This window comes from Capra hircus, chromosome 5, assembly GCF_001704415.2.
Source record: "Capra hircus breed San Clemente chromosome 5, ASM170441v1, whole genome shotgun sequence".
Taxonomy (NCBI): Eukaryota; Metazoa; Chordata; class Mammalia; order Artiodactyla; family Bovidae; genus Capra; species Capra hircus.
This window is the reverse complement of record NC_030812.1, coordinates 50,290,552-51,443,984: the sequence shown is the minus strand read 5'-3', so window position 1 is coordinate 51,443,984 and position 1,153,433 is coordinate 50,290,552. Positions and strand designations below refer to the sequence as shown.

Below are 1,153,433 nucleotides of genomic sequence, written 5' to 3'. Positions count from 1 at the left end.
ATTATTTGTTCTAGTTCTGTGAAAAATATGGCTGGTAGCTTGATAGGGATTGCATTGAATCTGTAAATTGCTTTGGGTAGTATACTCATTTTCACTATATTGATTCTTCCGATCCATGAACATGGTATATTTCTCCATCTATTAGTGTCCTCTTTGATTTCTTTCATCAGTGTTTTATAGTTTTCTATATATAGGTCTTTAGTTTCTTTAGGTAGATATATTCCTAAGTATTTTATTCTTTTCGTTGCAATGGTGAATGGAATTGTTTCCTTAATTTCTTTTTCTACTTTCTCATTATTCGTGTATAGGAATGCAAGGGATTTCTGTGTGTTGATTTTATATCCTGCAACTTTACTATATTCATTAATTAGCTCTAGTAATTTTCTGGTGGAGTCTTTAGGGTTTTCTATGTAGAGGATCATGTCATCTGCAAACAGTGAAAGTTTTACTTCTTCTTTTCCAATTTGGATTCCTTTTATTTCTTTTTCTGCTCTGATTGCTGTGGCCAAAACTTCCAGAACTATGTTGAATAGTAGCGGTGAAAGTGGACACCCTTGTCTTGTTCCTGACTTTAGGGGAAATGCTTTCAATTTTTCACCATTGAGGATAATGTTTGCTGTGGGTTTGTCATATATAGCTTTTATTATGTTGAGGTATGTTCCTTCTATTCCTGCTTTCTGGAGTTTTTATCATAAATGGATGTTGAATTTTGTCAAAGGCCTTCTCTGCATCTATTGAGATAATCATATGGTTTTTATTTTTCAATTTGTTAATGTGGTGAATTACATTGATTGATTTGCAGATATTGAAGAATCCTTGCATCCCTGGGATAAAGCCCACTTGGTCATGGTGTATGATCTTTTTAATGTGTTGTTGGATTCTGATTGCTAGAATTTTGTTGAGGATTTTTGCACCTATGTTCATCAGTGATATTGGCCTGTAGTTTTCTTTTTTGTGACATCTTTGTCAGGTTTTGGTGTTAGGGTGATGGTGGCCTCATAGAATGAGTTTGGAAGTTTACCTTCCTCTGCAATTTTCTGGAAGAGTTTGAGTAGGATAGGTGTTAGCGCTTCTCGAAATTTTTGGTAGAATTCAGCTGTGAAGCTGTCTGGACCTGGGCTTTCGTTTGCTGGAAGATTTCTGATTACAGTTTCAATTTCCGTGCTTGTGATGGGTCTGTTAAGATTTTCTATTTCTTCCTGGTTCAGTTTTGGAAAATTGTATTTTTCTAAGAATTTGTCCATTTCTTCCACGTTGTCCATTTTATTGGCATACAACTGCTCATAGTAGTCTCTTATGATCCCTTGTATTTCTGTGTTGTCTGTTGTGATCTCTCCATTTTCATTTCTAATTTTATTGATTTGATTTTTCTCTCTTTGCTTCTTGATGAGTCTGGCTAATGGTTTGTCAATTTTATTTATCCTTTCAAAGAACCAGCTTTTGGCTTTGTTGATTTTTGCTATGGTCTCTTTTGTTTCTTTTGCATTTATTTCTGCCCTAATTTTTAAGATTTCTTTCCTTCTACTAACTCTGGGGTTCTCCAATTCTTCCTTTTCTGGTTGCTTTTGGTGTAGAGTTAAGTTATTTATTTGACTTTTTTCTTGTTTCTTGAGGTATGCCTGTATTGCTATGAACTTTCCTCTTAGCACTGCTTTTATAGTGTCCCACAGGTTTTGGGTTGTTGTGTTTTCATTTTCATTAGTTTCTATGCATATTTTGATTTCTTTTTTGATTTCTTCCATGATTTGTTGGTTATTCAGAAGTGTTTTGTTCAACCTCCATATGTTGGAATTTTTAATAGTTTTTCTCCTGTAATTGAGATCTAATCTTAATGCATTATGGTCAGAAAAGATGCTTGGAATGATTTCGATTTTTTTGAATTTATCAAGTTTAGATTTATGGCCCAGGATGTGATCTATCCTGGAGAAGGTTCCATAAGCACTTGAAAAAAAGGTGAAATTCATTGTTTTGGGGTGAAATGTCCTATAGATATCAATTAGGTCTAACTGATCTAATGTATCATTTAAAGTTTGCGTTTCTTTGTGAATTTTCTGTTTAGTTGATCTGTCCATAGGTGTGAGTGGGGTATTAAAGTCTCCCACTCTTATTGTGTTATTGTTGATTTCCCCTTTCATACTTGTTAGCATTTGTCTTACATATTGCGGTGCTCCTATATTGGGTGCATATATATTTATAATTGTTAAATCTTCTTCTTGGATTGATCCTTTGATCATTATGTAGTGGCCTTCTTTGTCTCTTTTCACAGCCTTTGTTTTAAAGTCTATTTTATCGGATATGAGTATTGCCACTCCTGCTTTCTTTTGGTCTCTATTTGCGTGGTATATCTTTTTCCAGCCCTTCACTTTCAGTCTGTATGTGTCCCTTGTTTTGAGGTGGGTCTCTTGTAAGCAGCATATAGAGGGGTCTTGTTTTTGTATCCATTCGGCCAGTCTTTGCCTTTTGGTTGGGGCGTTCAACCCATTTACGTTTAAGGTAATTATTGATAAGTATGATCCCATTACCATTTACTTTATTGTTTTGGGTTCGGGTTTATACACCCTTTTCGTGTTTCCTGTCTAGAGAATATCCTTTAGAATTTGTTGGAGAGCTGGTTTGGTGGTGCTGAATTCTCTCAGCTTTTGCTTGTCTGTAAAGCTTTTGGTTTCTCCTTCATATTTGAATGAGATCCTTGCTGGGTACAGTAATCTGGGCTGTAGGTTATTGTCTTTCATCACTTTAAGTATGTCTTGCCATTCCCTCCTGGCCTGAAGAGTTTCTATTGAAAGGTCAGCTGTTATCCTTATGGGAATCCCCTTGTGTGTTATTTGTTGTTTTTCCCTTGCTGCTTTTAATATTTGTTCTTTGTGTTTGATCTTTGTTAATTTGATTAATGTGTGTCTTGGGGTGTTTCGCCTTGGGTTTATCCTATTTGGAACTCTCTGTGTTTCTTGGACTTGGGTGATTATTTCCTTCCCCATTTTAGGGAAGTTTTCAACTATTATCTCCTCAAGGATTTTCTCATGATCTTTCTTTCTGTCTTCTTCTTCTGGGACTCCTATAATTCAAATGTTGGAGCGTTTCATATTGTCCTGGAGGTCTCTGAGACTGTCCTCATTTCTTTTAATTCGTTTTTCTTGTTTCCTCTCTGATTCATTTACTTCTACCATTCTATCTTCTATTTCACTAATCCTATCTTCTGCCTCCGTTATTCTATTTGTTGCCTCCAGAGTGTTTCTGATCTCATTTATTGCGTTATTCATTATATTTTGACTCTTTTTTATTTCTTCTAGGTCCTTGTTAAACCTTTCTTGCATCTTCTCAATCCTTGTCTCTAGCCTATTTATCTGTGATTCCATTTTGATTTCAAGATTTTGGATCATTTTCACTATCAATATTCGGAATTCCTTCTCAGGTAGATTCCCTACTTCTTCCTCTTTTGTTTGGTTTGGTGGGCAACTCTCCTGTTCCTTTACCTGCTGAGTATTCCTCTGTCTCTTCATCTTGGTTATATTGCTGCGTTTGGGGTGGCCTTTTTATATTCTGGTAATTTGTGGAGTTCTCTTTATTATGGAGCTTCCTCACTGTGGGTGGGGTTCTATCAGTGGCTTGTCAAGGTTTCCTGGTTAGGGAGGCTTGTGTTGGAGTTTTGGTGGGTGGAGCTGGGTTTCTTCTCTCTGCAGTGCAGTGGAGTGACCAGTAATGGGTTATGAGACATCAAAGGTTTTGGAATAATTTTGAGCTGCCTGTATATTGAAGCTCAGGGGAGTGTTCCTGTGTTGCTGGAGAATTTGTGTGGTATGTCTTGTTTTGGAACTTGTTGGCCCTTGGGTGGAGCTTGGTTTTGGTGTAGGTATGAAGGCATTTGATGAGCTCCTATTGCTTAATGTTCCTTGAATTCAAGAGTTCTCTAATGTTTTCAGGCTTTGGATTTAAGCCTCCTGCTTCTGGTTTTCAGTTTTATTTTTACAGTAGCCTCTAGACTTCTCCATCTATACAGCACCGACGATAAAACATCTAGGTTAAAGATGAAAAGTTTATCCACACTGAGGGACACTCAGAGAGGTTCACTGAGTTGCAAGGAGAAGAGAAGATGGAGGGGGTAGTTAGAGGTAACTGGAATGAGATGCGGTGAGATCAAAAGAGGAGAGAGCAAGCTAGCCAGTAGTCACTTCCTTATGTGCGCTCTATAGTCTGGACCGCTCAGAGATATTTACGGAGTTATACGGGGAAGAGAAGAGGGAGGAAGTAGACAGAGGTGGCCAGGAGGATAAGAGAGAGGAATGAGAAGGAGAGAGACAAATCCTGCCAGTAACCAGTTCCTTAGGTGTTCTCCACTGTCTGGAACACGCAGAGATTCACAGAGCTGGATAGAGAAGAGATGGGGGAGAAAAGAGACAGAGGCCACCTGGTGGAGAAAAAGGAGAGTCCAAAGGAGGAGAGAGTGGTCAAGCCAGTAATCTCGCTCTCAGGTAAACTTGGGTAGTGAAGTTTGGGTTTTTAAATGTACAAAATTGACAACAAAAACCTAAGAGCAAAGATTAAAAATCTAGAGTAGAGGTCGGATTTTTCAAAAATACAATATTAAAGAAAAGAAGCAGAAGGAAAAAGAAAGAAAGAGAAAAAAAGGGGGGGGGGGAAGAATTATTAAAAAAAAAAAAAAAAAACCACCACCAACCATCCAAAGACTATATATGGTGTTTGCCTTAAAAAAAAAAAAAAAAAGTCTTTTTTTTTAAATTGTAATAGTAGGTTATAGAAATAAAAATTAGAGGAGAAATAAAAGACTTAACAATTTTTAAAAAGTTAGGAAAAAAAAGAGGAATGATTTTTAAAATAGTAAAAATATATCTAGCCCTTCTCTGATGTTGTGGGCTGTGTGGCATCACTTCCAAGGTGGTTCCCTCTGTTTAACTTCTTCTGTTTGCTGGTTTTTTAGGCTCACTAGTTCAGTCGCGCTGTGGGGAGGGGGGATGCTGCAAACAAATAGCACTGTCGTGTGCACACAGTGTCTCAGCCCCGCTTGACCTGTCCCTTCTCGCAGCGCACAAACCGCTCCGGCTCTACGATGCTCAGCCGGGAACCGTCTGGGGCCGGCCCTAGGCTGCGTGCACTTCCCAGGTCCAAGCCGCTCAGGTTCGGCGCTCAGGCAGCGCTCAGAGGCACAGATTCAGCTGGGACTGCGCTTTGTGCCCTTCCCAGGTCCGAGTAGCTCAGGAGTTTTGGCGAGCGCGATCGCCGTGACTTGTCACCTTTTCTGCCGCTGCTGCTCAGCTTCCTGGGTGGACCGCTGGCACCCCTTGTGAGGCAGATGGTGACTGTCCAGCACCCCCAGAAGTCTTAGCAAAGAAGCCTGCTTGCAGTTAGGTAAGTAAAGTCTCTCCGGGTCTGCAATTGCCCCTTTCCAGTCCTTATGGCTCTGGCTGCCTGTCCCCGGCAGGGGGTGGTCTGCAGCCGGCTTATTCCATTCCGTCCTTTGTTCTGTGCTGGGTCCTGGCAGTGTCTTATGTTCGAGCTTTTCGTGTGGTAGCTATCCCACAGTCTGGTTTGCTAGCCCAAGTTAGATGGTTCTGGTTGCGCATGGGGCGTTCCTGCCCGATTCTTACAAAGCACTGCAGCCTGCGCCTCCCGCGCGTCCCTGACCTGCCCCCACTAGCTTGTGGTGGATGCAGGCATCTGTGCTGCTTTTCCGCTGAGGGAGTTACTGTTGGGCTTGTAATCTGTTGGTTTTAATTATTTATTTATTTTTCCCTTCCTGTTATGTTGCCCTCTGTGTTTCCAAGGCTCGCCACAGACTCGGCAGGGAGAGTGTTTCCTGGTGTTTGGAAACCTCTCTTCTTAAAATTCCCTTCCTGGGACGGGCTTCCCTTCCCGGGACGGAGCTCCCTCCCCACCTCCTTTGTCTCCTTTTTCGTCTTTTATATTTTTTCCTACCTGTTTTTGAAGACAATGGTCTGCTTTTCTGATTGCCTGATGTCCTCTGCCAGCCTACAGAAGTTGTTTTGTGGAGTTTGCTCAGCGTTGAAATGTTCTTTTGAGGAATTTGTGAGGGAGAAAGTGGTCTTCCCGTCCTAGTCCTCCACCATCTTTACAGTTGTGTCTGTCAATTCTTAATAATCTATAAATTAATCTCTCTTTCCCTCATTCCCTCCTGTTTCAGAGGAGGAATTACCCTCATCTTTTTCATGACTCATAAGTCTGTGTCTCTTCTGCTTTCAGTTATTGCTGCCTTTTACAGAGAAATCCTTTGCTGCTGGAAGACACTCTAGGAGTTGAAAGAGATTGACTTGTAGGAGTAAATAGACCTCAGTTCTGCTGTTGCTGCTGCTAAGTCACTTCAGTCATGCCCGACTCTGTGCAACCCCATAGACGGCAGCCCACCAGGCTCTGCTGTCCACAGGATTCTCTAGGCAAGAATACTGGAATGGGTTGCTGTTTCCTTCTCCAAGACCTCAGTTCAGACCTTGATAACTCACTGTTTCCTAATTCCCAGAGGTGTGACCTTAGAGGAATTATTCAATTACCTTGTACCTTTAGGTAAAGAGTTTGTAAAACTCTTTCCTCTATGGTATGAATAATTTGGCCTTTGGTTAACTTAAGAAAAATGACTCCTGCGTGGTAAATTGGGTTTGGATGGGAGGAACTAGAAATGTACTATGAATACATTATAGGAAAGCCATAGGGATTGACTTCCCTAAATGTAAAGACTCATAACTAGCAACTTCCTCACTGTTTCCATTGTTTCCCCATCTATTTGCCATGAGGTGATGGGACCAGATGCCATGATCTTAGTTTTTTGAATGTTGGGTTATAAGCCAGCATTCCACTCTCCTTTTTCACCTTCATCAGGAGGCTCTTTAGTTCCTCTTCATTTTCTTCCATAAGGATGGTGTCATCTGCATATCTGAGGTTATTGATATTTCTCCCAGCAATCTTGATTCCAGCTTGCACTTCAGCCTGGCATTTCGCATGATGTACTCTGCATATAAATTAAATAAGTATGTTGACAGTATAGAGCCTTGACATAGAGCCTTCTTTCCCAATTTTGAACCAGTCCATTGTTGCTTGTCTGATTCTAACTGTTGCTTCTTAACATGCATACAGATTTCTCAGGAGGCAGGTAAGGTGGTCTAGTATTCCCATCTCTTTAAGAATTTTCCACAGTTTGTTGTGATTCACACAGTTAAAGGCTTTGGCATACTCAAAGAAGCAGTAGTAGATGTTTTTTCTGGAATTCTCTTGCTTTTTCGTATGATCCAACTGATAAACAAACTTTGTGTTTATTACTGTCCTTTTTGCAACTCTCCAAAATGGAGTGGGATGAGAAAAGGACATATGCTTCCTGCTTGTGCAATTCCATCCCTCTCTTTTTTAGGGCCAGATTTTGAGATAGGTTTTCTGCAGGAAATACTGCCAGAAATTGAAAGATAAGTCCTCTTGGAGCTAAGTGTCCTTGAATATAAACAGAGGCAACTAATTCTCTTATGGACCTGTGAGGGAAATGAGAGCAGAAACATTTATTAACTTTCAAAAAATCCCAGAGCAAGTATTATTTCTCTTTAGAGGCCACCTTATCATTGATTGAAATTGTTCAAAAACTTGCCACAGTTGTCTGATTATACACCCCCTGCCACACACACACATGTAGACATACTAAATCATTCCAAATGATAAGAAAATAAGATAAAGTAGAAAATCCAAGAACCAGAGGAATTCTCAGGTACTGGGTCTGTGGGAGAGTGCTCTCACCTGGTCTTCATGCAGGTAACTATTGGAACATTTGCTCTCTACAAAGCAAGATGAGGTTTTACGGTTGTTGCATCTGGTTTCCCCAGTCTTCCTTTGATCCTTGACCCTCAGCTCAACAACAACAAAGGATTGCCTCCCCTTCTTCTAAAGCTCTCTATAATTTTTAAATCTTTCAAAGAACCTGTATTTAATTCTCTCTAGCACCTGTTTCCTTGTTTGCCTGCCCAGTTCAATCATAAATTCCACAGTGAGAGCAACCATAAATCACTTATAGGATAACCCCCAGGATTCAGTACATAGTATGTCCTTACCAAATATTTTAAAAATTAATAGATGAGCTAATACAATGAGGAGAATTTATTTGCTTGCTTTGTTATTTATTATATATATAGTATATTGTATATATTATATAATATATATTATATATTGGAGTATACTTGCTTTACACTGCTGTGTCTGTTTCAGCTATGCAACAGTGCAAATCAGCTATATGTATGTATGTGTAAATGTATATACCTAAATACACCATCTTTCTTGAGCTTCCTACCCCTCTAGGTCATCACAGGCTACTGATCTGAGCCCCCTGTACTGTAGAGCATCATTCCACGAGCTGGCTATTTCACACACGGCAGTGTATATGTGTCAGTACGACTCTCAATTCGTTCCACCTTCTCAGCTCACCCCATGCCCACAGTACTGTTCTCTGTGCTTGCATCTCACTCCTACCCTGCAAACAGGTTCATCTGAGTGAGTCAGGGGAGACAGTGATACTTGTCTACATAATAATGCGAGTTTCTCTTTCTGCAGACAGGGGGAGGCATATGTTTAAAGCTTATGTCACTAAATATCACATACATATAAGCATTTAAGGCCATCCGATGATTCCTGATATGTTTCACTGGGCTTAATAAAGACTTTAAGGGGTCCAGAGCACATATGCCAGGCTGTTGCTAGTTTAAGGTAAATAATTAAATATACAATATTTTTAAAATAACACTCAAAGAAACTAAATCTCCTTTTACTCAGAATAGAACAATTTTCTTCTATCTTATTATAAAAGAAGCTATATAATCACCAAGCCTCAGAAATCTTTAAGAAGAGAGAATTGGGAAAAGAAATCTATTTTACCTCTGAAGAAATTCTGGGGAAGAAGAGAAGCAATAAATTCATGACTAGATCCTAAAAGACAAGAAGCTTATTAATGCACTATGTGTGTATTAATCCAACAAAGTTTACTTACAAAAGGAAAGAAAAGTTGACCTTCATGAAACATTTAAGGGAATTTGTCCTATATTTGTATTGGAAAGACAGAAGCAAAGGTCTAGGGGTCATAGGGATAGGTTGCAAGGAAGAATTCTTATTTTTACCCTTAGCAAAAGCAAATTAGAAACGTATACACAGATATCTGATTTATTTGACTAAAAAGAAATCTCTTCAGTGACTCTTCATCATCGTACAAACAAGCCCCTGCCATATTCTAAAAGACCTCAGTTAATAAGGAATATGTAGATTACAAAAAAACTCAACTCAAAATAAGCTAAACAGAAAGCGGATTTGGTTGGCTAGAAAATCTGTTTCCTCATGAAAGAATTGATCAACCAAATTAATAAATGAGCTTGCATGGTAATGCAGGCTGACCTCAGAAACCAAAGGAACAAGAGTGCAAGCACTGTAGGATGACCCCCAGGCCTCAACTCAGCTTCTTTCTCTTGTTCGTTGGTTTTTTTGTTTGTTTGTTTGTTTGTTTTGGCCATACCATGTGGCTTGTGTGATCTTAGTTCCCCAACCAGGGATCCAACCAAGGCCCTTGGCAGTGAAAAAATGGAGTCCTAAACACCTAATCAGCCTCCTCCTGCTCAAAAATTTCTTATTCCAAACTAACAAACTGCACATGTGGCAAAAATATGGCTTCTGATAAAACTCAGGTTTAAGTCCGAGTGCTTCAGCATTGAAAGATTCATTGGACTTTCTAGATGCCAAGGGAGTGTGTCAGCTTGGATAGAATACCCAATATGTATCAAAGAACAGTAATGGAGGAACAAGATGACATAAGAACATGAGAGCTCCCTTAGTGTCCATGTGAATGGAGTGAAGAGGGAGCTATTTCCAGAGGAAGGAGAGCTATTCCTGAGAGAGTTGTCACCAGACCAAAAAAAAAAAAAAAAAAACAACTTTTATAAGTAGAGTAATAGCCCCTAGTGATGTCCATGTTTTATCATCCTAATGCCGGGAACCTGTGAATATCTTACCTCAGATGGTAAAAGGGACTTTGTGATGAAGTTAAGGTTTTTGAAATGGGGAGATTATAATGGATTACTTGTGTAGACTGTGTACACCCAATATAATCACATTCTTGTAAAAGAAAAGCAAGCAGGAAAGTCAGAGAGAGATAGGAAGATGCTATGCTTCCGGTTTTGAAGACTAAAGAAGGAACCATAAGCCAAGAAATGCAGTCTGCCTTCAGAAAGAGGAAAAGGCAAGGAAACATTCTCTCTGAAGCTCCAAAAGAACACAACCAGGCTGACACTTTAATTGTAGCCTAGCCAATCCCATTTTGGACTCCTGACTTCCAGAACTGTAATGTAACAGTACCAAGTTTGTAGTACTTTGTTACAGCAGCAGTAGGAAACTAATTCCCAGTCTGTCTATTGTAACCTTACTCCTTTAAGCAGCAGACTTATGCATGTCATGTTCCAACATACACAATTTTCTGTTATTTTAAAGAGTAATATAAAATTAAAACTTTACCCTCGCCAGTTATGTTTAGTGTATGTTTTTGCAGCGTGTCTTCTAACACCAGCCCTCTGACTGATCTCTAGGAGAACATAAGTGACTTAGTGGACAAGTCATGTCTCTATTTCTCCTTTGAAATACAGCCCCATCAGTAGAATCCATTGACCAATATTCCTTCTTGAGAAGTCTCTCCTCCACATCTTTGGGTTAGTGTTCTCTCTTGCTAATTTTGTATTGAGGTATATTTGACAGTTAAGAATTATGTATATTTAAAGTGTACAATTTGATGATTGGATATAAATATAAAAATAATCAGCACATTCAATATTAACATATCTAGGTTAGTGGACTCCCTTAATTATTGATCTTTTGTTTTATTTCCTCTTCTACTGATCCCTTAAACATAAACATCTTTTCCTCCAGGCTATGATCTGCTTCTCCTCTATACACTTTCTCCAAAGACCACTGGCATGGTGCTTGGAGACACCCAGATTTCAGTATTATGTCTGACAATCAAATGTGGGTCAGAGTATTCAGCATGACTGTGTTTGCCAAATGACCATAATACCTGCTTGTATGGTTATTGGATGATCAGAGACACCTAGAAAAAGCCTTCATGTAGTATAGATAGTAAACCATGCCTTTATTATTTTGCTTTCTATATTTCCCTTCATCTTTTTAGTTGTTTTTCTCTAACCCTGCTGTTTCGTATGTAGTTCTAAAACTGCCTACTGGACATCTGCCTATGGATGCATTCCCTTATGGCCACAAGTCCAGAAACCATTTCATTTCTCATGTAGTCTGCAACTTCTGAGTTTTATATTATCATAACAGAACCACAAGCAATCACAAGTCACAGTATATCACCCGACTGGAAAGTTAATAAATTACCTTCCAACTAGCTGTTTCTTAAAGCCAGTTAGTGTAGTCAATCAATTGTGTCCGACTCTTTGTGACCCCATGGACTGTAGCCCTCCAGCCTCCTCTGTTCATGGAATTTTCTAGGCAAGAATACAGGAGTGGATTGCTATATCCTTCCCCAAGGGATCTTCCCAACCCAGGGATCAAGACTGTGTCTCCCACATTACAGGCAGTTATCATGATATATCTCACTTAACTTCTTCATTATATCCACACTTCAGTTTCCAAACGTTTTCCATTTTCTTTCACCCTTGATTCCCAATCCTACCATCTTCAATTTCTATGACAATACTATTTTATAATTGGATGAAAATGAGTTCCATTGAACTACCTCATCTTGCTACCTTGTCACCTCAAATTTACTGAACATCTTAATTACCTCCTTACTTTTATCCTTCTATCAGGGAAAAAGAAATACTCTTCCTCTCCATCTAACTTTAAAAGAAGAAAAACCTCATAGCAATCTAAAAATCAGCTTTAAGTGTCAAAAAGAGCTGGATTCAATACCAAGCTTTTTTCATTTATTAGCTATGTGACCAATACCAAGCTTTTTTCATTTATTAGCAGCTTATCTTTTATTTTGTTTTATTCAATAGGAAAAATCCCTCAAAAGATTGCGATGATGATTGAAAATGGAAGAGCATTGCATGGTACCTTTACACTCTTCTCGATTACATTGTCTTTTGATGGCACCCCCCTACTCTCTACCATATGTATTCTCTCTCATCACTACACTTCTAATCTCAATCTCATTAAACTGAAAGTATTTGAGACTAAATGTCCTTCCTCCAAACTAGATTTTCTGAAAAATATCTAATCACCATACAGAGAGTTGCCAGATTCAGCAAATAAAAATACAGGACACAGTTAAATTTGAATTTCAGGTAACAATGCATATATTTCAGGATTATTTTTAGCATAAGTATGTTGCAGGCAATATTTGGCATATAACCATACTAAAAAATGTTCACTGTTTATCTGAAATCTACTTAACTAGTTATCCCCATAGTTTATCTGGCAACCTTAACAATATAACATTTTAAAGATAGATAGGGTCTTGGGAAAATCTCTGCTTTAATCTTTTCAAGATACTTAAGTGGAAAGAGTGTTCTGAGAGTTAAATGAATTCATGTATGCAAAGTATCCAGAAAATGCAGGGCATGTGGTAAGCATTTGTTAAATAGTTGCAATTTACTAAAACTTTTGAAAACCTTGTAGGCGCTTCTGTTAAAACTGACAAATATTACTATTTTATAGATGACAAAACTTAGATTCAGAAAGTAACATTATTAAGGTCTTGTAGGTATATAATGATAGATGTTCACCTCCTCTAACTGCTAAGCTGATGTTTTTCATAGTCTTATAGGTTACCTGCCATGAATTGTAAGGTTCCAATTTATATACAATATGTGGGATTACTGCAGAGTACTAATGTCTTGGGCAAACTGACAATGTAGTTTAAAAAGATAAACCTACTCTTTAAAAAAAGGAAGAATAAAAGAGGCAAGAAAATAGGCAAGAAAGGAGAGAGAGTAGGCAGTGAGAGGATGTATTATACTGAAAGTGGATCACTCATTATCACTCCAGGTTTTGTGGTTTAATAAAGATAAGCTTATCATAGGGAAAGCATTAACACACTTTTACTACTGTTGAGTGATTCATGCTATGGAAAAGTTTCTGTTTCTCTGTACTCCTCTCCTGCTTTGGATAATACACTCTCTTATTAATAGTCATTTTCATTAGAATTGGTGAAAACATATTTAAAATGAACCATTTTTACTCCCTCCGTCATTGAGAGAACTCAGTTCTGAGGACAATGAATTTCTGTCTCTCTTGTTTACAATGGACCAACATTTGCCTCATGCCATCTCCTAGATCTTCAGCTGTGAGATATTACCAGCCTAACAGGGACAGACAGTAATGTACACAGAGAGACAATACTCTCAAGGCATCTCATATTTTAAAGACACACTGGAATAAGTCTATTTTGTATGATCTATAATCTCACACATGATATTAAAAAGCATACACTGTGCTGAAGAAACAAAGTATAAGGTCTAGTAATAAATAGCTGCAGAAATAACTAGATGAAATTAGTATTTGATTTCAAACATTCAAAGATATATTAAGGATCTAAATCTATTTTCTTTTGAATTGGCTATATTAAGTCTACGGATCATCTAAATGGACTCAGAAGAAATCTAGTTAGATCATTCAACTCTTAAAGAGTCAATGTTCATTTGGTTTTAAAGCTAAGTGTCTATAACTATTGATCACAGCATAATAAACTCTCCCCAAATACAAATTGACTTGAACCCAGATCCATTGGATAAGTATTATGGTGAAGAATAGCACACATTTGAATTTTTAATATTATATATTAACTTAAGAGCCAATACTTAGTTTTCCTATTGCATTTAATTTGTCACCTGAACTATCTTGATTGAAAATAGGTAGCAAATAAGTGTCTAGACTTCTGTTTTTAACTACATTTTTTGAGTAATTCCTAGACTGCTGGAATTACTCAGTATCATCAGTAAAAATAAGGCCATGAAAGAAAGGTACAACATTTTCACTAACCTTTCTAAAAAAGTCATTTCTAAATAGCTGCTTCAATCATCTCTTCTGCTTGGCAAGCAGTAGGGGCTTTCTAAAACTTTTTAGGGCTCACAGTGGCCCACACACTTGGGCAAGTTTACCTTCTTAACCTTTGTGGTCCACTTGCAAGAGTGAAAATAATTACAGGAGCAAATATACTTTACCTCAATCAAAATTCTAGATGCAATCTGCAGGTGACTTTTTAACAACCAATTTACTGTAGCCAAATCAGTCACAAGCATTACCTAGAGGACATTTTGCAAGATGGGTTCACCACAGGTGGGACAATTTCTGATGAGAAACCACTAGGGTAACTAGCATGTGGTCAGCATCACTGGGGACCTGACAGATTCAGGTAAGGATAGTACCTTCCCAGGCAAACATACAGTAATCAGTGGACAATTGTGTACAAACTATAAGGTGTTTCAACTTAAAATCACTGAATATAGTTTATATCAAAGAACACAATTAAGACCAAACGCCACAATTGATGAACTACATATAAAGCAGTAGATAACTAACAAAGAGCCTCTTAATTATGTTGTAAACTTGAAATTTTTGTTAAAAATGTGTCAAAAATAGTCAACAAAGATACACAAGCTACCAATTATCATTAGTATAGCAATAATAACATCATGATTCTAATTTAATCATTCTTAGACTCCTGTCTTAATTTATCAAGCTACAAATGCTGTTACAACTTTTATTTATTTCTTTTATTATAATACATACCTATAACTATAGACTTCATAAAGGAAGACCTATTCTAAATGTATAAAATCTTTAAACAAAACAAAAATATTATTAAAATTATTTAAAATGATAAAACTATCAAACCAACAATATTAAATTTTCTGTCAGTAATTTAATAGGCTGTGTTATTTTACTCAAACTGAACAATTATTTTCAATGTATATATGATACATATTTGGTTCCCAACTTACATATCAGTTGGGAAAGAAACTGCCTGCAATGCAGGAGACCCAGGTTTGATTCCTGGATTGGGAAGATCCCCTGGAGAAGAAAATGGCAACCCACTCCAATGTTTTTGCCTGGGGAATGTCACGGACAGCCTGATGGGCTACAGTCCATGGGGTTCCAAGAGTCAGACATGACTTAGCAGCTAAACCACCACCACCATGATACATATTGCTGTGATAAAGGTTCTAAATTAAATAAATATATATATATATACTTTTTTATTGTGGGAAAAAACACATAACAAAACTTTGCCATTGTAGCCAATAAGTGTACTGTTCTGTGAACACTAAGTATGTTCACATTTTTGTGCAACCATCACCACCATCCATCTTCAGAACTTTTTCATATTCCCAAGTTGAAAGTCTCTGTCTGTTAAATACCAGTTCCCCATCTCGTCTTCCACTCAGCCCCCAGCAGCCACAATTCAGCTTTCCAATTCTAGGACTGTGGAGAAAGCTGAGCGCTGAAGAATTGATGTTTTTGAACAGTGGTGTTGGAGAAGACTCTTGAGAGTCCCTTGGACTGCAAGGAGATCCAACCAGTCCATTCTAAAGGAGATCAGCCCTGGGTGTTCTTTGGAAGGAATGATGCTAAAGCTGAAACTCCCATACTTTGGCCACCTCATGAGAAGAGCTGACTCATTGGAAAAGACTGATGCTGGGAGGGATTGGGGGAAGGAGGAAAAGGGGACGACAGAGGATGAGATGGCTGGATGGCATCACTGACTTGATGGACATAAGTTTGAGTGAACTCCAGGAGTTGCTGATGGACAGGAAGGCCTGGTGTGCTGCAATTCATGGGGTCGCAGAGTCAGACACAACTGAGCAACTGAACTGAACTGAACTGACTGAGGTACTATATATTGTATATTAGTGGAATCATATAATATTTGTCCTTTAGTGACTGGATTATTTTTTTCAGCAAAATGTCCTCAAAATAAATCTACATTGTATCATGTGTCAGAATTTTCTTCCTTCTTGCGTGGGAACTGTCACTTCACCATGTCTGACTCTTTGCAACCCTGTGGACTGTAGCCCACCAGGCTCCTCTCTCTGTCCATGGGATTCTCCAGGCAAGAATACTGGAGTGGGTTGCCATGCCCTCCTCCAGGGGACCTTCAAGACCCAGGGATCAAACCTGCGCCTCCTCCATCTCCTGCATTGGCAGGCGGGTTCTTTACCGCTAATACCATCTAGGAAGTCTGAATAATATTCCATTGTCTGCATGTTTCACATTTTACTTACCCATTAATCTGTGAATAGACACTTGTATTGTTTTTACCTTTTGTCTCTAGTGAATGATACTTCTATGAATACAGATGTACAATTGTGTGTTTGAATCCCAGCTTTAATTTATTTGGGGTGTGTACCTGCAAGTGAAATTGCTAGATTATTTGGTAATTCTATATTGATTTTTCAAGTAATTTCCATATTTCCCACAGAAGCTGCACCATTTACATTTTTACATTCCAGTAATTAAGTTATATTTTTGATCTACTCCTTTTCAATAGCACCTTGATCGTAACACCCAACTATCTAATTGGACTAAACATCTTTGCTGCTAATAAAAATAATCTCAAAAATTATGCTGATAATGGTAGTTCTTGTGAGTACTTGATTTTAATGGATGAAGATATCTCCTCAAAACCCTGTTAGCATTTTGTTACTGTTCCTTCTAACTTCTTCCTATTTTGGACTGTTCATATTAGCATATATGTGTAGTAATGTAACAAAAAGAGAAAGATATTTCTCTATGCCTACTCAGGAAAACAAGTCTTAATTTTTTTTGTCATCCAGCATTCATTTGCAAAAGGTCCAGTATCTCTCTTCTTTAGTAACTAATCCTTGTATGATTCTTGTTCTGTTTCCCAGGACTAAGTTTTCTTTGAGTGCAGTCTCAGATTTGCTGGGCCTCTAAGGGCTGTAAGTGATATGCCAGGTCACACTCCTGAGAAAAGGGGGATTCCTCCCTGGCCCTGGACCAATAAGCTTACTGCTCCTGTCTTCTTCTCCTGGACTCTGCAGGTTGTCGTTAATTCCTCTACCGTTAGTACCTCATCTTCACCGTTACATCTTCCCAAACACCCTTGACACAGGTTCACCCAGTTTCTAGATTCTCATGTCCTCCATTGTTAGAAGCAGAAAGAAATAACTCCTGAGCACCATTCTGCTAAGAAAAATATCACCCATCCAATTCATTCTGATCTTTTCTAATCCACTCCTTTAAAAAAAAAAAAAAAAGAATAGTTCAGGGTATATCCAGAAAACAATCTAGCAGAAAATAGATGTACTTATTAATTTTTATGAGAAGATTTCTATTCTTAAATATAATGGAAGAAGTGAAAGAAAAATCTGCTTAAAATATCTCTACAAATGCTGCAACTTGTATGGGTCTGGAGACATTATACTAAGTGAAATAAGCCAGAAACATAAAGACAAATACTGTATTATCTCACTTATATGTGCAATATAAAATATTTAAACTCAAAGAAGCAGAGAGTTGAATGTTTGTTGCCAGGGACTGGGAAAATGGAGAAGAGATGGTCAAAGAATACAAGGTTTCAGTTATGCAAGAGAAATACTTCTAGATGTCCACTATGTAACATGCCTATAGCTAATTTTATTATATACTTAAAATTTGCTAAGAGGGTAGGTCTGTAGTAACTGATCTCACCACTAAATAAGTAAATAGTATAATAATAAAGGGGATAAGTGGAAATTTGGGGAAGTGATGAATTTGTTTATGGCACTGATAGTAGCAATGGTTTCATATATATGTATACTTATCCTGAGACTCGTGGAGTTGCATACATTAAGTATGTACAGCTTTCTACAACTCAGGGATTTTTTTTTTTTAATTTTAAAAAGAAAGCATGTGACCTGGAAGTAATGCCTCAAGAAGCTCCAATACTTTGGCCATCTGATGCTAAGAGCTGACTCACTGGAAAAGACCATGGTGCTCAGAAAGACTGGAGGAGAAGGGGATGACAGAGGATGAGATGGTTGGATGGCATCACTGACTCAATGGACATGAGTTTGTGCAAACTCCAGGAGATAGTGTAGCACAGGGAAAGAGCTGGACATGCCTTAGCAACTGAACAACAACAAAACTGAGTATTGAGGTGATCAAGTGATTTGTTTTTTGCAGATGCTTTTGGGTTTTCCTCATCTGTAAAAATAGTTATTTTTAAAATAATTGGTGATTTAAACAAACTGTATAGTAATGGAAAGACATGGTACGTTGGAAGAAGACCATCTGGAGTGTGGATCTTGTGTTCCACACAGACTAGCCACATGGACTCAGTAAATCATGTAAGTTCTCTGAATCTCAGTTTATTCACCTGCAATTTAGGTAGGAAACTTTTACCTTGAAGCACTGATATAAGGACTATGAGTCAATATACATAATGCATCGGATCACCAAAATGTGATAAACAGGAAATGTTCAACACATGAGAGCCAGTATTACATTCTGGAAATTTTTTACCTTTTCACCATTTTTTTCCTCTGGAGAGCAAGAGACACCATGTTTAATACACTAAAGTTACAGCTGGCATTATCCAACTCAGCAGGAAATCCACTTAAACACCTTTAACACTTCAAAATTTCCCAGCCCTACCTGTCTGCCTGCACTAATAATCCCCAGCAGTGGGAGACCTGCCTTTTATTCCTCCTATGAGGCTCTGGCACCAGCACAATGACAGGTTATGTGTCTCACATTCTGTCCTCCACTTGCTCCACTTTGTTCAGATTCCTGTAATAACATCTCAGAAAGTAAATTTGTGCTAGCCCAGGTAAACTTTTTATCCTGTGGCACATTCTCCCTAAGTCATTAAATGCTCCAGAGTAAATCCTCCTGCTCTGCAGTTTAATAGGGAGTCACTCAGAGTTGTGGAATCAATTACGTTCCTGCTCCCTGCTTCCCTCCACAGAAAAGGGTTGACAAATGACACACAGAGGCCTGGTTAGTGAAATGAGTCACTTTTCCCTTAACTGCAACTTAATCAGCATGGTAGTCTTAGTGCTAATGAACATTAGTCCAACCATATTTCAGCTGGAAGCAACCCAGAGAATTTCTCCAAGGCAATCATTTTATAGATGAGAAAATTAAAGTCCAAAGAGTAAATGAACCACCAGGATATAGTAGGCTCTGATTACAAGCTTGGCGAATGAATTAACTTTTATGTCAGAGAGCTGGCTTATAGTACAAAAAGTAATAGCTTATGTATTTTAAGGGGTGACTGTTGTTCCATACTATACTAAGTGCTTCATGTGTGTTAGCTTAAGGGACCCTTGCCTCAACATGTTTTACAAATTGAGGAAACTGAGGTTTAGAACATTTGGTGATTCAACCAAGGCCACAGAGCTTTTAAGAGGTGGAAGTGGATTTCGGTCCTCAAAAATACGTCCCCAGATCACATAGTCTTAATAAATAGTCTATGCTCTTCTTCAGATTAGAGTTCTGATCCTGCATTTCTCTTTTTAAAATACCTCTTAACTCCTTCCATTTCTCTCCACTGTTACGGGTTTCCCTAGTGGCTCAGTGGTAAAGAATCTGCCTGCAGTGCAGGAGACTTGCAGGAGACGTAGGTTCAATCCCTGGGTCGAGAAGGTCCCCCTGGGGAAGGCAACCCACTCCACTATTCTTGCCTGGAAAATTCCATGGACAGAGGAGCCTGGCGAGCTACAGTTCATGGGGTCACAAAGAGTCAGACATGACTGAGTGACTTACCAACAACAATATTAATCGAGTTCAGAGACCATCCCCTCACATTTCTATTCCTGAAGTTGCCTCCTAACTAATCTTACCTCCAATCTTCCCCCTCTACTATTCCCCCTCTGCTATTCTTTTCAGAACTACTGGACTAATCCTTCAGAAAGACACAATCATACCGTGGTCCATGGTTTAAGCTCTGCAGTTTCCTCATTATCCTTGGTATGTAATTCAGCTTATCAATGGCTCATAGGACCCTTCATACTCATTCCCCCATTGAAACTCATAGCCCTATCATATTTTTAAAATTTCTTTCACTTCCTAAAAACAATACTCTCTTTAACCTTGAATCTACCCTTTGTCCTTGCTGCCTAACATCTGCTGATTCCAGGATCCAGGTTACTTACTTGGGAAAGCATCCACTCAACCTCTCCCAAGTCGTGCTTAGATGCCCTTTCTTTGTATGTGTTTCTCTAGCAAACACACACACAAACAAGCAAAAAACCTAATCGCATCATAGTGAATATTATTGTTGAGTTGCCTGTTCCTCCCATTAAATGATTTACCAAAGTAAAACTCAAATTAAATTTGCCTGTTCATCATTGGATCCCATTTTCCTTGGAAATCAGTTAATCTGTCTGTCCTTCAATTTCCTCAGTATGGTGATGAATGATGCCTACTTCATTGAATTAAGGAGCTTCCCTAGTGGCTCAGATGGTAAAATATCTGCCTGTAATGCAGGAGACCTGGGTTTGATCCCTGAGTTGGGACGATCCCCTAGAGAAGGAAATGGCAACCCACTCCAGTAGTACTTTTGCCTGGAAAATCCCATGGACAGAGGAGCCTGGTAGGCTACAATCCATGGGGTTGCAAAGAGTCAGACACAACTGAGTGATTTCACTTTCTTTTTTTTTCTTTCATTTAATTAAATAAGAAAAGACACATAAAGTATGTATTGCCTGACACATAATAATTCCTTAGCAAATGGCAATATATATAACTTTTTAATATAGAGATACTTTGTGATATTTCATTAGGAAGGCAGGACAATTATATTAAATATTAGCTTAAAATGATATCTGATGTGTTTAATATGAAATACAAATTTCATTTTGAACGGCAACAAATTCAAGAAATGCAGAGAAAGGATGACACTGAGAGAGAGCAAAGGGGTGAAGTAAAGTAGGAAGAATAACAGCAGAAATTTGAAGAAGTTGGCCTTCTTATAAGCCTGCAGGACCCCTATCATCCTGTGCAAAGGTCCTGTGGCCAGGGCAGCCCAGTTCAGCTTTCTGTGGGAAAGAGGAATCTACCAAGGTAGAATAAGAATTTCACAGGGCTTATTCCAATATGGAATATTCTATATTATTTAGGGAGCCCCCATTTAAATCCTGGGAAAAAATTCAATGTATTTGCCTACTAAATCTTACATTTTTCTTAAAAAGATTAAAAGACATGTATTTCACAACAGATGAAAGATAAAATTTACCAAAAATGTCTAAGCTGACCATTTTAAACTCATTCAATGTTTGGCTATTGTTAGATTTTTTCCATTTTCCTTTCTAGAGGCAGATAGAGAACAGGACAATTTTAGTTACATCAGAAGTTGAAGTATGCAGCTAAGTCTCTGTCTACCTTGAGGGTAGGCAGGGTGGCAACAACAGTCAATACAAGGTATAATTCAAAGGGGCCTCCCAGTTGGCTCAGTGGTAAAGAATCTACCAGCTTTGCACGAGATGCAGGTTTGATCCCTTTGTAGGGAAGATCCTCTGGAGAAGGAAATGGCAACTTACTCCAGTATTCTTGCCTGGGAAGTCCCATGGACAGAGGAGCCTGGTGGATTACAGTGCATGGGGTCACAAAAGAGTCGGACATGTTAGCATGATTTAGCGACTAAACAAAAACATAATCCAAAGACTTCCTAAATTTAGTTTAGGGCAGCAGATAGAGTGAATATTTTGTATAAAGGTGTTTTTGTCTTACAAAACCTTGAATTCATAAAGTTCTGCTTCACATATTAATATTTTAGTGAACATATATCATTGTTTAGTGTAGAATCTCAGTTCCTATGGGAGTTCTTAATCTTGAAGTTGCGTACATAAGAAGCTGCCGTCCAAGAAGCTGGCAACTTAACAGCAGAAACTACAGTGGGCTAAGTGAAGGAGGGGTTCCATCCACCTGAAAATCCATGCTTTTGTGGGGGCTAGACAACCTCCCCTCCAGAAGAAATTGTGGGTAAGAAAGTAGGAAAGCTGAGCTGAGCCATAGTGAGGTTCTCCAGTGTGATAAACCAGACACTTAGAAGGCTTTCACTGTACATACATATATTCTTTGTGGATGTATGTGTGAGTATGTGTATATATGTGTGTGTATATATATATACACTTACATTATATATATATATATATTTAAAATGATATCAATTACAGATTTTTTTTTCTTATGTGACCAGCAAAATAGAGGGAAAAGTTCTTATTGTAAAATAATTTGGCTTATGAGTACCAACCATTTGACAGACAGAATGCTAAGCACTGCTTTCATATCCCTTTGCATCTGCATAACAACTTTGAGAGACAGTCATTGTTATTCTCATCTTACTACATAGAAATTGAGGTTCATAGAGGTTAACTAACTAGCCTAAGGTGACACAGCCTACACGGCAGAATTGAAAGCTCTGCTCAAATTTCTTAAAGAGATTATAGCCCCCAACCACAGCACAGATGACCCTCATTTAGTCTCCAAGTGAATGACCACCGTTACAGAAGTACCTGGCTTAGAACATACACAAACACCAGCAAAGGCAAGAAAAGGTCCTGGATGATACATCTTCAACTCCAAAGGAATAAACGAAGTCAAGGTTTGACTATCCAGAAAGCACCCCCAACCTGTAAAGAATGCTTTTCCCTTTTAAAGCTCCCCTCATGGTATCAGGCTGCTAAGCATTTCCTTGCTGGAAGACATTACATAACCTTGCAGACCATCCCAGTGCTTCCTACTCCCCTCACACTCAACAACCCCCAAGACTTCAGCCTTCTGTTTGCTTTCTCTTTAAGAAAACAATCTCCAGAAGCAAAGATAATATCAAACAAAAATACCTTTTTAGTTCATTAAAAGATCACTTCAGGCCAGAACAGGATTCTTACCACTTCATCTTGTCTTCATGTCAAACATATTAGCTGAAAAACAATTTGCAGTCATTGATTTCCCCAAATTCCTACTCCCAAAATATATCCCATGTATTTATCTCCCATGAAATTCTGTATTAGCAGAGTAAGTTATTTCAGGTATATTGAGTGATGATCTCTCAGGCATTTAAAATAATGTAAGCAAAACTAAAAGTACAACCTTCAAATTTCCCAAAGAGAACTTTATAGCTCTACTTTCCCTATATGTTATAACACTGAATGAAAGGAAACAAATATATGACTATCGAATCAAGATAATATTCTTCAGAGACAAATGCGAAAACAGGAAGTTGATCTCCATAAAATTAAGAAGTTACATAGCAAACTGTGGTACAGCTCAGACTTTAAAGTGCATGCCAGTTACTGGAGGATCTTGTTATGTTTGAGACTGCATTTCAGTAGGTCTGGAGCAGGACTGAGATTCTGCATATCTAACAAACTCACAGTGGATCCTGCTGCTGCTGGTCTAGGTACCAAACTTTGAAGAGCAAGAGCCTGGATATGTAAGGAGTGGCTCTTGAATTAAATAGCCTGAGTTCATAGCTGGCTTGCAACTTAACTCCATGTGATCTTAGATGCATTATTTAACCCTCCCCCTGTTCAAAACTGTCTGTAAGGCAGGGCTAATCAGAATGTTGTTTTATAAAACAATGTATGTGAAACATTTATCATAGTGTTTGGTAAATAAGAGATAATTAGAAGGAGGAGCAGGAGGAGGAATGAGTGAAGAATTAATGTATTTTCTTTTAATGTGGCTGCTTAACAGGTGCAGAGGGACAAGTTCTCAGCCTTATGGAAATAATGGAATTGTGTGTATGTTCACTGTTTCACAACTATCTCATTATATATGCATATATATTCACTATTTCACAATTATATAATTATATAATAGTCCTGCCTGGAAAATCCCATGGACAGAGGAGCTTGGGGGGCTATAGTCCATGTGGCCACAAAGAGCTGCACACAACTGAGCACGCGCACACACACACATAGTTTTAGTGCTGCTTCACATATTTACTTAGGCTTTCTCCAAAATAAATGAGAACACATGATAAAATGATGAGCACGCCTCAGGATCTAAAGAGCAAATATAAATTGGTCACTGAGTGTGAGCTTCTTGACCAAGCTCATAACAATAAGTTCGAAGCTGAAGTTGAGTCACTCAGTCGTGTCCCACTCTTTGCAACCCCATGGACTGCAGTACACCAGGCTTCTCTCTCCATCACCAGCTCCCGAAGCTTACTCAAATTCATGTCCATCGAGTCAGTGATGCCGTCCAATCATCTCATCCGTCAGCCCCTTCTCCCACCTTCAATCTTTCCCAGCATCAGGGTCTTTTCTAGTGAGTTAGTTCTTTGCATCAGGTGGCCAAAGTATTAGAGTTTCAGCTTCAGCATAACCCTAAAACTGGCTGAAAATCCAGGAGATTCAGGGAAGCCCTGAGCTCATGAAACAGCTAACACAGGACTAATTTGACTACTGAAAAGCTACTGAGAAATTTCAGTGGCCACTTGGAACTAATTTTCCAGCCAGAGGAACTTCTGGTCAGCTAGTGATGATAAAAGGTTTTTCCAGGGAAGTAAAATTAACTTGACTAGTAGGAAGAGAAAACCGTGTGTTCAAAGGTCAGATGATAAGGTGGAGCATGGTGGGAAAGAATTGTTGGAAGAAGGTAAACGTTCTGGGAGTGCAAATGGCAAGAGGCTACATGGCAAGAAATGAGGGTAGATACTGGGGCAATGCCAGATCATGGCTGACCTGGAGTCCATAGAAAGAGATTTATCTTGCTCTTAAGAGCAAGCATTGACATGATCAGATTTCAAAACATCACACTATCTTCAGTATGATGTAAGGGCTGGAATGAGGCCAGAGCTGATACTGACCAGTTGGAAGACTATTAACAATCATTGAAAACAATGATAGTAGAATGGGAGAGGGGGATGGTGGTACATAGGCACTGAAATGAATCAAGAAGGTAAGGTTGTCATTTTAGAAATAGGTAAGATAAATTAACCATTCAGCAGCTTAATGTAGGTCTTCTTTCAATCCTGCCACCCTCTTGTTAATAAAAGTTCAGAGTTGCCATAGTTCTGAGAACAACACTGTAAGTCAAATAATATCATCAAGTATAATATATCAAGTATAATTCCCCAAATATTTTCGTAAGAGGGAATTGTGTGCTGACCAAGAGGTTGATATGTAATGATTTAAAAGCCAGACCGCACATGTCACATTTAATCAACTGTAACTTGGTGTGTGAGTACCTTGTATGAATGAAAACCATTTTGTCAAGAGGCAATGTCTGAGTCTGCAAAGCGGATTGAACCTCCACAGTAACGTGAGTTATCACAGGGTTTAGCCATCTGAAACCTGAAACCCAAGAATCAAATCTTATGAACTGAAACACATTGGGAGTCGATAGGTCAGTGTAGTGTTGCGCTATTTGCTGTAACGACACTAAGCAATCACACGGATGGATTGGCAGAGCAACCTTCGTGTGAATCACCGTTGTAGCATCACCCTGAGTTCATTTTTAGTTTGAACTATCTATGAAAGGGCTGGAAGAGACACCTGGCAGTACCCCTAAAGGAGATGCTGTGACTCAGGAGCGGACAATGCCAAGATGTGTGTGTATTTACTTTTATCACAGGGAGCTGGATGGCAGTGCAGCCTGGGAAAGTTCCAGGGACATAACTCACCCTCGATGATGAAGAGATCAGTGCTTTAAAGGAAAGAACATAGGCTTTGAAGCTGGACTAGATAAACGTGTCTTTGCATTGAAGTACTTACACTTTCTGGCTTTGCGAGCTTGGGAGAGACGAAGCACACTTTCTCCCTGTGAAAAAATGATGACTGATTTATACCACATGTGAAGACGGAACAGCTAATATACAAAAAGCAATAGAAAGGCGACACATTTGTCACAGAGAAGTGTTCATAAACACGTGTTCTTTTTGTTCATTTTTCAGTGAGTGCTTCAGGACTTTAGTGTACATAAGAAACCCCTAGAGTGTTTGTAATAATGCAGGTTCATAGTCTTCACTTCCCAGTATTTCTGACTTACAGATCTAGAGTCGTTCTCAGAAATGTATATCCCAAAGCACACCAGTGACTGATGCAATTGATACACGGACTAGAGACTTCATGTTGAGAGTGTTATAAGAGAGCTGAGACAGTTATTCCGGGACACAAAGGGGCAATCCTGGAACCACTACAAGAAAAGGATGGAGTTCTGACTCAAAGTACACTACAAAAAAATGACTCAAGTTTCCTGGAGTGGTTCAAAATCTCCATAGGAAAGAAGGTGTCCTTACCAGAGGCCAAATGCAGGATATTTCTCAGAAACAAATGTCAGTGACTGGAGATCATTCTGCCAAGTAACCTAAAATTTAAGGCAAAATCATAACACCATCCTATGACTAAGAATGTTTGATTTTCAAAGGTTAACTCTTGTTTTAGCTCAGTGAGTGAGTTTTTAGGGGAAAATGAATCCAGTATTTAAATGTTAGGACATATATTTCTATATGCAAATTCATTTTCTATGTTTTATTTCCCCTGCTTTGCTATCTCAGAATCCCTAAGGAGCAAAGTCAGTTTCTTCTTATTATCCCCTCACTTAACACTTCCTTTGCTCAGTTCTGTGCACAGAACTCTCTCATTAAGAACGAGTCAATCAACCTTCTCCATACAGGATGTAGTATTTTATACTGTGTTCAAACACAGCAGCAAGTACAACAACATTTTACCTGATTTCCAAAAACTGTTCATCTCCCTAAGCAAGCTCAATTCATTTACCTTGGCAGCCAACTCCCCCCTCCAGCAGAGGTGAGTGAACCAGCTAGTCTCATTCCCAAGTAGCTTTCCATTCATCTACTAGCCTTGTTCTTCTAGATGTGTGAATGCATTAAATCACGTGGGGCTCGGTGGTGATAAATCACAGCTCTGCACACCTGACTTCCACTGAAGCTGCTGACAAGAAAACCTCATAAAAGAAGATCACTCAAGATAATAATCTTGTTCCAGATATGATCTGGGGGAAGCCAGAAGCTATAAAAGGGAGAAAAGGAGGAGAGGAAGAAGATGTGACCAGTCAGCATGAATTGAAAATAACAAAAAAGAAAAAGAAACAATTTAGGCTCCTTCATTTAAAACAGGTTTATATGAGAGAATGAGAAAAGAATTCCCCCAATCACAAATCTTTGGGAACAAAACTAACCTGGGCTTTGTAAATAGAAATTGAAGACTTAGGAGAAAAATAGTTTTGAAGTTGCTAATCATTGCTTTCACATTCGAGGACTCTTTCAAATGAAAAAAAAAAAAAAATCCCTCTATATTTAGGTCTTTTTAGAGCCCCAGAGAGAAATCAAGGAACTGGTAATCAGCACTTTTAAGATTAAATTCTAAGTGCCCCCAGACGATCTGAAAATGGAACTTTCTTCTCTTCAAAGGTTCATGTAGTATGTGACTTGACTGAATGCAATCAGGTAGAGAACGTAAAAGAAAAGACCTGATTCTGAGTTAAGACCAAATTTCAGAGGTACAAGGGGAAAGGCAGACCCCAGAAAATGGGAGAGACAAAATCATCAATCTATCTCTCACAAGATTTTAAGACACAGTGTATTTTTCCATGTCTACAGTTTTTGCAGCTGCAAGAAAAGCAAATTAATCAAGGGATAGTTTGTTTTAGGAAAAGTATTAATGAAGGGTTTCTCAGGGTCTCTTGTAAATAAGTAGTTCTTATACAGTACACTCTATGCTAAAATATGTTCTATACGGGTTTCCCTAGTCACATCTAATGCCTAAAGTAAGATTCACCTGTCTTCTGGTTTCCATAGCAAACCCCCTAATGTGCCCAAATTTTAATCATTAAGAAACTCATCTTGTGAAGGAGAAAAGAAAGTTCTTGAAAGTTTTTCACGCACTTCTCCTCAAAATATATCTGAAAGACTTGGAAAGAAATAGAATATTCATTCAGCAAAAAGTCATGAATTAGCAACTCTCCCAGCCTCTCTACTTCCTCGTGAAGACTGACTGTACTGTCTGACACCATCAACACATCCAGCTGTGCTCCCTAAAGCTGAGACAGCCTTCCCCACAGCAGGCCTTTTCTTGGCACCCTTAGGGATGGATACAGGTGGAATGCACATGTTGGATTCAGTTTCTGCTTATCACTGACCTAAGCACATCTACCCCTCATCACTAGGGTTATCAAGCCACTTGGTGCACAGCGTGTGTTTATTTCATCACCAGCCCTAGGAGAATGTATAATGCGTCTAAATTTTGTGCTTTCACATGCTCAACTCTCCAGGTTCAGTAGCAACTACTTTGCTACTTAGTTCACTGTGCTTTTGTGAACTAGGTATGATGACAAGGCCAACTAGGTATATGCCCACCTAGCCCTGTCCATTTTATGTCTAATAGTATGACTTCTACTATCCCTATGCTGAAGACCCACATGGTCGTAAATTTTCACAACTTTAAATACCAGCTTAAGCCACAAGGCTACCCACAACCTCTAATACCCTCTTGCTCAGCCTCTTCTGCTCTTTTAACAACAACAACAACAAATGTCTATGTCAGTTGCTACAGTCTTATTCTACCAATTAGAGTTCTGCAAATGAGGCATATGGTTCCGTATCTCTGTTCCTTTGAAAGTTTTTCTCTCTGTTTATAAGGCTAACTCCAGCATGTCCCTCAAAACTCTACTCAGGCATAGAATTTCATGCAAGCTTTCCTAGGTCCCTCCTTCCCAAATCTCTCTCACCTCTGTGCCCCAAAGCTCTGTGTGCACAAGTCTATAGTAACCTTTTCACTGTTTGTTTACTGGTCTGTCACCCTCAAGCAATTTGAGTTATTGATTTATCAGCACGTTGCCATTTTAGAAAAGTTCTTTCTGCATCTGCTTCCATGCTAAGTACCCAGATCTCTGTTGTAGCATTTACTTCTTTAAAGTCAGAGATAAAATTTTCTCTATTTTGCCAAATGGGAAAGCACATTCAGACCGAAAACAAATTATTTGCTCAAGGCCAAACAACTAGCAAATGGAGCAACAAAGATTTGAACCTCCAAAGTTTTCAGTCTTTGCCAGTTTCCAACACTGGTTCTCTGTCATCGACAGTGGCAATGCTTAACACTTGTTAACTTACTGATAGGAGTGAGTGAATGCCACTATTGATTCAATGCAATTGTTTAGGAAAGGTGCTTGACCAGAGCTGTGCTGATCAGATTCTCTCTCCCAAGATTTTGCAATTTGACTAAATTCTTGTTATGTTCCTCTACAGTACTAACCTGGAGAACTTATTCATTCAGTGACAAACTGGGCAACTAGCTCACAATCTCTCCTTCAAAACCCACCATCCTCCTGGGAGAATCTGGATATCTCATCCAATATGCTGACATCTCACTTCCCTGAAGCCTCAACAGACAACTCCTTGTATCTTGACACCCTTTCCCTGAAAACTGACCCTAATCTGCAAGGCTGACCCCGCAAAGTCAGATTATGAGTATCTAACACATTTCACAGACACCCCCCCCAGAAAGTCGCTCAGTCGTGTCCAACTCTTTGCCACCCCATGGACTGTAGCCTACAAGGCTCTTCTGTCCATGGGATTTTCCAGGCAAGAATACTGGAGTGGGTTGCCATTTCCTTCTCCAGGGGATCTTCCCCACCCAGGGATTGAACCCGGGTCTCCCGCATTGTAGGCAGACGCTTAGTTGTTTGAATTAGAAGCCTCAACAGACATCTCCACAGACCTCTACTTGTATCTTGATGCCCTTTCCCTGAGAACTGACCCTAATTTGCAAGGCTGACCCCAGGAAGTCAGGTTAAGAGTATATAACACATTTCACAGACATAGTTGATTGAATTAGGAAACATACTAGACCAAAGTTGCACCAGTAGATTCTCTGTTCCAAGAATTTAGAATTGGGCTTGTCAACTGAACAAAGAAAACATTTAAACTCTGGACATGAGAAGTGGCCTGGTTTGCTCATGTACATGTCAAGCACCGAAATCTAGTGTAGAAAGAGAATACTGAAATAGATACATAAAGAGGAAGCAAAAAAAAAATACAGAATATCACTTGAATAAATGAGATGGTTGGATGGCATCACCCAATGAATGGACATGAGTTTGGGTAAGCTCTGGGAGTTGGTGATGGACAGGCAGGCCTGATGTGCTACAGTCAATGGGTCGCAAAGAGTTGGACATGACTGACAGCCTGAACTGAACTGACTGATCACTTGAATTATTTATGTTTTATGCTTACTTTTACAGCATGGCTTATTTCCAGGCTGCCTTTTGGTTTGTTCCATGATAACTACCCATATATATACATACATATATATATACATGCCAGAAAATTTGGAAAACTCAGCAGCGGCCACAGGACTGGAAAAGGTCAGTTTTCATTCCAGTTCCAAAGAAAAGCAATGTCAAAGAATGCTCAAAGTACCACACAATTGCACTCATTTCACACACTAGCAAAGTAGTGCTCAAAATTCTCCAAGGAAGGCTTCAACAGTACATGAACCATGAACTTCCAGATGTTCAAACTGGATTTAGCAAAGGCAAAGAAACCATTGATCAAATTGTGAACATCCATTAGATCATTGAAAAAGTAAGAGTTCCAGAAAAACATCTATTTCTGCTTTATTGACTACACCAAAGCCTTTGACTGTGTGGATCACAACAAACTGTGAAAAATTCTGAAAGAGATGGGAATACCAGACCACCTGACCTGTCTCCTGAGAAATCTTTATGCAGGTCAAGAAGCAACAGTTAGAACTGGACATGGAACAATAGACTGGCTCCAAATTGGGAAAGGAGTACATCAAGGCTATAGATTGTCACCCTGCTTATTTAACTTCTATGCAGAGCACATCATGAGAAATGCTGGATTGGATGAAGCACAAGCTAGAATCAAGATTGCTGGGAGAAATATCAATAACCTCAAATATGCAGATGACACCACCTTTATGGCAGAAAGTGAAGAAGAACTAAAGAGCCTCTTGATGAATGTGAAAAAGGAGAGTGAAAAAGTTGGCTGAAAACTCAGCATTCAGAAAACTAAGATCATGGCAACTGGTGCCATCACTTCAAATAGATGGGGAAACAATGGAAACAGTGACAGACCTTATTTTGGGGGACTCCAAAATCACTGCAGATGGTGATTGCATCCATGAAATTAAAAGATGCTTGCTCCTTGGAAGAGAAGTTATGACCACCCTAAACAGCATATTGAAAAGCAGAGATATTACTTTGCCAACAAAAGTCCGTCTAGTCAAAGCTATGGTTTTTCCAGGAATCATGTATGGATGTGAGAGTTGGAATATAAAGAAAGCTGAGCACCAAAGAATTGATGCTTTTGAACTGTGGTGTTGGAGAAGACTCTTGAGAGTCCCTTGGACAGCAAGGAGATCCAACCAGTGCATCCTAAAGGAGATCAGTCCTGGGTGTTCTTTGGAAGGAATGATGCTAAAGCTGAAACTCCAGTACTTTGGCCACCTGAGGCAAAGAACTGACTCATTGGAAAAAACCCTGATTCTGGGGAAGATTGAAGGTAGGAGGAGAAGGGGATGACAGAGGATGAGATGGTTGTATCACCGACTCAATGGACATGAGTTTTAGTAAGCTCCAAGAGTTGGTGATAGACAGGGAAGCCTGGCATGCTGCAGTCCATGGGATTGCAAAGAGTCGGACACAACTGAACTGATATATATCAGTTTGGTCTATATATATATATATATATATATATATATATATATATATATATACTGCTGCTGCTACTGCTAAGTCACTTCAGTCGTATCCGACTCTGTGCAACCCCATAGATGGCAGCCCATCAGGCTCCACTGTCCCTGGGATTCTCCAGGAAAGAACAGTGGAGTGGGTTGCCATTTCCTTCTCCAATGCATGAAAGTGAAAAGTGAAAGTGAAGTTCCTCAGTCGTGTCCGACTCTTAGCGACCCCATAGACTGCAGCCTACCTCCATCCATGGGATTTTCTAGGCAAGAGTACTGGAGTGGGGTGCAATTGCATTATCTGATATATATATACTACATCTCACAAATTTTCGTTATTGTTTTGAGTTACTTGGAGAGTTTTAAGATAATTCTTCATTCTAGGTACCTTCTGCCTCACTTTTATTCAATCACAGGACTTTGGGAGCACCTCAAATACCTCTCCTGTTACAGAACCAAACTTGGGCCCATGCACCTGGATGTAGGAAAGCTCGTCTATTGACACTTGTAGCTATTGTTTAGTGTTCAACTCTTTTCCAACCCCATGGACTGAAGACCTCCAGTCTTCTGTCCATGGGATTTCCCAGGCAAGAATATTAGAATAGGTTGCCATTTCCTTTTCCAGGGGATCTTCCTGACCCAGAGTTTGAACCCACATCCCCTGCATTGCAGGTGAATTCTTTACCACTGAGCCACAAGGGAAGCCTCTTGCAAACTAATACAACACCTCTAAATGTGCTTCAGGAGAGTGTGTTTGTGGCTTCTGCCATTTAAGGAGCAGGGTGATAAATAACAATTGGGATGCTCACTTTTCAGTGTATAAACTTTCAATTTCTCTGCTTCTAGTCCTGTACTTTACTATCAACACACCCAAATGTGCACACGCACGCGCACACACACACACACACACACACTCTTGCATCTTATTGTGTCAGGTGTCCTGACATTTTTATTTAATTTCCTCAGAGAAAAAGTCCCCTGGATAGCTGTGGGAGACTCTCCTGACTTTGATGACTGAGGCTGTGGATCATCAACTCCGAGTCCTCCGTTCAGAGATCTTCAAGAGCCCTCTCTTTTCTTCCTATGCCTGCTCTTTACTTTCTATGGTACATGGTTTGTCCGAGACCTGAAACTCTACGAAGGGTCTTGAGTCTTTTATATGTACTGAAAATTCAGCAAGCAATGTTGATATCTCCTTCTGCAATAGCCTAGTTTCTAAACTTCCATGCTTCATAAAGACTGATCATGTCTGTTTTGTGGTTTTCAAAAGTATATGGAATACTCATTGTCACCATTGTGGATATATACATATATATGTATATTTATTAATTTTTTAATTCTCATCATAACTGGCTTTCTGGAAATGTGGAGGTGAGTATGCATGAACAATTTATTTCTCTCTCAACAAAACTCAACCAGCCTTTCAATATGCTCCTAAATTTGTACCGCTCTAATTCCACATTTCCTTTTAACTACTGCTCTGTCAGCCTCCTCCACAGACTTCAAATCATTTATACTCCTTATCTCCATTTCATTACCTCCCCCTTCATCCTCACTCATCTCATCTATCTTCTCCCCTTACACAGGCTCCAGTAAAAGTCCCCTAAGATTTCAGCGTCATTGTGTCCTGTAGACACTCCACAGCTGACCGCATTAAAAGCCCCCTAAGATTTCAGCGTCATTGTGTCCTGTAGACACTCCACAGCTGACCGCTCATCATCACTGTTTGGATGCTCATCCTCTGCTTCTTGTTGCATTCTCTCCTGTTGCTTCTCATGACACTCGTCCTCATAACTTGTCTTCTACCTTTAAGGTTATGCACTCTCGGCCTTCTTCATTGGCTTAATCTCCTCTGTTGTTGTTGTGTTAGTCACTCAGTCGTGTCCTACTCTTTGCAACCGCATGGACTGTAGCCTGCCAGGCTCCTCTGTCTATGGGGATTCTCCAGGCAAGAACACTGGAGTGAGTAGCCATTCCCTTCTCTAGGGGCTCTTCCAGAGCCAGGGATTGAACCCGGGTCTCCTACATTGCAGGCAGATTTTATACTGTTAGGAGCCACCAGAGAAGCCTCCTGTTGCTGAAATTTAAATGTTGGGCTTTCCCAAGGTAGTCTCCTCTACCTGAACATTACCTCTGAGGCAAATTTCTCTTGAGAGGCTACTCTCTACATGATGCTTCATTCTACTCCCACGGTCCCACGTCCTGTGTGTACCCTTGTGATTCCTCGATGCACTTCTCCAGGTCACACTGGGCCTGGACCCAAGGTTCATATAGTTTATTATGTATTTAGCATCTCCTTACAGGTTTTTTATAGGCATTTCAAACCAAGGAAGGCAGAATAGACCACTAAAACGATGTATTTGTAAATCAAGATATTATGAAGATCTTGTAAGAATCAACACTTGGAGAAAATAGGTATTAGGTTAGATAAATTTTGAAAGAAGAGTGAGAGGTTCAACACAACTGTGGTTTTGGTAGTGTAGAAGCATTTCGTGAGAGTCTTTGGGAAGCAGGGAGGTCAAAATGATGGCACATGGAATGAAACAGTCAGACATTAACCTTTTTCTACCTTCATGTTCTGTCCTGATATTCCTTCTGATTACAGATTTAATTCCGGTATGCTATTCATGTATAAAAATTTATATTTTCAAGTCATTCATTCAGCATTACCAACCATCTCTCAAGCTATAGGTATGTAGGGGTACAGACAAGACTCAGTTTGACTTTACACTGTTTATTTCTTAGTTTAGCCCCACTGGCTAGATCCCCAAAACTCCTGAATGAAAACCCCTACCTCTATGTGACATGAAGATGGGGAGGATGGTCACTGGAAGGTGTGAACTCTGTGGTGCCTGGGGACTGTTTCTCGTTCCTCTAGGGGACTCTTAGTTTTCCTCACCAGTTATTGTTGCTGTTCAGTTGCTCAGTCATGTCCAACTCGTCGCAACCCCATAAACTGAAGCACACCAGGCTTCCCTGTCCTTCGCTGTCTCCTGGAGTGTGCTCAGACTCATGCCCATTGAGTCGATGATGCCATCAATCATCTTATCCTCTGTCACCTCCTTCTCCTCATGCCCTCAATCTTTACCAGCATCAGGGCCTTTTCCAATGAACCGGCTCTTCACATCAGATGGCCAAAATATTGGCTCTTTAGCATCAGTCCTTTCAATGAATATTGACAGTTGGTTTCCTTTAGGATTCACTGGTTTGATCCTCTTGAGAGTCCATGGAACTCTCAAGAGTCTTCTCCAGCACCACAATTTGAAAGCATCAGTTCTTTGGCGCTTAGCCTTCTTTATGGTCCAACTCTCACATCTGTACGTGACTACTGGAAACACCGTAACTTTGACTATACCTTTGCTGGCAAAGTAATGTCACTGCTTTTTAATATGCTGTCTAGGTTTCTTTGGAGAAGGAAATGGCAATCCACTCCAGTATTCATGCCTAGAGAATTCCATGGACAGAGGAGCCTGGCAGGCTACAGTCCATAGGGTCGCAAAAAGTCAGACACGACTGAATGAATATCCACACAGATTGGTCATAGTTTTTCTTCCAAGGAGAAAGCATCTTTTAATTTCAAGGCTGCAGTCACTTTCACAGTGACTTTGGAGCCCCTAAAAATAAAGTCTGCCACTGTTTCCATTTTTTCCCCATCGAAGTAGGTGAGACTGTCCAAAGTTTCCAGGAAAAATATTGTTAATGAACCACACTTGAGTCTGCTTGACTGACTGTCAGCAACATCAATCTATTGACCACAGATTGTGATGAGCAAAAATACAGTGTTTATTGAAAGATGCACAACGTGGAGTCGAGCAAGGAGAAAAGGCCACTCATGCTCAAAAGACCTGAGCTCCTCGTGCCTTTTGGGGAAGGGTTTTTAAAGGCAAGGCAAAGGAGAGGGTTGCAGGGTACCTGATCAGCTTGTGCATATTCTTCTGATGGTTGGTGGTGAGGTAACTGGGTGGTATTTTGGGAATCTCAATCATCAATCTTCCAGTTCCAAGTGGTTTGAGATCTACATCCGGGTGGTTGGCATGCAATTAACTTCTTCCATCTGCAGACAGCTCAAGGATATGGTTCAGGATTCTATCACAACCCTTGCAGAGGAACTAATGTCCCTTGACTTTGTTTTATGGCTATTATTATTTTGTCCTGTTTGATTGTTTTCCTTTGTTTTTGAATTTTCTTATTTCTCTGATTAAATTTGCTCCTTGGAACTCAGGAAAGGCCTAGGAAAATGAAGCTTTTTTATGAACAAGAGGAAGGGACACAAGGAGGTCTGTCCTACAGTGTTTCAGTATCAGTGCCAACATTACTCTTTTATCAGTGTTGTTGTGAAATGAACTATGCTGGTTCTATACAACAACCAATATGCTCTTTCTTCTGCAAGAAGTCTCATACCAGAGGTATATTCTGAGCCTTTTGTTTTCTTTCTCCTAATATTCTGATCCCAAAAGGGTATAAATGTGCTTCTCCAGGGCAACTTGTGTTGCTTCCACAACCACTTCAGGAACTTTCCAGGCGTAATCTGAAACTGGCCCCTGTCCTTGGTGAGGGAGACCAAGAAAAAGCTGTTGGTGTGTGTATTAGTCACTCAGCCATGTCTGACTCTTTGCAACTCCGTAGACTAGGCTCTTCTGTCCATGGAATTCTCCATGCAAGAATACTGGAATGGGTCCTCATTCCCTTCTCTGGGGAGATCTTCCCCACTCAGGGATCAAACCCAGATATCCTGCATTGCAGGCAGATTGTTTACTAGCTGAGCCACCGGGGAAGCCCAAGCAAAAGTTAGATTACTCTATTTGATAGGCGGCAGGTTCAGTAAGCAAAAGACTTACATAGGATGCTTGTCTTGGGCAGCTGCGGGACCAATAGATCTCTGTATATACCTGCCAGTATCTTAAAAATTTACAATGTAGGCCTTACCAGGGATCAGCCATGTGCTCAGTCCATAGCCTCATCATCACATTTCTGTTTCAAGGCTGTTTCCTTGGAGCTGCTCCTGGGAGTGAGGAAGGCAAGCTGAACACACATTCTAAGAACAGAGGAGGGGTTGGGGAGCCTCCAGTTGCCTGGTTCCAGTGTGTGCATCAGTTAGCTTTCACATTTTGATTAACTCTTCCAGTAATCAGTCGGCTTACACTGTTCTACACTTTGTCATTCTGATTGTTTTTTATATTTTTTTCCCCTGCGTCTCATCTCGGAACTGAGTTTTCAGATTGTTCCTCTTTATTTTACATGGATATTCAGTTTCGCAGGGCAAAATGGAATCTCACAAAACCCTAACTTTCACCCTACCTTTTTTCAAAGAACTGATCTTTTCCCTATGCCGTCCATCTTGTCTCGTTCTCACAGTTTAGTCAGCTGCAACTTGATTATGTGTCTCTTTGGAGCTGTAACTATCCATCCTTACACTAATATTGAGAAATAGAACCCATTTCATATTCCCATCTTAAAGATGACTACACTGACACTTAGTCTAGTTATTTCAGAAAATTCTTAAAAGCTAAATAAAGTACTGTCTACAAAATGTTTATCAGATAATAACTCTTCTCACTACTTCCATACCATAGCACATGGCCAAATCACAATCTCTCATCCAGATTATTTCAACAGGCTCTTCATTGAGCAGTTTATTTTTCATTCTCCCACAACAACTCATGATATTTGTAAACATAAATTTGTCATTCCACAGTCATTCCATTCAAATTCTCCAATGGTACCCCATCTCAGAGTCAAAACCAAAGTTCTGATGGTGCTCTATAAAGCTCCATTTGACCTAGTCCTCTATCATGTCTCTTGATCTGAAATGACTTTTCCTTCCATTACCTGCCCCTTCAACATTCAGTTCAGTTCAGTTCATTTCAGTTGCTCAGTCGTGTCCGACTCTGCGACCCCATGAATCGCAGCACACCAGGCTTCCCTGTCCATCACCAACTCCCAGGGTTCACCCAAACTCATGTCCATCGAGTCGGTGATGCCATCCAGCCATCTCATCCTCTGCCGTTGGTCTTCTTGTTTTCCTAGAGTGCAGCAAATATGCAGCCACCTCAGGGCCTTTCTTCTCTGCCTAGACAGCCCCTCCCCTACCATCCCAGGTATTTGCATGCCTGGATTCATTATCTCCAGCATCACCTTTGCAGCTTGCCTAGTAACCTGATTTTAAATTGTAACCTTCCCATGACTCCCTAAGAGCTTTCCAGGTGATGCTAGTGGTAAAGAACCTGCCTGCCAATGCAGGAGACCTAAGAGACACGGGTTCGATCTCTGGGTCAGGAAGATTCCCTGGATGAGGGCCAGGCAACCCACTCCAGTATTATTGCCTGGAGAACCCAATGGACAGGAGAGCCTGGTAGGCTACAGGCCATAGTGTCACAAAAATTTGGATATGCCTGAAGCAACAGCTCTCATGTACACATGACTCCCTGAACTCCCTAACTTCCTCCTTATTTAATTTTCCTCCATAATATTTTTCATTATCTGATATATTATGTATTTTAGTTATTTTGTTTACTGTCTATATCCTAAACTCACACACATACATACACACACACACAGACACACACACACACACACACACACACCCATTGTAAGCCACAACATCAGGAATTTGTTTCTGTTTTGTTTTTGGTTACATCCCCAACAGACAGAAAGTTGCCTGGATACCTAATGGGTGCTCAATAAATATTTGTTGAATTAACAGTGAACAGTCTTTCCCATAGTAATAATTTCCACAGTCATATTTTCATATTAATGAAAATAATATTAATATGAAATATTAATTTATCATATTCCCATAGTGATTTTTCCCAAATATTAATAAATATTTGGTGCATTTGGTATTGCTATTTTTCTCTTGACATTGTACTCTTGCCATTAGTATTAGCCAGAATGAGAACCCAGTTCTTCTGATGTCACATTTCAGTGATCTTCTTACTCATCCAAAAATAGTGTGGGTAGAAGATAAAGAGAATAAATTATACCAGCAAAAATAAATAAATAGAAATAAAAAGCATTCCAACGTAAGAACTAATAAGCTTTCATCAAATGCACACTGAAAATATGAAGGCTGCAGCAAAATTGTTAAAATATGTTCCATATCCTCCCACATTATCTTTCAAAGTAGCGTGGAGGCCAGTGATGCAAATAATGATTCAGGTGTTGTTATCAAAGAATAAGAATTACGTGGTCCAAGGTGCATGAATGTGTACGTGCTGAGAGTATTTGCAAAGGCATTTCATAAATCGACAGAAGGTACTGGGAGGAAAAGGGTGTAACTTCTTTCCTTAAAAGAAAATATAGAACTTTTTCCTAACTTGGGACTGGAGGTACTAAATACATTTTCACAGCAGTCAAAAACTGGAAATAACTCTCAAATCTCCTTTCTTTAATTTTGAAGGTTATTAGATCATTCCCATAAAGATGGTTACATTAGAGTTTCCCCTAAAGATACCTCCTATCTACTAAAAGAAGTATTATTGGCCACATATCTATTGTATTTATGGTTTATGGACTCGGTCAGACAATTGCTAACTTCCTGACCATGTCCCCACATGCCTAGCTTGTGGAGACCACAGGGTTGCAATCAATGTCTTACAGTAGATGAAGGAGCTTTGCAGTTATTCAGCTTCCATGAGCCTTCCTTTTCTCATCTGTAAATGGCTCTCATTGCATCCTTTACTTATAATGCTGTAAGGATTAAAGAGATGATTATGTAAAGTTCCTGGCTCAGACTCTAGAAAATAGCAAGTAATGATAAATGTTAATTTCCTTTCAGTTCCCCCAGATACTCAAACCCTGGGGCTCTTGCTCAAGCTAGTTCATCTAATCACCTAATGTTAAGTATATTGCCCTTCAATGATAATAGAAAACTTTCTTTCTGAAAAATGTTCTGTGCCAAAATAAGTGACAGAATGATTGTAAAATGGCATCTAAAAAGCATCACAGAGAGAAATTTTGAAGCAGATAAGACTCAAGTAGCTGACTGACAAGTTTAGCTAGGGAGGCCCAGATCAGGATAAACAGACTGTATAAATGCTGTTATGAGATGATTAAACAAGGCTATACTGAATGACTTGATCCAGATCATGGTATACATTCCACCCACCTTGGAACCTCCAAATTTTTTCCCCAAACCTCCATATTGTTTTATATTCCTACCAACAGTATATAAATGTTCCAATTTGTCCACATCCTCACCAACATGTTATTTTTACTTCTTTCAGTTCAGTTCAGTTCAGTTTAGTCACTCAGTCGTGTCTGACTCTTTGCGACCCCATGAATCACAGCACACCAGGCCTCCCTGTTTATCACCAACTCCCGGAGTTTACCCAAACTCACGTCCATTGAGTTGATGATGCCATCTAACCATCTCATCCTCTGTTGCCCCCTTCTTCTCCCACCTTCAATCTTTCCCAGCATCAGGATCTTTTCAAATGAGTCAGTTCTTTCCATCAGGTGGCCAAAGTTTTGGAGGTTCAGCTTCAACATCAGTCCTTCCAATGAACACCTGGGACCAATCTCCTTTAGGATGAACTGGTTGGATTTCCTTGCAGTCCAAAGGACTCGCAAGAGTCTTCTCCAACGCCACGGTTCAAAAGCATCAGTTCTTCGGTGCTCAGCTTTCTTTATAGTCCAGCTCTCACATTCATTCATGACTACTGGAAAATCCATAGCCTTGAGTAGAGGGACCTTTGTGGACAAAGTAATGTCTCTGCTTTTTAATATGCTGTCTAGGTTTGTCATAACTTTCCTTCCAAGGAGTAAGCATCTTTTAATTTCATGGCTGCAATCACCATCTGCAGTGATTTTGGAGCCCAAAAAAATAAAGTCAGCCACTGTTTCCACTGTTTCCCAATCTATTTCCCATGAAGTGATGGGACCGGATGCCGTGATCTTAGCTTTCTGAATGTTGAGCCTTAAGCTAACTTTTTCACTCTCTTCTTTCACATTCATCAAGAGGCTCTTTAGTTCTTCTTCACTTTCTGCCATAAGGGTGGTGTCATCTGCATATCTGAGGTTATTGATATTTCTCCCAGCAATCTTGATTCCAGATTCTGCTTCCTCCAGCCCAGCATTTCTCATGATGTACTCTACATAGAAGTTAAATAAGCAGGGTGACAATATACAGCCTTGACGTACTCCTTTTCCTATTTGGACCCAGTCTGTTGTTCCATGTCCAGTTCTAACTGTTGCTTCTTGACCTGCATACAGGTTTCTCAAGAGGCAGGTCAGGTGGTCTGGTTATTTCTTTTCCAACCACAATTTCCTATTTTTCTAGCTCAACATTTTAAGAGTTAGCATTCTCTAGGTTTTTGCCTTTTATTTTTCTCATATTCTTCACTATCTAAAAAGTGACCTCATTTATCTCCCCTATATCCTATGGTTTCAACTTTGATCTTCTTACTTCTTATACCTGTTTATCACACTAAATGCCCACAAGACAACTTGTGTGCTGAGTCTCAGTACCCTAAATTAACTTTTCTTCAGCTAATCATTCACCATTCCCATCTGTCCCATACCAGAACTTGTTAACTTGTCACTTCTAAATAAGCAATTTTACCAACCATAGAAGGCTCACCACTAGAAATGAGCTCTCTCTCCCCTTCTCTTTCTCCCTGTCTCTCCTCCTTTCCTTATTTCCCCTTCTCTTCTGCTCCCTCTCTCACTTTCTTCATTATCCATTCAACAACTAAGCATGACTTTTCACCTTTTGCCAAAATTACATTCCTAAAGCCAAAGAGGAAAGTCAGAGGGCCAAACAAATCATTTTGGTTGAATTTACCCATTAGGAATGGCTACATAAATTAAGCCTGACCATTCAAGGCTGATGAGAATCAATTCAGAAATGAATATATAAAGAGTTATGTAAGTATCAAAAGTGGCTCCTCCTACCCCACCTTGTTCTTTGTATCTAATTAGTCAAATCATGTACATTGTGACACTTAAATAGTTCTCATTCCACGTGACTTGTTCTTCTCTCTTGACCACTTTCATGGACCTTCTTAGGGCTCTTCAGTGCTGCCTACGTTACTGCAGCCCAAGGGCTCCATTCTCTCTATCCCAGCGCTACACTGTTGCTGGAATGATGTTTCTGAAAATTCAAATTGATTCTCTTTCTTCCTTTTCAAAGCCTTCGGGGTTATGGTGGTCTTAAATGTGAAATTCAGTCTCCTAACCATATAAAGCCCTTCATGAGCTGATACTCTGTTCCCCCCAGTCTCAAGTTCAGTAGCTCACAATGCACCAGTTCCCCCATCTCATCTGACTCCTCTGTATCAACTTAAATATCACCTCCTCTTGGAAGTCTTTCCCAACTCCCCAAAGCTGACTTAGTTAAGTGCTCTCACGTCTATCCCCATAAACATTTCGCGCAGATCCATTATGGCAAATATCTCACCATATTTTATACAGAGAGAATCCTGACACTAAAGTCCTGAGGGCAGACTTTGTGGCTTATTTAATGTTAATTTGACATTGAAGTCCTAAGGGCACACTTGACACTAAAGTCCTGAGGGGCAACCTTTGTGGCTTGTGTGCGCGCGCGCGCGCGCGCGCGCGTGTGTGTGTGTGTGTGTGTGTGTGTGTGTGTGTGTGTGTGTGTGTGTACAGGCGCTTCAGTCGTGTCTGATTCTTTGCTAACCTATGGACTGTAGCCCACCAGGCTTCTCTGTCCATGGGACTCTCCAGGCAAAAATACTGTAGTGGGTTGCTGCGCCCTCCTTCAGGGGAACTTCCCATCCCAGGGATTGAACACTACTTCTATCTTACGTCTCTGTCATTGGCGGTGGGCTCTTTATCACTAGCACCACCAGGTTTTGTCACATTCAATGTTAATTTCTTAATGCTAAGCAAAGTGCCTGGTATGCAATGAGTTTTCAATAAATGCTTATTGAAAAAATAAATGAGCAAGTAGGTTGAATCACATGTGGCATACCTTCTGTACATAATATTGAGGGTCTATAGTAAAAATCATAAATATCTGTCTGCTTTCTCAAAGGGTTCTTAAAGATGTTTCTCAGGGTCTCAGAAAAACAACTCCTCTGGGTATAAGGGATTAATAGGGCCACTCAAGTCATCTAACGGAGTCTGAGCAATGAAAGGTCATCTATAGAGCAATCTAATATACTTCTTTGGAGCAAAGCCTTGTGGCATATTTTCAATGACTTAGCAATGCATTATGTATTGTCAATAATATCCAGACTGTAGCCAAGTAGTTACATGAGACTCGAGCACAAGGTCACAGGAGAGTTTATGGTGCTTGTAACTGAACAGCATAAAGTCAATCTTCAATTCAATGAAGGAAATAACACCACTGACAGCATCACTTTCCAATATGAGACAAATAAATTGCTTTTATGATTAGAGACATGTAACAGAAGTGTCCAATCTCCAATTCACTTCCAACAATGAGTTCAGCTCTCAACTAACCCTGGCCTTCATGGCCAAGCAGGTTATCATAAGACAGCATAATGCCATCAGAAGCCTCTCTCTACAACCCCTCCACTGCAATTAATTCAACTCAAATACATGGGAGTACACATATATGTGCATGTACACAGACACACACGAGCTGTGCATTATTCTGTGTCCCTGTCTGACCAAGGTTCAGTGGTATGTTCCTAATAGAAGTCTCCCTGCCTTTGAATTCATAGTCTTTTGTGCTCTCTCCTTTTGTAACACTTTCTCAACCTCAAATATCACTTCCTTTTTGGAAACATCCAGTCCATCTTCTTCAAAACGAGTTTCCCTGTGGCCCTTTGAATAAAACTTATTGTAATACATATTTCAAAGTTATTCTAATTATTTGCTTATCTGTATCATTCTTTCTACTTGCTGGTTAACTCCTTGAGGACACAGAATATGGTTTGCTGGGCTTTATGTCTCAGTACATAGAAGGATACCTGTCATATCTAATGTGTTCGTTATGTTGTTGAATGAATCATTGTATTTCAGTTCTAGGTTTGCCATTATTCTTCTAAGAATACAACTTTAAAAACAAAAAATAGTCCTTTTTGGGTGGTCTATATCTTTATAATTCTAGTCTCACTCATATCTGCAAAAAGAAAGCTCACGTGTTCTGTCCAAGAGCTTTATGTCCCAAGTGGGAGTCCTCCGTTCCAGCCAGACTGGCTCACCACTGCCCAACATACATTAAACACTAATCCCTACCTTGATTCATTCAATTTAAAGGGCCTTTTCTCCTCTTCTACAAGTATTTAACACTTACCTATAATGAAAGATTCTCCAGCACTCTTGCCTGGAGAATCCCAGGGACAGGGGAGCCTGGGGGCTGCCATCTATGGGTCGCACAGAGTTGGACACAACTGAAGTGACTTAGCAGCAGCAGCAGCAGCAGGAGAAGCGTGAAAGATCCTATTGAACCCTCACTTTCTCCATAAAGCTTTCCCAACAAGTCGAGTCCTGACATCTTTTCGTTCAAGGACTGGGGCCAAGGTTGTGCCTAGGCCTCTCTTATGTGCACAGCTCCTTCATTTGTATTCTTCACAAGATTCAGCACTTATGCGTTCTTTCCTAATTACTTTTCACTTATTTTTCCCATTTTATCACCTAGGCCCCCTAAAAGGTGTAGGGCATTCCAATGTTTCCCTTTTATAGCATTAAGTAGATACAGAGCATTTAGACTGTAACCATAAACTTTGTCCAGAGTCATACCATCTCATGAGAAACTGATTAATTTCCTAAATATGGCTAAATCTGGGAACCTTGAATACAAAGATGACATTAAAATAATTATTAAGAACTTATTTATTATAGAATAAAAAATGTAAGAAAGAGATTATTAGACCTTTGACTACTTGACAAACTAGGGGAAGAGATTCTCTTTCCTGAAGTCCAAAATAATTTTCACAGATGGAAAATTAATATCAGTTCAGTTCTGTTAAGTCACTCAGCCATGTCCAACTCTTTGCAACCCCATGGACTGCAGTGCACCAGGCTTCCCTGTCCATCACCAACTCCTGGAGCTTGCTCAAACTCATGTTCATCAAGTCCATGATGCTATCCAACCATCTCATCCTCTGTCATCCCCTTCTCATCCTGCCTTCAGTCCTTCCCAGCATCAGGGTCTTTTCCAATGAGTCAGTTCTTCACATCAACTGGCCAAAGTATAAGGGCTTCAGCTTCACCATCAGTCCTTCAGGACTGATTTTCTTTGGGTTTGACTGGTTTGATCTGCTTATAGTCCAAGGGACTCTCAAGAGTCTTCTCCAACACCACAGTTCAAAGAATCAATTCTTTGGTGCTCAGCTTTCTTTATGATTCAATTCTCACATCCACACATGACTACTGGAAAAACCATAGCTTTAACTAGACAGATCGTTGTTGGCAAAGTAATGTCTCTGCTTTTTAATATGCTGTCTATGTTGGTCATAGCTTTTCTTTCAAGGAGCAAGTGTCTTTTAATTTCATGGCTGCACTCACCATCTGCAGTGATTTTTGGAGCCCAAGAAAATAAAAGTATCTCACTGTTTCCATTCTTTCCCTATTTATTTGCCATAAAGTGATGGAAACGAATAACATGATCTTTGTTTTTTAAAAGTTGAGTTTTAAGCTAGGTTTTCCGCTCTCCTCTTTCACTTTTATCACGAGGCTTTTTAGTTCCTCTTCACTTTCTGCCATAAGGATGGTGTCATCTGCATATCTGAGGTTATTGATATTTCTCCCAGCAATCTTGATTCCAGATTCTGCTTCCTCCAGCCCAGCATTTCTCATGATGTACTCTACATAGAAGTTAAATAAGCAGGGTGACAATATACAGCCTTGACCTACTCCTGTCCCAATTTTGAATCAGTCTGTTGTTCAATGTCTGGTTCTAACTGCTGCTTCTTGACCTGCATCCAGAGTTCTCAAGAGATAGGTAAGGTGGTCTGGTATTGAGAGGGTAACAGGCAGGAAGGCCAAGGGTCTGCAAATGGAGGAAATAGGCTGCAAGTGTCAGACATTTTTTATCTCTCTTAAGCAGCAAGAGGAAACAAACTAGTGAGGTATATATATATATATATTTTCCCCCTTCTCTATACAAATTTTAAAAGGTTTCTCTTAAAATATTGTGTTGCCATAATTACACCTGGTTCCACCTGAAGTTAACTATTCTCAAACCTTGAGTTAACCAATGCATTTTTCTTATCGAAATGTTTGTCTTAAGCTATGTTAATGTACTATGCATTTACTCCAGACTCTGTCTTCAAGTCGGTTCTGCCTAATGGCTCAGAACCTACTTGACAAACCATTATGTTATACTCAGACATTGTTCCCCTAATCTATGTAAACGAAACTATTTGTATTGTAATCTGCCCTTCTACAAGATTCAAGTAAATCATTTTATGGCCCAGGATGAATCGTCTGGTGCCAAGATTATCCCAAAATACATCTTAAGGATGAGGGACCTGGTGTCATTCTGAGTTTCAAGGCATTCCTTTCTTTCATTAACAAACTGCTAGTGACTATATAACATCCAGATGAAGATGAGTAGGGGGGTACTCTTTCTGCTCCCTTCTGATGCCTATGTCACAAGCTTTCTCTATCTCCTTTATACTTTAATAAAACTTTATTACAAAAAAGCTCTGAACGATCAAGCCTTATCTCTGGTCCTGGATTAAATTCTTCTCTGGAGGCCAAGAATCCCGGCATCTTTTCGTGGTTCAGCAACAACCTTTCAGTATCCCCACCTCTTTAAGGATATTCCACAGTTTGTTGTGATTCACACAATCAAAGGCTTTGGCATAGTCAATAAAGCAAAAGTAGATTTTTTCTGAAACTATCTTTCTTTTTATATGATACAATGGATGCTGGCAATTTGATCTCTGGTTCCTCTGCTTTTTCTAAATACAGCTTGAACAACTGAAAGTTTTCAGTTCATGTACTATTGAAGGCTGGCTTGGAGAATTTTGAGCATTACTTTGCTGGCGTGTGAGATGTGTGCAGTTGTCAGTAGTTCGAATTTTCTTTGGCATCACCTTTCTTTGGGATTGGAATGAAAACTGACTTTTCCCTGTCCTGTGGTCATTGCTGAGTTTTCCAAATTTGCTGGCATATTGAGTGCAACACTTTCACAGCATCATCTTTTAGGATTTGAAATAGCTCAACTGGAATTCCATCACCTCCACTAGCTTTTTCATAGTGATGCTTTGTAAGGCCTACTCGACTTTGCACTCCAGGATATTTGGCTCTAGGTGAGTGATCACACCATTGTGGTTATCTGGGTCATTGAGATCTTTTTTATATAGTTCTCTATATACGCTTGCCACCTCTTCTTAATATCTTCTGCTTCTGTTAGGTACATACCGTTCTGTTTCTGTCCTTCATTGTGCCCATCTTAAAATGAAATGTTTCTTTGGTATCTCTAATTTTCATGAAGAGATCTCTAGTATTTCCCTTTCTATTGTTTTCCTCTATTTCTTTCCATTGATCACTTAGGAAAGTTTTCTTATCTCTCGTTGCTATTCTTTGGAACTCTGCAAATATACTTTAGTATATTTTTCCTTTTCTCCTTTGCCTTTAGCTTCTCTTCTTTTCTCTTCTTTTCTCAGACAACCATTTTGCCTTTTTGCCTTTCTTTTTCTTGGAGATGGTCTTGATCACTGCCTCTTGTATAAAATTAATGTAAACACTATAATTTTATAGCAATATTTATGTAGTTAGTATTAAAGAATTTTATATTCAGGAACACCGAGAAATTTTTAAAAATCTCTCTATAGCAATGTGACAGAAGGATTACAAGTAAATTTCTACAACATTTGTGTTTAACTAAAGAAAACTACCTCTCAGTAATAAAGGTTATTTCTCATACTATCTTGTTGACAAACCTCTGTACAGGCTGATTCAATCAAAATTTCTATACCTCTCAGAATTCCTATAACAGTTGAATATGTGTTCTAGCCTCAATTTCTAACATAGAACTGCATTAGTAAAAGCATAAAACTATATGGGATTTATCATACCTGGTACCATACAGTTTTTTTATACTAATTTTTTAGAGCGGTAGCTTACATAATTTACTTTCTCTTTCAGAGAGAAGGTGGAAAGCACAGGAAAAATCATTATAAGTGTATGTAGTTGGGGCTTTCAAAGTATAATATTTATAGAAAAATATTTTATTGAAGAAAGAGAGCTTAATATCCCAATTGTTTCCCAACTTGTTTGCTATTACATAAACTTGGACAATTTGTTTTTATATCATATTATGATATATCAAGTTGGTGGAGAAAAGCTGGGCCATTCTGCTCAGTAATGTTTTTGTGAAATGTTTGTAGTCTTCAGGAAGTGAAAGGAAGAAAATTGCATGTATTTATCACCCATTATGATCCAGGAACTGTGCATGTTACTTAACCGTTATCTCTCCTACTATCTTGTTGATGAACTTGTGTACAGGCTGGTCTAATTAAAATATTCACTTTGAGGCCATTAATATTTTCAGTGGTGCAGTGTACAGTGTATGTAGTTTACAACAGGACAGCAAAGTCTGGGATGAGAGAAAGTGGAAGTGTGACAGTGTTAGTTGCTCATTTGTTTCTGACTCCATTGACTGTAGCCGCCAGGCTCCTCTGTCCATGGAATTCTCAGGCAAGAATGCTAGAGTGGGTTGCAACTTGCTTCTCCTGAGGATCTTCCCAGCCCATGGATCGAACCCAGGTCTCCCTCTTTGAAGGCGGATTCTTTCCCATCTAAGCCACCTAGAGTGACAGTGCCTCGTTCAAATCACAACTGTATCATTTACTGTCTGTAGGGACCTCTCTGGACCTTAACTTTAAAATCAAGAAAATAATAGCATTAAAACTTCTACCACATAGTTTGACTGATAAATATTAAATTGAGTCTGATATTTGTACATCTCTTAGAATAATACATTGGCAATTAGAAGTGTTCTCTACATGTTAACTGTTATTACTTAAAATTAACTTGTAATGAATTATTCCCGGCTCAGGATGCAATTTCTGCAATAGTTGCTTCTCAGATGTTAGTCTTGAAATCATCCTTGCTGGGTCACCAACATGGAAATAAAATGATAAACTGAGCTCACCTGAACATAAACTCCTTCATAGATTTATTCAATTAGTTCTTCAGAGACAGATGCATTGCTGGGGGTAACCAAATCATATTATAAAAGATGATAAATACATTTAAGTGGTTTTGTTTAGTAAGTAAACATTTTCAAAAGATAGAGGCACTGAAGTCCTGGTAAACCAACTCTCTGGGGAAACATAAATCTCTTATTAGTGTTTGCAGATTTCTTTCATATAAATTCTCCCACAAGGTAACTACTCTTTAACACCAAGGAACACAATTCTTGGATACTGGACATTTTGATTCTCACTAGCTGGCATGAGCCAGCCCCAGAGACCATGGGAATAGGGGTATTTTCTGCCTTCATTCCTCTTCCAATCAGAATCCCTCCAGTGATGTGGCAATGTTATCTTTGCCTTGTGCTTGCTTTTCTATTTATTACCTGTTTGATTCTATGTGTCTAGAGCTTTTTGACTGTCCATGTATTTACACAACCTCCAGCCATTATGTCACAAAAGGTTTTAATGTGCTAACTGCCAAGCAAGCCCCAAACAGCAGGATGTAACATAAAGGTCACTACCCCGCAGTCATCAACTGGATTTAGCTTTCAGAGGAGTTTCTTTTGATCAGTCAACAGCTTTCTGAAATACTGAATTAATTAGCAGCCTCTACAAATTAAGAGCTTTCACATAAAAACATGAATTCTCAGTTTGTCTTATGAAGCTTGAAGATCTGACAACACCAAGCCCACATCCCCATGAGGCAGTATCTTCCTGGAGCTAAATGGGCACTGCCTCCTTTAAGAGCATACCATATGCTCTCTGGCTTGCCCGTGTGTCCTCCACTCTTAAGGCTTCACATCCTCGTCAGTTTTGCTCATTTTTACTATCTGTCTTGCCCCTGAAGGGTTTTGAGTTGGGATCAATCTAAGGCATAATGTGGTTTTAAAATAAGGAAAAAAAAAAAAAAAACTTTTTGGAGTTAGACAAACCTGGGAACTAGTCCAGCCTCTGTCACTGACTCATGTGTGAACATAAGCAAGTGATGAAACTCTGCTAAGTCTGTTTCATTCTCCAAGAAATGAAAATAGAAATGAAAGTCACCTCAAAGGATTATAAGGAGGATGAAACATGACAGCGCTTGACAACACCTTGCCCAGCTAGCTCCATCGTAGTGATCACTCTCCCATTTCTCAAAGGGACCTCTTGTATCCCTGCCAATCCTGTTCATTTCACTTTGCTGGAACTCAGTTTCTCTTATGTTGTGCTCACTGAATTAGGCTTCTTTATTTCTTTACCATTTCTTTTGTTTCAAGTTATATTTACTTTGTGCAAATGCTGCGTACCTCAGAAATGTCAGTTGCCTCACTGGTCTCATTTTTGCTCTCTGCTCTTGCCAATCATTCTGTGTAGGACAAATGTACATCTTCTGGATCTGACTTGGCATCTCCTCTGTCCATACCCAGTGAAAGAAATATGGAGATATCCCAGTGGTTGAGCTTGGAAACAACCCTTACTAACCAACCCTACAGTTCCCTCCCTGCTCCACAGAAAACAAAGCACAGACTTTCAGTTATGAGATGAATACGGTCTGAGGCTCAAAAGTATAACATGATGACTGTAGTTGATAACAACTCTGTTGTATAATTGAAATTTGCTAAGAGCAGAGAACTTCAGTGTTTTCACCAAATGATAAATAAAAGGTAAATATGTGAGGTGATGGATGTGTTAATTAATTGAGGAGAATCCTTTCACAGTGTGTACATACAGCACATCACCATGTCACACACTTTAAACATCTTAAAATTTTACTTGTCAGTTATACTTCTATACAGCTAAGGGTGGGAAACAAGGTAATATTGCCCTCAATATATGCCCTGCACTTTCAGTCTGAAGCTTTTTCCACTGTTGCAGGATGGGTAAAAACTGCCAAATATATACCTTACAAATTAGCTGCTGATTCTATTCATGTGTTTATACAGAAGAGTATTTTATCACTTTATCAGTTTCATTTTGATAACCCCTTCCTTCTGAGCACATATATGCTACCAACCATCTAACCAAATGAAAGTACTTGTGCTTATTATTACAGCAGATAACAATAGCAGATTTATCTCCCTTCTTCACTTACTGTCACCAAATAAGTCCTGAGTCTCTGTTGATTCTACTTCCATAACAAGCCTTGAATCTGTATCTCTGATCTCTGCCATCATCCACCCTAGTCTGAGCCATCCAATTTCTTGCACAGAAAACTGCAACAGCCTCAGACCTGCTCTGTCTACATACACCTGGACATACATGAACCTTGTCTCCTTCTATTAACTAGAGTGATCTTCTATGTTATCAAGTCTGATATGTCACTTCCCTGCTTGAAATACTTTAAGGATCTCATTGCCCTTAGGAGAAATCTCAAATTCCATGCTTTAGCACTGTGGGATGAACTGGTAGTACAGCAATGGAATAAGCCAGACATGGCCCTATCTTCAAGGAGTTTAAAATGTACTGGCAGACAGAGACAATCAATTGCAAAAATGTAAGTAGCTCTACAATTATAATTTTGGTAGGTTCTGTGAAGGAATCTTTGCATCTATTTAAATTATTGTATAATATATATTTATAGACATGATAGTGCTATTATTTCAATTTTGAAGGTAGCCGTGACAAAATTCTGGTGAGCAAGAAGAGGACGGTGCCAAGTTTTAGTTAATAGAAGCTTCTTACAGTAATAAAACTGGTTTGTTTTTTTTTTTAGGTGTTCTGTGGGCATTCTCTCACTGAATTTTTTTTTTTTTACTTTATTTTACTTTACAATTCTGTATTGGTTTTGCCATACATTGACATGAATCCACCACGGGTGTACATGCATTCCCAAACATGAACCCCCCTCCCACCTCCCTCCCCATAACATCTCTCTGAGTCATCCCCGTGCACCAGCCCCAAGCATGCTGTATCCTGCATCGAACATAGACTGGCAATTCGATTCTTACATGATATTATACATGTTTCAATGCCATTCTCCCAAATCATCCCACCCTCTCCCTCTCCCTCTGAGTCCAAAAGTCCGCTATACACATCTGTGTCTTTTTTGCTGTCTTGCATACAAGGTCATCATTGCCATCTTTCTAAATTCCATATATATGTGTTAGTATACTGTATTGGTGTTTTTCTTTCTGGCTTACTTCACTCTGTATAATCGGCTCCAGTTTCATCCACCTCATCAGAACTGATTCAAATGTATTCTTTTTAATGGCTGAGTAATACTCCATTGTGTATATGTACCACAGCTTTCTTATCCATTCATCTGCTGATGGACATCTAGGTTGTTTCCATGTCCTGGCTATTATCAACAGTGCTGCGATGAACATTGGGGTACATGTGTCTCTTTCAATTCTGGTTTCCTCGGTGTGTATGCCCAGCAGTGGGATTGCTGGGTCATAAGGCAGTTCTATTTGCAATTTTTTAAGGAATCTCCACACTGTTCTCCATAGTGGTTGTACTAGTTTGCATTCCCACCAACAGTGTAGGAGGGTTCCCTTTTCTCCACACCCTCTCCAGCATTTATTGCCTGCAGATTTTTGGATCGCAGACATTCTGACTGGTGTGAAGTGGTACCTCATTGTGGTTTTGATTTGCATTTCTCTGATAATGAGTGATGTTGAGCATCTTTTCATGTGATTGTTAGCTATCCGTATGTCTTCTTTGGAGAAATGTCTATTTAGTTCTTTGGCCCATTTTTTGATTGGGTCGTTTATTTTCCTGGAATTGAGCTGCATAAGTTGTTTGTATATTTTTGAGATTAGCTGTTTGTCAGTTGCTTCATTTGCTATTATTTTCTCCCATTCCGAAGGCTGTCTTTTCACCTTGCTTATATTTTCCTTTGTTGTCTCACTGAATTTTTGTAGAAGACCTTTGTATATTCTTTTGCAAATGTTTATTGACCACTATGTGCCGGGCATGGTGTGAGTAAACGATGTTATAGAAAAGATTAAGACAGAAAACAGAGGGGGAGATTAAATACATAATAGCATAAGAAAAATTACAGTAAAATTACTATTAAAGTAATTACTATAAATGAACTGTAAGTGGTCTGATAGATATAACAGGGACCAAAATTAGGGGGTCAAGGAATCTTTAGACTAAGCTTTAAAAGATAGGACTTAAAGGAGAGGTAACAAATTAACAGAAGATACAATATAAAACTATGAGATCTAGCATGTTAAAATGAATTGAGATTAGAAAACTGCAGTAAAGATAGATTTTGTGAGCAGACTATCTCCATTTTACAGATGAAAAAACTGAAGCTGAGGAAAATTAACAACCTGTCCAGGGTCAGTTATCTGTAAAGCTACATTTCAAAGATTTGAACTCAAGGCTATCTTAATCCCAAGTCTATTCTCTGGATCACAATGTTATGCCACTTCCTTGAGCTCTCTCCACAAGACAGAAGCATATATTTTAGTCAAGAATCCTACATTTATTCTATTACGCACTTAAAAGAGCATGTCCTTATTATTTTTAATAACTAAATACAGAATTTTAATTATAAAACAGTTTCACACATTAAAAGCTACATAATAATCGGAAAACAATGATCCACACAACAGAGTATGAGCATCTGTTAATTCATAATTAATTTTATTGATCTCAAAATCCAAATCATTACTTCCTTAAATCTTACAGTTTAGCAGTCTCTAATGGCCAAAATTTGCTTCACTGGTGATCAGCAGTAAAGAATCTGCCTACCAGTACAGTAGTTGCCTCCTGGATCCCTGGGTCTGGAAGATCCCCTGGAGAAGGAAATAGCAACTCAGTCCAGTATTCTTGCCTGGGATATCCTGTGGACAGAGGAAACTGGCAGGCTATAGCCCATAACAGAGCAAAGAGTCTGACAAAACTTAGCAACTAAACAGCAACAACAATATTGACCAAAATAGTTGGAAGATTGCCAAATTCTCACTCCCTTTTGATCTCCAGGTAGTGAGTTTTTCATGGTTTTGTTTTACTTTGATTTTTTTTTAGTCATTTCAATACAAAAATAAAATTCTTATGACAATATTTCTATGAGGGCCGTGTCCCCATATCTTAGCACATATCAATAGAGAGTTAGATGCAAAGTAGACTTAACTGAATGCCTCCATCATAAGAAATGATGGGCTGGATGGAGCACAAGCTGGAATCAAGGTTGCTGGGAGAAACATCAATAACCCCAGATATGCAGATGACAACACCATTATGGCAGAAAGTGAAGAAGAACTAAAGAGCCTCTTGATGAAAGTGAAAGAGGAGAGTGAAAAAGTTGTCTTAAAACTCAACATTCAGAAAACTAAGATCATGTCATCTGGTCCCATCACTCCATAGCAAATAGATGGGGAAACAGTGGAAACAGTGTTAGACTTTATTTTTGGAGGCTCCAAAATCACTGCAGATGGTGATTGTAGCCATGAAATTAAAAGATGCTTGCTCCTTGGAAGAAAAATTATGACCAACCTAGACAGCATATTCAAAAGCAGAGACATTACTTTGCCAACAAAGGTCCCTCTACTCAAGGCTATGGTTTTTCTAGTAGTCATGTATGGATGAGAGAATTTACTATAAAGAAAGCTGGGCACCGAAGAATTGATGCTTTTGAACTGTGGTGTTGGAGAAGACTCTTGAGAGTCCCTTGGACTGCAAGGAGATCCAACCAGTCCATTCTAAAGGAGATCAGTACTGAATATTCATTGAAAGTACTGATGTTGAAGCTGAAACTCCAATACTTTGGCCACCTGATGGAAAGAACTGACTCATTGGAAAAGACCCTGATTCTGGGAAAGATTGAAGGCGGGAGGAGAAGGGGACGTCAGAGAATGAGATGGTTGGATGGCATCACTGACTCAATGGACATGAGTTTGAGCAAACTCCGGGAGTTGGTGATGGACAGGGAGGCCTGATGTGCTGCAGTCTATGGGGTCACAAAGAGTTGGACATGACTGAGTGACTGAACTGAATTCCTCCTTCCAGGAAGAATGAAGTGCTACAACGATGTAGGTAAAATAACTGCCCAGTCTGGCAGGATTACCATTTGCATTGAGCCATCTCATCTCAGAACTGGACAAGATAGGAAAGGGACTCATTTCCAGCCTACTTTTATGTGCTTAAGCGCCTGTCAATGTTGACACCTGGTGGTTATCTGGCACATAAAGGAAATGCTCTGCTGATGAGGTACTTCTCAGAAGAGTACTTCAGTCTCTTTCCTGAAGCAAAACTTATGGATCCTGACTGTCCTGTTTGAGACATTCTGAGCCAGTCTGTTTCCTCTTCAGTATAACTAGCCCATTGAACATTATTATGCATCTGTTGAAATATCACATTAACTATTAAAAACAGAATAACTATTATGTTACATTTGAGTTTTACTTCCTAATGGTCAGTGTAACTAAGGCTGTCTTTCTGATTCTATATCTGCGAAAATGAGTAATGGTTCTTATAATGTTCTGCAGGCCATCCAAAGATGTTTACTCCAGTTATCTTGTCAGCTCCCTCTTCATCTTCCTTTCCAGGCTGACCCATTTAGTTCCTATAAGCAACTTGTAGGAAATTTCTGAGTATGTTCCCAGTTCATTGTGTTCTAGAGAAAATGGCTAGATATGAATTCAACTTTACTATGTAAATTTTTCTAAGCTGTTTAGATTACAACATTTAAAAAGAAAACTTACTTAGAAGGTATATTGGTTTAAATAAGTGAAAAGTTCAAGGAAAAATCTTTCTTCAGGACCAGTGAGATACAGGCTGCTAGCAATGAAGTCAGGGATGTGTAATTTGCACTTGACTCTTTATCGGTTTCATTCTCTGGCCGTGGCTCACTCACATTGCTCTAGCATAGCAAAACTATGGAAGGAGCACACTCATTTTCCAGTTCTAGCAAAATGTTTGGATTGCAATTGAGTTCCTGGCTTGTTCACATGTCTACTTTTAGTCCAAAAGCTGAGTGTTTGGGTTATTGTGTTCCCTTTGGCCAGGCCTGAGTCATGTGACCATTCCAGGAGGCAGCATCTGTTCAGTTCAGTTCAGTCGCTCAGTCGTGTCCTACTCTTTGCGACCCCATGAATCACAGCACGCCAGGCCTCGCTGTCCATCACCATCTCCCGGAGTTCACTCAAATTCATGTCCATCGAGTCAGTGATGCCATCTAGCCATCTCATCCTCTGTCGTCCCCTTCTCCTCCTGCCCCCAATCCCTCCCAGCATCAGGGTCTTTTCCAATGAGTCAGCTCTTCACATGAGGTGGCCAAAGTACTGGAGTTTCAGCTTCAGCATCATTCCTTCCAATCAGTTCCACTCAAATCACATGAACTGAAAAAGAAAAATAATAGTTCTCTTATGCCAGAAAAAGGAAGACTGGGCAGCTGAAAATACCGATATTCATTATACTGCAAAAAAGAGCCGCAGTGACAGCTTTTGTATGCCCTATGATCCAACAGGGACATAAAATAAATTACCCTTTGGAGCACCTGAAAGTGGTGATAAGTGACTTTAATTTAGAAGGCTAGTTTGAATTTGTCTAAAGTTTGAATCTTTAAATACACCAGCATATGTCCTGTACCTAGCATAGTGCTTTGGCCATAGTGGAAGCTCAGAAAATGTTTGTAAAATTGTTATTTAAGTTTTAAGCTAACAGGATACCACAAAATGGTAAATTCATTTTCAAATATTATAATCAAGACCCAGATATAAACTATGAATGAGTCAGATATCCATCAACAAAGTATAGACCTTCCTTGCATTCAATGTGCAAAGAAATTTACATAGATTTGTTTATTTAAAGTAGGTAAGGGGTATATAAGGAGGTTTGGGGAAAAATAAAAGGAAAATGCTATGTGGTATCATGGAAAAACAGAGAAGGAAGGTGTATATCAGTAAAGCTCCTTAACTGTGAATAATACATTTAATTATTAAAACTGAAAGCAGAGTAAACATTCTGTTTACTTTGATTTAACACTTTTCCCCCTTTTATCTCTAACTGGAAGATGAAAATAGACAGGTTCATTGTAATTTTCTGAGCAGTCAGTTTCACTTCTTGATCACAGCATAGATTTTTCATGGGTTCACAAGGCAGAGAATTTGTTGATCCAATAAAAACAATTTCCATGGGTTTAATTTAAATTAATTTTAAAATTAATTTAATATAGCTTTCTCACCAACATTAAAGTGTATGAAATTCATTTGCAAAATGAAACTAAAAGCTATACTCTTCCTTTTAACTTTTGAAAAAGTAGTAAAATATAAAAGAAAATTTATCAATAATCATTTGCAAATGTATAATTTAAAAGCAAACCAATAAAGTAATTTAACGCTGTAAGTCTCATGCAAGAAACAAAGCAACAAAATACTGATTTGGCAAATGATAAATGTGGTGATGATCAGTCTTTCTGAGAAGGTAATATTTTAAGTAAGACAAAAATGGTGAAAAGGAGTCTTCCATACAAAGAACAGAAGGAGATACGTATCCTGGCAGCGAGAATAGCACATGCAAAGGCTCCAAGATCAAGTGACATTTAAAAATTTAATGAACTGTGAAAAGCCCAAAGGTGGCAGATGTTTAGACGGTTTAATATGCAAAACAGAATGAGTTTAAGTAATGCAGGACTTCAGAGGCTATGTTAAAACAATTTGAGTTTAATCTTAAGGACAAAGAATAAGATGTATCACTGGTTTTAAAACAGGAGAATGTTATTATTTTATTTGTGTAATATATGTATATAAATAATAAATTGAAATCATCAAAATATATGTGTTATGGGAACCCAATATTCCCATCATTAAACAAAAACCTTAGTTCTCCCACATCCTTTGCTCAGGATAGTGAAATACTTTAACTACTGGAGAAAGTTTCTAGATGCCCTAGACAGAAAATAGGTAAGATCTACTTCTAAAAATGATAACATAATCTCAGACTTGTTAAAGAGAGTTTAAATAAAGTTCTTATATTAGTCATGAACAAACAATATTTTCTTTAATTTATATATCAAATCAATAATGAAAAGTTCAGTTCAGTTCAGTTCAGTTCAGTCGCTCAGTCGTGTCCAACTCTTTGCAACCCTAGGAATCGCAGCACGCCAGGCCTCCCTGTTCATCACCAACTCCCTGAGTTCACTCAAACTCACATCTATTGAGTCAATGATGCCATCCAGCCATCTCATCCTCTGTCATCCCCTTCTCCTCCTGCCCCCAATCTAAGCAATATACAAAAATAAACAAATGATAAGAGGAGTTCATAAAAAGAAAAATGTAAATGGTACAGAGACTTCTGAAATAATCCTTAAGCTTACCTATTATTTAGCTTTTTATTATAGCCAATTAACAATGTTGTGATAGTTTTAGGTAGGAAAAAATAAGGACTCAGCCATACCTATACATGTGTTCATTCTCTCCCAATCCTCTCTCCTACCTAGGCTGCTGCTACATAATATTGAACAGAGTTCCCTGGGTATACAGGGTATACAGTAGACCTTGTTGGTTATTGATTTTAAATATGAAAACAATGCTTAAGCCTATAAATGAATAAATGCAAATCAAAACACAAGGTTCAGTTCAGTTCAGTCACTCAGTCATCTCCGACTCTTTGTGACCCCATGAATTGAGGCAAGCCAGCCCTCCCTGTCCATCACCAACTACCACAGTTCACTCAGACTCATGTCCGTCGAGTTGGTGATGCCACCAGCCATCTCATCCTCTGTTGTTCCCTTCTCCTCCTGCCCCCAATCCCTCCCAGCATCAGAGTCTTTTCCAATGAGTCAACTCTTCACATGAGGTGGCCAAAGTACTGGAGTTTCAGCTTTAGCATTGTTCCTTCCAAAGAACATCCAGGACTGATCTCCTTTAGAATGGACTGGTTGGATCTCCTTGCAAGGGACTCTCAGGAGTCTCCTCCAACACCACAGTTCAAAGGCATTAATTCTTTGGCACTCAGCTTTCTTCACAGTCCAACTCTCACATCCATACGTGACTACTGGAAAAGCCTTAACCTTAGCTAAACGGACCTTTGTTGGTAAAGTAATGTCCCTGCTTTTGAATATGCTGTCTAGGTTGGTCATGACTTTCCTTCCAAGGAGTAAGCGTCTTTTAATTTCATGGCTGCAATCACCATCTGCAGTGATTTTGGAGCCCAAAAATATAAAGTCTGACGCTGTTTCCACTGTTTCCCCATCTATTGCCCATGAAGTGATGGGACCAGATACCATGATCTTCATTTTCTGAATGTTGAGTTTTAAGACAACATTTTCACTCTTCTCTTTCACTTCCATCAAGAAGCTTTTTAGTTCCTCTTCACTTTATGCCATAAGGGTAGTGTCATCTGCATATCAGACATTATTGATATTTCCCCCGGCATTATTGATTCAAGCTTGTGCTTTTTCCAGCCCAGCGTTTCTCATGATGTACACTACATAGAAGTTAAATAAGCAGTTAAATAAGCCTTGACGTACTCCTTTTCCTATTTGGAATCAGTCTGTTGTTCGATGTCCAGTTCTAACTGTTGCTTCCTGACCTGCATATAGGTTTCTCAAGAGGCTGGTCAGGTGGTCTGGTATTCCCATCTCTTTCAGAAGTTTCCACACTTTATTGTGATCCACACAGTCAAAGTCTTTGGAATAGTCAATAAAGCAGAAATAGATGTTTTTCTGGAACTCTCTTGCTTTTTCCATGATCCAGCAGATGTTGGCAATTTGGTCTCTGGTTTCTCTGCCTTTTCTAAAACCAACTTGAACATCTGGAATTTCACAGTTCACGTATTGCTGAATCCTGGCTTGGAGAATTTTGAGCATTACTTTACTAGCATGTGAGATGAGTGCAATTGTGCGGTAGTTTGAGCATTCTTTGGCATTGCCTTTCTTTGGGATTGGAATGAAAACTGACCTTTTCCAGTCCTGTGGCCTCTGCTGAGTTTTCCAAACTTTCTGGCATATTGAGTGCAGCACTTTCACAGCATCATCTTTCAGGATTTGAAAGAGCTCAACTGGAATTCCACCACCTCCACTAGCTTTGTTCACAATGATGCTTTCTAAGGACCACTTGACTTCACATTCCAGGATGTCTGGCTCTAGGTGAGTGATCACACTTTCATTATTATCTGGGTCATGAAGATCTTTTTTGTACAGTTCTTCTGTGTATTCCTGCCACCTCTTCTTAATATCTTCTGCTTCTGTTTGGTCCATACCATTTCTGTCCATTATCGAGTCCATCTTTGCATGAAATGTTCCCTTGGTGTCTCTAATTTTCTTGAAGAGATCTCTAGTCTTTCCCATTCTGTTGTCTTCCTCTATTTCTTTGCATTGATCATGAGGAAGGCTTTCTTATCTCTCCTTGCTCTTCTTTGGAACTCTGCATTCAGATGCTTATACCTTTCCTTTTCTCCTTTCCTTTTCACTTCTCTTCTTTTCACAGCTATTTGTAAGGCCTCCTCAGACAGACATTTTGCTTTTTTGCATTTCTTTTTCATGGGGATGGTCTTGATTTCTGTCTCCTGTACAATGTCATGAATCGCCGTCCATAGTTCATCCGGCACTCTATCAGATCTAATCCCTTAAATCTATTTCTCACTTCCACTGTATAATCATAAGGGATTGATTTAGGTCATACCTGAATGGTCTAGTGGTTTTCCCTACTTTCTTCAATTTCAGTCTGAATTTGGCAATAAAGAGTTCAGGATCTGAGCCACAGTCAGCTCCTGGTCTTGTTTTTGGTGACTGTATAGAGTTTCTCCATCATTGGCTGCAAAGAATATAATCAATCTGATTTCAGTGTTGACCATCTGGTGATGTCCATGTGTAGAGTCTTCTCTTGTGTTGTTGGAAGAGGGTGTTTGCTATGACCAGTGCATTTTCTTGGCAAACTCTATTAGTCTTTGCACTGCTTCATTCTGTACTCCAAGGTCAAATTTGCCTGTTACTCCAGGTGTTTCTTGACTTCCTACTTGGGCATTCCAGTCCCCTATAATGAAAAGGACATCTTTTTTTGGTGTTCATTCTAAAAGGTCTTGTAGGTCTTCATAAAACCATTCAACGTCAGCTTCTTCAGCGTTACTGGTTGGGGCATAGACTTGGATAACTGTGATATTGAATAGTGTGCCTTGGAAACGAACAGAGATCATTCTGTCGTTTTTGAGATTACATCCAAGTACTGCATTTCGGACTCTTTTGTTGACCATGATGGTTACTCCATTTCTTCTAAGGGATTCCTGCCCACAGTAGTAGATATAATGGTCATCTGAGTTAAATTCACCCATTCCAGTCCATTTTAGTTCACTGATTCCTAGAATGTCGACGTTCACTCTTGCCATGTCCTGTTTGACCACTTCCAATTTGCCTTGATTCATGAACCTGACATTCCAGGTTCCTATGCAATATTGCTCTTTACAGCATCGGATCTTGCTTCTATCACCAGTCACATCCACAACTGGGTATTGTTTTTGTTTTGGCTCCATCTCTTCATTCTTTCTGGAGTTATTTCTCCACTGATCTCCAGTAGCATATTGGGCATCTACTGACCTAGGGGAGTTCCTCTTTCAGTATCCTATCATTTTGCCTTTTCCTACTGTTCATGAGGTTCTCAAGGCAAGAATACTGAAGTGGTTTGCCATTCCCTTCTCCAGTGGACCACATTCTGTCAGTCTTCTCAACCATGACCCACCCGTCTTGGGTCCTCCACATGGCATGGCTTAGTTTCACTGAATTAGAGAAGCCTGTGGTCCATGTGATTAAATTGACTAGTTTTCTGTATTATGGTTTCAGCGTGTCTGCCCTCTGATGTCTCTGAACACCTACCGTCTTACTTAGCTTTCTCTTACCTTGGACGTGGAGTATCTCTTCACGGCTGCTCCTGGCCTATGTCTATTATACATAGATTTATATATTGTTTATTTAGCTATAACATATATTTAACAACTATTACTCCCTTACATTTGTAGACAAATCATTTAATGTTGAAAAAAACTAAAAACAATCACCCAACTAAATTTTAATATGCCCAACTAAATTGTGAGCCTTTTTTTATTTGTATGTTTACAATTTATTTTGTGAAGATTGATTTTGTATCTAGATGAAATTGCTTGCTTTCAATTCCAAGTTTTCTTGTGCACATACAGAAAGTGAAGCAATAGCTGTTATTATCCTAGTTCCAGTAGCAGAAGAATTTCACAGACACTCAAAAAATATAAATTTTGTGTGTAATAAAATACTTTGGGCTTCCCTGATGGCTCAGTAGTAAAGAATCTGCAATGCAGGAAATATCAGTTCAATCCCTGAGTCAGGAAGATCCCTTGGAGAAGGAAATGCCGGCTCACTTCCTTATTCTTGCCTAGAAAATCCCAAGGACAGAGGACCCTGGTGGGCTACCCTTCCATGGGGTTGCAAAGCACTTGAACACAATTTAGCAACTAAGCAACAACAAAGATACTTCAAATAGAATGTCAAAAAAATTAATTTTGATAAATATGATGTTTCATCTGATTCATGTAATCTAAGTAAAGTTTTAAGATATTCATTAATTCAGTGGTGATATATGACATTATTTTGAATGCTAGTTTAAACTCAGTTAATCCACAAAATTGAAAATGATTTTTCTTGAAATGACAATGTGGATACAATTTGGGGTGGGGCACATTGTGAAGCAAAACCAGTTCAGTTCAGTTGCTCAGTCATGTCCAACTCTTTGCAACTCCATGATTTGCAGCACGCCAGACCTCCCTGTCCATCACCAACTCCTGGAGTTCACTCAGACTCACGTCCATCGAGTCAGTGATGCCTTCCAGCCATCTCATCCTCCGTTGTTCCCCTCTCCTCCTGCCCCCAATCCCTCCCAGCATCAGAGTCTTTTCCAATGAGTCAAATCTTCGCATGAGGTGGCCAAAGTACTGGAGTTTCAGCTTTAGCATCAGTCCTCCCAAAGAAATCCCAGGGCTGATCTCCTCAAAATGGACTGGTTGGATTTCCTTGCAGTCCATGGGACTCTCAAGAGTCTTCTCCAACACCACAGTCCAAAAGCATCAATTCTTCGGCACTCAGCCTTCTTCACAGTCCAACTCTCACATCCATACATAACTACTGGAAAAACCATAGCCTTGACTAGATGGACCTTTATCAGCAAAGTAATGTCTCTGCTTTGGAATATGCTATCTAGGTTGGTCATAACTTTTCTTTCAAGGAGTAAGCGTCTTTGAATTTCATGGCTGCAGTCACCATCTGCAGTGATTTTGGAACCCAAAAAAATAAAGTCTGACACTGTTTCGACTGTTTCCCCATCTATTTCACATGAAGTAATGGGACCGGTTGCCATGATCTTCGTTTTCTGAATGTTGAGCTTTAAGCCAACTTTTTCACTCTCCTCTTTCACTTTCATCAAGAGGATCTTTAGTTCCTCTTCAATTTCTGCCATAAGGGTGGTGTCATCTGCATATCTGAGGTTATTGATATTTCTCCCGGCAATCTTGATTCCAGCTTGTGTTTCTTCCAGCCCAGCATTTCTCATGATGTACTCTGCATATAAGTTAAATAAGCAGGGTGACAATATACAGCCTTGACGTACTCCTTTTCCTATTTGGAACCAGTCCGTTGTTCCATGTCCAGCTCTAACTTGCTTCCTGACCTGCATACAGATTTTTCAAGAGGCAAGTCAGGTGGTCTCGTATTCCCATCAAAGCCTTCTTCAGCGATCAGTGCAAAGAAATAGAGCAAAACCAAGTTCTCTTTAATGAAGAAAAATCCAAAAATAAAAATGTACTTAAAATTGATAGTGATGAACACCTAATTTATAATTGTGTAGAAATGAGCTGTAACATACCAGTCCAAAATGAAGCTGAAGTATCAAAATATACAACTAGTTTTACATATACTAGTGAAAGTAATTTTGTTGAAGCGAAACTAATGTTGAACACAAAAGAATACTTCAGCTTTATAGCACATGCTCTCTGACTTAAATTCCTTCCATCAATTTGATTTTAAACCTATATGAGCTTTTGAAATCAACTTTGTGAATAAATAATAAATATTTTAAACTGCCTAAATATGTGGTCAAAAATGATAATTTTATATAGAAGAATGGAGGGGCCCATAATAGGTTAGGTAGTGTTAGCCGCTCAGTCATGTTCAACTCTTTGCGACCCTATGCACTGGAACCTGCCAGGCTCCTCTGTCCATGAAATTCTCCAGGCAAGAATACTGGAGTGGGTTTCCACTTCCTTCTCCTGGTGATCTTCCCGACCCGGTGATCAAACCTGTGTCTCCTGCATTGCAGGCAGATTCTTTACTGTCTGAACCACCAGAGAAGCTCCATAATAGGTTAACTTAGTTTAAATTATTTTTTTAATGTTCAGAACACTCATAAGGAATGTCAACATGTTCCTTCTTTTCCTTCTTCACTCAGAAGAGTGAAGCATCTTCCAGGAACAGTATGGAAGTGCTCAAACCTTCTCTAGTTTCCTTTATGAATTCTTGCTGTTTAAAAACACTTGACTCTGATTTCAAAAAGTTACTAATGGAGTAATTCACTGCAAATATTCAGACTATTATGAAAAATATAACATATAAAGGGAACATCCTCCTTAATTGAATCTCACAGAATAACTACTGTTAACAGTATGTGCATTATTGTTCTTTTTCTCAATCTCTCTTAATTTATATTTTTATATATGTATGTGTGTATATTATCGGAGAAGGCAATGGCACCCAGCTCCAGTATTCTTGCCTGGAAAACCCCATCGACGGAGGAGCCTGGTAGGCTGCAGTCCATGGGGTCGCTAAGAGTCAGACATGACTGAGCGACTTCAATTTCACTTTTCACTTTCATGCATTGGAGAAGGAAATGGCAACCCACTCCAGTGTTCTTGCCTGGAGAATCCCAGGGACGGGGGAGCCTGGTGGGCTGCCATCTATGGGGTCGCACAGAGTCGGACACGACTGAAGCGACTTAGCAGGAGCAGCAATGTGTATATTATACATATATATGCACGTGTAGGTCAAATGCAAGTTTATGTGGAGCATGTTTTACAATTTTTTAATATCTAACAACCTAACAGTATGCATTGGACATCTTTCCATGGCATGCTGATCTCCCACAATCTGTTTAAGAGCATAGAAATCTGCTTTTAAACTAGCAGCCATTCAGAAAATTGTATGTTCATTACACAAACTGAGTCTTTCTCAAGATTTCACTAAATTTCTGTTAATCTTTCTATTATGAAAAAGTTATCAAGGATCACAGAAAAAATAAATGAGTATAATAATCAATTGAGGAAGGAGGGAAAAGCTCCAGCTGGAGTCACTCACTACTGCTCAGGTCTTAGGGTGAAGTGACAGCTTGAATTTAAAGAACTTCCATAAGGAAATACCCCAACAGTCAAGTAGCTGTAGAGTATAAAATGATTTTATAGCGAACAAAATATATATTTCTAATAATAGAGTAGTGTATTGGAGGCTGGTTTGGGGGCAGGGTATTATTTAAGGAAAAGTCTGTCATCCCAGCGATGTCAGGGTTCTGAGGGTTATGGAAATCGACTCTATCAGGACTGTAGCTCAGGAAATGAAGTGTAACAGGTCAAGTACTATATCAGTTTGGGGCAAGCCACTGGGCAGAAGTGCTCCTGGCATGGGTCAGTGCACCAGCCAAATGAAAAAGAATATAAATACATCCAATTAAAAGCATAGCGCGGGCAGCTGCAACGGCACACAGAGCGCGACCAAGAGGAGCTGCCCCACGTCCGAGGTCAGGGGCAGAAACCAGGAGGACCCCATGCCTGAGGGGTGGTGGCCAAGAGGAGCTACCCCACATCCGAGGTCAGGGACGGTGGCCAGGAGAAGCTACCCCACATCCGAAGTCAGTGCGGCAGCCGAGAGGAGCTACCGCGCCTCCGTGGTCAGGGGCAGTGGCTGAGAGTGCCAGGCTGCAACCGCGCAGGAGCAGCCAAGAAGACCTATCCCACTGCCAAGGAGCGTTGGCTGCAGGGGCGCAGGAGAGCATAGAGGAGCTATTCCACATTCATGGTCAGAAGGGGCGTCAGTGAGAAGATATCCCTAGTCCAAGGTAAGGAGCAGCAGCTGTGCTTTGCTGGAGCAGCCATGAAAGGATACCCCACATTCAACGTAAGAGAAACCCAAGTAAGATGGTAGGTGTTCCAAGAGGGCAGATGCACTGAAACCATAATACAGAAAACTAGTCAATCTAATCACATAGACCACAGCTTTGTCTAACTCAGTGAAACTAAGCCATGCCCGTGGGGCCACCCAAGATGGGCAGGTAATGGTTGAGAGGACTGACAAAATGTGGTCCACTGGAGAAGGGAATGGCAAACCACTTCAGTATTCTTGCCTTGAGAACCCCATGAACAGTATGAAAAGGAAAAATGATAGGATACTGAAAGAGGAACTCCCTAGGTCAGTAGGTGCCCAATATGCTACTGGAGATCAGTGGAGAAATAACTCCAGAAAGAATGAAGAGATGGAGCCAAAACAAAAACAATACCCAGTTGTGGATGTGACTGGTGATAGAAGCAAGGTCCAATGCTGTAAAGAGCAATATTGCATAGGAACCTGGAATGTCAGGTTCATGAATCAAGGCAAATTGGAAGTGGTCAAACAGGACATGGCAAGAGTGAACGTCGACATTCTAGGAATCAGTGAACTAAAATGGACTGGAATGGGTGAATTCAACTCAGATGACCATTATATCTACTACTGTGGGCAGGAATCCCTTAGAAGAAATGAAGAACCATCATGGTCAACAAGAGTCTGAAATGCAGTACTTGGATGCAATCCCAAAAATGACAGAATGATCTCTGTTCATTTCCAAGGCACACCATTCAATATCGCAGTAATCCAAGCCTATGCCCCAACCAGTAACACTGAAGAAGCTGACGTTGAATGGTTCTGTGAAGACCTACAAGACCTTTTAGAATGAACACCAAAAAAAGATGTCCTTTTCATTATAGGGGACTGGAATGCCAAGTAGGAAGTCAAGAAACACCTGGAGTAACAGGCAAATTTGACCTTGGAGTACAGAATGAAGCAGTGCAAAGACTAATAGAGTTTGCCAAGAAAATGCACTGGTCATAGCAAACACCCTCTTCCAACAACACAAGAGAAGACTCTACACATGGACATCACCAGATGGTCAACACTGAAATCAGATTGATTATATTCTTTGCAGCCAACGATGGAGAAACTCTATACAGTCACCAAAAACAAGACCAGGAGCTGACTGTGGCTCAGATCCTGAACTCTTTATTGCCAAATTCAGACTGAAATTGAAGAAAGTAGGGAAAACCACTAGACCATTCAGGTATGACCTAAATCAATCCCTTATGATTATACAGTGGAAGTGAGAAATAGATTTAAGGGATTAGATCTGATAGAGTGCCGGATGAACTATGGACAGAGATTCGTGACATCATACAGGAGGCAGGGATCAAGACCATCCCCATGGAAAAGAAATGCAAATAAGCAAAATGTCTGTCTGAGGAGGCCTTACAAATAGCTGTGAAAAGAAGAGAAGTGAAAAGGAAAGGAGAAAAGGAAAGGTATAAGCATCTGAATGCAGAGTTCCAAAGAAGAGCAAGAAGAGATAAGAAAGTCTTCCTCAGTAATCAATGCAAAGAAATAGAGGAAGACAACAGAATGGGAAAGACTAGAGATCTCTTCAAGAAAATAAGAGATACCGAGGGAACATTTCATGCAAAGATGTGCTCGATAAAGGACAGAAACGGTATGGACCTAACAGAAGCAGAAGATATTAAGAAGAGGTGGCAGGAATACACAGAACTATACAAAAAAGATTTTCATGACCCAGACAATCATGATGGTATGATCACTCACCTAGAGCCAGACATCCTGGAATGTGAAGTCAAGTGGTCCTTAGAAAGCATCGTTACGAACAAAGTTAGTGGAGGTGGTGGAATTCCAGTTGAGCTCTTTCAAATCCTAAAAGATGATGCTGTGAAAGTGCAGCACTCAATATGCCAGCAAGTTTGGAAAATTCAGCAGAGGCCATAGGACTGGAAAAGGTCAGTTTTCATTCCAGTCCCAAAGAAAGGCAATGCCAAAGAATGCTCAAACTACTGCACAATTGCACTCATCTCACATGCTAGTAAAGTAATGCTCAAAATTCTCCAAGCCAGGATTCAGCAATACGTGAACCATGAACTTCCAGATGTTCAAGCTGGTTTTATAAAAGGCAGAGGAACCAGAGATCAAATTGCCAACATCTGCTGGATCATGAAAAAGCAAGAGAGTTCCAGAAAAACATCTATTTCTGCTTTATTGACTACACCAATGCCTTTGACTGTGTGGATCACAATAAAGTGTGGAAACTTCTGAAAGAGATGGGAATACCATACCACCTGACCAGCCTCCTGAGAAACCTATATGCAGGTCAGGAAGCAACAGTTAGAACTGGATATCGAACAACAGACTGGGTCCAAATAGGAAAAGGAGTACATCAAGGCTGCATACTGTCACCCTGCTTATTTAACTTCTATGCAGAGTACATCATGAGAAACGCTGGGCTAGAAGAAGCACAAGGTGGAATCAAGATTTCTGGGAGAAATATCAATAACCTCAGATATGCAGATGACACCACCCTTATGTCAGAAAGTGAAGAGGACCTCAAAAGCCTCTTGATGAAAGTGAAAGAGGAGAGTGAAAAAGTTGGCTTAAGTTCAACATTCAGAAAACGAAGATCATGGTGTCTGGTCCCAACACTTCATAACAAATAGAAGGAGAAACACTGGAAACCGTGTCAGACTTTATCTTTTTGGGCTCCAAAATCACTGCAGATGGTGACTGCAGCCATGAAATTAGAATCGTTTACTCCTTGGCAGAAAAGTTATGACCAAACTAGATAGCATATTGAAAAGCAGGGACATTACTTTGCCAACAAATGTCCATCTAGTCAAAGCTAAGGTATTTCCAGTGGTCATGTATGGATGTGAGAGTTGGACTGTGAAGAAAGCTGAGCACCGAAGAATTAATGCTTTTGAACTGTGGTATTGGAGAAGACTCTTGAGAGTCCCTTGGACTGCAAGGAGATCCAACCAGTCCATTCTGAAGGAGATCAGCCCTGAGATTTCCTTGGAAGGACTGATGCTAAAGCTGAAACTCCAGTACTTTGGCCACCTCATGCAAAGAGTTGACTCATTGGAAAAGACCCTGATGCTGAGAGGGATTGGGGGCAGGTGGAGATGGGGATGACCTAGGATGAGATGGCTGGATGTCATCACTGACTCAATGGACATGAGTCTGAGTGAACTCCGGGAGTTGGTGATGGACAGGGAGGTCTGGCGTGCTGTGATTCATGTGGTCACAAAGAGTCAGACATGACTGAGTGACTGAACTGAACTGAACTGAACTGAGTTAAAATCAACCCCCTTATGGAAGTTATTTTGGCTCTTAAACAGGCAGGCATATCTGCATATCTTTGGTTAATATTATGGGGAGAGTAAAAACCAATACAAACAAAATCTCCCTTACCTACCATGTCTGGAAGTGAAATGAGTAGCTAAAATGGAAGAAATAAAATTAAATTCCATGATCATTACTAGATTATCTAAAGAAACTTGGAGGGTGCTACTTGGAGGGTGCGATTCAGTTTCTGTTGCTGAAGAGTGACCTTAGGAAGTTAACTAGTGTAATATTACAACTCATCATGCCTAAATTTCCCAGGCATTAATAATCAGAGAGTTTAAAATAAATTGCTTAGACAATTGGAGAAAAGACCCTTTGAAGGTGAATATTTTCTGTCTAAATTAGCTAGATTGGCAGAATATATTAAATGAATTCACAACATGTATCCAAATTTCACAAATATTTATTGAAAATGCTATGTTCAAAACATGGTATGGGTGCATTCACATAACTTTTCCTAATCAGACTGAGACAACAATTATGAAAGAGGGCTATGATAAAGACTGTTACCAAAGTTAAGAAGCGACTCACTAGAAATCATTGTTAGCTAACAGAAAAACACCTTTTTGAACCCAATCCCCAATACACCATAGCTATAAAATTGCTAGATATTCCATTTTTCTTAACAGAAGCACATTCAGCACCACGTGATGTCTGGTTGTACACTGTGATCCATGTCACTTTTTTCTTCCAGCAAGGTTCACCGGTAAAAAGCCCACAAGGCTGCTCACAGTAAACCAGAGTTTCAGCCCTAGGACTGCCCTTAGCTGTGTGATCCCAAGCAAATCAATTCAGCTGGCTTTGATTTCCTATAAAGAGAGTGGATTGGTAGCAGCCATCTAAGATCTATTCTAACTCTGCAATGCAAACTTTAATGTTAATTTGTATTAATTCTGTGAATTGTGATCCAGATTTAGCAAAATGCACATACCCTGAATAAAGGGTACTGGGCTAAATATTTTTCCAAACATTAGACATTTTTTCCCTCCCAACAATCCTATGGAGTAGATATAATATTAGTTCCTATTTCACATATTACTCATAAAAAACAACTGAGGGACTTCCCTGGTGGTCCAGTGGTTGAGACTTTGTGCTTCCAATACCAGGGGGATGCATGTTCCAATGCAGGGGACACATATCTGACCTAAAATCCCACATGCCATGCAGTGCGGCCAAAAAAAACCCCACCCAAACAAAACTAATGAGCTCTCACTGACTATAAATGACAAGCCATAATTTATATCTATGCATTCTGACAAGTTCAGCATCTCTACCACGACCACCAAGACATCTCTTGATCATGGTGCCTTGCTGTGCTCAGTCGTGTCTGACTTTTTGTGACCCCCCCCCCCACCCTCCAACAGACTGTAGCTCACCAGGCTCCCCTGTCCATGGAATTTCCCAGTTAAGGATACTGGAGTGGGTTACCATTTCCTCCTCCAGGCGTCTCTCTGGCCCAGGGATCAAACCCGCAGCTCCTGCATTGCAGGTGGATTCTTTACCACTGAGCCACCGGGAAGCCCCTTGATCATAGTGGATGAATTTAATTTATATTGGCTCCATTACCTCAAACTCCTTCTCACCATCACTTTATTTTTTTTAATTTTTTTTTATTTTTTTTTTTAAATTTTAAAATCTTTAATTCTTACATGCGTTCTCAAACATGAACCCCCCTCCCACCTCCCTCCCCATAACATCTCTCTGGGTCATCCCCATGCACCAGCTCCAAGCATGCTGTATCCTGCATCAGACATAGACTGGCGATTCAATTCTTACATGATAGTATACATGTTAGAATGCCATTCTCCCAAATCATCCCACCCTCTCCCTCCCTCTGAGTCCAAAAGTCCATTATACACATCTGTGTCTCTTTCCCTGTCTTGCATACAGGGTCGTCATTGCCATCTTCCTAAATTCCATATATATGTGTTAGTATACTGCATTGGTGTTTTTCTTTCTGGCTTACTTCACTCTGTATAATCGGCTCCAGTTTCATCCATCTCATCAGAACTGATTCAAATGAATTCTTTTTTACCGCTGAGTAATACTGCATTGTGTATATGTACCACAGCTTTCTTACCCATTCATCTGCTGATGGACATCTAGGTTGTTTCCATGTCCTAGCTATTATAAACAGTGCTGCGATGAACATTGGGGTACATGTGTCTCTTTCAATTCTGGTTTCCTCGGTGTGTATGCCCAGCAGTGGGATGGCTGGGTCGTAAGGTAGTTCTATTTGCAATTTTTTAAGGAATCTCCACACTGTTCTCCATAATGGCTGTACTAGTTTGCATTCCCACCAACAGTGTAGGAGGGTTCCCTTTTCTCCACACCCTCTCCAGCATTTATTGCCTGCAGATTTTTGGATCGCAGACATTCTGACTGGTGTGAAGTGGTACCTCATTGTGGTTTTGATTTGCATTTCTCTAATAATGAGTGATGTTGAGCATCTTTTCATGTGTTTGTTAGCCATCCGTATGTCTTCTTTGGAGAAATGTCTATTTAGTTCTTTGGCCCATTTTTTGATTGGGTCGTTTATTTTTCTGGAATTGAGCTGCAGAAGTTGTTTGTATATTTTTGAGATTAGTTGTTTGTCAGTTGCTTCATTTGCTATTATTTTCTCCCATTCCGAAGGCTGTCTTTTCACCTTGCTTATATTTTCCTTTGTTGTGCAGAAGCTTTTAATTTTAATTAGATCCCATTTGTTTATTTTTGCTTTTATTTCCAGAAGTCTGGGAGGTGGATCATAGAGGATCCTGCTGTGATTTATGTCTGAGAGTGTTTTGCCTATGTTCTCCTCTGGGAGTTTTATAGTTTCTGGTCTTACATTTAGATCTTTAATCCATTTTGAGTTTATTTTTGTGTGGGGTGTTAGAAAGTGATCTAGTTTCATTCTTTTACAAGTGGTTGACCAGTTTTCCCAGCACCACTTGTTAAAGAGATTGTCTTTACTCCATTGTATATTCTTGCCTCCTTTGTCAAAGAAAAGAATAAAATACTTAGGAATATATCTACCTAAAGAAACTAAAGACCTATATATAGAAAACTATAAAACACTGATGAAAGAAATCAAAGAGGACACTAATAGATGGAGAAATATACCATGTTCATGGATCGGAAGAATCAATACAGTGAAAATGAGTATACTACCCAAAGCAATTTACAAATTCAATGCAATCCCTATCAAGCTACCAGCAACATTTTTCACAGAACTAGAACAAATAATTTCAAGATTTGTATGGAAATACAAAATACCTTGAATAGCCAAAGCAATCTTGAGAAAGAAGAATGGAACTGGAGGAATCAACTTGCCTGACTTCAGGCTCTACTACAAAGCCACAGTCATCAAGACAGTATGGTACTGGCACAAAGACAGGCATATAGATCAATGGAACAAAATAGAAAGCCCAGAGATAAATCCACACACATATGGACACCTTATCTTTGACAAAGGAGGCAAGAATATTCACCATCACTTTAGAGGTTGGGGTTCCAAGAAAACAATGTAGAAAAATTCAGAAACATCAAGATTTTTTTTAGAAAGTTGCAATAAAACTGAAGTATATGGCACTGACTGTGTGTTGCTCACAACTTTAATCAGCCTGAACCATTCACAGGAAGAAAGTCTGTGACTGTGTTTGCATTCCTAAAATCAAAATCCAGAAATGTAATCTGGCAAAGAGAAGGGAAGTGTGTTGACAAGCACTTGTGTCTTTAGTATTTGAGAGAGTTTCTAAAAGCAGCTTTTATATTTTATCCCTTATTCAGCTTTCAAAAGCTGTGGCACAAGACGCAGCCTGGGCTGGAAAACTGAGAGAGAATACACATCCTTGCTTTGTTTATTAATGTTTTGCTTCTTTGTAAAAATGTGGATTTCTACACTTTGAACTCTCTTTTTGCTCCTTTGCAAGAGACTTAAATTATTTTTGTTCAATTTTATTGAGATACAATGAACATATATCATTGTATTAGTCTAAGGTGTACAACACAGTAATTTGATATACACCTATACTTCAAAATTATTACCCCAGTAAGTTTAGTTAACATAAAATTTCCTCACATAGTTGGGACTTTTTTCTTGTGACAAGAACTTTTATGATCTATTGATACTATTTAAGCAACTTTCAAATATATAATATTGACATACATTGTCAATAGAAGTTTATACCTTTTGATTACCTTCGCACATTTACTCCAGCTCCCAACTCACACCTCTGGCAACCACTAATCTGATCTTTGTATCTATGAGTTCAAGTTTTTTAGATTCCACAATGATCATACAGTATTTGTCTTTTTCTGTCTGACTTATTCTACATTCTTTAACATAATGCCTTCAAGATTTTTAAATAGCAGGATTTCCTTTTTATGACTGAATAATATTCCATTGTATATATAAACCACATTTTATTCACTTATTCATCTGTCAAAGGACATTTAGTTTTTTTCCATTTGGCTGTTGTAAATAATGCTGCAGTGAACATGGGGGTGCAGATGTCTCTTTGAGATATCTATTTTGTTTCCTTTAGATACATATCCAGGAGTGGGATTTCTAGATCTCATGGCAGTTCAATTTTAAATTTTTGAGCAAACTCTGCAGTGTTTTCCTCAGTGGCTACACCAACTTACATTCCCACCTACAGTGCACAAGGGTTCCCTTTCTCTATAGCTTAGCCAGTATTTTTTATCTTCCAGGTGGAACTAGTGGTAAAGAACCCACCTGCCAATGCAGGAGACATAAGAGATGTGGGTTCAATCCCTGAATCAGGAAGATTCCCTGGAGAAGGAAATAGCAACCCACTCCACTATTCCTGCCTGGAGAATCCCATGGACAGAGGAACCTGGCGGGCTACAATTCATGGGGTTGCAAAGAGTTGGACACAACGGAAACAACTTGGCATGTCTTTTTGATAGAAGCCATTCAAACAGGTGTGAGGTGATATCTCATTATGATTTTTAAAAAGACTTAAATTCTTAACTAAAAAATATTTCTGAAGAGATAAGGAAAAGTTAGAATCATGAATGTCATTTCAGTAAATGATAGTACACTTTCATAAGAACAGTCAAACATAACACACATGTACACTTCCTCTTTAAAAAACTACCCGCTGTTTAAATCCAACCATTTGCATTTCTAGCAATCCTTAAGAATAGCAACAAAAGTGATAAGAAAATGTGTTTGTGACTATGCTCACTTTTCTGGGAAGCATATTCAAAGAACTGTGACCCCAGGAAATTGCAAACAGCTACTTATATATAGTGCTGAAAAGTTAAAATCTACCAAGACTACTTAGAACATAATCTAGAAAAGGCATTTTTTTCCATTGGGTTTGATATTAATGGGGACTATTAAATTATCTACATGGCAATTGGCATTCAGTGCTGTTGGATAACTCTTGTTAGATAAACTGTGTCACTCACCATTCACACTGAATCATATCTGCAACATGAAAAAATGTATACACATCACTATCAAATCAAATGATACCTTTTTATCATCATATTTTATTGTATCATTGATGGAAAATTTTTAACTGAATAATATGTATTAAATAATTTATTCTACTTATAATAAAAAAAGTAATAGTCTAGGGGAAATGATTTTTTGGTCTTTCTATTGAGAATGTGACATATTGATTTAAACAAATTCTTTGCCTAAAGACTTAATGTGCATTTCCTGACCATTCTAGATAAATAGTCTCCATATATTTCCTTCATTTTTATTCATTTATTTAAAATGTCCTTCTTATAACAGTTATTTGTGTTTATACACTCTTCTCAAATAGATGAAATTCTCTTAAACAGAAATTTTAAATATTGGTTTAGCTGCTGAATGGAAAATGATTTAGGAAATGAGAAAGGAAGAAAAGCATCCACATCATAGTAAGAATTTAGGGCAGCGGCAGAGATAGGGCAAGTGAAGTAGATTTCAAGTTTATTTGAATTGAACAAATAAGGAACTATGAATAAAAGGAATGGGTGCTGATCCTTGTCAAGAATGACTCGTATTCTTAACTTCAGAAATTGTGTCAATGGTGGTAGAACTTTCTTGTGGGTGATGGTAAGAAGAGCAGCTTGGGAGACAGAGTAAGGTATATCCAAAGTATATCTGTGTAATATTAAGTTTGAGATGTCTGTTGGAAATGACAAATATTTGGCTATAGGAGTGAGAAGTGTAGAACTCAGAATAGATGTTTGAGTTGGAGAAATCTTGGAGTTACCACCACAGCATGAATTGTAAGCCATGCTTTAAAAGACTCTAGAAGGAGAGTACACAAAGCAAATATATGAAGATCTTAGTTCCTTAAGAACTCTGCTATTGAGAAATCTGGAAAGGAGTCGAAGTCACCAAAGGAGATGGAGAAAAAGAGTCAAAGAGTACAAAAAACACTAGAAGACAAGAGGAAAAAGAAAAAAAGAAAGAAAGTGAAAGTCATTCAGTTGCTTCCAACTCTTTGCGACCCCACGGACTATACAGTCCACAGAATTCTCCAGGCCAGAATACTGGAGTGGGTAGCCATTCCCTTCTCCAGAGGATCTTCCTAACCCAGGGGTCAAACCTAGGTCTCCACATTGCAGGCAGATTCTTTACATCTGAGCCACCAGGGAATCCCAGAAGACGAGAGAAAGGATTGCTTCAAAAAGTGATCAACAATATTATCTTCTGCTAGGTTTAATAAGATATATACAAAACAAAAAGTTCATTCCCTTTGTATTATGGGAGTCCTTAGTAATCTGAGTGGGAGAAAAGTAAAATATATAGAAGGGACATATACGTGAAGAAAGTGAAAAAGTGTGAAAAGTCTTTACGGGAGTTTGACTGTGGGAAGGGGTGGAAGGACAGAGTGGTAGCTCTGTGTATCAGGATGATTTATGCTAGCTGTCTCTAACAGACCAACCCAAGGACTTCACATAGTCAGTATCTCTCACTCACGTGGTGTTTGGTGATGACCCCTCCTGCACCTCTCAATCCTGTAATCATGACGTCTAGAACACGTGGCCTCTAAGCTCACTGTGACAAGACCTATGGAAAAGGTACACCAGCTCTTAGCATTACCTAAACCTTTCACTCACACTCCAAGAGCCAGAACCAGTCTAATGACCCAGGAAAATTGGAAATTTTAAGGGAGCACTTGAAATAGTCAGTGAACACATATTGCTGTACCACCCAAATTGAAGCAGCTGGTAGGGGTCAAGGAATATTCTTTTATTTGTTGATTGGTGTGCTTTGTTTGTTTTTTAAGATGGGAGATTTATAATCCATTTTTGTTATCTGATGAGAATAGTCTGGGAAGGAGAGAAGGAATGAGATAGAAACAGAAGAGACAGAAAATCTCAGAAGACAAAATTTCATGGGAAGGGAAAAGGGAATAGAATCTAAAACACACAAACAGAAACTAGCCTCTGACATTTTATCTGCTGAGTCACTGTCATAAATGGAAGCCATAGAGACTGGTAGAATTATACTTTTAGATTTGGTGGTAGAAAGATGAAGTGCCCATTTAGTGACTTTTTTGTCATTGTAATGTGAAGCATGGTTATCAGCTGAAACTCAGGTACATGGTGAGGTGGAAGCCCCAGAGATTGAGGAGCATAGTAAGGACATAAAAGTTTCCAAGGAGAAAAAATCTTCCATTGGAAACCTGCTTGATTTATTTCCTGCCACTTTCCCTCAAATATTCAGTTTTCCAACTACCCTAAAATATTTAACATAACACAAATATGCCATGTGGGCTGCCCTGATGGCTCAGACGGTAAAGCATCTGCCTGAAGGATGATGAGGGAGACTTGGGTTCGACCTCGGTCAGGAAGATCCCCTGGAGAAAGGAATGGCTACCCACTCCTTTATTCTTGCCTGGAGAATTTTCATGGACAGAGGAGCCTGGCAGGCTATAGTCCATGAGGTTGCAAAGAGTTGGAATATGCTATGCAATTGCTCTGATTCCATGATATTTTCCTTGCTTTTTCTCTTCCTGGATTAATCTCTCCAACCCCATCTTGTCTGCCTTATAAATCTTCAGCTCTTGATTCAAGTAGGAGCTCTTTTATGAAGACTTTTCTTCTTCCAGGAAGAGTTGGTCTCTTCGCCTTCCTCTTTCAGTGATCTATGTCTCTCTCATTAAACTCTAAGTTTCCTGAGATCATGAAACCTTTATTCACAGAACCTAGTACACAGCACTGCACAAAATGTGCAGATACTCATAACTGCTGCTTGAAGTTACTGGCATTTAGTAGAGTATAAAGTATGTTAAAGATTGTGAATAAAATTTGTCACTCTAAAGATTTGATAGAAATCTAAACTTCAGTTAAGCATTTAAAATATAATTCAAAATAGCAAAACAGGATAGAAATCAGCCCATATTTACTAACAGAGAATGGGTGTTTTCTGCCACATAAGCAGCTAGTTCCAAGTCAGAATCACTGTAAATAACTAATTAAAATATCTTTCTGCTGTAATAAAAATAAAATGCCTTAAGCAGTCTAACCTGCTTTCCCCAACTCATTTAGCAACTTCCTTACTGTGTAAAGGCCCTTCACAAAATAGACGCCAGCTTTGCAGAAGGTATTTTTGAATAATTGAAATATGAAAGCAAAAATTTTAAGGCATGCCATCTGTTTTGTTTTTCTTGGAACCCAATGATTTTATCTTTCCTGAGTTTCAAACTACCTCACCCTTTATAGCAATTCATTAAAACTTCACAGCAGGGGGAAGGTGAACAGGAGAAGCACAGCCATAGGATATGAAAAATAAATGTTTCTGCTCTGATTTCTGTCTTCAAACCTCCCAATTAATCCAGGGCATTTCTATACTTTGGGTTGTTTCTCTCAACTCTACAGACCCCACAGGCAGGAAAAGTTGGAGCTAATTTTCAATCTGGCAACTCAATTTTTAACCAATCTAACCTGACATGGTTACATCTTCCACACCACTGTGCAAATCTAATTAAAATCGCCACTGTTTAGGTAATAAAAGTATCGCCATATTTCTCAAAATCAAATTAAAATCCAGGGTTCTAAAGTTGCCATCACCACATGCACCCCTGCACATTATTAGGAAGCAACATATAATTACTGGAGGCAGAGTTTATGCGGAGCCAAATTTATTTGGCTAAATTTTGGAGCATATTCCTTTATCCTCAATTAAGTTGCAAAATTAAATGTCCCCTCAAAAGTAGAGGCAGCCCCCATTTCATGGGAAACACTGAAATGAAACTGGTACAATGGGAAGAACACTGGTCTCATATATGAGAGCCTCAACTTTCACAGCTCCTACTACTTCCTACTGCGCAACACAATACCTCTAAGTCCCAGCTTTTTCACTTGTGTAATAGGGGACTTGGCCCTCCTGATCCCTAAGATCAACTTCAGTCCTACAATCTAGCCTACAATCCAGTCCTACAATCTAGCCTTAGCAGTGCAAAGGCTACAGAGAGCATTCATGTCTCATTGTGAAACCTATCTGTATTCTTTTCATATTGCCCAGTGCTGTGAAACTCAATAGGTGTTTAATAAATGGTGGATAAGCATGTGTGTAAGTCAGCGGAATGCATAAAATTAGAAGAAAGAATCAGGATGAATGATTGTTTAAAAAGAAGGAAAAAAAATAAGACAAATGAAACATTTATTTAACATACTTGCCCACTTCTTTCTTTACTCACCTGCTATTTATTTTTCTTTTAAGTACTGTTTGCTCCTAAACCAGTTGTGAAATAAATTGTTATGTATTAAAGTACCTGTTTTAATTAATATTTATCTCAGCAACAAGGATCAAAAAACCCCAAATAACAGTGGCTTAATTTAAAAAGATGATTAGCTCTCACTCATGTAAATTAGGCACTTCAGAGCTGGTGGTGTAGCTCCATGACCATCAGTACTCTAGTATCCCTCTGTTCTTTGTTCTCATTTTTATTTTTTGAAAACTTTTTATACCGCAGTATAAAAAGCCACTGGCTGTACCCCAGTAAAAACAGACTCACATCCATTGTGTCAGTGATACCATCCAACAATCTCATCCTCTGTCGTCCCCTTCTCCTCCTGCCCTCAATCTTCCCCAGCATCAGGGTCTTTTATAATGAGTCAGCTCTCTGCATCAGGTGGCCAAAGTATTGGAGTTTCAGCTTCAACAGCAGTCCTTCCAATGAACACCAAGGACTGACATGCTTAAGGATGGACTGGTTGGATCTCCTTACAGTCCAAGGGACTCTCAAGAGTCTTCTCCAACACCACAGTTCAAAAGCATCAATTCTTCAGCGCTCAGCTTTCTTCACAGTACAACTCTCACATCCATACATGACTACTGGAAAAACCATAGCCTTGACTAGATGGAACTTTGTTGGCAAAGTAATGTCTCTGCTTTTCTAGGTTGGTCATAACTTTCCTTCCAAGTAGCCAGCGTCTTTTAATTTCATGGCTGCAATCACCATCTGCAGTGATTTTGGAGCCCAGAAAAATAAAGTCAACCACTGTTTCCACTGTTTCCCCCATCTATTTCCCATGAAGTGATGGGACCAGATGCCATGATCTTCATTTTCTGAATGTTGAGCTTTAAGCCAACTTTTTCACTCTCCTCTTTCACTTTCATCAAGAGGCTTTTTAGTTCTTCTTTACTTTTTCCATAAGGGTGGTATCATCTGCGTATCTGAGGTTATTGATATTTCTCCCAGCAATCTTGATTCCAGCTTGTGTTTCTTTCAGTCCAGCGTTTCTCATGATGTACTCTGCATATAAGTTAAATAAGCAGGGTGACAATATACAGCCTTGACGTACTCCTTTTCCTATTTGGAACCAGCTTGTTGTTCCATGTCCAGTTCTAACTGTTGCTTCCTAACCTGTATACAAGTTTCTCAAGAGGAAGGTCAAGTGGTCTGATATTTCCATCTCTTTCAGAATTTCCACAGTTTATTGTGATCCACACAGTCAAAGGCTTTGGCATAGTCAATAAAGCAGAAATAGATGTTTCTCTGGAACTCTCTTGCTTTTTTGATGATCCAGTAAATGTTGGCAATTTGATCTCTGGTTCCTTTGCCTTTTCTCAAACCAGCTTGAATACCTGGAAGTTCACGGTTCACGTATTGCTGAAGCCTGGCTTGGAAAATTTTGAGCATTACTTTACTAGCATGTGAGATGAGTGCAATTGTGTGGTAGTTTGAGCATTCTTTGGCATTGCCTTTCTTTGGGATTGGAATGAAAACTGACCTTTTCCAGTCCTGTGGCCACTGCTGAATTTTCCAAATTTGCTGGCATATTGAGTGCAGCACTTTCACAGCATCATCTTTCAGGATTTGAAAGAGCTCAACTGGAATTCCATCATCTCCACTAGCTTTGTTCGTAGTGATGCTTCCTAAAGCCCACATGACTTCACATTCCATGATGTCCAGCTCTAGGTGAGTGTGAGTGATCACACCTTCATTATTATCTGGGTCATGAAGATCTTTTTTGTACAGTTCTTCTGTGTATTCCTGCCACGTCTTCTTAATATCCTCTGCTTCTGTTAGGTCCATACCATTTCTTTCCTTTATTTTGCCCATCTTTGCATGAAATATTCCCTTGGTATCTCTCATTTTCTTGAAGAGATCTCTAGTCTTTCCCATTCTATTGTTTTCTTCTATTTCTTTGCACTGATCGCTGAGGAAGGCTTTCTTATCTCTCCTTGCTATTCTTTGGAACTCTGCATTCAAATGGGTATATCTTTCCTTTTCTCCTTTGCTTTTCACTTCTCTTCTTTTCACAGCTATTTGTAAGGCCTCCTCAGACAGCCATTTTGCTTTTTTGCATTTCTTTTTCTTGGGGATGGTCTTGATTCCTGTCTCCTGTAGAATGTCACGAACCTCCATCCATAGTTCATCAGGCACTCTGTCTGTCAGATCTAGTGTCTTAAATCTATTTCTCAATTCCACTGTAGTCGTAAGAGACTTGACTTAGGTCATAGCTGAATGGTCTTGTGGTTTTCCCCACCTTTATTACTATAGGACATTCCAATTTATGGAATAAATTCAGCCCTTCATATGCCCCACTGGGTCTAGCTATTAGAGCACAGGGATGGGTTATTTTTTTTGCCAGTTTATTTTGTTTTAATTGAAGGATAATTGCTTTACAGAATGTTGTGGTTTTCTGTCAAACGTCAATAAGTATAAGTCATAGGTACACCCATGTCCCCTCCCTCCCAAACTTCCCTCTCATCTCCCTTCACATCCTACCCTTCTAGACTGTCACAAGCCACTGTTTGAGTTCCCTGAATCATACAGCAAATTCCCACTGGCTAACTATTTTACCTATGGTATTGTAAGTTTCCATGTTACTCTTTCCATACATCTTACCCTCTCTCTTCTCCCCTCCCCTCATGTCCATAGGTCTGTTCTCTGTCTGATTCTCTATTGAGTGAGTGAAATCCCTCAGTCGTGTCCGACTCTTTGCAACCCCATGGACTAAACAGTCCACGGAATTCTCCAGGCCAGAATACTAGAGTGGGTAGCCTTTTCCCTTCTCCAGGGGATCTTCCCAATCTGGGCATCGAACCCAGGTCTCCCACACTGCAGGCGGATTCGTTACCAACCGAACTATCAGGGAAGCCCCTGGTTCTCCTTTGCTGCCCTTCAAATAAGTTTATCAGGACCATCTTTCAAGACTCTATATATATGCATCAGTATATGATATTTATATTTCTCTTTCTGACTTACTTTATTCTGTATAATAGGCTCTAGGTTTGTCAACCTCATTAGAACTGACTCAAATTTGATTCCACATCGTGAATCACTTATCACTTTATAGACATTATGATCTGCTGGGTGAATTCCAGATTCTAAATTAAACAGCACGGAGCACGACAGCTCTCCATATCTATATACTTCTGTTTAGAACAATTGTAGACTGCTTAAATTTGGTCTAAAGCATCTGGTAGGTGTTATTTCACTTAAACATGGTACATTTTTATCTAAATTAAAATTTTGGAAGATTTTAGCAATCTTTTAAAGATATCACAGTTATGCTGAGAAGTTGGAAATAATCGGGACTCAGTTTCATGACCACCTACTGCACCAATATGCAAGTTCCTCAAAGAGCCTTTGTTCTGAGTCCCCAGGCCACTCAATTCTGACTAAGTCAAAGATAAAGAATGGTACATAAAATGAGGAAGATATGTACATTGAAATATCTGGGAAACTCTTAAAATGGCAAATTCATGCAAAGCCCTGAGTTTCAATCTTATATAGTCATAGAGTGCAGATAGAGTGCTAAAATCTTGATTTTTTTTTTTAATTACTAGAAAATCCAGTGATTCTGATAGCAGTTGCAGCAGCAGTACTCCCCTTTCCCCACCTCATAGTCTCTGGAACATGTGACTATTTGCCTTACACAAGAAAGGAAATTTGTATTTTGATATTGAACTCCATGAGCTGTTTGTATATTCTGGAGATTAAGCTTTTGTCCACTGCTTCATTTGTAAATATTTTCTCCCATTCTGAAGGTTGTCTTTTCCTCTTGTTTATGATTTCCTTTTCTGTTCAAAAGCTTTTAATTATGTGACTGTGGTAAAGGACTTTGAGATGGGGAAGAAGAGCCTAGATTACCCAGGTGAGTCCAATCTAATCACCCAGTCCTGAAAAGTAGAGGACCTTTCCCAGCTATTGTCAGAGGAGCAAGCTAGAGACATCTAACGTTGCTGGCTTTAAAGATGGAGGTAGATCACCGTGAAACAAGAAATGTGGGTTGCCTCTGAAAGTCTTGGAATTTTTTTTTTTTCTTTTTCTACAAGCTTCAGAAAAGAACACAGAACTGCTGACCCAGTGGTTTTAGCCAATGAGATCTGTATTGGACCTCTAACCCACAGAACTATACTGTACTCAATTTATGGTTTTTTAAAACTGTGGTGTTGGAGAAGACTCTTGAGAGTCCCTTGGACTGCAAGGAGATCCAACCAGTCCATTCTAAAGGAGAACAGTCCTGGGTGTTCTTTGGAAGGACTGATGCTAAAGCTGAAACTCCAATACTTTGGCTACCTCATGTGAAGAGCTGACTCATTGGAAAAGACCCTGATGCTGGGAGGGATTGGGGGCAGGAGGAGAAGGGGACGATAGAGGATGAGATGGCTGGATGGCATCACTGACTCGATGGACGTGAATTTGAGTGAACTCTGGGAGTTGGTGATGAACAGGGAGGCCTGGCATGCTGCAATTAATTCATGGGGTCGCAAAGAGTCGGACACGACTGAGCGACTGAACTGACCTGAAGCCTTTAAATTTGTGACAATGTGTTAGAGAAACAGTAGATAATGGATACATGGGTGGCCTAAAAACCTGCAAATTCCTGTTAAGTATTCAAAAATTCTAAAACACACAATCAAATGACATTTGAGTGGAGTAAGTGTGATCTGTTCCTCAAAAGGGAAAACCTTTTCTTCGATGTTCAATTGCTTAAATTCCATAGTGGGGGATTGCTCTTATGATATGGTTATAAAGCAAAGTAAAATTGTTTTTCAATTTCAACAAAAACTAAAAAAGAGTAAAGGATAAAAAGATATAAAGGTAAGGAAGAAAAGAATGCTGGAAGTAGAAAGGGAATAAGAAGAAAAAAAATGAGAGAAAAACAGGAGACTTGTTTATTTATGTTGGGGAAGTAGCCTGATAAAAGATTTTAATGCTTTCTTATTACCAATAAAGGCCCAGCAAGTTAAAGTCATGAAGTGGCCTAATAAATAGCCAAGACCACTCCATAATTGTAGAACTTTTTTCTGAACATGCCAAAGCTATTATGCCCTGTGAAGCACATGTGCATCAGTAATTTTGATTCTGTTCTAAATTTGGCTCATAATCACTATTCCACTTTCAGTCAAAAACACTCTGCATCTCCTGTCTCCAAGCATTTTGACTTTTTAATTTCTGTAATAAAATCTCAATCTGCTGAATGCTATATGTTTCCCAAATCCTGAATTCCAACTTGATACATTTTAAAACCCAAATGAGTTCTCTTGTCTCTTCTCCAGGGCCAACCAAAAGCAAACTGTAAATGGGGAGAAGTTTGTTTTTGAGTAAAGGGTTTTTCTCTTGCTAGAGGCTACAATCTACTTCATAGGTTAGAAACCCTAAGGCTATGTGGAAAGTTCCTAAAAGCTTGTGAGCCTCAGGCAGGGGTAATTTGGAGGCATGTAGAAGGTTTGAGTTTTCATATTTTACAGCCAAATATCAGATTTAGAAAAAGTAATGTTAAAGCATTTACTAGTTAATATGGAGATGTACTAGAAAAGATGTAGATGACATAACTCTTAGCTTTGTAAAAGCAAGGAGTCTTGGTAATTGGTCTCAGCCCTTATCTAGGCAAATAGTGCCGTCAACCATCATGTTCATTGTCTTTTGGGAAAGCTAACTTTTTCCTCTGAATTTTTTTTTTCTGGATGAATACTCTGATTTACCAGGAATAAGACAATGCTTACTATCATGTTTATAAAAGTTCCTTATTTCTGCTAACACTGATCCAGAGAGATCTTGGTCTCCCTAAGCCTTTCTTCTCTGTAAATATCCTATACACCTTCCATGTTTTATTTCTTCTCCACAGACTCACCCAGTGCTCCAGCTGTCCCAGTTACCATGTCAGAGCATAATGGATAATTCACAGAGCTTCATTATCGTGAGTTAATCCTCTTGCAGTCTAAACTCCCGGTAGGTTCTAACTAAGGAAGTAATGAGTAAGCCAGGATCCAAAGGCGACCTCTAGCCCAGTTACCTTTTACAGTATGGCCCAGGAATTCAGTTTAAAAAAAAAACAGTCAGATTTGGATTAAAAGTATATTTTAAGACAATTGAGGCAATTACAGGGAAACTTTTTTTAACGTTCATCTTTTGAACTGAACTGAAGCATGAGCAGAAGAGATTTCTTCATGAGATGGACATTTTTCTTTGTTTTAATTGAAACTGAAACTCGAACACAAGGATCTGCAAGAATATGAATTATACTACATGGTCAGAGCATGTGGCAGCCTCCTCTCAAAAAATTAAAAAAAAAGAATGGGTGATGCTAACATTGCTGATAACTTGTGTCACCTTCCTTAGGTAGCCCATGTAAGGAGGAGAGAAATAAACAAAAAAGACTTGCATGTAAAAATAAAATCACAAAATCTCTAAAAGGAGTATCATAGAATGTGGTGGTAGTTATTGTTGATATTCTCTGGTGGAGAAGCATTTCTATGTTTTTTATATTTATTACAAAATTTTCTAATATATAGTATGGTAGGCAAAATAGTGCCCCGAAGATACCTACAATATCATCCCTGGATCCTGTGACTATATTACTTTACAGGACAAAAGGGAGTTTGCAGGTATAATTGAGGAATTTTAAGATAAAGAGATGATTACCCTGGATTATCCAGGTGAACCCAGCCTAATTAAAAGCAGAGAGCTGTCTCTGGCTGGAGTCAAAGTGATGTGACAGAAGCTGGAGGGAAGAAGGTTTGAGAGATGTTGATCCACCTTTGCTGAAGGGAGAGCACCTGGGAAGCATGAGCCATGAGCCGGATTATGGCAGCCTCTCGGAGGATAGATGTACGTAGCTGACAGCCAGCAAGGAAACTGAGAGCTCAGTCCTATGACTGAAAGGAATTAATCTGCCCTTGGAAGCACATTAGTTCCCCAAGCCTTGAGAAAGGAACTCAGCCTTGCTGACTAGTTAAATTTGATTTTATTATACTGGAAGTAGACATCCCAATTGAACTATTCTGTACTTGCTCTTCTGATCTCCATTCAAGTTAGCAAATTACAGAAGTAATAGAAAACTAATTCATATTTTAAAAATGAAATATGACAAACATCTATGCCCACTGCTTAAATTCAACAATCCTAAACATCATCATATTACTCATTTATGTTGTATTTTGCTCAATTATTTCAAAGTGCATTTTAGAAGACCTGACTTAATCACTAAGTACTTGATCATGCATCCCTTCAGAAAAATACTCTCCTATGTAAGCACAGTATCATTATCACAATTAACATATTGAAAATACAATCAGTTGTTATAATGCTCACCATGAAATGTGAATTTGTTCCAATGCAATTAATACATTAGGAACAATTTGAGCATAACAGGACTTTGAATTTGCTTATGACTATGATGTTGTCAGCAAGCTATAAATACTTCCAGCTTTTCTATTATTTGGAACAGGATCCAATCAAATATCAGATTGCATTTGGTTATGTCTCTTAAATTTTATATGAAAAAACACCTTTTTTTTTTTTCTAATGACACTGATTTTTTGTTTTGTTTTTTGATTGGGTCAAATGTCTTAATATACTATCTTAGATTGTTTCTGGGCTTATCTAATTGTATCCTCATAATTTAATTTGTTTCTTCCTTACATTTTCTGTAAAATGTTATTTTGAACCAAAGTTTTAATTACAGTCAGTTATATATTTGGGAAGAGCAACTCACAGGTGAAAACTGTAAATAACCCCTCCTCTCCTTTCTTTCATCAACTGGGTCTATTTGTTATTCTGTCTAAATTTCTACTAACAAGTCAAGAAAAATGTTTAATCCTTCCCTTTACCAGTTTTAAGAATAAGGAGTAGGTGTAATAGAAATAGGAAATTTCTAGGAAAAACTCAGAAGTAATAAAAGAGAAGATTAGTATACAGTTGCTGCTGCTGCTAAGTTGCTTCAGTCGTGTCCGACTCTGTGCGACCCCATAGACGGCAGCCCACCAGGCTCCCCCATCCCTGGGATTCTCCAGGCAGGAACACTGGAGTGGGTTGCCATTTCCTTCTCCAGTGCATTAAAGTGAAAAGTGAAAGTGAAGTCCCTCAGTCGTGCCCGACTCTTAGCAACCCCATGGACTGCAGCCTACCAGGCTCCTCCATCCATGGGATTTTCCAGGCAAGAGTACTGGAGTGGGTTGCCATTGCCTTCTTTGTAGTATACAGTAGGTACAGGTATTTTTTAATGAATGCATCATAAAATTATGAAGTTAAAAGAGTAAACTAGAAAGATTTATTACTCATATTGTAGATAACTGCTAATTTCCCTAAAAGAAAAAAATCTATAAATCAGTAAGAAAAATACCAGCATTTCTATAGAAAGATGAGGAAAATGACTATCAATATAGAGAAATGTACATGACTCATAAGTATTAATATGCTCAACATTTATCTCACCTATCCAGTTACCATAGATCAAAGATGTATCAATGTACAACTTTTCTCAATGTGTAATAAAAGTGATAAAATACACTGTGATTGAAATGTGGAAAAACTGGTGTTTTCACATGCTGCAGCTCAAAGTCAAAGGCTATACACCCTTTATTAAAGGCTACTTGGCAATTTTTTTTTTATTGTTGGAACTGATACATGGATTTTTAATTTTTGTATATTGGAGTATATTTTGTATATTTTTCTTAATTTTTGTATATTTTCTATATTAATATTGGAGTATAGTTGATTAACAATGTTGTGTTCATTTCAGGTATCCAGCAAAGTGATTCAGTGATACATACACATTTATCTATTATTTTTCAAGTTCTTTTCTCATTTAGTTTCAAGTTCTTTTCCCATTTAGGTTATTAAAGAATATTGAACAGAGTTCCTGTGCTATACAACATATTTATATATACACCACATCTTTCCTATTGGTTATCTATTTTAAATATAGCAGTGTGTATGTGTCAATCCCAAACTCCCACTCTCTGCCTCCCTTCCCCTCTTCTTCCCTGGTAACCATAAATTCATTCTCTAAATCTGTGAGTCTATTTGTAACCGAAAATATGGGCTGGCTACTCGCCACCCAAAAGCCAATAAAGAGATCAAATTGATGGACAGGAAAGTTTGCTTTATTTTGGATGCTGGCACCTGGGAGAGTTGGGGGCAGACACCTGTCCAAAGCTCAACTCCCCCTACCCCTGACCATCAGTGGGCAAGAGCTTTTAGAGACAAAGGGAGGGGGCTACATACAGAAACAGCACAGTCAGCTCTAACAGTGGCCTTGAAACTGCCATTGGTGGTCTGACCATTATCATCTTGATTGTTTTCAGCACAGTTGATCTTCAGTTCCAGGTTTGGTTTGTTTCCATTTCTTTGAGGCCAGTTCTCAGAATTATGGCAGTTCATGTTGTGGCTACAGTCTAGCCATCATGTGGTTAACTTCTTCCACCTGGTAGATGTTTCAGTATCTGCAAAACAGCTCACAGGCTATGACTCAGAATATTATCTATAGTCCTTGAATATCCTTAATAATTGAACTATTATTATTTGGTCTCCTTTGACTGTTTTCCTTTGTTTCCGCATTTTGTCACATCTCTGATTAAACTTATTCTTTGACTAAATCTTATCCACAGACATAAGGCAGGCAGAGGACATGGGAGGCAAGGACCTCAGGGTCCTGCTCCATTTCATGTTTCTGTTTTGTAAATAAGTTCATTTTTATTATTAAAAAAAAATTCCACATAGAAGTGATAGCATATGATGCTTGTCTTTCTCTTTCTGACTTACTTCAGTTAGTATGATAAACTCCAGGCCCATCCATGTTGTTGCAAATGGCCTTATTTCATTCTTTTTAATGGTTGAATAATATTCTATTTTACACATATACATATGCCCATATATATATATATACCCCACATCTTCTGCATCCATTCCTCTGTTGATGGACATTCTAGTGGCATCCACGTTATTATTATAAATGGTGGTGCAGTGAATATTGGGGTGCATGTATCTTTTCAAATTATGGTTTCCTCTGGATATAGGCCCAGGAGTGGGATTGCTGGATTACCTGGTAGCTCTGTTTTCAGTTTTTTAAGGACAGTCCATACTGTTCTCCATGGTGGCTGCACCAACTTACGTTCCCACCAACAGTGTAGAAGGCTTCCCTTTCCTCCACGACCTCTCCAGTATTTATTGGTAGACCCACGACCTCTCCAGTATTTATTGGTAGACTTTTTGATCATGGCCGTTCTGACTGCTTTGAGGTGATAGCTCATTGTCATTTTAATTTGCATTTCTGTAATAATTAGTGCTGTTGGGCATCTTTTTGTGTGTCTCTTGGCTATCTATGTGTCTTCTTTGGATAAACATCTATTTGGTCTTCTGCTCACTTTTCGATAGGGGTACTTTTTTAAAAATTGAGCCAAATGAGCTGTTTGTAAATTTTGGAAATTAATCTCTTGTCAGTCACATCATCTGCAAATATTTTCTCCCATTCTGGGTTGTGAGTTTCATTTTGTTTATGGTCACCTTTGCCATGCAAAATCTTTGTTTTTAAATAAAACCCATTTGTTTATTTTTGTATTTGCTTCTATTACTCTAGGAAAGAGAAAAGGTATGACTGTGATTTATTTCAGAGTGTTCTTCCTATATTTTCCTCTAAGAGTTCTATATTATCCAGTCTTAAATTTAGATCTTTAATTCATTTTTAGGTTTTGTGTGTGTGTATGTGTGTGTGTGTGTGCGTGTGTATGGTGTTAAATTATGTTCTAATTTCATTGTTTTGCATGAAGCTGTGCAGTTATCCAAGCACCGTTTATTGAAGAGACTGGCTTTTCTCCATCATCTAGTCTTGCCTCCTTTGTCATAAATTAATTGGCCATGGGTATATGAGTTTATTTCTGGGCTTTCTATCCTGTTCCATTGGTCTATATTTTTGGTTTTGTGCCAGCACTATACTGTTTCGATGACTGTAGCTTTGTAGTATTGTCTGAAGTCAGGGAGCCTTATTCCTCAAGCTCTGTTTTCCCTATTGTTTTGGCTATTTGGGGTCTTTTGTGTCTCCATGCAGCTTAAAGATTTTAAAATTTAAAAAAAAATTAAAAAAAATTAAAAAAATTAAAAAAAAAAAACATTAACTGGCATTTCCCAGAACATCAAATAAAGGCACGATGAAAGGAGTGGGTGAGTTTAGGTGTGGCATTCTCTGGTTCTTCTTTAATAAAGGGATAAAGTTGGAGTATCTTAAGAAATAAAGTATATTTAAAAAATAATAAAAAAAATAAAAATAAAAAAATAAAACCTGAAAAAAAAAATTTTTGTTCTGCTTCTATGAAAAAATGCCATTGGTAATTTGATAGGGCTTGCATTGAATACACAGAGCACTTGGTACTAATTATCAAAATTAATCCATATACTCTTTTAATCACTTCTCCTTAAGAATTTAGCCTATGGACATTCTTATAGATTAAAGACTAATGTAGACAGTATTTCCATTACATTTTCAATAATAATTTGGTAATGGTCTACATGTCCATTAGTTAGGATTGAGTAAACAAATGTGTGCAGGCTTTTCAGATGCAGGGCTTCCCTCATAGCTCAGTCAGTAAAGAATCTGCCTGCACTTCAGGAGACCTAGGTTCGATTCCTGGGTCAGGAAGATCCCCTGGAGAAGGAAATGGCAATCCACTCCATATTCTTGCCTGGAGAATCCCGTGGACAGAGGAGCCTGGAAGCTCCCATATTAAGTGAAAATGCAACATGCAGAACAGTGAAAACAGGCCAGAACTGACATCTATTAAAAATATAGGTATGTGTACAAGCATGTGTGCACGCATCACATACACATAGTCATTGCTGTCCAACTCTTTGCAACCCTATGAACTGCAGCCTGCCAAACTCCTGTGTCTATGGGGATTCTCCAGGCAAGAGGACTGGAGTAGATTGCCATGCCCTCCTCCAGAGGATCTTCCTGACCCAGGGGTCGAATCCAGCTTCTGGTGGTCTCTAATGTCTCCTGCATTGGCAGGCGGGTTCTTTACTACAATCTCCACCTGGGAGGCCCAACACAAACATACACTTGGCTATCTGCAGAAGTAGCTGATATCAGTCCCTTCTTGGAATGAGAACTATGTGGCTGGGAGCAAGAATTGGAGAGAAATATTTTAATATATATTCTTTTGTACTTTGTGAAGGTTATGCTTTCTGGATGTATTACCTATCCAAAAATAAAATACGTATGTATGACTGGAAGAGATCGCTTAATGGGTGAATCTCATAGAAGGGGAAAATTCAAGAACTTTGTTTTCATTTATGCAGGCTAGAATTTGGATATCAAGGTGACAGAGGATTATGATCCCACTGAGATATGAGGAAAAAATCCTTCCTCATATTTTCTAGCTTCTGGTAGTCCCAGGTGTTTCCTGATCTATGAGAAAATAGCTCCAATCTCTGCCTCTGTCTTTACACTGCCCTCTTTTCTGTGTGTTTTTACAAATCTCCTCCTCTTGAAGAACACCAGTCACTGGATTTAGACCACCCCCTGCCCAACCTACGATGACTTTATCACAAGATGCTTAATTATGTCTGCAAAGACCCTATTTCCAAATGAGGTCACATTCTGAGGTTTCAGGTGATGTGAATTTTGGAGGGGACACTATTTAACACACAACATATTCCTACCTGGGGAGCTGAGGAGGATAACATTCTGAGCTGCCATGAGTGTAGTGAAAAGTGAAAGTTCTGTTGCTGTGAGAGAGAAGGCTAAACTGATTTAGAGGGAACAAGCTGTCTCTGGCTCCCTGCCCTAGCTTGGTTTTATTTTTACCTCCCTGTTTGGCCCCTTTTTTAGTCATTATGGTTTTCTTTCCCTTTACTTTTTCCCCTGAACTTTGTGTGCTGGAGAGCCTCAGATCCTATTTCTTGAATTTCCCTAACTCTGATTTCGCTGGATACTGAGTTTCATATCCAAAATCTTTAAGACCCTAGCTTCTCATCAGTGCCCCCACCATTGTGCCCAAGCCAGGACCACAGAGTGTGTCCAATCATAATCTCAAAGATCGGTCACTCTCGGAGCCTTGCTGTTCAGTCTGTGCATCCTATTTTGTGGCCCAAGCACTGGCTACTACACACATCTTCTAACTCCCAGCAGTTTAGTTCTCATGTTTTTCCCTATATCTGGAATTCTTCCAAATTCTTCTGCCATGTTCCAACTCATTCTTTAACTGTCAGATAAATACAGCTTCCTGAGAGAAGCTTTCCCCAACCTATCACAAATTAGTCCACGCCCGCTATTATATACTCTCACCTTTTACTCTCTACACTTCTCCATCATAACACTTATTTCCATTAAATGAATTATTCTATGCCATTGTGTACTGAGTGAAAGGCAGCATGGCAGAGTGATGAAGAGCACAGGCTCTGGACCCAGTTCAACTGGGTTTAAATCCTATCTCATAACCTCCTAGCTTTCTGACCTTGGACAAATTGCTAGACTATCCTCAGCTTCCCCATGTGAAAAATAGGATGAGCATAGTATATACCTGATGAGACAGCTGTGGGAATAAGGATACGAGCATGTCCATATGTAGAAACAAACAGCTGACACCTGTGACGTATCATTCAGCCATGGAATAATAATGTGTTTTTATGAGTGATACAACTTGAACTTTAGATTTTATAAAAGCTGTAACTTAAAATTGCAGATGGCTTGAGGCACGACTGCATATTTTGTTAAAGTATATGTTTCTTTAGAAAGGTTCTTTATATGAGTGAAAGATAACACAGCTGCTGCTGCTGCTGCTGCTGCTGCTAAGTCGCTTCAGTCTTGTCCATCCAAGTCTGTGTGACCCCATAGACGGCGGCCCATCATGCTCCCCCATCCCTGGAATTCTCCAGGCAAGAACACTGGAGTGGGTTGCCATTTCCTTCTCCAATGCATGAAAGTGAAAAGTGAAAGTGAAGTCACTCAGTTGTGTCCGACTCTTCGCGACTCCATGAACTGCAGCCTACCAGGCTCCTCCATCCATGGGATTTTCCAGGCAAGAGTACTGGCATGGGGTGCCACACAGATTGTCTCACATTCCTATTTTCCCCCTTGTCTTGTTCAAAATATTGGCTTGGGTGCAGAATACTATGATTCTAAGCTTTCTATGAGCCAGAAATGAATAGAAGATCAAGTTTTGACCAATGACAAGGGTACAGAAATACCTGGGATGACTTTTCATGCCAAGTCAAAAGACAGAGCCTTCCAGGAGAAGACTTAAGTGGTGGTTACTGAACACTTTGCTGAACTTCCCTGCCCAGAATTCACGAGATCCAAATATTGCAGAATGGTAGAACAAGTGAATGAAAAGAGCCAGGTGCTTGATGACTTTTTTTGTACAACGATATTAGCCTTGGATGCCCACACTGGACTTCCTATTACGTGAGAAACATTAACCCTAAAAAGCTAAGTAGACATACAATGGCCAGACTAAATACAGGAATAGAACTCTGGTTCACAAATGAAGCCCAGAAAGCCAAACCCCAGTCTGCAGCAATGAGCCTAGAAATGGTCAGAACTTTGTCAAGGGTTCCTGACACTGTTTTTGCTTCCTCTCCTCATTCAAACTCATCAACCAGCAAAAGTCAGGGTTTCCCTCCAAACCAATCACATAAAATGACCTATTCCTAGAGAGCCTGCCTCCAGCTTCCCCAAGTCAATAACCTCCAATCAAAGCACATGTGAAAACTTGTCTTTTTTTTTTTAACTATAAAATCTTCCCACTCCTCCAATTGCCTTTGAGTTTCTGCCAAATGCAAATAACAATGTCTGACTCACTTACTATAGAAAGTTCTGAATGAATAGTCTGCGTGTTCTCATTTGGGTGATCTTCGTTTGTTTTCACAACCTCTTATGTGTTTAAACATCTGTTTGCCAGTTTTTCTGTTACTCAAGGCTAAGCAAAATCTTGATGTACCATTATTGTTGATGCTTTTAATGAGCTATTTTACTAATAAGACAAGGAAAACTATTCCTGAGTGCAGTGTGTCTCAAACTTCAATGTGCATATAAACTCCCTGGGTGTCTGATGTAGTTGGTGTGGTGTGAGGCCCAAGTCTCTGGTTCTAACAAGTTCCCAGGTGATATCAATGCTACCGATCTGAGTACATTTTGAATGGCAAGTCCACAGTGGATACCTTCCAGCAAACATTTAGATCTCCACCTTCAACAATTTTATAATTAAAAATATCAATTTTCCTTTCTGTTGGGGGAGAGTGATGCCAAGAGGGCATGAGTTCAGCCAAAGAAATAAACATGGTATTTCATGTTCTCCTTGCCCCAAAGCTTGGTTCTTTGATGTCTGGGACCTCTCTAGGTTTCCCTTCTAGACATTCTGGGTAGGCAAAGTCAAAGAGTTTAATAAAAATGCACTAGAAAACCACACATCCAATCTGAATCCCTCATTCAAACACTCTTCTTTGTGAAAAGCGATGAGAAATCCGTTCTTGACATTCTAGTTGCTGCAGGGCTTGACCACCCATTGGTCATACAATCTGGTCTTCCAGTATCAAAATGATGACACAGCAGTGCTTCAGTAATGAGAGGACAATGTTTCTAGAATGAGCCTGTAAAATCCTGAGTCTCCAACAGATAAATCTGAGAATGAGAGAGACGGGAATTCATCAACAATTTCACGATAGCCACATTTTTTACTTTCAGAACAAACATACAGCATTTCCCAAATCACTCCCTTATCCAAACACTATAAGAAAAAAGCACCCCACTATAATAAATAATGCGTCTGTTTGTTAACATCACAGAAAAGAATGCTGTGAATTTCTGAGGGAAGTTTTATGTTCCGAAGACTAAGCCTGAAATTTTGTTCAAACAAAATCTTGATCAAAGGCCCTGTCAAGAGAAGAAATCTTAGAATCCGGTTCTTACCTTTTTTTCCAGGTATTTTGAAATGCATGAAACTCAAATAGGAGTTTCCCACAACCCCTAAGCAGGCACAGAATCTGTCTCCAGTCTCAATTTTGTGGCAACGTGGCTTTAGATACATTATGAACAAATCTACCAAGAACACATAGTTTTGAGAATTATAAATCAGACTGGCTGCTCCACTCACAGAAAATAAAGCCATTATCATAACTTTCTCACCAGCATCTGAAATTCACCAAAACATGAAAGCCTGTTATACCTCCTGATATGTGGTAAATGGATATTAAAGCACGTGGACTAGGCAATTACATCTTAAAGTGATAATCTGACAATCTTTGTGCTCTGTGAGAGCATAGTAAAAGTACATATATCCTTAAATGTGGTAGATGACCAAGACAGTCTACTAAATTTGTTTGACTAAAGGCTTGATGGTCTTCTCTATAACCTAACATCCCTTTTCCTACAGAATTTACATTAGAAAACGTGTGATTGTGAACCCTTTCCTTGCCCCTTTGATATGTAAATCTTCCTAAAAGTTTCTTACCAGTTTTACCACCCAGAAATGTCTGTCTGAAGGACTTGGGTGTCATCTCTTTGAAATAAAGTCAAGGAAACAACCATCGGTGTGAACAGGAACACAGGGGCCTCAAGGCTCTTCCTTTTGGAGGAGCTTCTACTTCCCTGAAGGGTGAAGCTCCTCATCATTTAGCTCCTGCTTCTGGGAGAGCTCCAGGAATACCTGAAAGGGGGAGAAGAAATAAACACAGGGATGTCATGCTGCCTCCTGCAGTGAATGCAAAGTATCATATGTTCATATTCCATGGATGATATAAAATTACTAAAGCTGACCCATGTGCTCCAAGGTAGACCGTGGGATGCTGTCCTAATACAGGCTGAAGCTCTGGGCCCGCTTCCCATTCTCTGTGGACTTGTAGGAGCCTAACTGCTATGAGTTCCTTGCTCCAGGTTGTGAAACTACCTCCTGTTAGGATGAAAGGGGAAAGTTGACTCTTCTTTCAGATAAGGCCAACTAGGAATCACAAATGACCTAAGACTGTTCTCACTTCAGCTCATAAAAACTCCCCAGCCCTTTGCTTTAACTGAGTTGAGCTCAGACTGTGTTCTGGCCTCTCCTCTGTTGCAATAATCTTGAAATTTTTCCTTGCCTGTTGAACTTTATCCAGTGCAATTTTTCCTTTGATGTAGCCAAACATTTAATTATGTAACTTACTAAATGAATGCACCCATGTTCTCTAACATGTTCACCATTTAAGAGAAGTAATGAAAGGGGGCAGTTTTCCAAATACTGCTTACAGTCCCCACCACAGCAAAATTGTTAGCATTCTGGATTAGAAGATGACACCAATGAACTGATGTAAGCTTCACAAAAAACGTTAGGTTTATACCATATAGGAGGTAAAATGTAAAGAAATAGAGGTATAGAGGGGAAAGGCACACTTCCTGTTGACTATCTCTCCCACACATTGCAGTGAGGAGAGTCTGGAATGTAAATCAACAATTGGAATTCAGTATGGTAATTGATTTTCGAGGAGTACACACACTGAGTCCTTAGAAGGTCAAAGAGGAGTATCTAATTTATGTCGGGGAGGTGTTAGAGGGCAAGTGACATTTTAATTACAATTTGAAGGATCAGTGGGTATTAATCAGGCAGAAAGTTAGAGAATAGTTTACCTAGGTAGCAGGAACAACATGCCATGGAAACATGAGAAGGCAGAGAATAACCTGCTGTTGGGAAGGACTGAACACAGGAGGAGAAGGGGATGACAGAGGATGAGGTGATTGGATGGCATCACTGACTCAAAGGACATGAGTTTGAGCAAGCTCCAGGAGTTGGTGATGGACAGGGAAGCCTGACATGCTGCAGTCCATGGGGTTGCAAAGAGTTGGCCACAACTGAGCCGCCAAGCTGAACCAAATCTGAGACCATGTGTTGTTGATTGGGTAACTGGTTCATAGTGTGTATGTGGAAGCTTTAATTCTTGTTCCCTCACCCCATAACATATACATTAGCTAGTGCATTCAATTTAACTTCCAAAACAAGATCTATCCCCTTCTCACCATCTCTATCCTACTTGAGTTTGAAAACGAGAATACATTTTAAGGTTTTGATTTCAGAATCGAGCCTCTGTGGCTTGAGCAAGGTCATAACAGTATTAAAATGGTTAACATAGAATTCAACCACTTCTTATCTCCCCTATCATGACTTCCCTAGCCAGCTACCATAGTTTTTCCCTGGGTTGTTGCACAGCTTCCCAACTAGTCTGCCTGCTATCACTCTTCACTCTCCTACAATCTCATCCTTGGACTACAGCCAGAATGCTCCCTTAAACCTGTAAATCAGGGTCATGCTTTTGGTTAAATTCTTAAAGTTGCTTCACATTGTCCTTAGAATAAAGCTAGACTTTTTTTTTTTTTTTTTTGAGGGGAGCATGAATATGTTTGTTCTACTCCTTTGGTTTCATGAAAGGTTTTTACAAAGGTACTTTTAGGCTTTTGCCTCATTTTAAAACCCTAATCATAAAGGTATCTTTAATTACTGCATCAATAAATTGGGAAGAGAACTGACCACAGATGGCTCAACCCCTCCCTTCTTCTTGGGATCTGTAGGCTAGTGCAGAACTTGCCCGCAGGTCTGCTCTCTGACAACCAAAGAAAGGGTCTTGGCCCCAGTGGATATTTTTGGATGACTGGCTCCTTATTTGGGAACACATCTAAAATGTCAACCTGTCTAAGTTAAGCTTTCACCCCCATTACTCCTGTAGAAATCACTGTTATTTTACTTATAACATCACTCACTACAATGAGATTTCCTTCATCATTTGTTTTGTTTTGGTTTTGGATCTTTCCACACTGGAAAGTGAATCCATAAGAGCAGGAATCTTTTCCTTCTGTATCTCCAAAGGCTAGAACCATACCTAGCACAGGTGGACAAATAATTGTTATATAGATTCAATCTACAGAAGTAAAGAATGGTTAGATAATGAAAAATAGTTCTGTCTAGCTAACGGCCTCAGATTTCATAGCATAAAATCTTTGCCCACTTCAAATGGAGGGATTTTAAAAATTAAAACTTTAAAGCATTGTTCAAAGTTTTGAGAACTGAAAAATAAAAATAAAAGGAATTTAACTCTCAATAATAATTTTTATAAATTATAAATGATTAGAAAATAATTAAAAATTTAGCCATGAAGCTATGCAGGATATGCGAGTTTTACTTTCTAGTTTAAAGAGATACATCAATAGACAAGGTAGGATTTGATTATATAAAAAATGGTCACCTTTTGATTCATTGCCTAATATCCTTAATAATGTAAATTTACTGCTTACCTATACTTAAGAGCCTGAGAAATGCAATTGGGTTCTCTATCCCATGTGAGTAATCTCTAATTTTCATATTCATTAAATCACTTTTAATCTCACACACGAAAATACACTACTGCTCCTAGTTGTCTAAGTAGGAAGATTCATTTTGTAAATGAAAGCAGCTGTAAAATGACTCATTAATCTCTATAACATCATAGGTGATTCAAAGGACATGATTTTAAAACAATTGTCTACCTTGTACTATGCAAAGACAGTTTTTAATTTATTGTCAATATCTCCTGGTCATTTTCTAGTGGTTTTAAGATAAGTCTCAGCTAATGTGTCTAGCTTGACTTAGAAAAATCTAACTCATCATATATCTGAGGCAAAGATATTGATCTTCCTGAATGACTGTTTAAATTCCCCAGTCCATATTCTTCAAAAGAAATATATTAATAGATTTGAAGATGCTTGGGAATTACAAAGACAAGAGATAATTTCTTAACACTTTATTCCACTGATCCCCTGTAATTTCTCCTCTCTCAGATGAAGTTTGGGTAAGGTATCTGGGTAACAAGACTATCATTGCTGCTTTCAAAGTGACATTTGATTAAGCCAAGCACCTAGGGCTTTTATTTAAAAGGACTGGATTCTTGTGCTAAGAAGTTAATCCTTGTGTTTCTGATTCAATTACATTTGCAGATTCAACCAGGACTTTTAATTCTATCTCTTCTTCCATAGGTGATTACTTTGAGGGAACTCTAATAGTCTAAGTCACATTTGCTGTTTATTTTTGGAGATCTTCAAAAAAAGTAATGGAGGTAGACTTAGAAACCATCTTTCTCTATTTTTATAAGGTAGGGAGGTTATTGCATTCTTTTAGCTATTGATTATTATCCATTTTGTCAATGTTTCTAAAACTTAAAATGTACAAACCACTTTGAAAAAACAATGTCTTAAAGACTATTGATATTAAAATAAATTTGTTTGTAAAATGACTTCAAAGTTATACAAACACAAAACCAGATGTAAAATCATTTCATCTATATAATTTAACTACCATAAGCCTGAAATTAATTTAAATATTTAAACACTAAAAAAAAAAGTTGCAGTTTTATTTATTGTGATGGATGAGGTTGTGTCCTGGAATTAAATTGACAAGGCTGGGATTTAACAGTTAAAAGATGGAGCCTCAAGACTAGTTCTATATGTCATAATTCCTCAGTTTTAATTTTTAATTCAGAACATGGATTTTTGCAAAAATATACTAGGAATACATTAATAATTCCCATTTTGTTTGCTATTTCAGAAAACTCAAGATAACTACCACTTACAAGTCCTGGCTATCAAGCATATTCTCAAATATCAGTTTCAAAAGTCAGTCTGAAAACTTTCTCATTCAAATTAATATTAAACCCTGGTAGCTCAGATGGTAAAGCATCTGCCTACAATGCAGGAGACCCGGGTTTGATCCCTGGGTCAGGAAGATCCCCTGGAGAAGGAAATGGCAACCCACTCCAGGACTCATGCCTGGAAAATCCCATGGACTGAGGACCCTGGACACGACTGAGTGACTTCACTTCACTTCTGAATGAAAATCTAATCATTCATAGACTTTGGAAAATAATTATAATTTCACATTTTTCCCATAGTCCCCGCTAATGAAATGCTATAAATGATCTATACAAATTAGGTTTACTATAACTCTGCTCACAGTGTTTATAGACAGCAATTTCAGCACAGCTTCTTCACATTTGCTATACCTATATTACTTTGACTCTCAATTTTCCACTGATGTTCTCTGAACTACATCAATACCCTCCTTTACACAGCACCTTGATACTGGGAAAGATTGAGGGCAAGAGGAGAGGGGGAAGCAGAGAGTGAGATGGTTGGCATCACTGACTCAATGGACATGAGTTGGAGCAAACTCTGAGAGACTGAAGGGCAGGAAGCCTGGCATGCTGCAGTTCGTGGATCACAAATAGTTGGATTATGACTTAGCAACTAAACAACAACACGGTACCTTATGGGGTTTTCAGTCTTCATCTGGACAAACAGGATCTTAAACACAAATACAAAGGTTGGCACTGTGATTATGTGAAAATCCTCAACAGTAACTCTTGAATGCCCAAGAATTTACCCCCAGGGCCATTGAAGTTTTGATTAGGTATTTATTTAACCACACACACACACAAAAGGTTAAATTGGTGGGTATAGTATGTGTTTCAAAGGAAAAACTACATTCTTTTCTTTTTTAACCTCCTACTTCCGATGTACTCCTGACCTTGACTGGAGGAGGGGTAGATGAGGGCTCAGCAGGGTTAACATTGTCAGCTGTCTTCTATGTGCCTGGTGGCCCTGGCATGGTGGCTGCATGGTGGCTGAGCAGCTGTGAGGAGATACCCCACATCCAAGGGCAGAGAAGCCCCAGCAAAACAGTAGGCACTGGAGCAGCGGCTGTGCAGCACTGGGGCGACTTTGAGAAGATACTCAATGTCAAGGGCAAAGGAGAAGGCCCAGCAAGATGGTAGAAAGGGTGGAATCACATTTAAAACCAAACCACATACCCGCCAGAGATAGGGCTCATACCTTGTGTGCACCAGGACCCAGACACCCCACAGAGTCTGAAACAGAACTGTGTTTGTGTATCTTCTGAGGAGGCATGGGTCAGCAGTGAATTGCTGCAGGGGCAGGGGCTCTGGGTGCAGTAGACCTGGGTATGGCATAAACCTGCTGGGGGAAGGTCACTATTAACCAACTATAAAGCTGCCAGAACTTACACAGGACTGGGGTAACAGAATCTTGGAGGGCACAAACAAAACCTTGTGCACACCAGGACCCAGGAGAAAAGAGCAGTGACCCCACAAGAGATTGACCCAGACTGCCTTGCGTGTCTAGGAGTCGTTGGCAGAGACAGGGGTTGGTGGTGGCCTGCTGCAGGGCTGAGGACACTGAGTGTAGCAGTGCATGCATGGCCCTTTTGAAGGAGGTCACCATTATCTTCATTCAGTTCAGTTCAGTCTCTCAGTCTTGTCTGACTCTTTGCAACCCCATGAATCGCAGCATGCCAGGCCTCCCTGTCCATCACCAACATCCGGAGGTTACCCAAACTCACGTCCTGGTAGCTCAGATGCCTGTCCATCACCAACTCCTGGAATTCACTCAGACTCATGTCCATTGTGTCAGTGATGCCATCCAGCCATCTCATCCTGTCATCCCCATTCTCCTCCTGCCCCCAATCCCTCCCAGCATCACTCTTTTCCAATGAGTCAACTCTTCACATGAGGTAGCCAAAGTATTGGAGTTTCCGCTTTAGCATCAGTCCTTCCAATGAACACCCAGGTATGATCTCCTTTAGGAGAGACTGGTTGGACCTCCTTGCAGTCCAAGGGATTCTCAAGAGTCTTCTCCAACACCACAGTTCAAAAGCATCAATTCTTTGGTGCTCAGCTTTCTTCACAGTCCAACTCTCAGATCCATACATGACCACTGGAAAAACAATAGCCTGGGCTAGATGGACCTTTGTTGGTAAAGTAATATCTCTGCTTTTGAATATGCTATCTAGGTTGGTCATAACTTTCCTCCCAAGGAATAAGCGTCTTTTAATTTCATGGCTGCAGTCACTGTCTGCAGTGATTTTGGAGCCCCCCAAAATAAAGTCTGACACTGTTTCCACTGTTTCCCCATCTATTTCCCATGAACTGATGGGACCAGATGCCATGATCTTCATTTTCTGAATGTTGAGCTTTAAGCCAACTTTTTTACTCTCCACTTTCACTTTCATCAAGAGGCTTTTTAGTTCCTCTTCACTTTCTGCCATAAGGGTGGCATCATCTGCATATCTGAGGTTATTGATATTTCTCCTGGAAATCTTGATTCCAGCTTGTGCTTCTTCCAGCCCAGCGTTTCTCATGATGTACTCTGGTATAAATTAAATAAGCAGGTGACAATATATAGCCTTGATGTACTCCTTTTCCTATTTGGAACCAGTCTGTTTTTCCATGTCCAGTTCTTCCTGACCTGCATATAGGTTTCTCAAGAGGCTGGTCAGGTGGTCTGGTATTCCTATCTCTTTCAGAATTTTCTAGAGTTTATTGTGATCCAACAGTCAAAGGCTTTGGCATACTCAATAAAGCAGATAGATGTTTTAATGGAACTCTCTTCCTTTTTCCATGATCCAGCAGATGTTGACAATTTGATTTCTGGTTCCTCCGCCTTTTCTAAAACCAGCTTGAATATCTGGAAGTTCATGGTTCACGTATTGCTGAAGCCTGACTTGGAGAATTTTGAGCATTATTTTAGTAGTGTGTGAGATGAGTGCAATTGTGCGGTAGTTTGAGCATTCTTTGGCATTGCCTTTCTTTGGGATTTGAATGAAAACTGACCTTTTCCAGTCTTGTGGCCACTGCAGAGTTTTTCATATTTGCTGGCATATTGAGTGCAACACTTTCACAGCATCATCTTTTAGGATTTGAAATAGCCCCACTGGAATTCCATCACCTCCACTAGCTTTGTTCGTAGTGATGCTTTCTAAGGCCAACTTGACTTCACATTCCAGGGTGCTGGCTCTAGGTGAGTGATCACACCATCATGATTATCTGGGTCATGAAGCTCTTTTTTGTTCAGTACTCCTGTGTATTCCTGCCACCTCTTCTTAATATCTTCTGCTTCTGTTAAGTCCATACCATTTCTGTCCTTTATCGAGCCCATCTTTGCATGAAATGTTCCCTTGATATCTCTAATTTTCTTGAAGAGATCTCTAGTCTTTCCCATTCTGTTGTCTTCCTCTATTTCTTTGCATTGATCGCTGAGGAAGGCTTTCTTATCTCTTCTTGCTATTCTTTGGAATTCTGCATTCAGATGTTTATACTTTTCCTTTTCTCCTTTCCTTTTCGCTTCTCTTCTTTTCACAGCTATTTGTAAGGCCTCCTCAGACAGCCATTTTGCTCTTTTGCATTTCTTTTCCATGGGGATGGTCTTGATCCCTGTCTCCTGTACAATGTCACAAATCTCTGTCCATAGTTCATCTGGCACTCTATCTATGAGATCTAGTCCCTTAAATCTATTTCTCACTTCCACTGTATAGTCATAAGCGATTTGATTTAGGTCATACCTGAATGGTCTAGTGGTTTTCCCTACTTTCTTCAATTTCAGTCTGAATTTGGCAATAAGGAGTTCAGGATCTGAGCCACAGTCAGGTCCCAGTCTTGTTTTTGCTGACTGTATAGAGCTTCTCCATCTTTGGCTGCAAAGAATGTAATGAATCTGATTTTGGTGTTGACCATCTGGTGATGTCCATGTGTAGAGTCTTCTCTTGTGTTGTTGGAAGAGGGTGTTTGCTATAACAAGTGCATTTTCTTGGCAAAATCTATTAGTCTTTGCCCTGCTTCATTCCATATTCCAAGGCCAAATTTGCCTTTATTCCAGGTGTTTCTTAACTTCCTTCTTGTGCATTCCAGTCCCCTGCAATGAAACACATCTTTCTTGGGTGTTAGTTCTAAAAGTTCATGTAGGTCTTCATAGGACCATTCACCTTCAGCTTCTTCAGTGTTACTGGTTGGGGCATAGGCTTGGATTACTGTGATATTGAATGGTTTGCCTTGGAAACGAACAGAGATCATTCTGTCGTTTTTAAGATTGCATCCAAGTACTGCATTTTGGACTCTTTTGTTGACCACGATGGCTACTCCATTTCTTCTAAGGGATTCCTGCCCACAGTAGTAGATATAATGGTCATCTGAGTTAAATTCACCCATTCCAGTCTATTTTAGTTCACTGATTCCTAGAATGTCGATGTTCACTCTTGCCATCTCCTGTTTGACCACTTCCAGTTTGCCTTGATTCATGGACCTGACATTCCAGGTTCCTATACAATATTGCTCTTTATAGCATCGGACCTTGCTTCTATCACCAGTCACATCCACAACTGGGTATTGTTTTTGCTTTGGCTCCATCCCTTTATTCTTTCAGGTGTTATTTCTCCACTGATCTCCAGTAGCATATTGGGTACCTACTGACCTGGGGAGTACCTCTGTCAGTATCCTATCATTTTTCCTTTTCATACTGTTCATGGGGTTCTCAAGGCAAGAATACTGAAGTAGTTTGCCATTCCCTTCTCCAGTGAACCACATTCTGTCAGACCTCTCCACCATGACCCACGCGTCTTGGATGGCCCCATACGGCATGGCTTAGTTTCATTAAGTTATATAGGCTGTGGTCTGTGTGATCAGTTGGTTAGTTTTCTGTGATTACAGTTTCAGTGTGTCTGCCCTCTGATGCCCTCTCGCAACACCTACCATCTTACTTATGTGTCTTTTACCTTGGACGTGGGGTATCTCTTCATGGCTGCTCCAGCAAAGTGCAGCCACTGCTCCTTACCTTGGATGAGTAATAAATCCTCTGGGCCACCCTTCCTGACCTTGAACGTGGAGTTTATCTTCATTACCTCCACCATAGTTTGAACTCAGGTCAAATAACAGGGACAGAACACAACCCCAGCCTTCAACAGAAAATTGGATTTAAGATTTACTGACCATGGCCCCACCCATCAGAATAAGACCCAGTTTCCTCCTCAGTCAGTCTCTCCCATCAGGAAACTTCCATAATAAGCTCTTATCCTTCTCCATTAGAGGGCAGATAGACTGAAAACCACAATCACAGAAAACTAACCAATCTGATCACACAGACCACAGCCTTGTCTAACTCAATGAACCTATGAGCCATGCCATGTAGGGCCACCCAAGATGACGGGACATTGTAGAGAGCTCTCTCAAAATGTGGTCCACTGGAGAAGGGAATGGCAAACCACTTCAGTATTCTTGCCTTGAGAACCCCATGAACACTATGAAAAGGCAAAAAAGATAGGACACTGAAAGAACTCCCCAGGTCGGTAGGTGCTACAGGAGATCAGTGGAGAAATAACTCCAGAAAGAATGAAGAGAAGGAACCAAAGCAAAAACTACACCCAGTTGTGATTGTGACCAGTAATGGAAGTAAAGTCTGACGCTGTAAGAACAATACTAGGAACCTGGAATGTTAGGTCCATGAATCAAGGCAAACTGGAAGTTCTCAACAGGAGATGGCAAGAGTGAACATCGACATTTTAGGAATCAGCAAACTAAAATGGACTGGAATGGGTGAATTTAACTCAGATGACCATTATATCTACTACTGTGGGCAAGAATCCCTTAGAAGAAATGAAGAGCCATCATGATCAACAAAAAGTCTGCAATGCAGTACTTGGATGCAATCTCAAAAACGACAGAATGATCTCTGTTCAGTTCCAAGTAAACCATTCAATATCACAGTAATCCAAGTCTATTTCCTGACCAGTAATGCTGAAGAAGCTGAAGTTGAATGGTTCTATGAAGACCTACAAAACCTTCTAGAACTAATACCCCATAAAAGATGTCCTTTTCATTATAGGGGACTGGAATGAAAATGTAGGATGTCAAGAGATACCTGGAATAACAGACAAGTTTGGCCTTGGAGTACAGAATGAAGCAGGTCACAGGCTAACAGAGTTTTGCCAAGGGAACACACTGGTCATAGCAAACACCCTCTTCTGACACACAAGAGAAGACTCTACGCATGGACGTCACCAGATGGTCAACAGCAAAATCAGATTGATTATATTCTTTGCAGCCAAAGATGGAGAAGCTCTACACAGTCAGCAAAAACAAGACTAGGACCTGACTGTGGCTCAAATCATGAACTCTTTATTGCCAAATTCCAACTTAAATTGAAGAAAGTAGGGAAATCCACTACACTGTTCAGGTATGACCTAAATCAAATCCATTATGGCTATACAGTGGAAGTGAGAAATCGATTTAAGGGATTAGATCTGATAGACAGTGCCTGATGAACTACGGATGGAGTTTCATGACACTGTACAGGAGACAGTGATCAAGACTATCCCCAAGAAAAATAAATGTATAAAGGCAAAATGCTTGTCTGAGGAGGCCTTACAAATAGCTATGAAAAGAAGAGAAGTGAAAGGCAAAGGAGAAAAAGAAAGATATACTTATTTGAAAGCAGTGAGTACATCATGAGAAACACTGAGCTGGATAAAGCGCAAGATGGAATCAATATTGTTAGGAGAAATATCAAAAACCTCAGATATGCAGATGACACCACCCTCATAGCAGAAAGCAAAGAACTAAGGAGCCTCTTGATGAAAATGAAAGAGGAGAGTGAAAAAAAAAAAAAAAAACCTAACATTCAGAAGACTAAGATCATGGCATCTGGTCCCATCACTTCATGGCAAATAGATGGGGAAGCAATGGAAACAGTGACAAACTTTATTTTTCGGGGCTTCAAAATCACTGCAGATGGTGACTGCAGCCATGAAATTAAAAGACGCTTGCTCCTTGGAAGAAAAGGTATGACCAAACTAGACAGCATATTAAAAAGCAGAGACATTACTTTGCCAACAAAGGTCCATCTAGTCAAAGCTATGGTTTTTCCAGTAGTCATGTATGGATGTGAGACTTGGAATATAAAGAAGGCTGAGTGCCGAAGAATTGGTGCTTTTGAATTGTGGTGTTGGGGAAGACTCTTGAGAGTACCCTGGACAGCAAGGAGATCCAACCAGTCCATCCTAAAGGAAATCAGTCCTGAATATTCATTGGAAGGACTGATGTTGAAGCTGAAACTCCAATACTTTGGCCACCTGTTGCAAAGACCTGATTCACCAGAATATACCCTGATGCTGGGGAAGATCAAAGGTGGGAGGAATCAGAGACAACAGAGGATGAGATGGTTGGATGGCATCACTGACTCAATGGACATGAGTCTGAGTAGACTCCAGGAGTTGATGATGGATAGGGAGGCCTGGCGTGCTGCAGTCCATTGGGTCTCCTAAAGTTGGACACTACTGCATGACTGAACTGAACTGAACTGACATGCCTGGTGATTTTCATACTTAACTCATTTAATCCTCACACCATCCTTGGCCAATCAGGACACAGGAGTCCAGATAAATTACATAACTTGCTCTATCCCACAAACTAATAATTACTTCAATCACTTTGCAAACCTAGTTTTTTCTTTCCATATTGGAGGTTCTTTCTCCTAAAGACTTAAAAAACACATACTGTCAAACTTAAGGGATCACCATCAATTGTGAGTTTTGTTTTTCCCTCCAAGGACAGCAAAATTTTAGGAGTTCCCTGGCGTTGGTTAGGACTGGTGGTTAGGACTCAGGTCTTTCACTGCCACGTAGGAGTTATAGTGTCACAGTGACTGTAGTGAAAGGTGTCCACTCTAGTGTGGTGATATTTATTTGTCCATGGCTACTTTTCTGTTAATGAATGGATAAATGAAAGAATGAATGGAAAAATAAAAGCTAAAATAAATCTTTAAATCAATCCAAGTTTAGATCATTCTCTCTGCAACTGGAGTAAGATAGTATTACACTGACTAACTTCTATAAGTTTCATTGAAAAGTTCAGAAAACAGGAAGCAGAGACCTGGACTATGTGTCTTACAGAGCTAACCCTCGAAAATGTATAGCTGGTTACAGCTAATGTTATTAAGTACTACATAACTTTGAGCATCATGAGCTACAAGGCAAGGCCAGGCCCTGAGTGATATGATATACAAATAAAAAGTCCAGTAAAAAAAGTTCTATTTATTCTACTTGCCAGTTTTTTTTGTTTGTTTGTTTGTTTTTTAAGGTGGAGGAGGAAAATTCACAAATTTGTGGGCAGTGATTTTCTTTATGGACTACTAAAAATGATGCTTATACTGTTTTTTTATATCTCACTCTCATTTATTCATTAAGCTAATTATTATCACCACCTCTTGTTTTTAACATTGTCCTGGATTTTAGAGAGTATGCCAAGAACTATTCTTTATTCTTTGCATGTTGTCCTGAGGAATAATGAGTATCAGTAGAGATAAGAAAATGGGAAATGATGCAACAAAATCAAAAATTCAAGGGAGCATAGAGACAAATGCTAAATTAATTGCCCCTCAGCTTAAATATAATTGGGAATAATGGCTGTCACACCCCTTGAAATATACAGTGCAGTGAGCAGCCACCCAAATTCTATTTTCTCCAATTATTCTTCATTTATATCTTTGACAAGAGGAATAATAATTCTTGTCAAAAAGTCTTACCAAAAGAAAGCATGAGAGGGCTATGCAAGTGTTCTCAGGTTGCAACAAAATGTCAGAACCCTAAAACTTCAAAGTGATAGTGAGTGTCTCAAAAATGTTCCCCAGGTGTGTTTCTATTTAGTCTTTATTAAGACTATTGGAATAAAGTGATTCTACTCATAAACCTCTCATAACTTAGGAAAACAGAGGCTAAAGCTCCAACTAATCACTTCACAATCACTGTTCATTCTTGCAGAAAAGGCACAACACATTTTAAGGGTACTATATTTAAATGCTACTATAGTTTTTTGCAAAAGGGTTAGCAAAAGGAATTTTTTAAGTTGATATTCTACCAAATAAATGCATGAAAATAAGCTGCAAAACAATTTTGTGTTGAGTCTCTTACTCTTATTTCTGATAGAAGCATCATAAAACAAATTTATATCTATATGAAAAAGTTTCACCAAGATTGTTATATTTTCATTAAATATTAGATAAATACTATAATTTATAGTACAATTCTTTCTAATAATATGGCAGTTATGAATGTTAAGTTAAATTTAGAACTCTTGGAAATGTATTAAGCAATTAAAAATTTATCCATTTTTTTCAACAAGATGAGTTTTCTAGGTGCCTACAGTTTTCCATTTATTTTTGCCCTGTTAGGAAATGTTCATGAATAAACAAAATCTGTGTGCATTAATATGCTATGAGGGAAAAAGTCTTGTTCTTTTTTTAACGTTTCAATTTATTTTGAAATTGTCTACTAGCATTTCATATTTACAAGCTTTTATTTTGTCAGTTGTAACTAAGTCTTCATTATTACAATGACATAGGGGTCAATATTCCATCAGTTTTCCAGATTATTTTCTTAGTTGAGAGATATATGGACCATTTGGTTGTGCAATTCTATTATCTTATTTCCTGTAACTTCAGAAAAAAATTATACCTAAAAAGCTTACTGTAGAAATGAGACAGTCAAAGAAGAGACATACAGTCCACAAAGAGAAGTGTATTAGTAAATGCCAGTATCTAATTCTGAACACCTCGTGTATGCCAGGGACTGCAGTAGTCACTGGGAATACAAGGGTGAGCAAGGCTGACCTTGTATAGATTATCATAGAACTTCAGACTGGTTGTAAATAGAGAAGAAAAAATTCCAGGATCCAAGGCACAATCAAAACCTTAAACTATCAAGTCTTCTGACAGAAATGACAAGAAAATAGGCTTGACCTAATGGAAGATATAATTAGAAAGCAGTGAGATAAGGTGATAGAGAGATAATGAGGAACAGATCATATATGGCTAGAATAACAGGACTAATGTCTTTGAATAAAATGGAAAACTGAATTTTAGACATAGTCTAGTTTCTGATCCACATCAAGCTATAAACAAATTAACTACTCAATGAATTTACTAAAATCAGAAGTCTGTATATTAGCATTATTTGATCATGTTGCATTCCACTGCGATAGTTTTTTATTTTAGTTTTGGACATTTTGAATATAGTATTTCAAAATGTAGATGTCATGCTTTTCTTTTTTATTTTGGAGGAAGAATTTGAAAAATGTAGTTTGTCAGCTGATAAGAAATAAATTCCAAAAACACAAAAGCACTGTAGAAAATGTAACATTCATTCACGTAAATACTTTTTTTGACATCTGCTTGTACTAGGCAGCACTTCTATATCTCAGGTTTAAGATGAGGAACCAAAAAGAAAATGTCTCCACCTTCACAGAGTTTTCACTGAAGTGGGAGAGACACATAGAAAGAGAATAAGCAGATTATTATATGATACAATGGCAGGAGATGTGTGCAAGAAAGAAGAAAGTAGAACAAGTGTAAAAAGGGATGAAGATGGTAAGTGGGCAGCATAGATATTTTGGATACAGTGAGCAGATGGGAATGTCAGAGGAGCTGACATTTGACCAAAGACCTGAAGGGAATGAGGAATGATTGCATGAGGATCCAGGTGTGTGAGGATACAGGAGAGCTTCCAGGAAGAGAGAACAGTGAGTGGAAATTTGCTGAGGTGGGAACTTGACATGCTTGAGAAATGACAGGGAGGACAATGGGACTCTGAGCAAAGACAGAAGTGAGAGAAGGATTGAAAGGTCATCCTGTAGGGCTTTGTGTGCTGTGTGCTCAGCCGTGTCTGACTCTTTGTGATCTCATGGACTGTAGCCTGCCAGTCTCCTCTGTCCATGGAATTCTCCAGGTAAGAACACTGGATTGGGCTGCCCTCTCCTTCTCTAGGGGATCTAGGGGATTGAATCCACACCTCTTACATCTCCTGCATTGGCGGGTGGATTGTTTACCACTAGCACCATCCCAGGCCTTTGTAGACCACAGTAAAACAATGGAATTTATTATAAATATCATGGAAACCAACTGGATGGCTCGGAGCAAGAAAGTGATGCAGTCTGATTTGTGTCTTGAAAGGCTATCACTCCTGTTTAGGGAAGAAACTATAGAATATGCTGATAGAAATAGGTTAAGTAATTAAAAGGCATTTAGCAGTAATCTGGGTAAGAGACCAGGAACAAGGAAATGTAGTACATGGAAGTGGGTATATGGAAGTGTGAAGGTGGCTCTAATTGGCTACATTCAGAATGCAGTTTGAAAAAGGACAGACGGAATTGTCAATGGATATGATTGGTGAAAGGAGAGAACAAGCAGAGTTCTTGTGTGGAGTATACAAAAGTGAGTAGGTAGTCTTGTCGTTTAGTGAATAGGTACTGTTGAGAGGGATAGATTCTATGGGAAACAAAAAATAATGAGATTGAGAATTGAACAAAATATAGGAGAGATGTTCTTATTCAGAGCAAAAATAGAAAGTAAAATCAGGAAGGGGAAGACAGAAGTCTTAAATGAGTCTTTAAATGCAGTGATTGGGTTGCCATTTCCTTCTCCATGAGAGAAATTACAACTTTTAAAAACTTTTGAAAATCACAACTACTTGACCTTGTAATTGAATACTTCTGTTGTCACAGACCAGGAAATATATTCACATCTTTGGCAGACTTTACATTGAAGAGACATTATATTATCATTATAGTATACTTCCCTGGAAAATTGCTTTAATGGTATATGAATATGGAATTTGCTTGACAGTGATAGTAGATCTGTGCATTTGTGTCTTATTGTTGAGCCTGAAAGAGAAGGGACAGTAATCTAAGTGCCTTTCATCACAAATAAGGTGATGCCAGCCTAGAAGATAATGAACTTCCACGGGGTGGACAAACAGCCAACATGCTGTTATATGCTACCAACGTGTCCTCCCAGAACAATTTATTACTCAGAAGTTTTTAATTTCCCAAAGGGGAAAGAAAGCCTTTCATGGGCATAGGTTTCTTTAGTGAATGCTTATGACAGAGCATTTCCTCTTCATTCTGTGTCACAAAGCTGCTTATCTATTAGGAATGGGAAAAGTCAGCTTTGATAAGTTGGAAGCCTATTTAAAATTCTCTAGCTCAGAGCCATTATCTCAGTGCCTTTTAGAGTTTCACATTCTCTGTTTTCAAGCTATAGGGAAAATGTGACAAAAGTTATGCCTTCTAACATAATACAGGGCTTTGATTGCTAGAGTTTGGTTGCAAAACAATTTATAAGTCACATATATTGATCACATTAATTTCCAACTGCAGGTTTTTAAGCTATAAAATAAACAGAGTTGGTCTTAAAAGGAAACACAGAAAGACCACCAGGTGCACATCAACCCCTAACCCATTTTCACAGTATTATAGCTGCTCAGACTTTTGCTTTCCAGCAGCACCACCCCTCATTTGGAAGGATATAGCTTATTAGGTGTTTGATCTTTTATCAGTATCCTATGGAGGCTAATGACAGTTCAAACAGAGCTGTAATGATCTTACCATTACATCTGGGGGAAAACCAAAAAGAGAATCTAGAATCCTGGAAAAGAGTAGAGCTAAAATCAAACCTAACTGCTTTCCAACATTGTCTAGCTTAGAACATCATAAAAGACATGAAAATACAATTGGGAAATTGTCTTAGAGCTAGGAGGTAAGTCGTTATGTGACTTAACACAAAAGCAAATTTTGAATAATTGTAAGTTTCAGTTCAGTTCAGTCACTCAGTCGTGTCCGACTCTTTGTGACCCCATGAATCACAGCACGCCAGGCCTCCCTGTCCATCACCAACTCCCGGAGTTCACTCAAACTCATGTCCATCGAGTCCGTGATGCCATTCAGCCATCTCATCCTCTGTTGTCCCCTTCTCCTCCTGTTCCCAATACCTCCCAGCATCAGGGTCTTTTCCAATGAGTCAGCTCTTCAGATGAGGTGGCCAAAGTATTGGAGTTTCAGCTTTAGCATCAGTCCTTCCAATGAACACCCAGGACTGATCTCCTTTAGGATGGACTGGTTGAACCTCCTTGCAGTCCAAGGGACTCTCAAGAGTCTTCTCCAACACCACAGTTTAAAAGCATCAATTCTTCGGTGCTCAGCTTTCTCCACAGTCCAACTCTCACATCCATAAATGACCACTGGAAAAACCATAACTTAGACAGACCTTCATTGGCAAAGTAATGTCTCTGCTTTTTAATATGCTATCTAGGTTGGTCATAACTTTTCTTCCAAGGAGTAAGCGTCTTTTAATTTCGTGGCTGCAGCCACCATCTTCAGTCATTTTGGAGCCCCAAAAAATAAAGTCTGACATGGTTTCCACTGTTTCCCCATCTATTTCCCATGAAGCTTAGGCAACTCCTAAACTTTATGAAGTTTACTCATCCACAAAACTGTTGCTTAAGACCTTTCTATTGTTGTTTACCCCAAATTACCCCTCTTCATCAGCAAGCTGAGTTTGACACATTCAAACCTAGCTGACCTTATGGAGCTATTTCACATTTGTGGGCCTGCATGTCTGACTCTTTGCAACCCCATGGACTGTAACCTGCCAGGCTTCTCTGTCCAAAGGATTTTCCAGGGAAGAATACTGGAGGGGGTTCCCATTTCCTTCTCCAGAGTATCTTCTGGACCCAGGGATTGAACCCACATCTCCTTCACTGGCAGGTGGGTTCTTTACCATTGAGCCGCCAGGGAAGCCCCAAAAGTTTTGAAATACAGGTCACTTCAGAGACCTTTCGGTGACTCCACTCTGCAGAGCAGACGATTTCTCAAATTATGTTGTCATTCTTTTTGTTCATACTAATTTCTGGACCATCCGGGCTGGCCCCTCTGCTGTATAGGGCTCTTTCCACAAGACTGAGCTTTTGCTTCTGTTTGTACTGATGTTATTTCTTTGTCTTGAAGGAGGAAACAGAACAGGCTCTATCTTGAAAGCAGGACTCCATCTTAGGCCAGACTGTGGACTTTGAGCTATATGCCCAGTATCTATGGAAACGACACACCAAATGGAAAGCCAGGCCCCCTGAAGGAAGAGCCCCAGGGCTTGAATCTAGATTCTCCACCACCTAAAAGAATACCCTAATTATCTGTGTAACTGAATAGAATCATACATTCTATTATGCTTATTGGGGTATGACCACAGGCCTATTGATAATTGTCCACTGTTAACTACCTAGGTAAGGCATATGCATCACCGGTTAACTTTGTATATTTCTTTTTCCTTTGTTCAGACTAGTTTCAGGGAATTTGGGGAGGCAGCTTTGTGCAGTTTTGCACACGTACACTTAGGGTATAAAAATTTTTCACAAAAACTAGTCAGGGTCCTTGGCTAAGAGGAGACTCTGTCTTGGGCCCACCAGTGTAATAAACTGCACTCCACTATCTGCATTGTCCTTCTGAGTGAGTGTTTCCCTGAACGCACGGCTACAACAGTCTCAGTCCACTTCATGTTAAATGGAAATAGTAATAGATGACATTCAATATTACCTAGAACAAAGTAGCCATTGAATAAACGTGAGCTAGATTAGCAAGATGATTCTATATAGGAAGACATACCACTTCTGTCTTGGAAAAGTTCTAAATTTAAATAGCTAAAGGGAGTGGGGTTTGCTAAGGAAATAATGACTAAGTATCTCTGAGCAGAACTGGAGAGAAGCTGGGCACAGGCCCTGCTGGCCATCACCCTTGATTCCTGGAAATTCTCACAATTGAAAGAGCTAGTGATTAAGCTTTAAGATCTGAATTTACATATTATCTAATATTTGAGAAAACCTTCTCTATTAGCTCCAAATTTATTTGTTTAAAAAGAAATCACCTTTCCTTTAAATACAAAGTTACTATTATTACTGCTACTACTAGGATCATATTCTGCTGACCAAAGTTATTTGACTGAATCATTATATAAATGGACTATGTACTTCCATTTGTGATGTTCATGGAGGAGCATAGGATAGAAACTTAGAGATTTTATATCAGGACTTTGAGGGAGAACAGGGATAGTGGAGTCCTGGGTTGTAACTTTGGGCAAATGAGATCTTAGCAAGTCCAATAACCGTTGATCAGCACAGTTCCCTCCCTTGGCTTGACTAAACTTTAGACCAGTTTTGTCCTGACTATAGGCTCCCGACTTCCCTTCTCTTACAGCATTTACTTTAGACTACTTGTAACTGGATGGCAGGAGGGCATCATCAATTCAATGGACACGAGTCTGAGCAAACTCCAGGAGACAGTGAAGCACAGGGAAGCTTGGCGTGCTTCTGTCCATGGGGTTGCAAAGAGCTGAACATGATTGAGCAACTGAACAAAAACAAGTTGTAACTAAATTCATTTCCTTCATTTTTAAATGTAAATCTTTTTAAAAGCCTGTTACCAGTTTCACAACCCAGGGATATCTTTCTCAAGAAACTGGGAGCCATCCTTTTGAAATATTAGCAAGGAATATAGAGCCTCTTCTCTCCCAGTCTCTGTGGAAGGGTAGGAGCCTAACTCCTGTGGGTGTCTTGGTCTGAGTTTAAAACTACCTTCTCTCAACTTTACCTTTCTTTTGGATAAGAGCAATTAGCAAACACAGGTGGCCTAAGATTCCCCCCAACACACACCCTCCCACCACAACATGCACACACACGCTCTCTCTTAAAAACTCTCCCACCCTTCCTCTCTTCCTAGTTAAGTATACAGACTCGATGTGTTCCCCACCCGCCTATGCCTGGCAATAATATCAGACTAAAATCAAATTGTTTGCCGATTTTATCCAGTGAAAAAAATTTTAACACCCTACTGCCCATACACCAAGAAAGGAACAGAGTTTAGTCTTGGAATCCTACTATCTCAGATCCTTTCTTGACAGGTTTATAGGCCTTTGTAGGTCTGCCCCCTGCTTCATTTCTGCCAAGGAATGAGGCAGAAGGTGACCCGTTCATGTGGGCATTCGTCAAGCTCTGCATCTTCCGGGTTGGAGACACCATTTTAGTTTTTTTATTTTAATAACATTGTGTTTCTGCTGTCAATAAAGGGAACCAGTATATGTATAGCTTATATATACATCCCTTCCTCCCACCTCCTGTATCCCACCCCTCTAGGTCACGACAGAGTACCAAGCTGCACTCGCTGTGTTATACAGCAGCTACTTTCTAGTTACCTAGACACTCTCTTTTTCTTTCTTTCTCCTTCCTTCCTTGTTCTGCCACCTTCCTCTTCCCCTTCCCATTTTTTTTCTCTTCTTTCCCTTTCTCCCCCTTACTTTAGTGACTGTAATTCATTTTTCCTGAAGGATCCATCCTCTCTTTAATGAGTTCAGTCTTTCAGGAGAAAATAAAATTGATTTTATTCTAATGCAAAGGAAATTGGCAACATGGTTCTGTTTCTTATCATGAAAAAACCATTGAAGTGAGGAAAGTTAAAGGGCCAGGCTACCTTTTTGAAGGGGAAGAGGTTGAGACAAAATAGGTACAGAAAATAAAATAGAAAACTGATATCTCAACAAAGTATCTTGCTAGAATAGCATGACCTGTAGCAACTCAAAGGCAATGCCAAAGAATGTTAAAACTACCACACAATTGCATTCATCTCACACACTAGTAAAGTAATGCTCAAAATTCTGCAAGCCAGGCATCAGTATGTGAACCGTGAACTCCCTGATGTTCAAGCTGGTTTTAGAAAAGGCAAAGGAACCAGAGATCAAATTGCCAACATCCACTGGATCATCAAAAAAGCAAGAGAGTTCCAGAAAAACATCTATTTCTGCTTTATTGACTATGCCAAAGCCTTTGACTGTGTGGATCACAATAAACTGTGGAAAATTCTGAAAGAGATGGGAATACCAGACCAACTGACCTGCCTCTTGAGAAACCTATATGCAGGTCAGGAAGAAATAGTTAGAACTGGACATGGAAAAACAGACTGGGTCCAACTAGGAAAAGGAGTACGTCAAGGCTGTATATTGTCACCCTGCTTATTTAACTTATATGCAGAGTACATCATAAGAAATGACGGAAGCTGGAAGAAGCACAAGCTGGAAGCAAGATTGCCAGGAGAAATATCAATAACCTCAAATATGCAGATGACACCACCCTTATGGCAGAAAGTGTAGAGGAACTAAAAATCCTCTTGATGAAAGTGAAAGAGGAGAGTGAAAAAGTTGGCTTAAAGCTGAACATTCAGAAAACTCAGATCATGGCAACTGGTCCCATCACTTCATGGGAAATAGATGGGGAAACAGTAGAAACAGTGTCAGACTTTATTTTGAGGGGCTCCAAAATCACTGCAGATGGTGATTACAGCCATGAATTTAAAAGACACTTACTCCTTGGAAGGAAAGTTATGACCAACCTAGATAGCATATTAAAAAGCAGAGACATTACTTTGCCAACAAAGGTCCATCTAGTCAAGGCTATTGTTTTCCAGTGGTCATGTATGGATGTGAGAGTTAGACTGTGAAGAAAGCTGAACACCGAAGAATTGATGCTTTTGAACTGTGGTGTTGGAGAAGACTCTTGAGAGTTCTTGGACTGCAAGGAGATCCAACCAGTCCATCCTAAAGGAGATCAGTCCTGGGTGTTCATTGGAAGGACTGATGCTAAAGCTGAAACTCCAATACTTTGGCCACCTCATGTGAAGAGTTGACTCATTGGAAAAGACTCTGATGCTGGGAGGGATTGGGGGCAGGAGGAGAAGGGGATGACCAAGGATGAGATGGCTAGATGGTATCACTGACTTGATGGACATGAGTTTGAGAAGACTCCGGGAGTTGGAACAGGGAGGCCTGGCATGCTGTGATTCATGGGATCACAAAGAGTCAGACACGACTGAGTGACTGAACTGACTGAACTGTAGCAACTCATCTTCCCAAAGGAGAAATGAGACTTTGGCACCACTTCCCTATGAACAATTAAAGTGTAACTCTCTTTACGTGAGAGTGTGGTAGGCAACCCTGAAGACTAGCAGCATCAACATCCTGGGAGCTTTCAGAGACACCAAATGTCAGATCCTACCTAGAACTACTGGATCCAACCTACAGAGCCATGAGGATCCCAGGGAATTCCAGTGAACCCTAAGGTTTGAGAAATCCTGGCATGGACAGCAAACTTTGGAGTCAGAATAATAATGGTGGCAATTCAGGATGGTGTGTCCAGTAGAGTCAAGCAAGTTATCAACAATGCTTTAACAGAGAAGGAAACAAGGCAATGAGAAGTAACTTGTCTAAAGGCACAAAGTTAACACAGACATACCTTGTTTTATTGTTCTTCACTTTATTGTACTTAAGATACTGCTTTTTTTGTTTGTTTGTTTACAAATAGAAGCTTTCTGGCAACTCTGCTTTGAGCAAGTCTATCAGTACCACTTTCCAACAGCATTTGTCCACTTTATGTCTCTTTGTCACATTTTGCTAATTCTTGGAATATTTCAAACCCTCCACCAGTGAAAATAATACTCTTTGATGAAGATTCAAATGATGGCTAGTATTCTTCAGCAATAAAGTTTTAATTAATGTATGTATATTGTTTTTCATATAATGCTATTGCACACTTAATGGAGTATAATATAATGTAAACATAAATTTCATATGCAGTGGGAAGCCAAAACATTTGTGTGACTTCCTTTATTGCAGTATTTGCTTTACTGTGGTTGTCTGGAGGCAAACCTGCACTGTAGCTGAGATACACCTATGAATGGAAAAGGAAGTTAAATAATAGTTCAGTTCAGTTCAGTTGCTCAGTTGTGGCTGACTCTTTGTGACCCCATGGACTGCAGCACATCAGGCTTCCCTGTCCTTCACCAACTCCCCGAGCTTGCTCAAATTCATGTCCATCAAGTCAGTGATGCCATCCAACCATCTCATCCTCTGTTGTCCGCTTCCTTCCTGCCCTCAATTTTTCCCAGCATCATCCCAGGTCTTTTCCAAGTAGTTACTTCTTCACATAAGTATTGGAGTATTGGAGTTTCAGCTTCAACATCAGTCCTTTCAATGAATATTCAGGACAGATTTCCTTTCGGATTGACTGGTTTGATCTCCTAGCAATCCAGGGGACTCTTAAGAGTCTTCTCCAACACCATGGTTCAAAAGCATCAAAATAACACCTAAATTGAAGTCCTGAGTCTGCTACTTACTAGCTCTAGGAAACCTTGAACATGTTACCCAAACTTTCTGAGGCTTTCTTACCTAAAAAATAGAGGTGGTGTATACATTCCACAGTTGTTATGTAGATTAACTGAGATTACCTGTATAAAGAATCACATATGTTGATATTATTGTTTAGGTTTAATGCTTCTGATAATCTCTGGGGAAAAAGTAGTCATTCTGTTTAAGAATAAATATATTCAGTTATCTTTATGTTAGATGTGAGATGAGAGTGAAGGTAACCATAACAGGTATGCGAGACTATACTGAGAGGAATTTACTTAGTTTTCAGATCCTTGGCTGTGGAAATACATGATATATTCCAGGGACAGAGTCTAGACAAGAAATTAACAGGTCTGAGACTTCAAAGAGAAAATGAAAGAAGTCATGGGAGGGAATTTTAAACCAGCATCTTTTGTTGGCAATTAGCAGACAATTTTAACTTAATGTTTGCATTAAGCCCTGAGGTGTTTCAAGTTAGCATAATCAATCATTTTGCCATGTGATTTGCCTTAGGTTCCACCCCCCCCCCTTTTTTTTGCTTTGTTTCTTTTTTCAGCAAAAGGTTTACTCAATAGGGTCTAAGATGAGAGACATAAAAAAGTGGAACCTGTTAAGAAGTTTTGAGGTTAAAATCATGTTCCTAGAATCCTGGTTCTATACTAGGCCTGCCAAGCGACGAGGCAAACTGAGAAGTCTCCTGCAGTGTTTTCAAAGAAACCCAATACAAAAAGAAAAGGAACAACCTAAAAGCAAGCAGTATGAGGTGTAAAAGAAGTCATGCTGCTGCAAAGACCCTCCCTTGTTTTAACCAGTACACACACACTATGAGTGCACAATTCACCCTTATACACACACACACACACACACCCTTATATCCATTCCCCATTTATCTGCCTCCAATATTTTGCTTTGCTGGTAACCAAAGTAGAGGTTCTGAAATTACATGGAACATTTGAAAATTTAAAAAAAGACTCAAATTTCCTTTAAAATATATTTTTGCTTAGAAATTTATCACCAGGCACATGTAACATGGGGCATGCTACAGTGTAGGCAGGGGAACTTGCTAGGGTTCCTCATGCCATTTAAACCTCCAATTTCTTAATTATCACCTACTTCCTACTCCCTAGAATGAACCCGTTAGTATATTTTATAGTATTAATAGATCTGTTATTAGCAATTGTGTTTCAGAATTGCTTTTCATATAAAAGGCTTGCACTGACTGTGTCATCCCATTGATCTTACCTCAATGTGCTCCTTACAGTCATTTCAAATGGCTAATAACTTGCTAATATAACTTTACAGGTACATTTTGTCCCTTTCTCTCCACTGATTGTAGACATACCAGCTCATTAAACGCTGTGAAAGAACACAGGTTAAGGTCCTTTCTTTTAACAAGCCAGCCATGTGAAACTGAAGTCTGAGCTCTTTTTCTTGTAATGATCTTGCTGCACCACCTCCATAATAGCAGGAGGTAGGGTGTGTGGCGAGAATATTTCACAGAGCTGCTTCTACAAGGGATAATTAATTTGGGGGAGGTATTTTCTAAAGTTTTCTTTCAGATCTTGCTTTAATCTTCTTGTTCCTCTCTCGTGTCATTGCCAAATCTCATCGGTGCAGGTAGTGGGCCAACTGAGGAGCACGCCAAGGTCACACTGCAAAAAGAAACGTGTTGAGGCACACTTAGGCACTAACATTACTGCTTCTAGCCTGGAGCTACTTCTAACAACACATAAAAAGACAGCAAGTTGCGGTCACTTAGCAAAATAGCATCAGGGATGATGTGAGTCTGCAGGAGTCCTCAAGCGTTGGTGGTTGCTAGAACAGGTGCTAACTATAAAACACAGGATTTTCTATTCCTGGAAGTCCTTGTGATTGCATTTGATTTGGGGGTTAAGTTGAAATGAAAAGTGTTTGCACTAGTCCAGACTGTTTAATAAACTGCTTACATATAAAGGTGAAATAGGCCTGAAATTATCTAAATACTCAATAACAAAATAGAAGCTGGTTAATAGTAGAACTATTAAGAAGTTAGTAGTGTCTCTTGCTGAGTTTACTGTGTATTTATGTAAAACAAATATTGCATACCTGCCAGGAAAAAAATCACAGATTTTAATTTTAATTCCATTACCCCAGTTAAATTAACACAAAATGACAAAGTTGCTCAGTAATTGTGTTCTTTTATTATACCCACTGCTTATGATTTCAAATAAAATCAGTCAGCTCTTACGAACAGTGTTTTTCACAGGAGACCCTTTCAGTGAATGCCGGCTTCCAGAGTCTTCACTTAGAGTAGACCCCTGCTGACTCAATTCACTTACAGATATTTTCATAACCTCTCTCACACGAACATAAATGTTCATGGGCTACATCCAAGAAGTTAACAAGCCTAAGATAAGAGCTCTGCCGAGCAATGAACGCAATTCCTGCTCTACTTTGAGGGAGAACATGGCATGCTAGCAAAATAATGAAATGCAATACATCAACCTGTCTGCCTAGAGAACTCAACTCGCTCAGAATAAATTAATTTAAACCACCAGTCCGGAGAGTTGAAATGCAAATGACCAACATGGCTGCATTACCCAGTCTATCTAGTTTTCACCATCTCAGTATTTTTCAGTGATTGGAACACAGTTCTCCTGTAATGCTATGTACACACTGTCATTCTAGCCTTTTCTTCCATATTTCGCACTTCTTTGGATGACGTTTTTTCCCTAGGGATCTTGGGTGCCCTGAAGGTAGCACGTATATTTTGGTTTTAACAAATACTTGTCATATGAGTGAATGAATGAATAGTAATAGATTGAACATTTTAAAGTTTCCATTTTCTTTCAGATGACCTGAGCTCTTAATTTATAACTTCTGTGTTTAGTATTCATACTATATTATGTTTGCAGATATTTTAAATTTCAAATGGACCATCTTTATTTTGCTAATCATCTTCCAAAGACCTTTTCAAATGTAACTTGAGCCATGAAGCCTTTGCCACTTCTTCTGACAGGTAGATCTCTTCCTTCTTTGATTACTCATAGCTCTTGAAACATATTTCTGTTTTAGAGCCTTTCTTACTGCTTTTAATTTAGAGTTATTTAATTTTTATTTCCCCAAACCCACAATTGGCTAAAATTTTCTCAAGGCCAGGCAAGGACCCCCTTTTCACAGTTGCCAAATTCAGCATGTATTCATGTATATATGCTGCTGCTGCTAAGTCGTTTCAGTTGTGTCCAACTCTGTGTGACCCCATAGATGGCAGCCCACCAGGCTCCCCCGTCCCTGGGATTCTCCAGGCAAGAACACTGGAGTGGATTGCCATTTCCTTCTCCAGTGCATGAAAGTGAAAAGTGAAAGTGAAGTCTCTCAGTCATGCCCGACTCTTAGTGACCCCATAGACTGCAGCCTACCAGGCTCCTCCATCCATGGGATTTTCCAGGCAAGAGTACTGGAATGGGGTGCCATTGCCTTCTCCGTCATGTATACATAAGAGCTATTGATTCACCTTAACTAGAAATATTGATCCAAAATATGGCTCAATATTATGAAAGATATCTTAAAGATTTTGTCAGGGGAATGTGTAATTTCCTGGGTTCTGTCTCACCACAGCAAAAATTTGAAATGGCAGACTGGTGTTACAGCTCAGTTTTATTTGGCAAGCAAAGGAAAATACATCCTTGAGGATTGAGAGCAGGTGGACCCAAAAGAAGAGGCTCAATCTTGGCTCTTCTTTTCATATGTTCTGTCTCCTTCCCCTGAGCCTGCTCTGTGTAAATTGGGCTAGCCAGGAGGGCTGTTTGCTTCATCTGAGGTTCTCACTCCAGTCCTCGGATTTTCTTTTGTTCCATTTTCTTGGGCTTTTCCCCTTCTTTGCCTTTTAGCCACTGCCATTTTGGACTCCTGTTTCCTATTCTAGCTACCTAACAACTTTACAAAAATAAAACATGATCCCTGCTTATAAAAAGTTCTGGTCTTAAAATACATGAGTTTTACCTAAATAACTCACCAAAATGTTGAATGTGGGCTAAAATAGTTATAATTAATAGAATAGGGAAGAAGCAATATTTTAAAAAGTAAAAAAGAACAAGAACTATAATCTATGAAAAACAAGTATCAGAAGTTATACTGTAATACAGTGGAATGAGCTCTGCCGTTTGCTTTTTTAAGGGGCCTTGGCAAATTTGCATTGCCTTCTAGGATCTCTATAAAATGGATAATCATACCCACTTTATTTACTGTGAGAAAGATGAGATTTCTGAAGCTTCTTTTAAACTTCAAGGTGCTACACAAATATGATTTAAACACACAGAGGATGTGGCTTCAGGAATAGAAGGAAATGGAGATGGATGGAAAGCTTTACGTCGTATTGAAAACTCTCAGAGCAGCTGAATTTGAGGAAGTAGAAAGTAGAACATGTGCATCTACCTTTAATGTGGAGAATGATATTATAAACGTAGCTTTAAGATGCATAACTGCAAAGTATTCAGAAATTAGTCTGCCAGAGAAAGACAAATACTGTATATTCTTACCTATATATAGAATCTGAAGGAACTGAACTAGAAATAGAAAGTAGAATGATGGTTTCCAGGAGCTGAGGAAATGAGATGGTCAAAGGGTACAACCTTCCACTTACAACATGAATAAATGTGGAGGGTCTAATGTACAATGTAGTGTCCATAATTAACATTGTATTGTGTTAACATACTTGAAAGTTGCCAAGAGAGGAGTTCTTGAATATTCTCACCACCAAAAAATGGTGATTATGTGAGATATTTTGTGGTGTCAACTAAGCTTATTGTGGTAATCATTTTGTAATATATATGCATCACATTGTCCCCTTGTATACCTTAAGCTTATATGATGTTATGTCACTTAAGGGGGATAGGAATACAGTAAATTTGTATGTGTGGGGCCAGACATTACCATTTTTAAAAAAAACATACCAGGTTATCCTAAGGTGAACCAAATGGAGAATCAGACTGTATGCCGTGTTTATTTTACTTAATATGCATAAGTTCCACTTGAGGACATTGTCAGTAGGCATGTTTTGATGCAGTGAGTCTAGGTGGTAACTGAGATTCTGAGTTTCTAATAAGTCAGTCATAGGTCCTAACAATATCCTCTTTACTCTCAAATAAATAAACTTTAATAAAAAAAATTTTTTTTAATGATCTGCAATTCTTAGAAATAAAAATTCCTATACAGTATGTTGTATTTGGGAGAAATATTTTTAGGGTAGTTTTTTCCCCACAAGTGTTATTGAGACATAATGGACATGTAAGATTTCTTAAGTTCAGCATAAACAAAATAATGATTTAATGTATATATTTATTGCCAAATTATTACTACCATAAGTTTTGTAAACATCTGTCACTTCACATAGTTAAAAAAAGTTTTCCCCTGTGATGAGATCTTTTATGATCTACTCTGTCAATATCTTTCAAACATATGATAGCATAGTATTAATATTAGTATTAGTATTAATACTAAATATAGTATTAATGATAGTCATCACGCTATACATTACATCCCCAGAATTTATTTGTAGTATAATGGGAAGTTTGTACTTTTTGACCACATTTACAGATTTCCCAACTTTCCACTCCCTTGCCCTAATAGCCACAAATATGGTCTGTGTCCATGACTTTGGCTATTAGATCTCCCACATAAGTACTTATAAAGTGTTTTCCTCTCTGACTTATTTCTTAGAATAATGCCCCCAAGTTCCATCTATGTTGTTGCAAATGGTAGAATTTCCGTATCTTTTATGGCTGAATACTATTCCATGGTACATGTGTGTGTTTATGTGTATGCACATAAACATATATAAATATATGAAAATATATAAATGTTGGGTATGCTAAAAAGTTCATTCAAATCTTTCCATAAGCTATTACAAAAAACTCAAAAATTTTTGGCCAGCTCACATATATATTCCCCATTTTCTTTATCCATTCATCCCTCAATAAATACTTAGGTTGTTTCTATGTCTTGGCTATTTTAAATAAAGCTGCAATAAACAGGATAGTGTGTTCTTTTCAAGATAGTAATTTCATTTTCTTCAGATATTTTCTAGAAGTAGAGTTGTTGGATCATATGGTAGTTGTATTTTTAACTTTTTGAGGAGACTCCTACTGTTTCTTGTAGTGGCTATACCAATTTTCATTCTCACCAACAGCATTCAAGAGTTCCCTAGTCTTCACATCCTTGCAAAACTTGTCTCAAAAAAAAAATTGTTTACTTTTACAGTAGGTCCTTATTAGTTATCTATTCTAAATATAGCACTATGTACATGTCAGTCCCAAACTCCCAATTTATCTCTTCCCTCTCACTTCCCTCCCCGGTAACCATAAATTCATTCTCTAAGTCTGTGAAACTTTTCTGTTTTGTAAATAAGTTCATTTGTATCATTTTTAAGATTCTGCATATAAGCAATATGATATGATATTTGTCTTTGTCTGACTTACTTCGTTTAGTATCATAATCTTTGAGTCCTCTGTTTTGCTGCAAATGGCATTATTTCATTAGTTTTAATGCCTGAAATATTCCCTTGTATATTCTTCAGCTGTACAGTATGTTCTTCAGCTATTGATGGATATTTAGATTTCTTTCATGTCTTGGCTATTGTAAACAGTGCTGCAATGAACATTGAGGTGGGCATGTAACTTTTTGAACCATATCTCTTTTTTGATAATGGCTCTTCCCTGGTGGCTCAGACGGTAAAGCGTCTACCTACAGTGTGGGAGACCTGGGTTTGATTCCTGGGTCAGGAAGATCCTCTGGAGAAGAAAATGGCAATCCACTCCAGTACTCTTGCCTGGAAAATCCCATGGACAGAGGAGCGTAGTAGGCTACAGTCCATGGGGTCGCAAAGAGTTGAACATGACTGAGCGACTTCACTTCACTTCATTCTAACAGAAGTGAGGAACTTTTGACTTGCATTTGCCTAATGATTATGATGTCAAACACCTTTGTATGTACCTGTTGTCCACTTGAATATCTTTTTTGGAAAATGTCTATTCAGGTACTTTGCTCATTTTTTAAAATGAATTATATTTTTGCTATGAGTTGTAGAATTTCCTTATATATTAATATTTTGGATATTAACCCCTTATCAAAGACATTATTTGCAAACGTTTTCTCTTATGCAGTAGGTTTTCACTTGAATTTGTTTATTGTTCCCTTTGCTCTGTAGAAGTTTTTTACCCTTTCCCCATTGTGTCTTCTTGGATCTTTTGTTGTAAAGCAGTTGACCACATATGTGTGGGTTGATTTCTAGGCTCTATTTTCTGTTCTATTGATTTACATTTCTGGTTTTATGTCAGCACATACTCTTTTGACTACTATAGCTTTGAATATGGCTTGAGATCAGGAAGTGTAACACCTTGAGCTTTGTTCTTCTTTCTCAGGATTGCTTTGGTTATTCGAGGTCTTCTTTTGTCCCATACAAGTTTTATAATTCATTTTCTATTTCTATAAAAAACACCATTGAAATTATGATAGGAATTGCGTTGATTCTATAGATGGCTCTGGGAAGCATGAGCACTTTACCAGTACTAATTTGTCTAATCTATGAGCCCTGGATGTCTTTCCATCAATGTGTTTTCAATTTCTTTCATCTATATCTCTAGTTCTCAGTATATAAACCTTTCATCTCCTTGGTTAAATTTATTCCTAAGCGTTTTGCTTTTGGTACTATTTAAATGAGTTTTCTTTTTCAGATATTTTGTTGTTAGTGTGAGGAAACACTACTGACTTTTGTGTGTTCATTTGATATGCTGCCTCTTTACTGAATTCACTTATTAATGTAACAGGGTTTTACTGTTTGAGTCCTTAGGATTTTCTATGTATAAAATCGTTATCTGTAAACAAGGATAATTTAACTTCCTTCCAAATTCGAATGCCTTATTTTTCCTCATTGCTCTGATTAGGACTTCCAGTACTATGCTCAATAGAAATGGTGAACAAAACCCTGTTTTGTTCCTAATATTTGTGCAGAGCTTTTGCTATTGAGTATGATGTTAGCTGTGGGCTTGGCAGATTGTTTTAAACTCTAAAATTTTAAAACACACGCAAAAAGCACTCAGCATGCCCTGGTGATTGAGAGACCAGAGACTAAGCTAGGAGATAGTTGTTGCTGCCATTCAGTCACTAAATCATGTCTAGCTCTTTGCAAACACACGGGCTGCAGCATGCCAGGCTCCTCCATCCTCCACTATCTCCTGGAGTGTGCTCAAATTCATGTCTATTGAGTCGGTGCTGCTATCTAACCATTTCATCCTCTGTCACCCCCTTCTCCTCCCACCCTCAATCTTTTCCAGTATCAGCATCTTTTTTAGTGAGTTGGGCTCTCCTCATCAGGGGGCCAAAGGACTGGCGCTTGAGCTTCAGCATCAGTCCTTCCAATGAATATGCAGAGTTAGTTTCTTTAGGATCGACGGCTTTGATCTCCTGGCTATCCAAAGGACTCTCAAGAGTCTTCGCCAACACCACAGTTGGTGTTGTGAAAAGCATCAATTCTTTGGCACTCTGCTTTCTTTATAGTCCAACTCTCACATCCATACATGACTACTGGAAAAACCATAGCTTTGACTATACAGACCTTTGTTGGCAAAGTGATGTCTCTGGTTTTTAAGTTTGGCTATCTAAGTTTGTCATAGTTATTCTTACAAGGATCAAGCATTTTTTGATTTCATGGCTGCAGTCACCATCTGCAGTGATTTTGGAATCCAAGAAAATAAAGTCTGTCACTGTTTCCATTATTTCCCCCATCTATTTGCCATGAAGTGATGGGACCAGATGCCATGACCTTCATTTTTTGAAGGTGAATTTTAAGCCAGCTTTTTCACTCTTCTCTTTCACCTTCTACCTGCCATAAAATCTACCTGCCAATGCAGGAGACACAAGCAACTTGGGTTTGATCCCTGGGTTAGGGAGATCCTCTGGAGGAGGAAATGGCAACCCACTCCATTATTCCTGCCTGGAAACTCTGGTGGATAGAGAAACCTGGTGGGCTACAGTCTGCGGGGTCGCTAAGAGTTGAGCGTGACTGAGCATGAACAGGAGAAGGCAATGGCATCCCACTCCAGTACTCTTGCCTGGAAAATCCCATGGATGGAGGAGCCTGGTGGACTGCAGTCCATGGGGTTGCTAAGAGTCAGACATGACTGAGCGAATTCACTTTCACTCTTCACTTTCATGCATTGGAGAAAGAAATGGCAACCCACTCCAGTGTTCTTGCCTGGAGAATCCCAGGGATGGGGGAGCCTGGTTGGCTGCCATCTGTGGGGTTGCACAGAGTCGGGCACGACTGAAGAGACTTAGCAGCAGCAGCAGCAGAGCATGAGCAAGAGCACAAGACTGTCACCTTCATCAAGAGGCTCTTCAGTTCCTCTTTGTTTCCTGCCATTAGAGTGGTATCATCTGCATGTCTGAGGTTGTTGAGCTCATATCTGAGCCAGGAGATAGCTATAGAAATTTAGGCACATAGGTGATTTAAGTCCAACTAGAATAATGGTACATAGAATGCAGAAGAAAAGGGAGAAAGCTGTGAGACATCTTAATGGAATACTAAGTAGAACTTGAACAGATAAGGATAGGATGATGGAAAATGCAGAAGATTAATAAAGCAGAAACAAAGAAAATTAGTTGTGGCATAGTAATATATGAAACAAGTGAAAAGATAGACCAATGTAATATTTTATGTTGGTTGTAAATTTAGAAAACAATGGTCATAATCTACAATTTGGGATATAGCCAAATTGTTGTAGTGTAATCACATAGATTTGGAGGAACTAGATAACCCATTATCCTGAAATATTGATCCAACCTCAACTTTTCTAGATGAGGCAGAGTAAAGGGGGTTCTTCATTAACTAATGTTCATCCTACTTAGTACTTTTAAAAAATCTCTTATATAGAGTGAATCAACTTCTATGTTCAAAATATAACTAGTAAACTAACATATGTCAGGTACTTAACACTATTATAAATATATGAAATGCAAAATAGAGAATCAAAGATTATTCCATGTTTACATGAGGTTTACAGCCTAAAAAGTAAGAAAGGTCCATTGTCCTTTCCGAATACTGTAAATGAGAGCTATTAATTTTAGATTAGCTGTATCTGAAGCTTGAGTTATTCCTGGCCAAAGCAGGCATGAATTAACAAGAAGAACTCTCATGTTTCTTTGAAGATCTTAGAACCCCACTAAATTGAAATCTAACCTTACCCTTGCTTTGTGTATAATACCTGTACTTCAGCCTTCGTTTCTCTTCTAGTCCTCCTTCTCTGCATGTTACTATTTTGATGGCCAACTAGGTCAGGTTGGATCTTTTCCCTTGGAGATAAATTTTGTACATATATTGACCAGGCCATAAATACAGTACAAGTGTACCTTGTCATCTGGACTCCTCTTTCTATAATCTGTCCATCAGATTCAGTCATTCCTTCAACAAATAAGTATTGAACATCTAATATATTTCAGGTTGGCTCTTCACACCTACCTTTACTAGCCTACATCAAGTCTAACTCTTCTAACACTTTACATTGAACTTCTTGTAATGCCCTGATATGATTAAGACCTGTAGTCAATTCTGTTTGTTATTGTTTAGTTGCTAAGTCATGTCTGACTATTTTGCAACCCCATGGACTGTAGCCCTCCAGGATCTTCTGTCCATGGGATTTCCCAGGCGAGAATACTGGAGTTGTTTGCCATTTCCTTTTCCAGGGGATCTTCCCAGTCCCTGGATCATACCTATGTCTCTGGCATTGGCAGGTGGATTCTTTACCACTGAGACATCAGGGAAGCCTCTGTTATTCTCAAATCAAATCTTGTTTCAACTGCCTTTTCTTTCCATGGATTCATGTTGCTAAAGTTTTAGCATCCATTGTGACTGGGGCTGTCTAAGACATTTTTTTTTTTTTAAGGTACATTTATATAACAACATAGACAGATAATAGTGAGTTCCAAATGTGAGACTTCTTAATGAAATTCAAGTCAGTTAGTAGTGCCCTATGTGTAACAAACTCTTTTTACAATTTTTTCTATGAATTTGCAGTCCATGCAGTTTTGCAGCTGAATAAGGTTTCTTATGTTCTTTTATCTGCCACCTGGTTTGCAACTGCATACCAAAATCTATTCACTTACTTTTCTAATCTTTGATCACATGATAATGGATAAATTTTTTCTGTACCGAGCTCTGGCACAGTTTGCTGTCTACGATATTTCCCTTTGTTTCTTTAAAGAGTAAATCAATTCTGCCTCTGTGGAAACTTGAAAAAAATCAAAAATTATAAAGGGGTTCCTAACCCCAAGTTTTTTCATTCTGGATACCATAATCTTAAATATAATTCTATGGATCCCACTCATCTCGATATCAACCCAAGAGAATAACTGAGCAACTGAAGCTGTTTTATTCTTAACCTTGTAAAGATAGCAAAATATTTAGTTGAGAGTATCCCCCACTATGGAATAAGAATTATATACATATTACTTAGAACAATTATATGAAAACATTATACTTTTAAAAGCTGGATATTCAGTAGAGCTATGATACTAATCCTGTTTATTCTCATTAAGCAATGGTGACAATCTTTAACCTAATATGGCACTGGTTCAACTGGGTTCCTGATCTTGTGTTGTCAAAATAGCTGATCATTTTCTGTAGACTCCACACAATTCGTCTTCTAAAAGACAGTTCAGAGGTATTACTTACTTATCACTGAATCTTTATCCTCTATTTTACCTTTTAAATTTGCTGAAGCTTTTTTCTAAGTACTTAGTCTAGGCCAGAGACAAGTTGGTTGCTCACTAAACCCATCTCCTCCTTCTCCTGAGACAGGAGTATATCATATTACTCTACAGAGCCATGTGGCTGTGTGACTAAGCTCTGACCAGTGGACTGTGGATAGGGAGCCACACCAGAAAAACCCTCCACAAGGGATTCAACATGCTTTGTTTCTCTTCTGACTAGCTGGAAGGAAGATGACCTTGAGGGCCCCTTTGTAAGCCATAGGTTGAAAATTCTTGAATAGTTAAGAGAAGAAAGGAGTCTAGGTTTTCTGTCATTGAGAGAAGAGCCATTCCTCAATCAGGAACACCTGTTTAGACATCATGGGAGAAAAAAATAGAATGTACAATTTATTGAAATTTTAGATTTTATCTTTTATAGCAGCTAGTAATATCTTTGCTAATGTACTATTTAGGCCTGGAGATGACTGACATGATGCATTTCTGCTCATTGTCTTTACAAGTTCTGTATTTTGTGCTTGGCCATTCACTGGCTAAGTTTTGGGGCTTCCCAGGTGGCACTAGTGGTAAAGAATCTACCTGCCAATGCAGGAGACATAAGAGATGCAGGTTCAGTCCCTGAGTTGGGAAGATCCCCTGGAGGAAGTCATAGCAACCCACTTCAGTAATTGTGCCTGGAGAATCCCATGGACAGAGGAGCCTGATGGGCTACTGTCCATAGGGTTGTAAAGAGTCAGACATGATTGAAGTGACTTAGCATGCATGCGCATCCATTTATATCTTGGGTTTGGATTTTCAAGTTCTAACTTTACTTTATTCCTCAATAGTAAACAGTTTTACCCTAGATCTAGTTAAAATTCAAGAATATAGATTATTTTATGCATCTGTTCTCTTCCTACTCCTATTTCTGTGGTGTAAAGGAGACAGGAAACAGGGAAAAGGAAACATAACTTCTCAACCAAGGTTATCCTGCATCAGTGAAGAATTTAGTCTGAAGACTGGTCCAAATTATCTCTGGATGTGTAGGCAGATAAGCAACAAAGTAGACTCTCAAAACCAAATTCCAGTTTGAGAGGTGGTCTGGGAAGCTGTTCCATCCTAGAGTAAGCAGCTCACATCAGTATTGGCCCCCTGGTTGGACAGAATCATGACATGGGAAGTGCTATCTAGAAACTTGTCTTAGCTGTTGGACCCCCTACCATATAGGTTTTTATTCCCTCCACCTGCCCATGGAGAGAGACCCTTACCTTCCCTGTGCTCCAGGATCCCTGCTTTGGCTGACACAGGATATATATTTCCTCTGGGCCCTGTCTTGGTACTCAGAATTTGAGCAGGCATTATGTGTTTTATGACTCTTTGCGATGTCATGGACTATAGCTGCCAGGCTCCTCTGTCTATGGACTTCTCCAGGTAAGAATACGGGAATGGGTGGCCATTCCCTTCTCCAGGGGATCTTCCCTACCCAGGGATTGAACCCAGGTCTCCTGTATTGCTGGCAGATTCTTTACCATGTCAGCCCCCAGGGAAACCCTGTATTTTTTACTAATTCCCTTCTTTTTATGTTAGGAAGTTTATACAAGTAAGCTTATATATTGGGTCAAGGAAGTTTATACAAGTAAGCTTATATATTGGGTCTTACTCAATCTCCTCATACAAGTACTCACCTTCATATGCAGTAGCATCACAGTACTCCTGACTGAAAAATAGAATCCTCACAAAATGTTGTAAATTGGAGAAGCTCTTTAAACTGGGAATTAAACCCTTTCTTTTTCCTCAATAATACTGCTCAACAATGGCTCTCTCTGTGAAAGAAAAAGAAGAAAAGCAGGCTCAGGCCCTGTACTTGTTGGAGCCTTTTGTGTATGTACTCAGCTATGTCCAGCTCTTTTTGACCCTTTGGACTCTAGTCTGCCAGGTTCCTTTATCCATTGTATTTTCCAGGCAAGAATACTTGAGTGTGTTGCTATTTTCTCCTCCAGGGAATCTTCCTGACTCAGGGATTGAACCTTCAATTCCTGTGTCTCCTGCATTGCAGGAGGATTCTCTACCCACTGAGCCATCAGGGAAACCTGTTGGAGCTGTAACTCTAGTCAAATAGTCTAGAAAGGAGAAATAGAGAAGCTGTGTTCTGTTGCTGTCAGAAATTATACTTTTCGGATGGTTATCTGGACTGAAAACACCTTCCTTTTTAATGTTATTAGCAGTTTGAAGGAGCTAAGTGAAATGATATTTAAAATGCTCATATTCTATGACCTGTGGGTCACAATAACTGTCTTACATTGTGTTTTCCCAATTTTTTTTCTAACAAGTTTGTACATTCTTCAGCATAGTAACCAAATTTTTCTACCCTTTTTACTGCCAAGCACACTACCTGGCACCTGATAAGCCCTCAGTAAAGAATTAAGTGATTTCTGCAAATATTTCTGTGACCAGATTGCCTGAGTACTGATTTTACTGGCCTGGAAAAATGGCTGCCGTCTCTTGTTACCTTTTACTATTCATAGGAGAACAATGGAAATGTGACCCACTGACTGTGAAAAGAACTCAATCAATCCTGGAGAAATCTCTTGATTAAACCTGTTTTCAGTTCAGATTCAGATCTCCTTGTACTGTTGCCAACATCTCCATCACATTTCTAACTCATGGAAATTTTGTCTGGGTATATCCTTGTCCTCACACTGGGGCGGGGCGGGGGGGACAGCAGGGCACGTTTGCATGCTTGCCCTTATTTCAAGAGAAAGGACTGGGAGGCACACTCATCAATCACTCTCTAGAAAGTAATGAGAGAAGGGAAATCTTGGGGAAAGCAATAACAAGGTGAGTGGGTGTACAGGAGACAGATGGCAGAATCCTGAAAATCAGAGTAATTTCAATGACAGAATTTCCTTACTCCAGATACATGCAAATATTACAGGGAATGTTGAAAATATCAAATTCTGAAAAGAATACTGAGTGTAGTTACAAGAAGTCTTTGGACTATTCATTTACTTATATTGACAGTAACTTTTTCCAAATGCTTAATGAAAACTTAGTCATTAGGTATCATAAATTACTTATGGATAATTTCTTTAGAAAATATGAATTTTGTGAAAGTTTGATTTGATTTAGACCTTTAATTTGTGCCTCCATGAGAAGTTATGTCTATCTTAGCATCAAATACTTTAAAAGCATATGTGTATCAGAAGGTTACAAACATATATTGCTTTCTAGTATAATTGGAGGTAACTGTAATATTTTTGCTATAAAATTCTTATAAGTGGTTTAGGTAATAGTCCTATCAGATAAAAGGGACTTTCATTCCGTATGCCTCTTACTATTACTAGCTTAGAGCAAAGCAAACATCATAAGACCTGTACATTCTGGAATTATTATTGGTAATTAAACAACTTCAGTGAAGTCCAAAAGTTAATCAGATTATTTTGTTTCTTTTTCTGTCTCTGCAAACTTTTTGGAATAGGAATAGGTAATGCCATCAAGTTTGTTGGTTCTGTCACAGTTAAAATTTAACCAAAAGTCAGATACACTGATATCAAGATTCACTCCACTCCACTACATGGCTTCCTGTAGATACTCCAGGGCACTGCTTCTATTAATTATTCAATTATATTGTGCTATTTATAAGATTGCTCAGAGAATGAAGTTATTTATTCCATTTAAAACGGGAAGTAGTATAAGATTCAAAACTGAGTGTTTGAGAAATAATATGCCTTGAGAAATACTAGAAAATAATAATACATTAATATCATAGACATTTCAAATTTTTGTCAAGAAAGATATGGCCAACCAAGATCAAAATTTCCCATGGAAAATGAGCTAAGAATAGAAAGTCCATGTTCTCCATATATATGTGTGTATTTATATGTGTACATGTATCAATCAAAAAAAGATGATAAGATGAAATCCACTTAGATTTCAACCTCTCAATTAAAATAGGATTGATCCTCCAAGCCAACACTGTTAAAAGGACAACTGCATAGGCTGGGTCAGTAATAAGTGAGGGCATTCTCTAAGTCAGTCAGAATCTATCAATAACTCCTATCTCCACTGTTCATGTGGCCTAAAATGTAAGTCTGAACATATGCCCCTACAAAAAGTTTCTCACTTCACCCTCACATTTCAGGGTTATCTTATAAGAGGTGATAGATAGAACCTTCAGTTGATCCTGAGAAGAAATTTAATTTGATTTTTCCTGAGGCAGCATCCTGCCACCCACACATTCTCTCTCCCTTGAGTTGAAATAGCTCTTAGCATTCAAATGAACAAAAGTTCAAATATGCAGAAAAATACAGCTTTGAAACGATTGAATTGTAGTCCAAATCTGCCTACAAAATGTAGAGAGTTTGAATAAAACCTAAAGCTGAGTCACAATATTATGAACATCTGGGTTCACACATACATTGTCAATAGCCCTATTGGGAAAAGTTAAGGGAATCCATGTGGAAACAGTCACTCAGACTCTGTATTTCTATTTGGTCATCCTTTCTATCCTCACAGTCAGATTTAGTGTTTAAAGAGCGTGACAGGGCAATAACAGAGAAACAGTCATCTTAAGTACCCCTTCCCACAGTATGGATTAAGTTCAGTCCACAGTGTAAGGGCGTTTTTATTTTTTCCCCTCTTTGGGAAAATTTTTCTCTTTATAGTCTTTAAGCCTAGATTACCAAAGTGGCAGCTTAGTGTTTATAGTCCTTGAATTGGCATTAAACACAAACATATTCAAAGCGAGTATTGTCATACCAGGCCAAGAACAGGCACTCAGCTGCTCTGGATCAGCTTCCACATCTGACACTTCACTAAAATTATTTTATACCAGAGAAGTGAAAATGTGGCCATGGTTTTTCTCACATCACAAATTGTATACGAAGCAAAGGGCAAATTACAATCCATTACAAATGGGAAAGGGGCATTAATTTCTTCTAGAAAAGAAATTCTGATTTTACATATTATCTTTTTAAAAAAATGTGGTAAGTTCATGAGATAGCAAAAAAAAAAAAAAAAAGTCACCACCAGGAAAGAAACATCTAATAAAATTAAAGATCTAGTATTTTAGAATACTTTTCACATTTTCTTACAAATTCATGAGTGTGTTCTTCTGTATATGACAATATTTTTTATGGAGCTTCCATTTTAACTTATCATATGTGCTGTGTAATTTAAAACACTTCATAGAAATTATCTTAATAGCTATAAAATATTTAAACATGATTATATACTGCATTTCTTTTTAATTTTCCCAGTTTTTTGAGAAATAACTGACATAATATTTTATAATTAAGTTGTACAAGATAAAGATGTGATATATGTATACATCCCCAAATGATTAATAAGTTTAGCTAACACCCATTACCTCACATAATTTTCTTTTTCCTTATGATGAGAGCCTTTAAGATATATTCTTTTCAGTTCAGTTCAGTTCAGTTGTCACTCACTCGTGTCCTACTCTTTGCGACCCCATGGACTGCAGCACGCCAGGTCTCCCTGTCCATCACCAACTACCAGAGTTTACTCAAACTCTTGTCCATTGAGTCGGTGATGCCATCCAACTCTCTCATCCTCTGTCGTCCCCTTCTCCTCCTGCCCTCAATCTTTCCCAGCATCAGAGTCTTTTCCAATGAATCAGTTCTTCACATCAGGTGGCCAAAGTATTGGAGTTTCAGCTTCAACATCAGTCCTTCCAATGAATATTCAGGACTGATTTCCTTTAGGATGGACTGGTTGGATCTCTTTGCAGCCTAAGGGACTCTCAAGAGTCTTTTCCAACACTGCAGTTCAAAAGTATCAATTCTTCAGCAGTCAGTTTTCTTTATAGTCCAACTCTCACATCCATCCATACATGACCACTGGAAAAACCATAGCCTTGACTAGATGGCTCTTTGTTGGCAAAATAATGTCTCTGTGTTTTAATATACTATCTAGGTTGGTCATAACTTTTCTTCCAAGGAGCAAGTGTCTTTTAATTCCATGGCTGCAGTCACCATCTGCAGTGATTTTGGAGCCCCCCAAAATAAAGTCTGACACTGTTTCCCCATCTATTTGCCATGAAGTGATGGGACTGGATGCCGTGATCTTCATTTTCTGAATGTTGAGCTTTAAGCCAACTTTTTCACTCTCCTCTTTCGCTTTCATCCAGAGGCTCTTTAGTTCTTCTTCACTTTCTGCCATAAGGGTGGTGTCATTTGCATATCTGAGGTTATTGATATTTCTCCCAGCAATCTTGATTCCATCTTGGGCCAGCCCAGCGTTTCTTATGATGAACTCTGCATATCAGTTAAATAAGCAGGGTCTTTTAGGAACTTTCAGATATACAATACAGTGCTGTTAAGTATGGTCACCATGATGCATATTACATCCCAGGACTTATTTATTCTTATAACTGTAAGTTGGTACCTTTTGACCACTTTTATCCATTTTCCATGTCTCTATATCCTGCCTCTGGCAGCTATCATTATATTTGCTGCTTCTGTAAGTTTATTTTTTTTAGATTACACCTATGAGTTCATATAGTTTTTGTTCCTAGATCTGACTAAATTCACTTAACACGATGCCCCCAAGGTTTGTCAGTGTTGTTGCAAATGGCATAATTTGTTTTTTCTTTTTTTTTATGGCTGTGAATAATAGTCCACTGTAAGCAAGCAACACATTTTACCTATTGATTCATCCATTAATAGGCAGTTAGAATGTTTACATGTATTATTGGCTATTGTGACTAATACTGCAATGAACATGGAGGTGCAGATATCTCTTTAAAATAGATTCCATTTCCTTTTGACAAACACTTAGAATTTGGGTAACTGGGTCCCACGGTAGCTCTATTTTTAACTTTTCAGGAAACTCCATCCTTCTTTTCATTGTGACTGCACCCTTTTACATCCCTACAAACATGTACAAGGGTTCCTTTTTTCCCACCTCCACACATTTCCTTCATTTAGGTTTTGGTCTTCCACTATATAGTCTTTATTATTCTTCCTTGTCCAGTTATGAAAATACATATACAGTATTTGATTCTATAGTGGTTATTTCAGAGTTTTCCATAAAATGCACAAACTCTGATTTTTTTTTAAAATTTTACTTTATTTTGCTTTACAATACTATATTGGTTTTGCCATACATTGACATGAATCCAAACTGAAAGAGACATGTATACCCCAATGTTCATTGCAGCAATGTTTATAATAGCCAGGACATGGAAACAACCTAGATGTCCATCCAGCAGACGAATGGATAAGAAAGCTGTGGCACATATACACAATGGAATATTACTCAGACATTAAAAAGAATACATGTGAATCAGTTCTGTGATTTTTTTATGTTACTATTTTATAGAGTCATTCTGAGAAGAACTCGTTTAGGATATGTTAATAAATAGTCCTAATGATCAGAAAAGCTAGGGGTGTAACAACCACCCCCCCTCCAATCTTAATAGCTCCTAACAACAGGTTACCATTTTCTCTCAATTCTCTAGGGTGAGCAGGTTCAGCTCAGGATCTTGGAGTTTGTCAGGAGGGACAGGGTTCCAGTCATTAGAACTCAAAACTATGGTAGATGCCTAAGGATATTCACTGTGACAGCTGGTAGCTGATCCCGGCTGTTGCTGAGTCTGAGCTGGGCTAACCAACTAGTATGTCCACACACTTTTAACATGTGACTTTTTCTTCTCACAACAGAGTAGTGACTGGGTTCCAAGAAAAGTGTTGTTGTTTTTTTTTTGCTTTTTATTTTTTACTGGCATATAGTTGATTAACAAACAATGTTGTGATAGTTTCAGGTGAACAGTACAGGAACTCAGCCACACGTATACAGGTGTCAAGTTATGACCAACCTAGATAGTATATTCAAAAGCAGAGACATTACTTTGCCGACTAAGGTCCATCTAGTCAAGGCTATGGTTTTTCCTGTGGTCATGTATGGATGTGAGAGTTGGACTGTGAAGAAGGCTGAGTGCCCAAGAATCGATGCTTTTGAACTGTGGTGTTGGAGAATACTTTTGAGAGTCCCTTGGACTGCAAGGAGATCCAACCAGTCCATTCTGAAGGAGACCAACCCTGGGATTTCTTTGGAAGGAATGATGCTGAAGCTGAAGCTCCGGTACTTTGGCCACCTCATGTGAAGAGTTGACTCATTGGAAAAGACTCAGATGCTCGGAGGGATTGGGGGCAGGAGGAGAAGGGGATGAGCGAGGATGAGATGGCTGGATGGCATCAGTGACTCGATGGACATGAGTCTGAGTGAACTCTGGGAGATGGTGATGGACAGGGAGGCCTGACGTGCTGCGATTCATGGGGTCGCAAAGAGTCGGACACGACTGAGCGACTGAACTGAACTGAACTGATTCTCTCCCAAATCCCCCTCCATTGCAAGCTGCCAAATAACACTGAGCAGAGTTCCGTGTGCTGTATAGTAGGTCCTCCTTGGTTATCCGTTTTAAATACAGCAGTGTGTACAAGTCCATCCCAAATTCCTTACTATTCTTTACCCTCAACTTTCCACCTGGCAACCATAAGCTCCTTCTGGAAGTCTGTGAGTCTGTTTCTGTTTTGTAAGCTCTTTTGTATCATTTCTTTTTAGATTCCACTTACAAAGGATGTCATATATTTCTCCATCTCCGTCTGACTTACGTCACTCAGCAGGATACTCTCTAGGTCCACCTATGTTGCTGCAAGTGGCATTATTTCATTCTTTTTAATGGCTGAGTAATATTTCGTTCCATATATGTACCACATATTCTTTATCCATTCCTCTGTTGATGGACATCCAGGTTGCTTCCATGTCTTGGCTATTGTAAGCAATGTTGCAATCAACACTGGGGTGCGTTTATCTTTTCAGACCATTGTTCAAGGAAAGATTATTCTGATAATCCCAAACAGCACCTATACAATGAATTTAGCATCAGAAATCCTAAGACAAGACAGTTTCAGATGCATTAAATTACTCAGGAAAAAGTTAAGACCAACATAGGTGCAAGAGGAGGAAAAAGTTCCACTTTTTTGTTGGAAAGAACAATATTCTCATATAAGGAGGGAAGGAATTGGTAGAGGATGTATTTTAGATACTTAGGAAACTTTCTCATAGATAAAATATTTTGAACATACTGAAGAAAAATCTTGTGTAATAGCTAACCAAATTATTTTTTCAAGGCAAGTTTTTCTTCCTCACACATAACTCAACATCCTTATAACAACAGTCCCTTAACAAGTAAGTTTTAGAAGTGTTACTTTAGGCCAGCATTGTCTAACAGAAGTATACTATAAAACGTGTAATTTTAAGTGTTCTAAGAATCCCATTAAAAATAAAAAAATAATAGTATCTTTTATTTAACCCATTATTTCTAAAATAATATCATTAATAACATGTAATCAACATAAAAATTGATAAGATGCTTTACCTATTTTTGTAATTGTCTGAAATCCAGCTTTGTTGAAATCAGTTCTTTCTATATTAATTTTCTGTCTGACTGATATATCCACTGTTGATCGTGGAATATTAAAATCCTCTGCTATTATTGTGCTACTATTTATTTCTCCTTTTAGATCTGTTTGTATTTGCTTTATATAATTAGGTAATCTGATGTTAGATGCTCAAATATTTGCAACTGTTGTATTTTCTTGCTGAATTAACCTTTTCATCCTTACATAATAACCTCCTTTGTCTCTTGTAACCATTTTTAACTTAAATTTTATTTTGTCTGGTTTAAGTATGACAACACTTGGTCTCGCTAAGCCTTTGCTTGGAATAGCTTTTTCTATCCCTTCACTTTCAGTCTATGCATGTCGTGATGGCTAAAATGAGTCTCTTACAGGCAACATTTTATGTACCCTGCTTTTTTATCCATTCAGTCACTCTTCCATTTTGCTTGTAAAATTTCATCAGAGGAGCTATTGATAGATGTGGACTTACTATTGCCGTTTCGCTCATTGTGTGCTGTTTTGTAGTTCTTTTACCCTTTACCTCTCTTGTCTTCCTTTGTGATATGATGACTTTCTGTGGTAGTTTGCTTTGATTCCTTTAATTTACTCTTTTGTACTACAGGTTTTTCCTTTGTGCTTACCATGAATCTATATGTAATTCACTTATTATGGCTGGGCTGGGTCTTTATTACTACACACAGACTTTTTAAGGGCTGCTCTCTGATTGTGCTGTTCAGGCTTCTCTCTGTGGTGGCTGCTCTTATTGCAGACCCCAGGCTCTAGAGCACAAGGGCTTCTGTAGTCGTGCTGCACGGTCTCAGTATTTGTACCGCATGGGCTTAGTTGCTGCACAGCATGTGGAATCTTCCCAGGCGAGGGATCAAACCCATGTCCCCTGTATTGACAGGCGGATTCTTAACCATTGGATCACCAGTGAAGTTCTACATATGATATTTTGTAGGTAAACATCCTACTTTCAGCTGGAACATTTGATTGGGCTCCATAGTCACCTCTGGCTGGATGGGACCACAGGCTGTGTTCCGTGGCAGGGTGAGGCCCCTGGCTGGAGTCTTTAATTACTGCTGCAAGGTGAGTTCCTCAACTTTTCTTGGCCAGATGGGGCCTTAGGCTGTGCTCCCCAAATCTACTTGTATAGATTTTGCATTCAGGCAGGGCTGCAAGTAGAGCTTCATGATCAGACAAAGGCCTCAGGCTGTGTTCCACAATCAAGAGAGTCAGAGTCTGTGCCTTGAGGTGAGATCAGGCTGCAACTGGGCTCCACCATTGGACAGGTGTTGGTTGTGCTCTGCTGTTGGGCAAGGTCCCTGGCCAACCTCCCTGGTCATGTGGGCCTCCAGCTGAATCCTACAATTAGATATGGCAGGAGGCTACTGTGCTTCTTGGTTGGGTGGGTCATTGTCCAGGGCCCTTGGTCTGGTGGTGTCATGGAGTGTACTCAGCAATAAGGCAGAGCCATAGGTTGCACTCTGTTTCTGGGCAGGGCTGCAAACCAGTCTCTGAGGCTGGGCAGTTCCATAGGATCGGTCTGAACTGGAACCACTGCTTGGTCTTCCTGGTCAGACTGGTCAGGAGGGTTTGCTGAGGAATTTGACAGGTCTTCTGACTTATTTCCCTACCCAGCCATGCCGTAGAATGTGCTCTGCAGCTGCCTGGCACCTATGGCTGGATTTCCTGGTGGGGCAGGATGGGAGCCATGCTCAGTAGTTGGACAGGGGTGGTAATTTGTTTTCTCATCTAGGTAGGGCTGACAATAATGGGCTCCATGGCTTATATGGCTGCTGGCTGGGGACACAACCCAGGTACAACTGCTCACTGAGTTCCCTGGCCAGATGAAGCCATAGCTTGGATCTCTGCTCATACCACTACCAGCAGAAATGTGGTCTGCCAGTACTCATGCACTGGTTGCTGTAAGCTGTGAATCCCTTCTCCATCCCTGTCTGATTCCTGGGTGTCCAGGCACAGCCAGTATGCCTTAGAGGCAAGATCCAAGTGGCCCTTCTGGGGAGCATCTGACAATGGTGTGAAGGACGTCTATGTAGCTTGGGCTCTCTTTTGCCCAATGGAGAATCTGAAGGCCAAGGCAGGCTCCTCTCAGTCTGGTGCTGTGCCAGCGCGGGGAGAGGGTCAATGCAATCAAAGTTAAATCACTCCTTTTGCACTTCTAATGTGGTCCTTCTCAGTCTCTGTTGTCCAAGGGAGTGCTTCTGCCTAACCCATGGGTTCTGGGGTCTTTGTATAGGTGTCTTGCCTGTGGATGGTTGCCAGTCTTGTGAATGGGATTGAAGTCAGGGAGCACCTATTCTGCCATCTTAATGACATCAGCTTGTTTCTTTTAATAAGGTAAAACTAACCTGGCTTCAGATTGTCAGTAGAAAGAAAACACAGATAACCTTTTATTCTGCTCCTTAGTCCTTAGGCTCTTATAAAACTGCTTCTGTCAGGTTTAAAGTAAACAAATATAAAAAGAAATGCAAACCTCACTTGTGTTTATCCATAGGAATTCATCTGGTATGACTTTGCTGAACAAAGCTAAATTGCTGCCCAACCTCCTTGACTCTCTGTCAGAGACAGAAATTGTTTCTGTGCACCAGAATGTATTTCTTCCTTGTACAGGTTTATAATGTATAAAGGAAGACGAGAGATCACATCTTCAAACATGTACTGTATACACATCTTTCACTCTTCCTTCTCATCCACAGTATTTGGCATAAGAAAATTATATATATCAGAATCCTGTATCCTACTGAGCATCATCTTCAACTTCCTGTTCTACTGTTTCTTAGTAGATATAAGCCCCAAATGATAGAAGAATGTACTAATGGGACCTCAGGAAGGGGATAGGCTTGATTCTGCTTTAGAAACCAATACTGCACAGTAGGGGATTGATTGCCAATTTTCTTGTTGCTGCACAATCTGCATGAAAATGCTGGAAGTAAATAGCAAGGAGAACTAAACTCACTTCATGGTAGATAGCTCTATTTCAAAATGGCAAAATTTATCACAATACTGTATTTTACTTCAGCTCCATATGATCTAAGCTTACTGTAATTTATTCTCTCATACATATGGTACTATTAAATACAGTTAATTTCAGACATTAATCAGTTAATCAAAACATTAATTCAGTTTACCTAGTGTAACTAAAATGATAATACAACAACAGTAGTGATAGGATCCAATTGTGTGTGCTCTTAGTTGCTCAGTCACGTCCGACTCTTTGAGACCCCATGAACAGTAGCCTGCCAGGCTTCTCTATCCATGGGATTCTCCAGGCAAGAATATTGGAATGGGTTGCTATTTTCCCGTCCAGGAGATCATTCCAACATAGGGATTGAACCTGCGTCTCTTGCATCTCCTGTATTTGCAGGTGGATTCTTTACTCTTGGAGAAGGAAATGGCAACCCACTCCAGTATTCTTGCATGGAAAATCCCATGGACAGAGCAGCTTGGCAGGCTATAGTCCATGGGATCGCAAAGAGTAGGACACGTCTAAGCGACTTCACTATCTTTACCTCTAGCGCCACCTGGGAAGAATGATAGAGTCCAGTACTAGGTATATAATGATCACCAGAGAGAGTTTGTGCTCCCTACTATTTTCTATCTTAAAGAAAAGTGCCAGGAGAAATAAAATATAAAGACACTGTTTGGTAATGATGCCAGGGTATATTTTTGACTAATAGGGAAAAGAATGAACCTTGCTTCTCCATAGCATGTGCTCTTTGCCTTTTTCTAGCAGGGATGGCATCTCTTTGGAGTAGCTCCACATCATCTCTAGAAATCTTGATGCTTTGTAACTTATTAAGGCTTGTGCAAAGTAGCTATTAACTATCTCCCATTTGGGAATGGGCTCTTGTTCTGGAAAATCCTAGAGTAATAGTACTCAACAGAAGGCAATTTTGCTACAAGACAGTTTGTGATGTCTTGAGTCATTTTACATGCTACAATGTATAGGACAGCCCTCCACAACAAAGAATTATCCATTCCAAAATATCAATGTGCTATATTAAAAACCTTGGTATGTACTGCAATGACCAGAATGAAGGCCACAGGGTGAGAGTGGGAAGCCAAAAGCAGGTGACGTAGGTATTTACATTATTACATCAGTCTCTAATCTTCCCTATCACGATAAGCCTGTCATGTTGGTATTGTCTCCATTTTCCTCAAGAAGAAGGCGTTGTGTATGCACACTCATAGGTAGACCTGCAGATAGATACGTAGATGCATAGTAATATTATAAATAACCCTCCAAAGTGAATTTTAATTACCTGTTTGTGTGTGTGTGTGTTCAGAAAATATTATGACAATTCAAATGAGTTGTTTTGCTCAATAGCTCACAGAGCCAAGATCTAAATCCAAGCCACACTGCAGACTCTTTGTTGTTCCATGGTACCGCTCTAACACCAGAAGTGCATATTCACTCATCTGTGAGCCATTAAGTCATTCACTCATTGAGCTACTATTTTTCTCTGAAGGGTGATTGGACCTGGAAAGTATCAGACTGCATGTGTTCACATCCATGGAGCTCTTTGCAGTTGTATAAAGTGCTTCTTTTTGAATATTATCTTATCCTCACAGTCGATCGGAAAACTGTGGCTCTACAGATTAGGGAAATCAAGACTCACCATTGGATCTTTCTGATTCTTCCCATTAGCCTTCACTAGAAGAGCCATTCTCACCCTAGCTCGTCTCATGTTCACCATAAGTGTTATTTCAGTGCTTCCCCAATTTTTGAACAAAGTGGTAATACTTGCTCAGTCACTTTAGACAAAGAAAGTATTATTTGTTTATTCTCCTGGCACTTCAGCTGTGTCAAAACCTCCCAGGCCACAAGAGCTGAAAGAATCAAAGACTTGACACACCAGCAGGTTGTAGACACTGGCTGAGAGTATCTGGTTAGCCTCACAGACAGACTTTACAAGATGTCTCTGTTTACTCCCTTGCTCACTAAAATGTATTGGGTTCATTTGAACTATTTGTCCAGCCCAGTAGCAAGCAATACTAACATTATGTCAATAAAAGCACAAATTTACAATCAAAATTGCAATGATTAGTGCCCACATCAGATGACCATCTCTACAAACATATCTTCATGTTTCCTAGAATTTTGAACATTATAGAAGACTAATTCAAATATCATCCAAATTATTTCTGGAGGGATAAGGTAAAGAAATAGTTGTCTGTTAAGATAACACAAATGGCTAGTGTATTTCTCTCAGTGTTTTTTCTCATCATCAACATAAGCCAGTAAGAAAAAAAGTGAATTATTATATAATTATGTGCTTTTCTAGTATACCATTTGCCATTAATCCTTACCTTTACATGCTATTGTAATTCATTTTACTCAACAAAAACAACAGTCTTAATGATGTATTAGCTCAAATTTAGTGTAATATTTCAGGAAGTAGAAATAGGAATCTCAGATATAATAACATGTCAGTATGGGTGAATTCTGTGACTATGTCACTTTTGAGTGTATTTTTCCCCTCGCTGGATTTTGGTCTTTTCAGATAACACTTCTCAACTCCCATCACAGCATTATAAATAAGTTTTGAGTCCTTTTAAATTAAATAATTTCACAGGTTTTTCTTGGTTAACCTTTTCTTCTAGCCAATCTAGAATTTCTATGAATTGTGAACAGATCAAATAATCACATGCATCCTATTTCTTACTTGAATGTGTTAATTGCTAACAACTTCTTGCAGGATTTTCTGTTACCATGAATAAAATTACATCGATTCACTTCATCAAAGGTGCTGAAATAGTAACCATTTGTAAGAACAGAGTGTATTAAATAATCTAGTTTATTTGATGGTTTTTTAGGAAAACTGATTTGTGATTGGGAGAGAGTATAGAATGTTCAAATATGCTATATCATATTAGAGGATATTTAGTAGCTTTTGTGTGTGTGTGTGGTTATAAATTTTCAATCTGCTTTGTTAACAATTCTGAGTGAATCAGTAATTTAACCTCCTGGTGAAGAGAGGCATGTTCTTGTGGAATTCCAGAAAATGCCAGTCATCTGTGAATTAATTGTCCAGAATCTAACCCCCATAAATTATGCACCTGCATTTTCAAAATACATATGTTATTTGTACTGTATATATAAATTGGACTGAATAAAGTTTTTGTGTGTGTGTGATTCATGTATTCATAATCCCAAAAGCTTAACTCTGAAAATTTGTCTTTTATCTAAAAACGTTTAGAACTGCTATTCCTGCTTAGAGTTACACACACACACACACACACACGCACACACACACACGCGCACACACACACACAATTTTCTTCTTCCAAGTAGAGAATTATTTATGAATGAGAAAAGTAATTCAAAAATAATCTATAGACAATGACATAATTGGTATAATAGTAAAACATTTTTTAACAAATATAAATATGTTTATGTCACTGTGCTGCTCAAAGTCTTTGGTAATCCCCCCACTGACTTGAAGATAAATACTAGGCGTTTTATTAGGTACCCAAGGTCCTTTAGCCTTTCCAGCCTCATGGCTCTCCCCTCTTCACCATGCCTTCTGTTCCAGGTTTGGTCTATCTGATATTCCTTGAACCTACACACCAGAAGTATTATTTTATGCTTTTGCCTAGAAGTACTTTCCCCAGGCTTCTGTCCCGAGGAGTGAAATATTGTTTCCCGCTGAGGGTAATCAGCATCCCTGCCTTTCCTTGTGTGTGTAGCCCTCGTTAGCCACGCGGTCTTCTTATGCTACACAATGCACACCTCTGCCTTGGTTAGAAGATGAACTACTTCTACAGAACAGAAACGTTTATTCCTCCTCCAAGAAACATACAAGACCTTAGAATGTGAATTTTGTACAGAAAACTTACACTTGTTTCAGTCTAAACTTACTTCTCCTAGTCACCTCTTTCCTTCACTTAATTTGTTTTGACCTTGTAGTTTTCTATGACTACATTTTCAAATTAGTAATTATACTTGTATTAACCTAGAAGTTGGCATTAGAATTCTTTTTAGAGAAAATTGTCTTTGTTGGGTAGCACACTTCTAAATCACAAGCCCCTGTGGCATGTGTTGGCAGCCTTCAAGATTACAAAAGCTATCATGCTATTGCTCTGCATTGACAATGAACAGGAATTTGTTGGTGGAAAATGAAGAGGAAAGAGAGGACAGGGAGAAAGGAGGACAATGAAGATTTCAGCTAGACTTTGAACACTGCAGAGAAACTTAGAAGCAGTGTTGTCCTAATGAGGTGATTTCATTGATGTAATATAGACCTGTTCATCATTCTAAATCTCAAATATATAATCTGTACCAGGAGACAGAATTCCACCTCTGGGATGTCTAGGTACATAGCAGGGACACTGGGAATGGTATCATAAGAGGATCCCTAAACTGAGCTAATCATGAAGGCAGTAGCTAAAATCAGGTATATCCATAAGAACAGAACCTCCTGATATTTGCAGGCATGTTTTTCCAGACAACAGTATATGGAAAGTCAATTAAGTCAATCTGAGTAATACTTTAAGGATAGTATGACTCCACTTGGTAGTAGTATGCAAGAAAATCAGTCATGGCACCATTAACATAAGACTTTGTTTTAAAAATGCCTACCAAGAGAAGGCACAAAATCTTTCTAACTTGAGAAACAGGGATGGTGATTTTATAGAGCTTTGGCAGGAGGGTTAACTATTTTCAGCTAATTAAAAGAACAGTGCAAGGGCAAATGTATATTAAAAAATAAAATGCTTAATTTTCATTTTTGAAAATAGAATTTTACCCCTCCCTTTCCTTAGAAAATTTATTTTTAAAAACTTATAAGTTTTTTCTTTGTCTCTTTGAAATACATGTAAATCTTTTCAGAAGTTAGGAAGCCTCTTGCTAGCTTTATGACCCAATAATATCTTTCTCAAGGATCTGGGAGCCATCTATGTGAAATGCAAACATTAAGGAAGATAGCACCCCTACCTTCCCAGTGTCTGTTGGAAGGACAGGAGCCTAACTTCAGCAAGTGCCTGGCTCAAGTTGCAAAACTACCTCTTGTCATAAAGATATGATAAATTTATTTTCCTTTGGTGTGAAAGCAATTAACTATGACAGTCATCCCAATTACCAGGTGAAATTAGGGTCAACTATGGGAAATAGATGGGGAAACAGTGGAAGCAGTGTCAGACTTTATTTTCAGGGGCTCCAAAATCACTGCAGATGTTGACTGCAGCCATGAAATTAAAAGACGCTTACTCCTTGGAAGGAAAGTTATGACCAACCTAGAGAGCATATTGAAGAGCAGAGACATTACTTGGCCAACAAAGGTCCATCTAGTCAAGGCTGTGGTTTTTCCTGTGGTCATGTATGAATGTGAGAGTTGGACTGTGAAGAAGGCTGAGCGCCGAAGAATTGATGCTTTTGAAGTGTGGCGTTGGAGAAGACTCTTGAGAGTCCCTTGGACTGCAAGGAGATCCAACCAGTCCATTCTGAAGGAGATCAGCCCTGGGTGTTCTTTGGAAGGACTGATGCTAAAGTTGAAACTCCAGTACTTTGGCCACCTCATGTGAAGAGGTGACTCATTGGAAAAGACTCTGATGCTGGAAGGGATTTGGGGCAGGAGGAGAAGGGGACAACAGAGGATGAGATGGCTGGATGGCATCACTGACTCGATGGACGTGAGTCTGAGTGAACTCGGGGAGTTAGTGATGGACAGGGAGGCCTGGTGTGCTGCAGTTCATGGGGTCGCAAAGAGTCGGACACAACTGAGCAACTGAACTGAACCAAACTGATGTGCAACAAATGGTGCTGCCAAGTACCCTGACTTGACTATTTATTTATTTTTAGAACATGTATGCAATGAGCTGCATATTCTTACATTTATAAAGGGATGTGGCTTCTTCTTGTTTTTGTAATCTCTTCACAAATTGCTTATGGTACCTATAACGTTCTGGTTTAATGCTCATTCAGTAGTAAAACGTTTCTTTCTCTATTATCATTGTGATGAAGTTTTCTACATTGGGAGGAGATTTTGATTTCATTTATATTTGCAGGAACAATTGGTCAAAAGAAGTTTTCCCCAAAATGGAGCAATTTTTCTTGTAGATTACAATCATTGGGCAATTTGGATTTTACCAAAAGAGAATGGATAGGAGGGTATATTACATCAATATCTTGTGTATTAGACCAATATCTTGTGCAGAAGAGGGTGGGAAAAAAGTAGATGTGAAAAAGAAGGGAAACACAAGGACATGAAAGAATCACAGTCGGAAATTGTCATTCAATATCTATTACAAAATATTATAGAAGTAAATTTATTGTTTAGAATTCTCTTTCTCCCATAAACACACTGACATCAAAGGGATTGTATAACTCATTCTGCATCCTTGCTGTCCAGCATTTACTACAGTAAAAAATGTTTCTTTTTGAGTTGATATATAATTGACATTACATTGTGTAAGTTTAAGGTTATGTAATGTGTTGATTTGAAGCTATTGCAATATAATTGCCACCATAGCTCGAGCTAACAACATTATCACATCCCACAATTATTTCTTTTGTTGTATGAGAACATTTAAGATCTAGCCTGTTAGCAATTGTGAAGTAAATGCAGTATCATTGATTATAATTAACAGGTTACACCTTCAGTTCAGTTCAGTCACTCAGTCGTGTCCAACTCTTTGCGACCCTATGAATTGCAGCACGCCAGGCCTCCCTGTCCATCACCATCTCCTGGAGTTCACTCAGACTCACATCCATCAAGTCAGTGATGCCATCCAGCCATCTCATCCTCTGTTGTCCCCTTTTCCTCCTGCCCCAAATCCCTCCAGCATCAGAGTCTTTTCCAGTGAGTCACTTCTTCACATGAGGTGGCCAAAGTACTGGAGTTTCAGCTTTAGCATCAGTCCTTCCAAAGAACACCCAGGGCTGATCTCCTTCAGAATGGACTGGGTGGATCTCCGTGCAGTCCAAGGGACTCTCAAGAGTCTTCTCCAACACCACACTTCAAAAGCATCAATTCTTCGGCGCTCAGCTTTCTTCACAGTCCAACTCTGACATCCATTTATGACCACTGGAAAAACCATAGCCTTGACTAGGCAGACCTTTGTTGGCAAAGTAATGTCTCTGCTTTTCAATATGCTCTCTAGGTTGGTCATAACTTTTCTTCCAAGGAGTAAGCGTCTTTTAAATTCATGGCTGCAATCACCATCTGCAGTTATTTTGGAGCCCCCCAAAATAAAGTCTAACACTGTTTCCACTGTTTCCTATCTATTTGCCATGAAGTGATGGGACCAGATACCTTGATCTTAGTTTTCTCAATGTTGAGCTAAGCCACATCTTAGATCTCCAGAACTTTTTTATCTCCTAGTTGCAAGTTTGTACATTTCAATAGCATTTCCCCAATGTCCCTCCCTCACAATCCATGATAACCACCACTATTCTACTCTGCTTCTTCAAGTTCAGCTTCTTAAACTTCCATTAAATAAGTGATATCATACAATATTTGTTTTTCTATATCTGACTTTCCTCATTAAGCATAATTCCCTCAGTGTTGTTCTTTCTCTTTCATGACTTGATAACATTTTGTTGTATATAGCTAACACATCTTTATCCATTCATCCATTGATGGATACTTAGATTGTTTCCAGGTCTTGGCTATTGTCAATAATGGAGTGCAGATGCCCTTTTGATATCCTGTTTTCTTTTCCGTTAGGTATATACCCAGAAGTGAGATTTCTCAATCATATGGTAGTTCTATTTTTAATTCTTTGAAGAACCTTCATATCATTTCCCTTAGTAACTGTACCAATTTACATTCCCACCAACAGAGTACAAGTTTTCCCTTTTCTCAGCATCCTTGCCAAAGCCTATTATCTCTCTTCTTTTTGATAATGGCAGGTGTGAGGCACTATCTCATTATGGTTTTGAGTTGGGTTTCCCTGATGATTAGTGATGCTGAACACCTTTTCATGTATCTGTTGTCATTTGTATGTCTTTTTTGGGAAAATGTCTATTCAGTTCCTCTGTACATCTTATATTGAATTGTTTAGTTTCTTATCATTCAGTTGTATGAGTTCCTCATATACTTTGGATATTAACTCAGATATATGATTTGCAAATATTTTTTTTTCCATTCTGTAGGCTGTTGTTTCATTTTGTTTCCTTTATCGTGCAGAAGCTTTTAGCTTGATGCAGTCACACTTACTGTTTTTTGCTTTTTGTCTTAGTTTTCAATGTCATATCCAAAAACTTATTGCCAGACCTGATGTCAAGGAGTTTGCCTCTTATATCTTCTCGATGTTTCATGATTTGAGGTCTTACATTCAAATCTTTAATTCCAGTAGATTTTTGTATATGATATAAGATAGGGATTCAGTTCCTTCTTTTGCATGTGGTTGTCCTGTTTTCTCACCACTATTTATTGGAGAGACTATCTGTATCCCATTATACATTGTTGGCTCCTTTATCAGAAATTAATTGATCATACACATGTAGGTTTATTCTTGGCTGTCTTATTTTGCCCCATTGATCTATGTGTCTGGTATTATGCCAGTACATGCTGTTTTTAGTACTACAGCTTTGTAATATAATATGAAGTCAAGAAATGTGATGCCTCTGGCTTTGTTTCTTTTCCTTGCTTTGGCTATTCAAAGATTTTTTTGGTTCCATGCAAAATTAAGGATTGTTTTTTTCTATTTTTGTGTAAAAATTACATTATAATTTTGAGAAGGATTGCATTGAATCTATAGATGGCTTTGAATATTATGGATATTTTACAATATTAATTATTCTGATCCACAAACGTGGCATACGTTGCCATTTGCATTTTCAAGTTCTTTTATCAAAGTTGTCATTTTCCTGGTATAGGTTTTCACTTCCTTGGTTAAATTTATTCCTAAGTATTTATTGCCTGTGATGCTGTTATAAATGGGATAGTATCATTTTAGCTCCTTTCCGGGTATTTAATTGTTATTATATAGAAACAATTAACTTCTTTATATTGATTTTACATCCTGTACCTTTACTAAATTGATTGATTAGTTTCAAATGATGTGGGGTTCAGTCTTTGTGAGTTTTTAATATATAAGATCATATCATCTGTAAACTAAGACAATTTTACTTTTCTGATTAAAATGTCTCTTATTTCTTTAGCCTGGTTGCTTTGGCTAGAACTTGCAGTACTACACTGAATAAGAGTTGCAAAAGTGGACACACTTGTCTTGTTTCCAATATCTGAGGAAAAGTTTTCTATCTTGTATCACTGAGTATAGTGTTAGCTGTGGGGTTACTATAACAACCTGTTTTATGTTGGGGTACGTTTCTTCTATGGGCTTCCCAGGTGGCGCTAGTGGTAAAAAAAAAAAAAAAAAAAAAAACCTGCCTGCCAGTGAAGGAGACAGAAGGGACATGGATTTGATTGCTGGGTTGGTAAGATCCCTGGGAATAGAGCCTGGCAACCCACTTCAGTGCTTTTGACTGGAGAATCCCATGCACAGAGGAGCCTGGTGGGCTACAGTTCATATAGTCACAAAGAGTCAGACATAACTGAAGTGATGCACACATGTATCTTCAATTTGTTGTGGGTTTTGATCATGAGAGGATGTTGTGTTTGTGACAAATGCTTTTTCTGTATGTATTGAGATGATCATATGGTTTTTATCTTTCTATTAATGTGAGGTATCACATTTATAGACTGATATATGTTGAATTCATCTATATATCCTAGGTATAAATTCCAATTGGTTATAGTATATGATTCCCTTTATGTGTTGTTGAATTCAGTTATTATTAATCATATTTTATTGAGAAGTTTTGCATAGGTATTCATCATATATATTGGCCTATAGTTTTCTTTTCTTGTAATATACTTACCTGACTTGGGAATCAGGGTAATACCACCTGGTAAAATGAGTTGGGGTGTGTTCCCTGCTCTTTGATTTTTTGGAAGAGTTTGAGAAAGTTTGGCATTAGTTATTTAAGTACTTGGTAGAATTCACCAATGAAACCATCTGATCCTGGGTTTTTCTGTGTTGGAAGGTTTTTGACTACCTGTTTAGAAACCTTCCTAGTTACTGGTCTGTTCAGATTTTCTATTTCTTCATGATTCTGTCTTGGTAGTTGTATGGTATAGGAATTCATCCATTTTTTCCAAGTTACTAAATTTCTTGGCACGTAATTATTCACAGTAGTCTCATATGACCTTATGTATTTTTGTGGTATCAATTGTAATGCCTCTTCTTCATTTCTAACTTAATTCAAGTCTTTTTTTCTTAGTTACTCTTGCTAAATGATTTTTTCTTCTTATCTTTAAAAAAAACAGTTCTTATTTTTGCTCTTGCTTTAGTGTTTCTGATCTCTTCTTTCATTTATTTGCATTCTGATTTTTATTTCCTTCCTTCTGCTAACTTTGGGATTAATTTGCTCTATTTGAAACTAGTATCTGACAAACCTTTTCCAAGCTCTAGGCATCTATTACAAATTAACTTTAAAACAGGTCCAGATATTGTGAAAAAGAGGTCTTTTGACATAAAGCTTGCCTTTTTTTGTTGTGGTTTTCACATAGCAATTATTATCAATTTGATTTATTGTTAAACAGAAGTACAATACAAACCCAAGAATGCTTTTCTCCAGAAATTGATAAATTGATTCTAAAATTATATGGCAATGCAAAGCACATAGAATAACCAAAACAATTTAAAATAGATGAGCACAGTTTAGGAACAGGAGACCCAGTTTAAGATATGCTGTAGCACAATGTTGATCAAGTGGTTCTGGCATAAGAACAGACAGATATAAGTGACAGAGATCCAGAGGTGCTAACTTCTAGAAACAAAATAAGTGACCCATGCGAATGAAATGTACATCATAGGGAATATGGTCATTTATATTGTAGTAACTTTGCATGATGATGGATGGTAACTAGACATAATACAGTCTTCATTTCATAATGTATAGAAATAACAACTCACTATGTTCTTCATCTGGAACTAATGTTGTAGTTGAATTAAACTTCAATTAAAGAAATATGTAGACTGAGAGGAAATACATCTGAAAGGTAATAACGGTTACCTCTGGGATAGTGAGGAATATGGGTGATTATTCATTTTTAATTTATGATAAGGCTTCCTTGGAAGGAAAGTTATGACCAACATAGATAGCATATTGAAAAGCAGAGACATTACTTTGCCAACAAAGGTCCGTCTAGTCACGGCTATGGTTTTTCCAGTGGTCATGTATGGATGTGAGAGTTGGACTGTAAAGAAAGCTGAGCACCGAAGAATTGATGCTTTTGAACTGTGGTGTTGGAGAAGACTCTTGAGAGTCCTGCAAGGAGGTTCAACCAGTCCATCCTAAAGGAGATCAGTCCTGGGTGTTCTTTGGAAGGAATGATGCTAAAGCTGAAACTCCAGTACTTTGGCCACCTCATGTGAAGAATTGACTCATTGGAAAAGACCCTGATGTTGGGAGGGATTGGGGGCAGGAGGAAAAGGGGACAACAGAGGATGAGACGGCTGGATGGCATCACTGACTTGATGGATGTGAGTCTGAGTGAACTCCGGGAGTTGTTGATGGACAGGGAGGCCTGGTGTGCTGTGATTCTTGGGGTCGCAAAGAGTCGGACATGACTGAGAGACTGAACTGAACTGAACTGAAGGCTTTCTTTAATGACATTATTTCTCTCTCCATTTGTTGGAAACAGTATTTGTGCTCCCCAGAATCTACTCCCCAGACTGTGGGAGTAGATTCATTCTCACACCCCCCAGAATATGCTCCCCAGATTCCATTCAAATCTTCAGTCATTTAAATCTGATTTTGAACTTTGGCTTCTTCATTATGGTGGTTTTTTTAGGTTGGTTTGGCTTTTAATCTCTGTTCTTAAAAACCTCTTTGTCACTATCCTAATGCCTTATCACTTAAATAGCCCTTCAAAATTTACATGTTCCATAGAAGAGGTTTTAAAAACTTTGGAATTGAAGCTTTCTCATTCTTAGTAAAGTTTCCTCACAGCATTAGACATTCTCCTTATTACTTCCAACCAAGGATGAACATGCTGACACAGCCTCTGAAAATCCCACACCCAGCCCTGAGGGCTGCTTTAATCAAATCTGTAATCTCAAGGGGCATAAATAAGCATTTCTTTCTCTGCCTCCTACACTGTATTGCTAATCACCCTACTATAATCATGTTAACTCCTCCACCACCTCTTCCATCAGACAGAAGTTCCTAGATCAGAAATATACTCTATTTGTATTTTAATCATTAGCATCCTGTACCTTTCCTGGTACTTAATAAGTGTTTGCTGACTCAGTGAGTGAATCATAATTTCTCCAAACACAAATAAATTTGCTAAATTAAACAGTGAAAAGGAAGAAAGTTAAGCTGGTGGACATCTCTGGATGATTGGTAGTGACCATCTGGGAGCTATGTTGAGAAAGACTCTGACCATAAATATAAATATGTAAATAAATAAGTATGTACATACATGAGCACACACTCCTTAGAAAGACTATTGAAATTAGTAATATTTTCTATGAACTAGTAGAATAACGCTGTCGTGAGTGGCACATATTTACCATTTTGAGGTCAGATTTTAAACGTGTGTGTGTATGTTTGTATAATTTTATAGATAGTTTACAAAGACCCTAATGTATTTTAAAGCATTTGATTTTTTTACAACAAACTTATTTCCTGCTTTACAGATGTGTAAAAGGAGGTTAGAGCATTAAAGTCATTTTCCAAAGATTATAATTTATAAGGTTACTCTGGGACTCAAACCTGACGTCTAACAACAATAGCAAAATAACAGAGATATTCCCACTATACCACTATTGCTCACTTCTCTATCACCTGTAATTAGACACAATTCACGTGCAGGCATGCCCAAGCAATATATGGATGGCTTCCATTTTACCATAATTATAGCAAGGAAACAATCTGGAGAATATAAACTAAACAATTTTTACCAAAAGAGATCCATATGTCCCTTGCAAATGTCAGTTATTAACAGTTACTAATTATACGTTCTTATTCAGTACAAAGTTCTGTATTGTTCAAGTGATTGAAGGTTATACAAGAGTTAGTTTAACAACAGAAATATCCACATAGTGATTGAACTTTGATGGTAAAATTAAGTTGAAACCCTTCTTATTTGCTTTCTATTGCCTGGAAAAGTCAAATTAGCATAAATAAGCAAATACTTCTAGCAACTATGATCCAAGTATAATGTAGCTCAAAAATATGTAAGGGAAAAGAATAAGACATGAAGGAAGAACTCAATAAGGCTGACTCAAGGCATTAGCCTTCTCATGTATTTGGTATTTTGTTTTATTATTCTACATATTCAGTGTTTTTTCAAAGTCAGCCCCTCAGGGATTTAGATATGGATGATGAGCAGGGAAACAATTCTAGAATTCTACAATCCTCTATAAATTCTGCTAAGGCCCATGTAATATGTTCTGAGTTGGGGGCTGAGGAATAAAGAAGTTAGGGGGACAGAGCCAGAAAGGTTGTACACAGATGTGGAAAGACACCTTCTGGTCAGCATTGCTGGGTGACTGTGGACAAATAGGTTCCCCACAGGTCTCTGGCCTCAGCTGTGCACCAGACAATTGGGATAATAACATGGTGTTGTGGGGCTTTCCTGGTGACAATCTGCCTGCCAATAAAGGAGATCTAAGAAACATGGGTTCGATCCCAGGGTCAGGAAGATCCCCTGGAGGAAGGCATCGCAACTCACTCCAGTATTCTTGCCTGGAGAATCCCATGGACAGAGGAGCCTGGTGGGCTACATCCATAGGTTCACAAAGAGCTGGGCACAACTGAAGCAACAGCTTGTATGCACATACGCTTGGAGTTGTGAGGAGCAAATGTGTAAATGTGCAAAATGCTTGAGAAAATGCCAGGGCAATCTCAGTAATTATAAGCTACTAGTAATAAATGTCAGAAAGGCAATGGCACCCCACTCCAGTATTCTTGCCTGGAAAATCCCATGGACGGAGGAGACTGGTAGGCTGCAGTCCATGGGGTCACTAACATTTGGACACGACTGAGCGACTTCACTTTCACTTTTCACTTTCATGCTTTGAAGGAAATGGCAACCCACTCCAGTGTTCTTGCCTGGAGAATCCCAGGGACAGGGCAGCCTGGGTGGGGTTGCACAGTCGGACATGACTGAAGCGACTTTGCAGCAGCAGCAGCAGCATTAATAAAAGTAGGCACAGGGTCAAAATTATTGTTTTTTAAAATAGGAATAATTGCAGGAGTACTGAAACTCCAATACTTTGGCCACTTGATGCAAAGAACTGACTCATTTGAAAAGACCCTGATGCTGGGAAAGATTGAAGGTGGGAGGAGAAGGGGATGACAGAGGGTGAGAGGATTGGATGGCATCACCGACTCAATGGACATGAGTCTGAGTAAACTCTGGGAGTTGGTGATGGACAGGGAAGTGTGGCGTGCTGCAGTCCATGGGGTCGCAAAGAGTCAGACATGACTGAGCGAATGAAATGAGCTGAGCTGATAGTGCGAAGAGCACACTCTGGAGTCTAAATACCTGGCTTTAAATACAACCCCTGCTACTGATAAACAAACCTCTTAACCGCACTGATTCTTAGTATCATCATTAGCAAAATGGATCTAATAATATTTAATGCAAAGGAAGGCCTTGCACAGTTCAAAAAAAAAAGTTTTTTGTAAATGAAAAGAAAAAATACTATGTAAACTTTAGTTACTCTGTTCGCACAAATCATCAGCACAGTTTGAGAGAAAACTGTTATGTCAGTTATACCATAAGGCAGGCTCAGATTTGAAACAGGCTTATGCCACTCATTTCCACTCTGACAACCAGGTAAGAAAAGATCTGAATGGCAGGCTGGAGAAGGAGGGCAGGGTCGAAAGAGAGAACTGGAGCATAAAGCACTCTTTTGGAAGGGTTGAAGTGATTGGTTATAAGCAAACAGCATTAGACCTCAGAGAAAGAAGACATTCAGTTCAGTTCAGTTCAGTTCAGTCGCTCAGTCGTGTCCAATTCTTTGCGACCCATGAATCGCAGCACGCCAGGCCTCCCTGTCCATCACCATCTCCCGGAGTCCACTCAGACTCATGTCCATCGAGTCAGTGATGCCATCCAGCCATCTCATCCTCTGTCGTCCTCTTCTCCTCCTGCCCCCAATCCCTCCCAGCATCAGAGTCTTTTCCAATGAGTCAACTCTTCTCATGAGGTAGTCAAAGTACTGGAGTTTCAGCTTTAGCATCATTCCTTCCAGAGAAATCCCAGGGCTGATCTCCTTCAGAATGGACTGGTTGGATCTCCTTGCGGTCCAAGGGACTCTCAAGAGTCTTCTCCAACACCACAGTTCAAGAATCAAATACCCAAGAAAACTTTCAGTCACAAACCACACAATTCAACTAAATTAGACCTAGCATGAACTTTTTATTTTCTTTTTGACTTAAAAACTATGAAGGATATATTATTGAATTGAACAAAATATTTTGCTTAGTTTAAGTATGATGTGAAAGCCATTTTTTGAGTTCATTGTGATTTGCCAGCTTACTAATTCACTCAAGTTAACTGTAAATATCCACATATAAATTACCTTTTTCTTTAACCTCTGATAGATTGCTGTGCCGGAGAAGGTAATGGCAACCCACTCCAGTACTCTTGCCTGGAAAATTCCATGGACGGAGGAGCCTGGTAGGCTGCAGTCCATGGGGTCGCTAAGAGTCGGGCATGACTGAGCAACTTCACTTTCACTTTTCCCTTTCATGCACTGGAGAAGGAAATGGCAACCCACTCCAGTGTTCTTGCCTGGAGAATCCCAGGGATGGAGGAGCCTAGTGGGCTGCCGTCTATGGGGTCGCACAGAGTTGGACATGACTGAAGCGACTTAGCAGCAGCAGCAGATTACTATGTTGCTGTGTTCAGTTGCTCAGTCATGTCCGACTCTTTGAGACCATGGACTGTAGCCTGCCAGACTCGTCTGTCCATGGGATTTTCCCAGCAAGAACACTGGAGCAGGTTGCCATTTCCCCCTCCAGGGGATCTTCTTGCGAAAAAAGCCTCCTTTATCTTAAATTATTTGGTGTTTTCTCTCCAAAGATTCTGTGATGAACAATGCACAAATTCTAAACTGTTATAGTTTCTGAAACTCATTTTATAAAAGTGGAAAACAACGTTTGGGCTACCAGAAATCTCTGTAATGACACTGGCATCCTGAGCAGAAACCTGTAAAAGGGCCCACCTGTCAGCAGATCTTGGTAAAACATTACATCTCCTTACAGAGCAGACGGTAGCTATTAGCTCTTTAATATGGAAATGAGCAGTCTCAGCATAGTTTCAAAACTTGTGAAATGTCACCACACACATTTCACTGCACCTGCATGAACCACAGAAATTACAGCCATGTTCCCAGTCTCATTAAAAACGTCATTGACAGTTGCCTTAACTCACTTTTTTTTTGCTTTGAAACCATAAACTCTATCTTCTGTTTCCTGTCCTAAGCAAAAATATCTAGACCTGCCAGGGAAGAGCAACTTTTTGAGATACACTGTGTGGTAATGCTAGTTCACACAAAAGATTTTAAAATTGCCTTTGATTCTAAATTGTGCCCTGTGGCATTCTTAATTAATTCTCAAATGTATTGTATTCCTTTCTAGGTATTCTCTACCTACTTACAGCAAAGCAACAGTGAGGTCTTTGCAGACATTAAGAATTAATACTTTAGTAAGCAGACTGGAGACTGAGATATAAAGATAAGTGGAGATAAAAAATGAAGGATTTAAGCAAAACTGAGCCCATAAAAGTAGTTCTCCCAAGATTATGAGTGCTTTGGTTGGGCCTCTCATTCACTTCATATTGCCCTCAGCACATAGCCTGCTCAAATATGCATTTTATAAATATCTATTGGTGATGGCACACAGACATGACTTTTAATAACACCACAACAAGGAACCCAAAGTGCCAAGTTTTATTAAATCTCCTCCTTCCCCTCAACCAAAAAAAGTGCATTCTCTCCTAAGTTCCCAGTTATAGACAGTAGCAGAACATTTTAGCTTCCCATTTATGTTTTAGGTCTAAATGCTATTTTTTAACATTCTAATTGCTCATCTCTGGACACTTTTTATTAGGATCTCAGATGTTGGTGGAGTTGAATGATGCTTTTCTTTGCAAGTTTGTATTTGCAAGTATTCCGTTCTTGAACGTCAGAAAAGTCTCCCAGAAAAAAAGGGAACTGGAACCCTCTCTGAGGTTTTTAAATATAAAAATATTGCTGACAGGCTTGAATAAGTCCTTTGAATCCAGCCTTCATAATTAATACCAGTAGCTCCTGAAGGGGAAATTCACATAAAGGTAAACAGCCTGGATTAATGATCTGGCCACAGCACCAAGACCCAGACGTGTTTGGAGGAGATGTCTAGGCTTTAGCAGGGCTGGTGCTGCTGTAGACGTCATGGTGATCCAGTCTCCCTGGCATCTTCCACATGTGTAAGGGTAACACCAAAGGACAAGACCCTTAAAGATAGATAACACCACTGTTGGCTCCAAAGATTGCTACAGGATGCATGGATTGAATGTGACATTGTGCTCTTGCCTGCTAAACCTGGGCATGAAACTAGCAGCAACAGCTTCACACTCTGGCTTCCCTGGCAACCTCATAGCCCTGGTTTCTGCAAGGGCACAGTGATTTCTCAAGCAAGGAAGGTCCACTTGATGGTAGCACATTTCCTCTGGCTACCTTGGGCGTTGCTGAGTTCCATCTCATTGGTTCACAGGGTCCCATGGTCACCTATAGAGGTTAATGAGCATCTCCGGGATTTGGAGAAAATAACCATGGAATTAACCAAGTAAAAGACTGAACTTTTTGCTGGTTAATATGTAGAGTGTTAGTGTTCAGACACAGAGCAAAATGTAAACATGACCTTAATTTACTCAGATGTCCAACTGATGGACATAAATTTTTCCTCTCCATAATCAGCCTTCAAGAACTCTAGGGATTATCTGGCATAAAAACAAGCAAAGCTAAAGCATATTATAGTAAATCAATATGTCAGTTGAGTGGTACATATATAAATCTTGAAGTGTCATTTTTCACTGGAACCAGTTTTCCTGCACAGTGTCTGTGATATTGCTGCTGCTAAGTCACTTCAGTCATGTCCAACTTTGGGCGACCCCATAGATGGCAGCCCACCAGGCTCTGCTGTCCCTGGGATTCTCCAGGCAAGAACACTGGAGTGGGTTGCCATTTCCTTCTCCAATACATGAAAGTGAAAAGTGAAAGTGAAGTCGCTGAGTCGTGTCCAACTGTTAGCGACCCCATGGACTGCAGTCTACCAGGCTCCTCCGTCCATGGGATCTTCCAGGCAAGAGTACTAGAGTGGGTTGCCATTGCCTTCTCCGAATATGGCTTATTATGTCAGAGCTTTCCTGAGTAAGTGTCCTACAATTGAGATATACCTCCTTCATACTGAATGCTGAACACCAACGGATACTTAGGTTCTTTGCTGGGTAGATGCCTTGCCTCTGTCTCTGTCAGCTGATACCAAAGTCATGATTCACAAATTGAGCAGTCCTGACATGTCTAAGAAATTGACTCATCTCCTTGCTTTTAGTCACCATCTTTCTTCTCTTCTCCTTCCCTTCATTCAGATGTCATGTTCCTTGACCACCTTGTAGAGCAGCACTTGGCATTTTTAGCTACCTTCAACTCACCTATTGACTTTTTGCACTGTGGCACTTCCACTAACTGCATGGTGGTCAGTGAATTTTCTCTTCCCAATTTTAAAGGTACATGAATTTAGAACAGTGAGATAAGATTATTATTTTAAAGTAAAGGATTCCTGCCAATCTGCTGTTTGGATTTTTGAATCTTGATTTTTTTCCAAATTTATCATCAGAATTTTTATTTAAAAATTTCCTGATTTTTCATTATTTTGGCAAAATATTCATGTACTAATTGAAAGCATGTAAGACTTCAACAGTTCTTCAGTACCATACCGTCATTCTTGTTTATTTATAGTGGAGTCTAGCTGCTTTACGATGTTGTGTTAGTTTCTTCTGTACAATAGAGTGAATAAGTATATATCCGCTCTTGGGTGTGGGGGAGGATTTCCTTGCCATTGAGGTCAGCACAGAGCACTGAGTAGAGCTTCCTGAAGTACACAGTAGGTTCTCACTGGTTATGTGTGTTATACAGTAATAATGTACATATGTCAGTCCCAGTCTCCCAATCCATCCCACCCCTCTACCTGCCTTGGTATCCATATGTTCGCTCTGTGTGTCTGGTTTCTCTATTTCTGCTCTGCTATTTCATCTCTACCATTTTTCTAGATTCCACATATATGCACTAACATGCAATATCTGTTTTTTCTCTTTCTGACGTACTTCACTCTGTATACCTGTCTCTAGGTACATCCATGTCTCTGCAAACGGCACAGCTTCTTTCCTTTGGTGTGCCTGAGTATTAGTCTGTTGCATATGTGCACTGCGTCTTTTTGATCCATTCCTGTGTTAATGGATACTTAGGTTGCTTCCATGCCCAGGCTATTGTAAATAGAGCTGCGGTGAACATTGGGGCGCATGTATCTTTTTGAATTATGATTTTCTACAAGTATACTCCAAGGGGTAGGATTGTTGGATCATATGGTAGTCTTATTTTTAGTTTTTTAAGGAACCTCCATATTGTTCCCCATAGTGGCTGTATCAATTTACATTCCCACCAACTTTGTGTGAGGGTTCTCTTTCCTCCACACCCTCTCCAGCGTTTATTGTATGTAGGTTTTTTGATGATGACCATTATGACTGATGTAATGCCTCTTTATACTTTTGATTTCCATTTCTATAATAATTATTGATGTTGAGCATCTTTTCATGTGTTTGTTGACCATCTATATATCTTCTTTGGATAAATGTCTGTTTATATCTTCTGCCATTGTTTTATTGGGTTTTGGGGGTTTTTTGGTATTGAGCTACATGAGCTATTTGCATATTTGGAAGGGGGGTTGCTTTTTAATTTATCTATTTATTTTTGGCTGCTGGGTCTTTGTTGCTGCATATGGGCTTTCTCTAGTTGGAGTGAGTGTGCTTGTTGTGGTGGCTTCTGTTGTTCTGGAGAACAGGCTCTAGGGTGTATGGGCTTCAGCAGCTGTGGCACACAAGCTTTGCTGCCCCAGAGCATGTGGAATCTTCCTGGACCAGGGATTGCACCTGTATCCCCTGCATTGGTAAGTGGATTCTTTTCCACTGGACCACCAGGGAAGTCCTGTTTGTATATTTTGGAGATTAATCCTAGTCAGTTGCTTCATTTGCAAATATTTTCTCCCATTCTGAGGGTTGTCTATTTATTTTGTTTACAGTTTCCTTTGATGTGCAAAAATGTAAGTATAATTAGTTAATTAAACAAAATCCCATTTGTTTATTTTTGTTTTTTTCATACTCTAGGAGGTAGGTCAAAAAAGATCTTGTAGGAATTTATGTCAAAGAGTGCTTTTCCTATGTTTTCCTTCAAGAGTTGTACAGTGTCCTGTCTTACATTTATGTCTTTAATTCATTTTGAGTTTATTTTTGTGTGTGGCATTAAGTAGTATTCTAATTTCTTTTTTTTTTTTTTTTTTTTTTACTTGTAGCAGTCCAGATTTCCCAGCACCACTTACTGAAGAGGTTATCTTTTGTCCATTGTATATTCTTGTCTCCTTTGTCATAAATTAAGTGATCATAGCTGTGTCAGTTTATCTCTGAGCTTTCTATCCTGGACAATTATTCTATATTTGTTTTTGTGCCAGTACAATACAGTCTTGATGACTGTAGCTTTGTATTATAGTCTCAAGCCAGGGAGCCTGATTCCTCCAGCTCTTTTTCTTATGATCGCTTTGATTGTTCAGGGTCTTTTGTGTTTCTGTACAAATTGTGCACTTTTTAGTCTAATTCTGTGAAAAATGCCAACGTTAATGCCAATTTGATAGGGATTGCATTGAATCTTTAGATTGCTTTGAGTAATATAGTCATTTCTACAATATTGATACTTCCAATCCAAGAATATGGTGTATTTCTCCATCTGTTTGTATCATCCTTGATTTCTTTCATCAGTATCTTATGGTTTTCTGAGTACAGGTTTTTTCCATCTTAAGGTAGACTTAATTCCAAGTATTTTATTCTTTTAGTTGCAATGAAAAATGGGATTGTTTCATTAATTTTGCTTTCTGATCTTTCACTGTTAGTATATGGGAATGCAGGAGATTTCTGTGCATTAATTTTGTATCTTCAACATCACCAAATTCATTGATAAACTCTAGTAGTTTTCTGGTGGCATCTTTAGGATGTTCTATGCATAGTATCATGTCATCTGCAAACACTTGACAATTTTACTTCTTTTCAAATTTTGATTCTTTTAGTTAATATTTCTTTTTCTTCTCTGATTTCTGTGCATTTCCAAAACTATGTTGAATAAAAGTGGACACCCTTGTCTTGCTCTTGATTTAGGAGGAAATGCTTTCAGTTTTTCATCTTTGAGAATGATGATTGCTGTGATTTTGTCATATTGCAGCCATTATTATATTGAGGTAGGTTCCTCTTTGCTCACTTTCTGGAGAGTTTTAACATAAATGGGTGTTGAATTTTGTCAGGCTTTTCCTGCATCTATTGAGATGATCATATAGTTTTTATCTTTTAATTTTTCAATATGATGTATCACATTGATTTGCATATATTGAAGAATTCTTGTATCCCTGGGATAAAACCCACCTTATCATGGTATATGATCATTTTAATGTGCTGGTGAATTCTATAGGCTAGTATTTTGTTGAGAATTTTTCACCTGCGTTCTTTAGTGATGGTGGTGGTTTAGTTAACTTGTGTCCAACTCTTGTGACCCCATGGACTGTAGCCTGCCAGGCTCCTCTCTCCATGGGATTCTCCAGGCAAGAATACTGGAGTGGGTTGCCATTTCCTTCTCTAGGGGATCTTCCTGACCCAGGAATGGAACCTGGGTCTCCCACATTGCAGGCTGGTTCTTTACTGACTGAGCTATGAGGGTAGCCCACCTTTTGTGATATTGGCCTTTAATTTACTTTTGTGTGTGACATCTTTGTCTTGTTTTGGTATCAGAGTTTTGGTGGCCTTGTAGAATGAGCTTGGGAATGTTCTTCCCTCTGCAATTTTTGGGGTGAATTTAAGAAGGATAGCTCTTTATTCTCTAAATGTTTGATAGAATTCACTTGTGAAGCCATTTGGTCCTGGACTTTTGTTTGTTGGAAGATTTTTAATCATGGTTTCAATTTCATGACTTGTGATTGGTCTGTTTATATTTTCTATTTCTTTCTTGTTCAGTCTGGGAAGGCTGGACCGACCTTTCTAAGAATTTGTCCATTTCTTCTTGGTTGTCTATTTTATTGACATATATTTGTTTTTAGTCGTTTCTTATGCTTCTTTATTTTTCAGTGGTGTCAGTTGTAACCTTTTCCTTTTCATTTCTAATTTTATTGATTTGAGACAGCTCCCTTTTTTCTTGCTGACTCTAGCTAAAGGTTTATCAATTTTATTCTTTTTCTCAAAGAACTAGCTTTTAGTTTTACTGTTCGTTGCTGTTGTTTTCTTATTTTCCATTTTATTTATTTCTGTTTTGATCTTTATGATTTCTTTCCTTCTACTAATTTGGGGTTTTGTTTATTCTTCTTTCTCTAGTTGCTTTAGATGTATGTTTAGGTTGTTTATTTGAGATTTTTCATGTTTCTTGACAGAGGATTGTATTGCTTCCCTCTTAGAACTGCTTTTGCTGCATTCCATTGGTTTTGAGTCATGGTGTTTTCATTGTCATTTGTTTCTAGGCATTTTTTTGGTTTCCTCTTTGATTTCCTCAGTGATCTCTTGGTTATTTAGTAGCATACTGTTTAGTCTCCAAGAGGTTGTTTTTTACAGTATTTTTTTCCTGTAGTTGACTTCTAATCTCATAGTGTTGTGGTCAGAAAAGATGCTTGATATGATTTCAGTTATCGTAAGTTTACTGAAGCATGATTTGTGACTGAAGAGGTGAACTATACTGGAGAATGTTCCATGTGCACTTGAGGAAAAAGTGTATTCTGCTGCTTTTTATGAAACATCTTATAATAAGTATAAGTGAAGTCACTCAATCATGTCTGACTCTTTGCAACCCCATGGACTGTAGCCCACCAGACTCCTCCATCCATGGAATTTTCCAGGCAAGAGTACTGGAGTGGTTTGCCATTTCCTTCTCCAGGGGATCTTCCTGACCTAGGATCAAACCCAGGTCTCCTGCATTATAGGTAGACATTTTACCATCTAAGCCACCAGGGAAGTGTCTTATAAATATCAATTAATTCTATCTGGCCTAATGTGTCATTTAAAGCTTCTGTTTCCCTATTAATTTTCCATTTGGATGATCTGTACATTGGTATAAGTGGGGTATTAAAGTCCTCCACTGTTGCGTTACTGCCAATTTCTCCTTTTAAGGCTGTTAGCATTTGCCTCATATATTGAGGTGCTTCTATGTTGGGTGCAAAAATATTTATAATTGTTATACCTTCTTCTTGGATTGATCCCTTGATCATTATGTAGTGGCCTTCCTTGTCTCTTATAACAGCTTTTATTTTAAAGTCTCTTTTGTCTGATAGGAGTATTGCTACTCTATCTTTCTTTTGATTTCCATTTGCATGGAATATCTTTTACTACTCCCTCATTTTCATTCTGTGTGTGTCCCTAGATCTGAAGTGAGTCTCTTGTAGACAGCATATATGTGGGTCTTGGTTTTGGATCCATTCAGCCAGTCTTTATCTTTTGTCTGGAACAATTAATTTATTTACATTTAAGGTGATTATTGAAATGCATGTTCCTATTGCCATTTTCTTAATTGTTTGGGGTTTGTTTTTATAGGTCTTTTCCTTGTCTTGTGTTTCCAACCTAGCACTTGTTGTAAAGCTGGATTTGGTGGTGCTGAATTCTTTTAGCTTTTGCTTGTCTGTAAAGCTTTTAATTTTTCCATTGAATCTGGATGAGAGCCTTGCTGGTTGTAGGTTTTTCTCTTTCATCACTTCAAATATATCCTGCCATTCCCTTCTGACCAACACAGTTTCTGCTGAAAAATCAGCTGGCAATCTTCTGGGAATTCCCTTGTATGTTATTTATTGCTTTTCCCTTGCTGCTTTTAATATTTTGGTTTTGTATTAACTTTTTGTTAGCTTGATAATGTGTGTCTTGGCATGTTTCTCCTTGGGTTTATCTTGTATGTGACTTTCTGCACTTCCCAGACTTGGGTGACTATTTCCTTTCCCATGGAAGTGAAGTTTTCAATTGTAATCTCTTTAAATATTTTCTCAGACACTTTGTCTTCCTCCTCTTCTTCTGGGATCCTTATAACTTGAATGTTGGTGTGTTCAGTGTTATCCCAGAGGTCTCTAAGACTGTCCTCATTTCTTTTCATTCTATATCATTCTGTTCTAAGGCAGAGACTTCCATCATTCTATCTTCCAGGTCAGTTATCCATTCTTCTGCCTCAGTTATTCTGCTACTAAGGCTTTTATTTTCCTAAGGTATGTATAACTTACAGCTTTTGGGAAAGGTTTAAAGAAAAAAGAGAACCAAAATATATACAGTCAAATATATCCTACTACCCTATTAAATAAGAAATGTAATAGTTTAGCAAAGGAAGTTAAATAATGTGAATTGTAAGTAGTGACAGAGTTCTTCACACAACTTAATCAAAGTTATAATTCGCCCACCCAAACCCAAACCAGAGTAGCCAATAACTCAGAAAATCCTAGTCTCATGTGTCAATTTCCACCAAGACCCAGAGAGAAATGAAACATGACCTTTAGCTGCAAGATAGTGAATGCAGAGAATGCAGCTACCCTAGTCCAGTTTCACAAGCATCTTTTCAGTAGCAAATAGGAAAATATAGCCGGTACTACATAAATATAGTTGATAAAGACTCTACACCTTAAAATCTGAATTGTATAGACTTATATACAGAGAGCATAACAATTGTCTGCACCTTGGATATCAAGGATAATATACAGAAGGGATCACAGTGTGGTGAGCCAACTCCTTTCTGATAGAAAAGAGGATTATAAAGCTACCAAACTCCATAATATACAAGGAAGGCTAAGGATCAAAGCTTTTAACACATACAATCTGAGCTAGATATAGTTGCAGTTTTCAAGTTACGTATATTGATTGGTATGAAAGCCCACTTGATATTGCAGTGTGCTGTGTGTGCTAGTCTCTCAATCATGTCTGACTCTTTGTGGCCCCATGGACTGTAACCCACCAGTCCATGGGGATTACCTAGGCAAGAATACTGGAGTGGGTTGCCATGCCCTCCTACAGGGGATCTTCCCAACCCAGGGATCAAGCCCAGGTCTCCTGCATTGCAGGCAGATTCTTCACTGTCTGAGCCAACTACAGAGTGACCCAGAAATCAATGGTTCAGATAAGATAGAAATTTGCACTTTAACAGTGCAAGATTTGCAGGCAAGCTCCACTCCATCAGGCAATCTGTGGTTCAGAGGAACAGGGCAGTTCTACCATCCTATGGGCATTGTTATCAACTGCATAGTAGAACTGAGTTTGGAGGGTCCTGCAGTTCAAAGGGGACACATTTCGCTTCTGCCCACATTCCGCTGAAAGAAGTAAAAAGCAAAACTTGGTGGAAAGCTAGCAGGATTTGACTTAACAACATGGCTGCACATTTCATTTTTGGTTTGAGAGAAATGTGTGGTTGGATGAATGGTTGAATGGATGATTGCCATCTATTAACAGTTTTCAAAATACTAGAATGTATATGATCTAGTTGGTGTAATGACTCTTAATTAACCCTTTTTATGTTATAAATTCAATGTCAGGAGTTTAAGGGGAAAAACATTCATTGATCTGAATGGATTGAAATTTCAGAGATTAAAGTGTTGAGAATAAGGAGAATAGGTGAACAGCAATATCACTGAATAATGTCTCATTAAGAATATCCCTAGACCTTCACTTTGTTCATTAACAAAGATTTGCATTCATTTTCCCCATCTTCAGTTTTTTTTATTGATACATCTTTGTTTGTTACCTTTCTTATATAGTGAGCAATGACAGGTACAACATCCATATGCACATATGTGATAGATCATTGAGAAATATACACCAAAAACCAGTAATAAAATGGGCTATGAGGTTGTAAAGAAAAGGAAACCATCGTGCACTCTTGATGCTAGTGTAAATTGGTACGGCCACTATAGACAATGATACAGTTTTCCTCAAAAAATTTTAAAAAGTATGATTTAGCAACCTCATTCTTGGTTATATGTCAAAAGGAAATGAAATCAGGAACTCAAAGATATCTGCACCCTCATGTTCATTGCAGAATTAGTCACAATAGCCAAGATAATGGAAATAGCCCAAGTGTCCATCAACAGATGAATGGATAAACAAAGCTGTGGGATGTATATAAAATGGAATACTCAGACATGAAAAGGATTGAAATCTTGCCACTGTGATAACACAAATGGACCTAAAGAGTATTATGCTAAGTTAAGTAAGTCAGAAAGGGAGAGACAAATACCGTGATCCCACTTTTCTGTGGACTCTAATGTCAAAATAAATGAATATAAATATATTCATTTATATACATACATGCACATATATATATGCACAGTAGAATGCTATTCAGCCTTGAGAGAGACAGAAGTCCTGCATTTGTGACAACATGGATGAATCTGTAGGAGATTATGCTAAGATTAAGCCAGATACAGAGAGACAAATACTGTGTGTGGGATCTACAAAAAAATTAAATGCATAGAAGAAGAGAGTAGAAAGGTGGTTCCAGGAGCTAGAGGGGTGAGGGAAATGGGGAGAATTTGTCAAAGGCTACAAGGCTGCAGTTTGTAGGACGAATAACTCCAGAGATCAAATGTGCAGCATAGGGACTACAGTTAATGCTGTACTGAATACCAGAAATATGCGAAGAATAGATTCAGGTACATTATAAAAAGAAATGCTAACTATACGAGGAGATGCATTAATTAACTTAAATTTAGTAATTATTTCACTATACAACATGATTTGATATATATTTGATGTGTGTATATCAAATCATGTTGTATACTGTAATTATCTACCATTTATATTAAAATGTATATTTTAAAATGTGCTATATATTGACTGATTCGGAGACCAATTGATTCCTAGTATTGTTGGAAAGAGGAAGATTTTTTCAAGGAGCTCAAACCATTTTGTCCATAAAACTCTATTCTCTCAAAGCTAAGTCGTTCAAGAGGGTATGAAGATGCATGTTTAGTGTTATACATGTACTTACAGGCCAAACTCTCAACTGGTTTTCTGTCTGACCCATTCACTTTCACCATTTTCCTACTAATATAATGGAAATGTTTATATAGTGGGGAAGGGAATTATGACCTTTGAAGATTTCCTGATCTGAGACGAGCAGGGAGCATACCACTATGGTAGTCTGTCAAGAATGAGAGTTTAAACAGTGTATTTAACCTGACTTTTTTGAACTAGATTATTTGATAGTCATAGAATCCAAGTACTACCTTTTTAGTTTCCCATTACATTGATCTCTGCAACATCTAAATAAAGAGAACGGCATGTTCTTAAAAACAGGAGGTTTCTAGAGCTCTGCTGAGCTGTGAGCAGTGGCAGCATCTGCAGAAAGTTGCATAGGAACAAGTTTACACCAAGCTTCTGTCAGTATTTCTTAGGATTTTACGCTCATTTCGTTGACAAGAAATGGCTTCATCCCTATAAAAATGTCTTCCAGCAGTTTTTACTTGGGTATCAGTGCTTCTTATATGAAGCAGAAGAACACATTAAGAAGAACAAAGGAGGCAGTCTTATGTCCTGGTTGTACTTAAAGGCTTTGTAGGCATACTAGTGGATATGCACCCACTGCTTGCTAGCTTTGAATCAGGTCAAATTATTTAAACAACCTAGGGCTCAGTTTCCTCATCTGTAAATGGACTATCATTTTGTTTCATGGTACAATCTGAGGATAAAGTGAGAGAATATGTGAAAAGCATTTAGGACAGTGCCTAGCACATGGTAAGCAGTCACTAAGCATACTACAGTTACTTACTGTTGTTTATTCTTTGATGGACTTTGATTTAAGAATAATATTGACTGTTTGTATAAATTATGACAAAACCCTGCTGTGGTCTCTATCTGGATCTGCAATCCATAGTTACTTCCATTAGTATTTAAATTGGTGGTAAATTCATAAGTTTCTACAGCACATCAAGATAATGTTTTCCTATATGCCTCAGCATTGACTGATGGTCAAAACATCTGAGACTCACTGTGCTTGAGAAACTGGTAATGAAGCTTATAGAGCTTATTGAAAATGCCATTTAACAAAATATATTAGCCCATTCCAAATGTCATCTCCAACTCTATTGTATTTCAAGTTAAAACACCATGCAAAAATATATCTAAAAGGCTCTATTACTTGCTTATTTTCAAGGGCATGGGGAAAATGTCACCAATTTGCAGATATCAAGGGCCTCTATAGTGTCTCTCTAACAAAATGGTGGGAAAGCAAGCTATGCACAAAACACGTGGTGGTAACGATCCCTCACTTATTAGAAATAATGTTTTCTGATTTCCAAATCTTTCAGAATAGAACTGCTTATTTCACTATTTCATGGCATCTTTTTTGGTATCCATTAATGTAACATTTCCTTCTACATTCAGTGGGGGAGATTTCTCTCTAGTGAAATGTCACCCTCCATAAATAAGAGTAGTGCAAGCCTTCCATCACTGTAATAGTTAAACAATGGCAAAGCTGAGTAATTGAAACAGAAAGAGAAGTCACCTTGACAGGGCTGTAACTGGCAAAAGCAGTTTAAGGTACCATAGCTTTTATTGTGAATGAGTTGAGTGAATTTATATATATTCACCAAACAAAATATATTTAAATAATATTCCAGTTTTGAGACAAATCAAAGAAATTCTTCTTGGACTTCTTACCTCCCTGTTTAGTTATAAAAAAAAATGCACAGTTTGGAAAATAAAATTAAACTGCAGCTTCTCTAGACATTAGGAAAATTACTGATTCCACTTTGAGGTCTTCTACAAAAGAATGTCATTAAAATGAAAAGTGAATGAAGTGCTTGCTATTGACCCTTGATATGAATTCTAGGATTTTTTAAAGGTTTGGGTTTTGTTATTGTTTAATATCCCACATGGGTATATACAAAATCAGTTATATTAGACTGTTTGGAGTTGTAGCTGCCAATGTAGATATTAGGATAACATGGACTACAAGGAATTTAGAAAATAAGCATGCTACTTTAATATACAGCTCACTGGGTAGGATATTCTTTTCTTTCCCCTGAATTGAACACACAATTGCATCAAATTGTCATTTGGCATCACTAAAGTAAACCTCTTTTGAACACTGTCATTGCTACTTTTTGTACAATCCAGGAATGGCAGCACTTCACTTTATATAATAAAAGTTAAAAGACTGTTTTGAGTTACAAATATGTGGAATTTCGATAACTTTTAGTTTGGACAAAGATTCTACTTAAATGATCTGAACAGAAATTAAATTGCCAGCTCAGTATTATTGACATTTAAATTCCATGTAGGAAATATTATATGACCCAACAATGAAAATTAGAGCTTTTCGTAGAAAAAAAAAATAGAACTCTTAGCCTTAATGTCTATTACCTATCAAACAGATTTTCCAAATTTATAAAATATAATGTGTTTCCACGGAGAAGGCAATGGTGACGCACTCCAGTACTCTTGCCTAGAAAATCCCATGGATGGAGGAGCCTGGTAGGCTGCAGTTCACAGGGTCGCTGAGTCGGACACGACTGAGCAACTTCCCTTTCACTTTTCACTTTCATGCACTGGAGAAGGAAATGGCAACCCACTCCAGTGTTCTTGCCTGGAGAATCCCAGGGACAGGGGAGCCTGGTGGGCTGCTGTCTATGGGGTCAGGCAGAGTCGGACACGACTGAAGCGACTCAGCAGCACCAGCGATGTGTTTCCTGCTTTGATGCATTAACATTTCCCATCACACTTTCAATGGCATGGTGATTATTGCTTAAAATTAAACTTTAGCAGGCCTCCAAATCTAAGTCCAAGAGCTATTCAGTTGCTGCATGACATTTTTCTGGAAGTGACAGAAATATAGAAGAGATGCCGAAGTGAATTCATCAGGAATATGCCTTGTAGCACCCCACTGGGCAAGCTGAGTTTTTCCTGAAATAGTTACAGAATAACTTTTTTTAATGGAAGCAACTAGAGACCCTTTTAGTGAATTTAGGACCCATTGCGATGGGGATGTGTGAGATCCTGGACCCTGACTCTACATGCAAACAAAGCAAGCTTTGTCCCAGATGACCTGGAAATAACTGCTCATGTCTCATCGGACTTTCTAGGACCACCTGTCTTCAATCAGGAATCACTGTACAACATAATTCTTCTCCAGTAGAGTGATTATTTCCTTTGTATAGGATGATTACAGTTTCTAAGCATACACACACACACACACACACACACACACACACACACACACACAGATGCTCACATGTTCTGTTAATGGGCTAGTTTCTCTTTTCAAACATCCTTTACTTAGAATTACTTTCCTTTATGTAATGCGTAATGAAGGGTTTCCCTGGCGGCTCAGACAGTGAAGAATCTGCCTACAATGTGAGACACCTGGATTTGATCCCTGGGTTGGGAAGATCCCTTGGAAAAGGAAATGGCAACCCACTTCAGTATTCTTGCCTTGAGAATTCCATGGCCAGAGGAGCCTGGCAGGCTATAGTCCATGTGGTCGCAAAGAAACAGACATGACTGAGCAACTTTGAGAGAGAAATGCACAATGGAAACAAAAATTAATACTATGAGACTCTTGGTAGAGCCAAGAAAATCCAGAACCACCTGCTGAAACATGGAGATGAGATTTTCAGACTTGTGTTCTATCTATTTTCCTGGTTCCTGTACTTTGAGTATTTATTTATAAGCAAGGAGATCCAACCAGTCCATTCTGAAGGAGATCAGCCCTGGGATTTCTTTGGAAGGAATGATGCTAAAGCTGAAACTCCAGTACTTTGGCCACCTCATGCGAAGAGTTGACTCATTGGAAAAGACTCTGATGCTGGGAGGGATTGGAGGCAGGAGGAGAAGGGGACGACAGAGGATAAGATGGCTGGATGGCATCACGGACTTGATTGACGTGAATCTGAGTGAATTCCGGGAGCTGGTGATGGACAGGGAGGCCTGGCATGCTGCGATTCATGGGGTAGCAAAGAGCCGGACATGACTGAGCGACTGAACTGAACTGCACTGAAGTATATTATCAATGGCAATTTTGCTATTAAAACTGAAAATAATGCTGCATAGTTTGACACATACAAGTATACTTAAGAAATAGAAGAGGATTTTTTAAAACCAAAATTTCTTTTAGAAAGTGAGATATACCGATTCTTAGCCCTTTATTCTATTCCATGAAGAGGCTGCCCATTGGGGCAGAATATTGGCAGAACTGGTCTCAGACTGAAATGGAGTCACCACCTTCAAACCCAGAGATCATAGTAAAAGGTTAAAAATATTGAAAGGGTCTAAATCTAACTAGAGGCTTGGTCCTAGAAATTCCATTAACATAAGTCTTAACGTAATTTGCTAAAAGCAAATTCTTAAAGGGCCAAGCCTGACGATTGTCTTCATATTTAAATGACCTTTCAAAACTATTACAATAAATCTATAAAACAGCTATATGCTGCTGTAATATGATGGAGCCGATGGTTATCCTGACATGTTTTTCTTAGGCATTATCCTCTTTGCTTCTATAATCAATGCTATAAATTTTAAGTACAACTACCCTTTTATAGGAAAAGGTATTTAACATAAAAATCAGCCTTCAGCATTGTTCGACCTGAATATTACCAAATTATAAATCCCTTCTTTCTCAGGCAAGCAGTGCTCAGTGTTTTTGACAGTCTACATAATCATTGCATTTCCTTGCCAGGTTGATTTATCTCTGAAAAGAGAAAGATAAAATAAAGCCACTGCTTACTTTAACGTATATGTATAATTAAGTTAATTCTATTTTTCATTTGGCATATGAAAATATGTCACTGATGGCTATTTAACATCCCTCTTTACATGACATCCTTTGTTTAGATTCCTGATCCCCAATGGAGTCCTAGTATTTCTTCCAACTAGTTTCTACATGACAGATACAGTTGCCCCTGGAACAGCATGGGTTTGAACTGTACAGGTCCACATACACCCTTTTTTTAAACAATAAATATTACAATACTACATATTTCCTAGCTGGTTGAATCTGTAGGTATGGAACCATGGATACAGAGGAAGTGGACTGTGTCTAAGGAGGGCCAACTATATGTTATAGGTGGATTTTCCACTGCTCAGAGTTGGCAGCCCTAAACCTTACATTGTTCCAGCGCCAACTTTACAGTGATTATAAGTCCACTGTCGGACTGATAAAATCCCAGGCCTATGGTTCTGTGCACCTTTCCCATAAACTAGACCTGACAAAAATCTGGTTTCCTTGAGTTATCAAGACTCATCTATATGGTGAGTCACTAGAAACAATTATTCTTTCAATCTGTTCAACAGGGAAGAAAATTGAGTAAGTTTTGTCTCCTGGCATATTTGTTTCTAGCCTATCCTTACAAAGTCTTGAAAAAGTGGAAATGTGATAAATGCTTGTATAATCTTATCAAAGCATAGAGTCATGAAAGATAACCTACTTTTCACATTCCAAATCCAAGCTTAAATTTATCATAGTGAATACATAGTCTACAGATTTCTACCTTTCTTAGCTTCTTTGAAAAATGATCCTTAAGAAGGAAACAAAACTTTCTATCCAACTTTCTGGAACCCTGAAAGAAGCCCAGTGTAAGTCAAAGAAGACTGTATTCGTAGAATTTGTCATCTGTTAAAAATGTTACATGAATGCTTGTTTTTCAAATCTAGACATTTTCCCTGTCACCCCTGTCTCAACTGAGATTACTGTTATAAAATTTTTCCATTAGCATCAGTGACAGAGGGAGGGCCAAGGGCTTAAAAAAGTCACGAACAGCAAAAGTCACATGAGACCTTGTGTCACTTTTTATGTAGGTCTTCTTTACCAATTGTGCCACTGCAAAGACCTTGCCTACCAAATAGCAAGTTACCAAAAAGAAATGTTTTTTGATAGAATTATTGATTGAAATCATGATTTATATGACATAAATAGGTAAAATGCATCTATGCTCAGTCACTCAGTCAGGTCCAACTCTTTGCGATGCCATGGCCAGGCTCCCTTGTCTATGGAATTTTCCAGGCAAGAATACTGGGTGAGTTGCCATATCCTAACTCCAGGGTTTCTTCCCAACCCAGGGATCAAACCCATATCTCCTGCATTGGCAAGTGGAGTCTTCACCACTGAGCCACATGGGAAGCACCCAAATAGGTAAAATAATATGCAGAAAATCTTACCTAAATATTAGAGTGTCAAGCCTCAATAGAAACAAAACAATTCTATTTCAAAACATTCTGACTGATTTGAACCTGTGTATATATTTGTTCATACTGGTAACTGTCACTCTTGTGAAAAAAATGAAAGTTTTGATTTTCTGAATGTTGTATTTTATCCTTTATTCTAGTAGGATAAAATTATTCTTTAAAATAAATGTATTAGTTGGGAAACTACTCAATAATAATTATGATGGTGATAACCACTTACCTGTCAGATCCCTCTTGATGTTAATTATTTCAAAAGATTTTCACAGCTGCAGAGTTAGTTGCTATTGCCCTTATTTTGGAGAAGGAAATGGCAACCCCCTCCGGTATTCTTGCCTAGACAGTAGGCTGCTGTCCATGGGGTCACACAGAGTCAGATATGACTGAAGCGACATAGCATGCATGCATGAATGCATTGGAGAAGGAAACAGCAACCCACTCCAGTGTTCTTGCCTGGAGAATCCCAGGGACGGGGGAGCCTGGTGGGAGGCCGTCTATGCTGACGCACAGAGTGAGACATGACTAAAGTGACTTAGCAGCAGCAGCAGGAGCCCTTATTTACACAGGAGAAAACGAGGACTTAGGAAACATAAATAATGTGTGCCAAGTTGTTGAGACTGAACTGGGACCCAGGTCTTTCTGATTGTAGACACGAAGCTCTGAACCACTAAGCCCAATCAATTCTGTCCTTTTTATAGAAGTAGTGTACCATTGAAATAGGTTACAGTTATATGAAATTCAACATTCTATCTTCCAAAAGAATAAACATGTCTGAACTTCACTAACTATCTAATAGAATTCCAATACTGGAAGAGAAAATTAGAGTAGACAATCCCTCTGGCTGGGAGACTAGCAAATATTTGATATAAATTGACAGTCTTGTTGGTTGTATTTGAGACAGTGAGTATTATGTCACTACCTATGGAAGCACAAGCTGGAATCAAGATTGCTGGGAGAAATATCAATAACCTCAGATATGCAGATGACACCACCCTTATGGTAGAAAGTGAAGAGGAGCTAAAAAGCCTCTTGATGAAAGTGAAAGAGGAGAGTGAAAAAGTTGGCTTAAAGCTCAACATTCAAAACATTAAGATCATGGCATCTGGTCCCATCACTTCATGGCAGATAGATGGGGGAACAGGGGAAACAGTGGCTGACTTTATTTTTTGGGACTCCAAAATCACTGCAGATGGTGCTTGCAGCAATGAAATTAAAAGACACTTACTCCTTGGAAGGAAAGTTATGACCAATCTAGATAGCATATTAAAAAGCAGAGACATTACTTTACCAATAAAGGTCCATCTAGTCAAGGCTATGGTTTTTCCAGTGGTCATATATAGATATGAGAGTTGGACTATAAAGAAAGCTGAGCACCAAAGAATTGATGCTTTTGAACTGCGGTGTTGAAGAAGACTCTTGGGAGACCTTTGGGCTGCAAGGAGATCCAACCAGTCCATCCTAAAGAAGATCAGTCCTGGGCGTTCATTGGAAGGACTGATAGTGAAGCTGAGCCTCCAGTACTTTGGCCGCCTAATGTGAAGAACTGACTCATTGGAAAAGATCCTGATGCTTGGAAAGATTGAGGGCAGGAGGAGAAGGGGACAACAAAGGATGAGATGGTTGGATGGCATCATCAACTCGATGGACATGGGTTTGGGTGGACTCTGGGAGTTGGTGATAGACAGGGAGGCCTGGCGTGCTGCAATTCATGTGGTCGCAAAGAGTCAGACATGACTGAGCGACTGAACTGAACTGAACTGATGGCATGAAAGAACAGCCATAACTATTTCTAGTAAGCTGTTTGCAGCAAGATCTTTTAGAATATAAATACATTGTTATGTAGACTTTTCTACTAAGAGTGCTATGTTTCCCTCCCTATGTTCTTCCTATAGTTATCTAATGAGCTTCTACATACGAGAAATGACCAGGGAATCTCTCTGAGGGATAATTCCAGCAACTGTGGCAAGTGGAGACATTGTTTTCAAGTCCCTTTGCCATGATTTCTAAGCACCATAATTACCTGGTGGTAGAGGCTAGAACAATTGTCATCCCTCACTTGTAAGTTTCACAGTGTTTTCTGCTGCAAATCTCAGGCTATCCTGACAGGTTTTGTGCTAACAGGAAACAAGGAAAAATTTTCTATCAGAATTTGAGTGCATACAGTCTTTTGTCCATTCCACAGTGAATATTTTTCTGCCACCAAGATCAATTCCATGGCTCTATGAAAGGAATTGTTGGGACTTTCGCATTTGGTACATTTAGCTCTATGTCATTTATAAAGCCATTTTGTGTTACTGAGCAGGTATGTTCCTCTAAATACAGGTGAAGATTTGCCAGACTGATAGGTTTTATTTCTGGTAAAGATATTTCTCCCTCTATAGCTCTGCTTTTCCCCAATTCAAATAAAGAGGACATACCTTTGAGATAAGATGGTAGAGAGCTGTGATGTAGTGAAGATGACTCTTCACCTTCCTTGTCCTTCACGTTCCTTAAAGACTGTGATTGTGCCACTAATTTTTTCCCATGTTCCAGTTACACAGACATATTCACTCTATTTACTCACAAATTAATGACCAATAAAGGCACAATCAAGGACAGAAATGGTATGGACCTTACAGAAGCAGAAGATATTAAAAAGAGATGGCAATAATACACAGAACTATACAAAAAAGATCTCTAAGACCCAGGTAACCATGATGGTGTGATCACTCACCTAGAGCCAGGTATCCTGGAATGCGAAGTCAAGTGGGCCTTAGGAAGCATCACTACAAAGCTAGTGGGGGTGATGGAATTACAGTTGAGCTATTTTAAATTATAAAAGATGATGCTGTGAAAGTGCTGCACTCAGTATGCCAGCAAATTTGGAAACTTCAGTACTGGCCACAGGACTGGAAAATGTCAATTTTCTTTCCAATCCCAATGAAAGACAAAGAATGCTCAAACTACCACACAATTGCACTCATCTCACATGCTAGAAAAATAATGCTCAAAATTCCCCAAGCCAGGCTTCAACAGTATGTGAACTGTGAACTTCCAGATGTTCAAGCTAGATTTTAAGAAGGTAGAGGAACCAAAGATCAAATTGACAACGTTGAATCATTGAAAAAGCAAGAGAGTTCCAGAAAAACATCTACTTCTGTGTTATTGACTACACCAAAACCTTTGACTGTGTGGATCACAACAAACTGTGGACAATTCTTCAAGAGATGGGAGTACCAGACCACCTGACCTGCCTCCTGAGAAATCTGTATGCAGGTCAACAAACAACAGCTAGAATGGACATGGAACAACAGACTGCTTCCAGATTGGGGAAGGAGCACATCAAGGCTGTATATTTACAGAGTAAATATTTACAGAGTACATCATGAGAAATGCTTGGCTGGGTGAAGCACAATCTGGAATATTGAGAAATATCAATAACCTCAGATACTCAGAGGACACCACCCTTAGGGCTGAAAGCAAAGAAGAATTAAAGAGCCTCTTGACGAAAGTGAAAGAGGAGAGTGAGAAAGTTGGCTTAATACTCAACATTGAGAAAACTAAGATCATGGCATCTGGTCCCATCACTTCATGGCAAATGGATGGGGAAGCAATGGAAACAGTGAGAGACTATTTTTTGGGGCTCCAAAATCACTGCAGATGGTGATTGCAGCCATGAAATTAGAAGACACTTGCTCCTTGGAAGAAAAGCTATGACCATATTAAAAAGCAGAGACATTACTTTGCCAACAAAGGTCCATCTAGTCAAAGCTATGGTTTTTCCAGTAGTCATGTATGGGTGTGAGAGTTGTACTATAAACAAAGCTGAGCACCAAAGAATTCATGCTTTTGAACTGTGGTGTTGGAGAAGACTCTTGAGAATTCCTTGGACTGCAAGGAGATCCAACCAGTACATCTTAAAGGAAATCAGTCCTGAATATTCATTGGAAGGACTGGTACTGAAGCTAAAACTTCAAACTTTGGTGCCCCATGTGAAGAACTGACTCATTGGAAAAGACCCTGAGGCTGGGAAAGATTGAAGGTGGGAGGAGAAGGGAACAACAGAGGATGAGAGGGTTGTATCACCGACTCAATGGACATGAGTTTGAGTAGGTTCTGGGAGTTGGTGATGTACAGGGAAGCCTAGCATGCTGCAGTCCATGGGGTCGCAAAGAGTGGGACCTCACTGAGTGAGTTGAACTTGTGAAAGTGAAGTCTCTCAGTCGTGCCAGACTCTTTGTGACCCGGTGGACTGTAGCCTACCAGGCTCCTCTGTCCATGGGATTCTCCAGGCAAGAATACTGGAGTGGGTTGCCATTTCCTTCTCCAGGGGATCTTCCCGACCCAGGGATCGAACCCAGATCTCCCGCATTGCAGGCAGACACTTTAACCTCTGAGCCACCAGGGAAGCTCTGAGCTGGCCGGGGACGCCCTCCCCGCTTCGTCCACACGGGTAGGGGTACCGGTCCGTCCGAGTCTCGGATCGGGGATTTGGCTTCGATGTGCAAAAAGAAAAAAGAAGAAAGAACTGTCAGCTTCCAACGGGAAGAGCGGGCCCCGACCAGGGACCGCGCCCGAGGCCCAGACCGTCCTAGGCGGGACACCCAGGACGGCCTGAGCCTGTCCCCACCTCCTGACTGGGATTCAGGGAGTTGGAGAGGGGTAAGAAAAAGTCGCGTCCGACGACCGAGACCCACGAGGGCACGCTGAAGGGTCGAGCGCGCCCTCCCCGGCCACCGGCCGAAGCAGGGTCCGGTCCATCCACGTCTCCGGGCCCATCGGGACTTTGACAAAGAAAAAGCATGTGTGCCGGGAGACGCCTCGGGCGACCGGACCCCACGGGGGACCGCACACGGCGCCTCCCCCGGTCAGCCCTCACGACTCCGGCGGGCGGGTCCCCACCTCCGGAGTGCGACGCGGAAAACACCTCGGGCAGAAAGAACCCGAGGGCCCGGACCCAGGCGCGCCCTCTGGCGACCTCCAAGCCAGAGTCCGGGCAGGTCCCCACCTCCGGAGCGGGGCCCAGGGCGAAGCAAACGCTCCTGAGGGTGGCCCAGGAGAAGTCCGGACAGGCCGTCCGTCTCCGCGGCCGCAGGGGCACTGGGAGATGCTGGTCGACCCGGTCAGGCCGCCCCAGAGCCCGGATCTGGAGCGCCGCGACGGTCACCCTCCTCAAGTTGAACTTACTGAAATTAATGAACACATTCCTGGTTTGAGCAGCTCAGCACTGCCATTCACCACAATTCTGTGTGTTCAGTGTTGCCTATCATTGGAGATCTTTGCTTTACTTATTATATCCCACTCCCCAGCTTGGTCTTTTTATGTTAACAGAATTGACAGTCTTCACTCAGACATATATTGTGATTCAACTATTCAAGCAAGCGGATAGTCCAACTTTTCTTTTCCTCCCTCACTTTTTCTTCTTTTATTTCATTATTTAAATAAACAGGAATGTGTCTGCTGCTTGCTAGACACTCTTTTAAGATCTGGGGAAATAATTCTTAAAAAAATAAACAATATCATACCTTCATGGGTTTACATTTTTGTCAGATTAGAGAGGGAGTTATGTAATATGTGAGTAAACTAGATAATACCATATTTGACAAAAGCTTTAAGGAAAATGAAATAAAGTTAAGTGGTGAATGGACAAAGTAAAGCATTGCATACTTTGACAGGGTACTTGGAAAGGTGTCTCTTAGGAGGAAACATTTGAAAAGAAATGTGAATGACAATTAGGAAGCTAACTCCCAAATATCTGGAGGACAGACGGAACAGTCAGAGTAAGGAATATGGGGTTTATTCTGTTGTTTGAAGTGTGGTAGACCTTTGGAAGGACTTTTCAGAAGAGTGATTTATATATTTTAAATACAGGCATACCTTGGAGATATTGCACATATTGATCCAGACCATCACAATGAGGCAAAAATATTGCAGTAAAGCAAGTCTCATGAATTTTGTGATTTCCCGGTGCACATAAGTGTTATGCATATAATATAGTCTATCAGGTGTGCAGTAGCATTATGTTTAAAATGCAATGTGCATGTAAGAATTGAATCGCCAGTCCATGTCTGACGTAGGGTGCAGCTTGCTTGGGGCTGGTGCATGGGGATGACCCAGAGAGATGTTGTGGGGAGGGAGGTGGGAGGGGGGTTCATGTTTGGGAACGCATGTAAGAATTAAAGATTTTAAAATTTAAAAAAAATAAAAAATTAAAAAAAAATAAATAAATAAAAATCCACATTAAAAAAAAAATGCAATGTGCATGCGTGCTAAGTCACATCAGTTGTGTCTGACTCTTTGCGACCCCATGGACTGTAGCCATCCAGGCTCCTCTGTCCATGGGATTCTTCAGGCAGGAATACAGGAGTGGGTTGCCATGTCCTCTTCCAAGGGGTCTTCCAGACCCAGGGATCAAACACATGTCTCCTGTGGCTCTTACCCTGCAGGCAGATTCTTTACTGCTGAGCCACCAGGAAAGCCCCTTCAAAGACAGTGTGTATGTCTTAATTAATGAATAATTTATTGCTAAAAGATGGCAACCATCATCTGAACCTTTGGAGAGTCATCATCTTCTTTGCTGTGCTGAGTCTTGCCTTAATACTGATCGCTGCTGACTGATCGGGGTAGTTGTTGCTGAAACTTAGAGTGGCTGTGGCAATTTCTCAAAATAAGACAACAGTGAAGTTTGCACCTCGATTGACCCTTCCTTTCACAAATAATTTCTCTGTGGCTTGCCATGCTTTTGGATAGCACTATAACCACAATAGAACTTCTTTCAAAATTGGAATCAAGCCTCTCAAACCCTACTGCTCCTTTATCAACTAAATTGATATAATATTCTATATCTGTTGTTGTCATTTCAACACCCTTCACAGCATCTTCACCCAGAGTAGATTACATCTCAAGAAAACACTTTCCTTGCTCATTCATTAACAGCAAATGCTCATTTATTTTATCATGAGTTCAGTCACTTCTTCAGATTCCATTTCTAGTTCTCTTGCTATTTCTGCCACATTTGCAGTTACTTTTTCCACTGAGGAAGTCTTGAACCCCTCAAAGTTATCCATGAGGGCTGGAATCAACCTTCTGTAAATTTCTGTTTGTATTGATATTCTGAACCTTCCCCAGGAATCACAAATGTTTTTAATGGCACTTAGAATGAATCTTTTCCAGAAGGTTTTCATTTGACTTTGCCCAGATCCATCAGAGGAATCACTATCTGTATATTTCTTAAAGGGTAGGTCTTGAAAGTCAAAGTTACTCCTTGATGCATGAATTGCAGAATAGGTGTTGTGGTAATAGGTGTGAAAGTAACATTAAACTCATTGTATTGAATACATCAGAGCCCTTAGCTGACCAGGTTCATTGTCAATAAGCAGGAATATCTTAAAAGGAATCTTTTATTCTGAGCAGTAGGTCTCAGTAGTGGGCTTAAAATACTCAGTAAACCATGTTGTAAACAGATGTGTTGTCATCCAGGCTTTGTCGTCCATTTATAGAGCACAAACAGAGTAGATTTAGTATAATTCTTAAGGGAGCCTTAGGTTTTTTGGAATGGTAAATGAGCTCTGGCTTCAAGTCCAGTTGCATTAGCCCTTAACAAGAGAGTCAGTCTGTACTTTGAAGCTTTGAAGCCAGGCCTTGGCTTCTCCTCTCAAGCTCTGAAAGTCCTAGATGGCATATTCTTCCAAGGGAAATGTGTTTCATCTACATTTAAAATCTGTTGTTTAGTGTAGCCACCTTCATTAATTATATTAGTGAGATCTTTTGGATAACTTGCTGTAGCTTCTAAATCAGCACTTGCTGCTTCACCTTGTATTTTCATGTTACGGAAATGGCTGCTTTGCCTCTTTCATGAACCAGCCTCTACTACCTTCAAACGTTTCTTCTTCATTTTCCTCATCTCTCCCAACCTTCATAGCAAAACATTGAAGAGAGTTAATGGTCTTCCTCTGGCTAAGACTTTGGCTTAAGGAAATATTGTGGCTAGTTTGATCCTCTATCCAGACCACTAAAACTTTCTCTGTATCAGCAGTAAGACTGTTTGACTTATCATTCATGTGTTAACTGGAGTACCGCTATTAATTTCCATCAAGAACTTTTTCTTTATGTTCACTACATGGCCAAGTATTTGCTGCAAGAGATCTAGCTTTAAGCCTATCTCAGCTCTTGCCATGCCTTCCTCACTAAGAATAATCATTTTTAGTTTTTTATTTAAAGAGAAAGACATGCACCTCATTTCACTTGAGCACTTGGAGGCCCTTATAGGGTAACTAATTTACCTAATTTCGGTATTTTTGTGTCAAAGGGAATAGGAAGGCCTAAAGAAAGGAAGAGAGATGGGAGACTAATCAGTCAGTGGAGCAGTCAGAATACACACAACTTTTATTAAGTTCTCCATATTATAAGGGTGTGGTTTATGGCACCCCAAAACAATTGCAATTGTACCATTAAAGATCACAGGTCACCATAACAAATTTAGTAAGAATTTTAAAGTTTAAAATATGTGAGAATTTATCAAATGTGACATGACAAACACTAAATGAGCAAATGCTTTTAAAATAAAAAGCAAAAGTGCCAATAGACTTGCCAAACTCAGGATTGTCACAAATGTTCAATTTGCAAAAACCATAGTATCTGCAAAGTGAAATAAAGGAAAGTGCAAAAAAACAAGGTATACTGGTACATCTGATGCATTTTTTATTGAAACGATTATAGGTTCACATACGATTATGAGAAATGGTGAAGGGCAGATATGTTGTACCTCTTACGTAGCTTTTCTGATGCTAACATCTTGCAACACTATAATATTACAGAAAGAATGCTAACATCCATTCAACGTATCCCACTTTTACTTGCTGTTGTTTTTCACTTTAGCCATATTAATATATGTTGACTTATATCTCATTGTAGTTTTAATTTCTGTAGTAGCTAATTATTTTGAACACGTTTCCATGCACGTATTTGCCATCTTCATATCCTCCTCAGTGAAATATTCATGTCATTCCCCATTTTCTACTGGTAACCTTCTTTCCTCATATATATATATATATATATATATATTTAATTAGAGGATAATTTTGTTACAGTGTTGTGATGGTTTTTGCCACATATCAACATGAATCAGCATTAGGCAGACATATGTCCCATCCCTCCTGAACCCGCTTCCCACGTCCCTCCCCACCCTATCCCTCCAGGTTGTCAAAGTCAGGACAGAGCACTGACTTTGGCTTCCCTGTGTCATATACCAAATTCCCACTGGCTACCTATTTTACCTATGGTAATGTATATGTTTCAATGTTATTCTGTTGTACCATCCCTCCCTCTCCTTCCCCCACTGGGTCCAAAATGACTGTGTCTCCTTAGCTGCCCTGAAAGTAGGTTGTCAGTACTATATTTCTAGATTCCATATATATGCATTAATATGCAATATTTGTCTTCCTTTTTCTTACTTCACTCTGTAGGTTCATCTACCTCGTTAGAACTGACTCAAATATGTTCCTTTTTAGAACTGAGTAATACTCCATTGTGTATATATACCACAACTTCCTTGTCCATTCATCTGTTGATGGACATCTAGGTTGCTTCCATGGCCTAGCTAGTGCTGCAGTGAACACTGGAGTACATGCGTCTCTTTCAATTCTGGTTTCTTTGGGTGTATGCCCCACAGTGGGATTGCTGGGTCATATGGTGGCTTTATTCCTAGCTTTTTAAGTTATCTCTATACTGTTTGCCACAGTGGCTGTATTAGTTTGCATTCCCACCAACAGTATAAGAGGGTTCTCTTTTCTGCATACTCTCTTCAGCATTTATTGTTTGTAGACTTTTGATGACAGCCATTTTGAGTGTGAGACATCATGTTGTAGTTCTGATTTGCATTTCTCTAATAATGAGTGATATTGAGCATATGTTCATGTGTTTATTAGCTATCTGTATATCTTCTTCGTAGAAATGTTTTAGGTCTTCTGCCTGCTTTTTGATTGGGCTGTTTGGTTTCTGGTGAGATGCTTGTATATTTTAGAGATTAATTCTATGTCAGTTGTTTCATTTACTATTATTTTTTCCCATTCTGAGGGTTGTTTTTTCACCTTATTTAGTTTCTTTCATTGTGAATTTAAAAAAAAAAAAAAGAGAGAAGAAAAGAAAGAAACAAACTTTAAGCTTAATTAGGCCCCATTTGTTTATTTTTGTTTTTATTTGCATTACTCTAGGAAGTGGATCATAGAAAATCTTGTGATTTATGTCAGAGAGTGTTATGCTATTCTTTTCTCTAAGAGTTTTTATAGTATCTGGCCTTACATTTAGGTCTTTAATCCATTTTGAGTTTACTTTTGTGTATGGTGTTAGGAGGTGTTCTAATTTCATTCTTTCACATGTAGCAGACTAGTTTTCCCAGCACCACTTGTTGAAGAGACTGTCTTTTCTCCATGGTAAGATTTTGCCTCCTTTATCAAAGATAAGGTGCCCATAGGTGCATGGATTTATCTCCAGGCTTTCTGTCTTCCTCCATTGGTCTATATTTCTATTTTCATGCCAGTACTATACTGTCTTGATGGCTGTAGCTTTGTAGTGTGGTCTGAAGTCAGGTAGGTTGATTCCTCCAGTTCCATTCTTCCTTCTCAAGATTGCTTTGGCTCTTCAGGGTCTGTTGTGTTTCCATAAATGTTGTAAAAGTATTTGTTCTAGTTCTGTGAAAAATACCATTGGTAGTTTGATTGGTATTGCACTGAATCTATGGATTGCTTTGGGTGGTATAGTCACTTTCACTACATCGATTCTTCCAACCCAAGAACAAGGTATATTTCTCCATTTGTTTAGGTCATTTTTTATTTCTTTCATCGGTATCTTAAAGTTTTCTGCAAACAGGTCTTTGTCTGTTTAGGGATATTTATTCCCAAGTATTTTATTCTTTTTGTTGCAATGGCAAATGGGACTGTTTCCTTAATTTCTCTTTCTGATTTTTCATTTTACTGTATAGGAATGCAAGAGATTTCTGTGAATTAATTTCATATCCTGTGACTTCACTATATTCATTGACCAGCTCTAGTACTTTTTGGTGGCATCTTTCAGATTTTCTTTGAAAATCATGTCATCTGCAATCAGTGAGAGTTTTACTTCTTTTCCAATCTGGATTCCTTTTATTTCTTTTTCTTCTCTGATTGCTGTGGCTAGAACTTCCAAAACTGTATTGAAGAATAGTGGCGAGTGGCACTCTTGTTCCTGAATTTAGAGGAAATACTTCCAATTTTTCAACATTGAGAATAATGTTTTTTGTGGGTTTGTCATATATGGTCTTTATTATGTTGAGGTATATTCCTTTTAAGGGCTCCCTTAGTGGCTTAGATGGTAAAGAATCTACCTGAATTGCAAGAGACCTGGTTTTGATCCCTGGGTCAAGAAGATATCCTCTAGAAGGAAATGGCAACCCACTCCAGTGTTCTTGCCTGGAGAATCCTATGAACAGAGGAGCCTGACAGGCTACAGTAAATGGGCTCACAAAGAGTTGGACATGACAGTGACTAACACTTTCTCTTTCACTTTCATAATCCTTCTAGGGGCTTCCAAGGTGGTGCTACTGGTAAAGAACCCACCTGCCAAGGTAAAAGATGCAAGCTACACAGGTTCAATCCCTGGGTCTGGAAGATTGCCCTGGAGTAGGAAATGAGTATCCATGTCAATATTCTTGCCTGGAGAATTCCATAGACAGGGGAGTCTATAGTCCATGGGGTCACAAAGAATTGGACATGACAGTTTGACTAACACTGCTTATATTCCTTCTATGCCTCCTTTCTGGAGAGCTTTTATCATAAATGGGTGTTGAATTTTGTCAAAGTCTTTCTCTGCATCTATTGATATAATCATTTGGTTTTATCTATTTGCTAGAATTGTGTTGAGGATTTTTGCATCTATGCTCATCAGTGATATTAGCCTATATATATATATATATATTTTTTTTTTTTTTTGCAGCATTTTTGTCTAGTTTTGGTATCAGAGTGATTGTGGCCTTGTAGAATAAGATTGCAGAGAAGGCAATGGCAACCCACTCCAATACTCTTGCCAGGAAAATCTAATGGACAGAGGAACCTGGTAGGCTGCAGTCCATGGGGTCGCTGAGAGTCAGACACGACTGAGCAGCTTCACTTTCACTTTTCACTTTCGCTTTTCACTTTCATGCATTGGAGAAGGAAATGGCAACTCACTCCAGTGTTCTTGCTTGGACCAGGGACGGGGGAGTCTGGTGGGCTGCTGCCTATGGGGTCTCACAGAGTCAGACACGACTGAAGCGACTTAGCAGCAGCAGCAGAATAAGATTGAGAGTTTCCCTTCCTCTGCAATTTTCTGAAAGAGTTTGAGCAGGGAATGTGTTAGATTTTCTTGAAACTTATGGTAGAATTTGCTGGTGAAGCCATCTGGCCCTGGGCTTTTGTTTATTGAAAGGTTTTTTATTACAGTTTCGATTTCTGTGCTTGTAATTGGTCTGTTCATATTTTCTGTTTCTTCCTGGTTCCGTTTTAGAAGGTTATACTTTCCTAAGAATTTGTCCATTTCTTCCAAGTTGTCCATTTTATTGGCGTAGAGTTGCTCATAGTATTCTCTTATGATCCTTTGTATTCCTGTGTAATCTATTGTAACTTCACCTTTTTCATTTCTAATTTTATTGATTTGAGTCTTCTCCCTTTTTGCTTGATGCAGTCCATGGGGTAGCAAAGAGTTGGACATGTCTGAGCAACTGAACTGAACTGAACTGGTTTCTCCCACCCCTAGCAACAACCAATCTGCTGTCTGTTTCTGAGTTTGGTTGACTGTAGATTCCATATATAAGTGAGATCATACAGTATGCTATGTCTGACATTTCACTTAGCATAAGGCCCTCAAGGTCCATATACCTTGTCATGAATGACAGAATTTCCTCCTAAATAATGTTATATTCCATAGTATGTATGTACACAGATGATAGCTTATGGTGAACAGTGTCAGACTTGTGATTTCCAAGGAAGAGAATTTAGCTTCGGGACTGGGGACAAGGCTTAATCACTCAGAGCTTTTGTGTAGCAGAGTTTTATTAAAGTATAAAAAGGATAAGGAAAATTTCTGACACAGACATCAGAAGGGGGCAGAGAGCGCCCCACTCCCCAGTGTTCTCAAGGCCGTATATAACTTTTCAACTGGTCACTAAAAATAGAGCCACTCCTATGACTTACATTTTAAGATAACAGGATTAGTCAGAAGGTTCTTAAGAAGGAGAAACATGTTCTTGAGCAAGATACATTCAGTTCAGTTCAGTCACTCAGTGGTGTCTGACTCTTTTGCGACCCTTCCCTGTCTATCACCAGTTCCCGGGGCTTATTCAAAATCTTGTCCTTTGAGTTGGTGATTCCATACAACCACCTCATCCTCTGTTGCCCTCCTTCTCCTCCCACCTTCAATCTTTCCCAGCATCAGGGTCTTTTCAGAGTCAGTTATTTGTATCAGGTGGCCAGATTATTGGAGCTTCAGGTTTAGCATCAGTCCTTCCAATGAATATTCAGGACTGATTTCTTTTAGGATTGACTGCTTTGATTTCCTTTCAGTCCAAGGGACTCTCAAGAGTCTTCTCTGACACCACAGTTCAAAAGCATCAAATCTTTGGCACTCAGCTTTCTTTATAGTCCAACTCTCACATCCATACATGACTACTGGAAAAACCATAGCTTTGACTAGACAGATCTTTGTTGCAAAGCAATCGCTTTGCTTTTTAATATGCTGTCTATGTTGGTCATAGCTTTTCTTCCAAGGAGCAAACGTCTTTTAATTTCATGGCTGCAGTCACCATCTACGGTGATTTTGGAGCACAAAAATGAAGTCTCTCACTGCTTCTCCATCTTTGTGCCATGAAGGGATGGGACCGGATGCCATGATTTTAGTTTTCTGAACATTGAGTTTTAAGCCAACTTTTTCACTCTCCTCTTTCACTTTCATCAAGAAGATCTTTAGTTCTTCTTCACTTTCTTCCATAACGGTGGTGACACCTGCATATCTGAGATGATTGATATTTCTCCTGACAATCTTGATTCCAATTTGTATTTCATCCAGTCCAGCATTTGGCATGATGTACTCTGCATGTAAGTTGACTCATTGGAAAAGACTCTGATGCTGGGAAGTTTTGGGAGCAGGAAGAAAAGGGGACAACAGAGGATAAGATGGCTGGATGGCATCAACAACTCAATGGACATGAGTTTGGGTAAGCTCCGGGAGTTGGTGATGGACAAGGAGGCCGGGTGTGCTGTGATTCATGGGGTCACAAAGAGTCAGACATGACTGAGCAACTGAACTGAACTGAACTCTGCATATAAGTTAAATAAGCAGGGTGACAATATACAGTGTTGATGTACTCCTTTCCCTATTTGGAACCAATGTGCCATTCCATGTCCAGTTCTGAATGTTACTTGTTGACCTGCATACATATTTCTCAGGAGTCAGGTCAGGTGGTCTTGTATTCTCATCTCTTTCAGAATTTTCCACAGTTTATCGTGATCCACAGTCAAAGGCTTTGGTGTAGGCAAAAAAGCAGAAGTAGATGTTTTCCTGGAACTCTCTTGCTTTTTCAGTGATCCAGCAGATGTTGGCAATTTAATCTCTGGTTCTTCTGCCTTTTCTAAATCCAGGTTGAACATCTGGAATTTCACAGTTCACATATGGTTGAAGCATGACGTGGAGAATTACTCAAGCATTACTTTGCTAGCATGTGAGATGAGTGCAACTGTGTGGTAGTTTGAACATTCTTTGGCATTGCCTTTCATTGGGATTGGAATGAAAACTGACCTTGTCCAGTACTGTGGCCACTGATGAGTTTTCCTAATTTGCTGGCATATTGAATGCAGCACTTTCACAGCATCTAGGATTTGAAATAGCTCAACTGGAATTCCATCAACTCCACTAGCTTTGTTCGTAGTGATGCTTCCTAAGGCCTTCTTGACTTCACATTCCAGGATGTCTGGCTTAGGTGACTGATCACACCATGGTGGTTACTGAGTCATAAAGATCTTTTTTGTATAGTTCTTCTGTGTATTCTCGCCATCTCTTCTTAATATCTTCTGCTTCTGTTAGGTCCATACCATTTCTGTCCTTTGTTGAGCCCATCTGTGCATGAAATGTTCCCTTGTCATCTCTGTTTTCTTGGAGAGATCTCTAGTCTTTCCCATTCTATTTTTTCCTCTATTTCTTTGCACTGATCACTGAAGAAGGCTTTCTTATCTCTCCTTGCTATTCTTTGGAACTCTGCATTCAAACAGGTATAGCTTTTATTTTCTCCTTTGCTTTTTACTTCTCTTCTCTCCTCAGCTATTTGTAAGGCCTCCTCACACAACCATTTTGCTTTTTTGCATGTTTTTCTTGGGAATGGTTTTGATCACTGCCTCCTATACAATGTCATGAATCTCTGTCCATAGTTTTTCAGGCACTCTGTCTATCAGATCTAATCCCTTGAATCTATTAGTCACTTCTACTGTATAATCATAAGGGATATGATTTAGGTCATACATGAATGATCTAGTGGTTTTCTCTACTTTCTTTAATTTAAGTCTGAATTTGGCAATAAGGAGTTCATGATCTGAGCCACAGTCAGCCTCTGGTCTTGTTTTTGCTGACTGTATAGAGCTTCTTCATCTTTGGCTGCAAAGAATATAATCAATCTGATTTCAGTATTGACCATCTGGTGATGTCCATGTGTAGAGTCTTCACTTGTGTTGTTGGAAGAGGGTGTTTGCTATGACCAATGTGTTCTCTTGGCAAAACTCTGTTAGCCTTTGATCTGCTTCTTTTTGTACTCCAAGGCCAAACTTGCCTGTTACTCCAGGTGTTTCTTGACTTCCTACTTTTGCATTCCAGCCCACTATAATGAAAAGGACATCTTTTGGGGGTGTTAGTTCTAGAAGTTCTTATGGGTCCTCACAGAACCATTCAACTTCAGCTTCTTCAGCATTACTGGTCAGGGCATAGACTTGGATTACTGTGCTATTGAATGGTTTCCTTGGACAAATAGAGATCATTCTGTTGGTTTTGAGATTGCATCCAAGTACTGCATTTTGGACTCTTTTGTTGACTATGATTTCTACTCCATTTCTTCTAAGGGATTCTTGTCCACAGTAGTAGATATAATGGTCATCTGAGTTAAATTCACCCATTCCATCCATTTTAGTTTGCTGAATCCTAAAATGTCAACATTCACTCTTGCCATCTCCTGTTTGAATGCTTCCAATTTGTCTTGATTCATGGACCAAACATTCCAGGTTCCTATGAAATATTGCTGTTTACAGCATTGGACTTTACTTCCATCACCAGTCACATCCACAGCTGGATGTTGTTTTTGCTTCGGTTCTGTCTCTTCATTCTTTCTGAAGTTATTTCTCTACTGATCTCCAGTAGCATATTGGGCTCCTACTGACCTGGGGAGTTCATCTTTCAGTGTCCCATCTTTTTGCCTTTTCATACTGTTCATGAGGTTCTCAAGCCAAGAATACTGTAAGTGGTTTGCCATTCCCTTCTCCAGTGGACCACATTTTGTCAGAACTCTCCATCATACCCTGTCCATCTTGAGTGTTCCTCCATGGCATGGGGCTCATAATTTCATTGAGTTAGACAAGGTTGTGGTCCATGTGATCAGTTTGGTTAGTTTTCTGTGATTGTGGCTTTCTTTCTGTCTGCCTTCTGATAGATAAGGATAAGAGGATTATGGAAGCTTCCTGATAGGAGAGACTGACTGAAGGGGAAACTGGGTCTTGTTCTGATGGGTGGGGCTATGCTCAGTAAATCTTTAATCCAATTTAAAAAAATATACGTTCAGTTCAGTTCAGTCGCTCAGTGGTGTCCAACTCTTTGCAACCCCATGAATCACAGCACGTCAGGCCTCCCTGTCCAGCACCAACTCCCGGAGTTCACTCATGTCCATCGAGTCAGTGATGCCATCCAGCCATCTCATCCTCGGTCGTCCCCTTCTCCTCCTGCCCCCAATCCCTCCCAGCATCGGAGTCTTTTCCAATGAGTCAACTCTTTGCATGAGGTGGCCAAAGTACTGGTGGCCCTAGTTGTAAAGAACTTGCCTGCCAATGCAAAAGACATAATGAGACAAGGGTTCATTATGGGTTGGGAAGATCCCCTGGGGGAGGGCATGACAACCCACTCCAATATTCTTGCCTGGAGAATCCCACAGACAGAGGCCTGGTGGGCTTCAGTCCTTAGCATCACAAAAAGTCAGATATAACTGAAGTACCTTAGCAAGCAAACAATTGAAAAACTATCCTTTCCCTATTGTATTCTTGGCTTAACAATTAATTGACCATTTATGCATGGATTTACTTCTGGGCATTCTATTCTGTTCCATTGATTTATGTGCCTTGTTTTGTTTTGTTTTGTTTTATGCCAATGCTATACTATTTTGGATACTGTAGCTTTGTAATATGGTTTGAATTCAAAGCATGTAATGCCTCCATCTTTGTTCTTCTTTCTCAAGTTGCTATGGCTATTTAGGGATTGTTGTGGTTCCAAACAAATTTTAAGAATGTTTACTGTATTTTTGTGGAAAATGACCTTCCAATTTTTATGGGGATTACATTGAATCAGTCAATTGCTTTAAGTAGTATGGAGTATTAACAGTAATAACTATTAATTTTTTCCAGTCTATATGCATGAAATATCTTTTATTTATGATGTCTTCAATTTCTTCCATCAGTGTCTTACAGTTTTTAATGTATAGGTCTTACACCTTCTTAGTTAAATTTATTATGAGCATTTTATTCTTGTTGCCATTGTGAATATGACTTTTTAATTTACCTTTGATAATGAATGAAGTTGCTCAGTCGTGTCCGACTCTTTGCAACCCCATGGACTGTAGCCTACCAGGCTCCTCCCTCCATGGGATTCTCCAGGCAAGAGTACTGGAGTGGGTTGCCATTTCCTTCTCCAATATAATAGTAAACTATCAAAGGTAAATTAAAAAATCATATTCACAATGGCAACAAGAATAAAGTGCTCATAATAAATTTAACTAAGAAGGTGTAAGACCTATACATTAAAAACTGTAAGACACTGATGGAAGAAATTGAAGACATCATAAATAAAAGATATTTCATGCATATAGACTGGAAAAAATTAATACTGTTATTACTCCATACTACTTAAAGCAATTGACTGATATATATATAGATACATAACTGATTTTTGTATCTTGATTTTGTGTGCAACTTTAGTGTAATCTGTTTATTACTTTTAACAAATTTTGTTGGGCTCCCAAGGTTTTCCTACATGTTAAATCATGTCATCTGGAAATAAAGACAGTTTTACTTCATTTCTGATTTGGATGCACTTTGTCTATTTTTCTTGCCTATTGCTCTAGCTCTTACTTCCTGTACTGTGGTGAACAAGAGTGATAAGAGTGGGTTCCTGATCTTGTTCTTGATCTTTGAGGAAAAGCTTGTAGCTTTTAAACATAGAGTCTGTGGTCTCATATATAACCTCTATTATGTTGAGGTACATTCCCTCTGTGCCAAGTTTCTGAGAGCTTTTATCATGAATGTATTTTGAATGCTGTCAACTGCTTTTTCTGCCTCTATGGTTTGTAACGACCATGTAAGTTTTCTCCTACATTATGTTAATGATGATATAGTGTATTTTTGTGGTATCCTCTCTGTCTTGAAGGAGTGGCTACATGTAGGAAATGAAAATTTTAGTTTAGCTTAGTCCTGACTCTTGTCTCTCAAACTTTTATGATTGTTCAGCTTTCTTTGTTCATAGTGATTCCCAATATTAGATATTGTTCCAAGACCTGTCAGTGTTTCATAGAGGAGAATCTCAGTCAACACCTAGATGCAGGCTTATTAGAAACTGAATCCTCAAGTAACAGGTTTTAAAATGTGTAAATATACCTCCTTTAGGGGAGATCAGGAGATGGGTATTTTTGCCTGCTCCCTCTGGTCAAACCTTAGGTGGATAGAGCATCAAGAACTGTTGTTGGTTTGCTGCCATACTTGGGCCAATGAATACAATTCCTGCTGGTCCTCAGAGCCAGGCTTATCAAAGGAAGTGACCTCTGAACAGAAGGCACATAAGCCTGGATATCAGACATGTGCACAGTCTGTTTGGGGGAGATACTAGCATGCCGAAGTGAGACAGAGGGAGATATGACTGCTAGTCTCTCCATTATCTGGACAGTATTGCAGTCAACTCCTGGATGTGTGTTAAATTAGAAGCCTGGTCCTCTGATGACAGCTTTTATAATAAATCCACAGGGCTCTTTAGTGGGAAGACAGGATGTTTCAGTCTAGTGCCTCTGCAGTGGGCCCTGCTGGGGAAGGATACCAGTGGAGAGTCCATGTGTGCCCATTAAGAACTCTTTCTTAGTTCACAATAGCCTTATGGGTTTCATGGACACAATACCTGTTGTCTTTCAGAGGTAGATGTTTTAGGGAGCTCTCCCCCAGGTATAAATTTGAGAAGTTGGGGCATGAGATAAGGGGTCTAAATCTTTCTCTTCTCATGGAAGCATTGTGACTTCTTTCCCATTATATGCTGATGCTCATGTGTCCCAATTATATGTTGCCAAGAATAGGATATGACAAAATTGCTCCTCATCCTCTCCTACCCATTTTTTCTCTTCTGTCAAATGTATGTGAGCCACTCACTCAGCTCATTTCTGAATTTCTTTCAGAGGAAAGAATCTTCCATTTGTAGCTGTAGATTTAGTGTGTTCATGGAGGAGGTAAGTTCAGAAGCTTCCTGTATCACATGAAATTAAACTCTTACTGTTGAGTTTTAGAAGTTGTTTATATACTCTAGACACTAGTCATTTATTGAATATGTGGCTTGAAAATATTTTATCCAAGTCTATCATCTGCCTTTTCAATCTTTTCACATGATATTTCACAAAGCAAGTTTTAAAATTTTGATGAGATTCAGGCTATTAATTAATACTTATGGATCATATGGGCTCCCCAGGTGGCTCAGATGGTAAAGGGTCTGCCTGCAGTGTGGGGGACCCAGGTTCAATCCCTGGGTCAGGAAGATCCCCTGGAGAAGGAAATGGCAACCCACTCCAGTACTCTTGCCTGGAAAATTCCATGGATGGAGGAGTCTGGTAGGCTACAGTCCAGGGGTCGCAGAGTCGGACACAACTGAGCAACTTCACTTCACTTCACTTCGCTTCATGGATCATATATTTAGTATCAAGTCTAAGAACTTTTTGCCAGCTGCAGATTCCAAATATTTTCCCCCATGTTTTTCCCTAAAAGCTTTATAGTTTTGCATTTCACATTCAAGCCCACAATATCTTTGGAGTTAATGTTTGTATAAGGTGTGAAGTTTAGGTTAAGATTTTGGGGGGTTTGATTTTGTTGATCTGTTTTATTGTTTCCCTGTGAGTGTACAATTGTCCCCGCACAATTCATTGAAGATAATGTTATACTTTGGAAATTTTATTTTGGCTCTTGTATAGGAAATGGATCATGGTAAGGGGAGGTAGCTCAGCTGGTAAAGCACTGCCTGCAATGCAGGAGACCACGGTTCAATTACTGGGAATGGGATCCAACTGGCGAAGGGATGGGCTACCCACTCCCATATTCTTGGGCTTCCCTGGTGGCTCAGATGGTAAAGAATCTACCTACAAGCAGGAGACCTGGGTTTGATCCCTGGGTTGGCAAGATCTGCTGGAGAAGGAAACGGCAACCCATTCCAGTATTCTTGCCTCTAGAATCTCCATGGAAAGAGGAGCCTGGTAGGTTACTCTCCATGGCGTCACAAAGTGTCGAACACAACTGAGTGACTAAGCACAGCACAACACAGCTTAGTCAGAGAACAGACAGAGAAATGGGGGAAGAGCAGCGAATAGGAATAAGGTGACCAGTTAATTTCTTTTTTTTTCCTTTGTCTAGGTAAGAGATGATGGTGAATTGCAACAGGTGATAGCAGAGGAGATAAAGCAAAATATTCAATAGATTTAGCGTGTTTGTAGTTGTGGAGTAAATAACACTTGCTGATGGTATTAGTTGTAGCAGTGAAAGAAAGAAATTAGAGATGAATAAGTTTTAATGTGAGAAACTGAGTGTATTATAACTATATTTATGAAATTAAAGGAGACTGAGAAAGAAGAGCTGAAGGTTAAGACAGGAATCAAAGCTTCTGTTTTGTCCATATTCTGTTTGAACACTAATTAGACATTTGGGTGAAGATGTCAAGTAGATTGTTGGAATAAGGATCTTGGCATTCAAGGGCAAGATTAGGGCTAAGGATACTAAATTTGAGGAGTCATTAGCATGAATAATATTTTTAGGGAGGAAATCTAAATAGAAAAGATGAAATCTTTCATCATTGTCTTAGATTAAGAAATTAAGTCTCCTGAAAGATCACATGTGTATATTTCCTAAAAGTGATGAAGTTGTGTTAACTACTTATCTAACCCAGTAAAATTCTATTTAATTATTTATGCTTGGCATGCATCTTTGATCAAATATTTTAATATATTTTATTGTAAGAAATTACTAATTACCTAAATTAAATTATATATCTTAGTAGTCTCTTGTATGTGTGTTATTGCACCTAAAAATTAGAATCTGGTAAAATAAAAGGCCTTAGCTTATGCTTTATAATCATTTGTCTTTCAAGAATAGCTTCAGTGAAACTAAAAAAACATACTGAAATAAATTACGTTGGCTAAACATGATGTATTTTTAATCTCAGAAACTATGATAATAAGTGAAGACAACCCTCATAATTCCAATCAATCCTCACATTTTATGTGTTTCAAAGGACTCTGAGTGACTAGTTCAGTGTTTTGGATACAATGAAAAGATTCAAGTCTGCTTTGGAGTGTACCACAGCTTTTTTTTATGAATCCTTAGTCATGGATATTTATGAATCCCTATAGGCTGAAAGAAAAGTTGATTCAAAATGTGTATATTCATTGAAAATGGGGTAGAGGAATTTACCTGAAGATATTGATATGGCTCTACAGACAGCTCTGTAATGAACTCTAAGTACTTATATTAAAAAAGATATGTGCAAAAGATAAGAACACACTAAGTATAGACTGCATATAATACAGATTTGTATGAATATTAACTAAAAATCAATAACAGACATCTGGAAAATTCTTGTTAAACTAATTCTCTTTAATTTCCTCTCAATAGAAAGGCCAGAACACCTCTTTTTGGCTAGATGCTTGTATGTTAAATGGTGATTGAGAGAGAATTTCAAAATATAATGGAGAGTATAAGTATTTCGGCATTTGGGAAGACTTAGAGACCAGCTACTGGTTTGAAGCCCTGAGACAGCTATGTCTCTGAATCAAGGTTCCCTATAAATTCATAGTCATCATGTGCATCTCCACATAAAGGTTTAAGTATTAAATGAGATTATATAAATCAAGGGTCTGGTGTTAGAGTAGGTGTGTTTTAAAATACAGTATTTTTCTTTAATTTCTGTTTCACTTCTGCTTGCTATCTCCAAAAGAATCACTCTCTACTGCAGCAGATAATTAACATGAGTAATAAGGAATGGAAGACATTCTTTCAATGGATTCATGCGTCCATTTCAGATGGATTATTTCTCAAAATTATTGAAAGAATTCCGATTACAGCACCAAATCATTAAATGACAATCACTAAGTAATCAGAGATAATGTAGAAGCACTGGGAGATGAAGGGTAGTAAACCTTCTGATTTCCAAAGACTAAAAGAGAAATAATGGTTGGATTATGGCACAAAGAGTTGATGTATTCTAGTCTAGGTTACATAATAATTCTGAGTAATGCAGAATTCACTTGACCATAGTGTTAACAGTGAAAGTAAAAGTTGCGCAGTCGTGTTTGACTCTTTGCAACCCCAAGGACTATACAGTCCATGGAATTCTCCAGGCCAGAATACTGGAATGGGTAGCTGTGCCCTTCTGCAGGGGATCTTCTCAACCCGGAGATCGAACCCAGATCTCCCCCACTGTAGGCGGATTCTTTACCAGCTGAGCCACAGGGGAAGCCCAAGAAGACTGGAGTGGGTAGCCTATCCCTTCTCCAGGGGATCTTCGCGACCCAGGAATTGAACCAGGGTCTTCTGCATTTCAAGCAGATTCTTTACAAACTGACGAATGTTGACAGTTACGGTGAAACATAACTAAGCCACTCAATTTTAAACAAAAAACATATAAACCTCTTTATTCTAATTGGACATTTGTTTTGGAATATTAAACTGGATGTGGAGGAATCTTGACTTGTGATAGCATCCCATGTGCTATCATGGTTGTGAGTGTGTGTGTGTGTGTGGGTGTGTGTGTGGGTGTATGTGTGTGTGCTCAGTCTTGTCCAACTCTGCGACTCCATGGACTATAGCCCACCAGACTCCTCTGTCCATGGAATTTTCCAGGCAAGAATACAGGGGCAGGATGCTATTTCCTTCTCCAGGAAATCTTCGCAACCCAGGGATCAAACCTGCATCTCCTGCATTGGCAGGCAGAATCTTTATTGTTTATGGAAATATTCAAAGACAACTTCTAGTCAGCAGTGGGGCGCACACAATGACTCTACTAAGATCTTGGTTATTTGCTCATCTCTTCCTTTACGTTGTTTAGTCCAGATGAGACATCATCTGCATAGATAGTGTTGATCCACTTGGAGAGTTTTATATGCAAATCTAGCACTTAACGTTGTTTTATTTGTACAGCATTCAAACCAACTAACCTAGAAACTGCAAGCATCTTTACTTATAACCCATATGGTTTATTACCCACCAAAATTGATAACAAGTCAATGCTGAAGACCACAGTCTCTGTAGCCAGATAGCCAAGATTTGAATCCTTCTCTACCACGTTTTAGCTAGCAAATTATTATACTTAACCCCTTCTATTCAGTTTCCTATCAGCTAAATGTAGACAATCATAGTACCACCTTCATTAAGTGGTTGTGAGGACTAAATGAGTTAAAATTTGTAGAGGGCTTAAAACTATACATGGCATAATCACCTAAAAATGTGAAGTAAACACTGAATTAAAATAAAGTATTGTTTTAATTTTGTCTTTAAGACTGCTCACTTAGAGATGGTCTTTTCAAGAGAATTTATTTATAATTAGGAGTGAGAAGATGAAATATGATTCATTGCTTAGAATAGCATAAGAATGTCATACACAAACAACATTTACTCAAATCTAAAGGTATTTAGATGTACCTGAGAAAAGAAGAGAAGCTAAAGACAAAGGAGAAAAGGAAAGATATACCGATGTGAATGCAGAGTTTCAAAGAATAGCAAGGAGAGATGAGAAAGCTTTCCTCGGTGATCAATATGAAGAAATACAGGAAAACAAAAGAATGGGAAAAACTAGAGATCTCTTCAAGAAAACAGAGATACCAACAGAACATTTTGCACAAAAATGGGCATAATAAAGGACAGAAATGGTATAGACCTGACAGAAGCAGAAGATATTAAGAAGAGGTGGCAAGACTACACAGAACTATACAAAATGATCTTTAGGACCCAGATAACCACGATGGTGTGATCACTCACCTAGAGCCAGACATCCTGGAATGTGAAGTCAAGTGGGCCTTTGGAAGCAACACTAAAAACAAAGCTAGTGGAGGTGATGGAATTCCAGTTGAGCTATTTCAAATCCTAAACGATGATGCTGTGAAAGTGCTGCACTCAATATGCCAGCAAATTTGGAAAACTCAGCAATGGCCACAGGATTGGAAAAGGTCACTTTTCATTCCAGTCTCAAAGAAAGGCAATGCCAAAGAATGCTCAAACTACTGCACAATTGCACTTATCTCACAAGCTAGCAAAGTAATGCTCAAAATTCTCCAAGCCAAGCTGCAATGGTATGTGAACCATGGAATTTCAGATGTTCAACCTGGATTTAGAAAAGGCAGAGGAACTAGAGATCAAATTGCCAACATCCGTGGATATTTGAAAAAGCAAGAGAGTTCCAGAAAAACATCTACTTTTGCTTTATTGACTACATCAAAGACTTTGACTGTGTGGATCACCACAAACTGTGGAAAATTCTTAAAGAGATGGTAATACCAGACCACCTGACCTGACTCCTGAGAAATCTGTATGCAGGTCAACAAGCAAGAGTCAGAACTGACATGGAACAGACTGGTTCCAAATTGAGAAAGGAGTATGTCAAGGCTGTATGTGGTCATCCTGCTTATTTAACCTATATGCAGAGTACATCATGCCAAATGCTGGACAGGATGAAACGAAAGCTGGAATCAAGATTGCAAGGAGAAATATCAATAACCTCAGATACACAGAGGATACCACCCTTATGGCAGAAAGCAAAGAACTAAAGAGCCTTTTGATGAAAGTGAAAGAGGAGAGTGAAAAGGTTGGCTTAAAACTCAGCATTCAGAAAACTAAAATCATGGCATCTGGTCCATCACTTCATGGCAAATAGATGGGGAAACAGCGGAAACAGTGGCTGACTTTATTTTTTGGGTCTCTAAAATCACTGCAGATGGTGATGGAGCCATGAAATTTAAAAATGCTTACTCCTTGGAAGTAAACCTATGACCAACCTAGATAACGTATTAAAAATCGGAGACATTATTTGCCAACAAAGTTCTGTCTAGTCCAAACTATGGCTTTTCTAGTAGTCATGTATGGATGTGAGAAAAGTGAAAGTGAAAGCGAAGTCACTCAGTCGTGTCCAACTTTTTGTGACGCCAAGGACTCTAGTCGGCCAGACTCCTCCAGCCTTGGGATTTTCCAGGCAAGAATCCTGGACTGGGTTGCCATTTCCATCTCCAGGGGATCTTCCTGATTTCCTGGTGGCTCAGACGGTAAAGAGTCTGCCTATAATGCATGTAAAGAAAGCTGAGTGCCGAAGAATTCATGCTTTTGAACTGTGGTGTTGGAGGAGACTCTTGAGAGTCTGCAAGGAGATCCAACCAGTCCATCCTAAAGGAGATCAGTCCTGGGTGTTCATTGGAGGGACTGATGTTGAAGCTGAAACTCCAATACTTTGGCCACTTGATGCGAAAAACTGACTCATTGGAAAAAACCCTGATGTTGGGAAAGTTTGAAGGCAGAAGGAGAAGGGGACAACAGAAGATGAGATGGTTGGACGGCATCACCGATTCAATGGCCATGAGTTTAGGTAAACTCTGGGAGTTGGTGATGGACAGGGAGGCCTGGGGTGCTGTGGTCCATGGGGTCGCAAAGAGTCGGACACGACTGAGCAACTGAACTGAACTGTACAGCCAAGCAGCTTAGTTATCTGTATATAGGCCTTCGTTTAAATATTTTTCTATTATGCTTTATCACTGCACTATACAGTAGGGCCATGTTGTTTATCCATCTTATATGTACCAGTTTGCATCTGCTAATCCCAAACTCCCAATCCAATCCTCTCCCACTTGCCTCCCGCTTGGCAACCACCAGTCTGGTTTCTATGTACATGATTCTATATTTGTTTTGTAGGTAGGTTCATTTGCATCATATTTAGATTCCACATATAAATGATATCATATGGTAGCTGTCTTTCTCTCTCTGACTTAATATGATCTCTAGTTACATCCATGTTGCTACAAATAACATTATTTTGTCCTTTTTAAAAATGGCTGATAGTATTCTGTTCTATGTATGTAAACTTCTTCTTTATCCAGTCATCTGTTGATGGACATTTAACTTGTTTCCATGTTTCAGCTATTGTGAATAGTGCTATGAACATAGGGGTACATGTATCGAATTATAGTTTTGTCTGGATATATCCAATAATAGGATTGCTGGATTACATGCTAATCATATTTTTAGTTTTCTGAGGAACGTCCACGCTGTTTTTCACAGTGGCTACACCAACGTATATTCCCACCAGCAGTGTAGGAGGGATCCCTTTTCTGCACACCTTGTCCAGCATCTATTTGTAGACTTTTTAATGATGGCCATTCTGACTGATGCAATGTGGTACCTCAACGTAGTTTTGATTTGTATTTCTCTAATAATTAGTGATGTTGAGCATATATTCATGTGCCTGTTGGGCATCTGTATTTCTTCTTTGGAGAAGTTTCTCTTTAGGCCCTCTGTCCATTTTTTGGTTGGCTTGTTTTGTTGTTGTCAAGTTGTATGAACTGTTTGTATATTTTCGAAACTAAGCCCTTGTTTGTCACATCATTTGCAAATATTTTCTCCCAATTCTGTACACTGTCCTTTTGTTTATGGTTTTCTTTGCTACTTTAACCTAATAAATAATAAATAAATAAATAATCTAGGGCAGCAGAGAAAACCAGATACTATTATTTTTCACAGATGAGAAAATCAAGGCTCAAAAAATTTTTAAATAATGTGCTTGACTAAAGTCTCAACTTATTTCACGGCCCAGATTCCCTGCAGTGCTCTCAAATAATGGCTAAGTCACAAATCAGAAACCTCTTTCACTTTTAATCTCCATATTTCTTTGAAAGTAATACCTCTTTCACAATGGGGAAATTCAACAGAGTTTCTGTTTACAGTTGGATGAGATGGATGCTGCACAAACTGAGGGACTGACATTCCCATAGTGGTATAGCTAAGTGGTGCTTCTTGAATTTACGCAGTGCCCAACCTATATGAGCACATGAGGCAGGGATGAAACAACTAGCTTTACTGATCCAAAAGCTCAAATTAGAAACACCAAACAGCTGTAGAATTGCCATCCTGGTTTCCGTTTCATTGTGTTTTCACCCCAAAGAAGAAAAACAGATGAAAATCAAACAAATGTAACTGTAAGAGAAAATTTGTCACTCTGGTTGAATTTTCTTTTACTTGAAATTCACCCTGTCTATACTCAATTGAATAGAATGACATTTGATTGAACTGACTGGGAAAGAAAGTGACAAGATACATCCGGATTCAGGTTCTCATATTCGGTTTATTGTTTAGTGCAGCAATGCCTGAAATTAAATGAACACACACAGAAGATTCATCATAATGCTATCTGTGGAGTTCTGTTACAGGAAGACATTGCTATTACAAAGTCTTCCCACAGTTGAACTCTGAAGATGGACTTGGTATTCTGCAGAACAGCACATTTCATGTGAGTCTGAAACCTTTTTTCCCATATATTCACTGAAATTAGAAATCTGGTAATTGGATTTGTAAAAGTGCCTTGTGAAGTAATTATCTGTAATACATTCTCAAATATTCTTTCTTAGTAAACCTGTTAGGGATGCTAAGAGATACCTCACACCTTCCCTTTCACAACTGCCACATGGTCCTCTTTGAAACTGGTTCCAATAATGAGTTCCTTTAAAAGAGAAAACAAGCTGTTTCAACTTTTAAAAACTAAATAAGAATCATAAGACAAAAGGATCCAATGTTTAGTTAGAGGTGAAATGAGGAGGGCCAGATAAGTTTCACTCAGTGTCGTTACAATGCTACCAGAAACAGTTAAGCCAACAAAATATTTAAGCTTCTATTGGTATTTAGAGATATTGGCAATATATATCATTAGTTTTCATAAAGAAATACCACAGCATTTTTAAATGTATAAAATCTTTGTGAAAAATAGAAACCAACACATTGTAAAGCAAGTATCCTCCAGTTAAAAAAAATAGCACAGAATAAATTAATAGAAAGCATCTAAGGTAAAAATATGACCAATGCCGGTGATGTTTTAGTAATGTATTTGGAATGCCTGACAATGAAATAGCAATAGATTGTTCATGTACTCTAGAATAAACATTTAAATTATAATTTGAGTGTTTCCTAATGCCTTGAAATTAAAAAAGAAATATTTTCCATGCGAACTCACCAGCAAAGACTGACAACAGTGATTATCTTTCTGCCAGTTAGCAGCATGGAAATTAGAAGGAGCCGTTTAATCCCTCAGATTGTTTAGCTGTGACATTTTTGATGCATAGTACAAGAGATTTAACTATCAGCCAGAAAACAAACAAAGATTAACATGACATTTGCACTGCAAATCACAATCAGGCTCCATTTGCCAGAATCTTTCTTAACAGCTGATACTCAGCATTTCCAAGTTAGGAACAAGTTAGTCAACAAGAAGCAAACTCGCTTATTACTAACTGTGACTAGGTAGTGCATATTAAATCATAGAATGATTTCATTTAATAAGCTATGGCTTCAGTACCTGCTGCATCCCAGACATTCTTGCACAATTAGAATTGAGACAAAAAGGGTAGGATTGCAGAAGTGAGACAGCAAACAAATAAACACTATAAGGGAAAGCAGTGGGAGCATAGAGAAAAGGCATCAGAGTTGGCTTGAGTAGGGGGAGAGGAAGGTCAGGGGAGGCTTGGCAGAGACACTCACTAAAGGAAAGTTCTTATTTTTTTCCTCTTGCTCATTTTATAAAAGGAAAAGAGGCTTTAATGGACTGCAGATAATTACCTCAAAAGCAACTTTTAAAAACTCTATGTAAACTATTTTCAGTTCAAACTTTAAGATATCAACAGGAAATATATATATATAACTAAGATTAATAATAATAATTTAATACTACCTATGCTGAATTATGGAGAAGGAAATGTCAACCCATTCAGTATTCTTGCCTAGAGAATCCCAGGGACAGAGGAGTCTGGTGGGCTGCCGTCTATGGGGTCACACAGAGTCAGACACGACTGAAGTGACTTGGCAGCAGCAGCATGCTGAATTAAGTCTTTCTTGAGAGCTTCTTAAGATGGAAGGTGTTGCAAGAGGGCATCAGAGGGCAGACACACTGAAACCATACTCACAAAAAACTAGTCAATCTAATCACACTAGGACCACAGCCTTGTCTAACTCAATGAAACCAAGTCATGCCTGCGGGGCAACCCAAGGCAGGTGGGTCATGGTGGAGAGGTCTGACAGAATGTGGTCCACTGGAGAAGGGAATGGCAAGCCACTTCAGTATCCTTGCCTTGAACAGTATGAAAAGGAAAAATGATAGGATACTGAAAGAGGAACTCCCCAGGTCATTAGGTGCCCAATATGCTACTGGAGATCAGTGGAGAAATAACTCCAGAAAGGATGAAAGGATGGAGCCAAAGCAAAAACAATACCCAGTTGTGGATGTGACTGGTGATAGAAACAATGTCCAATGCTGTAAAGAGCAATATTGTATAGGAACCTGGAATGTCAGGTCCATGAATCAAGGCAAATTGGAAGTGGTCAAACAAGACATGGCAAGGGTGAACGTCGACATTCTAGGAATCAGCTTACTAAAATGGACTGGAATGGGTGAATTTAACTCAGATGACCATTATATCTACTAATGTGGGCAGGAATCCCTCAGAAGAAATAGAGTAGCCATCATGGTCAACAAAAGAGTCCGAAATGCAGTACTTGGATTCAACCTCAAAAACGACAGAATGATCTCTGTTCGTCTCCAAGGCAAACCATTCAATATCACAGTTATCCAAGTCTATGCCCCAACCAGTAACGCTGAAGAAACTGAAGTTGAACGGTTTTATGAAGACCTACAAGACCTTTTAGAACTAACACCCCAAAAAGATGTCCTTTTCATTATAGGGGACTGGAATGCCCAAGTAGGAAGTCAAGAAACACCTGGAGTAACAGGCAAATTTGGCCTTGGAATGTGGAATGAAGCAGGGCAAAGACTAATAGAGTTTTGCCAAGAAAATGCACTGGTCATAGCAAACACCGTCTTCCAACAACACAAGAGAAGACTCTACACATGGACATCATCAGATGGTCAACACCGAAATCAGATTGATTATATTCTTTGCAGCCAAAGATGGAGAAGCTCTATACAGTCAACAAAAACAAGACCAGGAGCTGACTGTGGCTCAGATCATGAACTCCTTATTACCAAATTCAGACTCAAATTGAAGAAAATAGGGAAAACCTCTAGACTATTCAGGTATGACCTAAATCAAATCCCTCATGATTATACAGTGGAAGTGAGAAATAGATTTAAGGGCCTAGATCTGATAGACAGAATGCCTGATGAACTACGGAATGAGGTTCATGACATTGTACAGGAGACAGGGATCAAGACCATCCCCATGGAAAAGAAATGCAAAAAAGCAAAATGGCTGTCTGGGGAGGCCTTACAAATAGCTGTGAAATGAAGAGAGGCGAAAAGCAAAGGGGAAAATGAAAGATATAAGCATCTGAATGCAGAGTTCCAAAGAATAGCAAGGAGAGATAAGAAAGCCTTCTTCAGTGATCAATGCAAAGAAATAGAGGAAAACAACAGAATGGGAAAGACTAGATCTCTTCAAGAAAATTAGAGATACCAAGGGAACATTTCATGCAAAGATGGGCTCAATAAAGGACAGAAATGGTATGGACCTAACAGAAGTAGAAGATATTAAGAAGAGGTGGCAAGAATACACGGAAGAACTGTACAAAAAAGATCTTCATGACCCAGATAATCATGATGATGTGATCACTAATCTAGAGCCAGACATCTTGGAATGTGAAGTCAAGTGAGCCTTAGAAACCATCACTACGAACAAAGCTAGAGGAGGTGATGGAATTCCAGTTGAACTATTTCAAATCCTGAAAGATGATGCTGTGAAAGTGCTGCACTCAATATGCCAGCAAATTTGGAAAACTCAGCAGTGGCCACAGGACTGGAAAAGGTCAGTTTTCATTCCAATCCCAAAGAAAGGCAATGCCAAAGAATGCTCAAACTACCGCACAATTGCACTCGTCTCACATGCTAGTAATGTAATGCTCAAAATTCTCCAAGCCATGCTTCAGCAATACGTGAACCGTGAACTCCCTGATGTTCAAGCTGGTTTTAGGAAAGGCAGAGGAACAAGATATCAAATTGCCAACATTCTCTGGATCATGGAAAAAGCAAGCGAGTTCAGAAAAACATCTATTTCTGCTTTATTGACTATGCCAAAGCATTTGACTGTGTGGATCACAATCAACTGTGGAAAATTCTTCAAGAGATGGGAATACCAGACCACCTAACTTGCCTCTTGAGAAACCTGTATGCAGGTCAGGAAGCAACAGTTAGAACTGGACATGGAGAAACAGACTGATTCCAAATAGGAAAAGGAGTATGTCAAGGCTGTATATTGTCACCCTGCTTATTTAACTTATATGCAGAGTACATCATGAGAAATGCTGGACTGGAAGAAGTACAAGCTGGAATCAAGATTGGAAGTGAACTCTGGAGAAATATCAATAACCTCAGACACGCAGATGACACCACCCTTATGGCAGAAAGTGAAGAGGAGCTAAAAAGCCTCTTGATGAAAGTGAAAGAGGAGAGCGAAAATGTTGGCTTAAAGCTCAATATTCAGAAAACGAATTCATGGCATCTTGTCCCATCACTTCATGGGAAATAGATGGGGAAACAGTGGATACAGTATCAGACTTTATTTTTTCAGGCTCCAAAATCACTGCAGATGGTGACTGCAGCCATGAAATTCAAAGACACTTACTCCTTGGAAGAAAAGTTATGAGCAACCTAGATAGTATATTGAAAAGCAGAGATACTAAGGTCCGTCTAGTCAAAGCTATGGTTTTTCCTGTGGTCATGTATGGATGTGAGAGTTGGACTGTGAAGAAGGCTGAGCGCTGAAGAATTGATGCTTTTGAAGTGTGGTGTTGGAGAAGACTCTTGAGAGTCCCTTGGACTGCAAGGAGATCCAACCAGTCCATTCTGAAGGAGATCAGCCCTGGGATTTCTTTGGAAGGAATGATGCTAAAGCTGAAACTCCAGTACTTTGGCCACCTCATGCGAAGAGTTGGAAAAGACTCTGATGCTGGGAGGGATTGGGGGCAGGAGGAGAAGAGGACGACGGAGGTGAGATGGCTGGATGGCATCATGGACTCGATGGACCTGAGTCTGAGTGAACTCTGGAAGATGGTGATGGGCAGGGAGGCCTGGTGTGCTGCAATTCATGGGGTCTCAAAGAGTCGGACACGACCGAACCACTGAGCTGAACTGAACTGAGAGCTTCATTCCAGGAATCTTTGTTTAAAGATTATTTTACCAATAGTAATCTTATGATGTCTCAATTTTTTCCCATTTAATTCTATGGTAGAATTGTTAACATAATTTGATAATTTAAACTTACAGATGTGATTTTAAAAACTGACTGGCAAGGTAGGAGGAAGATAAAGGTAGAGTCCAGCTTCAGAGACAAAAGAGGCATTTGGGAGGAGCAACTCCAATACTTTGGCCACCTCATGCAGGAGTTGACTCATTGGGTAAGACTCTGATGCTGGAAGGAATTAGAGGCAGGAGGAGAAGGGAACAACAGAGGATGAGATGGCTAGATAGCATCACCAACTTGATGGACATGAGTTTAAGTGAACTCCAGGAGTTGGTGACGGACAGGGAGGCCTGGCGGGCTGCAGTTCATGAGGTTGCAAAGAGTTGGACACAACTGAGCGACTGAACTGAACTGAACTGAACTGAAGGAAGTTTTCAGAACTACCTGCAAGGATTGGGTGTGATGGGATTTAGCAGTACAAGCATTCTTGTTCAGTCCCTAAGTTGTGTCTGACTCTGTGACCCGATGGACTGTAGCATACCAGACTTCTCTGACCTTCAGTATCTCTCACAGTTTGCTCAAACTCATGCCCACTGAGTCAGTGATGCCATCCAGTCATCTCATCCTCTCTCTCCCCCTTCTCTTCCTGCCCTCAGTCTTTCCCAACATCAAGGTCTTTTTCCAATGAATCAGCTCTTTACATCAGTTAACCAAAGATTTGGAGCTTCAACTTCAGCATCAGTCCTTCCAATGAATAATTCAGGGTTGATTTCCTTTAGGATACCTTTAGTATAGACATGGGGTGGAGAATGGGGCAGAAAGTATGTAAGGGCAAGAAAGTGGAAGGCCATTTATGTCTGATATAGAGTATAGGTTTCATATCAGGACCATGAGGAGCCATTGGAGAATTTAAAGTTGATGTTCCAAAATCATATTAGAACTGAAAGGTTATTCACATAAACAAGCAAAGTTTGTTGTAGGGGAGTAAGATTAGTATGAAGCCGCTAGAGGTGACTGAAAACATGGCCCCAACTCTTCATCCTTTCTTCTATCTAACCTTGCAACGTGACTTTATAGCAGCTTTCACTAAGAAGTGGTGATTTGCAGTGATTTGCAGCTTTCCCGACCTGCAGAATATGAGTTACCTTCGTAACTGGCTATAGCCACGAAATGTAGTCAAAGTGAGTCTTTACCAGTTCTGAGTGTGTATCTTCATGGTTACAGAACCCTGCCTGCTCTGCCGCAAGAACAAGCCAAACTACTTCTTGGAAGTAGTCCAGTTGTTCTAGCTAAGATCATCCTAGACCAGCTTACAGTCAGAGACTCCCAGGAGATGTGAAAAAGTCCAGATAGACTCAGCAATGCCTGCCCAAACACAGCTCCCTACATACATAAATGTGAGCCCAGCCAAGATCAGAAGAACTTACCAGTTGACCTATAGACTTCGGAGGCAAAACTGAGGATTATCTTTTTATGCTGCTGCATTCAGGAACTGTATATTACACAGCAGTGGGTAACTGATACATCATCCTAACAAATCTTCCCTTGCATTATGAATGGACATAGTAACAGAAAACTCAGCTTCCAATTAAAAATCAAGCATAAATCCTTAACACAGAATGCAAACTACACAAAGTCTTTCTTCTGTAACATACTCAGGCCTTAGTGAGGTTCCTCATTGCTGATGTAGCCTACCTTCATCAAAATGATAGGCTGCTTCTTGAAGCACCATGTTTTCCCGCTCTTCATTTCCATGTTGTACTTTGAGTCAGTACTCTCTGTCTCTCTGAGTGCTGCTCTATGCAAACTCAGTGTTTTGTGGAATTTATCTGAAGATTCTTCAGTTGATTTACTAAAAGTTCAGTTTATTATCACTCCCGGGAGGGATATCATTTGAATAAAAGGTAAAAGTTACATTTTATTCACTGCATCTAACATAGTTCTTGGCACATAGTAGGAACACAAAAATGTTTGTTAATGAATTAATGGCTCACTCCTAATTATTACTCATCCCTAATAAGACTGTTCTCCACTTTCAAATCTATTTCAAGTCTCTGTTCCCCTCCCTAGATTTAAAACCAACATTCCTTTTTATTTAACTTGCTCTTTGAATTTTCCTACAGCTCATGACACATGCTTTTCATGGTTAAATTAACACCCTACTAGTTACTACTCTAAAGGTTAAAATCCTATCTCTGCCACTTACTATTATGTGACACTGGGGAAATTGCTTGAACACTCTGTGGCCCCAGTTTTTTTAATCAGCAAATCGTAATGTCAATGACACAGATCTCAAGTAAGGTTAAATATACACTTAAAGTGCTTAGAAGCTTCCCTGGTGGCTCAGACGGTAAAGCGTCTGCCTGCCATGCAGGAGATCTGGGTTTGATCCCTGGGTCAGGAAGATCCCCTGGCAAAGGAAATGGCAACCCACTCCAGTACTCTTGCCTGGAAAATCCCATGGTCTGAGGAGCCTGATAGGTTAACAGTCCATGGGGTCGCGAAGAGTTGGACATGATTAAGCGACTTCACTATAAAGTGCTTAGAAAGAACCCCTGGTACAGAGTAAGCTCAAGAGATGCCAGCGATCTTTTTTTTACATTGTCTATATTCATCCAAAGTTGATCCCAACTATTCATTTTCACCCTTCCTTTTGTCCAGACTGCAGTGCACTGATGGAAAAGCCACACATATCTACCGATTAAATGTCCTATGTTATGACTTTTTCTTTTGAGCTCTCAGCATCTAAAAACATCAAGGTTTATTTGAAATATTTTCTACTCCCCTTGGAGATTCCAAACTGAATTTTGTCCCTTGTATACTCAGCAGACAAAAATCTACTTAACACCTAGATGTGACATTCTTTCACCCAGAGGCTTCTAGCATTATTTTCCTTGGCCTCACGACTAAATTTGTCTTCAACTTCATCCATCTTTTTCTTTGCTTATCTGACAAAAGGAAGGTTATTTCTCTCACACTAACCCTTCTGCTTAATATTCAAAACCCCACCTGTTTCTCCTTCCTCCAGGATATTAATCCATCCCTCCCTTTACCAATTTCTCCTTCCCTATTGCCTCCTTGCGCTCAGCCAATAAACTTTTCTGCCTTAACCTGTCAGAAAAAAAGTATTTTCACTTAGTCTGAGACTAAGATTACTCTTTTACCTTCCTTATAGTCACTTAATTCCAGGGGTGGGGGAGGAAATTATTTAAATGTAATGCCTCTACATTGTCCTCTTCTATTTATCATTTGTAATGATAATAGCCAGCTCCAAACTCATTTATATTATATATAGCTTTATTATTTTCTACCAACTTGACTTTACACCGTTGCAGAACAAATGGGATTTTGACATTTTTCACAATGAAAGAACCACCATTGAGTAAATACTATGCACAAGATAGTGTGTTAAGCATGTTATGTGTATTAACTCACTGAATCTTCACAACAATCTTGTGAGGTAGATATCTTCATTGCATGAATAAGGATATTGAGACTTAGTTAATTTATCTCGTTTTTCTATTTATGATCTTCATTTCAGTTCAGTCACTCAGTCGTGTCCAACTTTTTGCAACTCCATGAATCACAGCACGCCAGGCCTCCGTGTCCATCACCAACTCCTGGAGTTCACTCAAAGCCAAGTCCATCAAGTCAGTGATGCCATCCAGCCATCTCATCCTCGGTCGTCCCCTTCTCTTCCTGCCCCCAATCCCTCCCAGCATCAGAGTCTTTTCCAATGAGTCAACACTTTGCATGAGGTGGCCAAAGTACTAGAGTTTCAGCTTAACATCATTCCTTCCAAAGAACACCCAGGACTGATCTCCTTTAGAATGGACTGGTGGATCTCCTTGCAGTCCAAGGGACTCTCAAGAGTTTTCTCCAACACCACAGTTCAAAAGCATCAATTCTTCGGCACTCAGCTTTCTTCACAGTCCAACTCTCACATCCAAACATGACTACTGGCAAAACCATAGCCTTGACTAGACGGACCTTTGTTGGCAAAGTAATATCTCTGCTTTTTAATATGCTGTCTAGGTTGGTCATAACTTTCCTTCAAGGAGTAAGCATCTTTTAATTTCATGGCTGCAGTCACCATCTGCAGTGATTTTGGAGCCCAAAAAAATAAAGTCTGACACTGTTTCCACTGTTTCCCCATCTACTTCCTGTGAAGTGATGGGACCATATGCCATGATCTTAGTTTTCTGAATTTATGATCTTAGAGTTAGTAATTCTGTAAGTCTAAATAGCCCAGGGACAAGCTGATACTCATCTATGTGCTGATCAACTTCAGTGATTGCTTTTTGACTCATGGTCTAACTACCTAATGACATTTCTCTGTCGTCGGTCACCAAATAGCTAAACACCAACGGACTCTTCACTGTACCCTTAGAATTTCTAAGGGGTTTGGTCCTGATTATTCCTCATACATTTTACCTTTTTTCTATCTAGATAGGAATGCCCCTATTTCATCTATTCCTTTATTCCTTTACATTTTTAGCCCTAGGTTCTTAACTTACCTCTCCACCTTTCCTTCCCTCCATAACAGTATATATAAACAGTCTAAACTACCGCACAATTGCACTCATCTCACATGCCAGTAAAGTAATGCTCAAAATTCTCCAAGCCAGGCTTCAGCAATACGTGAACCATGAATTCCCTGATGTTCAAGCTGGTTTTAGAAAAGGCAGAGGAACCAGAGATCAAATTGCCAACATCCGCTGGATCATGGAAAAAGCAAGAGAGTTCAAAAAAACATCTATTTCTGCTTTATTGACTATGCCAAAGCCTTTGACTGTGTAGATCACAATAAACTGTGGAAAATTCTGAGAGAGATGGGAATACCAGACCACCTGATCTGCCTCTTGAGAAATCTGTATGCAGGTCAGGAAGCAACAGTTAGAACTGGACATGGAATAACAGACTGGTTCCAAATAGGGAAAGGAGTACGTCAAGGCTGTATATTGTCACCCTGCTTATTTAACTTCTATGCAGAGTACATCATGAGAAATGCTGGACTGGAAGAAACACAAGCTGGAATCAAGATTGCCAGGAGAAATAGCAATAATCTCAGATATGCAGATGACACCACCCTTATGGCAGAAAGTGAAGAGGAGCTAAAAAGCCTCTTGATGAAAGTGAAAGAGAAGAGCGAAAAAGTTGGCTTAAAGCTCAACATTCAGAAAACGAATTCATGGCATCTGGTCCCATCACTTCATGGGAAATAGATGGGGAAACCGTAGAAACAGTGTCAGAATTTATTTTTTCAGGCTCCAAAATCACTGCAGATGGTGACTGCAGCCATGAAATTAAAAGATGCTTACTCCTTGGAAGAAAAGTTATGAGCAACCTAGATGGTATATTCAAAAGCAGAGACATTACTTTGCTGACTAAGGTCCGTCTAGTCAAGGCTATGGTTTTTCCTGTGGTCATGTACGGATGTGAGAGTTGGACTGTGAAGAAGGCTGAGCACTGAAGAATTGATGCTTTTGAACTGTGGTGTTGGAGAAGACTCTTGAGAGTCCCTTGGACTGCAAGGAGATCCAACCAGTCCATCCTGAAGATCAGCCCTGGGATTTCTTTGGAAAGAATGATGCTAAAGCTGAAGCTCCAGTACTTTGGCCACCTCATGCGAAGAGTTGACTCATTGGAAAAGACTCTGATGATGGGAGGGATTGGGGGCAGGAGGAGAAGGGGACGACGGAGGATGAGATGGCTGGATGGCATCACGGACTCGATGTACGTGAGTCTGAGTGAACTCTGGGAGATGGTGATGGACAGGGAGGCCTGGCATGCTGCGATTCATGGGGTCGCAAAGAGTGGGACACAACTGAGTGACTGAACTGAACTGAACTGAATTTCTATATTACTAAAAATGCACCATTTCAATTCTGCCTCTCTGACACAACCACTGTGCTACTTTTCTTTTTTATTTCCTTTGGAAATAGAAGGGGATTAAAAACATGTGCTGTTTCCACTTTCAAATCTCTCATTTACTCTCCAACGCACTGAAATCTCAAATCTACAATAAACAATTTATTGAAACTGCTCTTTCCAAGACCAACACTCTGTAATTACAAATCCAATAAAACCTGTTCAATTCTTATCCAACATGATCTTTCTGAATGTTTCCTTGGCACTTTAAACTCATTAGGCTTAAAAAATTATTTCATCTCCACCTGCCACTCAACTCCTTTTCCTCCAGAGTTTTCTAATATTTAACTAAATCTCAATTATCCCATTTTAGTAGGCTCAGGACTCTCTTCCACATCTTCATTATACTTATCCAATCATCCTACCCAGCTTCTCATTTCTACCTTGGCAAAACCCTTCATTATTTCTTAACCCAGTGAAAGAAAGTGTTAGTCACTCATGTCTGACTCTTTGCAACGCCATAGACTGCAGCCTGCCAGTCTCCTCTGTCTGTGGAATTCTCCAGACAAGAATGCTGGAGTGGGTAGCCATTCCCTTCTCCAGGGGATCTTCCCAAGGCAGAGATTGAACCTGGGTCTCCTCCATTGCAGGCAGATTATTTACCTTCCGAGCCACCAAGGAAATCACCCAAAGAGCTTTTTAAAAAATATTTGTGCCCAGATTCTAATCCTAAACCAATTAGACTCTCAGAGAGTAGAGTTGGACATTGGTAGTTTTATATCTTCAAGTAATTTAAATTACAACTGGGATTGATAGCCATTTGTTTCCCCACATTCTCTTCAAGGTACTAGTCCAAGCTCAGGCCCTCAGTTGCTCTCTGGCATTATGTCAGTCGCCTCTAACTCCTCTCCAAGCCCATAATCTCTCTTCTTTAAGACCTTCTATCACTTTTTGCTGAAATCTCTGAAACACAACTTTGCAGTGCCCTACTCACATAACTTCTAGAATAAAGTTCAATTGCTTTGTATAACAGATAAAATCTTCCAGAAGAATTTTGACAAAGTGCATACCATTTAGTAATTTGAAATATAGTGAAGATTTGAAAAAATCAAAACAAATATGAAACACTTTAGTCTCCTCTGTACCTACTTTCCATTGATTAGCATAGTGCCCTGATGATGCATGACATTTAAAAGTATCTATTGAACAGATTTTAAAGACCACTTTAAAAGGTAAACTTCAGGTAAAATTTGATTTAGCCAAATATGCTTGTGCCTAGCAGGAATTTAGTAAGTCAATGAGATGCTGGATAATTGTAATATTTATACTACTTTTCAGTATCACACAAAGGAGTGAATAAAATCTGCTACCTCTACCCTTTTTTCAAAGCATTCTATATATTTAAAACAATAGAGAAAGAAGGGAAGGAAGGGCAGGATGGGAGGGAAAGGATGGTAAGGAAGAAAACAAGAAAAGAAAGGAGGGGAAGACAGGTATGTAGTCAGACAGACAGACAAACCTATACTTTAATAAAAACAGTAATGTTCTACTATGAGTTCTCTATGTGGGTAAGGGGAACAGGAGATGCCCAGTATATGTCCCCCCAACTTTTCAGCTTCTCTAGGATGTCTTTCTTTTTCCTAATTTTCTCTACATAAGTGGGTCAAAATGAGAAACATCTCCATGATGATAAATACTACTAGATATCTTTGCACATGTTGTTCTGTCAGATGGATATATGATCATGAGGGTTTCCCTGGTGGTTCAGATGGTAAAGAATCTGCCTGCAATGTGTGAGACCTGGGTTCTATCCATGGGTTGGGAAGATCCCCTGGAGAAAAGAACAGCTACCCACTCCAGTATTCTGGCCTGGAGAATTCCAAGGACAGAGGAGACTGGCAGGCTACAGTCTGTGGGTCACAAAGAATTGGATATGACTGAGCGACTTTCACATATGATCATGAATTGAGAAAATAATCAAAACTTTTTAAAAGATCATGACCCAGTTAATGTTCCACTTAATCACTGTGATACTAACCATTGTGTACTATTAAAAGTCACAGTCCATTTATATAGCATTGTATATATGGGTCTTGCTAAGAAAAATGAAGAACAGTAACAAACTCCTTTTTTATTTCAACCATAGATACAGAATCTCAGACCTCTTCCTATCCATTAATACCAACTGAAAATTTGAAATCTTATATGGTACAGTGTGATGTTAAAACTGAAGGTTTCCATTGTGTTAATGCAATAAGAATGTAAAAAAAAATAAAATAACTCTATAGGATGTCATTCCATAAATAGAGAATTTCAAAAAAGTCATCACCAATCAAACACCTATTGACCCACACTCTGTGTTGTGACATACTGGAGTAGATATTTACCAAATTAATTAACAAGAATAGGATCATATATCACATATTATTGTTGTTTAGTCCCTAAATCATGTCTTACACTTTTGTGACAAACCTATACTTATACTTTTCTAGGCTCCTCTGTCCCTGGGATCTCCCAGGTAAGAATACTGGAGTGGGTTGCCATTTCCTTCTCCAGGGGATCTGCCCAACCCAGGGATCGAACTCACACCTCCTGCATTGGCAGGTGGGTTCTTTAACACTGAACTACCAGGGAAACCCCAGGCACAAAAATAAACATACTCAAAAGTGTATGTGGAACAAGTGAAGTCTGAAAATTCTGTATTTGAGAGAATAGTATTGTACCAATGTCAATTTCTTGGTTGTGTAAGATGTTATCACTAGGGAATGGTGGGGAAAGGGTACACAGAAGCTTTCTGAACTGTTTTCATAACATTTTATAAAAAATCTTAAATTTAAAATCAAAGCTATTTAAAGTAATTTAAAAGGCTAAATCATAGCCATATTTGTTTTAATTAACACTCCCATATATGGTTGACCTTTGAACAATGCTAGGGTCAGAGGAGATAACCCTCCTTGCAATTAAAAATCTACATATAACTTAGAATCCATCCTCTCTGTATGTGGTTCCTGCATATCCATGATTTCACCTCCCTGGAATTAACCTCAGATTGTGTAGTGCTGAAGTATTTACTATAGAAAAAAATCCATGTATAGGTGGACCTAGGCAGTTAAAACCTGTGTTTTCAAGGGTCAACTGTATAATGAATTTCAAAGGATAAGCAGTTATTCTTTGATACAGTTTTTTTAAATAAAATGAGTTTTGCATATTGCTAGCAAAAATTTGCCAGTTGTGCTCATAGTCAAGATGTGAGCAAGTGGCACAAGTATAAATATATCTATTTCAATCGTTTCTTAGCAAAGAAGCAACCCAAATATTGGAACCTTGTGTAAATGGCAAGATTTGCCATGGATTTTTATAAAACGATTAAAGAATATATGTCAGCTTTCCCATAAAATCAGAGGTTTTCCTGGATAGTAACTGAAGTGCTTTTAAAATAAAACACTGAAAAACAGATTCTCTGAAAATAACTCAGGAAAGAGAGTCCATTTTTATATTCCAATTTTATTCACCTTTTCTGAAGAGTCACAACATTACTGGGGATAATCTAGTTAGTATATTTGAAATTCCATTTATTTTTTCTATTGATATGCATGTATTACACTTGAATATAATACAGTATTTCCAGTGTTGTTTTAAAGGACATAGTTTAAAAAAGAGAGGCATAATCTATAATTTCAAAGCTAGGACAAATTCATAATTTCTAAAATAATATAATTTTCCACTTTGTTCCAAAGAAATTAATATTATCACTGATGCAGAAACTCCAGCACAACTATTACTCCTTTCTTTACAAGTTCAGACAGTCTTGAACCATTGCAAAATTCACTCAGAGCCATCAAATTGTATGCATAATGAAAATGGGAGAAGAAAGTCATTCCATGGATTTATGGGTCAGTATACTTTAGTTCAATATCAAAAGTATACTTTACAAATTTCATATTTAACAAATTTTACAGTGCTAGTCATTCTGCTGAGAAAAGATTCTGGGTAATATATTGGTCTTTGAAGATTGTTACCAATTTACCCTGGAGAGCTTTGGTCTGTATGTCAGCCTCCATCATGGAAATCAACATATACATAATTGGCCATGTGAGTGAGTTTTAAAATCACAGAAGATACCCACACTGTCTCTAACATAATCGAATGCCTAACAGGACAATTTCTGAAGTATCTTCTTATCAATCTAAGATGAGTAAAATACAGAAGCCTCTCCTTTTACAATCCTTCAAACTATACATTTACACAATATTATTACAGAATGGCTATGCAATGTCCATTCTTCTTTCCCTCCACATAACAAATGAAGCAAAATAAAAGTAGTATAAAATTATACATTCTGTGAATAACTTAGAAAAAAAAGTACATACGTGTTTAAGGCCTTGAAATATTTGTAAGATTTTCCTTTAGAACTGAAAACCACAGATGTTAAAAAGACTACAAAAACATGGACAAAATCTGACCTAAGAAATTGTTTGAATGCGAAAACTATAAACAAATATTTATAAATTTGAAGCCAAGGAAATGAACAATTTATTCTACCAACAACTTGCATAAACAAATAGGCATTCAAACAGTCCTTGGAATCAAGCAAGAGACGGTCTTTTAAAAATGAGATAGAAAGGACAGTTTAAAAAAATATTAGAAGAAATCTAAGCAAATAACTTTCAAGCTAAGAAATCAAAACCCACATGCATCCCTGGCAATTTTTTGAAACTGAAGGTTACCTAAATACTTGACTGCTCACTGCTGATTTCTGTGAAGGGAAAAAGTAAGGATGAACATAAAAGAAAAAGTTCACTTAAAAAACTCTGAAAGGGAATGTACTCTAGAGGTACCAAATAGGAGTATATAATGAAAATGGTAATTCAGTTCTAACTACTACCTATTTAACTGACAGAGAGCTGCAGTAGTGTGTTAGCCTTGGGGAAACATGTCAGCTTGTCTATACATTCTTATATGATTGATGTTTTCAGATAACTATAACTTGCCAACAATAATTATTATCAATGGATATATATTTCCATTCCTTTAACAAAAGCAACTTTAAGATGTTAAAACATGTAGGCTTTCAGAGCTCCAAGGTTAGGATACAAATTAAATTGTCCCAGTCTTCACCATGCCAAAGGAGAAGTTTGCAAAAGTAAATGTCACTGAAGCCATGTACAATCCTAGCCAGTGAACATGGGACCCAGGAACAGGTCCATGACAGAAGGCCAGTGCCCTTGAGAGACTTTCAGAAACCAGAAAGGCAGTCACATTTGGGGCCAAGAGCCCAAAGTGTAGGTGTCTCTGATACCATCCAGAAATGCCAACTCTTCAGATAGCAACTTCTTTTTTTAAGTACAACTATACAAGTTGAACACAGTTCAAATCTGATGAAATCTTCATGATACTGAAGTTCATGTAGGACTTCTAAAGAGTCTTGATTCCAAGAAGCTGATTATGAGCCATGAAATCCCCCAGAAGTAATAGACTCCAGAGTGCCACTTCGGAGCGGTATAAAATTTTTTCTTCAAGATCACCTATGAATTATGTTTGTATGCATATGTTCAGTGTAATCAGCCTTGAGGATCACTTGATTTCACCTTGGTTAATGGGTTACCTACAAAGAAAAAGAAAGTAGAATCATTTCATAACAGCTATCATCTTAAAACTCTACACAATTAAGTATTAGAAATGAATAAGTAAAAACTCAAAGTGCTGGTATTTGCTATATTAAATAAATTACTGAATTTTAAAGGACTACCATATTTAGGTATTTATAGCTTATTAAAGTTATTTTCTCTATTATTTCATAATATTTTTGAGAGCCATTTGCAGTTATCTAAGTGACTCCAACGGTGACCAGGAAGATCTCAACTGGAAAAGTTACCCCTTTTGGACCCAAAGATTGATTCTGGAATCCCTGTTCTTTGCATAGACTTTGTGAACATAACCCAGAGATCATACACTTCATGCCAGGTGTCAGTGAAGGAAAGACTTTTGTTCTTAGGAATCCTATCAGACCACATCTTCAAGAAAGCCCTTGGGATTTGGTTCCATAAAACCCATTCTTGAAATAGTTGACAAGTTGAATGCTTATTTGACTCAACTGCATTTCAGAAAATCCACTATTCATAATGCAAAAAAAAAAAAAAAATTGGGGAGAAAAACAATTATAGTATAATCCTTTACCAAATTTTAAAAGTCCCAAAAATTTCTCATGAAATTGATTAGAGCAGTATTATTAATGCTACTGTACATATTATTGAGGCAGAATCATGTGGATTTTCACAGGTACTCAAGTCAAAAGAATGTTTATTTACAGGAAAAAAAGAATAATAGCTAGAATACCTAATATGTACAGAGACATCATTATATGTATGCAGAGGAAATATGAAACAAAGAGAGACAAAGATTTCTGCTGTGGCAATGAATTTCTAGTTATGCTCTTAATACCATGGTACTTAGGATTGCCTAACAGTTCTTTTCCAGTGATGCTTACAACAAAAAGTGAATTTTTAAAACTTATTGTGGATATTTTATTTCATTAAGTAACATAGTTACTTATCTTTTCTCAAAACATTTGCCAAAAGACAAGTTTTTGTTTTGTCTGTAGTTTAATCAACTATGAAAAATAGAAAAATAAAGTAACAAGATGTTGCTCTGCCATGGCTGATTTCAAATCACAGTGTGAAAGAAAGGTGTAAAATTCAAACATATATATTCTGCATGGAGGCAGCAACCATGTTTGCGTCTCTTTGGTCCGTTTCATTCCCAAAGGTCTGTAGCTTCTTATTCCTACGCACAGACAAGGACTGAACTGATGATGAGGGGATACAAACATAATGGGCCTGCTGGCCTCTAGAGATTCTGGGAGCAGGGGTGTCTTAGACAGGGCAGCGATTTTATTATCAATTTGTCTGCCATTCAGTGGTTATTTTACACAAGTTCTGTGAAGGGCTCCCAGTCTGGGAGTCAGTGTAAGAAGAATATGGGGAAGACATATATTTCTATGTGTCATAGGTTGCTAATGAAGATAGCTCATCACTGTGAAAAATATAGAAATTTTATTTTTATGATACGCTTTTTTGACAAACATTGATTTAACACAGTTTTTGATTTCCAGGGGCTGAGAAAATTCACCTGCCTTTTCTGAGAGTTCTCCTCTTGGTTGCAGGAAGAAATCACTGTGAAATGTAACATGGGCACCAGTGTTTGAAATGGCAGGAATAAGGAAGAGAACAGCTGATTTAGCCTCGGGAGAGGTTCAGCACTGACCACATAAGAGGCACGCTGCAACAGCTCCAGGAAAGCGGGTAACGCGTCCTCTCAAACTACTACAAGCCCAGATTCTGAGTAATCTACCGATAGGTATGGAGGACACATTCTTACATCTTCATTCCAAGGTAAGCATTTTGTTCTGCTGGTTTATATAAAGCTGAGGAGTGAGTCTCTCAACTATTTATGTATTTAAAGCTTTATTTTCACATAATTTTAATTTCAAATAATTTTTAAAACAGATATCAAATTGACAGTGTAAAACCAAGGACTTATATATCTGAAATATGATTTTCCTCCATCTCAGTAGAGGAAACATAAGTATATACAAACACAACTATACAATCCAGATCCTCATAAATGTACACTTATACTATGCTGTGAATTATATATATGTACATTTACATTTCTATCAGCTAAAATAATTGCTAGAAAACTAAGCTTAACTCAAAGAAGTAATTGTCTAAATAAGCACGGATTGAAACGATGAAAGCTTTTCCTTATTCTCTAATTTTGTACAATGTTTCCTGGTTTCCTAGTTTTTTAATCCTAAAAACCCCTACATTTTATGAGATGAAGAGTAATAGACAATTTATTTTAGGTATGATTTTTGTGAATTATTTGATTTTGATCGGAGGGCCACTGTAGTTGGGCATATAGTTGCTAGATTTAGGTCAGTGTGGTAATAATGATACTGGCTGCATCATGCAATATCTGGGCCCCACAGTTTCCCATGTGTAGAACGGGAATAATCTTGTTAGCCTCACAGTGTTCCTGTGAGGATCAAGTATATTTATGAAAACCTAGCTTTTTCAACTATGAAGTACCATTAAAAATAAAAGCTTTAGAGTTGGGATCAGTTTTTTTTTTCTTTCAATAGATAAATCTTTAACAAGAGAACCACTAAAAGTAGAATGAGAGAATCCTACTAACAGACAAGTTAGAGGATGAAGGAATTCAAACAAAGGCTGTCATAATTTGCCCTTTTCAATGAAATATAAATATGAACATATATCATCACCCTCCCTGATAACCTCCAGATTTGTACCAAACAAAATGGCAAAGCCAAAGATTTTAAAACAGGCAGATGATTCTGAATACAGGTACATTATCACCAATTTTCATCATCTAATATGCAAGATCCAAAAAACATTTTTAAAATAATTGTCTAAAATTTAATACAAAAAACTGCATTTATGGTTTTTATGCTCATTAAGTTCAAGTGACTCATAGTTAAATTCTGACATGCTAATGGGGGAGAAATGATTCCCATTTTACTCTTTATAGATGATAAACTGAAACATCATTTTTTTTAACTGAAATTTCTTGATATGAAAGATCTCAGGCAATACTTATACAATCCAACATTTAAAAAAATTTCTTCCACTTACAAGTAAGTTTTTAGTATACCAAATGAAACACTGCCTTTTTTTTTTTAGAACTTAAATATTATTCTCTTTTCACTCAAGGCCTATCTTTTGGAAGAGGCCAACTAGCAAAAGTTTTACCTTAAGTTTTCAGTGACTAAAAGCAGGAGGTTGCAATAAAACCACTTTTACAGGATAGGAAATAGCATTTACTATCATGAATTCACTGTTTTCTCATTCTGAGGGCAATAGATATAAAATACTGCATGAGAAAGAGAAATGTTCCTATGATCATTACGGATATGCCTTGAGCTTCATACACTATAATCACTAGTCTCAGTAAATTTGCCTTTCCAAAGGCAGTATTCTACACAGCTGTTCTTTTTCATGCAACTTTTATTTGTGTGTGCTGCACACCCAGCCAATTCAGTAAGTGAAACTGCTGGGCTGCTGAACACATGCAATAATAACCATTAGTATTATTATTTCTAGTTACAAGTACAAAGCTACCTTGGTAATGAGCCACCAGGATGAAGAAGCTAATCTGATAACATTCAATAAGAAGCACCATTTTTTTTTTTTCAGATATAAGCATCCATTTATTTCTTCCAGTCGAACAAATCTATTATAGGGCTTTCAGATTTCTCAATAATTTATGCTAAAATCATGTCTTTCAAATCTGCTCACCAATTTAAATTGAGAAAACAAAACCAGGTAAATGGCATATTTGAGATTAAGTGAAGTCAACTATTTTAAAATTGTGTGTGCTCAGTTGCTGAGTCATGTCCGACTCTTCGCCTGTAGCCTGCGAGGATCCTCTATCCACAGATTTTTCCAGGCAATGGTACTGGAGCCAGTTGCCATCTCCTACTCCATACTGTATTCATTTTGTATTTGGACCATTGTGTTATATCCTCTGCCTATCTTCAAGGTAAAATAAATTTAAAAGGCAAAAAGGAAAAATATTCAAGAATCTATTCTGTCCCCAAATGTAAAAGATGCTTTGATGCTTCTATACAGTTCCTAAAATTGTTATATGTATGGAGTCTACAGTTCTTTTTACCCTGTTTAAGTCGTGCTGATTAGGTTACCAATGGGAGACAGTACACTATGGGGAGAGACACAGTGACAAGTAGTGTGAGCTCTGCACACAGACTGCCTGAGTTCAGACCTTGGCCTTATCACTTTATCACACTGTGGGGTTGAAATAAATTATTTAAGCTCCCTGAGCCTAGTCTCCCCATGTGAAATACAAAAATGGTATTATCAGCCCTCATAAGTTTGCTATTGTGATTAAATCAGATAATCCCTGCAAAGCATCAGTCCAGGCAAATGCTTTTCAAATATTAACAGGTGGTAACAGTAGTAATTCCCAACTAAGATTCAAAAGGTGATACATAGGATATCTATGGCAGAGGACATTACATCTTGTTTCTCTACAAATATTGATTTAATTAGTTAATTTTCTGACTTATAGTAACTGAATTTGCAATCATTCATTTCATATGCTGTTAATCAAAGTCATAGGATGGTAGTTATACTCCAGTACTTTGGCCACCTCATGTGAAGATCTGACTCATTGGAAAAGACTGATGCTGGGAGGGATTGGGGGCAGGAGGAGAAGGGGACGACCGAGGATGAGATGGCTGGATGGCATCATGGACTCGATGGATGTGAGTCTGAGTGAACTCCGGGAGATGGTGATGAATAGGAAGTCCTGGCGTGCTGCGATTCATGGGGTTGCAAAGAGTTGGACACGACTGAGTGACTAAACTGAAACTGAAACTGATGTGTCAAGAAGAAAGCACTATTGTTTTGGTTGGCTTTGGGAGAGACTGTCTTTTCAGACAAGGTGAGAGGGTATTTAATGGTCAAAAAGAATATACTTTGAAGTCAGGTTGTGTAGGTTCAATGTTTCATTCTGTTGATAACTCAGCATGTGACCTCAAATAAGACAGCTATAATATTAGTATCTACATCATAGGATTGTAAGAGCTGAGGAAAAATAAGTTAATTAGTCAAGTGCTTATATTATAAGACTTCCCTGGTGCCTCAGATGGTAAAGAGTGTGCCTACAATGCGGGAGACCCACGTTCAATCCCTGGACTGGGAAGATCTCCTGGAGAAGGAAATGGCAACCCACTCCAGTATTCCTGCCTGGGAAATCCCATAGACAGAGGAGCCTGTCAGGTTACAGCCTATGGGGTCCCAAAGAGTAAGATATGACTGAGCGACTAACACTGAGAATTATATTCCAAGGTACATAATGAGCGTTATGTAAGTGGTAACTATTATTATTCAGATATGGATACATTTCTAGGCAGCTGAATGCACTGAATTCTTAGTTTTGCTCTCAATTATTTCTGTGCATACGTTACTAGTCTTTATAGGCAATTCCATTATTGGTCTTACTGATGAATCAGCTGCCATCAGACTCTGAATGCAGGAAAAATATTTAGGAAATTAGTACTGTATTTTAACCATCTAGGCTTAAAAATAAATGTGGTATAATTATGCCAAACAAAATGCAGATTTGTAAATTTCCTTATTCATTATGGTTCTTCTGATATATTTGAGTTCTATTCCACATATCAGATATTTATTTTTTTAATTTTAGATATTCACTTTACCCACCTATATAAGTTTGTGAAATCAATGCCAAAACTCCACAATATACATGTGAATCTTATCATATTAGCTTAATTTACAAAATATTCTTATTTTTTCCTGGGTGGTCACGAAAATCTTGTTATGAGGAACTATATTCCTTTGCATGTAAAATAAGTCACATATACAAAATATTAAAGACAATGCCTTATGAAGATTAGAAGTCAATTTCATTTTTTAAAAAGTTAAATTTTCGCTAAAATATCTGTGTAATAAGAGAAACATTTGTCTTTAGACTGATGGATATTCTTTAAACAACTGGAAGGCAAGGACTATGTAGCTGTATTTCTGAATGGAGGCAGTAGGTTGAAATGCAGTACAAGTCCAATTTTTACAATACAACTGCTTAATAGCATCATAGATAGGCACCATTTCAAATGAATGTTTTAATAAATAAATTTAGCTTAGTCGATACAGGTGAAAAGGAAGACTCGAATACCCTCACAATCCTAAATGCTGACTTTTAAAATTAATTTCTTTATTGAAATATAATTGACATACATTATGTTAGTTTCATGTGTATAACATAAGGTAATCTACCATTTAAAATCTTTCTGAATCAGTAACTGGATTCTTAAAGCAATACCATTTTTTAAAATCACTAAATGCTGATTTGAATGAACTTTTCTTGCTTGGAATATAATTGCTGCTTCACTGCAAATGTATTTTTTTAATGTAGCTGTTACAAGTACATGAATTAAATTCTTGCTTCACTCTTTGTGTACTAAATGTGCAATTAAAACATCATTACTCTGCAGTAGCAGGCTTTCTCATTTAAGCAGGAGAAAAGCTCCCACTCAGTTGGTTGTAACAGTACATGAAAATGCACTTGTGCTTTCTTAAAGCACCTTATGCAATGAGGTATTATGAAATGAAAGATTCCTATTGGTCTGAAGTAATCATTTAAGAGCAAGCTGACCAGACAGCTCTTTAGTATGGATGATGTGGTATGAGGCAATGACTTACATGAATTACTGTCATAAACATGTACGTCCATATAAAAAAGAAAACATGTTTTGCTTTCATGGTGTTGGAGGTGATTCCGATAAGCCCTGAAGCCCACTGCATTTTCATATCATAGTTTAATTTTCCTTCCCAATAATGGCTGGTGCTGTGGATTGGCCTCCACGTTTGGGGCACAAAAACCAATCTACTTACTTAGCACTTAAGCTAGGGTCAACATTACTGTGAACTGACCTTGTTATCTGTTCTAGGAACTCTCAAAAAATTTAACAGCCTTGGGCAATTAGAAATACAGTCATTTCAAACAATAGAGCTGTAGTTAATTGATTCTATGTAGGTGTACCACAGTGTGGGTCCCAGTGTGGAAGCAGAAAATGGCATAGTCTTCCTAGACTTCTGAAAAAAAAAAAAAGAAAGAAAAGAAAAAAGAAAGAAAGAAAACAGAGCCCCAGATTGACTGAGAAGAGGTGGCCTTGTACTGATAAGAGTTTATAACAGTGATATTGATACTACCGTCTGGTTTTTAGAACTCTGAACAAGTCACTTAAAAAAACCTCTGAATCTCTAGGGTTCATTCACACGTGCCAAACAAGTTGGCTGGACTCAGTGAGTTTCTGATTCCCTTCTGTCTCCCAACTCATGACTTTTCTTAAGGACTAATTCAAAAGAGGATAAAACTTTATCCTGATTATTTAAATTCATGGGTGGTATAGCCACCATGTAGACTTCATTTTTCTGAAAAGCCTATATTAGAATGCAGAACTAGTGAGCTTTTTACCGCAAATACAACATCTGTCAGTGGCTTTCAGCTTCCTGTGCTGTGCCAGTGAAGCTCTCTAATAGAAATGAATCTTCGGGAACAGATGGACTTGCACCATTTCTTGGAAGTTTGAAAGCTGCGCAGTGTGCCTGCCATGAACTCTTTCTTCTATGTGAATCAGGAAAGCAGATGACTGTTTCCATTGCCATTTATGCACATTCATCCACTCAGAGGCAGATCAGCTAACATTAACTGTTAGCCAAACAAAACATTCCCTGGTTTCTCCTTGGGTATTTAATAATTTCCTTTGGGACATTAAGAAAATTTTAAAATTTTCTTCTTCTCCTGGTCCTGCACCATACACATTCTTCCATTTACTCCAAGTGGAAAATGACGAAAAATAGATACTTTTGAAAGACAATAGTATAATGGGATTACACTGTTCAAGCTTTAAGGAAACATCAGAAAGTCCTTAAAATGGGAACACAGTTATTTTGGATGCTTTGAGGAAAGCTGATAGATTTTTAATAATATTTTTCTATATACTATTAATAGCAAAGTTTACCTATTTTCAGAGACAGTTGAGACTTTGAATGCAATTGGAAAGGCACTTTACCTGCTGAGTTTGATTGGTTCATTTTTTAAGACTCACTTCTCATTTATAAAGGAGTTACTTGAATGGATAGTTTTCATCCAATTTCTGTCATAAACACTTACTTTAAAAATGTATATCTGCTCAAGCATCACAGTCAAGTATTTCAGCCTCACAGCATATAAGGGCTAACAGAAGTAAGCACTAAAAAATTATGCTTAAAAGGTGATTTTAAGATAAGTGGACTTTTGGAAGAAGGATTGAAACTTTGGAGAAATCTGAGTTACTGGTGTAGGAATTACTAAGGGCAACATTTTCTCTTAGCTTCTGGTTGGTTGAGTTATAAATATAAGTGGCTGTAGGTAACAACTTTTCCTTGGGATATTTGTCTGCATAAAGAATATGCCTCTGTCATTTTGAAAAGAACTTGGTGAAATTTGTGGAAGTATGAGGCTAGTACCATGCCTGAAGCAGCATATACTCTTTTTCATCCCTATATTCTGCCGTAAAATTAAGTTTAGAGATGACCACTCCACATGTGGTATATCTTTGGGAAAAAATCATTCTCTAAGTTAAAAAAGCTATAATTCATTTTCTGAAGGTAAGGGCAGCATAGGCAATGATGTTTAATATGTCAGAAGTTTCTATTTTTTTCTATTTCCCAGATATATTTCTCACTTTTCAAAAAATAGTCTTAATCCAGTAGTCTCAAATTCCCAAAGTTGATTAAAATATGAATCTTTAACTCTAACCAGTTCTAATTACCTAGATGCTGGTATGACATAACTTATTCAATTAAGAGGCAATTTAAACATACAAAGAATTAATGATTAGGTAAGAATAAAATCTTCATTTGGCTTATGGAGATTAGGTAAAAATTTGATGGTTCTGTGCTTTTCATGCTAATTCACAGACTAATAGGCAGGTTGAACACTGACAGAGGTCCACTTATACACTCAGGGTTTTGTTTCTGTTCTTAAGAGAACAATATATTAGCTACAGGGTCTTTGTAGGTGACAACATTCGGTTGACCAACGATGACATTGGCTATTTGTGGCCAGTTTGAGGGCCTCCTATTAAAAAAATGATGCCTCCCCTTCTTCCCTTTTTATGAAGAATAGTGCAGAGCCTTATTTACTGACCACTGAGGCAGTTTTGGAGTCATTTTGAATCTTTACTCCTTAATGAAACTTCTGCCTCTTCCTTAGAATGTCACCAACACTAGGATTTGCCACACTAATGCTCCAGCATGGAGCCAGAACATTTTTGGGGTGTGGAAAAATAAAAAATTGTCATCAAACACAACAGAAACCTTCTCTTTCTACTTCTCTGTTCAAATTTGAAAAGTTTTACATGTTTGCCTAAGGAACAAACACATGTCAGGTACTCCACTGTTAAAAACATTATTACAGGAAACAAACCTGGGCAAAGGGGAGTATTTCAACAATCATAAAGGGACAGCAAGACAATAACTTCCTTTACCTCCATAAAAACCCACAATGGGGACAGTTTTGCATCTTTCCTAGAGGATTATAAACTCTTAGAACATTCTTTTTATTTCAGAGAAACACATACCCATAAATAGGACCTAAAATAAACAGCTCTTACGAGAAACTGATAAAAGGATAGTAAGCATTTCTCGTGACTATTTTGGGAAGCATTCTGCGCAAATGTAAGAAAGGAGTTCATTTAAAATCAAGGAAGAAAGTATATAAAAATCAATAGACAACACAACCATTTTAACATAAAAGGGTAAGAGAATTGTAGAAACATTATGTAACAATATTTAATTAGAATTTGCAGACTTAATATTTGCAATCGTAACCATTCATAAGTTGCCTGAACATCCATATCTACAGTAATTTGTAATTTGCTAAAGCATGAACCTGAATCATACCTACTTTAATGCTGATAAATGAGGCCATGTCATTTACCCAGTGTGTCTGGCCATCCATGGGCCTTCAATTCTCAAGGCAGCTTTGCTGTTCCCTATCATCAACTGTATAACCCCCACTAATGGTCTGAATGGGATTCATGACTTTTTTCAGTTGTAATTTATGACTTTTTGTAGACAGACTTTCAAAAGGTTTCTCTATAATCTCTCTTTCCCAAAGTACCCCCAAAATATAAAACATATACTGCTTGATTTTCAAATATTTAAATATTTGACAGTATAATATGAATAATAATAAATCACCTGAAGGAGTGGCTAGTAATCAGGATCAGATAACAGAGAGCTTTGGTAAAATGAATCAAAAGTAAAGTAAAACATTTCCTACATAAATTGAGAGTTCTGGATAGTTAAAATTAATAGCATAAAGAAGATTAATCATGTCATAATATAAAAAGATGTTTTCTAATTTTGGAAAAAAAAAACACAAAAAGATGGGTCTTTGCGCAACAAGAACAGATCCCTCTTTCCCATCCTTGGCCTCTCTCTACTAACCAGAAAATGTGAGATAAAAATGATTGTCTGAGGAAGAACGGAATTTTGGGTTCTAGTCACATTTACTTGACTTTATCCAGATATATCAGGGCCAATACAGTTATGAAGTGGGTCAATGTCATGACTTGCCATGGTCATGTGTGACTGAAGGCAAAGGGTGAAGTTGGAGAAAATTTAGACGACCTTCACATTTTTTAGAAAAAGCAAGGGACAGATGAGAAATACACTAATTCATGTTTCCAGGCCTCCATTTTCTTCACATTGTTCAAAAACATGGAAAGCCTTATAGGAATGTTCTTTAATTTCATTTCTCCCCATTGAATATTTTCAACAATGACAGCATTTTCTCCAGATGTTTGTCTCTAATTAGTTTCTAGACCCTAATCATCTTCTTAATCAGTTCCCCACTCTGTCTCATTGTTACTATCTTAATCGAAGCCTTTATTCTGGTTTGTGGGACTGGAGTAACCTCGTAATTTGTCTCCCTGAGTGGTCTTGCGCCTTGGAGCTTCTCCTCCTGTTTGCTATCATGATCCTGAAAAGAAAAAGCTATAAAAATGTCCTATTATAGAAGGAAATCTAAATTCTTGCTGGTAATACAGACAGTTTTTAATGGTAAGACCTCAACCCACCCAGCTTCATCTCTCCTCTTCCCACCCTCTTCAGAGATACACAGAACCAGCTCCAGTCACACCTAATGAGTTAATCCTCCTAGGACTTGTCATGCCCTGTTCTATCTCCTTATCTTTGGATACATTTCACCTTTGCCTAAAATATTTTCCTTTCAAACCTCAGAACAAACATTACCACTTCATAATTCATAAGCCTTTGTGATTCATCCAGTCAACATACTGGATGGAAAACATACTTTTTCCATACTTCTATTATAAGACATATCTTATTGCATTATGATTATTTATTAACCTGTTTGTTTCTCTCACTTAACTATGATGTACTGAAAAAATATTAGCATACATTTTGTTTCCTCAGTGCTAAACTGTATTTCACTCCAGGTACATAAATGATGCCTAATACTTACTAAATGAAAGGATGAAAAGATGAATGGGTAGGTAGATGGATAAATGAACAAATTAATGTATGAATATAAGAGAAAAGTGATAAGTAATTTCAGAAGGGAAACTAGAGGTACTATTTGGATTCTCTGGGAAGAGCAAGAGGAATGATTAGTGACCCAAAAGGTCAGTACCTCCATTAAAAAAAAAATTAGGATTATTCCCATGATGCTGTGGTTTCAGAATTTGAAATTATAGATATGCATGGGTCTTGACATCAGCTTCACATTTGTACCTCAGATATTTAAATTTATTCTCATTTGGAGAAGGTCTGATTTTTAAAATGAAATTAATTCAGGAAAATAATACTGCAAGAAGATAATAGCAATCTGTGGTGCTTTAATTGGTTTTAGACTAACCACTTGGGATGTGGGAAATGTCCAAATAGATACATCAAGGTTCATACTGGCATATTCATTACAGTTAATATTTCAGTTAAAAATTATCCTAATTAAAAAAAATAACTCTCGAGTAATTTGCATGCTTCTGCTTAACACTGTCAGGATATTTTCTCATGAACTACTATGTGGTGACAATTACCCTACATCTAGGTATTACATGTTCACTTGCAGCAAATATGGTGGTACAAATGAAATATCAAATTTCTTATGATATAACAAAGTAAACAGACACCATGATGAGCGCTTTGCTCCCAAAATACCGTACATGCAGTCTCTATCTCTCTCTATCATGCATGCTATCGACATACTAATTTAATTTATAGCTTCTATATTTAAGATGCCTGACCCTTCCAACCACCACTTTATTTTTTTAAATAAAGAGACTGGAATTTTTAAAGGCAAACAAGTTAATTTTTGCTTAGCAAAATGCAGCTGACTGCATTTTCTGGTCTACACTCTAATGCCAAAGACAGTGAATCATCCTGCTCCTCAGGAAAACCTGGAATTACCCTTCCTTTGCATTTATTCCTCAGGTCATAATTACGGGCATCAGTAGACAGCTGAGTGCACATCGATTTTCTTTTGCAATCCTCATGATTATTATGCGAGATTTTTCAACTTTTACAATTTATTGTTAGTCTTTGTTACTAATTACTACTATCCCCAGTTTATAGTTGAAGAAACTGAAGCTCAGATAACTTAAAAGTGAAACTTCTCAAAGAAGCATTAAGTGTGAGTGATACTCTGGGGGCTGTCATCCCCATTGGAGGGGCTTTAAAACTAGTGAAACAGGTCCTTCATACCTGGTTCTTCCATTCATTTGTTGGACTAATATTTACTGAGCACATAATAAGTGGTAGGCACTGTCCTATGTATGAGGGAAAAAAAAAAAACACTGCTCCTGTGAAACTGACAATCTGGAGAGCCAGACAAATGATAGACATGGCCAGTAAAAATTTTAAAGTATGTTAGGCCATGCCAAGAGAACATTAGGAGGAAGAGAAGGATTTCTGAGGCGGGGATATGCAAGTTCAGTTAGATGGGGAAGGCTTGCTGAGAATGTGGAATTGCAGTTAACACCCACAGAGATAAGAGAGCCAATCATGCTGACATCTGGAGGAAGAACATTTCAGGAAGAAGGAACAGCATGTGCAAATGTCCGGAGACAAGAAAAGTAAGAGGGGAAGGGTGGTGGCAATGGAGTAAGCGGTGAGCAGAGTGGTAGTAGATGAAGTCACAGACATTTGCTCATTTGTTCATTCATCTATTTCTTTGTTTATTCCACAAGTGTTATTGCTCCTAGGTGACTAGGATAAAAATGGGCCATGCAGATACTATCCTTGTTCCCACTGGGGGCTCAGAAAGAAACCACATTGAAGTTATCAGAAACACACGTGGCTTAGTATGCTCCTCCCTCTAGAAGCCTCATTCCTGGAACTTGGACCTGGAGAGAGCCTAAGTACATATGTGAATGAGACCACAATGACTTCTTTTCATAATGGACTCTTTTCCTACTCAAATATTTATTCTTATAACTTAGAGGGCTACTGTTCTTTCTGTTTAGACAATGAAGGCTTGCAATGTTTTAAGGAGGAGGGTAGTGAGGGACTGTATCCGCACACATAGGGCAAGCAAGAGAAGTTTTTCCTGGCAAATGTTTTCCACTGACTGGTGGCAAAGAATTCCTGCATACATGACTTATATTCACTTCTACCGCAGCTAAATTGAGACATCTCCTAGTATAGAAATCCAGTCTAGAAAGAAGAAGGTCACTCATCCCTCCACTGTAGCATTTCGTTTCCGATGTCTACAAGAAAAGCTTTAAAGCCATGTTCCCTCCCCCTAACTATTCAGCTGTTCTAGAGCTATTGAATTTAAAGAGAAATGTGAGTTCAGTCATGAGAAAAAATACCATCTCTCTGCTTTTAGAAGATTCTCAAAGAAAGAGATGGAAAAGCAGCTAAACTAATATCTGAAGTACAGGGGAAAGAATATCTTAGGTGCTACCCCATCCATGGCAAACTCATTTGAAATGTGTATTAGAGGGAAAGCCAAAAGCTATTTGGTCCATTTAGGCTCTTCTACTCAAATATTTGTTCTTATAACCTAAAGGGTAGATTGCCTGCATTTCATCCCAGCTCCATTGCTTATTAGCTCTGAACCTCTGGGCTACCTTTTAATTTCTCAATCTCCTCATGTGTAAAATGAAGATAATAATCATGACTATCTCATGAGGTGTTTGTGAGGATTAAGTGAACTAATATGTGTTAAGTGCTTACACTACTTCTTGATAATACTGAGAACTTAATATTATTTTTACTAATTCTAGTAAAAAGGGAAGTAGCATGAAGCACTAATGTATGCAGAAAGTCACTTATGTGAATTCTTCATGAGGAATTAAACCTTTTATTAGGAAACATCCCTCCTTAACAGTAACTGTTGCCACAAATTCTTCTTTACTACTAGTATTACTATATCACTTTTTCTTAGGTTAGTTTTTACATAGTGTATCTTTTCTATTTAAAAAAAAAAATGTTCAGCTTTCCCTTACTTTTATAGTTCAGAGGTACTATATATAACAGGCACTCCTGTTAAATACCATATACTTGTGTTTTGATTTTTTGATCCGGATTGACAATCGTTGTATTTACCTTTTATTAATAATTGGGTCATTCAGGCCTGGGGGATTCGATATAATCACTGACAAATATGGGTTGATAACTACCAAGTACTTGCTCTTTGTTTCACTTATTCTCGATTCCGTTTTCCTCTCCTCTTTGCCTTCTTTTGTACTCTAACACTGAGAGTTATCTCCAAGGCTTTAGTAACTTCCCAGACTGGACTAATCTCTCTTGCTCTTCACCACCACTTCTCCACCCTTCCCCACCACCCCCTAGACCTTGGATTCTAGACTAGATGCTCTTCCCTTTCTTGTGGACTTTTCAATGCCTCCAGGTATACCACCTTATAATTTGCCAAATTCTTCAATCTCCTTTTGGGGGCAGGAAAGAAGAAAAGGGTGCCTTGACCATATTACTAAATATGCATTACTAAAAGTGAAAGTCAAGTTATGTGGGCTCAGTTTTAATGATGCACCTGGTGTTGATTAGTCATCCAACAAGTTAAGATCCACCTGGGTATTCACCTGCATCGTACCTCTGCATTGTAATCATGTTTAAGCCAAGTCTTCTCTTCAAACTTACTTTCCTCCAACGCTCAGATTAGAAATTAAGTTGCTTATACTTGGGCTGACTATATTTTCTAATTTGCCTTGGATGATCCTGATTTACACCTGTCGTCCTGACTTTCTGTTGGGTCTACCCTGGAAATAAGGCCTCAGGACCATAAATTCTATTATCACCTACATAGAGTAATTACCCTTATTGTGGAAATTTAAATTTTAGTAAATAATTCCTGAATGTTGAAATCCTTAAGCTAAAATGAATGACTCTCTGATACAAGAATATCAGCCACTGAAATTCAGGCAAAAAGGGAACATAACTTGAAGCATAAAACATTTCTGAAACCCATTAAATCACATGAAATTGCTAATAAATTTTTAAGGCTGGCATTGAAGAAGGGGTCCTAGATATAGCTCTGTACTGAGTTCTTCAACCTTTCCATCATAAAGATGAGATAGAGGTTGTAATGTGAAAAACTGACTATAATGTTATTAGTTAGTATTGTAATCCAAGGTCATGAACTCTGAAAAGCAAATTAACGCTGTTGCATAGACTATTACTTTTAAGGTAAAATATTTGTTATAATAAAAAGGCAAATAGGCTTTGTACAAAATCTAGGTCTATTTCAAAACACTCTCTTAAGTATAGGGTTCATTTCCTGAATTTGGGGGGTTATGTCTATCAGTTTATAAGTAAAAATTCTATTATGATGGAACTTGTGCAATTTTGCCCAAACTTGAAAAAGGCAATCATTTGTGAATTTCAATTTCTCCCAATTAAAAAAAAATTTTTATATGTTTGACTCATATGAATGCTCATTAACTGATGATGAGGAGGGGGAAAATGATGAATTTAGGATTTTTAGAAAATTAGGCAGGCAGTAATTATAAGCAATGGTTAAGAGCATGGGGTGAAGAACATTAACCAGCTAGGGAGCTTACCCTGAAGTAGCTATTTGTCAACTGTGCAGCCCTATTATTTCACTCTCAAAAACCCCTCAGTTTTCTTCCGTATCAGTTCAGTAGCTCAGTCGTGTCTGACTCTTTGTGATCCCATGGACTGCAGCACAACAGGCTTCCCTGTCCATCACCAACTCTGGGAGCTTACTCAAACTCATGTCCATTGAGTCAGTGATGCCACCCAACCATCTCATCCTCTGTCATCCCCTTCTCCTCCTGCCTTCAATCTTACCAAGCATCACGGTCTTTTCAAATGAGTCAGTTCTTGGCATCAGGTGGCTCAACTATTGGAGTTTCAACTTCAACATCATTCCTTCCAATGAATATTTAGGACTGATATCCTTTAGGATGGATTGGTTGGATCTCCTTGCAGTCCAAGGGACTCTCAAGAGTCTTCTCCAACACCACAGTTCACAAGCATCAATTCTTCGGCGCTCAGCTTTCTTAACAGTCCAACTCTCACATCCACACATGACTACTGGGAAAACCATAGCCTTGACTAGACAGCAAAGTAATATCTCTGCTTCTGAATATGCTGTCTAGGTTGGTCATAACTTTTCTTCCAAGGAGTAAGCGTCTTTTAATTTCATGGCTGAAATCACCATCTGCAGTGATTTTGGAGGCCCCCAAAATAAAGTCAACCACTGTTTCCCCATCTATTTCCCATGAAGTGATGGGACCAGATACCATGATCTTAGTTTTCTGAATGTTGAGCTTTAAGCCAACTTTTTTACTCTCCTCTTTCATTTTCATCAAGAGGCTGTTTAGTTTTTCGCTTTCTGCCATAGGTGTGGCATCATCTGCATATCTGGGGTCACTGATGTTTTTCTCAGCTATCTTGATTACAACTTGTGCTTTATCCAGCCCAGCATTTCTCATGATGTGCTCTGCATATAAGTTAAATAAGCAGGATACAGCCTGACCTACTGACAATATACAGCCTTGATGTACTCCTTTCCAAATTTTGGAACCAGTCTGTTGGTCCATGTCCAGTTCTAACTGTTGCTTCCTGACCTGCATACAGATTTCTCAAGAGGCAGGTTGGGTGGTCTGGTATTCCCATCTCTTGAATTTTGCACAGTTTGTGGTGATCCACACAGTCAAAGGCTTTGGTAAAGTCAATAAAGCAGAAGTAGATGTTTTTCTGGAACTCTCTTGCTTTTTCAATGATACAACGGATACTGGCAATTTGATCTCTGGTTTCCTCTGCCTTTTCTAGAACCAGCTTGAAAATCTGGAAGTTCATGCTTCACATATTGTTGAAGCCTGGCTTGGAGAATTTTGAGCATTCCTTTACTAGCTTGTGAGATGAGTGCAATTGTGTGGTAGTTTGAGCATTCTTTGGCATTGTGTTTCTTTGGGATTGGAATGAAAACTGACCTTTTCCAGTCCTGTGACCACTACTGCATTTTCCAAGTTTGCTGGCATATTGAGTGCAGCACTTTCACAGCATCATCTTTTAGGATTTGAAATAGCTCAACTGGAATTTCATCACCTCCACTAGCTTTTTCTTCCCTATACAAGGAGATAATCCCTATCTCATCCCACTACTGTGAAGGTTAAATGCAATAATGCCTGTAGTGAGAATACAATCAATCCTAACAAACACTTTGATTCAGTACTTGAAAATAAATAATTTCAAAAACATAAGTTTAGGCCCCATTTCATCACCCTCAGGAAGCTCTGCCAAACCTTTTCTTCACTTTACAGCAGAGGTGGGAACCTCTGCCTTAGAGGACTAGAGGGGAATGTCACAATTTTGGGGTAGAAAATTCTGGGTTTGAGACTATAGCACTGCTTTTCCAGCCAGTACAAAGCTGTTTGGAGGCTGCTAGGGGTGGTGAAGCCCAAAACAGCTTCTGGAATTTCTGAGCAGCCCTGGTCAATACAAGATGGACCCAGTAGTCTTGAGTTACATGGACAGTCTACTCTGGCAATCAGACTTCTCACTACTGGATCCTCCAAGCTGGCTCAATGTCCATGCTATTGGGTTTGCCTTTAAGTACTTTTCCAGCAGTCAGTTTCATGTCTGCTCTGACCATGTCTGCGTCATCAGCCCCGAAGTTACCCAGTTCATCAAGTGCACTGGCAGCCCAGCAGAGAGTGCCATGTTCCTTGAACCCTTGGACCTCCCCAGTAACAGAGTTATATTTTTAGCCATCAATGAGTTCCAACCACACAGCTGGGGGAACCCACTGGAGCTTTTTGGTTTATCTACAAGATAAAAATGGCCTTTTTCATTATGATTCTTATGATTACAGTAACTCATTCCATGCAAAGCAGGTAGCAGAGAAACTAAAAGCTTTCTTAGGCAGAAAAGGAAACAAACTGGCCTTTATGGAAGAGAAAGCCCCTGCTCAACAAAACAGCTATGACTGTGGGATGTATGTGAAATATAACACTGAGGCCTTGTGTCAGAACGTCTTTAGACAACAGCCAGAATCACTACTGCAGCTACTCAATCCTACATATATCACAAAGAAGAGAGAAGAATTGAAAAGATCCCATTGCCAGACTTGCTAAAAATGAGCTGTTTAAATATATTTGACTTTTGTAGTCTTTTCCTTCTGCTGTCCCCATGTGTTGGATGGATGCAATCTCAGTGCCTGAGGGAAGATGCCTGGGAGAGGAATGCTTAGGATGCTTACTTTCTCCTGAAAGAATGTAGTCCTCTGCATTATCCTAGTGGAAAATGTCACTTTAGCCCAAACTTCAGAGCAATATGTTCTGTAAATATGTCTTCAAAATATGCACCAAAACTGATTAATTCCCTTTTGGGGGTCTTTTATACACATTAGTTTATTCCAAAGAAAAAAGATTGATCTCTAAAACAAATCGAGAATATGTGAAATATAGAAGCAAGAAGAAAATCATAGAGCAACTAAAACTTACCGCACAGCCTGCATATTTCAAGAGATCAACTGGCTAGAAGCAGATCAAGACCTAACCTAATTCAAGATTGAAGCATTATCAGTTACTCCATTCTGTGATACCTATTCTACTCAACAAGCAAAGGCTTTCCCAGCTATGCTGCTACTGCTGCTGCTAAGTCACTTCAGTCGTGTCCAACTCTGCGACCCCATAGACGGCATCCCACCAGGTTCCCCCATCCCTGGGATTCTCCAGGCAAGAACACTGGAGTGGGTTGCCATTTCCTTCTCCAATGCATGAAAATGAAAAGTGAAAGTGGGGTGTTAGCCCATAGTCACCCATCTGATTCCTAGAGCACTTTAAGAAATGGGGAATCTTAAATAACTTTGTTGAAATAAATGAATGTGATGGACCTCTTGTTTTGCATCTGAAACTTACTAAAAGTTGATTTATTTTTGAGATATAAAGGAGAAAAAGCAACCTTTCTCAACTCTCACTTAATTCAAAATGCAGACAATGTAATTTTTGAAATGTGGAACCAAGAGTAAAAAGAAATGTTACTCCTTCTAAAAAAGAAAAATCTAAAACAAAAACATGTTTAGATACTCCAGATTATTCTCATTATTCCAATGTTATAAAATATGAACTCTAATTATATAATAAGGCATTATGTGTAAATGCATTTCTGGCTCTTTGATAATATGATTGTCCTTTCAATGCTATGTATCTCCTGTGTCAAGTCCACTTTATTTTCAAAGGTTATATTAGAATGAGGATAAATTATAAAGAAGGTATATTATGGACATAAGATCTACCTAGTTTATTTCCTAAGATCAAAAATGTATGTGTAACATATTTTGTTTGAAATATACTGAGGTTAAAAAATCACTTAAGTTTTATTTGCTATGCCATAAATAGGAATTATTGGCCTCTGCTAATTGCTGAATATCTATAAATGCTTCCAGTATCAGTTTCTACTTGGTGTTTTTGTGATTTAGTGAGAGCATTAATGTTGTATTAGCAATAGCAGAATGGGCAAGGGGAGCTCCACATTCAATAAAACAGTCCTTTACTGCTGCACCAACTAATCTCATCTCTCATTGCTATAGGCAAACAACTGCAACAAATTTAAATGAAAAAAAAAAGAACCCTCCCCCCATACCTAGCATGTAAACCACAACATAACATCCCTCCCTTTCAAGTTAACAATTTAACCATAAATGGATACCTTCTGTGAGACCTCCTTGAATTGTATCAGTGAATATAAAAGCATCAGTGAAGTTAATGTCAACAACTGCAATAGGCAGGGGAAAAAAAAAAAAGCCACCTTTACTTTGTAACTTCAAGAAATCCTCAAAAGAAGCTGCTGAAAAGCCACCAAAGGAGAAACTGTTTCAGTTCCTGCAGCATAAACCTGGGAAAGATATCTTTACAACTGATTAATACAGAAGTTCCCACTAGGCTTATCTGTCTTATCTATAATAGGTAACTGGAAAGGCCCAGAGCCTGTACCTATTACAGGCACTGAAATCCACTTACTCCATCTCTATGGTTTAGGATGAATTTTTGTAGCTAATCCAAAGGAGAGGGAATGGGTACACACAGACCAACCTCAAGGAACTTGTTTGTTCTTTAAAAGTGAAGTCACTCAGTTGTGTCCGACTCTTTGTGACCCCGTGGACTATAGCCTGCCAGGCTCCTTTGTCCATGGGATTCTCCAAGCAAGAATACTGGAGTGGGTTGCCATTTCCTTCTCCAGGCGATCTTCCCAACCCAGGGATCGAACCCAGGTCCCCCCACATTGCAAGCAGACACTTTAACCTCAGCCACCAGGGAAGCTGTTCTTTAAAACCTTTGTTTAAATGTGCGTGGAGGTGGTAAAAGAAGTCTTGAGAAATCTCTGCATCAGTATTTATTTAACAAGACTGACTCCTGTGGAATAACAGTGTTTATGTTTGAGTTATGAGAAAACTGGTCTACTTTTTGAGCCTATTAGTAACTTCCTTGATTCATATATTTCACTTAACAAGGCCATATTGCCCTTGCACTCGGCCAAGAGCTGTTTTAAATGCTTTACAAATATTAACTCATTTAATCCAAATACGGAGACTGTATGGTAAGTGTATTGTTGCCCCAATCCCACAGATGTGCAAATTGAGGAGCACAGATGTAAAGCAATTTGCTCAAGGCCATCAATTACTCAGTTGCAGAACAGGGATGTGAACTCAAGTAATCTAACTTCTAGACAGTTGGTTTCTTAATCATCATACCATCCTTGAAGACATTCTCAATGGAACACAGCAACCATTTCTCATTGAAGCAAATGAGATCCATTGTGGAAAAACAGACAGACAGATAGACAGAAACTCCTGACAATGTATCCACTGAGAGTAGCTAAGGCAAAGCTAATAGAACTCTGGGATCCTTCCTAGGGTTTTCAACAATTAGTGATTTTGTTTTTGTTTTTTTTTTTAATGTAAAAGTCCTACTAAATTAAACATAGACTATTTACTCCCCTCCCAAAAAACAAAGCTTCTTTGCTTACATGTTAGGCTAAGCAGCTAGGCATAGAGCTCCACAGTGTTTTTATGACTCTCCTTCTTACCTCTGTTGTTTGTGGTATACCTAAGGAGTGAGATTATTTTCTTTGGTGTTGTAACAGTTGTTTTTTTTCTTATCAAAATCACATACCTTAGACATAGATGATTTAAGATTACAACTTTTCAAACTACTTGTCTGCTTTACATATCTTATTAGAAGATTGCCCTTTCCAAAGTAATCTTGTATCTAATAGTCATAATAAAAAGAATGTAGCCTAAAGAGATCAGAAAATATATGTCAAAACTTCTACTGTAGATAGGAAAATATGTAATTAGAAGAGACCTCTCCATTCAACAGAAATATTGTGACTACATTTGTCTTTGGATATCCTGTTCCTGATACAATGACTGGCATTGAATATACGTTGAATAAGTGCTTAGTAAATAATGATTCAGATTTGATTTTGTCTTGCTATATCTATTGATAGGAACTATATACAGGGTAAAAAATTCTCCATATTTACATAGAGTGCCAAACTATACACATGAAAAATATCCTCTAGGCATATAGAAAGATATCACTTCTTTTTATATAGGTGTCATATATAATGTGTGTGTGTGTATATATATATATATAAAATGTTAATTTTTTATCTTTTCTATTATATTTTAGTCTCTTTTTCATTTATTCATCTCATCCTTATTAGTTCATTCCTCCCACTATGTTTGGGTTTAGGTTGCTGTTTTCTCCTAGGTTCTTAAGGGGTAAAGTTAGGTTGTTAGAGACTTTTCTTGTTTCTTAGGTTTTTATTTTGTGATTATTACAAGGCTTACATATAACAACTTATGCTTATAACTCTCTATTTGAGGTTGATAATAATTTAAGTACAAATAATCTAAAGTTCTACAGTTTTATTCCTCATACCACATTTTATCTATTTGATGTTATGTTTCACATCCTTCTATCTTATATATCCCTTAACAAACTATTATAGTTATTTTTACAAAATATTTTTATCTTTCATTCTTCACAATAGCTTTCTAATTCATACTTTCTCTACATATTTATCTTTACCAGTGACATTTATACTTTTTATGTTTCCTTGTTGCTAATTAGTGCCCTTCTTTTTTAACTTAAAGGCGTCACTTTAACATTTTTTTGTGAAGCCAGTTTAATAATGAACTTGGTTAGTTCTTATTTGTCTGGGAAGTTCATCCATTCCTTCAATTCTAAATGACAACTTTGCCAGGTAGAATATTCTTAGATGGTAATTTTTTCTTTCATTACTTTGAATATTTCATGCCACCTCCTTCTGACCTGCAAAATTTCTGCTGAGAAAACTGCTGAGTCTTGTGGGGGTTTCTTTACATAACAGATTGTTTTTCTCTTGCTGTTTTTAAGATTCTCTACTTGTCTTTAATTTTGACATTTTCAGTTCAGTTCAGTTGCTCAGTTGTGTCCGACACTTTGCGACCCCATGGACTGTAGCATGCCAGGCCTCCCTATCCATCATCAACTCCCAGAGTCTACCCAAACTCATGTCCATTGAGTCGGTGATGCCATCCAACCATCTCATTCTCTGTCGTCCCCTTCTCCTCCTGCCTCCAATCTTTCCCAACATCAGGGTCTTTCCAAATGAGTCAGCTCTTCTCATTAGGTGGCCAAAGTATTTGAATTTCAGCTTCAACATCAGTCCTTCCAGTAAACACCCAGGACTGATCTCCTTTAAGATGGACTGGTTGGATCTCCTTGCAGTCCAAGGGACTCTCAAGAGTCTTCTCCAACACCATGGTTCAAAAGCATCAATTCTTTAGTGCTCAGCTTTCTTTTTATTTATTTATTTTTAAATATAAATTTATTTATTTTATTTGGAGGCTAATTACTTTGCAATATTGTATTGGTTTTGCCATACATTGATATGAATCCACCACGGGTGTACACATCAAGTCTTCAACCCTCAGCTTTCTTTACAGTCCAACTCTCACACCCATACATGACTACTGGGAAAACAATAGTCTTGACTAGATGGACCTTTGTTGGCAAAGTAATGTCTCTGCTTTTTAACATGCTGTCTAGGTTGGTCATAACTTTCCTTCCAAGAAGTAAGCATCTTTTAATTTCATGGCTGCAGTCACCATCCGCAACAATTTTGGAGCCCCCAAAAATAAAGTCAGCTACTGTCTCCCCATCTATTTGCCATGAAGTGATGAGACCAGATGCCATGATCTTAGTTTTCTGAATATTGATTAAGCCAACTTTTTCACTCTGCTGTTTCACTTTCATCAAGAGGCTCTTTAGTTCTTCTTCACTTTCTTCCATAAGGGCAGTGTCATCTGCATATCTGTGGTTATTGATATTTCACTCGGCAATCTTGATTCCAGCTTGTGCTTCATCTAGTCCAGCATTTCTCATGATGTATGAATACAGATTGGGTTCTTTGGTTTTCATCTCATTAGGAACTCTCTGGACTTCCTGAACATGAATGTCTATTTCCTTCTCCAAGTTAGGGAAGTTTTCAGCCATTATTTTTTCAAATCAGCTTTCTGCATTTTTTTTTTCTTTCCTCCTTCTGTGATCCCATGATGCCAGTGTTAGTCTGTTTTATATTGTCCTTTAAGTTCCTTAAGCTAATCTTGACTTTTTTTTCATTCATTTTTACTGCTCTGATAGGGTATGCTCACTGTTCTCTTTTGAAGTTCATTGGTCTTTTTTTGCCTCCTCTAGTCTGCTGTTGAACCCCTGTAGTGTAAATATCTTTCAAATCAGTTATTCTAAACTTTGGCTTCCCTGAGAGATAAAGACCCAGGAGGCATGAGTTCGATCCTTGGGTTGGGAAGATCCCCTGGAGAAGGAAATGGCCACCCACTCCAGTATTCTTGCCTGGGAAATCCCATGGACAGAGAAGCCTGGCAAGCTACAGTCCAAAGGGTCACAAAGAATTGGACACTACTGAGCAACTAAGCACATATTATAAACTTGAGTCCTGTGACTTCTATTTGGTACTTTTTATATCTTCTTCTCATATTGAGGTTTTCCCTGTGTTCATTTATTCCACTCTCAAGTACAGTGATCATGCTTAAATACTATTACTTTGAATTATTTACCAGGTAAATTACTTATCTCCATTTCACTAAGGTATTTTGACTGATAAGACAGAGGAGTTCAGTCTTTTGTTCCATTTAGGACTTCAAATGATGGCATGAGGCCCACCCACACAATGAAGGATAATCTGCTTTACTCAAGTCCACCAATTAAATTTAAATCTCTCCTAAAAACAGCCTCTTAGATGCCTTTAGGAATGACTATCTGATCTGAGTTTGTATAATAACTGTCCCTTGGAGAAGGCAATGGCACCCCACTCCAGTACTCTTGCCTGGAAAATCCCATGGACAGAGGAGCCTGGTAGGCTGCGGTCCATGGGGTCTCGATGAGTTAGGCACAACTGAGTGACTTCCCTTTCACTTTTCACTTTCATGCATTGGAGAAGGAAATGGCAACCTACTCCAGTGTTCTTGCCTGGAGAATCCCAGGGACGGGGGAACCCAGTGGGCTGCCGTCTATGGGGTCGCACAGAGTCGGACACGACTGAAGTGACTTAGCAGCAGTAGCAATAACTGTCCCTGGAGAGGACAATGGCACCCCACTCCAGTACTCTTGTCTGGAAAATCCCATGGATGGAGGAGCCTGGTGGGCTGCAGTCCATGGGGTCGCTACAAGTCAGACACGACTGAGTGACTTCACTTTCACTTTTCACTTTCACACATTGGAGAAGGAAATGGCAACCCACTCCAGTGTTCTTGCCTGGAGAATCCCAGGGATGGGGGAGCCCGGTGGGCTGCTGCCTATAGGGTCGCACAGAGTCGTACATGACTGAAGCGACTTAGCAGCAGCAGCAGCAGTAACAGTCCCTAGTCTTAGGAACTATGGAATGGAATATTCCAGAGATAAGAAATGCAAATTCAAATGAGCTATTATAGCGAGATCCAGATGCCTTAGGTATTAAGTCATTACCCCTAAAATTGATCTTTTAGATACTGTAGTATGTCTTCCTTTAAACTGTGAAATCAGTTTCCCAATAATTTCTAAAAATGAGAATAGACCAATGTGTTGTGCCATGGCATTTGTAATTCCATAAACGTGGTGTCCCCATTGAAAATTAGGTGAAACAGTTTTGAGACCTTGTGACTTCATGCAAAATGTAGCTTAAACCATTTAAGATTGCTGTCTCTTGGGGGTGGGGGTGACCTTGGAATTACTGGTGCTGATGAAATCTGTTTTTCTCTTCCCTCAAACACATACAGACACACATATACCTCCACAGAAACATCCCCCAAAATGTTTGACCGAATATCTGGGCCCTATGACCCAGATAAGTGCACATATAAGATTAACCACATACCAACTAATACCTTGCCCTTGACTTTCTGAACACACAGTTCCTATACTTTACTGCCTTGTAATAATCAAGATCATGTGATGACTGAGCAATAGTTGCAATATTTCTTGAACTTCTTTCTGGTGGAACTTGAAAGGGACACTCTCAATGTGACCATTCTACTTGTAAAGCCTATAAAGTTGTAGCCATCATTTGCCTTTTGAGCAAGAATTAGTGTCGCTTCATGATGAGTTTGCAGAGCTCTGAATACTGAAGTGCTTAGGCATGCCACCCTTGCACAGTCAAAAATCTGCACATACACAATTCCATATCCACAGATTCAACCAATCATGGATCAGGAAGTATTATTGAAAAATATCGACATGAGTGGATCTATACAGTTGAAATCTCTGATGTTCAAGGGTCAACTGAACTTCTACCCTAGATATTTTTAATCTATTGATAACAAACACTTTTCTTTCATGTTACAATATCTTTGGTATAATATACAGTGATGAGATATAGTTTCACTGAATTAGGGTCTCCTTAGACCATTGCATATGTGAAATGTGAATTTGTCAAAAGTCACCATTAACCAAAAGCTTTATTCATAAGGGACTTCCCTTACAGCTCATACAAGAAATCATCAAGGTTATAATGCGGAGGCAGATAGTTCACATCTATATTATACATGCAGGGGTCCTCTCAACAAGTTGACTTCATTGCTGAAATTTAATCTCAAACAATGGTCAGCTGTCTGGCAGACATTTGCCTTCAGTAATCTCATAAATCAATCACACATTGTAATTGAAGTTGGAGGCTGAGATTTCTAATCATGATACCTGTTTAAATTTATCTGTCAGCCAATGTGTCTGTTGAGAATATTCAATTTTATTTCAAGATAGAATAAAAGAATCTCAGTTATGAATCCTAGAAACAGGCTGACCAAATCAACTCTCTTCATGATTACTCAAACAGTCCTTTCTAGAATAGAGTGTTTTAAAGTTGCAAAACACATTGCATTTGATTATTTGCAAATATCCTTTGAAATGAATTTACACTGCCTGGTATTATTTTGTCTGTCTGTCTGTCTCTCTTACTTCTAATGTTCCTTTAATAGGGCTAGAAAGAGAACAGGAGAGGCAAGGTAAAGGTAAAATAGATTTGCCACCAGAAGAGAATAAGCAATAAAGAGTAAAGGTAAAATAGCCAACAGTAAACAGAACCTCAGCAGAACAGCCCTTTATTGACTTCAGGTTAATCCCATCATAAATCATAGGAAGCCAACATCACAACTTAATAGGAGCAAAGCACAATAATACTGAGCCACAGCAGCAAAAGGTACATTCAGCAGTAAATAATTCTTGTCTATAATAAGTTCAATATTAAGCATTATATAAATGGAATTCCCTATCTTAGTTATAAACTATAAAGATTTTGGCTTCTTTGCTTTAATTTGGCAATTTGAGTTTTAGGTCTTAGGTGACATTTTAACTGAAAGGCTGGTTTTGCTGTTAGTAACATGTTAAAGACATTAAAATTTTTCTATAAGCTTGAAGCATTAATTGATATGCACAGTGTTATAAGGCTCCAATATTCTTCTTTTCAGGTGGCAATTTTAAATTATTTTCCATTTAATTAGAGCTATTACTATGGTCCCATATACAAATCTTTCTCCTTCCCCTCTCTCATATTTTAAAACTAGCAGAAAATTTTTAAGTGATTTAAAAGTCTAATCCAGAAAGTACTCAGTGTTGTCTCTATGAATAGTTCATCAAGAGGAAAGAATCTAGTCGAAAAAGCATCCTAATGGATTTTCATTTTCGTATAGTAGTAGAATACCAGTTGCAAAGGTGGAAAACAATGAAATCAAATCTTTACATCACAGAACATAATATTTTCATTGTGCTTAGTCACTATCTATTAAGGAGACAAATTATTTAGTAATTTGCTTTTGAATGGTCTAAAAACTTGTTGTCCATGTGTTTTAGGAAGGTTATAGGCCAGCAACATTAAACTGCCCATGCACTCCAGTGGCATCTGTATGAATCTCTGTCCTACCACTTTTGTACATGAAAGTGATTTATTGACTTTCTCTCCAATTGAACGTGACCTCTTGGACAGCAAAGGTTCATGTTTTTGTTTTTGTTGTTTTTTTTTTTTTAATTTGAATCCCCAAAGCCTACCACACCATCAGGCTCAGTGCCACATAACAGACCTACAATTGACCTTTACAGACTGAATGAACAAAAGAATGGATAAGCCTTCCTTAAATAGAGTAAGTTAGTTCTGCTAAAGAGAGTCATACTCTTATTTTAAAAATGTTTCCAACACTCCTTTCTGTTTTAAATAGATGCATATTCTGCAGTGTTTACAATGTGTCACCAATGACACCATCCAACTAGGAGTCTGGTATTAAGATTATGACAGTAAGTAATATTTAGCTGACAGATCCAAGAACTTGAGTATTTCTTTCAAATATCACACCCAGAAAGAAACTTGAAGACGATATAGTCTGTCTGTAGTTTCTATGTCCTTGTTGGATCAGCTGATGGCCCTATCTCTCTGGAACTCTCCCATTCTGTGTTCTCTTGGAATCGCTCTCTTGGTTTTCTGAGCTCTCTGTCCACACTTCATGTTCCTTAGCAAGTACCTTATACATTGCCAGCTAAAATGTCATTATGCTCTTCCCTTTCAACATATTCTTTTTAGGAGAGCCTTCTTAGTTAATTATTTCAACACCATCTAGGTATGATTGGACTTCCCTGGTGGCTCAGATGGTATAGAATCAGCCTGCAATGAGGGATACCCAGGTTCGATCCCTGGGTGGGGAAGATCCCGTGAAGAAGGGAATGGCCACCCACTCCAGTATTCTTGCCTTGAGTATTCCATGGACAGTGGAGCCTGGTGGGCTGCAGTCCATGGGGTCTCCAGAGAGGTGGACACGACTGAGTGACTAACACTTTCACTTCAGGGATGATGATTCTTAGACTTCTATCTTGATTTCTAGGGCTATATAGTAAACTATCCACTCAATATCTCCACTCCATTGTGTCTTTATCAATTAGTATTACCAAACAGGTTAAGCCAGAAATACAGTGAGAGAATTTTCTCTCAGGAGCCTCTTATATTCAGCTAGTTACCAAGCCTTGCTGATTCTCCTTTCCACTCCTGGACACCCTCGGTGTATCACTTTTTTTTTTTTCCCTTAGTTCAAGACTGTTATCCTTATCTCAGTTCCCTACAATTCACCACTGTAGCCAAATAGACTTTGTAAAGTGTAAATCAGACCCTTCTCCTGTACTATTTAAGGTTCTTCAGTGGCTCACCATTGCTTAGAGAATAACACCCACTTCTTCTAGCACGGCAGTTAGAAGGCCATTGTGATTCCCTTTCAGGGGTCCCGTCACACAGATGAAATTACCCCACGAGCTGATTTTAATCCTAGGAGTAAGACATGCTCATCTATGCCTCCCCGGCTTTGCATAAGCTGTTTTGTGTTTGTTGTAGTAAAATGAACTAGTTAACTCTGAATTTATGCTTATCCTTTTAAGTCACAGATTGATGACTTCCAGAAATGAGGAATTTACCATTTCTCAAGGCAACCCATTCAACATCACCTTGAGCTGACACCAGGAGAGTTATTCCTTGCCCCTAATTATATTCTCTGTAGTCACACAGAACAAGTCTAATGTTTCTTCTTTTGCATGTTATATCTTCAAAAAATTTAAAAACTATTGCTCCTAGTGCTTCTATTCTCTGAGGGAAATAGCTACAAAATCCTTTACATAAACTTCTTTTTTTCTCGCTCACTGAAAGTTGGTGTCCAGAATTTTATGGGTACCACAGATGAGGTCTAACCATTATAGAGTTAAGCTCAACCCTGCTTTTGTACAACTCAAACCAACTGGCCATTATTAGAGGTAGTCTGTGAAGAGGGGCATGGGATTCACTCTCATCCAAGAGAGTCTGCACAAAGCATTTGGGATTCTGAGCTTCAGGGAAATTTTACCATACTCTCCGAAGAAAATAAAAATGGATCTGAAATCATTGATTCAGGCATTTAAATTTCATAGAAAATGTGTGGGGAGTAGTGGGAAAGAGCCATTGGAGAATGTATTCAGGAAAGATTATATTTCTAATAGAGGGGTTGTTATACACCACAGAAAAGAAAAAGGCATAGAGATGCTTCAACTTCCTGTTCTCTTCTCCCAAGTCCTAGGATGTACTGTTCTTCTTTGATTGTGCTCAGTCATGTCCAACTCTTTGTGACACCATGGACTGTAGCCCACCAGGCCCCTCCCTCCATGGAATTCTCCAGGCAATAATACTGAGCGATTTGCCCTATCCTTCTCCAGGGAATCTTCCCAATCCAGGGATCAAACCCATGTTTCCTGCATTGCAGGTGGATTCTTTACCACTGAGCCACCAGGGAAGTCCCCCAGGAATACTTAACTTTGAACAAATAGCAAGCTCCTTAAAATTAAAAATAAATCTCTGACATAGTTTTAGCCCTCACATAACAGACAGGAATACTGTTTAGGCAGTAGCCTAAAGATGTAAACCTCATAGTGCTAATGAAATTTTATGATGCCTGAACTAGATTCCCATTACAATGTGCAAATATTCACAACTAATTATAAGATTATAAGCACAATATTCAGAGTAATGCCTACAAAAAATACCTGGCCCAAGTACTGTAGAAGCATTTAAATCTGATAGGAACTTCAAAACACTCATGTGTTGTCCATTTCTCATTTTAATTGTAAAAATATAGGCCAAGTTTTTTTTTCTTAGAATATATTTCCTGATGATTTATTTGTTAAAGGTCTTTGCAATAATTTCTAATAGCTATCTTAATAAATAACAATGGAACCACTCTTGGCTCTTTTCAATTATTATTAAGTAAGTAAGCAACACTTAAATTTAAAATACTAGGTTTAAAATGTCACTTTTAGTAGTGGTACTTCTTGGACACCTAGCTTGGTATTCCCCTACCCTTAGACTCAAATCTAATTGAGGAAAAAAACATTCTGTCCACATCTCTTTTAAAAACTTAATATTACAGTAATTACAGACTTGCTTAAATGCTTCTTTCAAACGTCTGTGTCATTTGAGATTTTAAATCTCCAGTATGAATTTCACTCAATATCTCCATTTTTTTTACCATAATAAAAAAATTTTTACCTACTCTTCTAAATAAATATCAAATTTAAGAAGTTATGCTTAAATTTCTACTAAATAACCTAGATTTAGTGGGTATTAATGTAAAACAAAATCTGTTCTCCCCACAGTTCTCCCCAACTCACCTAATGTCAAATTCCGCATTCTACTTGCTCAAGACAAAAATTAAAGTCAATACTGACTTGCCTCATATTACCTTTCCAATCAAAATGTGACCACTTGCCCTTGCTCACTCCCCTCAGGCACACTAACATCATTGCTATCTCTTGAATATGATATTCCCAGAGGAGCTTCCATGGCAGGTATTTTGTGCTTTTTCTTCCCTTTACCTGAAAGGCATGGCCTCTAGATAGTCACATGACTGGTCCTCGCATCTCCTTTGAGACTGCAGCATGCAGAATGCAGTCCCTTAGCTCAGCACTCTCCATTTCTCCTCCCCGCTTTACTTTATCCCATGGCATCTACCACCATCTAATATATACTTTACTCATTTATCTTTATTTTGTCTCTGCATGTCTGATAAGAAGAATTCTAAAGATATACTCCCAAGATTCCTGTCCCCTAGGTATTCAAAGAACCACAAATCTTAGTACTTCTGTGAGGGGACTTTGCTAGGTAAAGTTGCTAATCAGCTATCACTTCTTGGGAAATAGATGGGGAAACAGTGGAAACAGTGTCAGACTTTATTTCTGGGGGCTCCAAAATCACTGCAGATGGAAACTGCAGCCATGAAATTAAAAGACACTTACTCCTTGGAAGAAAAGTTATAACCAACCTAGAAAGCATATTGAAAAGCAGAGACATTACTTTGCCAACAAAGGTCCGTCTAGTCAAGGCTATGGTTTTTCCAGTGGTCATGTATGGATGTGAGAGTTGGACTGTGAAGAGAGCTGAGCACCAAGGAATTGATGCTTTTGAAGTGTGGCATTGGAGAAGACTCTTGAGAGTCCCTTGGACTGCAAGGAGATCCAACCAGTCCATTCTGAAGGAGATCAGCCCTGGGATTTCTTTGGAAGGAATGATGCTAAAGCTGAAACTCCAGTACTTTGGCCACCTCATGTGAAAAGTTGACTCATTGGAAAAGACTCTGATGCTGGGAGGGAGGAAGCAGGAGGAAAAGGGGACAACAGAGGATGAGATGGCTGGATGGCATCACCGACTCGATGGACGTGAGTTTGAGTGAACTCCGGGAGATGGTGACGGACAGGGAGGCCTGGCATGCTGCGATCCATGGGGTTGCAAAGAGTTGGACACGACTGAGCGACTGAACTGAACTGAACCTTAAAATAGGGTGATCATCCTGGACTATCTGGGTGGGATGAATGTAATCACTTGAGTTTTTAAAAGCCAAAGAGTCAGACAGACGAGAAACAGGGGAATAAGGACATCAGAGAGATGTAAAGTGTGAGAAAGACTCAATGCACCCTGGCTGGTTTGATGATGAAGGAGGCAATGTGATAGAGAAAGCAGGTATTCTAACGGAGGTAAGAGAGGCTTCCAGATGCCAGCTGCAGGGGGATAGAAACCTAATTCCTACCTCTACAAGGAACCAAACTGCCAATGACCTGAATGGGCTTGGAAGCAGATTTTCCCTTAGAGCCTCCAGGAAAAAAAACACAGCCCTGTTTGGAAAAGATGAAGCATGCATTGGTTTGAACCTTGTGAAACACAGAGCAGAGAAACAGCCAGGCATGGAAGTTGGACCTACAGATTAGTAATGGATGTTGCTTCACATCACTAAGTTTGCGAAGGCAACAGTAAAAAACCAATACCCCTATAAGAACCTACGCCCTATGAGGCCAGGGATCCAGTCTGTTTTCCCCTGAGCTGTGCTATGAAAAAAGAAAAGCGACGGTGTTAGTTGCTCAGTCATGTCTGATTCTTTGTGAACCCATGGACTGTTGCCTTCCAGAATCCTCTGTGCATGGAATTTTCCAGACAAGAATACTGGAGTGGGTAGCCATTCCCTTCTCTAGTGGATCTTCCCGACCCAGGGATTGAACCTTGGTCTCTTGCATTGCAGGCAGATTCTTTACCATCTGAGCCAACATGCACTAGAACCTAGAATAATACCTGACAATAAAAGACAATAAATACTTACTAAATTGAAGAGCAGATACAGTATACACATTCTTTCCCATGAAAAATATATTTTACAAATCTTGTGAAATTTTTACCCCAAAATATTGACTAAAAATATTTAAAATATAAAACATGAACTGACTTGAAAACTGTCTACTCAACAAGCTTGTATCTTTGCAAGTCAGCAGTGGCTATCTCTTCCATGCAGCCAACACAAGAAGCAGTCAAATACCACTTCTAAAGTCATAGTTTTCAACTTGCATGTTGAAACATATTGTTGGGTTATAAAAATCAATTTATGGGGTTGATGAAGAGAGGGAAGAATGAAGGAAAGAAGAAGGAAGGAAGGAAATAAAACACAAAAATCAGAATATGAGTGTGTGTGTGTGTGTTAGGGTGGGTGTTGTACACATCTTGGATCATAATGTAAGATGTATTTCTTACTTAGGTCCCATCAAAATAATTGAAAACTACAGCCCTAAAGAGTCATCATGATCTGTCGTGGATGGACATGGACAAGAATGCAATTCAGGCCCTGGTCAGATGTGAGATAAAGACAAAAGAATGACGAATGTGTCTGTTAGAAAGGGCTGATGAAAAAAAGACCATACTACCTTAAGTCTATGTTAAATTCAGAAGTCAAGAAGGGAGCTTGTGGTTGAATAATTCACACAAATTGCACCACCTTAAGGTGAGAAAATGAACCTTTCTTCTCTTGCTGTGTTCTTGCCTTGCCTTGTACCTGGAGTTGCTCCCCTGGACATCATTCAGACCCACCAACTGAGAGTCATCAAGTCTTGGTATAAAATCAGGCAGCATCTGGAAGGGGGTGACTTGAGGATTTAATCAGCCAAGCACCCTAAATTGCTATTTCTTTTCTCCCTTAGAGAGAGAGGATGAAAAACCTAACACTTATTTATCTTCTGATATCAGCCAGTTATTAGTGTCATATAAATTTAGCTGGAAAAGAAGTTAGAAATGTCCTTGGCACAAGGAATCAAAGAATAAATGGTGGTTAGAAGAACCTGAAATTGAATCTAGATCAATTTTTTTTTTTTTTTTTTGCAGATGAGGAAGCTGAATTACAGGCTTATGCTATCCTTATTATTATAACAATGTTATTCTTGACTTATGTTTACCAGTAGATTCCAGTGTTTATTGTTGCTGCTGCTGCTGCTAAGTCGCTTCAGTCATGTCTGACTCTGTGCAACCCCATAAACAGCAGCCCTCCAGGCTCCCCTGTCCCTGGGATTCTCCAGGCAAGAGTACTGGAGTGGGTTGCCATTGCCTTCTCCAAATGTTTACTGTTAGTGATCTGCATATGGATAGCAAAAGAATAATGCAATTGTATACTACTTTTTCCCCTACTTAAGGGCATATTCCTGGTGGGCAGGCAACATGCTATATATCTATATCTATCTATCTATCTATCTATCTATCTATATATATATATATATATATATATATCTTTGTGCTCTAGTTAGTAACTACTGTAGTTGGGGAAATTAAATAAGATAATACCTTCAATGTATTTAGCAGAGTACCCAAGCATACTTTAAGAGTTGAGTAAATATTTTCATATTTGATTTTGTTGCTTTGATTATAATATTTTTACTATAGAATATTTAGGTATTTTGGGGGCTCCAAAATCACTGCAGATGGTGACTGTAGCCATGAAATTAAAAGACGCTTACTCCTTGGGAGAAAAGTTATGACCAACCCAGATAGCATGTTGAAAAGCAGAGACATTACTTTGCCAACTAAATTCCATCTAGTCAAGGCTATGGTTTTTCCAGTGGTCATGTATGGATGTGAGAGTTGGACTGTGAAGAAAGCTGAGCACCAAAGAATTGATGCTTTTGAACTGTGGTGTTGGAGAAGACTCTTGAGAGTCCCTTGGACTGCAAGGAGATCCAACCAGTCCATTCTGAAGGAGATCAGCCCTGGGATTTCTTTGGAAGGAATGATGCTAAAGCTGAAACTCCAGTACTTTGGCCACCTCATGCAAAGAGTTGACTCATTGGAAAAGACTCTGAAGCTGGGAGGGATGGGAGGCAGGAGGAGAAGGGGACGACAGAGGATGAGATGGCTGGATGGCATCACCGACTCGATGGATGCAAGTCTGAGTGAACTCCGGGAGTTGGTGATGGACAGGGAGGCCTGGTGTGCTGCGATTCATCCGGTCGCAGAGTCGGACACGACTGAGCAACTGAACTGAACTGATTTAGGTATAGGAAATTTTTAATATTTGCTGATTCTCATTGAATTACACAACAAAGTAAAATCATGTTTTATGCCCTTAAAATCCATTATGTTTGAAGGGACGTTAAAAAATTAGAGTTCTTATCTGTTTAAGGCATTTAAAGTAAATGAGTAAAGATGAAAGAATTCCAATTAGTTAAAAATTACTCAGAAAATGTCTTGTTAGGCATATGAGGACTCATGATAAGATAATATCTTTAATGAAAATATAACACTCTTCTATAATATCAAGTCAAGTTCACTTATCCTTAGGTAAGAAACAGACCTCAGAGCTGTGTGACCACTGATGTTTGGAATCTGTACCAATGCTGAAGGGCTGTAAATCCTAAAATTAGAATGTGACTTCTTTTAGGAGATATTCCACACAGAAAGAATATCCAAACATTAAAAGAAATGAACCACAGTCTATTTTTTCTGAGGATTCCAACAATGTTATTAAAGATTTTTTTTTCTCAACTCTTACATGTTCTATAGCACCTTTCCCCTCTGCTACTTTTCTATTCTATAATTAGCAGATAATTATGTGCTCTTTCACAGTGGAAAGACTATTCTTTTATTAATGACTCTTTGAAAAGTTCTTTATTATTTATCTTTGAAAGTGTTTGAAATCAAAAGTCTTTCATGGCTCTTTTCTTTTTAACTTAGGAGTTCTTTAAAGTAATACACTAGATGCTTACAGATGTTGTATGCAGTCATTAAGTTTTACCTTTAGGCGAGAAGTAGGGCTTGGGAAACAAATGTTGCATCCTCCTTTCTCTGCAGATTAAATGTCTGAGGTTTTGAAGAGCATGTATGCAAAATATTGATGCTCCAACAAGGCCTGTCTATGCTATGCCTTTTCCCCTTGTTAGGACAAATAGAAAATGGGTTATAACAATAAGCTTCCTGAATCTAGTACAAAGACAGAAGGAGGATATAATTAGCATTTATGGGAAGTACAATGTAAGTTCCAAATTAGTCTTAAATGAGGAATTCACCCAGCCCCTGATCTGTAGTCAATTCTGGAAAGTATCATACATCTCTGCTTAGGCCAAGCAAGCCTCATTGATGTTTTTGGCTGACTGCTTTTCTTCTAACATTAAATTTACCAGAGCACTCCAGATTGGATATGGGCAATTATGAGGGAGGGTGTACGTTATCGCAAATTTTAATCATTTCTTGAGCCATTTTGCTTGCAGTGTAATCCCGCAAGATCAACATATTCTGCATAAGAAACCCGAATGGCTTTTGGCTGAGAGCAGCTCTTCAGTTACTTTATAACCTATTCCTGCTTAACTTCTAGACGTTCCTATTTGTGGCTAGAACCTGCCAATCAGGGCCTCATGGGCTTGTTGGCTCCCCACAGTCATGGCTACCTTATCCAAGTGGATAGTAATACCAGTGGTTAGAACAGTGATCAGATTTCTTCTCAACACTATTGCTGCTACCTATCTCTATCCAACACTTTCACTATGCGTAAAGTAATGTGCCAGAACTGTTTCAAGAATTTTTCTTATCTCCTGTACTTTTTGGGCTATTTCAACAGAGATGGCAGAACAATAACAACCTGGGAACTTTTCTTCTTTGGGGCTTCAGGGAAATTCACCCATGTTGTTGTGTAAGCCAAACTCACATTCATAATTTAACATCATTTTGCCCAGCCATTTGAAATGCCATGATGCTCCTTTAGGTAAAAACATCAAAGTAGCTTCATTTTCACCATCAATCTTTTTACTTGTGAAGCAAAAAATTAAAATAATTTACTTTGATTGTATAATCAAGAAGCTCCTTCTCTTAAGCCTCTTATCTTCTCTTATATATAATGATTTTTCCTTTTTAAATGAGAATCAAAGATTCTCAGGCTTGGAAGGAATTATTAAAACATAATTTAATACAAACACCCACTGTTTCATGAAACCTTTCGACAGTGTCTTCCAGGAGGTTTTACAGCTGTTCTCCAGGGCAAGAGAGATGATGGAAAAATAAAAAGGGCAATCCACTGTAAGTGGATTAGTTATATAAACTTATAACTAAAATAAACCAGAGGATCTAGATGTGGTCTTCCCTACTCACAAGTTCTCAGTCTTTATCCATCTTGTTTAATTACGCTAGGAAGAATTTGTGAAGAGACTCAATTTTAACTTTGAACTCTTGAGAATATGGCCAAAGAGGGAGTAAAGCAACACTTCTGAAACAATTAATTATGAGAATTTAGATCCCATGGTCCCAACCTTTTCATTTCAATGATCTGAAAAGCTAAAAATATTTTTAAAGGTCTGCTTGAACAGAATGACAGTAAATTTTAATAATAGTTACATAAGTTAAATGATCTAGTATAAACTATGGGTTCAGAGGTTAGGTTCTGTAATGAAAAATGTATAGTTTGAACCCTAACTTCTTATTAATTAGCTATATGACCTTGAGAAGTCACTTAATATTTTAAAGCTTTGGTTTACTCAGCTGTAAAAAGGAGATAATATTATCTTTTTTACCAGGCTATTAAGAGGATTAAATGAGCTAATTCACACGAAGCACGTTTTCAGTATATGGCATATGTTTTACATATCTAATAAATGTTAGCTTCATCATTATCCACTCATTTAATAAAAACATAGAACTTTTACTGGAGCATGGCTGCTTTACACTGCTGTGTCAGGTTCTACTGTACAGCAAAGTGAATCAGCCATACATATACATGCATCCCCTCGACTTCTTTCCCATTTAGGTCACCAGAGAGCATGAATAGAGTTCTCTGTGCTATATATGCAGTATGTTCTCATTAATTATCTGTTTTATACATAGCATTTATATATAGGTCAATCTCAACCTCCCAGTTCACTCTACCTCCATCCCCCACCATTCCTCCTTGGTATCCATGTGTTCTCTACATATGTCTCTATTTCTGCTTTGCAAACAAGATAATCATACCAGTTTTTAAAACTCTCCACGTATGTGTTAATGTACAATATTTGTTTTTCTCTTTCTGACTTACTTTACTCTGTATGGCAATCTCCAGGTCCATTCAAAACTCTGCCTATTTAAACTTAAAAAATTTTTGCACAGCAAAAGGAAACCATAAACAAAACGAAAAGACAACCCTCAGAATGGGAGAAAATATTTGCAAATGAAACACCTGACAAAGGATTAACTTTCAAAATATACAAACAGCCCATGTAGTTCAGTATCAAAAAATCAACCCAATCAAAAATGGACTGGAGACCTAAACAGGTATTTCTCCAAAGACGACATGCAGATGGCCAACAAGCACATGAAAATATGCTCAAAATCACTAATTACTGGAGAAACACAAATCAAAACTACAATGAGATATCCCATCACACCAGTCAGAATAGCCATCATCAAAAAAAATCTACAAACAATAAATGCTGGAGAAGATGTGGAGAAAAGGGAATCCTCTTGCATTGTTGGTAGGAATGTAAAAGATACAGACGCTATGGAGAATAGCACAGAAATTCCTTAGAAAACTAAAACTAGAGCTACCATATGATTCAACAATCCTACTCCTGGGATGTACACAGAGAAAACCATAATTCAAACAGGTACATGCACCCGTGTTCACTGCAGCACTATTTACAATAATCAGCATATGGAAGCAACCTAAATGTCCATAAATAGAGGAACAGATAAAGCAGCAGCTGTGGTGCATATATACAATGGAATATTACTCAGCCATAAAAAGGAATAAAACCATAGACATTAGAGGAATCACTACTTTAAAAAAATTGTTTCATAATCAAATCTTCACTCATTTCCATGAGTGTTATTTTAGACTAAGGATTAATAATTAGGGGGGGCGGATTTTCATGCTATAAGTAGCTTATAAGGAAGTTTGATATTGCTAGAATTATTTTAACAAATCAATATGGATTATATCATGTGCTAACTGAATAATACAATTATTCTAATTAACTGATCATGCCCTCCATGGATTTTAGAAAGGAGTGTCAGCACTTAATTGACAAGCTAGAGTCATGAATCATTTGACAAAATATAAAGTTACTATTTATTATAAACTTGGTTACTTCTGTGTATATCTGAATATATAGAAAATACACTAAAGATATTACTTAACATTATATCTCATGGGATTTTAAATTAATCCTCTTGAATATGTCCGGACAAGATTAAAAAAAAAAAATAAGAAACTGCTATTGTTAAATAATACCCTAAGTTAACTAGTCTCTAGTTTTATGTTACTTTTTATAAAGCATTATTATCTTCTAGTCCCCAGTTATCCAGTTCTAAGCAATAGTCAGCTTTCACTTCAGAGCAAAAAGCAAAATAAGACAGAACTTTCATCTGCTGATTCCACAAAGAATTTAAATTCTGCCACTCTAGAAGATCCATTGGAGGTAATTAGAAAATCAAAGAATGAAAGTATTTTTCACTTCTCCCCAGAAATCAGTCATTGCAAGGTGAAATACATCACCATCTGAAAAGCATTCCTTTTATACTGACTCTGAGATTTGAAAACTCCGCTAGGTAACTCATTACAATGATTACAGACTTAACTATTAGAAAACTATTTTTTGATTCAGAAATTAGGGAGGTCAGAAGAATTACTTTCATAAAAATGAAAGAATATTAGCTAGGAAATGTTTATTGAGTCATAAATAAATTCTCCTTTTTTTCAGGATTTTTCAGATTACTATCCATCAGAAGAATGAGGGATTAGGGTCACCTCCCTAGCATTTAACATGCATCTTCTGGCAGGGGTGGGGGGCGGTTCACATTACTGTGAGTATCTCATCAAGGAATAAACAGTATTTAATTATTAGATAACACAACAGTTGTTGGCAACCTACAGATATTATTCTGAGTGAAACAAAAATGTGGTATGAAGAAATGAATTAGGGAGAAAATGAGGAAATAATGTACTGTACCAGGGAAAACTGTACCCTCTCAATCCTACAGCCACTTAAAGAGGTCACTGCACATGCTCCATGCTCTATGAATTCAGCGATCTTTTACTTTCACAGACTGACTGTCCACTTACCCTAGTTGTTTTCACTTTATTCCCGGAGGAACAGCTCCATCCTTTCCGATCTGGAAGAACTTTACACTCCTCTCCCTCAAGACATGGTTGCATATGGCACCACCATTTTTGTTCCACTATGGAAGCTATAGGAGATTAAAAAAAAAAAAAAAGCAACTCAAGATTTTCTATTTGGGCTTGTTAATTCTCTGGGTGTGCATGCTTTTTTGTTTGTTTGTTTTTGGTCCAAAGGGAATAAACTTTTCTAGATTTTCTGACCAAAATATTTTTAATTTTTAAAAATTTTATTGTGATAAGAATGCCTAAAACTTTAAGAGGGTAGATCTCATGTTCAGTGTATAATACAGTATTGTTAATGATAGGCACATTTTTCAAGGGTTTTTCATATAAACACATAGGTTTCATGGAAATTAGCATATTAGAAACAAATTATGTGGATGTATTCATGTGCTGATTTACATAAACATATAAGAAATTGAGTCTATGACCAGTTTAGAATCAATATTTTAGAATCTATGTAATATCTCCCCCAAGTAGACTAATTCAGGAAGGCATTCAAATTGATGTCTTTTTTTTAACTATGGGCAGTAACAATCATTGCAAAGAATGCATCATGAAAATATATGAGCCCTTAACAAAATATTATTTATGATCACATCAATTACACAGATCCACATAAATATTTATATCCTATTCGGTGAATCCTCCAAGAAAGAAATTAACATTTTGATGAACCTCTATAAAAATATTTCATGTGACTTCTATCCACAACTAAACATTCATTCATATGTATGATGTTTATTTTTTCATTAAGAACCATCCATGGGTTTAAGGACCCAAACTATGTTAATTATCTATTTTTATATTACCTTTTCCAATCAATTTACACACATAAACATACACACTGGCTCTCCACTGGCAAATCAGTATTTCATGGTATCAAAGTAAGAAGTACACGGACTTCTTGGAACCTCATTATAGTGCCTTTTGCTACAAGACTGCACAAGTCCTTAGACCCTTTTTCAGTGGATTTTAAATTTCAGAATACTCTTCAAATGATCTTGCGCCAACCATATGATTGATGGTGTAGCCCCCCAGGATGAACCCCAGAACTGAGAATCACAGTGAGATTCCAGTTCTATGTAGTCCCCATTACACTATCACAAGAGCAATGGAAGAAGCCTCACCGTCCACACAAGATGGAGCTGCTCGCGTGGTGCCCGCCACCTGCCCAGGGAAGCAGGAGCACTTGACTGTTTGTGACCGTTCTTCTATCTTGTTCTTATTACAGCATCTGTGGAGTGCCACCACTTCGCAAGTGCCCGTTTTAACATGGTGAGCTGCACACAGAAAAACAAAAGATGAGACAACACTGAGAAAGCTTTGGATACTTCCCCCCCTTTTTAATTAGAAGTGCATTAAATATAGCTCTATAAAGGGTCTACCATGCATGAAACTAGAAATACAATGATGCTGACTCCATAATGCAGATTTGATTTCTTTGCTAAATGTGGTAGGACCATTTCTATCAGTAAATGCTTGGTGAAGCAGGAACAATTAGTGGCTAGATTAGAATGAGCTGTTAGAACAGTCTGAAATATAGAGGCAATATGAGGTGCCATCAAAAACATATTTATTTGCATGTGGCTTTTTTTATTTTTACACCTTTTTGTTCAACATGTTGATCAAAGTAGGGTAATTCCACAGACAAAGTGCCCTCTATTGGGGCTGAGACGAGCCTTATTGTCAAAGTGGGTGGGTTGATGAAGGTGATAGTCTTTAGGTTATACTCTCTCAGGTTATGGCTTAGAGTCAGGAAGGGAACTTCTTTTCAGAAATTAGGATGTCTGAGGGTGGGAACCCACCTCTTCAGGATTCTTCTGCTCAGTTTTCTTGGAAATGAAATAACTGGGTGATTTTTTAAATTGCTGCCATATTCCTGAAAGTTCCATCCAGTTTCAGGACCCACAGATCATTCCTGTCAATTTTGCCTGAGGGAACAACTGCCACCAAATGGCAACAACCACAGCCAGAAGGTGGACGGACTTACATCTACGCAGGCAAAATCCAGTCCGGTGAGCTGTGAGGCTCCATTAGCCATTTTGTCAGCCTCGCAGTAAGGCTACCTAGTTGTTTAGGTGATTGACATTTTTGGCCCTCACTCATCATATTAGGATATGGTTCAAGTTTGCCTTCATTCTTTCTTTTTCCCCAGCATGTCTTTTTCAAAGTAGTAACCCTACTGTGAAACAATAAACCCAAATTTCCATCTGCTAGAAATAAAAAACAGCTTAAAATCAAACATTTGTTGAAATGTTATGTTTTCAGAAATTTTAAAGCATGTGATTGCTATAAAAACAGAGATTTAAATAGAAAAGTAGGACATCTGAAGTTATTTAATGTTATAAACAAATTAAGACCCATTTTGTAAATGAGGTTAGGACATCATGCATTTATATTAATCTTCCCCTTAGAGATGGGGAACCACTGAGCAGGGACTCAGGTTAGATTGTTTAGATTTTTCTTGTGAGAACAGATCACATTCACTGTCCATCTCCTTCCCTATGTGAGACAAAGAGACTCAGGTGTAGCTTGGACACATAATCCTCAAAAGAATTTGCAAGAAGCAGGTACCATTTCCAATGTCATGAAGGTTTTTCTGCCATGGTATATACAAACAGGGATTTCTCTGTGTGTGCTTCAAGCAGAAGGCTATCTTTACAAATGGTAAAAACTTGAAAGCCAGATTTCTGTTCCCTGTGCTCTAGACAATATTTTCTTAGCTAATAATGATTCAGTTTCTCTCAATTTATTGAATGCTTTATGTAATAAGCAAGTCAAAATACTGCTTTCTACACTGAACCTCACTGATTCCCTTTTCTTATTGGAGTATAATTGCTTTACAATGTTGTTAATTTCTGCTGTACAACAACGCAGATAAGCTATATGCATATGTATACCTCCTTCCTCTTGCACCTCCCTCCTAACCCACTATCCCGCCCTCCAGGTCACCACAGAGCTCTGGGCTGAGCGCCCTGTGCTATCAGCAGGTTCCCACTAGCTATCTGTTTCACACATGGTAGCGTCAGTCAGTTCAGCTGCTCAGTCGTGTCTGACTCTTTGCCACCCCGTGAACTGCAGCACGCCAGGCCTCCCTGTCCATCACCAACTCCCAGAGCGTACCCAAACTCACGTCCATTGAGTCAGTGATGCCATCCAGCCATCTCATCCTCGGTCGTCCCCTTCTCCTCCCGCCCTCAATCTTTCCCAGCATCAGGGTCTTTTCAGGCTCTTTGCATCAGGTGGCCAAAGTATTGGAGTTTCAGCTTCAACATCAGTCCTTCCAATGCTCAGTCCCTTCCATGGTAGTGTAAGTCAGTCCTAATCTCCCAATTCATCCCACCTTTTCCTTCCCCTCCTATGTACACACATCTGTTCTCTATATCTGTGTCTCTATTCCTGCTATGCAAATAGGTTCATCTGTACCATTTTTATAGATTCCACATATATATGTTAATAAACAATATTTTTTTTTCTCTTTCTGACTTACTTCACTCTGTATGACAGACTCTAATTGAGTTACTACCACATATCTGAGATGGTTCTGAGTAATGGGGATGCAACAATGCATAAGATGGATAGAGACCTGTCCTCGGAGCACTCATATACCTCTGGAGAAAGCGAATAATCCTTAGGGACTAATGATTAAGTAAGCCAACAGTAGATTTTCTAGCTCCGTAAAAGAGATGCAATAGGGTAATGTGATGGAGAGTAGCCAAACAGCAAGGGAAGGCAGAATTGTATGAGAGTCTCAGGGAGGACCTCTCTGAGGAGGTAATCTGAATGATGACCTGAGTGATGAGAAAGGAAGCCTCCATGATGAAGAGCTAAGAAAGGATTAAGTTTCCAAAGAGATGGAGCAGCAAATGACATGGTTCTGAAATGGGGAAATGTGGGCTGTGCTCTCAAGACAGCAAGATGACCAGTGTGGCTACACCGTGGTGGAACAACTGTGAGGCTGAGGACAATGTGTCAGAAACAGAGGGAAATGGCTTAGGGGCAGGTGTGCCACAGTAAAGAGGAGGAATTTTTTTCTCATTTCAAGACAAAGCCTTTGAGTGGATGTGTTATCTCTGAGTTTGATCCCTGGGTTAGGAAGATCCCCTGGAGAAGGGAATGGCAACCCACTCCAGTAATTTCGTCTGGAGAATTCCATGGACAGAGGAGCCTGGCAAGGCTACAGTCCATGGGGTCACAATGAGTCAGGCACGTCATTTCATTAATGCTTTGGGAGTTTACTCAGGCCACTCTTTAGAGAAAAGACTGAAGAAAGCAAGAGTGGAAGCAGGGATACTAATCATGAAGGGGCTACAGGAGTTCAGGAGATGAAGGATGGGACACAGACTAGACTAAGGGCTGGGATGAAGTACCAGATGAGGAGGTATTTCAGGGTAGAGTTGGTTTGAATGGATTGAATGTGAGCTGTGAGGGAAAGAGGAGTTAAAGATCATTTTTAAGCTTGTCCTGAGGAATTAAAAGTTGGTGGTTCTGGAAGATAGAGGAGGCCTGGGAAAAAGGTGTTTGTTAAGGGTTGGGTTGGGTCGGAATTACTGTGCTTCTGTTTTGAATTTGTTAAGTCTGAGAGTCCCATAAGACACTGGAGCAGAGGTGTAAATCAGGCGGCATCATTTATACAATGGGGTTTAGGAAAGAGATCTGGACTGCAGATACACACTTAAAGGTGATATTTAAGGTCACACACTGACTAATTACCATGAAAAGACTACTGATAGAGAAGCAGAGAAATAATAGTCTAGAACCTAATTCTAGAATTGGGGAGTGGAACATGAAGTAAGAGGAAAAGTACATGAGACAAAGGCATGGAAAACCAAAGATTAAACTGTTTCAAGAAACACAGATTGGTCAGTTATGTCAAATGCTGCTGAAAGCTTTAATAAATAAAGCAAAATAATTGTCTACTAAAGCAGTAGTATGGTACAGCAGTTCAAACAGAGCCTCCAAAACCAGAGTGCATGTGTGTGAAGTCGTTTCAGTCGTGTCCAACTCTTTGAGACCCTATGGACTACGGCACATCAGGCTCCTTTGTCCATGGGATTCTCCAGGCAAGAAGTAGCTGGGTTCACATCTGCTGCTGCTGCTGCTAAGTCGCTTCAGTCATGTCTGACTCTGCGACCCCGTGGACTGCAACCTACCAGGTTCACATCTAAGTGCCTCTAAATAGTAGTGCAACCTTGCCCAAGTCAGCAACTATCTCTGGTTAGCATTTTTCATATCTAAAAGATGAATATTAATAGCACCATCTTCATATGATTGGTTAGAGGATTAAATGAGTTAATATGTACAAAGTATTTGGAGCATTCCCTGCCTCATAGCAGGCACTCTGTGTTAGCTATTATTAGCACTTGATCCAGATGAAAATCATTTAATGGCATGATGGAGATAAAAGCATGATTAAAGTAAGTTTATTAGATAATGAGATGCAAAACTGTAGACAATTATAAAAATTTCTTTCAAGGAGTTTTTCTGTAAAGGGAAAAAGGAAATGAAGCAGTAGCTGGAATGAGTTTAAGGGTCAGGGAAATTTTTTTAATGGATGCCATAAAAGCATGCTTTCTAGCTGCAATAATCCAACAGAAAAAGAAAATAACAATAAAGGAGAGAAAGTGGGTAATTTGGAAAAGACTGTTCTTGAAAGGGGAAAAAAAGAATTGAGATTCAGGGCATGTGGTGGAGTTGGTGTTAGATTCATGTGGGGACATTTAATCCATTTTAACAAGAGTGAAGGTGGGATGTGTGAACTTAGGTAGGTGTGAGCTGTTTAGGCGGTTAGAAGATAATGCAGTTTCATATCTGATGTCATCTCATTTGCTATGAAATATGAGAGATGTTTGAGAAAAAAAGAACATGAAATATGTATTTCAAAGAGGAAGAATAAATTTACTGGGAAGGAGTAGTTGGAATGCCTGGCAGGGAGCTGGCTGATGGACAAGGTAAACCGTAGAGGACACAATGGGATGCATGGAGGGGTGGGATTACAGCACAAAACGGAAATAAACATCTGGGGGATGACAGACTATTTGGGATGCTTGGACCTCCAAGAGGGATGATGGGATGTGTTCTGCAAGTCTTTGAGTGGAAGCCAGAGACAAGAGATTATTAGGGTTTCTTAAGATAGTGATGCTATGAGGCAGAGCACTGAGCTGAGACAGCTTCAGGGAGAGCTGGATGTTGGCTCGGTTCTCTCTCACAGAACCACAGAAGATAGGCGCACACAGTGAGGTTCTGCGGGTCCCTACCCTGAGAAAAGAAGCACCATTTCAGCATTTCCCACCAGGGCCATTTTATCATCTTTGTCATACGGAGATTTCATCATAAGTTGGAAAAGAATTGGTGAAAAATCTGCATCTGGTTTCCCCTTCCCAATGTCAAAATTCTTTTATACTTTGCCTGACAAGAAAAACTGTACTTCACCCCATTAATTACATTTAGATGTGGTGATAGAACTTGCTTTGGCCAATGAAATGACAACTAGACTTATGAGCAAAAGCAAATGATGTCAGTCTGTGAGGACATTTTAATAGTATTCATTCACCAGATTTCTCGCCACCAGCCAGAGCAACAAATTTTACAGAAATTACTTAGCAACTGAGCACAAGAAATGGATAATTAATTTTTTTTAATAGAATAGATGGTAGGTAGGTAGGTTGATGATGAAGACTATATCAACCTCAGTGCCCAAGTGAAGAGACACAAAACAGAGTCCCCACCAACTACATGGACATAAGAGTGAGAAATAAACCATAAAGTAACACAAGGCTCTAAAATTTGATGGCTTGTTAATATCACAAAACAGCCTACCCAGACAGCACAGTAGTACTTTCTACTGCTTCCTAGGTTGTTCAACAGGATGTATATATACAAATGCATTGGTGAGTGGATAAGTCAGTAAAGAATGATATCTCAAAACCAGATCATTCTAGGGCATTGAGTCAATGAATGAATATATACAAGAAAATGCTGTTTAGATATTTATATAATTAAATGAATTATAATAAATTATTCCTAATGGGATAATGCTGGCTAAGTTCAGCATGTTAGGGCTTTGGTGAAGAAAGTGTGCTTCTTTCTTCTTTGAGGAGAAAAAAGGTGAAATGGTGCCCATATAGTATGAGGAGAAAGATAAGGTTGGAGCTGCACTGAGAAGAAGACAGGCATGTTTCCCTTCAAAGAAGATGGGACTAAATGTTAAGGGATCCATGATAAAGGTAACCTGGAAGACCAAGCCTCACAGACCCACAGGTTTTCTGCCTATGAATAAAGTGTACAGACACACAGATTGCTTCCTTGTTAGAAGTGGGATTTTGTAAAACAAACAAATAAACCCTATCGATCTTTGTTCTTTTCATTAAAAATTAAAGTTGTAAAGCTTTTTTCAGGGGAATTAGAAAGGGATCAGAGAAGGAAATGGCAACCCACTCCAGTATTCTTTTTTTTTTTTTTTTTTACTGTATTTTACTTTACAATACTGTATTGGTTTTGCCTTACATTGATATGAATCCACCATGGGTGTACATGAGTTCCCAATCCTGAACCCCCCTCCCACCTCCCACCCCATATCATCTCTCTGGATCATCCGCATGCACCAGCCCCAAGCATCCTGTATCCTGTATTGAACATAGACTGGCGATTCGTTTCTTACATGATAGTATACATGTTTCAGTGCCATTCTCCCAAATCATCCCACCCTCTCCCTCTCCCTCAGAGTCCAAAAGTCCTTTCTATACATCTGTGTCTCTTTTGCTGTGAGCAACCTAGATAGCATATTCAAAAGCAGAGACATTACTTTGCCAACTAAGGTCCATCTAGTCAAGGCTATGGTTTTTACAGTAGTCATGTATGGATGTGAGAGTTGGACTGTGAAGAAGGCTGAGTGCTGAAGAATTGATGCTTTTGAACTGTGGTGTTGGAGAAGACTCTTGAGAGTCCCTTGGACTGCAAGGAGATCCAGCCAGTCCATTCCACTACTGGGCATACACACCGAGGAAACCAGAATTGAAAGAGACACATGTACCCCAATGTTCACTCCAGTATTCTTGCCTGGGAAGCGGACAGAGGAGCCTGGTGGGACTGGAGACCTTCGGGTCACAAAGAGTCAGACATGAGTTAGTAACTGAGCACAAGAAAGGAGAGTTACTTTTTAAAAAATGGAATAGATGGTAGGCATATAAATAGGTAGATGTGGAGGGATGGATGGAGGGATGGAGAATCCTACACTCAAAGAGTTTGAAGACATGGGTAGGGAGAATATTGCCTGTTCAATATTTTTATATATGCCAGTTAATATGGTAAACAAAATGAAATACTTCAAAACAGACAAGTGAATCTTCTAGCAAAATTTCATTCACCTAAGCATGGCACCTGTCTCCTGAGAAACCTGTATGCAGGTCAAGAAGCAACAGTTAGAATCCTTTATGGAACAATTGATTAGTTCAGGATTGAGAAAGGAGTATGGCAGGGCTGTCTGTTTCACCCTGTTTTATTTAACCCATAGGCTGAGGACATCACGAGAAATGCCAGGCTGGATGAGTTACAAGCTGGAATCAAGACAGGTGAAATAAACATCAACAACCTCAGATATACAGATGATACCACTCTAATGGCAGAAAGCAAAGAAGAACTAAAGAACCTCTTGATGAGGGTGAAGGAGGAGACTGAAAGAGCCAGTTTAAAACTACATATTAAAAAAACTAAGATCATGGCACTCTGCCCCATTACTTCATGGCAAATAGAAGGGGAAAGCCTGGAAGTAAGGACAGATTTCCTCTTCTTGGGCTCTAAAATCACGGCAGATGGTGAGTGCAGCCATGAAATCAGAAGACAATTGTTTCTCGGCAGGAAAGCTATGACAAACTTAGACAATCTGTTGAAAAGCAGAGACATTCTTCTGCCAACAAAAGTCCGTACAGTCAAGAGTATGGTTTTCCCAGTGGTCACGTATGGTTATGAGAGCTAGACTGTAAAAAAGGCAGAGCGCCAAAGAATTGATGCCTTTGAACTGTGGTGCTGCAGAAGACTCCTGAGAGTCCCTTGGACTGCAAGGAGGTCAAACAAATCCTAAGGGAAATCAACACTGAATACTCATTGGAAGGACTGATGCTGAAGCTCCAGTATTTTGGTCACCTGATGCAAACAGCCAGCTCATTGGAAAAGTCCCTGATGCTGGGAAAGACTGAGGGCAGAAGAAACAGAGGGCATCAGAGGATAAGATGGCTAGATGGCATCACCAATGCAATGGACATGAACTTGGGCAAACTTCAGGAGATGGTGAGGGACAGGAGGCCAGGTATGCTGCAGTCCATGGGGTCACAAAGAGTCGGACACAACTGTGCAACTGAACAACAAAAAGCATTGCATAGGTGTTCACATATATAATTCTTATTTTTCTGCTATATAACTTAACTTCTTACATCAAATTCTTGTAGACAAAGGCTAATTTTTCATGTAAACTGCTCAGTATGTGGTACATGTTTAATAAACAGTAAACAAGTAATAAGAAGGTAAAACTAATTTCTGTTGTTTTCCTTTAAAAGCTTAATGACTGTAAAAAATTAAAGCAGTTACTAGAATTCTCTACACAGAGTCAGGCAGAGCTCATGATAAGCTAATCTAGTCAAATATTAGGCCTTTGCAAATTAACAAAATAGACTTCACAGACAATCAGTTAGCATCATACTAAAATGATGCAAGACCCCCTGGAGAAGATTTAAATGAAAAAAGAACAACCAATTTCCTTGATGTCATAACCCCAAGTCACAAAAGATAAAACAACAACAACAACAAAACCTCACATCTTTCTGCTACTTTCTCCTCCCTGGACATAAAGCAGAGCACAAAATGTTGCCTCTTACATTTTTGTGAAATGACACTAGACACACATAGGCTTAATTCCTATGAAAACAGGAATGCCAAGTCTTGCCCAGCTCTAATTGTTGCCTGCCAAGATTATTCTTGCCATCTCTTATTAATAAATATCTTCTGCTTCAGTTAGGTCCTTACCATTTCTGTCCTTTATCATGCCTATCCTTGCATGAGATTTTCCCTTGATATCACAAGTTTTTTTGAAGATATCTCTCTTCTTTCCCATTCTATTGTTTTCCTCTAATTCTTCGCATTGTACACTTAAGAAGGCAGTTCAAAGCCTCCAAAACCAGAGATCATCTGAATTAAATTTGCCCATTCCCACTGATTTGAGTTCACTGATTCCTAAGATGTCAGTGTTCACTCTTCCCAATGTCTTTCTTGACCACATCCAGTTTACATTAATTCATGTACCTAACATTCCAGGTTTCATTATGATATCGTTCTTTACAGGATCGGACTTTCTTTTCACCATCAGACACATCCACAACTGAAAGTCATTCCCACTTTGGCCCAGCCTCTTCATTCTTTCTGGAGCTATTTCTCCAGTCTTCCCCAGCAACATATGGAAGACCTTTCAAACTGGGCGGGTGTAGGGGGTGGGGCTCATCTTCCAGTGTCACATCTTTTTGCCTTTTCCTACTGTTCATGGGGCAAGAATACGGGAGTGATTCGCCATTCCCTCCTCCAGTGAATCACATTCTGTCAGATCATGTATCATCAAGGGAATATCCTATGCAAGGAGGGGCACAATAAGGGACAGAAATGATAAGGACCTACGAAGAAGCAGACAAGATTAAGAAGAGGTGAAAAAAATACACAGAAGACCTATACAAAAAAAGATCATAATGACCTGGATAACCACGATGGTGTGATCACTCACCTAATCAGACATCCTGGAGTGTGAAGTCAAGTGGGCCTTAGGAAGCATTACTATTGAATAAGCCAATGGAGGTGATGGAATTCCAGCTTAGCTATTTCAAATCCTAAAAGATGATGCTGTTAAAGTACTGTAGTCAATATGCCAGCAAATTTGGAAAACTCAGCAGTGGCCACAGGACTGGAAAAGGTCAGTTTTCATTTCAACCCCAAAGAAGAGCAATGCCAAAGAATAATCAAACTACCACACAATTGTGCTCATTTCACATGCTAGCAAGGTAATCCTCAAAATGCTTCTAGCTAGGCTTGAGCAATACCTGAATGGAGAAATTCCAGGTGTACAAGCTGGATTTAGAAAAGGCAGAGGAACAGAGATCAAATTGCCAACGTGTATTGGATCATAGAGAAAGCAAGGGAATTCCAGAAAAAAACATCTACTTCAGCTTCAATGACTACACCAAAGCCTTCAAACGGTGTCAGTTCTGTTCAGTTCAGTCGCTCAGTCATGTCTGACTCTTTGTGACCCCATGAATCGCAGAACGCCAGGCCTCCCTGTCTATCACCATCTCCCGGAGTTCACTCAGACTCACGTCCATCGAGTCCGTGATGCCATCCAGCCATCTCATCTTCGGTCATCCCCTTCTCCTCCTGCCCCCAATCCCTCCCAGCATCAGAGTCTTTTCCAATGAGTCAACTCTTCGCATGAGGTGGCCAAAGTATTGGAGCTTCAGCTTTAGTATCATTCCTTCCAAAGAAATCCCAGGGTTGATCTCCATCAGAACGGACTGGTTGGATCTCCTTGCAGTCCAAGGGACTCTCAAGAGTCTTCTTCAACACCACAGTTCAAAAGCATCAATTCTTCAGCGCTCAGCCTTCTTCACAGTCCAACTCTCATATCCATACATGACCACTGGAAAAACCATAGCCTTGACTACACAGACCTTAGTCGGCAGAGTAATATCTCTGCTTTTCAATATACTATCTAGGTTGGTCATAACTTTTCTTCCAAGGAGTAAGCGTCTTTTAATTTCATGGCTGCAGTCACCATCTGCAGTGATTTTGGAGCCCCCCAAAATAAAGTCTGACACTGTTTCCACTGTTTCCCCATCTATTTCCCATGAAGTGATGGGACCAGATGCCATGAATTCATTTTCTGAATGTTGAGCTTTAAGCCAACTTTTTCACTCTCATCTTTCACTTTCATCAAGAGGCTTTTTAGCTCCTCTTCACCTTCTGCCATAAGGGTGGTGTCATCTGCATATCTGAGGTGATTGATATTTCTCCCGGCAATCTTGATTCCAGCTTGTGTTTCTTCCAGTCCAGCGTTTCTCATGATGTACTCTGCATAGAAGTTAAATAAGCAGGGTGACAATATACAGCCTTGACATACTCCTTTTCCTATTCAAAACCAGTCTGTTGTTCCATGTCCAGTTCTAACTGTTGCTTCCTGACCTGCATACAGGTTTCTCAAGAGGCAAGTTAGGTGGTCTGGTATTCCCATCTCTTGAAGAATTTTCCACAGTTGATTGTGATCCACACAGTCAAAGACTTTGGCATAGTCAATAAAGCAGAAATAGATGTTTTTCTGAACTCTCTTGCTTTTTCCATGATCCAGAGAATGTTGGCAATTTGCTCTCTGCTTCCTCTGCCTTTTCTAAAACCATCTTGAACATCTGGAAGTTCATGGTTCACATATTGCTGAAGCCTGGCTGGGAGAATTTTGAGCATTATTTTACTAGCATGTGAGATGGGTGCAATTGTGCGGTAGTTTGAGCATTTTTTGGCATTGCCTTTCTTTGTGATTGGAATGAAAACTGACCTTTTCCAGTCCTATGGCCACTGCTGAGGTTTCCATACTTGCTGCCATATTGAGTGCAGCACTTTCACAGCATCATCTTTCAGGATTTGAAACAGCTCAACTGGAATTCCATCACCTCCTCTAGCTTTGTTTGTAGTGATGCTTTCTAAGGCCCACTTGACTTCACATTCCAAGATGTCTGGCTCTAGATTAGTGATCACATCATCATGATTATCTGGGTCGTGAAGATCTTTTTTGTACAGTTCTTCCATGTATTCTTGCCACCTCTTCTTAATATCTTCTGCTTCTGTTAGGTCCATACCATTTCTGTCCTTTATCGAGCCCCATCTTTGCATGAAATGTTCCCCTGGTATCTCTAATTTTCTTAAAGAGATCTAGTCTTTCCCATTCTGCTGTTTTCCTCTATTTCTTTGCATTGATCACTGAAGAAGGCTTTCTTATCTCTCCTTGCTATTCTTTGGAACTCTGCATTCAGATGCTTATATCTTTCATTTTCTCCTTTGCTTTTCGCCTCTCTTCTTTTCACAGCTATTTGTAAGGCCTCCCCAGACAGCCATTTTGCTTTTTTGCATTTCTTTTCCATGGGGATGGTCTTGATCCCTGTCTCCTGTACAATGTCATGAACCTCATTCCATAGTTCATCAGGCACACTTCAACTGTGTGGATCATAACAAACTGTGAAAAATTCCTAAAGTGATTAGAAATAACAGACCACCTTACCTGTCTCCTGGGAAACCTGTATGCAGGTCAAGAAGCAACAGTCAGGACATGGAACAACAGACTGGTTCAAAGGGGGAAAGGACCACAACAAGGTTGTATGTTGTCACCCACATATTTAATCTATATGCAGAGTACATCATCCAAAATGCTGGGCTGGATGACTTACAGGCTGAAATCAAGATTTCTGGAAGAAATATCAACAACCTCAGATATGCAAATAATACCACTCTAATGGCAGAGGGTGAAAAGGAAATAAAGAGCCTGTTGATGAGGGTTAAAAAGGAGAATGAAAAAACTGGCTTAAAACTGAACATTCAAAAGACTAAGATCATGGCATCTGGTTCCATCACTTCACAGCAAATAGGTGGGGAAAAACTGGAAGCAGTGACAGATTTGATTTTCTTGGGCTCCAGAATCACTGCAGATGGTGACTACAGCCATGAAATTAAAAGGCTCTTGCTCCTTGGACGAAAAGCTATGATGAACCTAGACAACGTATTAAAAAGCAGGGACATCACTTTGCCAAAAAAGGTCCGCATAGTCAAAGCTATGATTTTTCCAGTAGTCATGTATGGATGGGAACATTGGACTATAAAGAAAGCCGAGTGCCAAAGAACTGATGTTTTCAACTTGTGGCACTGGAGAAGACTCCTAAGAGTCTCTTGGACAGCAAGGAGATCAAACCAGTCAATCCTAAAGGAAATCAACCCTGAATATTCATTAGAAGGACTGATGCTGAAGCTGAAGCTCCAATACTTTGGCCACCTGATACAAAGAGCCCACTCATTGGAAAAGACCCTGATGCTGGGAAAGACTGAGGATAGGAGGAGAAGGGGGCAACAGAGGATGAGATGGTTGGATGACACCACCAACTCAATGGACATGAGTTTGAGCAAACTCCGAGAGATAGTGAAGGACAGGGAAGCCTAGCATACTGCAGTCCATGGGGTCACAAAGATTTGGATACAACTTAGTGACTAAAGAACAACAAGCTTACTACCCTTGTATCTCATTTCAACAATAGGATACAGCCCTACTGGTTCCCTAGAAACATGCCCTTAAGAGACAGCCTCTTAAATCATATCTCAAGATTCTTAAATGTTATTGCAAAGCTATTATGACTGGGATGAAATCTTATAAGGCATTTTACTAAAACCTTTGTTTCTAACTACGTTTCACCTTCTCCACGGGAGAAAAAAAAATCTGAATAGCAATTGATTTGTATGTGTGCACAAATTAAATATATATACATATATGCAGATACCTATATATACACATAAAATTATATATACATATTGTTTATATAGGGACTTTATATATATATATATATATGTTAATGTAGTCACATTTTACTTATTACCTATTAACCAACTGAAAAGAAAGTAAAGTCTCTCAGTCACGACCCCATGGACTGTAGCCGCTAGGCTCCTCTGTCCATTGAATTCTCCAGGCAAGAACACTGGAGTGGGTAGCCGTTCCCCTCTCCAGGGGATCTTCCCAATCCAGGGATCAAACCCAGGTCTGTCTGAACCACCAGCGAAGCCCAAGAATACTGGAGTGTGTAGTCTATCCCTTCTCCAGAGGATCTTCCTGACCCAGGAATCAAACTGGGCTATCCTGCACTGCAGGTGCACTCTTTACCAGCTGAGCTGTCAGGGAAGCCCTGCTAGAAATACATAAATATGAAAAATTGGTTCACAGTAGAATAGTATTTATGCAAATTATTTACCTTGAGTAGTGGTTGCTTGCCTTTGGTTAATAAGAACACAAAGCTATGCATATCACATTCTAAATGCAAGAATAGTCCATTCACTCTGGAAACAATTTAAGGGATAATTACCATGGCTAACATCTATAGAATATTCACTGTATACTATGCATTATTCCATTTTATTATCACAACAACCATTAAAGAGGAAACTATAATTATCCCCAATTTACAGATGAAGGAACTGAGCTAGGAAATGATAAGTAACTTGCCCAAAGTAAAACAGCCAATAGACAAAAACAGATGTGAGAATTCAGGGCAGTTTGCTTTCAGAAGCCACGATCTTCAACTCTGTCATGTAATGCCTTTTCTGTGGAGCTCCGCACACCATGCGGTAAACTATAGTTTCAGATGATGTGAAGGAAAGCACGAAGTGTATCACTTTCTCTACAAGTGATGCTTGGTAGCCTTGAAAAGACGAGGACACTGGAACTGAAACACTTCAATACAACTCTACCCTGTACTGTACTATACTTGAGTGAATGCTTAAGTCTGTTTGCCTTTCAAAGAACTGCTGTTCATTTCTAAAATAGCTCCGGAATCCTTATAAAGATTTAAATGAGATAATGTATGTGAAACTGCTTTTAAATTGTATACCATTAAATATTTTTATTATAACTATTGATGCAATTAATATCAAAATGATTCAACATATATACATTTAAAAATATAGCTGAGAAAGATCCATATTCTATAAAAGTTCTAATTTCATATATATATATACTTAATTATGTTGACATGAGATGCTTGTAAAAAGAATCTGACACAAGCTACAGAAAAGAGTAAATTTAGCATCAAGCTGTGAATTTTTCCAACTTGATTTCCTCTCCATTAGATTTCAGTTCTTATTTGTATTCTGATTTGTCTCATTGATTCTGAAATTTTGTTTGTCTCCATATACTTATTTTGAATAGTTTTATCATCTTGACTAGCTCCCCAGACAGTCTGCATTACAACTTCTAAGCAGAAATAAAGCATCGCCTACATTCACCAAAAGGTATCTGAAATGCAAGCTAGTTAGTGGATTTAGGTTGCTGTAAATCACGTTGAATGGAAAAAAATGTGCTGAAACAAAAACTTTTTGAGACAGCTAATTTCTCACTTTAATTCATTAGACTGAAAAAAATAGGGCACATGTTTAGACTTTCATGCTCAAGCAATCTAACTGAAAAAAATGGTCATTTAAAAAGCTAAATGAAATTTCCAAAGTTCACATAATTTATGAAGTCAGGGTGATCAAGGAGGAAATAGCCAAATGCCAATGACACTTTTACAGAGCTTGTTTTCTAAAATTGCTCCAGTTTCATATGGAAAAAATAAAATCATTGGGGAAAACCAGACTGCCACTAAATGATAATAATCCTAATAACAGTACAGTCTCCATTAACAAAAGCAAACCCTCGACCAGGCGATGTCCTGCAATCTGTTTTAAGAGAAAGAAGCAGAAAAAAAGATTTATTCTTGGGAGAGTTTTAGATTTATTGCCCCTCAGCTCAATCACGAACACCTTCCACTATGTTTTAAATGAGAAGTGATGTTGAGGAAGGTAAGCCTCAAGGAATACTGGTTTCTTTATAAACTGCTGGTAAGGCCTGCTCTGAAAAAGAACTGGACCCATCAAATCCATCTCTCTAGAAATTTGAACTCAAACTTACAGAATTGTCCCCTGGAAATGGACCCTTACATCCAAAGGCCATTTGGTGTCAGGAGTCACACCTTGACCTGTGGAAAGCTTTTTGCAAGATTCATGGTGTTGAGAGATAGGGACTCACAAGAAGCAGGTAAGAGCAGGAGCTAAGCACGAGAGCAGAGGTAAGAGATAAAGAAGTAGGTAGTCTACCACCCGCCCTGGCGTCTGCCTTTCCTTAGGGCTTCCTGAACTTCCCCCTCAATTCCTGAAACATTTTATAGACTAGGTTTCAATGAGCCCTTTTTTCCTGATATAATCGGATGATGTCTCTGTTCTTTGACCCCCAAATAATATACCGACTAGGCTATTTCTCCTTTTTAAATAAAGTTAAAATTAACAAAAGCTAATTAGCAATCAGAACTATTGTACGGCACTGGGAACTATATTCAATATCCTATAATAAACCATAATAGAAAAGAATATGAAAAAGAACACACACACATCTGATTTACTTTGCTGTGCATCAGAAACTAACACAACAATGTAAATCAACTCTACTTCAATTAAAAAAAGAAATATTTTCTACCCCCACTTTTAAGAGTAAAAGACAAATTTCTACCTTCAAAGTAGGATCTGGGAAATTCACAATTCAACAGTCTCACTTTCTATATTTATCTCATATTGAAAACTGACATTTCAAAAGATGACTATCACCAATTACTATGAGGGGGACATGGTCCATTATTTTCTTTTAAATGTTTCTAAAGACACTTAAAAATAGACTTCCTGCTTAATCCCAAATCATACCCCCAAAATGTGAAGAATCATAACACCCTCAATTCCTAAATATGATGAGAGTCAATGTTATTCTTTTATGACTGATAATATTCCTAAAAGTGCTCATAGGAAGAAGGGTAGTGCAGCCCAAGTGCTTTTTGAGGAAAATGATAGTGAGTAACAAGAGCAGTGAAAAAAACATGGGATTTTTGTCCCTGAAGAGTAAAATGTTGAGTGCTTGAGTTTCTTTCCTCATCTGCAAAATGAAGAATTCAGACTAGTTTTAGAGTTAATTTAGAGGTTCCCTCCAATTCTAAAATGCTGTGAGCTTATGAAATGACAAGTTCCATTATAATTGGTACAATATGTTAGACCTAATAGAAAGTGAAAGTCAAAGTAAAATATTTTTAGTAGATTCAAACTCACAAATTAACTTCATAAAGCCACTGAACTTAATGAGAAACTGAGAAGAGAGTTTATGAAATTTATATTGTGAATGTATTTCTTATTTGTACGAAACCATGAATCTTAACTGCACAGTATAATATTCACTATAAAGTTAACCTGTATTTTCATCCTGCTTTATGCACAAAATAGTTTGATTATTGTTGATTCCATGAGAGCAATCAAGTCAGAATATTATATATAGCATGGTGGCTTAGGTGACCTTTAAAAGCAACTATCTACCTATTCACCAAGACTCCCTTTTCTTTCCCACTGGGCACACAAGTAGACTACATTTTCCAGTCTCCTGGCATGCAACACATGGAATAAGGGCAGGAGTGAGCTATACTTCTTCATGATCAGGTCTTCAAAAACCCTCCCCCATTATCAACCACTCTCTGTCTTCCTCTTTCAGACAGAAGTCAGTGTCAAGGGTTATCCTGAAGAATCACCATCATCCTGGGACCCTGAATGATGTATAGAGAAGAGATCTACCCTCTGATACTAACTAGATTCACACGCACAAGAAATAAACTTAGGCTTTGTTAAACCAGTAAGATTTAGAGGTATCCACCTGCAATGCAGAAGACCTAGGTTCAGTCCCTGGGTTGGAAAGATCACCTAAAGGAAAGCATGGCAACTCACTCCAGTACTCGTGCCTGGAGAATCCCAGTGGACAGAGGAGCCCGGCAGGCTATAGTCCATGGGGTCGCAAAGAGTTGGACATGACTGAGCGACTAAGCACAGCTGTTAGAATAGCACATATTAATTAGTATGCAATAATATTCCTAGTAATGGATGTAGGAAGGAGTTGGATGCACTCCAAACACTTGATAAGAAAAATAACACAGAGAATAAAAAGAGCAGTTTTATAGCCTGAATGTTTGTGTCTCCTCTCCCACTTGAAATTCATATATTGAAAACCTCATGCCCAAGGTGATGGTATTAAGAAGGAACTTTGGGATCTTTGAAGGTGATTAGATTTAGTGCTCTTATGAAAGAGACTCCCTGAAAGATAATGATGCTTATATATGAGAAAGAGTAGATTTTAGCTATAATTATTAGATGTTAGGTAGAATTATTATGGATACCTTACTTAAACCCTTGAATCTATTCATATACAATGCAGATATTTAAGAGAGAATCTTTGACTTTTAGAGACTCCTAGAATAACAAAGTACTTTGTTGTTTAGTTACTCAGTCATGTCTGACTCTTTGCAACCCCATGGACTGTAGCACACCAGGCTTCCCTGTCAGAAATTGATGGTGAGAAAACACAATGCTAATCCAAGGTCGTAGATTAGTCCTCAGCTCTCTTAATTTTAGTCCAGTGTCACTTCCATTACCAACCCCCACATCTCTGCTCACCAAATTCCTCTCTTTGCCTCTTTTAAACCTCCTTAATTTCCCTCTCTCCTCTACAACTTCACTTCTACTGTCCTAGCCAAGCTATCCATAGCACCTTTTCCTTAAATAATCATGAGGGTCCCTACTGGCTAGATCATTCCCTTACACAAAACACACACACCACCTACCTTGGTAGGTCTTTCTAAAAAAATTGTAAATAGATAATAAAACTAAGGCTATGGTTTCAAAGTATTCTTGGCTTTTTATTTTCCATAGGATAAATTCAAAAGTCTTGGGTGTAGCATGAGCATCCTTCCATCAGACCAATTCTGATTTCTCCAGCCTCACTTTCCTGGGTACTCTTGACACAACCTACACAGAAGTTATATAAACTATTTTTATAACCTTATTATATCTTTGCTCAGCACCTTTCACTCTTTCTTGAATACTGGCCCCACTTTTTACTCTAAGGAAACACCTATCCCATCTTTAAAGTTCAGAAAACTGTGAAGCTGTTAATCAACCTCTCAGGTAGACTGTACTGCTCTGTCCTCTGGTTAGCATTTTCTTATTTTGCCACACTTGTCATAGTTTTCTATATTTACTTTTTATATCTCTCTTTCCCTCTACTAAATTGTGAAGCCCAAACTCATGATTATTCATCTCTGAATCCCTAGCTTGAGGTACAGTTTGAGATCCATAACAGAGAAATCAATATCCTTGATGAATAAATGAATAAATAAGTGCTTTACTATAAGAGTTCTCAGGAGAGGGAAAAAACAGTAAATTTTAATCATTTTTTTCAAGTCCAGTCTTAGATGAACTTATTAGAATTGTAAAAACATTTGACCTTGCTATTTTGAAATGGATACATGAATATGTGTTGAATTTGTTCTATTGGAGAACCAAGTAGAGTTTCAAGAGGAAAGACACATTCAATGAGCCCTGGATTGGGCAGTCGGAAGCCCTAAATTCTATTTCCAGTACTATCACCAACTGGGCTTCCCTTGTGGCTCAGCTGGTAAAGAAACCACCTGCAATGCCAGAGACCTGGGTTTGATCCCTGGGTTGGGAAGATCGCCTGGAGAAGGAAAAGGCTACCCACTCCAGTATTCTGACCTGGAGAATTCCATGGGGTCACAAAGAGTTGGACATGACTGAGTGACTCACTTCACTTCACTATCACAGACTGACTAATTTTGAGTAAATCACTTAATCTGTCTATTCACAATTCATCATCCACAAAAAAAGAAAGTTGGCCATATATAATAGAGAACTATTTAATATCATATATAAAGAAAATAATATGTCACCTAAAAGCATTTCAACCAGTAGCATTTGTACATAATAGAAGAAAGTTCCAACATAATCACCAAAAGTCTGTTTATCAGAGAAGTCATGTGATATTGTACTCTGATGCAGGAGACCTTAACTTTGATCTCAAATTGGTCAGGAAAGCTCTTTTAAAAATCATTTTACTTACTCAGACTGCAGTTCCATCAACCACACAATTAGAAGGATCTCTGTTTCTTTTCCACTCTGAAAATTTACTGTAAGCTACATACAAATCTAGATAGAGGCACTAAAGTCATTTAATTTTAAGAAATGATTATCCCCTGAGAGAAGGTTGAACTTCTATTATCTGGATCTAATTTTGCAGATTCATAATTCCATACCCTTCAGTGTACTAAGAGGTTTTCTACATTGGAGGCATTTTGGGGGGCCAGCAAGATATTTATAAACAGAAGTAATCAACATTATTCAAGAATGAACAAAATCTCTACCTTCCAACAAAATCTTTTCTCATACATGGAAGGTTTTCTTTGTTCCCAGTGATTGACATGAAAAGTAAATTTAGGTTATCTTTCCTCACCACTTCAGCAATTTCAATATGGCACTTCTGGGTTCTGAGTGTCACTGTAGATCAAAAAGATGTAAATCCTAAGTCAAATTATTAAAGAAGACTAGATAAGGCTTTGTTTTAGTTTTTAGATGCCAGTAGCTCTTTGAGAAATTATATTCCGTACTACCTAGTCACTGGGTAAGAACTTTACACTGTCATAAAAACCAAGTTTTATGGTTGTTGATAGCTTCTCAGATAATGTCCTCTTTTAAAATGTGTTCAGAATTCACATTTGATTGGAAATTCAAATTAGAATAGAGAAATAGCAAAGTGTAGTAGAAGGATCATTGCTGGATGAGTTGGAAAAATCTATGCCCTCCTTTGCACTCCACTACCAACTAACGCTGCATTCACACATGGAAGATATATGTAATACTGATTATATCGCAGGCACTGCGCTGTCTCCTGAGAATATAAAATCAAAGGGAAAACAACTCTCAATGAGCTCAGAAGACAGTAGAGGAACAGAGCCGTGTGCACAAAAAGTAAGATAAAGTTATTAAAGGGCCATGAAATTCATAGCCACAGATTGTACTAAGATAATCTAAATCCATGAATTCTACCCAGGAAGGGGCAGGCATGAGAAGGGAGATAGGAAATAATTTGTAAAGAAGATGTTTAATCTGAATTTTGCAAGGTGCTTGAAAGCTTGCCAAGTCAAACCAGCAACACTGGCCTCACTTAGCTTCCTGATCTGGAATAGATGGTCTCTGAGGTTCCTCTGGTTTTAAATTTCTATAATTTCATTGACCTTTTCAATAAAAATATAGAAAGGTTTATATTGATTTGGTTTACTTTACCACATACATATATGCAAATATGTGTATACTGAACCAGAGAACATGTACTATCCAAAACCTTAAAATAAAATATTTAGAATATAAACCTTTCTAAAACACTTGTCCTTCTTTAAACATTTATCTCCTAAGTATCACTTAAGTTTCAGTATTAATCCTGGCCATGAATCTCAGCTTCCAGCCCTCAGATGCACTGGAAGTGTAGCTTTACACAGATGCGAAAAAACATAAGACTCAGTGTGAAATGTACCAGTGAGTGAATACTAACCGGGTGACATCCCAGGAATGTTATTTAGTGGGAAAGGTCCCTGGTGTTAGTTTGTTCTTCGCATAATTTTCCTTTTTCTCCTAAAAGTGATGTGAGCATGTACAGTGACAGGCCCTCCTGGACAGTGTAAAATGGTCACCATCCAGCAAAACTAATTAATGAGTCAGCGGCTCAGGCGGCCTTCCGCTGGGGGGTAGCAGAGCATCTGGTGATTTCAAGAGGCAATCAGACAGATGTCGGCTTTGCCACAGCTGAGTCTTGCTGTGTGACTTTGAGCAAAGTTCTTACAGTCAAACTGCAGTTTCCTCATCTGCAAAACAGGAATAATAAAGCTACTTCACAATCTTGTTAGGAAGATTAAATAAAAGAAAGTAGGTAAAGCTCTTAGCACTGTGTCCACCACATAGACAGTGTTCAGTGGTTATTGGCTGTTATTATCAACATTATTATTACAAATATGGGGCTCCTATTATCCTCCTGAGAACACTCTTCAGGATAAGAGCTAGGACAGATGGCAGTGGTTTTAACTGAAACAGTAGCATTGATATATATATATACACACTACTATGTCTAAAACAGATAGCCAGTAGGAAGCTGCTCTATAGCACAGGGCAGCTTGGTGCTCCATGATGACCTAGAAGGGTGGGATGGGAGTAGGTGGAAGGGAGGATCAGGAGGGATGGGATATATGTTTACATATAGCTGACTCACTTTGTTTTACAGCAGAAACTAACACATTGTATAGGAATTATACTCCAACAAGGAATAAAAGGAAACTAATTTATGGATCTAGTCATCAGCAAGTTACTCTCTTTTCTAAGTCAGTCAGTTCAGTTGCTCAGTTGTGTCTGACTCTTTGCAACCCCATGGACTGCAGCACATCAGGCCTCCCTGTCCATCACCAACTTCTGAAGCTTGCTCAAACTCATGTCAATCGAGTTGATGATGCCATCCAACCATCTCATCTTCTATCATCCCCTTCTCCTCCTGCCTTCAATCTTTCCCAATAGATAATATAAATAATCACACATAGCATAGTTGACACTTGAACAACATGGGTTTGAACTGTGATGGTTAATTTACACACAGATTTTTTTCAATAGCAAACAGTATAGTACTGCACCATCCATGCTGGATTGAATTTGCACAAGTGGAATCCTGAAGGTACAGGAACCATGTGTAGGCAGGACAAACTGTAAGTTTTATGGGAACTGTTGACTGCTCCGAGGGTGGATGCCCCCTACTGCCACACTGTTCATGGGTCAACCATAGCTGAGAACACAATCTAGAGGCAGACTGTGTGTGTGTGCATGCATACATGTGGTCAGTCATGTTCAACTCTTTGCAACCCTTTGGACTGTAGCCTGCCAGGTTCCACTGTCCCTGAGATTTCCCAGGCAAGAATACTGGAGTGGGTTGCCATTTCCTCCTTCAGAGTATCTTTCTGACCCAGGGATTGAACCTGGGGCTTCTGCGTCTCCTGCATTGTAGGCAGATTCTTTACTGACTCTTTGTGACCCCATGGACTGTAGCCTACCAGACTCCTCTGTCCATGGGATTCTCAAGGAATGAAGCTGGAGTGGGTTTCCATTGCCTTACTCAGATTCAAATTCCAGTTCTGCTCTTTACTTGCTGCATAACCTTTGACAGGTTACTGAATGTCTGCATGTTTCTGTTTCATCATGTGTAAAAAGAAGAAAAATCATAGTATCTGCCTCACAGCACAGTTTTAGGGACTTAATAGCTAATAAATAGAGAGCATTTGCAACAACAATATCTGGTCATAGTACATATTCTGTGAATGTTTGCTATTGACATAAATGATGATTTGCTTAACACCTTTGTTGAAGCAGGAGGTAATGTCATTGATGAGGGATGAGTGGGGAGTGAGGAGGAAGATATGGTTGGTGGTAGGTAACTTCTTAACTGTGCAAAATAACATTCTCAGGAAGCCTTCCTGAGGAAAAGGATAGCTGAGAGCTCTAGGGTCAGAGACACCTGGATTAGAAAGGTAACCTCACTGAAGTTACTTCACTCCAAATTCTCAAGGGGCTCAGTCATAAAGTGAGAGACAAACTATCCACCTCATGAAAACGTTGTGAGGATGAAATGGAATACTGGATGTGAAGCAGTTACCTCTATGCCTTGGGAAATTCTTTTTAAAGGTTTGACCTAAGGGCTATGTCAATTCAAAGCCCTCAACTTAACCGCTGCTGGGCATTGTCTCTCTAGGCTAAGACCCAAGAAAGCCACTCAGAAAAACTGTCAAACTATACTGCCACCAAACCCCACTCTTGAAACTTATTCCTCATTATATCATTTCTTCTCCCTCCAACCCCAAGCTGCACTTGCTTCTTACCTTGGGTTCTTAATGAGAGTCCTCATGACACCTTGTGAACATTTACCAATGAGTACTTGCCATCATCCTTGGTCTTTTGGTCCAATTCTGTTCCCACCTACTCACCCCAGCTCTTATCTCTCATCCTATTACCTTTCTCATGGATAACTTCAATTATTTACTCATTTATTATTGACTAATGACTTGTGGTATGCTAAAGGCTGTATATTATCACCCTGCTTATTTAACTTATATGTAGAGTACATCATGAGAAACGCTGGACTGGAAGAAACACAAGCTGGAATCAAGATTGCCGGGAGAAATATCAATAACCTCAGATATGCAGATGACACCACCCTTATGGCAGAAAGTGAAGAGGAACTAAAAAGCCTCTTAATGAAAGTGAAAGAAGAGAGTGAAAAAGTTGGCTTAAAGCTCAACATTCAGGAAACGAAAATCATGGTATCTAGCCTCATTACTTCATGGGAAATAGATGGGGAAACAGTGGAAACAGTGTCAGACTTTATTTGGGGGGGCTCCAAAATCACCGCAGATGGTGACTGCAGCCATGAAATTGAAAGACGCTTACTCTTTGGAAGAAAAGTTATGACCAACCTAGACAGCATATTCAAAAGCAGGGACATTACTTTGCCGACTAAGGTCCGTCTAGTCAAGGCTATGGTTTTACCTGTGGTCATGTATGGATGTGAGAGTTGGACTGTGAAGAAGGCTGAGCGCCGAATATTTTATGCTTTTGAACTGTGGTGTTGGAGAAGACTCTTGAGAGTCCCTTGGACTGCAAGGAGATCCAACCAGTCCATTCTGAAGGAGATCAACCCTGGGATTTCTTTGGAGGGAATGATGCTGAAGCTGAAACTCCAGTACTTTGGCCATCTCATGCAAAGAGTTGACTCATTGGAAAAGACTCTGATGCTGGGAGGGATTGGGGGCAGTAGGGGAAGGGGACAACCAAGGATGAGATGGCTGGATGGCATCACGGACTTGATGGACATTAGTCTGAGTGAACTCCGTGAGATGGTGATAGACAGGGAGGCCTGGTGTGCTGCGATTCATGGGGTCACAAAGAGTCGGATACGACTGAGCGACTGAACTAACTAACTAACTAAACATAGCGAGGCCAAACTCTCTGCCTTGGTGGGGAAGACAAACTTTGACCAAACTATGATAGAGTTGGAAGGCAGTACAAGGGACTGATTTGGGATACAGGCTATGGAGGCTGATTGGGCTTCCGAGGTGGCACTAGTGATAAAGAACCCACTTGCCAATGCAGGAGACATAAGAGACATGGGTTCAATCCTTGGGTTGGGAAGATCCCCTGGAGGAGAGCATGGCAACCCACTCCAGTATTCTTGCCTGGAGAATCTCATGGACAGAGAAGCCTGGCAGGCTACAGTACATAGGACTGCAAATAGTCAGACACTACTGAAGCAATTTAGCACTCATGGAGTCAGATCAGCCCAGGTCTTCATGTTTATTAGCTATCTTTAATGACCTATGTCATTGCTCTAAGATTAAGTTTCAGCTTTTGGGACATGTGAATACCAATGACCACTTGTAATTAGAAGACTAACCCTCTTACATTTACTTGCCCACTACTTGTCTTTGGTAATTTGCTTAAGACCAAAAAAGGAAAAGAAATCATTTTACCTGTGACCCTTTGCTTGCAAAGACAGATGGAAGAGGAAGCTAATTTTAAAATATGATCTGATAAAAAGGAAAAAAAATATGTTTTCAAAGCTTTGGCTGATCTTTCTATAAATAAAAGATCACCACCACATCTCTGTTTTTTGAAAACACAAAGCAGTGAGCTCCACTAGAGAATGTACTGTGCTTAGTGTCATAATAAAAAGCTCTGAGTTCATCTTGGGCAAGTATCTTTGCATATTATGTTGCATTTAAGAAAACATTTTTCTTCTTAAATTATGCTTAAAAGAGTCAGACTGAGAAGTACATTCTTTGTAAGTATTCTTTGTACATTCTTTGTAGTATTGTGCATATCTGTGTGTGTGTGAGAGAGAGAGAAAGAATATGCTGCTGTCATTTCAGTCGTGTCCGACTCTGTGTGACGCCATAGATGGCAGCCCACCAGGCTCCCCTGTCCCTGGGATTCTCCAGGCAAGAACACTGGATGAGTTGCCATTTCCTTCTCCAATGCAGGAAGGTGAAAAGTGAAAGTGAAGTCACTCAGTCGTGCCCAACCCTCAGCGACCCCAAGCACTGCAGCCTTCCAGGCTCCTCCGTCCATGGGATTTTCCAGGCAAGAGTACTGGAGTGGGGTGCCATTGCCTTCTCTGAGAAAGAATATGAGAAACTTTAATCTAATAATTGCACATCTGAAAGCAGGCAGAATGAGGAGAACTTTTACTACACACTGGTACAGGGGTCAAGGACCCTCAGAAGAAATCAGCACTTTGAGTGACTGTTATGTCCAAAGTCTGAGTCCCCAAAACTGAGAGAATAAGACGTCCACAGCAATGCAAAAGCATGAAGGGGGTTTTATTGCTAGCTCGAGCTAGGGCCCGGGTCTCATCCAGCACAGTGGAATCCGACAAGAGCCCTGAGCTCTGAATCACAGCTGCTTATATACAGGGGGTCCTTTGTTTCAGCAACAGGGTAGCTGGCATTAAATGATTGGCTAAGCAGTATGCGCACGCATGAATTTTGAACCTCGCGCCCCATTTGGATTGGCTTAAGCTTGGCGCGGGAGGGGACTCTTCTGAGTGGCCCTGGGACAAAGTCTTCCGGAGTCATCATGACTCAGGTTTCTTTGTTTTAGGCCCAATGAGGTTTGTTAAGCCTGTCTTGGCTCAGGTTAGGTCCCAACATTCCCCCCGTCTCTGGATCATATAGAGGAATCTTCCTCTTTCTTTTGGGGCACAGCCTGGTATTGCTGTCTCAGTACGAACAGCTGGACAGTATAATTTGTTCCTTTATATAAGTCACGAGCCTGTTCAGGATGCATGGGCCAAAGGTAAGTATTAGTAAAAGCACCATAAGTGGCCCCACCAGGGTAGAAATCTTGCTGGAACCAAGATTCAAACCATCCCTGTTGGGCCTCTCGCTCTCTTTTTCGTTGGGTTAGTCTTTTTCTCACCTTGGCCATAGATTTTCTTACCACTCCGGTATGGTCTGCGTAAAAACCACACTCTTTTCTCAGAGCTGCGCAGAGCCCTCCTCGCTACAGGAAAAGTAAATTTAACCCTCTTTGGTTTTGCAAGACTACCTCAGACAGGGAGGTCAGTGACTTTTCTAGGTGACTAACTGACTCCTCTAAGCGGCAGATGTCTTCATCTATGGCTGCTCGTAATAAAGCAAACCCTCGGTCTTGGAGGGACAAGGCCGCTATTTCGGTTCCAGCCCCGGCAATTTCAAGGCCGAACATGGTTGCTAAGGTGACGGTCGTGATGGCCTCTCTCTTAACCCTGCTAACCTTGTTACCTGCCACCTGAGCTGTTGTTTTTTCAGCCCAGTAGCTATATATAACTTCTTCAGGGTGCTATAAGATTTTGGGCACCACAGCCACTAATATGCAAAACTCCTTATTTTGATTAAAAACTGAGACATGTAAACATGGAGTCAGTCCCGTATGAGAGCAGATCCACCATCCCCCTGATTGTGACACAATCCATTTTGATATACCTGACTCGGTGTGTCTATCTGACTCTGTGAGTGTGGCTGATAGGGCACACAAGGGGGATTTGTTAGGTGGAACTCTACCTATACAAAGTCCTTTTCCCCAAACCTCTTTCATTGTGAGATCTACTTTTAGTTCTCTCTTGCGACACTGAGGTGGATTTGCACTGGTGATCAGGTCGTAAGAGGCGTTGAAGCTTACTGCTTCATAGTAGGGAGGATATAGATCATAGCAGAGCCAACAGGATTTAGTTGCTTTGGGGTTGGCTTGGTTTAGGGTTGTATAGACTGCCTTGACTAACTTTCATAATGGGTCCGATCTTCCAGCATCGGGACTGAGAGCCCGGAGACTGGGGGGAGTGGAAGATGTAAAACCCAGCATGGCATGACTCGGTGTCGGATTAACCTTCTTGACCAGGTTGGGGCCTATATTATGTACCTGTATTGGCTCTATTATCTGGCTGACCATTATGACTCTGTGATGTTGACGAGTCCCATATGTTTGTATTTGTATTCCCCAGGACAGGCCGGAAGGCCAAGACCTCTCTTTCTTTGCTGCCTCCCGATTGAACCTTATCCTAACTTGTACAACATTACAACTCTCTTCACATATGAGTGTGCTGGGTACCACAAATGAAAAGGTGAGGAGGTCTCGACTACCTGCCTCCCAACGCTGAGACCCCCGCCCATCACCAGAGGTCACGCAACTCAACGACTTACAAAAATAGTCTTGTACATCCCCACACGCTCTCTCGTGATTTCTCCTCTGGTGTCCTGGACATGCCCAGAACCCCTGCATCTGGACGGAGCCTCTATCTAAATGTTGTACGCCCACCACCACCGGTTTCAAGTGAAAATACAGATCTGGCCACCAGGTGTTCGGAGGATGTACTTCTGTGGTTGAGTTGAGCACCTCTCGTGTCAGTCCGTTCTGAAGTTTTCAGGTGATTCTGACTAGCGGGTGTGGGGTCCCATTGGCGGCTCCGGGATCGAGGTGGATGGTCACCAACAGGAAGGTTAGGGTGACTTGCCTGGATCTTGCCGATGGGTAAGCTTCATCTTTAAGGGGTTGGAGGGATGTGGTGCCACCTTTCATTTTGGGGGGCTTTTTCCTGTTCCTCCGGAGTGGCACTGTGCACGTGGTTACAGTGTACCCAAGGTCCGATACTGTCGACCTTCAGGGCAATAGGGGTAGTAAGAAGAACAACATAAGGGCCCTTTCATCTAGGTTCTAATGTCTTAACTTGATGCCATTTGACCCAAACCCAGTCCCCCGGGCCAATGTTGTGTGAAGGAATTGTCCCTTTTTCTTGGCCTTCATGGATTTCCTTGACTAAAGTCCAGATGTGCACATGCACCTTGCTTAAGGCTACTAGGGCTTCCTGGAACTGCCGCAACGAAGGAGGCGGCTGGATTTTTTTCTCAAAAATAGGACACACTGGAGGGGGCCCCCATAAACAATTTCAAAGGGGGTCAGGTTTAACTTGTAGGGGGTATTACACACTCGGAAGAGAGCGAAGGGAAGGAGAGTCACCCAGTCTCTGCCAGTCTCTATTGCCAGTTTCGCCAAAGTCTCTTTTAGAGTCCAATTCATTCTTTCAACCTGTCCTGAGCTCTGGGGATTGTATTTGCAATGTAGCTTCCATTTGGCCCCCAGAGCTAAGGCCAGTCCCTGAACAATTTGACTCACAAAAGCAGGTCCATTATTGGAGCCAATGGTTGCCGGCAGCCCAAATCTAGGTACTATCTCTTCTACGGTAGCTTTTTAGCTACTGTAGTTGCTGTTTCCTTCTTAGTGGGATAAGCTTCCACCCACCCAGAGAAAGTATCAACCAGAACTAACAGGTAGCAGTACCCATACTTGCCTGGCCTTACCTCTGTAAAATCTATCTCCCAGTGTTGTCCCGGTCTTTCTCCCCGGTACCTTATACCCGTATGCTGTCCTTTTCCTGGTCTCATCATCTGGCACACCTTACAGGCATGGACTATGTCTTGTATAGTTGCGTTTTGTTGGGGAAACTGCAGACGCGCTGTCTGTAAGAGTGCTAGAGTCTTTTTCTCTCCCAGATGGGTGGTCTGATGTAGGTGCATGCAAAGGTGTCAACCCAAGTCAGCCGGAAGCAACAAGTTGTCATTTTGGTCTCGATACCATCCATCTTCGTCCTCCAGACGGTTGGCATTTTCTTGAATCCAACTTAGATCAGAAGAGGAATACTCGGGGGTCAGGGGCAAGGCTCCCATTCCCGGGGGTGGCAGCCCCACAGTCAGCATGGGTGTATTGCAGTCTCTGGTGGCTGCCTCGCGAGCCGCCATATCAGCAGCACGGTTGCCTAGAACCTTGATATCTTCCCCCTTTTAGTGTCCTGGGATATGTACTATGGACACTGCTCGGGGCCTTTGGACTGCTGCCAAGAGTCTGTGGATCTCAGGTAAGTTCTTAACTTCCTTTCCCTCTGCTGTCGAAAACCCCCGCTCTTGGTATATTGGGCCCTGGATGTGTACGGTGCCAAATGCACACCGGCTGTCGGTATAAATGGTGACCCTCTTTCCTTCTGCCCTTTCCAGAGCCTGTATTAAGGCTATTAATTCCACCTTCTGGGCGGATGTTCCAGGGGGTAGAGCTTCTGCCCAGATGACCCTCCCAGAGTCATCAACGATTGCTGCCCCTGCCCTCTTCTGTCCATCTTTTACAAAACTGCTTCCATCTGTGAACCACGCTAGTTCACTGTCACTTAAGGGCACATCTTTCAGGTCTTTCCGTATGGCCGCTACATCAGCCAATATCTCACCACAATTGTGGAGGGGGCCGTCCTTCTCCGGGTCGGGCAGGAGAGTAGCCGGGTTCAGGGAGCAGGGCGTCCGAAAGTGTATCTGGGGGGTGTCCAGCAGCAAGGCTTGGTAATGGGTCAAGCGGGCGTTAGAGATCCACTTACCCGGTGGCTGCTTGAGAATCCCTTCAATGGCATGGGGAGTGTAGACCAGGAGCCGTTGTCCATAAGTTAGCTTGTCAGCATCATGGACCAGGAGGGCAGTAGCGGCAATGATTCGGAGGCAGGGTGGCCATCCTGCGGCCACTGGGTCCAGTCTTTTGGAGAGGTAGGCCACAGGTCACCTCCAAGGCCCCCTTTTTAACACTTTTCTCCCCTTGAGAGTATCTTACCGGCAGGATGTCCACAGAGCCAGCTGCCTCCTCGGCACGATGCCAGGCCTCGGCCTTATGCTGGACTTAACCAGAAAACAGAGCGAGCTGCCTCCCCAGCACGATGCTGGGCCTCGGCCTTACGCTGGACTTTACCAGAATTAACACCGGTGTTCAGAGATCTCTCCTCCTACTGAGGAAACCCCTTCTGCTGGGAGAGTGTTTTTCTTCCCAGTTGAAGGGATCCCGGACGAGCCCCCAAATATTATGCCCAAAGTCAAAGTCCCCAAAACTGAGAGAATAAGACGTCCACAGCAATGCAAAAGCATGAAGGGGGTTTTATTGCTAGCTCGAGCTAGGGCCCAGGTCTCATCCAGCACAGTGGAATCCGACAAGAGCCCTGAGCTCTGAATCACAGCTGCTTATATACAGGGGGTCCTTTGTTTCAGCAACAGGGTAGCTGGCATTAAATGATTGGCTAAGCAGTATGCGCACGCATGAATTTTGAACCTCGCTTCCCATTTGGATTGGCTTAAGCTTGGCGCGGGAGGGGACTCTTCTGAGTGGCCCGGGGGCGCAGTCTTCCGGAGTCATCATGACTCAGATTTCTTTGTTTTAGGCCCAATGAGGTTTGTTAAGCTTGTCTTGGTTAAGGTTAGGTCCCAACAGTGACAAAGTTCAAATGACTGTATCATTTATTATCTGAATCAGGACCCATTCAAGAGTGAAAGGTTTGCTATTAATGATTATGCTGAAATAATAGGTATTAAATGGAGCTGGCTGGATGCAAACTGGAACATAATCACAGCCAATGCTCACCCTGAACCAAAGCCTACCCTTGATAGGAATAGTCTTACGCTAGCCTAAATACCCAAGCTTTTAGAAATGTGCTGCTGTGGATCATTATGTCTTATTAACTCTCATGGTGGGGATTAGGACTTAGATTCCAGAAGAGACTAAAAGCCATTGGGAAGGTACAGGCTTTCCTAAATGGGGATGGAGATTTTTTCATTCTGAGGCATCAGTCGCTGTTTTTTTCTCTGAAAAGCCTGTGCTGGGCTCCAGGCTTGCCTAGGTACAATCAAGTAGTTTCCTCTCACTACTACAAAGCAGAACTGTGATCAGCAAGAATCAGTTTTGACTCTTCCATGCTAGATCTGTGTCTTTGGCCACTTTTGTTATTATAATCACACATAATGACCTGTCTCAGAGAACCCTGCCTGCTCTGCCTGCCACTTAAAGTGTCTTTGGTTAGATCAGAAAGAGATAATCTGACCCCGCCCACCTGTGAATGATTGTAAGAAAAAGAACTAACACATGCCCCTGCTTGAGGCTTGCCATTCTAGGAGATGTTTGCACAAATTAAATGGTCTTTTTACTTTGTTTCCACATCTCCACCTCGTCTCTGACCCATAAAAGAACCTGGCATCCAGACTCTGACAAGATGCTTATTTTGAGACATTAGTCAACCATTTTCTCCACCAGCCTGCTATCCAAATAAAGTCCTATCCCTTGCCTCAATACCCCACCCTTCAGATTCACTGGCCTTTCATAGAATGAGCAGAGTAAGCTTTGATTCAGTAAGAAAACTGTGGCATCTGCAGTGTCTTTGTAGTAAATCTTTTCTTTTCCTTTGTTTGTTACTATAAACATCAATACTCAATAAGATAACATCTCTATTAATGAAGAGAATACAACCCAAATGATATTGATCTTAGGCACAACTTTATAACCAGAAGTGTATTTTTGTGTTCAAGGTGTGTTTGAGGATATCAGAAAAGCTGCAGTCCATGGAGTTGTAACGAGTTAGCGACTGAACAACAAAGCACAAAGCATCTGACATGTTCAATGTCAAATCTCCCTGAACATAATATAGGTGATTCCAAGGCATAGAGCATATGGAAGAGATGGCAGAGCTCAGATCAAAAAGGCAGGCAGGCAACATATACAGAGAGGATAAATGCCAACAGGCACACCTGTGCTAGCGCAGGACAAGGGTCACAAATGGAAGAAGCTGATGGCTCAGTGGGTAAAGAATCCACCTGCAATGCAGGAGACATAGGAGCCGTGGGCTTGATCCTTAGGTGGGGAAGATCCCCCTGGAGTAGGAAATGGCAACCCACTCCAGTATTCTTGTGTAGGAAATTTCTCAGACAGCATAGTCTGGTGGGCTACAGTCCAAAGGGTCACTAAGAGTTGGACATGACTGAGCAACTAAGCACATAAAAATGCAGGGACATGAGACCAAACTCAGTGAGAACCAGAAACTTTCATATGTTTTTCAAAAATGAAGAGCTTAGAGGTGAGGTTAGAAAGGGAAAGAATGTGGAAAGTGGATGACCAGAAGGCATCAAGTTCTCTTCAGCTTAACTAAACTTGAGATGGATTTTTTTGCACACTATACTCTCCTGACTGTCCTTTTTTTTTTTTTTTTATAGCTGTTACTGTAGCAAATTTGCCATTGAAAATTCTTCCTTTCCTCCTTTGAGATATGAATTGTCTCCCAGCCTCCTGCCAGTTTTACAATCCAGGAATGTTTTTCTTGAGGGTGCAAAAGAAGCCATCCTTTTGAAATATAATCATCAAGGAAGTTGGAGCCTGTCCCAGTCCCTGTGGGAGAGGAGGAGCTTCACTTTAATCTGTACCAATTAGCAGATGCAGAGGAACACAGATAGACCAGTCTCCCCATAATGTCCTCCAGTACTTTTCCTCCAACTCAACTTCTTCCTCCAACTCAACTTCTTCCTCCCACCCTTGCCCCCATTGTTTAAAAATCCTCCTGCCTTTTATCTCTGTGATATTCTATCTCTCTTCCCTTGGCACTAGTCTTGAATGAAGTCTTCCTTGACATTTTTAAAGAAGGCTGAGTGCCGAAGAATTGACTCGTGCTGGAGAAGACTCTTGAGAGTCTCTTGGACATCAAGGAGATCAAACCCGTCCATCCTAAAGGAAATCAACCCCATTGGAAGGACTGATGTTGAAGCTGAAGTGCTAATACTTTGGCCACCTGATGTGAAGAGCTGACTCACTGGAAAAGACCCTGATGCTGGGAAAGATTGAGGGCAGGAGGAGAATGGGACAACAGAGGATGACATGGTTGGATGGCATCACTGACTCAATGGACATGAGTTTGAGTAAATTCTGGGAGATAGTGAAGGACAGGGAAACCTGGCATGCTGCAGTCCATGGAGTTGTAATGAGTTAGCGACTGAACAACAAAGCACAAACTTTTCTTTTACAGGGTCTCACTGTACAGCAGTGCTTGGATACTGAAAACATTTTAAGGTCTAAATTAACTTTGTGTGACCAGGATAAATGTGATTTCTGAGGCTCCTGAGAGCCTTCTCCTAATCTTGCTCTCCAAACAATCTCTTTACCAGCTTGCTGAGGGAACAGTTTTCCTAACAGGGAATAAGCCTGTCCTACAATCGGAGAGAAAAGTCTGGTTGATGCAATGCTTCAGTGTGAAGGCATTTCAGAAGTGTTGTAATCAGTCAATCAATAGGTATAAATGGGTCTTTATAAGATCCTTTCCTGTTTGAATTGAGGAGCAGGAAGCCTGAGAAAAACAGAAGGACAAAGGGGAAATGGGGAGGAAGGGAAAAGTCAGAAAAAGGAGGAAGACAAATACCACAACATTTACAGCTTACCTAGAGTCTGCCTCATCTACCTCCAACTGGGTGGAATAAAAAGAAGTTAGGGGTTGAGGTATTTTTGTCCTGCAGCTGCAAACACAGGCTGCCACACTCAGCTTGATTAATGAAGATGTTTAGGGTTTGTTTTATTAAACACTGACTTCTTGTGAAGTAGCTTAGATTTTAGAATATCACTGTACTTGAAATCTGACATGGTTTTTCCATTTTTTCTTTCTATGGCATGAATCAAATTTGTGGTGTGTGTGTGTGCACACATGTACAATACAGCCTCAGGCAAAGCAAAAATTATCAATCCCCTTCCATATCAGACAATGTCATATGGGGAAAGAAAAGCCCTCAGTGTAAAAGTGTTAGAAATAAACCACAAACATACATCTTAAAGTCATTAGTGAATCTTATAGAAAAAATATTGTAACAATAATATGTTACTACAAAAAATTTTTGCTGAATAACCTATAGCAAAATAACTGAACTAAAATAATAATAATTACAATTTAAAATCCAGAAGAGTAGCAATTTTACTTTCACTTAGGGATAATTGCCAATAGAAGTAAAAATGGCAGTTTATGAGATTTCATGTCATTCACCAACCCATAAAGCTCATAAAACCCTTTCTAGCTGTTTTCAATTTTGTTCTTATACCTCCTGAACTGGGGTCCTCCTTAGATAACAGTGGGATTTGGGCCAGGAAGGATTATGTATTAGACACAGTGGTGGTGCAAATGAAGAGTGAAAAAACCTTTATTCCCATGTAAATATTTGAGCTCAAAGGTACAAGGTTAAATTCTTGGCCTAAAAAAATAAGCTTGCAAAGATTTTCCCTATCCCTTTGTTATTTAGTCAGGTTTCAAACTCCTCTTAATTCAGGGAAGGTTTAGAAGAGGTTTTAACTAAAGTTGACATTGTATGTAATGCAGTATTTATGAGCTTAGGTGAAGCAAATATATTTACTTTCTATTCATTTAAAGTATTTAGGAACATTTGAAAGAGCTCTTTAATTTCCTGATAATGAAGACCAGAGCTGACATTTATATCTATTTTCCAGGAGGTCCTAGAATTTAATCTTAAAGCTTGAGGAAAATATTTATGGAGAATCTACGCTAAAATACTTCACATATTTTGTTCTCAATATACTGTACTTTAATAAAAGGGTCAATAAGTTGTTTGAAAAATACTTAGATAAAACACTGCTTACAGATCGGTAACTACCTGATAAGCAGCCTCAGGCAAGGAAGTCTGAAGTGTTTGGAGCCCACAGAAGATCAATCAGAAATATAAAAACCAAACTATAAAGAAATAAGGAAAACAAAAATTAGTATTCACTTACATGGTATTGTTGAATAACACCTCCCTTTTTTGGTTAAGACAAATTCATATGAATAGGCCTTGATTTCATAATGTCTAATTATACATGACAGAATCAAGTCTATTTCTGATAATAATACTATCTGATAATAAACTGTTTCTGATAATGAAGAGTTTGGTACCATTCCTCTCTGTCCCACTAGTGTACTTAGTTATCAAACTCTATTGTAAAAACTGGCTTTCTCTGCTCAGACAGGGATTTCTTAATTTGGCACAGAGTGTGAAAAATGGAATACCGGTTGCCATGTCAATAAACAAGGACATGACAGTCATCAGTGACTGCAGCCCTTCAGGGTGAGCTGGTGAGCCCTTAGGGCACTCAGGAAGAAAAATATCATCTGTCTGGTAGCCATCAGACTGCAGTCACTCCCTAAGGTGAGCACCAAGGGAGCTCAGGATGTGAACAACACAGGATACTGGCCCTGATTAGCTGAGAAGAATATGAAAGAAATTTTATTTCTGTGAGCCCAGACTCTTGCATCTTCCCATACACAGAAAAACACTAAATTCCTTAACTTGAAATACCTGGTTTTCTTTAACAATAATATTTTGATGTTCAGACTACCTCGCCTTTGCTGCAAAACTTCTATATAACCTAGTTCCTCCCTTCACCTCCTCAGAGCAGTTCTCTCAGGGTTACTTGAGATACTGTTTCTCAGGTTTGACATCCTAAAAATTCCCACTGAATAAAACATAACTCTCAGTTTTTAGGTTGTGAATATTTTTTATGTAGACAGTAGGTTTTCAATAAACATTTACTGAATAGAAATGAATGAACATTAAGGATATGCCAGACAGGAAGCTAACAAAGCATCCTTCACTTTCTATCCCAGACCTGACATTACTTACTTCATTAATAAAAAAATTACTTCGGAAAAGGTAAGTGTGCAATAGGATCTGCTCTTTAAACTAGTAGAGCATAGGCGGTCTACTAGCTGGTCCACTGGACACAATGGTCCTCATTGTGTCTAAGATCAGAAGTAAGAACCCTGTCTTGCTGTGGGTTGTATAGACTGCATTCCTTCTGAAACAATTTTAAATTATTTTAAATGTAATTCATTTGGATTCTTAAGTCCCAAGGCAAAATCAAGACCCCACTAAAAACTGAAGAATTCAGCACCCTATATTTACAATTTTAAAGTCAGTGTCATTAAGAAGGAACAGAACAATGTCTTTTCAATATTTATATAGCTTAATGTTCCATTTCAAGGCTTTTACTCATAGTTCAGTCAGTCAGAGAAGATGACTATGGTGGTAATTCTACATAAGTAACCTAAGGCAAACTTAAATCAGGCATAAACAGAAGATCAAATGGCAGTCAGAGACGCGAAAGCAGCGTGGTCACGTTATGAAAGCAGTATGCTTTGTGATCAAGGTTTACCTAGGAGGCCGTGCTTTCTCCTGTGAGATAGGCCTTTCCTGGAAAAGAGTGGAAAGACAGAGAAGGAAAGGTCATAGTCTAACCCTTTCTGAGAGTTTGAAAATAAGTCCATTCCATGCAGAAAGAAAGGAAAGGAAAGAGGGGAAAAGATGGTAAGAGACCTATCAGACTTCGTCAGTTTGGGCTTCTATAACAACGATATTATAGACTGGATGGTTTAAGCAACAAACATTTGTTTCTCACAGTTCTGGGAGCCAGGAGGTCCAAGATCTAGGCCCCAGCAGATCCAGTGTCCAGTGAGAGTGTCCTGGCTTGTAGACAGCTATCTTTTTGCTATATCCTCACATGCCTGAGAGAGAGTGAGGCTATGTTTTTCCTATCCTTTTTGTAAGAGTGCCAGCCCCATTCATCAGGGCCCTACCCTCAAGACCTAATTACTGCCCATAGGCCCCATCTTCTAATATCATCCCGTCGGGGGCTAGGAGCTTCAATACATGGATTTGGGGAGCGAGAAGGACACAAGGCTTCAGTCCACAGCAGAGACTGCCTCTCACTCTAAATCTTTTGAAGTGTGGATGATTGGAAAGGCTCTGAGAAATTTTCTTTTTAAAAGAGGGATCCAGTACCTAGGATCAGCATAGCAAAGAATGCCGAGCACATCAAGAGAAGTGACATAACCGAAGCTCCCTGAGAAAGGTGTAACACATGGTTCATCCCTGGTCTTCACTGTATCTAAGATCAGAAGTAAGAACCCTGTCTTGCTGTAGGTTATACAGACTGAGTTTCCTCTTTCCCCTTTCACTAGCATAGTATCATCTTCATGGAATTGTTTCCGATCCACAGTTTGGAAAAGGAGTTTGGGGAGAAACTTTTCACAGTCCAGTACAGGGGAGAAAACACTTTAGAGATAAATTTCAAGTGTTCAATAATTTATCAAAAGAGAAGAAAATCAGATGGGAGTTCAATCACAAGTTCTAATTTAATGAAATGGGATATTCAAAGTGTCTTGCAATATCTTCTTCTCATTTTTCAAAAAATTGTATTTCAAATTTACATTACAGGAAAAGAAAGCTTTATATATTTAGTCTTTTTATACCTCTCATTTAAAATTATTTCTTTTTCTTTTTAAATTTAATTTTCTGCCTCCTAAGAAAGGAATCCTAACAGGAAATGAATGTTGTCACATTTTACTACAGTATAGTTTTTCCATGAAACCAATGCCCAGATTATTCCTATTTTTGGGAAATGCCAATGCCATATTAACTGTAAATATGAAAGGGGAACCTTATCCCTTTTTGTAGTCAATGAACTGCCAATCATGTCTAGAACTGTCTGTATGGATGTGGAATATAACACCTCTACACTGAGTATATGAGCAAATTTGTATTATATTTGTTTACTGATACCAACATATTTACTCTAATACAAGCTAAAAAAAAGTCATTTATATGTACACACGCTCCTCACAAAATCCTATGTAAGACATGTTGGAAAAAGAAAATAATGATCAATAAAAGTGGGAGATATTGGAAGATTAAAAAATCAAAAATTGAGCACAAAACAGGAAAAGTGCTTTACCAAAATATACTGTTTATAAGAGGATTTAAGTATTAAATACTTACCAAGCTACAAAACAAATATGCCATATCATCTAAACTTGCTGTTCTGGCACTGAAACAAAATGCAGGCATAAAAGTAACTTTTATCCACCAGTCTCTATATCAGTAACTCATACTTAATTTGTAATGATTGAGTACACCAGTATATTATCATCTAAACCAGATCTTTTTCCCCAACTGATATCCAGGAAGAAAAAAACAAGTATTACCTTTAAGAAGAACCCAGAATAGCATATTGAATCTGTTCTTTTATACCTATTATCTCATTTAAACTTTACAACTTCATAAAAAGGAAAGCTCACACTTTTAAAACAGTCTCAAAGAGGTTTTGTTCAAGGCCAGGTTTCAAACTCCTCTTAATTCAGGAAAGGTTTAGAAGAGGTTTTAACTAAAGTTGACATTGTATGTAATGCAGAATTTATGAACTTAGGTGAAACAAATATATTTACTTTCTATTCATTTAAAGTATTTAGGAACATCTGAAAGAGCTCTTTTATTTCCTGATAATGTGGTGAGTAAGTAAGTAATTAGTAAGTAACAAAGCCAGGACTGAAACTCAGGTCTTCAGTTTCCAAATTCGAGTTTTATATAGATGAAAATGGTTTACTCATCAAATGACCAGATATTTGTTATAAGCCTTAACTAATTGTGGTGAACTGGAAGTTACTTTAAAAAAAAATCTAGGTGACTAGAGAATTAAAGTTTCATGCTTTCTCCAAAGGAAACTAATTCCCAATCTGAGAATAGTTTAATGTCTATTAGAACCATGTACAAAATGAAGCATTAAACTTAAGAAAAGAAAATACAGAGGAAGATCCCAGTTAGAAACTGTTGATTCTCCCCATGCACCAGCCCCAAGCATCCAGAGTGATGATATGGGGTGAGAGGTGGGAGGGAGATTCAGGATTGGGAGCTTGCATAAACCCGTGGTGGATTCATGTCAATGTATGGCAAAACCAATACAGTATTGTAAAGTAAAATAAAGTAAAAAACATAAAAAAAAAGAAACTGTTGATTCTTGGTTGAGAAGACACAGTTGTGAGTCCAGGAAGGAAAAAACAGCTAGAGTTTACAAAACAGTTTACGATAGAGGAGAAGCTACATAGAGAGAGAATTCGAGTAAAGAGCAGAGTGATGATCAGCACGTGCTTATGAAGAAAGTATCTGAGGCAGGGAAAAGAAACACCCAAAAGGATTAAAGGAAACAGTAGCTAGAGATCACACAGGACTGGGAATAGTGCCTGGTTTCAACAGCTAGACTGGAAAATCTTATAATTCATGAAGTATTGAATACTCAGAAGGACCTTACCTCAGTGGTAGAGGATAATTAGTTTTAGACGAAATGCTGCCCTGGTCCTGCCTTACTAATCTTAAAAAGCAAGATCCAGAGAATATAAAACTATTTCCAAGTAACTTAACAGTGTACCAAAATGAAGTTTAACAATATTTATAATTTTAAAAAATCCAGCACCCAAAAGGGCAAAATTCACAAAGACTTTCAACCAGTCAAAAATTAACAGACATGTAAAGAAACAGGAAAACATGCCCTGTAAGAAAGAAAATAAAATAATGAAGCAAGTGAAACTGATCCATAATTGACATAGATGTTAGAATTAGCAGACAAACCTCAAATCAGCTATTGTATTTGCATTCCAAATATTCAAGAGGTGAGAGAGAAAAATACTGAAAATGTTTCGAGAAAAGGAAAATACAAAAATAATTCAAACTGAACTCTGAAATATAAAACCTGCAATGTCTGGGATGAAACAATACACAGGATAGGATTTGTGGTGACTTAGACTTTCATGCATTGGAGAAGGCAATGGCAACCCACTCCAGTGTTCTTGCCTGGAGAATCCCAGGGACAGGGGAACCTAGTGGGCTACCATCTATGGGATCGCACAGAGTCGGACACAACTGAAGCAACTTAGCAGCAGCAGCAGCAGCAGCAGCATACTTACAAAAAGAAACAATACTATAAAGGCAGAGCAACCGAAACTACCCAAAATAAAACATGGAGCAAAACAAAGGCTAAAAATATAAACCATAAATAGAGAGCCAGCAAGCTGTGGGTCTAAACTATGTGTAATCGGAATTTCTTTAATTATATGTATGTATGTTTCAACTACATTTATTTATTTGTCTTTCATCCACTTTGAGTTTCTGAAGAAAGGGAGTGAGGTTGAAGGATAAAGAAAAATATTTGAAGAACTCATGGATAAAATCCTCCAAATTTGATTAAAAATTTTAAACTACAGATATCAAAAGTTCACCAAACCCCAAGAAGAGACATGAAGAAAACTGCAGCAAGGAACATTATAATCACATTACTCTGATAAACAGACAATCATAGAAGCTTCCAGAGAAAAGAGACTTATTAGGTCCCAAAGAACAAAGACGAGGAAAATAGAAGATCACTCATTGGAAACAATGCAACTGAAAAGTAGTAGAACATGCTTTCAAGGCTGAAAGATAAAAACTGTCATACTGATAATTCTATATCCAGAAAAAAATATCTTTTAAAACTGAAGGCAGAATAAAGAAATCTTTAGAAATACAGTAGCTAAATAATTCATCACCAGCAGAGCTGCACTACAAGAAATGTTAAAGGAAGTCCTTTAGGCATAAGGAAAATTGTACCAAACGGAAATAGGAATTTGTGTAAAGGGATAAAGAGTATAGGATGTAGTATGATGTGGGGAAATATATAAGATTTTTCTTACAATTTAATTATTTTAAAGAGTGACTTCTTATAAACAATAACAATATAGTTTGAGGTTAATTATACATGTAGATATGAAAGATATGCTAGCAATAACGCAGAGACCAGAAAGGGGAAGCTGAAGTACACTACTGTAAGATTTTCACAGTATATGTGAAACACAGTATCACTGGAAAATAAACTGTTACCTTTAGTTAAAGACGTGTACTGTATACTCTGAAGCATCCACTGCAATAACAACAAAAGTTTTAACCAGCAAACCAACTAAGATATAATGGAATCATAAAAATTACTCAACCCAAGAGAAGCAAAAAAATATTAAAAAGGAGTAAAGACTCTATAGGACAAATAGAAAACAAATAGGGAGATGAGTGATTTAAACAACCATATAAATAATCAAACAAAACTGTTTAAATATGCTGATGACAAGGCAGAGATAATTAAATTAGATGAAATTTCAAGATAACTATTTAAAGATAAAATAGGTTAAAATTAAAGGATGGAACAAGCCATGCCAAGCAAACACTAATCAAAACAACTGGAATGAGTATTAATTTTGAACAAAGTTGATTTCAGTGCAAACAATATTAACAGGGATAAAAAACAATACAAACAGAGATAAAGAGGTCAGCTCATCAAGAGGATATAACAGTTGAGTTATACAAAGAATATTTTCTGGACACAGTGGAATTAAATTAGAAAGATCTACAAATTGCCCAATTATTTGGAGATGAGATAACATACTTCTAAGTCATAGGTCAAAGAAGACATGGAAGAGAAAGCAAAATACTTTTAACTAAAATTTTAATGAAAATGAAATATAATCTGCCAAAACTTGTGGGATGCTGGGAAACTAACAGCACTAAGTACCTACATTATAAAAAGAATAAGAATATATTCTTCTTCTTATTATTTTAATTAATTAAATATAAATTATATATAATACATTATTATATTATCTTATTATATTATTTATATATAATAAGAATCTTAAATCAGCGCCCTCAGCTTCCTTCTTAAGGAACTATAAAAAGAAGGGGGAATTAAACACAAAGTAAGCAAAAGAGAGAAAATACTAAAGATTAGAATTAAAAATCAGTGAACTAGAAAAATAGAAAAACAATAGAGAATATCAATAAAAACCAAGAGCTGGTTGAGACATTTATGCAATTTAATAAATTTCATAAACCTCTAGCCTGGAAGAACAAATGTGAGGAGAAAAAAATTACCAATAACAAGAATGAGAGATGTGACCTCACTACAGATTTTATAGATACTAAAAGGGGAGAAATAAAGAAAATAACTTTGGACCAATAATGTTAATGGCTTAGATGAAATGGACAAACTCCTTGAAAAACATAAGCTAGAAACTCTACTCAAGAATTCGATAACACAAATAGCCCGTATCTATGAAAGAAATTGAATTTTTAGTTAAGAGCCTTCCCACAATGAGAACTCTATGCCTGGATGACTTCACTTATTAATTCTACAAAATATTTAAGGAAGACGTAATGCCAGATCTACCAAAACTCACTGAAAATTGAAGAGGGGAGACTATCTTCCAATTCATTCTCTGAGGCCCATATAATCCTGATAACTAAACCAGCTAACTCATTATAAGAAAACTATTGAAAGATATCCCTCATGAACATAGAGGTAAGAATTTTAAGCAAGATCCTAGAAAATGAATCTAATATATAAAAATGATAATACAGATTGATCAAGTAGGGTTTATCTTAGCAATGCATGGTTTGTTTAGTATTTGAAAATCAGTGTAATCTACCACATTAATCAACTGAGAAAATGATTTTGATAAATACAGAACAAGCAACCGACTAAATCCAACATCTATTCCTGTTTGTTTTTGTTTTTGTTTAAAAAAAAAAAAAAACACCTCTCAGGAAATTAGGAGTAGGAGACAACTTGTTAAATTTGATAAAGAGTATCTATGGAAAACCTACAACTATTCTACAGAACTGTGACATATTAAATCAGAAGAAAGACAAAGATGTCCACTCTCACAACTACTATTAACATTTTATTGGAGGTTCTGAATAGTTCAATCAGGCAAGGTAAAAATATAAAAAGTATCCAAACTGAAAACGAAGATATAAAACTGCATTAACTGATAATATGATCACCTACATAAAAAACCTATAGAATCTACAGAAAAGATACTAGAACTAAGTGAATTTAGCAAGATTGAAGGATACAACATTAACAGACAAACATAAATTGTATTTCTATATATGAGCAACAATTAAAAATTGAAAAAATTTAAATAGCATCAAAAATTATGATCACTTTAGCGATAAAAGCAACTAAGGAAGAGCTAAATCAATGGAAAGATATATCTTATTCAAGAATCAAAACATTTAACATTGCTAAGATGTCAATTCTCCCCTTACTGGTCATTAGATTTGTCGTGATCTTAACTTAACAGGAGATTCTGTAGAATCTTATCAATGTATCTAAAATTACTGCAGAAGTGCAAAAGACCTAGAATATTGAAAATAATTTTGGAAAACAAAACAAAAAAAAAGGTACAGAACTAATACTTCTTATATAAAGGTTTATTCATGGGAAATAGATGGGGAAACAGTGTCAGACTTTATTTTGGGGGGCTCAAAAATCACTGCAGATGGTGACTGCAGCCATGAAATTAAAAGACGCTTTATTCCTTGGAAGGAAAGTTATGACCAACCTAGATAGCATATTAAAAAGCAGAGACATTACTTGCCAACAAAGGTCCATCTAGTTAAGGCTATGGTTTTCCAGTAGTCATGTATGGATGTGAGAGTTGAACTGTGAAGAAAGCTGAGCGCCGCAGAATTGATGCTTTTGAACTGTGGTGTTGGAGAAGACTCTTGAGAGTCCCTTGGACTGCAAGGAGAGCCAACCAGTCTATTCTAAAGGAGATTTGTCCTGGGTAGTCTTTGGAAGGAATGATGCTAAAGCTGAAACTCCAATACTTTGGCCACCTCATGCGAAGAGTTGACTCATTGGAAAAGACTCTGATGCTGGGAGGGATTGGGGGCAGGAGGAGAAGGGGACGACAGAGGATGAGATGGCTGGATGGCATCATCGACTCAATGGACATGAGTTTGAGCAAGCTAGGGAGTTGGTGACAGACAGGGAAGCCTGCCGTGCTGCAGTCCATGGGGCTGCAAAGAGTCGGCCATGACTAAGCAACTGAACAACATCTTTGAAAATAGTTTGACAATTTCTTATAGTGCTAAATATTCCATATGACCCAATCATTCTATTCCTAGTATTTTCTCAAAGGAAGTAAGAGCATATCTTTATAAAGACTCGTAAATAAATGTTTATAGCAGATATAGATATACACACAAACAGGCACACTCATCAAAACCTTAAAATGACTCAGCCATCAACAGGTGAATGGATAAACATATTGTGATCTAATCATACAATATACTACTGCTAAGTAGTAAAAAAGCAATAAACTATTGATACAATCAACAACATAGATGTATCTCAAATAATTATGCTGAAAATGAAAGTGGCCAGATTTAAACAGCATATATTATATAATTCCATTTATATAAAAGTTTAGAAAAATTCAAACTAATTTGTAATGATAGAAAGCAGATTCATGGTTGGCTGGAAGTTGGAAGTGAGGAAAAGCAGGAAGGCAATATTTTAAAGGAGAAGAAAACAAGGAAAACATTACAGTATTCTCCTATGCTAAGAAAGAAATTTCTTACTCAAATGGGAAAAAACTCAAGAAATGAGATCTGGAAGGTATTACTAAAATTGTGATTTGACTTGAAAAGTCATGCGTGTCTAGCAGTTTTGAGTCCAGCTATTGTCTTTGCAATGAATAGAAGACAAAAGTAACTTAGCTTTAAACTTGTCTTAAATTTAGCTCTGAACAACAGTGAAGCATCTTCTTGTTCCTAGATTATGAGACATGACAGGCAGTCTTTCTGAATCTGAAATTTACTGACTGCACAGTTTAACATAAGTATAAATGCAGAAACCCTGATGCTGGGAAAGATTGAGGGCAAGAGGAGAAGGAGGTGACAGAGAATGAGATAGTTGGATGGCATCACCTAATCAAAGGACATGAGTTTGAGCAAACTCTGGGACATAGTGAAGGACAGGGAAGCCTGACATGTTGCAGTCCATGAAGTTGCAGAGTCGGACACTACCTAGTGACTAAACAACAACCTGTTACAATGCAGAAACATTCCTAAGAACTACCAAGTAGTACGGGTACAGTGGACATCCTTCATCATATATCTTTCAGGCAACTGTTACAAAACTCTCAACCAGACCACTAGTTCCAGAGAGAATCGTCAGTAAATTCACAAGAGTAATTCTTGGTAATTGTTTACCACCCAATTGCCAGACCAGCAAACTTGGATGAGCTAATTTCATTGAGCAATTAACCTGTTTATTCCAGTTGGATGTGAGCAGAGTTCACACAGCATTACACACCAGTATCATCTCTAGCAGCCTTCAAAAGTGAAGCTAATGAATGGTTTGCCACAGCCGCACTGCTGAGCATGCCCCACTGCACATGCCAAACGAAAAAAAAACCCTCATCCATCAGCTTGCTTGCCAGCCACCAGTAACAGCCATCTGTCAAGGAAAACTTCTCCTCTTTGGAAAAAAAATCAAGGAAAATCAAAATGTCAGCATTCTCTTGAGAGTTATGCACTAATGACCCAGTGAAATTAAGCCCCAAATAGTATCAGGACACTTCCAATGAGCTGCAGTGGACAGCTGGATGGATTTATAGCTGCTGATTCAGGGAAAGTTTTACATGAATTACATGGCAAATCGGCCTAGACTCAGCTGGGTGCAAAAATCTGTAAAAAAAAAAAAAAAAAGAAAACCACAGATGGAGTAGTTCATGTAGAAACTCTAGAATCTGGCCAGTTTTCATCCACCTGACTTCAGCCTCCTCAGGGTACAGGGACTTATTTATTCAGTCAGTGCTTCACTGGTAAAAGCATGTTTCCCTGAAAGGTGATCTCATCTTCCACAAAGTCAAGACCCCTCCTTGGCCAGAGAGACAGATAAAGCTTTATTGCTGATGCTTCAGTTAAAGCTGTAAGACATCGGTTATCTGGACTTGTTGATGCAAGGGTTTACTGCCTATCAATTAGATTTCCTCCCATCTGAAATATTTGTCTTTTAATATTTTGAATATCAACCATAAAAAGAAATATATTTTATATCAGTAACCCATACCTACAGAGGGGTTTTTCCAAATACTCAGCAATCAGTGTGTCATTGGCATCAATTTTTCACCGGCACATTTCCTATCAGAATAGGGAATTTATCAAAGGGACTAAGACATCAGCCATGTACAGCCTATTACTGCCATACCAATTGGCTACATTACCATGAAACACAAGTTTGAACTGTACTTCCCCTTATGGTGAGCAATGCATTTATATATTTTATTCTGTTCTATTCTCTTTCTTTCATTTGTTTATATGCTAACCATCCCAGATGGTGCTAGTGGTAAAGAACCCACCTGCCAATGCAGGAGACACAGGTTTGATCCCTGGGTTGGGAAGATCCCCTGGAGTAGGAAATGGCAACCCAGTCCATTATTCTTGCCTGAAGAATCCCACAGATGGAGGAGCCTGGCCAGCTATATAGTCCATAGGGTCGCAAAGAGTCGGACACAACTGAAGCAACTTAGCAGGCACACACATGACCTATTAAAATGCTTTCATGATCCACTAATGCATATAGCATGCGGTTCGAAAAACACTGCCCTGACAAGCTGATTAAATTGTGTTATTGTGGGAAAATACACATAACATAAAATGTACCATTTTAACCGTTTAGCTGTTCAGTAATATTAAGTACATTCACATTGTTGTGCAACTATTACCACTATCCACCTCCAGAACTTTTTCATCTTCCCAAACTGAAATTCTGTACCCACTAAACACTAACTTCCCACCCCCTCTCTCCCTAAACCCTGGCAACCACCATTCTGCTTTCTGTCTCTATGAATCTGACTACTTTAGGTACTAAGGCTCATTTTTAAGGTATAATATTTATACAAAGTAGGAATAAGCATATAATAGAACCCTCATCAAAATGTGAAGTTCTCTCATACTTATATATTATATTGTTAAATGTCTTATGAAAAGATACTACAGATCAGTGATACAGAGATCTACATGAGATATTTAAAATATTCTATATGTCCATCAGCAGATGAATGGATAAGAAAGCTGTGGTACATATACACAATGGAGTATTACTCAGCCATTAAAAAGAATACATTTGAATCAGTTCTGATGAGGTGGATGAAACTGAAGCCTATTTTACAGAGTGAAGTAAACCAGAAAGAAAAACATCAATACAGTATAATAATGCATATATATGGAATTTAGAAAGATGGTAACAATAACCCTGTATGCGAGACAGCAAAAGAGACACAGATGTATAGAACAGTCTTTTGGACTCTGTGGGAGAGGGAGAGAGTGGGATGATTTGGGAGAATGGCATTGAAACATGTATAATATCATATATGAAATGAATTGCCAGTCCAGGTTCGATGCATGATACAGGATGCTTGGGGCTGGTGCACTGGGATGACCCAGAGGGAGGGTATGGGGAGGGAGGTGGGAGGGGGGGTTCAGGATGGGGGACACGTGTATACCCATGGCAGATTCATGTTGATGTATGGTAAAACCAATGCAATATTGTAATTAGCTTCCAATTAAAATAAATAAATTTATAAAAAATAAAATAAAATATTCTATAGACTAGTATCTAAGATAACTGATTATATGATCTTTAAGGGGAAACACTTAGCATCACCAAATTTTCTTCTCCATTTTTCCTTCATAGGGCCAAGTGCCAATAATTTGAACCTACCAAGAAGCAGCATATCCTAGAATACCTTTCAACCAAAACACAAAAACGGATAGAAAACACAGCTTTCTTCATTCTCAGCTCCACTGGTTCTCTATATGACTTTTACAAAATTTGCAGATAGTCTTTATTACCAAACATTTGAGTAAAATCCACATCACTTTTTAAATTCACAGACAGATAATAATACTTTGTGGATACGGAACAATATTACAGAATCCATTTGAGATTCTCACAGCACATGTTTGATCCTCTTTTTCTTTATATTTAAAAATAATGTGCCATTCAATGCTTAGTAGTATATTATTATTATTATTGACTTTGGGGAAGAAGTCACATATAGGTGTTATCAATAATTTAGACTTTGTCATTAAAGACATTCGTCCTACCTGGGGACAGGTTTTGATGGGTATAAGAGGGGCTTATGGGAACTGAGGCAAAGAGTATAGCCCTTTCAAGAGGGCAAGAAAACCAAAGCCCTAATGGGGTAGGACCACTATCCAAGGCTCACCACAAACTTCTAAGGTAAATAATTAGAAAATATATTCATATATCCAATTTAGAGATTAAATAAACAAGGAAAACAGGATAAAATAATTTACCCAAGGGTGGAATCCAGGCAAAGAGAGATGGTGTCGGGTTTCTAGTACAGTTCTCTTTTTCTCTGGAAAAGTTTTAATTTTTTCTATTCCATCTAGTTTGCTGCTGCTGCTAAGTCACTTCAGTTGTGTATGACTCTGTGCGACCCTACGGACAGCAGCCCACCAGGCTTCTCTGTCCACAGAATTTTCTAGGCAAGAATACTGGAGTGGGTTGCCATTTCCCTCTCCATCCATCTAGTTTAAGATTGTATAAATCAAGTAAATTACATTGCTTGCAAATAAATACTATCATTTGTAACGGTAAGTAACAGATACTTTTATAAATGATAACTGAGAAAATATCATAGAATTAATTTAAATGGCACTTAAAAAGCAGAACATAGTTGAAGTTATAAAAGTAGTAATCACAAGATAATATAACTAATCATAGTCATGAATAATATATGGACTATCTATCCATGTTGTACATATAATGTCGGTAACCTTTATCTATGATGTCTCTTTTAATCTTCAGTAAAACCCTAAGAAGTTGGTAATATTCTTGTAAGGGAACTCTGAATTCAAATTTAAAACTTGATGGAGAAAGAAGTGCATAATTGGAACCCTCCTTTCAGAAGAAAAATTTGACAGCTTTAGGCAATTTATATTTATTAGGAGGAAGTTGTCAGTGAGAAACCTTGATTCAATAACTGAAATCAGGAAAACATGAGAGGACTTTATTTGGAGATGCTGAATTACTGGTAACAGCCCAATATAAAGGGAGAAATTCATCAAGACTTTGTTGGAACTGTGGAAACTTGATTGGCCTGAGAAATGAGCTGGGAAGTCATTTGCTGCAACAGTAAAATCCATGAAGCTTTAAGAGTACAGAGGGCACCAGCAATGATAAGGACTCAGAAGGCAGAATTTTAGAAATAGATGAGAATGAACCATGAAGGAGAAGGAATATTCAGAGATACAAGGGAAACAGGGTAAGGCCAACTAGAGATGGAAATGGAAGACAGATTTGAGAAAGTGGTTGTAGGCAACTGTGTCAAATGCTTCAGAAAGGCTAAGAAGGACCCTTAGGGAGAAAAATCCTTTGCTGACCTTCAAGAGAACACTTACAAGTCACAGGGTCAGAAATAGACTCCACATGGAACAAAAGAGATAAAAGTTAATGAGATGCCATTTATCATTCTCAGTGTAAGACACTGTAAAGCCAGCAAGGATCACTGTAGTGCATGTCAGTTATGAAGACTGCCTCAAAGGAATCCACTGGGCTAGGTATTTTCAGTGTCAGAGAGCTCCACGTGTGTGTCGTTCTACACTGAAAGCATTGTAACTTGAAACATCCACCATCCTTTAAAAGTTGTTTTTGAACATTGAAAAGCAATATATTCCATTTTTAAGAATGGAGAGCATAAATAACTATTTCACATTTTCCTCCGGTGGAATATAGAGCTAACCAATACTTTTATCCATGTGGTACAGATGACAAACAAGACAAGGCAACTGATAAGAAAGATATATCCAGTGACAGGAATGACTTACTAGGGAGCATGGCTGGCTATGTTCTCAGCTCTCAAACCCAGAGTTCTGTTAGCTCAAAGTCTCTGGCCAAGGAGACTTTCCCCTGGAATTCTAAGTCCGTCATGCAACAGCGTAGAAAGTGAAAAAGAGGAATCAATGATGGCAAAGTTAGAAAATTCACTCTCAAGTGACACGAAACAATGTCTGATTTCATTTAGGGTAGACTTCACTCAGATTCTGCAACCAACTTTGTTCCCAACTTTAAGCATCAATGTTCTATTCACTCTAAATATATTAAATAAGATTATTCTATTATTAAAAGCAAGAACCTATGTCAGTAATTGTACATCTTATGGATAACAAAATTAGCCTAAATCCCCTTAGGCATATGTTGTATCAGTCAGTCCTGTACTGGCATATATACATAAACTGAACATAAACACAATTTTTTTCTAATATTTTACTCAACTGTTTAATATATATAACTATAGCTTGTTGATATACTAAATATTTTTGTGAATTTTTAAAATCTGAAACACAGTAACTTCTGCCTTCATGACTAGCTAAATGAGATCTCAGATTAGCTATTACAAATCACTGAAATAATGAAAATATAATACATATTACAGAATACTAAGAACAATAAGAATAGCTAAGATTTACATATCACTCCCCATGTGCCAAGTGTAAATGTATGCATATTATGTATATTATCTGTTTTAATACTCTTAATAAGACCATAAGAGAGGTATTATTACTAAATACAATATTAGTCACTTCTCAAATTAAGGAAGAAAAATACCACCAAACTCAGGGCATTTGATACAACTTTTCCACTCAAAATATTCAACATCTTCAAATGACAGTATAAATTCTGAGACCTCAAGTACCAATCCACAGTTTCCTATCCAAGTCAAGACTAGAACACAATGGCTTTGCATACTTAAATGAAAAAAAATCTGTGACTCATATTTCTCTTTTATAAACTTTCAACATGTAACAGGGAGTTGACACAAGTGTCTAATTCACTATTAACGTGATTAATATGTAGGTTATAATGTCCATCTTCAAATACACTTGTCACTAATTATAAGCATTCACAAGCATATCTGTCAAGAACTTGCTATAAACAAAGCCATATGGTTTATACTGCTCCCTTCTCACAACTTCAGATTCAGGGAGACTTGAATTAGCTCATCAGGCACATTCTTCTTGATCTTCTCCATGAGAGAAGGACATGAGAAGGGTACTTCAACCAGTTCCTACTTATAAAGTTATGTTAATGTCACCCGGAATGTAGATTAGGTCAAGTCTGGAGCAGACAATTGAGTCAGGAACTGCGTTTTATATTACAATGATTCTGGATGTCATTCATATAACACCTTTGGGTCACGGTCGTCAAACCAAGGTAAGTTTCTATGAAACAAGCTCCTACAGTAAGTATGCTTTTAGGAATCATTATGCCCAGAAGTCTTTTAAAAATTAATAAATTCTAACACCTTCAAAGCACTTGCTAGTCCCAAATGCTTCGTACACACTATCTCATGTAAACCTTACATTAACCCTTTGTACCTCTTATTATTCCTACTTTTCAAATGAGAATATTGAGGCACATATAAATTAAGTAACAACCTAAGATTACATACTCATAGTGGGTAGAACCAAGACTCAAATTAACAAAACTTCAAATTTCAATGGTCTTTGGAAACTTACCTATCCTTTATCCATAGCATTCCTATTTCTACATAAAAATGATTTGACATTGTAGCCAGACAGCAGGACAAGTCTTACTGTAACATTCACATGTTATTAAGCTTAAAGCTTAATTAAGCTTAGAAGCAGAATTAATGGGTAGCATAAATGCTATAATCATTCCTTGCACAAAATCAACAATTCTATTTTTATCTATCCATAATAGAATATGTATCTCACATTAATCCACAATAAAAACAACATATATTATGATCAAAATTTTATTTTAATGATGATTCACTAATTTAAAATAAATAGTACTTGAAGAAATATAATGGATACAATGAAGGCACAATGCTTTCTAATGTACAAAAATTGACCACAATATGTAAAAATTATTATTTGTTAAAACACATTAGAAGTTCTAAAAAATGGCTAAATGAGACCCATAGCACATGCTAGTGAGATATCTATACATTACCTCATTCCTGACTATATATAGAAACATCCAATTTTAATTCAAACACTCAAATTAAATGACTATTAGATTACATATTATTAAATTTATAATAATATGTTTTCAAAAAATGAACACAAAATACACTTCAGATAAATATTTTTTTTAATTCTTTGGGGAATTCCCTGGCAGTCCAGTGGTTACAACTCTGCACTCTCACTGCTGAGGGCCTGAGTTCAATCCCTGGTCAACTCAGGCCCTCAGTAGTGAGAGTGCAGAGTAAGTCTATCAAGACGCATTAGGCTATACTTTTTTAATTTCCAGAATGAATACATACCTGCTGTAGAAATAAGGAAGTGTATTCACTAGCATGTGCAAATGTTAACTTGCTTGATTTTACCTTTTGAAAGCACAGAGATACCAATAAGCAGAGCTCATTACCATGTTTTTAATATGACAATTATCTATTCATAAACCACAAAGCTAGGGTGGAATTGATCGTAAATTTCTGATGATTTTATTTCAACAGAATTAATAAAATATTAAATTGTTTATTATGTGCTTGGCAATGTGCAACACTAAATACAAACATAAGATAGAGTGTCTACAATCAAGATATATAGAAGTGAAGCAAGTTAACAACAATTAACATTGAGTCTGTCATTCAGAGTGAAGTCAGTCAGAAAGAGAAAAACAAATATCGTATATTAATGCATATATGTGGAATCTACAAAAATGGTACCAATGAACACATTTGCAGGAACAGAAATACAGACATAGAGAACAGACCTTGGACACTATGGGGGAAGGAGAGGCTGGGACGAATTGAGAGAGTATCATTGACATAGATACACTACCATATGTAAAGTGGATAGCTAGTGGGAAGCTGCTGTATAACACCGGGAGCTCAGCTCAATGCTCTGTGGTGACCTAGAGGGATGGGATGGTGCGGGAGGCTCAAGAGGGAGGGGATATATGCATGCATATAGCTGATTCATTTTGTTGTACTACAGAAACTAGCACAACATTGTAAAGCAATTATACTCCAATTTAAAAAAATAACAACAAAAATTGCTTACTTAGAAGTGAAGGATAGAGAGGGAAGATGATGACTTGTTTCCCCAAACTGTGTTGTAATTTTAAAAGGAAAATGTATGATTATTTTTGTATTTTATCTTGTCTAAAAGTAGAGTGACTAGAAAAAATGGTATATAAGCGCATGTGTGTATATGTCTATGCATTCCCCATCTCATGGGGAAGAAACCCCATAGGAAAACCTTTAAGGATGATTAGAATTTAGATAAGCTGAGAAGCAAAGCAATGTGCAAATCTTAGAAGTACAAATGAGAGTGTGCCAAAGAATTGATGCTTCTGAACTGTAGTATTGGAGAAGACTCTTGAGACTCCCTTGGACTTCAAGGAGATCAAACCAGTCAATCCTAAAGGAAATCAGTCCCAAATATTCATTGGAAGGACTGATGCTGAAGCTGAAGCTCCAGTATTGTGGCCATCTGATGCAAAAAAACTGACTCACTGGAAAAGACCCTGATGCTGGGAAAGACTGAAGGCAGGAGGAGAAAGGAACGACAGAGGATGAGATAGTTGGATGGCATCACTGACTCGATGAACATGAGTTTGAGCAAGCTCCAGGAGTTGGTGATGGACAGGGAAGCTTGGCGTGTTGCAGTCCATGGGGTCGCAAAGAGTTGGACACGACTGAGAGACTGAACTGAACTGAACAAATGAGAGGATAGGACATGATGTTTAGTAGGATGGTAAGATTAGTTTGGTGTTTTAAAAGCCTTTAAGTTTAAGCAGAAGAGCTTATATTTCCAGGATAAAAACAACATTGAAGGACTACTGGTCTGGAAGGGTTATGGGGGGAAAGATTGGAATCAATGAATTAATGTGGTTGGCAATAGCCTTACATCCTTACACAGTGCCTGCAGCACAGTATGCAATCAGTAAATGTTTACCAAGTGAAGAATAATGAATGAACTATGAGATCGAAATGGAAAGGGAGGCTAGTTAAGGCATTCAGAAATGGTGGCAATGGGAAACAGATGAATCACAGATGACACCCAAGTTTGGAGCTATGTGAAAGCACACAGTTTGAAGGTGCTTTCTGTGCAAGATCACACCTATGGAAAGGCAGAGAGCACAAGGTTCAGTGAGCAGCATCAAAAGTCACGCTTCCTTGATCATATCACAGTCCTAATGCTTGCTAGCTAAACTTGGGCAAATTCTTTCACACGTGAGCCTCGGTTTTCTCATATTTAAAATACTGATAGCAATAGTGCCTTTGTCTTTAAAATAGCATCAGGATAGTACCTATAAGATTAGTTGAGATAATAAAAGTAAAGCACTTCATAAACTGTCTTACACATGTGTGTGTATGCACATGTGCACACATGTTCTCAGTCATGTCCGACTCTTTGCGACCCCATGGACTGTGCCCCATCAGGGTCCTTTGTCTATGGGATTTTCCTGGCAAGAATGCTGGAGTGGGTTTCCATTTCCTACTCCAGGGGATCTTTCTGACCCAGGGATCGAACCCATGTCTCCTGGGTCTCCTGCATTGGCAGGCCATTTGCCATTGTGCCACCTGGAAAGCCCTCAGGTTACACATGGTAAGCTTCAATAAATGTTAGTTACTATTCTTGAGGTTGGGGGTTTCCCCGATAGCTAAGTAGGTAAAGAATCTGCCTGCAATATAGGAGGTCGCCTGCAATGCAAGAGGCTCAGGTTTGATCCCTGGGTCAGGAAGATCCCCTGAAGAAGGGAATGGCAACCCACTCCAGTATTCTTGCCTGGGAAACTCCAAAGACAGAGGAGCTTGGCGGGCCACTGTCCATGGGGTCCTCCTGAGAACTACATTTCCTCTCTCATCATCTTTGCCATCTGATCAGATTATTTCCTTTGTGTAAAAAAATAAATATAGATTTACTGTTCCTATCATTTCATCACTTAAAGGTTACTCAAACATTGGTAAATGAACACCAGAATACTTTTCCTTAAACTAAGCCTTGCCCAATATTTTAAGAAATTCTGCCTCTGATCTTCAGTGTATTAAACCTAACTTCCTAAAATTATTTCGACTCTTTTTCCAATGGGGCTGGAGATGAGGAAGTGTTTTGAAGGAAGCATTGTCATTACTTTGAGCTCCTTTAAAAAAAAATGCTATAACTTTAGGGCAAGACTCCTGTGTCTTTAAATGTAGATATTTCCACTTACAATTAAGTGCATTTTAAGGGATTAAATGTAGCCTCAGATAAAATTTAGATAATTTGGGAGGGCAGTGCTGGCAACCAAGAACAGATTCAAATTATTGTTTCACATGATACAATTCCTATTACTTTAAGAAGACTACTCTCATAACATTTAAGCACTAATAAAATTTAAATAATATGGCAGAAATAGCTTGTGATCTAATGAGACAGCGATCTCCCTTGTACTCCTTTCCTTATTTCAGAGTCATTGCTGGAAAGCAGCTGCCTGGCTAAAGACTACACTTCCCAGCTTCCCTTTTATCTTGGTGGAGCCAAGCCGTAGTCAGTGGAATCAAGGTGGATGTGAGATTCACTATTTCCATTCTTGGGGCATAAAACGGTCCTATAGAACCCTCAGTGATCTTCTGTTCTTCCCATGTCAGCCAGTTGGAAGTGTTTGCTTAAGGTGACCTCCTAAGTCAGGTGTTGAAGAAAGCAGATTTTAGTCAGCCTAGGTTTCTGAAAGACTGGATGAGACCTGAGATCAACCCACCACTATTCCTGACACTGGGAGGGAATAGACTTAATTGTATTAACCTATTGATATTTGGTGGTTTATTTATTTTTTTTACAGCAGCTAGAGTAATCTTTAATCTACCCAGTTCAAAACTCCTCTGTCCATGGGACTTTCCACTCAAGAGTACTGGAGTGGGGTGCCATTGCCTTCTCCAAGTTACCACACAATAAACCATTAATACATTAACACTACATAATTTACATGTAAGCAAAAATAAAAATTTCTCTCAAAGGAAATCTTCAAAGGAAGATTTCTAAATAGCAATGCCAAGTGATAAACTATTATTCTTATTAATCTTAATAAAAATAATTTTAAAAAATAATTTATTTAATATTTATCAATTGTTTATGATGTATGAGAAGGAAATGGCAATCCACTCCAGCACTCTTGCCTGGAAAATCCCATGGACGGAGGAGCCTGATAGGCTACAATCCATGGGGTCGCAAAGAGTCAGACATGACTGAGCGACTTCACTTTCACTTTCGCTATGATGTATGAAGTGAAGTGACAGTCGCTCAGTCATGTCTGACTCTTTGCGACCCCATGGACTGTAGCCTGCCAAGCTCCTCTGTCCATGAAATTCTCCAGGCCAGAATACTAGAGTGGGTAGCCGTTCCCTTCTCCAGGAGATCTTTCCAACCCAGGAATCGAACCCAGGTCTCCCATAATTCTATATAATTATCACAATTAATTCTGAAAATCCTAGCATTAAAAAAAGATAAAGCACAGTGAGGCTAAGTGACTAAACCAAGATTATATTGTTATTAGTTGGTAGAGAAGGGATTTAAAATACTCAACTGGAAGATAATCATATGGCTAGAGAACAAAGAGAATATTAAGAAATTGAAACTAACAACAAAAAAAGCAAATCTATAAGTTGACTGTTCAATTAGAAAGTGTTTATATACAGGGCATGGTGATATTCAAGGACTGAGAAATAAGATGTAAAGGACATAAATCATGACATGAAGCACTTTTAAAACTAGTTGGAGACAAACCATGTACAATATAACTATAAGCAAACAAAAGTACATGTCATAATAATATTGAAGACTATGATGAGAGTTTAAGTGAGAAAGTTCACTTTCCAGTAAGAGTGCAGTTTTCATAGAAAATGCACTTAATCTGGCCCTTCATAAATGAGTAGAATTCAAGCTAGAAAAAAATCAAGTGGACAAAAATATGCTATAATCAAACATAGGAAATGAATGAGCAAAGAGCCAGAAAAATAAGTAGGAACAGTTCACAGTGAATCTTGAATATCAAGCTAAGTTTTCACTTTATTAAGCACATAACCAAAGCCATTAGCAGAGTTTTATACCAGTTAGATCAGTGGTCCCCAGCCTTCTTGGCACCAAGGACCAACTTCATGGAAAACAATTTTTCCACAGACTGGGAATAAGGTGAGGTGGGGATATGGTTCAGGCAGTAATGAGAGTGATGGGGAGTGGCAGATGAAGCTTCACTCATTCATCCGCCTCTCACCTCCTGATGTGCAGCTGGGTTTCTAACAGATCCAGCTAGTACTGGTCTATGGACCGCAGGTTGGGGACCCCTGAGCTAGATAAGGGCTTCCCTCGTGGCTCAGATGGTAAAGAATTGGCCTGCACAATGAGGAAGACCTGGGTTCAATCCCTGGGTTGGGAAGATCCCCTGGAAGAGAACACAGCAACCCACTCTAGTATTCCTGCCTGGAGAATCCCCATGGACAGAGGGCCTGGCGGGCAACAGTCCATGTGATCAACAAACCTGGTGACCGAGTATGGATTGAACTAGAGGGTTCAAACCTGAAGAGCCTCATCTTTTTTTCCCTGTGTTAGTGTACTGGCCATTTTGTTTGGTGCTTTCCCTTTCTTTCTAATAAAATTTACCAAAGATGATTTTAAAAATTTGGATGAATTAAAAAACGCAAAATAACTTCCTAGCTTGTTTGCTGTAGTTCCTTAATTGTCCCTTGAGTATATACACAGAAAACTGCTTCACAAAAATAACTCTTCCTGTTGTATAACCTCCTTTTAAAACTTTTTCATCATAGTGGTTTTATAGCATCCCATCAATTGACTAAATCATAATTTATCAAAAAAGACCCAATTATAAAATTAGTTTGTACTCATTATTGACTAATATTAATAACTGTGATGAATATCAGACTAATACCTCGCCTCAATAAGACTTCCCTGGTGGCTCAGATGGTAAAGCATCTGCCTACAATGTGGGAGACCTGGGTTCAATCCCTGGGTCAGGAAGATCTCCTGGAGAAGGAAATGGCAACCCACTCCAGCATTCTTGCCTGAAAAATCCCATGGATGGAGGAGCCTGTAAGCTACAGTTCATGAGGTCACAAAGAGTCAGACATGACTGAGTGACTTCACTTTCACTTTCACCTCCCCCCAACAAAGATGTCCACATCTTAATCCCCAGAATCCGTGTATATGTCACCTTACATAGCAAAAGGAACTTTGAAGATATAATTAAGTTAAAAAACCATCAGATCGGAAGATTATCCTGGAGGTTGGCCCAAAGTTCTCAAAAGTGTCCTTTAAGAGAGAATGTCGAAAAAAAGGAGTGGGGGAGGAATATAATAGTGGAAACAGAGGAAAAAAGATTAGAAGATGTTACACTGCTGGCTTTAAAGATGAAGGGTGGGGCAATGAGTCAAGAAATGCAGATGCATTCTAGAAGCTAAAAAAGGGAAGGAAATGGGTTTTCCCCAAGATGCTCCTGAAGGAGCAAAGCCCTGACTCCACATTGTGTTTATCCCAGTAAGACCCACTGTAAACTTCCAATCTACAGAATTGTAAGATAATTTACTTTTCTCTGAGTCATTGGGTGCGCAGTCATTTGTTACAACAGCAATAAGAAACTAAATACATAAGGTTTTTGCATCAAGTATTTAAATGTGAGAGAAGATAGTGTCATGAGTAGAGCAGCGGTGGCAGAAATAGTAGAGAAACAGAAAAATCTGATATATATTTTCAAGGCAGAACCAGTAGGAGAGGCCCTAGACCAATGGGTTTTGACTGGGAAGACATGTATTAAGTTGGGAAAATTGTGGAAGAAACAGGTTGAGCAGGAAGAAGAATGGGAAAATAAAGAGTTTTATTTTGAAAGTGTTAAATTTCAGATGCCTTTTAGACATTCAAGAGGCGGTAAGAGTATACTGGCAATTGAGTATATTCATCTGGGACTCAGAGGAGAGGAAAGGGCTGGAGACAAAAAATTCACTTAGAATTTGGGAGTCATCAGTATTTAGACAGTAGTTAAAGCTGTGAGGCTATATAAAATATTCCTCCATGTTCTCTTTATTAAGCACTTACTTTTCTAATATTGGGACATTACAATAGTGAACATCAAGACAAGACTGCCTGTGCTTTCATGGAGCATTTATTCCAGTGAAACAAAATAAAACAAATGAATAAATAAGAATATAAATTAAAATAAGTGTTATCAGAAAAGTAAAGTGAGGTGATGTGGGTTCTCAGGGCTGTTTGAAATGAATGAAGCAGTTGGAAAAGTCTTCTTCAGTTGACAAAAAGTACTAGAGTTTGGCGGAGGGAAGCATCATTAGATTGGGAGTGAGAGACACCTTCACTGAGGAAGCACTTAAGCTGACACGTGTATGACAACCCTACCCCTAACCCTTCCTGTGTATGATGAAGGAGCAGCCATACTTGTTGGACTTCTTACCTGTCTTCTCCCATTTGACTGAGCATGTAGAGAACAAATTTATTACCTAATAATTAATTCTTTCTGTATGTACAGAATCTGGCACTGATAGAGCTATTATGATTATCTATATTATGATGCATGACTTTGAAACATTATGAGCAAATGATAACTATTTATCGTGTGCTAGATTTGGGAGACCAAAAGAAATAAAGAGATTTTTTGCTGTTTCCAATAGCTCACAATCTGTTTGAAGAGACTATGTATAAAAACACAGTGACTGAAATGCAAATATGTCAGAAGGCATATTGTACATGCTATATTATATGTGACATGATGACATCCTGATTAAGTGAACTAAAAGTGGGCTTATATGAAGGCAAGATTCTTAAACCGGACCTCACATATAATAGGATTGGAGACTTTGACAAGTAACTCCTGAGACTCAATTTTCTAATCTGTAAATGGACCTGTCCCATGTTCATGTTCATGGGACAGGGCTAAGTCGGTCAGAAAGGGAAAACAACAAAATGATTATCATGATAGTAAAAATAATATGTATTTCAGATAATATATCCTAATTATCAGTATGATAACATTATTAAGAAGCTAAACTGTAAAATATGCTCTGGCGATAGAGAATATATAATGAAGAATTTATATGATTTTGACTTACTGGGACTCTTAGACATACACAATCAATTCCTAGACAAGATTGTTTTTCCCCTAAAAGTGAGATTTTTATCTTTTCCTACTCCAAAGGTCATCTTAAAGGTAGTGCTTTAAAGATGTTGTCTCTGTTAAGTGGCGACTAGGTATGCCCTAGGTCTTTAAAAACCAATGCCATAACTCTCTCCAGTTTTGATGCAGATTAGTGTAGCTCAGAGCAGCCATAAAAGAGCCACAATGAGTGAATTTTAGCAAAAAGCAATAACAGTGATATATAAAAATCACCAGAATAAACATAAATCAGCCACCTCAAAATGACATATTGATACAATTCTGTGGTATTTTCAACCAACCTCTACTTTTCTCCAGGCATTTTCCCCCAAATACTCCAAACTTCATTCTCAGAAACTTTAAATCACAGAGATGGCTCTGGGGAGCCTCCACTGTTCAGTTTTCCTTCACTTCTTGCTTTCATCATCCTTTAGCAACACCCAAGGCTGCCAGCTATCCAAAACAGACTCTCCCCAGCGTCCAGCGTCAGCTGTATCATTCCTCCTCATAATTCAATGCAGGATGCCAGCCAGCCTCACCAGGAGAATGGAATCCACATCTTCCTCCATTGGGATTTGAGCCAACTGACTTTGATCATTTTTCTGAAGCCCCAACTTTCTATCCTGCTCAACCATGATTAAATCTTCACCTCATTGTCTTTGGTCTACTGTCACATGTCTTCTTCTTTTTTTTTTTTTTCTACCATATATATAGCATCTGCCAAACATGATTTCATAAAAGTTGTGCTCATTTAAGTGCTCATATTATTTTGCTTGTGTTTAATAGCCGCATGCTCAGTTACTCAGTCATGTCCGACTCTTTGAAAACCCACAGGCTGTAGCCCACAAGGTTCCTCTGTTCATGGGATTTCCCAGACAAGGATACTGGATTGGGTTGCCATTTCCTTTTCCAGGGAAACTTCTTGACTAAGGGATCAAACCCATGCCTCCTGCATCTCCTGCATCGGCAAGTGGATTCTTTTACCACTGAGCCACTTGGGAAGCCTGTTTAACTGGTAATGTGCCAAAAAAAAAAATTCACTTTGGGTAAGTAATATAACCTCCCTGTGTCCTCATCTTCTCATCAGTAAAATTGGGGTACGGTGGGTTAAAATTAGTATTTTTCAGACCTTTATTAAATAGTGAGATTCTTACTCCAGATACTATTGTATATCAATATACAAAGCAAATCACCTGGAATGGAACCCCTCCATCACCAGGTGATGCAGGTTGAATAAGATTCCAGAGTCCTGTCCCCCTGGTGTATCATCATCATTTCCTATGATAGCCCCTGAGATATTTTCAAGTCTCAAGACTCCAAGGGGCACACAACCATCTTTGAACAAAGTGATCAAGAAGTTCCTGTCTAGCTCCAATATCCAAAGATACTATTCAATGAGGAAAGGAAGATTGAGAGGCAAGGAAACTATATTGTTGTTGAGTGCTAATTTTTCTTTTATTGAATTGACCATAAACAGTATCTCATTCAGTTCCCTGCAACAATGCTATCATACTCATTTTTACAAATGAAAAGACACACACTCAGAGATTGTAACCTGATGGTTTACATATTTGTAGGAGACTAGGAGGAGATTCAAACTCTTGCTTATCCTATTATTGTATATTGCCTCTAAACAACATCACCTCTTCCTAACCTAGCCTTCATCCAGCCATCATCATTGGTTAATTACATTCTCTTACATGGATGTTAAGCATATCTGACCCATGGAATATTTATCCTAGTGAAAAGTAGAACAGTAGGAAAGAGTAGGTTTATGTAGACCACTAAGAAATAATAGTTTTGAGCTAAAGAGAAATAGAGATGACAACACTGATAAATTTATAAATAGTTAAAATATGCAAAACCTAAAAATTTTTAAATGTACTAGAAAAATTGTGATTACCTGAAAAGTTTACTTCAAAGAATATATTTTGAATTCCTCTTAACTCATTCAGTATCATCAAGTTCAGGGCATTTATGGGATTTCTGGCACTTGTAAAATCTTTCCAATAGTAAAATGTAAAGATAAGCAGATTTTTTTTTCTCATATAACCAGCTGAATTACACGTCCCCAGAATACCTCTTATGCAAATCCAAATATCTCTGGATAGTTACAGAAATAGTATCATTGTAGAAAACATACTAGGGATCTGAACTCAAAAACTTTTATCACTCCCTATTTATCAGTGTCTGTCTTTCCTCAGATTCTATGCTATCTTTGCTCTTTTTCCTCTGGCAGATGTTCAGGGGTGAATTATGCAATTTAGAATCCAAAATTCTACTTCATCCAGATGCCTAATTTGCTAACTATTCACTTGTCGAAAACATAAGTTTACTATCTATTACATAATGGTGACAGCTCAGAACAGCTTCTGTTTTCCATTTCATGAATCGATATTCAGAATCTGACAAATGTCCCGGAAGGCATTTTTCAGTACACATTTCCATGAAATTTTATTAAATTTCATAAGTGCATCAACATCTGGGAGGTTAAAACTTTCTCCACCAAAGTTTTAAGTTTCAAAATCGTTGTACATTTTTCATTTCAAAATCTATGGACAAGTTTGTGAGATAATCATGAAACTTCATTTAGTCTCCAAATCTTGTTAAAAGTGTAGCTGATCTTGAAAAGAGCCACTCTTCCCTATCCAGACAACATGGGGAGAAATTGTTTGTACAAGTCTTAATAATCACTGTTGAATTCTTAAAGAATCTGCATTTACATCAGTTTCTTCTCCAATAGTTGCCAACATCTCTCACTATGTTAAGGATTCCATTACTCTATGGATCAATGATGACATAATGATAGACTGTGCATCTAATTTATTCACTTCAACATGACATGTTTATAAAATGATGGTGTGGGCATGAATTGTTTAAATAACTGGACACCAAGAGATAATAATATTATATTGTGTTCCAACCTTAAATCTGTTTCTCCATATTCAAATAATGTAGGAAATATATGTTTAGATTTAACTCTAACATCTACATTCATCCTTTCATTGATTTTCACTTACCTCTAAGAAGCAGTAATAGTATTATTTATTTCTTTCTAACTATGTGATTCTTTCACTCTACCTGTGAGTTTTAGGAACTTCCACTATCTAGAATGCTGCCTGTCAGAGTCAGTAATACGAAAGGAGGGGGAGGAGGTAGGAAGGTAGAGAAGGGGAGAGGGGGAGAGAGAGAGAAGAGGAAAGGAAAAGAAGGAGGAGAGGAAAAGAAAAAGATAAAGATAAGCTTAATTATATGAATGTGAAAATACAGTGAAAATAACTCTACTTGGGAAATGAGACGGATTCTAATCCAAGTTCTTTTTCCTTGCTGGAATATTTGAAAACATACTTGCCCTCCCTGGACCTCATGTATGGAACAAATGACTGGGACTAGGTGACTGGTAATTCTAGCAGTAACATTCTAATAGGTTTTTTATTTTGTTGTTGTTGTTGTTGTTTTTCTTTTGTTAACAAAGGGACCTACACACACACATGCAGAGAAAGAGAAAAAGAAATATTCTTGTTCTTTGTTTTGAAATATTATTGAGTCACGGGATATATCTATACCAAACCTTAAGAAGATGTCTATACCTTCTCTAATTTGTTAGTGAGAGAGATAGCATCTTTTATTGCCTCTACATATTAGGTATTCATTCAATGACCAGCTCCTCTTCTTTCCTAAAGATTACTTATAGTGTTGACACTTCATTTCATAGGGCTCACGCACCAAACACACACACCATGCAATTAAATGAGGGCACTAAAACATCCCATTGCAATCTGAACTAACTACTGCAGGTAAGATAAATATATTTCTTAACTCACTTTTTCTAGCCATAGGGTAAAATGTTGATATATTTAGACTCATGATTAAGTATTTATTATATAGGTAAGTGGCTTGAAAATTCTCAATATTTTATTAAATGGAATCTGTTTTTATGATTCTTTTTAACAGCTAATCTAGGAAGTGGTTAGGAAATAAAAGGAAAACCAATTAAATAAAAGTTCTTTTTCAGAACTCAAACTGAACTTTTCAGATAGCCTGGTGAACATTATCTTTTATTAAAGCAGACTGCAAGGAAGAAAGAGAAAAAAACAATGGAAGAAGGGAGGGAGGGATGAGAATAAGAGAGAGGAAGAGAGAGAGACTCTTGGAAACGTTTCTAGGAATTGTGTTCCTCACTTGGACTGTGACTCATACTAATATAAATTTGCAAGTAAGAACTCTAATAAGAATATTTATTCTCCATCCTTAAAAATCCACCAGCACTTCTGCAAGAGAATGTTAATTATAAAAATGTGTAACTGACTTTATGAGATTTAGACACAGAAAAAAAATTTAATTAACTCATTTTCTATCATGCCTCAAAACTTTTTTCTAAAACTTAGTAAAATTTCTGAACTTAATTTTCCAAATTTTAAGTGATTTTCACTTCTGTAGAACTTTTAATTCATAGGAATTTTCCTATTCATTTTTATCTTTGAGTTTCTAATTCACCTATGGGGTAGATTGGAATTGTTAGCCCCATTTAATAGATAATCACAGTTATATGTGATTAAATGAATTAATTTTAAAATTTCTAGAACCAAAAATCAATTATAAAGCAACAAATACAAGAAATTTAATGATAGGTTTTATGGAAAATCTCTCTTTGAATATATATTTTGTGAGTGATAATTTCTCACTTATTTCAAGATAAAAGATAAAATGAAAAGAAAATATTAATTTGTGTACTAATTCAATCTGTAGCTACTATAGTTAAAGGTTTTCATCTTATTCTTTGATGATGAGAAAACATGAATTTAAAACATTGAGAACTGCCTCTTTCACCATTGAAATCTTGTAATTCATGTACTGCAGATCTAATATAAATCACCTATTTATTACATATTTATTAATGCATTTGCCATGAGGCCCTGTAGCATTAAATTGGGAGTAATATAAAGTAGTAAAGGAAATGAATCATCTGTGTCCCTAACTGCAGTCTATTACAATAAACCCACCTAAATATAAGATCAAATTGCCAACAACTACTGGATCATAGAAAAAGCAAGCGAATTCCAGAAAAACATCTACGTCTGCTTCATTGACTACATACACTAAACCATTTGACTGTGTGGATCACAACGACCTGTGGAAAATTCTTAAAGGGGTGGGAATATCAGGCAACCTTACCTGTCTCCTGAGAAACCTGTATGCAGGTCAAGAAGCAACAGTTAGAGCCAGTCTTAGAACAATTGACTGGTTCAAAATCAGGAAAAAGGTACATCAGGGCTGTATATTGTCACCCTACTTGTTTAAGTTATATGCAGCATCCATCATGCAAAATGCCAGGCTAGATGAAGCATAAGCTGAAATCAAGATTGCTGGGAGAAATATCAATAACCTCAGATATGCAGATGACATCATCCTTATGGCAGAAAGCAAAGAAGAACTAGAGCCTCTTGATGAAGGTGAAAGAGAAGAGTGAAAGAGCTGACTTAAAACTCAACAGTCAAGAAATTAAGATCATTGTATCCGGTTCCATCACTTCATGGCAAATAGATGGGGAAACAATGGAAACAGTGACAGACTTTTTTCCTTGGACTCAAAATCACTGTGGATGGTGACTGTAGTTATGAAATTAAAAGATGCTTACTCCTTGGAAGATAAGCTATGACAAACCTGCAGAGTATATTAAAAAGGAGAGATATCACTTTGCTGACAAAGGTTCATCTAGTCAAAGCTATGTTTTTCCTGTTGACATGTATGAATGTGACAGTTGGACCAGAAAGAAGGCTGAGTGCTGAACAACCGATGTTTTTAAACTGTGGTGTTGGAGAAGACTCTTGAAAGTCCCTTGGACTGGAAGGAGATCAAACCAGTCAATCCTAAAGGAAATCCATCCTGAATATTCATTGGAAGGACTGATGCTGAAGCTGAAGCTCTGTTACTTTGGTCACCTAATGGGAACAGTCAACTCATTGGAAGAAAACTCCAATGCTGGAAAAGACTGAAGGCAGGAGGAGAAGGGGACGACAGAAGACAAGACGGTTGGATGCCACCACTGACACAATGGACGTGAGTTTGAGCAAACTGGGATAGAGAGTGAAGGACAGGGAAACCTGGCATGCTGCAATCCAAGCGATTGCACAGTGGAACACAACTGAGGGACTGAATAACAACAACAAATATTCTAAATCAGAATGAAAATTCAACCATGAAGAATCAAAATGCAGATAAGGTAAAACTGCTAGAAAACTAAGAAACCAGTTTGAAGCACAAGATGTTTGCTCACTGTGTACCTTCCTGGTGTTAACGGTCACTTCTCTTGTCAGTCTCTCCAGCCCTTCAGACACAGGAACTGTTCCAACTGCAGATTTGCTCTGGGGTTAGTTTATATCACCACACTCTTAACATTTGTTGTTGTTCAGTTGCTAAGTCGTGTCTGACTCTTTGTGACCCCATGGACTGTGGCACTCGGGGACCTCCTGTCCTTCACTATCTCCCCGAGTTTGCTCAGAATCAAGTCCATTGAGTTCATGACGCTACCTATCCATCTTGTCCTCTGCTGCCTCCTTTTCCTTTTGCCTTCAATTCTTCCCAGCATCAGGATCTTTCCCAATGAGTCAGTTCTTTTCATCAGGTGGCCAAAGTATTAGAGCTCCAGTTGCAGCATTAGTCTTTTCAATTAATGTTCAGGGTTGATTTCCCTTAGGATTGACTGGTTTGATTTCCTTGTTGTCCAAGGGACTCTCAAGACTTCTCCAGCACCACAGTTCAAAAGCTTCAATTCTTTGGTGCTCAGCCTTCTTTATGGTCTGACTTTCACATCTATACATGACTATTGGAAAAATCAGAGTTTGACTATACTGACCTTAACATATTGCATGATAACTTTGTTTATGTTTCCTTCTTTCCCAATAGACTATGAAATACTTAAAAATAAGACCTAAGTCTTGACCTATGTATTTTTAGGGCCAGTGTAATGTCTAGTATGTAGTATATACTAAAGTGTATAAATAGGTAATTAAGAATGAATGATTTATATTAAGGGTAATACAAATATATTCTCCAAGGAGTAGATCCTAACCAGGATCAGAGAAAGCACCAGGAATACAGGCAACATTCAGAAAAAGGTTCTTCATGTATTTATAATTGATCATTTCGACCATTCATTCCATATGTATTCTCTATAGAGTTATATTTAACTCTGAGGAAATACAATGGTAGTTGTTTTTATCCCATAAGCTAACAGCCAGCACACGCATTAAACATCCCATTTTAAGAATTGTGTAAAAGAATCTTTTAATTTTTTCTTTATGTGCCAAAATAAGCATAATATCTGTGTGATTTTCACTGTTATGCCAATTTAAAAATGTGTGTAAAAATATTTTAAAAACCCTGCTTCTTTGGATCAAAGCCAGTCTCCATAAACTATATTTAAATGAAGTAATTTCAGTGCAGGTGCTCATTAACTTTGCTATCTGAGAGCCCAGGTTCTCCAGGAAGGTCACAAATTCAGCTTCAATTCTGAGCAAACCACTCAATCTCTGAGTAGTTTTGTTAGCAAGTCAGTAAAGTGAGTAGTTGTTCCAGACAACTTCGCAGGTTCTGTCCTGCTCAGAGCACTCTAACCTGGTATAATTGCTCTTCAGGAATCTTATTTTGTACTCTGCAGTGGTTTCAGTCCTTGAAACAAAAACCAGATAAACATAGTCTTCTATCCCCTCCTAATTCATCGGGTCCTTCAATGTTTCTATCCTATCAGTGGAGATCTGGCATGAACTTCTTCTTTTTTAGTTTTTTTTAAAGAGAGGTAGGGATGGACTGCCCTGCTAGTCCAATGGTTAACCCTGGTGGTCCAGTGGTTAAGGATCTGCCTGTTGTGAAAATGAGTATACTACCAAAGCAATCTATAGATTCAATGCAATCCCTATCAAGCTACCAATGGTATTTTTCAGAGAACTAGAACAAATAATTTCACAATTTGTATGGAAATACAAAAAACCTCGAATAGCCAAAGAAATCTTGAGAAAGAAGAATGGAACTGGGGGAATCAACCTGCCTGACTTCAGACTATACTGCAAAGCTACAGTCATCCAGACAGTATGGTACTGGCACAAAGACAGAAATATACATCAATGGAACAAAATAGAAAGCCCAAAGATAAATCCATGCACCTATGGACACCTTATCTTTGACAAAGGAGGCAAGAATATACAATGGAGACAAGATTGCCTTTTCAATAAGTGGTACTGGAAAAACTGGTCAACCTCTTGCAAAGAATGAAACTAGAACACTTTCTAACACCATACACAAACATAAACTCAAAATGGATTAAAGATCTAAACATAAGACCAGAAACTATAAAACATAGGCAAAACACTCTCTGACATAAACTGCAGCAGGATTCTCTATGACCCACCTCCCAGAGTAATGGAAATAAAAGGAAAAATAAACAAATGGGACCTAATTAAACTTACAAGCTTTTGCACAACGAAGAAAACTATAAGCAAGGAGAAAAGACAGCCTTCAGAATGGGAGAAAATAATAGTAAAAGAAGCAACTGACAAAGAATTAATCTCAAAAGTATACAAGCAGCTCCTGCAGCTCAATACCAGAAAAATAAACAACCCAATCAAAAAATGGGCCAAAGAACCAGACAGACATTTCTCCAAAGAAGATACACAGATGGCTAACAAACACATGAAAAGATGCTCAACATCACTCATTATCAGAGAAATGCAAATCAAAACCACAATGAGGTACCATTTCACGCAGGTCAGAATGGCTGCTACCCAAAAATCTACAAACAATAAATGCTGAAGAGGGTGCAGAGAAAAAGGAACCCTCTTAACCTCTTAGTGGGAATGCAAACTAGTACAGCCACCATGGAGAAGAGTGTGGAGATTCCTTTAAAAACTGGAAATATAACTGCCATATGACCCAGCAATACCACTGCTGGACATACACACCAAGGAAACCAGAATTGAAGGAGAGATGTGTACCCCAATGTTCATTGCAGCACTGTTTATAATAGCCAGGACATAGAAGCAATCTAGATATCCATCAGCAGACAAATGGATAAGAAAGCTGTGGTACATATACACAATGGAATATTACTCAGCCATTAAAAAGAATGCATTTGAATCAGTTCTAATGAGGTAGATGAAACTGGAGCCTATTATCTAGAGTGAAGTAAGCCAGAGAGATAAACACCAATACAGTATAATAACACACATATATGGAATTTAGAAAGATGGTAACTATGACCCTATATATGAGACAGCAAAAGAGACACAGATGTAAAGAACAGTCTTTTGGACTCTGGGAGAAGGTGAGGGTGGGATGATTTGAGAGGGTAGAGTTGAAATGTGTATATTATCATAGGTGAAGCAGATTGCTGGTCCAGGTTTGATGCATGAGACAGGATGCTCAGGGCTGGTGCACTGGGATGACCCTGGGGGATGGGATGGGGAGGGAGGTGGGAGTGGCATTCTGGATGAGGAACACATGTGCACCCGTGGCTGATTTTTGTCAATGTATGGCAAAAACCACTATAATATTGTAAAGTAATTAGCCTCCAATTAAAATAAATAAACTAATTTAAAATAAAATAAAACATTGTCAATTTAAGGCCACAGATACAAATAGTTAAACAGATGTGGGAAAGCTATTTGTTGTACTACATGATGCGTGGGTTGAATTTTATAATAAAAAGTATAGTTTTCCATTAAAAAAAAAAAAAGAATCTGCCTGTCAATGCAGGAGACATAAGTATGATCCCTTCCCAGCCTTGGGGCAGCTAAGCCCATGTACAACAACTACTAATCCCATGCTCCAGAGTCTGTGCTTCACAAGACAAGCCACTGCAATGAGAAACCTGCACACTGCAACTAGACAATAGCCCCCACTCGTGGCAACTAAAGAAAGCCTTGGCACAGCGATGAAGACCCAGCGCAGCCAAAATAAATGAATAAATAATAAGTCTGAAATACTATATTCTGGATACTTTTTTTCAAAAAAGAAGTAGGGGTATGATTCCTATAATATTAACAACAGAATCTGAAGAAGGACTTATGCATGAGCAAATAGCAACCATATGCCAAAAGCCATCACTGTGGTGCAAGATTTTAAATTGGCCTCTAAGATACCCAGCTACTGGTGTTCACACCCTTGAGGGTTCCCCTCCCTTTGAGTATACGTATGACCTGTGATGAGCTTCTAACAAGTAGAAGATGGCGAAAGTAATGGGATGTCATTTTCTGATTGTGTTATATGAGGCTCTGTCTTGCCAGCAGAATGGCTCCTGAGTCTCTCTTCCTTGACAGCTGTGAAGAAGCAAGCTGCCAGGAAGTGAAAACACACTACAGGGATCTGCTGGTCCCTATGAGCTGAGGGCAGCCTCAGTCCTACAGGCTACAAGGAAATGAATTTGCTGATCACCTGCGTGAGCTTGGAAAGAAAACTCTCGCCTGGTTGAACCTCTGATGAAATTGCAGATCCAGCCCAAACCTGGACTGCAGCCTGCTAAGATCCTAAACCACTGAACCCAGTTATATAGTGTCTGAGCTCCCGACTCACAGAAACCATGAGATAATAAATCATGTGTTAGTTGAAGCTGTTAAGTTTGTGGTAATTTGTAATGTAATAATATCAATAGATAACTAGTACAACTGTGAAGGTAATCTTGGTCTTTTCATACCTGTATTTTGTGTAGGGTGCTCATCAGTGCCATGCTAGGTAGTAAAAAGTATTCTTATCAATTTTCACCTCTCTATTCAAACAACAGATAAAGCTATTTTATTTCCTTCCAAAATGTAGCACATTATTCTCTCAGAAAATTGAAATAAAGAATACCTTATAAAATAAGTGAGGAACTTATTCTCAAAGTTAACTGATGAGGTCTTTGGCCATTCACTGCAGTTAGAGTCCACTAATACTGAGAATAACAAATCTCACTTATTCAAATTTATTCACTTATTCAATCATCAAATATTTAATAAAGTTCTATTTTGTGGAACCTGTGGAAAGTACTCTGGGGAATCCAGATATGAATAAGGCATGGCTGATGTCCTAAGAGAAATTACAGCTCTGCTGCAGTAAGTTTTGACAATGTGTCGTGGATGCAAAAAGGTTTTAAGTTGTTTATAATACTGTATGTCCTAATGGATCATAGTTTCAGAACAGAAGAAAATAAATGCATTATTGCAAAGTAAAATTACTTGTATGAACCCATCTATAATATCTGTTTTTTAAAAATTTCATTTCAGATAAATAACCATGAGTCTTATAGATGGGTAATATTTCAATAACTGGATACATGGAAGAGAACACTCTATGGGAGAAAACAGTGAATAAAGACACACAGAGCTAAGAATAAGTTTCTGTTGTTTGGTTGCTAAGTCTTGTCTGACTCTTTGTGACTCCACGGACGGCAGCCCACCAGGCTCTTCTGTCCATAGATTTTCCCAGGCAAGAATACTGGAGGGGTTGCCATTTCCTTCTCCAAGGGATCTTCCCGACTCAGGGATTGAACCCAAGTCTCCTGCATTGGTAGATTTCCCTGGTCGCTCAGATGGTAAAGAATCTGCCTGCAATGCAGGAGACCCAGGTTTGATCCTTGGGTTGGGAAGATCCGCTGGAGAAAGAAATGGCTACCCACTCCAGTATTCTTGCCTGGAAAATTCCATGCACAGAGGAGCCTACAGTCTATGGGGTCGAGAAGAGTTGAAGATGACTGAGTGACTAACACTCCTGCATTGGCAAGCAGACTCTTTACTGCTGAGTCACCAGGGAAGCCCCTAAGAATAAGGGGCATGAAGAAGGCAATGGCACCCCACTCCAGTACTCTTGCCTGGAAAATCCCATGGACAGAGGAGCCTGGAAGGCTGCAGTCCATGAGGTCGGTGAGGGTCAGACATGACTGAGAAACTTCACTTTCACTTTTCACTTTCATGCATTGGAGAAGGAAATGGCAACCCACTCCAGTGTTCTTGCCTGGAGAATCCCAGGGACGGGGGAGCCTGGTGGGCTGCCGTCTATGGGGTCGCACAGAGTTAGACACGACTGACGTGACTTAGCCTTAGCCTAGCCTTCAAATAACAGAGAATTTCAGTTTGAAAGTCATCATGGTTTACTGGAAAGATCAACAGCACAGTATAGAGCATCAGTTAAAAAAATAATAAGGGCCTGAAACAGGCTGGGATCAACAGAGGATCCAGGCAGACAAGAAAGATGTCATGGATGTGGACCCTAGAATAAGCAGGACAGCTGACTGCATGAGACAGATGATAGAAATGACTTGAAAATGACTCTGATGTTCCAAGCCTGCATGAGAGGGAATAGAAGCATCATTAACAGAGTAGGGAAAGCTGAGAGGCAGTACCGGTTTATGAGGAGGGAATAGTTGGATGTGGTACCTATTTTACTTAAAGGGCTAGTGAGAAGGGAGGGCTGAGAAGTAGGTATGGAGAAGGAGATCAAGGAATGAGGAAACAACTAAAGCAGTAGTTTGATTGTTAGGTTTATGATGAGCCAATCTAAGTTGGTAGAAAAATGGGCACAGTGATATATTTAATATCTTTTCAAGGTGACCAAGCAACAAGGCCTTCCCAGGTGGCGCTAGTGGTAACAAACCCATCGATACAGAAGATGTAACACACGCGGGTTCAATTCCTAGGAGGGGGGCATGACAACCCACTCCAATATTTCTACCTGGAGAATCCCATGGACAGAGAACCCTGGTGGGCTACATTCCATAGGGTTGCAAAAAGTCAGACATAACTGAAGTAACTTAGCATGCATGAAAGCAACAAGGATCTTGAATAAGAATGTGGGGAAAATTAGAAGATTGGAGTTTTTCAGGCTGTCTTACAAGATTAGATGTTTTTCAGGATATGTATTACAAGAACAAATCAAAAGGAGAGAGCTCTGATCTAAGTATTTTCAGAATATGAAAATAAATGTTTATTAAAAGATGCTATAGAAATCTATAAAGCACAAATTTAAACTATAATTGTTATTTTGGAACATAGCAAGTTCCTTTTCTATTAGGGAAAATTAAAGAGAAAGAAGACTTTCTGTCTCTATTTTGAATATAGTATAAATAAGCCACAGAGCTATAAAAATGGAATATATGTATAGCTGCATTGAGTATGGAAAGGTTAATGAAGGTTGTGGAAAAGCTGAAGTTATTTTATACATCTTCTTTGGGCAATTTTCTGACATGCTTTCCAATTCTTAATACAGCACCCCGAGTTGAATCAATGACAGCTAGATGCAAGATTATAGCACTTTTTTCAGCTATGGAAAGCAAGTTATTTCTTGATGATGAATGTTAGGTCCAGACAAGCAAACACCATGCCCACTAATCCTATAATTTGCATTTGTTTTAGCAGATTTCCATGGTTTCTATTTTTAGAACATGCAGAGCATGATGTGCCACTCTTCCACATCTCAACACAGCACTTAACACAATCACAGGGAGAAAGAGCTTATACTTATCCATTGACCCATAATTATACATACACTTATCTGTAAAATTGAAATTGTGTTTTAGGTGAGAAAACAGATGTAAAATAGCTAGCAAAGTGAGTTCTCATTAAATACTTAAAAGAAACATGCAACTTAGAAATAGTCAATGACAAGTTTCGTGATGAAAAATAAGAAAACTGGGAAACAGTTCTAAGCTTAGAAATATTAACACCGACATAAAGCAAATAATTTATGAAAGTTTGAGTGACCACAAGTCAGGCAACCCATGTGAGTTTTAACACGGTGTAGTGCCTGTGTACTCGGCTGTGTTCAACCCTTTTTGACTTCATGGACTTCGTCCACCAGGCTCCTCTGTCCATGAGATTTTCCAGGCAAGAATACTGGAGTGGGTTGCCATTTCCTACTCCAGGGGATCTTCCCGACCCAGGGATTGAACCCCTGTCTCTGGCATCTCTTGCACTGAAGGCAGATTCTTTACCACTGAGCCACTGAGGAGGTCTCATGGGTTTTGATATAGTACATATTAATTTCCTAGTGGCCAGGGAATCTCTCCAAATGCAAACTATGACCCTCAGCTTTGACTCATGCAAGATGCATTATGCATAGTCTAGACTGTGCTTGCCTTCTCATTCACTCAATTTCTGTCTCTCAGCTCTTACTATCATTTGCATACTTTCTTCAGTCTTAGGTACTTAAGGAATGACAGGATGTCAAAAAACAAGGTCAATTTGCAGAGGCCATGTTTTCTTACAAATATGGAAGGAACTGTACTGACTATACAGAGACTGAATATTGTTCTCCAATACCCGTGTTCTCCATCTTGTACAGTAAGAGAACTTCCCAATCTTTAGCTGGGCATGTAACTGCTCAGAATGAACTAAGCCCAGGCCCTTGCAGTTGCAGGTTGCCTTCTGATTTAGTTTTGGTCACAGGGATAACAGTAGAAGTATGATATGCAATTGACAAGCTGTACCCTTGTCAATAAAAGAAAGTAGCCTGTCCTCCCCTTCCCTGTTTCTACTATCACGGTCCAGGAAGATAAAGGGGTCACATTAGGAACCTGAAGGGAGAAGAATCCTCCATCTTGATGAATTCTTGTCACAGATCTCCAATATCACTTCAGAATTTTATGAGAGAAATAACCTTCTATCTCACTTAAAGCAGTATTACTCTGAATCTTGTCATGTTGCTAACCTATCTAAAACACTCATGTATTATTGAGGAAATAATTTCTCTGGTGTTCTTTGTTCTTAGAAATAATGCTTGTTTTATTTTCCTTTTAAACTTGTAGCTCCACTTTGAGAAAATGATTATATTCAAATAATCTCAGAGCAGTAAAAATTTTAAGTAACACGTGGTCTGATGTTTCCTGATGTGTAGACAGTTGGATAAGTAGAAGTCTCATAAGATATAAATAAAGGGTATTAAAGCCAAAAAAGTTTAGAAAGCACTTAAAATTAATTCCCTTAAGATTCATAAGGCATATTAGTATATCAAAAATAAGAGTATTCCTGAAATAAGTGAAAATGTTTAACTTTTTCCCCCTAGAAACATAATATAGAAACATTTAAACACAAATGTATTAACATACTTCATAAATACTCTTCTGTAGAACATTCTTTGGAGATTCTGAATCACTAGTTAATGCATAAGCCCTACTATATGTTCAACAAATGGCCCTCCATTTCTTGCTTAGATACCATCCAATAACAGAAAACACATTACATCAAAAGATGGTCCATTTCAACCACTTCTCACTTGTGAAAATAAAGTTAATTAAGAAGGATATTAATTAGTTCTATTAAATGTGTCCATGTCCTCCTTTTTTACCCCCTTTCCATTTGCCACAGTGTATCAAGGGTGGTTTACCAGTTTATGATGGCATTTGAAAGTTCACTGAACTCATTTGAAACAGTTCACATACTCAACCTACCTAGTGTTTCAGTTTCGGTTTAGCAATGTTTTATCAATTCATTTCAGTTTCACAAGCATTCTACACATTAGAGAGGAAGGAGTAAATTGAGGAAAATTTACTTTTGTTCAATCATCTGATAACCTAGCAAATAACATTGAAAGAAAGTGAATAATACTCAGATAATCACTATGGCCCATTTCTTTACTTGTCACTTGGCTAGAATCTTGAGGGTTGGAAAGTCAAAGAATTATGTAACTAAAGTGCTCCTTTAGTCTTCCACATCTAATCTCCTAATCAATAATTACTGCCACATTATATGGCCATGAATCCATATATGCAATGGGCCACATTAGTTTTTCATTAGTCATAATAAAGCAGAGTCTATTAAAATTTTTTGGATCACAACAAACTGTGGAAAATTCTTTAAGAAATAGGAATACAAGATTACCTTACCTGTCTCCTAAGAAATCTGTATGCAGGTCAAAAAGCAACAATCAGAATCAGTCATGGAACAACAGACTGGTTCAAAGTGGGGAAAGGAGTACATCAAAACTGCATATTGTCACCCTGCTTATTTAACTTATATGCAGAGTACATCATGCCAAACACTGGATGGGATGAAGCACAAGCTGGAATCAAGATTTCAGGTAGAAATTTCAGTAATCTCAGATATGCAGATGACACTATCCTTATGGCAGAGAGTGAAGAGGAACTAAAGAGCCTCTTGATGAAGGTGAAAGAGGAGAGTAAAGAAGCTGGCTTAAAACTCATCATTCAAAAAACGAAGATCACGACATCTGGTCCATCACCTTATGGCAAATAGATGGGGAAACAATGGAAACAGTGACAGACTTTATTTTATTGGGCTCCAAAATCACTGTGGACAGTGACTGCAACCATGAAATTAAAAGATGCTAGCTCCTTGAAAGAAAAGCCATGACAAACCTAGACAGCGCATCAAAAAGCAGAGACATCACTTTGCTGACAACAGTCTGTATAGTCAAAGCTATGATTTTTCCAGTGGTCATGTATGGATGTGACAGTTGGACCATAAGGAAAGCTGAGCGCCGAAGAACTGATGCTTTCGAACTGTGCTGTTGGAGAAGACTCTTGAGAGTCCCTTGGAGAGCAAAGAGATCAAACCAATCAATCCTGAAGGAAATGTATCTTGGATTATTCATTGTAAGGACTGATGATGAAGCTGAAGTTTCAATACTTTGGCCAACTGATGGAAGAGCTGACTCATTGGGAAAAAGAAAACCCTCATGCTGGGAAAGATTGAAGGCAGGAGAAGAAGGGGACAACAGAGGATGAGATTGTTGGATGGCATCCCTGACTCAATCTATATGAGTTTCAGCAAATTCCAGGAGATGGTGAAAGACAAGGAAGCCTGGCATGCTGCAGTCTATGCAATCGACGAGAGTCAGACACAACTGAGTCTGAGCAACAATAAACCAAAATAATATAATTCACAGCATTCAGTTCAGTTCAGTCGCTCAGTCATGTCTGACTCTTTGAAACCCCATGAATTACAGCATGCCAGGCTTCCCTGTCCATCACCAACTCTCGGAGTTCACTCAAACTCATGTCCATTGAGTTGGGGATGCCATCCAACCATCTCATCCTCTGTCGTCCCCTTCTCGTCCTGCCCCCAATCCCTCTCAGCATCAGAGTCTTTTCCAATGAGTCAACTCTTTGCATGAGGTGGCCAAAGTACTGGAGTTTCAGTTTTAGCATCATTCCTTCCAAAGAACACGCAGGACTGATCTCCTTTAGAATGGACTGGTTGGATCTCCTTGCAGTCCAAGGGACTCTCAAGAGTCTTCTGCAACACCACAGTTCAAAAGCATCAATTCTGCGGCCCTCAGCTTTCTTCATAGTCCAACTCTCACATCCATACATGACTACTGGAAAAACCATAGTCTTGACTAGACAGACCTTTGTTGGCAAAGTAATGTCTCTGCTTTTGAATATGCTAATTTACAGCATCAGTTCAGTTCAGTCGCTCAGTCATGTCCGACTCTGTAGCCCCATGAATTGCAGCACTCTAGGCCTCCCTGTCCATCACCAATGGTGATGGATAACTCACAAATTTATATAAATATTAATGTGCATAGTAATAGTGACTGTTTAACTATGAAATTAAAAATTGTTGGCAAGACCAATACAATATTGTAATGTAATTAGCCTCCAATTAAAATAAATAAATTTATATTCTAAAAAAATTGTTTTACCAAGATAACTGATACTTGAGAAAAGAGTATCTAAATTATTTGTTTGATCAACTTTTTAATAGAATTATTGTCTTGGCCAATTTTTGATCAAGCTGTTTTCAATCAGATTATTTGCTACCATTTAATAAATTAACCAAATATATAGTTCTCAGGAATTTTTTTAAGCTGCATTCAGTAACTCTAACTAATCAAACTGATTTCAATCAGATCTCTTAGACCTTATTAACTGTAGCTTTCAACACTAAATGTCAGAAGTTTAATTAAAGAGAATTAATAGTGATTCTACTGAGCTCCAAGTAATATATAAACATTTGAATAGCCATCTAATGACTCTACATGGACAGTTTGATTCTGAATACAAATATATCCTTGAATAAATTAACGATGTTTTTGTTTCTTTTCCCAATTACAATTTTAAATTAAGCTTATTCAAATGTCTTATCACACTGGTAAGATATTTGTGGGTATTCATTAATTCTATTTAAAACTATAAAGGTCTCAGGATACCTTTAGTTTCTGAGCTGTTTGTTGGACACTTCTGTTTTTCAAAGGAATTGTGCATATAATGCAGGCTTGCCTCATTGAACTTCTGTGTGATCAGTGCTCACATAATGAACAGGTAGATAACCATAATTCCTAATCACAATAACATAAATTAAATAAAGACAGCAAGTTACTTGGCTCCTTTGTTAATAGGAGAACATGTAACTTGGAGGAAATGTTCTTATGAGCTTTGTATATTAAACTATTTTAGTCACTAATGCAAATTTATTTTTTCTAACAGTAAAATGCAATAATTTATATTTAATATTGAAAGTTGCTAATTTTACATAAAAAAACAATTTAAAACATCCAAAGGTTTAAACAAATATGGACATGTATGTATTTAATAAATTTCAAATAAATACACATTAGCTAGACAACTTTAGGAAAAACATATCTTTTTTTGATCCAAATTTTTTTTATTAAATGTAAATAATAGTAATATATGTAGATAATAAGGGAGAATAGTAAAGATTAAAATGCTAATCTTTCTATAATTATTTAGTTTATAACTACTGATAACATTAAAATATATTTATTTCAAATCATCTTCAGAGAAAATACAAAGAACACAAGTACAAAAAAGAAGAAGGTTTGAGAGAAAAATGGCAATGAAATCCCCCTTTGCACATGTTCCTTTGCAGTGTGATACTAGCCCTAGCCAATCAAGAGATGGAGTCTACTTCTCTCCTTGAGTCTGCTTATCCTGTTTTTATCTGAGCTGTCCTTAGTATCCTGCTTGTGCCCCAAACTATGGAGCAGTAGAATGGGACTGTGATTTCCCAAACTAGATCACAAAAGGCCATGCATCTTACACCCGCTTCTCTTGGAAAGACCACCTATCAGATGTTCCAGATGTGACTTTAGACACTTCCTCTGAGAAACAACCCTGGCACCATGTTGTGACATGCCCAAGCCAGAGGAGATGTCGCCCAGAGGTGCTCTGGTTAACAGTCCCAGCTGAACCCATCTGCCACTCATGTTTGACCTGGCACCAGACATACAGACAAAGGCTTCAGGTGACTCCAACTCTAGTCTTCAAGTCACAACAAGCCAATCAAGTGTTCTCAGCTGAGACCCCAAAGAATCCACCACTGCTCTGTTGTGTCCCAATTCCTGATTTACAGAGTTTTGAGCATAACAAAATGGTCATCTTTTTGCCACTAAGTTTGGGATAGCTGATTATGCAGCAGTAAGTAACCAGAACATTCACAGATTTATTATTTAACTAAATCCAGTGTTTTCTATTCATTTTTTATCCTTTCCAACCTTATATTAAATATTCATATTACCAGTATATTCATGACATAGCATATTCTGATTCTCTCACTGACTCGATCTCTTTCAGTGGATTCATTTCCTCTGAATGAATAAACTCTCAAAGGAATCCCAAAGGTCCTTTATTCAGCCCTTTCCCTTTTGATTACCTCATCCATTGCTAGGATTTAAGTTATAAATTCATTTATTGATTAATTCATTCAATAAGTATTTATTGACCACCTACAATATGTGCTAGACAGTATTCTAGGGCCTGGCTATATATTACTAGGCACCATACAGACAGCATCCTTCCTCTGAGAATGCATACACTCCCATAGGAATAAACAGAAAATAAAGTAGTATATAATAATATCCCACATAGAAATCAGCACTATGAAGAAATAGAAAGCAGGGTGAAAAGGACCGAGGGGTACTATTTTACAAAGAGTTGTAATGGAAGACATTTTTTATAAGTTATATTTCATCAGAGATACCAAGGGAACATTTCATGCAAAGATGGGCACAAAAAAGTACAGGAATGGTATGGACCTAACAGAAGCAAAAGATATTAAGAAGAGGTGGCAAGAATATACAGAAGAACTATTCAAAAAAGATCTTCATGACCCAGATAATCACAATGGTGTGATCAGTCACCTCGAGCCAGACATCCTGGAACATGAAGTCAAGGGGGCCTTATGTTAGGAAACATAACTATGAAGAAAGCTAGTGGAGGTGATGGAATTCCAGTTGAGCTATTTCAAATTCTAAAAGATGATGCTGTGAAAGTGTTACACTCAATATGACAGCAAATCTGGAAAACTCAGCAGTGGTCACAGACTGGAAAAGGGCAGCTTTCATCCCAATCCCAAAGAAAGGAAATGCCAAACAATGTTCAAACAACCACACAACTGCACTCATCTCACACACCATCAAAACAATGCTCAAAATTCTTCAAGCCAGACTTCAACAGTATGTGAACTATGAAGTTCCTGATATTCAAGCAATATTTAGAAAAGGCAAAGGAACCAGAGATCAAATTGCCAACATCCACTGGATCACTGATAAAGCAAGAGAGTTCCAGAAAACCATCTACTTCTGCTTTATTGATACACAAAAACCTTTGACTGTGTGTATCACAATAAACTGTGGAAAACTCTTCAAGAGATCGGAATACTAGACCACCTGACCTGCCCCCTGAGAAATCTGTATGCAGATCAACAAGCAATAGTTAGAACTGGACATGGAACAAAAGACTGGTTCCAATCGAGAAAGGAGTATGTCAAGGCTGCATATTGTCACCCTGCTTATTTAACTTATATGCAGACTACATCAGGTGAAATTCCAGGATGGATGAAGCACAAGGTGGAATCAAGATTGCTGGGAGAAATGTCAATAACCTCAGATATGCAGATGACACCACCCTCATGGCAGAAAGTGAAGAAGACTAAAGAGTCTCTTGATAAAAGTGAAAGAGGAGAATGAAAAAGTTGGCTTAAAGCTCAACATTCAGAAAACTAAGAACATGGCATCTGGTCCCATCACTTCATGGGAAATAGATGGGGAAACAGTAGAAACAGTGGCAGACTTTATATTTTGGGGCTCCAAAATCACTGGAGATGGTGACTGCAGCCATGAAATTAAAACACACTTACTCCTTGGAAGGAAAGTTATGACCAACCTAGACAACATATTAAAAAGCAGAGACATTACTTAGTCAACAAAGGTCCGTCTCGTCAAGGCTATGGTTTTTCCAGTGGTCAGGTATGGATGTGAGAATTGGACTATCAAGAAAGCTGAGCACCGAAGAATTGATGCTTTTGAACTGTGGTGTTGGAGAAGACTCTTGAGAGTCCCTTGGACTGCAAGGAAATCCAACCAGTCCATTCTAAAGGAGATCAGTCCTGGGTGTTCATTGGAAGGACTGATGTTGAAGCTGAACCTCTAATATTTTGGCCACCTAATGCGAAGAACTGACTCATTGGAAAAGACCCTGATGCTGGGAAAGATTGAGAGCAGGAGGAGAAGGAGACAACAGAGGATGAGATGGTTGGATGGCATCACTGACTCAATGGACATCAGTTTGGCTAGACTCTGGGAGTTGGTGATGGACAGGGAAGCCCGGTGTGCTGCAGTTCATGAAGTTTCAAAGAGTTGGACACAACTGAGCAGCTGAACTGAAGAATGATCCAACAGAGGAAATAATTGATAATGCAGGGGAGAAAAAGGAACAACTAAAGAAGTGAAGCCTTGAATTATTAAGACAGGGTTTATTATATATTTAGAGGAAATTTGTCATAAATAGAGGCATGGCCAATTCATCTATTCTAACAGAAGAGAAAGTATTGAGTAAGAAGATGGGTTTATAGGTTTGGGTCATATGAGAATGTCAAAGTTCTCATCTGTTTTTATTTTCCCAGAAAAAAAAGAACAAAGTCTACAACTTTAAGTCTGAGGTAAAAAGATGAAGGACATGCAAAGAGCAACAGAAAATGTGAAAAGATTTTACCAGTTTACAAGTGAATTGGTGGGGGCAGAGGATCTCAATCTGGGTTGCGTAGTGGATTCACCTGGAGAATCCTCACTTGCAGTCAGTGTCCACACCTACTCCAGAACAATTAAAGCAGATCTTCAGGAACTGGGAGCAAAGCACAGTTATTGTTTAAGAGCTACCTATGAAATTATTAATTGCAGCTAAGTCTCAATTAATTTGATAACCATGAATTTCAAGTTAGAGAAGGCAGCATGATTCTTTCCAAATCCCTCTAGAAATGGTAACATTTACATTCCTGATTCTTGGGAAGAAGGACATCACTCTTAGTCCCTACTCATTTTTCATGAGTCTCTACTTCCTAGCCAGTAAAGTCAAATATCTCTGGTGTAGTACCCAAGAGCCCTTATATAATAGCTCCAATCAATAACTATCTTTCTGAATGTATCTCCATCTATAAAGTTCCAGAACTCTATTGCCCAGATAAACTGGGGTGACTTACTACTCCAAACATGCCATAAACCTCCACAACTCCCTACATTTCATTATGCTGTTTTACTCTTTCCACAGCTCCAAAATATCAATGACTTCAAATCTGGCTGTGCATCAGAATAATCTGGGGAGGTCTAAAACACACATTAAATAGCCCCATTGCAAGATCTGAGGTAGAGGCTAGGGATTGTCACTATTCTCATGCGATTCTCATGCAGTCAGATTGGTCCCTAAACCAAGAATGGAAACCACTGTGTGAAATGAACCCATTAACAATCTGCTCATCCTTCAAGATCCAAGGGATATCTCTTAATCACTACTCCTTCTTGCTGAAAATCATTACTTTCTCACTTACACTATGTTTATCTTTTTTCTACATGCCAAGCAGTGATCTAAATGCTTTCATACACATTACCTCACTCAGTCTTCACAAGCACCAAAAATCAGCGTAGCTTAGATAGGGTTCCTCCCTGTTTGCATCATTTTGCTCCTGCGCCTCATGTGGACATGTGCCCAGCTTATAGACGTCTGCTTCTCACTCAAGAGAAATGGGAATGTGGCAGCATGAGCAGGAAGTCAGTAAAATCAATAGTATCAGCCTGCCTGATGTGCCTTGCTGCTGGATTCCTTACCTGCACATCAGCCCTTATTTCTGCAGTGAGTAACTCCTGTGATTCACAATGTTGACCTTAGCCTGATCCAGTGACTTTAGCTTCTGCAGGGGGAAATCTGGTGGACTGACTTCGCCTTCAGGCCAGTCTGCAGCTCCATTTGTAATAGAGCCCACCCGCAGGTTGTAAGTCTCAATACAGTTGTGCTCTGACCTGGTATACAGAGCTTTGTACAATGTTTTGCTAGGAGGTCAGTACATGTTTTCCCAAGTCTCTTCCTGAGGAAACATCAACTCATAGGAGACTATCCCAATTAGATAACTTCAAACTCTGAACAAACCCTGAAGATAAAAATAAGTGGGAAATAACTTCAAGAAATGTCCAGCTTTAAAATCCTACCAACAGCTGATTTTACCATTTGACTAGATTCTTATTTTTTCTGGCCTAAGTGACAGCAATTTCTCTTTATTGTCACTCCTTATGCAATAAAATCAGTAATACTATATAATTCACTGAAGCCACAGCAATCATTTTTTACATAAAATCATGTAATTTATTTCTTCCATGGTCCCTCAAAACAATTCTTGGAACACAATATTTCTTTTTTTTTTTTTCCTGTCTGTCATTTTCTTAACTTTTTTTCTTCTGTGACTATGAGCCTCCATAATTACCTGTGTTGTCTCAGTTGCTCTGTCTTGACTACTTTCTACATTTCTAACTAGATGCTAATCCATTTCTCTTCATTGCCTGAGAGAAAACTCAGCTTGACTCCGAACTTTACTCTCTTCTTCTGACTATAGAATACATAAAACCTGTGAACAGGTATCAAAGAACATAAAAAACTATATACAATCCAAACTGAGCTACTGTTAACAGTAATATGTCTTTCCTTCTAGGTTTTGATATATCTAAATAACTATATTTTTAAAATGAGGATAACACTATACAAGGTTTTTACTGTTATTAAATTATATATGTCAAATTTTGTGCATGTCTCATGTTCTTTGGGAAAAGAGATTTAATAAATTATCTTTAATGCCTATAATATTTTATTAGACACTACTATGATAAATTGGTTTTCAAACAATTGAATGTTTAGGATACTTTTCATCATCTACTATTACAAACAACACTATGAGCAACACTATGTCAGTCAGTTCAGTCGCTCAGTCATGTCCGACTGTTCATGACCCGGATGGACTGCAGCACGCCTGGCTTTCCTGTCCATCACCAACTCACGGAGTTCACCCAAACTCATGTCTATCGAGTCGGTGATGCCATCCAACCATCTCATCCTCTGTCGTCCCCTTCTCCTCTTGCCTTCAATCTTTCCCAGCATTGGGGTCTTTTCAAATGAGTCAGCTCTTTGCATCGGGTGGCCAAAGTATTGGAGTTGCAGTTTCAACATCAGTCCATCCAATAACACCCAGGACTGATTTCCTTTAGGGTGGACTAGGTGGATCTCCTTGCAGTCCAAGGGACTCTCAAGAGTCTTCTCCAACTCCACAATTCAAAAGCATCAGTTCTTCATCACTCAGTTTTCTTTATAGTCCAACTCTTACATCCTTACATGACTACTGGAAAAACCATAGCCTTGGCTAGATGGACCTTTGTTGGCAAAGTAATGTCTCTGTTTTTTTAATATGCTGTCTAGGTTGGTCATAACTTTCCTTCCAAGGAGTAAGTGTGTTTTAATTTTATGGCTGCAGTCACCATCTGCAGCAATTTTTGGAGCCCCCAAAAATAAAGTCTGCCACTGTTTCCACTGTTTATCCATCTATTTGCCATCAAGTGATGGGGCTGAATGCCATGATCTTAGTTTTCTGAATGTTGAGCTTTAAACCAACTTTTTCACTTTCCTCTTTCACTTTCATCAAGAGGCCCTTTAGTTCTTCACTTTCTGCTGTAAGGGTGGTATCATCCTTAACAATAGCTTTAAATTATCCAGAAAAGAAATATGAATAAACATTCTTAAATATAGATCCTCTGGGAATTTCCTGGCAGACTCTGCACTCCCACGACAGGGGGCCCAGGTTGCATCCCTGGTCAGGGAACTAAGATCCTGCAAGCCCAACAGCATGGCCCAAGACAAAACAACACAGATCTCTGACACAGGTCTGCATTTGTCCTGAGATAGATTTATAGAAATGAAATACCACTGAATGAAAGACCACAAACATTCTGTTCCTTTCTTCATTTAACCTAAAAGCTGTGCTGTTTATCATCTATTTTGTGTCAGACCCTGCCATAGGTTCTGGAAATACAGCTATGGACAAGATACAGCACCCATCCTTAAGGGGCCTCCAGTCCAGAAGGAGGTACAGTAATTGTACTATTATACCAAGCATCTTCAGTACTGAAATAACAGTAAGTAGAGTAGATATTCCCTTAACTCACCTCTGTTTTTAAACTCTGGATTATTTGATGTCCTCCATTCCCAGCCTTTGACTAGTGGATTCCCCAACACCAAGAGCAGCATACTCTTGGTTTATGGCTACTTGTTCCTACTGGTTAAATTTTGTATTTACCAAAAATCAATTGGGTGTCCTCACAAACATAGTTATATCAGTTGTAACTGCACTTACATAATCCAGTTAACTATTATAAAAATTGACACTGTTCCAATGTGAAAGATTTGGTAAGATTCAAGAAAGACAATTAACTAAAAATGTACTTCTGAGAAGATAGACATAAGTGAGAAGTGTAAAAGATTAGAGAAACTATATGGAAAAATGCTGCACACAGATTATTCAGCAAGTATCTAAGATTCTTGAATCCCAACCTGGAAATTTAGATCATACATTGAGTGCTGTTTATACAGGGAAGATAAGGCAAAACTTTATTCAGAGGACCAATTTCAAAGCAAAGGCCTTAGCCCTTCATAACAGTTGAGTGAATTGATGTACATTTTTGAGTAAATTGATATACATTTTAAATTTTACAATTTCCTCCTTAAGCCAGCTGTTGGACTAATTACTGCTGGTCTCAATGACACTGAAAAAAACTAAATAATTCTTTAACAGAAGCAAAGCTCTTATAAAATAGTTCCGAACTGCTTTGTTAAAAGTTTATCTAATTCTGTTCCTCAAAACTAATTCATGTGTCTTTTTTACCATAAATTAGCTATCACTTAGAATTCGGAACCTTTGCTAAGTGTGTGTGTGTGTGTGTGTGTGTGTGTGTGTGTGTGTGTGTGTGTGTGTGTATAATTGTTATGTTTTTAGAAAATTAATAGTGAAATGGAACCAATATTTGAATGTTTATATGTTTACTGGGAATCTGTGTTCCTTCCTTTGTAAATTTTCTGCTACCCTCTAGGAGTGCTTTTGGGGTTTTCCCTTAATGGTTTGTATTAATAAAACATTCGTAATGTATTTAAGCTATTACCTCATTACGTCTCATGAATAACTTTTGAAGTCTGCTTAACTGACCAAAGTTTTAAAGTGTCATATAGTCATATTCATTATTCCATAACTTTACACTCTAAACTTATCTCCACCTTGTGAATGATATAATAATCAACAGATTTGATAAGGGTTGCAATCAATATTCTATCTTAGAGCAATGCTATTTTAATTTTTTTTCCTTTTATTACTATTTCCTTACGTTTTAACAATCAAATTCAGTTCAGTTGCTCAGTCATGTCCAACTCTGTGACCCCATGAACTGTAGCACGCCAGGCCTCCCTGTCCATCACCAACTCCCAGAGTCTACCCAAACCTATGTCCATCGAGTCAGGGATACCATCCAAGCATCTCATCCTCTGTCGTCCCCTTTTCCTCCTGCCTTCAATCTTTCCCAGCATCAGGCTCTTTTCAAATGAGTCAGTTCTTCACATCAGTGATATTGGAGTTTCAGCTTCAACATCAGTCCATCCAATGAACACCCAAGACTGATCTCCTTTAGGATGGACTGCTTTGGATCTCCTCGCAGTCCAAGGGACTCTCAAGAGTCTTCTCCAACACCACAGTTCAAAAGCATCAATTCTTCAGTGCTCAGCTTTCTTCACAGTACAACTCTCACATCCATACATGACTACTGGAAAAACCATAGCCTTGACTAGACAGACCTTTGTTGGCCAAGTAATGTCTCTGCTTTTTAATATGCTGTCTAGGTTGGTCATAACTTTCCTTCCAAGGAGTAAGTGTCTTTTAATTTCATGGCTGCAGTCACCATCTGCAGTGATTTTGGAGCCCAGAAAAATAAAGTCAGCCACTGTTTCCACTGTTTCCCCATTTATTTGCCATGAAGTGATGGAACCAGATGCAATGATCTTAGTTTTCTGAATGTTGAGCTTTAAACCAAGTTTTTCACTCTCCTCTTTCACTTTCATCAAGAGGCTCTTTAGTTCTTCACTCTCTGCCATAAGGGTGGTGTCAGATGCATATCTGAGGTTATTGATATTTCTCCCAGCAATTTTGATTTTAGCTTGTGTTTCTTCCAGCCCAGTGTTCGTCATGATGTACTCTGCATAGAAGTTAAATAAGCAGGGTGACAATAAACAGACTTTTCTATACAATATACAGACAATATACAACGTACTCCTTTACCATTTGGAACCAGTCTTTGTTCCACATCCTGTTCTAACTGTTGCTTCCTGACCTGCATACAGGTTTCTCAAGAGGCAGGTCAGGTGGTCAGGTATTCCCATCTCTTGAAGAATTTTCCACAGTTGATTGTGGTCCACACAGTCAAAGGCTTTGGCATAGTCAATAAAGCAGAAATAGATGTTTTTCTGGAACTCTCTTGCTTTTCCAGTGATCCAGCAGATGTTGGCAATTTGATCTCTGGTTCCTCTGTCTTTTCTAAAACCAGCTTGAACATCTGGAAGTTCACGGTTCAGGTATTGCTGAAGCCTGGCTGGGAGAATTTTAAGCATTACTTTACTAGCGTGTGAAATGAGTGCAATAGTGCAGTAGTTTGAGCATTCTTTGGAATTGCCTTTCTTTGGGATTGGAATGAAAACTGACCTTTTCCAGTCCTGTGGCCACTGCTGAGTTTTCCAAATTTGCTGGCATATTGAGTGTAGCACTTTCACAGCGTCATCTTTCAGGATTTGAAATAGCTCAACTGGAATTCCATCACCTCCACTAGCTTTGTTTGTAGTGATGCTTTCTAAGGCCCACTTGACTTCACATTCCAGGGTCAGGCTCTAGGTGTGTGATTACAACATCATGATTATCTGGGTCATGAGGATTTTTTTGTACAGTTCTGTGTATTCTTGCCACCTCTTTTTAATATTGTTTGCTTCTGTTAGGTCCTTACCATTTCTGTCCTTTATTGAGCCTATCTTTGCATGAAATGTTCCCTTGATTTCTCTAATTTTCTTGAAGATATCTCTAGTCTTTCCCATTCTATTGTTTTCCTCTATCTCTTTGCATTGATCACTGAAGAAGGCTTTCTTATATCTCCTTGCTATTCTTTGGAACTCTGCATTCAAATGGGTATATCTTTCTTTTTCTCCTCTGCTTTTCACAGCTATTTGTAAGGCCTCCTCAAACAGCCATTTTGCTTTTTTGCATTTTTTTCCCATGTTAATGGTCTTAATCCCTGTCTCCTGTACAATGTCATGAACCTCATTCCATAGTTCACCAGACACTCTGTCTATCAGATCTAGTCCCTTAAATCTATTTCTCACTTCCACTGTATAGTCACAAGGGATTTGATTTAGGTCATACCTGAATGGTCTAGTGGTTTTCTCCACTTTCTTCAATTTCAGTCTGAATTTGGCAATAAGGAGTTCATTATCTGAGCCACAGTCAGCTCCCAGTCTTGTTTTTGCCGACTGATAGAGCTTCTCCATCTTTGGCTGCAAAAAATATAATCAATCTGATTTCGGTGTTGACCATCTGGTGATGTCCATGTGTAGAGTCTTCTCTTGTGTTGTTGGAAGAGGGTGTTTGCTATGACCAGTGTGTTTCCTTGACAGAACTCTATTAGCCTTTGCCCTGCTTCATTCTGTACCCCAAGGCCCAATTTGCCTGTTACTCCAGGTGTTTCTTGACTTCCTACTTTTGCATTCCAGTTCTCTATAATGAAAAGGACATCTTTTGGGGCTGTTAGTTCTAGAAGTTCTTGTAGGTCTTCATAGAACCATTCAACTTCAGCTTCTTCAGCACTACTAGTCGGGGCATAGACTTGGATTACCATGATATCGAATGGTTTGCCTTGGAAACAAACAGAGATCATTCTGTCATTTTTGAGATTGTATCCAAGTACTGCATTTCAGACTTTTTTGTTGACTATGATGGCTACTCCGTTTCTTCTAAGGGATTTCTGCCCCCACTAGTAGATATAATGGTCATCTGAGTTAAATTCACCCATTCGAGTCCATCTTAGTTCACTGATTCCTAGAATGTCAATGTTCACTCTTGTCATCTCTTGTCTGACCACTTCCAATTTGCCTTGAAGATTATGTGGCACACATGTTATTCCCCTGTGTGATTTCTTCTTCATTCTTTAACATCTCTCCTCACAAGGATAAAAAATGACATTGTTCTTTCTTCATATCATAAGGTTTAACCCATTGTTGGCTACCTGACAGTTACATAAATTGCAAAGCACTTCTGATATATAACCATTCAGCAGTAGTATTTAAATATGAGTCATATTCTTGGTTTAGACAGGATGAAAGAAAGTATCACATGAAATCCACTAACTACATGAAATCCAGTAACTACATGAAATCCACTAATAGTCTTTTAAATGAAACTAATTTGGAATCTGTGAACACTTCATCTCTAATAATCATCACTGTTATGTCTGATCGGCTCATTTAGAAATTTTGTGACTGAATCCAGGAATGCATTCCTACGTTCAATAACTACTAATCAGATAGTACTCTTAGCAAGATTCTGCACTAATTGCTGAAAATAACACAGAACAAACAGATGTGGTTGCAGCATTCCTGAAACTTGCATTCTAGTGGGGAAGAGCAATGGCAAACAAATTATACCAATAAAAAAGTAATTACAATTTTAATAAGTGTTATGAAGAAGTGCAAAGTGCTACAAGAGCTTGTAATTAGGGTTCTTTGAGGAACTACTCTCAGAGAGGAGCACTGAAGTAATGGAAATAATTAGCCAGTAGAGTAGACAACTTTGGAGTTGGCTGAGTGGCTCACAAAATTCACAAAGAACTCTGTACTGCCACATCTGTTTTCCACAGGCTTAGCTCACAGCCTGAGCTGATTAAAGTAGGCATGGACATTTGATCCAAGGTGAGGCAATTCTGGGGACTAACCCTAAGAAAGGAGAATCAGTGCCTCTCCAGTCATAGAAGAGTCAGCACAGGAGGTAGAACCAGCACTTCGCTGTAGCTGTTCTTGGCATTGGGAGGGAAGAAATTGTAGGAGAAGAAAATAAAGGCTATGTGAGAGATTTAGGGACATGAGAGGCAGAGACAAAAGGGAATCCAAGCAATATTTAAGTTTCTTGAAGCAGTTGTCACCAAGACCTGGATCACTCCTGCCTTTCATACAGCTATGGGAGATGCTGCAGCGTGCTTCCAATAAATTCCACATTTGCCAAAGCTTGTAGAATATGATTTCTTTTTTCATTTCAACCCAAAGCATGCTAAGTTACAAAAGCAGGTAAAATGGGAGAAAGTGTATTCCAGACAGAGAAGACAACAGACACCAAGGCTCAAAGCAGACAAAAAGTTGACACCTTGAAAGAATTCTTCGGGATGAAGAGAGAAATCATCTGAGCTGAGACAAGGCAGGAGGAGTTGGAATCCTGGGGAGCCTTATGGACCACCTACAGAGTCTGGGATACAGTCTATGAGAAATATTCATACTGTTCCTCCTGAAGCAGAAAAGGAAACAAACACACACAAAAGGCAATTCAATGACTTAAAAACATGTTCCTCCTAGGTAGTTTTAAATACTTTCAGCAAACAGTTTTGAGCACCTATTATATGCCAGGTGCTGCAGAAGTGCAGCAGGACAGTAAGGGGAAGGATAAGTATGGAAGGATGATAGTTTGACTTCCCAGAGAACATTTATATATATACATATATATGTGTATATATACATAACACTTTGCTGTACATCTGAAGCTAACACAATACTGTAAATTATCTATACTTCAAATTTTTTAATGGTTAAAAAAGAAATTTAAAGTACATTTTTTCAATAATTTTAAAGCAATAAAACATTTGTAAAGATTGTGATTAATAACCTTAAAGCTATGATTCTCAACTGGAGAAAACCCCAGCCCCACTCCCCAGGGACAGTCAGCAATGTCTGGGTACATTTTTGGTTGTCAGGCCCTTGGTAGGGGAACTGCTTATATCGAATAGGTTGAAATTAGCGATGCTGCTAAAATCCTGCATTGCAGAGGACAGGCTGCCCACAACAAAGAATTACCCATCTTCAAGTGTCAACAGTGTCAGGGTTGAGAAACCCTGCCTTGCGGTAAGCAAGGTGATCAGTTCAGTTCAGTTCAGTCGCTCAGTCATGTCCAACTCTTTGCGACTCCATGAACTGCAGCACGCCAGGCCTCCCTGTCCATCACCAACTCCCGGAGTTCACTCAGACTCATGTCCATCGAGTCAGTGATGCCATCCAGCCATCTCATCCTCTGTCTTCCCCTTCTCCTCCTGCTTCCAATCCCTCCCAGCATCAGAGTCTTTTCCAATGAGTCAACTCTTCGCATGATGTGGCCAAAGTACTGGAGTTTCAGCTTTAGCATTATTTCTTCCAAAGAAATCCCAGGGTTGATCTCCTTCAGAATGGACTGGTTGGATCTCCTTGCAGTCCGAGGGACTCTCAAGAGTCTTCTCCAACACCACAGTTCAAAAGCATCAGTTCTTCGGCGCTCAGCCGTCTTCACAGTCCAACTCTCACATCCGTACATGACCACAGGAAAAACCATAGCCTTGACTAGATGGACCTTAGTCAGCAAAGTAACGTCTCTGCTTTTGAATATACTGTCTAGGTTGGTCATAACTTTTCTTCCAAGGAGTAAGCGTCTTTTAATTTCATGGCTGCAATCACCATCTGCAGTGATTTTGGAGCCCCCCAAAATAAAGTCTGACACTGTTTCCACTGTTTCCCCATCTATTTCCCAGGGAGTGATGGGACTGGATGCCATGAGCAAAGCTATTATACATGAAGTAGCCAAAAGTGGAGATTTCATTCAGGCTTGTTCTATCAGATGTTAAAATTTGCCTATGCCTCGGGAACACTGAAGCAGGCCATCTGTTGAATTCTAGAAACTTACTAACGGGGGCCATAGGACAGAAAGATATGAAGATGAATAGATAACAATCAATCCTAAGATACCAATAAACATATGATCATGTAAAACAATGAAGTGACTATCTGATGTGAGAGTTGAATCATAAGAAAGTCTGGGTGCCAAAGAATGATGTTTCAAACTGTGATGCTGGAGAAGACTTTAGAGAGTTCTTTGAACTACAAGGAGATCAAGTCAGTCAATCCTAAGGGAAACCAAACCTGAATATCCATTGGAAGGACTGATGCTGAAGCTGAAACTCCAATACTTTAACCTCCTAATGGGAAAAGCCAACTCATTGGAAAAGACTCTGATGTTGGGAAAGATTGAGGGCAGGAGGAAAAGAGGGTGACAGAGGATGAAATGGCTGGATGGCATCACTGACTCAATGGAAATGAGTTTGAGCAAATTCCAGGAGATAGTGAAGGACAGGGAAGTCTGGTGTGCTGCAATCCATGGGGTCACAAAGAGTTAGACACAACTGAACAACAATGACAATCTAACTCAGACTAGGGGATCAGGTAACACTTTCTAGGGGAAATATGTCTTAATAGCCACCTGAGAAGATAAAAGCAGGAGTAGAATCAGTATCAGAAGAATGACAAGGACTAAGCAAAGCAAAGTTGAAGTAGACAATGGGGTAAAGATTGCAGGTAGAAGGAGCCTGAAAATGAAGATCTAGGGCTGCCATCTATGGGGTCGCACAGAGTCAGACACGACTGAAGCGACAGCAGCAGCAGAGCTGTCAGAGTGCATGGAATGTCCGTGGGGCTCAGGTTCTCAGGAAATCTGAGGCAGAAAACCGAGGAGGAGCAAGGCTAGCCAACAGAATGGTGAAGGGGTAAGTCCTTGCTGTCCTCACCCCAGGGGCAGGAACTCAGACTGAAAGCAATGAAGCCGCAGTGTGTGTGCGCGCATGCTCAGTCATGTCTGACTCTTCGTCTCCCCATGGACTGTAGCTTGCCAGGCTCCTTTGTCCACGGAATTTTCCAGGCAAGAATACTGGAGTGGGTTGCATTTCCTATTCCAGGGGATCTTCCCAACCCAGGGAGCAAACCTGCATCTCTTGCATCTTCTGCATTGGCAGGTGGGTTTTTTGTTGTTGTTGTTGTTGTTTTTTACCACTAGTACCACTTGGGAAGCCCTAATGTAGCAGCAGTCCGGCTAACAAAGCAGAGCTGTGACTTGGTGTACCGTGAAGTAGGAAGCAGTGGCATTTTTAGGTTAATTCTGACTTAATATGCTTCCAGTCTATTTTTATGTATGTGCCTGAAGTGCCCGAGTTCTGCATTCCACTGTGCCTGTATATTGACAGTGTGATAAATCAGGGATAATGTTATTTGGCATGTTTCACAACCAGTCAGTTTGACTGACACAAGGAATCAACCTTACATATTTTAAAACCTCTTAAATTTACTTTGGTCGTAAGGCTGGATACATGAAACATTCACCTCCGTTTTTGTTCCTTGACAAACATTTCTTTAATTTTATAGACATGTTAGTCTGCAACATACACCCTTCACCCAGAGAACAGACGGCAAGCTGCACAGATTCTGTAACTAGTGGTAGTTTAGTCGCTAAGTCATGTCCAACTCTTGTGATTCCATGGACTGTAGCCTGCCAGGCTCCTCTGTCCATGAGATTTTCCAGGCAAGAATACTGGAGTGGGTTGCCATTTCCTTCTCCAGGGGATCTTCCCAACCCAGGAATCGAACCCAGGTCTCCTGCATTGCAGGGAGATTCTTTCCCAAGTGAGCTACAAGAGAACCCCAACATATACCTTTCAACCAGAGAACAGACAGTAAGCTACACAGATTCTGTAACTAGAAGACTTACTAAAGACACTGGTTGAGAGATGAAAGAATAAAAAAGCCTACTGAAAAATCTCAGGTAGAGAGCAAAACAATTTGACACCAGCTGCCAGTGAATTATCTATGTTTCTAAGGTAACTCCCAACATAGCTTGTTGTCTTCAGTAGTTATTATACATCAGAAATTTTTTTGGCTTTTTTCTTTCATTAAAGGTCTTTTATTCTTTGAAATAATCTAGATCTCCAGCTAAACAAAAAAGCTACCATTTTCCTGACCAACTGCCTAGTAAAGGAATAAAGGAAAACAATAATCTGTTTCTTTTCTGAAAGTGTTAGTTGCTCAGTCATGTCCAACTCTGCAACTCCATAGACTGTACTGTCTGAACCAGTTTTAATTCAGTTTCTCTTCTGAGACTGGAACAGTGAGGATGGTGTTACACAGATAGACACTTCAGAGACTGGGAACAGAAGGCATGAGGCAAATTTAGAGTTAAAGTAAGGTCAAGGTCAGCGGCCAGAGGCCAATAATTATAGAGGTGCTGGAAATCAAGGCTAAGTAAAGTCAACCACCAGCAGGAGAGTCAAGATCCCACTTACAGAAAGAGTCTTATAATGGCACAAAGCATCTTCAATTTAATTCAACAGACTGATGGAGTGCCTAATCCTCCCAGGGCCCTAAGCATATCCATGCCTCCAGCTGGAGCAAGGGTCAGCCTGAGCTAGTCAGGCCACAGACTGCTTGTACCAGAAGGTGCTGTGCTGTGCTTAGTTGTTCATTCGTGTCCAACTTTTGGTGAGACACAGTATAAATGTGGTCCATGAGAACTGTGTACCATCACAGATGGTGTCCAAGCACAGCGAGAACGGACCTAGCAAAAGAGTTGCACTAGATTATAACAAAAGTTCTCTCCCTTTATTCTAAATTTAAATAATCAACATAGGACTTTTCTTCCCAAAAGAAAGGTATTTTGGAAGAACCTTTCTCAAGCAGGCATACTTCTTAAGGCTGGGGCTAATTCAAAAAGTAAAAGTTTAAAAGCTGACTGATTGTGTGTATGCCCATGGGATTCACCAGACAAGAATATTGGAGTGGGTCACCATGTCCTTCTCTAGGGGATCTCTTGACTCAGGGATCAAACCCATGTTTCTTGCATCTCCTGAATTGGCAGGCAGATTCTTTACCACTGTGAAAAGCCAGCTGATAATAGGGTATCCAAATTGGTCAAGGGAGGTAATGGACAAATAAGAGCCCAGATAAACCAAGTAATATTTCAGTTTCTACCCTCAACTAAAATACTGGTCAATGCCAGATAAAGTTTAAGATTTACGAAAAGGACCAGGGGGTTTTAACGGCACAGTCTTCATAGGTAAGTTTTGTTTCTGTTTTAGCTCATGATTTAAAGGTGTATTGAAAATAATTACACTTAACACTAGATTATGAATTTCCTCAGCCACCTACAAAAGCACACAGGGACAAAAGATATATAGTAGAGAAAAAAAACACCATCTGATTCATTCAACCAAAGAGCTTCTCCCACATGGAGGAACTTGCTCTTTATTTTGAGGGGGGTCAAATGCAATGGCACACCACTCCAGTACTCTTGCCTGGAAAATCCCATGGATGGAGGAGCCTGGTAGGCTGCAGTCCATGGGGTCGCGAAGAGTCGGACACAACTGAGTGACTTCACTTTCACTTTTCACTTTCACGCATTGGAGAAGGAAATGGCAACCCACTCCAGTGTTCTTGCCTGGAGAATCCCAGGGACAGGGGAGCCTGGTGGGCTGCCATCTATGGGGTTGGACAGAGTCGGACATGACTGAAGCGACTTAGCAGCAGCAGCAAATGCTCAATATCAACTGCAACCAAGAGTCTGTATTCTAAAGGCAGATGCAATTTCAACATAGCATGTTCCTGATTTTTTTTAAGTTGAACTCTTTCGTTCTTGAAAATGTCAGGTACAAATCCTCTGAAATGTCTGACATCTTCAACCTCCAAACAATGGACTATATAAATGTGTATGAAGAATAAGAAGCCAAGTTAAGAACCTGAGTTTATTCAGGTCTGTGAAACTTTTATAATGAGCCCATTTAAAGAATTCTCATGTCAAGGCCAAGTGTACTCAATGCAATACTTTCAATAAATCAAATGAAAACACATATTCTAGGATAGAGAAAGTCAGATGTGACTCATTTTTTCAAAAACCTCAAAGCATGAGGAGCCCCAAATATTTTATGATGTTTTAATTTCATCAAAAATGAAAAATACAAAGTAGCAGCCACAAACTGAACATTAGGAAAACCCAAATAGCTATACAACACTGAAACAGATGTTCTCTCTCTTTGAAATGTCCTGCACAAGTCAGATTTAAACCTCAGATGGTAAAGAATCCACCTGCAATGCGGGAGACCCGGGCTCGATCCCTGGGTTGGGAAGATTCCCTGGAGGAAGGCATGGCAACCCAGTCCAGTATTCTTGCCTGGAGAATTCCCATGGACAGAGGAGCCTGGCGGGCTGCAGTCCATGGGGTTGCAAAGAGTTGGACAAGACTGAACGACTAAGCACAGCAGCACTGTTACTGAAGACATCTCTTTGATGAATTTTCACTTGACATTTGAACTACAGTAGCCCCAGGTTTATCATGTGGCTGCAACTGATGTTGAATAAACTGGAGAGTAGATGAGTGACCATATGCACGGAGAAGCTGAGCAGGTCTACAGAGGGAAGAATCTCCCAGACATTCAGGGGAGTGTTACGATTAACCACCACATGGAGAGACACTAATGGCCTGCTGCCTTTGTATTACTGTATGTTTATTAGGTCGTACAGGAGACCAGGGACAAATTTCCCAACAAACTTTCCTCACTAAAAGCACATAAGGAAGAAGACGGCAATACAAAAAGTCATTTCAGAAAAATCTTTTCTATCTGTAACTACAAGTCTGAGCTCCCCGAGTCAGATAAATTATTTGCTAAATTACTCTACATCATTATTTCCTTAAAACAAAGTTCAGTTCAGTCACTCAGTTGTGTCTGACTGTTTGCAACCCCATGGACCAGGCTTCCCTGTTCATCACCAATTCCCAGAGTTTACTCAACTCATGTCCATCGAATCAGTGATGCCATCAGACCATCTCATTCTCTGTTGGCCCCTTCTGTTGCTTTCAATCTATCCCAGCATCAGGGTCTATTCTGGTGAGTCAGTTCTTCACATCAGGTGGCCAAGTATTGGAGTTTCAGCTTCAACATCAGTCCTTCCAGTGAATATTCAGGAATGATTTCCTTTAGGATAGACAGGTTGGATCTCCTTGCAGTCCAAGGGACTCTCAAGTCTTCTCCAACAGCACAGTTCAGAAGCATCAATTCTTCGACACTCAGCTTTCTTTATGGTCTAACTCTCACAACCATACATGACTACTGGAAAAACCATAGATTTGACTAGAAGGACCATTGTTGGCAAAGTAATGTCTCTGCTTTTTAATATGCTGTCTAGATTGGTGATAGCTTTTCTTCCAAGAAGCAAGTGTGTTTTAATTTCATGGCTACAGTCACCATCTGCAGTGATTTTGAGCCCAAGAAAATAAAGTCTTTCACTGTTTCCACTGTTTCCCCATCTATTTGCCATGAAGTGTCTGGACCAGATGCCATGATCTTAGTTTTCTGAATGTTCAGTTTTAAGCCAAGATTCCCTTGTGGTTCAGATGGTAGAGTCTGCCTGCAATGTGGGAGACCCAAGTTCAGTTCCTGGGTTGGGATGATCCCGTGGAGAAGGAAATGACAACCCACTCCAGTATTCCTGTCTGGAGAATCCCATGGACAGAGGAGCCTGACAAGCTACAGTCCATGGTTTCACAAAGAGTCATACACAACTGAGCAACTTCAGTTTCACTTTTGCTTTCTGCCATAAGGGTCATGTCATCTGCATATCTGAGGTTATTGGTATTTCTCCCAGCAATCTTGATTCTAGCTTGTGCTTCATCCAAAACACAGATGGGTTACAGTAATTCCCCATTATCCACGGTTTCATTTTCTGTTGATTTCCAAAATCAGTAAGTAGAATATTCCAGACATAAATAAGTCATAAATTCTAAACTGCATGTCTTGCTCAGTAGCATGATGAAATCTCACAATGTCCTGCTCAGACCTGCCTGAATATAAATCTTTGCTTTGTCCAGTACATGTAAATCAACATTATCAGATCAGCTATCAGGGGATCACAGTACTTGTGTTCAGATCATCTTTGTTTTACTTAATAACAGTTTCAAAGCACCAGAGTAGTGATGCTGCAATTCAGAGATCCCAAAGAGAAGCTGTAGAGTGCTTCCTACAAATGAAAAGGTGGAAGCTCTTGACTTAACAAGAAAAAAAATTATGTACCTATGCTGTTAAGATCTATGGTAGGAATGAATCTTCCATTGGTGAAATTTAGAAGGAGGAAAAAAATTCACTCTAGTTCTGCTATCACACCTCAAACTGCAAAAGTTAAGGCCACAGTACATAAGTACTTGGATAAGATGGAAAAGGAATTACATTTGTACATTAATTTTCATCACAGTATATTGCTATAATTGTTTTCTTTTATCATTAGTTATTATTTTAATCTCTTACGTGCATCATGTATAAACTGAACATCATAGGTGTGTATGCGTAGGAAAAGACAAAATATATACATACAGTTTGGTACTACCCTTGGTTTCATGCATCTGCTTGGGGTCTTAGAATGTATCCCCCATGGATTAGAGGGGGTTATTAGGAAGCAGTTGAACTCTAGATATTGGGGAAATTGTTATTTAGGAAAATCCGGAATTGCAGAAAAAGCAACATAAAGACTTTAGAAAACTGTATTTCTCATTTTATTCTGCTTGAAATAGTCTAGAATTAGAGTAATTTGTAAAATACAGAAGTAACTCCAAGCATCATAAAGGTAAGCCTGTTTCTGAAGATGAATTGAGAAATTAGCTGATGTTAATTCTAAGGAAAGGAGGAATAAAAGATGCATGCCTGAAAATATTGAAAGGATCATTACACAGAAGGAATAGTCATGTGATGCCTTATTATCTGTTTTCAACTGGTTGCAATTATGCAGATATTATTACTTCTAATTACAGAAGTAGATTCATATAAATACAGATGAACAAATAGAAAAATATATACAGACATGAGAAAAATTTTGAAACAAGTTCAAATGATTTGATATTTCAAAAAATGAAACTGCTGATTGTGGCAATACATTAAAAAAGCTGAAGACTGGTCAGGAGTATTGCATTGAGTTGGCCAAAAATTTCAGTTGGGAAAGCAAAATGAACTTTCTGCCCAACCTGACAGAACAGTCATGCTCTGATTAATGGTTACAGCATATGACCTCCAAGAATTTTTCACTTCTGAAATTTTGAGTTAATTGGTTAACATGGAAAGAGCAAATGTTCAGCATTAATAATAATACTGGAAAAATAATACATACTTGGCTAATAAGAGGTGATTCTAGAGGCACTTAATAATTTATGTAGTGATGTAGATTATAAGGGGCAGGTGATGCTTTAAAAGATCAGAGTTTTTATAAACCAGTGCCTTCTCATTATTCATTGAATAATTTCTTCCCTAGAAAAGCCACATGACTTCATGAGAATTCCACTTTAAATTAATTCTACATTTCAGCCAATAAAGAATTACTTCAGCCTTGAACTTCAGAATGACATGGAGTGGCAGGCATCTCCTGCTTGAAAAAGATTCTTATTTAAGTGGTTTTCTGAGAAATATTTCAAGGCATTTTCAGTAAGACTGAAATCTGGTCAAGTGGTGTTTCAGTGTTGCTATATTCAGAACTGAATCATATATATGGAGTCATTTGTCAAAATAGACAGACAAGTTTGCTTTATTTTTATAGTAAGACAAAAGAAAGTAGCATTTTCTACATATTTTCTACCCATTGTTATTTCTTTGGGATATAAAATTTATATTACTGAGACTAAAGTCATTTTGATATAGGTTAAAATGAATCATTTTTATAGAACTAGGTTTTAAAGCTCATTATGCCCAAAGATTTCCATTATGATCTAATTTGAAATGAAAGTAAAGAGAAATAATAATTTTATTCTTCTAAAATAAGAAGTCACTGTGCTTCAATAAAATATCACAAAACACAGTTATAGGGAAGTAACAAACTGGCTAAAAAGCACAACTCACGAACAATTATCAGCCATGTGAGAATCTATTATTAATTCATAGAAAATCATCTTTGTCTATGAGGGATAACTTGTTTTCTCATACCTAGGTGATATATAGTTTCCTGCCTTAAAAACACTCCACAAAGCAACTTTATCTGGAGTATTACCAAACTTAGAAGTAAGATACACAGTGTATATTTATATATTACATATAGACTATCTAAAATGCAAAGAAAGCTACCATTATGTTGAACTTAGGACCAAGTACAGAAATGGTGTGTAAGTCAAAAGGAATTAAGAATGATGAAGTAGTCTACTTAAAGTAGTAGCTGGTGGTGCCTGGGTAAACAGTAGAGAATAGCAGAAATTTCATAAGTAGAAAAAAGTCAAATGATAAACTGAGAAAGCAACTGGCTGAGCTGACATTGTAAATCTTGGGCGCCTAAGATAGCGGCAGCCTAATCGTGTCCACAGCAGTTGTAGCACTGATGAAAATACAGGAGTATCTTTACTGTGGCACAGGCCATTCAGAGAGACTTACTAAAGTGTAAATATATTCAAGTTTTTATTTACAGTATTCTTAACACATTTTACCTAGGTCCCCTTGCTTACTCTGTAACACTATCTCTTAGCGGGGGAAAAAAGCATATGGAGATTCCAAATATGCCCAAGAGCTTAGGCACCCCCAGATTCTGGCTCCCAATATCCCAAGCCCTACATTTCTCATCACCTTATAGGGTCAGGACAACTGACATAGAGACCTCGAAATATCACATCATGAAGCATTGTGCCTCTATGATCCATCTTTGATTTATCAATAAGAATAGGCTCTTTAGCACAGAAATTGTCCCTGTGAGAATTTGATATAAGAGAAGCCATATATGAGACATTAAAAAAAAAAAATCCCCTCAACAAGGACTTACTGTATAGCATAGGGAACTGTACTCAATATCTTGTAAAAACCCATGATAGAAAAGAATCTGAAAAAGAATACACACACACATAATTGAATCACTCTGGTATACACCTAAAATGAACACAACATTGTAAATCAAGTGTACTTCAATTTTAAAAAACCCCCTCAACGGAGTATCCTTTGGGGAAGAAACTACCAATTTTCCAAAGAGAGTATCTCAGCACTTGGAAATACAACCTTATTACTGAAGTTTCCCAGTGTGTCCAGAGGCACAAGCAATCATTTGCTAACTCTATAAAGCACTTTGCTGCTAGCACTCACATAAACAATCCATAAAATAAGGTTCTATAAAAATATACAACATCCGACATACCAACATACCTTGTGGAAAGATTCCAGGATGTTCCTATTAATAAAATAGATATAAAGTTGCCTAAACCCATTTTGAAACAGGAAAAGTTAAAGTGTTAGCTGCTCAGTTGTGTCTGACTCTGCAACCCCATGGACTGTCCGTTCTCAACCCCATTCTCGGTCGTAGAATTCTCCAAGCAAGAATACTGGAGTAGGTAGCCATTCCCTTTTTCTGGGTATATTCCCAACCCAGGGATAGAATTAGGTCTCTTGCATTGCAGACAGAGTTGCTACCATCTGAACCATGAGGGGAAGCCCATTTCCTAAGATCATAATTCCTTCACTAACACTACAGTAGAATGGTGGTGTTCAAATAACCAGAGAATTCATTGTATTAAAAAAAGTTTTTATTCCACTTTGAGGACATTAAAAGTGATATCAATCTATACTTCGAAATAAATATATTCAGAGTCCAGATTAAAAGTCCAGATTCTCTTAGAAAAATGAAACTTTACCTAAGCAACAACAAAGTCAACCTTGAAAACTGGCAATTCCAGTACTGATCAATACTAATACAAAATCCCAGAGTATCTTCACAGGTAGTGTCATTGCAGGTCTAATATACTAGATGAATAGACTTTCTTTCCTATGCTTATTAACATAGTGTAATTATTTGATATTTTATATTCTATAGCATATTTTTGTCCAAGTTTTTAAGAAATTGTTCTCAATTTTTCTTTTTATCAAAAAATATACAGCTCCTCATGGCGGCGGTGGCGGTGGCGGCGGCAGCTGATTTGGGTGCGGCGCTGAAGCGACTGAGCTGCTGCTAGCCTGGCGGCTGAGCGTCAAGCTCCAGCCCGGCCTCCGCGTGCCCCTCGGGCTCCGCACCGCTGATGCTGCTCGGGCGCTGAGCCCGCCCCGGCCGGGACGATGGTGCAGTATTTCCTGGGCCAGAGCGTGCTCCGGAGTTCCTGGGGCCAAGTGTTCCCTGCCTTCTGGCAGCTGTACCCGAATCCCTATAGCAAGCATGTCTTGACGGAAGACACAGTGCACCGAGAGGTGACCTCTGACCAGAAGCTCCTGTCCCGCCGACTCCTGACCAAGATGAACAGGATGCCCCGCTGGGCTGAGAGACTGTTTCCTGCCAATGTTGCTCACTCAGTGTACATCCTGGAGGATTCTACTGTGGACCCACAAAACCAGACCATGACCACCTTCACCTGGAACATCAACCACACCTGGCTGATGGTGGTGGAAGAACGATGTGTTTACCGTGTGAACTCTGGTAACAGCGGCTGGACCGAAATCCGCCGGGAAGCCTGGGTCTCCTCTAGCTTATTTGGCGTCTCCAGAGCTGTCCAGGAATTTGCTCTCGCGCGGTTCAAAAGCAACATGGCCAAGACTATGAAGGATTTTGAATACATCTTGGCCAAGCTGCAAGGTGAGGCCCCTCCCAAAACCCTTGCTGAAACAGCCAAGGAAGCCAAGGAGAAGGCCAAGGAGACGGCACTGGCAGCTCCCGAGAAGGCCAAGGACCTGGCCAGCAAGGCAGCCACCAAGCAGCAGCAGCAGCAGCAGTTCGTGTAGCCAGCCCAGGCCCCGAAGCAGCAGCCTAGCAGACTACCAGCTCCAGTCCCTGTGCCCCTCCTCCTGTACTTTATTATTAAAAGCCAGCTTCTAGCCCTCTCGACTGTCTGGGTGGTGGGCTGAGGGTAGGTGCCCTGTTTGGCATCTCCAGCACAGCCAGCCAGTTACCCATGTCTGAGCCGGGCCTCCTTACTCCTGCATCGGGTGGCTGAGGACAGAGGCCGAGTGACTTGCCCAGGGTCACTGCATCCAGGTGAAGTGGTCGTAAATGCTAGACTGTAAGCTCCATGAGGGCAGGGACCGTTGTTTTATCCTCTGATGTGTCCCAAGTATCTGAAACAAAATCTTGCGTGTAACAGGCACTCAATAAATACTTGATGAATTCAAAAAAATATATATATACATATTTGGTTCCTATAGCTTTTTCTAAATGGTTAGATCCAAGTTCAGAAATACCTCTGAAAGATGAATGGGATTCATTCTAGTACTTATACCAAGGTAATATTCTTGGTAATAATTCTACCAGGAATTTTCATTAATGATACAATTTCTTAAAAGTTTATGACTTATGTGAGAATTCTGTACTCTGATAAAATAAGATCACAAGTCCAAAACAAATTCAAGTCAGAAATCTCTTAAGGATAACTGGTTATAAATCTTTCTGTGATATCCAAGTTGACTTGATTAGAGCTACCACCTTTGTTTATGTAACTTGAATCTTATTTCACTTAAAAACTTGATTTGTGGTTAAATGAGATATGCAACCTAAGACGATTGCCTGGCCAAAGGCAGCTCTGAGAATGACAGTCACATTTTAGAAGGTGTTTCATTTCCTTCAGGCAAACACAAAGAAATTTCAACAGCTGTTAAGTTACAGTGGTCAAAGTTCTGCAATTTCAAAATCCAAGCTGCTAGTCTAGAAAAACTAAAGGCTTGAATTTTATCTCCCAGAGGTATTTCATCAGGTAAGTCATATTGTGATCATAGCCTGCAGGCCTACCTTCCTTCTTACTTCCCACACAGATTCCTTATCCTTCTCTGAGCCCCCTTTCAGCCCTGACACGTTTCCTCCCATTACAAATCCTTCACTCATTCATTACACATCCTCTGTCTCCGGCTTTCACCAACCTTCTCAGGCTGACACATATTTATGCATTTTCTAGTAAATTTACTTTTTCTTTAGCGCTCAGATGGACTTGTCTCTATCATTTCTTCTGCTGTTTATATACCCGTGCACATGCTTTGTCTTTATTTGTCTGTGAATAGGTAAGATTTTATTAAATACTCATTGTGTTCAGATTTTCTTTAGACAAATGTGTTTTTCTTTTAGTTGATGAGTTCCTTGAGAGCACAATGATCTAACTCACTTTGATAGTTTCTTGGTGACTAAATAGTATCTGGTATATAATGAATGCACAACACATATTTGTTGAATGAATGAATGGTATATAAATTATCAGGAAACTAAGTGGAAAGAAAAAAACCAATGGGAATTTGATATTATTTCTGAAAGTAACTTGTCTTCAATATCTGATACATATAAATACTTTGAAAAACTATAATATATAAAGTGTTTAAGCAAAATATGTTAGGACACATGTATTCCTATGTCAACATAATTGACCTAAAAAGACTGAAATTTCTTCATTTTTTAAATGAATTCATTTACAAAGTTTATTTAACATAAATTTTAAGAATATATATATATTGCAAAGAAAGAAAGTGCTTTATCTATCTTTGACCCAAATGTCCCCAAGGCATGAGCATTGTAGAGGAGTATTTGCTACAGTGTTTCATAGTTTTAGAATAGCATATCTTTGTTAGGAAACAAACACAAGAGTGGTTTTACTGAAGTAACATCTATTTTGAGACAAGACATTTGCAGAGTTAGGAAATAACACGTAGGCCATAGCTACTACACAAACACAAATAGCCTAATAATTTATTAAAATGGTATGCTAACATGTTTTTTCCCTGAATCCTCTATTAGTGTGGCTGTCACTTTTATCTATAGCTGATTTTCACTTCTTTTTATAGCTCTAATGTTTCAAGTCAGGAAAAAACTTATTGATTTTCTCAGCATTAACCTTCCAGTGAACTAGTTATAACTTTACAATATATTGTCAAGCAGATAGATCTTTTTTTTTTCTAACAGGTAACACTCAGTTTCCTCTAAACACTCCTTTAGATGCACATTTGCAAAAACATTTTAATTTCATGTATGGGGTTGATTATTATATATATCATATTTCAAAATAGCAAGAAAATGTTTCCTTTATGACTCACACTTTAGTTTATTTCCCAAGAAATGCCTTTCAAAACTATCAATATTTATAAAAGCATTATCCATAAAAATTAAAAATTTTGTATATACTAGAAACTATAATGAGTTATGGCATTTTAAAAGAAATTTCATATGCATTATCATTTTTTACCTCTATACCAATCCAGTGTAGGAAAATGAACACCTATCACTCCTATTTTAAGATACCCTAATATTTCAAGGTTAATGTATTTCACCCAAGGGCATTCAGCTCAAACCCTAAATTCTCCTGACTCCAAATCTCCTTTTTTCACCACTCTGTAAAGTAGCTTAGGCACCATTGCAAATTAGTTTTACAGTTTGCATGTCCTACAGATGCAGTCTTCTCTCATATCCACTGTGAACTTATAAACAATTTATTTGGGGAAGCAGACATGTTCATCATGAGTAATCAGCTAAGTAGTCATTTTGTTTGGTAATTTAATATCCAATCTTGTGTCCTGTTGATTTTATTTTATTAACATCCAAATATCATGACCAGACTTGATTTAGTAAGTAAATGACTTCCTATTATACAGACAGCCAGTACAGTAATGATACACAAATGGAACTCACAATATGAAAAAATAGAGATGATAGTGAAATTGTTCAGTTGTGTCCGACTCTTTGCGACCCCATGGACCCTACCCGGCTCCTCTGTCCATGGAATTTTCCAGGCCAGAGTACTGGAGTGGCTTGCTATTTCCTTCTCCAGGGGAAATTCCCCACACTGGGATCAAATCCAAGTCTCCTGCATTGCAGGCAGATGCTTTACCATCTGAGCCACAGGGGAAGCCCATTAGAGACTATAGAAGATATTAAACACATTTTCCAGTGACTTGTTAACTTGTGTTATTATAAAATTATAGAACAGTATGATTTGGTAATTTGATAAGAAAGGTATTCACAGAAGTCTATTGTGACTGAAAAAAAATTTTAAGTACTTCAATAAACCATCATCTATTTGCTATGATACTGTGAAAAAAAATACAAATAAACCAAACTGTAAGATATAGAAAAGAACTTTTTCCTCAAATATTTTTTCATATGAACTCACAAATGTATAGATTACTGATCTAGTAGGTTATATTAGCTTCTACAAGTCCTTATACCAAATGCTACTAGGAATTTTTACAATGATTAATGAGAGGAAAAGAATATTACTATGAAACAGAAATCATAGTAATGAAAATTGATTAACTCTGGGTCATGCACTTGCAACAAGAGTAATATCCCACAGGGGTGTGAAAATTGCTTCATGGGAACCATGAAAAAACTATGGAAAACTCTTACCTTCTTTATCTACAAAAATCACAGATACATATACAGCACATAAATATATACAAAATTTCAAGGGATGAGAATCAATTAGAAAAAAAAACAATCTAAAAATCTCCTTAGAGAGCAAAAGTAGAAAAAGAGTTGAAAAACACTGCTCTAGGTAAATAAGAATTACCATATTCTGCAGTAAGTTAAAAAAAAATTCAAAACTCCTTTGATATCCTTTAATTGTTGCTAGATGATTACAATCAGTCATAGGAATACATTATAGAAATTCCCCAAAGTGAGTTATGAAATGCTTGTTGATAACTGCAGTGTTTAGCATATACACCTGGAAATAACTGAACATTTTTAAATTAATGAATGGTTCACAGTCAAAAGATAACAAATGTTTCATAATTTTCATTTTTTTAAGCACATAACTATGCAATAATGATATAACTTCACTCAGTGAGTATCAAAACCACCAACACCAGAAAACTATATCCACCTAAAATAGTAAGATTCACTCTTCTCTTAGCAGACTTGCTTTGAGTTTATTACAAAAACAAAAAATTTCTGAAAGCAGGGAAAGAAGCTACAGTAAAAAAAAATTTTCCTTTCATAGCCCAAATAAATAATAAATATGAAAGCATACTAGAAATAATATGTAGGATTACTTCATCTGTTTTAAATTTAAATATTCAGAATTTCCCTAATTCTATACCTCTAAGTATAAAGGTAGTATGCCTCCAACACTGAATATTCAATGGAAGGATGGATGCTAAAGCTAAAACTCCAATAATCTGGTCACCTGATGAGAACAAACTCGTTGGAAAAGACCCCGATGCTGGGAACGATTGAAGGCAAAAGGAGAAAGGGGTGACAAAGGATGAGATGGTTATACGGCATCATCAACTCAATGGACATGAATTTGCACAAACTCCAGGAGACAGTGAAAGATAGGGAAGCCTGGCACGCCGCAGTCCATGGGGTCACAAAGAGTCAGAAATGACTTAGCAACTGACAAACAATAGCTCCAAGCACATCATAAAATGAAAGCAAAATCCAGTCTCTTAAAATTGAGGAAATATAGAGGGAAAGACTTCTTACATGTCATTTTTAAACTGTATTTTTGAAAGTCAATAATTAATTCTGGAATACTACACCCACCACCATTAAAACAGGAAGAAAAGACTAAGCATATTTGCTATCACCATTAATTTCTCAAACCCTTTTATAGCTTCTGTTCAGTGTTTTGAAACATGAAATCTTTTAAAGAAAAGACCCTATTATAATTTCATTTATGCTACATACTCTTAGGAACAGGTGATGCCTGAATACTTGAATCCATCTTCATAGAGCTTTTGAAGCACTATGTTAATGCTCATAAAGCATTAACAAAAAAAATCACACAAATAATTCATTGAGTACAATTATAACAATAGATGTAAAGGAAACAAGGTGCCCTGTGACCAAATCACAGAGAAACTAGAAAGGTAAGGAAAGCTTTCTGGGGGAGATACTGGACATCAATGAAGGCTTGTAGTTAGCTAGACAAATAAAGCAACAAAAATGTGAAAAGCACAGAGAGGAAAATGAGGCAAAAAAGAGCACAGGGCCTTCAAGAAAGTGCAAAAGAGAATATGTCTGGATCACCACGTTGAGTTAGAGGAAAAAGAAGAGACAAGACAAATGAGGGAGAGCTAAAACCAGCAACATTTATTTTTAGAAATAAAACTCACTTTACCCTCTGAGTGGAGAACTGACCAGAGTTTGGAAACTTGTAACGAGAAAGGAATTACAATAGTTCAGAGACGACAAAGACAATAGTATTCTACAAGCAGTGTGACAGCATCATTTAAAACATACATTGCTGTGTGACCCAGGGAACTTAAACTGGGCCTCTTTAACAACCTAGAGGAGTAAGGTGGGGAGGGAGGTGGGAGGGAGGTTCGACAGAGAGGGGACACAGGTATACTATGGCTGATTCATGTTGATGTCTGGCAGAAACCAACACAATATTATAAAGCAATTATCCTTCAATTAAAAATAAACAAATTTAGCTATTAAGAAAATTACAAGATATAAAAATAAAATTTATAGAATTCTTAATTTGTATATCCATATCCTTCAGGAAAGATGGAACTTGATCAAAGTAAAGATGAAGAAAGCTACAACCAAATGTGGAGGAAAATTTTAGAACCAGGAAAGAGACACATGGAAAGAAAATAGAGCCTAATTGATGCTTTCAAACTGTGATAGTGGAAAAGACTCTTGAGAGTCCCTTGGACTGCAAGGAGATCCAACCAGTCCATCCTAAAGGAAATCAGTCCTGAATATTCATTGGAAGGACTGATGCTGAGGCTGAAACTCCAATATTTTGGCCACCTCATGTGAAGAGTTGACTCATTGGAAAAGACCCTGATGCTGGGAGGGATTGGGGGCAGGAGGAGAAGGGGACAACAGAGGATGAGATGGCTGGATGGCATCACTGACTCAACGCACATGAGTTTGGGTGAACTTCAGGAGTTGGTGATGGACAGGGAGGCCTGGCATGCAAAGTCGGCTGCAAAGAGTTGGACACAACTGAGCAACTGAACTGAATCGAACTGAACAAAATAAATAAGAGTATAAGAAAACTAAAAAGAAAATGACAAAATTTAAAACATTATTAGTGTTCTGATTTAAGATGGTGGGTGGAAATAATATATTTAAGTAGGAGGCAACAACAACAAAATTTTAGAACCGACATCAAACTCAAGAAACCTAGAAGTGGAGAAGCATCAAAAGAATTAGAGTCAGCAAGCTTCAGGTAGGTCTGGAAAGGATAAAGCATTGAGGGCTATAATTAGAAGCATTGATAAAAGCTGTCTGAGAAGCAATTAAATCTTTAATTACTCTTGATCATTCTGTCACTAGGTAGCTGTCTTACCTGCCAACCAGGCAAAAGCTTGAAGATTTATTTGAGGGGGAGAAAGACAAAGGTGTTCTGTCTGGACTGGGCAACACAAGACACAGCAGAGGTTGTAGGCACCACACTGAATGAACTACAGAATGCTGATATGAGATGTACCTCCTCACCTTTGGGCTTCCCTGATGGCTTAGAGGTTAAAGCATCTGCCTGGAATGCGGGAGACCCGGATTCAATCCCTGGGTTGGGAAGATCCCCTGGAGAAGGAAAATGACAACCCACTCCAGTACTCTTGCCTGGAGAGTCCCATGGAGGGAGGAGCCTGGTAGGCTACAGTCCATGGGGTCACAAAGAGTTGAACACGACTGAGCGACTTCACTTCTTCTTCTTCCTCACCCTACCTGCTTTCACCTGTCAATTCTCACAATCTCAGTCAAGAGATTAAAGGATTCTTCTTGAAGGAATCTGGCCAATCCAAAAGAAAACTCAAATAGACTAACACTAGAAGTTCTCCAGTAAAAGCCCTGTCACATCATCTTGGGCTTTCAAGATAGCACCAGTAGTAAAGAACCCACCTGCCAATGCAGGAGAAGTAAGGGATGCGGGTTCAACCCCTGGATTGAGAGGATCCCCTGGAGGAGGGCATGGAACCCACTCCAGTGTTCTTGCCTGAAGAATCCCATGGACAGAGGAGCTTGGCAGGCTATAGTCCAAAGGGTCACAAAGAGTAGGACATGACTGAAGTGACAGGACGCACATCATCTTGCTTTGAATCTCAAAGTCCACAAGCCCCACTAACTGACTCAGAACTTCCAGAGCAGTTTGGGATTATCAGCTATCTGAGGAAAGCTTCTATCATGGAAGACAAAAACTAAAAGAGCAAAGGGAAAAATCTAAGAGAACAAAGAGACTTTGCAAGAAGAAATACTCATAAATGGAGCAGGGAGCTGGGGGCAGGTGGTGCAAGGCATGGGCATGAGAACATTCAGAAAACAAAAAAGAGCATGCAAAAAAATTAAAAGTATAAAAGAAGATATAAGATTTTTCACAAGTTTGGGCAATAAAGGTAAAGAAATCACCCAACCCTTCTCCTTCAAAAAGAGCAAAAGAGCACAAAAAATATAGAAAAATATTAGAAGACAAGTTCAGGAGGTCAAACAGCCAAACAATAGGAAATTTAAAAATTGAGCTAGGAGGAAAAAAGTGAAACTGGGCAGAGAGATAGGAGCACTACTTAAATACAAAGTGAAAGTAAGATTATCTTTGAAAACTTAAGCCTAAGCTTGAAAAGATTCACTAAATAATTAAAAGGATAAAGCCTAGATATATATTGGCAATATTTATTTTTTTTTAATTTAAGGTGACCCAGGGATTGAACCCAGGTCTCCTGCATTGCAGGCAGATCCTCTACCATCTGAACCATCAGGGAAGTCCTAAATTAAAAGAAACTATGTTAAAAGGCGGAGAAAGCAATGGCACCCCACTCCAGTACTCTTGCCCGGAAAATCCCATAGATGGAGGAGCCTGGTGGGCTGCAGTCCATGGGGTCACTGAGAGTTGGACACAACTCAGTGACTTCACTTTCACTTTTCATTCTCATGCATTGGAGAAGGAAATGGCAACCCACTCCAGTGTTCTTGCCTGGAGAATCCCAGGGACGGCGGAGCCTGGTGGGCTGCCATCTATGGGATCGCAGAGTTGGACACGACTGAAGTGACTTAGCAGCAGCAGCATGTTAAAAGGATTCAGGTACTCCACACCCACCATCACTCCACCACAAACAAAAAAGAAAAATTACCCATAGCTAGTAAAAGAACAAACGTGGTTGAAAACACATTGTCTGGAGTTCTGAAGCTGTGCTCCTGCATATTATATGCAAATGCACTAATTAGGCAAAATGTAAACTACTGGTAACAACTCAAAGTGCTAATCCTTTATAAAGAGCTCTCATAAAACAGCATCACCTAATAAAAACAGTGGATAAACTACATGAAAACATAATTAATAAAAAATATCAACAATCAATAAACCAATAAAATTTGATCTTTGATAACTAAAAATTGCAAATTAAAACAAGATGAAATTGACAAAAATTAGAATGATAAATCTCAAGGACTCCAAATTGGTCTGGCCAAGTGTTGACAATAGCGTGTAAGCTCTTTGCTGATGGGAACATGAATAGGGATGCTTGCAATTTTTCAATAATATCAAAATGCACACATTTTAACATGCATCATGTTAATAAATCAATCTGCCTGCAATGCAGGTTTGATTCCTGGGTGGGAAGACCACTGGAGAACGGATAGGCTACCCACTCCAGTATTCTTGGGCTTCCCTGGTGGCTCCAGCTGGTAAAGAATCTGCCTGCAAAGGGGAATACCTGTGTTTGATCCCTGGGTTTGGAAAATCCCCTGGAGCAGGAACAGCTACCCACTCCAGTATTCTGGCCTGGAGAATTCCATGGACTGTATATAGTCCCTAGAGTTGCAAAGAGTCGAACAAGACTGAGTGACTTTCACTTTCACTTTGTGAATATATTATTGCATATATTACATCATTTTAATTTTATCAGTGCTTCTTTTATACTTTCCAAATATTCTAAAATGAACATGTTATTTTTATAGTTAAAAATATCATTTTTAAAATTTAAGCCATTTGAACTAGTACTCCATTGCTGCAAATCTAGCCTAATAAATAGATATGGGGAAAAGCAATTGCACATATAAATGTTTATTGCAGCTTTATTTTTACTAGAGGAAAAATAAACAGCTCTACCATCCAATTATATAATATGTTTAAATAAATATTTTCACAGGAAAGATGAAGAAATGCTCACAATATAATAAGAAAGGAGAAAAATCTATGAATACAGTATATTTCCAATATTATATGAATCATATTTGAAAGTTAATAATTATATATGTATGTAGGTGTTTTAAATTTTCTTTTTTATATTTTATACATTGTCAAATTTTCTCTGACAACAGTGACATCCGAAAAACTACAAACAATCTATAAACATTAAACCTGAAAACCATGTAAACTGAAAATATACAATGGATGTGGCCAAGGTTTAAATGTTATCTAAGGTTTTCAAACATCAATGAAAGAAATATTAAAGTGTCAAAGGAATCAATGAATAACTCAAATATTAGAAAATGAAAATAATTCAAATGTTAACTCTCCATTAACTGAAAAATATAAATTAAAATATGAATAAGAGACTATGTCAGGACCTTCTACCTTAACAAAGATATTGATTTGTAGCCAGTATTTTCAGACTGGTGAGAAGCAAAGTCTTATATACCTCTGTGAAGGAATAAAAGGTAATTTGACAAAATGTATAAATATTCCTGCAGCAGCTACCTGTCATTTTCTTTCAACATACATCTTTCTATATTCCTGTCTGTACTGAAGTAGGTTGAAAACTTAAATACTAGATTCCTCTGACTTTCTTGCCAGCTAGCTTCTGGTTAGATTCTGCAAATGGTAGCGTGGCAGCCACAAAGATGGATGCTTAGTTCTCCCTCAAAGGTACCCACTGCAAAGAACATAGTTGAATGACGGCCTCCACCTGCGGATCTATGGTAGGATCCTGTCAAGACCACACTTCATTTGGGCAGCAAGCAGGCAGTGACACAAGAGCCCATTATGGGACTCCCTCCAATGGGCAGCCTTTGCTCCAGGACTCAGAATTGGCCTGGCCAAGACATTTTCAAAACTGTGCTAAAGTTTAGAGTTCTTCCTAATCAAGCCTCCTTCCTTCTTTCTCTTCTTTCACAGGTGTCAAGCCTTCCTCCTGGTCTGAAGACTCACCCCATGTACTCTTGCTCCCTCCCTCTTTATACTTCAAAAGTATTTCCCACAATAAACAATCATGCACATTGAATTCTGTCCTAAAGTCTGCTTCTTGGAGGAAGGTGCTCATAAGACAGAGGGAGTCCAAATTTTTTCTCCTGCTTCTGGCTTCAAAATGCTAAGGGAGATTGCGTGAATGTCTGTTGACTTCAGCAGCATTTGCTGAGACTCTAGCAGTGCTGGAGGCCCGTGGGCTCTTGGAATCTCGTGAGAGAACTGGTTTCAGGTTTCTGGCTTAGAAGCAATGGAAATGATGCCCAAAGCACCAGCAGTGCTTCAGCAGCCTCAACAGCAAACACTATAAGTTGGAGCTCTGGGTAACTCTGGGCTTCCCTGTGGTAAAGAACCTGCCTGCAGTGTGGAAGACCTGGGTTCAATCCCTGGGTTAGGAAGATGCCCTGGAGAAGGCAATAGCTACCCACTCCAGTATTCTGGTCTGGGGTAGAGAAGGGAAGAGCTACCCACTCCAATATTTTGGCCTGGAGAATTCCATGGACTGTATAGTCGTATAGTCCATGGGGTCACAGAGCCAGACACTACTGAGAGACTTTCACTTCACTGGGTACTCCATTTTCCTTTTTGCTCTCCCATCCTTATGGGCAGCTATAGCTTTCTATAGTTAACCAATATCTGGATAGTAACATCACAATTCCCTGTCTCATTCTGCAACACTTTCAACGCTGTGGTAATCAGTTCCTTATTTTAAACCACTTACTTGATTTCCTTTTTACTGAGTGAATGCTGAATGACACAAAACTAATCATTTTATCCGTTTTTACCTCAAAAGTTCTCACTTGTGTTAACTATGCAAATAAGTTTAAAATGAACAAAATGCATTAATAAAATTTAATTAATCGATAACTAAAGGAGTCCGTCAAGGCTGTATATTGTCACCCTGCTTATTTAACTTATATGCAGAGTACATCATGAGAAATGCTGGGCTGGAAGAAGCACAAGCTGGAATCAAGATTGCCGGGAGAAATATCAGTCACCTCAGATATGCAGATGACACCACCCTTATGGCAGAAAGTGAAGAGGAACTAAAAGGCCTCTTGATGAAAGTGAAAGAGGAGAGTGACAAAGTTGGCTTAAAGCTCAACATTCAGAAAATGAAAATCATGGCATCTGGTCCCATCACTTCATGGGAAATAGATGGGGGAAACAGTGGAAACAGTGTAAGACTTTATTTTTCTGGGCTCCAAAATCACTGCAGATGGTGATTGCAGCCATGAGAAAAAGACGCTTACCCCTCGGAAGGAAAGTTATGACCAACCTAGACAGCATATTCAAAAGCAGAGACGTTACTTGGCCAACAAAGGTCCGTCTAGTCAAGGCTACGGTTTTCCCAGTAGTCATGCATGGATGTGAGAGTTGAACTGAGAAGAAGGCTGAGCACCAAAGAATTGATGCTTTTGAACTGTGGTGTTGGAGAAGAGTCCCATGGACTGCAAGGATATCCAACCAGTCCATTCTTAAGGAGATCAGTCCTGGGTGTTCTTTGGAAGGAATGATGCTAAAGCTGAAATTCCAGTACTTTGTCACTTCATGCAAAGAGTTGACTCATTGCAAAAGACTCGGATGCTGGGAGGGATTGGAGGCAGGAGGAAAAGGGGATGACAGAGGATGAGATGGCTGGGTGGCATCACCAACTCGATGTATGTGAGTTTGAGTTAACTCCAGGAGTTGGTGATGGACAGGGAGGCCTGGCGTGCTGCAATTAATGGGGTTGCAAAGAGTTAGACGTGACTGAGTGACTGAACTGAACTGAATTAATATTAATATCAAATATAAATAAAAATTCTCACACAAATGTTTTTATATTAGTATTAACAAACAAAACAGTCTCAAAGAAATCTAACAACAAAGATTTTTTATGTAATTTAGGGTACATTATTACAATGTTTTTTCATGTCCCAATTAAAAAATGTTTTTTGGATAGTTTTAGATATATAAAAAATATATCTAGATATATATTTAAATAAAGAAGGGCTTCACAGATAGCTCAGTTGGTAAAGAATCTGCCTGCAAACAGGAGACCGTGGTTTGATTCCTGGGTTGGGAAGATCCCCTGGAGACAGGATAGGCTACCCACTCCAATATTCTTGGGTTTCCCTTGTGGCTCAGCTGGTAAAGAATTTGCATGCAATGTGGGAGACCTGGGTTCTGTCCCTGGGTTGGGAAGATCCCCTGGAGAAGGGAAAGGCTACCCACTCCAGTATTCTGGCCTGGAGAATTCCATGGACTGTAGTCCATGGGGTTGCAAAGGGTCGGACATGACTGAGCAACTTCCACTTTCACTTTAGATATACAAGTAAATACACATCATTTGTTGCTATTTTGTGCTGTTCAGTCACGTTCAGTCGCCGAGTTGTGTCTGACTCTTTGCTACTCCTATGGACTGCAGCACACCAGGCTTGCATGTCTCTCACCATCTCCCAGAGTTTGCCCAAGTTCATGTCCATTGAGTCAGTAATGCCATTCAACTATCTCATCCTCCATCACCATCTTCTTCTTCTGCCTTCAATCTTTCCCAGCATCAGGGTCTTTTCTAATGAGTCAGCTGTTTGCATTAGGTGGTCAAAGTAGTACAGCTTTAGCATCAGTCCTTCCAAAGAGTATTCAGGGTTTATTTCCTTTAAGACTGACTGGTTTGAGATGGTTTCACAGTAAATTCTATCAAAAATTAAGAAATGAACTAACATTTATCCCACTCAAACTCTTTCAGAAAATTGCAGAGGAAGGTAAACTGCCAAACTCATTCTATGAGGCCACCATCACCTTAATAACAAAACCAGACAAAGATGCCACAAAACAAGAAAACCACAGGCCAATATCACTGATGAACATAGATCCAAAAATCCTGAACAAAATTCTAGCCAACAGAATCCAACAATACATTGAAAAGACCATACATCATGACCAAGTGGGCTTTACCCCAGGGATGCATGGATTCTTCAATATTCACAAATCAATCAATGTGATACACCACACTAACAAACTGAAAGATAAAAATCATATGATTATCTCAATAGATGCATTTGAATCCATTCTAATGAAGTAGATGAAACTGGAGCCTATTATCCAGGGTGAAGTAAGTCAGAAAGAAAAACACCAATAGAGTATATTAATGCATATATATGTAATTTAGAAAGATGGTAACAATGACTCTATATGCAAGACAGCAAAAGAGATACATATAAAGAGCAGACTTTTGGACTTTGTGGGAGAAGGTGAATGTGGGATGATTTGAAAGAACAGCATTGAAACATGTATATTACCATTTGTGAGATAGATCGCCAGTCCAGGTTCAGTGCATGAGACAGGGTGCTCAAGGCCGGTGCACTGAGACGACCCTGAGGGATGGGATGGGGAGGAAGGTTTAGGATGGGGGACACATGTACAGCCATGGCTGATTCATGTCAATGTATGGCAAAAACCACTACAATATTGTAAATTAATTAGCCTCCAATTAAAATAAATATATATATTTTTTAAAAAGATTGACTGGTTGGATCTCCTTGCTTTCCAAGGGACTCTCAAGAGTCTTCTCCAGCACCACAGTTTGAAAGCATCAATTCTTCGGTGCTCTGCTTTCTTTATTGTCTAGCTCTCACATCTGTACGTTACTACTAGAAAGAACATAGCCTTGACTATATGGATCTTTGTTGGCAAAAGTGATGTCTTTGCTTTTTAACAGTGTCTAAGTTTGTCACAGCTTTCCTACCAAGAAGCAATTGTCTTCTAATTTAGCATTTATTGCTAATTATACTACTAAGCGGGGAAAAAGATAAGTTTCAATATGTACTTATCATATATAGCCCATAGAGTTTTATTCAGAAAAAATATACTTGGGGCAAATTGTGAACCTGTGAACCAAAGTGCACGTACAATAATGTCCACAGTATCATTGGCAATAACAGCCAATGACTGGAAAAACCCATATGCCCACCACAGTAAAAGATAAATGCATCACATTCTTCTCACACAGTGGACTCCTATGTCACAATGTGGATGAATCTCAAGAAAAAAAATGTTGAGGGAAGAAGCAAATAACACTTTTAAAAATACCTAACATAGGATCCCAATTAACAAAATTAAAAAACAGACAAAATAATCCTCTATAGTTAGGCATAAGAAGACAAGGAGGGGTACCTCTGTGGGCAAAGGGTTGTAATCAGGAAGAGGGATAAGGAACTTTGGGGGGCTGGTAATATTTTATTTACTGTCCTGGTTGGTATTTTACACAATTGCTATCTTTATAATTGTTATTTTGAGTGTACATATGTGTTTTGTACGTTATTCTGTATACATGAGATATCTTAATATTAAAAAGAGGAGAAAACTCAGGATATAAAAGGGTAAACTCCAGGAAAACAGCAACTTTATCTGCATCATTTAAATCAGAATCACCAAGACCAGGGTCACAAAAGAGTTGGGCATGACTCGGTGACTAAACAATAACACCATCACCAGCCCAGAACCGCATAGTCTCTCACCTAGTCCATGTCAATAAACGTACAAATAAATAACAAATGAATGAGCAGAATGCTCTCAAATATGTTTAATGCATTCATAAATTAAATCAGATGAAAATATGCCCACATGCCATCTAATTAATTCTATGTGCATGAATTATGGGTAATTTGATTTCTCTTCTTGATATTTTTCTTTCTTACCAAAGCTTCTCAAATAAACATGCATTACTTTGAAAATTCAATAAAATAAATAATAAAATGTATTGTTAAAAGTCGAAAGTAGAGTCAGTTGATGTTATGGCCATTTTTCTTTCTCTTAGGCCTTTAATCTAATTGTTCTCATAAACAAGGCCCTTGAAACACTATGAATTATAAATCAAGGTTCTTAAATTTTGGTGTACATCATAGTCAACTGCAAACCAGCACAAGAGAACATAGTAACATCCTTGCTAAATTAGATCAAACAATTTTAACTGAATATGACCCCAAAGGATCTGCTCCAGCCACATCCCCTGTTTAACTGCACACACCATCCTCCTTGCTTTATGTCCTTGAGACACAGTGATCTTGTTTTTGCTCCAAAGTATTATCTTCCTTCATGTTTTAGCACCTTTGCACAGGCTACTGATCCTGCCTGGATGCCAGCTCCTACTCTCCATTTAGACCTAAATTCAAATGTCTCTTCCCTAGAAAAGACTTTCCTGATTGCCTTCCACCCATTTTGTACACTATATACTACTATCCTGAATATCTCTAAATACTTAAATGCAATTTATATTAAATATCTATTTTCTCAATTATCAAATTAACGTTTTTCACACCTACTATTTTGTAAGTTCCACAGAGCATGAACCAAGCCTGTCCTGGTCACTTATTAACCTCCAGAACCTGACCTAAAACCCAACACTTAACAAATACTCAATATGTATTTTGTATATTTTAAAGTGAGAAAAGGAGGTCACAAAATTTTATACTGTTTTTGAGAGGGTAACAGTGGTTATTTTGAAACATGAAATCATGAATGACTTTTATTTCTGCCTCTCTTGCTTACCTATGCTTTTTAAATATCAATTATTATTGTTCAGTCACTCAGTTGTGTCCAACTCTTTGTAACCACATGGACTACAGCATGCCAGGCTTCCCTGTCCTTCACTATCTCCCAGAGCTTGATCAAACTCATGTCTATTGAGGCAGTGATGCTATCCAACAATCTTGTCCTCTGTTGCCCCCTTCTCCTCTTGCCTTCAACCTTTCCCAATCAGGGTCTTTTCCAATGAGTCAGCTCTTAATGTCAGGTGGCCAAAGTACTGTCATTAGTAAATATTTATTGTTTTGGAATTAAAACAGAATTTTTTAATGAATATATATATATATTGTTTACTGGGTAACTGGTTGGAGATATGAATAAACTATCAAAGGAACCAACAAATAAATCAAGAACTACCAAAAGGAAAAAACTAAATGGCTGCTCTCTCATGTAGGCTTTAGGCTGAAAATTACAGTTTAACTTTTCTCTGAAAAAATTTCATTTAATCAAAAGTTCCAACTCATATTGGTAATTACCTAACATGACACCTAATATGACAGATGTTCAAGCTGGTTTTAGAAAAGGCAGAGGAACCAGAGACCAAACTGCCACCACCGCTGGACCATGAAAAAAGCAAGAGAGTTCCAGAAAAACATCTATTTCTACTTTATTGACTACGCCAAAGCCTTTGACTGTGTGGATCATAATAAACTGTGGAAAATTCTGAAAGAGATGGGAATACCAGACCACCTAACCTGCCTCTTGAGAAATCTGTATGCAGGTCAGGAAGCAACAGTTCGAACTGGACATGGAACAACAGATTGGTTCCATATAGGAAAAGGAGTATGTCAAGGCTGTATATTGTCACCCTGCTTATTTAACTTATATGCAGAGTACATCATGAGAAACGCTGGGCTGGAAGAAGCACAAGCTGGAATCAAGACTGCCGGGATAAAATATCAATCACCTCAGATATGCAGATGACACCACCCTTATGGCAGAAAGTGAAGAGGAACTAAAAAGCCTCTTGATGAAAGTGCAAGAGGAGAGTGACAAAGCTGGCTTAAAGCTCAACATTCAGAAAATGAAAATCATAGTATCTAGTCTCATCACTTCATGGGAAGTAGATGGGGAAACAGTGGAAACAGTGTCAGACTTTATTTTTCTGGGCTCCAAAATAACTGCAGATGGTGACTTAAGCCATGAAATTAAAAGATGCTTACTTCTTGGAAGAAAAGTTGTGATCAACCTAGATAGCATATTGAAAAGCAGAGACATTACTTTGCCAACAAAGGTCTGTCTAGTCAAGGCTATGGTTTTTCCAGTAGTCATGTATGGATGTGAGAGTTGAACTGTAAAGAAAGCTGAGCACCAAAGAATTGATGCTTTTGAAGTGTGGTATTGGAGAAGACTCTTGAGAGTCCCTTGGACTGCAAGGAGATCCAACCAGTCCGTTCTGAAGGAGATCAGCCCTGGGATTTCTTTGGAAGGAATGATGCTAAAGCTGAAACTCCAGTACTTTGGCTACCTCATGTGAAGAGTTGACTCATTGGAAAAGACTCTGATGCTGGGAGGGATTGGGGGCAGAAGGAGAAGGGGACGACAGAGGATGAGATGGCTGGATGGCATCATGGACTCAATGGATGTGAGTCTAGGTGAACTCGGGAGATGGCGATGAACAGGGAGGCCTGGCGTGCTGTGATTCATGGGGTCACAAAGAGTCAGACACGACTGAGCGACTGAACTGACCTGATCTGAACTGAATATGACACTGAAGGATAACATATAATCAAATGAACTTTAAAAACATGTATGTGTGTTTAACTCTCATCTGTGTACCCGTTCAGTTCAGTCGTTCAATCGTGTCTGACTCTGCAACTCCATGAATCACAGCACACCAGGCCTCCCTGTCCATCACCAACTCCCGGAGTTCACTCTGACTCACATCCATTGAGTCGGTGATGCCATCCAGCTATCTCATCCTTTGTCATCCCCTTCTCCTCCTGCCCCAAATCCCTCCCAGCATCAGAGTCTTTTCCAATGAGTCAACCCTTGGCATGAGGTGGCCAAAGTATTAGAGTTTCAGCTTCAGCATCAGTCCTTCCAGTGAACACTCAGGACTGATTTCCTTTAGAATGGACTGGCTGGATCTCCTTGCAGGCCAAGGGACTATATCTCACACTGAATACAGATCACTTTCCAACTCAAACATTCAATGATGATTCATTCTATCTAGATTTAGTTTGGATATGATGGGTAAAGGAAGAAAAGGCAAGAACACAGTCTTCTAAGGTTATGACTGTTTTTCTATTGGGAACTTGACTTCTTAAACTGAAATATTTCCTCTCTGATCTGAAGCTATGCCTAATGTAATTTCTTCCAAGGGGAAACAGTGATTATACTTTTTGATTGGCTGTCACAATGCTCTGAGTTAATCACTACACCCTTCCCAAAATGCCCAGCCTGAAACAACTGTGAGAATTCAGGACAGAATATCTGTGGAGATTTGTCTGTGGGTGAGGGACTTTTAGTGCCCAAAGCACAGAAGTCTTTATTAAGCAGGCAATGACGTTTTCTGATTTTTAGATATCTCATTTTTCAAATACAAATGCTCTAGATTTCTATAGTGTTTCTACATTGTATTCAAAAAACAGAGTAAATCTCTTCTCCAATTGGTTGCTCTTGAGAACACGGTGCTATTGCACTGGTATTTAGAAGAGCTATTTATTTTGTTGTTTCATCTCCTACACTTACCTGTTCTGTAATGATCTCGTCTCTTACCACTCTCTTCCTTACTTACTCTGCTCTATGCACAGCAGCCTTGCTACTCCTCATTCTGCAGGCATGCTCCTATTTGAAAGCATTCATACTTATTTACTGTTCTGCCTGGAACATCCTTCCTTCATATATTTTCATGGCTAGTTCCACTGGAAACTTTAGGTCTTACCCAAAGGCCTTATTTAAAACTACAATCCCTCTTGAACAATTCTCATACCTCTTTCTTCCTTTCTTTTTTCCATAGCATTTATACTATAAAACTATTTTCCTTTTTATTCCATCTTCCCACCTCTAAGGCAAAAACTCTGCAAGTACAAAATTTTTTCCTTTTATATGTACTGCTATATTCTCAGTCCTTATTGTGGGTACTCGAAAACTATTGAATAAAACATATTTTCCATCAGAATTATTCACTTAAAATATTCCTGTGAAAACTACCAACAGACTCTTTGAATCTAACAACCCTGGTTCCCAGAAAAAGAAAGTGTGTACAAGGGGAAACAATAAGAATCCTACTAAACATACAGCTTCAGTTGCTGCCTACTCAGAACCATACAGGACTCTTGAGAGTCCATTGGACTTCAAGGAGATCAAACCAGTAGATCCTGAAGGAAATCAACCCTGAATACTCATTGAAAGGACTGATGCTGAAGCTCCAATACTTTGGCCACCTAATGTGAACAGCTAATTCATTGGAAAAAACTCCAGTGCTTCAATTGGAAAGATTGAAGGCTGAAGGAGAAGACGGTGACAGAGGAGGAGATGGCTGAATGGCATCAGCAATTCAATGGACATGAACTTCGGCAAACTCTGGGAGATGGTGAGGGACAGAGAGGCCTGGTGTGCTGCAGTTCATGGGGTTGCAAAGAGACAGACACAACTGGGGAACTGAAAAACAATAGCCCCATAGACGAGCAAGAAAAAAAAAAGGTGGGGGGGAGTTAAATAGTGATGAGGTTAATGACCTCAGTGGTCACAAGGAAGAGGGTAGTTGCTATGTACCAGGACAGAAGAAAACAGGTTAGGCTTTCATATGGTCCACTGAGGTATTTCTTGGCAACCCCAATGCCCAGTTACAACCATAAATTTTTAAGTTTGCAAATACAATAACCCCAGAATTAAGAGCATGATAACACAGGGCTTAGAACCCTTAGCTGTGAGGTCTAGGTAAATCATCAAGGTAAGCCTTCTAGCTGAATAGGAAGGAGATAGGAATCTAAAGGCTAAGGAAGTGGGCAGATAATGAGTATCAGCTAAGGCCTCGGTATCAGCTGCATTAGTGATGGCCCCACAATACCTCCTCAAGTAAGTGTTCTTGGAAATTGTAACCAACCAGGATCTTTGATAAGCTTTGCTTGGACAGAGTAAGTTTAAATAAGAAGCAAGCAGATCCGAGGGGTAAAAGAAGTGATACGTAGCTGTTGCTTCATTACCAAGATCCTTTTTATCAGCAATGCACCTTAACCACACTTGCTGTGAATGGTAGGAGATTACAATTCACAGCCCCTCCCTTATTTAGAGCTCTACCACCTGCTAAAGAGAAGCTACTTCCCCAGGAGGGTGACTCCCTACCGTGTTTAATATGTCAACAGAGAGTGCCAAATGGACCCAAATGTAGAAGAGGCTCTTTATCTCACCTCAAGGAGGGAATCAACTCTGTGGAGCAATTTATGTTTTTGAGCCACCTGAAGGACTTGACCAGGCTATTCTCTAGCTGAGACCCTATTTGTGCTCAACTTTTGTCTCCAACTCTATCCTGCTGCGCTTGCTCTCCATCTCCTGAGAGTATTCTTTCTATAAATCACATAAAGGAGAATTCCTGACCTGGCTCTGATTTTAGAGAAGCTTATCTAAGACACATGGCATATGCAAATCAACTCAAGAAGAATGAATTCTAAATACAGGCCTTAAAAACTCTCACAAATATGATTCCAATAAACATGAGCTCATAAAATTTTAAAATCACAAAACCCTAAAATAAAGTACTATGAGTGAGAGTCATGAGGAGGAAATTGCAAAAATTTCATAAAACAGAAGCATCAAATTTTATATATGTGTGACATTTGATACATAATGTATAAAAAGAAATATAAACTAAGCAAATAAAGAACAAAATATATCAAAAGCCAAGCCAATTTGTAAGAAAAAAGAGTTTTTAGTAACATGTGATAGATGAAATTAAGACTCAATAAATACATGAAAGAGCAAATTAGACCGAAGAGAACACATAATTAGTTTGGTAGGAAAAAAAAAAGATTTGAATTAATACAGTAGAATATAGCAGAGAAAGACCTGAAGGTGTAAAATAGATTGAAATACATGCAGAACAGAGAGGGGAAGCTGACATACATATAACCATAGTTCTAGCTCAGTAGAGATATAGAAGGAATATCTCAAGACGTAATATCTGAAATTCTTTCAAAGGTCAGGAAAGACACCAATCCACAGATTCAGGAAGTCAACTAAATCCCAAACAATACAAAGAAATTCACTACCAGATATTTGTCATGTCACATGGAATGAGACTTCCGAGATTTGATTTCTTCTCCCAACAGTTACTAGCTGGGTCAAATTATTTAACTTTTCTTTGCCACAGTTTCTGATCTATATAATAGATAAAATAATAGTACCTACATTATAGATTGTCATAAGGATTAAATGTTCATCTTGACAAGGCTCTTAGAATAGAGCTGTTGGATTTTTAATATTCATCTGTATTACTTTTACCTTGAATGCTCACACAAAGTGCTCTGGATCAGAGATAGATTTCTTATTAATTATCTTACAATAAAAAATGAAAATAAGCAAACAAGCCTCCTTTGCCCTAAACCTAACCTATGATGAAAGCCATGTAGTCTGTGGGAGACAGAGACTTCACCCTTAAAGAACCCACACAAACTCCCACATGTTCTGGCACCCAGTGCAGGAGTAGTATTGATAGAAGCCTGAGCTAGACCTAGCAGAGCTGCCTAGAGAGCCAGGGACTGGCTGCATTTCACTCTGGGGACATAGACATTCACAGTAGCCACATATGGGAGCTTTCTACCACATGGACACTGCTGCTTGCAGCTGCTATCATGGGATCCTCCCTCTGGCTCATTAATGCCAAGACCTGGCCCAACCCAACAGCTTGTGCTGCAAGTTCAGTTCAGTTCAGTCGCTCAGTCATGTCCCTCTTTGAGACCCCATGAACTGCAGCACACCAGTTCCCTGTCCATCACCAACTCCTGGAGCTTGCTCAAACACATGTTCATTGAGTCAGTGATGCCATCCAACCATCTTATCCTCTATCGTTCCAGTGCTGGAAACCTCAGGCCAAACAACTAACTGGTTGGGAACACAGTCCCACCCATAGCAAACAGACTGCCTAAAAACTTGCCGAGTTCACAGCCACCACTAAACTCAGCACTTCCGAAGAGTCCACAGTACCAGAAGGCCAAGACCCAGCTCCACCCACCAGTAGGCCAGCACCAGCAGCTCGCACCAGGAAGCCTGCACAAGCCTCTAAACCAGCCTAATCCATGATGGGGCAGACAGCAGATGTAAGAAAACCACAGTTCTTCAGCCTGAGGACCTCGTCCACCTCATCAAGCCAGACCCTACCCTGGGACCGGTGGGGACCCAGCTCTGTAACTAGCAGGCCAACACAAGCTTCAGGACACCATGGACCACATATGCAACTGTGTCAAGAACCAGACCCCTGTCTACCAATGATCTGACACCAGCTCTGGGATCCCTGGGACCTGAAGCCAGACTCTAGGACTGATCTCACTACCTGCCAGTAGGCTGGCACTAACTCCAGGATTCAGATTCATTCACCAGTATGAATGGGTACGACAGTCCCAGAGTCTTCTGGACTCTGACTCCAACCACCAGTGAGTTAGCATTAGCCTCAGGGCATCCTGGGGTTCTGCAATCAGCTGCCTCCTGATCAGGCCCCACTAGCAAGGCAGGGTCTGATAAACATCTGGGCCAGGAGCCAACAAAACCCGCCAGCCTGCCTACACAATCAATCTGCCACAACAGAAGGACCTAGGCAGCCCTCTTAGAGGGAATCTCAAGAGCATATAGCTTAGATGACAAGAGAGGAGTGTGCTGCTGGGTGTTTTGATTTTTTTTTATACAACTAGAATGAATAATTCTAAAATTTGTATTGAAACACAAAAGATCCTGAATAGCCAAAGGAATCTTGAATAAAAAGGACAGAACTAGAGGTGACACATTTCCTGATTTAAGAATATGCAATAAAACTATAACCAACAAATTAGGATGGTACTGGCACAAAAACAGACATGTATCAATAGAACAGAATCAACAGCCCAGAAATAAACCCAGGCACCTCATGGTCACTAATCTATGACAAAAGAGGCAAGCATATGTAACAGAGAGAAAATAGTCTCTTCAATAAGCGGTGGGAAAACTGGACAGCTACAAGTAAAGGAACAGAATTAGAAATTTTTCTCACACTATACATGAAAATAAACTCAAAATGGATCAAAGACTAAATGTAAGATCTGAAACTATAAAACTCCTAGAAGGAAACATAGGCAGAATACTCTTTGACATAAATCATAGCAATATATTTCTGAATCTCTCTTAAAGAGCAATGGAAGCAAAGTCAAAAATAAACAAATGGGATCTAATTAAGCCTAAAAGCTTTTGCACAGCAAAGGAAGCCATCAACAGAACTAAAGACAACCTACTACACGGGCAAAAACATTTGCAAACGATATGATAGATAAGGGGTTAATATTCAAAATATATAAACAGCTCATACAACTCAAAAAAATACAATTTGATTAAAAAATGGGCATAAGTGAATAGACATTTTTCTGAAGGAAAACACACAGATGGCCAAGTGGCAAAAAATGAACATCACTAATCATCATGGATATACAAATTGAAATCACAATGAGATGCCACCTCACACCTGTCAAAATGGCTATCATAAAAATGATCACAAATAATAAATGTTGACAAGGATATGGAGAAAAAACAACCTTTGTACACTGTTGCTGAGAAGCGGAAAGCAAATTGGTATACCACTATGGAAAACAGGATAGAATCTCCTCCCAAAATGGAAAAATAGATCTATTATATGATGTAGCCATTCTATTCCAGGGTATTTTACCAATATAGCCAGAGAAAACTATAATTTGAAAGGAGACATGCTTCTGAATGTTCATTGCAGCACTGTTTACAATGGGCAAGTTTTGAAAGCAACCTAAATATCCATAGAGAGCTGAATGTATAAAGAAGATGCGGTATGTATGCACAATGGAATACTACTAAGCTATAAAAAATGATGAAATTGTGCCATTTGCAACAACATGGATAGACCTGGAGGGTACTGTGCTTAGTCAAATATGTCAGAGGGAGGAAAAAAAAACACTGTATGTTATTAAAATAAACAAATGAATATGGTAAAACAGAAACAATCTCTTAGATATAGAGAACAAATTAGTGATTAATAGTGGGGAGAGGCAAAGAGGAGGGGAAAAATAAGGGTTGGGGATTAAGAGACACAAACTATTATGTATAAAATAAGCCATAAGGATATAGTGTATAGCACAGGGAAAGTAGCTAACATTTTATAATAACATTAAATGTAATATAATACATAAAATTTTGAATCACTGTTATATACCAGAAACTAATCTAGTATTATAAATTAACTATACCTCAATAAAAAGAAATAATTGAAAAACTTTCTTAGTACTACTTTGAAAACCCATCTGACAGAATCTGGCAATACTGAAGATGTGCAATGCCCCATGACCTAGAATTTTACTCGTTGGAATGTGCCCTTGAGACACTCTTGCACATGTGCAACAGGAAAGAAATACAAGAATATTCATAGAAAGTTAGTTCATAATGACAAGAACACAAACATTCATGTATGGACTGTAACCACCAGGTTCCTCTATCCATGGGGATTATCCCAGCAAGAACACTGGAATGGGCTGCCATGCCCTTCTCCAGGGGATCTTCCCAACTCAGGGATCGAACTCAGGTCTCTTGTATTGCAGTCAGATGCTTTACCAACGAGCAACTAGGGAAGCCCAAGAATACTGGAGTGGGTAGCCTATCCCTTTTCCAGGGGAACTTCCTACCTAGGAATAAAACTGGGGTCTCCTGCAATGCAGGAGGATTCTTTATCAGCTGAGCTACCTGGGAAGCCAAAGAAAAAACAGAGCAACATTAAATAATAATAATAATATTAATCACAGGTATTTACCATCAAATATAACGAATGTCACAAATAAACTGTTTGGCAAAATAGCAAATTATAAAAACACGGTATAATACTATTATGTAAATCAATAACAAAATTCAGCAGCATGTCATGTGGATATACACAAATACATAGTAAAATTATAAATAAAAGCAATGGAATTATAAACACAAAATTTAGAATAGGGATTAGCTTGGGTAAGGAGGCAAACAAATGAAGTTAGAGTGGAAGACACATGTTCAAGAGAATTAGAAATGTTACATGTCTCTTGTGTTCTTTTAAGAATATGTTCTAAATATTCAGTTCAGTTGATGAGTCATGTCCAACTCTTTGCAACCCCATGAACCGCAGCACACTAGGCCTCCCTGTCCATCACCAACTCCCGGAGTCCACCCAAACCCAGGTCCATCGAGTCGGTGATACCATCCAACCATCTCATCCTCTGTCGTCCCCTTCTCCTCCTGCCCTCAATCTTTCCCAGCATCAGGGTATTTTCAAATGAGTCAGCTCTTTGCATCAGGCGGCCAAGGTATTGGAGTTTCAGCTTCAACATGAGTCCTTCCAATGAACACCCAGGACTGATCTCCTTTAGGATGGACTGGTTGGATCTCCTTGCAGTCCAAGAGACTCTCAAGAGTCTTCTCCATCACCACAGTTCAAAAGCATCAATTCTTCGGCATTCGGCTTTCTTCACAGTCCAACTCTCGGATCCATACATGACCACTGGAAAAACCGTAGCCTTGACTAGACAGACCTTTGTTGGCAAAATAATGGCTCTGCTTTTGAATATGCTGTCTAGGTTGGTCATAACTTTCCTTCCAAGGAGTAAGTGTCTTTTAATTTCATGGCTGCAATCACCATCTGCAGTGATTTTGGAGCCCCCAAAAATAAAATCTGACACTGTTTCCACTGTTTCCCCATCTGTTTCCCATGAAGTGATGGAACCAGATGCCATGATCGTTTTCTGAATGTTGAGCTTTAAGCCAACTTTTTCACTCTCATCTTTCACTTTCATCAAGAGGCATTTTAGTTCCTCTTCACTTTCTGCCATAAGGGTGGTGTCATCTGCATATCTGGGCTTATTGATATTTCTCCCGGCAATCTTGATTCCAGCTTGTGCTTCCTCCAGCCCAGCCTTTCTCATGATGTACTCTGCATAGAAGTTAAATAAGCAGGGTGACAATATACAGGCTTGACGTACTCCTTTCCCCATTTGGAATCAGTCTGTTGTTTCATGTCCAGTTCTAACTGTTGCTTCCTGATCTGCATACAGGTTTCTCCAGAGGCAGGTCAGGTGGTCAGGTATTCCCATCTCTTGAAGAATTTTCCACAGTTTATTGTGATCCACACAGTCAAAGGCTTTGGCATAGTCAATAAAGCAGAAATAGATGTTTTTCTGGAACTCTCTTGCTTTTTCCATGATCCAGCAGATGTTGGCAATTTGATCTCTGGTTCTTCTGCCTTTTCTAAAACCAGTTTGAACATCTAGAAGCTCATGGTTCAAGTATTGCTGTATGTACATTAATTAAAATATTATGTACGTGTCAAATAATATGTTAATTATACTTATTAGATGTAAAATAGTTTAAACAAAAGGAACATTTGCATAGAAAATACAAAAGGAAGAAAGAAAGGAAAAGGGGAAAGAGGAAGAGAAATTTTTCCTAAATTCTTCCTCCAAAATATTCTTTGTAGGGTGGAAATGGATCAGCAAAACAACCCAAAAGTCATTTCTATACTGTACTGGGTTTGGCACTTTGAGTAGGTTTTCTGAGTCAATGTACAATCTCATATGTTCAAGAAACATTTTTTTTTTTTTTTGGCAAAATGTAAGAAAAGATCTTTGTTTTGAGGTTAGCACAGAACATAGCAAAACATGTAAGTTCTTAAAAGCAGCTCTAAAAATTGTATGCAGTATTCACTATGGAGCAGTCCTTTTGATTGATTCTCTTAGAGACCCCACAACTTGGCTTTGGAGATGAGAAAACATCCTTATCATGAACCCTTGTTTTGCTGGACTGACAATTACTATTAATCTCTCCCATTTCTCTCAATTCTGTTTTTATAGACTGGGAAGCTACATTGGGATGACCATCCATGGGGACCATATGGATGATGTGTCTTCTCTGTTCAGTTCAGATCAGTCTCTCAGTCGTGTCTGACTCTGAGACCCCATGAATCACAGCACTTCAGGCCTCCCTGTCCATCACCATCTCCCGGAGTTCACTCAAACTCAGGTCCATCGAGTTGGTGATGCCATCCAGCCATCTCATCCTCTGTCGTCCCCTTCTCCTCCTGCCCTCAATCCCTCCTAGCATCAGTCTTTTCCAATGAGTCAGCTCTTCACATCAGGTGGCCAAAGTATTGGAGTTTCAGCTTTAGCATCAATCTTTCCAATGAACACCCATCCTTTAGGATGGACTGGTTGGATCTCCTTGCAGTCCAAGGGACTCTCAAGAGTCTTCTCCAACACCACAGTTCAAAAGCATCAATTCTTTGGCACTCAGCGTTCTTCACAGTCCTACTCTCACATCCATACGTGACCACTGGAAAAGTGGTGTCTTCTCTAGTGAAGTCCAAATCAGGGGGCCCGGCCCCTTTTTAAAAGGTGAATATTGAAGACTGTAGTTATAAATAGACATGGAACAAAGGACTGGATCAAAATTGGGAAAGGAGTACGTCAAGGTTGTATATGGTCACCCTGTTATTTAACTTACATGCAGAGTACATTATGCAAAATACCAGGCTGGGATGAAGCACAAGATGGAATCAAGATTGCAGGGAGAACATATCAATAACCTCAGAGATGCAAATGAAAACACCCTCATGGCAGAAAGTGAAGAAGAACTAAAGAACCTCTTGATGAATGTGAAAGAGGAGCATGAAAGAGCTGGCTTAAAACTCAACATTCAAAAACCTAAGATCATGGCATCTGGTCACATCACTTCATGGCAAATAGATGGGGAAACAATGGAAACAGTGACAGACTTCATTTTCTTGGGCTCCAAAATCACTGCAGATGGTGACTGCAACCATGAAATTAAAAGATGCTTGCTCCTTGGAAGAAAAACTATAACGAACTTATACAGCATATTAAAAAGCAGAGACATTACTTGGCCACAAAAAGGTCCATCTAGTCAAAGCTATGGTTTTTTCAGTAGTCATGTATGAATGTGACAGTTGGACCACAAAGAAGGCTGAGCGCCAAAGAATCGATATTTTTGAACTATAGTGCTAGAGAAGGCTCTTGAGAGTCCCTAGGACTGCAAGATCAAACCATTCAATCCTGAAGGAAATCAATCCTGAATATTCATTGGAAGGACTGATGCTGAAGCTGAAGCTCCAATACTTTGGCCACCTGATGAGAAGAGCTGACTCATTAGAAAAGACGCTGATGCTGGGAAAGATTGAAGGCAGGAGAAGGGGATGACAGAGGATGAGATGGTTGGATAGCATCACCAACTCAATGGACATGAGTGAGTGAACTCTGGGAGATGGTGATGGACAGGGAGGCCTGGCAGAGGATCAAACTGCCAACATCCGCTGGATCATGGAAAAAGCAAGAGAGTTCCAGAAAAACATCTATTTCTGCTTTATTGACTATGCCAAAGCCTTTGACTGTGTGGATCACAATAAACTGTGGAAAATTCTTCAAGAGATGGGAATACCTGACCACCTGACCTGCCTCCTGAGAAACCTATATGCAGGTCAGGAAGCAACAGTTAGAACTGGACATGGAAAAACAGACTGGTTCCAAATAGGAAAAGGAGTATGTCAAGCCTGTATATTGTCACCCTGCTTATTTAACTTCTATGCAGAGTACATCATGAGAAAGGCTGGGCTGGAGGAAGCACAAGCTGGAATCAAGATTGCTGAGAGAAATATCAATAACCCCAGATATGCAGATGACACCACCCTTATGGCAGAAAGTGAAGAGGAACTAAAATGCCTCTTGATGAAAGTGAAAGATGAGAGTGACAAAGTTGGCTTAAAGCTCAACATTCAGAAAACGAAAATCATGGCATCTAGTCCCATCACTTCATGGGAAATAGATCGGGAAACAGTGGAAACAGTGTCAGACTTTATTTTTCTCGGCTCCAAAATCACTGCAGATGGTGACTTAAGCCATGAAATTAAAAGATGCTTACTTCTTGGAAGAAAAGTTATGACCAACCTAGATAGCATATTGAAAAGCAGAGACATTACTTTGCCAACAAAGGTCTGTCTAGTCATGGCTATGGTTTTTCCAGTGGTCATGTATGGATGTGAGAGTTGGACTGTGAAGAAAGCTGAGTGCTGAAGAATTGATGCTTTTGAACTGTGGTGTTGGAGAAGACTCTTGAAAATCCCTTGGACTGCAAGGAGATCCAACCAGTCCATTCTAAAGGAGATCAGTCCTGGGTGTTCTTTGGAAGGAATGATCCTAAAGCTGAAACTCCAGTACTTCGGCCACGTCATGCAAAAAGTTGACTCATTGGAAAAGACTCTGATGCTGGGAGGGATTGGGGGCAGGAGGAAAAGGGGATGACAGAGGATGAGATGGCTGGATGGCATCACTGACTCAATGGACATGAATGAGTGAACTCCAGGGGATGGTGATGGACAGGGAGGCCTGGCATACTGCAATTCATGGGGTCACAAAGAGTCAGACATGACTGAGAGACTGAACTGAACTGAACTGAACTATTTTAAGTGTTAACAAAATTCAAGGCAGTCCTAACTCTAATCAAAAATAAGAAAGTAAGTTGCTAATCTATGGACTTTACAGAGGAAAAAGAACTAGATTCTAAAATCATATTTCACAGAAAAATCTAAATTGACTTTTCAGGTTATGAATACTTAATTATGGTAGGAACAGTCCAGAAATAGCCCATTTTAATTCATTTGGGAAAAAGTATTTTTCACTATGCTGAGTCTCATGCTCAGGAAAGAGAACAGAAAGAGGCATAATTTTGAGCTATCAAGCTTAACACACATATATAAGACAAATATCCTCCCTCCCCCTTTTTCATGGCAGGATTGAGCCTGCTTAATATCATACTAGTGGTAAAACCCAAATAGTGGCCAAAGGTATACTCTGGCATGAAGAAATATGACATACAAAAAGTACTGAAAGGAAATTCACATGTATACATATTATTAAGTATCATTAAAGATGCTTTCATTATTGGATAATTACACATTGAAACTCATATTTTTGCCTGTCAACTCAACATTTTTAAAATGGAAATGGTACAAATAAAGCAGATTTTTGATTCTGTACTCTTTGAATATTATTTGCAGAAGTGACCGTAATCTTGGAAACATTTTAATACTCATTCATTCCCTATCAAAGCCATAGTAGGAATAAGTCTCTCTGCATCTTCACTTGAAAAGAACTGCAATGGGTAGACCCATATTTAGTAAAAGTAACTCACCAGTAAAGGCAGAACACAATAGTCTGTATTAAAGAGAGTTTCCTTCCATAGACAGTGAGGAAGAAATGAGAAGAGCTTACCTTTATGATGGTTTGCACTAGATACAACTTTCCCCCACAAGGTTACAATAAATATTATTATTAGCAGTTTTCCTTTTGTTGCTTTCTGTAAGTATCTCTTACTCATCCTGCAAAAAATAATAATAATAATTAAAATCTTAAGTATGTGAACCCACTGTTTTTCCACTATAATCATGGTACATTTACAAGTTCCTATGACATCTTAATACCTAAATTTGCATTTTTTATATTAAAATACTGTTCTCTGTATATAAATTATGAACAGAAAAAAGATTAAAGTTTTCCAAACAAAGTACTTTGATACAATGCAAGGGATAAGAGAGGCCCTACCTCTATCAACCTTGTTTCACTTAATGACAGCTGAAATCAACCAGAAAACATTACTATTTTTCTCTCCATATAAATATAGATTCAACTTTTTCAAAAAATTCAAGGCACAGTTGTTTGAATAATCTTTAAGTAAGTGATTTGTTTTACTTTTAAAAAATCCTTCTTCAAAGCCAAGTCAAATGGTCAGGGTAAACAGTTGAGATAAAATGTATTTGATGAATTCCTGCACAGAATAAAGTCACTTCAAATCTACTATTTCTAATGTGCTTTTTAAAAGTCACTTTACTGTACAGCATCACTACTGCTGAAACACAGATGTCTTAATATTGTTGGAATCTACCATGCTGTACTTTATGACTAGGAGAAAAATGAAATAGCAGAATGAAAAATAGCAAGTTACCATTTGCAAGTTGAGACTACCAAACAGGAAAACAAAGCAATGTTATAATAAAATAATAGCTACCCAAAACAAAAGTTTAGCACCTACTTTCTGTAGCACTGAATACAACATTATTTCAACTGTTCTTCAGGACAAATTGGGGATGTTGGTATGTCTATCCCATTTTGTAGATGATGGAGGACAAAAACTACATTAAATTTGTGTTTAATGAAACAGTAAAAACTCAAACAGCAAATTGCCTTAACCTAAAATCTTTACATTAACTATTATATTGCTAAGGGGTAAGCAAAACATAAAACATAATCCATCCACATTTTATTCATGAGGGAGATAAAATATACTTCCATCACACTGTACCTCCTCAGATTCGATCCTGAATGGACTGAACTCCATTCTTATCTGACCTGCATTCTTGTCTTAGTTCCAGTGCAAGTTTGTGAGGTTGCTTCCTCACCTAGCCTGATTCCTCCTCCTGAGTCCTCCATGTTATCTTTTTGCTCACACCTTCACTTCCAGAATATTCTGGCTCCAAAAGTATGACTCAGTGGTAGCAATGATGACTGTATAATTTTGAAGAGGAGTCACTCATCCCAATAAATGGATTAAAAATAAATTGATATTTTATACATATTTAATACAGATACACAGTTACACTTCTTGGCCTGGAGAGATTGTTCACACCTATTCAGATGTTGAGGGGGCAGCACTGTATGACTAAGAATACAGACTCCAGACTTACTCCCAAGTCAGACTGTTTGGATTTGAGTCCGGCTCTCTTGGCTTCTAATTGAGTAATCTTGTGTGAGTTTCTGGATCTCCTGCCTCAACTTTTCTTCTGCCATATGGAGTATCTATGTGAAAAGCCTGGCCCCATGGCTGGCAAGTATAAGGGATCAGTGACTATGAGCCTGGAAAGTGTTCAGTCACTTGGATGTTTTGTTGTTCCTGGAGTACATGAGTGGGCCATCCATTCATGAGGTGATTGAAGGGAATTTCAATGGGCCCAACAGCTGCAAGTACTCCATAGACCTTGGTCTTGTGACGTATTTAGATAATGTACAAAGGAATAAGTGTTGACCTTTGGATTAGATGGCTTGGTTTAAAATCTGGCTTCTCGCCTACTGTCTATATCACTTTATAAATTACTTAACTAAGTATTTTTGCAACCAAAATGAGAATAATATCTATCTCATAGTTGTTGGTACAAAAACTAAAGGAGTTAGTTCATGGAAAGAATTTACCACTACGCATACAAGATAATTAACGCTCAATAGGTTTTAACCATTACTACGGCCATAACTTTGTTAGACCTACATTTCCCAAATCTGTGTGTTCTGCAAGGCATCACTTTCACAGAATGTTAATACAGTATTAGTGAAAAACAAAGGGGGCAAGTAGATTTACAAAACTCTGGGTGCAATTAGATTTTTTGAAACAAGAGGCATATCTGAGTGCACAGCATTGTCTAGAAACCTTTCTTCAGAGTGTAATACAGTATACTAATGTCCTCAGGAAGTATCTTAGAAAAACACTCTGCTTTAGGGGTGTTCAATCTCAAGTGCCCATTGCATTCCCATTTAAACTCTTCCATTCTATTACCTTTGTGGTTTTTTGGCACTCTTACTGTTAGCTTTGTTATGAGATTCTTCTTTTCTCACATTTTTGCCACCATCCTGCTTCCTCTCCTACATCCAATCCCTACAACCATATTGTACTGCATATCCTATAACAGAATGAACAGTTTAGCAAACTTCATCTGACAAGAAGAGCTGCTTAGCATAATTCTTGATAATAGCTTTCCCGTAGCAAATGGCCTCTGCTACAAGGTCAATGACCCATTGTATTTTCCCTATCATTGTTCACCAACCACATGGCATGACAGAACTGACAACTGGTCAAACTGATTACTAGACATATGGAAACACAAACACCCACAAAGTCACCAGGCTGTCAAACTGAAAAAGGAAGGAGAAAGCAGGTCAACATTTGGAAGCCTGTAAAGACCCCTGCCTTTCCTCCCATACCACCCCTACCCCTATCCAGTCAATGACCACATTCTGTCAATACTGCTTTCTGAATATCTCTTACTTATGCACACATCCCTGCTGCAATACTGCAGTTCAGGCCACCAAAATTTTTCATGGGCAACACGCAGCCTCCTAACTGGACTTCCTGCTGCCAATATTGTCATCCTTTGGAACCAAAGGCTGGATCTTTGTCTGCTTTTCTTGTGATTCTGTTTGTTGTATTTAGTACTTAGGAAGTGCCCAATAAATACTGCTAATTGAGTGAAACGCATTCTCTATGTGTGCTGCGCTTAGTGACTTTTGTGACCTCATGGACTGTAGCCCACCAGGCTCCTCTGTCCATGGGATTCTCCAAGCAAGAATACTGGAGTGGGTTGCCATGCCCTCCTCCAGGGGAATCTTTCCAATCCAGGGACCAAACCCAAGTCTTCCATGTTGCCAGCACATTCTTTACCATCTGAGCCACCAGGAAAACCTATATAGCAGTCTCTATACTGTAGCCAAACATGTAACTATGATCATGAGACCCCCTTCATATGATTAAAACCTTCACACAATTCTCTTCTATGTTTAAGAAAAAAAAAAAAAACAACTTGTACTGGTATCAGAGTTAAAAACAATAACTTTACTCTTTCTGTCTCCAATCTTACTTTACACCATTCTTCCCCATCTCTCTCTCCACATACACTCATAGTCAATATTTTAATTCTACAAAATTTCCTCCACATCTTGCAGCTGATGTCACCTGAATCTCCATGTCACCTGAAACATATCACCCACCTCCATGTGCCACCCACTCTTCAAACTGCTAACTTCTATTCATTGGTCAGAGTGTAGCTTAGAATTCTTGCTATAGGACTTGGTCAAGACCATGTTAACAGCCCTACTTTATATATACCAGGCACATGTCACACTGTAATATAATTTTCTATTTACTTATCCCCATCCCTCACTGTCATACAATAGGGACTGTGAACCACACACTTGAAAATACCTAGAGCCTGAGAGTCTCTTGAACTGCAAGGAGATCAAACCACTCAATCCTAAAGGAAATCAACCCTGAATATTCATTGGAAGGATAGATGCTGAAGCTCCAATACTTTTGCCACCTGATGCAAACAAGCCAATTCATTAGAAAAGACCCTGATGCTGCGAAAGACTGAGGGCAGGAGGATATGTGGGCGACAGAGTACAAAATGATTAGACAGTATCACCAACTCAATGGATATGAACCTGTGCAAAGTCTGGGGCATAATGAAGTGCCGGGAGCCAGCGTGGAGAATCCCACCCATGGCAAAGGTCATGAGGAAGAGGCCTGTTGGGCAAAGGCAAGATCAGGATTCAAAGGACCCCCTGAACTTCCTTGAGCATCTACCCCCGAACCAGAATCTATCTGTCTTACATTTTATGTCTTTCACCAGCTCTTCTGACATTAGCAGGGGTCTGTCCCTGACCAAAAGAGTTAACTTAGGGCTCTAGTTGATAAATCTCCTAGGCATGAAAGGAGTGTTTCAAACCCTCTGTTAGCATTCTAGCTTACATGGCAGCTTTATCCAGACTCTTGCAACATTGTTGAGCCTATGCAATGCCTGCTGCCAAGTTCTCACATCCCTTATCCATTGTGTTCCTGGGAGTGCATATAGTCAGGATGTAGAAGCAGCAAGTATTAGCCTTAGCATTAGCAACATTAGACTTTGAGTTAATAAGTTCTTTCTTTGCTGTAACCTGCTGAATCTTTGCTCCATAAAAATGTAACTCTGTACTTTAAGGGTGACGCAGGCTAAGAATTTAAGAAGAAACACTTTAAGGGAAAATCATTGTTCTGGTGTTCTGGCTGACCAACCTTTATCAAAAGGAGGTCATGGAATATCAACAGGCCTCCGGAATAGAAGATGATGTACAGAAAATAAGACTTTGGCAGGAAGGAACCTGATATCGATAAAAGTTATTACTGATGGAATGTTGAGTTGACTCTGCATTTTTCACCTTGCTGTATGTATAACTCAGGGTATAAAAGCCTCGAGAAGAATAAAGTAATGGGCCTCGCTCGAAGAAGCTTGGTCACCCCGTGTTATCTCTTTATCTATCTCTCTTCATTCGCTGATGTCGCCCATCCTGAGGATATCCCTGGACTCTGCTGAGGCTGGACCTCGGCAATGAAGGACACAGAAGGCTGGCAGAATGCAGTCCATGCGGTCACAGAGAGTCAGAAACAACTTAGCAAGTGAACAATAAAAAAGAGCCTGGCCCAAGGTTCAGCTCAATAACTAAAAGAGTATTTGTTGAACGTGGGTCACATCATGATATCGTGCCATCGCCAACATGAGCAGGAAGCAAGCGTGTGTCACTATTTTAGGATGAAACTAGGAAAAGACCCACAGAAAGAAGAAAGTGAGATACGGGTAGGGGAGGGCAAGATAAGACAAAGCGAAGAAGAAAAAGAAAAGGGAGAAATCCAATCTGGAATGTGATTTATTCTGCTTTTAAAATACCAACCAAGATTGAGCAAACTGAAATGTAACAGAATGATGACTAATGTTCCACGAAGGGGCAACACCCAAGAAGAAAACCCTAAAGAAAAAAGGCTGGATGTTATGCTTCTTGACCTTGTACAAGAGCACAGAGGGTGAGGGCACTCACTTCTCATTCAAGGTGCTAAACACCAGGTAGCGGTCTAAAAATTTCCCCCACAGTCAAAGACTGAATGCACTTTCAAAATTGTCACACTTATCTGTTGTTTTGTTTTTTTCTTTTTTTTTTTTTAAGCAACATTTAAGTGAACTTTATAACAGCAAAAGCTGTGAGAAGAAGAAACTGGAAACTGAAGGATAAATTCACAGAGAGGATGAAACCTTGAAATTGCTCCCCAAGCAGCAGCCGCTGGCAAGACAGGGGAAATAGGATAATTGAGAAATGCTAACCTTGGCGGTGAAGGATGTTGAAGTGAAAAGCTGTCAAAGTAGAGAACTGACAATTAAATCTCCAGGCTTTCTTTTGCTCTTATCATCTGTACTATGTTTCAGTTGCATCCATTCAGATGTAGATGTCTGAATGGTGTTAGAACCCTCTGCCTCCCCACTGATGTTAAAAGTGCATTTTAATTATAAATAAGAAAGAAACTATTATGCTGCTAGAAAAATCATTTCACCATAAAAACAGAAGGCAGGTTTAACTGATATAAAGAAGATGGAAGAGGAAAAAAGGTGGGAAAGACTTATAAACAAGGAGATAAAAAGCTGGAGGCCAGAACCCAATCACCTGGCCTCTCCCAGAACTTAAGGCGCTTCTTATTTGCGGAAGAAAAGGTCATGTGTATGTGTGTGTTTAGGTGTGCTTGGTCATTCAGTCGTGTCTGACTCTTTGCGACCCCATGGATTGTAACCAGCCAGGCTCCTCTGTCCATGGGATTTCCCAGGCAAGAATATGGGAATGGGTTACCTTTCCTTCTTCAAGGGATCTTCCCAACCCAGCGATAGAAACTGAGTCTCCTGTGTCTACTGCACTGCAGGCAGATTCTTTCACCCCTCTGAGCCATCAGGGAAGCCTTAATAATGGTCATATGCTGCTGCTGCTGCTGCTGCTGCGTCGCTTCAGTCGTGTCCGACTCTGTGCGACCCCATAGATGGCAGCCCACCAAGCTCCCCCGTCCCTGGGGCAATGTATATTGGGTTGGCCACAAAGTTCACTCGAGTTTTTCCATGTTACAAAAACCCAAAGGAACTTTTTGGCCAGCTCAGTACAAAAGTTTTTTTATAGGACGTTTTTCTACACTGATCTAATATTCATACCAACCTGTGTCAACAAATTAAGATGGCATGAACTTTAACAGTCAAAGCTAGTATGGGAATTTAACCTTGAAATAGAATGCTCCAACTGATAAGTTCCTTCTCTCCTGATAGGGACCAGAATGGTACTTATAAAATGTAAATCAAATAATACCACACCCCACTCTCTGCTGAAAACCCTAGAAATTTACCTGCGTATTGAAATAAGAGTAAAAATCTCAATTTCTCACTGGAGAGAACATTCAACATCATCTCCCTGCTTGACTTTTCTGACCTCAATTCACATCCATGTTCCCCTCCATCCTTACACTTCAGACACATAGGCCCTCCCTCTGTCCTTTTGTCAGAGGAGGTAATCAAGAGAACATGGCTGCTGGTTGATACTCAAGCTGTACCCAGGCAGTCAGAGGGGCCTTCCCTGTCCTGGGAATGTATATTCTGCCCACCATGCCCACAGGGAGAGATACTCCAAGGATGTACCTTGAGAGGTGATGTGTGTTGCTAAGACCATCCAGACTGAATACATGACTGAACGCTAGTAAAGTCTCTTAAGATTTGCTGGGCAGCTGCAGAGATCAGCTCATCCAGAACCTAAGACAAGCCTCCTGTGTAAGTTCCCTTGCTTGTTAAATGCACCACTTAACAATCTGTAGTGTTTTCTCACTTGTGCACCCCTCCTCACCCTCCACATATGGAGGCCAGTTTCAGATTTCACCCCGGAAACTTTAAGGGTGTAAACCAATCCCCTTGCAGCCAAATTCCTTCTAGAACTCAAATTAAATGTTAGCTCTGCCTTAAAAGCTCTCGCTCTAGTCTTTGCATGGTCAGTTTCAGTTCATGATCACCTCCACAGAGGACACCTCCTGAGCATTTTACCCTTCAGAGTCCAGAGACACCCACCCCACTCTCTCTTGTTCCTAATATCCTGTCGTATAGGTCTTCCTTATCTTAAAATGGGGCTACATCCAGATTAATTCAGTGTACATTGAAAATGCATTTGATACACTTAACCTACAAAACATCAGAGCTCAGACCAGCCTACCTTAAGCATGCTTGGAATACTTATATTAGCCTTTGCATGCATGCTAAGTCGCTTTGTGTACGACTCTTCATGACGCTATGGGCCGTAGCCCACCAGACGCCTCTGTCCATGGGATTCTCTAACCAAGAATACCAGAGTGGGTTTCCATACTCTCCTCCAGGGGATTTTCCTGACCCAGGGATCTAAAACCAAGTTTCTTAAGTCTTCTGCATAGTCAGGCAAGTTCTTTATCACTAGCATCACCTGTTAAGCCCAACATTAGCCTCCAGTTGGCAAACATAAAGCCTATTTTGGAGAAGGAAATGGCAACACACTCCAGTATTCTTGCCTGGAGAATCCCATGGACAGAGGAGCCTGGCAGGCTACAGTCCATGGCATCACAAGAGTTGGATGTGACTAAACCACCAAAGCCTATGTTACAATGAAGTGTTGAATATCTCATAAATTTATTGAGTGTTGTATTGAAAATGAAAAACAGAATGGTAGTATGGGTACAGAATGATTCTAAGTGAGGCAGCTATTTACTTTGGGGATCACATAGCTAATAGGAAGCTTCAATTCACCCAAATTTTCCAGTATCAGGACCAAGTATTGTACCACATATTGCCAGCCAAGAAAAAAAATCAAAACTCAAAGTATAGTTTGAAAGTATAATCAAATTCAAAGTTATATGAATGCAAACCATTTAAAGTTGGGGACCATCTGTATTTCCTCTATTTATTATAGTCTGAAATTATTTTATTCACTTATTTACATATTTGAAGTATTTATTTTCTTCTTTCTCTCATTAAAATGTTATTTCTATAAGGACAAATCCTCTCCACTTTTTTTTTTTTTTTTGCCACACCACACAGCATGTAGAACTTCTCCAACCAGGGACTGAACCTGTGTCCCTGCATTGGAAGCATAGTTCTTTAACCACTGGACTGCAGGGAAGTCCAAGTTCCTCTCTATTTAACGCTGTGCCAGCACACAGAACAATACCCACATCACAGAACATCAACATATGTTCAATGAAGGAATCTGTGCATTGATTTTAGAATCAGAACAAATGAATCCTTTTTAATGGAGGTTTCATTACTTTTTTATTTTAAACAACTAAATGTCTGCTATACTCAGCTGCTAAGAATGCCAGTGGAAAGTATGGTGCACATATTGGTGGAGTGATACAAAATGAAGTGAGGAGAGTGGGAGATGAGAAAATGTAAGCAGACTAAATTACTCTTTTAAGAAACATACTGAAAAGGGAAGGAAAGATGAAAAGGGAAGTAAAGATAAAATGGTAGAGAGAGACTTGAAGAGGTGATTGGAAAAAGCCAGAAGGAAGAGGTAAGTTAAAATTACCAAAGTCAGGGTAGACTAAGATTAAGTTTTTGTAAATATCTATGCTCTACAAATACAGGTTATTATTACAATTTTATTATTATCCTTAGTATTGTTATTACTTTTGATTTCCCTATTTTATATTGAAGCAAATGCATCTTCCAAAATTAATTATCTTTTGTTTTCTGATAGATTATTACAATGGCCCTACTAAATATGACATCTTGAGCCACAAATTTCACTACATTGCTGGTTTTATACAATAATAATGTCCAACTTGACTAGCATTTATGATAAATACTATGACTCTATTTATGATGTCAAATTTATTTACTGAAATAGCAGCATTCTTTGAGGCAGACAGACAGTGATATCAGTATTGAGATTAGATAAATATATATAGACATGAAACAACAGACTGGTTCCAAATAGGAAAAGGAGTATGTCAAGGCTGTGTATTGTCACCCTGCTTATTTAACTTCTATGCAGAGTACATCATGAGCAATGCTGGACTGGAAGAAACACAAGCTGGGATCAAGATTGCCAGGAGAAATATCAATAACCTCAGATATGCAGATGACACCACTCTTATGGCAGAAAGTGAAGAGGAACTAAAAAGCCACTTGATGAAAGTAAAAGAGGAGAGTGAAAAAGTTGGCTTAAAGCCTAACATTCAGAAAATGAAGATCATGGCATCCAGTTCCATTACTTCATGGGAAATAGATGGGGAAACAGTGGAAACAGTGTAAGACTTTACTTTTGGGGGTTCCAAAATCACTGCAGATGGTGACTGCAGCCATGAAATTAAAAGATGCTTACTCCATTGTATATTCTTGCCTCCTTTGTCAAAGATAAGGTGTCCATATGTGTGTGGATTTATCTCTGGGCTTTCTATTTTGTTTCATTGATCTATATGTCTGTCTTTGTGTCCGTACCATACTGTCTTGATGACTGTGGCTTTGTAGTAGAGCCTGAAGTCAGGCAAGTTGATTCCTCCAGTTCCATTCTTCTTTCTCAAGATTGCTTTGGCTATTCGAGGTTTTTTGTATTTCCATACAAATCTTGAAATTATTTGTTCTAGTTCTGTGAAAAATGTTGCTGGTAGCTTGATAGGGATAGCATTGAATTTGTAAATTGCTTTGGGTAGTATACTCATTTTCACTATATTGATTCTTCCGATCCATGAACATGGTATATTTCTCCATCTATTAGTGTCCTCTTTGATTTCTTTCATCAGTGTTTTATAGTTTTCTATATATAGGTCTTTAGTTTCTTTAGGTAGATATATTCCTAAGTATTTTATTCTTTTCGTTGCAATGGTGAATGGAATTGTTTCCTTAATTTCTTTTTCTACTTTCTCATTATTCGTGTATAGGAATGCAAGGGATTTCTGTGTGTTGATTTTATATCCTGCAACTTTACTATATTCATTGATTAGCTCTAGTAATTTTCTGGTGGAGTCTTTAGGGTTTTCCATGTAGAGGATCATGTCATCTGCAAACAGTGAGAGTTTTACTTCTTCTTTTCCAATTTGGATTCCTTTTATTTCTTTTTCTGCTCTAATTGCTGTGGCCAAAACTTCCAGAACTATGTTGAATAGTAGCAGTGAAAGTGGACACCCTTGTCTTGTTCCTGACTTTAGAGGAAATGCTTTCAATTTTTCACCATTGAGGATAATGTTTGCTGTGGGTTTGTCATAGATAGCTTTTATTATGTTGAGGTATGTTCCTTCTATTCCTGCTTTCTGGAGAGTTTTTATCATAAATGGATGTTGAATTTTGTCAAAGGCCTTCTCTGCATCTATTGAGATAATCATATGGTTTTTATTTTTCAATTTGTTAATGTGGTGAATTACATTGATTGATTTGCGGATATTGAAGAATCCTTGCATCCCTGGGATAAAGCCCACTTGGTCATGGTGTATGATCTTTTTAATGTGTTGTTGGATTCTGATTGCTAGAATTTTGTTGAGGATTTTTGCATCTATGTTCATCAGTGATATTGGCCTGTAGTTTTCTTTTTTTGTGACATCTTTGTCAGGTTTTGGTATTAGGGTGATGGTGGCCTCATAGAATGAGTTTGGAAGTTTACCTTCCTCTGCAATTTTCTGGAAGAGTTTGAGGAGGATAGGTGTTAGCTCTTCTCAAAATTTTTGGTAGAATTCAGCTGTGAAGCCGTCTGGACCTGGGCTTTTGTTTGCTGGAAGATTTCTGATTACAGTTTCAGTTTCCGTGCTTGTGATGGGTCTGTTAAGATTTTCTATTTCTTCCTGGTTCAGTTTTGGAAAATTGTACTTTTCTAAGAATTTGTCCATTTCTTTCACGTTGTCCATTTTATTGGCATACAATTGCTGATAGTAGTCTTTTATGATCCTTTGTATTTCTGTGTTGTCTGTTGTGATCTCTCCATTTTCATTTCTAATTTTATTGATTTGATTTTTCTCTCTTTGCTTCTTGATGAGTCTGGCTAATGGTTTGTCAATTTTATTTATCCTTTCAAAGAACCAGCTTTTGGCTTTGTTGATTTTTGCTATGGTCTCTTTTGTTTCTTTTGCATTTATTTCTGCCCTAATTTTTAAGATTTCTTTCCTTCTACTAACTCTGGGGTTCTCCAACTCTTCCTTTTCTAGTTGCTTTAGTTGTAGAGTTAGGTTATTTATTTGACTTTTTTCTTGTTTCTTGAGGTATGCCTGTATTGCTATGAACTTTCCTCTTAGCACTGCTTTTATAGTGTCCCACAGGTTTTGGGTTGTGTTTTCATTTTCATTAGTTTCTATGCATATTTTGATTTCTTTTTTGATTTCTTCTGTGATTTGTTGGTTATTCAGAAGTGTGTTGTTCAACCTCCATATGTTGGAATTTTTAATAGTTTTTCTCCTGTAATTGAGATCTAGTCTTAATGCATTATGGTCAGAAAAGATGCTTAGAATGATTTCGATTTTTTTGAACTTATCAAGTTTAGATTTATGGCCCAGGATGTGATCTATCCTGGAGAAGGTTCCATGAGCACTTGAAAAAAAGGTGAAATTCATTGTTTTGGGGTGAAATGTCCTATAGATATCAATTAGGTCTAACTGATCTAATGTATCATTTAAAGTTTGCATTTCTTTGTTAATTTTCTGTTTAGTTGATCTGTCCATAGGTGTGAGTGGGGTATTAAAGTCTCCCACTATTATTGTGTTATTGTTGATTTCCCCTTTCATACTTGTTATCATTTCTCTTACATATTGCGGTGCTCCTATATTGGGTACATATATATTTATAATTGTTATATCTTCTTCTTGGATTGTTCCTTTGGGAAAACTGGTCAACCACTTGTAAAAGAATGAAACTAGATCACTTTCTAACACCGCACACAAAAATAAACTCTAAATGGATTAAAGTTCTAAATGTAAGACCAGAAACTATAAAACTCCTAGAGGAGAACATAGGCAAAACACTCTCAGACATAAATCACAGCAGGATCCTCTATGATCCACCTCCCAGACTTCTGGAAATAAAAGCAAAAATAAACAAATGGGATCTAATTAAAATTAAAAGCTTCTGCACAACAAAGGAAAACATAAGCAAGGTGAAAAGACAGCCTTCGGAATGGGAGAAAATAATAGCAAATGAAACAACTGACAAACAACTAATCTCAAAAATATACAAACAACTTCTGCAGCTCAATTCCAGAAAAATAAACGACCCAATCAAAAAATGGGCCAAAGAACTAAATAGACATTTCTCCAAAGAAGACATACGGATGGCTAACAAACACATGAAAAGATGCTCAACATCACTCATTATTAGAGAAATGCAAATCAAAACCACAATGAGGTACCACTTCACACCAGTCAGAATGGCTGCGATCCAAAAATCTGCAAGCAATAAATGCTGGAGAGGGTGTGGAGAAAAGGGAACCCTCCTACACTGTTGGTGGGAATGCAAACTAGTACAGCCACTATGGAGAACAGTGTGGAGATTCCTTAAAAAATTGCAAATAGAACTACCTTATGACCCAGCAATCCCACTGCTGGGCATACACACCGAGGAAACCAGAACTGAAAGAGACACATGTACCCCAATGTTCACCGCAGCACTGTTTATAATAGCTAGGACATGGAAACAACCTAGATGTCCATCAGCAGATGAATGGATAAGAAAGCTGTGGTACATATACACAATGGAGTATTACTCAGCGGTAAAAAAGAATTCATTTGAATCAGTTCTGATGAGATGGATGAAACTGGAGCCGATTATACAGAGTGAAGTAAGCCAGAAAGAAAAACACCAATACAGTATACTAACACATATATATGGAATTTAGGAAGATGGCAATGACGACCCTGTATGCAAGACAGGGAAAGAGACACAGATGTGTATAATGGACTTTTGGACTCAGAGGGAGAGGGAGAGGGTGGGATGATTTGGGAGAATGACATTCTAACATGTATACTACCATGTAAGAATTGAATCGCCAGTCTATGTCTGATGCAGGATACAGCATGCTTGGAGCTGGTGAATGGGGATGACCCAGAGAGATGTTATGGGGAGGGAGGTGGGAGGGGGGTTCATGTTTGGGAACGCATGTAAGAATTAAAGATTTTAAAATTAAAAAAAATAATAAATTAAAAAATAAATAAATAAAAGATGCTTACTCCTTGGAAGAAAAGTTATGACCAACCTAGATAGTATATTCAAAAGCAGAGACATTACTTTGCCGACTAAGGTCCGTCTAGTCAAGGCTCTGGTTTTTCCTGTGGTCATGGATGGATGTGAGAGTTGGACTGTGAAGAAGGCAGAACGCTGATGAATTGATGCTTTTGAACTGTGGTGTTGGAGAAGACTCTTGAGAGTCCTTTGGACTGCAAGGAGATCCAACCAGTCCATTCTGAAGGAGATCAGCTCTGGGATTTCTTTGGAAGGAATGATGCCAAAGCTGAAACTCCAGTACTTTGGCCACCCCATGCAAAGAGTTGACTCATTGGAAAAGACTTTGATGCTGGGAGAGGTTGGGGGCAGGAGGAGAAGGAGACGACAGAGGATGAGATGGCTGGATGGCATCACTGACTCGATGGACTCGAGTCTGGGTGAACTACAGGAGTTGGTGATAGAGAGGGAGGTCTGGCGTGCTGCGATTCATGGGGTCGCAAAGAGTCAGACACAACTGAGCGACTGAACTGAACTGATAGATGCATATTAAAGTATAAGCGATCCATGTGTGTACATACTTTGTACATACAATATATAGTAGCAGATTTAAGAGATAATCATGTGACCCTACCAATAATCCTATGGTATTGTATTATATTATCCAGAAGCTGAGGTGGTAAGTTCTACTCATTTTTATTATTGGTATTCATTTGGATCCACTTTATACCACATATCCAATACCATGACATTATAGTATTTCACACCACACTTAACTGTGTATGTTATTTGAATTAGAATCTACCCACTGAATAGAATCTGGATTTCCCATTTTTAAATTATCAAAAGTTTACAGATTTATGGAACTTCCCTGGTGGTCCAGTGGTTAGGAATCTACCTTGCAGTGCAGGGAACAGGTTCAGTTCCTGGTCAGGGAACTAAGATCCCAGATGCCATGGGGCAACTAACCCTGTGTGCTGCAACTACTAAGCCTGAGTGCCACAACTAGAGAGAAGCCCACACGTCCCAGTGAAAGATTCCATTTGTCACAACCAAGACCTTAAGTAGCCAAATGAATATCTAAAAAATAAAGTTTATTTACTTTGCATTTTTGTATGCCAGTCATAAGATTAGTCCAATTAGTTCACATTTTTTTAGATAACTTCAAAGCAAAGACTTTGGAATATAATCCTGGTTCTCACATTTTTCTAAATGGAAACAATAGCTATAAAATTCTCTCAATACATCAGTGTTTCATGATGAATGTACCTTTTACATTCCATTCAGTTAAGAAGTCGACCCTGGAGATTTAGCCAAGAAAGCTCCACTGGTTTCTAAGGATTGCCTGGCAGCAAATATAAGCCTCTTTTAAGAATCACTATTGCCTCCTTCCTTCACCCAAAATTTATACTTCCATTCATTTTCCTATAATACCGCAATTTTGGTGGGTACAGAAACCCAGGAGTGCTTTTGCTTTATGCCTAGTAATGTACAACCAAAGTGCTGATTTTACATAAATGCCTTTGCCACCTACAGACCATAATGATAGGAAATAGAAATGTATTATCATTCAAATGATTTTTCCCGAAATATACAATATTCTAAGGCTCCAAGTGCTAAAACCCAAAACAGACAAAAATACTAAAGGCAAAATAAAGCAATCATTTATGAGAGACACCTGAAATGACGAGGGCTAAGCTAAACCACATTGCTGTGTATGTTATTACAACTGAATCACTTACCTTCGTTTTCAATCTATAAAATGGGAATGCCATCTATTTTTTCAAATAGGAATATCATTATAACGAATAAGAAATTGTCTGATGGTTTGAACTTAAAAGAAAGTTAGATGCTAAGTCAGCAACACTACTATTTCTTCAAAGATCCTTCTTTCAGAGCATGGCTTGCAAGGCAGAACTACTTACCTGAATATGATCCTAGCTCTGACATACAATAGGAAAATGCCTTTGTCGAGTTTACTTAACAACTATGAGCCTCAATGCCCACATATGGAATGCATAAATACTATTACATACTGGTAGGCCTGTTGTAAGGAATAAATACAGTGTATATAAAGGATATGACACAAAGCCAGAATAAAGTAGACACTCAAACTGTAGTGATTATTATACATTATTAATAACATCTAGGGCATAGCCACCTGGCTGGGAATTAGTGAGAAATAAAGTTTTTGAGCAACAAGTAAAAGAACTTACATGTTTTAATCATAGGTGAAAATGAATCTACTTTTAGGAATTTACCCTAAGTCTATAGAATTAAAGGCAGGAATATGAAACAGTCTTAAAAAAAAAAAAGCAAGGCTGATTAATAGAGTCTTCAGATGGTTCTGCAAAATGAATACTGATACTGAGCTATCAGAGAATAGACATTAAATTTATAAATGTACAGAATTCTAAGATCATTAGATACATTAGATCATTAGATATCTCTAATGACTGTAGAGATACCTGGAACACAGCATGCTAACTGAAGTTATTAATATTGCTACATATGTTTATAGTTTTAAATATACTGGTATCTATGGCCAACTAATCTATAACAAAGGAGACAAGAATATATGAAGAAAAAGAGTCTCCTTAATAAGTGGTGCTGGAAAAAGTGCATAGTTTCATGTAAAAGAATGAAATTAGAACATCTCCTGGGCTTCCTTGGTGGTTCAGTAGTTAAAAATCCACCTTGCAATGCAAGTGACACTGGTTTGATTCCTGGTCCGGAAAGATCCCACATGCTGCAGAGCAATTAAGCCCCTGCGCCATAACTACTGAGCCTCTGCTCTAGAGCCCATGAGCCACAGTCATTCAACCCACATGCTGTAACTACTGAAGCCCATGTGCCTAGAGCCTGTGCTCCACGGCAAGAGAAGCCAGCGCAAGGAGAAGCCTGCTCACTGCAACCGAGAGTAGCTCCACAGGCCAAAATCAGAGAGAGCCCATGTGACATCGAAGACCTACCACAGTCAAAAATAAAACAAAATAAATAAATCTTCAAAAAAAGAGTCTACTATCATGTCTTTTAAAAAACAAGAGAGAACATCTCCTCACATCATGTACAAATATAAACTCAAAACTGGTTAAAGACCTAAACGCAAGACATGAAAGTTTAAAACTCCTAGAAGAAAACACAGGCAGAATACTCTTTGACATAAACTGTAGAAATATTTTTGGGGGGGGATCTGAATGAAATAAATGCAAAAATAATAAATAGGATCTAATTAAACTTAAAAAATTTGTACAGCAAACCATCAACAAAATGAACAGACAATCTACAGAATGGGAGGAAATATTTGCAAATGATATGACAGCTAAGGGGTTAATATCCAAAACATATGAACAGCTTATACAACTCAATATCAAAAACAAAACAAAACAAACAGCCCAATCAAAAATGGTCAAAAGATCTGAACAGATATTTTTCTAGAGAAGACATACAGATGGCCAACAGGCACATGAAAAGATCCTCACGATAACTTTCTGATGTAAGCTCTGTGCATATTAATATTCTCAGATTACAGATCAAATCTGAAAGAACATTTGAAGACAAGTTGTAGATGGTAGTGTTCAGTTCACTTCAGTCACTCAGTCATGTCCGACTCTTTGCGACCCCATGAATAGCAGCACACCAGGCCTCCCTGTCCATCACCAACTCCCGGAGTTCACTCAGACTCACGTCCATCAAATCAGTGATACCATCCAGCCATCTCATCCTCTGTCGTCCCCTTCTCTTCCTGCCCCCAATCCCTCCCAGCATCAGAGTCTTTTCCAATGAGTCAACTCTTCCCATGAGGTGGCCAAAGTACTGGAGTTTCAGCTTCAGCATCATTCTCTCCAAAGAAATCCCAGGGCTGATTTCCTTCAGAATGGACTGGTTGGATCTCCTTGCAGTCCAAGGGACCCTCAAGAGTCTTCTTCAACACCACAGTTCAAAAGCATCAATTCTTCGGTGCTCAACTTTCTTCACAGTCCAACTCTCACATCCATATATGACCACTGGAAAAACCATAACCTTAACTAGTCGGACCTTTGTTGGCAAAGTAATGTCTCTGCTTTTCAGCATGGTAGAGGAGGGTCTTAAAACCAATTTTCCACCCACTGGTTCAATTCTCACTGCAAAGGTAGTTAACAATACTCCAAATACTCTGAAATGGGCCCCAAAGTAGATGGTACATTTTAGACTTAAAAAAAAAAGACTAAAAGCAAGTTCTAACTATCATTTATCTAGAAAATCATCAAAAGATCACCATATTGCCATGACACTGGATAAAGGAAATACTATTGTTTTTCATTACTGTGATCTATGGGATACAAAACAATCAATCTTTAAATGGTATCTTTTATTATTTATACTCACTGCATGATCTGGTGAAAGGTGAATTAAAACTTCAGAGTTAAGGGCCCAATATCTACCAGATATTAGTCTATTGAGATTAGACCTAATAAAATTGTTATATCAGAAGTGACAAATTTAGGATTATCAGATAAAATAAAGGATGCCAACTTAAATTCACTTTTATATTTTTACAGGTTTACTGAGAAAAATAATATATTAGAATGCTGCAAATATTAGTGTATACAGTTTGATGCATTTGGCCATGTCAACACTCATGATACCATCATCATTATCAAGACACACAAATATCCATCACCTCCAAAGTTTCCTTCCGTTGTTTCCTTCTGTATATAAGTCTGTTAAGGACAATGCTTAATATGAATTCTACCATCTAAACAAATTTCAAAGTGCACAATGCCACACTGTTAATTATATGCACTCTGCTGTACAGCAGATTTTCAGAACTTATTCATGCTTTATAACTGTAACTTTATACCTATTGAATAACTCCCCATCTTCTCCCACATCCTCTGGCAAACAACTTTCTGTTTTCTGCTTTTGCAAGTTTGACTAATGAGATACCTCATATGAGTGGAATTATGCAGTACTTGTCTTCTTTTAACTGACTTATTTCACTTAGCATACTGTCTTTCAGATCCATCCATGTAATCACAAACAGCAGGATTTCCATCTTTCTTGAGGCTGAATAATATTCCCCTACATGAGTATACCAGGCTTCCCTGGTGACTCAGTGGTAAAGAACCTACCCTCCAGTGCAAGAGGCGTGGGTTTGACCCCTGGGTGGGGAAGATCCCCTGGAGAAGGAAATGGTAACCCACTCCAGTATTCTTGCCTGAAAAATCCCACAGACAAAGGAGTCTGGTGGGCTACAGTCCATGGGGTAGAAAAAAAGAGTCTGACACAACTTAGCAACTAAACAACAGTGAGTATACCACATTTTCTATATCCATTCATTCGTCAGTCGTCATTTCAGTGGTTTTGATATCTCGGCTATTGTTAACAATGAGGTAATAAACTTGGGAGTGCAGATCTCTCTTGAAGATATTAATTTCAATTATACTTTAGAAATATACCCAGGAATGGGATTACTAGATTTTTATGGTATTCCTATATGGATGAATTTTTTGGGTGGCATCACAAACTTAATGGACATGAGTTTGAGCAAATTCTGGGAAACAGAGAAGGACAGGGAAGTTTGGCATGCTGCAGTCCATGGGTCACAAAGAGCTGGACATGACTGAGCAACTGAACAACAACAATGGTATTCCTATCTTTAATGTTTTAAGAAACCTAAAAATTGTTTTCCACAGTGCTTTGTAGACATTCTCACCAAGAGACTGCAGAGGTTCTAATTTCTCCACAACCTCACTGATATTTGTTATCTTTTGGCTATTTGGTGATATCTCACCATGGTTTTGATTTGCATTTCCCTGATTAATGATATTGAGCATCTTTTTATGTACACATTAGCCACCTGTAAGTCTTCTTAGGAAAAATGTCTATTTGATCCTCTGCCCATTTTAAAATCTGTTTTGTTTTGCTGTTAGATTATAAAAAGTTCCTTATATTTCAGAAATAAATCCCTTATCAGATTTATCTAAAATTCACATTTAACTAGGTGTCCTGTAATTTTTGTTACCAAATCTGCCAACTCTACTCTAGTTTTCATGTATATTAATTTAAACAAGAAATTAACATTGACTTCTATGTGGAAACGTGCTTGAAGGAAAAAAAAACAAGCTTAGAATATAGAGAATGGCAGAAAATAAATCTTCATATGCTTTCTGATTGACTATTTTCTGCATATAGACTCAAGAAAAAAATGTCTAAAAACTACTTCTTCAACTTGCCTTAAGTTCTTCTGGCCAATGTTGAAGATATGACTTGTATATTCCAGTTTAAAATGTAGCAAATTTAGTCTTATGGCAACTAAGGACATGAGGCTTGAAGTCATAATGGGACATTGAGACTTTACTTCATACCACCTGCTAGAGACATGCTATTTAATTTCATAAAGCTTTAGTTTCTGCTTATGTAATATGCAGATAATAACAATACCTACTGGAATGCTAAGTAAGTTAATCTATTTAAAGTTCTAAGCACAGATCCTGACACATAGTAATTGATCTATAAATGCTAGCTGTGACACAGTAATCATTTAAAATTCTTCTGTGATTAACTTCTTTTTTCAATATGGAAAAACCAGGTAACTGATCTCAGTATCTTTGCCACAAGGCACAAAGACGTCAACACTAAACACATAGCCTTCATTCTTACATGCCCTGTTGGGGTGTTTCACTCCTTTCAAAGTATAGTAGTTAAATCAATCAAATTTTAATTTAATCTTCTCTTTCACTTCACAATGTTAACCTTAAATAAAATTCTTTCTCTGCATTTCTGTTTTGTATTCAGTGCCCTACTCTTACAATTTTTTATCGTTCTTTTTAATTATGAAATACTGTTTCCACAATCCAATTCTGCTCTTCCCAAGGAAAAAAATTAGTAGAAGGTGTTATGGTTATGGGCTTGTGGCACAGCAGTAAAGGATTCTCCTGCCAACACAAGACGCATGGGTTTGATCCCTGGGTTGGGAGGATTCCCTGAGAAGGAAATGGCAATCCACTCTAATATACTTGCCTGGAAAATCCCATGGACAGAGGAACCTGGTGGGCTAAAGTCCATGGGGTCACAAAAGAGTCAAGCAGGGCTTCGTGAATGAATAACAACAAACAGCATTATGATTACATGGTATGGTCAAGGTGAGACTTCACACCAATCCACTTGTAACAAGCAATATATGACACCAAACAATAAACCAGAAGCAAATTTGAGTATAACTGAGATAAAACTTAAAATGAAGTAAAACTATTTAATTGGAAATAAGCCTAGGCTGCACAATTTAATAAAGAATATACGTGTACTACCAAATGATGGTGCGTTGATGATATTTATAAAGGAGATGGCTGGATTATTAAAATCTAGACAACACAAATCTTATTCCAATGTCAATCTCCTCCTACAAAAACTTTAGGCAAAAATGTCAACAACTAGAAAAATCTTGATTTACCTCCTCCCACCTTCTTACAGCAATGATTCTCTGTCAAAATATGGCTAGAAACAGGTGGTAGGAGACAGGCAGTATATAGACAAGCCACAAAGCATCCACTCCTGAGTGACAGAGCTGGTGATGTTTCACAGCTGTTGGGTGACATATAACTAAATAGAATAAGAAAACTCCCAATCATACTCACCCTCTGATAGATGCCAAATCACAAACCTAGGACATAATTTTGTGATTCTGTATGGCAAAATCATCACCAGCTCTACATATAACATCTAAATTCCACATACAAGATTCATAACAAAATATTTTCTTCACCTTTTAAGTAAAACTTTTATGATTATTAAAGGAAATATTTTGTAGTCATAAAATCAGTTCTAAATATTTGTCCATTCAATTACCATCGAGACTAGGTAAGTACTTTTTTACTTTTGCTCTACTTCTGCTTGTTCTCTTAGGAAATGGGGCTGCTGGAGAAATTCACCCCACCTCGCAATTTCTCCTTCATGCTAACAAAGAAGCAAAAGAATGAGTGGCAATGATAAAAATAATTCATCTTCAAGGGTTCTTCGTTAGGATAACTTTTGTAGCTTAAGAAGGACACATTCAGGCTTTTCTGGTGGCTCAGCAGTAAAGAATCTGCCTGCCAATGCAGGAGATGTGGGTTTGATCCCTGGGTTTGGAAGATCCCCTGGAGGAGGAAATGGCAACCTATTCTAGTATTCTTGCCTGGGAAATCCCATGGACAGAGGAGCCTGGCAGGCTACAGTTCATAGGATTATAAAGAGTCAGACATCACTGAGTGACTGAATACACACACACACACAAGGACACTTTCTCATTGTAACTACAGCTACAGGTCAGAGAGCATCCAGTGTGACCCATAGGCCATCACACATTGTCCACTAATAATATACATTCAGGAGAGAAACACGCCTTTACCAATAAACCACTGCAATATAGTCCCTCCCTCAGCATAGAACCTTCCCAGCAGTATGTGAACTAAAAGGTTAAAGTTGTATTTCTGAAGGCCTCCTCTCATATAACCATCCCCCAAAAGGTACTAATATTAACTCATTTCAACCTTACCTTCGAAAAGTATAAAAGCAAGCAAACCTTTTTTGCAAGGCACTGACAGCTGTGTTAAAACACATGCCATTCTATAGCCTCAAAAACAAATAAAAAGCAATGGAAAGAAGTCCAAGAAGAGGTAATCAAGTTCAACAGAGTCCACACTCTGCTCTAAGAGTAATAGTTTGAGCATAATGTTTGGACACCCATGTGTACCATCATTTAACTCCAAGCACAGCAGTGTTGCAACGCATGATGAAAAGAGATTGCAGTTCTGAGACGTGTACATTTTCACTACTTCACTGTACACACACTCCTTGTGTGTGTTCAATATTTGTACGTAACTTCATAAATATTAGTTAAATCCTTTAGAGAGAAGGGTGGCACATCAGCAAATTTTAATATAGTAAAGTATTGTACTTACTTTTCAGTTAATAACATAAGCAATTGAGAAGTTGATTCATTAAGAGTCAAAGCAGCAACCACTATATGTTTAGACCTCATTGTGCAGTAAGCTGTGTTTATATATATATATATATATATATATATATAGAGAGAGAGAGAGAGAGAGAGAGAGAGAGAGAGAGAGAGAGAGACAGAGAGAGAGAGACAGAGAGAGAGAGAGAAAGTAGGAAATGGCAACCTACTCCCGTATTCTTGCCTGGAGAATCCTGTGGACAGAGAAGCCTACCATCCATGGCGTAGCAAAGAGTCAGACACATACATACTGCTTTCTGGCTTCTTCCTTTCACAACAAGATTTCGGCTCCTTTTGAAATCTTACTTTTTTACCCTTTCTAATATCTGGAATTTCCTTTTCTGAATAAAATCACATAATATACAGTAATTCCATCTTTGCCACCAGCCGTTTCTTTCCATCCCTATCATTTTCTTTACAGTGAACTTGGTTTCTTTGGTTGGAGGGCAGGTATGTTGCAGCAGTATGCAAATCACACAGTGGAGCAGCAGTCAAGCAGTTAAATGTGCAGTCTTGAGACATTTTCCCAATGATTAGACTTATTAGATTCTGAAATTATAGCCCAAAGTGGTGGCAGAAGGCTGTTACCTGAATCTCTTTCAGAAAAATTCCCCAAAATAACAGACTAGAGGGAAGTCCTACATTGGGGCGAGGGCAGATAGGATTAGTCCAAGCTACTGATTGAGCCTCCCTGATGCCTCAATCAATAAAGAACACACCTGCAATGTAGGAGACCCAGGTTAGATCCCTAGGTTGGTAAGATGCCCGGGAAATGGCAACCCACTCCAGTATTCTTGCCTGGGAAATCCCAGAGACAGAGAAGCCTGGTGGGCTACAGTCTATGGGATTGCGAGAGCTAAACACAATTTAGCAACTAACCCATTACAGCCAGTCATTCCATATTTTTTGAAAACCTACTGACCTTATTTCCTCCCAATTTATATCCTCTTACTTCATTGTCGGGAACAATAATCCAAGACACAACAGGTAGAATACTTTACAACAACTGTGCTAGATACCATGTCAGTTTAACAGCAATTTAACCAATAATCCCTGAGTTAACACTCTTCTTGTGTGTGTGCTGTGCTTAGTCACTCAGTCATGTCCTGCTCTTTGAGTCTCCATGGACCGTAGCCCACCAGGCTCCTCTGTCCATGGGGATTCTCCAGGCAAGAATACTGGAGTGGGATGCCATGCCCTCCTCCAGAGGATTTTCCCAAACAGGGATCAAACCCAGGTCACCTGCATTGCAGGCAGATTCCTTACCATCTGAGCCACCAGGGAAGCCCAATACTCTTCTTACCATGTATAATTAAAGTACTTTGTAAAGTATTTTATAAATTATACTTCTTACCAAATCACATTAAAATAGCTAATATCATACAGGATAAATATCATGCTGTGTATATTTAGCAGAATATCATGCAGCCTTAAAAAGGGATGAAATTATGATATATGCTACAACATGGAGGAGCCTTGAAAACATGCAAGTGGAACAAGCCAGACACAAAAGTGCAAATACTCTATTATCCCATTTATATGAGATATCTACAATAAGCCAGTTCATAAAAGACAGAAAGTAGAGTAGAAGCTACCAAGAGCTGAGGGGGGCAGAAATGTGAAGTTATTGTTTAACAGCTATAGAGCTACTGTCTGGGATAATGAAAAGGTTCCGGAAACGGATAGTTGTCATATTTGTACAATATTGTGAATGTACTTAATCCCACTGAACTATATGCTTTAAGCGGTGAAAAAGGTAAATTGTCTGATGTCATATTTATCACAATAAAAATAAAGAAAAATGGTATATGGTAAGAGTCATAAATGGAACAGCTCATCAACTGTATCATATAACCTACATTTATTTTCTTCATGGCACTTAACAGTATTTTAAATTATAATGATGATCTATATGTTATTTATATATTATTCTTCTTCTGTCCCCCTACTAGAATACAGACCCCATAAAAGCAGGAACCCAGGCTTTCTATTTCACTACATTATCCCCAGTTTACTTACAATGCTTCTTGTCACAGAGTAGGTGTGGAATAAATGAATTAATAAAACAAAGAAATGCTATATATATCCTTTTAATTTTGAACTTGGTTACACTACATAATCATGTACTTTTTCTTATGTCTGATAACATTTAATTCCTCCATCCCTTGCAGGCAATAGGATACTGTTAACTGTTAATCTATCTTATATGTGAGTCCCATCTCTGTAACCACACCCTAAGCTCCTTGAGAAGCCATATGCTATAGCTCTGTTTCCCTAAAAAGGATCTTACCTTCCATAGTGCCATATGGTATACTAAGAACATTCACATCCATGATCACATTTGATACACATGACCATGAGGCTGGCAGATATAATCATGCCCCTGCAGAGATGAGGACACAGGCTCAGAGAAATTCAGGGATTTGTTTAAAGTTACTAAGTGGCAGAGCCAGAACTCATAACCAGGTCTTCTAGCTCCAGGTCCAAAATTCTTTCCAGTTTGGTAATGAAAACAACAATGCTCATGTCCTATTTAACACATTTTAAAATAGAATTATGTATTTTTAAAGAATTCCTACTTGGGAGTGGGAGAGGATTTATAAAAAAAAAAAAAAAGATACCTTGACCATGGGTTTTTTTACATGCTCAAAAAGAAGAAAATTATACATGTCTGGAAATAAATTTAGCTATTTACTGATATAAGACTAGAGGGAAGAGGAAGAGAGAGAGGCAGAGGGATAGAGAGGAGAAAAGGAGAAAAAAAATGTACATGGAAATGTGAGTTTTGTTCTGTCATACCTCCCATTCTCACTAAGAATCCGAAATCCAGAATCTTATCTGAAATCTCTCAATTTTTAAATGTTCTCAATAATTCAACACTGTGCATGACAAATACTGCCTGTGGGCAGCGGTGTGGCCGCTGATCTAATCTGCCATTTTGGGGGGTATGTTTTCGAACAGACAGAACTTTCTAGTCATAGGCTATAGAAACTCTGTTTGACTGGAATCAGAAAAACAAGCAGGAGGAGAGCATCTAATAGCACAAATGACCTAATACAATATTAAAAATCTTAAAAGATGATACTGTTAAAGTGGTGCATGCAACATGTCAGCAAACTGGAAAAACTCAGCAGTTTCAGGCCACAGGCCTGAAAAAGGTTGGTTTTCATTCCAATCCCAAAGAAGGGCAACGCCAAAGAACATTCAAAAACTATACTGTTGCACACAGTTCACATGATAGCAGGCTTATGCTCAAAACCCTTCAAGCTAGGTTTTAGTAGTATGTGAACTGAGAACTTTCAGATGTATAAGCTGGATTTAGAAAAGGTAGAGGAACCAGAGATGAATTTGCCAACATTCATTGGCTCTTAGAGAAAGCAATGAGATTTCAGTAAGAAATCTCCTCCTGCTTCATTGACTACACTAAAAGCCTTTGATTGTGTAGATTGCAACCAACTGTGGAAAACTCTTAAAGAAATGGGAATACCAGACCACTTCACCTGTCTCCTGAGAAATGTGTATGCAGGCCAAGAAGCAACAGTTAGAATCAGACATGGAACAATGGACTGGTTCAAAATTGGGAAGGAATATGTCAAGGTTGTATATTGTCACCCTGCTTACTTAACTGCTATGAAGAGTACATCATGTGAAATGCCAAGCTGGATGAATCACAAGCTGGAATCAAGACTGCCAGGAGAAATATCAAGAACCTTACATATGTAGATGATACCATAATAATGGCATAAGGCAAAGAGAAACTAAAGAGTATCTTGAGAATGAAACAAGAGAGAAAAAAAATTGACTTAAAATTCAACATTCAAAAAACTAAGGTTATGGTATCAGGTCTCATCACTTTATGACAAATAGAAAGGAGAAAGTGGAAATAGTGACAAATTTTCTTTTCTTGGGTTCCAAAATCACTCCTGTCAGTGACTGCAGCCATGAAATTAAAAGATGCTTGCTCCTTGGGAAAAAAAAAGCTATGACAGACCTAGACAGTGTACTACAAAGCAGAGATATCACTTTTCCAACAAAGGTCTGTATAGTCAAAGCTATGGTTTTTCCACTAGCCATGTATGGATGTGAGATTTGGACCATAAAGAAGGTTGAGTGCTAAAGAATTGATGCTTTTGAACTATGGTGTTGGACAAGACTCTTGAGAGTTCCTTGGACTACAAGGATATCAAACCAGTCAATCCTAAAGGGAATTAACCCTGAATATTCATTGGTAGGACTGATACTGAAGCTGAAGCTCCAATACTTTGGCCACCTCATGAGAAGAGCCTACTCATTCGGAAAGACCCTGATGTTGGGAAAGATTGAGGGTAGGAGAAGAGGACAGCAGAGGATGAGACGGTTATATGGCATCATCAACTCAATGGACATGAGTTTGAGCAAACTCTCAAATAGTGAGATAGTGAAGGACAGGGAAGTCTTGCACACTGCAGTCCATGGGGTCCCAAAGAGTTGGACACAAGTTAGCAACTGAAAAACAACATCCCCATTCTTCTTACTTAAACCCACTGAAAATTGTGTCTAGACCTGTGCACTTCTAATGAGTGCTTTTTCATCAACAAACTGTACTTTTAGGAATATTTTAAAATTCATAGATTTAGAGATGATTAGAACATGAATCCAACATAAAACTAAGTGTGCTGTCCATGGGAGAATCCAGAGGCTAAAAACAGAGTATTTGTTCTTGCAAGGACAAGATCCAACACTATGCTCACATAAAGATTCTAACTGAGAATGAAAGAAAAGGACCTACTGAAAAGCAGATGTCTTGAACTCGAAGTAGTAATCACAGCATCTGCACTTTGGCGTCGGGTAGGAAACACAGGAGGAAGACAATAAAGCACAGGGTATAAAAATACCAAAAAAGTCAGCTGGTTCTTTTCAACTGGGAGGAACAAAAATTACAGAGTGCAAAAGGATATTCAAAAGACTTTGGTAAAAATCTGAAGTCTGGAATATAGATGCAAAGTAAGCAGAGAATAAAATGTTCGTACTTAGTTTTCTCATAATATAAGGCTCAAAGGCCAATCATAGCTGCTTCAAATTAATTCTTTCACCAATCTCAGTAACATGACTTCCTTAGCAGTGCCATCTTTCAGATACCAAAACACTTCAATTTATAGAAAAGGCAGAGGAACCAGAGATTAAATTGCCAACATTCGCTGGATCATGGAAAAAGCAAGAGAGTTCCAGAAAAACATCTATTTCTGCTTTATTGACTATGCCAAATCCTTTGACTGTGTGGATCACAATCAACTGTGGAAAATTCTGAAAGAGATGGGAATACCAATCCACCTGACCTGCCTCATGAGAACCCTGTATGCAGGTCAGGAAGCAACAGTTAGAACTGGATGTAGAACAACAGACTGGTTCCAAATAGGAAAAGGAGTACGTCAAGGCTATATATTGTCACCCTGCTTATTTAACTTATATGAAGAGTACATCATGAGACTCACTGGGCTGGAAGAAGCACAGGCTGAAATCAAGATTACCAGGGGAAATCTCAATCACCTCAGATATGCAGATGACACCACTCTTATGGCAGAAAGTGAAGAAGAACTAAAGAGCCTGTTGATGAAAGTGAAAGATGAGAGTGACAAAGTTGGCTTAAAGCTCAACATTCAGAAAACGAAGATCATGGCATCTGGTCCCATCACTTCATGGCAAATAGATGGAGAAACAGTGGAAACACTGGCTAACTTTGTTTTGGGGGGCTCCAAAATCACTGCAGATGGTGATTGCAGCCATGAAATTAAAAGACACTTACTCCTTGGAAGAAAAGTTATGACCAACCTACACAGCATATTAAAAAGCAGAAACATTACTTTGTCAATCTAGTCAAGGCTATGGTTTTTCCAGTGGTCATGTATGGATGTGAGAGTTGGACTATAAAGAAAGCTGAGTGCCGATGAATTGATGCTTTTGAACTGTGGTGTTGGAGAAGACACTTGAGAGTCCCTTGGACTACAAGGAGATCCAATCAGTTCATTCTGAAGGAGATCAGTCCTGGGTGTTCACTGGAAGGACTGATGTTGAAGCTGAAACTCCAGTACTTTGGCCACCTGATGCTAAGAGCTGACTCATCTGAAAAGACCCTGATGCTGGGAAAGATTGAGGGCAGGAGGAGAAGGGGAAGACAGAGGATGAGATGGTTAGATGGCATCACCGACTCGATGGACATGGGTTTGGGTGAACTCCGGGAGTTGGTGATGGACAGGGAGGCCTGGCATGCTGCAGTTCATGCAGTCTCAAAGAGTCAGACACGACTGAGCAACTGGACTGACTGAACTCTCCAGAAAGCACCTCTAAAAAGTATCAAACATGAATACCTTGGCCAATATTCTAATCTATGTCTAAATCCTCTACTGACTACATGAAAATCCAGAACAAACACATGATTTGTAGTAAAAATACTTGAATTCAAGTATTGGTCAGCTGCTACTGCTTAGGGAAGTGATTTCTGGAGTTATTTTATCTCTTGGAGCCTCAGCTTTTTTTTTTTTTTGGTAAAATGAAGGTATAATTCTTGCCATAACTACTTTACAGGATTGTTATGAAAATCAACAGAGCTAATCTATATGAAAAATTTATAAGTTTTAACCCTAATAATCATATTATCTAAACAGTCAAAGGTTCATCATTCAATGACACCACAGCCTCACCAATCATCCAACAAATACACCTGTTACTTTAAATAATGGCTATAATGTATCTGTGAAAATGGCAGGCAGGATACTTGCAGAAATGGAGCACACAGTTTGATTAAAGTTGTAGATTTAAGTTTTGACAAAAATATAGCAAACAAAATAATTCATCTTTCAGCTAATAAAAGGATTATAAATATATTTTAATCATGTATTGCTCATTTTCTATTAATTTCCATAAATAAAAGAGTATAATGGCATAGATTCAATTCTGAAGTACACCTAGCCTGAATTCACAAAGTATTTTTACTATATACACATCATCATTTTGTGAATATATACATCATCATTATGTGATAATTATTAAACAGCATAGATATATTTGCCATTATGCAAACTTAAAGGAAATGCAACTGTTTACTCCAAGTTTGGCTTGGGGAAATATCGTTGTTCAGTCGCTAAGCTGTGTCCAATTCTTTGCAACCCCATGGACTGCAGCACACCAGACTCCCCTGTCCTTCACTATCTCCCAGAGTGTGCTCAAACTCATGTCCATTGAGTTGGTGATGCTATGTAACCCTCTTATCCTCTACCACCTCCTTCTCCTTCTGCCCTAATGAATCAGCTCTGTGCATCAGGTGGCCAAAGTATTGGAGTTTCAGCATCAATCCTTCCAGTGAATATTCAGGGTTGATTTCCTTGAGGATTGACTGGTTTGATCTTGATGTCCAAGGGACTCTTAAGAATCTTCTCCAAAATCACAGTTCGAAAGCATCAGTTCTTTGGTGCTCAAACTTCTTTATGGTCCAACTCTCACATCCATACATGACTACTGGAAAAACCATAGCTTTGACTATATGGACTTTTGTCAGCAAAGTGATGTCTCTGCTTTTTAATACAAAAAAAAATACTTGAGGAAATATTCAAAAGGTCACTATTGAGTGTTTGCTTTTATGCAAGGCCTTCTGGTGGGCATTGTAAGCAATACCAAGATCAGCAAGCCCCAGTTCCTTCCTTCTTCAAGGGACTCAGAGGAACAGACATGAGATTTGTAAGATCACTTAAGTAGGAGAATGAGGCATAGAATACTAAATGAAAGACTGTAGAGGTTTAGGGAGAATCCCAGGGACGGGGGAGCCTGGCAGGCTGCCATCTATGGGGTCGCACAGAGTCAGACATGACTGAAGTGACTTAGCAGCAGCAGAAACAGTAACCAAACATCCCTTTCAATGTACCTTCATAAAATGTTGACAAATAGGACAAAGCACAAGACTAGCAATTCTGAGTTAGATTCTAATCATATCTTCACTCAAACTGGTTATATGAATGGAAATAAATTATTTCAAACCAGTTTTCCTGTCTATAAAATAAAAAAATAAAACATTACCAATCTTATGGCTTTTTCAAATCTTTTCTGGAAAAAAAAATCAAGATAGAATATACAGATTTGTCTGAATATCGGTTCCTCCACAATTTTGGCAGTTACATTATGCAACAAATGGGAAGCACCCTCTTTGTTTTTGACACTAAGAACATCCTCCATAAATGATAACCCTGTATATGAAGTAGGAAATAACTGAGCTAAACCTTAACATATGGGTAAGATTTTAATAAGCACAGATGATAAGAAAGCATGACATATCAAGACACATTTTTGATATTCAAATTAAGTTTAATTTAATACAAATGTCACATCATCTTAAAGAAATGGAAACTATCATGACTTAAGTATTCATTCTGTAATGTGTATGTTTAGACAAATTTAAGCAAACAGCAAAGATTCAGAAGTCCTACCACCAAATCTACAAGCACTGAGAAAATGACAAAGCTAACTTAATCTGGGAAAAGACATGGAACTGGAAACATGCAAGGATTTGAAATGGCAAGCAGTCTCACTTGGCTTCACCTTTAAGTCCATGGACTGGAGTAAAGAGTTAAGTCTAGAACAAAGCATTTCAAAAATAAGAAAACAGCCTCAGGGAGATGAAATGACTTGCCCAATAGGGACAAAACCATAGTCCCTATCCAAGTCCTCTGACTACAAATTTCTTGTTCCTTCAAATCACTCTATGGCAATAGTAGTGGGTATGTTATACACCAAATGAAAGAGCAGAAAGAATATTGGGTCTCATATTGGTTGCCATTTTTGCACTAAGGGAGAAAGACAACATAATGCCAGGGGACAGAGAAATTTGGCCCTTTTTTATTCCTCTCCTGTGTTCAACAGAATGAGTCGAACTCTTCTCCTCCTTCCATGCTAGTGACTTGATCATTGATGTTGTGCTTGCCTTAGCAGGCTTAATTTCCATCTTCTGACAAAGGATAACACTACTGATATAAACTACTATTCTCTTCTTTCAGAATATTCATTTCTATGTAAGGAAACAAATTTGTCTAGAAATAAATTTGTTTAGGGTACTGTCTTCACTCTATCTCAAGAACCAATCAGAAAGAAACCCAGTAAGTATAACTAATAGAATGCACCTAAATCTAGAAATACTCCCATAGTTATGACAAGAAATTGGTCAATATTTGAGTGATGATATGGGTAAGGCCTCCCTTTGATAAAGGAGAGCGCATCATAGGGAGTGGGAGAGAGGCTCGGGAGGGAGGGGATATATGTGTACTTATGGCTGATTCACATTGTTGTATGGCAGAAACCAATACAACACTGTAAACAATTATCTTCCAATTACAAGAAACAAAATTTTTAATTAAAAAAAAACACTGAAGTAAAGTAAAATCTGGCCATTAAAAGGACATGCACAATCTTTGAACTTCAGGAGTAAATCTTATAATATTAGCCATAGTAGTTAACTTAGAAGTTAACTACTTCTAAGGTGCTTATGATGGTTCCAAATCAGTAAAACTTTTGCTGATATTAAAATATACCCTTTAGGATATATGATGTGGCCTAGTAGTTCAAACTCAGGCCATAAGAACATTAATTTCCATGAGCTTTTATAGAGGTTTTAGGGTCAGACAGTAATCAAGATGTTTCAGGACAGAGAGTATATGAATATATCACCCAGATTTAAAACCACACCATAATATCCCATTTGAGACTGTTGGAGAGGGCTTTTATGAAGCTGAAGTGTTTAACCCACTAGCTGAACACTTGCATCTTGTCTGACAGCATTTCATTTAAGCATTTTAAAATATGAAATATTGGACAACAATAAAAGATGAATAATAAATTTATATCAAAAAAATTTTTTAAAGGAGAGTATTTTTTCCAAAGCTGGAACCTATCTGCCTCTCCTTTAGATTCATTCCACCCTCCAGTACTTAGGATCAGTTCTAGCAGCTGGAATGGGAAATTTAAGTAGAGCTGACCCAAAACCATGGGACTCACATCACATTTGTCAGTCTGGCCCTCAGCAGGTGTCCCAGTTCTGGAAATGGAGTTTCTATCATTTTCCCAGGCCTGATTTTTTTCTCTAGCACCTATAAAGGACCTCTCTTTGCTCTTGCCATCTCCCTGGAGTTCTTTCTGATCCTGAAACTTAGCCCTAGTCTTTGCTACCTCCCAACAGTCTCCCTTGACATTAATTATCTGCTTCTACCTCTCCTGCTCTCCACAAGAATTCTCTGGGCTATGTTGCTTTTGCCTTATGGCCTAGATACCAGGCTTCACCTACCAGCATGAAACCTCCCTCAAAGACCCAAGCTGGCCTGATCCCACTATCAGGCCCTCATAGCATCAAGGTCTAGCTCTGAGTCCAAATGGCCATCTACTTGATTATTGGGGGCTTATAATCTAACTGAAATAAATACACACACACACACACGTGTCTGGGGTATATATGTATTTATGTATATGTGTATGTATATACACATATGTACACATATATGTGTATATATAGATGTAAATATAAATATGTTTTTACATATTTTTACAAATATATATGATAAATATATATAAACATATACCCCAAATATATACACACACACATATATATGGGGTATATAGAAATCACATATTACATACATATATATATTTATGTGTGATATGTATATATACATATACATGCATATATATAATTTATATTTATGCACATATATATATTAAAATTTATATATATAAAATTTGGAGAAGGAAATGACAACCCACTCCAGTATTCTTGCCTGGAGAATCCCATGAACAGAGGAGCCTGGTGGTCTTCAGTCCATGGGGTTGCAAAGAGTGGGACACAACTGAAGCAACTGAGCATATACATAATTGGTGCTTGACTTTTGTTATTTTGTAATGTTAGTTCTTATAGGTATTTAAAATATCAAAGGAAAAAACAATGTGGTTCATGAACTGGAAAAGACCCTGATGCTGGGAAAGATTGAGGGCAGGAGGAGAAGGGGACGACAGAGGATGAGATGGTTGGATGGCAGCACCAACTCAATGGACATGGGTTTGGGTGAACTCCAGGTGTTGGTGATGGACAGGGAGGCCCGGTGTGCTGCAGTTCATGGCGTCGCGAAGAGTTGGACACGACTGAGTGATAGAACTGAACTGAACTGTTCATTCAGGTTTGTCCGTAACAACTTATGGAAAACATGAATGAATATTTTGGCCAACACAATAGAAAACAATGCTTTCTACCTGATAGGATTAGCTTTATTATTAAATTAGTGAAGACATTAAAGCATTTAGCAAATACTGAAATGTTAGCCAACTTTAATTATTAGCATAACCTACACAATACTCAGGGAGAGGAAATTATGAAATCAGAACATTTCTAAGTGATTAGAGCAAGAAGGTATGCTCCTGACACATAAGCAGTTTGTCATTACTCCAGCCCCAGTCGGAACTCTTACCACCAAAAGTAAATGCAAATCTTAACTGTAGCTGAAAGAACACCACACAGAAAAGTCATTCACATCATAAGAAGCAACTGTAGTTACATCCTCTTACAAACAGAAAAGCAGGCAAAGTGAGTATGATAAGTACATATAACAACTCATGTTCTGCAAAGCTTTTAAAGGATGCAGGCTCTTAGAAATTCACTAAGAGGCTATACTTTAAAAGATCAAGTAGACACATAGAACCTTAGAATAAAAATGATGGCCCCAAGCAAGAATGCAATAATCCAACACATATTAGGACAAGGCAAGCACCAAGGAGGATCAAAGGAACCTAAAGAAAGAAAATTTCAGTGGATCAAGGTGTGGGTATACTACTATATTCTTAGTGAACAGATCCTAGAAATGACCATGAATTTCAGTCTATAGAATTTGCCTTGCACGTGAACACGTTTTAGGCAGTCACAAAGTAAATTTTAGAGTATATTCCTTATTCCAAAATGCAGGATTCATTTATTTTCAAAGCCCTCCTGATCCTCTTCCTGCCCAAGCCAGGTGACTCAAGTGAAACATTTAGGACGTTGCATGACACACAGAAAACATATATATCATTTACCTATTGGATATCAAGTTAAAGGATGTCACATTTGTTGCCGACAAATATCTAGACTAACTGGATCCTGCTGAGTATTCCAGTCAATGTTCTGGGGACCACAGGGGACCCAAGGCAGATAACTCCTCTCTTACAATGGTGTGTTCAGCCCTGCTTCTCAGGACTCAGTGCCCACAACTAGGCTTAACAAGTTCATTTTCTCTGGCTTTATTTTACCTTACAATCTAAGTTACTAGGAATGAGTGCCTGAGGACCTGGATGGTTTCTTTGATCTCTGTGGACCTTACATCTAACATAATATAACAGGCACAAACCAAGGTTTCAAAACAACAAATGATGAATGATCAATAAATGAATATCAAACAAGGAAAAACTTTTTAAATCCAAGACTACTTGCTAAAATCAGCAGACTTTTAAACTAAGAAAATGAAATTATCATTTTAATGTTATTTTAAGAGTTTACAGCTAAAAGCACTAGCAATGCTTTTTAAAGTGAATTGTGTAAACTGTCATGTTGGAGATCTTGAAATGTTTTAATGGAATATTACCACCATTTCCTTCTGTCACTTAAAGACTTAAAAAATTTCTTTCTGCCCCGAATGTTCTGAGAAGCGTGTATGTTCTCTATGCATTGGACTGCCTAAACATCGAAAAATTATCTGCTACTCCATCAACCCCTGATTTTTTCCATTACCAAATGAGAGGTTCTAAAGGCCCACAATGACTAGGATAAATCACCCCATTTCTTTTACTGTATTAAAGGAGATATTTTATGTTCGACTGCCACAAAATCCAAGATGAACAGCAGAAATAGCCTGTGAGCTGAAGACTTCCATTTTAAAATGGCATCACAATTTATCCTATTTCCTACTGTACCATGAGCATTACATTATTCATTAGAAGCATTTGTTTTTAAGCAGCTATTACACAGCTTTTGTTGAGCGTAGCCTTCCCAGCATAAGGCGGTGATTTGGAGAGATACCTTCCAGAGATAAGGTCACTTTGTGGAATCCTCCCCCATGTGACCACAGAGTGTTTGCATACATACAAACTTACTCCATGACATTCCTGTCATGTTTGCTCAGTGAGCAAGTAATTTGCCACTCTCATTACTCCAGGTACCTGGTGGAAAATCAATCTTCTTTCCGCTCCATACATCACAGCTCCCCCAGACACCCAGTGCATTCTGGCTCTGAAATGAAGCTCTGAGAATAAGACACAACCTTGTTTCAGCAAGTGCATTATCCAAAGGGGCTAATGAATGTTACACCTCACTGGGAAACCCCATCTTGGGGCAGGGGAAATGTCTATACACAAAGCAAAGGTGCTGTTTTGTGCAAAGCAGTTCCTATACCAGAGGGAGAGATGTCTTAATAGTGGAACAAACAAGTAGCTGCAGGGGGTTTAGTGAACACTTTTTCAGAAATATTAATCTACCAGCTCTTCAGGTCACAAATCATTTTCTCCACCTCTTTGACAGGCTGAAATTTGACTTTGAAAGACAATCCATTGTAGGATCCTGAATGGCTATAATATATCAGGCTTCTCCCCAGGGGCAGAACCAGCTCATACCAGCAGATGAAATCATTCTGTGTTTTCGCTGATACTGATTGTTGTTTTTTCATCAACATGTCCAACTCAACATCATAACATAAGTGCCAGTGGGAAAAAGAAGTGGGAATATTTTCATTCTATACCTATCTTCAAATCCAAGGAGGGGTAACATGCTGGAATTTTCATGGCTCAAATGTATTTTAGAAAACCACTAATTCAGTGCCAACAAATATTTATTGAAGACCTACTATGTTCTATTGTGGGAGCTATAGATAAAATAGTTAATAAAAGAAAGTCCTTCTCCTCACAGAATTTATGTTTCAGAAGGGTGAAAGTATATGAACATCTAAATAAACCAATATGGTAGTTTCGAGTATTAACTAGAGCTGATGAAAAAAATAAGAGAGCCATGTGATAGACAGTGATGGAAGGCTGGAGATTTCAAAGCAACATCAGATAGGATGGTGAGAAAAATAGTAGTCAAAGGAATTAGCCATGAGAAAAAAAGGGAAAGCATATTCTAAGGGGAAAAATAGAGAAATATTGAAATAGAAGGCAGTGTGGCCACAGCAGGTAAGCATGGGTCAGAAAAGTGATACTGGCAAGAGCTGGATCACAGAGGCCTTGGTTATGATAAAGAATTTGGGATTATTCAGGGGAGGGAGATGGGCTAAGGTTCAAGAAGGGGGAACATATGTATACCTATGGCAGATTCATGTTGATGTTTGACAGAAAACAACAAAATTCTGTAAAGCAATTATCCTTCAATTTAAAAAATAAATTAATTTTTAAAAAATAATTTGGGATTATTCAGTGTGCAGTGAAAAGTCATTGGAAGGCAGAAGTGGAGGCAGCTTTACATTAGGGCAATTTACAATAGGGCAAATAACATGATTTCATGAACACCTTTTATTTTTTTTTATTTTTTTTTTATTTCTTATTTTTTTGTTTATTTCAAAATAAAGAAATCAGTAAAAAGCATCTGTGATTTTATCAACTAGAAATAAACAATACCACCTACTATCAATAATCCATGTCTGTATTTATATATTTCACATATTTCTTTTTTTTTCTCTTTTTTAATTTATTTATTTATTTTTTTATTTTTTAAATTTTAAAATCTTTAATTCTTACATGCGTTCCCAAACATGAACCCCCCTCCCACCTCCCTCCCCACAACATCCCTCTGGGTCATCCCCGTGCACCAGCTCCAAGCATGCTGTATCCTGTATCAGACATAGACTGGCGATTCAATTCTTACATGATAGTATACATGTTAGAATGTCATTCTCCCAAATCATCCCACCCTCTCCCTCCCTCTGAGTCCAAAAGTCCATTATACACATCTGTGTCTCTTTCCCTGTCTTGCATACAGGGTCATCATTGCCATCTTCCTAAATTCCATATATATGTGTTAGTATACTGTATTGGTGTTTTTCTTTCTGGCTTACTTCACTCTGTATAATCGGCTCCAGTTTCGTCCATCTCATCAGAACTGATTCAAATGAATTCTTTCTTACGGCTGAGTAATACTCCATTGTGTATATGTACCACAGCTTTCTTATCCATTCATCTGCTGATGGACATCTAGGTTGTTTCCATGTCCTAGCTATTATAAACAGTGCTGCGATGAACATTGGGGTACATGTGTCTCTTTCAATTCTGGTTTCCTTGGTGTGTATGCCCAGAAGTGGGATTGCTGGGTCATAAGGTAGTTCTATTTGCAATTTTTTAAGGAATCTCCACACTGTTCTCCATAGTGGCTGTACTAGTTTGCATTCCCACCAACAGTGTAGGAGGGTTCCCTTTTCTCCACACCCTCTCCAGCATTTATTGCTTGCAGATTTTTGGATCACAGCCATTCTGACTGGTGTGAAGTGGTACCTCATTGTGGTTTTGATTTGCATTTCTCTAATAATGAGTGATGTTGAGCATCTTTTCATGTGTTTGTTAGCCATCCGTATGTCTTCTTTGGAGAAATGTCTATTTAGTTCTTTGGCCCATTTTTTGATTGGGTCATTTATTTTTCTGGAATTGAGCTGCAGAAGTTGTTTGTATATTTTTGAGATTAGTTGTTTGTCAGTTGCTTCATTTGCTATTATTTTCTCCCATTCCGAAGGCTGTCTTTTCACCTTGCTTATAGTTTCCTTTGTTGTGCAGAAGCTTTTAATTTTAATTAGATCCCATTTGTTTATTTTTGCTTTTATTTCCAGAAGTCTGGGAGGTGGATCATAGAGGATCCTGCTGTGATTTATGTCTGAGAGTGTTTTGCCTATGTTCTCCTCTAGGAGTTTTATAGTTTCTGGTCTTACATTTAGATCTTTAATCCATTTTGAGTTTATTTTTGTGTGGGGTGTTAGAAAGTGATCTAGTTTCATTCTTTTACAAGTGGTTGACCAGTTTTCCCAGCACCACTTGTTAAAGAGATTGTCTTTACTCCATTGTATATTCTTGCCTCCTTTGTCAAAGATAAGGTGTCCATATGTGTGTGGATTTATCTCTGGGCTTTCTATTTTGTTCCATTGATCTATATGTCTGTCTTTGTGCCAGTACCATACTGTCTTGATGACTGTGGCTTTGTAGTAGAGCCTGAAGTCAGGCAAGTTGATTCCTCCAGTTCCATTCTTCTTTCTCAAGATTGCTTTGGCTATTCGAGGTTTTTTTCTATTTCCATACAAATCTTGAAATTATTTGTTCTAGTTCTGTGAAAAATGTTGCTGGTAGCTTGATAGGGATTGCATTGAATTTGTAAATTGCTTTGGGTAGCATACTCATTTTCACTATATTGATTCTTCCGATCCATGAACATGGTATATTTCTCCATCTATTAGTGTCCTCTTTGATTTCTTTCATCAGTGTTTTATAGTTTTCTATATATAGGTCTTTAGTTTCTTTAGGTAGATATATTCCTAAGTATTTTATTCTTTTCGTTGCAATGGTGAATGGAATTGTTTCCTTAATTTCTTTTTCTACTTTCTCATTATTCGTGTATAGGAATGCAAGGGATTTCTGTGTGTTGATTTTATATCCTGCAACTTTACTATATTCATTGATTAGCTCTAGTAATTTTCTGGTGGAGTCTTTAGGGTTTTCCATGTAGAGGATCATGTCATCTGCAAACAGTGAGAGTTTTACTTCTTCTTTTCCAATTTGGATTCCTTTTATTTCTTTTTCTGCTCTAATTGCTGTGGCCAAAACTTCCAGAACTATGTTGAATAGTAGCGGTGAAAGTGGACACCCTTGTCTTGTTCCTGACTTTAGAGGAAATGCTTTCAATTTTTCACCATTGAGGATAATGTTTGCTGTGGGTTTGTCATAGATAGCTTTTATTATGTTGAGGTATGTTCCTTCTATTCCTGCTTTCTGGAGAGTTTTTATCATAAATGGATGTTGAATTTTGTCAAAGGCCTTCTCTGCATCTATTGAGATAATCATATGGTTTTTATTTTTCAATTTGTTAATGTGGTGAATTACATTGATTGATTTGCGGATATTGAAGAATCCTTGCATCCCTGGGATAAAGCCCACTTGGTCATGGTGTATGATCTTTTTAATGTGTTGTTGGATTCTGATTGCTAGAATTTTGTTGAGGATTTTTGCATCTATGTTCATCAGTGATATTGGCCTGTAGTTTTCTTTTTTTGTGACATCTTTGTCAGGTTTTGGTATTAGGGTGATGGTGGCCTCATAGAATGAGTTTGGAAGTTTACCTTCCTCTGCAATTTTCTGGAAGAGTTTGAGGAGGATAGGTGTTAGCTCTTCTCGAAATTTTTGGTAGAATTCAGCTGTGAAGCCGTCTGGACCTGGGCTTTTGTTTGCTGGAAGATTTCTGATTACAGTTTCAATTTCCGTGCTTGTGATGGGTCTGTTAAGATTTTCTATTTCTTCCTGGTTCAGTTTTGGAAAATTGTACTTTTCTAAGAATTTGTCCATTTCTTCCACGTTGTCCATTTTATTGGCATACAATTGCTGATAGTAGTCTCTTATGATCCTTTGTATTTCTGTGTTGTCTGTTGTGATCTCTCCGTTTTCATTTCTAATTTTATTGATTTGATTTTTCTCTCTTTGCTTCTTGATGAGTCTGGCTAATGGTTTGTCAATTTTATTTATCCTTTCAAAGAACCAGCTTTTGGCTTTGTTGATTTTTGCTATGGTCTCTTTTGTTTCTTTTGCATTTATTTCTGCCCTAATTTTTAAGATTTCTTTCCTTCTACTAACTCTGGGGTTCTCCAACTCTTCCTTTTCTAGTTGCTTTAGTTGTAGAGTTAGGTTATTTATTTGACTTTTTTCTTGTTTCTTGAGGTATGCCTGTATTGCTATGAACTTTCCTCTTAGCACTGCTTTTATAGTGTCCCACAGGTTTTGGGTTGTTGTGTTTTCATTTTCATTAGTTTCTATGCATATTTTGATTTCTTTTTTGATTTCTTCTGTGATTTGTTGGTTATTCAGAAGTGTGTTGTTCAACCTCCATATGTTGGAATTTTTAATAGTTTTTCTCTTGTAATTGAGATCTAATCTTAATGCATTATGGTCAGAAAAGATGCTTGGAATGATTTCGATTTTTTTGAATTTATCAAGTTTAGATTTATGGCCCAGGATGTGATCTATCCTGGAGAAGGTTCCATGAGCACTTGAAAAAAAGGTGAAATTCATTGTTTTGGGGTGAAATGTCCTATAGATATCAATTAGGTCTAACTGATCTAATGTATCATTTAAAGTTTGCGTTTCTTTGTTAACCTTTTAAAGATCACTTTATAAAGAGTTTTTACATGGATACAGAATTGTACGGGGTTGACGTAATAGAACTAGGAGGAAGCTGGGGACATCACAGGTGAGTTATTATGATGGCTTGACCAAATAAGGTATTAGCAAAGATGAAGAAAACTGCATACACTTGTGATATGTTTTGAGTACATACACCTCAGAGCTTGTCCAAATATTTGATGAGAAGGTAGTAAAGAAAATACTGGTGTCATTAGTAAGAGAGAGAGGAGATGGACATATTAAGCTTGAGAAGAGAGGTGTGCAAGATGTTACTTAGGAAGTTGGGAACCCAGACTTGGAGCCAAGAGAGAGAAATTCTGAGGCAAACAGATGCTGTTTAACACCAAGTATCCATATGAACTCACACAGGATAGGGTTGCCAGATGAAATACAGGACACGAGCTAAATATGAATCTCAGACATAATGAATAATTTTGGTTTAAATATATCCCAAAATAGGAAAGATGATGTTTAAGGGTACAAATTTACAAAGAAAAATGTTTAGGTGGGAAAAATGTGCACTTTTACTTTCCCACAGTTGCCCTTATGTTTCATGAATGTGGGAATTATAAAACAGCCAATAGAGCAGATAGAAAGTCCTGGAGATTTAATGCAAAGTATAGTGATTATAGAGAACAACACTATATCATATACATCAGACTTGCTAAGAGACTAGATCTTAATTATTCCCACCACAAAAAAAGAAAAAGTAATTATGTGATATGAAAGAGGTGTTAGCTAATACTACAATGGCAATCATATAAATATATATATATAAATCGATCAAATCAATGTGTCATACCCCTTAAACTTAATGCTATTACATGTGAATTATATCTTTGTAAAAAGTATGTCCCAAACACTGCATGAAACATACAAAAGTATGCCCCAATAGTTTATATGATAGGTAGGTAGATAGATATAGACAGATGTATGCAGATACACACTACATGGGATATACTTACACTAAAAAATGTTACATACAATTCAAATTTAAGTAGGCATCCTGTATTTTTAATTGCTATATCTGGAAACCCCAACTCAAAGTAAGATTTTACATAAGAAAGACCAAGACCTAGTATACTCTGAACTTTAGAGGTGTAACAGAGAAAGAAGAGTTTATAAAATTGTTTACAAGGAGCCTTAGAAGGAGGAGACAGTCAGGAGAGAGGGCTGCCACAAGCATAAAAAGATAAAAAGGCATCCCCCCATAAAAGAGATACTCAACCAAGACAAAAGTTTGGACTGTTGCCTAGGGATTGAATAAGAGAAACTCAACAAGTAACCATGACAGTGGATAGCAGGGAAGCAAGCCTTGGTGACCTTGGATACAGCAGCAGGAGGGAAGGGAAGGAACAGAAGACCCTTTGGAGTGGGAGAAGGAGATGAAGAAGTGGAGACAGTGAGTATGGAAAACAGGATGGTAGCATGGGGAGGCGTAGGGTCAGGAAATGCAGGAGGGTTGTGTATGTTGGCGTGAATGATCCAGTAGAAAAGGAAAAGTGGACAGTTCAGGACTGAGAAGCATGAAAATGGTAGGACCAAAGTCCTCGAGAGGAAATGAGATCCAAACCACGACAGATGGGTTGACTTAAGGTAGTGGAAACCAATTTTCCACCATAAAAGAAAGAAGATAGGAATGTGGGCATGGTTTCCATTGTTTTCAAATTTTATAAATGATCACATAAAAATACATATACAAAATAGTCCATTCTTTCCTACATTTTAGTTTGTTCAAAATAACTATTACATACTATTTAAACAAGTGTAGAAAAAGAAGGAGACAAGGGCGTCACAGGATGAGATGGCTGGATGGCATCACCAATGCAATGGACATAAACCTGGGCAAACTTCAGGAGATGGTGAGGGACAAGGAGGCCTGGAGTTCTGCAGTCCATGGGGTCACAAAGAGTCAGACAACTGGGCAACTACAACAAAAACAAGTGTAGACATGTTCAAATTAGTTGCTTGTTTCAAGATGATTTAATAGCAAAATGAACTAAGTAGTTGTTATTGTTTCATTACTAAGTCATGTCCAACTCTCTTGAGATCCTATGGATTGCAACCTGACAGGCTCCTCTGTCCATAGGATTTCTCTGGCAAGAATACAGGAATGGGTTGCCATTTCCTTCTCCAAGGGATCTTCCTGACCCAAACATTGAACCGACATCTCCCCCACTGGCAGGTAGATTCTTTACCACTGAGCTACCAGGGAAGCCCAGTTAGATAGTTTAGGGAGGAAAAGTGTTCTCTTTTACCTTCCAATGGTTGCCTTTATTTTTCATGAATATGGAAATTATAAAATGATTAGTCTATAAGCTTTTATAACAACCAAATGGAAGTTTTACTAAATGGGTGTCAAATACTCTTAAATAACACTTTTCATAACAACCACACCATAAAACACATCATTAAACAGAATAAGTTTTACTAATACAAAGAGAAAGCAAACACTAACAAGTTCCAGGGGAACAAAGGTCAGTTGGTGTGGAAACCATGCTTTGGACCTCCTGACCTTTGTGTGTGTTGTTTAATATGAATATTGTATTAGATTTACTCCAAAATAAAAATATTCAGTAATTTAGCTATAAAAATAGCTCCGCAGCAAAGAAGACAGTGCTTACTGGGGGAACACAAAAAGAAACAGTAAAGACATTTTAAAAGCAGATATAATATCTTTAGAAATTTTCTCTAAGTATCATGCAGTCATTTGTCAGTTGCCTGAAATTCTGATGATATTTGTAAATGAATGTGATTATTTGCCCCATAGTACATCATGTTCTTATTAACAAAAGAGTGATGGTCTGATAAACAAAATTGCCTGATTTATTAAAATTTCAGAATAAGGATTGTCTGCATCGTTCTTGTTATTATAACACAAAGTACACTGCTAAAACAGTCTTGTATTCTTTTGAATATTTAAAGAAATGTGTCTCCTACCCATCCTGCATTTGAAAGCAAACTAATACAGCCTTTAGAATTTATAAAATATGGGTACATAAAAACTCCTATTATTAAACCAAGTAACATGTCATCTACTGATAATACTATCCAGTTTAAATGGGCTCTTTCTCTGCATGGTTATTACAATTTAAAATTTTCACCTACCCTGTATTTTGATAGTATTTATCTTAGAGTCTCCATATGAACACAAGAAATACAAATGGAGCAAAATCTAAGCTCTGTAAAGCTAGAGGCCTTATACACTTTGTAGAATGTCTGGTACCAAACAGACAGTTAATAAATGATGAATGTATAGATGAATGGATGGATGGATGGAGAGCAGGTTAAAAGATGCTAATAAATTTAGCCATATGATAAAAACAGTTTATAAATACTTTCTTCCACTATTACCACTATTCAACATAGTATTGGAAATCTTAGCCACAGCAACCAGACAAGAAAAATAAATAATCCAAATTGAAAGGTAAGAGGTTAAATTGTCACTATCTGCAGATGACAAGGTACTCTATATAGAAAATCCTAAGAAAACCCTATGACAGTTTTCACAGAACTAGAACAGATCATCTTAAATTTTATATAGAACCATAAAAGACCCAGAATTGCCAAAGCAATCCTGAGGGAAAAGAACAACGCAAGAGGCACAATCCTTTTAGACTTCAGACAATACTACAAAGCTACAGTAACCAAAACAGCATGGTACTAGCACAAAAGGAGACAACAGGTAAATGGAACAGAATGGAGAATCCTAAAATAAACCCACATATCTACAATCAATTAGTCTAGAACAAAGGAGGTAAGAATATACAATGGAGAAAAAACAATCTCTTCAGCAAATGGTACTGAGAAAACTGAAAAGTTACATGTAAATCAATGGAATCAGAACACTCAAATAATATACAAAAATAAACTCAACATGTCTTAAAGACCTAAATATAAAAGATTACACCTTAATCCTCCTAGAAGAGAACACAGGCAAAACATTCTCAGACTTAAATAGTTAGCAATATTTTCTTAGATCAATCTCTCAAGGCAAAAAAATAAATAGATAAAAGCAAAAATAAACAAATGGGACTTAAAAGCTTTTTCACAGCAAAGCAAACTATCAACAAAACGAAAGGACAACCTTCAAGATAGAAGAAAGTGTTAGTCGCTCAGTCATGTCCAACTCTTTGTGATCCTGTGGACTGTAGCCCACCAGGCTCCTCTGTCCATGGGATTTCCCAGGTGAAAATACTGGAGTGGACTGAAATGTCCTTCTCCAGGGGATCTTCCCAATCCAAGTCAAACCCAGGTCTCCCATACTGCAGACAGGCTCTTTACTGCCTGAGGCACTAGGAGAAAATATTTGCAAATGATGTGACTGACAAGGGGTTAATACCCCCAAATATATAAACAACTCATAGAACTCAGTATCACAAAAACAACCTAGTCCAAAAATGGGTAGAAGACCTAAACAATATATTTTCTTTCCAAAGAAAACATACAAATGGCTAACAGGCACATGAAAATACGCTTAACATTGCTAATTATTAGAGAAATGCAAATCAAAACTGCAATGAGATATAACCTCAAACCAGTCAGAATGGCTATCATTAAAAATCTACAAATAATAAAAGCTGAAGGGGATGTGGAGAAAAGGGAACCTTCTTACACTATTGGTGGGGATGTACTATGGAGATTACTTTAAAAAAACACTAAAATTAGAGCTAGTTTGGTCCAGCTATTGCACTTCTGGGTACACATTCAGAAAAGATAAAAAAGTTAATTCAAAAAAATGCATGCACCCCAATGTTTATACCAACACTATTTATATTAGCCAAAACATGGAAACAACTTACATGCCCATCAACAAATGATTGTCTTAAGAAGATAATAATGCAATATCACTCAATCATAGAAAATAGTGAAATATTATTAACATTTGCAGCAATATGGATGGACCTAGAGAATATCATACTAAGTGAAGTATGTTAGAGAAAGGAAAACATTATATGAAACCACTTATTTGTGGAATCTAAAAAACAATACAGATCAATCTATATAGAAAACATAAACAGACTCACAAAGAACACAAATTTTTGGTTACCAAAGAGAAAAGGAATTAGTAAGGGGGGGGTGGACAAGATAAATTAGGAATATTGAGATTAAAAAATAAAAGCCATTGTACATAAACAAGATAAGAAAAAAGGACTTACTGTATAAAAATAAGAGCTATATTCAATATCTTAACCAATAATGGAAAATAATCTCAAATATATATGTGTCTGTATATATATATATATATATATATATATATATACACACACACACACACACTTAAAACTGAATCACTTTGCTGTATACCTAACTAACACAATATTGTAAGTCAACCATACTTCAATAAAAAGTAAATATGTTTTCTTATCAGGTGAGAAAAATAATGCATATACAAGATTCTCAACAACTAGCCACAATCCATAAAGCCACAGATAAGTGACAAGGAAGAGAAGTGAAGGCAAAGGAGAAAGGGAAAGGTATACCCATCTGAATGCAGAGTTCCAAAGAATAGTAAGGAGAGATAAGGAAGCCTTCTTCAGTGATCAATGCAAAGAAATAGAGGAAAACAATAGAATGGGAAAGACTAGAGATCTCTTCAAGAAAAATAGAGATACCAAGGGAACATTTTATGCAAAGATGGGCACAATAAAGGACAGAAATGGTCTGGACCTAACAGAAGCAGAAGATATTAAGAAGAGGTGGCAAGAATACACAGAAGAACAATTCAAAAAAGATCTTCGTGATCCAGATAACCATAATGGTGCGATCATTCACCTAGAGCCAGTCATCCTGGAGTGAGAAGTCAAGTGGACCTCAGGAAGTATCACTATGAACAAAGCTAGTGGAGGTGATGGAATTCCAGTTGAGCTATTTCAAATCCTGAAAGATGATGCTGTGAGAGTGCTGCACTCAATATGCCCAGCAAATTTGGAAAACTCAGGAGTAGCCACAGGACTGGGAAAGGTCAGTTTTCATTCCAATCCCCAAAAAGGGTAAAGCTAAAGAATGTTCCAGCTACCACACGACTGATTCATCTCACACGCTAGGAAAGAGTGCTCAAAATTCTCCAAGCTAAGCTTCAATGGTAAGTGAATCAAAAACTTTCAGATGTTCAAGCTGGATTTAGAAAGGCAGAGGAACCAGAGATGAAATTGCCAGCATCTGTTGGATCACAGAAAAAGCAAGAGAGTTCCAGAAAAATATCTATTTATGCTTTATTCCAGTAGTCATGTATGGATGTGAGAGTTGGACTGTGAAGAAGGCTGAGTGCCGAAGAATTGATGCTTTTGAACTGTGGTGTTGGAGAAGACTCTTGAGAGTCCCTTGGACTGCAAGGAGATCCAACCAGTCCATTCTGAAGATCAACCCTGGGATTTCTTTGGAAGGAATGATGCTAAAGCTGAAACTCCAGTACTTTGGCCACCTCATGTGAAGAGTTGACTCACTGGAAAAGACTCTGATGCTGGGAGGGATTGGGGGCAGGAGAAGGGGACGACAGAGGATGAGATGGCTGGATGGCATCACTGACTCGATGGACGTGAGTCTGAGTGAACTCCAGGAGTTGGTGATGGACAGGGAGGCCTGGCATGCTGTGATTCATGGGGTTGCAAAGAGTCGGACACGACTGAGCGATTGAACTGAACTGATGCTTTATTGACTGTGCCAAAGCCTTTGACTGTGTGGATCACAACAAACTGTGGAAAATCTTCAACAGATGGGAATATCAGACCACTTAACCTGCCTCCTGAGAAATCTGTATGCAGGTCAAGATGCAACAGTTAGAACTGGACATGGAAAAATAGACCTGTCCCAAATTGGGAAAGTGAAGTGAAGTTGCTCAGTGTCTGACTCTTTGCAACCCCTACCAGGCTCCTCTGTCCATGGGATTTTCCAGGCAATAGTACTGGAGTGGGTTGCCATTTCCTTCTCCAGGGGATCTTCCTGACCCAGGGATCGAACCTGGGTCTCCCACATTGTAGACAGATGCTTAACCATCTGAGCCACCAGGGAAGGAGTATGTCAAAGCTGTATATTGTCACCCTGCTTATTTAACTTATATGCAGAGAACATCATGTGAAATATTGGACTGGATGAAGCACAAGCTGGAATCAAGGTTGCCAGGAGAAATATCAATAACCTCAGATATGCAGATGATACCACCCTTAAAGTAAAGAACTAAAGAGCCTCTTGATGAAAGTAAAAGAGGAGAGTGAAAAAAGTTGGCTTAAAACTCAACATTCAAAAAACTAAGATCATGGCATCCAGTCCCATCACTTCATGGCCAATAGACGGGGAAATAATGGAAACAGTGACAGACGTTATCTTCTTGAGCTCCAAAATCACTGCAGATGGTGACTGCAGCTATGAAGTTAAAAGATGCTTGCTCCTTGGAAGAAAAGCTATGACAAACCTAGAAAGTATATTAAAAAGCAAAGACATTACTTTGGTGACAAAGGTCCATCTAGTCAAAGCTATAGATTTTTCCAGTAATCATGTATGGATGTGAGAACTGGACCATAAAGAGAGCTGAGCACCGAAGAATTGATGCTTTTGAACTGTGGTGTTGGAGAAGACTCTTGAGAGTCCCTTGGACTGCAAGGAGACCAAACCAGTCAATCCTTAAGTAAATCAATCCTGTATATTCATTGGAAGGACTGATACTGAAGCTGAAGTTCCAAGACTTTGGCCACCTGATGTGAAGAGCCAACTCTTTAGAAAAGGCCCTGATGCTGGGAAAGATTGAAGGCAGGAGGAGAAGGGAACAATGAGGATAGGATGGTTGGATGGCATCACCAACTTGATGGACATGAGTTTGAGCAAGCTCTGGGAGATGGTGAAGGCCAGGGAAGCCTGGCGTGCTGCAGTCCATGGGATAGGAAGGAGTTGGACACAACTGGGCGACTGAACTGTACTGAAGTGTCAAATACTTTGATTCCATTAAAAAGTCCAGTCCTTAGATATCTCTCTATCCTCCACAAAGGATACACTCACTCTTTCCTGATCTAGTCATCACATACTCAAAAATAAAACAGATCTCAAAAACTAAACCAATGACACTATAGCTCGATTTTCCTCAGCTTTATTGATATAAAACATGTGTGTGTTTAAGGTATAAATATGATGATCTAAGTATATATTAAAAAACAACCAAAGTAAGGTTAGGTAACACCTCTATTCCCTCACCAAATTACCAGTTTTGTATGTGTAATGAGAGTACACTTAAGATGTACTCTCTTAGCAGCTTTCAAATATGTAGTAAAGTATTGTTAAGTATAGTCACTGTACATTAGATCTACAGAACTAATTCATCTTGTAACTTGAAGTTTACATGCTTTGACTAACATCTCATTTCTCCCACTCCCTACCAGCCACCAACCTACTCTCAATTTCTATGATTTTAACATTTGGATTCCACATATAAGTGAAAACATACACTATTTGTTTTTCTCTATCTGATATTTTATTTACCATAATGCCCTCACGGCTCATCCATGTTGTCACAAATAGCTGGATTTCCTTCTTTTTATAGCTGAATAATATACCACCCTATATAAATACCACATTTTCTTTACCCATTCATCCATTGACAGACACTGAGATTGTTTCCACGTCTCGGTTGTTGTAAATAATGCTGTAATCAATTTAAGACCTGATGAAGGCTTCCCTGGTGGTTCAGATGATAAAAAAATATCCACCTGTCAATGTAGGACATGCAAGAGATGCAGGTTCCACCCCTGGGTTGGGAAGATCCCCTGGAAAACGAAATGACAACCACTGCAGTATTCTTGCCTAGAAAGTTTCATGGACAGAGGAGCCTGTTGAACTACAGTCCTTATAGTCACAGAGAGTCAGAAATGACTGAGAATGTGCACGCACACATACACACACACAGACACACACACACACCTGGAATTTACTCAGGATCGCAAAGCCAACACAAATACAAAGGAGTAGAGAATCAGAGAGGGATTCACAAAGGTCAGCATTCCCTAGAAAGACACCCTTGCTTATTTTAAATAACCTCAATAGTTCATATATTTGACAGCTTATATCTCTAAATTATAAATTGAGCAGACTCTTCGTAAAGGGAACTTCTCAGAGGTTGGGACTATGCCATTCTGCAGAGTTCTATCCCAGAAGTCCACAACAGCACTGCCATATACTAGATACTCAGTACATGTGTTTATTGGATGAATAAGTACATGGAAGAAGGAAGGAAGGCATTCCTAGGCAACCTGGTAATCTAATGTTCTAATTTAAGGTATAGAGAGCAGATTATGCCAATTCCTCAGATGTTTAATTTTATATAGGAATAACTCCCTCCCACCGAAAGCACTGTGAATAAGAATTCTGTTAAGACATAAGACTACAAATCCAAACAGCACCTGAAGACAGGAAAGACAGAGGAAAGTGTGAGAAAGAATGGAGGGAGAAAGGAAGAGAGAGGATGATATAATACAAAGGAGGGAAGGAATACAGCTATTGAATGTTGGATCAAGAGGATAGCACCTAAAAATCTATGCCCATAGATGAGGCAACAGGGAGCCAGTTCTTTATTCTATTTTCATTTCTCCTTCCATAACAATTACAGCCTTAAACTTAGCCAAAGCTAAGTATGAAATACACAAGGAAAGTAATGACTCTGAGGTTATGAGTTAATAAAATTTTGGAATGAAAAAAATTAACAATGGCAGTCACAAGCACAAATGAAGCCAAGATCTAATTATACTGTACTTTCATGAATCCAAAAAACATTATGAAATGTTTTTATAATCTACCAAATACCATGTTTTCTTTTTTTTTTTTATCTGCCCAGGGATTCCATAGACTTGCATAGAATTATCTCTTCAGTTAAATACACAGCACTCAACAAGTGCTGGGATTCACATTCACATCACTGTTCCTGATATTATGGGGTCACTTCAAATGCTGGAAGCTCTTACTTTGCCAGTCTCTCTGCTTAGAAAGGTTCTGGTTATCAGCATTTCAATCTGCTCATTTTAATCAGTACTTCTACACTATTTGCCTGCACCCTACAGCTGAGTCTTTTGACAAATGATTTATTAGATTTTCTTTATTCTTATTTTGGCAGCACTTTGAAAACTGAATGAAGGAAGAAAGAGGGCTCAGCAGGCATTGGACAACATGTCTCACTGTCAATGGAAATGCTAAATATACACACTGATTTCTGAAACAGCCCAGTATCTGAGCTAAGCTTCTAAAGAGAGATGTAACTGCATTATCAGCGTTCTTTCCTTCTGCTTGCCATCAAGCTATTGGTGATATAAACCACAAATGGAGACTATAGTTATCTGAGAACATGGTGCCCTACCTAGGTGGTACCTTATTTCTGCTGTCAGTCACGATGGTTTGAATAATAACTGATTTCCTGAGCGATTGCTTTTCTATCCTATTTGATACATAGAAAAACAGGTAATATATGTATAGTTAGGAAGAATAATAATGGATGTGAACCATCACCTACTAAACCCATCATCAAGAACAAAAAAATTACTACTGCTCTTAAAGCTATCTATTTTCCCAGTTTCCTTCCTTCTTCTCTTCCTCATCCGAAAATAATCACTAACTTTTTCTTAAAAAGTAATTTTTGCAGGTATATATGTATTCCTAGCCAATGTACTAATTCAATTTGCTTGGTTTAAGCTTTACAAATATGGTATCACACTCTACACAGTCTCTTGAAACTTGGGGTTTTTTTCACTCAACATTATGTTTCAAAGATGTGTTTGTGTCATTGCATTCAACTGCAGTTCATTCATTTTCAAGGATAAATAATGCCTTGTGTGACTTGACCAAAATACACTTATCCATTTTTGTCACTGGGCATTTAGGTTGTTTCCAGAGATTTCTGTTTTTGTATTTTTGACATTTTAAATAATACAACTAGAAATATTCTTATACACATCTCCTGGTTCACATGTGTTAAGAGTTCCTCTGGAATTTATACATAAGAAAAGAATTGTTAGTTATAGGGAATGTATGTGTTTAACTTCACAAGATGATACTAAATTGTTTTCAAAAGTGTCCATCCTAATTTACACCCCTATTAGCAGCACTGTTTGAGTTTCCATTACTCTACACTCTTGCCAACATTTGATATATTAATAGCAAAGCTTCTCTCTTTTTTTTTTTTTTGCATTCTAGTGGGTTTAAAACAGTATCCATTTTGATCTTAATTTGTATTTCCTTATCATTACTTAAGGCCAAATTTTTATTGAGATATAGTTGACATATGAGCTTCTCTGATGGTTCAGATGGTAAAGAATCTGAAAGCAATGCAGGAGACCCAGGTTTGATCCCTGGGTCGGAAGATACCCTAGAGAAGGGAATCGCAATCCACTCTAGTAGACTTGCCTGGAGAATCCCATGGCAGCAGAGACTGGTGGGCTACAGTTCATGGGGGTCACAAAGAGTTGACTTTGTGACTCAGCAACTACCACACATAGCTGACATACATTTTATTAGCTGATATCTTTTTATATGATGCTTGTCTAACTTCATGATTTTCACTGATATTCATTAATTTCTGAATAAGTAATGGATGTTTAATGTTAGCATTCAGCATTAGTCCTTTGTTTCCATCAGTGAGCCACCAAAATCACGTTGTTGTTGTTTTTTTCCACTGAACTAACCAGCCAGTATAGAAAGTTAAGCTGTCCATGTGATTACCAATTTCTGATCTGTTTTTATAAGAAGCATGTTGGATTTTCTTTTAAGAAGCTGATGGTCACTTTTTGGTATTGGTCATGATCTTTCTAAAATATATGTCTACATATGTCTATTTGACTAAGAATATTTTCCCAATAGCATTCTGTCTGTTTTCTAAACTGTGGAAAATTCTTAAAGAGATGGGGATACCAGACCACCTTACCTGCCTCCTGAGAAACCTGTATTCAGGCCAAGAACCAACAGGTAGAACTGGATGGTTCAAAATTGGGAAAGGAGTATTTCAAGGCTATATATTGTCACCCTGCTTATTTAACTTATATGTAGAGTACATTATTTAAAATGCCAGGCTGGATGACTCACAAGATGGAATCAAGATTGCTGGGAAAAATATCAACAGCTTAAGATATGCAAATGATACTACTCTAATGCCCAGAGAGTGAAGAGGAACTACAGAGTCTCTTGATGAGGGTTAAAGAAAAGAGTGAAAAAGCTGGCTTAAAACTCAACATTCAAAAAACTAAGATCATGGCATCTGGTCCCATCACATGGCAAACAGATGGGGAAACAGTGGCAAATTTTATATTCTTGGGCTCCAAAATGACTGTGGACAGTGACTGCAACCACAAAATTAAAAGACACTTGCTCCTTGGAAGAAAAGCTATGACAAACCTAGACAGCATATTAAAAAGCAGAGACATCATCTTGCTGACAAAGGTCTATATAATCAAAAGTATGGTTTTACCAGTAGCCATGTACAGATGTGAGAGCTGGACCATAAAGAAGACTGAGCGCCAAAGAACTGATGCTTTCAAATTGTGGGGCTGGAGAACACTCTTGAGAGTCTCTTGGACTGCAAGGAGATCAAACCAGTCAGTCCTACAGGAAATCACCCCTGAATATGCATTGGAAGGACTGATGCTAAAGCTGAGGCTCCAATACTTTGGCCATCTGATGCAAAGAGCTGATTCACTGGAAAAGACCTTAATGGTAAGAAAGATTGAGGGTAGGAGGAGAAGAGGACAACAGAAAATGAGATGGTTGGATGGCATCACCAACTCAAAGGACATGAGTTTGAGCAAACTCCAGGAGATAGTGAAGGACAGGGAAACCTGGTGTGTTTCAGTTCATGGGGTCCCAAAGAGTCAGACAAGATTTGGCAACTGAAGAAAAAAGAGAAACGCTGCCAAACTTGATCTGTTTTCTAAGTTTCAACTCTTCAATTTCACTTTTTAAAATAGTTTTAAATTCTACTTTCCACTTTTGTAGTTAAAAAAACATTCTCTAAATTTTATCATCACTTGCAAATTGTGGCAAAATAAGTACATGATATTCCTACAGCAGAAAAAGACATCTAAACAATGTAATTATAATGCAAAACCATGATTTTTTGCAAGAGGTCATCTGAAGAAAGTAGAAGTTCTTGGCCTATAAAAAGTATTTTCTTAGATAAGATCAGAAGAAATACAATGAGATTTAAAGTTGAGCTGAAGGCACCATACCCATAAAACATTTTGAATTCATCCAGCTTTGTGACATTGTGTCTCCCACAGCACGAGAGACAATTTTAGATTGACAAACCACATCAGTTAATGATGATGATTTTACAGCTATGCATCCTCTCACAGATCCGCCACAATACATTTCTGATAATGGGGTCTGTTTCTTTGAAAATCTTCATGCATAGGTATCAAACTTTACTTCTTTAATGTATATGATTACGAGTCTAGAAAACAGCTTTTTTACTTTTATAGCTCCTGTGACTATGGATAGGGTTTCCAGTTCTGCACCTCTGCCACTTAAGCTCTTTCACTGCAACCTACTGATTTAGCCACAGGCATTAACATTAAAGATTCTATATTTTCATGGTATGACACTGTAGGTATCTAACCTCTCGGTTACCTATGAAGTCTACGCTGTCTACAGTAACACAATGTAAGAATTCTAGCCAAACTATGGAATCAAGGAAAACTATATCACCTCAGTTAGCAGCTTTATTGATACATTTATAAACTGACTAACTGTCACAACCTTTAAAAATCAGATATTCATACCATGACTACTTTCTATCTGCCCAGCTACTCAAAGCTGGAGATTGCATACTATCAGTGCTTAGTTCAAAAAACTAGCACATGAACCACTTCCTGTGCTAGAGTTAACCTTGCCCTCATCTTCTCAGCCTGTGGCATAAACACAACTGAGCCTACCCTTCATTTTGAAACACTCTGCCCTCTTCTACGAGTGACGCACTAAACACCTTCACACTCTTGATTCTCCGGCTGCCTTCCCGGCCTCTCCTTCTCAGGGTGCTTAGCCTATACTTGCTCCTCAGGCTGACCTCTGAATGGTTACCACAGTGTCTCACGGCTCTGTTGGGGCCTTCTTTGTCTGCAGTGTATCCCCAGATCACCTCATCAAGTCTCATGGCTTTAATATGATTTCCTCACTGTTTCCAAAATTTTCCTCCAACCCTGACATCTTAACCTGAGGCAGACTTTCATACTCAAATAGCAATTTATAAGATTCCCTGGCAGTCCAGGTGTTAGGACTCTGTGCTTTCAGTGCTGAGGGCCTGGGTTCAAGCCCTGGTGAGGAAACTATTCAATGTTAATAATATTCTGCAAGTCTTGGTGGCATGGCCTAAAAGAAAACAAAAATGCAGCATTTCCAAGTATATGACTAATGAATATCTCATACTTAAAAGATAGAGTCATGCATTTCCATTGCTTTCTCCCACTATTTCTCCTATTCTTCATTATACCACCATCTTGTCAAGTGAATAAATCAGAAGTCACCTATTATCCCTCCATTCCCAACTTTCAGCACATCCTTTACTCAAGAGCTTAAATATACATTAAATCTACCTCTTTCCCCCTCCATTCTTGTCCAAGTCTGATTCACTACTACAGTGGGGTACTATCTGACCTCTCTGCTTCCACTCTTTTCACTGTAGAATTTTTTATCCTAATAATGTAACAGCCATCATGCAAATTCCATTTTTACATGCAAATTTTACACTGGCTCACATAACATCTTCCATGGTACTACCAATGTGCTGTTATTACTGAGAATAAAATCCCAGCTCCTGCTTGTGACCTCATAGGCCACGCATGATCTGGCCCATTCTACCTCTTTCATTTGCTCTATTGTATTTCTCCCTCCCACTCATCTCTTTCCTAAATATTCTAAACTCAAATTTCAAACAAGTCAATTCTAAAGGAAATCAACCCTGAATATTCATTGGAAGAACCGATGCTGAAGCTCAAATACTTCGGCCACCTGATGTGAAGAGCCTACTCATTGGAAAAGGCCCTGATGCTGGGAAAGATTGAAGGCACAAGGAGAAGGGGACGACAGAGGATGACATGGTTGGATGGCATTATCAGCTCAAAGGACATGAGTTTGAGCAAGCTCCAGGAGATTGTGAAAGACAGGGAAGCCAGGTGTGATTGCAAAGTGTCAGACACAACTTAGTGACTGAATATACACACAAGTCCTCAAATCCCTTACATTGTCTAGTTCCTTTCCCTGAAAGTTTCTCTCATTCCCTCATTCTTCAGATTTCTGTTCAAATTTAACCTTTTCCAAGAGGGTTTCCACCTGTTTTGTTTTTTTTTTTTTTTTTTTTTTTTTAATTTTTTATTTATTTTTTTTTTTAATTTTTAAAATCTTAAATTCTTACATGCGTTCCCAAACATGAACCCCCCTCCCACCTCCCTCCCCCCAACATCTCTCTGGGTCATCCCCATGCACCTGCCCCAAGCAAGCTGCACCCTACGTCAGACATGGACTGGCGATTCAATTCTTACATGACAGTATACATGTTAGAATTCCCATTCTCCCAAATCGTCCCACCCTCTCCCTCTCCCTCTGAGTCCAAAAGTCCGTTATACACATCTGTGTCTTTTTTCCTGTCTTGCATACAGGGTCGTCATTGCCATCTTCCTAAATTCCATATATATGTGTTAGTATACTGTATTGGTGTTTTTCTTTCTGGCTTACTTCACTCTGTATAATTGGCTCCAGTTTCATCCATCTCATCAGAACTGATTCAAATGAATTCTTTTTAACGGCTGAGTAATACTCCATTGTGTATATGTACCACAGCTTTCTTATCCATTCATCTGCTGATGGACATCTAGGTTGTTTCCATGTCCTGGCTATTATAAACAGTGCTGCGATGAACATTGGGGTACATGTGTCTCTTTCAAAGCTTAGTCCCTAGTTGATTTCCTTCCAATGAACATCACTATCAATAATAATGTATTTGTGCATTTGTTTGTATATTTTATGATTCCTACCACTAGCACCTAAGTTCTACATGAAGCATTTTTTCTGCCTTATTCACTACTGGGTTCCACATTACTCGGTCTAGAACAGTGACTGGCACATAATAAGCACTCAATAAATATTAAAGAAAGAAAAAAAATTTATAAAGCCCCTCCATCTGATACCCACGAGCCATTCCCAAAAAAGGCCCTGAATTCTTTTTATTTTCATGTCAAATTGAACAGTCCTGGAGAAATTGCTTGATTTGTGTGCTATTCTCTAATTTTAAGAAACAGTGATTTTAAATCTCTACAGTTTCTCTGTACATCAACCATTATATGTGAGTCAAAAACACAACTGCACTCATGAAATTGAAAACTTCACATTTAATTTTACTTCTAAGGAAGTTCAAGATCAAAAGCTATTTTCTAAAACATCAACCGTAATTTACATTCATTCAATTGCCTGCCTTTCAGACAATGGAATAGTAACAGTCTAAGTGATTTGAGAAAAATGCTTGACTTTCGGAAAGTCTACTATATTTTCAAGATCCATCATCAGGAATTACTAAAGATTTCTGCAACTGTAAAGCCATGCTTTTGAAGCACTAAAAAACTGACATATCATAGAAGTTAGAAGTAGAAACCTTAAAGCATCCTTCTATATTGACTACATTGTTAATAACATAAAAAAATACAAATTTGATCTCCATCAATACACTATGGCAGTTAATGATGATGTTCTAAAGACAACACACACAAAGGCCCTCCTGGCTTTGCATCACAATGCCAGGTTGAAGGTAAAGCATCCTCAATAAAAGAGTCTGGGCATTTGGACGAAAAATACTACAAATTTTTTTCCAGTGGGACTAACTCCCCCCAGAATTTGGTTATTTGAGAGGCAGAGCAGAAAAGTGAGAGTATAGGGAGACGTTAGATAGAAGTTTAAAATTTGGCTCTGCCTCTTACAAGTTTGTATTCGATCATTTTACCTATGTTTCCTCATCAAGTTCTCTGTCCTAGAGGCTATACTAGGTGCTAGGATGGGGGAGCCTGGTGGGCTGCCATCTACGGGGTCACACAGAGTCGGACATGACTGAAGCGAGTTAGCAGCAGTAGCAGCAGCAGGACTATAAAATAAGCCTTTAGTAGTTTAGAAACTTAGCTTTGGACTTCCCTGGTGGTTCAGCTGGTAAAGAATCTGCCCGAAATGTGGAAGACCTGGGTTCAATCCCTGGGTTGGTGAAGGGAACGGACACCCACTTCAGTATTCTGGCCTGGAGGAGTTCATGGACTGTCTAGTCCATGGGGTCGCAAAGAGTTGGACACAACTGAGCAACTTTCACTTAGAGTCTTTAGATAGAATACTAACTCCACTGATGATCAACCAAGATAAGTGGGTAACATACATGGCACAAATGAAAACACTTCGATAAACAACTTATTTTTTAATTTCAACCAGGGCTATGCGATTCCTCCTAGCGATGTACAGTCTACATTATTCAGTCCCACTGGCAAGAAGCACACTGTAACTACTGGCCTGAGCATAAAATGAATGAGACTACAAAAGCAGTTGTACCTACAAAATTTCAGTACGCTGAAAGGTTTATTAAATAAATGGTTCATTGGCCTCATTCTTTCAGTCAATGAAAAACCACAAAAATCTACCATGCTGATTTCATTTACCAGCCAAGGCATTTTTTTAATGTAGTATCTTCAGCAGGTTGCCATTAAAAATTAGATGCTAAAAAGAAGTCGGAAGAAAGTGTACATTCAGTACCCAATGGAGAATTATGAGTTTTGTTTTGTTTTTTTCATTTTCTGGTTCTCCATTTCCTAACAATTAATTGGTTAAATCTAGGAATATAGCCAGCAAGTATTATTCTGTTTCATGGAGAATTACTGTACCTAATTCAGCAGTACATGAGATTCCTACAATGTAATAGAACTATTTTATGACTATCTTAAAAATGTAATCTCTTATCTTCTAGAGTAAGAGATCCTATTATTGTTCAAAAGCCTAAGCCATTACCAGGCCTTTTAATAAGTGTGCTAATTACTTGAAATGACATGAGAAGTACCACAAATGAAAGATCAATAAGCTGTCAGTTGTTTTTGAAACCATAGTTCAATGACCCAACATTACTATTATCTTAACATCAAGATACTAGTTTTGAGAGTTATAAATAGCTACAATAATGATGATCCAAACTAAAGACAATAAATCCTCAGCTTAACCCCTCAAAAGGTAAGATGTTCTTAATATTATTTCATTAACATTGAGGATCAAGTTTGCTACTGTACATAAGTGAATATGTAAACCATAAAATTGCTAAATAAATGCATAGAATTAGTAGCACCAGAATCTTAGTATCAGCAGACAGACCACTGTTACCGAAAGACTGTGGAAAAATTTCTTCATATCAAATCAGTATGAAATGAGATTATAATCAGGAAAAAAAGGTTCTTGTCCTCCTCAGTTATGAAAGCAAAGCACAATGCAGAATTCCTTTGTCATACATAGGGGAAAATCGCTTTTTGAAAACTACAAAAAAGCAAACACTCATTGTACTAAGTCCCTGAACAAAACGCCTTTGACATCTATCTATTGCTACCAGGCATGCAGACACTCTCTCATACAAAAGCCCCAAAGCTGTCTCTTTCAATGCTTTATCAAATTCATCTGAGTATACATGGAAAAAGCCTAAGTTCAGTAATCAAGTTGTTAACATGCATCTTTAGTACTTTTAATCTCCCTTTAACAAAGACAGTATACTAACTAATTCAGAGTAACTGCAGGGACACAAACTTCGTCCTTAATGGGTTGACAAGAAAAAGTATTAACTATTCTAAACATTGAATGCTAACTTGAAAATATGGAAGAGTCACCTATATTCCACCACACTGTAGAATATCACCATCTGCAGGATATAAGAATGTCACAAATCCTACTACAAGGATGGGGGTTCCAGGGGGCTCTGGAAAATATGCAGAATATAAATTCTAATATGATGATAGATATGCGGTGCTAGAATGTCCCAGAATGTTGTCTGTCAAGAACCATCAGCCCAGACACCCAAAATCAAACACCAAAAGGTGATACATTGAATATAATAAGACTCTGATGCTGGGAGGGATTGGGGGCAGGAGGAGAAGGGGACGACAGAGGATGAGATGGCTGGATGGCATCACGGACTCGACAGGCGTGAGTCTGAGTGAACTCCGGGAGTTGGTGATGGACAGGGAGGCCTGGCGTGCTGCGATTCATGGGGTCGCAAAGAGTCGGACACAACTGAACGACTGAACTGAACTGAACTGAAAGAACATGAACTCATCTCAAGTAAATTTGAGAAAATCTTTTTACATAGCAACACAGAAACAATTTTGCCTATATCTGAGCATGAAGGAATGAACTAGATAGTATCTCATGGTCTCTCCCACTCCTGTATTTCACTGTATGATCAGAATGTTGCACTCTACAAATCTCAGCCTGTCTCAGCTGTTACTAACTTTCCCCCAAAGCCAGTTTATTCCCTGGTCTGCAGTGTGATTTTTTAATCCTAGAGTGATCCAATAGTGCAATTTCAGGAAGCGTGAAGGAGCCTGCATTTCACTATCAGAGAGTTACCAGAGATGACAGTTTGTAATCCCATGGACACAATGAAAGATGCTCACATATCAGGAAATCTAGAGAGAAAGGCACCCAAGGCCCTACACAGGATAAGTAGTCAGTCATGAATTTGTAAACTGTACCGAGCATTTTGACCTAGCAGTCACAACATTTTCAAGTTCTATTTACTTGTCTGTAAACATGGAGGTGAGTTATCAAAGCATAAGAAAAACATCATGCCATTTTAGAGCATACTAGTAGTGCCTGGGGATGCAAGGGTAAGCAGGGCACACAGCCTCTTCATGGGTAAAGCTGAGCAGGAGGACATTTTCCTATGGGATTTTGAGCCTCTGGGGCGTGGGGAGAGACATCTAGTTTAGAAATATACACTTGAGAATCAGAGCATATGGATATGTGTGAGGTGAGGGGTAGTTAACGAGTGAGAAGCATGATGTGATCAACCAGCAAAAAGTTTGGTGTTAGCAGAGCTGTAGAAGATCAATCCCTAGAAAAATGCCAAAAATTAAGGAAAAGATGCCTATGCCAAAGACACAGAGGCATGAGAAGTGCCAGGAGGGTGCATGGATTAGCAGCCAATGGGGGATAGAGGTACATGGGAAGGGATCAAAGAGCAGGGGCAAATGAGGCAAAGCATAATAAAGAGGGCCTCCCCGGTGGCTCAGTAGCAATGCATCCACCTGCCAACGCAGGAGACCTGAGTTGGAGCCCTGGTCCAGGAAGATCCCACGTGCAGAGGAGTGACTAAGCCCATGAACCACAGCTACTGAGCCCACGTTCCAGAGCCCAGGAGCCGCAACTCCGGAAGCCCATGTGCCCTGGAGCCTGTGCTCCGCAGCAGGAGAAGCCACAGAAACGAGAAGCCTCTACAACTAGAGCAGCCCGAGCAGCGACGGAGGCCTAGCATAGCCAGAACAAGCAAATACATGTATTTAAAAAGAATAACAGAGGTTGGAAATGGGAGAAAGGAAGAATTGAGACTGATGGCACCTGAAGGCTTTAAGTTTTCTATACATGAAAATGCACACTAAGTTGTGGAAAATCAAAGTGGAAAAGCTGAGTAGGATCTTAAAGGGAATGGTAAAAAATTGGAATAGTCACTGAAAGGAATCTACTTAATAAAAACTTAAAAACTTTTCTTGACCATTGAAACGAACAACTGACATGCTTATTGATTTTTCAGTGTGTAAAGATAGTGCATGTATTCAACAAATATTTTTTAAAAGAGGTTATAGGAAAAGACAAGGATACAGATAAATCTCAGATGTTAAAAAGTGATGTGTGTAAATAATTCCCAGTAGAACACAAAATAAGTCCCCAAGAGTCACAAGTATCCGTGTGTGTGTGTGTGTATGTGTGAGTGTGCTATCAGATCCATTCACACCCTCTTTTCTCTTTTCAGTCCCTCAGGATACAAAGCATGCATTCATTAGATGATTCATGCAACTTGGGAGTACAACCCACAGCATGGAAAGAAATGGTCTCGTCTCTTTATTCATTTACATATCTGAATTTGAGTATTAGGAACATAACACCTAGGACTAACTAGGTGTTAGGAAGACTCGAAAGGATCACTGCATCCTGACTTCCATAGGGTACAATAAGCTGAGGACAAGCAACAAATGAAGAAGCTGGGGGCGGGGGTCTAAGGCTGTGACTATCAGCTTGTTTCTCAACCATGTGAAGAACACTCACCCCAGAGATTTACTCTGGGATAAACATAATCAATAAACACCTCCTGGTCAGGGCTGGGGGTTAAAGTAGTATAAATAATAGTCCCTGTCCTCAAGGAGTTCCCAATTTAGTTGGAAAATAAAACTTACCCATGAGAAAACTTAAATAACATTAAGATTTTGTAGACTGGTCAAGACAACAAGAGAGCTTCCCTAGGGTTATGCAGTGGTGGCTGTTTAGTCACTCAGCCATGTCCAACTCTCTGTGACTCCATGGACTCTAGTCTTCCAGGTTCCTCTGTCCATGGAATTTTTCAGGGTAAATTGCAGGAGTGGGTTGCCATTTCCTTCTCCAGGATTATGCAGAATTCTTATCAAATTCATGCTATAGACTGAAATGTATTTAAAGAAAAAAGAACACATTTAAGGGAAAACTATGAAAGAGGCAGGAACTGGACTGGGTCTTAAAACTAGGTAAAGGTCAAGACCCCATGCAGCACAGCAAAGAATATCCAATCCCATCACAGTCAGTACCCCCCTTTGCCATCACTCTTGATAAACTCACCCTGTGCAACTCGGAATCATCTGTATTTCTTCAAAGCGGGTAACCAGCAGTCCTAACACTGCCAATGATTTGAACAACTCTATCTTAGGAGGCATTCACCACAAAGATCAGATACTTGACTGTTGCTTTGTCTTCAGGACTTGCAAAAATAGGACAAGTAATTTGCCTCCAAGTTCCCACCCTGGCTAAGGAGTTACAGCTTGTACAGATATTCATGAAAGTTGCATTTATTCACATATTGTCCTCACAATTTTCAGAAGAAAATAGCCATGTTTGCTTTAGGTTTTCTTTTCCAGGCCATTCATTTAAGACTGGATTGGAAAGCTTCTTTGAATTTTGCATTTAAAAAACAAAAACCAAACCAAAAAATCATAGCAATTTACCATAATTAGCACTCTTAGAATCACTCAGCAGCAGGAAGTTCCTTACCCCAATTCTCAGTACTCCCACCTTCACCCAGACTGTGAGAAACTATTCAAGCAAAGAGGCACTGAGGTTGGCCCAATCCTTAATCCGTCAAAACTCCTAAGCTATCAACAACCCTACCATTTCTTTCACACTCACAGTTCCTAAGTCAAGCTCCACTGTGGTTAACTCTTTGCATGTCTGAGTTATGATATTTTCCACTCACATAGCCCTTTAATTCACCTTGGGGTATCAAATTAAATCCCCTAGGAATTCATTATTAGACTTAGGTACAGGTACTGAAGATCACACCCAATCTTTAGAAAGCCCACACTTGTCACGCATCCAGTGAGCAAGGTTATCTGTCCTAGTTTATTTTCCAAGGCAGAACAAGAAACCAGGGTTGGTACCAGGGAAGCAGAAAGCAAGCATCAGGCCCAGAGAGTGAGTCACAAATAGAACTGGGCATAAAACCAGAATTGATTACAGAGATTCTGAATGAGAGACATCAAGAACTTGAGAAGGTGAAACACCAGAACAGCAGCCAAGAAGCAACAAGCAAGGCTCTGAAGAGGAAAGTGAGCAATGAAAATGCAAACAACACAGGACACCAGAAAGGATGTAGAGAATCTCAAAAAAGAACCAAATGAAAGCCAAACCAAAGTCAACGTCTCATCCCTACTTGCTAAGGGTTCTCATCCAGCCCTTATTGAGGAAGAACTTAAAAATGTTATCCAAACTCTACAGTGAAACTTACCGATACTGATAATTACTGATTTATCAAGGGCCTGTGTGCCTAGTACCTTATGCACATTATCTCATTTAAGCCTCAAAACAACTCTCTAGGCATTGATTAATACTCCATTTTATACATTAGAAATCCAAACTGCAGAAACATATGTAACTTCTTAAGGTCACCCAAACAGTAAGAGCCAGAGATGGGATTCAAAATGCTCATTTCTCTACAATATGCTATTTATGATGGAGTTTGTGCAAGCAAAATGCATGCAGTTGTCATTCTAGAACTGTGCTATCCACTACGGTCACCACTAGCCACATGTGGTTATCAAGAACTTAAATGGTAACTAGTGTCACATGTTGAAATAATATTTTGGATATAGATTTAAATAAAATACACTGTGAAAATTAATTTTCCCTCTTATTTTTTTTATGTGACTCAACAGTACATGAACTGAGAACTCCTAGATGTTCAAGCTAGATTTAGGGAAGGCAGAGGAACCAGAGATCAAATAGCCAGCATCCACTGGAGCATAGAAAAAGCAAGAGAACTCCAGAAGAACATCTGCTTCATTGACTATGCTAAAGGTTTGACTGTGTGGATCACAACAAACTGTGGAAAATTCATCCAGAGATGGGAATACCAGACTACCTTACCTGTCTCCTGAGAAAACTATACACAGGTTAAGAAGCAGCAGTTAGAACCAGTCACAGAACAATGAACTGGTTCAAAACTGGGAAAGGAGTATTTCAAGGCTGTTTAATGTTACCCTGCTTATTTAATTTATATGCAGAGCATCATGAGAAATGACAGGCTGGATGAAGCACAAGCTGGAATCAAGACTGACAGGAGAAATATTAACAGCCTCAGATATGCACATGATACCATCCTCATGGAAGAAAGTGAAGAGGAACTAAAGAGCCTCTTGATGAAGGTGAAAAAAGAGAGTTAAAAAGCTGGCTTAAAACTACTGGAGCCGATTATACAGAGTGAAGTAAGCCAGAAAGAAAAACACCAATACAGTATACTAACACATATATATATGGAATTTAGAAAGATGGCAATGATGACCCTGTATGCAAGACAGCAAAAAAGACACAGATGTGTAGAGCGGACTTTTGGACTCAGAGGGAGAGGGAGAGGGTGGGATGATTTGGGAGAATGGCATTGAAACATGTATACTATCATGTAAGAATCGAATCACCAGTCTATGTCCGATGCCGGATACAACATGCTTGGGGCTGGTGCACGGGGATGACCCAGAGGGATGTTGTGGGGAGGGAGGTGGGAGGGGGGTTCATGTTTGGGATCACATGTACACCCGTGGTGGATTCATGTCAATGTATGGCAAAACCAATACAGTATTATAAAGTAAAATAGAGTAAAAATAAAAAGTTAAAAAAATAAGTAAATAAAATAAAAATAAATAAAAAATAAAAAATAACTCAACATTCAAAAAATGAAGATCATGGCATCCTGTCCCATCACTTCATGCCAAATAGATGGGAGAAATAATGGAAAGAGTGACAGACTTTAATTTTGGCCTCCAAAATCACTGCAGATGGTGACTACAGCCATGAAATTAAAAGACACTGTCTCCTTGGAAGAAGAGCTATGACAAACCTAGACAGCATATTAAAAAGCAGAGACATTACTTTGCCAACAAAGGTCCATCTGGTCAAAGCTGCGGTTTTTCCAGTGATCATGTATGAATGTGAGAGTTGGACTGTGAAGAAAGCTGAACACTGAAGACTTGATGCTTTTGAACTGTGGCTTTGGAGAAGACTCTTGAGAGTCCCTTGGACTGGAAGGAGACCAAACCAGTCAATCCTAAAGGAAATTAGTCCTGAATATTCATTTTAAGGACTGATGCTAAAGCTAAACTCCAATACTTTGGCCACCTGATGTGAAGAACTGACTTCTGATGCTGGGAAAGATAAAAGGCAGGAGGAGAAGGGGGTGACAGAAGATGAGATGGTTGGATGGCATCACCGGCTCAATGGACATGAGTTTGAGCAAGCTCTGGGAGATGGTGAAGGCCAGGGAAGCCTGTTGTGCTTCAGTTTTAAGGTTGCAAAGAGTCAGACACAACTGAGCTACTGAACAACAACAACTAGAAAAGTTAAATATATTCAATTAATATTTAATATATAATAATTACTCTCATATACCTCAAATTTCTATTGATTATCTTAGAGCATAAATTCAGTCTTTCTTGAGTCCTTTTTAAAACAAAACATAGGACTTCCTTGGTGGGCCAGTGGTTAACAATCTGCCTTGCAATGCAGGGGACACAGGCTCAATCCCTGGTCCAGGAAGATCCCACATGCCACAAAGCAACTAAAGCCCACGAGCCACAACTACTGAAGCCCATGCACCCAGAGCCCATGTTCCACAACAGAAGCCACCACAAGTAGAAGCCTGTGCTCCACACCTTGGCTTCCCAGGTGGAGAATCCACCTGCCAGTGCACGAGACATAAGAGACGCAAGTTTGATCCCTGGGTTGGGAAGATCCCCTGGAGAAGGGAATGGCAACCCACTCCAGTATTCTTGCCCGGAGAATCCCATGGACAGAGAAGCTTGATGGGCCACAGTTCATGGTGTCGCAAACAGTGGGACATGACTGAAACGACTTAGCACACACGACAACTATAGGGGAGCCTCTGCTTACCACAACTAGAGAAAGTCCACGCACAGTAATAGAGACCCAGCAAGACAAAAAATACATAAATAAGTAAATGGACTTAGAAAAACACAGAATCTCCAAATATGACTTTAAATATAAGCTTAGTTGCTCAGTCGTGTCCAATTCTTTGTGACACCATGGACTGTAGCCCCACAAGCTCCTCTGTCCATGGGATTTCCCAAGCAAGAATACTGGAGTGGGTTGCCATTTCCCTCCCTGTGGGATCTTCCCAACCCAGGGATCAAATCGATGTCTCTTGCATCACCTGCATTGCAGGCACATTCTTTTACCATCTGAGCCACCGGGGAAGCCCAAAGTTTTAGCTATGAAGACTATTCAGATAGGTAAAAAGCCAACAAAAAGTCTTAACTTTGCTCCTGATTTTACCTTCCTTGCTGGAATCACTCTGTTTACTGTAGCCACCAGCATCCAAGTACGGAAGCAAACTCTTCTTTTATTTCCTCTTACAATAGCTAAGAAATGTCTGCCTCTTCCAAAAGGTATTTGAATGACCATGATAAAACAGAAGTGAACCACAGAAGATTCAAGGAATAGTAAAAATAGACCTGATAACAGATCAGAGGTTTTGATTCTGACCTAAGTTAACTTGTATAAGAGCTTGGAAGCCTCATCCTATCTCAGTAAGGAAGCAGCCATGTAGGCCTGAGGTCACAGACTTGCAGAAACTTGTAGAATCTTCTGCCGCTTATGCAGATAAGGAGAACAGTTCTGGTAAACTAATACAAAAAGGACTGGCCGTGTGTTCAGTAAATAGGTGATGGTTGTCTGCCTTTAAAGAATCAAATCTCAAATTTTGAAAAATACTCTGCAGGGGGTGGGATGAATTTGTAGATTGGGGTTAACATACATATACTACTAAGTATAAAATGGGCTTTCCTGGCAGTTCAAAAGGTAAAGAATCCACCTGCAAAGCAGGAGACCTGGGTTCGACCCCCGGGTCGGGAAGATCCCCTGGAGAAGGGAATGGCAACCCACTCCAGTATTCTTGCCTGAATAATCCCACAAACAGAAGAGGCTGGTAGGCTACAGTCCATGGGGTCACAAAGAATCGGATACAACTGAGGGACTAACACTTTCACTTTTCACATATGGGAAATTGATAACTAATGAGAATCTACTGTATAGCATAGGGAACTCTGCTCTGTGGTGACCTAAATGGGAAGGAAATCTAAAAAAGAGAAGATATATGTATATGTATGGCTGGTTCACTTTGCTGTACAGTAGAAACTAACACAGTAGAAACTGTACAGTTGTAAACTAATGCTTTACAACATTGTAAACCAACTATATCCCAATAAAAATTTTGAAAAATTAAAAACATGTAAATAAAACAAAAACTGTCCAATAATTGCTATGGAGGCAACTATGAACAATCTCCTCTCCTAGTTTTGAGGCTGTTGGCTTTAGTGCACTAGAATGAAAACCAAGTGAAGAAAGAAAGAAAGAACCAGCAAAGAAAATATGCAGGCAAAGTACTAAAAAAGCTCAACTGGTCCTGATTACTAGACAAAGTGTCCACCCTTATAGAACCCAAGAAATCAGCATCCTCAATTGACATAGAAAACTTCCAACTTTTCTCAAAAGATTTTACAGATATGTGTTGATTATTATATACATTAATCCCTGGAGACAGCTCTAATTCAATAGTTCTTGTTGGCACACGAAAAAAAAATAAAATAAAATTGGGAGATACTGGGAAAGAAATGTACTCCAAGCTGCAATATTTAAGATGGCACTTTGAGGGATGTCCCAAAGTGGGTGATCCAGTGGTTAAGACTTCACCTTCCAATGCAGGGGGCAATCCCTGGTCAGGGAGTTAAGATCTCACATGCCTTGTAGTTAAGAAACTGAATCACAGAACAGAAGAACTACTGTAACAAATTCAGCAAAGACTTTAAAATGATCCACATTAAAAAAAAAAGATAGCAGTTTGAAAGCCTGACTTCTTTTCTAGCCTCTGATGTCTGTGGATCACATCCTTCAGTTTCCTAGGATAGAAGTTAGGAGGATGTGAACCACAGGGAGCAAGTAGATCATGATCCCAACGTCAAGTGTTTGTAACATTCTTTATTAATATTTGTTGTATGGCTTCACTTTCTCAGTAATTTAATTGTTATGCAAATGAATGGGGTCAGCAAAAAACGAACCAAAGTCCTTCACGCACCAGAGCTACAATCTGGTCAGAAAACATATATATGCCTGGAAGGTAACTATGCCCAGCCTGACTTCAGGACAGTCAGATGACGGGAGAAGGTAGATGCCATACCTTCACAACCCTTCACTAGAGCCCAACATCTGAGTCCTGAGAGCTATTATTTCCTTGTATTCAGAATAGAGGTGAGAAATAAAAAACCTCTTTAAATAAGCACGTTTGGAAGCAGGTGTGTGGCAAGCACACCTACAAGCACAGGACTGAAATGGAAAGAGCAACTATATTTCCACCCCGACTGACTTGAAGCAGGACACAGCCTTGCTGGAATTAGACTAAGTAGCCACTCCATCCTGTAACATCTCCAACATTCTAGAAGTCTGTGGTTTGTGAAGGGAGAGATTTGTTCCTTTCATCTATCCTAAACAATTATAATAATACCATGCAAGAATGAGATCAGTCTTGACTATAGGCAAAAAGAGTGATAAAATTTGGGGATGCCAGAAAATCCACCCTAATCACACCTCTCTCTCCACACACCTGTCCCTGATGCTGTACCTTTAAAGATGAAGGCCCAAAGGTAGAATATCACTAAGTATAAGCTGATAACAGTGTTCACTGTTTAGGAGGAAGGGATTGAAATCAAACTTCATTTACTTTTTAATTTTGCCATGGGAAATGGCATGTCTTTGGAGCTAATATTAAATTTATGTAAAGGGTCTACAGTTTGTCTCACATGAGAGGAGGAAGACTCAAAATATGAGCATCATATTCACCATGCATGCATGCTAAGTTGCTTCAGTAATGTGTGACTCTTTGTGACACTATGGACTATAGCCCGCTAGGCTTCTCTGTCCATTGGATTCTCCAGACAAGAATACTGGAGTGGGTTGCCATGCCCTCCTCCAGAGGATCTTCCCAACCCAGGGACTGAACTTGTATCTCTTACATGCATTGACAGGAGCTTCTTTACCACCAGCACTACCTGGTAAGCCCCACTTTCACCATATGGCTCCCCAAAGTTTGCACAACTCTCCAAAAGTGTCAGCCTTTGGGCAATTGCCTTGAGTGTTCATAAGGTTGGAATCTATTGTTTAGAAAGCCTAGTTATTTGAAGCCATGAGTCACTCTATACCCCATGAAAATGATTAGTGTTCTTCCAGTTAAAGACTCTCTTGGTCCATCAATAAGCAGAGACTACCTAGCAGAAAATATTACATGTGGGAGACTTTTCTTCAAAATAAATATCTAAAAATATTTTCATGGTTAGATTGTAGGACCTGCCATTACATTCTCAAGACTACACCTTAATATTATCATATACCATTCATTGATTCATTCAACACGTACTTCAGTGAATGCTATATGCCAGGCAAGGGATCCAGAGTTGACAAGGAATTAGCTATACAAGGCTTTTAGTCTCTCTATAGCTATTTTATAGTGGGCATGATTTGCAACTTGCTCTAAACTCTGTTTCCCCGGTTAACATAGTTTAAGATTTGGAAGGGACGACAAACTTATGTAATTCACATATCTGTCAGTTCTCTCTGCAAGATCCCCACCAAGTGCCTGTCGCACATGTTCTAGAAATCACCCCAAGTAAAGGAACTCAATTCCACCAATTAGGACAGATGCATTTTCACTGTAGATCCTGGTCCTAAGCCAAGCAAATCAAAGCCCCCATCTAAACGTGCATTTTTCAATACTAAGTGGACAGCTCTCACCTTTCTCTTGACTCATCTAAGTCCTCTCTGGGGACTTCAGTCATTCCTCATATGAAATGGCATGAAAATGTTTCTAACTGGAGTTATCCTCTTTTGTATAGGTTCCAATTTTTCTGTGTTCCTATTGAAAGATGAGATCCAGAGCTAAACGTAATAAAAGGAGAATTTATATCATAATAATTTTTTTAAAAATACACTTTGGGATCTGATAGATCTGTGTTAGAAACTCAGCTCTAAAACTGCCAACTATTTTTGACTTTCAGCAAGTTAATTAACCTCTCTGAGTCTGGTTCTCAGCTTCTGTGTCCTGGGAATCAGAATGTTTCGTTACATTCCTCAAAGGTTGATTACAAGGATTAAATGTGATTAGCATGTCTATTATCCAGCATGGTATCTCACAAATAGCAAAGGTTTAATTAATGGTAGTTGTTTTTACAGTGTTATTATTTTTACTTTCTAGCTGTAATCTGACTAGACCAAAGTAAAGTGTGACTGTTAAGTCATCTTTGAAATTGTTGAACTTACTTAAAGACTCTCTATTATCTTTTTTCATTTTTTACCTTTGGCTGCAATATTGTACTTTTGCTTTTTTATTTGCTGATTTTTTGGCTTGCTTTTGCTTTAATTCCACTATTATTTAGAAAAAAATTTCTGAGCATAGACATTTGAGCCACATGTTAGTGAATCTGTAACACATGTTCAAAAAGATCACTTAATCCCAATTAGTAGAATCACGGTGAAAATTCCAAATTAATCTAAGATACTCTCCATTTCTGCTTGAGAAATAATTTTAAAAGGATATACTTCAGAGTTTATGCTTCCTTATCCAAATTATGTACAGATGTTGCCTGGAAATGTATTCTTAATAGCTACATTAACTATGATAAGTTCACTCACATCATTGTCATTCATGTCTAATTAACCTAAATGCCCAGCTGGGAGTAGTAAGAACTTGTACGTGGCAAGGAGAGTGAGTCATGTGGATCTCCCAGCCCCCAGTCCTGCTATTAGAATATATAAGGATAAGAGAGAGAAATGAAGATGAGTGTTCAAGATCAACAGGGGTAACTGTCAGAAAAACCTGGTAGGAGAACCTGGTAAGAGCCTTAACAGCATAGATTGGACATGGAGACATTTTCTTAACAAGGAAAGCATTCATGAGATAATGAAATAGTATGAAAAAGCATGAAACTTCCCTATGAATCCAAGTCTAGATAGTGTTTTGAAAGAAATGCAGAAATTTTTTCATAGTTTTCAGCTGTCAAAAATTAAACATTTCATTTTTTTAAAACCAAGGTCAGAGTTATATCCAGTTCTTTATGTGGTATTCCTGAGGATAAAACATCCAGGCTCTACTTGATTCTGTCCACTAGTGAGAGGCTCACTATCTCATAAGGCATAGCATTCTGCTGATGGACTATCTTTTGGTTAGACATTTGCTCATTTTATTAAATCAAACTCCATACCCTCCTTAACTCCCTGGTATAATTGACCTCTGCTCACTAGAGTCACATATCAGGAAGCTCAATAGGTGGGAAATTGAGGGGAAAGGGCTGGTAGGTATTTGGACACAAAGCATTTTTCCTATTGCCTGTTAAAGCAGGCCAGCCAAGTTATTCCTACTAGGGAACAAGCCCTTTAGGGGCCTGAAAAAAAAAAAAAAAACAGAATGAGAATGTTTATCTGTCACTGGATATAAGTCCATCAAAGTCACACAATTCCTACATCAGACATAGATCTAAAGGCCCAAGAAGCCATGTGGTAAAAAAAGACACACACACACATACAACTTAGCCAACAGCAGAGAAAGCCTAGCTCAAAGAAAGAGAATCAATAGCTAAATTTTCGAAACAAAAAGGACAACAGTTTGTTTAGAAGTTTCCTGAATCTTATGAACAAATGCAGTTCTAGAGAGACAGTAGAGTGTAGTTCAGGGGTTCCCAATTACATTGGGCTAAGAACCTGCTTGTTTAAAATGCAATCTACTGGGTTCCATGGGCTTCTCAGAAGGCACTAGTGGTAAGGGACCCACCTGCCAATGCAGGAGGTGTAGCGATGCAGGTTCAGTTCCTGGGTGGGGAAGATCCCCTAGGGGAGGGCATGGCAACCCATTCCAGTATTCTTGCCTGGAAAATCCCATGGACGGAGGAGTCTGGCAGGCTACAGTCCAGGGGCTATAGAGAGTCGGACACAACTGAAGCGATTTAGCAAGCACTGGGTTCTATCCTTAGAGTGAAAATTCAGTAAGTCCAGTGTGGGACCCAGGAGACTTCATATGTAGCAAGGGCGGGCTCTTTGGTAAATATCGGTGCTATGGTTAAGAGCTCTGGAGTCAGAAAGATGTGAGTTAGTATTATACCTGGGTTTGCAGGTACCAACCATATTTCTTCTTTAGTAAAATGGAGATGATAATCATAGTTCCAATCTCTTTGAGGTGTTAAAAGAATGAAATAAGACAATGTGTATAAAGCTATAACACAATGCCTATAGTAGCCCATTAAGTAATTTGTAGCAATCATCATTTTTTACTTTTCATTATTACAATGTGTTGATTTCAGTTTTCCCTCAAGGAATTACTTAAACTATTAATACCACTTTCCCTCTTGGCTTTCTTTTTCTGATGCTCTGTGTGAAATTCAGAAGATATCTTTGGAAATAGGACATAGAAGAATCAACCAGAAAATGTGTTACCTGATATTCAGTACACCTTTCATAGCCAACCCTTCCCTCTTTCAACTTCCCCTCTCCTAGACACCACCCCCTGATTTCTACTGCCATTTCTCTGAAACAAGCCCACTGGCATGTTGCCCTTTTTGCCTAGAAAGCTCTTTTGACTGCCTTTCTGAATAAATATTTTCCATCTGTGAAACGGTCAAATCAACCGTCACCTCCCAATGCAATCTTTCTGATCATCGCATTTTGTTTTATAATTGTAATTGTATAATGGTCAATTTCTTCATTTATCTCATATGATCATTGAGTCTAAATCTGCAGTAAGAGTAGGAAATTGGGCAATAGGGCAGTATACAGTAGTTAACCACTCAACCCAAAACAATGAAAGTCTGTTTCAAATTGCTTAATACGGGCAAATACATTTTTGGTCTAGCTTATCAGTATTGCAATCTCAATTTTCCACTTCACTTTCTTGCTGTTGACTCATGCGAAAATTTCTCAGTCTCATTAGTTCATTACTAATGTGAAATTATTATAAGCAAAATTTTTTTCAAAGTAATGAGCACATAGGCAATTTTTTAAGTACTTGAAACACCATGAAGCAATGAAATTAAAAGATCTATACTGTTGGTATAATATAAAACTGATGTAACAAATCAGCACTAATTTAAATACTAAGACAGTGAATTATTAAATATTCATTCTTTCATTGACAATTGAATAAATCATTAAGTACACTTCACAGACTAATATGATCTTTTAATAATATTATGATAATAAGTAAGTCATACAGGGCTTCCCAGGTGGCTCAGTGGTAAGGAATCTGCCTGCCAATACAGATGTGGGTTCAGTCCCTGGGTTGGGAAGATCTCTTAGAGAAGGAAATGGCATCCTACTCCAGTATTCTTGCCTGGAAAATCCCATGGACAGAGGAGACTGGGAGGCTACAGTCCATGGGGGTCGCAAAAGAGTCAGATATGATTTTGTGGCTAAATAACAATAAAAGCTATACAGACTACTAGACAGTAATATTAAGATGCTATAAAAATAAATGGACAAGTGGAAATTTGCCAGAGAAGGCTTCGTGAGAAGCTACAGACTTAAAGAAGATGAAAGAGTAGCTGAGCAAATATGTGGGGCAAAAATTCCTTTTGGAAATGCCAGTACAAGAGGCAACAGTGTGACAGGTGGGTTTAGAGGCCAATGTGGCTAGAGAAGACCAGGAAAAAAATATAGTAGAAGCCAAAATTCAAAAGAAAAAGGTGGACCAGGTCATAATGAGACTTATCAGCCTTTATGAGGAATTGGCCTATCAGCTTTTATTCTGAGTGGTAAAGAGAACTACAGGAGTGTTTGAGCAGAGGAATGACTGAGGTGTTAAATTCATACTCTGGCCTGCTTGACTGAGACATATTGCAGAGTAGGGAAGGGAGCAGGGGAGCCAGCAGGGAGACTGTGCAATAATCCAGGTCAGAATGACGGTGGCAGAGGTCAGGGCGATGACAGCGGAGGTGGTGAGAAGTGGCCAGATGCTGGATATAACTTGAAGATAGAATCAGAAGTCTTACTGATTGATTGAATGTGGCTGAAGGCAGAGTACGAAGGCTTACCATTAGATTGAATGTGAGTATTGGAAAAAGAGTACTCAAGGTTGACTTCAAGGTTTTGGAAAATAGAACTGCCACTATCAAAGATGGAAAAGGCTATCAGCTGTCTATCAGCTCTTCATGTGGAATTGTTGGATTAAGCAATTTAATACAAAAGTGAGAATTAGATGCTATGACTATGGGTGAGTATATACAGAAGATAAAACAGGATTAAAAACTGAGCCCAAGACCTCACAAACACTGAGTGTTTAGGGGAAAGAGAAGCAAAGAGTAAAGGAGACTGAGAAAAAATGAGGTAGGATAGAAGAGTGTGGTATCCTTTAAGTCAAATAAAGAAAGAGTATAGGGAGAAGTGTGTGATCAGTTATGTCAAATGCTGTTAATTCTTCAAGGAAGATAAGGACTAAGAGCTGAACCTTGGCATTAGCCGTGTGTAAGTCTTTGGTTATCTTATTTATTTATTTTGGGGGTGCTGCACCAAGAGGCAGTTCCCTGACCAGGAATGGAACATGCACCACCAGCAGCAGGAGTTTGGAGTCTTAACCACTGGACTGCTGGGGTAGTCCCTGGTTATCTTAACTAGAGCAGATTTAAATAAGAGGTAACACAAAGACCAGATTATATTTGTTATAAGAGAAACATACCAATATTTTACATCATTCTAAAACAAAATTGAAGTTAAAAAATATCTAGAGTCACTGCCCTATATTACCCATGAAAAAGAAGTCTAAGAGTTCTCATCACATGGAAAAAAATTATTTTCTATTTCCTAAATGTTGTATCTACATGAGATAGAAGATGGATGTTCACTGAACTTACTGTGGCAATCGCTTTGCAATGTATGTAAGTCACATCGTTATGCTGTGTACCTTAAACCCACACGGTTCTGTATGTCAGTTATAGCTCAATAAAATTGGAAGGGTTAAAAAAAGAGAGAATGGAAGAAGAGCAAGATTTCTTCAAAGGGAGGTAAAATGATGGAACTGGTGGGGAAGTGTGGCAAAAATTACTTTAAAAATCCTGCATACATTACTGAATGTTATGTATCCTGGTAAAAAACGATCCACTTAAGAGGTCATTAACTGATGATGGAAAAAGAAGAGAGAATCCATAGTTAAGTCCTTGGGAGATGGGAGGTGAGGTTCATTGTTCCAATGAATAAGTGGAGGGATTGGCTTTAGGTGGGAACAGAGATAATTCATCTATAGCAATGGTTCACAATGCTGGCAGGACAGAAACATCCCCTGGAGAGTCTTTTAAAAATACAATGCCCAGGCAGGTTCTAGTTTAACTGATCTAGTGCAGGAGCTGAGGCATCAGTAGTTTTATAAAACCTCCATGTGATTCTAACTGTACCCACAGGATTGACAGCACTGCTCTACAGTGGAGGCAGGAAGGTAGATGGTGATGGGTGGGTAGACGTGCTGGTGAAAGTTCTCTGATGATTCTTCAGTTTTCCAGAAGAATCAGGAATCAAGGCCTTCAGAGAAGAGTGGGGATGAGGAGGGGGTTCTGGGCTTTGAGGAGGGAGGGAAAATGGTGAAATAGACGTGGAGAGTAGAAGACAGCATGATTGCCAAGAAGCATTCAAGACCCATTTGAGGCATATGGTTACATATTTAAAGAGACACCAGTCAACTTGTTTTACTCTCACCTCAATCAGCAAAACCCAACATTCAAAAAACTAAGATCATGGCATCCGATCCCACGGCAAATAGACGGAGGAACAACCGAACAGTGACAGACTTTATTTTCTTGGCCTCCAAAATCACTGGAGATGGTGACTGCAGCCATGAAATTAAAAGACGCTTTCTCCTTGGAAGAAAAGATATGACCAATCTAGACAACATATTAAAAAGCAGAGACATTACTTTGCCAACAAAGGTTCTTCTAGTCAAAGGAATCATTTTTCCAGTAGTCATGTATGGATGTGAGATTTGGACTATAAAGAAAGTTGACCACTGAAGAATTGATGCTTTGGAACTGTGGTGTTGGAGAACTCTTCAGAGCCCCTTGGACTGCAAGGATACCAAACCAGTCCATCCTAAAGGAAATCAGTCCTGAATATTCATTGGAAGGACTGATGCTGAAGCTGAAACTCCAATACTTTGGCCACCTGATACGAAGAACTGACTCATTTAAAAGGACCCTGATGCTGGGAAAGATTGAAAGCAGGAGGAGAAGGGGACAACAGAGAATGAGATGGTTGTATGGCATCACTGACTCAATGGACATGAGTTTGACCAAGCTCCGGGAGTTGGTGATGGACAGAGAAGCCTGGCATGCTGCAGTCCATGGGGTCACAAAGGGTCGGACACAACTGAATGACTGCGGACACAACTGAATGACTGAACTGAACAATCAGCTGGACCAGTGCAGAAGCAGAGAAGTTTGATTTAAAGAAGTTTATGCTTCTCCAAGGAAGTATAAAGATGCAAAAGGGTAATTTAAGAACATAGGCAAGGTAGTGAGTGTATAAACTGTCCATGGGATTAAAATTAGGTAGAGAGGGCTGAGAGGATAAAGAGCCTGGAGGATAGTAAAAAGCTGGTACGATTAATGGGTTGAAGATCCTGGAGGGGTTGAAGGGCTAATGAAGGATATTAGAAGGATTTCAGTATAGTAAAAGGAATTAAATTAAAAGGCCATGGATGGTAGTCAGAGAGCTGCCCAGCTGAAATTGAAATTGTGTGTGAGTTATAGTTATCAATAGTGCCAAGGCCAGAGGATGACCTGGGATTAAATGGCTGAAGTAGGAAGCATGACAAACTATTAGAGAAAGGGAGTTCAAGAAACCAAGCTGTCAGGATTTCCCTGGTGGCTTAGTAGTTAAGATTCCATGTTTTAAGGCAGCGGGTGTGGATTCGACCCCTGTTCGGGTAACTAAGAGCTTGCATGATGTGTGACTTGGCCAAAAAGTTTTTTAAAAATAAAGAAAGAAATCAAGTTGTCAAAGTGTTGGAAGGATTATGCACAATTATATCAAAATTTCCATGAATTAACAGTGGCAGAAGGTAAAATCATCAGGAAGTGGAGAATAGTTAAAGAATCAGTAGTAAGAACACTGAGAAAAAGCAGATCATATATTCTGCTGACATGAGTTTCAACAGTAGGGTGTTTGAGAGAGGATGAAGCGGGAACAAGTTAAAATTGCTGATGAGTAACTAGGAAACCCCCTCCATTTCCGACCTTGATAGTAGGAGAGCTATTGGAGGGGAAAAGCAACCACTTGAAATACCTTCAGGGGAAGCAATATTCTCCGAAGAGCCAGGTTATCATTAGTACAAGAAGGTGAAGGAACTGTTCAGAGAAAATGGGGAATATGGAGGTTTTGTTTACAAGTGACCTTGAAGGGCCCAGTGTGAAAGTGCTGGGAGATGACAAGAGTAAGAGGCAGAGACAGAGGAGGGGATGGGCAACCCTAATGGGAATTAGCACGTGTGAGAAGTCTGGAGTTTTTATGGAGAACAACTTTGAAGGAATAGAAAGCAAACAAAACTAGTCCTTACATGCTCAAGGCAAAAATGCATTGGGTTGGCCAAAAATTTTGTTCAGGCTTTTCCATGCAATCATACAGAAAATCCAAATGAACTTTTAGGCCAACCCAATAATAGTGAGGCTGAGAATGATTGGAATAAATGGAATAATTCTCTCTTGACCTTTTAGATGGAATCAAATATGTCCAGAGCAATGGAGTGTTCTTAGCCCTCCAGTTGGTGGGATGTATGTTCTTCCTTTAAAATACAAGGTAAAATTTTGTATGAAAAACCGATCTGTTAAAAAAAAAAATTGAGGTAGTGGATCCCTGTGTTTAGCCAGTAGTGTTCTGACTCTTTGCCACCCCATGGATTGTAGCCTGCCAGGCTCCTGCGTCCACGGGGATTCTCCAATCAAGTATACTGGAATGGGTTGCCATATCCTCCCCCTCCAGGGGATCCTCCCAACCCAAGGACTGAACCCAGGTCTCCCACATTGCAAGCAGATTCTTTACCATCCAAGCCACCAGGGAAGCCCAAGAATACTGGAGTGGGTAGCCTATCCCTTCTCCAGAGGACCTTTCTGACCCAGGAATCAAACCGGGGTCTTCTGCATTGCGGGTGGATTCTTTACCAGCTGAGCTACCAAGGAAGCCCAGTATTCTTTACCAGCTGAGCTACCAGGGAAGAGTTGGTGAAAGAAACAGTGAAAAGGAGATGAGACTTGGAAATGGAACACTTGAGGTTAAATTTTAATTAGAGTAACTGGTAATCAAACTACAGCTGACTTTATAAGCCATGACCCTCCACACACTGGAAAGCCCACACATAAGGTATAGTCAGCCCTCTGTAAACATGGTTCCTACATGTATGTGGTTCTGCACACATGGATTCAACCAATTGCAGATCAGACAGTGTTTTACTGTAGTATTTGCTACTGAAAAAAAGTCCACATACAAGTGAAACTACATTTCAAACCTGTGTTGTCCAAGGGTCAACTGTAACTGTTTTTACAGATTTCATCACCAGCTTCCCATTGGTCATTGTAATTTATGGTCACAGAAGCTGTTCCTTAGCACCCATATTCAATTTGTGTTATTCTAATCTCTAGAAGACTCTTTTGGAAGAGTCAGAAACACTAATAATCATAATGATAAACATAATCTGATTAAGCACAGTTTGCAAGGGCTATGGGGCAAGGGTGAATGTTGACATTCTAGGAATCAAAGAACTAAAATGGACTGGAATGGGTGAATTTAACTCAGATGACCATTATATCTACTACTGTGGGCAGGAATCCCTCAGAAGAAATGGAGTAGCCATCATGGTCAAAAAAAGAATCCGAAATGCAGTACTTGGATGCAATCTCAAAAACGACAGAATGATCTCTGTTCATCTCCAAGGCAAACCATTCAATATCACAGTAATCCAAGTCTATGCCCCAACCAGTAACACTGAAAAAACTGAAGTTGAACAGTTTTATGAAGACCTACAAGACCTTTTAGAACTAACACTCAAAAAAGATGTCCTTTTCATTATAGGGGACTGGAATGCAAAAGTAGGAAGTCAAGAAACACCTGGAGTAAAATTTGGCCTTGGAATGCAGAATGAAGCAGGGCAAAGACTAATAGAGTTTTGCCAAGAAAATGCACTGGTCATAGCAAACACCCTCTTCCAACAACACAAGAGAAGACTCTACACATGGACATCACCAGATGGTCAACACTGAAATCAGACTGATTATATTATCTGCAGCAAAAGATGGAGAAGCTCTATACAGTCACCAAAAACAAGACCAGGAGCTGACTGTGGCTCAGATCATGAACTCCTTATTACTAAATTCAGACTTTAATTGAAGAAAGCAGGGAAAACCGCTAGACTATTCAGGTATGACCTAAATCAAATCCCTTATGATTATCCAGTGGAAGTGAGAAATAGATTTAAGGGCCTAGATCTGATAGACAGAATGCCTGATGAACTACTGGATGTTTGTGATATTGTACAGGAGACAGGGATCAAGACCATCCCCATGGAAAAGAAATGCAAAAAAGCAAAATGGCTGTCTGGGGAGGCCTTACAAATACCTGTGAAAAGAAGAGAGGCGAAAAGCAAAGGAGAAAATGAAAGATATAAGCATCTGAATGCAGAGTTCCAAAGAATAGCAAGAAGAGATAAGAAAGCCTTCTTCAGTGATCAATGTAAAGAAATAGAGGAAAACAAGAGAATAGGAAAGACTAGAGATCTCTTCAAGAAAATCAGAGATACCAAGGGAACATTTCATGCAAAGATGGGCTCGATAAAGGACAGAAATGGTATGGACCTAACAGAAGCAGAAGATATTAAGAAGAGGTGGCAAGAACACACAGAAGAACTATACGAAAAAGATCTTCACGACCCAGATAATCATGATGATGTGATCAGTAATCTAGAGCCAGACATCTTGGAATGTGAAGTCAAGTGGGCCTTAGAAAGCATCACTACGAACAAAGCTAGTGGAGGTGATGGAATTCCAGTTGAGCTGTTTCAAATCCTGAAAGATGATGCTGTGAAAGTGCTGCACTCAATATGCAAGCACATTTGGAAAACTCAGCAGTGTCCACAGGACTGGAAAAGGTCAGTTTTCATTCCAATCACAAAGAAAGGCAATGCCAAAGAATGTTCAAACTACTGCACAATTGCACTCATCTCACATACTAGTAAAGTAATGCTCAAAATTTTCCAATCTAGGCTTCAGCAATACGTGAACCGTGAACTCCCTGATGTTCAAGCTGGTTTTAGAAAAGGCAGAGGAACCAGAGATCAAATTGCCAACATCCGCTGGATCATGGAAAAAGCAAGAGAGTTCCAGAAAAACATCTATTTCTGCTTTATTGACTATGACAAAGCCTTTGACTGTGTGGATCACAATCAACTGTGGAAAATTCTGAAAGAGATTGGAATACCAGATCACCTAACCTGCCTCTTGAGAAATCTGTATGCAGGTCAGGAAGCAACAGTTAGAACTGGACATGGAACAACAGACGGGTTCCAAATAGGGAAAGGAGTACATCAAGGCTGTATATTGTCACCCTGCTTATTTAACTTATATGCAGAGTACATCATGAGAAACGCTGGACTGAAGAAGCACAAGCTGGAATCAAGATTGCCGGGAGAAATCTCAATAACCTCACATATGCAGATGACACCACCCTTATGGCAGAAAGCGAAGAGGAGCTAAAAAGCCTCTTGATGAAAATGAAAGTGGAGAGTGACAAAGTTGGCTTAAAGCTCAACATTCAGAAAACGAAGATCATGACATCCGCTCCCATCACTTCATGGGAAATAGACGGGGAAACAGTGGAAACAGTGTCAGATTTTATTTTGGGGGGCTCCAAAATCACTGCAGATGGGGATTGCAGCCATGAAATTAAAAGACGCTTACTTCTTGGAAGAAAAGTTATGACCAACCTAGATATTATATTCAAAAGCAGAGACATTACTTTGCCCACTAAGGTCCATCTAGTCAAGGCTATGGTTTTTCCTGTGGTCATGTATGGATGTGAGAGTTGGACTGTGAAGACGGCTGAGCACCGAAGAACTGATGCTTTTGAACTGCAGTGCTGGAGAAGACTCTTGAGAGTCCCTTAGACTCCAAGGAGATCCAACCAGTCCATTCTGATGGAGATCAACCCTGGGATTTCTTTGGAAGGAATGATGCTAAAGCTGAAGCTCCAGTATTTTGGCCACCTCATGCGAAGAGTTGACTCATTGGAAAAGACTTTGATGCTGGGAGGGATTGAGGGCAGGAGGAGAAGGGGACGACTGAGAATGAGATGGCTGGATGGCATCACGGACTCGATAGACATGAGTCTGGGTGAACTCCGGGAAATGGTGATGGACAGGGAAGCCTGGCGTGCTGCGATTCATGGGGTCTCAAAGAGTAAGACACGACTGAGCGACTGAACTGAACTGAACTGATGGGACCAAGAAGACTGGATGAGCAACTCTGTATCCAGAGGAAGGTGGGGCCAAGTCATCACAGGAAATCCACATCAGACTGAGTCTGGATTGATCTCCCCAGATCAATCAATCACCATGCAATTTCCACACAGGCAACAGAGGGCAAATGAAAAGCAACATAGATCATGTGATACTTCCCTGGTGCCAAAACAATCCAAAAGCTCTCAGGATCAGCCTTGGGAAGAAGGGGAAGAAAAGGAGAACAGAACCCTGAATCTGACTATTCATCCAAAACAGATTTAGGTTTTAAGTCAGAAGTGACTGTATAACTCTAAAAAAGACAAGTCAAAATGAAGCCTTGAAAGCTTCAAGACTTTTTAGTTTAAATTTAGTTTAAAATTTAGTTAAATTTTCGTTTAAATTAGGTTTAAAATGCAGACAAAGGAACACACAAAGGTTTACATCTTTGTACCCCTGAATACTAGAAGCTGCTTCAACAAAAGTAGAAAACACCCATTGAGAATTTAGCATGTGGTAGGCTTCATGCTAAGCAGTTTACATGGATTATCACATTCCTCTTCACAGCAACCCTACGAGTAAAAACTATGATTTGCTCTATTTTGCAGATGAGAAAACTGAAACCTCATACCTATCCAGGGGCAAAAATCAATATTCAAGCTGCTGGATACAAGGCACCGGATCCTAACCATCATGCTGCATACTGTTTACACCCAGTAGTAGAGCAAGCCATTTGTATAGTCACTATTTGGGGACCTTATTTTCCTTTAGTACATTACATTCAGTGGATATCTCCAAAGGGCTTCTTTCCCCACTGGAGTTAAGTTCCTCAAAACGTTAGAACATACTTTCAGAATTTTCAGTCTCCCCTTACAGCACTCTACATGAGATAGGGAGGAACTAAGGCCCCTGAACAGCAATGTCTGTAATCCAATTTGTCAGGTGCCATGGGGCACTGTGGTTCACCTGGGAGCAGCACTTCCTTTGAGAGCCTTGATGTTAAATCCTAAGAGGATTCCATAGCAGAAGCAATTTGGTGCCAACATCTTAATGAATACAGTGAGAACCTGTCTCCTACTTAAGCCTGGCGATAGTTAGTTGGTTTGATAAAATACATAACTAGACAGACCAATGAGAGGTCATTTGTTTCCTTTTACTATATGTCAAAATAGCTGAAGAAATTACACTATTCAACATGTTCTTGCTCCTCATGCCACCATCAGTTTAATCATGATCACAAATAGCTCTAGTTTTTCCCAAGGCATTCTATAATTAAATGTATTATTTTTTTTCCAACTTTAGGATTCTAACCTGTTCCATGTGTTACCGTTCAGCATTCAATAATCAATCCTTGCTATAAGCACACACAAATTAATCCTCATGCTGAACGCCTATAATAGACTGGAATTCTCAGACACCTTGGTTCATCGAATACATAAAAACACCTTAATTTTAGATGTAAGTATTGCAATGAAAGTGAAGTGAAAGTGAAGTTGCTCAGTCGTGTCCAACTCTTTGCGATCCCATGGACTGTAGCCTATCAGGGTCCTCTGTCCATGGGATTCTCCAGGCAAGAATACTGGAGTGGGTTTCCATTTCCTTCTCCAGGGGATCTTCCCAACCCAGGGATCAAACCCAGGTCTCCCACATTGCAGGTGGATGCTTTACCATCTGAGCCACCAGGGAAGATCTAAGTATTGTAATACTCCAATTCAAATCAGTGTAACCAAGAGGGCACAATGCCAGTTCCTCTGCCTGTGAGGAACACCACAAAGCACTGTCCAGGTGCAGTGAAAGTGGATAACTTTTAATGCATTTTTGTTATAAGCATATTCTATGAAGGCCATGGAATCTTCACTCCTACCATGTAGGAGGAATCTCCATGTAAAAGGAATCTACACTCCTACCATGTAATCATTATTGAAGCTTACCTATGGTCTTTTGTGAAACCCTCCAGAACACATAAAATCTTAGATCGGCTCTACTTCTCCAAGCAATTTCAAAAACTAAAGAGAAATAAGCTAATCTCCAGCATGGATGTGCTGTTTAACTCAAGCTGTGTGTATCCCTGTTGGTCACTGTCATTTTGTAAGATTACTAAGGCTTTTGTTTTCAAAATGCACAGCGGGCTTATATAGCAACTTTATCTGATGAATTATCTTCTTTGGGAAATCTTCTAGAACACAAAAGTAATATACAGCAAACCAATTTTTGTATCAGGTTTGTGCCAGGAAATTTCTATAGATAATCAAAATTCTGTAGACAGGGCTCTTGCTTGCCTACAAAAATGTATCTGAGGACAATTCTACTTCACCAATGTTTTCATTTCTTGCAAGTATTACACCAAAGCATAAATTTTCTCCTTTACCTCGTAACTTTTTTCACCTCAGTTACTTCAAATAACATTATAAATTATTGACTCATTTCAAATTAAATTTTATACCAGAAAAATAATTTCCTTATCTAAAGTAGTAGAAGAATGTATATTATTAGTGTACATAAACAAAAAGCACCATATGGTATTTTCAAAGGAGAAAAACAATTTGTATACTTTCCTATTTGGGGAAAATGGTTTCTGAAGGCCAACTACAAATTCAGTCCACTGCTAGGGAGGGAGGAATTTTCCTCTACCCTTCTAGATTCTTCTGGCTGGTCTAAGAAGTAAATCAACATGATACATATCAACAGGAGGAAATTAAACAAAAGGTTAACAACAAGCGTACATAAGAGAGACCCAGGAAAACTGAGTAACTCATCAAAGTGGGAAAAACCCTCACCTTAAGTATCATCTCCAACTGAAGATAAAAGAAGATGTTGGGGAGAGTGGTTTGGGACTTTGAAGGGAAGGAAGGCAATTCACAAGGAGATGGAAAACCAAATGCTTGCTAAACACATGTTTGCTGAGCCTTGTAGAGAAAATGAGACACAGAGTGTATGTACCCCGTCAGAGTTTCCCCCACCACTGTTGGCCCACATTCTTTGCAGATATCTCCGGTGATAGCTCTATTCCAGGGAACACACTTCCTGTCTAGATTCTTTTAGGCAGTTAGGAGGAAGATCAAAGTTTCTTTCTCAGTCTTTCTTCCTGAGTCTTGATTTTTTTTTTTTTCCTAGTGCAAAATAATCTACATGCCACAGAGACATTTGGAGTGGCAAGTTCTGCTCCTATATCACCAATTCCATCAGTGATAGGGCTCTTTCTTTTCAACTTTTTATTTTGTATTGGAGTAATCGAGGCAATGGCACCCCACTCCAGTACTCCTGTCTGGAAAATCTCATGGATAGAGGAGCCTGGTGCACTGCAGTCCATGGGGTCGCTAAGAGTTGGACACAACTGAGCGACTTCACTTTTACTTTTCACTTTCATGTATTGGAGAAGGAAATAGCAACCCACTCCAGGGTTCTTGCCTGGAGAATCCCAGGGACGGGGGAGCCTGGTGGGCTGCATAGTCCAGTCTATGGGGTCGTATAGAGTCGGACACGACTGAAGCGACTTAGCAGCAGCAGCAGCAATGCCAATTAACAATCTTGTGATAGCTTCAAGTGAACAGTGAAGGAACTCAGCTATACATATACATATATCCATTCTTCCCCAAATACCCCTCCCACCCAAGTTGCCAAATAACATTGAACAGAGTTCCATGTGCTATATTGAATGCCCTTGTTGGTTATCCATTTTAAATATAGCAGTGTGTACAGTTCCATCTCCAAATCCCTAACTATCCCTTCCCTCCAGCAACCATAAGTTTGTTCTCTAAGTCTGTGAGTCTCTTTCTATTTTGTAAGTAAGTTCATTTGTATCATCTCTTTAGATTCCACATATAAGGGATGTCATACACTATTTCTCCTTCTCTGACTTACTTCACTCAGTATGACACCTTCTTGGTCCATTCATGTTGCTGCAAAAGCATTAATTCATTCTTTTTAATGGCTTAGTAATATTCCTTTGTATATATGAACCACACTTTCTTTATCCATTCCTTTGTTGTTGGACATTTAGGTGGCTTAGCTATTGCAAACAGTGCTTCAATGAACACTGGTGTGTATGTATCCTTTCAGATCATGTTTTTCTCCAGATATATGCCCAGGAGTGGAATTGCAGGTTCGTATGGTAGCTCTACTTTTAGTTATTTAAGAAACCTCCATACTGTTCTCCATAGTGGCTGTACCAATTTACATTTCCCACCAACAATGTAGGAGGGTTCCCTTCTCTCCACACCCTCTCCAGCATTTATTGTTTGTGGATTTTTTGATGATAGCCATTCTGGTTGGAGTGAGGTGATATCTCATGATAGTTTTCATTTTCATTTCTCTAATAATTAGTGATGCTAAACATCTTTTCATGTGGCTGTTAACAACAAAAAAAGGAATTAAGATACACCTTATGACCCAGCAATCCCCCTGCTGGGCATACACACTGAGGAAACCAGAATTGAAAGAGACACATGTACCCCAATGTTCATCACAGCAGTTTATAACAGCCAGGACATGGAAGCAACCTAGATGTCCATCAGCAGATGAATGGATAAGAAAGCTGAGGTGCATATACACAATGGAGTATTACTCAGCCATTAAAAAGAATATATTTGAATCAGTTCTAATGAGGTGGATGAAACTGGAGCCGATTATACAGAGTGAAGTAAGCCAGAAAGAAAAACATCAATACAGTATACTAACACATATATATGGAATTTAGAAAGATGGTAACAATAACCCTGTACACGAGACAGCAAAAGAGACACAGATGTATAGTACAGACTTTTGGACTCTGTGGGAGAGGGAGAGGGTGGGATGATTTGGGAGAATGGCATTGAAACATGTATAATATCATGTAAGAAACGGATCGCCAGTCTAGGTTCGATACAGGATACAGGATGCTTGGGGCTGGTGCACTGGGATGACCCAGAGAGATGGTACTGGGGGGAGGTGGGAGAGGGGTTCAGGATTGGGAACTTGTGTACACCCGTGGCGGATTCATGTTGATAGTATGGCAAAACCAATACAGTATTGTAAAGTAAAATAAAGCAAAAAAAAAAAAAAAAGATACACTTGATGAAATATTATTTCCCTTTCTACTTGTATACAACTTTTGAAAAGAAACTTTAATGTGGTAACTCTTCAGTGAGAATAGTAATAATACTTTCCGAGGCTGGGAAAATTAGCTACAGAGGTGAAAGGGAAAAATCAGATGATGCTCAAGCAAGGAGAAGAAAGATACCACACACACTCTCAAGTCTTTTAATGCCCTAGAATAGCCCGTCAAACATTTCTTTTCTATAAGACTCTAGATTTTCGGCACCGAAGTGCCAAAGGTTAAGGTTCCATTAACCTTCTCATATCCTTCTTCTCCCTGGCAGAGAGTTGATGATTTCCTATTTTATGAAAATCCACTGGAAATTATTCTGCATGGTACACTTCTTGCTGCATCACAGAGCCATCAAGTTAAATACTAGATGTAGGCTTCCCTAAGCTACAAGCTGCTGTCTCTGGGGGCTAAGGAACTATGAAAGCTAAGCAGGGTTCCAGGTAGACACAGAAATGGATAGAAATTAGGTTTACCCAGCTGAGCTTAAAATCAAGTTCCCCAAACTTCCACGTAGTGAAAAAGGCCTCTGGAGGTCAAGGTAAAAGAGATATTTGTGCTGATGCAGGAAGGAATCTTTGTGTGCTAACCCACATTTGTTTCATTTCTAGATTTATCTCTGAGGCTTCAAGGCAGCAAGGAAGGAACATAGAATTTAGGACCAGACAAACTGAACCCAAATCCCAGTTCAATCTCATAAGGATTCTTAACAAATACATTCTTAATTGCTCTGAGCTATTGTTTCTACATTTATGTAAATGGGTAGGTGATAACTACTTCATTAGTTTGTCATGATTAAATAAAACAATAAAGTTTTAAATAAAACAATAAAGGTGCAGAACTTGAACCCAGGGGTTTAAAAATACGTCACCTCTTTAACTAAAACAGTTCAAAACAGCAGCTATTGTCATAATAGCAGATATAGTAAGAACAATGATCATGATCTTTAACTGAACACTTGCTAGACTAGGTACAGTGCTAACAGATGCACATTGTTGTTGTTTAGTCACTAAGTCGCGTCTGACTCTTTTGAAACTCCATGGACTGTAGCCTGCTAGGTCCTCTGTCCATAGGATTTCCCAGGCAAGAATACTGGAGTGGGTTGCCATTACCTTCTCCAGGGGATCTTCTCGACCCAGGGATCGAACCTGCATTTCCTGTATTAGCAGGTGGATTCTCTACCACTGAGCCACCAGGGAAGCCCTAGGATGCACATAGTATTCCTAAATCTCATAAAAGCCTTACAATACGGATGGTATTTCACAGAGAATTATCACTATGGAGTGGTGCAAACAGCAAGGAGAAAACTGGGTAGGTAGATTTCACCCCTTGACTGGACTCAGGGGTCTGCCAAACTGGCATCTAATTTGGCTTGAAGAAGGTTAAGTAACTTCTCCAAGATCACACAGCTAAGAAGTTTCCAATGCTCATCCTGTTCATGTATTCTAAATACAATAGTTTTCCCTAGTATATGGAACATATCTCAAGACCTAAAAGTAAAAGAGATCCTTGGGCCCAGGTAAATCCATATATCTTCACTACCATAAATACTCCCACTGCAGGGCTCAAGACAGTCAGATAAGTACTGTTCCACAAACTCCCTTAAGCAGAAACTGATAAAGTAATATCATGACATAATTAGGATTATACTATTCTATTAACTTATATATTAATAGTAAATTTTATACTATCATGCTATTTAATAGTATAAAATTATACTATTAATATATAATTAATATATTATACTAATAATATTATACTTACTAAGTAGTACTATACCCATCAGAGAGAGAAGACCAGAACCTCCTATCTAATCATGAAGTCCTCGACAGGTGGCCGAGAGGAACCCAAGGTCTTACTCAAAAGAGCTCAGAAACTCCGAATTGATGAATAAAGCCTAACCCTCACCACCACGGATGACACTATACTAATGCATATATATGGAACCTACAAAGATGGCATTGATGAACCTATTTGCAGGGCAGCAATGGAGACAAAGACATAAAGACCAGACTTATGGACATGGTCAGGGGGAGGAAGGAGAGGGTGGGATGAATGGAGAGAGTAGCATGGAAGCATATACACTACCATATGTAAAATAGATTGCCAATGGGAATTTGCAGGGAACTCAAACCAGGGCTCTGTAACAACCTAGATGGGTAGCAAGGGGTGGGAGGGGAGAGGAAGGTTGAATAGGGAGGGGACCCACGTATACCTAAGGCTGATTCATGGCAATGTACGGCAGAAACCAACACAATATTGTAAAGCAATTATCCTTCAATTAAAAATAAAGTACAGGACGTAAGTAACTGTTCTGTTAGGAATTAATGGTGAGTCCAAAGCATCAACTAGAGTCACATTTAGCACCTCAGAAAGGAACAAAATTACCATGATAATGATGAAAAACCCCTTTCCTATACTCCTTTATCATGCTCAGCTGAACTCAGATGTGATTTATGATAACCCCTGGACCCACCAAATATATACCAACTAGATGCTCCTCTGCCTGAGAAAACCCTGCCTCAAAGCAGAGAGAAACTGTCTTCAATTCATCCAAACACATCTTCATTCTATAATATTTGTGACACTTTACAAAGATACTTTTCTCTATCTCAGAAGCTGTGCTACAGATATTCGAGTTGAGTGAGAGTTTCTCTAGACAGAACTTTCTGTGCGGTCACTCTTGACATTTAGCACAGAGTGAATTCAATGGCTTATTCAAGAAGGAAAAAAAAAAGCTAGCCCGAAATCTACATAAATGAAATATATTGATTTTACAGAGACTCGCCACTTCTTGAAAGGATTTCTTTAAATAATCATTTCCTTAGCACACTTAATGTATGACTCTCCTTCCACACTTTCACTCATGGGGAAATGTATTTATAAAATGAAGAACATCTATTTGTCTCAGATCAGGTAAGATTTATGAAAAATGAGTCCACCTGGCTGAATTCATAAACATCAACTAAGCCTGTTATGAACACATATATGAAAAAACTAATTACTAACTATATAGCACCATCACTTGAATCAGGATGAAAAATAGAACTGCATATGCAAAGTGCCAAGTTTTGCTAATATTCCTTATCTTGAAAAAAATGTTAATTCTATGAGAGTGTGCTTTATTTTTATACTGACTGGTTTCTGACACTATTATCCAGAAATAATTATTCAGTAGTGAATGCCAAGAAACCCGAGTACCAAAATGATAAGCAATAGTTCAAGCTACCTTTTCCAGAAATACAATCTGTTTCTCAATTGATAGAAACTCATCATAAGCAACTGCCTATATCATAGTCCTCCAGGAAACTTTATCATGTTCTAATTCATCAAAAGCCACCACATTAAACTTCCATTCAATACTTGAATCAATGAAATAATTCATTGAGCTATTTATCAATTTATAAACACCTCATCAAGTATCGATGTGCTACATCACACCAATTTTAAACTCCATGAAATATAATCAGAAACTAATTCCTGATATATACATAGTTTCAGCATGAGATTTACACAGGTTTCACAAACGCCACAGCTTTAACAAAAAGAATATGACATTCTTCAGTATATTCATTACCTTGAAATAGAAAAACTGTAGCCATTGATCAAAGAAATCTGCCACAAATTTTAAAAAATCATTTTTTGAAATGATCAACATGAACAAAACCCAAAGAGAAACCAAGACTTTAAAAACTTGGTGTCTGGCAGCCCTACTCCTCACTAAATGGCATAATCTTGGCCAACTTGGATTTCAAATTTCACATCTATAAAGTAGGAAAAAGCACAATTTCTGTCTATTTCAGAGAATTTTTGTGGAGCAAATGGAATAATTTATGAGCTACATAAAAGTATTTAATGTTATTATCAAGGGCATTTTCAACTGAAAAGAGAGAAACTGTGAAATTCATTAGTTACCTATCTCTCCTGGTGGGACTGTTCTCTTCACTTACTCATAGCAGAAGAGCCAAAAATAAGTTATTTGCTGAAGTAGCACTCAGAGAAAAAGAGCAATACTCTGCATTAAAATGTTCACTCCTGGGGAAGTTCCTAAATTTCACTGAGCCTCCCTTTCTAAATAGAACAGTTTCCCAGCCCCTACTTTCCACACATGTGGCAATACACTGAACAGTGAATCTCCCTCACTTTTCCCATGTGTAAAATCAGCTTTATTGATAATATGTTTAAAACCTATACGCTGTGCTTAGCACATCCCTTTATCTGTCAAAGGATAGGTTCCAGCGGCTGCAGATATAACAGAGAAACAGAACAGAAAAAGAAGCCCAGCCCCCAGTCGAGTTTATATTTGAGTATGATAAGAACAAACAATAAGCTGAATACAGAAGTGCAATCCTTAGTCTTATGTGACAGCAGGGCCAACTTCAAAAACACAAGGGTCTGAGATCAGAAGGACCTGCGCTTGGTCTAACATTGTGCTGGTGTCACCTTGAAATTCTGAATACTTTTGAACAAGTGGCCCAACATTTGCATTTCCTAGATGGCAGGTGAAACTGTAGGAAAAAACAAAGTGAGGAGGGAGATAGGGAGACGTGGTGGGAGGAGTGGTCAGCAGGGCCTCAACACGACCCTCTACATCTTGAGCTGCACAAGGGTGCCCGGCTGAGCAGGCAAGGGAAGTCAAAAACCACCTGGAGGTAGAGACTTTTCTTAGCAGAAAACTGTGGGCAGCTTTCCAGATAGCTTGCACAAGAGAGGACAGTTACACAGATTACCAAGTGTCACAGATACTTTTCAATTCAGTAGCCAGTCTCCTTGCCCCTTTGTAAACCAAAGAGCCATGCTTCCAGGGAGGGCACCAGTTCGTTGACATAGACAAGGTAGCAATGGGACTGCCTGTAAGAGAAGGCCTCCCTGAAAGGGCGATGATTGAATAAAGGTCCCCAGCGGTGAACAAATGAGTTGTACAGAATGGAGGAAGAGGAGAAGGCCAAGGGAACAGTAAGTGCAAAGACCTTGAAACAGGAGCTGTCTCAAATTCTTGCACAAGCCCAGAGTTCAAAAAGCCCTATTAATGCATACATGTGGAATCCAGAAAAAAATGGTACAGATGGATCAATTTGCAAAGCAGAAATAGAGATACAGAATTAGAGAACAAATATATGGATACCAAGGCAGTAGACGGGGTAGGCTGAATTGGAAGACTGGGACTGACATAAACACTCTACTATGTATAAAATAGATAACTAATGAGAACCTATTGTACAGCACAGAAAACTCTACTTAATGCTCTGTGGTGACCCAAATAGGAAGGAAATCCAAAAAAGAGGGGATATATGTTCATGAATGACCAATTCACTTTGCTGTACAGTGGAAAATAACATAACGTTGTAAAGCAACTAAATTCTAGTAATTTTTTTTTTCTTTAAAAAGCCCAAAGTGAGGGTGGAATAGAGTCAGAGAGGCAAGTGGCAGTGTGAGGCCATAATCAGAACTTTGGCTTTTAGTCAGATATGGAAAGTCATTGATGTTTCGCACAATGTCATGTTATGGATTCTGGCTTGAGAATAGACTGAATGAGTAAAGAGTGCAAATACAGGGAGTGCATTAGGAGCTTGTTGTTGTTATCCAGATGAGAATGATGGTGGCTTACACCAGGACAGTAGCAAAAAAAAAAAAAAAAAAAAATTGGTGAGAAGAGATTAGATTTTGGATATATTTTTGAAAGTAAAGCCAACAGGACTAACTGATGTATTTGTTAGTGGGTGTAAGAGAAAGAGAATGACTCCATGGACCTTGCTTAGAACTAGAAGGATAGTTACCATTAACCATTAAGATGGGGAAGACTGGCAGAGCTTGCTTGGTGGGAAGTCAGTTTTAGATAATTTACATATGACTCTTGAGCAATGGGTGTTAGGGGTGCCAATCCTCCAACACTCAGAAAAGTAGGTCCTCTGTGTCTATGGTTCTGCACATGGGTTTAATCAATCTTTGATCCTGTAGTACTGTAGTATGTATTTAGTGAAAAAATATCTGTGCACAAGTGGAACTGTGCATGTCAAACTCATGTTATTCAAGAGCCAACTGTATACTGGAGATGTGTAATCAGATACCAAAGTAGGCAGTAGAGTAGATATATGGGTTTGGAATTCAGGAGAAACTCTAGGTTAAAGATTCAAACTTAGGAGTCATCAACATATTGATATTTAAGGTTATGATACTGGACAGGATCATCAAAGAATAAGTGATTTAAAGAGGTCCAAGACTGAGACCCAAAGTCCTTCAACATTTAGAGTGAAAGAGGAAGCACCAGAGAAAACTAAGGACCAGGCAGTGGGATCAGAGCAAAACTAGGAAGTATGATGGCATGAGTCCCAGGCAAGTACATCCAGGAGAAGAAGATGATCACTGCATCACACACACACTGCTCTGAGGTCAAGTAAAGTGAAAGTGAAAGTTGCTCAGTCAGGTCCAACTCTTTGTGACCCCAGGCACTATATAGTCTGTGGAATTTTACAGGCCAGAATACTGGAGTGGGTAGCCTTTCCCTTCTTCAGGAGATCTTCCCAACCCAGGGATCAAGTCCAGGTCTCCCACATGCAAACAGATTCTTTACTAGCTGAGCCACAAGGGAAGCTCAAGAATACTGGAAGGGGTAGTGAAAGTACCCTTCTCCAGCAGATCTTCCTGACCTAGGAATTGAACATCCGCATCGCAGGCGGATTCTTTACCAACTGAGCCCTAGTCAAGTAAGAGGACTGAAAATTGATCCTTCCATATAGACAAATTGATCCTTCTAAATAAATGGTGGCTATAATGGTAACTTCAAAAAAAAAGATGTGTGAAAAAACAGGTCAAATCTATAAACTACTTCATGAAGCTGATAAAATACTATAGTTGTGAGTTTATCATTTAGTTACATTCGGGAAAATTGTATTAATTTATTTCAAATGAATACAGTTTGATGCCAGATTGTTCCACATAGGAAACACTAGCCATTTATGACTATTGAATACTTGAAATATGACTCATGTGAGTTAGGAACTAAATTTTTAATTGTGTGTGCTAAGTTGCTTCAGTCATGGCCAACTCTGTGAGACGCTATGGACTGTAGCCCGCCAGGCTCCTCTGTCCATGGGATTCTCCAGGCAAGAATACTAGAGTGGATTGCCATGCCCTCCTCCAGGGAATCTTCCCTGACCCAGGGATGGAACCCATGTCTCTTACATCTTCTGCATTGGCAGGCAGGTTCTTCACAACTAGCGCCACCTGAAAAGTCAACTTTTAATTTTAGTTAAATATAATTAACTTACAGTAAAGAATCTGCCTGCAATGCGGGAGACCCGGGTTTGATCCCTGGGTTGGGAAAATCTCCTAGAGAAGTAAATGGCAACCCACTCCAGCATTCTTGCCTGGAGAATTCCAAGGACAGAGGAGCCTGGTGAGCTCCAGTCCATGGGGTCACAAAGAATCAGACACGACGGAGCAACTAACACACAGACAACTTAAAGTTTAGTTTTAAAACATAAACCTCATTCAGTTCTTTAAAAACATTTATGTTTGTTTTGAACAGCTTGTGTATGTGAATCTATTTTTAACTGTAATTTTACAAAACTGAAATACAAATCAAGTGCTTTTCATGAAAATTTACAATTTGAATGGATAATACTACAAATGTTGACTGTAACCAAATTTCTAAGACTACTATTCACAAAACCTTAAAATAGATTATTAATAATTCTTATATTGATTATATATTAAAATAATATTCTAGACATGGTATACAAAGTATTTTTTAATTAACTTCAACTATTTTACTTTTTTATGTGGCTACTAGAAAAATTTTAATAACATGTTGACTCATATTATATTTTATTAGACAGTATTGCTTTACTGGGTCACAGGAGACCCAGTTTCGATCCCTGCATCATGAAAATCCCCTGGGAAAGGAAACTGCAACCCATTCTAGTATTCTTGCCTGGGAAATCCCACGGACAGAGGAGCTTGGCGGGCTACAGTCCGCTGGGTGGCAAAAGAGTCAGACACAACTTAGCAACGAAACAATAACAATCAACAACACTTGAAACAGTAGACTGAGTAAAGCAGATTGTCCTAGCTAACATGGGTGGCCTTCATCCAATCACTTGAAGGACTAATTAAAATGAAAAAATTGGTATAGCCACTAGGGAGAATACTATGGAGATTCCTTGAAAAACTAAAACAGCTACCATATGATCCAGCAATCCCACTCATGGGCATATATCCACAGAAAACCATAATTTGAAAGGATACAGGCATCCCAATGTTCATTGTAGCACTATTTGCAATAGCCAAGACAATGTCCATAGAGGAATGGATAAAGAAGATGTGATACATATATACAATAGAATATTATTTAGCCACAAAAAGAACAAAATAATGTCATTTGCAGTGACATGGATGGACCTACAGATTGTCATACTGAGTGAAGTAAGTCAGACAAAGACAAAATATGATATTGCTTATATGTGAAATCTAAAGAAATTGTACAAATGAACCTATTTACAAAGCAGAAGTGAGTCACAGATGTAGAAAGCAAACTTGTGGTTACCAGTGAGGAAAGGAGGAATAGAGGGATAAATTGGGAGATTGGGACTGATATATATACACTGCTATATATAGAATAGATAACAGACTAGAACCTACTGAATAGCACGAGGAACTCTGTTCAATACCTATATGGTATACCTATATAGGAATAAAATCTAGAGAGTGGATATACGTGTGTGTATAACTGATGCACTTTGCTGTACAGCAGGAACTAACACAACATTATAAATCAACTATATTTTAATTTTTAAAAAATGATCTTACCAAGAAGTTAAATTTTGTGGGTTTTTTAAATAGGCAAACATACATTTTAGAAAGTTTTTTTTTAATGGTTAAAATAAAAGATGTCTAATATTTTAAAAAGAAAAATGTCAGCAATATGGACTATTCCCACTTAGAACACCATTTAGACTGAAAACTATGAATAAACAAAAAGGGGATGCCCATGTCTGCAATAAATGTGCACAAGTGTGCATAAATAGGGCGGCTCCACTTAGACAATGACCATTGGTTGTGAGATGAAAATTGAACGAACCATTGGAAAGAGGAGGGAAAGGTCAGAACCAAGGGGAAAGCCTTGGCAACTTTGTCTGGAAAACAAAACTACAGAGGGAAAGGAGATGAAGGGCGATGAAGGAAAGAGAACAGTGAAGACGTGTCGCAGAGGAAGCATACTTTATCCCTTTCTTCTGTCTCCACATGACACTGGAGCATATACTATGAATTTCAAACTAAGTCAGGAAATCAATACACCAAGCTAAAACTGCGTCGTAGTTTCATTCCTGGGTTCTGGAAGGACTGTCAATAATGCCGCCTTTGGCACCCTTTGAAAGATGATCCAAATGATACACCCACCCCTTTAGGCGTACCTGAGGGAGGGATATCCACTGAACAGAATCCGGTGCTACAGGAAATCTTGAGAGTAATATGTAATTGTGTCGATATTTATAATGCCTCCTTTCCTCTTAATACTTATTCAGATAGTTTACACTTATAATTTATATTGTGTACCTGTATTATATATTAGAATATACTTGGGCAAGCTAGGAGGTGAATATAAGTTAAAATTTAAAATAGTTCATGGAAAAAATTAGCTGGTAAATTCATGAATAAGTGCATTGGCACAGAGTTTCATACCTGCAATAATCATTAAATAGATTAACTTTTCTAAGATGCTTGGAAAAGGACTTGGCTTATGAAAAATATGTTAAATAAAAACATAAAATATGAAATGTATGTACATATAATACACACATTATATTCACTTTTCTCAAAATACTGCCTATTATATAAAGTAAATATCTATTTGAAAATAGGCAGCAAAGTCCTGATAAAATGCTACTTAATTTTTTATTATTTCCCTGTGAGTGATTTATTGTTTTACAACAGAAAATACATTTGTTGCCAACATATTCCAGCTTAAATGCATTTTTATAGTTTGGCTTTTCTTATTTTAGAAGTAAGTAGAGGAGTGTCTGGGCTAAGTGTCTCTTGTAATAACTGATTTCAATTTCACTACTGGGTTGTGCGAGTGCCTGGAAGGCTGAGAAGCAATTGAGAGGTAAGTCATATCACAAACTATAGAGTTACATCAGGTGCTACCTGCCTGGCTTTAATTTTGAGTCTAAGACTGTAAAAAACACACCTGAACAAAAGAAAGAGATTATATTACTGTTTTTCAGATCGTCAAGCAAAATTTAGCTAAAACTACAACAGAGGCAAAAATAAACCCTGGTATTCTTAATGTCTAATAAAAGCTAGACTCTATATGTGGTCAACAACTGTCTAAAGAAAATAAGGAAATCTTCCTTAAACAGGACACTGGGACTACCTGCAGTTGTACAGCTTGAAGATAAATAGATCCTGAACAGCAAGTGTTCTCCACTGTCTGCCTCCCCAAATTGATCCTGCTGCTGTAGTCGGAACTCTCAGGCTCCCAACTCGTAGGATGCTAGAAATAAGAGGGATCCCAGCAAACATTTATACCTCCCTCGTGTTACAAAGGAGAAAACTGAGACCCAGAGTCAGTTAACTGACTTAAACCTTAAGCTACTCAGTCCAGGTCGCATAGCCAGTTATGGCCAGACCACTTTCTTACCAGCTTGCTGCGTCACTGCTGTCCCCGTTTTGTCATCCATCATGACCCTAAACAGTCCAATGATCCTACTTCAAAATAAGCCACACCCCTAGGATCCTGATTACATAATCACCAACCCAGTTTCAAACACTGGAATTACCAAACAAGGCATTCTTCTGGTGACATATTTAAGGTCACTTAAAAATCAAAATGAAGTAAGGTCCATGAAAGTTCAGGCATCCAAAATGGAGCCAGGTGGCCACCTGTGGATATGGTTTCAGACATGTTCCAGTATCACTGAGAACTTGACCTTTTTTAACTGAATCAAACTTGAAGACACTACCAGCCATTTTCAAAACAGTATTTGCTAGTAGCTGCTAGCTGCAACCTTGTAGTTCCAAAGCCCTCCTCCACTCACTATCTTCCCAACTATGTAAACTTTTCAAAACCTAACCAATCTTTTTCTTTTTCTTTTTTTTTCCAGCAAAAGAGAAATCAATGGTTTAATGCATGGGGGAGCTTACACATCTGAAGCAAGGTCCTGGAGTGACATGCCATTATATGCTGTGAATGGCCAGCAGGACATGGAGCCAGTCTTGGCCCCTGGGGAAGGGGGAAAGAGGAAATCACCAGTTATATGGAAATTTACATCAGGTAGGCTTATTAGTTATCACAGAAACCAGAAGAGAGGCAGGCTCCTCACCATCTCTTTGATTAAGAACAATCACCAGCTGGGTCTGGAGCGAATACTCAACTTCCCAGGTGGCAGTGGTAAAGAATCCACCTCCCAATGCAGGAGACACAGATGTGAGTTTGATCCCTGGGTCGGGAAGACGCCTGGAATAGGAAATGACAACCCACTCCAGCATTCTTGCCTGGGAAATTCCACGACAGAGGAGTCTAGGGGGCTGCAGTCCACGGGTTGTAGAGTTGGACACAACTGAGCACAGATGCACGCACTAGGAAGGTAAGTCAGTGTGTGTCTGGGGTAGATGACGCAGGCTCCACACGTTCACAGATGGCCAGCCCAGGTTTACACCTACAACTGTCAGGCCGCACATGCCAGTGGACCACTCCCACCACTCTCCATCCCCTGTCTTGCATTTCCCCACATCCTGCCACTCAGAGGAGTTTCCTCAGTCCCTGGCTGCTTAGCCAATAATTGGGCTGCACCTTGAAAGCCTACAAGACCTGTGCTTTTCCAGCTTCAAGACCAAAGAAAGAGCCCAGAGTTGAAAAAAGAGATATTAATGGTTTAATGGATGCAGGAGCTTCCACATCTGCAACAAGGAGTGACACTCCATGATAGTCTTTTTTTTCCTCCAGGTCCTAATTTACTTTATGATATTTTAGCAGATGAAACATGATTTATGTTGTGTTATTTATTATTGTCTTAGTGATATCGGTGGCACAGTGGTAAAAAATCTGCCTGCCAATGCAAGAGATGCAAGAGACGTGGGTTTGATCCCTGGGTCAGGAAAATCCCCTGGAGGAGGGCATGACAACCCACTTCAGTATTCTTGGCTGGAAAATTCCATGGACAGAGGAGCCTGATGGGCCACTGTCCATGGGGTCACAAGAGAGTCAGACATGACTGAGCAACTGAGAACACACAGTGATGTTAGTAGGACTTCAGAAATCTAAGCTCCTACTGCTACCAAAAGCTCAGTCTCTCTGCACTCTGGTCCCAAATCGAATCTCAGAGACAGAGTTTTAGGTGAAGTTGAAAAGGATAGCTTTATTACTTGGCCAGGGAAAGGGAGACACACTGGGCTTCTGGCTTGAAACACTATGTGTCCCCCTTACCCCAGCCACTTCTTTCTTAACAGGCACAGCTGTGAAGAGATACCCCACGCCCAAGATAAGAGAAACCCAAGTAAGATGGTAGGTGTTGCAAGACGGCATCAGAGGGCAGACACACTGAAACCATACTCACGGAAAACTAGTCAATCTAATCACACTAGCACCATAGCCTTGTCTAACTCAATGAAACTAAGCCATGCCCGTGAGGCAACCCAAGACAAGCGGGTCATGTGGAGAGGTCTGACAGAATGTGGTCCACTGGAGAAGGGAATGGCAAGCCACTTCAGCATTCTTGCCTTGAGAACCTCATGAACGTATGAAAAGGCAAAATGATAGGATACTCAAAGAGGTACTGCCCAGGTCAGTAGGTACCTAATATGCTACTGGAGGTCAGTGGAGAAATAAATCCAGAAAGAATGAAGGGATAGAGCCAAAGCAAAAACCATTACCCAGCTGTGGATGTGACTGGTGATAGAAGTAAGGTCTGATGCTGTAAAGACCAATATTGCATAGGAGCCTGGAATGTCAGGTTCATGAATCAAGGCAAATTGGAAGTGGTCAAACAGGAGATGATAAGAGTGAACATCGACATTCTAGGAATCAGCGAACTAAAATGGACTGGAATGGGTGAATTTAACTCAGATGACCATTATATCTACTACTGTGGGCAAGAATCCCTCAGAAGAAATGGAGTAGCCATCATGGTCAACAAAAGAGTCCGAAATGCAGTACTTGGATGCAATCTCAAAAACGACAGAATGATCTCTGTTCATCTCCAAGGCAAACCATTCAGTATCACAGTAATCCAAGTCTATGCCCCAACCAGTAACACTGAAGAAACTGAAGTTGAACAGTTTTATGAAGACCTACAAGACCTTTTAGAACTAACACCCAAAAAAGATGTCCTTTTCATTATAGGGGACTGGAATGCAAAAGTAGGAAGTCAGGAAACACCTGGAGTAATAGGCAAATTTGGCCTTGGAATGCAGAATGAAGCAGGGCAAAGACTAATAGAGTTTTGCCAAGAAAATGCACTGGTCGTAGCAAACACCCTCTTCCAACAACACAAGAGAAGACTCTACACATGGTCAGTACCAGATGGTCAACACCGAAATCAGATTGATTATATTCTCTGCAGCAAAAGATGGAGAAGCTCTATACAGTCACCAAAAACAAGACCAGGAGCTGACTGTGGCTCAGATCATGAACTCCTTATTACCAAATTCAGACTTAAATTGAAGAAAATAGGGAAAACCGCTAGACCATTCAGGTATGACCTAAATCAAATCCCTTATGATTATACAGTGGAAGTGAGAAATAAATTTAAGGGCCTAGATCTGATAGATAGAGTGCCTGATGAACCATGGAATGAGGTTCGTGACACTGTACAGGAGAGAGGGATCAAGACCATCCCCATGGAAAAGAAATGCAAAAAAGAAAAATGGCTGTCTGGGGAGGCCTTACAAAAAGCTGTGAAGAGAGGCAAAAAGCAAAGGAGAAAATGAAAGATATAAGCATCTGAATGCAGAGTTCCAAAGAATAGCAAGAAGAGATAAGAAAGCCTTCTTCGGCAATCAATGCAAAGAAATAGAGGAAAACAACAGAATGGGAAAGACTAGAGATCTCTTCAAGAAAATTAAAGATACCAAGGGAACATTTCATGCAAAGATGGGCTCGATAAAGGACAGAAATGGTATGGACCTAACAGAAGCAGAAGATGTTAAGAAGAGGTGGCAAGAATACACAGAAGAACTGTACAAAAAAGATCTTCATGATCCAGATAATCATGATGGTGTGATCACTAATTTAGAGCCAGACATCCTAGAATGTGAAGTCAAGTGGGCCTTAGAAAGCATCACTACGAACAAAGCTAGTGGAGGTGATGGAATTCCAGTTGAGCTGTTTCAAATCCTGAAAGATGTTGCTGTGAAAGTGCTGCACTCAATATGCCAGCAAGTTTGGAAAACTCAGCAGTGGCCACAGGACTAGAAAAGGTCAGTTTTCATTCCAATCCCAAAGAAAGGCAATGCCAAAGAATGTTCAAACTACCGCACAATTGCACTCATCTCACATGCTAGTAAAGTAATGCTCAAAATTCTCCAAGCCAGGCTTCAGCAATAGGTGAACCATGAACTCCCTGATGTTCAAGCTGGTTTTAGGAAAGGCAGAGGAACCAGAGATCAAATTGCCAACATCCGCTGGATCATGGAAAAAGCAAGAGTTCCAGAAAAACATCTACTTCTGGTTTATTGACTAGGCCAAAGCCTTTGACTGTGTGGATCACAATAAACTGTGGAAAATTCTGAAAGAGATGGGAATACTAGACCACCTGACCTGCCTCTTGAGAAATCTGTACGCAGGTCAGGAAGCAACAGTTAGAACTGGACATGGAACAACAGACTGGTTCCAAATATGAAAAGGAGAACATCAAGGCTGTATATTGTCACCCTGCTTATTTAACTTACACGCAGAGTACATCGTGAGAAACGCTGGACTGGAAGAAACACAAGCTGGAATCAAGATTGCCGGGAGAAATATCAATCACCTCAAATATGCAGATGACACCACTCTTATGGCAGAAAGTGAAGAGGAACTAAAAAGCCTCTTGATGAAAGTGAAAGAGGAGAGTGAAAAAGTTGGCTTAAGGCTCAACATTCAGAAAACGAAGATCATAGTATCCAGTCCCATCACTCCATGGGAAATAGATGGGGAAACAGTGGAAACAGTGTCAGACTTTCTTTAGGGGCTCCAAAATCACTGCAGATGGGGATTGCAGCCATGAAATTAAAAGATGCTTACTCCTTGGAAGAAAAGTTATGACCAACCTAGATAACATATTCAAAAGCAGAGACATTACTTTGCCCACTAAGGTCCATCTAGTCAAGGCTATGGTTTTTCCTATGGTCATGTATGGATGTGAGAGTTGGACTGTGAAGAAGGCTGAGTGCTGAAGAATTGATGCTTTTGAACTGTGGTGTTGGAGAAGACTCTTGAGAGTCCCTTGGACTGCAAGGAGATCCAACTAGTCCATTCTGAAGGAGATCAACCCTGGGATTTCTTTGGAAGGAATGATGCTAAAGCTGAAGCTCCAGTACTTTGGCCACCTCATGCGAAGAGTTGACTCATTGGAAAAGACTCTGATGCTGAGAGGGATTGGGGGCAGGACAAGAAGGGGACGACTGAGGATGAGATGGCTGGATGGCATCACTGACTCAATGGACGCAAGTCTGGGTGAACTCCGGGAGTTGGTGATGGACAGGGAGGCCTGGCATGCTGCGATTCATGGGGTTGCAAAGAGTCAGACATGACTGAGTGACTGAACTGAACTGAACTGATTACTTCTTGTCTGCTCCAATCCTAATTCTTGACAAACAATTTACATAACCTTGCAGGTGTTTTACCTTTATAATCTCCTCCCACTGTGGTCCAGCAGCACACAATTCAAGCACATCTTGTATCTTTGTCTCCTGGGCTACAGCCCTAACAAACCCCAAATAAACGTTCCCCCCACCAACCAGGTCTCCATTCCTGGAATTCATGATTAACAACTCTACCAAACTAATCACTATTTGCACCTATTAATGAAAGTCGTTAGTCAACATTTAAGGCTTCAGTCAGATTTTTGTAAGCTGTAATATTCACCTCATAAGAAGGAAATAATAAGTTAAATATAGCTTAACTAATACACATTTGAGAAAAAATGCAAAGGACTTTTAGTAATGTAATAACCCAAGACAGCTAAACCCAGAGTAGCAATTTGACTTCTTCCTGGTGTTAATGGTGGCTAAGTGGTGAGGAAAATGGATTGCCAAAGAATGTATTTCTCATCTCTACTGCCACATTTTTTCTGATTTTTTCTTGGGCACACATGACTAGTCCCAAATCTCTGCAAATGCGACCATTTATCTAGGCGATGATTGACAGGAAGGGGACAGATGAAACCAAGATAGATACCTATGCTGATCATTTTCCACCACAGACTCTCTTAAGGTAAAAATGTCCACAATGTCAATCTATATTTCAGTGCTTTCTTTAGATAATTATTTTTATCTTACGTAATAATGAAGAAGCTATGAGATGTTCAGCAGGGAAATAAAAGAGTATAAAAATAAAATATTAAACATGAAAGGTTTTTTATCAGTTTTCTCCACTCTATTTATTTTGCATGCCCCTTTCTGAGGTTTTAGATTTTTATCTCTTATTTTTATGGTCAAGATTTTTTAATTAATTCAAATTAATATATTCTTTCCTAGATTTTCAGTAGCTAAATCCTTATCTTCCTGGGATCAACACAAAAACTCCAAGAACTGACAAAGACAAGCTCACTGGAAACAGACGTTCAGAAATACAATGCTTACATTTTATTATTTACAGAATATTTCTGCATAAATACATTGGATGATACACTGGATGACTAAAAAACAAAAAATTGCATAACATAAAAGTTGAGAATTATGTTTTATTTGGCGGACTTTCTAGGTCAAGCCTGGGAGGCAGCCTCTCAGGCCAGCCAAAAGGGACTGCTCTGACCAGGTAAGCGAAGACCCAGGATATGAAGGTGTTTTTGCAACAGACTAGACAATCAGAACATCAACAGATCACTGTTAATTAAAGAAAACCAGACATCTCATGTTAATGAATTTAGCACTTTTCTATGTATGGGAAGATAAAAGAATCTGGGCTCACTGACATCATTCCTTTGATATTCTTCTTAGCTATCTTGGGCTTCCCTAGTGGCTCAGAAAGTAAAAAATCAGTCTACAAGGCAGGTGACCGGGGTTCAATCCCTGGTTTGGGAAGATCCCCTGGAGAAGGGCATGGCAACCCACTTCAGTATTCATGCCTAGAGAATTCCATGCACTGAGCGACTAACACGTTCACTTTCAAAAATTTTGGCTTCTGAGGCCAGTATCCTGTTCTTTCCATTCTGAGTCCCCTGAGAGTCCACCCTTGGGGGTGGCTACAGCCCCTCGGTTTCCAGCCTGAGTTCCCTTAGGGCTTGCCATGGGGAGAGGGGCAGCTGTAGTGGATTGAGTCTGTAACATCCTTTGTTTACTGATATGGCAGGCAGCTTTTTTAATCCACATATTCATGTATCCACACCAAGATTTTCTAACTGAGCAGGACGTGAAGGGGCCTTCCTGGGACAGACTCTTCCCCCATATCCTCTGGACTGCAGCATGCCAGGCTTCCCTGCCCTTCACTATCTCCCAGAGGAGTTTGCTCAAACTCATGTCCATTGAGTTGGTGTGCAATCCAACCATCTTATCCACTGCCATCCCCTTTTCTCCCTGCCTTCAATCTTTCCCAGCAACAGGATCTTTTCTAAAGAGTCGGCTCTCTGCATCAGGTGGCCAAAGCATTGGAGCTTCAGCTTCAGTCCTTCCAATCGATATTCAGGATTGATTTCCTTTATGATTGACTGGTTGGATCTCCTTGCAGTCCAAGGGACTCTCAAGAGTCTTCTCCAACACCACAGTTCAAAAGCATTAATTCTTCGGAGCTCAGCCTTCTTTATGATCCAGCTTTCACATCTATACATGACTACCGGAAAAACCACAGCTTTGACTACATGGATCTTTGTCGGCAAAGTATTTATCTCTGCTTTTTAATACACTATCTAGATTTGTCATTAGGTTTTCTGCCAAGAAGCAAGCGTCTTTTAATTTCATGGCTGCAGTCACCATCCACAGGATTTTGGAGCTGAAGAAAATAAAGTCTGTCACTGTTTCCATTGTTTCCCCATCTATTTACCATGAAGTGATGGGACCAGATGTCATGATCTATATTACCTACATAATAATATCTGATGCGCACTTCCTGAGTTGTTTTATAGATGCTAAAATCTCCACCAAATAGAGATTTCTTCTCAACTACATGTCAGTAGATTGGCTTTACTGCTCATGAATGAGTGGACCTAACTTTCTTTCACTACAGGTTTCCAATTTGTTTTTTGTTAATCTCCAGACACCACTGAGCGACTTCTCTTTCACTTTTCACTTTCATGCACTGGAGAAGGAAATGGCAACCCACTCCAGTGTTCTTGCCTGGAGAATCCCAGGGATGGGGGAGCCTGGTGGGCTGCCGTCTCTGGGGTCACACAGAGTTGGACACGACTGAAGCAACTTAGCAGCAGCAGGATTCTTTTCATTGCCTTAAAAAATTGTGTATCTGAAGCTATGGAAAAGTTATGACATAGATGAGAGTTTGAGAAAAATCATTTACAAGTCTCAGAATCAGGCATACTCCCTGACTAAATGTTTCCAAATATATTTGATCATTTACGTGGCCATAAAAAAGACAAGTGTTTTTGGTTTTGCTCTCAAGATGACCTTTTTTAAGAAAATTTCTCCTCCTTTACATTTTGTGAAAATAGAAAGAATATGATCTGTCAAAATAGCCCAGAAAACCAAGACCAGTTTTTAAGTATGTTATTTTATTCTGAGTCAATAATAAAGCACAAACATTCACCCAAAGCAAACCTATATAGTGTCTCTTCATCCAACCTCCTGTTCATGTTTATCATTTCCTCCATGAAGAAATAAGGCTCTTCTGGAAATTAGAGAAATATTCAATAAAGAGTTAGCTATTCCAGTGTCCTGAGAAAACATTCCCCAAATCTGAAAGCACTATGCAAAGGCATTGCATGCTTGCACTTTTCAAAGAAAAAAAAAATGGCACTCCCCTTAAAAAAGACCTGTAACTTTGTATTGAGTTCAGTTCAGTTGTTCAGTCCTGTCTGATTCCTTGCAAACCCATGGACTGCAGGCACGCCACGCTTCCCTGTTCATCACTAACTCCTGGAGCTTGCTCAAACTCATATCCACAGAGTTGGCGATGCCATCAATCTTAGCCTCTGTCATCCCCTTCTCCTCCTGCCTTCAATCTTTCCTAGCATCAGGGTCTTTTCCAATGAGTTAGTTCTTTGTATCAGCTGGCCAAAGTATTGGAGTTTCAGCTTCAGTATCAGTCTTCCCAATGAATATTCAGGACTGATTTCCTTTAGGATTGACTGGTTGGATCTCCTTGCTGTCTGAAGCACTCACAAGAGTCTTCTCCAACACCACAGTTCAAAAGCATCAATTCTTCGGCACTCAGCTTTTTTTATATGCCAACTCTCACATCCATACATGACTACTGAAAAAACCATAGCTTTGATTAGATGGATCTTTGCCGGAAAAGTAATGTCCCTGCTTCTTAATATGCTGGCTAGGTTTGTCACAGCTTTTCTGCCAAGGAACAAGCGTCTTTTAATTTCATGGCTGCAGTCACCATCTGCAGTGATTTTGGAGCCCCCAAAAATAAAGCCTGTCACTGCTTCCATTGTTTCTCCATCTATTTGGCATCAAGTGATGGGACCAGATGCCATGATCTTAGTTTTCTGAATGTTGAGTTTTAAACCAGCTATTTCACTCTCCTCTTTCACTTTCAACATGAGGCTCTTCAGTTCCTCTTCCCTTTCTGCCATAACGGTGGTGTCATCTGCTTATATGAGGTTATCAGTATTTCTCCCAGCATCTTGATTCCAGCTTGTGACTCATCCAGCCTGGCATTTTGCACGATGTACTCTGCATACATTTTAATAAGCAGGGTGACAATATACAGCCTTGACATACTCTTTTCCCAATTTGGAACCAGTCCATCGTTTCATGTCCAGTTCTAACTATTGCTTGTTGACCTGCATACAGATTTCTCAGGAGGCAGGTAAGGTGGTCTGGTACTCCCATCTCTTGAAGAATTTTCCACAGTTTATTGTGATCTGCATAGTCAATAGCTTTGGCATAGTTAATAAAGCAGAAATAGATATTTTTCTGGAACTGTCTTGCTTTTTAGATGATCCAGTGGATGTTGGCAATTTGATCTCTGGTTCCTCTGCCTTTCCTAAAACCAGCTTGAACATCTGGAAGTTCACAGTTCGTGTACTGTTGAAGCCTGGCTTGGAGAATTCTGAGCATTACTTAGCTAGCATGTGAGATGAGTGCAATTGTGCAGTAGTTTGAACATTCTTTGGCACTGCCTTTCTTTGGGATTGGAATGAAAACTGACCTTTTCCAGTCCCGTGGTCACTGCTGAGTTTTCCAAATTTGCTGGCATGTTGAGTGCAGTACTTTCATAGCATCATCTTTTAAGATTTGAAATAGTTCAGCTTGAATTCCATCACCTCCACTATCTTTGCTCATAGTGATGCTTCCTAAGGCCCACTTGACTTCAAACTCCAGGATGTCTGGTTCTGGGTGAGTGATCACACCATCTTGCTTATCTGGGTCATGAAGATCTCTTTTGTATAGTTCTTCTGTGTATTCTTGGCATCTTTGTATTACCACCACTCAACTAGCCTATTTTTCAGGTGGTTATTTCAGTTGAATTACAGGTATTAGTAACAATAAGTTAAATGCAAGATACTACTCCATTGAAAAATAGGTGCAAGTCAGTAACACCTTTCAAGTCAGGAAAATAGTTGAGTAAGAGTAATTCAAAAGAGGTATAATTTCACCAAAATTACATTGTAAGATAAGCACAAATTAAGTGCAGCTATGATTCAGCTTTTCCTTGAGATTAATAACAACTGCCAATCACTTACTAAAAATTCACAGTTCTTTTAGCTTACATCCTAATTTATTTGCTACATATCTGTGGAATTTTAGCCTACACATACACATACTCACAAATGTGCATGATTAATAAGCAGTGACTTCAGCTAGTACATTGTTAACACACAGGATATAACAGCTTCATGACGTCTATATTACTGGGGCACCTGCATCAATGTCTTCCTTAAACTGGAAGTACTTCACCCAGGAAAATACAAGGGCATAGTTGAACAAATGTAGTACCGAAACAGCAGGGAAAGGGGCAGGACACAAGCTTTAAAAGAATGACATAGCAGCTGAGAATGCGACATAAACTGGTTAGAACCTACTAGGTCCAACATGGCAGAAGATCTGACTTCCTGGAAATCCCTGTTCCTTTCCCAAATTAATTAGGATAATCCTTCCACTGGCCTATGAAGTCATCCAAACAATTGAAAACTACCTTCTCTTATATCAGGTATGTTCTCCCTTTTCCAAATGACCCTGTACCCTGGGGCCATTTTTGCCTTTTGAGAGGGACTACATTCTCTCTATAGAAAGTGTATCTCCCTAAATTAATCCACTGCTTACCTATTACTTTGTCCTTCATTGAATTCTTTCTGAGTCCAGACATAAAAAACCTGAGCTTCATAAACAGGTATGCTATTTCAGTTAAAAGAGTGGGTTCAAGTCTCAGTCTGAGTTATGTAGTTTCAGAATCACAGGGACATGGAGGACAGAACAAAGTGTGTGACACAATCAGTCACAGATATAGGTATTTCACTGATGACAAGTCACTGTATGCACATTTAAAATATATATATATATTAAAAGAGAACATACTTTCTTAGATCTACCATTGCTGCTAAGTCGCTTCAGTCGTGTCCGACTCTGTGTGACCCCATAGACGGCAGCCCACCAGGCTTCCCCGTCCCTGGGATTATCCAGGCAAGAACACTGGAGTGGGTTGCCATTTCCTTCTCCAATGCATGAAAGTGAAAAGTGAAAGTGAAGTCGCTCAGTCGTGTCCGACTCTTAGTGACCCCATGGACTGCAGCCCACCAGGCTCCTCTGTCCACGGGATTTTCAGGCAAGAGTGCTGGAGTGGGGTGCCATTGCCTTCTCCAAGATCTACCATTACCTGAATTTATTTAGAATTAAGCGTTTAGAGAGACTTTCCCTGGTGTCTTAGTGGTAAAGAATCTGCCTGCAATGCAGGAGTTGCAGGAGACACAGGTTCAATCCCTGGGTCAGGAAGATCCCCTGGAGGAGGGCATGGCAACCCACTCCAGTATTTTGCCTGAAGAATCTCATGGACAGAGGAGCCTGGTGGGCTACAGTCCACAGGGTTGTAAAGAGTTGGACACGACTGAAGCGACTTAGCATGCATGCATGCAAAGGTTTAGAAGAGAGTTTAGGGGTGACACAGAAGTTATAGGATGAATTTTAAGGCAACTGAGGAGCTACTGATGGGGACTAATAAAGGTTTTTGAAAAATTCCCTCAAGACTTCAGAGAGAACATTTACTTTTTCTTTTTTTCTAGAAGAGTGGAAGGGGAGAATGGAATACTCTCCGAAGTAGCACTTGGAGTCAGTAATATATAAATCTAAATTTAAGTTAATTGCTTAGAAAACAAGAGGCATCTCATGTATAGTATAGATTTGATCGCAGTCAACCAATATTTTTCCTACGAGTATCTTATTTTAACCTTAGGGTGAGATTTTTTTTTTTTTTCTCTTTTCCTTTTTGGGTCCTGATGAAGGGAGAGGAGTGGATGGGTTGGGTTGTGCCCAGGAGAAAAAACCCAGAAAAGGTGAGTCAGGTGAAGGCACTGCAGCCATGAGCAATCTTCCCCAAGGAAGCCCAGCCTCCCCGGATCTTAGGATATCACAGGGGCCCACAGCGGATCATAGGGCGAAAAACACCTGGGAGACCCTCCCAGAGGCTCTTCCTCCCAGACTCGTCTATAAGGGCCTGGCTCATTCCACCTCTCATACAAACACCAATCCCCCTCAAGGCCTCCCCAGAAGTCTTCACCCCGATATGAAGTGCCTCGCCTCAGCCGACTGTCCAGGTGTATGGACGGTCTGTGGCCTGAATGCTTACCAGGGGAAAGTGAACGTGAATTCACTCCGTCGTGTCCGACTCTTTTGCGACCCCATGAACTGTGGCCTACCAGGCTCCTCCGTCCATGGGATTTTCCAGACAAGAGACAAAGGGAGGAAGTGCCTAAGGACAGAATCGAGAGGGAACTGCGCATGCGTGGGCCGGAAATCTGCAGCCTTCCGGCAGCTGCAAAAGCCACGGGCAGCCACAAGGGCTTCTGGGCCAGAACCCTGGGGCTCCAGATCCACGTCTGCCAAGATCCAAGGTCACGCAGCCTGCATGGGTCATTTCATTGCACGTTCTCGGGGCCCAGCATCTGTGAGGTGTCTCAAAGGCCACCAATGAGCCCATGGCTGCCCGTTCCTCCAGCCTTACCACTGAAGAGCAGTCTCGGGGCATCAGTGTCTTCTCCTGACCCAGCTCATCTGTCAGCACCCTTTGGTAGGGGAAATTTATACACAAAGGAAAAATACCTTTGGTAATATTGCTTGGATTTATATAGGTGAGGTAGATTGAGCTGAAAAGACACTGTGATTGTGGTGAGCAAAGTGGGTGGAGAAGATAATCAACATACTTTTTAAAACTTCCTCCAAATCATAATAATTCTCTTTGGGTGAGCTACTTACTACAGTGTTAAATGTAATTTCAGTTTGTTGCAAAAAGGGAAACTCATGTACATAAATGATACTTGGTAACTTTTAACGTTAGAAACTGGAACAGACGAAAAAAATTTTTTTCTAGCTATTATATTACTACACAGATATTTCCACTTGAACTTTTTCTCAGAGCAAGCCCTATTTCAGGGTTTGTTGACCTACATGAAATCATTAAACCAGAGAAAAGATTTATTAACTTGAAGTCTTCATTCATTGTATAACTCTTAGAAGCTCACAAGTACCAGGGTAATATAACCCTCCCTGAATACACACACACCATCATCCCAGTAAAAGGTATTTTGAGGGTCTCGTATTAAGAGTAGACTATTAGTTTTACTAAATATTAGCTTTAATAAAAAATAGTGTCTTAAAGACCCATATTATTAGACTAATACAATAACTGGATTATGAACTTACTAGATGATATTTATTGCTTAATTTAGATAAAATATTAACATTGATTGGGCACATATGTTAACTACATTATTTAGACCAAAAAATAATAATATTACCCTGTTTACCTTCATACAATAGATGTTTCTAGAAAGATTAAATTTAATCAAAATGTGTATTAAATTAACTTTAATACATAGTCAAGAGCTGGATTGACTTTTTCTGGAAGGGACTGCTTAATTTACAGCATTACATGGTTCTCACACTGGACATTGGAGAGGTGGATATGATTGAACCATGAATCAACAGGCACATATAGTGATTTCATTTATATCAATTTTCCTGGTGCCAGGAAGTCCTCTTAATGTCCCAAATTTAATGATGTAATTTTAGTGATTTCAAAATTTAAATAGCCCAATAATATATACAAACATTTTAATTTAGTCTCAATCACAATTTCTCTGTTAAGATGAGAGTGTGAGATTTAGTGGCAGATATTAAGACATAAATAACAATTATCAGAAAGTTAGATTCTAGTGGCCTACTAATTTATGAAGACTAGTTTTTTTTTTTTTTTTCTAATACTTTTGTCTTGCTGCTTCTGCTGCTATGTCGCTTCAGTCGTGTCCAACCCTGTGTGACCCCATAGATGGCAGCCCACCAGGCTCCCCAGTCCCTGGGATTCTCCAGGCAAGAACACTGGAGTGGGTTGCCATTTCCTTCTCCAATGCATGAAAGTGAAAAGTGAAAGTGAAATCGCTCAGTCGTATCCGAAGATACTCTTCGTGATCCCATGGACTGTAGCCTACCAGGCTCCTCCGCCCATGGGATTTTCCAGGCAAGAGTACTGGAGTGGGGTGCCATTGCCTTCTCCAGATACTTTTGTCCTACACTTGCTCAAGATTTTCAGGAACCCCTGTCAAGGTTAAAATATTCCATTTTATTGTATCTTGTCTCATTAGATTCTTTTGTTAAAAAAAAAAAAGAATTCTTTAGGTATGTATTCCCTTATCAGCTTTATACATGCTCATGTGCAACAATTAATATGTCTTCAATAGAAACAAATGCTTGTGTTTTGGAGGTGGATTAAGGATTTCTCTGATGAAGTCAAATTAAACAACTATTTCACAGTTGTTTTTTGTCCCTTCCTCCATCTTCTTGAAATCCAAAAAGAGGAAGGAAAACACATGGTAATATTGATTTGATGACTCTCTGCCTTGAAATCCCAATTTTTTGAGAAATTAACAGGGATAAAATGACTGCATTTCCAGTATCCATAATAATACCTGAAAATGTAGTTGGGTTTGCTTTTTTAAGAATCTGAAGTTTGGTTTTCACAGAAGACCAGATGGTGTTTTTTGGTTTAGGGATGGTAGTGGAATTTTGCTTTGTTTGTTGTTGTTTTTTAAAAACAGGTGTGACAGTCATTTTCTCCAGCTACTGTATTAGCACATTTAATTGCTAAGTTCACAGGCAGCCATCTCAATTCTTTTGCCAGCAGATGGTAAAAGTGATTTTAAAAGAGGAGTAAGGATTTTTCAAAAAACATTTCAGAACCGCATAAGATCTGCTCTTCCCTCAATGGGTGTGTCAGCCTCTGATGAGCGCTAATGGAAGTCACATAACTGCATCGACAGTGCATTTGCCTTTAATTACTTGATGGTTATCCAGATTTTGTGAAATTACTCACACATTATCTAACAAAGCTTTATGTACTTGCAGTAACTTTCTTCACATCATTTTATCACCATTAGCTAATTAAACTTCACTGCAAAATACATAGGTAGAAAGTTTTATAGGCTTTATTTTACTGAATGTAAATAGTGTATCACCTAGTGTATCACCAAGAGAATGGAAGTTAAATATAAGTCCCAAACTCACAAGGATTTATAACTTCATATCATGTTTGCTCCTCAAATATAAATGACTCGAGTTTAGAATGAGACATTTAGTGTGACAGGCACTTAGCTGCTTCTCCATATCCATTCTTCTCTTCTTAGCTAACAGAATCCTTTTTCTGTTCAGACTGGCCATTGTTAAAGAAAAAATTCTGACACTTGTTCCCCTTCTCCAGAGGATCTTCCCAACCTAGGAATTGAACCCAGTTCTCCCACATTGCAGGCAGATTCTTTACCAACTGATCTATCAGGGAAGCCCTCAGATGATAGGAGCTTAAATCCGGAACTACAGCAATAGGGATATTGCAATAGGAGACAGAGATCGAACTCAACTCCAAATACAGCAAAGACAAGGGTGGCCCAGTGGCAAAGATTCTGTGCTCCCAATGCAGGCGGCGGTGGCGGGGTGGTGGGGGTGGCGGGTGGAGGCTGGGCTTGATCCCTGGTCAGGGAGCTAGATCCCAAATGCTGCAACAAAGATTGAAGACCCTGTGCCATGCAGCCAAATCAATAAATTTTAAAAAACAAAAGAACAAAGGCATCTGGGGATCTACAGGCAAGGAACAGAGTTGAGGGGGCCAGTGGATAAAAATTTATAGAGAAGAAACATCAAGGACAAGAGGATTCTTGCTAAAATAACCTAATAGGATTCTTGCTAAGACAAGTCGAGGATTTGTACATTAAAGACAAGGGATGAAGAGCGTGATCAAAGGTGGGGGAATTCTCACTAAAATTACTTAGCAGGATTTATTGTTAACACTGGGCTGGGCAGGCCAAAGACAGAGTGGGAGCCAAAGCTGAGGGCGAGTCAAGAAGAGGACTCAAGGAGCCATCCAAAGTTGGGTCAAAAAACTTTTGTTACCATGTATTCAGCTAAAAGTTTAGCTCTCCCTTGCAGTTGAGTATGACATGTTACATGGTTGTGAACAATAGATAAAGGAAAGTCTGCTGCAAAGTTCTGGGACTGTTTTTACTTTTCAAATGTAGTCACTGCCTTCTCCCACTTATTTATGAACATAGTGAATCCCAATTGTGACCACAGAGATGAAAGCCACATGCTGAAGATGGTGGAACAGAAAGAAAGATCCCAGGACATTGCTGAAAACATGTAACTCATAAAGCAACTCTGGGTTGCTTCCTCCAGATTTCTTTTTATGTGAGCAATATTAAACCAGTTTAGTCAGGTTTTCTGTAATTAACAGTAGAAAACAATCTTGGCTGAGACATTTGGCAAACATGATTCCCTTATTATAATAAGAGTGTTCTTGATAAAATTATAAGTTCAGTTGGAAAGATAAAATTCTGAAGTTAATTCTTGAAAAATTAAGTATGAATGAACCATAGACATCTCTTTCTTCAGCATTTATGCAATGCTTGTTTTGAGAATATGTTACCCAGAGGAGAAATCTAGGCTATGAGATATAAAGATTTGTAATCCAGGTTTTAAAAATTTAGCATGAGCTAATATAATCCATGTATAACATCAGGATTCCTAGTTAAATAAAATAGAAAGCAATCATTTGAACAGAAATCACAGCATTCTGAGTAGCCACACAGGCATCTGAACTCTGTGGTTCTCTGGAAAAGAAACTCTAGAGAGCCCTGGGCAACAGAGTATGTGGCTTCCAGGAGAGCAGAGACCCTCATAATATCTAATCTCCAAATAGCCTCCCCCAAAGCCCTAATGTTCCAAGTAAATATTATCATTTCCAACATGTGCTATGAGATGAAAAATATGGGAAACCCCTATCCAGATTAGTGACTTAACTGTGGCTTGAATTTTGAGATAGATCACAAGTAAATTGCTACATAAATAAATATTAACATCTGTAAATGACTTTGTTTGCAAATGTAGGCAAATTTATAATTACCTGTGAGTACCATTTCTCTCACTCACATTTTGATAATTTCCTCTTTAGTTTGTGAATGTTTTTAATTATGCACCCATACACACATATAATGGAGAAGGCAATGGCAGCCCACTCCAGTACTCTTGCCTGGAAAATCCCATGGACAGGGGAGCCTGGTAGGCTGCAGTCCATGGGATCGCAAAGAGTCGGACACAACTGAGCGACTTCCCTTTGACTTTTCACTTTCATGCATTGGAGAAGGACATGGCAACCCACTCCAGTGTTCTTGCCTGGAGAATCTCAGGGACAGGGGAGCCTGGTGGGCTGCCGTCTATGGGGTCGCAAAGAGTCAGACACGACTGAAACAACTTAGCAGCAGCAGCAACACACATATAAAAGCATAAATGTGGCTCACACTTTTGGGAAGGGCAGTCTTCTTATGGTTTCCCTTTTTACTCACCTTCCCACATCCCCTTATCCTTCAGCCATCTCCTCCAACCTCCATCTACAATAGCACCTCATCCTTGCTCCTCAGGGGACCTAGGTTAGCAACCTGGAGCATATTCTTTTCTTATTTTCTCATATAATCCCATACAGACCTACATGTGCACAGAAAGATAAGTACAGATATATATATATATATAACTTTCTTGTCATTGTTTTATCAAAAATGAGCCATATTATTAAACTTCTCTTTTCTTGCACAATATTATCTCATGGAAATCCCTCCAAGTTATGACAGTAATATTTTCTTTTAATGGCTACATAGTATTCCAAACTATGGCGATATATGTATTATATACAGCATACACACACTTCATTTTCTGATTTTCAACAGGGCAAAATGCCTTAGTAAATATTTACTTATAAATAGGTGCTTTTATTTCTATGGTATAAATTCCCAACACCACAATTCTAGTTTTTTTTCAAACAACCTCTGAAAGTGGCTATTTCCATCAGCAATATATGAATAACCTTTTTTCTACATCCCTACCAATAATTTCTATTACTAATATCTTTCAATTTTTGTTATTCTAATAATTATGAAGTCATATCTCATTTTTACTTTCATTTCCATTTCTCTACATTTAGATTAGAGCATCTATTCATGTTTGTTGACCATTTGTATTTGCTCTTTTGCAAATCATATAACATTTTCCCATTTTTCTTGGGCTGTTTACCTTTGTTTTGAAAATTTTCTTAACTATGTAAATGTTGATCACCATGACTGTATATATTCCCAAATCTATTACATGTTTATCTTTTTTTTCCATACATAGATTTTCAACTTTTAAGTGATTAGATAAAAGCTTTCTTTTTCCTTTGTACATAATCAGTTATTCATCTTGGTTAATGAAGTTTCCATAACCTTTATGGTTTTTGAATCATTTATATATTTTTTAACTTTTTACACTTTAATCTGAAATTTATTTTATATATGGTGTAAGATAGGGATCCATTTTTATTCTCTTTAGAAGAAATTGAAGATACAATGTCTGAATATTAACTCCTTATATTTAACTTCATTATTCTCTTATTTAGTAATCTATTCATCTATTTTTACAATGATTTGACTAGAGGGTTTAGAGTGTATTCTTTTATTTAATATGAAAAACATCTCCATATCCTTCTTTTTCACATTTTTATTGACTGTTCTCAGCTATTTATTCTTCTATATGAACTATAAGATCATTTTATCCATTTAAGAAATTAATTTCTTGGGATTCTTATTGAAATTGCATTAAATATACATGTTAATTTTGGAAAAGTTGATATTTTCATTATATGCCTCCCCCATCTAAGAATTAATATATCTATTACTTTATGCAATGTTTGCTTTACAGTTTTTTTTTTTGTTTGCATAGGTCTTCTACTCCTCTGGGTAAGTTTACTTCTATTTTACCATTTTATCACTAAAGGTAATATAGTATTTCTAGGTATGTCTTACTAGGACAAAGAAAATAAATTGCTTACTTTTGTTTAGGTAGTGCTTATTTGGAGAAGGCAATGGCACCCCACTCCAGTACTGTTGCCTAGAAAATCCCATGGACAGGAGAGCCTGGTAGGCTGCAGTCCATGGGGTCGCTAAGAGTCGGACACGACTGAGAGACTTCACTTTCGCTTTTCACTTTCATGCATTGGAGAAGGAAATGGCAACCCACTCCAGTGTTCTTGCCTGGAGAATCCCAGGGACGAGGGAGCCTGGTGGGCTGCCGTCTATGGGGTCGCGAGTTGGACACGACTGAAGCGACAGCAGCAGCAGCAGCAGCAGCAGCAGCAGCAGCAGGGCATAATTTGCTCGACTTACCAGATTCTATCATTAATTCTATCAGTTGTTTATATCCAGTACAAATATACATCTTAGATACATGCTTTATTGAGTAAGAATAAAGTAAAACCAGTGTGGGTCCTGGAATGGACACGAAGATTAAGGCCATCACACCAACATCAACCACTATGCCTTTGTATGGAGATGGAAAAACAGAATGTCTCTCCTGAGATATTTAATAAATATATAGACTAAGATTTCATGTATTATTACTCAGTTTCCACATATTTCTCCAGTCAGAAGTATGCATTTTTGCTTTTTCTTTAAATATTTGAAATTATCTCCTAAATTTACAGCTTATCAAAATTTTCAGTGAATTACTTTTTATCCAGTAAACAGGGATGGTTTGTGTGCTGGATTTGTTTCATTTTTAATTTCCTATTTTAATTTTCAATTTCACATTTTAAATTTCACATGTAAATAACTTGAATAATTTCTTAATCATTCACCACATTAAGCCTATGAGTTTAAATCTTAACTGAAATCGGTGTGTTGTTTTATACTATGATTCTTAATTCTCTACTATGATTCTCTCAAATCAATACTATGATTCCTCAATTTCTCTAGAAAATATCTCTGGGTTCAACACTTCGTCCTCTGTGCTCCCAAATCATTATGTATGCATTTCGCCCAATGTCATAATTCTATTCATCCTTCAGGAACTGTCCAAGTGTCTATAGCAACAAAATAGCACAAAAAGGTGCCCAGCCCATTACACTGTGAATTCTTTAAGGGAACTAGCCACAGCCAATTACCACTGTATCCGCAATAACTAACACACTGCTGGGCATATTTTTGGTGCAAAATATGTCTGTTGAACAGAGTTTTGTGGTTCACACGCAATTTGTATTGATTCATTTTATCTTCACAACCACTCTGTGAGAAATGCTTTATTATTAATCTCATTCCTCAGATGAAGACATCAACTCTGAGCAGCTCAGAGAGTGATGGTACAAGACTAGAATCTGGTCTTCTGGCTCCTCTCCCACATACTTACTCCTGTTACCCACATGATCAGAAGTAGTGCATCCTCCAATTAAAGCAGTGTTGAGCTATATAATCAATTGTATGATTCAGTCAATTCAGATATTTTTAAAACTATCAGTGTGCCTTTTAAAAGGCACTTTTTATAGCCACTTAGTCCTGGAGAATCCTGTGGACAGAGGAGCCTGGTGGGGTAGCACAGAGTCAGACACGACTGAAGCGACTTAGCATGCATGCATGCATTGGAGAAGGAAATGGCAACCCACTCCAGTATTCTTACCTTGAGAATCCCAGGGACAGAGGAGCTTGGTGGGCTGCCATCTATGGGGTCACACAGAGTCAGATATGACTGAAGTGACTTAGCAGCAGCAGCAGTCCTGCTTAACTGAAAAAAACCTTCCAATCTCAAACTTTCCTTGTTAAACTAAGCATTTACAGTATCTCATAAACATGTACCATGTGACTGAAAAAAATTTGCAATCAACTTGGGTCTATCATTTTTACTTGGATATATACTCTCTGTCCCATATTAATGCTATAAAATTGTGGTCCATCTTGGCTGATGAGATAGTATGGTTTCTAATCAAAATTTTATTCTAGAGTTAAACCTTTTGCTTTCTGGGATTTTTTGGCTTTGCTTTCTGGGAACTTCTGGCTTGACATAACACTTTATATCCCACAGTGCTTTTACATAAATTTAATGTCAGTGGGCAAACCTTCTCCCCTTTAGTTTACAGTAAAGAAGTTATGTTCTAAAGAGGATAAGCATCACATACTTGTTCAGTCACAAAAACACTGAATGGGCGTGCAGAGATACACACCAAGTCCTATGACCAAGTTTATGGAGCTGTTCTTTTTACTTCTCCAGCCATGCAATAGACTCTATTTCAGGTTCTCCATGTGACTAGATGTTTTCATTTGTTTGTTTTGAAGATAAAGTCTATGTTTGTTGCAATCTCTTCTATAACATAAAATATTTAAGTTAAAAAGATTCCCCAAATTTATTTGGTTTTATCTTGTTATCTACTTGAGACAAGTCAGTCTGGTGCTTTCTCCATGAACAAACAGACAGCATTCACCTCCACTTTAACAACAGAATGCTTAATCCCTCTAATTGACAAAAACCTTAGCTACTCATTGGTGTTCTTTCTTTCACTGGAATTCAATAATCTGAACTTTGCTTATTACAACAATACTTCACTACTTTTCACTACTTTGATTGATTTGCATTAAAACCCACCAAATGCCACATTCATTCTTCATTCCTTCATTGGTTAAAGATCATGTGTTTTACATTTAATGCAGAACTTCCAGTAATTCCTGCTTATCTTCATTATTTTAACCCAAAGCCATAAAAAGTAACAAGTAACCTGATTCACAGTTTAATTCAAAACATAGCTCAAGTAATGTAAGTTATCTCCCTGAAATGGTTCTTATTAAGGTCCTTATTTTATACAGGTAAAGGCTTGATCTGGTCATCTTTTCCTTAATAGAGTTCTATTTAGTCACCTAGGAGCTGAAAAGTAGACAATAACCATGCTTATAATTCTGAAAAATGCAGTCATGAGTGGATGGATAGCTGAGTCTTATGATTTTTATTCTTGCTTATTTGGTTTCTAAATCCTTTTAATCATTATTACTGTGTGTTAGTCACTTAGTCATGTCTGACATTTTGCAACCCCAGGGACAGTAGCCCCCCTGGCTCCTGTGTCCATAGAATTGTCCAAGCAAGAATACCGGAGTGGGTTGCCATTCCCTTCTCCAAATATGTAGTCTATACTCAGCTTTCTTTGTTTTCAGATTACATGCTCATGCTAAGCTGCTAAGTCACTTCAGTCGTATCCAACTCTGTGCGACCCCATAGATGGCAGCCCACCAGCCTCCCCCATCCCTGGGATTCTCCAGGCAAGAACACTGGAATGGGTTGCCATTTCCTTCTCCAATGCATGAAAGTGAAAGTGAAGTCGCTCAGTCGTGCCCCTCTTAGCGACCCCATGGACTGCAGCCCACCAGGCTCCTCCATCCATGGGATTTTCCAGGCAAAAGTACTGGAGTGGGGTGCCATTGCCTTCTCCGACATGCTCATAAAATTCTTTATGAGCAAATCTTATCACTCCTTCCTTACTAATATTCCCCATACCATAATTTAGACAGTCATTTTAACCTAGATTTTTATAAAAATCCCTCAAATCATCTCCCCTTCACTATCTTTTTTCTCCCTCCATGAGCTGCTCAGTTATGCTGAAGCTGAGCTATCAGAATGCTTTAACCTCTAGGAGACAAGACATGCCCAGACACCTCAAATTTACCACATGCTAAATAACTCTTTCTTCCTCTGCTCCCGCCCTCGCCTGGTCTGCCGTGTCTCACTGAGTCTTGGTATTACCAAGTTAGCAACAATGAGTCATCTCTGATTATTCCCTCTTCCTCATCCCACACTTTACTTCACTCATTCATCTATTCACTAAACAAATATTCAACACCCTAATTAAGTATCAGAACAAAGCTAGGTACTACTCAATTCGTTCTTTTCACCAGATTTTTCTTTCTCTACTCACTTCGCCTAATGTCATAATTCTATTCATCCTTCAGGAATAGTCCAAGTATCATTTGTAATTCCTATATGAACCTCCAATTTTTCCCCATCTTCCCCATAAGATTGGTTTTCTCATGTGTCCAAAGAATTATTAATTTACATACTTCTGTTAAAACATGCAGTGCAGTTTGATTTGAATTGGAAAATTATCTATACCCCCTCTACTAGATTATAATGCCTCTAGAACAGTAAAATGCTTTATTTATCTTTAGGTTCCCATCAAGAAGTAAGTAGAGAGGTTCAAAGGTGAACTATCAATGTTAGCAGAGCATAGTAACAGTGTTTGAGGAAAGGTCAGACTTTCTAATTCAGGCAAGAAAGCAATCACGTGGGAGAAGGTAACTGGCAAGAATGGTTCATTTCTTGAGAAAAGAGTGATATAGTGGGCAGGTAAGCAGGCAAAGACTCAATCAGGGAGCAAGACAACAAGTTGACTTTAAACACCAGAGTCCAGGCAAAAACTAACAAGCAGGACTACATCAAACAAAAAGGCTTCTGCCCAACAAAGGAAACCAGCAACAAGGCAAAAATGCAGCCTACAGAATGGGAGAAAATATTTGCAAACCACATATCCACTAAGAGGTTATTGTCCAAAATAAAGAAGAAATTCACACAGCTCAATAGCAAAAAAATTAAAAAATCAACCCAATTTAAAAATGGACAAAGGACTTGAACAGACATTTTTCCAAAGACAGAACACAAAGGGTCAAGAAGTACATGAAAAGGTGCTTGACATCAATAATCATCACAGAAAAGCAAATCAAAAGCTCAATGATGTATCACGTCACACTTGTTTAAGTGACTATTATCAAAATAAAGATAAAGAGAGACCAAATGCTTGGAAGCATGCAGAAGAAAAGGAACATTTGTACACTGTTGGGAACATAAATTAATGCAGCCACTATAGAAAACAGTATGGGAGGTTCCTTCAGAAATTAAAAATAAAATTACCATATGATAGAGCTACCTCACTTCTGGGTATATAATTCCAAAAGAATTGAAATCAAGACCTCAGTGAGATATTAGTACTCCCATGTTCATAGGAGCATTATTCACAATAGCCAATGTATGGACAAAAACTAAGTGTCTGCCAATGATGAATAAAGAAAATATGTTATATAAGTATACAATGAAATATTCAGTTCAGTTGCTCAGTCATGTCTGACTCTTTGTGGTTCTATGAACTGCAGCACACCAGGCCTCCCTTTCCATCACCAACTCCAGGAGCTTGCTCTGGTGATGCCATCCAACTATCTCACACTCTATAGTCCCCTTCTCCTCCTGCCTTCAATCTTTCCCAGCATCCGGATCTTTTCCAAGGAGTAAGTTCTTTGCATCAGGCCAAAGTATTGGAGTTTCAGCTTCAGCATCAGTCCTTCCAATGAATATTCAGGACTGTTTTCCTTTAAAATGGACTGGTTTGGTCTCCTTGCAGTTCAAGGGAATCTCAAGAGTCTTCTCCAACACCATAGTTCAAAAGCATCAATTCTTCAGCTCTTAGCTTTCTTTATAGTCCAAATCTCACTTTCATACATGACTACTGGAAAAACCATAGCTTTGAATAGATGGACCTTTGTTGGCAAAGTAATGTCTCTGTTTTTAATATGCTGTCTAGGTTGGTCATAGCTTTTCTTTCGAGGAGCAAACATCTTTTAACTTCATAGCTGCAGTCATCATCTGCAGTGATTTTGGAGCCTCCAAAAATAAAGTCTCTCACTATTTCTGCTGTTTCCACATCTATTTGCCATGAAGTGATGGGACCAGATGCTATGATCTTTGTTTTCTGAATGCTGAGTTTTAAGCCAGCTTTTTCACTCTCCTCTTTCACTTTCACCAAGATGCTCTTTAGTTCCTCTTCACTTTCTGCCATAAGGGTGGTGTCATCTGCATATCTGAGGTTATTGATATTTCTCCTGGCAATCTTGATTCCAACTTATGCTTCATCTAGCCCAGTGTTTCTCATGATGTATTCTGCATTTAAGTTAAATAAGCAGGGTGATAATATACAGCCTTGATGTACTCCTTTCCCAATTTGGAACCAGTCTGTTGTTACATGTCTTGTTCTAACTGTTGCTTCTTGACCTGCATACAGGTTTCTCAGGAGGCGGGTAAGGTGGTCTGGTATTCCCATCTCTTGAATTTTCCACAGTTTGTTGTGATCCACACAGTCAAAGGCTTTGGCAGTCAATAAAGCAGAAGTAGATGTTTCTCTGGTATTCTCTTGCTTTTTTGATGATCCAACAGATGATGACAATTTGATCTCTGGTTTCTCTGCTTTTTCTAAATCCAGCTTGAACATCTGGAAGGGTACGGTTCATGTACTGTTGAAGCTTGGCTTGGAAAATTTTGAGCATTACTTTGCTAGCATGTGTGATGAGCGCAATTGTGTGGTCATTTGAACATTCTTTGGCACTGCCTTTCCTTGGGATTGGAATGAAAACTGATCTTTTCCAGTCCTGTGGCCACTGCTGCATTTTCCAAATTTGCTGGCATATTGAGTGCAGCACTTTCACAGCATCATCTTTCAGGATTTGAAATAGCTCAACTGGAATTCCATCACCTCCACTAGCTTTGTTTGTAGTGATGCTTCCTAAGGCCCACTTGACTTCACATTCCAGGATGTCTAGCTCTGGGTGAATGATCCCACCATCACGGTTATCTCTGTCTTGAAGATCTTTTTCATATAGTTCTCCTGTATAGTCTTGCCACCTCTTCTGCTGCTGTTAGATCCATACTATTTCTGTCCTTTATTTTGCCCATCTTTGCATGAAATGTTCCCTTGGTATCTCTAATTTTCTTGAATAGTATTTCTAATAAATGAAATATCATTCAGCCATAAAAAAGGAAATCCTGTCACTTGGTACAAAAATGAGTCAACCCATAGGACATTATGCTAATTGAAATAAGTCAGAAAGAAAGAGAGACAACTATTAATATCACATAGTATTGCTTATATATGCAAAATTTTTCAGTAACAAGTTAAATAAGGTCTGAAGATCTACATGGTGACTATATTTGATAACATGGTACTGTATATATCTGTTAAAAGAAAGGAACTTAAATGTTCTCACACACAAAACAAGTTAGATACAGAGAATACTCTCCTAATGTGTAACAGACCATCACATTGTACACTGTAAATATATCACATTTCATTTGTCGATTATACCTCAGTAAAACTGGAGGGGAGGAGGGAATTGAACACCAGAGGCAGGAGAAGACTGAATCTCAGGAGCAACAAGTAAGAAGTCCAGTTACCAGGGACTGACCATTTCCAAGAGTACTTGGACACCACTGTGAAATTATTTATTTTGTTTACTTGCTAAGTCATGTCTAACTCTTTTTGCAACCCCATGGACTGTAACCTACCAGGCTCCTCTGCCCATGGGATTTCCCAGGCAAGAATACAGGAGCGGGTTGCCATTCCTTCTCCAGGAGAGGTTCCCAATCCAGGGATCGAACCCATGCCTTTTGCATTGGCAGGCAGATCCTCTACCACTGAGCCACTAGGGAAGCCCTTTTAACTCCTTAACTAGTTGTCAAAGGCACTGTGAAGTGGGAATGAGACTGAGATCACAAGCAAATCGGTGACCCCCAATCAGAAGGCCAAAAGCTAAAATCTGTAACATGGCCAAGAAATTTCTGAAAAATATGAACCCTGCCTCCATCTCCAGGCTCATCTGATATTATTGTTTATCAAGCACATCCTCTGAGTTTCAGCCATCCTAGCATCTAGTTTCTCCATGTGCCTCTCCCAGAATCTTCTATTATTTTTCCTTCTCTTCTCCTTATCTAGCTAGCTCCAACTTATTCTGTAGTTTTCCACTCAAGTAATTATAGTTTCATTCACTTTTTCACCATAAAGGCAGTAACACTGTCTTAATCGGTGCGTGAATGTGTAGGGGAGGTTGTAAAATATACAAAACAATTTTTATCTTTCTCATTTTAAAAGTTAAGTACATTCACATTGTTATACAACCAATCTCCAGAACTCATTTTATCTTACAAAACTGAAACTCTATACCCATTAAACAACAACCCCTTCTGCCGGTAACTGGAAACTACCTTTCCACTTTCTATCTCCATGAATTTGACAATTCTAGGTACCTCATTTAAGTGGAATCACTGTATTTGTCTTCTCTTTGTAACTGGCTTATTTCACTTAGTATAATGGTCCTTCATATTGTAGCGTATGTCCGAATTTCCTTTCTTTTAAGGCTGTATTATATTCCATTATACTTCCCAGGTGGCGCTAGTGGTAAAGAACCTGCCTGCCAGAGCAGATTAAATGGAAGAGATGTGGGTTCGATCCCTGGGTCAGGAAGATCCCCTGGGGGAGAGTATGGCAACCCACTCCAGTATTCTTGCTTGGAGAATCCCATGGACAGAGGAGCCTGGCGGGTTGCAGTCCCATGGGTTCACACAGAGTTGAACAAGACTGAAGCAACTTAGCATGCATGCATATTCCTCAAGGAAATCAACCCTGAATATTCATTGGAAGGACTGATGCTGAAGCTGAAGCTCCAGTACTTTGGCTTCCTGGTGTGAAGAGCCAACTCACTGGAAAAGATCCTGATGCTGAGAAAAATTGAGGGCAAGAGAAAAAGGGGGCAACAGAGGATGAGATGGTTGGAATGCCATGATCAACTAAATGGACTTGATTTTGAGCAAACTCCAGGAGATAGTGAAGGACAGGGAAGCCTGATGTGCTGCAGTTCATGGGGTTGCAAAGAGTCAGACATGACTGAGTGACTAAACAACATATCACATTATACGTATATGCCACATTTTATCTCTTCATCCACAGGTGGACACTTGTGTTGTTCCCACTTTTTGGCTACTATGAACAATATTGCTATGAATATAAGTGTACAAACTTTCAAGACCTTGCTTTCAATTCTTCTGGATATATACCAAGAAATGTAATTGCTAGATCATATGGTAATTCTATTTTCAACTTTTTGAGAAACTGCCATACTGTTTTTCATAGCAGCTGTACCATTTTGCCTTCCTACCAATCGTGCATAAGTGTTCCAATTTCTCTTCATCCTCGCCAACACTTTGTCTTTTTTTTTTAATCTAATGGGTGTGAGTTAGTATTAATCATCTTTTAAATCATCCACATCAAATTCATGCCCAATAAGATAATAAATATTCAGTAAATACATATGGAATTAAATTGGCAAAAAGTTCAGCTCAGAAGCATCCAAGGAGAACAGATGCACATCACATGGAATGATCCTATCTCAAGGGAGCTTGGAGGACAGCCCACTTTGCTCTCACTTGCAGCTATGCTAACACAACTTCTAGCTTCCTGCTTTCCATTTGAGGTGTTTTAAACTATGTAGACACATTTACAACACTAAGATGGGAGATGTCAAAAATAATATGAAATTCTTTTTTTTTCTCAGTCAAACAAAGCAGTCACTTTTCTGTATCTATCTTTCTCTATGTATACATCCTATTGTGTTGAGTTTACATATGAGCAGCAAATATGGGGGAGAATAATAGCCAAGCTGCCCTAGGGATAAATTGCATCTATTATTACAAACAAATTTTTAAATTGCTTCAAATTAAGTGCTGAGGGACTATATCACAGAAGGTCTTGATCTTTTCTTGTGGGTCAGACTTCAGTGAAGAGATGACTTTTTATGTATCTTTCTCTACCTGTATATTTATTGTAAGTTTTCAGAGCAGCACGTGTACTTTTCTGTAACTAGGCAATAATTAACTCAATCAAGATACACTAATTAATCTCCTGCTAAATATAAACACTGTGCTAGGCTCAATGGGGTTACAAAGAAGAACTCAAGGACATAACTTGATCCCAAGAGGTAACATACCATCCGGGAATAACCAAGTCCATAGAAGTTCTATACCAGAAAAAGTTTAAAGTTTTTAAACACAGTCATCTAACTGTAAAGGATAAGTTACAGAGAATCTAACAGCCATCTATTATATAGTTATTGAAATGATTTGATCCTCAAGAATCTTTGATTCTAAAGCCTTAAAAATCAAATATTGTGCCTCCATTGTTCCATCTATGAGTTTGAATAAAACTCATTCAGCAGTCAACATAGACAAGCAACACTAACATACTAGAACTGTTCTTTCAATCTTTAGTTTAGTTTTAGTTGCTAAGTCGTGTCCGACTCTTTGCAACCCCAAAGAGGCTCCTGCCAGGCTCCTCTGTCCATGGGATTTTCTAGGCAAGAATACTGGAGTAGCTTTCCATTTCCTTCTCCAGAGGATCTCCCTGACCCAGGGATTGAACCCTGGGTTTCAATCTATAATAATGCAAAATGTTGGAAATTGAAGTGAAAGCATGAAAGCTTAACAAACTCCTTGAATCATTCAAAACAGTGCTCACAGAAGTGTTCTCCTATGGACTACCATACATTCCAGTTCACAACGGAAAAAGCAGTAATGAATAGTGGCAGGAGGAGTAAAAATATACCTATCAGAAGAACGCAAACTAACATGCACTTAGGATTTATGGAGTGCAGTATTACATGAATGAAGAGAAGACATGATCTACTTATCAGTGCCACCCATTTTCCAACAAAGAAGATAACAATCAAAACATGATATCCACACAACAACACACCCCATAAATAGGTCTGCCAGCCATTATTTCTGCAATTTTTGTCCTGGCCTGGTAACATGGTGAGCAACTACTGTTTATCAAGGTCTTGTTGCTGGTGCAGTGTGTGCTCGTCACTCAACAGACATCATATTATCATTGAAAGGTGTTGAAACCTGTTCCCTATCTCCTTTCAACATTAGCTGTTCTTTGAGGTAGCAACACAGGTGGCTAGATAGTTCAGTTCAGTTCAGTTCAGTCGCTCAGTCATGTCCGACTCTTTGCGACCCCATGAATCACAGCACACCAGGCCTCCCTGTCCATCATCAACTCCTGGAGTTCACTCAGACTCACGTCCATCAAGTCCGTGATGCCCTCCAGCCATCTCATCCTCTGTCTTCCCCTTCTCCTCCTGCGCCCAATCCCTCCCAGCACCAAGTCTTTTCACATGAGGTGGCCAAAGTACTGGAGTTTCAGCTTTAGCATCAGTCCTTCCAAAGAAATCCCAGGGCTGATCTCCTTCAGAATGGACTGTTTGGATCTCCTTGGAGTCCAAGGGACTCTCAAGAGTCTTTTCCAACACCACAGTTCAAAAGCATCAATTCTTCGGTGCTCAGCCTTCTTCACAGTCCAACTCTCACATCCATACATGACCACAGGAAAAACCATAGCCTTGACTAGACGGACCTTAGTCGGCAAAGTAATGTCTCTGCTTTTGAATATAATATCTAGGTTGGTCATAACTTTCCTTCCAAGGAGTAAGCGTCTTTTAATTTCATGGCTGCAGTCACCATCTGCAGTGATTTTGGAGCACCCAAAAATAAAGTGTGACACTGTTTCCACTGTTTCCCCATCTATTTGCCATGAAGTGATGGGACCAGATGCCATGATCTTCGTTTTCTGAATGTTGAGCTTTAGGCCAACTTTTTCACTCTCCAATTTCACTTTCATCAAGAGGCTTTTTAGTTCCTCTTCACTTTCTGCCATAAGGGTGGTGTCATCTGCATATCTGAGTTTATTGCTATTTCTCCCTGCAATCTTGATTCCAGCTTGTGTTTCTTCCAGTCCAGCATTTCTCATGATGTACTCTGCATATAAGTTAAATAAGCAGGGTGACAATATACAACCTTGATGTACTCCTTTTCTTATTTGGAACCCGTCTGTTGTTCCATGTCCAGTTCTAACTTTTGCTTCCTGACCTGCATACAGATTTCTCAAGAGGCAGGTCAGGTGGTCTGGTATTCCCATCTCTCTCAGAATTTTCCAGTTTATTGTGATCCACACAGTCAAAGGCTTTGGCATAGTCAATAAAGCAGAAATAGATGTTTTTCTGGAACTCTCTTGCTTTTTCCGTGATCCAGCAGATAATTAGAAAATGAAATATTTAAAAGCCTTCATTTCTGCTGGACTGACTTCATTTTCTTCATATACAATTTCTTATTCTGATTTCTGGGTCTTTCTTCATGCTACATGGCATATCTTCTGTAACCCCTCTACCAGCACTTCTATGACAACCCTGTCAGCACTGTTAACTTTCTCTAACTCACTTCATTCTCCAAGCCAAACATCACTTTGAGTTCCTATAAACTCAAACTTATAGACTTTATAAACATATTATAGTATAATAAGCTTGTGCTTTAGCCTCTACATTTCACATGCTTCAACAGTGCACGTTAAAGTTGTTGCTCTTCTTAAACTGTACAAAAACATGAGACACACAAGTGTGAGAGTGAAGTCGTTCAGTCGTGTCCAACTCTTTGTGACGCTGTGTACTATAGCCTACCAGGCTCCTCCATCCATGGGATTCTCCAGGCAAGAATACTTGAGTGGGTTGCCATTTCCTTCTGCAGGGGATCTTCCTGACCCAGGGGTCGAACCAAGATCCCCCTTATTGCAGGCAGACACTTTACCCTCTGAGCCACCAGGGAAGCCCTGAGACACACAACATGGGCCTGAGTTTCAGTGCCATTGCTTAAAGTCCTACATTCAACATTTTGAGCTTCTTGTGTTTGTTTGGAGATACACACACACACACACACACACACACACACACACACACATATACATACATATATATATATACATACATACAACTGCTTTGTTTTTGTTTTAGAGATAGTGTGATTTAATGATAGTAATAATCACAGTAGCTTCCAATGAGAACTTACTGTTTCAGTCACTGTGCTAATCATTTTACACATATTTTTTCAATCATTGAAACACTGCTCTTCAGTTAAGTTGGTATTAGGATAATTATTTCAATTAACTATATTAGGAAACTGATAGAGAAAAGAGGTTAAGGAATTTGCCCTAGAACTCCTATCTCTGTGAATTCATATCTTCTAGAGATGATATCTATAGTAAAGGGTGGAACTAGTGTTGTCTTTAGAGACACACAAAATTAACTGATTTCAAATACCTTCTCTGCCCCTCACAAGCTATATTACCCTAGGTGAGTTCATGAGCCAGTTTGAGCCAGATTTCTTCATCAAGAAAATAATGTGATTGTAAGTATTAACAGGAATTATGGATAAAATACAAAAAGGTGACTATCATACAGAAATATTTAGCCAGTTATATTTCTTCTTCCCTTTTTCTTCAAGTCAAGAAATATCTTTATGACACTGGTGTGCCCTACTGTTCCTAGTATAATAATGGTACCATAAGTAATCCATAAATGTTTTGTGACTCAACAATATGTATTTTTTATTTTTAAGGAAAAATATATACTCAAATAGTAAGCAGTTTAAAGGTTTTTAAAAAACTCTTTTGAAAAACTACTTTAAAGTTCTTTTCTTCCTTACTTCAGAACCTATTACCCATCACTGAATATATACCAAGAATATGAAAACCTACAATGTAACAGGATGTCTGGAGAAAAACTCAGTGACTCACTGCAAAGTGAAAGTGAAGTTGCTCAGCTGTGTAGGACTCTTTGCGACCCTGTGGACTGTAGCCCACCAGGCTCCTCTGTCCATGGGATTCTCCAGGCAAGAATACTGGAGTGGGTTGCCATTTCCTTCTCCGGGGAATCTTCCTGGCTCAGGGATCAAACCCAGGTCTCCCACATTGCAGGCAGACACTTTAACCTCTGAGCCACCACGGAAGTCTGACTGACTGCAAAGGAGAACCCTTACCCAGCATGGGGCTATTAGACTACTATGAAAATACAGGATCTGGTCTGTTTGCCCAAATCTTACTTTACACACTGTGTAAGATAGCAATGTATAAGAGGCATGTATCCATCAACATCTCAAGTGAAAGATCAACTAGGTACTGAGTGAAAAAATTAAATGAAGACATATACCTGATTAACAACGAACATATAGTCTAATAGAGAAAACATATGACATAATGTGATAAACACTTTTTAAAAGGTACAAAAATAATAATATAATGGCACAAATGAGGGAGATATTCACTAAGCTTGAAGGATCAGAAAACTCAATACACATTTGAATTTGGCCCCTTAAAAGCATACAAGTTCACGGCCAAAGAAGGAGACAAAGGGATATTCCATATGGAGGAAACTGTGAGAACAAAGGCACAGGTGCATGAAAACATTACAATGTATTAAGTTCAGAGGCTGTCAAGAAATCCAATACGGCTAAAGAAAAGGGCAAATAAAGATGTATTATCAGAGATAGGACCGGAAAGGAGCATACAGTCAGACGCTGAAGACTGCCAACTGAGGGATGTCACTCCCCCTCTTCTACAAGAATTAAGTCATTAGCCACTGTACTGATGACCTTCAAAACACCCTGAAAGGAATTCAGGACAGATGTTAGGAATGAGATACTGTGTTCTGGGAAAACTAGCAAAACAATCTTTCAGACAGATATTTTCAGGAGAAAACTTAATGAACACAAATTCTTGCACATTCCTGTACTAAGAAAAGCGTTAACTAAGATAGCTGCTCCTTGTGACTAGCAGCAACCTTCTGTCTAGATGTGTGCTTGATTACATGTGTGTTCCACCAAAATTGCATATATATAGACCTCACCCCACTTCTTACCTTTTCAGAACAATTTCTCAGCTATCTGAGAGGCTGTTTCCTGGGCCAGAGTCCCTCAGTAAGACACTGAAGAGATTCAACTCACAGCACTTAAATTGTACAGTCTTTTTTTCCAGTTGACAAGACCCTGATAGCCATGCTAAGAAGCACAGAGTCATAGCAGAAATTTGGGTTCTACCATTTGAACCCAGAGAATATATTTTACTCTGCCGTTTTAATCCGGATGTACACCAAATTTCTGTACCTTTGTTGTTAAAATATATATGTGTTTGTGTGTGTATGCATGTGTGTGTGTACTGAATAAAATACTAGTCTTTATTTATCCTTAGCACTAAGAATAAAAAAGGAGAAAGAATAAATCAATTATCCAATGATAACAGAAATTACTGGTAGAGATCAAAAGAGAACAGAACTGACAATGACTAAAAGTGTTCATGATGAAACTTGTTAGCAACTAAAAATTGATTGAAGAATCAAATTTTCTTAATTTATATATATTTTTGCTTCCCAAATATTGGAATTTTAAAAAGTAATGGCCACAAAAGAAAAAATATAATGTCAGAAGCTGTAATTTATTAAATATGATAAGAACAAAGCTAGCTATCAAAGATACACAAAGTTAAATTAGCAAACGGGGGATAACACATGTGAAATATAAGAAGTAAATCAATGTAGTCAATATAACATTTTCCTTTCAGAGTTTATGGTGTTAAGAATGAAATTGCAGCTCAAGCCCAGAGACTGAAGGACCTTACAATAGTCAAAGGAACTTGGTTATAACAAAAACTAAGGTCTTCTACAAGAAAATGACATAATGGAAGCACTTTTTAAAGAAAATTAGTTACCAAACCTGCCTTAAGTCCCTAGTGGGCCAGGATAGAGGAGTTGTTAAGTGGTTACAGAAACCACAGTCACCAATTAGCAAGCTCCTGCAAAAGCATCATGAACACCCAAACCAGAATGGCTGCATTGCAAACAGAGAAGAAAAATCCCAAAAGGGTTTAGACAATGGTTTAGACCTTTTATGAAAAAAAAAAAAAGGTCCTCAGTGATTCATTTTTAACAAGTAAAACAAACAAATGAAAAGCTAGCAAGTTGAGGAACATTTCTTCTGGCACATGTGCATTTAGACCTAAGAACTCCAAAAATGAGAAGGTAATCCCTACATCTAGTGACTCATTAATTCTAGATGAATCAAGATTGAAAAAAGTTACTGGATATAGAAAAACATGTCATTAGTGAACTTAAAGAATGAAAAGAATTGGAGGATATGGAAAGCAGGGCAAAATAAGGAGTGACAAAATTAGTGGAAAAAAAGAATAAGGGGTGATTGGAAGTCAAAGACAATGTATGTTGAATACTCATCCAAAAATCACATGAGAAAAGGTGATCAGAGATTTCCTTTAGAAAAAGAAAGCTTACCTGGGTCTTTAAAGATGAGAAGGAATCAGAAAATGGTAAATTATACAATATTCTTGAATGTATTCCATCTTGTTATTAATATTATGAGAAGAGAAATTAATAGAGGAAAATAAGTTATATCCAATAATAAATCAAGCACCAGGGTGAGGGCATCAGTATTTATAGAGAACAACTTAAGAAGGGAGGACCTTAAATTAGCTTAGTTAAATTAATTTCACTCTCCTAGCCCTTGCAAAGTTGTATGAATCCTAAGTCCATATATTAAAACATCTGCAGTTAGAATTCACAGCTTACATTTTGTTTTCTTGGCCAAACCCTTACTGATGGGCAAGGTATAAAGGTACTTGGTCTGGATAACTTAGGGAAGCTAGAAATGGGGACAGAACTAAGCAGTAAAAAAAAGAATACAGAATGAAGAATCTGTAATGCAATGGGAACAAATAGAAAGACTTTTCTAAAAGATCAAATCACTTGTACCTAAGAAGAAACTGATAATTGGAAATAGATATTATTGGCAGCAGTAAATCATGGAGGAATAGCTGGGCATAAAGGCATGAGATGTTAAGAGAAAGAAGCATACGAGAACTATCTGAGGGAAAGTAGAAGGAGTAACCATTAAACCAGGATCAACTGGTTACAGATCCATGATAGGAAGTAGAGGAGGTACCTTACACAAAAATCGAGTGATCCAAATGAAGTAAGTCATGCTTTAGAAATCATTTTCCCACCTACCTCAATATTCCATTCACATACTAGCACCAGAAAACAGAACACTGTATTATCATCCCAAGGTGAAAATATTCATGTGAATTGTATGAGAGAACAATTTTTTCCTCATCAAGCATATAATACCCATTAAGATAAATGCATGTTTTTAATACACCTATCAAAAACAGATTATAGATATTACTACTAAAAGTCATTGAGTTCATTTCTTCTATTTAGGAGCAGACATAGGAATGCAAATTAAAAGTACACTACAAAAATGCTATAAGTTTCAAGTGCCTCTAACCCACTCCCTTATATAACAATCAAGGGGAAAGAATACTTCATATCTCATTTTTATTACATGTTGCAAAGGTAGATAAGTTGTGATGTCCTTAGAAAATACCCTTTAGATTATTATTTTTTAATTACAGGTTAACACAGTGGTTCCTAACCTCATTTTCATATTAGAATCATATGGGGAATTTTAAAAATTCCAAATCACAGTCTACCATCTATAGCAATTAAATCACAACCTCTGGGTTTGAGGCACAAGCATCATTATTATTTGAAGTTCCCCACGGGATCCCAATGTGCAGACAGGTTGGAAACCATTGTTAATACAGAACTCCTTCAAGGAAACCTGATTAGCCCTTGAGAACAGCAGCTCTCAGACTTTGCTGCACACTAGGATCATCTGGGAACTTCTTAAATCCCTAGAACTTGGCTGCACCCCAGACTAATTTAATTATAAACTTGGGGAGATGAGAGCCAGTCATTAGTTGTTTTTTAAAGCTCCAAATGTATGGCCAAGTTTAAGAATCAACGTGGCTTGTAAAAGTAATCACAATCATTAGATGTCTAGGGGGAAAAAAGCTTTATTTTTTAATGCAATAATTCTTATTAAAACTCTCCAGAAAAAGAAGAAGAACAAGAATGTGTATTATGCAAAAATAATGATGCTCTAGTAAGCAGATCAGCTATTATGTTAACAGTATCGAAAATTAAGATAGTGGCAGAAAAAGACTCAGCAAGACAAAGGAAGAAGAAGGAATGTAACCCATTGCATTTAAAGAGATGTGACTGAATCTCTCAGTCTCTACATAATTAAAATATGTGCCTGGCCTATTCACTACTCTTGCCAAACTTGTAAGTCTAAAGAAAACTTAAAAAGAAAGAAGTTCAGTGGTAGAAAAAAGTTTCCAAATACTCAGATATGTAAATTGGGTGACCCAATAACTTCAAAGCAAGTAAAGGTCATTTCTCATCTCTCACTCTCATTCTAATCAGTCGTTTCTGGCCACTGTTTGATTTTCCTGAAAATTAGCTAAGTAAGAACAAAATGTATATTACATTTCAAATGCAATGGAAGGGGTGACTGAATTAAATGATTTGATGATATAACTTTTAAATGTTTATTTAATCTTCACCTTTATGTAAATATCTTTCAATGGAAGGTATAAGTATCATTTAAAACAGATTTTATAAAGTATAATTAGATGTGCTGTCAGATGGGAAGACAAATTAAAAGTGCAATTCACACTGTTACAGCAGCAATGCCACCCAGAACAGCTGATCTTCTGCACGATGCTCACAGCAGAATGAAATCCAGTCTCTACAGCTTATGTGATAAGACACTTGCAAGGATACTAGCATTTGAATTATTAATCAATGCAGTTTCCTTTGATGAAAAAGACTCACGTGCTACAAAAATGGAGGAAAGATTTTTTTTTCACCAGTTGCAAACTGACTGCTTGGTCCAAAAATAGAAAGTCTTATCAGTTCATCTAAACAACAGCTAGGCTCAGTGCTCAAGCGTGCTCAGTTGTTTCCAACTCTTTGCAACCCCATGGACTATAGCCCACCAGGCTCCTCTGTCCCTGGAATTTTCCAGAAAAGAATTCCTGAGCAGGTTGCCATTTACTCCTCCTGGGGATCTTCCCGACCCAGAGATTGAACCCGTGTCTCCTGGGTCTCCTACATTGGCAGGCAGATTCTTTATCACTAAGCCACCTGGGAAACCCCAACAGCTATGCATGCAATACCAATTGGCAGCACATGGTTATGACAAAGTTATGTGCAAACAATCTATACAGCTGCTGGTGGCCAGAGCAGACTGCTCCTTATGTCTCTAAGGCATATTCATTATTTTCAATTAAAGTTGCAACCTGCTTTCCCCCTGAATGCAGGAAACAAACTCTTATGAAGGTATCCTCCTTATACCCAGAGGATAGAAAGCATCCTATCACCAGACTTAAAGAATTCGAAGCTAAAAAAGCTGCATAAACAAACTTATTTCTTCACTAGTTGGCTAGCTAAGCACTAGCACCTTTGCTTTGTTAAATCTTCACAAATAACTGGTTCTTGGTCTAGTAATGATATACAGTCTGCTTTAGTCACTTTGGGGGGTCTCATTTCCATCAGACTTCTGGGCAAATCAATTAATTTTTTTCACATGTGACTGTCCTGTTTCAATTTAATTATTAGCGCAGCCAAAAAGAATTCAAGAAGGCAAAGGGGAACAAATTTCCACCTGCCCAACACAGCCAACCATTTGGGGAGAATTCAGCCATTGTTATAAATGTAAAGTGAAGTCACTCAGTCGTGTCAGGCTCTGTGCTACCCCATAGACGGCAGGCCACTAGGCTCCGCCATCCCTGGGATTCTCCAGGCAAGAACACTAGAGTGGGTTGCCATTTCCTTCTCCAGTGCATGAAAGGGAGAAGTGAAAGTGAAGTCCCTCAGTCATGTCCAACTCTTCGCGACCCCGTAGACTGCAGCCTATTAGGCTCCTCTGTCCATGGGATTTTCCAGGCAAGAGTACTGGAGTGGGTTAAATCCCTGGTCTAAAGCCAGATGAACCAAGAAATTTTTAAATTATCTGCAATTTCTAATGCAAAGGTAGGTACAATTCTAGATATTAGCAGTCTTATCCTGAAAGAGGAATTCAAGAGGCAAACCTTTAAAAATCATTTTCCCATTTCACCAGCTTAGACAAACCTTTCATAGATGAAAAAGTCAAAGATGATATGATTTGACCTTTCAACCTCTTCACTGAGCCACTGTTGAATTCACTAGGCACCCAATCAAAAGACAAATGTTTTTTCCAACAGCCTGAGTTATTATTGTTAACTAAACAAGGAGGTCATTAAACTCAGGTGGCTCAAATACCATGGGGGGGTTCTATGGAACCTACTCAAAATCTAAGCCTGTAAATGTCTCAGAGCTACAATATCAAAGCTTAAGAACAACCAACCACAAACAGCCAACTAGGCGTTAAGCCATAGCCAAGCAAATAGTTTACTTTCTTTGTTTCCACACCTTCTGCTCTTTAGTTTTTCCCTGACTCCTGTAGGAAGAGCATTCCTAACTACTTCTATTTAATAACTTTGATGCTGCCAAACTGCAATCAATTTTTTACTCAATTAGACTCCAGAAATGTTTAATATGCTTCAGTTTATCTCGCAACATACATAACTCTGAAAATAAAAATCATAAAAACAATTTTCAAATGGACTATCCTAGCTGTTAAAAGAAACACACATGACTCAACTCAGTTTTTACTTTGAATCTGGTCAACAACGTTTATTACAATTCAAACATTATAAGGAAAATAATATTGTTAGGTAGGTAGAATAGGGAAAAGGAGTCCCAAATGGCAGTGGCTAAAAGACAAAGGGAAAAGCCCGCGAAAATAGAAAAGGTCCAAGGACCGGAGTGAGGATCTCAGGTAAAACAAACACTCCTGGCTGGCCCAATTTACATAGGACAGGCCCAGGGAGAGATAAACATATAAAAAAAGGAGCCAAAGCTAGCTCGCTCTCTCTCTCTCCCATGCGCTGGGGTGCTCTTCTCCTCGCGTCTTTGGATCGAGGTACCCTCACGACTCAAAGATGGATTTTCCTGCTATCTTCTAAATAAAACAGAGCTGTAACACTGAGCTGTAACGCTGATTTGCCTAAGAGCTATAACATGGTCCGTTCAAGACCTGAGAGCTATAACATGGTCTATCCAAGACCTGAGAGCTGTGACACGCCGAGGGGGCTTTAATGTCCATCACTCCAAATCTCTGTTGGGACGAGACAAAGAACCAAGGAACATACACTCGTGTGACAATATAAAAACCATTCATTTTAAGCACAAAACATTTTGCAACTTTTCCTGTGAACTTGCTTTATAAATTTAATATATTTTAATCCAAATGAAAGACAAACTTTTCTGCCCAAGCTTCATTAAATGGTTGATATGATCAATATTTCAATTCTTCTCTTAGCAAAATCTGGACAAATAAAACATTTCATCTCCAAATTTTAAAATGGTTCTAAATTGCTAATACTAAAAAAAGCATTTTTAATTATCTCCTTCTGTAAAAGATGGTCTAAGCTCTTTGTATTCACACTAGAAATATTATAAAAGCTCTAGCAAATTGCCTTATTGTTTGATTTTCCTATTTGATGTTGTTCACCAAGTAAGCACTGAATGTCCTGTCTTCCATTGCAAAGCTCAGACAATGGATGCGCTGCTGTCAGCAAGCCCTTTCTGACTGAAACCTCTTCTTTCATGAAACTCATTCAGTAACCCTGAACCTGGCCTCTAAAAAGAACATCGAATTTGCGCATCTTATAGTTGGTAGACCAAGGAAGTAAAATTGTCACTCTTTTTAAAAGCAGAGCTTTCTCGTGGCTGCATTCGTTTAATTCTACAAGTTTTTGTCATTTCCTAGAGTATGTGGCCACTCTTTCCCTTTGTCTCTGTCACCATAAATCAGTGCAAAACAGCCACTTTTGTGAACAACAGTCTTTCAGCCAGGTTCTTAGTAATGCTAACATAAAGGTGTCCTCATCCTTCTGCTCAGTTCTCAGACATCCTTTGATTGTTGCAGGGTTAAGGGAAAAGGAGGGATCATAATACAGATTTCAGTAGACTAAGAGTTTGCCTTCTTTTTGATTAATAATTTGTTTTTTAGGCATCATGAAAACATCATAGCTCAGTTGGTAAAGAATCCACCTACAATGCAGGAGACCTCAGTTTTATTCCTGTGTCAGGAAGATCCCCTGGAGAAAAGATAGGCTACCCACTCCAGTATTCTTGGGCTTCCCTTGTGGCTCAACTGGTAAAGAATCCTCCTGCAATGTGGGAGGCCTGGGTTCGATCCCTGGGTTGGGACGATCCCTTGGAGAAGGGAAAGGCTACCCACTCCAGTATTCTGGCCTGGAGAATTCCATGGACTATACAGTCCATGGGGTCTCAAACTGTTGGACACAACTGAGCGACTTTCACTTTCATGAAAACAGCCCCTCAACACTCTCTATGGTAAGAGTGTCAGAAGCAGTGAAGGAGGGCAGAATTTACCTCAAATATGTCTCCTTGGCACAAGGATTATTTTAGGGTACTGGTTATTTTTAAGAAATAGCAGACACAGGAAATGCTCTTGAAAACCAAGTAGAAGTTACCCTTTTGTAAGAGACATTTACCAGGGAAGTCTCCATTTGTAACCACATCTCGCTTTCCATACCAGGAGGAGGAGGACGTTTAAATCTCTAGAATCTCTTATCAGTGGAAAAGACATGAATTTAAATCCACATAACAATCCTACCCTTGATTGCTGTGTTTCCCCTGGTAACCTCCCAAAACTGACCTCCCCTCTCTCTCCCAATATCTCCTTTGACTTTCTCTGAAGAAAGTATTTAAGGAGGTAGCTTGGGTCATTTGGGGAAGTCACTTAGTTTTCCTACCTATCTCCCTTGTATATAAGAAGTAAACAAGGCATCTGCTGTTTGTTTTTGTCCTGTTAATCTATTATTTATTAAAGGAGCAAGGTCTCAGCCAAGAACCTAGAAGGGGAGAGGAAAAATTATTATTATTTTTCCTTCCCCACACCAGCATTACTGAGATTTTGTTTAGCAATGAATTTTTACTGAGCTGTGTGATTTGGGGCAAGTTTCTTAGCTTCCTTGTACCACATTTTCCCATGTGGAAATAAATGTAATATTGCTCTCTCAAGAGGAGGCGGATTAAAAGGCATGATATACACAAAATACCCTGCCCCTCTGAGTAACTGCCAAATTAAATTAATCCTTACTTTGAAAGGAGAATTTAATAATGATCTCCGAAAAGCCTAACCCCCTCTAAAAATGACTTCTAAAATAACTTTGGTGAACCCAGGAGCTGCATTCATCATACACATCGTGTCCCACATTCCAAGATATACATCTATTAATGTCACAATATTTTGTAGCAAATACTCTAAATGGAGGACTTAATAATTTTCAAAATGAACATGAATTTTGAAATTGAAAACAAAGGATTTTCAATTCCTCTATCAGAAAGATGTGACATACATCTTTGTCAGAGAGAAGTACTGGGGTGAGGAGAATAAAGAACAAACAGCCCACAGGTCAAACATACCCTCACACGCAATAACCTGGCTGTCCTTGTGACGCTTCAGTTCAGTAACGCAGTCGCTCAGTCGTGTCCGACTCTTTGTGACCCATGAACTGCAGCACGCCAGGCCTCCCTGTCCATCACCATCTCCTGGAGTTCACTCAAACTCAAGTCCATCGAGTCGGTGATGCCATCCAGCCATCTCATCCTCTGTCATCTCCTTCTCCTCCTGCCCCAATCCCTCCCAGCATTAGAGTCTTTTCCAATGAGTCAACTCTGCATGAGGTGGCCAAAGTACTGGAGTTTCAGCTTTAGCATCATTCCTTCCAAAGAACACCCAGGACTGATCTCCTTTAGAATGGACTGTTTGGATCTCCTTGCAGTCCAAGGGACTCTCAAGAGTCTTCTCCAACACCACAGTTCAAAACCATCAATTCTTTGGCGCTCAGCTTTCTTCACAGTCCAACTCTCACATCCATACATGACCACTGGAAAAACCATAGCCTTGACTAGACAGACCTTTGTTGGCAAAGTAATGTCCCTGCTTTTGAATATGCTATCTAGGTTGGTCATAACATTCCTTCCAAGGAGTAAGCATCTTTTAATTTCATGGCTGCAGTCACCATCTTCAGTGATTTTGGAGCCCCCCAAAATAAAGTGTGACACTGTTTCCACTGTTTCCCCATCTATTTGCCATGAAGTGATGGGACCATGCCATGATCTTTGTTTTCTGAATGTTGAGCTTTAGGCCAACTTTTTCACTCTCCTCTTTCACTTTCATCAAGAGGCTTTTTAGTTCCTCTTCACTTTCTGCCATAAGGGTGGTGTCATCTGCATATCTGGGGTTATTGATATTTCTCCCAGCAATCTTGATTCCAGCTTGTGCTTCTTCCAGCCCAGCGTTTCTCATGATGTACAATATACAGCCTTGACGTACTTCTTTTCCTATTTGGAACCAGACTGTTGTTCAATGCCCAGTTCTAACTGTTGCCTCCTGACCTGCATATAGGTTTCTCGAGAGGCAGGTCAGGTCGTCTGATATTCCCATCTCTTTCAGAATTTTCCACAGTTTACTGTGATCCACACAGTCAAAGTCTTTGGCATAGTCAATAAAGCAGAAATAGATGTTTTTCTGGAACTCTCTTGCTTTTTCCATGATCCAGCAGATGTTGGCAATTTGATCTCTGGTTCCTCTGCCTTTTCTAAAACCAGCTTGAACATCTGGAAGTTCACGGTTCCCATATTGCTGAAGCCTGGCTTGGAGAATTTTGAGCATTACTTTACTGGCATGTGAGATGAGTGCAAATGTGCGGTAATTTGAGCATTCTTTGGCATTGCCTTTCGCTTAGTGTCTATCAAAGGTGAAGCTGTCTTGGACTCAACTGGGGAGCATTTAAGTCTATATGGATAAAATGCAGATTTCTGGGCCTCCACGTAAACTACTGAATTGGAACCTAGGGAGCTGGGGGAAGGGTAAGACTCTAGAAATTTACATTAGACAAGAATCCCCTCTGAGGCTGTGTCCTCACCAGTGACTACAAAGCCGTAGTCCATGCACTGTACTCCAAGAAAATGGAAGAACTGAAGTCTCATGTGAGCAGTAGCTATGCTTAGTGACTCTTGCCTAATCTTGCCTATATTTGTGTGGCATTTCAAACTAGGCACACATGGTCAATATTTCCTAAATGAACCCTTGCAACTACCTCCAATCAGAAAAACCAAAAGCTTAGCTCTCCAGTAACCAAGAATGTGGATGAAATTCATTTTCATGAGAGAATCCATTTCACTTGTTCAGTGCTAAACTATAATAGGTTATAATGTGAAACTAAATGACATTTGCCATTTTCTTACAAATAACTTGATGTTATGCCCTCTTGGTATCGAATGAATTACCATCAAAATGAATTCTGGTCAAACAAACTCCTCCGAACACCAGTTACTTTGTTATTGTGCAGTACAGTTGTATAATTACCCTGCCACTGCAGAGCACTAACCACATAATTAGTTAAATAGTAATTATCCTTTGAGGAACCAATAACTAAGTGGAAGCTGTGTATGAGAAAAGCAATCACTGCCTTACTGGATCAACAAGGGAAAGAAATCTTCAATGAAGGTTTAAAAATTAATCCACTAAAGAATATCTCAAAATCATGGATTTTAGATCATATTACTTAAACAATATGAATAAAATGAATACTTGAATAATATTAATGAAAAAGAAACAAAGTCAAATAGAGAAAATGTGTTGAAAAGATGATTCGTTTTCTGTATTATCATTTCAGAACTGAAAACTGACTGCGTAAGTTCACCTTTTCTACTTAAAAATGCTAAAATCCAAGTGTATCTATGTACCTGGGCATAGAAAGAGTGGGAAAGAGGGAGGTAATATATGTTCTAGTAAGTCACTGAAGTACTGCCCATAAAATGTCCTGAATTGGATAAAATGTCATTCAAATTGGAAAAGGAAGGGGCGTTCATAAGGAGGAAGTTAAGAAAATAACAGAGAAAATAAGAAAAGTGAAAGAAAAAAGAAAAATCAATCTCAAAGAGAAAAGCACTACAAACACAATGTAAGTGTACAGCATGGCCCTCACCCCAGGCAGCCCATCGTGGCAGTAAAAGCACCCAGAAGGAAGCCAGTTAGTGAAAGATGCAGAAATGGGGAACCTGATGGGAAGAAAAGCCTCACAAAGGAATCATCACGGAAAGAGAGAAATAAAAAGGAAAAATGAGCAGCTAGCCCTCCAAGTCCATTCCCCTCCCCACATTCTGTAGGCGAGCCCTACTAAACTTGTGTTCTCTGAAAGAATACTTGAAGTGCCATATTGCCAAGAGGCATCGTTGTGAATGTTTATTTAGAAAATATTTTTTTCTTTTACATAAGTTATCTTTGAAGTGTATTTCATGGTTATGAATTGTTCAGAATCACTTCCAAATACTTGTTCTCCCACAGGAATATGTCCCTGGAATCACAGTAACAGAGAATCAGAAAAGATTATTTGATTTTCAAATAACAGAGCATGACTTTCCTTTGTCTTCTGGCTCTCAGGTGCAAGGAAATAGGGCACTCTCATCACTGGAAAACCTCTCTCGTTGGCATAATTTCCAATGTATTCCTAAATCCTACCTTGCTTGGTGTCCCAGTCCCTTTCCTAAACTGCTTGCTATATGTCCTGAAATTTGGCCATAGATTTATGAAAATAGGAAGTTCATAGGAATGTGTTTCACTTATTAAAAGTAAATAGTAGACTATGCATCTCATATTTTTTATTCTTTCTTTTTTTCTAAACTTGTACCAGGTTCTTCATATCTAAGTTTTTTAATATCTGTCCAGTTTGCTCTATCTATATCTAATTTGTTGCCTTGAAGTGCACAAGTTGGGTATACATCTTCCATACTTTACTTTTCAGTTCCTTAGTTATAAAAATCTTTGTTGCCTCTGAAAAAGAATATTGCTATTGTTACTGTTATTGTTGTTGTCGTTCAATTGCTAAGTTCTGTTGATTCTTTGCAACTCCATGGACTACAGCACACCAGGCCTCCCTGTCCCTCTCCATCTCCTGGAGTTTGCTCAAACTCATGTCCATTGAGTCAATGATCTCATCCACTGTCATCCCTTTCTCCTCCTGCCTTCAATCTTTCCCAGCATCAGGGTCTTTTCCAGTGAGTCAGCTCTTTGCATCAGGTGGCCAAAGTGTTGGAGCTTCAGCATCAGTCCTTCCAATGAATATTCACGACTGATTTCTTTAGGATTGACTGGTTTGATCTCCTTACTGTCCAAGGGACTCTTAAGAGTCTTCTCTAGCATCACAGTTTGAAAGCAGCAATTCTTTGGCATTCAGCCTTCTTTATGGTCCAACTCTCATATCTGTACACAACTACTGGAAAAACCATAGCTTTGACTAGATGGACTTTTGTTGGCAAAGTAATGTCTCTGGTTGTTAAGACACTATCTAGGTTTTGTCATAGCTTTCCTTCTAAGGAAAGCCCAAGTGATTTTGGAGCCCAAGAGAGCAGAATATGCCACTGATTATTTTGAATTGAAGTTACTTAAGGAAAAATCAGTAAATAAAGATATTGTGAACCTTCTCTGTCCACCTGCAAGCAGGAAACAAATCTCACATGTGGAAAGTGCCCTCGCTGTACCAAGAGGATAATAGGCATCCTTATCACCAGAACCAAAGAATTTAGAGCCAAGAAACCTGTATAAACAATATTGTGACCTCGTCACTAATTTGCTACCCCAAACCCAAACCCCTGTGCTTCATCAGTTCTTCACAAATGTATTGTCTAAATTATCTAAAAGGCATAAAATGCTGCCTGCTTTGGTCAGGCCTTGTATTTTTATAATTTCCTGTACATGTAAACTGAAAATAGTGTCCTGTCAATATGCCTTATGTTAATTTTTTATCTAATTTATTTATTTTAATTGGAGGTTAATTACTTTACAATATTGTATTGGTTTTGCCATACATAAATTTTTTTATTGGAGGATGTATTGTGTTATTTTCTGCTGTATAGCAAAGTAAATCGGCCATACATTTACATTAGACCAGCCAAAGAATTGAGAATGGAAGAAGGGAAAAGTTTTCTTCCTCTGCACCTCTAGCTCTTAAGTGCTACTCCTACCACCACCAAAACAGATGAGAAGATAATCCTCTGATATATTCTTTTACCTTTGTTAGAATTTTCTGTCAGGCATACCTAGGCCTGAGAGAGTAACCATGCAGCACATGTTACCTTAATTTCACTAACTTCTATCTGATAAATTTCCAGAATGACTATACAGGCACACCCGTGTTTTATTGTGTGGTGCTTTATTTGCACTCTGCAGACACTCTGGGTTTTGTTTTACGTTGCTTTTTTTTTTAACAAAGGTTCGTGGTAAGCCACTACCAACCAAGTCTACTAACGTCATTTTTTCCAACAGCATTTGTTCACTTCACGTGTCTGTGTCACAGTAAGGCAATTCTTGCAGTCTGTTAGACTTTCTCACTACTGTTATACGTGTTATGGTGATCTGTGCTAAGTTATCTCTGATGTTACTATTGTTAATGTTTTGGGTTGCCACAAGCCACACCCATATAGGATAGTGAACTAAACCAAGACAGGTATGTGTTATGAATGCTCTGCCAACTTGTCATTTCTGTCTCTCTCTCTCCTCTCTGGCTTTCCTGTTCCCTGAGATGCAATAATAGTGAAATTAGGCCAATTAGGAAACTTACAATGGCCTATACGTGTTCAAGTAAAAGGCAGAGTCAAGTGATGGGACAAATTTCATTGCTATCTTATTTTAATAAATTGCCACAGTCATCCCAATCTTCAGCAATCACCACTCTGATCAGTCAGCAGCCATCAACACTGAGGCAAGACTCTCCCACCAGCAAAAAGATTACAGCTTGCTGAAGGTTCACATGATGTTAGCATGTTTTTACCACAAAGCATTTTTTAATGCAGGTATGTACATTATTCAGGTGTAATGCTATTGCACACTTAATAGACCACACTATAGTATACACAAAACTCTTACATGTACTGGAAAACCAAAGCTTGTGACTGGCTTTATTGCGATATTCACTTTAGCATGGTGATCTGAAACCAAATCCGCAATATCTCTGAGCTATGCCTGTATTCTTACCAACAACTGGGTGAGAAAAAAAGAGGTAGTATTAGAAAACATTTTGTCCTAGGTGCTTTTCATATGTTTAAAAGCTCTTTAATTTCCTTCCCTGCTCTGTGGATCCACACTCCATTCAAGTTTAGTTTTAAAAAGGAAGGAGAAAGAAAGGCCTATTTCTGAAAGCACAAGGTCAACAGCTTACATGTATTACATAACATCTTATGAAAACATGTATACATAACATTTTATGGAAAAACCTGAACAAACTGTTTGATGAACTCAAATAATTTGGGTTCAGTAGGAGATAAAATATATCATTGTTTTAAAAGGCTCAGCCATGCACTGGGACCAGCATTGGGAAGTTAAACTAAACAGTATATGGTATATTTTCTACAGAACACCCTATTTCTTTCATTCTTCACAATACACTATATCTCCCATAAATCCACTCTCCCATTTATACCCAATGAGATCCAAAATGACACCCTTGAGGAAGAAAACAAAGAAAAGCTCCCATTCAGACTGCCACTAACTTTTATTCTGAAAACTTTGTTATTATCACCAAGTAGCAAAACAGGATGGGTGGAATTTGAGGGTCTAGATCCCTAGAGTTATTAATCAGCAGTCTAAAAATCAATCTGAAGGTTCTGCGTCTTAAAAATTAGGGAAGTCAGTGCATATCCTGCTCAGAGACTGAAAAACAAGCTTAACAGCTCCTATTAAGCAAATAAAGCTAATACCTCAAGCCCTAATACCAATAGCTCTATGATCTCAGGCTTACTCCTTTTTGTTCACTTTTATTATTATTGCTACTCTGCAAATATATCAAGCAACCCAAGGTCTCTTATTATTCTGCCCTGAACTCTCTATCTCCGTCTATCCACATGGCTCACTCCCGGCTTTGCTCATTTCTATTTAGCAAAAATGCCTCCACAGCCACTCTTCATGGCACTGTGCCTCATATGCTCTGCTATACTATCTTTCAAAGCGCTCATCACATATATGTCCCAACTAGAGTGTAAACTGGAGAAGGAAATGGCAACCCACTCCAGTATTCTTGCCTGGAGAATCCCAGGGACAGAGGAGCCTGGTGGGCTGCTGTCTATGGGGTTGCACAGAGGTGACTTAGCAGCAGCAGCAGCAGAGTGTAAACACCATAAAGACAAGGATTTTGTTTCTTTTCTTGGGCTACCACCAGCATCTAGAACAGTGCCTGGCCCAAAGAAGGTTCTCAGATATTTGTGGAACGAATCAGTTTAGATTATGATAGACCACTGAAGTTCTAAATCATGAACGAGGCAAGAGCCCGGTCCCTGCTCTCATGGAGATTACACTCTCATATGGGAAACAGACTAGTAAGCTGTAAGCTTTGCAATAGGACTCAGGTCTTCTGAACCAGGTAGCTCTTTCCATACTGCCATGCTTAACAAGAGACAAAAGGTAGGGTTGGATTATTACCAAGAGCTGAAGGAAGACATTATCAAATATGATAAAAGAGGCTGTAAAAGCCAAGGTGATTGCCTTTTTCCATCATGTATCTTCAACGCTTTTATGGTTTTCCAGAGATCCATTCCCTGGGTTGGGAAGATCCCCTGAGGGAGAGCATGGAAAACCACTCCAATATTCTTGCCTGTAGAATCTGCATGGACAGAGGAGCCTGGCAGGCTACAGGGGTGGCAAAGAGCTGGACATGACTGAACAACTAAGCACACAGCACACTCAGCTTAGAGGCAACGAAAGAGGAAGCAGCTGTGAAAACACTTCACAGATTGTTATTATTCTAAAGAGCATTTTCAATTATGTTTCTCATACATGGGATAGCATTTAAGTTTTAAATAAATTATCACCATAGTCATTTAATCGATGTGCATACATTCACACATATACATAACAAGGGGTACAAGAACTGACAATTTGGAATTGTTTCTGTGATTATATAACTTATCCCCATTGAGTCAGGATGCTTATTTTCTAACAGAATGAAAGCAATATCCACCAAGTCTTATTAGAATTGTGATGGTGTTCTACTAGCAAGCAAGTTAGAACACACAGCTTCTGTCCACATTCACTGGGGTAAGAATAAACATCGTATTTTATATTATAAGCCAGACTCTCCTTGACTAAACTTGAGGAAAGTGAAAGGAACTGAAGTTTAAAACACTGTCCTAGAATTTAATTTAGAGAGATGGAGAAGGTGAAAGTTACTTTGAATGTGAAGTTGGGCTGATTATGCGATTTACCCTCTAGAAGCCACAGTTCATTCGTGTTGATGGACAATGCTGTCTGACACCAAAGAAATCCAATCAAGGAGACTAGCTGTTGCACTGAGAGCTTAAGGGCTCAGATCTCAAGACTGGGAAGGAATACTGGATTTATTTTGACTTGTATATTATGTCCTAAATATGGATAAACAAAAGAATATAGAAGCATTTTGCAAGTAATTTCCACTAGAAGTTTATGTTATCCTTTATATATTTTATCTTCTGGAAATCATCAAGGACAAAGTATTAAGCAACAGTCTTTTAGTCCTAAACTCTTAGGGGAGAAAAACAAAGTGCTTTATTTTATACTGTCTATCATCATGAAATACACTGAATTGTTATGATAATTCTGTATGGTTATTTTTTAATTTGCTCATTTGTATATTCTATTTTTAACTTTTATTGGCATATACTTGATTTACAATGTTGTGTGACTTTCTGCTATATAGCCACGTGAATCAGTTATACATATACATATAACAACACTTCTTTTAGATTCTTTCCCCATATAGGTCACTACAGAGTATTGAGTAGAGTTTCCTGTGTTATACAATAGGTCCTTATTAGCTATATTAGATTAAAGCATAAAATATATATCTAAAATGTTATCACTTCAACATGTAATTAACATGAAAATTAGTAATGTATTTTATATTTTTTAATTGCATCAAATAAAAATAAATGATGTTATTGTATAGTATGAAAAAAGTGCATGTGTCTATGTAGTTGGTCAATAGTAATGAAATCACAAGTGTAATTCAGTCTTCAGTATGTGGTATTTACTCAAGCAGAAACAAAATACAGTCCTTACAAAAATAAGGCTCTTTTGAAACAACTCAATATACATGTATTAGAAATTTTCACTTTCTTCTTCTTCATGGCTATTTCTCTCAGATGTTAGGATCAGGGTATGTATAAGAGAGATAAATTTCTTTTATTCCAAGGAATATATTTAAAAGTATATAAGAGTCAAAAACATACCAATTCTCTTTTGTTTGAAAACTAAAAGCATTCAAATTTTGAAGAATTACATAAAAATCTGATATTATATAAATCAGCCTTGATAGAAGCCAAACCAAGAAGAAGAAAGCAAAGCTTCTATGTCAGAGGCTCACATTCCTCAGCACTAAAGCCACCACCTGATAAAACTAATTCTCTTGGTCAAGAAAAAGAGCTCCAGCAAACCCACATCTTGGGGAATTATTTAAAACAGAAGATACTAATTATTTTCTCTAAGAATCTCATCTGAGATAGCTGAGTTCCCTCCTCCAAATATAAACAAAGTCATTAAAATCATAATTTTGTTATAGTTTTTAAGCATCCAGTTTTATAAATGAGGAGGATAAAAATAACTTTGCGTTCTTTTCAAAATTCACAGAACAAGCTTGCGGTACAGTTTTAAGAATCTTAGTGCAGCAAGCTCCACGACTCATAAATCATAATGTGTTTCCTCTTGGCATCCTTTTCACATGTGGCTGAATTAAAAAACCAATAAGGGGTGGTGAGCAATAGTACTGCTAGTTTCTGTTAGAATGAGCACTTTATCTACAGATCTCTGCTTTCTCTTCAAGCCAGTAACCCATTAAGGCCCAGGACAAAGGAATACACGGCTCTGGTCAACTCATCAGTGAACAAATGTACAAATGTACTTCTCTCAGGATCTGGGGGCCATTACTGCACAGCCTGAGTATCATGCCTAATTTGTGTCTTGCTATATTCAAAATGCATATTGGCTTTGTTAGAAACTGACAGGAAATAGTATTCCCCTGCGAGCTCCCGAACTAAACAGAGTCCAAGAAAGTCTGCACCCATCCCAAAGACAGTTAACCTGTTGAAAACTGTACTTTTGAGAATAGTACCTAAAACCCAAATAAATTAAATTATTCAGGCTTTTCCTTCACCTAAAGTAAATTATCAAAATCTGCAAATAAAATAATAGTAGCATCTCACAAAAGCTCTCTTTGGTGGAAGGAAGTCAATAGACACAGAAACATTGCCCCAAAACAGAGTATGCTCAGGAAGCTCAGGGGGGGAATCTGATGGTTCTCATAAACACCTCAACATAAATCAAGGCTCTCAGCAATGTTTGCTTAAGCCTATTAAAGTCAATAAATTCTCCTAAGGCTTAAATCATATAAAATAAATTAAAAATGATAAATCATCATCACAGTGAAACCTTCTTTCAGTTGGTAGTCTTTCACAGTGGATGAATTGGTGCTTCTGACAGGTATGTGGGGTAGAGTCAGGTTGGAGGGTTGCCCTGGCAATGCACAGGTTTCGAGGGATTATTTCTTGGACCATGTGAGCATGCTAAGTTGCTTCAGTCATGTCCAACTCTGTGCAACCCTATAGACTATAGCCTGCCAGGCTCCTCTGTCCATGGGATTCTCCAGGCAAGAATACTAAAGTGGGTTGCCATGCCCTTTGCCAGGGGATCTTCCCGACCCAAGGATCGAACCTGTGACTCATGTCTCCTGCGTTGTCAGGAGGGTTCTTTACCACTAGTGTCACCTGAGCCACCACAGCCCAATTGTGAATTCCAGATTGAGCTAAACTCCCTCCCTTACAAGTCTCAGTGGAAATCTGTCTTTCTCCTGAGGAAGCACTTTGGGGAAAATTATTTTTCGTTGGCTTCTTTTTCATATATCTTACATGGCCACCTCATTCCCCAATAAGACTTGAAGTATTTCAGGCAACAGACAGCGAAATAAACTAAATGTATTCTAAAATGCTCCAAGATTTAGAGTCTAGAGAGTTTTTTATAATATTAAGATACATAAAACAGCTGAGTTAAAAATTAAAATGGATCAGAAGCCATTTAGGAAGTAATGAAATCAAAAGAAGTATGTGAGCCCATATGGAGCAAAAACTCTGCTAGTAATAAACTCATGGAGTTTTCCATTTGATCCTTCCTGTGCAGAACCTTAAGAAGCAGAGTACAGAATGTCTTCAATTCATTCATTAATTCAACAACTGTTTATCCACAGCAATTGCCGCGTGCACTGCAATTCTGCTGAAGAACGATTCTTCAAATAGAGCTGTTTCTTAACTTGCCCTTTGTTCAAAGCCAATGATATAATATTTAATTATATTCCACCAGTCAAACTCAAAACAAAAACTCAGAGAAACTACTCAACCAATGTATTCTACTAGAAAACCAAGGTTTTAGCTAAGATGTGTTGTCTTCCGGTGATGTAGTTTGGTCCCTGCAACAGAACTGAGAGACTATTTAGTTCTCATTGAATAGCGTGTCTCTTGAACTGTTTCTCAAAATACCATTTCAAACCTCTTTGGGGAGGAGGCTGTATACACAAGCTTGGGCTTTCTGCTAAGAGATGCACGATGTGGGAGTCTATACTTTTAATTGATGTCACAGAAGCAAAAGTAGTCATCTTATGCTGACACTTAGGAATTCAACTTTCCTCATTGTTTCAGAATACAGTCTCATCATGATATAGAGATAGATACAGAGCTATCTGTGAACAGCAACAATTTTTTTCTCAAAAATAAAGATTTTTTGCTCCAATGCTTCTTACATGATTCAGATACCTCTGACCAGGAGAAAAAAAAGTTAAGGCACATATTTGTTGATAACATGCTATATTGATCATATCTCTTTAAGATGACACATTTAAAGCAGCACTGTATCGTGACACTCCCCACCAAGAAGAGTTAGCTGGAAGAGGGTCCTATGCTTACTAGTTTGGGGCAGAAGCATGGAATTCTGTAACAGAGTTGCCTGTATCCTTTCATCAAGATGTGGGAGAATGCCTGGCAATTCATAGAGGAGATGGACAATAGTAACAACTACCTCATATCACTCACACACACACACACACACGCACACAACGGTTATCCACTGCCCCCCAAAAGGCTCATGTCAAGGACATATTGAAAAGCTGGGTCCTCCCATTAAAGTTCCCCTACAAAGTAAAACTTTGACAATTGTACATGACTTGGCCAAATTGCCCATCAGACTCCAACAGTTTTTAGGCTATGTGAAATCATTCCTGGCTACCCTTCCTCATCCAAAAAGAGTGTCTCTGCCCTCCTTTTAGAGGAGAAAAGCCAGAGCCAACTCACAACTTATATTCATAGATGGGTGTGAGAACCTGTACCGCTTCACCCACCTCCAGAATAGAAGTGTTTCGATCACGGCCTCTGGCAGAGCTCATCATCTGAAGCAAATGTATAGAAGTGCATAAAATAGGATGCCAAAAAGCCTATTGCCTACAGAGCCTGTTAAAAATGACTAGGAGAGAGGGATATAAAGAGGACATTGATTATCCGGGCCGGAGTGTGCCCATGTCAGAACAATTAATACACCCTAAACATGTAAATAATCACCTTCAATATTTTAATGACTTCAGTAACTGAGAATCATCTTTTCTTCATCCATTTCACCTCCCAAACAGCCCTCCCTACAATTCAGTCTCTATTAGCAATCTGCTGAGACATTAATTAAATATTGACCCAAAGAAACGTCTGCTACCTGTGATACCATGGCAATTCTCCAATCGAAAACCAGCTCTCAATTTGAGATACAGCACATAAAGAATTCTATCTCACCACTTTGATTATATTTTACCTGCTAGTACTTGGAAGCCAAAGGATTTCATTTTTAAAATGAAGATTAAAAAATTCATGACAACTGCAATATAATGGGAAAATCCCTGGATTAACAGTCAGGAGTCTCAGTTTTCTAGGATGCTCTTCCAAATTCTATGACTAAAACCATGGACCATTTGTTCATTCATTCTGTTTATTTTTTTTAATTTATTCAACTAAGTGTCTACTCTGAGCTAAGCACTGTGTCAGTATCTCTGACTCTTCATTTGTTTAAATGGCAATGAATCTGAAAGGGAAATATTTATATCTATTCTGACAAACACACCAGGTAGTTACAAGTATTAAATAAAATTGTTTATATGGTAGTTCTCAGTAAACAATACAGCACTATGCAATTATGAAATGGCTATTACTAAAAACATTTTAATCTGACTCTGCATTTGACCATCACATCAAGGGGTGAATATGTATAGAAAGAGAATTTGTATGTACATGATTTGTAAATTATGCACAGTGATGTGTATATTATATGTGAGCTATAACAAATGAAATGTAATTTTCAGAATTAATAGAAATGGTGAGACAGGATATTTAAGTGAGGAAAACAGTAAATTTTTTTAGATATTCATGAAATAACTATAAACGGGGCCAAATGAAATTTATAGTTTATAAGACAATACATGGAGAGAAGCAACAGAACATGCTACTTTACACTGTATTCCAGAACTGGATTGTCAAGGTGCAGTTATTAGCTTTACCACTTTCATCTACTGCCTAGGAAAAGTTGCTTACTTTCTGGGTCTCAGTTTCCTCTTCTATAAAATGTGGTCAATTATAGTATCCATCTTCTGGATTTGCTGGGAGGATTCAATGGACTAGCATATTAGAGTTCAAGTTCTACAGCACATCCCACCAAAGGATGAATTGTGTGTTTACATTGCAGAGACTTTCCCAATTTTTATATTTAATAGGGGTAATAAGCATAATGATGCTTATAAATCAATTTGCTGAATTTTACTGAAGGCACATATAGATTTTATGTTACTTCTCTATTCAAGTTTCTGTAAAGGTTTCATGTTGCCTACAACATGGTCTCAAGTTGTTCAGTGGCTTTTAAAGTCTAATATTATCATCTACTGTCCAACCATTTCTCACATTCTCAAACATGAATTCTACAGTTCAGTTATATCAATTGCCCCATTATTGGCTCTTTTCCATTAGCATAAATTAATACTATGTCTCTCTTGTTTAAAAAAGCTTTGTTGATCTTCCTTATTTCATGTCTTTGCTTCTTCTTACAGCAAAACTTTCTAAAAGAATTATCTACACTTGCTGTCTGAATATCCTGATGCATTCTCTCCTGAACCTATTCTAACTTAGTTAATTTCCTGGTAGTTTTACAAAAACAGCTCCAGTCAAGGTCAGTAATCAACATTGTCAAATGCAACAGCTACTGCTCAGGGCTTTTCTCACTCATCTATTAAGCAAAAACTGACTTTACTGATCACTCCCTGTCTTCTGAAACAGCCTCTACATTTTGGCTTCTAAAACACTACTCTCAACTCTTCTCTTACATTATTTCTCAGCCTTCTTTGCTGATGGTTCCTTCTCATCTTCCTTGACCTCTAAGCACTGATCTAACTCAGGACGCAATCCTTCGATCTCTTGTCTTCCTACACTAACTCCCTACCTCATCTCATCCAGTTACAGGACTTTAAAAAAATATCTAAGTGCAAATTTCTCTCAAATTTGTATTTTAGGCCCTCCCTCTCTCCTGAAATTCAGACAAACTTCCAAACTCTATGAGTTAATTCTATATGGAAACCTAAAAGGAACCTCAGTTTGTATATCCTGCAGAAATCTTGTTCATTCCACCCATGGCTGCTACTATTCTATCTCCCTAATTTTAGTATATGGAGATTACATTCGGAAGAAATATTTGTTGATCACCCTCTTTCTCTCACACTCCACATTCCATCCATTAACAAATCCTGCCAACTCCTTGTTGAAAATATACGCAACAACTAATCAGATCTCATAGTTTCCACTGCTTTCTAACCCAAGGGCCCCTTTGCCTTTCAGCTGGACTTTTCGCAAGAGCCGTTCACTGTGCTTTCGCCCTCGTCTCCCGATAGCCTGTTCCTGCACAGCAGCCAGGGTGAGCCTTTAACATATGTGTATCACCACTGCCCTCAAATATCTAGATGGTTTCACATTTCAATCTGTCAAATCCACTGTCTCTACCATAGACCCGGACAGTGCCTTCGCTAAGGTCCTATATGATCTTACCACCGCTCCATCTCTGACAGCCTTCACTCCTCACCAGCTCCTTCATCCACCTTTTTCTGCTTCACCTACACTACTCTGCCTTTTCTTTCAATACACATCTCTCCACAAGATTATAAGTTCTATGAGAGTGGAAACTTGGGCATTTTATAAACTGCTGCATCCCGGGAACCAAGAACAGTGTCGAACACATTAATATACTTTCTGAAAGAATAGACTGAATGAATGATGATCCTTTCTCTCTCTGTTGTTCCATAAATAATAGCTCCTACACACTCAGTGCCAAGCCCAGTGCCTACAGTGAGTCACAACTTCATGAGAACTCTGGAGGCAAGCATCATTATCCCGATTATGCAGGTGAGGAAGCTGAATCCCTGGAAGGTTACATTTCACGTCCTGGATCACAAAGCTGTAGAGCAGCAGCAGTAAGGTTTTTTAACTAGAGTCTCTATTCGTTTCACCGGGTCTCTCTGCTCATTAAATATTCCACCATCATTTCTATTCCTTAAACTGGTGTTCTCACTATATCCAGAATGCCTTCTTACAGTCCTAAATCTCAGATTTCCACTACGAATCAGCACTTCTCTTAGTAATTTCCTTTTTCAGCATCTCATTCATCCATGTGAATCATTCCAATTCATATCAGTGTCTCCATTCTCAGGATTAAAGTGCTTAAAGCTTGTGAGGTACCACGGTCCTCTCAAGTATACATGTTTTCCATCATTTTCTAATCTGTATGTGTGTTAATCTTATCTGCCAAACAGATATAATTCAGGGCTTTATTTGGAACCCATTTTATTAAAATGTCTTTCTGCCTCATATCTGGGTCATCATGTTCCTAATAGGTGTTAAATGATGGGTTGACCAGAAGACACATAAATATGTATAAGAATACAATGTACCTAGATGTCAGAAGCTACAAACCTCATTGTTGCCAAATATTCCTATCATTGGACAGACACATAAGTTCAGAGTGTAGAGATCCATTTGCTTAGATGAATCCAAGTTTCATATATTAGGATTTTTCTTTCTAGTCCTGCTAATCCTCAATTCTTACATTCATAAATTGAGGACACTCAACAAATGGTCACAGTTGGGTGTAGACGCTGAAATAGATACTTAATCATTTTCTAACACAGAAACTAAAGTGTGTGTGTTAACAAGGTGCTTATTTGCCTCAAGTATTTGCATTTTGTTCCCTTCCAATTTAGACTGAAAGCAGATGAAAGATTCATGTTCCTTAAATACCATATCCCTCAAATTTCTTGCTCTTTTATGAAACCCTGCACAGCTCTCTACTACTACAGAATGAAGTATAGATTCATCTCTGACTCGCACCAAAAACTGCTCAACACCAGATCCCACCCTCTACAAACTGGCCTGCAACTTTGTAACTAATAATCCAGCCAATAAACTTGCTCATTTTAAGTAATTCAATGAGATGTCATATGTGAAGTGCCTAAGCTACTCCATCTTGTAAAAGAGCTCCATTTTGCAAAGGTACTGGGCAAACAGACTTAGACTTTGGATATTGCCTAAACTTGCCCCACTGTGCACAAGCCAATCAGCCCTTAGGTTAAACCTCCTGACTTTAAGTTCAAAAATTTGTGATTTACCTTGGAAGTAACGATTTACCTTTGTGATTTACCTTGGAAGTAATGATTTACTGTGGAAGTAAAAAAAAAAAAAAAAAAATCAGAAATCCACAACCCTATAGAAGAGGGTAACCAATCAGTAGTCCTTCAGCCTGAACACCCTCTTTGTTACCTTTTCACCTGAATATTCCCTATATAAGCAGTGTAACCCAAAACTCGGGGCTCCTCTCCTTAGCCACTGCGTCGGTAACGGTGGGAGCCCCAGCTCGAGCTTGGTAATAAAAACTCTCTTGCTTTTGCATCGGATATCGGCTCCCTGGTGGTCATTGGGAGATTTTGCGACTTGGGCATAACAATATGCACATAATACTGATAAACATAATATTTCCTGCCATATTGGTAAACAAGGATTTCACAGTCATCAGTAATAGCAGCCACCATGGATGGTGAGCTGGTAAGCCCTGAGGGAACTCAGGATGTGAAAAACACAGGATACTGGCCCCACATAGCTGAGGTGCATATCAAAGGAATGAATTCAATGAGCCCAGACTCTTGTATCTTCCCATACAGAGAAAAGCACTCAGTTCCTTAAGTTATCTGGTTTAATTAACAGCAAACTTTTGACATTCAGACTACCTGCTCTTTGTTGCAAAATTCCTATATATCTTAGCTCCCCCTTGCTTTCTCTGGGCAGTTTCTCAGAGCTGTTTGAAATGCTGTCTCCCAGGCTTCAGTCCTCACTTTGCCCCAAGTAAAACTTAACGTGCAACTCTCAGGTTCTGCAAACTTTTTTTTAACAATACATCTACTCTATCCTTTGTCCCTTGCCCAGGTAAGGTCACTGTACAGTGTACCTTTTCCACCCTCAGTTTAGGATCAATGGACACTCTCCCCTTATTCAGAGTCCAGACATCTCCACTGAGAAAAAAGAAGCCACCAAAGTGGAATTCTGTCACCAGCACAAACTTAAATAAACCTGTTTGTGGTGGCTCTGTCTTCTTCCCTCTGATTACAATGAAGAAAATTCACTATTCTTATTAAAAGCCAATGCCTCCAGTCATACACAGAATCTCCTTTCCTACTGTCTTCTCAAGACCTCTCACCTGAATCTTAAGCCTCTCTGCCTCAAACCCTCTCCAGAGTAATTTTCACTAATATTCAAACATGTTTCAATATGTCCCAACTGGAGGGAAGAAAAAAACATCCCACCCAACTCACTTACCCTCCAACTTGTTTTTCTACTCTCCTTAACAGTCTACACAGACTACCCCTACCTTTTCATGTGCATTCCCATTTTGGTCCATCTAACCACATTTCTCGGAGCAGGCAGTGGCACCCCACTCCAGCACTCTTGCCTGGAAAATCCCATGGATGGAGGAGCCTGGTGGGCTGCAGTCCATGGGGTCGTTAAGAGTCAGACACACTGAGCAACTTCACTTTCACTTTTCACTTTCATGCATTGGAGAAGGAAATGGCAACCCACTCCAGTGTTCTTGCCTGGAGAATCCCAGGGATGGGGGAGCCTGGTAGGCTGCCCTCTATGGGGTCACACAGAGTCAGACACGACTGAAGCGACTTAGCAGCAGCAGCAGCAACCACATTTCTACTCATCTTTCCATCAATACTGTTTTCCTCAAAGTTGTCAGTGACCTCTGTTTTGCCAAAGGTAATGGACTCTTCTTTGTTCCTATCTTTTTTGACATCCTCATAGCCTCTGATGAGTTGCCCCCTCTATCATCCTTGGTTTCTACATCTTTAAAATCTCAGCTTTCCTCTTACTTGCCTGGAGACTTTTCTCTGTCTCCTTTTTCTTTATCTCATCTCTAAACGTTTGTTCAGAATCTGGGTCTGGGTCATATTCTCTATGCTCTACAATATATTTTGAACATGTTCACTGCTCTGCATCTCTACTGAAATCAACCCTTCACCGGCCATCATCCTTGCTAGCCTAGACCACTGCAACTGCCTCCTAACTGGTTCATTTATCTTGTATCTCTTCCATTTGCTATTCAACAAGAATGGTCCTATTAAACACAAGCCAATTCACTCCACTCTCCTATGCAATACCCTCAGTAGCTTTTCATCCAAAGAGAATAAAATCCAACCTCTTATACTGATCTCCAAGGCCTTGCATCATCTACTCCCCGCACATCCCTACCCTGTCCCAGCAGGACTTGAGTGCGCAGTCTTGCACCCCTGTCACTGTTAGCTCACTGTGCTTCAGCTGCAATGGTCCAGTTTCTCAAACAAGCTAAGTTTCTGCCCATGTCATAGCCTTTACACACGCTGCTCTCTCTTCTCAAAACACCCTTCTATCATCATATAATCAGTTTCTTCAAGTTCCACATAAATGTCACCTGCTTAGAAAGTGTTTGCTCATGACCTCACAATTCCATCAAAATGTCTTTGCCATCATCACTTTTCTGTTTGTATACTATGTCTTCAATATAGCACATATCTCATTGTTTTCTGTAGTTGTTTAGATTTGTTGCTGTTGTTTGTTTCTGCTTCCTCTATCAAAATGTAGCCTGGGACCTGGTCTGCTTTTTTCCAACACCACATTCTGCCATGCCCAGCATAGTACCTGGCTCATAGCAGATACTAGGAAATTCAGGTTCAATGAGTATGTGCAAGATTTAAGAGTGTGTCTGCTAGTATATTTATGATTCCATTTATATGAAATATCCAGAAAATGCATATCAATAGAAACAGAAAGTAGGTGAGTCACTGTCTATAGCTGGGGATAGCTGAGAAGAAAGAAATGACTGCTAAAGACTAGTATGGGATTTCTTTCTGAAGCAATAAATATGTTCTAAAATGGATTGCAGTCATGGCTTCACAAACTCTCAAATACACAAAAATCACTAAATTGTATACTTATAAATAGGTAAGTTGTATAAGTATGTAAATTATATAACAATAATGCTGTTCGCTCCCCCAAAAAAGAGTACAGTTAACTAATCCATGGGTTGATTGGGTCTATTTGTTTGTTTTTTACATTTCATTGACAAAAGATGTACACTAATCTAGAGATTCTTTGTTTTATAATACTTAAGGGTACTATCAAAAGTAAATGAATATGGGATAATGCTAGCAAGACAATCAGATAGTAAAGAAATATTTCTCCAACTCCTACTATATATCATGTGGGATATTGAAGGAAACTAAAAAGAAAAAGGCCCCTAACCTGCCCTTAAAGAGTATGAAGAATCATTTTAATCCAGTTTAAGATGAGTAAGAGGGAAACAGTGAAGATCACTGCATCAGAAAACTCTTGCTGGAACTTCCCTGCCATTCCAGTGGTTAAGACTCTGTGATTCCAGCGCAAGGAGCACGAGTTCAATCCCTGGCTGGGGAACTAAGATCACAATCACACATGCCATGCAGCCAGGAGAACATAAAAAGGAAACCTCTTGTTACCCATCTCTCATCCTCCTCCCTCCCTTCTTTACTCTAACCAGTACTTCAGTAACCAGCTGTGTGCAGGTGTAACCTAACAGTCCCTCACCTCAGCTTTCTACCAGGGGCCCCCACTGCAACCACAGGGACACTGCAGAAATGCCCATCAACACCAGTATATGTGCAAACCTAGAGTCGTTGTTTAGCTGCTAAGTCATGGCTAAGCCCATGAACTGTGGCCCACCAGGCTCCTCCATCCATGGATTTCCTAGGCAAGAACACTGGAGTGGGTTGCCATTTCCTTCTCCTGGGGAGATTCAGCATTGCCCACAGCAGCAAACAGCTCAAAAATTCACCTTGGATAGGTTATGATTGCTTCCCTCTTTCTCTTTCACGACTGTTCCATTTCTTCATCCTTGGGTCACTTCCCCAAATCAACTACCTGTGTGAAAGCCCTTGTCTTGAGTTGTGGTTTAGGAAGGAGAAGTCTTAGTTTCAAGCAATCTTCAAAGTATATTTCTCTATTCTCATCAGCTTAGCAAAAGAAACCAAATACCCTGAATCCAAATTACGGCATAATGTCAATCAGATAAGATAGCAATAAATTCTTCTTAGGTCTACACATTTGCCAAGCCACTTTAGTCAACAAATCATTTCAATTCATGCATTCCTTTATCAAATATTGATTATCCACTATAAACCAAGGTCCATTCTAAGTCCTGGAAATACAGCAGTGGACACAGCAAAATCTACATCCTCATGAGTAAAGGATTAAGAGGTACAAACTATTACATAAAAAATAAATAAGCTACATGGATGTAGTACAATATGGGGAATATAGCCAATATTTTGTAATAATTATAAAAGGAATACAGCCTCTAAAAATTGTGAATCACTATGCTGTATATCTGAAGCTTATATAGTTTTGCACATCAACAATGTGGTTGTTGTTCAGTCACCGCGATGTCTGAGTCTTTGCAACCCCACAGACTGCAGCACGCTAGTTGACTACATCAACTGTCCTTAATTTTAAAATATCTATACTCTCTGGAGGTTATATTCTAGTGGAAAGAAAAAAGCAATAAACAAATATATATATCAGCTAGTGATAGATGGGAAATTAAAAATAATAGTATAGTGATAATGAGTGATGAGAAGAGGTTGTGACAAGAGAAGGATTCTTTGAAAGAGTGGTATTTGAGCAGAGATATGAATGAAGTGAGAAAGGAACCAGAAATTATCTGGAGGAAATCCTTCTAGGCTGAAACAGGAGGAGAGGGCAAGGCACAACTTTGACCGTAGGATATGACAAAAGCTGGTTGGAACCAACTAGGTCCAACATGGCTGAAGATTTGACTTCCAATAGACCTTAAGCCTCATTATACGCTCATTGTAATATATTAGCAAGTGCTAAATGACATGCCCACCAGTACCATGACAGTTGAAGTGAACCATAAAAGGTCAAAAAACTGGTGGTGACTCAGTCCTACAAATCTACACCCCTTCCCTCAAACAACTGGAATAATCCTCCCATTAGTGTATGAAATTACCCAGCTCATAAAAACTAACTATGCCCTATTTCAAGGCTCTCTCACTTTCTGGGATGGCCCACACTCTTATCTGTGGAATATGTTTCACTTCAAATAAATCCACTTCTTTGGAAAAGACCCTGATGCTGGGGAAAGATCGATGCCAATAGGAGAAGTGAGCAGCAGAGGAGGGTTAGATAGCATTACTGACTCACTGGACATGAATTTGAGCAAACTCTGGGAGACAGTGAAGGATAGGGAAGCCTGGCATGCTGCAGTCCCCAGGATTGCGAAGAGTTGGACACAAATTAGGGACTACAATGAACAAAATCCACTTTTTACCTATCACTTCATCTCCAAATTCTTTTGCAAGAAGCAAGAACCTCAAATTCACCAGGAAGGCAAAGGCCTGCAACTGGAATGAACTTGGTCTGTTCTAAGAAGAGCAAGAAGGCAGGAGAGCTGGAGCTGAAGGAGCACAAGAATAGCAGGAAAGAGGCAGCATAATTCTTGAAGGAAGTTAAGAGGAAAGCAAGAGGTGGCCACAGGGGAGTTTTGAAATGTGACTGAATTTACATTTCTATAGGATCTTTCTGACTGTTGTATGCTGCTGCTGCTAAGTCGCTTCTGTCGTGTCCGACTCTGTGCGACCCCATAGACGGCAGCCCACCAGGATCCCCCGACCCTGGGATTCTCCAGGCAAGAACACTGGAGTGGGTGACTGTTGTATGGGGAAGCCTTTTTGGAAGGGCTGAAGTGGAAGACCCAGGGACCAATTACAAAAGCTTTAACAGTGGTCCCTAGGGAGAGAAGAGTAGATAAAGATGCAGGGAAGAAGCAAGCATTCAAATGACTTAAGCATCTAAAAGAAAAGGGAACACATTAATCCTCTCAAACAGTAAGTTTTTCTGGCAAATGAACATTTTGACCCAAAGCTAAATTCACATTAAAACAAAATTTTAAATTGAATTTTTAAATAAGAAAGTACAAACCACAGTTCATACTACTGCCAAAGAAAAGTCTTATTTTTAAGCACTTATGCTAAGGAGAGAACTTAGATCAGCTTCCTCAGTCACAAACCACAGGAAATCAAAGGTCAAATGTAAATTATACAAGTCTAAAGGGAAAAGAAAATCCCAGGCTCACAGGTGGAAAGATGAGAAAATTAAAAGGAATTTAATGAATACATTTAGTCAAGGAATTTGGGGAATAAACTAGGACAGGTAAAAGAAGAGTAGAGACTTTCCTAAAAAGTATGATTGCTAATTCCTGTCACTCAGAACATCAGCATGAGGGGAAATATGAGGTTTTACTGAAATGATGATTTCAGATCTACACGTTGTTTTAAGATAAATGTTTTGCTGTTTTTGTTCAGTCACTAAGTCATGTGCTCCTCTTTGCCACTGCATGGACTGTAGTCCACCAGGCTGCTCTGTCTGTTGGGGGAAGCACACTGACTGAAGCCGCCCACCCTGGCCAGGCACCATAGTAACCATTTGCATGAGCTGTTTTAGGACAGGAGGTCCTGGTAAGGAACACAGAACTGATAAGCCACCACCAACCGGAAGAGTTCGGGAAACGTCAAAGGAGACATCACATGTCTGACCACCTCCCAGAATCCTTCTCTCTGGCATCCATCTTGGCTGAACAAGGCATGCACCACCAGGAAGGGCTCTGAGTCAGAATGATTGGCTAAAGACAACAGGGAAACTAATCCCATCAGCATAAAACCTGAGACTGCAAGCCATGTGGCAGAGCTGTTCTCCTGGGTTCCCTTACCCTACTTTTCATATTGTTCATGGGGATCTCAAGGCAAGAATACTGAAGTGGTGTACCATTCCCTTCTCCAGGGGACCACATTTTATCAGACCTCTCCACAATGACCCGCCCACCTTGGATGGCCCACACGGCATGGCTTAGTTTCATTGAGTTAGACAAGACTGTGGTCCGTGTGTATAGATTGACTAGTTTTCTGTAATTATGGTTTGTATGTCTGCCCTCTGATGCCTCTCCAACACCTATGGTCTTCATAAGCAAGATAATCACGATGGTGTGATCACTCACCTAGAGCCAGACATCCTGCAATATCAAGTCAAGTGGGCTTAGAAAGCATCACTATGAACAAAGCTAGTGGAAGTGATGGAATTCCAGTTGAGCTACTTCAAATCCTGGAAGATGATGCTGTGAAAGTGCTGCACTCAATACGCCAGCAAATTTGGAAAACTCAGCAGTGGCCACAGGACTGGAAAAGGTCAGTTTTCATTCCAATCACAAAGAAAGGCAACACCAAAGAATGCTCAAACTACCACACAATTGCACTCATCTCACACACAGTAAAGTAATGCTCAAAATTCTCCAAGCCAGGCTTCAGCAATACGGGAACCGTGAACTTCCAGATGTTCAAGCTGGTTTTAGAAAAGGCAGAGGAACCAGAGATCAAATTGCCAACATCCACTGGATCATGGAAAAAGCAAGAGAGTTCCAGAAAAACATCTATTTCTGCTTTATTGACTATGCCAAAGCCTTTGACTGTGTGGATCACAATAAACTGTGGAAAATTCTGAGGGAGATGGGAATACCAGACCACCTGACCTGCCTCTTGAGAAACCTATATGCAGGTCAGGAAGCAACAGTTAGAACTGGACATGGAACAACAGACTGGTTCCAAATAGGAAAAGGAGAACGTCAAGGCTGTATATTGTCACCCTGCTCATTTAACTTATATGCAGAGTACATCATCAGAAACGCTGAGCTGGAAGAAGCACAAGCTGGAATCAAGATTTCCGGGAGAAATATCAATCACCTCAGATACGCAGATGACACCACCCTTATGGCAGAAAGTGAAGAGGAACTAAAAAGCCTCTTGATGAAAGTGAAAGAGAAGAGTGAAAAAGTTGGCTTAAAGCTCAACATTCAGAAAACAAAGATCATGGCATCTGGTCCCATCGCTTCATGGCAAATAAATGGGGAAACAGTAGAAACAGCATCAGACTTTGTTTTAGAGGGCTCCAAAATCACTCCAGATGGTGACTGCAGCCATGAAATTAAAAGACGCTTACTCCTTGGAAGAAAAGTTATGACCAACCTAGATAGCATATTCAAAAGCAGAGACATTACTTTGCTGACTAAGGTCTGTCTAGTCAAGGCTATGGTTTTTCCAGTGGTCATGTATGGATGTGAGAGTTGGACTGTGAAGAAAGCTGAGTGCCGAAGAATTGATGCTTTTGAACTGTGGTGTTGGAGAAGACTCTTGAGAGTCCCTTGGACTGCAAGGAGATCCAACCAATCCATTCTGAAGGAGATCAGCCCTGGGATTTCTTTGGAAGGAATGATGCTAAAGCTGAAACTCCAGTACTTTGGCCACCTCATGCAAAGAGTTGACTCATTGGAAAAGACTTTGATGCTGGGAGGGATTGGGGGCAGGAGGAAAAGGGGACGGCAGAGGATGAGATGGCTGGATGGCATCACCAACTCGATGGACGTGAGTTTGGGTGAACTCCAGGAGTTGATGATGGACAGGGAGGCCTGGTGTGCTGCGATTCATGGGGTTGCAAAGAGTCGGACATGACTGAGTGACTGAACTGAACTGACTGATATACTAAACATTGCCCTTTGTGTGTTTCTAGGATTATCTTCCAGCCATACCAGTCAAGCACTAACCTGCTCTGCAATAATATCAGGGCATTGTGCTAAAGAGGTCGGGTTTTCACTCAGCTGGGTGAATAAGACCTAGTTTCAAACACTAGGCCTCGTCGCTTCTTTACTCTAGAGATTTCATTTAAGACTGAAAAATATCCTTGCCATAAGAGGATCTCAATACGCAAGGAAACAATTCTATTTAATTCCAGTGTTTTTTTGTCTTCCAACATAACTGAATGAACAATTCAAAATCCTAGTCTATCAAACCATGCCTCATTCTTCAAAGTGGCCTTAAGACTCTCATGAAATTTTCCCAGACATTACTAAACAATTCATGCCATAGCCTCAACATATGAATGCAATTAGGCTTTCATTTTAAAGTATTTAAGCTTAACCTCATAAAAATCCAACTTAGAAGATCCTCAGGTATTAGTATCTGCATTTGCCAAAAGAACAGAGACCTTAAATGTCTTACATAGAAGCATATAACTTTGTACAGCATGGAGAAGATGTATGTATGGATACAGCTTCATAAAGTGAAGATCAGCCCATTGATCATCCATTGATGGTGGGTTAATCATTTAGCTGGCTGATTGATTAGCCTGTCACATGCCCAGTTCCATGCTAAACACAGTTTCATAGAGAATAATTCAAAAGCTCTAACCAAATTCCTTAACCACCAGTACCTGATTCTTTATCTATATAATGACGTTAATACTAGTACCTATATCCCAGAAAATATTTTGAAGATTAATCAAGGTAATGTATGTCAGCACTTACCACAGTGTCTGGCACAAAGGTTTTTTTTAATGAACTTAAAGGAAAAACTTGGCAATGAAAACTAATAATAATTGAGCTCCTCCCATCAGAAGGTTGGAAAGGTGACCTGGATGACATATGTCAGAAATGATGGATAAAGACTTTCCCCAAACCTGTGAGATTGTATAAAGAGGTAACATATTGGCTGATATAAGTTCTTTTTACCTCTATTTTCTGACATAGGTGCACTTTCTCAGAAATATTCATATATTTACAGAGAAAAATCTTACAAACAAAACATTAATATGGGTTTCAGAGACATTCCAAAATAAATTGATCAAATGTCTGTTTGAATTAACCAACTCATTTATTTTCCCATTAAGATTTCTGCCACTTCCTGTTTCTTGTACATTTTTAAAAGAAAACAAATACAGCAACCAAAATAAAATTATAAAAGATAATAAATGCAGCTTTTAGCCTAACCCTCTAAATTATCACTTTGCCTGTGTCATTCTTTACTTTCTTCGTATGTTTTAGCTAGTCCAACTATGTTAGGAGAAGCGTGAGATAAACCACACCATATACTTTCTTTCTACTCCCTGCAACACTTGGTATAATTTCTAATACATAACAGATGGTCAGGACCTTGATATCATGATAGTTGTGAACCAGATTCCATATCAGGTAGTATCAACACCATGGAGCACATGGAACTCTCATGCATTCCAAGAGGGAGGTCAGAATTGGTACAAACACTTCGGAAAAGTGTTTGGCAGTATTTAGTGGCTCAGATGGTAAAGCGTCTGCCCGCAACACGGGAGACCCAGGTTCGATCCCTGGATTGGGAAGATCTCCTGGAGAAGGAAACAGCAACCCACTCCAGTACTCTTGCCTGGATAATCCCACGGACGGAGGAGCCCGGTAGGCTACACCCCATGGGGTCGCAAAGAGTCGGACATGACTGAGCGACTTCTCTTTCACGAAAATTGAACATATACATTCTGGAAAGACTGAGGGCAGGAGGAGAGGGGACAGCAGAGAATGAGATAATTGGATAGTATCACCAAGTCAATGGACGACTTCGGGCAGACTCCGGGAGGCAGTGAAGGACAGGGAAGCCTGGCATGCTGCAGTCCATGGGGTCGCAAAGAGTGAGACATGTGATTTAGTGACTGAATGACAATGATGAACATGTACTTACCCTATGACCCAGCGATTCCACCACTGGTATATAACCAGCATGTTTGTATAAATGCGTACCCTCCAAATTGTCAGAGATGTTCAAAATAGCAGTAAATGGAATATCCCCACACTGAAACAATCTATATGTTCTTTCAGGACAGAGAATAAAGGAATTATTGCAATACATACTATAGAATACTGTGTAGCAATGAAACAAAACAAACCATCTCCTCTCATATCAATAATGGTGACTTGCACAAACAGAATGGGAAGCAAAAGAAACTAGACCCAAAGAGGTTCATATTCTATGAATCAATTTACATAAGGTCAAAAACAGGTAGAATGAATCTATAAAGACAGAAATCTGAACAGTGATTGCCTTTGGGAGAGGGACATAATAGGGACTCTTGGCACACTGGGGGAAAAAACGTGTCTGTAAACAAAAGGCTTGAGGATCAGCATTATTATACTCCACCACCGCCTTCCCCCCTTCCTAATGATATCACTGTAATTTATGAATATTTTACAGGAATTCTAAAAGGCAGGGGAAAGAGCATCAGAGCAAGAACATTGGTCTGTAAGACATCTTTGAAGTTCAATAACTTCCTTGAACTCTCAGCTCTGCCAAGTCAGTTAAGTTGCTAAACTTCACTGTGTGCCCACATCTGGAAAACCCATGAATTGAACTAACATCTTTTATTCTAGGCAACACAATATATAGTGATTCAATTGTACATAAAAAGTAAAACAAAAAATACACTATGATTACAATTAATTAAAAACTAAACATCAGAAGAAACTAGGGAGAACTACAATTATAACTGCTCTTAAATGATGATATTGTCAAACGGTTGTAATACAAATGAAACCTGAAACCAAAAGATCCCTTAGTGGTACAAATAGAACAGTGTTACCAGAAAAATAAGATCCAGATGGTTTTATCAGCAGCCCAAAGATCCCTCAGCCCTCCGGACTCTCCTTGTATGAACAATACCAAGTGTCCTTTCGTCCATCCAGTGGAAAAAAAAAACTTCAGGGACAGGCAAAATAACATGATATGATCGGGCAGGTCACAGCCAGTGAATCTTACAGTGGCTCCTGCTTCATTGTGTTTGCATGGACCATAAACTATAGTACTCTACATATTACAGGTATTCAGTAAGTATTGGTAGATTTGGTTGCTTGAGATAAAAGTGTTCTGTGAGGCATACATTTCAATCATAAAAGGCATTTCTTGGTTTCTCCTTTTAATGGGAATGTAGCCATCTTGTCCGGAGAAGGCAATGGCACCCCACTCCAGTACTCTTGCCTGGCAAATCCCACAGACGGAGGAGCCTGGTAGGCTGCAGTCCATAGGGTCGCGAAGAGTCAGACACGACTGAGCGACTTCCCTTTCACTTTTCACTTTCATGCATTGGAGAAGGAAATGGCAACCCACTCCAGTGTTCTTGCCTGGTGAATCCCAGGGACGGCGGGGCCTGGTGGGCTGTCATCTATGGGGTCACACAGAGTCGGACACAACTGAAGCGACTTAGCAGCAGCAGCAGCCATCTTGTCGTCTTCACCTGCTTCCTCTAACAGAAATTCTGGCTCCTCCTTTAGCATGCTTCCCTTGAGTCTGAAGACTCGGGTTTCCTTTCCTACAGCTGGGCCTTGGAGTGAGGTAGGCATCCTCGTTGTTTCTCACTGCAGGGTCTCTCTCTAGTTATATTCTCATATTACAACACATTTTTCTCATTACATTCTCCTTCTCTCCTCCATATAATATCCTAGCTTGGAATTTCATCAGATTTAATCATCCCAAGCCCACAATACTGATGTCATCTTGACAGTTTTAGCTTCTTGTGTGCTATGACTCTCTAAAGCCCAACTCCTTTCTTCACATTTTGGCCATTTCAATTTATACATAAATAGGTCTTCTAAGAGCCTGGCCTCTCCCCAAATTTCTTTCCTCCAGTAATCATGTCCTATGCCCTCTTCTAGCCACTCACTCCCAAGTCACATTCCTCACTTTGTTATTATCCACAAATCCTCCAAAAATTTATATCTCATGCATCCCATTTCCTAATCACGTCCTATTTTCAGGTGCATGCCTCCTCTTGTACCTCAGATCACCCTGACAATGCTTAAACCCCACAGGAACTTGCAGAGCATTGATCCTACTAATTTTCACTGTCCTTTACCCTCCTGATATGTCTCCACCCTCCTACATAGATTAAAATTCCTGAAAAATTATAACCAGTTCCTTGCAGTTATTCTTAAATCCTTTCCTCTGTCACCATCATCATCTCACATTAAGTCTCCTAACATGTCCTCCAGCTTTCAATCTTATCTACCAACAACCTACTGACAACAGAACACTCAGAAGGACCCTTTAAAAAATGTAAGTCTGATCATGTAATTTTCCTGTTCAGTACCCTCCACTGACTTCCGTCTGAGTAAAATCCAAAGTTTAACCATTGGCTTACAAGCCCAGTCATGATCCATGCCCCTCACATCTGATTTCCCCTTCTCCTACTACTCTCTGTTCACTCACTGTAGACCAGCAGCGGATCCCCTCAATGAGCCTCAAACTCACCAGAGATGCCATGCATCCGGGTCTTAGCACCCTCTCCTCTGCCTGGAATGCTCTTATCTTAGGTATGTTCCCATGAGTTTCTCCTTTGTCTTCAAATTTTGCCCAATCTCAGCTTCTAAATGAGGCTTACCTTGAAATCCTATTTAAAACTGTAACCCATTCACCCCAGACTAGCACTCCCAATCCTCCACACTCTGCACTATTTTTCTTACTAGTATTGCTTTTTTATCCATCCACTACACTATAAAATTTATTTATTATGTTAATTGCTTTCCCTTGCTCCTCCATTATTAGAATTCAGACTCCATGAGTGACAAAGGTCTTGATCTGTCCTGTTTAATTATATATCCCAAGTACCTAAAACAATACCTACTACACAGTAGATATACAATAAATACATTTAAAGAAATTAAACATAAGTGTGTGACTTGGCTGGATTTCAAAAGAATCAAAGGCAGATTGTAGTAAAACCTTTCAGATTCCTCCTGTACAATCTTTCTGCAAAAAGTAGGTTCAAAAAGATTAGAAAGTTCCTAATGACCCATATATTAAAGTCTAACAGCTGATTTTTGTATTTTTCCCTAAAAGTAACAAATGTCCTAATTGTAGATGCACAATTAAGTCTATAAAAGTATATTTAATTTACATTTATCTAAAATACCATATATTATAAATGGCAAACAGTGAATGAAACCATCTCAATATCAAGCAATTAATGAAAAACCCAAGGAAGGACTTCCCTAGTGGTTCAGGGGATGAGACTCTGCCAGGACCTGAGTTCAACCCCTGGTCAGGGCACTAAGATCTCACATACTGCAACTAAGCCCGTGTGCCATAACTAGAGAAGCCAACATGCCACAAAGAAGACCCAGCACAGCCAAAATGAATTTCTAAAAACTGAAAAACACAAAGAAAGTTTTGAAGGTGATGGATATGTCACCTGGATTGTGGTTACGGCACTGTGGCTGTGTACATGCGTGCAAGCTCACCAAATTATAGACATTAAATATGTGCAGTTTTTTTGCATGTAAATTTCCCCCAGTAAAGTTGTTCTCTTTTTCAAAAGCAAAACAACTAATAAAAGTCTTATTTTATGAATACCAGCACTTAAGAGCAGCCATATTTAATTAGAGAGAGTGAGAATGAGAAGGAAGACAGAGATTTTATATCAGTTCTGAAGGGCACTTTAAGGCCCTTTTAAAGTTATTAGAAATGGGTCCCTTGTTATATCTATTTTCACCTCAAAGCCTATTCCTGTTACAAATAGATTACCAGCACTGCCATTCAACTTCCAGTCCACATTCACGTTCTTTTGAGCTCATCTAAATGAAATAAAAAGAGAGCTGGAAAGGGTGAAGGAGAGCAGGTGTATCTGAGATCACTAAGCAACAGCTGGAAGGGGGTGCAAAAAGGTGTTTAAAAAAAAAGAAAAATTACTTGAGCTAAAAATAGCTGTATTGTAGAAGAGGAGAAAACATCTCATCTCTGCTCTGACATGAGGAGAGAAAAAGGAAAAAACAGCATCTCCAAGTTCGGCTGGAAACGTGACAATGCGTAAACTGCCTTTAATACAAGGAAGACAAGCAATATAAATGTTCAATTAGGGAATCAGTGAATAAAATAATAAGCTGTATGTTGATAACTTGAAGGTTGCTTTCACTCTGGGAAGAAAGATGCTTAGCAAGAAGTGTCATATCTTGATGGCTATTGGCCATTCTGACTACCTTTTAAGGGTGCTATTTTTATTCATATTGCCTTCACTTTAGCTTTGCTTCTTTCTCTCTTTCCAATCAGATCTTAAATACTGACCCACTGTGGCTTCAGAGTACAGCTATGTTCTTGGAAACTCACATACAACATAATTTAATTTTAAAATATTGGGGAAATGCATGCCTTATTATTCAATTATATTTATATAGCACTTTCCATATTACTAGCCATTTTCAGTTGAGATTTTAGTACAAAAGTGCTTTCAGGCACCACATACCACCTGTAGTTATTCTAGTCCAGACTGCTCATTCTGAAAACAAGAAAATGAGGTCCAACAATGTTCAATTGTCTAGAGTCAGAAAGTTGGCCTATAATGCAGGTCCTCTCTCTGTACCTCCTGCTTTCACTCCAGTAACTGACACAAATAAGTTAGGCAAGCCTTACTACATGCATTTTACAAATAAGGATATTGACGCGGAGACAGGTCATATACTCTGAGCTGTGCAAACAGTGAGTGCCCAGCTCAAGTCTGATGCTCTTTCTGGTATGCATACCTGTCAAAGGAAAGTCACAGTTTGAAAGAAACAACTGCAAAGCAAGTAAACCTTGGATAATCTACACCCAAATCATCTATTTATTACAATTTGCTTTTCCTTTTCATATCAAGCTCTATTGAGGCAAAACAAATCTGTTTTCTCTTTTTTTAATACCAGTAAGGCTCATAGCAAGGATTTATTATCGTATTTTTCTTCTCTCAATTAAGAGAAACAACTTTTAATCTCTCTTGGATGACATGAAACTATACAATATAGCATGTTAATAGGAGTATTGACTAGATCCTAAGTTCCCTTCCATTGGATACTTTTTGTTTTGTAAACTGTGTACAGAGGATTTAAAAGTTCATCATTTTGGAAAGGTTTTGTTCTTTTTTTTTTTTTTAACCTTTCTTTCTAATTCATCTATGCTTGTTATTGACAAAAGAAAACAAGGTTGTGAAGTCTGCCCTCTGCTGGTAAAAAGGAGAAAATACGAATTATGTGACTCATATTATCTAAAGATCTGAAATATACTAGGCTACAATGACTGATTTTTAAGATAACCATCATGTTACAGTATAGGCACTTAAAGTTGGAAAGAAAAATAGATTTATGAGACATAGAAACTGAAATTGAATGATAGGATTTATATTTATTTCAATATTTTACATTTGTTTTACCACTAACTGAAGTCGAACAACTAGCTATGGCTAGGAAGCTATCGCTAGGAAAAGAAAGTTAAATCTGCCTCAGATAAATGGAGCCACTCCAATTTTCCTACATATTTTGCCAAGCAGATTGTCACCTGCTTATCAATCGGAAAATAGCAACTGCAAGCACCGACACTGTCACTTAAATGGAAGTCACCAAATTCTGTGACCAACACATCCTCTCTCCACCCATTTTCTATCACTGCTCTTGAGTAATTCCCCATCAATTTTTTAATGCTTGCTTGCAAGACAAAAGAGAGACAATCCCCAGTTCACCACAGATGTTCATTACAAGTCTGTGCTTTGGACTCAAGCAAGTTACATAAACTATATATATATATATATATATATATATATATATATATATATACAATAGGATATAAAATTAGGACAACATTTCTTACATTATAGGGTTGTTTGTGGACTAAAGGGACAATACATGTCCCTTATTCCATTGGGTTAAGTAACAGATCCTGCCCTGAAGCATGATAGATATGCTGTGATGATGATCTGTGCATGTCATCTGTCCCCTGGTCAGCTCTCCTACCACTTTTCCCCTGCTTCAGCCATAGTGACCCCACGTTAAGTACACCATGCCCCTGGGCCTTTGCACATGCTGACCCTAAGACTGTATACAGCTTAGAACCTGTTCTCAGTTCATTTAGGGCCCTGCACCATGTCAAAGGGCTCTTCCCTGATCTCCCTATATAAAACAATACCCTTTCTGCTGACTTTCTTCCTAGAACTTATCATTTCCTGTTATTACAGTGATTTTCTAGTCCATATCTTCCCACTAGGAAGCAAATTCTGCGAGGCAGGGGGTTTATTTATTTGGTGCACTGCTTTTTCACAATGAGTGTAAGAGGATCTGGTTCGTGGTAGGTAATCAATGACTAAGCTTCCCAGGTGGCTCAATGGTAAAGAATCCACCTGCCAATGCAGGAGACTCAGGAAATGTGGATTTAACCCCTCAGTCGGGAAGATCCTCTAGAGGAGGAAATGGCAACCCACTCTAGTACTTTTGCCTAGAAAATCCCATGAACAGGGGAGCCTGGCAAGTTACAGTTCATGGGGTTACAAAGAGCTGATCCAGCCCAATATCAGTTCAGTTTAGTCCCTCAGTCATGTCCGACTCTTTGTGACCCCATGGACTGCAGTACACCAGGCTTCCCTGTACATCACCAACTCCCAGAGCTTGCTCAAACTCATGTCCATCAAGTCTGTGATGCCATCCAGCCATCTCGTCCTTTGTTGTCCCCTTCTCCTGCCTTCAATCTTGCCCAGCATCAGAGTCTTTTCCAAGAGTCAGTTCTTTGCATCAGGTGGCCAGAGTATTGGAGTTTCAGCTTCAGCATCAGTCCTTCCAATGAATGTTCAGGACTGATTTTCCTTAGGATGGACTGGTTTGATTTCCTTGCAGACCAAGAGACTCTCAGGAGTCTTCTCCAACACCACAGTTCAAAAGCATCAATTCTTCACCACTCATATGCATGTGTTAATCAGTTAATATTTTTATTGAATGAATGAATGAACTTAGCAGGTATATCATAGAGATTGTTGCTATAGTTAGTCACTAAGTCATGCCCAGCTCTTTTGTGACCCCATAGACTAGAGTCTGCCGGGCTCCTCTGTCCATGGGATTTCCCAGACAGGAATACTTGAGTGGATTCATTTCCTTCTCCAGGGAATCTTCTTGACCCAGGGATCAAACCCATGTCTTAACCACTGGGAAAGCCCAACACAGAGATAATTTCAGCTCTTAATGGGAGAATAAACTAATGACTTCTAGAGCCCCATTCTGTGACTTTATAAAGAAAAATCATTGTGAATAAAGAGACCCCCACCCTCTTCCCATTGATTACTAAGAAAGTACTTCCATAAGTCTTCATAAGCAGGATTTATCAGTCCTTTCTTATTCCTTTTTATGCAAAGACAAAAATTATAAACAAATTAACCAAATAAATTTTGCAGACACCATGAAAAAAGATTGATCAGATATTTAAGTAATTGATTGCACTACTATGTAAAATACTTTTTTCTTCTGAATTCCAGTAGTCTCCCCTTATCCTCATTTTCACTTTCCATAGTCACAGTTACTTGCCATCAACTGTGGCTTGAAAATATTAAATGAGAAATTCCAGGAATAATTCACAAATTTTAAATTGCACACCATTCTGACTAGCATGATGCAATCTCACAGCATTCCACTCAATTCTACCTAGGATCCCCAACCATTCACACAATCTGTTCCTGACATCTGACCATCCATCATGATCCATGATCACCTGAAGCAGATGCTGCTCCTGACATATCATCAGAACGTCAATAATACAAGACCTTTTAAGATTAAGTAGATCCCATTTAGTTTTGTTTTCACGTCCATTACTCTGGAAAGTGGGTCCAAGAGGGCCTTGCTGTGATTTATATCAAAGACTATTCTTTCTATGCTTTCCTCTGAGAGTTTTATAGTTTCCGGTCTTATATTTAAGCCTTTAATTAATTTTGAGTTTATTTTTGTGTATGGTGTTAGGAAGTCTTCTAATTTCATTCTTTTACACATAGCCGTTCAGTTTTCCCTGTACCACTCATTGAAAAGGCCATCGTTTCTCCATTGTATATTCTTCCCTCCTTAGTCAAAAATAAGCTGCCTATAGGAGCATGGGTTTATCTCTGGGCTTTCTATCTGGTTCCATTGGTCTGTATGTCTGTTCCTGTGCCAGTATCATCTGTCTTGATTATGGTAGCATCATAGTATAGTCTGAAGTCAGGAAGGTTGATTCCTCCAACTCTGTTTTCCTTTTTCAAGACTGCTTTGGCTATCCGGGTGTTTTGTGTTTTCATACAAATTGTACTTGCGCACACAGTAGAGGAAGGAGAAGGTGGGGCAAACTGAGAAAGAAGCATTGACATATATACACTACATGCATCAAACAGATAGCTAACGGGAAGCTGCCATATAACAGGGAGCTCAGCCTGGTGCTCTGCAATGACCTAGAGAGGTGGGTTGGGATGAGGGGATGGAGGCTCATGAGGGAGGGATACACACACACATATATACACATGCAATTATGACTAATTTGCATTGTTGTATGGCAGAAACCAACACGGACACTTATCTGTAAAACAATTACCTTCCAATTTAAAAAATAGGTAACAAAAACTTAAGTCTTTTAAAAAAAGGAGTCAATGATAGCCTAATGGTACATCACGATGCCTTTCATTCACCTCATTTCATCTCATCATGTGGGCATTTAATCATCTCACATTATCACAAGAAGAAGGCTGAGTAAAGATATGTAGAGAGAGAGAGACCACATTCACATAATTTTATTAAATTATAATGTTATAATCATTCTATTATGATTGCTGTTATCTCTTAATGGTCCTAATTTATAAATTAATATAAGTATTTAGGTATAGGAGAAAAACATAGTATATAGGGTTCCGTACTATCTATACTTGCAAGTATCCACCGGGGGTCATGGAATGTATTCCCCAAGGATGGAGGGTGGAATACTGTATCGTCTTTTCCTTTTGATCAAGTATTTTAAGACAAATAATATGTAGCAACAAAAAAACAGCTATAAAAATTTCACATTCATGGAAATAGTTAAGTGGTTAAATGTTAAATATTTCACATAGTTCTTATTCTTTTAAAAATAAAGCTTTTAAGAGAATAATGCTTCTCAAGAAAGAAACAGGGAAAGTGGTAACATAGAAAAAATATACATTTTAAATGTGTGAACATATGCTAGTACCTATTGCTTTTTTTTGGTTATGACACTGTCAACACTTGTTAAAATAGAAGTATTTCAACATATGATCACACACTGTGACATCTTCTAAGTTTGATCCAAAGATGATATGCCTAGAATTCCTCTAAGAGAAATATTAGACTGTGTTAAAAATACTGCTACTATAAAAGTCCAACTTTATGAAGGACAGATTTTAAGTATACTTGTAATCACTAAGGAATAAGCAAAGTGATGGAATTGTTAACATATCCAAATATTCCTAGTTGGCTTTTTGCTATTACCATATATCTAGATGTACCAGGATTACACAGAAGAAAAATGATTGCAGTCATTTGGTGTTTAGAAAAATACCTGACACTATCCATTTTACTGCCAACATTTAGGCCCCGTATTATACATGATGGGAGAAATGACCTTTGAAGAAAATTGTGGGGTCACATAGAGAAAAATCAAAAAGAAATTGACAGAAAGGACTGTTGTTGTGATCATACTTGCATCTCCTTCTCAAAAGACCAAATCCTCGAAACCAGTAAAATTTGTTATGATTCTGAATAAAAATTTCCATCCAAGTACACATGAGGGCTTCCCTGATAGCTAAGCTGGTAAAGAATCCACCTGCAATGCAGGAGACCCCAGTTGATGCCTGGGTCAGGAAGATCCTCAGGAGAAGGATAGGCTACGCATTCCAGTACTCCTGGGCTTCCCTGGCAGCTCGGCTGGTAAAGAATCCACCTGCAATGCAGGAGACCTGGGTCCAATTCATGGGTTGGGACAATCCTCTGGAGAAGGGAAAGGCTACCCACTCTAGTATTCTGGCCTGGAGAATTCCATGGACTGTATAGTCCGTGGGGTTGCAAAGAGTTGGACACAGCTGAGCGACTTTCATTTTCAATTTCAAGTACAAATTACAAGAAAGGAAATCCGGTAGCACATATAACCAGCTTTTTGAAAAAAGGCAAAGGCATGAGAAGTTCTCTATCTAGCCATTTGTAGAATCATCATCTTGAATGCATAACTTCTGATCTTCATAACATTTTGCAAAGTAGTAAACTATTTAAAATCAATTAAATAAATTTTGGGAATATCATAAGAGCAAAAGGTGCAGAAGGAAATCATCATATTCCCTGGTACCCATCCTTTTTACAGAGATATCAAAAAGCAGGTGAGAAACCTCAAGATCCCAAAACCATTCATTCATTTAATAAGCACTTCTTGCAGAGTACATCATGAGAAACGCTGGACTGGAAGAAACACAAGCTGGAATCAAGATTGCTGGGAGAAATAGCAATCACCTCAGATATGCAGATGACACCACCCTTAAGGCAGAAAGTGAAGAGGAACTAAAAAGCCTCTTGATGAAAAGAGAAAGACAAGAGTGAAAAAGTTGGCTTAAAGCTCAACATTCAGAAAATGAAGATCATGGCATCCGGTCCCATCACTTCATGGCAAATAGATACGGAAATAGTGGAAATAGTGTCAGACTTTATTTTGGGGGGCTCCAAAATCACTGCGGACGGTGACTGCAGCCATGAAATTAAAAGACGCTTACTCCTTGGAAGAAAAGTTATGACCAACCTAGATAGCATATTCAAAAGTAGACATTACTTTGCTGACTAAGGTCCGTCTAGTCAAGGCTGCGGTTTTTCCAGTAGTCATGTATGGATGTGAGAGTTGGACTGTGAAGAAGGCTGAGCGCCAAAGAATTGATGCTTTTGAACTGTGGTGTTGGAGAAGACTCTTGAGAGTCCCTTGGACTGCAAGGAGATCCAACTAGTCCATTCTGAAGGAGATCAACCCTGGGATTTCTTTGGAAGGAATGATGCTAAAGCTGAAACTCCAGTACTTTGGCCACCTTATGTGAAGAGTTGACTCATTGGAAAAGACTTTGATGCTGGGAGGGATTGGGGGCAGGAGAAGGGGACGACCGAGGATGAAATGGCTGGATGGCACTACTGACTCGATGGACGTGAATCTGAGTGAACTCCGGGAGTTGGTGATGGACAGGGAGGCCTGGCATGCCGTGATTCATGGGGTCGCAAAGAGTCAGACACGACTGAGCGACTGAACTGAATTGAACTGAACTGTGTGCCTAAGATATGTCAGGAACTAGCAGCTGCTGAGAATATAAAGATGATATATAGTTTGAACCCCTTTAGATTTGACAGAATTAATAACATAACAAACAGGACTTTTGCGTGCGTGCATGCTAGTTAAGTTACTTCAGTCGTGTCTGGCTCTTTTCGACCCTATGGACCATAGCCTGCTAGTCTCCTCTGTCCATGGGATTACCCAGGCAAGAATACTGAAGTGGGTTGCCATTCCCTCCTGCAGGAGATCTTCCCAACCCAGGAATCAAACCTACATCTCTTAAACATCTCTTACACTGGCAGGCAGATTCTTTACCACAAGCACCACCTGGGAAGATTTGGTGGACAACATTACCACCATGGAATAACTAAGTCAAAAAGAAACTGAGTATTAGATATGGAGCAATTTAGACACATTCATTTCACCATTTCAGATGTAAAAATTTTATGTAAAAGTTTGATATTATTTCAAATGACTAAGCCATCACAAGCAATACATTATGTCATTCCATCCTTTTATCACCCCTAGAAAGTACTAAGATGCTTCCCTGATAGCTCAGTTGGTAAAGAATTCACCTGCAATGCCGGAGGCCCTGGTTCTATTCCTGGGTCGGGAAGATCCGCTGGAGAAGGGAAAGGCTGTCCACTCCAGTATTCTTGCCTGGAGAATTCCAGGTTGCAAAGAACTGGACACAACTGAGCGATTCTCACTTTCACTTTCAGAAAGTACTAAGAGAATTACATTCCTCATTTTGCATATAAGAAAACCAATGTTCTGAAATTTTTATGACATCTACAAGGTGAGAAAAATAAGATTTTAGATCTGAACTCTGTTCTGCTAGCATCTAAGTCTATGGTTTTTCCATTTATAACAGTATATCTTACCATAAGAATAAATGCATCTTCCTTCTGTTTCCCTCTTCAGACTCTGATGGGAATGCCTTAGTGCAACTGCACTGTATGTCAAAATAATTCAGTGTGCTTTGAAAATGGCCTCCAAACAGCTTTTCCATTACCATAAAAGCTTAAAGGGAAGTGGCCCATAGAGGTAGCCTTCTTAGAGGTAGCCTTATTCTCAATATCATACTTAGATGTGATTAAGAAACACACCAGTCTCCACTAATTTTTATATCTTCTTACTATATTTTGCAACATTAAAACATCCCTACAAAACCATTAATTTGAAACTGTAGTATAAGATATTCAGTGAGCTCCAGGTCTTGCATTAAATACACCAGCATCTCAGCAACTCCACTAAGCTTTTCTGGAAACCTCAGTTTGCCTAACCTGTATAACAGAGCTAGTACTGACCACCACATTTGTGAAATGCTTGGTTGAGCTCTCAAGACATAAATGCTAAATAAATCATACATTTGTATATAATTTCAAATGTTCTTAAGCCATTTTTATAATGAATGTGCAACATTACAGATAGAATCTATAGAAATCTAGGATCTCTAAGGTCTAATTTTTTTAGTCATATCCAATAGATACTGAGTACATAAAAGTGATTTAGCAATGACAGGAAAAATCTAGACCACCTGATATACATCTAGTGCCTAGCAAATTATCAATAAATATTAATTATCTAACTATTACATTATTAAAAGTTGATAAATCTGTATTTTCTCCTAAGGGAAATATAAAAACCAAAATATCTGGTCTGTAACAAAACTTATTTGTATTACTTTTATTTTCCTTTAATATATCACACTGAAACTAATGAAAAGCACACATACCATATTCTCCATTTCTCAGCATTTCTAACAAACTGCTGGTTTATAACAGTGTTGCTGTTGTTGTTGTTTTAACTTCTTGTAGATGTTTTGTGGTAGCACAGAGGTGCCTGCGGTCAGAAAGTATTTCCCATTTTTCTTAGTACTTTCAAAGTTTCATTGTGTATACTCTTATTCAATTGTCTAAGCACACAAGTAAAGACATCTCTGCAAGAGTAATATTGTGTCCAGATTATTTCATCTCAGACTTTGTCCTGTTCCTAAAATTACACTACAGAAACAAATATTTCGAACTTTAATGGCTAGGAATCCCATATATAACATAGTACTTGAAATTTAATCTCACCAATAACAATAGAGAATCAATATGTTTTAGACATAATAATACCGCCAAATACTCCACAATAAAATGCACTCATAGAAGAAAAAAATAAAATCCTCTTTTCTCAATTATTGCAAAGTTGGAAAAAATCACTTAAATATAAATACTGGAGGAAAATGTAGCTTACAGAAAATAATGTAAGTGCATTCATGCTGCAAACAAACAAAATTTGCCCAGTTAACAAAGAGTTTAGGGCCTCAGTACACACTTACACACCCTTCTTATTAAAATGCTGGAAATTAATTCCTTGCCTAAGAGGCATTCATGGTTCCATATTTAAAATCATACAGGTTCACAGGGGGAACATTTAGATTATCTCCAGATGCTGCCATGCGAATTTAGCCTATTACAGAGCATTTGCAGTTCACAGACAAAGAATCAGTAAATTCAGTGGGATAGGCTATGTGAGAAGGATTAGGTTATCAGATTATAAATGAGGAAGAATTTTACTACATGGAAATCAGTGAGGTAAATTCAAGCTTTGCAGCTTATAAATTCGTGGTATTTATGGTAAGGGCAACACAATAGAAATCAATGCCTGCCTCTACCCACCCACAAATCTCTAATCATAGCATGTTAACAGACTTGAACTAATATAGGATTAAGTAGAACACAATTTTCCTGGTTAACATACTTTAAAAATAAGTGTTAAAAGTGTTTATTAAGAAACACAGCAAGAAAAAGGAAAGAAGACTTCCTGTTGCTACTAGGTACCATTTGAGACTTAAATACATAATAAGTCTATAATTCCAATATCTAATTTTTCAGGCAAACAATACACCCAGATATTTACCATCACAAACATTATCATCACACAGCATGGTGACTCTGCTGGACTTAATCTATTATAAAAAAGCACCCTTATTACTACTATTCCAATAGCACAGTGTGAGTAATAAACCACATTGTGAGGTGCCCAGTATTTACTTAATGAACTGCAATAATGTGAAACTGCTTTTCAGTAGAATGTGTAGAAACCAGGTCATTCCACTGGATAACCTATCTTATTCACTCAGCTATCTTAGTCTTTAAATCTTGACCATTTATAGTTAAGCACTGGGATTTCTTTGGGAGGAATGATGCTATAGCTGAAACTCCAGTACTTTGGCCACCTCATGCGAAGAGTTGACTCATTGGAAAAGACGTTGATGCTGGGAGGGATTGGGGGCAGGAGAAGAAGGGGACGACCGAGGATGAGATGGCTGGATGGCATCACTGACTCCATGGACATCTGAGTGAACTCCGGGAGTTGGTGATGGACAGGGAGGCCTGGCGTGCTGCAATTCATAGGGTCGCAAAGAGTCGGACCTGACTGAGTGACTGAACTGAACTGAACTGATGAGAGATTCAACATGTAAATATGATAAATTAGATGTAAGTTAAGCCATCATGTAATGTTACCTTCAAATACAGCATAGTCAAGAGCCAAAACACCATTACACTTTTACAAAAGTTGATATAGCAGCAACAAGTTTCATTTCACAAACCATACCCAACTGGTCTCATCAATATACGCAGAGAAGAAATGACCAACCTTTTTAGATACACTTTTCACAAATAGTGCCTAGGACACAAGAGATGCTCCAGAAATACTAGATAGCTGATTGTTGACAGATACCTTTTGTGAGCTACTGTGAAACAAATTCACCAAATTTTTACAATACACATTATTCCACTGGGTTCTTTAGCATACATTAAGTTGAAGGATCTTGCTGGTATCACTAATCTTGATTCTATATTAGGCACCAAAAAGCAAGTAATGAAAAGCTATGTCCTCAAGGTTACTGTGTACATTTAGAATATTAGTGAGTCAAATTTGGCACAAGATACCAATATGCAGACCTAATCAAATGGTATATTAACCAATGCTGCTGAGTAATTAATTTTGTGTTTGCGAGCTGAAAAGAATTTAAAACCATTTTCAGCTGCTTCTCATCTTGGCTGCCATCATTATATATACCAAAAAAGCAACTCAAAGTCAGATTCAGGTAGCACGTATTAAGCAGAACTATTAAATATCAGTCAATGGACTGAACCTTCCTACATAAATTGATGATTCTGATATTCAACCAGGTTTAAAAACCAACCTGCCAGTGTTTGAGCATACTATCTCCACAAAGTCACGTTTAACGACCTTCAGTAGTGGGACAAACAACCTGGAAAAGGCCATGCCTTTTATCTTTGAAGCTTGCATGCATGCACACACACACAAGAATGTTTACCCTACAACCACTTGAGTCTTTCAAACAAGCCCTCTCGCAGTCCTACGCAAGAGCACAGCTCATCACAAACATGAAAACAGTTATCACTTCTCCACTTCCTTCAATTTAAAGTGGTCTGTCCATCATCGATCTTTTCGATAGCATCACATCTTTTTCTTTCACACAATTTACAATGAACGTATCAGCTGTGTGTTCACTTTTTACCTCCTGTGCGCTCCACTAGGGCTCTGAGTTCAAGGATCAAGGCCATTTGTGCACCACTCCACAGCCAGCACCTAAGGCACAGCAGTACTTAGCACACGGAGGCAGCATACAGCAGTACTCAGCCGATGGATGAATAAACAAATGATTTGGAGGGCATCAGCCCAAATTCAATTTTGTTAATTCTTAAAAACTTAGAGAGGTTGTCACAGAAAGAGGAACTGCCTGATTTAACTGGTCTCCTACATAGTAGAAAATTCCAGTGAAAGATTTTTAAATGGTTTTTAAGTAAACAAACTTTTCCAATAATGAAAGTCAGCAGTATCTTTATTCTATACATATTTACTGTTGCTCCACAATGTACAACAATGCCTCAAACACTGGTAACAGAACAGATAACAGGTCTTCCCCTCAATATGTGATAACAAGAGTTGAGAGTTTACTATATAAAGAAGTAAAGTAGAATATTTACTGCATTAAGTTCACAAGCTTGCAAAGATATAGCAGTGGAACGTCAATCTCAGTAATTGGATAATAACCATTATAAGAAAAAGTGGGAAAATGTAGGTCTCAGTTTAAACCAATAAATCATGGGGTTATAAAACTAAAACAAGCAGTCAAACTTAGAGACAGAAAGCAGAATGGTGGTCACAAAGGGCTGAGGAGAGAGGAGAATGGGGAGTTAGTGTTTTACAGGCACGGAATTTCATTTGGGGAGGATGGAAAAGCTGTGGAGATGGATGGTAGTGATGGTTGCATGACAATTTGAATGTACTTAATGCCACTGAACAGTACACTTAATCAATCAGAATGATCAATTTTATGTTATGCACTTCTCCCACAATGAAAAAAAATAAAACTGAGTCACACAAGCTGATTATACCTTCTGAGAGTACGATCGTCATTTAGCGCCTCCATGTACAGAAGGGCTGGTCCTGAGTTTGTTACTGACTTCCACGTGCTCAAGGATGGAGAAACACCCCCAGAATCAGGATCTTCACGTAAAGAAAGACAGCTGCATTTGACAAATGATGCATCATTATATGACTAGCAAGGAACCTCAAGGACACTCGACAGCTCATTTTTTACTCAAATTCCCTTTGAGGAAAGTTCTCCAGGGCTATGAGATCCAGTGTTTTGGTTTTTTTTTATTCTCTCACCTTCAAAACACAGAGAAAGTTTCACCTCTCAAGTGAAAAAAAAATTCTAACTCTGAAAAATCCTAAAACACAACCATCAGAAATGACTTCAGGATGCAATTGAGATCTATTGACAAAGCTCACTGGAAAATGTTACCAACACCTGAATACTGTGTCTGTTCTCCATCCCTTCTTCACACCACCACCAAGGAAAACAAAATTTAGAATCAGGATGCAGGTGGCATATTGTTGGGGGAGGGGGACTTTTTTGGATATAAAATGCAAGGCATACAGTGACAACACTCCTTTGAGTTCTTCTCAGAATCAAGCAATCTACCAATCATTCATATGGAAAACAAAACCATAAACAGTGTCACTGGCAAGCCAGTCAACAGCATTTATTATCCTGTGTACAGGGTACTAGTAGATAAAACAAAAGAAAGACTTATCATTTGCCCTACAGGAGCTCAAAACAGCAAGGAAGATGATTTGCACTCCGTATTTAGGGTAGAAAATCAGAACACAATGATGAAGAGTGTGGGCTCTGAAGTGAGACTAACTGTGATGCAATCACAATTCACAACTTGTTAGCTGCACATCATTAATAGTAACAAAGGGCTTAGCACACACCAGGAAGTTGGTCTATAATCCATTCCAGTTAATCCTCACCAACCCTATAAAGTACATAACACTCTTATTTTACACATAAACTCAGGTTATTTAAATTCCCTGAGGCTTAGTTTTGCTGAGAGGGTGAAAGGATTAATACCAACTCATACCATTGTTTGGCAAGTTAAATGAGTTAATGTGTAAAAAAAAAAAATTAAAATAGGATATTGTAGGCTCTCAATGAATGAATGCTGATACCATGGTTTAATTACTACATATTTATGGAAATAGCACATATTTGGAAAAGTTATTCTCAGGGAACATTTCAGAGACTGCTACTTTTTCTACTCACTGAACTGTTTATAAATACAATTCAGCAAATGTGTGTGTTCCTGTTATATGCAAGACACTGTACCAGACACTACAATGTACATAAAAACATATGACAAAATTTCTATCATTAAGGTGTTTAAACCTTAATAAATGAATTTACAAGAAAATACATACTATCTTAAATTTAGACAGCTGACGAATGGACCAAGGATTGGGGTTTTGTGTGAAATGTCCCTGTTCTGTGTATTCTGTTACATTCATCATCATTCTTTTGTCCTATAAATGCAATTTGACATTTTTTCCTCTATGAAATATGACTTCCTACAAGTTAAATACTAGGTAAGTTCACCCGAGCATGGTTTCTCTTTTCTCCACATTGATATGGCATATATTTTATAAACACCTGTACCAATTGAATACATGCTGATTTCCAATCACTGGTATGCAATTGTCTCAATAAAAGAAGATAAGCAGCCTGCATTCAGACATCCTATTTATAATGACAACCTAAGCTACCACACTCACTACTATTTTCTATGATTAGAATGAATGAAAATAAATTATCAATAATGAAAAAGCTTCTTATTCATCTCACATGGTGATGTGCTTTCAATTCCTACTGAGATTTCCAAATGTATTTGTGGTGAAATCTACCCAGAACACTGATCTCAATTGGAAATCTTATAGTTTGGGAGAATGCAGGAAATTTCCCCAAGGAAATAGAGACATATGGTATAAGGCACTGGATAGTCTCACAGTAAATAAGTATTGAGCATATATAAGATGCCTGAGAGAATTTATAATGGAATATCTGACACTGTAACTAAGACATGTTATAAAATATCTCCTTTCTCTTCTGGGCAAACCCCATCAAAGTAAACTTTTGAAAGCAGTTAACTTGCTGAAATAACATAATAATTAGTCAAAATCCTTTTCATTTCACCACGAAATCTCTAGTACAACCAGTATCCCTTATCTTTCCAGGAAAGAATAGCAGTACATACATATGATTAAATAGTGTTGCTAAGCAAAGGCTTAAGACAGTGTTTTTAAAATATATCTACAGATTTTAGCTGAGCGCCAAAGAATTGATGCTTTTGAACTGTGGTGTTGGAGAAGACTCTTGAGAGTCCCTTGGACTGCAAGGAGGTCCAACCAGTCCATTTTAAAGGAGATCAGTCCTGGGTGTTCACTGGAAGGAATGATGCTAAAACTGAAACTCCAATACTTTGGCCACCTCGTGAGAAGAGTTGACTCATTGGAAAAGATCCTGATGGTGGGAGGGATTGAGGGCAGGAGGAGAAGGGGACGACCGAGGATGAGGTGGCTCCATGGCATCACTGACTCGATGGACATGAGTTTGAGTGAGCTCCAGGAGTTGGTGATAGACAGGGAGGCCTGGCGTGACGCAATTCATGGGGTTGCAAAGACTCAGACACGACTGAACGACTGAACTGAACTGAAGCTGAAATTAAATTAGAAAACTGATGTTTTATATCACACACAAAGCTTTTACTTCCTGAGCTTCCAATTTAATTGTTTTTAATTTTTTAGTGATACTTAACATTTTCAGTCAAGTTCACTTGTATTCATTTCAGTGTTGGATACCAAAGTTATCTCATAATAATAATAATGAAATAATAATAATGAAAGACAGTCTCATCATTATATATTAGATTGATGCCAAGCAGTCTCAACAGAATATTGAGAATTCTTATAAAAATATTTCATTGTTACTAAATGACCATCAATGTCACATCCTACACTGGTACTAGGCATATAGTATAACTTCAGGAAATGATGGAAAAGAGCAACACAAGCAAAGATAATTAAAATACAGTACGAAAAGTGCTACACTAATGGGATATATAATATTAATACAAAGCTCCATAGAAGCACAGATGAACATGGACTCGCCAAAGACCCCATCCCTTTTTTCACCTGGAGAAGAGCTGAATTCTATTTTGAAAAGCTGATCCTCTATCTTGAAGAACAAATACTAGCTCACTAGGCAGAAAATTAAAACAAGCAAACAAAAACAAGAAAGGACATTCTCAGTAAAGAAAGAGACAAGACGCATGGCCTACAGGTAGAAATAGACATGCTGTTTTTAGAAAATGTCAATTCCTTGTGTCAGTGAGTTGCCATACACACTCAAATGTACTGGCTGAGCACTATTTTCATGCCAGGCATTTTGCTAGACTAGGGAGCAGCAAATAGCACACAGACCAAATTTTTCCTGTTGCCTCATTTTGTATTGCCTGCAAACTAAGAACAATTTTTGTTTTTTTAAGTGGATGAAAAAAATCAAGAGAAGAATATCATTTCAAGGTACATGAAAACCGTATGAAATTCCTATTTTAGTGTCCGTAAATAAAGCTGTATTGAACACAGTCACATTTATACCTTTGCATATGGTCTATAGCCACTTTTGTGCTATGCTGGCAGAACTGAGTAGTTGGGACAGCAAAAGTACGGCCCACAAAGCCTGAAGCCTTTACTAAACTAGAGAAAGCTTGCAAATCCCTGTGCTAGATGATGGGTGAAGAAAACAAGGTCTAATTGTGGAGAGGAACAAGGAAACAAACCTAATCTTAGAATATTGTAGGAACAGTTAGGACATACAGCCCGAGGAACTATGATTAAGAAAGGTCTATGAAGCTGAATTAGGTTAAATGAGAAGAACAGATCATAAGGAACCTTGCCTGTCATGCTTCAAATTTCATTCTGAAAGCAATGGCAAGACTTTGCAGGGTGTTAAGACAGCCTATGACATAATTGGTCTTGTATTTTAAAACAGCCATCCTGATCACAATGTAACTAACTATACTTATTGTCTTTTTCTGGCAAAGCAAATACAATACTGGGATGTAAGGACTATTTGCCCTTGGGAGAACCAAGGAGCATTCTTATCAGACAGCCATCTTTCTTATTTACTTTCTCTCTCAATGAAATAATGATAATAACAATAATCATTATTGTTTATATATTGTTATTGTTATCATAATCATGTGCTGTGCTTTAGTCACTCAGTAGTGTCTGACTCTTTGCAACCCCATGGACTCTAGCCCGCCAGGCTCCTCTGTCCATGGGGATTCGCCAGGCAAGAATACTGGAGTGGGTTGCCATGCTCCTCTCCAGGGAATCTTCCCAACCCAGGAATCGAACCCAGATCTCCTGCCTTACTGGCAGATTCTTTACTGTCTGAGCCACCAGAGAAACCCCAAAATACTGAAGTGGATAGCCTATTCCTTCTCCAGGGGAACTTCCCAACCCAGGAATTGAACGGGGGTCTCCTGCATTGCAGGTGGATTCTTTACAACTGAGCTACCAGGGAAGCCCCAATAATAATAGCTAGTACTTATTGTAACTACTCACTAGGCAGTTGCTAAAAGTTTTACATATGTTAACTGTGCAAGTAATTCTTGCTGAACTGGAGACATATATACAATAACATGATTGGATTTAACCCTTTTCTTGGAAGAAAATATTTTTAGTGTTCAAATCACATGATTTTTTTCAATCCTACGTGAATATATTGGAATTCCCTTGTAGCTCAGTCAGTAAAGAATCTGCCTGCAATGTAGGAGACCGAGGTTCAATTCCTGGGTGGGAAAGATCCCCTGAAGAAGGAAATGGCAACCCGCTCCAGTATTCTTGCCTGGAGAACCCCATGGACAGAGGAGCCTGGCAGGCTACACTCCATGGGGTCGCAAGAGTTGGACACAACTTAGTGACTAAAGCACCACCAGCTGAAAATATTGAACACTTGTAGCATAACCTTAACTCCCTTTATCAAGCAAGACAGGTGGCTGAGCCATCATTCATTCATCCTCATTCATCACGCCCTACTATCAGGTGCTAAGTGTCTCTCACGTGTCAGGAAGCAAAGTGAAGAGGCCAAGGTATACAACTGCAAGTAGTTTTTTCTGTTCCCAGTTTTTTCTGTTCCCAACAGTTAAATAAGAAAAGTAAACACACCACCAATCTCAGACCTGAAACCCAGTCACTGATCATTCCATCAACCCAGCATTATCCTGTTGGATACACCTAATCCTTGAAAACTTTCTTCTTAAAGTTTTCACTTCTAAATAGTTTTGTGGATCTGTGTTACAGTAAAGATGATAGAAAGATGGAAAGAGAATTAGCAAGTACTGGTAATGAGAATGAAGCCAAAAAAGACAGAAGTCAGTGCTTCACACATGGTACTTTGGGCCTGTCTCCCAAAAACAAAGCTAATAAAATCACAAGGGATTATTACTTGGCATGACTAGCTTAGAAATAGAGGGAAAAGGGCACAGGGGACAGGAGGTGGACTCACCAAGGTTAAGGACAAAAGGTGAACTTGCCTTCATTTATTCTAGAAAGTATTTCACACCTCTAAGTATTTTGCTTATATTAAATTAATGTTTTTAAGTTCAAATCTAAATTTAGCAATTACATGTACATCTAGGATACCAGTGTCTTATGGTGTATTTCCTAGGCTTAATCACTTCATTGGAAAATTAAATAATATCAGATGACAAAGAAGAAAGTTGCCATTGTATTAGAGTATTGCCCACACACTAAAAAATTTACAAACCCAAGACTTACGGACCACAAATTAGAAACTATGATTTTGTGATTAGAAAGATGCTAAAGTGTGTCTGGAATTCCCTGCAGACTTCTTACAGTAGCAATATGCCTTTGAGACTCACTAGAAAACAGTCCCAAGAGGGAAAGCCAGCATTTTGTGCCTCTGTATATTTTTCAATGCACCTGAGATGGGTAGCTTTACCACTATACTTTCACTCTTTATATTCTAAACTTGACACTCTGACAAATGGGATTTTAAAAGGCAAAGAGAAAAAAAATCAGGTAGGGAAAACCACAGGTCTCTTCCCAAAACTTCCTACCAACATTTACCTCATTTCTATACTGCAAATTATCATCCTTATTGTGGTAACTAACCTCAGTTACCTTATTAGAAAGTTTAAAGAAGAGATAAATAGACATTTGTTAAGACTGTCAAGTCAGAAGTGCAGATTTGTTCTAAAGCACTTTTCTGTGTCTGGCTTAATTCAAAGTTTTCCAACCTCAAGCTCAACTGTCTTGCTTCTACTGCTTGAAGAGATTCTGGTTCTACTCCTCTTACTTGCCGCGGATGTGGAGACCTTCTCTGCGCCATTTGGACCCCTTCGTACCCATCTTACCACACCATAATTTGGTACGATCACCCTTAGCTACACTAGAAAAGTCAATGGACAGCTCCATGATCTCAGCATTCATTCCCCTTAGCTCTCTGTACAGACTTGATATATACTACCGAAAAGATAACTTTCCAAAGCCTACAGCCTAAGTAACCTAACCATATTACGTGGGTTCAATAGTCCTGGAGAGTTTGATAAATTGGGTCTAGCAACAGATAAGGGCTTCCCTGGTGGCTCAGATGGGAAAGAATCTGTCTGCAATGCAAGAGACCCAGGTTCAAACCCCGGGTTGAGAAGATCCTTTGGAGAAGGGAATGGTTATCCACTCCAGTATTCTTGCCTGGAGAATCCCATGAACAGAGGAGCCTGGTGGGCAAAAGTGATTCTCATAGGCATAGCTTCTTCTAAAATGATTCTGTGCCAGTGTTCAAGGTGCCTACTGACTGATTTGAACACAGCCTCTGCAGACTGTTTCTACTTTGTAGACAGATGAAACTCCTGTCCCACTGAGAAAGCATTCTGATTCCTACATAATGACGATCTACTATTTGACAGCTTTTTCTCAATAGGACAGAGATCAAAAAAAATGTTATTGTGGACTGTTTCAACTCACAGAGAAGAGTTTCTACAGAAAACATATCTATATTTCAGGCAAACCAGGTAAAAATCAGCAAGAATATCTTATTGCTGTTTTGCTAATGCCAGTGTAAAAAAATATATATGTATGTTTTAACTTGCTTTGTATCACACTTAGTAAAGCATAATAAGCATGCATTTTAAAGGCATCTAATAAAGCATGTCTCAGAGATATTGCAGTTTCAGTTCCAGATCACTACAATACAAGAAATACTGCAACACAGTGCAATACAGGTAAAAGTCCCATGAATTTTTTGGTTTCATAATGCCTATATGTCTACACTACATTGTAGCCATTAAGTGTACAATACCATTGTCTAAATAAGGTACACACCTTTATTAAAATATGTTATTGCTAAGACATGCCAGCTATCATCTGAGCCTTCAGCTAGTCCCAAGTATTTTGCTGCTGAAGGGTCTTGCCTTGATCTTGATGGCTACTAACTGATCAGAATGGTGGCTGCTGAAGGTTAGGAGGGCTGGGGCAATTTCTTTGGGAAAAAAAAAAAGACAATGATGAAATGTGCTGCATCAGTTGACCTTTCCTTTCACTAACAATTTCTTTATGGTATGCAATGCTGTTTGATAGCATTTTACCCACAGCAGAACTTCTTTGAAGAGTGGAATCAATCCTCTCAAACTGTGCTTCTGCTTTATTAACTAAACTTATGTACTATTCTAAATCTTTTGTTGTCATCTCAACAGTCTTTTGAGCATCTTTACCAGGAGCAGATTGCATCTCAATAAGTCATTTATTCGCACACCATAAGAAGGAACTCATTTGCTAAAATTTTATCATGAGATTGCAGCAGTTCAGTCACATCTTCACGCTCCACTTCTGATTCTAATTCTCTTGGTATTTCCACCACATCTGCAGATGCTTCCTGGTCCACTTAAGTGTGGAAGCTCTCAAAGTCATCCAGGATGGCTGGAATCAGCTTCCTCCAAACTCCTGTTACTGTTGATATTTTGACTTCTTCCCATGAATAACAAATGTCCTTAATGGCATCTAGAATGGTGACTCCTTTCCAGAAGGTTTTCAATTTACAGTTGACCCTTGAACAATGAGGGAGTTCAGGATGCCAACCCTCAATATAGTTCAAAACTGCAAGTAACTTACAATTGGCCTTCAGCATCCACAGGTTCATCATGTAGTACTTCAGTATTCACTATCGAAAACAATCTGCATAGAAGACCCACGAAGTTCAAGTTGCATTATTCAAGGGCCAACTCTACTTTGCCCAGATCCATCAGAGGAGTCATTATCTATACCAGCCATAGCCTCATGAAATGTATTTCTTAAAGCATAAGATTTGAAAGTGGAAACTACCCCTTGATCTATGAACTGCAAAACAGATGTTGCATTAGTGAGCATGAAAACAATAGTAATCTCATATATCATAGTCACGTATGAATGTGAGAGTTGGACTATAAAGAAAGCTGAGCGCTGAAGAACTGACACTTTTGAACTGTAGTGTTGGAAAAGACTCTTGAGAGTCCCTTGGACTGCAAAGAAATCAAACCAGTCCATCCTAAAGGAAATCAGTCCTGAATATTCACTGGAAGGACTGATGCTGAAGCTGAAACTCCAATACTTTGGCCACCTTACGCAAAGAGCTGACTTATTTGAAAAGACCCTGATGCTGGGAAAGATTGAAGGCGGGAGGACAAGGGGATGACAGAGGATGAGACAGTTAGATGGCATCACCGACTCGATGAACATGAGTTTGAGTAAGCTCCGAGAGTTAATGATTGGCAGGGAAGCCTGGCATACTGCAGTCCATGGGGTCACAAAGAGTTGGACACGACTGAATGACTGAATTGAACTGAACTGACCATCTGCATCAGAATTCTTGGGTGACCAAGTGCATTATCAATGAGTAATACTACTTTGAAAGAAAATTTTTGTGGCACTAAGTCTCAACAGTGCTTCCCTGGTGGCTCAGATGGTAAAGAATCTGCCTGCAATGCAGGAGACCCAGGTTTGATCCCTAGGTCGGGAAAATCCCCAGGAGAAAAGAATGGCAACCCACTCCAGTATTTTTGCCTGAAGAATTCCATGGACAGAGGAGCCTGGAGGTCTATAGTCCATGGGGTCGCAAAGAATTTGACACTACTGAGCAGCTAACCCTTCACTTCAAGTCTCAACAGTAGGCTTAAAAATCTGAGTAAACCATGTTGTAATCAGATGTGTTGTCATCCACGCTTTGTTATTCAATTTCTAGAGCACAGGAAGAGCAGATTTAGCATAAGCCTTAAAGGGCCCTAGGATTTTCAGAATGGTAAATGATCACTAGTTTCAACTTCAAGCCACCAGCTGCCTATGCTTTGAGCTCTGAAGCCAGAGCCACTGACTTCTCCTCTCTAGCTATGAAAGTCCTACGCAGCCTCTTCTTCCAATAGAAGGCTCTTTTGTCTACAGTGAAAATCTGTTGTTTGGTGTAGCCACCATCATCCATAACCCTGGCTAGACCTCCAGGATCACTTGCTGCAGCTTCTACATCAGCACTTGCTGCTTCACCTTGCAGTTGTATGTTATGGAAATGGCTTCTTTCCTTCAACCTCATGAGTGAGCCTATGCTAGTGGCAAACTTTTCTTCGTAGCTTCCTCGCCTCTCTCAGCTTCAAATCACTGAAGAGAGTTAGGGCCTTGCTCTCAATTAGGTTTTGGCTTAAGGGAATTTTGTGGTTAGTCTGATCTTCTGTCTAGACCACTACAACTTTCTCCATATCAACAATAAGACTGTTTCACTTTTTTTTTTTAATCATTTGTGTGTTCACTGAAGTGTCAATTTTAATTTTCTTCAAGAAATGTTTCTTTATATTCACAACTTGGCTACCTGACACAAAATGTCTGGCTTCCAGCCTATCTCAACTTTCGACACACCTTCCTCACTAAGCTTAATCATTTCTAGCTTTTGATTTAAAGTGAGAGGCATAAGACTCTTTTTTTCACTAGAACATTAAAGACCACCATAGGGTTATTAATTGACCTGATTTCAATACTGTTGTGTCCCAGGGAATAGGGAGACCCAAGGAGAGTTAGAGAGATGGGGAAAGAGTTGGTCAGTAGAACAGTCAGGATACACACATTTATCCATTAAGTTTGTGCTTTATATGGGTGAGGTTTAGGCACCCCAAAACAATTAACATTAAAGATCATTGACCACATCACTACAAATATAATAATAATGAGAAACTTGAAGTATTGTGAGAATTATCAAAATAAGACACAGAGTAAGAAATGCTGTTTAAAAAAATCACACCAACAGACTTGCTCAATGAAGGGTTGCTACAAAACTTCAATTCATACAAGATACAGTATCTGCAAAGTGCAAAAAAGTAACACATAATACAATGAGGTGTGCCTGTAATGAAAGATATGTTTTATAAGAAAACTTGTAACCAAATCCAAATTTTATTTTCTAGTTCTGATTTTTAAGTTTTGGTTTTCCATCTTAACTGCAATACAAACTAGAGCTTCTACCTAGAGAAAAACTCTAATAAAAAATATTGAGCACCTACTATGTACACTGTACAGAAAGCCAAAATGAGTAAGTAGTCTAGACTTTAAAATAACATATATTAACATGGCAAACAATCAACCTTGTTTCATTTTTTTATACCATATATATTTTAGCACTTTTGGAAACCAAATCAATGAGGACGACTAATATTTTATATCTTAAGGGATTAAAAAAATCTAATAATGCAATAATTAGAAGGGGCATTCACATCATGCTTTTTAGATAAACAAACACTAACCATGAAAAAGATTAGTCAGAATTAGTCAACTGCCTTTCTCTAGCCCTCTGACAAACCTCTGGTGAAATGGGAAGGTTGGTTAGGTGTTCCACTTAGGTGATTTCCATTGCTCACTTGTGTCAGGAAGGTTGACCTGAGCAGATGGATGTAGCCAATGTGAGAAGTCACACAAAGAAGAGAGAGGAGCACATGATCCCCTCTCTGCCAGGTCTCCCCACAATTTGCACTGAGGTGAACCCCTGATGGATTTGCTTCCTTCTGGCTAATGGGAACCTCCAGTCTCTTGGCAAAGCCTGGAAACATCCCTTGTCACTATGACAGGTTGATCTGCTTGCTAATCTGCTTTTCTCTTTTCAGCTCCAGCTCAACTTGACCTTTCGTGCAGCATATTCTGTCTTTTTTCTCACAAACAGCTCTGATTCCTCTATCAGCTGGCAGACAAGGGTCACTCTGTCCAACTGTGTTTTGGTTTGCAGAGCCTGGGCAATGGCCTGTTTTGAATTTGCTGATTAATGCTATTATTTGGCTTATTCTCTGTATCTCCTATTTTTATCAAAGGTTTCCATTTCAGAAAGAAATCAAAATTGTGGTAAATCTTTTGGGGATTCCAAGCTTAAACAAAATGCCTTCAACAAAGGAGAGCACTTAGAATTATAAATTTGCATTTAAATGCTTGACCATGCTGGCATCACTTATGTAGCAATATCAAACAGCATGAGATAAATCAGAACACAGCTTGAAATTATAGTCCTAACTTATCCGATTTCATAATAATTTTAGGGTCTTTCCTTTAAAAACCAATAGCTCAAAGACTTATATTTTTCCACAGAATATTCTTCTGTTTTGCATAATAGCTCTCCCATGGTTCATAGAATGATATATTAAAAGCACTATTTCTACAATAATTAATCCTAATTTTTAAATTTAGCTAAATGACATCTGGAGAAGGCAATGGCACCCCACTCCAGTACTCTTGCCTGGCAAATCCCATGGATGGAGGAGCCTGGTGGGCTTCCATCTATGGGTTCGCACAGAGTCGGACACGACTGAGCAACTTCACTTTCACTTTTCACTTACATGCATTGGAGAAGGAAATGGCAACCCACTCCAGTGTTCTTGCCTGGAGAATCCCAGGGACTGGGGAGCCTTGTGGGCTGCCGTCTATGGGGTCCCACAGAGTCGGACACGACTGAAGCGACTTAGCAGAAGCAGCAGCAGCAAATGACATCTGCCACATATTTATAACTATGAAATTAGACAAAATCATTGAACTAAAAGCCTAACTTAAAATATGTAAATGAAAATTTTCTAGGTTGGACCAAGAAAATTACTTGTAAGTTACTATTTTGATTGCATTTTATGTGATTGCAAGACAAAGAATCAACAAGCCATATGGAGACTTTGCACATGGCCCTAGACATAAGGTATGGACTAAGAGGATAATATTTACAATCAAATAAATTAATGTTGTTCATGGGACAATAGAGTAAGGATAAAAAAAGTTACTAGGGAAAATTAAGAGGAGTTACATAATTTTTTTTTTAAGAAAATGAAATTCATTGTGACAAGCAAAGCAAGAAAAGATTCATAGTTTCTCTTTGCTAGTGTTATGATTGATAATACTTATATTTATGTAGCATTTTCATATAAGAATCCCAAAACAATCTAGTGATTTTTTTTTCCTTGCATAGTACATCAACATTATCCTATTTTATAGAGAGTAAATTTAACTCCTGCTCCAGGAAAAAAAAAAAAAAGATCTTCATATGTGGCACTTTGCCATATGCCAGCCCCAGTTTGAACTCTATCTTTGTAATCTAAATCTTCTATGCAGTTATTCCCATTTCAGAGATATAGAAATTGAAGAACACAGGGTTTAATTAATTTACCCATTTGTCAAAGGTAGAAAATGATCAAGCGGAGATTCTAATCCAGGTATCTGTACCACTCACAGGCTTCATCAGCATGTTCTAATGCTTTTCCATCACCAGGCTGATTCAGAGAACTAAGAAAAGAGCTCAGGCATTCTGAGGTGCAGTGGCCAAAAATCTCCCATCTCCATGTTATCCAAATCAGTCATCCATTTTTCTGTGTGAAAGGATTCTGACCCTCAGTCTATATGTTTACTTCCTGACTCATCAGAGCTATAGAGGCAGGCTCTGTTATCAAACTGGTTAGGTTCAAATCCTAGGAAGCCATGTCATGGATGCGTTTTATTTTCCAAAGAGAGAAAATTCCCCAAATATTTTTCTACCACTCTAGCGCCATATCAAGTTCTCAAGGAATGTATACAAAGCTCATGCTCATACTCATTTTCTATGATAAGTCTGAGCTTGAGGACCTAGTCTGTCTACCAAAAGCTGGACCAGGAAGGGAAAGGAAGACCAGTGTTCATTCACCCCTCCACGGTGTGTCTCCCCTCTCTCTCCCCATCTTTAACTTCTGAACCTTACCTCTTTGTCAGCAGGGTAAGAAATCAGTAGGTCTTAGAAAAAGACCACTTCTACCTAAGGCTCAAAGAAAAGACATTTATGAAATAATTCTCAGCTGCCAGCAACTCAGTACTCACAATGTGGCCAACGATAGAAGCCCCAATGGTCAAACATGTCAACACAGCACAAAAGAAAAGCATCACATGAGTACCTAGAATCCATCTCAGATTACAAGAAAGTTTAAACAGATTGTGTAAACTCAGTTAGTTTTCCTAAGTTTCTCCTAAACTATTGCTTTAATCATAACAGAAGGTTCTCAAAGCCCCTGACAGCCAGCAGTTGCAAAGTTGACACCAGGTTGATGGGCCACCTGTTGCAAGGTAGGAGCCAAGAACAAATGTGAGAGCAAAATCAGCTTTGTTTATTAAGCAGCAAAAGGGACATCTGTCATAACAGCCAGTACAACCACCCCAAAGGACGACTGTAGACCAAACTATTCAGTTCTTGTTTGCTTCCGTCAACCCCTCCTTCACATCTAATACATATCTAAGAGGGATCTCTGGCATTCATTATCTGTACTGTGATAACAATAACATGCCACAAAAACCATAATTATTTTCACTCTTAATACATGGGCTAAATGTGTATTTAATGTGTAATTAATAGATACACATTAGAAAATGTATAAAGATGGATATTTTAAATGAACAATATGATAAATAGTGAAAATGGAAAATGTTGTTGATGTATTTAATTTTTAATTAAAAATTAGGTAACATTTTAACTCAAATGATTGGTTTTAAACAGCTTTCATATTTTTATCCCAAGTGAAAACAGGCCAGCTATTTCGAACCACTGAGTTGGGATACATAATCTACAAGGGAAACACTCAGTGGCAGCACTGTTGGGGTCGACTGAGATGCAAAGAAGAAAGCCATCAAATTATGGAAGACCTGGCATGTGCTTGACGTGCTGGACAGGTTGCCCTGTGTGTTTCTTTTCAACATTAATATTATGCTTGTGAGGGAGGTATTATCGTAGTCATTTTATAGATAATAAAATGGTATCTCTGAGTAATTCAGAGATGTGACCCATCTAAGGTCATGCAGGTAAAAACCAGCATGTCTTCTGCTTGCAAAGTTACCAACTCCAGTAAACTACGCACTATAGTTTCTATGCCCCACGCCTGAGACACTTAAATTCACACGGGAGAGTGCCTATCAGACGATACGGCAGGACATCCTCAGGTGACGAGACAAACAGTTCTTCCCCTTTACCCATCCACAAAAAAACTGTGGACTATTAAGGCAAGAGAAAGTGCAATCACTCTCTACTTCTATATCACTTCACTAGTTAAAACAGAGGTCAAAGTCTCTCTAAAATGGCCAGAACAATAAACCCAGATGAGGAAAGTTGACTCTAGCTCTCATGATCATGGCTACATAGATGATATTACATAGGAGAGGAATTTCTCCTTCCTCTCTCTTTTTCTCTCTCTTATTCTCACTCTCTCTCTCTCATTCACACACACACACACACACACACACACACACACACACACCCCACACAGGGCTCTAGAGAAGTTTCTGGAGAATCAGGATGAACATAGCAATAGCATCACACCAGTATATGGAAAAAATGACCTCAGAATTAACATAGGGCACTGCTTTTAGAGTACTTTTATTTCCCACTGAGATCTCTTCTGACTCCATATAGTCATCACAACAATTCTTCCACGGCGTCACTCATGTATATTCTAGCAACATAAAAGTACGCAATTTATCCTACAGGAGGAATTCACAATGTTCATTCCCACCACTCATTAATTTTCATCATTTCACTGTTCAGGAGGAGAAGCTCAGATCAAGTGAAAATACACCAGAATTCTTAGAAACCGCCAGACGGTGGCAGAGTGAGGAGGCAGCTGGTTGGGGTTAGAAGATAATGGAGATGATAACTCCTAGAAACTCAGAGACAAGGGTATGGTAAGGATCACCTAAGTGTACATTTCAATGACCAAAAATTAAGGTGGAGAGAGAGCCATGAGGGAAACTTTGGAGAAACAGAAAGAGAAGACCCAAGGGAGTTGGAGGCCAAGGAAACGAGAAAGAGCAGTTTAAAGGAGTTTAGGAGGAAGCCAGAGCATGGGCTGAAAACAGCAATGAGGAACAAGGAAAACCTGATCCCATCACCAGGCCTGGGGGTAGAAAGCGGAGGCACAGGAGGAACATAGCCACTCCTTGCCAGGCTAGACACGAAAACAGCAACCGCAGAGAAAGCTAAATGTCAGATGAAGACAGTAAAAGCAATATACAGAGAAAAGTCTAAAACTATCACAGATTTTTCTGATAACAGTCCATGGGCTCTAGAAAGCACCAGGAAGCGGTTTTAGGAGTCAGGGAGGAGTGTTATAAGGGACAGTGTACAGAAGCTGAAATAGTTAGGTATGGGACATGGTGGGGTGTAACCTGGAAGACTGAAAGTTTGTATTGGGGCTGGCTGACATGAGTAAGAAGACAAGGTGTGTCCCAATAAATACATGAGAAGATCAAAAGGTGGGTCCAGTGCGAAAGCCAAGAACTTTTAGACCAAGACAGTGCTGATGAATTCACAGAACGTGATAAAGAATACACATTGCTGTGCACATTTATCTTGAGAACTTGGAGAACACAAATTTAATAGTCATCTAGGCTATAAATTTCTCTTGCAATAAAAGCACAAAGGTCTCCACGTTCCAAAATGGTGTCACTTCTGATCACCTATATTTTGTAGCATATGGAGCATAATGCAAATATTTATGGTGACCTACTGTATTACCAATCTTATTTAGTTTCAAGTGTGCTCTAATATTTTCAGAATGAATTTTCCAGACCAATTTAATTTCTTATCTGATAAAAAATATATAGCTGATATAGTATAAGGAATATTGTGAAGAAACAGTAAATTATTTGTAACACAGCAAAGATTCTAATTAGGCCCTGCTTGCTTTCAATGATCAAACTGGGGAAATATGGTCCACAATGTAAATAACATTTAAAAGTTGGCTGGCAAGTGTACTTAAAAAAGCAGTTATTGATGGCATAATACCAACCTGGAAATGCAAAGCAAGTGTTAGTCCAAGAGATCAGTGGTAAGTGATGAATTACGAACACCTCTGCTGCTAATTTTAACACAAAGAATAATGTTGAACATACAAAGCAGAAGGAGATAGCTACGACGAGGGAAAAACAGACCAGAGAAACAGAACAGACAGAACTTCATTCAACAATATGACTCCTCTCAATTTAATTCAACCCCAAATGTTTTCTGATGGATCCAGTAATAACCATTGATATTAATAGAACATGCACATTAAGACTGAATCAAACTTTGCCAATATCTGTGACAATTGTTCTGAGAATGGTTTCGAAAACACCAGTATATAAAAGGGTTATAGCGAATACAAAGCATTATGCTTATAATTGTACCTGTAATAATAATAATTTTAGTTTTACTTCTAGTCTCACCACATGAAGTGTTTACAGCCTAAGGGATTGGCAATCATATCATTTCTCATCTTATTTTTAATTAAGTTCCACAGTAATAATGGGTTTTGCTTGCTTTTCCTTCAAAAAAAATCATCATATAAGACTTCTTGATGCATTCAAGAAAAATCTCCAGGTCTCTTCTAATAAGAAAAAATAACAAACCTGCCTATAGCTACTTATATTTATGAGCATTTAGAGTGTTGTTAGTTTCTCCTGCTCAATATTAATCAGGCAAATGGAAAAGTATGTTGAAGTTCCCATGTTCCTCTTTTTATCTAAAAAATAAAATCAGAAAAGGAAGCAGCATTCTCACCTAAGAATATTCTCCTCCTCAGCAATGATTTCCATTCTTCATGACTTTTTATCATTGTTGTTGCTGTTGTTATATCATCAAGGATTTAGTGAAGTAAGCCAGAAAGAAAAACACCAATACAGTATACTAACATATATATATGGAATTTAGGAAGATGGCAATGAAGACCCTGTATGCAAGACAGGAAAAAAGACACAGATGTGTATAACAGACTTTTGGACTCAGAGGGAGAGGGAGAGGGTGGGATGATTTGGGAGAATGGGAATTCTAACATGTATACTGTCATGTAAGAATTGAATCGCCAGTCCATGTCTGACGTAGGGTGCAGCTTGCTTGGGGCTGGTGCATGGGGATGACCCAGAGAGATGTTGTGGGGAGGGAGGTGGGAGGGGGGTTCATGTTTGGGAACGCATGTAAGAATTAAAGATTTTAAAATTTTAAAAATTTTAAAAAAAAAGGTTAAAAAAAATTTTAAAAAAATGAATAAATAAAATAAAATTATAAACAAAAAATAAATAAATAAAGAGTAAATAAAAACCTATGATCCAAACCTCTGTCTCTTCCTATCCCCCAAGTAAGGATCTTCCCTGCAAGGAAACACGTGCATGGATGGCTACCTCACTCCTTCAGCCATGTCACAGTGGCACCTAGAAAGTTAGTTCAACTTCTACATGGAGAAGAGTGAGCTAAGTAATTACCCTTGCTTTTCCAAGGCTGAAATTATGGTGAGTTACATCACCCTTTGGCAGAAATATCACCCTTCCTGTGTTTCCTGATGAAACACTACCATATGCCTACTCTCATCATGAGGTTTCTCATGAAACTGCATATATTCCCTGTGTGTTTGGAGATCTTAACATCCATGAGCAAAGAAACTCTCCAAACCCTAAGAGCAGGAAATAGATGATGACTAAAAATGATCTTACTCATTGCAGATCACTGATACAGAATGTATCAGCACCTAGGAAAGATGTTTGCTTTTATTAGTTCTGCACATTTTTGCTACATTTCTTTAGATTTCAAAGATCCAGTTCTCTTGTGACCAAGGTTTCCATTAATGAATTAATGCCTCAAGAAAGGACCCATTGTGTGTGTATGTATATATATATATATATATGTCGTTTCAGTATCTTGTCAATTGGGAAAAATGCTGCAATGAACATAGGGGTGTATGCACCTCGTAAAATTTGTGTTTTTGTATTCCTTAGATAAATATCAAAAAAGATTCCAACAACACTGACTTTATCATGTAAATTCTCTACCTATTCCTAATTACTGATCCTAAACCAAAAAACTAGCAGAGAAATTTCTATCAATGATCCTGCCAAAATATGAAGAACTTTCTTACAGGTGTAATGATTTATGACACCAATTTATGAATACATTTTGTATCAAATGTTCATATACAAGTTGAATTTTGTAGTTGACATGCACTTTCCTACAGAATCAATGGTTTTAAAAATGGCTAGGTTTCCTGCCTAACCTATGAAAATCTACTTGAACTATTATGTGCCTAAGCAAACAATACTATTTCAAATTTGTTTCACTATCACTTAGAACATTGTTTCTCTATGGAAAAAAACAAATCTAAAGTTCATCCATTCACTCATTTCTATTAAACTGAACCATATGAAAATGTCATTTGTGTAGGTCAAATAATAGCTGAATATCAGCAACTTCATATGGTTAAATCTGATATCATTCAAGAAAAATTAACTGTATAGCTTGAGACTGAAAGAGGCTGGGAACAAAGGTGGGTAAGTCAAAGTCCAGGTATTTACAAATTATCACATCCAGTTAACACACAAATGTGTGTAACAGGTACATGACATTATGGACAGCAATTTGATGCATTTTGACTCAAGGGCTAAAAACAGATCACACATTTCTTCAATAGAAAGCAATGTAAGCAGTAGATGTCTCGCCTCTCTTGGTCCCCAACTCCTTTTGCCAACCCCACACCCTAAGAAGGGACAGGAGGATGTTTAAGCATCACTTGGAAGACAAATCACATGTACACACTCAAATGTTTACAGACTTGCCTACAACAGGAAAGGTCAGAGTCAATTCATTCTCCACAAATTTATTCATACATAATGGCCCATAATTCAAGTTTTCTCATTATTCTCTTTAGCTGTAATGTTCATTCAAGTTTTTCCAGAATAATAGATTAATCAATATAATAAGGATATTCAGTCTGTTTTCTATTTGAAAAATCTAGAGGATGAACACCTCTGCTTTATGTAAGCTGCCTAATTATGTTAACTATATTTGACCGAGTATATATTAGACAGTGAGCCAAGCAGGATGTTTGGATCATAATATGATCTCTTATTCTCAACTCTAATGTACATAGTTAATCTTCAATTAAATTTCTCACCAATTTCCCCATAGTCATATTTTGTGCTATAGTCTTGTTATTAAATTCCTATAAAATTATATTTTGGGGAATTGGATGAGACAATCCTAGAATCCAGTCCAATTCCAATAGAATTTTAAAATGTTACTCATCATTCTGAATATAAAGTAATAGTCATTAATTTAAAAAAAAATCAAACAATGCAAAGATAAAGTAGGAATTGAGTGAAAGTGAAGTCGCTCAGTCGTGTTTGACTCTTTGCGACCCCAGGGACTGTAGCCTACAGGCTCCTCCATTCATGGGATTTTTCCAGGCAAGAATACTGAATTGGGGTGCCATTTTCTTCTCCAGGAGATCTTCCCGACCCAGAGATTGAACCCATGTCTCCCTCATTGTAGGCAGACGCTTTACCATCTGAGCCACCAGGGAAGTCAGTCAAATGTAATTGGAGTGAGAGAGAATAAGGACAGCAAGGTATGATGATTAAAAAAAAAAAAAAAGCGAGTGATTTTGCACTTGTAACAAAACTACCATACCCAAAAAGCCATGACCAAAAGGTGGAAGGGGTAGTGGGAGGGATTGGGAGATGGGGGGCTTTCCTGGTGGCTCAGACAGTAAAGTGTCTGCCTGCAATGCAGGGGTCCCAGGTTCGATCCCTGGGTTGGGAAGATCCCCAGGAGAAGGAAATGGCAACTCACTCCAGTATTCTTGCCTGGAAAATCCCATGGACGGCGGAGCCTGGTAGGCTACTGTCCATGGGGTTGCAAAGAGTCAAACATGACTGAGCAACTTCACTTCACTACACTACTATGTATAAAATAGGTAACTAATGAGAACCAACTGTATAAGCACATGGAACTCTACTCAACGCCCTGCTGCTGCTGCTGCTGCTGCTGCCACTTCAGTCGTGCCCGACTCTTAGCGACCCCATGGACTGCAGCCTACACAACAGTATGTGATTAATAACTGACATGGTTTAAGTTTGAAAATGCTCTATAGATTTAGAGGAGAGATGTCACTCCCAGCTAATGTGTCAAAATAGCAGTAGGTCTACTCAATAAATCACTTTATAAATCACTTATTTGATCACTCATTCATTCAAGAGATATTTATTGAGTGACTACAAAGTGTAAAGCCCTATGAGAGTCCCAGGAGATCCAAAACTGAATTGGCCCTTCCCTGCTGCATATTATACTCTCAGAAAGAAGGTAAGATGTGAACAACCAATTACACAATACACTTAGGGTGTTATTAAGCTCAAACGCACAGGAATACACGGTGCTCTAAGAGCATTTGCTGCTGTTGTGCGACTCTTTTGCGACCCCATAGACTGTAGCCTGCCAGGCTCCTCTGTCCATGGGATTTCCCAAGCAAGAATATTGCAGTGGGTTGCCATTTCTTTCTTCAGGGATCTTCCAGATAAGGCCACCTAACCTAGGGGGAGAGATACGGAATGCGTGCTTGAGGAGTGCTGGTAACTGAGCTTTAAAGGATTTGGAGTAAATTCCTACTATGAAAGACAAATGAAAGAAGCAGAAATGGGGTCTGAATATGGAGAGTTGCAAATGCAAAAGCCTAAAAATAGAAAGGGACAGAGTTATTCAAAGAACTGAAAGGAAACCAGTGTGCCTTGGAGGGCACAGTGCAATAAGAAGGTAGCCAGAGATTAGGCTGGTGAAACAGGCAGTGGCTAGACACCACAGGGCAAGGTTTCTTCATCGCACTGCTACTGACATTTGCAGTTAATAATTCTTTATTGTGAGGACCTGCCCTGCATATTGGAAGATGTTCAACAGCATCTCTTGTGTCTACATGGTAGATGGCAGTGGCACTATTCCCTAATCCTCACATCCTAGGAGAATCAAAATGTCTCCAGGTTTCACCATATGTGCCCTTGGGGATAAAACCATCCCCAGTTAAGAATCACTGCCATAAGGCCTTGTAGGTGATCTTAATACTGAGTCTGACCTTTATCCTTCAAGCAATGACATAATACTGGATACTATAAGGAAATGAGTGATTTTTCAAACAATCTGGGTAGGGCAAGAGGAAATTAAAGAGTGAAGTTCTACAGCTGTCAGAGAAACGATAGCTCTCCAAACCTACAGAAGAGAAGGGGGATCAGTTGGTCAACCCCTCCTGAGATGTTCTAAATGAGGTAAGCTGCCTCCTTGGCAGCGGACATAGGACCACTGGTTGTATATTTCTTCATTGTCCATTCACTTATCTGGATCATTTAGACCTCAGGCGCCTTTTGTGCATCTGTGTTCACCAAACAGCCTAGGAGTAATGCTGGGGGAGTGGGACTTTGCTAAAACTTAGCATGGGAAATAAATTGTAAATGAGGGTTATAAAATATGGAATATGTAGCAATGATTATGGGCTTCCCTGGTGGCTCAGTGGTAAACGATCTACCTGCAAGGCAGGTCACTGGGGCTCGATCCCTGGATCAGAAAGATCTCCTGGAGAAGCGAATGGCAACCCACTCTAGTATTCTTGCCTGGAGAACTCGGTGGACAGAGGAGCCTGGTGGGCTACAGTCCATATATTTTATGCTCCTTTAAGTATATCCTCATGTGTGTGTATATATACATATATGAATATATTCTCATACTTTCATCACAAAACTAAAAAAATCAAATTTCAAAGCCAGAGCAAATATCAAATACTGACAATGAAGACATTGTGTCACCAGAAGGAGTAATTCTTTTTTTTTTTAAAGAGAAGTCTCATGTACTAACTTGAGACCTTTATTGTTTAGAACAGAATGTCAGTCAACTGTTTCCATCCTCATTAACTCGGTTCCTTCTGCTTTAAGAAAAGCATGTAATTTGTCACTGAGGTTTCTTTTTACTTCAGTCCTGCTGCATTGTTAGTGATTTTTATACAGTGTGTGCTTGGAGGGTATTTATCATGTTATTTAGAGGCAATAAATCAAGTAAATCTGGATGAGCTTCTAAAAGACTTGCTATGTACACACGCATTAAGAACTATCAGCAAATGCTTTCTGTCATAACACTGACCAGGTGAAAGTTAGTTGTTTTTAGTGCCTCCACCTTCAGATTTTGTCTCTTTTTCTCTCTCACTCCTTCCCATGTGTGGGCTGTACCACTGAACTTATTGTTCCTTCTCCATCTGTGCTCACAAACCATGGCCCATCTGTGCAGGATGAGTTTCATTCAAACCAGTAACCAAGAAGCAAGAACCAGTGTCCTGAAGCATCCAACTGGGATGGATAAACACTGCCAATTGAATCCCTTTGACCCAAGGGCCAGCTGAAGTCTCCAACAGCCACTGCTCTCATTGGACTGCTCTCACTGGAATTCTGGCTCAAAGCCAGACAAATTCCTGACTTCTGCAAAATAACATGATTGCTTTTCTTCACTTTTTAAAATTTATTGTTAATTGGAAGATCATTGCTGTACAGTGTTGTACTGGTTTTTGCTATACAATAACGTGAATCAGTCATAAGTATATGTATGTTCCCTCCCCCCTGGAACTTCCCTCTCAGCCCCACCATTTTTTTGAATTGGAGTGTAGTTGCTTTACAATGTCATATTCGTTTCTGCTGTACAACAAAGTGAAACAACTATATATATACACACATATACCCCCTCCCTCTCCCAACCCACCTGTCTACGCCACCACAGACAATCAAGTTGAGCTCCTCTGCTTTATAGCCAGTTCCCACTATTTATTTCACACATGGTAGTGTGTGTATGTCAATGCTACTGGACTTCCCTGGTGGTCCAGTGGCTAAGACTGTGCTCCCAATGCAGGGGGCCTGGGTTTGATCCCTGGTCAGGGAATTAGATCCCACATGCCTCAACTAAGAGTTTGCATGCTACAGCTAAAAAAAACCATATGACTTTGAAACCATTTATGCCATAAGTAAATAATGTATATCTGCTTCTAAGCTCTTGTAGCAGGGATTCAAGAGCTTTTGCTAGCATCGGAATTGTCTGCACTGCCTTTTACAAATATATATGCCCAGGTCCCACTACAGACTTATAGAATAAGATTAAGCAGAGATAGAAGCTGATCACTTATATTTAAAAAATCCACAAGAGATCCTGCATACCAAATTCTGATGTGCACTGAAATCTGAGAGTCATTCCTATACTTTATAGAATAGAGCAATAATTAATAATTATTGCTGAAACAATTTATTACTTGGTCAAGATAAAAGATAATTGACAACATAAATTTTCATACCTGATCATTTGAGTTTCCTCTACTAGATTGAAATCTCTTTGGAGGAAACAAAATAGCCTAAACACCTTTGTACCCCATACTAGCCATAGAGCAGACGCTCAACAAATTTTAGAAAAATGAGTACTTATCTGCATACATGAATATCAACTCTAATCAGTTTTATTACTTCATTTGTATATAAGAAAAACTTCTAGACATACATAAAGGAAGAGGAAAAAATGGAATGCCAGGATCCTCATTTCATTTTATCACTTAGAAGTACTATGCAAGGAAGTACAACATATCAGGTCCCCAGGAAGGAAATCCATGTTCCTTTTACCCATCTTTTCCACCATGAGTGTATTTTAAGTCTCAATTATTACAGGAAATTAAAATAAGCCATTTGTATATGATAGTCATCAAGTTCCCGGGAAGAAATTAGATTACTCCCAAATTCCTCACCCAGTCCTCTCCCATATGCCCATTCACCGACCTGACTGCTCTTCATGGCATTACTGTTTTGCAATATCTGCCTCAGAAGACGCCTGCATCTTTTCTAAAACAGTGTAATAGTTTCTGTCCTTGTCACAAGTGGCCCACAAAGGATATTCTAGATCCCACATTCGATTTGAGACATCAGCAGCTCAAAGGCAGAGAAAATGCAGAACAGGAAATGCAGAATCAGAATTCCTAATATGCATGTACAAAATGCCACGGGTACACTGGATTGTGAGGATACACAAATTCATCTGATGCGTCAAACTCCATGCACCAAATACTAGTTCTCTGTTTTATTTATTCTGAACCCATCCAACAATGACAAACATTCTTCTACTTATAGAGCACTCCATGAAAACCGCTGAGTAAGGACACTCTAATAGGTTCTCCGTTCCTAATAAATCACTATAATTTATGTTACACAGGTCCCCCTGGAGAGGATAATAAGAGGCTGATATGCATAACATATTTCCTCAAAAAAAAAAAAGAGAAATGCTTTTCACTGGATTCTTACTCTGGACAATCAGTTGTAAAGCAGAAATTTGATGGTTGAGAGCAGGGCATTAAGCAGTGTCAAGAGAGATCTGTTGCCAAATGGAGCTTAGTATAAGACTCTTTAAAGTAACTCAGATAAAATTAATGTTACACTGCCTCAGTATCAATGCCATATTTACCATTAGTATGCCTAGGATTGCTGCTAAGAACTCAAGAAAGGGGACCTCAAGGAGAGGGGACCTCAAGGAGCACCACCTGTTGCTTAGAAAATCCTGAGATGCATATTTACTAGTGCCTGTGCTAAGCTGCTTCAGTCGTGTCCAGCTCTTTGTGACCCTATAGACTGTAGCCTGCCAGGCTCCTCTGCCGATGGGATACTCCAGGCAAGAATACTGGTGTGGGTTGCCATTTCCTTCTCCAGGGGATCTTCCTGACACAGGGATGGAACCGTGCATCTCGCGTCTCTTTAGTCTTCTGCATTGTCAGGCAGGTTCTTTACCACAAGCGCCAGTGCAGTCCAACAATAAACCCCACTGCCACCACCGTGGCTGATGTCCACCATGTCTTATCCATGCCCAGTTGAATTCAGTACTTCCTAACCAGTAAAATGCGTAAGAACCGCTGACGCCCAAACCCACCCCTAGAGATTCTGACTCAATAGGTTGAGGTGGGGTCCAAATATTGGCATTTCCCCAAATCTCCCACGTGATACTATTGGTCTGTGGACCGCACTTTGACATTCTTCCAAGTGATTTTTGTCTGAGCCTTTTATACTACAAGGTTGTTTCTGGATGTTCACATTGACTTGGTAAACTAAGATTTCTGAAGGCAAACCCACTGGGGGATCTGGCCAATATTATATTAATATCATTCTAAGCATTTGCTAGGAAGGACCCTGAATAGGAGAGGACCACTCAGCAGGCCCCTGTAGGTATGATGTTTAGATTGCTTAACTCACTAGAAAGTGAAATAGGCTCCACCATAAGACAGTCTCACTCCAAAGACCACATTCATTCCGTTACACCACAGCTGTCATTAAACTCATAGGGAGATGGAATGATTTACAGGGCAAGAGAGGATCCGAAAGTGTCTGTGGTCAGCATGGGAATATCAACTGTTATGGATTTAACTGAGCTAGCCCTGCCAAACGAGATATATTGCAGTCCTAGAACCATCCCCTAGCAAATCAGGATGTGATTTTATTTGGAATCAGAGTCTTTACAAAGGGGATCAAGGTAAAGTAAAATCATTAGGATGAACCCTCATCCAATATGAATGGTATTCTTATAAAAAACAGAAATTCGAACATAAAGACAGACAGGGAGAAGATGGCCATGTAATCATAAAGGAACACCAACGTGTACTGGAAGCTAGAGAAGGGAAGGAAGGATTCTCCCACAGAGCCTTCAGAGAGAGCACAGCTGTGCATACATTCTGATTTCAGATTTCTAGGGACTAGAATTATCAAACAATAAATTATTCTTGTTTTAAGACATCCAGGTTTTGGTACTTTCTCACAGCAGCCCTTTGCTCAGTTGCTAAGTTTTGTCTAACTATTTTCGACCCCAAGGACTGCAGCCCACCGAGCTCCTCTGTCTGTTGGATTCCCCAGGCAAGAATACTGGAGTGAGTTGCCATTTCCTTCTCCAGGGGATCTTCCTGACCCAGGGATCAAACCTGTGTCTCCCATGTTTCCTGCATTGCAGGTGGATTCTTTACCAATAGCCACTGGGGAAGCCCTAAGCCACACATTTTCTAAGCCACAGCAGCCCTAGAAAACTAATATAAACATTGGTTATATATATACAGGAACAGAAGAAAGTGCCAACTAAGGAGGTTAAGAGGTCATTGCTGGACAGAGAAAAGTGCTGTATCATAGGACCAAAGGGGAAAGAGGTCAAATTGAATTTGGATTAAAGAGAAACATGTAAGAATTTCATAGAAATTACCTAAACACTTGCCTTCCCTTTAAAATGACCTTTCCGGTCAAGGGAGCAACAGGTCATGTGATGAGAAAATCTCAAAACATTTTTGCGACATCAGTTGTTAGCAGAAAAGAAGTATAACAAATTCTTACAAGTCTACAGGACCTTACTATTCAAAACATTTTTATCACTAATTCTTAAAACAATCTGATGAGGCAGACGTAGCCTCCACTGCTTAATAAGAGTTGAGAAGAAAACTGAACTTTAAGTGCAATTACAAAATATGCCAACATTATGTTAACTGTTTCTTTATTTAGTATCTACAATTACCTTCTGAGGGAGTTGTTAGTCACCTTTCACAGCAGAAATATAGAAATCTTAGGCAAACTGTCCAGAATCAGAGAGCCGTAACTGTTTTTGTTTTCTTTTTTTTAAAAAAAAGGCAGTCAAACTCATCTGTTGCCTCTAAAATTCATGTTCTTTCCACTACATAGTAACAGATCTCCATTGGGACTGCTGAACTCTGGGAAATGATTCCTGAAATTAGTCAAGCACTGAAACTAGAACTATATTTATTTTCCTTCTGACTTCCCTTCACCCATTTCTCCTCTCTCCCACCCCTGCCTCTGGCAACCACCACTCCGAATCCATTAGCTTAGTTGTTTTGCTTGTCTTTTTAAGATTCTATGTATAAGAAACATCATACAATATTTGTCTTCCTCTGTCTTACTTATTTCACTTAGCATAATGCCCTTGAGGTCCATCCAAGTTTTCATGGCTGAATAATATCCCATTTCATATATGTACCACAATTTATCCACTCATCCATCAATGGATCTTTACATTGCTTCCATTTTTTGGCTGTTGTAAACAGTGCTGCAATGGACAAAGGGGTTCATTATCTTTTCCAATTAGCGTTTTTGTTTTCCTTGAATTAACACTCAGAAGTACTATTACTCTTGGTTTCATTTATCTTTCCGATTATTTTGGGGTGGGGGTCTCTACTGTAATTATCTCCCTATGATCTTCATTATTCCCTTCCTTCTGCTGACTTTGGGCTTTGTTTGTTCTTTTCCTAATTTCTTTCGATTGCAGTGTACATTATTTATTTGAGAATACTCTGCTCTTTTTTTAATCAGGTTCTTTCTTGTCACTGAATTGTATGAGTTCTTTATATGTTTGATATTAACCATTTATGGGGTACATGATTTGCAAACATTTTCTCCCACTCAGTAGGTTGCATTTTTATTTTCTTTTGATGAAGAAATCATGATTTCCTTTGCTACGCAGAGGTCTTTTAGCTTGATACAGTCCTGCTTGCTTATTTTTGCTTTTGTTGCTTTTACTTTGGGTGTGAGAGTCAAAAATTATTCCTAAGGTACATCAAGGAGCTTACCATCTACGTTTTCTTCTAGGAGATTTATGGTTTCAGGTCTTAAGTTTAAACCCTTATTCCATTTTGAGTTAATTTCTGTGTATGAGGTAAGATAGTGGTCTACTTTCTTTCTTTTGCATGTAGCTATCCAGTTCTCTCCTTAATTATTTTCCAGTAATTATTACAATGAGATAGGTAGTAAAAGTAGATTAATGAAACTGTGTCTGCTTAACTTCACAGTAATAATTAAAAGATATTTCTCCTCTCCAAGAGAACTTTGTGCACAGAGCAGCTAAAGAAAATTCACATAGAAGTACCTAGAATTTATTGCTGCCAAAAAGAAATATATTTCCTACCAATGTGTATTAATAAAATGGACTTTCTGGTCAGGTGGACAGCTTTAACCAGCTATGTGGTTAGGAAATCTTGAGATAGAATTTGGAGGTCACAATCAGAATCATGTGTATACTTACTTATTCTTCTCCTTGATAAAGAGTGGAAAATCAACTTAGGACACAAACCATATGGCACATTACAATGTAAAATTTAAGCATTTTAATAACATCATGTTTTTTTACCACACTGAATATTAAATAAAGCTTTATGGTTTAATAAAGATTTCTCACAGGACCTAAAAGGTTTTTTTCAAACACTAACCTAATTCATTCTAAGATAATTTTTCATGCATCTTTAAGTTCTAAAAGAAGATTCCAATACTGATTAAAATCCAAGTATCCAGAAAAGCAAATGAGACAGCATTCTTTTATTATTTAATATTTATTTTTGGACTCAGAGTTATAAATCTTATCCAAGAGGCATTTAACTTATCCATGTAGACTTAACACCTTAAAGAACTGTATTTTAAATAATGATCATGATGGAAAGTCTCTAAGAGAGATGACCTCCACAATGCCAAACATTCCATACCCGAAGGGAATTCCCAGGAGAGAGAATAGTCCTTCATGGGATATCCTACCTGTCCCCAGGCTCTCTTCTCATTATCAAAATTAACCTGAAGTCTCAACTGTGCCCCAGAGTTTAGGATCCTAATCTTATTGAAAATATTAATAAGATCATAAACAAAAACATGAGCAACTCCAGCCCAAAATTTAGCATCAAACAGAATCAACATAAGTCTCCTTAGATGTTAGCTCAATCCAGGTGCTTATAACCAAATTCCGATATTTAGTTCTAGTTTCTGCACTCAAGTCTTTAGTTCAGTATCATGTATAGTGCATGTTTTCCTCCAAAATTGCAACTTTGGCTTCATCTGGGCAGCCTCTCTGCTGGAATAGAGTCTTGCCCTAAATGCCATTCTAGTGGCTGAGAACTTGCAATGAGTGGAATGGCTTCTCTGGTCCTACCAGCCTAAAGGTCTGCCTGGAGTCCTAAGCACTTGCATTATGTTATGTTAGCTTAACTGTCAAAACACTTATAACTCCATGACAAGCCTTTATTTTGTTTGTTGCTATACTTCTTAACAATGGTCTCTGCATCTCATCAACCGTATTAAACTGCATATATCATTTTATCATCTGTTCCATTCCAGTGAGGTGGCCTTTCAATATACTCTGTCCTTCCAAGATTAACTGTGCTACAGCCCAGGCCTGAGCACAACCTACCGTAGTGATCACTTTTTGGATTCACCTAAACACAGAATTGTCATCACCTCGTCTTTCCTTCATCCTTTAGAGTCTTCATCCTCAAAACTTCATAATTTCTACCAATCTCGATGGTTTTATAAAATAAAATTCAGAACCTCAAAAAAAGGAGCTAGAGATATCAGCCATAAGTGATGATGTAACATATTTATAAGTAGTATGTTTCTCATTTCTAAAAATAGAAAAGATGCCACTTTAATTAATATTTCAGTGTTTGGCTTAAATCCTGCCTTATTTCACAGGGATAAGTAATATTTGCACTTATGAAAATTATACAATAATTGAATCTCAAGAATTAGTCAGAATAATCTTTAAATTTTACCTGTTGGTGTTTTGTTTTGCTTTCAAATAATTTTGGAAATATGTCACATACTAAGTACCTTGCAAGGAGTCTATTCTTCAAAGGAAAGGCCTAAGTTGTCTATCATATAATATGTGATAATTCCATCTGATATTAAACCCATAAATCCCTATACATTGGTTGAAACCACGTGCTGGGGAATTTTATTAAGATTTATAAAAGCTTTACTGCCATCAGATTGAATGCTGCCTTAACAATTATGATAATCATTTTGGAAAAATAGACCAAACAAAGGAAAGCACTAAAAAATAACAAGTGGCACTTGTTCTAACATTCTAAAGCAAATATCATCCTGTTAAATTCAAAAATATTCTATTAATTACTCATGAGACTTTAACTGTTCTTCACAGTTTCCAAACCTTTTCATCTTTGAAATGCATATTTTCAGATACATACAGAAGTACCTGAGAATCCACTAACAGTATGATCCTAAATTAACATTATTTTCCTTTGTGAAAGAGAGGAGGCAGTGGGTACAGAGGGTATTAAGAAGGTATGGATTGTTTTGCTTGTTTGTTTTCTAGGTACCAGGAAAACTCAGGTTACAAACTCTTCCTTCCCTTTCATCTATATCCTGTTGTTTGAATTAACCAAAGCTTTCTAGTTTACATTCTTAATATAAACACAACTAACAATAATCCAGGAATTTTAACACTTTCAGTTCAGTTCAGTCGCTCAGTCATGTCTAACTCTTTGTGATCCCATGGACTGCAGCACACCAGGCCTCCTTGTCTATCACCAACTCCTGGAGTTTACTCAAACACATGTCCATTGAGTTGGTGATGCCATCCAACCATCTCATCTTCTGTCGTCCCCTTCTCCTCCCGCCTTCAATCTTTCCCAGCATCAGGGTCTTTACAAATGAGTCAGTTCTTCGCATCAGGTGGCCAAAGTGTTGGAGTTTCAGCTACAGCATCAGTCCTTCCAATGAATATTCAGGACTGATTTTCTTTAGGATGGACTGGTTTGATCTCCTTGCCGTCCAAGGGACTCTCAAGAGTCTTTTCCAACATCACAGTTCAAAAGCATTAATTCTTCAGCACTTAGCTTTCTTTATGGTCCAACTCTCACATCCATACATGACTACTGGAAAAACCTTAGCTTTGATTAGATGGACATTTGTTGGCAAATTAATGTCTCTGCTTTTTAATATGCTGCCTAGGTTTAACACATTAAAGCTGCTATTATGTCTATGTAACTTAGAGTAACAAAATCTCTATGTCTACAGATAAAGTAGTGAAAGTTACAGATCATGAAGATACCAGGAATCCACACCTGGAAAAGGGGTTGCCAAAAGGTAGCAAAGGGCAACATATCTGGGGATAAAACCAGACCAATCACGTGCATTTCCCACGAGCAGGGAAGTCTGAACAGCCTGTGTCGGCTTGCACCAGGCAGGCATCATCATGATACAGCCAACAGACCAAGCTTTAATAAACGTGAGGTGGAGTGATTTTTAGCTCAGACTCATCCTCCTTTGATCTGGCTCCACTGTCTGCTGCTTACATGCTGGTAAATCAATAGTCTTTAGCAGACATGAGTCCTTCTGCCAAACATCTTGGAGGCCAATCGTTTTTTGGAAAATTCCATGAGAATAGTCTTTTTAATTCTTTTGAAGTACCACTAGCCAAATGCTAGCTGAACGGCTGGGCTTAAAATCTCTCTCAGGTATGGAAAGGGCAGACAAGCAATTCATCTCCTTCAAGCTTCCAAACTATGTGAGAACAGAGCAAGACCTAGGATGTCTGGGCTGATTTCCACTTCTCCTCTCATTTGGCACAAACGCGTCCCCATCTGTGTTTCTTGGGCCCTTTGAAAATCACTGTGCCTGATATTTTGAGGCCTTGAACACCTGAGATAGCATTCCTCTTAGAAGGAAAAACAGACAACCATCCATTTAATATAGCAATGGGTTTGTTTATGGAGAAATGGAATTAGTCCATCTGACAGACATCTGAGACCCAGATATTCCTTACTTAGTGTGGGTATTGTCAAAGTCATAAGGAAGAAACAAGAATATAATTCTAAGGAAATATCGTTCCCACAAATTAAATTGATTCCATTCATGCTCCAGTTGTGCTATTCATTTCCAAAGTTTTCTATGCTGATAACCTCCGTCTCAACTTCTCCACTCATGCTTTAGGCTCACACATTCTCTTAATCTGTTAATTATCTGTATTAAGTTATTCATTGACTACTATATGCTTTGGGTTGGAATCTGACCAAGCAATAAAGTTGTATGCTCTCCTATAAATAACTTATAAGAGACAAATTTAGATTTCATCATACAACGCACATGATGTACTCCCCAGAGAGATGTTAGCATTGAAAACAAAGATGCTTACCTTTTTCTTTCAAAGCAAAGTAATGTGGATTCTAAAACTTGCAGTTAAAACTAAAATATTCAAAAGCAACAAATTATTTACAGGTAAAGAAGTTATGCTTTCAACTTATACCCTACAAACTTTGGCCATGTCCTCTACTAAAAAAAAAAAAATGAATCTAGATCTGGGATGCCAGGTATTATCTGGGGCTATTTATAATGTTTATTAAAAAATTGAGAAATATTACATATGAGAGAATCTAACGTAACATTTTTCCTTTCCCCTTCCCCAAATCAATCTAATTACAATGGTTACCAGAACACTATGAACGAAACCATTGTTCTCAACACACAGGTAACAAACCACACGGCTACTGCTGCTAAGTCACTTCAGTCGTGTCCGACACTGTGCGACCCCATAGACGGCAGCCCACCAGGCTCCCCCGTCCCTGGGATTCTCCAGGCAAGCACACTGGAGTGGGTTGCCATTTCCTTCTCCAATGCATGAAAGTGAACGTGAAGTCGCTCAGTCATGTCCGACTGTTGGCGACCCCATGGACTGCAGCCTACCAGGCTCCTCTGTCCATGGGATTTTCCAGGCAAGAGTACTGGATTGGGTAGCCATTGCCTTCTCCTAACAAACCACAAGGAAATTTCTCAAACCACTATTGCCTACAGAGTCAACAAAAGACAAGAAAGATTACAGACGGTCTGCAGCATGAAAGACCAGAGCAAGGGAGCTGAGCACTAACAGAGAACTTAAGGATAAGAACACTGGAGGGAAAACCAGATGAAATGATGAAACTTCCAGTTTCAGGAAGAAAAGCTAGAGAAATAAGGGACCCAGTTAGATAGGGATACAAAGGTCAGAGTAGCCCTCGGCTATACTAAGGGATCCCAAAGGCAACAATGCTATAATTTGCTTTGGAAAAACTAAGACTGGATCCAAAAGATTAAAGTGTGTTTCTGATACTATTTGACCCCAAAATTCAATCTGCTCTCATGTTTGTTGTATATCAGAGCTAGAAAAATGAGTTAAGATAAGTCCTATGATTTATTGCTAACCAATTAGGGAGCTTCTGGCTCACTGATCAGAAACAAAGATTAAAGGGAAAAGATACTATAAAGGCTACACTTCTGCAATCTTCTATCTCAACTGACTACACAAAAAGATATGCAGAATCTCATTTAATATGGGTTATAAATCACTGCAAGTGTTAAAGGGAAAAACAGATGTTAACATTTAAACATGTTTCTTCTGAATTTTGGGTTACTGTTATCTAACTGATAAAAATATTTTTAAATGAAACTAAAAGTGCCCTTATTTTGACAGAGCAAATCTATCCAATATAAAAACATTTATATAAATTTAAAATATTTGTATACGTATAAAGTAAATACTGGTACTATAATTGCTATTTGGCCCACTTCATTCTAACTGCCTATGCCATAATTAATTAGCAAAAACAATGGTCAGGATCAATACATGAATAACTAAAACCATGTGGATTGAGGGATCTGTCTTGGTCTAACAGTTATTTAACAGATTACTGTTCTGTTCATTAGATGGAGTTAATACTTCAACATGTTACTTGCAAAATCCCAAGAATTTTAAGTTACACTTTTACTTTTTATTCCTTAAGCTAACACACAGAGAAAATGCATGTAAGATACTGAGTGAAGTCAGTCAACAGAGAAGGAGAAATATCATACGACACCCCTTATATGAGGAATCTGAAACAAATGATACAAATGAACTTACTAACAAAACAAAATAAGACTCACAGACTTAGAAAGCGAACTTATGGTTGCAGAGGGGCAGGGGGAACGATGAGTGAGAGGGATAATAAGGGAGTTTGGGATAGACATATACACACTGCTATATTCAAAATGGATAACCAATAAGGACATTCTGTATAGCACATGGAACTCTGCTCAGTGTTACACAGCAATCTGGATGGGAGGGGAATTTGGGGGAGAATGGATAAATGTATATCTGTGTGTGTATACATATATATATATATATGGCCGAGTCCCTTTGCTCTTTAATTGGCTATATCCCAATACAAAATTGAAAGCTAAAAAAAAAAAAAAGAAAATACTTGCAAGAAGACTAAGATCATCCTAAAATTAGCTAAGTAAAATAGTAATAATACTAATTACATCAGGAACTGAAGCATCAACAAGTGTGATTTATTAATATGTGATAAACATATTATCAGAGAAATTTTCATCAATTCCGATGTCTCTGCAGCATCTCAGCAGTAGCAAGGTCTTTAGGACAGAAATAAGGTTAGGGTAGAGGGAGGGAGAAATAAGGAAGGCCAGGTGTCTGAATGCCTGAGTTTTAGATCCCCAGTTGATAATTTGCATGACATCTGACAAGTCATAACCTCTGTAAACCACAAATCTTCCTTAATATATAAGCTCAGCTTGTGTCCCAGGAGCATTGTGATAACTAAATTAGATGGTGCAAGTGGCATTACTTTATAAATGATAAAGTCCAATATAATATAAATATATTACTACCACCAATGTTCAGCTCAACAGAGGAAACAATAAGAAATAATGAAGAAAAAATTGGATTAGATGCTGGGTTTATTTGATCACAGAGTACTGTAAAGTTTCATTAATTCAATTTTCAATGTAGATTTTCAAACTTACTTATCCAAAGTGTTAGTTTGGCATTTTTTAATAAATACTTGTTTAAGCATAAATCTTATTTAACTAGATAATTAATAAATTATCTTCTTTCCTTGAAGTACACATAGCCAAAATGCAAAGCAACTGTCATTTTACTATCTCAGTGAGATTTTTTTAAAGTAAATAATAACATTTTAGTTTCACTTCAGTCTACTAGCCTTAAAGAATGATCTAGTTCTGAATTTTCTGGAATACTAGGATATGCATAAACAGAAGCTAAAACAGAAAATGGGCGATTACTTTCTCAGTCAGAAAGTTTCTGAATAAAAACTCCTCACAAGTACTTTGTCCGACACTTTGTGACCCCATGGACTGTAGGTCACCAAGCTCCAGAGGTCCATGGGATTCTCCAGACAAGAGTACTGGAGTGGGTAACCATTTCCCTTCTCCAGGAGATCTTCTGGACCCAGGGACCGAACCCAGGTCTCCTGCACTGTAGACAGATGCTTTACTGTGTGAGGCACCAGGGAAGCCCTAAAACATCAGAGAGGAAAAAACACAAAACTACATACATTCTCACTTTAAAGAAAACAATGTGTTACGATAAAGTGATCTCTGAAGTATATTTTTTCAATTTTTTTTTTTTTTTTTTGGTGATCAGCTTAAGACAGAGATTGCTTCCAATCAGGGAAATTCTCTCTCAACATCCACAGTGAATCACTTAGGGAAAAGCAAATGTACGACAGTAACAACACTCTTGAGATACTAGAAATTAAAATCCTCACTTAGCAGTACACGTTTTCCTAATTAGAATTCCTAGATTCCTGAATCTTCATTTGTTGTCAGTTACTACTCAACATTTTATCATAATGCTATTTCATAAAATTCAATTTCACTTATGCCCTCATTAGTTTCATGTTATAATCATAGTGAACGTGTTATTCAGTCATGTCCCATTCTTTGAAATCCCATGGACAGTAGGGCTACTGAGGACCAGGACCTCAGTCCATGGAATTTTCCAGGCAAGAATACTGGAGTGGGTAGCCATTCCCTTCTCCAGAGGCTCTTCCTGACTCAGGGATCAAACCCAGGTCTCCTGTATTGCGGGCAGATAAGCTGTATTATGAGTAAACTCAATATACAAATTGTCCAAATCATAGAATTAATAAAATAGAGAACTGAATGATTTTGAATAATCCAAGGCCCAAACGTGCTTGAGTTATTTCATAGTAGAGAACAGGACCCACTAGCAATACGTAAATATTTTAGCTAGAAACCACATACACAATGAACATAAACCAAAGGAGAGGAATGTATCACGAACAATCTGATAATATAAGCAAGATATCTGTAGGCAGGGTCACATTAAGAAGCTGACTGGCCATGCAGTTGCTCATGTTATCAAGAAACTATCACTAGAAAATTGGAGAAAAGTGTACTGCCACAAAGTTATCTCAAGGAGAGTCTGTATGAAAGAGTAAGTCTCAGGAGGAGGAGTATTTCCTCCAGTGATATTTGTTCAAACTGCTCTGGGGATGTCCCTTCAAGGGAAGGAGGTGGCATTCCCTGAGTGAGCCTCCAGAAGCCTTGCTGTACCCACCACTTCCTCCATTGGCATCCCCCCAGAGAAATGTTAAAGGAGAATGGATACATACTTAGGTTTGGCTGAGCTCCTTCACTGTTCACCTGAAACTATCACAATATTGTTAATTGGTTATACGCCAATACAAAATGTTTTTTGGTGTTAAAACAATTTTTTTTAATAAAGAAAATTTTCCAGAAGGGACATTGCTCAACCAGGGCACCCAGATGTCACCTAACATGATCGGATTTTCCTTTTAGATGCTACACTCTGTGCCAGCACTGTGAGTTGGAGGGGAGACAAGTAAGGTCACAGAGATATGAGCAGACAACCACACTGACCCTGAAAGAAGTGTCTGGCACGTAACCCAGGGGCTGTGAGGATGAAAAGGAAGCAGGTGAACCCAGGCATGAGTTTGGAGGAGGTCATACAGGACACCAGAGAAGGCAATGGCAACCCACTCCAGTACTCTTGCCTGGAAAATCCCATGGGCGGAGGAGCCTGGTAGGCTGCAGTCCATGGGATCGCTAAGAGTCGGACACAACTGAGCGACTTCACTTTCACTTTTCATTTTCACACATTGGAGAAGGAAATGGCAACCCACTCCAGTGTTCATGCCTGGAGAATCCCAGGGACAGCGGAGCCTGGTGGGCTGCCATTTACGGGGTCGCACAGAGTCAGACACACTGAAGCGACTTTGCAGCAGCAGCAGCATACAAGTAACAAGCCAACAAGGAGAAGAACAGAGAGTTCTTAACTAAAATATTTTCAGTTGAATAATGGGTGCATGCTCAGTAGTATTCAACTGTTTGTGACCCAACGGACTATAGCCCACCAGGCTCCTCTGCCCATGGGATCCTTCAGGCAAGAATACTAAAGTGGGCTGCCAGTTCCTCCTCCATGAATAATGGGTGAAAGAAGCTAAACAACATTGAATTCAGGAAGAAATGGGAGACTATGAAAAAAAAAAATATATAAACCCTTTCTCCAAGAAGACTGACTATGAAGGGGTGTTTCCAATCATCTTTAATGTTTTAATAGCATTAGGAGAAAGTCAACATATATGGGAAAAACAGAAGGAGATGAAAACCAGGTGGCCAGATGAAGTCAGTTTATATATTACGTAAGATGCTATTAGATTTATTGAGTGACATATTTACAACATAAAGAGTAAATTAGAGTCTTACCAAGAAAACCCTCTGCACCTCACACACAAACAGCATTGACAAGGTTCTGCAGGGAAGCATTGCTAGCAGTTACCTGTAAAAGAGCAGCCTTGAAAATTTCCAAGCTGCCACCTGAATATCAAACATGAATAATTTAGCTAAGTGTGAATTACCTTCAGAAAATGTGTAGATTCATAAGTATAAAATCAGACCTATGCTGGCCAGAGCAATGGCACAGTGCCAGCTTGTTTGGGTACACAGCAAAGCCATCTCTCCCTGGTACCTTTGAGAAAGCCCATTTTTTTTGGAAAGACAATTGCAAGATGCCTCTGCTTTGCTCAGTGGTAAAAAATCTACCTGCCCGTGCAAGAGACACAGAAGACATGAGTGTGAGCCCTGGGTCAGGAAGATCCCCTGGAGGAGGAAATGGCAACCTGCTACACTATTTTCGCCTGGAGAATCCCATGGACAGAGGAGCCTGGTGGGCTACAGTCCAGGGGGGGTCTCAAAAAGCAACACACAAGTGAGCACGCCCACGTGCTGCTGCTATTCCCATTTCTGAAGGGCACAGAAAACGCTTGAAACCATGCCCTCTGGTCTACGGAGACACCCATTTTAAAAGCTACAATTGCATCTCTGGCCAAGATGTCACAAAGATTTAAAAAAAAAAAAAAGAAAAACTGCAATTCCACATTCACTCATGTATGTAAAACAAATAATATCCATACTTATTAGATAACAACATGAAACACCTCCATATAACTCCTGGTAACCTGGCAGGAAATCCCTAAAACCAAAAGTTTAAGTGATTTTAAGCCAGCTGTGTGCTACAGCCGGCTAGCACTGGCTCAGGAGAATAAGTTATGTGTGGTACTTCTTCCCAACTCCTTGTTCAGTGAGGTCAAGTCAATAACTTAACAGCCATGGTGGGAGTATTTATGCCAAAGAAACCGGAAAACACTGCAAATCAGAGTTGTGTCCCCTTCTAGAGAGGAACTGTTAAACGTTTACCAGCCTACCATGGCTCTAAGCATCCTTGTGTCAGATCTATAAGAGGCAAACTTGGGTCCCTTCCTATCTCTCAGTCTGGAAGAGTGCTCCAGGATTTCCAAAGGACCAACGTTTTCAAGTCTAAAAGTTCACTCTCTCCAAGGGAGCACACCTTAACAGCATCCTTAGTGTTGCTAAATTACACCATTTTTTTTTTTTTTTACTAAATCAGCTTTTGGTATTACTCTAATATTTCAGTTTCATGCTTCCTGACAGCTAGGAGTCTAATTACTACTCTGCCATTCATTCATTCAGCAATGCTTGACTCTTCAGACCCTTAACCCAGTGAGGCGTACACATTTACTCCTTATCCCTCCTCCTCTTGCCTGCTTCATGCAAAAAGACTTCATCCAGATCCAGAAACAAATGCCCCTTCTTTGTGATAAGGAATGGCACTCATTACTCATAACCTTGCTTTACAAGCATGTGCTCCTTGTTCTGTGCCAGGCACTGGCAATAAAAAAATGAATCAAGCACAGTCCCTCCTTACGAAGGGTTATAAGATCAAGCCGGCAGACAGACATCTAAACAGCTGCTTCCTTGTGTATTTTAAGAGTAGAAACAGCAATAATATTTTGTAACAATAAAAATAGGAACAGCAAGAATATTTCGGAATTCCAAGAGAATTTCAAAAATAAATAATTTCTTATTACACAAATACTTCAGTGCAATTCATATATTTAGTGACTACAAGGAGCCAGGCATTGTGCATACCTCTTCTGTCCCTGATGATATAGAAACACAGTGAGAGAAACAGACATGCAACCAGTAAAGTTACACTAAAGTATGGGCTGTATGTAGGCTTCCTCTCAGCAGTAAGGCACACTCTAGTCCTCAAAACCATATCCTATATGGTCAGAAAACTGTTGAGTTAAATAAAACCAAAACATACACAAGCTGGCATTCTTTCTAAAATAATTCTCTGCTCCATTCAAAGAAAGAACCAATTATACTAATGGAACCCTTCTCTGTAACCACTAAATGCATTTTATAATATTAATGGTTGTCAAATAACATGAAACTTTTGTGCATCACACATTAATGTCATAGATTGCTACCAAGTCTAAAAAACTTTCAACTGATATTTTGTCATTTATAAATAACTAAAATCTTTTATAAATGAGAAAATTAACATACACTAATTTCTACTAACAAAATATCAAATGCAATAAGCAAAGTAAAAACTAAACATAGTTTACCCTATATTAACAAACTCGAACAACAAATATTCCAATTTTGTTACAACATGATCAAAATATACAATCGCTAAGAATTAAATCTCCATACAAAAATTTATTTCATCCAAAGGAACACACAAAAACCTGTTCCTAAAGCAGTTGTAGTCTAAAAATTTTTTAAAACACATTTTTCCAAAGATAGCTCCTGAATATATCTCTTTACATTATTAAATAATTTAATAATTATTCCATGTGGCAGTCTTAAAAGATCACAATACTGTAGCTGCATGATATTACATCAACTTACATGCATATATATGATATCTTAAAAGAAACTTAAGATAATTTTCATGTTAATTTATACAAGGGGTCAGCAAGTATTTTTTAAAATATACCGGATAACAATAATTTTAGGTTTTACAGTCCATATGGTTTCTGTTGCAATTACTAACTCTGCCTTTGTACTATGAAAGCATCTATAGATAATATATATACTAACAAGCATGCCAAGTTCCAATAAAACTTTGTTTACAAAAACAGGCAGTGGGCCACAAGTGGCCTACAGACCATAGTATGCTAATTCAATAGCATGCTAATTTCATAGTATGCTAATATCAATTTCAAGTTTAAAACCTGAGCCAATTCAAACATCTTCTAATCCTTGCCACTATCTCCTCCTTGTTTTACCTTCTCTTCATTTTGGGAAGACCGTCCTAATGTCTGCTCTAAGCAACTAGTGATTATATACTTTCATATAATAATATTTTATTTTAAACAGTTCCCTGCCTATGCACCTTCTATCAGTCTCTTAACACCTGTAATGAACAGGCATTAATACATAGTAGCCCCTCAGAAAAGGCAATTGGTTCCAGCAGTTCCATTAAAATGATGGAAGCTGCTCTGCCTAAATTCTAATTGTTCTAGAACGTCAGGATCTGACCTAGCACATAAAAGCAGAATTTAAGACAATCTGAGGATTTTGTGAATATATTAGTGGCAAATGAAGATTACACCCAAGCACTGATATTTATTGTTTGCTAAACAGAGAGTACAAATTTTAAACTGATAATTTGTTTAAGGTTCATTATTTGAGTACTACTTGAAAGTTTCAGAGAAGGCAATGGTTACTGAGAAGTTTATAGTTCACTCTTTCTTCATAAATTAAGTAAACTAACATTGGCTCATCAAAAGAAGTGAAAGCTTATAGAGAGAAAAGGTTGAGAGTTTAGTGTTTCTTTTTATTACATAAAATTTTCTGAATGGAGCAATAAGCTAAAACAGTGCAGAAATACAAAATTTAATCTCCTGGGACCAATTACTGATGGTCCCATAAGACTTCTAAAATCAAAGTTAATTTAATTCATTGTCATCCAAATCAAAATCATGAAAACACATAAAAAGTGAACAGTACATCTTCCCTAAGCAGTAATTTTTCCTTCCTTCAAGTGTCTTGTGTATATCATTACAACTCAGATTAATATTTACTCAGTAATTGATTTTTACTTGTTTGGTCAATATAAGATGCTGCTCTGAATATACATTTAATCTTCTGGTATCTGTTTAAAACTATTCTCACTGATTTTTTCATTGTGAGTTCGAAAGAATATCTTTATACGTATGGAAAATGAAAAGACCCTGTATAGAGAAACTAACATGAAGAGTATGTAAGAATGTTATGTGACTCTAAGAAATGGATAATTTACTAACTTTGAAATAAAATTAATAAATAGGCTAAAATCTTTGTAACTTCATTATGATCCTATCAGAAATATTTATTTTAACTAAAAAAATAATTTTAACATAAAGCAAAGCATTTATTATGCCAACAAAAAAGGCCTCAGTAACAATTTATCAGGAAAATGTTGAGGGGATCATTACCCTTTTTAACTCCTTTGCAAGTTGAGAAGCTATCTCACACAGCAGAATTAAATTCTGCTAATGCCAGTTCTGCCTCAGTTGCTTAGTAATGAGCGACTTTGGTCAAGTTAATGTCTCTCTGGGTCTCAGTTTGTTCCCATGTAAAAGAGAAATAATATTAGACTCTATTTTGTCATGTTGAAAGCGAAGTGAAAGTGAACGTTGCTCGGTCCTTTCTGACTCTTTGCTACCCCATGGACAACACAGTCCACGGAATTCTCCAGGCCAGAATACTGGAGTGGGTAGCCTTTCCCTTCTCCAGGGGATCTTCCCAGCCCAGGGATCAACCCAGGTCTCCCACATTGCAAGGGGATTCTTTACCAGCTGAGCGACAAAGGAAGCCCTTTGTCATGTTGATATGAGATTATGTGAGAAAATACTTGTAATCTGCAAATAAACAGAGCTTAATACATAGAAAATGTTGAATAAATGTTAGCCATCAAATACATTCATTTTTCTTGGTTTTATGTCATTTTATTTACTACACGTTGACCCGAACTGCAAACAAGAGGCTATAGCTACATATAGAAAGGATAATTGGGGTCTTTTAGTTTGGACAAGAGAAACACATTAAAGGATACCTCAGTACATAGGATATAACTGTGAACTTCTAGTGACTAGAACAGCTGTAAGGCCAGTCTAGTGCAGGGGTCCCCAGCCCCTGGTACCAATTCCTGCTAGGAACCAGACCACACAGCAGGAGGTAAATGGCAGGTGAGCAAAGCTTCGTCTGTATTCGCAGCCATTCCTCATTTCTCACATTACTTCTGAACTCTGGCTCCTGTTAAACCAGCAGCAACAAAATAAATGTCATCTGTTTGGATCATCCTGAAACCATCCCACCCTCCATCGGTCCATGGAACAACTCTCTTCCACGAAATCGGTGTCTGGTGCCAAAAAGGCTGGGGACCGCTGGTCTAGACAGAGCACTGCAGGCAGGAAGACCAAGCAATGCTTTCAGCCAGCAACACCAAGCTAACCAAACCCAAAAAGCGGAAGTAACAGACTCGACGGCTAACACCTCCAACTCAAATACGGAAAGCGTGTCTGCATGTCGACAAACTCAAATGTACACATGATATTAAAAGGTTTATACTTTGCCTTTTCAGCCGTTTCATCATCAGTGCCTTAGATTGAATATAAAGACTTGCCCATTACGTTGCCACAAAAAAACATTTCAAAAATAAAGTTCTAGAACACTTAAATTGAAGTCTCAAATGAGGCAAAAATCTGAATTCACCTCAATGTCTTCAGCCTGAAGAAGATGGAAACCAGTTACAAGACATCTTAAGCTGTAGCCCACTTAAACGTATTAAATAAGAAAGAGAAGGTGTATTTTACTGTGAATTGCACTTTGAAGTAAAGGCAATATAATGGTACTTCTGGAATCTCATAAACTTTGAATAAAAATAGAGCAGTTCACACCTAATGCTGTGTTTTATAAAACTCTTCTAGATACTTGAAGTGTGAAAGCTACTACTTTACATAAAACAACATTCTAATCTGTAAAGCTGTGTTCTAAATATATAACACATGGGTACATTTCATGGCATTTTAAAATGCTTTGTTTTCTGGACCTGCATTTATTGGTGATATCAGAACTAAAGAATTATAAATGTGTCCCAGTTTAAAGTAGGGGAACACTGTGATTTCAACACAGTTTTATTTTTAAAACAGTATTCTTATCTTCTAAATATAATAAAGAGCACAATTTATTCTCAAACATATAATAGGTTTTCCTGGATCATTATAATAGTTAATATTTAGCCCATTTAGTCCAGAGTGTTTTTAAAAAATATATGCAACAAAAAAGAGCCTCGTCTGTTGCTCCATGATGACCTAGAGGAATGGGATGAAGTAGGGAGTGGGAGGGAGACTCAAGAGGGAAGGGATGGATATATGTATATGCGGCTGATTCACATTGTTGTACAGCAGAAACTAACTCAATATTGTAAAGCAATTATACCCTAATTAAAAATAAATACACACATACAAAAAAAAAAAGAAATGACCCTCTCGAGAGGGAACTGGATGAAAGCGGTCAAAAGCTACAACTTGCAGTTTTGAGATAAATAAATACTAGGGATGTAATGTACAACAATGATTAATATAATCAACCTCAATGTATGCTACATATGAAAGTTGTTAAGAGAATAAGTTCTAAGAGTTCTCATTACACGGGAAAAATTTTTTCTTTTTGTATCTATGTGAATGATGAATATTCATTAAACTTACTGTGATAATCATTTCATGAAGTATTTAAGTCAAATCATTATGCTGTACATCTTAAACATATACAGGGCTATATATAAATTATATCTCGATAAAGCTGGAAAAAAAATAAGAGCCTCTACATCTGATTTTCCACAAGCCATTTAGTCAACTTATTATAATAAGAATAGGTATTTCCACATTCAGTAACCACTGTCATTCATTTAGACCTTCAGCAGCAGAAGTAAACTTATCAAAGCTGATTATGTGCTATGAAGGTCACAATCACCATGCTGCCACCATTTCAAGGACAAACTACAAGTGAAACCTGGCAGGACCCTGAGGGCCCTCCCAGGTACAAAGCCCCTCCATGTCGCTTGTCTCCTTGTAGAAAAGCAATAGTCTCCCAGGTCTTCCCCTGAGTCACAAAAAAGCAGGCTTAAATAGTTAATGACTAGGAAAATAAAGTCACAAAATCTTTAGTACCTCCCTGAAAGATATAGATCATTCAGGTATGACCTAAATCAAATCCCTTATGATTATACAGGTGGAAGTGACAAATAAATTCAAGAGATTCGATTTGATTGAGTACCTGAAGAACTATGGATGGAGGTTCCTGACATGGTACAGGAGGCAGTGATCAAGACCATCCCCAAAAAAAAGAAATGCAAAAAGGAAAAATGGTTGTCTGAGAAGGCCTTACAAATAGCTGAGAAAAGAAGAGAAGCTAAAGGCAAAGGCGAAAAGGAAAGATAAAAGCATGTGAATGCAGAGTTTCAAAGAACAGCAAGGAGAGATAAGAAAGCCTTCCTCAGTGATCACTGTAAAGAAATAGAGGAAAACAATAGAATAGGAAGGGCTAGAGATCTCTTCAAGAAAATTAGAGATACCAAAGGAACATTTCATGCAATGATGGGCACAATAAAGGACAGAAATGGTATGGACCTAACAGAAGCAGAAGGCCTTTGACTGTGTGGATGACAACAAACTGTGGAAAATTCTGAAAGAGATGGGAATACCAGACCACCTGACCTGCCCCTTGAGAAACCTGTATGCAGGTCAGGAAGCAACAGTTAGAACTGGACATGGAACAACAGACTGGTTCCAAATAGGAAAAGGAGTACGTCAAGGCTGTATATTGTCACCCTGCTTACTTAACTTATATGCAGAGTACATCATGCAAAATGTCGGGCTGGATGAAGCACAAGCTGGAATCAAGATTGCCGGGAAAAAAACAAAAAAGATTGCCAGGAGAAATATCAGTAACCTCAGATATACAGTACTTTTGCCTGGAAAATCCCATGGACAGAGGAGCCTGGTAGGCTGCAGTCCATGGGGTCGCTAAGAGTCGGACACGACTGAGCGACTTCACTTTCACTTTTCACTTTCATTCATTGGAGAAGGAAATGGCAACCCCTTCCAGTGTTCTTGCCTGGAGAATCCCAGGGACGGGGGAGCCTGGTGGGCTGCCCTCTATGGAGTCGCACAAAGTCGGACACGACTGAAGCAACTTAGCAGCAGCTATACAGATGACACCACCCTTATGGCAGAAAGCAAAGAAAAACTAAAGAGCCTCATGATGAAAGTGAAAGAGGAGAGTGAAAATGTTGGCTTAAAACTCAACATTCAGAAAACTAAGATTATGGCATCCGATCCCATCACTTCATGGCAAATAGATGAGGAAACAATGGAAACAGTGACAGACTTTATTTTCTTGGGCTCCAAAATCACTGCAGAGGTGACTGCAGCCATGAAATCAAAAGCCGCTTGCTCCTTGGAAGAAAAGATATGACCAAACTAGACAGCATATTAGAAAGAAGAGACATTACTTTGCGAACAAAGGTCCATCTAGTGAAAGCTATGGTTTTTCCAGTAGTCATGTATGGATGTGAGAGTTGGGACTATAAAGAAAGCTGAGCACTGAAGAATTGATGCTTTGAACTGTGGGTTGGAGAAGACTCTTGAGAGTCCCTTGGACTGCAAGGAGACAAGTCCATCCTAAAGGAAATCAGTCCTGAATGTTCATTGGACAGACTGGTGCTGAAGCTGAAACTCCAATACTTTGGCCACCTGATGTGAAGAACTGACTCATTGGAAAAGACCCTGATACTGGGCAGGACTGAAGGCAGGAGGAGAAGGGGACGACGGAGGATGAGAAGTTGGATGGCACCACTGATTCAATGGAGATGAGTTTGAGCAGGCTACAGGAGTTGCTGATGGACAGGGAAGCCCGGCGTGCTGCAGTTCATGGGGTCGCAAAGAGGTGGACACGACTGAGCAACTAAACTGAAGGATACAGATGACAGTCTCATGCACATTCCCGAGGTGCTTTGCAGATACTGTAATTGCCACGAGAGGGAAATATCTAACTGCATGATGACCAGACTGCAGCCATGACAAAGTGCCGCATCTTTTTTTTCCCAAGTATAGTTGATTTATAGCATTTACAATATTGTGCCACTCTCTTCAGTTATACACATATATATTCTTTCCATTATGGTTTTTCACAGGTTATTGAATATAGTTCCCTGTTGTTTTTCCATACTAAAGGTAATAGTTTGCATCTACCAACCCAAATATCCCAGTCCATCCCTCTTCATTCCCCCCTCTCCCTTGGCAACCACAAATCTGTTCTCTTTGTCTATGAGTCTGTTTCTATCTTGTAGGTAGGTTCTTTTGCCCCATATTTTAGATTCAACGTATAAGTGTTATCGTATGGTATTTGTCTTTCTCTTTCTGACTTACTTCACTTAGCAAGATAATCTCTAGTTGCATCCGTACGATTCAGCAATCCAACTGATGGTAATTGTTGTTTGGTCACTGAGTCATGTCTGACTCTTTGCAACCCCACATATTGCAGCAAGCCAGGCTCCCCTGTCCTTCATTCTCTTCCAGAGTTTGCTCAAATTCTTGTCCATTGAGTCAGTGATTCTATCTCACCAACCATCTCATCCTCTGCTTCCCCCTTCTCCTTTTGCCTTCAATCTTTGCCAGCATCAGGGTCTTTTGCAGTGAGTCAACTTTTCACATCAGGTGGCCAAAGTATTGGAGCTTCAGTGTCAGTCCTTCCAATGAATATTTTGGGTTGATTTCCTTTAGGATTTACTGGTTTGTTTTACTTGCAGTCCAAGGGACTCTCATAAGTCTTCTCCAGCACCACAGTTTGAAAGCATCAATTCTCTAGCACTCATCCTTCATTATGGTCCAACTCTCACATCCATAAATGACTACTGGAAAAAAACCATAGCTTTGACTACAGACCTTTGTTGGCAAAGTGATGTCTTTAAAATGCTGTCTAGGTTTGTCACAGCTTTCCATCCAAGGAGCAAGCATCTTTTAATCTCAAGTTTGCAGTCACCGTCTGCAGTGATTTTGGAGACCCCCCCCCTAAAAAATCTGTCACTGCTTCTACTTTTTCCCCCTCCTATTTGCCATGAAATGATGGGACCAGATGCCATGATCTTTGCTTTTTGAGCGTAAGATTTAAGCCAGCTTTTGCACTCTCTTCTTTTACTCTCTTTAGGGGCTCTTTAGTTCCTCTTCACTGTCTGCCATTAGAGTGGTATCACCTGCACATCTGAGGTTGTTAATATTTCTTCTATCAATCTTGATTCCAGCTTAAGATTCATTCAACCTGGCATTCTGAATGATGTACTCTGCATATAAGTTAAATAAGCAGGGTGACTGTATACAGCCGTGTGTGTGCACACTCCTGGGAATATATGCAGACAAAACTAGAATTCAAAAAGACAAATGCACCACTCTGTTCATTGCAGCACTGTGCACAAGAGCCAACACGTGGAGACAACCTAAAGGCCCACTGACAGATGAACGGGTAAAGAAGATGAGGCACAGATATGCAACGGAATACTGTTCAGCCAGAGAATGGAATGGAATGATGCCTGTGCAGCAACATAAATGCAACCTAGTTGCTGCACCTTGATCAGTACTGAAACTATGGCTTTCCCAATTCCAGGAACCAGCCTCAAGAGATGGGGGAAAAAAAACAGTCCTGGAGTTGAAGATTAACTGCACTTAAAACAGGAGAAGGCAATGGCGACCCACTCCAGTACTCTTGCCTGGAAAATCCCATGGACGGAGGAGCCTGGTGGGCTACAGTCCATGGGGTCTCCAAGAGTCGGACACGACTGAACTTCACTTTCACTTTTCACTTTCATGCATTGGAGTAGGAAATGGCAATCCACTCCAGTGTTCTTGCCGGGAGAATCCCAGGGACAGAGGAGCCTAGTGGGCTGCTGTCTACGGGGTCGCGCAGAGTCGGACACAACTGACGTGACTTAGCAGCAGCATTTAAAACAATCAGAATGATTCTGACCAAACCACCACATGACCAGTTTCAAGATAATTGTCAGAGTTGACTGTGCTGTTCTGCACATAGTCCATGCCTGCTGCTCTTCATGCATACCTCCTCACAGCGTGAGACTAGCTTCAGACTAGTATTAAGAAGATTAGACAACTGGCTGCCTGGCTCCAACAGACTTTAGACCACCATACTCCCCTATTTCATGGAGGGTGGGATTGCTTTCCTAATTCTCTTGGATTCCCTCTGGAATATTAGGTGAAGGGTTGAAGGAATCCTTACACTGGAACTAACTCTTTTACTGTGGGGTTTTATTTTCTAGTGAAGGAGGTCATGGGGCTTCCCTGGCGGCTCACTGGTAAAGAATCCACCTGCCAAGGCAGGAGATGCAAGTTCAGTCCCTGGGCTGGGAAGACTCCCTGGAGAAGGAAATGGCAAACCACTCCAGTATCCTTACCTGGGAAATCCTATGGACAGAGCAACCTGGCAGCCTACAGTCCATGGGGTTCCCAAAAAGTCTGACACAACTTAGCAACTAAAAACCAATAAAAAAGGAGATCATAATTGGCATAATGACTCTTTGCAAAATAATTACTAAAAAGGTTAGGATGCCTCTTCTGGAACCTCAGCAAGCACCTAAGGGAACCAGACTATTTTTTTACACTACATCAGATCCTTCCACTCTAAGAATCCTTGGTTGCCCATGTTCAGCTTTAAGAAGTCACAGAAGACAATTCTTTATCCTTTTCCATAGAAATAGAAAAACCTAACAGTGAGGATTGTAATTGAGGCAGTGAGACACTAACCAGGGACTCTCAGTTCCTTGGCATTATTCCAACTCTGTTTCTTAGTTATGATGTGGCTGTGATCTTATGCTTACTATGCCTGACTTCTCCCCTGGTTCAACATTAGCTTAGCTGAGCTTGTTGCCGATTGAGAAAGCTGTTGATGTACTGAGATTGAAGATTAGTTGTTTTATAAGCTTCACCCTGTTCCTTATTCTCCAGGAATAGCTAACCAACGATTTACAGCTCAGATAGTGTTCCACCTGCAGACAACCCCTGATGGCTACTTACAACTACCTGATTAAGACAATCATCTCTAAAAATAGTTTATCCCCTTTCCAGCACATAGTCCTTTCCTCTTTTCCCTATATAACTTCTGAGCAAAACCTGGGGAGTTGGCTTGGTTTCTTTGGAACATGCTAGCTTCCTTCTTAAAACTGCTAGCTTCCTCAATAAAGCTCTTTCCTTCCACCCAACACTTGTCTCTCAGTATTGGATTCTTAAGCAACTGAACCTGAGTTTGGTAACACAAGGATGCTATTCATAAATAATATTCAATGAAAGAGATCAATAGTCAACTAAAGCAACATTATCAATCTAATTATATTTTACATAGTACAAACTGCAGATTGTAATCTATTAATGTGTCACAAAATCAATTTAGTGGTTCACAATGTGCATTTGTTAACGATAGAAATATTAAATTATATCATATGTAATAAGAGTATATTTTCATATAGTGTCTTTCAGTTATGTATTTTATGCATATTAGGTTATAACTAAAACCTATTTCTTATTATAGGTAACTGTCAAAAATCTTTGAAAGTCAATAGAGAACTATTATGCATAAATTTAAGTATAAAAGTAAAATGTAAAACTCTTGACTCTTGCTTACAATTTATCTCTATAGTTCAACCCCAAGAATTTAATATACTTCCACAACATCTACAATTCTAGCAAATATAGAAATAAATGATTCCTTGCATTAAAGCTCAAATTTTCATTCCTGATGTTATGATCTACATTTTCTAAAACTGGAAGTAAAACTTTTCTCTTTATATTGCTCCATCCACCTCTTCTAACTCCTTTTGTGGAGGAGGTTGATATCTGAAGTTGGGTAGCACAAGACAGCCCACACATTAGAGTGCTAGCTTCCTAGAAGTTAAAAACATTCCAATCTTCACTTCAACAATATGCTATTGTAGTAACCAATACGCCCTCTGATTTTCAAAAATGTATATAGAACCTCATGCTATAAAAGTAACTAACCAGAATGTCTAAACTTAGAAAAGTTAGCAATGTATGTAATTGGTGTAGCATATAATAATTAGACTGAACTGAACTGAACAGTAAGCAGTACTAGAAGCATACGGTCTAATTCACTCACTAATAGTGTGTTAGTTCAGTTCAGCCACTTAGTCGTGTCTGACTCTCTGCAACCCCATGGACTGCAGCATGCCAGGCTTCCCTGTCCATCACCAACTCCCGGAGCTTGCTCAAACTCATGTCCATCGAGTCGGTGTTAGGAGAAAGGCATTGCTCTAGAACTTCTGGGGCCTGTGGAGTTCATGGTCCATAGGCTCCCCTACCCACTTTACCTCCCTCACGAAACCACCACCCCCCCCCCCCGGAGGTGTCCATCTCAGCAGTCTGCAACTTTGGGGGCTGCTTCATGGCAACCACTGAACACTTTTGGCTGCTCTGATACTGATCTTAATACCTGGGGATGAACAAACACTTTAGCCATAATCTCCCCAAAACAGTGAAGTCACAAATGTTTGACATTCCAGGGAAAATGAAAACCAAGAACTATCTCAGAGACGCTGACTACCTGCACTCCCTAGCAGGCTAAACAGGGGGGCTGCCTGCCTCTGATACAATCAAAAAGAAAACAAAAAAAACAAAAACGGGGTAAGTCTTTCCTTAGAAGCATGATGATGGTGGTTTCTAATTCTCTGCCAAGACATGATTAGCTAGTATTTATTTTGTTTAGGGCTTTTTCTGTCTACAGTTCTGAGAGAGAAAGGCCTGCAAATTTTCTTTCCGCATACTGTCCTTTTCTGATTTTGGTGTCAAGACTGGGCTATATATCTACTGCTATTCTCTGGAAAAGTTTATGGCGGAATATTATAAATATTTGTTTCTTGAATGTTAGGAAGAATTACCCATAATAGCATCAGAGCCTAGTGTTTTATTTGTGGGAAGATATTTATTAATTCATTTCATTTCTTCAGTGCTTATAGCATTTGCTCAGGTTTTCTATTTCTTTTTGAGTCTTGATGAAAAGTGATTTTTTCCCCCATTTCTGTCTTTGTTTTCAAATTTAGTGATTGAGTTTTTACCTTATATTTCTGAGCTTGTTAATTTCTCATGTGTCCCCTTTTTATTCCTACCAATTTGTTCTTGCTTTTCTCTTTTTCTTGTAATCCATCTTGCCAGATATTTGCTAATTATGTTAGTCTTTTCAAAGAAACAAATTCTGACCTTGGTGGTCCTATCTTTTAAAACTGTGTTTTCTTTCTAAATTGTGATTATTTGGGGGCTTATTCCTACTTATTCCTACTACTCATTCCTACTATTGTGCTTCTTTTTTTCTCTTATTTTCTGGACTTTTTTTTCCTTTCTTGCCTTGTTTTAAATTAAGTTTCTTTCTCATTCCATTTTTTTACTTCACTAATTTGGAAATTATGAACTCTGTCCCCTTTGAGTCTTAAATTTAAAATTTTACTACACATACTTTAAAAAGTAAAGCCTAAAAATAATCAACATTATTTCCCTCCTTTCAAAAAATATAAGGAATTCAAGATACTTTGTCTTGTCATATTCTATCATACTTCAACTCAATTATATGTTATTGCCAAATATTTTAATTTATTTAATCACACTAATTAGACACTGTCATTACTGATTCATGTATTGGGTATCAGTTAGCTATAACCACAAGTTCTGATTTTCTTTGATCACCATTCCTCCTTACATTCAGATCTCCCTTTAAGGAATCACTTGTAAGTATATCTTTTAGAATTTCCTTTAGCAAATCTCCCTTTAATTCTCTGAAAATATCTGTTTTGCCCATATTTTGAACGACTGGTTTGCTGAACACAAAGTTATAATCATTCAATTGTTTTATTTTCATATTATAATTTATTATATTATTCCACTATTCTCTGGCTCCCATTCTTGCCATTGAAAAGTCAACTTTTGTAGAGAAATCTGTCTTTTCATCAAGCTGTTTGTAAGATCTTTGTACTCTCACTATGATGGGCCTCAGATATAGATTTCCTTTTGTTTACTTGGGCTTCTTTGGGACTTCTTAAACTTAAGAATTAATGTCTTTCACTAGCACAACATTGTTAATCAACTATAGTTCAATATGAAATAAAATTTTTTAAAAAATAAAAAAGAATATCTTTATCAATTTTGAAAAATTCCCATTAGCTTTTCAAAATTCACCTCTCCCTCATTCTCTCTCCTCTCCTTCCAAAACTCTGATTAGAAAGATAATAGACTTTTCATGTATTATTTTATTCAGCAGAACTAAATTCCAGACTCCTTTAGGCACTGGGAATACAGCAGTGAATAACACGGTCAAACCCTTCCCTCAGCGTCCTAACATTCTAATGAGGCAAGGCAGACAGTAAGGAAATAATCACAGCTGTTGTATGTCTGATAAGGCTAAGCGCTTCATCTCCCAGTCTCCCTTTGATGTGTTCTCATCTCTTTTCCTCTCTCTGCCACTTTCATTCACTCATTCATTCAAGAAGTAATTACTGAGCATCTACTAATGGACATGCATTATTTAGGTGCCAGGGCTGCTGCACTAAACACGAAGGATAGTCTGTATGGTGGGATATGGGACACAATCAATAAACAAAAATAATAATAAACAGTATCTCACTGGATAATAAGTACTCTAAATAAAGATAAAGCAAGGTGGGAGATATCAGACAGGCAGGAATGAGGGTGGGTGGCTCTTTTATCATGGATGGTCAAGGAAGACCACTCCGATAAGATAATGTGTAGGTAGAAACCTATAAGGAGTGAAGCAGCAAGCCATATGACCATCAGAATAAACAACAAGAGTCAAGGTTAGTTCATTGTGAATGATTTCATCAGCTCTTCCTTACAGGCTACTAATTCCATTTTCAGCTATGTCTGTTGTTGAGACTGTTCATTGAGTTTTTAATATCATTTTTTTTAATTTTTCATTTAGTTGTTTCCTTTTTCAAATCTGTTTGATCAGTGTCATAGTCTCTTGATCCTTACTCACATTTCATCCCATCCTTTATTTCTTCAAACTTCAAATAAATATTCATTATATTTTCTGTCTTATTCCAATATCTGATATCTTTGAGGATTAGTTACTTAATGTTAGATAACAGTATCACTACAAATTTAGTAACTTTGCAGGAAGGCCACACTGCCCAGCATGTAGGATCTTAGTTCTCTAACCAGGGATCAAAACCATGGGCCCTGCATTGAAAGCAAGGAGTCTTAACCACTGTACTGCCAGTGAAGCCCCCAAGCTTAGCAACTTAAAGAAACTCACATTTAGTATCTCACAGTTTCAGAAGGTCAGGAGTCAAGGCTTAACTGGATCTTTTGCCCAGGGTGTCAGAGAGCTGCAACCACGGTGTTAGCCAGGGATACAGGCTCAACTAGGGAAGTTCCCCTGGTTGTTGGCAGCCTTATCAGTTCCCTGCAATCTTCCAGACCCAGGGTTTCACTTCTCTGCTGGCCATTGGCTGGATGCTGCCGTCAGCCAGGGCAGACCCCTGTATGGGGTCTTCTCCATGGGACATCTCACAACACAGTAGCTTCCTTTTTCAAAACCACCAAAGGAGAATCTCCTTGCAAAATGTGCAATAGAATATTATGTATCCTAATCACAGAAATGACAATCCATTCTCTTTGCCATCTATTCGTTAAGAGTCACAGGTTCCACCTATGCTCAAGGAGAGGAAACGACATGAGGGTGTGAATGTCAGGGAGTAGGGACCATGGGGCCCTTAGAGTCTGTCTGCCCCTGGGTCTGATTCTATTATCTATTGTTTCAGCTGGTTCTCTCATGTGGAGCCTTGTTTCAACTTTGAGGTATTTGCTTTGTTATCTTGTTTAAAGAAGTTGTTTGGAGGCATAGATAGTAGAAAACTTCCTCTAGGAAAGACTGAGCTTTGTTTCTACCAGTAGCCTCAGAAAAAAAAAATAGAAGGAAATTCAGAATACACTGAAATCTGCTGCTGGCTTCAGGTTTTTTATGGCTATTCAAATTTCAACCTTATGTGAGAGTCACTTTGTCTTTACAAAGTCTCATGCATGACCCAGAGAAGGCAATGGCAACCCACTCCAGTACTCTTGCCTGGGAAATCCCATGGACAGAGGAGCCTGGTAGGCTACAGTCCATGGGGTCGCGAAGAGTCAGACATGACTGAGCGACTTCACTTTCACTTTTCACTTTCATGCATCGGAGAAGGAAATGGCAACCCACTCCAGTGTTCTTGCCTGGAGAATCCCAGGGACAGCAGAGCCTGGTGGACTGCCGTCTATGGGGTCACACAGAGTCGGACATGACTGAATCGACTTAGCATCAGCAGCAGCATGCATGATCATTCTTCCTCCTTGCCACTCAACATCATCATCCAGACAAGCACACCTTCTTGAATCATCTTTCTGCGCAATGAGATTTTGCTGGTTTACTTTCACTGGAGATGCCACCCTTTGGTCTTTAAAACTGCCCACTTAGAAATTTGTCTCCTGTCCCTTCCTTCAGCAGTCACTATGTGGTTCTTATAGTCAGATGTCTTTGGGGATGCTGTAAGTATTGAATATATCCTGTAGCAAATGGGGTGATAAAAGGGCAGTCACAAGATGTGAGGTAGAAAAAAATCCTACGCTTCTAGTACATTCTTTCAATATAATTTAATTCTATCACCACTGGGAGGTTTCTCATGTATGAGATATAAGAATTGCTTTGGAAAGTGAAGGCACCACAGGAATAAAGACGCTCTGTGCTGTGCTTAGTCCCTCAGTCGTGTCCGACTCTTTGTGACCCCACGGACTGTAGCCCACCATGCTCCTCTGTCCATGGGAATTCTCCAGGCAAAAATACTGGAGTGGCTTGTCATGCCCTCCTCCACAGGATCTTCCCAACCCAGGGATCGAACCCAGGTCTCCTACATGGCAAGTGGATTATTTACCATCTGAGTCATAAGGGAAACCCAAGAATACTGGAGTGGGTAGCCTCTCCCTTCTCCAGGGGAACTTCCCAACCCAGGAATCTAGCCGGGGTCTTTTGCATTGCAGGCATATTCTTTACCAGCTGAGCTGTCTGGGAAGCCTAAGGACACTATAAGGTGCCAGAAAAATTAAGAGGACATCATCCATTCATTCAACAAGTATTTACTAAGCACATACAAGGTATCAGGTCAGACAATTTTCCAACAGTTAGAGATACATCAGTAGATGCAAGTGACAAAACTCTTTGTCCACAGGGAACTTGCCTCTACCAAGTATTTTATTAAGCATGAGGGTATCAAGCTATTTATTGTAAGAGAGGGAAAGACCCCTTTTGGCATGAAGAGGTCCAAAGGAGGTTCAGGAAAGAAAGAGATGTAAAAATATAAAACTCTTACTTCACCAGGTGACTGAAAATCAGATTGAGCCTTCATTTTCAAGATGAAATTTATTAATTTAAGATATCTGATAAGTCTGTTAATAACACACTCCATCCTGTTGGGGGAACAAATTTTCTTACATCTGGATGGGGAATATTGATGGAGGATAAAATTAATGTACAAGTGAACCTACTTGCAAAGCAGAAACAGAGACACAGACGTAGAGAACAAACACATGGACACCAAGTGGGGAAAATGGAGTGGGAGGAATTAGGATCAACAAACACACACTCTTATGTATAAAATAGACAATTAATGAGAAACTACTATATAGCACAGGGAACTCCACTCAGTGCTCTGTGGTGACCTAAATGGGAAGGAAATCCAAAAACGAGGGGATATATGTGCACGTATGGCCAACTCAACGGGCATGAGTTTGAGCAACTTTGGGAGATGGTGAAGGACAGGGAAGCTTGGCGTGCGGTCACAAAGAGTCGGACACAGCTGAGCAACTGAAAAACAAAAATAGCTGATTTGCTTTGCTGTAAAGTGGAAAATAGCACAACATTGTAAAGCAACTATAATTCAATAAAAAATTTTAAAAATATACAAACAAGTTCTTCTTTGATTAAATAACAATATTGGCACAGGAGATGGGCTTTAGTGTGACATAAGAAATTACAGGCCTTTTCTTCTGTGCCTAGAATCCTTTCACCACTGATTTCTTTTTTTTTAAGAATATTGCTTTCTTGACTCTCAGCCTTTTTTTGGAGGCTATGCTCCTATGCAGTAAGTGTGGAAAGACAGTCCTCACTAGGACTGCCGAGCTAGGGAGGATCTCTCCCTTCCCTGTCCCTCTGAGGACACCTGTTAGTGGGCTAGTTAGATCATCTCTGCTCTAAATCTCAGCAAGAAATGTAATGCCTCTTTCCTTGGGTTCATCCTTCCCTACTCATCTCATCTTGGTAGGAAGACCACAAGAATCAGGTTCAAAGTATTGGCCTGGACAAAGGACAAAGGAGAACAATGTGGCTGGTTTTAGTCTAGGCCTTACATCCCTGATGGCTAAGATGGTAAAGAATCTGCCTGCAATGCCGGAGACCCAGGGTTCAATCCCTGGGTCAGGAAGATCCCCTGGAAAAGGGAAAGGCAACCCATTCCAGTATTCTTGCCTGGAGAATTCCATGGATGGAGGAGCCTGGCAGGCTATAGTCCATGGGGTCACAGAGAGTCAGACACAACTGAGCAACTAACACGTTACATCAGAAAGACAAGGAAAGCTGGAAGTTCACTCACAGTATAGCCCAATTTATGAGGATCAGAGTTTGGAGCCAAAACTTATAATGACAGAAGGAGGGATTACATCAAAGGATCTCACTCTTCAAGGTTTCTCCTCATTGTGCAGTTGAGGTGAAAGGCTGGTCGAGCATGTAGCATTATAGGTTCCAGGCCAACTTAGCCTCTTTTCACTCTAAAGTTAAATCTAGTAAGTGTGTTAGCCGCTCAGTCATGTCCCACTCTCTGCAACCCCATGGACTATAGTCCACCAGGCTCCTCTAAAAATCCTAAACCCCAATGTAATGTTATTAGGAGGTAAGGCATTTGATAGGTAACTAGATCATGAGAGTAGAGCCCTCATGAATGGGAACTTACTAAAAAAGAAAAATAAAAAGCCCCAGAAAGCTCTTTCTCACCCCTTTCACTATGAATCAATAAAACTGAGAAAATAGCCATCTGCAGCCCAGAATAGGGTCCTCATCAAGTCCTCACTGGAACCTCTGTTCCTGCCTCCAAAACTGTTAGAAATAAATTCCTGATGTTTATAAGCCCCCCCACCCCACCCACTGCAGTCTATGATATTCTGTTATAGCCGCCCATACTGGGCTTCCCAGGTGACTCAGTGGTAAAGAATCCGCCTGCCAACGCAGGAGACACAAGTTCAATACCTGGTCTGGGAAGATATCCTAGAGGAAGAAATGGCAACCCACTCCAGTATTCTTGCCTGGGAAATTCCAGACAGAGGAGCCTGGAGGGCTACAGTCCATGGGGTCACAAAGAAATAAGAGTTAGTGACTAAACCACCACCACTGACTAAGACAGCAATAAGGTCACATACTGACAGATTCTGAATCTCAGGACACAGACTTCTTCGGGGATCCATTATTCTGCTTCTGACCTTCTCTCAGTTGGTAAAGAATCTGCCTGCAATACAGGAGACCCTAGTTTGATTCCTGGGCCAGGAAGATCCACTGGAGAACGGATAAGCTACCCACTCCAGTATTCTGGCCTGGTGAATTCCATGGACTGTAGAGTCCATGGGGCGGCAAAGAGTTGGACATGACTGAGCAACCTTCACTTTCACTTTATTCTGCTTCCATACAACCCTAGTAACTTGGCCCTATGATGGTCCTTAAACAAGAAAGTTGTAGTGCCTACAACCCAGAGGCTGGGTTGGGAAGAAGTAGTTTTATTAATGGCCTCTTTCCATCATGCACAGCAAAAAATGAGAGACTTCAAACAATTACAATAATTAAATTACTATTTATACAAATGTGATTTTAGAAATTTTCAAAAGAGGATATAAACTACCCAAGTAATTAGAATTTTTTATTGGTATATACTTATTTTGTGATGCAGAACAATAACTTTTAAAGCTACATACTATAAAAGTTCTTATTATATGTTATTTAGATGCTTTATGAAACAATAATAATTCAAATCTTTGATAACAAACCATGTCACAACAGGGAAATATTATTTGTTTCCATAAAAATTTTAATAATAACACATTCATATTTTTTGCTTTCTCTAGGTTTATGTTTGTGGTACTTTATCACTTTAGGACAACTGTCCTTTTTGTGATGCAAGAGTTTTCCATTAATTCAACCTGAAATGGCAATTTAAAAAAATTTTTTGTGATTTCAGAGTACATTTACTTATTCCATTAAAAGATAAGTTTCTTATTGAGTATTATTTAGTCATTTTAGCCTTCTTCTAAGTGATAGGTGCTTTGTAAAAGGTAAAATTGGTTATAACCTTTTATTCTTGAAGTTTTGCCCAAATCTTAACATGAAATAGTCCTGTAATTTCCAGTGCTAACTTAAGCCAATAGATACAATAATTGGACTATTTATCTATTTTGTGTTATGAATAAATCCAGATGCCACATCATAGCACAAATTTCTTATTCACTCATCTCCTAAAGTTTATCTGAGAAAACAGAAATATGTATTCCATAAACAGTGTGAGTTAACCTTTAGTCAATGCCCTTGGGATCTTTCTGTAACAGTGAAATCTATTCAGTATGTACCCCTAGAAAAGGCACCTTTGATCAAAAGGCAGATACAGAGGCAATGGAGTATTCATCTTAATGCTTAACCAAATCATATTTTTCTCTCTATTTGCCCAATAAATGATATTCACATAGCAAATTCTTCATTATCCAAATGGGAATAAAGCATTCTAATATATCAAATATTATGTTTAATAGAAATACGTGATACATAGATTTCTTATAATCAGAAAGCAGAAGAGAACAAGGCATAAAGAGGAACTAAATAAATGTTAATTTACTTCCTTTGGGGAAAAAAAATCCCTTAGTAAACTATTAAAGAAATCAATCTTTACCAAAAAAACATTAAGAACAAAACTTAATCACAATTAATGAGATCTCAGAAATGAATCCAAATACAAAGAAAGCCAATGGTTTCTGACTGTCGTACCTAAGAAAGGTGGCTGGCTATGCACAGAAAGTGACTCTAATGTTTAAGTGCAAGAAAAGAAAAGCAACTCTCTAGAAAAACAGTAATAAGAGCTATTGTTTACTCTTCATTTGCTCTGTTCCTGAGATAGAGCTAAGTGCTTATTATGTATTAATACATTCCTAACAACTGTGCAGTTCATATGGCATGACCATTTTGGAACTGAGAAAATAAAGATTCATTTTGTGAGCAATTTAAAAAATTTGTTTAAGATCAAATAGCTAAGTGTCAGAGTGGGGATTTTTGAATCAGAGTTCAAAGTTCACAATCTTTCTAAAATTTACTAAAAACTTTAGCTAACAGTTTTTAACTTCTGGGGAAAGGACACTCTTGTGGGCTTTTGTAACACATTTTGCCACATTGTATGTACACACAAAGTGCCAGGAGAAATAGCAACAGCCTCAGAGAACACAGATGAAACCACTCTTACGGCAGAAAGTGAAGCGGAATTAAAGAGCCTCTTGATGAGGGTGAAAGAGGAGAATGAAAAGGTGGCTTAAAACACAGTATTAGAAAAATGAAGATCATGGCTTGCAGTCCCATCACATCATGGCAAATAGAAGGGAAAAAAGTGGAAACAGTGATAGATTTCATTTTCTTGGGCTCCAAAATTACCATGGATAGTGACTGCAGTCAAGAAATTAAAACATGCTTGCTCCTTGGAAGGAAAGCTATGACAAACCTAGACAGCATATTAAAAAGCAGAGACATCACTTTGCCAACAAAGGTCCATCTAGTCAAGGCTATGGTTTTTCCAGGTGTCATGTACAGATGTGAGAGTTGGACCATAAGGAAGGCTGAGTGCTGAAGAATTGATAGTTTTGAATTGTGGTGCTGGGAAAGACTCTTGAGAGTCCCTTGGACAGCAAGAAGATCAAATCAGTTAATCCTAAAGGAAATCAATCCTGAGTATTCAGTGGAAGGAGTGATGCTAAAGCTCCAATACTTTGGCCACCTGATACGAAGAGCCAACTGATTGGAAAAAGACCCTAATGCTAGGGAAGAATGAAGGCAAAAGAAGGGGAAGCAGAAGATGAGATGATTAGATGGCATCACTGACTCAATGGATATGAATTTGAGCAAACTCCAGGAAATAGCAGAGGACAGAGGAGCTGGCATGCTACAGTTCATGGGGTCACAAAGTCAGACATGACTTAGTGACAACAATAAATGTTACGTTATGTTAGTCACTCAGTTGTGTCTGACTCCATATGACTCCATGGACTGTAGCCCACCAGTCTCCTCTGTCCATGGATTTCTCCAGGCAAGAATATCAGAGTAGGTTGCCATTTCCTTCTCCCAACAAAGAATATGCTGCTGCTGCTGCTAAGTCACTTCAGTCGTATCCGACTCTGTGCGACCCCATAGACAGCAGCCCACCAGGCTCCCCCATCCCTGGGATTCTCCAGGCAAGAACACTGGAGTGGGTTGCCATTTCCTTCTCCAATGCATGAAAGTGAAAGTGAAGTCGCTCAGTCATATCCAACTCCTAGCGACCCCATGGACTGCAGCCTACCAGGCTCCTCCGTCCATGGGATTTTCCAGGCAAGAGTACTGGAGTGGGTTGCCATATATACACAGAGACAAAAAACAGTTTATGTACTAGCCTAAAATAATAGTTGTAGACAATGGAATGGCTACCTGTGTTTTCTTATTAACATACTGCCAGTACAACATTAAGAGGGAACCCAGGCCTAGCTTGCAAGCCAAAAATACTAAGAGGAGAATAAAAGGAAAAATATACATCACCAAATCTGTTGGACTTCAGTTTTCAAAGCTGATTTCACGGGATTCAACAGAGATAATGCAAAAATTAAAATAATTGTCTAAATACAAATATGTTTCTTTTCAATATAATCATTAAATTTTCCACTCATTTCATGTACAGTATAATTTTAGTAAAAACAATTTACATCACTCAATTGTATTCCTTAGTAAATGATATTAAGATACACAGTAGTTCACTATGTATTAATCCATCTGCAAACCTGAAACAAAGTGGTGGTTGGTAATATTCAAATATGCTTACTGCCCATATAATTCACAAAACCTCCAAAACTATCACTATAGAAGTAACACTGACAATCCTTGCCGGAAGTCTTCTATTGAATTTGCTCTATCTTTTCAACTAGAAGTCCAGTTTCTGTTGTCTATATGTTAGTATTAATTCTACTAGTTCAGTTAACACTATGAGGTCCTGTACATATATAATTGATTGCTATGTACAATATTATTTTGGATAGCTGTTTTGCTGTATTTTAGCTCTATGCCTAAGGGAACTCTCTCAGCATTAGCAAATCATACAGCATTATTTTTCCTCCAAGGAATCTGGTTCCCCAAGCCAGTCATGATGCAAGCGTTTTTTGCAAGATTTTTTCATATGAAGTACAAACTTTGCATGAAATCAAAACATCCTACTCACATATGCATTTTACTAAGAAAGTGCTCATTAAGATGATACACCACACTTCCAGGAAAAACCAGAGAGCACTCAAAATGTCAATTATATTTGTATGGGAAGTAAACAGGAATAAAAGTCTCCAAATTGCAAAAATCAAGTACTCAGCAACCTGTTGTACTTCAAAAAATCAATCAGTGAACATAATGCAAGCGAGTTGTTTTCCTGGGTAACCTAACCAACAAGATTACCAAAACATCGGGAAAAGGTGCAGTTGAAAACTCCAAAATCATACCCAGACTTGCAAAATCAGTATTCAGACTGAGAAATGTATATATCTGGGTACAGGCCCAGAGCTTCATATATTATGAACTACTATGAACTTCTTCCTATTTTTTTCTTAGCTGACCTCTGTATCATACAAAAGATCGTTATGTGTGATCAATTTTTAGAATCATACAGTCTGACTCAACAAGCAATATTATGTATACTGATAAAATATCTGACTCTGTGGGTGTGTGTATTAATGATTAATAGAGGTGGAACTAGAACTTTGGGTTCTGCTCATATGATATTTCACCTTAAAATAATTTTTACACCTGTGCTCAGCCTTATCATCCACAAAATGATAAAAGAAAAACGAGCTTTTTTCTGGCACGCCAGTTATAAATATACCAACAGTCTCCAGAACCACACCACTTTATAAAACAACTGGTTATAATGATTAATGTCAGTGTAATCCAGAGAGTGTCAATGCATGTGTGAAAATCTTGAGATAAACCCTGTCATTTCTGTGTGATGAGTAACAGTAATTCTTCAGAGAAAAGATACTGACAATTAGTAACTGAAAAGCAAAAATAGGACAATTCCCCATATAAATAAAAGGCAGCTAACCCTTCCCCTTTTCCTGAAATAGCCCAATTTTTTTTCAATGATAAAGCATGAGTCAAAAATTTACTCTCTTTTGAATATCCAAAAGGAAATTTCAAGGAATATATGGGTATCTCCTAAATATACAGGAATTACAAACAAGGCAAATAAAAGATCAGATTTAATAATTAGGTTTGCATTATTTCATTATTAAATGACATTTGAATTTGTATATCTCTTTATTACTTCCTTTTCTAATAATTTTTTTTTTACTTTTTTATTTGTTTAGGTTCCTCTGAATAGAAAGACTATTAGCATCAGACTTTCACTTCTACAAACTCCATCTCTTAATTCCACAGAGGCTCAATTTTACAGACACTGGACTATAATTCCATTTCCCCTGGCTTTTACAAAAATAGAAATAATAAGGCTTATTTACCTGCTTCACTTCAAAAATACAAACGTCAAAGCACCTCAGAACAGATCTCTATGTTTTTATATCTTTTCACTACAGGAAACACTGTGATGAAAGTCCTTACAAATATAATTTAAAGGAAAAAGCTAGAACTATAAAGTTAACCTTCAAGGAAATTTAAATTACAAATACCCCAATATGGTTGACTCATGGCCTCTCTTCACTTCCAATAGTGCATCCTCGGTTACCTGTGCAAATCCCCTTCATAGACAACTTGGCACTCACAAAGTTGTAGGATGGAACTGTGAGAAAGAAAGATGAGATGGGATTCTCTTTTTATAACCTCACCTCTGCTCTCTTCTGAAAAGCTGAAAAATATCAAAGCTAAGCTATTTTTCCTGCTGGCGCCCTAAGAGGAATTCTCTCATCTTCCACCTGCCTCCTTGGAATAGGTCTTACAATAGTTAAGCAAGGGGCTCATACATCATGCCAGTCAAATTATCAGATGGGCTCCCATTCTGTTCGGACATGGAAATGGAAAAATTCACAGACTCCAAATATTATTCAAAAATTCAATTTAGAGGATTTCTCCATCACCAAGCCAAGTGTTATCTTTGACTTCCCAGAGAGAATTTCAGATATTTTGTAAGACTCAGCCACTATTAAGCATAACCAGGAAGTGTGAACCTGCAGTCTGCATGGTTGCAAACCTCAGGAATATTGACAATCATAGGTAGCCATTTAAAAATAGAAACGATGAATTCTTACAGATGGAACACATCAGTGTTATCAATACCACTGCCCATGTTGCAGAGAAGCAGCCAATTCTGACTCCATAATGGAACCATTCCTCTGACTTGCTTTTCCTTGCTTTTGTTATTATAATCATACAGAATGGCCTGCCTCCAAGAATCCTGCCCCTCTGCCTGACTATTAAGCTACAGTGCCTTTGTTCAGAACCCTGTCTACTTGTAGATGGATGCAAGGGAGAAATTAACACATACTCCACCTGAGGCTTGCCATTCTAGGAGATGCTTGCAAGATTAATGGCCATTTTACTTTGCTTCCTTACTTTCCTCATCTCTGATCTATGAAAAAACCTGGCATCCAGACCCTGATAAGATGGTTATTTTGAGGCACTAGCCTGCCATCTTCTCAGTCAGCTGGCCCCCAATTAAAGTCTCTTCCATGCCTCAACCTGTCTCTTGGAGTCATTGGCCCATTGTGCAGTGAGCAGAGCAAGTTTGGACTCAGTAACACATAGACCAACGGAACGATACTCAGAAATGTCACTGATACTTTTCTTGTCTTAAAAGTTTCTTACGTAGGGCTATCACAAAGCATGTACTCTCTAAAAATGAACAAAGCCACCTTGAAAAACCTCAATCACAAAAGAAGCAGAGTGACTCTGAATCGCAGTTTCCACAGAGGGGATTAGCTTGTGCAATCTCTGGAAGCCCCCAATAAATGGCTTCTTGGCTCCACGCAGGTCTCCTGTCCTCCAGGATGGATACTTTCTCGTTGTTTCATAACAACTCGTTACCCTTTTTTGTTTATCTCTGACCATAACAGAAAATCCCTACTGGCACAGGGGCAGGGGAAGAATCAAAACAGAGATTTCTTTAAAGGTCGGTGTTGTTTATTTTCTGGAAATCACTGATCTGGTGCTCTTATTATGAGTCCGAGAGGAAAGGGACAACATCACACCTAGTACACTACCAAAACTAAGAGCATGCTGAACTGTAGCTTTCCAGGGTTGCTCTGCCTCCTGGATAGATAACCCCCTTCAGAAGCTACACTTCCTGGGAGTCCTCCCAAACTGTATTTTAATAGCATGAATGGCTTCCAACAGAATAGGAACAATAGATAAGAAATGCCTTAAGCTATATAATGACACCAGCTAAAGTGTGTTGAGCAGCTCCTAAGAGCCAGGTAAACATGTAAATAGGTCCCTTACATATGTATATTGAGTCTAAGCATTTCTTTCTGTTGGTGGAAAAAATAAAAGGTCAGTAAAGAACATATTCCTCAGGACTCAACTGCCACCCTTGGATCTTTGAATTTTGATTCTTTCATGTGACAAGAACAAAACAGTGATCATGCACATTGCTTCAGGCTCAATATGCATGGCCAATGCACTCTTCATTAGTATTGCAAAGACTTGCTTTGTTGCTGTTTAGTTGCTTAGTCCAATCTGACTCTTTTGTGACTCCATGGACTATAGCCCACCAGGCTCTCTGTCCAGGGGCTTCCTGGCAAGAATGCTGGAGTTGGTTGCCATTTCCTTCTCCAGGAGATCAAATCGACATCTACTGCATTGACAGGCAGATTCTTTACCACTGAGCCACAAATACTGAAAAGACCTGCTATCACATTTTAAGATAAAAACAATTTTATTTGGATCAGGTATCATGCTTATTATGGCCAAAGCACATGTGTCGAGTTCTTTTTAATATTTATAACATTGCAAGGTAGCCTTACTTTTCAAATGTATTTATACACTTGCTTGATAGTCTTGAGAGTAATATTAATTCGTCCATTCTTTCATCAGCCATCTGAGATCAGCTCTCAACAAGGAACTAAAGGAAATTCCAAACATATAAAGTGAGCTTCCTTCCTAAGATATTTATTGCTTGCACTGCTTTATTTTTAGAACATTATTGGAGAATTCGAGTTTAAAACTGTATTGAATGAGGTATAATAATAGCAATGGACTGCAGAGACTTTCTTAATCTCTAACACTGGCACCACTGGTAAGTTTTTAAGTAAATCTCAAAGGATATTATTCCTTCCACAAGGACAAAAAAGTGTGTATGTCCCCCCCCCACACACACACATGGCTCATGGGTAGGGGGAGGGAGAAAGAAGGAGAAGAGAGGAAAGGAGACAAGAAGAAGAAAGGGGAGGGCAAGAGTGAGAGAGAAAATATGCTATAATAATCACGAAATACATATGAACAATAGGCTTCAAAACATATGAGCCAGGAGCAATAGCTATAAAAGCAAATACAGTCAACAATCTGATCTTTCACTTGACCTCAAAACAAAAAAGACTTTAGGTGGCAGCTCTTCGGCTAGAGCATTTACGTTAAGCGTTCCTTAACTGATGGAGAAAGTGCCATACCTCCATTCCTTTGTCTCTGCTAGGGTTACACTCATCTGTAGGGGTTAAGGCTACACCTGTTGTAACTAATAAATTAAGAGTGATCTAATAACAAATTTCCAGTAGTCATGTATGGATGTGAGAGTTGGACCATAAACAAAGCTGAGCGCCAAAGAATTGATGTTTTTGAACTGTGGATTTGGAGAAGACTCTTGAGAGTCCCTTGGACTACAAGGAGATCCAACGAGTCCTTCCTAAAGGAAATCAACACTGAATATTCAGTGGAAGGACTGATGCTGAAGCTGAAACTTGTACATTGGCCACCTCATGTGAAGAGTTGACTCATAGGAAAAGACTCTGATGCTGGGAGGGATTGGGGGCAGGAGGAGAAGGGGACGACAGGATGACATGGCTGGATGACATCACGGACTTGATGGACGTGAGTCTGAGTGAACTCCGGGAGATGGTGATGGACAGGGAGGCCTGGTGTGCTGCAGTTCATGGGGTCACAAAGAGTCGGACACGACTGAGCAACTGAACAGAACTGAACTGAACCTATCACTAATTTGTGTGTGTGTGTGTGCTCAGTTGTGCCCAACTCTTTGTGATCCCGTGGACTATAGCCTGCCAGGCTCCTCTCTCCATAGGATTCTCCAGGCAAGAATACTGGAGTGGGTTGCCATGCCCTCCTCCAGGCGATCTTTCAGACCCAGGGATCAAACTTGCGTCTCTCACGTCCCCTGCTTTGGCAGGCTAGTTCTTTACTATTAGCAGCTGGAAAGTCAGAAACAATGCTAACTCCTTGACAGCTGGCTTGAACAAGCACCAGGTGGATGATTGTGCCAGTACTGAAATGGGAAAGACTAGAAGGGGTAGAGGAAATGCATTTTGTTGTGGCTGTGTTCTGTTTCAGACACCTAGGCACACCAAGCCTGGTGTTTAGTCAAGCAACGTACTCCACAAACCTAATGTTTATAACAATTAGTATCATGATAGGCAGGGAATCCAAAATTCTCATATTCTGTTGTACTCATTCTCCAAGTACCCCGCCTTAGAAAAAGCTACATCTCTGAAGAAAGATGGATAATCTGACATGTAAAATGGGCACGAGGACCAGAAACCTTGGGTGATTACAATCTTCCACTCTCAACACCAAAGCTATGGCCCCACTCCACAGGTGAAGATACTGAATGACAAAATGATGGGGCAAAGTGAAAAAAAGAGAACCAATACCCTGATCAACGGATAACACTGGCTTTCATCCAAGAGCAGGCCATTCTTGTACAATCAGACTGTTTAGTTTAAAAGAGAAATCAGTGTCAAAATATAGTTCCTGGGTGTTCTTGTTCACTTTTGAAGCCACTGAGACCTTTAAATTCCTCCCACCAGAACAACACAGAGGACAGGGCAAGTGCCAAAACAAATTAACCCAAGATACCGCTTTGGATAACAGGAAGTGCCACATGCCATCTATCATATTTCAGAAAACAAAAGCAAGCAATGCTGAATAGTGAGCAGAAGTAATCAAGAGAGAGCGAGCGAGAGACTGGAACCTGGGGTTGGCGGCGAATACTACAAATACCATATCCGAAATATTCCTGCCCAAAGATTTCCCTGTAACTCTAGGATTTCCCCCATCTGTACTTGACATTTTTCATTGCTTGTCTTCCTCCACTCAATCTTCACATAAGCTCTTTGAGGTAGGTATTATTTTACAGATGAGAAACTCATGTTCAGAAAAGGTAACTTTGTAGTATTGCACGGTTAGTAAGTTTGAGAGCTAGGATTGTACTTCAGTTCTGTTTAACTTCAAAATTCATGTGGTGCCTTCCAATTTTTCTTAGAATGAATTGCATTTATTTTTTAGATGTGTCTAATTTTTTATAGTTTGCTATATGCATTTCTGGTTACACAGTAGGTACACAGAATATTTTCAGTTATCTGCCATTATTAAGTGCCAGGAGGACTCAAGTGGCACTGAAGACTTCCTATGCCATGACTACACAGACAAGAACAAATCCTTCTATACAATGCTGAGAGAGCATGGACTATTTTGATAAGAAGGACCAGCCTTCACATTTGTACGCTGCAATAGCAAGTTGAAAGCTGAAACTCCAATACTTTGGCCACCTGATGCAAACAGCTGACTCATTTGAAAAGACCCTGATGCTGGGAAAGAGTGAAGGTGGGAGGAGAAGGGGACAACAGAGGATGAGATAGTTGGATGGCATCACCGACTCAATAGACATGGATTTGAGTAAACTCTGGGTGTTGGTGATGAACAGAGAGGCCTGGCATGCTGCAGTCCATGGGGTTGCAAAGAGTCAGACACGACTGAGTGACTGAACTAAACTGATAGCAAGTTAGATCTCTGTCTGCTCGACTAGTTATGTGTTAATGACAGAAGCATATTTAAAGCATATGTGTTAAATTTGAACTTGAGTTGGTGGATGCAAATTTGCTTTCATTTGATTGACTTGCCTAGCAGAATACATGGATGCAATAGTGATTTAACTTACTGTATTATTATGCCTTTACATCTCAGACTTAACACACACACACACACACACACACACACACAGAAATTTAAAGTACTGAAAAACCAAGGCTAGCTTTAAATTTCTGTGCTCAGATAGTACAGAGACTATCAGTCATCACAACAGTCCAGCCAGCAAGACAGCACAAGAATGCTCTAGTTCTTCCAGGGTGTCATTAAGAAACTTTTTTGCATTGCAAAAATTCCCATACTCAAACTTGCTTAACCTTGAAACTGAAGGGCTAATTTAAAAAGAAAGATCTTTTAAATCCTCAAATTCTAGTCTGTACCACAATTTAATTGCTTAGGGAGTGATGTCTTATTTCATAATTCATAAAAAATTATTAGATGGTAATAAATTTTTTAATTTGGGAATATTGGTAGTAAGAATTATATATGTCAAAGTTTTTTTTCATAACTAAGAGATTCATAACAGATTTCGTACCTAACAGATTGAAAAAATAGAATGAGAAAGACTAGAGATCTCTTCAAGAAAATTAGAGATACCAAGGGAACATTTCATGCAAAGATGGGCTCAATAAAGGACAGAAATGGTATGGACCTAACAGAAGCAGAAGATATTAAGGATAGGTGGAAAGACTACACAGAAGACCTATAGAAAAAAGACCTTCACGACCCAGATAATCATGATGGTGTGATCACTCACCTAGAGTCAGACATCCTGGAATGTGAAGTCAAGTGGGCCTTAGAAAGCATTACTACAAACAAAGCTAGTGGCTGTGATGGAATTCCAGTTGAGCTATTTCAAATCCTAAAAGAGGATGCTGTGAAAGTGCTGCACTCAATATACCAGCAAACTTGGAAAACTCAACAGTGGCCACAGGACTGGTTCAGTTCAGTTGCTCAGTCATGTCCAACTCTTTGCGACCCCATGAATCGCAGCATGCCAGGCCTCCCTGTTCATCACCATCTCCCAGAGTTCACTCAGACTCATGTCCATCGAGTCCGTGATGCCATCCAGCCATCTCATCCTCGGTCGTCCCTTTCTCCTACTGCCCCCAATCCCTCCCAGCAACAGAGTCTTTTCCAATGAGTCAACTCTTCGCATGAGGTGGCCAAAGTGTTGGAGTTTCAGCTTCAGCATCATTCCTTCCAAAGAACACCCAGGGCTGATCTCCTTCAGAATGGACTGGTTGGCTCTCCTTGCAGTCCAAGGGACTCTCAACAGTCTCCTTCAACACCACAGTTCAAAAGCATCAGTTCTTTAGTGCTCAGCCTTCTTCACAGTCCAACTCTCAATCCATACATGACCACAGGAAAAACCATAGCCTTGACTAGACGGACCTTAGTCGACAAAGTAATGTCCCTGCTTTTGAATATGCTATCTAGGTTGGTCATAACTTTTCTTCCAAGAAGCAAGCATCTTTTAATTTCATGGCTGCAGTCACCATCTGCGGTGATTTTGGAGCCCCAAAAAATAAAGTCTGACACTGTTTCCACTGTTTCCCCATCTATTTCCCATGAAGTGATGGGACCAGTTGCCATGATCTTTGTTTTCTGAATGTTGAGCTTTAAGCCAACTTTTTCACTCTCCTCTTTCACTTTCATCAAGAGGCTTTTTAGCTCCTCTTCACTTTCTGCCATAAGGGTGGTGTCATCTGTATATCTGAGGTGATTGATATTTCTCCTGACAATCTTGATTCCAGCTTGCGTTTCTTCCAGTCCAGCATTTCTCACGATGTACTCTGCATATAAGTTAAACAAGCAGGGTGACAATATACAGCCTTGATGTACACCTTTTCCTACTTGGAACCAGTCTGTTGTTCCATGTCCAGTTCTAACTGTTGCTTCCTGACCTGCATACAGATTTCTCAAGAGGCAGGTTAGATGGTCTGGTATTCCCATCTCTTTCAGAATTTTCCAGTTTATTGTGATCCACACAGTCAAAGGCTTTGGCATAGTCAATAAAGCAGAAATAGATGTTTTTCTGGAACTCTCTTGCTTTTTCCATGATCCAGCGGATGTTGGCAATTTGAACTCTGGTTCCTCTGCCTTGTCTAAAACCAGCTTGAACATCAGGAAGTTCATGGTTCACGTATTGCTGAAGCTGGCTTGGAGAATTTTGAGCATTACTTTACTAGCAGGTGAGATGGAAAAGGTCAGTTTTCATTCCAATCCCAAAGAAAGGCAATACCAAAGAATGCTCAAACTTCTGCAAAATTGCACTCATCTCACATGCAGAAAGTGAAGAGGAGCTAAAAAGCCTCTTGATGAAAGTGAAAGAGGAGAGTGAAAAAGTTGGCTTGAAGCTCATCATTCAGAAAACGAAGATCATGGCATCCAGTCCCATCACTTCATGGCAAACAGATGGAGAAACAGTGGAAACAGTGGCTGACTTTATTTTGGGGGGCTCCAAAATCACTACAGATGGTGACTGTAGCCATGAAATTAAAAGACACTTACTCCTTGGAAGGAAAGTTATGACCAACCTAGACAGCACATTGAAAAGCAGAGACATTACTTTGTCAACAGAAGTCATTCTAGTCAAGGCTATGGTTTTTCCAGTAGTCGTGTATGGATGTAAGAGTTGGACTATAAAGAAAGCTGAGTGCCGAAGAATTGATGCTTTTGAACTGTGGTGTTGAAGAAGACTCTTGAGAGTCCCTTGGATTGTGAGGAGATCAAACCAGTCCATTCTAAAGGAGATCAGTCCTGGGTGTTCATTGGAAGGACTGATGCTGAAGCTGAAACTCCAATACTTTGGCCACCTGATGTGAAGAGCTGACTCATTTGAAAAGACCCTGATGCTGGGAAAGATTGAAGGCAGGAGAAGGGGACGACAGAGGATGAGATGCCTGGATGGCATCACCGACTCAAGGGACATGAGTTTGAGTAAACCAGGAGTTGGTGATGGACAGGGAGGCCTGGCGTGCTGCAATTCATGGGGTCACAAAGAGTTAGACAGGACTGAGCAACTGAACTGAACAGATTTGTAACATAAAACATTTTGAAAATAGATTCTGTTTCCCTCTTACTTTCAAAGATGCATCTTTTGATCATCAATTTAGTTTTACGACAAATTGCTGTTGTTCAGTCACTAAGTAATATTTGACTCTTTGTGACTATGGACTCTAGCACATCAGGTTCTTCTATTCTCCACTATCCTCCAAAGTTTGCTCAAATTCATGTCCATTGAGTCAATGATGGTACATAATCATCTCATATTCTGCTGCCCCGTTCTCCTTTTGCCTTCCATCTTTCCCAGGCTCAGGGTCTTTTTCCAATGAGCTGGCTCTTCACATTATGTGGCCAAAGTATTGGAGCTTCAGCTTCAGCAAGAGTACTTCCGAATAGTCATGGTGGATTTCCTTTAGGATTGACTGGTTTGATCTCCTTGCAGTCTAAGGGACTCTCAAGAGTCTTCTCCAACACCACTATTTGAAAGTATCAATTCTTCGGAGCTCAGCCTTCTTTATGGCCCAACTCTCATATCCATACAGGACTACTGGAAAAACCATAGCTTTGACTAGGAAACATTTGTTGGCAAAGTAAGGTCTCTGCTTTTTAATATGCTGCCAAGGTTTGTCATAGCTTTTCTTCCAAGGATCAAGCGACTTTAATTTCATGGCTGCAGTCACCATACACAGTGATTTTGGATCCAAGAAAATAAAATCTGTCACTGTTTCTACAGAAATCTACTGTTTACCTTTCTATTTCCCATGAAGTGATGGGACAAGATGCCATAATCTAAGTTTCTTGAATGTTGAGTTTTAAGCCAGCTTTTTCATTCTCCTCTTTCACTCTCATCAAGAGGCTCTTTAGTTCATCTTTACTTTCTGTCATTAGAATGGTATTATCTGCCTATCTGAGGTTGTTGATGTTTCTCCTAGCAATCTTGATTTCAGCTTGTGCTTCATCCAGCCCAGCATTTCACATGATGTACACAGTATATAAGTTAAATAAGCAGGGTGACAATATACAGCCTTGACATACTCCTTTTCCAATTTGGAACCAGTCCACTGTTCCATGTTTAGTTCTAACTGCTGTTTCTTGACCCACATACAGGTTTCTCAGGAGGCAGGTAAGGTGATCTGGTATTCCTATCTCTTTAAGAAATTTCCAGTTTGTTGTGATCCTTACAGTCAGAGGCTTTAGCATAGTCAGTGAAGCAGAAGTAGATGTTTTTCTTGATTTCTGTTGTTTTCTTCATGATACAACAAATGTCAACAATTTGATCTCTAGTTTCTCTGCCTCTTTGAAACCTAGCTTGTACATCTGGAAGGTCTTGGTTCACGTACTGCTGAAGTCTAGCTTGAAGGGTTTTGAGCATTTCCTTGCTAGCATGTGAAATGAACACAACTGTACAGTAGTCTGAACATTCCTTGGCACTGCCCTTCTTGGGATTGGAATGAGAAAACTGACCTTTTACAGTTCTGTGGCTGCTGCTGTTTTCCAAATCTGCTGGCATATTGAGTGCAGCACTTTAACAGCATTTAAATAGCTCAGCTGGAATTTCGTCACCTCAACTAGCTTTGTTCTTTGTAATGCTTCCTAAGGCCCACTTGACTTCACATTCCAGGATGCCTGGCTCTAGATGAGTGACAACATCACAGTGGTTATCTGGATTATTAAGACCTTTCTTGCATAGTTCTTCTGTATATTCTTGCCACCTCTTTCTAGTCTCTTCTGCTTCTGCTAAAATCTTACTGTTTCTGACCTTTATCATGCTCATCCTTGCAAGAAATGGTCCCTTGATATCCCCAGTTTTCTTGAAGAGATCTCTATTCCTTCCCATTCTATTGTTTTCCTCTATTTCTTTGCATGGTTCACTTAAGAAGGCTTCCACATCTCTCCTTGCTATTGGCTGGAACTCTGCATTCCTTTGGGTATACCTTTCCCCTTCTCCTTTGCCTTTCACTTCTCGTCTTTTCTTAGATATTTGTAAGGCCTCCTCAGACAACCACTTGACCTTCTTGCATTTCTTTTTCTTGGGGATGGTTTGGGTTACCACCTTCTGTGCAGTGTTACAAACCTCTGTCCATAGTTCTTCAGGCACTCTATCTACTTCTACTAGGTCTAATCCCTTGAATCTATTTTTCACTTCCACTGTATAATCATAAGGGATTTGATTTAGGTCATACCTGAATGGCTTGATGGTTTTCCCTACTGTCTTCAATTTGAGGCCAAATTTTGCAATGAAGAGCTGATGATCAGAGCCAAAGCCAGCTCCAAGTCTTGTTTTTGCTGACTCTATAGAGCTTCTCAATCTTCAGCTACAAAAACACAATCAATCTGATTTTACTATTGACCATAGTAATGATGTGGACCATGATGTCCACATGTAGAGTCATCTCTTGAGTTGTTGGAAAAGGGTGTTAGCTATGACCAGTGTATTCTCTTGACAAAACTCTGTTAGCCTTTGCCTTGCTTCATTTTGTACTCCAAGGCCAAACTTGCCTATTATTCTGGGTAATTCTTGAGTTCCTATCTTTGCATTGCAATCCCTTATGATGAAAAGTACATGTTTTTTGGTATTAGTTCCAGAAGGTCTTGTAAGTCTTCATAGAATCATTCAACTCCAGCTTCTTTGGCATTAGTGGTTGGAAAATATACTTGGATTACTATGATATTTAATGGTTTGCCTTGGGAATAAACCAAAATCATTCTGTTGTTTTTGAGACTGCACCCAAGTACTACATTTCAGACTCTTGTTGACTATGATGGCTACTCGATTTCTTCTAAGGGGTTCTTGCCCACAGTAGTAGATATAATGGTCATCTGAATTAAATTCACCCATTCCCATCCATTTTGATTCACTGACTCCTAAAATGCTGATGCACATTCTTGCCATCTCCTGCTTGACCACATCCAATTTACTTTGATTTATAGACCTAACATTCCAGGTTCCTATGCAGTATTGTTCTGTACAGCATCGGACTTTACTTTCACAACCAGGCATATCCCCAGCTGAGTGTCATTCATGCTTTGGTCCAGTCACTTCATTCTTATTGGGGCTATCAGTAACTATCCTCCACTCTTTCCCAGTAGTATATTGGACACCTTCCAATTTGGGGGTCTCATCTTCCACTATCATGTCTTTTTTGCCTTTTCAAACTGACATGGTGTTCTCCAGGCAAGAATACTGGAGTAGATTGCCATTTCTTTCCCCAGTGGACCGCATTTTGTTAGAACTCTTTACTATGACCCATCTGTCTTGGGTGTCCCTGCACAGCATGGCTCATAGCTTCATTGAGTTATCCAAACACTTTTGCCACGATAAGGCTGTGATCCGTGAAGAGGTTCATGACTAACAGCATTAAGCAAACTCATATATGCAATATTTATGTTAAATATAACTGGAATCCTTTTATCCACATGATTTTTACATGTTTAATGACTATAGGAAATGTCATGGATGAAATATGAACATGTGTTACTACCTTTTCAGATACCACATATTGTACCAAAAATACATTTTTGTTCCCTGACATTAATTGAAACATTTGTGTAATAATAGCAGCTATCAGTTGAGTACACACCATATATCAAACACAGATGTTACTATCCACATGGTATCTTATTTAATATGAAAATCATTAAATGTACTAGGTATTCCACTAAAAGCAAAATAAAGAAAAAGCAGTGCCCTTTATGGTGGACATGCCACCTGTTCTTTTGATAGGAATAAAGTTCTAGGTGGGATACAGATGTAAAGATAGACCCTGTGTACACCCAGGCTCCCTTCAGCTAATGTGGCCATGTGCCCAAGCTCTTGCCAATAGAATGTGAGTAGAAGCAATTTGTGCATATTTTACCTTACTTGCTTGAGTGGACATCAGTGCAACCAGACTGGACACGCTCCTCCTTTTCATAACTACAAGGTCATTCCAGCTGTGCTCCTATTTGACTATAAGAAGCAGAGTTACCAGCCAGATGAAAACACTAAAGATTGTTTCAGTTCAGTTGCTCAGTCATGTCCGCCTCTTGCAACCCCATGGACTGCAGCATGTCAGGCCTCCCTGTCCATCACCAATTCCCGGAGCTTACTCAAACTCATGTCCATCAAGTTGGTGATGCCATTCAACCATCTCATCCTCTGTCGTCCCCTTTTCCTCCCGCCTTTAATCTTTCCCAGCCACAGGGTGACTCTTTTCCAATGAGTCACCTCTTCGCATCAGGTGGCCAAAATATTGGAGTTTCAGCTTCAGTATCAGTCCTTCCAATGAATACTCAGGACTGATTTTCATTAGAATGGACTGCTTGGATCTCCTTGCAGCCCAAGGGACTCAAGAGTCTTCTGCAACACCACAGTTCAAAAGCATCAATTCTTCAGTGCTCAGCTTTCTTTATAGTCCAACTCTCACATCCATACATGACTACTGGAAAAACCACAGCTTTGACTACAGGGAATTTTGCTGGCAAAGTAATGTCTCTACTTTTTAATATGCTGTCTAGGTTGGTTATAGGTTTTCTTCCAAAGAGTAAGAGTCTTTTAATATCATGGCTGCTGTCACCATCTTCAGTGATTTTGGAAGGCAAGAAAATAAACTCTCTCACTGTTTCCACTGTTTCCCTATCTATTTGCCATGAAGTGATGGGGCCGGATGCCATGATCTTAGTTTTCTGAATATTGAGTTTTAAAGCAACTTTTTCACTCTCCTGTTTCACTTTCATCAAGAGGCTCCTCAGTTCTTCTTCACTGTCTGCCTATGGGTGGTGTCACCTGCATATATGAGGTTATTGATATTTCTCCCAGAAACCTTGATTCCAGCTTGTGCTTCATCCAGACTGGCATTTCACATGATGTATTCTGTATACAAGTGAAATAAGCAGTGTGACAATATACAGTCTTGACATATTCCTTTCCCAATTTGGAACCAGTCTGTTGTTCCATGTCCAGTTCTAACTGTTGCTTCTTGACCTGCATACAGATTTCTCAGGAGGCAGGGAAGGTGATCTGATATTCCCATCTCTTGAAGAATTTGCACAGTTTGTTGTGACTCACACAGTCAAAGGCTTTGACATAGTCAATAAAACAGCAGGAGATGTTTTTCTGGAACTCTCTTGCTTTTTCAATGATCCAACAGATTTTGGCAATTTGCTCCTCTGCCTTTTCTAAATCCAGCTGGAACACGTGGAAGTTCATGGTTCACGTACTGTTGAAACCTGGCTTGGAGAATTTTGAGCATTACTTTGCTAGAGTGTGAGATGAGTGCAATTGTGCAGTAGTCTGAGCATTCTTTGGCACTGCGTTTCTTTGGGATTGGAATGAAAACTGACCTTTTCCAGTCCTGTGGCCACTGTTGCATTTTTCAGATCTGCTGGTGTATTGAGTGCAGCACTTTCACAACATCATCTTTTAGGATTTGAAATAGCTAAACTGAATTCCATCACCTCCACCTGCTTTGTTTGCAGTGATGCTTTCTAAAGTCCACTTGACTTCACAGTCAAGGATGTCTGGCTGTAGGTGAGTGATCACACCATCATGGTAAAATTGTTTACTAAACCACTATTTTGATGTTTGTTTGTTGCAGCAACTTAGCTAGTCTAATTAATAGATCATGCACGTATGTATGGTTCTATGTATGTATATACATATGTGTGTTTTATAGGCAATAACCAATAGAAGCTTTTGGTTTTACTTCTGCAAGATTATTAGTTCAATAAATTCCCTAAGAGTAAGTAGAGACCAAAACACCAAGATCGCTCACATGAACTATAAATGAAACTATTGTTTTCTGATTATATTGCTAATGATGACATTTCAGTCGCACAGTTTGAACTTAAATACTACAGTTTAGAAAATATTTCTGAAAACATTCTCTCTTGATCCTCATTATATTCCTTTTATTTTGTATTTAACTAAACATATTCAGAGCAGTTGAGTGGTTTGCCAAATAGTACACACCCATCAATCAGCCGAGGAGGCAGTAAACCAAAGTCTGTGTTCTTCACACTACACTATACCATCTCTTTGTAACAATATTGCTAATGTTTGACTTGGTAAATTCAGCTAATTTGAACTGTACATTTCAAACAGGAAGTGAATTATTCCTTATGTTATTTTATTAATAATTATCTAAGCTGAGACTTTCTTACTTCTATGTATTTGAGCATGTCTGATATACTTTGCATTATTCTGAAAAATCTAACAGACCTATGTGCAATATTAAGTTGGTGCAAACATAATTGCAGTTTTTACACCATTGAAATTTGCCATTTGATATTGGAATACATTCTCAATAAATGTGGTTATGTTGTACAATATTTTAATATGCATTTCTCACTTTATTTTTTTGCTGACTTACTACTTGCTGCTTATTTTGTATTTATTTTAGACTATGGCAATAATATTAGGGGTTTCTCAAGTAGCTCAATGATAAAGAAACCTGAGTGATAAAAGTGATGAAGCCTGCCAATGCAGGAAACACAAGAGATGTGGGTTCAATTCCTGGATTGGGAAGATCCCCTGGAGAAGAAAATGGCTCCTCTTCCACTCCAGCATTCTTGCCAGAAAAATTCGATGGACAGAAGAGCCTGGCAGGCTATGGTCCATGGGTTGCAAAGAGTGGGACACAACTGAGCATACACGCGCACGTGCACATACACACAATGATGTCAGACAAAAGCACAGTCAACTGATTTTCTTATTTGAGTTCAAAATGGGTCATAAAGCAGTGGAGACACCTTGGAACATCAACAATGCATTTGGCCCAGGAACTCCTAACAAACATACAATGCAGTGGTGATTCATGAAACTTTGCAAAGGAAACTAGAGCCTTGAAGATGAGTGTGATGGCCAGCCATCGGAAGGTGACAACAGCCAATTGAGAGTAAGCATTGAAGCTGATCCTCTTAGAACTGCACGAGAAGTTGCCAAACAATTCAACACTGACTATTCTACAGTCATTCAGCATTTGGAGCAAACTGAAAAGGTGAAAAAACTCACTTAGTGGGTGCCTCAGGAGCTGACAGAAAATCAAAAAAATCTTTGTTTTGAATTGTCTTCTCTTATTCTATGCAACAACAACAAAAAACCATTTCTTAATCAGATTGTGATGTGTGATGGAAAGTGGATTTTATACATTTCGCAATGACCAGCTCAGTGGTTGGACAGAGAAGATCCAAAGCACTTCCCAAAACTAAACTTGCACCCAAAAAAAGGTCATGTCACTGTTTGGTGGTCTGCTGCCCCTCTGACCCACTACAGCTTTCTAAATCCTGGTGAAACCATTACATCTGAGAAGGATGCTCAGCAAAATTGATGAGATGCACTGAAAACTATAATGCCTACAACCAGCACTAGTCAACAGAAAAGGCCCAGTTCTCCATGACAACACCCGACCGCACGTTATACAACCAATGCTTCACAAGTTGAAGGAATTGGGCTACAAAGTTTTGCCTCACCCACCATGTTCACCTGACCTCTCACCAACTGACTACCTCTTCTTCAAGCATCTTGACAACTTTTTACAGGGAAAACACTGCCACAACCAGCAGGAGGCAGAAAATGTTTTCCAAGAGTTCGTCGAATCCTGAAGCAGGGATTTTTATGCTATAGGAATAAACAAACCTATTCCTCATTGGCAAAAATGTGCTGATTGTAATGGTTCCTATTTTGACTAAGAAAGATGTGTTTGAGTCTAGTTATAATGATTTAAAATTCACAGAATTACTTTTGCAGCAATCTAATCGAAAAAGAAAAATGAAGAATTTTAAAGTTCCAAATCTCTTAAGGAAAAACCTTCAAATTATCTAAGTTTTGTTAGGAGGGTAATTCAGTGAGATTTAAGGCTTTACAAATAGAGACTTTTTAATAAATAAATATTTTCACTGTAAAATATGTGTAACATTTTGAAAATCACTTTCCTGTCCTAGATTTCAACAAAGTCTTATTATTGATATGACGGTTGAGCAAGCTATGGGTTTTTTTTTTTCTGCTTCCTAAGGTTTCCTTGGGCTTCCCAGGTGGCTCAGTGGTAAAGGCTCCCCCTGCAATGTAGGAGATGCAGGTTTGATCCCGGGTCAGGAAGATCCCCTGGAGCAGGAACTGGCAACTTACTCCAGTGTTCTTGTTGTAAAATCCCATGGACAGAGGAGCCTGGCGGGAGCCCATGGGATCACAAAGAGGCCTATATAACTAAGCCACTAAGCACACACACAAGGCTTCCTTCGGGTGTTCCAGGTATCTTTCTCAATAAAATCGAATATTCTCCCGATGACTCTTCAGTTCTTCTTTTGCTAAGGTTAGACACCACAGGTAAGCCTGTACACATGTACTGGCCAGGAATCTTTCAGGAGCATTCCTCACTCAATCTCGCATCACATTTGAAACCATTAAAAGAAGGACGTCAGACACCAGCTTTCACCAATTCTTTTTTCCACAGCATTAACCAGAAGTTTTACTGTTATACAACAACAATATACTGTTAAACTTACAAAGCAGAGGAATAAAAATATAACTTCTCGCCCCCATAAGTATCCCCATGGGCTAGTGAGGACATTATTTAGATAAGATAGTTTTTCTGAAGGCCCTGAAGATGTAAATAGCTGCCTAAGGTAGCAAAGTCTCAGAAAAAAAAATAATATGAAATCGGAACCTCTGAAAAGGAGAAACCTCCAACGTGGAATTCTGATAGAAATGAAGCCTCAGTGAATTTTGGATTCCTCCAGTCTATCAGTCCAGGTTTAGGTGATTAACTTCCTGAGATATTTAATATAAACAAAAATATTGCATATTCTGCTAATCCTAGATAATGATTTATAGATTCATCAGCCATAAAAAGAATTATTCAACACTAGATAAATTATTAAACTCATTAATTACCAACCTAGAGAATTATTGTTGGCTGACTTGATTAGGTCTCTCTTTAAAACCAACAGTTTAAAGAAATTTCAATTAATTTGACACTAGTGATTTCAGAAGCTGCAAAACATATGAACACAGCTTGATGAGATGCTTTTATTCTGTGTTCTGTTTTCATTAATTGACAAAGAAATATTCACTGATATTTTGGCTCAAAGTCACTACATATGCTGTCTTTTACATAAGAGTAAATTAAAAATTAAAGCTCCTTCTTAAATTAGCAAGTAATGATTGTTTAATTACAAAAGAGGAAATGCTTAGTAACTTCTTTCCGGATATTTATAAGGAAAGTAATATTGTTGGTGAATAAATGAGGATTAGCATCAACTGTGGCATATTTCTGAGAATTTACTTTAATGACTGGATCATTAAATCCCCCTAAGGTTATGCAATAGGTATTATAAAGCATGGAAGAAATTTTACAGAGATACAAAACCTCTTTCTCCCTTCACTGCCAGGATACCAACTTTGTTCCACATCTCTTCTAAATTTTGACAACTTAGCAGTATTTTCCAGTATGTCCTGTCTATCTCCAGAGCTATTTCTTATTATTCCATATACTTTCCCAAAATGATTTCATCAACACCTGTGAATTCAACTAGCACCAGTATGCTGTCAAAATCCACATCTTCAACACAAACCTCATGCTAAGTTCCCAATCCATACTTTTTTATTTTTTAATTGGTGGGAAATTGCTTCACAATGTTGTATTCATTTTCACTGTACAAGAATGTGAATCAGTCATAATTATATACACATACACACACGCCCATAATACACCTTCCCTTTCGAGCCTCCCTCAACCCACCCCTGTAGGTGACCACAGAGCACGAGGATAGGCGCCCTGTGTTACGCAGCCGCTTCCCACTAGCTGTCTGTTCCACACAAGGTGATGTAATATGTCAGTGCTAGTTTCTCAGCTCATTCCACCCTCACCTTCCCTCGCTGTGAACCCAAGTCTGTTCTCTAGCAGTGAAGTGGATGAACCTAGAGTCTCTTACACAGAGTGAAGTCAGTCAGAAAAAGAAAAACAAGTGTCCTATACTAACTCACACCTATGGAATGATGAACCCAATCCATATTTTAAAACCGCTACTTCTATACCCCAGGACTTCAAAATCAACAGGTTTCAAATTTACTCTCTCCTTCCTAACCCACACTCAAATCATCTGTTAGCTCTCCTGTATTCCCTCTCTCAATAAATCGTTTCCATTTTCTCTGGCAGAGACTGTCCATGTCATTCTGGGTACATCCATGAGTACCTACGGCCTTCATATCACCAGAGCAATGCCATACTTCGTAAGGAAGAGGGGAGAACACTAAAATCCTCCACTTCTGTTTGCTTTGTACCCTGGAGATACATGCAGCCCAGTTTATCTGCATATTTCACAAATTTTCTTTAAGACAATTTCTTAAATTGTAATTACCGCATTTCTCTCTATACGATCATATGTGGTTCACCGAGTCAGGCTCCATTCCCATGTCATGTTATCATCTGCAACTGCAGTTCTACCCAAAAATTAGCTCTCTATACACTAGTATCTCTCTTACAAGCTTCTTTCTTCCAAGTAAGTCTAGCCAAGCACATGGAAGCCTAGGGAAATTGCTGGTCTCATATACCCAGAAACATCTGAATGTCTGTGTAATCTCAACATACTCTCATACTCACTCTCTCTCTCCATCACACACACATACACATGCAAACACAGATACACGCATACACACACACACACTTCCAAATCTGCAAACTCTCATCTCCTGATATCTTCATCCCTGCCAGTGGGACAGATAGCAAACTGACTTAAGAAAAAGAGAGCATAAATTTAAAATGAAGTTAATAAAAATGTACTTTGTCAATTACATTCAAATTATTCAGTGTTTCTGACAGGTCTATATGTCAAGCCACGCTGTTGACTTCAAGTAAAGTTTTAACAGCATATTGTTACTAAATCCATTATTTGAAATTATGCCTGCCTGGAATACTGGTTCATCTGGGCCACACCATTCCTTTTTTGTTTGTTTGTTTTCAGAAGCTGCTCACAGAACAATCAAGTAGCACAGCCATGGCAAAGTCAATCCCTTAATATCGCCACATTAATTTTCTTCTGCTGCATCACAAATCAACACAGATTTAACAGCTTAAAACAGTAATTTATTAGCTCATAGTTCTTTAGGTTAGAAGTCCAAGCACAAAGACACTGGTTTCACCGCTCTTGTCTCTCAGGCTAAAATCAAAGTGTCAGTCAGTCTGTATTCTCAATTAGAACTCAGCTCCTCTTATAGGAAGTTGAGGCAGGATTCAGTTCCTTGCAGTCAGAGGACTATAGTCCCCAGTTCCTTGTTGGCCATCAGCTGGAGGTTGTTCTCAGATCTCAGAGGCCAGCTTCACTCCTTGCCATATGACCCTCTGTCTTCAAAGCAAGTGACAAGACATTTTCCTTTTGTCAAAAATTCCCACTCAATCTGGATCTTGTTCTCTAGCAAGCCTGCAAGTGAGGTACAAGTGAAAATTGCTCAGTTGTGTTCGACTCTTTGCGACCCCCTGGACTATACAGTCCATGGGATTTTCCAGGCCAGAATACTGGAGTGGATGGCTGTTCCCTTCTTCGGGGGATCTTCCCAACCCAGGGGATGAACCCAGGTCTCCCACATGGCAGGTATTCTCTACCAGCTGAGCCACCAGGGAAGAGTGCACTCCCTTTTAAAGACTCATCTGATGGATTCAGGCTCACCAAGGAAAATCTCTTTTTCTTAAAACTTCATCTTGGGCCTAGTGCAGGCTCACATTTAAAGAGAAGGAATTATATCAAGATGTACTCCAGAAGGTAAAACTCTCATGGGCCCTCTTAACACCCTGCCTCCCATACAACCCTTCCTACTTATAATAGTTTTTTCCAAACACATAATCATGTGCTAAATTGAATTATATCTTGGCCAAGGAGATGAGGAAAAAAAGAAAAAGAAACAATAGACACAGAGAGAAGGATGTATGCTGTGGCTATGGCTTCTTTGATTTGCCACGTATATGAACTTTGCAAAATTCTAAAATCTATACATTATTCAATGTGGATCTAATAAATCCCTGAATTTCCCTGCCTTCAGTTTCATTATGTATAAAATAATGATTCCTACTTCGTATGACTATGTATTCATAAACAACACACTTATAAAACTTACAAGGTGACAGAAAAGAAAAAAAATGGCCCAAACTTAATTTTATTTTTATATCCATGAAGAGCAGTCTATACAAGCAGTTCATGAAAAAAATGTTCACTATTTCTCTTAGCATTAAAACTTTCCCCTAAGTATTACTTCTATATATAGAATTAAATACCTTTGAAATTATTAATCATTTTAACTGTTCATGTTACCCTCACAATTCTTGTCACATCAATTTTATAATTTAAGAAATTCATGCAAAATAGATAAAGTACATATTACTTTTCTCATTTTACAAACGGGAAAAGACCTGAGTCTAAAAAGGTTAAATAATTTTTCTTAGGCAAGTTAGGAGCACAACAAAAAGCAGATTTCTATTTTTTATTGAGCTCATAAGATCATAGTCTTCTGGTGCAGGCTCTGAAGTCAAGAAAAGACCGTAATCACATCATGTATCAAAGTAGTAACCAGTCGCTAACTTATCACAATGGAACACTTCAATTGAATTCTGAAGAAAATTTACTATAATTTAAAAATACAGACTCTAAGAATAATTTGTGTCATTTACTCACTCACTGAGATGAGTGCAATTGTGTGGTAGTTTGAGCATTCTTTGGCATTGCCTTTCCTTGGGATTGGAATGAAAACTGACCTTTTCCAGTCATGCGGTCACTGCTGAGTTTTCCAAATTTGCTGGCATATTGAGTGCAGCACTTTCACAGCATCATCTTTCAGGATTTGAAATAGCTCCACTGGAATTCCATCACCTCCACTAGCTTTGTTCATAGTGAAGCTTTCTAAGGCCCACTTGACTTCACATCCCAGGATGTCTGGCTCTAGGTTGAGTGATCACACCATCGTGATTATCTGGGTCCTGAAGATCTTTTTTGTATAGTTCTTCTGTACATTCTTGCCGCCTCTCCTTAATATCTTCTGTCTCTGTTAGGTCCATACCATTTCTGTCCTTTATTGAGCTCATCTTTGCATGAAATGTTCCCCTGGTATCTCTAATTTTCTTGACAAGATCTCTAGTCTTTCCTATTCTATTGTTTTCCTCTATTTCTTTGCATTGATCCTAAGGAAGGCTTTCTTATCTCTCCTTGCTATTGTTTGGAACTCTGCATTCAAATGGGTATATCTTTCCTTTTCTCCCTTGCATTAGTAAAGGAATGCTCAAAATTCTCCAAGCCAGGCTTCAGCAATATGGGAACCGTGAAATTCCAGATGTTCAAGCTGGTTTTAGAAAAGGCAGAGGAACCAGAGAGCAAATTGCCAGCATCTGTTGGGTCATTGAAAAAGCAAGAGAGTTCCAGAAAAACATCTATTTCTGCTTTACTGACTATGCCAAAGACTTTGACTGTGTAGAGCACAACAAACTGAGAAAAAGTCTGAAGGAGATGGGAATACCAGACCACCTGACCTGCCTCTTGAGAAACCTATATGCAGGTCAGGAAGCAACAGTTAGAACTGGACATGGAACAACAGACTGGTTCCAAATAGGAAAAAGAGTACATCAAGGCTCTATATTGTCACCTTGCTTATTTAACTTATATGAAGAGTACATCATGAGAAAGGCTGGGCTGGAAGAAGCACAAGCTGGAAGCAAGATTGCCAGGAGAAATATCAATCACCTCAGATATGCAGATGACACCACCCTTATGGCAGAAAGTGAAGAAGAACTAAAGAGCCTCTTGATGAAAGTGAAAGAGGAGAGTGAAAGAGTTGGCTTAAAGCTCAACATTCAGAAGATGAAGATCATGGCATCTGGTCCTATCACTTCATGGGAAATAGATGGGGAAACAGTGGAAACAGTGTCAGACTTTATTTTGGGGTGCTCCAAATCACTGCACATGGTGCCTGTAGCCATGAAATTAAAAGACGCTTACTCCTTGGAAGGAAAGTTATGACCAACCTAGACAGCACATTGAAAAACAGAGACATTACTCTCTCAACAAAGGTCCATCTAGTCAAGGCTATGGTTTTTCCAGTGGTCATTTATGGATGTGAGAGTTGGACTGTGAAGAAAGCTGAGCACCAAAGACTTGATGCTTTTGAACTATGATGTCCTTGGACTTCAGGAGATCCAACCAATCCTTCCTAAAGGAAATCAGTCCTGGTTGTTCATTGGAGGGACTGATGTTGAAGCTGAAACTCCAATATTTTGGCCACCTGATGCAAAGAGCTGACTCATTTGAAAAGACCCTGATGTTGGGAAAGATTGAAGGTGAAAGGAGAAGGTGACAACAGAGGATGAGATGGCTGGATGGCATCACCGACTCAATGGACATGAGTCTGGGTAAATTCCAGGAGTTGGTGATGGACAGGGAGGCCTGGCGGGCTGCGGTTCATGGGGTTGCAAAGAGTCGGACACGACTGAGCAACTGAACTGACCTGAATTTAATTCACTTACTGAACAGTTAACACATTATGGAACTATGGGTCCACCATGTTCCATAATTATTTTTTTCCCATTTAATCCTTGAAACTACCCTTTGAGAGTAGGTACTATTATTATCCTCATCTTTACAGATGAAGAAACTAAAGCCAGAAAAAAAAGATATTTGTTCAAAATCATATACAGTAAGTGTAGAAGTGAAATGTAAACTCTCATAATCTGGTTCCAGAATCAAGGTTCTCACCAGTAGACTCTGCTGCCGCGATATCTAATTTTGTTGAGTGTCTCCTAAATTACAGGCACTGGGAATCTACTTTCTATGTTTAGGTAATGGAGATAATAAACTGAAGCAGATAGCTGGTCTTATATGAACCTGTTATGATCTGTTAGTACTATGACATGGTTTAATCTGAATCGTCTCTTTGGGTAGAAAATGCATCACTACAATTTCTGTAACTTCTACATTCGTAGAGACCACTTCTTTCTTCTGTCACCTGAAGAGTTTTCATTTGTAAAGGAGAACACAGAATGATACTTACTGGACGTCCTCCAAAGCATGCTTAAACATGTTCTCTGGAGGCACATGTCAAGTATAGGTCTGATCTTTTGAGATACATCTATATTTTATTAATACATCTCTCCTCCCCCCTATGAAAACAAAAGCAAAAATAAAGTGAGCTTTTGTTAATCTGAATCTAAACAGTATTTTTACAGCTGCAAACCTCAATCATCATTTATAAGTAACATTTTATTCTGCATTAGCACTTTGTCTCCCAGAGTTTCAGCATAAGATAGGAAAAACATCTTAAATACTTTTATGGTGCAATGCCCAGATAGATAGGCAAGAAACCAAGACAGTAGTATCTTTAGTGTGCTGGAGTCTCAACAGAATATCTGTCATTAAAATATCTAGAACATTTAAATTATGTTAGTAGCCTTAGCCTTTATGTGATTTTTAAAAATTTTTATCACCTATTTTGAATTCATTCCACACTACTGCTATTTGGATAACACTTTAATCTTATTGTGTGTATGTGATTGAGTGTGTGTGTTTCAAAAGATACATCCAACAAGAGATACATCAGTATTCCTGGCATGTTTTTAAACTGAACTCCAAATTCAAGAGATTTATGGCTTAAGTATGAATACACAGTACATTTATATATATATATTAAAAAAGCCAACCTTTCATCAAAATCTGCCCTAGGTATGTAAAGGGAGACAAAATCGTCTGGCAACCACACCACATTTTTTTTAATATTTCCTCTCACGTTTTCATATTCTTTTTCCTTTTACAATTTTCAAATCCAAGTTTACAGGAAAGCTTTTTGGGAGCACAAAACCACTTCCCAATTTTGGGCTTAATACTTAAATACCTAACAGCTTATCTATTACTTGTTTAAATAATGAACCCAATTATGACAATCACTAGCATTTTTCCATTTGCTCTTCTCTATTTATAATAACACAGCCCAAAAGGCAGAGATGTAATACAAATGATGCCAAAAAGAGCAGTGCAAAGTCAGATTCACTAGAAGTGGGGAAAGTTTCTCAGCAGCTTTACCAATGCACAGTTGAAAATGTTTACCAAAACCTGGAGGGCAATGTTCGGACATACGTCTGCAAAAATTCTTATGAGGAGAGAAATACTGCTCCCCCAAAAGGGGAAAAAGAGAATGGGCAAAGGAAGTTCTTCCTTCACTGATTCATTTACTTAAGTTGAATTTTTTCTTCCTAATCAATAAGCCTCATGCTTAGACTATCGTCAACACTCATGCCTAGAGGTAAAGACTGGACAAGGAAACAGAGATAGCAAACAGGTATCTGAATGATAGAAGCTTTAAGAAATACTCTAACACACACCCAGAGAATTTATTTTTTCTTGTACCATAATCTGAAGCATTGAAAAATAAATCTCATATTTCAAAAAAAGTGGTGAGAGAGAAAAGTTCAAGGCAAGACATGTTAGCATCACTTAGAACATTTACTGAGGCTTTCCTGATACAGTAGTTGTTCCCCTACAACTCGAGAGCCAGAGAGTGTACACAAAATTCAATTCTACTTATGATGTGAACTTTTAAAATATTATCCAAGTCTCTTTCTTTCTTCAAAAAGAGAAAGGGAACCCATTTAAGGGGCCCAGAAGTTACTGCATTCATCACACTACTTCAAGCTTTAGGATCCATAAGGAATTCTTTAGCTGCTGTAGTCACTAAGAAATAAAAAAAATCCAGTGTTCTTGGTCTTGACAGACCCCTCTCTAGCCAGGCTCCTTCAAGATAAACACTTCTTTCCTATCCGTGCAAATTCCCCTGCCCCAATCCACAGCCAGGTAGAGCAATTGTGTATGTATGGTATACTTAGTCGCGTATAACTCTTTACAACCCCATGGACTGTAGCTCACCAGGCTCCTCTGCCCATGGAATTCTCCAGGCAAGAATTCTTGAGTGGGTAGCCATTCCCCTCTCCAAGGGATCTTCCTGACCTAGGGATTGAACCTGGGTCTCCTACATTGAAGTCATATCATCTGAATCACCAGGGAAGCCCTAAGTAGAGTGATTACTGCCACGCTGACTGAGACAAGTCGGTTTGCCACTGTTCCAGCCTACCCAAACCTAGATCAATCCTTCAGTACCTCCAGTCTCTATCAAGGAAACTATGACTTGTCTTCTTTTTATCACATCTCCCTGTCGCCATGAGTAGATTCTTTCACAGATAATATAAACAGATCTTCTTGAAGTAAGGGCAGTAAGGGCAGAAAGAAGAGTCTTCTCTACCTTCCAAACAATTATTAAGTGGAGGAATGTTAAAGTTTCTAGGCCCATTTCCTCAATGGGGTCACATAATATGTTAAGAATCATAAATAGGACTGAATTTCCCCAGGTAAATAAAGAAACTGGCCAAAGCTAAAGTGAAAAGATAGATGAAACATAAAGAATCAAAAAAGAAAACTATTCTGAAGCTCCTTGCCCTAGTTTCTTCTTTGTACCAAAGAAGACTTTTTGATGTTTGTTACATTATCTATGTTATGTGTTATCCCAGTCTTAGAGGATTGTGGTAATTTAAGTCTGATTAACCATGCTTCCAAGAGTATAACTTCTAGGCTATATGGTCATAAAAGAAATACGAACAGAAGAAGGCTGACCTAGAAGGTGACCAACACAAATTAAATAAACTCTGATGCTAGCACAAAATTCTATGATTCTAAAAAGCAAACATTTATTTGCCTTAGAAACTTCACATGCACGTCTTCTTCAGCTCATTCATTTCGTATGTTACTGTGTGTAAAACTCTCATGAAGCAGTGGGGATATGATGCAGATCAAGCAGATATGATCTATAATTTTATTGAGCTTATATTTTATTGGAGTGATAGAAATTAAAACATAGAACAGGTACCATATACAAAAATTAATTGTAAATAGATTTAAAATTTAAGAACTAAACTATAAAGCTTTTAGATGAAAACACAGGGGAAAACTTCATAGCATTGACTTTGGCAATTATTTCTTGCATATAATATCAAAAGCACAGGCAAAAAGAAAAAACAGATCATTTGGACTTGCTTAAAATTAGAAACTTTTCTCCAGAGGGAGGTGATATATGTTTAATTAAGGCTGATATGCATTGTTAGACAGCAGAAACCATCATGACATGGTAAAGCAATTTTCCTCCAATTAAAAAGGAAAAAAATTAAAGACTTTTGTGCATCAAAGGACATTATCAACAGAATAAAGAGGTAACTCACAGAATGGGAGAAAATATTTTCAAACCATCTATCTGATAAGGATATATTCAAAATATATAAAGAATTCCTATTACTTAGTATTTTAAAATTGATTGAAAATGGCAAAGGAGGCTTCTCTGGTGGTCCAGTGGCTAAGAATCTGCCTTGCAGTGCAGGGCACATGGGTTCAGTCCCTGGTCTGGGAAGATTCCACATGCCAAAAGGCAACTAAGCCCATGCAACCACAACTACTGAAGCCCATGTGCCTGGAACCTGTGCACCACAACAAGAAAAGCCACCGCAATGACAACCCCACACACCACAACTAGAGAGTAGCCCCCGCTCACCTACTTAGAGAAAGCCCATGCAGCAGCAAAGACCCAAGGCAGCCAAAAATAAATAAATAAATTTTAAAAGTTAAGAAACAGTATAAAAAGTAGTAAAGGACTTGAATAGGCATATCTTTAAAAAAAGGAGAGAGAGAGAAATAAATACATTAAAAAAAGATGCTCAACATCACTCATCGTTAGAGAAATGCAGAGAGGGTGGGATGATTTGGGAGAATGGCATTGAAACATGTATACTATTATGTAAGAAACGAATCACCAGTCTATGTTTGATGCAGGATACAGGATGCTTGGGGCTGGTGCACGGGGATGATCCAGAGAGATGATATGGGGTGAGAGGTGGGAGGGGGGTTCATGTTTGGGAACTCATGTACAACCGTGGTGGAGTCATGTCAATGTATGGCAAAACCAATACAGTATTGTAAAGCAAAATAAAGTAAAATAAAAATTAAAAAAAAAAACTACAATGAGATGCCACTTTACATCCAATAGGATGACTATTATCAAAAAAAAACAAACAAAACCCGCACAGAGAATAAGCTTTGGTGAGGATGCTGAGAAATTAAAGCTCTCAACTATTGGCTAGAATGCAAAATGGTGTAGCCACTATGGAAAATTGTATGGCGATTCCTGAAAAACTTGAACATACAATTGCCATATGATCCAGGCTCGGACAGTAAAGAATCTTCCTGCAATGTGGGAGACGGGGTTCAATCCCTGGGTCAGGAAGATCCCCTGGAGAAGGGAATGGCTACCCACTCCAATATTCTTGCCTGGAGAATTCCATGGACAGAGGAGCCTGGTGGGCTATTGTCCATGGAGTCCCAAAGAGTTGGACATGACTGAGAGACTAATACTTTCACTTTTTTCCAGGAATTCTGAATATACACCCAAAAGATCTGAAATGAGGAGCTCAAACAGAAATCTGTATGCATAGCAACATTATTCAAAATAGCCAAAAGGTGAAAGCAAACGAAATATCCATCAATCAACTAATGGATAAACAAAGGTGGTTTATATACATATAAGGAAGTATTATTCAGATTTAAAAGGAAATAAACTCTGACATATGCTACAATATATATGAATCTTGAGAAGTGAAAGTAGGGGGCTTCACTGGTGACTCAGGTGGTAAAGAATTTGCTGCAATGCGGGAGACCTGGGTTCGACCCCTGTGTTGGGAAGATGCCCTGGAGAAGGGAAAGGCTACCCACTCCAGTATTCTGGCCTGGAGAATTCCATGGACTAGTCCATGGGGTACCAGAGAGTCATACATGACTGAGTGACTTTCACTTTCATATGAACCTTGAGAGCATATGCTAAATAAAATAAGCCAATTAAAATAGCACAACTACTGTATGATTTCATATGAGGTACTTTGAGTAGTCCAACTCATAGAGATTCAGTATAAAATGGTGGATGCCAGGAATTCAGGCAAAGGCAAGGGATTTATAGGAAGTTGTTGTTTAATAGGTTGGAGCTTTCTAATGCCACACCTGGGCATATACCCAGACAAAACTGTAATTCAAAAAGATACATGCACCTTTATGTTCATAACAGCACTATTTACAATAGCCAAGACATGAGAAAAATTTTAATGTCCATCAACAGTTGAATGGATAAAGAAGTTGTGAGATATATACACACACACACACACACATACACAATGGTATATCACACAGCCGCCACAAGAATGAAATAATGTCATTTGCAGCAACATGAATGGACCTAGAGACTATAACACTAAGCAAAGTCAGAAAGAAAAAGACAAATACCATATGATCTCACTTACATGTGGAGTCTAAAATATACAGATCAACATATCTACAAAACAAAAACAGACTCACAGATATAAAGAACAGACTTGTGGTTGCCAAGGGGGATATGGGGTAGGGGAGGGAAGGAATTGGAGTTTGGGATTAGCAGAGGCAAATTATCATATAAATAAAGGATGAACAACAAAATCCTACTATACAGCACAGGGAAATATATTCAAAATCCTGTGACAAGCCATAATGAAAAAGAATATGAAAAATAAATATATATATATATAAACTCAGTCATGCCCTGGATCTGTATGTTTTATCCATCAGTTCTTTTTGTCCATGATCAGTCAACAAGCACCTGTTCCTCATCCCATCTCAATTCAGTAGATATGCATGCATCTCAAAACTTCAGTAGAAAAAAAAAAAAATAAGGCAAATTGAATCAGCCAACTAAATAAAGTTTAAATAACTGGCCAGAAAAATAAAGGAAAAAAAGAACAATTTCCAGGAGGAGCAGCCCTCATGATGCCCCCACTCCTATTTATGCAGAGACAAAGATCTGGAGGAGGACTGGTGGCCTGGCAAGGCTGCTAAAATGAGCTGTATGCTGCAGCCTGGAGCCTACAATGGACTCATCCCACGAAGTGAATAGAAGGAAAGACCTGAGAGGAAGCCTCAGGGAAAAAACCCTAAAGAGAGACTGCTTGCTCCACAGAAAATGGCACTGACATTGAGTTTAAAAAACACACATCAGAAGTAGGGGAATAAGGCTACATAAGAATTCTTCCTTAGGAGGAAGTTAGTGCCACAGGAACGCCTTGCATTTAAATAATCAGAAGTGATGGAGTTAGCCATATGGAAAATTTGGAAGTCCAAAAATAGGTCTGGATATCTAGAAGTTGTCATTTTCTGAGATAATCTCAACGAGGGTTAGACTTAGTATTATTTTGCATTCTGAGGAAAAAAAAAAAAAACTTTGGCTGACCTGTTACCTATTCTTCTCACCAAAAAATAAAAAGACCCAGAAAACAAAAATACTCTACGGAAATATCAATAGCATCACTTTTTTTCCCCCCTCTTAACTTTAAAGTTCAACAGATTTCTTCAAGGCAAAATAGGATTTCAAACCAAATCTGAGACAACTGTTAACCATATGAACATCAAAGCTTTGTACTAGAATTATTCTCCTTTATTGGTATTTGAAGGCTGGTTAGTTAAAATCTCTTACTAGAAAATGCACCAATAAACTTTTTTAAATGATTGACAATTGACTGGGGACTGTCAGTGAGTAGTGTGATCTGGGTAAAGAAACAAACGGAAAGATTAGTTGTGTTTTAAAGGGAAGATTTTAAAATTTAAAAAATAAAAAAATAAATAAAATTAAAAAAAAAATAAAGGGAATTGCTGTTCTCCACCTGCTACCCATAATTTCTAGACTATTTTAAGCTTCAGTTTTGTGATCTATCTACATACTATGATTCTGGTATTAGCCTAAATGGAAGAACTCTAACAGTGCCCAAGAACTCAGGACTGATTTTTTTAGTTTGGGTAATAGATTTTGTCAATGAATAGCTTTAGGATGAGACAGGAGAAGGCAATGGCACCCCACTCCAGTACTCTTGCCTGGAAAATCCCATGGACGGAGGAGCCGGGAAGACAGCAGTCCATGGGGTCGCTGAGGGTCAGACACGACTGAGCGACTTCACTTTCACTTTTCACTTTCATGCATTGGAGAAGGAAATGGCAACCCACTCCAGTGTTTTTGCCTGGAGAATCCCAGGGCTGGGGGAGCCTGGTGGGCTACCGTCTCTGGGGTTGCACAGAGTCGGACACGACTGAAGCGACTTAGCAGCAGCAACAGGATGAGACAAACAGGATATGAAGAACAATAGGACTGAACTAGAGTCTAAATTCAAGTGTCACCACTGGACAATCGCACTCATCTCCCAAGCTAGTAAGGTCATGCTTAAAATCTTGCACGCTAGGCTTGAGTATTACGCAAAACAAGAACTTCCAGATGTCCAAGCTGCATTTAGAAAAGGAAGGGGAACCAGTGATCAAATTGCCAACATTCACTGGATCATAGAGAAAGCAAGGGAATTTCAGAAAAACATTTACCTCTGTTTCAACAACTACACTAAAGCCTTGACTGTGTAAATCATAACAAACCGTGGAAAGTTCTTAAAGAGAAATACCAGACCATCTTACATGTCTCCTGAGAAACCTGTATGCAGGTCAAGAAGCAATAGTTAGAACCCTGTAGGGAACAACTGAATGGTTAAAGATTGAGACAGCAGTGCGATAGGGCTGTCTGCTGTTACCCTGATTGTTTAACCTATATGCTGAGCACTTCATGAGAAATGCTAGGCTGGATGAGCTACAAGCTGGAATCAAGATAGGCAGGAGAAACATCAACAACCTCAGATATGCAGATGATACCACTCTAATGGCAGAAAGTGAAGAGGAACTAAAGGGCCCTTTGAGGGTAAAAGAGGAGAGTGAACGAGCTGGCTTAAAACTGCTGCTGCTGCTGCTGCTACTGCTAAGTCGCTTCAGTCGTGCCCAACTCTGTGCGACCCCAGAGACAACAGCCCATCAGGCTCCCCCGTCCCTGGGATTCTCCAGGCAAGAACACTGGAGTGGGTTGCCATTTCCGTCTCCAGGCTTAAAACTAAGTATTTAAAAACTAAGATCATGGATCCAGCCCCATTACTTCAGAACAAATAGAAGGGGAAAGGGTGGAAGTAGTGACAGATTTCCTCTTTTGGAGCTCTAAAATCACTGTGAATGGTGACTGCGGCCATGAAATCAGAAGGCAATTGCTCCCTGGCAGGAAAGGTATGACAAACCTAGACAGTGTGCTAAAAATCAGAGACATTACTCTGCTGGCAAAGATCCATATAGTCAAGCCTATGGTCTTCCCAGTGGTCACATACAGTTGTGAGAGCTGGAGTGTAAAGAAGGCAGAGCATGAAAGAATTGATGCCTTTAAATTGTGGTGCTGGATAAGGTTCCTGAAAGTCCCTTGGACAGCAAGGAGATCAAACCAGTCAGTCGTAATGGAAATAAACCCTGAATACTCATCAGAAGGACTGACGCTGAAGCTGAAGCTCCAGTATTTTGGTCATCTGATGTGAACAGCTAACTCATTGGAAAAGTCCCTGATGCTGTGAAAGACTGAGGGCAGAGGAGAAGGGGTGACAGAGGATGAGATGGCTGGATGACATAATGCAATGGACATGAATTTGGGCAAACTTCAGGAGACAATGGGGGACAGGGAGGCCTGGCATGCTGCAGGCCATGGGATCACAAAGAGTTGGACATGACTGGGTGACTAAACAACAATAGATTTTGTCAATTAATGGCTTTAGCATGAGAAAAACAAGATATGAAGAGCAATAAGACTGAACTAGAGTCTAAATCCAGGTGTAACATCATGGCAGGGTGGTGGAGAGGGGACGGCACATGAGGAAGTGGGCAGGGTGTGACCACAGGAGATACTATGAATCCCTTTAGGCCAACTGAATCTATTCTATATTCCTGTTAACCTGGTCTGATCTTTTAAAAATATATATTTCACAGAAGTATCTGAATGATCTTTTAAAAACCATAGTTGGAACAAGTAATTGCCAGAGTCATGAGAATTGATGGTTTAGGGGAAGTCCATATTTTCCTGGTTTCCAAGATCGACAACTGTGGGTAACATATTTGATGAGGCTTTTGCCTATGCAAACATCATTCATCTTGCCACCTTCATTAGCTTTATTCCTTTAACAGTTCTTTAGTCACAGGTATTTCTGCAGATCTAAACCTCACTCATCATTCTATCCTATGGTCTATATCATGAGATATCATTCTTTATAGCTATGTGCTACCTAAATATTATCAGTTTTCATAAGGCTGCCTGCACAATATGTTCCACACATAGTTATCTTCACACCCTTGCAACCCAATGGACTGTAGTACACCAGGCCTCCCTGTCCCTCAGTTCAGTTCAGTCACTCAGTCGTGTCTGACTCTTTGCGACCCCATGAATCGCAGCATGCCAGGCCTCCCTGTCCATCACCAACTCCCGGAGTTCACTCAAACTCATGTCCATCAAGTTGGTGATGCCATCCAGCCATCTCATCCTCTGTCATCGCCTTCTCCTCCTGCCCCCAATCATTCCCAGCATCAGGGTCTTTTCCAGTGAGTTAACTCTTCACATGAGATGGCCAAAGTATTGGAGTTTCAGCTTCAACATCAGTCCTTCCAATGAACAACCAGGACTGATCTCCTTTAGAATGGACTGGTTGGATCTCCTTGGAGTCCAAGGGACTCTCAAGAGTCTTCTCCAATACCACAGTTTAAAAGCATCAATTCTTCAGTGCTCAGCTTTCTTCACAGTCCAACTCTCACATCCATACATGACCACTGGAAAAACCATAGCCTTGACTAGATGTTCTGAAAAGTGAGATATGACTTTAGTAATCCTAGTTATAAGAGATTCCTTTTCGGTTATGTTGTGGTATTATATTTTAAGTAGGCTTAGTTCCGTCTTTGTTCAGGAAGTCTAAGACAGGGCAGGCGTTCACGGAGCACTGTGCGGGTTTTTCAGAAGTTGTCTTATTTCCCAAAATGAACGTTCGTGTTAGTTTGTTTCTCCACTAAGTTTACTTATTGCGCCGCCATGGACTGAAGCTTTAGCATCTAGTCTTTCCAGTGAATGTTCAGGTCTGATTTCCTTTACGGATTGAGCGGCTATAAGGCGGAGAAGGCAGTGGCACCTCACTCCGGTCCTCTTGCCTGGAAAATCCCATGGACGGGGGAGCCTGGTGGGCTGCAGTCCATGGGGTCGCTGAGAGTCGCACATGACTGAGCGACTTCACTTCACTTTGACTAGATGGACCTTTGTTGGCAAAGTAATGTCTCTGCTTTTTAATATGCTATCTAGGTTGGTCATAACTTTTCTTCCAAGGAGTAAGCGCCTTTTAATTTCATGGCTGCAATCACCATCTGCAGTGATTTTGGAGCCCCAAAAAATAAAGTTTGACATTGTTTCTATTGTTTCCCCATCTATTTGCCATGAAGTGATGGGACCAGATGCCATGATTTTAGTTTTCTGAATGTTGAGCTTTAAGCCAACTTTTTCTCTCTCCTCTTTCACTTTCATCAAGAGGCTCTTTAGTTCTTCTTCACTTTCTGCCATAAGGATGGTGTCATCTGTATATCTGAGGTTATGATATTTCTCTCTCACCATCCCCCAAAGTTTGCCCAAGTTCATATCCATTGCATCAGTGATGCCACCAGCCATCTCATCTCCTGATGCCCTCTTCTCTTTCTGCCCTTAGTCTTTCACAGCATCAGGGACTTTTCCAACATTAGTATCCCTTGGTTTCTGTTCACATTCAGATCTTGGCTTTTTCAGTGGATAAAATTTCAACATGATTTCAAAATCATCTGTACAATCTCTAGTCCAGTAGAGTTAAACTCTTGGAGGATTTATTCAAGAATTTCAACCAATGGACTGAACTGAAAGCTTTTTCTACAAACAAGTGATGAGCTATAGGAAACTGGACTCTGAACAAAATATCCTGGCAGTCACTTACACACCCATAATATAATAAAAAATTTTTGAACTCTACTACAAAGTTATCAAAATTATACTACAAAACCAAAGAAAATAGAAATACAATATGTTTCTACTTTGGAAAACAGAAGCATACTTTTACAGTTTGAAGAATAGTGAGGTTTTTATACAAAACAGTTGACATCACTTTGAGCAATCTGTTGATAACTTAGAGCTTGTCTCAAAACTGTGTGAATAAGACATTTTCCTGGCAACTGAAGAATAAATTGAGGCTGAAAAAGAGTCATTATCAATTCTAGTGCTAGAGCCTCAAGGTCAACTGAAAAACTAGTCTATTCTATTTATTTCCTACAATCATTTAATTGCTCCTTTTTTTCTTTTGAACACAACAAATATTTTTTCTAAAGACTAGATGATTCCAATAGCAACCTTGATTTTCCAGGAAAAATATTCCCAGTTCAATAAAGATGAATGAGCCAAGTTATCTCTTCTTTGATCTTTTAGTTCTTTCCAAAAATCTGCCACTTTTGTTAAAACATTTCATAAATCCTTCAGAGCACAGCCAATTTGGACCTAAATTAGATTTCCAATAATTAAGACTGAATAATGCTAGCAAAATTGGATTCTTTACTATATAATACGTATGCCTAGTCTCCATTATTTTCCCACTTCTAGGAAATGAAAACCAAAGGTTTGAATATTCAGACACATAATGTAGCAAAATTAATCAAACAGGTATTTTTAAGTACTTAATATGCACCAAGCATTTTGCTAGGCACAGATACATCCTTCATCCTTTTCCTATCTCAGGTGCCAAGGCAAAGACTTGGCTTGAGGTCCCAACACAAGTTCTTCATTTCTTATCCAAGTTTTCTACAACTATTCCAATCCAGTCTTTTTCTAAACAATATAGCATTCATATCTATATTTCTCAATTTAACCCAAGGTAGTGAACACCCAAGAAACATTAAATATCATTACAGAGCTTGGCACATGCTTAGCATACAGTAAAAGAATATTAGGTGCATGCTTCCCTCTTTAAAATAACATACTTACTTACATAAACACAAGGAAACCCTGCATGTAACATTTCTCCTGATACAAGTCTTACATTTTATGAGTTTTATAACCTTTCTATGAGTAGAAGGTAGACAAGAGGCTCACCAAACCACTCACGAAAAACTGATAATTGATAGTCCAAACAGGTAATTCATATTTCATATAGCTCTTTACCATCTTTTCTCATTACTCATATCTCAAATGCAATCATTTAAAGCCACTTAAGTGATCCCAGCCCCTATACATTCACTGAATGATTTGCAGTTGAAATGTAGGTTCAATCATAAGACTCTTTCATAATTGGTTCATACCTGCTCTAGAAAAGGAATTTTGAAACACCTTCAGAAGAGTGGCTATTAAGTGTTTTTAAATATGTTTCCAATGAGAAGTAAAGCAATTCTAATGAATATCAACAGAGTATCAAGTTGAGTGACATTCTTTCCAGCTGATCATTATCGGGTATGACACTGGGTAACAATAATGAATCCTTTGAATATTTAAATTTATTTTTAAAAGGGTAAATAATACCCACCTATTGGCATCTGTGCACACATACTTTACCTCCTGTCTTGATAACATGAAACCATCTGTGTGCCTAGCTAAGCTCAACTCTCCATTTGTGCACTAGATCCCATCCCCTCACACCTACTCAGGAACATTGATCCAGCTCACCTCCCCTTGCTGACAATAAACAGATTGTCCCTCTTATAAATCAGCACCATCAACACACAAAGAAGCTGTGACTTCTCCCATTAAAAAAAAAAAAAAAAAAAAAACCTTGACCTCTTTCCCCTGTACCTTCATTTCTTAATCACTTCATTTCTCTCTAATCCTTTACTGGAAATCTCCTATAAAAGTTGTTTAAACTCCTGACTCCAATGTCTAGCCACCCATTCTCTCCAATCAGGCTTCCACTCTGTCCGAAACCACTCCTATCAAGATCACAAATTACCCTCCACCTCAATAAATTCCGTGGTCAGTTTTTATCTGTTTCCAGTAATATGAAGACTAATTAGCCCAGGTATCCCTGAAATACCTTCTTCAGCTGACTTCTGACTTCAACCAGAATCCCTCTGGTTTTCCTTTCCACTCCTTCTCAGCCTCCTTTATGGCTCTCTGATCAACTCGCCAACTTATAATAACCTGATGTCAGGGCCTGGAGCACAGCCAATGTCTAATATAAACATCTTGAAGGAATCAATGAATCAATCAATCTCCCAACGAATGTATTGGAAACCTGCTAAAGTAGGTTGGGAGATGGATCTGAGGTCAATGGTACTATTTTTTTTTTCCTCACAAATCTGCCTGCTATGGGAATATTCTATCAAGGGAGAAAAGTAATAATGTTTAAATTTCTTTAGACCATTCCAGAAACATGAGCCTTGCAAAGCTACCTCCAAATACCATATAATTTTTATATTATTATAATTAAATGAATAATTACCATTTATCACTGATCAGATATTAGTTTCCAGTCAAATTTACACTCCAATAGAGGTCTTGCTTGCAATATGAAAACTTTATAGTCCATTCATATTCTCTTTATAATCAATATGCACAGTATATTTATGGATATTTGGTAGGACTTAGCATACAACTTATTATTTTAGAGTATTATATAAAACTTGCCTGTTATAATTTTGCATTTAAAATGCATTATTGCTATGTCTCTGATTTATTTGATTCTCTGTCATTGGTTAGGAGCACAACCTCCAACAATATCATTCCTTTGGGAAAAATATTATCTGCTTTATATAATCATTTGCAGGAATGTGTTGAGATTAAAAGCAATAATTGAATGTATTTATATATTTTTTAACACAAGCCCTTCTTATGCACATGCTGGGTTTATCAAGATATTAATGACAAATGAAAAACTCAGCTAATAGCAATTTGAATTATAAATTACTATTTAATCTATAATTAAATAGTAAAATTATATTTTACTATATTACATTATTTATTATATTTGCTATTTAATTATAATTAGTAAAATTAATATTTAATTTAATGATAAAATATAGGAATGACAAGAATAGATTATGTATTGGCATGACTAGAGATTTTTTTTTTATATTTTAAAAAATTTATTTATTTTTTAATTGAAGGATAATTGCTTTTACAGAATTTTGTTGGTTTCTACCAAACATCACCATAAAGAGACTTTTTTTTTTTAACTAATAGAATTCACATACAATTTTGGCTTCAAAGTTGTTACATGTCTTAACAGCAAAGAATTAACCAGATCCCCTGGTGAGTCTAAATTTTTAGCTACAAAGATAATAATTGCTAGAAATTATACATGCAACTTGGTGCTGTCCTCCTCAAAATCATAACCTTGCAAGGCTGCACCATCATCCAGCGATGATGCCATGGGCTCAGAACGTTTTTGGACCTCTACCTTCGAAAACATTCCCAAAGGCCACATCACACTCTTGATTGGCCTTGATTGTCCTCAGAGGCCAACATGTTCATACTCTGAGGGTGGCTTTTTTTTTAAGAACTAAAATTATTCGGTGGCAGTTTCAGTAAATTCAAGTGAATAAAACTGAGTAACACTATCTTGAGTATAAAACAAGATTTACATATAATACAAAATAAAAAGGCAGATGTACTTGTAAAGACTGTCAAATTTGCTCTGAAGGCAAGTCCAAAACAGGAAGAGATTTTAACATGTACTGAGAGACTACAGCAGAGTTGAAATGTGTGCCACCTCCAGGAGTGAATACTTTGAAAGGTATCAATCACTTGGATTATACATTCAGAAACTTCTGTTTTAACATTTCCTTCCTGTGGGTATTTGCAAGTTTAGACACCTAAGAGCCAACCTCCCCCAACCTTCTCAGGGTTACATCTCCCAACTAAAAAGATAAGTATCATTGACTAAAGCAGCTGTTGGCTTTAATAAGAAAGAATTTTAGAAAGAAGTTTACCTCTTACAAATGTAAATCCAAATTTTGTCCCCAAATTAGCTAATATATTTAGCTAATATATTTATTTATTTTAGCTAGTATGAAATGCTTACTGTTCAAGACACTGTTCTAAACACACTGAACATATTGATTTCATCTTTACAGGAACCTTATAAAATATTAATAAATTCTATTATCAGCTTTATTTTAAAAATGGAGAAACTGAAATCAGAGATTAAGAAACCACCAAAAATCAAATAACTCAAGAGGTAGACAGAGGACAGAAACAAAGGCAACTCAATCCAGAGACTACTCTCTGAAATAAAAGGCTATCCTGCCTAGAGTATTGGCTGTTATTATCATGACAAGTTAGGAAAGTGTGTTTCAAAGGTGATAAAATTTGCAGGAATGAGGAGATTTAACAAAGAAATTTCAGTCATCATCAAGTTCTTCTAACTGCCCATTCCTCCAAATGCTAAAGATGTCTGTGATAATATCACTAAACCTGCTCACCTAGCTCCAGATCCCAGGTTCCAGACTTAATAGATGTAGTGAAAGTGTCTGCCTTGCTCTCTTATAAAGCTTTCCTATTTCATGACATATACAACCACAAGACTAACACAAGCATGATACTACGAGGGTAGAAAATGCAAGGTTCCTAAAACTGTGTTAGGCACTGAGGCTGCACCTAGAAAAAGCGATGTAATCACCACCTTGTTGGAGTTAAGAGGTAGGCAGAGAAGGCAATGGCACCCCACTCCAGTACTCTTGCCTGGAAAATCCCATGGATGGAGGAGCCTGGTGGGCTGCAGTCCATGGGGTCACTAAGAGTCGGGCACGAATGAACGACTTCACTTTCACTTTTCACTTTCATGCATTGGAGAAGGAAATGGCAACCCACTCCAGTGTTCTTGCCTGGAGAACCCCAGGGACGGGGGAGCCCTGGTGGGCTGCCATCTATGGTGTAGCACAGATTTGGACATGACTAAAGCAACGTAGCAGTCGAGAAACAAGCAAATAAATGAGTGTTATTTGAATTATGATGGAAATAAACAAGGCACTGTGGTAAGGGGATGATCGAAAGTTCTAGAGAATCACAGTCAAGCCCAAAACACTGAAACCCTGTAAGGCCAGGTGGCACAGCAGTGACTAAGATGTACAAAGTTAGTTAAGTCGCTCAGTTGTGTCTGACTCTTTGGGACCCTGTGGACTGTAGCCCACCAGGCTCCTCCATCCATGGGATTCTCCAGGCAAGAATACTGGAGTGGATTGCCTTTTAGGAAAAAATTATGAAACCATTATCCATATCTGAGTGGTACAGTTCAAATGGCATTTTTTAAATAAAGGGTTTAATAAGGGGTTAAAAGGCAAAAATTCCTCTTACCTGAAGAGTCCTTCACACCTGATTCTACTATATTTTGGCTGAGCCTCTGAGAAACACAGGAGGTTCCAGGAATCTGCATCCACCCTCACCATTGTATTGTTAAATACACGTGTACCCTGCACTGCTTACTGTCTAATTCACAGTAATACAAAAGAAACCTAAGAGCTTGCTCGAAGATGAGAATCCTTGTTTGTCAACCCACAAGTATGAAGCAGTCTTTGTGAACTGACCTACCTCAGAAAAAACCTCTCTGAGGATGCGGTATTTAAACTGAAATCTGATAAATGAGAGGATACAGTTACGCAAAGCTCCAAAAGAAGGGCATAACAGATCTGGTTCAAAGAGTAAATTTTCCTCAAGACTGATAATAGGAAAATGTCTCTCTATATTGCCCTCTTTCTTAATAAGTTTTTACTTTATCACTTCCCAATGCCATGAAACCTTCCCTGGTGGCTCAGATGGTAAAGAATCTGCCTGCAATGCAGGAGACTCAGGTTCAATCCCTGGGTCAGGAATATCCCCTGAAGAAGGGAATGGCTACCCACTCCAGTATTCTTGCCTGCAGAATCCCATGGACTGAGGAGCCTGGTGGGGTCCATGGGGTCATAAAGACTCAGACATGACAGAGCAACTAAGCACACACACACCATGAAACCAGCATTCTGAGAGAAGATGTGGAAGCCATTGTCAAGAGAAGCAGAGGGGTGACTTGGGTTCTCTTATTTGGGGATCTTATCTGCTGGTGGACTCTTAATGTCTTTATGCACAGCTCAAGTTCCCAGATGCATCTGGGGACTCCTATCGTGATGCCAAAGACACTGCTTAGATTGAGATGTGCTCTTTTAAAAGTCAAGCATCCACACGTCATGATAAAACTAGCACTAAAATCCTATCCGTACTGTAAAGAAAATGGCAGGGAGGCGGAGCTCTGCTCCAACTATACCTAATCAAGAAGAAACTTAAGAAAAAAAAGCTAAGAAATGTAAAATGACATGGTATACCTCACAATGTGATCCTGTTCATGGGTAAGGAAATAGAAAATGTTAGCTGAAAAAGCAGAGGAATAAAGTTTATTTTGAAGCTAAATTGGGTATCCAGGATTATAAAGTCCAATTCCAACTGAGTCTCCCCTTTTTTAAGTACACACACCAAGAATAAGGCAAGCAATCAAATCTTGTCTTTACTTTTAATGAAAATACTTCCAAAATGTATAATGCGATTTCCAATATTTCATTAATGATAACTCAGGGTTACAAATGAAGCCAAATCTGCCAGTGGAGCTAGTGTTGACACACAGGCACAAATGGCTTAGCTTGTCAGTCACAGGCAGTGTGCAAACCGTTCCCGAGGTTGCTAAGCTGTGGTGATCACCAGGCCTCCCAAATGTCACCCTGATTCACAGATGGCTGTTGAGCAGAAGGCTCAGGTGCCTGTGCATGTCCACATGGGGCACACGCCTGAAATCACACAGCCCTGTACCCCGGGCTGCAACTCTGGTCCATGAGCTTTGTGCATGCATCTCTATCATTGACCCAGCCACCAGAATGTCTACTGCTGTTACAATCCCTTGCTACTTCTAAGCTTTTTAGTCAGCTGTTGCAGCTGTTTCTAATCTCCACTATTCTCTTTGCATTTCTTCAGTGATTATTCAAAAAGCATTAAGAATTAAGTCTCCAAGCACGGTGTTAGGCACCAAATGAACAAAACAAACATGTTACCTGATCACACAGAGCTTATTAATGCAAAACAGAGAGTGGGAGATTCAACAAACAAATAAATATGTCCTTACAACTTGCAGTAATACAATACTATCAAGGGGAGGAAGAGGAATCAGTTCACTGAGACTCAGGTTCCAGAAAGCTTTTCTGAGGAAGTAATAATGAAACCAAGGCCATGAAGGATAAGTAGGAGAGAGCCAGAAAAGAGTGGAGAGAAGACATTCAAGAAATAATGTGCTTCCCTGGCGGTCCAATGAGCAAGACTCTGCGCTCCCAATGCATGGGGGCAGGGGTTCAATCCGTGGGCAGGGAACTAGATCCCAGCATGCCACAACTAAAAGTTTGCATGCCACAACTAAATAAATAAATAAAGATCCTGCATGCCACAACAAAGACCAAAGGTCCCACACATGGCAACTAAGATACGGCACAGCCAAATAAATATTTTTTTAAAAAGAAGAAAGGTGGTGCAACATGGTTAACGGCCTAAGAAACAAGGTGTAACATGGTTAAAGGCCTAAGGTCAATGAGAGTTGGCATATGTGAGGAATGGAAAGAATGGAATGTGAGGAACAGAAAGAAGGGAGAGCGAAGCGGAAAACTGAAATGATGGAGGTGGGGGAAGAAGCAGGAGCCAGATCATGGCATATAGGTCATAGTAACTATTTTCAGCACAAGGACTAGCCAATATTGACATGATCCACTTGACTGCACTTTAAATGATTGCTCTGTCTGTTCCCTGGGGAAGCACCAAGAAGAAGGCACGAGTGGAAGGTAGCAGGCCAATTACAGAGGCACGGCAGTAGCGCAGGTAGACTCCTTTTTATTTTTTTCTCAGTGAGTTCCTTCTCCCCTCCAGTCATGTATACCTCACTCTTATTTTTCATGGAAAACCTTGACTTATTAGAGACAATGGAATCCCTCTTTTCTTCTATGTGACAAATCATATAATAATGTAAGAAAAGTTCTGATGCTTCTCAGCTGTATTCACTGTTCTTGGAAGCTGCTTCATCATTACAGCCTGAAAATGTTTTAAGATTGTGAAGTTTATCCCCAGATAATTAAGTGTTTATATTCCCTTGTATCTAAAGGAGATAGTTCCTAAAATTCTACTGGATATATATATATCAAAGTGAAAGTGTTAATCACTCCATTGTGACCAACTCTTTGCAACCCCGTGGACTGTGGCCCACCAGGACCCTCTGTCCATGGAATTCTCAGACAAAAATACTGGAGTGGATTGTCATTCCCTCCTTCAGATGGGATCTTCCTGACCCAGGGATTGAACCCGGATCTCCTACATTGCAAGCAGCTTCTCTGCTGCCGCCCATATACAAGCACACTCAAGCATATATAAGTATATATCATACACACACTTATTTAACTCAAAGAATTTACTACTTTGGAAGTATAAAAACATTTGCCAAAATTTGATTTCAATGCTGACTCACATTGCCTTAACATTTTATCACAGGGGTTCTTAACCTGCAGCCTACACACCTCTAAGGAGAGACTTCTCACCAGCTCCCTGGAAAAATATGTAAATAATCAGATACATTTGTGCTTAGAGATTCTCCTACAGAGGTCTGTAACACTCATCAGCTTGTCAGAAGGGTTCAAGAGTGACTGACTGAGGTCAACCTACCTGTGCCTAGCAAGCCTTCCCATCACCCATGGGCACATGACCAAGGCCTGGTCAGAGTCCTCCCTGGCACTGACATATGAAGATGAAGAGAAAGAAACCTTTTCCACTGGACTTGCTAAGCTTGGGCTGCAATGGCCTTGTCCCCTGCCAAATGGAAAAAATGAATCTCTCCAAAACAGAACAAATGTGTAAAGAAATAGAACATGGGTAAAAAAAAAAAAATTTAGGCAGATAGATTTTTGCCATCATTGGGTCCCTGGTTCCACTCATTAAGGTCTAGTTCTTATATCTCTTCTTCCAATTCTGAGATCTACCCTAGTGTTCTTCCAAGTTATTTGAGATGATCAGTTTTTTCAGTTAAGCTAGTCTGAGTTGGACTTCTCTGTCTCTTGCAGCAGAATTAGTTCTGGCTTATAAATAACCCCTGAATGCTTAAGAATCATCTCTTTAATGTAGTGATCTGGTAGCAGAATCCAACAGAGATTTATAGATATTAAAATTGAAATTGAAGTAAAATACAAATTTATATTTGACCAGCTAACATTCAGAGACATTACTGTGACTTAAGAGACCTATATACATTTTACTGGATTTAATTCTAGCGGAAGAAATTAAAACCCAATTAGACACCTGCAGAAAGCTTATTAAATCATATTTACACATTAAATGTTTGCTTAATAAAACTAATAAACCATAAGATCACTTGAGGTTATAAAGCAGATGGCATATTTTAGATAACTTTAAAGGAATTAGGCAGCTATCATTAAATTCTTTAATCCATTACATGTCATAAAAATAACTCTAAAAATGCCATAATAGAAAAGGAACTGTGAGTCTTTTCAATTTGATTCTAGTGGTAATAATGATATAAGGAGCAAAAACTGGTAAATCACAAAATATAGAAACACTGCCCAATCAATAGTGCATGTCTCTAGAACATCCTTCAAATCAATAAGATATATAATAATGACAAGAAGCACCTAAGATAAATGAAAAAAAAAAAGTGAATTGTAACACAGCCCAGAACCATTATCCAAACTATTTCCAAAGTGCATTTAACACAAGAATGTAATCAGTCTTCTTAACTTCAGTTACACAGGTAATAAATAAAATGTATCTTTTCTCCTTCATATTAGAGAGTCAAAACATTCCAGAAACCTCACAAAACTATAAATAGTTTTGAGACTTAGACAACCCTAGCACTTTGCTGCAGACTCACACCTACAGGCTTTAAACAGTATCTAGATCATTCAAAGTATAGCTACCTGAGATGTAAATTATAAATTTAATTTTCAGTCAAGTATCAATAAATAACAATGCAGTGAAACCTCATTGGGAATAGGGTGTTTTAGATACACAGATTTCACCAAACAGATAAGGAGACAAATAATAGAATGAGAGGCAATAATGTATGGGATCCTTCCTGGTTGCACTTTACATATATGGTGTCATCCCAGCCTCACAGCATCCCTGCATGGGGGTATCACCTCCACTTTAGAGAGAAGAGAGATAAGAAAACAGAAGTTCACAGCACTAACTAACCTGCCCACATCACTGAAACATAAGACGTGAATGTAAACCCATTCTAATGCCAAGTCATATCACCAATCATATGCCTTCTTTTATTTAGACCATTTTTAGTTGATAAATGGTCATAAAATGGGAGGGCTTCCCTTGTGGCTCAGCTGGTAAAGAATCTGCTTGCAATGTGGGACACCTGGGTTTGATCCCTGGGTTGGGAAGATCCCCAGAAGAAGGGAAAGACTACCCACTGTAGTATTCTGGCCTGGAGACTTCCATGGACTGTATAGTCCATGGGGTTGTAAAGAGTAGGACATGATTGAGAGACTTTCACTTTCACAAAATGGGAATGAATTTTAGATGTGAATTTCCTTTTTAAATAGAAATATTGAGTATATTTTCTTAGTGTGTCAGGGATAATCAATATGGAGGATTTTCTTTTCATTTTTCTTTTGAACCCCACCAAGCCAAGCTTGTGATTATTCTACTTGCTGTCATTGTGTATTGTGTATTTCTAATAGTAGCTTTCCACACACATGTATGTATACACACACACACACACACACACACACACACACACACCTTCAAGTTTGCTCTTCCAATCTGCTACGGATGGGGAAACAAGGTTTATTAAGAGTCATAAAATTCGACAAGAACCCAGAAAGTCAATTCCTTATCTTCACGGTTACATCTTTGAAACCTCCTCAGTTTATTTTCTCACTTCTAGTAAAAGTTATATCCTAAAGAACTGACATTTCAGAAAGCAGGATTAGAGATAGAGAATTACATCCAAATATGTGAAATGTGACTGTAATTATATTCTTAGGCAATTTGGTCTAAGATTTCTAGCAAACAAGCTGACTTCTAAACATAAACTCTACCAGTAATTGATGAAATAGATTGTGCTTGCATTTTCAATCCTTTACTAGCATCACTCTGAAACGGTATTCCTTATAGCCTATAAGAAGACTTTATTTTCCTGGGCTCCAAAATCACTGCAGATGGTGACTGCAGCCATAAAATTAAAAGATGCTTGCTCCTTGGATGAAAAGCTATGACAAACCTAGACAGCATATTTAAAAAGGGACATCATTTTGCTAACAAAGGTCTATATAGTCAAAGCTATGGTTTCTCCAGTAGTCATGTATGGATGTGAGAGTTAGACCATAAAGATGACTGAGCACTGAAGAATTGATGCTTTTGAACTGTAGTGTTGAAGGAGACTCTTGAGAGTCCCTTGGACTGCAAGGAGATCAAACCGTCAATCCTAAAGGAAATCAACCTTGAGTATTCATTGGAAGGACTAATGGCAAAGCTGAAGCTCCAAAACTATGGCCACCTGATGCAAAGAACTGACTCATTGGAAAAGATCCTGATGCTGGGAAAGACTGAGGATAGGAAGGAGAAGGGGATGACAGACGATGAGATGGTGGGATGGCAGCACGGACTCGATGGACATGAGTTTAAACAAATGCAGGGAGATAGTGAAGGACAGGGAAGTCTGGCATGGGGTCACAAAGAGTCAGACATGACTTAGCACCTGAACAACAACACAGCATATCCCTTATCCTATCCAATCTTCTTAAAAGAACATCTGATCCTTTCTGTAACAATGGAGGTTGTCATTTTTGTACATGTCCCAAGAACAGTGTGGAGCATTCTATGTGCAGGGGCTCATTAATTTTCATAACCATGCAGGTCTTCCAGTAGTGGTTGCACACACTGTGCTCTTCAAATTTTAAAGAGAGCTCTTTCAAATTTGTAGTCACTTAGGCTACAATATGAACTATGCTTCCTGGGGAAAAGCAATGCCCAACTCAGGCAGTGGCCTAAAATCGGTACCACTTTGTTCTCCTTATCACAGAAATTGAGGAAACGAGGCTTGAAAAGTTATGTAAATAATAGAGCTACATCAGAAAGAGCAGTCTGAATCACAGATAAGTGACATCCTATAGTTACCTATAGACTACTGTTTAATTGTTACACTTTAAGACATACCTGCCAAGCGCTGACTAATTGTGCCACCCGAATTCATATGTTGAAATCCTAACTCCTAAAATGATATTAGTAGGATGTGGTGCTTTTAAGAAGTAATTAGGACATGAAGGTAGAGCCTTCAAGAATGGGATCAGTGCCCTCACAAGAAGAAGCATGATAGTTTGCGCTCTCTCTGTCATGTGAGGCGACCACTAGAAGACTGAAATGGAAGGAGGGGCCCTTACCAAGAACCAGACATGCTGGCAATCTGACCTCAGGCTTCCAGGTTCCAGAACTGTGAGAAATTAAAGGTCTGTTGTTGAAGCTGCCCAAACTAAGACAATATCCTGTACAAACACTCACAGTGCAGAAATGGTCTAGGTTAGTAGCAGATTACACAATAACAACCTTGATTCACAGTCTTGTTTTCAAGAGTACTCCAGAATAAACAAAGATCCGGGACAATCCTGAAGATTCTGAGTGATCCCTCAAATATAAGAGCAGCTTAAGAATCCAGCACTCCACATTAGGTTCCTTAACCAACAATCCGTCTTCACCTGAGATCCACAAGAGCCAACATATTCTTGACTAATGAACTTGACCCACACAATGCCAAGGCTGACACCCAATTATCAGACCATCTCCTAAATAAGTATAAAGGTACACAGAACTGCCGCATCTCTGACCTATACTCATGCTTTTCATGAGTTTGAACTTAGATTGAAGGTATTTTGCATTTACCTGGAGATACACAATCATCATACAATACTTGCTTATCAAATTTTCTTAGATTGAGACTTAGTTCTTCCCTAAGCCTATACATAGCTTTTATCCTGAAAAACAAAGTGCTTAAGATTGTAAGGGGATTCCAAGGTCAATCTGCAGTGGATGAACTGCAGGACCCTAGGTAGAGCTTCTGTAAGAATAAACCATTGCAGGACACATACCATCACCCCCACTACATAGAAAATTCTACTTCAACACAGTGAGGCTGGACCATTTCTTGAGCTTTTTGAGAGCCCATTCATTCCTCTTTTTTAATTAAGGATTTATTGAGTACCTAGTCTACATCTAATACTAAGTTTAACATTACACAATGATGTATTGAAATAAGTAAGGAATCGTTTCTATCCTCAAGAAACTCAGAGTCAAGGGAAAGAGGAAAATATAAAAGCAAATTGTCAAAACATAGCAGTGCTAACAAAATATGAACAAAGTGCTGGGAGAGTAATGAGCTCTGCCTCTGGGTAGCCCAGGAAATGAGAAGTATTCACAGGAGGAGGAAAAAAAAAGGAATTTTATCAATGGGTTTTGTAGGACAAGTAGGACTTTGCCTAGTTAAGAAGCTGAGATAGAGCTAGTGGGAGTAATCTTATTCTTCCTGTGTAATTAATTATGAGTGTGTAAGAGGAGATTTTTCTTTCTGCTCTCATCATATTAGTGCTTGTTTTCCTTTGACTATATTTTCTTTGAGTTTAAAGTAGGTAATCAGGAGAGATTCACTGGTTTATTTTTTTGGGTTAAAATGGAATGGGCTGGATTCAAAATATTTGAATTGTTCTATTTAAAATGTTTTTTAAGATCCATTAAAAATCAGTGTCTTGACTTTGCAACAGTTCATGTTGTGAAAACATGAGACATTTTTCTTCAAAAAGTATAACTTAGAGGTCACAATTAAATTAAACATCAACATTCATTAAGATCAAGTTAATACTCCCTGAAAATTAGATTACTCTCCCCAGTGTGTATTTAAATTGGCAGCTGGCAAGTAGTATAACAGGTTCCACACTGTCACACCACAGCAACACAGAAGCCATTACACTGACATAAAATTATTGCTGAGAGGCTGATCCCTGAGATCTCTTCCAGTAAACTCCAAGAGCTGAACTACCTATCAAACAACAGTGTCAGAACAGTTATAAATTACCACAGCTTTACAGAACTCCAGAGCTATTTCCAAAATCTAAACAATTCCTCTTTTATAGGATAATAATATAGCCCAAACCCAATGGCCCCATCACCTTAAAGTAAGATAAATGTAATCAAATATATTCTGATAGAGAAAAACTAAACTAGTGATTCATGATATCTATACAAACTCATAGCTATCATGTTTAATCCTCACAGATTCCATTCAAGAAGGGCCTGGAGGTATACTGAACATAAATGCTCCATCAGCTATCTGTCTTATCCACAGTCCAATCCAGTCCAGCCAATGAGGAGATAAACCACTCAATTCCTGAGTCACCCATATATATTCTGAATGGTACTAGCCTTGATTTCCCTTTCTATAGCACACCCTTATGCTCATGCAACTTCTGGCCCCATCAACAATAGATCTGTGAACTCAATTACATGACTTCCACTCATTGATCAGAGTTCGTACTTGGAAAGGTTGAAGGAAAGCATCTGTCAACACTGTCATCTCACGCTTAGCCACAAGCAGATGCATCAAACCAGAAGGAACAAGAACCAAAATGTGTGTTGTTCATTCAGAAATGCTGCTGCTGCTGCTGCTGCTAAGTCGCTTCCGTCGTGTCTGACTCTGTGTGACCCCATAGATGGCAGCCCACCAGGCTCAGAAATGCTACTTGCCCAGAATTGCTGTCATACACCTTGCTTACAGAAATACCTTCTTTTTGTAATATTTGCTCTATGTCTAGACACTTTCATTTCCGATGAAAGTGTCATCCTAAGGTCAAAGTCCCACATTAACCACACCAGAACCTAACAGCAAGGGTCTATAACCACCCAGTTCAATAGATGGGGGATGCCCACTCTAGTATTCATGGGCTTCCCTGGTGGCTTAGATGGTAAAGAATCCACCTGCAATGCAGGAGACCTGGGTCTGATCCCTAGGTTGGGAAGATCCTCTGGAGGGGGACATGGCAACCCACTCCAGTGTTCTTGCTGGAGAATCCTCATGGACAGAGGAGCCTAGCAAGCTACAGTCCATGGGGCAACAGGGAGTCGGACACGACTGAGCAACTAAGCACATCTTCAAAGTAAGATAGTATTTAGGGTTGTATAGAAAGGCTATTTACAGACTATGTGCTTCCTTGTAAACACCTGGGAGTTGGCAGGGCAGGATGGTATGCACTGATGGGAAATGATACAAATGAGCAATCTAATTATTCCAATGCTGTTCAGACTTGGAGACAAAAGCAAGAAAACTGAGAGAAAGAGATGAAAACCCATCCTCTTCTGACCCTATTTGGCCTCTATACTGCAGTATATATGCAACATCAGCCCCTATTTTTAGACCTCTGCAATCCCACAAGCGTAAATCATTCCTGTGCCACAAGTCACCTTCGAGTTAGCAATGCCAACTTTAACATTTTTCACCTTAAAAATATAATAAGGATATTATAAACAATATAACTGAAAGCAAGTGGTATTTAAAATGAATAGTTGTAACTTTAACAGAATAACATTAGCCTAAAAATAGATTGAGAGAATGTATTAAGTAGTAATTAAAAGAAAGAGTGACAACCGTGCCACTTAGCTAATTCTATCTTCACAATAGCTTTCACAGTTGAATATGGAATGCTGGCTGTTCTAAAAAAAAAAAATGCTAATGAAACAGTCTTGTTTGTTCTTTACGCAATACTGATTAATCTTTAGCGATTTTAGCCAAGAGAGTTCTCTCTGAATTGAAAATCTGATTAAAGAAGGAAAGACAACTAAATGCACAAGTTGGTCAAAGTGATTTTTATAATAGTCCGTGACCACTGTTATCTTACCTGACCTACCTCCTAAGAAATCTGTATGCAGGTCAAGAAGCAACAATTAGAACTAGACATGGAACAACAGACTGGTTCCAAATTGGGAAAGGAGTACATCAAGGCTGTATATTGTCACCCTGCTTATTTAACTTATATGCAGAGTACATCACGCAAAATGCCAGGCTAGATGAAGCACAAGCTGGAATCAGTATTGTTGGTAGAAATATCAATAACCTCAGGTATGCAGATGACACCACTTATGGTAGATGAATTATGGCAGAAAGCAAAGAGAAACTAAAGAGTCTCTTGATGAAAGTGAAAGAGGAGAGTGAAAAAGCTGGCTTAAAACTCAACATTCAAAAACTAAGATCATGGCATCCAGTCCCATCACTTCATGGCAAATAGATGGGGAAAAAAGTGGAAATAGTGACAGATTTTATTTCTTGGGCTCCAAAATCACTGCGGATGGTGACTGCTGCCATGAAATTAAAAGAGGCCTGCTCGTTGGAAGAAAAGCTATCACAAACCTAGACAACATGAGTTTGAGCAAGCTCCAGGAGTTGGTCATAGACAGGGAGGCCTGGCGTGCTGCAGTCCATGGGGTCACAAAGAGTCGCACAAGACTGAGCGACTGAACTGATGACCTTTATTGGGGCTTCCCAGGTGGCACTAGTGATAAAGAACCTGCCTACCAATACAAGAGACATAAAAGATGCAAGTTCGATCCCTGGGTTAGAAAGATCCCCTGGAAGAGGGCATGGCAACCCACTCCACTGTTCTTGCCTGGAGAATGCCATGGACAGAGGAGCCTGGAAGGCTACAATCCATAGGGTTACAAAGAAGTGGACACAACTGAAGCGACTTAGCACATACCTGACCACTGTTGCGGGAGTGGAATTAAAAACAAAATCTTCTCCTGGCTTTAAACACTCTCCCTAAAGGTGGTATAGTAAAAGAAAACACTTATAGTTTTGAAGAATTATTACAATAGAATGTAATGTGCATCACATGAGAGCCACTGGGAAACTGCAAAGCTGGAAAGAAATCTCTTTCTTTTTATATAGTCAAGCAGACACAAATTACTGCACACATATTTTCAAGATAAACAATAGTTGGTTCTCAAGCCAGAGGACTTAACAGCACAATTTTGTCACATGTAGCTCACCTTATATTTACCTGGTAACTGGGGGAACCATCTGTGTTAGGTAATTACCTTTATTTAGAGAAGAAGCAAACTTCTCATTCTTTATGACAAGAGGTAATTTTGCAACTTGGTGAGAAGGTCCCACAAAAGTTAGGCTCCTACCATGCCAGAGACACAGGGATGCAGGGGCTCTTTCTTCTTCAGTGCTGACATTTCAAAGGGATGGTGCCCAGTCCCTTGAGAAAGATACCCCAGGGTCACAAAGCTGAGGAAAGGTGCATCCAGTCTTCAGAGGATGTATATACATTTCGAAGAGAGGGGAAAGTATGCACAGGTAACAAGTTTTCTAAAGTAAAAAGAAAAAAAAGAAAAAGGGAGGGGGGAGTCTCTTCCCTTATTTTAAACAGTGATGATTAAGCTTCTTAATTTTTATTTGTCCTGGTACCAACCAGGTTCAGTGTGATTGTTGTTTAGTCGCTAAGTCATGTGTGACTCTTTTGCGACCCCATGGACTGTAGCTCCACCAGGCTCCTCTGTCCGTGAGATTCTCCAGGCAAGAATACTGGAATGAGTTGCCATTTCCTTCTCCAGGGGATCTTCTCGACTCAGGGACTGAACCTGAATTTTCTGCATTGGGAGGCAGATTCTTTACCACTGAGCCACCTCCAAACTCATTTACAGAAGATATGTGACTATTGCAAGTTCTCAGACAAGAAAAATGTAAAACAAAAATGGTTCTACACCATCAAATCAGCACAAATTAAAACATCATGCCAAACCACATGCATCATGAACTACAATGATTATTGATAATATATTTCACCAAGGGAAAGCAACTCCTTAATAAGCCTTTGTTTCCTTGCCCAATTCTGACAGGGATGATGATTTCATTTTTAATTTGTTCAGAAGTAAATTTATAATGACAACCAAAGGGAAACATTTTTGCTCCCTATATAAGATTATCTATCTATACAATCATTAGCCATTAAAAATGTATTACACTGAGAACAAAGAGAAGTTTCGCATTCCTCTAAATAATGCATTTTACCCTACAAAAGAGAAGTATAGTAGAGATAAGTTAAATGAGTTAACTTACCAAAATTCCCAATCAGTCCTATAGTTGGAACATACATCTGACTGATAATGCATCTCAGACAAATAGTTCAAACCATTTAATGAACTTTCTACCTACATACAGTCATTTTTCCACTAAGTGCTCTTATAAAGCATCATCTAATGTTAGCATTAAGAGGGATGTGTCATACCAATCAATAGCCAAACAAAACAAAACCACTAGAAGTCAGAAGAGGATAATGCAGAGAGCAATGCTTTCTGATGAGACCTTTAGAGGACAACATCAAAAGGAATCATCCAGAGATTCTTCCATTATTATATTCCATGCAACGTTGATAAGTTACTAACACAGCTCCTATTTAATGAAAATAGGTGCAATCTCAATTCTTCCCTCATGAGCTTCAATTCCCTTGGGAAAATGCTTCAACAAAAAGGAATACCATAAAGAAAAGAATAAAGGCTTAGTGAAAACATTACGTACAGTTTTAAATTCAAACATCATCCAAAACGTTTTCTGAGTTTTGGTGTTTGGGGAGGTGGAGGAAGGCGAAAGGGAAGGGATGCTTCAGTGCTGTCAAATATAAAATCTGTTCTCAGATCTGATGTGTTTGGCAAATTAAAAGAAATCATAAGAGAATCACTAAAGATGACACTCTGGCCTGCTTGCTGAGAGTCTGTACAGCAACAGTATACTTTCCTTTAGTATATCCTCCTTTAATTTACATGAAAAGAGAGCTGCATCTCCAACACTCACCCCCTAACTTCCTACTGTGAAGACAGCTGCCTTATTTGCCTTTCAGCAAATTAAAAGTTAAAATAGCTTCCCTGTCAGGAGAAGCAGCAGCAGCAGAGAGACTTGCAAAAGAGCTTCATCTTACTGCTGTACAGTGTTCTATTTCCAAAGGATCATTGTTATCTTTTGACTCCAGCAAAGAATTTCTCAAGAAATGAGAGCTTTGCATTACTAACTCACTGTTAGCCTCTCCACTGTTCCATGACAATGTATGTGTGCTCAATCGTGTCCCATTTTTTGTGACCCCATGGGCTGTGGCCCCACAGGCTCCTCTGTCCATGGGATTTCCCAGGCAAGAATAGCGCTGTGGGTTACCATTTCCTTCTCCAGGGATCGAATCCGGTCTCCAGTATCTCTTGCACTGCAAGAGGAACTGCGGAGCCTCCATGATAAAGATCAAGACAAAATCCCTAACAAACATTTCTTAATCCTCCTCATGCATTGATTTTTTTTTTTTTTGCTTTCATATACTTAGACTGTGAAGATACACCCTCTATCCCTTACTGATAAGTAATTAAAGGTAATTAATAAAAAGTGAAAAGCAAAGAAAAAAAAATTAGGTCCCTCTGTGCCGTGTTTAGTCGCTCAGTTTGTGTCCCACTCTTTGGAACCCCATGGACTGTAGCCCACCATGCTCCTCTGTCCATGGGGATTCTGCAGGCAGGAATACTGGAGTGGGTTGCCATGCCCGCCTCCAGGGATCTTCCCAGCCCAGGGATCAGACCCAGGTCTCTCACATCACAGGCAGATTCTTTACTGTCTGAACCAACAGGGAAGCCCAGGTCACTCTGTAGTGCAGGCAAAAATTTTTAAATAGCTCTGATATTTTCTTTTAAAAAAAAATTGAAAAGAGACCAATCAGGGTTAACAAAGTTATTAGAAAGAAGATCATTTCTTCAAAATGGCAAAGGCAAAAAGGAAGATTACCAAAGGGAATATCAAGTAAATGCAGCCAGAGTCCTAAGTTTGATTGGACTTTATTTTTCCAAATAAACCAAATTCTGTCTTAGAAATGAAAAAAAAGAGTGAATTCTGACGAATTTGTTAAAGTCATGTTTTCTTAGTTGTAGTATAGTATCCTCAAACTTTTTCAGGATTCTGATTTGATGAACTAAAATTATTTTAAGTAGGGCTTGTATTCAGAGAGGAAATCGAAATAAAAGACCTGAAAGAAAAATTATTTCTTTAGGATATTCACTGGATTTTTTTTTTAATTGAAGCATAATTGCTTTAGAGAATTTTGTGGTTTTCTATTATACATCAACAAGAATCAGTCATAGGTACACTCATTTCCCTGGATTTCTTAACTCTTCTGCATTTCTATTTTCCTCAGTGCACATTCATAAAAACAACCTCTTATTTCCACATTTAGCATATAAAAGTAGCTTTATTTTGTTAAAATCTCCCAGATGACTGAAATAAGAATGCTATTAAATAGAACATAAATTATTATAGTATTTATTACGTTAATATTGTTAGTATCTGCCAGACACCAATAAAATTATCTTCTCTTCTCTTTTTCCTGTCTTGCTTGAGAAGCTATAAACAGTATTGTCTAAAGAGCTTATTCTTTCATTTATCTTTTCATGGTATTTTTTTTTTTTGCCATACTTCATGAAAAACCATATGGAAGCTACTACCTGTGTATCAGTGATTTCTAATGTGTTAAAAGATTAGATTGTTTAAGAAATGCAAGAAATCATAATGTCTCACAACTTAAATTTATTTTGTAAAGCCAACCAAGAGCAATATTTTAGATCATGGGTCAGGTTGCTAAAAGCCTCCAACTGAAAAGATTTTTAATAATAATATAAATTATTACCATTGCCACACACATTAGATACTTGATCTAACATTTATAACAATACTGTGGAATTGTACGTGTGTTCCCATTTTACAGAAGGGCAAAGTGCATTGCCCAGGGTCACAGATACTAACTGGTAGAGAAAGGCTTTGAATCAGAGCCTACTTGAATCCAAAGTCCAGGATTTTAACCACTACTTATATTAACAGGCATATTTATTATTGTCACACTGTTGTAATTATACAAGTTGTTTTTCTTAGTACGATTCTTGTCTCTAAGCATCCTCAAAGATTACCCTAAGAATTTTATTTTTATTAATAATTTTTGTCAGAGTTCTTTTATGGGACATTTCTAAATCAAGGGCATCATTTAATGGAACAGGAGCTGATCTAATTATGGATTACTGAAATGCAGTGTGATTTTGGTCATTTAGGCCAAAACTAATTTCTAAAACTAACACAGCACCATCCGTTTTTAAAATAGTTTCTCAATATAGTGACCTCCTTTAAGTAATTCCTTCCCCATAATTTGGCTATTTTCCATTTTCATGTTAATCTCAAGTCCTGAAGAGAAACTATTAAATTCAGCCTGATCAGAATATCACCAAACTGAAAGCTAACAGGAGTTACCTTCCCATTTGTACCAAGGTTGTGTATGCTCCTCTCTCTAGGCCCCCATTTTCCAAGTTTATATATCAGATCATCTTCATGCTATTGCAGAAGGCCAGTATTTCACACTGTACTGATTTTTTTCAATTTATGACAGCATATTACAAGAGCTGGGGTACGATTTTTACAGTTCATGATTCTCTAGCCTTGGATCAAGCCATGCTGCTGCTCAATCTTTTTCAGTCCTTGTTAGCAGAGATTGTTGTACCTAAACTGAAATATATAGAATGGACAGTGCCAGGTTCAAATTGCAAACCATAAATTCAGATGGGCAAGAAATATTATATATTGATGTTTCTATAACCATGTGATGGAAATGTCATTTCAATAAATTTAAAGATGCATCTTCTCATCTACACTCACCTGCTCTCCCCACAGTCGTGGTTTCCCAAGGTTAGATCTGATTTCTACCCTGCGGAGGGAGCATAATTGTACCACAACCGAAAGAGTATGGAATGAATGTCATGCTCTTTATCTGCAATGGTATCTACTCAGACATCCAGCTTCCTTTTTAGTTTTTGGCCACTGACCCAAGGAAACTACTGCCAGATGTAAATTCATACCCATCCACAATCGCCCCTTCCCCTCCAGATGCCTCAACTTCAATAAAATTATTCGACTGTTTTTCTCTGCAACCTTCTGTGGTCTAGACTCCCAAATAACAGAAAATAGTATGGAAGGAGGTAGAAAGCATTAGATAATCAAAAGAGAAACCAACCACATTTTTAAATAAAATGAGATACTAGTTCTGTAACTTGTCTAAAAACATGAAAATAATTGATCAACTTTAATATTTGGAGAGCTTTCCAATGACATTTTCACAGAAACAGGATAAACCATCCCAAAATTTTAATAGAAATATAAAAGACCCAGACTAGCCAAAGTGAATTTAAGAAAAAAAAGCTAGAGCGCCAAATGCCATGATTCAAACTATATTACAAAAGCTGAAGTAATTAAAACAGAAGAGTCTTGCCATAAAATCAGGGAATGAAGTACCCGGAAATAAACCTACACTCATATGGTCAATTAATATATGACAAAGGAGTGAAGAATATACAATAGGGAAAGAGCAGCCTCTTCTATTTGAGAAAACTGGACAACCACATGCAAAAGGACAAAACTGGACCACTATTTTACATCTTTCACAAAATTAACTCAAAGTGAATGTAAGACTTGAAGCCATAAAACTTCCAGAAGTAAATATAAGTGGTAAGCTCCTTGACAATAGGTCTTAGCAATGATTTTTTGAATCTGGACATCAAAAGCAAAAGCAACAAAAGCAAAAATACACAAGTGGGACTACAAAAAACTAAAAAGTTTCTGCATGGCAAAGGAAACTATCAACAAAATGAAAAGGCAACCTAGTGAACAGGAGAAAATATTTGCAAATTATACATCTGATAAGTTGCTAGTATCCAAAATGTAAGAAGAAGTCACACAACATAATTACAAAACAAAAACAAAATCCAATTAAGAAATGGGCAGAAGATGATTCAAATAAACATTTTTCCAAAGAAGATGTACAGATGGCTGACAGGTCTAAGATACTCTATATCATTTATTAACAGGGAAATGCAAATCAAAACTTCAATGAGATATCCCCTCACATCTGTCAGAAGGGCTACTGTCAATAGGACAATAAATAACAAGTCTTGGCAAGAATGTAGAGAAAAGGGAACCCACATGCACTATTGCTGGCAACATAAATTGGTGCAACCACTATGGAAAAAGAATACTGAGGTTCCTCAAAAACTTAAAACTAGAACTACTATATGATTTAGCAATTTAATTTTCAGATATTTATCCAAAGAAAATAAAAACACTAATTTAAAAATATCTATATATTCCCATGATCATTATAGTATTCAGTTCAGTTGCTCAGTTGTGCCCGACTCTTTGCAATCCCATGGACTGAAGCACACCAGGCTTCTCTGTCCATCACCAACTCCAGGAGCTTGCTCAAACTCATGTCCATCAAGTTGGTGATACCATCCAACCATCTCATCCTCTGTCATTCCCTTCTCCTTCCACCTTCAATCTTTCCCAGCATCAGGGACTTTTTCATTGAGTCAGGTCTTCACATCAGGTGGCCAAAGTACTGGAGTTTCAGCTTCAGCATCAGTCCTTCCAGTGAATATTCAGGACTGATTTCCTTTAGGATAGAATGTTTGGATCTCCTTGTAGTCCAAGAGACCCTCAAGAGTCTCCTCCAACACCACAGTTCAAAAGCATCAATTTTTCAGTGCTCAGCTTTCTTTATAGTCCAACTCTTAAATACATACATGACTACTGGAAAAACTATAGCTTTGACTAGACAGACCTTTGTTAGCAAAGTAATGTTTCTGCTTTTTAATAATGTTGTCTAGGTTGGTCATAGCTTTTCTTCCAAGGAGCAAGCATCTTTTAATTTCATGGCTGCAATCACCATCTGCAGTGATTTTGGAGCCCCAAAAATAAAGTCTGTAACTGTTTCCATTTTTTCCCCTTCTATTTGCCATGAAGTGATGGGACCGGATGCCATGATCTTAGTTTTTGAATGTTGAGTTTTAAGCCAACTTTTTCACTCCCCTCTTTCACTTTCATCAAGAGGCTCTTTAGTTCTTCTTTGCCTTCTGCCATAAGGGTGGTATCATGTTATTCTTGCAGCATTATTTACAATTGCCAAGATATGGAAACAATCTAACTGCCTATCAATGGATGATCAGATAAAGAAACTATATGTAGCTTTCTTTCTCTCTCTCACAAACACACACATACACTATGGAATATTATTCAGCCATAAAAATTTATGAAATCTTACCATTTCTAACAACATGGATGTACCTCAAGGACATTATGCTAAATGAAATACATCAGAAAATATAAATACCAAATGCTCTATATTACATGTGGAATTGAATACAGAAGTAAACCAAGCTCACAGATACAAGAACAGATTGTTGGTTGCCAGAGGCAGCAGATAAAGTGCAAGAGAAATGGGTGAACCATTTTTGTTTTTCTTCAGATAAACTGAAAAAAAGACACAAGCAGATGTTTTCATAGGGCTTTTGAGAAACTGTTGCTCCCTAATTTAAAAGAAAGCAAAAAAGGAAGGCATAAAAGGAAAAGTTCCCTCCCTACCTACCTGAATGGGGCACTGGTATAGGGTTACAATGTCTGGGGTCATTTTTGAAGACAGGGTGACAATCTCAAGGACCCAAAGGTAACAAGATGAAGAAAGCAGAACAGAGGTGAGGAAAGAGCTAGGATTCTTCATGAACTCACAGAGATGCCACCTCATCTCTGCCTACTCTTGGTAAAGTGAAGCAATTAAATACTTTGCTGAACTGCTCAAGCCATTTTAATACAGCATTTGTAGCCAAAAGCAAGCTGACTTCACTGGCCAGATATTGGACTAATTTACACTCAGGATTCTCTGATGCTGAAAACTACTCTTGGGAATTTAGGGAGCAAAAGAAGAGAGAACCTCAGTGCCCCTCCACTCTGGAGCCACCTTGCCAGCCTAGACAGCTTGTGAAAGTGAAAGTCACTCAGTCGTGTCCAACTCTTTGCAACCCCATGGACTATACAGTCCATGGAATTCTCCAGGCCAGAATACTGGAGCGGGTAGCCTTTCCCTTTTCCAGGGGATCTTCCCAACCCAGGGATCGAATCCAGGTCTCCTGCACTGCAGGGGGACTTTTTACCAGCTGAACGACCAGGGAAGCCCAAGAATACTGGAGTGGGTAGTTTATCTCTTCTCCAGCAGATCTTCCTGATCCCAGGAATCAAGCCAGGGTCTCCTGAATTGCAGGCGGATTCTTTACCAACTGAGCTATCAGGGAAGTGCGACCTGATGGCGATGTATTAGGATGCTTCTATATTGACTAAGCCACTTTTCTCCATTTCTGTGACACCATCCATTTCCTGCCTTAAAGTGGCCTGTATTGTCTAACAAGCACAGAAAGTTATTAGTTTGGGGAATGTGACACAGTATTACAAAAACAGTCTTTAAAAAAAAAAAATGAAAAATTTAGAGTGTGTGTTTGGCTCTCTGATTTCAAATATGTGCTGTGTTGTGAAAGTGAAAGTGTTAGTTACTCAGTCGTGTCCAACTCTTTGGGACCCCATGGACTGAAGCCCATTGGCTCCTCTGGCCATGGGATTTTCCAGGCAAGAATACTGGCGTGGGTTGCCATGCCCTTCTCCAGGTGATCCTCCCAACCCAGGGATCGAGCCCAGGTCTCCTGCATTGCAGGCTGATTCTTTACCATCTGAGCCACCAGGGAACACAAGTTTCCCTTTGAAGGACTGAATACTTTAAGAGAGACAGTTGCTCTAGAAGATGGCCACCTAACTCCAAGGGGCAAAGGGCCCCCATGACCACAATTAGGGAAGACGCACCTCAGACATGAAGCACAACCTTGTCGGTAAGGAAAACACAGAGGTTCCAATATGAATCCACAACTGACTGTCACAATGAAACATGCTACTAATTATGGGTGTTCCCTTCCAATTAAGCTGCTCTCATGTGCTCAACTCCATACAGCCTGCTCTGGCCTCTGGAGTGAGTAACAACAGGAATTTCTTTATTTATCAGTTGCCAGGGTTCCTGACCAGGTGGAAGACAGTACATAATCTGCCTGCCAATGCAGGAGTTCAGTTCAGTTCAGTCACTCAGTCATATCCAGTTCTTTGTGACTCTATGAACCGCAGCACGCCAGGCCTCCCTGTCCATCACCAACTCCCGGAGTCCACCCAAACCCATGTCCATCGAGTGGGTGATGCCATCTAACCATCTTATCCTCTGTTGTCCCTTTCTCCTCCTGCCCTCAATCTTTCCCAACATCAGGGTATTTTCAAATGAATCAGCTCTTCGCATAGGTGGCCGAAATATTGAAGTTTCAGCTTCAACATCAGTCCTTTCAATGAACACCCAGGACTGATCTCCTTTAGGATGAACTGGTTGGATCTCCTTGCATCCAAGGGACTGTCAAGAGTCTTCTCCAACACCACAGTTCAAAAGCATCAATTCTTCTGTGCTCAGCTTTCTTTATAGTCCAACTCTCACATCCATACATGACCACTGGAAAAACCATAGCCTTGACTAGATGGACCTTTATTGAGAAAGTAATGTCTCTGCTTTTTAATATGCTGTCTAGGTTGGTCATAAATTTCCTTCCAAGGAGTAAGATCTGGGTTCAATCTCTGGGTCGGGAAGATCTCCTGGAGAAGGGAATGGCAACCCACTCCAGTATTCTTGCCTGGAGAATCCCAGGAACAAAGGAGCCTGGTGGGCTACAGACCATGGGGTCACAAAGAGTGGGACACAACTGAGTGACTAACACTTTCACTTTGAATTCTTCTAAGCAATTAAGGGAGAAGAAGCCTCTGCTGCTGCTGCTAAGTCGCTTCAGTCGTGTTCGACTCTGTGAGACCCCAGAGACGGCAGCCCACCAGGCTCCCCGTCCCTGGGATTCTCCAGGCAAGAACACTGGAGTGGGTTGCCATTTCCTTCTCCAATGCATGAAAGTGAAAAGTGAAAGTGAAGTAGCTCAATCGTGTCCGACTCTTAGCGACCCCATGGACTGCAGCCTACCAGGCTCCTCCATCCATGGGATTTTCCAGGCAAGAGTACTAGAGTGGGGTGCCATTGCCTTCTAGTCCTTAATAAATACTACAGGGATTTGGGAACAATGGCATTTGCACATTTACTGCCATAGGACTGTTCCTCTACTTTGAGCACCTTGTGAGACCCAGATAATAAGCTTTAGTCCTGTTCCCCAATATCTAAAAAGGGGCCTGGAACACACAAGAATCATAGTCACAGAAAAGGATGCATTATGGGCTGAATTGTGTTCCCCCCAAATTCATATGTTGAAATCCCAAGCTCTAGCATCTCAGAAAGCAAAATTCTTTGAAGCGGTGATTAAGTTAAAATGCAGCTGCTGCTGGGAGATGGTGGGTTTGGAGGGGGTTCATCTAGTACAACTGGTATCCTAAGAAGAGCCAACAGACAACAGGGATGTGTATGCACAGAAGAAAAACCCTGAGAGGACAGAGCAAGAAGGTGGAAATCTGTGAACCAAGGAGAGAGGCCGCAAAAGAAATCAAACCTGCCAATGCGATGATCTTGGACTTCCAGCCTCCAGAACCGTGAAAAACTAAATTTCTATTGCTTAAAGCACCCAGTGGAGAAGGCAATGGCACCCCACTCCAGTACTCTTGCCTGGAAAATCCCATGGACAGAGGAGCCTGGTAGGCTGCAGTCCATGGGGTCGCTAAGAATTGGACACGACTGAGAGACTTCACTTTCACTTTCATGCATTGGAGACGGCAATGGCAATCCACTCCAGTGTTCTTGCCTGGAGAATCCAGGGGCGGCAGAGCCCTGGTGGGCTGCCGTCTATGGGGTCGCACAGGGTCGGACACGACTGAAGCGACTTAGCAGCAGCAGCAAAGCACCCAGTCTGTGATTTTCTTATGGTAGTCCCAGCAAACTCATACAAATGTGAATAAATATCTGGAATTCATTTCAAAATAGTATTTTCAGATTTCAAAAACTGCCAGTTGTTTTGTCAGCTGAAATTCCTAAACCTGTTATTGATTAGTTCTCTCATAATTGTGAATATTGTATATGCCACTTTATATTTGTATTGTATTATAGTTACAGTAATTCACAACAGATTTAATTTTGCTATTCTGAGATGCTTTCAATTTTGTTTTCTAAGTATAAAAAACTGTATTTTAGGAAATGTGTTTTAGGAAATACGATATTTTAGATGGGAAATTCCACATACTGACCAAATAAATTCAGTCTAAGACCCCACATCTTTCTAACAGGTATGTTTAGGCTGATTATTTAAATGTTTAGCACTTAAAATGTTTCAAGCACCTAATCTTCATGAAGTTTAAATACTTCTGCAGTAAAAGTTTGTCTCAGATACTGCCTTAATTTTTTTAAAAAATAGATTAAATATAATTAAAATATGCACCAAGAAAAAGGAGAATGACTTATGTTTTATTTTTTATGTGACAGACACAAATAATCTGGGAATAAGATCAAAATGTTTTTTCATGTAACAAATGATCTGAAAAACCATACATACATAATATCAAAATAGCAATGTAATATAGTCTGCCATGTCAACTCTGAAAATATGGTTAAATACTGAGTGTCCTTAATAGTTATATACTTTGGGAACTAGTCCATCTTTTTCTCTTTGTAGTTGAGGTGCACAAAGTTGGATTAATCATAATCTTTGGCTTACACAATACTCACATCATTGGTAATTATATGACCCACTTCCACTTATTTAGCCATTTTTGAATCACAAATTTGCCCATCCAAAAGAAGTTAAGAGGATCCTGAACCACATTCAGCTACATGGTCACTTCATATGATAACCTTTTCAATTCTGAGACCTGAGGCAATAACCATATTCATTTCCATATTCAGCATTCCCTTGATGACCTTGTTTAAGAGACTTATTACATCTAGCTGTATTTCAAGAGATATTTTAGTTATTTTTAACTTTATAAAAATGGTATAATTTTTTAAGAATGATACTTTTACTTAGGATTACATAGATAAAATTCCCTCATATTTATAAACACTGTGTTTTATTTGACTACTATCTCATGTTATGTGAATATATCCCAGTTTATTCATCCATGCTTCTACTGATACATATTTGGGTTGTTTGCAGGTTATTCTTTAACTAGCATTAACAGGAACATCCTTGTACATGTTTTCTGTCACCCATGACCATGTGGTTTACTGAGTATCTAGCAGTGGAATCCTAGGATATGTGAAAGTGCAACAAAATGTTCAATGTTTTCTAAAATGATTGCACCAATTTACACTCAGACCCATAATTAACATCTAGTGTATCTATATCCTCTCAACAATTATTGTTTTCAGGCTTTTAATTTTTTGCCAAAAGTTTCTGTGCTCTTGACACCAGTCCTTTGTCAGTTGTGTATATCAGAAATATCTTCTCCTGGTTTGTGATAGGACTTTTCATTTTCTTTAAGTGGTATCTTGAGAAATTTCTTATTTTAATATAGTAAAATGTTATGTCTTTTCTTTTATAGTCGACGTTTGATGCCTTATTTAAGGAATATTTTCCGACTTCTGGGTCTAAAATGCATTCATGTCTATAGTCTACTAAGTGTTAAAAAAATTTGCTAACATTTAAATTCTCAATCCATCTAGAGCTGAGGGTTTTTTTTAATATACTGTAAGGATCGAATTTCCTAGTTTTCTTGATACTTATGAACTATTTATTCTTCAAGCATTGATCTCTAGTTACAGGAAATTGCTATTACACATTTCTAAAATAAACTATCCCAAAATTCTGATATTACTTACTTATATTAATGCAATACCTTCCTAAATGAAAACCTTATACAGTAGTAACTGAAGTTGCTAATTCTATCACATACAGTAAGAATGATTATAAAAAGGAGAGAAACAACTAAGAATTCCTAGTCCCTTCATCAGACATATTTAAAAATCTATTTTAACTAATTGGAACACACAAACTCATGAATACACACACCATACCTGGAAAGCAATAGCAATGTGAAAAAGGCAAGCATAATCAGTGCTCTGCATATCCACTTGTATATTGCTTATTTTGATTTCTACTCTAAAATGAAATCAAGTTAACCTCTACCTTATGTGTAGAAGTGTTCCAAGGTAGCTCAGATGGTAAAGAATCCACCTGCAATGCAGGAGACCTGGCGGGCTACAGTCCAAGGGGTTGCAGAGTCAGACATGACTGAGTGACTTTCACTTCACTTTATATATAAAATTGGTTCACAAAGAAATGGTATACCATGGTTTCCCTTGTGGCTCAATAGTAAAGAATCCACCTGCCAATTCAGGAGACACACCCTGATCCTCAAAGATCCCACATGCCATGAAACAATTAAGCTTGTGTGCCACAACTATTAAGCCTGTGCTCCAGAGCCCAAGAGCCACAACTATTGAAGCCTGCAGGCCCTAGAGCCTGTAATCTGAAACAAGAGCAGAAACTTCAATGAGAAGCCCGCACACCGCAATTAGAGTAACCCTCCACTCATCATTACTAGAGGAAAGCCAACATAACAGTGAAGACCTGGCAGAGGCAAAAATTTAAAAAAAAAAATTAAAGAAGTGGTATACTAAAAAGTAAATTAACTGCCAAATATCCACTATCTCAGAAGAGGTTTTGTTTCTTTTTTTCGACCATTTTACTCAATAAAAATGACAGTATTTAATTTCCCATCCATTTAACAAATATCTATTAAACATCTACTATGGTCAAAGCACTGACCTAGATAATATAAAGGACACAAATTTGCTCTATAATATAATCAGGGAGACATAAATTTATGGTGGGACCAGCCATGATAAGTTATATAATGGAAGTGCCCACAAATGTTGACTGGGTTCAAGAATGTTGGTAACTATTAAGTACCTACAAGGATACAGCATTGTACATTTCAAAGTTCTCACTAAATAGGCATTTTTATTTTATTTTTTAATAAAAATTTATTTTAATTGGAGGTTAATTACTTTACAATATTGTATTCGATTTGCCATACATCAACATGAATCCACCACAGATATACACATGTTCCCCATCCTGAACGCCCCTCCCCCCTCCCTCCCCATACCATCCCTCTGGGTCATCTCAGTGCACCAGCCCCAAGCATCCGGTATCATGCATCAAACCTGGACTGGCTATTCGTTTCATATATGATATTACATGTTTCAATGCCATTCTCCCAAATCATCCCACCCTCTCCCTCTCCCACAGAGTCCAAAAGAATGTTCTATACATCTGTGTCTCTTTTGCTGTCTCACATACAGGGTTATCATTACCATCTTTCTAAATTCCATATATATGTGTTAGTATACTGTATTGGTTTTTTTCTTTCTGGCTTACTTCACTCGGTATAATCAGCTCCAGTTTCATCCACCTCATTAGAACTGATTCAAATGTATTCTTTTTAATGGCTGAGTAATACTCCATTATGTATATGTACCACAGCTTTCTTATCCATTTGTCTGCTGATGGACATCTAGGTTGCTTCCATGTCCTGGCTATTATAAACAATGCTGCGATGAGCATTGGGGTACACGTGTCTCTTTCAATTCTGGTTTCCTCAGTGTGTATGCCCAGCAGTGGGATTGCTGGGTCATAGGCAGTTCTATTTCCAGTTTTTTAAGGAATCTCCACACTGTTCTCCATAGTGGCTGTACTACTTTGCATTCGCACCAACAATGTAAGAGGGTTCCCTTTTCTCCACACCCTCTCCAGCATTTATTGCTTGTAGACTTTTGGATCGCAACCGTTCTGACTGGCATGAAATGGTACCTCATCGTGGTTTTGATTTGCATTTCTCTGATAATGAGTGACGTTGAGCATCTTTTCATGTGTTTGTTAGCCATCTGTATGTCTTCTTTGGAGAAATATCTGTTTAGTTCTTTGGCCCTTTTTTTGATTGGGTCATTTATTTTTCTGGAATTGAGCTGGAGTTGCTTGTATATTTTTGAGATTAGTTGTGTGTCAGTTGCTGCATTTGCTATTATTTTCTCCCATTCTGAAATCTGTCTTTTCACCTTGCTTATAGATCCCTTTGTTGTGCAGAAGCTTTTAAGTTTAATTAGGTTCCATTTGTTTATTTTTGCTTTTATTTCCAATATTCTGGGAGGTGGGTCATAGAGGATCCTGCTGTGATTTATGTCAGAGAATGTTTTGCCTATGTTCTCCTCTAGGAGTTTTATAGTTTTTGGTCTTATGTTTAGATTTTTAATCCATTTTGAGTTTATTTTTGTGTATGGTGTTAGAAAGTGTTCTAGTTTCATTCTTTTACAAGTGGTTGACCAGTTTTCCCAGCACCACTTGTTAAAGACATTGTCTTTAATCCATTGTATATTCTCACCACCTTTGTCAAAGATAAGGTGTCCATAGGTGCCTGGATTTATCTCTGGGCTTTCTATTTTATTCCATTGATCTATATTTCTGTCTTTGTGCCAGTACCATACTGTCCTGATGACTGTGGCTTTGTAGTAGAGCCTGAAGTCAGGCAGGTTGATTCCTCTAGTTCCATTCTTCTTTCTCAAGATTGCTTTGGTTATTCAAGGTTTTTGTATTTCCATACAAATTGTGAAATTATTTGTTCTAGCTCTGTGAAAAATACTTCTGGTAGCTTGATAGGGATTGCACTGAATCTATAGATTGCTTTGGGCAGTATACTCATTTTCACTATATTGATTCTTCCAATCCACGGTATATTTCTCCATCTTTTAGTGTCCTCTTTGATTTCTGCAGCCATGAAATTAAAAGACGCTTACTCCTTGGAAGAAAATTATGACCAACCTAGACAGCATATTCAAAAGCAGAGACATTACTTTGCCAACTAAGGTCCGTCTAGTCAAGGCTATGGTTTTTCCTGTGGTCATGTATGGATGTGAGAGTTGGACTGTGAAGAAGGCTGAGCGCCGAAGAATTGATGCTTTTGAACTGTGGTGTTGGAGAAGACTCTTGAGAGTCCCTTGGACTGCAAGGACATCCAACCAGTCCATTCTGAAGGAGATCAGCCCTGAGATTTCTTTGGAAGGAATGATGCTAAAGCTGAAACTCCAGTAGTTTGGCCACCTCATGCGAAGAGTTGACTCATTGGAAAAGACTCTGATGCTGGGAGGGATTATGGGCAGGAGGAGAAGGGGACGACAGAGGATGAGATGGCTGGACGGCATCACTGACTCGATGGATGTGAGTCTGAATGAACTCCGGGAGTTGGTGATGGACAGGGAATCCTGGCGTGCTGCAATTCATGAGGTCGCAGAGAGTCGGACACGACTGAGTGACTGAATTGAACTGAACTGAACTTGATTTCTTTCACCAGTGTTTTATAGTTTTATATATATATATATATATAGGTCTTTAGTTTCTTTAGGTAGATATATTCCTAAGTATTTTATTCTTTTCGTTGCAATGGTGAGTGGAATTGTTTCCTTAATTTCTTTTTCTATTTTCTCATTATTAGTGTATAGGAATGCAAGGGATTTCTGTGTGTTGATTTTATATCCTGCAACTTTACTATATTCATTAATTAGCTCTAGTAATTTTCTTGTGGAGTCTTTAGGGTTTTCTATGTAGAGGATCATGTCATCAGCAAACAGTGAGAGTTTTACGTCTTCTTTTCCAGTTTGGATTCCTTTTATTTATTTTTCTGCTCTGATTGCTGTGGCCAAAACTTCCAAAACTATGTTGAATAGTAGTGGTAAAAGTGGGCACCCTTGTCTTGTTCCTGACTTTAGGGGAAATGTTTTCAATTTTTCACCACTGAGGATAATGTTTGCTGTGGGTTTGTCATATATAGCTTTTATTATGTTGAGGTATGTTCCTTCTATTCCTGGTTTCTGGAGAGTTTTTATCATAAACGGATGTTGAATTTTGTCAAAGTCTTTCTCTGCATCTATTGAGATAATCATACGGCTTTTATTTTTCAATTTGTTAATGTGGTGTATTACATTGATTTATTTGCAGATATTGAAGAATCCTTGCACCCCTGGGATAAAGCCCACTTGGTCATGGTGTATGATCTTTTTAATGTGCTGTTGGATTCTGATTGCTAGAATTTTGTTAAGGATTTTTGCATCTATATTCATCAGTGATATGGCCTGTAGTTTTCTTTTTTTGTGGCATCTTTGTCAGGTTTTGGTATTAGGGTGATGGTGGCCTCATAGAATGAGTTTGGAAGTTTAACCTTCCTCTGCAATTTTCTGGAAGAGTTTGAGTAAGCTAGAGTCAGACACAACTGAGCGACTTCACTTTCACATTTCACTTTCATGCATTGGAGAAGGAAATGGCAACCCACTCCAGTGTTCTTGCCTGGAGAATCCCAGGGACGGGGAGAATCCCTGGTGGGCTGCCATCTATGGGGTCGCACAGAGTCGGACACGACTGAAGAGACTCAGCAGCAGCAGCAGCAGCAGCAGCAGGTGTTAGCTCTTCTCTAAATTTTTGGTAGAATTCAGCTGTGAAGCCGTCTGGACCTGGGCTTTTGTTTGCTGGAAGATTTCTGATTACAGTTTTAATTTCCATGCTTGTGATGGGTCTGTTAAGATTTTCTGTTTCTTCCTGGTTCAGTTTTGGAAAGTTGTACTTTTCTAAGAATTTGTCGATTTCTTCCAAGTTGTCCATTTTATTGGCATATAATTGCTGATAGTAGTCTCTTATGATCCTTTGTATTTCTGTGTTGTCTGTTGTGATCTCTCCATTTTCATTTCTAATTTTATCGATTTTTCTCCTTTTGTTTCTTGATGAGTCTGGCTAATGGTTTGTCAGTTTTATTTATCCTTTCAAAGAACCAGCTTTTGGCTTTGTTGATTTTTGCTATGGTCTCTTGTTTCTTTTGCATTTATTTCTGCCCTAATTTTTAAGATTTCTTTCCTTCTACCAACCCTGGGGTTCTCCATTTCTTCCTTTTCTAGTTGCTTTAGGTGTAGAGTCAGGTTATTTATTTGACTTTTTTCTTGTTTCCTGAAGTATGCCTGTATTGCTATGAACTTTCCCCTTAGCACTGCTTTTACAGTGTCCCACAGGTTTTGAGTTGCTGTGTTTTCATTTTCATTCATTTCTATGCATATTTTGGTTTCTTTTTTGATTTCTTCTGTGATTTGTTGGTTATTCAGCAGCATGTTGTTTGGCCTCCATATGTTGGAATTTTTAATAGCTTTCTCCTGTAATTGAGATCTAATCTTACTGCATTGTGGTCAGAAAAGATGCTTAGAATGATTTCAATTTTTTTGAATTTACCAAGTCTAGATTTATGGCCCAGGATGTGATCTGTCCTAGAGAAGGTTCCTTGTGTGCTTGAGAAAAAGGTGAAATTCATTGTTTGGGGGTGAAATGACCTATAGATATCACTTAGGTCTAACTGGTCTTAAATAGGCATTTTTAATCTCTTTTTTAAAAGTCCATTTAGTAATTTCATGATATTGGGAATTCAGAATAAAAACTGTCAACAGTAGTAAAATTTGTCAGGCAAAATCCATTTCTAGGCATTGCCTCAGAGCATAATGTAAAGACTATGCGCGCGTGCATACTAAGTCACTTCACTCGTGTCCAGCTCTTTGCGAACCCAGGACTGTAGCCCTCCAGGGCTAATAATATTCCATGGGATTCTCCAGGCAAGAATACTGGAGTGGGTTGCCATTTCCTTCTCCAAAAGACTGGCACAGAAGATGATGAATGTTACCAAAATATTTGATGAAGACTTTCCTGAAGTCTGAAGACAGAAGAGGAAGAACTGAAAAACAGGGTCTTTCCAAACTTTCTTGTCCTGAAGCCCTATACAGTCAGACAGTTTCAGCCTACTCAGTTTCTTGGCTTTAGGTTTCTATCTGAGTCAATAACAAGATCAGCTGTACATAAAATTATGAAGATTTGTAATGCCCGTGCAAGGCCCTTTCTTTTCCAGTCTTCCTTCCCTGTCTTTGTTTTCCACACTCCCACTGCCTTTATTCAAAACTTCTTGTGGAGCATCCCGTCCAGGCCTTCCAGTTCCAAAGGACATGTCATGATGTCTATAAGCTACCCAAGGTAGATTCTAACTCTGCCCACTACTCCTCCCACCTCAAGGTTCTGGCCAGTATCACATCCCCTAAGAGCTTTGGGTGTCTTCCAAGGTAATTCAAACCTAATCTCACAAATAACGTACACCCATATGAGAAATTTAGAGAGGCCCAATCCTTCCCTGGGCAGCAAATATAATTGTGTAGGCTTTTAATCCAGGCAGAAAAAGTATGGTGCTGCAAAAATTAAAAGAAAGATTTTTGCACTTGCAGTCGAAAGACCTCAGATTAAGCCTGAATTCCACAATAATCCATGTGTAAGATTGAGCCATTTAACTCTATGGAGATTCAGTTACTCAATCTATTAAATGGAAGGAATATTATTAGCAAATTCATATGAATGCTGTAGAAAATTACATGAAGTATAAGACAACATCTATAAGCTATTAGATGATCTAAAATATAAGTGATTTTCATTTTATGGCAATGATAAAACACCAGGAAAGATACTTAACTAGACATCACTCAAGACATTCTGTTGTAATGCCTACTTCATCTATGCCAGGAATAGAACTATCCACACATTTGTAAAAGACAAGGAGAACTTTCAAAATCATGCTTTCATTCAGTCATTGACCCATAATGAAGAGCAAATGTCAGGTACCAGGACAAAGAATGCTGAGGGCCGAAGAAATGATGTTTTTGAACTGTGATGTTGGAGAAGACTCCTGAGAGTCCCTTGGACTACAAGGAGATCAGATCAGTCAATCCTAAAGAAATCAACCCTGAATATTCACTGGAATGACTGATGCTAAGGCTGAAGCTCCAATACTTTGGCCACCTGATGCAAAGAACTGACTCATTTGAAAAGACCCTGATGCTAGCCAAGATTGAAGGCGAGAGGAAAAGGGGACAACAGAGGATGAAATGGATTGATGGCATCACCAATCCGATGGACATGAGTTTGAACAGGCTCCAGAAGTTGCTGATGTGAGTCCTGGTGTGCTGCAGTCCATGGGGTCGCAAAGAGGCGAACATGACTGAACAACTGAACTGAAGGATATAGATAACAGTGTCTGATGCACGTTCCTGAGGTGCTTTGCAGATATTATAATTGCCACCAAAGGGAAAAATCTAACTGCATGGTGATCAGACTGCAGCCATGACATAAGCTGCTACATCTTTCTTTTTTCCAAGTATAGTTGCTTTACAGCATTTACAGTATTCTGACAATCTCTGCTATACTGCAAAGTGACTCAGTTACACACATATATGTATTCTTTCCTATATATTTTTCCATTATGGTTTATCACAGGTTATTGAATATAGTTCAATAGGATGAGATGGTTGAATGGCATCACTGACTTGATAGACATGAGTTTGAGCAAGCTCCAGGAGTTGGTGATGGACAGGGAAGCCTGGTGTGCTTCAGTCCATGGGGTCGCAAAGAGTGACTGAGCCACTGAACTGAACTGAACTGACAAGGACATACAAGAATAGCCAAGGTAGGCATGGTTCCTGCCCTCACAGAGCTTATATTCTGTCCACAGTCTGAAACAGTTGGAACTTATGGAGGCACTGCAAGCACAATCAGAACCATCAAATTCCCAAGTGAGCACCAATCAGACTGAAATGAGTGTCATCTTCAATTTATTGAAACAAAGTTGGCCACACCTGATTTATTTCCATAAATCAGCCTGTGAAACTGGTATAATCTTAAACCATATAATCTGTTTCATCACTCCTCACCAGAAAGACAAAGATATCTAGATGAGACCCTGGGTTTTCATTAAAGAAAGCCTAATGGAATATTTCTACACCTGAAAGAGTAGGATATTTGCATTCTGTTTGAGTCACACATCAGTTCTCTTATAACAGCAGCTAATGCTGAGGGCTCATAGTGCCTAGTCCAGGCACTGTTCTAAGCATATGACACTATCTCATTTAACCATTACAACTCCATGCAAAAGAAACCATTATTACTTGCCATTTTATAGAAGAGGGAAATAAGGCATAGAGAGGTTGAAAACTTACCTCAGGTCACACATCTACATTTTGATGTGCCCAAGATTCAAATCCAGGCTGTCTGACTATACATTTCATCTGGACCCACTGTGCTCTCTTGTCTGGATGTAGATTCCTCTCAGTTGAGTAGATTGATGGTTATATTAATATAATATACAAAGAATGAGAAGTCACTGTTCAACATAACCATAGTCATCCCAGAACTCATTCTAAGGTACTAGGTGCCTCCAGTAGCACCACTGATATAGGCTTGCTATCAATGGCACCCCCAGGAGTATGCAGTATACATACACCATAACCCCTCCCAGTTGCCCCGTATCGCCGTCATAACCATGCTTTCTTTCTCACATCCTTTCTCAAGCTGCTTCTCTACCGAAGGAGGCCCAGTTCCCTCCTCTCTTCTGCTCTCACCATACACAGAACCACTCATCCTTCAGGCCCATTCATATCCTCCCTGAGACCTTTCTGGGCTCCTCCAGCCACCTCAAGGACCTGTAGGTCTCTTCTGGGAACACCTACTTTACGCCCAGTTTAACTTTGTGGGCACTTAGAACTATTGCTTAACATTTGGTCACATACATAAGGTTTTGTGTTTTACCAAACACACTTATCGACTCAACTACATGTAAGTTCATTGAGCACAGAAAGTTGTTTTGATTCTCCCCTCTGACTCACGGCTTCCCCGTATACAGAGATGTACACGCGTTCTGCACCTCATAGAGCACTAGAAGTTCAATAACTACTGTTTGCATAGTTGGTGGACTAATTGATTAATCTATTGAATAAATACTCACCTAAATTTAAACAGCTCCAAGATTTTCTAGACTAAGGCAAGGATGCACAATGTGTGGGCCAGGTAATAGACAGAGAAAAGGAATTTTTAAAAAAGCTTTCACTGGGAAATTGCCCTGAATATAAAAATCACAAGAAATGGAAATGTATAAGAATTCAATCTATTAATAAAAAGCTTTAAAGGGAGAACTAACTGGAAAAGTAAGAAAAAGAAAGTAGTTTTATACCTTTAACATGAAACTACCTCCTCAGGATCTGAAAATTAAATGCTTCTCTCCATCAGTTCTGTCATTTCCCTTCAGAAGATGTCATATATTTCCCCCATTTCAAGTGCATCTTAAAATCCACATGGCTGGCAATTTCTACTTTACTTCTCCCTTCTACCCTCTTTCTAACACACATACACATAGATCCCATATACTCTGACTGCTTCCTCTGCCCCTCAAAAAATCTCCTTTGGACCATGAGTTACTCCTTTGGGTCATCAAAATAGCTACAGAGAAAATTATGTTCACTAACTTGGGCTCCCTCTGCTGGGTCTGCGGCAGTAAAACAGGTAACTGTGGCATCAGAGGTTATGGAACACATTCCCTAGAGAATCTCTCCTATTTTAAGTAAAATCCAACTCAGTGTTCATCAGAATATACTCATTTGAAAACAGAAAAGATTTAGGACTAGGAAAATTGCAATGATAAATCAGGACAAGTGGTTTTTAAGAAACTGCATCACAAATCAGTGTTTTCTTTACCCCTGCTTATTTTCATGTGGAGAATAGTGGGAATTCAGCAGGGTAAATTTCAAAGATGGCAGAGACAATGATATAAACACGTACAGAAGAAGATAACCACCAGAAGTAAGATCTGGATTTCATGTGTGTTTGTTGGAAGCAGGGCTTCCCTTGTGGCTCAGTTGGTGAAGAATCCGCCTGCAACGTGGGAGACCTGGGTTCAATCCCTGAGTTGGGAAGATCCCCAGGAGAAGGGAATGGCTACCCACTCCAGTATTCTGGCCTGGAGAATTCCATGGACTATATAGTCTGTGGGGTCGCAAAGAGTTGGACATAACTAAGCGACTTTCACTTTGTTGGAAGCAAATGCAGATGGATGTCACCCAAACTTATAGAAAGTCTCTAAGTAAGGTTCCTGAGGACATAAAGAAAAAGCAGCAGTACCTAGGTAGAATTACTGAGGTATCACAAATAGAAGCTTTGACTACATCACTGAAATACACTAGCAAACCTGGTGGTAAAAAGCATATTGAGCCTACACTGTCACACACACATCAAAAGGAAAAAAAAAACTTGAAGTCACAAAGTGCATTCACATTTATGAAAGACAATGGAAATGTAACTTATCAAAATGGAAATGGTAGATATTGATTCCTGTTACAAGGAAATATTATTCCTCATTTAATCGGTTTGGTGCTTGTTTAAAAAAAAAAAAAAAGAATGGTTAAATTGACCTCAAACAAACCAGCCAACCAGGAAAAAGAATGAAAATAGATCTAAGACCTTTAAAACTCCAGAAAATACTGTCTGTAATATTTTTTCCCTTAAGACAGACTGGTATTCTACAATAACTATCTTAAAATCAATCCGAGGGCAATCTTGTAGAGTCATCAAATATTTAGGAATTAGATATTCCACAGCCTAGAAATTCAAGGCCTGAGCTTCTCTCTCCAGAGCTCTAGTCTGAATACTGGGGACCTGAGGACTTTACTGGCGGCTCCTCCAGTGTTACCAGTACACCTTCCTTCCCAATTGTCAGATAATTAGCCACATGAACGATTAACCAAGACTCCAGCCCATGACTAGCTACAAAAACTGAGATGCCCAGAACAAAATGAAAATGCAGGACCCCTTATGGAAAACGTATTAAGAATTTCAAGGACTGCCCTGGAAGACCAGTGGTTAAGAATCCACAGGCCAATGCAGAGGACATGGGTTTAATCCAGGAAAGATGCCACATGCCACTGGGCGACTAAGTCCAGGTGCCACAGTTACTGAGCCTGTGCTCCACAGCAGAAGCCACCACGATGAGAAGCTCACACACTGCAACTAGAGAGGAGCCTCTGCTCACCACGACTACAGAAGGCCCACGCACAGCAGTGAAGACCCAGCACAGTCAAAACTAAATAAAATTTTTAAAAAGAATTTCAAGACAGGGAGAGCAGAGCAGAAAACCAACCAACAAACCCTTCAAAGCACAACCCTTCTAAGTGCAAGACCCCCATGTGACTACATCGGTCACAGGCCCATGACGCTGGCTCCACTCTAGCCTAGTTAGCTGGAAGTTAGCAAAAATAATGTCTTTGTGGATCCTTCATCCCTAAAGATGCTACCTTTGTCTTACTATCCTCAAAGAATTTCCTTTGCAAGAAAGACATCTTTACCAAAACCTGTTTAATTCACCAAATGCATGTCAGAATCTGGTTTTTTGTTCTATCTATCCAAGTTTGGCTTTGGAGACAGAGTATCTGTTGAGAAAACCTAAGATAACTCAGGCTGACTTTTTTCTTTCTTCTCCTATGAAGGCCTCTACCACTTAAGTGGCTAAAAACACAGTCTCCAAAGTCAAACCACTTGCCGTTGTTCAAATCTCATCTCCACCACTGACCATCTGTGTGACTATGAACAAGTTACATAACCTTTCTGAATCTCTGTTTTTGATAGCAAATGATAATGGTACCATTTCAAAGGGTTGCTTAACGAGACATATTGAGGCATTATATATAAAGAGTTTAAGTTCTGGGTCCATAATAACTAATAAATTTGGCATTATCATTATATAATAAGAAATTATTTCAAAGGTTTCAGAGTCTGGATCATGGAAAACCAGGTGGCTACCCATGAGCCACTTGGCATTTGAAACAATTGTGCTTAGTGTAGTTTATTTCTAAAGCTCTTCATTTATTCATTTATTTCACAAATATTAATCTCTACTCGGATAAGCACTATGCTGAATGTTAAGAATGTAAAGATTGATAAGATTAAATTTCTGCTCTAAATAAGCTCTCCAACCAGAAACTTAAATGAGTAATTTTAATATGTGCCAAGAGCAACAACTGTTGGAGCACAATTTTCCAAGGATCTCTCCTGTTTCTGCACTTTCTGAGCAAAAGCATTATCAGCTACTGTATTCTAGACTAGCTGCTCAGGAATGTTTGTATACCAAACAGTCTTGCAAGATTCAGTGATTCTCTCTCCAGGGCAGAGGGTAGATTTGGTTTTTGACCAGAAGAATAAAGATAATGTGTCCTTCCAGGACACAGTTTGAACAGGTTTGCTAATACCCCCCTTTAAAAGGTTGAAGTTTCCAAAGGTCAGAATTCCTCAGTTGAGCCACAAACCCATTCTGTGCATAAAGAAGGGGGAAATGGATATTTAATGCAGTGGGAACCCAGGCATGAAACAGCACTGTGTAGATGCTTAAGTATAAAGACAAATTGATGCTTTTGAACCGTTGTGTTAGAGAAGACTCTTCAGAGTCCCTTGAACTGCAAGATCAAACCAGTCCATCCTAAAGGAAACCAATCCTGACTATTCATTGGAGGGACTGATGCTGAAGCTCCAATACTTTGGCTACCTAATGCAAAGAGCCAAATCATTGGAAAAGACCCTGATACCAGGAAAGATTGAAGGCAAGAGGAAAAGGGGACAACAGAGGACAAGACGGTTGGATGGCATCATCAACTCAATGGACATGAATTTGAGCAAGTTCAAGAGATGGTGAAGGACAGGGAAGGCTGGCATGCTGCAGTTCATGGGGTCACAAAGAGTTGAACATGACTGAACAACTGAACAACAACAACAATCTCAACAAGTAACTGGGAAAGAGTGAAGACAAAAGAAGAGGCAGCAGAGGATGAGAAGGTTAGATAGTATCACTGACTCAATGGACACGAATTTGAGCAACCTCTAGGAGATAGTGGAGAACAGAGGAGCCTGGCATGCTGTAGTCCATGACGTCGCAAAAAGTCGGACATGACTGAGTGACTGAACAATATCAGAAAGGGCTGAGACAGGAAGTGGGGAAAAATGACGCTAGAGAACCACACAAAAGCAGAACCTTGAAGGACTTTAAGAAAAGCATAAACTATTTCATAATAACTGTTAAGTGAACCATGTTTCAGCATTATGGTTCTTGAACAGTTTTGCCATTTTTTTAACAAATCTTTTTTTTTAATAGAGCAAAATTTTTTTTCTCAAACTCCACTAAATAAATACTCTATAATACATAATATACTGATTTACTGTTTTAGGAAGATACTCACCAATTTACTTGACTTACCAGTTTTCAGTCAGTATTTTATGGAATACATTTTTAAAAATTGGGAGCAATAAAGAGTCTGCTGGGTACATGAATGCTTCATCATGGGTTCATGTATTGGATGTAGTCTTGGATTTAGCCTCTGTTTGGCCCTAATGGTGTTCTCCTGTGCTCCCATTAGAAAGTGAAGCTTGACTACAAGATAATTATAAATCCAAAAGTGCTGAAGAACTGGTAAAGGAAATGGGTCAGAAAGAAGATGGCAACTTCCAAAGAATGATCAACTCCATCATTCACCACCCATTCCCAATTCTTGTCTTCCTCCTTTGGCAAGTATAATAAATCTTCATTTTATATAGATTGTCTGTGCATTAAAGGTAATAATGGTTCTGATATCATAGTATTGTGAAAATTGAGATTTACTATATATTGAGCACTTTGAAGAATACCAAGTACATAGTAAGTATTAGTTAAATGTTATCTGCTAACATTACTCCCATCATATTTGTGGTTTCTATAGATTACTGACATCACATGTGGAGAACAGATTTGAAGCCATCAAGACTGGCAAGAAATAAACCCACTGGAGGCACAATCAAGGCAAGAAAAAATGGGTACAGAGTAAGAAGCAAGAGTATGTTGGAAAATTATACATTCTGTTTTGAACGTGTTGAGATTGTTGCCTACCTAGGTTACATTTTTCCCTCCCATCTCAGCAGTTTGTTCAGGTTAATTTGATCACTCTCTTCTAGGACAAAACAAAAATATGTATAAGTTTAATTAGGATTACACTTTGAAATAGAAACTGCAGAATATATAGGCTCAAGATTTTTCACTGTTTATTTCATGTTAATCTATTTAGAGAATGGCCCTGGAAGCCACAGGCTTAAGCGTGACAAAAATCAATGCACTGAGTTCACACTCAGACAGTTCACTTCTTAGGAAACTCAGAGGTTGTGAAACACATACTAAGCTTATGTTTACCATGCCCTTCCCAAGGTTTGTTATTCAACACAATTGAGAGTTAAATGTGTCTAACAGAAAGAGTAAAAAATAAATAAATCCAAGTTAAAAAAACAAGAGGTCAAAACAGGTATAAGTGACAGATTTTATTTCTTTCATGCTTCTTTTATCCTCCTACCACTAATGTGAATATTCACATAACTCCCTACCGCTCCTGTCCCACTCCACAATCTCAACACGTCCCTGTCCAACTCTCTCTTCCCCAGCCCCAGCGCCTCCTCCAGCAGTTGCACAGAAGGGCAGAGACTATTCCTGATTTATGTTTTAATCTCTTCTTTCCAGAATAGCATAGCACATATTAGGTGTTTCATATGTGCTTAGTACAGAGCAATCATTGACAGCATAAGCCTACTTACTGATGATAACCTATACTTAATCACCTTATAACTCAGTGCGGTTCAAAGGACAAGACCAGGGTCACATAATCAGTGGTTTCTATTTTTTTAAGTCTCCACAATTTTTTTTTAGTATAAATTTATTTATTTTAATTGGAAGCTAATTATTTTACAATATTGTATTGGTTTTGCCATACATTGACAGAAGTCTCCACACTCCTAAATCTCATATATCACACCTGAATCCATGTGTGCAAGAAGTTACTACAGACACAAAAAATTACGTTTAGTGTCATGCTTGAGACTATTATTTTTCAAAAAATTCAGTAAATGCCATCATAAAAAGTTCTACCTTATTTGCTGTGCTAGCCCCAGATTGTGACTGAGACAGCTTCCATAATATTTAATTCATTGACTAATAATAAACAGATTCCTTCATTTTTCCTAACCAGAAGCAGTATTTTTCTTTTCCATTTTGTTGTGCTGTGCACACAAACTCTGTCCAAATGAGTGAAGAAAAATTCCTTCCTTCTTATATTCTTTTGGTGCTAAGTTGCTTCAGTCGTGTCCAACTGTATGACCACATAGATGGCAGCCTACCAGGCTCTGCCATCCCTGGGATTCTCCAGGCAAGAACACTGGAGTGGGTTGCCATTTCCTTCTCCAATGCGTGAAAGTGAAGTCGCTCAGTCATGTCCGACTCCTAGCGACCCCATGGACTGCAGCCTACCAGGTTCCTCTGTCCATGGGATTTTCCAGGCAAGAGAACTGGAGGGGATTGCCATTGCCTTCTCCATATATTCCCCTAGTAGGCTTGAAATAAAAGCATGGAGTGTTGGAACAAAATCTGTGTTGAGAGCAGTATTCTTCCAAGACCATGTCACCTATTATTTTTAAAGTATATTTAAAACACACTAACAGAGACCAAGTTATATTTCAATTGTGTGGTAATGTGAAAAGTAAATGATCCTCCCTATAAGAAAGAAGTAGCAATTCTAACTCAAATAACTGTTATGACACAAGAATTAATTGAGCCTCTTCAGATAATTGCACCACAGCATAGCATCTTTAGCCTTCTAGCACCCAGCAATCTTCACAAACCAACACTCCTATCCTTTACCCACACAGTGGTAATTAATGTTGATAAAGACACTGAAGCAATGTAAGATGTTAAATTATCTAAATCACCAAAAGTATTCGCTGTCATCTTGTAGTTAACTGGATTTTGCTGAATTGTACTTTGATAAAAAGTGCCAGGCTGCATAGCAGAGTCTCTACAGACATTTTGGACCAGATAATGTCTTGTGAGAATTGTCCAGTGTGTCATAAGATGCATAGTATCCTCCCTGGGCTTTATCCACTCAACACTAGTAGCACCTCTTCCTCCCACTACCCTGACAATCAAACATATCCCCAAGCACTGCCAAATGTCCACTAGGGAGCAAAACTGTTCCCAGCTGAGTCACTGCCTCAGCAGGCATATGTGGCAATTCTTGAGGATCAAAACTACCATAATATTCCATTTCCTAACAATACTGGATAAACAAGAAGTCTCTCTGTTATGCTTTGGTAACACTCCATTAACCAGCACATTAGACTAAGCCAGAAATCGCATTTCCTTGTTACAACAGATGATAAACATAAATCCAAAGTATTTGCTCTATTCATGAACTTAATCTCCTCACATTTTAGCAGCTGTTTTTAGGAATAAATTATTAATAGAAGACAAGAAGTAGCTCTTCTTGGAAGTAAATTGCCTCCAGTGTCACAAGTGACTGGAGAGCCTGAGGGACTTCAAAACCACATTTGTAACCTCATACATAATGCCCCCTTTTGCAATTTATTTTACTGGCAGCAAAGAAGGTAACTTGTATATTTTCAACTGTTACCAGGAAGCCTTCAGAGTTTCTCCTGTTTTTGTGGAAACTCACTTGAAGGAGGGAAAGCACTTTACATTTTAGCTCAAAACTGAAGTGGCAAAAGTAAGCTACATGACTCAAGGGAGAAAGGAATAAGTGAATATATAAACTAGTATTTCTGATAAAGTAAAACCAGTTCACGATATTTTTACTGCCCAACTCACTCACCAGGATAGACTATGGTAGAACCATGAATGAAAATGAGAGTTCCTTATTAGTTAGATTTAGAAAGTGATTATTTGGTGTGTTTCTCAATTTGTTCCATTTGGCACTTCTGGAGTAAGTGACGTCGCTCAGTCGTGTCCGACTCTTTGCAACCCCTTGGACTGTAGCCTAGCACACTCCTCTGTCCATGGGATTTTCCAGGCAAGAGTACTGGAGTGGGGTGCCATTGCCTTCTCCAGAGGAGCACTCACTAAATGGCAGGCACAGCACAAGGGCTGTTCACAGAGGTTGAGAGCATTTCTGTATGTGGACATATGACATGCTTCCCTCCCATAGCATGCATTCTAGTTGGCACTTGAAATCCACTCACTCATATTTGATTTAATTGTTCCTGTTTTCCAAACACAGCATGTTTTCTTTGAGAGGAACATACCAATTTATAAGCAAGAGTCAAGAAAGGGAGAAGATAGGGGAGAGAAAATGGTCTGTTTGGGAACATTCAATTAAACTGTAAAAATCCTTCTCTGAAAAGTGAAAATCATGTCAGTGGTTAGTAAACTGAAAACCTGACAAGGGATAAGCATCAACAAATAGCTTAACAAAATGGTAGCTACCGATTACAATGTTGATGCAAAACCAAAAAAGCCAACTGACATAAGACAACATGTTAAAATGGGAAAACCTTACTAATGAAAAGGGCCAATGCCATAGAGCTCATTGGCTTTCGTGGAAAGAATGCAACTTATGAAGCAACGCAGCACTGCGGTTCACTGGACCAGCTAGAAATGTAGGGCACAAAGGCAGAATGTCAGAGCTGGTTCCCTGCTAAGTAATTATAATTAAGAGGTCACCTACAACCCTTGAAATTGTAAAGACTCTCTGGTTGGCATCCACACGCAGGGAGAAAGAAAAAAAAAAAACGAGGTCACATTTGCACTTTCTCTGTGCATTTAAGCTTATCCAACAGCAAGTAGTTAACTCCTGCATAGTTAGAGGAAGCTTGGCATATAAATCCATTGTTTTATAGAAACTTAGAAAGTCCTTGAAGTGAAGGTCTCTGGGCATGTTCCCAGTAGCTCTCCACAAATCCTTCTGCAAAATTCAAATGGCTCTCCGTTGTGCACCTAGAAAAGCCCAGTGTGTGCACTGTACCAGATACATTATGACTAAAGCAATAGAAACACTTTTCATTTAATTCAAGTAAACAGGTAAGAGATTCACTTAGGTGTGAATTTTGTAGCAGCAGAAAAAAATCTATTCCCCCTAGCTAAAATGGCCATTTTCAAATGTTCTATCTTTTTTAAACCCAGCTTTAAAGGAACCAGATATGTTTATTCAACTTTAATCTGAGTTACTATCTCAACTGGTTAGCCTGCTAAATAAACCAAGCCAATAGTCTCCATTTTTTTTGCTTGCTGCCTTCCATTTCTATCCTACTATTGATTTTATGACAATTCTCTTACTAGAAATTAGTATTTCAGTCATCCCTCTTTCACAACTTCAGGCCAGATCAGGTGTATGTTTGAGAACCCTTCTAGATGCCGGGAGCATGGATTTAGTGCACAACATTAAAATGGAAGCTGTGATGTTAAAGCAGCAAATGAGAGATGCCTATACAAACTGAATTGTCAAAAGCGAGAATCTGAAATCCAAACTGACAAAATTTTCAACATGAAATAAAAACTTGTGTCACATTTCATCCCAGGTGAACTTGCTTTTGAAAATAAGCTCTTTGGGCCAGTACTCACAAGAAAAAGTTACCGTAATCTAGATTTTACCTGAGAGTGCTTTTAATATTAGAACTAAATAATGCCATTTGCAAAAACATGAAAGGACCTAAAGATTATCATACCAAGTGAAGTAAATCAGAGAAAGACAAACATCACATGATACCTTTTACATGTGGAATCTAAAAAAACAAAAATGGTACAAATGAACTTAATTTACAAAACACAGATTCACAGCCACAGAAAAATGTTTGACTCCTAGAGGGGAAAGGGGGAAGGGATAAATTAGAAGTATGGGGTTAATAAATACACACTACTATATATAAAAGAGACAACAAGGACCTACTGTATAGCACAGGGAACTATATTCAGTATCTTGTAATAAACTCTAACGGAAAAGAATCTGAAAAACTAGTGTGTGCATATGTGTGAGATATATATACACACACATAACTGAATCACTTTGCTGTACACTTGAAACTAACAACATTGCAAATCAACTATACTTCAATTTTAAAAAAGAAACCTTAGTTTTACACTAAACTTTAGAATGGCACTTGAGCTATCAGAGGTTATTGGAGCCTATCACTTCTTGGTATTCATACCTGCTATTCACACTCCTGTATAGTCCTACTTCGTGTCAAGGTTGGTCTGTGTAATCAATGGAATGTGGCAGAAGATATATGTCATTTATGTGATTGATAAAACACATGCAAAAAAATATTAAACTGCAATCACTTCACTTCTGTCTTCAGAAAAGCACATTTTTAACAATAAAATGAGGATCCCATGGACATTGTGGGTATCTCCCCAATATCCATTCTACCTTTTCCCCAGTGCATATTAAACAGGTTGTACAGTATCAACCTCACCCCCAACTTCAGAGATGGGCTCTGATAGGTCTAAACCAGTGATTTCAACCCCATCAGGTCCATCAGCCCCTGTTAATAACAATTTTCCAATATCCCTTTTATATGAAAAAATTAATTCATAAATAAATATATCAACAATTCTCTCCATGATTTCAAAAATCAACATAAGGCTCAAAATAAAATGTAAAGTACAAGTAAAAGGAATTCATAAAACAAAAATATTTCAGTATGTAAATATTTAGGCATGCTATTGTAGTCAAGGGCTTCCCCAGTAGCTCAGATGGTAGAGAGCTCACCTGCAATACAGGAGACCCGGGTTCAATCCCTGGGTTTGGAAGATCCCAGGAAGAAGGGAATGGCTACCAACAGCAGTATTCTTGCTGGGAGAATTCCAAGGACAGAGGAACCTGGTGGGCCACAGTCCATGGGTTGCAGAGTCAGACATGACTAAGCAACTAACACGATGTAGTCAAATACCTATACCGTTCCATGGAACCACCATGAAATGAGACTCCTACAAATGCAAGTGATAAGGTATATCGCACAAACATCTCAAATATCAGAGCATCATAACAATCCTGCTGTGATTTTTCAAATGGATGAACAAATCTTGGAAAAATTCTGAACAAAATACAATATTCTCACCAAATATCCAATAGTGACATTTCTGGGAAATCCAGTATATATTAAAACATTCCTCCCCACACTCCCCAAACTCCATTTTGTGTTTAAATGTGGCACAGCTAAACTCTAAGTTCAGATTATTACATAAAACTTTTCACCTATATATGGTCTAGAAGCACATCTGAAAGGTATGCAGAATATGGGACCATTCTTTGTGGTACAAACCTGTCCCATGCACTGAAGAACCTCTAGCACTCCTGGTCTTCAGTGACTAAATGTCAGTTAGGAACTCCCTCCCTTCGTTGTGATAACACAACATTCCTAAGTCTCTCCACACACACACCCAACGATTGATATCACTCCCCATTAAGAATCTGGCAATATTCTCATCACAGAAATAAACACAGAGCCGAGGCCTAAGCCAGACATCATGAATGTTATCTTGGCTCTATCAAGGTCAACCCAATGAAAACAAAATTCAGAACTAATGATGGAAATTCTGGAAACTTTTTTTCTTTTTGGACAGTGTGGTATGTGAAGACAAAATCTGGAACTGGGTAATACTAAATCACAGAAGAAAAAAAAACTAGGAGAAGGACAGGAGAAAAATAGAGACGGAGAGTTACTCAATCATCCTGGAAGTCTCATTTCAATTATATAAGCAAACATTTCCCTTTAATTCATAAGCCATACTAATCTATTTTTTCATTACTTACAGATGGAAGGTGTTCTTCCCCTTGCCCTCCAAAGATGCAACATGACTCAGGGAAAAGAGCAAGACATAACCTGATGAAGGCAAAAATTTTGAATATCTGATATAACTTTGTGTCCCTGAAGCATAGAACGGTGCCTGGTTGCCAATAAATATTATTCAGTTGAATGGCTAAACAAACAACATAGGCTTGGACAAACAAGCAGGGAGAATAAAGGCTTATACTATCTTCATAGCTCTGCCATTCACTACCTGGGATAACCCTGGGCAAACAATCTCACCAGTCATGTCCTTAAGATTGTCTCTTCTTGGAATGCTCTTGCTCTTTTTTAAAAAAAGATTTTTTTTATATAGACTATTTTTAAAGTCTTTATTGAGTTTGTTACATCTGTTGTACATTTTGTTTTTTGCCTGCAAGGCATGTGGGAACTTAGATCCAAGACCAGAGATCAAACCTACACCCTCTGCATTGGAAAATGAAGTTTTAACCACTGGACACCAGGCAAGTCCCTCTCTTTCCCTTCTAATGGCTGACTTTTCCTAGTACTTAAGGGTCACTTTCCCTACCAACTCATCCTGACTACTCTGTAGCCACACCCACATTTCTATGACATACCATTTATTTTTTTCACTGCACTTAGCACAATCTATGTTAATTTTGGTTTTGATTTGTTTCCTTATTTATCTAGTGTTGCTCTCTCTAGAATGTGAAGTTGATAAAGACAGGAAGCATATCTATCTAATTCATCTACCACAACACCTAGCACATAATTGTCAAATGACTAAAGCTAAATTCTCTAGTCCACCTCATATGACTCAAACTCTATACTCTGTAGCTTTGTGAACTTAAATTCTTCAATCCAGTGACAGGCATCTGAAGACTGCCATCAGATTTATGATTTGGAAACTCAACTACTCAACAAAAGTAAAAACCCCTTCATCACAAGGTTATAGAGCCAGCAGAGAGTTACTACAACAAGGTGAGAAAGATTTGGAAAATTCATTATAAAGCAACAGATTGTTTGAAAATGAAAATAAACATTGAAAAGAAAAAAACATGTAATGAAAAATAGATCTTATATCTCATGGTAAAACAACAAAATTAAATAAGAAAACAAGCTTTCCTTTTAGAAAGCAAATTTAGAGGCTGATTTACCACCCTTGAATTATCCCACTTATGGATATCATCAGCTCAATTAAGTTAGCAACAAAGCTTGCATTATGCAATCATGTGAAAAATCATATGAAGTGCTATTAGAAAAGCATATCTTTTGACCGGTCAGTAGCTAGTTAAAGAATGAGGACTTATTTGCAATGTGAACTACCTGATAAAGAATGTAAATCTCAGGAGAAATCATGCATGTATAGAAGGAATGCCTCGCTCCTTCACCCTGATTGACTTTTCTCTGCTCTCTGTGTCTCTAGGGAAGAATGCTCTTTTTCATGCCAGAGGCATCATGATGAATGCTGATGAGACAATATTTGACTTATCACTGCCTAGACACTTATTTTGCATGCAATTTTTCAAGTTTGTAAATTCATTGGCTTGCACACACAGCAGTATTTGGGGTATGAGTCCAAGTTAACAAGTGAGCAGGTTTTTGTTTTTAAATTACAGAGATTTCCATTAAGAAAAAAATGTATATTCCCTTTCATCAATTCAGAAGATCCATGAAACTTCAAGTTATTTCAGTTAATACAGTGATCCACAATTGGTATGAATCATGTATTTTAAGTATGGCTACAGATGGATTAGATAGATACAAATTCAGAATCATAATGTAGCCCTTTCCATCTCTTCCATGATTCTTCTGTCAACCCTGATAATTTTCAAAGATACCTGTTTTACCCTTCTAGGAAACTATCATTCCAATTCAACAAATACAAATAGCAAAGGACAAACCTTTCAGAATATGATCCCCACTCCCTCCAGGTTTGGGGGGAGCATTCACAGGAAAAATAAGCTATCTGTGTAATTCACAACAATAATTATAAGGTATAAAGGTCTCCTGAGCTTTTTTTGTAAACAGTATATACGCAGAGAAGTGTATAATTAGCAGTGGTCGGGGAGTCAAAGACAGAAGCTATTGACAGACTGAGAAATATAAGAAGCCAGGATAACATCTCCTAACCACAAAGTGTTTTGTGGTGAAATATTTGTTAAGAGAATTAGCAAGAGTAGGCAACAATTTCTCTTACATTAGGGAGCGGGGGATGGGAAGGCAGTATTTAGAACACAGTCATTGGCTAAGTAAAGATTTATAGAACAGTGGTTGATAATACTGGGGGGCTCATGGGCCTCTTTTTCTTATAATCTTCGATTTCTTATTCCCAGAAAAAAACACATATACACAAAATTATGATAATACTTGAGATTCTCTGAGCCCTTTAAGTCTATCCTTGAAAACCATCCCCCAATCCCCAAAAGAAGTCTCTGCTTTAGAGAGGACCCTCACCTTTAACATGGAACTGAAACTTGAAGAAAATACCATTATGTTAGGAATTTGTCTTCAACACAGTTACAGTTATTTGGCCAGAAAACCTTTTACATCTCACCCCCACCACCTCAAGAATAGATGTACTGGGAAATAGCCTGCACAGATTCTGCCCAAAGAGTCAGGGCAACATATTAATAGTTTATGGGCAAATAAACCATGCTCTATTGAGTTTACAAGATAGCTGACAATATCTAAGCTAATGAAAAACTGAAGAAAGCTAATACTTCAAGCACTTAAGAAGGCTAACCCCTCTACAAGTTATTGTCATTCTGTCACCGTATTAAATCTTCATAAGAACCCTGGGAGTTGTTGATTATTCCCTACCTTAGTCTCTTCAAGCTGCTAACCAATATACCACAGACTGTGTATAGTAAGTTGCCTCAGTTATGTCTGACTTCTTGCAACCCCATGGACTGTAGCCCTCCAGCTGCTTTGTCCATGGGATTCTCCAGGCAAGTATACCAAAGTGGGTTACCATGCCCTCCTCCAGGGGATCTTTCCAACTCAGGGAAAGAGTTGGATGTCTCCTGCATTGGCAGACAAGTTCTTTACCACTATCACCACCCAGGAAGCCCACATACCACAGACTGGGTAGCTTGTAAACAACAGGTTTATTTCTCAGAGCTATGGAAGCTGGCAGTCCAATATCAAGGTAACAGAACTGTAAGACTTACAAATGAAGACGTCAAGTGTTCACATGTCAGTCACATCAAGACATTAACCATGGATGTGTTCTGGCAAGGACTTTCTTTGTGGTTCACAACCAGCACTTCTTGTGGTGGAAGGGGTAAAGGATCTCTCTGGAACCTCTTTTATATGGGCACTAGTCCCACCTAAGAGGGCTATACTCTCATGGCCCAATCACCTCCACCTCCTAATACCATCACCTTGGAAATTAAAATTCAACATGAATTTTTGGAGAACACATTCAGACCACAGCATTCCCATTCAAAGGCAGTGGTTCCATAAAGTTAAGTAACCTGTCCAAGGCCACATTCCTGATACGGGATGAAAACTGGATTCTAATCCAGATTTCTCTAGTTCCAAAGCCCACATGCTATATTTCATTACCCCACAGCTAAGTTGATGGCCTAGTCATTCACAGTGCTTGGAATACTGACAGAGCCCAGGGCCTCTTTCTTGAGCATATACCTAATCTAGTTCAAAGAGTCCCAACCCTTTCTCACCAGCTCTACTACAAACACCCTAGTATAAGCCACCATCATCTCCATCTCACTAGTCTCTCAGATCCCATTCTTACTCCCATGCATTCTACTCTCAACACAGCAGCCAAAGTGGTCCTTTTAAAGCATAAATTAGATGATAGTATCACTCCTCTATTCAAATCCTGCTATATCTCCCCAGCATATTTTGGATAAAAACCATATGCCATATATACAGAGTGTAGAAAAATGGTAATGATGAACTTATTTTCAGGGCAGGAGTAGACACAGAAATGGAGAACAGACTTCTGGACACAGGAGTGAAAGAGAGGGCGGGACAAATTGAGAGAGTAGCATTGACCTGTATACACTGCCATGTGTAAAGCAGATAGCTAGTTGGAAGTTGCTATAAAGCACAGGGGTCTCAGCTCAGTGCTCTGTGATGACCTAGATGGGTGGGATGGAGGAGTGGGCTGGGAAGCAGATTCAAGAGGGAGGGAACATACGTATACATATAGCTGATTCACTTCATTGTACAACAGAAACTAGCACAACACTGCATAGCAATTATACTCCAATAAAAATTATATAAATATATAAACAAATTATATATTTTTTAAGGTTTTTAAAACTGTATGCCTTACAAAAGCCTACAAAGTCCAATTCCATTAGCCCCCACACTTGCCTGTCTGATCTTATCTTGGGTCTTTGAAATCTCTCCCTACAAATTGCTTCAAACTAGGTAAAATGCCCTCCTTGATGTATTGATACCTCTTGATTTCCATACCTGCTTATTCCCTCTGCAAAGAATATTCTTCCCCCAAATTCCCCATTACAAACTCCCTCACATCTTTTAAGACATTGTCTCAAAGGTCATCTCCTTTGTGATGTCTTTCTTGAAGACACTATTTTAAATTGCATGCGAACTTTCACCTCGACATTCCTTATCCCCCTACCCTTCTTTATTTTTCCCTATATCACTTATTATCATTTGACATACCACTAATGTTACCTGTTCGCTTCCGTTCTGTTTTCTGCCTCCTGCAGAATATATGATTCACGAGAACAGGAATTCTTGCCTGCTTACCGCTATAGCTCCAACCGCTAGAACAATGCCTAGGCCATAGTAGGTGCACAATCAACATTTGACTAATGAATGAATAAATAAATGGCCACTAATACTTTAAGTCTCAGTTGACAGACCAACAGAAGGCATTGAATTGTGCAGTCTTCTAGAACCTACATGGATGATGGCTGCTGTAATGGGAGGGCTGCCTTGCTACACTCCACTGCATGCCAATTAAATGCAGCCTTTGGGTGCGTACACAGCACTCAGCAAAGTTTGACTTCCCCTGGTACAACCAAACGTCCGCTTCACATCTCTTTTCAGTTCAGTGCACCACTTAAGACATCTAAAACAATGGAAACAGAAACGTTCATTTTAATTTAAAATAACCTTTTTCAGAAGAGGTGTGAGCTTTCCATTTTAAACAGGCTCGCCAACGGAATCCTTAATTCTATAATGAGTGCCACAGAATTAATAGATCTCACACCACCCAAGGACTAGTGATAGGGCGAAAATAATTTCTGCCCTTGTCCATGGAGTAACTAGATAAATAAAAGAAACTCTAATATTTTTTACATTGTTAGATGTGTTTAAATTATGGGAACATGGAAGGGAGGACTTTTTCAAAGCTTTAATACCTTTAATACCAACCTAGACAGAGGTCTTGTCAATCACTTGTTAAAAGGAAGGTTTGGGGAATAAGTAAGTAAATGTGTTTTAACACTCCTGAAGAAAATAGAAAGATAGTCATTATTACAATTACTTGGAGCTATCGCAACCAGTGCATCCAACTCTGTAAAATGACTACTCTTCACTGAATTATTGAGTCTCATAGAATTTTCAAGTCTTTTGTAGGATTCATTTCCCCTATTTAGGGATTATAATTTACAAAGAAGCGGGATAAACTGAAACATTCTACCCCTCAGAATCAGCACTCCAAGTTGTTTTTACTAGAAAAGCGAAACAGAATTTTATCACAGAATACGAAGTTTATGCCTACTATTTTATAGTTTACTCACTGATTTAATACAAAATTAAACAGATCAAGACATTCATAACTACATCTTCTACCGGTTGGAGATAATAAGAATATGTTAGCCAAAGTCTACAGCAGAGGAACATTTTCTCCAGCGAGCAAGTGTGGGACCAATGACCTACGTCTTAACAGCAAGTACTGCTTGTTGGCATGTGATTAAAATTTAAAAAAAGACCAAGAGCCAACACTTTGGAGAGAAGCTTTCTTATTATTCCAACATACCAGAAATGGAAGGGATCCAGCCCAATTTTCCATTATACAGACAAGATAACTGAGCTTTGGACTTGAGAAGTGACTAACCCAGCTACACAGTGAGTGAGCCAGGACCAAGATAAAGTCACCTAACCCCCAATCAATCATCTTTTCACTCTATTTTGAGTACTCAAGACATCCTGGTTTACCTTTTTCGAGCAGCAGGAGGAAAGACAGAGAAAGGTAATGGCCATTTATTATTGTTTATTTGTATTTTTAATATAAAGACTTTAGAAAGACACCAGGGGGCAGTGTATATTTCATTTCCCCAGAGCATATGGGCTCTTGGGGGAGTGTGCTTTATAAAGAGGTTTGTCCTGGGAACTCGGCAGATTTTATTGTAAATACTTCAGCAGTTTCCTGTTATTCAGTTGTTGAATTAAATTTTTATCCCAGCCTCCCCAAACCAATGTCTGCAGATGAGAAGCAGTTTTGTGAGGGAGTATCTGCAACAGGAATGACAGTTTTCTTCATTCTAAAATGTTCTGGTAGACATTCAAAGATGGATTTCCTCCTGCTCAACAGGAAAGAACAGCTTCAGCTCTCAGTTCCTCCAGCTTCCCATCAGCTGCAGAACTGTCTCACCGGAGCTCACACCCTCTTGTTGTTGTTTAGTTGTGAAGTAGTGTCTGACTCTTTGCAATCCCATGGACCGCAGTCCTCCAGGCTCCTCTGTCCATGGGATTCTTCAGGCAAGAACACTGGAGTGGGCTGCCATTTCCTCCATCAAGCCCTCTGGTAGCACCCAAATCCAGTATGCAAGCAAGGTGGGAAGATAAACAGTTGGGCAAATACAGGACAACTCTGAAGCATGATATTTGTTCCAAAGCTCACTCCCAGGAGGAGTAAGGCTTTGCCAGACCTACATCATGATTCTACTTCTCCCTCCACCCAATTCTGTTTCTTTCTCTTTCCCTTCACAGGTGTTGATCCTCAACAAATATGCTGTCCCCCAAACTCTGTCCCAGCGTCTGCCTCCACTCAATCCAACCTACAACAAACGTTTACTTTGTTTCTCAGGCAGACATCGTAACCACAAACTTTCAGCCAACCCCAGGTGGTACCCAGCTCATCCTCTCATCAACTTCCCCAGTACAGATTATGCACTGGTACTGTCAAAAGTGGGTTATTTCCTGTGGGAACAGGAAACTTTCAGAGACTAGCTGATCAAAGACTCTAGGCCTTGCTCACATCAGATCAAAAAGTTAGCACATAAGCTGAGTGAAAACAGCCTAGACGATGGAGAGGACAGACAGGCCCCTGGTGAAGTGTTTACCAAGGAAGGACTCTTGTTCACATCAGATCAGAAACTTAGCACATAAGCTGAGTGAAAACAGCCTAGACGATGGAGAGGACAGACAGGCCCCTGGTGAAGTGTATACCAAGGAAGGACTCTCTGTTGGTGTTTCATCTTAATTAGCTTTTCCTGGTCAGCACTGTTCTGGGTGACACATGTATACTGCTTCTTTAAATCGTCACAACCACCCTCTGCTCTGTGGTAGGTTTTATCATCCCTGTTTTACAGTTTTAGAAACAGAGAGGCTAAATAAATTCTTCAAGGTCACTAACCTGATCACAGATGCCTGAAATTCCTTTAACAATAAACAAAGTTCTTTGTTCCATACACAGAAGCTCGGTTTAAAGCCCTGAAGCATCTTTGGAGACGGAAAATTTAGAATGATGTCTGGGTTCTGGGGCCTGTGTGTTCCTATAGCCTAACAAGAAGATTACAGATGAGAGGGCTTATCTCAGCTAATGGGTACACTTCTTTCTGAAATGGTTCAAGGTTGTTGGTACCAGCCTGGAAATTCTAGTTCCTGTTGCTATTGGATGGGCTCTCATCTAAACCTCAACCTTCAGAAGCTTTACCTGAAACCTTCCACGTCTGCTCCCTGCTTTGAGGGTAAACCTCAGACTTGGTACTCACAACATTCAAACAAAGAACCAGGCCTGGCCCTTTGCTATTTCCATGCTTAAATTTTATGTATATTGGAGCCTAACAATTAGCCTTTTTTCAGGAGCATCTTTTGATTTGGCTTCATACTGTTAACTGCCTTTTAAAATGCTTAAACTGTAAACAATAAGAGACAGTGTGAGCAAAGCAATGAAGAGGAGAGCCATGTCACAAATAGGGAAGCCAAATGCTTATTTTCCATAGTTAGTTCTTTTCGTTGTTGCTGGTTTGTTTGTTAATCTTTATTGTAGCATAGTTGATTTGCAATGCTTTGTTAGTGCACAGACATATCTTATAAACCTAAGGGAACTCATAGGTAAGCCTCAGTAAACACTAAACTCAGTCAACTAAGAATGACTGACTGAGCCACAGTCATCACTGGTTTCCTGGTAATCTAGGAGAATTCAAACTAATTTTTCCTACGGAAATGCAGTGAAACTGGCCTTCACACTAAATTATCATCATTTCTGTTGTTATTAGCAACCATCTATTGAGTACTTTGGAGAAGGAAATGGCAACCCACTCCAGTACTCTTGCCTGGAAAATTCCACGGATGGAGGGGTCTGGTGGGCTACAGTCCATGGGGTCACAAAGAGTCGGACATGACTGAGCGACTTCACTCTCTTTCTATAGTTCCGTTTGGAGAAGGAAATGGCAACCCACTCCAGTGTTCTTGCCTAGAGAACCCCATGGACAGAGGGGCCTGGAGGGCTACAGTCTATGGGGTTGCAAAGAGTCGGACACAACTAAGCAACTAACACACACACAACACATTGAGTACCTACAAATGCCAGACTTGACATGTGATCCTCATCAGTCAGTAAGGAGGCATGTTCATCTCCATGTGTGCTAGCTATGATAGGTATTATCTTCTCCTTTTTACCAAAGAAGCAGGGGCTCCTAAAGGTTAAGTAACTTCTCACTTTATGAGCATGTGATCTTAGAGAAGCTATTTAACCTATCCAAGCCAGTTCTGGCCCATATAAAATGGAAAAATAACTACTAGAGCCTGTGCAGTGCTCACACTCCTGGTTTTCCGCCTGGCTCACATCATCAATTGCTAGGGTATCAATTAGTCCTAGGACATCAGTTAGCATTTCTTGAATGAATGAAATTCACAAGGTCTAAAGGTGATGAGAATTAGAAATACTGTAAGAAAATGGACGAGGACATTCTGCAGCAAATGGGTGTTCATCGGAAGGACTGATGCTGAAGCTGAAACTCCAATACTTTGGCCACCTGATGCGAAGAGCTGACTCATTTGAAAATACCCCGATGCTGGGAAAGATTGAGAGCAGGAGGAGAAGGGAACAGAGGATGAGATGGTAGACGGCATCGCTGACTCAATGGACATGAGTTTGAGCAAGCTGCAGGAGATGGTGATGGACAGAGAGGCCTGGCATGCTGTGGTTCATGGGGTCACAAAGAGTCAGACACGACTGAGCGACTGAACTGAACTGATTCCAGTGCCAGAGACTACTATGTTATACATTTCCTTTGTATCTGTCTTCCAGACTTCTTTGCCTTTAAAGAGACTTAAGAAATGGCTAAGTTTAAAATTGTGCCTAGGACTTCCCTATTGATACAGTGGTTAAGAATCCACTTTGCAATGCAGGGAATGTGTGTTTAATCCCTGGTCTGGGAGGATTCCACATGCCACAGGGCAACTAAACCCACAAGCCCCAATTACTGAGTTCACACGCTCTGAAGCCTATGCTTGGCAACGCGAGAAGCCACCACAATGGAAAGCCCTTACACAACTAGAAAGTAGCATCCACTTGACGTAACTAGAGAAAACCCAAACAGCAACGAAGACCCAGTGCAGCCAAAAACAAATAATTAAATATTGTAAATTGTGCCTAACAAGTTTTTTTAATAAGGAGATGACTACACATTAGGTCACTTCTCATCTATCTGCAACATATCCTCATTGTCTTTCAATACTAACAGATCTCTTTACGTTCCCCAAAACATGAAGCCCCTTTGGCAGAAGAATCTCCCATACACAATGGTCATCTGGGGAGAGTCTCTAATCACATTTGCAGACTTACTTAGGAAAAAACTAGGTACTCTTATGGCATGCCCAACCTTCTATAAAGCCAAGTGATCAGTATGCAGAACTTAGAACTAATCATATACAGGAATGTTTTCACCTGCTGAACTCAAAGAATCTGACCAGCCCAAAGATGACCTGATTAGGAACTTATCTCAACACCCGTAAAATCTGCCCAGAGTCACATCCCTAGAGCCACCACACTGCACAACTCCAGTAGGTATCATTTATGTGATCCACATGAAGGGAGCTGCCTAGATCAGCGCAGTATATGCCCAGAGCAGCTGTGAGCAGCAGCCCAGGCTCAGCTAACGGCAATCTCATAGCAGCTTCCTTTGCCTGCTCCAGTCTTACTCCCCAAGCCTCCTCTTGATGGTATCCATTTCTTGGAGACCATTAGTCAAATTGAAGGCGGGAGGAGAAGGGGACAACAGAGGATGAGATGGTTGGATGGCATCACCGACTCAATGGACATGAGCTTCAGTTCCAGGAGTTGGTGATGGACAGGGAGGCCTGCGTGTTTCAGTCCATGGGTCACAAAGGGTCGGACACGACTGAGCGACTGAACTGAACTGAGTCAAATTATCTTTTAAAGTTCTAATGCTCCCTTATGTAACCACATAATTGATAGGTTTTTTTTCTTTCCTGTTTAACTCAAATGGAACTAGCAAATGATAACTGCTATTGTTCTTAAGAATGTGTGTGCCCTTCACTGCTGCTGCTGCTGCTGCTGCTAAGTCACTTCAGTTGTGTCCAACTCTGCGACCCCATAGACGGCAGCCCACCATGCTCTCCCGGCCCTTCACTAGAAGATAGAATTCAATGGAGAGAGAATGAAATGTTAGCCAAGTTCCTGTAAGAAATATATTTATCCAAAATTTTACTAACTTCCCATTGAACACTGCTACTAAGAAGAAGGAAGTGGTCTGCTTTTGGAATCACTATTGAATCATGCAGTTATGACTGGATATCATTCCTGCCAATCATGTCTACTCAGAAGAGGTCAACAAAAAAGGTCAAGTCACCAAAACCCTACAAAGGAATGACCCTATCCCTCACCTCCATTAAAAAAAGAATGAAAGGTCCAGATACAGTTGGACATTTGTAGAAAAAATTAAGAAAAAGAACCCATAAAGAGAGCTGGTCCAGTGTGGTAACATATAAATACTGTGTGATCCTTTTTTAGACACAGAACAAAGAAGCAGAAGAATAACCCTTCACTGATATACATCTGTAAGGTAACTAGATTTGCTTCTTTACTTAATTTCAAATATACATTAAAATTAGCCCAAAAGAAGACACTCCCTACATATGGCATCATTTAAAACAATATCCCAGACCCTTTAGAGAGAACACCACCTAGGTCCAACACCACAGAATATCATCACATTGCCCCATGGCTGGCAGTGTGTTCATTAAGCTGCTCTCAAGACGGACTGGCTAAGGAGGTCTATAGTCTCATCTTGTAAGAAATTAATCTGGCAGCTATGCCTCAGCCTGATGGACTTAGCCTTGAAATTCAACCTAAAAGTGTTAGTAAATCATCACCTACACATACCAGTTTATTTAGAAGCATTTCCTCGGTGGAATATAAACAGAGTGTTTTTCTCTCTCTCCAAAGCTCCTCATTCCTCAGTGTAGCAGAGCACTTAACAGTATTCTGGGCAGGCTCCATAACTTCTTAATCACCTTTTGTTATCAACCATTTGTTCAATCTGATTTCCAGTCTCATATCAGATCTCAAGCTTTCCCCACTTGTCATTGCTCAGTCTGTGGTAGAAACGACATGAAGGGAGAGAAGCAAAATATATTCTTTAACTTATCTTCCTCACTTATCTTAGAGTGAACATCCACAAACTTCCCTCTAGGACATGCTCTTCCCCACTGAGTCTCTCCTTCAGATGAAGGAAACAAGCATCTCTTACTTGAATAGCATTACTGGGTACCACTGGCCATGGGTATGTCCTGGAGAGGAGAATGGTAACCTACTCCAGTATTCTTGCCTGGAAAATTCCATGGACAGAGGAACCTAGAGGGCTACAGTCTGGGAGGTCACAAAGAGTCGGACACAGCTGAGCACAGCACAGCACTGGGTACCAGTGGCCATAAATGTGAAATCTGGACAAAATGTCCAACCTCTCAATCTCTCATGAGGAGTATCTGTGACTCTGTCAGCTGGCTCTGCAAGGTGTCCTCCATGCACAGTCCCTGGACATGAGGAAATCTTGTTCCAGCCTGACCTCTTTGCTGGCCCACTCTCAGCAGAGTGGTATATACCCCAAAGCCCTTTTTGTGGAGGTGCCCTTCATACTGTGTGGGGTCCAAGAAAGACAGCTACTTCTTGTCACCTCTGTGACCAGTGAGAAATTCACACATCCTTCCTTTCAGCGCCAAATGGTAGGAAGGCAGGCTCCTCTCCCTCCCTCTCCTCTTGGCCTTGCAATTCACTCCAGTTCTCCTTTTCCCTGCTGAGATAAACACAGAGATCTATCAAGTCCTTTGCCAAATCTAACATCTCTCCTGGAGTGAAGTGACAGTTTCCCCTTCTTGCAGTCATCCCAAGTCTCTAAAAGTTTTCCCAGGTCACCCTCATTTCACCTTGAGAAACTAAATACCTTTCCCCAGACTTAGTATTTTTCTTCCCATCCCCTGCTCCCATTCTCAAGCCCCACACCCCTAGGGGCTATGCTCTGTGTGCCTGCAAAGCTCCCCCTCCCCTCATCTAATTTTTATAGACTGGAACTGGGGGCAAGAAGGTTGGGGTAATGACTGCGGGTAGCAAGACTTCTGCCTCTCAGCCCTGAGTGAAGTCTGTGGCTCTCAATTATAGTGGCTCTCTTAAGAATAGAGGTTTAGAGAATTCCTTGGTGGTCCAATAGTTAGGACTCTCAGATTTCACTGCCAAGGGCCCAGATTCAATCCCTGGTCAGGGAACTAAATTTTGCAAGGCACATGACATGGTCAGAAAAAAAAAAAAAGTAGAGGTTTAACCTCTCTGTCTCCAGCTTTGAAATCTAGTCTCTATATCTGAGGCAAAAACATGTCACTTAACAATCCCATTACATGTAGAAACATGTTCCAAAGCCTGAAGTGGCAAAAGGCTGGCTTTTCCATGATCTCTGGAATATATCTGATAAAGACTAAAATCTCTAGGACTTGACAAAAAAAAAAAGTCAAATACAGACTCTGACCTGATAATCTTCATTTGGGAGTTTTAAAACCTTGTTTATACAGAGCCAGAGATCTGGAGAGTGACTGTCTCTTGCTAAAATTTGGGTCCTTCATTAAAATATTAATATGATCACTGGGCAATGTAGAAACAAAGGTGCTTTGTCTCACTGATGTTGGTAATTCAGAGGGACTTTTCTCGGCTACTTGATATAACCAACTAGAATCTCTCCTTCTGATGCTCATATGACCTCTTCCTCAATAAAACATCAAATTGTCTTACTATATATGTTGGACTCCTCTTATCAAAGTGTTCGAAGATTTTTCAGACATCCCAACCTGAGACTTTCAGTTTTTCATTTTCTGTGACCTCATTACCTGACATTATTATCTTAGAATGACTTGGAATTCTTTTTCTGGACCCTGCCTCACTGGTACAATTCAGTTGGAGTGAGCATACTCTCAGCCTGACCCTGAGCTAGGCCTTAGCATAGAGCTACAGTGATTGTTAATGCACAATTTGCTTTTGATTCCAAGACAAACACATTCATGAATCTACTATTCATTCTGGACACAAATCCCAGTAACATTCCCTCAGATTCTTTATTATAATTTCTTAAGAATCAACATGGATAGAGATTGGCTCTTAAGACTTAAAATTCAGGTCCTCTAAATGATGGAAAACAAGGGATAAGACATAGATCTTTAGGCAACTTTCTAAAGCTTTGAGGAAGAGTTTTCAAAACCAGGTTGTGCAGAGTCCTAGCATTCCACAGAGAGATGACAGGAACCTTCCTGGTAGTGGTTCTTTCCAATCTCTCAATTTACACATTGTCAACCAGAATTCATTAGCTTCATATATTAGGATTAATATTTTATTTGAGGGAAATAAACTTTTTCTACATAAATATCTTTAGATGAACCAAATAGTACATATTTTCTTCCCTTATCAAATAAGAATAAAAGCTTCCTGGAGGACCTACTGAACTTATTTACCAATTAACTATCATTCAAAAAAAAAAGTGGTGTTAAAAAAAAAAAAAGGTGGTGTTAATAACTATGTCAAAATGCAGTCAATATTTTTGCAATTCACTCTTCAGTATTCAGCTATGCCAAATAACTTCCTTCAACTCTAACTTGGCCACAGAAATGCCTTTACAGAAATATAATATTATGCCTTGGCCTTTATCAGGGGTCAGTATAAGGAACCTCTTTATGACTAACAATTCTGTTTTGTTTGCGACAGTGTTACTGAAGACTTTGTCCAGGTCCCTTATATAATGAATGCCATGACCTTCCCTTAGAGCTATGAGCCATAAAAATCTTCATGTTTCTTCTTTCAAGATAGCAAAGAATCTGTCATTTACATTTGCCTTCAGCTGCCAATGAATTGAAAGTTAAATCTGAGCACAGAGTCAGGGAAAGGACCCATATTCAAGATGCTGTTTTTTCTGACCCAATTATCACCCGACTCTTCATTAATTCAGCCAGTATTAAATGGTTCGGTAAGGTGCCAAGTATTGCAGTAGGAACCAATGACACAAAGCTTATTAAAACACAATGCCTTCCCTACAAGAGATCTTAGCTGGACAGCTCTTGTTCTATTTTCATGATTTTTTGTGTATATCTTTATTTTTAACTCATTTCATATCTGTTTTTGAAAACACATACAGTATTATCAGTAAACAAACAAAATGAACTAGCATGTTTTGGAAAGAGAAGGCATTAATTTAAATTTGCCTAGAGGGGTAGATGAGTTATATTCTCTTCTCTTAGCTTCCTGAATCATTATCTACTGAACATCTCTTCCAATCCATCCTACAATCAGATTGATTTTCCTAATAGGGCTTTCCTGATCACATCACTCACCTATTCAAAAGTATTAACTGCCACACCACACACTGGTCCTCAAAATCAACCAAACAGCAGCAATCAGAGATAGTCTTGGCACAAAGAATATAGAAACTGCCTAATGCTCCATCCTTCTTGTGTTTATGAGAGGAGGGAACTGAGTAACCCATTCCTAAACCACACTAGGTACATCCAAATGTGTAAAGCCCTGTCATTCTAGAAGAAAGGACCATCGATACATGTGTTGCTGCAGCTGCTAAGTCGCTTCAGTCATATCCGACTCTGTGCGACCCCATAGACGGCAGCCCACCAGGCTCCCCCGTCCCTGAGGTTCTCCAGGCAAGAACACTGGAGTGGCTTGCCATTTCCTTCTCCAATGCATGAAAGTGAAAAGTGAAAGTGAAGTCGCTCAGTCGTGTCCAACTCTTCACGACCCCATGGACTGCAGCCTACCAGGCTCCTCCGTCAATGGGATTTTCCAGGCAAAAGTACTGGAGTGGGGTGTCAATACATGTGTACTTTCACCTAAAATTCAACTTTTTATCCATTTGGGATCTTATCATTGTCATTTAAGTTATTTATTTCCCAGTTTTGCCACATCCATATCACCAACACCAGCACCAAAAGCGGCAGGAAGGAGTGATTCTGCAGTTTCAAATTTTGTTTTAAATGTGCCCTGAAATCTGACTCCTGGAGCCAGAGGAGCTCTAAAAGGTCCCTTGAGATGCAAACTGGTTTCTTTCCTTTAGTCAAGAAAGCCATATCTTTTTATAAATTCAACCACTTTAGCAAATGATAATTCAAGGTCACCCAGCCAACAAGCACCCATCTTGCAGGTTTAAGCTTCCTGTCATGGTACCTCCATGAAGAAGAAAGCCAACCCATGAGGCAGTGGGGAAAGCTGTCCATGATAACTGTTCACAGCCCATCAGTGCATACCTCTTGCAAATCAGTCCTTGTTGAAAGTCTCCACAGAGAAAGACGGTGTTCCTAGATTTTGTTACTTGAAGAGAAGTCTAGAAAGTATTCTCTATGTAAAGGAAGGTCTTCTCTACTTTAAATGCAGAAGATTGCCCAGAATGACAATATATATGGTACATTTGCAATATCTGATATGTGTAAGTTATTTCGTGTCATATAGAAAAGATCTGATACTTTATAAGATTTTAGTAACAATTTCATAACGCAATTATAATATTATCATTGAGAAGAAAATCCTTTGGCCAGTTTACGCTGGTAGAAGTGTTACAAAGCTAATTTCTTTCCCCTCCAGATTTGTGTATCTAGTACATAGAAAAGAAATCTCTTTCTACACACACTTGAGCCCAATGAGACTTCTATGTCATATATTAGAATAGACTATTATTTAGAGAAGTATATTAAGGGGGTTAGGAATATGAACAAGACTCAAGAAATAAATTCTTCTGTTACATTTCATTTAGTTATCAGATACAGTTACCCAGTGAACTAGAGGAACAAAATGATGTTAGCCTTTAGATGTTTATGGTTCTAGGGAGGAAACACAATGCAAGACCATAGTACAAAATATTTTCAATAAAACAGACGTTTCTGATTTAGTACAGTCCTCTGAAACAGCAGGCTGATCTGTAAAATATACAGCACAATTGATGCTCCTTTGGAAAATGTGCAGACACCTTACATTGCAATCAACTGTATCTAGAGAGGGGGAAAAAAGATGACGTCTGGAAGGTTTTTCCTGCCACGTTCATGAGAGAGCATTTTTTAATTACATTCACATTCTCAGATTACTTATTTGTATGCACAGTGAACAATGGAAAGAAAAAACCTTAATGTGGATGTGATTTGATGCAAACTACTGAGAGAAATGTGAACTTATGTCAATTCCTTACAGAGGATAAAGCAGCTAGGGAGGAAGAAGACTCCCTCCAAGAAGACATGGCACTTTGAGACCCCTTAAACTCATCAATTCACTCTTGATCCAAAAGGTAGCACTAAAATGTGACCAAACATTCAGTGTTTAGAGATTTTACTTATTTGTTGATTGCCTGTGGCATAAAGAGGTCTCCGGTTCTCTGGAAATGTGAAATCCAAAATTGTCTAATTCGGATCTGAGGGCTAGATATGAACATTCTGACAGTGTCTTCCACTGCATAGTAATTCATCTCCTGTTTAAATGCTATTCTGAAATTCAGGGTCACTCTCTCATAGAAGTGAGGCATAGAGCTGTGATGGGGGCCATGAATAATTTTAGGCTATTTGTACACAGCTGCAGCTACTTGCATGGGTAATTGCTTTTGCCCAAATCACCAGCATAATTGTGACTCTAAAGACAGATTTGAAAGCCACTGAAGTGTCAAATTATATTACAACAATAGAGCCAGTTCTCCAGAAAGTACTCATGTTTTAATTTTAATCAAGCTCCAAGAATGTGTTGAACCCTTGCTCTAGGGCAAATAAAAAAATGCCAAAATGTTGTGATATGTTGATGTCTAGCATAACAATCAGAGAAGGGACGTTCACTTCATTATACTGATAGTAAGATTGCATTAATAATTCTAGTACCACCACCTCACCCAGTGCTTGGCATTCAATAATGTTTTTAATGAATAAGTACAACTTCTGACTTCTACCATTTGAACTAGGAATTTGTGATATGAAGGCAGAAGGATAGCTACAGTTGTTCTGAAAGGTGGCTGGTGATGACTGTTCAGAGCAGGGTGATCACTACAACAAAACAACAAACCTGGATTGACCTGCCACCTCTGGCATAAGCTTGGCACGCTGACCACCAAACCTATCACATCACCTTATCATGTCAGGTGAAGAGGAACATTAGGACACACTCTAGAAAATACTGCATCAAATCAGACAAGATTTTGGACAATAACGGGAATATGAAATCAAAATGATAACTCAATTGCATGATACAAATAAAACAACAGTGAAAAAGAATATACGATTCAGAATATAAAGCCTTCATAAGAGAACAGTGCAAAGAAATGGCAAAAAATGATAGAATGGGCAAGACTAGAGATCTCTTCAAGAAAGCTAGAGATACCAAGGGAACACTTTAAGCAAAGATAGACACAATAAAGGACAAAAATGGCAAGGACCTAATAGAAGCAGAAGAGATTAAGAAAAGGAGGCAAGAATACACAGAAGAACTGTACAAAAAAAGTTAATAACCCAGGTAACCAAAGTGGTGTGGTCACTCACCCAGAGCCAGACATCCTGGAGTGTGAGGTCAAGCAGGCCTGAGACAACATTACTACTAACAAAGCTAGTGGAGGTGATGGAATTCCAGCTGAACTTTTTCAAATCACAAAAGATGATGCTGTTAAAGTGCAGCACTCATTATGCCAGCAAATTTGGAAAACTCAGCAGTGGCCACAGGACTGGAAAGGGTCAGCTTTCATTCCAATCCCAAAGAAAGGCAATGCCAAATAATGGCCAAACTACTGGATAATTACACTCATTTCACATGTCAGCAAGATTATGCTCAAAATCCTTCAAGCTAAGCTTCGGCAGTACGTGAATGGAGAACTTCCAGATGTACAAACTGGGTTTAGAAAAAGCAGAGAAACCAGAGATCAAATTGTAAATATACACTGGATCATAGAAAAAAAACAAGGAAATTCCAAAAAACATCTACTTTGCTTCATTGACTATTCTAAAGCCTTTGACTGTGCATTCACAACTGTGGACTATTCTTAATGAGATGGGAATACCAGACCACCTTACCTGCCCCCTGAGATACCTGTATACAGGACAAGAAGCAACAGTTAGAATTGGACATGGAACACAGACTGGTTCAAAACTAGGAAAAGAATACGCCAAAGCTGTATATTGTCACCCTGCTTATTTAACTTATATGCAGAGTACATAAGCCCGGCATGTGAAATGCCGGGCTGGGTGAAGCACAAGCTGGAATCAAGATTGCCAGGAGAAATAACAACAACCTCAGATAGGCAGATGATACTTTAATGGTAGAAAGTGAAGAAGAACTAGAGAGCCTCTTGATGAAGGTGAAAGAGGAGAGTTGAAAAGCTAGCTTAAAACTCAACATTCAAAATACGAAGATCATGGCATCTGGTCCCATCACTTCATGGGAAACAAAGAGAAAAGGGGGAATCAGTGTCAGAGTTCACTTTCTTGGGCTCCAAATCCCACATGTCTCAAAATGTAGATGTTGACTGCAGCCATGAAATTAAGAAACACTTGCTCCTTGGAAGAAGACCTATGAAAAACCTAGACAGTGTATTAAAAAACAGAGACATCACTTTGCCCACAAAGGTCCATATAATCAAAGCTATATTATTTCCAGTAGTCATGTATGGATATAAGAGTTGGACCATAAAGAAGGCTAAGCATCAAAGAATTGATGCTTTTGAGCTGTGGTGCTAGAGAAGACTCTTGAGAGGCCCTTGAATTGCAAGGAAATCAAACCAGTCTATCCTAAAGGAAATAAATCCTGAATACTCATTGGAAGGACTGATGCTGAAGCTCCAATACTTTGGCGACCTGATGCAAATAGCAGACTCATTGGAAAAGACCCTGATGCCAGGAAAGATTGAAGGCAAGAGGAGAAGGGGGCAACAGAGGATAAGATGGTTGAATGTCATCACTGACTCAATGGACATGAGTTTAGCAAACTCTGGGCAAAAGTGAAGGACCGGGAGGCCTGGTGTGCTGCAGTCCATGGGGTCTCAAAGAGTCAGACACGACTTAGCGACTGAACAACAACAATAAAGACTAATGTTCAAGTCCCAAGGTTTATGTGCTGTGTGCTCTTAGTCAACGCACTGAAACTCTAACCTAAGAATCTACTAATGTTAGTAATGGATTGCCTGCAAGTGAACAACTGTGAGGGCTGTTTTCACACCAGAAGCCCAGGAGCGTGGAGTTGGCTTGGTGACCTAAGGATGGCCAGAGTTATGGTCACCGGAGTTCTCTTGGTCTCTGCCTCTGGCCCTAAGAAATCTGATAGCTCTAGCTAATAACTGCATCTGTGATAAAAGGAGGAATGGGCACAGGTGGGGACAGAAGCTTTATTGGAAGAGAGAAGACTCCAGATCCATGTAAGACATCCATTTATAGTTCATAGGCTACAACTGAGTCACACACCACTGGTAGCAAGGAAGGTTAGGAAATGCACACTTTTTAAGATGAACACATGTCCAATCCAGTCAAAACTGAAGTTGTGTTAGTAAAGAAGGGAGATTGGAATGAATAGGTAACTAGCAATGTCTGCTTCAATATTCTTTATAGACTTGGTGTTAAGGATTGTATGAGATAACATATTTGAAAATGTTCTGTTATCCAGAAAGCTAAACAAAGTTGTTTTTTGTAATTGAAGTGTAGTTGATTCACAATATTATTTGTTTCAGGTATATAACAGTGTTTCACGATTTTTAAAGGTTATATTCCATTTATAGTTATAAGAAATTAGCTATATTCCCTGTGTTGTACAATATATACTTGCAGTTTATTTCATACAACTAGTTTGTGTTTCTAAATCCCTTACCCCTCTTTCTCTTCCCTCTCCTCACTGATAATCACTAGTTTGTTCTCTGTATCTGTGAATCTGTTCCTTTTTTGTTATATTCACTAGCTTTTTTTTTATTACACATCTTAGTGATATCATAGACTATTTGTCTTTCTCTGTCTGACTTATTTCAATTAGTATAATACTTTCCAAGTCCATCCACGTTGTTTTAAATGGTAAACATTCATCTTTCTTTATGGCTGAACAGTATTCCAAAAGTTGAACTTTTTTAAGTGCAATAAATATTATACTATTTTCATGTATATACAGTACCTTGGAAAAAGATCTTAAGATAAAATATATACTATATTTTAACTAATATATAAGCATATTAACTAATATATAGTATACTAGGTCACACACATACATTTGAAACAAACGGGAGGAATGAATATCTTTTCCTTGTGCATTTAAGATAGCATAAATTAAAAACATGTGATTCAGTTATGTTCCAATTTCAGTTCAGTCGCTCAGTCGTGTCCGACTGCAACCCCATGAATCGCAGCACGCCAGGCCTCCCTGTCCATCACCATCTCCCGGAGTTCACTCAGACTCACATCCATCGAGTCCGTGATGCCATCCAGCCATCTCATCCTCGGTCGTCCCTTTCTCCTCCTGCCCCCAATCCCTCCCTGCATCTGAGTCTTTTCCAGTGAGTCAACTCTTCGCATGAGGTGGCTCGAGTATTGGAGTTTCAGCTTTAGCATCATTCCTTCCAAAGAACACCCAGGGCTGATCTCCTTTAGAATGGACTGGTAGGATCTCCTTGCAGTCAAAGGGACTCACAAGAGTCTTCTCCGACACCACAGTTCAAAAGCATGAATTCTTCGGCACTCAGCTTTCTTCACAGTCCAACTCTCACATCCATACATGACCACAGGAAAAACCATGGCCTTGACTAGATGGACCTTTGTTGGCAAAGCAATGTCTCTGCTTTTCAATATGCTATCTAGGTTGGTCATAACTTTTCTTCCAAGGAGTAAGCATCTTTTAATTTCATGGCTGCAGTCACCATCTGCAGTGATTTTGGAGCCCAAAAAGATAAAGTCTGACACTGTTTCGACTGTTTCCCCATCTATTTCCCATGAAGTGATGGGACCAGATGCCATGATCTTCGTTTTCTAAATGTTGAGCTTTAAGCCAACTTTTTCACTCTCCTCTTCACTTTCATCAAGAGGCTTTTTAGTTCCTCTTCACTTTCTGCCATAAGGGTGGTGTCATCTGCATATCTGAGGTGATTGATATTTCTCCCGGCAATCTTGATTCCAGCTTGTGCTTCTTCCAGCCCAGCATTTCTCAAGATGTACTCTGCATATAAGTTAAATAAGCAGGGTGACAATATACAGCCTTGACATACTCCTTTTCCTATTTGGAACCAGTCTGTTGTTCCATGTCCAGTTCTAACTGTTGCTTCCTGACCTGCATATAGGTTTCTCAAGAGGCTGGTCAGGTGGTCTGCTATTCCCATCTCTTTCAGAGTTTTCCATAGTTATGGTATATAACATTAAAGCAAAGTATAGGAGCTTTTTACATTTTGCTTTATTTTTATGTAAATATACTATTTACCTTCTTTTGTTTTTGTCTAAAAATGGAGCATATATGCCTTTACTTCATTTACATGTGATTAAATTAATAGTAATTATGCAGTCTGTACATTAAAATACCTTGAAACACTATGCTCTCCCTCAAAAAATAAAAAATCTTAAGCATGAAATTTAAAATAATTGTCTTCAGTATTCAAAAATGCATAATCGAAAATATTTTTTTTCTTTCAAGAAGTCTCAAATTTTTCATATCTTAGAAAATGGGCTGAGGGAAAGATTTTTTTTTAATAAAAAAATCAATGCAGGAAAGAAGAAATTAGGAAAATATTCTGTCTCAGTGACAATATAATTATAGTGCCCTATGAAGATGCAATTGGCACAGTTACTTGATTTTTATTAAGTATCAGAGCATAGGCAGATATTAAAATGCAATTTGAATATGAGCAATGTTAAAGTGGTAAGTGATATTAAGCAGTAGATATTTAGAAAACCTCAGGAATCACCTTACCTGCATCTGTTCATGGCCAACAGACCTCTGCAGTCAAGCCTGCCTCCCTCGTTACCCCTCTGTCTCCCTGAATCTCACCAGTTCACTAATATCTCAGGGCTTTTGCACTTGCCATCACCTTCCCATTTTTCCAACGGCTGTTTCCTTCTCATCATCCCAGTGCTGATTCAAACATCACTTCCATAGAGATACCTTCCGGGAACATCCTAATTAAACAGTTGACCTCCTCTAGCCTCTCCCACCCTGTAGAGAGGTCCAGGTCCAGGTCCCACCATCATCTCGCTTCTATTTTTTTCATAGCATTTACAATTATCTGACAGTTTTTTAATCCTATGCCTACCCCAGTAAGGGCTTTCCCAGGTGGTTCCAGTGGTAAAGAACCTGCCTACCACTGCAGGAGATATAAGGGGTGCCGGTTCGATCCCTGGATCAGAAAGATCCCCTGAAGAAAGACATGGCAACCCACTGCAGTATTCTTGCCTGGAGAATCCCATGGACAGAGGAGCCTGGTGGGCTACTGTCCACAGGGTCACAAAGAGATGGACAGGACTCAAGCAACTTAGCACACATGCCCCTACTAGACTAGAATATAAGCTCCAAAAAAGCAGAGGCAAGGTCTGTGTTGTTTAATAGCTCTGTCTCTAGTACCAAAGACAGGGCTCATCACAAAGTAAGCACTGCTTAAGTATGTGTTGAGTGGGAAAAAAAGATACATGTGCATTCTATAAACAACAAGTTTTATAACCACATTTAGATATTTGGGAAGGACTAAATTGCTGCATATAGGTGAATATAGTAGACAGTATTTCAAATCATAAACATAATTTTCACATAATAGTTTATTAAAACATATTCTATTTGGCATATTTCTACTGAGTGAAGGATTCTAAGTACTAAAAGAAAACAACTGAAGAGTTGACCCAGACATTCCCCTGGTGAGTTCATCACAATTTGTTAGCATATAAGAACATATTTTTCCAGGTACTGTCAATTCTCTGCAGGAACAGAGTTAAATCTTCTCAGAGCTATCATCTAAATTCCTTAGACTTGGTATTCTCAAAGAGCTGCTGCTGCTGCTGCTAAGTCGCTTCAGTCATGTCTGACTCTGTGCAACCCCATAAACGGCAGCCCACCAGGCTCCCCCATCCATGGGATTTTCCAGGCAGGAGTACTGGAGTGGGGTGCCATTGCCTTCTCCATCTCAAATTGCTTTGGCCCCTTAAATCTGCATCTTGTATCTTGGACCTAGGTCTCTATTTTTCAGATTCACTTCTTTCCTACCCTGCCCAGTTATAAAGACATAGTTGTGAAACTACAAGTGGTCTTTTTCTAGATGTTTCTTTTTTTCTTTGTATCACGGCTAGTCTCTCACTTTTAGTTTCCAAGACAAGGTGGTAAAGGCAAGATAATGTCATTAAAAGCAAAAGACAATGTTAACCTCCTTAATTATCTCCAGCACTTAAAGCTCCTGTACTTTCAGTGCAAATGAAAAGGCACTGGAGGATATGAAGCATTCAACTCCTTCCTCAACTCAGTTAAAGCAAGAAAGAAGAAATGTTTCTCTTCCATTGAAACACTCCAGTTTAAAAGTAAAAGGTAATAGCTTCACATATTATGCTGGTATACAACTGAATTTTTAATTCAATGTGGAGTTCTAAAAAAATTATTAAAAGTTCAGGCTGTCAAAAGACTCATTATAGAAGAAACATAATTTCTTCCTGTCCCATGGTGTAACTTGACATAGCACTGAAGAACCCTTCTGTTTCTATAACTGCGTTAGATGTGACTAAAAGACATTTTTTGAATACTCAAGTTGTTTCTTTAAAGTACTGACTCATGCAGGGCTGTAGTCAATCACTTGCCAAAAGGTAGGTTCAGGGGAGAATAAAACAGAAACAAATAACTAAACAAAGGATTTTAATAATCCTGAAGAAACTAACATTCAATGTAATGGCCATTAATAAAAAATATTCATGCTACTGTTACCAGCAGAACTGCCACCATAAACTGAGGAGACCATGGTGAATTACTGAGCATCATAAAATTCTTAAGTATCTTGTAGGATGCATTTCCCCATTTAGGGATTATAACTCAAGAAGAAATATTCTAAAAGGAACAGGCTGCTCCTTTGAGTGTCAGAACTCCAAGTTGTTTTAATAGAAAGCCACAATAAATACTTTTTATGGCAGAATCTGAATGATAGGGTTGCATTATCTACCAAGTCTCAGTTTCTGAGCTAAGCTCAGTGCAAACAAAGTAAAGCAGGAAAGGAAGACAGTGTTTGATGCCCGTAGCTTGCCCCATGATATGCCTATTCCTACACTCTTGGACACCCTGCCCGTGGAACTCTGTGTCTTCAAGTATCTTCTCTCAGCTCTGTATCTTTATCCAACACATTCAGCTCAAGCAAGAAGATATCCTCTGTGATCCAGATCCCCATCAGAGCCCATGTTTTTAGAGCTCAGAGGGCAAAGTGTTTGGTGATAAGAGTATATCTGAAGCCTTTTCTGAAAATCTCCTGGGAACCTAGCCATGCAATTGCCCTTTCCCCCTCCATTGCCCACCCGCGCCGCTCCCCCACCTCTCCCCCCCGCCGTAACACATACACAATCTCTCTCAGTCTTTCCTCTTTCCCTAACAGCTCTACAATTTCAGATGGTGATTAAGAAAAAGTCAATATACTTATGAGTAGACTGATAAAAGAGATTTCTACCAAGGTTCAGTGTCACTTCCTGTATTAGTCAGGGTTCTCCAGAGAAACAGAACCAATAGGCTATCAAAGGAGATTTATTACAAGGACTTGGCTCCTGCAAACATGGAGGCTTAGAAGTCCCACAGTCTGCTGTCTGCAAGCTGGAGACGGAGGAAAGGCAATGCTGTGATTCAGGCCAAGTCCCAAGACCTGAGAACCAGCGGAGCCAGTAAGGGAAATCACATCTGAGGGCAAGGGAAGATGAGATGTTCCAGCTTAAGCAATGAGGCAGGAAAAAGGTGGTTAATTCCTGCTTCTACTCCCTTTTGTTCTAGCCAAGCCCCCCAAAACTGGATGATGCCCACTCACATTGGGGAGGGTGATCTACTTATTCCGAATCCACAAATTCACAGGTTAATCTCACCCAGAAACAACCTCACAGACATGCCCAGAAATAATGCCTAATCTGGGCAACCCATGGCCCACTCAAGTTGACATATATAATTAACCATCACACTTCCTAAGACAATCTTTCCAGAATCTTTCAGGTGGTTTCTCATGCATACATTTTGTTTCTTCTCCTCTTGAAGGCCTTGGTCAGTTGCTTTGCAAATACTTGGTAACTCCAAATAAGATGTCATCTCTTCATATTCAACTCTTTTCCCTTAGCCTTAGCACAGTACCTACCACAAAAAATATGAAATGTGGCTAAACAGGAGTGAGTTGGAAAACAGTAAGAAATTGTTTTTTGCCTGCCACCCAGGGGCTCCAAGACATGCAAAGGAGATGAGGTATGCGTATAAATAACTCTAATATATAGCAGAAAGTAATGTCTCGTAACAGGAAAGTACAAACTCTTACTGCCAATTTCTGACTTCAGTATGATCAACTGCAAGTGCACAAGAGTGTGGAGGCAGGTCTGTCTCCCATAGGTATGCCTCTGACCAGTTCTGGGTCCTTACCTGTGACAGGGGTCTGAAATTAGGTCTTGTTGCTCTCAGGGTAGTACTGTAAGGGCAAATAGAAATTTAAAATAGAAAACTTGATCACTGTCTAGAAGAGATAGAAGAGACATCTGCACACCCATGCTCACTGAAGCATCTTTCACAACAGTCAAGATAGGAAAACAACCTAAATATTTGCCAACAGATGAATAAAGAAAATGTGGTGTTCATTAACAATAGAATCCTATTTAAAAAGGAGATTCTGCCATTTCAATAATATGGATGAAACTTGAATACACCATGCCAAAAAAATGAGCCAGACACAGAAAGACAAGTATTGCATAATCTCCCTTATATGTCATGTGTATGTGTGTGTGTGTTTGTATTTTTAAAGCAAATTCATAATAACAGAGAGTAGAATGGAAGTTACCAGAGCATGCAGCACAGGGGGAAAAGGAGAGATTTTTAAAAAGAAAAAAAGTAGAATAGTGATTGCCAAGGACTAGGGCAAGACGGTCTTAGGAGTTATTATTTAATGTTATTAAATATGTTTATTATTTAATTTAGTTAACATTATTTAACTAAATAATTATTTAGTTAAGTTTTATAGAGTGAAAATTCAGTTTTATAGAATGAAAAGAATTCTGGATATGGATGGTGGTGACAGTTATGCAACCGTAGGAAGGTGCTTAATTCAACCAAACTGTATACTTAAAAAGATTAAGATAGAAAGTTTTATGTTATGTATATTTTACAATAAAAAAATGAACAATCTGATGCATAAAATACTACCAGAAAAGAAAAATGCTTCAAAGAGTAAAGTCTAAATGTATATCCACAACAAAAGCACAGTGAATGAGAGGATTGCTCTTTTGGACATTAAAGAAAATTTCAAATCTTGGAATTATTTTTTGATAAGGAAGAAAATAAGATATATCCTCCCCACTGACCATATCATCCCTTTGCTTAGTTACTTGCAAACACTTGTAATTATAAATTCTTTCTCCCTTCAAAATACACATAAATCTTTTCAAAAGATAAGTCAATCTCCTGCTGACTTTAAAATCCAGGAATGGGAACTTCCCTGAAGGTACAGTGGCTAACTCCACACTTCCAATGCAAGGGGCATAGGTTCAATTCCTGGTCAGAAAGCTAAGATCACACATGCTACATGGTGTGGTCAAAAAAAACAACAAAAAACAAAAAAAAAAAAAACCAGGCATGTCTTCCTCAAGGACCTGGAAACCAACTCTCTGAAACATAATCATCTAAGAAGATGGGACTCCCATCTTCGAAGACGACGACCACTCCCATCTAAGAAGATATGACTACTAACTTCAGTGGAAACTTCATGCCAAATTGCAAAAGCTACCACCTGCCATGAGAAGTGTGTTTACCTCTGGGTAACATGGACAAGCTTTCTTTAAGATTTTAGGACTTTTAAGGTCTAAGGAAAGGGAAGATTTCTTTAAAAGCAGAAATGAAGGAAGATGACACAGAGAAGACGCAGCATGAGCGAAGTTCACTGAGGAAAAGCAAAGCGTTTAGAGAACACTAAGTTTGGTCACACTGAGATGTTACGTGCATGCAGAGGACTGGAAGTAAGAACCAGTCATGGAAGTTAGGACAAGAGTGCAGAGATCCACACGCCAGAGGCGAGTTTCCTCTTGACTCAAAACATAACCCGGCTTGTCTCTGAAATTTAGCAAGGATTTTTCATGAGAAATACAAAAGGGTGTGTTCAGTGCCACACTTCCTTTTTAATTTTTTACTGAGGTTATAGTTGATTTACAATATTTCAGGTGTACAAAGTGATTCAGATATATATATGTATCTTTCTATATATAAATTCTTTTTCAGATTCTTTTACTTTATAGGTTATTACAAGACATTGGATATAGTTCCCTATGCTGCTGTACACTAGGACCTTGTTTATTTTATATACAGTAGTGTGTAACTGTATATAAAATTTATCCCCTCCCCCACATCTTTCCCCTTTGGCAACCAAAAGTTTGTTTTCTATGTCTGTGAATCTATTTCTGTTTTGTAAATAAATTCATTTGTATCATATTTTAGATTCTATATATATATATGTGGTATATATCCTAATTTATCCCCTCTCCCACAACTTTCCCCTTTGGCAACCTAAAGTTTGTTTTCTATGTCTGTGAATCTTTCTGTTTTGTAAATAAATTCATTTGTATCATATTTTAGATTCTATATATATGTGGTATCACATGATATTTGCCTTTCTCTGACTTACTTCACTCAGTATGACTATCTCTAGGTCCATCCATCTTACTGCAGATAGCAATACTTCATTCTTTCTATGACTGAGTAATCTTCCACTGTGTATGTGTGTGTGTATGTATATATATACACATATATATGAAGATGTGTATATATACGCATATATATCATCATTATCCATTATCTGTTGATGGACATTTAGTTTAGTTCCAAGTCTTGGCTATTATAAACAGTGCTGCTATGAACACCGGGGCAGTGCTACACTCTTTGCAATTCTATAAAAATTATCCTCAATTCCAGACAAAATCTTCAAACACCAGAAGAAAACATAAATCTCAACTTTTCACTGCTCTTACGAGCTAGTCTTTTATCTGACCACAGTTATCAGTTCTATCTCCATAACAGTTGGCAGCAGTTTGGGGTGTTGTTATTAAGATGGCACAGCTCTTTAGAAGAACAGTTTCTTTGTTTTCAACTCCTGATCTGCTGGGCCAGAGCAACCATTGTTCTCATTTTTCTTATGCTATCACTCATAGAGGCTAAGGCCAGCGGTTCTAGTTTTTCTTTGACCTTCCTGCTTGTTTTCACAGAGGTAATTTACCTATTTAAAGATGATTTGTTGAAACCAAATGAGCAGTCACGGAAATGTAAGAACCCACAGAATGTCCTCTTTCATTTGCGATATCTGCATTCAAAGACAGATGATTTTAAAGAGAGGTTGTATTTAAGTACAGCAAATATACCTGTTTGTTTTCCAAGTAATGTAACTCTCTCACTGGCCTACATTCATTGCAATGGATCTTTAAACTGGTGGGCAAAGGAAGAAATGGAGGCCCACAGTAACCATTTGTATAACATGCCATATTTTTTTTTTTGATAGGGATAGTAAAAACACAAGGATTGGGGGTGTAGGAGGGGGGTGGATAGCTGCATTTTAACTCTTTCCCATGACTTTACTAAAAGGATTTTCACTTCAACAAATGTTTCTATAATCAGAGCCAAGATCTAATTTATTTTTGGAAAACAGAAAATGGAACTGTTATGAATAGTCTTATTTCAGCAATCAAAGAGAGTGGAGAAAGAAATCTAGTATTTGATTTGTTTTTCATAAGCACGGTTCAAAGCACATCTGTGCTTATGCCATGAATCCTTCTGTATAGGACTCTCCTTTAGAAGTTTCAGTAAGAGGTGAGTCCATTGATCTGCAATTTGGTAAATTTGAGGTCTTTGAAGGGCAGCCAAAGTTTCACTTAGTTTCTCAACAACTCTCTCTCTCAAACCTGAGAACATCTATCTTGTTCCTAGAGAACTTGAGATACAGTTTTATACTCAGGACATCATTGTGCCTTGCAGACAAAGCCAGGCAGCCTTATTGAGACACAGAGTTCTTTTAAAAGATATATTTCATTTAGTATCTTAATGAGCATGTCTGTCTTTAGTGGAAGAAATAAGCATTAAAATACAACGGCTGCTTTCTGTGGGAATATCTACATTTTAAATCTAGCCAGGGTGCAGGACTTACAATCTCATACACACATGATTCACTTGAGATTTAAGAAAATAATTTATTTTTTACAAATCTACCCAACAGTTAATCAATTGAAAAAAATTAATCAACTAGAAAAATTCAGACATAATCTTGGTTATTTGAGTATTTTCCAAGTGTTAGAGCTTCTTGTATGTTTCAGATTAAATCATGATGTTTTGATAAAGGCTTGATAGTTGTCAGTCATGGCTCTTTACAACCCCATGAGTTGCAGCCTGCCAGGCTCCTCTGTCCATGGAATTCTCCAGGCGAGAATACTGGAGTGGGTAGCCATTCCCTTCTCCACAGGATCTTCCCAACCCAGAGATTGAACTTCCTGCATTGCAGGCAGATCCTTTACTGTCTGAGCCCCCAAGAAAAGAAACATTAAGTATCACATGAATGAAAGAATAGAGATCAAGTACAAGGCCTGGCACAAAGGGTTCAATAAGCAACAGCTAGCAGTTCAGTAGGGCAGTAGTGGTAGCTGTAGCAATAGTCATCCACCCTCCCCTCACTGAACAGTTCATTTGACAAACAAAGCCCAGAAAAATTAAATCATTTGCCAAGGTTACAAAACTGGCTAGTGGCAGAGCTGAAATTGGAATGCAGGCCCCCTTACAAGTCTAATAGTCTTTTCCCAATACCTTGGGGGAAATAATTTTTCAAGTATAATGAGTTATTTTGTCATACGAAAGATCCTTTGAGAGAAGGGTGAATCTTCATTTCTATATTGCAATGGCAAGCCTTCTCAGCCTCTATACTGATTGTCATATCAGAATGTGATCAGCTTTCCCTCAGTCATTACCTTCTTTGAACCTCTCATATTTTTTCCCATCATCATTGCCTTCTTATTTAGCCTCAGCAACACCACCATAAGTCAAATGCTGTCTATTTACTCCTTCTCTGTTTACTTTCTTGCTCCTTCAGGTACCCAAAGCAGGGGACTCTCCAGAGCTAAACTCTTGAATCCTCTCTCTCCTTTAGAGTTCACACATATTTCCAAGGACTCTTGGAAAACATCTTCAGCCCTCAGATCTTTCTTGAAATCTAGCAGCAAATTTCCAGTTTCCTACTGGACGTTACCACATAAATATAAATGTTCCAATATAACCTCAAAATTACTATGTCTGTAATCAAAATTATCATCTTCCCCTCTAGAGTAGCTCAAAATCTTCATGTTCAAAGTTTGTCAACAGTTCCATCATTGTTCCCGTCTTGAAACCATGAAGACATCATTGAGTCTCCTTGCCCTTCGGAAGTGATTGATCATAAATTCTGTTGCACCTGTTTTCTCTTTCCTTTCCTCTCCCACAAGTAACACAAGTATCCCATTAGTTTAGTTACTCACCAGCAACTACTCTGAAAGCCTGTTAACTGATGGCTCTGCCCTTGTTTCTCACCATCTTACAAACTCCCTGACAGTAACCTGTCTTCCTGAGTCACATACATTTTATCATATTTTTCCTCAGGTCAAATCTGTCCAACCACTTCACTGCACCTACGAGACAGGATCTACCTGCTTTGCTTTTGCAGTCAGAACTCTGTACCACCTGGCCCTGTCATCCACCATGTTCATTCATTTCTCAGTAAAATGCAATGTTACATGTCAAATTAGTACGTTTAATGTTTCTCTTTGACATTATTGAGGCAATGAGAAAAGGCATATAGTGCTCAGAATTAATGTGATTGTTTCTTTCTTATGAAAACAAAAATTAAATTTAAACAACCTAATACTTTTTTAGAATTGATGTCACTCACTAGTAACATTTTCCAAATGAAGATCACTTTCTAGAAAGGTTTTATAAGCATTGTCTTCCACAGACAATTCAGGTTAAAATACAGTCTCGATAGTAATGCCAAAGAAAAGCAGGAAATCTGTGTCATTTTCTCCAACAAAAAGGTAAGGAAGTCTGCCCCAAACTTACTGCTTAGAGAATCTAGAATTTAATGTTTTGTCAGCTGGGCTGTTCACATACTAGAGTCAGTCTCTCTCCTCCATATTATTAACAAACATTATCTGTATTCTGACTTCTCAGGATGTTTAGGGACTAGTATCAGGAACGCTCTTTTGGGAAGGCTATTACCTTAATCCTTCTGCAAGGAAACACATCTACAATAACAATTCTTTGATTTTTCTCATACTTTCTTTTTCTTTTATGTATCTCTCCTTAAAAAGAATATTTTTCTCTAACACAAATTAAAGCTACACTGAAGCACCACTTCTTAACTATCAGACTGACACTAATCAAAAAATCTAACATGTTCTTTTGGCAGTCTGGTAGAACCACGTGTACTTCATACAGTACTTGTGTTAATGGAAAAGTTAAAACTCTAAGGAGGAAAATTTGGCAAAATTACATGTGATTTTAGCCTATAAGCCAGCAATTTCACTTCCAAGAATCTATTCCAAAGTAATACTGGCAAAAAAAAAAAAAAAGTCCTTTTTTGAAGCACTATTTAATAATAGCAAAGGAATGGAAACAGCTTACAAATGAATTAAACAAACCCTATTTTCTATTGTTCAATGTCTACTTCCTTTTCTTTTTTCCCTTCTGTTTGCTACCTCCCCTTCACCTCCCACTCCAGACCTTAACAAACTACAAAGATTCCAAAAATACTCTTTAAGAACTGCTCTGACAGTTGCTGGTAGGAGATTGACACCCATGATCCCAAACATGAGGCACGAAGAACCAAAACCACCTCTAACTGTCCTAGCCACAAACTTTCCAACAATTAAAGTGAAATAGCATGGCCATCCCTTCTCACACTGTGAAATTCCAGGTCTGAAACTGCTTGGGGAATTATCTGATTTTCATGTACTTTCCAGTGCTCATCAGCTCAATAAAGCCTGTAATCTCTACCTGAATCATTTTAACTATTATTTTTGACAACCCCTCAATGTCCATCTACAGGAACTAACCAAGTAAATTCCATTACATCCACCAAATGAGCACTATGCAAGTATAAACCATGTTCAGAAATCTCCATATATTACAATGGAATGATTTCCAGAAATTTTAAGTGAAAAAAAAAAAGAGGGGGGAGAGAAAAATATGTATAATCTGCTGCCATTTATCTAAGGATTTGGGATATAAATATACACATTCACTTAATTATTTTTAAATGTCTATAAAAACAAAAACTTAAACCGTTACCTATATAAAGGGAGGGTGGGAGGGAAGCAGTGGAAGGGGGCAGGGATAGAAACCAGAGTTCTCTGAACATGCCTTGTGTTTTAAATACAAATATTTTACTTTTAAATTTTAAAAAGCAAGCTCTGAAAGCTAAAAGCAATAAGAAACCAATGACTCTATGTAGCCTAAGCACAAAGAGAAACTATTAACTAACATTAGATGTTTTCAGTACTCATTCATTGGTGATAGAGTTGGTACTGTCATCCTGAGACTGTTGTGTGTATGCTATCGGAGGAAACAAACAATTATATTGCTGTCATTGGTAACCAGGTTTTCCAGCATGGGATCAAGACATAAAATCAAAGAAATTAAGTAAAAGCTCTATAGTCCTAAGCTTTAATTGGAGGTATTATTATAAATTTATAAGAAAATGTCATAAAACGCAGCATTTCCTAGTTCTATCCACCGGAAAGGCTTTGCAACAACATACAACCCAATAGCAATGAGCAACTCTAGTTCCCAGATCCTAGTTCTAAATGCCACTTCCTATCAAAGAGCAGCAGGGCTACTTGAGAAAAACAGTTTGTTCCAGGTTTGTAGAAAGAAAAGTATCACTATAAGGCTGAGACATCTTGTCACACTAAAAATAGAGTTGTTAAAAAAAACTCATGAGAAAACTTGAAAAGGTTCATACTGACCAAAGACAGGGCAATTTGAGCATTAATAAGGATAATATCTGCAGGGGAATGAGACATGAAATATGACTTCATAATTATAATTTTTAAGGAACCCATTAGTCACTTATTATTTTCATTAGGCACCTTTTAAAGATGCTAAAATAATATTTGAAAATTTGTAAATTTTTTTAAAAAATCACGTTTTTATACTGCCTTTTCTACACTGTACCTCTGTGTGAGCAACAGATAAGCAGAGATTTCTCCTTATAGCAGTAGAATAGCCAATAAATAAAAAAGGAATAATTGAATTGCTATATCACTACTCTGTAACCCTTCATAAATTAATAGATCTAAGCACTGAACATCAGTGATTAATAACATCAGGAAAGAAAGAAAATCATATATTATGCAAGTATACAACGCAATCTATGATGTATTCTTGCCCCCCAAAATCTAAATCGAATATGACCACACTAGTAGTTTGAATTACCAAATTACCAAAAATATAGGGAACAAATAAATGGGTTAAAAACATAGCAAGAATTCAGTCATTAAAATCCAGACTACAGGAAATCTACTGGACAAATGACCTCATTTTTTTCACTGATAAATTACAAGGAAGAAGAATAGAAGAGATGGAGGGGGAATACAGGTTTAAAAATATTTAACAGAGGCATCAGTCATGAATAGATGGACTCTATATATATCCTGATCCAAGATGTCTATATATATATTTTTCAAGATCCTGATCTTAGCAGTTCTCATCATAAAAACTTCAACACCAACTGCTGGATATTTGGTAATATTTAGAAATTAAGGTTAAATTTTTAGGCATGAAGATATCATTGTGATTTTTTATCTATGACACTATTAGTTGAGGTGTACAACATAATTATTTGATATACGTATATATTGTGAAATGATCCCCACAGTAAGATAATATCCATCATCTCACATAGTAATATAGTTACATACTCTTTTTGCTTATGATGAGAGCATTTGAGATTTATTCTCTTAGCAACTTTCAAATATAAAATGCAGTCACTATGCTATACATTACATCTCCATAACTTACTCACCTTACAACTAGAAGTTTATACCTTTTGACCCCCCTTCACCCATTTCCCCACTCCCTGCCTCTGACAGCAACCTGTTCTGTTTCTGTAAGTTTTTTTTAATTTCAATACAAATTAAATAATACAGTGTTTGTCTTTCTCTGTCTGACTTATTTCACTTAGCATAATGCCCTTGAGGTCCATCAATGTTGTCACCAATGGGCATGATTTCATCCTTTTTTATGGCTGAAGAATATTCCATTGTATAAATACACCATATTTTCTTTATTCATTTATCCATCAAAGGACCTCTCAATTGTTTCCATGTGTTGGCTATTACTTAAAAAACGATGCAATGAGCATAGGGTGGAGATATCGTCTTGAAATAGTGATTTTAGTTTCTTTGGATATATATCCAGAAAAGGAATTGCTGGATCAAATGGTAGATATCGTCTTATTTTTTTGAGGGTCTTCCATATTGTTTTCCATAGCAGCTATACCAATTCATATTCCCACGAACAGTAAACAAAGTTTCCTTTTCTCCATATCCTCACCACTTGTTATTTCTTCTCTTTTTAATGATAGCCAATCTGACAATATGAAGTATATCATTGAGGTTTTGATTTGTATTTCCCTAATAATTTTTAAGGATGGTGAGTACTTTTTCAAGTACCTATTGGTCCTTTGTATGTCTTCTTTAGAAAAATGTCTATCTAGTTATTCATTCACTATTTAATTGAATTGTTTTTTCGCTGTTGAGTTGCAGTTCTTTATATACATAAACATACATATACTTTAGATACCTATTTATATATTTAAGTACAGATACATTTATATATATTACATATATACATATATAACATCTTATATACAGTATATAATGTCATACACAGTATATAGCATCTTATATATAGTATAGAACATCTTACATCCTATAATGCAATGATGAAACACTGAGGAAGATACAGTAAATGGAAAGATACTCTGATTATGGATTGGAAGAATTTATATTGTTTAAATGTCCTTACTACCCACAACAATCTACAGATTTAATATAGTCCCTATCAAAATTCCAATGGCATTTTTCACAGAAATAGAACACACAGTGCTAAAATTTTGTATTGAACCACAAAAGACCTGAAAAAACAAAGCAACCCCTGGGGAAGAACAGAGGTGCAGTCATCACTCTTCCTGATTTCAAACTATATTGCAAACCTACAAATCAAAGTGGTATGGCATTGGCATAAAAACAGATGCAGAGATAAACAGAATAGAATACACAGCCCATAAATAAACCCATCTATATACATAGTCAATCAATTTATGACAAAGGAGCCAAGAATACACAATGGGGAAAGAATAGTCTTTTCAATAAATGGCATTGGGAAACCAGACAGTCATATGCAAAAGAATGAAACCAAACCACTATCTTACTCAATACACAAAATCAACTCAAAATGAATGAAAGACATGAACGTAAGACCTGAAACAATAAAACTTCTAGAAGAAAACATAACGGGCAAGCTCACTGACTTCAGTCTTGGCAATGATTATTCGGATTTGAAAATTAAAGCAAAAACAAACTATCAGGACTACATCAAATTAAACAGCATCTCTGTAGTTTTTTTGAAAAAATGAAAAGGCAACACACAAAACAGAAAATATTTGCAAATCATCTAGATGATAAAGGGTTAATATCCAAAATACATAAAAGTTTTAAAAGTTACTATCTATTAGAAAAATACTGAAATATTTTCAGAAGAAATAATAGTTATCTTGGACTCTCTAATCTAGGGGTAGAAGAATAGATGAAGATATAGATGAACAAAACCAGCCATAAATTGGTTTTTATGGGAGCTGGTAATTTGGCAAATATCATGCACCTAGTAAGCAACAGAACTCATCTGATTTATCTGATGCCAAAGTCTATGATCTGTTTGGTACACTGAGAGTTTCTCAAGTGCACCACACAGATACCTACACACGACCATTTGTAAATTAATGACCACCTATATTACCTAGCTTTCCAGGCTTTCCCACACCTTGTGTACTTGTGCTTAGTTGCTCAGTCATGTCCAGCTCTTTGTGATCCCATGGACTGTAGCCTGCCAGGCTCCTCTGTCCATGGGGATTCTCCAGGCAAGAATACTGGAGTGGGTTTCCATGCCCTTCTCCAGGGGACCTTCCCAATCCAGGGATCAAACCCAGTTCGCCCACACTGCAGGTGGATTCTTTACCATCTGAGTCACCAGAGAAGCCCTTAAATGCGCATTTAGTAAGAGTTTACAAGTGTGTACCTATTATAGCAAAAAGTGAGGCCAACTAGAAGAGTGGTAAATTAGAGTTAGAAAACACAAGAAATGGATGTTTTAAACTAAGTAACAGGTCCTTTTAATAAGCGTTTTTGTTAATATATTATATTCATAACTGACAGCACCTATATAATAGAAATGAATCTAAGAAGTATAACAGAAACAAGTTTACCATGAAGCACAAATCTAAAAATTAAGATTCTAAGACAATTCCCCTATTGTATAGTTTCCAAGTTCTTTACAAGCAGCATAACTGTCTTGTTTGTCTTGTTATGCCAGTGATTTATGAAAGCTCAAAGAGAAAATTGCAGTCCCAAGGACCCTAGGGCAAGACTTAATAGTACCCTTGGGCCTAAAATAATTGATATCTCATTTTTAAATGCCAAACAAAGAAAATTATATGTCAGAGTCCAGTGTTATCATCATCAGAATAATAAGCAAAAGTACTTTTAAAGTCAGGTAAATCAGATATTAGGTCATTAGCATCATACTGGGTGAGTACTTTAGACAAATCTCCTTGAGAAAACGAATCTCCTAGTGATAAAGGGAGTGTAAAGATTCACCTTCTTCTGAAACGCTGCCAAAACATGAAAGAAATACTAGCTTCGAAACTTGTCTAATGCATACATCACGTCAGCCAGGTTCCTGAGATAGATAACTCTGCTTTTATGTTCTTCCATTTCCATATTTGCTCTACCAGAGTCATGTACTTGTTTATTACTTTTGTAGTATTTACTCAAGAGAGACCGCCAAGAACTGTAAACCCTAACTGCAACATGGGCTTTATCAGATAGCAGACTATCTTGGCCTATTGTTATAGTTCCACCCATCGATATTTTACTAACATATCCACAAATTTTGAAAACATGTTCATTCTTACTCATCTGCTCAGGCTGCTATAGCATTTCTTGATTGCTCTCTCTTCTGAAAACAAGTAGCTTGGTGTGTGTGTGTGTGTGTGTGTGTGTGTGTTCAATCATGTCCAACTCTTTGCGGCCCCATGGTCTGTAGCCCACCAGGCTCCTCTGTTGATGGAATTTTCAGGCAAGAATACTGCCGCAGGTTCCCCTTTCCTTCCCCAGGGTATCTTCCCAACCCAAGGATTGAACCTGCATCTCGTGCACTGGCAGCCAGATTCTTTACCACTTAGCCACTGGGGAAGCCGGCTTGCAACCTAGCAACATTATATTATTCACTTTGCTATGACTCACCACTCTTAAGGTTACCATGTGATCTCTCTGATTATAAATTACATTATTGCTGTTATGATTATTTTAGTATTAATCATTTTTATTATTACTTTATTATAAACCATCACCTCATTACTGCTAACCAATTCATGTAGATGATCTATAGTATTTGAAGAGAATAAGAGAACATAAGCAAATCCTTCAGCTCTACTCTGCTAAAATTTTATATTACAGAACAATTCCAAATTCTGAAATATTCAGTGGTAATGAAAGAAAACTACAGCTGTGACTAGAACAAAGTTTGAACAGTAATAAGAAACTTCTGCTGCATGACACTCCATTTATAATAAATGATTAGGAAGAGGCTGCTGCTGCTGCTAAGTCACGTCAGTCGTGTCTGACTCTGTGCGACCCCATAGACGGCAGCCCACCAGGCTCCTGTCCCTGGGATTCTCCAGGCAAGAACACTGGAGTGGGTTGCCATTTCCTTCTCCAATGCATGAAAGTAAAAAGTGAAAGTGAAGTCGCTCAGTCGTGTCTGACTCTTAGCGACCCCATGGACTGGAGCCTACCAGGCTCCTCCATCCATGGGATTCTCCAGGCAAGATTACTGGAGTGGGGTGCCATTGCCTTCTCCATAGGAAGAGGCATCCCCCGCCAAAAAAAAGAGAATTTCACCAGAGACTTCAAAGGACCTCTCTTCTTCCCTTTTGATGCATTGCATACTGATAATATAGAGATAAAGTATGAATAAACACATTTTATCTATTATAATATTAAGAAACTGGCCAAAGGCCCACATCTATCATTTATTAAAATTCATGGAGGATTAGGAAGAAGGTCAGAGAAGAACTGTATCATATTCATTTTTCTAATGAAACCTACCAAAGTGAATCATAAAAATCTTTATCAAAGAGAAAAATCATATAGATCATGTAGTAGAAAAACTAATGAAAAATAAAACACTCCAGACAAGTTTAACATTTTTAAATAACAAAATTATAAGTTCAGGAGATAAAAGACAAGGATACTTTTCTTCCTTCCTCCCTCTCTTCCTTTTCCAATAAACATTAAGGAACAATAATATGGCAGAAAATAGGCAAAGAACAGTCTCTGCCTTCAAGAATCACAATCTAGTGACTAAGGCAAATAAATAAATGCTTTCAACAAAGTAAAGTGGATACATTAAGGGATATAAATCAAAGCTGTGCTTAAAAGAGGGATCATAGCTCTATTTAAATGGAAGACTCTTGACATGACTTGAGTGATATATTCATCAACACACCAAAAAGTATTTCTAAGCTCATGTAACTACAACAATTCAACAAGAAAAAGAAAGCATCACAGGAATTAATCTTCGATCCAGAGTGATTTAATTAGTTTTCTACAACCTCCATGAGGCCTAAACAGCATGCTTCATAACACTGTGGATAACTATGTCATTTCTTTCAAGGCAAGAGCTGACTATTCCCTTTTTATTGCGTATAATACTCAGTAAAAAGTAGGTGTTTAATACATACTAACTACACACTAAATGGGCTTCCCTTGTGGCTCAGAAGGTAAAGAATCTGCCTACAAGGATGCAAGAGACCTGGATTGAATCCCTGAGTTGGGAAGATCCCCTGGAGAAAGGAATTGCAACCCACTCCAGTATTCTCGCCTGGAGAATCACATGGACAGAGGAACCTGGCAGGCTACTGTCCATAGGGTCAGAAAGAGTCAGACACGACTGAGTGACTAAGTACACACTCACACTCAAGGCTCCATGAACATGCAAAGTGTTTTCATATGTAAAGATGGAATTACAATGCCAGTGACCTTGGTAAATGGAAAATGATCAACAGAAAACAAACAAAGGCTGGAGGAAGCCTTTGCCTTTGAATTTAAATAATCTGGGTTCAAATTTTAGCTCAGTCACCTAGTAAGTTTAGTGACCTTTAACAGAACTACTTTTTAACCTCTCTGACAATCAACTATTTAGCCATAAAATGAAGTAGAAGATATCAATATTAACCCCTGGGGCCCTTAGCTCATTATGAGGAATAAATGAACACATATATATATAAAAGGTTACTAACTCAGGGCACGGTCCAATGTAAAGTACTCAATAGATGTTAGTCTCCTGTCTTCACTACATACACAGAAAAAAAAAAATGAGGTCCCCTAACTAGAGAAGACTTTGAAGTTTCTCTTCCTTAATTTCCCTTGAAGACATTCTGAACTTAGAATACTGAAAAAGGTCATTCCACAATCTTCCTTATCAAATGGAGTAACCTCCCTTAGGAGCAGAAGAACATTTCTTGCAAATACGGGCACAATAAAGGACAGAAACAGTATGGATCTAACAGAAGCAGAAGATATTAAGAAGAGGTGGCAAGAAAACACAGAACTATACAAAAAAGATCTTAATGACCCAGATAACCACAATAGATCACACCATCATGGTTATTTGCAGAGTACATCATGCAAAATGCTGGACTGGATGAAGCACAAGCAGCAATCAAGATCGCTGGGAGAAATATCAATCACCTCAGCTATGCAGCTAACACCATGCTTATGGCAGAAAGCGAAGAAGAACTAAAGAGCCTCTTGATGAATGTGAAAGAAGAGAGTAAAAATGTTGGCTTAAAGCTCAACATTCAAGAAACAAAGATCATGGCATCCAGTCTATCACTTCATGGCAAATAGATGGGGAAACAGTGTAAACAGTGAGAGAATTTATTTCCTTGGCCTCCAAAATCACTGCAGATGGTGACAGCCATGAAATCAAAAGATGCTCGCTCCTTGGAAGAAAAACTACGACCAACCTAGACAGCATATTAAAAAGCAGAGACATTACTTTGCCAGCAAAGGTCCATCTAGTCAAAGCTATGGTTTTTCCAGTAGTCATGTATGGATGTGAGATTTGGACCATAAAGAAAGCTGAGCACCAAAGAATTGATGCTTTTGAACTGTGGTGTTGGAGAAAACTCTTGAGAGTCCCTCGGACAGTCCCTTGGTTTGACAGGAGATCAAACCAATCCATCCTAAAGGAAATCAGTCCTGAATACTCATTAGAAAAACTGATACTAAAGCTGAAGCTCCAATACTTTTGGCCACCTGATGGGAAGAACTGGCTCATCAGAAAAGACCCTGATGCTGGGAAAGGTGAAGGTGGGAGAAGGGGACGACAGAGGATGAGATGGTTAGATGGTATCACTGACTCAGTAGACATGAATTTGAGCAAGCTCCAGGAGTTGATGATGGACAGGGAAGTCTGGCGCACTGCAGTCCATGGGGTTGCAAAGTCAGACATGACTGAGCAACTGAACTGAACTGAGGAGCAGAAGAAAGAACCTGACCTCAATATCAAGCATAAGTTTAATCCATTCAGTTAGTTGACTATTATTAAGTATCTACCACATGCCATCTTCCCTGGTGGCTCAAATGGTAAAGTGTCTGCCTACAACGCGGGAGACCTGGGTTCGATCCCTGGGTTGGGAAGATCTTCTGGAGAAGGAAATGGCAACCCACTCCAGTACTGTTGCCTGGAAAATCCCATGGATGGAGGAGCGTGGTAGGCTAGAGTCCATGGGGTCGCAAAGAGTCGGACACGACTGAACGACTTTGCTTTCACCACATGCCATGGACTTGTTGCAGACCAGAGTCTTTGAAACCTGTGTCTTAGTTTCTGATCTAGATAACATGGTGATTGATACATAATCAACTTCTCCAGCGTTGCAAATTCACTGCTTTGAAACAACTTTTGCTGCTGCTACTGCTAAGTCGCTTCCCAACTCTGCGGGACCCCATAGATGGCAGCCCACCAGGCTCCCCTGTCCCTGGGATTCTCCAGGCAAGAACACTGGAGTGGGCTGCCATTTCCTTCTCCAATGCATGAAAGTGAAAAGAGAAAGTGAAATAGCTCAGTCGTGCCCGACTCTTAGTGACCCCATGGACTGCAGCCTACCAGGCTCCTCCGTCCATGGGATTTTCCAGGCAAGAGTACTGGAGTGGGGTGCCATCATCTTCTCCGAAACAACTTTTAGTTAGATTTAAATATTACTTGGTGACAAAGGAAAACACGGAAGAATTTTGAGACAGTAGAGAATGAGTTCAATCTGAGACATCCAGATAGAGAGGTGTAGTATACAGTTGGATATTTCAATTGAAAAACTCTTGCTTGGAAACTCAGATTTGGAAATCAGCAACACAATGGCACTAGTTAAGTGATGAGAGTAAATAAGATCAAGGAAATATGAATATGTAGATATTCTAAGGACAGAGTACTAGGAAACATCATTATTTCAAGGAAGTCAGACATGACTGAGGGACTAAACAACAACTGAGGAAAAGGAGCCAGCAAAAGAGGTTCTAAAGAAAGACCACAGAATTAAGAAAGGAACCACAAATATTGTTTATTAAGCCTGTGGGGGTTGGGAGGGAAGTTGAGCTGGAGAAGAAGGTAATGGCCATCTAAATCAAATGTCAGAGAAATCAAATAAAATGAAACCTAAATAAAATCCACTGGGCAAAGAATTTAATTTTTGCCATAAAGTTCAAAGAAAAATAACTTAATCAAAGGTCCATCTAGCATTCGAATGCCTCCAAAATAATGCTCTCCTGGAAGCTGTCCAGTTGCACTTTCATGAGCACCCCAATGTTATAAAATCACCACTTTCTAAAGCTCTTAATCTTCAGACAGCTCTAAATAATTCCAATATTTTTCTCCTTTTGAATCAAAATCTTACACCTTGTATGTCTGTCCATTGATACAACACTATTTTCTAAATATTTGAAGATAGAGCCTTACCCTAATATGCAAATATATTTGTGTCTATATGAATATGCATATATACATGTATGTGTATTAGCTCTACTGGATTAAAAACTCCCAAGAAATAAGGACTCTTTCTGCTTTACTAAGTATCTCCAGCACATAGCATAGTGCCTGACACATAGTAGGTGCTCCATAAACAACTGTGCCAACATATATTGACAAACAGGGTACTAAACTCTAGAATAAATTATTGAATGAAATTTTAGCATTCTTTTCTCTGTAGATCTTTTTTCCTTAATTGGATCAATGTTCACATAACTTTCTAAATCAGTGTAAGAAAGTAAGATAGATTAGGTGCCCTCTGAAACTCCCTTCCAGACCTTTGACTCCATGAAAAACTGATGAAGTGTATCTGCAGTGGAAACATCCCTTCAGGAAATCTGAAAAACTAGGTTCCAGACCTGGATCTGACACTATTTCTACGCCCTTTAGCACATTAGGCCACTTCTTCGACCTTGAGACCTCATTTATAAGATGAGACTTTTGGATCCTACATTCCCAAGGCTTTTTCCCAATTTAGAACTATTATATTGTGGCAGGGAAGGGAATCAGGTGTAAATGTTATAATAAAATGAGTAAAGAAAAATATTCAAAATGCCTACTGATTGCTCTGATTATATCATTTCTTTGAACTGCACATTTTCCTTCTTTTCTGAAGTTATTGTGTATCTACAATAAGCTCCTTTTATACCACATTTTCACTTTGCCATATCCCCAGTCGTTTGAAATAAAACTGCCCTGTCATCTTCAACAAAGTGGCTCCTCAAGTGAAAGTACACTGTTGTTTATTATGATTTTAAATCATATCTTTCCCAAGAGACCTTTCTCTTACTAACAAAACTTTCTAGCTAGGGCTTTTTATAGTTTTAGAGTATAATTTAGAGTGATACTCAAAGTATTGATAAATAAGACGAATTATCATCAACTACTAATCCATTCTAGAAGCAAATAATTCAGACCAAGGAAGTATACAAAGAGAATATAAAGCATATATATTCTGAACATATATATACATATATATAATTGCATTGCATGATACTTCTCATTTAAAAAAAAAGATTCAATATGTTCTTTTCTAACACTGAGCTTTAAAGACAGATTCCAAAGAAAATATAATGTAGCTATAATACAGTACTCCTCCTTCAATTTTGTCATTATTAAAAACATCCATAACCCTCAAGAATAGGAACCTACTATTCATGTGACCATGGAGTGTCTGCTGCTATATTATTAGGGGGAAAAAAATCCATTTACATATATATTTTCTGTTTTACTCAAAAATGGGATTGTCTGAATTCTTCCAATATAATTAATGTTTCCATGAAGCTTTGTCATTAATCAGAAAATTAGAAGATTGCACTGTTCAATACTCACCAAGCATTTAGCATCTAATTAGTCTTATATTGATGTTCTACAGAGGCAACTGAGTTTGGCAGCCAGGACTGCTGCCTAAGCTATTCCCACTCTACCCTTAAGAAACCCATTTCTTATATAACCAAGAGCCCAAGAGAGATTTTTGTAAGACAAATGTAATAGAATGTTTCAGCCTGAATTTAAATTCCAGAAAAAGACACACTTGAGCTCACATTTGTTTCGAAATTGGGGCTTTTCCTTTTTTGATTCAAAGGAACAAATATTTGAATATATGAATAAATTGTTCACATTTTCTTGAATGCTAGCTCTTTATCTCATTATTTAATGTCTTATCATATGAAATTGGAGGACCATACAAAGCTACATATGGGAAATCTAAGAGATATTCAAAGAATGCTATGGATGTTATGGTGTAATTTTAATGATACAATTCTAAACTTAGAGAGACAAGACCTACTTAGGATGTTTAGGTAGAAATAATTTGAATCAAGACAGTGTTTTAACCAGCAGTGTGTTAAGCAGAATGGGTCTACTTTTCCAAAAATATGACTTAGATGCAGTACTATATGGTTAAAAACTGAGCCCTGAAGGCAGGATGATTCAAGATTTGCCTGCTTCTTACAAGCTGGGCAGTCTTGGTCAAGCCACTTATTTACAAAATAGGGATAACAGTAGTACCTTCTTCTGGAATTACTGTGTATATTAGATAATTCATGAAGTGTTTCGTACAGTGCCTGGAATGTTGTAAAAGCTCAAATTTTTAATTTTTAAAATGTCTATAGATCTCCATAAAGAGTAAAGACCACAGGGGAAAGGTCCTTATCCCCTCATATTGTGCTTGTCCATGACAGTCCTGAGGTTGCTGCTGCTGCTAAGTCGCTTCAGTTGTGTCCAAGTCTGTATGTACCCCACAGACGGCAGCCCACCAGGCTCCCCCATCCCTGGGATTCTCCAGGCAAGAATACTGGAGTGGGTTGCCATTTCCTTCTCCAGTGCATGCATGCACGCTAAGGCGCTTCAGTTGTGTCCAACTCTGTGCGACCCCATGGACAGCAAGCAGCCCGCCAGGCTCCTCTGTCCATGGGATTTTCTAGGCAAGAATACTGGAGTGGGTTGCCGTTTCCTTCTCCAACAGTCCTGAGGAGTACAGCCTTAAAACACAATGATATCCAGGGACAGCAGAGGGGAAAATGGAAATAAGGAACCCCAGGCATGCTCCCCACTTTTCCTCCACTGCTCTCTCCTGCTACCATCAGCATCTCTATACAGCAGAGCTTAACAGGAAAGGTGGACCCCTTAGTTTATGAGGCCAAGTTGTAGCAAGCTGAGCAAAATCTCAGAGAGAAAACAAGTAGAGAGAAAGGTGACTCTTCTTTATGACATAAAAAAAGAGCTGAGATTCCTTTCTATATTTCATTGTTCCCCAGGGCTCTCTCCTTGGTGTTTTGTTAAACACTCTTCCTGGAGATCACATCTAATTAGGTTTCAATAGCAACATGTACCCTGATGACTCCCAAATCCCCATGTCTAAACCATAATTCTGTCCCAAACACCAGACCCAAATTTACCACTACTTATTTAGACTTGCTCTTGGATATCCCAAGGGCACCTCAAACTCAAAACGCTTAAAATTCAACCAGCTATCTTCATCTAGATACACTAGGCTAACTTTGGAGGCCACACTGTGTAAGACAGTACTAGTCACCCAAGCAAAGACCTATCCTCAACTCTCTCTCTCCCTCTTTTACACATTTAGTCTCCATGATCAGCTGGCTCCATCTCCTACATCTAAATTTTGCCTTTTCTTCCTCCCTTCTTCCAACTTCTTTCTTCAAATTCTTGCCATTTCTCACTTGCTCTCTAGCTGGTCTCCCTGACTTCCTATTCCAAACCCTCATGGAATTTGACCTTTATAGTACCTCCAAAGGATCTTCCTAAATATCAGAGAAGGATGGGTCTCAAGAAGGACCCCAGAACTAATGGCAAAAGACACAAGACCCTTGGTGAAAAGATAGAGGTGCTATTACACAGCAAGAAGCAAGAACATCACTTTGAGTCAGTTCCTTTGCCACCAAGTCCCACAGGTACAGTACAAAACAGCCCATATGGACGATGCATATGAACTGCTTTGTGGAACCTCGGGTTTAGGAAATCTTTTATAATAAACTACTAGTAGATGTGCCCTTTGCCTTGGAGGGAGACATTATTTTTATTAATGCTGGACAGTAAGCAAATCTGCCCTGTGATTCAGAGGGAGACATTATCTTCCAGGACTATTCACTTTTTTTTTTTTTATAATTTTATATCAAAACCTCAACCATAGGATATAAATTGCCCCTAAATTATTATTTTTTTTTTAGTTTTTTATTTTTTAAATTTTAAAATCTTTAATTCTTCATGCTTATAAAGATATTACTCTGGGAGTTGGTGATGAACAGGGAGGCCTGGCGTGCTGCGATTCACGGGGTCGCAAAGAGTCAGACATGACTGAGTGACTGAACTGAACTGGAAAAGATATTACAGAACTGTAGGATACCTAGTGTCTTGAGAGACACATAGAGAATTTTTTCCTATAACAGTTAGGCTTTGAATTCAAGCCAACTTCTTGGTACTCACTAGTTGCGATTTTTACCAGTCTCCATCAATTTCCTTACCTGAAATTGAGGATAGCAGTTATCCTGATCTCACAGCGATTTTAGATATCAAATAAAATCACATGCATGAAAGTGTTTTATAACAATAAGCAGCATGCAAATGTGGTTATTAGTTATGCCTCTGGAATACACTGTTGTTTATTATGTAGATGAAAAATCTAGAATTTTAGAATAAAAAAATTAAAGATCAATTAATAAAACTCTTATTAAATGCCTGAGTATGTTCTAAGCTAGGCTTAGGTGGTACAAGGTGAAGAACAAAACATTTCCAAATCTCAAGAATTTCACAGTCCAGGAAGGACGCAGACAGAGCATGGTCTAAGATAACGTTCAGGGGACAGAACAGAAGCACAGAAGGATGGCCTATGGTCATCTTTGACTTATAAAGTTTAGAGGGATCTAAGTAATCATTACGTTGAAAAAACTGATCACAAAAACGTTCAGTAACTTTTTTAGGGTTGACTATCTAGAGGCAGAACTAGAATCCAGTCTTTTAGTTTGGTTAAAGAACAAAACAAAACAAAACAAAAAAAAACACCTTCATAGAAAGTTCCTATTCCAGGATAGAATTTTTACAAGGTCAAGAAGGAAAAATTCATTTGGCACCATACATCTTTCTCTCCCCTGTAACTTTAGTTTATTGCCATTTTGCCTCTTTGTTCCAAGAATTATAATGGTTGCATTCTTTGTCTAACTTTTTCCTTCTCTCTAAGGTCATTTCCTCTTCTTCTTGTATAAAAATTCTAGCTAGAACAAACTTCCATTCTGACCTTTTTTCTTCCCTTTCATTCCATCTGGTCCCTATCTGTTACCTTTTCCCCACTATATCCTGTAAAATGCTAACCCTGCCACCTTTTTAATCCCTGATTGCCAGCTATTCAGTCTGCTTCCTGCTTTCATTTTACTCGTCTGCCATACCATCTACTCCATGAACTTGAAGCAGATTTCGCAAAATACAAAGTGAAATATTAGCCACAAACCCTGAGTTTAAAGACTAGATGTAATCAGCTGCTAGGAAAGATACCAGACAAAGATGACTATAACTTAAATAGCCTTCCTAGAAATATAAGAGAAACTTTGCTCCAAGGAAAAATTCACCAATATACATTAAGCTTGACTTTAATTCTACTTATTGATTTTGAAAATCTTTCAGTACTATACAGTACTTAAATTTTTCATTAACTTCATATTTGAGATTGAGTTGGGGAAGCATAGATCTTTTTCAATACGTTCCACAATGGCCCTAGTTCAATAGCCTTAGATCTTAATTATAAAGTATGTTTTTGAACAATACCAAGAAAAATCAGATCTAGTCAGCATAAAGCCTTTACTTTGACTCACAGTAAAAAGTTCCAAAAATATGTTTTATATTTCAAAGTGAAGACCTTATGTCTAAGGTCTTTGAGCACATTTTGAAGCATATAGGGATGCTAATATATACAATTTAATGTAATCTTTTACAATGAAAACAACACAATCCAACTTTAAATGTTTAATGAACTAAACAGTTGACTTTTTTGGGTTTTATGATACACATGAGTTTCCTTCATATTCAGTTACAGTCAAAGAATTTTAATTTTGTGAAATCATCTATGGTGGCAAGCATTTAAAAGCTCTGCTTAACCCAGAAGAACTAAAATAAAAACAATACTTGAACGCATACTATCTGTAAAAAATAGCATTTAAAATTAGAACACCAGTAATTTTCAATATTGCTGAAACCAAGAACAATGATATCACAGTCAATAGTGTTTCTGAAGGTGAAAGAGTGAAGGAAATCTGGCTCATGATAAATTATGAAAATGGTAATTATGTGGATAAGAATAAATGGCTTTAAGTTCCCTAATGAATGATGAGTCAAGTCACTGACAAGAGCAATCAAAATATATTCCATATGTTATTAACAACACTTAAGTTTGACATTGACAAATATTATTTAATTTATACAACAGCAGAATCATAAGCACACGTAGTCTCTAAACCTCCAGGTTACAATAAATTGTAGAGAATGGAATATCGGTCAGCATGCTCATTTTGGTTTTTGTCTTTGATGTTTTGACTAGAATGCATTTATTTTTTTAATGCCAATATACCTTTCAGGTTAGGGATGGAAATTCCAAGTCAAAATAAACCCTCTTTCTCTCACACACACAGCCACACTGAACACAATTAGAATAAATGACAGTTCATATAATACTTCCTCACACATTGAAGCAACATATAGAGAGACATTCTATCAACATGAACTATTGATCATTTTCCTGTTAAATGTATTAAGTACCTGTTAGATGCCAGACACTGTGCTAAGCACCAGGAATCAATAGAAACATGTTTATGGTTCTGCCTCCACAGAACTTACAGTCTAACAGATTCAATAAAATCAATTCACATCATTACTCAGCTATGAACAAAGCTATTCAATGTAATAGAAACTTTTAAAGCACTTAAAAGAAGTTGAGTAAGATTTAATAGCATTACTATTACAAACTATTTTAATCATACAGCATGCAAGAAAACAAACTGCTTCCCTCTGACATGTCTAAATCTAATCTCAGATTGAAATTAACATACCAAGAAGAAAACCTGAGAATTTCCAGGACATTGATAAAACTGGCAACAGAATTTTTTTTTAACTGGGCTTGTAACATGAGATCTAGGTCATCTCTCAGTTGAATCAAGTTACACATTTGAGATACAACACCTCTGGCATTAGTAAAACTGGTTTAGAAAAAAAAATTAATTATAAAAAAGTCAAATACCCTACATAATAAGTTATTATGCCTTCGATGTTAAATAAATCACTTTTTTTGGAAAGCTATTTAGGATTGATTAGCAGAGCAAAAAAGAAAAGGAGAGAGATTCACTTCAAAAGTTATAAGCACAATAAAACACACAAGGAAAACCATCTTTTTCCAACTCCATACTCCCACATATTCCTAATAACTACTTAAATTGAACAAAAATCAAGATATTGTGGCCAAAATTGTGACATTTAAACTTATAGAAAGCAATTACTGTTGAAATTACAAAAATGATTTGAGGAGCTAAAACTGACTTGTATACTGGACTAAATCTGTGTTTAAGATAATGCCTTACTTATAAAATAAACTTATTTCTTCAAACTGTAGGAAATAAATGAAATTTTCATTACTATGTGAAGAAAAGGCAATTTCTGACATGTTTTTTGGGGAAAATATGCTCTCTAAATAGAAGACTAGAAAACTAAGCATAACGCTTATGAATTCTATGCGCAAATTAAAGAGCCTTTGAAAAAAGTGCTTGAGGTCGGTAGCCAAGTTTAGGCTGCTTACTACAAGGAGAAGCCTGTCAGAGAAGTAATAGTAGGAGCCTTTCTGCTTGCATGGAGTGAAATTCAGGTGAAGAAACTCTCTAAAACTTTTCAACTCCAGTGCCAGCAGCATTAGCTCCACCCAGGAGCTTATCAGAAATGCAGTATCTCCAGGCCCCACTGCAGAACCTGCATTTTAGCAAAATTTCCCAGGTGATTAGTGTGCATTTCCAACTTTAAGAAGCACTGATCTAAAGGAAATGGTTTTACGGAACGATAGAGCTATTCCAGATATCTGGCATACACTTAAACTTCTATATTCCCAGCACATTGCTTAAACCCTCCAAAGTACCACCAGCATCAACATGAGTTCAGCATCAACGGTACAATGAGTCAATAAGAAGAAAACTAAAACAGGGGGTGAGATTGAACCACTCATTATGATCAGTCAGCTCTTCCAGCTAAGACTTTTGCTGTCAACCACCTTGGCTCCAGATGCAACTGGGGTTGGAGAATTGTGGCTACAGATGACAGAAGGGCAGGCATACACATATCTCCCTAGCTAGCTGTCTTCACATAACCCTCTGTCAACAGTGACACACTCATGGCCCTTGGCCTACATAGAGCCTGCACACATGTCTGTTGGCCCACCCAGTATTTCAAATTTGAATAGCATCATTTATAAATCTAAAACTTCCGCATTAGAAATTCTACACTTCTAAGTCCTCTTCTACAATTTAGAAAATCTAGCAACACCAGGCCCACATTCTGGCATGGCAACAAGTGGAGCCAAGGCTCAGTTCTCCCATTCTGAATGTTGGCCAGAATCTCTACCATTCCCCACAGTCTCCCCAACACTGTAGCTGAGACTGAGTGTCTGTTGCCATTTGTCATCTTCCATTTGGCCAGCCTCATTGATTCACATAGCCAGACTCCTATGCACATTTGAATTTGCAACCCCTTTAAGAGTCTCTAAGGCGCATCATGTCACTGATCAAGTCATTCAGCCTATCTGAATTTATTTCTTTCATGTACATAAAACAGGAAAAGGAGCCATTGTTTGTGTTACATTGGTTTGAAAATCCATCTTTTGAGCTAGAATCAACCCACTTAACTACACATTACCTCACCTTAAATATATACTGTGATATTATCCTTCACAACTCATTCCAACTCAGATATTTTAACTATTTCTTTTTGGAACTATACTTCAGTTATAAACAAGAATAGTAAGAGCAGCTATAACACAAATACATTGTTGAACCATTCCTCCAGATTCATTTCAAAATGTCAAGTATTATACTAAAATGGTAAATTCTGTATCTTTGTTTACTGAAATACCCCCCAAGCACCTAGTGAGTGTTCAAGACATTGAATAGATCTATGAACTTTCCCAAGGATTATAAATTGTCAAAAGTTGACATGCAGATTTTTGAATGAAGGTGTTTAATTATCAACAGGTATATGAAGATTATTCATTTGGTAACCTAGTTCTGTTTGGGTTAATCAACCAAATCATTTTCTTTCGGTGACTCTGAAAACCAGCAGTAGAGAAGAGACATGTAACTCCAACAAACCAAAGACTCAAGGCCTGTTAACAACTTGTTCCGCAACAAAAGAGCATCATGCAAATTAGGAAAAATGGATAAACAGAATAAGAGTTAGTCTGATTCGATTTTGTGTCCCTTCATCTATAGTCTTTAGTCGTCATCATAATCATCATTATCATCATCACCATCCCAATCATATAAAACTGAACTTTGACAAACTGCTTACTGAAAAGCATTTCTGGAAAATTTACTGGTGTTCCAGGAACTTTCTGTGCTAGCCATCTCTTGACTTTCTAAATAAAGGCGTCTACTGCAACATTACTACACTTCCCATACCATGAAGCTTAATAGGTCAGGACACAACAAAAAATACATTTTCAATTATCTTGAAAACTTGAATGAACAAAATATATTGCTGAGAAACTGAGGCACAGAGAAGTAAAGTGATTTTCTTGTGCTTATGTGGTTATTTATTGGTAGAGCTACAAAAGGATGTCCAGAGCTCTCACCACGGTACCACACGGGTTTTATAAAAATCATGTTCAAAATTTATTTGCTAACCAAAATGCTAGTAGATGAATTTTAACCCCTCAACAAATAATGTGATGAGCAAATATATCTTCAAATAGCAAAGTCTAAATTTTGACCCAGTTCTGGTGTATTTATACACACACCAACAATCAATCTAAAAGAAGTTTGCAACAAATGCTAAATATGCTTCTTAGCAGGAAACTGTGATGTAACATTTCAGGACCTAAAGCTAGAAAAAAAAAAAATTAGGCTAGAATTTTCCTTGAACTTAAAGCTGCCCAAAATGGGGCCTCTGTTTCCAGAGTCTGAGATGTCAATACCCTTGGCCTTTGGATTGCCTGCCTAAAAGGTAGATCAGCTACCTCCTTTCTCCTTATATGCCATGAAAGAAAACTAAAGTTAGAACTGTTCCACTCAATTCAAGCCAACTTTCTGAAGAAAGCACAAACCAAAGCAGGACCAGGTCACTGCTGCTGATCTGTCTGATGGCCATTCTCAGAAAGAATTTACTAAACTCTTCAGCACCAACAAATTTGAGTGTGCCATCCGTCATACTCCTACGAAAAGGTAAAACTAAACTAAGAAGGAAATAGTAACAATAATTAGGTTTTTTACCTTAAATAATTTGGAACTGTCTTAAACGAATATAAACTAAAAATATAAGTATGTATGTTGCTTTCCTCCAGTGATCTAAATCGACCACTTCTGAATTCTTGACTGATCTGAGCAGTCCCAAACTGGCTACATCAATGGACAAAGCTCTATTATTTGAGTAGACATAAGTTCTAGGGATTTAAAGGGCTTGTTATCTTGAAGAACATATTCTAACAGTCTCAGTGTTCTATTACTAGACTGAGATTTCATTATTACTATTCCTATGACCACATAACCCTTTTGTAGTTGCCTGTCTTTGCTTACTCCAGTCTATAAAGTCAAAAGACACAAAGCCAGGATAATGCAGACTAGGACAAATAACACACCTTGCTTTTCTCATCTAGATGGTCTTTATTGTAACAGAGCAGGAAAGGACAAGCCTATGTTTTCTCCAATATTTGAGTACAATTCTTTTGCGGATCTCCAAGAAGAATGTTTAGAGTGAAAACTCAGTCAGAGCCAAATAAAACCAAAGCACAGTTTTTACACAAAAATAATTTTCAATGATCAGTTTTTTGTACCAGAAATAATCTATCTTCTCATAGCCCAGGTGATTCTGCTCAAAAATTTTAACTTTAAAGCACATATACGCTTTTCAAAAAATCTTCTGCCACAGTGCCTACCATGGATATCTTCATGAATTCACTTACAAAGAGCTGTATAATCTGCTAGCTCCATAATCTGTTCTGTATTATTAAACTCAACAGAAAGCTCCATATGCAGCAACAGGAGGCCATAGGCAATTAACACTGCAAATGGTAAGGCTTAGAATCTTTGCATGACCTTTAAAGGTCAACACAGTTGCCCATTCACATGCATGCAGCTATACAGTGACTAGTTCATAGCAGGGAAAAACGCTCAAAAATATTTAGTAAAACAAACCTTGCATTCATCAAAAGCTACTTTGCACTCTCCAGGCTTTATATGAAGACTTAGCTTTATGTAGCTCAAGAAGATAAAAGAGCAAAGGAAACTTGTTGGGCTGATTGTCCCCATTTTGTCAAAGTACCTAATTCAGCCTACCACTATAATTGCTAAGAAGGCAGCATTATCACATTATCCAATCTCTCTATATATAAAAAGTTTCCAAAATCTACTGTGTAAAAGGAGAACTGTAAATATAAATGTAATTGAATAAGTATGTTTTGGCTATCGCTACGGGAAAGGGCGATGTACCTTCTCTAACTGGCCATTGAGGGTAAATCATGAAATACCTACAGGTGCTATGGAGCAATGTAGGAGACTAAAGGAAGTGATTAAAAGGACTTTATCAAATAAAAGCATATAAGCTCTGATTCCCGAGTAATATTATATACCCCATATGGATAATTGTGAATAAAATGGAATACTCTCCTTATAGCTTATATTCATGTCTAATATGAATCCCAAGTAACCTGAAAGTCTTCTATTTTTTAAATATTAATAAAAATCAACTGCATAAAATTTTCACTAATTCCAATCACTAGGTGGCCTACACTTGTAGTATAGGGTAAAATCCAACACATACCTGTAGTACACACATTGGAAGTGGCTGAGTTTAGGAAATTTAACAAACTTGGAGTGTAATATCAATATGTTTCTGGAAATTGTATAGATACCATTTGAAACCAGAATAGCATTCTCTAATGTAATGCACAGTTTGTGTTTTGACTGCAGAGGTACATATTTAATAAAAAGAATATAGATATATTCACTGTTTAAAATGTGTTGAGATTGCCAGTCATGGTGTCAATAAACACATTCCAAAAAGCCCTTACATAGAGGACAAAACTGATTTTGTTTTGCATTTGTAGCCTAATGAATAAAAATATCGCCAAAAGAGAGAACTGAAGACAAAAAATACTGCCTGCAACAGTGGCTCAAAGATTAAAGCTCAGTTATAAGCAACCTTGTTAAATGACAGCTACGGTTGCACTGTAGGTCAAATCATGTGAAAGAGTGAAAAATTAGGTACCTTTAAAATGTAGACATTTTTTAAAGGCCTTCTTGCCCCTTCAATACATGGGTCCCATTAAATGCATATGTGTGTATGCATGTACATATAGAAACATATAGAAGTAGAGATTAGAGTCATATTGCCAGAAAAAAGTATTTAAATACCATTTTTCTTCACATTCCAATTAAGTCTAACCATTCCTCTTAAAATTTCTGTCAAGAATGAGGAGAAGACAAAAATTGTTAGCTATATTTCATTGACAAGAGCACTGACTCATTGTGTCAAATGAACAGAATCAGACTTTCTAAAAATTACCAGTGGTCAATGACAACTTAAACACCAAAACCAACTCCTAGGCTACTGTTTGCTGGGCCTGACCTTCCCTCTCCCTTATTTCAGACTGCATTCTAAACCTAAAGTAAGACTGTTCTCTCAAAAGATTCACTGTGAGAATACATTACTCTTTCAGTGGTACAGTTCCAAGTGCTCCAAGTAGTTCAAAATAAATCAAAGAATTTTCAAACAAAATGGCAAATTCATACCTGGCATTAAAATCAATGGTTCATAAACAATATATATTTCATGAAACACTGTGCAGCTTTGTGGACCAGATATGAGGTTGATGCAGCTGGTTTGGCCTTCATATCTAGAAACAGTGTGTTAATGCCTTTCTTCTCTTTGTTTTGATGGAGCCCTACAAATAACAGGTTGATGAACTGCATTTGTAAATGTCAGGTATAGACCAAAGGGGACTACGTTAGATGCTTATTTTACTTCAACTTATGGGTTTTCACCTAGAAAACTAAACTGCATTGCACAGTCACGTTCCTTATTTTTACTTGACTCTTCAACGAACAAAACAGCCGCAGAATAATGCGACTTAATGAGGCATCCCTAATAAAATACTGGAGAAGTAAAAGCAGGGGCACTGAACTGTTTGCACTCTGGTGGTTTCATCATCTCAAATATATTAGAAATAAACTGATGACACTTTAGAACATTCTTAGTTTGGGACATGTTTTAGAGAGGCAAATGCCCATCAGTTTGCTACCACAGCCGAATTTAGGCAGAATCTGACAGTACCTTTTATCAGAGCTCATGATTAAAAAAAAAAAAAAAAAAAAAAGCCTGGAAAATGCTAGAGAAGCACATATTAGCCTATCTATACAGGATAATCCATAACTTGCAGTTAGTGATAAATCAATCCTAAAATGCATTTTTAACATTTCAATACTCAAAAACACTTGGTAAAAGAATCAAAATTAAAATACTATATTGAAGATACAGAATCCAGGACCACTAAAACTTTGATACTACACAAAATAACTTCCATAAAACCTATCACCCCCTAAGTTTCATCACTTCATAAATTTTTAAAAAGGAAAAGTGGCCATATCTAAAAACAGATCTTTTTACAGCTGTGTTATAACTTGGTGTTTAGTAAATACTATTATGCAGTCTTCAAGAAATATGTACCTTTCTTGACATAGATCCATGGGATCTCGATGAATCTTCACTCTCCAATCTGTCACTTAAAATAGCTAATACTTTGCAACTTCAAAATCACATAAACTCAGTAACTTTAGGTTCCTTTTTAGCACAACTTGTAGCACTATAGGTGTTTGCTTTTATGCCAAGTTTTTTGGTTCTTCCTTAAGAGACGTACGTCATAGCACTATGTATAAATATGTAAGTTCAAGCACCCTAAACTATAGAACTGTGTTAAAGGCAAGAATCTATATTCCAGTCTCAAAAAAAAACCTAACTTGAAAAAAGCAACTTACTAAAACTGTGTTCTGCCTCTTAAAAGTCACTATATCTAAGAAGTCAGTTGGCAGTGTAACACTGTTCTCATAGTATTATATCTATAAATAATATAACCCAATTTTTTTCATTGAAGGTTAAGAAAATAAAAATAAAATAAACTCCAGTGTGGTTAGTAATGGCCTTTCAATGGCTAGTGATGACTTTAAAAATTAGGATTCTACAAAGGTCAATATGCAAACTACTGACCCAAGAGGTGATCCAAAACAGGATAAAGTAGGAAGAGAGAAGATTAAATGTGTCCGGTCATTTTTAATAATCTTAGGTGTGAGATTTGAAACTGTAAAAGATTCACCAGTCTGAGAGTACATGTGCAAACATGGGAAGGCTGGAATAAATACAAATAATCTTAGTGCCTGGTTTTTAAAGGGTTTAGAAGTGCTTTCAGTCTCCTCTGCTAGTTATTGCCATTTAGCACTTTACACAGAAATCTTAAATTAATTACTCATTTGTCTTAACTTACACTGCCTAATAGATCAGTTTTAAAGTGTTAATTGATAACAGTCTGAATGCTGATGTCTCAAACAATCTAGTTGGGGAAGACAGGAATCAGATAATTATCATGCAGTCAATAGTCATTAAAATTCATCTTGTCATGAGTAAAAGACCCTTATACACTGGCTGCTTTGGGGTTACTTTTCAGAGCAAAGGTTGCATACAGGTTTCCCTTTGTTTTTTCAAGAACAGAGCTTGCAAAATTCAAGACGGTATTTAACACTCTCAAAAAGATTATTTTCTGTCTTATGGCCACAAGCCCAACTCACCCAGCACCAGGTGAAGAGAGGCTAGCTAGTTACTGTAGTGACTACACCTGTGATTCCACATGCTCCAGGCAATTGTTTAACATTTGCTCAGGAAGTGAAATACTGACTCACTGACTCGGAAAGCTTCGCGTCTATTCAGGAGCTCTCAAGCACCGACAGTTCGTCCTCTTTATGTGGAGACCAGACAGCTCAGCCTGCAGTTCTAGGGGAAAGAGGGCGATGGACCTCAAACTTTCCTTTGCAAAGGCAGTTTCTGGAAATAACACGTTCCCCACTGACAGTGGCCTAAAAGAAAACACTTCTTGGTGGAACCTGGCCTTCTGGAATAGAAGAGGGAAGGGCCAGGCAAGCAGTGGGTCAGAAAAACCGTGTAGTATTAGCAAGATTGTAGGGACATCTATCCGGAAACAAATGAAAAACCGTTAGTTTCTCGAAGGTGTGTTTTGTTTTGTTTACTGAACGCTATTCCTAAAATGATTCTTGTCCTAAACCTCTCCCGTAGTATCCTTTACTAGATCTTTATCTCAGTAGTAAAGCGCCTGCTACCAAATCTAAGTAAAGCCTTTACGGAGACACGGCGCCAGAACTTAGCCAGATGATTCTTTATGAAAACAGTCAGAGGTGGAGAAAGCAATCGCCTCATTGAAACACCCACCTTCTGCAGACAGGCCCGAGAAATAATCAGAAGTAGACAGAAAGTGAGGATTTCAGAAAGACGACCTGAAACGCTATTGATGTCAGGATCCCTTATACGCGACCCCCAGCTTCTTATTAGGAGTCCAAAATGATTACCAACCGAGATTGGTTAGTTAGAGGGATAGAATTAAGACCCTCTTTAGTCCTCGGCCGGGTGGCTCTCTGTGTTAGGAGAAATGGGGCAGAGAAGAGAGGAAGGGCAAGGCTCTCGGAACCTCCTTCGCTTGCTCTGACCCCCGAGGCGTTCCTCTACTCCCGCCCCTACCCGGGCCGCCCAACTAGCATCTGCTATCACCCCCTCGCTGTCCCCGGGCGAGCTCCCTACAGCCCCCGACCCCCAGGTCCTCCGGCTGCCGCGCGAGCCCCCAGCGCCGGCGGGAGGCGCGGCCGGCACCTACCTGCAGCCCGGCTTCCTGGTGGCGGCAACACCTAGCGATGCTCCTGCAGCTTCCGCGGACCCGCGCCAGCCTTATCGCTCTCGCATCGCTTCCAAGATGCCAATCCGCCGTTACCGTTCTGGGGCATAAGGAACCGAAGTCTGGAGGTGTGTGCTAGTGGAGGGCGTGTGAGTGTGGCCCCGAGCGTGCGTGTGTGTATGTGTGCGCGCGCGCGCGTGTTTCCTCCTCCGATAGCAAAAAGGGTTCAGGAATCTCTTGACATCCAAACTGGAATCCCCTTAAAGTGGGTGGAAGGTGACGTGCGGAAGCCTCGTCTCTTTCCTCCTTTCGTTTTTCACGAGTCAAAGTAATCAAAAGATGTGTGGACTAGGGAGGAAGCCGAAGTCCCCAGCCCTCGCCAGCGCCCGCGGTCGCCCGCTGTCCTCGCCGGATGCGCGCGGTGCGCTCAGCTCCTCACGCTGCGAGAATCAAGGCGGTCTCGCAGCAATCGCCGCTCTTATCCATCTCTGATTTGTTTGCTTTTAAAACGCCGAGTAACGACTTTTCCTCTCGCTGCACGTCGTCTCACACAGATACACATGCACACATCCTCAGTTCCTTCTCTCCCGCCCTCCCTTTTGCTCTCTGGGGAAAGGCAATTGGACGGAACAGTTCACCTTCAGGAAAGCAGCCTCCGCCGCGTACTTCTCCAGTTCCCTGGCTCTCGCAGGTCCCAGGTTTCCGGCGTGCTAGAGTGGCTGGGGAGGTTTGGGATAGGACGGAGGAGAGGCTCCGAGCTCGCTGTCCTCCGCCCTCAAGACGCTGGAGTTGCTCGGTGCAGGCAGGGGCTTGTGTTCCGGCTTTTAGCAGATAGGTCTCAGCTCATGCAGGTTGCGAGACTTGGCGCCAAGTCCACTTAACAGCAACTCCTAGCCAGCTGCAGCCCCTCAATCCCGCCTCGAAGTGCTGCGGGCAGAGCCCCACGCAGACCAGCCGCTGCTCCTCTAGGCATCATGGGCTGGATGGGAGGAAAATCGCCGCTGTCCCCCTGTCCCCAGTACGCTGGCACCGTCACCACCGAGAAGGTGCGAGCTCCAACATCTAACACCAGCAAGAGATGAGGCGGGGGAGAAGGCAGAGGAAACAAATCAGATCCCAGAATAAAAAGAAGCTGTTTAGTAACCGAAGCCTCCTCTCCGCATCGCACCCTAGGTGCTGCACTGTCAAAAACACACTAGTGGGTACCTTTTAGAAAGTCACCGTAGAGGACAAAATCCCCTGTTCTACCCAGACCCCTTATTCCACCCAGCCTGGAAGTCCAGGGAGTTCGGAATGACTGGCTTCCCTGTGTGGTGCAAGGAGAACGCAGGGAGAAAACAGGTGCCAACACTCCAGGTTGAGTTAAGCTAGAAAATGCGAGGGCAGGACCAGGCGGCGTCGCCTTCCTCGATCTCTCTTCCCAATAGCCACCTCTGTTCAGCAGCCGCACCTGCTTCTGAGAGCAAACTGCGGTCTTGTAGAAAAAGGAAGAGGCAATAAAAGATGAGAGGGGCAGCAATTGGTATAAAAGCTGGACTATGTCTCCCTCTAGAGGGAGGTCCGGGTTAGTACGCTATACAGGCTGTAACTGGGACTTCAACTTTTCCACAAAGAAAAGGAAAACTGGCTTCAGAGAGTTTTTTTGGTTTTACAAATTTCAACCTTTAATTTACTTATAGACAGGATTTGTACCGAAGGCCTAGTTAAGCAGTGTCTTTGATAAAGGAACCTTACAGTCTTTACAGAAATTTAATAGCAAAATGCTGAAAGATCATGTCCTTACAGGTTTGGTCAATTTGAGTGCTGACTTAAACAGTAGGCATAAGGGCTCAAATGAAGTCTTCTAAGGTTCAATTTGATTAAGTTTGGACATGAGCAAAACTTTCATCTAGTGACTAGAGGATTATGCAAAAATGAATAAGTCTGAATAATGAATTTGGAAAAAGAAAATCTAAAACAAAGAAATGATCCTGATGGATCCAGGAAATCTTACAAACCCCTTATTATCTAGCGATAACTCACAGATCTTGCTTTGGAGCCAATATCCATACCTTATTTAAAACTAAACTAATCATTGTCAAGGTGACTAAATTCCTTCCAGCTTTGAAGTTTTGTGCTTTTATAGTTCTAATACACTAAAACCATTGACAGACTGTCACATAGTCCTTTCATCAGTTATAAATAAAAGTAATACTGGTTACCACATTTACAAAGAAATATGGAACACAGTTTCACTTTTTAGCCATCTTAAATTGCACTAGGCTGGGGTGATTGTTTTAATAAGTAGTATTACCAAACCAAAACTTGGGTCCACTCACCCTTGGGCAGTAAAGCCAATCTACTGACACTCGGTTGTGGTAAGGGAAAATGCAATGATTATTGTGGGCATCAGACAAGGAGTTCTGGGTTTTTTGAGCAACAACACTGGCACTCCTTCTCTGGTGCCTACAATAAACATTGCTCTTTCCTTCACCACAACCCAGAGTCAGTAGATTGGCTTTACTACACCAGGGAGAGTGGACACAAGTTTGATTCTGTAAGATACTGTCACAGATGTTACAATATTTTGTGTGACTTTGGTCAAGTTAAAGCTAGGACCCATCTGTAACATTAATATTTAGATTTTGTGAACTATTTGAAAGTTTTAATTCAAAACATTTCTTTCAGTTCAGTTCAGTAGCTCAGTCGTGTCCGACTATTTGCAACCTCATGAACCGCAGCACGCCAGGCCTCCCTGTCCATCACCATCTCCCGGAGTTCACTCAAACTCACATCCATCGAGTCGGTGATGCCATCCAGCCATCTCATCCTCTGTTGTCCCCTTCTCCTCCTGCCCCCAATCCCTCCCAGTATCAAAGTCTTTTCCAATGAGTCAACTCGTCACATGAGGTGGCCACAGTACTGGAGTTTCAGCTTTAGCATCATTCCTTCCAAAGAACACCCAGGGCTGATCTCCTTCAAAATGGACTGGTTGGATCTCCTTGCAGTCCAAGGAACTCTCAAGAGGCTTCTCCAACACCACAGTTCATGATACATGAAACTAGTGAATGTAACAAACAAGAAGCAGACCCACAGATATAGAGAACAAACAAGTGGTTATCCGTAAGGGGAGGAGAGGAGCCATACAGGGCTGAGGGAAAGAGAGGTACAAATTATTGGGTCTAAAGCAGGTCAAGGATGTGTTGTACAACACCAGGACTACACCCAGTGTACCTGTTTGCTCAGTCATGGCCAACTCTTTGTGACTCCATGGACTGTGGCCCACCAGGCTCCTCTGTCCATGGGATTCTCTAAGCAAGAATTCAGCAGTGAGTTGCCATTCCCTTCTCCAGGGGATCTTTCCAAGCCAAGGTTCGAACCCATGTCTCTTACGTCTCCTGCATTGGCAGGCAGGTTCTTTACCACTAGCACCACCTGGGAAACCATAAGAATACAGGCAATAGTTTGTAATAACTGTAAGTGAAAAGTAACCTTTAAAAAATGTATAAAATTTCAAAGTAAATAGTAAAAATAAGCAGGAAAACAAAAATTCCATCTAAAACTTATTTTTAAATGTATTCAGGTCTTTATTAAATTCCTTTCTATTCACCCTGAATTTTTGGATTAGTTCTATTTTAATGTGATAATTAATTTAGTTTAGGGTTAAAGAAAGAAAAGAATTTATTTAAAAAAAATAGCTTAAACTAACTGAAGTCATTTAAAACAGGGAGCGAATGTTTTTAAAGCCAAATTCAGCTTTCTAATCGTGGTTTCCTGGACACTTTGGGTGATATACAGTGTCTGGTGAGTTTACTGTCCACTCTACAGCATTGCATGGGATTTTCTATGATGCTGTGCTGTAAAATACTGTCATATTTGCTATTTCCTGGTACAGGGTAGTTTTTACCCTTTCGTTTGAATAATAGCGTGACACATGTGCATGTGTGGGCAGTCACGTACGATTCTTTGTAATCCCATGGACTGTAGCCCGCCACGCTCCTCTGTCCACGGAATTTTCCAGGCAAGAATGCTGGAGTGGACTGCCATTTCCTCCTCCAGGCGATCTTCCCTACCCAGGGTTGGAACCCATGTCTTCTGTGTCTCCTGCTTTGGCAGGCAGATTCTTTACCACTGTGCCACCTGGGAAGTTCTCATAGCACAGGCACACACACACGAGCCAAAACTAAATAATGTAGTTTTATTCTTTTAGCTAATTGTATCGGAGTAGATTTGAATCAGTCGAATACATGTCAATCATTTGAGGTACCCTCACCTGGTCTCTTTCAAAAGATTCATATCATACGGTCAAAGATTTTTATTTTGTTCCTCTTGCCTAGCAACTTTCCCCAGGAAGCAGGGTTTGCATTTTGAAACACTTGGCACTACCGCTTCACTGCCAGTCCTACAGTAATTCTCAATCAGCTATGTTAAGTAATGGGATGGAATCCAAGCAGGAATGACTGGGGACCTGGGCTCTGTGCTGGGAGGAATAGCCGTTTACAAAATCATTTTAGAACGCTGGCTTTCCTTTCTTACAAGAAATATAAAGCATATTTTATAATCCTTCTAGCTTCTAATTCAGTAGCTCTCAGTGACTATAAGAAAATCCATCATTTTTTCATACTGCTAAATTTGTATTTTATTGTTAAAATGTATGCCATTTCATCCTTATTTTCAATATTAAACCCATATGTTTTTACAAAAATATAGAAAAGAAGTTCATAAAGAGAACAAATGTATAAGTTAATTACAAAATATAATAGAATTTCTTATCCAAACTCATAATTCTGTAATAGCCTTTGTACTTTTTGTAAATATATAGATAATTTCTGATGATTTTTATTTTTTTATTTTTTATTTTTGGATGATTTTTAGATCAAGGTTTTCCTATTTCCAGCACCTCCCAGACTTTGAAATCGAGTATTTTGTTTTCTCTCTGAAACAAAGCAGCAAATACGTCCCAGTTTAATAGAAATCTTGAGATGATATTTGTAATCATCTGTTTATTTAAACTGCCTGCCTCATCCCATATAAGCAGTAAAAAATAATTACTTGGAATGCAGAACTTCACTGATAACAACTCCATGTACAGCTCTTCACATTCTGAGGGCTTACTGAAACATCACTTCGGGGCACTTTAAGCTTTCTGCTAGAGGCTTTCTATAAAAAAAAAAAAAAAAAGATCTCAAATTCTTAAGTTCTCACTACATGCCATAAAGTACACAATGTGTGTGAGTTAGTTGCTCAGTCGTGTCTGACTCTCTGCACCTTGTGGATTGTAGCCCGCCAGGCTCCTCTGTCCATGGAATCCTCCAAGCCAGAATACTGGAATGGGCGGCCATTCCCTTTTCCAGGGGATCTTCCTGACCCAAGGGTTGAACCCAGGTCTCCTGCATTGCAGGCAGATTCTTTACCATTTATATCAAAGTACATGATATAACCCCATTTTACCCATTAAAAAAAATTGAGACAGTTTCATTGTGATTAAGTGGCAGAGATGGAAATCAAACCAGATGGATCTACTTGAATCCAAAACCAGTTTTTGGTTTGGTTTGGGCTTTAATATTTTTTTAATCTATTTATTTTTGTCTGTGCTGGATCTTCCTTGCAGCGTGGGGCTTTTCTCTGGTCGCATTAATCAGGGGCTGCTCTCTAGTTGCGGTGCTCAAGCTTCTTATTCCAGCAGCTTCTCTTGTTATGGAGCATGGGTTCTAGGGCACGCAGGCTTCCGTAGTTGTGGCACAGGGGCTTAACTGCTCTGCAGCATGTGGGATCTTCCTGGATCAGAGACTGAACCTGTGTCCCCTGAATTGGCAGGCATATTCTTCACCACTGAGACACCAGGGAAACCCCTTGGTTTTTTTTTTTTTTTCCTACCCTCTCCAGCACCACCACTAAAATAGGCTATCTTCTATATTACAGGGAAATAAAAATCATTTGGACCTGGATATGGGGAAAAAAACTTGGGCTTCCCAGGGGCACTAGTGGTAAAGGACCCATCTCCAATGCAGGGGACATGCGACTCGGGTTAGATCCCTGGGTCAGGAAGATCCCCTGGAGGAGGGCATGACAACCCACTCCAGTCTCTTCCCTGGAGAATCCCATGGACAGAGGAGCCTGGCAAGCTATAATCCATAGGTTCGCAGAGAGTCGGACAGTACTGAAGTGACTTAGCATGCATCATGCATGGAAAAAACTTAACCAAAGAACATGGGTACGTTAGTAAGAATGGAATGAAGTTATTTGTGGGAGAAAGAGAAGAAAAACAAGCACCAGTTTCCCTCAGTGCTCTGAGGGTCTAGGATATTAAAACAAATGAGCAAAAAGTTCTGATTTCTGGTATATGAGTGGAGAGGAGTACCGCTCATTCCCCGCTGTCTCCTTTTGTTTTGTTTACTTCGTGCTAATCACCTCATTCCATCTTTTTCAGTAATGTCTCTCTCATTCACTTTCATTTTCATGAATCAGGTACACAGAAGGAAGCATGGAATCCATTTGGTGGCTCAGCTGGTAAAGAATCCGCCTGCAGTGCAGGAGACCTGGGTTCAATCCCTGGGTTGGGAAGATCCCTGGAGACCTGGGTTCAATCCCTGGGTTGGGAATATTCCCTGGGAAGGGAATGTCTACCCACTCCAATATTCTGGCCTAGAGAATTCCGCAGACTGTATAGTCCATGGGGTCGAAAGGAGCTGGACACAACTGAGCGACTTTCACTCACTCATTCAAGGTGGCATGTGTACATTAACTTTTAGGATCCCCATCACTTAGCATAGTACCTAACATACAGTAAATATGAATACATTATAGCCAATAATCAGGAAACCAGATTGGTCAAGTGAACAGACTGAAACCATGGTGATAAATGAAGAGAACTACTCCACAGAGCGGTAAGACAAAGTACTAAGGCAGGAGCACATAGGCACTGCCCTATGTGGGGTATGGAGGCAAATGTAACAAACTGCTCCAAAAGTTAGTGGCTTAAAGAACAAGTATTTATTTAGTTTACATTTCTGTGGGATTGGCAATTTGGGTTGAGTGCATCTAGGCTCAGCTAGGCTGTTCCTCTGGACTCAGCTGAGCTTATTCTTGGGCCTACAGTCAACCAGCAATATAGTGCCTCACTCCATTGACTGACCGCAACCTGGAGAAGTGGAGAGTAAATAAGCTGCTTGTCTCTTCTCATTTAACACAGTGGCAATCACAGGCTTCTAAGAGTAGCAATAGGGCAAGCCTCAATACCCAGCACTTTCCAAGTCTCCACTCACATGTTTGCTACAGTCCTCTTGGCTAGGCAGCTCATCAGGCCAGCCCAGATTCAAGGGGGGAAGAAGGACTTCATCTCTTAATGGGTAGAACTACAAAAACACATTAAAGAGGGGGGAAAAGGTTTTGTGTTCAATTTTTCAATCTAGTACAATAGCTAGCATCTTGCACAGGAGCTTAATCCAGCATGTGTATTGTGGACTGACTTGTGCACAGCAGAGTATTCCCATTATAGACTAAAGGACACCTGTCTTGGGTACAAACAAAAGTTTGCCTGGATTATGGAGTCCCTGGACTGTTCCCATGATCAATTTGAAAGATACAGTCCATCCAACAGCTTTCACCAATACACTGGAACATGTTTCTACCAATTCTGTCTCACTAGAAAGCACAAATTTCCCAAGATTTTATATACTTTCCACATTTGCCATTGAATTAATCTCAAGGCTTTAATTTACAATTCAGATTTATCAACAGTATTCTAAAAGTCTAATTGGTTAAGCTAGAAATCGCTAGCAAGTTTTATATGTCAGAGATCATGTCATCTTTGGTACATGGATGTTGCAGCATCAATTCTGGTTATTTAGAGACTTTATTTGTTTAGTTCCTGATTTTTTTTTACCATACTCCAAAGAATGAGATGAGTAATACCTGTTATAATGGCTTTCCAAATGCAATTGGTTGAAATGCACCTTATCTGTAAACAATCTACCTGGTTAATTCCAACTCATTCATTATGGCTCAGGACAAGGGTTATCTCCTCCAAAAAACCATTCATAATTCCCTTAATCCACTGTATTAACTATGTAACTATTAACTATGTACCCCTCTCCTATGTACTCCCAAACACCTGATACTTCCTTCTATCTTAACACTTACCACAATATGTTGTAATTGAGTCATTTTTAATAGATTACCCTATGTTGGGCTATATGCTCTTGAAGGTACATAGTCATGTTCATTCTTGTTTCATCTACCAAAGCTACAGTCGTGAATGGATGAGCAACTGATCTCAGTTGACAAAATTGTGGAACAATATATGGTCACAATTATTTTCATACCAATAATAATGACTTTAGGCCTCCATCTTGCTAATCACAGGGATTACATTCATCTAGGCACTAGAGCCCAAGTAGCTACTGGCAATCTTGAAAAATGCTGACATGGTTTATAAAATTAGTCTTCTTTATTACTGCAACCACACACACACACACCAGAGGCGGGAACTCAGATGCATTCTTCAAGGTCTCTTGTCCTGCTGACCTACAGAGTCCCACCTGCTTGTTTCTATTTCCTACATTCAGCTGCCTCTATGCACACTTTAGCAGGAAGCCCCACTTTAGAATAGTAACAGAAGTTCACTTTCCTCCAACAGCTGAACTGCAGTGGTTCCTAGAGCACAGGAAAAGTTTCACTTCTCCACAATCAATGTTACAGTCAGTCCAAGGTCAAAAAAAAAAAAAAGCCCTAGACTCTAAAAGACCCATCTCTTGGTGAGCATCTTGTTTCAGTTACAAGCACATAGACAGTTTCCCCAAAAGGTGCCCACATTGCCAGAGTAGCTAAGAAAGAGACCTAGTGTCAGCTTCATGCTGCACCCAGGAAGAGCCCTTCCCTATGACACCTTACATACTGTATTGGTATGGAGCCCAAGTCTAGACATCCTCATTCCTTATGAACCTGAGGTCGGCCACAGGGAGGGATGAGATAAGGTGGACAATCTTGTCTCACTCCTTGGCCAGTTGCTTGCTAAGTTGCAGAGACCAGACTGACAAAGAACCCTTGCTGCTAAGTCGCTTCAGTCGTGTCCGACTCTGTGCGACCCCATAGGTGGCAGCCCACTAGGCTCCTCTGTCTCTGGGATTCTCCAGGCAAGAATACTGGACTGGGTTGTCATTTCCTTCTCCAACGCATGAAAGTGAAGCGCAAAAATGAAGTCGCTCAGTCGTGCCCGACTCTTAGCGACCCCATGGACTGCAGTCTACCAGGCTCCTCCTTCCATGGGATTTTCCAGGCAAGACTACTGGAGTGGGGTGCCATTGCCTTCTCCAAAGAACCCTTAGGAGAATCTAAAATTTGTTTCCCAGTAGTTTTGGGGGAAAATGTGAAATTAGAGAAAAGTACCTCTTCCTTGTCTGAAAAATTCTAAAGATAGGAGGCTAGCTGAAGCAATCCAAAACTGCAGACCGGAAAAAAAAAAATGGTTATCAGATAGTTAAGAGGGAAATCCCATCATTTCATGGGCCAAATATTAATACATATTAGTTCCTCAGACCAAGCAGGTGTCCCACAAGGCACCTGAGACATCAAAGCAATGGAAGAAAAAACTATTTTTTGACTGCACTTAGTTTGTATCCATTCTGTTTGTTAATGGGCTGAACATGGGTTTCTATGAATACTGGCCTTTGGGACCTGTTAGTCATACAGGAGAAAGCAATGGCAACCCACTCCAGTACTCTTGCCTGAAAAATCCCATGGACGGAGGAGCCTGGTAGGCTGCAGTCCGTGGGGTCGCTAAGAATCGGGCACGACTGAGTGACTTTACTTTCACTTTTCACTTTGATGCATTGGAGAAGGAAATGGCAACCGAATCCAGTATTCTTGCCTGGAGAATCCCAGAGACAGAGGAGCCTAGTGGGCTGCCACCTATGGGGTCGCACAGAGTCGGACACGACTGAAGTGACTTAGCAGTCATATAGTATTTAGTTGGCAGAAAAGTTCTTTTGGGGTTTTCATGCCATCTTATAGAAAAACAAGAAACTATTTACATATACCACTTGCTGGTGGAAAGACGCTATAGTATCGTAGTAGGCAGGAGATTTCTAGAACTAAATAGGAAGCAAGTAAGTAGCTACAAAATCATTATGAATGGCTATCATGGGATTAGGATTAGGCAGAGACTGACCAGCTCCAGATTATCTGTCTTTTGACTTTATCATGCCCATAGTAATCATGGACAATCAGTGTTTCTTCCAATCCTCGTTCTTCCTGCCTGGTTCACTGGATTAACTAGACTGCTTTTGGTCTCGCACTCCCTTTTTGCCCTCCTTCCTCCCTTCCTTTCCCACTGCAAGGTTGTGGAAGCAGACAGACTCTCACTTTATCACAGAACAAAAGATATCACACAGCAAATGTACAAACCAAGATGAAAGTCAGGTTTTAGTACCATGCTTAAGAGCCTGGTCCTTCTGGTCTTTAGCTCAGAATCCCATTTCCCTGTATTATTTGCCAACGAGTTATTAATAACCCATAGTTTTCATCCACAGAATGTGGCTAAGTATGGGGGAAAGGAGTGTCAAATCCACTGATTTAATTGATCATGTATCAAAGATTGTTTTTACCGAAACTAAGTAGAGGACAGGTTTACAAGTTTTTATTCAGAAATGGGAAACAAAAGAAAGAAAACTAATATATTCCTTCTCATAATAGTTTTATAAAACAGATATCTCATGTTCTAACTTCTAAACTAAGGCTCAGAGATTAAGTAAATTGCCCAACAATTCAGGTAAAAAGTGATAGCAGCCAGAATTGCAATTAGATCTGACTCCAGAGCATAAATAAAAACTCGTATCACTTAGTCCATTGTTCTTTTTACTCTACATATTGTTCTGGTTTAATCATTTCCAGAAAGCTCAAACTCAAACTCTGAAATTCCTCCATTCGAACTCTGGATTTCCATACAAAATTTCCTCCCATTTCTAGTATAACAAAACTGGTTTCTGTCATCCAACATGATCAAAACGTTGCCTGCAAAGATTTAAGACAGTTTCAAGAATCTTCTATTGTGTATTTCGGCCACCCAGTGTCAAAACAGAGCAACTGCAGGCAAGTGCTGATAACTACAGTATATACTCCCCGCTTTGCTGCTGCTGCTGCTGCTAAGTCACTTCAGTCGTGTCCGACTCTGTGTGACCCCGTAGACTGCAGCCCACTAGGTTCCTCTGTCCCTCGGATTCTCCAGGCAACAACACTGGAGTGGGTTGCCATTTCCTTCTCCAATGCATGAAAGTGAAAAGTGGAAAGTGAAGTCGCTCAGTCGTGCCGGATTCTTAGCAATCCCATGGACTGTAGCCTACCAGGCTCCTCCGTCCATGGGATTTTCCAGGCAAGAGTACTGGAGTGGGGTGCCAGTGCCTTCTCCCGCTTTACAGCAACAGAATTAAATCATGGCAAAAGTTCTAAAGTCTTTCAAAGGTAAAGCTTGTACGTTTAGAAGATAATCCCACAACAGAAAGAAGCAAGTGAAAATGAGAAGCCAAAATTTTTAAGTGAAGAATTTAAGTAGTGTCAACAAAGATGTGCCTGTTACAAAATCCTAGAAGAAATAAAGGAGTAAAAGGAAATGAGATAATAAAATTTAATTGTATGAAAAGAATCAGTCAAAATTAAGAGGAGATAAATTTAGTTTTTAACACATTTTTAACATACCTTAATGTATAGTTTCATTAGACAGCACCAGTTCAGTTCAGTCACTCAGCTGTGTCCAACTCTTTGCGACCCCATGAATTGCAGCACGCCAGGCCTCCCTGTCCATCACCAACTCCCAGAGTCTACCCAAACTCATGTCCATCGAGTCGGTGATAATGAGCCATAAAAAAAGTGAGTGGAATTGCCAATATTGGAAGTATTCAACAAAATCTCTAGCTAGACAACTGATGGGAAACCTATAGAAATTAAGTTCCCTCAAGTAGTAATAACAAATGCAAGGGAACAACATGCAGCAAGCAATCTAATAAGATGAATATTAGAATATCATCATCATCTAAGTGGATTTACTACATGCTTAATTATGTGTAAATAGCACCTGCCCTTTCAAGAAAGTCCAAGACACCAAAATGATGGCATCACTGCAAATGAAGTTATTAGCTTCCTAATCCAATTATATGAATGATAAAGAGAAGTGAATTTTAGGGATGGGGTATAGTTTAAATTTTAAAGGTAGATAAACAGCCATAGAACTCTAAGTAAGATAGGGAAAGGATTTTTAACGGTAATATGTCTTCTATCTTAATTATTTATTTTGTGCTTAGGCTCTCTGGGTCAGATTCTACTGTGAAATCCTAGCTCTACAAGGGTGCTGGCCCCAACACAGAGCACAAGTGTACAAGGTTATGTAATAGATTGGACCAGTAGCTCTCAACATTTTGATTCGTTTTCATGTGTGGGACAGAAAATATTTTCATAAATGTACCAGGACTATTCAAAATTCCTTTTTCATACAATTTTATTTGTTTATTTTTGGCTGTGCTGGGTCTTTGCTGCTGCACTCGGGATTTTGGTAGGGGCAGCTCTTCATAGCGGTGCCAGGGTTTCTCATTGCAGGGGCTTCTCTTGTTGCCGAGCACAGGCTCTAGGGCACACAGCCTTCAGTATCTGCAGAGCAGTAAGCTCATTAATTTTGGTTCCCAGGTTATAGAGTGCAGGCTCAGTAGTTGTGGTACAAGGGCTTAGTGTCTCCCCGGTATGTGGGATCTTCCAGACCAAGGATCAAACCCGCATCTCCTGCATTGGCAGGCAGATTCTTTACCACTGAGCCACCAGCCCACTATTCAAAATTCTGGTCTTCTTTCCTATAAGTCGATTCTCTCCCACTGACAAAGTATAGCTAAAACAACTGAGGAAACAGGGCAGTCATGAAGGACAATCATAAGGATAACTTCTCCAGTTTACATTTCATACAAACTTCCCCAAATTTAGTGCTTTATTAAGTCACTTTATTATGAGTAATTAACTTTGCAACAAAATCACCAAACTGTATGAAGCCAGTCCAGTTCACTTCAGCAGCTCAGTCGTGTCCAGCTCTTTGCAACACCATGGACTGCAGCACACCACGCCTCCCTGTCCATTGCCAACTCCCAGAGTTTACTCAGACTCATGTCCATTGAGTCAGCCATGCCATCCAACCATCTCATCCTCTGTCATCCCCTTCTCCTCCCGCCTTCAATCTTTCCCAGCATCAGGGTCTTTTCCAATGAGTCAATTCTTCACATCAGGTGGCCAAAGTATTGGTGTTTCAGCTTCAGTATCAATCCTTTCAATGAATACTCAGGATTGATCTCCTTTAGAATGGGCTGGTTGGATCTCCTTGCCGTCCAAGGGACTCTCAAGAGTCTTCTCCAACACTACAGTTCAAAAGCATCAATTTTTCAGCACTCAGCTTTCTTTATAGTCCAACTCTCACATCCATACATGACTACTGGAAAAACCATAGCTTTGACTAGAAGGAACTTTGTTGGCAAAGTAATGTTTCTGCTTTTTAATATGCTATCTAGGTTGGTCATAACTTTTCTTTCAAAGAGCAAACATCTTTTAATTTCAGTCATCATCTGCAGTGATTTTGGAGCCCAAGAAATAAAGTCTGTCACTGTTTCCACTGTTTCCCCATCTATTTGCCATGAAGTGACAGGACCAGATGCCATGATCTTAGTTTTCTGAATGTCGAGTTTTAAGCCAACTTTTCCACTCTCCTGTTTCACTTTCATCAAGAGGCTCTTTAGTTCTTCTTTGCTTTCTGCCATAATTGTGGTATCATCTGCATCTCTGAGGTTATTGATACTGAAGCCAGTAATCGACTAATAAACATTCTCAAAGACCATAATTTAATCATCCCTTGAGGCTCAAGCCACCGTTAGACATTTCGCAAGTTGACAAGGTATCAAAGCTGAGCCTACCTGAGTTTGGTAACATACATGATGGAATAGCTACTCTACTCCTCTCTGCTTTATAACCATTCTCTAAACGTTGGTTCTTCCCTTCTTGGCAGATAGAATTGTTTTCTTTTAAAAGCCTGTTAGGATAATTGAGATTATAATATTGCTCTACCACAAAAAAAAAAATCTAATAAAAATGAAATGTTTAAAACACTTTCTTTCTTATTCATTTGGCATTCTAAATTATCAAAGATGAAATATAAGTCTCAAGAGGAAAAATAAATAAATTGCAACTGTGCTTATGCACTAGGTTTCTCAACTATTGTGTTACTTTAAAAAGAATAAAAATTACACTTAACCACTTGAGTCCAAAAGATGTAAATTCCAAGGTTAAAAAAAAGAAGCTATGTACAAATAATTAAAACTTTTAATATCAGAGTTCCTGAAGATGCCTGAAAATAAGCCCAAACAAATGGTTGAAACTTGAAGTCTCTGCCTTATGTCCTAGTTCTTAAAAAAAAAAAAAAAAAGCAACTATGAAATTATGTAAAATGGAAGCCACAAATAACATATTTTGTTCTCTTTGGTGGAAATAACCATATTAAAGGCTGTGAAATAATTGTATTAGTAGAACATATACTGGCAACCCAGGAAGTTTTGAGGCCCCAGTTTTAGCCTCTGTTTCTGAATCAGTTTGTCCAGAAGCTACTCTAAATGTCTGTCTTCTTTTCTAGATTTAGACCAGGCAACTACTAGCATGCCACGCAGTTCTCAGTCCCTCCTGATTAGACATGGAGTGCAGTTGGAGAGTAGCTGAGTGTGTTGGAACCCAGGGCAGGCTGCCCCAAAATGTGCCTCAATGGTGTATTGATTACTTTGAATTAAAGTTACTGTAGAAAGAGGCAATGCAAGAGGGCCAGTTTGACTCTCCTCTCTGTCTCCCTAAAGCAGGAAATAAATCTCTCATATAACAGGTGCCCTCTGTGTATCTAGAAGTAGAAGGACACTCTTATCACCAGAAATTGGGAATATGGGGCCAAGAACGTTTTTACTTGTTTAATTTACAAGCCCAAACTCTTAGATTCTTCACTCATTAAGTACCCAAAGGCTATATTTCTTTGTCCTATCCATTCTTCACAAATGTATTGTTTCCTTGATTAAAAAGCACAAAAGCTTCCTGCTTTGGCCACTTCTTAGGTCCTATTTCTATGAAACACCGTACACATGAATTAAAACGTGTTTCTTTTTCTCCAGTTAATCTCTCTTGTGTCCATCTTGCTACCCTGGGGCTGAGACAGTATGGAATCTGCCCACAATGGGGGAGACCTGGGTTCAGTCCCTGGGTCAGGAATAGCTCATGGAGGAGGAAATGGCAATCCACTCCAGTGTCCATTTTATTATTAGCCTAGCCACAAGAACTCAAGAGAGGAAAAGGGGAAATTTTCTCCTCCTGGAAAGCTGGTGAGCCACCAGAGTGCTAGCTGGTCCCCACTTCCTACCCTGAGACAGCAGCAGCTGAGAAGACCTAGGATATCTGACAAAGGTGATTGTTGTTCTTCTTTTTCAGTCACTCAGTTGTGTCCAACTCTTTACAAGCCCATGGACTGCAGCACGTCAGGCTTTCCTGTCCTTCACCATCTCCCGGAGTTTGTTCAAACTGATGTGCATTGAGTTGGTGATGCCATCCAACCATCTCATCCTCTGTTGTCCCCTTCTCCTCCTGCCATCAATCTTTCCCAGCTTCAGGGTCTTTTCTAAGGAGTCAGCTTTTCGCATCAGGTGGCCAAGTAGTGGAGCTTCAACTTCAGCATCAGTCCTTCCAATGACTATCCAGGATTGATTTCATTTAGGATTGACTGGTTTGATCTCCTTGCAGTCCAAGGGACTCTCAAGAGTCTTCTCCAACACCACAGTTCAAAAGCATCAATTCTTCAATGCTCAGCTTTCTTTATGGTCCAGCTCTTTCATCCATACATGACTAAAGTTAGCAGAAGGGAAGACTTCTTACCAAGTGCCTGCAAGGTCTGGTGAAAAGAAAAGTGGTGAGACTCCCTTTTCTCTCTCTCTAAATTCAGAATTAGCAAAAGAAAATGTTTGTAGAGCTAGTTCTTTGGATTTAGTGATCCCTGGGAATCCTTTTCCTCCCACATATGGTCTCTGATTTGCTTTTTTTTCCTTTAATTGAAGATAGCTGATTTACAATGTTGTGTTAGTTTCAGGTGAACAGCAAAGTGATTCAGTTTTCCATATACAAACATATATATTTTTCAGATTCTTTTCCATTATATTATGGAAAGTTATTATAAGATACTGGAGAAGGCAATGGCAACCCACTCCAATACTCTTGCCTGGAAAATCCCATGGATGGAGGAGCCTGGTAGGCTGTAGTCCTTAGGGTCACTAAGAGTCAGACATAACTGAGCGGAAAATTATTATAAGATACTGGAGAAGGAAATGGCAACCCACTCCGGTGTTCTTGCCTGGAGAATCCCAGGGACAGGTGAGCCTGGTGGGCTGCTGTCTATGGGGTCGCACAGAGTCGGACATGACTGAAGCGCCTAACAGCAGCAGCATTATAAAATACTGACAACTTACAATGAACGATATCAGATTTGTGATCTCCAAAGAAAAGGATTAGCTTCAGGACCAGGGACCACACTTGATCACTCAAGAGCTTTTGTGTAGCAGAGTTTTATTAAAGTAAGAAAAGGGACAGAGAAAGCTTCTGACAGACATCAGAAGGGGTACAGAGAGTGCCCCCCTCACTAGTCTTACCAAGGCCTTATAGACTTTTACCAGCCCCACTCCCACAACATGCATCTTAAATTAACAAGAGTAGAATTAACATAGGAAGCCCTTACCAGATCCACTCCCGCAAATCTTAAGATAAAAAGATTAGTCAGAAGGCTTTTGTTAAAAGAAGAAACATGTCCTAGAGCAAGATACATTGTTATATGACCCATTTGTACTTTTCTCTTCCTTAAGAGCCTTTGGACCCCTTTCTCCTTCTCGAGGGCCCTGGACACCTTCCTCCCTGAGGGCCCTGGGCTCTTTATCAGTTCAGTTGAGTTCAGTCACTCAGTCATGTCTGACTCTTTGTGACCCAATGGACTGTAGCACACCACGCCTCCCTGTCCATTGCCAACTCCCAGAGTTTATGCAAACTCATGTCCATTGAGTCAGCCATGCCATCCAACCATCTCATCCTCTGTCATCCCCTTCTCCTCCCGCCTTCAATCTTTCCCAGCATCAGGGTCTTTTCCAATGAGTCAGTTCTTCGCATCAGATGGCCAAAGTATTGGGGTTTCAGCTTCAGCATCAGTCCTTTCAGTGAATACTCAGGATTGATCTCCTTTAGGATGGGCTGGTTGGATCTCCTTGCTGTCCAAGGGACTCTCAAGAGTCTTCTCCAACACCACAGTTCAAAAGCATCAATTTTTCAGCACTCAGCTTTCTTTATAGTCCAACTCTCACATCCATACATGACTACTTTATCAACCTGGCTCAGAGGTTAAAGCATCTGCCTGCAATGAGGGAGACCTGGGTTCGATCCCTGGGTCGGGAAGATCCCCTGGAGAAGGACATGGTAACCCACTCCAGTATTCTTGCCTGGAGACTCCCATGGAGAGAGGAGCCTGGTACGCTATAGTCCATGGGGTCGCAAAGAGTCGGACACGACTGAGCCACTTCACTTTCACTTTTCTTTCTAATAATTAGCTCTCTTAATACTGAATATACTTCCCTGTGCTAAACAGTAAGACCATTTTGTTTATTTTATGTACAGTAGTGTGTATCTATTGGTGAAGGCAATGGCACCCCACTCCATTACTCTTGCCTGGAAGATCCCGAGGATGGAGGAACCTGGTAGGCTGCAGTCCATGGGGTCACGAAGAGTTGGACATGACTGAGTGACTTCACTTTCACTTTTCACTTTAATGCATTGGAGAAGGAAATGGCAACCCACTCCAGTGTTCTTGCCTGGATAATCCCAGGGACAGGGGAGCTTGGTGGGCTGCCATCTATGGGGTTGCACAGAGTCGGACACGACTGAAGCCACTTAGCAGCAGCAGCAGTATGTACCTGTTGATTCCAAATTCCTAGTTTATCCCCTTTCTTAGATGAACTCTGGGAATGAGCTTTCTGGATTTTGTGAAGGCTCTCATGTGGGATGCCTCCTTGCATCTTTAGTTAGGCCATTAAAAAAGAGGCTTATTGGTTTGAGTCATTATTTGAAATTAATATAAGATCCTACTCATCAATGGCCAGACAATGGACCCTTTAAATTGGTTATATTTAAAGGAAAATTTTTTAGAGCTGTCATTATAAACAACTGTCATATTTGTACTCAAACTGAGAGAGGGGAAAAAGTATAATGTCTAGCCTTAAAGATCCCTTATTCTGAAAAAACAAAAATTAGACTTAAAGATCCAACATAAATTCCTCTTCTTAGGAGAAAACAAGACAAAACATATCCAGGCTCTTCCACAAACAATCAAGAAACAGATGATCTGGAAACCAATATTCAAGGACTATTAGAAACAATTGTCTTTGTCTTACAAATCTCAACAACACCAGAAATGCAGCTCTAGAAACAAATCAAGGCCTACTTATTTTTACCAGTCCCAAAACTTCACCTATTCTTCTCAAAATGCTTGTTGATGCTGTAAAAGATCAGAATAATGAAGCAAAAGTTTCCATACTTAAAAAAATTTTTTAAATAATAATTACCCTAAGACTTATAATGCCAACCCACTCCAATACTCTTGCCTGGAAAATCCCATGGACAAAGGAGCCTGGTAGGCTACAGTCCATGGGGTCGCTAAGAGTTGGGCACGACTGAGCGACTTCACTTTCACTTTTCACTTTAATGCATTGGAGAAGGAAATGGCAACCCACTCCAGTGTTCTTGCCTGGAGAATCCCAGGGACGGGGGAGCCTGGTGGGCTGCTATCTATGGGGTCGCACAGAGTCAGACACGACTGAAGCGACTTAGCAGCAGCAGCAGCAAGACTTATAATAGAGAAATATACTCCAAAACTCTTAGGAGAAAACTTGAATTTTCTTTCTCTGTCCCTTAAAGTTATAAATCTTATTATGTCTTTGAAATGTGAACACAGCCCACGTTACCTGAGACTGAGCCCATATTAGCTCCATTGGTAGAACCTGAAACAACAAACAAAAAAGGAAAGAGGCCTTTTTAAACACAAGTTGTTAAAAGGCTGCTCCTGCATCTCTAATGAGTCACAGCCTCCTTATAATTGCTTGTCAAGGGCAAATAAAGATCTTAAATTATTCTGCACAAATAATAAGAGAATTTAGCCATGTGAGCAAGTAAACTTCATTTATTCTAACTGTTATTTATCAACTAGTGAGTTTCTTAGTTTACCTGATTAATGGCTAAAGTTTTAAAATGATAACTATGAGATCTGTGGTGGTGCCTTTCTACATATCTACATGTGTACATTGTAGATACCCTATTTTTCTACCATTGTATGTTTTTACAAAGTTAATTTGTAAAAGAGCGCTATGTATTTGACCTAAACAAGCAAGTGCTTTTAGAAAAGTTCTCAAAAATATGATGAAAACTAATCCAAATATTTTTCAAGTTCACATAATCTAGAATAATCTTTGGTGAATAAAAGCTAACTTTAGGCTTGTTGGTTTAAATGGCTGAAATAACTCAGTGGGGAGAGCATTAGACTGAAGCTTTTCAGTTTAATTAACACAGGTATGTCTTCAGAGTTGCCAGCACTAAATATAGTGCAGACAAACAACTTTTGTTCTACCTGAGTATACTAGTCAAATGGCCTCATGTAGTCTCTCTAGCAGTGTGTCAACAATAACAGCAAAACTTAAGATAATGACTAAATGCTTTACTGTCTCATGAAATCATCATGAGTAATCTAAGTATATTGTTTAAAAACAAATGATTTAAATAGATGTAAATGAGATACGAGTTTTTAAACTAAATTTTTAACAATAGTTACTTTATGATATGTCAACGTAGTTTCCTAAATCTCTTTAGTAATTATACCGTTAGAGTTTTGCAAAGTTAAATTAAATGATGGCGATGGCATTTAATGTCTAGATCATTTCCTAATAAGGTAAAATACCAAAACATTTATTGCTGAACAAGTCTAAGTTTACCTACTTTTGACCTCTTATTACAGAGACCAAATAAGTTCCAATCCCAAAGAAGGGCAATGCGAAAGAATGTTCAAACTTCTGCACAACTGCACTCATTTCACATGCTAGGAAGATAATGCTCCAGTCCATCAAGTGAGGCATCAACAGTATGTGAGCTGAGAACTTCCAGAGGTACAAGGTGGATTTAGAAAAGGCAGAGAAACCAGAGTTCAAATTTTCAACATCTGTTGAATCATAGGAAAAACAAGGGAATTCCAGAAAAACATCTATTTCTGCTTCATTGACTATGCTAAAGCCTTTGCCTGTTTGGATCACAACAAATTGTGGAAAATTCTTTAAGAGATGGGAATACCAGACTACCTTACCTGCCTCCCAAGAAACCTATATGTAGGTTAAGAAGAAACAGTTAGAACTGGACATGGAAAAGCAAACTGGTTCAAAATTAGAAAAGGAGTATGCCAAGGATGTTACCGAACTTATTTAATTTATTGCAGAGTACGTCATGCGAAAAGCTGGGCTGGATGAATCACAAGCTGGAATTAAGATTGCTAGGAGAAATATCAATAACCTCAGATATGCAGATACCACCCAAATGGCAGAAAGTGAAGAGGAACTAGGAGCCTCTTGATGAAGGTGAAAGAGGCGAGTGAAAAAGCTGGATTAAAACTCAACATTCAAAAAACTAACATAATGATATCCAATTCCATCACTTCATGGGAAATAGATGGGGAAACAACACAAATAGTGATAGACTTTATTTTCTTGGGCTGCAAAATCAACAAGAATGGTGACTGTAGTCATGAAAATAAAAGATGCTTGCTCCTTGGAAGAAAAGCTATGACAAAGCTAGACAGCGCATTAAAAAGCAGAGACCTCACTTTGCCAACAAAGGTCTGTCTACTCAAAGCTATGTTTTTTGCCAGTTGTCATGTGCAGATGTGAGAGTTGGACCGTATAGAAGGCTGAGGGCCAAAGAACTGATGCTTTTGAACTGTGGTGCTGGAGAAGACTCTTGAGAGTACTTGGACAGCAAGGAGATCCAAACAGCCCATCCTAAAGGAAATCAATCCTGAATATTCACTGGAAGGACTCATGCTGAAGATGAAGCTTCAACACTTTGGCCACCTGATGAGAAGAGCTGACTCGTTGGAAAAGACTCTGATGCTGGGAAAGACTGAGGGCAGCAGGAGAAGGGGGTGACCAAGGATGAGATGGTTGGATGGCATCATTGATTTAATGGACAAGAATTTGAGCAAACTCTGGGAGACAGTGAAAGACAGGGAAGCCTGCCATGCTGCAGTCCATGAGGTCACAAAGAATCAGGCACAACTGAGCAACTGCCCAACAACAACAACAAAATAAGTTTTGGTTTATTAGTTAATGTATTTAATGGTTTGTCGAAAGACTGAACTATGAAATAGCTTATGTTTCTAGAAATTATAAAATGTATCCAAAGATCTTCCAAGCCACATAATATTACTATAATTCACAACTGTTTACATCTTTATTATTACTAAAAATTTAAGTTTCAAAGAATTCAGTTCCAGTTAATCAGTATCAGTATCAGTACAGTCACTCAGTTGTCTCCGACTCTTTGCTATATCATGAACCACAGCACACCAGGCCTCTCTGTCCATCACCAGCTCCTGGAGTCCACTCAAACTCATGTCCACTGAGTCGGTGATGCCATCTACCATCTCATCCTCTGTCGTCTCCTTCTCCTCCTGCCTTTAATCTTTCCCAAAATCAGGGTCTTTTCAAATGAGTCAGCTCTCCGCATCAGGTGGCCAAAATATTGGCATTTCAGCTTCAACATCAGTCCTTCCAATGAACACCCAGGACTGATTTTTTTAGGATGGATTGGTTGGATCTCCTTGCAGTCCAAGGGACTCTGAAGAGTCTTCTCCAACACCACAGTTCAAAAGCATCAATTCTTTGGCACTCAACTTTATAGTCCAACTCTCACATCCATACATGGCTACTAGAAAAACCATAGCCTTGACTAGATGGACCTTTATTGACAAAGTAATATTTCTGCTTTTTAATATGCTGTCTAGGTTGCTCATAACTTTCCTTTCAAGGAGTAAGCACCTTTTAATTTCATGGCTGCAAACACCATCCACAGTGATTTGGGAGCCCCCCCAAAAAAAATGAAAAATAAAGTTTCCACTGTTTCCCCATCTATTTCCCATGAAGTGATGGGACCAGATGCCATGATCTTCGTTTTCTGACTGTTGAGCTTTAAGCCAACTTTTTCACTCTCCTCTTTCACTTTCATCAAGAGGCTTTTTAGTTCTTCTTCACTTTCTGCCATAAAGGTGGTGTCATCTGCATATCTGAGGTGATTGATATTTCCCCCAACAATCTTGACTCCAGCTTATGCTTCTTCCAGCCCAGCGTTTCTCATGATATACTCTACATATAAGTTAAAGAAGCAGGGTGACAATATACAGCCTTGACGTACTCCTTTTCCTATTTGGAACCAGTCTGTTGTTCCATGTCCAGTTCTAACGGTTGCTTCTTGACCTGCTTATAGGTTTCTCAAGAGGCAGGTCAGGTGGTCTGGTATTCCCATCTTTCAGAATTTTCCACAGTTCATTGTGATCCACACAGTCAAAAGCTTTGGCATAGTCAATAAAGCAGAAATAGATGTTTTTCTGGAACTCTCTTGATTTTTCCATGATCCAGCGGATATTGGCAATTTGATCTCTGGTTCCTCTGCCTTTTCTAAAACCAGCTTGAACCTCTGGAAGTTCACAGTTCGCATATTGCTGAAGCCTGGCTTGGAGAATTTTGAGCATTACTTTACTAGCATGTGAGAGGAGTGCAATTGTGTAGTAGTTTGAGCATTCTTTGGCATTGCCTTTCTTTGGGATTGGAATGAAAACTGACCTTTTCCAGTCCTGTGGCCACTGCTGAGTATTCCAAATTTGCTGGCGTACTGAGTGCAGCACTTTCACAGCATCATCTTTCAGGATTTGAAATAGCTCAACTGGAATTCCATCACCTCCACTAGCTTTGTTTGTAGTGATACTTCCTAAGGCCCACTTGACTTCACATTCCAGGGTGTCTGGCTCTAGATTAGTGATCACACCATCATGATTATCCGGGTCATGAAGATCTTTTTTGTATAGTTCTGTGTATTCTTGCCACCTCTTCTCAATATCTTCTGCTTCTGTAGGTCCATATCATTTCTGTCCTTTATTAAGCCCATCTTTGCATGAAATGTTCCCTTGGGATCTCTAATTTTCTTGAAGAGATCTCTAGCCTTTCCTGTTCTATTGCTTTCCTCTATTTCTTTGCACTGATCGCTGAGGAAGGCTTTCTTATCTCTCTTTGCTCTTCTTTGGAACTCTGCATTCAAATGAGTATATCTTTCCTTTTCTCCTTTGCTTTTCACTTCTCTTCCTTTAACAGCTGTCTGTAAGGCCTCCTCAGACAGCCATTTTGCCTTTGTGCATTTCTTTTTCTTGGGGATGGTCTTGATCCCTGTCTCCTGAACAATGTCACGAACTTCCATCCATAGTTCATCAGGCACACAGTGTATCCGATCTAGTCCCTTAAATCTATTTCTCACTCCCACTGTATAATCATAAGGGATTTGATTTAGGTCATACCTGAATGGTCTAGTGGTTTTCTCCACTTTCTTCAATTTAAGTCTGAATTTGGCAATAAGGAGTTCATGATCTGAGCCACAGTCAGCTCCTGGTCTTGTTTTTGTTGACTGTATAGAGCTTCTCCATCTTTGGCTGCAAAGAATATAATCAATCTGATTTCGAAGTTTACCATCTTATGATCTAAAGCTACCAGAAATGATAAATGAAGTAGGATGTGTTTTGTGGTAATAAAACATGTAAGTTATGGAGATGTTTGGCTAAGGAAAAAGACAGTGATTTTGCCCTGAAATTAGTTATTTCTAAGTGGGAAAGAGAATAAGTGATAAATAAAGTGAGCATGAAAAATTATAAAGATTTCTGTGGGGAAAAAAAAGAATCTTACAAAAGAAATTATATCTGTGGTAAGGACTGTGGTTAAGGTTGGCTAAGAATTTAATTAAGGAAATGAATTTTAATACTGAGAGTAAGTTGGTACAAAATTAAAATTTGATTTTTCTCTCTGTTAAAAAGACTAAGTTTTCTTAGATTATTACTAGTCTTGACTGAATGAAAATCTGTAGACAAAGATTTTCTTTACCTTTATAATATAATCTGTCTAGAAAAAAGAAAACCAAAGATTGTTATTTTTGTCTTTAACATATATGATTAATTAGAAAGAAAAGGGAAAAAAAACCCTGAAGTTTCTCAATATTAAAAGAGTGGGGCTTTTTATATCTATTTAACTTTCTCTATTTGCCTGTGAAGTATTTACCACTTCAATTAAAAGAATAACTAATAACTAAGCATTGTTTCACAGTGATCTGTGATCCTATTTAACCAAATATTTTTTAAATGTTTGATATTTTTGACAAACTTCCCCCAAAACCAAGTTCTAAGTGAAGAATCATTGACCTGGGAGTAACTTCTGGGTTTTCCAAACATCCCTAGAATGACTCAAAAGATTTATTTTCTTTTCTTATTTAAAAAAAGATATTAATTGGGCTTATTTGTAAAATTACATATTTATTTAATTACATAGGAAGCATTGTTAAATAAATGATAATAAACCTTCATAGATTATACTGTATGAGTAAATGTTATTGATATAAATGGTCTAGAAAATATATGAAATTTTAAAAATTTGGTATGTCCCAGTATAATGTTACCAGTCTTAATTCTAGTTATCTCAAGGTGTGTATCACAGTGATAATTAAATTTCCTTAATTCCATGATAATGAATCAAATCTTTAATGATACATAATTTTTACTTTTTTTTCATTTATAGTTATTGTTTTATTCAAGTGATTTTACAAAAGTTTCTTGCAAATGTGTTTAATCTTCAGAGAACATGGAAAAGAATCTAACAAATACCCTAGAATACAAGATGTTTTTGACATCTTCTAAAAACCTCTGTACAAAAAAAGACCTTCATGACCAAGATAATCACGACGGCGTGATCACTCACCTAGAGCCAGACACCCTGGAATGTGAAGTCAAGTGGGCCTTAGAAAGCATCACTACGAAGAAAGCTAGTGGAGGTGTTGGAATTCCAGTTGAGCTGTTTCAAATCCTGAAAGATGATGCTGTGAAAGTGCTGCACTCAGTACGCCAGCAAATTTGGAATACTCAGCAGTGGCCACAGGACTGGAAAAGGTCAGTTTTCATTCCAATCCCAAAGAAAGGCAATGCCAAAGAATGCTCAAACTACTACACAATTGCACTCCTCTCACATGCTAGCAAAGTAATGCTCAAAATTCTCTAAGCCAGGCTTCAGCAATACATGAACCGTGAACTTCCAGAGGTTCAAGCTGGTTTTAGAAAAGGCAGAGGAATCAGACAGAGATCAAATTGCCAATATCCGCTGGATCATGGAAAAATCAAGAGAGTTCCAGAAAAACATCTATTTCTGCTTTATTGACTATGCCAAAGCCTTTGACTGTGTGGATCACAAGAAACTGTGGAAAATTCTGAAAGAGACAGGAATACCAGACCACCTGACCTGCCTCTTGAGAAACCTATATGCAGGTCAGGAAGCAACAGTTAGAACTGGACATGGAACAACAGACTGGTTCCAAATAGGAAAAGGAGTACGTCAAGGCTGTATATTGTCACCCTGCTTCTTTAACTTATATGCAGAGTACATCATGAGAAACACTGGGCTGGAAGAAGCACAAGCTGGAGTCAAGATTGTTGGGAGAAATATCAGTCACCTCAGATATTCAGATGACACCACCCTTATGGCAGAAAGTGAAGAGGAACTAAAGAGCCTCTTGATGAAAGTGAAAGAGGAGAGTGAAAAAGTTGGCTTAAAGCTCAACAGTCAGAAAACGAAGATCATGGCATCTGTTCCCATCACTTCATGGGAAATAGATGGGGAAAGAGTGGAAACAGTCAGACTTTTATTTTGGGGGGCTCCAAAATACTGCAGATGGTGATTGCAGCCATGAAATTAAAAAGCGCTTACTCCTTGGAAGGAAAGTTATGACCAACCTAGATAGCATATTCAAAAGCAGAGACACTACTTTGGCAACAAAGGTCCATCTAGTCAAGGCTATGGTATTTCCAGTGGTCGTGTATGGATGTGAGAGTTGGACTGTGAAGAAAGCTGAGTGCCAAAGAATTGATGCTTTTGAACTGTGGTGTTGGAGAAGATTCTTCAGAGTCCCTTGGACTGCAAGGAGATCAAACCAGTCCATTCTAAAGGAAATCAGTCCTGGGTGTTCATTAGAAGGAATGATGCTAAAGCTGAAACTTCGATACTTTGGCCACCTCATGCGAAGTGTTGACTCAGTGGAAAAGACTCTGATGCTGGGAAGGATTGGGGGCAAGAGGAGAAGGGGATGACAGAGGATGAGATGGCTGGATGGCATCACCAACTCAATGGACGTGAGTCTGAGTGAACTCCGGGAGTTGGTGATGGACAGGGAGGCCTGGCGTGCTGCGATTCATGGGGTCTCAAAGAGTCGGACATGACTGGGTGACTGAACTGAACTGAACTGAACTGAACTGAACTGAAAAACCTCTGAACTGGGTAAGGATTTGCAGAACACTAATAGAGATACTGAAGCCTTCATAAAATTTCTAACAAATGATTAGGAGAACAGGAATTAATTACGTGTGACTAAATGAACTGAGGAAGCTGTTTATAATTTGAGGTTTCTGTTTTTTTGGTTTTTTGGGTTTTTTTGAGATATTGCTGATTTTTCAAATATTTTGCCTGCCCAAATTAAATAAAGTTTTTCTCTTTTCTCTTAAACTAACTATGACTTAGAGCCATTGGCAAATTATACCTTTGTAAGCAAATTGAAACATTTATCTATTTCTCTTTACTTAATTTCTCCAGAAATCAGAAACTCTCAATGAGTATTCCTATTTTCTTGACAGTATAGTTATTTGCTTATGTTCCTTAAGAACCTGTTCTCCTTAAAATGGACACAACTGGAACCATTGTTTATATTACCAAAGCTTTGACTGAAATGCCACATTTGAGAGATACATGCACAGACTCAGATATGACCAGACAGCTTTAAGGAGCTGAGGCTGACTTTATGGAGCCAATAAAGCCCCTTGGAAAAACAGCCTGTGGCTTCCTTGGTCACTCAGTTGGTAAAGAATCCACCTGCAATGCGAGAGACGTGGGTTCAATCCCTGGGTTGGGAAGATCCCCTGGAGAAGGGAAAGGCTACCCACTCCAGTTATCTAGCCTGGAGAATTCCATGGATGGTACAGTCCATGGGGTCACAAAGAGTCAGATATGACTGAATGGCTTTCACTTTCACCCTGTTTACAAAATTTTGAACTGTGGTTGAGTGACTGAACTAAATTGAACAGGGCTCCCAGAAGTCTTGTCCGGTGAATAAGGAATGTCTCTTCCCAGCAGATACAGGATCCTCAAAATATTTTGAGGACCTGGTAAAGAAGGGAATTCATCCAAATCTATACCTATTGCAAATAAATTCTGTTGGGAAATATTTGGCCTGACATCTTAGTCTTGAGAGGCTACTAAATTTTCAATCTGAGATTTCTTATAAAATTAAAACAAAGCAGATTTTAAAAAGACTATGTAGTCAATCACTATTCTTGCTGTAGTTACACAAATAACCAGGCCAAGTTTATTGAAGCTAGACTTATTTTGCAAACAGATTAATCTTAACTTGGCTATCTTTGGTGAAAAATGGGGTAATTGTAGGGAGAAAAATATCTTTCATCAGAAACTATAATACACACTGTAGATACCAGATTCTGGTTCTGTAAACTGTCTTTAATGGGTTTTTTTGTTTGTTTACTTTTAAACTGAACTGGATCCTGAATTATTCTGGTTTCCTTTCAGTTCAGTTCAATTCAGTTGCTCAGTCATGTCCTACTCTTTGCAACCTGATGGACTGCAACATGCCAGGCTTCCCTGTCCATCACCAACTCCCGGAGTTTACTCAGATTCATGTCCATCGAGTTGGTGACACCATCCAACCATTTCATCCTCTGTCGTCCCCTTTTTCTCCCACCCTCAATCTTTCCCAGCATCAGGGTCTTTTCCAATGAGCCAGTTCTTCGCATCAGGTGGCCAAAGTATTGGAGTTTCAGCTTCAGCATCAGTCCTTCCAATGAATATTCAGGACTAATTTCCTTTAGGATTGACTGGTTTGATCTCCTTGCAGTCCAAGGGACCCTCAAGAGTCTCCTCCAACACCACGGTTCAAAAGCATCAATTCTTCAGTGCTCAGCTTTCTTTATGGTCCAAATCTTACATCCATACATGACTACTGGAAAAACCATAGCTTTGACTAGATGCACTTTGTTGGCAAAGTAATATCTCTGCTTTTTAATAATATGCTGTTTAGGTTGGTCATAGCTTTTCTTCCAAGGAACAAGTGTCTTAATTTCATGGCTGCAGTCACTATCTGCAGTAATTTTGGAGCCCAAGAAAATAAAGTCTGTCACTGTTTCCATTGTTTCCCCATCTATTTGCCATTAAGTGATGGGACTGGATGCCATGATCTTAGTTTTCTGAACGTTGAGTAGAACAACCTGGAAAATGGCAGAGTACAAGGACTTACACTCATCTTCTCCTGCAAGAACTCCAAAACTGCAACTCTCTGCTAAACAACCATTGACTGGAGAACACTGGATCCCACCAAAAAAAAAAGATACCCCACGTCCAAGAGCAAAGGAGAAGCCCTAGCAAGATGGTAGGAGGGGTGAAATCGCATTTAGAATCAAACCCCTTACTCGCCAGAGACACTCAGAGGGCTCAAATGAATCTTGTGTGCACCAGGACCCAGAGACCCTGCAGACACTGAGCCAGAACTGTTTGAGTGTCTCCTGCGGAGATATGGGTCAGCAGTGGCTTGCCGCAGGGACAGGGGCTCTGGGTGCAGCAGACCTGGGTATGGCATAAGCCCTCTTGGAGGAGGTCGCTATTAACCCCACCATAGAGCCGCCAGAATTTACACAGGACAGGGGAAACGGACTCTTGGAGGGCACAAACAGAACCTTAAATGAAAACCACACTCACAGAAAACTAACCAAACTGATCGCATGGACCACAGCCTTGTCTAACTCAATGAAACTATGAGCCATGCCCTGTAGGGCCACCCAAGACAGATGGGTCATGGTGGAGAGTTCTGACAAACACGTGGTGCCCTGGAGAAGGGAATGGCAAACCACTTCAATATTCTTGCCTTGAGAACCCCATGAACAGCATGAAAAGGCAAAAAGATAGTTTCCTCTAACATCTGGCTATGACTCTCCAAACTAACATTTCCAAGTTTCTGCTATCCTTTTCATTTGATATCACTGAGAATTAAAACTGCCCTATTACCTGAAGGCCTGCAAACTGATGCTAGATGACTTGATACAAACTTCAGAGAAATTGCCACAGTCTTCATTCCCTGCTGCATGAGCCATTCAGAAAAGCTTACTGATGATATTATTAGAGACATTTCAAACTGTAAAAGATGCTTCAACCCTGATATCTAAAATCTTGAATGACTGGCCTCTGGGCTCAGAAACTGGTTTATAATCTGCTCCAGTCATTAACCTTTGTCTTTCTTTTGTTTCCATGGACATGCTTCTTATTAAATATACAATTGCTTGAAGAATAGACCTAATTTGGGGAACTCACCTGGATCACCACCTACGCAAATGGGTCTAAGTGAACTAGCCTATTGTCAAGGCTAAGAGACTGGTTCAATGAGATGGAACAATATACCAGCTCAAATTTTAATATGTGAAACTTCCAGGGAAGTTTCAGAGCAGAATATTCTTGGAGCCCAGGGCCCACTGCCCCTAAATTTGTCTCAGTGGCATATTGATTATTTTGAATTAAAGCTACTTAGGGAAGATCCAATGCAAGAGTCTTCCCAGGTGATGCTAGTGGTAAAGAACCCTCCTGCCAATGCTGGAGACATAAAGATGCGGGTTCAATCCCTGGGGTGGGAAGATCCCCTAGAGGAGGGCACAGCAATCCATTCCAATATTCTTGCCTGGAGAATCCCATCAACAGAGGAGCCTGATGGCCTACAGTCCACAGGGTTGCAAAGAGTTGGACACAATTGAAGCAACTTGGCACAATGCAAGAGAGACAATTTGACTCTTCTCTCTCTCTCCCTAAAGCTGGAAATAAATCTGTCATGTGAAAGGTACACTCCCTGTATCTGGAGGTTGAAGGACATTCTCATCACTAGAGATAGGGAATTGGGAGCCAGAAAAACTTGTGCAAACAAACTTTGTTACTTCTTTAATTTGCAAGCCCAAACTCTGTTTAGATTCTTCACTAATTAAATACCCAAATGTTATGTTTCTTTGTCCTGCTCATTCTTCACAATGTATTGTTTATTTTTCTAGAAAGTATGAAAGCGTCCCTGCTTTGGCACTTCTTAGGTTCCATTTCTATGAGACCTCCATATACATGAATTAAAATTTGTTTCTTTTTCTCCTGTTAATCTCTCTTGTATCCATATTATTATTTGTCTACCCACAAGAACTCAAGAGAGGTAGGAAGGGGAAATTTCTCTCTTCTCAATAAGAGGAAAAATGCAACAGTTCTAAGTCATACTTAGAATTCAGAGGAGAAATCCCTGGTTGTAATCTGTTTATAAACAATCTGTCTAGTTTTCTTTATGAATACTTAAACAATGTAAATTCAGTTTGTTTAATAATTATTCAAAGTAGAGGTTGCTATTAGGTACTCCTTTGTGTAGTACTGGGCTTTTTAAATATACGTGGTCTTGTCTTTTAGAATTTATAATCCAATTCAGAGAATAAAAATGTTTGTCAGTCTCTGAAATCCTTCAAAAACATTTATTCTTTATCTCAACTGTACGGAGCTTCAAATTACAATGGGATGTCTTTCAAGACACTATATGTTATTTGAAACTCAGAATGTTCTCATCTGTGAAAACAATGATTAAAACAGAGAGTAGGTTCCCAGACTGGGTACCAAAATAAAAAATTCAAAAAAAAATGGCATTAAACAAAGAGATGCTGAATCAAGTTTCCAGTTGATACTACTATCAGAATGTAAACATCCTTTGGACTCTTACCTTTGGGGGAACTAATAAGAACCTGATAAAAGAACATACTTCTAAAATTTAAATAACAGTTTCAAGGAGTCCAGTGATCCCCTGAACCACCCAGGAATCCCCCATTAAGAAGGGCTGATTCAGGCGGCCTTCCCTAGTGGTCCAATGGCTGAGACTCCGTGTTCCAATGGAGGGGACCTGGGTTCAATCCCTGGTTGGGGAGAGTTCACATGCCCCAACTAAAACATCCCACGTGCCACAAGGAAGATCAACGATCTTATAGGCCACAACTAAGACCCAGGGCAGCCAAATAAATTAATAAGAAATGTAAGCCACACATTTGAAGAAGAAAAGAAAAAAAACAGAAGGGCTGATTAAGACATTTGAGTGACATTGACAAGATGATGAAATAGAAAGTCCCACCTCTTGATCCCCCAACAGAGCCATCAATAAAGCAACAATACTTGGGCCAAGATACCTTTATGAGGCTTTCAGTATCCAAGTAAGAATTTGCAACACCCCAAAAGAGCACAAAACCAAGAAAATAAAATGGTTTCGCTTTATTCATGTCAGCCCCTCCCTCAAGCCACCAGTTCAGGGCTGAGACCACTCAGCCTGCAATCTGATCTTCAGGGGAAAGAATGAGTGACATGTCCACCTAGCATCTGTATGTAGCCTTTCAGGAACTGCCCAAGAGACTTATTTCTGTCTCACTTCATTCAGACCCCTGAGGCAACCAGCATAGTTAGAACACCTGGGGGCAGATAAGGGCAAGGAAAAGATGGCTTCGCTAGTGAATTATACAAACATTAAATAAGATTTAATGCCAACTCCTTTCAAAATCTTCCCCCAAAATTGGCCTGATAAAATGGCCTGATACCAAAGCCAGACAAAGACACTACAAGAAAAGAAATTACAGGCCAAAAACCCTGATAAATACAGATGCAAATATCCCCAACAAGAACAAGCAAAAAACCAGCAAGTCAAATTTAAACACAGCACATTAAAAGGATCATAGACCATAATCAAGGTGGATTCATCCCTGATTGATTTATCCCTGATGCAAGGATGGTACCACATAAGCATATCAATGAATAGGATACATCACATTAACAGAATGAAGGATAAAAATTATATGATCATCTCAATAGAAATGGGCTGCCCTGTTGGCTCAGCTGTTAAAGAATCTGCCTGCAATGTGGGAAACCTGGGTTTGATCTCTAGGTTGGGAAGATCCCTTGGAAAAGGGAAAGGCTACCCACTTCAGTATTCTAGCCTGGGAAATTCCATGGACTGTATAGTCCATGGGGTCACAAAGAGTTGGATACACCGAGAGACTTTCACTTCACTTCACTCAGTAGAAGCAGAACAAGCATTTGACAGAAGTCAACATTCTTTCATGATAAAAACTCTCAACAAATTAGGTATAGAAGGTATATTAGACCTTAACATAATAAAGACCATATATGACAAGCCCACAGGTAATATCATACTCAATAAAAGTGGAAGTGTTAGTCACTCAGTCATGTCCAACTCTTTGTGACCCCATGGACTGTATAGCCTGCCAGGCTCCTCTATCCATGGAATTCTCCAGGAAAGAATACTAGAGTGGGTTGCCATTCCCTTCTGCTTCCCGACTCAGGGATCAAACTCAGGTCTCCTACATTGCAGGCAGATTCTTTACTGTCTGAGCCACCGGGGTGAAAAATTAAAAGCCTTTATCTAAGGTCAGGAATGACACAAGAATGTTCACTCATACTCCTTCAACAGTGCTAAGACTCAGTCTCCTGCTTCAAGGTGAAAAAGGAGCATGTCTAGAAAAGGAAGGAAGGTTTGGAACGCTCATCTGAGAGAGATTACTAAAAACTTAAATCATTTTTGTATAAGATACCTATGTATATTCACATGGGAGACTGAAACTTTCTAAGTAGTGATGTCACTTTCTCATAAAGTATTTATTAATTGCCTGCTGATATTGTTACCAAAAGAATCACTGTGTTCTAGACCTAGGTCATTCATTTTCCCAGAAGTTGCTATAACAGTGGGAATATTCTGAAATGAAAAAAGATCAGCATTTTTTTCATTTCCTAGGATACAAGAATGATAAATTTACTAGCATATCCCACAGCCTAGGGAAGTACTGACATTTTTGCCTTTCAACTTTGCTTTTCAGATATGAAGAATAAATACAATCTTACTCTGGGTAAATTTACTGTAGCCACAGCCTATCCAGGTTAGTATTTGACTTAAGAAAAAGAGCACTGTTTCACAAATCAACAAAATAAAAGATGTGGGTACAGACATAGGTTTTGCAACTTATTATTTATGTAATCTAAACTCCCTGAAACTTGGTTTTTATCCACTGGGAGAGGGCACTTATATATTGTCAGCTATTCACATGATGAGCATTAAATAAAATTGTATCATTGTGAAGACTACAAACTTTACCCATTGAAAGAGCAAGCCCCAAAGACCTGTATCACCATGGCAAGTGAGTAAGTTTAAGATGTTCTTAATCTTTCCCCAAAGGACCTAAGACTATATAATCAGCAAAGAAAATATTCACACTTTCCAAGGGATTTTGGACACAGGGTTTGATTTGACACTGAAACATCACATGTTATCTCTGTTAGGGTACCAGAATATGAGGGTGAAGTCACAGATGCAAGCCTGTCAAATTCCTGCTAAAAGTGGATTCACAGAGCCCTCCAGTGCCTATTTGTTCCCTCTCTTGTTCCCAAACATATAATTACTATGAACCATACTTGGTAATTAGCAGAAACCCCATATCGGTTCTTTCAACTGTGGGATAAGACCTATGCAGTAGAGAAGCCAATTAAAAACTTCTAACTACCCCATCAAGATTTTAATTTTTCTGAAAGTATTTCATCCCTGGTTGGGAGTTGATGGCAGAGACTAGGGCCACCATTAAAGACCTTAAGGATGCATGGTTGCTAGTTCTCATCATATCCCCATTTAATTAACCAACCTGGACTGTATTAAAAAAGAAAAAACAGATGTATCCTGGATAATGACAGCATAAGGCAACCTCAATCAGAAAGCAACTCCAATAGCAGCTGCTATGTCAGATGTGACCTCTTTGCTAGAATAGATCACTGTGGCCTTGGATGTGTGTTCAGTCGTGTCCTGCTCTTTGCAGCCCCACGGATTGTAGCCCACCAGGCTCCTCTGTCCTTGGAATTTTCCAGGCAAGAATACTGGAATAGATTGCCATTTCCGGTGGAGGGGGGGTGTCTTCTCAACCCAGGGGTCAAAAAGTAGGCAGGCAGATTTTTTACCACTAGTGCCACCTGGGATGGCCTTGGGTGCATGTTATACTATCACTGATCTGATGAACATGTCATTTTCCATTCCTACTGGAAAGATCAGAAATTGTTTGAATTTACTTGAAGCAAATATATGTATATATGTATGAAAAAACAAAACTAGGTTAATGCTTTTGCCTTCTGACATAATATAGTCATTGAAATCTGAACTGGTCATTTGGCAAGATATAGCCTTGGTTCACTTTGCTGCTGGTACCATGTTAATCGAACTGGATGAGCAAGAAGTTCCATACATATTATAGGCCTTGGTATAACATATGTGTTCCAAAAAGTAGGAGTTAAACTATACGAAAATTCAGGGAAATGCTATATACGTAACACGCAAGAGTCCAGGGCTCTGGGACAAGTCATGACATTCTTTCTAAACTAAGGAACAAATTATTGCACCTTTTCTCTGTGCTCAAAGAAGGAAGCATAATGTCCAATATTTGTCTTTGGTTCTGAAAGTAACATATTACACGCTAACAAGACTGCTGGTACATTTAACAAGTGGCATGACAGTCTGAGTGGGGCTCAAAGCAGGAAAGAGACTTGCAGCAGGTCCAGGCTGAGTGCTTGGACCGTATGACTTGGCAGATCCTTCAGTATTCAAGGAATGAGTGATGGGAAAAGATACCATGTGGAATTTAAGACAAGCTCCCAAAGTAAAATCACAATGTACATCCTTGGGATTCTTATCAAACTATGTCATCTGTAGCAGTGAGTTGTACAGAATTTAAAAACATAATAATAGGTCTCTGGAGTGCTATTGGACCTTCATAAAGACACAGAGCCTGATCAGTGGAGACTCAGGTGACCAGTGGGCCAGAACTCCTCATTATGGGGTGGGTTCTGCCAGACCTTCCCTAAGTCAGCTCAAGAGAGTCATGTGGCCAGAACTGAATTCCTCCCCTGGGTTCCACCCACCTCCGGTGTCATATCCAGATCCAAAGGTATAAACGCTCAGCACTTCCTTCAAAATGGAGCACCTCAGAAAGGCCATACTAGTTCCTGAGTTCCCCTGGAGATGGTTGAGGCCCTTGTCACGGCTGCATCACAGCTCAACTCCTCCCTCTTACCATTCTTACTTCCTCTGATTGCCCATGGATATTGATCTCAAGGACACATTTCAATAAATTTCTTGCAAACAAATGTGCATTGAGAATGTTTTCCTCCAGAAAACTTACCTAAGATATACATGCCAAAATTATATTCAGTTAGATGAAAGGAGGGAAGGGGAAATAAAGAAACTTTACTTCCAGGTTTTTATAAATGTGAATTGAATTGATTTCTAATTTATAAGGAAGAGTGAAAGAAAGGAAGACAGGGAGGAAGAGGAAAGGCAAAAGAGACTCCCCTCCTCATGTTTGATAAACACACCTTCCTATTCCTTGAAAAGCTATGTAGTGAGTTGGATAGCCTTTCACTTCACAAGTTAACTGAAGTGAAGAATAACATTACTCAGAGAAAAACTACCATTTGTTATTCAACAAAGAAGCTAAACATTTTAACCCAAACTCTATTTGTTTTTACCTCCTGTGAAAATCCTGAATTTCACTCACTTACTTTAAATAAATAGTTATTTAGCATTTATAATATGTCAAGCACTGATCTATTTCTATAATATAGTAGCATTATCTTTATGTACACTCTTAAATCTATAAGCCAAATAGATACTTCAGATATTATTGGATATAATGCTATTCCTAGCCACTTACTTTCCTTCTCTTTTACATTTCATTTATACCTCATTGCAAGTCACAAAGTCAATAAAGCAATGATAATCAGAATAGATATCAAAAGGACATTAAAATTGGAATAGTTTTCTATTTACTAAAGATATCCTGAAGGACATTTTTTCAAGCAGTTACACATTTACATAGGACATTCAGTAATATCATACTTGCAAAATAGCTAGACATTTTGGCATTTTGGATTTGAGATGATGAGATTAAAATGGCAATATATGAAAACTGTGATTTGGACTAAATGAGAAAAGATGAGGACAGAATAACATTTTATGAATGAATACGTCAAGGTGGGTATAGCAAAAGAAAAAAAATTATGGAAAAATATTTCTGAAGAGACACAATATTTAAGTTCCTCTTATTAATATTATACTTATATAAATCAATGAATAAAATTACACTCTGTTTCTAAAAACAAAAATCTAGGTTTCTTTATAGGGGTTCAAATACAGATATAAAATAAATTAATTGGTTATCTGAAGTGTGAAATGAAGAATTAGCTTTAGTTAAAATTATAAGTGAAACCTCAGGTCACAGGTTTACTTGTATTTAATAGAAAATCTGAAAATGTTGCTAACACCAGTGGGGAATGCCAAGCATTGGTGGATACAAGAGAAGACTAGAGAGCATGTACAAATGGTAACAACAAAATAAATTAAATCTATCCTTAATCTAAACCAATATAAACCTAGATTTCTGTATACCAAGGACAGAGTTTTCCTTAAATATTCAGAAATTAATTCTAATAGTAAAATTTTTAGGACTGTTGACTTGCAAATATTTATTTTATGAGTCATTTATTTGCTAACAAAAATTTTTTTTCACTTAAAGTTGTAAACAGTATTTGCTATAAGGGGTTGAATTTTCTCACTAAATTTAGGACAATTAAATCACTAAATACAACCTCACTGCTCTTATTACTAATGACCCACCTACCCTGTACATAAAACTGTGCCTTCTTCCATTTAAAAGAGACACAGATGTATAGAACAATCTTTTGAACCCTGTGGCAGAGGGAGAGGGTGGGATATGGGAGAATGGCATTGAAACATGTATAATATCATATATGAAAAAAGTCGCCAGTCCAGGTTCAATGCATGATACTGGATGCTTGGGGCTGGTGCACTGAGACGACCCAGAGGGATGGTATGGGGAAGGCGGAGGGAGGGGGGGTTCAGGATGGGGAACACATGTATACCTGTGGTGGATTCATGTTGATGTATGGCAAAACCAATACAATATTGTAAAGTAATTAACCTCCAATTAAAATAAATAAATTTTAAAATAAATAAATAAATAAATAAAATTTTTATTTATTCATAATTTTAAAAAATACATGGAAAAATCAAGAGAAGTTTTTTTTTAAAAAGAGCAAAACTAGAAGTAACTTGCAACTTATTCATTGACAAATGATTAATTTCCCTTATATAGTAAAATTTTCTCCAAATCAGTATTTTTCAAAGAAAATAAGGAAAATGGGGGAACATCTAGAGACATTTCATGGGTTCCTGGTCATTAGAAAAATTGTGCCAACTTTCTCACAGGAAGAGAAACTTTATAAAGATACACTGAAATGTCAATTTTCACCTATAAATTTGGCAAAGATTAGACTTAATAGAGCATAGAGAAGCCAGCATTTTTATACATTGCTAGTTGACGTGTAAATGAGTTTAAGATCTATAGACAATTTGGCAATATTTATCAAAATTTCCAAGGTTTCCTGCATTTTGACTCAGCAATTCCACTCCTAGCAACTTATCCTACAGATGGTCTCATGCAACAAACATACACCCTATTCCCAGACAACATATTTAGATTTTGCTCCAAGGCTATGCCTATTGCCTCTGGCAAGTTTACTTTGCTGGCTCTTTTTAAGGTATTCATAATGGCGTGTTCTCTATGCTTCCTCTTACAAATACTGTTGCTTAATTTCTACAGTAGTCATCATCATTTCCACCTATCTGGTGGACTGGGGTTTTAGTTGTCTCCTGGTTTGTGTTCTTTTACTTTCTCATTCCCCTTGTTGCTTTCAGATGATTTTTAGAAAGAGAAAAGGTAAATGCCAACTACATATGCTACCATCTTCAAACCAGAAGTACTCACGAGTCCTTGAATTCTCTAGCCCCTTGGCTTCTAAAATTCAACTCCCTCCTGCTTTTCCTTTTCTTCTCTGTCCTATCCTCCTCATTTACCTTCATAAATTCTTCTGCCTAAGACATCACTTAAATGCTATTGCATCTTAGGATACCATTCTTGGTCCATACATTTCTCTTGACATACTTGGCTCAAGTAATCCCACCTATTCTCTAAGCTTTAGCTACGACCATGTTCTTGCCCCCTCCCCCAATCTTTAGCATTGACCTGCCTCATCAGACTTTTACTTCAGTTCATCTTGTATTAAGCCCTTCAAACAATGAATATATAAGATACACCACTGACAAGCAATTTGAGTTTATAAATACTGTTACATTGATATATTGCACTATAATTTCCTCTTTCCTATGTTGTGTAATTTTCTAGCCAGCAGATACTACTTAACTGACTTTCTAATTATTGGGCCTGGAAATATATAATAATTAAGGTGATTTTCATTCCAGAGTTCTTTTCTGACATAGAAAATTAGAAATTATAAACTTGGGTAAATCTTTGAAGATCTGTATGTTACTTATCTTTATGTTAGAAACATTATAGCTCATCAGACTTTTAGTACTTTAAACCATACACTCAAACATGGAAGAAAAAAAATCATTAATCTTGACCTGACGCTGAATATGCCCTTATTTTCACATTCCACAGACTTCTAATCTATTTTCGCCGTTAAAAAAAAAAAAACAACACCTCATTCGAAAGTTCTGAAGAACTTCCTTGGTGGAACAGTGTATAATAATCTGCTGTCAATGCAGAGCACACAGGTGTGATCCCTGGTCCCGGAAGATTCCACTTGGCACAGAGCAACCAAGCCTGTGTGCCACAATTACTGAGTCTGCACTCTAGAGCCCACAGGCTGCAGCTACTGAAGCCTGTGCGCCTGGAGTTTGTGCTCTGCAACAAGAGACGCCACCGCAACAAGAAGCCTGGGCACTGCAACAAGCAGCCCCCACTCTCCACAGCTAGAGAAAGCCTGCACACAGCAATGAAACACTCAATGCAACCAGAAATTAAAACCATAAGAAGTGTTTTTCAAAAAGGTTTTGAATATTTAGTGTAACCAGTGTTTATTGAGTACCCATTAATATGAAAGCCCTTGTGCTAGATGTTTTAAAAGATGTAAAAATGAATAAATAAAGGCTCAATCCTTCCATAGATTTATAGTCTAGGGATGACAAAAACAAATAACAAGTGTCATTCCTCCGTGTGAAGAATATAATATGTGCCAGAAGACGTATACAAATAAAGAGCCTCAGAGAATAACTGGAAGAAGAAATAATATCTGGATAGGATAATGAAGAGTGAGAGGGTCGGGAAGAGTTTGAGGTAGACCTTGAGATGATCGGAAAAAATGAGTAGAGTTTTGCTACAGAAGAGTCTGAGGGCAGAAGAGAAAAGGTATTGTGAGGCCATTCCAGTGCCATGGTTTCTGATGTTACGTGAACACTAGCTCACTTGGAGACTATTTAATTTTCAACATCCCCTCCTGACACACACACAAGCCAAGGTTAAGAACCATTATTTTATGCAGAGAGAATCGCATGTGTCCTACATAAGAAGAAGATATGAAATGTAAATGTAGTCTAGGAAACTGAAGGACCTGTTTCTGTTCAAACATAAGAAAGTGATAAGGGCTTCCCAGATGGCACTAGTGGCAAAGAACTCACCTGCCAATGCAGAGAGTAAGAGACGTGGGTTCAGTCCCTGGGTTGGGAAGATCCCCTGGTGAAGGGAACGGCTACCCACTCTAGTGTTCTTGCCTGGAGAATTCCATGGACAGAGGAGCCTGGCAAGCGACAGTCCATAGTGTTGCAAAGAGTCAGACACAACTGAAGCAACTTAGCATGCTCACAAGAAAGTGATAAAAGATACACTAGATTGGGCCAGATCATGCAAACTTGCCTCACATTGATACTTCTGTTGTAAGGACGCTAAGATCTGACCTACTTCCTTTTTGTCTTCATGTACTGTGGTTCAGAGATACACATGTCTCCAAGTTTCTTTAGAGATAAAGTCTGTTTCATTTTTCTCTTTGTTTTGAAGGAATTTTCGAAAGGAGGACTGAGAAATACCTTTGTCATCTTGAAAAGGGGCTACCCTTTCCTTTCTTTTTGGCATTTGATTTTATTTTACAACATTAAGTCCTTATCTTGACTGATGCAGGCATTTTATCTAGTTTTCTCCAGGTTAATTTCAGTCTAATTTACTGATGTTTCAGTTGAATTCCTAATTTGGTTCCAGCAACTGCTGCCACAGTAGTTATTGGGAATGTGGAAATCTAACTTCTGGGTCCTCTGAAAAAGCAATATACTGTGGCAGAAAGAACAGAAAACATTTCTGATTGCTCCCCCATTTGGAAATTATCTCAAATAACAAGAAACAGAAACACAACATTTTTGCCTATACTGGGAGAAGCAAATATAAGCAAGCTGCCTTGGCCCTCAGAACCCGTGAATGGCTCCAGAGTTGGAGGTCATGATGCAGAGAAGCTGAAAACAGATATTGCTTGTAAAACTGTACAGCTTGTAACAAAACTCCCAATCCCTCATCCTCAAAAAAGTCAGGCAACTTCCCCAGTCACCACAGGGAAATAAGTGTTTGTTCTCTGGAAATAACAGAGAGGTACCAGTTTGGAGATTACCAGGCAAATGAAAAAGTGGTGAAAAGAGTTCACACTGAGCAGTGGGATGCTTCTCTTCCTCTTTCCTCTTTTCAGCTCCAGAAAGCAGACAGAAAGAAAGTAAATCAAATTCCAGAAATGATGACAAAAGAAAGTTCCAAAATAACAATGAACATCAAAGCTGAGAATGCAACCAATTCAGATTGGCAAGGATAGCAGATAAGTCCAGTGTTGTGTTCAGGGGGAGGGGGCAATAGAATAATTGTCTTAAAGTTTAGGCCTGATGAAAATTATGAAAATTAGATTGAGATATATTCTATGGAAGTTTTAGAGCTATGGGAAAACCTTATTTAAATTTTCAAAGAAAAGTAATAATTTAAAAATCAAGCAATTATCAGCTTCAGAAAAAAAGAGCACAATAGGAAACAAAAGAATACTGTTAACACATGGTTCAGGAGTGATCAATATTTATGGAGTCAAAAGATACAGACACAATTATAGGTTTAATAATCAAAAACTGAGACAAAATTATGCAGAAAAATAGAAGAAAGGAGTAAGAAGCTATGAATGAGCTAAATAAAGCATTTATGTTCCAAAGCAAGAAGACAATAGATGTTTATGATGAAAGCATGTGCATATTCTATGTAATGGGGTAAATATCAGAATAAACTTTTAGAACGGTTGAAAGTGGTGACATCCAAGGACAAGAATGAGAGAAGGCAGAAATAGGAACTACGATTTTTATGCTATACTCTATAATGCCCATTGAATTTTTAACTATTTGGATATAATACTTTGGCAAAAAGTAAATGAAGGGCATTGAGTGTAACATGAATGTACTGTAAAATTCCACATTTCTATTTCTAGATACATACTGTAGAGAAGCTCTCGCACATATTTATAAGAGGATATGTATTCAAAATATTGACCAAAAGTGAAATGTCAATCAGATGAAAAATAACTAAAATGTGCTATGTTTAAATGACAGAACATCATATAGCAAGTAAAAGCAACCCACTAATTACGTGTGTGTGTGTGTGTGTTTAAATAGTGGATTATAAAAACAATATTGTCCATAAAAAGCAGTTGCAGAATGATTTATACAGAATGAATTCATTTAAGTAGAGCTTAAAACATAAAACTGTACTCTAAATTTTATCTAACTATATTTTTACATATGCACAAGCATAAAATTTGAATGAAAAGACACACTGAATTTACGAGTGAAAGGGGAAGGGAGTGGGACTAGATTGGAGGGCCGATGACTCCCAATTTATTCCAAATGTTTTAGTCACTATATTATAAAAGGATAAAGCAAATATGATAAAATGTTAACTATTGAGGATTTTTCATGGTCATTTTACAGGTGTATGTTTTATTTCTGTAATTTCCTGTATTTTTTAAATATTTCAAATTTTAAAATTTAATTGCCCAAATTCTAAAATTGAATTTCACACACACTTAGCTTTATACATCTAAAGATTAAAAAGCAAAGTCTTCTTAATCTGAGGAAACACAATACTTTGACTGGAGTAAAGTTCACACAGATTGAAATTTACATACCCTATATGAATGTAATCTGTAGTAACTAACCAACTTGTAAAACTCTAATCAAAAACTTTTATTTAAAAATCAGCACATTTCTTCTCAAAAGCAACTCTTTGAGACTCCCTGGACCATAACACGCCAGGCTCCTCTCTATCCACGGAATTCTCTGGGCAAGGGAGTGGGTAACCATTCCCTTCTCCAGGGATCTTCCTGATCCAGGAATTGAACCCAGGTCTCTTACACTGCAGGCAAATTCTTTACCATCTGAGCCACCAGGGAAAGCCCAAAAGTTATATTCATTTAAAAGTCATTTTAAATGAGTCACTGACCTGAAATGTAGACAGTAACTTTGTGTTTTACATAAAATGGTGTTGAAAACTACAGGCAAAATTATTAAGATTTTAAGCTATTATATTTTAAATATTATGATACTCAAGATATTAAGAAAATGAAAACACCCTTATTTGTGAAATATTTATATAGTATGAGAGTATTATACAGGATATACACAGGCTATTGATTCTCTATTACATACTTCCATACAGAGACTACATTCAAATACCAAGCTTCTCCACTTAGTAATAAAGTTGATAAAGGAAGCATGGCAGGAAAACGCTTTAGTGCTTATGATGCTGGACTTGCAGTGTAGCAGTAGCAAATTTGGCTGTAAGAGCTGCCTAATTACATATTTATAAATGCATATCATGTACCTTTGGGCTGGAATCAAGCCCCATAGCCGTTTCAGTTTATCAAGTAAATGAAGTAATTTTTATAAAACATTATGCAGTCGATTAAACCAGGCTACAATATACAATCATGATTATTTGTAAAGGCTATCATTTATGGACTGATTTTTTGTTGTTATTTTATTGTATGGTTAAATGCCAGAGACTTGAAACAGCAAAATCTATCTAGATGATATAAATCCAGAAAACTAAGATGATGGTTCAGTAGCAATCTTCTTTTAATGATTATAGCTATTATTTAACATTCGTTATGCACTGGCATCATTCTCATTTTATAAAATATACCTGCCTTTTCAAAGGACCAGATTTTGGCTTTCTTTTTTTTTTTTTTTTTACTCTTTTTGTTTCTATTTTATTAATTTCTGTGACTTACGCTGTTGTACTTTTTTCAACATTTAAAAATTAAAATCTAGCTCCCTAATTATCATTTTTTCTTATTTATGCATTTAGACCTTACATGTCACTCTTGGTTCTATGTTAGCACCAGACTATTCTCATTGTTATTACTTTATAAATTCTATTCAGTTTCCAATTCTATATATTTTAGCCATGAACCATTTAGTTTCCAAACACATAGTATTTGGGGCCATCTTTCTCTTTAGAGTTCTAATTTTGCTCAGAAAAGGAGCTCTTTATGACATGGATTGATATTTTCTGAAATCTTTCTGGCTTTGTACTGCTTGCTTTCTATAAATTCCTTACCCTTGTTTGAAATAATCTGTATTCTCTAATTGTTGGCCAGAAGAGTCTATATATGATTATTAGATCAAGCATATTTCTGAAGATGTCCTGATATTTTCTATCTTTACTGATTTTTGCTTGTTCTGCCATTTTTAAAAGAGTTTCTCAATTTCCACTTATAATTCTTTAGACTTTCTGCTTTATATGTTTTGAGATCATGCCTCTAGTTACAGAAAGACTGGAGATGTTAAATTTCCCTTGTAAACTGTTACTTTAATCATTAAACAGTGACTTTTTCCTAATGCATTTTTTTTTTGCCTTAAAGTCTATATTGATAGAAATTTGATTGATAATAGGTGGTAAGACAACCCAAAACAGGTTTTGATATATCAGCAAAACCAACTGTCTTTGGTATTTTCCTGGCATATTATTTTCCATCCTTTTATGTTCAATATTTCTATATCTTCATGTTTCAGGTACTTCTTATAAACTGCTTAAGGGTGTTTTATTTTTTAAGTACTATAAAGCCTCTGGTTTTTTAACAAGTCCAATTACTCATATTTACTGTGATTGTATTTGGCCTTCTTTCTACTCAAGATATGCTATGCTTTCTATGTGCTATGGTTTCCATTCCTGCTTCTTTGAATCTCTCCTTGTTTGGTATTGTTGCTGATCTCCTTGCTGTTCTCCTTGTCTTCCTTCTAGTGAAGTGGTGTAATTTACTTTTTTTCCTCTTTTTATGATAGTTACCCTTACAGTTTTAACACACTTGTTCTAAAGTTAATGGATACTGCTAATACTTAGACCATTTGCTGTACTTATTAAAATTATTTCAACTTCTTTAACTGTAATATATACAAAACAAAATTACTATCTTAACCATTTTTAAGTGTACAGATCAGTAATGTTAATATTTTCAAATTGTTATGCACTCAACTTCCAAAACTCTTTTCATCTTGCAAAACTGAAACTCTATATGCATTAGACAACAACCCCGCCCATTCATCTCTTTCCTGAGCCCTTTATAACCACCATTATATTTTCTATCTTTATGAATTTGGCTACTCTAGGGAATTTGTATACATGGAATCCTATATTCTTTTTCTGACTGGCTTATTTCACTCAGCATAATATTCTCAAGGTTCATGCACATAATTACTCTTCAAAATACCCCTTCTTAAAATCAGTCTAATCAATAGTTATATGTATTTATTTCTTTGCTCAAAACGGCTTCTTACATCCACTTCTATATTTCAATTTTCATCTTCCTAAAATACATGATGTGAGAAACTGTGAGAAGTTCAGTGTGTTGTATACTCAGTCTTTTCCTAAAAATCTCTTAATTTTCCCTCATCTTCATCTTGAATAATTCAATTGACTACACAATTTTAAGCTGATAGCAATTCTCCTTTCAGTACTTTTAAGATATTTTCTCAATGTCTTCTTGCATATACTATAACTGACGGGAAGTTTTCTATCTAAATGGCATTTCTCTAATAGAGAACTGTCTTTTCCCTTAGTATTTAAGATTTTCTCAGATTTCTTTTTTATGTTCATGAAAAAGAGCCTATATATTTGTAGGTATGAATATGTATGGATTTATCTTTCTTATCAAACTCATTTTGATTTCTGTACGCATAGGTATGTGTTTGCATATCTTTAGAGAGAAAGAGAGAATGTGTGTGTGTGTGTCTAGAGAGAGAGAGTTGGTTTTGTTTAGTTTTACGTACATCAGTCAGTTCAGTTGTTCGGTCGTGTCTGACTCTTTGAGAACCCATAGACTAGAGCACAGCAGGTCTCTCTGTCCATCACCAACTACCAGAGTTTACTCAAACTCATGTCCATTGAGTTGGTGATCCCATCCAACCATCTTATTCTCTGTTGTCCCCTTCTCCTCCTGCCCTCAATCTTTCCCAGCATCCGGGTCTTTTCAAATGAGTCAGATCTTGCATCAGGTGGCCAAAGTATTGGAGTTTCAGCTTCAGTATCAGTTCTTCCAGTCAATATTCAGGACTGTTTTCCTTTAGGATGGACTGGTTGGATCTCCTTGCAGTTCAAGGGACTCTCAAAAGTCTTCTCCAACACCACAGTTCAAAAGCATCAATTCTTCTGTGCTCAGCTTTCTTTATAGTCCAACTCTCACATCCATACATGACTACTGAGAAAACTATAGCCTTGACTAGACAGATCTTTGTTGGCAAAGTAATGTCACTGCTTTTCAATATGCTGTCTAGAATGGTCATAACTTTCCTGCCAAGGAGTAAGTGTCTTTTAATTTCATGGCTGCAGTCACCATCTGCAGTGATTTTGGAGCCCCCAAAACTAAAGTCTGTCACTGTTTCCACTGTTTCCCAATCTATTTGCCATGAAGTGATGAACCATGATCTTAGTTTTCTGAATGTTGAGCTTTAAGGCAAATTTTTCACTCTCCCCTTTCACTTTCATCAAGAGGCTCTTTAGTTCCTCTTCGCTTTCTGTCATAAGGGTGGTGTCATCTGCATATCTGAGGCTATTGATATTTCTCTAGGCAGTCTTGATTCCAGCTTGTGCTTCTTCCAGCCCAGTGTTTCTCATGATGTACTCTGCATATAAGTTAAATAAGCAGGGTGACAGTATACAGCCTTGACATACTCCTTTCCCTATTTGGAACCAGTCTGTTGTTCCATGTCCAGTTCTAACTGGTGCTTCCTGACATGCATACAGATTTCTTAGGAGGCAAGTCAGGTGATCTGGTATTCCCATTGCTTTCAGAATTTTCCACAGTTTGTAGTGATCCACACAGTCAAAGGCTTTGGTGTAGTCAATAAAGCAGAAATAGATATTTTTCCGGAACTCTCTTGCTTTTTCAATGATCCAGTGGATGTTAACAATTTGATCTTTGGTTCTTCTGCCTTTTCTAACACCAGCTTGAACATCTGGAAGGTCACGGTTCACGCACTGCTGAAGCCTGACTTGGAAAATTTTGAGTATTACTTTACTAGCGTGTGAGATGAGTGCAATTTTGCAGTAGTTTGAGCATTCCTTGGCATTGCCTTTCTTTGGGATTGGAATGAAAACTGACCTTTTCCAGTCCCGTGGCCAGTATTGAGTTTTCCAAATTTGCTGGCATATTAAGTGAAGCACTTTCACAACATCGTCTTTTAGAATTTGAAATAGAGCAACTGGAATTCCATCACCTCCACTAGTTTTGTTCCTAAGGCCCACTTGACTTCACATTCCAGGATGTCTGGCTCTAGATGAGTGATCACACTATCATGATTATCTAGGTCATGAAGACCACTTTTGTACAGTTCTTCTGTGTATTCTTGCCACCTCTTCTTAATATCTTCTGCTTCTGCAGGTCCACATCATTTCTGCCCTTTATTGAGCCCATCTTTGAATGAAATGTTCCCTTGGTATCTCTAATTTTCTTGAAGAGATCTCTAGTCTTTCCCATTCTATTGTTTTCTCTATTTTTTGTACTGATCATTGTAGAAGGCTTTCTTATCTCTACTTGCTATTCTTTGGAACTCTGCATTCAAATGGGTATAGCTTTCCTTTTCTCCTTTGCTTTTCTCTTCTCTTCCTTTCGCAGCTATATGTAAGGCCTCCTCAGACAGCCATTTTGATTTTGTGCATTTCTTTTTCTTGGGAATGTTCTTGATCCCTGTATCTGGTTCAATGTCATGAACCTCCATCCATAGTTCATCAGGCATTTTTTTGCTTGTCTATCGGGTCTAGTCCCTTAAATGTATTTGTCACTTAAGGGATTTGATTTAGGTCATACATGAATGGTCTAGCGGTTTTCCCTACTTTCTTCAATTTAAGTCTGAATTTGGAAATGAGGAGCTGATCTGAGCCACAGTCAGCTCCTGGTCTTGTTTTTGCTGACTATATAGAGCTTTCCCATCTTTGGCTGCAAAGAACATAATCAATCTGATTTCAGTGTTGACCATCTGGTGATGTCCATGTGTAGAGTCGTCTCTTGTGTTGTTGGAAAAGGGTGTTTGCTATGACCAGTGCATTCTCTTGGCAAAACTCTATTAGTCTTTGCCCTGCTTCATTCTGTACTCCAAGGCCAAATTTTCCTGTTACTCCAGGTGTTTCTTGACTTCCTGCTTTTGCATTCCATTCCCCTATGATGAAAAAGACATCTTTTGGGGGTGTTAGTTCTAGAAGGTGTTATAGGTCTTCATAGAACCATTCAACTTCAGCTTCTTCACCATAGACTTGGATTATTGTGATATTGAATGGTTTGCCTTGGAAATGAACAGAGGTCATTCTGTTGTTTTCGAGATTGTATCCAAGTACTGCATTTTAGAATCTTTTGTTGACTATGATGGCTACTCCATTTCTTCTAAGGGATGCTTGTCCACAGTAGTAGATATAATGGTCATCTGAGTTAAATTCACCCATTCCAGTCCATTTTAGTTTGCTGATGCCTGAAATGCCAACATTCACTCTTGCCATCTCCTGTTTGACCACTTCCAATTTGCCTTGATTCATGGACCTAACATTCCAGGTTCCTATCCTCCTTACAGCATCAGACCTTGCTTCCATCACCAGTCACATCCACAACTGGCTGTTGTTTTTGCTTTGTCTCTGTCTCTTCATTGTTCCTGGAGTTATTTCTCCACTGATCTCCAGTAGCACATTGGGCACCTCCTGATCTGGGGAGTTCATCTTTCAGTGTCCTATCTGTTTGCCTTTCATACTGTTAATGGGGTTCTCAAGGTAAAATTACTGAAGTGGTTTGCCATTCCCTTCTCCAGTGGACCACATTTTGTCAGAACTCTCCACCATGACCCATCCATCTCGGGTGGCCCTACACGACATGGGTCATAGTTTCATTGAGTTAGACAAGGCTATGTATGGTCCATGTGATTTGTTAGTTTTCTGTGGTTGTGGTTTTCATTCTGTCTGCCCCTCTGATGGAGAAGGATAAGAGGCTTATGGAAGCTTCTTGATGGGAAAGACTGACTGAGGGGGAAACTGGTTCCTGTTCTGATGGGTGGGGCCATGCTCAGTAAATATTAATCTGATTTTCTGTTGATGGGTGGAGCTGTGTTCTCTCTCTGCTATTTCAGTTCAGTTCAGTTCAGTACTGTCTGACTGTTTGCAACCCCATGGACTGCAGCATGTCAGGCTTCCCTATCCATTACCAACTCCCGGAGTTTAGTCAAATTCATGTCCATTAAGTTGGTGATATCATCCAACCATCTCATCCTCTGTTGTCCCCTTCTCCTCCTGCCTTCAATCTTTCCCAGCATCAGAGTCTTTTCAAATGAGTCGGCTCTTTGCATCAGGTGGCCAAAGTATTGGAGTTTCAGCTTCAATATCAGTCCTTCCAATGAACACTCAGGACTGCTTTCCTTTAGGATGGACTGGTTTGATCTCCTTGCAGTCCAAGGGACTCTCAAAAGTCTTTTCCAACACCACAGTTCAAAAGCATCAATTCTTCAGGCCTCAGCTTTCTTTGTAGTCCAACCGTCACATCCATACATGACTACTGGAAAAACTATAGCCTAGACCTTATGGACCTTTGTTGGCAAAATAATGTCTCTGCTTTTTAATATGCTCTCTAGGTTAGTCATAACTTTCCTTCCAAGGAGCAAGCATCTTTTAATTTCATGGCTGAAGTCACCATCTGCAGTGATTTTGGAGCCCCCCCAAATAAAGTCTGCCATTGTTTCCACTGTTTCTCCGTCTATTTGCTATGAAGTGATGGTACCAGCTCTACCTGGGGCCAAACTATGGTGGAAGTAATGAAGATAATGGTGACCTCCTTCAAAAGATCCCATGCATGTACTACTGCTACACTCAGTGCCCCCAACCCTGCAGCAGGCCACCACTGAACCACACCTCTGCTGGAGACTCCTGGACACTCACTTTACTTACATAAAGTTCATTTTAAGTTTTGAATCTGAAGACTCTGTTTCTGGAAAAAAAAATGATCATCATTTTCTCTTTTAATATTGGTTATTTTTCATTCTGGAACTCTTATTAGACAAATGTTGATTTTTGTCTATTCTCCATTAAATAATCATTCTTTTATATTTTCTATACCTTATCTATTCTACATTCTAGTAATACAGTAGACAGAGGATTTTTCAGCAAATGATCACCGCCTTTCCCTAGCCCTACGTGAGGAATAACACTACATGAGGAATAACATTTCTCTGCTACTGATGTGGGCTTGCATAGTTGGACTTGTTTCTTGGCCTTCTGCTTTTTGCATGAGAACAGGTCTACCTTGAAGGTGAGATATTTGTGAAGCAGGCTTAGTCTCAGTCTGCAGCTTGGAGACCAGCTGAGCCCCGCTGACATCAGCCAAACTCCATCCCACTCACAAGTGCAAGATAAGAAATACATGCAGATTATTGTGCATTACTAGGATTGAGGGTGTTTTGAAAGGCAGAAAAATTGGACAGATACAAAATTTGGTATTTAAAGTGCTGCTGTAACAAAAACCTAAATTATGTAGCGCTAACCTTGGGAATGGGCAGCAGGCAATGATGTAATTGTCACTGGAGAGTTGAAAAATGGCAACATTGTTATCTAATGGCAATTGTCACCTGCCATAACATGGAAGGCAGAACATGTATTTAATAAACTTGTGAAATTAGGTGAGATTATTTAAAAGCAGAATGTTAAAAAGTGGGCTGCTAGCTGCCACTTGCAAAGGCATAAGAAAGAGATGAGCTCAGGCTTCCTTGGTGGCTCAGTGGTAAAGAATTCACCTGCCAATACACGGGACACAGGTTCGATCCCAGGTCCGGGATGATCCCACATGCCGCAGGACAAATAAGCCCATGTGCCATAATTACTGAGCTCATCTGCCTAGAGCCAGTGCTCTGCAACAAAGGAAACCACAGCAATGAGAAGCCTGTGCACTGCAACTAGAGAGAGCAGCCCCTGCTCGCCACAAGAGAAAGCCCGTGCACAGCAACAAAGCACAGCCATAAATGAACAAGATAAATAAAGAAATCTTCTTTAAAAATTAAAATAAGAAAGAGATTAACTTTAAAGGAACTGCCTGAATTATAGAGTTGAGAAAAACTTAGAGTCCAGAAATTCTGAAACTTACAGGATTAAAACAGAAATTGTTTATCACTAAATTCCAACTTCAGAGAAGAAGCACATCTAATCTATTGCCAGTGATACTTGACCTGGGATAAAGACAAAATCTCTAAAGAAGTTCACCATTACCTTCCTTACCCCTACCATAGTTTGGCCTCAGGCCAAACAACCAGGAGAGAACAAAGCGCATCAAAAGAAAATTGGATTAAAGATTTACCAAACATGGCCTGGGCCATCAGACCCAGTTTCCCCACAGTCAGTCTCTCTCATCGGGAAGCTTCCATAAGCCTCTTATCCTTCTCCATCAGAGGGCTGATAGAATGAAAACCACAATCACAGAAAACTAACCAAACTGATCACATGGATCACGGCCTTGTCTAACTCAATGAAACTATGAGCCATGCTGTGTAGGACCACATAAGACAGACGGATCATGATGGAGAATTCTGCAAAACGTGGTCCACTGGAGAAGAGAATGGCAAACCACTTCAGGATTCTTGCCTTGAGAACCCCATGAACAGCATGAAATGGCAATGAAAGATGAAATCCCCAGGTCAGTAGTTGCCCAATATGCTACTAGAGAAGAGTGGAGAAATAACTCCAGAAACAATGAAGAGGCAGAGCCAAAGCAAAAACAACACCCAGTTTGTAGATGTGACTGGTGATGGAAGTAAAATCCAATGCTGCAAAGAACCATATTGCATAGGAACCTGGAACGTTAGGTCCATGAATCAAGGTAAATTGGAAGTGGTCAAACAGGAGATGGCAAGAGTGAACATTGACATTTTAGGAATCAGTGAATTAAAGTGGACTGGAATGGGCAAATTTAATTCAGATGACCATTATATCTACTGTTATGGGCAAGAATCCCTTAGAAGAAATAGAATAGCCCTCATAGTCAACAAAAGAGTTTGAAATGCAGTACTTGGTCTGCAATCTCAAAAATGATAGCATGATCTCTGTTCATTCCCAAGGCAACCCATTCAATATCACAGTAATCCAAGTATATGCCCCAACCGCCAATGCTGAAACAGCTGAAGGTGAACAGTTCCATGATGACCTACAAGACCTTCTAAAACTAATGCCGAGAAAAGATGTCCTTTTCATCATAGGGAACTGGAATGCAAAAGTAGGAAGTCAAGAGATATCTGGAGTAACAGACAAATTTGGCCTTGGGGTACAGAATGAAGCAGGGCAAAGGCTAACAGAGTTTTGCCAAGAGAACACACTGATCATAGCAACCACCCTCTTCCAACAACACAAGAGACAACTCCACACATGGACATCACCAGAAAGTCAATACCAAAATCAGATTGATTCTATTCTTTGCAGCCAAAGGTGGAGAAGCTCCATATAGTCAGCAAAAGCAAGACTAGGAGCTGACTGTGGTTCAGATCATGAGCTCCTTATTGCCAAATTCAGACTTAAATTGAAGAAAGTAGGGAAAACCACTAGGCCAAAAAGGGATATGATCTGATAGAGTGCCAGAAGAAGTATGGACAGAGGTTCGTGACATTGTACAGGAGGCAGTGATCAAGACGATCTCCAAGAAAAAGAAATGGAAAAATGCAAAATGGTTGTCTGAGGAGGGATTGCAAATAGCTGAGAAATGAAGAGAAGTTAAAAGCAAAGGAGAAAAGGAAAGCTATACCCATTTGAATGCAGAGTTCCAAAGAATAGCAAGGAGAGAAGAGAAACCCTTCCACAGTCATCAATGCAAAGAAATAATGGAAAACAATGGAATGGGAAAGACTAGAGATCTCTTCAAAATATTAGAGATACCAAGGGAACATTTCAAGCAAAGATGGGCACAGTAAAGGACAGAAATGATATGGACCTAACAGAAGCAGCTTTAAGAAGGGGTGGCAAGAATACACAGAATAACTATACAAAAAAGATCTTAAAGACCCAGATAACCACAATGGTGTGATCACTCACCTAGAGCCAGACATCCTGGAATGTGAAGTCAAGTGGGCCTTAGGAAGCACCATTACAAACAAAGCTAGTCAGTCAGTCAGTCAGTTCAGTCGCTCAGTCGTGTCCGGCTCTTTGCGACCCCATGAACCACGGCACGCCAGGCCTCCCTGTCCACCACCAACTCCTGGAGTTCACTCAAATTCACATCCATTAAGTCAGTGATGCCATCCAGCCATCTCATCCTCTGTCGTTCCCTTCTCCTCCTGCCCCCAATCCCTCCCAGCATCAGAGTCTTTTCCAATGAGTCAACTCGTCACATGAGGTGGCCACAGTACTGGAGTTTCAGCTTTAGCATCATTCCTTCCAATGAACACCCAGGACTGATCTCCTTTAGAATGGACTGGTTGGATCTCCCTGAAGTCCAAGGGACTCTCAAGAGTCTTCTCCAATACCACAGTTCAAAAGCATTAATTCTTCGGCGCTCAGCCTTCTTCACAGTCCAACTCTCACATCCATATATGACGACTGGAAAAACCATAGCCTTGATTAGACGGACCTTTGTTAGCAAAGTAATGTCTCTGCTTTTGAATATGCTATCTAGGTTGGTCATAACTTTCCTTCCAAGAAGTAAGCGTCTTTTAATTTCATGGCTGCAATCACTGTTTCCCCATCTATTTCCCATGAAGTGATGGGACCAGCTAGTGAAGGTGATGGAATTCCAGATTAGCTATTTCAAATCTTTAAAGATGATGCTGTTAAAATGCTGCACTCAATATGCCAGCAAAATTGAAAAACTCAGCAGTGGCCACAGGAATGGAAAGGTCAGTTTTCATTTCAATCCCAAAGAAAGGCAATGCCAAAGAATGCTCAAACTGCCACACAATTCCACTCATCTCACATGCTAGTAAATTAATGCTCAAAATTCTTCAAGCCAGGCTTCACCAGTACCTGAACCATGAACTTCCAGATTTTCAAGCTGGATTGAGAAAAGCAGAGGAACCAGAGATCAAATGGCCAACATCCACTGGATCAAAGAAAAAGCAAGAGAACTCCAGAACTTCTGCTTTATTGACTACACCAAAGCCTTTGACTGTGCGGATTACAACAAAATATGGAAAATTCTTAAAGAGATGGGAACACCAGACCGCCTGACCTGTCTCCTGAGAAATCTCTATGCAGGTCAAGCAGAAACAGTTAGAATTGGATATGGAACAACAGACTGGTTCCAAATTGTGAAGTAATACATCAAGGTAGCATATTGTCACCTGCTTATTTAACTTTGTGCATAATACATCATGGGAAATGCCAGGCTGGAGGAAGCACAAGCTGGAATCGAGATTGCCGGGAGAAATATCAATAACCTCAGATATTCTGATGACACCACCCTTATGGCAGAAAGTGAAGAGGAACTCTTTCATCAAGCACCTCTTGATGAAAGTGAAAGAAAAGAGTGAAAAAGTTGGCTTAAAACTCAATATTTAGAAAACGAAGATCATGGCATCTGGTCCCATCACTTCATGGAAATAGACTGGGAAACAGTGGATACTGTGGCAGACTTTATTTTGGGGGCTCCAAAATCACTGCAGATGGTGACTGCAGCCATGAAATTAAAAGATGCTTGCTCCTTGGAAGGAAAGTTATGACCAACCTAGACAGCATATTAAAAAGCAGAGACATTACCTTCCCAGCAAAGATCCGTCTAGTCAAGGCTATGTTTTTCCCAGTAGTCATGTATGAATGTGAGAGTTGGACTATAAAGAAAGCTGAGCACAGAAGAATTGATGCTTTTGAACTGTGGTGTTGAAGAAGACTCTTGAGAGTCCCTTGGACTGCAAGGAGATCCAACCAATCCATCCTAAAGCACAACAGTCCTGAATATTCATGGTAGAACTGATGCTGAAGCTGAAGCTCCAATACTTTGGCCATCTGATGCAAAGAACTGACTCATTAGAAAAGACTCTATGGCTGGGAAAGATTGAAGGCAGGAGGAGAAGAGGACGACAGATAATGAGATGGTTGGATGGCATCACCAATTTGATGGATATTAATTTGAGCAAGCCCCAGGAGTTGGTGATAGGCAGGGAAGCCTGGCATGCTGCAGTCCATGGGGTTGCAAAGAGTCAGACATGACTGAGCCACTGAACTATACTGAACTAGTCATTACATACTGGATGCTCCCTGGAATGGAGTATCTCCTAGAGATGGTAGCCTTTTGTTTGATATATTATGTGCCATGCTAAGTCACTTCAGTCGTTTCTGACTCTGTGCGACCGTACGATGGGATTCTCCAGGCAGGAATACTGAAATGGATTGCCATTCCCTTCTCCAGGGGATCTTCCCAACCCAGGGATCGAACCAGTGTGTCTTCTGTCTAACCTGCACTGACAGGCGAGTTCTTTACCACTAGCACTACCTGGGAATAACACCAAACCTTCTGTAAGCCCTTTGTTAGTGGAGATGTTTGAGATACTGCTGGCAGGAAAGGAAAATTCATACCTGTAATCAAGATAAATCATTGCCTTTTCCAGAATTAGGGTCCAATGTATTTAACATGACACAATTTGTTTCTCCTTTAGGGATGATTCCATATTACAGGCTCAGTATTGATCTCTGCTCCCAATAAGTTGGATGTTTGGCAGCAGTAACAGATAGAACAGTCTTGATAAGCAGGAGACTGCGCTGCAGTCCCCTTGTATAGCCATCATCCCTGCAACTGTGGCTATGATATTCATGTGTTCGTTGTTACAGCTCTGAGGATAGAGGCTATTTGATGTCAACTGTTTGAGTCATTCAGTCTGTTTGTTCCAATATTATTCTGAGGTATATGATTGATGGTTGGTGCTCATATACAATACAAAATTCTTGACACTTTTGCCCATCTCCCTAGGGCCATCCACATAACTTTACCTCAGACTTTCTGGCCCTCAAACTAACAATATTTCTCCTTTCAGGTCCCTGAACAAACTTGTCTTTCCATGCAAAATGGATGACTAGGTGTACCAACCAAAATTCTGCTCATTGAGAGAATTTATCCTGGTCTCATTTTTTTTAAACCCACCCATGAATGGATCTGTAGGGCAACTGCCATCCTTTTCTTGACTTTCACCCACATACTGATTTGAATCATTCATAAATAAAGCTCAAACTTTTCCTTTTATCAGAAACTAGTCATTAGGTATCCATCATGCAGCCATAGAGATGAGTTTAGGTAGTAGGTGTCTACTACACGTGTTACCTACTAAATCTTCTCACTTGGATAGAAAGTGAAAGTGTTTGTCACTCAGTTGTGTCCAATTCTTTGTGACCCCATGAACTGTAGCCAACCAGGCTCCCCTGTCCATGGAATTCTCCAGGCAAGAATACTGGACTGGGATGCCATTTCCTTCTCCAGGGGATCTTCCTGATCCAGGGATTGAAGCCGGGTCTCCTGTATTGCAGGGAGATTCTTTACCATCTGAGCCACCAGGGAAGGGATCTATAAAGATAAAGGATATGGTTTAACAAAGTCTTGACAGTACCCAAAGTATTTCCAAGTCTATAAAGTAAGATAGTTCAGTTCAGTCGCTCAGTCGTGTCTGACTCTTTGTGACTCCATTAATCGCAGCACGTCAGGCCTCCCTGTCCATCACCAACTCCCCGAGTTCACTCAGACTCACGTCCTTCTAGTCAGTGATGCCATCCAGCCATCTCATCCTCTGTCGTCCCCTTCTCCTCCTGCCCCCAATCCCTCCCAGCATCAGAGTCTTTTCCAATGAGTCAACTCCTCACATGAGGTGACCAAAGTACTGGAGTTTCAGCTCTAGCATCATTCCTTCCAAAGAAATCCCAGGGCTGATCTCCTTCAGAATGGACTGGTTGGATCTCCTTGCAGTCCAAGGGACTCTCAAGAGTCTTCTCCAACACCACAGTTCAAAAGCATCAATTCTTCGGTGCTCATCCTTCTTCACAGTCCAACTCTCACATCCATACATGACCACAGGAAAAACCATACCCTTGACTAGACAGACCTTAGTTGGCAAAGTAATGTCTCTGCTTTTGAATATACTATCTAGGTTGGTCATAACTTTTCTTCCAAGGAGTAAGCGTCTTTTAATTTCATGGCTGCAGTCACCATCTGCAGTGATTTTGGAGCCCCCCAAAATAAAGTGTGACACTGTTTCCACTGTTTTCCCATCTATTTGCCATGAGGTGATGGGACCAGATGCCATGATCTTCGTGTTCTGAACGTTGAGCTTTAAGTCAACTTTTTCACTCTCCTCTTTCACTTTCAACAAGAGGCTTTTCTGTTCCTCTTCACTTTCTGCCATAAGGGTGGTGTCATCTGCATATCTGAGGTGATTGATATTTCTCCCGGCAATCTTGATTCCAGCTTGTGTTTCTTCCAGCTCAGCCTTTCTCATGATGTACTCTGCATATAAGTTAAAGAAGCAGGGTGACAATATACACCCTTGACATACTCCTTTTCCTATCTGAAACCAGTCTGTTGTTCCATGTCCAGTTCTAACTGTTGCTTCCTGACCTGCATACAGATTTCTCAAGAGGCAGGTCAGGTGGTCTGGTATTCCCGTCTCTTTCAGAATTTTCCACAGTTTATTGTGATCCACACAGTCAAAGGCCTTGGCATAGCCAATAAAGCAGAAATAGATGTTTTTCTGGAACTCTCTTGCTTTTTCCATGATCCAGTGGATGTTGGCAATTTGATCTCTGGTTCCTCTGCCTTTTCTAAAACCAGCTTGAACATCAGGAAGTTCACGGTTCACGTATCATATCTCAAAAAGAACTGTGAGTGAGCCTTTTGGTATGTAGGATTGACTGGAATCAATACAAAGGAAATCCATGACTGTTTCTTAGAGCTGTTCTAGCAAAAGGCACCACAGGTTTGAACTGAAAGAAACTGAGGCTCTACAGATATAAGAAAAACTTTAGGCCCCAACTTTCTACAGGCAGGGACCAGACCGTGAAAGCATCTTAGCCACCAAGAAGAGCCCTTTTCAGAAGTGACTAGGGAGGAGTATAAAATAAATAAATAAACAAAGATCCTTCTACCTCACCAGAGGACAGAGCAAAGAGCCATGAAAAAGCATGGATGGGAACGATGCTCACCAAGGAACATTATGCTTCCCCAAGGTGGAGGTATTTGGAAATACTTGTCTAGCAGGATTTCAAAATTGGTATGAGCCAGTCAGTGACTCCTATCTGTATCTCATTCTTCTCCTTTTCAAATGGAAGTGTCTTTTATAGTTATCCTTTCCCTTTTCCACCATCATATATTGAATATTTCGAGCAGATACTTTATCCTATAAGTTTCTAGGTCTTTGAATCGAAAGAGATACTCTAAAACTTCATGTGATCCTAAACTTTAAATCTGATGTCATGCTTGAATGAGACTTTGGGGGTGTCTTGAAATGAAAGAGAGTGTATATTACATATGGTTGATGAAAGAATATTTATGACTGTAAAAGAAGACCGTAGTAGATTAGATTTAAAACATTGTTCAACAGAGAGTCATTTGTCCCCTTCCTCCTCTGGAGAGGAGGATTTTTTTGCCCTTATTTAATTTGGAGTTTGGCTATACAATGTCCTTTGGCCAAATGAATGTTAATAGACATGACAAGACCAGAGGCTTGCAATGTGCTTACATGACTAAGATTTCTTTCTTGCATTCCAGCTTTTCACATCAGAAGAATATCCCTCAGGTATACTGATTCTTATGGTAACAGAAATGTAGGGCATACTTACACCGAACTTGTGGCTAGAGCCAAAGTCAGTTGAGTTTAAATAAGATTTCTCAAACCTTAGTAACAATAGACTTGCAAGAAATAAATGAAAGTTTATTCCCTGTATGCCACCAAGTGTTTGGATGATTGGCTACACAGCAAAAGCCAAGTAATATAAGCAGATTTTTCTCAGATAAAGAATTCAATTTGAGGTGGAGGAGGGGGACGTTAGGGATTAACAGGGCTTTTTTTAGCAGTAAAGAATCCTCCTGCAAGGCAGGAGCTGCAGAAGACACGAGTTCGATCCCTGGGTCAGGAAGATCCACTTGAGGAAGGCATGGCAACCCACTCCAGTATTCTTGCTTGGAGAATTCCATGGACAGAGGAGCCTGGTGGGCTATATAGCCCGTGGGGTCACAAAGAGTTGGACTTGACTGAAGTGACTGGGCATACACACAGGAGATTAAAAGATACAAACTCCTGTGTATAAAATAAATAAACAATAAGGATATATTATACAATATAGGGAAATATATACACTATTTTGTAATAACTTTAAATGGAGCATAATATATAAAAATATTAAATCAATATGTTGTATACCTGAAACTAATATTATACCATAAAGCAACTATAGTTCAATAAAAAATAAAGTTTAAAAGGACCCAATTTCTGAGTTGTTTCTTTATTTGCATCTTATTTGTAATTTGACCTGTTGTTGTTACCTGAATGTGGTACCCAAAACCAATTCATATTTTTAAGCCCTAATGCCCAGTGCCATGCTATTTGGAAGTGGGGTCTTTGGAGGGCAATTAGGATTACATTATGAGAGTGGGGTCCTCATGATGGGATTTGTGCCCTTATCAAAATAAAGGAAGAAACAGGGGATGGCTTTCTCACCCTGACTGACTACTTGAATTCAGCCATCAGTCACCAACTGTCTTTGGACTGAGACTGACAAAATCGGCTCCTTCTGCAGGTTCTCAGGTCTTCAAACTCAGACTGGAATTTATACCAATGGCTATCCTAGCCCTCCAGCTTCCAGACAAAAGATCACAGGACTTCTCAGCTTCTATAACTGCTTAAGCCAATACACACACACACACACACACACACACACACATGTACATCCTATATATGTACATGTGTGTCCTATACATTTGTGTGTATATAGGATACATATATATGGGATATATATACAAATATATAGGATATATATATATTTAGGGTATATATGTGTCCTATTACTTCTGTTTCTTTGAAGGATCTTGACTAATAAAGAAATTGGTACTAAGAAGTAAGATACTGTTGTAACAAATACATTAAAATGTGGACCAGCTTTGTAACTGGGTAATGGGAAGAGGCTGGAAGAATTTTGAAGTGCCTGGTAGAAAAAGCTCATGTTGTCATAAGGGAATGCTAAAGGTGATATTGGTGAGAGCTCAGAAAGGAAAGAGGAGAACTAGAGAGAAAGCGTCTACCTTCTTAGAAAATACATAATCATGAACAGAATGTTAGGAGGAATGTGGATGGTAAAGGTCATTCTGATGAAATCTCAGATGGAAACGAGGAACAGACTATTGGAAACTGGAGGAAAGGCTTTCCTTGTTAAAAAGTGGTCAAGAATTTGGCTGACTTGTGTTTGTGTTCTAATGTATAGTGGAAGGTAGAACTTGCAAATGATGACACTGGATTTTTAGCTGAGATTTCTAAACAAAGTGTGAAGAAGTAGGAGTAGCTTGGTTCTTTCTGATTGCATATAAGACATACTTAAATTGAAGATAGAACTATTGAGCAAAAAGGAATTAGAACTTAAATATTTGGAAAATTCTGATCCTGCCCACACACACACACACAAATAACAAAGTGTATTCATAAGCGAATGCTAAGGGTATGGCTGACTGACCATTCAATTAGGAGTTTAACATGGGTGTGAATCACAGAGCTAATCAACCATCCCAGCAACCCTGCCAGTTTGAACTGAAAGGAATGGAGAGGGGACAAAACCAAAGAAAGCTGTCAGAGTTTTTACACCCTATATCACCCAAACCATAATGCTGTTTATCTGTGAACAGGTGCTATTTTTCAAGATAAGGGAAGAATGGCCCTGGGGGGTGATTCAGAGATCATCAGGGCCACTACCACATTTTCAACAGGCTAGACAGCCACCAAGGGAAGCCAGAGTGAGACTGCCTGCAGCTGTGGAGGCATGACGCCCACTGTCAGAGCTGAGGTGAAGACTGCGTGTTCCCACTGAGCCACTGGGGAGATACTGCCACTCCAGAAGATTTGAGCATCTAACCAAGACTGTTCTCTCACCTTAAGATCCAATGGGAATTGTCTTGCTAGAGTCTAACTTGTTGGGACCCACACCCTTCCTTCTCTCACACTTCTCCCATTGAGAATGGAAATGTCTAACCTATACCTATCTCACATTGAATTACGCAAGTGCAAAACTTGTCTGGATACACAGGTTCACAGCTCCAGAGGAATTTTTCCCTTAGGATGAATCATACCTGGAGTCTCACCCACAAGGGATTTAGATGAGACTTTGACTGAGGTTCGTGACATAGTACAGGAGACAGGGATCAAGACCATCCCCACGGAAAGGAAATGCAAAAAAGCAAAATGGCTATCTGGAGAGGCCTTACAAACAGCTGTGAAAAGAAGAGAAGTGAAAAGCAAAGGAGAAAAGGAAAGATCAAAGCATCTGAATGCAGAGTTCCAAAGAATAGCAAGGAGAAATAAGAAAGCCTTCCTCAGTGATCAATGTAAAGAAATAGAAGTAAACAACAGAATGGGAAAGACAATGGCACCCCACTCCAATACTCTTGCCTGGAAAATCCCATGGACAGAGGAGCCTGGTAGGCTGCAGTCCATGGGGTCGCTACTAGTCGGACACGACCGAGCGACTTCACTTTCACTTTTCACTTTCATGCATTGGAGAAGGAAATGGCAACCCACTCCAGTGTTCTTGCCTGGAGAATCCCAGGGACGGGGGAGCCTGGTGGGCCGCCGTCTATGGGGTCGCACAGAGTCGGACATGACTGAAGCGACTTAGCCGCAGCAGCAGCAGAGATCTCTTCAAGAAAATTAGAGATCCCAAGGGAACATTTCATGCAAAGATGGGCTCAACAAAGGACAGAAATGGTATGGACCTAACAGAAGCAGAAGATATTAAGAAGAGGTGACAAGAATACACAGAAGAACTGTACAAAACAACTCTTCACGACCCAGATAATCACAATGGTGTGATCACTCACCTAGAGACAGACATTCTGGAATGTGAGGTCAAGTGGGCCTTAGAAATTATCACTACAAACAAAGCTAGTGGAGGTGATGGAATTCCAGTTGAGCTATTTCAAATCCTGGAAGACGATGCTGTGAAAGTGCTGCACTCAATATGCCAGCAAATTTGGAAAATTCAGCAGTGGCCACAGGACTGGAAAAGGTCAGTTTTCATTCCAATCCCAGAGAAAGGCAATGCCAAAGAATGCTCAAACTACCACACAATTGCACTCATCTCACACTCTAGCAAAGTAATACTCAAAATTCTGCAAGCCAGGCTTCAGCAATACATGAACCGTGAACTTCCAGATGTTCAAGCCGGTTTTAGAAAAGGCAGAGGAACCAGAGATCAAATTGCCAACATCCACTGGATCATGGAAAAAGCAAGAGAGTTCCAGAAAAACATCTATTTCTGCTTTATTGACTGTGCCAAAGCCTTTGACTGTGTGGATCACAAGAAACTGTGGAAAATTCTGAAAGAGACGGGAATACCAGACCACCTGACCTGCCTCTTGAGAAATCTGTATGCAGGTCAGGAAGCAACAGTTAGAACTGGACATGGAACAACAGACTGGTTCCAAATAGGAAAAGGAGTACGTCAAGGCTGTATATTGTCACCCTGTTTATTTAACTTATATGCAGAGTATATCATGAGAAAGGCTGAGCTGGAAGAAACACAAGCTAGAATCAAGATTGCCGGGAGAAATATCAATCACCTCAGATATGCAGATGACACCACCCTTATGGCAGAAAGTGAAGAGGAACTAAAAAGCCTCTTGATGAAAGTGAAAGAGGAGAGTGAAAAAGTTGGCTTAAAGCTCAACATTCAGAAAACGAAGATCATGGCATCCGGTCCCATCACTTTATGGCAAATAGATGGGGAAACAGTGGAAACAGTGTCAGACTTTATTTTGGGGGGCTCCAAAAATCACTGCAGATGGTGATTGCAGCCATGAAATTAAGACACTTACTCCTTAGAAGAAAATTTATGACAAACCTAGATAGCATATTGAAAAGCAGAGACATTACTTTGCCCACCAAGGTCCGTCTAGCCAAGGCTATGGTTTTTCCTGTGGTCATGTATGGATGCGAGAGTTGGACTGTGAAGAAGGATGAGCACTGAAGAATTGATGCCTTTGGACTGTGGTATTGGAGAAGACTCTTGAGAATCCCCTGGACTGCAAGGTGATCCAATCAGTCCATTCTAAAGGAGATCAGCCCTGGGATTTCTTTGGAAGGAATGATGCTGAAGCTGAAACTCCAGTACTTTGGCCACCTCATGCGAAGAGTTGACTCATTGGAAAAGACTCTGATGCTGGGAGGGATTGGGGGCAGGAGGAAAAGTAGACGACAGAGGATGAGATGGCTGGATGGCATCACTGACTCGATGGACATGAGTTTGAGTGAACTCGGGGAGTTGGTGATGGACAGGGAGGCCTGGAGTGCTGCCAGTCATGGGGTTGCAAGGAGTCGGACATGACTGAGTGACTTAACTGTACTGAACTTGACTTTAGAATTAATCCTGGAATGAGTCAAGACTTTCGGGCCTGTTCAGATAGAGTGAAAGTATTTTGCCTGTGAGAAGGATATAAATTTGGAATACCAATGTCAGAATGCTATGGACTGAATGTTATTGTGTACCATCAACCCCAAATTCAAATATTGAAGCTCTAATCCCCACTGTGATGGTATTTGGAAGTGGGACATTTAGGAAGTGATTAGAGATAGAGTGAGTCATAAAAATGGGGTCCTCAGGATGGGATTAAAGTCCTTGTAATAATGAGAGACAGGAAATTGACTCCAGTTTACAGAAAACATAGTAACTTTAGCTCTCACTATCACCTCCAATTGTTAGCCACCAGAAAGGAAGAACAGGAATGGTGGAGTGATGAACATGATCCTTCCTTACATAAGAATGAATAAGACATTTCACACCTTACTTTAGCTCACACTCTATTGACCACAACCTAGAACATGACCACATGGATTAGCAAGGGAGATTAAGTAACCGTGGTGTATTCACTTGTTCATAAATTGAGAGACAACACTGTTAAGATGGCTTTACTCACCAAATTGATCTACAAATTTCGGCAATCTTTCTAAAAATCCCAGCCAACTACTCTACAAAAATTGAGAAGCTAATTCTCATATTCTTATGGAATTTCAAGAATCTCAGAATAGACAAACAATCCTAAGAAAGAAGAATAAAGCTGAAGAACTCACACTTCTCAATTTCACAGCATATTGCAAAGTTAGAGTAATCAAAGCAATGTGATAGTGCCATAAGGATAAACATAGAGGTGAATGAAATAGAACTGAGAGTCTTTGTAGCTCTGGTTAGTTACTTTTCAAAAAGGTGCCAAGACAAATGGAGGAAAGAATAATATTTTTAACTAGTAGTGCTGGAATTTCCACACGCAAAAGAGTTAAATTAGACCCATGCCTCACATCACATACAAAATTTAACTCCAAATGGATCAAAGACTAAATGTAAGATCCAAACTATAAGACTCTGAGAATTGTCTATATAATAAAGATCTGGTATCTAAAATATCTAAAGGACACTTACAACTCAATAATAAAAAAGCTAAATAATCCAAGTACAAAATGGGCAAAGGATGTGGATAGATATTTATCCAAAGAAGATATGCAAAGGGTCAATAAGCAAACAAACAAACAAAAAAAAAGATGTTAACATCATTAGCCATCAGGGAAACGCAAATCAAAACCACAGTGAGATATCACGTCACACACACAAGAATGCCTATAGTCAAAAAGACAGATAATAACAAGGGTTTCTCAGAGTTGGAGAAATTGGGACTCTCAGAGACTGCTAGCGGCAATGTCAAATGGTGCAGTCACTTTGGAAAACAGTCTGCCTGTTCTTCAAATGACTAGACCCAGGGTGACCATTTGACCCAGCAATCCCACTCCCAGGTATATACCCCCCAAAAGTGAAAATACACCTCGGCACAAGCAATTTTACACCATGTTCACAGCAACATTATTCATAGTAGTCCAAAAGTGAGAACATCCCAAATGTCCATCAACTGTGAGGAGATTAAATTAAATGTGGTATATCTATACAATAGAAATATTATTATTCAATATAAAGAAATGATGCATGGATACATGCTACAGCATGGATGAATCTTGAAAACATTATGCAAAATCAAAGAGGCCAGTCACAAGGGAGCATATATTGTATGATTCTATTTAAATGAAAGGTCCAAAAAGGCAAATCTATATAGGAAGTAGCTTCCCGGGTGGCTTAGACAGTAAAGAATGTGGGAGTAAAGAATGCGCACAATGTGGGGCACCTGGGTTTGATCCCTGGGTTGGGAAGATCTCCTGGAGGAGGGCATGGCAACCCACTCCAGTATTGTTGCCTGGAGAATCCCCATGGACGGAGGAACCTGGTGGGCTAACAGTCCATGGGGTCGCAAAGAGAGGACGTGACTGAGAGACTTGGCAGAGCATACAACATTTACAAAGTAGATTCATGACTACTTGGGGCTGCGGGGCTGAGGGCTGTGGGGTGACAGCCCAGGGGTGTGGAGTTTGGGGGAAGGTAATGAGAATATTCTAATATTGATTGTGGCAATAGATGCACAACCTTGTGAATATACTAAAAGACATTAGATGGCACACTTCAAAGGAGTCAAATATATGGCATGTGGAATTATATCTCAAAGCGGTTTTTAAAAAGAAAACACATTCAGAGTGTTTAATTGTGTAGCCATGTGTTCAGCTGAAACTTCTGTTGCTATGGAAGAAAAGGAGAGTATATGTTTGGAGACCATAAGCAATCTCTGCCATAGGGAGTACTATGACTTTTGGCATACCCACGTTTCCAATTTAGCAGAAAATCCTGTTATATTAAGAATGCCCAGTATCATTAATATAGTGACTTACTGAATTCATGTGACATTATGCAAAAGTAATGAAGTAACAGTCAGGTTATCTGGCTGCTAGTCCTAAACCTACCCTTTCACTAGCTTTATGACCTTGGAAGGTCACAACCTCACTTATTAAACTGTTCATCCAAAAGGTAAGGATGAAATGAGATAATTGCTAGGTCTTTGAGTTCTAAGAACATCTGATTTTTGTCTCTACAAGTGGAGATTTTCACAGATTGTTTCCTCCTCATTTGTCAGTTCAAGAGTCAAGAACTTGTTTAGTGTTCCCAGGAGCCCCCTTCATGTATATTAACCACTGTAAATACTGTTCCATAATATTTACTTCTCATTCTCAAATAGTTGCTCTTTAAGTTTCCTTTCAAGAGTTTGTATTTTACTATTTGAGGTACTGAAAGTGAATGAGAGTTTTTCTCCTTAATATTTATCATAGACACTCAAGGCTAAATTAAATCAAGGTAACAAATCCGAAACCCCGATTTTAAACAGGAAAATATTCGATTATAATTGTAAGTAAAGGAGATTATAACAACTATAAACTGTTGAAAAGACTTGAATTATTTGGCAATAATTTCCAAATAAAAAAAATCCTAGTAACAGCTAACCCAAGCCTTTCGTTTCTGTTTTCAATTAAGGGAAATGTATTTCTAAATAGCATTTGTCTTGATGTTTTGTTCTTAAATTTCAGTTCAGCTCAGTTCAGTCGCTCAGTCGTGTCCGACTCTTTGCGACCCCATGAATTGCAGCACGCCAGGCCTCCCTGACCATCACCATCTCCCGGAGTTCACTCAGACTCACATCCATCAAGTTGGTGATACCATACAGCCATCTCATCCCCTGTCGTCCCCTTCTCCTCCTGCCCCCAATCCCACCCAGCATCAGAGTCTTTTCCAATGAGTCAGCTCTTCACATGAGGTGGCCAAAGTACTGGAGCTTAAGCTTTAGCATCATTCCTTCCAAAGAACACCCAGGACTGATCTGCTTTAGAATGGTCTGGTTGGATCTCCTTGCAGTAAATTTAAATATATTTAATCTTTTTTAGTTATTTAAAAAACCATCATCATATTGCCATCGTCTTTCTGTGTTGTATAAAAGTTTACCTATTCAAGACGCCTTTGAATCTCATGTTGTATTATCTCTTACCTGTCAAAATATGAGTCCTAAGGAGTTAGTTGTATAAATCACCATATAGGCACTTTCAGTACTTTTCAAGGAAGCCATGTTTTCAGTCCCATGCATCCCTAAGCTGCTCCCTAGGCATGCTGTACTCATTGAAGAGACATGAGTCCCGGAAAAAAAAATGATTTTGAACTCACGTGGGGGTAGGGTGAGGTTGGATAGGGGTGGATGTCCACTGCCACAATACAAAATGCAGAATGTTTGGAACTAAAAAGAATAATTACTGACACTTTCATTTTTAACATATGTTGTGGTCTCCTCTATATAGCTGAGATTTCTCAAAGGACTATTTAACTTTATAACACATCAGATTCCTAGTTCTGACCTCCTGATTTTCTGATTTGAGAGGTACCCAATAATGTGCCACTTTTACATATCTCATACCTTCTTACATACATAGAAGTCTGAGTATGACAGCAGCCTACAAAAAGACCTTTTCCTCTTTTCAGTGTTTTCAAAATAGGCTCCATTTTTAATAAGATTTTCTAGTGTGATGATCTTTAAATGCAGTAATGAATACTATGATCCTTACAAATCTGAAGCAAACAGGTTTTACCTACAGTCTGCAAATTATCACACATTTAAGTCATCATAAATATGTGGTATACACATATAATATATGGCACACTATTTATACAAGTACTTTATTCCCTCTGCTTAAACATTATCTAAGTATATACACATATATAAATATATTATACAACATATTTTAAAAAGCTATATGACATAGCATATATTTGTATTACATTTATATTTAGCCATTGGTAACCAGGCTTAACAAATCTAAGTTAGATCTATTTGTATAGGCTATATTTTTAACATAAAAATAACTTTTACATTGCTTACTAAAAATACATGCTCAGTTGCTCAGTTGTGTCTGACTCTTTGCAACCCCATGGACTGTAGCTCACTAGGATCCTCTGTCCCTGAAAATCCCCAGGTAGGAATACTGAAGTGGGTTTCCATTTCCTCCTACAGGGGATCTTCCCAACCCAGGGCTCGAACTCGCATATCCTGTGTCTACTTCATTGGCAGGAGGATTCTTCCCCACTGAGCCATCTGGGAAGGCCACTTACTAAAAATATTTATCATCAGTTGGATACACAATTCTTAGTTTATTGTGTTTTAACTGAAATATGATTTATCTACTAAAAAAGAAACCCAATGGACTATAAACGATTAATACAGAGACATCAAATAGAAGAAATTATTGAGTATAATATCAGTCCATTGATACAAGCCAGCATCTTTATTAAATAAATTGTCATAATTTTTAAGAAGAAAAAACATCCTAGGAGAAGTGATGCCTGTTATGGTATATGAGAGTTATACTAGGGTTTGTTTATTTAATTTACTGAGACTGAATATTCCTAGAGGGCTAGAGATGGAAATTGTTCTATCAAGAACTGACAATCCAGCCTTACAGCTAGAAAAAACTGTGCCCTTATCACAAGGTCATTGCCTGTATTTGGGCAAAATTAATTCAGAAGCCAACCTCTCTCTTTACACTGCTGCTGCTACTGCTGCTAAGTCACTTCAGTCATGTCCAACTCTGTGCAACCCCATAGACGATAGCCCACCAGGCTCCCCCGTCCCTGGGATTCTCCAGGCAAGAACACTGGAGTGGCTTGCCATTTCCTTCTCCAATGCATGAAAGTGAAAAGGGAAAGTGATGTCGCTCAGTCGTGTCCGACTCTTTGCGACCCCATGGACTGTAGCCTACCAGGTTCCTCCGTTCGCGGGATTTTCCAGGCAAGAATATTGGAGTGGGTTGCCATTGCCTTCTCCGTCTCTTTACACTAATGCTTCCCAAATTCTGGAGAACACAAGAATCACCTGTGATATTATTAATGTGCAGGCTTCTAACCCTGATACTTGAGAGATTCTGATTCACTCTATCTGGAGTTGGGCCTAATAATCCACATTTTTAAATGCACCTTGTTTGTGATACAGCTAATTCACAGGCCACACTTTCACGAATACCACCTGAGGCTGAAATGATTTTTCGTTTTTAACTCTCCAGCCATTAACAGTCCACTGGATACATAAACATACCTTTGGTGGGGGAGAGGAAGAGCAAATTCCAAATGAGTTCCATTATCCCTTTCTGAAGTTCAGATGAAGAGCTGCATTCTCTTCTTAGATTCCTTGCTCTTTAACTTAAGAACTCCTTTTTGAAGGAGAAGTTCTAAAATTTAATTTGAGGTGCCCAAGTCTATTCTTAATCAGGTAATACTATTTCCATAGCTTTTAAAGGAACACCTAATTCCTAAGTTGATTTCATCATAAATGTTCTTCCATATCATGATAGCAAATACTTAATAAAATCATTGTCAGGGAAATTTTCCTTTTCAGTGAATTTTCATTTCCCTTAGATGAATCTTTCTATATTTTTAAAAAAGCTAATTTACTCTCTTTAACATAAAGTTCTTTCAGATTTGAAAAAAAGTATTCATGAGATTTTTCTGGTGGTCTAGTGGTTCCAGAAAAACATCTATTTCTGCTTTATTGACTATGCCAAAGCCTTTGACTGTGTGGATTACAATAAACTGTAGAAAATTCTGAAAGAGATGGGAATACTAGACCACCTGACCTGCCTCTTGAGAAACCTATATGCAGGTCAGGAAGCATCAGTTAGAACTGGACATGGAACAACAGACTGGTTCCAAATAGGAAAAGGAGTACGTCAAGGCTGTATATTGTCACCCTGCTTATTTAACTTATATGCAGAGTACATCATAAGAAAGGCTGGGCTGGAAGACACACAAGCTGGAATCAAGATTGTCGGGAGAAATATCAATCACCTCAGATATGCAGATGACACCACACTTACAGCACAAAGTGAAGAGGAACTAAAAAGCCTCTTGTTGAAAGTGAAAGAGGAGAGTGAAAAAGTTGGCTTAAAGCTCAACATTCAGAAGGCTAAGATCATGCATCTGGTCCCATCACTTCATGGGAAATAGATGGGGAAACAGTGGAAGCAGTGGAAAAAGTGCCAGACTTTATTTTTTGGGCTCCAAAATCACTGCAGATGGTGACTGCAGCCATGAAATTAAAAGATACTTACTCCTTGGAAGAACAGTTATGACCAACCTAGATAGCATATTGAAAAGCAGAGGCATTACTTTGCCAGCAAAGGTCCGTCTAGTCAAAGTTTTTCCAGTGGTCATGTATGGATGTGAGATCTGGACTGTGAAGAAAGCTGAGCGCCGAAGAATTGATGCTTTTGAACTGTGGTGTTGGAGAAGACTCTTGAGAGTCCCTTGGACTGCAGGGAGATCCAACCAATCCATCTGAAGAAGATCAGTCCTGGGTGTTCATTGGAAGGACTGATGCTAAAGCTGAAACTCCAATACTTTGGCCACCTTATGCAAAGAGTTGACTCATTGGAAAAGATTCTGATGCTGGGAGGGATTCGGGGCAGAAGAAGAAGGGGACAACAGAGGATGAGATGGCTGAATGGCATCACTGACTCGATGGACATGAGTCTGAGTGAACTCCGAGAGTTGGTGATGGACAGGGAGGCCTGGCGTGCTGCAATTCATGGGGTCGCAAAGAGTCGGACACGACTGAGTGACCGGACTGAACTGAGTGGTTAAGACTACGTCCCTCTACTATGAGATTGATCCCCAGATGGCGAAATGTAGATCCTGCAAGCCATGCAGCAGGGTCAAAAATAAATAAATAAATAAGTATTCATACCTAGAGGGGTGGGATGCGGAGCAGGGAGGCTCAAAAGAGAGAAGATATATGTATACTTACAGCTGATTAGTGTTGTACAGCAAAATCCAACACAACATTATAAAGCAACTATCTTCCAATTAAAACTAATTTTAAAAGTATTCACATCTTTATAAGTTATTGTTTTCTGAATTCATTTATGTAATATGTAAAGAGAAAGCTTACAAATGCAAACCTTCTTAAACAGTAGAAGAATTTGGAGAAAACTTCCTTTATTTTGGAAGTCTGACAGTTGGAACTGTCATTTAATTTGCCACATTTCTTTTACTTCCCCTTCAAGACAAAAAAATCTTGAAATTCATTTTTCTCTGAAAGGGCTAAAAGAAACTTGCTGTATAGCACCATTAACAATACCTGAACTACTCAAAAGCAGTTAGAGGATTAGAGAGTCTAAAGACCATTACTTAAAACCACTCAGCTCTTGCTCTATTAAAAACAAGATACTTTCCTCCTTAACTTGATCTACCTCTGTTTTCCATTAACCACTTTATGTAGTCAGTGGACATGGGTTTTATTCTTAGCTTTAACTTGCCTGCAAAGCCATTACATTCAGTAAGTACTTATCCAGGAACCATTGTCCACATAGACCTGTACCAAATACCCTGGGAGATCAGAAGGAAGACAAGTAGGCAGGAAGGGAAGGAGGGTAGAAGGAAGGAAAGAAACCAAGTTTTGACCAAAAGTGTTGATTTGTAATCTACTTTAACTAGCAGTTATATGTATTATCCAGCTCGTGTGTATTTACAGCTCTGCTCCTCATAATTCATCTCTACTCTGTTTCCTCTGATTATAATACATGATGTTGGCTTAACTGTTGCTCTTGCTTCCCTGAACTGTTTCAGAATCTCTATTAGTGAGTCTTTATAGCATTTCTCCTGTGTAGTATGACAATAATTAACTCTGTTACAACTGGTCTGGAAGCTTTGTATCTATTGTCATCTATTCATGGCTTATAGCTGACCCAGTGGAAATGTAATCAGCATAATTCTCAAGCTCCAGGTCCTCATTCTTGATGAATATTTATTAAAATTTGATGTTAAGATTTTAGTGACATTGCCTAAAAAGTTAAAATAATCTCATAATCACCAAAGACTTTAGTATGGCTATTACTTTCTGTATTGTGTCACTTTTATATCAGTGGTGGTGGTTTACTCGTGTCTGACTCTTGAGACCCAATGGACTGTAACCTGCCAGGCTCCTCTGTACATGGGATTTCCCAGGCAAGAATACTGGAGTGGGTTGCCATTTTCTTCTCCAGGGAGTCTTCCTGACCCAGGGATCGAACCCACATCTCCTGTTTTGCAGGCAGTCTTCTGCATTGCAGGAAGATTCTTTACCACTGAGCTATCAGGGAAGCCACTTTTATAGTTCATTGCTAAAAATATCTTCCATACTTTTGTGAACCAGCAGTCCAGAGAATAAACCTTATTGAGACCAATTTCTTATGTGACCATGATATAACATATCCGTGTAGTGCTATGATAGGTGGATACAGTTGCCAATTTTAGGTCTGAAAATACTTTGCATTGTTTTTATTTCCTCCAGATAGACTGTTTTCCCACCAATCTATATTAGTTTTCTATTGCTACTATAACAAGTCACCACAAACTTAGCGGCTTGAAACAGTACACGTTTTATGTAACATTTCTGTAGGTTAGAAATGAAATACAGATTTCACTGAGCTGAAAGAAAACCATCATTGCAGCATTCCTTTCTGAAGGCTTCCTTCATTTCTTTGCCTTTTCCAGCCTCTAGGAGCCATCTACATTCCTTGGCTTGTGGTCCCTTTATTCCATCTTCAAAACTGTTCCTCCATTGTCATATCTACCTCTGACCATAGCCAGAAAAGGTTCTCAAGTTCTAAGGATTCACCTGATTAGCTTGGGTCCAACTGGATAATGCAAGATAATCTCCCCACCTCAGGGTCCTCAACCTTAATCAAATCGACCAAGTCCCTTCTGCCATGTTGCCACACATGGTAACATATTCACAAGTTCCAGGATTACGAAGTGGACATCCAGCCACTACACTTTCTCCTGCATTGTCTGTCTTAATCCACAGGTAAGATGACTACTGAGTCACTCAGATGTCACTTAGTCATCTACTTAGTCACTCAGTCTTGTCTGACTCTTTGTGACTCCATGGACTGGAGCCCGCCAGGCTCCTCTGTCCTTGGAATGCTCCAGGCAAGATACTGGAGTGGATTGCCATGCCCTTCTCCAGGGGATCTTCCCAACCAGGGATCAAACCCAGGTCTCCCACGTAGGGGGCATATTCTTTACCATTTTAGCTACCAGGGAAGCCAAGATGACTATAACAAATGTATTTGATCTATTATGTGTATAATTAGAGGAGATTCCCATGCATATGAAAATATTTTTGTATATTATTCCACTATTGGCTTCTAAGTACATTGTTTTATTCTTAAGAACACCTTCACAGAAAAGACTGAGAGTAAAGCTGAACTTTCAATATTATCCATCTTAGCCCCTGTAATGATTGGGTTTCTTTGACATGGGATACTGCTAATTTTAATATAAATGTTTATATTACTGCATAGCAACTTTGTGATCTTAGTGAATTTTTTTTAGACATTTAGTAGATGCTCCAGTCTAAGAGGGATAGATAGTTCGTCAATTTAAGAGTTGCTACTATTATTTTAAGCTCTATGATGAGTTTTACATACTTCATGCTCTTTTTGACCGAATGCTATAGTCTATTATTCTCATTTCACAGATGAGGAAACAAAAGTTTCCAGTATCACAAAGCTGGTAAGTAGCAGAGTGGGGCATTCAAATATAGGTCTTTCTAATTCTAAAATATATAATCTTCCCTCTATATTGTATTAAATTTCCATAAACATTAAGTAAATCAAGTTATATGTGGAGGTATATTGTTATTTCCTGCACATATCAAGAATCCCTCATGCTATACAAATCACTTTCAGTGTGTTACATAGTGGTCTTGGGCCACTAATAATTTTAGAAATGCACAACTGATGACAGTTCAAAAACGCCTAGAGAGAAGCATCCTGGCTAGCAGCAAAAATCGATAGTAAATATTTTCATTAAATCACCTGACTTGTTTTACCTTCACTATTGATGTCTTCTAACTTGACTAAACCTTCCATATGGTCTATGGTGTCCCTATTGCTTAGACATACCTGGAAGACAACATTATGGGAAAAATGCCTCACGGCAAAGTTTGCATCACTCCCAGAATATAGATGTACTCTTTAAGACCTGCTATTATAAAATATATTGTTCTAAAACTCTTTGTCAGCAGTTTAAACCTTCTTGCTATCTAAGCCAAAATGAAGAGGATTGTCCAAACAGAAAATCTGAATAATTTGATCCTCTCTTGGGAGGAAACAAAGTTAATCTCTCTGGAATGTATACAGTTGCAGAATCACTGGATTGTTACACAAGTCTCTACCTCACTTTAGATGTTTAGATTTCTAAGATACACAGGCATAAAAGAAAACATGTTTAAACTCTTAAGCAAAACTGATATAAAATAAGAATGATCAAGTATATAATGTTAAGATCAATATTTTGTTTAACTTGTCTTTTAAAACAAAAGATCAGCATGTTTGAAATGATGTAGCTTTCTAAAATCCATCTATTATTATGAAGCTTGGGAAAAGGACTCAGAGGCTGTTTAACATATCTATTTTTTCATGAAGTGGTCATTTATGAACCTTGAATTCTATTTATAAATATAATACATTTAACCTTTAATATGTCAATAGATATAAGCAGCAAATAAAGAAAAAATAAAATAGGCAGATTCCCCTCCTATTAATCTTGATTTAATCTATATCACTCTTTGTTGGATGTCTTCCCAGGTGGCTCAGCAGTAAAGAATCCACCTGCCAAGCAGCAGACCCAAGTTTGATCCTTCAAACGGGAGGATCACCTGGAGAACGAAACTGCAACCCACTCCAGTACTCTTGCCTGGGAAATCCCATGAACAGAGGATCCTGGTAGGCTACCATCATGGGGTCAAAAGACTTGCAAATGACTTTAATGACTAAACTACCACCAACCACTCTGTTGGATAGAATAAGCAAACTCTTTTCTTGGAAAAGTTTTGCGCTATACAGGTACATTTCATTTTGAAATATCTAGGACCCACAGAATATACTATCTCTTAAGAATTTTTTTTGCTGTAATTCTAGATCTATAAGAAATTTGATTTGTTCATTGATTTAACTCAGTTTAGTTCTCTAATCATTTACTATCTACCGTAGACTGACATCAACCTCCAGAGTAGTGTCAACTTTCACAGCATTTTGGTTATGTTTCCAAAACAGAGAATTTAAAGTAGCAGCTCCAAATAATCCACTGGCAGACTTCACACCCATCTTAAAATTAAACTTTCTAGATTCTTTAGGATAGAAGGTATAATTTTGTTTGTTCTCTCTTTTTTTTAATTTAAATAACTTTAGTTAGGGCAGATCTTTCATTAGAGTTCACACAACTCCTCACTGTCGTAACAACAGTTTTGCTTCACTCATTTACATTAGCTATTATCAAACCCTTGCAAGCATTTGAGTTTCAGCCCCAGAAGAGTCTAATCACCTTATTTTTTATGAAAAAAAGCAATGTTCACAGAGATTAAATAACTTGGCCAAGGTGACCAAGCTAGTTAGTGGCACCGAGCCAGAGTCAAAATCCAAGTACACTGGTCCTTTGTGTAAGACACTGTATTCATTTCATTACTTTTTCTTTCTCTTTATCAGAACATAACATTTATCTGAAATAAGACGACTGTGGGTTTTTTAAGTTTTAAAAACTGCATCGTCGCACTTACAATTTTTATTCATGTCTTGTTTCAAAATATCATTAACAGATTAAGCATATTACTACATGCTGTTCTGGTGTTTGTACTACTCTCCCTCCTTTCCACTGCTTTTTAGCTGTTCAGAGAGCTAGTAAAGGGGAAAATGTAACTTTATAACAAAAGAGAAAATAATGCAGGGTTTAGAGAGTTGAACAGGCATGGGGGAGTGGGGAGTTATCAAAAGGAATAACTGTAGAAGGACAAGGAAGAAGGAAAAAGTGAAGCAGTGGTTCCTGAAGACCCCGAGTTAGGAAGAGCTGAGAAATAAAAACTGCTAGGTCATCAATCATTGTCCCTTTAGGGAATGTGCTGATTCTAGTAGATTTTTCCTTAGGCTCATGTAGCCAACACCAAACAAAACTGTGAAGTATTCAAAGCTCCTTTTTGAATTCTTTGTACTTTCTTGCATTCAACTCTATCTAAAGATGCAGTTCTTTTTCTTCTTTCTCTGGTCCATCTGAGGTCTATCAAGCACTCACTTGACACCTTAGTTTTAAGACTTACACTCTTCCAGATTGTTGACATTTGAAGTCCTACCTTTTAATTGTTGAATATAATAACCTTTCTGAAAGAGATCACTTAAACATCAGTAAGCAGATAGGGAATTATTTGAAGATGAAGGAATCCTGCTTTTAGATAAAATGCACTTGATTCATATCCAGCTTAAAATCTCAAGTACTCAGATACCCCTTTTCCCTATTCAAAGTCCTAGGTTAAATTTTTAATAGGTAAGAAAGGTGCAGAGTCTGAGAAGGTAACAGCAATCACCAAGAAAATAGTACATTTTTTATAAAGTTAACTAAGGAAGCATCAATGAAGAGACTTATTCCAAACAAGCCAATGTAACACCTGGTTCAGTTATCTGTGTGGGTCAAAGGAAAGTAATATTTCTCATCAGTTATCTACTTATTCAGCAGAGAAAAAAGATATTCAGTAGTGAACATTAACCAATTTAGTATTTATAAACAGTATCTTATTTCTCTTCATAACTGAGAGAAGTATGATAAGCAGAATTTCCATAAATTTGTAAACTTGCTTACTAATTTAAGCAATTTAAGTTTACTAACTATAACAATCAACTGATTGCTATTATCAAGATTGTAAAGGCCAGTAGAAAAATAAAATTTACCCAAACCTTCTAGATGTTGGAACTAGACTGCTTGGTTTCAAATCTGGGTTCTGTTGCTTGCCTCAATTCCTTATCTACCTAGTGAGTGAGTGAGTGAAGTCACTCAGTTGAGTAGGACTCTTTGCGACCCCATGGACTGTAGCCTAATAGGCTTCTCTGGTGGCTCAGACAATAAAGTGTTTGCCTACAACGAGGGAGATTCAGGTTCGATCCCTGGGTCGGGAAGATTCTCTGGAGAAGGAAATGGCCACCCACTCCAGTACTCTTGTCTGGAAAATCCCATGGATGGAGGAGCGTAGTAGGCTACAGTCCATGGGGTCCCAAAGAGTCAGGCTCCTCCGTCCATGGGATTTTCCAGGCAAAAATACTGGAGTTCGTTGCCATTTCCTTCTCCAGGAGATCTTCCTGACCCAGGGATTGAACCCTGGTCTCCCGCATTGTAGGCAGTCGCTTTACGGTCTGAGCCACCATGGAAGTCCTTAACTACCTAATGAGAGTAGTAATAATACTTGCCTCATAGAATTGTTAGGAGAATCAAAATAACACTTTAAAGCGTTTAGAACCTGATTTGGCACTGTATCAGTGCTTGTTAAATAAAATACTGTGACTCTTCTTTCTTGACTCTGAAGGCAACTAGTTAGGTGTACAAAATGACCTCATCAATCTGACATAATTCAAATTGACATTAAACTTACACATCTATATCCAGTTAACTCATTGCCTTGAACATGATGCAAACGAATAAAATGTTATTTCATTTTGTTGCATGGATACAGAGGTCTACATATCAGCAATGCCCTTTCTTAAAAAAAAAAAACAAAAAAAAAACTAGATAGCAGGGTATGCATGAGGCATCACTTCTCAGTTGTTGTGTTTATAAAATGATGGCGAGGATCTTTGCCTTCAAACCTGTAACATTTTTTCCCAATAACTTTACTGAGATACAATTAATACACCATTACAAATAATCCCATCAATAGAGAACATTAGTGTTTATTGATTGGCTACTGTGTCCCAGGTAATACACATACATTGTTTTCTTAATCTTCATAAAAAATTCTTTAACACAGGTATTATCTTTCTCAATTTAATGATTAAAGTATAGCTAAATACTTTGCAGCTAGAGGTTGAGGCATGAACATGAGGTTCGAATTCATATTCGTTCATATGATTCCATTATTCTTCCCATATCCATAGGCCTCTTTCTGAAAAATTACTTAGTTCTCTTTCAGAGTTTAGGTGCGAAAGGAGGGAAACTTAACTCTTTGATAGTACTCATAAACTAATTTTTAACTTGTCAAAAGTCAAATGGTATAAGAAATAGCAGGAACTGGAAGCTGTTTTCAGACTTTCAAACCAAGGATACAAGAATACAAAATAGTATTACGTCAGAGAAAATAAGCAATCCTAATGCTGATACACACAAATTATACTACCCTGACTTGGAAGGGTTCAACACTTACTAGTATATTACACCCATTTTCTGCATTCCCACCAAATGAGTTAGCATAGAGGCTGAAAATTAAACAAGAGAGATCATGCTGGAATTCTTATCCATCCTTTAGACTTTTCACATCATGTTATCTTACAGTCAAATGGCTGGACATCTTCATACTTGGAATTACTTACGCAGTTTTGCCACAATTCATTTCTGAAACACATATTTAGGTCATTCTTATGTTAGGCAGCACTAGGTGTACAAAGCGCTAGCCACTAGGTGTACAAAGGGGTTGTTTTTTGTTTGTTTTAAATGAATTAGTGCAGCCTAGTTTCTATGTTAGTTTAGGCTTTCGTGGGGTCGCAAAGAGTCGGACACGACTGAGCTGAGCTGAAGGAGTGGTAATTAGTGTACTATACTGGACAGCGAGCCAGTGTGCACGTGAAGCTGGATTATAAACTGGCCTCTCCACTTGCTGTGTGACCTTGGCATTTGATTGTTGAGACTCGATTTTCCCCTTTTTGACATAATCGGCTTCGAATAATTGCTGGTATTAGCTACTTTCAAGTGCACACACCATGGGAAGGTGTGGCTAGGAATGTCACTTCACAGTATCTAGGAGAATGGGTTTCTTGCCTGTTTTCGCTCCTTTACTTTAGTACCTGGCACTATTCGATACATATTTTACACCTTGTTCACCGAGGAACTGGAACATGTTTTTCGCTGCAGCTTAGCTATCTGGGTGTGCCTGGGGAGGCGTCACAAAGAGCCTATAAAAGGTCTCCACCTACAGCAGGAGTAGGAGCGCAAGAAAGCCCAGAAAGAGCACTGCGGCTAAGCGTTCGGCTTCGGGTCGCTAGATTTGGCCCAATCTTCACCGAGTTTAGGTTCTGAGACTCGCAACGGAGAGACTCGAATCACAGACCTGTTACAAATTTTCTGCCATATTTTAGCCGTCCCCACGCCCCCCGCCCCGCCCCACCCTCGAGCGAGAGTGAATGCGCAAATAAGGGTTTTCAGGCGTCTGTGGGAAAGACGGAGGGGACGGCAGAAGGCAGGATGGACAGGGCGGTGGCACCGCTCAAATGAGACAGGATCCAGGCCCCACAGACGAGAGTTAAATCCAGGCGTTCCCGGGTCGTAGGAGGCCGAGGCGAGCTGCTGGACGGGCGGGGGCCGATGCGAGGCAGCCGACCACCGCGGAGCACTCACTCCGCCCGGGGCCAACGCCGGTCCGGAGGCGCACCACTCCCCCCCCCCCGCCTTACGTCTCTTTTGGTTTCGACCTGCCGACTGGGAGGGGCCGCGGGACGCCATTCCCACAATGCTCTGGGGCGTGCCGCCGCCGTCGCTGCCGCCTCCGCTACCGCTAGTGGAAGAAGATGGCGGAAGGCGGAGCGGCAGATCTGGACATCCAGCGGTCTGACATCGCGACGCTGCTCAAAACCTCGCTCCGGAAAGGGGACACCTGGTGAGGGAAAGAGGTTGAGGTGGCTGCGGTTGCCCGAAGGTGGTGGGGAACTTGGTGGGAACTGCGGGCTGGTGTCTCGCTGGTGACAGGTGCGGGCAGGTCCGGCGGCGGCCGCCTCAGGCAGCAGGATTTTGGCCGCTTCCGCAAGGTTGGGGCAAAGACTGGACCCGAAATGAGGGCCACGGTTCATGGCTCGTCGAGGCATGCTGAAAGGCTTGCGGGGAGCGGCGGCGGCTGCTCGTGCGGTTCTCCTCGTCCTTCTTCCTCTGGTTGTGCCGCTCCCACTTCAGGCCTTCCCGAACGATAGGTTACTCTCGTTCGGTGTGAGACTCTCACTTAATGTTTGACAGGTCCTGGTCTTGCGGCTGATCACGATCTCACCCGCTTCACTTCTTTAGTCATTTCCTTTCCCTTCATTGTCGGCATCCAAGTTCCCCTATTCTGATTCTCGTATTCTTCCGGGAGGCCGGCTGCAGGATGTTTGCGGTTCTTACTACACAGGTGGCATGTGTCAGGGCGCCGCTTAAGAGAAAGGAACCTAGTTCCTAGCTCCTTGTCAAAAGGAGGGAGAGGAGTACTGAACCTTAGGCTTCTGAGTGGTACCACGTGGTCTTGTGCTTTAGTGGCTTGATAGACGCCGGCAGCGTTTCTCTTAGAAGTGCAGCCCTTCCCTCTCACTGGAAGGATAAGTTAGGCCTGCAAGAAGTAGATAAGTCCACTTGAAGCTTCAGTCACTTGCTAACATTCAAACTTATAAAATACCAAGGGATATACTTAAAATATCGAAGGAAGTATTTGTAGATTTTAATATTTGTGGGCCATATCAAGTGGTAATCAAAATAACTTAAGTATGTGAATATGTAACCTAAAATGCTCTGTTTCATTAGGAAGGATCATGTGCTTCTTTATTATAATAAAAGTTATTTTCACTTTTCCATCGTCACCGTAACAGTTGTGTATAATATGCAGCGTGTTTTTTCATTTCCTCATTATGGCTTAGTGGAAGGAGCGTAAGATTTAGACTCGTTAGGTTAGCCTTTCCACCACTTAGCTTGCAGTGTGACTTTGAGGAAAGTTAATTCAAATTGCATCTCAATGATTTCATCTACGAAATGGACAGAATAATTTCATTTAGGGGTTTATCCTGATTCAGTGAAATAGTCTACAAGATTTTCTGCCTTGATATAACATTAAGTTTTAGTTACCTTCTTATCACCATCATTTCTGTTAAAATGCTGTGGTATTAGAATCATTGTCAAGTAAGCTAGTAGATGACACAGACTTGGGACTTGAATTTAAATACTTTGGCCCAAGTTTTGGTACTTTTTCTTATTTTGTTAGGCCACACTGTAAGTTTTATATGATTAAAAATCCCTGAGTGTAAACATATATGTGTTGGATTACAGCAAAAAATATGGTTTAATAATCATTTTGTTCATAAGGGAGTGTTCCTATGATGTTAATTACTGTGGGGAAATTGGACATTTCCTAGGACATTTTTATTTACCTTTTCCTGTGAATTGTAAAAAATGAAATCAATCCTTCTTCTTGTTTGTTAAAGAACATTTTAACATTCTTAATTTACCTTGCCTAATACCACCTTATACAAAGGTAAATGTGGATTTTCATGAAATACAAGTCTACAATTTAATATATTTGTTGATGTTCAGTCGCTAAGTTGTGTCTGACTCTTTGTGACCCCATGGACTCTAGTGCAGCAGGCTTCCCTGTCCTTCTCTGTCTCCTGGAGTTTGCTCTAACTCATGTTCATTGAGTTGGTGATGCTATTTAATTTAATATATAGATATTACTTTTATGTATATTACTCCTTGTTACTGTTGTTGTGGTTTTGATATACTGAGTAATAATTGGTGGTGTTAACCATAAAGGATGACCAAAGCAGTATGGATATTGTGACCATTAAATTTTAGCATTTTTATTTTTGGCAAAGTTACTGTAAATCATTTTAAAGATCTGTTGATATTTATAAGAGTAAATACAGGAAGTTCATAAATTTGAGGCATTTTAGTGCTTCCATCTTAAAAGAAAACTGAGGCCCAGACATTTAATTAACAGCAGAATATGCAAACTTTTATCCTCACAATTGATTTCCCCTCTCATTTACAGGAAAAAAATACAGGAAAAGATGGTACTGGGATGCTCCAGAAACTAATTTGGTTTATATGTGAGCCTGTTTACTTGGAATTAGCAAGTGAAACCTATCAAAAAAGGAATTAGCAGAAGTTTAATTCAGAATTTTAAGGAGAATAATTTGTTAAGTATGAATTTGATAATGTGTTCATGAGTACAGAATTCGTAAAGATATTTAATGGTTTAGTTGTCGCTTAGGTTCATGTTTTTGGTACTCATTAAAACTTGTTAAACAGTTATTTCTCTTTTTAAAGTCTTAAAAAAGCCTTGGGTTAGTCATTTATGGGTGGGCAAATTATGTTTGTTTTTTAATAGCTGAAATGGGCCATATGCAAATGAAACATTTTCTTGGCATATGTATGTTACCATCTTGAAAAGACTGATTGGACTGTTAAGAAAAAATGATAGATTTACCATGAGTTTATTCTTGAAATTTTAATAGTAACATTTCATGTTATAGTCAAATACATTCAAGTAAGTAAAGATCATTAATTAGGTTGTGAGCACTTTGCAGAAAAGGACTGCCTCTTACTACTCTGGTAATTAATGCTAACACCTGGCCAAGGATACAGATTTGCTTCTATGTGGATACTAGAATTTCTGTTTATTTGTAAATAGTGGATGATTTTTATCTGGCAACTAACTTTCTAGACATGAAAATAAGCTACACATGTCTGAGATGAGAAACAAACCTTATGATATGTTTGGTATTAAATTTTGTGGTGACAAAAATGTCAAAATTGATGTAAAAGAGAGATACTTCTTAAAAAGGTTGGGTATAAAAGTAACAGGTATCTGCGTTAGAAGCCGTAATCTTTTATGCTGTTTCCTCAACTGTGCTAAGCTTCAGGGAGAGATTCAGAAAACTATGCACAACACTATTAGAATTCAGAAACTATAGAAAAAGAGTAAAGGAACTAGAACTGTTTGGCTTAGGATGAATGAAAGACAACTTAATTTTTAGGTACATGGTAGTTTCTTCTAATAAAAGGAAAATTTGTTTAAAGTACATTGCATTAAGTATATCAGGGATGGAAGAACCTATTGAAGGGAATGATAGTTAAATAAGTGTACAAATATACAAATACATGTGGGTTATGTACTCTCTTAGGTGATTTCTTTTAAAATAGATTTATTGTAAGTAAATAAATAGATGATTATAAGTCACCAAAATCACTGCTGTATTCCCTCATTACATTAAATGTTATGTATCTACCAGTCATTTCCACTAATTTTTATGTTCAAGTATGTTCAAAGCTTACTTTACAGATTAAATCTCACATGTCATTTTTGTCTAAACTCTAATAAAATTAATAGATTTAAGGTAACTTTGAAGAGTAGCTTTCATTTATAGTCATTTTAAAATGTACTCATATAGTCATGTGTGATGTTTTTGTCTCAAACTACAGAGGAATTGGACCAATCAAGTTTTTTTGATAGAGGAGGCATTAATTTCAATTTTAGAGCTTTCCTTTCCTACTGTTTTACTTAGCAATCTTTTTTTTATGTAGTCCCTTATGTTTTTGCAACTTTGATTCACACTAACAAAATAATCTTAAATCAGGCTATCAGTTAATAATGTAAATGGAAACTATTAATCAATATGAACTCCAAAGTGTTTAGTGTGTGCTTGCCAACAAGTTTTTATATTACCCTTATTGTTAGCTTTAATTGTATCAAAGTGTTTACCTCTAAAATAGGATATATGTTATATCATTTGCATCAAATGAAACCAGAAAGCCAAACTGTTTTTTAGTGTTGGTCAATTGATGAACATAACAGAAGTAGGGATGTTAAAGCATATTTTTCACATTTTAATTGCTTAAAATTGAGAAAAGTAGCTTTTCCTTAATCTTTTTCATAAGTTTTAAAATCACTTGTAAGTTGTTAGTGAAGCCAAGATTAATTTGGCCAAGCATATCCAGAGCTTTAGCATCTACTTAGTGACATTCAGATTTTATTTTTTCCTAAATCATACCACCTTTTTTCATTAGCACATACAAAGTATTAAATAGATGTTTTAGAAAATAATTTTGTAACTGTTACTAATCTTGCTTGGATGTAAGTATGATGAGAAAAGAATTGTCAGGCTATGACCTATGATATTACATTAAAAAGGCACCGTGCTAGGTGTTGTTGAATCACTTAGTTCTTCATTACCATGATTCTAGGGTACCAGAATGTGAATGTGTGCCAGTTCACACTGGCCAGAATATGTTTCCCCAGATAGGCTAGAAGAAGTGTTCACATAGTGATACGTCTGAGATTTGGACCCAAGTAGTCTGGGGCTTTAAATCAGGCCTTTTAAAGATGCATTTTAAAGTGTTCCACTTGTTTTTTTTAAATGGACATTCTTTTTCTCTTTAAATGGAATCTAATTTATATTTAGGAAGAGAATTCTACCATTTTATCCCACACTTGTTTCTTGTGACTGTTTAGTTTTGATATGATGGAAAATCTTATACTGCTTTTGGAGAAAAAAATATGTTTAAGGATTAGTAGGTTATTAACTGACTATGTAAAACAAATATTATTTCAGTCCAAAAGTACATTTAACCAAAAGCAGTTGGGCTCATGTATATGTTTAGATTTGGGATTTTGTTTATTAGTAATCATAAGCGAGGCCATATGGGCCCTTTATGTATAGTTTTACAGAAACAGCTTATCAAGCAGATAGTAAGAGCTTGTAGTAAGAGTAGGATATTTTGTTTTAGTACTTTACCCATATTTTAAAAGTATAAATCACAAATATATAAGACTTTTTTTTTCCCCACTAAGAATCCATAGAAATAGCCCAGAAAATGCAAACATGAAAGTTAGGTATTTTATGTTCCATGGTTACCAACTTCTTGTGAATTTTCAAAGTCAAACCACGCTTAAGACAGTGGAAGGTACATAACCATATTGATACCTCTGTAACATCTGAAAACTGACAGTCCATGTAGTATCACTGCTGATAAAATGAGTTTTGCCATATTGTTAGTCATTAGATATATTTGTTTTATTACGTGTTGTTCAGTCACTGAGGCATGTCCAACTCTTTGTGACCCCATGGACTGCAGCACACCAGGTTTTTGTGTCCTTCACCGTCTCCAGGATTTTGTTCAAATTCATGTCCATTAAGTTGGACAAGAGTTTAGAGTGATTTTTCTTTACCTCACTGTGAGAATAACTTCACTGAAAAACTATGATTATTGATAAAAGTGAATTGAAACCATCAGCTATATTGGCAAGGAGATAAAGGGAAAGTTGAGAATTACTGGTGAAGGTGTTTGTATACATCTGGTTGGATTCTCAAAATAAGTGTGTATTCTGTTCTTGTAGATGAGAAATCTGAGTTGAGAGAAATCAGTTGGTTTGCATGTGGTTCACAGGTAATAGTACCACCACTAGTGAGCATGTATTGAATGCTTACTCTCTTCTAGCCACTATCCTAAATGCTTTAATTTTATTTACCTCATTTTATAGATGTTTGAGGGTTTCAGAGCTGGTTTTTAAAATATTACTTACATACCTGGTTTATAATGATTTAAAATACTAAATACCATTAGTATCTTTTCGGTATTAAAATGTTTTCTGTTGTCACTACTCAGGTGTAATTCAAACAGTATTTCATAAACCATTAAACTGTTTCTTCATAGTCTCCATATAGAATTTGTCTGCAGTGCTGGTTTTTTTCCCTCCCTGAGTAATGTCAGTTTGGTTTGTGCCTCTTATTTTCATTTCCTCAGTTACCACTGTAATTCACACTCTGTATCTTATATTTATTCCTTTGAAATTGTTTTTTCAGATTCTTTCTCCATCTGTTCTTTAGAAAGGGAAATGTAGTTCGTTTAGCCTCACCATCCATTGTACACAGAAGCCACTACCAAAGAAACCTAGAGTAAGACTGAGTGGTAGTAAGTGACCTCAGTTTTGAATGCAGATTAAAATGATGTATCTGAGGGAACAGTCAAGAACAGCTCCTCAAAAAGAAAGAAGCTCAGATTCTAATATAAGGCAGAAAACCTCTGTAGGGTTAACCTATATTTGGTTATGCCTAGAATACTGCTCCTGTCAGTAAGATTCCACTTGGTTTTCTTATAGTTCTCCAAAAAGAAAAGGAAGGTAATGACTACTTTTTCTTCTTTACGAGGAGGAATACTAAAAATGCTGTCCCTTCCACTCTTCCTTTAGCTTTGAGAAGGTCCAGGTATTAGTGTGATAATTCCTCATAATTCAGGAAAATGATTTAGCAGAAGTAGCCTTAGAAAAGACTTTTTAGTGAAAGGCATCAAAGGCTTTCTCACAAGCAAGTCCAGAGTGTCTCTGAGACCAGTCTAGTCTAAGTTTTAGAGAGCCAGTTTTTGTTTTTAAAACTGAAATACAGTTGATTTACAATGTTGTGTGTCAGGTGTACAGCAAGGTGATTCAGATATAGATACATATTTTTTAGATTTTTCCATTACAGGCTATTACAAGATATTGAATATGGGTCCTTATGCTATACAGTAGGTCCTTGTGGGTTATGTATTTTATATATAGTAGTGTGTATATTTTAATCCCAAATTCCTAATTAACCCCCCCACCCCGCGCCCCACTTTCCCCTTTGGTAACCAAAAGTTTATTTTCTGTGTCTATGAGTCTCTGTTTTGGAAATAAGTTCATTTGTATTTTTTTTTTGTATCTTTTTTTTTTTTTTAAGATTCCACATAAAAGTAATATATGATATTTGTCTTTCTCTGTCTGACTTATTTCACTTAGCCAGTGAAATCAAAACTGGGGAGCATTAGAGAAAAAAATTCTTCGCTTGAATGAAAAGAGCATCAAGTTCCTGTAGTAAAAAACAAAAAGGTTAAGGGTGATAATTACATTTATCATGTTGTACATTACCTCCCTAGTACTTATCTTCTAACTGTAAGTTTGTATCTTTTGACTGCCTTCATACAAGTCCTCCTCCTCCCATGCCCTTTCCTGTGGTAACCACAAATCTGATCTAATTTTCTATGAGTTTGGTTGGTTGGTTCTCCTGTAACACTGTTACTTCTGGTTATAGAACATAGTGATTCGATATTTCTATACATTTCAAAAGGATCACCAGGATAAGTCTAGTTACTGTGTGTCACCATACAAAGGTATTACATGATAACTGATTCTATTTCCCACATTGTACATTTCATGCTTGGGACTCATTTATTTTGCAACTGTAAGTTTGTGCCTCTTAATCTCACTTACCTATTTCTCTCCTCTGCCTCCCTTCTTTTTCTCTAGCAACCACCGGTTTGTTTTCTGTATCTGTGACTGTTTCTGTTTTCTTATGTTTGTTTTTTAGATTCCATATATGTGTGAAATCATATATATTTGTCTGTCTGACTTATTTCACTTAGCGTAATATCCTCCATGTCCATTCATGTTGTTGCACCTGGCAAGATTTCATTCTTCTTTATGGCTGAGTAATACTCCATTGTGGGACTTTCCTGGTGGCTCAGTGGTGAAGGAGAAGGAAATGACAACCCACTCCAGTATTCCTGCGCAGGAAACCCCATGGACAGAGGAGTCTGGCCAGCTATAGTCTGTGGGGTTGCAAAAGAGTTGGACATGACTTAGTGATTAAACAACAAAAACAATATTCCATTGTAGTATAATTAACAGTGCTAAATATTATATGTGAAAGCTGTTAGAGTAAATACTAAGAATTCTTATCATTGTTGTTCAGTCACTCAGTTGTGTCTGACTCTTTGCCCACCCCATTGACTATAGCACATCAGGCTTCCCTGTCCTTCACTGTCTCTTGGAGTTTGCTCAAACTCATATCCATTGAATCTGTGATGCCATCCAACCATCTCATCCTCTCTTGTCCTCTTCTCCTGCCTTCAGTCTTTCTCAGCATCAGGATCTTTTCTGAGTTGGCTCTTCTCATCAGGTGGCCACAGTATTGGAGCATCACTCCTTCCAGTGGGTACTCAGGGTTGATTTCCTTTAGGATTGTCTGGTTTGATCTCCTTGCTGTCCAAGGGACCCTCAAGAGTCTTCTCCAGCACCACAGTTCAAAAGCATCAATTCTTCCTCACTCAGCTTTCTTTATGGTCCAACTCGCACATCAGTTCATGACTACTGGAAAAACCATAGCTTTAACTAGACAGACCTTTGTCGACAGAGTGATGTCTGCTTTTTAATACACTGTCTACATTTGTCACAGCTTTTCTTCCAAGAAACAGACATGTTTTAATTTCATGGCTGCAGTCACCATACACAGTGATTTTGGAGTGCAAGAAAATGAAGTCTGTCACTGTTTCCATTTTATCCCCATCTATTTGCCATGAGGTGATGGGACTGAATGCCATGATCTTCGTTTTTCAAATGTTGAATTTTAAGCCAGATTTTTCAGTCTCCTCTTTGACCTTCATCAAGAGGCTCATTAGTTCCTCTTAGCTTTCTGCCGTTAGGATGGTGTCATCTGCAATCTGAGGTTATTGACATTTCTCCCAGCATTCTTGATTCCAGCTTGTGCTTCATCCAGCTGGTATTTCACTTGATATACTCTGCATTAAGTTAAATAAGCACTACACAGCCTTGACATACTCTTTTCCTAGTTTGAACCAGTTTGCTGTTCCATGTCCAGTTCTAACTGTTGCTTCTTGACCTGCACACAGGTTTCTCAGGAGGAAGGTAAGGTGGTATGATATTCCCATCTCTTGAAGAATTTTCCACAGTTTGTTGTGATCCACACAGTCAAAGGCTTTAGCCTAGTCAGTGAAGCAGAAGTAGATGTTTTTCTGGAATTCTGTTGCTTTTTCTGTGACCCAGTGGATGTTGGCAATTTGCTCTCTGGTTCTTCTGCCTTTTTAAAATCCAGCTTATACATCTGGATGTTCTCAGTTCACATGCTATTGAAAGATTTTGAGCATTACTTTGCTAGCACGTGAAATGAGTGCAATTGTACTGTAGTTTGAACATTCTTTGGCATTGCCCTTCTTTGGGATTGAAGTAAAATCTGAATCTCTTCCAGTCCTGTGGCCACTGTTCTCATCATAAGGAAAATTTTTTTCTATTTAATTTTGTATCTGTATGAGATAATGGGTGTTCACTAAATTTATTGTGGTAGTCATTTCATGATGTATGTAAGTCAAATCATTATGCTGTACACCTTAAACTTTTATAGTGCTGTATGTCAATTGTATCAATAAAACTAGAAGAAAGAAAAAAGAATGATAAGGGTTAAGTGATCATGGTTAAAGAGATCTGATAATTTGAGTTGCTTTATATTATTTAGCAATATGTCATAGCAACTTGATGAAGTTTAACAGTTTAATCAAGTGATTTATCTGTGATACAGATGGAAAATTTATTTTCATAAATTTGAATGAATTTCAAGCTTTTCAAATCTTAGAAAAGGTATAGCTAAGTATCTATATGTACCATGCAGTTGTGGCTATGATTACAAATATTACCATTCATGTATAAGTTTAAGAGCTTTTTGTATGTATAAAGTAAGTGATAGTGTTCTCTTTTACAGTTTCAGAAACTGAAGTACAGAGTTAAGTGCGCATGGTGATACGGTGCAGCAGAGATTCTGATCTAGGCAGTCATCTCTGAAACCTGCATTTTAAAATACACTGCCACTGCCTGCCTTTGAGTGATAGCCATACCCATTTTATGGGAAACGGTTCTTTGAGGGATGATTACTTGAAAGTATTAGAATTAAGAAGTGGCAGTTTTGTCATATTAGTAAAATACCATGTTCATCTATTATCTATGAGGAACCTACAGAATTTTCTAGGTCTTTCTGGTTTAGTATTGTAGTCTTAGCAGTCTCATTTCTAACTAATATAGCTCTTTGATACAAGTATTATTTCCTGCAGATTCTTTACTTATTCCTTCCTTATAGGAGTTTATACATCATTCATGTTATTTCCAGTACATTTTACTAAGTCTTGACTTTCACTTACTTCAAAACCAATCTTTGTAAAATTATCTCTAGTAATTCCATCCAGATTTATGGCCCTTTCACACTTTTGAAAAAAGATAATAACTTTATTGTGTATAATTAACATATCATACTGTCTCTGGAGGAAAGGAACATGGGCAGAGAAAAGAAATCAGTGAGTGATATCGCATATCACTTGATGTGTACAATTCACTGAATTTGGGTATATTCATAGAATTGTGCAGCCATCACCACAATCAATTTTGGAAAGAAACCGCATACCTATTAGCAGTTTCCCCCACCCCCTTTTCTACCCACATCCCGCTGTTCTTGGCAGCTACTAATTTACTTTCTTGTTCTATAAATTTGCCTTCTGGATATTTCATGTAAATAGAATCGTATATGTGTGATTTTTATCTCTGGCTTCATTTACTTAACATAATGCTTTTTAGATTTATCCATTTTGTAGTGTATATCAGTACTTCATTTCTTTTTATTGCCACAAAATGTCCCATTGTATAGGGATGCCACATTCAGTTTATTCCTTCTTCAGCTGATGGACTTTTGGCTTGTTCACACTTTTTGATTGTTATGAATAATCCTGCTATGAACACTTATGTGCAAGTTTTAGTCTAGACATAGTTTTCATTTCCCTTGGGTGCATATCTGGCAATGGAATTGCTGAGTCTCTTTGTTTATTTTTTGAGGAACTAATGGACTCTTTTCCAAAGCAGTGGTGCCATTTTCCATTGCCACCAGCGATGTATAAGGGTCCAGTTTCTCTGCATCGTTGTGATACTTATCTGTCTTTTTTTTTTTGGAGGTAAAGGGATATATATATATATATATATTTTAGTTCTATCAGTTCATTGCTGCCAACCCGTCTCCCTCCACCCTCATGCACGTGTGCTTAGTCACATGTCCTCATGGACTGCTGCCCACCAGGCTCCTCTGTCCATGGACTTTCCAGGCAAGAACGCTGGAGTGGGCTGCCATTGCCTTCTCCAACTTATCTGTCTTTTTGATTATCACCATCTTAGGGGATGTGAAATGATATCTCATTGGAGGCTCAATTTGTATTTTCATAGTGGCAAATGTTGGTGCACATCTTTTCATATATGCTTATTAGCCCTTTTGGCAAAATGCTCGTCTACATTCTTTGCCCATTTTCTCATTTGGCAATTTTCTCTTCATTATTGAGTTTTAAGAGTTCTTTATATATATATTCTAGATACAGATCCCCTATCAGATAGATGATATGCAACATTTTCCCCACTTCTGTGTGTTTCTTTTCACTTTCACAATCTTACTTGGCCTCATTCCTGAGTTCTTTGTCTTTTAGTTTAGATGTAAAAGAGGTCATAAAAATTAGTTCTTGCCAACTGATTAATTTAACGTGTAGAGCAAAAAATAGGTTGGAAATGCTTCATACCTAAAAATTAAGATATAAAGGGATGATTAACCAAACCATTGGTTTATTTGAACAACTTAATAGCTTTCCTTGATTATGTTTTACTGAAGAGTTTTCATTTGTGGTACTTAAGAAAAAAATCAGTGAGGTATCTAGTTTTATAATGATTTAAAGTACCAAATACTATAAATATCTCTTTTAGTATTAAAAACGGCTTATGCTGTTGCAACTTAAATGTAATTGAAATAGTATTTTATTCAATGAGATGATTAGTCATAGAGTGAATTAATATCCAAAAGTCTTTATGCTGTTAATTTTACACACAACAGGTATACATGTTGTTCTCAGAGTAAGTGTGCTACATTGAATTAGGCTGAAGTTTTTGTGTGTCTTCTCAGTTGCAAAATAGTGACTGTCTTATATCTACTTTGCAGAGAGAAAGGTAGGGTTTTTTGAAAAAAAAACAAAATCATATCAATATTAAGCAATTAAGAAGGAACTGCTTATTTGAAAATTGTCAGCATAGACATATACTAATCCAAAAAAGCAAAACAGAACCATGCATTCACTAGCCCTCTGGTTTTCTGAATCTAGCTCTTGGGATTTCCCCATTTCCCTGTACTGCTTTTAAATGTCTTTGTATTTACGACTGTTCTGAATCATTCATTGGTCCCTTTATGTGTTTCTTAAATTTTCTTTTAGTGTGTACAGAGACACTAGCCAGCTTTTGAGACTCCTACCTTTCTTCTCTACCACCCCCCACCAAAAAAAACCCCCACAAATAACAGCAAATAAAACTACAACCTGGCCTTTTTAGTTCTTATAGTAGCTTTTCTGCATTTGAGAGCTGTTTTAAAATTGACCCATTTTAAATTGATTTGTTTTGGGTCCTAAAATTGATCCTGCTTCTCTGTAGCCATTGAAAATTATTCTGTTCAGATCACATTACAAATTGTCTGTCTTGATGCCGTTAGAATATGTAGCACCATACAGTTTAGGCCTTTTTGAAGTACTCAGAACTTTAGGTAAGTTTTGATTTATTAAACATTTCACTTGTATTTAAACCTCCCAGCACTCTTGTGAGATACTCCCAGTGATCTTCATGAAATGTAAATCAGATTATATCTCTTCTAAAAATCTGTCAGTGGCTTTCCTTGCATTTAGGATAAAATCTTTGATTACCTTAAAGGTGCTATAGTGTGGCCCCAGCCTCCCTTATCTAGCATCTCATCTCCCTTTGTCATAAACTCCAACTGCATTTAACTCTTCCAGTATACCTGAATGCTGAAGTTGTTCTGGCTCTAGCATGTGCTGTTCCTTCAATCTAGATAGCTTTTTATCTTATTCTTCATGAAATAACTCCTGTTCATATGCTAAGATATCATTTTTTCAAAAAGGATTTTGTTTATTCTAAATGTGTCTCAGTCACTGCATTGTGTCCAACTCTTTGCAACCCATGGACTGCAGCCCACCAGTCTCCTCTGTTCATGGAATTTCCCGGGCTAAAATGCTAGAGTGGGTTGCCGTTTCCTTCTCCAGGGGATCTTCCCAAAACAGGGATTGAACCTGCATCTCCTGCATTAGCAGGCGGATTCTTTACCACTGAGCCTCCTGGGAAGCCTTAGTTCTCTGTTAGTAAATGGCTTATGAAGTAAAGTTTAATACAGTAGAAAGAACACTAAACTTTAGAGTCTGAAAACTAGAGTGCATACTGAAAACAGACCCTACACACTCAGTGTTGTATGACCTTGTTAAGGTACATAGCTTCTCTGAGTTTTGGTTTCCCCATCAGCTAAATAAAAAAAGAGGGGAAAAAGTTACTCTAAAGATTAATTTGAAAACACTTTATACAAAATCTTTACATAAATAGAAAACATTTCTATTCTCTTGTTGTTGTTCAGTCACCCAGTTGTGTCTGACTCTTTGTGACCCCGTGGACTGCAGCATGCCAGGACAGTCTGTCCTTCACTATCTCCCGAAGTTGCCCAAGTTTACGTCCATTGCATTGGTGATGCCATCCAGCCATCTCATCTTCTGACCCTCTCTTCTTCTGCCCTCAATCTTTCCCAGCATCAGGGACTTTTCCAGAGAGTCAACTGTTCACATCAGATGACCAAATATTAGAGTTTCAGCTTCAGCATCATAGTACTTCCAGGTATCCAGGGTTGATTTCCCTTAAGATTGACTGGTTTGATCTCTTTGCTGTCCAGTGGACTCTCAAGAGCCTTCTCCAGCACCACAGTTCGAAGGCATCCGTTCTTTGGCACTGCCTTCTTTATGGTCCAGCTCTCACAACTGTACGTAACCACTGGGAAAACCATAGCCTTGACTATACAGACCTGATTGGCAGAGTAATGTCTCTGCTTTTCAACACAGTCTAGGTTTGTCATAGCTTTCCTGCCAAGAAGCAAACGTCTTCTAGTTTCATGGCTGCAGTCACCATCTGCGATGATTTTAGAGCCCAAGAAGTGGAATCTGTCACTACTTCCACCTTTTCCCCCTCTATTTACCATGAAGCAAATCAGGCTGGATGCCATGGTCAGAGTTTTTTTTAGTATTTAGTTTTAAGCCAGCTCTTTCACTCTCTCCTTCATGTTCATCAAGAGGCTCTTTAGTTCCTCTTTGCTTTCTGCCATTAGAGTGGTATCATCCACATATCTGATGATGTTGATGTTTCTCCCACCAGTCTTGATTCCAGCTTGTAACTCATCCAGCCCAGCATTTCTCATGATGTGCTCAGGGTATAGATTAAACAAACAGGGTAACAGCAGACAGCCCTGTCGTACTCCTTTCTCAATCTTTAACCAATCAGTTGTTCCATATGGGGTTCTAACTATTGCTTCTTGACCCTCATACAGGTTTCTCAGGAGACAGGTAAGATGGTCTGTTACATGACACTAAATTTTAATCTTAACAGTAGTGATTGATCATATTTGTGTTTTTAAAATGTTTGGCAGCAGAATGGAGGCTAAATTGGAAGCAAGCAAATTTAAAGCAGGTATAAGTTGGGCAGCTGTTATAGTACTCTGTGCCACTTAAGACTGATGAGGAGGGTGAGTTACAGAACTAAGAGACTTCTCTGAGCATGAAGAAGAGAGGGACAGACTTGGTTGCTAGATGTTAAGGGGTCATGGAGGAATATAGGATAATTTGGTTTCTGGTTTGGGAAACTAAATTACTGATGACATTTATTAAAGAGATATTAGAGAAGGAGTACATTTGGGGATGTAAAGACAATTGACAACTTGAAGTTGAAATTCTATAAAAAATCCAAGTTGATATGGATGAGTAGAAACTGGAAATATTCAGGAACTTGAGGATTGGTCTTAGCATGCAGATTTTAGACTCCTGGTGAAGGTATGATATCACGGAGACTATTGACTGTGAGAAAAGAGGAAATTGAAGAGCAGATCTGTGACTACTAACATTTAGGTAGAAGTAGGGAGTCTTGTAAAATAGCTAAATATATTTAGATACAGATATATTCCTGCCCTCCAGAAAGGTACAGTCACTGAGATTATTTTTAAAAGCAGTTGATAACGGTAAGAAAATTATGAATCCTTTGGATTTGGTAGGGTGGCCATTGGTGACTTCATGAGGACCTTTTTGAGGGCCCAGTGGGATAGCAAGATCTGTTGTGCTTTGCTGAAGAGTAAGTGAAGATTGAGGAAGGAGAAGTTTGGCTGCAAGGACAAATCAGAAGAATGGGAGCAGATAGAAGAGGAAATGAGTATGTGAGTAGGGCAGTCATATGGGCAGAAGGGGGAAAAGAGTGGATCTTCTTACATGCTAAGTGAAAAAAAACAGAATAGATACGGGGGAAAAAGAAAAGATGGTAGGGGCTGTTTATGAGTTAAGTCTCCAAGGAGGCAGAAGGAAATTAGATCCAAAGAATAGGAACAAAAATTATTAGTCTTAGATTTAAGGAGAGTTATATACTCCACGGGTATGTAAGGGAATCACTGATGATAAAGGTGTGGAGTAAGAGAGTTAGAAAGTTGGGGCTTACTTCTTTGAAAAGTAAGCAGCAAGGCTGTCTGTTCAGCCTAATGGATTAGAGACTTAATGTTTTGAAAAGGTTTGAAATAATTATTGGAAGTAAAGAAGGCTAAACTGGAGATATGCTGGAGGATTGTTGGATGTTTTTAAGGGACTTGAGATTGATTGAAGACCATAGATACTTAATCTCTGAAATTTTCTTTAGTAATTTTGAACTCATAATATCATTATAGAAACATTTTCATATTGATGTACTAGTGTTTGAGAATTATCACTCAGTACAATTCACTCGCTCAGTCTTGTCTGACTCTGCCATCCCATGGACTGCAGCACGCCAGGCCTCCCTGTCCATCACCAACTTCCAGAGCCTATTCAAACTCATGTCCATTGAGTCGGTGATGCGATACAAGCATCTCATCCTCTGTCATCTCCTTCTCCTCCCGCCTTCAGTTTTTCCCAGTATCAGGGTCTTTTCAAATGTCAGTTCTTCACATCAGGTGGCCAACATATTGGAGTTTCAGCTTCAACATCAGTCCTTCCAATGAACACCCAGGACTGATCTCCTTTAGGATGGACTTGTTGGATCTCCTTGCAGTCCAAGGGACTCTCAAGAGTCTTCTCCAACACCACAGTTGAAAAGCATCAATTCTTTGGTGCTAAGCTCTCTTTATAGTCCAACTCTTACATCCATACATGACCACTGGAAAAACCATAGCCTTGACTAGACGGACCTTTGTTGACAAAGTAATGTCTCTGCTTTTTAATACGTTCTCAAGGTTGGTCATAACTTCCTTTCCAAGGAATAAATGTCTTTTAATTTCATGGCTGCAGTCACCATCTTCAGTGATTTTAGAGCCCCCCAAAATAAAGTCTGCCACTGTTTCCACTGTTTTCCCATCTATTTCCCATGAAGTGGTGGGACCAGATGCCATGATCTTCGTTTTCTGAATGTTGAGTTTTAAGCCAACTTTTTCACTCTCTTTCACTTTCATCAAGAGGCTCTTCAGTTCCTCTTTGCTTTCTGCCATAAGGGTGGTGGTCATCTGCATATGTGAGGTTATTGCTATTTCTCCCAGCAATCTTGATTCCAGCTTGTGCTTCGTCATTCAGCCCAGCGTTTCTCATGATATACTCTGCGTATAAGTTAAATAAGCAGGGTGACAATATACACAGCCTTGACATACTCCTTTTCCTATTTGGAACCAGTCTGTTGTTCCATGTCCAGTCCTAACTGTTGCTTCCTCATGTGCATACAGATTTCTCAAGAGGCAGATCAGGTAGTCTGGTATTCCCATCTCTTTCAGAATTTTCTACAGTTTGTTGTGATCCACACAGTCAAAGGCTTTGGCATAGTCAATAAAGCCGAAATAGATGGTTTTCTGAAACTCTCTTGCTTTTTCGATGATCCAGCGTATATTGGCAATTTGATCTCTGGTTCCTCTGCCTTTTCTAAAACCAGCTTGAACATCAGGGAGTTCACGGTTCACGTATTGCTGAAGCCTGGCTTGGAGAATTTTGAGCATTACTTTACTAGTGTGTGAGATAAGTGCAACTGTGTGGTAGTTTGAACATTCCTCGCCATTGTCTTTCTTTGGGATTGGAACGAAAACAGGCCTTTTGGGTAGTGGCAAATGTGAGGCATCATCATTAAAGACCCTTGTATTCCCTGGTGGCTCATCTGGTTAAAAAATCCACCTGCATGTGGGAGACCTGGGTTCGATCCCTGGGTTGGAAAGATCCCCTGGAGAAGGGAAAGGCTACCCACTCCAGTATTCTGCCTCGGAAATTCCATGGACTGTATAGTCCATTCAGTCGCAAGGAGTTGGACACAACTGGACAATTTTCACTTTCACTTTTCACTAATCCACTGAAACAGAGGGAATGATAGTGATTCAGCCACAGTCTGAAGCCTCACCCAAAAGCTGAAATGATCTTGAGCATATTTTGGTACATTTACTTCATAGCTTTTTATATAGGAACACAGTCAGATGGCTCGATATTATTCAGAAATATTTCATCCTCAGTTTCATCTGTATAATACTGACTCCTTGTGTAAGAAACTTAAATTAGCTTATCATAAAGAGGTTAATAATTACTCTGGACTATCTAGATGTTTGCACATTAGTATTTAGTTAAACCTAGGATGGTTGCAAGTCTATAGTTTAATATTTGGTAAGTTTAATATTTGGTACCAAAGCTTGATCAGCTTAAAGTCAGTATATATATCAGTTTTAGAATTTTTTGATTGTTTGAATTACATATCTTCCCAGATAACAAGGGTAATAATCTGTACTTTTGTCCTTTGTGCTTTTCTTTTCTTATGAGATGTCAACCAATCATTTTCACCTTTCTGGCTTAGTTAGTAGCTGCTCTAGTTAACAAAAGGAAATAATTTCTTGAAAATGAATGCATTACTGTATATCAGATTCATAATTTGATCAATTTGGAAACAATTAAGTCATGTTTTTCTAAAGAAAATTCTTCAAGGTTTATGTAACTTTTTGTTAAAATCTAATCGTGATTGTAGCCATGAAGTTAAGACACTTACTCCGTGGAAGGAAAGTTGTGACCACCCTAGATAGCATGTTGAAAAGCAGAGACATTACTTTGCCAACAAAGGTCCGTCTAGTCAAGGCTATGATTTTTCCAGTGGTCATGAATGGATGTGAGAGTTGGACTGTGAAGAAAGCTGAGCACCGAAGAATTGATGCTTTTCAACTGTGGTGTTGGAGAAGACTCTTGAGAGTCCCTTGGACTGCAAGGAGATCCAACCAGTCCATTCTGAAGGAGATCAGTCCTGGGTGTTCATTGGAAGGACTGATGTTAAAGCTGAAACTCCAGGACTTTGGCCACCTCATGGGAAGAGTTGACTCATTGGAAAAGACTCTGATGCTGGGAGGGATTGGGGACAGGAGGAGAAGGGGACAACAGAGGATGAGATGGCTGGATGGCATCACGGACTCGATGGACATGAGTCTGAATGAACTCCGGGAGTTGGTGATGGACAGGGAGGCCTGGCGTGCTGTGATTCATGGGGTTGCAAAGAGTTGGACACGACTGAGTGACTGAACTGAACTGAATGGAAATTCATCTGTTGGATTTGGAAGAGATTTGTCGTTGTTCAGTCACTCAGTTGTGTCTGACTGTTGGCGACCCCATGGACTGCAGCATGCCAGGCTTCTCTGTCTTTCACCAACTTCTGGAGCTTGCTCAAACTCATGTCCAGTAAGTTGGTGATGCCATCCAACCATCTCGTCCTTTGTCATCCCCTTCTCCTGCCTCCAATCTTTCCCAGCATCAGGGTCTTTTCTTTTGGAAGAGATAGTATAAAATAAATATGAGGTAATAGAAAATAATAATAATAAAAAATAATGAATTTCTTTAAAAAAGTAAATAGTAATAAAACTAAAGCTATGCATTTTATACATTTTTCTGTACATATTTTTGTCCCGTTTTTATGTTTGAAATCTTATTTGCTATCAGCTTGTTTGACTGCAACATTATTCATAGTCTGTATGTTTTTTGACTCTTTCATTTTGTGCATGTATATGAAGATTATACATAAACCATTGTTATTGTTTAGTTGCTAGGTTGTGTCCAATTTGTTCATGGGATTTCCAAAGCAAGAATATTGGCATGGGTTGCTGTTTCCTTCTCTGGAAATCTTCGTGACCCAAGGTCAAACCTGTATCTCCTGCATTGGCAGGTAGATTCTTTACCACTAAGCCACCAGGGAAGCCCATATAAACTGTTATTCTGTATTAATTAGGAAACATATTGATCATATTAAGTATACTACTTCAGAAAACAGAATACAAAGGAAAATGTAACAAAACCCCTGTGTAAACCTGTTAGTTAAAAAAAAAAAAAAAAAAGCTTTACAAATACAATTGAATCTCCCTGTACCTGTTTCGCTCATCCTAACCCCTTCCCTCTCTTGCCACGGGGAGCCACCATCCAGAAATGGATTTTTATTATTCCCTTTACTTATATTTTCAATATGTATACATGAATCTATGAATATTGTTATTTGTGGCATGTTTAAAATTTTTCAATAGTTGTACTGTGTGTACATATCTGTATCTTAATATATTTGTGTTATATTACATGTATCCTTTTGCAGCTTCTATTTTTTTTATTTAACATTGCAGTTTTGAGATTTATCCATGTTAATACTTGGCAGCTGTATTTTTCATTTCAGTTTTTGTATAATATGTCATGATAGGAAGAGTGGATATTAGGGAGCTTTTCTAGTTTTCCATTTGCTAATTATGTTGCGTTATATGTAATGTAACTGCATTACAAGTTGTATTCTTGTAAATATGTGCAAGAGTTTCTTATAAGACTTAGCAATGATAATATGCAATTCTGCAGTATGCACATCTTCATCTTTAATAAATTTGCCAAATTATCCTCCAAAATGAGGATTCTAGTTTACACCCCAGTTGGTAGTTTATGAGCTGTAGTTACTACACATCTTCTCCACACAATATTATTGACACATGTACATGTGCTTATGTGTTCACCAATTTCATGCAAATGATGTGGTATGATATTAATTTGTATTTTTACATTACTAATGATATAGAACACTTTCTCCTTTGTCTCGAGGCCATTCTGATGTCCTGTGTATTGTCCTTTTTTTCTTTTTAAATTAAAGGAGTTTTTCCATGTATTCTAATCCTTTGTTGGTTATAGGCAGTATTTTTCCCAATCTCTGTCTGTCTTTACTTGGTGCCTCTGTTAAACAGAAGCTTTTCATTTTAACCTTTCAATTTTATCAACCTTTACTTTTAAGAGTTTTTGTTTTTTGTGTTTACTCTTCCTATATTCTGAAGTAACAAGAGTTTTCTCCATTCTCTTTTAAAAAATTATATTTTTGCGTTCACATTTATGTTTTTAGTCCAACTATGATTTATTTTTGTTCAGTTTCTGCTGTAACAGAGCATGTGTTCCTGAAAATCACTGTGCTATATTGCAGTAAAACCCACAGGGCATATGGGAAAACAGTGTTGGGGCACAGCACTTGAAAATTTCTTGGCAGTGACCAATTTGTTTAAAAAAGATACCTAATAAAAATGGTAGCATAGTTTTACATTTATTAAAGGTTAAGAAATACACTAATACCACAAAAATATGCCGTTTTTATTTTGAAAAAGAGGAAATTTGCTTGAAGTGGGATTCAAAAACATTGCAGCCTGTAAGTTATTGTGAAATGGTAGAAGGAAGGTTATCCAAAATGCACCAAGAAATTGTAACAGATGTGGAGTGTGTAGTTCATAATGCACATGGTGACTGTAAGTAGATGTAAAAATTTATGTTTTGGGCATACCTGTGCAACTCAGTATAGCTGGGTAGTTTTCTACATTTATCTAGTGTTTGTTTTGGAGTTAGGGCTAGGCTGAGACAAGTAAGCCTCCTAGGGTGTAAAAGGATGCACTCCCTGTTAGGGTCGCTTGGCATCTCATTTGCTTTACCCTAGTCCTCGCACTGTATAGAGTGAAGTAGTACTTAAGCATACGCAGACTTTGTGTTACTGTTCCCTTATATCAGTCATGTTTAACACATCCAGGTTTTCTTAAACTTTTTCAAGTAGTACTGACTATATATGTGAGGTGTAGAGCTCTAATTAATTTTTTCCATGTATGTATATCCAGATCTTTCTACACTGGTTTGTAATGATGCTTTTAGAGTATAGAGTAGTTCCACACATGTTGAATACTTGAGCCTGGTTCTTGTTTCTTTGTGCCTTCATTGGTCTTTTTGCTTCTCCCTATGCTACTAACACATTTTCTTAATCATAGGTCTGGCACTAACTTTGTAACTTTGGGCAAGTTAATTTCTATGTGCCTGTGAAATTATAGGAGTTCCTACCTCATTGGGTAATTAAAGGAGTAAGTGAGTCAGTATTTTAAAGTACTTAGAAGTACTTGCCTTGCCCAGGAGTAAAGCTCAAATGTTAGTTATTTTGTTATTGTTAAAGGTAATCCTTGTAACTGAATAAAGAGTCTTGAGAACTAGTAAACTGAGATTGCCATCTTGTGTTTTCTTTTCCAAACTAAGAGGAAATGGGGAGAAGCTTATGGAAGGATTCCCTGAGAAAAGTGATGTTTAATTATCTGAAAGATAATAAGAGTTAACTAGGTGGTGAGAGCAGTAGGGGAATATTTGAGGCAGAAGGAGCCATGAGGCAGAAGATAGTATGTCCAGGAACTAGATCTTAGCAAAAAGAAAAATGGCTCCAGTTAAGACTAAAGAGGGAGGTAGGAGCAGATCAGATCATGCAAGACCTATTAGGCAAAGTTACCGATTTTAGACTATCTTAAAATCAGTTATAACTGTTTGTAAAGATTGCTATTTCAAGAATAAAAACCATGAAATATCAACCTTTACAAATAGTTAAAACTATTCAAAAAAGAAACTGAGAAGCTACAGTTGGGTGTATCTGGACCTTAATAACGTATCAAAGATTAAAAGTGCTGTTGAAAATGTATAATAGATTTAGGTCTTTGTTCACTTAAAATCTTGCTGAGCTGTTGGTTTTGTCCTAGGCTTTTATGAATTAAAATAGAGGAATCTTGTGTTTGGGGCAGGTCTATAATAGATTAAAGTTTTTACAGTACAACAAATCCATGTAAATATCTTGGATTTTTTTTTTTCCATTTATATGTCCACTTTATCTAATTTCAAGGGTACACCTAAGAAGACTACACATTATTTCTGTAATAGATACTGCTGTTTTTTCTGCTTCCCTCATGTTTCATTGGCTTTCCCTGGTGGCTCAGAGGTAAAGAAGCTGCCTGCCAATGCAGGAGACGAAGGTTCAATCCCTAGATCAGAAAGATCCCCTGGAGACCAAAATGGCAACCCACTCCAGGATTCTTGCCTGGGAAATCCCATGGATGGAGAAGCCTGGCAGGCTACCATCCTTAGCATCATAGTCAGACACAACTGAGCACGCATGCACACATACAGTTAAGTCTAATTTTCTTTATTCAATTTAACATATAAAGACATTGCTAGTCTAACCTATTTTGTTTATCTTACAAATGGGGTTTTCTTAAAACTTAGTTTTTCAATTCTCTTTTTTCCTCATAGATCAAAATCTACAACTTTTGGGCATTCCATTGTATGACCGTGATAGTATGTTTGGAATACTCATGTATAGATAATTCTACCTTACCCATTTTTAGGAAATCGAACTGCTGATGAATATTCCCTAAAAATTGTGGGGTTTTGTTAGGTTGGTGCCTTTACTTCAGGTATTTTCAGACATAAAGATAGCATTTCATTCCTACAGGGCTCTATGAATAGAATGTAAGCATGGAAGCATTGGAATGATGTTCTAAAAAACTTGACTACACACGTGGACTTTAAACATCTTGCTGACCTTTGCTTTTGTTTGTGATTGAGCCTAGTTAACTGTGAGGGAAAATGTTTCTGGAAAAGAATTTTAAAATAATTATGAACCAGTGGCAAAGCATGGTAGGTATAATATAAATTTATATGGTTTTTTTAGATTTATAATTTTTTTAAGCTTTCTTTGCTAGAGACTGTTATTTTACTTTTTCCGTCACTGGTCATCTGATGAGAAAGCTAATTTAGGTATTTGAAAATAGGGTGAATATAATTTCAGTAATGATTATAGTGCTTGGTTTCACACTTTTGAAATAAATTAAAAACCAGTTGCTTGCCCTAGCAAATTTTACTTACGTATGAGAAACAGTGGGAAACAGTATTGTTGCTATCAATTTTTGTTAGTAAAGAAGCTAGTTATTTTTAAAGTTTCTTTTAAAACTTTGATTATAATTACTAAAATCAGTCTTCCAAACCCTTAATAATTGTTTCCTTACTCCTTGAAAGATACAATAAAACACATACAATTAGCATACTGTATTTGTAAGTTTTTTGCAAAAGAACCATTTTTCATGTTAACATTTTACCGTGTTGCATGTAAAATTTTACCTTGATTGAGACTTCTAATTGTCATTTGAATTTTTGTTCAGTTGGCATATATTGTGTTGAACAGCTATTGCATTTTTTTTTAAGTTCTATTAAGGATTTTTTGTTTAATGTGTATGTCAGTAGTTGTCTGTAGTAGATATTTTTTAGAACAGTAGAAATAATACCTCACACAAGTGAAATATTTCTCTTCTACAACTGTGGCATTAGTTATTCTCAGTAATCCTTTGAAATAGACATGTACTTTGATATAAAGGGAAATATAAAAAATAGAGGGACTTCCCTGGTGGCCCATTGGTTAAGACTTCGCCTTCCAATGTGGGGGATGCAGGTTTGAGCCCTGGTTGGGGAGCTAAGATCCCACATGCCTTGCAGCCAAAAAACAAAACATGAAACAGAAGCAACATTGTAATTCATTCAAAATGGTCCACATTAAAAATATATATATATATATTTTTTTAAAAGATAGCTTTTCTGCTATTCTTAAAGTTCTTGATTTTTTTTTTTTTTTAACCAATTTCTCCTTTTTTTAAGGTACCTCGTGGATAGTCGCTGGTTCAAACAGTGGAAAAAGTATGTTGGCTTTGACAGTTGGGACAAATACCAGATGGGAGATCAAAACGTTTATCCTGGACCCATCGATAACTCTGGGCTTCTTAGAGGTATTATTTCCTTAAATCAAGTTTGTAAATGTGTTCATTTTAATATGTTATGGTCAACATATATAATGTGGAAAATGTTAATGTAAATAAATTGATAAACCAGAAATTTCTCATATAGCCATCCCGTTGGTGTCCATGTGGGGTTTGGTTACATGATCCCTCTCAGATACTAAAATCTATGGATGCTCAAGCCCCTTACATAAAATGGCATAATATTTGCATATAATCTATGTATGTCTTCCCATATATTTTAAGTCTTTTGTTGGTTACTTTTAATACCTAACAAAATATAAATGCTATGTAAATAGTTGCTGGTACATAGCAAATTCAAGTTTTGGTTTTTGGAACTTTCTGGAATGTTTTTCCTGCCTGTGGATGCAGAGGGCCGACTATATTATAGATTTGACCTAATGAATTCAGATTATTTTGTCATAATTAATCTTCTGTATCATGACAAATTTTGTCATTTATGATGTAAAAAGGGTTTATTACCTTTTAAGACTAGAATGTAAATTAGAAAGTACTATCTCACTATTTTGGGGAAAAGTACTATCTTACTGTTTGGGGGAAATGCTCTATTGTGTATTATTTTCCTAACGGACACATAACTTCTTTAATTGGGGAGCAGTGGTATATGTTACATTCTTGGATTTTTGGATTATTTTTCTACAACCCTTACTAATAATACTAGCCAGCTCTTCTAAAACTCTGGTAACGTTTAAAGACAATAAAACCTAAGTACTAGAACTTTGATTACTGGCCTAGGTGGAATAACAAGGACTAGACTTATCTCTCCATTTAAATGAACCAAAACCCTGACAAAATATATGAAACAGCAGTTCTCAGAACTTTGGACATCAGGCAGTGAAGAACAGTGATCCCTGAGAAGTATGAAACAAATGAAATGAGCCCTATGTTTTCCTCAGCTTACTGTACTGAGAGAGTTTCCAAGACATAGCACAGAAGGAGAGACCCATGCAAAGCCTGGCAATCTCCCTTAGTTGAGAAAAGAGTCTGGTCCAGGGAGACCAAGGCAGCCAGAGTTTCCAGGGCAGAGGACCAGAGAGTAATGAGCAGCACGTAAGGAGAAAGAGAGACCTAGAGATCTACAGAAACCACTGAAGACTCTTGTAAGTCTTCAGCTGACTGTTGACTAGTGCATGTGTGTGACAAGCTACCCAAGGCCCAGAAAAGAATTATCAAAAGAATTAGAGTAGTCATTTAGGTTCATGTGACCAAATCAGGTTCATTTGCCAGATGTGCTACAAGCCAGATGCTGAGATGGCAAAGCTTGCAGCAGGGAAAGGATTTGTTTGTGAGGCAACCAAGTGAGGAGTTGGGAGAACAACTCTCAAATCCACCTACCTGATAGCAAGGGACTCAGGGTGTTTGTGGAAATAAAGAAGCAGGGTAGTCCAAGGTATGCAGAGCATGGGGAAGGGTAATTGACAAGAAAAAGTGAGTCATTCTTGTGCAGATGCAGGTAAGCTGCTTGCCTCTCCATGAGACATATGTTCAGAAAATGGAGGTGTTAGCATGTTCTTAGGGTGGAATTGTGGGCGCTCTCACGTCAAAAGGTCAGCAAGTGGACACTTCATACAAGCCCAGTTGGACAGTTAGTGGTCTTAATCTTAGCTCTACCTAGAACTGAACGCAGCTGATTGCAAGTTCCTGAAAAACATCTCAGGAAAGTATCTTATTTTTAGACTTTATGAAACTTGGAGGACATGTGAGTTTTTGTAAAAACAAAGTAGCTTGATCAGTGAAGGCATGTTACAGTTCACTGTTCATAAGAAATTATCGTTTAATGGATCTAACTGATGAGTACCCTCGGTTTCACTTATAAAGGAGCAAGAATAATGTGTTCACAGTAGCCAGAGTGGAAAATGTTATAAATCATGGAGTAGACTGCAGAGAATGGATTTGGCTCTATAGAAGGGCAAAATGAATACTCTTGTCCTAAATCGAAAGCGACTATTTCCAGGTAACTTAACTGCATCTCAGAACAGAACAGAAGAATATTTGTGTGTGTGTGTGCGCGTGTGCGTGCTCAGTTGTGTCTGACTTTTTGCATTGTAGCCTACCAGGCTCCTCAGTCCCTGGAATTTTTGTCCCTCAGAAGGCCATTTCCTTCTCTAGGGTATGTTCCCCACCCAGGGATTGAACCCGCGTCTCTTGGGTTTTCTGCATTGGCAGGCAGATTAGATTCTTTACCACATGCCACCTGGGAAGCAGGAATACAAAAATATCCAGCATCCATCCAACAAGATAAAATTTTTAATATCTTGGATCCAAACAAATAGTACCCAGAATGCAAAGAGGCAGAAAATATAATGCATGATAAGGAGAAATAGCAATGTTTAAAATTTTTTTTAAAGTGGAGAAGAACACAAAGCAAATGAAACAAATAGAAAGTGAATAGCAAGTGAGATGGTAGATTTAAACCCAGCTCTATGAACAATTGTGTTTAATGTAAATTTGAAGTAGAGAATGTAAGATTGGATTAAAAAATAAAGACCCAACTGTATACTGTCTATCAGAAACCCACCTTAAATACAGAGTACAAATAGAGATTGAAAGATTCTAAGTCTAACCTCCAGTCATCCTCACTCTTATATAACCATCTCCCCTTTGAGTGTGAGTGAAACCTGAGACTAGGATATCATTCCTATGATTATTTATGTTATATGACAAAAGGGAGATTATCCCAGTGAGCTTTATCTGATCATACATGCCCTTTGAAAGCAGAGCTTTCTCTGGCTGGTAGTTACAGAAGTTAGGATATAAAGCATGAGAAGAACTCATTGCTGATTTGAAAATGGGACTATATGAAAAAGAAGACAGGTGTCATCTAGGCACAAAGAGAATTGTTGTGCCTATAGCCAGCAAGAAAACAGGCACCTCATACTTGTAGCCATGAGGAACTAAATTCTGCCAACAACCTGAATGAACTTGGAAGTAGATTCTTTCGCAGAGCCTTCAGATAGGAGAGAAGCCTTTCTGACATCTTGATTTCCTCTTTGTAAGACCCTAAGTAGAAAGCCCAGTTGAACTCACCTGAACTTCTGACCCACAGAACTGTGAGAATATAAATAGGTATTGTTTTAAGCTACTATGGTTATTTGTTAGCAGTAGAAAACTAAGACACATACTAACTTCAGTCTATGGGGTTGCAAAGAGTTGGACACAACTGAGTGATTGAGCTGAACTGAACACATACAACACTATAATCAAAAGAATGCTGGAGTGGCCATTTTAATATCAGACATTAAGATTTAGAACAGTGAACATTATCAGGGATAAAAGTTCATTTCATAACCGTAAATGGGCCAGGACAGTTCATTAAGAAAACATAATAATCCTGAAAATATATACCCATCTAGTGGCATCACTTGAAAATATGTGAAGCAAAACCTGACAGAACCAGAACCACAAGGAGAAATAGAAAAATATCCATAATTATATGATGGATATTTCAGTACTATTCTCTCTATAAATAATAGAAAAAGTGTAGACAAAAAAGTAGAAAGGAAATAAATCAATCTGCTTGTCCTGACATTTATACAATATAGTACGTTCCCTACATACTAACTGCAAACTTTCAAAGATGTGTACGTGCATTCACGTATCCAGTCATATAAGTTGGTTCGTGTGTCTGGAATATGTTGTTGCATGCCTGCATCCTCTACAAGTGGTTGTGCTTTTGTGTACTTTACTGTAAAGTACTGTACAAAGTACAGTGGTGTAGTATCTTTATTTCAAGCCCAGGATGTTCAGGAGCAAGCATAAAAGCAGCGGTGATGTAGCTGGTACTGCTAAGAAGCACCAAGCAATAACAAAACAAAAGTGAAAATAATTGAGAGAGTGGAGCAAGGCAAAAAGATGGTAAAGATCACTTATTCTTATAACATGAATCATTCAGTCTTGGAACATGTGACGTATGCCATGCTAGTGATGTTGACAATAATACCAGAGAACCGTGGAAAAGTGATGGAGGAGATGGAGAAACTTCTCAGTATGTGAATACAGGATCAGTGTCAGCTGAGTTGCTCTCAGTTTAATGCTGATGCAAGAGAAAGTTAAAAGCCTTATGAAGACTTGAAGAAGAAACATGGTGAAGAATCAAAAGGCACATCTTGTAAAGCCAACCTTTTACTTTTCGACTGCTTTTATCGATTCAAGGCTAGAGCCAAGCTTTACAATGTAAAGGTAAGTGCCAAGGCAGCGAGTGTAGGTATGGTACCTGCCTGGAAATTTCCTGAAATGTTTTAAGAAATTATTGATGAAGGAACGTATTTACTATAGCAGGTTTTTAATGTGGGTGCGAGGACTGTACTGGAAGAGGAATTCAGACCAAAGTTGTATCAGTAAGAAAGAAAAGTTGATGCCAGGCTATAAAACACTAAAGGATAGGCTAACTCTCTTTGTTTGGTGGCAGTGCTTCTGGCAGTATGAAACCAGAGCATCTTTTAGTTTCTCATTCAGAGAACCCAAGAGCCCTTAAAAACAGACAGGGACTCTCTTCCTTTTGTGTGGAAGAGAAACCCCAAAGCTTGGGTGACACAGGCCATTTTCCAGGATTGGTTTTTCCACATTTAATCCCAGAGTTGAGAAATACTGCTTGAGGAAAGACATCCCATTCAGCATTCTTTTGCTGCTCAACAATACTCTCAGCCACCCTCCGTTCATGGATGACTTTCATCCCAATGTGTATCTGCCACCAAATACTGTGTCAGTTATCCAGCCTGTGAACCTGGGGGGTTTTAGTGGCTTTCAAGAAATATTACTCACATTGCACTTTTTGTCAGGCAGTAAAGGCAAGTGGCAAATCAGGAACAACCTTGCAACAGTTTTGGAAGGGCTCTACCATGTACAAACCCATAAAAAACATTGACTTTGCTTGGTGTGATGTTTAGTTGTCATCATGAGTGGGATTTGGAAGAACTTTTACCCATAATTTATTCATCATTTTCATGGATTTGAGAAGGTGGACAGAGAATCAAAAAAGGTCTTCAGCCACTTAGTGAGCCTCAGGAAAAAATTGGAGCTAGATCTGCAAGAGGACGACCTCATTGACCTCCTTGCTGTGCAAAATGAGGAGCTTCCTAATAAAGACCTGATGGAACTGGAGGCCCAGAGAAAGGATGAAGCAAGCCAAGAGGAAGAAGAAATAACTGAAGAATGAAGAGATTAATGACACATGAAGTGGCAAAGGGTTTCTTTATTTGAGAAGGCACTGTTTTTGAGGTGTGGGACCCAAGTGTAGAATGGTACACGAAGTTTGCCACTGCTGTTCAGAATGCAGTCCAGTGCTGCTCTGTCATCTGTGACAAGAAAAAAGAGAACTACTTACCCAGACATCACTGGATCGTTTTTCCAACAGGGTAGATAGAATTGAATCGGGCCAGGACCCAGAACCTGTGTCATCAGCATCAGGCATGAGTGACATTGTACCTTGCCCTCTGCCTCCTATTGCTGACAGTCTTTCAGCTCTTACCATCTCCCACCTCCTCTCCTGCCTCCATCAGTAACTCTTCTTGCCTGTTCACTCTATGCCAGCCCCTGTATGCCAGCTGTTGTACTCTGTGTACTACTATACTTTCAAGGTACTGTACTATAAAATTAAAAATGTTTTCCTTATTTTGTGTGTGTGTGTTTAAATATTATTTGTGTGGAAAGTGTTGTAAATCTATTATAGTTTATTACTGTGTAGCCAATTGTGTTAGTTAGATACCTAGGCTAACCTTGTTGGACTTATGAACACACTCTTGAAATGGAACTTGTTCATGTATAGAGGACTTACTGTATTCCCACTGAACAACAGCAGAATGAAAATTCTTTTTGGTGTTCACATGAAACATTTAGATAAACTGTATTTTGCATAAAACCTGGTTCAGTAAAGTTAGCAGGAGTTAAATCATACAAAATATGTTTTCTTACTACAGTGGGATAATAATAACTGAGAGGTGAAACATCTTGAAGTGTTCGAAAACTAACATACTTCTGCATAACTCATGGGTCAAAGAGAACTCAAAGAAATTAGCAAGTATTTTTAACTAAATGAAAGTGAAAACAAAACATATCAAAATTTGTGGAAGGCAGGTAAGTAGTATGTGGAGGGTAATTTATAGCTCTTTTAACGTGTGTAAGGAAAAGGAAAGGTTATAACAGAGGTGAAACATCTTCAAGTGTTTGAAAACTTACATGCTTCTGCATAACTCATGGGTCAAAAGAACTCAAAGAAATTAACTATTTTAACTAAATGAAAATGAAAACAAAACATATCAAAATTTGTGGGAGGCAAATAAATTTTATGTGGAGAGAAATTTATCGGTCTTTTAACATGAATAAGGAAGAAGAAAGGTCTCAAATCAGTGACCTCGGTTACTGACTCAGGAAACTAAAAATAAGAACAAATTAAAGTAAGTCAAGCAGAAGAAGGGAAATACTAAGTTCAGAACGGAAATCAAATAAAAGGAATGATAGAGAAAATCAATGAAACCAAAGACTGGTTTTTTATGAAGATAATAAAATCTATAAAGACCTAGTTTGATCACAAGAGAAAGGTAAAAGACACAACTACCGGTATTAGGAACAAGAGAGGTAACATGTATCAGTCAGTTCAGTTCAGTTCAGTCGCTCAAGTCGTGTCCGACTCTTTGCGACCCCATGAATCGCAGCACGCCAGGCCTCCCTGTCCATCACCATCTCCCGGAGTTCACTTAGACTCACGTCCATCGAGTCCGTGATGCCATCCAGCCATCTCATCCTCTGTCGTCCCCTTCTCCTCCTGCCCCCAATCCCTCCCAGCATCACAGTCTTTTCCAATGAGTCAACTCTTCGCATGAGGTGGCCAAAGTACTGGAGCTTCAGCTTTAGCATCAATCCTTGCAAAGAAATCCCAGGGCTGATCTCCTTCAGAATGGACTGGTTGGATCTCCTTGCAGTCCAAGGGACTCTCAAGAGTCTTCTCCAACACCACAGTTCAAAAGCATCAATTCTTCAGTGCTCAGCCTTCTTCACAGTCCAACTCTCACATCCATCCATGACCACTGGAAAAACCATAGCCTTGACTAGACAGACCTTAGTCAGCAATTAGTCTCTGCTTTTCAATATGCTATCTAGGTCTTGGTCATAACTTTCCTTCCAAGGAGGAAGCGTCTTTTAATTTCATGGCTGCAGTCACCATCTGCAGTGATTCGGGAGCCCAAAAAAATAAAGTGTGACACTGTTTCCACTGTTTCCCCATCTATTTCCCGTGAAGTGATGGGACCGGATGCCATGATCTTCGTTTTCTGAATGTTGAGCTTTAAGCCAGCTTTTTCACTCTCCTCTTTCACTTTCATCAAGAGGCTTTTAAGCTCCTCTTCACTTTCTGCCATGAGGGTGGTGTCATCTGCATATCTGAGGTTATTGATATTTCTCCCAGCAGTCTTGATTCCAGCTTGTGTTTCTTCCAGCCCAGCTGTAATATGTAATATGATATACTCTGCATGTAAGTTAAAGAAGCAGGGTGACAATATACAGCCTTGACGTACTCCTTTTCCTATTTGGAACCAGTCTGTTGGTCCATGTCCAGTTCTAACTGTTGCTTCCTGACCTGCATACAGATTTCTCAAGAGGCAGGTCAGGTGGTCTGGTATTCCCATCTCTTTCACAATTTTCCACAGTTTATTGTGATCCACACCATCAAAAGCTTTGGCATAGTCAGTAAAGCAGAAATAGATGTTTTTCTGAAACTATCTTGCTTTTTCCATGATCCAGCGGATGTCGGCAATTTGATCTCTGGTTCCTCTGCCTTTTCTAAAACCAGCTTGAACATCGGGGAGTTCACAGTTCACATATTGCTGAAGCCTGGCTTGGAGAATTTTGAGCATTACTTTACATTTGGCCTTGGAATGCGGAATGAAGCAGGGCAAAGACTAATAGAGTTTTGCCAAGAAAATGCACTGGTCATAGCAAACACCATCTTATAACAACACAAGAGAAGACTCTACACATGGACATCACCAGATGGTCAACACCGAAATCAGATTGATTATGTTCTCTGCAGCCAAAGATGGAGAAGCTCTATACAGTCAACAAAAAGAAGACCAAGAGCTGACTGTGGCTCAGATCATGAACTCCTTATTACCAAATTCAGACTCAAATTGAAGAAAGTAGGGAAAATTGCTGGACCATTCAAGTATGACCTAAATCAAATCCCTTATGATTATACAGTGAAAGTGAGAAATAGATTTAAGGGCCTACATCTGATAGATAGAGTGCCTGATGAACTATGGAATGAGGTTTGTGACATTGTACAGGAGACAGGGATCAAGACCATCTCCCTGGAAAAGAAATGCGAAAAAACAAAATGGCTGTCTGGGGAGGCCTTACAAATAGCTCTGAAAAGAAGAGAAGCAAAGAGCAAAGGAGAAAAGGAAAGATATAAGCATCTGAATGCAGAATTCCAAAGAATAGCAAGAAGAGATAAGAAAGCCTTCTTCAGCGATCAATGCAAAGAAATAGAGGAAAACAACAGAATGGGAAAGACTAGAGATCTCTTCAAGAAAATTAGAGATACCAAGGGAACATTTCATGCAAAGATGGGCTCAATAAAGGACAGAAATGGTATGGACCTAACAGAAGCAGAAGATATTAAGAAGAGGTGGTAAGAATACACGGAAGAACTGTACAAAAAAGATCTTCATGACCCAGATAATCATGATGATGTGATCACTCATCTAGAGCCAGACATCTTGGAATGTGAAGTCAAGTGGGCCTTAGAAAGCATCACTACGAACAAAGCTAGTGGAGGTGATGGCATTCCAGTGGAGCTATTTCAAATCCTGGAAAATGATGCTGTGAAAGTACTGCGCTCAATATGCCAGCAAATTTGGAAAACTCAGCAGTGGCCACAAGACTGGAAGAGGTCAGTTTTCATTCCAATTCCAAAGAAAGGCAATGCAAAAGAATGCTCAAAGTACCGCACAATTGCACTCATCTCACATGCTAGTACCATATGTATAGAAATCTACAAATAGCAAAAGGACAATAAAGAAATATTTCTTGAAAAATGAAAACTAATAAAGCCCATTCCTAAAGAATGAATTCTCTGAAGAACCCTATATCAATTAAAGAAGTTGAATTTATAGTTTAAAATTTCCTCACAAAGAAAACATCAGACCTTGATGGTGCCACGAGTGAATTCTACCAGTGCTGTTTAAGAGAATTATGCCAATTCAACAAAAGCTCTTTTCAAAAATTAGGAGAGACTGCTTCATGCAGTGAAACCAGCATTACGTTGATACCAAAGTCTAAGAGAGACATTTCAAGAAAAAAAAGTTCTCAACCAGTATACCCCTGATGAACATAGATGCATCTATTTTTAACAGAATTTTAGTAAATCAAGTCCAAAAATAGAGGATAGGTATATGGAAAGAACATTACCAAAATACTATATAAAAGAGTAAAATACAAAGAAACTTCCTCAACCTCAGAATGGGCATCTGTGAAAACGGACATCTACAGATGACATACTCAATAGTGAAAGACTGAATGCTTTCCCTCTAAAATCAGGGAAAAGCAAAGATGCCTACTCTCAACTCTTTAAGCCAAGATTGTACTGGAGGTTCTAGACAGTGTTTAATAAAGCAAAAAGAAAAGGTAAAAGATCTACAGATTGTATAGGAAGAAGTAATAAGTCTTCCTTTATTCACAAATACCTGTGTCTATGTAGAAAATTCAATAAAATCTACAAAAAGAAACCTTCTAGAATTAATAAATGAAATTAGCCTATAGGATACAAGACCATTACTCAAAAACCAGTTGTGTTTCTTGTACACTAAAAATGGACTAACATGAATTTAAATTTTAAAAATATATTTTATAATAGCACCAAAATATAAGATGCAGATAAATCTATAATACATGTAAACTAAAAACTACAGGATATTGCTGAGATAAATTAAAGCCTAAATACAGAGATAAATTATGTTATTGGATCAAAAAACTCAATATTGTTTAATTCCTCCACTCAGTCTACAGATTCAGCACAATTTCAAATCACATTCCTAGTAGGCTTTTTAAAAAATGAGAGTTTCGGTTCAGTTCGGTTCACTTCACTTCACTCAGTCATGTCCAACTCTTTGCCACACCATAAATTTCATCCTTTGAAATTCTGTAATTCATTGGCTTTCTTTTTTTATATTCATAGTTTTACAACTATCACCATCGTCTAATTCCACAAAATTTTCATCACCCCAGAAAGAAACTTCATATCCATTAGCAGTCACTCTTCATCTCCTCTCAAGACCCCAGCCCTAGGCAATCATTAATATATTTTCTGTCTCTGTGGATTCTCCTTTTGTGAACATTTCATCTAAATGGAATCAAACAATACGTGTCCATAGTATTGGACTTCTTTTGCTTGGTACAAAGTTTTTAAGTGTCATTCATGTGGCATGAATCAGTATTTTATTCTTTTTTTAGTGGATGGATAATTTTCCATTGTATAGAGATATACCACATTTAATTTATCCGTTCATCAACTGATGGACATTTGGGTTGTTTTCACTTTCTGGCTATGAATGAATAATTCATTCATGAACTATTCATGTACGAATTTTTGTGTAGATGTGTTCTTGGTCATATAGTAACTCTGTGTTTAACTATTTGAAGAATTGCTTAACTTTTCCAAAATAGTTGGCACCATTTTACATTCCCACCAGCAGCAAGTAGATTACCAGTTCCTCCACACCTTGCCAGACTTTATTATTGTCTATTCTTTTATATTATAGCCATCCTAATGGGTATGAAATGGTGGTTGTTGTTCAGTTGCTAAGTCAGGTCTGACTCTTTGCGACCCGGTGGTGCCAGCCTTCCCTGTCTTTCACTGTCTCTTGGAGTTTGCTCAAACTCACGTCCTTTGAGTCAGTGATGCTATCCAAACATTTCAACCTCTTTAGCCCCCTTTTCCTCCTGCCTTCCGTCTTTGCAAGGGTCAAGGTCTTTTCCAATGAACTGATATCTATTGTTACTTTGACTTATATTTGTTATTTTTATATCTGTTTGTTATTTTGATTTCCCTAATGATTGATGATGTTAAGTGTCATATCTGTGCTGCTTATATCTGTTCGGAAAAATATTCAGATCCTGTGCTGTGTTTTTAATCGGGTTATTTGTCTGTTTACTGTTAGGTTTTAAGAGTTGTTTATGTATTCCGGATACTAGTCCCTTATCAAACAAGATTTCCAAAAATTGTTTCCCATTCTGTGTATGTCTTTTACTTTCTTGATGGTGCCTCTCAAGTGCAAATTAATTCTGATGAAGTCCAGTTAATCTGTTTTTTTCCTTTGGTTGCTTGTGATTTTGTTGCAGAAAGCATCACCTAATCCAGGATCAGAAAAGACATGATTTCTTCTAAAAGTTTTTGAGTTTGGGTGGTTACATTTCTGTCTCTGATCAATTTTAAATTAGTATTTGTATGTAGTGTGAGATATAAATCAGTTGAACATATTATAGGATCCAGTAGTAGATCCACACATGTATGGCCAATTCATTTTACATAAAAATGTAAGAGAAATTCAGTGAAGTCTTCTAAATAGATGAATGCTGCTTGAGCGTTAAGTATCTATTTGCCAGAATCAAATGAACTTTGACCTACACCCAGCACCATATACAAAATTAACTCAAAACACACCATAGACTTAAATGTAAAAACCAAAACTATGAAACTCTTAGGAAAAAATTAGGAGAAGATTTTTGTGACACTGTTAGGCAAAGATTTCTTAAGTGTGAATTAAAAAGCACAATTGAAAAAGGGAAAAGTTGATGATTTGTAATTCATCATTAACAAAAGCTTCTTCAAATAACACTGTTAAGAGAAGGAAAAGATAAACCACAATGTGGGAGGAAGTATTTGCAGATTACTTAGCTGATAAAATATATGCAGAATAAAGAATTCCATAAAGCCCAGTGGAAAAAATAGACAAAAGGCTTAAACAGATGCCTCACCAGAGAAGGTGGTGTTTTCAGAAAGCACATGTAAAAATACTCAACATCACTAGTCATTAGAAGAATGAAGATTAAAACCACAGTGAGGTCCCACTGTGCATGATTTGAATCATTTAGAATGATTCAAATTAAAAGATAAATCCATACCAAGTATTGATGAGGCTGTAAAGCAAGTAGAACTTTCATACACTATTTTGGATAATGAAATAGTCTTGCAGTTTCTTAAAAAGCTAAATATACATTTACCATAGGAACCAACCATTCCACACCTCAGTATTTACCCAAGAGAAATGAAGAGAAAACCTACACATAAGTGTTCATATTAGTGTTACTTGTAGAGAAAATTGGAAATAGTCCAAAATGCCCATCAGTAGCTGAATGAATAAACAAATTACAGAATGTTCATATAAAGTAATGAAATCCTACTCGGCAGTTAAAAGGAATGAACTCTTGACACAGAAAAATATGGATGGATTTCAAGATAATGATGCAGCATAAATGACGCCAAATAAAGCAGTACAGACCAATTTTATATAATCTAGAAAATGCAAATTAGTCTACAGTTGGAAAACACAGATAAACAGTTTTCAGGGCACAGGACAGTGAACCTGGATGGACACTAAGGAGAGATGACACCAAAAAAATGGGCGACAGGGAAGCCTTTGTGGCTAGGGGGTGAGGGGCGATGCCAGTGGATACATTTATCATTTTGGTAATGATGATTTCACACTTGTATTGCTGTGTCACAACAACAAATTTTACCCTTTAAATCTCAGCAGTTTTGATATCAATTTTATATCAAAAACACAGAAGTAACAAAAATGAGAGGTTCTGTGTTTAGGGTTCTTCCTCCCTTAAAAATGATTCAAAAATTGATCATTTTATTTTATCCACTATAGAGCTTCTCAGGTGGCTTAGTGGTAAAGAATCTGCCTGCCGGTGTGGGAGACATGGATTTGATCCCTGGGTCGAGAAGATCCCCTGGAGGGGGAAATGACATCCCGCTTCAGTATTCTTGCCTGTGAAATCTCATGGACAGTGAAGCCTGGCCAGCTGCTGCCCATGAGGTTGCAAAAGAGTTGGATACAACTTAGTGGCTAAACAACAACTAGACATAAATTACTGTTTGATTCTGTTACATAATAAAATCATTTACCCAGACTTTTGAATTATTGTGGAGAATAACATAGACATCTTAATTTTTAAACTTTTTTTCTTTCCCTAAATTTATTTTGAAGCAGCCTATTATAGTGGAAAGAAAATGGATATTAGTGTAAATATATACATGTTTGAGTCTAGCCTACAATTTTCTGTATGTGAGCTTGGGCAGGTTGATCAATACCTGAATCTATTTACTAAGTAAAATGGAGCTATCTACTTCATAATATTGTTTTGAAAATCAACTGAGATAAAAGTATTTTCCATAATGGTACCTTTCCTTGTACCTGCAATTTTCTGTGTGAATTTTTTGGGCAATTTACTTGATTTCTTTGAATGTATTTTTTAATCTAAAATAGATATTCATCTTATAGGACTGTTTCGAGAATTGACTGAGGTAACATGATCATCTGCTATAACATGACTTAGTACATGATGCATGAGAGAGTTTCACTTTCAGAGGGTTCTGAAAATTTGTTCCAAATAGTCAGTCTCATCAAGAATTTAATAAAGTTACAACTAAGAATTTTTTAAACTGAGCTTTAAAATTAATGCTTACTTTGTGCCAGCTATTGAAGTTCATATAAAATTCAGAGTGTTCTCATTTCTGTTCAATATGAAGCATAGTTTTTCTCAAAGGTTTGTATGATTTTATAACCACAGATTGATCCTACATAGAGTAAATAAATTTTTTTAAAGCATTTCTCTTGCTTCTTGATTTTTATCGTTGTATCTAGTTAAAAGTAGTACTTTATCATTGAAATGCTGCCTGGAACAATTTTGCTTCCCATGTTTGTTAATTCACTGCTGACTCAGAATGAGAAAATCTTCTTTATATTTTTGAGTTATTTGCAAATAACTCAGTAAACTATTTGTTTCTGTTTTCTACACTTTGGAAATTCAAGTAAAGGACCAAATAATAATCAGTGAGTCTCAGATTAGGACTGTGATGTAGGTACAGCTCACAGTATTGCTTCCAGATCTCTGGCCTGCCCTGTTCAACTGGAATTTTGAAAATGGATCATAGAATTAGAACCATAACTGAGCAACTACCTCAACTCTGGATCTGTGGAGGAATCTAGATTGTGGACTCTCTGGAGTAATGAGATACCCTTTTGTGATTTCCATCATGATTCTCAGCCCATGTGCTTTGGTATCATTGTAAAAGGTTATTGATTTGTTTCTGAATGTTCTTCATCAGCTAATGCTGGAGTAATCACTATAACTGTGTGACAGATCTCTGATACTCAAAATATTTGGGAAACACTCTTCATTGGGATCCTCTGACCAACAGTTTAGTATTTCTTTAAGAGTTAAATAATAGAAAAGTTACTTTTTAAAACACTGTTGGTTGACTAATGGTACATACTGAAACTTTGTAAAGCAACAGTTTATTTTGAAATGCCTAGATTTAACTTTGTGAACCTTTTCAGAGCTTCTTTCAAAACTCATTATTTAAATACCTGAATTAGTCTTCATGAATTTACATAATTTGTAATATGTTCAACCACAGTATTTAGAGCTATGTAGTATTACTTCTTTTTCTGTATTGATTTTATTTTCTCTTTTGTAGATGGCGATGCCCAGTCACTTAAGGAGCACCTTATTGATGAATTGGATTACATACTGTTGCCGACTGAGGGCTGGAATAAACTTGTCAGCTGGTACACATTGATGGAAGGTCAGGAACCAATAGCACGAAAGGTACATATTAAGAAATGAATAGAAATATTCTTCTTAAACAGTTCATATTTTGTTGTTAATTTCCATGACTTATGAAGCCTCAGTTGTCTTGGAGAAAAAGACCATCAATTTGTTACTGTACACACATAGAGGGAGGGTGCATTGTATGCTAGCCACTGATATAAGCACATCATATACATTATTAACTAATTTAATCCTCATGAAAAGTCTTTCTAAGGAAAGTATTATTATCCCCGGTTTATAGGTGAGGAAGTGAGGACAGAGGTAGCAAGGTTCAGGATCTTTTAGAAAGCCACATGAGTTTACATACTTAAATTTTCTTAAAACTTGAAAAGGCAGTTGTTTTTCTTATCCTGATTTTAAGCTTTATAATTACAGTCTAGAAACATTAAAAATGACCCATTTTCTTTATTTTAGGGAACTGAAAAGTCATTTATGAAAGTGTCAGTATTGCAATAGTAGAGTAATACCCAGCACTTAAGGTAGATCTATCAACCTTACACAAGTATTTGATAGTGCAGTCAGGGGGAGCAGAATTATTTATCTGGTTTTATTTCCACATAAAAATGATTAAAAAGCCAAGTATATAACACAAGGGTTTAAACTTCTAGTAGACCAAGCCATAATTGGATTTATTTGAAACTGATGCTACAAAGTTGATATATTAACAGTTTGTATTTGTATATCTGTGGTTTAGGTATAGAACTGAATTTTGTTCTCTAAATAGAATGGAATATGCCTTTGATTTAGTTTAGTTTTGTTCCTTAATTTCACTCAATCTTATAGCCAATTTAAAGTTAAGATTCATCTCTTCTAGGAATCCTAGCCATAAATAAATTATATATATATATATATATATATATATATATATATATATATATATAATTACTCCAGTAATCTCGCCTAGAAAATTCCATGGACAGAGGAGCCTTGAGGGCTGCAGTCCATGGGGTCGCAGAGTCGGACACAACTGAGCACACACATGTATATGTGTGTATATATAATGGCCTGTGGTTTTTATCTATAGTTCCTATTGAACTGAGTGTTTTGACCATTTGAAGGATAAAATATTTAGCTGTAAAACTCTCTAGAAGAAGACTTTTATTCCTGGGTAAAGGAAAACCTATGTCTAGAATATCTTCAAATGTATTGACTTGTATTAATTCAACATTAATAACATATATTTTTTCCTTAATAAATGTAGAATATCATATAGTAAACCGATCAGCTGACAACTCCTTTGATATTTCTTCTTGAAAGAGGCCTTATTGGCATTTCTTGAACTCTCTGTCTGATAAGCAAATTAAAGAAGATAAAGATCATGAAGACTTCATATAGGGAGAAGGAAAAAAGTTTAAGAAGTCTTGTTTAGTCGCTAAGTCGTGTCCAACTGAAGCCTGCCAGGCTTCTCAATCCCTAGGGTTTCCCAGATAAGAATACTGGAATGGGTAGCCATTCACTTCTCCCGGGGATCTTCCCGATCTAGGGATTTAACCTGGATTCTCCCAAACATAGGCAGATTGTTTACCATCTGAGCCACCAGGGAAGCCCAAGAAGTCTATTAGGTTATATATTTATTTTTAATGAGGCAGTTGGAATTTGCTTCACTTATAAAATAATTTTCAAACTTTAGTGTATATTAAACTATCTAGAGTACCTATTAAAATGTCTTCCTTCAAACTTAAATCAGTTCAGTCCAATCACTTAGTCGTGTCCGACTGTTCGCAACCCCATGGGCTGCAGCACAGCAGGCCTCCCTGTCCATCACCAACTCCCGGAGTTTACTCAGGACTCACGTCCATTGAGTCAGTGATGCCATCCAGCCATCTCATCCTCTCTCATCCCCTTCTCCTACTGCCTTCAATCTTTGTCAGCATCAGGGTCTTTTCTAATGAGTCAGTTCTTCACATCAGGTGGCCAAAGTATTGGAGTTTCAACTTCAGCATCAGTCCTTCCAATGACTATTCAGGACTGATTTCCGTTAGGATGGACTGGTTGGATCTCCTTGCAGTCCAAGGGACTCTCAAGAGTCTTTTCCAACAACACAGTTCAAAAGCATCAATTTTTCGGTGCTCAGCTTTCTTTATAGTCCAACTTTCACATTTGTACATGACTAGTGGAAAAACCATAGCTTTGACTAGATGGACCTTTGTTGCAAAGTAATGTCTCTGCTTTTGAATATGCTATCTAGGTTGGTCATAACTTTCCTTCCAAGGAGGAAGCATCTTTTAATTTCATGGCTGCAGTCGCCATCTGCAGTGATTTTGGAGCCCCCCCAAAATAAAGTCTGACACTGTTTCCCCATCTATTTGCCATGAAGTGATGGGACCAGGTGCTGTGATCTTAGTTTAAATCAGTAAGTCTGGGAATTTCCCTTTTTGCTATGCTTCTGATCCCAGTAGATTCACATAAAGAACAGACCCTGATGTCAGTAGAACTTACTTAAAAGAATAGACTTGACTAGTTTTTTAGAATCTGAAGCTTCAAATTTTACTAATTTCTGATTGCATTAAGAAATCTAGAACTGGTAGTACCCCTGCTCTCATGTAGAAACAAAGTTAACCATCTTCCTAGGCCTCAGATCATCACTAAAATGTCTCACTTGAAATATCAAGCATTCAGCTTAAAACCAGAAACAAAACAGGCAAATAGGCAGGAAGTACAGTGGAACCAAAATCCAGGAGAAACAATGGATAATAGAAACAGATTCATGAGGAATCCAGATGACAGAAGTATTAGAAACCTTAAAATATTGTGCTTGTTATGTTTAAAAAAAAAAGTTAAAAAGAACCAAATGTAATTCTAAAACTGAACACGAATATGAAAACATTAAGTGCTTATTATTTGACCAAACCGTATTTGGATTTATTTGAAACATGTTACAAAGTTGGCACATTAACAGTTCATATTTGTATATCTGTGGTTAAATGGGTGAAATACTAGACTAAAAAGAAACTATGTAAATTGATAATACCATTAGAAAATAGACTAAAACTTAAAGAGTGGAAAATAAGGGGGAAAGTGGGACACGTGGAATGCAGTGAATAAGCGTAACATAGATTTAAGTGGTCTCCTCAAAGGAAAGGAAAGACAGTATGGGGTAAAAGTAATATTGGAAGTAATAGTTGAGAATTTTCCAAATATGATTCAGCGTATCATGCTACAGGTTAAAGAAATGCTACGAATCCCAAGCTGAAAAAATACAGACAAAATCATACACAGTATAACTGTTAAGAAAACAAAGATATCTCTGGTAATAGGCAGAAAAAAAGATTTATTACCTTCAAAGTAAGGGTAAGACAGATGCTTTCTCAAGAGAAAGACAGAATAAAATATAATAATAATGCCGTATCTTCAACACACTGAAAGGAAATAACTACTAACCTTGAATTCTATAACCTTGGAAAGCATCCTTAAGAATAATAGTGAAAAAAGTTGTTTTCAGATAAATTGATAGGATTTGTTACCAGCATATTTGCACCAATGGAAACAAAAATAGTCTTCAGAATGAAATTTACTCTGTATAGAAGCTTGAAACACAGGAGAAAATGTTGACTGGCAGAAGCAAATACTATAAATGAGTGTTAAGGTAGGCTCTTTAAAATAGTAATAATTTCTTATGAGGATCAGTGTGTATAAAATTATGTACATAACAATATTAGCAGATAGTTGCCCCAAGACAACCCCCATTATCTCCACCTCTTCATAGCCAAAGCATTGTATAGTCCCCATCCACATTGTACCAGGGTCTGTACTGGTTTTGTATTACACTAGTCTTCGTGGCCAGTGACATATAGCAGAATCATAGTACAGTATATCACTTTCAAGATTAGATTTTAGGTAGAAAGGTGTAAACTTACAATTATAAAATAAGTCATGGGAATATATTGTCCAGCGTGGTGACTATGTTAAAAATACTATATTGCATATTTGAAAATTGCCAAGACTTACCTAAATCAAATCCCTTATGATTATAGAGTGGAAGTGAGAAATAGATTTAAGGGCCTAGATCTGATAGAGTGCCTGAAGAACTATGGAATGAGGTTCGTGACATTGTACAGGAGACAGGGATCAAGACCATCCCCGTGGAAAAGAAATGCAAAAAAGCAAAATGGCTGTCTGGGGAGGCCTTACAGATAGCTGTGAAAAGAAGAGAAGCAAAAAGCGAAGGAGTAAAGGAAAGATACAAGCATCTGAATGCAGAGTTCCAAAGAATAGCAAGAAGAGATAAGAAAGCCTTCTTCAGCGATCAGTGCAAAGAAATAGAGGAAGACAACAGAATGGGAAAGACCAGAGATCTCTTCAAGAAAATCAGAGATACCAAGGGAACATTTCATGCAAAGATGGGCTCAACAAAAGACAGAAATGGTATGGACCTAACAGAAGCAGAAGATATTAAGAAGAGGTGGCAAGAATACACAGAAGAACTATACAAAAAAGATCTTCACAACCCAGACATTCATGATGGTGTGATCACTAATCTAGAGCCAGACATCGTGGAATGTCAAGTCAAGTGGGCCTTAGAAAGCATCACTATCAACAAAGTTAATGGAGGTGATGGCATTCCAGTGGAGCTATTTCAAATCCTGGAAGATGATGCTGTGAAAGTGCTGCATTCAGTATGCCAGCAAATTTGGAAAACTCAGCAGTGGCCACAAGACTGGAAAAGGTCAGTTTTCATTCCAATCCCAAAGAGAGGCAATGCCAAAGAATGCTCAAACTACTGCACAATTGCACTCCTCTCACATGCTAGTAAAGTACTGCTCAAAATTCTCCAAGCCAGGCTTTAGCAATACATGAACCGTGAACTTCCAGATGTTCAAGCTGGTTTTAGAAAAGGCAGAGGAACCAGATATCAAATTGCCAACATCCGCTGGATCATCGAAAAAGCAAGAGAGTTCCAGAAAAACATCTATTTCTGCTTTGTTGACTATGCCAAAGCCTTTGACTGTGTGGATCACAATAAACTGTGGACAATTCTGAGAGAGATGGGAATACCAGACCACCTGACCTGCCTCTTGAGAAATCTGTATGCAGGTCAGGAAGCAACAGTTAGAACTGGACATGGACCAACAGACTGGTTCCAAATAGGAAAAGGAGTACGTCAAGGCTGTATATTGTCACCCTGCTTCTTTAACTTATATGCAGAGTATATCATGAGAAATGCTGGACTGGAAGAAACACAAGCTGGAATCAAGATTGCCAGGAGAAATATCACCTCAGATATGCAGATGACACCACTCTTATGGCAGAAAGTGAAGAGGAGCTGAAAAGCCTCTTGATGAAAGTGAAAAAGAGGAGAGTGAAAAAGTTGGCTTAAAGCTCAACATTCAGAAAACGAAGATCATGGCATCCAGTCCCATCACTTCATGGGAAATAGATGGGGAAACAGTGGAAACAGTGTCACACTTTATTTTTGGGGGCTCCCAAATCACTGCAGATGGTGACTGCAGCCATGAAATTAAAAGACGCTTCCTCCTTGGAAGGAAAGTTATGACCAAGACCTAGATAGCATATTGAAAAGCAGAGACTAATTGCTGACTAAGGTCCGTCTAGTCCAGGCTATGGTTTTTCCAGTAGTCATGTATGCATGTGAGAGTTGGACTGTGAAGAAGGCTGAGCACTGAAGAATTGATGCTTTTGAACTGTGGTGTTGGAGAAGACTCTTGAGAGTCCCTTGGACTGCAAGGAGATCCAACCAGTCCATTCTGAAGGAGATCAGCCCTGGGATTTCTTTGGAAGGACTGATGCTGAAGCTGAAACTCCAGTACTTTGGCTACATCATGCAAAGAGTTGACTCATTGGAAAAGACTGTGATGCTGGGAGGGATTGGGGGCAGGAGGAGAGGGGACGACCGAGGATGAGATGGCTGGATGGCATCAGTGACTCGATGGACGTGAATCTGAGTGAACTCCAGGAGTTGGTGATGGACAGGGAGGCCTGGCGTGGTACGATTCATGCGGTCGCAAAGAGTCGGACTTGACTGAGCAACTGAACTGAACTGAAGACTTCTAGAGGATCTTAAAAGTTTTCATCGTAAGAAAAGAAACGTAGTTATGTAAGGTGATGAATGTTAACTAGACTTAAAGACTTATCTAGACTAAAGGCCCTTTAAAGAATTTCAGGGTGTACTTTGCACTTCCTTCAATATATGGCTTTTAGGACTATAGGGCTTCTAAGAAGCTTCAGGGTGATGTCCCTGAACCTCGATAAAAACCCAGAGTAGAAAGGGCTTACCTAGAGAACGTTTGTGGTTGTGACTTTTGCCTCCTGGGTGAAACTCCAGTGAAATCCAGTGAAGATCCACAGTGTTTTCAAGAACCACTGCCATTTTGGACTGCAGAGACAGCATAAAATTTTAGAAACCTTTGACCTCCCAGACTTATAGAAGCAGGAATCAGACTAAGAATTTACTCAACTGCAAACGTGTGCTTACTTTCATGAAAGAAGATGACTCTGAAAACAGAACCAGGTGTTACGAAGAGTCATTTTTTTCAGGTCAAGGCAAAAGTGAGCCCTAATCAAGGAACTTTCAGTGTTTGCTCAGGTGGATTTCAGAATTTCTGTAGACTAATAACTCCTTTGTACCTCTTCATTTCCCCACTTTAACAGAAATACCTGTCTGAGATTATCTTCTGCCCTCCCCACCATTTTATTTTGGTTGTAAGTGGGGCAGTAAGTTTATCTTCTTGTTCACAGGCCCATAGATCCATAGACCCATGCTTGAGATGCTTAAGGAACTTATACTCAAGGATCTTCATCTGTACCTTCATCAGATATAGATGACAGCTGTCTGAACTTTGAGTTGATGCTATAATGGGATAAGACCAGTTGGGGGCTTTGCAGGGGTGGAGTGTTTTTGCATGTTGGTGACAGGGACAATAACTTTATTGGTACTAGAGGGTGTACTGTGGGAGATAGCCTTGAAGATTGCACCCAGGTTATTGCCACCTCTTGTTATTCATACTCTTATGTAATCTACATCATCCCAGAGTTGGTCTCTGTGACTAGTAAAATACAGCAACATTACATGTTGTCAAAATTAGTTTATAAAAGATATTGACACTTCTAACTTGGGAGTGTTCTCTTGCTCTCTCTTGGATCAGTCACTCTTGAATGAAGCCATATGTTATGCATTCAGCCTATGGAAAGACTTTCATGATGAGGAACTGAAGTCTCTGCCAACAGCTGCAAAGGAACAGAGGCCAGCCAATAACACATGAATAAGCTCGAAAGTAGATATGAATGTGATTAACCACTGTGACCTAATTGATGTGCACTGCACTTAGTGCAGGATACAAATATTTTTTAACACGTGCTGGGCCATCAAGCAAATTCCAGTACTGTATGCTAGAAATTATTCAGTGTATTTTCTGTCTCTCAAGGAATTTACAAGTCAGTAACAAAAAGATAACTAGATGATCTCTCAGCTACCTAGAAATGAAACAATGTACTTCTAAGTAATTCTTAAGTCATAGAGGATTAACATGTAAAATTAGACATATTTTGAACTGACTGCTAACTATACAGCATAAAAGAATGACTAATGTCATCCTTTGAATGTAAATACTGCAAAAGAAGGAAGACTGTGTCTCAAGAAAAGAAGAAAAGGAAATTAAGACTAGTGAAGAACTAGTATGAAGTAGACATAAAACAGGAAAAAAAAATGCATGAAATGACCAAAGTTGACTCATTATAAAGAACATTGTAATTTGACTAGTAAAATAAAGATGAGTCCTGGGAAGACTCTGATCAAGAATAAAAGGAAAATAGGCACAAATCCTCTGTATTAGGAATGAAAAGAGGGATACCATAGTAGAGTCCAAAGACATTTGTAAAAGATTGATTTTGAACAATTTTATGTATTTTAAAATTTAGTTGAAATGGACAGATGTCTAGAAGAATGTCAGATGTCTAGAGAAGAATGCACTAGTGTTGAGTGAGAAATAGAAAATCTCAATTGCCATGTCTGAATAAAGAAGCTAAATTGTTAAATAAACATCGTTTCACAAAGAAGACTGTTAAATCCAGAAGACATCACCAGTGAATATTCTATGAATATTTAATAACACAGTATTAACAAGCCAGGCCAGAAATGGGCAAAAAAAGAGTTAAAAATGGCCAGGCTGCAGGAATAGAATGGATACACGTGTATGTCCACCTGAGTCCCTTCACTGTTCACCTGAAACTATCACAACATTGTTAATTAGCTTTACTCCAATACAAAATAAAAAGTTGAAAACTAAATAGCCAGGATGGATTTTTTTCAAACAGAATTTTTATTTTACTTTGAAAATCACTTATTATAATTTTAGTATTATCTGAATAAAGTAGAAAAACCATCTCAGTAGATGCAGAAAATGCATTTGATAAATCAATTTATGATTTTTTGTAAGCTAGAAATAAAAAGCTATTGCAGACAATACTTATTGGTAAAGTATTCAAAGCTGTCCCTCTCAGATCATGGACAAGAGAAGGATAACTATATTAGAGGTCTTAGCCAGTTGGTAATGTGAGGAAAAGAACTAAAAGAATAAGGATTGAAGACGAAGAAGTAAAATTGTAATGTTTTAGAAGACATAATTGTATATGTTGAAAATTCCAAAAGCTCTACCAAATAAGCCACTAAAATTAATAATTAAGTTTCACAAGGGGGATGGATATAAGGTGACTATATTAGTAGAAAAACCAAATATATATAATCAACAAAGTTGAATTTTAAAATAATGTTTCGATGAGATGGCTGGATGGCCTCACTGACTCGATGGACATGAGTTTGAGTGAACTCCGGGAGTTGGTGATGGACAAGGAGACCTGGCGTGCTGCAGTTCATGGGGTCGCAAAGAGTCGGACATGACTGAGCGACTGAACTGAACTGAAGAGATAAAAGTACTAAGAAATAAAACTTACAAAAACTGCTTTTCTACAATGAAAATTACCAAACACTACTAGCAAAATTGAAGAAGACCTAATGAGTTAATGGTCAAAGGGTCACGAAACTTACTCTGTAAAAGACAGTAAATCTTTTCAGGTTTATGGGCCAAAATGTTCACTTTGGCAACTACTCATCTCTGCTGTTTTGGGTGCAAAGACAGCCATTGGTGATAGGTAAACAAATGGGAATAACTGTGTTCCAGTAAAGTTATTTACAAAAAAAAAAAAAGTCAGTTTTAGCCTGTAGATCAGTCAGCCCACCCCTGGTCTGTTGTTGTTTAGTTGCTTTGTTGACTCTTTTGCAACCCCATAGACTGTAGCCCTCCAGTCTCCTCTTTGCATGGGATTTCCCAGAACAGAGTACTGGAGTGGGTTGCTATTTTCTTCTCCAGGGGATCTCCCCGACCCAAGGATTGAACCCTTGTCTCCCTCATTGGCAAATGAGTTCTTTACCACTGAGTCACCAGGGAAGCCCCACCTCTGATCTAGGTACTGGTTAATTAATGTCTGCTGCTGCTGCCTAGTCACTCAGTCATGTCCGACTGTTTGTGGCCTCATGGACTATAGCCCACCAGGCTCCTCTGTCCATGGGATTCTCTAGGCAAGAATACTGGAGTGGGTTGCCATTTCCTTCTCCAGGGGCTCTTCCTGACCCAGGGATCGAACCCAGGTCTCCCACATTGCAGGCAGATTCTTTGCCATCTGAGCCACCAACGTCATAAAAAGAGGGACAACTAGATATTATCTGCATCTTATTAGAATATAACTCACAATCTATGCGGTAGTCTTACTAAAAATTGCAAGAATAAGAAGATAGATGGTGAATTTTTTGGTTAAAAGACGCTTGAGACTTCTCAATTGCAGTGTATGGGCTTTATTTGGATTGATATTAAAAATCATTTTTATTTTAATTGGTTTTGATTTAATGGATATTTGATATTAAGGTATTCATTTTAATACTTTAGGTGTGATAGTATTGTTATGGTTATGTTTGTGTTCTTGTTTTTAAAGTATCCTGAAATGTTTGTACAGAATATTACAAGTAAGATTTGTGTTATACATTAACACCTGTGATTTCATATTTGTATTATACTTCTCTACTAGTCTGTCTGTCTTTTTACCACTAGGTGTTACCCTGATTTCAAGGGGTCTAATTCATTGTGTATTTCTAACACTGAGCCTAGGTACTTAGTAAATGCTGCTAAAATGAGTATAACTCCTCAAAAATAGTAAATGTGTCCATTAGGCCCAGTGTTATCAAATTGTTTTGAAGTAACAGATTTCTTTAGAGATTACTTACTCTTTCCAAGAGGGGAGAAGTAGGCACTTGAATTGAATTCTTTCATAAGCCACTGTAAAGAGTAGACTGCATTAGGTTTATCAGGTATATTTCATGACTTTAGTCATATTGCCCACTAGTATTCAAAGCAAAGTGAATGAATGGAAATTATGTTTATTTTAATTCAGCTTTAACTTGTATTTCCGTAACTAACTTAGTAAAGAAACTTGACCTTCATTGTGGCCATGAATTAATAGAATCCAAGCATAGATTTCATCTTGTGCTTGCTCCTTATCTATAATGTAGAGAAATATTATAATTCACCTAAGGAAAAAACACTTTAGCTATCATCTCTAATTCTGAAACATAACTGTTATTTCTGAAAATTCACCTTTCTGTCTTATTTCAAATGTATATTTTAACTAGATAAATGTAACTTTGTATCCTGTATTTTATAAGCCTGTTTCTTCCTGTTACAGTCTTAATAGCCATCATTTTAAAGATTATTTTCAGCACAAACATTTTTAAATAAGATAGGATACTTTATATACACAAATATAAAGGAGTTACTAAATGAACAAATAATGTACATATTATGACACTAATATATAAATATGCTAATTATTTTTCTCTGATGCAGTGCTGTTGTATTCAGTCTTTAATCATTCATGTAGTATGATTCTTTCAAATAAAAATTGTTGGAGGACAAATTCATATCTTGCTTAAAAAAACTGCTTTTTAATACACTACTTTTGGAAACAGTAAAATATCTTCTAAGTACAGTAATAGTATTCTGAGTAGTGCTAATTAGCACTGTAAGATGTTGGAGAAGAGAAAAAAATGAAAAAATTCTGAAGCCTAATAAAGAGTGGGTTTTGAAGTAATCTTAATTTTTAAAAAATTTTAGTTTATTGGAGTATAGTTGATTTACAGAGTTATATTAGTTTGGGGTATATAGCAATATGAGTCAGTTATATATGTGTATGTATTCATCCTTATTTAGATTCTTTTCTCATGTAGATTATCACAGAATATTGAGTAGAGTTTCCTGTGCTATACCATAGATCCTTGTTGGTTGTCTGTGTTATATATAGTAGTGAAATAGGGAATTAATGTTTATTTATTGTTGACAGTGAGCTTCTGACAGTTAGATCACCAGATTCTTTCTAGGAAAAGAAACTGCTTACTTAGAGAATACATATCTCAATGTAAATCATAATGGACGGTTTTCTCTTTTTTAAAAAAGTTTATGCTGTTTACTTATCCCATTACCTGCTCTACTGTTAGAATTTCCTTAGCCCCCCTCCACCCCCTGCATAAAATGAGGCCTGTGAGTACCTCAGTTTGGCAACCTACTGATGATTAGTAACTAACTTAATTTAGGATTCTTACTCGAATATTGAGTCCCGGAGCAGAAATTTCTGATTGTTAAGAATATTTGATTCCTAGCTTTATAGCTTCATTAATCTTATAAATGATGTAATATCCTTTGCTTCGTGCTTAACTTGAAATATGATATAAAACAAATATAATTAGTTCTGGTTTAGACAGTAATATGCTAGTTTATATAATGCATTCATTACAGAGCTGCACACTATTACTTTAGAAATGTAACAAGTATGATTAGGAGAATATATATGATAAAGTATCATAAAAATTAGCATTGAATTGGACATTTTAAATACCAGCAAACTACCTTTGAACTTTTTGAGCTGAAACAACTTCCCTGCAAGTGAAAGACAAATTTTGATTCCCTTACTGAATTGATGCTAATAAGCAAGTGGGTACAACAGTCATTTGGAGCCTCCCATTTGCCATATTTGTCTAATGTATCACGTATCAGGCTGATTACTATTTTCAGAAACAGTGTTCATGACTGAAATCCTACAGTTAACCTTTAGAAGATCAAAAGGAAATATACTTATTTTAAAAAGGTGACCCTAATATATACATTTTTTTCTCTTTCTGCTTTATTGCTTGCATGTTTAGCAGCTTTTTTTCCCCTTTCATTTGTTGCCTGGAACTACTCAGTGTGCATTTAAAGGTCAAACAAAGTCATCTTAGGATGGAAAACTAACATATCAATTACATGGCATAGCTGAATATTTTGGCAACAGTAATTTGGAGTTACCGTTTTAAAAGATTTATTTTAACATACAGAGTGTTATTATAGCTGTTGCTAGCTGAAATTATATAAAACTTAAAGTGGTTTTTAAAGGTTTTTTGCTTGAGATCAAGTGCTAAAAGATAAAGTATGTCTGTATCTTTAATCCGAACTGTATTTACACTTTGCATGCACTTTCTTATCATAAATACTAGGTGTATTCATTATTTATAGTATACCAAAGTATCTCCATAGAGTAGTAGAATGCCTTACTATACTGTCTGTTAATATTTGTGTCATGATTGTTCATATTCTGTTAAATATTAGTATTTCCAAAAATGTTCCTTTCTTTTTCAGCTATCCATTATCTTTTATATTGATGGGTTTTAATAGTTATGGTTTTTTCACTGGAGATCTGCTTTTTCTAAAGTCTTTTTAGAGATATGTTATTCACAACAGTAAGATATATCAAGCTATAGCTGACACTAGTTTGTTTTGTTTTCTAGGTGGTTGAACAGGGTATGTTTGTAAAGCACTGCAAAGTAGAAGTATATCTCACAGAATTGAAGCTCTGTGAAAATGGAAACATGAACAATGTTGTAACACGGAGATTTAGCAAAGCTGACACAATAGGTAATGCAAGGTCCTGTTTCTTTGTTAAACCATTGCTATTCAAAATTTATTTAAAATTCTATTCATTCTATGCTACTAAGATAAAAACCATTTTAATGGTTTATCCTTAGATATTACAGATTTCCAAGCTTGATACAATATGTCATAGCTTAAAGTTGAACTGTTTATCCTTTCTAGATGTACTTTACATTATTAGATGAGTTTAATATTTGTGCCATTTTACTTTTTAAAAAATAATTTTTATTTAGCTTTTGAAAATATATGTCATGTTTGTAACATGAATTATAAATTAATGTAGAACTTTAAATACTTGCTTAGGTAAAACTTTTTCAGGTAACATAATTATTAATAATAATAATTTCCCCTTCTTAGCATGAAAAATGACTAGTTTAATTTGTTTTTCTCTCATTCTTGGGAGTCCAAATACAATTAAATAGCTAGTAAGGCAGTGGGCTTATCATTATTATGACTCACTGATTTTTTTTTATATAACGGGTAGGTTACAGAATTATAGTATCAAATATGTGTGCCTAACTCTGTCTATATATTTATATATCTACATATGTTTATATATCTACCGTCTGAGCCACCAAGAAAGCCCATATATTTACCTATCTACACAAATAGATGTATGTTAAAATATATGTAAATTTTTAAAATTCTGCTTAAAAGCTACACTTTAATTTTAAATCAAGGATGTATTGAATAAACAAAACAAAGCTCATAGATTCAAAGAACAGATTGGCTGCCAGATGAGTGGGGCTTGGGGATTGGGTGAAGGAAATTAAGAGGTATAAACTTCTGGTTATAAAATAAATCATGAGGATTTCATGTACAGCATGTGACTGTAATCAATAATATTATATTGCAAATTTGAAAGTTGCTAAAAAGTAAATTTTAAAAGTTCTCATCACAAGGGGAAAAATTTTTTTAACTTTGTATGCTGGTTGATAGATCACCAGTTGATAAATTATTGATGATCATTTAATGATGTATATAAATTTTAAACCATTATGTCACACACCTAATACTAATATAATACTGCGTGCCAATTATACTTCAATTTTAAAAAGGAATAAATTGAATAAAATGCTTTGTAAATACATGGTTATGTATTTACTAACAATTGGAGTACTTTTTGATGACACAACTGAAAATAAAAATTACAAATAGTAATTATTTTCAAATAAAGTTCTTAGAAAAGAAAATTATTGGTAATAACATTGATCTTGTTGTAAAATGTAAATGGTCACTGAAGAAGGGCATATAACACTTAGTGTAGAATTCAGCAAGAAAGCGAGATTATAACTTTCCTTATTGAAGTCAGTCATTAGATACACTTTATTTTGAAGAAAATATTTCTGAATTTCATAAGTACATTTGACTTTCACCACTTAGCCATTTCACTGCAAGAAAATACTTTTAACCCATAATTTTCATGAAGTAGTACCATTCTTCGGTGCCTAATGCTTGGTTAATCCTAATGTTCCTGCCGTATATTAATGTATGAATTTTTTATTCTCCCTGTCTTTATTTAGCTAAAACATTTATAAGTTGAGATGCAATTTCAATAAACTCATACAGTCATCTTTCTGAAAGAATGCTTAAAATGTTAGAAACTCCATATAAATGTCTTTTTTATTACATTATAACGGATAAAGTACTTAACTTTTGCACTTCTCAGGTTTTGGAACATATTCAGGAAAGTAAAACATTTCTACATCCTGAAAACTGAAAGTTTTAAATATAATTTATGAATTACATCAATCATGATATCAAAATGTACACACTAAGAATCTGTATCCAACAAAGATTATCTATTAAAATTAATTCAGAGACTTAATTTCTGAAATTTACAGACACTTAGAATATAAATAACCTTTTAAATGTTTGAGGTAAATAATGTTTTCTAGTTATTTTAAAGTTTCTTTTGTTTTTCTTTTATTTTCTTTGTTCCTTACCTCATTTCTGTAGGAAAATTACATGTAAACTATATGAGGCAATAAAAACCTTATTTTAGAACATCAATTTACTGAAAAAATGTTTTAAAACTCATTATATGAAGATCTAGGTTTTAATTTCTGAACTCGAAACAAGTATTTCAGAGTCTTTACATTAGGTACTAGGTAAGGCACCCCACTCCAGTATTCTTGCCTGGAGAATCCTATGGACAGAGAAACCTGGCGGGCTACAGTCCATGGGCTCATGAGAGTCAGGCCCAACTTAGCAACTAAACCACCACCACCACCACCAAGAATTATCAAGGAGATAATTTGTAAAGAATCTCTGCTTCAAAAAGTTTATGATTTTATAGATTTTAATTTGCATAGTTTAAATTTACTAATACTTTAAAATGCTACATATTTTGGGTATATGCCTTAAAATTGTATATGAGTAGATTTTTTATATAGCTGACACTTCTTACTGATTGGAATGATTTTTTAAACTATGTTATCTGTACTTTTGTGGTCATTAAACATTGGGGGATAAAGAGAATGGAAGATATCAGAATACAAAATATCTACATATATGTGTAAACTGGGTCACAGTTCCTTACCATAGGTCCTAGTTTTAAAAATTTGAAAATCTGTATTAGAATGTGTTTGCTTTCTAAGCGATAAGTTTTGCAAAAATTAAAATTAATTAAGTGAGGAATTTTAGAAGCTTCATGGTGTTATAATTATCATAGTAGTTAGCAATTACTGAGTACTTCCTATGTTTTAAAAGGCACTTGATAGGAAATTTCTTATTTAAACCTCAACATTATTGTACCCTCATCTTAAAGGTGATGACACCTAGGCTTAGAAAGATTAGGTAATCTATGAAGATTCACCCTGGTACCAGGTGATAGAGCCAGTATTTTGACTCCTTAACTAGACCTTTTATATCAGAGTCTCACCGCTTAATTTTCTGCTTTACACAATCTGTACAAGTGTTAATTGGATTGATTTTGTTTTTCTAGAGCAAATGAGTTTTGAAACAATAAAGAATTTGATAAGAAAGGAAATATGAGATGTATATTTTTTCCCCTGAATGTTGTTTTCTCAATCTGTCTAAGAAGATCGGAATAGCTATGCGTATAAAATGCAATATCAGCTCAGTTCAGTCACTTAGTTGTGTGTGACTCTTTCCAACCCCATGGACTGCAGCATGGCAGGCTTCCCTGTCCATCACCAACTCCCAAAGGTTGCTCAAACTCATGGCCATTGAGTCAGTGATGCCATCCAACCATCTCATCCTCTGTTGTCCCCTTCTCCTGCCTCGTTTTTCCCAGGGTCTTTCCCAGTGAGTCAGTTCTTCACATCAGGTGGTCAAAGTACTGGAGTTTCAACTTCAGCATCAGTCCTTCCAATGACTATTCAGGACTGATTTCCTTTAGAATTGACTACAGTATACAAATTATACAAACAGAATTAAAAAATATAAGCACTTGTTTTTGGTTTTTACCAGATTAATAAAATGTTCCATTTTCAGCTAAAATGCCTGCATTGATTTATAATAAAAATTATGACAGCCATAGGTAGGATCTAAATAATTTATCATATTCAGGACCAAAATACTCTGCCTTTTAATATTTTTCTCCCTAAATTGATATATTTAGATATTAAAGATGTTTCAGTAAGAAAGATAAAATATGTTGTTTTTTATTCTCAATACCACTGAAAAATAATTTTATTATAAAATTTGAAAAGTGATTTGTTTTAAATTTTATTAATAGAACTGCTTAACTTATTTAAAAAAGAAATGTTTGTCACAGTAATTTTATTTATGTTTTCTGTGTTAATACTTTTTTATCCTTTTATCCTTTTCGTTAACTGCCTAATATTGTCAGATTAATATATATAGAAATATGCACATCTTCTCAATACCTTGACATTCTCATTCTGGTGATCTTGATCTGCACTCAGACTTAATCACCAGTTCCCATAAATACATCCTAGGCTGACATTATCTACAACTGCACTTGCCATATATCATTTTAAGCAAACTGCTTTCTGACTGCCATTTCTTCTGCTCCTATTCTCTCTCAAACTCACTAGATCAGTCCTATATCACTCACTTGATTCTACTTCTGTCACAGTCTCTAATTATTTCTACATGAATAAATCCAGTGGTTGAAGTCTTCATTGTCTTAGTTCAGTTCAGTTGCTCAGTCATGTCTGACTCTTTGTGACCCGATGGACTGCAGCACACCAGGCTTCCCTGTCCATCACCAGCTCCCAGAGCTTACTCAAACTCATGTCCATCGAGTTGGTGATGCCATTCAGTTCTCTCATCCTCTGTCATCCCTTCTCCTACCACCTTCAGTCTTTCCCAGCATCAGGGTGTTTTCCAATGAGTCAGTTCTTCGCATCAGGTGGCCAAAGTGCTGGAGTTTCAGCTTCAGCATCAGTCCTTCCAATGAATATTCAGGACTGATTTCCTTTAGAATGGACTGGTTGGATCTCCTTGCAGTCCAAGGGACTCTGAGGAGTCTTCTCCAACACCACAGTCCAAAAGCATCAATACTTCAGTGCTCAGCTCTCTTTATAGTCCAACTCTCACATCCATACATGACTACTGGAAAACCATAGCCTTGAATAGACGGACCTTTGTTAGCAAAGTAATGTCTCTGCTTTTTAGTACGCTGTCTAAGTTGGTTATAACTTTTCTTCCAAGGAACAAGCATCTTTTGATTTCATGGCTGCAGTCACCATCTACAGTGATTTTGGAGCCCAAGAAAATAAAGTCTCTCACTGTTTCCACTGTTACCCCATCTATTTGCCATGAAGTGATGGGACCAGATGCCATGATCTTAGTTTTCTGAATGTTGAGTTTTAAGCCAGCTTTTTCACTCTCCTCTTTCACTCTCATCAAGAGGCTCTTATTCTTCACTTTCTGCCATAAGGATGGCATCATCTGCATATCTGAGGTTATTGATATTTCTCCCAGCAATCTTGATTCCAGCTTGTGCTTCATCCAGTCCAGCATTTTGCATGATGTACTCTGCATATGTTAGCATGCCAGCAAAAATTCCATCTAGAAATATTTTCTCTTCACATTGCTCCAGCACACAAGTTCTCACTGGCTGCAACTTCTCAAAGTCATTTGTAAGATGCTCTTCATATTTCTGACCTCAAAACATCAGTGTGATATGCTTAGTCCTTGGATCTCCTTTCTTTTCCTTAATGTTTTTCCCTGGCTTTTAATCCTTTCTATATATTGATTTCTTATATCTCCTACCCAAATTCTCCCTTAATTCCAGTTTCAGCCATTCCATATCTTCATCTGTGTCTGATGAAAATCTAAGGATAACATGTCTGAAACTAAGCTCTTCCTCCTCCCCCTAAAACGTACTACTATGTTATCTTTCCCTGTCTGAGTAATCATCACTTGCACTCTTCTGACTGCTTAAGCTAAAACCCTTGGGATCATTCTGATTCCCTTGCATTTCTCACCTGCATAATCTGGCAACATAACTTCTAAGCATTCCTTAGAATCTGTTCTCAGTCTGACAGCTTAATGTTGCTTCCACTGTTAATCACCGTGGCTGGATTTCTGTAGTACCTAGACTCCCATCCTTGACATTCTTTAGTTTGTTCTTTACTAGCAGCAAAAGTGAGCATTTAAAATGTCAGTTGGATCATGCCAATTCCCTACTCACAACCCGTCAGTGACTTCTCTTCTTAATCAGATAAAGTAGAATGCTTTCATAACTACCTAAATTCTGTGTGATCCTACAATTAGTACCTTGATGGTCTTATTTTCATCTTGGTCATTCCACTTCAGGCTTCCCTAGTAGTTCAGTGGTAAAGAATCTGCCTACCAATGCAGGAGATCTGTGTTCGATCCCTGGGCGGGGAAGATTCCCTGGAGAAGTGACAGTCCACTCCAGTATTCTTTCCTGGGAAATCCCATAGACAGTGGACCCTGGTGGGCTACAGTCCATGGAGTCACGAAGAGTCAGACACAACTTAGCAACTGTAACAACAAAATTCCACTTCAGCTACATTGGTGCACCTTGGTGTTCTAAAACATGCCAAATACATCCCCATCTCAGGGCCTTTGCATTACCCTTCTCAAAATCAAAGGGGACATTTCCGTATTACTTGTATATATTATGCATATAAATATGTATGTATTAATAGGAAAAATGCCTAGAAGAAAAAATATCAAAATGGTAACAGTGATTATCTCTAGGTGGACGTTTTATTTGTATTTTATGTATTTTTGCAATGAGCAAGATTTATTTCTTCAATCAGGAAACAAGTATTCATTTTTATAGAAAGATTAAAATGACCTCCCTTCCTTGACTTCTTCCTGTAGCCTCCTTCCTAGGTAATTTTCTGTTTTTTGTACTGCATACATCGGTGTATCCACTTTGGAAGTTCATCATTATATACTGATGATTTGTGCATTTTTCTATATACATTTACACTTCAGTTAAAAAATCAGTGCTGCCATAATACAAAGCAGTATTAACAGTATACTTATAGTTATGTAATATAATTTTTTAAATCTTCTGGCTAGTTTGCTTTAAGTTTTGAAGTAGACTTTAATGTTTACTATGTAACTAATGCCTTAATTAAACTGTCTTTCACTGTAAGACTGTTAAAGAGCATTAGAAGCTAAGTAGAAGATAAACAGTGCTATTGAACTAAGTTTGATTATGTAGGATAGGTGTGGGTTTTATTTTTTACGAGAACATGTATTGTTAGACTTAGTATTTTACAAATAATGTTTTGTCCAAAATCAAGTATTCTAAAAGAGGTATTTTATATTTCTTCATATGTTATAAAATATTTTAAGTGTAATTTTCTTGAATCTAAGTTAGGTGAGTTATTGACAATGTTTAAAAATGCTTTAAAAATTCATCTAAATATGGTACCGAAACTTAATAACTCTCAAACATGTAGATACTCCTATATCTTACTTTACAGCAGATAAACTGTTCTGGGTTTTTAAAAAAGACTTCTCCCACTCAGGTAATTGGTTTAGAAATAAGGGAGACACCTGGTTTTTCCTTCGAATCAAAAGATTTTTGACCAACCTCTCTTCAAAGATGGCACTTTTTTGTGTGTCTCCATATTCTATTTAATTTCAGTTAGCTATTTAAACTAAATTATATTCAGCTTAATATAAATTATTCTTAAATTGGTTTTGTTGTAACAAAATTTCATCCTGTGGCATCTCTGAATCATACTTTAATTTCTAACACCAACACATCTTCAGAAAATACATTAATTTTATAATGTGTAAAAAGTTAAAAGTGCACCCTGTATAATGTAAACTATATTTTAGTATTACGTTATTGAACTCTTACCTTTGAGATATTAATTTCCCCAAGTAATTATCTGTCAGTTACAATTATCATTTTACTCCTAAAAAGTATACCCAGTCTCAAAAACTTGATTGTTTTATATATTTCCTACGTATTTGTTTATCTTCTCATTATTATCAGTATTTTAAATTTAGGATTTTTAATGCTAGTGAGCACTTATCTCTGTGTGTACATTATTAAATATTTATTACATTTACATATCTTTCCTCCTTATATCTAGATACAATTGAAAAGGAAATAAGAAAAATCTTCAATATTCCAGATGAAAAGGAGACCAGATTGTGGAACAAATACATGAGTAATACATTTGAACCACTGAATAAACCAGACAGCACCATTCAGGATGCTGGTTTATACCAAGGACAGGTATTGTTTAGCAATACTGTTTATTTTAAGCATACTATACATGAAGCTTTGACACTCATAAACGTTATGGCTATCCTGACACTCTACAGTGGGTTCCACTATCTCTGATTTCCTCCCTGCTGGTCACTAATTATACACTAATTATAACTTCTTTTCTCCTTGAGCTTGAGAATAACCTACTTTTTAAAAATATATTATTTTCCACTGATAAATAACTAACATAATAAGGGATCAACATACTTTTTGAAAAGGATCAAGTAATAAATATTTTTGTTTCAGCAGTCTGTATGATCTCTGTCATGACCACAATTTTGCCATTCTAGAGCAAGAAAGTAATGGTAAACAATATGTAGAAAATGGATATGGCTATGTTCCAACAAACTTTATTTTCAAAAGCAGTCAGTGAGCTAAGTGAATTGTAGTTTGCCAATACCTGTTAGAAGCGGTCAACCCCCAGTTTGGTCTTTCTTTATGACATAATACAAATAAATGAAAGACTTACTTTATGATGTAATCCAAACAAATAATGTGTTGAGAAGTGAAGATTTCTAGACACAATCAGCAAGTCTTACTGATTCTTCCTTCCAACTCTCTCTTTAATTAATCTCTATTCCATTTCCAGCCCTTGTCTTTAAGTAATGTTTTAACAAATCCCTCTGCTTCCAGTCTTTTCATGTCCATTCTCAACCTTGCATATTTCTGCCAGAATACCCTTTCTAAAATGTAAGCCTATTATTTCCTTTCCGCTAATCTTCCCTGGCTCCTTAACAATTGTAAAATAAAGTCCCAGCACTTTAACATAGATGCAAGTCATGGTTTATCCTTTTACCTTATTCTTCCAGCATCTTTTGATTAATCTTGCCTTTTGATTTGCATTCCGAACAAAACCTAACTGAACTACTTACAGTCTTTAAGCCTATTATGGTGTTCCATTCTCTTGTTCTTTGATATATGTTATTTCATCTGCCCATTGTACCCTTCTCCCCAATTCCTGTATTCATCCAAAATAAAATTCTTTTTAAACATCCAAATATTGAAATGAAGCTTCCCATCCTATCATGTAATCTAACCAGATCAGATTATCCATTCTTCCAATTCCAATGTCAGATCATTTCTTCAGCCTTTCATGATCTGTTTATCTCAGTATCTAACTGAGGCATAAAATGTTTTCTTTTTACTTTGTAGAAAACATTTCTCCCTTGACTTCCATAATGATTTACATATATGTCTTGTATAATTCATTGTATACTTTGCTGTGCTTAGTTGATCAGTCATGTCTGACTATTTATGACCCCATGGACTGTAGCCTGCCAGGCTCCTCTGTCCATGGGGATTCTCCAGGCAAGAGTCCTGGAGTGGGTTGCCATTCCCTCCTCCAGGGGATCTTCTCAACCCAGAGACCGAACCCAGGTTTCTCGCATTGCAGGCGGATTCTTTTATTGTCTGAGCCACCAGGGAGGCTTGTATCATTCACTGTATACTTGAGTTATTTATATATTAATCTCCCTGGCTAAACTATGAAGTCCTTGTTTTGGTTGGATTTTGTGTCCTAAATAGGACCTAAATTTTAATACCTAACACAGAGCCTGCTGCTCCAATATATGGAAGTTTTTGCTTTGTTCTGTGTTAATTTAAAATTGATATTGATATGTGATGGAAATTGTTCCTACTATAATCAAATATTGTCCTGAGCTATAAAACAGTGATTTTCACACTTATTTTAGCCACTATATTCTTAAGTAAAATCTTACAAAATCTAATATGTATTCCAATTAAAAGGAGTTATCCGGTTGAAGCTGATTGAGACATTTAGAACTACTGGCTACTCGACACTCCCTTCCTTATCCATCCAATTCCTCTTTCTCTCTTCAGTAGAAAGAGGTTACCATCCATCAGGCCATGTGGTTGCTCCAGGGAATACAGTTTAAATATGTAGGATTATTTCTTAAATATTTTCAGTAATTGAGTCTGTGTAATGGCTATAATTCTCCTTGTCATGTATATTAGACTGAGGCTTAGAGAATTGAAGTAATTTGATATTCTTGATAGGAATGCATCTATCAGAATGAAGATGACAATTATTTTAATAAGACTAAATATCTTATTAAACATTCTTATAGAATATCTTTAGAGACATTTGATCTTTTGAAATAGAAATGGTTCAGAGAAAATGCATGAAATTGTCTAGACTTTTGTACCAGTTATTTTCTGAATGATGATGAATGAACTGAACACTATCTTAGACTTAAAAGAATTTTTTTTCTTACTGAAATAGAAAGTATCCTCATTAGAAAATGAAACAAAGATACATTATTGAAGAGTTTGCCTCTTAGAATAGATGATCTTCACCTCTCTTTCTTGTATGTGTATGTTCAATTTAATTAAATCTTAAAATCTTTTTAAAATATTTTTATTTTGAGTTAAGGTTTTAACCATGAACGATGAAAATTTTATTCAGAAAACGATACATTTGAGTAAGGAAATGAGTTTTAGCATTTCTGATGGCATTCAACATTAATTGTAAAGACAAAAGGAATTTAAAATACAAATACTGCTTGGGATTAAAGGTTACAGTTAAACTTTAAATATTTTTTTGATTCTTCAGCTTTAGGATCTTCATTTAAAAAACAAACTGTAAGCAAAGATATTAAATATATACCTTTGACATTTTCTATAGCTAAACTCTTCCTTTATAGCTGATTTAAGTGCTGCTAGAGACAAAGTTTATGTGTACATGTTTTTTAATAGAGTATAATTTTTACTTAGATGTCTATACAGTTATAAGTTGTAGCACAGGAAATCCTTCCTTCAGAAGTTAAAAATTACTCAGTAAACTCAATTTTATAAACATGTAAAACTATGTAAATATATGACTGTATCATCTTAAACCAGAAGTTGAGCATAATGGTTAATTGCCTGTGGTAGGGAGAGGAGTATGATCAGGGAGGTGTCAGGATGGCAGATATACAGTGCACTATTCTTAATATATTACCTATACTTCATGTGTGTTTTGGGAGTTTGTTTTTTGTTTTCTGGTCAAGCTGTATTGCTTGCAGGATCTTAGTTCCCCACCCAGGGATCAAACATGTGCTCCCTGCACCAAGGGCTTGGAGTCTTAACCACTGGACCATCAGGGAAGTTCCTCACATGTGCTTTTTGTTTGTAGGAAATAATTAAGTTTTTTACAGATAACTTTTTTAAAGGTAACTTTGGCTTCCCCAATAGCTCAGTGGGTAAAGAATCTGCTTGCAGTGCAGGAGACATAGGAGATGCGAGTTCGATTTCTGGGTTGGGAAGATTCCCTGGAGGAGGAAATGGCAACCCACTCCAGTATTCTTGCCTGGAAAATCCCATGGACAGAGGAGCCTTGTGGGCTACATACAGTCCATTGGTCGCAAAGGGTCAGACACGACTGAGCAACTAACACACTGCACACAAAGATAACATTAGTGTTTTAATTAGCATATTTTATCAACAACATGGTTCCATGAATTTTTTAAATCAACATTTCATTTGTATATGTGTTCTGAATCAGGCTTACATTTTTACATGGTTAATCTCCAAATGCCAACTTATAAATTGCCTGAAACATATAGTCCACAAAAGTATATTACTAAGTATATTACATACGTCCCCTTATGACTGATTCACATTGTTATACTGCAGAAACCAGCACAACATTGTAAAGCAGTTATCCTCCAAATAAAATTTGTTTTTAAATTATTTTATCAATAAAGAAGTATATTACTAAGAATATATAGAACAGGTAACAAAATTGCAACTTTAAAAGAGTCAATAAAAATGTAGTATAGAATATATGCAAATTTTTAATGCCTTGAATTTGCTTCCAGGCATGTTTTCTATATCATAGTTTTCCTGTGGAAATTTAGATACTAACTTGTAGAGATCACTTATTTCTTTTGTTTATTATTTTGGTTTTTCTTCTTTGCACAGACTCACCCCTACTAAAAACTAAAAGAGAGTCTTCTTTTTTAGATTGGAAGATAATGAAAAAAGATTCTGGGGTTTTATTTTAAAATATAGTTCACCTCAGCCTGTACCTTTCATTTGTTAGAGGTGATTTGTGTCTACCCTAACTATGCCACAATAGAGAACTGCAGTCTGATTCTCATACATGGTTGTATCATTTATATCTTAAAAGATTTTCTAATTTATACAGCAATAATGTAAATAAGGACAAATTTCTTTTTTTATTTTAAATTTATTTATTTTAATTGGAGGCTAATTACTTTACAGTATTGTAGTGGTTTTTGCCATACATTGACATGAACCAGCCATGGGTTTACATGTGTTCCCCATCCTGAACCCCCCTCACTCCTCCCTCCCCCCTCCCCATCCCATCCCTCAGGGTCATTCCAGTGCACCAGCCCTGAGCACCCTGTCTCATGCATCGAGCCTGGACTGGTGATCTGTTTCAAATATGATAATGTACATGTTTCAATGTTATTCTCTCAGATCAAAGCCCCAGACAAATCATATATAATCTGTAATTTGGAACTGTCTTTGTCTCTGTTCCTCAGTATTTGCATAACAATAGTTAACTGAGATCATACAAAAGTATGTTTAAGAACAACTGTAACCATTTATTGAGCATCTGTTTTTTTGCACAGTACTTGTACAAGCAACAAATGGAAAACATACTCCCCAAATTCAGAGAACTTCTATCAACTTAGTTTAAACTTTTTTAATGCTTTAAGTCATAAAACCAATGATTTTTCTTGTAGTCTGTTACCTTCTTTCTTTCTGTCATTGCCGACATCTTATTTTCAAGGTCTCTTTATCTCCGTTGACCCACTTTGAAATCAAAGTGCAAATACCTCGTCACCTTGTCTACTGTGTCCTATAAGTCACTGCAGAGTTACTTTAGTTATTTAGCATATACAGCTAATCTTCTTAAGCTATTTTAACTTCAGCGTTAAGGAAAAACACTCTATTATCATCTTGTTTGCAGGTGTTAGTGATAGAACAGAAAAATGAAGATGGAACATGGCCAAGGGGTCCGTCTACTCCTAAGTAAGTGCTCTCACCTTTTATGGCTTAATACGTGATTTTGAAGCTTTGATTTCAGATAATACAGAATGATAGAACGTAATTATATATTGCAAATATATTTAACTTTTTAATACTTTAGTGTTTTATTCTCAGTATAGGAGTTGTCTAAATTTGCGCTTAAATTAATATGCTGTAATTTAAAAGCTTTCCAATACTAATTTCTTTTAAAATAATGTATAAATGTTACAAATGTAATGGTACACTAATACAATCAAATCACCAAACATTTTGTTTAATATTTTTCAAGCTTTTTGTGATTTTTCTAAAGTGTCTGTTAAAAGAATATTCTTTATCAAAATGAATCTGATGTGAAAGTAATACTTTTTATTTATTTAAATAAATAGAGTATAAAAGCACAAGTAGAAATAGAGTTTTATTTTGATTGTAAATGAGCAATGAAAAAATTAGAAATCTTCTGTTAAAATTTTTTAAATTATGGTAAAAAAACATAACTTAATATCTGTCTGCCCACTTAACAGAGATTTAAGTTAGTATACTTGCAGTATTGTTAACTGTAGGTACATTGTTCTACAGAAGATCTCTAGAATTTATTCATCGTGTAGCAATCTTTATTCCTGTTGAACAGTAATTCCTCATTTTTCCTTTCTTCAGCCCCTGGGAATCTCCATTCTACTCTTGGTTCTATGAGTTTGACTAGTTTGCATAGCCTCGTATAAGTGAAATCACACAGTACTGTCTTTCTGTGAATTGTCTTACTTTACCAAACATATTATCCACAGTCATATGGGCTTATCGCTTCTTGAAAAAAATCTAGTCTTTGATAACTTTCATGAAGTGAAATATAGTTATCTCTGTATTGCATAGCCTGCTTATACAATTATATTATATTATCCTTTGCCAAATTTCAATTCTTCTGATTTTTGCATTTAAATACAGTCCATGCTATTAACAAAGCCATTGGGCTGGATGTCTATAGGAACAAGACCATTTTTTGCAGGGCTATTGGGCTTCCCTGGTGGCCCATTGGTAAAGAATCTGCCTGCCAGTGCAGGACACATGGGTTTGATTCCTGGGTTGCGAAGATCCCCTAGAGAAGAAAATGGCAACCCAGTCTAATATTCTTGCCTGGATAATCCCATGGACAGAGAAGGCCTGGTGAGGCTACAGACCATGGGACCACAAAGAATCAGACACAACATAGGAACTAACCCACCACCAAGCATACTGTCCCTTAGGTTCATCCATGTTAGCAAATATGGCATGATTTCATTCCTTTTTCAAGGCTGGATAAAAGTCCATTGTATATTTTCTTTATCTGTTTATCCATCAACAAACATTCAGGTTGTTTCCATCATCTGGGCTATTTTAAATTATACTACAATGAACTTGGGAGTGCAGATGCCTCTTCAAGATACTGATTTCATTTCCTTTGTATGTATACCCAAAAGTGAGATTTCTGGATCATGTGATAGTTCTAGTTCTAATTTTTTGAGGAACCTGCTTACTGTTTTTGTAGTGCCTATACCATTTTACACTGTAGCAGTTCACAAGGGTTCCAATTTCCCCACATCCTTGCTGGCTCTTGTTTCCTTTTGTTCTTTTGGTAATAAACATCCTAAGAGGTGTGAGGTGGTATCTCATTGTGCTATGATTTGCGTTTCCCAGTGATTTCTGATATTGAGCATCTTTTTAACATACTTATTACCTGTTTGTGTGCCTTCTTTGCAGAAGTGTCTGTTCAAACAAGCCCTAGACCTGTTTGTTAATCTGGTTATTTGAGGGTTTTGCAGTTAAATTGTAATGAGTTTCTTATATATTGATATTTTGAATATTAACCTCTTATCAGATATGTTGTTTAAAGATTTTAAAAACAAGACCTGAATCTATAAAGCATGACATTGGTCTTGGCAGCGATATATTGAATATGACAGCAAAAGCACTAGCAACAAAAGCAATAATAGACAGAAGGGACTACATCAAACTAAAAAGTTTCCACACAGTAACAGAAACAATCAACAGAGTGAAAAGGTAACATGCTGCATGGCAGGAAGTATTTTTACTGGTTTTAGGATTTTCAGATCCATATTTCATTATCAAAAACACTTAAGGCTAGTTGTATTTCAATATTTCGACTTTGTAGACATTTGAGAAGTAATGTGTCATATGTGCCACTTACTATTTTACTATTCCTGTAACGTCCAGAGAGACTCTCTTCATTAAGTATTCACACTGAGTAGTATAAATAAGGAGTATAAATAGCTCATATCATTTCAGGTTAGATTGCCCTTAAGGGAATCATGGAGAATTTTTTAAATTTTCAAAGCTTTTGGAATTTCAGATTTTCTGATGAAAGATTGTGAATTTGTGTTTTGAAATCCTTAAAATAAAGGTTCTTAAATTTATGATAATTTAGTCATTGTTAACCAACCTAGCTAATGAAAGAGAACAGCCTACCACTTAATTTCCTTCAGAACTAAAACATACCTTTAGTAAGTTATTCTCTGTCCTTTTTATCTTCTGTGAAATTTATTTAAATTTTTTGTGGGAATATGCCCAAGTATATTAATTACATTTTACTTTTACTCCACTTAGTTGGATGTAATACAAGAGTAAAAATTATTTTAGGGAGATACTAAAAAACACATGGTAGAATCATGTAGATTTCTTGATGCATTTAGTTTTTAGAAGTTAGAAATATTTTCTTTGTGAATATTCACATTTAATGTTTAGATCAGAGCTACTATTTTTTTTTCTAGCTTATCTTTAGATAGTTGTATACTTGTTACAACTTTAAATAACTTTTGAGGCTACAGAATTACTTATGGGTTAATATAAAAGCCCCGTGAATTTCAAAGACTGAGAGACCTTTTCAACTTAAAATTACTGGTACTCACCTAAGAGATAAAACTACATATTAATATTTTCTTTTATTATCTTCGTTCCTAGCTGCTAGCGCAGTACCAGTTTTATTTAAACAGCTATAGTTACTTGGTTTTGTAAGAGAAAACATTATTATATAATACTTTACACACTATACACATGTAGTAGATATTGATAAGTGAAGGTACTATACCAGAGATACACACAGAAGTACAATTGAGTCCCATTCTTCACTGAATCACCCAGTTTTATAGGAAACCCAAATATTAAAACATGAAAAGTTTTATTCATTCGCTGTAAAATGTGAGAAATACAATATAGCAGTATGTCATAAATTGCCAAATGATAGTTTATTACTTAATATTATTGTATTAAAAATACAAAAACATTTTTAATTAGCATCTAGTATGTGAAAAGACTCAAAAAACTAAGAATAAAAGGGAATTGTCCTAACTTGATAAAGCCTATAAGTCTAAAATCTGTAGCAAACATGTAATTGAAAAATTTTGAACCCAAACTAAATAAGATTAGAAATTTTAAAAAGAAATAAAATACACTATTTGCACATAATAATACTGTCTTCACACAGATGTGTATAACGGACTTTTGGACTCAGAGGGAGAGGGAGAGGGTGGGATGATTTGGGAGGATGGCATTCTAACATGTATACTATCATGTAAGAATTGAATCGCCAGTGTATGTCTGACGCAGGATACAGCATGCTTGGGGCTGGTGCATGGGGATGACCCACAGAGATGTTATGGGGAGGGAGGTGGGAGGGGGGTTCATGTTTGGGAACGCATGTAAGAATTAAAGATTTTAAAATTAAAAAAATAAAAAAAAATAATAATAATACTGTCTTCATAAAATCCAAAGACAGAAGACTAGAACTAAGAGAATTCAGCAATACTATATAATATAAAATTAATTTATAAAAATTAACATGTGTTTTCCATACCCATAGTTCAGTACTGTTTAGCTTAGCTGGTAAAGAATCCACCTGCAATGCACTAGACCCCAGTTCAATTCCTGGGTAGGAAAGTTCCCCTGGAGAAGGCATAGGCTGCCCACTCCAGCTTTCTTGGGCTTCTGTGGTGGCTCCAATGGTAAAGAATCCACCCGTAATGCAGGGGACCTGGGTGCAATCCATGGGTTGAGAAGATCCCCTGGAGGAGGGCATGGCAGCCCACTCGAGTGTTCTTGCCTGCCTTGATGAAGCCCCATAGGCAGAAAAGCCTGGCAGGCTACAGTCCATGGGGTCGTAAAGACTCAAGACATGACTGAGCAACTATCACAACACAACATATAAGTATTTTTTTCTTTATAGGCCATAGGGTCTCTGACTCAACTATAACTGCTGATATAGCTTGAAAGTAGCAGTAAACATCGTGTAAACATGTGGATGTGGTGTGTTGCAATAAAACTTTGTTCAAAAAAAATGTGGATTTGGCTTGTGTACCATAGATTCCTGACTATGATATATAACATTAGTAACCCACTTTAATAAGATAATTTGGATAGTATCTGTGACTGAGGGATCACAGAACATAGTGTGAAAATTAATGTGTTTGATTACATTAAGTATTTCTGTTAAAGGAACTGTATACAAAGTTAAAAGTCAAATGTTGGTTTTAGAAAATCTAAAACCTACAAGGGAATAATACTACACTGTGCAAAGAACTGCTGTGAATTAACGGAAACAAAGCAAATAACCTTTTATAAAAATAAAAGTTTAAAAAATTTAAAGAAGGGGATGCCCAAGCGCTGACAGGTAGTGAGGTGGTATACAAACTCTCTTGTAAAATTAAAGCATGAGATATAACCTAATAGCCATCAGAATGACAAAAACCTAAAAGGGTGCTAGTAAGAAGTGTTTGTAGAGTTGTAGGAGATAACTTAGGTACTGATGGTAGAAGTACAAACTAGTACCATTCTAGAAATCAGTCAGTGTTTAATTAAATTAGGAATGCTTAATGCCTCTGACCCAGCACTCAGTGGAATTTTTTACACAGGTCCCTGAATATATTATGCAGTCTTTGTAGCTGCATTGTTTGTGATAGTGGGGATTTGAAGGCAGCCTCACTAAATATCTTTGTCGGGTAGAATGAATAAGAAAAATGATGGTGATGTACTGTGGAAAACCAGTGCAGTAGGTAGAAGTAACAGTGATAAGATCTTTAAAACTGAATAAACTTTAAAACATACAGTTGAGAGAAAAAAATAAAAACAAAATTAAATTTAACTTAGTATCATTTAAGTAAACTTGGAACAGAACATACTATATAAAATTATAATATTCAAGAACATTGAGAAGGCACCTGAAGTGGAGGAAAATCGTACAGATTATGGGGAAAAAAAAGTTTGAGGAATTATCATTTACAATTGAAGTAAAGATGCAAATTCCTTTTTTTCTGGATAAATGTCAGCTTTTTTTAAAAAAAGTGAAATTCTGTGTATTCATTGAAGTTATTACATTATAACCACATGTGACTTAGACAAATTCTACTGTAGCAGAAGGCATGTAATTTTAAGGTCCTCAAAAAAGAAACTTCAAGATATTAAAATACAGAACAGCTGTAACACTTAGAATTGTCATCATATCTGTCAGGAGACAACCATTGGTCCTCCACGTGGTATGAAGATGCTAGTTCTAATAGCCACCAGTAATCTGGGGTCTGTCCAGTGCTCATACTGCTTAGCACATAAATATTTCCTACTTAAGAGTCTCAAAAGCCAAGGAAAAAAATCATTAAAAGCTGCAATGTGATGAAAGGAAGAGACACCTGCTGAGTTTGTTAAAACCTAAGCCCCATCATTAGAGTTTCTGATTCAGTAGATCTGGGTCGGGCTCGTGAATTTGCATTTCTCATAATAAGCTCATAGCTGATTCTAATGCTGTTGATCTGTCACACTTTGAGAAATTCTGTAGATAATGTTTCTTAGTATGTATTGTGTGAACCACTATAGACAGAAGTTTCCACAGTCCTCCCCACCAGACCAGCGAGTGTAAATCTTTATGAGGGGACTCAGGAATCTGAATTTTAGGTGCTGCTTATGAAGAAGAAAATACAAGAACACCACTACAGTAGGCACTGAGAGAAAGCATGTTATTATCTGTCTTGACTTTTCTATACTACTGAAAACTAACTGTTCTGAAGGACCTAAAAATCATACTAGGCCCATTTCTATCAGAATGGAGATAATATATCCTCACCTGAGGAACTGCTAAATATAAAAGCCATATTAAGCATGAATATAATTTTGTTTAAAACATGTAGTCCTGTTTATAAAATGGATTAACCTATGGCAACCCAAAATCTAATTGGAAATCTTAAGAACCTACCTAAAAATTATTCAGAAGTTTTCTATTTTTATCTATTCAGATTTGTCTGCTAGATATCAATTTATAACTTTATTTTTTCATCTTTATATTCATGCTTTATTTTTTTTTAATTGAGATGCTTAGTTTTTTCCAGAAATTGGATTTCTAATCTAGTTCTTAAGTATCTAATTTCTTAAAACTGCTCAAAAACACATTATTTTCTAATAGTATTTTATGAAAACTTCAACCATTGAAATGTTTTTTCTGTTGTGTTAAATTTGACTATCTTTCTGAAAATGTTGTCATTGGATGGATAGTCTATTCAATTGGAGATGTGTAGCTAGTTACAGCTTATATTTTTAAAAAATTAAAGTAGAATAATTCTAGAATCCTGTGTGTTCCTAAAGAGAGGAGAAATCTAATCAATAGATTACCCCTTACTCTCCAGAAAATTTGTTTAATGTTAACACTTTATCCCTTAGTTAGAAGTAGTATAACTTGATTAATTAACTAAATTGTACTATTACTTTTTTTCTGTATGGTTTCATTTAGGTATAATTGTCTCAAAGAGTGCTTTTGACAGTACTAATGTTTTAGAAATTAAAATATCCATATTTTTCTGTTTCTCTAAAATAAGTAAAAATTCTTGTAAAAGTAGCATGAGCAGTTATTTTAATTCAGACATTTTCATTAATTGCTCAAAAATACTGACAAGAGATGTGTAATTAAGAATCTGTTGAAAAAAGTAAGGGTCATTGATGACTGAAGAGGCAGTTTTCATAAGCTAGAAAACATCTGAAGAAGAATCCAAAATCAACCAGGTAAGACATGGCAGGCTAAAATAAATCAAATAGAAAACTAAGCCAGTAGTTCTTAACTCAGATGTTGGCCCTCTGCCATCTGTGGTGTTCTGATTAGCAGAATTCCACGTTGGTGACTGAGCACTAAGTATAAACTTCATCTTAGTGGTATGTTAATATTTTTACAGCACTTTGTCCCTGAATGCTCTGCTTGGAGAGAGGAAACATTTTATAAATAAAACCACTGCATGCTACTTTTTATTTAGGATAAGTAATAAACATCTAGGTGACTGTAATAATTGTTTTTGTTTTTTTACACCAGCTGTTTTGATTTTGTATCTGTTTAAATATAGATGGAAAAGCCTAGCATATATTTCTTTAGGACTTTTTAAAGACTTATTAAGCCCAGTTTGCATGTGTAGTAATTGCAAGGTTAACTGTATAAATGGATTCAGAAATGGTGGATAGACCTGTTCAATTGAAAATTTGTACTAGGGAACTCCTGTGAGATAAAGTATTGTTTTCATTTTAACAATAACCTGAATGGACACTTTTTAAGTATTTATAAACAAGACAACCTCTGCTTATTTGAAACATTAGTAGATTTGGTTATGATAGTTTTACTTCGGTACTAAAAGAACAATGGTTATTACAGTTCACAGAAAGTGCTTTCTTAAAGTTTCTATGAAAGTATACACATTTGTTACCAATTTTAACCTTGTTCAAATACTGAAAGGTGAGGGATTGAGTGATTTTGGTTGTAGGAGTTGAGAAGATGGCTCAGGAACCAGTTTTTTATTCCTTGTCATTCAAATTCATATTTTTCAAATTAATAACATCTTCAATTTAAAATGCAGCCTATGAACCATAAATCTAGAGTAACATTCCAAAGTCTGCAGTTTGTTGTCATTTTTAAAGACATTTTGAGTCTTTATTAAATTTTCTTTCATACTTCATCTCATTGGTCTGAGTAAGAAAAAGAACACAACATTGTAAATCAACTATACTCCAATAAAAAAAAATTTTGTAAGAAATATAGAATGATTTTTTCTGAAACTAAAAAGTTAAAGGTAATGGAAATGTATAGGATGCAGTTATGGGCAACCAAAGCTTAGAAAGGAATGAGAATTACAGGAACGGAGTTACATTCCTGGAAGTGAGAAATATTACTGAATTATCTAATTAAAAATGTGAAGAACTGTATACTAAACCTTAAAAAGTATCCCTAAGTAATGATATAAGACACAAAGATGAAATAAAATGAATAATTCTGAAGATTCAGGAAACTGGGACTCTTTGTTTGGTCATAGAGGCCAAGGGAAAAAAGAGCTAATGGAATAAAGGGAATGGTAAGCAGTGTATTTAAATGATGCAGAAATTAGAGGGAGACAAGAGATTCAGTGTATTTGACAAATGAAGACAGCATGATGAGAATAAGAAATAGAGTATAGGGAAAGAGGGGATGAATACCTAGTCAGAAAATGGAACGCCTGATATAGATCACTCATCATGAAATGTACTGAAAGGAAAAATAACTAAGTTGGTACTTGGTTGGAAAGGCATTATTCCTGGAGAGAGAAAAAATTATATATAAATATATTTATTATTTAAATATATACATCCTTTCCTAGCTATTTGTTACCTAATGATAAAGGCAGCATAATGGTGGAATGAAGTTCTTGTGTATTGTTATTTACCAATAAACTGATTTTTTCTGGCTATTTTAGTGGTCCAGACTCCAGATCTTTTTTGGAAATGCTTGTGCTTGTATTGATACATACACACTTCCCATAACTATACTTCGTGGTTCCTGAATTTAATATTCATTAAGATCTTGAGTATGTATACAGATTTTCCTTTGAATTCTGAAAATGCACATTGATTAAATAAATCTTTGTGTAAACACTACCTATTTTCTCTTGTGGCAAGATGATGTATAATCTAGTACTATGTCTCCAACTTTCACCAAAGGGAGCATGATCACAATCAGGCTTATTAGTTACTGTTAGATGTAGTATTGAAAAGCCGTATCCAAATTAAATTGAAGTTATGACATTTAGATAGTATATTTTATGCATAAATGAAACTTACCTATTCAGTTCTCAAATAGATGCTTGATTCAGAGGTACTCACAGAAAATTATTGGATACTTTCTTTATCCCGTGGTTTGTTCCAAATGTTTGAACAATTTACAGTGACACATATAAGTCAAGGTTAACTGTATGACTAGATTAAAAAGTCAGGACGAAATTGCTCTTGGAGTTAAGGTAAGGGCTCTTGGAGTTACTAAAATTGATCTGCAAGTGTAAGGACATTTTTGGGATCCCGATTCAGACTAATTCAATTTTTGAGACAATTGGGGAAAAAAATGTGAACATGAACTGAATATTAGATTGGGGCAGACAGTAGTATCGCAAAAGATCTCTTAACCTGCTGGGGACACATACTATAGTATTTACAGGTGTAATTATAAATTTAAAATAGTGTGGCAAAAACATGAATGTGGAAGTTGAGGGCTTTATAAATAAAATGAGTGGTAGAATGTTAATAATTTCTGAAGCTGAATGACTGATACTGGGTACATGAGGACGTGTGTGTTTGAAATTTTTTCTGTTAAGACAGCAGAAAAAATTGGGTTGTACTTTTGGTGTTTAGAGTGATAATAGTTAAAGAAAAGTAACTGGTTTTATTAAGTGGAATATTTTGTCAGATACCATTAGAGCAGTCAAAATGAGAAGCAAAAATTAAGTTATGTGAAGCATCTTATATGTAAATTTTCTTAAGTTCTCTTTTGTTTAAGTATTTAACATGCTGCCTGACAGAAAGGAGACACAAAGCAAATGCTTGTTGAATTGAACTAATCTGTATCTCACAGCAGTAAAGGTGCTTGATTTTTCAAGAGACTTAAATTTTTATTTTCTCCAAGAACTTAGTTTAGGATGATTGTTAGAAAATTGGGAAAGTTAAGATCAGTCTTGTTTTTGTTAATAATTTTTGTTTTTTAATGTTAAATTTCAAAAATTTGGGTTTTATGCCATGTTTGAAAATAAAAGTTTTAAATTAGATATGTCAGTATTCAGACTTAATTTCTTTATATTTTCATTGCTCAGTATATATTAGATTTCCATGTATGTTGAATATTTAGGTAAAGCTGTGTTTTTCTATTCAAGTAAGAATTTCAACTTGGCCTTGAATTATAAGCTTTTAGCTGAAACACTGGGAATAGGGGAATTAAAATACTGCATTCATTCAGTTGTCAGGGGTGACGTTTCATTGTCTTGCTTCATGAAATCAATTCAGCTGTGCTGTTTTACTTTTTTCTATCTTGTTAAGAGATGATTTACTGTCTTATATTACACTTAGCCCTAACTAACCAAAATGAGTTTAATGCTAGATAACTGGCTTAGCATCTAGTTTGTGCATAATATTCTAAGCATTTTTTTTCCACTCATCTCTTTAGAAAGCTGTTAGTGCAAAGTTGCTAATATACAGTGTGATTCCCAAATTATATCAAAGAAAGAGTTAGTGTTCAGGCTATCATCCACAGATTGACTAATCAACCCCTAAATTAATTCCACAAATACTAGCTAGATTGGGCTATGTGTAATCTAGGTCAGAAGTTGGAATCACAGTAGATAAGTGATCTAACTATTAACAATAATGTCTGTATCAGGATTTAAAAAGTTTTATCAAACTTTTCTATTTACCTGTGGACCGCATTCATCCAGCTCTGATCTCTGTGCTCTTTAAGAGCAAGCTCTCTACCAATGGATTTATCTGAGTGTTGCCTTGACCTTGCTTTTCCTTCATTATCAACTCAACTCCTGTGTATATAAATGCCTTGCATACTGCCCACATATAGTAGACACTAGTTAACATTAGCTTGTGCTTTTGTTTCTTTTCCAGTATCATTTTCCAAGCTAACATATAGATAAAAACAAATCTCTCCCATCTTTAAAAACAAGACCATCAATTTCCTCTGAATATTATTTAGTTTTTCTCCCTTTGATAGCCAACTTCTTTAAAAAGGCAGTGCTTACTGTTCCTTATCACCTATTCAGGAGTTAGCAGAGTCCTTATTGAGCTTTTTTAAAACCTAATCTATTTGATCTCTCTTTAATACTTCTTTTTAATAACTATCTCATACAGAAATTCTCTTATTTTGAAACCATTATACCAGTTTTTCAGGACTCTGACCCATCCTCTGACTGGCTGGCTCTTCCTCTCCAGGGCTGCCTGCCTATTTTTGCACGTTTCATACTGCACAACTCCGAGGATATCATTCACATTGTAATCTCTCTGGCACTGTGCAGTTTTGCCTACCATTGTTTTTGTACTATTGGTGCAAATATCTACCCAGTGAAGGAGGTCAGATAATGTTTAAATAACATGTTGGTGTTTTTGTGAAAATAGTTTTGACCTTATGGACTGCTGCATGGAAAGGATCTTGGAGCCCGCTCGGTGTCCATGGATTGCACCTTGAGAACAGTTTTCTGAATCTCCAAGACATGTTGCCTGTGCTCACTCCAAGTCTTAGTCCCCCTTTATTACTTCTCACCTTTGTTGTTCTTATAGTCTCCTAAATGCTCTTCCAATCTTCAGTCTCTTTCTGTTCCTCAAGAGTTAACTTTCTAGAATACAAATCAGCTGTGTTGATACTCTTAAAATCTTTCAACATGCCACAGCACAATTGGATAAAATCCAGATTCCTTCAGAGGACAGAAGAGGTTCTTTATTATCACACCTGCCTTACTAACCTCTGTTTCTAACACTGGACACTTCCTACTCTTTCAATTTATTGATAATTCCCTAACGCATCATGATTTATGTAGCTCCACACATTTTCACATACTATTCTTTCCACCTAGAATACTCTCATGTTCCAGTTTCCACCTACCCTTCCAGCTGTGCACATTTTAAGATTACTTCATGTGCTACCCACAAAATTTGACTTTGTTATAATTTTAAAATTTGTTTTAGAACTTACTGTTTTGTAGGTTGCTTGTGTCATTTCTCCCTGTTAGATTATGAGCTATTTGAGATCAGGAACTATGTCTGTCTTTGTATTGCTACACTTAACAAGGGCAAGAAATCCAATACTGTCTTGGAGTAGAGTTGCTAATGAATAGTAAAAACGGACAGATGGGCAGAAAAAACGTTAAACACACACACACACAGAGACACACACACACTCCCCACCCGCATATGGGTTTCCCTGGTAGCTCAGCTGGTAGTGAATCTGCCTACAATGCAAGAGACCCTGGTTCGATTCCTGGGTCAGGAAGCTCCCCTGGAGAAAGGGATAGGCTACCCATTCCACTATTTGGGGGCTTCCCTGTTGGGTCAGACGGTAAAGAATCTGCCTGCAATGTGGAGGACCTGGACTCAATCCCTGGGTTCAGAAAATCCGCTGCAGAAGGGCATGGCACCCCACTCCAGTATTCTTGCCCAGAGGATCCCCATGGACAGAGGAGTGTGGCAGGCTACAGTCTATGGGGTTCCAAAGAGTCGGACACAGCTGAGTGACTAAGCACAGCACATATATACCATCAGTTCAGTTCAGTCACTCAATTGTGTCCAACTCTTTGTAACCCCATGAACCACAGCACGCCAGGCCTCCCTGTCCATCACCAACTCCCGGAGTCCACACAAACCCATCCCCCAAGTCAGTGATGCCATCCAACCATCTCATCCTCTGTTCTCCCCTTCTCCTCCTGCCCTCAATCTTTCCCAGCATCAGGGTCTTTTGAAATGAGTCAGCTCTTTGCTTCAGGTGGCCAAAATATCGGAGTTTCAGCTTCAACATCAGTCCTTCCAGTGAACACCCAGGACTGATCTCCTTTAGGATGGACTGGTTGGATGTCCTTGCAGTCCACGGGACTCTCCAGAGTCTTCTCCAGCACCACAGTTCAAAAGCATCAGTTCTTCAGCACTCAGCTTTCTTTGTAATCCAACTCTCACATCCATAAACATGACCACTGGAAAAACCATAGCCTTGACTAGATGGACCTTTGTTGACAAAGTAATGTCTCTGCTTCTTAATATGCTGTCTAGGTTTGTCAAAACTTTCCTTCCAAGGAGTGTGTTTTAATGTCATGGCTGCAGTCACCATCTGCAGTGATTTTGGAGCCCAGAAACATAAAGTCATCCACTTTTTCCCCATATATTTGCCATGAGGTGATGGGACTGGATGCCATGATCTTAGTTTTCTGAATGTTGAGCTTTAAGCCAACTTTTTCACTTATATAAATATATATAATATATGTGTGTGTGTATATATATAGGCATTTCAGATGATATATGACCTTAGCCATATATAATATATAATAAATATATGTTATAAGAAAATGTTTATTTTTATAACTTTTAGTATACGTAAAATTTAAGGGAATATTTCTCGTTCTGTATATTTGAAAACTTCTAGTGAGTTGAATTAAATTGTAGTCAAATGGATCACATTTTGAAAGATTAACCTCCTTAATTCATTATAACTTAGGTTCAGTGGTTTTAGTTTGTTTCCCTAATTTAGCATTATTAGTATGAAGACAAACAGTGCCACAATGCTTCTTTATTACTATTAACATTTTAAAATAAATGCCTTAAAATATTAGTATTTATATTAAAATTGCATTCTAAGTTTGTCTTCTACATTGTTTTATATTAAAACTTGGTGGCTGTATATTTTGTTTTGAGCTTAGTATAGTTAAAATCTTACAAGGGTGTTCTATCAGAAAGGCAGCTAAATAGAAGTCCCACTTGATATAATTTTATCTGTATATAGTCAACAACAACAAAAAATCCTCCTTTAAAATGAAGAAAAATTTTACCAAAATTTTATAAAACTTCAGAAGTTATATAAAATTTTTATATGTAAGAAATTTTATTACTCACCACTTTGCAAAATTCAAATTACCAAAAAAGTAAATTTTATAGATTATATACTTTCCTGCTCATTGACCATTTTGCTGTTCATTGTCACCTGAGTAAAAAATAAAATAATTTTTAAAACAGTAATCACTTTAGGCCTCACTAATTTAGAATTTCTGATGATTGAGGTACTGGACTGAAAGTATTAACTTCTTAAGGCCCTACAGCCTGTGGCCTAGATGTTGCCTAATAAATTAAATTTGTGTACAAAATTACAAGAAAAATCTTTCAGAAACTTCTAAGTACTTTAAAATAATTGTTTGTATATCATGGATTTGTTTATTATAAATCATGCCTTCAAAGCATATTTGTTGATTAAAAGCCATTAGTAATTGAGATTTCTCCAAAAAGATTCTGAACTAGTGAGGTGTATAGTATGCAGTAAGATTTATATCTGTTCAGTTTTTGCAGGGATCAGTTTGGCCAAATATTGCTTCATGGGATTATGTTTGGAATTCTCTTTACTCTTTTATCCCTCTTGCCTTACACTTTTAAAATTGGTAAATCCTCGGATATCTGTGTTGTGTATAATCAGAATGCCATGGTGCACTCTGGGGGCTTCCCAGGTGGCTCAGTGGTAAAGAATCTGCACGCCAGTGCAGATGTGGGTTTAATCCCTGGGTTGGGACGATCCCTGGAGTAGGAAATAGCAACTCACTCCAGTATTCTTGCCTGGAAAATCCCATGGTCAGAGGGACCTAGAAAGCCACAATCCATAGGGTTGTAAGAGTTGGACATGACTGAGCAACTGAGCATGCATGCTCGGTACCTACTGAGACACAAAGTAGATTTCTTTAACATGCTTCCTTTAAAAATGAGTATTTTAATTCCACTGACTTAAGAAAATTATTGATTGTAAAATATTAGTAATGGTTACCTGAACTCAGAAATGGGTGTATTGCATTAGTAGATTTATGAGAATAATACCGATTGTTATATTTAATTTGATAAATTTCTTTTGAAAATAGTTCCCTTATATACCATTATTTTTTATATGAATGAATACATCAGAAATTGAAAACCAAAGGATGATGATTTTGTCATAAATCTGTTTTCCAGCATTCATTAACTACATACATTGTCATCTGTTAGTTCTTTTCTTTATTTCATAATTAATTTCAAAATTCAGCATTTTTTATCTAATTTAACATTTTCATATTTTTAAAGGTCCCCAGGTGCATCCAATTTTTCAACTTTACCAAAGATCTCTCCTTCATCTCTATCAAATAATTATAACAACATCAACAACAGAAAGTAAGCACTGAATCTTAAAAACTCTTTGTTTAATTGATCACCCTATTGTGGTTGCAAAAAATCTCTTGTATCTAAAATTCAGAATAAAAAAGTCTTAATGCATTAAATTGATTTTCTTTTAAATCACTGGTCAGTTCTTCTAGGAGTTAACTTCACAAGAAAGCAAGCAGAAGTATAAACTTCTTGATTTAATATATATACTTCAGTAATTTACTAAAAGAGAAATAAAGTACTTTCAGAGTTTTATATTCTAAATGCTAATTATTGAAATATATAGAAATCTGTTACCATTCAAATTTTTAAGAAGAGTATGAATTTCAGATGTCATTTTAGAACTAGACATGTAATCACAGACAGCATATGGTGTTTTTTTAAAAGTGTGTATCTGTGATTCAGTTGGAAGGTACAGTCAGTAAAATTGAAAAGTGTATACAAATTCTTATTTATGAAAAAGGCAATTACTTTTCTTAAATAGCTTGGAGAGACAATTCCTTTGCTCTACCATGAATAATACTCAGAAACTTGGGATATATAAAAATTACATGACAGTGTGTGCCTTTGAATATATTGCTATAAGAAAAAGGATTGAAAGTCACTTGGTATTCACAATAACATCTGACATGGATATATTGCCTTGAAAATTGACATGGTTTTATAGGAAAGGATAAAAAGAAAACTATAATTAGTCCAGTCCATTATGGAAAGAACTTTAATCCAGAGATGATTATCATCCTTTTACTTCCTGGATGTATACATTGTCACTTCTATATTAGATTTACAGTGTTTATGTAATTAAATATTTACACTGCTTGTCCAGTTCATAAATGACATCTGATTATTCTAGAAAATTAATTCAAAAATACTTGAGACTATTTGTGAAATACTCTTAAAAAGCGCCATTAATTGACTTTATAGGTTTAATTAATGTTCCCTTAAAATTCTTATGGAGGGTGGGGCTTGATAAAATGATTCCAATTTTAACATATATCTGGATTATAAATAAGAATAGCCAAAATAACTTTGGAAAGGAAAAACATTGGAAATGATTAATCCTGTTAAATATCACAACCTGTTATAAAGATAGAATTCAAACAGCAAAGTACTGGCCCAGTAATATGCCTCCAGATTAATGGAATAGAAAAGACAACTCAGAAACAGACCTTTACATACAAAAGAATTTAATGTGATCAGAAAGTATCAATATTCTAGACTAATGGAGAATGGGAAGCGTATCCAGGAAATGCTGTTAGAAAAATAAGGTTGCTATAAAAGTATTAATTGTCAGATATATAAAAATTAAAAGGCAAATTAGTGGAGAAAATTCTTGCCAGAAATAGCAATGAAAGGCAAATATTCTTAATATAGCAAGCTTATAAAAACCAGCAAGGAATTTTTTCAGATGGCTAGAAAAGTGAGTAAAGGATGTAGCTGGGCTATAAAAATAAAAGAATTAAACATTTTAAATGTTCAAATTCACTAACTAGAAATAGGTAAATTAAAACCATTAACAACTCCTATCTACTTCCCCCCACCTCCATCGCACTGGGAAAAGTTAAGTGATGATATATTTTCTGGTAAGGATTCTGTTTGAGTGGTTGGAATGTTAGTCCAACTTTTCTAGAAAAGAATTTGCTATCTGTATCAAGATTTAAAACATTTATTCCTTTATTTCAGTAGTAACAAGATATGCACACTATAGTATAATAGTGAAATATTGAAGACACTGGATATCCAAAATTCCAATGTAGTATGTTCTCTTCTATTCAAAAATGTTTATTCTCAAGCAAAAGAGTGAAAGGAATCCTCCTATAATCTGGTTTGTATTTTACATGGTATCTTTTAATTCATTAAAAGTAATTTTCTCATATGAGATAAAATATTATTTGTGTTTCTGCCGATTACAGATGGCTCACACATTTACTGTAAAAGAATTTGGTTCCATGTATTTATAGTTATTCTATACATGTTAGCTATTCTGTACATGTATTTATAGTTTTTCTTTGGAGAGAGATTTTTTAACATTGTATTGAACAATGTTATAGACTGTATTGAACTTGGACTGTATTTTGACCAGAATAACCATATCAGTATATGTGGTCTGGTGCTTCTATTTTTGTCTTATTTCCTTCTCATTGTAAAAATATGACAGTACAATGTGATTTCAAAACCTCTGACTGGAGAAAATATTAAAAAGGGGAATTGGGAGTCGTTTCTTAAATTTAGAACATGGATGATTATTCTTCTATGACTAGATTATGTTCTTAGCTATTTATATTTGTGTAGACACTAAAATAGTCCTTTCGTATTGGAAATTTTAATAGTAAATAGTTGCTGGTACCACTTTAAAGTAAAACTTACCTTTCTTAGGTAAGGAACAAAATTTAAACATTTATAAAATGAAGAGTTTTTTTAACTTGAAAAAAACGTGAATTAATGCTGTCATGTTTACCTAAACAATTATCTCACATAAAATTTACTTCTTGACTTTCTTTTCAACTTGTGGAAATAAGTAGCTGCTTAAGACTTCAGATGGAAATAGCATGATTTCTTTAATTAAAAGCATGTTAAATGGGTTAAATTAAGTACATTTATGAAACTTCATGTATGTGGCTATATACTCCAGTGAAAGTGCATGTTAAAACCAATAGTTCTGACATACAAGTTTATATGGCATTTATTTACAAATTCAAGCTTTAAACTGATACATTATTAAGATACAAAATTTTCATTTTTAGAAATAAGAATATTTGTTATAGTAATAACAAAGTGTACTTGGAATTATATAAGTTTAATAAAGATTAAGTTTTTATTAAAGACTAATATGAAGAATCAGATGCCTGAATATTGTTTTCCTTGTAGTTTTCTTATTAATTCATATAATATTCATTATATATGCCAAAATCTTTCTTTTCGCTGCATTTTCTTCTGTCTTGCTACATTTGTTTTGCTACAAGACTGCCTTTAAAAATAAATCTCTTCAATGTATTTATTGTCTCAACTTGGTGGCTTTCCACATCAGAGCACATTCTGTTTTTCTGTTAATTCATTTAAAACTCTTTTATTTGCAATGGAAATGACTTTGTGTAAGAGATTAAGCGATGAAAAGGAACTGGAACTAACGACTGCCAGAGCTAGCTAGTGATCTGGCTTTTGACAAGTTACTTGATGGAAGCATCATTTCATTAACTGCAAAGTAAGCATAAACTTTTAAATGTATATTCATTTAAGATGATAGATTTATAATACATAATTAATCTAATATAGTATTAAAATTCTTATTAAGATTCCTGGCAAACTCATGTATTTTTGCAAAGTAGCAAACCCTACGGGATAAGGACTAGCTTACACTCTTTAGGAAAAAATAGCAGAAGTTATCATGAAAGGTTATAGAAACTGTCTTGCGGGCTTAGATTTCCATGTTCTTTACTGAAGTGTTTAAAGAGCTGCTGGCTTTGGTATTTTCCTCAGCAGACGTAATTTGATTTAAAGAGCACAAAAGATGTGGATTATAAGTGACCAATAAAGACAGTATTAAAATATTTTAAATTTGTTTTCATTATTATCATTGAGCATCTAGACTAGTATCTCAATCTTTGGACAAGGTTTATTCTTATCCTGTCACTTAAACTAAAACACAGATATCCTATAAGTATTCAGATCTTAAAAGATAAAACCAAACACTGCTTTTGCATATGAGTTTTGTATTCATTTTCAGTATAGGAATCCCTGTCCCAGCAAACTGCATCCTCTTGCCACAAAGAAAAGTTGAGTTTTCAACATTCATTTGTTATTGTGGGTAGGAGGTATCTGAATATGAATAAGCTTATAAGTGTGCTTTTAGTCTTTTCATTTGCTTGGATGTGAGTGTGGATATGGGTGTGTGTATATGCATGAACATGCATTTGGGCATACTTTCCCTTTGTATTGTGACTTGTTTTATTATAATTTTATAGCAGATATATAGCATACATATATTAAATATAGCAATTATATATATATTGGTTTTCAACGTGTTGAAAATATAGACCTTTTATTTTTGTAATGTATAGCAGGCCTTGATTTTAAGCACTTCTTAAAGGGAAGAAAGAAAAAACACAATTCAGTTTTTCTGTTACATATCCTAGAAGTTGGAGTCAAGAATCAGTTATTAAGTTAATATATACTGAATTGTTGACAGGTGCCTTCGACTTAGTTACTGTTAGTAAAAATTATAAGGTTAGTGATCTTCAAAAGATGCTTGAACCCATTTTTTTTCCTTTAACTTTTAAACAAGTAAATAGCTACAAGTCTATGAAGCACTTCTTTGTGTTTTTTTTTTTTCAGTATTTAAATTTATTTATTTTAATTGGAGGCTAATTACTTTACAATATTGTATTGGTTCTGCCACACATCAACATGAATCCGCTTTGGACCCTGCTATTTTTAAGTTTAAGGTAGATCAGTTTTTTAGTATGAGAGTTGATCTTTTATTTGTGATAATACAAAAATATTAATGGTATAACATGTGTATAATTATTGATTGATAGGGTTTTGTGTTGGGGCATGTATGTTTACTTAAGGTTTTGTTAGAACAGGCAGTAGGTACGGTTCATTTAAACTGTTGTAATTATAAAGTGAGAGTATAGAAGCTACAATGGAAAGTTATTTGAAATTACAAGTAAAAACTGTTTTTGAAAAAGTAATACCAGGAATAAATTATAGCCAGTTGAGGTTGTCAGAGTTACTGATTTACCAAGTTTATTTGTAATAGTGTGTTCTTTTATTTGTTTTTAGCAAATGACCTTGATTCTTGTTTAGGCTTATCCAAAACAGTCATCATAAATAGCTTATAAGATAACCTACTAAAAATTAAGCCGCCATTTTCCACAAACAAATTTTTAATTACATGTAAAAAAAAGGAGTCTAGTTTATTGATTCTCTTAGTTCTTTATGAAATTACTCTGATTCTCTAAAGGTTGAATATTATATCAATTTTTAAAGATTATTATATATTGTACTCATCATAGTACATATTATCTATCCTGAGGTGGTATTTATTTAGTTAAATAAACTGCTTTAATCTAACAAGCTAGAAGATTCTTTCTGTAATAATAATACTGAAATGTACTTGCTTAGAATCATTTCAGTTTTGCATACCTAATCATCCCAGACTTTTTCTGCATTTGAATACTAGATTTTGCAGATCTAGCATAGAATACTATAAATAGAATCTTCAGTGCATCAGAACAGTGATGTCACAGAGGCCCTGGAAATCTGTGCTCTTACCTATAACTAAAGCACAACTCTTCCTGTTTCTTTGTTCCCACTCTGTTACAATAGCAAGGTGTAAAAGGGACATAAATGAGATGATTTACTGCTGCGGGTGGTGTTTAAAATCTGAATTTTTCAAATTTGTTGGAGCAGTGAAGAACAGAGCAAGCTGTGAAGCTGCTCCAGTTAATGAAGGGTAGAAAGATATAATGTGGTTTGTATTGGTTGATGTAGTATATGATGCAGTGATTTTGTTGATTAAATGAGGAATATATTAATTAAGGGGGTTGTTGTGATTTAGGTTCATGTCAGAAGTACCTCAGTTAAGTATTTTATAAAAAAAATTAATATCTGACCACCTATCTCAAATAGGTTTAAAATACTCTGTTCATTATAACTGTATGATAATTGTGCATTATGAAAAATATTTTTTGTTTTTCCTTCCAGTGTGAAAAACTCAAATTATTGTCTCCCATCATATACTGCTTATAAGAACTATGATTATTCAGAACCTGGAAGAAACAATGAACAACCAGGCCTCTGTGGCCTAAGTAATTTGGGAAATACGTGTTTCATGAACTCAGCTTTTCAGGTAGGTCTTTCCAAACAAAGTGAAACTCCTGTGCTTTATGGAAATCAGTAATACAGGAGGAATAGAGTTGGGTTTTACGTGTCACAACTTGAGTATTATATAATATGTTTGAAGAGCTTTTGTTTTCATGGAAGCTTGAAGAATGCACATTTGATTCATTCTGATGCTGGTAGTAGAATACCTTATGCTTCTCAGTTAGGTGGCATATGATTGATTATCACATAGTAGAAGATGAAATATAAATTCATGGGAAAATATAATTCCTATCAGAAAACTTAGGCTCTCTGAGAAGAAAAGAAAAACTAGTGAGATCTCTCCTTTACATGAAGTCTTTTGTTTTTTAAGACATGGATGGAAATCTCAGAAAATGCTTTTATGGTCACCAGTGTTCCACCTCTTAAAAAATATATATATATATTTTAAATCTTTTTTTTTAACCTTAATGTGAAATTAAGATTTTTTTTAAAAAAATTAATGAAGTTTTGTATACACATTTTAATAAATCACTTTCCCTTAATGCTCTTTCAATTTGGGGATATAAGAGATCACTGCCCTTTTTTCCCCTTTGTCTGTTCCATAGAGCTTCCTTTTTCTTCCTATTGTCTGTACCTTCTTCCAACTTTACTTGTGAAATACTGATAGCTTTGATTTAGAGGTAACAAGAGCTATATATACTTGAATATCACTGTCACTGTGCATAAAATTAGAGCTGGTTATTTTATTTCCCTTTTAAAATAAAATTTTGTGTTTCAAAGAGCCCAAGATAATGGTATACTATTTTGATATTTGAATTTTACCTACATTTGTCAAGTCTTTTTTTCCCCCCAATTATGAGTTTTATTTCTAAATTTACAGTATTCTGTTCTCTATTCAGATTTTAATACTGAATCAGATTTTAATACTGAATCTCCTGTGCCCAGGAGGCACCCTCCAAAGATACAGATTAAACACAGATGTAGATTGATAAGGACATACTTGCAAATCTTTTTGACTCTCTGAAAAAAGTATAGGACTCTTTCTCATTCAAAATTCTAAATAATTTGTACATTCTCATTAATCCACTTGTTTCCTAAATTAACCATTGTCTTTATAGCATTCTTGAAAAATTAAAATTTAGCCATCATAACTCTTGACCAGGAGTTAACAGCTTTTTTAAGACATGCACTAGGGTGTGTAAAATTGATAGTTTCCAGATATCTTGGTTTAAAGGTGAGCCAATCAGTAAATTGTCTGCTCAAGCAGATATTGTGTAGGTTTAATAAACTTTTCCTTTAAACCTACTTTGATGAGTAATACTGCTTATACTTTAATGTGAATCACTGTATCCAAATTTTTTTTCTAGGATCCTAGCACTAGTTAGACAATTTAATTTTAAAATATTTTGTCTTTATTTTCCAGAAGAGAGAAAGGTAACTCATCTGAAAAGAACAAGCCAAAACTGTTGTTATCCTGACAGTTTAATTTAGATAATAAAGTGCATGGGTGCTGAGCTTTCTGAGATAGGGACAGGGCAGACAATTGTCATTTTGTTTCTGTATCTGTCGGACTGCTATACCTAATCACTGAAAAATCATATTTAGCACCATCTCTGGAAAATGTTCTATATATATAAACAGTGGTTATATCAGTATCAGAAAACCCTTTCTCATATCGCCAGTGACATTAATTTTTATACAGCTGCTTATCCTTACATTACCAAAATTATTTTCTTTCTGGAGGCTTGATATCTTGAGGTTTTTGGGTTTTGTTTTTAACATTCTAGTATGGAAAACCAATCTTGGTGGTTTTTCATAAGGATTAAGAATAGGATTTTTGTAAAAATTTTAGTTGTATAAGCATCAAAAATTTGAGTCCATTAGAACAAGAATTAGTGTTCATGCTAATCATTCATGCCAGAGAGTCTCTGGCTTACATTCAAACTAAATTTCTTCTAAGGCAATATTACAGTCTCGTTTCCTGTGCCTTTGTTAGAGTCTACTTAGTGTTGTCTCCATATGGTTAGCTCAGTTTCTCAAAATTGAATATTAAAATGAAATCTACTAATCGACTATGTTGAGCTAGATTTGGCATTTGTTGAACTTCCCTTGTGTATATATTTAAGGTAAAAACTTCATTTTACTACTTTATTCTTCTGTTGAAAGCAGTTTTATTACAATAAACTGGTATACCTAATGCTGACTTCTCTTTAGTATATTTCACCGTTTGTTTCATTTCAACTGAGATACAGACGTGAGGATGAGGTTTGTTAGGGTGATAGTTTGTAATTTTCTGATAATCATAAAAGAGAAATTTTTCATGAAAATTTCAGCAAAGTATTTTAAAGAACTACTCTCGTTAAAACTTTCCAAGTTGGGGAAGAGAAAAAATTAGTTTTAATTTTTGCTGCTTTTTAAAATTAATCCACATGCAGAATTAGAAATACTAGTACTTCAGTTTTATTTTCTTAAAGCATCTATAATTTTTAATTGCTTTAGATGTCAGCTCTGAAGTAGAAAATTCACCATTTAAGTTTCCTTGTAACTTCTGTGAAATGAAAGATAGTTCATTAACTTCAATAAATATTATAAAATAAATTTTCTACTGATAATTTGAATTGTAATATAATCTCTTATTAGTTCAGTAATTCTAAAAGATATGAGTGGACATTAGTACTTCAGGCAGTGTAATTGTTGATAATATCTTTAAAAACATGGGTGCAAAAGCATTGCTATTTTTTCTATGTGAGCATAGGTTATGCTTAACCCATCAGTAGCCTTGAGATAATGAAATTGATCATTTGTGATTAAAAACTAAGCACAAATTTAAGTGTTATTTAATATTATCATTGTTATTCTTCAGTTTAAAAATGCTGATACTCAAGATTTTCTCTGGTTTAATGGTATGGATAAGTGTTAAATTTTTCTGATGAGTATAGTGCTGCTATATAGTTTGTTTATCTAGTTAATATTTGCTAGATGTCAAACATGTGAGATAGTCCTGACCTATTAAGATTATAGTCTTGATACTGTAATTTTCAGATGTTTTGGTTTTTAACATGAAAATCTTTTTTGAATTATTACTGTGAAAACTTTAATTGTATCCTCAGCAATTGAATAGATACAGTGAAGTTGCTTTGGTTGGTTGAAGTGCCCAGAGTCCTGTCTGCTTTTCTTCTATTTAATGTCCCCAGGAGCATGCTCATGGAATCCTAGGACTCTAAGGAGTAGTTTAACATCTCTCCTGCTAATTAGCTGTGCTACCCTGTATAAGTTACATCTACAACTATTTTTCTCTTCACGTGAGGAAAATAAAATCAGTAGTCCCCTTATCTTAGGAGTTTTATGGGGATTAAGTGAGTTGATGAATATAAAGTTCTTAGGATAGTGACTGGCACATCATAAATGAATAGGCATTAGGTTGATATTATTTTATCTTTTTTTTATCTGAAGGAGTTAAGCAGAGTGACTGTGGGAAAATTCTACCATCCATAGTCCCTGTGTGTATTTTTTCTCCTTTCCTACGAGTCTTATTCCGCTTTGTCTGGACCTAGTGAATGAAGGAAAAATTGAATGTACTTTTAATTTTGTTGTTGTTGTTGTTTAGAGTTATTTAAATAATGATATTTATCATCTCCGAGTTTTGTTAACTTAGCTCTCCTAAGCATACTGACTAAGCAAGGGATATAACAGCATAGAACTTTTCATGAATAATCAGTCTGCAGGGAATTTATAGTTCTTGAGTTCAGGTAATCTCTGGCCTCAGCCTCCTCAGTAGTTATGATTATAGGCATACATCACTGTGTTCCAATAGCAAAATGAGTTAGCAAAGTAGTTTTTCAGTGCCCTTAATATTCTACTGCATTGAGAAAATGTCTAGTTTTTTAAATTTGCATTTTTGGAGGTAATTTTAATTAGCATTAGTTGAGTAGATTTCAGGAGCACTCCAACCCTTGTCTTTTTCATTGTCAAGGCGTAGGATGCTCATGATTGGCTTCCTGGAAGAAGCAGCTCTTCAGATGGATTTGAAGCAAGGGAGTGATATGGTCTTTTCCACTGGAAAGCAGCATGGCGTAAGATGGTTGTTTTCAAACTCTTTACCTGAAAGTAATAGGGCTTCTTAAAATAGACACTAAGAAGTAATTGAAAAAAAGAGATGATAAGGACCTATTTTTTATCCTTTGTCATAAATGTCAGTTGAAATTTCAAATGATTTTAAAGTCACCTTTTTCCTATGATCTGTTGGGTTAGGTAAAAAGTTATTCTGTAAATTCCAAAGAATGTAGAAAGTTTCCAAAGAATATAGAAAGTTGAAAAGTCTTTTTTTTGAAGTAATTAAAAACAATGAGTAATAAAATGAGTTATTAAAGAGAATGAGTAATATTACACAGAAATAACATTCTTTTAAGAAACTGGATTCTCATATAATGCAAAACTGTGAAAAAGTCACTACTAAAGCTATTATTTCTGTGTTGGAGTACTTCATAGCTTTGAACAGAACTAAGTATAATGCTTTTCTATACTCACCTTGAGCTTTCTTTTGCATTTATTGGAACAAATTCTTGGAAACACAGTTTAACATGAAACTTTCTAATTTTTATTCAAATTAACCGAACTTTTGATTCAATAAATGAACATAGTTTCTTTCAATCACAAAAATGAAACAGCTAACCACAGAAACAAGAATTTTTTTTTAATAGTTTAGGATTTTGAAGAAAATGATGACTTCAGATAAACTGAGAATGTGGCTGATGAAAAATTAAAATACTATTCTTATGGCAGATTTTTACCCAAGCAATTAAACTCATTATATTTGAGCTCCTTCCATACTGTGTGCCTAAAATTACATGGCAGACTAGCATCAAAAATATATGTAATCATCTTGTCAAATGGCAACTCAGTCAGATCTTTCCATTTTGATAAAGGTAAAGAAATGGAAACAACCTTATTATATTAGAACCATTCACTTTCTTATCACAGATGCCAGATGTTTTTACTTCTCCCTTGTTTGAACTAGCGAAAGGGAGACGTATTTCTTCTCTTTAGAAAAAGTAAGGGGACTGGGAAAAGAGAACTTTAATTGTCAGGCAGATTATTAGGGGAAAGAGTATATATAGCATAATTCTGTAAGTATTTAGTTTTCATAACTGGGGCAGAAGCAGTATCTCTGATCGAATGCCTTGTACCTGTGTAAGTTGGCTAATGGTGATTTCTGATCATGAAAATATGCCTTCTGTAACCAGTGATCTTACTTGTCTGTTCTTCACATTCTTCCAAATTAATATATACATTTCTCTAGGATTAATGCCTCTGTTTCTGTTAATATAAATTTTCTTATGTTTTGTCAGTCCCTAATTCTAGAATATGAAATGACATGAGTACAGATTACAAGGGAAAGGCTTATTTCAAGGAGTTGAAGATAATAACATCTGATTTTAATACAGAATTGTTTTACATTACACTCACGAGGTAGAATTACTTGGAGTGCTAACATATAGCAGCAGTTATTAATATGATGACTGAATTATCTTGTATTGATTTTAATAATTATTCAAAGTATTTGTAATTGGAAACATAAGAAATGTCAGTCTTTATAATGGTAACTACTAAAACTTACCTGTTGTAGTAGTTACCAAAGTACCCTTCTTTGCATAGTAAAGAAGCAAGAAAACAAAATGGTTTCAGATTTATTTGTATTACCTAACAATCAAAAACAGTTCATTTCCTTGATGTCAACAGCTTTTTCCAAAATACTTTTTTTTCCTTTATTAAAAATATGCATGTCACTCAACACATTATGATTAGAATATTCTAAAGTATATCAGGTTTATGTTCTAAATTTTATAAATAGGTATTATTAGTCACTAGAAAAATATAAGCTATTGGACAGAGCCTTAGAAAGGAGAAAGCCATGCTATATACATCTTAAAGGCTTTTTATCTTTTGCCTGTTTGTCCTAATGTATGTATGTAAATTCTAGTCAGTTAATGTTATGCTGTATTAATTATAAGAGGCCCTCTCTATTTGATTTTTTTTTCTTCTACTGTCACGCTTAAGATCATCTTTCTATTTCAGTTTGTGAGTAAAAATAGTTTGTGGTAATTCATGTTACCAGTGATCAACTTCATTAGTGTTTTTGCTTTGCCAATAATGGATACTTGGTTCTTTTTTTTTTTTTTTTTAGTACTATCTGTATGGAAACTTTTGCTTAGTGTTAGCAATCACTTCTTTACAATAATTTCTAAACTATGTTTGGCAAGCGAGTTGGTTACTAAAAACCATTGCATTAATTAATAATAGTATTTAAAATAGATTACTAATGCTCATAAACTCATATTAAAATATTAAGAGCCCAGTAGTGAACCTACAACCTCTGATAGTAACAGTACCCTTCTTTGCATAGTAAAGGTGGTTTTTTCTATCACTGTCATGTTCTTTTCCCTTCATAGAGACCTTTGAGTTAGGGCATCTGGTATCCTTATTTCACTGAAGAGGAAATTGAGGCAAGGGAAGTGTAAGTAACTTGTCATTCACTAAGACAAGTTAATGAAAGAGTTCAAACTGGCTGACATTAGGATGTCTGTTTTAATTCAGACATCCTGAGATAATGTATCTTTCATAATTATACTAGTCAACTTGTAAGAAGTGCCTTTAAGATCTTTTATTTTATTGTGGTCGCATATACATAGCAACATTTACCATTTCAACTATCTTTTAAGTGTACAGTTCAGTGGTATTAAGTATATTCACATTGTTGTGCATCCATTAAGAATGTTTTTATGTTTATGCCAAATATATGGTCCCCATAATACAAAATGTTTCCATAAGGTAGTATTACTATTTTATGATTCAGACACTTTCCCTGGGAGATTATATTTGATGGTGTGTTCGAAATAATTTAAGAACTCTTTTTAGAATTGCTTTCATTCTTCTGAATATCACTGATGGATCTTCCTTTAATGATAAAGTTGATTTTCAAAAAATGTTATTCAGTGCTTTATCTCCAGAATATTGTAGGGGATCAAGCTGTATAATTTTTTTCAAATAAAAAGTGTTAAGTCATCCCTTCATTGGAGAAGAAAAGGACAACCCACTCCAGCATTCTTGCCTGGAGAATCCCATGGGCAGAGGAGCCTGGTGGGCTACACTCCATGGGGTCGCAAAGAGACACAACTGAAGTGCCTTAGCACATCCATTCATTTACTCAGCAAATATTCACCAAAGGCTCACTAAGTGCCTTTCACTCTGGGAGATACTGACTATGCTGTGGTGAACAAAACAGTACTATTTCCATGAATTGTAGTCTAGCAGGGGAAAGTGATCATCGCTTAGTCGTGTTTGACTCTGTGATCCCATGGACTGTAGCCCACCAGGCTCCTCTATCCATGGAATTCTCTAGGCAGTAATACTGGAGTGGGTAGCCATTTCCTTCTCCAGGAGATCTTCCCAACCCAGGGATCAAATTCAGGTCTTCTGCATGCAGGCAGATTCTTTACTGTCTGAGCCACTAGGGAAGCCCTACTAGTCTAATAGAGTATAAACATAAAATTGTGAGTGTGATAAGCATCATAAAGAGAAAAAATCATGGAAGGTACAATGAGTATTACAAGAGCTGGGAGAACATCTGATTTATACTGGATGTCATGCTCCCCAGAAGTAATGTTGGAACGGTGACCAAAGAATAGTTGTTAGTTGGGCAGGTGAGAATTGATGTCAGACAGAGCAACAGCATGTGCAAAGCCCCTAAGGCAGGCAAGTTTGAGGAACCAAAGATGAGTAACCTGTAGGATAATATTTAAAATGGGGAAGGGGTAATAAAATGAGTTCAAAGAAATAGGCAAAGATCAGATCATGTAGGGGGAATTTGGATTTTAATGCATTACAAAGGCATTAAAGGTTCCAGGCAGCTATCATCTCATCTAGTTTACTGCAGTTATCTTTTAACTGATTTCTCTGCTTATACCCTTAGCCCCTATGATTCATCCTCAAAAATGAACTTTCAGAGATCATTTTAAACTTAAAGCAGGGCCTTTCCTGGTGGTCCAAAGGCTAGGATGCCATGCCCCCAATGCATGGGGCCTGGGTTCAATCCCTGTTCAGGGAGCTATCCCACATGCTACGTCTAAGACCCAGCACAGCCAAATAAATAGGTTTGTGGTTTGTGTTTTTTTTTTTTTTTTTTTTAAAAAACATTTCCTGTTACTCCTTGTTCATATCACTAAATGCCTTCTCATTTCACCAAGCTATAGTTCTTAAAAGAGACTATAAGGGCTCCTGCTATCTTATTTTCTACCACTTTCTTCCATGCTCACTCTGCTCGCTCCTCTCTTAGCCCCCTCACATATTCCACAAATGTTCCTGCTTGAGGTCTCTACACTTATATGAGTCAGATGTTTCCCTCCTTGCTCTATATACAGTGGTAACTGCCCTTCCCATTGCATGACCATCTGATATTTGCTCTCTCGCTCTCTCTTTATCTCTCTCTCTCTCTCTCTCTCTCTCTATATATATATATATATATATATATATATATATATATATATATATGATTTTCTTTTTTTTGTCCGTTTGCCTCTCCCTACTCCCAATTCATGCTCCGTGAGCATGGGGACTTTGTTTTAGTCACTGCTATAGCCCTGCTACCTCAAACAGTGTCTGGCATGTAGCCAGCATTCAAAGTAATGAAAAGTAAAGGAAATCACAAGTGTGTGTCTGGCTTCTGGCTTGTACATCATAATGATGACATAATGATAACAATGGGAGGAGAGACACAGGGGAGGTAGGTTTGAAGTAAGGAGAAGATTATGAGTTAATTTTAGGCATATGCAGTTTGTCATGCCCATGAAGTATCCAAGTTGATACATCATAGACAGATGGTCTAAGAGTATGGAATACAGACACAGGCTTAGGCTGGAAATAAATATGTGGCTTTTTGTAGCTGGTTTTAAAATCAGGGAAGTAATAGCATCTGTAAAGAGAAGGCATCTGTGAAAAATTGATTCCAGGACTAAGACTTACAGTTTAACATGTGAGTAGAGGAAAGATACTACTGTTGCAACAAGAGAAAAGAAGGGGATTATGGATTCAAGTAGTTTCTAGATTTTGTGATGACTTCCAAAAGAATGAGCTCATATTATAAGCTAAGAATGCATAAATAAGATTGCTCGGCAATACTGAGATCTCATTTGAGAATGAAGACCATCAATTTAGAATGATACAAATTTATTCACTTAAAATTCTCTCTAACAGTGTTTAGCTACATAGTGCATAAAATAGATGGCTGGGTTCATACAGTAAGACAGTTGGGTTCATCTCTAGTTGAAAGAAAAAAGGGTCAAAGAAATTAAGAGCAGCTAGGCTAGTCTTCTTGTTTGGGGTGGCTAATGTATTTAGCTAATCCAATAAACATACATTGAGACTTACTCTGTGCCAAGCATTGTTCTAGACATTGGTAATACAGAGTTGAAAAAGACAGTGCCTATCTTCTAGAATTTCATTATGTAGTGAATAAGATAAACATGTAAATAGATAAAATATGTGATATAGAAAGCATTATAGCCAACTGTTTTAGAAGCAAAGAGAAGAGATCTATTGGGAAATAAATGAGGCTTCCCTAAGGAGATGATAGTTGAATTGGGTCTTGATTTCATTTGATTGAGTACATTATTCACTAAGACTTATGTTTGGTTAACCTGGTGATGAAAATAGCAATGACGTGCCAGAGGTACAGCTATAACATTAGAGCTTATACTTGTTCACATGAGCACCCTTTTTTTTTAATCATAGAAATCCCTACATCAGAAATCTTATTTTACCATAGCAAAAAAACATATTGCTCATACACTCAGTAAACATATTGATACCTCCTGGATGCTATATAGATAACAGTGCTTTTTCATACATCTGTCAGCTCTAAAAAGAGAAGTACCTAAAATATTTTGAGCAGTGACAGTATCAGTGAAACAAACATATAGTCTCCTAAAGTAATTGCATCAAAGATGACATTTATTTGAATTTGAAGGGTTTACTGGAAAATCACTCTCTGCTTAATAATCAGGTCCCATGTGTAATTAAAGATCTGTGTTCATTTAGACAGATTTTGCTTTAAATATAAGCCGAGTCATTGGCTGACACACATACACAAACACCAGTATACATACACATGCATATTTATTATGCATATATGAATGAATACATATATTTTAAAATAGATTTGGTATAAAATTAAGGTATTTTGTGTAAATTCTTCAGTAATTGCCCAGGGCTTTTTTAAGCATCATGTACCTTGCCCAAGAGAAAGCTTTCAGTAACTGTTCTTAAAAGAAATTTAAAACAAGTTCTTGACCAGAATGTTACTGTTCATAAGGAAATTCCTAATATTAATATATACTTTATGATTCCTCTTATATTCATTGAATACCATATCAAAGTATCTATATCATCATAATTATACTACCCATCTTCCTGAGACCTTTCTTACCTTCCTTGAAACTTGTTCCATTAATCATTTCTTGTTTGTTCTATACCTTTAACCTCACCTCTTCACTGTCTTCCTTTCAGCATATGTACATGGTCAAGTCTTTTTTAAAAAAATGAGGTAGGAGGAAGATGGAGTACCCTTGACCTTAAAAGGGATGGTCTGTGCTTTCTCCCTACTTTCTCATATTCCATTCAATAATCCTCATGACTGCAACATAGCACCGTAGGTAAAAGCTTGGATTTTGCAGTTGGACTGCTTCAAATCCTAGTACTATAACTTTACAAGTTGTATGACCTTGGATAAGAAACTTTTTATCTGTTATGTGGAGATAAAATCCTTAAGAAGTACTTGGCACATAACAAGCATTGTGTAACTATCAATTGCTGCTGTATCATCACTGTGACCATTATACCACTCCACAGAAATTATATTTGGTAAGGTCATTCTTGACTCCCTGTTTCAGTAGGCTCTTTGTAGCCCCTCTAGTTGACATCTGCTTATAACTGACAAATCCCAAAGCTGTCTCCAGCATAATTCTCCCTCCTGAGTTTTCCTCCAAAATGTAACCATTAGGTGGACATCCCTGCCTAAATAATATTACAGATAACTCAAACTCAGTATGTCTGTGACTGAACATATTTCCTAGAAGCTTAGTGCTTTTATTTAGTATACTACCTTATAGGTGCAATCATTGACCCAAGTCAAAACCTGACTTACCACAGGATCTGTTGATTCTACTGTTCATAAATATCACTTGTATTTATCCTTTTCTGTCCTGCCAGTACAGTATTTTAACACTTGAGTGTCTTTTAAGTAAACTGTTGAAAAATATATCTAACTCATTTCTTTGTTCCTAACTCGTCTTTTTGTTCATCATTTATCCTCTTCTAATTCATTTAGTACAAAGTGTCATTGTTTTTAAATGCAAATACCTCCTTGCTTAATACTCATTTCGTATCACCTAAAGGATAAAATCCAAATTGGACCCTACCTAGCTCCTTAACTAAAAGTTAAGATTCTCATAATTTATTAAGTCTGAGGTCTCTTTATATTTAATGTTGCCTCCTTCCTAGTTGCCTTTTATACACCCACATATTTGCTCATGGACACCTACACGCACATGCACACATACCTGTTTTCCTCTGTCTCTTCTGGACAGATAACTACTGCGCAGTGAGAATCATGCAATTAGAGACTGTCTTTGGTTTTCTTTTATATCCCCAATGTTTGATACAATGGCAGAAAATAGTTCAGTACATTACAATAATGTTTCTCACAGTGTTTGAATGAGACTGTGCTGGTCAGCAATAAAATAACTGTACAAATTAAGCATAAGTGATCCAAAACTTTTATAGTAGTTAGGGGGGCTTTGTTTTCCGTATGTTGTTTCTTATTTCATTTTTCTGGTGGTTCATTTTTATTTTATAAACTTTATAAAATATCAGTCTATGACAATTTGAAAATTTTTTAAAATATTAGTCCTTCCATATAAATAGTTTGAAAAACACTGAGTTAGGAAAGTTTACCTGAAATACTTGCTTAACCTGCACCACATTAATGGTATTTCTGGAGCTAAGTGTCAAAGAGCACAATAATTTTTAAAAGAATTATAACATGTAATATATATGTATATATGTAGTTCTTAAAAGACCTGCCAATGTAACCACTTTGATAGCACTTGAATTGGGCTGCTGTGTTAATCACAGCTTGTCAAAACATACCCTCACTACTGTGCAAATTGTTTCTTTAATGATTTAGCAGTGAATGATATGAAAACATCATTTTAGAACATTATATTTCTGGAGACTCTTAAAATAATGATCTTCGTTCTTAATATTTGTTGAGTGATTAATCAAGTAAATTTAAGTTCTTTTTTATTATGAAAATAGAAACCTTCATAGTTCATGTTATCACATAGTTCTTAAACTTCTGTTTCAACTCAGCTTAAATATTGTCAATTATGTGCCTAGTGCCATAAAACGATACAGAGAAGTATATGACTTGGTGGTTCTCTTAAAGAATGTAGTAAGTCAGTGAAGCTTTTTTTTTTTTAATTCTGCTATCCCTTTCTGTATGTGCCTAGATCTAAAAGATGAATGGCTCACTCAATTCTTAATGCTCATTTATTCAAAAATGTTTCTTTACTGAATATTGTTTGGGAGGGACTGAACACACACAGAATTATAAAAGTTTGTTTCTTCTTAAAACCTTTGACAGTCTCCTTGCTTAAAATGTTAACATTAATTTTATTATGAGCCAGTTCTGAATTATTAAAACAGTAGGAGATAAGCTACTAAACATTAAAATTGAGTTCATAAGCTTTAGTCCTCTAAAATACAACTTGCACTAACATTTACTAATGTTATTAGAATCATTTAGCTTTAGAATGCTTTAACGGAGTATCTAAACATAAAATCATTCAATATATAACCTGTTACTAAAAAAAATTTTTTTTGACAATTGCTGTTGTAGTCCATTAGTTTTAAAACATCATGCAACTACTTGAAGCTTATAGCATCTTTATTGATATAATTGTTATCCCAAAAGTTTTGAAATATATCTCTGTGGTATCTTCTATCCAGTGGATCTTCTATCCAGTTTCTACTTTTAGCTTTTAATATGAAAAATCACTAGTCTTATATAATCATGCTTTTTTAAGCATGACAGTTCTAGTTACAGGAGATGCTCACTGCAAGTAGCAGTATAGTCTTGCTGACAGAATTCTTCTTTCTCAGTCCTGTAGGTGAGGGGGAAGAGGAATTGACATTTCTTTGCTAGCCAAAAGGTTTCCCATTAGTTGTCATACTTCCTAAGTTTTCATAATAATTATTAAATTCAAGTAGTGTGTGAAAAAATAGATTCCATAGAATTTGAAGAAAATGGTGATAGCAGAGATTTTAAATGAAGTTTTATTTTTTCATGTCCTAAGCATAGTGGCCAGATTAATGGTAAATGTTAAAATGTTAGAATATTTTTGTCTAATTAAAAATGCTACCTTTAAAATTGCTTTATGTAAAATTCCAATATTTTAAGTAGAGTGTATGCCAATTCTCTCTTCACTAAGTAGGTGGGAGAGGGAAAAAAATACTTAGTTTTTTAAAACTAAAAAGAAAATTATATCCACTTGTATTTTACATACACAAATTTGTTCTTTAAAGGAAACTTGGAGAATGGAAATGTAAAGCAAAACATGGCTTTAGTTGTATTTGTTTCCCCAGAATATATAGAGAAACTTCAAAATTGATCCCTCACATATAATGAGATTTTCCTTTCCTGAGGAGAAAAATAAAAAATACAACATGAAGTGTCTTAAAAATCTCATTTTTCAAATCTCCATGGTGAAGGGGCAGGCTTATATTAGTAGGTCTTCATTGTGAAAGTCTACATCATACGTTTCTGTCTTATCCACTGCTTTTTTCATAATGAGAGCCAGTATCCCAATTTTCATAGAATACTTTGGAGTTATACAGTACCTTTTTATGTTTATACTGTTGTCATGGCAAAAACAAACCAATCTGAAAATTCTTTATCCATCTAATCTTAAAATCCAGAAAAACTTATTGGGGATATTCTAAGATTACTTTAACCATGGATTACTTTAGGTTTTATTTTTTTTTAATCATAAGAAAATAATTTCCATTTTAGATTGGGTTCCTATATTTAGCATTGGTCAGTTTGAAAGTGTAGCTACTTTAAGAGTTGTGAGTGGCATTACATTTTGATCAGTTACAGAATGAGTTACACAATTCTCAAAGGCTTTAGGTAATCAAAAATTAAGTTTGTTTTCTTTCCTGTTCTAGTTACCGGTTTACTAAAATAGTGAGCATACATGATCACTTGAAAATTGGGCTTCTGGAGCACCTGAACAGAAAGGGAGTGGTTCATATTCAGCATTACAAAAGACAACTTTCTCTTTTTGAAGGGGATTACTTTGACTATTTTCCAGGTACTGGGGAAATTCCAGATTCATTACAAGTTATTGGGATGGCTATTAATTATTCATTTCCTAAAATATGTTGATTATAGACTTGAGATTTGGTTATATAGTAGAACTTTATGTCACTTGGTCAGTTTTTTTAAAAAACTGGAAGATTGTAATGAAATACAAAATTGAAACTCTTACATTAGTCACTTTTTCAGAGAATTCTAGAAACATCAGTCTTACTGATCAGAACATTTAATGGAAGAACTTATTGACAGTAATATAAGAACAGTAGGGTTTTTGCATGTGTGTTTAAGAAAAAGTTATTTTTAAAAAGCATTATAGTCTTTCCAAGAAATTTAAATAATTAGAGAAAATAGGCCTTCACATAATACACCAATTATAGCATGTTGGGTTAAAGGTGGAAATGTATAACCAGAGAGCTTTTCATAGATAATTAATACTTTTTAAAATAGTTGAATACTATATGCATTTTTTAAAAAAGAGTTCTTCATGGTGACAGTGGTTAAAAGTCTGTATATATTGACCCATATAGAATGTCCAGATGAGATAATTTGATTATTTAGAATAATTCTCTGAAGAATTATTATGTCTAGTTCCAGGCTGATTTGAGGGAAAGAGTCTTCATGAAAATATATTACCATATATTTTCCTTTCACGTATCTTTTACTTACATGGATTTATCTTGATAGTTATTTTTTGGAGTATTCACATTAGTTAGTTTTTCTTCATTAAGAAACCCTCTTTAGGCATTATTTGGACTTTTATTTTTTAACTTTTAGAGCTTGGAGTAGGTTATAGTTATATAGCAGGCTGCAATTCAGATCTTAGTCAAGTGTTTTCCCACTGTTCTCAGTCTCTGTAAGGACTGCTCTACCATATAAGTTTTTAATTCGTTCATCACACCTTTATTGTGGTATGTGCCAGGCATTGTGCTAGATGCTAAGTTACAAAAGTGAATAGGACATGGACCCTGCTCTCAGGATAAAGACAGTATAAGAGTTCAAGTTAATAGAGTTAGTCCAGAAGAAGGAACATTAGTTTATGTTTGAGGTACTGAGATGTTGAGATGAGTTTTAAAGAATAAGTAGGAATTTCTTACAGGGGAAGAATAACTAAGGGAAAGAGTACATGCTAAGGCTTAGTCTTAATACTTTAAGAAATATATCATAAGATCCCTAATTCAAATTCACATGCAAGAATTCACATTCTTACATGCAATTTTGATTTTAAATGCATATTAATTTGATTTTAAATGCACAAATAGAGAAGTATAAAGTTACATTGAGGAACAGATACATTTGCTCACAGAATGATTGGTTTGCACATAATACACCATTCTCATCATTCTTCCTGGACCAACATCTTTTCATACTAGCTTATATCCTGAACCTTCCAGTTAGCCAGCTGTGAAGATGCTGAGTCACACAGGCTAAATTAATGAATGCCAGAAGTCTACTATATACTAAATATGAAATTTTAGTGTTCATATTACCATATACTAAATATGCAATTTGGTTTTTAATACTTAGATCTTCAAATGCCTTTGTCAGTTTTGCTCACTATTAACTTTCCTAGGGATCATAAAAAGTTTAAAGGAGTATTTAGCCTAGTTAATAAGTGCATTTGCCTGTTAATTAATGTAGGTTTTTTTACTTTTTCTCTTTTGCATCAAGAATTGAAACTACCCCTGGAGAAGGAAATGGCAACCCACTCCAGTATTCTTGCCTGGAAAATTCCATGGACAGAGGAGCCTGGCAGGCTGCAGTCTGTGGGGTTACATGACTGAGCACGCACACGTGAGGGGGGGGTGGAGGGAGATGGGTTGGTAGCAGTTAACAGAGGTAGAACTGAAAAAAAGAATTGAAGCTACTAATACAGAATCTTTTTATTCAGTCTGATTATTGCCTTTAAAATGGTATTTGACAAAATTCTATGCAATATTAGGACTGATTCTAGATACAATTGTAATACAAACAACATATGGCTTAATAAATGTGTTTTATGATTAGTCACATTACTTTTTATTTGGACCTCATTTTTTGATGGTGAATTGTAAGAGCTAGTTCTTAAACTATGGAAGTATTGGCATTTAGTCAGTGTCAAGCTGTTGAAATCAAGTGAATTTAATAGAGGTGAAGCTCAGCATGTCATATGACTAGTAGAATGTCAAAAAAACTCATAAGTGGCCATAAAAATAACATGCTAATATTGTTTATATAGTCCTTTTTTGTTTTTATGATACATTCATATATATTCTCAGAGTTTGTGTGGTTTTTTTTTCTTCTCAGTTTTTAATAAGAAAAATGATGTACATTATGGATGAAAGTTTTGTGAGTGGTTGTTGTTGTTTTCTCCAGTTTAGAAAGTATTGAGAATAAGGGATATATACACATAGGCACAACATATGTTTTATGATTTCTGGTCTATATTATGTTGTTGGAGTGAAGTATCTTATGAGTTAATAAGGAAATTTTCTATGTCTACATATATAGGAATTCATATGCCTTAGGAAAGGAATTATCTTGCAACACTTCCAAACAGATAGGAAAGTGGTGTTTTTTATATTAGAAGAATCTTTGAGAGATATGCTTTAGAACTCTGGTTCTAGTTTTTATTACTGTACTAATGAAATTTATTCTTTAAAATATTGTACTTAATGGAAGCCAGTCCAATATCAAACTTTCTAGTAATTGTCAAAGGTGTTCATGTTTCTGAGAAAGCCTCATGATAAAAGATTGAGTAAAATGAGTTGCCTAAATTACAAATCAATTGTATTATGAGCAGATTTAAGAAACAGGCTTCTTTTCTTCTGCCAGAGCGATGGCATTGAATACTGCTATCACCTGGAACATGAAAATATTTTAGTTGTTTGAGCTCTATTCCAATTGTACCTTGAAATTGATACCCAAAGAGAACTTTTAATATATAACTGGTTTTTGTATTATTTCAAGAATATAATGACTCCATTATTTTCAAAGTGAGGGAAAAAGTACGGTATTTTCAAGAGGTGGAAGAAAAGTCTGATATCAGTTTAGTTTTTAAAATATTATGGACTGTGTATTAGAACAATTGAATATCTGTATTTGTATGTATTTGTACAAATTTTTAGAAAAATTAAGGTCATGAGTTCCTGAAAACATTACCTTTAACAAATACGATGCTTTGGGGGACTATTCAGGACTTAATAGTTCACATTTAAAAATAAGGTTTATCTCAGGATACATAGGTTATATACCTATGCCTGATTCATGTATGGCAGAAGCTAACGCAATGTTATAAAGTAGTTATCCTCTAATTTTAAAAAAATGTAAAAAATTTTTTAATAAATATATTGGTTATGATATCTTGACAGGAAATGCAGGTAATTATTTACTGAACCATTGTGTTTTGTTTAGTTTGTTATCAGTTAATTATAATTTGTTTCAAACTGGCATGAGTCACTATGAAAATAAGCACTGTTCTCTTTAAAAATCCGAGTAGAGACCTGTTACAAAACAGATGGTAGATTAAATGAAAGTCAAAAAGGGACCAGGGAGTTTTTAATAGGTGCTGTCTTTTTGAATTTGAAATTTTAATCTGAAATTGCTATTAAAGGATTTGTAGCAAGGAAGTGACATAATCAAGTCTTAAAGTTTAGTGACAAATTTTAGAAAGATCACTATGGATGGAAAACTAAACATTTTTCAATTATAGTTGGAAGCTCTTTGCAAGATAAGGATAACTATGAATAAGTAAAAGCAAACTGCAAGAATTATTCATGTTTGCACAACTTGATTCTTTGAAGTGTTTGGTAAAACATTAGCTTCTTTATATAATTGTTGCACACAATAGTAGAATATTATACATTCTTACTATAACCCTGAGCTGATCATATATAAGGATTTGAAAACTAATTTATAATTGTTGTAAATGCTATCTTATCTCCACTTTGCTTCATTGACAATTTAGTGTTGGTCCTGTTTGTATTAAATCAGATAATACTACTGAGTGATAGCATTTATGCCTTGTGTAGTCATGGTGTATTCTAGGTTGCTGGCCCCTACCTCCAAGCTGGGTATAAAACCAATATATATTATAAAAAGAAAATGAAACTGAGAAAACTTGTAAGATTAGGAAAGTTTGAGATGTAAAAGGAGTTAGGAGCAAAAGTACAGGAAAAAAAAAATCCTTCCCTAATTGCATCTTACACTGTAGCCTGCCTGTGTTCTACATAAAATTTTTTGCTGTTGAAAATAACATGTAAATAACAGCCTATGTAGCCCACCTCAAACATTTTTTGACTGTTGATACTGTTTTCACTGTCTAAAATAGTGTAATAACAAGTTCCATATTATAAAGAGTTCTCCCTCTTATCTTGAGGTTGGGGCCAGACTACCAGTTTGAACAGAAAATTCCAAATTAGATATCATGGTTACATGAGTATACAGAAATTGATTTTTAATTGAAAACACAAAATATAACACCATGATTTATTTTTAAGATTGAATGTGCTTAAGTTTTAGCCAAACAGTAAATGACATATAGTTTATAACATCCAGGTTATCAGCATAAACTCAGCAGGCTTAATTTTTCATAGTTACCAAGACTGTTTAACTTAGTTCTTATGAGTGGTAAGCAAGCTTTGAAAAACTTTCATTTCCATTAATATAAATTCTGAACTCTCCTATGAATGGGTTTCTACTACTTGCAAAGAGCTAGCTTCACTAAAAGCATTTTGTCACTGTGCTCCAAAACAAATATCTTCCTGTAGCCAAAAAGTTACCTCTATGACTCTACGTCTTTGTCAGTCTTTACATATTCTACTTAGTGGCTCTAGACATCTAATTGATAAGGTAATATTGGGTTCAAAATGAAGTCACATTATATAGCATTATCAACTTAAAATTATTTTAGCTTGAGATAAAATATTGTGGGAAAACTGTACTTCCACTGTCTATTTTATTTTAGATTCTAAATTATTCAAAATGGAACAGAGCTGGAGAATTAACTTATTCATAATTTTAATCATGCCATAAAGTAAAATTGGGTTGTTGTATTATTACATAAGAGCTGGAAGAAGTAAGAATACTATTGGCCAGAGTTCACATAATAGAAGTTTGTTTTCTCAGACTCAGCTGATCTGTACTGTCCCTTCTAGAAAATGATTGACCCAAAAGGAAAACTTAGATGGCTGCTCTTTCATGTTGATGAGTTGACAATGGAAGCAGTAAATATCTCTTTAAAGTTCATTTCTTCCTTGTGCTCCATCTCGGTTTTTAGCTCCTACTCAGGCTAATTGCGGAGAAGGCAATGGCACCCCACTCCAGTACTCTTGCCTGAAAAATCCCATGGACGGAGGAACCTGGTGGGCTGCAGTCCATGGGGTCGCTAAGAGTCGGACACGACTGAGCGACTTCACTTTCACTTCTCACTTTCATGCATTGGAGAAGGAAACGGCAACCCACTCCAGTGTTCTTGCCTGGAGAATCCCAGGGATGGGGGAGCCTCGTGGGCTACCGTCTATGGGGTCGCACAGAGTCGGACACAACTGAAGCGACTTAGCAGCAGTAGCAGCAGGCTAATTGGCAAATGCCTGGGATGGTTAGACAATCCATAATTTCTGCCAGGAAAAAAAACTCTGAACTTCTCTCCCAGTTAACCAGTAGTTTGCTGTGGTTAAAATTAATGTAGGTTTTGCAGCAACAAATATTAGCATTTTTGTTTACTATAAATAATTGACTTGAAATTTGGGAAATGAATAGTTGAGTACATCATTTGAATGTTTATTTGATTAGTTACTTATTAGTGCAAGAGGCCATCAATGTAAATTTCTCTCTCTCTCTCTCTCTATATATATATATATAAAATCACTTTGTTTCTGCATTTTAATGTTTAATATGTATGGTTTCTTTTACTTGAAAATATATTTTATTTTTTGCAGTGTTTGAGCAATACACCTCCACTTACTGAATATTTCCTGAATGATAAGTATCAAGACGAACTGAATTTTGACAATCCCTTAGGAATGAGAGGTGAAATAGCTAAATCTTATGCTGAATTGATCAAGCAAATGTGGTCTGGAAAGTTCAGCTATGTCACACCAAGAGCCTTTAAGGTTAGTATCTCAAATACATTTTCATCAAGGCGTTTTTACCCCCAAGAGGACAGACGTCTTTAGGAAAAGAGCAAAGAATCATAGCTATTACAGTGGTTTGTGGCCCTCCAGAGGGACTCAGCATATAAATAAATACGCAGCAAATAAAGTATTAAATTTTCAGGGTGGGGTACAGAAATAGATAATTAGTTTAAAATATCCAAAAAGAGTTCTGGGAGATGTCAAAGGAAATAAATAAAAGTTGAGAAATGCAGGCATGGTTCAAAATGACGACAGACAGACAGCAGTGAGCACTTGCAGATTGTTTTAGAATACAGCATATCTCTAAGAAACCTACGTAAATATACAGAGGTAAAGACTAAATTTGAGCATGTCATTAAGCTCTAAGAACTCTTATTTTGAGAGTGATAAGTTTGAAAAATTACTGAAATTAGTCTGCAAAGCAAACACTAAATACTGAGTATGGTGATGGTGGTAGTTTAGTCACTAAGTCATGTCTGACTCTTGGCGACCCCGTGGACTGTAGCCCACCAGGCTCCTCTCTCCATGGGATTCTCCAGGCAAGAATATTGGATTGGGTTGCCATTTCCTCCTTCAGGAGCTCTTCCCAGCAGTTTTCAATCACTTTTTATACAACTTAAATGATATTCTTATAGGAAATCAACTGGGCAACATTTTATTACTGTATGCTAGTTCTTTAAAAATAAATAGCAACAAAGCAGAAAAGCTCCTACATTTGTTCCTTAACTTTCCAAACTTTGGACCAACTGGTTTAGACAAATCATTCCTCAGCCTTTATCCATAATTCCAATTATTTTCATTTTACAAGATGTCCTCATTTAAAATTACATTGTAAATAGGTCTTTGATACCTGACTTTTTTCTTTTACATTTCTTTTCAGTCTCATCAAAAAAATACTTAGCACTGCAATGACTAGAAAAATTATATATGAGCATGAATATTCCTTTTGTCTCTATGAGATTTATCCTCTTTAAACACAGAAGCTGAATGAGAGCACTGTAGTTTTCAAGTGACCCAAAAATGTTACTGAATTTTAAGTCTGTGTGTGTGTGTGAGCTCAGTCATATTCGACACTTTGCAACCCCATGAACTGTAGCCCACCAGGCTTCCTCTGTTCATGGAATTGCTTCCACTAAGAGCAAGTCTTTAGTGTTTCCCAATTCTTTGTACAAAACTGCAACGTTTTCTCATTGTTCTTCGCTCAGGTCAACGTTTCTTTTCTATTTTACAACTTAGCTACCATTATTAAAATATTTTTAGATATGTAATTATTTATGTGTATTTACCCATATGTAATTATCGTATCTGCAAATTACTGCAAAAGTGCCACAGGTTGATTTCAGGATTACAAATAAACTTTAGGAAGTAGATGAATTCACAGATATGGATTATCGACTATATTTTTTTTTAAATCCCTAGAACTGATTTTATAGTTTTGCTTTTCTTACAGACACAAGTAGGACGTTTTGCACCTCAGTTCTCTGGATACCAGCAGCAGGACTGTCAAGAACTATTAGCTTTCCTATTAGATGGACTACATGAGGATTTGAATAGAATTAGGAAAAAACCATATATACAATTAAAAGATGCTGATGGAAGACCAGATAAGGTAAATTTAACCATATTATTGTCACATTGTTACAATAATGTGATATCTCTGTGTAATATGTGTCTGTTTTCCTTATAGGTAGTTGCTGAAGAAGCCTGGGAAAACCATTTAAAAAGAAATGATTCTATCATAGTAGATATATTTCATGGCCTTTTTAAATCAACTTTAGTATGTCCGGAATGTGCTAAGATTTCAGTAACATTTGATCCTTTCTGTTACTTGACACTTCCATTGCCCATGAAGAAGGAACGTACCTTGGAAGTTTATTTAGTTAGAATGGATCCACTTACCAAACCTATGCAGGCAAGTAATGATTCTTTTCTTGGCATTTGTTAGTTCTGAATCCTTATGCCTTAAGTTCAGTTCAGTTCAGTCGCTCAGTCGTGTCCGACTCTTTGCCACCCCGTGAATCTCAGCACACCAGGCCTCCCTGTCCATCACCATCTCCCGGAGTTCACTCACACTCACGTCCATTGAGTCCGTATGCCTTAAGTACAATTCAGTAATAAACTTTTTTGCATAAGAGATTTTTATACGCTAAATACTTTGAAAATTAGTGCAACTCATCATGTAAAAAAAAAAAATTCTCAAAGGCATTTTCTTATCAAAAATGAGAGGTGGTTTGATTTTATAATGTTGTTAGGAATATTAGCTTGCAAAGATTAATAATATAATAGTATTTACTCAGTTTTCCAACTGGAACTTTCTTTAATCTTCATTGTAGTCTTTTTCCTACTGGCTATTGAAAGTGAAACTAATTAATATTCACTGTGCATTTTGATTCATGATATGATAAGATAATGGTATATTTAAAATACTTGTAGTATTTAAGCATTTGAAGAACTTGGAAGAGAAGTGGAAATTTAGTTAGGGTAAAAATACTTGCTTCAGTAATGTTCTAATCTTTCAACAGTTTGGTTAGTCTACACAAGAATAGAAGAACTTTATTCTATACAAGAGCCCTGTGGTAGACCTTAATATCAATTGTCTGCCTGATTCCATTGCCTAGTGTTATAATTGGGTTATTTTACATTTTATGAAGCAAAACACTATGTATTTTCCCTTTCTTAATCAGTTAATCATTTTCTGACATTTGACCTACCCTAATAAAAGTATTTCCTTCCTTTTCAACCTTCTGTTCTCCTGAATTCTATTATAACACTTACCAAATTTTTTTATGACCTTTGGTTAATTTTAAGTTTTGCCCCCTAGACTGTGAATTCTTTGAAGAAAGGAACTTTGGAAATCTTTTTATTCCCAATCCTCATGACTTAGAAGTGTTCAAAAATTTGATTCATTCAAATATGTATTGGGTACTTTCTGAGTATAAAGCTCTGATAAACAAAGTAAACATAGTTCATCCTTTAAAAAATAGTTTACTAAAATCCTAGTATAGGTTCCAGCCAGAAGTGCAGTTTATTAGAGCGTATTAGTTATATTAGTCTGCTCAGGCCGCCATAATGAAATACCGCAGACTGAGTGACATAACAGAAATTTATTTTCCCACAGTTGGAGGCCAGAAATAGAAGAATAGAGAACCAGCTTGGTAGTTTCTAATGCTGACTCTTCCTCACTTACAGATGGATGCCTCCTCAAATGCATCCTCACAGGGCAGGGAGATAGAGAGTGGGAACACAGGCTCTAGAGAAAAAGGAATTAGCTTGGTTAGCCCATCTGATGAGTTTTCCCATCACTGAAGTTGATTTAAATTAAGAAGTTCGTTAGTAATTGCATTGAATATGTATTATGTATTGAACTCACATACTATGCAAGGTGCTGGATGTACAAAGGTATTCCTTGTCTTCTTCTTAAGAAGTTTGTCATACAGTGTGAAGAGTTCCCTGACAGGGTGCTTGAGGAGTATACAGAAGGAATAACCTACCCAAACTGGCAGTGACGCCTGTGCTGAATCCTGAAGGATGATTAGGATTTAAGCACATGAAAATTGGGAATAAATGCCAGGAGAGTGACACATACAAAGAAAGGGCTGAGGCAAAAGAGAACATGGCCCACTTCTGGAAACTACAGGTAGATAATATGGCAAACAGAAGCTAGATCACGAAGAAGCTTTATGTGCTATCACAAGAAGCTTGCACTTCATCCTAAAGACTAAAGGGAGCCATTAAAGCTTATTAAGTAAAGAGAGTGTATGGTCAGATTTGTGTTTCAGAAAGAACACTGGCTAGTGCAAAGATTGGATTGGAGAGGCTTAGTCAGGCGCACTAAGTAAAAGGTTTTTTTGTAGTGATGAGATGACAGATGACAAGGGCTTGGACTCTTAAGCTAAGTATCAGGATGGCAGACAGGTAGAAGAGCCAGTTGAATATAGGAGTTGAAAATATATTAAGATATTCAAGTTTATGGGATTGGAAAACTGAGGAGAATGGTACTATTTGTTTTACTGGAAGATAAGGGAAGAAAGTTTTAAGAAGAAGTCTATTTAGTATTGGATATCTTGATTTAACATGACTTAAATCTGTGTTTAAGTATTGGACAAATTGAGAATCAAGAGGAAAATTTGGGAGACGTATCAGTAAGCATTGTCTTTATGTATGTAGGTAGACTGGAAGAGAGAGGTCTGTGCTTGAGAGATAAATTGGGTGGTGAGCTCTATGAACATGGTAGGAAATGTATTAGAAGGATGAGATCACTTAGTTGATTGTCTAAACCAGAACAATTTGAAAAATGAAAAGGGCTGTATTAATAATTATACCAAGACATCAGGTTAACCCAGGACTGGCCAAAGCAAACTGGGATATATTGTCACCTAATCTAAGGAGAGCATATAGAATCAAGAAGGCTAAAGATAAAAGCCTGAAGGATTACACTAGAGGGTTAGTTCTTTCCTCAAGAAGATTTGACCAAGGCATTAGAAAAGAACAAGATGTAGTTGTGTTATAGGGAAAGGAAGATTTTGAAGGAGGCAGTGGTCAGCAGTCTTGCTACAGAGAGAGAATAAAATAAAGACTGATAAAGACTTGGTTAAATGGTAGCCTTGAAGAGGTGAGGGCAAAAGCCAGGAGTGGATTAATAAGTAAATGGGAGATAAGTTACAAGAGTGTAGACATTATTTTTAACAAGGCTGTTTATAAAGCAGAAGAGAAAGGGAGAAAATTAATGGAGGATTATTAAAAAGCAGTGAGAGATCGATTTGTTTTTTGAGACATTTCTGATTTTACAAGAGTTAAAAAGTAAAGTGAAAGTGTTAGTTGCTCACTTGTGTCCAACTCTTCACAGCCCCACAGACTGTAGCCCACTAGGCTCCTCTGTCCATGGATTTCTCCAGGCAAGAATACTGGTGTGGGTAGCCATTTCCTTCTCCAAGAGATCTTCCCATCCCAGGGATAGAACCTGGATCTTCTCCATTTCAGGTGGATCCTTTGCTGTCTGAGCCACCAAGATAAAATGAAATAAAGGATAATTGCTGAGTTTATGTTCTAGAGGAGTCAGAAGAGAATATATAGATGACAGGATTAGTCTTTTTTGTTGTTTGTTTTAAACTGCAAAGCATTTTTTTTTAATCGTTTCCATCTTTTTAAGCCACTTTTAGAATGAGAAGAGTACCACCTGATTCCCTTTCCTTGTATCAAAAGAGAGAAAAGGACATTTTAGACTCACGTTTACAGGGGGCTTCCTGGTGGCTCAGAGGTTAAAGCGTCCGCCTGCAATGTGGGAGACCTGGGTTCGATCCCTGGGTTGGGAAGATCCCCTGGAGAAGGAAATGGCAACCCGCTCCAGTATTCTTGCCTGGAGAATCCCATGGACAGAGGAGCCTGGTGGGCTACAGTCCATGGGGTTGCAAAGAGTCGGGCACAGCTGAGCGACTTCACTTTCACTCTACAGGGGAAACAGTAAGTTGGAGATTTTCCTATCACCTAGGCTGTTTTCTCACTCAAATAGGTATTCCGCGGATAGTGAGAGGAGTAGTGGTGAAATAGGAAGCCTAAGAAATGATGACGATTTTAAATAGTTACTGAGAGAAATATGAGAATAAGCAAATGAAGGAGACACAGAAGAATTTCTGGCTAGTTTTGAAGGATCCATTGAGATTGGACACTGAGTTTGTAGTACACCAGTCTATAAAGTTGGGCAATTTACTCCAGCATATCTAAACAACTCTAAGAAAGTATAGCAAGAATAAAATTGAATAGCTGAATAATAAAGTAGTTAAAGTTTTTGCAATGGAATGGTTGAAGGGATGAATCATAGGGATGGAAGGGCATGGAGATATTAAGGAGCCAATGGAAAAAACTGAGAGTTAAAAGGACTGGATATCTCAATGCAAGCCAAGAATAGGAAAGAATGGGTTTCCAGGAAAAGTAAATAGTGTTTAGACAATTAAGAGTTTAAGATATCAGAGGTGGAAAAGGAGATGGCAAGTTCTGAGACGTGAGCCATGGTTAAATGCAAGTGTAGGCCTTTGAATCGAGCAGTGAAGGAATAATAAGGCTAAGATAAACTGTCCACATGGACTTTGTCACCCAGGACAATGGCAAGATTGGAGACAGACACTGTGAGCCAAATGCCAAGTGAATGTAAGGAAGCAACCAGGTTAGTCTTAACTAGTGAGTATTTTTTCCAAAGTAATAAAGTCATTGCAATTTTCTTTTTTGTTTTTTAGTATAAAGTGGTTGTCCCTAAAATTGGAAACATACTTGATCTTTGTACAGCATTGTCTCTTTTGTCAGGAGTACCTGCAGATAAGGTAGGATGTTTCTGGGTTTAAAGTATGTAAGTTGGAGTTTAGTTTTTCACTGTTATAAACCCTGCTTAATAGAAATTTATTTCCTTTTAGATGATAGTTACTGATATATACAATCATAGATTTCACAGAATATTTGCAATGGATGAAAATCTTAGTAGTATTATGGAACGTGATGATATTTATGTGTAAGTATGAAATTCATTGCATAAATATTTCTTGAGAAAAAAATTGAAAGGAAATATCATAAAATTTCCAAAGTTTACAGTCAGTTTTATCCTTGCAGGTTTGAGATTAACATAAATAGGACAGAAGATACAGAGCATGTGATTATTCCTGTTTGCCTGAGAGAAAAATTTAGACACTCAAGTTACACCCACCATACTGGTTCTTCACTTTTTGGGCAGCCTTTTCTTATGGCTGTTCCACGGAACAATACTGAAGATAAACTCTATAATCTTTTGCTTGTGAGAATGTGGTAAGTCCCAAATAGTTCTACATTAACCTAATAAAATATCAAATAGCTAATAAAAGCAAACATGCAAGGTACTATCAGAATATAATTAGTTATCTATATTATCTTTGTTTAGACAGGTAGCAGTGTAAGAAATCAAATTATAAGCTAATCCAGTTTCTTGATCATGTGAAACACTTAACTGAGATAATTTCAAATACAGGAAGCATAAATTCTCATAGTTGTTTTACACTAAAAGTTTATAGTTGGAAGAAAATAGTTTATCATGTATGCACTTTGAAATCATAACAAATGTCTTATGCTTCATTTCTTTATATGCAGTGCTCAAACTCATAACAAGAACTCATAAAAATAAATAGTTTTATTTAAAAAGATAAGCTTTTATGGTTCTTTCTTTTGTAAGGCAACATCTTTTTCAGTTGAACCTTGGTTTGAATTAGAGTAATCAAGAATGCCATTTACTCCCTTTCTTTTATCTGTTATAACTGACATATTTAGTATTCTTACTTACATACATGTTTTAATCATTATAGTCCCATAACCCATACGTAAAGATCACATTACAATCTCTAAGTGATCTTAGCGGTACTATATATATATCATCTACTTGAGGATCTTTATAAAATAATTTAAAGTTTTGTTTTATTGAAAGAATGGAAAACTTTTCTAAGTTTTTACCTTAGTAGAACTGAACCTGTTTGATTTCTGATTTTATTTCAGCCGATACGTCAAAATATCTACTGACACCGAAGACACTGAAGGATCCCTACACTGCTGTAAGGACCAAAATATTAATGGGAATGGCCCAAATGGCATCCATGAAGAAGGCTCACCAAGTAAGATTTATGTATTAAATTGTAAAATTTTCTCTTGGGTTATTGTTGCAGAGGGCAATTAAGAGGATGAGGATTAAGGAACTTAACAATATCTGCAAGCCTGGGGGGAAAAATGTTCATATCAATAAGTATTAATAATGTAGCATTGGGTTTGTATAAAGATTTCTAATATCTAATATTAGGTGAAATGGAAACAGATGAGCCAGATGATGAATCCAGTCAGGATCAAGAACTGCCCTCTGAGAATGAGAACAGTCAGTCTGAAGATTCAGTTGGAGGAGATAACGATTCTGAAAATGGATTATGTACTGAAGAGACTTGCAGAGGTCAACTCACGGGACACAAAAAGCGATTGTTTACATTCCAGTTCAACAACTTAGGCAATACTGATATCAACTACATCAAAGATGATACCAGGCATATAAGATTTGATGATAGGCAGCTTAGGTTAGATGGTAAGTATTTGTGGAAAATGACTTAAACACTAAACTTGACCAAAATGTGTTGGGGTGGGGTGTTTTTTTTTTTTTTTGAGGTGAAACCTTGAAATTCAACACTGTCCTGAGAAGTAACATTTACTTATCTATCTACATGTTTAAATGAAAAACCTTCATTTCTAAGTATGCTGAAACATGTCAGTGTTTATTAAATGAATATTGGACTTACGCTTAAGTTTTGTAAAATATTTTAATGGCTTGTAAACAGCAAATTACCCTGATCACCTTGTATAGCAATCTCTCTCTTCTGCTGTATATCTTAAAATGTATTATTTTATATCTTAAAATATATTAACTCAATACAGCATATTAAATCTTAAAGAAAAAAATATGTTTTCCACCTTAGAAAGGTCTTTCCTTGCTTTGGATTGGGATCCTGATTTGAAAAAAAGATATTTTGATGAAAATGCTGCTGAGGTAAGTCATTGGTCATTCCTTCTTTCTCTCTTCCATATTGATAACTCTGTTTGGTTACACTTTTTTTCTTCTACCAAATATGTTTATTTTGCAATTTTAAAAATAGTTATATCTTAAAAGAGAAAAGGTTCATCTTCTTTGAACCTGCTATTTAAACTTTCTGATTGTCCATATAGGTATGTATACAGAAAATGTTAGAAATACTGTAAATCTCAGCTGAAATAAGCTTTTGATTTATTTGAGAACATTTAGGAGTTTTTCATGACTATTCATAGTAATATGATATCACTAAAATGAGTTTTGTTTCATTTGTTTTCTTAACTCAAGAAATACTTCTCTTTAGGATTTTGAAAAACATGAAAGTGTGGAATACAAACCTCCTAAAAAACCCTTTGTGAAATTAAAAGATTGCATTGAGCTTTTTACAACAAAAGAAAAGCTAGGTGCTGAAGATCCTTGGTAAGAGACAAAATTAAATAATTGTTTCTAATTATTTTTTAAGGATATATACTGAGGTATGTGCTACATCAAATTGAAAAAGTAATAGTTAAATTCCCTTTGATATTTTAAACAATAAGCGTTTGTTTATATGCCTATAATATATTAAGAATGAAAATGTCTTTAAAAGTGTTATAATGTTGTTTTAATCTTGTTTTAGTATATTTTCCATAATAGCCATTTTACTATGAATAATTCATTTTAGTTACATTTTTCCAGGAACTTTTAGCTGTGGAGGTATTCCAACAGAAGCTTTTTTAGGAAAATCACAATATGTTCTGTGTTGTTACTAATTTGGGTCCAGAAAGTCTCAAGATTTTTCTAATGCCTTTATTTCAGCACAGTTTTGCTACATCCATGTTTTTTTACCTTACTAAAATGTAAATAATCTAGCCCTCGTTACTTCTTTGAATACTTATTTACATACTCATTTTCAATCGTTAACTCTATTTGAAAAATGTATTGATTAAAAATAACAAGTTCCTGTCAGTCTGTTACATATTAGGCATTTCCTGATATTACCTCTGACGTTATCTCTAATAAGCTTTAAATATTTCTCTATATTTAGGTATTGTCCCAATTGTAAAGAACATCAGCAAGCCACAAAGAAATTGGATTTATGGTCTCTGCCTCCAGTACTTGTGGTGCATCTCAAGCGATTTTCTTATAGTCGATACATGAGAGACAAGTTGGATACTTTAGTTGATTTTCCTATCAAGTAAGTTCTGATTGAGCTTAACAAAGGTTGGGCGCCTCTAACTTTTTTTAACATCACTCCCAGATTATAGGTGTTTTTTTGTTTATTTTTACACATAGTTGACTTTAAATATTATGTGGTTTCAGGTGTATGGTATAGTGATTTGATATCTTTATACATTACACAGCATACAAAGTTACTATAATATTAGCTGTACTTTCTATGCTGTACATTAAGTCCTTTTGACTTATTGTATATCTAAATCCCTTTCACCTAGTTTACCCATCCCCCACCCGTCTTCCCCTTTGGCAACCACAAGATTGTTCTCTGTATCTGTGAGTCTGTTTCTACTGTGTTATATTTGTTGATTTGTTTTGTTTTAGATCCAGTCTCAGTTTTTGAGTGTATTTTTGGGGTTGTTCTAGCAATTTGTATGGACTAGTAACAATTTTTATTCCTTTTCTTAGATCTTTCAAAGGACAAAGAGAAAATACATTTTTTAAAAAAAGTAAAACTCATTTTATGTTACATTATCTTTTGAGTTCACTGGCCCTGTTTGTAAATCTAAGATACTTCATGGGATCTTAGTGATTTTGTTTTCATCATTAATCCTCCATTCTTCCTAAGTGCATTTTTAGAAAGACTAATGTGGAAACTGAACAGTGGAGTTGTGCAGAAGGCAGGTGATGCAGTAGAGTAGTGAGTCATCCTGTTGTCACCTTTTGCTTTTCTTATTTCAGTGTCTGTAGTAAGTCATCCTGTTTGTAAAAATATGCAAAGAAGTCTACATACAGCATCTCAGTAGTCTTTTTTTATTCTTTCATTAAAATCATTGAGAATTCAGATAGACAAAAAGGGAATAATGTATCTTCATTCACGGAGTCCAGGAAGGACTTCATTACGCCCTATTTTGTAAAAAGACCATGCTGCTCTCCCATTTTCCTGAAGAAAAAATTGGCAGTATTCTTTCATATTTCATAATATTGGTATACCAAATTTACTTACTACAGTTTATAAGTAAACAGATACTGAAGGCAGGTGTTGTATGTGTGTGCAGAGGTGACTAGAAGGAAATGGATGATGTACTGAAAACATTCTCTGAATTGCTTATTCTAATCCATGTTTATAAATTTAAAATAGAAAATGTTTTGTAGTTATAGAATAAAAATGCTTATTTTCTCTTTAATAAAACAAAATTATGAGCCATCAAGCTTTTCAAGAACAGCATTTTGAAAATATGAGTAAAAGAACAAACAAAAGTAATAAGCTAAATCTATTAGAGATCTATTTGAAATTTAGAATCATTCTTGCTTTTTAATTATACAAATACGAAAAGAATAACCAGAAAAAAATAAACTATAAAATGGTCATATTCCAGTTTTGTGTGTAATAAATTATAAACAACTGGTTGCATTTCAGAGAATGTTACTCATTTAGGATGCATAGGTCATCAAAACCTGGAAACATAGAATAGATATTGGGGTTATATTTAAATATATTTTATATTCAAATTAGGATAAAATTTCTAAGAAAGTTTTTTTTCACTGTCCCTTTATTCTTCCTTAAATAAATAATTTCTGAAAATGACTTTAAAAAAGAACCCACGTGATAAATGGTGATGTCTATATTTCCTCTTATATTAAGAAATGTATTAGCATGAAAATACGAATCTGAAAACAATCAATCAGTGGAGAATTTTTTAATTCTCAATCCGTAAGAAAATTTTTGCTGAAACACTCAAATCTCAAGGGTATTTATATAATTTTATAGTTATTTGGCTCTTAGTAATTTCTTTAATTAGATATGTGTGTGTGTGTGTGTGTGTGTGTGTATAGGAGTATATTTAAATGAGAGTCAAACAACACTGACTGAAGAGTAGAATTTCATTGCATTTAGGGGAAACATAAAATTAACTTGATCTCTTTTTTAAACAGTGATTTGGATATGTCAGAATTCCTAATTAATCCAAATGCAGGTCCTTGCCGCTATAATTTGATTGCTGTTTCCAACCACTATGGAGGAATGGGAGGAGGACACTGTAAGTTGATAATTTACCTTTTTACTAAAGTCTTGATGTTTAATAATGCCAGACTTTTTTCCTTAAAATATTACTTCTTAAAAGAAAAATGTGAGATGTGTCTTACACAGTAGATATTGTGTCTGCATCAGCAGATATTGATTAATGAATGAATCAGCTTTTGAACCTCTTTTTCTTTTTTTAACATTAAGAGGATTGAGTTAATCATACTCCTCAGTTAAGAGCACTGGAAATCACTGGTCCATTCAGGGCTCCTGTCCTTCACCTTCTCCTCCTTCCCTTTCTAACATGTTTGTTGTATGTGCTCTCACAAATCACACGTCGTTGTTAATTTATATGTTTGTTACTCTGCTGTAGAGTTTACTCTTTTCTCTTGACACTTAAGACTTCTGCATATTACTTTGTGTCAATTTAATCCATTGCTTCTAACCACTCATGGCTTACATCTACCATATTCTCTCTTTTCACTTCATGGTGGACATCCAGATTAACTTTAACTTTCTACCACCTCAAGAACAATAAACATCATTGTTTTTAGTCTCCTGTGTGAGAATTTCTTTGAGCTACATACCCAGATGTAAGATTGCTGGGTTGGAGTAAAGTACTGTGAGACGGCACTCCAGGATGATTATTCCAATCTGTGCTCTCCAGTTGATAGGTTTTTCTGAAGAACCATCTTTGCATTTGGGGGTAAACCCTATTCATTAAATATTTTTTTAATATACTCAGTTGGATTTGGTTAGCTGGTTTTGTTTAGGATTAAATAAAATTTAATTCATGTCTGAAATGATATTCTAATTTTTTTTTAATTGCTCTTTCAGTTTCAGTTTCAGTTCAGTCACTCAGTCGTGTCTGACTCTTTGCAATCCCATGAACTGCAGCACACCAGGCCTCCCTATCCAAAACCAACTCCCAGAGTTTACCCAAACTCGTGTCCATTGACTCGGTGATGCAATCCGTCCATCTCATCCTCTCTCGTCCCCTTCTCCCACCTTCAATCTTTCTCAGCATCAGGGTCTTTTCAAATGAGTCAGCTCTTTGCATTGGTGGCCAAAATATTGATGTTTCAGCTTCAACATCAGTCCTTCCAATTAACACCCAGAACTGATCTCCTTTAGGATGGACTGGTTGGATCTCCTTGCAGTCAAAGGGACTCTCAAGAGTCTTCCCCAACACCACAGTTCAAAAGCATCAGGTCTTCTGCACTCAACTTTCTTTATAGTCCAACTCTCATATCCATACATGACCACTGGAAAAACTATAGCCTTGACTAGACGGACCTTTGTTGGCAAAGTAATGTCTTTGCTTTTTAATATGCTGTCTAGGTTGGTCATAACTTTCCTTCCAAGGAATAAGAGTCTTTTAGTTTCATGGCCACAATCACCATCTGCAGTGATTTTGGAGCCCAAAAAATAAAGTCAGCCACTGTTTCCACTCTTTGCCCATCTATTTGCTATGAAGTGATGAGACCGGATGCCATGATCTTCGTTTTCTGAATGTTGAGCTTTAAGCCAACTTTTTCACTCTCCTCTTTCACTTTCATCAAGAAGCTCTTAGGTTCTTCTTCGCTTTCTGTCATAAGGATGGTGTCATCTGCATATCTGAGGTGATTGATATTTCTCCCGGCAATCTTGATTCCAGCTTGTGCTTCTTCCAGCCCAGCCTTTCTCATGATGTACTCTGCATAGAAGTTAAATAAGCAGGGTGACAATATACACCCTTGACATACTACTTTTCCTATTTGGAACCAGTTTGTTCCATGTCCAGTTCTAACTGTTGCTTCTTGACCTGCGTATAGGTTTCTCAAGAGGCAGGTCAGGTGGTCTGGTATTCCCATCTTTTTCAGAATTTTCCACAGTTTCTTGTGATCCACACAGTCAAAGGCTTTGGCATAGTCAATAAAGCAGAAATAGATGTTTTTCTGGAACTCTCTTGCTTTTTCAATGATCCAGCGGATGTTGGCAATTTGATCTCTGGTTCCTCTGCCTTTTCTAAAACCACCTTGAACATCTGGAAGTTCACGGTTCACATATTGCTGAAGCCTGGCTTGGAGAATTTTGAGCAACTTTTCTAGCATGTGAGAGGAGTGCAATTGTGTGGTAGTTTGAGCATTCTTTGGCATTGCCTTTCTTTGGAATTGGAATGAAAACTGACCTTTTCCAGTCCTGTGGCCCCTGCTGAGTTTTCCAAATTTGCTGACATATTAAGTGCAGCAGTTTCACAGCATCATCTTTCAGGATTTGAAATAGCTCCACTGGAATTCCATCACCTCCACTAGCTTTGTTCGTGGTGATGCTTTCTAAGGCCCACTTGACTTGACATTCCACGATGTCTGTCTCTAGGTGAGTGATCACACCATCATGATTATCTGGGTTGTGAAGATCTTTTTTGTACAGTTCTTCTGTGTATTTCTGCCACCTCTTCTTTATATCTTCTGCTTCTGTTCGGTCCGTACCATTTCTGTCCTTTATCGAGCCCATCTTTGCATGAAATGTTCCCTTGGTATCTCTAATTTTCTTGAAGAGATCTCTAGTCTTTCCCATTCTACTGTTTTCCTCTATTTTTTTCACTAATCATTGAGGAAGGCTTTCTTATCTCTCCTTGCTATTCTTTGGAACTCTGCATTCAAATGGCTATATCTTTCTTTTCTCCTTTGCTTTTCGCTTCTTTTCTTTTCACAGCTATTCATAAGGCCTCCTCAGACAGCCATTTTGCTTCTTTTGCATTTCTTTTTCTTGGAGATGGTCTTGATCCCTGTCTCCTGCACAGTGTCATGAACCTCCATCCATAGTTCATCAGTCACTCTGTGAGATCTAGTCCTTTAATCTATTTGTCACTTCCACTGTATAGTCATAAGGGATTTGATTTAGGTCATACCTGAATGGTCTAGTGGTTTTCCCCACTTTCTTCAATTTAAGTCTGAATTTGGAATCAAGATTATGACCTAGTCTAATGAAACAGGCTAGGACACTTTACCGTTTTATGTTTCCTGAAGCAGCTAGTATAATATAAGAATTAACTGGTAATGAAAGTTTAGTAGAATTCATCCAATAAAACTATCTGGACTTCTCAGCCATAAATTATTCTATTTATATCATGTTTATTGATTTTCTTTTTCCAGAGTGTATACATATTGACATTCTCCATTTTGCTTAAAAATGTGTATTTCCCAATTTATTTGAGAATAGTTGTTTATAATACTCTTATGCTATATTTTTGTCCCTTGTTCTTTTCCGTCTTTGGAAAGAATAGACTTTCTATTTTATTACGTTTTTCTTTTTGTTACACATGGTATGTATTCTATCTTGTTGATTTCTCTTCTTCTCCTTGGTATAGTTTTCCTCTGGTTACTCTGAGTTTGCTCTTTTATTCTTTCTTTAGTTTCTTGGGTTGCATGCTTAACTTTGTTTTCTTTCTTTTCCCTCTGTTGAAGGCTATAATTAAAGCTATAAGTTTTCCTTTATATACTGTTCATCACTGTTTCATAAATTTTTAACTGTAGTCTTCTTTTTCTTTGAATTCTGTGTATGTTTTTAGTTTCCTGTATAATTTTCTGAATATCACAAGATTATCTCATGTGCTTTTTCAAGTTTATGTTTTTTGTAAAGCTCTCCTTTTTTTCTTAATTTTATTTTATAGCAATTAGGGCCATTATCTATATTAACCCTAGAAGTATTACGGCTTTCATGTAGCTTAATACATGGACTGCTCCTTAAATGTTTATGTACTTTAAAAGAGTATACATTCCCCATTCGAACACAGAGTTCTCTATTTCTATTACAGTTAATCTTATTAGTTGTATTTAAATCATTACTATTTCTGGTTATTTTTGATGTTCATTCTTTTTCTAAGATGAATTTGTCAGGACTACTACTAAAATGATGATTTATCTGTTTCATCTAACAGTTTTATTAGTTGTTTTGCATTATTAGTTGCATTTATGTTTAAAATGGGTAGCCCTTCTTTTATCTATTGTTCTTTTTTACCTGAGTTTGATACTCATTTTTCATTTTGTCTTTTTCTCAGAATTACAAATATTAGTTTAGCTTTCTTTTGATACCACCATTTACTTTGCAAACTCTGTGCCTTTTTATTAGATGTGTCTCTTTTTTTGTTTTTTTGAAAGTCGCTCAGTCATGTATGACTCTTTGTGACCCCATGGACTATACAGTCCATGGAATTCCCCAGGCCAGAATACTGGAGTGAGTTGCCTTTTCCTTCCCAAGGGGATCTTCCCAACCCAGGGATTGAACGCAGGTCTCCGGCATTGCAGGTGGATTCTTTACCAGCTAAAACACCAGTTCAGTTCAGTTCAGTCGCTCAGTCGTGTCCGACTCTTTGTGACCCCATGAATCACAGCACACCAGGCCTCCCTGTCCATCACCAACTCCCGGAGTTCACTCAGACTCACGTCCATCAAGTCAGTGATGCCATCCAGCCATCTCATCCTCTGCTGTCCCCTTCTCCTCCTCCCCACCAACCCCTCCCAGCATCAGAGTCTTTTCCAATGAGTCAACTCTTCGCATGAGGTGGCCAAAGGACTGGAGTTTCAGCTTCAGCATCATTCCCTCCAAAGAAATCCCAGGGCTGATCTCCTTCAGAATGGACTGGTTGGATCTTCTTGCAGTCCAAGGGACTCTCAAGAGTCTTCTCCAACACCACAGTTAAAAAGCATCAATTCTTTGGCACTCAGTTTTCTTCACAGTCCAACTCTCAAAACCCAATATTATTGTTAAATTTTGTCCTTTTAGTGTCAGACTTATTGATGTTTCTTTAAATTTGTAAATGTGGTGGACTTGATTTCAGATTGGCAAATTTACAACCCATAGTGGGCTTCACTCAGAAGAATAATTTTAAGAGGAGTAGAACTATTTAGAAGACCAAATCTGTAGTGTCACTTTTTAAAAGTTATGACAGCAGATAATTGTTATGAGTACATTTTGCAGCTTTATTTCTTCAGTTATTGGGTAGTTTATACAAAGTATGAGATAGGAAAAGTGGACATTTTTTTAACTTAATGATAAAGCAAATCTTTGTGCAGATTAATTGATCGCTTTTTACATTTCTCTTGCCCTGTACTTTTGTTAAAGAGTGGAAATGATTCTGATGTAAAAAATCAAAACAATACAGATCAGTGAGTTATAGTAAGTATTGTTGAAAAAATATTGGTCATATAAAATTTAAATTTACACTTGAAAATTCAAACTTTGGAATCGTAAACAGAGCTGAGTTTAAATCCTAACTCTGCTGCCTAACAGCTATACTCTTGGGCAAATTAAAGTTCTCCTGATGCCTCACTTTCCTCATCTGTAAAATTAGAAGAATAGTAATGATAATACCTTCTTTATGAAATAATACAGCACTGGGCCCAATACAAATGCTAATCACCATTTATTATCTTCAGTATTGTTATTCTCTGTATTAAGAAAATAATAAATACGTCCTGTATGTTCCTTGGATGGGAAAAAAAAAAAAAAGACTGGGATAGAAAGTATCATAGACTTCCAGATTATAGAAATTATTCTGAAAACCTTTAAACATTGGAATCAGTTGAATATACGATAGATTGGCCTAACGTAGATGATTATCATGTAATTTTAATAGGTATTCCTTATATAGCCAATTTTAAAGTCATGAGGGAGTTCCCGCCCAGAAAACCACAGATCACTTAAGTGATAAAAGTGATTGTATTTTCTTCATTAGATACTGCTTTTGCAAAAAATAAAGATGATGGAAAATGGTACTACTTTGATGACAGTAGTGTCTCAACTGCATCTGAAGACCAGATTGTGGTAAGTGTGTCTTTTAATCTTGAAGCTCAAGGAATCCATAAAAGGGGCCCATGAAGCACTATAGTCTATATTCTAGCAGTTCTAATAGTTGAGAGACTCGTTCTTATTTAAAGATATGTAAAATTGTCCTCTAAGTGGAGATCGGTCTTCTAAATTTGTCCACTAGCAGAATCATAAGTTGAACATGAAAACTTTTCTGGTAGTGTTCAACATGAAAACTGGACTTTTCTAATGAAAATATTAAATTCTCCCCTGAACAATAGGCTCAGACATTCTAGACATTGGCTAAAGTCAGAATGCTAAAATAGAAAAATAAAAAACTTTTAAGGGCCTTGCCATACCTGAGATATTTAAAGAAAAGTCTTATCCTTTATGACAATTATGTATTCAAACTCTCAAAATGATATAGATAAAACAAATTACAAAATTTTCAGAATTAACCCTGTGTATTTGTCTGATGTTTTCTGAATAGTAGAAAAATTAGGAAGTTACATCTACTCACACTTGCATCAGCTTGTCAGCCATAGCTGAAGCAAAAATATTGGCATTTGCTTTGTTCCCCATCAGAGCACATTTTTGTTATCAAATATTGATTGACAGTGTTGGTTAAATCGTGTCCAACTCTTATGACCCCATGGACTGTAGCCTGCCAGGCTCCTCATTTTCCAGGCAAAAATACTGGAGTGGGTTGCCATTTCCTTCTCCAGGGGTCTTCCTGACCTAGGGATCAAACTCACGCCTCCTACATTATAGATGGTCTCCTGCTTTGCAGGTGGATGCTTTATTGCTGAGCCACCAGGGTAGCCTCTATTGATTGATGAATAGATAAGGTGACTAATAATGTTCTAAGAAGAAAACTGAGGCTTGCTTGATAAGAATTTATTATTCTATAAATTTTGCCTTTATGAATTTTACTTATTGATCACAGTATTTACAAAGAATGAGAAATGCAGTATTTCCTCATGTGATGATCTTTCCTATACAGAGGTTTTCTGTAGAGGGGGAAGCACTGATTGCTTTACTTTATTTCCCGGTGTAAATTATGTATTCCTTGAGGGCAGAGACTAGCTTTTTGTTTTGTTTTAGTTTATAATGCTTTAGAAGTCTTCAACTTAAATTGTTCAGTTTAATCAATTAATAAGCTTCTGAGCCCAGTTAATGGCATAGTTTTAATCAGTTTTGTATACATAGATAGGAAGTTATTTTGAGTTGTTTATAGATGTTTTAAATTTTTATCACCTGTTTGTACACATGATTTATATACATACATACCATTGCTTATCTCCCTATAGCTACAGCAAAGAACAAAAAGAGACTTTTGAAGTCTTAGTATTTTTTAAAATGTGTTTAGTCTCCCAACCAAAACCCTGAAGTTGCCTACATCCTCCTTCAAAGTCTATTTGACAACGCTGCCCTAATCTTGGTTTCAAATAAATATCTTGTTTATATACAGTATGTGAATTTGATGTTCCTTACATTTTAACAGTAATAATTCTTCATTTAGTCAACAAGTGTTTGAATACATTCTGTATACAACACTCTATTCTACACAAAGTTGAAAGTGAAAGTGTTAATCGCTCAGTCCTGTAGCTCACCTGTCCGTGAGATTTCCCAGGCAACAATATTGGAGTGGGTAGCAGTAGCCATTCCAGTCTCCAGGGTATCTTCCTTACGCAGGGTTCGAACCTGAGTCTCCTGCGTTATGGGCAGATTCTTTACCATCTGAGCCACCAGGGAAGCCGAAAAAGACAGCTATCTCTAATGTCAAGACACTTACAATCTATAGGTGACAGAGACATGAATTGACAATTATATATGACAATTACTGTTAAATATCTTGGCTGTATAGATTGAGGCAGCTGTCTCAACTGATTGGAGTGTAAGGAAACAGAACCAGTGCAGGGACGTTTACATAGAGAAAGGAGTGTTTGATCTGAGTCTGCAAATACGAATAGTGGTAAATTAGAGAAAAGAACCAAAACCAAAGACATTCTTAGCAAAAAGAACAGTAGCTACGAAAGCAAGGCTGTGTGGCAGAATATACCATTTAGCTAAGGGAACAGCAAATAATATGGTGTTCCTGAAACAAAAGACTCGTTAGGAAGGTAGAGCAAAAATTAAACTGGGGCTAAATTTGGTACTCAGATCATGAAAGATGTGTTCTTTGTTGTTTTGATCTTTTCTTAAAGTCTGTGAGAAGTATTGAGTGGTTGTTAACTAATAGAAGAATATTATTAAATTTCCATCTTAACATGTTTTGATAACACTTTAGAAGACAGATTGGAGGGCACCCAGTAAAGAAGCCCAAAGGCCATTATTCAGCCTTCAGAGGAAAGGAGGCTGTCCTGAAATTAAAGCCACAAGAGCTTCTAAAGTTAAATCAGTGGTAGTAAGTATATAGACAGGGGAGAATGGATTTGTGAGCTCCTTAATGGATAGACATACTAGAACTTGGATTAAGATTACATGTAAATATAGAGAGGGGAGGGAGATGATGACTCTTACTTTGACGTTTACTAAGATAGTAAGAAAATTTGCTGTGAAATTGATACCTGTTATAATAGCTTTGTGGAAATTTCCATTAGGTAGTTGGACTAATTGGACTAGAGTTCAGGGGTGAGAACTGGCTTAAGTTATGAATTTGAATTGTCTGTCTTAGGTAGCATTTAAAACCATAGGTTTGAATGAGTCACCTATGGGAAGATACATATTCAGAAGAGCAGTGAGCTGAGGACTGAAAACATGATTTTTTTTTTTTTACTTTCAGTCAGGATTTAATGAGCCCACAGGAAAATCAGAAGAAACTGTAGAGATGAAGCATCTAAGGAAAAGTAGTGTAACAGAAGCCAAAAATGCTTTAATGCAGGAGAAAGAGTAAAGCATTAAATGCCACCAAAAGATTGGCTAAAAAAGGCACCCATTTAATTTGTTTATAAGAGGTTTTTGAGCCTGGTGAAAGGCATTTCATTACAGTGGTTGCAGTAATCACATTGAATTGAGAAGTGTGCATGAGAGTAAATGATGAATATTAGATTTTCTATAGACCCCAGCCTGGCTGCGAGGAAGAGTAAGAGGTATATGGCAGCTAGAAAAGGAATGGAGAGGAATTTATGGTGGGAGAAGACTTAAGTATTTTTTATGCCAAAAAAGTCTGGTAGATAAGAACTCATTAAAGATACACAGTGATGATTGATGGAGCAGTATCCTTAAGATGGTTAAAAAAGTTGGAATCTAGAACAAATACAGAATGAAGCTATTACTATTAGAAAGACACTTGCCTTGTCCTTAGAGACAAGAGGAAAGAAGGCATAGAATTCTATTTCATGTTAGAGTAAGAAGGTGGATCTGTGATATGGTTGCACTGATTTATCTGTCCAGCTAACTTAGAATAAATGTTAAATCCAGTGACCATTCTTCCTTTATAAATAGAAGTCATACTATTGATATAGTTAATAATTTTAGTAACCTCCATTTGACCATGTGTGGTTTTCTTGATTTATGTCCTATCATCAAAATTGGTTATCAGCTAAAAATTCATTCTATATTTAATGTGATCTTTGAGAATCATAACCATTTTAACTTTCTTTGTTTGTTTTAACAGTCCAAAGCAGCATATGTACTCTTCTACCAGAGACAAGACACTTTCAGTGGAACTGGCTTTTTCCCCCTTGACAGAGAAACTAAAGGTGCTTCAGCTGCCACAGGCATCCCATTAGAAAGTGATGAAGATAGCAATGATAATGACAATGATATAGAAAACGAGAACTGTATGCACACTAACTAATGAAAGTCCTAGAAGCCATAAAAGAGAGACTTTCCTGCTGGTGGTATCTGTTGAAATGATGAAGTTACCCACCACATTAAACAAAAGTCTGAGATGGGGAGTTTCAGATCACTGAATGTAAATCCTTTATCAGATTTTAACTTGTGCAGTACTTGAAGTGAAACACAATGAAAACTTTAACAGAAATTGTCTCTTAATACATTTACAGTCTTGTATTTACAAGCTAAATATATATAGGAAATCACAATAAATCCCTTTTAAGTTTGCTGCTGTTTTGATGAATTATGTTTCTTTAATTTTTTGGATGTGAGTTAATTGATGACAAATGTTAAATTTGTGGATGTTGGTCATTTATTTTGCTCAGATAATAACTGCAAGAAATCTATGGCTGAACTTAGTTCTTGGATAATCTAGTTCATGTGCATTAGGCTGCCACATATACTACTGTGATAATGAGCTGCAGTGTCAATGTGGCATAAATACTGCAGTAGTATTCTTGGAAAACCAAATTTTCAAATCTTTACCTGGTAATCAGTGTGGGCCTGTTAAAACTAAATCATGATACAAGAAGCAGTCTTGAAAAAGTTATTTCCTTTTGTAGTATCATAAAAAAACAGAATATTATGTTCATCTTACTACTACTCTAGAAACAGGTTCTAGATTTCACACTTCATCGAAAGTCACTTTTCAGTTAAATGTAAGTATTTTTCACTGCTGTTGGGATCTATTCCTTAGATATTCAAATTCTTTTTGACTTACTTTAAATTTAAAATGCGTATCTTTAAATCTGATGTTGGTCCAAAATTAAAATTTTGGCTGTCTGTTTTTCTCTACCCCATTTTTTGGTAATTTGGCAACTTTTAGCTCTCCTATTGTAATATAAGGACAAATTTAATAGTATTCTGTATCCATAGTAATGATTGCATCAAGCTTAGATGAGAAATTTTTTTCTGGCCTTTAAATTACTAATGGACAATTGGCTTTAAAGGTAGGTCTGTTAACTTTCTTTGTATGTTCCTGATGGAATTCACCATAGCCTTACAGCTTTTCTCAGAAGGGAACTTGTTACAAGAGAATTGGCATTGCATGTTCCAGAGTCAGAACCTGTACAGTATATAAAACATACAGACCTTGAATTTGATTTTAGTTCACCACATTCAAGGATCCAGGATGCCAAAAATATGTGTGAACATTTGAAACATTTTTCATTTGCTGCTTTTTCCCCTTTGATCTAGTTGAAAGAATGTATTGTCAATTGGCATACAATACTGCCTTTAATAGAAAATAAATGCTGGGGCACGTTTCACATATCGACTACCTGAGAAATTGCTATGTGTCCCACTATTATTAAAGCAAAAAGTATAATGTTCTTCACTTGAACTAATCAAATACAATAGATTATAAATTGTGTATTGTAAATAAAAGTTCACTCTGTGAGTGCACATTTTGGTAAATTATTTATTTATGTTAGCATTTAAACGTGAAAGAAAAAATGCATTTAACCAGGATAAATGAGGTATGTTGATCATGGCTTTGCTTTATACCTTAATATTAAAGCTGGTTTTTCATCCTGGTATTTTTAAAGCTGTTTTGGGTTTTTCCTTTTTATCCTTTCCTTTTCTTTTTCTTTCTTTCTTTCTTTTTTTTTTTTTTTAATGTAAACTAACCTCCTGCATGACAGAGGTTAAAATTTTGTCTGCACTTGAGTTCACTTGAGTTTACATTTGAAATGTGCATGTTTATTTATACAGATTTCAATAAAGCTATTCAAGGCCTTATTTAGTCTTTTATTTCTTACTCTGAATCTTTTAATAAAAGTCCCCTATTTTATGGTCAGTGACCATGTGCTCTACTTTTTAGTTATATAGTTAAAAAGGAAAACATGTTGTAGTGAGGTAAATCTTACTGTTAAGGACATGTTTTAAAGTTGACTTTTTCAGTTTAAATATTCATTGAGCAACTGTTTGTACACCTACTAGAGTCTTGAGATTTAGCAGTAAACAAATATCCCAGCACCCAGAGAGCTTTCAGGCTTTCTCCTACCTACCAACTAGTAAAACTTTTATTTCCATTTTTCTGAGGTTTAAAGAAAAGACAATTTTTTAAATAGCTCTAGGTTGTAGTTTCCACCCTAATTGTGTGTTTTTAAAAAGAAAATGATGTTAATAAAATTACTGAATTTGTCAAATGGCATTTTCTGCTGCAAAAAATAAACTCTTAAAAATAGTGCAAAGGGTATTCCATACTCTAAAAGTAGGTATCTGTAGGTAGTACAGGGTCATAGGAATATATCCAATCTAGAATTCTTCTTCTAGCCTAGATACTTAGTAATCATGTGGCTTTAAATTTAATCTCTCCTGGTCTGTCTCTTCACCTGTAAAATAATGATAATAATAGCATTTATTCAGCACTTACCATAGACCAGGTACTATATTAAAGAGTTAGATGTATTAACTCATATAATTCCACAATAGCTATGAGGTAGGGACATCGATCCTCCCCATTTCTCATACGGAGAAACAAGGATACAAAGCAGTTCACACTGTTGCTATGTGATGGATATTATGCGATGGCCAATATTCTATCCTCAGATGTACTATCTCCCACTAGTTTTAGTGTCTTACTCACAGGATTGTTTGGAGCTCAAACAAGATAATGTGTTTTATAGGAAGTGCTTTGTAAAGGGTGTAGGATACTCACTGATGTTTTCAGTCTAAATAGAAAGTCATCTTGAAGTCTTATAACTTTGCTCCCAAAAGTATCTTCAGGTGACTATTTGAGAATTGAATAAGAAAAATACCATCTGGAGTATTGACTTACCATTCCCCTTTGAAATTAACTTCATTCAACTCACATACATTTATTACAATTTTAATTAAATTTTAAATATTAATATAATGACATTTCCCAGATGCAACCCTGATTCTCAGGACTTTTTTCATTCACCTGTGACTTAGTTTTAATTAATGTCTGTGAAAAAGCTGCAGCCTGATGCTTTACTTAAATCCCTTGCTTTCTCTTATAATCTGTGTTCTTTTAGTGGTCCTATATTTGTCCTTGCTTTTCTAGCAACTAGATATAAAGACACACAAAACATTGATTGGGGCATGAAAAGAAATTAGTTAAAGGCCAAAACCATTGATACAGTATAAGGCAGTGCTTTTTCACCAGTTAATTTCCGAGGTGGGGACATCTTATGAGAAGTAAGCCAGGAAACTTAAGACCTGTAGTCTCCTTCAGTGGCTTACAAAAGTGGGGAAGAGGAGAAGGGTTACTAGGGGTGGGGAGCATGCTAGTAGGAACATTTCATCCTAGAGAATGTACTGTCTCTTGACACTATCACTGGTGCATGGTGATAATAAAAAGTAAGCCAACTTTTAGTCTGTTTTATTCTCTTTAAGTATTTGCAGACAATCCATTTCATTACTGCCTGCTTCCTATCCTCCCTACTTGTATGTATGCTTCTGATCTTTGCTTGTGTGGTATAGATGAGCGCGTTCTCTCCAGGTTAGTGTTTAAAAATGTGGAAAATTCTTGTATACTAGGAAGGAAACAGAGGTCTTTAAAATCTCAGAAGGAAAGGAAAATAAATTTTATTTCTGAAGCCAAAGAAAAATAGTGAAAATCTTTGTTCATATTTTCTACTCTACAATAAAATAATTTTTAAAATTGTATTTGAAACAGCTTCTCTTGAAAAAATACTTACGTTGATAACTCACAAGTACTTTTTTTTAAGCACCAGAGGATAAAGAAAGGGAGAAAGAGAGTGTATTTATATTCTTGCTGACTAATATTAAGTTGCAGAGCTATATACTCTATGGTTTCATTATCAGATTTTTTTAAATAAATATGCATAATTTTTCTTGTAAACATTCTAAGTTGGGGCATTTCAGTTCAATATGTATGTTTTTCTTATGTTTAATTCTTATTTACTGTATATTAAAGCAAAAGAATTTTGAAGTAGCCCAGATAATGCTTTTATTTAAAACTGGATTAAGTATATTCAAATTTTTATCTACATAGAATAGGTTTTTAAATATCAGAATTGGGAAGATGAAATGTTTATGGTAAAAATTCAGATATTAATCAAGCTTTATTTGAACTGATGATGGGGTAAAGAGTTTTTAAATGGATATAAAACAGACAGTACAAAAATTATTTTTGGCAAATATATGCGTTGGGAAACATATTCACCCTACACCATACCTTGGTCTAATTATAACCTGCTTTACCTTGGGAAGCCTGGAAATTGCCAAGATAGTGAAAGAAAAAGACTGAGTTATTAAGGACATCTAGAAAGGGGATAAACCATTCAGGGAAAATCAAGAGTTGACATAATGTTGTGATCTAGAGTCTCAAAGGATAGATAGAAAAAATCAGCCAAATGGATTTGGATTTTTTTTCCTAGAAATGCATGTTAAATATGATTATACAAAGCAGCTAAAAATACAGCTATCTCTTTGGAAATTGTTCTTTTAAATGGAAATACTGTAAAAAAAAAAGATTGCACATTTTCAATATGCACAAAATCAAATATTTTAAATGTTTAAATTGCTTTGGTAATTAACTGTTCAACTGTAGAAAATCATGGTTGAAGTTGGTGCTCACTTGCTCAAAGATTTCCCTCATATCAGGAACTTATAGCTTGTTTTATATAGTTTGATGAAACAAAATAGTTTCATTTGCTGTGACTTTTAAGTCCATTGCTAGCTGGAGTTAAATCTACATACATAAAAGTAAAACAATAAATATGGAAACATCCCAACAGTCTTTTCCCATAATGTGTATTCTTCCATTTTTCTTGGTAATGACAAATTCTTTACATTTCCCAAACTGTTGTTTTAAGCCTTGACTATCACCTTGTTTTTTAACTCATAGTTAAAATCTTGCAGGGTTCTTAAACTCTGTAACATCTCAAACGAAGTTTCTGATTAAAACATATTTTGCTTTTCTTTTAGAATTTCTGAAGGAATATTGTAGGTTAACAGGCATTGTAGCTCCTCATTCCTCCTCTGTTTATTGACTGTTAGGTATGCTAGGTTTTGGATAGTTCGCACTAAAGTGTTCTGCTTAGTCCAGCCTTACATGTATGCCTTCACTCCATCTGGCCTGCTTTCTTCTCACCTTGAGTTCTTCCTGTAATGAAAGTGAAAAGTGTTAGTCACTCAGTCGCATCTGACTCTGACCCCATGGACCGCAGCCCACCAGGCTCCTCTGTCCATGGAATTCTCCGGCCAAGAATACTGGAGTGGGTAAGTAGCAATGTATTTCATTCTCTCTAGTGAAAAATGTATTCATTTTTCTTTCATTTTCTCGTATCACTAGAGAATATTCATATCTATATTCATATCTTTTCATTATATGAAGTGGGCAACTTTTAAACCCCCTTGAGTTCATAAGAATTAATCTTGTCATTCCTCATGAAAGACTTCTTTAATAGAAGGCACAAATCCAGCTTTTGAAGTCATTGTTACTTATTTTTAGCAAAAGAATAGGAGGATGGGTCAAATTAATATCTGTTTTTTCCTTTTTTTTTTTTTATGTTCTCCTAGCTCCTCTAAAAAGACTTGGAGCAGAAGTCTTAGTGTGATGGTAAGCTTGAAAATTAAAATTTCATTGTGGATACTAGAATCCAGTTACATGCTAACCAATAGGATTTTTAAAGCTACTTATGAGCATAACCATTTTACAATAGAACCTTTTTCTCTGCCTTCAGCAGTCATGGATTATGTTGTCTTTTTTCCTAAATTTCATTAGTATCTAAAATCATTTGAGTAAAGATAACCAACCTCCAACGGTTGTGACTTTTATTGTTCAGATATATTTATGTACAATTAAAAGAACTTTAATTTAACCAGTATTAAATAACTGCATGTCGTGGCAGACTAAGATACAGCATCTCCTTGTTTGAAAATATAAATGTACAGTCAGATCCACTCACCAGGATCATGTCTTCCGGTCACCAGTCCCTTCCTACTCCAGTCCATTCTCTATTCTGCTGCCAGAGTGAGTCCATTAAAAAAAAAAAAAGCCAGATTCTGTTCCTCTCTTCAGCCTAAAATCCTCCTCCAAACTGTCTATGAATAAAAGAGGGGGTTGAAAAATAGACTCAGAAGTTTAATCACCTGTGTTTTGGGCCTATCACTTTTCTATAAGTCTTGTTACCTCTCTGATTCTCAATTTACAAAGTAGAGCAGCTCCAGAATTTCCATCTAGGAGTGCTTGGGAGGATCAGTTTGCCTAGAAGGAAGTGTGAGATTTTAAAACTGCATGTTTGCTTAGCAAGCACATGGTTTTTCTTGGAATGCAGTTTACTGTGGTAGAGGGCTATGAATTTGTGAGGAAACCAAACTCATCTCCCTGAACCATCCACTCTTGGCACTGAATATTACCCTTAGTTCAGTTCAGTCGCTCAGTTGTGCCCAACTCTTTGTGACCCCATGGACCCCAGCATGCCAGGCCTCCCTGTCCATCACCAACTCCCGGAGTTTACTCAAACTCACGTCCATTGAGTCGGTGACGCCATCCAACCATTTCATCCTCTGTCATCCCCTTCTCCTCCCACCTTCAGTCTTTCCCAACATCAGAGTCTTTTCCAATGAGTGAGTTCTTTGTATCAGGTGGCCAAAGTATTGGAGTTTCAGCGTCAGCATCAGTCCTTCCAATGAATATTCAGGACTGATTTCTTTTAGGTTGGACTAGTTGGATCTCCATGCAGTTCAAGGGACTCTAAAGAGTCTTCTCCAACACCATAGTTCAAAAGCATCAATTCTTTGGCGCTCAGCTTGCTTTATAGTCCAACTCTCATTCCATACATGACTACTGGAAAAACCATAACTTTGACTAGATGGACCTTTGTTGGTGAAGTAAGGTCTCTGCCTTTTAATATGCTGTCTAGGTTGGTCATAACTTTTCTTCCAAGGAATAAGCGTCTTTTAATTTCATGACTGCAATCACCCTCTGCAGTGATTTTGGAGCCCCAAAAAATAAAGTCTGTCACTGAATATTACCCTACCTTTTAGAATAATTGTGAAGCATAAATTGTGTCTTGATCATTACAAATAATGCAGCAGATATTACTGAAAAAGAAGTACACCCATGTGTGGGAATGATTTTTCTCTCTTTACAAATGAACGTAGTCATCCCTATTCATTATTCACACTCAAGTTCCAATACGCTTTCTTTAGCAAGGTGACAAGATGGGTAACAGTTTTTCCACCCAGATTGCCTATTCAGTGGAAAATACTGAGAGCTAGCCCTTATCCAACTCCTCACCTTCCTTGCTGCTGCTGCTGCTAAGTCACTTCAGTTGTGTCCGACTCTGTGCGACCCCATAGATGGCAGCCCACCAGGCTCCCCCATCCCTGGGATTCTCCAGGCAAGAACACGAGTGGGTTGCCATTTCCTTCTCCAATGCATGAAAGTGAAAAGTGAAAGTGAAAGTCACTCAGTCGTATCCGACTCTTAGTGACCCCATGAACTGCAGCCTTCTAGGCTCCTCCGTCCATAGGATTTTCCAGGCATAAGTGCTAGAGTGGGGTGCCATTGCCTTCTCCCACCTTCCCTGAGACATACACAATTTGACAGCTCTGGGCTTTCCCACATAGTATTCTGCTTAATGGTCTGCTTTATCTCCTACCTGGCAAACTCCTACACACCTTCAGGACTGATCCTAACGTACATTGCTTGCTCTTGACACATTAATTGTCACCATAAGCTGTACATCTCTCTCATCCCCCATTAGACTGAAATAATTAGAGTTGTTCATAGATGCTAAGATGGTGTTGGATATAGTATGTGTTCCTAAATGTGGTAATTAAATGAAGGATATGCCTCAATATCTGAAATAAAACTGTGTTACTATGATTTTGTTTTATCCCTGATATCCCTAATGAGTACGTATTTCAAAAGCTTTCAAAGTAAATTTGCCTCATGAATGTTCATTAAATGCATGTTTAAAATACAGTAGCATTCTAAGTTCAGCATTAAAACAAATTCAGTATTATGAATTTTAGGCTATTCAAAATTAAAGAATAGCAACACTTCATTTTTATTTTCTAAAGACATTTTATTGTAAAGAAATCTGTTTTCTAACCTGATCTCCATGACAGAGTAACCATTCTGTGACTGAGTTAATTAGCCTCCTAATCCAGTATCATATGTACAACATTCTAAAGTCTGCTTTCCCTTAAGATTGTCCATTTTTCTTGAATCTAAGGTTTTCCAGGAGAATTAACAGCTACCAGAAGTAAGATCTAGATCCTTTTTGCCTCTGCATTGACCAACAAACTAGTCACCAAGTTTGTCTTCTCTGAGAAAGGTCTCAGAGTTATTAAATTGTAATGAGAGTTTACCTACTAATGGCTTCCAAGCAGCCTGTAAAGCTGTACTTGTCCCTAAATCACACGCAACCACATTGAAAGAGTAAAGATGCTATTTGTTTGAAATATACAAAGGTAGGTATACAAATTGCTAATTTGAAAGGACGTGAAACAATCCATAGTTTTCAGATTTGAATTCCCATTTTAAAAGACTTCACTTTTGAGGCAAAAAAGGGTTTTATTGATGGCCAAGAGTAAGACTCAATTTCTTAACAGGGTAAGTTAATTTTGAAAACAAAAAGAGCCAAATTTAAGAGATGAGAAGATAGTTTTGATTGGAAAGAAGAGATTTTGTGGTGGTGGTGGTTTTTTTTTATCTTTCATGAGTGGTTTAAACTGTACAAGTATTTTCATGGACAGACTCCTCAAAATTCCCTTTGAGCAACTAGGTATACTTGGAACATCCTGAATCTGCTTCTTTCTTTAAAAAGGCACATGAAAGATAACTGTATAATGACACCAATTGTAATTGGATAAAAATAAACTAGCCCAACCAGAGTTGCTTGTATATATAATCCACTAACAAATTTTTTAAACCCTCAATGATTAAGCCCAGAAGGAAACCCAAAACCAGGGCAGAGAGAAGACACAGCCTTACGTTATGTGCTAGTTACGTCTCCCTCCCCTGTCACAACCCACATACTGTTTCCAGATTCTGAGACACTTCAGGTTTTTATGCCTGTTTGTTTCTATCCTTACCCCTTAGCTGGTATCTCTGTAAACTTGAATTTTTACCTAGTCATCCTTCTATAACTACTGTTTCCACAGCTACACTGGATTTCCAAGGGCATGGCTTGTCTGTTCAGACTCTGATATTTGCTCATATTGTGCAGTTTTGGCTTGGTTTTTCAAAATGTAATGTTGGGATTTACTCCTAAAATCAAGTTTATGTTCTGTCTTCTCTATCTTAGGCTAAGGCAAATTTTCTCAGATTCTGTAAAGCTGCCCATAGAAAACCCATAAGAAAACTATAATATACTCCCTGTAACTAGACTGTTAACTTCAAGAATCAGGGATATTCTTCTGTAGTAAATATTCTGTGGATATATTTCCGCAATTGTCATATTGTTGTTTTCTTCATATAATTTCAAATACAGAAAAATGAAGTTCTTGGGGGAAAGTCAGGATCAAAATAATTTGATGGAAAATGAGTATATCAGTTTAAGAAATGGGAAATACATTCCAAGAATATTCATGAAAATGTTCATTTCAGTTGCCTTGCTGAGGCCTTGTCATTGTTAGGTTACCTCCATATGTTATAAAATAGAAAATAACAGGTATCTTTCACAATTACTAGAAATTAAACAGGAAAGTATAAACTCATGGTAAACAGATCCAAAAATAACCCAAATATTAGAATTGGTAAACAAGGACTTTAAAATTACTATAATAAATACATTAAAGAATCCACAGGAAAAGACAGAGTGAGTAAGAAATAGGGAATGTCAGGGAATATATATGGAATAACCAAATGTAAAAATTAAAGCTAAAGAATATAATAACTGAAATTTAAAATGTATTAATTTGATGGGATTCATGCAGAACACAAAGCCAGGGATTTCCCTGGCTGTCAAGTGGTTAAGACTCCAGGCTTCCACTGCAGGGCTCACAGGTTCAGTCCCTGGTTAGGGAACTAAGATTACGTGCATGCCATGTGCCGTGGCCAAAAGTTAAATCCAGAAATTATCTAAAATAAAGCATAGAGATTTTTTTTCCTAAAGTAACAGGGACACAAAGACCTGTGAGAGAGAACCAAACTGAAGCATGGAGTAGAAAAAAGAGCTGAAAACAGATGACTGAAGTTTTCCCAAATTTGACCGAAGAAATCATTGTGGAAAATCCAGTGTATCCCAAGCAGAATGAAAATAAAAGAAAACCACATCCATTCCCCTAATAGTCAAATTAATAAAAATCCATGATAAATTCTCAAAAGTAGCCATTGTGGGGTGGGAGGGAGTTGTTATACATGGCTGCAAGTAACATGACATTGACATTTCATTAGAGGCAACAAAGGCCAGGAGAAAATGGAATGACATCTTGGAAGTGCGTGGTGGGAGAGTGGGTATTGTCAAATTTAGGATTGATATACAAGTAAATGTCTTTCAAAATTACACATTTTGAGATTAAAGATAATTTGTCCATCAGTAACCCATACTACAGAAATGCTGAGGGACACACCGGAAGAATTTCTAGACGGAAATTCAGATTTATGGGAAGGAATAAAAATCCTGGAAATAGTGAGTAGAACATGTGGATCACTACAGATTTTTTTCTTTCTTAGAAAAAATCGAATGGTTGTTCGAAACAAATGAAAATGTACTGTGGTATTTGTAATGTGTGAATAAAACATACTATATTAGATAAAGAAGAGGGTAAATTAAAATTATATTATTATAAAGTTCTTATATTTGAATTAATATAATATGAATGCAAAAGATCATGGTATATTTAGCTCAGTCGTGTCCAACGCTTTGCAACCCCATGGACTGTAGCCTAACAGGCTCCTCCATCCGTAGGATTTTCCAGGCAGGAGTACTGGAGTGGGTTGCCATTTCCTTCTCCAATATTTAGAGCAGCCACACGCAAAAGAACAAAAGAGGCATAACTGAAAGTCAATGGAAGAGATAAAATGTAATAATAAATAATATTAATGTCACCCCTCCCCAACAAATCAAAAGAGTAAAGGTAGGAAAGAAGGGAAAAGGAACACTAGAAAGAGCAAATGGTAAACAAAGGGAGGTGGTAGATTTAAATGCAACCATATTAATAATTACGTTAAATGTACTGAATTCTGGATAAGGCAGAAGTAAAAATCCAACATATGCTCTTTCCAAGAGTCACAATTTAAATATAAAGACCAAACAAGTTATAAGTAAAAAGATGGAAAATAATACACCCAGGCATAGGAAATTTAGTGTGCCTATATTGAAATAAGATGATTGACACTTACAGAACACTACACACAACAAATATGCAAGGAATAGTCTCTAAGGCAAAACTGTTTAGTCGTTAAGTGGTGTCTAACTTTTGCAACCCATAGACTGTAGCCCACCAGGCTCCTCTATCCACAGGAATTCCCAGGTAAGAATACTAGAGTGGGTTGCCATTTCCTTCTCCAGGGAATCTTCCTGACCCACAGATCAAACCTGCATGTCCTGCATTGACAGGTGGGTTCTTTACCACTGTGCCACCAGGGAAGCCCCTAAGACAAAACGCTGGCCCATAAATAAGTTTTAGCAAATTGCAAATGATTGACATCATACAAATATGCTCTTGTACCCCAAAATAATTAAATTTGAAATATGTCAGCCCCCTCTGTATCCACTGGTTTACCTTGGCACATTGCAGATCCAAAATATTTGAAACAAAATTTCCGAAAGTTTCAAAAAGCAAAACTTGAATTTGCTGGATGCCAGCAAGTATTTATATAGCATTTACATTGGATTAGGTATCAGATAATAAAGAATCTGCCTGCAATGCAGGAGACCCAGGTTTGATCCCTGGGTCAGGAAGATTCCCCTGGAGAAGGGAATGGCAACCCACTCCAGTACCCTTGGCTGGAGAATTCCACGGACTGAGGAGCCTGGTGTGTTATAGTCCGTGGGGTCACAAAGGGTCGAACACGACTGAGTTACTAACACTTTCACTTCACTTTCAGGTATTATAAGTGACCTAGAGATGATTTAAAGTATATGGAAGTATGTACAAAGGCTATATACAAATACTATACAATTTTATATAAGGGACTTAGTCATCCATGAGTTTCAGTATCTGGGATGGGAGGTCCTAAAACCAATCCCCAGCAGATACCAAGGGATGATTGTAAATAATAAGATATTTAGAAACTTAACATGGGTCAACGGAGAAAACCACATGAAAATTTAGGGGTTAAGCTAAAAACATAAAAATTATGTTTATACTATGTTTTAATCTATTAAGTGTGCTATATTTAGCACTTTGTCTAAAAAAGTAACATATATAATTGCTAAAAAATTCTGTCCTCAGAACCTTTAGCTTGTCCTGATCTTTTTGCAGTGGTAACGTCAAAGATGACAGGTCATCGTAACAAATACAATAGTAATGAAAAACTTTGAAATGTTGTGAGAATTACCAAAATGTAATTACCAAAGACATAAAGTGAGCAAATGCTATTGGGAAAATCATACCGATAAACTTGCTTAACGAAGGGTTATCACAGATCTTCCATTTGTCAAAAAACGGAATATCTGGAAAATACAGTAAAGCAAAGTGCAGTAAAATGAGGTGTGCCTGCAGTAAATCAGCAAGACTGATGGTATTAGTTTGCTAGGGCTTCCAAACAAAATACCACAGAGTAGGTGGCTTAAACAACATAGGTTTATTTTCTCATGGTTCTGGAGACTGGAAGTGCAATATTGAGGTGCAGGCAGACTAGGGCCTCTCTCCTTTGCATGCACATAGCCACCTTCTTACCTTTCCTTCACATGGTCATCACACAGTGTGTCCCTGGTGTCTCCTTTTGTGTTCTAATTTTATAAGGACACTAGTAATAATTGGATTCAGTTCAGTTCAGTGGCTCAGTCGTATCCAACTCTTTGCATCCCCATGGACTGCGGCATGCTAGGCCTCCCTGTCCATCACCAACTCCCGGAGTTTACTCAAACTCATGTCCATTGAGTCGGTGATGCCATCCAACCATCTCATCCTCTGTCATTCCCTTCTCCTCCCACCTTCCATCTTTCCCAGCACCAAGGGTTTTTCAAATGAGTCGGTTCTTTGCATCACGTGGCCAAAGTATAGGAGTTTCAGCTTCAGCATCAATCCTTCCAATGAATATTCAGGACTGATTTCCTTTAGGATGGACTGGTTGGATCTCCTTGCAGTCAAAGGGACTCTCAAGCTCTTCACCAACACCACAGTTCAGAAGCATCAATTCTTTGGCGCTCAGCTTTCTTTATAGTCCAACTCTCACATTCATACATGACTACTGGAAAAACCATAGCTTTGACTAGAGGACTTTTGTTGGCAAAGTAATGTCTCTGCTTTTGAATATGCTATCTAGGTTGGTCATAACTTTTCTTCAAAGGAGCAAGCATCTTTTAATTTCATGACTGCAGTCACCATCTGCAGTGATTTTTCCACTGTTTCCCCATCTATTTCCCATGAAGTAATGGGACCAGATGCTATGATCTTAGTTTTCTGTATGTTGAGTTTTAAGCCAACTTTTTCACTCTACTCATTTACTTTCACCAAGAGGCTTTTGAGTTCCTCTTCACTTTCTGCCATAAGGGTGATATCATCTGCATATGAGGTGATTGATATTTCTCCTGGCAATCTTGATTCCAGCTTGTGCTTTATCCAACCCAGGGTTTCTCATGGTGTGCTCTGCATATAAGTTAAATAAGCAGGGTGACAATATACATCCTTGAAATACTCCTTTCCCTATTTGGAACCAGTCTGTTGTTCCATGTCCAACTCTTAACTGTTGCTTCCGGACCTGCATACAGATTTCTCAAGAGGCAGATCAGGTGGCCTGGTATTCCTTTCTCTTTAAGAATTGTCCAAAATTTGTTGTGGTCCACACAGTCAAAGGCTTTGGCATAGTCAATAAAGCAGAAATAGATGTTTTTCTGGAACTCTCTTGCTTTTTCGATGATCCAACAGATGCTGGCAATTTGATCTCCGGTTCCTCTGCCTTTTTTAAATCCAGCTTGAACATCTGGAAGTTCACGACTCATGTGAAGCCTGGCTTGGAGAATTTTGAGCATTCCTTTACTAGCTTGTGAGATGAGTGCAATTGTGCAGTAGTTTGAGCATTCTTTAGCATTGCCTTTCTTTGTATTTTATTTCTCTGTATAAGCAATGAAAATTGGAAAAGTACCATTTGTAAAATTATCAAGCATAAATCTGAGAAAAATGTGCCAAATCTATATATCAAAAATTATAAGACACTGATGATCTGTGACCCAATTAAATAAAAGATTGTATTATACTTACGGATATATTAATATTGTTAAGCTGTCAGTTTTATTCTAAGAGATCTATGGAATCTACACAATCTCAGTAAAAAATCCAGCAAAACTTTTTGTAGAAATTGACAAGATCACTGTAAGAGTTTACATAGAAAATCAAAGGAGATAGCCTAAGAAATTTTGAGTAAGAACAAAGTTGGAGGAGTCACATAACCTGATTGTAAAACTTACTATAAAACTACAATAATCAGAAAGTGCAAATGTTGGTGAAAGATGGACATAAAGATCAGTGGGACAGAATATAATCCAGAAATAGACCCACAAATATAGGATCAGTTGACGTTTTGCACAATATTAATAGCGATTCAGTGCAGAACAGATTGTCATTTTAGCAGTGATGGAACATTCCTATGCAAAATAGCTAACTCCAACCCATAACTTATGCAAAAATTAACTCAAAATGGATCATAGATCAAAATGCAAAAATCTAAGACTATAAACTTTGGGGAAAAAAACAGAAAATCTTTCTGACTGGGTTAGGCAAAGATATCATAATTATGACACCGAATACATGATACAAATTGAAAAGTGATAAATTAGACTTTAATAAAATTGCAAAACTCTTATTCTGCAGAAGACTGTTAAAGAATGAAAAGGCAATCCACAGACCGGTGGGAAAATCTTTGCAACTAGGTATATCTGGTAAAAAAAAAAAAAAATTGTATCCAAAATATAAAATATAATTCAAAACTCAACAGGAAACAAATCAATTGGGGAAAAAAAGCAGGAGAATTGAATAGGTATTTCACTGATGAAGATATACTGATGCCATATAAAGAGATGAAAAGATGCCCAACATAAATCATTAGAGAGATGCAAGTGAAAACCACAATGTGATACCACTCTAGTCCTACTAGAATAGCTAAAATAAATACCAAATTTTAGTGCGGATGTGGACCGGCTAGAATGCTCCACTGCTAGTGGGAATGCAAACTGGTGTAGCCAGTTTATACAGTAACCAAAACCGTGCGGCACTGGCACAAAACAGACAGACCAATGGAACAGAAAAGAGCCCCCGAAAAGCTCAAACACCTGCAGTCAGTTAATCTTGGGCGTGGAAAGGTTGGTTCAGTACTCCCAAAGATATTTTTCTCCTCTATCTCTGCTCTCCCCTCCTCTTCCCATCTTTCGGAGAGGCACCATGCTGCTTGTTAAAAGTGTGAACTACGGAGCCAAACTTCCCAGATTCAAATCTCAGCCCCACTACTAAGTAGCTATTTAACTCGAATTTTTTTTTCCTTTTTTAACCATACTGCACAGCTTGCAGGAACTTATTTCTCTGACCAGAGGTGAAACCCACACCCCTTCCAGTAGAAGCATGGAGTCTTAACCACTGGACATTTTAAATCTCTGCTTGTCTGAGTGTTCTCATGTCTAAAATGGATATAATAGTGTTTACCATATAGGGTTATTGTACAGATGATATAAGAATAATTGTAAAAGGCTTAGGTCAATGCCTATGTGTGCCAACTGAATTGAGTTTCTATTTCCCATGTCTGTGAAGCACTGTGATGTTAATATTCCTGATATAAATTTGTCTCTCAAATAGAGGTAGGGAAGAGTCCTTTAAAGAATAGGTCTTGTCTCTCTTCCTCCTCTCAATCTCTGCAACTTTTTCTCTGGCTCCTTCTCATTTTCTCAACAAATATTTACTGAGCACCTTCTACGTACCAGGCACTGTTTTAGGCTGATGATTATATTTTGAATCAGAAAAAGCATTTACCCTCTCTTTTTGCAACATTTTAAAACAAATCAGTACTTATTGCAGTGCTATAAGGTGGAAAGGGGCTTCCCTGGTGAGTCAGACGGTAAAGTGCCTGCAATGTGGGAGACCTTGGTTCAATCCCTGGGTGAGGGAGCGTGCATGTGTGCTAAGTCATTTCTGTAGTGTATGACTCTTTGTGAGTCTATGGACTGTAGCCCACCAGGCTCCTCTGTCCGTGGGATTCTCCAGGCAGGAATACTGGAGTGGGTTGCCATGCCCTCCTCCAGGGGATCTTCCCGACCCAGGGATCGAACACCTACCTACCTCTTACTGTATCTCCTGCATTGGCAGGTGGGTTCTTCCACCAGTAGTGAAAAGAAGGAGGGGAAGGCAGAAATGCAAGGTATTTTTTGTCAATCTATTCTGTCTGTGTTTCTGTCTGACTCTGTCCCTCTCTTATTCTCTTTCTCTGTCTCTGTGTGTATGCCTCTTGAAAGAAACTAACTAAGAAATTTCCCGAAGTACAGGAAGAACTTGCTGCAACTGAACTGAACTGAACCGTTTGAGTACAGTTTAATCTGGGTTAGTCTGGTTGTAGCCAATTTTAACCAGCAGGGGGCAGGAGTGTCCAGCTGTATAAATCGTTGCAGCTAGCTCTTTCAAGACCTCCATTTAAAAACTGCTTTTAATTTGCTCTGTGGATTCCTTTCCATTATTAAGCTGTCTAATTGCAGTTGCCGTTCAGTCACTCAGTCGTGTTCAACTCTGTGACCCCATGGACTGCAGCATGCTAGGCTTCCCTGTCCGTCACTCAAACTCTCGTCCATTGAGTCTGTGATGCCATCCAACCATCTCATCCTCGGTCATCCCCTTCTCCTGCCTTCAATCTTTCCCAGCATCAGGGTCTTTTCCAGTGAGTCAGTTCTTCCCATCAGGGGGCCAAAGTATTGGAGTTTCAGCTTCAGCACGAGTCCTTCCAGTGAATAGTCGGGACTGATTAACTTTAGGATGGACTGTTTGGATCTCCTTGCAGTCCAAGGGACTCTCAAGAGTCTTCTCCAACACCAGTTCAAAAGCATCAATTCTTCAGCACTCAGCTTTCTTTACAGCCCAACTCTCATACCCATACTTGACTACTGGAAAAACCATACCTTGACTAGATGGACCTTTGTCAGCAAAGTAATGTCTCTGCTTTTTAATATGTTGTCTAGGATGGTCATAGCTTTTTTTCCAAGGAGCAAGCATCTTTTTTATGGCTGCAGTCACCATCTGAAGTGATTTTGAAGCAAAAGAAAATAAAGTCTCTCATTGTTTCCATTGTTTCCCCATCTATTTGCTGTGAAGTGATGGCAAGTCTAGCTGTGTAATTGGTGCATAGCAAAAATGACTACTGGTATTGTCATAATAAAACAAATCTAATTTGGCAAATTGAATAAGTTTTTTACTGATCTTGACTGTTGATTTTGTTTTCCCACAAGGATTTAGCCTCTCTTTAGACCTCCAAATAACAAAATTTTCTATGTCTTTATATTCAGTAAACAATTTCAACTGAAGATAGGATGGATGGAAAAACTAACACTCAAGACATCAGGCCTCATCAGCAATGCTGGGCTCCTCATTTAAGTTCTTTGAGTTTTTGCTTAAGAAGTTTATAAAGACCAGGCTGAAGGCTATATTGGCCTAGCCCAGGGAACCACACCCTTTAGGGTCTGTGGACATTATGAAGACATGTCCAACTGACATTGAAGGACCAAGGGCCACGGGTATGACCTCGCTTTCTGATCTCTTGGCTTTCTGCACTTAACAGCTGTCACCACCAAGGGCCTTCCCAAAAGTCAGACCCACCTCAACACTATTAAAAACTTATTTTTTAAAAAATGTTTCCAAGGAATTTATTTTTATCCCTTTGTTTGATTTTCTTTTTTTTTTTTTTACAAAAGATATGTTTTGAATTTCTATTCAACATACAACTTATCCTATAGTGCTCATCGTGTGCTTTCTATAGCCTTTATCAATCCTTTCTAAATGCTCCTTAAAACAACAGATGGGGTACAGAATATTGCATTAAAGCAATATTGGTAAATCTGGTTGGTAAAGCAGTGGCAGGGATTGAGAGGACTGACTCCAATTTTGAAAGAATTTCTATTGTGGGCAAAATGCTATAGCATTGCATGCTATAGATAAATCATTTGTGAAAAAAGTTAATTGATTTTGCAAACTTCATTTTTGGTTTATTTTAAGAAATTGCCTCAGAATTCCCTCATGGCCTAGTGGTTAGAATTTAGCGCTATCACTGCCATGGTCTGGGTTCAATCCCTGACTAGGGAATTCAGATCCCACAAGCTGTACTCCATGACCAAAATATTGAAAGAAAAGAAAAAAGAAATTACCAGCCTCCCCAATCTTCAGCACCTACCCCCCGATCAGTCAGCATCCGTTAGCATTGAGGCAAGACCATCCAACAGCAAAAAAGATTATAAGTTGCTGAAGGCTCAGATGATGGTTAGCATGTTTTAGCAATAAAGCATTTTTTAATTAAGGTATGTACATTGTTGTTTTAGACATGATGCTATTACATACTCGATAGTATAGTGTAAGCATTTGTTTTATATGCATTGGGAAACCAATAAAAAATTGTATGCCTGGCCTTATTTCAATATTTGCTTTACTGTGCTCCGGAACTGAAATCGCCATATCTTCAAGTGTGACAGTACAAAGTTTAGGTAAAAGAGAGAAAGAGTGAGCACAAGAGCTGTACTCACCTGTTATTCATTTTGCGGTCCTGGAGCCATTTCATTCCATTATTTATCACCCAGAGATAGGGTGGCACCAGTGTTAATTTCCTATTACTGCTGTAACACAGTACATTTAATTGCTTAAATTTAGACAAATTTATGATCTTAAGGTGCTGTCAATATAAAGTCAGAGATGAGTCTTACAGGCTGAAGTCAAGATTCTAGCAGAACTATACTCCTTCTGGAGATTCTAGGTGAGAATTTGTTTCCTGGTCTTTTCAAGCCTCTGCAAGTAGTCTACCTCCCTTAGCTTGTGGCCCCTTTCCCCATGTGCAAGGCCAGCAACATGGCGTCTAATTTCTCTCTTCCTCCATGTTGCTCACGTACCTATGCTGCTGTTTTCACAGCTCCTTCTGTGACTCTGACCTTCCTTCTTATTGATGTTTAGTCACTAAGTCGTGCCTGACTCTTGTGGCCCGTTGGACTATAGCCCACCAGGCTCCTCTGTCCATGGGATTTCCCAGGCAGGCATACTGGAGCGGGATGCCATTTCCTTCTCCAGGGGATCTTCCCGACCCAGGGATCAAAACTGTGTCTCTTGTTTTTCTGCATTGGCAGGTAGATTCTTTACCACTGAGCCACCAGGGAAGACCTTAAGTAGAGAAGAAAGAAGAGTATTAATTCTCTCTCGGCTACCAGTGTCCTCTGTCATAGAGACTGAAAGGGAAGAGTACATTAGGCACTCATACACTCCGTAAATGGGTGGACTGTGGTTAAAATAAGGTCTTAATCCAGGGAAACATCATGCTACCTATAGTTGCTGCTGACAACAGGTGGAGACCGTAGGTTGTGGATGGAGATACTGAGTGTGCTGAAGTGCAGGAGTCCCAGGTAGAGATGCTGATGGGTAGTAGGCAACCTGATGAAAATAATCAGGATCACAAACAGCTGCCTTTCCGAAATGTATCAGTTGGGGTTTGGGCAGTGTCAGGAAAGAGTTTTCTAGAAAGAAAAGTTACAGATTGCATAATAGACCAGAGTATTATTACCACTTGGGCAGAAAATTTTCCTTTTTCTCTTCTATGTCCAACTCTGCATGTTACCTCCTTTCCCAGTAATCTAGGAAATTGGATTTAACAGGCTGCATCAGTGAAGTTCCATACCCTGAAGGTTCCTGTTGGGTTTGGGAGGCACTGGGAGGAGGCCAGAAGGAGGGAAGAGGGTGAGGGTCAGGCATTCCTCAGCTCCCTGACTTGGAGGCTCAGTGTGGGCTAGCCTTATCTAAACACAGACTGCAACTGCTACAGTTGCAGCTACTCTAGTCAGGTTCCAGTGACTGGCCTTCTGTCTCTTCAGTGGGGAAGCAGAGGGCAGGTTTGGGAGTGGATACAGCTCTTCATGGCTTTTAGTCCAGGGTGTTTTACCTTCCCTTAGCTGGCACTGTGGTAAAGAATCTGCCTACCAATGCAGGAGATGCAAGAGACGCAGGTTCAATCCCTGGGTTGAAAGATCCCTGGAGGAGGATATGGCAACCTACTCCAGTATCCTTGCCTAAAAAATTCCATGGACAGAGGAGTCTGGTGGGCTACAGCCAATGGGGTCACAAAGTCAGACACGACCGAGCACACACACACACACACACACACACCCCTTTGTAAATAGCCTCTTTATTAAGCAATCTTCAAATACCCCTTTTAAGAGCTTCATCTCTCTTTTGCTTCTCTCCTGACTTGATACATCTCTCAAACTAAGGAATAGATCCTTCTGTATGGGAGTTCCTCATGAGCCTGAGCAGTTCAGGGGTGGCTTACGGTACTGAGAGGTGCTTGTGAATAATGCAGTTTAGTTTTTCTTTATTTAAAGGAATGCAGCAACCCCTGCCATAGGGAGGTGTCTATTTAACATCTTTGAATTCATTTATTCAATAAAAAATTATTGAGCATATGGCATGTGCCAGGTGCTGGTGATAGAACAGTGAAGGAAAAAAACACCCCTGTGCTTATGGACCTCTGTGCAGTTGAAGGAGACAGATGATGAGCAGAACACATAAATGAAATAGATACCATATGTTAGATGCTCTGAAGGAAAAATAAAAGCAGGGAAAAAAGATGGGGGAGTTGGGAGATGTGCAGTTTTAAATTGGATGTTCAGGGAGAAAGTAATGTTTGAGTGATGACTTCAAAGAAAGTTGGCAAAATAGTTGCTGGACTGTACAAATGGGATTCAGAATATGAAGTCTGAATATGTCTGAAACCTTACCTATCAGATATTTACAGGCTGAGAGATTTTGCTGTTTTTGTGACATTACATGAAACGAGCTATTTTCCAAGGATACTCCAGCCAAATTTTCAATATAGCAGCTGTCAGCAGGAGCGCTGATGGTGGTGAGAATGCGCTGAAGGAATCTGGCCATGCCTGGCATCTTTTACAAAATTATGCTGCAAAATCACCCTCTCCCTTTCTAATCCTTAGAACAAGTATATTACAGTGTAAGGAAACTGTCCTCTTCTCATGCTGCTGCTTTAAAAAAAAAAAAATGAAAACAGTCTTTGAAGAGTCACCTGAAGAAGTGGCGAGGAAAAGGAAATGATTGCCAGGCAACTTCTGCCCTGGGGACTCATCCCTATTTTCTCACTTCCCATCCCCCAGCTTAGCTTCCTAGGGAAGAATTAAACCTAGGGCAGGGCTTTGGCCCCTCCTGCAATACAGTCAGTCCAGGTAACTGATACATCTCAGGAAATGAGCTCAAAGGCCTGAATAATAAGATATCTGAATCAGTTAGGATGGATGTTCTGCTATTCTGACAGACAGGTCTAAAGTAATACGTAAGGATACATGTTTCCCATATAGTAGAAGTCTAGGGAACTAGGCAATCACAGGCTAAGAAGCAGCTCTACAAAGACACAAAGGAACCAGGCTTTCTTCTCTACCATTCTTGGCATGAGGTTTCCACCCTTAAATCACAAAGTGGTTGCTTGAAAGTTCAGCCATAGAATTTTCCAGGTAGGGATTAGCAGGAAAAACAGGAGGGCCAAGACTACTACACCTCAGCTGATTTCCCCAAAGCCCTTCCTACCAACTTCCACTTAGTTTTAAGTTGATTAAGAAGTGGTGTTTAAGCGTTTTATAGTCTTACAGTAGTGTTTGATAACAGACTTTTTACAAGTTTTCCTACATTTTAAAAAATTTATATGAGGTTTTGAGTTGATATGAAATGTATTATAACTTCCACTGGCTACTGAGTTCCCTCAGAACATCTTATTTTCAAAAATAGATTGATGACATTAAGCAGGAAATGCCTATATTAGCAAACTAAGTCCAATAGTGTCATAAAATATTCATTACAGTCAAGTTTATCCTAAGAATGTAAGCATAATCTATATCAGAAAAGTCTGGAATATAATTCCTCCCTAATAGTCTAAACAAGAATATTATATGATAAACTCAGAAGACTTTAAGAGTGATCACCATTTATGCTAATTTAAAAAATCTTTTTAAAATGAACTAGAAGGAAACTCCTTTATCTTGATAAAGGTTTAATATGAAAAACTTAGAGCAAACTTTTTACTTAATGGAAAAAATTTAGATGCATTTGCTTTAAGATTAGGAAACCCAAATTTGCTCACATTCATCAGTACTGTTTTACATGGTTCTGCAGTATCTAGTAATCTGTGTGAGAAAAGAAAAAAGGAATATTAGAATTGGCCCTCCATATCCACAGTTCCTCTGTACCCACAGTCCTGCATCCATGGAGTCAACCAACCTTGGATAGTGTAGCACTGTAGTATTTACTATGGAAAAAAATCTGCCCGTAAGTGGACCCACGCTCTTCAAACTCATGTTGTTGGATGGTCAGCTGTATGGTTGTGGTATTCTGTGATACTGGGGGTTAGGACTTAAACATACGAATTTTGAAGGGACACAATTCAGCCTAATAACATACAGGGATAAGTCACAACTCCTAATCCAGTCATTTAGACGTTTGTCTGTTGCAACACGGTGAGGAGCTACTTTAGTTCTATTTAATGGGGCTCTGATTCTTTTCTGTTTGAGAAAGAATCTTCCTGGAAAAAAGTTATCTTGACTCTTTAGCAATTTTTTAAAATTTTTGATAGAATAGAGATCCCTTGGAGGAGGGTATGGCAACCCACTCCAGTATTCTTGCTTGGAGAATCCCATGGACAGAGGAGCCTGGTGGGCTATAGTCCATAGGGTCACACAGAATTGGACATGACTGAAGTGACTTAGCACAGCACAAAGTATACATAGCATAAACTTTACCATCTTTACCATTTTAAGTCAATAGTTCAGCAGTGTTAAGTGCATTTGTATTTTGTGCATGTAATCTTCAGAACTTTTTTATCTTGAAAAACTGAAATTTTAGTCCCATTGACTCCTCACTTTACCTCCCCACCATCCCCTGCCAACCACCATTATACTTTCTGTTTCTGTGAGTTTGACCATTCTGGATACCTCATATAAGTGAAACCATCTAGCATTTTTCTTTTACGATTGGCTTATTTCACTTAATACAATGTCCTTAAGATTCATCCATGTTGTCACATGTGTCAGATACTTTTTAAGGCTAATAATACTCCATCATATGTATAAACTCCTTTTTGTTTATTCATTGACCTGTGAATCCAATCATGCATTTTTTTATTCCAAATGTCAATGGACAGTTTGGGTTTCTGCTACCATTTTGTCTATTATAAATAATGCTTCTTATGAACATGATGAGTGCGCAGATATCTCTGTGAGACCCTGCTTTCTATTCTTCTGGATATATTCCCAGAAGTGGTATTGCTAGGTTATATGGTAATTCTATTTTCAATTTTTGAAGAACTACTATACTATTTTTCTATAGCAGCATCTTGGTACTTTTGGAGTGGGGATTTAACCATTGAGAGGAACTCTTTCTGGCCCTTTTCTATCTGGATGAGAATTCTTCTGGATGGAAATCTTAGTTTTTTTATTTGAGTGAAGATTCAATTCCTGACTCTGTTAGGTGGAATTCCTCCTGGCTCTTTTCTGCTGAGTGGAATACTCCTAGAGATCTTTCATGAGGTCTTATTTTGTTTATTTGAGTACCAGCCTAATCACATGAGTAGTTCTCACTCCACCAGGCTCCTTTCCTCCTGACTATATGCTCTATCACTGTGGCACTAATGCAGTCTATGATCTCCAAAAATGTAAAAATTTTTATGAAGGATATTTTGGAGCTATCAATGTCCCCTCTCTGGGGTTCTTTGGGATCTCCCCAAGCTGGTTCATTTATGGGAGGCCCATGCATCTTAAGGGCCAAAAACTGCTTCTAGAAATGGTCTTATTTCTCTTGGTATGAAGAAACTGAAAATTAACTTCCTCAATATCACTTTAATCAGGCCACCCAACAATCTCAATCAGCTTTATCTGAAGCCATTTAACCTCTCAAGGGTCACCTGTGCTTCTCCACCATTGCTCCCTCTTCTATTCCAACCTCAAACACTCTCACACCTGCCTTTTTCTTTCCTTATCTATCTGCTCCTTCAGACTCCTTCATATCTCCTCCACCATGCTCTGACCCTCCTTGTATCTACCCACCTTCCCCAAACATTGCCCACTTTGCTGGCTCCCCAGTTCCCTGGTACATGGACTTCAAGGAAGGAAAGATGAAGGATTTCAATTGTTCATTCTCAACAAGTCTTTTTTTTTTTTTTGGTCACATTGCTCAGCTTGCAAGATCTTAGTTCCCTGACCAGGGTTCAAACCTGGGTCCCTAGTAGTGGAAACATGGAATCCTAACCACTGGGATGCCGGGGAATTCCCAGCAAGTCATTTTTATGCATTGGTCTCAATCTGCCTTAAATGAAATACGAAAGGACTTTCCTGAACCATGAGAAAACGGAAAATTTCTACATAATTCAAATTAGTGTTGGAAACATATTTTTCACTGCTTCTAGACCTTTATTAATTAGCTAAACTTCTTGTGGTTCCCAGAGATGCCAGGACCCACTTACAGTTTTAAAAAGCTAATGAAGACTTGTAATTAAATGAAAATTCAACCTAGATCAAACATAGGGCTAAGAACAGTGGACAATAGCCCAGATTCTATCCCTACAGAATAGACTGCTCAAAGATTCAAGGGTATAGATAATAAGCAGGCAAATCAGTCTCTAACTATAGGCTGCTGCTGCTGCTAAAGTCACTTCAGTCGTGTCTGACTCTGTGCGACCCCATAGATGGCAGCCCATGAGGTTCCCCCATCCCTGGGATTCTCCAGGCAAGAACACTGGAGTGGGTTGCCATTTCCTTCTCCAATGCATTAAAGTGAAAAGTGAAAGTGAAGTCCTCAGTCGTGTCTGACTCTTAGCGACCCCATGTACTGCGGCCCACCAGGCTCCTCTGTCCATGGGATTTTCCAGGCAAGAGTGCTGGAATGGGGTGCCATTGCAATTATATTATTAGAAAACATTGGGAAGGATTATTTAGGTCTAACCCTGAAGACCTCATGGTATCAGGGTTTAGATATCAGTTTGTTAATGGGGTCTGTGCAGAACTTAGGCTGTTCAAAATCGTATTAATTGGTAGAATGTTCCTCATTCCAAAATCCATGCACAGGCTGATAAAATTAAATCCACAATATGCAAGCTCCTGGCTTAAACAGCTTGAATAAAATCAGAGGTTTGAAAGGACTACCAAAAAGCACAGTCCTGAAGATGAAGAAATGATGAGAAAAAATAATGAAATCCCCTGGACAGTGTGACTTCATCAAAATTATAGATTTCTTTTCAATGAAAGACATTGTGAACAAAGTTAATAAACATCTAGCAAGTTAGGGGAAAGCATTAAATATTATCTGATACAGATGAGGTGCTGATATGTCAAATATATGAGAAACACCTCCAAGTCAATATTGACAGAGAAACCCAATGGAAACAGGGGCAAACTCTCAGAAAAGGAAACCTCATGTCTGACATGCACACGAAGAGATACATGAAGTCATTAGTAAGTAGATACATACAAAATTCAGTGAAATAAAACTTTCTGTCAGATTGGTTAAAAGTAAATGTAAAATGAGTCATGTATGGATGTGAGAGTTGGACCATAAAGAAAGCTGAGCACTGAGGAATTGATGCTTTTGAACTGTGGTGTTGGAGAATACTCTTAAGAGTCCCTTGGACTGCAAGGAGATCCAACCAGTCCATCCTAAAGGAGATCAGTCCTGAATATTCATTGGAAGGACTGTGCTGAAGCTGAAACTCCATTACTTTGGCCACCTGATGTGAAGAACTGACTCACTGGAAAAGACCCTGATGCTGGGAAAGATTGAAGGCAGGAGGTGAAGGGGACGACTGAATATGAGATGGTTGGATGGCATCACCTACTCGATGGACATGGGTTTGAGTAAGCTCCAAGAGTTGGTGATGGACAGGGAAGCCTGGCGTGCTACAGTCCATGGGGTCACAAAGAGTTGGATATGACTGAACAACTGTACTGACTGAAAATGGTAGTAGGAAAGTGGAGGTACAGGAACCCTCATATGCTGCTAGAGACAAATGGAGTTTGTTTACCCATTCTGTAAAGCAGTCTGGCAGTCCATGGTCTAAATATACATATTCATAAATATATGAATATATATTGCTTATATATGTAAATTACATTTAAATAATTGTATATTATATATAGTGTGTATATAATTTATATATATTTGCATATAAAGAGATGCATAGACATTTAGACTATATTTATATGTTGAGAGATATTCCTAAGTTTGTTCATTTGCCTTTCAATGTTTTCAAAGATTGCCATCCCTTAGCTGTATTTCTGCCCTGAGAAAGCTCCAGGTCAGGAGAAAAAGAGGCAATTGTATTCTGTCAGTTCAGTTCAGTTCAGTTGCTCAGTTGTGTCTGAGTCTTTGAGACACGAAAGAGGCCTCCCTATCCATCACCAACTGCCGGAGTCTACGCAAACCCATGTCCGTTGAGTCAGTGATGCCATCTAACCATCTCGTCCTGTCATCCCCTTTTCCTCCTGCCCTCAATCTTTCCCAGCATCAGGGTCTTTTCAAATGAGTCAGCTCTTCCCATCAGGTGGCCAGAGTATTGGAGTTTCAGCTACAAGATCAGTCCTTCCAATGAACACCTAGGACTGATCTCCTTTAGGATGAATTGGCTAGATCTCCTCGCAGTCCAAGGGCCTCTCAGGAGTGTTCTCCAACACCACAGTTCAAAAGCATCAATTCTTCTGCACTCAGATTTCTTCACAGTCCAACTCTCACATCCATATATGACTACTGGAAAAACCATAGCCTTGACTAGACGGACTTTTGTTGGCCAAGTAATGTCTCTGCTTTTTAATATGCTGTCTAGATGGGTTCCAAATAGGAAAAGTAGCATGTCAAGGCTGTATATTGTCACCCTGCTTATTTAACTTATATGCAGAGTACATCGTGAAAAATGCTGGGCTGGAAGCACAAGCTGGAATCAAGATTGCCGGGAGAAATATCTATAACCTCAGATATGCAGATGACACCACCTTTATGGCAGAAAGTGAAGAGGAACTGAAAAGCCTCTTGATGAAAGTGAAAGAGGATGAAAGTGAAAGAGGATGTTGAGGCTTAAAGCTCAACATTCAGAAAACTAAGATCATGGCATCAGGTCCCATTACTTAATGGCAAATAGGGGGGGAAACAATGGAAACAGTGTCAGACTTTATTTTGGGGGCTACAAAATCACTAAAGATGGTGATTGTAGCCATGAAATTAAAAGACACTTACTCCTTGGAAGGAAAGTTATGACCAACCTAGATAGCATATTCAAAAGCAGAAATATTACTTTGCCAACAAAGATCCATCTAGTGAAGACTATGGCTTTTCCAGTGGTCATGTATGGATGTGAGAGTTGGACTGTGAAGAAAGCTGAGCACCAAAGAACTGATGCTTTTGGACTGTGGTGCTGGAGAAGACTCTTGCAAGTCCCTTGGACTGCAAGGAGATCCAACCAGTCCATCCTAAAGGAGATCCTGTGTGTTCATTGGAAGGACTGATGCTGAGGCTGAAACTCCAATACTTTGGCCACCTCGTGCAAAGAGTTGACTCATTGGAAAAGACCCTGATGCTGGGAGGGATTGGGGGCAGGAGAAGAAGGGGATGACGGAGGATGAGATGGCTGGATGGCATCACCAACGTGATGCATATGAGTCTGAGTGAACTCCGGGAGATGGTGTTGAATACGGAGGCCTGGCATGCTGCGATTCGTGGAATCACAAAGAGTCGGACACGACTGAGCAACTGAACTGAACTGAGGTTGGTCATAACTTTCCTTCCAAGGAGTAAGTGTCTTTTAATTTCATGGCTGCAATCACCATCTGCAGTGATTTTGGAGCCCCCAAAAATAGTCAGCCACTGTTTCCACTGTTTCCCCATCTATTTGCCATGAAGTGATGGGACCAAATGCCATAATCTTAGTTTTCTGAGTGTTGAGCTTTAAGCCAACTTTTTCACTCTCCTCTTTCACTTTCATCTTTAGTTCCTCTTCACTTTCTGCCATAAGGGTGGTGTCATCTGCATATCTGAGATGATTGATATTTCTCCCGGCAATCTTGATTCCAGCTTGTGCTTCCTCTAGCCCGGTGTTTCTCATGATGTACTCTGCATAGAAGTTAAATAAGCAGGGTGAAAATATACAGCCTTGGCATACTCCTTTTCCTATTTGGAACCAGTCTGTTGTTCAGTCCTTCAGAAAACCCCCCAACAGATAATAGACAAACACAATTCCTTGGGAAACAAGTTTCCCTAAATCACTCCAGAACAAGGAACCCACACCAAGAACACTAACTGCCATCCAGAAAGTGTTGGGGTGGAGAGGAGGCATGGGACAAATCTAAGTTAAAACACAACAGATACCTTTTTCTTGACTAAGTGCTCTCTTGGTTGCAATAAATCTTTGACTGCTTTCCAGAGTTCTGATAAAGTTGATTCTGACAGTTTTTGTCATTTCTTTGGTGTTTCTATGAAGGGACAATTCCTTCAAGCTACCTACTCCACCATTTTGACCACATCTGGCCTCGCCAATAATTAAGAAAAGAAAAGAAACCAGCTGCCCCTGAATCTGTCATTGCTTCCCTGGTGACTCAGATCGTAAAGAATCTTCCTGTAATGCAAGAGACCTGGGTTTGATTCCTGGGTTGGGATGATCCCCTGGAGAAGGGAATGGTAACCCACCCTAGTATTCCTGACTGGAGAATTCCATGAACAGAGGAGCCTGGAAGGCCTATAATCCATGGGGTCATAAAGAGTCAGACACGACTGAGCAACACACACATATGCCTCTAAATACCGTATAGTGAAGATTTGCTCACTATTCTAGGCTATGTATTAAGAGGACATGGAGCACATACTTTTTGAGCACCAGTCATGTTGCAAGCACTTTGCTAAATTTTTTCATTTATTAAATCATCACTGACTAGCTTGGGTCATCTGTGGTCTTGTGCATTTCTATAAAACAAGTGGATTAAATGATCTCCAACCTCCTTTTAGACCTTTTAGAACTAACACCCAAAAAGATGCCCTTTTCATTATAGGGGACTGGAATGAAAAAGTAGGAAGTCAAGAAACACCTGGAGTAACAGGCAAATTTGGCCTTGGAATACAGAAAGAAGCAGGGCAAAGGCTAATAGCGTTTTGCCAAAAGAACGCACTGGTCATAGCAAACACCCTCTTCCAACAACACAAGAGAAGACTCTACACATGGACATCACCAGATGGTCAACACCAAAATCAGACTGATTATATTATTTGCAGCCAAAGATGGAGAAGCTTATACAGTCAGCAAAAACAAGACCAGGAGCTGACTATGGCTCAGATCATGAACTCCTTTTTGCCAAATTCAGATTTAAATTGAAGAAAGTAGGGAAAACCACTAGACCATTCAGGTATTACCTAAATCAAATCCCTTATGATTATCCAGTGGAAGTGAGAAATAGGTTTAAGGGACTAGGTCTGATAGATAGAGTGCCTGATGAACTATAGACGGAGGTTCGTGACATTGTACAGGAGACAGGGATCAAGACCATCCCCATGGAAAAGGGGGGATGGTGTGCAAAAAATGCAAAATGGCTGTCTGGGGAGGGCTTACAAATAGCTGTGAAAAGAAGAGAAGCAAAAAGCAAAGGAGAAAAGGAAAGATATAAGCATCTGAATGCAGAGTTCCAAAGAATAGCAAGGAGAGATAAGAAAGCCTTGTAACATGTATACTATCATGTAAGAATTGAATCGCCAGTCTATGTCCGACGCAGGATACAGCATGCTTGGGGCTGGTGCACGGTGATGACCCAGAGAGATGTTATGGGGAGGGAGGTGGGAGGGGGGTTCATGTTTCGGAACGCATGTACACCCGTGGTGAATTCATGTCAATGTATGGCAAAAGCAATACAGTATTGTAAAGTAAAATAAAGTAAAAAAAAAAAAAAAAGCCTTCTTCAGCGATCAATGCAAAGAAATAGAGGAAAACAATAGAATGGGAAAGACTAGAGATCTCTTCAAGAAAATTAGAGATACCAAGGGAACATTTCACACAAAGATGTGCTTGATAAAGGACGAAAATTGTATGGACCTAACAGAAGGAGAAGATATTAAGAAGAGGTGGCAAGAATACACAGAAGAACTGTACAAAAAAGATCTTCAAGAACAAGATAACCACGATGGTGTGATCACTCACCTAGAGCCAAACATCCTGGAATGCAAAGTCAAGTGGGCCTTAGAAAGCATCACTATGAACAAAGTTAGTGGAGGTGATGGAATTCCAGTGGAGCTATTTCAAATCCTGAAAGATGATGCTGTGAAAGTGCTGCACTCAATATGCCAGCAAATTTGGAAAACTCAGCAGTGGCCACAGGACTGGAAAAGGTCAGTTTTCATTCCAATCCCAAAGAAAGGCAATGCCAAAGAATGCTCAAACTACCACACAATTGCACTCATCTCACATGCTAGTAAAGTAATGCTCAAAATTCTCCAAGCCAGGCTTCAGCAGTACGTGAACCATTAACTTCCAGATATTCAAGCTGGTTTTAGAAAAGGCAGAGGAACCAGAGATCAAATGGCCAACATCCGCTGGATCATGGAAAAAGCAAGAGAGTTCCAGAAAAACATCTATATCTGCTTTATTGACTATGCCAAAGCCTTTGACTATGTGGATCACAAGAAACTGTGGAAAATTCTGAAAGAGATGGGAATACCAGACCACCTAACCTGCCTCTTGAGAAACCTATATGCAGGTCAGGAAGCAACAGTTCGAACTGGACACGGAACAACAGACTGGTTCCAAATAGGAAAAGGAGAACATCAAGGCTGTATATTGTCACCCTGCTTATTTAGCTTCTATGCAGAGTACGTCATGAGAAACACTGGACTGGAAGAAGCACAAGCTGGAATCAAGATTGCTGGGAAAAATATCCATCACCTCAGATATGCAGATGACACCACCCTTATGGCAGAAAGTGAACAGGAGCTAAAAAGCCTCTTGATGAAAGTGAAAGAGGAGAATGAAAAAGTTGGCTTAAATCTCAACACTCAGAAAACGAAGATCAAGGCATCTGGTCCCACCACTTCATGGGAAATAGATGGGGAAACAGTGGAAACAGTGTCAGACTTTATTTTTGGGGGGCTCCCAAATCACTGCAGATGGTGACTGCAGCCATGAAATTAAAAGATGCTTACTCCTTGGAAGGAAAGTTATGACCAACCTAGATAGCATATTCAAAAGCAGAGACATTACTTTGCCAGCAAAGGTCTGTTTAGTCAAGGCTATGGTTTCTCCAGTAGTCATGTATGGATGTGAGATTTGGACTGTGAAGAAATCTGAGCACCAAAGAATTGATGCTTTTGAACTGTGGTGTTGGAGAAGACTCTTGAGAGGCCCTTGGACTACAAGGAGATCCAACCAGTCCATTCTAAAGGAAATCAGTCCTGGGTGTTCTTTGGAAGGACTGATGCTAAGGCTGAAACTCCAATACTTTGGCCGCCTCATGCGAAGAGTTGACTCATTGGAAAAGACTCTGATGCTGGGAGGGATTGGGGGCAGGAGGAGAAGCAGACGACAGAGGATGAGATGGCTGGATGGCATCACCGACTCGATGGATGTGAGTTTGAGTGAACTCTGGGAGTTGGTGATGGACAGGGAGGCCTGGCAAAGAGTCAGACCCAATTGAGTGACTGAACTGAACCTCCTTTCTAGCTCTAAGCCCATATGATCCAAAAAGATTTTGCTTTGTCTTTCGAAAAGAAGCAGAGTATACTTACCATTGAAATGGAAACATGTTAGAAAAAAGAAGAGATCAATCGCTGAAAAATAAACTCAGTGTTCTACCTGATGTAATACTGGTGATTCATGGGGCTTCTAGATGTCAGTCTGGCTAATGGTAGAGTGAGGCAAAGAGCAGGCAACTGGGAAACAGGAAGGTTGGAGGAAGGGAACCAAAATAATTAAATTCCTGTCTTTAAAACCTTTTATTTTTCTGTTGCTCTTTTTGACTGCGGAGAAGATAACATGCTCTGGTGTTCCAAGGGCTGGAAATGGGAAAATTGGCAGAAGATAGAGAGAGAAGGGAGTTAGAACTGTCAGGGAAAAGTGCAGATGACAGACATAGTTTCTTAAATATACTTATGGATTCAAGAACTGTTGAATTACCCCATCTCTCTCTCTCTCTCTCTCTCTCTCTTTTTTTTTTTTGTAGTTTTGAAATTAAATGAAAAGAGACAAGTAAGAAAAATAAATAAAAAGCTACAGAACTGAAACTGGAATGATTTAATTACTCTACCACAAAACAGTATGATCTTCAGATCCTAGTGTATGGAATACGTGACTTTCTCAGCAAACAGATACAGTTTATTATCAAAAGTACACAAAGGATTCCTCTGTTCACCTACCTGGTGCTCTGCCAGGTAAAATTAGTCCTATCATAGACAGGAACTATAAAAAATATATGAAGACCAAAAACTTTATCAGAGGGTAGGAATGTGAAATTGGTTTGTTTTCATATTCCTGCTATTGGTATGATTTTAATTCTAACACTGATTTTAAAACTGCAAAGTCATCAATCCTATAACAGTAATTTATGAGATTTACCAAGTGTCAGATATGTATTACCAGAACCACAAAAGTCATCTTTGACTGTAGAGTAACTAAATCTTGATCAAGAACCTACATTGTTTTCACTGATCTCAAGAAGTCTTGGTTGTTATTCAAGTTTTATTTCAAAGCGTTGAGACATTTATGTCTGGCACATACCATATGCCATATACAGTTGTTTCTACAATGGCCAAGTATTTTTACAGGTCAGGTCTTAAAATTTGAAGACAGAAATCTCATCCTAGTAGCAGCATTCATTTACTCACTCACTTGCTCATTCATTCAGTAACTCAATGAATATTTCTCGAGGGGAAGAAGCAGCTGTTTGGGAGAAGATGTACAGTGGCAGGTGTAATACATGGCAGCCCTCACTTCCACAAGATTTATCCCAGTTCTCTCTGTGGGAGCTGGAGGTTGCCTACAGTGTATACTCTAGTCACTTATTTTGTTTTCCTTTGCTTGAACTCTTATTTTGAAAAGTTTCTCAGTAGTTTGTTCCTCTGTTATAGAGGACAAGAATCCCGGTAACCAGAATGAATGTTTATTGAAGATTAGTATATATATGCCAGTTGCCAGGAGCATAGCAATGACTAATACAGGGGCCTTTCCATCAAAGACCTTGTAGTATAGCAGGGAGACAGAAAAATAAGCTTATAGTTAGATGGGACTATGTTATTCTCTGGGCTTCGCTGGTGGTGCAGGGGTAAAAAATTTGCCTGCCAATGAAGGAGACGCAAGAGATATGGGTTTGATCTCTGGGTTGGGAAGATCCCCTAGAGAAGGAAATAGAAACCCACTCCAGTATTTTTGCCTGGAAAATCCTATGGACAGAGGAGCCTGGCGGGCTACAGTCCAGGGGGTCCCAAAGAGTCGAACACGACTGAGCAACCGAGCACGTCTACACAGTAACTGAACTGGGCTTACTTGAGTCTGCTTTCCTCATCTGTGAAATAGAAACAGTAATTCTTAATCACAGGATTCTTCTGCAAAGTTTAAATTAAATAGATAGTAAATACATGTATTTATTTTACAAGTTAGACTTACTGTTATGGACCCAAGAGATTTAATTCTCTCATCAGTTTATATTCACATCATAAAAAATAAATTCATTTGGTTGTTTTCATTTATTTATTTCATTGTTTTGGGGGCTGAATATGCATAACATGCCATATGTTAGACCACACAGCCAATTTATTGCTGTTGAGCGCTTCAAAAACTTCAAGAGAAAGTATGTTGTTTACTTTGATATTAAAGTGAGCAAAAGAACTTAGTGGGTCTGAAAGTAAATGCATTTGTTATAGAGCTTCCCACACATTTCCTCTAGATATGGTAACTGTTATTTCTCTTCAAACTCAGAGGAAGACTTTTAAAGACAAACAATCTGGATGCTGCTTTGCATGGACCACCTCTCTCCTGATTTTCCCAATTAGAAAATATTGACCTAAACCAACACAGTCTCCTATGGGACATGTCTTCTAACGCTAAAACACATTTTCAGCTGGACACAGATGTGTTAACTGCAATGAGTTAGGGCTAATCAGGAAGGATGGGAGTGTGAAACCATATGTGCCCATTTGATGAAAAAGTAGTAGGTTGAGAAGTGGGAAGAATGGGCTAGAGAAGAGGCCATAGGAAGAAGTCTAGACAGAGAGGTGGCATTTGATATTCAAGAACAGATTAACGAACAAGAGATGACGTTACTATTCAGGGGAGACAATGGACTTCAGGAAGTTCCAGTCAGTGGAACTGGTTGTTCACCCATGTGGGCAGACAAAGCTCCTACATACAGGGACTGACAATCGGGCACTATTCTAAGATGCCTATATTTTAAATTTCTGTATAATATATTCTATAATTATTAATTCTGAAAATTAAAGCTTAAAGGATTCTTTGAGAATATACATTAAGAAATACATGGACAGTATGTACCAAGAGGCGTCAAAGACAAATTCTTTCTGGACTAAGTAAAATTCTTTAAAAAGAACTGTGAAAGTGAATTGATTTTAGGAAAAATAATTCAGAGAGAATTAATGATGACAAGGAAAAATAATAGAGGGAAGCTAAAATAAATTTAAAGTTGAAATCATAACAGCTGTTAAATGCATACACTAAACTTATGAGTTTAACAAAGTTTAAATCTCCAAACACTTTAGGTTATAAATAATAATTAATATATAATTACTGATAAAAATGAGTAAGAAAGCACTGTTTGTTGTTCAATTGCGAAGTCATGTGTGACCCTTTACAACCCCATCGACTGCAGCATGCCAGTCCTTCACTATCTCCTGAAGTTTGCTCTAAGTCATGTCCATTAAGTTGGTGATGTCATCCAACCATCTCATCCTCTGTTGCCTCCTACTCCTCCTGTGCTGAATCCTTCCCAGCATCAGGGTCTTTTCCAATGAGTTGGCTCTTTGTATCAGGTCCCAAAGTATTGGTGTGTCGGAAAGCACTTACACATTTGCAAATAAAATTTCTTGTTAATCCATTCAACTAACAGATCTCTCATACATTTTATTCAACACAGATGTCCATGTTGTGTACCACATGAGCCCCTTACTCTGACTGCATAAATCAATCACCCTCGACCACAGGTGCATGTGTGAACCAGGTGCATCTCCTGCTCCAAAAACAGTGACTCTGTATTCTTTTCAGTGACTTAGGAGGTGGTCCAGCAAAAAGCACAGCAGAATCAGAATATACCATGCATATATGCTTTGCAGAACGATGTAGATTCTTTCTCTAAAGAAATATGACTGTGACATACAAAGAGAAAGTATGTATTTGGTGGTAGTGCATAGTGAGAAAGAAGCTAAAGAGACAGAGAGAATAAGAAAAGCAGCAGAAGTCATGAGACAGCAGAAGATGCAGGGAAGCAGAAGCTGTAAGAAAACAAAATCTTACTGATGTGTAGAACTGGAGTGAGGTAATTGGGCGAAAGAGGCAGGAGAAATATTAGCAGAAACATAGAGTAGATGTGTCCGGGTAATACTTAAGCATTCTAGAAAAACGAAACAAAATACATCTGCTGCTGAGATTAATCAAGCAGTTGCAGATGCCAAAAGTGTTATGTGTTTTCAAATGACATTCTAGGCCCTGTGAAGCTAAGCCTTTCCTCTATTCCCATAGCCTGGCTTTGTGGTTGAAACTCCTTTCTCTTTTATTTTCTCATGCACTGTTCTTTGAACCCCCACTGCCTGAAGTATCTAAGAATAATCTAACCTAGTAAACCATGGAAAGGAGTTTGGATTTTAATCTAAAACAATAATCATAAAAGGGGTTGACATTTTCATTGCAGAGAGAAGCCCCTGGGATCAATGTGGAAATATGCTGAAAATGCACAAGAGACAGGATTACATTTTGGAAACTGTTTTGAATCATTGAAAGATTATGATGGGGTGATCGATGAACTGGGAAGTTATAAAGGGGGATGAATGAACAGAATTTAACTCAGCTTACGTGTAGTAAGTGAGGGAGCAGGATTAGGCAAGTTTGATTCTTAGTTTCCTAGTCTGGGTAACCAGATGGATGGTATTGCCTTTCATTGAGAATGGTGATGTATAAAAAGGATCAGTGCCTTTCTGGGGCAGAGTATTAGGTGCCAATGAAACTTCCAGGTAAAGATGTCAAGTAGGAGGTGGAGTGTTCATATCTAGATCTCACACAAGAGCTCTGGAGTTATAAATTTGGAAAATAAGGGCTTGATATCATGAGTTTCAGAGAGATCTAAATAAAAATTTCTTGGTTTATTTCCATAGCACCAACTTTAGGAACACACTGGGACTAGACTGTGTTACCCCAGGGAAGCTGAGACTATCAGTTCAGTTCAGTCGCTCAATTGTGTCCGACTTTGTGATCCCATGGACTGCAGCACGCCAGGCCTTCCTGTCCATCACCAACTCCCGGAGTTTACTCAAATTCATGTCCATTGAGTCGGTGATGCCATCCAACCATCTCATACTCTGTCATCCCCTTCTCTTCCCGCCTTCAATCTTTCCCAGCATCAGGATCTTTTCAAATGAGTCAGTTCTTCACATCAGGTAGCCAAAGTATTGGGAGTTTCAGCTTCAACATCAGTCCTTCCAATGAATGCTCAGGACTGATTTCCTTTAGGTTGGACTGGTTTGATCTCCTTGCAATCCAAGGGACTCTCAGAGAGTTCAGAAGCATCAATTCTTTGGCGCTCAACTTTCTTTATGGCCCAACTCTCACATCCATACATGACTACTGGAAAAACCGTAGCTTCGACTAGAGAGGCCTTTGTTGGTAAAGTAATGTCTCTGCTTTTTAATCTGCTGTCTAGGTTGGTCATAACTTTTCTACCAAGGAAACACCATCTTTCAATTTCATGGCTGCAGTCAACATCTGCAGTGATTTGGGAGCTCCCAAAATAAAGTCTGCCACTGTTTCCACTGTTTCCCGATCTATTTGCCATGAGTGATGGGACCAGACACCATGATCTTAGTTTTCTGAATGTTGAGTTTTAAGCCAACTTATTCACTCTCCTCTTTCACTTTCATCAAAAGGCTCTTTAGTTCTTCGCTTTCTGCTATAAGGGTGGTGTCATCTGCCTACCTGAGGTTATTGATATTTCTCCCAGCAATCTTGATTCCAGCTTGTGCTTCTTCCAGCACAGCATTTCTCATCTTGTATTCTGCATATAAGTTAAATAAGCAGGGTGACAATACACAGTCTCGACGTACTTCTTTCCTTATTTGGAACCAATCTGTTGTTCCATGTCCAGTTCTAACTGTTGCTTCTTGACCTGCATACAGATTATTCAGGAGGCAGGTTAGGTGGTCTGGTATTCCCATTTTTTAAGAATTTTCCACAGTTTGTGCTGATCCACACATTCAAAGGCTTTGGCATAGTTAATAAAGCAGAAATAGATGTTTTTCTGGAACTCTCTTGCTTTTTCAATAATCCAACAGATGTTGGCAATTTGACCTCTGGTTCCTCTGTTTTTTCTAAATCCAATTTGAACATCTGGGAGTTCACAGTTCATGTAATGTTGAAGCCTGGCTCGGAGAATTTTGAGTATTACTTTGCTAGCATGTGAGATGAGTGCAATTGTGTGGTAGTTTGAGCATTCTTTGGCATTTTTTGGGATTGGAATGAAAACTGACCTTTTCCAGTCCTGTGGCCCCTGTTGAGTTTTCCAAATTTGCTGGCATATTGAGTGCAGCACTTTCACAGCATCATCTTTCAGGATTTGAAATAGCTCCACTGGAATTCCATCACCTCCACTAACTTTGTTCATAGTGATGCTTTCTAAGGCCCACTTGACTTTGCATTCCAGGATGTCTGCCTCTAGGTGAATGATCACACCATCATGGTTATCTTGTTCGTGAAGATCTTTTTTGTAGAGTTCTTCTGTGTATTCTTGCCACCTCTTCTTAATATCTTCTCCTTCTGTTAGGTCCATACCATTTCTGCCCTTTGTTGAGTCCGTCTTCATATGAAATATTCCCTTGGTGTCTCTAATTTTCTTGAAGAGATCTCTAGTCGTTCACATTCTATTGTTTTCCTCTGTTTCTTTGCACTGATCACTGAGGAAGACTTTCTTATCTCTTCTTGCTATTCTTTGGAACTCTGTATATAAATAGGCATATCTTTCCTTTTCTCATTTATGTCTGAATATCCTTTGTATTGCATCTTAGCTGTCATGTTGTACACTGTATAATTCTGAGACTAATGACTTACCTTGTCTCAATGAGGTGGTCTCCACATAAGGCTATGTATAGGACCATCTAGTTTTATGTATATAAGGCTAGGACTAGAAGGGAAAGTAAAATTTCCAGGAGTTCTGTTGTTGTATATTCCAGAAAGTCTGAGTTGGAAAGTTTAGAAGGTTTCATGTTCATATCTTAGCTGATATTACAAATATATTCCTTTCTGTATCCTGTAGATAAGTAAATTTAACTGGTCTATTATAGTATTTCTATTAATCTGAACGTTCTACTGATATTTGTCAAAATGTAGGTTATACAGGGTGATACCAATGGATTGGTAGTAATTGAAGTCACTGGTGTGCATAAGATCACTCTGAGAGGAAAAATTAAGAAGAGAGAGAAGGGAATAGAATCCTTGGAGAAATTAATATTTAAGCAGTAGGTGAAGAAAGAGAAAGCCACTCACTCATGTCTGACGCTTTGTAACCCCATGAACTATACAGTCCATAGAATTCTCTAGGCCAGAATACTGGAGTATGGAAGACTTTCCCTTCTCCAGGGGATCTTCCCAACCCAGGGATCAAACCCAGGTTTCCCTCATTGCAGGCAGATTCTTTGCCAGCTGAGCCCCAAGGGAAAGAAAAGTCCAAGAGGAGGATAAATGAATGATGGCAAAATCTCAGGGATTAAACGACTAGATAACCTCAGATATGCAGATGACACCACCCTTATGGAAGAAAGTGAAGAGGAACTAAAAAGCCTCTTGATGAAAGTGAAAGAGGAGAATGAAAAAGTTGGCTTAAAGCTCAACATTCAGAAAACGAAGATCATGGCATCTGGTCCCATCACTTCATGGGAAATAGATGGGGAAACAGTGGAAACTGTGGCAGACTTTATTTTGGGGGCTACAAAATCACTGCAGATGGTGACTGCAGCCATTACATTAAAAGATGCTTACTCCTTGGAAGGAAAGTTATGACCAACCTAGAGAGCAAATTAAAAAGCAGAGACATTACTTTGCCAACAAAGGTCCGTCTAGTCAAGGCTATGGTTTTTCCAGTGGTCATGTATAGATGAGAGTTGGACTGTGAAGAAAGCTGATCGCCAAAGAACTGATGCTTTTGAACTGTGGTGTTGGAGAAAATTCTTGAGAGTCCCTTGGACTGCAAGGAAATCCAACCAGTCAACCCTAAAAGAGATCAGTCCTGGGTATTCATTGGAAGGACTGATGCTGAAGCTGAAACTCCAGTACTTTGGCCACCTCATGCGAAGAGTTGACTCATTGGAAAAGACCATGATGCTGGGAGGGATTGAGGGCAGGAGGAGAAGGGGATGACAGAGGATGAGATGGCTGGACGGTCACTGACTCGATGGACATGAGTTTGGGTAAACTCCGAGAGTTGGTGATGGACAGGGAGGCCTGGTGTGCTCTGATTCAAGGGGTCGCAAAGAGTTGGACATGACTGAGCGACTGAACTGAACTGAACTGAGGTTACTTTTCTAGAAGATTCATAATAAATGTTCAAAAAAAGATGGATTTTCCAATTTTCATCTGGTAGGTTAGAACTAGCTCATATTCATTTCTATTTAGAAGTTAATAAAAGACAGCATTAATAATAATCTCAAGGTTACCTTTTTCTACTATTTAAAACATTTAATGAGTACTGGGTATTGTACGTTACCTGCAATGTCTCATTTAGATATTAGAACTACTCAATGAGGAAAGCGCTTGTATTTTCTTTGTTTAAAGGAGTGGAAACTGAAAATTAGAGAGGTTAAGTAATTTGCTGAAGTTATCCAAGCAGTAAGTGACAGGGCAGAGATTCAAACAGAGGGCTTTTTAACTTGAGAGCCTGAGGCTTAACAACTAGTTGATAATGCTATGAAAGCATTATTTATGTAATAAAAGTTTAAATTTATCAAGAATTTATTAGTGTAATTTTCAATGAAGACAGATTTTGTAGGCACATTACACTCATTCCTACATTACGGGTATGCTTCAATTTTAAAAGTACTACTTGAGATGGTGATTGCAGCATGAAATTAAAAGATGCTTATTCCTTGGAAGGAAAGTTATAACCAACCTAAACAGCATATTAAAAAGCAGAGACATTACTTTGTCAACAAAGGTCCATCTATCAAGGCTATGGTTTTTCCTGTGGTCATGTATGGATGTGAGAGCTGGACCATAAAGAAAGCTGAGCGCCGAACAATTGATGGTTTTGAACTGTGGTGTTGGAGAAGACTCTTGAGAGTCCCTTGGACTGCAAGAACATCCAACCAGTCCGTCCTAAAGGAGATCAGTCCTGGCTGTTCATTGGAAGGACTGATGTTGAAGCTGAAACTCTAATACTTTGGCCACTTGATGTGAAGAGCTGACTCATTTGAAAAGACCCTGATGCTGGGAAAGATTGAGGGCAGGAGGAGAAGGAGATGACAGAGGATGAGATGGTTGGATGGCATCACCGACTCAATGGACATGAGTTTGGGTGAACTCCAGGATTGGCGATGGATGGGTAGGCCTGGAGTGCTGCGGTTCACGGGGTCGCAAAGAGTCGGCCACGACTGAGTGACTGAACTGAACTTGAGATACTCGAAAACGATAATACATATTTGAAATATTTTGGCACTAAAAGAGAAACGATTCTGTTTTTGCAATGCTAACTACTGAGTTTATCTGATTTCTTAACTTGTGAAATCAAAAACTATTTTTAGCTCTGCTAAATTGCCTGGTTTGGGCATAAAGCTATTCATTTTTCCCAGGGCAGCACAACTTCTCTGGGCATATGTATGTGTAAAACGTTTTTCATTTTTTTTTATTATAAAAGAAATTTACAGAAGACTAGCTTACTAGCTTTACCTACTCAGCAGGTAATTGTTACACAGTAAGAAAATTTTGGCATATGAAATCATTATGGGTTGCTTTAACAAATAAATTCCAATTGCATTCCCCAACATTAATAGATATAAAAGACTCTAAGAAGATTGATTTTGAGTCAGTCACGTCAAAGTAACTAACAATGAAAAAATTAAATTTCAACTACATAGGGAAAGGCACTGGACAGGATCTTGATTCTAGATTACTAGTCAGTTTTTAGAGGCTCATTTTTAAAACCTCCCTAGAACCTCAAAAATAATGTCTGCTACATAGTCCCATATTCTGCCAAAGTTTTTGTTTTTATTTGCCAAACTCATATCTTTTAGTACAGCTGTCAAGTTTCCCAGAAGTGATGTAATAGACACAAATGATTAAATTGCTTTTACCACATCTGCCACCTTCATCTATACTTGCTTTGCTTCATCTTAGAAAGGAAAAAAAAAAGAAAACAAATATTTGGCTTAGGAATTACTTGTGGTACAAGATCTTATTTTACAACCAGCATTGCCTAACCAACATTGCTACCCACTGACAATTTCATAAGTCCCTGTGTTCTGTGCTATAAAGGTGTCATCAGCTCAGTTGTCTGAAGGTGTTCATTTCTTCATCTACCTTTATCCTCTCTCAAGCTTCCCTCTAACCTTTCTTTGAGGCCTACTCAGCAGCTGTGAAACGTCTTGGGCAAAAATATACTGACCTGCAGAGTTGACTGTTCTGTTTCTACATGGCAACCCCTCCCTCTGCCTATACCCACCTAGAAATTTCCCTTTGAAAGCATTTGCCCACTGGTTGTCAGAGAAGCAAAGCAAACTTCCCTACACACACACACACACACACACACACACACACACACACACCCACACACCTGGATCTTCAAAGAAGACCCCTCCCTCTGAGCCACCGGGGAAGCCTCCCTCTGCCTATACCAACCTAGACACTTCCCTTTAAAAGCACTTCCCGTCAGAGAAGTAAAGCAAACTTCCCTACACACACACACACACACACACACACACGCACACACACGCACACACACGCACACACAGACTCTACTGGATCTTCAGAGAAGCAAAGCAAGCTTTCCTACACACACAACTGGATCTTCAGAGAAGCACAGCTTCCTTTTCTGTTTGTCTTTCCCTCACATGCACTTCAAACCTAACTGAAGGCTTTTATGTGGGTTCATTATTTGAGCATCAAAACACTGTTTTTAGTAGAGTATCCGTTCATTCAATAAATATTGATCATTTAGTGTGTGCGAAGCACTGGAGATACAGCAGGGAACAAAACTGGAAAAAAAAATTCAACGCTTCTGTATTTTCATTTTAACGAGCAGACAGACATGCGGTAAAGGAGGCGAGACAGATCGCAGAGCGTTTAATAGGTGAAGGGCTTCCTTGGTGGCTTAGACGGGTAAAGCATTTGCTCCCAGTGCGTTCGATCCCTGGGTTGGGAAGATCCCGTGGGGAAGGAAATGGCAACCCACTCCAGGACTCTTGCCTGGAAAATTCCATGGACTGAGGAGCCTGGTGGGCTACAGTCCATGGGGTTGCAAAGAGTCAGACACTACTGAGCGACTTCACTCACACTAGGTAGGTGAACAGAGGAATTTGGGCTTTTACTTTGGGTAAAATGGAAAACGAGCAAAGGGTTTGGAATAGAGGGCAGTTTAACGCTCCATTTTACAGGTTAGGAAGGTAAGTGACTGATTCGCAGTAAGTGTACTTTGTAAGGGCATGCTTTGTACAATTCTATGGATGAACTGCAATTTAGGTCGGGGGTTGGGAGGGAGGATTAACAGAAGGTAGGCGTTGATTTGGGGTCACTTGTTCTGAGATTCGAAGGGGCAGAAATGAGGGACAGGACAAATGAGGATGAATCCAAAAGGAAGCAAACTGTTTACACCGAAATACAATTTAATAGAAACATAAACACAGACGCAACAAGGAGTACCAGGGGCACTATTCAAACACCTGCCACCAAAAGCAAGCGAAGTTCGAGGCAAACTGTGCCCTAAGCAGACTCCGAGGCTGGGAATTGGGCCCATGTAAGCGCCCCAGCCCTGATCTGGGCCCGCCCCAAGCGTGACCACGCCCTTGGCCACGCCCCACCCTACGGTTCGACGCTCGGATTGGCCACGGCGGAGGCGGTGGCCGCTGTGCCCGGAAGTGTAGCTGACGTGTCCGGGCCGCGCGCGGAATTGTGGGCGAGTCGGCTAATGGCGTCGGCGAGTCTGGGGGTCTTGGGCAGACGGCGCTGAAGCTTCTCTCCAGCTTGGCTGGTGACAACCGGTGTAAGCCGAGCCTGCGTCAGCGGGAGGGACCTGCTCACCTGGTGGGCTCCTCCGCCAGTCGGCGGAGCGTAGCAGGGCGGGGCGACTGCGGGGGCCCCTAGGATAAGAGCGGGGGCAGTTGCGAGGAGGCCGCGGGGGGCTCTCGGGCTCGCTGCCCAGGCCGGGCCGAGCCCCCGTGGAGTCCTAGGGGCCAATAGCCCTAGGGCCGGAGACACCTGAAGGGAGCTGTCTGTCGCCTTAAGGAACTGACGAGTGCCAGAGTTGGTTTGCGCCTCTCAGAAATTGGCACGGGGCTTGGTGGATCATGTCTGGCACCAGCAGCCCCGAGGCGGTTAAGAAGCTGCTGGAGAATATGCAGAGCGACCTGCGGGCCCTGTCCCTGGAATGCAAGAAGAAATTCCCACCGGTCAAGGAGGTAAGCTCCGGGCGACTTCGGGAGAAAGCACGGTGAGCGTAGCCGATCCTGTTTAGACCCAGTCCTTCAGTCCCATCCTCCAGTCCTGTCTAATTCTCCTTTGGCCCTCACCTTTCCAGATTTGCGAACCGGTGGGTTGTTTCACGAGCGGTTTTATAGTTTTCTTTTGGCAAGTCTGAGGCGCTTTGATTTTCGCTGCAGTGTTCTGTCCAGATTTAGCACCGAAGTTCGCGCAGTGAGCCGATTCAGCGAATTCAGCTAAGTGTGTGGTACCCTTCTCTTTTCTGGCCTTTTTCAAACACGAAGTTGGTTAAGCCAGATTCAGAAATTTGGGTTCGTTGCTTCTAAAAACTAATCATCATAGTTGTGATACAGCGTGTGCTCCTCAGCTTTCTGGTATATGTCACTCAATTGAAAGTAGCTTTTTTTCCTTCTTGGTAAGTGTCATGCAGTTTTACTCTTTATTAGTATCATGAAGTACTAATGAATTATCCAGAAACACTTGACTTAGGACAGACAGTGAAGAGCCACAATGACCATGTTAAACCTTGTTATGAGCAACCATGTGCTGAGAAGTTTGGGCTTAGAGTCAGATAGAATACACCTGAATTTAAGTGCTCGCAAGACATCTTACTTAACGATTTTCAGCTTCAGTTTTCTTTCAGATATAAAATAGAGTTAAAGAATGGGTTTATTAGATTATGATAAAGCTTTCGGGGGGGGGAGCATATTATTAAAAAGGCTCAAGTTAATAATATATGAAATTATTAACTTTTAGTCACTTAGCTTTTTCTCTTAAGATGCCATTTTGTCTCTTAAACTTTTTAAAGATGCTGCTCAATTTCTTTTCCCATTTCTGAAATAAGATAGTTAAAGCAGTTAACTGTTAAAGCAGTTATTTTACACTTATTCCTATTTAATGTAGTTTGGTATATACCTACAATTTCATAATTAGAACTTGCCCAATAAAGTTTGAATTTTAGGCTTCTGAGGAACCTTAATTTTTCTGTACTTTGGTCTCATTATTCTCCAACAAACTCCATTTAGTAATTTTGTTAAATAAAGTAAGAAAATATTACCTACCCAATGATGAAGACCAGATGTTCCACTTTTGGAAAGATGAATATTATGACAAGTTTTATTTCAGATAGTCAATAGTTTGTTTTAATATCGATTTTCATTATTTTCTCTATGTGATCTGTTGAAAGTTATGAGTTTTAAAGAATATGGCTGTTTTAAGTATTTTTAAGGAAATAGGCTATTCTGGTTACAAGGAAATGCTCTCATTTAAAAATGTCAAATCCTATTTTGTAATTTTAACAATAATTTGTAGAACTGGCCATTCCCAGTTCTTATAATAACTTATAGAAGTAGTGATTCCTCTGTAATCATAAGCCTTTGTGGGCTAGCTTGGAGATTGAATTGCCATTTATTACATTATTTCTGTTGGAAAATGCATTCAGAGCTCCACACTGTAATTTACAAAGTTCTGAAACTCAGTGCATTTCTAACCTAGGAACTTTCAATAAATCTCATTATTTTTTTTTTACTTGAAACTTGACTAAAAAGGTATTTAGTAATTACACCTATTCTGTGAGGTTATCACAAAAATAATTTTTGATGTGATTATCTCTGCTACATAATTTTGTATATAGTACATGCTTCATGGATGCAAGAACTTTGACTCCTTAACCTGTGGCACTTCTAATGAGCTTCAGTCAATTCAGTCCAGTCGCTCAGTCCTGTCCTTAGGACAGTTCTTTAGGAATTGAAAAATAACCTTAATTGTGTCACAGGTGTGAAACAAGACTGAATGGTGATAGCCTAATGGTGATGGTTTTTTAGGAGCGAGGCTTGACTTTCCAGAAATATTTTGATTGAATTAATTTTCCCTGGTAATTTGATAAGGATGCATAATTTGACTTTTGTTCTTAAAGAGAACTAGTGAGTTTTTAGTGTTATTTATTTTTGGGGGGAGCAGTAAGGGGAGGTGTGTTTGGTGGACCCTAATGCAAAGCCTTTCTAGGTATAAGAAGCTTTTCTATCTGTATACGGGTTTGCTGGTTAACATTCTCCTGGTGTCTTCAAACATTACCTGAAAAATTGTCATTTTGACCCACGTGGAAGCCTACTCAGGAACTTAATGTGATACAGATATGACTGCATATGTACTTTGGAAGGGTTGTCTCCTTTCGCATTACTTTTTAAACAAGGTAGGATGAAGTGAGACATTCTTTGTTTAGTCTTTAATAATTTCTAGCTTTTTAGCCATAGTGATTGGCTCTACTTTTTTAATAATGAGCTGCATTTTTTTAAGATTTCAAATCTGTTAGAAAAACAGAAGAAAAGAGTGTTGATAAAGGATAATGTCTTACTTACTGATACTTTTTTCTTTGGACTTTCTACATAGTTTTTTCCATATTAATTGGTTTCATTTATAAAACAATTTGCATATTAAGTTATTTTTATAAGGGCTATTATTTCATTGTCATTTTATAGTAATTAGATAATAGCAATAGTCCTTTTTCCCTCATTTTTCTTAAATATGAATTTTCATGTTTCAGCAGTGTAACTTTTTTTTAAACATAAGTGTACTCACTAATTTGTTCAGGAATATTTGTATAAATTTTTCTACTTTGTCTTAAAAACTACTTTAAGGCTTTGTAAAATCACTTCTATGTAATTGATATTCAGTGGCCCTCAGAAGCTATAAACTGAGGTTTTATGTTTTTAATGAATAAAACCTTTTTGGTCATTTCTGTTTGCACTACTCTGTGGAAACAAATAAGGGGAGTCTAACTGAACCTAGAAGTGTGGTCAGAGTGAGTTTGTAATTCTTAAGCTGAGTCTTTATAGGATAAGTAGAAGGCAGTCAACAGAAGGAGGAGGTCATGCTAGGCAGAGGAAAATGGCATGTTTGTATCCCATGTAAAAGAAATTTCATACCGAAGGTGATTGGGAGCCATTAAAGGTTTTTAAGATAGTAATATGATCAAATTTATATTTACATTACTGGAGGGAAAAATTAGAGGGGATTGAGATTGAAGTAAAGAGAGCAGATATTTTAGGGATGATTGTCTGCATTGAGGTAACAGTAGGGGTTGACAGAAAGTTGCTTGCATTGTGGTAGATGTAGGTGAAAGACTGGGTATGGATTAGAGAGCTTTAGCAAGTAAAATTAACAGGTCATAATGACATTTTTTATGAGGTAGAAAGAGAAATCTGTGATGCCTCCCAGATTTCTGGCTTAGGAAACTGTAAATCATTAAGAGGAGGAAATGGTTTTGGGAAAAAGGAGTAGTGATGAATATTATTTTAAGCTGATGTGTGACATCCAGGTGGAACTGATCAGTAGCTGTTTGAAAATGATGGTTTGGCACTTAACAAGGAGGTCTCAATTTTAGATTTAGGAGTATTGGTTGTACATGTTAGTAGAAACCATAAGAATAGAAAAAATGGTACAGGAAAAGTGTACAGAATGAGCATATCAGGGCTAAGGAAGGAACTCTGAAAGTACGAGCATTCAAAGGGAAAGAGCCAGCTGGGATGACTAAGGTTACGGGTATGGGAGAGAAAGGAAGTACTTGGTGAGAGCAAGGTCCCCGAGAAAGCTGGAGTGTCAAGTGCTTAAGTATATGAACTGGCTTTCAGTCTGAGAAGGGACACATTATTTTCTGATAGAGGAAGGTAAGGAGAAAAAAATGGATTTGAACGTGATAAATTTGAATAAGGGACATAGTGGAGGGATAGAAAGGTGTGGACAGTTTGGCCTGTGGCCTCTGTTTTCTTGGTAAGATAGGAAACAAGCTTGTTGCTAGGAGTAGTTAGTGGTGAAAGAAGTGGGGTAGGAAGTTTGAGGGGAGTAGTGGATCATATTGTAGAAGTGGAGGAGAAATTGACTTGGAACACTTAAGAGTCTTGGCAGGAAAAGTAGTTGAAATGATGATGGATCGTGAAATGTAGGTTGGATTCCCAAAGAAGGCAATCCAAGACAACTTGGATTGGAAGATGGAAAGGTTAAGGAAGTAGCAGCTATTTAATTGAATTGGTCCAATTTAATTCAAGAGCAGTGGCATTGGGGAGTGAGAGAACTAGAAAGATAAAGACAGATGGGACAAAAGGGGGCTATTGGATTTCAGATTGCTAAGTAGTGCTGCACTAAAGGGTAATGAGATCCGGGAAGTGGGTGACAGAAGAGGAAAGGGAGTGAAGGTCATTGACTTGAGATGGTCACAATTAGGATTTGGATGGATTTTTGTCTCTTTCTTTTTAAATGAAGTGGAATCAGTGAAGGTGTATATAATAACATACAAGTAGTCTTCCCAGGTTGTGTACTTTGTGCTTCTTATACATTCAAGTTTTGTTTGGTAGGGGATTTTTGCCTAAAAAAGCAAAGGTTGTTGTGGCAGAGTTCCTCAGTGTCTGGTTTTTACATGCATTAATTGGCTGAGTGGGGCTCTTTGGTGAACGAGATGCCCTCTACTTACCATGACAGTTTTCTCTTTTTAACCAGCTGTTTGGGGACTGAGGCCCAAGTCAGTTGGCTCTTCTGATAGGGTGAAGATCTTATTTTCAGGACCTTATGACAGTGAATAATGAGGGCTAGATCATGCTTACATGCTTAATTGGGAACTGTTTTCCTTTAATATCTTACATCATGCTATAGTTTTTTTTCTGTTGACATAGGTCAGAGAAATTTGTTTATGGTGCAACCAGTTGTGTTCTTCTCATTAACATGAATAAGTCCATGTTTTGTTTAGTTTTCATAATTTATTTTCAAAAGTGTCAACACGACTCAGAACAGTGTGACAAGTGTGCTAGGGAGTTATAAATCATTTAGTCAAGACTTCCTTTATAATACAATTCTGTATAGTTGTGCAGACATGCTAGTGATCTTTGATTTTTGACTCTGCTCTTTTCTTTTTATGCTCCTATTGACTTTACTCCAGGAAAGGCACATTAAATTCCTCTGCTGCTGCTAAGTCGCTTCAGTCGAGTCCGACTCTTTGCGACCCCATAGATGGCAGCCCACCAGGCTCCCTCGGCCCTGGGGTTCTCCAGGCAAGAACACTGGAGTGGGTTGCCATTTCCTTCTCCAATGCATGAAAGTGAAAAGTGAAAGGGAAGTCGTTCAGTCATGTCCGACTCTTTGCGACCCCATGGACTGCAGCCTACCAGGCTCCTCTGTCCATAGGATTTTCCAGGCAAGAGTACTGGAGTGGGGTGCCATCGCCTTCTCCAATTAAACTCCTAGGGTCTATTAAATTATTTTTTTTCTGATAAATATTTTAGATCCTAACTTTGAGAGTAGTATAAGCAGTAACATTTTCACTAAGACATCTAGGAAAATTTTACAAGCTTATTACAATATTCTAAGTGTTTTATAGTGAAAGCTTTTTAAAAAACTTTTGATTAGTCCATGACATGTTTTATTTATTTATGAAAGTTAGTACCATAACCAATGAAATTTAATGTTAAAGTGTAAAGTGTATAGCTTATTTTTGTTAACTAAGATTTTGACAATTGTATTTTTCCTTTCATGAAATTGAATAGAGTGTCAAGGTCAATGAAAACATAGTTTAGTCAAAAAACAATGTATTGTTAGCACTAGGATTTGGTGATGTGGAAGACATAAAAGACAGTGTTTGAGGCTAATAAACCAAAAAGGAAGACAGTCTCCAAAAATGGAAATATTTTCTTTTTTTTTTTTTTCTTTTATATAGTAGTAGTATTTTGGGGCTTCCCTTGTGGCTAAGTTGGTGAAGAATACACCTGCAGTGTGGGAGACCTGGGTTCGATCCCTGAGTTGGGAAGTTCCTCTGGGGAAGGGAAAGGCTACCCAGTCCAATATTCTGGCCTAGAGAATTCCATGGTCCATGGGGTCACAAAGAGTCGGACAGAACTGAATGACTTTCACTTACTTACTTAGTAGTAGTTAGACTACTAAGTCGGAGAAGGCAATGGCACCCCACTCCAGTAATCTTGCCTGGAAAATCCCATGGACATAGGGGCTGGTAGGCTACAGTCCATGGGGTCGCTAAGAGTCAGACACAACTGAACGACTTCACTTTCACTTTTCACTTTCATGCATTGGAGAAGGAAATGGCAACCCACTCCAGTGTTCTTGCCTGGAGAATCCCAGGGACGGCAGAGCCTGTTGGGCTGCCGTCTATGGGGTCACACAGAGTCGGACACGACTGGCGTGACTTAGCAACAGCAGTAGTAATAAGACTCTTTGCAACCCCATGGACTGGAGTCTGCCAGGCTCCTCTGTTCATGGAATTCTCCAGGCAAGAATACTGGAATGGGTTGCCATTCCCTTCTCCAGGGATCTTTCCTACCCAGGGATTGAACCTGGATCTCCTGCATTGCAGGCATATTTATTACCATATGAGCCACCAGGGAAATTTATTTTCAACCATGTACAAAATAGAAGGTTTTGTTATTACTCTTAAAATTTAATAGAAGTTTGTTTCTAAAGTGTAAAGCATGGCAGGAAGTACAAAAATCAATGAGAAGCTGCCTTTATCTTCCTTAAGTTAACTCAGAGTTGAGTGAGATACTGTCTTGTAGTGTTGCATCCATGGACTGTATTGCAATATGGCATTTCAGTTTTACAGGTATAAGGAAACTATGGCTTGGAAAGGTCAGTAACTTGCAAAAGGTACGCGTGCGTATCAGTCACTCAGTCGTGTCCAACTCCTTGCGACGCTATGGACTGTAGCCCACCAGGCTCCTCTGTCCATGGAATTCTCCAGGCAAGAACATTGGAGTGGATTGCCATTTCCTTTTCCAAGGGATCTTCCTGACCCAGGGATTGATCCATGGTCTCCTGCATTGCAGACAGATTCTTAAATGTCTGAGCCACCAGAGAAGCCCTACAAAGGGTAGTGAAGCCAGAAAGTGAAAGAACTGGGACGTGAATCCACACGTGCGTCCGTTTCTTACGTCTTCACCTCGTCCTGTTGCAGTCTTTAAAGCATACTTGTTTTTATCATCTTTCCCATGTATCTGTCTTGCTTCATCGTTTGTTACTGTTTGTCATTCTTGTTTTGACTTTTGTAACACTCTACTTTCCTATTTCTCCTTCCTCTCTCAGTATTCCTTCTCTTTTTCTTTACATGTAAGTGGATCCCAAGTTCTGTCTGGAGACCTCTTCCTTATCTGTGTTCATCTCTTTTGCACTTGCATCTACTCCCGTTGTTTCTGGCCTTACTTCAGAGCTGATGACTCCTAAATCTGCTTTGTTACCTCTGCTCTCTTTACTGAGCTTAGCTCTGTGCTTCCAACTGTCTGTTAACGCATTATTGATCAGGGGATTTTTGCAGAACCTAATACCTGTAACAGGCAGTTTGTTATGTAAGTGAATATTGAAACACTTGGTCAATAACATTCAGGTAGCAAAAGACTATTAATAATGTCTCTGGCCAATAAGTTGTTAAACATATCTACCGGAGTATCTTTCACATACTTCAGATAGAACTTCTGGTAATTGAACTTATTTTTCTTAAAACTTGTCCTATCCCCACATTTCACTTCGTTAGTGGAATTTATTATTCTTGCTTACTCTAGTTGTATTTGGCTGTGTTCTCTTCCTCAGCTCTCTTTATGCTGTATCCGTTGTCAGATGTTTCTTCCACTTTTGTGATTTCTAACGTATCTCTACTCTTTTCTGTTGTTTTAGCTATTATTCTAGCTCCCAGGTATTCCTTATTCCTGGCCTTTGGTATTCATTAATGGCACAAAAGACCATCCTGTATGTTACCACCAGATTAATGTACAACTCAGAAATTCTTAATGGCTACTTTGTACATACGCAATTCCTCAGTATAACATTTAAGACCTTCTTGATCTTCCCATCCTTCCTTCATCACCCTCAACTTTTCCTCAAATCCCTTTATACTTAAGCCAAACTCTGTTGCTTGCTCTTCATTTTCCAAATATGCCCTACTCCTTCCCTCTTCCATGATGTGGCTTTGGTAGCTTTTTTTCCCTTTTGCTGGCCTAAAATCATCTCCTTCCATCTTTTAAAAGTTAAAATCCTACCCTTAATTTAACCCATGTTGCTTGTTCATTTGTTACATGAGTGAACCAGCTTTAGAGATAATGTTCTCATTTCATCCCTCATTTACTCATTCCTTTATTCTTTCACTTGTTCATAAAGTAATTTTTGAAGACCTGCTGTATGCCATGTACTAGCTGGTTGCTGGTCAGGAATAGTTGCAGCTCCTGCCCAGGCTTTTCAAGCTGACATGTTTTCTTAACCTTCACTGAAACTTATTTTATGTCGTTTCCCTATAACTCTTACGTTCTTACCTTTTGCTATGATATTTTCTTTTCTAAATAACTCCTTAAGGAGTGTCAGTTTTGCATCTTTTTTATTCTTCTGTCTGTCATGCTGCTGCTGCTGCTAAGTCACTTCAGTCGTGTCCAACTCGTCGCAACTCCGTGGGCAGCAGCCTACCAGACTCCTCCATCCATGGAATTTTCCAGGCAAGAGTACTGGAATGGGATGCTGTTGGCCTTCTCCTCTGTCTGTCATAGTTCAAAGCATTTGTATATCTGAGAAGTACTGATTAGATACTTGTTGGAGATTAAATTTTTAAAGAAGAAGAAAGGGATACTGTATATATAGGCATACCATATATATCAGTTCAGTTCAGTTGCTCAGTCGTGTCCGATTCTTTGTAACCCCATGGACTGCAGCATGCCTGGCCTCCCTGTCCATCACCAACTCCCGGAGCCTACTCAAACTCATGTCCATTGAGTCAGTGATGCCATCCAGCCATCTCATCCTCTGTCGTCCCCTTCTCCTCCCACCTTCAGTTTTTCCCAGCATCAGGGTCTTTCCAATGAGTTGATTCTTCACATCAGGTGGCCAAAGTATTGCAGTTTCAGCTTCAGCATCAGTCCTTCCAATGAATATTCAGGACTGATTTCCTTTGGGATGGACTGGTTGGATGTCCTTGCAGTCCAAGAGACTCTCAAGAGTCTTCTCCAACACCATAGTTCAGCAGCAGCAATTTTTTGGCACTCAGCTTTCTTTATAGTCCAACTCTCACATCCACACATAACTACTGGAAAAATCATAGCTTTGACTAAACGGACCTTTGTTGGCAAAGTCATGTCTCTGCTTTTTAATATGCTGTCTAGGTTGGTCATAGCTTTTCTTCCAAGGAGCAAGCATCTTTTAATTTCATGGCTGCAGTCACCATCTGCAGTGGTTTTGGCTCCCCAAAATAAAGTCTCTCACTGTTTCCATTGTTTCCCCATCTATTTGCCATGTGATGGGACTATGATGGGACCACATGCCATGATCTTTGTTTTCTGAATGTTGAGTTTTAAGCCAACTTTTTCACTCTCCTCTTTCACTTTCATCAAGAGGCCCTTTAGTTGTTCTTTGCTTTCTGCCATAAGGGTAGTGTCATCTGCATATCTGAGGTTATTGATATTTCTCCCAGCAATCTTGATTCCAGCTTGTGTTTCATCCAGACCAGCATTTCTCATGATGTACTCTGCATAGAAGTTAAATAAGCAGGGTGACAATATACAGCCTTGACATACTCCTTTCCCTATTTGGAACTAGTCTGTTGTTCCGTGTCTGGTTCTAACTGTTGCTTCTTGACCTGCATACAGATGTCTCAGGAGGCAGGTCAGGTGGTCTGGTGTTCCCATCTCTTTAAGAATTTTCCACAGTTTGTTGTGATCCACACAGTCAAAGGCTTTGGCACAGTCAATAAAGCAAAAGTAGATGTTTTTCTGGAACTCTCTTGCTTTTTTGATGATCCAGCAGATGTTGGCAATCTGATCTCTGGTTCCTCTGCCTTTTCTAAAACCAGCTTGAACATCTGGAAGTTCATGGTTCACATACTGTTAGCTATCCACATATAATCTGCATTTCGGTCTTTTATTTGATATGTTAAGGAAAATTTGTTTGCTAGAAGCTAGAGGGTTTTTTTGTTTTGTTTTGTCTTTATTTTTTAGCCCAGAGGTTACGAATAGGGTTCCATATAGGTATATATTTTTCAGAGCTTTGAGATTTTAGACTAATTACATGTTACAGAAGAAGATCTTATTGATTTCAGTGTAGTGCTTGAGGGTCCCTTGGACTGCAAGGAGATCCAACCAGTCCATTCTGAAGGAGATCAGCCCTGGGATTTCTTTGGAAGGAATGATGCTAAAGCTGAAGCTCCAGTACTTTGGCCACCTCATGCAAAGAGTTGACTCGTTGGAAAAGACTCTGATGCTGGGAGGGATTGGGGGCAGGAGAAGGGGACGACCGAGGATGAGATGGCTGGATGGCATCACTGACTCAATGGACGTGAGTCTGAGTGAACTCCGGGAGATGGTGATGGACAGGGAGGCCTGGTGTGCTGCAATTCATGGGGTCGCAAAGAGTCGGACACGACTGAGCGACTGAACTGAACTGAATTGTTTTATAAGCATATTGTCGTTTAGGGACTGTTCTAGATCTATTAGGTATTCCCAAGTGAGGACTTGATTTTAGGTCTTTTGATTTTACCTGAGTTCTGAAATCCTAAGTTTGCAAGGCAATGTCATACCTCCCTAGTCTCTTGAGTGCATTATTCTCCTTAAGTTGCGATTAACTTGAATTTCACATTTCTTCTTTAACTCTTATTTCATGCTATATCCTGTGAATAATTAATTTGGGGCTTTGGTGAATTTGATTTCGAGACTCTTCTTCCATAAATGTTTAAAAAAAATAAGTACGGTTTTTGTTTTGTTTTTTAAAATACGACATAGAGGGTTTGGTGAAGAGAAGCAGTATTAGTGTTACTATTATTATTGTAAACTTGTCTGGAGTTCTAGAAGTGGACATTTGCTGATTCCCTTCTAGCGTTCATTCCCTCTTGCTTTCTTCAGTGATAGGCTGCACTTTTCCTTCATTTTCAACTCTCTGGATTTAGATGAATTAATCCCATCCCGTGCTCAAGGATACCTTGTTTAGTTTGATCTGATTTAATCTCCATATCCACATGTCTGTTTCTACCCACACACAGTGCCAGTGTGTGCTCCTGGGAAGGGAAAGCTTCCTGTCTGTTCCTCAAGTGCTGCTTGAAGAGATCTTTTCTCTCTTTCTGGATAGTGTCATATGAAGTTGTGAGGTATAGAATGGCTGGAACTAATTTTATTGCCAAGTTTTGGAGCTCCCTGAGGATGAACCTACTCATGGAACAAGACAGAACCAAGAGCATGGCAAAGAAGTGAAGCTATAGCCGTGATGGTGATGTGACTCTCTGGATCAAATTTCCTCTTCATTTTTCAATGAGAGGACAGTAAAGTCCCTCCCTCTGTTTAGAACTTTTCCTTTGCTTATTTATAAATGTTTATATATATCCTCAGGACTTCCCTCGTGGCTCAGTTGGTAAAGCATCTGCCTACAATGCGGGAGACCTGGGTTCAATCCCTGGGTCAGGAAGATCCCCTGGAGAAGGCAATGGCACCCCACTCCAGTACTCTTGCCTGGAAAATCCCATGGATGGAGGATCCTGGTAGGCTACAGTCCATGCGGTTGCAAAGAGTCAGATACGACTGAGCGACTTCGCTTAGCTTAGCTTATATATATATTCTCTGTTTGCATAATGATAGGCATTAGTCATATGGGGAGATGAATCCTCACAGGGCTTACAGCTAGATTGGAGAAACAGACATGTCATAGGAGAAACAGAATAAACCATAGGTACAAACCATAGATGGCTCACAGAGCTGGAAGGACTTTTTGATACTTGCCATAGAAAAACAAGTTATGGAGGAAATGATTTCTGTCACTGCTCCTGGTGCCAGAATGAGAGACACCTGCACCATCTTCATGTTGTTAGCAGTGGTTTAATTTCAGCAAAGCATTATTTGTCCCATTAAGTTAGTGCTCACTTTTTTGTGAATTTGTTGGCTTTATAATTTTAAGAGTTATAAAAATAGGGAGTTTATTTATAATTTATTACTATTTATACCTACTTAAATTTGTCAGCAACTGGGTAGGTCCATGGGACTTATGTTTTTTTCCTTTTGAAAGATGTCCTTACACTACTCAGTTTTCAGAGACACCACCAGTCGTGGATTTGGTGGGCCACTGAAGAATGAGACAATTGAGGATGGATGGAGGACAAGGTTTTAAGTGGAGAAATTTCTTACTTTAGATTGATAGCAAGAAGTTTGAACTGAGGTGTAGGAATGACGTTTGAGAAGGAAAAAAGCACAAGATGTGTTCACTGTGCAGCCTTTGTGGCTGATTATATTTGTGGAATCAGGGATAAACCTCAGATACCTGGTCAGTGACTGCATGGTTGCTGCTGCTGTTCACAAAAACAGATTATAGGGAGAAGAAACCGGCTTTTCTGAGGCTAGGGTGGAAGTTGGAGGTGTGCGTGTTAGGTGATAACATCTTTGAATATCTTGAATTTAAGGTGTCTTTTAAAAATATAGGGTAATAAATCCTATAGTTTAGGAGACAGTTAAGGAAAAGGAATATAATTTAGGATTCTTCAGTATTTAGAAAGTAACAAACCGTGGGATTGAGATTGCCCAGGAAGAGTTTATTGAGAAGTTAGGCCAAGGATATTCTGTGTTGTCTTGAAAGAGGAGTCAGCATTTTAGCATTCTATCTTATCTTTTCTGTAATGCTGGCTTCTATATTCAGAGTCCTTGGTGGGTGTGTCTGTTTGGGTCAGCAAAGAATTTTGTGAAAGAGAAAAAAATATTTCTTGAGAGACATTAATTTTAAGATTAACAAATATTAAATGCTGCAGTGTATTTAATACTTTTGGCTTTGTTACCCAATTCATAGATTGCCCTTGGGGGATAGAGATTTTAGACTACCCACCATAACCTGTATCATCCCTATTAAATTCTACAGAACTGGGACTTTGTATTTTTTTTTTTTGTTTTAATGAGGCCCAATTCAGGAAAATAACTATATTTACAGTTGAGTAGTTCCCCTATGGATATATAAGTATCTAATCTGTAAGTGTCTAATCAGAGTAGGGGTTACTTTTAAAGCAAGAAGTTAAAGATTTTCTTCACACAGACAATCTTTGATAAATAGAAGGAAATCTGAGTCTGAATACTTCCATTTATACAGGGCACTCTTGAAGATGTCTGCTAGGCTGAGGTATGAAGTAGCAGTGCATGAGGTGAGGGGGCCGTGATGTACAAGTGTTGTCAATAAACATTGGTAATGAAACTTTCCAGCAACACAGGGTGCCAGTGAGAATAGGGTGGTGGTACAGTTTCAAAGTTTCACAATAGAAAGTTGGATGAAAAAAATTAGGAGCTGTAGTATAGGTCCAATTACATGTGAGTTAATAAACAGTCCTTTTGATGATTTCTTGAGTTTATATACCTTTTAAAACACTTGTTACTTTGGAACTAAAGGATAAACATTCATTGCTTTCCTTATTGTGTGGATGTATAAAAATATTTGTTAAACATATATTATACTTATAATTTCATTATTTATACTTGTTTATGATTCATACATGGGTCAGTTCTTATTTATTTGAGGAGATTAAAATAGCATCTGGCAAATCTGAAATCCATTACTGACATGTAGCATCCAGCATGCTACAGGACTGATTTTAGAAACTGACTAGAATTCAGAAAGTTAGAACAGATTACATTGGATTTATGATGATTTATTTTGATATCTGTTGATTGAAGTAGAATGAAATATTGAATTTGCGCATAGGCACAGTACAGAGGGCCATAGTAAGGAGGGAGAGAGTTTGAACATTTGAAATGTTGATGGAAGAAAGTTCAGTGACCATAGATTAATTTCAATTGACTTAGTAAGAAAATTACTTGAGACATTTAAAGTGGAGTGTATGAATATAACAGTATACGTAATAATTTCAGTGTTACTGAATTTTTATAGTAGTAGGTTTGTTTTGCCTTGTACATCTTCATACTAGATCCAGAATCTGACCACTCCTTACCATCTCAGTCATTATCACCTCAGGCCTATCCACCATCATCTTTTGCTTACATTATTACAATAGCCTCTTAAATTTTGCCCCATGTTGGAATCACCTGAAAATTTTTAAAAATGCCAATGCATGACTCCCACTGTCAGTCATTCTGATGTAGTTTTTGGAATGGTTTGCAACCTGGAGAAGGCAATGGCACCCCACTCCAGTATTCTTGCCTGGAGAATTCCATGGATGGAGGAGCCTGGTAGGCTGCAGTCCATGGGGTCGCTAAGAGTCAGACATGACTGAGCGGCTTCACTTTCACTTTTCACTTTCATGCATTGGAGAAGGTAGTGGCAACCCACTCCAGTGTTCTTGCCTGGAGAATCCCAGGGCCGGGGGAGCCTGTTGGGCTGCCGTCTGTGGGGTCGCACAGAGTCAGACACGACTGAAGCGACTTAGCAGCAGCAGCAGCAGCAATCTGGGCATCATGATTATTTTTTAAAGCATCTGGTGTTCTAATATACATTGCCCCTAGATAATCAGAAAATCAATAATCTCTCCATGAAGAAATTTATTTTGACTACATTTTTCTGCTAGTAGCCATGTGCATTTAATTCGAAACATTTCCATTTCTTAAAGTTTCTTAAAGTCCTAGATATCCATTAGGCTTCTTAGTTGTAAGCAATGGAAACTAACTTGGGCTGATGTAAGTGGAAATGAAGTTTACTGATAGAACATTGAGGGGCTCGTAGAATTGGTAGAAGACTGGATGAAGCCAACCTTAGAAAGTACAGGAATGAGAGGAGGCTGAACAGCTAAGAACCACTGCAAAACTCATTGCCACTGAGCCCATTACTACTGTCTCTGCTGAACAGTGAAGTTGGAAATTCTCTAATCACAGACAAGGGCTTCACGTGCTTGGAATTCCACAAAATGACAAAGGTATACATTGTATAGCCTACAATGGGTCATTCATTTTATGCATCAACCCACTGCTCCTCAGCCTAATAACCTATAGGATGCTGAGTTCTTCCATGATTATTTTAAAAACTTTAGTGCCTTCTACTACTTGTCCTTTAGTAAATGTTAAGAGATAACAGAATAAATGAACAAGTAGCAAGCAAGTTAATAGGAAAACTTGAAATAGTATATGAATACTTGTATATTATTTTTGGAGGTATAGTCACCAGTTTAAGTATGAAATAGGCATGTTTCTTAATAGTAAAAATGTCCTGAGTTTCTATAATGGAAGTTATATATCAATATTGTATGTTAGCAGTGTCCAGTAGAAGTATAATGTGGGCAACATATGCAGTCCATGTGTGTAATTTTAAATTGCATTTAAAAAGTAAAAAGAAACATTTAGTGTTAATGATATATAATATTTAACACAACTCAGTTTGAGTAGCCACATATAAAGTGCTTAGTAGTCATATGTGCATGTTTAATTGCTAAGTCGTGTCTGACTCTTGGAGACCCCGTGGACTGTAGCCTGTCAGGGTCCCCTGTCCCGTGAATTTTCCAGGCAAGAATACTCGACTGGGTCGCCATTTCCTTCTCCAGGGGATCCTTCCAGCCCTGGGATCGAACTCTCGTCTCCTGCATTGGCAGGTGGATTCTTTACCACTGGACCACTGGGGAAGCCTAGTCCCATGTAGCCAGTGGCTACCATATTGGACAGCACAGTCCTGTGGCATAGTGTAAAATGCCATATGACTGTCAAATACTGCCAGCTCAATTATGCTGAAATGATGTAGACACCTTATGAAAACTGAATGTTTTAAAAAAGCACAGCCTAAAAGTAATGACAGGGTTCTTGGTTATTCATTCTCTTCTAATTCAAAGCGATTTTACTTGAGTTTGCAGTGTTTTTCAAATTTTTTTTTTATTATTGAGAGAGAAGTGTGAAATGGGAAAGAGAAAATCTATTTTTTTCATTAGTCTTCGATTTCATTATTTTTTATTTTCTGAAGATTTAAGTGTGAGGATTTAGGGTATTTCAGATGCAGTCGAAGGCATAGAAAGGCAATATGCTTTTGCAATGCAGAGTTTGCGTGAGAATAATCAAGTTAATCATACTTTATTACATTTAGTGTATGTTTCACTACTAGACTATAGTATCTGAAGTTTGTAAAATAAAAAAGATAGTAGTGACTGACTCTGTGCTTGAGATTGTATCATACATGATTTCTTTCCCCTAGATAATTCATGTCATTAGTAAGTTTTATGTTCTAATTATTTTTATTCTTGCAGGCTGCTGAATCAGGAATAATAAAAGTTAAAACAATAGCTGCACGAAACACCGAAATTTTGGCAGGTAATTTTTTGCATTAAAAATTCAACAATTAATGAAAGTTTGACTAATGGTAAAAGTAGAATCTTAAAACCCATCAGTTTTTTTTTAATAGCATCTCTTCCTTATGCTCCTCTTCCATTATGCTATCCATAATGATAAAGAACATGCAAAAGTCCCTAATTTATGATCTAATTGGGTGTCTCAGAGATGAATGCTATACTGTTCTCTGAAATCAGAAAGCTTAAAACTACTAACTCCTTAAAGGCAAAGATTTTTCATACTCATCTTTGAATTCTCTTCCTCCTCTTGTCAATCACCTAAGATACACCTTACCCATAAAAGGCATTCAATTAATATTTGTTGTATTGAAAGAAAGATTGGTTCTCAGACCACCTTCCCAGATCTCTTTTATCTTTGAAATAAGCAGGGCGTTATATAGATGTAACATTTTTTTTGATTGATCCTAGTTTTGGGGGAGAAATTTTCAAAAGTTTCTCTCTGGCACCCTTTTGATACTCAGTCCGCCGCCTCTTTTTCTTCCTGCCTTTCTGTTCTTGCCTCTATCATGCAAAGGAAGGAAACTGGCATTTTTGAGAATCTGTTACATGTGAGGCGTTTGTGCCACTTGATCTTATATAGGACAACCTTGTGAAGAAATATTCTTTTTTTAATAGTAGAGCAAATTGAAATGCAGAGAGATTTAGTGGCCTAAGGTTGGTCACTTGGTGAGTGGTGGAATCAAATTCACCTCCCGGGCTGTTCAGAGCCCATGTTCTTCCTGCTGCAGTGTGCTGCCGTGGTACTGTGAGGTTTCCACACTGGCTGCTCTCTTCCAAGTGCTTGTGCTCAACTGCTGCTTGCTTCGCTGATCCTTCACGTGCATTTCCAATTCCAGTGGTGCTGTAGTTCTCAGCTAGTTACAGGAGAAAAGCAGTCCTATTAAACTGATTTACACCAAGTCCAAATAGTGAAGAACCAATACAACTCTTAAGTCTCTTTACGCTTTTTAGAGAAGCATACCAGTAAATTCCTAAAGGGCAAAATTTTAAAGAATATTTCAAAATGAAATGAAGATGTTTGGGGCTAGTTTAAGGGTGACAGGTAAGAGTGGATTTCATTTGCCACCTTAGGGTTAGCCCTGCTAAGTTGCATCTGTTTCTCACAGCTCCTCTGATTTTGAATATTCTGATGAAACACCAAAGAGCTATATAACATTATTCACAGCATTGAATAATGCTCTGTGTGCTTACTGAGTAGAGGGGTAGAGTGAAGTGGTGGGTAAAGGCAAAGGTATATGTGGTTGGACTGGGAGGATGGGCAAGTGGGTCTGGGAGACGCATGTTGGGCAGATTAGCTACCATGAGGAAATTGTTTCAAGATAAATTATGGACATGGGTGTTTTTAAGTTGGAGATGTCATAGGCCAATTATATTAGAATGTCATTGCAAATATTTGCTTTTGTTTCTGTCATTGCTGATATTATGGTAAGTCCTTAATTCTTCTTCAGTAATAGAAATTTTCATTGAGTCTGTAGTTGATAAAGACTGTTTTCTTCAGAGGATCACTGTCTGTTACAGAGTTCTGTACCACGTAAAATGTCTAATTCATACTAAGGACAAATAAAAAAAATTTTTCCTCAGTTACTATGAATTTAATATTTAAGTGGACTGTTAATTTCATTTTAATTCAGTTAGCTTTATTACAATCAGGTTAGAACAAATCCTTATGCACATAAAATTAATAATTCTTGCTTTAATATCCATAGTATCCAGAACCATGTACTCGAGGAGTTATATTAGCATTTAAACTTTTCGTAGTGTTCTGGCCAAGTATTTACAGCAGTTGATTGATCAGTAAAAATTTATGATTTTAGACCACTGTCATCTTGAAAAATCATGGGCTCCAAAGAAAAAGGGACGAGTTTAAATTAGTCAGTGTGTCATTTCTCAAGTACTTAATTCAGGGTATAGTTAATATTGAGAAAATTTTTTTGGTAACTTTTTTAAAATTTCCTGAGAAATGTTTACTTCTCTAAAGACTATAGGTTACCACTTTTATGCTGTAATGGATGTGAAAGATATCAAACAACTGAAGAGTCTCAAGTGATATGGGAAATATTCAGAAAATAAGAAAGATTGCTATAAAAATTAGAACCCTTAGTTAGGGTCGCTTGTCAGAGGAAACAGTACTTAGCATAGATTTTAACCAACTTGAGTTTTCTTAGATTTATTTTCCAAGGGAAGGTTATTTACATTGTAGAATAAATCTTTGCTTTACATCTCCACTTCTTTTAAGCATCCTCCTTTAATGTTTATTTTTCTTTGTTTTCACTGCTGTCATGAATGCTGACATAAGTGGAATGCTATGCCAGGTAATGTCAGCATCAATGCACATATACAGATCATTATCTCAACATTGCCTTTTTCTTTAAAACTGCAAGTGAGAGATAGCAACATGAAGTTTTTCATTTACAAGGCCAAATGCCTTAATCTTACATTTGACTATCATATATTATAAATTGTTTTTGTTATCCTAGCTTACAATAAATATACGTGAACTTGACTGAGAAGATGGGTGTTACACAGAAATTATATAAACAGAGAATCTGCTATTTGAATAAATATTGGAAATAAGGAAATCAATGAAGTTGTGCAATCTTTTAAAATTGTATATTTAACCCCGACTCAAAACTGTAACAATTATATCCACCTAACACCGCTTTCAACTACTGTCAGTATATAGAGAACATTTTTACACAGATAATCATTATGTATGACTTTTGTTCTTCTGTCCTTACAGTTTCCCTCATTCTTTTCATATCTATACAGTCTTATTGCTAAAAATTCTCTAATTTCAGTAGCAATGAGTAAATATACTTTGGAATTTTTTTCTGACATTGAAGTGTTATTTATCTGCTGATTTTATTCAATATATTCTGTTTTATCAGTCTATATATCTGTGATATTTAACAAACATCCATAGAATATCCCATATAACATATTCTTAATAAATAATTATGTAAGAATCACTGGTAGAAATACAAAGATGGGTAATATAATTCATCTACAATCTGTGTGTTAATGCAAGAACTATATTTGAAACGTATGTTTGTACCATTTATTCTATTTAGCTTACCTGCTCCTTCATTTACTTTTTGGAGCTCTTTGTCAGAAATTTTCCCTTCCTGAAGACATACTTCTTGAGGTCAGGATCAATATCTTATTCTTCCTTACATTGCTGCTAGATGGCGCATTACATGGGAAATAATAGTGAAGTGAAGTCCCTCAGTTGTGTCTAACTCTTTGCGACCCCATGGACTATAGCCCACCAGGCTTCTCCATCCATGGAATTTTCCAGGCATGGGTACTGGAGTGGGTTGCCAAGCCCTCCTTAAATGTAGGCTACTAAATGAGTCACTCCAAAATGCAAGTAAGACTCTTTGAGTGTTGCCACTAGTATACTTTCAACCTCTCTTTCATTTTACGTGTTATGATTGAGTACATGAATTTTGTCATATTTGGATCATGTCAGCCAGTTAACAGAGTAATGAAGGAGACAGATTCTAAACAGAAAATTCTGAGGCTTATATGGTAAATGTCAGGTGGAAGTATAGATGGGCCTGTTATAAGAATATCAGGAAGACTCCTAATCCAACCTGAGACTATGAAGCTGAGTCTTGATGCTCGAAAAGGAGTTATCCAGGCAAATAAGGTGTAGGAGTAATAAGTAAGGGAAGTTACTTAAATGCATGAGGTATAAAAGTTTGGTCTGTTTGGGTACCTGTCCAACTACTGCCATTGTGTGACTTCCTGAGTAGCTTGATGGAAAGAGTTTGAATTAGGGAGGTGACACTTTCATATAAGTATTTTTATACACTGTACATTACTCTGACAGCAGTGTGAAAGGCATATTTCAGTGCATCATCAGTACAGAAGGGGTCTGTTGGTAGACTGCTACTGTAACCCAGGATAGAAGATACGGGGGGCTGTACTTTATTGCTTGCTAACAAATTGACCTAATGAATCGAAGAGCTTTCTCTGCCACATAATGTGTTTTTCTTTATTCTTTCCCCCCCTTTAAAAAAAAACAAATTTTAATTTTTATCCTGCCTTTATTATATAATACTTTTTTTGATACCATATTTTCTAATTTTTAAAATTGTTCCAAAATATTTCAGCAAGTGATTGTAACTTAGGTATGTTTCAGTATTTGAACTATTTCTTTAAGATACATTTCTAGGAATAAAATTATTAAAGGATATGAACCTGTTCTTGAAATTTTTCATCACTGCTTTCTAAAAAGATAAAAGTTTATGCCTTTACCAACTATATGTGAATATATTTTTATAGCATCCTTGTAAGATTACTATTTTAAAAAATCTTTTCAGTCCTTGAACAAGCAAATGACTTCTCATTTTAATTGACATTTCTTTTTAATGTTGAACATTTTTCTCTGAATATATTATTTTTTCATTTTAGGTTTTTTTTGGAGTTTTTGTGTTTTCTTTATCAAGTATTTGAGCTATTTATATAGCAAAATATGAATTTCTCATGTTTATATCATATTATCTGCATTATTTACTTCTTAATTTTTTATCTGCTGCTGCTAAGTCGCTTCAGTCGTGTCTGACTCTGTGTGACCCCATAGACGGCAGCCCACCAGGCTCCCCCGGCCCTGGGATTCTCCAGGCAAGAACGCTGGAGTGGGTTACCATTTCCTTTGCCAAGGCACGAAAGTGAAAAGTGAAAGTGAAGTCGCTCAGTTGTGTTCTACTCTTAGAGACCCCGTGGACTGAAGCCTGCCATGCTCCTCCGTCCATGGGATTTTCCAGGCAAAAGAGTACTGGAGTGGGGTGCCATTGCCTTCTCCATAGTTTTTTATCTAGGTGCTTTTTATTTTTACATAATCTAACTTTTTTGATTTCTTGCTCTATACTTAAGTAGTCTTTCTCCTTCCATGTAGTTGATAGTCGCTTTTACTTTCTTCTTGTTTTTCTACAGTTTGATATTTTTCTTAATAATACAGAGTTACACGAGGACCTAGGTGTTTTTTCTTTTGCTGAATTACTGACTGTAGCAACATCATTTGTTGAATAATCCTTCATTTACCTGTAATGTACTTTTATGATGACACTGTTCATAATTTTATTTGTCCTCATATTGAATCATTTAAAATATTTTCAGATATTTTGAACCATTAAACTTTTTTTAGTGTTTGAAGTATCAGTTTTTCCCATAATTAGATTTTAAAGGTTTTGAGGATAGCAGTTATGTGTCCATCACATTTTATTTCTTTCACAAGAGCTATAGTTTGTCATTTAATGACTGGTAACATTTTAAAAACCTTTTATTAACCCCTGTTAGTGTGATTCATAGTGGGGTACCCTAGTTTAATTCTTTCTTTCCAGGATAAAACCTGCAATTTTGCAGTGAAACTGCTCAGAGCAAGGAAACCCCTAGGATATGGGGACCTGCTGGATCTCTTTCAGGTGTGTGAAAGTACATCATTTGATCTCACAGTTACACAATTTGGAAATAAACACAGAGTTTCAGTCTATTAAAGGAGTTGTGCTTCTGAAGGGACTTATGTAGAAACTAAACTTTTTCTTTTTTCCCTTCTCTCCACACACTCCTCCTCACCTCACCACCCCCCCAACACACACAGGTTTTGATTAAAAACCATTGACCTTTTCCTCTTTTTTCCCCTAGATTTTTAAAAAAATGATTAAAGCAACATACATGTTGCTTTATATTTTTGCACAGCCTTTTCCTCAATGTGATCTCTAAACTCTAAACCTATAGGAAGGTTTTTATGTGAAGCCACCCTTAAGATGCATATAATTAAAATTACTGTTTATAAAGAGAAAGTAGCAATTGCCCAGTTAGAAGACTAGGATTAATTTCTGATTCTTAGGATCATTATGACATTTAGAAGAGAAAAATAATTAGCAACTTTTAAAAAAGGATCTTTATCTTCATTGTGATCTAGATCTGGTAGATATGTTTCTGTTTTTCACATTATGCTTCAAAAAACAGAATAGATCAATAGGTTTTCCATTTTGATTATTGTTGATCATCTGTTTTGGATAATATAGAAATTTCCTTTGATCATTATATTCTCACATAAACTGGGAGGAAAAAAGTAGAAAGGATGGATACCTTTGAGTTACATTAAAATATCGTTAAAAATTATTTTCATTACTACATTAATTTTAACTCAGCTTGATAGAGCTGAATAGCTGTGACTGAATGTATAATTCACCTTATTTTATTCATTCTAAGATAAGACAGTTTTTTTCACATGTTAATATTCCCCAAATTAGCATGCATTTTACAGCTGATGGTTTCTTAGAATCACTGTGGGCCAGATACTTTTGTAGTTGTCTTTTTCAGTGAACTTGTTCATAGTTGTTGATACTATCACATCAGTTGAGTTGCATGCATTGTTGATATCATGTAAGTTTTGTTATTTGAAATGTTACCCTTGTTGTGCAGAAACTTCCTGTTAACATCTTATGGTAAGATCAGAAAACGCCGGCATCAAAGCATGCGGAATGGGTGTCATTAGCTTAGAAGAATATCTCAGAGACAGTAGTGAAGTGCTCTCAAGCAATGAGGCATTGCAAACAATCCAACTAAAAAATGGATAGAAGTTCTAAATAGACATTTTTTTTCAAAGAATACATACAGATGGCCAACAGGTACATGAAAAGATGCTCAGCATCATTAATCATTAGTGCTATGCAAATCAAAGGCAAATGAGGGTATCACCTTACACCTGTTAGAAGGACTGTTACCAAAAAAATAAGAAATAACAATGGCCTTCTTGACCTAAAGGATGAAATTATGAGGAAAAATTGTGATTGGAAAGTATTGTATCATTGTTTAATTAGCATAGGTAATTGGCCCTGATTTTCTTTCTGGTGATATACGTGTGTCTTAAAATAATTGTCATCAGAGATTCTGTAGAAGTTCACTGTGTTTCCTTCTATGGAGACAGATTCCCTTTCCTTCATTCTTCTGATGACTTTAGGCAGACAGCTTTGAAATGTTTCATTGGTTTCTTTTGAACACTTTTAACTTTTAATTTCCATTTGCATCATATGCTGTTTGCCTTAAAGAGTGGCAGCATAATGTTGTGGAAAGAGTAGTGAACCAGGGATTAGAAGACATATTTTTGGATTCTGGTTTTGCCACCTACTTATTGTGTCACTGGGTTCAGATCATGCCCTATAAACTCTGCATGAGTATTATGATACTCAAATGAGAAACACGTGTTAATGTCATAAAAGTTTTAAATGCAACTTACTAGTATTGAAAACTTATATTTGAACAAGATTTAATAATTTGGAATGTTCTGCAGAGTTGGGGTGGCATCAGACTTCAGTGATTTTGGCAGAATTGAATATAGCAGGATATTTACTTTTTCAGAATAGTATTTTTTGAGCTTTATTGTCATCTTTTAATCACTCATAAAAATGTTTTGTGACATTGTTATGGAAATTTTATGTCTCTGGTTTTGAAGCAGAACCTTGATGCACAAGAAAGCAAGGAAATAACGCAAGGGAGCTGTTTTTTGGAAACACGTTCATTGCCAATAATATTTGCTATCTCTTAGCTGTGATTTATGCTGGCATACTGAAGGATTTTACAGAGCATGCTGTAGGGAATAGTAGTCTTTATTTGCCATACCATAAAGAAGCTTTGGGAGAAAAAAGAAGAGACTTTAAGTGATAAAATTAATGTTAACACTAGCTTTACACTTTTAAAGGTGACTCTGGGTGACTTTCCCACAATTTTTTGAAAAACATGTTAAAACTCAAGTTTTGTGTGACTTTTTTACAGGTTTTAACCTATTAAAATAATTGATGTATGCAGTACATTTGAAAACAAATACCGAACATATAAGTTTAATGTTCTTGTGACTTGGAATTTTATGTTATTTATTCAAATTCCCTGAGGATGACAAATGTGAAATGTGTCTTATTCATCTTTGTGTAGCTACCCACTAAGTGTGTGTGTACTGATTTAACTTCATTTTGTAAATTTAAATTGTGTATAATTCAGTTTGTGCATTTTCTAATCTTTTACATTTTTGTTGCTATTTGAAAACTTATGAAATAACTGGCTTGGTAGAAGGAGTTATTTAAGATTTGGAATTATAGCATGTTCATCCAATTAATTTAAAGTAATACTTAAGTAATAAGAGTAGTAATGTTATTGTTTTTAATGGGTTTACTTCTTGAAGAAGAAATTAGAGCCAGTGAATTAAAGGCATGTAATAAAATTCTAGGGAGTTCTGAATATTCATTCAGAAATGTGGTAGGGTTGATGTATTACTATTTTTAATTACTTTTCTGCTCTAGAATTTGAGTTCTTATTTCTATTTTCCCTTCTACACTATTGAAGAAATGGTCTTACGCTGAGGCAAGATAGAACTTCTGAGAAGTTGCCCTTAAAGAGTTTATAGAAGATGGAGGAGAACCAAAGGACAGAGTGTCAGGAGAAAGGCATGGGAAAACTGTGCTTAAGGAGGGTAGTTTAGGTATAGAGTCTGAAGTATTTTAACTCTTACTGCTTGATTTTTATTTTCATATTTATTTTATATTAAGTGATTTTTATTAAGATTGTCATTACTGGTTGTAATTATGTGAAAATGTTCTTATTTATGAATTATGTTTAAATTTTTATTTTATATGTGTTCTAAATAAAGCATTGAAGGAGAACAGCTCAGAGGTTGTTCAGCCTTTTCTAATGGGTTGTGGAACCAAGGAACCAAAGATCACTCAACTATGTTTGGCTGCCATTCAGAGGCTCATGTCCCATGAAGTGGTATCTGAGGTAATGTGAAGATTTTATCTGAACTGTGCACCTACAAATCAGATCAGGAGTTTTCTCAAGGAGAGAATAAAACATACCTGGTGTTTAATATAAATCAGTGCTTGAAGGTCATGGCTTAATTTTCAAAGGTTGCCAGATTGTCTCATTATTAAATACTCAGTATAGATGGGCTACATTTTGTCAAATCTTTTGGAATCTAAGAAGTCATGTGTGCTCAGTTGCTTAGTCGTATCTGACTCTTCATGGCCCCATGGACTGTAGCCTGCCAGGCTTCTCTGCCCATGGAATTTTCCAGGCAAGAATACTTGAGTGGGTTGCCATTTTCTACTCTAGGGGATATTCCCAAACCCTCATCTCTTGTGTCTCCTGCATTGGCAGGAGGATTCTTTACCACTAGTGCCACCATAGTTGATTAATATAGATAATTTTGAGAACCAAGCAAATTTTCAATATCAGTGATGAAGAATATCATTCATGAATTACTTTTTTAAAGGTAGAGAATATCATGACTATTTCCTAGATTGTCTGAAGTGTTGCTCATTAAGGGTATTCATATCTAACCTCATGATGGTAAAACAGGAAAAACATTGTATTACTATGAATCCGCATCCTGCTTGTCTGCTTAACTTTGTACTTCGTAGGGTACTTTTTAATAGAAATTGTAAATTCTTTTGCCTTTGGTATAACATTCTAAACAGTGTCAGATTTAATTGAGTTCGTAAGTGTGTTGTTAATTTGAGTTGTATTTTTTCTATAACTCATTTTCCCTCTTGTCAATGAAATAATATGTAAGAAACAGTAACAGACTCATAATTTGTATATGTTTATATTCATAAGTGTCCAAATGAAATATACCCCTATTATTTTAGAAATGAGCTTTGATTTTGGCAAGGTATCAGAACTGCATGTTGCTGTTTGCCTATATTCAAATGGTACCTTTTAAATCTTAAAGCATTTTTTTTTAGAATAAAATTAATTGGTTGCAGTTCTTGAATTAGTTGAGAGACATGTATTTGGATCTATAGATTTAGAAACATGGGTTTTTAAATTCTCTCCAGGTAAGATTATATTTGCATACTTTTTCTTGCTTAGGAACCCAACATATCTATATTTATTTCTTGACAATAATTAAAATACTTGTTTTACAGACTGCAGCTGGAAATATAATTAACATGCTTTGGCAGCTAATGGAAAATAGTCTTGAAGAACTTAAGCTGCTTCAAACAGTTCTTGTTCTTTTAACAACCAATACAGTAGTTCATGATGAGGCACTCTCTAAGGTAGGAACCTGTTTGTCCAAGTTCATTAAGTGCTTTGGGACAGTATTTGGATAAGCTGACCGAAAGAGGAAAGCCTAGTGCTGTTTGAACTAAAAGCAACTTTCCTGTAGCTATTGTGATAATGCACATTGCCTGTTAAAAGCCTTCAGTGCCTTATTTTCAGACTGATTAAACAGGTGATTAAACAGACTCCCTTGGATATAGCTGACAGGCTTGGTTATGAATACAATATGGAAAAAGAAAAGTAGCAGAAGAAAAGGAATAGAGAAAGAAGAAAAGAAAACAGTATTTGTTTCCAGGTATCAGTGTTGTCCACAATTACCTTGGGTGTTCCTGACAGCTCTCTCTTTCCCCCTTTCAAAATAATTTCACGTGTAAAATGTATGTAAGCCAGATAAGTCTGCCCCTGAAGCAGCTGGAGAAGTGTCATTTTGGCATTAATACTAGATATGGCTGCATGAATGAAAGCTCTTTCTCATTCCTACTCTCTTTGAGACATATAACAACTGTTATATTATTTGTTTCATCTTTAAATTTTTTTTTAATTTGTAAAATATTTCCAAAGAACAGAAAGTACAGAGAGTAATGTAAAAATAGCCTCAATTAATAGTTTATTATTTAGGGTAAAAGGTGCATTTCACATTACCTTTGCTAATCTTATGTGTCTGTATATTTACTGAGAGTTTGAATTATTTCAAACTACTGAAGTTTTTGTAGCTTTATTGTATAAAAGAGTGGGACTTTTAACATAGGTGATTGAAACAGCAAAACATAAATTATTTGTGGTTACATCAGATAAAGATAATAACCATATTCATCAACTTATTTCACGCTAAATGAAACTTGTTTTTTTAGGCAATTGTTCTTTGTTTTCGGCTACATTTCACAAAAGATAATATTACAAACAATACAGCTGCTGCTACAGTGCGACAAGTTGTTACTGTTGTTTTTGAGAGGATGGTTGCCGAAGATGAACGACACAGAGGTAGAGTGATGAAAGCTGTCTTTCCTTTTGCCTGTGGGAGGCTCTGATGTCCATGATTATTCATTTAACGATTGTCCGCCATTGCCCTATAGGCTACCTAATAATGAAAATACTTTAGAAAGTGTATCAGCGTCTTTATTACTGATAATGGAACCAAAGGTAAATCTCTCACAGTTTTGTCACCCTAAGAAGTGGACCCTGCTTTCTGTATTTATTTCTAATATATTCAAAACTTTATGTTGAAGATGGTAATAGCACATTTTATACAAGGTGTTGCATTGTAAGTCTTTTTGGCCAGACATTACATATGATTATTTTGTGTTACATTTTAATTTTTGTAATTGAAATTTTTATTGGTTGCATTATATTTTGTGGCTATTTGATAATTTAAAGAACTGCTTATGTTTAGTATTGTTCTGAGTGTCTTCCTACATATGTATTTCCATTTGAATTATTTCTTTAGAGTAAATTTTCAAAAGTGAGCTTCCCTCATGTGAATTTTTGTCTTTGCCTATTAATATGTATTAATCGAGAATATTTATTAATGTAAAGCCTACTCTTCATATTTTCATCAAATCCTTTTATTTGTAATTTTTAACATTTTCATGATTTGAAACATATCCTGTCACAGAGCTTATAGATACTCTGTTTCTGTTATAATTTTTATAGTTTGATAAATTTTAATTTTTTTTATTTGTTATCCCTGTTAGATGAAAAGTAAAAATTTTCCACATGATTAGTTGAAAAAAATCATGAGATGCTGTCATCAAGAACAGCCTCTATTTTATGGAGTGAAGAAACAAAAGATTAATCTTTTTTAAAAGTTTTTTTCACCCCTAAACTCTTGATATTATACAGTCTTTCATATCATTTGGTGTTATTTTGGTAATATTGGTAAAAAAAAAAAAAGCAATACTAGTAAATAATGATAGTTCTACCTACTCTAATAATTACTTCACTTTATCTGAATTTAACCATTGGTCAAATTTTTCACATTCTGTTTCAGGCATTTTTCATCTATTTATTAAGATATTCCCACTAACTTTTGTCTCACTTTTCCAAGGGGAAATGCAGGTAGAATTCTAACAGTTTGAAACATAAAGGAATTAAACATAGAGGATAAAACAGAGCAGTTCTCCAGTTTGAATGTCTTATATACCATAATCTCAATATAATTTCTGAATTGATAGTTTGGCTGTGTATCTAGTATCACACTTAATACTTTCTAATAAGGTAGAAAATATTTAGAACTTCTTCCTTTTCAAGTAGTCATTAGTCAAGATTTAATTGAAACAGGCTGCCATGACTTACAGGAAATAGTATCTCGTTAATATTCAAAGAAATTGAGAAGCCCCATTCTAGGTGACTCTTGGCTAGTCAATACCTGTCACTGACATAGTACTTAATGGCAGATCAAGCAGTTAATTCTCTTGAAGATGGTGAGATTATAGAGGAATTAACTGTGGTAAATATTTATATGTTTGATATTTAAAGGTACATTCAAATATGACATGGGTTTCAAATCCATGAAATAAAAGGACTAGAGAAAGGGGTACTAGGAAAATCATATGTATGGACAGAGATAATAAGTTTATTTAAACATGAGATAGTGAAGAGTATTTTTTTTATGATATGATGTATAAAAATGCAATTCCCAATTTTTCTTTCCGTTTTGGAGGCATGGTTGTGAACTTAAAGTTTATAATTCTGTAAATACATACTTATTTTTAATATACCTTTTAGACAGTATATATGATTTATTAAAAGCACCAAGAACTCCTAAAACCCTTCTTATTTTGATTGCAGATATTACAGACCAACCAGTACTAGTCCAAGGAAATAGTAACAGAAGATCTGTCAGTACCCTCAAACCTTGTGCCAAAGATGCATATATGCTTTTCCAGGTATTTCCATTGATAAGAATAATTTTTATAATATAGTTTTGTGTGAAATTTTGATTTTGGAATTTTATATCTGATTTAATTTTAAGTGTTTTTTTTTTTCATTGTCATTTTAAAGTGTCAAAAAGTAGTATAGGTTTAAAAAGAAAAAAGTAGTACAAGTTTCCTCCACTATCTGATAGTAGCATATTTCTGTGAAACTTCAAAATGCCTTAAGTGAAAAAGCAGTTACCTTAGGACACAATTACCTAATGAATGCACAAAATAAATCAAGATAAAGCACAGACACACACACAGCTCAAAGCTTTGGCAGCTTGATGCTGAGATGCTGAGTATAGTTCCTGGAGAAAGAACTTGAAGGTACCACTCTTGCTGCTGGGGGTATGTGCAGCCTGTGTTATGGGCTGCCTGCAAAACAAACGCGGAACATGGTTTTCATTTTTGTCTTTTTTTAAAGAAAATTGAAAATCTTCAGATTTTCTTCTGGTTAAAGAAAGTCTGATTTCTTCTGGTTAAAGAAAATAGGTGCTAATCTAGGTCTTTTGTAAAAACTAAGTGGTGAAGAACTTTTGAAAAGCATGTGATATCTGTCTAAAACATTAAAGAGTATCTGTACCTAATTAGCATGATAAAATGTTATGTTTCACTTTAAGGAAATAAAATGAGTGAAATCCTGAACTAGCTACATGAGGAATGACTAGTCATATAAAATACTTCCTTTAATAGGAAAATTAAAGTATTTACTTAAATTCTGCTCTATCTGATATAACATGATATACAAATACCTCATTTTTATATTACTTGTCATGAATAAAACAAGATTAACCTGCACTAAAAATTTTATTAATTTTGATTAGAGACTCTTTAAAACAATGTTAGAATAACATTTTGTCTCTACTCTGTATATTAAGTTTACTTACATAATCAACTATACAATTAATTAAAATTTTGAATTATCAATACTTAATTTCTAAGGAATGAAACCTACTGATAAGAGATACTTCAAATAATTTTTTATGAGCTATGAATTTTAAAAAGGACTTTGCATTCCAGCATGTGAAATATTTTATTTATTTTTTATTTATTGTTTGATTTATTTTCCAGGACCTTTGTCAGTTGGTTAATGCTGATGCCCCTTACTGGCTAGTAGGTATGACAGAAATGACCCGAACATTTGGCCTTGAATTACTTGAATCAGTCCTGAATGATTTTCCACAAGTCTTTTTACAAGTAAGCCATTTGTAGTATCTTGCAACAAAATTAATCTTTCCTTTTTTTCAGAGATAGTTTTCAAGAAAGCAAGATATATTTTTACCCCACATTAAAAGATGCAAAAAATTATAGCTTCAGACTTTAGACATAATAATCTACTGTTATTTTAACTTTGTTGTGCCCAGGCATTTTGAAATTTTAATGTTAGAAGGAAACCCTAGAGTCTTGTCTGGTCAAGCATTTCCAAATCTAAGGGTGTATGAAGGAGCTCTTTTTATAATGTTTATAATTATATATTATATATAATTATACATATTATAATGTTTATGATGTGAGCTCTTTTTATAATATTTAAAAGCCTTAAAAATTGTTGCTAATTTTTGTATGCAGCTGTGTGCTTTTACATAATTTAAATGGAAAAAAGTCATCAATGCTTATTTAATAAATTTAATGTGCTGTGCAGAATATCTCAAAACAGTTGATAGGGGAAGAAATGAGAAAGAATTCAAACTTTTCATTTTACTTGTAAGAAGCTGAAGTCCAAAAGTGATTCAGTAATTTACATGGGGTTCTTCAGCTATTTGCAGATCTTGAACTAAAATTTAGAACTTTTAGCTGTACTCTAGCTCCTTTCCCTAATATGCTGCCCCTCCTAGGTCAGCTATTTGATCTTTGCTCTTACCTACAACACAAGTGAACCAAGTGCCACAAAAGTAGAAGACCTTTAGACCAGGAGTCGGTATTGAAATCTTTACTACATGGCTTATAGTTTTTGTCCATATTGGATAACTCTTCAGTGCTTTCAGTGGTATTGAACAATATTAACTGAGGATTCCCTTTCTTGTATTAGCATAGGAGAAGTTAAGGTATAACTTGATTCATAGTCTTGTATAAACTGATAGTTGTAACAGCTACGACTTTTGACTGCCTACTCTGCGCCAAACTTCACCAAATTCCTTACATATCATACTCTCTGTAATCTTCACAAATACCTGAAGTGCCAATTATTCCTATTTTACCCAGGAGGAAGCTAAGACTCTGAGGGTTAAATAATTTGTCTAAGGGTTCATAGTTTGTGAATGTCCTCATCCTTTAGCCTCACTGTCATTTTTGTTCCTAAATGACCCAAGTGGACTCCTGCTTCAAGGCCTTTGTACTTGCTGCTGCCTGGGTCTGGAATACTCTTCTCCCGTATAGATTGTTCTCTTATACTTTTGAGGACTTTGCTCAGTGGTCAACATATCAGACAAACCTTCCCCACCACTCTGTGTGAAATGGCAGCTTCTTTTCCTGGCAGCACTCTTGTCTGACTCCTTGTCATTTTTCTTATTACTTCCTGACATATGTGTTTGCACATGAGTTGATCTATTTTTTCTCCTCATTAAAAAGTAAGTTCTATGAGGCAGGGACTTAGTTCAGTGTTGTACAAGTGCCTATAATAGTGCCTGGCATATGGCAGGTATTTGATAAATATTTGAATAAATGAGTGAATGAACTGGTAAATGAATTTGAATTAGAAATTTCTGTAGTTTGGATTACATTTTCTAATTTTGTAGGGAAAGTTTTGAAAAAATAATTTCAGATTTATTGTGCCCAAAATAAATCTATTCTACTTTATTTTTCTTGCTATAATCCAGAGGAGAAAAAAGAATCACCTTGTGTAAGATCCTAAAATTTACTTCTACAGATCTCTTAAAAAACTAGGAATAAAACTACCATATGACCTAACAATCCCACTACTGAGCATATGCCCTGAGAAAACCATAATTGAAAAAAACACATGTACCCCAGTGTTCATTGCAGCACTGTTTACAGTAGCTAAGACATGAAGGAAACCTAGATGGAATCTAGAAAGATGGTACTGATGAACCTGTTTGCAGGGCAGCAGTGGAAAGGCAAAGATAGAGAAAAGACTTGTGGGCAAAGTGGGGGAAAGAGAAGGTGGAATGAATTGAGAGAGTAGCATGGAAACTTATACAACCATATGTAAAACAGATAGCCAGTGGGAATTTGCTGTATGAAGCAAGAAGCTCAAACCCAGTGCTCTCTGACAACCTAGAGGAGTGGGATGAGGTGGGAAAGTTGGGAGGGAGGTTCAAGAGGGAGAGGGCATATGTATACCTATGGCTGACTCATGTTGATATATGGCAGAAACCAACACAATATTGTAAAGCCATTATCCTCCAATTAAAAATAAAAGAATTGCTCTTACGAAGTTTTCTTCAAGAGATAAATGTTTGTTTTCATTCACTCATTATTCACTCATCCAATCAGAATTTACTAATACCTTACACCCTGTGGGTGAATGTGTTCAATGCAAAGGATTCAGTATTTAAATAAGATAAAATTCTTGCCTTTATCATGCTTATCAGTCTAATAATTGGAAGCAAAACATTACTGAATGATAAACTGTGATGAGTGCAATGAGGGAAAAGTATAAAAAGTACTATAAAAATGAGTAACATAGGTACCAAACCTAGTAGAGAGTTGGTGATTAATGAAGGCTGTGAAGCTTTTACCTGAAATATGAAGAGTATTTAGTTGAGATAAATAGGTAGTATAGGAAAAGAATATTCTAGAGCAGTGACTCTAAGAAAGGATCTGCCTTCTCTTTTAGAAAATAAGCTCTGTAAGAGCAGGGACAGAATTGAGCTTAACCTTGAATTTCACAGTGACCACAGGACTGAAAAAGGTCAGTTTTCATTCCAGTACCAAAGAAGGGCAGTGCCAAAGAATGTTCAAAGTAACGTACAGTTGTCCTCATTTCACATGCCAGCAAGGTCATGCTCAAAATCTTCCAAGCTAGGCTTCAACAGTACATGAACAGAGAACTTCCAGATGTACAAGCTGGATTTAGAAAAGGCAGAGGAATCAGAGATCAGATTGCCAACATCTGTTGGATCATAGAAGAAGCAAGAGAATTCCAGAACAATATCTACTTCTGCTTCATTGTCAATGTGGAAGCCTTTGACTATATGGATCACAGCAAACTGTGGAAAATTCCATGGTTTTTCCAGTAGTCATGTATGAATGTGAAAGCTGGACTATAAAGAAGGTTGAGCACTGAAGAATTGTTGCTTTTGAAGTGTGGTATTGGAGAAGACTCTTGAGAGTCCCTTGGACTGCAAGGAGATCCAACCAGTCAAGCCTAAAGGAAATCAACCCCGAATATTCATTGAAAGGACTGACGCTAAAGCTCCAATACTTTGGCCACCTGATGTGAAGAGCCCACTCTTTGAAAAAGACTCTGATGCTGGGAAGGATAGAAGGCAGTAGGAGAAGGGGACGACAGAAGATGAGATGACTGTATGAGATGACTGTATCGACTCAATGGACTTGAGTTTGAGCAAGTCTGGGAGATGGTAACGGACAGGGAAGCCTGGTGTGTTGCAGTCCATGGGGTTGCAAAAGTTGGACATGACTGAGCAACTGAACAAGAAGAACATCACAATTCCTGACACAAATTATACAGTTGGCAAGTAAATGCTGAATAGAGCACTGAAATGTGAGGAAGTAGGCAGTCTTTTACCTTCTTTAAAAAGAACGTAGTGAATTATAGAACTAATTATGTTTTATTAATCAAAGATGACTTCCAACTTTATGGCTTGAGCCATAGAGAATATTCTGTGAGCAGCACATTTGCTAGAAAGGGTAGTATGTTCAGTTTTCACATTTGCTAGAAAGGGTAGTATGTTCAGTTTTGAACTTACTCCTTTGAAGATACCCAAGTGTACACAGAATAGTAGTTTGATTTATATATCTTGAGCTTGAAAGTAAGGTTTTGGGCTCAAGTTATAAATTTAAGCTTCACTGGCACATATGTGAGTGAATGAGGTCACCTGTGGTGATAATATGGTAGTAAGGACCTGATATCCTGGAGCTCTGAGGACCCTCATTGTGAAACAGTTGGGCATGAGAGGATGAGCGTGCAGGAGAGACTCAGAGCATGGGGGCCAGAAAGGTAGGAATGCAATTGAGCATTCCTTTTAGGAACTAGTTATGTCAGGTGCTTCAGTGAAATTTGGTAAGACTGCTAGGGCAATGTTTGCTTTGGCCACAGATAAATACATCATGATGTGTATAATGAGAATAGTTTAAATGGAGATGGAATATAGATTGTTGGGGGTTGTTTAGGAAACACAGCTGTAGTTAGTTGAATAGTGAGGGGAAAAAGTTAACATAAAACTTTCAGGAATTGTCTGAAATATTTATGAGTTAACTAGTATGTAGAACTGGACATGGAACAACAGACTGGTTCCAAATAGGAAGAGGAGTACGTCAAGGCTGTATATTGTCACCCTGCTTATTTAACTTCTATGCAGAGTACATCATGAGAAACACTGGACTAGAAGAAACACAAGCTGGAATCAAGATTGCTGGGAGAAATATCAATCACCTCAGATATGCAGATGACACCACCCTTATGGCAGAAAGTGAAGACAAGCTAAAAAGCCTCTTGATGAAAGTGAAAGTGGAGAGTGAAAACGTTGGCTTAAAGCTCAGCATTCAGAAAACTAAGACTATGGCATCTGGTCCCATCACTTCATGGAAAATAGATGGGGAAACAGTGGAAACAGTGTCAGACCTTTTTTTTGGGGGGCTCCCAAAATCACTACAGATGGTGACTGCAGCCATGAAATTAAAAGACGCTTTCTCCTTGGAAGGAAAGTTATGACCAACCTAGATGATGTGTTCAAAAGCAGATACATTACTTTGCCAACAAAGGTCCATCTAGTGAAGGCTATGGTTTTTCCAGTGGTCATGTATGGATGTGAGATTTGGACTGTGAAGAAAGCTGAGCACTGAAGAATTGATGCTTTTGAACTGTGGTGTTGGAGAAGACTCTTGAGGGTCCCTTGGACTGCAAGGAGATCCAACCAGTCCATTCTGAAGGAGATCAGCCCTGGGATTTCTTTGGAAGGAATGATGCTAAAGCTGAAACTCCAGTACTTTGGCTGCCTCATGCGAAGAGTTGACTCATTGGAAAAGACTCTGATGCTGGGAGGGATTGGGGGCAGGAGGAGAAGGTTACGACAGAGGATGAGATGGCTGGATGGCATCACGGACTCGATGGACATGAGTTTGAGTGAACTCTGGGAGTTGGTGATGGATAGGGAGGCCTGGTGTGCTGCGATTCATGGGGTCGCAAAGAGTCGGACACAAGTGAGCGACTGAACTGAACTGAAGACTATTTAGCAAAGTATGAAAATGGACTTAACTATGCTTTTCATTTTGTCAGTCAGTGAATCTACTATAGATGTGAAAGTAGAATTTCAAATCACATCACTTAAAAAATTTATTTCTAAAATTTATTTTTGGGGGGACTACACTGGGTCTTCGTTGCTATGTGTGGGCCTTCTCCAGTTGCAGTGAGCATGGGCTACTCTAGTGGCAGTGCACAAGCTTCTCACTGCAGTCCTTTCTCTGGTGGCACACAGGCTTTAGGGCATGCAGCCGCAGTAGTTGTGGTACACAGGCTTTGTTGTTCCATGGCATGTGGGATCTTCCTGGACCAGGGACTGAACTCGTATTTCCTGCATGGTGGGCGGATTTCTTGCCACTGAGCCACCAGGAACACCCTCCACAAGATCCACTTTTAGGGGAGAAGAACTAAAAGTACATTAAAATGAATTTAAAATCTAAAAGGATATGTATTTGGAGTGAACAGTGACTCACTAACTTATCTCTGGGAGATACTAAGCAAAACTTTTATTTTTATCTTTTTACTTCTCTGTGTTTTCTTTCCTTTTTTCTGCTTAGTGAACCTGTATTTTTTCTTGAATTAATCTGATTTTTTAAAACATACATTCTACAAATTAAAAAAATCTACTCTGTGCCTTATCTTTCCTTTTCTGTAAGATTAAAGGATTGGATTGGTTGATTTTTATTTTTGTATCTTTGTTCTTGGCCTCAGTGAAACTGGGTTGCTTAAAACAACAGAATAATTTTTATATTTGAGGTTAAACATTGGCTATAGACTGGATCTTTTTTTGTCAGTATAAGATGACTACTTTTGGCTAATATATTGAGCAAATTAACAAGGGAGGTTTTCTGTGTAATATGCCATAATTATAAATAATATTTAAGAATTCTCTTAAGATTCTCAGACTTTAAAATAATTATGCTTGTTTGTCATTGTGTTTTTTTATCAACTCATTGTGTTCTGTTCAAGTGATCTAACTAGAACAAAATATTAATAAATCTGCTTGTGAATAGAATTATCTTCACAAAATAAAACGTGAATTATGTAATTTATTTACTTTATTATTCAATTTTCTCCTCTCAGCTTCCTGTTTAAATGCTTTTTCTGTTTGAATTTGTAAAATCTGTTTTCTTTTGTTTTTTATGTTTTTAGTTGCTAGAATTGCTAGTGTCCTACTAAAATTAAAATTCCTAGTAATTAACTAATCATTTTAATTCCACGATTATTAAATGTTCTTTTTTAAAATTTCAATTCTTTTTAAAACTTCTTGAAATATTGTCATTTGATCTTATATTCTCAAAGAGGAATACTAATTTCAGAATTGTGTATAAACTTTAAAATGAACTATATAAACTTACAATTTTATTCATACTGATTATTGAAGACTGTTATTAACTGTGAGACTTTTATAAGCTTTAAGTACAAAGTAAATAAATTCTTTTTTTTCTTTCTTTTTTTTTAATCTTTGCAAATAGCATCAGGAATTTAGTTTCCTCCTCAAAGAAAGAGTATGTCCTCTTGTGATAAAGCTCTTTTCTCCAAATATAAAATTTAGACAAGGTTCCAGCACTTCATCTTCTCCAGCACCAGTTGAAAAACCGTATTTTCCTATCTGCATGCGTTTGCTGAGAGTAGTATCTGTTCTGATTAAGCAGTTTTACAGTCTTTTGGTAAGTGCTAATTTTCATATGTGTTTGTTTATATAATTGCATGAAGCCTCTTCTGAAAAGATGATCTTATTATAGTGTATTTAGCTACTTCAGTTAAGCAAACTTTTTTTTTTTGAGTACTTATAGGTAATCTCCAAGGTATTTGAAAGTTCATTCTTTCTTTCTTGAATTTCTCTTATGTTTATGTGGTTTTTTGTACTCCATAACCCCACTGCATTTTATACCTCGTTATTTTCTTAGTTCTTGTTTTTTCTTCTCTCCAAGGCTGCCAGTGCCAAATTTTTTTTAATACCACCATACATATGACCTGTTATAAAATTTGGTGAATTGTAGCATTAGAAAGTAATTTTTATTTTCAGTCCAATATTATATCTATTTTGCATACATTTTTGGATGCAAGATACATTGTGATATTCTTGATCGTAATTCTGTGTAATGATTGACTCTTAAATATTGAAATAATATTTCTCAGAGAAAATGGTATATTATGGTATATTTCTTTAAAATTTTATGTTAAGTCAAATTCAGCGGTTTATAATTCCTTAAATTTATATCCTTAATTTTAATTAACAAAAGTAATTGGTTATTGATCACCTACTGTGAAAAGTCAGTATGCTAAATGTTAGCGATAACCAACGTTATAAACTTTTAGATAGTATAAGTAGTTTATACTAAATTTTATGGAAACTTTAAGAAAATTTGTTTTCTATATTTATGGTACACTTATCATAGATTTTCTTTTCATAGTCCAAATCCATTTATATAAAATGCATTTTGAAATAATCTTTATAAGCACTGTGGTTATAATTATTTCTGGCCACATGAGATATATCTGTAAGGTATTTAATATATTGCTTGGAAATGCTGTAGGAAATTAAGTCATTTCAGAATGTGTTGCTATTTAGGGAACTGTAAACTATCAGGGTTTGGTGCTAAGGGTTTAAGAGTCTTGGTGTACTCATCATTGTTGACTTGGACTATTTTGTTCTAACTTTTTAAAAATTACAATCATTGTTCCCCACAAATATAAGTATTTGATATAATTTCCAATAATTATACTTAATTGATAAACTGAGACTTTGTTGTCTAATTATATACAGTTAAAATGGAGGGAAATTCTCTGAGTCTTTATATTGTTTGGTGGTGGTTTAGTCGCTAAGTTGTGTCTGACTCTTGGGACCCCGCAGACTGTAGCCTGCCGGGCTCCTCTGTCCATGGGATTCTGCAGGCAAGAATACTGGAGTGGGTTGCCATTTCCTTCTCCAGGGGATCTTCCCAACCCAGTAATTGAACCCTGGTATCCTGCATTGCAGGCAGATTCTTTACCGACTGAGCTAGGAGGGAGCCTTACTTTTAGAAATTTGGAAAGGTCCGTCAGCATTTGCTGAAAGTTAAAGAAAGATAGTTTCTCTAAAGATGGAAAGCTTATATCTGTTAGTTGTTGTATTTTCTGTATTGTATTTATTTACAGTTTGTCTCAGTCCACAAATAAAATTAAAAAAAAAAAAGTAAACTGGAGTGACAAGTGATAGAATAGGAAGCTCTAGGCACTCTATCCCCTACAGAGACACCAACTTTAAAATATACAGAACAGATTGCCTTCATGTGAACTTTAGAAACCAGCTTAGAAATTATAGCGTCCCAGTCAGGTTTAAGGCCAAGATAAGTTCATTAGAGTGGGTAAGAAAGCCCACTGCACTTACCTGCCATACCCTATCCCACCCCTGGCATAGCATGGTGTGATCAAGAGAAAATTCCTAACTTATGGATTTTCCTTCATGTAAAAAAGGATGAAATGTGCAACCAATATCCTGACTTTTGGGGTACTGCTCAAGGAACTGATTTTTGTCTTACCTGACTCTTAGACACTGACAAGAAAGGCCACAACATATTTGGCTGCCAGGGGTCTGCTGAGAACAAAGGCAAACCCTGTGGCTTGCAGAATCAGGAAGATTATAGTATAACACAGACACCAGTTCGGTTCAGTTCAGTCACTCAGTCATGTCTGACTCTTTGCAGTCCCATGGCCTGCAGCACATGAGGCTTCCCTGTCTATCACCAGCTTCTGGAGCTTGCTCAAACTCATGTCCGTCGAGTTGGTATTGCCATCCAATCATCTCATCGTCTGTCGTCCCTTTCTCCTGCCTTCAGTCTTGCCTAATATCAGGGTCTTTTTCCAGTGAATCACTTCTTCTCATCATGTGGCCAAGTATTGGAGATTACACACAAACCCAAAGAACACACTTTGACAGAAAAAGCTAGAGGGGACCCCAAAATCTCTAGCTGGGCTGATTGATAAAGATCTTTTCCTGTACAGAAATAATACATAAAGAGTAAAGAGTTGGCTATTTTTTTCAAATGCCCAAATTTGAACAGGAAATAAGAATATATACAAATAAATAGGAAAACTGGCACAAAGGAGGAAGATAAATTTATAGAAATTGTCCTTAAAGAAATGGCGACCAGGACTTCCCTGGTGGTCCAGTGGTCAAGAATCTGACTACCAGTGCAGGGGACCATGGTTTGATCCCTGATCTGGGAAGATTCCACATGCTGGGGTCAACTAAATCTGTGCACTGCAACTTTTAAAGCCTACATGCCTTAGAGCCAATTTTCCACAACAAGTGAAACTGCCTCAATGAGAAGCCTGTGCGAGAGTCGCCCCTGCTCACTGCAGCTAGAGAAAGCCTGCTTACTGCAACAAAAACCCAGCACAGCCAAAACAAATAAGAAATGGAGATCAGTGAGTTGCCCAACAGAGAATTCAAACTAACTATCATGAAGATGCTTTAATAGCTGAACATGGAAAACTAGTCAGAAAAATGGTATATGAACAAAATATCAGCAAAGAGAGAAACTAAAAAAGAACCAAACAGATTCTGAATTTGAAAAATACAGTAACTCAATTGGAAAAAACTCACTAGAGAAGACAGCAGATTGGATCAAGTAGAGAAAGAATGAGCAAAGTTGAAGACAGGTTATTTGAAATTATCAAGTCAGAGGAGCCAAAGAAAAAGAAGCAGACCCTATGGGACACCATCAAGTAGACCAATATGTGCACATCTAAGAAAAATACGCCGTGTTTTACTTTCACACTCACAATACCTCTATAACCAAATGTGTGAATATTTTCCCCACACTGACCATTCTATGACGGCCAGGTATCCTACGTTTCAGTTGGATTCTGACATCTGCCAGAGTTAGCAAAGGGCTCACGGGTGGTGCTTGTGGTAAAGAACCTGCCTGTCAGTGCGGGAGATGTAAGAGACATGAGTTCAGTCCTTGGGTCTGGAAGATCCCCTGGAGAAGGAAATGGCAACCCACTCCAGTATTCTTACCTGGAGAATCTCATGGACAGAGGAGCCTGGGAAGCCACAGTCCATAGGGTCACAAAGTCAGACACGACTGAAGCGACTTAGCATGGACCATGCATTAAGGTATCAGTCCCACGAGGCTGTCCCCTGTATTAGATGCCATTCCCAAGTAGTGGATCTCCAGGTTACCAACTAGTTCTGTGTAACTTGGCTACAAATTGGAAGTTCCCATGACCCCCTTTTGGGGTTTGGTAAGTTGATAAAGTGACTCACAGAACCCAGGGAAACATTTTACTATTGCTGAGTTATTACAAAGGACATTTTTAAATGCCAGTGAACAGGCAGATGAAAACATACATACGTTGATGTCTCCATATTTGGAGGATTTTTATGGAGGTTTTATCATGTTGGCATGATTGATTATTAACTCAGTTTCCACCCATCTCCCCACTCCAGAGAATGGAGGGTGAGGATGAAAGTACCAACTTTCTAATCACAGCTTAGTCTCTCTGGTAACCAAGCTCTATCCCAGAGTTCACTGAGAGTTGCCTCATTAGAACGAAAGATAATCCTGTTACCCAGGAAATTCCGAGGGATTTAGAAGTTCTGTGTCAGAAGCTTGGGTCAGAGATCAGTTGTTAGAACAAAAAATGGTCCTAGCCACCCATATTTACAAGGGTTTTAGGAGCCCTCCTAAAATCAGGGGTGGAGACCAACATATATGTTTAATGCATTATGGGAGTTTTAGATGAGAGAAAGGGGCAGAGAGCCTATTTGAACTAATGGCTAAAACTGCAAATTTGAAAAAGGAACATACAAATTCATGAAGCTCAAAAAATTCCCACTGGGAGGATTAATTCAAGAAACAAACTGAAACACATTATAATCAAGCTGTCAAAAGTCACAGACAAAACATTTAAAGCAGAAAACGAAAAGTGACTGTTCATGTGCAAAGGGAGCTTTCATAAGATTTTCGGCAGACTTTTCAGCAGAAACCTTGCCAGCCAGAAGAGGATGGAATGATATATTCACAGTACTGAAAGAAAAACTGTCAGTCAAGAATACTGTATCCAGAAAAATGTTCCTTCCAAATTGAAGGAGAAATGAAGTCTTTCCCTGATGAACAAATGCAGACAGTTTATTATCTGTGACTATACCAAATATATGTCACTTCACTATTGATTCCCTAAATATTATCAGAGTTGTCTTAGGAGGGCTCCTCTTTCTTCCCTCTCTAAAATGCAGGTTTTAAATAAGATAAGGCTTTAGGAAGAGAAGACATTTCTCCCTTTCCTTTTCATATCCACTAGTCAGTAATGGAGAACCCAGTCTTTTTCCTTTCTCCACAATAAGGCAGCATTCTTACATCTTCACCATGACAAATGCTGAATTCACATTTTATTCCCAAGTCAGGAATTACCAGCTTAATTATATTTTATTTTTATGAAACTTGATGCTGAATTTTATCCCTTCAAAATTTATATTTTGAAGCCCCATTGTGATCATATTTGGAGATGTGACCTTTGGGAGATAATTAGGTTTAGATGAGGTTGTGAAGGTAGGATTCCCATGATAGAATTAGTGAGCTTATACAAAGTGTAACTGGAGAGCATTCTCTGCTATGTGAAGACACAGTAGTAAGGCAGGAATCTGCAAGTGAGGAAGAGAGCTCTCACCAAAACTTGACCATGCTGACACCCTGATCTCAGACTTCCAGCCTCTAAACTGTGATAAATAAATTTCTGTTGTCTAAACCACCCAGGTATTTTGTTCCGGCAGCTTGAGCAGACTAAGATACTTGGTTTCTGTCCACCAGTTCTGTTGTCTAGCAGTTCATCCAGTGACTTTTTCAGAGCTACAGAAATCTTATTTTTAGTAATTTCCATTTTGGATGAAATTTATGTTATTGAATGAATATATTCTGGATATTACAAAGTACTTCACATTTATTAATTCATTTGGAGTTTACTACAACTCTATAAAGCAGACATTTGTATTTCTGTTTTACAGATGAAAAAAATGAGGCTCAGGATATTTATGTAGTTAGCCTGAGATCATACAGTTTGTAAGCTGCAGAGCTTGGATGTTAAGTAATCCTTTTATATCCCCCAAACCCAAGCTCTTAACCTCACTTCATTTTATACTTCTCTGTTTTCTTAGTTCTCATGTCTTCCTCCCAAGGCCAAGTTTCCTGTACTACTCCTCTACCATTCTCTGTGTTTTGACCTTAGTCTCCTTGATTTAGGGGGCAGAATAAGGAGAGAGAACCACACAGCCAGCTACAGTAAAGATCAAATATTGCTGCTTTAATGAAGAGAAAAGCATACTTTTGTTTTTCACTCATCAATTGGGAGCGATGACCAACTGATTAAACGTCCCTTCACAACAAGGCAGCTCTTAGACTGGGTTGCAAAGATGAATTCTTCACATAGGGCATTAATTGCTCAGTGTTAGAACTTGTTAGGTTGAGTTTGCTCACTGGTGTGCGGCAGTTCAGATGTTATAGTTTCTCGAAGGTCAAAAGTTAGAAGTGTGGTAGTTGTGGGGTTAGATATGTGACTTACGTGGAATTCTCTCTTATTTCTCTTGTGTTGTCCTTATTTAAACTTGGAAATGATACATCTCCTAAAAGGCCTACCCTACAGTAGTAATTTTATACTTTTCAGTTGTAGGACACCTTTATATTAAAAATATTGAGGTGCTTTCATTTATGTGGATTATTTCTAACATTATTTAATGTATTAAAAATTGCCTGAGTGATACTAAAACCCATTTCATGTTAACATAAAAATTTATTTTTGCAAAAGATATCTATATTTTCCAAAGAACAAAAAGGATTGTTTTATATTCTTTTTGTAAATCTCTTTAATGTGTGTCTTAATAGAGATAGCTGGATTCTTCTACCTTCTGTTTTCACTATTTTGTGCTATGTTGTTTTGGTCAAAGCATGTAAAGAAAATCTGTCCTCAGAATGGTATATAGCTGGAAAAGGCAGAATTATTTTAATGACATTTTCAGATAATCGTATACATTGTTCTTTGATATTGTACCAAACTGAACCAGTAACACTTTCTGAAAGGTGAAAAACATGGAACTGTATTACATTTGTATACCCTGTTACTTTAAAATCCATTGATCCATCTGGTGCTTCATTCAGTTGTATCCTGCACCGATGAATCATTTATTATGACTGAGCAGATGTTCCAAATGTTAACACTCTGTTCAGTACCAAAAATCACACATGTTAATATCAATGTTAATATCAGCAATCATTTATCAGAAAAGTCTTCTATTATTAAAAAGCTGCCCAGGTCATAGGAGCAGATACAAGTCTTCTAAAATCCTAATTTTTGTTTGAAAGCTTGAATCTTATCATTTACAATAAATACTGTCAGTTGTTTCCCCAAAAGTGACAAGCTTATTTTGTTAAATTTTGAGAAAATGTCTACAGTACACATAAGTCTAAATAGTCATAATTTGCCATATACTCTTTTAGTTAAAATGGTCTCTCTAGGAGAAAAAAAGCGGCCAGGTCAGGTTGCAGCTGTACTTGTCCTTCAGACAACCACTTTACTCTGATGCACAGCAAAAGTACTTCACGTGCACTCGCTGTGACAGATACACAGGAAATTATCAGGACATGCGTGTGTGGGTCAGAGTCAGTAAAATCAATATTGATTTAATTATTCAATTACTTAATCACTGGCTTAATAATTATCAATATCAAGTATTTTATTTGTTGTTTTATTTTTGTTCATTGTACTTGTGGTCCCTAAGTGAAATAGACCCTTTTAATTTTATTAAGTGTATGTAATGGTAAAGAATACGATGACTCTAGTATAGTTTGGTGCTACTGCTTAAATCTTGCTAAAGCACCCATCATTGTTTTGAATCATCAGTACAGGTGTCTATACATTAAAAATGGCAAGTACTATATTAGTGTTATTATGAAAATAGTGTGATGTTACAGATGTCCTGAAATAGTCTGCGGGACCCCTGGTCTGAGGGGTCTGTGGACCACACTTTGGGGACCACTAACCTGAAGAATCAGTGTTCTCCCCCAGTGTTCGTTAGCTTATATCTTGCTCTGTCTAGTAGCTCAGGAGTGTGAAGACAACTCATCTTCTGTTAATAAGTTGAGTGATTAGAAGAAATCAGAATGTTCCAGTCACTCAGGTACAGATATAATGTAGCCAGTACACCATGTTCTTTCCACATTCTACCATCTGAATTAGGTGCTCTTCTGCTCTGTTGATCTGCTTAGGCTCCATGCCCAGATGTCTTTTTTTAGGAAGGTATCTTTAAGGAATTTACTAAACTTAATTATTAGTGTCTAGCATATCTCTCTTTTGCCTTTGACTTGGTGCTTTTAAAAAGGAATATATTAGCTAAATTGACTTGGGCAAGTTCATTTTCCACCTCTGTAAATATATATATTTCTCTCACAAAGGATCTTATCACTAACAAATCCACTAGCTATAAGGTTATTAACACTAAACAGCCCCTAGTAAATAGACTCTTGCATTTAAATATTCTCTAAGACTTTCTTCATTGTCTTCTAAGCATACAGTTATCTTATATACTTGAGTCCCTAACAGACATCTGTGTGATATTTCGGTGAGAATTTCCACCAGGATGACTTTGATTCATCTTAAAATCAGTTGTTTCTTGACTATTGTCTGGTACCAAAGGAATTCAGAAACATTCATCACCCTTCATGCTAGTACGATGGTGTTCACAAAATACCTTTGTGCCACAAGAATTGGATGTGGGCCATAGATACCTGTTTCATACAAGTGCAACCTCTTGGGGGAAAGCCTTAACTTAGATTCATAAGGCACTTTCCATTGATACCCTTGAGAACAATTCATTGTCCCCAGCCACTACCTTTCTGGTCAGAGTTTCACACTTGGCAGGGAGGGAGGAAGTGAAAACAAAGCTCCAGTCCTCAGGAGAAAGGACTTTTGCCCAAATCACAAGATTTTAGTGGCTATAAGTATAAAATTGAGTGTTTGATTTATACTGTAGTCACTTTTTTCATAGGAGAGGAAGTGAAAGAAAACTCTTCAAGGCAAGTTTTGTAACATTAATAATTCCCTTGATGGGACTTCTCTGGTGATGTAGTGGCTTAAGATTCTGGGTTCCCAATGCGGGAGGCCCAGGTTTGATCCCTGGTCAGGGAACTAGATCCCATGTGCCACAACTAAAGATCCTGCATGCTGCAAGTAAACAACCCCATGCAGCCAAATATTTTTTTATAATTCATTTTGCTTGTATATACTTGATGTTTCTGAGAGCCTTTATTTTCTGGCCGCATAACCTAAGAGCCTTCAATTCTACCACCACTTTTAAATTCCACTTTTACTCTAAAACAGATAGTATACATTCTGAAGAACCTACTCATGTTGAAATTGTTCAGTAGATACACCTGTTGCACTAGGATGATTCTTTTTTAGTTCTTTAATAAAAGGGAGTAGTTTTATTTAGAAAAAAATAATAAGCACTGTGTATATTTGCGGGTCACTTTGCCATGTTTAGGGGGGCATTTTTACTCTTTCATTTTTCTCATTTGAGTTCTCAGCAAGGTGCAGGTTCTTTTATCCTTTATTTGTAAGAAGATTACCTGGCTTGTTATCGTCAAAGTTGGTGGATAAAGAAGCTGAGCCATGTGACTTACGATCCTACTGCTTTTCAACCATATCAAGTTTAGGGCAGTCACAAACCTCTGCCTGTGACTTCCCAGGCATAGCAGTCTAAGGATTATACTGTTTTTAGTTATCCCTTTGACATTAACCTCATGACAATGTTCTATTTTTAAAGCATCTACCTAAAAATCATTAGAAAATACCAGCTGCTGAGACTTTGGGCTAAAATCCTGAGGGCTACTCTAGTCTCAAAATTCCTTGCCCCACATTATGCTCACTCATTTTGGGGCATCCCCAACTAAAACATTCAATAACCTGCTGCCCTTGGTATGGGAGTATGATTCAGTTTGGCCTAGCAACCACAGTGTCAAGTTAATTCTTACCTCCATGAGGTCCCAGTGTGTCCTCAACAAATATGTAACAGAAACAATTCATTAACCTTTGAATAAACTGGTTACTTTTTGTTTGTTCATTCAGTTATCAAACATTTAATGAATAATGTCAGAAATATGCTTTAAATGGCATTACTAATTTACAAACAGCTTGCAGAGGAGTTGGTTTAATACCAAAGGTAAAAACCGGTAGTTAATAAAGCAACACCATGTACCTAGCCTTGTTCTGAGTACTTTATTATATAAACTTAACACCTGTCAACTGCCACAAGTTCCTTCTTGTTTTCCTACTGGAAAATATATGCTAAACATTCTTTGGCTTATTGCCTCTTTGTTTCCTAAGCAGCATAAGATCATATGAATAATGTTTTGGTATACTGAAGGGTGCTTGAGCATATATGATGCATGCTGTCTTCCAGGAATGAGGACAGCCTGATGGTGCACTGTGCTTTCTAAAGAATAGGGATGAAAGATTAACGAAGTTAGAAGATCAGTAGGGTGAGTTTTTGAGGATATATTTAGAGGGACATTGCTTATTTTTACTGTTATCTTTTCCATATATAACTACTTATTTTTCTCCACTGCCCATTAAGGATCTTAATTTATTTAAAATTAAAAGGTTGTATTTGGTTTGTCCATAGGACTGAGTTAAGAACAAGAATGTAACTTATTCTTAGATTTAAAGAAATATTATTAAAAATCTTATATTTTTTAGGTAACTGAATGTGAAATATTTCTGTCACTTCTGGTGAAATTTCTGGATGCAGATAAACCACAGTGGCTACGAGCTGTTGCAGTGGAATCAATACATAGACTTTGTGTGCAGCCTCAGTTGTTGAGGTAAAACCTCAGCAATATTTTGTTAAATGGATAGGTTAATATTTATGCTACTAGGGAAAATTTATTTATTTCCAAAAAATGATTTCTAAACAAAGAAAATTGTATATAGTATGTGTATAGAGGGGTGTAGGTATGGACAAAAAGTGTGATTAGTGATTTCTGTCAGTTGAATTTACTGAGTTAATATGACCAAGATAATTTTTTTAGGACACTGACCTCATTCTGAACCTTTGTCCAGAGTTAGTAAAGTCACTCAAGTATAATGAAGTTTTAAGTATAGCATTGAGACTGATTGATCACCATTATTTTCTATTAAAAAATGTAAAAAATTTTAATATATATATTTTTCTAGAAACATTTAAAATTATTTTACAGGTCATTTTGTCAGTCCTATGATATGAAACAGCATTCTACCAAGGTTTTTCGTGATATTGTGAATGCACTGGGATCTTTTATCCAGTCCTTGTTTCTTGTCCCTCCTACCGGAAATCCTACTGCAACAAATCAAGCTGGTAAAGGCTAAGTCACATTTTGGTTTTTATGTCCTGCCATAATTTACAGTATTTACTATTCTGAGAGGATACTGATCGAAATCCTCTGACTAGAGAAATTTGGGTTACCCAAGTGTATTATATATGTTTACTTTATAATATTTTATATTCTTTATATTTTATACATAAGTATAGAGACACTTAAAGAGTAGCTTGATCACACTGAGGTAGCTGTGTTCATTTCTTTCTAGAATATATTTTCTTCTCATATACTTTCAGTTCCTCTCATCGCGTATGAACACAAGTTCATAGTACAAGTTTAGGTACTAATTTTCATTTTAGAAGAATCTTCATTTGATGCCTCTTTTAGAGTGTGGTTACTACTAAGGTAGTATCAGTCTTTCTTTTAACGTAACAGGTGAACATAATTTTAAGTTTGGAAATCAGTGTATAACTTTTTGTTCCCTTTAACTTCTTTCACTTTCATTTTTTACTTTCTGATTAGTGGCCTTTTTTATTCTTTATTTCTACCTCTACTAAAAGATGATTTAACAAAAAATATAGTACAATGTATGTCAGTATTTTTACTTATTAGTACCTTTGATATAAAGAAGGAAATGGTGTTTTGGGGAGACCAGGAGATGCTCTAGTAACCAAAATAGGATTGATAAATTTCATTTATTTGTGCAGTATCCATTCTTATAGCATAATATTAAAAAACTGACCAGGTGTTTGAATATTACAGATTTGTACTTAAGTAAATTGGTATCTTTGATTGCTTTCCCTTGTCTGACAGGTAACAATAATTCAGGTGGCCCTGTCTCAGCACCAGCTAACTCAGGAATGTTGGGGATTGGTGGAGGTGTTACTTTGCTACCAGCATTTGAATATAGAGGAACTTGGATACCTATTCTGACTGTAACAGTACAAGGCAGTGCTAAAGCAACGTAGTAAGTAGTAGTAGCATTATTTTATAAGGAATGGGGTTTATATTTTATACTAAAGTATTTCTCTGCATTATACTTAAAATTTTAGACATACTATTTCTAACAAATTTAAGTAATTTTCTTTGGTCCTCTTTTGAGAATTTTATCTATGACTGGATTTTGTTTGTTTTCTTTTGTTCTGCTACTGCTAAGTCACTTCAGTCGTGTCCGACTCTGTGCGACCCCATAGACAGCAGCCCACCAGGCTCCCCTGTCCCTGGGATTCTCCAGGCAAGAACGCTGGAGTGGGTTGCCATTTCCTTCTCCAGTGCATGAAGTGAAAAGTGAAAGTGAAGTCGCTCAGTCGTATCTGACTCTTAGCGACCCCATGGACTGCAGCCTACCAGGCTTCTCCATCCATGGAATTTTCCAGGCAAGAGTACTAGAGTGGGGTGCCATTGCTTTCTACTTGAGCACATTAATAGCATTATAAAACAATGTGGTTTCTTAAGGACCTACTCACTTGTTCTGTATGACTTTTCAGATGTGGTTTGATTTCAGGCCTTGTGGACTTAGGTCTTCTGATACTGAGTAACTCTCAGCAAATCAGTTTACCTATTTAAAAATATCAGCGTCCTCAACTATAAAATGGGAGTAGTGATACATCTACCTTTCAGGACTTTATATGTGAAAACAGTTAAGTGTTTAACCGACTACACTTTTTGGGTTTAACACAGAACTTCTAGTGTAATTAATTAAAGTGTTTAGTGGATTCCACATGTGTTATTTAAAAATTTTTGTCATTAGCCCTTTTTAGTTTAACAGCAGTTTTTTAAATATTCAGCTGTGTATTGTTGATTTTCTTTTAAACCTTAATGAACTGAGATAGCAAACTTAGTGCTTACATAGATAAAGCAAGCAATACCTCATATGTTTAACATTGCCACAGTTAACTGTGAGGCAGTTAATTAATATATTTTGAATAACTGATACACATATGGGCTTCCCAGGTGGCTCAGGTAAAGAATCTTCCTGCCAGGCAGGAGATGTGGGTTAGATCCCTGGATTGGGAAGATTGCCTAGAGGAGGAAATGGCAACCCACTCCAGTATTCTTGCCTGGAAAATCCCATGGACAGAGGAAGTTGGTGGGCTACAGTCCATGGGGTTGAAAAGAGTAAGACACGACTTAATGACTAAACAGCAGCTGCAGTTGATATGCGTAATTAAAACATTATTCCAGTGACAGTAAATCAAGACTGAAAGTATGAAGCAGAATCTCTGAATAGTTTAAATCGTGAATTTATGTGGTGTGTCAGCCTGCATTGTATTATCACAGTGCTGCTTTACTGTGCAGCTTTTTATTTTGCCTGAAATTTTAAAAAAAGAATCATGGAAGACTGAAATATTGTTACTCTTAGTCATGTAAAAGACATTAAAGTTACTAATGTCTCATGTACACTTTGCCTTGCTGTAAAGACTAATAATTTGAGTATACTGGAGTAAAAGTAAAAGTAAAAAAGTAAGTCACTCAGTAGTGTCTTGACTCTTTGTGACCCCATGGACTATACAGTCCATGGAATTCTCCAGGCCAGAATACTGGAGTGAGTAGCTGTTCCCTTCTCCAGGGAATCTTCCCAACTCAGAGATCAAACCTAGCTCTTCTGCATTGCAGGCAGATTCTTTACCAACTGAGCCACCAGGGAAGGCCCTGGTGTATACTCCAGTACGCTGGACTATCAAGTTGTAAAAGAATCAGATTTCTAGCAGTGAAGGAGATATTAATAATTTACCTTACTCATTTCTCTGGGTTGTTTTTTTAAACTGAAAAAATCCCAACACAGAACAAAGCTGTTGCTCTTGTGGACCTGATATTTTGGTGAATGAGGTAGTCAATAAAGACACAAATAAACATACAGTATCACCTTGGGTAGTGATTAACTGTTTGAAAAGAAAAGAAAGTTATAAGGGTGTAGAGAGTAAACACACTGAAGGTAGGAACAGAAGGATATATCTGGGGAAATAAGATTAAGCAAAGACAGTTAGAAGGAAAGTGTGAAGATAAATGATACAGAAAGAAAAATAAAAACAAATGATAGGAGAGTAAATACTTGGCCAAATTGTAGAATTTCTTTTTTATTGATAAAATTCTAAAACAAATTGTTTATTGATCCTCATCAATTTAGAGTCTTGAATTTTAACTAGTTCTGCTACTAAATACTATGATTTTGAGTAGAGCGTTTTATTTCACTTGATCTTTTCTTTAAGACAGGTTTGAACTGAATCTCTAAGAGAACATATAGTTTTTTCTTGTTGTTGCTCTTATTAGTTTTTTTTTAGCGCTATAGATACTGAGATTACTCACTTCTGAAATGATAAATAGCAAAAAATATTGGGGGTTCTTTTGTGCATGTTCACATCGGGACTTACCTGTTGAATTGGTATCTTTAATTCATTCATTGTGAGGTTTAGTATAATTTTCACTGCTTTCTTTGTTATTGTTCAGTCACTAAATTATGTCCAACTCTTTGTGACACCATGGACTGCAGTATGCCAGCCTTCCCTGTCCTCAGCTGTCTCTCGGAATTTGCTTAGTTTCATATCCATTGAGTCAGTGATGGTAGCTAACCATTTTATCCTCTGCTCCACCCCCTTCTCCTTTTGCCTTGTCTTTCCCAGAATCAGAATCTTTTCCAATGAATTTTCTTTGAAGCCATGCACATAAATCTTAATTGTGTATTCAGTTCTTTTATTGACTTCAGTGTATAATAATTTGAAAACTTCAGGGACATATAGACAGAAGTCGTTTTTACATAATATTGAGGGCAGTATATTCTTTCAGATTTATTACACTTCCTTCAAAGTTGGGCTTGTGACAGTTTTTGCAACTGGAACTTAATTTTAAAATATTTAGATTAATGGGTTGCATTTTATCTAAAAGTGGAATTTGTGTAGTAGTTATAATAAAATAGCAGTGAAACAGAGAGGTAGGAAAGTATGGGCTCTGTTTACGTTTGTACTATAAAAACAGGTATAAATTACCTTTTTTTCCTTAACTGCTCAAGCACTTAAAGTCTATAGTATAGAATTTGGGAATTTGAGTTTCTGATGTTTAGAGTATTATATCTGATTTAGATGCATTTTCCCAATAGATGACATATTCTTTGAGAATAGATATTTGTCTTAACAAGATGCTTGAGACTGATTCATGTATTATATGGTTCTTGAATGCTAACTGGCCTGGGAAAGGTTAAGCACATGAACTTTACTTCCTCATGTGAGCTTAAATATCTTGATCAATAATATGAATATGATTGTATTGATTTTATAATACATTTTAAAATACTTAAATGTTGGCACATAGGGGTTAAATTAATAGGCTTTAGAATAAGAGTTGGAGAAGGCAATGGCACCCCACTCCAGTACTCTTGCCTGGAAAATCCCATGGGTGGAGGAACCTGGTAGGCTACAAGTCCATGGGGTCGCCAAGAGTCGGACACGACTGAGTGTCTTCACTTTCACTTTTCACTCTCGCACATTGGAGGATGTGGCAACCCACTCCAGTGTTCTTGCCTGGAGAATCCCTGGGATGGGGGAGCCTGGTGGCTGCCGTCTGTGGGGTCGCACAGAGTTGGACACGACTGAAGCGACTTAGCAGCAGCAGCAGCACAGTAAGAGTTGAGCTAAAAACTGCTGGTAACTGTGTCATTGTCAGCAGTTTCGTTGTCTGTATCTTCCAGGGTTTTTGTGAGGAGTTAAATAAGATATATTAAAAAAACAAAACTTAGTGTCCCAGACTGAATTTCTCAGTAAATGATAGGTATATATGGTGTTTTTATTGTTTATTCTGAGTTTTACATCTTTGTAAACTTCCTACCTTATCTAATATTGATTATGATTAGGAAAATTGTAGAACTTGAGATTGGAAATTGCTTTTCTTATAATGATTTTTAATGATTTCGGTTGTGTTTTAGATTAACATAAGATAAAATTTGCCCTTTTGTAGTTTACAATTCGTGATTTTAATATATTCAAAAGTTAGGCAACCATAAGCACCATCTAATTTCAGAACTTTTTCATCCCTCCAGAAGAAAAACCCATATCTGTAAGCAGTCAGTCACCAGTCTCCTTTCCCTACCCTTTAGTAACTACTAATCTACTTTCTGTCTCTATTGATTTATTTATTCTGGATACTTCATATGGATGGAATAATATAGTACTCTTTCGTGTCGGGCTTCTTCTACTCAGCATAGTGTTGAGTAAGGTCCGTCCATGTTGCAGGTTGTATCAGTACTTCCTGTTTGTGGCTGAGTAATAGTCCACCATATGATTATGCCACATGTTTGTTGATTGTTGGTTGATGGGCATTTGGGTTGTTTCCATTTTTTGCCTATGGATAATGCTGCTATGAGCATTTGCCTGCAAGTTTTTGCATAGACATATGTTTTCATTTCTCTTGAATATGTGTATACCTGGAGTGGAATTGCTGGGTCCCATATAATGACTCTACGTTTAACTTTTTGATGATCTGCCAAACTGTTTCCCACATGACCATACCATTTTGCATTTTCACCAACAATATATGAAGGTTTAAATCTCTCCACATCCTCAGCACTACTTGTTATTGTGTTTTGATTATTGCTGTCCTAGTGGGTAAGTGTTATCTTACTGTATTTCAAATTTACATTTTCTAATGATCAATGACATTGACCATCTCTCTCATTTGCTCATTGGTCGTTAATATATCATCATGGAAGAAATGTCTTATCAACTCCTTTGCTCCTTTTTAATTGAGTTGTTATTTTTTATTGAGTTGTAGAAATTCTTAACATAGTCAAGATCTAGTCCCTTATCAGGTATATGATTTGAAAAAGTTTTCTCACATGCTATAGATTGTCTTTTCATTTTCTTGATAGTGTCCTTTGAAACATATTAATTTTCAATTTTGATGAATTCAGTTTATCTGTTTTTTCTTTTGTTGCTTATTTCAGTATCATACCTAACAAACCATTTCATAATTTGAAGTCATAAAGATTTTTGCCTGTGTTTTCTTCTAAGAGATTTTAGCTTTAGCTCTTACGTTTAGGTAATTGGTTCATTTTGAGTCAATGAGGTATGAGTCAGTGAGTTATGAGGTAGAGCTCCAACACCACTGTTTTTTAATGTGAATATCCAGTAGTTCTTTCCTCATTGAATTATTCTTTCTTCAATTTTAAGGAATTGAAAGCAACAATTCCCTTTTGGTTATGATTTAAAACAGAAGATTTTCATCTTTCCTTCTGAAAGCTATGTCCTAATTTTGGAGTATGTGTGTTAGTCACTTAGTCGTGTCCGACTCTTTGCGACCCCATAGACTGTAGCCCACCAGGCTCCTCTGTCCACGGGATTTTCCAGGCGAGAATACTGGAGTGGGTTGCCATTTCCTTCTCCAAATTATGGAGTATAACTTGCTCTAAAATTTGAATGTGACTCACTGATGCTCTAAATATTATCTTACCTTGTTGACAGATTGTATCTAAGATGATAGGAAGAAAGATGAGCTGGCTATTTCACAGTAATGCTTTTCCCTAGTATGAAAACATCTTTTATTCTTTATAGTATTGATTTGATTTTATAGCACCTTATTTACTTCCTTTTAAAAATTATAGTTAAGTTACAATATTGTGTTATTTTCAGGTATACAGCAAAATGATTCAGTAATGCACATAAACATATATATGTATATATACATACACAAGGAATATATAAAAGAAATATACATATATTCCTTTTCCAATTCTTTTCCATTTTAAATTATTACAAGATACTGAGTATAGCTCCCTGTGCTATAAGACCTACAGTAGGTCCTTGTTTACCCTTTTATATAGCACCTTATTTTAAAAGCACTTAAGTCAGAATTTGAGACAGTTTGTAATCTGTTTGTCTTTTTCTGTTCTGTATATGTGTTAATTTTTCTGATGTCAACAGTTAATGAAAATCTTGGCACAACTTGGGGGAGAGGCAGAAAATAAACTATTACTATCAGTTATGGCACTGGTCAGGCCTTAACTTTTCTAATCAGTTTCTTAGAATACCATTATGGGACCATTCTCCAAGGAAAGCAGATCTAGTGGTGGCCATTTACTTTCACTGTTAGTCTTAATTTCTGTAATCTACAAATTATGGAAATAGATTGTTATATATTTTCATTGTTGTGGCTTCTCATTAAATACCTGATGTTTTTCATGATTGCAGCCTAGAGATGTTGGACAAAGTTGAGCCCCCAACTATACCAGAGGGTTATGCTATGTCCGTGGCATTCCATTGTTTGCTAGACCTTGTACGTGGAATCACTAGTATGATTGAAGGAGAGTTAGGAGAAGTTGAAACAGAATGTCAGACTACTACCACTGAAGCAGTTTCTTCGCCTACACAGTCATCAGAACAGCAAGAATTACAGTCGACATCAGACCAGATGGATAAGGAAATAGGTATATTCATTATGATTCTATATTATAAATCTTTATCTTGGAATAATTTTGAAGTTAGAGAGATTACAAAAATAATAGTTTCCATATATTCTTCACCATGCTATCCCAACTGTTAACACTACCATATTTGCATTATTTTTTATTTATATATATCAGCATATTTTTTTCTAAACTATTTGAGAAAAAGTTACAGACATAATTCCCCATTACCCCTTAATACTTTAAAGTGTATTTCTAAAAATAACAACAGTTTCCTACATAACCACAGTATAGTCACCATCAGAAATTTAGCATCAGTTCGGTTCAGTCACTCAGTCGTGTCCAACTCTGACACGTTCATCAGTTCAATATGTCATCAAATCCCAGATGTCCTTCAGATTTTGTCATTTGCCCCAGTAATGTCTGTTATGGTCTAGGATTACATGTTGAATTCAGTTCCATGACTCTATACCCTTCTTTAGTCTGGAATAGTTCTTAATTTTTCCATGTTTTATATGACCTTGACATTTTTGAAGAGACAGGCCAGTCAACTTGGGTTTATTTTTGTTTCCTCATAATTAGATTTAATAGATTGATTTTTGGCAGAGCTGCCACAGAAATGTTGCTATGCTGTACATCAGTGTTGTTAACTTTTATCATTTGGTTAATGTGATGTCTGCATCCTTTGTTCAGTGTAAAGTTAATTAATTTTTGTATAGAAATTCTTTGAGACATCTAGGAGAGCTTGCCCTTCCTGATTTATTTTGTTTCATGTGTTTATTTATATTAGTACAGACCCTTGTATTCCTGTTTTTTTTCAAAGCATTATCAGTACAATTTGTGATTGTCATTATTTGATTTGACACTCAGTTATCTGCGACATGGCCATATGGGACCCCTTTCATGGTGGCTCCTATGTCCTTTTATCATCACTAGTTCTCTTGTTGTTTCCTGACCACTGCTTTACTGTCTGATACAGCAAAATGCTCTAAGCTCATCTTGGATTTTTCTTGTATAATCCAGGGATAAGTTATTTTTTCACAGAGCCCTAGTTCATTTTAGTGGAGAGAAGTATTTATAAACTAACACATGGACACTAGATATGCTTCCTGCTGCTTGTGTAGGAAATACGCGCATGTATGAGCACACATTTCTGTATACTTAAAAAATATATATCTATTTTAAATACCATGAGGACACACCCAATTTTTCCAATTCTAGTTTAATACTACATGATGTACTTTTAACTTGCCATTTTTGGTATTTCCTTCTCCAACAGTGAGAAACTTGGTTCTATTTTACTCAATGTATTTACTCATTTGTATGATTTCCAGTGTGTATAACCAATCTCTTGGCTGAGCTTGCTTATTACAGTTTTCCACTGCCAGCTGGTTGCATAGGCTGAAAGTTTGGCCCAATGAAATGGAAGGGAATAGGAACTGATTTTATATGTATATTTTAAAGGTATCAGTCAGTATACAGAAAGATCTTATTACTGATATTTTAAGACAACTTAGTTTTAAGACTTCTTGGGAATTCTCTGGCGGCCCAGTGGTTAGGAACTAAGATCCCACAAAGCACGTGATGTGGCAAAAAAAAAAAAAACCGAAACACAACATTTCTTGAATTCTGAAACTGGTATGGTTTTAAAATTTTCATTTATCAGATATATATTCAAGGTTATAGCTTTAGTACTTAACAACAGACTTGTTTTTTGAATATTTACTATATATTACCAGGTGATGAGGGGGATTAAGTGCTGTGACACTTGTAATTATCATTAAGTATTGTGTATGTTTCCTTTAAGTTAGTAGAGCTGTTTGGGAAGAAATGGTGAATGCCTGCTGGTGTGGTCTGCTCGCTGCACTGTCACTCCTTCTTGATGCCAGGTATTAAGTCTTTATAAGTTTTATATTGCATGTGACAGGTGAAAAAAAGCAACAAACCATTTTAAAGTGTGTATTTAAATTTATCCTGAGAATTGTTTCCTAATACTAGTTTTTTATGTTTATAGAATATTGTTATTTTTCTGCCATCCCCCTCTTCCATCATGTTATAATGGAAAATACAATCCAAAAATTACAGAATGCCTTTTTCATTTTAAGCTTTACTGCTTAAAATTAAGATAATCATATTAATCAATTTCTTTGATGTTTTTCTTCAGAATCATGGAATTTGCTGAATTTTTAAAATGCTTGATATTTTTAAGTTATATCTTTGAGTTCTTGACTATTTTCTTTGATAATGAATATGTGTCATAAATTGCTTTTATCCAGTTCATTTTTTCAGATGTTTGCTAGTTAAAATTCCTTAAAGTAGATTGATTTTGAGTTTTTAAAATAGATTTTGTTAAAACTTTCCTGGCTACCTAATTTCATTTGGCAGCATACCTAAAAATAATCATCCTAAATAAAATACTTTATCTTTTCAGCACAGATGAAGCTGCTACTGAGAATATTTTAAAAGCTGAACTGACCATGGCTGCTCTTTGTGGAAGACTGGGCCTTGTAACTTCAAGAGATGCTTTTATAACTGCAATATGCAAAGGTTCCCTGCCTCCCCATTATGCTCTTACTGTATTGAATACCACCACTGCAGCCACACTTTCGAACAAATGTAAGACTTCAGCTTCTTCAGAGTTCTGTTCATCAGGTGGTGTGACAATGTAGAGAATAGATTATAGAAATTCTGAGTTCAAGCCTCTATTTTTCTACTCCCTGACTCTGACTTCTGCGAGAAGTTAATGTCCCTGAGCCTCAGTTTCTTCCATCTTATTGAAACAATGGAGGCAGGAGTAGGGAGAATAATACCAATTTTAAATAATAATTGTGAGGATAAAAGAAGATAATATCTGAAAGTCCTTTGTAAACTCTAGCATACTACTGAAATGGGAATGGTTGGGTCTTTTTGTTTTGTTTTTTAAATAGAACTAGCAGAATGGTAATGTTTGCCACCACTTAGATTGACATTCAAAAAATATTTTTTTCTTGTTGAATACTTTAAAAACATTCCAGTTTGTTACTTGTAATATAGGTAAATTTCAATGGGCTGTTCAGTTTTCAAACTAAAAATGTTAGTATTGGTCTCTAAGAAAAGTTTACTGGGAATGTATGTTTAAAATACTAAGTGTCCTGAATTCTGTTTTGCTTATGAGGCAATTATCAAAGTTTTATAATTTGTTAAACTTATTTAGAAAATTACTTAATATTTGCTTAACTTGTTTTTGTTTTTGCACCTGTTGAGTTTTTAAAATGTTTGCATATGGATAATAGGTAACTAAATAAATGTCATAGTTGAACTTAGTTTGATCAAATTAATGTTCTAAAATGTAACATTGCTTTGAATACAGGATGAAAAGTATATTTTAATTATTTAGGTTTTCCTTTGTGTTCTAGCATATTCCATCCAGGGCCAGAGTGTTATGATGATCAGTCCATCAAGTGAATCACACCAGCAAGTTGTAGCAGTGGGTCAACCACTAGCAGTCCAGCCTCAAGGGACAGTAATGGTAAAGTACTTTTTCTTTGTTTGGTAACCAGTTAATACCAATTAACTCTCAAGGAAAAATTTTGTACCTTTTTTGTGTGTTTCTCAAAATTTGTCATTATAATTTCTTTCTTTCTTTCTTTTATCTGAATGATACTTTTAGAAGAAGCCAGATAAATACAGAGTGACATTGTTGTAACCGTGACAGCACAGGTTTTAAGCAAATAAATTTGTTCTGTACAAAATGATCCAAGCCTCTTTTCTGAAAATTTTTGTTTTTTATTAGAAAATATTTGGATATGATGGTACTTTTTATAAGCTTAAAATTTTTGAGAATGCATAACAGTTCTTGCAAATATATCCTTTTTTAATACAGCTGACTTCCAAAAATATCCAGTGTATGAGGACTTTACTTAACTTGGCACACTGCCATGGGGCTGTTCTTGGGACATCATGGCAACTTGTCTTGGCAACTCTACAGGTATGTTGTAGCCTCTGGGTCAGAGGCCAGTGTTGTTTTATATCTGAGTGCTATCAGTTAAAGTCACCAATGTCTATCAGTGCTTTGGGCAGGCCTGAATAGGCAGTAAGTATGAAAAAGGGCAAGTTGGAAAGAGAACAAAGACATGGCTCACATTATATGAAGTGATGGGATGTCTCTCATAATGGCCTGTTCTACTGCCTGTGCTTGATGTAATGAGTATTTTGTATGAATGTTAATTACTAATTTCAGCTTAGTTATTAGATACCTAGTCTGATTTTAGTTTTAGTTATTAGAATTTTTGTAAGTTTATAAATCTCTGTGTTCTGATTTTTTTTTCTTTTCTTTTTTTTTTTAATTTTACAGCATCTTGTATGGATTCTGGGATTAAAGCCTAGTAGTGGTGGTGCCTTGAAACCTGGGAGAGCTGTTGAAGGGCCCAGTACAGTAAGCTCTAGTCATTCTTACTCAGTTAGTATTTGGCAGAATGTTTATATGTTACATTTAATTTTATTCTTCTCTTAGGTTCTGACAACAGCAGTGATGACAGATTTACCAGTGATTTCCAATATACTTTCCAGACTGTTTGAAAGCTCACAGTAAGAGTCAGTTTTTTAAATTGATACAAACATTATTATTAGCTGTATGTTTTAGATGAGAATATCTTATTTCTTCATTTTTATTTTAGGTATCTTGATGACGTATCATTGCACCATTTAATAAATGCACTTTGTTCCTTATCCTTAGAAGCCATGGATATGGCCTATGGAAATAATAAGGTGTGATACTCTTTCTTTTCTGTGTTAAATATGGTACATTATTTTGTTGATTAAGGTGTATATTCATTAGGATCTTAGTGTTTTACAAGTGGGAACAATACCTTGTAGGCTAGCCCTGCTCTTTTGGGTGTTTACATTTATGATGGTTTGTTGAAGGGAGAGTGAAGAGGATATTTTTTGGCTTGTGGAGTGTGCCAGTAGTTGGCTTCCCTGGTGCCAGTATGTATCATAATTTTAAATTGTGTCCACTTGGTGCACTGAATAGTCTAAAAAATATTTCTATAGAGAAAAATTGAATATCACATTTGTAAATGTGTTCTACAAATTAGTAATCCTAATGATTATAATTTATGATTGTGGCAATACAGATTTTAAATCAAGGGAAATATGTCTCAGTTTCTTTTGCCTTCATGGGATGGAAATTAAGGAGCTAGTCATTTCTTTCTGAAGGTAATGACTCTCCCTACCTTGAAAATTAAAATTTTGCTTTGCTTATTGATTAAATGAATCAAGCTATACTTTTGAGAACATTTCTTCCTATACTCTACCATTTTCTGTTAAACTTGGAAAACACAAGAATGTTTGGGTTTATTGATACCTTAGAAATTATTTAAAATGCTCTCTACATTTTAAGATTAATAAATATATTAGTTGGACCATTTACAAGTAAGTGAAGTTACTCAGAAAATGATTAGAAAAGCAGAGAATGCAGCTTGTGGTTTATTTAATATCCAACTGTAGGACCTAAACTTACATTATTTGCCTAATCCTTAATTATAATCCTGTGTATTGTAGCTTGTCATCTTGGTTCATGTGAGTCATTTAAAGATTAGCCAAAAAGATCTTAAAGAGCAAAGTTTTATATATTATGGTACATACTTAGAGAATTATATAAACATGCAGGTGTTTGAAAATATCTGTTATAGTTTGCTCCAAATCAAAGCAAGGATAATATACAGTGAAGTAATCAAATTCTTAATACTACTTTCAGTAATCCTACATCCTTAAGATTCATTCTTAACAATGTAATATTTTTAATAGATACCTTCACTGGATCTGAGCAAGTTTATATGGTAATGACTTGAGAATTTATGTATTCACTCAACAAAGTACAGTATGTTTAGTATCTACATGACACTCTGCTGGAAAATATAAAGGAAATTTCTGTTTTCAAAGAGCATGTAAACCACTTGGCTCATGGATAACGTGGCAGATAAGGTGGTGGGAGAGTCGAAATAGTTTATCAATGTCAGCTATTCTGAGTGAGTTAAATAGCTTAGGGAGTGAAATATATGTATCACTGTCCTTTAAGATGTGGTTTTAAAGTCACCAGTCATCTCATTTTTGGTGCTCATTTCAGGAATTTGTACTAATGTGTTGAGGAGGTAGCTGATGGTAAAGCTTTCAAATTCTTCCTTAGAAGGGGACAGTGTTGATGACACTTGCGCAGGCATACTACCAAACTGAGTATATCAACAACAGAAACAAGAAAACAGCTGCTATCTTTCTTTGTTGTATGTCAGATACTAACTTATGTATTTCTGTTTAATCATTTAAAACAACTCTGTCAGGTTCAGTAGTAACTGCTTTTTAGAGATAAAAGATAAAAATAGCTTAAATACCCTGCTTGGGGTCACCTATTTAGTAATTGGTGGAGCTTGAATTTGAATCCACATATGTCTTATTCCAGAGCTCCATTCTTATAACCACTTCACTTGTGGCTTTAACTTTGTGTGCATCAAAATCAGATATAGCACTTTTAAAAAATGCAGTAGTTAGGACCATATACCAAGCTTCATGGATACAAGAATCTTTGGATATGAGGTCTGGACATATACTTTTAAATGCTGTGTGATTCCTGTGTATCCTCATTAGAATAAAGAGGAGGGAAAGGAGGAAATAATACAGGGCAACATTTATAGAGACATATTATGTGCCAGGCACTTTGTAACACGAGAGGTCATTTCGGTATATTATTATCTCCATTTTATAGATTAAAAAAGTTAGCGCAAAAGAGAGTGAACTTTTGCTGTTTGCAGTAGCATGGATGGACCTGGAGAATATTATGCTTTGTGAAATAATTCAGAGAAAGACAAATATTATTTATTGTCACTTATATGTGGAATCTAAAATTAAAAAAAAAAGCTAATGAATATAATGAAACAGATCCACAGAGAGAGGAAAGGCGAAAAGGACAAAATAAGATAAGGGAATTAAGAGGCACAAACTATTATATATAAAATAAATAAGTGACGAGGATATATCATATGGCACAAGGATGTATTATATGGCATAGCCAATATTTTATAATAACTGTAAGTGGAATAAGATCTGTAAAAATTTTGAAACTTTATGTTGTACAACTGAAACTAATATCATAAATCAGCTATACTTCAAAAAAATAGTTACTCAAGGTTACATAGCTATTAAGTAGTGGTGTTGAGATGTTAAAAATTCATAGGCATCACTGTATCATATTGTCTCTAGAATGATGAAGTTCTTTCTACTACACTAATTTTTAGGGTACTTATAGTGTTAGCACAGGCGGGAAGAGTCAATCTGACCACACTTTTCTTAAAATCCCAGGGTACTTGTTCAACAGTTTTTACTAGAAAAGAAAGATAATTTCACACATTTCCATTTTAGATTTTTATTAGTACTATAAAAATGTTGTATATAAAGTAATTACAAAATCTTTTTACTTAAAAATTATAAAATTATGCTCAAAATTTGCTTTTAAAATTTCAGTTGGCTTCTATTTTTTCTAATGCATTGTCTCCATTTGAAGTACTACAGCTGTTTATCAAAAAATTCTCATAATTCTAGTCAGCTTAGTCTACATTTAAGTATATTTTACTATCTGTATTAAAATTGGATTAGAGATAGTTGCCCTTTGAACTTTTTACTAAAACTGTTCTTCTGATACATGGACTGAGTAATTTAGCCATTTATGAAGTACACTGATTCGCTTTCTGTTGTTGAAACGCCAGTGACTGAGAAAGTGGTTTGTCTTCTTTCTCTGCAACTTTTTTATTAGCATCTAAACTGACAACCTTTACCTCCTCCTTCTTGACATCATCATTCTTTCCCCTGTGGTGTCTGTTGTCTTCTTTTTTTTTTTTTCATTTTTCCTGATACTCACATATAAAACCTAAGCAATTGAAGACTTTACTAGTAAGACTGTATATTAGTTAGCTCAGCCTGCCATAACAAAATACTACAGACTGGAAAACTTAAACTATGGAAATTAATTTTCTCATAGTTCTAGAAGGTAGAAGTCCAAAATCAGGATGCTAGCATGGTCAGCTCTTGTGTAGACTCTCTTCCGGATTGAAAGATGCCTGACTTCTTACTGTGTCCCTACATGGCAGGGAGAGAGGGGAAGGGAGGGAGAGGGGGGAGGAAGAGGGAAACGGAGTGCACATAAGCTCACAAGCTCTATGGTATCTCTTCTTATGAGGACGTTAAACTTACTGTATTGTGGCCTCACCCTTAGGACCTCATTTGACCTGAATTACCTTCTTGTAGACCTTATCTGCAAATGTCGTCACCCTCAGGGTTAGTTTCAGCAGGAAGTTTGGGAGCAGTGGTGGAGTGTGGGGTGGGGCAGATCACAATTCAGTCCATAGCAAAATTCTTTCCTTTTGGTCAGAAGACACACATTCTGTGTGTCTGGTATAGTTTTTGAATTTTCAAAGTTTCCCTACTAAAGGCAGTCTCTTCCCAACCAAATTTTCAGTTAGGAGTCATACTAGATACTTGAGGGCTTCCCTGGTGGCTCAGGTGGTAAAGAATACACCTTGAATGCAGGAGACCCAGGTTCGATCCCTAGGTCAGGAAGATCCCGTGGAGATGGGAATGGCTACTCACTCCAGTATTCTTGCCTGGAGAATTCCATGGACAAAGGAGCCTGGCAGGCTACAGTCATGAGGTTGCAAAGAGTTGGAGACAGCTGAGCAACTAACACTTTTTAGATACTTGAGGGTGGACTGAAAGGCTTGTCATATGATAACTGAAGTTATGTCATGTTTACTTCTAATTAAGTATATTAATTATAGTCATGCTTTTCACAGTATTCTCAGTTTGGTTTACAGTTGAAATACTCAAATTCTCCTTATGATATAAAAAAATATGTTTTTCTTCTAGGAACCATCTCTTTTTGCTGTTGCCAAATTGTTAGAAACTGGTCTAGTTAACATGCACCGAATAGAAATTCTATGGAGACCTCTAACTGGCCATCTACTTGAGGTAACCTCTGTTTCTTTATTATATTTACTTTTTGTTTATAATAAAAACTTACGTAGTGAATTAATGATTCTGTATAACCGTAAGAAAAATCAGCATAAACATTTTTTTTGTACTTCTCTCTGTATATTTTATCAGGAACTAAGGTTTTATAGTAATCAGTTTGGTAAAGGAATAGGTTGAAAACTTTATGACTAAAAATGAGTGATACAACAATGAAATCTCTGATATCTCCATCACCTGTTAGTTTGGGTCCTCTTTCTTTTATTATATAATCTTTTGATCCCCTTGGCTTCAACTGGTTCTAAAACTTCAAGGCAATTAGGACTGAAATTTAGTACTAGACACTGCTCCTTTACAGACTTCCCTGTGATTATGAGGTCACATTTCTACAAAAGGGGAAAAACTTTCTCAGTATCACTAATTATAGATAGTACCAGGGAATTTTGTCTGGATTTGTATTCAAACTTGAGTGAATCTGAATAATTAGTTGCTTCTTAATTGACAACTGCTTCTGTCAAATACATGTTTATGAGCAGTTTAGGTTTTGGTTGCCCTCATTGTTTCATATTATTTTAGTAATCTGAGAAGGGTACTGTTCTTAGTTTAAAAAAAAGAGTCCTTTCTTCTTTTTCCCTCCATTCTTTGGGATTATTTTTATGAGCTGTTAAAGAATATATGCAGATTTCTTCATTATGGAATTCTCATCAAATGGCAAAAAATATGTTTTTAAAATTTCAGCTGAGTATTTGGTTATGAAGATAGACCAGATTAGGAACCTTAGTTTCTGCTTCTTTTGTTTACTCTGGTGACATCATTTACTTTTATGAAATCCTTTCTTTTCTGTGAGTTGCTTAGTTTCATCTTTTATCTTCTATCTCCTTATTGCTTCCTCTTGCCTCTTATTCAGAAGGTAAGCGTACTTACATTTTGTATATTTTCATATTTTCTTCAACCCTTATTGACAAACATTTTATATGATTTTTTTTTAATGTGGAAGAGTAGGAAATGCAATGTTTTAGTTTTTCTTAAATTAATATGTGATGTACAGCTTAAGTATACAAATTAATTTTTGTTCCACATGTATATACCCTTAGGTGTGCCAGCATCCAAACTCTCGAATGAGAGAATGGGGAGCAGAAGCCTTAACTTCACTTATTAAAGCAGGATTAACATTTAACCATGATCCTCCACTTTCACAAAACCAGGTAAAAAAAGAACCTTTTTTCAAAGCACTTAAAGTCATCCTCTCCCATATGTAACTTTATTTGTAGGCCGTGGATCTCTTATAGAAGGTTGATAATCCTGGATTTTCAGGATTATCTATATTAAAAAATTTAAAAATTTTCTTATAATAGCACTAAAGTAATAAATTACTTAGAATTGGTCTCCCCATCTAGAACTTTTCTTCGGCATGCAGTGCTAAGTCTTCATACTTTATTAGCCTCTTTTCCTTTGGTCCTTACCTGTCTTTTTTTTCTCTTCCCCCTACTCATTACCCTTGTGTGCTTAGTCACTCAGCCATGTCCAGCTCTCTACAGTCCCATGGACTGTAGCCCTCCAAGGTCTCTGTCCATGAAGTTTTCCAGGCCAGAAGGAGAGCGAGTTGTCATGCTCTCCTCCAGGGGATATTCCCTACCCAGAGACTGAACCTATGTCTCCTGCATTGGCAGGTGGATTCTTTACCATTGTGCCACCCGGGAAGCCCTTACATGGGGAGAAACAAGTGGCAGAAGAGGCAAGCACAATAAAATAGACTTTTATTTTTAAATAATTTTAAAGGTTATTTTATACTTTCAGAGTTTTCTTTTGTTGCGATTCCTTTTTCCTGACTCCACATATATCATTCACATATAGCTTATACAGTTTTTAATCATTCACATATATCTTACACAGTTTTTAAAAAGCCCACCAAAGTTTTGTTTAAAGATTGAGTAGAAATGAGGCATTTAATAGCCATTCACATTGCCCTTACTATCTTACTGTATTGTATGTGGATGTCTTCTGCAAATTTCCTCAATAAATAATTATTGGGTACATACTATATGCCAGGCAGTATTTTAACTCTTGTAACAGAATGATGTACAAGACAGAAAAGTTTCTTGATTTTTATAGCTTACATTTCAGTGATTGCATATTTTTTTCCTATTGCAGTCTAATTTTTTTGTAAAGCCCTGTCCATGTATATATTCTTAGCATCCAGCTTAATACCTGGAACATGGTAAGAGCTTAATACGTTTGTTCAGTCAGTGAGCCAAATAAATGAATTGTTGGAGAGAAAACTAAAGCAGGTGCTTTCAGATGCTAAAGGAGTAGAACAAAGTGCTTTTTTCACTTTTTAACAGTAAAAAAATTTTGTGGTTTTGTGTCCTCTTTGTCTGCTAGTTCATTTTTAGGAGTATTGAGACTTAAATAAAATGTGGTACATATTAATAGAGTAAATGAAAGTTAATTTTAGAAATTGGGAATTGTTTTTTCTCTCCAAATAGAGCTAAATATATAGAGGTATATTTTCTATAGTGAGATTCATTTGTATATGAATCTGTAAATTTAATACCTTTTAACATCAGGTTACTCCCTATTTATCCTGAAATATAGTATCTTGAAAATAGATTTTTATTTTCTGTTATTAAAATATAAGACTTAGGGACTTCCCTGAAGTCCAGTGATTGGGAATCCATGCTTCTAATGCAGTAGGGTTGGGTTCCATCCTTGGCTGGGGAACTAAGCTCTCACATGTTACTTGTGTGGCCAAAACATAAAAAATTTAAAAAGACTTACAGGGCTTCCCAGTGGCTCAGTGGTAAAGAATTCGCCTGCCAGTGCAGGAGACACGGCTGTTCAATCCCTGACCTGGGAACATCCCACATGCTGCAGAGAAACCAAGCTCATGAGCCACAGCTCCCGAGCCTGTGTTCTAGAGCATGGGAGCTGGAACTGTTGAGCCCACATGGGGCAACTACTGAAGCCCGTGTGTTCTAGAGCCTGTGCTCTGCAACAAGAGAAGCCACCACAATGAGAAACCCATGCACTGCAGCTAGAGAGTAGCCCCTTCACGCTGCAACTAAAGAAAAGCCCGCACGGCAACAAAGGCCCAGGACAGCCAAAAATAAATTAATTAATTAAATTATTTTTTTAAAAAAAGACTTGGATGACAAGATAATCCTAATGATTACTGTTAGAGAAATCATTTTTTATATTTATTTTACTAAAAAATTTATTTTTACCATTGCAGTCTGAGTGAAGGTGAATTTAAACTTGAAAGACAATAGCAGAACCTTTCCATATTCTAGAACTTCTCTGATTTAGCTTCTTACCTTCTTTTCAGAGGCTGCAATTGCTTTTATTGAACCCATTAAAGGAGATGTCCAATATTAATCATCCAGATATACGACTCAAGCAATTAGAGTGTGTGCTGCAGATTCTTCAGAGTCAAGGAGACAGTCTTGGACCTGGATGGCCATTAGTGCTGGGAGTTATGGGAGCGATCAGAAATGATCAAGGGTACGTGTTTAAAATTAACATCCAAAAAGTAGTAGGAAAAGGGAATTCTGCCTAAAATTGTGAAATGATCGTTAATTTTTTATGTATGCCTTTTTTGCTTAAGTTTATGATCTAAAATAGTTTTTCTTACCCTACTCCCAGGGGGCTGTAGGGAATCATTAGGGCTCACTTTTATTTTGGAAGGATGGAAAAATTGCTGTTTCTAAGGTTCTTACAATAAGAAAAATCCTTCAAACAAACTTTCCCTTTCTCATTCAGTGTCTAAATTTTATTTGGCTAGTTGATACAGGATAAAAATAATATAGTATTAATACATATTTTCTTTTTTATAGTTTACTGTTTTTCATATTTCCATGAGCGTCTTTATTTTTATTTGTTCATTATTTTAAGTAAGCATATCTTTTTTTACATTTATGTAAATGTTGAAGTACTGTATGAGTACTATGTTAGAGAAGATTTTCTTGTTCCAGTTTTAAGATAAAATTTTAATTTGGTCAAATTATTATAATGTATGTATTTTTCCTTCCATTTCTCTTAAATACATGAATATAGATTTTCTTTTGTATTTTCAGAGAATCCTTGATACGAACAGCATTCCAGTGTCTTCAGTTGGTTGTGACAGATTTTCTACCAACAATGCCTTGTACTTGCCTGCAAATAGTTGTAGATGTTGCAGGTAGCTTTGGACTTCATAACCAAGAACTTAATATTAGTTTAACTTCAATAGGTTTATTGGTAAGTATGATTGCCTTTCTTATATAATCTAGAAATCGCTGTTTGCAACTGAGAGTGAATGCTAAGCAAGTGTGCTTTTGACTCTGTAGGAATCATTTAAATGACTTTTAAGTACATACCAAACATCTTGTATGAAGGATTAAGTAATATTATTTAAGAAATAATTCTTTAAGAGCAGAATATGTGGAATAATTTTGATCTGTTGAGCTGAAATATGGTTTATATAAGATTTGTTATGGAAGGATTTAGTAAACAATGTTACATATAAGAGAAATAATCAGTTGACTCTACTGATATTAACATAAAATATAAATTTTACATCCAGTTTTTAAAAAATACTAAAAATTAAAGGTTGTACTCTGAAATTCTGAAATCAGAGAGCTAAACTTGACAGAGGAAGAGATATTTTCATTAAATCCATTCTACTAGGAAAAGAGTTTCTGAAGTAATTGCTTTTAAGTTTTATTCTGAAAATCTATCTGTTGCATATCTATGTGTTTAAAATAAAAATCTCTGAATAGATATTTTTCTCCTTGGCTCTTTAGTGGAATATTTCAGATTATTTTTTTCAAAGAGGAGAAACTATTGAAAAGGAATTAAATAAAGAAGAGGCAGCACAGCAAAAGCAGGCAGAAGAAAAAGGAGTGGTTTTGAATCGGCCATTCCACCCTGCACCACCGTTTGACTGCTTGTGGTTGTGTCTTTATGCAAAATTGGGTGAACTATGTGTAGACCCCCGTCCCGCCGTCCGGAAGAGTGCAGGGCAGACTCTGTTTTCAACAATTGGTGCACATGGAACTTTATTACAGCACTCAACGTGGCACACTGTTATTTGGAAGGTACCGTAAAATACCTTGAGTTATCAGTTATTAATCGAGACATGCTTTTATACTTTTTCAACAACAACAAATTAAAATTAAAAAAAATTTTTTAGTGTGTTTATTGAAATATAGTTGGTTTAGAATCTTACGTTAGTTTCAGGTGCACAGAAAAGTGATTCAGTTTTACATATATATGTTTTTTTGTTCCTATTAATTTTTAAAGAAGAATTTCCATCCATTTGTGCATTTGGCAAACAGGAAATGTTAGCTTTGTCATATTTTTAGTTGCACCTTGCACATTAACAAATTAAATACTTAAAGCCTCATTTTTTTAAATTGGAGGATAATTGTTTTACAATGTGGTATTGGTTTCTGCCATACAACAAAGTGAATCAGCCATATGCAAATATATTTCCCCTCTTCTTGAGCCTCCCTCCCATCCCACCCCATAAGCCTCATTTTTTTATCTCTTTGATTTCTACCTTTGCGCTTCTGTTCCCCCATTTTCCTGGTGGTAGAAATCAGTAGTTGTTAAACTACCACATATAATTCAAATATAATTAAATGAAAACTTTATAAACGATATCAGTAATAGTGAAATTTGTTTGTAAACTCACCAAACAAAAATCACCTCCCATTTGTAAATTCTACATTTGTTCAGGTATGCATTTTAATTTTAAAATTTTTCATTTTTGTCATCTTTTTAAAACATTCTTACAAAGTCAGCAGCTTATTAGTGAGTATCCCGTCTTTGCTAAAAGGCTCTCCTTTTTTGTTGTTGCTTAATGTGTTACATTTTAATAAAACTCTTATTTATAATCCTTTCACTGCTTTTGTGAATTTTTGAAATTAGTAAGTTTGACAGTAGGCAGTATGGTAAACTTTAATTGTATTTAACAGTGTTCTGAGTTTACTAAAAAGACCTCAAAATGTCTTCTTAAAAAATTAATAATGTATGTTCCTAATAAAAATAATTGAAAGCCCTATTCCCTCCTGTGTCTTTTGTTTCAGCTCCTTTCCCTGGCTTTATAAAGCTTAAGAGTCCTTTAGTATTTTAAAAAAGCAAACTGATATTTTCTCTGGCTCCTGTTTCCTTTTCCTAACTTCATTATTAATCTTGCTGCCTAAATCTCAGTATTAATATTTTTTTCTTTTTCACTTCCGCTGCATTCCCTTACCCCTTGTAATTTGATATCCAGATTATTCTACTTCAGAGTATCTTAAGCATTAGCATGTAACAGCATCTCCTAGAGGACTTGTTAAAGCACAAATTGCAGCCACTGTACCCAGCCCCCTTCAGGTTCTGATTTCTTTCCTGTAGCATGGAGACTGAGAATTTGCATATCTGTGAAGCTACTGGGTGATGCTGATGGGGCTGGTTCTGAGACCATATTTTTAGAACCACAGAAATTGTTCATTGGCTCTACAGGTAGTCTTCTAATTGCCAGATCTCTTGCCCTGGGCTCAGGTTTTCGTACTGCTCGTTTTTTCATAACATTTAATACTGTTGATTATTTTCTCCTTGAAATTTCTTTTGGCTTCTGTTTCACAGTGTGCATCTGCTTCTCTATTCAATTTTGTTTTATTTTCTTGGCCCCTATTCCTTCCCCTGAATCTACATTTTAAATAAACATCCCCCAAATTCTAACTGCTTCCTACTTGATTTTTTTCAAGCATCTTTATCCAGACATGAAATTTCAGTAGTTACCTCTATCTAGATGTTACTCATACTTAATTTTTTTTTAATATATATATACTTACTTTTTTTGCGGGACCCCTCTCTTTAGCTTCATTCCCTTCTTGTACATTATACCTTAGGTGCTCCATTGGCACTCAGTTCAGCAAGTCTTAAGCGATTGTCTGTTAAGTTTACTTATTTTTTATATTCCATGGCCTTAAGGATAAACTTAAGAATATAAGGATACCTCTGTTGGTCAGTTTCCTCTAAAATACAGGGATTGATCAGAATGTCAGGTATAATTCTTTGTAACAATGCTTAATTTCCTATGCTGTTGTTTATGCTGTTATCAGTATTTTTATATGCATTATCACAAATATTCAGGTTCTCTTTCATCTGCTGGACCGAGTTAGAGAGTCTTCTACCACTGCAGACAAAGAAAAGATTGAGTCTGGAGGTGGCAATATTCTCATTCATCATTCAAGGGACACAGCAGAGAAGCAGTGGGCTGAGACATGGGTTTTAACATTGGCTGGAGTTGCAAGAATCTTCAACACCAGAAGATATTTACTTCAACCTTTAGGTAGATGTACATTTTTTTTTTCTGAGTACACAAGTAATTAATGTTAAAGGAAATTTGGAAAATACAGATTCTTCACAGATTATATACATTGTTATTTTCTAAGAGTAATCCATCTTAACTGCCAGTCTTTGTTGTTATGTGTGGTATGTGCCTGAGCATAAACGTTTTCATTCATTTCCTTGAAAAATTATGTGTACCTAGTGTGGGTGAGTCTTGGGGATACAGTGATGAGCCAGATACCTACCATCCTTGATATATCCTGGGTATGAAGGAGGACCTATAATTACATAAATAAATAGAAAATTGCTGCAGTGATCAATGCTACAAATGAGCTTATAATAGATTGTGAGCTTACAGTAGATACTTGACCAGGCTAGTGATGTATATATAGGCTTCCCTGAGAAAGCAATGTTTCATCTGAATAGTAGTTCATCAGGCAAGGGTAGGATGAACTGGGGAGAGCCTTACAGGCAGAGAGTACGTGTAAAAGAGATGAAAGAAGATTGAGGAGATGGAGATGGTGTGGCCCCTGGCACGTTTGAAGGTCTGGAATGAAGAGAACACGGAAAAGAGTGATTCTCGATGAGGTTGTAGAGGTAGAGGCCAGATGTTGCAGCACTTTGTAGGTTATGTTCAGAAGACTTCACTGTAAGAGCACTGAAAACCACTGAAAGATTTTAATCGATGATATGATGTGTTCAGATACAGAGTTCAGAAAGATCCCTTCAGATGGTAGGTATGGAATGGAATGGTATAAAGAAGAATGGTAGGATACTATTAGATTGGTTAGGAAACTTGGTGGTGTATAAATATAAATAGATCAGTGCTTCTCAACCAGGGCCAATTTTGCCCAACCTCCTCCCTCCCCCACAGGATATTTAACAATGAGACATTTTGGTTGTTGCAACTAGGGGGCATGCACACTGGCTTCTGGGGAAGTAAAGCCAGGGATGCTGCTACGTATCTTACAATGCATAGGACAGCCCCTACAACAAAGGATTATCCAACCCAAAATGTCAGTAGGATTGAGATCAAGAAACTAGTGTAGATTATGATACCTTCAATTCTAGTGGTAGGCATGGGAGTGGTTGAGAAAGGTGAACAAATACTTTTCTACATAACTGAGCAAGCTGTGCATATTAATTTTGCAACTTATTTTATGTTTGGCTTTTTTTCTTCTCATGTTAAATGCATAAGCATATTTATGATTTCATAGGCATTTTTGTGTGGTGTTTATTATGTGCATTTTAAGGCTCTCATACATACCACATACCTATATATTTGATGATCTATATATTTGATGTCTATACATACACATTTTAAATCCTAGCTTTTTGTTTTCATATAAAATTTACATACAATGACATGTGCTAATCTTAACTGTATGTTTGCTAAGTTTTGACAAATAATCATTTTTAATACCTCTGTGGTACTTTATCTTAAAAGCTAAGATGTAATAGATACAGATGGAGATTTTTTAAAATGAAGACATGATGTAGTTCATGTAGCTTCAATAACTTTTTAAAATAACACTAGGAAATGGTTTTTATTATTATTTTAGAATAAGATTATGGTATCAAGGTGATGCTGGATAGAATGAGTTCAGAAGTGTTCCTTCCTCTACAATTTTTTGAGTAGTTTGAGAAAGATATGCAGTAACTCTTCTCTGAATGTTTGATAGAATTCACTTGTCTAGCCATCTAGTCCTGGACTTTTCTTTGTTGGGAGTTTTTAAATTGCTGAATCAATTTCACTACTGATATTGGTTCATGTTGTCTGTTTCTTCATGGTTCAGATAGGAAGATTGGGAGATACTTTCTAAAATTTTCTCTGTTTCTTTTAGGTTGTCTATTTTATTGGTGTAGTTGTTCATAGTAGTCTCTTCTTCTGATCCTGTGTATTTCTGTGGTATCAGTTGTAATATCTCCTTTTCATTTCTGATTTTATTATCTGGGTCCTCTACCTTTTTGTCTTGATGAGTCTGGCTAAACGTTATCAGTGTTTTCAGAGAACCGGCTTTTAGTTTCATTGATCTTTTCCATTTTTTTTTTAAGTCTCTATTTCATTTATTTCCGCTATGATCTTTATATTTCTCCTTCTACTCTCTTTGGATTTTCTTTTTTCTCTGGTTCCTTTAGGTGTAAGATTAGGTTGTTTATTTGAAGTTTTTCTTGTTTCTTGAGGGAAGCTTGTATTGCTATAAGCTTTATTATTAGAACTGCTTTTGCCTGGTGCCCCATAGGTTTGAGAGGCTGGCCTCAGGGGCTGGCCTGTTGGCTCAGCTGGTAAAGAATCTGCCTGCAGTGCAGGAAACCTGGGTTCAGTCCCTGGGTTAGGAAGATCCCCTGGAGAAGGGAAAGGCCACACACTCCAGTATTCTGGCCTGGAGAATTCCATGGACTGTATAGTCCTTGGGGTCGCAAAGTCAGACATGACTGAGCGACTTTCACTTTCATAGGTTTGGGATCATTGTGTTTTCATTTTTATTTGTCTCTAGGTGTTTTTTGATTTCCTCTTTGATTTCTGTTGTGACCCATTGGCTCTTTAGTAGCATATTGTTTAGCCTCCACATATTTGTGTTTTGTAGTTTTTTTTCTTACAGTTGAAAATTTTGCCATTTGTAGCCACATGGGTGGACTTGCAGGGCATTATGCTGAGTGAAATAAGTTAAACAGAGAGAGACAAATACGTGTGATATCACTTCTGTGTGGAATCTAAAAAATGCAATGAACTAGTGAGTATAGCAAAAAAGAATTAGACTCCCAGATACAGAAAACAAACTGATTGTTACCAGTGGGGAGAGGGAGGAGGCAGGGCAACGTAGGGGTAAAGGGACTGGGAGGTGTGAACTATTAGATGTAGGATAGGCTAGAATGATGTATTTTACAACATGGAGAATATAGGCTGTATTTTATAATAACTGTAAATAGAGTATAACCTTTAAAAATTGTATAAAAAGAAATTTTTTAAAGTAATGTTTTAACATAACAACGTACAATATGTAATTATACTTAGTCTTTTAGAAAGAGGACTTCTTCCTAGATACAGAATATATTAATAGGAGAACTGCAGATATTTTTCCTTCTTATAGCATAGAATATTCTAAACCTGAGACTAGGTCACCATTCTGGTAGGTGAATGTAATGTTTAATTTGATTTTTGAACTGGGATGGCAACAAGCAGAAGTGTTTTATTTTGCTGTTTTGATAGTTTTTTTAACAAAATTTGTTAAAACTGTTTGAACAGTTACTAAAAAACCTGTTTTTTTGTTGTGTGTAAATTATACTTCAATTTTGATTAAGAGTATGGAGAGGAAGAAACATATAACTGGACAAGTGTTAATAGTTTATCCTGTAAAGCAGTGCATTGCTTACTGTTTTATACCAGACTTAGTTCCAGCTTTCCAATAAATTGAATGCTTCCTCAGTCAAATGGGTTTATCCCTTCTTGAGAAAACCTAGTCTTTGATAGCTTTTGTGAAGTGAAAGTCTTTAAAACACAATTATCTCTATATTTCATAGCCTACTTAGGTTGTCCTTTGCAAAATGTCAATTCCTCTGATTTTTACATTATTTAAATACAAAGAGGCGAGTAATAATCCATGCTGTTATCAAAGCCATTGGAAGGAACAAGGGCTTCCCTGGTGGCTCAGTGGTAAAGAACCTGCCTGCCAGTGCAGGAGACATTGGTCCCTGAGTCAGGAAGATCCCATGGAGAAGGCAGTGGCAATCTACTCCAGTATTTTTGCCTAGGAAATCCCTTGAACAGAGGAGCCTGGTGGGCTACAGTCCAAGGGGTTTCAAAAGAGTTGGCCATGACTTAATGAGTGAACAACAATAATAGAAACAAACCACACCTGGTTTCATTATAGAGAGAGTTTCATTATAAATGTGCTTAGGGTCACAGGAATAGAGCAAGAGATTGAAATGATTAGTGGAAACAGCAACCACCATTCAGCCCATGCTGTGCTGATGGTAGATCAGTTGACTTGATTTTACATGAGAGAAATAAGTTTAGCCTCATGGTAAAAGGACAGTCTTATTTATGGTGCATGTTCTCCTTGCAACTTACCAATATGGTGGGGGAAATGTTTAACAGAATTCTGCAGCTATAAAATTATTTAAATATGAAAACCCAAGTGTAAAGTTAAGATTTTTATGGAATATGACTTAGTTTATTTTAAACATTCAGGTAAAAAACGTGTATCATACTGTCATTCCTTTTCCTATATGCTTAAGAATGGGACCATCCTAATAAAGGTAGATGGTTAGGTTGAAGATGTTACTGAAAAGTTTTTATTCTGTTCTCCTTAGGCAGAAGTATTAGGATAGAAAGGTATACATACATTTAAGGAGTTTTAAGTTCAAAACCTTGTTTGATATACTCATTATCCTTTCCTTGGTGCCATTTATTCCTGTATCTGACAAAATTTTTTTACTGGAATTTTGGGTTGTAATGGTTTTAACTCACATTGTTAGTGCATAAGCGTATCTTTTTCTATTTCTGTAGGAATTTAAGCAGAAAAATAAAGCAGATAAACTTTCAAGTGTCTAATAGAGACAATTTGATCACTTTTATGGTGATAATTTTTTTTTCCTCTTCCTCATATAGGAGATTTTTCAAGAGCATGGGATGTTCTTCTTGACCATATACAATCAGCAGCACTCAGCAAAAACAATGAAGTATCTCTGGCTGCACTGAAAAGCTTCCAGGAAATTTTACAGATTGTATCCCCTGCCAGAGACTCAGATAAGCCTGAGACACCACCTGCAGTTAATGCCCCTGTGCCTGTCCTTTTAGGGCCTATATCGGGCCCGAGCCTGAACAGGCCATTTGTAAGAACAGATTCCATTGGAGAAAGACTTGGGAGATATAGCAGCTCTGAGCCACCCGTAGTTACTGATGAGCTTGAAGATTTGAATCTCTGGTGGGCTGCATGGAATACCTGGTACAGAATTGGATCTGAAAGCACCAAGCCTCCTACTACATTTGATAAACTAACTTTCATTCCCAGCCAGCCTTTTCTTACAGCTTTAATTCAGATATTTCCAGCTCTCTACCAACACATAAAAACTGGTTTCAACATGGATGACTTGCAGAAGTTGGGAGTCATATTGCACAGTGCTGTTTCAGTCCCAATAAGTTCAGATGCCTCCCCTTTCATTCTTCCATCTTACACTGAAGCAGTTTTGACAAGTTTACAGGAAGCTGTACTTACAGCTCTAGATGTTCTCCAAAAGGTAATCAAATTTTAGTGGCTCTCTAAGCAATAATGCATATGGTTCTCTGGAATTTTTTTACTTTGCTAAATATTTTTGGGGATAAATTCAGGATCATCAGGATTGTTATGTATGTATACTTTGGGATGCATTCAAGATTGTAAAGATCCAGTTATTCTTAACACTTATATTTTTCTAATATATTTTAAAAGGTAATTCAGGTTTATCTTGAGAGTCTTCAAGAAACTGCCTGCATTCTCTTATTTCTGTTCACCAGCACTTTTGGTTTGTTCATTCAACTCTTCACAAGAATATATATTTTTGGAGTCATAACTTTAGTAAAGTATTTCTATAATTAGAAAATTAGCAATGGGAATATATATATTTTTATCTGTATTTTTATTTTAGCTCTTGAATTGTTAGAAACCCATTAAAAAAATAAGAATAAATTTGTAAAGTGTTTACCTCACAGAAATTTTAAAAAGATATATTTTAACCCATGTGTGTTTGTTTTTTTTTTTAATTTTTTAATTTTTTTTTTAAATTTTAAAATCTTTAATTCTTACATGCGTTCCCAAACATGAACCCCCCTCCCACCTCCCTCCCCACAACATCTCTCTGGGTCATCCCCATGCACCTGCCCCAAGCAAGCTGCACCCTACGTCAGACATGGACTGGCGATTCAATTCTTACATGACAGTATACAAGTTAGAATTCCCATTCTCCCAAATCATCCCACCCTCTCCCTCTCCCTCTGAGTCCAAAAGTCCGTTATACACATCTGTGTCTTTTTTCCTGTCTTGCATACAGGGTCGTCATTGCCATCTTCCTAAATTCCATATATATGTGTTAGTATACTGTATTGGTGTTTTTCTTTCTGGCTTACTTCACTCTGTATAATTGGCTCCAGTTTCATCCATCTCATCAGAACTGATTCAAATGAATTCTTTTTAACGGCTGAGTAATACTCCATTGTGTATATGTACCACAGCTTTCTTATCCATTCATCTGCTGATGGACATCTAGGTTGTTTCCATGTCCTGGCTATTATAAACAGTGCTGCGATGAACATTGGGGTACATGTGTCTCTTTCAATTCTGGTTTCCTCGGTGTGTATGCCCAGAAGTGGGATTGCTGGGTCATAAGGTAGTTCTATTTGCAATTTTTTAAGGAATCTCCACACTGTTCTCCATAGTGGCTGTACTAGTTTGCATTCCCACCAACAGTGTAGGAGGGTTCCCTTTTCTCCACACCCTCTCCAGCATTTATTGCTTGCAGATTTTTGGATCGCAGCCATTCTGACTGGTGTGAAGTGGTACCTCATTGTGGTTTTGATTTGCATTTCTCTAATAATGAGTGATGTTGAGCATCTTTTCATGTGTTTGTTAGCCATCCGTATGTCTTCTTTGGAGAAATGTCTATTTAGTTCTTTGGCCCATTTTTTGATTGGGTCATTTATTTTTCTGGAATTGAGCTGCAGAAGTTGCTTGTATATTTTTGAGATTAGTTGTTTGTCAGTTGTTTCATTTGCTATTATTTTCTCCCATTCAGAAGGCTGTCTTTTCACCTTGCTTATATTTTCCTTTGTTGTACAGAAGCTTTTAATTTTAATTAGATCCCATTTGTTTATTTTTGCTTTTATTTCCAGAATTCTGGGAGGTGGATCATAGAGGATCCTGCTGTGATTTATGTCTGAGAGTGTTTTGCCTATGTTCTCCTCTAGGAGTTTTATAGTTTCTGATCTTACATTTAGATCTTTAATCCATTTTGAGTTTATTTTTGTGTGCGGTGTTAGAAAGTGATCTAGTTTCATTCTTTTACAAGTGGTTGACCAGTTTTCCCAGTACCACTTGTTAAAGAGATTGTCTTTACTCCATTGTATATTCTTGCCTCCTTTGTCAAAGATAAGGTGTCCATATGTGTGTGGATTTATCTCTGGGCTTTCTATTTTGTTCCATTGATCTATATGTCTGTCTTTGTGCCAGTACCATACTGTCTTGATGACTGTGGCTTTGTAGTAGAGCCTGAAGTCAGGCAAGTTGATTCCTCCAGTTCCATTCTTCTTTCTCAAGATTGCTTTGGCTATTCGAGGTTTTTTGTGTTTCCATACAAATCTTGAAATTATTTGTTCTAGTTCTGTGAAAAATGTGGCTGGTAGCTTGACAGGGATTGCATTAAATTTGTAAATTGCTTTGGGTAGTATACTCATTTTCACTATATTGATTCTTCCGATCCATGAACATGGTATATTTCTCCATCTATTAGTGTCCTCTTTGATTTCTTTCATCAGTGTTTTATAGTTTTCTATATATAGGTCTTTAGTTTCTTTAGGTAGATATATTCCTAAGTATTTTATTCTTTTCGTTGCAATGGTGAATGGAATTGTTTCCTTAATTTCTTTTTCTACTTTCTCATTATTCGTGTATAGGAATGCAAGGGATTTCTGTGTGTTGATTTTATATCCTGCAACTTTACTATATTCATTGATGAGCTCTGTTACTCCAAAAAAAAATTACAACAGATCTAAAAATTATTGAGCAAATTCCAGTTGGCAAGCAAGATCAGATTAAAATCAAAGAATTCTTTAAACTGTCAAGGTAATTATTAGCACAATTAACAACCACCAAAATTTTTGAACAAAACAAGTATGAACTAAAGAGTCAGTGATCCCAGCAAAGCAGTTACGACATTCTAACAAAATTAGAATGGAAGTGATTCTGATTACAAATGTGTTATCAGTAGCCATTTGGGTACTACAGATCATGCTTTCTAATTAAACAATTGCATTATATCCAACTGGATTAATGAAAACTTTCACAGTAATAATAGTGGTTTCTACTACAACATAGTATACCTTGATTGTCTCTGGAGGAGTTTTAGCTGAGCAGTAATTCCTTGACCATCTTAGCCCTAGTTACTCTGTGCAAAGAAATTGTATGGAAACTTAAAATGTAAGAAAATCTGGCATTTTAATAATTTTATTATAGGGAGGATCAGTTTTTCATAATTGAAATTAAAAGAGCTGCTTTTATTTTCAGTGGCAGAAGAAAAGTAGCCTGTCAGTCATAATTTTTTTCTCCCTAACTGTGAGCATAGGTTGTTTATGGACTACTGTGGAGGGAATGGAAAAGTTAGAAAAGGAGAGCATAGACCTTGTGGGATGCCCATAATCTAGAACTCTCACTCAGGTGTTTAATTCAGGTTTTATACATATGTAGAGGATAGTAAACAAAGGAGAAACAGCAAATCCCCAAACTTTTTTTCTAGGGAAAAAAGCATATAATTTTACTTAGAGCAAAACCTCTGCTTTAGCGATAAGAGAACAAATAGAGTCATTCATCCCAAGGAGGCATTTATTCTGAGCTTTGAGCTTTTAATGGCTTTGAAAGGGCATGAAAAGTTAGGAAGTTTTATTGTTGGAAACTTGGGAACTTTTACTTATATCAATTGATGTCATTTTGCATTACTAATTTTCACTCTAGCCATTGTTTATTACTTATGGGATTATTTAAATGATATTTCATAATACTTGAATGTTATTCAAACATGTGGGGTTTTTAATATTTCCTAACAGAAGACTTAACATATTTCATTATTAGTAAGAGTGTTTTTATAGTTTCCCCCACAGGTGTCAGAAAATTTTTTCACAAGCAAAATATACTGGCTTTGAAAGTTTATTCTTAAACTAATAAGCTATTCTGCAAAACACTTTACTGATTAAAAGCTGTTTTCCTTCTTTAAGGAAAAACCCATTTCTGATTTCATATTTACCCTTATATTGTTTAGAGTTTCAGGGTCATATGCGTTTCCTCTTGGTTTCATATCACTAGTTCCCAACCAAAATGATTTAGTCCTATTTAGGCTAATTTTTTCTTCTAAAATATTTTTACATACCTAGGGGACGTGAGAATTTGATTGTTTTCCTGTTTTGAGATCAGGAGACTGCATCTATCTTACTTATTGCTAACCTTCGTAAAGGCTGATAACTGGTCCCATATGTACGTCCATGCTCGAGGCTACTGGAGTGGTACTTCAGGAGACACTGTCACATTGTGTATGAATGGTGCTTCTACTTAATGGGGGCAAGTTTCTGAATCTCTCTGTACTTTGGCTTCCTCATCCATAAGGGGAAATAATAACTGTAACGTTTTTTTTTAGTAAGTGGGATAGTATTTTTAAGGCATTTAGTGCCTGGCACAGTTAAATATTCAGTAAACATTAGCTGTTACTATTTTCATTACCATATTGTCTTGCAAAGGCCTTCAGTTCAGTTTAGTCGCTCAGTCGTGTCCGACTCTTTGTGACCCCATGAATCACAGCATGCCAGGCCTCCCTGTCCATCACCAACTCCCGGAGTTCACTCAGACTCACGTCCATCGAGTTGATGATGCCATCCAGCCATCTCATCCTGTTGTCCCCTTCTCCTCCTGCCCCCAATCCCTCCCAGCATCAGAGTCTTTTCCAGTGAGTCAACTCTTCACATGAGGTGTCCAGAGTACTGGACTTTCAGCTTTAGCATCCTTCCTTCCAAAGAAATCCCAGGGCTGATCTCCTTCAGAATGGACTGGTTGGATCTCCTTGCAGTCCAAGGGACTCTCAAGAGTCTTCTCCAACACCACAGTTCAAAATCATCAATTCTTCGGCGCTCAACTTTCTTCACAGTCCAGTTCTCACATCCATATATGACTACTGGAAAAACCATAGCCTTGACTAGACGGACCTTAATCGGCGAAGTAATATCTCTGCTTTTGAATATGCTATCTAGGTTGGTCATAACTTTTCTTCCAAGGAGTAAGCGTCTTAATTTCATGGCTACAATCACCATCTGCAGTGATTTTGGATCCCCCCCAAATAAAGTCTGACAATGTTTACACTGTTTCCCCATCTATTTCCCATGAAGTGATGGGACCAGATGCCATGACCTTTGTTTTCTGAATGTTGAGCTTTAAGCCAACTTTTTCACTCTCCTCTTTCACTTTCATCAAGAGGCTTTTTAGCTTGTCTTCACTTTCTGCCATAAGGGTGGTGTCATCTGCATATCTGAGGTTCTTGATATTTCTCGCGGCAATCTTGATTCCAGCTTATGTTTCTTCCAGTCCAGCGTTTCTCATGATGTACTCTGCATAGAAGTAAAATAAGCAAGGTGACAATATACAGCCTTGACATACTCCTTTTCCTATTTGGAACCAGTCTGTTGTTCCATGTCCAGTTTTAACTGTTGCTTCCTGACCTACATATAGGTTTCTCAAGAGGCAGGTCAGGTAGTCTGGTATTCCCATCTCTCTCAGAATTTTCCACAGTTTATTGTGATCTATACAGTCAAAGGCTTTGGCATAGTTAATAAAGCAGAAATAGATGTTTTTCTGGAACTCTCTTGCTTTTTCGATGATCCATCGGATGTTGGCAATTTGATCTCTGGTTCCTCTGCCTTTTCTAAAACCAGCTTGAACATCAGGGAGTTCATGGTTCACGTATTGCTGAAGCCTGGCTTGGAGAATTTTGAGCATTACTTTACTAGCATGTGAGATGAGTGCAATTGTGTGGTAGTTTAAGCATTCTTTGGCATTGCCTTTGGGATTGTAATGAAAACTGACCTTTTCCAGTCCTATGAGTACATGGTAAATACAGAATGAATTATTTTAAATGAGTTAATAAGGGAAACTTTGAATCATGTTAGATGTTAGATATCTAGTTTCTTTTCTTGTTTTCACATACACAGTTTTCAAGGATTAATAGGAAATATTGTCCAGATAGATGGTGGCGCTAGTGGTAAAGAACCTGTCTGCTAATGCAGGAGACTTAAGAGATGAAAGTTCAATTCCTGGGTCTGGAAGATCCCCTGGAGGAGGTCATGGCAACCCATTCCAGTATTCTTTCCTGGAGAATCCCATGGACAGAGGAGCCTGTCGGCTCCATTAAGTCCATACGGTCCATAGGGTCACGAAGAGTTGGACACAACTATAGTGACTTCACAAGCACGCTCACTGATTCTTAGGTTTTGGACTAAAATCTGCCACCAGATTTACACTATAGGCTTTTCTGATTCAGAATATTGAAGAAAAGCCAATACTAATAACTTTTTCTTAGATGAAGTTTGTTGTTATATTGACTTCATATTAGGTATTTTAAGATCTCAGGATTTAGCTGTAACACTGTTCATAAGTTTTGTTTTGTTTTGTTTTTATAAAGCACCACCAAAAATCAAAACATACAGTCCAGATCATTATTTGGTGCTACCTCCAGAAGAAATTTGGTACTTAGTTTTCTAAGGTTTCCACACAGAATGTTCCTCTCTTCCTCTCTCCCGCCCCTCCTTTCCCTTCCTGCCTGCCTGCCTGCCTTTATTTGTCACTGAAAATAAAAGAATTCATTTAGGATAATTATCTCTTTTCCACAGTAATTGCTACATGTTTAATTTTAAGAGTTAAGACTCAGCAAGAAGTTAATAAAGAAGACTGTGAAATTATAGAAGTACTTAGTAGAGAGAATTTTTTTAGACTGTATACTTTTTAAGTTCTCCATTCACTTTTTCTGAGAAAAGTAACCAAACAGAGGAAGGTGGTATTACATATCCTCATTCTACTTTTCACATTATAATTACAGGATGATCTAATGGTATGTATGGGCAACACTTTGCTTATCTACTTTCTATCTCAAGATAACTTTGTTAAAGCTAAATGGCTGCCCGTTCTCTAAGGGAGAATAAAACAGGTCTGTTATCTGACAGGTTAAAAAAAGCCATGATTGTATGAAAATATACATGTTGTACACATAGTTTTAAAGAAAGTCCTTAAAATTTTGAGATGCTTTGAATTTTGATTTTGTATTTTGAAGGTGCCTCAAGTGTAGAATGGTTATGCTTTTTGTTTTGGAAAGCACAAATATATTTTAGAGACTCCATAAATTATATCATTAAATATTTTTCCTACAGAGAAAAATAAACACTAAGACAGGAAAGTATGAAAGGATGGGAGGAGAAAACACATTTGTTGCTAGAAAAAAAAAAAAACCATGAGATTTAAGTACTTGCAACATATTTGATGTAATTAAAATTTTCAGTGTCTGAATATGCATTTTATTCTTTGTTTTATGAAGTTGTAGCATTAAGTTTAATTTTTATTAACTTAAATGTTTTTCTTGTTTTATATAAAGTCTGTGTATTGATACATTAGATGCTAAATACACCCTGCCCTGTTAAAAATTAATACATACATTTCTTTTAGAAACAGATTTTCGTTCATGACTTATTTTCCCAACTGTAATGAACATGCTTACTTGTTAAAGTCTCTGGTCCATGCATGATGCAGGCATAAGCTGTCATTGTCATGAACTAATGTCATCACTTAAGCACTTAAGTAGAAGTCAGTCTCATTTTGGTCTGTGAAGCATTCTAAATTGTCTCAAGTGTGTGTGACTAAACAAATGATCAGATTGTGGACCCTCAGAATGGCCCATGACTTCTTTTTAAGTGCTTGCCCTTTGTTTAGTCTGCTAAGTAATAAGCCACACTTTTAATTTAAAAGTATTTTTTAGCTGATTAAAATATTTAGCCTATACTTTATTCAATATTAGTTTAAAATAGTTTAAATGTTCTTCAGAGCTTCAAAAAGTATATAATGCTTAACATAAAATAAGACAGTCTTTAAGAGTCTTTGATTAAACAAAAGCATAAATGGTACAGAACTTAACGGAGTTCAGATTATACATTCTATTGTTCATACCTTGTTTTATAGGCCATCTGTGTAGGACCAGAAAGCATGCAGATAATGTATCCCGCTATATTTGACCAGTTACTGGCATTTGTAGAATTTTCATGTAAACCTCCACAGTATGGACAGCTGGAAACAAAACACATTGCAAATGCAAAATATAATCAGGTAATTTGCTATAAATTATATTTACTCTGTAAAATTTCATGTCTTCTAAATGTAGTCAGTTCCACTTAAGATGGACTTTATCTCCGAACTTTTTCTTTCACAAATAAACTTTCATATGTCTATTAACAGTTTAAACTGGAAAGAAACATTATTTGGAAAACCTGTGTCCCTTCTTCTTTTTTTTAAATTGTTTATTGCTTTCTTTTCCCAAGTGGTTCTCCAGAAAGCTTGTCCTTGCCAGATACTCTGTAGTACATCTTTCTTCAGAGTTCCTTTCTTGGTGTCCTCATCACACTATAAAATGGCTTCTAAATCCCTATGCCTAGTCCTACTCTTATCTAAAATAGATACCTGCAATAGAAAATGAAGAAATGAAAAGTTGTCTACTACTGGTGTGAAATTTAGTTGGATTTTACATAAACGATTTTTTAGCCATAGTTGGCAAATTTTAACTTTGTTTTGGCTTAGGGGAAAAATAAACTTCTGAATGCATGCACATGCTGATTTTGTTCACTCAACATAAAAATTATAATTTTACATGGTCCGAAAAGTAGTTTAATGTGTATTAACTTTTCTCATTCTATTTGTCTCGCAACACAATGGAATCACAATAGATCCAACTATTTGCACCGGTGAGTTAAATTTCCTAAAATTGTCCTAACCTATTGGCAACAAATAAAGTACATCTTTCCCAGTTTTTGATAGAATGCTCTATGTACTTTTTCTGATAGTTTTAATTTTTGCCTGGCTAAAAATTATTCTTTCATGAAATTATATCTCTTTGAAAACTTTGCATGTAATAAAACAATCTGACCTAAAACCAAGGCCTGAACTTTAAGACAAAGAAGCTTTCACTTTGAAAACAATATGATTTCATTTAATCTTATTTTTATTTTAACTCCATGTGAAAATATTACTTTCTAGGCGGAATGGGTTGCCTTGAATTATGTACCATTTGCTGAAAGGTCGTTAGACGTAGTTGTGGATTTATATCAAAAAACAGCCTGTCACAAAGCAGTGGTGAATGAGAAAGTACTCCAGAATATTATTAAGGTATCTTTTAAAAAAAATTTTATACTTTCATTTAATTATGATAACATTGAAATCTATCTTTAGGTAATTGTATATTGTCATATATTAAAATAAATGGAAAAATATAATCTGTTATTATTTATAGTGATTTTGCTCCAACATTCATGGATATTTAGGAAGCTGTTTCTCTGAAATGAGAAGGTTTTTTTAATAAATATTTTAAAATATGTATTCAATTTTATGATTTTTCATCTTTGGCCCTTAAGACAATAAGCATCTTGTTTCTTAGGACAGTACTTCTCATACTTTGAGTTTGATAAGCATTCAAGGAGAAATTCACAATTCAGCCTATCGATTTAACTGACCATGCATACTTTTTTTGAAAGCCAGTTCTTCAGTGCATGGACAAACATTATTAAAATTCATCTGCTGTTGTGTGTGTCCCATTCCTCCAAAGTTTATTTCCTTTTTTCCCCCTCTGTTTTGAAGGACAAACCTAAATCTTGCTCTTACTCTATTATGTAGATGCTTTTATTTACTGGATAATTACAGTCTGATCTGAACTCTCTTCCCTCAAGGAAGAAGGCCTTTCTCTGTTCCATGGTTCATCCTTCTCTTTGTGTTCATCCGTTTCTTTTCTTACCGTTCTTCGCTGGCAGTTCTTTCAGCCTCTTATACTTTATCCTGGGAAGAGGTCCCAGGTGGCACTAGTGGTTAAGAACCCATCCGCCAATGCAGGAGACATAAGAGACGTGGGTTCAGTCCCTGGGTCGGGAAGATCCCCTGGAGGAGGGCACAGCAACCCACTCCAGTATTTTTGCCTGGAGCATCCCGTGAACAGAAGAGCCTGGCGGGCTATAGTCCATTGGGTCCCACAGAGTCAGATACGACTGAAGTGACTTAGCACGCACGCATGCTGAACACTTCCCTCAAGGAAGAAGACCTTTCTCTGTTTCAGGGCTCATCCTTCTCTTTGTGTTCATCCTTTTCTGTTTCCACCTTTCTTTGTTGTTAATTCTTTCAGCCTCTTACACTTATCCTGGGAAGAAGATTAAGCCTTTTATGTAAGATCTTTCTCTTATTTGACTTCCTACTCAAATTGTGCTCTTTCAACTTTCCTTTACTTCTAAGCTCCTTTAAACAACTTGTAGCTTTCACCTAACCACCACTCTAACCTGTTGTACCCAGGCTCACTTCCATATTCTGCTAAAAAAACTACTTACTTACAGAAGACAAAAGTCTTTAAATTCTACGCCCTTTCTAATTCTTTATTTTCCTTGTTAATATGGTACTGCTCTGGCCTTTTTTAAAAAAATAACTTTATTTATTTATTTTTGGCTGTGCTGGGTCTTTGTTGCTGCCTGGGCTTCTCTCTAATTGGGGTGAGCTGGGGCTACTCTTTGTTGCAGTGTGCAGGCTTCTCATTGTGGTGGCTTTTCTTGTTGTGGAGCGCAGGCACAGCAGTTGTGGCACAAGAGCTTAGTTGCTCAAGTGCCTGTGGATCTTCCCTGACCAGGGATTGAACCCATGTACCCTGCATTGGCAGGCGGATTCTTTACCACTGAGTCACCAGCAAAGCCCCTGGCCTTCTCAAAATTGTTTCTTCCCTTGATTTTCTGTCATAGTTCTTTCTACCCCTCACCACTCGTCCCCTCAAAACTGTCTTGTATCTCCTGATTTGTTGAGAATAAATTTTAAGCACTTCTGTTGCGGGTACTAAGAAATAGTAGAGATTAAAAATGAATAAGATAGTTCATACATTTAGTAATTCAGTAAAGGATCTATAAAAAGGAAAATAATAATGCAGTATATTAAGTACTAAGTGAAGACCTCCAAGTAGAGGCAGCTTTGTGTTCAGAGAAAGCTGGATTAGCATAGTGCACTGGTGTGTACTTGCTGCTCTGTGATTTTGGAGCAAATGAACCTGAGAGTGTTTCTCATGTGTAAAAGAAGGATAATACGAATGCAAATTTCATGTCTTAACCATTAAGAGATTCAAGTGAGATATGGTATTTAATAATACTTGCCAAGTAGTCAGTGTTGAATAAAAGTTAAGTTCTCCCTTCCTTCTGTAGACAAGGAAATAACTAAACTGCCTATGGGATGCTGGCAAGGGTTAAATAAAGTAACATTTGAAGAAGGAATACCTAGTAACAAGGGAGAAGGAGATCTAGATCAACTAAGCAACATAAAGATCATGGTATATTTTTAAAACGTTGTTGAGAAATCCCACTTAGGGAGCTAACAGGGCCTGGGATAGGTCTGAAAAAGTGGCTTTGGGTTTAACAAGCCATCATAAGGAATCAGAATTTTTTCTTTAACCACTGAAGAGCTGAACTTGGAGGAGTGACGCAAATCAGTTTGTATTTTTAATGGAATTAAATAATCTCTTTTCTGTATTTATGAACAGTGTGTTGATGCCACTTACTACATGTATTGTGTTAATTGGACAAGGCTCGTCCTTCCTTGGAAACTGAGCTTTGTGACAGCAAGAACTGAATTTTCTAGTTCCACATATATTTATTGAGTACATAGGATATGCCAGTCTCTATATTCATTAAATATTTTTTAAAAACAAATGTATAAGTCAAGTGTATCTGTTGTGCTTAACATTCCCTTGACACTGGTAAACTATTAATCTAGTAGTAAACTGTCTAATCTTAAATTATAACCTGTTAATTCAGAGTGGCCAGTGTATAATTTAGTATTCTTTTGTTGGCATATGACACACATTCAGTCTCTGACTAGCTTTAAGAATAAAAGGGCATGCTTAGTTGGAAAAGTCAGAGATAGAGGGAGGGCTTTGGGATTGGTGTATCCAGTGGTTCAGTACTATCTCCAGAAACTAAATTTTTTTCTTCCTTGTTCTGATTTCCAAGGGTTGACTGCATATCCTGTGTTTTTCCTCATAGTTGTAGGCTAATAAAGGGATTATATGTCAGTAGCAAGTGTGTGTGTGTATCAGATTATTCTTCAGTTACTATAGTTAACCTTAAATGAACCAGCTTTAGTCCCAATGCCTAGTCTTGAACCAGTGATTATGGCCAGAGAAATGGAATAGATTAGTTGGCTTAATAAACTAATCATCTCCTTACCCTAATTTCCAACTGGATGTGGGGAGGGGAAAAAGATTCTAGGTAGGCGAAATTATCTTTTGTTATCATACTATTGTGTAATGGTTCACATGTTCACTCTGTAAGGATTCAGTAATAATTTGTCTAGAAGATGAAATCAGGTTTTAGGTTCACTCCATAACATTGAATTATGAAAATGTGTCTCTTTTACTTTTTATCTTTCTCAGACTAGAATTTTTATATAAAAATAGTCTGGGCACTCTTATGAACATAATCAGATGGTATATTGGAGCTGTTTATTGATGGTGCTCTGGGCTAACGCACTGTGATGGTTGGGTCAGTCTAGTCTTCTAGTTGTTGGATAGAACTATGATCAGAGAACTTCATTCTGAGCCACCAAATCATTCTTTAATGATTAACAACAAGTTGACCAATTAGAAATTAAGTTTCAATATTTCAATCACTATACAGATGCTATGCTGTGTCCTCAAGGATTAAAGATAAAATCAACCAAATTCTTAAATTACCAGTTTTTCTCAAATATTTGCAAAAGAAAGAAAGTACATTAAAATGTTAGTGTAGAATATAAAATTCAAAAAATTTTAGAGATAACATATAAAACATAGTAATGATATTCTCTAGGCCATGTTTACCTAACCATTAGTAGAAAATTATAAGCAATATTGATCTTTCTTGGATAGAAGAAACCCCATTCGTCAAATTAGTTTTTGCCAGGAGAACTACGGCAGAATGCTCTAAGTTTATAACTACATTAGAGAAGGTGCAAGATTGTAAGTTTTCCTACTCTTAATCTTGACTTTTCAGAAAACATCCTTATATTTTATGATGAGAAACTAAGGTCCAAAAACGGTTATTACTTCTTCAGGGTCATTGTTTGTAAAATGGACGTAGGACTTAAAAGTATATCTTTCTAGGTAGTATGATTTGAGAACCATGTCTGAGAATTGGCCTTTCTACATCCTATTTAAAATGAAAATACTTATCTTATTTTTTATAAGAACAAAGAGAAGCTGTAATTTTTTTAAAAAAGTAGTTAAAGGCTGAGTGTTTGTTTTAATTAGTATTTATCTTAAACTGTCTTTATTTTCCCAGACTCTTAGGGTTCCCCTCAGCTTGAAGTATTCCTGCCCTTCTGAAAGCACTTGGAAACTAGCAGTATCTTCTCTCCTCAAAGTTCTTTCTATTGGGCTACCTGTTGCCCGGCAACATGCTTCTTCGGGAAAATTTGACAGTATGTGGCCAGAACTAGCCAACACCTTTGAAGACTTTCTCTTTACTAAAAGGTCAGCTCATTCATTTTTACAATTAAGACAGTCTTTCAAGAAGTGTACATTATACCTATAATTGCCTAAGAACAGTATTTCTCATTCATTAATTAACTGATTGACTATTAAGATTGCTAGATTGTATACAAAGAATGAATTAGGCATTTATCCACTGGGTACATTATCTGTAAGCAGAGGATAATGTTGCTGTTTACCATGCTGCTGATTGTAAGATAGGAGTCTTTTCTATAAGACATCATAATTAAGGAGCCATGGTTTTAACTTGATGAATCTAAGAAGATCTGTTAAAAAAATCTAGTGTCCATTTAGCATCACAAGAGAAGAACCATATCAGAAAATCAGATTTTTCCAGAATAAATAAGATCGTTGGTAATAATGAACAGCTCTTTAAGATGTTTCAGTTGTGCAAAGAAGAATGAAATTTTCATTGTGTAATCTGCAACAGAGGGTGTATCTTAAGGATGCTATTTTGGCCCCTCACTGAATGAGAATAGGATAATTGAAATGTGGGCTAAATTTTTTGAATGAGGAATCTGCTCCAGTCTGTCTAAAGCTATACTAATACAGCAGTCACTAGCTACAACTAAATTTTTAATTAACTAAGTCATATTAAAAATTGAGTTCTTCAGTCTCATTAACCAGTCTCATTAGCCATGTCTCATGTGTGGCTAGTGGTTGCTATAGAGGGCACTGCAGATGATTGAACATTTCCATCATAGGAAGTTCTGTTGGGCAGCACTGATCTAAAATGTACCATTTTACTAGAGATGGGCTTATCACTAATAACTGTGATAGGTAGGTAGTCTTCAGTACTCCTACAATCTAATTTTCCTTTGTGCTATAGTGGTGAAATTCTATGATAACAAAAGTTTTTCTGTTTTGTTTTTTTATCCATGAATCATTTTTTTTAACTATAGAATGATGAATATGCCATGTACTGCTGTGTAACCATTTTAAATTGCTAGTTTGAAATCATTTAAATTATATATGTCATATACATGAAGAAAAATTTACATTGGCACGTTGATAATGATCAGATGAGTCTACAGCAGAGTGATTTAATGAAGAAATTTTGTCTGTCTTTCTAATGTTTAGTTATTTAGTAAAGAAAAATTGTAGAGTGCAGAAGGTTAACTTAATTTTTTTCTCTATAAGAGCTTATCTGATGTTTCAGAGTTAGAAGCAATGATATGTGGTCCTAATTTCTGTTTCCGTAACTAGTCAGATTTTGTTTCGCTTTCTTACATATTTCTTACCTCTAGAAATCTTACTGATACCAGTGCAAGCATACCATACCTTCTCTGTGCTGTTTGCCAACTGTTTATGGTCTGCAGGCTGCTTTCACAAGGCAGTACAATAACAGAGAAAACAAAACCAAAATCAACTAGAAGAAAGGAGAGGCTTTGGACATCATTGAGGGTTATTGTAAATGAATGAATTATTTAAATGAGTGTCCGACTCTTTGCAACCCCGTGGACTGTAGCCTTCCAGGCTGCTCCATCCATGGAATTCTCCAGGCAAGAATACTGGAGTGAGTTGCCATTTCCTTCTCTAGGGGATCTTTCCGACCCAGGGATCGAACCCAGGTCTCCCGCATTGCAGGCAGACACTTTAACCTCTGAGCCACCAGGGAGGCCTAAATGAGTGAAAGAAATACCCAATTAAAAATGAGAAACTAAAAGATTGTAGCCTGGTAGACACTTGAGGTCTATTAGGAATTCATTCAACCATGCTTTGAATACCAAAACACAGTGGTATTAGTTCTTTAGAACGGTGGTCCTCATCCTCTTTGGTATCAGAGACCAATTTCATGGAAAACAGCTGCTTATCTTCTGCTGTGTGGCTGGGTTTCTAATGGGGTTGGGGACCCCTACTCTAGAAGACACATGGGCTAGTGGGAATTCATACAATTATGGTCTGTTGACCTTCAGTTAAAAACACTTAAGTACTACCCAGAAGAACTGAAACACATTCACACAGAAACATGTACACTGATTTTTTATAGCAGTATTATCATAGACAAATAAATGAAAACAATCCAAATGTTCTGATGAATGGATAAATTAAATGTGATTTGTACATGCATACAGTGGAATAGTTAGCCGTGAAATACTGATGCATATTACAATATAGATGAATCTTGAAATCATTACGCTAAGTGAAAGAATGCAAACACAAATGAGGTCACGTACAGTTTAACTTGTGTTTCAGAGTTGAGAGGAGTGTAGAGTAAGGCATGACTACTCATGGATGCAGAGTTTCTTTGGAGGTGATGAAAATATTCTAGAATTAGAAATGACCATTGTGAATATACTAAAAAGCATTATATGGTACCATTTAAAAGGATACATTTTATGGTATGAATTATATTTCAAGAAATAATGTACCATACAGACAGAACTGAAGAAAAATACAAATAATATTTTATCAGTTTGAAGCCTCTTTTCTGTCAAACAAGGATTCGTGAAAAAAATTTTTTTTAAGATTTCCATTATACTTCTCAAACTTAGAGACTATAACAGTCTTATATGGCTCATTTGTACCTACAATATTGACTATCTCCCTTTATAATTTATAGGTAAATTCTGTTAATCATCTGTGGTTTTAAAAGCTCAACCAATGGTTTTGATACGCTCACAGTATCTAGTAAGGATTGTTATTGTTCAGTTGCTAAGTTGTGTCTGACCCTTTGTGACCCCATGGACTGCTTAGCATGCCTGGTTCCTCTCTGTTGCCACAGTTTCCACAAATTTGCTCAGATTCACGTACATTGAGTTGGTGATGCTGTCTAACCACCTCATCCTCTGCTTCCCCCTTCTCCATTTGTCTTTTGTCTTTCCCAGATCTAGTAAGAATACTAACTATAAATTAAAACAGATAACCACTATAGTGAATTCTGAGATCAGAATATTCAGCCTGTCCACAGTTGAATAAATTTCTGATTTTATTGATCATTAGAATTAGGAGTAAACTTTTCGGCTTTGTACACTATTTTCTTCCCTCATATATTTTTAAAAAGTAGTTTAGCGTTTCTGGTGTGTGATCCCAATAATGTTAATACTGTATGTTCTTGATAAGCTTTTTAAAATTGGTAGGTAGCCAATTGGTATTTTCTCTGTGTGTGTCTATTTTAATACATGTAATGAGATAAACCAGATAATAACAAAGAGCAATAGCTCTAGATATAAAACTCTAAATCTAAACATGGTAATACTGTTTTTACATTTATAACTTTTGTAAAAGAGCAGAACTTAGGCTCAAATATAAGTCTAGGTTCAAATTGTGTTTGTCGTTTATTTGCAATGTGTCTTGGTCATGTGACTAGCCATTCAAAGCTTCAGTTTCCTCTTCTATCAATTACATGGTAATACCTGTGGTTACTGTGAATATAGGTGATACTGTGAATAAAGCTCTTAATATAGTGGTTGGCTTTCTAATTTTTGCTGCCATTATTATTGTAATCATTATCATCCTATTCTCAGCTGTTTTTAAAAGTGCTTAATATTTCATTGTTTCATAAGTTTAATAGAACTTTACTGCTCATTCTTATTGAGAGCCACAGGGTCTAGAATTGACTTTGGTTCTCTCAGAACTGTTGATTTATTCTGATTTTGGTGGAACGGTTTTCTGCTTTAGAAGGTCTGAATCAGTCCTCTTTTCAGATGTTTGCTGTCTATTATTGTAAATATTTTTAGTATATCATATTTATTACAAATTAGTGATTAATGGGCTATCACTGAGTGAATAATTAAGCATCTTGACCATGGCTCTCTTAAGTCACTGGCAATATAAGTGAATTCAGTTTTTGTCACAATGGTAATTTTTGCTGTGACTCCAGATGATAGTATTTTTACTTTTCCTTGTTTTTCACTCATAGTACTAAAAGAAGTTTAGTTCTACAGATTTTATTTAGTTCAAGATTGAGCCAAGTATTTTTGTAGCTAAAATTTCATGTTTGTAATTAGAATGCTAATTACTTTAAGAAATAACAGTTCTTTTAAATAAATGATAATGTTCTAACTTGGATGAGGAAATTTTTTTGATGTTCAAATTCTGTTTGTATTTTCAGGAAGTATTTTACCTTAAAAATCAAGTCTTTTATTTGTTTATATTTTTTAGCATACCTCCAGATAACCTCTCTATTCAAGAATTTCAAAGAAATGAAAGTATTGATGTTGAGGTGAGGAATCTATTTAAAACATTTTCTTATGAGTATACAAACCAAATAATAAAAATGTTGAAACTGTGAAATTGCTTAAAACATAAATAAAGTGATACATTGAATGTGAACCTAAAAACATTAAAACTCTCAAAAACGTTAAAGTTTAATTTTTAAAGCACTGATATTTAAAAAACTGCTTTTTTATATTTGTTTGCTTTGTGCATGTTGTCTAGATACTTAATTGTGTCTATTTAATAATTTTAAAGAGCAGTTGATTTAGTAAAATAAATCTATCAGTGAGCATGTATTTGAGAGCTTACTTTATAGTTTGACAAATCAGATGTTTGTATTTAATTGAAAAGTTGCTCAGATTTTTCTATTTTTAACCAGCTGAGAAACAAATAATGAATGTTTTTTAAAGAATATATTCTACTGATTATAAATGGAATTTAAACAAGTAATTTTCAGTTATGGATTTTTTTGTTGTGGGGGGTTATTTTTTGCCTGTAAGTGGGATAGGGGAACTTTTTAAATAAAACAAATCAAATAAATTACATAAAAAGCATTGGCATCATATACAGATGTAAAATATTGCCTTTTGTCCCATTGCTATACTAACTCTTATAAACTCTTCTTCAAACTTTTGTTTTTCTTTAAAAGGCAAAATAATACATTATATGTTAGAAATAAGCTATTTAACAAAAATGAATATAACTTCTTAATAGCTCATTTTTATGGTACTAAAAGGTGATTTAAATTTTATTCTTAGTCCCTTTTTAGATATGTATTCTAACATGGATGTATTTCATATGCTGATTTTTTTTTTCTCTAGAGCACACTTTGCATTTATCCTGTTGAATATCAAAATTTATTGAATTTGTATAGTAAACAGTTTGTAGTATTGACTATTTGTAATAAAGTTTATTCACTAAGACACATGAGGAAAGCAGACTAATTATCCTCTATATTAACATTAAAATGCTTTTATACATCTATTAAGAAAGATTCTGATACTCTTTTAAAATAAATTTTATTCTATAAGTTACTATCTCGTAAAAAATAATGCCTTTGAATTTGCCTCTTTTTGTTTTAGGTAGTTCAGCTTATCAGCACTGAGATACTACCTTATGCCAATTTTATTCCTAAGGAATTTGTTGGTCAGATAATGACTATGCTTAATAAAGGATCAATACATTCTCAGTCCTCTTCATTTACAGGTATGTTATTTCAATGATTTTTTTAAAAAATGTTAATAAATATTGAAATACTTTTGAAGAAGCTGACTTGTAGAAATGTTTACTCCTACAATTGTGGTAAATGCAAATGGGTGAATGGATAAGAAAGAATTAAGCTTTATGAGGGAAAAATGTGATAAATATTCTGTGAATTATGTGTGATTAATTAAATTGTAAAGTACTTATGGAAATCACCTAAATCATTGGATAAGTTAGCCAGTTTTGTGAAGTCAGGGATTATTGTGAAGTAATGAGTGTGTATTCTTACCACTTAGTTAACTTGGTTAACTTAGTAGTTGGGTAACTGTCAGTTTTGTCATCTATAAAATAAAGATATTAATACCAACCTCTCAGGACTATAAATTGCAGTTAGTCCATTTACAAATTGGTTCTTTTTCCTAGCCCAGACAGTTTTTTTAAAAATAATCTGGTGAAGTACAGGTTTAAATTTCAGTTCAGTCTCTCAGTTGTTTCCGACTCTTTGCGACGCCATGGATTGAAGCACCAACTCCTGGAGCTTGCTCAAACTCACGTCCGTTGAGTCAGTGGTGCCATCCAACCATCTCATCCTCTCTCGTCTGCTTCTCTTCCTGCCTTCAATCTTTACCAGCATGAGGGTCTTTTCCAATGAGTCAGTTCTTTGCATCAGGTGGCCAAAGTATTGGAGTTTCAGCTTCAGCATCAGTCTTGCCAATGAATATTCAGGACTGATTTCCTTTAGGATGGACTGGTTGGATCTCCTTACAGTCCAAGGGACTCTCAAGAGTCTTCTCCAACACCACAGTTCAATAGAATCAGTTCTTTGGCGCTCAGCTTTCTTTATGTCCAACTCTCACATGCATACATCACTCCTGGAAAAACCATAGCTTTGACTAGACGGACCTTTGCTGGTAAAGTGATGTCTCTGCTTTTTAATATGCTGTCTCAGTTGGCTTTTCTTCCGAAGAGCAAGCATCTTTTAATTTTCATGGCTGCAGTCACCATCTGCAGTGATTTTGGAGCCCCCCAAAATAAAGTCTGTCACTGTTTACATTGTTTCCCCATCTATTTGCCATGCAGTGATGGGACCAGATGCCATGATCTTAGTTTTCTGAATGTTAAGTTTTTAACAAACATTAGAACATCAAGAGAAAAATTTCTGAAGTCCACTTAATGTAGTTAACTTTTTAAGAATATTTAAAAATTATAGATCAGTTTTTATAAAACACATTTTAAGATCCATATTTATAACTACATGTAAATATTCTGTTAAATAAGGACTATTACCATTTATACTTTTTCCAGCAATTTTTTGATGGTACCTCTTGCTATTTATAATTAATTGTACCATGATAAAGAAGGTACATGTATGTATATTCTTCCAGTGACTTTACAATCAGACACAAATTTTTCAGCTTTAACTTAGAGTTTTCTTTAAACGTATACGTACAAAGCCTTTTTGTTAATAAATAAGGCCAACTTATAAACACAGAGGTTCCAGTGATTATTTTTGGTGCCCTGTTCTTAAGTATGATCTGACAGCCAGAGCTCACAGATGGTTGAGGAGATCTGCCAACATGAAAGAGAAAGACCAAAACAATTGAGAGGGTAGAAAAAATTGGGAAGAAAGAGATAAAAATGCAGAGCCATAGAAAACATGTATTTTAAAAAATTATAATTAGGATGCCCAAGGAGATAATAGATTTTACATTCATAAAACAAGAAAAATGCTGTTAAAGTGGAATATTTAAAATACGAAAGAGTTCATAAAAGCTAAAAATATGATAGCTGACATAAGTTCTATGAAAGGCTGGAAGAAAACATTAAGGAAAAACCCAGAAGTGGAGCAAAGACAAACAAGTGGACAATCTGAGAGGAAAGAAAATGTATCTCAGGGATGTTACATCTGACAGTAGGTCTTCCAAAAAGAATAGAGAAAAACTAGGAGAGGAAGTTATTAAAGAAACAAATTGCAGATATAAATCTGCAGATTAAAAGTGGTCACTCACAGACTTCCCCGGTGGTTTAGTGATAAAGCAGCTACCTGCCAGTGCAAGAGACATGGGTTCTATCCCTGGTCCAGGAAGATTCCACATGCCTCAAAGCAGCTAAGCCCACGCACCACAGCTTTTGAGCCTGTGCTCTGAAGCCTGGGAGTCACAACTCAGCAACTACTGAAGCCACATGTCTAGAGGCTGTGCTCTACAAAAAGACAAGCCACCGCAGTGAGAAGCCAGTACACAGCAACTAGAGAGTAGCCCCTGCTTGCCACAACTAGAGAAGAGCCTGCCCAGAAATGAAGACCTAGCATAGCCAAAAATAAATACATAGATTAAAAAAAAAAAAGTGGTCACTCAGTACCCAGAATAGTGAAAGAAAAAGAGACTCACAAGAAGTCTTGTCATCGTGAAATACCAGAATATCAGGGATACAGAGAAGACGCTAAAAGATTTCAGAAAAGACCAAAAAAAAGTTCAAATACCGAAGAGTTGGGTCAAAAGGACACTGGACTTCTCAGTAGCAACACTGAATGCTCACATACACTGAGGCTCTGGTTTCAGAGTCAAATGGAAAAGGTTTTTGAAGCAGAGCTTTATACCTAGGCCCAGCTATTGGCCAAGTGAGGAATGTAGCATGGTAATTCTCAAATGTCAGCGTGCATTATCCTCACCTGGAGGGAAGTCACTGTTGGGCTCTAACCCCAGAGTTTCTGGTTCAGTAGGTCTGGAGTGAGGCATGAGAATATGCTAACACATTCTCTGGTGATGCTGACGGTGCTGGGAACTACACTTTGAGTATGACAGTCAAATGACACTTTAAGAAATGTAGTCTCAAATTTTTCACTTCCCTCCCATTCACGTTCTCAGGAGCTGCAGAATATGCCCTGTGAAAACAAAGGAGTAAATCAAGAAAGGGGAGCACGTTAAGATCTAGAAAGTAAGATATAGCACAAGAGAGAATAAAAACTCACAGGGTGAGGCCAGAGACTGGTTCCAGGAGATAACTGGACAGCATATCCACAGGGCAACTAGTCCAGACTGGAGCAGAGGTCAGGGTCTGGGGAAGATGCTGCCAAGAGAAAAAAGGAAGGAGACAATCAAATGGATTATTCCAAGCTGGACCATGTGGAAGACTATTGAGAGGTATTCTATAGTGCTGTTGAAGTGTAAACAAAGACCAGGACATGAAAACTTTAAAGTGATGTGAGTGGATAGTCATGCCTTGTTTTTGATCTTGCAAGAGGGAAAATTGTTCTCTCTTTCTCTCTCTCTCTCTCTCTCTCTCTCTCTCTATATATATATATATATATATATGTATACATATACATATGTATGCATATACATATGTATACATATACACACACTATAAGTTTTTCATACATGCTCCTTACCACTTAAGGAATTTCCTTTTATTCCTACATTGCTAAGAATTTGTATCACTAGAGTATATTTATTTAACCTTGTATTAACCATCAAACATTGTTAATTCTACAGAAGCAGAGATTGATATTCGTTTGAGAGAAGAATTTTCTAAAATGTGTTTTGAAACCCTGCTTCAGTTTTCCTTCAGTAATAAAGTCACAACACCTCAAGAAGGCTACATCTCACGAATGGCACTCTCAGTGCTTCTTAAGAGGTCTCAGGATGTACTACATCGTTACATAGAGGATGAAAGATTAAGTGGCAAGTGCCCTCTCCCAAGGTATATGTATATATATTTTTTAAATTAAGGAAATACACTATCATAGTTGTTAATAATTTAAAAAGCTCAGAAAGTCGGGTGTTTTCATAAATATTTCTGAACTTAACCTGAGGCTGTTTATAATTTTATTTATTCCATACAATGTAAATATTCATAAGTTTTGCTGCATATATATTAGTGTGTTTATTATAGGATGCCTTTTCTGACTCCTCATGGGGGTTAAGTAATATATAACATACACACCAAGTTACTTATATTCTTTTGGAAAAAAAATGAATTCTAAAATATATCTGCCCAAGGATTTCTGCTTAAGGACCTATGGATCTGTGTGAACACATGATTGTTAATTTCTCTAGAGAGAAAATAATTGTTAAATCATACTTTATGAACTTCCTTGTTTGTTTTACAATCATTTCAAGGTTTCTCTGTAAGTCGTCTAGCCATTTGTATCTTCTTTTCATCTAGTTGGCTTAATTAAGTCCTTGTACCTAAACTGATTTCCTTCTCGTTTGGTCAAGCTCTAGATCTTTCTGCTAAGCCAAGGCTAATCAAAGTTGGGGTACAGATCAGAATTCATAAAAAAATACAATAAAAATTGGATTATGTTGCCAACCTAGTTTTTAATGTGTAAGTTAGAATTTAAGGCAAAGCAAATGAGTCAAACGGAACATGATGTTGGAAGACAAAGTAATCTAAGTCAAGAAAGAGTTAGGAAAATTGCTGTGGATCCCCTTCCATAAGGCAATATTGGAGGGGTAAATCACTAACCCTAAGTCTTTGTGTACATTCTTATTTACTTAGAATAAATCTCTAGAGTTGGAATTGACCTGTCGAAAGATACATACCTTTTGAAAGGTTTCGATATATATTACAAATTGCCTATCAGAGACTTCTACCAGTTCATGTCCTCCCAGGAGTATATTATTATTATTCTCCTCAGTTTTTAGCAGTTTAAAATTATTTGCGACTTTATCACTTATCTTTTAAAAGTTTGATGAATGAAAAATAATCTGATTATTATTAATTAGGCAGATTTATTATTTTAGTAATTATAATCCTGATTTTATTAATAACTATTATTATTAAAGGCAAGTTATTAATTTGCCTTAAAAATTTTTTTCTTCTTGAATTACCAGTGCTTATTTGCTGTTTGTATTTCCGCTTTTAGGACCACTATATTTTGAATTTCTAGAACATAAATTATACCTTCTAATAAATTATATACAAAAACATTCCAAAGACAGATGTTAGTAATTCGGTTATTGTCATGATTGAAAATTAATTTATTTAAAATTGATCTCTGAAGTATACTTAGGAAAGCAATAATAGGGTTGCCTTGATTGTAATATTTTTATTAGAGCAAAAGATATTTGATTTCAGAAAGCAGTTTTCCTTCTTTCTTGTGTTTTAAATGTTTATTGCTTTAAATAGTCTTATTATAATTGTTATATTATTGTATCATCTTATGTTTAATGCCGTATTATTACATTCTTTTCTTAAAACGACACTGCAGCACAATAAAATACCTGTATACTTAAAAAGTGGAGAAGGAAACAGCAGCCCACTTCAGTATTCTTGCCTGGAGAATCCCATGGACAGAGGAGTCTGGCAGGCTATGGTCCATGGGGTTGCAAGAGTCAGACAGGACTTAGCGACTAAACCACTAAACCACCATCATACTTAAAAAGGGAGGCTTGAAATAGTACCCTCTTATACTATTAAGAAAATCTTATCAGTTGAGTGATAACACAGATTCATACCAGGAGTGGGGCATAGGGAAGGACTGTAGAGAAGAAGAAATATATTTCTACAGAGAGAAAGAAAGAAAAATCAAACTACTCTTGTTGGTCCTTTACTCCAGGCTTATTCTTCATCGCTGATGTCTCTAAATTGACTTTGAACATATTTCTTATATGTTGTTTTAGAAAGTTAAATAAGTTCTATTGTAATTTTAAACATACTTTTAACAGCAGGATAAATTATGTGCAGGGGGTAATAATAATCTTTATTTACATTTAAGTTTTGGCAGATCTCTTTTCGTACTAATTAGTTAAAAAGAAAAAAAACTTTTATAGAAGTTTTAACAGCATATCTTATACAGTGTTTTAATTTTAAGTAGTGTTAAGAAATATCTTACAAATAAATTTAAATTTGCATGAACAGATTGTTTTCCCCCCATTTTAGTGTTGATAACTTAGAATAAACTATCTTAGTTGCGTACCGAAATACGTGTTACTGAAATGATTTTCTTTTATAAGAATTTAAAAGTAATATTAACTTTGCATTGTTTTATGTTCAGTATTTTCCAAAGTATATCTATTTGTATAACTTGGTGAAAAAACACACACGGTATATCTTAAAATCTTTTTGGAAATAATTTCCCCCTCTTTTTTAGGCAACAAGTAACAGAAATCATATTTGTTTTAAAAGCAGTCAGTACTCTCATTGATTCACTTAAGAAGACTAAGCCTGAGAATGGTAAGTACTTAGAAACACAGTAATTCTAAGCTTATAACATTTATGTTCAATTTGTGTTGTATTTTTGTACTACTATTTAGTTAACTGAATTGTAGGAACATAATAGCTATAAGACTTTTTTCCCTTGGGCCTTAGGACAACAAAGCAACAAGTCCATTACAGCTGACATAAGGATGTCAATTAAGTAAAATTGCTTTGTAATGTTTTCCTTATTTTAAACAAATTTTGCCAACTTTTTCCCCAACAGCTTTGAGATACAGTTGGTATATAACAGTGTATAAGTTGAAGGTATACAACTTGTTGATTTGATATATTTTCAATATGTCACATAAGTACCATTTCTTTTCTTGCAGTGAGAACATTTAAAATTTACTCTCTTAGCAACTTGCAGGCATATAATATGGTATTATTAACTGTAATCACCATGCTGTATGTTAAATCTCCAGAACTTATTCATCTTGTACCTGGAAGTTTGTATCCTTTGACCAACATCTACCCATTTCCCCAACACTCTCAGTTCTTAGCAACCACCGTTTTACCCTTTGTTTCTTTGAGTTCAGTTTTTCTAGATTGCACATAAAAGCAATATCATACTAGTATTTGTCTTTCTCGGTGTGACGTTTCATTTAGCATAATTCCCTCAGGTCCATTCCATTGACTCACATGGCAGGATTTTCTTCCTTCTCATGGTGGAGTAATATTTTGTTGTGTGTGCGTATGTGTTTACAAATATATGTAAATATGCATATGCATACATACTGCATCATTAGTCCTTCCACTAATGGATACTTCGGTTGTACCTATGTCTTGGCTACTGTCAGTAACGCTACAGTGAACATGGGGATACAAATATTTCTTTGAGATATGCTTCCAGTTTCTTTGGACATATGCCTAGAAGTGGAGTTGCTGGATCATAGTTCCAGTTTTAATTTTTTTGAGGAAACTGTCTACAGTTTTTCATGGTAGATGTACTAAGTTACATTCCCATTTACAAGGCACAAGTGTTCCCTTTTCTCCATATCCTTGCTAACACTTAATATTTCTTCTTCCTGACCCAGAGATCGAACCTGTGTCTCTTGGCAGCCAGGTTCTTTACCATAGCACCGCCTGGGATAGGTACATATATATTAGCAACTGTTATGTCTTCTTGATGAATTTTCCCCTTTATCATTAAACAGTGTTCATCTTTGTCTCTTGCTACCTTTTTTTGGCTCAAAGTGTGTTTTGTCTGATAAGAGTACATACAGATACTACATCTGCTTCCTTTTGGCTATCATGTGTTTGGAGTATCATCTTCCATCCCTTCACTTTGAGCCTGTGTTTGTCCTTAGAGCTGACATGAGTCTCCTGAGGCAGCATGTTCTTGGGTCTTGTTTTTTAATCCATCCAGCCACTCTGTGTCTTTTGATTGGTGAATTCAATCCATTTACATTTAGAGTGATTATTAACAGATGAGGACTGAGGACTGCCATTTTATCTTTTTTTCTGGTTTGTCTATATGTACATTCTTTCTTTTTCCTTATGTCTACACCATTTTCATTTGTGGGTTTTGTGGTATTTTTCTCAGTTTTCTCTTTTTTTATATTTTCTATCTCTGCTCTAGATTTATATCTTGTGTTTACCTTGATGTTTCTGTGAAGTGTCTTACAGATGAAATATTTCTTTTTCTGCTGATAGCACATTTTATTTGCTTGTACAGGTTCTGTCCTTTTTATCTTCCCTTTTGTGTTTTTTGTTGTCTCAACTTTTGCTTTTTTATGTTGTGATTTCATTACTAAATTAGTAATTTTTATTGCTTTTCCCTCTTTAACCTTTATGCTATAATTATTTAAAAGATTTTTTATCTGTATTATCACTTTATTCAGTGTTTTGTGTACTTTTATCTTTTTGTTTCAAGTAGAAGAGCTCCTTTCCACATTTTTTATAAGAGGTCTTTTGCCTCAGTTCCTTTGTCTGGAAAAGGCTTCATTTCTCTTTCATATCTGAAGGATAACTTTTCTGGATAGCGTAGGCTTGGCTGGTAGTTTTTAATCTTTCAACATTTTGAGTATTCTCTCCTGGCCTATATAGATTTTCTGTTGAGAAATCTGATCGCCTAATGGGTTACCTAATGGTAGGTTACCATTCTTTTTCCCCTGGATGACTTTAAAATTCTTTCTTTGTCATTGATCTTTTCTCAGTTTTAATATAATTTGTCTTGGAGAAGGTCTTTTTGCACTAAAGTAAACTAGGTGTTCTCTTGGCTTAATGGACTTGTATATCCAGTTGCTTCCCCACGTTTGGGAAGGTCTCAGCTATTGTTTCTTTAAATAAACTCTCTACTCCCTTCTTCCTTTCTTCTCCTGTGTGTGTGCTCAGTTGCCCAGTTGTATCCAACTTTTTGACCCTATGGTCTGTAGCCTGCCAGTCTCTTCTGTCAACACTGAAGTGGGTTGCCATTTCCTCCTCCACAGGATCTTTCCAACCCAGGGATCAAACCTGTGTCTCCTGCAGCCCCTGAACTGGCAGGCAGATTCTTTTACCACTGAGCTACTAGAGAAGAGAAGCCCTCCTGCTTCTCCTGGAATGCCCATTACTCTGTTGTTGCCTTTCCTAATAGAACTGGATAATTCTTACACAGTTTCTTCATTTAAAAAAAAAACTTAGGTCTCTCTCCTCTCCTCCCTATGTCATTATAAAATTTCAATCTTTTTAAACATTTATTTATTTATTTTTGACTGCATTGGGTTTTTGTTGTGATGTGTGGACTTCTCTCTAGTTGGGGCATGAGGGCTCCATGGCAGGTGGGATCCTAGTTCCCCAGCCAGGGATCAAACCTACATCCTCTGTATTGAAAGGTGGATTCTTAAACACTGGGCCACCAGGGAAGACCCACAGCTTCTGTCTTTGAGCTAGCTGATTCTCTCCTCCATATGGTCTGTTCTGTTTCCCGTATGTTGTATACATTCTTCATCTCTTTTTATTGAGTTCTTCAGCTCCAGAGTTTGTTTGGTTGTTTTTTAAGAGTTCAGTCTCTTTGGTAACATATTCCTTCTGTTCATTAATTTTATTCCTAAGCTCGTCGTACTACTTTTCTATCTGAGCTGTCTTGTAGCTTTCTAAATTTCTTTAGGTGGTGGTGGTGGGTGGTGGTGGTTTAGTCGCTAAGTCATGTCTGACTCTTGTGACCCCATGGACTGTAGCCTTCTAGGCTCCTCTGTCAGCTGTTTTAATTTTATCAATTAGATTGCAGTGTTGGGTGATTTTAAGTTTGGCTTCTGGAGAATTGTTGTTCTCTTTTCTGACACCAGGTTACTTTGATTTTTCATGTTGCTTGATGAAAATTGTTCCTCTGATGTATTTGAAGGAACAAACACCTTTTTTCTTTAGTAAAGCTTCTTTTTTATTTGATTTTAATAATGTAACAGGTTAATGATGAGAAGCCTTTCTTTTGTTTTTCAGTAGGTGGCACTATAGTACAAGTTTTTGATTTCTCTTATCTGCGATGCCTGTGGTTAGAGTGAGAATTGGCACTTTTCACCATCCACTGCTTCTGCCAGAGGTAGCGTCTGGTGCCCTTGTCACTACTTTGCTTTTGGGGTTGCTGGTACCTTGTTGCGACCTAGGTCACTGGTGTGGCAGGTGTCTCCACCATGTCTGGGGTCTTCTGGGTCCACTGCAGTGGGGAGAGAGGGTGGGTGCAGTGAGGAGCTGGGGTCTGGAGCTGTCACCACGTTCAGGCTTATTGGTTTCATGGACACTGCTGCTGTGGGCAGAGGGGCCAGAGTCACATGGGTCTCTGACTGGAGGGGTGCTGTCGCTGTTGTTGCCTGGTTCCCTGTAGCCTTAGTCACTGCTGTGGCTGAGAGGCCAGTCATTGTGTCACCTGCCCTACTGCTCAGGTTTTCTTTGGTGTTCACTGCTGTGACTGGGGATCCAGGACTGCAGGTACCACCTCCACTATTTCCCCAGGCCTGCCGCCTCTGTGTATTTCAGTCCAGCCACTCTTTTTTTTTTTTTCTTTTTGGCCATGCTGTTTGTGGGATCTTAGTTCCCCGACAAGGATCAAAACAAACCAGGCCCTTGGCAGTGAGAGTTTGGCATCCTGACTACTGGACTGCCAGAGAATTTTCAGTCTATCCAGTCTTTTGTACAATTGTACAGACGTGTGGAATTCTCTGCAGTCCTCATGTATTGGGCAGAGACACTTTTACTGAATTAAGGATATTTTACTATTAATATTAATAGTTGTAGGTTAAAAGGAAGAGATGAAGTCCCTGGGATTCTCCAGGTAAGAATGCTGGAGTGGGTTGCCGTACCCTCCTCCAGGGGATCTTCCCAACCTAGAGCTTGAATTTGCATCTCTTACAACTCTTGCGTTGGCAGACGGGTTCTCTACCACTAGCACCACCTGGGAAGCCCAAATTGGCCTAAATGGTGTTCAGGCAGTAAAGAATCCGCAATGACCGAGTTCAGTCCCTGGGTTGGGAAGATCCCCGGAGGAGGGCGTGGCAACCCACTCTAGTATTCTTGCTTGGAGAATCCCCATGGACAGAGGAGCCTGGTGGAATATGGTCCATGGGATCACAAAGAATCAGACACGACTGAGCACTCTAAGCAGCAGCTGTGTAGATAATTTATATTTTATATATTTTTAATGTAGAACATGACTGAGTCTTTTGGGTCATAGGAGTCTTCTATGCTACATTTATACCCATTTATCATATAAATAGCTTTGGATCATTTTTATAGCACTTTCTCATTTGTTTCCCCTTTTCTGTTACACATTTCTATCCAATCTATTCTTTACATTAATGCCAAAAGTGATTTTTCTAAAAGTGCTGCATTGGTGATTCATTTTTCCATCCTTATAAAACAGAACAAAATAATCTTTTTAATTTACCACAACCTACCAAATACAAAGCGTCCTACTGTCTTAGCTCTATTCTCTTCATGCTTTTATCTCCCACTGGACTTCATATATACTATTCTCCCACCAAACTCACATTGTCAGTCTACCCAGGTACTACCAATGCTTTCCTCATTTCATTCTCCTGCCTGTGTCCACCCTGGTCAGATATCACACTACTTTGAAGCCTTGTTTCTGTTCCTTGAAGGTGAGTGATTTCTCCGTTTGGTGAAGTTGTAGCTCTCTTCTGTGTGCTTTTGTCCTGAAGCTCTCTGTATTATGGTTCTATGTGTACATGACTCACTCCCCTTAAAGTGTAAAGTTCTTGACAGGCTTTTTAATCATGTTTTATTCTATTCTGAAACACAACACCACCACTGAATTTTTTTTTTCCTTTTGGACCAGCCACTGGTTTTAAGGGCTTGTTACTGGTTCAGGACAAGATAAAGAGCTGGCATCAGAGTATAAGTCAATTGTGTCACTAAGCACACTGGTTTAGCTTACTTTTTTATACAATAAGACTTTGTTACTTAGAAGAAGTCTGTTTATTTACATTCTGGTACAAGCAGATTGATGTTTTAAGCAGCATTACTTTTCAGACCCAAGAAGAACATAGGTTCCTAATAAATGAATCCCAAGATAATTTGTTCCTGTCAGGTGTTACATAATCAAATACGTGTTTTGCTGCTTTCAAAATTCACTCACTGTTACTTTGGCCTAGGAAGCATATGATACTAAATTTCAAGAAGCAGTAGACTTGTGTAAAAAGAAGGCGTAGAATTTCTAAGAAAAATTCTTGAACAAATGTCCTTAATTTATCCTATCAAGTTCAAATTTGAATAATCTTAATAAGATGTTCTGGTTTATTTTTCAGAAAGGGAAATCATGCATTGACTTCCTAGAGACCAGTAAAATCTTTATTAGATCACAAGATAGAATTTGATTCTTAGAAATATATTAACAGGAAATTCTCTATTTTTCCTGTTACTGCTATAGATAGACTAGGAATGGCAAATGTATTTTTTATGATCTTTAGATAGCTGTTAAGAATGTAACCAGAATTTGTATAAAGGAAGAAAAGGGAAGGAAAACTGAATAGCCTTCTTTTGAAAAGTCAATGGGCCATGGGTATGGCAGTGTATTAATGATAGATGATTTAACTAAATTAATGTTAAATTGTTCAAGAAAGTTTGAATTATGCCTGTGGGTATATTAAGTGAAGATTTAAATTAAGTAATTGATGATAGAGTAACATATTAACATGGTATGCTAAACTCCATTAAGAAATAGAAAAGAAAACAACTTGGAGAATGATGGGCCTTCCCAGCAGAAATCTGTTGGACTGCTGGTAACCAGTAGAGCCAGTGTTCACCCAGTATTTGTTCAGAACATTTGTTATTTGTTTTAGGGTTCTCTGGTGGGAGAGGTATTTTTTTGGACTTATTTATCATCTTACTCAATCTTTAATTAAAAATTTGAAAAAAAAATAAATATACACATGGTTCAAAAATTCAAAACTGTAGAAAGATATACAGGGAACAGCAGTCTTTCCCCTGTTCTGTATCTGTATCCCTTGTTCTGTACCTGCCTAGCTCTTACCTTACTGTAGTCCACCATTTTTATTAGTTTGGGAATCCTTCCATAAGTTTATTGTGTAAATACAAATATATGTGTAGTTGGCTCTTGAACAATGCAGAAATTAGGGGTGCTGACCTTCCAAGCAGTCAAAAATTTCTCTATGACTTAGATGGTCCTTCCGTTTTTTGGTTTCTGCATGCTTGGACTCAGCCGACCAGGGATCATGTAGCACTGAAGTATTTATCGCGCGCATGCAGATCCACACCGTGCAGACCTGTGTTGTTCAAAAGTCAACAGTGCTCCCACATGCCCCTAGTTTTTAACACAAACAAACAAACATTCATAATAGCCCCATATCTTACCTACTGTTCTGAACACACTTCATTTGTTCCACTTCATAAAATATAATAAAGATTCTTCTGTATCAATATGTATAGCTTTTTCATTGTTTTTGATAGTTAAGTCCAGAGTGCCCATGAAGATCTATGGTTAGTTTTTAAAACATTTTTTTTTTTAATTTAAGAAATTTGAGTAGCTTCCCGAGTTTTATGATGTTATCTTAAATAATGTATTTTTGTGTTTTCCTACAATAAACCAGAAATAAGTCCAGGCCAATCTAGATAGCTTTCAATCTATGCAATCTTTTTTTTCCCCAAAATTCTTTTATCACAGTAAAATACATATTAAAAAACTCATCATCCTAACTGTTTTTTCAGTGGTATTAAATGCATTCACAATGTTGATAACTATCACCTCTGTCCATGTATGTAAGTCTTTCCATTTTGTAACTGAAACTCTGTACTCATTAAACAATAATTCCCCATTCCCCACTTCTCCAAGACTGTGGTAATCACCAATTCTAATTTTTATCTCCGTGATCTTGACTACTCTTAACTACCTCATGTAAGTTGACATACCATGTTTGCCTTATAATTTCACTTAGCTAATGTTGTTAAGTTTTATCCATATTTTAGTATGTTGCAGAATTTTCTTCTTTTTTTGAGGCCAGATAATATTCCATTCTGTGTGTGTATGTATTCATTCGTCTGTTGGACACTTGGGTTGCTTCCATGTATTTGCTGTTGTGAATGATGCTGCTGTCAACAAGTGCGTACAGATATCTCTTTGAGATCCTGTTTTCAATTCTTTTACGTGTATAATTATATCCAGAAGTTTTCCAAAATTTCTGGATCATACTTTAAATTCTATTTTTTATTTTTTGAGGAACTACCATATTGTTCCCGCAGCGGCTGTACTATCTTACGTTACCACCAACAGTGAACCAGAGCTGTGTTTTCTCCACATCCTCACCTATGCTTGTTTTCTGTTTGTTTTTTAATAATAGTCATTCTGTTAAGTTTTAGGGGGTATCTAATTGTAGTTTCCATTTGCGTTTTCCTAACAATTAATGATGTTGAGCATCTTTTCATGTGCTTTATCAGCCATTTGTATGTCTTCTTTGGAGAAATGTCTTTTCAAACCCTTTTCACATTTTTGAACTATTTGTTGTTGTTGTTTGTTCCTGAAGCCTCTGTTTGTCTGTGATCAGAAGTAGCAGTTAGAGCATAGATCCCTGATATTTGAAGGATAGGGTCCTTTTTTCCTACTCTGGCCTCCCACAAGCCATCCAAGGCTGTGCTAGGAACATGAGCACAGCTGCTTACCACATGGCTAGAAGTGGGGGATAGGTAGGCTGCTACTGTGCTAAAGGCTTAGACTGACAAAAATTAACCACAATATACTGTCCAAGTCTTAGAATCTGCAAGCCTTCAGTAGGCTCCAGAGTTTCAAAACAGTTGCCTCAGATTCTGCCAGTTCAGTTGTTTTCTAAGTGGGCAGACAGACTCCTGGCCCTTACTGCTTTTCCTTTTCCCAGAATTCCTTCTGTGTAATCTTTTTGTTAAGTGATTAGTGGGAAGTTCTGTAGACAACTACTGGAGCAAACTGTTTAAAACTACTTACGCCATTGGTTTTTAAAATGGCATTTTTCTTTGTTGTTGTTAAGCAGCAAAATTCTTTTTACAAATGAAATCTGATATGGATTTCCAACATACAAAACTGATAAAAAGCAGAACAGCTCTGGCCTGACATTTGCTCCCTTATCTGTATCCATCAGTCCCACTCGCCTTTTCTTTTTCTTACCTCTGCTCTGAGGAAGCCTATTTGGGTGGAGAAGAGATTAAAAATAGATTAGCATTTCCCAAGATATGTACTAAGGAATGAATATTAATGTTGAGGGATGTCAGTGGATACTGAATGGAAAAATTTCATAGTCAAATTAATTTTGGAAACCTTGAATTGATAAAAGTTAAACCTCGTCTTTTACTGTGAGCATTTAATAAATTCATGTGAACTGTAAATCCCCAAAAGGGAAGATAATATGTATAACATTTGCCAGACTTACTTGACCATCATTTTTTTCTTTTGAAGAGGTAACTTGAAGAACACTAATTTGAGAACCTCATTCCTTTATTCTGTAATAAAGTTGAGCCATGAGAAATTATATGACTTGTTCAGGGACACCCAACACTATGTTATTTCAGAAAGGTTTTTAGATACTTAGTAGACACTCAGTAAATTGGAGTCAAAAACGGAACCAAAGCTCCTATGCATAGTGTACTGTTCTTTTTTTATACTACACTGCCTCCTAGATTTGGGACTTGTTCCACTAAGTGCCGTATACATATACTGTCTAAGGAAAGTCTGCCATCAGTTTTTATTGTGTATTGTGCTCTCAACAATGCACAGTACTTACAGGAAAACAGAAATGTAATATATGATCTCAGTGCATAAGGAAATCAAGTAATTGTGGTGTAACACTTTTGTCCATTCACAGATAGCATTTAACTGGACTAGTTGTTCATAATAGTGATGAGGAAGGCACAAATGTCCCTCCCCACTACAGTTTAAATCTACTCATATACATTAAAGATTCAGTTCAGTTCAGTTCAGTTCAGTCGCTCAGTCGTGTCCGACTCTTTGCGACCCCATGAATCACAGCACGCCAGGCCTCCCTGTCCATCACCAACTCCCGGAGTTCACTCAGACTCATGTCCATCGAGTCCGTGATGCCATCCAGCCATCTCATCCTCTGTCGTCCCCTTCTCCTCCTGCCCCCAATCCCTCCCAGCATCAAAGTCTTTTCCAATGAGTCAACTCTTCGCATGAGGTGGCCAAAGTACTGGAGTTTCAGCTTTAGCATCAGTCCTTCCAAAGAAATCCCAGGGCTGATCTCCTTCAGAATGGACTGGTTGGATCTCCTTGCAGTCCAAGGGACTCTCAAGAGTCTTCTCCAACACCTCACTTAAAAAGCATCAATTCTTTGGCGCTCAGCCTTCTTCACAGTCCAACTCTCACATCCGTACATGGCCACTGGAAAAACCATAGCCTTGACTAGATTAGCAAACAGTGTAAGAGAAGAATGGATGTATATGTAGTCATTTGAAGTTAACATCAATATTAAGGTCATTACTAGGAAAATAATTTAAGATGTATATATTTTTTAGCATACAACTGCATAAAAAATTGGATATATTTTTTTGGCCATGCCACTTGGTGTGTGGGATCTTGGTTCCCCGACCAGGGATTGAACCCTGGCCTTTGGCAGTGAGAGCATAGAATCCTAACCACTGGACCGCCAGGGACTTTCCCAAAATTGAATTGTTTTTAAATTGTTCTTGAAAAGTACACTTTCTTCTCTGGCTATTATACTGAAGATGACAAAAGTTTGAATTATTCTAAGTTGTTTTGTTAGCTTCCAAGGCCTTCACAAATTGAAGTATCATTTAAATACTTGATCATATTTGGTGGTATTGATGAGTCTGCACAATGATCATATATTTTTCCCTTATTAAATATTGCAGGAAGTCTTCTAGAGTTTAAAGAAAGAAAAGGTACAAGCTTGTGGCAAAAAAATTTTTTTGCATTGCATTTAAAGGATTGTATTTGCATTAACTAGATAATCTGCTAATTCAGCCCCCTTTTTCCTTATACTTGCATTACAGTTGATGGAAATACCTGGGCGCAAGTAATTGCCTTATACCCAACTCTAGTGGAATGCATCACCTGCTCATCTTCCGAAGTCTGTTCTGCCCTGAAAGAGGCACTAGTTCCTTTTAAGGATTTCATGCAGCCACCAACATCCAAAGTTCAAAATGGAGAATCTTGAGCAGCTACTCTAAATTTACACAAGAATGATAAATGAAAAATCTTTGCTCCTCAGTGAATCTTCTGTGAGAAGGACGTTTCTTACTACAAATAATTCTTGGCAGCTGTTGTTGGCCTCCTTTAAATTGTACTTACATGAGTTACGTAATTCATATTACAAGCTTACACGTCAACAAAGGCTCCTGAATGAGTAGCAGAGCAAGCCTTTAATAAACTGATGGGAGGAATCGTTAATTCTACAACGTACTTGCTACCGTATCTTCAACTGGTGATTTAAAAGTGAGCTTATGTACAGTTTGTGGTGTATGTGTTAATGATGTACTTTTTAAAAAGAAAGAAAAGATACTTCATTTAATCAGATTTATTAGGCTGGTGTTTTTGCGCCCTTTTTCTAGTACAAAATTGTACTAAAATTTTATGCAAGATGGTACTGTAACATTCCATTTTGTCTATAACCAGCCTTTGTAAACAAAGGGAACTGATCAACTTGTGTGTATAATAAATGGTACAGTTCTGTATAAAATTGTTGCATTTGTTATTTAAATTTTTAAAATATTGATAATGTTAAATGCTTGAGGCTGTATGTATTATTAATACAAAATTGTTTGCTTACATTTTTACTTATAATTTGCCTTCTTAAGTGGCAGATATGCTTACCATATGATTATGCAGTTAGCTTAATGCTTATTTTGAATGTATTTACTAGTGACTATTAAAAATCTGACCAGAAAGGTCACAAAAACACAGCAGCAGATAGTTTATGGTTTTGCTGATTCTGCAATTTTGAAGTATGGATTATTATTAAAACTTAATATGTTGAGATGAATTGCAGCACTATAGCTCCATCATACCTCATTTCTTTAAATATCTTTCCCAGATTTCACTTAAGTCTGTCTCTTTTTATATTTACTGTCTGGATTTTAAAGACTTTTCATATTTTATATTTCTACTGACTTTTTTCCCCCCACTGACTAACAACATTGATCATCGTCTTTGAAATATGACCCAGCCAAGATGATTTTAGATTTCCTAAAAGTTTGCTGTGAGGTTTTGTTCATTTGAGTGTTTCATTTTGTAATATCTTCTCAAGAAGAAAATAACGCTGCTAATCCACAAATACAAACCATGTGTGTACTCCAGAACAAGGAGAAGTGCATTTTTGGAGACAGAGTAGCATTTAGAAGTACAGTAAACTTTCTGTCATGGAGTAAATGCTAATTTTGTTTCACTTTCCTATGTTAGTGAAGAAGAGAAGTGCTCTTGAATATACTAACTTAATTATTTCTTAAAAAACTGACCTAACTCACTGTATTTTTTTTCCTTTAATGGATTATGGTATTATATTTTTCTTCTGAGTTACATTTTCATAGTTATTTATGTGAAAATGCAAATATGTTTAAAAAATGATTATTCATGAATTATAATAGTCTTAGTATTATTTTAGTGTTCTGAAAAACCTTTGAGTTTAATAGAAATTATAAATTTCAGCCTCTTGAATAATTATAAAACTACAATAAGGTATTAGAATTGAGTAATGAATTAGATACAGTTTTGAGGGTGTTGTAATTGTGTATTTAATTTGCACTATTATCTGTATTTAATTTGCACATGTGATAAGGTCTTTTTTTCAAAGGGATGCTATTTTTATTTACACTAATTGATGAATTTCTATTTTATAATTTCACCTAAAGTTAAGATAAAATATGGCATTTCCTAGATTCTATCTTCAGCATTTCCTTAAAGTTGTTAAAAAAAAGTTCAATCTGTGTATTTAGTTTATTTTCTGTATTTGGGTGTTAAACTGGGAATCAGAAAAATCTGTATATCACTGCTTAAGTGTTGAAATAGAATAAGAGGGGTAGTTTTCCAATTCAGTAACACGTTAAAAATAGTGCCATGAATTTGCATGAAGTAAAAATATGTCTATTCTTGAGAAATAACAGATCAATTGCAATGAAAATAATTATTTTCTAGTGAAAGTTAGATGTGAGACAAGGTTATGCCGCATATATTTATATAAACTGAGTAGTTTTAGCTAACATTGCATTAATTTTTAATGCTAGGACCATGCCCTACAGATTAAAATATATATATATATGTATGGTATGTATACATACCATACATATATTATATGAATGTATTAATACTATAGTATGATAATCATCCCAGTCTTAGTGATAAACAAAGTGGGCTGCCCACCTGCTGGTATGATTTGACAGGTTTTTCCTCCCAGAGTATCTCTTGCCACCGCCAGGAATCATTACTAACAGTTCATTCCCTTGAGTCAAGGCTGCATTTTCTAAAATATCCTGATCCCTGGAGAGGTTAACACATTTTCCTCTTGTTGGTCTGAATTGCTTTCTTTAGTTACTAGAAACACTGAGCTGTGTGTGTGAATTTACTGGATGCTAGGAGATTCAAAAAGGACACTCCCAAAGCTGAGATAATTTTATAGCACATTTGAGACTATAACTAGGCCTTAAAACAGTGGTAATAATGTCCTTTGGGATACATATTATAAATACAGTGAGTTTTAAGCCTCACATAATCACTTTTTGTCACTGACAGTGCCTATCTTATATAGATTACTGAACAATTGGCATATGCCAAGTGGATTAAAGTCCTTTTCTGACTGTTTTCCATTAAAAAAGAAACAAACTAATTTTCAGCTTGAGTAATTTGGTTTCCTGTAATGCTACCACTGCCAAAAAGAAGCAGATCATTTTGTTGTTTCTTATTGGGTATTTCTTTATAGAAACTAGTGTTAAAGTTTTGTTAGTTTTACTGTATACTTTTGTGAGTAACATTTATTTATTAGGCTGCTGGATGCATAAAAGTCTGGCTTAGAACCATTTTTTACTTGCTTTCATTTTAAATTTTACTGCATTAACAGCTGTGTCATTTCTTATCTGTTTTTCCCCTGTGATTATTGATTCAACTTTTGCTGTATTCCTTAAATTTTTTGCAGTGCAGAAGGAAAAGATGGACAATTTAGCATATATATTTTTATTCTGTTTCATAATATTCACTTAATTCTGTAGTAGACCAATAACTAGGTTGTCCTTTCTCAGTGTAATCTTGGAGTATTTTG

General features: G+C 38.1%; 3 protein-coding genes and 3 pseudogenes across 12 annotated transcripts; 4 read left to right on the top strand and 2 right to left on the bottom strand.

Annotated features, from left to right (window-relative positions):
* On the bottom strand, window positions 218,443–786,722 carry FAM19A2 (family with sequence similarity 19 member A2, C-C motif chemokine like). Its single transcript, XM_005680252.3, has 5 exons — window positions 786,570–786,722; window positions 395,847–395,953; window positions 262,126–262,278; window positions 260,939–261,063; window positions 218,443–220,559 (listed from the first exon to the last, which is right to left on the bottom strand). The coding sequence occupies exons 2-5, from the start codon at window positions 395,950–395,952 to the stop codon at window positions 220,548–220,550; spliced, it is 396 nt and encodes a 131-aa protein (XP_005680309.1). The 5' UTR covers window position 395,953; window positions 786,570–786,722; the 3' UTR covers window positions 218,443–220,547.
* LOC102184321 lies at window positions 238,490–239,175 on the top strand (annotated as a pseudogene).
* LOC108636009 lies at window positions 364,674–365,892 on the top strand (annotated as a pseudogene). Its single transcript, XR_001918066.1, has one exon. The product of XR_001918066.1 is annotated as a PRELI domain-containing protein 1, mitochondrial pseudogene (transcript).
* On the bottom strand, window positions 586,987–589,626 carry LOC102185986 (annotated as a pseudogene).
* On the top strand, window positions 866,107–995,545 carry USP15 (ubiquitin specific peptidase 15). Of its 4 annotated transcripts, XM_005680249.3 has the most exons (22): window positions 866,111–866,260; window positions 890,224–890,351; window positions 905,080–905,210; window positions 918,034–918,160; window positions 925,702–925,847; window positions 930,820–930,881; window positions 945,978–946,064; window positions 951,762–951,906; window positions 972,228–972,401; window positions 973,873–974,031; window positions 974,110–974,334; window positions 978,653–978,736; window positions 978,827–978,921; window positions 979,020–979,211; window positions 979,929–980,044; window positions 980,227–980,499; window positions 980,888–980,958; window positions 981,302–981,417; window positions 982,025–982,174; window positions 984,088–984,191; window positions 989,895–989,983; window positions 993,585–995,545. In XM_005680249.3, exons 1-22 carry the CDS (start codon window positions 866,172–866,174, stop codon window positions 993,765–993,767), a joined length of 2,946 nt encoding a protein of 981 aa, XP_005680306.1. In that variant the 5' UTR covers window positions 866,111–866,171; the 3' UTR covers window positions 993,768–995,545. The 4 variants fall into 4 exon arrangements, 3 of the variants coding, with proteins under 3 accessions (XP_017903486.1, XP_005680306.1, XP_005680307.1); XM_005680250.3 differs by lacking the exon at window positions 945,978–946,064 and having other exon boundaries at window positions 866,113–866,260; window positions 993,585–994,049; XM_018047997.1 differs by lacking the exons at window positions 972,228–972,401; window positions 973,873–974,031; window positions 974,110–974,334; ... (9 more) ...; window positions 989,895–989,983; window positions 993,585–995,545 and adding an exon at window positions 966,162–966,301 and having other exon boundaries at window positions 866,107–866,260.
* MON2 (MON2 homolog, regulator of endosome-to-Golgi trafficking) lies at window positions 1,037,449–1,153,004 on the top strand. 6 transcript variants are annotated; one of them, XM_018047996.1, is made up of 37 exons: window positions 1,037,450–1,037,547; window positions 1,037,790–1,037,962; window positions 1,054,144–1,054,207; window positions 1,062,899–1,063,026; window positions 1,064,175–1,064,306; window positions 1,065,162–1,065,291; window positions 1,067,098–1,067,195; window positions 1,068,297–1,068,422; window positions 1,075,083–1,075,277; window positions 1,085,344–1,085,468; window positions 1,085,844–1,085,980; window positions 1,086,756–1,086,909; window positions 1,093,118–1,093,353; window positions 1,095,140–1,095,221; window positions 1,095,764–1,095,948; window positions 1,096,728–1,096,840; window positions 1,097,195–1,097,299; window positions 1,097,666–1,097,746; window positions 1,097,825–1,097,898; window positions 1,097,988–1,098,078; window positions 1,102,225–1,102,326; window positions 1,103,234–1,103,236; window positions 1,103,421–1,103,531; window positions 1,105,652–1,105,827; window positions 1,106,400–1,106,562; window positions 1,107,108–1,107,401; window positions 1,109,446–1,109,644; window positions 1,114,256–1,114,884; window positions 1,122,597–1,122,740; window positions 1,123,355–1,123,372; window positions 1,123,665–1,123,793; window positions 1,127,960–1,128,150; window positions 1,132,273–1,132,333; window positions 1,133,409–1,133,532; window positions 1,137,024–1,137,231; window positions 1,139,627–1,139,709; window positions 1,150,180–1,153,004. In XM_018047996.1, the coding sequence occupies exons 2-37, from the start codon at window positions 1,037,852–1,037,854 to the stop codon at window positions 1,150,341–1,150,343; spliced, it is 5,166 nt and encodes a 1,721-aa protein (XP_017903485.1). In that variant the 5' UTR covers window positions 1,037,450–1,037,547; window positions 1,037,790–1,037,851; the 3' UTR covers window positions 1,150,344–1,153,004. The 6 variants fall into 6 exon arrangements, with proteins under 6 accessions (XP_005680302.1, XP_005680303.1, XP_013819367.1 ...); XM_013963914.2 differs by lacking the exon at window positions 1,037,450–1,037,547 and adding an exon at window positions 1,059,594–1,059,674 and having other exon boundaries at window positions 1,037,913–1,037,962; XM_005680245.3 differs by having other exon boundaries at window positions 1,037,449–1,037,962.

Coding starts and splice junctions, on each gene's coding strand:
- FAM19A2 (XM_005680252.3), bottom strand. CDS start 395,952: ATGAGTAAGAGATACTTACAGAAAGCAACAAAAGGAAAACTGCTAATA. Junction 262,279..395,846: donor TAGTGCAAACCATCATAAAG/GTAAGCTCTTCT, acceptor TTCTGTGTGCAG/CTCACCATGTTAAAACGGGC. Junction 261,064..262,125: donor AGCTCCATCTTGTGTGGACG/GTGAGGCTTCTT, acceptor AATCTCCTATAG/CTTCCATAGTGGAACAAAAA.
- USP15 (XM_005680249.3), top strand. CDS start 866,172: ATGGCGGAAGGCGGAGCGGCAGATCTGGACATCCAGCGGTCTGACATC. Junction 978,922..979,019: donor GAACGTGATGATATTTATGT/GTAAGTATGAAA, acceptor TTATCCTTGCAG/GTTTGAGATTAACATAAATA. Junction 989,984..993,584: donor CATCTGAAGACCAGATTGTG/GTAAGTGTGTCT, acceptor TTGTTTTAACAG/TCCAAAGCAGCATATGTACT.
- MON2 (XM_005680245.3), top strand. CDS start 1,037,852: ATGTCTGGCACCAGCAGCCCCGAGGCGGTTAAGAAGCTGCTGGAGAAT. Junction 1,067,196..1,068,296: donor ATGCATATATGCTTTTCCAG/GTATTTCCATTG, acceptor TTTATTTTCCAG/GACCTTTGTCAGTTGGTTAA. Junction 1,095,949..1,096,727: donor AGCCACACTTTCGAACAAAT/GTAAGACTTCAG, acceptor TTTGTGTTCTAG/CATATTCCATCCAGGGCCAG.